This window comes from Homo sapiens, chromosome 5 (assembly GCF_000001405.40).
Source record: "Homo sapiens chromosome 5, GRCh38.p14 Primary Assembly".
NCBI lineage: Eukaryota > Metazoa > Chordata > Mammalia > Primates > Hominidae > Homo > Homo sapiens.
The window spans coordinates 107,765,971-108,732,013 of record NC_000005.10 but is presented as its reverse complement, the minus strand read 5'-3'; the positions used below and the strand labels follow the sequence as shown (position 1 = coordinate 108,732,013).

The window sequence follows — 966,043 nt, the reverse complement described above, 5'->3', positions numbered from 1 at the left end:
ACGAGGTCAGGAGTTCAAGAACTGCCTGGGCAAGATGGTGAAACCTCGTCTCTACTAAAAATACAAAAATTACCTGGGCATGGTGGCGGGCGCCTGTAATCCCAGCTACTTGGGAGGCTAAGGCAGAGAACTGCTTGAACCCAGGAGGCAGGGGTTGCAGTGAGCCAAGATCGTACCACTGCTCTCCAGGCTGGGTGACAGAGCAAGACTCTGTATCAAAAACAAAAAACAAAAAAACTTTAGTACCCTTTGATTATTAAATTTTTTCTAAAAGATTGTTTATAAGTTATATTTTCATAATTAAGATATACTAAATGTACTAGAAGTACTCACTATTTGTAGCAGTTTATCATGGAGTTTACAGTTGGATTTAAGGGAATCCATGTGCCTCAAAACTGTATGGGAAATTGGACAACTATATGATACAGATGCATGTAACAAGGCACAGTTTATTGGGGGAAGTGGTTAAGACTCAAAGTTCTGGCTCTAGAGCAACCCTGCTTGGATTAAGTCGTAGCTCAGTCACTTGCTACCTGGATAATCCTACTCAGGTCACATAACCTGTATACTTCAGCTTTCCTCATCTGTAAAATAAGGATAATAATAAAAACAACTCTGAAGGTTTGTCTTGAAAATAAGTACGCTAATATGTATAAAGGGTTTAGAATGGTAAGAGTTTAATAAACATTAGCTATTGTTATTTCAACAGCACTCTTTTGATTCCTAGTAGACTCCAAATGCCAAAAAGGTTAAAAATAACAGATTTGAAGAAATCTTTTTGTAAATTCTTTTTAAAATAAACTGACTAGTCACATCCACATGTATCTGTTTTCTGACTCTGGATGTTCATGTACTAGGCTTCAAAACCATGATGAAGCAATAATGACTGTGAAGATTATCTGTGTGAGAAAGACCTACCCAAAACTCTTATAAGCAAGCTTTGATTATAAAGAAGCCAAGGCATTCTTTATAAATCCTTTTCCTTGCAGAGTAAGTCTGAGCTTTTGCTGCCTATTTAATAATGATAATCAATGCCCACATTTAGAAACATCTCTTTAGTCCTTAGTCCATCATCAATGGTATGAAATACACAGAAATTACTTTCCTGATTCATAGATTGCATTTAGTCACTAATAATCTTTTGCTTCATCTCTTCTTCCTCAACTCTGGGGGAATGACTCAAAAGGTCCAAAGGGGTCTATGGGCCAGTGTTTCACTTCCTTCTAAACAAATGCCAGCTGGGCTTCTGCTTCTTCACAGGCTTTTGTCAAAGAATGTATCATATGCACTACTGGTTCCTAATAAAAACGAATATATAGTGAGCACTTATTTTATGCTCAGATATATAACAACTGCTTTTACACACACCATCTCATTTAAGTCTTATAAAAAACCTGTGGGGTTGGCACTGGTATTATCCTTATTTACAGATGTAAAAAATGAGGCAGATAGAGGTCAAATCCATGATTCACAGTCTCACAGCTTTTTAGTGTAGGTATCGTAATTTGAATCCAGGTAATCGAATGCAATGGCCACATTCCTTAACCATTATCTATGCTGCCTTGCCAGCTAGGTCTGTTAATTCAGAAGGAGAAGAGTGATTGTGAACATAAGGATGACCAACATCCATGCAAAATGACAAAACAGTAGAGAAGATCAGATCTTTTAAAGTAAAAAATAACTTGCGTGATAGACAAACCCAAGTTTGAAAACTTGCTCCACAACTTTCCAGCTACATGACCTTGAGGAAATTACTTAACTAAGTCTTAGTAATCTAGTTTTAAAACAAGGGCAATGACAGCACCAAGTTCACAAGGTGGTTGTGAGGATTAAATGGCATAATGCATGTAAAATGTCTATCAAGGTGGCTGGCATTTAATAAACACTGTATAAGTGTTGCTTACTGTTATTACTATTTTCAGTATTTTATTCTTCTTGGGCTTCTCAGCTTCAGACACCCTTTTTCTTTCTGTCTTTGTGGTCCAAGTACAGAGCTGTGTTGAACTAGGGTTGAATCTTACAAGCTCCAGGCAACCAGATCTTCACTTTCTTCCTGCAATTCTATTTGCCACCCACTATATCACTACTGATTTAGTGCCAGATTATAGATTTTCATCCACACATTTTAATTTAGAACCTTCCCTTTTATCTGGTTTTCAAGCATATTGTGTTAAAATTCCCAAATGATACCTTCAGAGTTTGCTACAAAGTCCTTATGATAGCTTTTAGAAAACTTAGTTGTTCTTAGGGGAACAATCATTGCTTTCCATTTCGTTACTGAATAGAAAATCTAGAAGAACAATATCAACTTTCAAATGAAATTATATGCCTGGAAGGGGAGTATAGATACAAAAAAAGGAGAGCACCTCATTATCACTCTTTCAAGCTGCTGGAGTGAAACTTGAGTCATTGCAAATTCCAACATCAAAAACTCTCTTGGATATACTAAAGAACATCATTATGCACATAGCGATAAAATGAGGACGTTATTAGAGGGAGCCACTACGAATAAAAGATTGCGAAATCAGATTTCTAAAATGAATAATACAATAAGCTCGTTAATAAGTATTGCGAAATAGCTCTAAAATTTCCAGCTGAAAGTGAATTCCTTGGGGTTTTTCACCAGCCAGGGGCATCAACTTTTTTTTTTTTCTTCTTAAATTACCCATACCTCTTTGCTGGCCCATGCGAGAATTTTCTATCTATAACTGTCTAAACACAAAGCAACATTTGATTTCGGTATTCATATTTATCAGAGTACTCTTCAAAATAAGTGAAATTAGGCTTCTTTTTAAGCTGGGGAACCTGCAAACGGCTTTTGAATGAAGAATAAGCATATGAAGAAGTCATGCTTCACCATTTTGCTGTAATCTTCTAAACTGCCTTCATGACGTAGAAACTTCTAATTGCAGAACATTTAAGAATTATTGCATGTCACCTCAATAAACCTAATCATTGAAGTTTCTTTTTTAGCTGATAGTAGTACATTTGGAAATACACATACCCGTCAGTTCATTTTCTCTGGCCATTTCCGTTTACCTCATACAGGCGTTTCAAGTGCGATCTGTCGCAGTCACATTCAGAGATTTTGGCCCTAAGAACTGCTCATGTTTAATGTTTGTAGTTCCAACGGTTTAACTTTTTTTCTCTCTCTCTTTTTTTTTTGGTGTGTAATTATAAATGTCTGAATTAATTAGTTGAGTAGGCTACAGGGTAGATAATAGAGCTAGTGTTAGATCCTTTTTAAAGGTTTTTAGGTCTCTATGAAGGGGGGGCGGGGAAAGGCAGGCGGGGAGTCCCCACACCCCACACTCTGCCCAAAGGTTAGGAAATTGCGGTCAGGGGTTCCTTGCCTTGGCTTCCACCACCTGAAGGCGTCTACAGCAATAATTAGAATCGAAACCAAGGAAACAAGAAATAGCTGAAAATAAAACACGAACTAAGAAATGGTAGTTTATTTTCTTTTTGCCATGCAGCAAAGGAGGGTCGAATGTAAAGCTGATACAGTTGCTGGCTGAGCTTTTCCCGCGGCAGCCAGTGCGTGCTTCCTCCACTTCTTCGAGACTTCTCCGTGCTCCTGCCCCACCTCCCAGGCTGAAGATTCATGCAGGCCCTGCGCTTAGCCCAGACTCTGGCCAGGCCCGGCCCAGCCCGAAGGTGGGCGGCTCCCGGCGCAGGGCGGCCCAGCCCCAACCACTGAGAGGAGGACCCTCCGGCGTCCTAGAGTGGCCGCAGGCCGCGGCGTCGGGTTGGAAAACCAGGAGAGCATGGAGCTTTTTCGCTGGTCCGGCGCGGTCTCTTGCGTTCCTGTGGCGGGCACCTGACTCCCCATGCCCGAGTACTGTCCTCAGGCGGAACGGCGTCTGCAGCGAGGAGCGGGGTTCCAGCAGGCTCGGCTGACGCGGTCCCTGGCATTTCCCGTGCTGGCCCTGGGTCGCCCTCGATGCTGCTTCCCGCTGGGAGCCTCCTTCTGACGGCGGAAAGGAGCTTCACCTGGGGCGGCCGGCGGGGAACGGAGAAGAATCCACCGGGGAAGTGGACGGGGCTGGCTCCCGGGCCTGGCGCTGCGGCTCTCGGGCCGTCAGACCTCCCGCGGGTTGCGTCACTTTCCTCGGTTTTCTAGACAGCAGTTGTGGGGTTGAATCCTTGCCGTGGTTTTGTAAGAATTAAATGAGATAATGAACGCGAACACCAATCATTGCTCTTTGTTGGGTGCTTCCTGTGGGCCTGGCAATATTAACAACACGAGCTCATTCATGCATTCATTTGCTACTCAGTGACTTTCCTGTCAATACTGCAAGGTGCTGGAGATGAGCCCCCACTCTTTGGTCAGTAAAACTGCCAAGATCACCGACCTTGTGAAGACATTTGAGGATGAGAGGTTGGTTGGAGCCTGGACGTGGAGACAGACTCTAAATAGTTAACTACAAGACACATGTAATTACAACTTTGAGAGCTTATAGCGGGAGGCCCTTTTGGGAAGGGGGTGGAGATGGAGAAGAGGAAGAAAGAAAGGGCTTCCCTGAGGAAGTAATATTGCAGCTGTGACCTGACAGATGAGGCCGAACCAGCTAGACTCGTGTTTCAGGCCTCGGGAATAGCATAAGGACTCCAGCTGGCTCCTTCCGGGTTGAGTCCTTATGCTGAAATTGGTATTTGGCACACACCAGTAGTAGAACGCCACTCAATGCCTTATTCTCTTCCCCTTCTCTCAGCTCTGTCCCCTCCACATAGTAGGACAATGAAACTGGTAACTATTTTTGGTCCGAATAGTCCTTCCATTATTATCTGTTATAGTCCACCATGCAGGTTCTTCCTAACTCCTTTTGATCAAAATAGATATTTTTGAAAATGTGAAGAAAGCAGTATCGTATCTTGTATGGTTTCTCATTGCCTTCTAAGTCAGATATAAACAACGAACTTGCTTGAAATGTTCTCTATCAGACCAAGGACCCATATTTAATTCCAACTTACACTCTGCTACACCCTTTCGCTAAATTCTTTAGTTGATGTTAACTGCATTTGGAACCCTGTATTCAGCGTTGAATTGCACATTCTGAAGCAATTGTGTTCTTACTCAGCACGCTCATTTCTGTATCCCAAGTATCTCCCTGCCTCCAGAACATGTTTACTCTTTAACCACTTCCTGATAATACAGTAGGCTACCATTACTCTAAATAGTTGCAGTTATTGAATATAGGCACATTTTTAAATTATAAGAATCCTATCCCAATCCAAGGTACAATTTGCTGATCGCATACTGATTCATTTTCCTCCCACTCTGGGTCCTTTCATCTGCTGTTCTCCCAGTCCAGATGCCAGCCAGGCATTTGAGAACCATCTGATGGTAACAGGATGGAGGCTGACTCAACTTCACTCCACCACCTGCCTTCCTGCCTTCAGGGAGATTTTGTACATAGCTTATCCTTTAAGTTCTTCTGCTTGTTACTGCTCACAGCACTGTGATTCTACTTTAGGCACCTTCTGTACATTCATATTCATTACTTTTTTTCTCCTCTTTCCTGTTTATGGTTAGAAAGGTGCTTCACCAATCTATTTTAGAACCAAAGAAGAGATCAAATTATAATAACATGAGCATAGTATTATGCTATAGGATACTAGTAAGAAACTCAGTTCCTCCTCTTTGTTCCCATAATATTTTGTGAATATGTCTATGATAGTATTTAATACATTGCATTATGACTTGTTGTTTGTGTCATTCTCCACTTATTAATTAGACTTCTTTGAGGATAGAGATTGAGTTTTTAAATTTGTTTCTTCATTTGTTCTTTTACTTAGCTCAATGCCTGGCAAAAAAACAAATCATTGTTAAATCAGTTTTTAGGTGAAATAGGGATAAGTGGGAGGCTAACTTATCCAGTCTTTGAAAATGCCTAGCGATCCCCTTCAGAATCCTCACACATCATCATCAATCTTCTTACCCTGTAAATAAATATACTTTTCTCACACATTAAAGATATTTGTAAAATAAATTTATTCAGTTTTTTTTTCTATTGCAGTGATATGTGTGTGTATATATGTATATAGTTGTATTTAAACTAAACAGGAGAAAAGGAGCAAGCCTGTGAAGTATTATTTCCGCATTTACCAGCAAGACAATTATCTCAGAAGATTAAAATGTGAGAGATACAACTAGTGTTCAAACCCTGCTCTTTCTGATGCCACAGTCAATGTTCTTTCTTTGGTAGAAACCAAACTGTATTTTTCTTATTGTTCAAGTAATGTAATTAACTATGGAAAAATAAGAAATTACAGATTAACAAAATAAAGCAAAAGTAAGTAAAATTCATCCATGATTTCATCATTCTGAGCTAATAATTGTTAACATTTTTGTGAATACATATACATACACACACATTACATATGCACAGTTGTTTGGGGTTTTTTACAAAAAGGGAATCACACTAATTTTAATCTTTTATAATCTACTTTTTTGCTTAACAATATGTGATAACTCCTTGATTCATTTATTCATTTATTCTAAGGTTTTTCATCCTGGGCACTGTTTACATATCGGGCCAGGTACTTCCTTGTTATGGAGGGTGATAAAAATTCTTTGCTTGACCAAACTTTATTCAGGCTCCTGAACCTTCTCCTAGGCCTGTCTGTATACTTTCTTGTAAAATCAGATTTAGCAACAAACTGTTGAGTCAGTTTAGCAACTGCCCCCCATCACCCGCATCCTTGATATATGATCACCATCAATATGTTCCTCATCCTCCAACATCCCTTAGACGAAATCTAATAACCCTAGCCTGTCATAAGCAAGAATCCTGTTAGGTTGTGTTAGCCAGAACCCTCCTTACCCTTGATGCTTCCTCTTAGCAGTTGTCCATTCACTTCTCCTACCCTGCTCCTTCTCTATAAATTCCCACTTGCCCCATGCTATATACAGAGTTGAGCACAATCTCTCTCCCCAACTGCAAAATCTTATTGCAATAGTCCCTATACCTATGGCAATGATCTTGAATAAAGTCCTCCTTGCCATGCTTTAGCAAGTGTCATTGATTTCTTTTACAGGGCCTGTCCTATGCAATGTACAATGCTTAACAGCATCCCTGGCCTTTATCCACTATATGCCATTAGTACTACCCCTTCTTCATTGTGGCAAACATACATGTCTCCAGACGTTGCCAAATGTCTCCTGGAGGACAAAATTGTCCCTGGTTGAGGACACTGATTTATTCTATATTACATTAATCAATTTTCTTTTCTTGACACTTGCCCACCCAATGACTATTAGAAACTCAATAGTAAATGCTTTGCTTTTTGCATTTTGTTCTAGAAATAGTTAATATCAAATTAGCAGAAGTTTTACAAAATTAGATGTTTTAAACTCCTTATTAAACTCTGAAATAATGCTACCAGACTCTGGAATGTTCTTTCGTCTTAGAATGTGCCCTCTTTATGACCTATGGATTTGTTGTTTAAAATTTAAAAGTTAGCTTTGAGTGAATGAAGCATAAATTATCTTAAAGCAAAGGTATAGTAACATTATGAAAAAGAGTATTAAGACTGATAGCCTTTGGGAGAAGTGAATTTGCTAAATGAGTGACTTTGATCAAATTTTTATGCACAGATATATGTACTTCGTAGATTTTTATCATTGCAATGTCTTTTGTATCTTTGATTTTCAAAAGATTTCTAAAATCAGGACATTCTGACACAAAAAATTCTTGAACATCTTTCAAAGTTTAAAAAGTCAGAAGTTTTTAGAAGCTGTTATATTTTACTTTTTAAAAAATGTTTTTATTGTTAAATGAAAACATATTATAATAATTGCATAAAAACATAAGTATGCTGTTTAATGAATTACTATAATAGGAACACTGTATAATCACCAATCAAGGTCAAGAAGTAGAATATTGGTAGGGCTCAGAAGCACCCCTACCTCCATGCCCATCCCCATCCACAGCTTCCTCTCTTCTTAAGTGTAGTCCCTTCCTGACATTTATGGGTAATACGTAGTCACATTTTTGTTCTGTTTATTCTCTATTTTTTATTTTTATTTTTATTTTAGAGACAGGGTCTCAATCTGCCACCCAGCCTGGAGTGCACTGGCACCATCATAGCTCACTGCTGATTCAAACTCCTAGGCTCAAGCAACTCTCCATCTCAGCCTCCCAAGTAGCTGGGATTACAGGTATGAGCCACCATGCCTGGTCCTTTTTTATCTTTTACCACAAAAATGTGCATCTGTTTACACTAGAGTTTAGTTTTCCTTGTTTTTGAAGTTTATATAAATGAAATTATACACTGCGTGGTCTTTTCTCTGTAGCTTAAAATTATGTTTATGAGATTCATCTGTATCATTGCATACATTACATTTTATTTGTTTGCACTGTTGTATTGTTTTACATTCTGTGAATGTATCACTACCGTTGATGAACATTTGCTTGTTTCTGGTTTTGGTCAATGACAATGCCTGTTGATACACATGTGCATACATTTTTGTTGCGTATGTATCTAGAATTAAATTGGTGCATTAAAGAGAACACATTCTACAAATTTATAGCAAAATACCAAACTGTTTCCCAAAGTGGCTCTCCACTTATATCTCCACCAGCAGTCTATGAGAGTTCTTGAATTTTCATATTCTTGGCAACACTTGGTATTTTTAGTCTTTTTTATATATAGCCATTCTGGTGGGTTTGTAGTGGCTTTAATTTGTATTTTCCTGATTCATAATGAGGTAGAGCACCTTTTCATGTGTTTATGAAAAGATATCCTCTTTTTTGACATCTGGTCAAAATGTATCCTACATATCTGGTCAAGTTTCTCGACCATTTTTCTATTGAACTTACCTTCGATCTTTTTCTTAATATTTTGTAGTAAATATTTTCTCACTATGAGTTAGTTGTGTTTCATTTCACTTCATGACTTGTTTCTTTTTAGTTTTCAACTTTTCTAAGTACTCCGTATTAGGAGTATCTCTTATGCATAACATTTAATTAGATTTTGTGGCATAATTCTTCTGAGAGTCGTTTTGTTTTCATAAGCAAATTTATTGATATAATAGACATCCCGTTTGTGTTTCTTAGTTTTTATCTTTTATTATATGACTGATACCTTTTTATGTTTGTATTTTATATTTATATGTGTTCCTTCTAAAAATGTAAAGAATTGCATTCAACATTGTTTTTAGGCTAGATGTTCCATAACTTTTTCTTTCTTCTTTCTTTCTTTTTATTTTCTTTTTTGTTGTTGTTGTTGTTGAGACAGGGTCTCCCTCTGTCACCCAGGCTGAAGTGCAGAGAAGTGATCATGGCTCACTGCAGCCTCAACCTTCTGGGCTCAAGCAATCCTCCCACCTCAGCCTCCCGAGTAGCTGTGACTACAGGTGTGTGCCACCACACCCAGCTAATTTTTTTTCTTTCATTTTTCATAGATACAAGGTTTCACCATGTTGGCCAGGCTTGTCTCAAACTCTTGACCTCAAGTGATCCATTTGCCTCAGCTTCCCAAATGGCTGGGATTACAGGTGTGAGCCACCGTGCCTGGCCCATAACTTTCTATAAAATATTTTATTCTCTATTTCTTTTAAATATGCATACTATGCATATATATATATCTCCCCACTATGAACAATAGGTCCTTTATATTTCTACTCTCTGCCCTCTAAAACCTGAGTTTAATTAAACTGTATTTTTTATATTCTTCTAATGTTTACTTCTGTATCTTGAAATGTGGTTCTATATTTATCACTTGCTCTGTCAGCTTTAAAACCTAACTTTGTAACCTCAGCTATCACATAGAGAAAATCAACATGTTACATACCTCCCACCTTTTTACCCTTTTCTCCTCTCCTCTTTTGTGAATTATAAATTTTTCTATATTTACTATAGCCCTCATGGCTGTTTTATTCTTAGTTTTAAGTTAAATGGAATCACTGCTTTCCACTGGTACCATTGGAAATAATATTAGTGTCCCAGTGTTGTTAGGAGGATCAAATGAAAAAGAATCAGCATTCGTTAAATTTTCCTGAGAATTTAGTGTATTGCAGGTCCTGTGCCAGGTATCTGGGAATACAGAGTGCAACAACATTGTCTCTGCTTTTAGGGAGCTCCCATGTTCATGGAAGTGACAAAGAATTTCAGTCCAGTGTGATAAGAGGTGTGATAGAGATAAGTACCATGTGCTCCACACCAGAGAGAAGGTGTTCCTAACTCAAGCTTGGGGATGGGGCAATGATCGGATTCCTGGAGGAGGTGCTACTGAGTTGTGTCTTGAAGCATGAATAAGATATGGCAGACTAATAAAGGTATGAAAGGAATTCTTGATCTAGACAACAGCAATGGCAGAGACATGAGAAAGAATCATGTTTAGAAATTTGTAGTAATCCTGAACATCTGGAGTTAAGCTAGCGTGTGAATGGGGAAAAGAGAAGTGAGGGAACTGAAGAAATAGGCAAGAGGGCATTCATGAGGGCTGTATGGGACCACTGTGGGGTCTTAAGTATCAAAGTGAATGAATGGATTTGTATTTCTGACGAACATTGGCAGCAGCAAAGGTGTGGACTCAGTGAAGCCAGACTGGAGGAATAAGATGAGTTGGAAAGTCACCACTCTCATAACGAGGTGATTCTTTGTAAGACCGACACCAAGACTTTAAATCCTTCATGAGGAGAGACTGAAAATGGACTAGAATGAGATTGGTTCAGGCCAACTTCCACTGAGCTATTGATGTCCCATAAAAGAGGGTATTTAAAATGAAGTTACCCAGACTTTAGGAAATGAACTGATAATGGCCCATGTATTCTGATGTGATTATTTTTGGGAACCGGATCATATCCCTATTTGGATGGGGGGTGAGGGGAGGAATGGGGGATAGAGGTTTTTGTCTACAAGGAATGTCAGTCATACTGAGAATGAAAACTGTCAGGTTTCAACCGGGTAAGGGGAAAATTTCCTCCTGTTTCTGGTGCCAGAGTCAGTTTGGAATAAAGTCAAAAGTATGGAGAGTCCTGGGGCATTTCCAGAGGGGAAGCCACCCCTGGACAGGCAGATACTGGCTAAGAATAAGATCTCTGGGACCTCTGCATGGGTCTGGGCCTGTGTAGGTTGCAAGTAACTACCTCACTCTGCTTCCTTTCTTTTATTCCTAAACCTGCAGTGAAGTTGTGTCAAAAGTTACAGTCTGGACTCAGTTATACTGTGGGGAATTCAGGAAGGGCCTATCCCATGCTTCAGAAAGAAATGCAAAGGAGAGAGCAGTAAACTTCCTCCTTGAGACCAGGGTGTTGGTAACAGAAGTCATCTGCAGAAAGCCACACTCACCTGAGCCATCATTGTGATCTTACAGAAAGATATGGCAGCCTTAGAGCCTTAGATGGCACATGGTCCCTGGAGACCTGCTGAAGAGACCATATGATGGAATCCTGAGAGTTCTCAGAAGCACCTGGTGAGTCATCTGATGAGGGCTGATTTCTGGAAATTAGTCAGGATTAAAGCCATTACACTTTGTGCAGTAAGAAAAAGTGTTTCCTTATTTTATAACCACAGGATAGTGTGATCTTGCACAATGGGGTCACACAATCATCCATGAAAGCAAGGATGAGGGCCAAATAATGCAGAGGGAGTGATGGAGGAATACTGAAGACAGAAAATCATCAGGGTATGGTAATATTGAAATCTGGGCTAAACATTTGAAAATCACAATCATAGAGATGAAAGTGGAGGCTATAGGTATAGATAATATTGCCAGGAAGACAGTAGTGAGAAAGTACTCCATAAACAGTAAAACATTTTCTAAATGTTAGCAATTAATTTCACATGCTAACAAAGTAGTCACATTATTTTAGAAGCACATCTCATACATTTTTATTTAGCACGAATATATATGTATAGATATACGTGTGTGTATGTACATGCTGTTTCTATCTTATCTTTTTAAATCCTAACCTTTTAAAGACAAAAACCTTTAGTAAGTCCATTAAAGCTGTTGATAAATTTATTTAGTGTTAGAAGAAGGTCTCTCAACCTTGGTAGTATTATTTTGGTGTGGGATTGGATAATCCTTTCATGTGGGGGATTGTCCTATGTATTGCAGGCTGTTTAGAGGTATCCCTGGCTTCTCTACCCATTAAATGCTGGTGCCTCTACTCCAACTCTTACCTGGTCCAGTTAGTGTGACAAATTAAAATGTCTCCAGACATTGCCAAATGTCCCCTGGAGGGCAACATCAACCCTGCTTGAGAACCATTAGTGGACTATACATTGCCATTAAACAGTGCTAAATATGAGATTAAAAAAAATTTTTTTTTTGAGACGGAGTTTCGCTCTTTCTCCCAGGCTGGAGTGCCGTGATGCAATCTTGGCTCACTGCAACTTCCTCTTTCTGGGTTCAAGCGATTCTCCTGCCTCAGCCTCCCAAGTAGCTGGGACTACAGGCTCATACCACCATGCCCGGCTAATTTTTGTATTTTTAGTAGAGATGGGATTTCACCATGTTGGCCAGGCTGGTCTCGAATTCCTGACCTCATGATCTCCCTGCCTCGGCCTCCCAAAGTGCTGGGATTACAGGCATGAGGCACCACGCCTAGCCGAGATTAAAATATTTTAAAACAATGAATTTTATAATGGGAACATCTATTCAACATTGCTGTAATCATTTCTAATTTCATCTGTTCTGTATACAATGCTCAGGCATTAATAAGTTTCAAGCTGAAAGTCCTAAGGAGCGTATTAAAGGTAGTATCAGCAGAACAATTAATTTGCCTCAAAGTGATTTGAAAATTTGTCAGTATTCAGAGGAACCCCAAGTTGAAGTGTGATAATGCTTACTTGGTAAGCCTTTCCTTTTTCAGCAGGTTAAGAGTTTAAACAAGTGACAAGAAGATTATTTTTATTTCTTAACAAAATAAATGTTTAAAACATCTGTAAGAACTTTTGAATTACCATTTAGAGTTTAGTAACAGATATATTAAGCAGAAATCATTCTGTGCCATCCGTTTATAGTTGGACCACGAAAGCAACTCACTTGTAGCTTGATTGAATAATTCTGAATTAGGTTTGAAAATAAGACATTTTGTCAAACATATCACATAACTCAGAATTTATTTATAATTTATTCTGTACTTCTCACAATTACCTTGATTTAGAGAGAAGTTATCATAACAAACAAACAGGTGTTAGAAAAAAAATGGCCTCCTGCTGTGAGAGTCTGCTTGTATTTATGATTTTCTTTTCTTCTAGTTTAACCTCACTTCCAGTTTCCTGCCATTATCCAGAAAAGGAAGACCACTAATTAAGAGGTAAATGGCAGTTTTATATTTTCATGGTTAAATAACACAGACTTTTAGTGCTTAAAGGAACTAGTGTTATACCCTTCATTATGAACACAAGAAAATGAGTTCTAGAATAAGTGTCCATAGCTTCAGTGCCACATATTAATAGGGAGTCAGAAAGCCTCCTCAGATAACATGTGAAAGAAGTGTGCCCAAACACTACAGAAGACTGGAGAACAGGACTGTCTTGTAACATGACAGAAAGCATGTCAATTTGGGAGGCAGAAGGACTGCAATTCAAATGGCTCTATACCTATTAGCTGGCTCTACCCCTAAATGGCTGGATTATCGGAGGCAAATTGGTTAACTTATCAGGTTCTCAGTTTCTACATTTGAAAAATGAGGATAGTGACAACTAATTTTCAGTTGTTGGAGAATTAGAAATAATATATGAATAATGTATATTGTAGATCCAAACACTAATCACAGCTGAGTTGTGTAGTAAATGCTGATTAATTTTAAATAGTATTCCTAAGTATAAAAATAACATACATGTAATATATAATATAGATAAAAGCTATATTTATATATAGATAAAAGTTTATTTATATTTTGATATATATAAGCTTTTTTATATATTTTAATTTTAATGTAATTGATCAGTATTCTCCTTTAAGTAATATACACATTTGTTTTGTGTGTGTGTAAATTAAATATATTTGTTTTCCTGTTTCAATCTTCTCTTTGGTTTTTGAATTTAAGAAATGGGTTTGAATGTATTTATTTAAGTGGGCTGATGGTATATCACATGTAAACTTATTTTAATAAAGAGAGAACATATGGTTTTCATTCTTTTATAAAATTGTGAAATATATATACATAAGAATGTATGAAATGTATATACACTATATAAATAGAAATAACAAAGTGAACATTAAGTATCTACTGTTTCTGATACAAAATAAAACACTGCCAATAATTGGAAGCTCCTTTTGTGCCTTTTCGTGAACACCGCTCCTTCCCTTCCGAAGGAAACAGCTACACTCATTTTAATGATAATCATTTTCTTGCTTCATTTTAATATTCACTCAACCTGTGTATGCATCCCTAAATGACCGATTGTATCTGTTTTTGAACTGTGTATAATAGAATCATAATGTATATATTCTGTTTTTATTGACTTTTATCACAATATTTTGTGAGATTCACACATGTTGCTAGATGTCCACTTTGCTTTCTGTATGGGGTCCCATTGTATGAGTATGCCACTACCTTTTCTACTACAATGCATATCTTAGTTATCTCCAGCTTTTCCATATGACAAACCAGGCTGCCATGAATGTTCCAATGTATGATTCTTAGTGTACATGCACAAGAATCCTTCTAGAGCACATACCCAGGAGGATGAATGAGGGTAAAAGTATGAGTGGTTCAGTCTATTAAGTATTGCTAACCTCTTTGCCAATGAAATTGTACTAATTAATACTTCTACCAATATGGATAGGAGTTTCCAATGTTAACTATATTTGATATTGTCAGGTTTGAGGTTTTAATTTGCATCTTTTTGATTACTTGTCAAATTGAGCATCTTGTTTGCATTAGCTTTTAATTTCCTCTTTTGTAAAGTCCCTGTTCTAGTCATCTGCCCATTTTTCTAGTAGGCTGTATATCTTGTTCTATTGTTTAATAGTTCTTTAAATATTCTCTATATTGGTCCCTTGTCAATATCTGACACATTTCTTTGTCTAATTTGTAGCTCATCTTTTCATTCTCTTTATCATGTTTAAGTATTTTAGTTTGTTTGTTTTTGTTTTTGTTTGAGACAGTATCTCACTCGCCCAGGCTAGAGTGCAGCGGCATAATCGTAGCTCACTGCAGCCTGGAACTCCTGGGCTCAAGTGATTCTCCCACCTCAGCCTCCTGAGTACCTGAGACCACAGGCATGCGCCACAATGCCCAACTAATTTTTTAAATTTTTTGTAGGTACAGGGTTTCACTATCTTGCCCAGGTTGGTCTCAAACTCCTGGCCTTAAACAATCCTCCTACCTCGGCCTCTCAAAGTGCTGGGATTATAGGCATAAGCCACTGTGCCTGGCCAGAAGTTCCAAATTAAATGTAACCAGATAATCCTTCTTTTCCTTTATGATTAATGCCTTTGTGCCTCATTTGAGGAATCTTTCCTATCAAAGACTATAATACTTTTTGCACATTGTTTGAAAAATTTTTTCTTAGGTCAAAATCATAGGATGTTCTCTTACATTTACTTCAAAGTATTCATATTTTCCCCCTCACATTTAGGTCTTTAATTCACCTAAAATCAATTTTAGGTGAATTAAATTATACTGTGAGGTAGGGAGTCAAAAAATTTTCCCCCACATGGATAATATATTTTTTCTGCATCATTTATTAAAGTCCATCTTCTACCTATTGATCTATGATGTGACTTCTATTATGTATTAGGTTTCCATATATGTGTGAATTTATGGGCACTTGTTCTGATTCTTTAGTAATGTCTCAATTATCATAGATTTATAATGAGACTTGAGAATTCTCACCTAAGGATCTTGTACTTTGTTCTTCAAAACTGTCTTGGCATTGTTCATTTGTTTTGTCTGGTTTTTTATTGTATAATTTAGAATCAGCTTATAAAGTCCTATGAAATACTCTTGGTATTTAAAAAAACTGCATTGAATTTACAGATTAATTTGTGGGAAATTGACATTATAAGAATATTGAAACTACTTACTCATAAACACGGTATTGCTCTCTGTTTAGAAAATGTATATTTTTTCATAAAGATCTTACACATTGTTATAAATGAACATTGCATCCCCCTAACCCTCCAAATTCATATGTCAAAACCTAACTTCCATTGTAATGGTATTTGGAAGTGGGGCCTTGGGGAGGTGATTAGGTTATAGGGGTGGAACTTTCATGACTGGGATTAGGGCCCTTATAAGGACAGACATGCTGTCTCTTGGCCATGTGAGGATAAAAGGAGACAGCTGTCTACAAACCAGAAAGAGGCCCCTACCAAAACATCAAATCCGTCAGCACCTTGATCTTAGCTTCCCAGCCCTTCAAATGGTGAGAAATAAGTATCTGTTGTTGAAGCCACACAGTCCAGGGTATCTTGTTAGAGCAGCCCTAGTGGATGAAGACACACATGTTCTGTAGAGTCATTTCTATATGCCCATGTCAGACACCTTGTGTTTGCCTCTGCATGTCTACTCGCCACTCTTCTCTGCTTTCTCGTCTCTGCTTTGTTCTTTATTCTGGGAGGAGGCTTACTTGTAAGGACTATATCCATGGGCTCCTATCCTCTCTGGCTGTGATTGTATTCATCCAAAATGGAGCTTCAGCAGTAAATCAGAGAATGAATAGGAGGAGACTGAGGTCGGTGTATCACTGATGACTGCCTCTCTCACAAGGTTACCTTGGGTTGGCTATGTTCCTACACTGAGGGTTACTTCTCTGAAAGCAGTATAACTCTCTTTTTTGCTGGGTTCTTCTCTTCATCCCTATGGGCGGAATGATAACAGCTTCTTAAAAGATAAAGAATAGAAGTCCAAGGATTGGACATTAAGGGTTATTTAAGGTTTTGTCCCGGAAGAATTAAAAAAAACCATTTTTCTTAAGTATGAGATGGTGCCATATTTCACATGATATAGAAATGTAGGAGAAATAAACACATGTGAAAAGCCTCTTAAAATAATAAGAATAATCGCTGAACACAAACTATATGCCTTGCTTTGTGCTAGGTGCTTTACATATTTTATCTCAGTCGATCTTTATGATAATCTTATTAGGTAGGTTTTATTGTCCCTTTTCACAAGTGAGGTTTTAAAAATGATTTCTAAGGTCACCAAAGCTAGTTAGTAAATAATAGAAGCAGGAGTTTAACTTAGGTCTGCCTAATTCCAAATCCATTCTATTAATTTTCTTGCTGTTCTGTGTACATTATACCATTAAATTAATACTCAAAGAATTATGTTCTTTTAGGACGTAGTTTCAGTTAAGTGATCAGGGTGTAGTTTCAGAGGAGTGATCTGGCTGGATGATCCTAAGAGATTAAATAATGAAGTGGCAAGGAAATAAAGATGGTAGTGGCACACCAGTTATTTGATAAATCTAATAATAAAAGGTTGGGGCTCAATGGTATGATTTGCTATTCATCTCATTTTTTCCACAAATTCTATACCACACAAAGTCTAACTTTTCTCACCCTGATAAATGCTTACTGATCCTCCCTGAGGAGTATTCTACATTGTTCTAACAGTGATGCCCCAGTTTTACAGGGGTTTCTTATCCTCATAGGGAAAAAGAAGCTAGACAATAAGCTTCTTGGGGACAGAGCATCTCATTCATCTCTGTGTTCCAATCACAGAGCCTAGTTTGCTTCGAACTAAACATTATGATTTGGGCTGTACTATTTGAGTCTTGCTGCAGGGCTTGTTTATACTCATTAACATTAATACAGTGACTGTCTTCCAGGTCACCTTGTCCCAGCAACACAGAAAAAGATATTTATGCCTGCCGTCCTTCTGGCTTTCCTTCCTAATAGCTCTCTTACCTAATATTTAAGTACAGACAGGGGCCATTTAACAAATGGCCATTTAACAAAAACCATTGAAGAAGTTTGGGGGAATAATCAGCTTTAACCCTGGATCACAACTCTCAAAAGAGAGCAATCACTGCTATCACAGGAAACAGAGAAATTCTCTGAGGATAGTAGTCAAAATGTAGAATGAAAACTAGTGCCCAGATTCATGGTGACCAGGTAATGAAATAGGTAACATTTTTTCCTCTCCATCTCAGATGAACAAAGACCAAGAAGAATTTAGGTCAGCCTATCTCTTACTCATGGCAGGCCTCATAAGAAAGGTATGGAACGTCCTAAAGAACAGAACACAGTTCAGCTAACTAAACTTTGCTTATTTCTTTTCATATATTTTTCTTGTTTTTATAGTATTTCACTTTTTTAATTTTTAATTTTTGTGGGTATATGGTAGGTGTAAACATTTATGGGTATAGCATTCTTCCTTCAGCTCACATACTTTATGTTTTTAACATGTTTCTTAAAAATATCTTTACTGTAGAAAGTCACAATAATAACAGTTTAACAACAATTATTAAATCATGGTACACAAGAAGTGTTATTCAAATAATTGGGAAAAGTAAATATGGAAAATAAGAACTGTGAAGACTATAGTAAAAGTCTACTTGCAAAAGATCACATCTATCCAACTAACAAGAGGGGAAAGGAATCAGCAGAATATAAGTTGTACTTATGAAAGATTAATAATGGTAATAATAATGACAATTACAGGTCAACACTCCTACTTTGAGAATTGAAGTAAATGGGAAGCCATGAAAGACTGCTAAGTATAGAACAAAAATCTCCTATTTCTGGTTTAAACTTTGGAAAGTGAATTTAAAAAATAAAAAAAGAGTGATTTACCATAGCATGGCTGAGAGAAAGTGATGCTTTGAACAAGAACTCTGGCTGCTCGTTTTAGTCTCCATAATTGAATGGCATGATAAAGCATAGTACATGAAGAAAATATGTGATCTAAGTGATGTTACAGAGGTTTTTACAAGATTTAGAAGCCCAAAACTATAAGGTAAAAGATAGTTCAGGGTGAAGTTAGATGTCTTATGTGCTTAATAATAAAGAGAATATGAGCTATTTTTAAGTTTGGGAGAAAGTTTTCCAAGGCTAAGAATGTCTCATATTTCATTTGGCATGTCAGCTAGATGGATTTCCAAATAAGTAAAATATTAGATACTTTGTAATCTGTTTCCTTACTGCAAGCACTTTTTTCTCTTGAAGGTAGCCTGTTAAATTTGGGTGAAAAGATATTTATTCCTAAATAAAAGAGAAGAAAAGTTTAAAATTAATTCCATCTTACGGAAAAAAAACTATTAGTTGGTAAAAATTTGCTTGCAAAATATTGTAAAACTTAGTGTAAATAGTGATAAGGTCTAGTTTAATATAAATTCTAAAACAGTTTTCTTTGCTATTCATCTGGTTCATCTAAATGTTACTCTATTGACAACGTAGTTTTGAATTATAATAGTAGCACAATAAGAAAATTATCACAACAAAATGGAAATGAAAAGTGAATTCACACTTTATAATATTTTACATTGACTTGACCTGACATGATTCTCAATTTTAATACAGAAAAGTTAAAATTAGATCTCTAGTCCAGGACTGGACAGAAAATAGAAGATCATTAGCCAATCTAAAATGAAAATATATCCGATATATAATGTCTCAATGAAAACAAATGACTATTATTCCAAGCTCGGTAAAATAAAAACACTCCTATTTATATATTTATGCTCCCTTTCTCAGGCATTGCAGCCTTTAGCATCTCATAAATCCTAGCTAATTACATGTCAAAAGGAAAGGTTAATTATAAATTTAATATGCTTCCCTTTTCTATCTAATGAATCAACATCACACAATGGAGAATGCTAGGGGACTAGAAGAGAAAGGCAAATACTTTAAAATAGCTGCTTTAGGTTCCATTTGTGAAGAACTTCCTAAACAATGATGCTGCCCCTTAATGGAAAAGGCTGCCTCGCTAGGCAGGCTATTTATTCAACAACCATTTATTGAGCGTCAACTATGTTCCAGGCATACTATGTTAGGATCTGGGTTGTATAAGGAACAAATATGCCTAAGACAATATTTTTGCTCCCAAGTAACTCACAACCCTGGAGTAATGAATGCCTGTTTTTGGAGCTCTTGTTCCTGCCGAAGCCTGTATGATACATGACCCCTTAGCTGCTGTCAAAGTAGTCCCTTACTGGAATGGCTGGTTGGGCTACAGACCTTGGGAGTTCCTTCTTGCCAAAGAGTTTTTGGTTTACTTCCAAAAAGAACTGTTAGACTTTTCTAAATACCATAGGATTTTGTAAATTTAAAGCAACATGTAATAACTTAAATATATCAAATATGTTTAATATAACAGGATTATAATTTCTTTTTACAATTTGAAAGAGAATAACATGTCTTTGTTGATGTTCCCTAACTCAACAGAAGATCACTATGTTGTCAAAATTATCAGCATCATAATTTTGGCTGGTGATGCTAATATATTATGCTTCATTAAGCTGTGCTGCTCTAGGAACATCAATTTATCTTTCGTCTTTTTATTTACTTTATTTAAAAGACTATAGTATCAGTATTGACTTAATTCTCTAATGTGCTGTGAATAATGTGTCATTCTTTCAATGTATTTAAGTATACATCTACCTTCACTGTAGACTCCATGACTGTGTCTCACTCCAGGGAATTTTCTTTTTATAATGTGGAGAAGAAGAATATACATTCCCACAGGGAAATCTTTCACTAAAGATTTAACTGTTTGGCATTGTTGATGCAAAACAAACGTTAGCATGAAAGCTTCACATGACACCACTAGTGGAGCTTAATGGCATCTAATTAATGAACCAGGTGCCGAGGCAGCCTCTCCACTGCCTAATTCTTTGTGGATAACATGTTGTATAAAATAATTTGGCTGTGCAATCTTTTTTATATACCCTATCTCATCTTCATAACAACTGTCTAAAATAAACTTTATAATCTTTCTTTGACAGAATAAGACATTTAATCTCCAAGGTAGGTTAAATTGTCCAGTGCTACAGAAAATAAAGACAGTCAGAGCCAGCATTTGAATACAGATCACTCTAAATTCATATTTCCCCTTTCCACCTAGCACTGCCTCTCCAGCAAATCTGTTTTCTAGCTCAAAACGGTAGTTCGACATTCAGATTAACCACCTGAATATTTAGAATGGCAGTCCTTAATAAACAATGAAAATCCAACTCAGTTGAATCACCAGTCTCTTCATAAAGCGACACAAGATAATATTAATAAAATATTCACCAAGATGTCAGAAATCTCTCAGTTCTGCTTTGCTGGGCTTTGAACACAGACCTAATGCAAACTTGTAGCCAGGTAAACATGCTAGAATATTGTGTAGACATGATAGAATATTATGGAGCTATTAAAAATGTCTGTGAATAAGAGTTTTTAATAACATAAGAAAATGCTTATGAGACTTGTAGTGGGTTGAATGGTGGATCCCAAAAGGATATGTTCTTGGCTCCTCATCCCTAGAACCTGTGAATGTGACCTTATTTGGACAAAGGATCTTTTCAGATGTAATTAAGATCTTAAGGATCTTGAGATCCTGTATTACCTGGGTGGACCCCAAATCCAATGGCAAATGTCCTTATGACACTTATGACAGAAGAGAAGACACAGACACAGAGGAGAAATCAGTGTGAAGACCAGGCAGAGATCAGAATGACATGGCTTCAGACTGAGGATGCTGTCGATCATCAGAAGCTGGAAGAGGCAAACAATGGATTCTCCCTAGATCTTCTAGCGGGAGTGCTGTGGCCCTGTCCACACGTTCATCTCAGACTTATGGCCTCCAGAACTTTGAAAGAATAAATTTCTTTTGTTTGAAGGCACAGAGTTTGTACTAATTTTTTTCAGCAACCACAGCGAACCAATACAACATGCTAAGTGAATCAAGTAGGACATGAAAAAGTATTTCCACTATAATTTCAACTATATGAAAAGATATATGGGAAATTTTAAAAGAAACCCATCAATATGTTGGCAGTGACTGCCTGTAGGTGATAAAATTGTAATAGCCTTGTTATTTGCTTGTTTATAATTTCTGTATTTTTCAAATTTTCTAGAATGACTGTTATGTAAGGAAAAGTCTTAGGACAACAAGGAGACAACATAGCTTAAAGGTTAAGACTTGTGGGCGCTGGAACCAGAGGAACTACTTTTAAAAAGACCTGCTTCTTAATAACTATGCATCTTGATGATCTCTTTGTTTCTCAGTTTTCTCATGTGAGGAATAATAAAATCGACTTAAAGATTATTTGAGGATTTAGTGAATAATACTATATTTTATCTATTCTGAAGAGAATATTTTTTCACACTTTAACTGATATTGCGCCATGACTTACAATTGATTGTCTTACAATCACAGAATTGCTGTTGCTTACACATGTAAACTTGGCTGTCACTTTTCTTGCAGTTGTTTCATCAGTTGAATTATATACATTGTGGTGCCATACAATTTGAATTTAATTACCATTTAAAGTGCCTTAAAAATTACATTGATTCACCATGGAAACAAACATTACTGTGTATGGACAATGGCATCGAAGTAGAGCAGGAGGGTTTAAATTTGATATTTAGTAAAGCAAGTATTTGTTCCTGAAGGAAAGACTGCAATTCCACTTATTCATGCAAAACAACCCAAAGAGGAAACTGTGTTATATTTTGTGACTGAGGTATGAGCGTATCGTATACCAGCCAATGGCAAAGAAACTGTGTAATCTTAAGACTATATAAAAAAGAATTTCAAAGTGATGAGAGGCTGGTATGATCAATTCATGCCTTGTGTAGAACCATCATTAAAATGTCAAGCACCAATATGTCAGAAGTTTCCTATTTACTCTAGAAGTTGCTTAACTTTCAACGACATGTGGTTCAATTGGAGAAAAAAAAATTATGTCTTGTTTGTGTTATAGTTTAGTGAGCAGTTTTTCAAAAAAAGTTATTTCTTAATGGTACATAGGGAAATGGTGCATCTTACAATCAATAACATCTCAATTTCAATGAAATATGATTCAAGGAAATGCTTTATCACCATGCCCAAAACTTGGTAAGTACTTCCTAAATTTTAGTTATATAAGTAAGCAGGAAGAAAAGCCAATTATAAAGTTGTATGTGTAACTATCTCACTGTAAAAAAAAATCACCCAAGATTCAGAGGGAATATATAAAAACACAAGTGATATCTTTTAGATTGGTTGGTTGGTGGATGTTTTTTCTTTCTTTTTCAAATTGTTAGACTTATCATTTTCTCGTAATTAAAAAAATTTAATCAAAAAACGTATTTTGTAAACATGGTAAAAAAATCCCAACAGTTTAAATTGTACATAGAGAAAATGTAAATCTCTCTCCCATCCCAGACCCCATTTTTGTTTTCCTAGAAGCAATTACTGATTTCATTTTCTTATATAACCTTCTTGAATTTTTCTATGTATAAACAAGCATATGTGTGTATGTATGTATGTTCATAAACACACTTTATTCTTATACAAATGAAAGTATACTTTACATGCAATTCTCTAGTTTTATTTGGACTGTAATGTCATAAATAGTATGTTGTTCCATAGCCCATATAAATCTTAATTCTTCTTGATATCCACATAGTATTAGTATCCATCAGGATTTAGTACAGGAAACAGAAATCACTCTAGGTATTTCAGATAGAAAGGGATTTAAAACAGGAAATTGGGTACTCACAAAATTGTGGATGGGTTCATGAAGCAGAAGACAGGGGTCTCCTACTGGATATTGATTTTAAGGGCACACTGCTGCGATCCACAGGTCAGCAAATTGCTGCTGCTTCCACTGCTTGAGCCCCACAATTGCCTCAGTTCCCCTGAAGCTGGTGACTAGACACTGACTGCTACATCTAGGGAGATGCCTCTAGGTTATGACAAAGCTGATAACTAGACACTGGAGTGCTGAGTCTAGCTGCAAACACTAATGAGCTTGCAGCTCATACAAAGGAGGCCTCCATTTACTTCCAACTTCCAAATATCACACATATGTTTCCCATTGGTGGCAGCAAATTCTCACCCAGAACTCTAGCTGCAAGAGAATTTGAGAAAACTGTTTCTTCCTGTGGGCAGGAACATAGAAAGGTGTAGAAATATATGCTCAGTGCTAATTCACCATCAAAAGCATAGTGCCCCACAGTACCAATGCACTATAAATGACTTAACTGGCCCCCAACTGTGGGAGTGGGGTGTGTGTGATACATAGACCTATTATAGAACTTTCCTATTACAAACAATATGCCAATAAGTATCAGTCTAAATATGGCTTTGAGCATGTGTCATAATACAATACATTCTAAGAAGTAAAATTGGTGATGTTATACTTTGTAGACATCTTTACATATTAAGTAATAAACTTATTATGAAGTAAAACTGGTGGCATTATAAGTTAGATGTAGACATCTTTACATAATAAATAATAAACAAAAACTCACCCCACACTAGCTGAAACACAAAATGGCATTAGTAGCTCAATGATGTCCACAAGGATATATTTAAAAATTTTTAAATGTTTAATCATGTAATGTTTTAAATCATACAGAAGGGTGCCCCACATCCCCATTTGCTCTCCTATCTCTGTGACATACAGAAATGTTTTAGAAATACCTTTATTCCTCTATCTTAAAACCTAAACGAAAGCCAGGTTTATAGTTTTATGCCTCCTACCAAAATCTCCGCCCCACTGTGGCTTCACTGTGTTTAATAGGCCTGCAGTGAGGACAGAACAAGAAGGGGTGTGGCCCACAGTTCAGAGCAAATGTAACTGGGCCACCAGCGGACGGCATCTATGAGCTCAGTAGTGCACCATTCTTACCACCTGTACCACCCAAAGCAGGCGTAACAATAATTAGCGTTCTTGGAGTGCTTGCCAGAGGCCAAGCTTCGTTCCTTCATTTAATCCGCAGGATGACTCTCTGAGGAACAGGCACCATTATGATCCCCATGTACAAATAAGGAAAGTAATCCTTAGAGAGGTGTTGAACGTGCTCAAGGTCACAGGGCTTGTTTTTTCAGGAGCCTGGATTTGAATCTCAATCATCTATCTCCAGAGGCTGTCCTTGCCATTCTCCTAGAGTGTGGATTTGTTCTTTCTTTCAGGACTAAGCAATAATTCATGAAACATGAATCTGTCTGAGGTGAGGGAACTCAGATATTTGGTGTAGTCAAAAAAGATGGAATCCCAACCTTAGGAAAACCCACAACATGTTCTATAGCCACAGACTCTACCTCACGTCAATGTGTTCTCATTATGATAACAAGCAGGAAAGTGACTGCAGATTAGAATAAATCTACTACTGGAAAAGCAACGCATAGTGCACGTATATATTCATTTAGTCAGCTAGCCAGCCAGCCAGCCAGCCATTCATTCATTAACTGGCTGCTACTCACAGAATACTGTAGGTCTGTGGGGACTAAGAAAATAATAGAAGTTACAGTCTCCCTTACACCCTAAAGGAATTTACAATCATATTAGAAAGAATAAATACATATGAAAAATTTAAGCAATTACCATACGAGACAGAACAGTATCTTTGTAACGTCCTTGTGAAATTTAAAAACTTACACTTTAATTTTTAAATATAATTTTTATGTAATTTTTTCCTATCATACTCACAATCCACAGTTGTAACTACAACTGTGGTTGTGAATATATTAAGGTTTTAAAACAATTAGAGTAACTTTCGCAATCTATCATGACATACTCAGTTCAACCTTCAGCTCCATGAAAATTATATGTACCTTTAATCCTAGTTCTAATTTCTACTAAAAACAATGATTTTTTTCAAAAAGTTCCTGTTAAAATGATTTTTAAAAAAATAGGCCGGGCGCCATGGCTCATGCCTGTAATCCCAGCACTTTGGGAGGCCAAGGCAGGTGGATCATGAGGTCAGGAGTTCAACACTAGCCTGGCCAAGATGGTGAAACCCCGTCTCTACTGAAAATATAAAAATTAGCCAGGCATAGTGGTGGGTGCCTGTAATCCCAGCTCCAGGAGGTGGAGGTTGCAGTGAGCCAAGGTCATGCCACTGAGCTCCAGCCTGGGCGACAGAGTGAGACTCCATCTCAAAAAAAAAAAGAAAAAGAGAAAAACAATGAAGGCCCTGCATCCCTTGATTGAAACTGAAGGCAAATATTCCCTCTCCCAGCAGCCAGTGCACTCAGGTGGGTTGAAGGTAGAGTGAACATGACCCAGTTTTGGTGAATTGGATGTCCCTATGTGAGGTGAGGTTCAGAGGATGGCTCAGGCTGGGTGGCCAGTGCCCAGGATTGCGGAGTCTCACAAGGTGGCAGTGAGTGTCTAGTGGTTGCATCCCAAGCAGACCATTACTGTGATGTGATTGTGACTGTAGCTTGACCCTACTGGTCCCTATCCATTTTTTCAGCCTCGTTTCAGCAGGCCTACCAGCTCAGCTCCAATAATAAATTCGTTTTGTTTTTAGCCTAAGTTAGCCAGAATCAGTAGCTGTTTGATACCACGAATCAAGAGGAATAGGAGTTTCAGGAACCTTGGGGCAGGCATTCGAGGGTGTTGAGTGCAGTGGTATCCCTAGTGGCAATGGTGGCTGCAGCTGAAAGAACTGTGTAGGGTCTCCACGATGGACAATAGTAACAAGAGCAGAGGCGCTACGCTGCCTTGGGCAGGTCCTTGAGTGCCACCCGCTTTATGGGGAAGTGCTACGCTGACGTATAAAGAACACTGAATTGCTTAATGATAGGGATTTAAAAAGAACACTGAAGGCCAGAGGTAGTGGCTCACGCCTGTAATCCCAGCACTTTGGGAGGCCAAGGCAGGCAGATCACCTGAGGTCAGGAGTTCGAGACCACCCTGGCCAACGCAAATCCCCATCTCTATTAAAAATACACAAAATTAGCTGAGTGTGGTGGTGCACACCTGTAATCCCAGCTACTCGGGAGGCTGAGGCAAGAAAATCGCTTGAACCCAGGTGGTAGAGGCTGCAATGAGCAGAGATCGTGCTGCTGCACTTTAGCCTGGGCAACAGAACAAGAATCTGTCTCAAAAAAAATCAAACAAAAAAAAAAGGACACTGAAGCCTCAATTTTAATTCAAGCATTGCCGCACTGCCTTTTAGGCCTCCGTGTCCTTTTAGGCCTGAGAGTCTCATTCATACCCTGCAGTGATGAGGATGGAGCACTGATAAGAGCCCTCCCTGTGTTATGGTTCTGTAAGTCTCCTCTATCATTCCAGACAACTAAGGTTGTGATTTTCTTTTCTTATTTTTTTTTGGAAACAGGGTCTCACTCTGTCATCTAGACTGGAGTGCAGTGGCAGGAACATAGCTCACTGCAGCCTCAACCTCCTGGAATCAAGCGATCCTGTTGTCTTAGCCTCCCATGTAGCTGGGACCACAGATGCATGTCACCATACCCAGCTAAGTTTTTTATTTTTTTGGTACAGATGGGGTATCACAATCCTGGGCTCAAGTGATCCTCCCATCTTAGCCTCCCAAATGCTGGGATTACAGGTATGAGGCACTGTGCCTAGCGCAAGGTTGTGATTTTTAATTTATTTAATTTATTTTTTGTGCAATAAATATCTATAGGCTGCATGTTCCTAGTAATAAACAATGAAGTTTTAAATTGCTGACATAATTTGCTTTCCTAATGCTGAGATGTTTACTTTCATCAAAAGATCTGAAGAAAAAATAATTTCTATGCTACTGTGTAATATTATCTTAAATATTTGTTTTATTAAATTAAAATTAATTTTTAACAAAATAATATTAAATACTAGCAAATATGTTCTTCAATGCCATCTAAAGATTATTTCTATTATACTAAGAAAATAATACAAGTTACAGTCTTCCTTACACCTTAAAATAATTTAAAATCACTTTAGAAAGAATAGATAAATACATATCAAAAATTTAAATTACAATTAGAGTACAAGACAGAACAGTATCTAAAAATTCCTAAAACAGTAATTTTGAATGTGTATGAAAAATGTATGAAGAATGTATTAGTCAGGGCTCAACAGAGAAATAGAATATATGTGCGCGTATGTGTGTTTATGTGTGATATATATATGTGTGTGTGTGTGTGTGTGTGTGTGTGTGTGTGATATATATATATATATATATATATATAGACAGAGAGGGAGAGATAGAGAGAGATTGATTTTAAAGAATTGGCTGAAATGATTATGGAGTTTTGAAGGCTGGCAAGCCCAAAATCTGGAGGGTAGGCTGGCAGACTGGACACCCAGAGAAGAGTTGCAATTGGAGTCAGAAGACATTCTGCTGGTAAAATTCCCTCTGCTTCAGGGGAAGTCAGTCTTTTTTCTCTAAAGGGTTTTTCAACTGATTGGATGAGGCTGACCCACATTATGGAGGATAATCTGCTTTACTGGAAGTCTGCCAATTTACATATTAATTTCATCCAAAAGTACTTTCATAGAAGCATCTAGAATAATATTTGACCAAATATATGGGTACCGTAGCCTAGCCAAGTTGACACATAAAATTAATCACCACAAAGATCTCACATATGGTGAAGTGTGAAAAAGCGTAGTGTGGAGAGTAAATGCCATCTATCATCGAGAGAAAGGAAGAGGGAGGGTGTCATGGAAACGGTGTGGCTTATGCTGTGCCTAGGGATAGGTGACGATGACAAGAGCATCTGTCTTTCTCACCATTCAGATAGTGAATGACAGGGATGTAGGTAAGTATGCTGCTAGCAAGGAAGATTCTTCCAGCTCTTTCTTCCCACATCATTCTCAGTGAGTGGCCACTTACCTTCCCTATGAGCCCATCTGAAACCTAATTAATTACTTTAGATGAACTTAGACCTATTACAAATCTTTTAGAACAAAACAAGACGTTATTAAGCCAAGATAAACACAGCTAACATTTATTGAGTACTTCTTATATGTATAGCCACTGAACTAAGTGTATTATCTAATTTAATGAACACAAGACACAACAATGTAAAATAGGTGCTACCGTTACCCCCACTTTATTGATGCAGAAGACTGAAGCTCAGAGAGGTTAAGTCATTTGCCCTAAATTACACAGCTAAGTCCAGGAGAAGCCAGGATTTAAATCTAGGCCTGCTTGATGTAAGAACTCATGATTTTCACCACCAAACTGGATATTAAAAAAAAGAGGAAAAAAGTGCTAACAAGGTAAGAAATTGCCAATGGTTTAAATTTATCTTTGTTTGGATTCTCCCCAAAGCAAACTTGAGATAACGTTTTGAATGTACGTAAACTCATCTGAGATGTTATTCTGGGAAACACAGTGAGGGTGTGAGGAGGTAGACAGAGAAGGGAGGGCAGCTGACAAAAAGAGTATTAACCAATACATCACTATGTAAGCTCAGTGCCCTGGAACTCTCCAAGAGACTGCAGAACATGGCTCAGAACTGACCTACCAAGGGCAAGGAAGCCGGCATTTATTTATTTATTTATTTATTTATTTAGAGATGGAGTCTTGCTCTGTCACCCTGCTGGAGTGCAGTGGTGCCGTCTTGGCTCACTGCAAGCTCCACCTCCCGGGTTCACTCCATTCTCCTGCCTCAGCCTCCCGAGTAGCTGGGACTACAGGTGCCCTCCACCACGCCCGGCTAATTTTTTTTTGTATTTTTAGTAGAGACGGAGTTTAACCGTGTTAGCCAGGATGGTCTCGATCTCCTGACCTCGTGATCTGCCGACCTTGGCCTCCCAAAGTGCTGGGATTATAGGCGTGAGCCACCGCGCCCGGCCGGAAGTTGGCATTTTAATCCACCGTTGTTCCTAAAGATGTTCATTCCACACTTTTACACTGTTGGTGGGAATATAAATTAGTTCAACCATTGTGGAAGATAGTGTGGCGATTCTTCAAGGATCTAGAACCAGAAATACCATTTGACCCAGCAATCCCATTATTGGGTATATACCCAAAGGCATGTAAGTCATTCTACCACAAAGACACACGCACACTTATGTTTATTGCAGTACTGTTTACAATAGCAAAGACATGAAACCAACCCAAATGCCCATCAATGATAGACTGGACAAAGAAAATTCCATATACACTATGGAATACTATGCACATAAAAGGAATGAGATTACGTTCCTTGCAGGGACATGGATGAAGCTGGAAGCCATCATTCTCAGCAAACTAACACAGGAACAGAAAACCAAACACCGCATGTTATCACTCATAAGGTGGGAGCTGAACAATGAGAACATATGGACACCGCGGGGAACAACACACAACAGGGCCTATTAGGGGATGGGGGACAAGGGGAGGAAACCTAGATGATGGGTCAATAGGTGCAGCAAACTACCATGGTGCACGTATACCTGTGTAACAAAATTGCACGTTCTGCACATGTATCCCAGAACTTAAAGTAAAATAAAAATTAAAACAATAATTTAAAAAAATGTTTGTTCCCTGGCACTTCTGACCTGTAGCGCACATGGGCTGAGCAGGAGGTACAAGCATTTCAGGAAGCACTTGGTGTTTACAAGAACAGGTCCCTGAAATTACAAATGACCCATGAGTTGGGCCCATGGATATAGGTGGGACTATGATTGATAACAAGATACAAATTAATTAAAACAATTAATAACCAGAAACTTTTCCTTGTTGTGTTAGAACAGTTTATTTCGTAAATAAATAGATTTCTGCTTCAGTGAAATTGTATCATAAAATAGTTTTCATCCTTTAAATTCTCAATTTAAGGAATGCTTGTAATATTACAAAAAAAAAGAAAAAACTTAAAATGATATCCATTTCTAAGAATATGCCAGAATTGATAAAAATTCACATATTAAAAAAAATTTGCAATGTTAGCCAGGCCAACCCAGCATTTCTCTGGAGAATCACCAACCATTGTCACATAAATAATTGCTGCTGTTCCTCGTGCTGGAGACACACAGCTATGTGTGTGCATGTAATTGGGCCACTGCTACAAATCTGAAAGCCTGCAGCTGTTCTGGAGGATAGGATACTTCCCTGTCTCTTTGAAGTGCCACCCCAATGACGTTTCAAAATGAATTGTGTGTGCACCCTTATGACCTAATCTTTTTTTTTTTAATGCATCAGGCCTTCCCAAACATACTCCACAATCCGTTCAGCTGTACTTTTGTGATAAAGTGATAAACAAGCAAAGACTCCATTTTATTTATATAGGTAACAAACTGGATTTCAGAACTGAAATAAACTAAAGTAGTAAACAGCCAAACCACAATTTCCCCAAAGGACAAGGTTTAGAGCTATTTTAAAATTGTTTATTTGTGTTCTTATCATGTGACTATATGTTCTAATTGATTCTAAGTCATGGGTTCTAATAGATGTTTTCCACACACTGCTTGTAGTGAAGGAGGAGGAGGCCCAAGCCCCTTCCTTTTAATTTCTTTTTTTCTTTCTTTTTTTTTTTTTTGGAGACAGGGTCCTGCTGTCTTGCCCAGGCTACAGTGCAGTGGCGTGACCTCAGCTCACTGCAACCGCTGCCTCCCAGGTTTGGGTGATTCTCCTGTCTCAGCCTCCTGAGTAGCTGGGATTACAGGCACCTGCCACCACACCCAGCTAATTTTTTTTTTTTTTTTTTTGAGACTAAGTCTCGCTCTGTTGCCCAGGCTGTAGTGTAGTGGCGCAATCTCGGCTCACTGCCACCTCTGCCTCCTGGGTTCAAGCAATTCTCCTACCTTAGCCTCCCCAGTAGTGGGATTACAGGCATGTGACACCATGCCTGGCTAATTTTTTGTATTTTTTTTTAGTAGAGATGGGGTTTCACTGTGCTGGCCAGGCTGGTCTTAAACTCCTGACCTCGTGATCCGCCCGCCTCGGCCTCCCAAAGTGCTGGGATTACAGAATGAGCCACCGTGCCTGGGTTAATTTTTGTATTTTTAGTAGAGACAGCGTTTCTACTAAACTAAGTCCTGACCTCAGGTGATTCATTCCCCCATCGGCCTCCCAAAGTGCTGGGATCACAGGCATGAGCCACCGCACTCGGCCTCCTTCTTTTTAATTTCTGAGTGCTGTGTTATGACTTCATAGTTAATGAGTTCAACAGAGATTTTAGATTGACTTTTTTTTTTAATTCTTTATGGGAAAATGAGCAACTTGTCACAGAATTTTTAGAACCATCTTCCAGAAACATGGAGAGTTTGTAAAGAGGATCTTGAAGAAAATGGAAAAGTAGCGAGAATGCCAGTTCACTATAACTGAGTTAACCTGAGGGTGTACTCCTGGAAATACTCTATTAAAATTATATCCTAAGCTAAAAAACCCTTTAGCTTTTTAGCCTTGAGTTTATTTCCTATAAATACCACAGCCCCTAAGTTTATTTAGTAGAGATTATAGTTATTGCCTCATAAAAAGAAAACACCCACAATTTATCTCCTTAAGGAGAAAGATTGATATTTAATCCAGAGGTGAGTTTTAAAGGACTAAAAAGACCAGTTTGGAAAGCTGAAAACTACACTCACAGATGGGAACTATATATTCATGCTATAGAATTTTTTTAACCTTCTTATAAACGTGAACAAAAGATCTTAATGTGCTCTAGGATGTAATTTTTATTTAACAGATAGTTGTCACCATGGATATTTTCTTTAATCTAGAAAAGTGCCTCAAAGGATAATTAGACTGAATAATAAATTAAGAATGAATAATAAAATACTACATCCATTTCCATCATAATCAAAGTCAAAGCCACAGTTCTAATTTAGCATTCAGTATTTGAACCCATCTAGGTGGATGATCCTTTGGGAATTTGCAGAATTTTTTTTTACTGAAAGTTCATTAAGCAAAAACTTAATCTAAAACTGCCAGACTTTGCACCCCAAGATTATCAGGTTATTCTTGAGAAATTCTCTGCCTGTCCTCTTTGTCTGCATTGATTTCTTGGGTCTCAGTGACAACTTTTTTTTTTTCCATGTGAGCTTGAGAAGAAGCAATTTATGTTAATAGTGTGTTTATGTTAGGACACTGGGAATGTAGAATATATTCCACCTGCCCTTTGCAACTGATATCACCTGTCTCACCATCAGAATTATTACACAGAATTTTTTTTTGCCTTTAGCATATGCTTACAGAGAGAACTAAATATTTGAGATTAAAAAAAAAACACTCCACTAGAAAGAATAAAATATAACCATTCCTCAAATTTGATGTAAAAGTTTTAAATCCTACTTAGGGGGTGGTAAAAATAGCCAACTTCAAAGTCTATCTTATTTATTTCCAAAGCTAAAAAAATAAAACCAAAAACTAACTGTTCTGGAATGAGTAGGAATGCAGGACTTAATTTCTTATCAGGCTGTACCTATATTAATGGAAAAATAAGTCCAGCATATTGCGTTTTCATTGTGCTACATTTCACAAACACAAGCACAAATGAGTTTCCTATGTCAGTTATGACTGCTTATTTATAGATAACAAAGTTATTGCATTTCTGCCCTCTATTATCTTTCTTCAGTTTCCATTTTTAGTGTATTTTTGTTGTTATGCTTTAACCCAGACATTCTCTCTGAATTAACCTTCTTCTACCTTTGGCAACATCCTTCTCTCTTCCAAGGATTTCAATACATTGTAAAGTTCTGCACATCCCAGTAGCTGCTGGAGAAGCCTTCTGTGTGTGCTGCCCTATAATCCAATTATAATCACACAGTGCTATTTTCTGGAGGTGTTTATAGTTGGAGATACTTAGTTTACAAGTTAAATAAGACAAAAAAATTGTAAGTGCTTCTGAATGTTCAGCTGTCCTTTTGAGGGTCAAGACACATCAGCTCTGTGAAACTCAGCTTCCTCATCTGTGGAGCGAAGGGGTTAGAATACATAATCTCTAAGTTTCTTTCTGCTGAGATTCTAGATCTTAGGCTCTGCATCAGAATGCCTAGGTTTGAATCTTGATTATTTCTTTACCACTTTGAAAAACTTGCTTAACCTTCCAGTTAATAAGGATAATAAATAATACCTACCTACCTAATAGGGTTGCTATAAATATTAAATAAATTAATACATGTCAAGCACATTGGATAGTGCTAGGCATATAAATATGCTTTAATAAATGTTAGCTCCTATTATTACATTGTAAAATTATAATATCTTCATTGTGTAAGTAGATATTTATTTAACCTTTCATTTATTTACTTAACAGATATTTACTAACCATCTATTTGGTATAGCTCTGTATTGGGGATACCAAAAAAAAAGCCAAATAAGATATTATTCCTGATCTCAAGCTTCTTAGGTCTCATGGAGAAGAAAAACAAATAAATGATTATAATTCAATGGAGTAAGTGCTTTAATAGTAGAAAGAATCTTGGGCGTGAGTAGGATGGAGTGAGGGAAGGCTTATGGTGAATGAGATCATGTCTAAGTTGAATCTTAAATTTGAGCTGGAGTTAACCAGAGTTAGCAAGGGGCAGGGCAGTAGCAAGGGTAGGGACTGGGGGATGGAAGGAGTGAGGAGGTCCAAGTAGAGGGAATATCATGGGCCAAGACTCAGATGCATGAAAGAGCATGAAAGAACTGTAGATGTTCTGTTTGTCTGGAGAGGAGGATGCAAGCAGCAAGTGACAGGCAAGCTAGTGAGGTAGAGAGAGTGCCAGCATTTAAGAGAGAGGCAGGGGAAGGGGGATCTGGGAAGGAGACAGAGAAAGAGCGGCCAGGTGGGGAGAAGGAAATTAAGGTTGAGTCATAGAAGACAAGGGAAGAGGGCTCAGGTGGACACTCAATTGCATGGGATGCAGCAGGGAGCATAAGTGTTACTTTTTTTCTGCTTCTTCTCTTTTCCTTTGGATTAATTGAGCTTAATGTTTCCATTTTTCTCCAGTATTGACTTACTACCTATACTTCTCTGTTTCATTGATATTTTTAGTGGTTGTTCTAAGGCAGGGATGGCAAATTTTTCTGTAAAGGGCCAGATAGTAAATATTTTAGCTCTGTGGGTCCTGCAAATATGAAAACAAATGAGCTTGGCTGTGTTCCAGTAAAACTTTATTTACAAAACAATGGGCAGGCCAAATTTGGCTGGCAGGCTGTAGTTTGCCAACTCCTTCTCTAGGGTTTACAATACACATCTTGAAGTTTTCACGGTATACCTTTAAAAAATATTTTACCACTTTATATTTTAAGAACTATGCTACAGTATACTTCCATTTTCTTCCTCTCCTACTTTGTGCTGTTGTTGTCATATTGCCATAATTTTACTTCTACACGTTATAAACTCTACAATAAATACCCTGCTATTTTTACTTAAGCAATGATCTCTTTTAAAAGATTTTTTTAACGAGAAAAATATAACTATTTTTTATTTATGTACTGATTCACCATTTCTGGTGCTGCTCATTTATCTGTCTAGATCCAAGTTTCCATCCGATGTAATTTTCTTCTGCCTCAGTTGGGATTCGGAATGGCTGCAATTGCTAGGGGCAGGTCAGGTATCCGTCTTTTTCCACATGCCCCTCTCGTGTGGCTAGCTTGGGCTTCCTCATGACATGGCAGTCTCAGGGTAGTCTTTATTTATTTATTTATTTATTTATTTATTTATTTATTTATTTAACCTGATGGCTGGCTTTCCCCAGAGCAAGCGTTCTAAGAGTAAGTGCTTTTAGAGACCCAGAAAGAAACTAGTTTTTTTTAATTACCTAGCTTTGGAAGTTACACAGTTTCATTTCCATTAAATTCTATTAGTTTAAGTGAGTTACAGGGTTAGCCCAGATGAGGGCTACTCAAGGGTTTGAATACCATGAGTATGGTTCATGGGGGAGGGAGGACATTTTAAAAGACAAACATGCTCCCCAATGACAATAAAGATTTTTAGGAGGAAGAAATTATTATGTATAGGATCGTTGAGGAAGACATTTCACTGACAGGATGATAAGATGAGACAGTAGGGCTTTGAAGGACATGTGCATTCCCTCTAAGGCAAAAGAAAAAAAAATGCCAACAGTGAAATGAGTACATCCTCTTAGGAGGATCTGGATTTGAACCCTGCCTCTTCCATTTATTAACCCTGTGTCTGGGTTCAAAACCTCACTGATTAGTTGGTGGAGGTGGGGGGATGTCAGAAATACCAGTATATTCAAAAAGCCTGGATTCTATCAGGAGCTCATTTAAAAAATGGAGCTATTATTACTTATAAAATGATGACATTCTAAGCTGTGTAAAAATGGAAGCTATAGGACATATTGAGGGCATAGTGAGTGAACTACAACCTGAAGACAGTGGTGGTAAAAATGGATTTTTTTCTTTATGCATAATGTATATCACTCTCACTCCCTTCTTGTTTTCTAGGGCTGTTTTTTCCCCCTCCTCTTGAGACAGGATTTTGCTCTGTTATCTAGGCTGCTGGAGTGCAGTGGCACGATCAGGGCTCACTGCAGCATTGACCTCCCAGGCTCAAGCCATCCTCCCACCTCAGCCTCCCAAGTAGCTGGGAGTATAGGCACGTGCCACCATACCTGGCAAAACTTACGTAATTTTTGAGACAAGTTTTCACCATGTTGCCCAGCTGTCTGGCAGCTTTTAAGATTTTCTCTTTATCACTTATTTTCATCAATTTGACTATGATGTCCTTTGGTGTTTGTATTAATTTGCTATTGCTGTGGTAACAAATTACTATGAACTTAGTTTATCTTATGGTTCTAGATATGAAATGCCCAAAAATATGCCCTGAAGAGTTAAACTCAAGGTGTTGGCAGGGCTACCTTCCTTCTGGAGGCTCTACGGGAGGCTCTGTACCTTGTCTTTTTCAGCTTCTAGAGGCTGCCTGTATTCTTTGATTCATGGCTTACTCCTTGCTTACTCCAACCTCCACTTCCATTGCCACATCTTCTCCGATTCTCTCTTGCCACCTTATTATAAGAACTCTTGTGATTACATTGGGCCTGCCCATATAATTCAGGTTAATCTCCCCATAACAAAATCTTTACATTAATCTCATTTGCAAAGTGTTATAAGGTAACATTCACAGGTTCCAAGAATTAGGACATGGACATCTAGGGGGACCATTAATCTGCCTACTATAGCGTTTTTGTTTTGTTTCATTTTTCTTCACTTGAAGTTTGCTGAGCTTCTTATATCTGTGGATTTATTGTTTTCATTAAGCTTGAGGAAATATTTCATTAATTTTTTTTCCATTTTGCCCTGCCCTTCCTTCTGTGACTTCAGTATATGTTTATTAGACTGCCTGATAATGGTTCCAAAAGTCATTGCTTCTGCATTCATTTTTTCTTCAGTCTTTTTTCTCTCTGAGGATAGTTTCTATTCCAATGTCTTTAAGTCCAATGATCTAATTTGCTGTTAATTTCATCCAATATAGTTTTCATTTTAGGTATTACATAATCACCTCTAGATGTCTTATCTATATCTTCTATCTTTAATTTCTCTTCTCATTACTTTCAATGTTTTCTTCTACCTTCTTGAACATAAGAAATATATTTATAATAGATGTTTTATTATTTTTGCTTGTTGATTCTAACATATTTGTGATTGATTTTTTCTTAGCTGACAATCATATTGTCCTGCTTTTTGCATGCCTGCTAGTTTTGATTGGATAACAGATATTTTGAATTTCAGGTTGTTGAGTGTTGTGTTTTGCTGTTTTTCATTAACTCTTGTTGAGCTTTGTTTTGGGATGTAGTTAAGTAACTTTGAATTAGCTTTGATAATTTTGAAGCTTGCTTTTAAGATTTGTCTGGTTTGGATCAAAATAGCCTTTAGTTTAGAGCTAATTTGTGATTGCCACTAAAATCATATCTTTGGAAGGTCTGCCCAATGCCCCATGTATGAGGAGGTCTTCCCATTTGGACCGTTATGAACATAAATTACTCCTAGATATGCATGAATTCTGGTAATTCCTATGCCTATTCCTTCCTGTTGGTTCACTCATTGGCCTTGGGTAGCTTCCTTACAAACATGCTTACTCAGATCAATACTCCACTAAAGATCTGAGGAAAGTCCTGTGCAGACCTCTCTTTGCAGCTCTTTCTCTTCTTTACTTTGCCCCACAAATTCTAACCACATTGGCCTTCATGCACTTTAAAATCAGTGAGAATGCCAGGCCCTACCTATGTTGTGGTCTCCTCAGGCAATAAATGGGGATAATTATAGGATTCATCGCTTGTGGATTACAGTTCTGTACTACCTGTTATCTAATGTAGCATACATTAGATATACTAACAATTTTTTTACATATTTGTCTGGTTTTCTAACTGTTTAAGGTGAGACGGTAAATCCAGTCCTTATTACTCCATCATGGCCAAAAGCTTTTAGTATTTTTTAAAGTATAAAAACAAATATACATTAGATATGTATATTTATATAACAGAATGATTTATTAGCATTTTTACAGCTATTTCTTCAGAAGCCTTTCTTAAAACAGGAACAGTCAATACCAGCTTCTACTGTCCTTAATTCCACAAAATCTGGGCCCCTAGATCAAAGACCAATCACAATATGAAGCAGGCAGTATATTAACTATCCCCCTCTCTGATATGGTTTGGCTGTGTCCCCACCCAAATCTCACCAACTGTAATAATCACCACGTGTCAAGGATGGGGCCAGTTTCCCCCATACTATTCTCGTGGTAGTGAATAAGTCTCACAAGATCTGATGGTTTTATAAATGGGAGTTCCCTGCACAAGCTCTTTTGCCTGCTGGCATGCAAGATGTGACTTTGCTCCTCGTTCTCCTTCTGCCATGATTGTGAGGCCTCCTCATCCGTGTGGAACTGTGAGTCAGTTAAAACTCTTTCCTTTATAAATTACCCAGTCTGAGGTATGTCTTTATTAGCAGCGTGAGAACAGACTAATACACACTCCATCTTCCATCTAATGAGATTTAGAATTTATTTGGGTAGATGGCTTACAATAACACCCTTAATTGCCTCTGCTGCCCACCTTTTAATCACTCTAATTCTCAAATATGATGGTTAATTTTATGTGTCAATTTGACTGGGCCACAGGATGCCCACACACCTGGTTAAACATTTTCTGGGTGTGTCTGTGAGTATATTTTTGGAAGACATTAGCATTTGAATTGGGAGACTAGGCAAAACAGATGGCTCTCCCCAGTGTGGATAGGTGCCATCCAATCAAACCATTGAAGGCTTGAATAGAAGAAAAAGGTGAAAGAAGGCTGAAATCTCTGCATGTCTGAGCTAACACGCTGGTCTTCTCCTGCCCTCGGTGCTTCTGATTCTCAGGCCTTTAGACTCAGACTGGAATATAAATCATTCATTCTCCAGCTCTCAGACCTTTGAACACCACCATCAGCTTTCCTAGGACTCTAGCTTGCAGATGGTAGATTACAAGACTTCTCAGCCTCCATAATCATGTGAGTCAATTCCTTATATAAATCTTATTATTTCTCTATATCTATCTATCTATCTATCTATCTATCTATCTATCTATCTATCTATCTATCTATCTATCTCCTACTCATTCTGTTTGGTCTGAGAATCCTGACTAACATATCAGGGGTGGGTTTCCATGGTCCTATCTCTTCACTGTGACCCTACCTGCCATGAATACAGCTGATTGTACTAGAGCTGGGCCAATCATTAAATAAAATTTTTGACTAGATAGAGGTTGCAAGAGTTTGTGTGGTTGAACTATATCATATGAACTCAGGAGCTAGAAGCTGCCACGATCAGTGTGGACTGAAGTGAGCTATCCAACAGATGCAGAGAGAGAAAAATGTAGCATATGTCCAGTGAGAAGCAGAGATGGTAAAATATGGCCTGCGGTCCTGATGATTTTCTTATTCCCAATTCCAGTTGCTTCTTGAATTCCTGACCTTGGCTCTTATGATAACCCTATCCTTCTCTTTGGCTAAAACTAGTTTGCAGAGATTTGTTACCAGCCTGGATTTTGAGTTGCCCAGAGCAAACTGCTGGATTTCCACATTCCACATTGTGTCTCCTTTGCTGCCAGTCAAATTTGGGGAAAGCTCATTGTTCTCTGACTTACAGCTCTTTCCACCACTGTGTGCTCCAGTTTCCAAGATTTGCTTTTTTTCTCTGGTCTCGGTAACTTGTCTCTCCCCCTTGCCAGATTTTCCCGGGCATCTAAAGTCTTGCCCCAGTCCTCAGTGACTGCAGCCTCTCTGCCTGATCTGCAGATTGATTTTTACGATAAAGCCCACCTGACTCAAGGGCCATTCATCCAGGGTTCCTGGCTCCTGCGCTGCTGCCTGAGAGAGACCTGTTGATCACATAGACGAGGCCACCACGCTTTACATACAAGGCCAGGTGACACAAAGGTGACACAGATTTTTCTTCTGACATGATAACTTCTGGGACAAAGCAGGCTGCTGCACTTTCTAATATTCTTTCCAATCCAGTCAAAGTTGTGGGAGGAGGTTGGGCAGTAAGAGAGTGAAGCACTATTCATCATGTCTCCCCTTTTCTCTCAAGAGAGCACCACACTAACGCCAATCTATATAAAAATGTGTAATTGAACACATTAATAATGAAAACTGAATTATGCTATTTTCCTGGATTGCAAACACAATGAAAACTGGCAATTTTAGAATAAAAATGGACAAGTATTGTCTCCTATATCTTGAGCGTGTATTATTATTAGAATTCATTTTTTATTTTACATGCCCACGTTTCTCTCCAACTGATAATAAATTTGCTAAGCCCTGACATAAAACAATTTTTAGCAAGAGGGTGCATGAGGAAAGTCATAGTGGGTTTATTAAGGCAGTACAGAGAAACCTAAATATTACTGAATAGGTCATAAACGAATCTTTAAAAGGAGTGGTTACATAACCTAAGAATACTGATTATTGAAATAAAGTTATGAGATTCCATGTGAATTTAAACTATGATTATTAAATTATTAAACTCTTTCATGAATTTACTCAAACTCAACGATACGAACATGTTTTAAAGAAAAGAAGGTTTTTGTGCCTCTAATGATTTTCAAGGTTTTTTTTTTTCCATTTTATGACCTGACCTAAAAATCCATCGTCAATTTCTGTCCTGTAATAATAAGCCTTTCTATCCAAACCAGAGATATTAAAATAAAGAGTATATTATATCCAACTTTAAAAAATGACTACCTAGCCTCAAATTCTACTTAACAAAACTAAGAAAAATCAGCCAAGGATATGAATAGAAAATGTATAGATGACTAAATATAAATGACTAATAAATACTATATATAAAAATATGGTCAACCCTCAACAAAAATTCAAACTTATATCACAACATGGTACTATTATTTCTTTATCATATCAATAAAAAGTTTTAAGAAGATAATACTTGATGCTGGTAAAGATACATTGAAATGGTCCCTCATATACTGCTCATGGGAATGTAAATTGATGCAGACTTTCTCAGAATAAATTGGCAATAAATATAAAGAACATTGGCCAGGCACAGTGGCTCATGCCTGTAATCCCAGCACTTTGGGAGGCCATCGTGAGAGGGTCGCTTGAGCCCAGGAAGTCAAGACCAGCCTGGGCAATATAGTGAGACTCCATATCTCAAGAAAAATGTATTAAAAAAAGAACATTAAACATGTTCATAGTCTTTGACCCTGAACCTTTTCTTCAGAGATTCTATCTTAGGAAATAATCAGAGATATAAACAAAGATTTATGCATGAAGATTGTTGTAAAAGTAGAAAAAAATTTGTGTCAGAATAATTTTACCTGCAAGTGTCTGAAATCCTGATACAAGATGACTTAAATAAAAAGCAAATTTATGTCACATAACAAGAAGTACAGAGGAGGAGGTGAACTTCAAGGCTACAGTTCAGTGATTCATCAGTTTTGTGAAATAACTAAGTTTCATTCATCTCTTCTGTGATTTTTCAGAAGTAAGATGGCTGACCACTCAGAATTCACAATGTCTAGAGGAAGAAAAGAGACAATATTTTCTAATGACTCTGTCTTAGATGTGAGAAAACTTTCCCAAATCTTTCTAACCAAACTTCCCTTCATATGTTATTGGCTAGAAGTAGTCATATGCCATTTCTGAACCAATCGTTGGATTGGTCTATTATTCTTAGACCAGTCAGGTCCACTCCTAGAACTCGTAGTGAAATCATCTCTTTAAGATGTTTGGCTATTTGGAGGAAGACTGTATTACTGGAAAAAAAATATTTTTGGAAAACAGAAAGGGCAACCCAAAGTGTGCATTATATATCTAAATGAATTAAAATAGCAGTATGTTAAATTATAGTACATTCATGTTTTACGGGGGATGATTATCTGATCATTATAAATGTTGGGTTTGGAGAATGTTTAAAATGAAAAAAATTATAAATGCTGTCTTAGTCAGCTCATGTTGCCATAACAGAATACCATAGAATGGGTGGCTTAAACAAAAACTTATTTATCACAGTTTGGTAGGCTAGAAAATCTAAGATCAAGGTGCTGTGTAATTCAGTTCTTGGTGAAGGCTCTATTCCTGTTCTCACTGTGTCCTCATATGGCAGAGAGAGACAGAGAAAACGCAAACTCTCTGGTATCTTTTTTTATGAGGGCACTAATCTCATCATGAAGGCCTCACTTTTTTGACCTCATTTAATCCTAATGACCTTCCAAAGACCCAGACTCCAAATGCCATTATATTGAGGGTTAGGGATTCAAAATATGATTTTGGGGTGGGAGGAAATAACACGAACATTCAGTCAATAACAAATGTTATATCAAAAAAAGAGAATATTCTTGATGTCTTAGGCATGAGAAAAAGAATAGAAAATGTATATACATTATACCTATGTGATATATATATATATATATATATATATATATATATATATATATATTAGCATGTATGGAGACAAATCATGAAGAAATGATAAAAAGTTAGCCGTGCATATCTCTGTGTAATAAGATTATTGTTGATTTTTTTTTTCTTTTTTTTTTGAGACAGAGTCTCACTCTGTGGCCCAAGCTGGATTGCAGTGGCACGGTCCCGACTCACTGCAACCTCCTATCTCAGCCTCCCAAGTAGCTGGGATCACAGGCGCCCATCACCACGCCCAGCTAATTTTTGTATTTTTTAGTAGAGATGGGGTTTTGCCATGTTGGGTAGGCTGGTCTTGAACTCCTGACCTCAGGTGATCCGCCGGCCTCGGCCTCCCAAAGTGCTGGGACTATAGGTGTGAGCCACCGCGCCCGGCCTTTTGTTGATTTTTATTGTCTTTTTTTCTATATATTTTTATTTTTTCTACATGGGTATACATAAAAAAGAACAAAAGTTATTTATAAAAATTGGACTCATATTTGAGGCTAATGACACCTCTAATTTTAGTAATGTCAATTCTCCACCTTTGGTTACTATGTGGTCTATACTTCTTGGATCTACAGAAGACCAAGTTTGCTGGTTTATTTGGTCAGAAGTCTTTAAAGCTACTTCCCTTTGACTGTTTATACAGTACCCAATTAAATAGCTGTTGTTTTACTACCCAAAGATCCAGCCTACCTTTGATGTCAGCACCTGCAATACTTGTGATAAACTTTTTGAGGAGTGCATGGTAGTGGCAGCAGCTGTCTTCTGTTGGGGCTTGATGGCATCTGTCTCTAAGACAAGTGATTGAGGACTAGTGTGAAATGCTTTTTTACAAGCCCATGGCTCAGTGGCCCTTTGACTAGCTATAGCCATGTGAATATATTTGAATAAGTGGGACCCTTCTATTCTCAGGTTGAGACAGACTCATTCAGTCTTATCACCTTTGGTCTAAACGGATACTGGAAGAGTTGGATAAGAAAATATTCAAGGACTGGAAAAGAGGGATTTTAGGGTGTTCCTTCTAACAGTCAGGTACAGTGACCAACTGTCCGAGTTTGTTCGTTAGGGACTAACAGGTTTCCCAGGATGAGAGATTTTCAATGCTAAAACCAGAAAGTCCTGGGAAAGTTGGGATGGGTTTGTCTCCCTAGTCACAGCTTCAGAAACTGCTAGAGCCAAAAGAGCCACACATTGGTGTCACTGAAAAATGATTTGGGGAGCTGAAAAATATTCATGTTGTGTTTTGTTTTCTTCCATTTTCTTATTAACATCTCTCTTGGAACATTCCAAGCTGTTTCTGTTGCACTACTAAGGAATGGAATTTTTTGCCTCTTTTCAGCCAGCAGTTAAGGGAAGCAGAAAGACTCCACGGGCCAGGCTGGGTGTCAGCATCAGGAAACCATTAGAAGGCAAAGAGGGAAGTAAAACCCAGTGGGAGAGGCCCTTCTTGTCCAGAGGGATCTCCTACAGAAACCTTACCTACTGGAAAATTTTCTTTTTTAAAAATTAAAGATTTGATCCTTTTACAAGGTATGCAACCTAAAATTTCATTCATCTTTAGCCTCACTTTCAGTTTTCAAGCTCTGTTGTCATGACAACATCATGAACTGAGTGGTTCAACCTCCTTAATGTTTGTTGGTGTTTGCTATGTTATTTAAAACCGCAAGGTTTTCTTAAAAAAAAAAAAACTTGATATTTTATCTCTCAATTGCCTCAGAAATTCTATGGACTTATGATGCTTTTTTTTGACATGAACACCAGAGCCATATTCAACACATAAGTAATCTCAAGAATTTTATCATAGGCCTTATCCTCATATATAGAGGTTATGTGCAAAACTATACCATGTTTTCACAAGGCTGTACAGATCAATGCATTCTGTGCAGTATGTTATACACTGCCCTATCTTTTTTCACTGGTGTGATTGTCAGAAAGGTCAATAAAAAAATCTTAAAATGTGAAAATGCTTATACAGCTAACAACAGCATGCAATCAGAAACTGAAGAATATGAGAGTTAGGCTCAGGGAAGTGGCTGAAGCCTGTAATCCCAGCAATTTGGGAGGCTGAGGCGGGAGGATCACTTGAGCCCAGGAGTTCAACACTAGTCTGGGCAATGTAGGGAGACCTCCTCTCCACAAAAACTAAACAAAATTATCTGGGTGTCCTGGCACATGCCTGTGGCCCCAGCTACTTGTGGAACTGAGGTGGAAGGAGTGCTTGGGCCAGGGAAGTCAAGGCTGAAGTAAGCTATGCACTCAAACCTGGGCAACAGACCCTGTCTCACACACACACACACACACACACACACACACACACACACGAACATGAGAGATAAAAGCATACTTAAGACATGAATGATTAGTGTAGTTTCCAATATTGGGTGTTACTGAGGAAAAAAATATATTTAATACTTGAATTACAATTCAGACAGGTTTCTTGAATACTATACTAGCTATACTGAATGAATGGCTAAACTCAGACTCCAGTGCCTTTAGGCTAATGAGATGCATTTTTTTTTTCTTTCTGGAATTAGCATGTGAATGCACATGCTTTAGCATCTGAATGCCTTTGTGTTTGTTGAATGAATCAGTTTATTCTTTAGAATGTTTGGAAGAAAATATGCTTGAGAAATTAACCAATATTATTTTTTTCTTTTTATTTCTTCTACTTCTCCCTTCCTTCAGGCTATGTGTTGGTCTGATCATATGAAAAATGTGGCAGAAAGAGAACTATCCTACGTATCTAGGTAGGCTTTCTCATCGGCCACCTAGAAATAAGATTCTGATGCCCCAAATATGGCACAGAAGTTGCAGAGCTGTGCTAAGCAGCACAATGGACCACTCTGCTATAAAACAAGATGGGTGGACAATTGATATCCAGAGGGGCCCACCTTGATCCTGGGTGCTGAAACTTTGGCCCAACTGGTGAGAGGTAGGAGTTGGAATGGGTCCTAGACTTAGGAAGCAAAACTCCCCCCAAAAACTACATTTGATTGCTGGCAAGATGGCTGAATAGGAACAGCTCTGGTCTGCAGCTCCCAGAGAGATCGCGCAGAAGGTGGGTGATTTCTGCATTTCCAACTGAGGTACCTGGTTCATCTCATTAGGACGGGTTGGACAGTGGGTGCAACCCACGGAGGGCGAGCCCAAGCAAGCAGGGTGGGGCGTTGCCTCACCTGGGAAGCACAAGGGGTCGGGGGATTTCCAGTTCCTAGCCAAGAGAAGCCGTGAGAGACTGTACTGGGAGGAACAGTGCACTCTGGCCCAGATACTGCGCTTTTCCCATGGTCTTCACAACCGGCAAACCAGGAGATTCCCTCCCGTGCCTGGCCCGGTGGGTCCCACCTCCACGGCACCCAGCAAGCTAAGATCCACTGGCTTGAAATTCTCCCTGCTAGCACCGCAGTCTGAGGTTGGCCTGGGATGCTGGAGCTTGGTGGGGGGAGGGGCGTCCACCATTGCTGAGGCTTGAATAGGTGGTTTTACCCTCACAGTGTAAACAAAGCCACGGGGAAGTTTGAACTGGGCGGAGTCCACCACAGCTCAGCAAGTCCGCTGCAGCCAGACTGACTCTCTAGACAGGGCATCTCTGAAAAAACGACAGCAGCCCCAGTCAGGGACTTACAGATAAAACCCTCATCTCCCTGGGACAGAGCACCTGGGGGAAGGGGCGGCTGTGGGCACAGCTTCAGCGGACTTAAGCTCTACTGCCTGACAGCTCTTAAGAGAGCAGCGGATCTCCCAGCACAGCGTTCAAGCTCTGGTAAGGGACAGGCTGCCTCCTCAAATGGAGCCCTGACCCCTGTGTATCCTGACTGGGAGACACCTCCCAGTAGGGGCCGACAGACACCTCATACAGGAGAGCTCTTGCTGGCATCTGGCAGGTGCCCCTCTGGGATGAAGCTTCCAGAGGACGGAACAGGCAGCAATCTTTGCTGTTCTGCAGCTCCGCTGGTGATACCCAGGAAAACAGGGTCTGGAGTGGACCTCCAGCAAACTCCAGCAGACCTGCAGAAGAGGAGCCTGTTAGAAGGAAAACTAACTAACAGAAAGAAATAGTAGCAACATCGACAAAAAGGACGTCCACTCAGAAATCCCATCTGAATGTCACCAACATCAAAGACCAAAGCTAGAAAAATCCACAAAGATAGGGAGAAACCAGCGCTAAAAGGCTGAAAACTCCAAAAATCAGAAGGCCTCTTCTCCTCCAAAGGATCACAACTCCTCGCCAGCAAGGGAACAAAACTGGTGGAGAATGAGTTTGACGAATTGACAGTAGTAGCTTCAGAAGGTGGGTAATAACAAACTCCTCTGAGCTGAAGAAGCATGTTCTAACCCAATGCAAAGAAGCTAAGAACGTTGAAAAAAAGTTAGAGGAATTGCTAACTAGAATAACAAGTTTAGAGAAGAACATAAATGATCTGATGGAGCTGAAAAACACAGCCAAGAACTTCGGGAAGCATACACAAGTATCAACAGCCAAATCGATCAAGCGGAAGAAAGCATATCAGAGATTGAAGATCAACTCAATGAAATAACACAAGAAGGCAAGAGTAGAGAAAAAAGAGTGAAAAGAAATGAACAAAGCCTCCAAGAGATATGGGACTATATATGAAAAGATCAAATCTACTTTTGATTGGTGTACCTGAAAGTGACGGGGAGAATGGAACCAAGGTGGAAAACACACTTCAGGATATTATCCAGGAGAACTTCCCCAACCTAACAAGGCAGGCCAACATACAAATTCAGGAAATACAGAGAACAACACAAAGATATTCCTCGAGAAGAGCAACCCCAAGACACATAATCGTCAGATTCACCAAGGTTGAAATGAAGGAAAAAATGTTAAGTGCATCCAGAGAGAAAGGCTGGGTTCATAACCCTTAAAGATAGAAACATTTCCCCTCTGTAGGTGGCTCCTAAAACCCTGGACATTTTACATACTGGAGTCAGATTCAAAAATAAACTATTTCCTTATATACCTGCCTCCTTTTTGAAATAACGTTCCTTATTTTTCTTATCACCAGATATGGTTGCTGTTTTTTTCCCTCAATTTGATCATTTGTTTTCCCTCTGGGACATAAAAGTTGTGATGAGGACTGGAAGTGGGATCTATAAACTGACTAGCACAGAGCCTAGCACTTGACATCCATTCAGTCAGTGCAAAGACAGCTGCATTCTTTCATCAAAAGACCAATACATTTCTATAATACATATGCAAAGAAAGTTTTAACTTTTAAGCCTTTTTTTCACAGCTTGAGAAGACAATATAAATTTTCTTTTTAAAATATAAATAAGAGAAGAACTATAGCTTAAACAGGAAAGACTTTTAAAATCCCACGTAACAAGAATGGTGGTGTAAATAATTATCATGGACACAGTTCTGTGGGTCAAGAGTCTGGGCACAGCAATTGCTCAACTGGGTCTTCTACTCAGGGTTTAGCAGAGCTGAAATCAAGGCATCAGCAGGACAGGGCTCATCTGGAGGCTCTTGAGGAGATTCTGCTTTCCAGCGCATTCAGTTTGTTGGCAGAATTCAGTTTCTTTTTTTTCTTTTTTTTTTTTTTGAGACATTGTCTTGCTCTGTCGCCCAGGCTGGAGTGCGGTGGCACGATCTCGGCTCACTGCAAGCTCCGCCTCCCACGTTCACGCCATTCTCCCGCCTCAGACTCCTGAGTAACTGGGACTACAGGTGCCCGCTGCCATGCCCGGCTAATTTTTTGTATTTTTAATAGAGATGGGGTTTCACCGTGTTAGCTAGGATGATCTCAATCTCCTGACCTCATGATCTGCCTGCCTCGGCCTCCCAAAGTGTTGGGATTACAGGCGTGAGCCACTGCACCCTGCCAGAATTCAGTTTCTTGAGGTTATAGGACTGAGGTTGCCATTTCCTTGACATGGTTACCTTAATCTTCAAGTTAACAGCAGCACTTTTAATCCTTTTCATCTTGGAATATCTGACTTTATCTTCTACTACTAGCTGGAAAAATATCTCTGCTTTTAAGAGCTCACGTGATTCCATTGGGCCTACTTGGATAAGCCAATATAACCTTCCATTTTAGGTCAGCTGATTAGTAACCTTAATTACACCTGTCAAGTCCATTCTGCCATGTAAAGTAACATATTCACAGGAGTGACTCCAGAGGGAGAAGGTCATGAGGCCCAACATTCTGCCTACCACAGATGGGTTTGGAATATATTTCATAGGTGGAAGTGGAAAGATTGGCTTCAAAAAGTATTTAACATCATATCTAATGAGACATTTATCCCTTATCTAGAAACTTCTTCTTTTTTCTTTTCTTTTCTTTTTTTTTTTTGAGACAGGATCTCAGTCTGTTGCCCAGGCTGGAGTAAAGTGGTATGATCATGATCACGGCTCACTGTAGCCTCAACCTGCTGGGCTCAAGCGATTCTCCCATCTCAGCCTCCCAAGTTGCTGGGACCACAGGTACCCATCACCATGCCTGGCTATTTAAAAATTTTTTTGTGTGGAAATAGGGCCTCCTTCTTTTGCCCAGGCTGGCGCTGAACTCCTAGGCTCAAGCAATCCTCCCACTTCAGCCTCTCAGAGTATTGGGGTTACAGGCATGAGCCACCACACCTGGCCTAGAAGCTTCTTTGAGGCCCCAATCATTTCCTTGAGTTCTCCCCTTCATCAGTCCCCAAATATCCTACTTGAGATCTTTGGGTGTGCAGAAAGAAGAGAAAGACAACTATCACTCAAGAAAAAATTTGAATTTGGGAATAAGAATTGTAGTTTGTGAGGCAAAAAACATGATGAAATGAAGCAGGAATTTGTGAGTGTGGAGGTCACTTTTCCTGTGGCTCTCCTTCTGCCTGGGTGTGCTGGCATGAAGGAAGCAGAAGAAATGAGTAAAGAGAAAAATAATCTGGGACTTGGGGTCATACATGATATGTGAGGAGGAGAAACCAGAAGCATTTCATATTAAAAAAGGTAAAACAGCAAAGAAGATCCAGAAAGCCCTAAGCAGGAAGGGAACAAATAAAGGCAGAGACAATGTTAAGGCCACACAATATCATTGACTAACTAACTGCTTTAGGAAAAAAAAATTATTAATATGTGTACATTTTAAAAAGAAACCATTTTCATAGAAGACATAATCTCACTACTTAGAATCAACCCTGTAATTTCCTAATGATAGTCAAGTATTTACCAAGTTCCTTGTCAAGTACGTTATATGCATATATACATACAAACATTGGAGGGAGGGGCTGTTATTATTTTTTATTTTATTTTATTTGTTTTTGAGACGGAGTTTTGCTCTTGTAGCCCAGGCTGGAATGCAGTGGCGTGATCTCGGCTCACTGCAACCTCCATCTCCCGGGTTCGAGTGATTCTCTTGCCTCAGCCTCCCAAGTAGTTTGGATTACAGGCACCTGCCACCACGCGTGGCTAATTTTTTTTTTTTTTTTTTTTTTTTTTTTGTATTTTTAGTAGAGACGGGGTTTCACCATGTTGGGCAGGCTGGTTTCAAACATCTGACCTCAGGTGATCTGCCCGCCTTGGCCTTCCAAAGTGCTGGGATTGCAAGCATGAGCCACCACGCCCGGCTGAGGATGTTATTTTTAGAAGGAAAAGGCCACATTGAAAACTGAGTGGACAGCTTGATAAATCTAAGATAGGAAAATTTTGCTGAACCAAAGGACCTTTTGGAGTGTTCTATTTTTTCTCACAAGCCCAGGACCTCTGCAAAAAACATCCAAAACTACTATAGAAAATGCACATTTTATTCTACTGTTTCTTCCAGCAGATGTGGATTTTTAGCGAGGAGCAATTTCACGTTCTTGGTCCAAATTTTAAAACTGCTAGGTCACTGTGTAAGAAACAGTTGACTAGGTTTTGCTTTCCATTGCCTTGGACCAGCTAAAACAATTGTGCCCTCTAGCCTATGAAGTCTGTACTGCAAAGGCCATTTCAACAGTGTTTGCTTCAGGTTTATCCTCAATTTTGGTTCTTGAAATCAAAAGTCATAAAAAAATATGGTAGAGATTCACAAAGACCTCTCCAGTTTTCTCTTTCAGTTGTAAATAACAGAATAACTAAAATGAAAACAGCTTAAACAGTGAAGACTTTTAAAACCCCACATAACAAGAATTGTGTAATAATGTAATGGTGTAAGTAAAGCAATTAATCTCACTTGGGTGCATAAACTGACTATTGTGAGGTTCATTTACTTCCTTAGCTCTACCAGAAAAACAAAGTAACTATACTACACTTTTGTCTTCATATTTTAAAAACCTTACCTATTATAGGAAAATATTCCCTAAAATATTGCTAAGTAGGAAGGTATTGATCATTTCCTAATAAAGGCACACGACTAAGCTTATACTGATAAAGTCCGGAAGTTGCCTGCTTGACCTTTATTAATCACCTGGCATTTAGGATACTGATTTTTTTAAAGCTACATTTTAGTCAGTTAAAGCCACCTCAGCATCTTTAAAGAATGCTTTGATTTGATCTATTTCTACTTTTTCTTTGAGGAAATCAAGCTGGGAGTTCTGAGAGCACATTCTGTTTGCTTATTTGTTCCTTTTATCCCTTTCTGTCCTCTCTGCATGCTAGGGCACACCTCACCTTGAAAAGAACTCATCAGCCGCCCTCAAGATGGGAATTGCAATGCCTTCATCTTGAGCCACTTTTAACAGAGTTTCATTTTTTTTCTGCTTTGATTTTGAATAGTGCCTATGTTTGAACACACTAAACACATTTTGGCCAAGTTTCCTTCATAGAGTTGGAATTCAGATTGGTTGTCAGGTTATTTAAAATAACTTTCTGTCTGGATTGGATCACTGTTAATTGCTCTGATCAACTGCAGTACATGGTTAAGGTAAAAAAAAAATATTGAGAAGAGACCCCCAGTCAATCTGATCTTACTTCATAGACACAGACAAATGATGAATTTATGTTAGTTAGGGAGGCCAAGGAAGGAAGAGGAGACATCATTAAAGAGTAAATGTTTCCAGCATTAGTTTCTGGGTCATTAAGCCCTAATGATTGATCTTATTTGGTTATTTTAAAGGCTACTGGAAACTAAAATGGAAACAGTTCAGAATACTTCCTTTGTATACAGAAGATTTTGTTCATGGCAACAGCTATGTGTGCCTAAACATTTTGTGTCACACAAACTCCTGCATTTGACATTTCTATCAGAGAGAACAAATAAAAATCATCCTAGAGCTTTCAAACACTCAAGCCATGTTGGGGCTTTGAAAGATCTTGTCATTTCAGAAGTGAAGAAATGGGGATGCTCTCAAGAGCAAGGGCAGCTTAATGGATTCCCCCAAAGCCCCAAAAGCACCTTCTCATGACTTAATTACTCTAAAAATTTCTATTTTTTACATTGCCTAAAATTTTCATCAATAAGAAATCATTTGATTTATTAATACCAAAACCTCATATGAAGATAGTAAACACCTTTGGGATGGTTAAGGTAATCTCACCATTCACAAATGTATGTATATTATCAGGTGAGATTGATTTAATAAATCTTTGGGACAATAAAGGGTATTTTTCTTAATTAAAAATTACAATGGAAAATTCAGTATCAGTCATGTTTAGGAGTTCTTCCTCTTCTCTAGTGTTATGTAAGGGTCCCAAGCAGCTTGTGCTATCCAAAAACCTTGGGGAGGAGAGCCTGGTATGAGCTCATCATAGTTGCACTGAGATCCTCATTATTTGTACTTATTACATGGCACTCTGCTGATTGTGGCACCTGCCCCTCTGCACCGAAGTCAGCCACTGGGTCCTCTGAGGAGGCTCTAAAGACTGAGGCATTCTGTGCTCAGCAAACAGGCATTCTTGCACCAGTCCCATCAGACATCCTTCTGAGTTTCTGTGTAGGGGAGGGCACAAGTGTCAACTACAAGAACCTACCACCCCTTTACTTCTTCTAGGCTCTGGAAAGCGTCCATACTTAGAACTGGGTTCTCTCCTCTCTTTCAATCAACAGAGCCCTCCCTATCCACACAATCCTGCGGTTAGAGAGAGGGAGGGAGAGAGAGAGAGAGACAGAGAGACAGAGACACAGAAAGATAGAGACACAGAGAGAGGGACAGAAACTTTCGAAAACAAAGACTTAACCTTCTGAGCAAAGACAGCTTCAGACCTCCAGGATACCTGCCCTTTTGAGAAAAGAAAGATGAAAGCCCCTATTACGGAGAGCTGTTCTGTTCAAGTTATCTATTGCTATGCCATGAAAGGTAGCTGGGCCTGGGGTCATCTTGAAGGCCCTTCCACCATTTATAGCTGGTAGTTGTACTGGGGAGACTCCAGCAGCTAGGGCTGGAACAGTTGAGTTCCTTGGGTATCTCTCCCTCTATGTTGCCCCCCAACATGGTCTCAAGGAAACCTCAGGGCAGCTGGACTTCTTACTGAGTGGCCAAAGGCTCCCAGAGTGAGTAGAGTGAGTATCCCAGGGGCACCAGCCAAGGCTGCCTGGTCTTTTCTAGCCTAGCCAATAAGGGACTCAGTGTCACTTCCAGTGTACTCTATTCATTGAGGCAGTCACGAAGATCCACTCAGTTTCAAGAGGAGGGGCCATGGACTTTACCTCTTGGTGGGAGAAGTGTGAAAGAATTTGTGGACGTGTTTTAAAACCACCACAAGAGCATATAAGAAAGAAGGAGGAGGAGGAGGAGGAGGAAGTGAAGGAGGAAGAGGAGGATGAGGAAGTGAAGGAGGAAGAGGGAGAGGAGGAGGAGGAGGAGAAGAAATTACTTGTTTTTCAGTTAGATTCTTTTTCTCCTCTATGTCCACCCATGACCACCAGGCTGCTGAGAACTATCTCCCTTGCTTGGAAATCCTCTGTAAAGCTCTCCTGCTCTCACTTTTGGTCCCACTGTCCCAAATCCTGATCATCACTCTCTGCCATGCCCCTTTAGACTAAAGGCAGGTTGGGTTCTGTTTCTGATCACTCTCTGCAGTTCTGTGTACCGGCACCTATGGGCAAGTGATACTATTTCAGTCCTGGCCAGACCATGGGGGAAACCAGGTCCCAGCCGGGGGCAAGAAACAGCTCCAGTTTTCTGGGAGGAAGACTGGGAGGTGTTAGAGGCACTGAGGTTTGAAAAAGAGAGCTGTGCATATGCAAATGGCATTCTTTAATTCAGCAGTTCACTGGGCTTTCTGCTCTGTGGCCAAGAGTTGGAGAAATGTCTCTGTGCTTCACGTCTTTCCTCTTGGAATCCCATGGTTTCCCTCACAGGACACAGAGTACAGACTGATTCTGTTGGTGCTGACGGTAGTTCCATATGGATTCCCTGTGAGCCTCCATTCTCACTTATAAAATGGACAGCCTTGCAGTATTAGGCATCTAAAACTCTTACTGTGATATGGGTCTCGCCCACATCAATTCTGTAGCAGTGCTTTTTCTTTAGCAAGATGTATCCTAAGCTCTGACCTACCCACTTACCAAAGAAATGGAATCATAAACCCACCGTATATTGGATTTTACTTATAATAAGTGAGGATCTTACCACATTAACACTGATTCAGAATCAACTTGCAGAACAGATTCTTTCTGACACTTCTAGTGAACTGGTTTTTTTTTTGTTTTAACAATTCACAAAATTTTGGCAGATTTTATTCATTTTGGATTTTAAAAATATTATTTTAACAAAATTCCTCCTCAAATAAGTGCTTATTCTTTACACACAATTCAGTGAACTACTTCTTTCAGCCTCAATAGGAAAAAAATCATGAAAGCAGTTCCATTTCTTCTTCTGCATATAATGAATCTTTTCACATTTCTTGTAGTTAATGTCTTAAAAAATAAAAATGAATGACAGCCTGAAACATGCTTCTCATATTCATCTGTGATGTTGTGTGGTTAATAGTCCAGCCTCACATTTGCATGGGACCAGCTGTCAAAGATGGCACTGCAGGGAATCCACTATAATTTTAAAACATGTTGCAAAGTCACATATGTCCATAAATCTACATTCACTAGAATGCTTATGGGGACATATTATCATCAGATTTGAAAATAATCCTTTATTGCTTTCATTTTGAACTTCACCCTTTACTTGACTCAAATTATCTTTATCAGGTAATGAATGAGGGGCTTCATCATGAGTGAAGAAGTTTCCAGGAGCAATCTCATTTGCAAAACTTCTTAAAATTCTTGTCAGAGTCCATTTTGGACATAGGGCAATTTTCTCTGTTCCTTGTAAGAAAAATCTCTTTGACCTAGCTAATATCTCTGATATGTTACAGTTAACATGTGAGGAGAACAACAGTCAGAACCATAAATCCATTTAATAAGTGCAGATTAAGAAATTTGAAATCCACATATTGCCAACCATAAAAATATAGTGTCCTCATCACACACATTGTAAAGATGGGCATACCCTACAAAGCTGTCTCTATCTGCTTAATAAAAACCATCTTTTACTTATATATAAAACATAGCCCTGAAGTTTGTTAAAAGGGAAGAAATGGAATTCAAGTCAAATACTTTCTTATTAGTTCCTAAAAAGTCAATGCAGTTACTATTAATTTATTTAATGATTTAAGATTAGGACAATATAAGTCATAGCCTTTAATCTTGCATATTCCTAAGAATAAGTATAAAATCTTAAATAAGTATTCATTCTCAAAAGAAAGTATAAAATAATATTTAGATGTGATTTAAGCCATCCTGCAGCACACCCACCCCCATTCCAAACCTTGGAAGAGTTTCCCAATATACAAAAAATGAGGTGACTAAAATTTTCAGACCTCTCTCCAAAATCATCCCACCAAATTAAATAGGTATGTATGTGGGGCAACATAATATTTCATATTTCTCCACAAATATATCCAATACTAAAATGAAAGCTAAATCCCAGCAAGGCATATAATTATCTATATCAGACACAGCGAAGTATAACATCCCATTAAAATAAAGAGATCTTTTTATTCTGAAGTTAGTTATGGCTCCTTATGTTAAACTTTCATCATATATCTGTGGAAGTAAATATATGAATACATATATAATCATAAATAATTTCTTCACATGCAAAGATCATTTATCTTAAAAAGTGAAAATAAGTTTCTTTTGTAGTTGAAAAAAAAGCTAAGTTAAGGGAACTTGAGCATGTTCCTTAAACCTCTCTGAGCCTCCATCACCTCATCTGCAAAGTGGGCAGAAAAATACTTTCATGTGGGAGAATTAGACAGGATGCAGGAGTAAGTGGTCAGTTTATTATTTCTTTAACTGGGATAGATGGGTCTTTTTCTCCAGTCCTGACCTTGATTAATCTCTGTGTAGAATAAGTTAACAGCACCCTCTTCTCATTCGCTATCTTTCCATCCCAGATCCCCCTCAGAGCCTGCCATTCCCCTACCCTGCACCTCAGTACTTGTCCAGTTCTGCCAAGGGGCCCCTAAGGGATGTTAGAGAAAACTCCATGTCTGGAATTGCAGATGTGTGGTTCCAGCATCAGAGGAGCCCCACCTCAGCCTTACAGATGGCTCAGCATGCTACTGAGTTCACTCACCATCAGGGGCAATTTCACTCACACCCCTCTAGATTTCTTCTATCCTCACTCTCCATCTCTTTCTCAGCAGATCTTGCCTCTTGTGACACTAGGAAAATGGAGACCTGGCCGGGCGCGGTAGCTCACGACTGTAATCCCAGCACTTTGGGAGGCCAAGGCGGGTGGATCACGAGGTCAGGAGTTCGAGACCAGCCTGGCCACCCCCTCTCTACTAAAAATACAAAAATTAGCTGGGCGTGGTGGTAGGCGCCTGTAATCCCAGCTACTCGTGAGGCTGAGGCAGAGAATTGCTTGAACCCAGGAGACGGAGGTTGCAGTGAGCCGAGATCGCATCACTGCACTCCAGCCTGGGTGACAGAGCGAGACTCTGTCTCAAAAAAAAAAAGAAAAAAAAAAAAGAAAAGAAAAATGGAAACCTAAAGGCAGGTGTTCAACTTCTCACCTCCTCCCTGGCTCCCATCCTAGCTCTGTTCTTCATTTCTTTGATTTTATCTGTTCTCTAATCAGTGTTTGATCTTTTCTTCTTCATTGATTTCTCCTCAGCTTATAAATGTAGCCAAGCTCAGCCAATCCAAAAAGAGTTCCCATCAACCCTGCTTTCTTCTCTAGCCATCTTCAACTCTCAATCTTTTTCCTCTTTCACTGTCAGCATTCTTGAGTGTCCTGGACAATCTTCATTTCCATCCCGTATGGGTTTCATTCCAACTATGTTATTGGTGCTGCTATGATTAACAATGAGTGCATTGATGAATTCAATTTCTAGGAATGGAACTAGGCACTGAGGATACAGTGGTGAACAAAGCAGACATAATTTCTGTCTTCATGGAACATAAAATATAGTGGGGTGTCAGTTCTGATCCTTTGAGAAACAGTTCCCAAAGCAGAATTAGATGTGTAAGAGATTTATAGAGGGAAATGCCTGTGAAGAATAAAGGAACTGGAGTAGGCAAGGAGAGCCCTTAGATCACAGTGCAGGTGGGGTACCTGTGAAGAGAGAGAAGGAAGGAAGGGTTGGATGGGAAGGGCCACAGGCCACAGTTCAGCTTTAAGAAAATCTCACATGTGCTGATAGAGCATCCTGGAGCAAAAGTTGCCTGTTACTGTTGCTATAGAATGAATGTTTGTCTGCCCTAAGTGCCTATGTTGAAATCCTATAGGCTTCATGCTCTTATAAAAGAGACTCTGGAGAATTCCCTTGCCTCTCTGCCATGTGGGGACACACTGAAACGAGAGCCATCTATGTGCCAAAAAGTGGGCTTGCCAGACACCAAATTTGCTGGAGGCTTGATCTTGGACTCCCAGCCGTCAGAACTGTGAGAAATAACTTTCTGTTGTTGAGAAGCCACCCAGCCTATGGTATTTTGTTATAGAAGCCCAAACAGACTGAGGGAGAAAACTGGCACTGAGAAGTGAGTGTGTTGTAATAAATACCTAAAAATGTGGAAGTGGCTTTGGAATTGGATACTGGGTAGAGGCTGGAAGAGTTTTGAGATGTGTGCTAGACAAAGCCTACATTTCAATGAGCAGATATTTAAAGGCAATTCTGATGATGGCTCAGAAAGAGAGGAAAGCTGCAGGGAAGGCCTCAATCTTCTCAGAGAAGATTGATCTAAGTGGTCATGAACAGAATGTTGTTAGAAATATGGACAGTAAAGCCCATTCTGATGAAGTCTCAGGTGGAAAAAAGGAACATGCTATTGAACAACGGAGGAAAGGCAATCCTTGTTATAAAGTGGCAAATAACATGGAGACATGTTCATGTCTTGTGTTTTGTGTTTTGTAGAAGGCACAGCTGGTCCTAAGAGGCTGCACATATAGGCATCCATGCGATCTGGGAGAGGGATCCTGGAGCACCTGTGATGAAGTTCTAAACCACCTGCCTGTGCAGTTTACTTCTGCCCTCTGGTCTTGCTTCTGGCTGCAGATTTTAAGCAGCACTGGCCAATTTTGCCCCATGGGATGCCATGCTCTATTAATTTTCTCCACAACTCCCTGGAGTCAAGCATCCTTGACTGCCCCTTGGTCCTTGTTGGTCAATACAATAATTGTGGGCTTCTGGCTTTTAGTGGCTAAGCACCACTTCTTGGCTCTATTTGTTCACTTCTTCATTTTGAGTCTAGCTCTATGAACGCCTCTCTTACCATCGTCCCTGGCCTGCAGAGGAGGCCACCACTGAATATTCGAGCATTGCTGCTGCCCCTCTCACCAGTACATTCCTGATTGTCATAGTGAATGGCATATTCTCTGGGCCTCTCCATGGAATATCATCCTGTGGTAAGTCTTCTGGTTTCGTATACTATACCCACTCCAGTATCCCACTTTCTACAGCTTTATTACTCCCTCCTCCATCATGCACAGGGCAACTCAGTCATTTCCATTTTGCCTAGCATAGGGTATTATTTTTTCCAGGCTTCTAAGAGCCACCCTAGCTAAAAGTTTGTCCTATTCTTTTGAGTCCTTGCCAGGGTGGTGAATCTCATGTCCTGAGGAAGTGACACAAATTACTGAATTTCTACTTATCCAGTTTTATGTTCTATAATAACTCCCTTTATCAAGCACTCTTGAAATGCACTCCCAAGGGTATTTTCCCAGCTCTTGTATACACATGTTGGTTAATTTTTGCAACTCCTTCAGCAGATATCTCTTTCCTTCATTTTCAGGTTCAGCATGTCCTCAGCTGGATTATGTTATCCTGACAGCCAGGATGTAGGCAGAATTAACCCCTGAAGAGGGTACCTATTACTTTATGGGGGAAAGACCTTTGCAGTATCTTTCCTCTGAGGCTGCTAGCTCTTCCTCTGGAGAGGTAGGCCCCCCTCTCTAATCTCAGAGGTTTCAGGGGCCTCTGCAGAGGTAAAACTTACAGAAGCATTTCCTAGATGTCCTCATTTCGTTTCAGAAACCAGGTTTTCCCAACCTCAGCCCTTACCTTAACAAATAGACCTGCTTTGGCTGAGCATTTAAGTATCTCTGGAGTTAGGCAACCTCATCTCTCAGACCTTAATTTTGCTCCTCAGCTCTGATTGTTCTACCACTGCAGGAGATAAGGGCCCTTTTGTAAACCATTTAAACTCACACTTAGCCTTTAACTGTTTGTTAACTCTCACTTCTCATTCTCCCCCTGTGGGGCTTCAATACAGCTTAGTAATAACCGGTCATTAACCAAAGTAGGCTTTCCTTGACCCATATTTTTCAACTGCTTTAATCATCTCACTGACAAGGGCATTTTCCTTCACTGGATGTTTCCTGTGTCATCACCTTCCCAGTGTCATCCCAAACCACCTTTCCAACCTCATCTCCTGCCACCCGCCTTCTCTCATAAGCACTTTAGTCTCACAGTTCTGTCAGCATTTTTTGGGCTGCATCCAGTCTATACGGCTGTGGGGTTGTCTTGGCCTACAGTTTTTCATTGTTCTTCACCTCCTATCATCCATCATTGTTCAATGGTCAGCCCAGGCATTGTCTACTGGAAGAGTCACAGAGAGAACATGCATTTGCTTTCCCAGCTCTACCACTTACTGCTGCAAGAATCCAGCAGCTTTCTCAGGATGTAAACCCCTTTGTGAATGCTCAAACTGCAGGCACGGTGAGTTTCCAGGTAAGCCCCAGAGTGCAGATCCAGGCTATGGTAAGGGTGTATTCAGGTGCCCAGATTGGGTACAAATGGGAGATGGATTGGGGTTGGGGCTTTTAAACATGCATCCAAGGATTTTAAAGGCCAAACTACCTCTGTAGGCCTTGGGAAGCCTCAATCAGTCAGAAGAGGTGTGATAGTGACTGCTTGAGTGGTGAGATGTGAAGCAGATGAACCAGTGGCACAAAGCCGGTCTGTTGTCAAGGTAAGGGCTGAGGTTGGGAAAACCTTGTTTCTAAAATGAAATGAGGACATCTGGGAAATGCTTCTGTGAGTTTTACGTCTGCAGAGGTAAAGTCTTAACAGTGGTTAAGAACCAGAATGGATCTAGATTCAAATCCTGACTCTGCTACTCAGCTGAATGACTGTGCTCAGTTCACTTAAGCTCTCTGAACTTCAGTGTCTTCATGGGAAACCTGGAAACTAAGCCTGGATGACACATGTAGTAAGGGCTGACTGATAGAGTGCATAGAAATTACCTGGCACTCTGTTCACAACATCCTGGAAAAAATGAAGAAATAACACTGACCAGTCTACATTCCCGTGCCAGGTGAGGGGCTCTCTTTAGGATAGAGAACCTGCCATAGGTGGCAAAAGGGATCTTCTGAGTGGATTCTAGGCCTGATGAGCCCAGCTGGCCTTCTTTGTCTCTAAAGCTCCTTGTTCTTTCTTTTTTCCTGACCCTTGATCTCCCTCTGTGCACTGGGTGCTCTGTTTCTGCCCAGGATGCTGAGCACAGTTCTCCCAGCTTGTGCCCAATGCAGAATCTCATTTATTCCCTTACTTCATCAACAGTTACCTGCTCTGCCTCCCTTTGATTAGGGCCTTGCTGGGCATCCAACTAATTAATCTGGTGAAGCAATTCAGGGCAGGGCATTAATGGCTGATAATGCTGCATTCCTTCTAGGGACTCTGCTGTGCTTTAGTAAAAGTCTCCTTAACTTGATGCAAAGAAGTGACTAATGGGTTAATTTCAGGACACTTTTAAGGTCAACACTAGGACAACAACCTACATACCATCCAGCTGGATGACCAAATAGGAGGGTGAGCAGAAGAAGTGTGGCTGAGAACAGAGCTCTATTGTCCCTTAAATCTGGTTCATGCTGCAGAGGCAACAGAGCTACTTCAAGGAGCATACCAAGCTGAACTGTGCAGGGGAGAGGGCCCAGACAAGTGCATTTTTGAGCCACTGCTTCGATCCGGGACTCAGCGTGTCTCACCTGGCCTAGCATAGAAGGCTCTTCTCTGGTCTCCCTGCCTCCTTGATGGGTCTCTCTCTCTCTAGTCTCTTTTCCATACCATTGCTGGGAGACCTTTAAAAGATCCATTCTGGAAATGTCATCCCCTTGCTCAAAATCTTTTGTTGGGTTCCCATTACCTTCGTGGTACAGCCTGAACTCCTCAGCCTGACATGCAAACTCCTCCTGCCAGGCTCCCTTCTCCAGGCTTATCTCCTGCCACCCACGGCACACACCCACACTCCAGACTGATCAAATGACTTACTGTTCCCGAAAGTCCTGAAGACCTAGCATTTGCAGTTCCCAGCATGTACAGTATCTTCCTCCTCACCCTGTGCCCTGACACCCCTGGCACCCCGCCTGTCATCTCCTCATTCTCCCTGTCTTTGATTGTCCCATGGACTCCTGTCTATTTTCCAAGATTCATCTCTTATCACATGCTGGTGATAGTGCCACTCTCCTTTCACTCTCACTGCACTCTGGCAAAGTGAGCCATTTTCTCTTTTGCCTACCAAGCATACCTCTGTTATAAAATGTATGCTTTAAAAAATATGTTTTACCCCACATTAGGTAAAAGTTCTTTGAGCATTTGGAAACTGCCCTGTTTGTTCGAATCCTCAGCTTCAGAGATTCAAGAAAATCAATGTGTTCTGAACAAAATGAATATGGCCATGAATAACCAGAATTTAATTTTCATTTTGTATCCATCACACATAATTTATTTAATCTCTCATACCTCCATTTCCTTTTTTGGCAAAAGAAAATCAAATACCTACCTCTGAGGATGGAAGTGAGATTTTATGTATGTGAAGTGTCCTGTCTCAGGCTGCACACAGAATTGGCTGTCACATTGGGCTGCTGCTGCCACTTTTACTCACCTCGGTGTATATCTGGGTTGAGTTGCAGTACCTTTGAAGATACACCTCAAGATTCAAGGGAGAAATCAAGAAACTCAGGGAAAACCAGAATTTGCCAGTGTCTTCTGTGTGCCTAGCCTTATGCCTTGGCATTTTACACACTGTTCCCAAGGCCCTTTCTGGGTGTCCGATTTGCTATCTTGCCTTACTGCATAGAGTTGGAGGGTAATAGTGGTTGCTCAATAAATATTTTAATTTAAATGAATGGGGTAGAATCTTTCCTATGTTGATTAGTAGTTTACAGAGGACCCTTTTCTTCCACTGTACCTTCTTAGTAATTAAGTTACAGATTAGATTTTCCTTGAACAACTACTATTATGCTGACAGATTTATATGCTGTTACTGTTGATTGATTGAAGACTAGTCCTTCAGACTGGAATAAATGAGTTTGGCCCCCAGTTTTTGTCAGCTTTGTGAGTAAAGAGTTCAAAGAAATAAATCTCTACTGCTGTTGACATTTTCTCTATTAACAAGTAGAGGGAGTGAAAGAGACAGAGAGGGAGATTACTATATGTGTACAGATACATACGGAGATAAATATCCCTCCCATTTGATAGCTATTCAAAGCACCCTTCTAGCCTGGTGTCCTGGAATAGCCTATTTGTTAAATGCTAGAAGAATCAAGTAACTCTACAAGATTCAAATTGCTACTGAATGTCAGTCTTAGAAATATATTGTCTGCTCAAATAAACTGACAAGCAAATCTTTTAGAAGCCAGGAGAAGACCTTCTGGATGTAAAAGGAAAAATCTAACAGAGAGCTCTTGGTTATGAAACACTTTTAAAACAAAGGGAGGTGACAATAAAATATCATTTCCTTGGCTTTGTACATATTCAGTCTGTCAGTACCTGGGCAAGATTATTACAGTCCTTTACTACCAGATCTGGATTGTAATATATGCTGTTACTTACTCCTTACAGAATGTTGTCTCTTAAGAAGTGTTTCCATAAAAGGGTACTAATATAATGGCATTTTCCTGATGTCTAACTTGCATACATTTATTTGTGATTAAGCAATTATTTATAGCATGCCTAGTATGGGCCAGGTGTGCTTTAGATACTGGGGATGTCACAGAGAACAAGACAATGTTTACTCTCATGGAGTTTACATTCTGAAGGCTGGTGCTGGGGAGATGGAGAAAATATGGTTGTTAAATTGATGAATAAGAAAAATATTAGAGAGTAACAAATGTTACGCACAGGGAACATAAAAGCATCTACAGCGAGAATGGGCTTGGTGTGTTGAAGGATCAGAAGTCAGGTCAATGTAGTTGGAGTGAAGTGACAAATGTAGCAGTAGGAGATAAGGCGGAGCATTAGATGTGGAAAGTCTAGATACTGAGTTTGGATTTTATTGACAGTGCAATGGGAAGTTGTTGGAGGGATTTCTAACCTCAGTAGTGACAAAATCTGAAGAACATTTAGAAATGTGATTATAGAACAGATTCCAGTGAGTCAAGAGTGGAAACAAGATTTGCACTTAGAAGGTATAGTTCTGGGTCAGGAAAGACATGATGGTGGCATAGACTAGGGAGATGCTAGTGAAGATGAAACCAGTGGGAAGATGCTACATATAAGTCACATATGGCTTCTGTTAACTGATTGCTCATGATGCTTTTCTAAACAAAATTTTAAGCATGGGAACAAACTCCTCTGTGAAACAATTCCAAACCTGCCAAAAAGATGGCAAAAAATAGAATATGTTCGCTTTTTGGACATTTAAATGCCAAATCTAAGCCAAGCACCACGACTTACACATTATCTAGTTTAATCATCATTACAACCTATGAAGGAGATGTTATAATTATTCCTATTACACTAAGGATAATTGATAAGGAAACTGACACTTAGAGGACTGATGTCACACAGCTAACAAAGGGTATAATGAGGGCTTGTAATCCAGGCCAATTTCTACCAAAACCAGTGAATTTAACTACCAAACTAAACCACTCTCCAAGAATGAAATATACAAGTGATTCGCTGTAAACATCTTCTCTTCCATCATAGTTTTACTAAGGACTCTAAGTTCTATTGTTGACTTGTATTGGAGCAGGAAGTCTATGGCTGTGACTTTGGATGGAATATAACAAAGAGGACCAAAGAGTTGCCAGATGGATTGTACATTTCTCTTAAGCTCTAGCCTGGGTGCAAGCATCTGGCCAAGAATTTACAGGACAGTTTTCATGAGTCAAAAGCAGGTTAACAACCCAAATTTGTGTTCTAATTTGTGTTTCAAATTTGTGTTCTAATTTGAAAATCTTGTTGACTCTCCTTCAATGCCTCATAACCTTACAGTTCTTTTTCCATAGCCTCTTTTCATATCCTAGTCTGGGCCCTTATCATCTGGTGCCTAATGAAAGTAATATCAGTAGTGCCTTATAATTTACTGCCAAAAGCAATCCACAAATTCAACACATTCCCCATCAAAATACCACAACCATTCTTCACAGAATTAGAAAAAAATTCTAAAATTCATATGGAACCAAAAAGGAGTCCACATAGCCAAGGCAAGACTAAGTATAAAGAAGAAATCTAGGGGCATCACACTATCTGGTTTCAAACTATACTATAAGGCCATAGTCACCAAAACAGCATGGTACTGGTATAAAAATAGGCACATAGACCAATGGAACAGAATAGAGACCCAGAAACAAACCCAAATACTTACAGCCAGCTGATATTTGACAAAGCAAACAAAAACATAAAGTAGGGAAAGGACACCCTTTTCAACAAATGGTGCTGGGATAATTAGCTAGGCACATGTAGGAGAATGAAACTGGATCCTTATCTCTCACCTTATACAAAAATCAACTCAAGATGGATTAAGGACTTAAATCTAGAACCTGAAACTATACAAATTGTAGAAGATAACATTAGAAAAACCCTTCTAGACATTGGCTTAGGTAAGGATTTCATGACCAAGAACCCAAAAGCAAATGCAATAAAAACAAATCTAAATAGCTGGGACTTAATTACACTAAAGAGCTTTTGCACAGCAAAGAAGTAGTCAGCAGAGTAAACAGACAACCCAGAGAGTGGGAGAAAATCTTCACAGTCTATACATCTGACGAAGGACTAATATCCAGAATCTACAAAGAACTCAAACAAATCAATAAGAAAAAAACAAACAGGCCAGACGTGGTGGCTCACACCTATAATCTCAGCACTTTGGGAGGCCGAGGTGGGTGGATAACCTGAGGTCGGGAGTTCGAAACCAGCCTGCCCAACATGGTGGAACCCCATCTCTACTAAAATACAAAAATTAGCTGGGCATGGTGGTGGGTCCCTGTAATCCCAGCTACTCGGGAGGCTGAGGCAGGAGAATCGCTTGAACCCGGGAGGAGGAGGTTGCATTGAGCTGAGATCACGCCACTGCACTCCAGCCTGGGTGACAGAGTGAGACTCCCTCTGAAAAACAAACATACAAACAAACAAATCCACCAAAAAGTGGGCTAAGGACATGAATAGACAATTCTGGAAAGAAGATATACTAATGGCCAACAAACATGAAAAAATACTCAGCATCACTAATGATCAGGGAAATGCAAATCAAAACCACAGTGTGATACCACCTCACTCCTGCAAGAATGGCCATAATCAAAAAATCAAAAAAAACAGTAGATGTTGGCGTGGATGTGGTGATCAGAGAACACTTCTTCACTACTGGTGGGAATGTAAATTAGTACAGCCACTATGGAAAACAGTGTAGAGATTCCTTAAAGAACTAAAAGTAGAACTACCATTTGATCCAGCAATCCCACTACTGGGTATCCACCCAGAGGAAAAGAAGTCATTATACAAAAAATATACTTGCACATGCATGTTTATAGCAGCACAATTTGCAATTGCCAAAATCGTGGAACCAACCCAAATGCCCATCAACTAACAAGTGGATAAAAAAAGTGGTATATATATACGATGGAATACTACTCAGCCATAAAAAAGAATGAATTAACAGCATTTGCAGCAACCTGGATGAGATCGGAGACTACTATTCTAAGTGAAGTAACTCAGGAATGGAAAACCAGACATCCTATGTTCTCACTGACATGTGGAGCTAAGCTACGGAACGCAAAGGCATAAGAATGATACCATGGACTTTGGGGACTTTGGGGGGAAGGTGGGAGGGGGTTGAGGAAGAAAAGACTTCAAATAGGGTGCAGTGTATACTGCTTGGGTGATGAGTGCACCAAAATCTCACAAATCACCACTAAAGAACTTACTCATGTCACATACCACCTGTACCCCAATAACCTATGGAAAAATTTTAAAAAAAAGATTGTCCTGCAAAAACAAACAACCCCCCCCAAAAAACCAAAACCCTTTCACATATATTACATCAACTCTCACAACATTATGAAATAGATATCACTGCATTTTGTTGGTTTGTTGATAGATATATCTTTCTTTTTCTTAGTTTAACATATTTAAAATTGGAATGGGGTTATACCCAATGGCAACTTACAACTGCTATTGACATGAAGGCAGTTGTGGTGTATTTGTTATTGCCTCTATGAGCTCAGTCTGACATATTTTTCCTGGTAGTGTGAATGGAACTCAGTGTTCTCAACGTCTAGATTTCAATAGACTGTTCTGGTTATTGCCGAAAAATGAGTTCTAAGTACGAGTTCTGGTTATTGCCTAAAAACTTTTCATGAACATCTTTGAATATTTTCCAACAACAAAATTTCCAAAATGAACGGAGCTTGAAAAAATATATTGCAAAGACAGTAGTGGAGCATTCTTAAAAAACTGCATTGCCAATGCATCTATGGCACAGGCATAATGCTGTACACATTGAACATGGATGTGGACTACTGTGAATCAAAGAGTGATCCAGAAGAATTGCAGTATGGATGTCAAGAAGTTTTAGGAATACTTAACCCAGAGATTCTCAAACTTTCTTGGTTGATGGCACTTCTAGTTTCTTAGTACCTTTTTCCCAGCACCCTTAGGCCAAGAGAAATATCTAACATTTCCATTTATTAGATAGGTCCAACAACTTAGTAGCCATTTGAAAAAATATTTTCATTTTATCCTTAAATAACTAGAATTACCTATTTATGGGATGGGTGTGCTTCTTGAGCACTGCACAACATCCCAAATCTTGGGATCAAATTGGACATTGCCATCTTCATTTCCTATTCCATTTTGTTTTTGCAGTACTCACTTTTTAAAAAAACACAGCAATTGCCATCAACCCAAGCTTCACAAAATATAATGTCATCAAAAGGAATGTAGCCTGATCTAATGTTGGAATTGTCACTAACGTTGAGCTAGAAGTTTATACCATATCTGAACAGATGTCAAGAATCATTGTGTTAAAAATATTATATCCCACAGCACCCCAGTAAGTGCCCAGTAGCTCCTTGAAGTGCTGTGGTACATGGTTTGGGAACCATGGCCTTGGGCAATCTATTTTGCTCATAGTTTACTTTTATGAAAGTATAAGATAAATCTATGATAAAAAGCAATCTCTAAATAAGTATAAAAGAGCAATTCAATAAGGATGAAATAAAAATTCCAAAGTGATAAGGAATCATTTTGCCATTGTTTTATTACAATTTTTCTTTCTTTGGGGTATATCTAAGTGCTTCTAATAACTGATGGCACCTTAGATTCTATTTTATAGATCATGCTAATCAAGCATTGGATTCTAAATTGATCTTCCTGCCTCTAGGCACTTATGCTATATTTTATTACCAGATCAGCTGTCCTAACTCATAATTTTCACTATGTCACTTCCTCTTATCAAATTATTCAATAATTTGCTGTGGCCTCTAAGATAAAATTCAGATTTCTCAATGTGACAAGTAATGGTCTCTGCAATCTAAGATACCTACCTTGTATCCTTACTCTGTCTCTACCTTTCAGAGACAAGGGACTCTCAGCCTACATTTTCTGCTAATGGGTAAATCACTTCTCCACTCTAGGCCTCAGTTTCCCCATTTATAAGATGAGAAGTTGGACTTGATCACTGGTTCCTAGCTTTTTTGAAAAAAAATAATTGGAGACTGACATAATGTTACTAGGTTTTAGTCTATGATTAAATCTAATATTTACCTAGGTACAGTTGGCCCTCCATATTCATAGGCTTCACATCTTTTTAGTCAACCAGTCACAGATAAAAAATATTTGAAAAAGTGGATGGTCGAGTATGTACTGAACATGCACAGGCTTTTTTCTTGGCATTATTTCCTAAACAATACGGTATAGCAACTATTTACATAGCATTTACATTGTATTAGGTATTATAAGTAATCTAGAGATGATTTAATGTATCCCAGAAGATGCGCAGAGATGATAGGCAACTACTACACCTTTTTACATATGGGACTTGAGCATTCATGGAGTTTGGTATCTGCAGGGGTCCTGGAGCCAATCCCCCACAGATACTGAGGGATGACTGTAGTCTGTTTTAATCATCTTGTGTTGCAAATACAGTGAATTATATCTCAACATAAATAATCAAAAACTGAATAAAGCTACCTGTAAAAAACTTCAGTCTATTGTCTTGCTGTTTTCATTTAACTATAGACTTCTTTATAGACTGTTAAGCACTGGTTCTTAGAACAGCATTTGGGACCAAAGGGCTAGACCTTTATTACTCAAATTGTAGCCTTAGATCAGGGACATCGCATCACCTGTAAGCTTGTCAGAAATGCTTCATCTCAGGTCCTGTCCTGGACCAGCTGAATCACAGTATGCATTTTAACATGATCCCCAAGTTATTTGAATCCATATTAGAGTCTGAGTAGCCTTGAGCTAGAGGCCATTCGGCACATGCATTCTCTATTATTTGTGATTCTCTTGTACAAACAACATAGCTACCTAACCATGACTTGCACTGTGACTTTTATCCAACTAGTCTTGTATTATTCCTCTGAGTTTTCTATTGCTGGCCTACCTCTGTGACTTCCTCCTATCTATTCTTCAATAGTTGGCTCAGCTTTTGTCTTTGCTTCTCTATGTTCCAGCTCTGTGTGACTTTAGAAAACTTGATTTTTCAGTAAGTCAACTTCTTTGACCACAAAATGGGGATCATAATATCCATTTCATAACACTTTTGAAAAGATGAAATGAGCTAATAAATGTAAACTTTGTACCATGGTGCTTGGTGTAATAGCTCCTCCAAAAGGGGTAGCTGCTACTGTTATTGTCCTTATTCCTACTTCAATGGTAATAATACAGCAGTGTACCAAATAGACAAAATCTCCTGCCCTGTGAAGATTACTTTCCAGTGCGTACTGCTAAATAAATGCTTGTCAGGTACTGTAGTCATGCCTTAATTTGCCACACAGTCACTTGTAGGCTTAATGGGTCTTAGAGATTGTTGGAAAGCTAGTTGTGAGATTTTGTATGCCTTGCTTATGATATTTACCATATTATGCTTTGTATTATGGCTATTTAGGAGAGTATTTTCTCACTCATCAAACTCTAAGTGTATTGTTTCTATGTGCAGTCCCATGGCACTTGACAAACAGTAAGTATGCTTAGTGAATGAAAGCACTGAGGAAGCCTTTATCCTTTCATCATGAGACAGCTGTGGCAAAGGCTGTCTGAACAGCCATTGTGGATAAAGGTGTTCTCAGCTCCAATTAGTTGCTGTTCTCTCTGAATTACTCTGCTTTCCCCAGCTGTTTAATGTGGACACCAGTATAGCCTCACTATCTTTTTTTTTTCTTTTAGAGACAGAGTCTCACTCTGTTGCCCAGGCTGGAGTGCAGTGGTACTATTATGGCTCATTGCAACAGCAAACTCCTGGGCTCAAGCAGTCCTTCCCTCTCAGCCTCCCGAGTAGCTGGGACGACATGCATGTGCCACCATGCCCGGCTCATTCATTTTTTGTAAAGACGAGGGTCTCCCTATATTGGCCGGCTGGTCTCAAACTACTAGCCTCAAGCAGTCCTCCAACGTCAGCCTCCCAAAGTCCTAGGATTACAGGTGTGAGCCACCTTGCCAGGCCCTCACTATCTTTAAGTTGTCTTGTCACAGATGCTAATAGCTTTAGGGAAAACTTCCAGCTAGAAAAAACAATGCTAACCACAGGCTGGTACAGAGTGCACAGACTTTTGATCTATTATAGTACACGATGCATCCATTCTCTCTGATTTTCCAATGTGGCCCTTCCTGTAGTGTTAGATGACTATCATAAAAAAGATCTTGGAAACTTTAGTGTAAATATAAATATTAACTCTAAACAAATTTCAAGGAAATACAGAACTGTCATAGGTTTCCTTTTGGCCTTGTCTGCCCCATGATGTAATTGACACTCATTCCTTTTCCATTAATCACTCGATTTGTTTTGGCAAATCTAAGGTAAATACAACTTGTCTTCTCCCTATCAACTCTTTGGTAAGGTCAAGGCTGTGTGCTTGTGTGAATCCATTTCCTGAAACTAGCTCAATATGAGCAGAGGAGGCTTGGAAACCAAGGTTGTCTGGTCCACAAAAACAGCTTAAAAATCACCCTCCAACTGGGGTCACTCTCCTTAATGGAGTCTCACTGCCAATTTGCTGATTAGTTTCTCTTTCTATAACAAGCTCCGATAAAGCTGCATCTCTCATTGGAAACACTCATGTTCCCTGCATCCTCAAATCTACTATCTAAATCCAAGATGCTTGGGGACATCATTAATTCAGACATTTGACTGAACAGAGCCCTTTATCCCTTTTTTCCCCCAAGTAGCAAGTTATGCTAAATGCAGGGTAGGAAAACTCAATAACTCATAGAGAAGTCATTCATTTTACTTTCAAATTTCAATCACTAGGGTGAAGGGTCAGAAAAGGCCATGACAGAAATTCTTGCAGAAGAAAATCCCCCTGTTGCCCTGCAGCCAGTCATCTTCCTGCTGCATACATAAATCATTGCATTCTGTAGAATGTCAGTGGCAGCTGTAATCAGACTGCCAAAGAGAAGGGCTTTCTTCAGGGCTTCTGACTGAGACAGTTGTATTTATTTGGGCTTGGACTGACAGCTGAACGGCCCTTTCAAAATAGCAAGATTCATGAAAGATTTGTTCCTATGCATGCACTTGGCACTGGCCTGGTCCCACTGTGGCAATGTGGAATCCACATTGTTGTGCATGGTCTCTGCCTGCAGCATGCTCAGACCCCCTGCTTCCCTCTAAGGTGACCTGAGGTGGCTGTCCATGTCCTCCTGCTTCACTCCTTTTGGTAGAATACCACAACATTTAAAAGACTGGGAGGATCCAAACTCTTGACTCTAATCTGTAGCAAATGAACAAAGTAGGAAGTCCAGAAAAATGGATTTTTCTCAACCAGATATTCTTGGACTTCTTAAAGCCTTTCCATTCTTTTCTGCTCTCTGCAGAGTCAGGAATGAGACTTATAGGCAGGCTGGAGGCTGGCCTCAGACCTGTAGGGAAGGATATACATTTGGCTTTGACCATCCCGTCCCGCATTTTGCTTCTCTCCCAGAGGGCACCCCTTCCTTCTTATCACCTGTTTTCTCAGCTCACTCACACGTGCTCATATTCCCCTCCCACAGTGCTCCAAGACTTGACTTCTCCCTGTTATGACCAGGCTGTTTCCCACCTTGGTTGGAACGAATGCTAAAATAGTGTTCTGCTTTATTCAGGAAGGCTGGGGGGAGGAGAGTGCAGCTCATGGGTTTGAGAGTTCCTGCTAACTTCTGCTTTCTGCACACCCAGAGCCCAGTGAAGGTCGTCACCCCATTGGGATCAATTCTGTCTACAGGAATCTCAAACTGAGCTTTTCCATGTGATTCTTGCAGGATGAGACAATGTCTGCCCACATTTCCGCAAAGAAAGAAGTTAAAGCACAAGGTGGGACCTCATTTGGCCAAAGATTCTCTAATACTATGTGCGTTGGACCCCCTGGGGTTCCCACAGGCGAGTCAGAAGGAAGGAACCTCACTCTCATGGTGCCTCTACTTATGGGGGAATGAGGTTTCTTTTACCTGCTTTTCAACCATGTTTCACATTTCCATTAAGCATCCGACCTTTGGCACCAGCAGGCATCTCTTTCTTGCCTATGTTGTAGGATCTGAGTGCTGCAAGGCAAGGACTTCCCTCTGGCTCAAAGTAACCACCCTCATATACCTGAGAGAGCCTTTTTTTCAGGTCAGTGATTCTCAAATTTAAGCATACACCAGATTCACTTGGAGGGCTTGTTCAAACACAGACTACTGGTACTAACCTCTGGAGGTACTGATTTACTAGGTCTAAGGTACAGCCCAAGAATATGCATTTCTCATAAGTTCCCCAGTGGTGCTGATGCTGCTTTTGCTGGGACTACACTTTGAGAACCACGATTTTATCTAAACTGAGTTGTGTTAGTGTAGCAGAAGTTAGTGATTAACCATCAGCGAGGTCCCAGGAAAGGGCAGCCTCGAACAGGTGAAAAAGTCAGATGTTGGCCTTGGGTGTGACACTGTCTTTCTCTGACCTCACCATCAGCATAGACATTTCTTCTGCTCCTGATAAAAGGCAGCAAAACACATGGAGCCAACTTATTTGTTCCTGGCTCCCTCCCTCTTCCCATTCTTCCTTTCTTTTCCTTTTTTCTCTCCTTTTCTTTCTTCCTTTTGAAGGTCGCTTTATTGAGATACCTTGTATAAGAGGTATCTCAAAATTAGATTTACAAGCAAACCAGAATCCCACTTAGCAACAGATTTCAACTAGGGTTGGAAATGGAGGAGAGTCCTATGGTATGGAGGAGAGTCCTGTGAGGAGTGAAGTGAGAAATTCAAGAAGGACAGAAAGATTAAATCCTTCTCCAGCTTCAAACTCCTCTCTTGCAAATTAGGCAAGTTAAACACAATTAGGCAAGTTAAACACAAAATATTGCTTTTGCACCATACGTATTTTACTTAATCTTTACAACCGTATGAAGTGGTATGGTCACTTAGCCTTTTTTTAGAAGAGGAAATCAAGGTTTCGAAAAGCTAATAACATGACCACAATCACACAGTGACTCTGCTCCAGAGGAAAGGTCTTAGCCCAGGTCTGGGATGACTTCCTTCACAAGAGCCACCATAATGAATGTGACAATAATGGTGTTGTGGGTGGGGGGTCATGGGGGATGATAATTCACAGAGGAACTATTTTGACAAGTAACTAGAGAATGGAGAATGGAAAGACTTATGCAGACTGGCTAACAAACTCAGAGGATTAGAATATGCATGAGGAATAAAAAGTAAGAAAACGGAAGGAAGAAAAGAAAACTTTCAATTGTTAGGGGAGAGGTCAAGAACGAATCAGTCAGTTATACAAAGAAGTGGTCCAGTACTCTTTCCTTATTTCTGTTATCATCCATAGTGGCCACCTGGGCAAAGCCCACATCCTCGATTTCTCTTTAGTACCTGTAGGGACCCCACATACAATCGCTGGGTGTGAACAGAGAAACCATCCAGACAAGCCACTCTCTGCTCCAGTGGCTCTTGCCCTCATCCTGGCTTTCTGCCTCCTGGAATTACCTTGGTGTTTACTGCTATTATCCTTTTGGATCTGGCTCTGCTTCTGGATTTTATTCCAACTTCATTTCCCAGCTGACTGATGAAAATCTCTACCGAGAGCACCACCTATCCTCAAACTCAGCACTTCCAAGCTAAACCGCTTCACCCCCAGACAACTCCTCCTGACTCTCCCATTTCTCCTGTTAACCGGACTTGAAAACAACAATCATATTTGGTGCCTCATTTTCTCTTCCACAGAATTCAGCCAATAACCAAGTTGATACAAACTTCTAAAATGTCTCCTTAATCCATTGCCCTTCAAATATCAAGGCCACAATTCTAGTTCAGACCCTTATTTTCTTTTCCTTTTTTCTTTTTCTTTTCTTTTCTTTTTTTTTTTTTTTGAGACAGAGTCTCACTCTGTCACCCAGGCTGGAATGCAGTGGTGTGATCATGGCTCACTGCAGCCTCAGCTTCCTGGGCTCCAGTGATCCTCCCACCTCAGTCTCCTGAGTAGCTGGGACTACAGGCTTAGGCTACCAGGCCTAGCTAATTTTTGTACTTTTGGTAGAGATGGAGTTTTGCCATGTTGCCCATGCTGGTCTTGAACTCTTGAGCTTAAGCGATCCACCTGCCTCAGCCTCCCAAAGTGCTAGAATTTCAGGCATGAGCCACCGCACCAGGCTGAGACTCTTATTTTCTTTTTAAAACATTATTACTGAATCATCTTTTCTGTCGCAGGCACTTTCAGTCCCTCTCAACTCTTATCTGTTCTCTACCTTGGGACCAGATCATTCTGGAACTACTCTAATCATGCTGCTTCTTTGCCTAAAATTTTTCAGTGGCTCAAGTGCATTTTCTTCAGATTGGTTTCAGAGCCTGGTGGGGACACCTGGTGTTTTTTCTACCCAACAGGCAGTTATTTATTTGGTAGGGCTTTAAGTTTCTTTACAGGTACCCATTCCTTCATCCCAGTTTGTCTGGCAATGATCCTTCTTCTTGGCTCTAGGAGTGAACACATGACGAATCCTCCTAGACCCAATAATTGGGTCAGGGACAGGCATAAATTAGTTAAGTCAGATAAATGAATCTCTATTCTGAGGCTTTTGTCTGAGCAGTTGAGAAAGAGCAGCTCATTTTCTGTTGAGGCTGCTAGAAGTCACTATGGTAAAAGACAAAAGTAGCTAGGATTACCAACTATAACACAAAGCCAACAGAAAAAAAAGAGGTAAAGTTTATTGAGCAAAGTGAGACTCCCTGGATCCAGCTATGAGTGAAGCCAGAGCACCTCCTTGACTTTGTGCTTTTTGTTTTTGTTTAGAGACAGGATCCTCGCTATATTGCCCAGGCTAGTCTTGAACTCCTGAGCTCAAAGGATCCTCCCGTCTCAGCCTCCTGAGTAGCTGCGATTACAGTCGCATGCCACCAACCCAGCGTTCTTGACTTTCCAGTTAAATAGGCCAATACCTGCCTTTCTGAGCTTAGTTCGATTTTAGTTATGTTGCAGTCACCTTTAGCCTAAAGAATCCTATAGCTTTCTTCTCTTTTTAAACAGCTCTTTCAATCCCTCTGTCATTTGCTAAACCATTCACTCTTGTCTCCAAGCATAATTATTTTATATATCCGTGCTTTTGCTTGTGTTGTTCTTTCTATCTGGGACACATCTGGGAGATGAAGGCATCTCCATTGGCCCAATCTTCTAAGATCTATTTTGGATGTTACTCTCACATACGATGTCTTTTCTGCCCTTCAGCCACATAAAGTCTTATCCCTATTTGAATCCCCCCATACCCTGCTGAGTCTTCTTCATCATTAAATATTTAACATCTTTCACCAGTGGTCCATATTAGATGCTCAGTAAACTAGTGTGAATTGAATCAGAGAAAAGGAAAATGAAGCTAATGCTTGTTGGATTCAGTCGACTTAAGGTTCTGAGGAAAATAACAGGAAATAGCTGATTATCCTTTCTATATCATACCTAGCTTTCATTTCTTCCAGTAGACAGGTAGACATTTTTACTGCTACTTCTTTAATCACATATGATGCTGTAAACTATAATTTTGCAGAATAAAAGCACTTTCATTTGAACCCATGGAACATAGCAGTAAGTCTGGTTATAGGAAGATATTTTATTTACTTTAACATTGGTTGCTTCTCTTTGTACATAAACTTTATTGTTTTTGTTGCTCTTATTGCTGTTTTGGTGTTGTTTTTTCCAAAGTCAATTTTGTAGATTTGTTTTACTAGCAATTTCAGTATTTCCGAGGCTGCTATATATTGCTTTCTTCTTTGGAATATTGCAAAATTCTTTGAGTCTTGTTCAAGTTTTAATGTGACATTATTTGAAAGGAATGTTTAGTTGTATTCAGTGTTTACGTAACACCTGCCGGTTTATTCTCTGAGTAATTTACAGCTCCTCTAGGGAATAGGAAAGTAACCACAAGGTAATCTGGCAGAAGAGGGGTTCTTTCTATAAATGCCAACCTGAGTGGTTAAACATGAAAAATTCGATCAAACAACTTGAGCTCTTGTCTATGTGATGCCAAAGACACACTTTTTACCCCCGAGTTAAAATAGTTACTTTGATATCACATAAACACAACTCATGGAATCAACATTGAATTTAAAAGGCATTGTAGGACTGAGATCCAGACCCTTTCCCCCTTGCTGCCACAGGCTGCATATACTTGAAGGGCTGCTTTATAGTGCAGCAGAAAAAAAATCTAGGAGTTTATGTTTGTCTTAGTAAGTGGCTTAGAAAAGGAACTAGAGATAGTTTATGCTTTTTCCCATATTCAGCTCAAATACCATTGAGAATTTTTTTTTCCAGATCTGAAGGGTGGGGGAACTTGTAGGTTTGGATTTTATATGTACATGTATGTGAGTTTCTGAATCAAGGTATTTCTGTTTCCACATGCTTTTTTAGCTGGCTTTATAAGTAATACTTACACTGTTTCTACCTGATTTTTCAAGTAATACATATTCACTTACAAAAAAAAAAAAAGACTACAAGCCGGCTACGTTGGCTCATGCCTGTAATCCCAGCACTTTGGGAGGCCAAGGCAGGAGGATTGCTTGAAGCCAGGAGTTTGAGACCAGCCCGGGTAACAAAGGAAGACCCTACCCCCAACCTGTCTCTACAAAAAAAAAAATTAATTAGTTAAAAATATGCATGTTGTAGCATCTATCAGTACTTCATTTCTTTTAAAAAAGACTACAATAAAATATTATTTTATAGCCACTTTATTAATTAAATTAAGAGATTTGGCATTCCAAGTACTGGAGAGGATATAAATCAACAGCATCTTTTATATGTCAAGAGTTTAATTGGTTTAACTACACTGAAAAATAATTTGGTATTATGTTGAAGAGTTGAGAATTCATAAACCTATGGCACAACAATTGTACTCCTTAGACTATGCCCAAAGGAACACGTACCAGGAATTATATACAAGAATGTTTACAGCAACCCTGTAACAGCAATAAGTAAACCAACCAACCAACAAAAACTGGAAACAATCGAAATGCCCAGCGACTAGGAAATGTATAAATTAACCATTGAATAATTAAGCATCAGTGAAAATGAGTGAGTTATAACTACATGCAACAGGCTGTATTAATCCAAGTAACATACTGCTGAATAAGAAAAGCAAGTCTCAGAAGACTGCATACAACATGATGTCCTTTAGTAAAGTTCAAAAGCAATGTGTACTAAACAACATTTCATTTCAGCATACACACATATAATAAAAAAGAAAAGTAAGAGAATGATAAACCCCAATTTAGGAAAATGATTATTTATGGCAGGAAAGCAAAAGCATGCAATAGGGAAGAGTATATGGGAGGGTTGAATCATTGTTATTGTTCTAATTATTGGATTATGTGGTAATTTGTGGGTGTTTGTTATGTTACCAAGAAATAAAATGAGACCATGCTATGAATGGGCCAAGGATGGTAGCATGCCATTAACCAAGAATGAAGATGAATCCAATTCTGTGTACCTGAAGTCCAGAGTTTAAAAATAAAGGACAGTAATTGTATACAAGCATAATAAGAAAAATCCATATTACCTGAAAGTACTTTTCTCAGTTTTAGGTAAACAGGAACCAGCTTCCTTATCTCTTCTTGGACTGCCATTCTTAGTAGGACTTCCACTCTCAGGAAGGCTAAAGCCAAAGGCGCATGCTGACCGAGGCTATGCTCTTTTAAAAGGATCCTCAAAGTCCCATTTAGCTTCTATGAGGCTTTTTAAAATCTCTGCCTTTATTAATCCTGCTGGTTCCCACCAACTTCTCTCTATTCCCTTCTCTCTTTCACATTGCTTCTGTTTATTATCTCTCATTGCTTCTGATTATTCATGACCTCAGTATCTTACCTTCTCTGTTATTTGGCTTTGTTCCCAAAACAAATGATTCATTCCAATGCCTTACATTGAGAACTCCTTGGGAGAGATCTATTTGGGAAAAGCTCATATATCAACAACCTAAAATGTCTCTAACCAGTAGATCGATTGCCTGCCCTGATTCATTCACTTGGGACCACAGGTAACAGCAAGGCAACTTTTGGGAAAATCTCATTTGAGAAGGGCTGTGGGCATGCTGGACATTCCCAAACGTGGCCCATCCAGGACAAGCCAGCTCATAATGTACAGCAACATAGGCAGGAAGAGCATAAAGTGATTAGGAAGAGGGAGGATTTCTATCTCCTTATGGTTTCAGGGAACATTAGCAACTCATTTTAGACTAATGTGTAAAGGATTCTTGGAGGAGGTTTTTTTGTGTTTTGTTTTTTAAAGGAAAAGGAAGGAATTTCACATTGACTTGGGAAAGCCTTAAACAAAGAATTGAGGAGAAAGGAATGAGCCTGCAATGAACGGAAGTGGGTTGAAATATTAGGATGTCTGACATGGTAAGAGAAGAGAGAAAGAGAGTCTGGTGTAACTGGTAGAGAGAGATTGGTGACAATATTAATCAATCCATTCATTCAACAAACATTTATTTTTGAATAGATACATGTACATGAATTAAAATATGTTAACCACTGATAATAGTGCCAGGTTTTGTTCCAGGTCTTGCTATATACCAGTAAATAAAACCACAAAAATATCTGCCCTGTGGAATTTATATTCTATTATTATTTAAGTTGGGTGCTTAAATAACTTGACTCACTTTATCTTCATGGGAGTACTCTGAAGTAGAGTCATCTATATGAGCTTGCGTGATCTACTCTCTGCCAGGCTCCACTCCAAAAGTTTTACACACTTTACTTCAGATACTCCTTACAACAACTCTATGAGTCAAGGTAATGTTATCACCCTCATTTTAGAGGTGGGAAAACTGAAGCATGTGGATAGGTTAAGTCACACAAGCAATAGGTGATAGAGCTGGGATTTAACTAGTGGATCTAGCTTCAGAGTCTGTGATTCTTGTTACTTTGTGATGCTACTTTTCTGCTGTGCTGTAATATTATTCAAGACACAGAGGTAGGTATCAAAACTCAGGTCTGACTCCACACAGTAGGTATTCTGGCTACAGTCATACACCATAAAATTGAGACTTTGAACTTGATCTATAGAACCATCAGAAGTTGTTAAGGAGTTTCGTGAAGGAGGTACAATGGCCCAAACAGGGAGAAGTAGAAAAAGAGAAAGAATGAAGGTGGTAGATTCAAGTAGGAAGTTGCAGACATCTAGGTGAGGGTGAAGAGTGTACAGATCAATGACTAACATGGGAATAAAGAGGTCAGAATGAATTGAGTCAATATTAGTTGCCAGTCTGCAGGAAAGTATCATCAACATTTGGGAAATGGCCTGATTTCAGATATTCTAAAAGAAGTAGAATGGGTCAGGCGCGGTGGCTCACACCTGTAATCGCAGCACTTTGGGAGGCTGAGGTTGGTGGATCACGAGGTCAGGAGTTTGAGAGCAGCCTGACCGACATGACCCCGTTTCTACTAAAAATACAAAAATTAGCTGGGCGTGGTGGCACACGCTTGTAATCCCAGCTACTTCAGGAGGCTGAGGCAGGAGAATTGCTTGAACCCGGGAGGCAGAGGTTGCGGTGAGACTCGATCCTGCCACTGCACTCCAGCCTGGGTGACAGAGGAAGACTCTGTGTAAAAAAAAAAAAAAAAATAGAATGAGATAAGCACAAGCTTTAATAATATTATATAAATACTGTATTATGAACTTTATGGACATGGCAAACAACACTTAAAAGAGGAAATTATATGAAATAAAAAGTGAATTTATCCTTTCTCTTTCTCCCCCAATACTAGTTTTTTAAAAATACAACTGATGATTATGATCATAACTCTAAATAATCAATTTCTGCATACATCAATTTAACAGTATCTGTTGATGCCTAATAATATGAAATGAGGAAATTAGTACTCCCACACTATTTCTGCACTTCTGCTATCTTCCCAAATTCTTAGTTTTATCATGGCTTTTACACTGTTGTTGACATTTACATTCTACTTTACAACTATAGTTGTCTTTCATGCTTTACATAAAGGACAATTTTTTTCTCAAAAATTAGAAGCCAAAACACAAAATGATAAATATTATGATAATGTTAATATTATTCCCTGTATAATCGACTAATGTGACTGGAACCACAGGAAAGAAATGTAGGTTATGTTATAGACTTGTGCCATTCAAAAAATAAATGTTCAGATACAAGGCATAAGTGGATTTTCTTTTCTTACTCTGTACCAATTATTCAAAATAATAGTATATCTAAGTTTGCTTCACACTCATCCTGTGATTTTCTGGTACAGTTTTCTGTTTTTCCTGACATTTTTAGTTGCCTTCCATCATTCTGGTTCAATGAAGAAATATGACTTTTTCTATCACACCACTAAGATTTCTGGCTTCTTTGTTATTCCTCTTGAAATAGGAGGCTGCTCACATCCAGTTCTGATTTTGTATGATTGCTTTCTAGGATTGCTGCTCAGCTATCTTTCTGATATTACTTTCCTCTTGCATTCTTAGCTTAGTCTGTTCTATTGGATTCCATGTTGCCCTCTTCAGTGAATTCTTACATTTGTTTTTCTGTGGTATATCCTCAAATATTTTTGGAAAAGTAAATGGAAGTAAATTTTTTGAGTCTTTCAGTGCCTAGAAAAGTTTTTATTTTGCTTATACCTTCTTCTTTTAATAAATATTCTAGATGAGTCTAGGTTAAAAATAATTATCCTTCAGAATCTAAATGTATTGTTTCATTGTCTTTTGGTAACCAGTATTGCTGTTGAGGAGTCTGATGCCAATCAAATTTGAATTCCTTTGTAAATGACCATTTTTTCCTCTCTAAACTTTTAGAATATTTTTGAAAAATCATGAGGATGTGACTAAATATGTTTTTCTTTATTAGTCATACTTATAGGTTGTTATGAGAGTGAATGAGATAATCCATGGAAGGCACTTAGTGGATGGTGTCAACAATATTATTCCTGCTAGTAGTAGTCATCCTGCTCAGTGGTGAATAAGCCTTTCAATCTGAAGACTTGTGTCTTTCATTAAGGAAAATGTTATTCAGCTATTTCCTCAATAATTTCCCCATGGCATGTTTTCCTCATTATGCATGCCTTATTAGACAGATTTTAGAGTGTTCAGCTGTATTCTCTGTATCCCTGAACTTTTCAAAAATTTTTATATTTTTCATCCTTTTATATCTTTGTCCTACTTCTGAAAGATTTCTTTTACTTTATCTTTGCTATTTTATTATGTATTTTAGGTTTGGCAATCATGTTTTGGATTTTTTCTTTTATTATTCCTTTTTATAGCAGCTATTCCTGTTTATAGAAGCTATATCTCACTGGACTGATGCTAATTAGAATTCTCAAAAAATTCCTTCTTCCTCTACCCACCCACCCCTGCTTTTCCCTTCAATTGTTTATGTCCTCAGCTATTTATTCCTCTGGGTAACTTTTTATTCTATTTGTTTCTCTCACGCCATGGATGAGCCTTGGTTTTCTACTCAGCTTTGTGAATTAAGGAAGAGGTTGTTTAATAATGATCGCTGATACAGGTTTCTCTGCTGCTGTATGGGTCTTTCGCTCACTCCAGGATTGCACTGTAATTTCTAGGTGTGTGGCTCGCATCGCTCCCCAGATGTGGGGACAGGGCACAGGAAGGATTACCCCCAGCCACACTCCTTTTGGTGCCAGAATTTTCAGGGCTTTACTCTGGAGCCATTTTTTCTTTAGAGACCAGCCCTACGGTTTGTCCCAAGGACAAAAATAATGGCAACCACTTCCAGTTTCAGCAGGGAGCAGAATTAAGGGACAGACCAGCAGAGCTGTTCTGAAGATACTTCTCCAGGTTCCATCCTGATTGCTACTCCTGTTCTTGCTTGTCTCTCCTTCTGACTTTTAGTTGGGAGCCTCTGCACACTGGGAAGAGAAGCTCCCACCTGTGCTTCATCCCTCTTGTGCACACTCTTGGCTATCGTTCTTTCAGTTTTAACTTCTCTATCAGTATAATCTACAATTCCATCTTCTAAAAGTCTATAAAAAATCTCTGGTCTGATGATAGCTGCTCTTTCCTGCTTTCAGTATTATTATGGACTTATCCCCCTTCAGATATTTTTACTGTCATTTCTGTGGGACATGGGGGAAGGTAAATAAATACAGGTTTTCAATCAATTTCCTGAACCAGAAATATAGCTTCTACATTTTGATGGGCTTATGTTCACTTTCACTTGCATCCTTGAAAGCTATATATTTTCACAAAATAAACCTCCTCTTCTGGTATCATAGCAGCATCACAGTGAGCCACAAATTTTAGAAGAGGCGAATTTTGGCAAAGGCAAAGTTCAGCCACTTAAACAGGAAACTGGGCCAGTGAGATAATTTGTGGCCTCACTCTCTGGGGAAGGACACATCCCCTAGAAATTTAGCTAAATGACTGACCATCAGTGGATGTTTTCTGATATGCTTTGTGCCTAGGAAAGAAATGAAGAAGACTAATTCCTAGCCCTCTAGGAATTAATCTTTTTAGGATCAGTTAAAGTTGGCAAGAAAAATCTAGACGCTCAGCTCAGACAGGCCTGCAAATAGCATTTGTTGACTACCTTATTGTTGTCTCTTTTTTTGACTCAGCAGAGAGTATTTATGGCATCATAACACAACCATGGAACAAGAAACAGAGTGCCTGTTATACAATGTACTTAGTATGCAGTAAAATATTTGATTTTCTGGTGAGGATTGTAAGCCCCAGTGCTTGGTTCTCAACACTGGCAGCACATTAAGAACCATCTGGTGGACTTTGAAGTCCTCACACCCAGCTCAGTAACATCAGACTCTCTGGGGATGGGACAAAGCCATCAGTATCTCTTGAAGCTCTCTGCAGTTGAGAACCATATCCCTAGAGAAATTCACAGCAAGAAAAGGGAAATAATGTCTGGTATGCAAAGAAGGGAATAGGATGTTTTTGGCATGAAAGAAGGAGGAAGACTTTAGAGTGAGAACATGAGCAAAAGTCCGGCTCTGGAACAGAGGCTGAGAGGATTCAGTAAGAACACAAGCTGGACAACAGTAGGATGCTCTTGTCTGAGAAAAGTACAAGCACATTTGGAAAGACAAATTTGAAAGAGGTATTTAAAAGTCAGCCTGCACACTATTAGAATGGCAAAAATCCAAAACACTGGTAACACCAAATGCTGTTAAGGATGTGGAGCAACAACGTGTCTCATTCACTGCTGGGGGGAATGCAAAATGGAACAGCTACCTCAGAAGACAGTTCAGCAGTTCCCTATAAATCTAAACTCTAACCATACAATTCAGCAATCTCGCTCCTTGGGATTTGCCCAAATGAGTTGAAAGCTTATGTCAATGCAAAAACTTACATATGGAGGTGTATTAGTCCATTCTTACATTGCTATAAAGAAATACCTGAGACTGGCTCATTTATAAATTGGCTCATGGTTCTGCAGGTTATACAGAAAGCATGGCAACATTTGCTTTTGAGGAGGCCTCCAGGAGCTTTTACTCCAATGTGGAAGACAAAGCAGGAGCAGGAACCTTACATGGCAGGAGCAGGCTTATGTGGCAGCAGCAGGACTGGGAGAGAGAGCTCACTCACTATTATAAGAACAGCACAAAGAAAGATGATGTTAAACCATTCATGAGAAACAGCCTCCATGATCCAACCACTTCCCAGCAGGTCTCACCTCCAACACTGGGGATTACAATTTGACATGAAATTTGAAGGGTGGGGGACACAGATCCAAACCATATCATTCTGCCCATGGCCTCTCCCAAATCTCATGTCCTTTTCACATTGCAAAATCCAATCATGCCTTTCCAACAGTCTCCCAAAGTCTTAACTCATTCCAGCATCAGCTCAAAAGTCCACAATCCAAAGTCTCATCTGAGACAAGGAGAGTCCTTTCTGCCTATGAGCCTGTAAGATCAAAAAATCAAGTTAATTACTTCCAAGATACAATGGGGGTTTAGGCATTGTATTTACACAATGGGAGTAATTCCCATTCCAAAAGGGAGAAATCAGCCAAAAGAAAAACACTACAGGCCCCATGCAAGTCTGAAACTCAGCAAGGCAATCATTAAATCTTAAAGCTCCAAAATAATCTCTTTTGACTTCATGTTTCATATGCAGTGCACACTGGGGCTCCAAAGGCCTAGGGCAGCTCTGCCCCCATGGCTTTGCAGGGTTCAGCCCCTAGGGTTTCTCTTAAGAGCTGGTGTTGAGTGCTTGTGGCTTTTCCAGGTGCACAGAGCAAGCTTTCAGTGGATCTTCCATTCTGGGGTCTGAAGGACAGTGGCCTTCTTCTCACAGCTCCACTAGGCAGTGCCCCAGTGGGGACTTGATGTGGGGGCTCCCAATTTTCCCTCTGCACTACCCTAGTAGAGGTTCTCCATGAGGGCTCTGCCTTTGCAGTAGGCTTCTGCTTGGATGTCCAGGCTTTTCCACACATCCTCTGAAATCTAGGCAGATGGCCCCAAGCCTCAACTCTTGCACTCTGTGCATCTGCAGGCTCAACATCATGTGTAAACCACTAAGGCTTATAGCTTGCACCCTCTGGAGCAGTGGCCTGAGCTGTACCTGAGCCCCTTTTAGCTGAAGCTGGAATGACTCGGATGCAGGGAACAGTGTCCTGAGGCTGCTCAGGGAAGCAGGACCCTGGGCTTGGCCCACAAAACCATTCTTCCCTCCTAGGCCTCTGGGCCTGTGATAGGAGGGGCTGCCACAAAGTCTCTGAAATGCCTTCACGGTCTTTCCCCCATTGTCTTGGCTATCAGAACTTGCCTTCCTTTTAGTTATGCAAAATTCTGCAGCCTGCATGAATTCCTCCCCAGAAAATAGGCTTCTCTTTTCTACCACATGGCCAGGCTGCAAATTTTCCAAACTTTTATGCTCTGCTTCCCTTTTAAATGTAAGTTCCAGTTTCAGATCATTTCTTTACTCATAGATATGAGCTATGCTGTTAGAAGCAGCCATGCTGACTCTTGAATGCTTTGCTGCTTAGAAATTTCTTCTGTCAAATATTCTAAATCATCACTCTCAAGTATAAAGTTCCACAGGTTCCTAGAACAGGGTACAATCCAACCAAGTTTGCTAAAGCATAGCAAAAGTGACCTTTATTCCAGTTCTAAATAAGTTCATTTCCATCTGAAAGCCTCCTCAGCCTGGACTTAATTGTCCATATCACTGTCAGTACTTTTGTCATAATCATTCAACAAGTTTCCAGGACATTCCAAACTTTCCCTCATCTTCCTGTCTTCCTTTGACCCCTCCAAACTCTTCCAACCTCTGCCCACTTAGTACCAATTTCCTGTATTAGTCCATTCTCACATTGCTATAAAGAAATACGTCAGACTGGGTACTTTATAAAGAAAATAAGTTTAATTGGCCCATAGTTACACAGGCTGTCCAAGGAGGCACAGCAGCAACTGCTTCTGGGGAGGCCTCCGGGAGCTTTTACTCATGGTGCGAGGCAAAGTGGGAGCAGGCATCTTACATGGCAAGAGCAGGACCGAGAGAGAGATGGGAGGTGCTTCACACTGTTAAACAACTAGACCTCATGAGAACCCACTCACTATCACAAGAACAGCACCAAGGGGGGATGGTATTAAATGACTCATGATAAACTGCCCCCATGATCCAATCACCTCCCACCAGACCCCACCTCCAATACTGGGGATTACAATTCAGCATGAGATTTGGGTGGGGGACATATCAGGATGTTCATTGCAGCTTTGTTCATTTCTTCTAAAATTTGGAAGCAACCAAGATTCCCTTCATTAGTGAATAAACTGTGGTATATCTACACATGGATTAAGATTCAGTGATAAAAAGAGAAATGAACTATCAAGCTAGAAAAAAAAAAACCATGGAGGAACCAAATGCATGTTACTAAGTCAAAAAAGCCAATTTGAAAAGGCTACATACTGTATGATTCCAACTATATAACAGTGTGGAAAGGGCAAAACTATGGAGACAGTAAAAAGATCAATGGTTGTGGGAGGGAGAAGAATAGATAAAGCACAGAAGATTTTTAGGCAATGAAATTATTCTGTATGATAATCATGAACACATGTCATTATACATTGTCAAAACCCACAGAATGCACATCAAGAACAAACTCTATACAAACTACGGATTTAGGATGATAAGGATGTGTAAATGTATGTTCATTGATTGCAATAAATGTGCCTCTCTAGTATAGGATGATGACAGTGAGGGAGGCTGTATGTGTGGGAGAGGAAGGCATATACAGGAACTCTCTACACTTTCTGTTCAATTTTGCTGTGATCCTAAAACTATCCTAAAAAGTAAAGTCTATTTTAAAAATTTTTAAAAAGCAAGTCAGGATAAGGAGTTGAAAGTTTAGACTGGAGCTCGTAGATTGCTCTTATCATTTCTTGAACAGGGAATAACATGGTTAAGAGGAATGTTTGAAGAATGACACCTTCCACAATGTATAGAGTGGATCACAACATCAGGAGGCTGTGGCAACAACACAGATGCAAGGTGATGAGAGAGGGAATGAAGGTTTAGTGATGACCTGAGATTTGGCAATTATGAAGGAAGACTTGATGATTGACAACTCCTCATTGCAAGACCTTTAGTTTTCGTTTAATTATTCCAATAAATGAAAGTAGTAGTGAAGTCATCTAAAAGGAAAGGCAGAAGTATGAATTAGGAGTTGAAATGTGCATTCAGTTCTGAAAACTCTGTTCTTCAGAACAAGGCTGGAAGGCTGCGCATGGGAGGCACCTGAGTACATAAAAAAGCTGCTCTGTGAATTATTTTAAAAATCTAATTTGCAAAGGCCACTGGCATTGCTTGGGTGCATTTGTGTAAATCAGGCACTCGCTTAAGTCATCTTCAACAGCTAAAGTTATAATTTCCATGCAAAGGCTCAGAATATTAAAACGTTAATTGAAAAAGAGTACTTTGAAAATCCTGTTCACAGAGTTCATTCAGCTGGGCAAGATAGGGTCAGGCCAGTTTTTCATCTGCAGAATAGGCTAAGCCTTTTTGCATGATTTTCCTGGAAAACAAATCCTTCATATGGCAAATGAATGACTCCTTGGTCTGTTTGCTTTATTAAAGGCTATCGTGGTCCTCTTTATTTATTATCCTCTCAGTTTCTGCTAAACTCACAAACTTGAATATAAAATGTCCTGCATTATTTAATCTGCTAGCTATTGTTTATCCCCTCTCTTAAGAAGCCAGGGCTGGCAGACTCAGCTTCTATTACAATGGCTGTAAAGTGTCTGTGGCATCTGTGACAAGGATCATCCTGGCAGGGCAGGGGTCTGCTGCTCTGTGCTCTTCTGCTGCAGGCTGGCAACTTGGGGTAGTGGGCACAGATGCTCCCCAAGCTCTCCCTTCTACCTCCCAACTGCTCCTGCCAAGCCTTAGATCACCTTTACAGAACAGAGGGTAACTCAATGACAGCATCTCACACAAGCTAATCTTTCCTCTGAGGCAGCTGACAAAAGCTGCTGAGAACAGGAGAGTGATTCTGGGTTCCCTCTCTGAAGGTCTTTGCTGATTTCAAGGTCAGGTAGGTAATGCACATGGTATCTTAATTACAGCAGATGCCACATTGTCTGGAATGAAATAGAAAACAGGGATGAAGATAATTCACATGCCTCATCTGGTCCTGATACTTTCCCTACATTATCACATTTTATCCCTCTCACATCTTATGAGAAAAGAAACATTATTTTCCCTCTCCTTATAGGTGAAAAAAATGAAAGCATAGGGATATAAAAGAACCTGCAGGCAGGCATTCTGATAAGCAGTGATTAGTAAGTGCAGAACTTGGGGGGCTAAGCCAGGCCTGCCTAACTTCAGAGCCCAGGGCTTTTCCCTCCACTGATTCTTGCCTTGGAGTTTTCCAGGCCCACTTGGGACCCCAGAATTCTGTGCCTCCCCTACCTGTACTTACATTACTACATTACTTCCAAGTCCTTGCCTGAATGGCAGAACCCAAGGGCTCACCCATAAAGTTACTTCTCTGTCTCTCCCACAGACTGCAGGTCAGTTGGGAGATTTTCATTCTTATCACGCACATCAATTTTTGTCAGTGGTAGGATTAATTTAGCCCATTAAGTACTTTCCCATTAGGCCTGTGGCTCAACTGAGGTGTCAAAATTTGATGTCTTATATTTTATGAATTACACTGATATTCTACTTCTTTGATTCCTTTTCATAGTCTGTGTTATGACCATCTGGACACCTCCTTCTTTTGGAGTTTTGGGATAGCAACAAAGCAAGTACAGAATACTGAACAGATCAATATAGTTAAGCGCATTACCATAATCCACAGACATTAAAACGTCAATACCTCATTCCCCTGACAAAGCTTATATCAACAGAAGGCCCCATGGCACAAGAGATAGATTCATTAGGCTTTCACCTCTGGGAATGGGTTTCAACAAGCTTAGGTCACTTACAAAGATGAGTTTCATGGTCTTAACTTTGCCAAACTTCGTTTATTAGTATTTGGGCTCCAATTATAATCCAATCAAGCCAATAACTTTTCCTTACGAAAGGGACATTCTCCACATGCATCCCATCAAATGCATAATGTCAACATGAGAATTTATTTGAGCTGTGTGTGACCAGTCTCCTGTTCTACTAAAAATACTTGCAAACATTTAGACTGAGAAGCTTTGCATATAACCACATCAGTATGTTAATCCAAGACATGACGAATCATCATTATTTTATTTTTTTTAGAAACAGGGTCTTGTTCTGTTGCTCAGACTGGAGTCCAGTGGCACAATCTTAGCTCACTGCAGCCTCAAACTCCCGGGCTCAAGCAATCCTCTTGGTTCAGCCTACCAAATAGCTGGGACTACAGGCACAAGACACCATACCTGGCTAATTTTTAATAATTTTTTTAGAGATGGAGTCTCACTACGTTGCCTTGATCTTGAATTCCTGGCCTCGAGCCATCCTCCTGCCTCAGCCTCCCAAAGCACTGAGATTACAGCCACCACACCTGGCCTCTTGAAGAATTTTAAAACTCAGTGAGTATTTCTTGGGCACCTACTGTGTGCCTGGCACTGTTCAGGACACTGGAGACATAGTGGTGTGCACAAAAGACTAGGAGTTTATATTGTAGCTGAGGAGACAGATAAGGAAACATGTACATGAAGTCATCTCACGTAACTAACTATAGATGCTGGGAAGAAAACAGACATGATAATGTGATGTGGGGACACACGAGGTAGGGTGGTGAGAGAAGTTTCTGAGGAGTTGGATCCACTGTGTAAAGAAAGTGGCCATGCAGGAAGTTAAGGGAAAGGTGCCCTAGATATAAAGAATAGCAAGTGTGATTGCCTTGAGGTGAGAATGAGTTTGTTTATATAAGGAATAGAAATCAGGCCATGGGGGCCTTAAAGTCAGAGAGGTTGGCAGGAACCAGATCATGCAGAGCCTTCCTGGCTGTGGTAAGAGACTTGGGGAGTCACTGGAGGGTTTAAATGAGAGAAGTGACATTACTATTATTGTTATTTTATTTTATTTTAAATTTTACTACTTACCATTATCATTAATTATGACTCATTTTTTAAAAGTAAAAATTGTTCATGCTATGGCAGGGATTCTCAACAGGGGGTGATTTTTGCCTCCTGGGGACATTTGTCCATGCCTGGAGACAGCTTCAGTTGTCACACTGGGGAGTGCTACTGACATCTAGTGGGCAAAGGCCAAAGATGCTGCTAAACAGCCTACCATGTCTGGACTACCCCCTACAACAAAGAAATAGGCAGCCTAAACTGTCCGTCGTGACGTGCTTGAGAAACCCTGAGCTATGGCAGGGAGAATGGAGAACTGGAGAAGGGGAAAGAGTGGAAGCAGGAGGCTGGAGCAGAAACTCAGAAGAAATGTTGGTTATTTGGACTGGAACGGTAGCAGCAGGGCTGGAGAGAGTGACTCAGGATACATTTTGGAGATAAAGCTGATAGGACCTGTCAGTCAGTTAGCTGTGGAAAGTAAAGGAAAAGGAGTCAAGGGTTACTCTCATATTTTCAGTCGGAGCAACTGGGTAGACAGTAAGGTCATTTACCAAGATGGGGCACAATATGCGAGGAATAGGTTGAGAGGGGAAGATCAAGAATATTGTTTTGGACACATTAAATATGAACTCTGTTAAACTTCCCTGTGGAGATATCAAATAAGGGCTGAATATATGGTTCTGAAACTAAGGGTAAGGGCCAGTTATCAGCAGGTAGATTAGGGGACAAAGTGAGGAAGAAGATCCAGTGGTGGGGACCAGGAGAGGGAGGTTAGGAAACCAGGAAACTACAGTGCCCTGGAAGCCATGGGGGAAAGGATTTGAAGAATGGTGCTGTTATCTGTGTTGAATGTTTCTGAGGAGCCAGTGAGGTAAGAGCAAAAAATAACCCCAGAATTTGGGTGTCCTGGCTGGCTTTCGTCAAGGCAGTCATGACACAGACTATCACAGCTTTGTTGGAGTGGACAGGATTGAGTTCTGATTGAAGTGGGCTTCAGAGAGCAAGGGGGTGTAGGAAATGTAATCAAAGAATATTACTTCTTTCAGTAAATATTGATGAAAAGAGAATCAGAGAAATAAGGCAGTAACAGAATTCCAATTATAGAACAACACAAAAAGTGTTATTTTAAAAAACAGGGTTCTTTTTTTGTAAGTCCCAATTTGTGACATTTACTTATGAAATTAACCAATAGAATTTAAATGAATATTTTCGTGGTGTTGCAGGTGTTGGTAAATAACACATGCATTTCATTCAAATTAGAACTCTGTTTTATAAATGAAATTCCAATAAAATTTTCTAGAACCACTGAAAAACCACTAAAACTTTAGAATGGTAATTTTTGGAAGAATGCATTTGGAAAACCACTATACAAAATTAGCTTTAACAGCAAAATTTCATACATCAATCAGTCAGTAGGGTAATAAACTTATACTCACAATAGGCCTTTCTCTTGGCCCTGAAATTATAGCAAGATTTCAATCCTGTTTTTTTTTTTTAATCCTGTTTTGTTTGTTTGTTTGTTTGTTTGTTTGTTTGTTTTGGAGATGGAGTTTCACTCTTGTTGCCCAGGCTGGAGTGCAATCTTGGCTCACTGCAACCTCTGCCTCCCAGATTCAAGCAATTCTCTTGCCTCAGCCTCCTGAGTAGCTGGGATTACAGGCATGTGCCATCACACCCGGCTAATTTTTGTGTTTTTAGTAGAGACGGGGTTTCTCCATGTTGGTCAGTCTGGTCTGGAACCCTTGACCTCAGGTGATCCGCCCACCTTGGCCTCCCAAAGTGCTGGGATTACAGGCATGAGCCACTGCGCCCAGCCAAGATTTTAATCCTGTTGCTGTCACTTCTTAGCTGTTTGACCTTGAGCAAGTTACTTAACCTCTTGACATGAAAGATTCTCCATTTATAAACCAGTCAAGGTGAGTGTGAAGACTAAATGAAATAATATATGCAAACATGTGTCCGGCATGGGGTCCACATTCTCCTTCTTTCTGGCACCTCCACTTTAGCACTCTCTGACCAAAGTTAGCCTTGCAATGACTCTGTGGAACATGACATACAGCAAAGTTGATCATCATGGGAGGCTCTGGCTCTGGTTTTGTCCTCAGCTCACCTGTGATATCTTTGTACCTCATCTAGCACACATCCAGACCCAGAATGGGCTTTGCAAACAACGGATGCCTATTACCTTGAAGCATCTAAATGATGTAAAACCAAGGAAAGATTTGTTTTTGTGGTTTTTGGATTTTGGTGTATGAGATATTATAGAAAACTAAATATGTAAGCTGTGACAACTTCAATGAGAGAATGCCAGCAAATTTTTAGATTAGGGTTTAGACACAGCCAGGACCATAAAATAGTTACTTTTCCCCAATCTTTCAATCACAAATAGAAGGTTTTTCAAAGGAAGGAAGGTAAAAAAGACCAATAATAATAATAATAATAATAATAATAATAACTCTTGGATTATTTACACTAGTAGAAGTGAAAAAAGTACTTTCAAATTAAAAAAATTTCACTGACCTAATATTGAGATTGTTGAAGAGAAAAGAACTTATTTGTTGATTTGTATTCTCTTTTCAGTAATGGGGACTGCTAAAAGAAATCCATACAGGAGACAAGGAAATTATATTAATGAAATCTTTGTATAATTTAAGCTAAGCAATCATCTCCAGTACACCAAACCACAGGCTTCCTGTACTCATCAGTCCAGACGAATGACATATTCACAAATGTATCATTAGAGTTAGCAAGAGGTTTCTTGTTTTGTTCTTTATTTTTAGACATTGCTAGGGAATATTTATTTCTGTGCAATTCCTAAATTCTGTTAAGTCTTCAACTGATTTAAATGAACAAAAGACATCACTAAGTCATAGCCTAGAATTGGAAGGAAGCTTAAAAAAGCCAGAGGCCCAACTACTCCTCAGCAATGTTCATAACCACTGGTCATCCAGGCCTCCAATTCAACTCTCTAGAGATTTAGAAGTGACTGTTGAACTAGGCAGCCCATGCTGATTCCAGTCTACTCAGATGTCTATAAATTCCATCCTTTAAAGCCACACAGAAACAGGCTAACGCCTTTTTCCAGGCAGGCATTTCCTGTAACGCAACTCAACTCCTCCTAGTAGAGAGTGATGGCTATAGGAGGGAGGGGATGATTAGGAAGCGGTTGCTGTGGGTAGGTCACCAGGCACTGCAGGGCTCTTGCTTCTTGTGAGAGGAGTATTGGTGAGTGAGAGTGGACAATGCTCTCTGTTGACACTGACCATGTTTCAAGATGTAGTTTGAGCCTTACAGACAGACTGAAGGATGTATGCAATTTCAGTCCCAATTATAGCTGTCAACAAGTGAGTTTCACATATTTTCCCCTTGCAGTCCCAATTTCTCCACTACCACTCTGCATTTCTTAGGCTCCAGAAGTCATCCATGTGAATATTCTGGGATGTACTAATGGCAGGGAGATAATACCCCTGGATTAGGGTAGAGGACTGTCTTTGAGATTTTTACCTATGTCCAGCACCCTTCCTGGGCAGCTTCCGTGATGAATGAATTCTGTTTTCAAACATGGAGTGCACTTGGGCTTTCAAAAATATGAACGTCTTTTACTGTCACATGGAGTCAGTGGCAATGAGAATTAATCAGGATCTGATGGTCATTTCTGCCATGCAAACCTCCTTTATGTAAATAGAGAGAGCTTCCAAATTTCTTCAGGCTCAAAACAGGGTGCAAAAACTCCACAGTCCTCCCATATTACCAGCATCCTTAGTGTAAGGTTTCTGATACAGAAAATCTTCAAAGATTCCATTTTCAGGGGACGTTTCTTCATTTTGATCATGCTTTACTTTCCCTCAGTGTCATTTTTATCTGTCTTGGATTCATTTTACTTTCTTAAAAACACTTTCTTTTTTTGAAGATGAGGTCTCACTCTGTTGCCCAGGCTGGAGTCCAGTGGCACAATCATAGCTCACTGTAGCCTCAAACTCCTGAGTTCAAACAATCCTCCCCTCTCAGTCTCCCAAGTAGCTGGGACCACAGGTATGTGCCACCATGTCCAGTTCATTCCTTTTATTTTTTTGTAGAGACAGGGGTCTCACTATGTTGCCCAGACTGGTCTCAAAGTTCTGGCCTCAAACAATCCTCCCACCTTAACCTCCCAAAGTGCTGACATTACAAGTGTGAGCTGCTGCTCTTGGCCAATTTTTTTTTTTTTTAAATTTTAGGTTATGTGGGTTACTTTACAGCCCTGAGACAAAGTCAATTAGTAACAATTAAGCAGTATCTAGATTTAATGATTTTCAGAATTTTTATACTTACAACCCTTTAAAAGTTAAAAATATGTCATGCTTCCCAGAACATTATAGTAGTAGAATATTTAGTAGCCATTGATTGAGAAATTATCTAATGACTAAAGCAGAAGCTTTTGAACACATCCCAGTAGCAACTGAACAAGTCCACAAGTTTGAAAAATTGAATAGAAGTGAGTCACATTAATCCTTTTTAGGTAGTGCTTAGTATGCATACTCTTCAACTCAGTGTCTGCTCAGAAGTTTGCACCCACCCTTTCCCCATGTTCCCTCCTTCCCCCCTACAGACTTCCCCGAAGAATCGACATATTTCTTTAGCAGCTTCTTAATTCATAATACTTATTGGTTTTGCCCAGAATGCAAGCTAAAGCTTCTAGCTTGACCTAATTAGATTTTACCTTAAAACCACAGAAAGTTGGAGCTGGAAGGAATAATAGAGGTCATCTAGTTTTACCTCCTTAATTCCCAAATAAGAAAACTAAGACCCCAAGGCTTACAAGCAGCTGCCCTGGGGCACAGAGAATAGGACAGAACCAGGTTCTTCTGGTAGCATTCTGGTCCCAGTCTCTGCCTGGATCTGGTGCACAGAGCTACTAGGCCTGCATCTGGAGCACTGGTCACTCCAAACGGCTAGAAGTTTCTCCAGTATCAGGCTGTGTCCTGCTGCTAGCATATTATTTGTGTAACTCCTCTTGCCCAGAATCGATTTCTCCCCACAATTACTTGGTAGCAATTTAGTTCATCTTCCAGACTCAGCTAGAGTAAAACCTTCCCATGAAGCATCTTTAGACCCTCAAATAAGACACCCCACCTCTTTTGTGCTTCTACTGTAGAAATAATAAGAATAATGGCTAACATTTACTGAGCACTTACTACATGCCAGTAACATTACATGTTACATCTCACTTAATCCTCATAACATATTATGCCATAGGAAGTATTATTTGCCTTTAGCTTAAAAATAAGGAAATGGAAGCTTAGGGATATTGAGTAATTTGTATAAGTGTCAGAAGTGAGATGCTCCCTCTCACAGTGTGAGTCAAGTATCACACACTTAACCACTCTGTTATGTTGCTGTGTGTTGCACAACAGTTGTAGCACAGCATTCATAACATCTGAGCGTACTTATGTTTTGATGTATGTCTTTCACTCCCATTAGACTATAAGCACCTCAGAGAAAGGAATAATATTTTATCTGTCTTTTTCCTCCCCATACCTAGCAGTTTCTGTCACAGAGTATGTTCTCAATGTATATTTGCTAAATGAATGAATGCATGAATGAAATAATCACTGCATAGGTGGTTTTTAAAGTGCAGTTCCAAAAGAATTCATGCATAATGATCGTTTATAAGTGAGAGGGCAGAACTATTGATTTATCTGCGTGAATGATGACTTCCCAAAATAGATACAAACTGTGGCAAAAATGTCAGATAATAGAAGGCTTTATATATTAGCAGAAGCAAATATTGCTATAGGCCAGTATGGAAACTTCAGATTTCTTCCTCTCTCAATCCCTTTCTCTCTCCCCAGGCCCCTCCTTGTTAAGGAAGAACACAGAGGAAGCAGAGAACATGGAAGTAGCATTAGAGTGGAATCAGGAGAGCTGGACCCAAACCCTGCAGTCACTTAGCTTCCGGTGAGACTCTGGCATGTGAGATGACCTGAAAAAACCACTCTTTCCATTTCTTCTAAGCAGGGATATGCTTCTAAATGCTCTCTAAGGCCTTTCAGATGCAAACATTCTGGAATTCTAAAATTCACCAGGTGGTCTGTGGGCTGATCCAAAATGAAAGTCATTTAAAAAAAAGTCTGTTATTTTGGGCTTCCCCAAAGCATATATTTTCTATATTGCAGATTTGAAGCCGCATTTTAAAAGACAGAAAATAAAGATTTTAAAAATTAAAACTAAACCTGCACTTCTTTTGCAGGGGCAAGGCCCCCAAAGATTTTGCATTTGTGGTGGTGGAAAGAATTAGAACAGGCTAGGCACAGTGGCTCACGGCTGTAATCCAAGCACTTTGGGAGGCTGAAACAAGAGGGTCACTTGAGTCCAGGAGTTGCCTGGGCAGCAAAGCAAGATCCTGTCTCTACAAACAAATAAAAAATTACCTGGGCATGGTGGCATGTGCCTATAGTCCCAGCTGAGGTGGGAGGATCATTTGTTTGGGCCAGGGAGGTTGAGGCTGCAGTGAGCCATGATTATACCACTGCACTCAGCCTGGGTGACAGAGTGAGACCCTGTGTCAAAAAAAAAAAAAAAAAATTAGAAGAGTTCTTACATATAGGAGGGTTTTAGCCAGAAAAAGCAGGAAAGGGGCTGAGCTAATCCCCTAGCCCATCTTGGTCTACCTGTCTGTCACATGGAAGGGTGGGAGCTCATCAAAGTTCTTTTCTAGAGCAAACATTCCACGCTTTCATGTGCTCCTGAAATCAACGCAGGATCTCTCTTCACACAACCAGTGAGGGGGAGCCCCCATTTGGAAGCCCCTGCCACTGTGTTACTACTTCTTCCACTGCCTTTCTACTGATGTTGTGGCTTTGGTCATGTCCATCATCACTTTATGACCATTATAAGGTCAAATTCAATTGCTTCTGTTTTTGTTTGTTTGTTTGTTTACTTTGATCCCTATCTATATTTTTTGGGGGGATGCTTGTGAATTATCTTAGGAAAGGCAAATGCTCATGTATGTCATATTCTAGCCATAAATCAAGGGGTCTGCACCTATCTCTTACAATCAGAAAAATACAATATGTATGCATTTAACATGGGACTTTAGCCAGGCATGGTGATGTGCATCTGTAGTACCCGCTATTTGTGAGGCTGAGGCAGGAGGATCACTCGAGCCCAGGAGTTCAAGACCAGCCTGGGCAACATAGCAAGACCTCATCTCTAAATAAATAAATAAAAAGGAAAAAATAAATAAACTGGGATTTCCCTTGGAATGAGTATTCTTAATTTTATAAATAAATGATTTGGTTTGACACTTGAAATTATCTTCATTTTTAATTTTCATGATTTTTCTCATGAAATATATTTTGCTTTAAAAAATAATATAGTGTTTGAAATTAGCCATAAATGTCCATGATTTAATTAATATAAGGTGCTATGACATTTTTAGTGATAAACTATGAAAATCACAGCACACAAGTTTCCCATAGATATTTTTGGAGAAATTATGTCAGCTGTTCTTATAAAGCTTCCTTTTATCCTTTACCACTTTCCTTTTTAAACTTGCTATATATATTTACAGAACAGCAAAATTTCCCCACAAGATGTTTTAATTTGCATTTCTCTCAATGACTAATCTGACATACCAGATAGGAGATTCTTATTTTTTCCATCACAGTAAATGCTAACCAAGTATTTTGTTTTTGTGAATTGAGAAATCTAGCAATAATAGACAAGAAATAAAGAGTCCAGTGTTTGCATATCCTCTTTCTCAAGATGGCCATATTTTTGAGATTATCCTTTTTGCAAAATGGTAGTCCACGTTTCCATTTCAGTAACTTTGCTGTAATGGAAAGTCATACAAGTGTTGCCAGAATCAATAGTTTAGATTCTTGTATCTGTCTCAGACAGCAGGGTTGCTGTATACAATGTATTTCCATTTGATATTACCAGAGTTTCTTATTTGTAGTTATCTTTTAGGATAGTGTGATCTGAGTTTACTCCCAAAGTGATACATGATTTTATTTTCTTGTTTTTTTTTTTAAAAAAGAAAAAAACACATTTTCTCATTTGTAAAACATTGAGTAATTATTCATTTTTTTTGTCTTTGTACCAAGAAGAAGGAAGCATTTACCCATTTCTGTCTTATCTGTCACATTAGTTGGCAAGCTAATCCTCCATGAGCTTCCATTGGATGTTTTTCTCCCAGCTATTTATAGTCAACTAATGGTCACTTTTCAGGAATTTTTGTCTGTGTTCCACATGTTTGATTGTAACAAGGCAGTTAACTGGCAAGAAGTTTCAATGAGGAGGCCCCTCAAAAACTGGCTTCAGGATTTTCCATAACTGTTGCTGCTTAGAAACAGGACTTGGGAAGTATTCATTCTGCACTTGTCACCAATGACAAACTGAGGATCTACAATAAATTGAGGCATCCCCATATGAATGGTAGTCCAGGTTCCTAAATGTAGACCACATGTGTAATTGCACTGTTTCTGCTGGTATTTACACACTTTAAGTAAATCTTGCATCTGGCCAATGGGATACATCATCTAGGAAATCCCTCATGACTGTGAGAATGGAAACCACTAAGTTCAAAGGGTAGCCAGGAGCTGAGGCTGAAGGAAGGCAAAAACTAAAAAAGAGAAAAATATTTCAATTTGTGAAATAAATGAGACAAGCAAATTGCCTGACTTATTGGTACCTTTACTTTTGAAACAGTCATGAAGATTTCTTGGGAAGGTAGGCAGAAGGACCAGAGACTGAGAATGGGAGCAAGGCAGAGGTTAAACAGACATCTCCAGACTGAGATATGAGTAAAAACCATTTCCAAAGCTGGAGAGCGCAGGACTAAGTTGTCCATTCAGTAGCGTTTATTGAGTACCTACTGAATGTGTCACTGATTATATTACTATGCATTTCCAGCTCACTACTAAACAGATTGCTACTTTGCTGGCATTGCTGCCTTGAGTGGACAGGCATTGCTGTGTCTGTCTAGAACAGTACCCCTTCTTCTCTGGGGAATCATTCTTCACTCATTCCAACCATGTGGCTGTGTTGAGGGAGGCCACTCATCCTCCCTCTATGAGGAGTGGGTACCTAGCTCAGATAAGTCAAGCTTTATACCCATTCCTGCTTGCCACAGTGACTGTACGAGGGTGTATGACCTAGGTCAAGCCAATCAGAGTCCTTTCTCAGAATTTTTCTAACTGCAGCTGGTAGGGCAGATCCCTCTTTCATCCCTTGTCGTGAAATTGTCAGGATGTAAGCCTAAATCTGGCTATCATTAGAGTCTTATAAAGACAGCTGGCCTGGACGACCAAAGCTGACATTCAGAAAGAAGAGAAGTTATTTGAAGAAAGACACGGAGAAACATTGACCTGTTGGCTTTTGAGGTCTGTATCCAATCACCTGTAAGGTCAGATCCCAGGTATTCCATGGCATTATGTGGGCTGATTCACTTCTTCTCCAGAGAGTTAGAACTGTGTCTCTGCAACTTGCAACTGAGAATCTTGAGTATCCATTGAAATTTGTTCTTTTGTTAAGATGGTTGTCATGATAATACTAGAAGAGGTTTTAAATGGGAGGCCGAGGCGGGTGGATCACGAGGTCAGGAGATCGAGACCATCCTGGCTAACACGGTGAAACTCCGTCTCTACTAAAAATACAAAAAATTAGCCGGGCGTGGTAGCAGGCGCCTGTAGTTCCAGCTCCTCGGGAGGCTGAGGCAGAAGAATGGCGTGAACCCGGGAGGCGGAGCTTGCAGTGAGCCAAGATCGCGCCACTGCACTCCAGCCTGGGTAACAGAGCGAGACTCCGTCCCCCGCCCCCACTGCCCAAAAAAAAAGGGTTGAAGAGGAAAGGCATATACTGGGAAGATGGAGGCAGAGGTAGTGTGGAGAACTGCATTCCCAAGTCTCGGCCCCAGGAGAAATCACCAAGCCCTCAGTCAAGAGCAGAGAAGGCAAGGGCCAAGCCACAAGCCAGCGATTATAATCTGACAAAAAGAAGAGATTGCTGGTTTACCATTCAGTTGCTGGATCTGTTCTGAACTAGCGTAGATAATAGCTTATCATGGTTAGGCTATTAATGCATTACCAAAGCACAAATGCTCAGGTCTATTTTCTGAATCCTGATTTGATATTTTGTAGTTTAAGAAGTCGCTCTACTCAAATAGTGCCAGCATTTAGCTCATCTGTCTTCTTTTCAGATTAAGCAGAAACCAGACACCAAAAAGAAAAATAGTAAAACCTTGAATATCCTGGAAGAGGCAGGAACAATAGAATGGAATAGATGTTAAGCAACAATGACACATTTTAGGCCTTGTATTGATTTAAAGAAAGTAACTAAAAGTAAGTAAATATTCATTGGAAGATTAGTAACTGCAAATAACTGAAAACCCAACTCAAACTGGTTTGAGCATGACAGATAAATTATGCTTTACATCGTTTATGTGGGGGTGTTCAGGTGACATTGACTTGGGTCATATCCCTTTCTCTGTAATTCTCTAGGCTTTTCCAGGTTTTCAGTGAGGGCTTCTCTTAGAAAACACATGCTTCACTTTTCTTTGTTTTTGTACAAGCTCTGTTAAGACTAAGCTTGCCTTTTTATTTTATGATCCTTCTGAAGACCACAGGCATTCTAACCCATTGAGTTTTGTCAGGTTTTCTAGTGCTACAGCCTCAGAGGGCATGTGGTCACAATCCCTGTGTTTAACCAGCTGATGTGCTATCACATGACAATGATCGCCAATTTCCCAGACTAGAATAAAGGTCCACTACCTTCTACCTAATTTTCATTCAGCAACCCTGGCAATTTACAGTCTGTTACTTTCAACTCCACATTCTTGGGAACAAATTCTGGGTCCATTAAGATGTATTTGGTTGGAAGTAACAGAACATGCAGAGTAACAGAACATTCAGCTTAAGCACTGAAAGTGCTTTATTGGCTCATGTAATACACAGTTTGGCTCACACTGGTAATACCAGCACTTTGGGAGGCTGAGGCATGAGGATCCCTTGAGGCCAGGAGTGTGAGAACAGCCTGGCAACATAGTGAGACCCCATCTCTCCAAAAATAAACAGTTTGGTGGTCATGTGGCTTTAAGCCTGGTTTCATCAGGGCTCTGGCTCCACTTCTCTGGAGTGCTTGGCTGTGCCCCTTCCCTGTGTTGGTTTGGGTTTCAGGCTGGCCTCCCTCATGGTAGTGGCATGGCTGCCAATGGCTAACAAGGCTACATGTTTCTTGTTTACAAATAATTTCTTTCTAAATTTCACAGTTTTTGTGTCATATTAGTGGAGAGGCAAGGGAGTTCTGGTCCACAACTAAGTTGTAGGTAATAGTTCCCCTTCCCTACATAGTAACCTAACAAAATGTAAACCCTTCGCAAAATTAGGAGACAGGAAACCTCAGCCCACTAATTAATTTTTACAAGCATTTTTTTTTAGGGCACCTGACACTAAGCAGGTTTTTCTCTTATTAGACCCTAAGACCCATTTTTAATTCTTCTTGCCCTCAAATAGAACAATTTTCTTGTTTCCAGATTGATGTCTGACAGCAAGGAGGATGTACGGTGGTTGGTAATAATAGGAAGACCTTGGGAAAGGGGCTGTGAAAGGGGCTGTGTCGTAAAGAACATGCTATTATCCTACTTCTTCCCTTATGGCCTATTATGGGCTAAATTATGCCACTCACTCTCACATTCATATCTTGAAGTCCTAATCCTCAGTACCTCAGAATGGAACTGTATTTGGATATAGGAACTTTAAAGACGTAATTAACTTAAAATGGATTTTTTAGGGTGGGCCTTAGTCCAATATGACTGGCATACTTATAAGAAGAGATTAGGACACAGGTAACATCGACAAAGGAAAGAAGACGGCTATCTATAACACACAACTTTCTTCCTTCTCTCTTCTCTTCTCATCCTTCCCTTAGAATTATCAGTAGAAAGAGGAACAGGTCATTCTTCAGAGGAGAAACAGCTACTGGGACAATGTTACCACCCACCTTACGCACACACCCTGGAATTTAGAGACCTGGTTGTATGAGGATGTCTGCTCCTTCACTTCTATGCCAGCTCTGCAGAGGGTCCCTCGACACCACTTCACACCCAGGATAGTCATATTATAGACTCATAGATCTTGTTACTCTATTTTTGCTAAGGCATAAACACATCATAGTTTTCAAGTTGAATTCAAGCCAGTTCCTTAAGAATGAATTTAGGTATTGGAATAGTTTATGTATAAACCTGCGTTTATTTAGTATGTCCAACCACATGTTCAATTGGAAAGGAAATAACAGGTTATGAGGAAGATATAGTCAGAGGAGTACCTATAAATATGCTAAGGCAGAGGCCTAGCCCTCTTCTCTGTGTCTGTGAAATGTGCAGAAATGTCCAGGAGAAGGCCTGGGGGAAGTCCAGGGAACATGCTCCCTCCTTCCTTAAATAAATTATGGGAAATTCCCAAAGAAAAATAGCAGAAGGAGGAAAATTTGGAAAAGGCAACATAAATAACTCAGAAGTCACAGCAAACAATATTAGATTTGATGGTTCAAGCTTATAATTCTCTCCCCAAAGTGCCATCCTTTGAGAGCTTACATGGAACTATGTTTAAAACACCGCCTTTTCTGTCACTCTGCCCTTTGTGATTTAAATGCCACAACTAAGCAGAGTACAACCTGACACCACCTCAGTCTTGACAACAGATCAAGGACCACAGCATCTGCTGCTGGGTTGGGTACAGCTGTGAGTTCAGCTGGTGGACAACCAGTCTAAATTGCTCATGGCTGCTGTCTCAGAAGAGCTCTCACTTCTCACCCAGGCAGCTATCCTGTTTCCCAAGCTGCTCAAATGCCCAGCAATTTGATCATGTGATAAATATAAATAAAGTTTTTGGTTTTCCTCATCCTTCTTTATTATGAACACTGGGTGAAGCCAACTTAAAGGAATAAGTGTTCACGGAAAAAAATAGTTATTGTGTTATCATTGTACAAAAAACAGGTGGGTGCAAATTCCTCACTTAATTGCTTTGTTTGGTTTGGTTCATTTCCTTCCACCCAGACCTTCTCCCTCTCTCCATAATCTCTTTTGTATTCTGCTCATAGATCTAGGCCCTCGTCCCCAAAGAAAGAAAGCTAAATTGTTTTTAGATAAAAGTGTCATCTGCCTCCCTCAAAATGGGAAATTCAATCATACAAATGATCGTACAAATGACTGCGGAGGCTGGTTCTCCATTTCCAATGTGGTGTCACTTAGAACGAGATGTTCCTCAGCATCTGTTGTGCACTATTATGGAGGCTGAAAGCCCATGCCACCAATCATAGCAAAGGACACCCAAAGCTGCTGGACTCCGTCCTCAAACAAATTACTTCAGGCTGTAAAATCTTAATTGTCAACAGCAACCAAAAGAGCAGATTGCATTTGGGAAGTCCAACGTACCATGCTTGGAGTACAAGCCAGAGACAGAAAATGGGAGCAGGGACTTGCTGTGTGGTCAGGGGACCAATGAGTGCCCCTTCTAACTGTGGACTCCTCTGTGAGGTGAAGGTATACGGGATCTGAGAGCCACAAGAGGAGAAGGGTCACAAAGCTTGGTTTCATGTCAGCTGGCCTCAGCCAAACCTCTACCCTCTCATTCCAACAAAATATTTTCCTGCGACTGCTGCCCTTCTCTGTTGGATATTGTTCTTTAGGTACATTTAGAACATGTTTTAAAGGTCTATCCCTTTTAGTAGATGCAGTTTAAGGACAAGTTTAATTTATGAAATACATATATCATACAGTCTTATGATTGAAGGAAAAAGGACTAATGATTTGAGATACCTGGCAGAGAATAATTCAGTGGAAATGTACAACAAAGTCATTCTAATGTGCTCAGATAACTATTATCCCCACAAGATGGCAGACAATAAATTAAAGTGCATCAGCTTTTTCATTTGGCATCCACAAAGATGGTAAAGGGAAAGGGAATAAATATTTACTGCATATCTGTCTGGGGCCAGGTCTCATTGTAAAAGATCTTCATATACATTATCTCATCAAGTCCTAGAAAACCTTGTTAGGAATTATTATTTCCATTTTTACAGGTGACGATATTGAGGCTGACACTACTTAAATTGCCCAAATTTCTACAAAGAGAGTGAGTGAAGTAGAATCTGACCTAGCTGACTCTGTGTTCTTTTCATTACATATTTCAATTTTGGTTATACGACTTTAAGAAAGTAGATATCAGTAAATCTTTCCTACCTTGGGTCCACTTGATTTTTAGAGTATGTGCTATATGGAAATATTATGTCTTTGGAAGCAAATTACTCATAACTCAAGTAATATAAGTTTCTCCTCAGTATTTCCACTTCCACAGTCTTCTCTTCCCTTTTCCTATTCGCATGAGCAAGAAATTTGTAATAATAGAGTAAAATAGTAATGCTAGGAAATATGTGATCATAGTCCTCAAAAAAATACTAAAGTTCTAGTCCAGGGGAACCCATGTAATTCCTCCCTTCATTGAAAATCATGAAGATCCCATGGGTCATGACAGCAAATGAAAGTCATGAAGAGAAATACCAAAAAAGAAAAACCCCAACACACACACACACACTGATGGTTTGGCTGGCTTGGCCACTGCTCCAATTGCTGGTATGGGTCTGAGGGTTTGATTGAGAGAGCCCAGGGCTTACATAGCTAAGGGACAAATAAGCCAGCTTATGCTCTGCAGGAAAAATGTGGAAAAATCAAGGCCAAAGGGTTAGAGGTAGGATAGAAGTTGAAGGTGCAGAGACAAGTGGTGAGAGTCTGATAGAAGCAGAGATCAAGGCAAGGTCAGGGCAGGAACAACACTGAAGGCAGTGACCACAAACAGCCTTGAAGCATTGGTAAATCTTTCCCATGTTCGGATTGCTCAGTCTTTCAAGTATAGTGTATGTAATGTGGGTTGTATGTGGTGGAGTGGACAAGTACCTAGGATGGAGAGCCACAAAAATTATCCATGCATTCTATATGGAATTCTTCTTCTTGTTTTTATCTTATTTTAGGGTGACTCTCCCCAGTGCCAATAACCAACACCTCCATTCTTCTTTGCAGAGAAAGCACTTTATCCTTTTCCTTTCTGTGAGGTTACTCCTACTGGACCTCTTCCTGATGCATACATGCTATTGCACTTCTATGTTACACATTTTCTTACCTTCCATTTTCTGCCATGTTTTCTATTATCTGTATTATTCCAAGTGCGATTTACATTTTTTTACTGAGTACTGTAGTCATTCATCTGTCTCCTTTTCATAAAAATCCCTAAAAAAAAGTTTTAATAAATAAAATATATTTTAATAAATAAAATAAAAAATAAACAAAGTATTATTGCCTGTAAAGACAGAAAAACTTAGAACATCAGCATTCAGATAGTCCTGTAGCCATGGTGCCCAATGGAAACCTGTCCTCTTATACAAACATTCCCTTTTAATATTATACAAAAAATCTGGTGTATTAGAAGTCCCCCTGGAAAAACAAAGTAAGCACTACTATAAACTTGCTTTGCAATACCTAGGCAAGGGACATTGTGACTCAACTTTGAATTATAAAACACTGAAGGACAAAAATTGTTGGACCTGCTGTTGCACTTAAAATAAAATAAATGCAATTCTCAAGCTAAAAATCAGAAAGCTGTAAGCCAAAAGTGGGCCTGGCTTGAGGTGGGAACCCCCTCAGACTATTTCTCCTCATTCTTCACCCCTTGTAGGAAAGAGCCACACTTGGGGCTATGTGTTCTTGGCCAAAGTACTTGCACTCTGCCTAGAGCAAAACACATTCTCTTCAAATAAGTGTGCCCTAAAGGGAATATCATGGAGGCAGAGGAACACTCTATCAAAACTTCTACTCCCTCTTTGCAAACTTCTTCAGAGAATCAGAGAGGTGTCAAGACTCAGGGGTCTTCAACCAGGTTGGTTTCAGCAAACCTCTCAATCAACTCTAAATTGCATTTGGGGTAGAAAACCAGGGGGTGGTATTTTTTTCTCCCTACACCTCTGGGGCTTGCTTTGATTGAATATCTTGACTCACGAAGGCAGGTCAGACTCCAAGCTTCTTTAGGGTTAAAATGTGCCTGTGAACAGGTTGCCAGCATTCTGAGCCTGATTTTTCTTCTTCTTTTGAATTCAGAACACCTCCTGAGGTTTCTTCACTACATCCTCACACAGTCCCCTTAGCGGACTCATGGTTGGTCTGGTTAAAAGCTAGTCTGAACACTATCTTCGCTACCTGCTGTGGGCTGACAGACTCTAACTTTGTTGTGTTTCCAGATCTTTGTCTCTTACTGTTTGGAAATGGGAATATACAGCTGCAATGTGGCAATCAAAGTGGGGGAGGTGATCATTTACATTCTAACACACAGAGACTTCCTAGTCAAGGTTACTTATAAATCAAATGGATGTCATTTCATAAACACCCCCAAACAACTGTATTTCATTATGAAAATGTGAAGCAGTGCTGTTAATTGATATCTAAGGACTAAAATCAATTTAACTTACAGACACTCAGCTGCTACAACAGTTGTGAACATGTCTGAATGTTAATAAACACTGATTAGTATTAATACCATACAAGATTTTAAATGTGGCTGGCATGAAATTCTCAATCTAATGGACAGGGAAGCCTGTTGACAAAGATTTATTCTCTATATTCTCTTGTAGACAGAAATTTTCTTAGGCTTGACAGCATCACCATCAGTTTCACAAGCGTACTATGGCACTTGGTTTTTTAGAGACTATAACAATCTCATGAAAAGAAAGAGGGTTGAACACTCATTTGTCACTCAGACACAACACTGAAATGACACAGAGCAAACTGAGGAGCAGCAAGTGAAATGTGAAAATGAAGAGGAAAGAGAAAGTGAAGATGCACAGGCCATAATAATACAGAACAGCGGTACAGATGAGGGACTGTTCCCCAGAGAAGTTGACAGTAGCCATGACCTCCAAAACAAGTGATAATGCAGAGACACAGCTTACTTTTGTTACCTTTCAACACAATGTAAAGGAGCAAAATGAAAGGAAGAAAAATATATTGATTGGAATTGCAGAGATCGTCTGATTTTAGCAAGTTTCATGTGAACTCTGATTCTCTTTTCTCGCTCACCATTATTTGCCTTGACTATTCTGTATAGAAAATGTCTCCACTCAGAGTGGAGAGGTAAGGTCAGGATTAATATGATTCAGTGGGTTTTACTTGAATAATATCTCTGTTCTAGGATAGTTATATTTTAACTGAACACAGTTAAACACAAAAATATTTCAAAACCACTTCAACTTCCACCAGTCTCCACTGTAGGAAAAAGTATACAAAGAGGCTCAACAAATGTTTCACCTAAAAAAACAGGTGAAAAGAGAACACTACCTTTAAAAATGCAATCAAATTTAAATGACAGTCCATGCAAAATTTTTGTTTTGGAAATTGGCAATCAAATTCTAAAACTTAGATGGAAAGGCAAAGAGCCAAGCATAGCTAAGGCAATCTTAAAGAAAAACAAAGCTGCTGGACTTGTATTATCAGATACCAAGAGCTGTAATAATTAAGACAGTATGGTAGTGGCATAAGAATTGACAAATAGAGCAATGGAAGAGAAAAGAAAGTCCAGAAATAGGCCTAAACATATATGGTTACCTGATTTATGACAAAGATGACATTGCAGTGCAGTGGGGAAAGAATAATCTTCTTAATAATTGGTGTTGGATCAAGTAGATACCCAGATGGGAAAAATAAATTTGTGCCCCACCTCTCACCATACAAAAAAATAAATTCTAAATGGGTTGCAGATCCAAATGTGAAAGGTAAAACAAAGTTTCTAGAAGAAAATGTAGGAGAATTTCTTCATGACTGTGACATGGGCAAAATTTCTTAACCATATAAAGAAAAAGATTGATAAATTGAACTTCAAGCACTGTGTATTAAAGGACACCATTAAATGGGTAAAACTACCACCCATCATATAGGGAAGATATTTGTAATACAGATAACCAACCAAGGACTTAAAGCCAGATTATGTAAAGAATAATGCAAATTGGGAAAAACTCTAATATTTTATGGTGTTTTCTCTGCTCTCACACCACAAAAATCATCAACATAGAAGACTTCTGGGACCAAATGTGTGTGTGAGAAGGCTCTCCCCACCACCAAGTGGGCAATCAGTTCCCCAGTGGACAGCACTGGGTGTCCCCCCATTCAGTTCCGACACTATCTACCTGGAGATAACATCAGATCTCACAGGTTGAAGGCTCGGTCCCCAAGAATATCCACTTTCAGATACCAGTCTCAAGTCCTGGCCTCTGGAACTTCTGACCAACAAGCTTCAAGTTAAGCTTCCCACGACCCTCTCTTTGGGTTTGATTAATTTGCTGGAGTGGCTCACAGAACTCAAGGAAACACTTACATTTACTGGTTTATTATAAAGGATATTACAAAGGCTACAGATGAAGAGATACATAAGGAGAGGAGGGGAAGGTGTGTGGAGCTTCCATGCCCTCCCTGGGAGCACCACCCTCTAGGAACCTCCATGTATTCAGCTATCTGGAAGCTCACCAAACCCTGTCCTTTTGGGTTTTTATGGAGGCTTCATTACATAGGCATGATTGACAACTTCATAGACATGTGACTGGACAAGAGTATGATCTCATACTAGAAGACTGAGTGGGGAAACTCAGCAAGACCTGTCTGTTCAGATTCTTCTTGTCCATTCTGTGCAGCATTCCTTCCTCCAGAGTATGGGGTGGGACCCTCTCTGGAATAAGGGTCTTTTGACCCACAATTAGATTAGAGTCCTGTTTTGAGCAGGTAAAAGGAGGCCAGGATAAAATTAGAGAGAGAGATTCTGTTTCCTGGGGCCTGCTCCTGAAGCCTAAAACACCCCAAAATTATAACAAAAGATTGTAACAAAGGCTATGGGATTTATGAGACTATAACAAAGGCTAAAGGAGTGATGAGCCAGGAACTGTGGACAAAATACATATAATATATATATATTATATTATATATTATACATATTTTATATAATACATTATATAATTAATATATAATCAACTGTATATTACATATTTAAATAATATATAATTTATAGATAATATATAAATTAATGTATATATAGATTTTTTCTTATTCATTTGTGTGATAGGAATGTATAGATGTATATATGAAAAAGACAAATAACCTAATACAAAAATAAGGTTTTACTTGGACAGAGAATATCCAAGTGGTCAACGAACATATGAGAATGAACTCAAGTTCATCATAAGCAAATGCCACACTGAAGAAAATAAAATATACTTATCAAAAGTAAAAGTTGGGTATTATCACCTTCTGGTACACCTAATAATTGGATGTTCTTTCTTCTAGGTCTTTCTGTTAGTACATATGGCCAACTGGCCTACTCTAGTGGGCAGTATGTACACAGGTAAGGAAAGTTGCACTTTTCTCCTTCTTGGCTTATGTGTATAACCATTTTTCCCAAGACAGGAATAATACAGGGCGATCATAGGAAAATAGAAAATTCCGGGCAGCAGTTTCACATGACTAGCAAAAGCAAACTGCTGAAATAACTGCAGAATCTAGGGGCCGAGAAGATCCTGAAAAACCAAGGTGTAGGCCAAGCTGGCTAAGACTGACTGGACCCACCATGGCACTAGATTTGACCGAGGATTCACCTAGGACTGCATTATGTGCTCATTAGCATACTAAACCCACACCCATCAGTACCATGACAGTTCTGGGAACACTCATTTTTGTCGTAAAAATGAGTGGCACGCCAGGTGCGGTGGCTCACACTTGTAACCCCAGCACTTTGGGAGGCCGAGGCGGGCAGATCACCTGAGGTCGGGAGTTTGAGACCAGCCTGACCAACATGGAGAAACCCCGTCTCTACTAAAAATACAAAATTAGCCAGGCGTGGTGGCATATGCCTGTAATCCCAGCTACTAGGGAGGCTGAGGCAGGAGAATCGCTTGAACCTGGGAGGCAGAGGTTGCGGTGAGCCGAGATTGCGCCATTGCACTCCAGCCTGGGCAACAAGAGCGAAACTCCGTCTTAAAAAAAAAAAAAAGAGTGGCATCACAGTTCCCAGAAATCTCCATCTTTTTCCAGGAATATTCATGAATATTCTACCCTTTGGTTAAAGAAACTCATAAAGATAGCAGCCCCAAACTGCCCTGTGTGTGTGGGAGTATGCCCACACTCCGCTTTGTTGTGTACTTTTCATTTTGCAATAATCTCCATACTTTCTCTGTTTTCTGACTCATCCTTGAATTCATTCTCAAGGTGATGTCAAGAGCCTGGACACTGGTTGGGGTCGAGGTCCCACTGCCATTTCGGGACCTCCCCGAGCACACTGGTATCACTCCTATCCAATCTATTGATGCAAAGCAACAGGATCTATCAAGCACATATATCTTTGCTTTATAAGTGGGCTTCTGGGGTCCTAGTAATATACTTTCTATCTGGACATTGATTATACAGGTGTGTTCAGTTTGTAAAAATCATCCAACTGTGTACCCATAATTTGTTTACTTCTCTGTATAAATGTTATACACATATTATAGCTGTTATACTTCAATAAAAAGTTTTAAAAATCAAATAACACCTGAACCTAAAATCTTAACGGATCCTTATTCTCTGCTACAACCTACAGGAATATTGAAAGATCTGTTAATACAATGAACACACATACACTATATACTATATTCACCAATTAGTAAAATTTTGCCACATTTGCTTTCTCTCTTTCTCTCCATCCATATACACACCATTTTATCTGAACCAGTTAGGAGTAAGCTGTGGACATCATTATACTTTACTTCTAAATTCTTCAGTGTATCTCCTAAAAACAAGAATATGACCACACAAACACTTGTAAAAGGAAAAAACAAACTACTTTTTCCTCTGTACTTTCACACTCAACACAGCACAGAATACTTCTTTTTGTTTTAGAAGACAGTTTTAAAACTGTATACATTTATTGTGTACAGCATGATGTTTTGAAATATGTATACATTGTGGAATGGTTAAATCAAGCTAATTAACATATGTATTACCTCACATACTTATCATTTTTTTTGTGTGGCAAGAATGCCAAAAATCCACTCTTTTGGTGATCTTCAAGAATTTGTTATTAACTATAGTCACTGTGTTGTACAACAGATCTCTTGATCTTACTCCTTCTAACTGTAAGTTTTTATCCTTTGACCAATATCTCCCAAACCACCCTGCTCCGCCAACTCCTGGTAACCACCATTCTACTCTCTGCTTCTATTGTGTTCAATTTTTTTAGATTCCACACCTAAGTGAGATAATGTGATATTTATCTTTCTGTGCCTGGCTTCATTTAATGTCTTCCAGGTTCATCCATTTTGTTGCAAATGACAGGAATCTCCTCTCTTTTTAAAGTCTGAATAGTATCTCATTGTGTATATATGCCACATTTTCTTTACCCATTCGTCCAGTTGTTACAGTAGTGTAGCTAGTCAGACAAGAGTGGGGCAGGAGAGCAATCCCCCAACCAGGAATGTCAGGTGACCATCAGGTGATGGTTAGGCAGTTGTTAACTCTTGTTAACTGTCTCTCAAAAATAGTAATTGTTCACAGCCAGGACCACGGAAAGGTAGTCTCCCAAAAGATATGAAAAACCTGAATCTGGTGATCAGCACCTTCCCCAGAAGATCTCAGGAGTTGGTGAAGTGGGCTTACACATGTGCAGTAAGAGAAAAAATGGAGAAGCTTTACTGGTATATGACCTTACAGGAACACTCAACTGGTAAGGGAAGAACGTCTCAAGTGAGCATGCATACAACTTCAGTAAACACACTGCATGCAGCCCTTCCCAGGCGCCAGCAGGCCACTGTACATGTAGACAGCCCACCCCAAGGGAAGAATCAGGGGAGAAGTAACGCGACCCTGGAAGCATGCCAATCTATAAAACCCCAAGTCAAAGGTCAACCTGTGCACTTGATCTCTCAAGTTGCCTGCTTGGCCCTCTTCCAAGTGTACTTTACTTCCTTTCATTCCCACTCTAAAGCATTTGAATAAACTTTCACTCCTGCTCTAAAACTTGCCTCAGTCTTTCACTCTGCCTTATGCCCCTCCGTCAAATTCTTTCTTCTAAGGAGGCAAGACTGGAGGTTGCTGCAGACCTGCACAGATTCGCTACCACTAACACGGGGATGGACACCTAAGTTAATTCCATACCATAGCTATTGTGAATGATACTGCAATGAACATGGGAGTGCAGATGTGTCTTGACATACTGTGAAAAGATTTTTTTTTTTTTTTCTGGAGACGGAGTCTCGCTCTGATGCCCAGGCTGGGGTGCAGTGGCATGATCTCAGCTCGCTGCAACCTCCGCCTCCCGGTTCAAGCGATTCTCCTCCTTCAGCCTCCCGAGTAGCTGGGACTACAGGTGCATGCCGCCACACCCGGCCAATTTTTTGTATTTCAGTAGAGACAGGGTTTCACCATTGTTGCCCAGGCTGGTCTCGAACTCCTGAGCTCAGCCAATCCACCCGTCTCAGCCTCCCAAAGTGCTAGGATTACAGGCATGAGCCACCGTGCCTGTGAGAAGATATTTTAATTGTCCAGTTGCAAGGCATGATAAATCTAAGCACTGGCAGCCAGCCTGCGGGCGTAACAAACCGCAGGGCTCATGCACCTAGAAAGTCACGATAAGCGAACAGAATGTAAAGGAGGGGTCAGCCCATAAAAGGGAATAAAGTTTCATTATTGAAAAATCAAAACTTAAGCAGGGAAGGGGACCTGAGTATGATCTTATAAGGGGATAATGAAACTTGGGCGATGTCCGGGAAGATTGTAACCCCATAGTGCTCAACCAATGAGGAACTGGGAAGAGGGACTTGTGTGCTAGGAAATAAATTGCCTGCTGTAACTGCCCCAGGTGTGCCTGCCTACCAGACACCCGATCTTGCAAGACCGCCATTAAAAGTCTCGCTTCCGCTATTCTTTGTGTCTCTGAGTACATTGTTTGGGTTTGGACAGGTGAGTGTGTTTCTCACAATACTGATTTCGTTTTTTCATTTTCTTTGGATATATACCCGACGGTGGGATTGCTGGATCATATGGTAGTTCTATTTTGAAATTTTTAAAGTCTTTTTGAAATTTTTGAAGTTTCCATAATGGGTATACTAATTTATATTCCCACCAAAAGTGTACAAGTGTTCCTTCTCTCCACATCCTTACCAATACTTGTTAGCTTTCATCTTTTTTATAATGGCCATTCTAACAGGTGTGAGGTGATATCTCATTATGTTTTTGATTTGCATTTCTCTGATGATTAGTGATTTTGAGGATTTTTTCATTTACTTGTTGGCCATTTGTATGTCTTATTTCAAAATGTCTATTTAGGTCCTTAGCCCATTTTTAAGTTGGGTTATTTGTTTTCTATTTAGTTGCTTGAGTTCTTGTATATTTTTGGATGTTAACCCATTATCAGATGTATGGTTTGCAAAATATTTTCTCCCATTCCATAGGTAGTCTCTTCACTCTCTTGATTGTTTCCTTTGTGGTGCAGAAGCTTTTTAGTTTGATGCCATTCAATTTGTTTATTTTTGCTTTGTTGCCTGTGCTTTTGTGGTCATAGCCAAAAAATCTTCACCCAGACCAATGTCATGAAGCTTTCCCCCTATGGTTTCTTCCAGTAGTTTTACAGTTTCAGGTCTTATATTTAAGTCTTCAACGCATTTTCAGTTGATTTTTATGTATGATGTGAGATGAGGGCCTAATTTCATTCTTCTGCATGTGAATATTCAGTTTTTGCAACACCATTTATTGAATAGACTTTTCTTTCCCCATTGTACAGAGCACTTCTGTGACCATATGTGTAGGGATTATTCCCCACATGCCAAGCAATTCTCCAACTCTCTAAATGCCAGCTGGATGTCCTATAATTCACTTCGATTCTGACATTACCTGGAGAGCATTGGATACCACAGGTGAAGGGCTCACTGCCACAAGACTGCTCCTACTGTAGATGCCAATCACAAGTTCCAGGTTGTAGCCTGTGCTTCTGACTGAGCAGCTATAAATCGAGGTTCCTATCTCCACCTTCTTGGGTTTGATAATTCACTAGGATCACTTATAGAACCCAGGGAAACATTTTATGTACATTTATTGTTTTATTATAAAGGATATTATAAAGGATACAGATGAATAGCCACATGAAGAAATGCATAGGGCAAAGTATGGAGGAAGAGGTGTGGAGCTTCCATGCTCTCCTCAGGCATGCCACGTAGCACCTCCAAGTGTTCAAGAGGTTTTATACAGCTTAATCTCCAGCCTCCTCACCTCCTCGCCTCCTTGCCCCCTCCCACCCTTTACTGGAGGTTGGGTGGTGGGACTGAAAGTTCCAACTCTAATCTTCTAATCCTTAGGTATTCATGGCAACCAGCCCCTTCACGGGCTATCCTAGAGCCCCACCCTGAGTCACCTCATTAGCAAAAACTTAGGCAAAGGGTGTTATGAATAACAAAGACACTCCTATTACTCGGGAAATTCCAAGAATTTTAAGAGCTTTGTGATAAGAATCAGTGACAGAGACTAAATATATTTTATGTTATACCACAGCACTACGTAACCAGAAGACCACTATTATACTGAAAATATTGAACAGTTCTTATGTAAATTCCATATTCAAATTTCTCCAATTGTCCCAATAATATCCTTTATAGATTTTTGTTTTCCTAGAGATCCGGGTCTCAAACAATTTGTTGTCAAGTCTCTTCAGTAGCAGTTGCTCTCCTTCTCCTGGCTACCTGGTGAGGGAGACATTCTGCATTCTCTACCTTGCCCCAGTCTTCCTCCAAAGTGCCCACTGGGGTCTGTGCAGAGTAGCCTGGAAGTGCTTGTAAATGTCCCTTGTACCTAAGGCCTCCAGTGGCTCTGTATTTTCAGACTTGCCCATACTCAACTTTTAGCAATTCATTAATAATTTTACCTTAAATTGTACTCACTTGTATAATGACCTCATCTTCCTCTGTGCTCTGCCAAAGGCAACCCACTGCTCATGCGCTGTCTCTTCCTGGAAGCATCCATTTTTAACTTATACTAGTTGCATACACTGGAAAACGTAGCTCTTAGATGGGTTCAAGAAAATGATGCCTTTTTACAATATGTAACATTCACTTGATCTTTGGGTTGGAATGACACCTTCCAACTTTCCACATCTTAAGAAGCTGGAACTCAACTTGATTTTAAACATTTAATGTATTCTTTTTCACATTAGAATTTTGAATGTGAAACAATTTGAGCATCAAAATGATACCTTCAAGCTGCCTCTTGTGACATTTTGACATGTTGCCATTCATTCTTGAGCACTTCCCTTCTAGCATAAGATCTTCCATGCTCACACTGTACTTTTTCTGCTTCAGATCTGGAACTGGTCTTGTCTTTACAGATCTTTGGTTCCTTTTAGTGGGAAGTAGCAAGGGGAGACCTGAATGCTAAATGTGTTCATTTCCACGGAGTTGTCATTATTTCTAGGAACTTTTAGTGATAAAGCTAACAAATATATAATTTTTAAAAAAATATTAGTTTGTACAGATATTGCCTATTCCATTTCCACACCACATTCCTCCTCTCCTTCTTTATTTCCTTATTGTATTTTCCTTCCCACAGTAAGAACTCTGGTTCAAACATTGATGAATTTAAATTTAATCATCTGCTCTGTTTTATAACACAATAATTTTATTTCAGAATCAGTATATTTATACTAGTATCAAGAACAAACCAACTAAGTAAAATCCAAAATTTCCTTGCAGTTCTGAGGGTGTATACTATATACATATAGTGTACTGTGTTCAGAAGTTGCTTGAATTGATTCATTTTTGGTGCTTATGTTAAAATTTGATATTCAAAATTTTAGCTTCATTTGTTTTTGTTTATATTCAATTTTAGGCCTTTTCATCCTTGTAGATATAAGTATATTTCTTAAAATATATAAAACATTACTTCAAACGTAAAATGTATATTACAAGATATACTCAGGAGGTCTCACTCCCTTCCCTATTCCTTCCATTCTGTTCTCATCCATCACTTGCAGGTAATCAGTTCCATTAGTTTCTGATTTATACACATATTATACATACACACATTTACTTAAAGACCAGTAAAATAAGCAAGTGGTTTTGCCAGCAGTTATCTTGGGTTTATGAGTGCAAATTTATTTACAAGAGAGGAAAATTCCTTTTTTTCTCATAAAGATGACAACTGACTTGAGAAATTAAAAGCTTCTTGGCCAGGTGCGGTGGCTCACACCTGTAATCCCAACACTTTGGGAGGCCGAGGTGAGCGGATCACCTGAGGTCAGGAGTTCAAGACCAGCCTGACCAACATGGTGAAACCCTGTCTCCACTAAAAAAAAAAAATACAAAAATTAGCCTGGCGTGGTGGCAGGCACCTATGATCCCAGGTACTCGGGAGGCTGAGGTGGGAGAATCGCTTGAACCCGGGAGGCAGAGGTTGCAGTGGGTCGAGATCGTGCCATCGAACTCCAGCCTGGGGGACAAGAGCGAAACTTTGTCTCAAAAAGTAAAAAATAAAAAAAATAAAATAAAAGTTTCTCAAAAATCTTTATGCAGAGAACTATGTTCTCTTGCATCATCTGTCAACTACAATTTTTTGTTGTATTAGAGCATAACAGAAAATATAATTGTTAAAGACTGTGATAAACATCAATACATTTCTTCCACTCTTTTTCCTATATTTTCTTTCCTTCCTCCTTTCTTTTCTTCCTTTATTACATGGATACTCTGTATCCTTCTATGTATGAGGTACAGAGATGAATAATACAGGTGAAACTCCTTCCCTTAAGAAAGTTATATTCTATTTGGGGAGACAGTGAATGAATAGAGCAGTATAAAAAGATGAGTTACCATTTCCCCATATTACTGTAGGCTGGTGACAGCAGCTGAAGTGAAGGATACCTATGAATACTCCGAGTTGTGTTAACATCTCAGTATTCACCTATTTGCCTTCTTCTTTTCCAGGTTGAACAAATAGAAGTTTGGAAGAGGTCATTAATGGTATGAAATTCCTTTCCTTCCCTTTGTTTAACCGGCCAAATTTGCTTTGACATATGTTAGAGATGGGAGCTTTGGGATTAAAGACTGTAAAACAGAAACTCCTTTACAAACTAACTTTGAATTTAGGAGTTTGGAGAGAGACAAACAAAACTATATGTTTGTGTAAGAGTATTGCCTCAGCCCCATCTCAGCAGAGTATCACTGCCAACAGATGGTGTCAGCAGTTATGGAGTTAAATTAGTCATAGGCATAGTGCTGTTTTTTTGCCCCATGACAATTTGTAACATTTGTCCTTCATTTCCAGATCTGTTACCAGATCATATAAAATCCCGTAAATTCAAAAGCATTGAATGTGCTTAAAAAATGATAGAAATCAAAGTGATGTTAGCTCCATATTGATGTTTATACATTGTTCATATAAATGTTACATTGTCCTTATAAATAAATGGACGTAGGATCAGACTTTAAAATCTAACCTGTGTATAACTATAAGAGTTTCTGAACTTAATTATATAAGAATTAATTCTGTGTCTTTATGATATACACCTTCCAGCAGCATTGGGTCCTAAAGTCATTTAGTCAGGAATCCCCTGTAGTCAAAATGGTCTTTGAAAATTCCTAAATGGGTTTGTGTATGTAACTGTATAAAAATTCGAAATTTTGAAGACTATTGAGTTAGTCTTTTAAAAATGAATGAAAATAACCTCTCAATGCATTCAACTCTGCATTCAAGTCATTCATCCTTTAAGATAATCATCAAATCTCTGGTTAGCATGGGGGATAGATGAGAATTCTAAGCTGTCTTTGCTTATCTTCAGGATGACTTTATATTTTAATAGCAGAAAGCACATTTATTTTTAACATTGTGGAATTAATGAGGTATGTAATATGTGAAAGCATCCAGCCCAGGGCCCAGCACATAGCTGGTCCTCAATAAATAAATAGGGGCTGATTTTGAGTCTAAGATTTGTTTGATCAGGACCACATGCATACTGATTTTAAAAAGTAATAGAGAAGGACTCAGCCACCTGCTGCTTGCCATTTCAAATACGCATTTCTTGTGACTCTGCTGAACTGCTGTCACACTCATGGCTTTGGGAATTGGTGTTAAGCTCCCTTAAGTGGAGTCACAATCACCCAAGGGATAGGTTCTCAAATCAATATGAAAAATAAATGCATTTGGACAGCATGACTAAAGTATAGATGTCCTCTTATCTGTAGTTCAATGAACAATTCATTTTCTCCATCATTCACAAATATTTGTGTTTCCTTTTCTTCCTTTCTCATCTCTGACTATCAGAGCCCATGAAGTCTTGCAGGATGCCCCTTGCTCATTTTTTAGCATTTTTTTCACAATAGGAATATGCAGACTCCAGGAGAACTCCTTGGCAATTATTTAACTTCCCAGTAATGACATAGAAACTATTAATAACATCCTTTCTTAATTTTACTCACTTGAGTATTAATTAATTTGCAAAGTAGTGTGGATTTTTTTCTGTATCTATATCTAGAGCTTAACTAAATTTGAAATATAGCCTGTTGAGAGAAGTGCTCTTCTTTAAATATTTTTATTATCAATTTTTATAACTAAATTGCCAACATATTCTCTGTATTAAAACACACACACACAATAGAGAAGAATTTAAAGTGAGATATCATAATCCTTATCATGCTGTATTAGTCCTTTTTCATGCTGTTGATAAAGACATACCCAAGACTGGATAATTTACAAAAGAAAAATATTTTATTGGACTTACAGTTCCACGTGGCTGGGGAAGCCTCACAATCATGGTGGAAGGCAAGGAGGAGCAGGTCCTATCTTACATGGATGACAGCAGGCAAAGAGAGAATGAAGAAGACGTAAAAGCAGAGACCCCTAGTAAAACCATCAGATCTGTTGAGACTTATTCACTACCACAAGAACAGTATGGGGGAAACTGTCCCCATGATTGAATTATCTCCCACTGGGTCCCTCCCACAACACATGGAAATTATGGAAGTGCAATTCAAGATGAGATTTGGGTGGGGACACAGAGCCAAACCATATAATTCTGCTCTGGCCCCTGCCAAATCTCATGTCCTCATATTTCAAAACCAATCATGCCTTCCCAACAGTCCCCCAAAGTCTTAACTCATTTCAGCATTAACTCAAAAGTCCACAGTCCAAAGTCTCATCCGAGATAAGGTGAGTCCCTTCCACCTATGAGCCTGTAAAATCAAAAGCAAGCTAGTTATTTCCTAGATAAAATGAGAGTACAGACATTGGGTAAATACAACCATTCCAAATGGGAGAAATTGGCCAAAACAAATGGGCTACAGGGCCCATGGAAGTCCAAAATCCAGCAGGGGAGTCAAATCTTAAAGCTACAGAATGATCTCCTTTGACTCCATGTCTCATATTCAGGTCACGCTGATGTAAGAGGTGGGCTTCCATGGCCTTGGGCAGCTCTGCCCCTGTGGCTTTGCAGGGTATAGCACCCCTCGTGGCTGTTTTCACAGGCTGGTGTTGAGTGTCTGTGGCTTTTCCAGGTGCACAGTGCAAGCTGTCAGTGGATCTACCATTCTGGGGTCTGGAGGACCATGGCCCTCTTCTCATAGCTCCACTAGACAGTGCCCCAGTAGGGACTCTGTGTGGGGGTTCCGATCCCACATTTCCCTTCCATACTGCCCTAGCAGAAGTTCCCCAAGAGAGCCCCGCCACTGCAGCAAACTTCTGCCTGGACATCCAGGCATTTCCATACATCCTCTGAAATTTAGGCAGAGATTCCCAAACCCCAATTCTTGACTTCTGTACACTGGCTAGCTAAACACCATGTGGGAGCTTCCAAGGCTTGAGGCTTGCACTCTCTGAAGCCATGGCCTGAGTTCTACATTGGCCCCTTTCAGCCATGGCTGGAGTGGCTGGGACACAGGGCACCAAGTCCCTAGGCTGCACACAGCACAGGGACCCTGGGTCCAGCACACAAAACCACTTTTTCCTCCTAGGCCTCTGGGCCTGTGATGGGAGGGGCTGCCAAGAAGACCACTGACATGCTCTGGAGAAATTTTCCCCATTGTCTTGGGAATTAACATTCGACTCCTTGTTACTTATGCAAATTTCTGCAGCCACTTTGAACTTCTCCTTAAAAAATAGGATTTTCTTTTCTGTGTCACATTGTAAGGCTGCAAATTTTCCAAACTTTTATGCTGTGCTTCCCTTATAAAACTGAATGCCTTTATCAGCACCTAAGTCACCTCTCGAATGCTTTGTTGCTTAGAAATTTCTTCCACCAGATACCCTAAATTGTATCTCTCAAGTTCGAAGTTCCACATATCTCTAGGGCAGGGGCAAAATGCTGCCAGTCTCTTTGCTAAAACATAATAAGAGTCACCCTTGCTCCAGTTCCCAACAAGTTCCCCATTTCCATCTGAAACCATTTCAGCCTGGACCTTATTGTCCATTTCACTATCAGCATTTTGGGCAATGCCATTCAACAAGTCTCTAGGAAGTTCCAAACTTTCCCACATTTTCCTGTCTTCTTCTGAGCCCTCCAAACTGTTCCAGCCTCTGCCTGTTACCCAGTTCCAAAGTCGCTTCCACAATTTTGGGTATCTTTTCAGCAATGCCCCACTCTACTGGTACCAGTTTACTGCATTAGTCCATTTTCATGCTGCTGATAAAGAAATACCTGAGGATATGAACAGATACTTCTCAAAAGAAGACATTTATGCAGCCAATAGACACATGAAAAAAATGCTCATCATCACTGGCCATCAGAGAAATGCAAATCAAAACCACAATGAGATACCATCTCACACCAGTTAGAATGGCAATCATTAAAAAGTCAGGAAACAACAGGTGCTGGAGAGGATGTGGAGAAATAGGAACACTTTTACACTGTTGGTGGGACTGTAAACTAGTTCAACCATTGTGGAAGACAGTGTGGCAATTCCTCAAGGATCTAGAACTGGAAATACCATTTGACCCAGCTCTCCCATTACTGGGCATATACCCAAAAGATTATAAATCATGCTGCTATAAAGACACATGCACATGTATGTTTATTGCGGCACTATTCACAATAGCAAAGACTCGGAACCAACCCAAATGTCCATCAATGATAGACTGGATTAAGAAAATGTGGCATATATACACCATGGAATACTATGCAGACATAAAAAAGGATGAGTTCATGTCCTTTTTAGGGACATGGATGAAGCTGGAAACCATCATTCTGAGCAAACTATTGCAAGGACAGAAAACCAAACACCACATGTTCTCATTCATAGGTGGGAATTGAACAATGAGAACACTTGGACACAGAGTGGGGAACATCACACACTGGGGCCTGTTGTGGGGTGGGGGGAGAGAGGAGAGTTAGCATTAGGAGATATACCTAATGTAAATGACGAGTTAATGGGTGCAGCACACCAACATGGCACATGTATACATATGTAACAAACCTGCACATTGTGCACATGTACCCTAGAACTTAAAGTATAATTTAAAAAAAGAAAATTCTTTGTAAAACTATTAGATCATACTTGCAAATTTTATTATAAGTACCATATACCCTTATCTCTTTTTCATTTGTTTTTGTCAATGAATTCTGAAAGGAGTAAACTGACATCTTCCATTAAAATTCTGGTTGATTTTTCCTTGTAAAATCTTATTAGTGATTGCTCAACATATTACAAATCTATTTTGTTAAATGCATACATTTTCTTGACTGGTATGACTTCTTGGTGGATGGTAACTTCTTGCTAAAATGAAATTTAACTCTTCATTTATTTTAGTGGATTTCATTTTTCAAATCTATTGATACATTTTTTTTATAGCACTTGTCTGAAGTATCTGTTTTTTCCCTTTATTTTCAGTCATCTTGTGCCATTTTGTTTTCTTGTAAATAGCATGTAATTGGATTTTTTTATAACCCATTCACCATTTTTGTATTACATACTCCAAGTTATTCCTTTCATCTTATGTTTCTATTGACTATGCTATTTTTTTCTTTTTTAAAAAATATTTCTACCATTTGCTGGCTTTACTGAATTTTTATTTTTTCCCTAATATTTCTGTTAATAATTTGGAAGTCACTCATATTGATTGTAGTCTTCTAGAAATTGTTTCTGTATATTTAAAGGCACATTTAAATAACTTCTTTTTCCCCCTCCTCCTTCACCTCTTCCTTCCTTCTCCCTTAACTCTTGTCCTCTACCGCACCTTCTCCTTTTCAAGATATTTTCCATGTGTCTTCAGTTTTATGTCCTCTCTATTTCCCTTTCTCCCTCATTCCTCTCTCCTTTTTCTTTGTGTTCTAGGATATTTTCTAAACTTGATCATTTGTATGTCTGTTTTGTTTTCATCTTGATTCATTTTATTATTAAGCCTTTCTACTTTTTGTTTTTCAAATTACAACAACCACGTTGTCAATGAAAAGAGTCAAATTCTGTAAAATATTTGAAGAGATTTATTCTGAGCCAAATATGAGTGACCATGGCCCATGACACAGCCCTCAGGAGGTCCTGAGAACATGTGGCTGTTAGATATGAGTTCTAAATTTATTTTCAAAGAATTAATATGTTGGTATGTTCAATTCTTTGCCTTCTACTTTTAAACTTAACTTCCTCGTAAAGCAACCTTTTTCGATCACCTACTCCACCTTGACTCATTCTGATCACCTGCTCCATCCTAACTCATTCTGACCACCTGCTCCACCCTAACTCATTCTGATCACCTGCTACCTGCTCTGCCCTGACTCCCGCCAAAGCACTCACCCTGTCGTTCTCTTTAAATTAGCCGCCAATTGGAATTAGTTTAGCCTATGCAGTCTAACCCTAGCCAATAGGGGAACAACACAGCAGCAGGGGCCACGTGACTCAGGGATAAGAACCCCTTCCCCTCCTTTGTCTAAATGTGCACTCACCATTGCTCCATCTGTAAGGGCACACCCTTCTATATAGAAGTAACTTGCCTTGCTGAGAATCAAAAAGAAAATTTTATATTCAAGTGCTATTTCTTTTGTGGCACCGAAACTTTATATATAACATGGCCAAGGTGGTTGGGGCACAGCTTGGTTTTACACATTTTAGGGAGGCATGAGACATCAATTAAATACATTTAAGAAATACAGTGGGTTGATCTAGGGAGGGGAACTCAAATTCCGTGGGAGGTGTGGGTGGCTGAAGGGAAATTTAAACATTTTCTGGTTGACAATTGGTTGAGTTTATCTAAACACCTGAGATCCATAGAAAGAAAATGTTCAGGTTAAGACAAAAGATTGTGGGCCAGGCATGGTTGCTCACACCTGTAATCCTAGCATTTTGGGAGGCTGAGGCGGGTGGATCACCTGAGATCAGGAGTTGGAGACCAGCCTGGCCAACATGGTTAAACTCCCGTCTCCAATAAAATTACAAAAATTAGCTGGGTGTGGTGGCAGATACTTGTAATCCCAGCTACTCAGGAGGCTGAGGCAGGAGAATCACTTGAACCCGGGGGTGGAGGTTATAGGTGAGCTGAGATTGCACCACTTCACTCCAGCCTGGGTGAAAGAGTGAGACTTCATCTCAAAAAAAAAAAAGATAAAAGATTGTGGAGACCAAGGTTCTTTTGAAGTCTTACAGTGGCTGCCCTTAGAGATGAGATGACAAAAGTTTTCTCTTCAGCGCATTAAAAGGTGCTAGACTTTTAGTAAATCTCTTTAGAATTGGGAGATCCTGGAAGAAAAAGATCTAGCTATGTTAATAGAGATTATTTACAGATGCAAATTTTCCCCCACAAAGGACAGTTTTGCAGGGCCATTTCAAAACTGGGAAATGAATGGGAAAGAAACATGATTTGGGGTAAAATATTTTGATTTTCTTCCTTGTCTCGTAATGTTATGCCAGAGTCAGGTTGGAAAGTAAGTCACGATATATAGAGTTAAATAAGACCCATCTGATGAGAATTTAGGGTTTGTAGGACCTGACTACCCAAACCCCTTAGATAGGAATTTGGGAAAGATAAAAATAATCAGAGGTTAGTTCTCAATGTTTTAAATTTAAAATAAACTTTTTCTGGCTTTTTCTTAAAACCAGTCTTATTTTATGAATACAAAATCTTCTTTAGCCTTTCCAAGAATACCAATAATTTTTTTTTTTTTTTTTACAGTTCTTTTCTGCCCTTTGGATTCTCTTTCCTTTCTCAGGAATCATTTATTTTCTTTGTTCTTTTTTTTTTGTTCATGCATTTGGTATTTGTATTAGTCTGTTTGGGCTGCTGTAACAGCATACCATAAACTGGTGGCTTAAACAACAAGAATTTATTGCTCACAGATCCGGAGACTAAGAAGCCCAAGATCAAGGTGCCGGCCAATTTGGTTCCCCAGTGAGGGCTCTTCTGGCTTGCAGAAGTCTTAAGCTCTGCTTTCTCTTTCTTTTCTTATAAGGACACTAATCTCATCATAGGGGCCATAATGACCTCATGTAAATGCAATTATTTCCCAAAGACCCCACCTTCAAATGTTGTCACATTTTGGGTTAGGACTTGTATGAATTTGGCGTAAGGGGACACAATTCAATCCATAGCGGTACCCTAGGTTATCAGTGCATTTTTATGACTGAAAACACTAGGTCAAATAATAGGTATTGCATTAATTTTTTATTGCTGCATAACAAGTTACCACAAATTTATCAGCTGAAAACAACGCAAACATATCTCACAATTTCAGTGGGTCAGCAGTTGGTATAAGTCAGTTGGAACCTCTAGTCTCGTTCCATCTGGAGGTGGGAGCATGTTGACTTGCTGGTTTTGCAAGTTATCAAAAATAAGGAACTGTGACACTAGGAATGAAAGTCCTTAGGAGATTTTATTCCAGGAAAAGCAGCTTTTCAAATAGGATATTCAATCAACATAAATTCTGTTCTGCCTCCTCTTAACTTCATACACCCAGCTAGGAACTTTAGATAGGTAGTTCAAATTCTTTATCACACAGATCTTGGGTTTTAACCTGTGATCAAGCATTGCAGCAGCCTGTTGCTGAGGTGGATTGAGTTAGGAGGTCTCACTGGCCCTGCTGTTCTGCATCAATCTCTTTAATTAATTTTCCTGACAGCAGCGCCCCAGGGTCCCATCCTGAACTTGCCATTTGCTCAGTCTGAGCTTGAAGTTTGCTACATCCATCATTACCTCTGAAGGTGTAGTTGTTGCTGGTGGTGGTGGTTGTGGGGTTAGTGGTGTGTGTGTGTGTGTGTGTTTGCGTGTGTCTATCTTTTTTTTTTTTTGAGATGGATTCTTGCTGTTGCCAGGCTGGAGTGCAGTGGCACAGTCTCAGCTCACTACAACCTCTGCCACCCGGGTTCAAGCAATTCTCCTGCCTCAGCCTCCTGAGTAGCTGGGACTACAGGCACGGACCACAACGCCCAGCTAATTTTTGTATTTTTAGTAGAGACAAAGTTTCACCGTGTTGGCCAGGATGGTCTCAATTTCTTGACCTCGTGATCCGCCCGCCTCAGCCTCCCAAAGTGCTGGGATTACAGGCGTGAGCCACAGCACCCAGCCATGGCTATCTTTTTCTCCATTTTGTCCCATGTGCTTTCTATTTCCTAGGAATTTTTCACAATTTTTGATCTGTTGATAGCACTTTCAAAATCTAATTTATTTTCTTGTGATTCTAAAGATTTATTCATTGCAAAATATGGTTTCACTTTTTTAAAGGGATTTGAGTGGGAAAGGAGGTAGATGCATGGCTCAGTCCAGCATTTTGCTCTAATCCCTCATTTTTGGTCTTCTAATTTTAAAATATCAAGATTTTTTTTTTACAATTAGGGTTAACTGTCTGCTGGTAGATAATTTAGTCAACTCTCAAGTTGTTTTCCTGCTCATTTATTCTTTTTATCTTTATTCTTCCTTCCTTAGTTGTCCAAATAAAGAGGACAAGGAGAAGGCAAATACAAAAATCAAATATCACTTTTCCTTTTGTGTTCATTACTGTGAAAAAAGGCTGACTTTGGGTGACATTGCTGGCTGAAATAAAGCCCCTGCATTATTAGTGGGTTTCTTCTATGCCTGAATCCTTATTGGATGTGCAGGGGAGAGATAAGAATTAAGTTGGCATAAAACAGATTAACAGGAGAAAAACTATTTTTAATTACATATGTATGCACAGGAGTCCCACTAAATATCAAACATCAAAGAAGGGCCATATCATTGAAGATTTTATAGTATTCTGAGCCACAGAAAGGAAACAGGTCTTGGGCTTCTGAGAGGTGTTGGAGACAAGTTATGGGAGGGTGAGGGCAGGAAATGTGTGGTGAATAAAGGTTGCCTCATTATGGGGATAAGAAGTCTCTTAGGTAATAAAAGTCTCAAGCAGCCCTTTTTCTGGTACAGATATTTTAACAATGTAGATTTATTTTATAGACATAAATTTCTTTTACAAAAGTCCAGCTTTTGAGAGCTACTCCTGCATCTGCAGTTTCTTAAAACAACCTGTTTGAAATATGCCACAAAAGTATATTTTGGAGTGGCATATTCTGGTCTTCTATAGTCATATTTTGGGGAGGTGTGTCCTGAGCCCTAACACATAGATAACTGAGGCACTTTCATTACTTACAAATGACTAGAACATTTTAATGAAACAAGCTTATTCAATAAGCCCTCAAAAGCAAAAATAAAGTGGAATCAACTTAGTAGCCTCTCTTAGGGAACTAATGTAAAAGTACTGAGAGAGCCCAACCTTACAGAGAATAATGAAGTTTCCTAATTGGATAACAAAGTACAAAACATCTTGTCAAGAGATAACATGGCATAGTTTAGCCTATGATTTAAGGGAGAGATTTTAAAGAATCAGATTTTGAAAATCATACAAATATTTAAATCAAACAACATATGCAATTAGTATATGTGCAATTACACAAATACATATACAATTGATTGTCCAGCTCAGAGAACAAGGTGGTCAAATTTGAACTACATTCAACTAAATCTATAGTAGACTTGTATGCTAAATGTATATAAGAGATCAGAGTATGAACTCAGATCCTGAGAGAGTAGTAGTAACTGACATATAGGACAGGGGAGAGCCATTTCACATGTTCTTTCAGCATAAATATAGTAGAGGGAAAAAAAATGTTTCAGAGAAAGCCATGGGTTGCAAAATGGGCCAGGTGGAAAGAATATTAATTCTAATACACAAGGCAAGCATTCGAGGGTGAAGGACTAGAGATTGTAATCCATCCTTTTCTATGCCAGATTGAGTGCCATCCATGCCATGCCAGGAAAATGTTCTTTTTTAGGGCCATGAACCGAGTGAAAAATTGAGTACCATCTATAAATTCTATTCACTCCTTTTTCCAGATCATTAAAGGCATTAAAGTAGACCAGACCCAACATGGACTCTTGCAACGCCCTACTACACATTGCCCTAGAGTTAATTATGCTATCATTAATCATTTGCCCATTGTTTATAATCACCCAAGCATTTTTAATATAACTAGATGATATTGACCCAAATCATACTTATTGTTTAAAATATTAATTACATATCTGTTTTATTCCTTATTCACGTCTCTGCTCATGTCTTTATTTTTAGTAGTTCATGCTAGTTCTCCATTTGAAGTAACTTGTTGATGTATTTCTTTAACATCATCTAGTCCTTTTATGCTTGGATGTGTGTCATATACATTATCCTTTTGGATGTACTAAATGTTTTATTACTTTTTCAGACTAAGTTTTGGAGGTTTTTTTCTCATTACTTCCTACAGACTTTCTTATTTCTTCTAAAGACTTTCAAAAAACAATCTTTTATCTTCCTTTTAAAATAAGTTATACATCTCTGCATTTATTACTGGACTCTATTCTTTTCCAGCTCTCTCTCTCTTTATCTTTAGCTAATAAAATGTAGCGCACATAGCTACACATAGTTTAGAATCAAATAATTTTACAAGGTATGTAAGGAAAAATAACAGTCTCCCATCCCCACTCCAGCATTTCCCTCTTTGAGAGACAACAAATTTCAACACATTGCTGAATATTTTGATATTTACCTCTATGACTTGAATTAATGTGCTTGAATTTCTACCATTTGATTTTTATTTTTGGCATTATCTATTGCCTTCACACTATAGAAGATGGGGATTTTCTCATCTATACCATACTAAGCCTCACCTGTTCCTACCACATATGTAGTTCCTTTCCTTTACCTCATTCTCTGCATAACTTTTATTAGATTAATATGAGGGTTTATTTTATTATGACTACATAAGTACTATCTGTAACTGAAATAAATTATAAACTCTGATAAGTTACTTTTACTTGATCGTTACTTTTACTGCACAACTTGTTTTTTTCTCGAATTAATGATTATCTTCTTTTTGATTTTTGTTTTACTTACCATTCATTTATCCCCTAACTTATGTTTTGATGAACGCTCCCCTCAAGACTGCCAGACTCATTAGATATTATCTTCATTTCATCTTCCTGCAGAAGGCCCTTCCAGAGCCTCTGACATATTCCAGTCTGAAATGGCGGCACTCTAGGTCTGATACTCAGCTTTCATCCTGGGATCCCCCTTCACCACTGTCCTGGGATTCATTTATCTCCTCTTCTGTTGGCTCTCCTGGTCCCTCAGTCTTGTGTTTTCCACTTTCTTGACTTATTCTCTAGGCTTTCTAAAACTGCAGGCATGGGAGATGATTTTTTGGGGTAACCTGTATGTCTGAAGATGCTATACGGCCACACTTGTCCAACCTGCAGCCCACAGGCTGCCTGTGGCCCAGGATGGCTTTAAATGTGGCCCTACACAAATTCGTAAACTTTCTTAAAACATTATGAGATTTTTTTTTTGCGGTTTTTTTTTTGTTTTGCTTTTTTATTTTTTGCTTATCAACTATCATTAGTGTTAGTGTATTTTATGTGTGGCCCAAGACAATTCTTCTTCTTCCAATATGGTCCAGGGAAGCCAAAAGATTGGACACTCCTGCAAGTTTACACTATCCTTATACAATCATTGACTGGGAATAGAGATCTAGATTGGAACTATTTTCTTTCAGATTGTTTAAGGCAATACTCTGGTGCTTTCTGTAATAGCTTCCAACATTGTTGTTGAGAAGTCTGAAGCATTAAGATTCCCGCTCTTTTAGTACTTAATGAGTTTTCTCTTTCTTTCCGGAAGCTTCTATTCCCTTTTCATTGTTCTCTGTGTTCTGAAATTTTACAGTGATGAACCTTGATATAGATCTCTTTTTATCTATATGTGCTGTAGATTTGGTGGGCCCTTTAAATCTGGAAGCTAGTTAACGCAGTTCTAATACATTTTTACCCGATTACTTGTTGATTGCCTCCCTTCTATTTTCTTTCTTTCCTCTTTTGGAACTCCAGTTATTTGAATATTAACCTGAATTAATCTTCTAGTTTTATTTTCATTTTATTCTCTTTCACTTTCCATATTTTTACTTTTTGCTCTGCTTTCTATTTCCTTAATTTTATCTTTCAACCCTTCTATTAAGCTATTCATTTTTATCATATTTTCAGTTTCAAATATTTTATCTAATAAGTTTAGTTTCAGATTCTAATACATCTAATAGAATGTTCTTTTTTTTAAATGGCATCCTGTCTGGTTTCATTTTTACATCATCTTTTGCTACCTAAGCATATTTTCTCCAACATTTTATTACGAAAAATTTTAAACATACACAAATGGTAAAAGAGTAGTAGTATGATGAATAACCATATATATACTACCCAAATTCAATCATTGTTAACATTTTACTATATTTGTTTTATCTGTATGTATACATGTATATGTATACATTTTTTGCCAAACCACTTGAAAATAAATTGTAGACATTGTGTCACTTAACCCCTAAATTCTTCAGTGGGTATAGGATGATCAGCTCATCCTGATCTGATTTTTTTTTTTTTTTTTTTTTGAGATGGAGTCTCGCTCTGTCGCCCAGGCTGCAGTGCAGTGGTGCGATCTCAGCTCATTGCAAGCTCCGCCTCCCAGGTTCACGCCATTCTCCTGCCTCAGCCTTCCCAGCAGCTGGGACTGCAGGCGCCTGCCACCACGCCCGGCTAATTTTTTGCATTTTTTAGTAGAGACTGGGTTTCACCGTGTTAGCCAAGATGGTCTCGATCTCCCGACCTCATGATCCCACCCGCCTCAGCCTCCCAAAATGCTGGGATTACAGGCGTGAGCCACTGTGCCCGGCCCCTGGTCTGATTTTTAAATGGAAAGTCTTGTGTCTTGAGAACTCGTCCACCCCCTCCCCATGTCCCAGCAAACCAGGACAGTTGATCATCCTAAGTGGGTGGCTCATAGTGATGACATTCTCCTACAGACCCACAGGACCATTATCGCACCTAAGGAAATTAATGCTAATTTCATAATATCATCTTGATGCCACTCTACATTCAAATTTATCTAATTGTCTATTATAGCATATATATATGTACGTGTGTGTGTGTGTGTGTGTGTACTGTCTCTCCCTCTCTCTCTGACATTGAGAAACCAGACCAGCTACTTATAGAATAATGTTTCAAATTATATTTTGAATTTTTCCAATTATTTCTTCTGGATATTATTTATCTTTCTCCTCTAACAATGTTGTATACTGCATGCTAGTACTAAGGTCAGGAAGTTGAATAGATTGAAGTTAAATATATTTGGCAAAAGTGTTCCGTAGATTATACCATGTACCTCAGAGCGCATCACAGCAGGAGGTACAAAGTGTCAAGTTTCCCCACTATTAGTGATGTTAAGTTTGAACTCTCAAGTAAGGTGAAGATCAGCAGATCTCTCTACTGAAAATGAATGTCATTTCCTTTGCAGTTAGCAGGTAATCCACATGATGGTTATTTGGGGGCTCTGAAAATATTCTGTTCCCCACAACATGATTTTAGCATCAATTAATCATTTTTATTTGGAACATTATTTCGAATGGGGTTACAAAATGCTGATTTGTCTAATTCACTCATTACTTGCAAATTTTTTAGCTGATGGTCTTCTGTAACAAAGAACTTAACCCTGAACTAGAAATAAAATAGAGGTTCTCATAAAGAGGCTCAGTAAATGTTTACATTTTTCTCTTTCATTGCCAATTTTCAGTCAGGAATGGTGCTATTGCCTCCATTGGTGGCAAATAGGGTCTCTCTCTCTCTCTCTCTCTCTCTTTTTCTCTTTCTCTCTGTCCCCCCCATATCTGGAATTATAGATATTTTTGTTAATATAAAAGCTTTAAAAATTAGTTTACTAAGATTTTCTTAAATTTCTGCCACATATAAAAAGATTGATTTTTCCTGATGATGTTAAAATGAACAATTTGTTTGATAATTTTCCTATTGCAGTAGTGTTTAATAAAGTGATTCCTGGCAGCTTATTTTCTAAAAACTCAAAACACCAGATATAATTCTGGGTATGTAAATATCTATCTCTCTACATGCAGTTCCTTTTCCCAAAATGGAACTAGAGTGGAGACATCTATCAATGTCCACCATTCCCAAATACCTTCGCATCTGTTTTTACTGTGTAGCCTGTCTCTGTCCGCTGATTTAAAGGGTAAAGCTGATTGGATCTGGCTAGTGGGCATCTGTTTCAAATGCTGGTGAGCCCACCATAGCCTGTGTGTCCTGCCTCAAAAAGAATAATTGGGCCAATTACATTTCTTTCCCAGGAATTTGGCATTGGAAAACTGAGAAACTAAAGCAGTTAGCAGTAACACTGAAGTAGAGGTAGGACCAGAGAGGCTTTGATAAGCCACGTTAAAGCAACAGCCCCATGAAAGGCAAAAGTCCTGGGGAGGAGAAGCTGTAAGCATAACAGAGAAGGCAAGTCAGGTGGGTCGATGAGCCAGGATAGTGTTTCTCCTGTTGTTCATCTCTGGGAATGGCACCATCAGGTATCCAGTAGCCCCAGCCTGATACAAGACATTGTTCTTGCTTACCTAGAGTAACAGGCTTACCTGCATCCCCTTCAACCATTTTCTTCAAGCTATTCTCCACCAAAAATATAAATCTTATCCTGTTATCACTACTCCCACCTCAACACTTACCCCTATAAATTCCATGAAGGACTTCCCATTTTTCATAAGAGGGAGACAGAACTTTCCACATGGCTTGTTCTGAAGTACTGTATAGTCTCCCCAGCATACCCACTTTGGTCTTCTTGGTGCCTTGTTCTCTCTCTGAGCCATTGGGACTTTCCACATACTGCCCCTTGTTCTTGGAGCACTACCGCCTCTTTCTTAGACAACTCTTATTCCCACTTTGGCAGTAGCATCACCTCTTCAGGACGCTCATTCCTCTCTTATAGCCTCTAATAGATCTATGAACCCCCTCTTTATAGTGTACAGTTTAAATTGTTTATTTTATATTTGTGCCTGTTTAACATCTCTCTTCCCCATTATTCTAGAACCCCTGTGACCACTGTATCTGGTTATTGCTTACTATTTTATCTCAGTATCTAGCACAGGTATCAACACATGGAAGTGACTCAGGAAACAGCTATTAGACGAATAAATGAGAAGCAAAGAAGCCAGGGAAGAGGGAGAACATGAACTTGTTTCTCTTTCATTCTCTCCACTTCACACTTAATTCATTAGTCAGTTGTGCAGAATCTACCTGTAAAAATGTGGATTCACACCTGAATCTGAATACTTCTCATTACCACCACTTCTGCTAACCTAGTCCAAGCCACCATTAACTCTCATTTGTATTATTATATTAACCTTCTTCTTGGTCTCCCTTCTACTGTAGGTCCCTATAGAGCAGTCAGAGTGGTCTCTTACAACACCAGTCCCACATGACACCCTCCAATGCCTCCCATAACAAAGAGAGTCAAGTCTAAACTTTTTTTACACTCATGAGCTCTACATGATCCTTGGCTACTTCCTCCAGTTCACCTCCTCCATTTCTGTCTTCACACTACCCAGTCATGCTGGCCTGTTTGTTATTCCTTCAACATATGAAAACCATTCTGGCCCCAAGAATTCAAACATTTATATTTTCTTTGCCTGGAATACATACCCCTACATTGCCTCCTCCAATCTTTCAGGTGTCTGCTCAAAAGTCACCTTCCCCAATAGGCCTTTTCTGACCACTCTAATAGTCCACCTGCCATCCTTGTCAATCTATGTCACCTTTTTGTTCTTTTTCTTCATAGACAATTTTACTTTCTCGGATTAAATCACACATTATTTTCTCATCTTCCCCAATGGAATATAATTCCCAGGAAGGTAGACACTGTATCAACGACCAGACACTGTATTGCTATTGTATTAGGCAAAAACCAGGGTCCAGAACAAAGGCACATAGAGGTTGCTTAATAAATATTATGGAATGAATAAATTAAAAAGAGAACTAGCACCAAGACAGTGCCCAGTACATAGCAGTTGCTCAACAAATAATGTTATTACATTTCTAAAGATACTTAACCTTTGATATCATGAAAAAATTGAGACTAAATTCTCAAATTAAGACAAATATAAATGGCATTTTAAAACAAGTATATTTAATGGGAGAAAGAATAATCTTTTCAATAAATTATGCCAGGACAACTGGATATGTACAGGCAAAAGAATGAAGTTAGATCCCCACCATATACCATATACGAAATTAACTGAAAATGGATCAAGCACCTAAATATAGACCTGAAATCATACAATTCTTAGAAGAAAATATGATTATAAATCTTTGTAACTTTGGATTAGGCAATGATGTGTTAGACATGACACCCAAAGCACAAGCCATTGAAGCAAAAAAGTACATAAATTCGGCCAGGTGCGGTGGCTCATGCCTGTAATCCCAACACTTTGGGAGGCCGAGGTGGGCGGATCACCTGAGGTCAGGAGTTCGAGACAAGAGACCAGCTTGGCCAACATGGTGAAACTCTGTCTCTACTAAAAATACAAAAATCAGCTGGGTGTGGTGGCACACGCCTGTGATCCCAGAGGCTGAGGCAGGAGAATTGCTCGAACCCAGGAGGCAGAAGTTGCAGTGAGCCGAGATTGTGCCAGTGTGCTCCAGCCTAGGTGATAGAGTGAGACTCCTTCTCAAAAAAAAAAAAAAAAAAAAAAAAAAAGTAGATAAATTGGATTTCAGAAAAATTTAAAACTTCTTAGATTCAAAGAATACCATCCATAAAATGAAAAGACAATCCACAGAATGGGAGAAAATATTTGTAAATCACATATCTGAAAAGTAATGTTAAAGAAGTATTTATTGATACCTATGTAACCAAGTGTTTTTATCTGGAATGAGTACTGAATTTTTTTAAAAGATCTTTACAGGGCTTTTGAAGATAAGCATATGGATTTTCTCCTTAGATATACTAATATGGTGAATTAGGCAAATAGTTTTCCTAATACTAAATTATACTTCCATTTTTAAACCAAAAATAAAATTCTAAGCCTCCCAGTCATCTGGATGGATCACTCCTCTTGGCCAAGCACATTGCAAAGTTAACTTGAAAAACTAGTTCAGGCCATGATGGGTAGGGGGTGTTAGACATGCCTCATTATACCCTCCTCTCTTTTGGAATTACTGATAGAACAGGCTCTTTAAGTTTGATAAGAAACATTTACAATCTATTCTATCTGAAACCTGCTACCTGGAGGCTTCATTGAAACCTTGGTCTTTACGACCCCTTATCATAACCCAGACACTCCTTTCCATTTCTTCCAGGTCTTCAGATAATAACCCTTTCAACCAATTGCCAATCAGAAAATCTCTGAATCTGCCTATGACCTAGAAGCTACCCTGCTTCCAGTTGTCCTGCCTTTATGGACCAAAATGCATAGAACCAAGTTGTAACCTAACTACCTTGGGCTCTTGTTCTCAGGATCTCCTGAAGGCTGTGTCATGGGCCATTGGTCACTCATATTTGGTTTGAAATAAATCTCTTCAAATATTTTAGACTGTTTTGGTTGACACATTCTTGAAGACTAGACTTTTGTAAATTTTCTCTATTTTAATGGCTACATGGTTGATTTCCCTTTGTTCTTCCCAACCTTGTGCATCTGTGTTTTCTTTTTTTCTTCCTAAGGTCAGTAATGTGGGTACTTTGTTGATATTTTTCAATTTATGAGGTTATTTATTGAAATTTTTGTTGTACTGTTTTCTTTTACCATTTCCAAATTTTTGCTTTTATCTTTTTTTAGTTTACTTTTTTCTAAATTAATTTCATTTTTATTTTATTTTATTAATGTAAATGAGGAAATGGCAACTTTTTTTGTAAAGGATCAAATAGTCTATAGCTTTGATTTGGTGGGCCATATTCTTCCTACTGCAACTACTCAATTCTGCCTTTGCAGTAGGAAAGCAGCCATAGACAGTATTTAAATGAATGGCATGGCTGAGTTCAAATATAACTTTTCAAAACAAATGGCAGGTTGAGTTTGGCCCACTGGCTGTGGCTTGATGATCCCTGGTATGAGTTGTTAAAGCTATGAATTTTATTTTGAGAACAGTTTTAATTGTATCCCATAGATTATGATATGTAGTGATTTCTTTGGTTTTAGAGATTTTTGCAACATCAGTGTATTTTCCCTTTAACTCAAGCATTATATATTACAGTTTATAACTTGGTCAGGTAAAATGTACTTTTACAAAATTTTATTTCTAATTTTATTGCATTACAGTTAGCAAATGTTGTATTAGTTCTACCTCATGGAACTCATTGAGATTTTCTTTGTAAACGAATATATAGTAAAATATCATTCATGTTCCATAAATGTTTGAAAAGACAATGTATTTTTTATAACCAAGGAATAAAAATTGTTATATTTTCATTATATTTATTTTATGTTGTGCATGTATTTGTTTCCTTGACCTGTCTTGAACTGAGTGAGATAAAGGTCTTTTATTAGATATTTCTATTTCTCATTACATTCTTATATTTTCTGCCTTATGCAGCTGCTGTGTAATTTATGTATAGGTAATTATAACTGTTACAGTTTCATTGTGAATTATGGCATTATAAAAAGTCCTTCTTTGTCTTATCATTTATTGCTTTTTTACTTGCATTATTCTTTGTCAGATATCAAAATCACAAACATTGCTTAAATTTTATTTTTATGCTTACTTTTGCCTTATATGTTTTCCCCCTTTCCTTTATTTTTAGTCTTGCCGAATCACTTTGTTTTAGGTATATCACTTTGGTGAGTTAGGCTCACTTATATTTATAAGTAAAATTGATATATTTGATCTGAGGGGTATGTATAGTGTGTCTTGTGTTGACTATGTCTTTCAATATGCAATCTTAGCTCTTTTAAAACTGTTGGAAAATGTTTAAATACTTACAAAGGTTTGTGTTTTTGTTTCATGGTAGCCTTTATATTAATAATTCGGTTACTGCTTTTTGTCCCCTGCTTTTTCTTATTTAGCTTCTTGTTATCACAAAAACTTTACACAATATGTTTTGATGGCCATCAGTTACCTCTGCAGTAGTTAACAAGTTTTTTCTTCTTTCTCTCTCCTGCTTTCCTTAAGTATATGACAATTAATATATATTCATTTTAGTTCTCATATTATTACCTTGTCAGGAGAAATAGTTACATGCTTTCAAATTCTTTTAGAAGAGTTTAGAGTTCTGTATTTTTCTAGTGAACTACTTTTGCATAATAACTGATGTCAAACCTAATGGTTTAAAAAAGCCTACCATTTTATTATATCTCAAGATTTTGTGGATCAAAAATTCAGACAGAGCTTGGATGGGTGATTCTTCTGCTTTATTGGCACTAACTAATGTCATTACACAGTATTCATTACACAGTATTCAGTTGGCAACTGAGCTGGTCTTAAGGATCCAAGATGGCAATCACTTAGATGGCTCATACCATGGCAGGAATGGCTGCAAGGCTGGGTTTAACCCCTTCCTCTCCATATAATCTCAGGGCGTCTTTATGAGTTCTTCCTAACAGGGTAGTGAGCTTTTTACATTGTGGCTTTAGGGCTCAAAGACCTAGTTTTTCCAGAGATGAGAAGTAGAAGCTTCCAGTTTACATCCTGGGCCTAAAAATGGACACAGCAGGCCTTCTACAATATTCTGTTGCTCAAAGTAGTCATGGAGCCCAGCTGCAAGAAGAGGTGACTTAAAACTCACCTGTCAATGAGAGAAGGGTCAAGAGAATTTGTAGCCATTTTGAGTCCACCACAAATATTCTCTGAACTATTGCATTTTAAAAATTGTTTTTCTATATTCTTAAAACTTGACTGATAATTTGGCTGGATATAAAATCTTTGACTCACATTTTCCTTAAGTTTTTTGAATATGTTTCTCCACTATTGTCTTGCTTTGTTTATTGCTGTTGAGTCATTGATGTCAATTTTATTTTATTTTTTAAGTGACTGGAGAACTCAATGGACATTTAATTTTTAAGGTCTAAGAGTTTTACTAACACCTTCAAGTTTACTAATCTGGGAAAATTTTCCTGGTAAACAGTGGGTTCTTTTATATGTAAATTAAGAACTTTTTTTCTTTCAGAAAACTTTTCTTTAATTATAGTTTGAATATAGTTCTAGTATGTTGTATTGCATTATCTTCTAGGAATTTATATGTACTTTGGATCTTATTTTCCTGTTGTTTTGGTAGTTTTCACCTTTGTCTTCATTTCTACATTTCTTTTGGTTCTTTTACTTTCTAGACCATATAATTCTTACTGTACCAGGTCCTATGTATTTTCCATGGGTATCTTGTAATTTAGTTTTTATTTTAAATATGATTCTGTCTTTTGAAACAAAAATTATTTCCATGAGTTTATTCAGATTGCATTTTAAATCTTTTTATTGCTTGCCCATTACTATGCTGAATTTTTAATTTCTGATCTGTGGTGGTCCTTCACATTTGCAGTTGCTTTGGGGATTATACTTAGTTCATGGAGAATATTTTGTTTCAGTTTTCCTCTCTTTCATAGTTTTGTTCTTTATTTTCCTTTGCTTTGTTTTTCATTGTTTTAATCTGCTAAAAAGTTTTTATTTTCATTATGTTTTTTTTTTCACATTATAACTTGCATGGATGCTGTTTTTAATGACTATTTCTACTGTGTTTTTCAAATCCAGAAATAATAAGCAATTCTGTTCTAAGGAGGAGGGGATTTGACTAGTTTACTTTATTTCTTGGTGCGAGATTACCTTCTTGGCCAGGCAGGGTGGCTCTCACCTGTAATCCCAGCACTTTGGGAGGCCGAGGCGGACAGATCACGAGGTCAGGAGATCGAGACCATCCTGGCTAACACAGCGAAACCCCATCTCTACTAAAAATACAAAAAAATTTAGCTGGGTGTGGTGGCGGGTGCCTGTAGTCCCAGCTACTCAGGAGGCTGAGGCAGGAGAATGGTGTGAACCTGGGAGGCGGAGCTTGCAGTGAGCCGAGATTGGGCCACTGCATTCCAGCCTGGGCGACAAAGCGAGACTCCGTCTCAAAAAAAAAAGATTACCTTCTTTTGTTGATATAATGCAGTTCCCTTAATAAATTATGCTTTAGAAAAATGTTTTCAGCTCTAATTTTTATGTTATATTATTTTAACAGGTCCTTATATTCAGCCACTCCCTTTGCCTTTATTGCCAATTTACAAAGGACATCACCTCCCTCTCAACCAGAAGTGGGGCTTTCTCAAAACTGACACCTCTGGTTTGTTTGTATTTTTAAGAGATGGGGGTCTCTTTTTTTTTTTTTTACAACTGGTAATCAATTTATTGAAATAGTTGACTTAAGCATCTGCAATGGTGACTTCCACCTCAACTCCTGGCTCAATACTGATGGAAGTAATCTGCTTAACAATCTCAGAAGGACTGTGCAAGTCAATAAGTCGCTTGTGAATTCTCATTTGGAAACGATCCCATGTCTTAGAACCTTCACCACAAGGAGTTTTTTTTGTAGTGATTCTCAAAGTCTTGGTAGGCATTCGAACTCGTCCTTTCACTTTGAGATTCTTCTCCTTTGCGCTTCTAATCAAGTCAGCACACACCTTTTCTAGGGATTTTACACTGCGGCTCTTAGGGTGATTCGAATTCGGTGAATTGCCACCTCCGGCTCCACGGGTGTTTTTCCAGTATCCTTAAAAGCCATGGTTACTGCGTGGCTTCCTGACCGACTTGTTCCTCGGCGAGAGCGAACGGCGGTGAGTCAGGAGCAGGAGTGTGCGGACCAGAGATCCACAGCACCTACGACCACGTCCTTCCTTTTTCAAAAAGCGGGGGTCTCTGAAAGGTTCAGCCCAGGCTGAACTTGAACTCCTGGGTAAGCAATCCTTCTGCCTCCATCTCCTATGAGCTGAGACTACAGGTGCAAGCGACTGCACCCAGCTATTCTGATTTAACACATTTCCCAGCCCCTTACTTTTGATTAATTAGTAGCCAGGTCTCAGATTTGTCTTAGTATTTTCCCACGCAAATGGGATTCTCACCTTTTTGAGATGAACCCACTATACTCTCTTCTCTTCTGCATGATCTCTGCCTGACCATTAAATCTCTTGTGTGTCCTGGAGCTAATTCTGCTTGTCTTGGATATTTGTTTTTTGACTTGTATGTTTTCTCAGTCTCCTAGTTATGATGCAGGTGTGGGCTATGGGTAATTTTACTGCTACTTGTTCATCTGAATATTTTTATTATAAAGGATGTGCAGTGGTTTTCCAAAATAGGTAAGCACCATTTTCACTTAATCATATACTTGTGTGTACACACACAGGCACACGCATGAACACTCTTTTTTGAAGTTTCTTCTCCCTGTGGAGTCTCTATTTCCTACAGATTGCTTTCTTCCGTTTCCTTGTTTTGATGCCTTTGTTATGTTGGAGGCTTTTTCCCTAATGACTGGTTATCCATAGAAGCTGGAGATTTCAGCATTCTGTATGTAAAGGTCACTCATTTGCCCTGTTTTCAGTGTTCCCTATTCTACATACCTTTTATTCTCTCCAAGTTAAGTCTTTTCGCGGTGGCTGGGCAGGATCGATAACTTGGCTGTGTGGAATGAGGGAGAGGATATGGCAATCTAACTGTTTCTTAAACAGACTCTCACCCTAGTCCTCATTTTAAGAACTCCTGCGGCCGAGCGCAATGGCTCATGCCTGTGAATCCCAGCACTTCGGGAGGCTGAGGTGGGTGGATCACCTGAGGTCAGGAGTTCAAGGCCAGCCTGGCCAACGTGGCGAAACCCCGTCTTTACTAAAAATACAAAAAAAAATTAGCCAGGCATTGTGGCAGGCACCTGTAATCCCAGCTACTTGGGAGGCTGAGACAAGAGAATTGCTTGAACCTGGGTGGCAAAGGTTGGCAGTGAGCTGAGATAGTGCCACGGCACTCCAGCCCGAGCAACAGAGCGAGCCTCTGTCTCAATTAACAACAACAAAAAAAAACAAAATACAAAAAACAAAAAGAATTCCTGCTAACCCTCTCTTCTACAAATACCTACTACTACCTATTTCTGAGGCTTTTTGGGATTCTATGGTATAAATCTTTCAACTCTCCTTGCTGCTGGCTTGTTATGTCATTTTCTCACATCTACCCTGATATTTAAGATTTATTCATCTGCTTTCTGGCTTCCAAGACATTGTTGCTGTTTTGCTCCTAAACTTCTCTCTATGTTCTTGTAGGTTGATGTCTTTTTCAATCCTAGGACTATTTTTTCATGAGGTTGCAAGAGTCAAAATAAATATATTTCTGTACCATGCCATCCTTATTGTCTGGAATTTTTATCTCAGGATATTTTTAAAAATGGCTTTTACTCTTGCTTACATTAGTTGGTATTACTTCATATGGTTTAATTTGAATCTGCTCTTATAAAATCCCAACTCCCCACTCCCCATCTTTCTGCAAAGCTTTTGATGAAAAAACATATTTCTATACTGCTGCACCCCCCACCTTCTTTTTACCGAATTTCCAATACCAGGATCCTCAGGGCTCCTAGTTGTACTTCTGATCATTACATTGGAGCCTCTTTGTCATATATTATTTTTCAGAAGAATGACAAATGGCTTTATTCTGATTATGATATCATTTGTTAGAGCACGTATTTTTTCAAATTTGACACATATTTTTACGACATACAATCAAATCTCATTTCATTTCTAAACTCCATAGAAATTCCTGTTCTCTGACTTACGGGCCTTGGGTCCCTTCTTTTTAATATACTTTATCTGATCAGGAGATGCCCTATGTTTACTCTATCACAGTCATGACTGTGAGCAATGCAACTTTCTCAGTACTATTTTAAAATCCACAAATAACGTATTGTATCAATATTCCTGGTTCAAACAAAGTTAATGGAAACAACAATATGAGAAAGGTCCTTACACTCTCTTGACACCCAAACAAATACAACTTCTGAGTTTCTTACCAACATCTATGCATATGCATGGATACGTTTTTATAGTTATCACAGTGTAGATACAATTTTATGTTTGTTTTTCATTTAATGTCTCATAATAATTTTCCTTGTTGTTGAATAGTCTTCAAAATTTTAAATCTTAATGACTGCACAGTGTCCCCCAAAGATCACTGAAAAAAGCACAGGAGGCTGATAAGAGAGAAACCCATACCATTTCTCCCAAGCAAATCTAAATAATACAGTGAAAAATCTGGATGGAATTGCTTATGGGAAATGTACACTATCATACTTTCTTATGGTCTGATGATAACTGGCCCATATTAAGCTCCCCATTTTGACCCGTCTCACCTCTAACCACATCCTGACTGTGAACACGCTTAACTTCTTTCATAGCTTTTTGCCTTCATGAAGTATAACTGTAGAAATCCTGGTATTCAGACACTTCAGCTTTGTCTAAGAAGCAGGTATGCAAACTGGAGCAACCCTCCTCAACCCCAGGTTAGGTTGGAGAATTGCCTCAGAAGATTGAAGGTATAGGAATGGGGAATCCATAGGCCACTAGACCTGGCCACGCTGACCCTATGGCATGGCTTTTCCCTTACCTACAACACCACAAGTCCTTTTGTGGTCTCTCCTAGTCAGCTCTCCCCATATCTGTGTCCTCTGTATTGGTCCCTTTCCCCTCACATCCCACATTCAGTGCCAATATGTTTATTCTACATCAAATCATGTCTCCCATGATTGTCTCACCATTCTCCCTGCCATTACCCTGCCTCATGCCTTCAGAATCGTATCACTGATATGTTACAAATGCTCCTTACAGGATTTCATTCCTTCCCACGGCTCCCAAACACACACTCGCAAAACTTACATATATACAATGCTCCCCCCACCCCTGCCACACACATACTCTACTAGCAATATGGCTATGAGTTATTTTTCTTAAGGTGCATCCAAACATGTCCCTCCTCTTTATATATTAAAATAGGTTTACTGTGTAGTTATCACATGCCATTTATTATGCTTTACTTTGGAAATACAGAGTGTATTAGTCAGGGTTCTCTAGAGGGAGAGAATATGATAGATATATATACAAAAAGGGGAGTTTATTAAGTATTAACTCACACAATCACAAGGTCCCTCAATAGGCCATCTGCAAGCTAAGAAGCAAGAAAAGCCATTCCGAGTCCCAAACTGAAGAACTTGGGAGTCTGATGTTTGAGGGAAGGAAGGGTCCAGCACAGGAGAAAGATATAGGCTGGGAGGCTAGGCCAGCTTCATCTTTTCATGTTTTTCTGACTGCTTTATATTCTAGCCACTTTGGCAGCTGATTAGATGGCGCCCACCCAGATTAAGGGTGGGTCTGCCTTTACCAGCCCACTGACTCAAATGTTAATCTCCTTTGGCAACACCCTCACAGACACATCCAGGATCAATACTTTGCATCCTTCAATCCAATCAAGTTGACACTCAGTACTAACTATCACACAGAGATACAAGACAGTCTTGCCCTCAATGAGCATCCCAACTATCACGAGACACAAGTCACTGCAGTGCAATGTGGCAGATCTTAGGTTTGTGGCCCTTTGGAGGGCTACCCAACCCAAAACAGAGGCAGAGAGAAGCTAGAGAAGAATTTTTAAAGAAGAAAACACTTGAGATTTGGGAAGGATATATATGAATATTTAAATGTTCAAGTTTTACAATTTTAGCAAGAGTAATATAGGTTTATAGCTTCAGAAAAGCTTAAACACTACTAAAGACCTTATAATGTAAAGCAACTGTCTCCCTCAGTGGAATTCTCAGTACCCAGGGACAATCACTTTAAATTATTTCTGTTTGTAATTCTCTTAGAGGTTACTGCCATATGTCTAAATAAAACATTTATTATAACTTTTCTTGATTTGTTAGATAGCATCTTTTAACTTTCTGCTCTTATAGATGAAAATTTACCTCATTTTAACTACTTCTGCAGTGTAAAGAAAACTCCTCTCTCTCCTTACCTGGGGGTAATTAAAAATATGTTTGCAAATTATTTAAACTCTTCATTTCAGAAGATAAAATTATAGTCCCCTCTCCTTGAATGTGGGAAGGATTCACTGCTAACAAGTTGTGGTAGAAGTGATGTTATGTGACTTCTGCCTGGTCTCTCTTAGGATGGTTGGTCTTAGAACCTAGCCACCATCTTTTGAGGAAGCCCAAGCAATCTAGAGAGTCCACATGTGAATGTTGTGGCCTATATCCCCAGTTAGGTAGGTCCTCAGCCAATAGCCAGGATCAACTCCACCCTAGACATATGAATGAAGATTCTAGCCCCGCTCCCCTCCACGCCCCTCTACCCCATCTTCAAGCCTTCTTTCTGAAGCTTGATATTGTGGAACAGAGATAAGCCATCTCACTCACAGAAACCATGGGAGATAATAAAATATTATTGTTAAAGGCAAGCCTCTTTAGTGAGTCAAACAGAAAAACACTTGACTCCCCTCTGGGAAGTATACTCAGACTTTCAGAAACACTGTGTTGACCTCCTTTTCAGAAATGAAGATGAGAACAAAAGATGCATTAATTAGCTTATTTCTTATGTCACCATCTGTTCACCTGATCATAACTCCCTGCATTGTAACTTTGGGAAAAGTTAACCAAATGTAGCTTGTACAAATAAATGGAGTTTACTGCTTCAAGTACATGAAAGGTCCAGCATGAATCCTGCTTCCACAACCTTCCAAGTTTAAGTCTAACAACAACAAAATATCCTCTCAGCGGATTCAGCAAAACATCTGAGTACATTTCATTGGCCCTGATTGGGTGTGTGTCCATCTGTGGACAAATACTACGTATCAGGGGAATGGAATGCTCTGATTACCTAGATGTAAGTCACAGGAACCTCCTTGAAGCACATGAATTGAAAATGCAGAAGAAGGTGATTCTGGGAAGGCATCAGAATTTAGTTAAAAAAAGAAAGATATATAGGTGGATAAAAATAACAGTTGTAAAGAACCTGAGTAGTCTAACTCTCCTCTGCCATACCATTCCTTAATATTTCTAGTCTTACCACATAACCTGCCTGGGGCTGATGCCACCAGTCATCAAAGACCTGCTGGGAGCATAACCTGGTTTTGTGTCCAGCTCCCTTTCCCAAATCTTGGCCTTTATTTTGTGCTCTACCATTAACCTAGTGGCTCTTCCCATGAGGCTCCTCTTTTTTGGCTCTAAGCTAAATCCTAACTTTGGATATAATTACAATAAAAATCTCTACAGACTGTAAATTTCCCTATGTCTCAGCCAATATACTTGCTTGATTTGCTCTTTTACAAGTTGAGGCTGGGTTCCAATATAAACAGAATTGAGTTAGCCTTTGAAGGCCACACTGATTGGATTTAACTTGAAGGTTCTTATAAAATTCATCCAACCAGATGTTTCAGTCTCTGAAATTCTTAACCATATAGGAGGATGAGAGGAAGCCAGAGTGCAATGCAATGACACTTTTTATTTGAACAACAAGATAATTAAAAAGCAATCTGAGAATTGGGAATTTATCTTTACCACACATAACCTTTTCTCTTAAGAATCTGCTGTACATGGCTAAATTTTTATTTGCAACATTATAGAACTCAATTCAGCACAGTGCTTATTTGAAAGAAGTGTTTTAATATATTATTAATTTTCAATCATTAATAATGAAGGAATTTCCATATTATGACTCCGTGAGTCAAAACACACAAGTCTTTTTCTTTCCTTCGAAGGCTTTTTTAATGTTAATTCTGCAATCATAGTTAACAAAAAATATTCTATTCTTCCTTTTTGAAGTTGTTTACTAAGTAGAACATAGATATTTTATCATACATACAGAGAATAACTAGCCAAGGAGTCTATTATGTACAATCATAAATACAGTAGTATAATATTTTTAAAATATTTACCTGCCTCTGAACTGCAAATATGCTTTGCTCAGTACAGTGGTGCAAATACGATTACAAATCCAATAGAAGAAAAAGGCTTAAGTTTACATGCATTATCCTTTAGGAATTGCATAAAATGTAACTGCAGAAATGCACTTAGAATGATTTACTTTTCTTTGTAGTTGCATTTTAAAAGAATATATTTTTCTAATAGATTTTCTGCACAAATTTTACCAATATTTTATTTATTTTAAAAATATATTATTAATATTATTTTTAACTGGCAAATAATAATTATATACATTTAAGGGGTACAACATGATGTTTTGATACATGTATCCAATGTGACATGATCTAATCAAGCAAATTAACATGTCCATCACCTCACTTACCTATTATTTTTTATGGTGTGAGACACTGAATTTACTCTTAGTTATTTTGAAATATAGAATACGTTATTATTGACTATAGTCACCCTGATGTGTAATAGGTATCAAAACCTATTCCTCTTGTCTATCTGAAACTTTGTACCCTTTGATCAACAACCCCCCTTCCCTCTCTCCCCACCCTCTCAGTCTCTAGTCACCATCACTCTACTCTCTACTTCTATGAGTTTTACTTTATTAGATTCTACATGTAAGTGAGATCATGTGCTATTTGTCCTTCCATGCCTGGCTTATTTTGCTCAGCATAATTTCCTCCAGGTTCATCCATGTTGTTACAAATGTCCAAATTTCCCCTCTTTTAAGGCTGAATAGTATTCTATTATGTATACATACCACATTTTCTTTATTCATTCTCTCTCGATGGACACTTTAGGTTAATCCCTATCATGGTTATTTTGAATAATGCTACAATAAACATGGGAGTGCAGTTATCCCTTTGACACACTGATTTCAGTTCCTTTGAATATATACCCAGAAGTGGGTTTACTGGATCATATGGTAGTTCTACATTTAGGTTTAGGTTTTGAGGAACCTTTGTACTGTACCAACTTACATTCCAATCTACAGTGTACAGGGTTTCCTTTTCTCTGCATCCTTTCCAACACTTGTTATATTTCATGTTTTTGACAAAAGCCGTTCAAACAGGTATGAGGTAATATCTCACTGTAGTTTTAAGTTGCATTTCCCTAGTGATTAGTGATGCTAAGCATTTTCCATGTACCTGTTGGACATTTGTATGCCTTCTTTAGAGAAAGTCTATTCAGGTCTTTTGCCCATTTTCAAATCAGGTTGTTTTCCTGCTATTAAGTTGAGTTCCTTGTATTTTGAATATTAACTCCTTATCAGATGTACCATTTGCAAATATTTTCTCCCTTTCTCTGGGTTGTCTCTTTACTCCATTGTTTCCTTTGCTGTGCAGAAGCTTTTAAGCCCATGTGATCTCATTTGTCTATTTTTGCTTCTGTTGCCTGTGCTTTTGGTGTCATATCCAAAAAATCATTGCCCAGATCAGTGTCGTGGAGCTTTTCCCTTATGTTTTCTTCTAGCAGTTTTACAGTTTCAGGTCTTACATTTAATCCAGTTTGAGTTGAGTTTTTTTTTTAATACGGTATAAGATGAGGATCTAATTTCATTCTTCTGCTTATGGATATTCAGTTTTTCCAACACCATTTATTGAAGAGACTGTTCTTTCCCAATTGTACACACAGAACATTCTGTGACCAGCTATGTAGAGAATTTTCCCCAATACACCAAGGAATTCTCCAACTATTATGGATAATCATAAATCGTATACTATTTTAAAAATATGTATCAACCTCTGAACTGTAAATATGCCTTATTAAGTACAGTGGTACAAATATGATTAAGGATTCCATAGAGGAAAAAGGCTTAAATTTACATGCATTATTCTTTAGGAACTGCATAAAATGCAATGGCAGGAATATTTTTAGAAAGATTTACCTGTCTTTGTGGTTATGTTTTAAAAATACATATTTTTCCAATAGGTTTTCTGTATAAAATTACCAACATTTTAATTATAAAAGTATTTTTTGCTATCAGAAGACTGTTCCTTCATCTGCTATGTGCAGGAACCAAAATAACTTTGAGTTATATAAACTGAGGTTTTGGAGCTTTACATTTAAATTATATAATTCTATTTTAGCAAGGTTAACAAAAAGGAATGTATGCTTATACCCTGATCGGTTATCTGATGTTACCTATGCCTCATGAAAGTAGAAAAAGGGTTCAGCCATAGAGAGGGTGACCTTTTACATTTACCAGTTTGCAAAACCAAAGAAGGATTCTAAGTTGAATATAATTTTACATAGTTGCCAAACACACATTCAAGATCTTTTATTATTGTTGTTGTTGATGATGCATTCAGGGTTATTCCTTTCAGGTTGATGTCTACTGGTTGTCCACTTTTTGTTCTCTGTATGTTGACCCTTCACAACATAGGACACATAGTATTGGTCCTCCATATTATGGGACTAATAAGATCTATAGCTGGGCCAATGACTGCTATATTGTGCAGGAAATCAAGCAAATCTTCAAATATAGTGGGGAGTGATGTTCAGGTCTCAGTAGGTCATTTGTTTTTATACTCTCTAAAATGATATTTTATTTGCTGGATCAATGATCCCATAAATCAATGTTAAATTAATTAGCCCGAGACCAGAAATGTGTCCTACTTTGACTATCAAACATTTCTGGATGCAAGTGTCAGAAAGGAATTCTATAATACAGATGAATGACCTCTCCCTGTTCTGCTGATGAATCTGCTTCTATTCGTATTTCATTTTGGTTAGCAATGAAAGGAATTCAAAGGATACTGTTAAGTATTCTACATATTTATTCTTTCTTCTTTTTAATAAAAGGGTGCCCTGTGTTTTAGCTTGGAACATCACTGCCTAGTTTGAGACTGCATTTCTCAGTCCTTCTTATAACTAAGCGAAGCCAAATGGGATTCAGCATAATAGATTGAGATAGGAGCATACATGTGGGAAATTCTGGTCATTTCCATAAAGAGAAACCACTTCCTCTGGGCTCCTTTTCCCATTCCCAACATTAGGGAAATGGCAACTGGAGGAGCTGCCTTGGACCTACAGATGTAAGCTATGTATTAAGGATGGTTGGGCTGGCCCAGCAGCCTGGATTTTGGATAAGCGTGTGAAGTAGTGACTCCATCATTCACTCTATTTGGGGGTATCTTTGTTATGTCAGCTTAGCCTGCATCCTAACTAATGGAAAATCTCTGAAAATCTTTTTTATTTATTTATTTTTTATTTTTTGAGACAGAGTTTCATTCTTGTTGCCCAGGCTGGAGTGCAATGGCATGATCTTGGCTCACTGCAACTTCTGCCTCCTGGGTTCAAGAGATTCTCTTGCCTCAGCCTCCCGAGTAGCTGGAATTACAGGTGTCAGCCACTCCACCTGGCTAATTTTTTGTATTTTTAGTAGAGATGAGTTTTTGCCATGTTGGCCAGGCTGGTCTTGAACTCGTAACCTCAGGTGATCCACCTGCCTCAGCCTCCCAAAGTGCTGGGATTACAGGCGTGAGCCACCGCGCCTGGCCAGGAAAATCTCTGAAAATCTTAACCACTCTTAGAACCAGCATAATCACTGCCATTTTTATTGTCCTAATGAAAACACCTTTATCTATTGTCACCTGATTTATTCACTAATTAAATAAACTGCCCATGTCAATATTAGCATATCAACAGTGACAACATACAACATTATAGGTGCAATACAACACGTGTTGCAGGTTACAATGACAACAGCAAATACATGTAGGTCTGGAACAGTGCTTTTATGCCAAAGGCAAGTTTGAGTAAGGTATGTGTACAGACGTCACATCTCTTCACCAGACTCTGGAGTATCAGAGAGGTGACATACTACAGATCCTTTGCAACAGGCAGGAGTGCAATCAGGAAACTGGGGAATGGAAAGATGTGACTAAAGTTTGGAATCTCAAGTTGTATCTCTCTTGGAAATGTATTTGCTACTAAGTAACTGGTACTAAAATCTATTATATTTTGAAACTAAAACTGACAGTTTCAGTGAAACTTTAGGGCAAATATACCACTCTTCGAGGGCAAAAAGGCAGAGTATACATGCATCATCTAATTTGTGCCTGTGGGTAAAATTCATCACCTCTTCAGGCTGCCATGACCTATCTTCTGCCCCTCCTCCCTTTTATTCTCTAGAGCAAAGGCTGGCCAAGCAGAGACTGAGGGCAGCTGCAGGCTACCAGGAATTGCTGGCAGTGAAGCTGTCTTTAGGTTTTTCTGTGTTATTAGAATTCTATTTCCAAGGATTTTAATGCAGCAATAGAATATATTAAAATATTTCTATTACTCACTAGTCCTACTTAGCTACACACAAAAAGTTTATTCTATATTCAGGGTCTCTAAGTCTTAGAAGCTTCATAGACAAGAGTATTTCTTTCTATAATCTGAAAAGGAGGTGAACGTGAGAATTTCTCCTTGGAAAAGAAAATAGCCTCAAACATCTGAGACCTTCCTGCCACAAATTTACCCTCTCCTGAGAAGCTCAAATCTCCTCTCCAAATTTATGAATATGTAAAGGTTCTTGCCTTTCATGCCTGAGTACATGGGGCATGTACTGCTGAAAATCCCTGAAAAATAGACTTAATTAGCACAGGAATGTGCCCGAAAACAGTCTTATAGGGACAAATCAAATGATTCTTTAACTTTATAAAGCCTAGCAAACTGAATGTCTCTTGCCCACAGATCTTGAGCAATACAAGTTATTCATTTTTAGTGCTCACATTGACAATTCACATTGGTGAAAATTATCATATTCCAGCAAGGTCAGTTAAATTAGCACTACTCTGACCTCTTTGCTGTGTGTCCCAGCAATCATTCAGTGTGCTAAGTCTCTAAGGGCAAGTCCTTGGGACAGGTCCCTGTGAAGTGAATGTCATCATCATTTACACCATAAAATCAACTGTTACTGTGTGCTATGTTTTGAGTTGAATAGATAGAATAATGACAATTTGGTCCTCTTATGAAACTTAGAAGCTAGTTGAGAAGCAAGACACAAGTATGACAAGCTTAACACTTTTCCTTACCTGCTAAGTAGAATAAGAGGCATACAAAAGTAAATTCTTAATAAGGTACCCAGCCCTGGGCTAAGGACTTTCCATGTACAGTCCCATGTAATCCTTTCTACAGCTTCTAAGGTATTATCCCCATTCTAGAAAACTCAGGTTTAGAGAAGCACTTTGATTAAATTCACACAACTGGTAGATGAGGGGTTTGGGATTGGAATCCAGACCTGTTTTCTCTAATGATTTTAGTGTAGTGGACTGATTAGACTTCTTGGGAGAGAAGTAACCTGATATGAGCTGAATCTTAAAGGACTGAGCATGTGGCTAAAAGAAGGACAAGAGCCTTCCAAGTTGGGTATGAGGTGCTTCAGTCTGGATGTTTGAGTCCTCCTAAAACTCATATGTTGAAACCTAACGTACAGTGATAGTATAAGGAAGTGGGGTCTTTAGGAGGTGATTAAGGCATGACAATGGAGCCGTCATGAAAGGGATTAGCGCCCTTATAAAAGAGGTCCTAGAGAGACTCCTTGCCCCTTCCACCACATGAGGACACTGCTAGAAGCATCATCTATGAACAAGGAAATGGACCCTCACCAGATACCAAATCTGCTGGCACCCTGATCTTAGACTTCCCAGCCTCTAGAACTGTGAGAAACAAATTTCTGCTGTTTATAAGCCCCCTAGGTTGTGGTATTCTGTTATAGCAGCCCAAATGGACTAAGAAGGAAAGAAATGACTGGAAGGTAGAAGCCTGAGGCTGGCCTGTCTGTCCTAAAGCTCTCAATCCTGGGGTATTATTACCTTCTTCCCTTTGCTATGGCATTCAGAGAGCTACAGTTAGTTGTTTCTAGTATACTCACTTTCTGCATTTACATTTTCTCTTTGTTTCACTGGTGGTCTAATAGTGTGAGTTAGCTTTGGGGTCAGAAAAACCTGCATTCCATAATTCAAAAGAAAAAAAAGTCCTCAGTTTCTTTCTATAGAACAGCATCTGAGTATTAGCATTTCCAATTGTGCCTAGGAGCCAAGAAATAGATAAACACATCAGAAAGTTGACTTTTCATTATGTCCTTGAGCAGCTCATTGCAATGAAAACTTTAGTCCAATTAGGGTTTATGCTGCAAACCTAAAGTTCCAATAAAGCTACTAAATTTGTAAAGAAGATTCTGTTTTAAACCTGCTGGAAATTTCAAGCTGGTATCTCCTAGGGTTTCTAAGATTCAATTGTCTCCAAATTGGCCCTTTGTGTTATGCCCTAGGGCAGCACAGCAGAGTTGCAATTGTGTCTAATTAACCTCCTGCTAAACACAAAATGTCAGAAAGGCAAATCACCAAACTAGAGAGAGATGCTGGGTTGTTGTTATTTTCAATAAGGATAGAACTAGCTATCCTGTTTTAGATTTTTGAGGCAATTACTCTGAAATTTGGCATAATATTAGCATCATTTGCATTTCAAAGATGAGATTTGAATAGGTCTTAACTTTGATGAGGTCATATTTTAAAATCAGTGCTGAGAAAGGCACAGAGGTTATTATAGCTGAATATTAATTTGGGAGGAGGTAAGATTTTTAAACTAAGTTTTGGATCCATGCAAAATTCTGTTGTCTGCATAACTCAAGGTGACTATCATAGCTGGGTTTTTTCTTTGTTCAATAATGTGGTAGCCTGGCAGGGAGAGCAAAAAACTGCCTTATAATTCAGTCAAGATAAGCTAAAGTATGCTTTAGTAACAACTCCAAAATCATAGTTGCTTTAAATACTAAAGCTTCATTTTGCAACCACACCACATGTCCATTGGGTCAGCTGGAACCTAGCTTAAAGGAGGCTCCATATCTGTGTTGCCACAATTGCCAATTTGTTTTCTATTGCTCTGTATCATATTATCACCAACTTAGCAATTTAAGAAAAAAACCACCTGCTTATTTTCTCACAGGTTTTATGGGTCAGGAATCCAGGCATGGCTTGAATTGGGTCCTTGGCTTCAAGATCTCTCACAAGGCTGCTATCAAGGTGTTAGTCAGGGTTGGGAGTCTCACCTGAAGGTTTTTCTGGGGAAGGATTTGCTTCCAAGCTTATGTGGTTGTTGATAGATTTCAGTTCCTTGCAGGAAGAGAATGTGCTAGCAAGATAGAGTTTATAGTTTTATGTAATACAATAATGGAAGTGGCCTCCCATCACCTTTGCCATATTCTAGTGATTTGTTGCAGGTCATCAAATCAGCCCACACTCAAGGGTAGGGGATTGCACATGGATGTGAATTCCAGGTGGCAAGGATTATTGGGGGCCATCTGAAAGTCTGTCTACCACTCACCAAGGCACACACACACACAAAAATGGACATAAGAGTTCATGCCCTGACTCTTAAAGACACAACATTTTCACTCCCATTTCATTGGTCACATCAAGTCACAAGGCCATATGGCAATATCTGTCTTGTGTGTGGAGTGTGGGAAGGATGGAGGGTGGGAAGGATGGAAACCTACCATATACCTGGACAGAGGAGAAACAGAACATTTGTGGATAGCCCCAGTGACAATCAAATTTTGTCTATGAAATAAAATCACTTTGGTCTCTATAGAAAGATTTACCAGTTACAAACATATCAGCGCATAGAAGAAGAGTTAAAAATTAAATAGTATAATTTACTATTATACTCTTACACTATTGTCTTAGCTTGGTTTCTCTAGAAGCAAACTCTGAGTTGGGAAATTGAGTACAAGTAGTTTATTTGGGAAGTGATCACAGGGGAGTGAAAGTGTGAGGGGGGAAGGGAAGGAAGCTAAAAGGAGTGTATCATCACAGTGGTTGTGACAGGAGGCAACTGGTGCTCTAACCCTCTGGGAACACTCCTAAGATTTATCCCACCTATGGGATTAGAGAAGTAGGATATTTTTCTTTTGACTCCCATCTATCATTGGCTGAGGCTATTCCCAGGGGCCTTAATTCTGAGCACTTCTGCCCTGCCCTTTCGACTGGCCGAGAGAGGGCACTCAGGCTAAGAGTTTCATCTGCTTGCAGTAGGACCCTGTCTACATGTACTGGCACAGCAAGTGATGAGGGTTTTTATGGCCTGTGCCCAATAGTATCTGCTACAACCGTTAGACTTGTCTTACGTTGTGCTGAAAATGAAAGGAACTGGATTTCAGAAGGAGGTTTTTATACCACTGAGTAATTTGATATTTGTGTCACTGAAATTCTGTGCTCCTCTCATACCTTGAGCTTGCTTCTAAGTGTGTCTGGAAAAAAAGGGTAGTAAAAAGTTATCCCTAAGCTTCTTAGTTGTAGATAACAATACTAGTTATTCATTACCATTATTTAGTAATAGTGATGAGTAATAACAATAAACCTGAAAGTCCGTGCATGCTTTTATAATATCACCAGGGGACTATAGAAGAAAGGGGAGAAAGAGGGGGACAGTTTGTTATTATGACCAGTAACTTTCCTGACTTATCTACATATGGCTGTTGATGAGGTATCAAGGTAATAGGGTCAAAGGCATCAGAGGCTGGGGAACTCTGAGGGAGGTGGAGACATAGGAACAGGAAGATAACTTCATGACTTAAGGTAACTTCTGGCCATGTGTATTGGTTTACTGGGCTGCCATAATAAAGTACCATGAATTAGGTGGCTTATAAAACAGAAGGTATTGTCTCACAGTTGTGGAGCTAAAAGTCCAAGATTAAGTTATCAGTAGAGTTGGTTCCTTCTGAAGGTTGTAAGAATCTGTTCCATGCCTCTCTCCTAGCTTCTGATAGTTTGCTGACAATCATTGGCATTCCTTGGCTTGTAGAAACATCACACCAATCTCTGCCTTCATCTTCACATAGAGTTCTCCCTGTGTGCATGTCTTTAGAGGTTCCCTTGACTGATCCCGACCTCAACTTTTATACTGATGGAAGTTCCTTTGTAGAAAAAGGACTTTGAAAAGCAGGGTATGCAGTGGTCAGTGATAATGGAATACTTGAAAGTAATCCCCTCACTCCAGGAACTAGTGCTCAGCTGGCAGAACTAATAGCCCTCACTGAAGCACTAGAATTAGGAAAAGGAAAAAGGGTAAATATATATACAGACTCTAAGTATGCTCACCTAGTCCTCCATGCCCATGCAGCAATATGGAAAGAAAGGGAATTCCTAACTTCCGAGGGAACACCTATCAAACATCAAGAAGCCATTAGGAAATTATTATTGGCTGTACAGAAATCTAAAGAGGTGGCAGTCTTACACTGCCGGGGTCATCAGAAAGGAAAGGAAAGAGAAATAGAAGGGAATTGCCAAGTGGATATTGAAGCCAAAAGAGCCGCAAGACAGGACCCTCCATTAGAAATGCTTATAGAAGGACCCCTAGTATGGGGTAATCCCCTCCAGGAAACCAAGCCCCAGTACTCAGCAGGAGAAATAGAATGGGGAACCTCACGAGAACATAGTTTTCTCCCCTCAGGATGGCAAGCCACTGAAGAAAGGAAAATATTTTGCCTGCAGCTAACCAATGGAAATTACTTAAAACCCTTCACCAAACCTTTCATTTAGGAATTGATAGCACCCATCAGATGGCCAAATCATTATTTACTGGACCAGGCCTTTTCAAAACTATCAAGCAGATAGTCAGGGCCTGTAAAATGTGCCAAAGACTCACGCCTGTAATCCCAGCACTTTGGGAGGCCGAGGCGGGTGGATCACGAGGTCAGGAGATTGAGACCATCCTGGCTAACACAGTGAAACCCCGTCTCTACTAAAAAACACAAAAAATTAGCCGGGCGTGGTGGCGGGCGCCTGTAGTCCCAGCTACGCGGGAGGCTGAGGCAGGAGAATGGCGTGAACCCGGGAGGTGGAGCTTGCAGTGAGCCGAGATCGTGCCACTGCACTCCAGCCTGGGTGACAGAGCGAGACTCCGTCTCAAAAAAAAAAAAAAAAAAAAAAAATGTGCCAAAGAAATAATCCCCTGCCTTATCTCCAAGCTCCTTCAGGAGAACAAAGAACAGGCCATTACCCAGGAGAAGACTGGCAACTAGATTTTACCCACATGCCCAAATCTCAGGGATTTCAGTATCTACAAGTCTGGGTAGATACTTTCACTGGTTAGGCAGAGGTCTCCCCCTGTAGGACAGAAAAGGCCCAAGAGGCAATAAAGGCACTAGTTCATGAAATAATTCCCAGATTCGGATTTCCCCGAGGCTTACAAAGTGACAATGGCGCTGCTTTCAAGGCTACAGTAACCCAGGGAGTATCACAGGCATTAGGTATACAATATCATTTACACTGTGCGTGGAGGCCACAGTCCTCAGGGAAGGTCGAGAAAAAGAACAAAACACACAAAAGACATCCAAAAAAGCTAGCCCAGGAAACCCACCTCGCATGGCCTGCTCTGTTGCCTATAGCCTTACTAAGGATCCGAAACTCTCCTCAAAAAGCAGGACTTAGCCCATACGAAATGCTATATAGATGACCCTTCCTAACCAATGACCATGTGCTTGACCGAGAGATGGCCAACTTAGTTGCAGACATCACCTCCTTAACCAAATATCAACAAGTTCTTAAAACATTACAAGGAGCCTGTCCCCGAGAAGAGGGAAAGGAACTATTCCACCCTGGTGACATGGTATTAGTCAAGTCCCTTCCCTCTAACTCCCCATCCCTAGATACATCCTGGGAAGGACCCTACGCAGTCATTTTATCTACCCCAACCACGGTTAAGGTGGCTAGAGTAGAGTCTTGGATACATCACACTCAAGTCAAACCCTAGATACTGCCAAAGGAACCCAAAAATCCAGGAGACAACGCTAACTATTCCTGTGAACCTCTAGAGGATCTGCACCTGCTCTTCAAACGACAACCAAGAGGAAAGTAACTAAAATGGTAAATCCCCCTGGCCCTCCCTTATCATATTTTTCTCTTTACTGTTCTCTTACCCCCTTTCACTCTCACTGCACCCCCTCCATGCCACTGTACCACCAATAGCTCCCCTTACCAAGAGTTTCTATAGAGAATGAGGCATCCCGGAAATATTGATGCCCCATCATATAGGAGTTTATCTAACGGAATCCCCCCTTCACTGCCCACACCCATATGCCCTGCAACTGTTATAACTCTGCCACTCTTTGCATGCATGCAAATACTCATTATTAGACAGGAAAAATATTAATCCTAGTTGTCCTGGAGGACTTGGAGCTACTGTCTGTTGGACTTACTTCACCCATACCGGTATGTCTGATGGAGGTGGAGTTCAAGATCAGGCAAGAGAAAAACATGTAAAGGAAGTAATCTCCCAACTGACCCAGGTACATAGCACCCCTAGCCCCTACAAAGGACTAGATCTCTCAAAACTACATGAAACCCTCCGTACCCACACTCACTTAGTAAGCCTATTTAATACCACCCTCACTGGGCTCCATGAGGTCTCAGCCCAAAACCCTACTAACTGTTGGATGTGCCTCCCCCTGCACTTCAGGCCATATGTTTCAATCCCTGTACCTGAACAATGGAACAACTTCAGCACAGAAATAAACACCACTTCCATTTTAGTAGGACCTCTTGTTTCCAATCTGAAAATAACCCATACCTCAAACCTCACCTGTGTAAAATTTAGCAACAATATAGACACAACCAACTCCCAATGCAACAGGTGGGTAACTCCTCCCACATGAATAGTCTGCCTACCCTCAGGAATATTTTTTGTCTGTAGTACCTCAGCCTATCATTGTTTAAATGGCTCTTCAGAATCTATATGCTTCCTCTCATTCTTAGTGCCCCTTATGACCATTTATACTGAACAAGATTTATAAAATTATGTTGTACCTAAGCCCCACAACAAAAGAGTACCCATTCTTCCTTTTGTTATCGGAGCAGGAGTGTTAGGTGGACTAGGTACTGGCATTGGCAGTATCACAACCTCTACTCAGTTCTACTACAAACTATCTCAAGAACTAAATGGTGACAAGGAACAGGTCGCCGACTCCCTGGTCACCTTGCAAGATCAACTTAACTCCCTAGCAACAGTAGTCTTTCAAAATTGAAGAGCTTTAGATTTGCTAACCTCCGAAAGAGGAGGAATCTGTTTATTTTTAAAGGAAGAATGCTGTTATTATGTTAATCAATCCAGAATCGTCACTGAGAAAGTTAAAGAAATTCGAAATCAAATACAACGTAGAGCAAAAGAGCTTCAAAACGTGGGACACTGAGGCCTCCTCAGCCAATGGATGCCCTGGATTTTCCCCTTCTTAGGACCTCTAGCAGCTATAATATTGCTACTCATTTTTAGACCCTGTATCTTTAACCTCCTTGTTAAGTTTGTCTCTTCCAGAATCGAAGCTGTAAAACTACAAATCATTCTTCAAATGGAGCCCCAGATGCAGCCCATAACTAAGATCTACCGCGGACCCCTGGACTGGCCTGCTAGCCCATGCTCTGATGTTAATGACATTGAAGGCACCCCTCCAGAGGAAATTTCAACTGCACAACCCCTACTACACCCCAATTCAGCAGGAAGCAGTTAGAGTGGTCGTCGGCCAACCTCCCCAACAGCACTTAGGTTTTCCTGTTGAGAGGGGGTACTGAGAGACAGGACTAGCTGGATTTCCTAGGCCGACTAAGAATCCCTAAGCCTAGCTGGGAAGGTGACCGCATCCACCTTTAAACATGGGGCTTGCAACTGAGCACACACCTGACCAATCAGAGAGCACAGTAAAATGCTAATTAGGCAAAAATAGGAGGTAAAGAAATAGCCAATCATCTATTGCCTGAGAGCACAGCAGGAGGGACAAGGATCAGGATATAAATCCAGGCATTCGAGCTGGCAACGGCAATCCCCTTTGGGTCCCCTCCTTGTATGGAGCTCTGTTTTCACTCTATTTCACTCTATTAAATCTTGCAACTGCACTCTTCTGGTCTGTGTTTGTTAAGACTTGAGCTGAGCTTTTGCTTGCCATCCACCACTGCTGTTTCGCTGTTGTCACAGACCTGCCACTGACTTCCATCCCTCCAGATCCAGCAGGGTGTCCACTGTGCTCCTGATCCAGGGAGGCACCCATTGCCACTCCCGATCAGGCTAAAGGCTTGTCATTGTTCCTGCACGACTGAGTGCCTGGGTTCATCCTAATCGAGCTGAACACTAGTCACTGGGTTCCACGGTTCTCTTCCGTGACCCACAACTTCTAATAGAGCCACAACACTCACCACATGGCCCAAGATTCCATTCCTTGGAATCCGTGAGGCCAAGAACCCCAGGTGAAAGAACACGAGGCTTGCCACCATCTTGGAAGTGGCCCACTGCCATTTTAGAAGTTGCCCACCACCATCTTAGGAGCTCTAGGAGCAAGGACCCCCAGTAACATTTTTACTCTCTTCTCCAACCTCTCTCACTATCCCTCAACCTCTTTCTCCTTTCAATCTTGGTGCCACACTTCAATCTCTCCCTTCTCTTAATTTCAGTTCCTTTCCTTTTCTGGTAGAGACAAAGGAGATGTGTTTTATCCACAGACCCAAAACTCTGGCACTGGTCACAGACTCAGGAAGACAGTCTTCCCTTGGTGTTTAATCATGCAGGGATGCCTGCCTGATTATTCACTCATGTTTCAGAGGTGTCTGACCATGCAGGGACGCCTGTCTTGGTCCTTCACCCTTAGTGGCAAGTACCGCTTTTCTGGGGGCAAGAACCCCCTGACCCCTTCTCTCCATGTCTGTACCCCTTCTCTGCTTTTCTGGAAGGCAAGAACCCCCCAACCCCTTCTCTCCGTGTCTCTACCCCTTGTCCACTTTTCTGGAGAGCAAAAACCCCCTGACCCCTTCTCTCTGTGTGTCTACCCCTTGCCCGCTTTTCTGGAGGGCAAGAACCCCCTGACCCCTTCTCTCCGTGTCTCTACCCCTCGTCTGCTTTTCTGGAGGGCAAGAACCCCCCACCCCACCCCTTCTCTCCGTGTCTCTACCCCTTCTCTGCTTTTCTGGAGGGCAAGAACCCCCTGACCCCTGCTCTCTGCGTCCCTACCCCTTCTCCACTTTTCTGGAGGGCAAGAACCCCCCACCCCACCCCTTCTCTCCATGTCTCTACCCCTTCTCCACTTTTCTGGAGGGCAAGAAACCCCCAACCCCTTCTCTGCATGTCTCTACTCTCTCTTTTTCCTGGGCTTGCCTCCTTCACTATGGGCAACCTTCCACCCTTCCTTCCTCCCTCTTCTCCCTTAGTGTGTGTTCTCAAAAACTTAAAACCTCTTCAACTCACACCTGACCTAAAACCTAAATGCCTTATTTTCTTCTGCAACACTGCTTGGCCCCAATACAAACTTGACAATGGCTCTAAATGGCCAGAAAATGGCACTTTCGATTTCTCCATCCTACAAGACCTAAATAATTTTTGTCGAAAAATGGGCAAATGGTCTGAGGTGCCTTACATCCAGGCATTTTTCACACTTCATTCCCTCCCTAGTCTCTGTTCCTAATGTGATTCCTCCCAAATCCTCCTCCTTTCCCTCCTGCCTGTCCCCTCAGTCCCAACCCCAAGCGTCACTGAGTCTTTCCAGTCTTCTTTTTTTACAGACCCATCTGACCTCTCCCCTTCTCCCCAGGCTGCTCATTGCCAGGCTGAGCTAAGTCCCAATTCCTCTTCAGCCTCCGCTCCTCCACCCTATAATCCTTCTATCACCTCCCCTCCTCACATCCGGTCGGGCTTACAGTTTAGTTCCATGACTAGCTCTTCCCCACCTGCCCAACAATTTCCTCTTAGAGAAGTGGCTGGAGCTGAATGCAGAGTCAGGGTACATGTACCTTTTTCTCTATCAGACCTCTCTCAGATCAGTCAGCGTTTAGGCTCTTTCTCATCAGACCCCACTAAATATACACAGGAATTCTAATATCTAACTCTGTCCTGCAACTTAACCTGGAGTGACTTAAATGTCATCCTGACTTCTAGCCTCTCCCCAGATGAATGGGAAAGAGTTTTTTCTCTAGCCCAATCTTATGCTGATAACCGCTGGCTTCACAAGCCAGACCTCCAGGAACACATTAGAGCTGTTCCCCGAGAGGATCCCCAATGAAACTATCAGGCAGATTCCCCAGGTATAGCCAGGCGAGATTAAATGATTTCCTGCCTAGTTGAAGGGCTTAAAAAGGCAGCTTACAAGGCTGTTAATTATGACAAGCTTAAAGAAACTACCCAAGGTGAAGACGAAAACCCAGCCCAGTTCATGGCCAGCTTAGCAGCAACCCTTAGACGCTTTACCACCCTAGACACAGAGGGGCCAGAAGGCCGCCTTATTCTTAATATGCATTTTACCACCCAATCCACTCAAACTTCAAAATTTAAATTCTGGCCCTCAAACCCCACAACAGGACTTAATTAACCTTGCCTTCAAGGTGTACAATAATAGAGTAGAGGCAGCCAAGTAGCAACATATTTCTGAGTTGCAATTCCTTGCCTCCACTGTGAGAGAAACCCCAGCTACATCTCCCAGCACACAAGAACTCCAAACGCCTGAACCGCAGCTGCCAGAGGTTCCTTCAGAACCTCCTCCCCCAAGAGCTTGCTACAAGTGCCGGAAATCTGGCCGCTGGGCCAAGAAATGCCCACAGCCCAGGATTCCTCCTGAGCCGTGTCCCATCTGTGCGAGACCCCACTGAAAATCGGACTGTTCAACTCACCTGGCAGCCAGTTCCAGCACCCCTGGAACTCTGGCCCAAGGCTCTCTGACTCCTTCCCAGATTTTCTTGGCTTAGCAGCTGAAGACTGACACTGCCCGATTGCCTCGGAAGCCTACAGGACCATCACAGGTGCTCTGGGTAACTCTCACAGTGAAGGGTAAGTCCATCCCCTTCTTAATCAATAAGGAGGCTACCCACTCCACATTACCTTCTTTTCAAGGGCCTGTTTCCCTTGCCTCCATAACTGTTGTGGGTATTGATGGCCAGGCTTCTAAACCTCTTAAAACTCCCCAACTCTGGTGCCAACTTACACAATACTCTTTTAAGCATTCCTTTTTAGTTATCCCCACCTGCCCAGCTCCCTTATCAGGCCAAGACATTTTAATTAAATTATCTGCTTCCCTGTCTATTCTTGGACCACATCTCATTGCTGCCCTTCTTCCCAACCCAAAGCCTCCTTTGCATCTTCCTCTCGTATCCCCCAACCTTAACCCACAAGTATAGGACATCTCTACTCCCTCCCTGGCAACCGATCACATGCCCATTACCATCTTATTAAAATCTAATCACCCTTACCCCACGCAACGCCAATATCCCATCCCACAGCACGCTTTAAAAGGATTAAAGCCTGTTATCACTCGCCTGCTACAGCATGGCCTTTTAAAGCCTATAAATTCTCCTTACAATTCCCCCATTTTACCTGTTCTAGAACCAGACAAGCCTTGCAGGTTAGTTCAGGATCTGCGCCTTATCAACCAAATTGTTTTGCCTATCCACCCCATGGTGCCAAACACATATACTCTCTTATCCTCAATACTTCCCTCCACAACCCATTATTCTGTTCTGGATCTCAAACATGCTTTCTTTACTATCCCTTTGCACCTTTCATCCCAGCCTCTCTTCACTTTCACTTAGACTGACCCTGACACCCAACAGGCTTAGCAAATTACCTAGGCTGTGCTGCCACAGGGCTTCACAGATAGCCATTAGTTCAGTCAAGCCCAAATTTCATCCTCATCTGTTACCTATCTCGGCATAATTCTCATAAAAACACACGTGCTTTCCCTGCTGATCGTGTCCAACTAATCTCCCAAACCTCAATCCCTCCTACAAAACAACAACTCCTTTCCTTCCTAGGCATGGTTAGTGTGGTCAGAATTCTTACACAAGAGCTGGGACCAGGCCCTGTAGCCCAAACAACTTAACCTTACTGTTTTAGCCTAGCCCTCATGTCTGCATGCAGCGGCTGCCACTGCCTTAATACTTTTAGAGGCCCTCAAAATCACAAACTATGCTGAACTCACTCTCTACAGTTCTTATAACTTCCAAAATCTATTTTCTGCCTCATACCTGACGCATATACTTTCTGCTTCCCAGCTCCTTCAGCTATACTCACTCTTTGTTGAGTCTCCCACAATTACCATTGTTCCTGGCCTGGACTTCAATCCGGCCTCCCACATTATTCCTGATACCACACCTGACCCTCATGACTGTATCTGTCTGATCCACCTGACATTCACCCCATTTCCCCATATTTCCTTCTTCCCTGTTCCTCACCCTGATCACATTTGGTTTATTGATGATAGTTCCACCAGGCCTAATTGCCACACACCAGCAAAGGCAGGCTATGCTATAGTACAAGCCACCAGCCCACCTCTTAGAACCTCTCATTTCCTTTCCATCTGTCCTCAAGGAAATAACTTCTCTGTGTTCCATCTGCTATTCTACTACTCCTCAGGGATTATTCAGGCCCCCTCCCTTCCCTACACATCAAGCTCGGGGATTTGCCCCACCCAGGACTGGCAACTCTTAACTCTCTCTTAGAGTGGATAGATGATCTTTGCTGGCCAGAGGACCCTCCAATACTTTCACCCTGAAGTTCTGTTCTTTACTTTTATACTCACTCTTATTCTCATACCCATTCTTATGCCACCCTCTACCTCTCCCCAGCTATCTCCACCACACTATCAACCTTACTCATTCTCTCCTAGCTGTTTCTAATCCCTCCTTAGCGAACAACCACTGGCTTTGCATTTCCCTTTCTTCCAGCGCCTACACAGCTGTCCCCGCCTTACATGCAGACTAGGCAACATCTCCTGTCTCCCTACACCTCTGAACTTCCTTTAACAGCCCTCACCTTTACCCTCCTGAAGAACTCATTTACTTTCTAGACAGGTCCAGCAAGACCTCCCCAGACATTTCACATCAGCAAGCTGCCACCCTCCTCCACACTTACTTAAAAAACCTTTCTCCTTATATCAACTCTACTCCCCCCATATTTAGACCTCTCACAACACAAACTACTATTCCTGTGGCTGCTTCTTTATATATCTCTCCACAAAGACCCACTGGAATTCCTTTAGGTAACCTTTCACCTTCTTGATATTCCTTTACTCTTCAGCTCCAAAGCCCAACTACACACATCACTGAAACAACTGGAGCCTTCCAGCTCCATATTACAGACAAGCCCTCTATCAATACTGGCAAACTTAAAAACATTAGCAGTAATTATTGCTTAGGAAGACACTTACCCTGTATTTCACTCCATCCTTGGCTACCTTCCCCTTGCTTGTCAGACTCTCCTCCCAGGCCCTCTTCTTGTTTACTTATACCCAACCCTGAAAATAACAGTGAAAGGTTACTGATAGGTACTCGACGTTTTCTCATATACCATGAAAATCGAACCTCCCCCTCTACACAGTTACCTCATTAGTCCCCATTACAACCTCTGACGGCTGCCGCCCTAGCTGGATCCCTAGGAGTCTAAGAACAAGACACCCCTTTCAGTACTCCTTCTCATCTTTTTACTTTGCATCTCCAGTTTTGTCTCGCACACAGTCTTTTCTTCCTCTGTGGATCCTCTACCTACATGTGTCTACCTGCTAATTGGACAGGCACATGCACACTATTTTTCCTTACTCCCAAAATTCAATTTGCAAATAGGACTGAAGAACTCCCTGTTCCCCTCATGACACCGACACGACAAAAAAGAGTTATTCCACTAATTCCCTTGCTTGTCAGTTTAAGACTTGCTGCCTCCACTATTGCTCTTGGTACTGGAATAGCAGGCATTTCAACCTCTGTTACGACCTTCTGTAGCCTTTCTAATGACTTCTCTGCTAGCATCACAGACATATCACAAACTTTATCAGTCCTCCAGGCCCAAGTTGACTCTTTAGCTGCAGTTGGCCTCCAAAACCGCCGAGGCCTTGACTTACTCACTGCTGAAAAAGGAGGACTCTGTATATTCTCAAATGAAGAGTGTTGTTTTTACCTAAATCAATCTGGCCTGGTGTATGACAACATAAAAAAACTCAAGGATAGAGCGCAAAAACTTGCCAACCAAGCAAGTAATTATGCTGAACCCCCTTAGGCACTCTCTAATTAGATGCCCTGGGTCCTCCCAATTCTTAGTCCTTTAATACCTGTTTTTCTCCTTCTCTTATTCCATTTAGTCTTTCAATTCATACAAAATCATATCCAGGCCATCACCAATAATTCTACATGAAAATGTCTCTTCTAACAACCCCACAATATCACCCCTTACCACAAAATCTTCCTTCAGCTTAATCTCTCCCACTCTAGGTTCCCACTCCACCCCTAATCCCACTCGAAGCAGCCCTGAGAAACATCGCCCATTATCTTTCCATACCACCCCCAAAATTTTCACCACCCCAACACTTTACCACTATTTCATTTTATTTTTCTTATTAATATCAGAAGACAGGAATGTCAGGCCTCTGAGCCCAAGCTAAGCCATCATATCCCCTGTGACCTGCACATACACATCCAGATGGCCGGTTCCTGCCTTAACTGATGAATTCTACCACGAAAGAAGTGAAAATGGCCTGTTCCTGCCTTAACTGATGACACTGTCTTGTGAAATTCCTTCTTTTGGCTCATCCTGGCTCAAAAGCTCCCCTACTGAGCACCTTGTGACCCCCACCCCTGCCAGCCAGAGAACAACCATCCCCCCTTTGACTGTAATTTTCCTTTACCTACCCAAATCTTATAAAACGGCCCCACGCCTATCTCCCTTCGCTGACTCTCTTTTCGGACTCAGCCCGCCTGCGCCCAGCTGAAATAAACAGCCTTGTTGCTCACACAAAGACTGTTTGGTGATCTCTTCACACGGACACGAGTGAAAGTCATGATCCCAGATGTTGCAAGTTTGGCTTGAGGACTTGAGGGTAGCCTGCTGAGCAGCGGTTCTCAAGAGACTGGTACTTTCCTCCAGGATATGGTTGCTAGATTTAGCAAGTAAAAATACAAGACATCTAGCTAAAAAGGAATGTCAGAGGCAATATTTTTTTTTTTAAGTAAAGCTAGATCCCAAATATTGTGTGGGATCTATTTATAGTGAAAAAATTATTTGTGTCTCTGAAATTCAAATTTAAGCATCCTGGACTTAATCTGGCAACCCTATTCTAGGGAGCTTTTTCATAATTTGTGGGGAGTTTTTGTCATCACAGTGATGGAGGGATGAGGGATGCTAGATATTGTGCATGTGTTGAACAATCTTACACGACAGAGAATTGTCCCGGAGCCACATGACTTTGCATATCCCCATGGACATTCTTGAAAACAAAGTATTTTGGGTTGGTTTTAATGTACAATGAATTTAACATACAATGGAATCTTAAGAATCAGAATGCAACAACTGTGTAAATTAAGGGATGATTTGACTTTTTGTTTTAGTCATTTCAGCTATTCCTTGTTCCAGAAAATCGTTTCACCTACGGCAACAATGCTTGAGGTATTTCAGTTGCCAGTACACAACAGCTGAATCATTTCTAGCTATCACCATCATAATGATTCTATGTGTATGTGCAGGCACCCAGTTGTTCATTACTCTTGTAGTATTATTGAGCCCAACTTCTTACTTACTGAAATATTTGATTATAAATTACTTTTAGTTTATTTCCTTTTTACATTAAAATTAGGGCACTATATATTTAGCTCATATTATTTGTATAGATGTCACCTGTGAATTTCATTTCAGGAAAGTAAGGGGGTCTTGGGTCTGCTACAGTTGATATCCAATGGTAGGGGGTCCTGATACCTCAGATTTGTCTACTATTTCACATGGGTGAAGTCCAGTAGTGGGGGAAACACTTTGATTGAAAATGGTTCTAAAATATTGGAGGAAAAATCAAAATGGCATGACTATGCAAACATATTGCAACCTCTTCATCTCTTCCTTTCTCACCTCTCTAAATCTCTCAGAGAAGCATAGAAATCAAATCTTCATTCTGCTTTGTTTTAAAAATGCTGTTTTTCCCCCTAAGCTTTTGGACACTAATTACATCATTGAATATCAAACTTATTTCTTTGCTTTAATCAAAGTTGTGTTTTATAAGTCCTGACATTTCTAAATGGAAAAGAAGTTTAAGCCCTGAGGCTGTTTAGGGTTTACTAATACTGATACTTCTATCAGAATAAGTAATGATAATGTTGATTAGGGCTTTACAAAAATTTATTTCTGAGGGAATACATTGTCTCACTAAGTAGAGGACAGACCCAGATCTTGAAGATATCCAAACATAAAGATTACAGTTCACATTTAGGCTATTAAGCAAATTGTCTGACAATTAAATTTCTATATGGTTCCTTGAACCACCATTATCATAATAAATGTCATTTGGGTAAAATTGGTATTGGAGATGCTATGAGGCTGTCTTGGAGAGAAGAAGGGGAAAAAATGGATGCTAGTGACAAGAGAGGTGACTAGGAAGGACAGCAATAAGCTTGGATGGTCTGGTTACCAACTACTATGTAATAAACTCTCCCCAAAATTAGTGGCTTAAAACAATAGCTAATTTAATTATATCTCATAATATTAAGGATCAGGAATTCAGACACCTTAGCAATTCTGCTCCATGTGGTGCCCACTAGTCACTCTGCAGGGATATTCACCTGGTGGATAGTCTGGTCTGGAAGGTCCAAGACAGCCTCATGTGCATGTCCAATATCTTAACAAGGAGAGTTAGAGACAAGGTTTGTCTGGGCTCCTTGTCATCTCCATGTGATCTTCTCTGCAGGGTAATTGGTCTGGTTACCTAGTGTCTCAGGGTTGCAAGAGTGATCATTCCTTGAGATGTGAAGCGGAAGCAGCTGGTCTTTTGGCCTAGAAGCTAGTGCAGCATCATTTGTGCTATATTCTACTGGCCAAAACAGTCACAGATTCAGAGGAAGAAAAATGGACCTCACCTTTCAAGAGGAAAAGGATCAAAGAATTTGTGGCCATCCTTAATTAATCCTCCAGATTTGAAGGAAAAAAAGATAAGCCGGTTGATGGACACACACGAGACTACCCCAGGATGCAAAGAACCATGTTCATGCAGGAAAGAGATTGTGAAAAGAGACAGAGGGAAATGGCCCAGTGCAAGATGAAATGAAGTGTGGTGGATGGACAGAAGTACTGCTACCATGGTCCTGAAGAAGTCTGAAAATGGGTTAAATTCACAACATCATGTAGTATGACAGTATCATGCTTGTTAAAACGAAAAGGTACAGCAGGCTAATATTTTCAAATATTATACCGTGCATATTTTATTTCTGGAAGATTACTTCTCCAAAGCCCTCTTGAAAGTGAGGAAAGAACATAGCAGACAAAAGATTAAATGGTTCCATCTGGACTTCCAAGTTCACTTATAAAGTCCATTTCGCCAAAGAGTGTGAAAGTGTCAAGTTGTTTAAAATGAGCCTAAACATCAAGGAATCAAAGAATAGAGGTTATAAAATGGCCCCCAAAATAGGAAGGATACAGCTATAATTGCTTTGTCGAGAACTGGGAGATACAACTCCGCTTGAAAAGCTATGTACTTTTTATATGTGAACAATGCAGAGCCATGAGGCATGTGGGTCAGGGAGGAGTTCATTACCAATATAAGCAGATCAACAGCCAGAATAACATTGCAGCACCAGTTCCCCACACCTAGCCCTACAGGAGATAAGAGCCATGAAATCTTTTTATGTGGGTGCCAGGGGACAGGAAACAATGGATTTTCTCCATTTACATACAGTAAAAAACCAACTGCCTCCCACTTCTCTCCCAAAATAAGAGAGGAAGGAAAAAAAAAAAAACCTTTTGCTGCTTTCTGGTGGGGATGCAAAGGATCCTGGTTTCTCAACTTAACCATTTGGATTACAAATGAAATGTCTCCAGGAGTGTGTTCCCACCTGGAGAGGTCCTGATCCACTCTTTTAATATGTAAATTCCTAGGAGCTAACCTAGACAACTATCTCAGGACAACTGACTTTAGGGGAGATAAGAGAAGTTTTATTATCCTTTTATATCAGAGCTATTAGCTCCATCATTGAGGGAAACATTGGCTGCAGATCTAATCTTCATGGTGGGTGAAAATGTTTCCATGGGAAGTGAGAGCCAAATTTTTTTTCCTCTTTCTGTCAGTTACATTTCCAAGTTTCAGGAGGCTAGTGCATTTTACAAGAGCACTGATGAATTGAGGAAAGTTTCATATCCCCACAATGATACAACAGTAGTTTCCCAAAATGTATGATGACAATAAAAAAAAACTTGCTACTCTGGGAGGTAGAGATGGGATTTAAGAGGCCACATATACTTAGAGGCCAGAAGACTAGGATAAATATGGTGCCCAAACTGATCATTTTTTAATGCTTTTAGCTGCATGTACAAGTGGCCAGATCATAGTGGTATAAGTAAATAGGCATTTGTTTTTTTCTCCCCTAAAGAAGTCTGAAGGTCTGTATTCAGAGAAGTAATCATCAGTGCAGATTCTTCCTAGCTTCCTTCTGCCCTCTTAGTATGTAGCTTGCTGGTTGCAAAGTGGCTGCTCTACCTCCTTCCATCACGTTTGTATTACAATCACTAAAAAGGGAAAAGAGCAAAGGCAAAAGGTACATGCCAGCTTTTTCTTTTTTTAAAGTCCTTCTGAAAAGACTATCAAGTAATATCCATTTATATCTTATTACCCATCTCCAGCAAAAGGAAGTTCAAAAAGGTAAATATTGGTACTAATCACATTGGTACCATGAAGAAAAATGGGTTTCTTTCAGCAAAGAGAAGAGAAAGAGCTATTAGAAAGGCAACCAGTGATGTCCATCACCTGGGCCTCAACTGAGAAAGCAGTACGAGGCTATAAAAATCCCATATAGTTTAGGAGTAGGCTGACCACCCCACTTCCTATCTGGAACTGTAGGAGGAGGCTTCCTCTCAGTGTACTGGCATTGTCACCATGTGATGAAGTTGGGTAGAAAGGTGGAGGGGTATGTTTAGGCAGAGAGGGGCCTGAGCACACTATGAGGTGTTGTCCAGAAGTTCACTTCCCCAGTAGGGTACTCAGAAGGAAGGTAAGGGCAGTGGACTAAAAGATGCCCCAGTCAGGGGTGAAGAGGATGCAGAAGACATGGACCTTGTCACTAGAGGCTCTGGCAGTGACCACAAACATCAGCATTATATTTCTGTTCAAGCCGCCAAACCAGGTGTGACCAGATATATCAGCAGCATGGAGCAACAGAGGCCAATATCTAAACAGCCCAGTGAGGAAGACAACAGCAGAGGCCAGGGAAGACCTGCAGCAGGTCTGTAGACCAGACACACTACCCCAACACTATAATGGGATGTAAGCTCCCCTGCCCACAACTGTAATACTGATGCAGGGGTGGGTGGTAGGAAAAGCTATAATTTTTGAATTGTGTAATGATGAATCCTGACCTGAACCTAATAAATGAGAGGCTAAATTTCAAACTGAATGTGATTAAATTACCTTTAATTTGCAAAATCAAGGTATTTTTCCCAACATCTGCAGAAATGATGAGTGGGGATGGGGTGGGAACTTGAATTAGTTGAATTTAATTGTGAGATGTAAAAAGTTAACATTTTTGCACACCTGAGCAGTATATAAACTTAAAATTGATGGTCACGGATAAAATTAGGATTACGGTGTAGAAGTTATTAAAAGTTAGAAATAAGTGTGTGACTATTTGTGATATCTAAGTAAAGTTATGAGCTGATTTAGCTAATTGATTTGTCAATGAAAAGAGCCAAACTCTGTAAAATATTTGAAGAGATTTATTCTGAGACAAATATGAATGACCATGGCAAGAGGCACAGTCACAAGACGTCCTGAGAACATGTGTCCAATGTGTTTGGGATACAGTTTGATTTTATACATTTTAGGGGGCATAAGACATCAATAAATACATTGGTTTGGTCCGGAAAGGTGGAACAACTTGAGGGGCAGTGGGGTCGGAGGCATACATTGGTTTAGTCCAGAAAGGTGGAACAACTTGAGGGGCAGTGGGGTCAGAGGCTGTGGGATGGTGATAGGTCATAGGTAAATCTAAAGATTTTCTGATTGGCAATTGGTTGAAAGAGTTACATAATTACTTAAAGACCTGGAATTAATAGAAAGAAGTGTCTGGGGTAAGATAAGGGATTGTAGAGACCAAGGTTCTTATGAAGTCTTACAGGTGGCTGCCCCTAGAGATAATAGATGGTGAATGTTTCCTATTCAGAACTTTAAAAGGTGCTAGAGTCTCAGTTAATCTCTTCAGGATTGGTGATGGTGGTGGGGTGGGGGCTGCAAGGGGAAAGATCTAGTTTTGTTAATAGAGACGCTTTACAGATGCAAATTCTCTCCTACAAAAGGCTTTGCAGGGCCATTTTAAAATATGTCAAAGAAATATATTGTGGAGTAAAATACTTTGATTTCCTTCAGGGTCCTGCTATCTGTCATGTGATACTATACTAGAGTCAAGTTGGAATTTGGTAACTTACTGCTAGGGAGAATCTGTTCTGTCAGTCTTAGGATCTCTATTTTAATGTTAATGCTGGTCAATTGTGTTCCTGAACTCCAATGGAAAGAAAGTATAATGTGGCATGTCTGATCCCCGCCTGCCCTCTCCTGTAATGACCTGAACTAGTTTTCAGGTTTCTTTGGAATCCCTGTGGCCAAGAGGGGGTCCATTCAGTCAGTCTAGGGGCTTAGAGTTTTATTTTTGGTTTACACCTTTATTCAGGGCACAAACATTGATTGAGCCTCCTATGAACAGAAGCAGTCCTTCATGCTGATGGCCTGATCTTAACTGGTAAAGTGGAGTTGCAGAAAGTCTCTGGGGCTCTCTGAGCATAAGGAGGAGAACCCCACAAAGAGGAGTGAAGCAAGACAGCTTCTGCATGTTCAGGTTCTGAGTCCAAGGAGACTCTTGTGGGTTGTTCAGCAGGCTGAGGAATTTTGGGGTAAGTTTGGGAGGAGATTGTGAAAGTTATTTCTGCCTCTTAAGACCTAGTTCCACCCAAAGAGAAAAGAAGAGATAGAATGTCCCTCTGTACTTAGTTGTCACTGGAGAATTTGTAAGGAATTCTCAGGAGAAAGTGATAGGAGAGGGTAAGGAGAAGATAATACTAGTAATAATTATAAGTTAACTATTATCGGTTATGAATTTCTACCCTGTGGAAAACATTAAAATAATTATTTATCTTCAATTTTCACAATAATTTTTGCAAGGTAGATATTTTGATTCCCACTGTAGCATATGAGGAAACAGACTCAGGGAGATTAAAGAACTTTCCCAGGGTCATGAATCTAGTAATGGTCAGGGGTTCAAACCCAGTCCAGGGAGTTTGATGCCAGAGCAGAGCTTGTTTTACTGTGCTGTGTGACCCCAGTACATGTGCCTATTTCACAGGCCTACTGTGAACACTTCTTGGACACTTGCACAAATTCTCTCATTCTGAGAGTAAGGAGAGATTATTAGAGAAAAGGAGTAGAGTTTTACCCCTTGTTCCTAGACTCCCTACTTCCCATTCTGCCAAAAAAGCAGTGGCTGTGGGCCCTTACACTAAGGTCTGGTTCCTAACCTCTAAAATCTGGCTCCATGAGTAGGAGGAACAGGATTGTGAACAGACAGTTTTGTGGTAACAGCAAAAGACTCTCCTGATTCCTACGAGATGTAGTCAGTCTTCTGGGTATAAACACAGTGATCTTCCTGGATTCATAACCAACTGCATTTGCATTTGGGATTTTTCCATTACATTATTTGAACTACTCCCTCTCAATTTCATAACAAGTGATGTCACCCCTGAGGCCACCAGGGAGCACAGGGATTTTATGTCTTAAATCTGTGTGCAGATTACAATAGTGTAGCTAAGTCACATTACAGTAATTGCAAATATGCAACTCATTATTTTCTTTAGATCACTGGAGTACAGCACTAAAAATTCTAAATTTCAATTTTTGGTTTATTTCTCAATATAGAACTCATTACATCCAGAGTTTTATGAGTCTCTTTAGGAAGATAAGGACAGATTTCACCCTATCACCATGAAGAAAATAATCCCTGAAGGTACTCTGTGGCCTGCATCTCCCATACCTAACTTCCTTCTTTTGCCCAAATTCATAAAGGTTTGATGGTATGATCTTGGATGAAAAGAGGAGGATAAAAATGCAAGACAGGAAAGTTTATGTCACCAGCTGGCTTAATGAAAGATGCTTGGGAATTGATCCTCTAAATATTTTTGAGTTTTTAATATGTAACAAAAAATAATGTGGTATTTATTGGCATGTTTCATGAGTTAAATTTAAAACTTTATTGTCGACTGGCTTCCAGGGACAACCCTTAGAAAGTCAGGCTTAACTCTCTCCCTCTCCGTCTCCCTCTCCCTCTCCCCCTCCCCCTCCCCCTCCTTCTCCCCTCTTTCCACGGTCTCCCTCTGATGCCGAGCTGAAGCTGGACTGTACTGCTGCCATCTCGGCTCACTGCAACCTCCCTGCCTGATTCTCCTGCCTCAGCCTGCGGAGTGCCTGCGATTGCAGGCACGCGCCGCCACGACTGACTGGTTTTCGTATTTTTTGGGTGGAGACGGGATTTCGCTGTGTTGGCCGGGCTGGTCTCCAGCTCCTAACCGCGAGTGATCCGCCAGCCTCGGCCTCCCGAGGTGCCGGGATTGCAGACGGAGTCTCCTTCACTCAGTGCTCAATGGTGCCCAGGCTGGAGTGCAGTGGCATGATCTCGGCTCGCTACAACATCCACCTCCCAGCAGCCTGCCTTGGCCTCCCAAAGTGCCGAGATTGCAGCCTCTGCCCGGCTGCCACCCTGTCTGGGAAGTGAGGAGCGTCTCTGCCTGGCCACCCATCGTCTGGGATGTGAGGAGCCCCTCTGCCTGGCTGCCCAGTCAGGAAAGTGAGGAGCATCTCTGCCCAGCCGCCATCCCATCTAGGAAGTGAGGAGCGCCTCTTCCCGGCCGCCATCCCATCTAGGAAGTGAGGAGCGTCTCTGCCCGGCCGCCCATCGTCTGAGATGTGGGGAGCGCCTCTGCCCTGTCGCCCCGTCCGGGATGTGAGGAGCGTCTCTGCCCAGCCGCCCTGTCTGAGAAGTGAGGAGACCCTCTGCCTGGCAACCGCCCTGTCTGAGAAGTGAGGAGCCCCTCCGCCCGGCAGCCACCCCGTCTGGGAAGTGAGGAGCGTCTCCGCCCGGCAGCCACCCCGTCCGGGAGGGAGATGGGGGGGTCAGCCCCCCGCCTGGCCAGCCGCCCCGTCCAGGAGGGAGGTGGGGGGATCAGCCCCCCCCCCCGGCCAGCCGCCCCCTCCGGGAGGTGAGGGGCGCCTCTGCCCAGCCGCCCCTACTGGGAAGTGAGGATCCCCTCTGCCCGGCCAGCCGCCCCGTCCGGGAGGGAGGTGGGGGGGTCAGACCCCGCCCGGCCAGCCACCCCGTCTGAGAGGTGAGGGGCGCCTCTGCCCGGCCGCCCCTACTGGGAAGTGAAGAGCCCCTCTGCCCGGCCAGCCGCCCCGTCCAGGAGGGAGGTGGGGGGGTCAGCCCCCTGCCCGGCCAGCCACCCCATCCGGGAGGTGAGGGTCGCCTCTGCCCGGCCGCCCCTACTGGGAAGTGAGGAGCCCCTCTGCCCGGCCACCACCCCGTCTGGGAGGTGTACCCAACAGCTCATTGAGAACGGGCCATGATGACAATGGCAGTTTTGTGGAATAGAAAGGGGGGAAAGGTGGGGAAAAGATTGAGAAATCGGATGGTTGCCGTGTCTGTGTAGAAAGAGGTAGACATGGGAGACTTTTCATTTTGTTCTGTACTAAGAAAAATTCTTCTGCCTTGGGATCCTGTTGATCTGTGACCTTACCCCCAACCCTGTGCTCTCTGAAACATGTGCTGTGTCCACTCAGGGTTAAATGGATTAAGGGCGGTGCAAGATGTGCTTTGTTAAACAGACGCTTGAAGGCAGCATGCTCATTAAGAGTCATCACCACTCCCTAATCTCAAGTACCCAGGGACACAAACGCTGCGGAAGGCCGCAGGGTCCTCTGCCTAGGAAAACCAGAGACCTTTGTTCACTTGTTTATCTGCTGACCTTCCCTCCACTATTGTCCTATGACCCTGCCAAATCCCCCTCTGTGAGAAACACCCAAGAATGATCAATAAAAAAAATAAATAAATAAATAAATAAATAAATAAATAAACAAAAAAAAAACTTTATTGTCAGAGGCTCTTAACTGAAGTAATTTAAAACCTGGCCCACACTTGATGTGGATTTATAATGGGAAAGTGTTGTCTTTTGTGTTGCCCACTAGACCCTCAAAAGTGACCCTGCATGAAGAAGGGAATAAGCCCAAAATGGTAGGATCAATGCTGAGTATCAAATCGCAGCAGGACAAGTCACAGCGTTTTAGGAGGCTGAGCATGGGCTTAATCTGAATTGACTCTGACAGGTGAAGTTTGTCAGCAATGGCTGGGTGCAGTGGCTTATGCCTGGAATCCTGGTATTTTGGGAGACCAAGATAGAGGATCACTTGAGACCAGGAGTTCAAGACCAGACTGGGCAACATAGTGAGGCTCTGTCTCTGCAAAAAAAAAAATTAAAACATCAGCCAGGTGCAGAGGCACGTGCCTATAGTTCCAGCTACTCAGGAGGCCGATGTGGGTAGATCACTTGAGTCCAGGAGTTTTAGAATGCTGTGAGCCATGATTGCAACATCTACTTCAGCCTGGTGACAAAGCAAGAACCTGTCTCAGGAAAATTTTAAAAAAAGTTTGCCAGCAAGAGTTTCTGGAGCAGAGTGAGGCAAACTATACTTTGCTAGACAAGACTCTAGCCAAATGTGGGGGTAGAGTAGGATGGGTTCAGGGGACAGATTCCAGTCCCCTGAGAAGGAAATGTAAGACTACATAGAGATTGGGGTAGAGTTCTAGTACCAGAAAGACAAACTACATTAAGAAACCGAAGCAAAAGCCAAGTCATAAGCAATGTATACCATTGGCTGAAGGGGAAAGTCTGAAGCCAGATAAGCCTGAGAATGGCTGGAGGCCTACCAAAGGTACCACAGACCCTTGCCACAGATGGGAAAGGGGTATTTAATAAGGATATGAGGTTGGTTCATGGAGGTATGAGCAACAAGGCTGCCGCATTCTACAACTCTAAGGGCATTTGAAGGTCAGCCCTTGCCACTACCCAGTAGGCACCCGTACAGGGACTCACAGGGAATATCGTGTGGAGTTGTCCCATGCATTGACCCTGAGTGGGAGATATTTAGTTTGCACATTTAAAGTCTTTGGAACCTTTAGTCTGGTGCAGATGGAACAGAGATCACTGACAGCAAATTTCTATGTATTTGTGCATATTTGAAACTTAGATTTAGAAATAATTCTAAAATGTCTTGCTGCAAGTTGAGCATAGCATATTGCTGAATGTGAAGGGTGAGGGAAGCATTTCACCTGAAAGCAAATTTTACTTGTCAGAGGCAAGAATCATGGATTTTTTGATACCTAAGTGCTTTGATTCTCATCTTCAGATTTATTTGTACACGTTTCTCACATGAGCCTGGAAAATGTTACACAGGGAGATCAACAACCATCTAAACCGTGAGGCCAAGCAGGGCCTGAAAATGTGAACCCACAGCATTTCCTTGCCAGAGATTGCAATGTCTGGCTAACGGAACACATTTATTTCCCTCCACTGCTGCATCTTCAAGGTATACCTGTCAGTCACTCCTCACAACAATAAACTACTGTTTTATTCTGGTGTCTGCCCTCCCCTTCCCTCAGATGAGAATGATAAACTATAATCTGAAGAGTTGCAAAGGTGCACAGAAAATAATTCTCACTCATTTTCTTCTAGCAGCTTGTTTGGCCCAGCTATGATTGATTGAGTTTGGTCATGATGACACAAAGCTGGAGCTGTGATCACTCAATGTCCCTTCATCAGAGAAAATAAATCAAAGGGAACAGCGCCATGTGGCAGGGAAGTGAGATATCCCAGAACAATTACTGTGGCAGGCTGGGAGAGCAAGAGTCTCCCACAGAGGCTGAGTCTCTCAATTTTATTTTCATGATCAGGTTAGCTACTTTTCAAAGACGTACTATGACACTCACAAGGGGAGAGCCCGTGTTACCTGGCTTAGTTAAATATACTGACAGTGAAAGGGTTAGGAACAGACCTTCCCCTCTTCTTTCCCTGAGTGAATTGAAAAGCACTTTGAAAATATATTTAGTGTCTTTGAACATTTCTGGGCTCACTGCTGGGTAGTGTTTCTAGAAGCCAAGTAGGGATATAGAAGACTTACTCTCAAAAGCAAGATGAATTGAGTAAAACTCATGATCTAAATATTCTGTCCTAGGTTGGGTGATGAGGCAGGGTGGGATGACAGTGTATCCTAGTTACCAGAAACCTTGGACTCTCCTTTGAGGCCTTCCTCTCCCTCTGTACCCCCTCCAATCCATCACCACACCCTAACAATATTACCTTCTAAATGTTTCTAGTCCATACACTTGTTTACATCTCAGTCACTAGCACTTGATCTTCATCTCTCACCAGGATCCCCTACCACCACCACCATGCTGTCCTTGCTCCCATTCCTGTGCTCTCATAGTCCTTTCCCCACTTGGCAGCCAGAGAGGTGTTTTCATAACACCAATTAAGTTATACCACTGTCTTAATAAAATACCTTCATTGGCTCACTTTTGCTCTTCAAATGATAACCTAATTCTTGACTATGGCCTTCAAGGTCCTATATTATACGACTTTTCTCTCCCTCTGTTTTCACTTCCTGCAACTCATCATTCATGATCCTCCAAAACACACTGACTTCCATCTTGTTCCTTCTACTTTGCACTTGCTGCACTCTCTTCCTAGAAGGTGCTTCCTTCCAACCTTGGCTTCTTTGTACCATTCAGGTAATCAGATTTATGTCCACTCCACAGAGCATCCTTCCCAGCCACCATTAGATTTTCACTCTCTGCCAAATCAGACACATTTTATAGATTAAACATTCATCCATCATCCATTAATTGTTCATCTTCAACAGACTGACGGATCTAAGAGAATAAGTATCTCACCCTTGTGTCTAGTAATAACTGGCACCTAGTAGGTAGGCACTCAGTAGTGAAGGAATAACATTCTGGCTCTAATTTCCAGCCCCAAGTTGCTGAGTTGCTATTAGGCTACCCTTCTCCCAGTGTTACATTATCTGGATTTCCTCCAGTTCAAGGCACTACAAGAGATAGTTTGATATTATACTCACCTTCTGACCTATTCTGCTTTGACTGAGTTCTGCTTATGAGAGTGGACTTAGCCCATGTCTGACCAGGAATACCAATGATATCTAAGTTCACTAGCAAACAGTGGGAAGGGATGATATGATAGATTAAGAACACCACAAACTCACTAGCTCTCTTCTCCAGTATATTTCTGAGAATATTTATCCACTTGAATCTGGGTCTGCGAATGCTTTGGCTGATGGAATACACTGAGAATAACACTGTTCCAGACCTGAGTCTAGGACTTACGACACTAGTTGCTTTCATGCGCGTCCGTGTGAAGAGACCACTAAACAGGCTTTGTGTGAGCAACATGGCTGTTTATTTCACCTGGGTGCAGGCGGGCTGAGTCCGAAAAGAGAGTCAGCGAAGGGAGATAAGGGTGGGGCCACTTTATAGGATTTGGGTAGGTAAAGGAAAATTACAGTCAAAGGGGGTTTTTTCTCTGGCGGGCAGGAGTGGGGGTTGCAAGGTGCTCAGTGGGGGTGCTTTTTGAGCCAGGATGAGCCAGGAAAAGGACTTTCACAAGGTAATGTCATCAGTTAAGGCAAGGACCGGCCATTTACACTTCTTTTGTGGTGGAATGTCATCAGTTAAGGTGGGGCAGGGCATATTCACTTCTTTTGTGATTCTTCAGTCACTTCAGGCCATCTGGGTGTATACGTGCAAGTCACAGGGGATGCGATGGCTTGGCTTGGGCTCAGAGGCCTGACATTCCTGCCTTCTTATATTAATAAGAAAAATAAAATAGTGTTGAAGTGTTGGGGTGGCAAAAATTTTTGGGGGGTGGTATGGAGAGAGAATGGGCGATGTTTCTCAGGGCTGCTTCAAGCGGGATTAGGGGCGGCGTGGGAACCTAGAGTGGGAGAGATTAAGCTGAAGGGAGGTCTTGTGGTAAGGGGTGATATTGTGGGGATGTTAGAAGAAACATTTGTCGTATAGAATGATTGGTGATGGCCTGGATATGGTTTTGGATGAATTGAGAAACTAAATGGAATAACAGAAGGAGAAAAACAAGTATAAAAGGTCTAAGAATTGGGACGACTCAGGATATCTGATTAGAGAGTGCCTAAGGAGATTCAGCAGTCCTGCCCGCAAAGATTATTTATTTACTTCAAGAGTTAAGACTGGCAGTTTGGGGATAGCACCAGGAGATATCAGCTTTGATGGCTTGGAAAAACAGTGTGAACCGGCAGTGTAAACAAGAGCAGGGCAAGTATGAATAGTTGAGAACGAATAGGAGTATGACTAGACAGAAGATAGTAGGTATGACAAGTTTTTTGGGGCACAGTCTAACTTGGTCTAGTGTCTGGAATGAGAAGTGTCTATACAGGAGCTTAAATGGGCTGTACCCTGTAGCATTCTGAGGACCGGCCTGAATTCTGAGAAGGGAAAGTGGTAAAAGTATTGTCCAGTCCTTTTTAAGTTGGTGGCTGAGCTTGGTGAGGTGTGTTTTTAAAAGACCTTTAGTCCATTCTACTTTTCTTGAAGATGGAGGACCGTAAGGGATATAAAGGTTTCACTGAATACTAAGAGCCTGAAAAACTGCTTGGCTGATTTGACTAATAAAGGCTCATCTGTTATCAGACTGTATTGAGTTGGCAAGGCTTAACTTAGGAATTATGTCTGACAGAACGGAAGAAATGACTGCGGTGGCCTTCTCAGACCCTGTAGGAAAGGCCTCTACCTAACCAGTGAAAGTATCTACCTATCCAGTGAAAGTATCTACCTAGTCTAAGAGGTATTTTAGTTATCTGACTCAGGGCATATTGAGTAAAGCTAATTTGCCAGTCCTGGGTGGGGCAAATCCTCAAGCTTGATGTGTAGGGAAGGGAGGAGGCCTGAATAATCCCTGAGGAGTAGTAGAATAGCAGATGGAACACTGAGAAGTTATTTCCTTGAGGATAGATTTCCACGATGGAAAGGAAATGAGAGGTTCTAAGAGGCAGGCTAGTGGCTTGTACTATAGTATAACCTGCCTTTGCTGGTGTGTGGCGATTAGGCCTGGTGGAACCGCCATCAATAAATCAAGAGTGATCAGGGTGAGGAACAGGAAAGAAGGAAATTTGGGGAAATGGGGTGAATGTCAGGTGGATCAGAGAGATACAGTCATGGGGGTCAGGTGTGGTATCAGGAATAATGTGGGAGGCCGGATTGAAGTCCGGGCCAGGAACAATGGTAATTGTGGGAGACTCAACAAAGAGTGAGTATAGCTGAAGGAGCCAGGAAGCAGAAAGTATATGCGTCAGGTATGAGGAAGAAAATAGATTTTGGAAGTTATGAGAACTGTAGAGAGTGAGTTCAGCATAGTTTGTGATTTTGAGGGCCTCTAAAAGTATTAAAGCTGCGGCAGCCGCTGCACGCAGACATGAGGGCTAGGCTAAAACAGTAAGGTCAAGTTGTTTGGACAGAAAGGCTACAGGGTGTGGTCCTGGCTCTTATGTAAGAATTCTGACCACGCTAACCATGCCTAAGAAGGAAAGGAGTTGTTGTTTTGTAGAAGGTGCTGGGGTTTGAGAGATCAGTCAGACACGATTGGCAGGGAGAGCACATGTGTTTTTATGGGAATTATGCCAAGATAGGTAACAGATGAGGAAGAAATTTGGGCTTGATTGAAGTAATGGGGGCTGTCTGTGAAGCTTTGCAGCAGTACAGCCTTGGTAATTTGCTGCGCCTAAATGGGTGTCAGGGTCAGTCTAAGTGAAAGCAAAGAGAGGCTGGGACGAGGGGTGCAGGGGAATAGTGAAAAAAGCATCTTTAAGGTCAAGCACGGAATAGTGGGTTGTGGAGGAAGGTATTGAGGACAAAAGAGTGTACGGGTTGGGCACCACGGGGTGTATAGGCAAAACAATTTGGTTGATAAGGTGCAGATCCTGAACTAACTTGTAAGGCTTGTCTGGTTTTAGGACAGGTAAAGTGGGGGAATTGTAAGGAGAGTTTATAGGGTTTAAAAGGCCATGCTGTAGCAGGCGAGTGATAACAGGCTTTAATCTTTTTAAAGCGTGCTGTGGGATGGGATATTGGCGTTGAATGGGGTAAGGGTGATTAGGTTTTAATGAGATGGTAAGGGGTGCATGATAGGTCGCCAAGGAGGGAGTAGAGGTATCTTATACTTGTGGGTTAAGGTGGGGGGATACAAGAGGAGAACGCAAAGGAGGCTTTGGATTGGGAAGAAGGGTGGCAATGAGATATAGCTGTAGTCCGGGAATAGTCAGGGAAGCAGATAATTTAGTTAAAAGTGTCTCAGCCTAATAAGGGAACTGGGCGGGTGGGGATAACTAAAAAGGAGTGCTTAAAAGAGTATTGTCTAAGTTGGCACCAGAGTTGGGGAGTTTTAAGAGGTTTAGAAGCCTGGCCATCAATACCCACAACAGTTATGGAGGCAAGGGAAACAGGCCCTTGAAAAGAAGGTAATGTGGAGTGGGTAGCCTCCTTATTGATTAAGAAGGGGACGGGCTTACCTTCCACTGTGAGAGTTACCGGACAGTTGCTTCTATTTTTAGCCTCTGGAAACACACTCTCTTAGAGCCCTGAGCCACATGGAAGAAGTTCAGCTATCTTGCAAAGAAGCCATGTGGAGAAGCCCTGAAACCACAGGAGAGGAAGAAGGCCCTGGCTGAGCCTAGGCATCAGCCAACCCAACTAAGCTGCTAGACACATTAAAGAATGCTTCTTGGACCACCACAAATCCGAACAGCCACCAGCTGAAGATAACTTGAACATTGTATTCATTGATTGAGTGGCCCCAGTCAATGCCATGAAGCAGAAGAATTGGCAAGCTAAGCCCTGGCCAAAATTCTAACCTATAGACTTTGAACTTAATGAATTGACTATTGTTTTAAGACATTACATTTTGGGTGGTTTGTTAAATGACAATACATGACAGGACAAGCATGTAGACTGACTTTTGTACTTCAAAGAAGGTATGACTATCTACTCCCTTCCTACTTTGAAAGAATGGTTGCAATTGCCCAGCAATAAGATATACAACAAAACCATAATCAATACTTGGGAATGAAGGGTGGGTGATGAAGGTGGCTTCACAGGTGGGGAGCAGATTCCTGTTTTTTAGGATGGTTGATCTAAACCACAATAATATCAAGAATATCTCATCAGGACAGCACATATACGAGAAATACCATTATAATATTCAGTTTAATTCCAATCCAATTTTCCTCCAGACCTAGCTGATAAGCCTATCCAGACAGCGTGTGAGGTGGTAATCATAGGTGTACTTTATCAGGTGCTAATAACAGAATCTGACCATGATTTCTAAGTTTATTTGAGGGCGTGCAACATTCTCAGAGATTAGTCCTAAAAGGCCTTTTGGCACCCTCTACCAACCCATCCACCAAATCCACTAACAGCAAAAAAGAGAAAATCTCGGCAATTTCTTTCCTGCAGAGTCGTCTTTCTTGATATTATCTAAACCTAAAATGCACTAGAATATATTTCTGTTTGTTTTCATCACTGCTGTGTTCTCAGTGCCTAGAACAGGGCCTGGGACATAGTAGACTCAATAAATATTGCTGATAAAATAAATTGTTGCATTAGAAAAAAATAAGATGCAATTCTGGGCAGAGGTGGTCACTCTCTAGAGGTATCAGACTACCAGCATCTCTTCAAGGCCTCAGGCATGTCCAAGTATGGTTCAGAGGAGTATCAGAAAATATTTTATTTAAAAAGTATTAAGTATATTTTATAACATTTAAGAAAAAAGAATGAAGAATAACATAACTAATATCCATGTACTACCACCTGGCTTAAGAGCTAATATATTGCCAACAATGTTCAATTCACCTAGTGTGGCCCTCCCTGGGTGCCTTTTCCATCCTGCCCCTGAAATATAATGACTAGACTTAATTTGGTGTTTATCAATCTCATATATTTCTTTATAGTTTTATTATATGTATATGTATCTTTAAGCACCAATAGTGTTGTGTTGCATGCTCTAAATTGTATGTGTTATCTTACTGTGTAAGTTCTTCTGTAATCTGCTCTAGTTATATTTAAGTGCACATCTTTCAGAAATTCTATACACATACATGTGCACACGCATATGCAGACATACTGTATATGGTGTTTTGTAACTTCATTTTTTCTTTACAGTTTTTCATCCTAAGACATCTTGCAAATACAAAAAGTAATACAAAAAACCCAAGTTGGACAAAACTTAAGAAATTAAACACTGCACCCTATGTATTCCCTTCCTCCACTGCATTCAGGTCCTCCCCACATAGACATATATATTTTCCATCCCCCCAAAATATCTAATATTAGTTTATATTTTTTAAACTTCATATTGCATTCTGTTCTGAAACGAAGAGGTGAAATTGTGACTTTTGAGGTTCTGGGCTTCCCGTAGGGGCAACAGTTCCATCTCCCCACCTGGTGAGTGCCACTGCACCATTACCTGGTCTCAGGTCTGCTCCCACCACCTTCCACTCACTCCCCACCATCCCACAGCCCCATTACACCACTATCCTAGTCTCTTCATTCTTCAGATTCCTTCAGAGCACACTATGGGTATCACCACCACACAGATTTTTCTCCTCTCTTCATTTTTGACACTTATGGATTTCCCTATTTTATTGTGAAATCATCTATGCCTTTTTTTTTTTTTTTTTTTTTTTTTTTTTGAGACAGGGTCTCACTTTGTTTCCCAGGCTGAAGTGTGAGGTGCAATCATGACTCACTGCAGCCTTCAACTCCCAGGCTCAAGCTATCCTTCCACCTCAGCTCTGGAGTAGCTGGGACTACAGGCACACATCACCACAGCTAGCTAACTTTTTTGTTTTTTGTAGAGACAGGGTCTCCATATGTTTCCCAGGCTGGCCTCCTACCTCAGACTCCCAAAGTGCTAGTGTATAGAGCGCCCTTGACATAAGTAACTCCATCTTAGAAAAATACTCCATCTTACATTTCAAAAGGCACTTTGCCAACAGGGAGCAGATGTTTTGCGTGATCAATAAAGACTGCATCCAGCCAGGTAACAACGTAACCAAGCACACTCTTCCACTATCAGTCCTCACCAGAGGATTCTGTGGCCATAAAAAGAGCAGGACTTCTGCATCTCCTAACACCCATCATTGCTGTCACTTGTGATAAGCACCTGGCATATGCCGCCGAAGGCTCTGCCCACAACAAAGACTCCTCTCTGCAAGAACAACAGATCACCTGGGCCAGACCAGGATATTCTTTTTGTCTCATCACTCATGCTCGACTGGTTCACTAATCCTTTTTCCTATCCCCTTTCTCTTAATGTTAAATGTTTGTTGTGGAACATTTAGTCTATAATATTTATACATTGAATAAGTATACTGTTATGTATGGTTTGCAAAATTGACTGACTTGTGGAGTGACTTGAGCCCGTGTGCCTGTGGCTCTGACTACCGAGTGAACAGGAAGTACTAAGGAGAACTGCCTCCTTGGGCACTCCATGGAGCTCTTGGCTTTTGTAATTGAAATAGCATTAATAAAAGTCTGACATTGTGGAAAGACACAAATGTGCACGGACTTGGTTATCTCTGACTTGCATCCTTCACAATAGCTGGGATTACAGGCATGAGCCACCGCACCTGGCCTCATCTATGCATTTTAAAAGATGTTTATTCTACCATATGCAGTTTTTCTAGGGGTAGCAGGGGAGTTTTTCAGGATAAGAAACCTGCCAAATTTCTGGAAGTGAAAGTCTTGAAAGTTTCCTAAGTATTCTAAATATGTATTGTAGTCAGCACAAATAGTAATTTCCCATAAGAATCTCACAATTTAAATAGCTGACAGATATTTATAAAACATCTGCTAGATTTTATTAGGGGTATGTCAATTTAATCTAAACAACTCACTTTGTTTCAGTGTTAATGTGTTTATATAATAATTTTTGTTTTCATAGATACATTTTACAGTTATTAAATAGAGAAAAACAATACATGTCTAATAGTTTAAGAAAAAAAGTAACAGAGTTTTCCTTTATTAGAACAAAAATGAAAGGAATTCTTTCATAGGCATTAGAATAAAAATGAAGGGAATTCTTTCATAGCAGTGTAGTAAAGAAAAGGGGAGGAAGGTTGTGCGGGGACAATCTTCAAACTGGTTAAGACAAGTTTAGTTAGAAAGAACATTCTGAGTTGGACTGACTAACCCAGATGTGAGGGGGCACCCATTGTTTGGTAAAAAAAGGTTTTGGTATGACCATACAAGCAAGTATACCCATTAGTTATGACCAGTGGAAAAATGGAACTCTGAAAATTTGGGAAGTTCTGTTCTAGAACTACACACTGAAGATCAAGTAGATATTATTTCATCTGAGGTTCATATTTTGTGGTCATGACTGCTCAGATATTTTTATTTTGCATTTATTCTCTTTTTATATTTGAAATTTCACCCTGACTTAGTAGGTATCCTAGCTAGCTTCTGACTGCTCCTCCCCCATGTTCTAGCCTCTTCCTGCTTCAGCTCCTGGAGGCTCATGCATTTCCACGGTAGTCTCTTGCCCCTGACTTACAGTTGAGTTCAGTCAATGACAGGCACTAGGATGGGTAGAAGGAGAATGAGTTGCACATGAGATGAATGCGTATGAGTACTTATTTCCACAGCATGCTCCCTGACAGGTCATCATGGGTTATCTGTGTTTCCCTACCCAAGGTCATGGCTCCTGCCAGGCAATATTTCCATACAGTTACCATCTCCTGGTTATGGTAACTCTTGCCCCTTCAGGTTTTGAATGGTCCCCGTACCTCCTTGCTACTAGCTCCACATGCCATTGACACTGCCCACCTCTTTATTAAACTCCCTTCAAATTATCTAACTTGATTGTTCCATCCAATTCTTGCTGACTGATACAGTGGATAATTTTGGTGTGAAATGAGGCTGAGGATATTGGAAGGGAACAACCCTGCTGATATGGTCAGATACGTTTTTAAAAGATTACTCTGGCTATAATAAAAAACAATTGTAAGAAAGCCAGAATGGATGTGGGTAGACCTATTAGGAAATTTTATCAGTTGCCCTGGAGAGACTAATACTATTTGTCGTGGATTTAGATGAGGAGATGATGATGATTACTCCCAGGTTTCCAGCTTGCGTAACTGGATAGCATAGCAGCCGTAACATGGAGAACACTGGAACGAACCAGGTTTTCCAAGTATAGGCAAGCAAGCACAGGGAGCAGCTCATTTATTTTGATTCTGAATGTTTAGTGGAAGGGGCCTTCAGGACACCCAAGATGAGGGCAAGTGGCCAGCTGGACGTATGGGTCTGGGGAGCTTGGAAGATGTAAATTTGTGAGACATGTAGAGAGATCGGATGGCCTGAGAACAGAGTAAAGAGTGAAAAGAGGAGAGGGCTAGGAATGAAACTTGAGGAATCCCATCATATAATGACTAGTGAGAGGCAAAGTGTACAAATGAAACTGAGAAGGACTAGCCAGAGAGCAAAGAGGAATTCAGCTATCAAAATAGGTCTGAGTCCAACACAAATATCTGATAGTCTGGTGTGAGTTTTTCCAACATTCAGATTCATCCCACCTGATGATGACAGCCAGTGGTTGCAAAGTCTCACCAGGTTTCTCTCAAACCTTGGAAAGCCACAGAGACAGGTGCGTAGGTCACAGTTTAGGAATACTGGCTCAGAGCCAGATAACCTGGGTTTGCATCGTAATTTCATCTTCTATCAGCTATATGACCTTGGGCAAGTTGCTTAACCTGTATCATTCCTAAAATGGAGATAAATTTATTACTTCCATCTTAGGCACTATGAAAAGTAGACAAAAATAATGTGTACAAAGTCTATAGCACAGTGCATGACACATAGTAAATTTTGGATGTTATTCTCATTTTTCATGAAAAGATTAGGGAATCCAAGGAAAGCAAAACAAAACAAAAGGTAAAAGAAAGAGAGATAAAACATAATGATAGAAAGCCCAGATCACATCTCAGTAGGTTAGAGAGACTGGGGAATGAGGAAAAGCAGGATGAGAACGGCAAGTAGCCCCAGTCTACTGGAATCAACAGGTCCCCTTCCAGCTTCCATACCCTCTAGTGCTTCTGCAAAAAAGCAGAGAAGTACCCGAAAAGGCATGTGGAAGAGGAGTGGGTAAGTGAAGGACTCAGGCCTTGTACCAATTGAATAATTAGGTTTCAAATGATCGAAAGCATATAATAAGTGTTTTTTTTTCATCATATGCAAATAAGCTCAAAAATGCATTTCTGCAACATCTGTGGAAAATATTGTGTATGTGGCTGACAATTGAAGTTTCTGATTCCAAACATTTTAGGAACCTACAGAGCTATTTCAGTTTCTGAAGTGACGGCTCTGTGAAGGTGACCAACTTGTCATGGTTTGCCTAGGATTTTCCTGGTTTTAGTATGGTTAAGTCCCGACAAACCCCTCAATCTGGGGAAACTTGAGATAGTTGGTTACTCTACTGGTATCTCCCTCTGATACTGAAGAAAAAAAAAACCAAAAAACACTTCCCCCAACTAGTCTGACACCAGGAATTATAACTAACTTGCTGTTTACGAACAGAGAAGAGTGGATCCCTAAAGGGTATGATTTAAGAGGGTACCAAAAAATTTTGTCTCCAAGCCAAATTGTTCCTCATTTTTAGCACACTTTCTGCTCCCATTCCATTGATTGACCCTGACTGAAATTCTGAACTGGCTGACCCTTGGGCTGGGGCCACCTGACACTTCCTTGCAATGTCAATGCGGCCTTGGAGAAGCAAGAAAGCTCTTAGCAGGCATTAACATTTTACCTCAATATAATTTATCAAATTTGTCAGTTCCCTGGCAGACACTGGTGGAAATGGATTAAAATGATGTAAGTTTTAGGGGAGTATGTAGCAGGTCAAGAAAGAGTCAGATCATGGAGGAAATTCCACATGCATTGATTTAGATAGTGTACCATTGTAGAAACCTCTAGACTTCTAGACAAAAATTTCCAAATCTTTTTTCCTTGGAACACCTGTCCCAAGTTTCTCTCTGTAAAAGGGCTCCTTGGCAAATCATCTTTGGAAAACCTGACATGCCATCTCTCCTTTTTTAAGAGATTCAATATGCAGAGTAGCACAGTAAGAGCTCTGAGAAGCTCAGCATTAGATAATGCTTTTAAATTTTCTTTAACTCATCATTTTTCCATTTTATTTTATCATTAAGCTTTTTGCAATAGTATCTCTCAGAACTAGTATGCTGCAGAACAGTTTTTAGGAAAAATGCTATAATTTTTGAAGAGAAAAAAAATTCCCTCTGCACACTAGAGGTAAACCGATACTAAAGAAATAAAATAACCAGACAGAAGGGTTAAAAAAAAACTCATCTGCTTCACAATAGGGCCAAGCATGTATTCATTCATTCACTTCACAAATCTTTACGATAACTAAATGTGACCACTGACTATGGGGCAGGCAGAGTTTCACATGCTGTAGATACGGGAAAGAGCCAGACAAAGACTGCCTTCATAGAGGTTTCATCCTATAGGGAGACTATACAATTGAACCTAGGCTTTTAATCCTCTTTGAACATGTATGTAAAATAAACCTTCAGACCATAAGGTGAGTTAAAAGTCCCTACTGGGGTCTGGACAATTACCTTGATAACTCCTGACCTTGTGGACCTAGATCTGAATCCCTAGTTCTGTCAGCCCCCGCTTCAACTCCTCTCAATGTCCTTGAACCTCAGCTTTCCTCCATGGAATTATCACTCTAGATGTCAGTATGCTGAGGCATCTTCAGCAGAGTAACCAGTTCCAGCCCATGACTGACAAATGCTAATCCTGACGTCCCAGATGGATGGATGAGCCCTAGATCTTCAGGGGGCAGGGTGGTGTTAAAGTGGTAGTGCTGAGGGAGGTATTCAGCAGCAATGATATATATTGAATATTTGAAATGTCACATAAATTCACATAAATTGATAAAACATTCCATTTTATTAAACAGCAGGAGGGAGAATTACTCTAAAACTCAAACATATACTTGTTTCAAAAAGCAAGGGTTCAAGCCATGTCTATCCTAGTTCTTTTCAGATATTTCACATTTACTCCTTTCAAGGTAGCACATCTAAAGTATTTTAATTATTTAGTTATATAAATCTAAACAAAGGCAAGAGGAGATAGAAAATTAATGTTCTAATATGCACTGGGATTTGTAAGATGAAATCATTATATAAGACTCCTGGCTAGTGGCCAAAATAATATGTCAGTTGCAAAAATCAGAGTAAAACCATCTTCAATAGCTATTCGAAAGCTAAACCAAGTTAACAGATAAAGCACTTGACATTTAGTGACATTTTTAAAACGAAATAAATTTTACTCTTTAATTTCCTATAAGCAAAATTTCAATTAAAAGTAAGTACAATGTTAATAACTTCCAAAAATGACAACAGGCTCCTTCATTTTAAATTACTAAAATATTTTTCATTTTTCATTTTATAACTTTAGGCAGTAGTGTCCTCATGGAAGTTTAAAAACTGGCTCTTTGGGTGGGGAGGAGGAGTTCTGATTTGTAGCATTTGCCAGTTTCCATGATGTTAAATACACCCATTCACTGTGGTTGGTTTCAACCTACCAGTGTGATAGCATTTTGGAGCTGAAAGCTGCATATAATTAGCTTTCCTGAGTCAATGCAAGCCAATGAGAGTGGCCTACTGCACATCCGGACTAGATTTTCATATTCTGTGTACAGCTTTACTCAAATCCTTTTCTTAAAATTAAGGGAACTGCCACCAGGTGATGAGAAATGCATGGTTCCTATGTTTCCAGAAATACAAAGAAATTCATGTCATGAATCTTGAATTTTCAAAGTCTACATTAAAGAAAACCCACATCCCAAACTACAGCTCTTTATTAGAGTTGCTAAATTATGTAGAGACACTTAACATTTTTTTCTTAACAGGCAGTATAGCATGGTAGGTAAGAGAGTCGGAGTCCTGATATTGAGTTCAGACTCTGCCCCTCTCTACCTCTGTGATTTGGGGCTAGTTATTTTATTTTTATCTCTTTGTACTATTGTTTCATTACCTGTGAATAATAGAGCTAATTATCACATTAGCTAATAGAGTTATTGTGAGGATCAAATGAGATAGTCTATATAAAGGGATTTGCAACTGTGCATAGCACAGTGAGAATTTAATTGTATTAATAGTATTAATGTCATTGGCTAATTCTAATGAAATACATTCATCAAGTTGTTGATTGAGGGTTGGCTCAGCTGCAAAATATGCTGGGACTTTGGCACTCTAGGGTCAGTGAAAAGGAGTGAATCTGGAGACATGCAGAGACTTGCCTGCTGAACAACCAGGGATGGTCTCCCAAGTCCACCACTTAGTGACTTTACCCCTCTATGTCTGAGTTCTCTTACATGTAAAACAGGCATAATAATAGCACATGGCCGGGCGCGGTGACTCATTCCCATAATCCCAGCACTTTGGGAGGCTGAGGCGGGTGGATCACGAGGTCAGGAGTTCAAGACCAGCATGGCCGATATGGTGAAACCCCGTCTCTACTAAAAATACAAAAATTAGCCGGATGTGGTGGCGCGTGCTTGTAATCCCAGCTACTCAGAAGGCTGAGGCAGAGAATTGCTTGAACCTGGGAGGTGGAGGTTGCAGTGAGCTGAGATCTTGCCACTGCACTCCAGCCTGGGCGACAGAGCGAGACTCCGTCTAAAAAAAAAAAAAAAAAAGCACCTAATTCATAGCATTGTAATGAAGGTTAGTATATATATATATATATATATATATATATAGCACTTAGAATAGCATATTGGCGTACAGTAAGCACTCGATAAACATTAGTTATTATTTTTTAAGGCATAGACTGTTGAACAGGAAGTGTACTAAAGTTGTGACTTGGCCAAAAGTACAAATGTCATCAAGTGATAGCAGTAGGCTCTAAATATTGTTACTGCTTCCTTGGTATGGATTCAGGAAATGGGGCAGAACAGTATATAAGGACAATTGCTTGAATAACTCATAGGAAAAAAGAAAAACAGAAATAAAGAAATGAGTCAGTGACTGAAAAAGATAATTTGATACCTTTTTCAATAATTTATACTAAATTGTTGTGATACCATAGCTTAATATTTCTCTAGCTTATTCTTCACATTGTATTAATAATTGTCTTCCAACTTGTCTTAAATCATCTCTGGGGATATGCTGCTCCTAGAAACTGCACGGTGCATTACAACCATATGGAGTCATTATGAAACATACTAATGCTTAGAAACTGGCTTAGTTATTCTAGGGTAGGACCTGGACATCTGCATTGTTTTCAAGTGGCCCAGATTATTTAAGTGTGCAGCTGGGCTGAGGACTTCTATCTTAGAAGAAGATGGTTTCAGAATTCAAATCAGTGGCCATTAAAAACCTTCTCACAGCTGCTAGCTTTGAGTATTGCAGCATGATGAATAATTCCTGTGACTATCCCTTTTTCTAACACTCTACTGAAATCAGATTTTAATTTCTCTTTCTTTCATTAAGCAATGGGGGAAAAAAGGAGTAAGAAAGAAGAAAAAATTTTTCAACCAACATTTTTGTCTTTATTCAACCAGTATTTATTGAACATCTGCTATAGGTCAAACATGGTGTTGACTTCTAATGAATAATGTGGATTTCATAGCCTGTTAAAGGAATTTGTGGCCTGAAGTTCAAAGAGTACCTCCTACCTGGTTAAAATTAATTCGCAGTTTCTTTCGGTGAAACTTTTTTCTTCGATATTTTTTATTGTGGTAAAATGCACCTATCATAAGATTTACCATCTTAATTATTTTAAGCGTATAGTGCAGTGGTATTAAGTACATTCATATTGTTGTGCAACCATTAACACTATCTATCTCCAGAGCTCTTTTTTTTTTTCTTTTTTTCCGAGACTGAGTCTCGCTCTGTGGCTCAGGCTGGAGTGCAGTGGCCCGAACTCCGCTCACTGCAAGCTCCGCCTCCCGGGTTCACGCCATTCTCCTGCCTCAGCCTTCCGAGTAGCTGGGACTATAGGTATGCGCCACCATGCCCTACTAATTTTTGTATTTTTTAGTAGAGACAAGGTTTCGGCATGTTGGCTAGGCTGGTCTCGAATGCCTGACCGCAGGTGATCCGCCCACCTCGGCCTCCCACAGTGCTGGGATTACAGGCGTGAGCCACCACACCCAGCCTACAGAGCTCTTTTCATCTGGCAAAACTGAAACCCTATACCCATTAAATAACAATGCAATCACTCACCTCCACTGCCAGCCCCAGGCAGTCACCATTCTACCTTCTGTGTCTATCAGTTTGACTCCCCTAGGTACCTCATATAAGTAAAATCATATAGTATTTGTCTTTTTGTGACTGGCCTATTCCCCTTAGCATAATGTCCTCAAGGTTCAACCATGTTGTAGCATATATCAGAATTCCTTTCCTTTTTAAGGCTGAATAATACTTCCTTGTATGTATATATCACATTTTGCTTATCCATTCATCTGTTGATGGTCACTTGAGTTGCTTTCCTGTTTTAGCAGTTGTGAATAATATTTCTATGAACGTGAATGTACAAATATCCCTTTCAGACCTTTCCTTCTGTTTTTGAAATTTTGTTTAGAGTTGGGTCTTGATCTGTTTCACAGGCTGGAGTGATCATGGCTCACTGCAGCTCCAACTCTTGGGCCCAAGGGATCCTCCCGCCTCAGCCTCTGAGTACCTGGGGCTACAGATGCATGGCCACCACACCCAGGTAAGTTTATTTATTTTTTAGAGATGGGGTCTTGCTATGTTGCCCAGGCTGGTCTTGAACTCCTGACCCCAGGTAATCCTTCCACCTCAGCCTCCCAAGTTTGCTGGGATTACAGGCATGAGCCACTATACCTGGCTGAAACCCTACTTTCAATTCTTTTGGATATATACTCAGAAGTAGAATTACTGGATCATACTGTCATTCTATTTTTAATTTTTTGAGGAAACACCATACTGGTTTCCACATTGACTGTGCCATTTTACATTCCCATGGGCTGTGCACAGTGTTCTAATTTCTCCACATCCTCACCAAACCTTGTTATTTTCTGTTTTATTGGTAGTAGTCATCCAAATGGGTGTGAGATGGTATCACATTGTGGTTTTGATTTCTATTTCCCTAGCGATTAGTGACATTGAGCATCTTTTCATGTGCTTGTTGATCAGTTATATATATTCTTTTGAGAAATGTCTATTCAAGTCCCTTGTCCATTTTGAATCTGGTTGTTTGTTTTTTTGCTGTTGAGCTTTAGGAGTTTTTTCTATATATTCTGAATATTGATCCCTTATTAGATATATGATTTGCAATATATTCTCCTATTCAGTAGGTTGCCTTTTCACTCTGTTAATGACATCCATCAATGCACAAAAGTTTTTAATTTTAATGAAGCCTAATGTCTATTTTTTTCTTTTGTTGATTGCATCCTTGGTGTCATATCCAAGAAATCATTGACAAATCCAATGTGGTGAGGAGTTTGCCCTATAGTTTCTTTTGAGTTTTGTAGTTTTAGATTTTATGTTTAACTTCTTGATCCATTTTGAGTTAATTTTTGCATATGGAATTAGATAAGGATCTAGCTTCATTCTTTTGCATGTGGATATCCAGTTATTCTAGCACCATTTGTTGAAAAGACTTTCCTTTCCCTCATTGAATGGTCTTGGCACCCTTGCTGAAAATCATTTGACTATGTGTATGAGGGTTTATTTCTGAGCTCTCTATTCTATTCCAGTGGTCTATACGTCTGTCTTTATGCCAGTTATTTGGGTGAAATTTTGATAGGTGGAAGATTACTATTAGTATCAGTAGAGGATCAAAAGAAATATCAGAGCTATAGAAATTTGGGCCAATAAAATATTTTTAGACTGGCAACATGTAAGCCATATATTTATATAACCCAGCCTCTAGCCGCCTCCAGTTTGTACCGGCATCTTTAGAAGGAGCAGCAGCAACAGAAATAGCCCAATACAGTCTCTGATGTCCTCTTTTCAACATTTCTCTTTCTGCATGCCTCTGTGGTTCCTCCTTGCTTGATCTTCCCTTCTAACAATTCCAACAAGCAGGCTGATAAGAAGGGAAGATTTCTTTTTTCAGGTTTTGAGCTTACATTGGGAGGGATGAAGTAGCCAGTTTGATTATTAGTCATTTATACTTTAGTGTAAAATACAGAATGCTGATGATCTGGGGTACTTAGAGACCACTGAGACAGAAATAGCAGGGAGAAACATCTACTTTGACATCTACTTTGCTTCAGAGTCAGGACTATAAAAACCTAGATATCTGTTCAGCATTTCTTCCACCCTATTCCTTCTTCATGGTGGAGCCAAGAGCAGGTGTTTTCGTAGAAGTTTGGCCAAGGGTTCTCAGTGCTTTGGGCTGGATTGTGAGTGCAAACAATGTGGCAAAGGATGCAAAACAGGATGATACTGATGAAAAGCATTGCCTGCCTTTGTATTTTGCAAACACGTAGCCCTTGATCAAATTCGACTAAGAGAGATGAATTGGGTATTTGGAAATACTGAACTAGTTTCAAAAGAGTTGGTGTTTGTCCCATTCTTACTGAAGTTTGCAAGATGCTCTCAGCTATTCAGAGCACTCACACGGAGTACATATTTGAATATCAACACAGGATAATGCTATTCTTGTCCTGGGGATGATCAGAGGGTTTCAGGCTCCCGCTATTTCACATTCTGCTTGCTACAAAAAGAGAGAGGTGAAAATCTCTCACAGCAGGAGAAGCTCTTTCCTTGTCAGAAATTCTCACATACGTTGTTTCTAGTTATTCTCTTAATCACTGTACCCTTGGTTTTCCGATTTCATCATATTTTTGGAAAGTCTTATTATACAAAGGGCATGGCAGTTTAACAATAATGCTGGGCAAGAAGGAAGTCTTTGGTGTGTTTGCTATGTAAAGCAGCAAAAAAAAATCCCAGCTAAATTTACAGAATTAATACATTTTCTTCATGATTCTCCAGGGTTTCCACCTAAGGCAAAAATCAGTACTGAACAAATTTAGGCCAGAAGATATTGTACTTGGATAGCTTACTTGAATTGCCTGACTTGGGAGCTTTTTTGTTCCTCATTTGTGATTTTCATGGGCTACCAATATGCTATAAAGTTAGGTATTTCTCAACTGAGTTGGGTGTGGGATTTCTTATTAAAAATGAAGTTATAACAGGAAGAAAAAATGTAATTGTACCAATCTGAGATTATGGCTGGAGTACATTTATTCAAAGAAGAGTTCTTCTTTTAACAGCTATTAGTTATGGTCTAGGGTCAAAATTTCTGTATGCATGCCTTTTAAATCAAGATATTTGAAAGAGGCCTTTTTGATGCTGTGTTGAGTCTTGAAATTGTTTGAGTGCTGCTGCCAAAGACTCTCAGTGCTGAACTTGAAAAGATGTTTCAATGGACAATCATTTAGAACAGTTAGAGGAAATAAGCATTTGAATGAATCATTGACCCAAACAAGAAAATCTTCCATATTATTTAAAATGCATCAGAAACCCTCAAGTAATCATCAGCAAATGTGAGTTCAATAGAACATCCCTAGATCTTTGCTCCAAGAGCAAAATGGTGAATTATCCTTCTAGGGTCCATCAAAAATGAACATTCTTCAAGGCTCCTTTCATAGCACTTACTTTAGGGTGTGTTTTACCTTATCAGAGAATATGAGTAGGCGAGTGTTAAAATATGCAATCTAGCCAGAAACGTCATTATTCCCTACAATTTTCTGCTCCTGTACAAAATACAACTTTTTAATATTACTATCCAAACAATCCTACTAAATAAATAATGAGAATTAATCAAAATTAAAATGTTAATTGTCTATAGTCTCTAATCTGTCCAAAATGATTCACCTATTTGAAAGATTTATTGTTGAACTTCTTGCAATTAAAAATATGTCTATGAATGCTGAAAATATGATTATATTTCTTATCTGGGTGATGGATACATGGGAGTCTTCACTTTGTATGTATATTACACCTCAATAAAATATAAAAATAGGTAATATAAGACATGTTCCATAATAATAAACTTGGAAAAAATATTTGCAGCTCATATCATAGACTAAGGGTTAATTGTCCTAATCTATATATAACTATATATAATTATATAGGCTATATATAAACCTCCTAAAATCAAAATGAAAAAGATCTATAACCCAAGAAAAAAATGTGCAAAGGATATGAACTTATAGTTCACAGAAAAAAGAAGTACAAGAGGGTCTTAAATATATACGATAATGTGCAATCCCATTTCAAGAGAAATATAAATAAAACTTTATTGAAACAGAACTTTTTGTCTATCAGATTGTTCAAGGTCAGAAAGATTGTTAACACTATGTGGCAAAATCAAGGAGATCTTCAAGATTTTCTATATTACAGAGAGATGTGAATTGGCACCACTTTTATGGAGGATAATTTGATGATATCTATCACATTTACAAATGGATTTTCTTTGACCCAGCAATTCTACTTGTAAAAATTTAATCTTTAGACATGTTCAAGCATTTGTAAGTTGACACATACACAAGGATATGTGTGGCAGCATTGCTTGCATGAGCAAAAGATGAAAAGCAACCTAAATGTCTACCAGTAGTGGACTGGTAAAATAATACTAAAGTCAAACAACAAGATACCCTTAGCCCCAGAAAAGAATGGGGATATTCTTTATGAGCTGATGAAACAGGAAATTTTCCCTGACCACTTCACGGGACTCATGAAAGAGGTGGCTGGTTTACTCAGCCTGCAGTTCTCAACCCCTCACAGGTGGGGAAGCATGCAGGCTAGTGGTGCAGGGGCCGGGACAAGTGCTTCTGGGCGCTGGCAAGAACAGAACTCTTTGCGGCCCTGCGGCAGCACCTAGGGGGATACCCGCGACCCCTGGACCCCCAGAGTGCGTGTGTTACAATGTGCGCTTTAGCTTTGCTGTTTGTGGACAGCTTAAGTGTTTAACATCTCAGTGTAACAGCCGTCTGTATCCTGAGCTCTTGCTTGGTGTCAGGAAGAATCAAGTCACACAAACGAATTGAAGATGGTAAACGCAGGAGATTTTATTGCTGATGAAAGTGGCTCTCAGTGGGATGGAGAGCTGGAAAGAGGATGGAGCCGGAAGGTGGTCTTCCCCTGGAGTTTGGCCGTCCCTGGCCCAACTCTTCTCTGAGGTCCCACCGTCAAGCTGTCCCTCTCAAGTCAAGCTGTTTCTCTCTGATATCCAGCTGCTTCTCTTCTCTCCTCTGCTGCACCACTGCCAAGTGGAGGCTGGGTTTTTATAGGTATAGGATGTGGGATGGGGCAGTCCAGGGTGGTTTTGGAAAAGGCAACATTTGAGCAGGAAAAGGAGGATGTAAAGTTCTCATTTTGGGCTGCGGGTCCAGGCTTGAGGGTGGGTCTCTCACCGGGGACCGCCCTCCTCTACCCAGTATTTCCCTGCCTCCTGTCCGTATCACTGACATGGAACGATCTCCAAGATATATTGCTGGGTGAAAAATAAAAACAGGGTACAGGACAGTGTATATAGTACATTATTATTCACAGAAGAGGGGGATATTATATATTAATATCTGCTTGTATATGCACAAAATACGCCTAGAGAAATAGATCAGAAATTAGGTTGGAGGACAGAGAGATATTAGCACTGCTTTGTTCGGTACACCAATTAGAGAACGTGTTACACAGAGAAGATTAATACTTATTGAATATCAGCACTCAAACAGAAAAACCCAAACACACAAAAACAGGTTTTACACAAACCTCAACATAAGTCAACAGATACATGATTTTCAACAAATGAACTGAGAAACTCATATCATTGATTGCTCTACAGATGGTAACTGGGTGGCTTGGGAACTGAGGTTCAAAGAAGACTTTTCATTACATATCTTTCTGTACCTTTTGAATATTGAACTAAGTGAATATATTATTTCCAAAATAAAAGGATAAAAATTTAAAAATATGCCCATGAATTTCTGTCCTTCCAAGTAAACCTGAGATATCTTGCAAATAGAAATAGGTCAGAAGCATGGTGGGTACACAAGGGATCTTCTCCAGCCTTAAGGGGTCGGCAGGTCAGAGAAGTCAATGCATGTAGTATATTTTAGTTAAAAAAAATCCAGGGATTCTGTTCTGTTTTGTGTTGTGCTGATTTTTAGTGATTGTTCATGTTCCTAGTGAGTTATCATTGTTACTAACAAGGCAAATTATGGCCGGCTGCAGTGGCTCATGCCTGTAATCCTAGCACTTTGGGAGGCTGAGGAGAGTGGATCACCTGAGGTCAGGAGTTCGAGACCAGCCTAGCCAACATGGCAAAACCCCGTCTCCACTAAAATACAAAAAATTAGCCAGGTATGGTGGCATGTGCCTATGGTCCCAGCTACTCAGGAACTCAGAAGGCAGAGGCTTCAGTGAGCCGAAATCCCACCACTGCACTCCAGGGTGGGGGACAGAGTGAGACTCTGTCTCAAAAAATAAAATAAAAGGCAAATTACTAAAAAGCAAAAATTTTGGTAGGGAATTATACAGTCTCTTTCAATACTAGTTCCATTACTCTAAGAAATCCTAGCAATCATTAAAGATTGTGGTTATTCAAATTCTAATTCAATCCTATATTTTTTGAAATATTGCTGTCTTTCTGAAGAATGGCCTTTATAGAATGCCCCAAAGAGAATTTATAGGACACAAGAAAAGACAGTCTTGGCATTAAGACAACCAGCTTGCTGGATTGGTGTCATGTCTTATTTGGTCTTCAGCAGGTGTCTAACACTCTGTAAAAAATCAAAACTGTTTTTGGCAGTTAATTAGCCAATGGGGGTGCCGTACAGCCAATCTGGTTAAATCGTTAAAGTAGCTGAGAAAAATTAGACCACATGTAGCAATGGCCTTAATTTCTCATGATGGCAAGATATATGCTTAGTGAAATTGTTTAATTGTTTCATACTATTGATATGAACAGGAGACAGGGAAATACTAGGTAGAAGAGGGCAGTCCCCAGCAAGGGCCCCACCCTCAAGCCTGGACCTGCAGCCCAAAGTAAGAACTTTACATCCCCCTTTTCCCACTCAAATGTTGCCTTTTCCAAAACCACCTGGCCTGCCCTGCCCCTATACTGTACCCATAAAAACCCCAGGCTCCACTGGCAGCAGCGTGGCAGAGAAGGAGAGAAGAGAAGAAACAGCCAGAAGTTGGAGAGAAGCAGCTTGACTTCAGAGGGATGGCTTGATGGCAGGATCTCAGAGAAGAGGTCCCTCTGAAGTCAAGCTGCTTTTCCAGGGGAAGACCACCTTCCTGCTCATCCCCTTTCTAGCTCTCCATCCCACCGAGGGCCACTTTCATCGGCAATAAAATCCCCCACATTTACCATCTTCAATTCATTTGTGTGACCTGATTCTTCCTGGATGCTGAACAAGAGTTCAGGATACAGAAGGCTGTCACACTGAGCTGCTAAACCCTTAAGCCATCTGTGGACAGCAAAGCTAAAAGAATGCACTGTAACACATGTCCTCTGGGGCTCTGAGGGTCATGGGTACTCCCCTAGATGCTGCCATGGGGCTGCATGAAGTTCTGCTCCTGCGTGTTCCCAGAAGCACTTATCCTGGTCCCTGCACCTGCTCACCTGTGTGCTGCCCCTCCTGCAAGGGATTGAGAGCTGCAGGCTGAGTCAATGAGCCACATTTTTAATAAGTCCCACGAAGGAATCAGGGAAAATTTTGTTTCACTATTAGGATGGAGAGATCATTTTCAGTGATCACATTTGGTTTTTGACATGGAAAACCTGCACTGTCAGCTTCCCTACTTTTGAGATTTTGGGACTCAGACTGGCTTCTTTGCTCCTCAGCTGGCAGATGGCCTATTGTGGGACTTCACCTTGTGATTGTGTGAGTCAACACTCCTTAATAAACTCGCTTTCATATATACTTCTATCCTGTTACTCCTGTCCCTCTAGAGAACCCTGACTAATACAGACGTTGGTACTGGGTAGTGGGGCACTCCTGTAAGGATACCCAAAAATGTGGAGGCAACTTTGGAACTGGGTATCAGGCAGAGGTTGGAACAGTTGGAGGGTTCAGAAGAAGACAGGAAAATGTGGGAAAGTTTGGAACTTCCTAGAGAATTGTTGAATGGCTTTGACCAAAATGCTGATAGTGATATGGACAATGAAGTCCAGGCTGAAGTAGTCTCAGATAGAGATGAGGAACTTGTTGAAAACTGGAGCAAAGGTGACTCTTGTTGTGCTTTAGCAAAGGCACTGGTGCCTTCTTGCCCCTGCCCTAGAGGACACATAGAAATATGTGGAACTTTGAACTTGAAAGAGATGATTTGGGGTATCTGGTGAAAGAAATTTCTAAGTGACAAAGCATTCAAGAGGAAGCAGAGCATAAGAGTTTGGAAAATTTGCAGCCTGACAATGCAGTAGAAAAGAAAACCCCATTTTCTGGGGAGAAATTTAAGCTGACTACAGAAATTTGCATAAGTGATGAAGAGCCAAATGCTAATTGCCAAGACAATGGGGAAAATGTCTCTAGGGCACATGAGAGACCTTCAGGGCAGCCCTTCCCATCACAGACCTGGAGGCCTAGGAGGGAAAAATTGTTTTGTGGGCCGGGTCCAGGGCCCTCATGCTCTATGCAACCTCAGGACATGGTGCCCTTCATCCCAGCTGTGGCTAAAAGGGGCCAACACAGAGCTCAGGCCTTTGCTTCAGAGAATGCAAGCCCCAAGACTTGGTGGCTTATATGTGGTGTTGGGCCTGTGGGTGCACAGAAGTCAAGAACTGAGGTTTGGGAACTTCTGTCTAGATTTCAGAGGATGTATGGAAATGTCTGGATGTCTAAGCAGAAGTTTGCTGCAGAATCATGAGGTTCCCCTCATGAAGAAGCTCTGCTAGGGTAGTATGGAAGGGAAATGTGGGATCGGAACCCCCACAGAGTCCCCAGTGGGGAACTGCCTAGTGGAGCTTTGAGAAGAGGACCACTGTCCTCCAGACCCCAGAATGGTAGATCCACTGACAGCTTGCACTGTGCACAGACATTCAACACCAGCCCATGAAAGCAGCCAGGAGGGGGCTGTACCCTGCAAAGCCACAGGGGTGGAGCTTCCCAAGGCTGTGGGAGCCCACCTCTTCCATCAGCATGTCCTGAATGTGAGACATGAAGTCAAAGGAGATCCTTTTGGAGTTTTAAGATTTTGAAATGGCCTCATTACCTGAGGTACCACCTGTAGTTCTTTGTCTCATGAACAAGGAAATCAAGGAACATGAACTCCAAGGGAGAGGTCAGAGTAGACATTTAGTAAGTGAAAGAAAGAGAGAAAGCTCTCTGCTGCAGAAAGGGATCCCGATAAAGGGTTGCCGTTTTACAGTTGAATACAAAGGCTTTTATAAACAAGCTAGTGGGGAAAATGTTTCATTTGCATAAGGTGCAAAAAACCGGTTAGGACTAGGTATGTCATTTGCGTAAGGTGTGAATTTCTGACCGCCCCCACCCTGCCCTCCTAGTGCGCATGTGGGCTCTTGGCCAGAGTTACTCCATGTTGTTCAACCTCCCTTACTGCACAAATGTTAGGGGGCAGAATTCTTCATTGCAGACATGCCTAGCCCAGTGTAGCTCCTCTTATCTTTGCAGCTGCAGACATGTTCCAAGTAAACCTCTCCCAGTGTAAGCTTCTTTATCTGGGTACATCCAAAAAAGGAAAGGAATGTGCTCACTGAGGCCCCACTGTATATATGTGAAATGTGCTGATTACACAGAAGGCATGCTTTTATGCTGGACCTTGCTTCCTTATCTGTGTGTGAAGTTTAATCTTTCAGGCTGCTTCTTTCATCAGAAAGGAAATTCAACTGAGGACTTTGCTATCTGCCTAACTGGTTCCTTCCTTTCTTCCTTCTCAATTTGACCGCCCTGCTGGATTTCGAACTTGCATGGGGCTGGTAGCCCCTTTGTTTTGGCCGATTTCTCTCATTTGGGATGGATGTATTTATCCAATGCCTGTACCCCTATTGTATCTAGGAAGTAACTAACTTGCTTTTGATTTTACATGCTCACAGGCGGAAGGGACTTGCTTTGTCTCAGATGAGACTTTGGATTGTGGACTGTGGAGTTAAGGCTGAAATGAGTTAAGACTTTGGGGGACTGTTGGGAAGAACTGATTGGTTTTGAAATGTGAGGACATGAGATTTGGGAGGGGCCAAGAGCAGAATTACATGGTTTGGCTGTGTTCGCACCAAATCTCATCTCGAATTGTAGCTTTCATAATCCCCACATGTCATGGGAGGGACCCGGTGGGTGGTAACTGATTCATGGGGGTGGGTTTTTCCTGTGCTGTTCTCATGACAGTGAATAAGTCTCATGAGATCTGATGGTTTTATAAAGGGTAGTTCCCCTACACACACCCACTTGCCTGCTACCATGTAAGATGTGCCTTTGCTCCTCCTTTGCCTTCTGCCACGATTGTGAGACCTCCCCAGCCATGGGGAACTATGAGTCCTTTAAACCTCCTTTTCTTTAAAAATTACCCAGTCGGGTATTTCTTCAGAGCAGTATGAAAATGGGCTAATACAGTAAATATTACCTGGAAGCACACAATGTGCATCTGTCCCTCATGGATGATGCTAATTTTAATCACCTGGTCAAAGTGTTGTCCAGTTTCTCCACTCTATGGTTACTGGGGTTTTCCCTCAGTTGCAATCAATAAGAAGGCAGTAGAGAGGTATTATAATGCTATGCAAATATCTTGCTCCTCACTAAATTTCCTCCTAAGTTTGGCATGCATTGTTGATTCTTGTATAAACCAGTCTTTACCACCATGGTTGCAAATGATGATCTCCCAAATCCAGTATTCCCTTGACATTTATCAGGAAGTCCTTGTCATTCTGTGTTAAGCAAGAGAAGTCACTTATATTCTATTATCTATCTATCCACCTATTTACCAATCATCTATCTATCATTAGTAAACATTCATGAGTTCATATTTTTCAATGATTTATAACTCATTATTTTACTTAGTGATTTTGGTATTCAAATTTTCCCATATTTGGCCAGTGGGAACCTATTCAGCTGGCCTCTGTGCCTTTGTGACATGCCCCTATCATGTTTTTGAATAGTTCTTTACTTTCTGGAATAACAAGATGTTCCTGTATTACCTTGTACCTACCCTGCCCCTGCCCATGCCCAAACACTGGAAGCCATTTCTCTGAAAAGTCTTTGTTGTTTTCTGTGGGGACTGATATTAGAGACTAAAATCTGGATGCTCAGTATACTGATTGCTACTGGTATGTCTTTGCTTCTTAGCCCTTTCAGCAGTTAGGAAATATATGCATGTATACCCCTACATACATACAGATATGTACAAATAAATACAAACACATAAATATATACATGTACCTGTATACTGGCATTATGACAGCCAGCCTCCAAGATGATCCCCAGTGATCCTTGACTCTGCATATTCATAGTCTTAGGTACATACAACATTGGATGAGGTCTGGTCTGTGTGACCAACAGAACATGGCAGAAGTGATGGTGTGTCACTTCTGAGATTCAGTTGTAAAATACATTGGCTTCCATCTTGGTTTCTCTTTCTCTCTCTCTCATTATTTTCTCTGGGAGAAGCCAGCTGCCTTGTTATGATAGCTATGGAGAGGCTCACATAAGGAAGAAATGAAGCTTTCTACCAATGACCATATCAGTGAGCTTGGAAGTGGATCCTTCAGCATCTATCAGCCTTTTAAGATGACTTCAGTCTTAGTCAATAGCCTGGTTGTAACCTCATGAGAGACAGTGAGTCAGAACTATCCAGCTAAGCTATTCCTGGATTCCTGACCCACAGAAATTGTGAGATAATAAGTATTTTAAGCTGCTAAATTTTAGGGTAATTGTTATGCATCAGTAAGAAACTACTACCGCTACTACTACTACTACTACAACTACACACACACACACATTTTGGAAATCGTCAGTACATACCACAAGAAACAATCCTATGGGAAGGGATTGATATCTAATCCATTTTATGGAACTGACCTACTGTGACCACCCCCACAACTGTACAAGTAAAATGTCAAGGTTAGGAGACCTGCCCAAGCATTACCAAAGTACTTAATGCCAAGGTTCTAATTAGAACCAAAGTCTTTTGGTTCCTAGCACTCCCCTTATCCTAAGGATTCATTGAATTTGTTCCACTGGTATGTATTCAATAACTAACTTAAAATTCAGAATGCTTTAAATAGGTTAATCATTTCTCAAGGCATTTATGTTTAAAACTTAAAAAATAAATTGAATCCTTTCCCCTTCTTTTTATCTTGAAATCAAATGCTACAGGGCAGATTTTTATTCATAGTTCCTCTATTAAGACAAGGTATAATTTATCACATTTTAGTAACATTTTGATGTATTGCTTTCGAAGAAAACCATTTGCTAAGAGATTAGTAACATGATATCTGGATAAACAGTTGCCTGAAGTTGAAAAGCAAAGGTTCTTCTCAATTAACTTATATCACATTAGGCATTTATGTCAAGTGGGTACTTCATGGAATTTGACATCAGGACAAACATTATTAATAATAAATCTATCTTTCAAGTACATTATAAAGTATAATTAGTTACTATCTGAAGACTGCTTTGTATGTAGAAACTGCTTTAAAAATTCCAAGTACTATTTCTCATTAATAACCTTGAATGCATTTGACATTAATCAAATGTGAGTTAATTTGACATGAATCAAAATTGGTCATGACCTAGGAGTGGTATAAAAGATGTAATTATAAAACTTGATGGTTCTAGCCAAGTAGGAAGGAATGAAAAATGGAAATAGATATAAACATTTGACAAAAAATTAAACACTAATTCAAAATAATAAAAAAGCAGCTCAGGGCTCAAGAAAAATAATAAAATTGTGGGGCGGGAACAAAATAAGACAACCATTTGACTATTGCTTTGGATTAAAGTGATATTCTTCTCTTGCAGAATTGATCATTTGACTTCATATGAAAACCTGAAAGGAATCAAGGCAGGAAAATAATTACCCTGATAAATCCTTGCAGTATTTCAAGTATTGCAAAATTCAAATAAAATTTTATTTTATTTCAAATAAAAATTCAAGAAATTTTTATTTCAAAAATTTCCAAAGGGTTATAGATGGGCATCTTTTATTTCACTGGGGTTAAGATGAGCTCCTTTTTAAAAGGTTGCCCGGTAGCTTAAAGTTAAAACTATTGCTTGTAAACTCTTACAGTTCAACAATAAAAAGTCTAATAAACCAATTAAAAATGAGCAAAGGAACTGAACAGACATTATTCCAAACAAGACACAGTTAAGACCTCATTTAATGTGTTTGTTAGGTTCTTGGAAACTGTGACTTTAGGAAAAATGGCATAAAACAAAACCATGGGCTAATTGATATGAGCAAGAGTTTAAGTTTTTATGGTATATTTCTGGTCACAAAAACATCACCAAAATTCTAAATAAAGTCCAAGACACTTCTTATATTATACATGGAAATAAATGTGAGCTCTACACACATTTAGAAAAGATTAATAAAAACAAGATCATTATTTACCCACTCATTCCAGTTCAGGATCACAGGGGGCCAGAGCCTCTCCCAGTAGCTCAGGGAACAAGGCAGGAACCTGCCCTGGCCAGGATGCCATTCCATTGCAGGACACACTCATACACACACCCCCACTCACTCAGACTGAAACGATGCAGACACCCCAATTCACTCAATGGGCACAGCTATGGGATGTGGGAGGAAACCAGAGTAGCCAGAGAAAACCCATGTAGACATGGGGAGAATGTACAAACTCCAGGCAGACAGTGGCCCTGGCTGGGAATTGATTTTGTTTTTCTTATCAACATTATAATGAAATGACATTGAATGAAAGAATGTTATTTGAGGATCTGTTATATACAAATGGCCAATAAACACATGGAGAGACATTCATTAGTCGTTAAGGAAATGCAAGTTAAAACCACAATGAAATACCACTTTATACTCACTAGGATGGTTAGACCTGAAAAGTCAGGTAATAATAAGTGTTGGCAAAGATATGGAGAAATCAAAATCCTCACACACTGTTAATGGGAATGCAAAATGATATAGCCATTTTGGAAAATAGCCTAGCATTTTTTCCAAAAGTTAGAGATAAAATACTACTCCACACCTACTAGGATGGTTATAAATTTTTTAAATGAAATTAACAAGTATTGGTGAGTTTAGAGAGAAATTGGAACCCTCATATATTGTTGATGGGAATGTAGAAAGGTTCAGCCACTGTGGAAAACAGTTTAGTCATTCCTCAAAAAGTTATAGAATTACCATATGACCCAGAAATTTCACTCCTAGGTGTCTACTCAAAACATTGAAAGCAGGGACTTAAGCAGATACTTGTACAGCAATGTTTAATTGCAGCATTATTCACAGTAGCCAAAATGTGGAAACAACCCAAGTGTCCATCAACAGATTAACTGATAAACAAAATGTATTACATAGACACACAATGGAATATTATTCAGCTATGAAAAGGAATGACATTTTGCTACATGCTACAACATAATGAACCTTGAACACATTATCTAAGTGAAATGAGCCAGACATAAAAGGACAAATATTATACGATTCTACTAATATGAGGTACCCAGGACAGGCATATTCATAGAGATAGAAGGTAGAATAGAGGTTACCAGGGGTTGAGGGAAGCAGGAATGAGTATCGGGGAAAATTCAGCCAGATATTGGGCAAAATTGACCCCCGATATTTCAGGTAGGTTCTTTTCTATTTTCTCTAAGCATCGGCCGAGTTGAGAAATAAAGGGACAGAGTACAAAAGAGAGAAATTTTAAAGCTGGGCATCCGGGGGAGACATCACATGTCGGTCGGTTCCGTGATGTCCCATGAGCCATAAAACCAGCAAGATTTTATTAGGGATTTTCAAAAGGGGAGGGAGTGTATGAATAGGGTCTGGGTCACAGAAATCACATGCTTCACAAGGTAATAGAATATCACAAGGCAAATGGAGGCAGGGCAAGATCACAAGACCACAGGACTGGAGCGAAATTAAAATTGCTAATGAAGTTTCGGGCACCATTGTTATTGATAACGTCTTATAAGGAGACAGGGTTTCAGAGCAACTGATCTGACCAAAATTTATTAGGCGGGAATTTCCTCTTCCTAATAAGCCTGGGAGTGCTATGGGAGACTGGGGTTTATTTCATCCCTACAGTTTCGACCACAGAAGACGACCACACTCAAGGGGGCCACTTTAGAGACCCACCCTCGGGGTGCATTCTCTTTCTCAGGGATGTTCCTTGCTGAGAAAAAGAATTCAGCGATATTTCTCCCATTTGCTTTTGAAAGAAGAGAAATATGGCTCTGTTCCACCTGGCTCACAGGTGGTCAGAGTTTAAGGTTATCTCTCTTATTCCGTGAATAATTCCTGTTATCCTGTTCTTCTTTCAAGGTGCCCAGATTTCATATTGTTCAAACACACGTGCTCTACAATTTGTGCAGGTAACGCAATTATCACAGGGTCCTGAGGCAAACATACATCCTCCTCAGCTGACAGGATTAAGAGATTAAAGTAAAGACAGGCCTAGGAAATCACAAGGGTATTGATTGGGGAAGTGATAAGTGTCCATGAAATCTTCACAATTTGTGTTTAGAGATTACAGTAAAGACAGGCATAAGAAATTATAAAAGTATTAATTTGGGGAACTAATAAATGTCCATGAAATCTTCACAATCCATGTTCTTCTGCCATGGCTTCAGCCGGTCCCTCCGTTCGGGGTCCCTGACTTCCCGCAACAGAGGAGTTATTGTTTAATGAGTATAGAGATTCAGTTTGGGGTGATGAAATGGTTGCATAATATTGTGAGTGTAATTAATGGCACTGAATTGTACACTTAAGAATAGTTAAAATTCCATTTTTTTCACATAACCACATTTTGGTCAAATTTTTTAATGCCAAATTTTATGTTATATACATTTTACCATAATTTTTAAAAATTAATAATATAATACGCCAAAGCCATTAAATTGTACATTTAAAATTGGTGAATATTATATGTGGAGTATATCTCAGTAAAACTATTACTAAAAAACACACACACAAACAACTATGGCTGCTGAAACCAAAAATGTCTCTTAAATGTTACTTACACACATGCACACAAATAAATAGATTTGTATATTTCATCTCTAATCTCAAGCAAGCTTTCCTAAACCCCTCTAGTCCCATTAGAGTTAATCCTATCCATGCATTTCCTTCATAGCATTACCACAGTTGGAATTACCATGGTTGAAACTAGATGTCTAGCTCCATGAGAACAAGGGCTGTTAATTCATTACTTTTAATTCACTACTGCTTCCAAGTGGGTAGCATAGTGTCTGGAATAAAATTGTTGTTGAATGGATGGATGGATGGATGGATGGATGGATGGATGGATGGATGACTTATTGGGCTTAAAGTCTGCATGAATAGCTGTGAGTCTTGTTGGTTGATAATTTAACACTTGCAGAATTTATGGGTTAAACAGGACAAAGAGAGTTCAAATAAGGAAGTGAATATCACCTGATTCTTAAAATTGCCTTAAGAACTTACCCCAAGAGACATACTTATAAGCATACTGAATACAGTGTGAAACATTATTAAAGAAAGAGTCACCCAAATCTGATTTGAAAAGTAAGGCAAGAGGTTTCTGATGGTGCTATTTTGTAGTTGGATAAAAGATTCACTTATACATTATAAGAAAAATGAGTTTGGGAGATAAAATATTAAGAGGAACTTTAAACTCTAGAAACAAACAAAGATAAGCTATTGATATGAGAGGGAAACTACAGAAAGAGGTCAAGAGATCTGATTTATTTAAAGAAACAACATTTCAAGTAGAAAAACTCTAAAAAAAAAATCTAACTTGAGAGGAAAACAGACTTTAGATTGAAGAGGTCTGAAGAATAGTAAGGCAAGAGCAGAGGGCAAACTCAAACTGAAAATTGGAAAAATATTCCTGGAGCTAATTACAGTCATAAAGTGGAACCATTTCCCTAAAGAGGTAATTATAGTAAACTCAGTAGCGACGTTCAAATGGAAATTAAATGTTTATGGAAGACGTGGTGTTCATTTTTCTGATAGAGGAAGTTCTTCTGGCTGACTCATGAGTTCATTACCCTCTTCATTTTCTTCTATTTTTTTGCCTCTTATGAAGTTTTCCATTGTATCTGAGACTGGGTCTGACAAGTGTTTTACAATTGTGCGCTTGGTCAGTATTTTACATTTTATAGGAGACATTAGTTTAAATACCATATGTAAAACTTCACCAAAAAAACTAGGTCAGTGAAGGTATGCAATATCATTTCTCGGCTTCAATTCAGTGCAAGAAACTACCTCAGGCCAAAGCTTCCCAATCTAAAGGACATTGAAGACTAGTGAAATACTCAAAATCTCTTATTCAGATAGTTCTACATTCTATATTCCGTAGAAAAGTACTACATTTTTATACTTCAAGATACAAATTGTGATTTCTGGTTCAAATAGCAAATTTAGAACTAATGCTTATCTCTTCTCTCTCCCTAGACCTCAGTGAAATGATAGTAAAGAATTAAACCCATATCATATCAGTGGAGGAGAGATTCTGAGACATTTCTAGAAAATGAAAAAGAAAGAAAGTCTGTTGACAGATTGAATAAAGCAAAGACAAGACAACTCTGAGCTGTGCATGTGAAATCAGAATGCTGATATTCTGCAGAAGCTTGGGGAAGCAGGTACTATGAGAAAGTCAGATGGAAAGGGGAACCAAAAAGAGTGAGGGGGTGATGGACCTTGTGCCTCTGAATAGCTCCTCTCCCAGGTTCTTCTCTCTAGGATACCAAGAATTTCATTCCCAGGCAAAAAATCAGGGGGCTCTTCTCTTAGGAATTTAGTCAACTGTCAGAGGAGAATTAGAGTTATTAGAGTACATGTGTGCAGCCACTACCATTCTGACATTTGGAGGCCACTCCTGCGTTATGGCCAGCTCCCTGTCTGCCCCCACTCCCCATGGATGTAGAGCTCCTGGTCAGCCATCCTGATGATGCTAAAGAACCAATGAGAAAAACAGCAAAGGCACTCCAGGCCAGCTCTTTGGAAATCAACACTGTCAGACAAAATCACAGACAGATTAGGAAACCATCACCATTGAGGGGAAAAAAAGGTATTATACAGATGAAACAAAAATCCTATGAAAACGGAAGAATCAGAAGTGGTCCTTGAGAAAAACAGAACGGATCCAAGACAACAAATAGCAAAAGTAAGGGGAATAGATGTTCTGACATTATTAAAAAAAAAAAAAAAAAAGAACAAAAGTAGGCCAGGCGCAGTGGCTCACACCTGTAATCCCAGCACTTTGGGAGGCTGAGGCGGGCAGATCATGAGGTCATGAGTTTGAGACCACCCTGGCCAACATGGTGAAACCCCGTCTCTACTAAAAATAAAAAAATTAGCTGGGCATGGTGGTGGGCGCCTGTAATCCCAGGTACTTGAGAGGCTGAGGTAGGAGATTGTTTGAACCTGAGAGGCAGAGGTTGCAGTGAGCCGAGATCACGTCATTGCACTCCAGCCTGGGCGACAGGGCGAGACTCTGTCTCAAAAAAACAAAAACAAACAATAACAACAACAACAAAACGAAAGTAAATTATTCTTCTATCAAGAAGAATAAATTAGAACTTCAGGGGGAAAAAACTTTGTAATAAAGCAAATTGAACTATGGCAAGATTTGGATGGAAAATATGAAGATAATTCAGGTAGACATATTCATTATAGGAATATTAGTCTTTGAGTGACCCAGGACATGGGTTCTAATTGTTCCATTATTGAAGAGGTTTTGTCTTATAGTCTTCAGGTCAATAGGCTCTATAGTTTGATCATTACTAGACTGTTCTGACTGGCTTGGAACCAAGCACTTTGCCTAGGTACTACAGTGTTCAGGAACTCCCAACTGCATGTATATGCAAAGTGGTGGAGACTGATGTGTGCCTTATACCTATACACCCCCACAATAATGAGTGTGTCACATCACTCTTCAGGTGGCCTCCACCACTCCCAGACTTTACTAGTTTCAGAGAATGTTGTCTTGAGCAGTCCAGAGAAGTAGGGAAACGAATTGCTGTGCCCCATAAAGGATTCTGCGCAATGGAATTTGACCTTTGGCTTTTCCATTCCCAGTTTTCTGTGCCATATAGCCCTATCTTCAAGTATAATTACAAGAGAGGTAGGGCCACATGCCTTTAAGTCTTTATAAATGGTGACCTCTCCTGGCTACTAACGGTATGGCACATATACATAAAGCCTCTCTTCTGGAAAAGGAGTATCTTAACCCCATACAAAATGTCTTAAGGATCTAGAGGACAAGTGGACAAATCAACAGAAGTATTTATTGATTTTACTCTAGTGTTGGTACATCACGCAAAGCTATTAAAAATACTTTTAAGAATTCTGAAAGATTCCTGCTGCATGATTTCTTGGAATAAACTATTATTATGACATAAACTATTATTATGAAAACCATTCATCTGTGCTTCATAAATGACAGGGAAAAAAGTCCACACTACTTATATCAAGCAAGATCTGACAATTAGGACTTTGTTAGACCAAAAGAATGAAAATGTAGTTTATAGGCTCTGGAGCTGGCAGTTCAGGCTTCGAACTTGATTCTGCCATTTACTGTCTGAGTGACCTTGGACATGTTACTATACCTGTCTGAGTTTCAATTCCGTAAAATGAGATCACATACACTACTGTGGGAAACCAAAATAGGCCACCCCAAAATACACTTCTTTGGCATATTTCGAGATGGCTGTTCAGAGGGACTGCAGACACAGGAATAGATCTGAAAGCTGTCCTTTTGTGAGGGAGATTTGCATCTGTAGAGGAAATCTGCACTCATGAAGTAAACAGCAGATGCAAACATCCTTTCTCTGAGGCTCCCTTATCTGCCTTATCTGGTTTTAGAAAAGAAAACGCACAGGAAAAAGACTGTAAAGGTCTGGCACTTTAAAAGTTCAGATACAGAAACTTTTACTCCAGCCAGCCTGAGGGCTGCTCCCCAAGGAAATGCATCCGTATAACAGATAACCTTGGTATTTCCTCCCCTCATCTCCCCATAACCCCTGTAACCTGCGGCCACTTCACCCAGGAGCTCCAAGGCTCTATTTCTCTCTGTACAGTGTAAAAACTTCAGTCATGTGACCCTTCGTTGAGTCTCATATTTTGTGTGGCTCCCATGCACATGTGCACATTAATAAATTTGTATGCCCTGTCTCCTGTTAATCTGTCTATTGTCAGTTGTTTTATAGACAGAAATTATCAAACCTTCAGAAGCAGAGGGAGAAAATTTCCTTTTGCCTCTACACTATTTACTGCATAGATTGTGTGGGTTAAATGAAATAACATCGTTACGTAAAAAAACTTAACATAGTCCCAGGCACTTTTTTTTTTTTTTTTTTTTTTTGGAGATAGGGTCTTGCTCTGTCACTCAGGCTAGAGTACAGTGGGGTGATCATGGCTCACTGCAGCCTTAAACTCCTGGGCTCAAATGATTCTCCCATCTCAGCCTCCCAATTAGCTGGGGCCACCAGCATGAGCAGCCATGCCCGCTAATTTTTTTATTTTGTAGAGATGGGGTCTCCCTGTGTTGCCCCGGCTGGTCTCAAACTCCTGGGCTCAAGCAATCCTCCCGCCTCGGCCTTTCAAAGTGCTGGGATTACAGATGTGAGCCATCACACCTGACCTGACCATTCACTTCTATCAGAAAATAAAATTGGATACCGTATCCCCAAAATATTTATATTTCTTTAAAATTATATCCATGTAGCCCAATTTGTTACACACAATCCAAAAAATTAAAACAGAACTGTTTAAAGGATACAATACAGAATAAATATAAATAAAAGTTTTATTACTTTCTTTCTACATCCCAATGAGTTATCTTATGCAAATCCTTGCATACATGTACCCTACTATGGAGACTACTACAATAAAGGCACAAAATGAGAGGCATTTCCCAAAAGATCTAGGTTTGAATCCAAGCCCATAATTCTCCTCTGTAATCTCCTACTCTCCCTCTCTAAACTTACCTTTCACTGCTACAAAAGGTAAATCCCATAGCATAAGGAGCTTTCTTTCTGCAATCCTGGTAAGCCACACTCACTGCAATTGAAGGCTCAGCTCCTTGGCTCAGGAGCCCTCCAGGAGGCCCCTTAGTGACCTCCCCAACACATGGGGTCCCATGTTAGTCTTGTCCTGCCTATAGCCAGGCCCACGTGAGTATATGCTATCTTGGACTCTGTGATGGTTAACATTGAGTGTCGACTTGATTGGATGGAAGGATGCAAAGTATTGTTCCTAGGTGTGTCTGTGAGGGTGTTGCCAAAAGAGATTAACATTTGAGTCAGTGGACTGGCAAAGGCAGACCTACTCTCAGTCTGGGTGGGCACCATCTAATCAGCTGCCAGTGTGTCTAGAATAAAGCAGGCAGAAGAAGTTGGAAAGAGCAGAGTTGCCGAGTCTTCTGGCCTTCATCTTTCTCCCATGCTGGATGCTTCCTGCCCTCAAACATTGGACTCCAAGTTCTTCAGCTTTTGGACTCTTGGATTTACACCAGGGTTTTCCAGGGGCTGTCGGACCTTCAGCCACAAACTGAAGGCTACACAGTCAGCTTCCCTACTTTTGAGGTTTTTGGACTCAAACTGGCTTCCTTGCTCCTCAGCTTGCAGAAGACCTACTGTGGGACTTCAACTTGTGATTGTGTGAGTCAATACTCCTTAATAAAGTCCCCTTCATAAACACATATGTCCTATTGAAGCGGCGTCATTCATCTGGGGTAATACCCGAGGTTTGCTGCCTCATGCCAAGGAAATCAAGGACACGGACACATGTGGAATGAGGTTAACAGCAGAGGTTTAATAGGCAAAGGAAAGAGAAAAGAGAATAGCTCTCTTTCCTGCAGAGAGAGGGGCTCCTGAGTGGGTCTTCTGGTTCTGTGGTGAAATGCGTGGGGTTTAATAGACTAGCTTGATGAGGCAGTGTCTGATTTACACAGCGCTCAAAGATTGGTTGGACCAGGTGTGACATTTACACAGTACGTGAAGAAGCTGGCTACTCCATGCTAATCTTTTATTATGCAAATGTATTTTTACCTGGCTGGTACCATGTTGTCTGCTCCTTACTGTACACATGGTTGATAAGGAAAAGGGAAGATGGAGCCACCATGTTGAACATGCCTGTAGCCCCAGGTAGACTTTTCCTGTTGTCACAGCTGCTGACATTCACCCACGCAAGCTTCCAGCTTCCTCATCTATGTTTGCAGCTCAATTTTACAGGCTGCTTTTTGTTAGAAAATAAATGATTTGGGGGCTGCTTTTTAATAGAAGGGAAACCTTACCAAGGACTTCCTTTACCCTCACTATCTGCCTAATTTCTTTTTAACTCCTATATCACTATTAGTTCTGTCCCTCTAGTTCTGTCCATGACTAATACAGACTCTTTGGCTTGTATGTCTACATATCTTGTCTCTCCAGCAAGGCTATTGTTACCAAATGCAGGTTCAACCACTCGCAGCTTACAAAACCAACTAGCAAGGTTGAGGTATGGTAGGAGAGTGACTTTATTATAAACCAAAGCTAGCAGTGGGGAAAATGATCCAGGCTCTTGCCTTAATGGAACCGCTTCAAGTTTCCAGGTGAAATGCAAGGGTTTATGAAGGGAAAGTTTTGGCATAGAGGGTATGTAGGGGTGAGGCAGTGCAGGTCTACGTGATTTGTTCCAATGACTTTTCTTGAGTTATTGCCCCATATGGTGAATGGGTTGGCATCATCTCAGGCTCGGTTGGGTTGTAAGTTAACTGTAGCCTTGAAGCAATCCCTTGGTGGGGGAGATTTCCACAGGTGCCTGTGTCAGAGGTGTTTGAACCAGAGCACCTCCGTCTTAAATAGGGGCTGCGTAAAATAAGGCTGAGACATATGGGGCTGCATTCCCAGAAGGTTAGGCATTCTAAGTCACAGGATGAGTTAGGAAGTCAACAGAAGATATGGGTCATAAAGATCTTGCTGATAAAACAGGTTGCAGTAAAGAAGCCAGCTAAACCCCACCAAAACCAAAAAGAGTGACTTCTGATCGTCCTCACAGCTACACTCCCAGCAGTGCCAATGACAGTTTACAAATGCCATGGCAATGTCAGAAAGTTACCCTATATGGTCTGAAAGGGGAGGCATGAATAATCCACCTCTTGTTTCACATATAATCAAGAAATAACCATAAAAATGGGCAATCAGCAGCCCTCAAGGCTGCTCTGCCTATGGAGTAGCCATTCTTTTATTCCTTTACTTTCCTAGTAAACTTACTTTCATTTTATGGACTCGCCTGGAATTCTTTCTTGCGTGAGATCGAAGAACCCTCTCTTGGGGTCTGGATCAGGACCTCTTTCCAGTAACACCTGTAGTGTTTTAAGATAATTAGATACACTAACAATGTGAGGGGGCACCCAGTGGTTAAGTAAACAAAAAGAAAAAAAAGAGTAAAACTTTAAAAGCAGGGTACTCAGTTGCACTATCAGGCCTGAAGACGAGACCATGTTAGGTTTCTGGTGATCTCTGGCACCCAGATAGTCTGGATACCGAGGAATACGAGATCTTCAGAAAATATCTGTTGAAAACATTCATATGCAATTTATTTGTTTTTAAAAAGTATCCTGATGACTTCCTTGTCTAAAAACTTGTTCCACCACACAAACTAACCATAAAAGTAGAAGTTTCTTGCTACATGTTATCTACTTCTTAAAATCAAAACAATCTAAGAGGTAAAGAAAAACTTTATTTTTCAGATGTAGGAACCAGAATTTTGGGATATTACGTGAATTTACATGTTTTAAAAATTCCAAAAGAAATGTTCAGAGTTCAAGATAATTCTTGATCAGAATAAAAATGGTTGGAGGGCATAGAGAGAGAATTTGGATATTTTCAATTGAGACTCATTAGGACAGGATAGCCTCCTTCTGTCTTCTTTGTCTCTGCACCTAATTTGTCTATAACTCTAGGTATTATTTTATGTTCTGCAAAAACACTAGGCTTTTAAAATCTGTCAAAAAAGAAAAAGAAAAGTCAACTGCCCTTGTTATATAAGGTACCCTGAGAATTGAACATAAGCAGTGCTAGGCTGTTAGATGACCTAAGTATAAGATGATGACTATCAGATAGAAAAAAATCAATTGCCTCTTTTTCCACACCCCAGAAAGTGCTCTTTAGGGGATAGATAAGTGCAGGCTGTAAATAGTTTATTACTTGGTAGTTCTTTCTAATGGCAGGCAGCACCAAGGCTGACAAGGTAACAAGTAGTCACTCATCCAAAGGTCACTTGCTCTGGCCCAGCAGCCTTTTCACTTGGAAATACAATCTGAGTCTAATGTTGATTCTAAAAGAGAGGTCATTATACCCACAGCTCCAGGCATCAACTTTCATAAGATTTTTAAATTGTGCTTCTTTTAAAAAATAAGCTCAGACTTGTGGTATTTGTGCTTTATTGCTGGCGGAAAGAACTGATTACCATGGTTAGCGCAACTGCTTTTGTTGAGAAGTAGAAGCCAGGTAGTGGAAAATAAATCTTGTGGCTGTGTGTAGGAAGCCTAAAATAAAATTCATTGCTTTAGTTCGCTTTTAGAAAGAAAAGAGATGGGGATGGGGCTCTGGTTCCTTTGGATTTCTATTGTCCATGCAAGTGGATAGGGAGACATGGTGGGGTCTGAAGGGTGCTGCTGGGGAGAGGGTCACTGGGGATCACTAAGCAAAAGGGAAGGACCCCCAGATGGCTGCAGGCACTCTAGACCAGCTGGAAGCCCTTGTATAGTAGAAAAAGACTAGTTCTGAGCTACCCTGCACTTGGGCAGAAAGGCTAGAACCCCAAAGAATAAGATTTATACTTATAGTTTTCAAAAAAACTCTATCCTCGAGAGTAAACCCAAGCAATTCTACTGGGATGGAGGAAATAAGAACTTACGTTAAAGATGTGATTTTCCTCCTAATCAAGGAAGACACTCTTCTATTTCTGGCTTTAGTAGTAATGTTAGCAACGCTGCACACAGCCAGTTAAATTTCAGTTATTTGGCATTGATTTAGTTTTGACTCTTTGGGACCCAATTAGTTAAAAACTGAATGATGCTGATTATTACATATGGTAAGTTTTTCCTGGTTATGTCCCCTGTTTAATTTCATACATTATTTGTTTACACATTTTGTAATGTCTGCTTGACTATATCTCCCATAACAGTCTTCAGAATCACTCTTAAAATGGAGCTAGACTGGCTGCATATTTCATAATTCAGCCCATATTACTTGCAGAGGGAAAATGACTCAGTCCAATATATTTCCATGGCTTATGATTTGCTTCCATGGCTTATGTTTTGAAACCTAACTATTGGCAAATTATTCTGAATGTTCAGTAATTCCTTTGGGAAGTTTTCTTGATTATGTAAATACACTTCAGAAATAGGTTATTCAAGCCAGCTGGGATTTGTGTGCTGTCTTTGTAATAACTCCATAATATATTACCCATAATTCTTTCCACTGGACAGCCCCCTACTTATGTCACACTGGAGTAATGCAGCTTTATCTTGGGGCCATCACCACTAAAATCTCTACTTCTCAGAGGTACAGTATTACAAGTCGTTTTGAATCACACCATGCTGAAATCAGAACTGCAGTTTCTGCATCTCCCTGAAGAAAATGTGTTCCTTAGTTTTAAGCTGACTAAAATGAACAAAGGGTCAGTTTGCTTCAAGGAAAAAAATGGAAATTTCGTGTGCCCTTTCTGTTATATCTGCCTTTTGTCACTTGATTTTCAGGAAGCTTCAGAGGGCAAAGGAAAAGTTTTCCTCTAACCCCTATGTAGACTATATATGACCAAAAGAAAAGTATTAAATTGAGTGACATGCAGGGCACAGTGGCTCACGCCTGTAATCCCAGCACTTTGCGGGGCCGAGGCGGGCGGATCACGAGGTCAGGAGATTGAGACCATCCTGGCTAACATGGTCAAACCCCGTCTCCGCTAAAAATACAAAAGATTAGCCGGGCATGGTGGTGGGCGCCTGTAGTCCCAGCTACTCGGGAGGCTGAGGCAGGAGAATGGCGTGAACCCGGGAGGTGGAGCTTGCAGTCAGCCGAGATCAGGCCACTGCACTCCAGCCTGGGCGACAGTCAGACTCTCATCTCAAAAATAAATACATAAATAAATTGAGTGACAGAGCTAGCAAATCATGAGAATTCCAAAGCAAGATAAAGAAATAGAAAATATGAATGAGATATTAAGGGACATTGGGGATAGAAAAATCAGGTCCTATATATATCTAATTAAAGTTCCAGAGAAGGAGGAGATGCAATATTTAAATAAAAAATGGCTTAGATTCTCCAAGAGAATCACCTTGTCTATAAAGAAACATGAGGTATTAAATGAAGGGAGCATGCCAGTTACTGAGGAGAGTAGGTGAAATCAATGCACATCTGACAGCATTGTACTGAAACTGAGAATATTAAGATCACAGAGAAAATCCTAACAGTTACCAGAGAGAAAAGTCAGATTATAGGCTTAGATAACTCATCTCTGATGTGTATCCATATGATAAAGAAAAAAACCCAAAGATGTTACTGGAAATGCTGAGTCCTCTACCAGTAGTTGAGGTTCACAGCATTGTCTGCATATATGAGGGAAATTTATTTCTATATAATTTTGTACTCTACTATTTCACTGAATTATCTCAGTGTTTACATAGTTTTCCAGTTGATTCTCTTGTGTTTTCCACATAGAGAATCACATCACCTACAAATGACAGTACTTTTACTTCCCTTTTTCCAGTGTTTATTCATTTGTCTTCTTTATCTTTTCTAATTGTATTAACCAGGACTTCTAGAAGAATGTTAAATAGCAGTAGGCATCCTTGTCTTGCTCATTAGCTTATGTGACCATTTCCAGGGTTTCCAGGGTACAATTTTAAAGTAACATGATGTCCCTTTAAGGTGAAGATGTGTTCTTCTTCAACATGATAAAATGTATCTACTAATTCCTATCTTGTGTATGGATTGTTTATGAAGAATGGATATTGCATATTATTAAATACATTTTCAGCATCTTTGAACATGATCATATACTTTTACATTTTGTTTTATTAATGTGATAAATTATTTTAATAGTTTTTTTCTGATGTTAAACTATCCCTGTACTTCTAGATAAAATGCCACTTGGTCATAATTTATTATCCTTTTAAAGTGCTGCTGAATTTTGTTTGTTGATGTTTTATTTAGATTATATCATCATAAGAAAGATTAATCTGCCATTTTCTTTCTTTCTTTATTTTTGCTGTCATATTTAGGTTCCGATATCAATGTTTTCTCATTTTATGAAAATTATTTGGAAGCTTTACTTCTTTTCCTATGTTCTAGGGCAATTTAGGTAACAATGGAACTATCCTTTAGGAGCTAAGTAGGATTTTATTGTGAGAGCATATGGACTTGATAATGGTTTGGGGGTTGTTTTTTGACAACATTCCATATTTCTCCTCTGATAATTCCTGATTATATTTTCAAATCTTTTCTGAGGTCACTTTTGGTAATTAAACTTTTTCCCATGAAGTCAATCATTTATCAAGAGAGTTTGCACACACACACACACACACACGGCTTAAAGCAATCTCAAACTTACAAAAAGTTGCAAATCAATACAAAGAAATTTGGTTTTCCTGAATCCTTTGAGAGTAACTTGTTGACCTGTTGCACCATCATCCCCAAATATTAGTGTGATTTTCCTACAAACAAGGAAAGTATCCCTTATAATCACAATACAAGGATCAAATTCAGGAACCTAACATTGATATATTACTACTATCTAATCCTCAAACCCATTTAAGTTTTACCAGTTGTACTGAGAATGTCCTTTATAGCAAATAGATCTAATTCAGAATCATGTGTTCCATTTAGTTATCACATCCCTTCAATCTCCTCCAGCGTGGAAGGAGATGTTCTATCAGTGACATTCATAATCTTGGCACTTTAAAACATTATAGGGCAGTTATTTTGTAAAATTCTCCTCAGTTTAGATTTGTCTAATATTTCCTTATGATTAGATCCTGATTGTCTTGGCAGGAATATCACAGAAGTTATAAAAAAAGGTTTTGATTTTATGTAGTTAAATTTATCACTTTTCTTTTAATTGTCTCTGGATTTTGAGTTATAGTTAGGAAGTCTTTCCCACCCTAATATTAAAGAGGTATTCACTCCCGTTTTCTGTTGACATTTAAGTTACTATAATTTTACATTTAGTTCTCTGAGGAATCTGGAGTTTATTCTTTGGTGTATTGTGGAATCTAATTTCCTTTCCCCAAATGGCTACTCAGGTACATCTTTGACTCAGTGATTTGAGATGCCATTCTTATCATACAGTGAATTTCTGTATGAACTTGGATATCTATCTGGGTTTTCTATTCTGTTTCACTTGCCTTTCTGTCTATTCATGCAACAGTACCACACTGCTTTAATTATAGAAGCTTTCTAATACGTTTTAATGCTTCATAAAAGTAGTCCTCCTTCATGCTTATCTTTTTTAGTGCTGTTTCTTTCTTCTTGGCAATTCTTTCATGCTTGTTTTTATATGAAAACTTTAGTATCAACTTATCTGACTCCATAGCAAAGCTTGTTAGTATTTTTATTGGGATTACATTAAATTAATAAATTCATTTAGGGTACATGTCATGAGTTTTCCTATTGAAGAATAGTGGGTGTACTTTTCATTTCTTCAAGTCTATGTTTGTGTACTTGAGGAGTGTTTTAATGCTTATGTCATATGGGTTTTAGATATTTCTAAATGTTTGCCTCATATGGATTTTAGATATTTCTTGTTAACTTTATTCCTAAATATTTGTTACTGTTATAAATGTGGTTTCTTCTCTCTGCCATTATGTAGAGGACTTTATTTTGAAATGGGACCCAAACTTGCCTCACCTCCACAGCTTCCCCACTTTCTTCTTCTATGTAACATGTTATCTACCCCAAAAACCATCCCACTACATGAACATCCATTCATCCATTCTTTCAGCAAGTTGAGAGGCAGCACGTGCTAGGCACAGGGCCACCATGTATGGTCTATGTAGGTGGTACACTGCCTGACTTCAAAGCACACCATGCACAGTGTGGGCTATGGCCCTTTAGAGGCCTGGTCAGGAAGCCCAAAGCATCATCTTTGATATCCATACAGAAAGGACATAAAAAGTTCTGTAGAGAGTGATTTGTTATAGAATTACATCTGGAAATATCTGACAAACTTTAGATACTTTGTTCTCTGAGGAGCTTCTATATTACTTACCATAAGCAGTTATCACCATGTAGTATGATTATTTGATTATGTGTCCATCTTACCCCATCTGAGTCCCTCTTTGAAAGGAACGAAGTCTCAATTAATTATTTATGGATTAACTGTTTGTGGCATATAATAATAGGTACTCAATAAATGTTTATTGAATGAATGAATGAATGAATGAATGAATTGTATTAATCACTAAAAGTCTATACTCTGAATAAAACATGGGTTGCCTCTTCTCGTGGCATTTTCCATCTCCAGAAAATTCAAAATGGAGAATTTTTTTTCCTCAGAGTAAGAAGAGAATGTAGTGTTTTAGGCTTACTATATTAAAAGGTACCATTAAAGTGAGATTTTCCCCTAAAGTAGTACAGAGTATGACCACTCTTCATGGACTGTTAGATCCTCCCAGAACCTCTCTTTAGCAGATGTTTCAAGATACCAAAACCACTGGATTCCTTATGAGCCCTCGGCATGTTTTCAGATGTCACAGGATGTGGACTTGTCACTATCAAAATTCCTCTAGCTAGGAAAGAAGGATTTCTCTCTAGATATAAAAACCAAAGTTGTTTTTTATTTTTATTTTTTAAAGAGTAACCTTTAGCTGAAACCCACTGTACTGAGCATAACTGCATTATCTCACTCTAGCTTTGCCCCTTCTAACACCTTAAATTGAACTCACAGTGAATTTTTAAGGCTTCAGAAGAATAGAGTATTTTCAGACATTTTTCTGGCTTTCTTTTCCAGGTAGAGTTGTTCACTTTTATTCTAAGAGTCATTCAATTTGGTAAATCTCTTAACAAATACCAAAAAATGTTTCATACCTTTTAGAAGCACAAAGCACTTTTCTTCCAAGAATCCTCAGGTAGTAGGCAAACAGCAGCAATATTCTTAGAAATGATTGTGAGGAAGTAAATGCTACTGTTACATCTCTTCTCTCTCAGAGAAAATGAGACATCAGAAGGTAAAGCAAAAAATGGCATAGGTAAAGGAAAGCTCCATGGAATGATCTAATGAAATCTAATCTCTCAAGTAAGTGCCATCAACCTTGCAGAAGCAATATCCTAAAGGTCATTCATCTTCCGAAGGGCTTACATTTTCAGAGTGTGGGGTTGGGAAATGTGAGGGAGAGGGGATTGTGTGATGACTAAGACCAACTCATTCTTGAAGAGTGAAGCAGGTGGCGAACTTTCAGCTCTCTTAGTTGGTAGAGAAAGCCATTGCTTCTCATGAAGCACAAGGAAAGGATATTACCATGGCAACTCTTGAGAGGGAAAGAGGGGACAGTATTCTACCTTTGTGCTTTGAGAAAATGCACTTGAACTGATGAGATGGGCAACTCCTACACAAAAACAGCAGAAGACTTGCACTGGTGGCTAAAGCCAGGCTGAAGACAACTAAAAAGTGACCCCTCTGTCACTCTTGGCTCTAAAAAGTATAGATTCTTCATTTTTGTCCTATTTTGAAAAAGAAGTTTAAGAAATGTCACTTGCCAAAGTTTGTGGGGATGAACCTTCATCTTCATAATTTGGAAGAGAATTATTACATTTCAGCTCTCTAGAATCAATTTTATCTCTATTCATATGATAAGAACAATTAAATCATGACAATTATCTCCAAATATTAGGGACTAGCTTTTCTATTATTTCAGAAAAAAAGTCAACAAGTTAACAGGTGATCCTAACACAAACAACACGTGTTTAGGTATACAATTATTTCCACAGTACTGTTTGAACCAAATATACATTTTTAGTTCAAAATGCATAGTGTTAAGATGAAAAAAGATTATTTTCAGTCTAAGATATTTTAAAACTGTCTGTGTTTCAAAATGTAAAAACTAAAACTTTTCTTCAGATCTAGGCCATTATACTAATTCTTGAAAAACACACTTCATGAGACTCATTTAATTCCAAGAGAGAGCTGCACAGTCTGAGATCACTAGAGGTTTAAATACATGTAGAGTTGTTGTTTTTTAATTGCCTGCAAATTTAAATTAAGCCTTGATCCTGAGATTAAAGATTATTATAACCTTAATATTAAAATCAGTATTTTTAATGTTGTTTTCATTAATACTTTTTTCTTAGCTGAAAATAATTCATCTAGTTGTCTTTTAAATTATTGCAGTCATTCTTTTGACTTTGAACTTATGGTATCAGTGGGTGGTGGATCACAGAAAAAATTACCATTTTCTCTGCTGAGATCAATTTTTAAAAACTGCATAACAATAATATGAATGAGTCTACTTTAATATAAATAAAAGTAACACAATCTTAAAATAAGCTTCATAAGGGATCCATAACTACCCCCTTATAATTTGAAAATAAGCAGAATATGCGAGACAACCAAAGAAATTCTAGATTCAAAACCCTTGTTATAACTATTGATTAGCAAAAATTGAACAGGGTATCTATAGCTAAATTCATGTGATTATGGTAAACAACCCTGATATTAGATTGTTTAGATTGTTTCTGTTCACCACTACATAGTCAATATTCTTTGTTGTGAAAAAACAGCTAAACCACCTTTGCCAACTTTAGAAATTCAACTTGTAACTTAAGTTCAATTCATGTCACAGCCAGCATCTCTATGATCAACAGCAAAAAACACGCATGTTCTCTGGTAATAAATATTAGCAAAGGGTGTGCATATTTCTGTTCTTCAGACAACTGTGTCAGTTTAATCTAATTTTAGTTCAAAGATTTATTCATCTCTAGTTCTGCATCAGAGACAAAAATTACTTTATTTGATTAACCGTGAGGACTGGGAAGAAGTCTTCCATATATCTTAATATTCAATTCTAATGCATTCATTAGAAAGAAACAATTCCATAACCTCAAGTAAATTGTCTCAAATTGGAATGGTCAAAACAAAAATGTTAATACCCAAATAGAATTTAGTGTGTTACATAAGCATGTGCAATCATCTAAAATTAAAACTAATCACTTTGTACCAGAAGCGGTAATAAAAGCCAAAGTTCTACCTCATTGTTCTCCAGTGAAGCATGAATAATTCATGATTCAGGTAAGCTTTCCGTCTCCCTTGCGTCTTCCACAAGATTTTACCAATGTCATTATTCAAATTGTATCTCTTTAGAGCACTTTCACCATGCTAGAACTGAAATGATGCTAGACATCCAGCCCTCTGATATTATTTGTAGATCTGTCACTCTTGTAAAGCAGAGTATGACCAGGTCTTATGTTTCCCAGTCATCCTGAATCTGGCCTGGTTCTTTTCCATACTCTTTAATACTCTCCCTGAATTCAAATCTTCTCTTTCTTTCTTTTTCTTTCTTTCTTTCCTTTCTTTCTCTCTGTCTCTCTTTCTTTCTTTCTTTTTTTTTTTTTTTTTGGACAGGGTCTTACTTTGTTGCCAAGGCTGGAGTGCAGTGGCATGATCACTGCTCACTGCAGCCTCAATCTCCTGGGCTCAAGCAATCCTCCCACCTCAGCCTCCTGAGTAGCTGGGACTACAGGAGTGCACCACTATGCCTGGCTAATATATGTGTGTGTGTGTGTGTGTGTGTGTGTGTGTGCGTGCATGTGGTGTTTTTGTTTGTTTATTTGTTTTGTAGAGACAGATTTTTGCCATGTTGCCCAGGCTGGTCTCAAACTCGTGAGCTCTAGCGATCTGCCCTCCTTGGCCTCCCCGTCATGACTACTTCTCTTTTATAGTCAAATGTTCCTCTGCCTCCCTCTTACAGGGAGGCTGGACACAGCCTCAAATCTTTTCTCATTCAAAAGTATGTGGTCCCCTCTCTTCTTTCTAGAAAGCTGCTATATGGGAAAATAAAAATTATCCTCTTTTTTATAGCTGAAATCTCTTCTTTTAATAGCATTTTAATAGTGTTTTTTAACTTCATAATAAACACCCATATCTGTAGTGTCACTGGTTTCATCCATCACATATATTTATTCAGCAAACATCTATTGAATTCCCACTGTGGGTGATGTGCTAATGATAGAAGACTCTAACTCTGCCTTCAAGGAGGTGACAGATGAAGTGAACCAAACATTAACATACAGGTGTTGAGAGCTACTATTCCACACAGACAGGAGATGTGGAGAAAGTTTCCCAGACAGGGAGAACTTTCACTTGTTCTTGAAGGATGAGTAGGCGTATCCAGGTGATTGCAGAGGAAGGAGAATGAGAAAAAGAACTCTAGGAGGAGGAGATGAACATCTATGAAGGTGGAGACTTGCAAAAAGGCACAAAAATTTTAGCACAAGGCTCACACACTCCAATGTCTCCAGGCACCAGGCAGACAGTGTGGATGAGAAAATGCAGCTGAATGCGGGGCAGTAGGAACTGATGGGTACTAAGCCAAATGCAGGCCACTTTGAAGGCATGGGCCTATCATAGCCATGTAGATGGGTTGCAGGTCCAGAGAGGTCAGATCTTCCTGGCTTCTCAAAATAAGCCAGAAATGCGAATTTTCATATAGTATCTTAAAATTTTTCATTCTTAGCAAGTTTTTTTTTTGTTTTTTGTTTTTTTTTTTAAATTACCACTCTGTAGACAAAGTAAAACATGTCTTCTGTGGCAGGCTGAATAATGGTCCTGGAAGATATCCAGGTCTTAATTTCTGGAACCTGTGAATATGTTATCTTAAGTGACAAAAGGGATTTTGCAAATATGATTAAGGAGAAGAATCTTGAGATGGGGTGATTATCTTGGATTATCTGAAAGGGTCCCAAATGTAACAACACTTCAAGTGTCCTTGGAAGAGGGAGGCAGAGGAAGATTTGACTATAAAAGAGAAGTAGACGTGACATGGAGGCAAGAGATGGGAATTATGCGAAGAAGGGTTCACAAGCCAAAGAATGCAGCCAGGCTTTGTAAACTAGAAAAAAAACCAAAAAACAAAAAACTTTCCCCTGATCCTTTAGAAGAAACCAGCCCTTCTAATAACACCTTGAGCTTAGCCCGGTGAAACTGATTTTGAACTTGTGTGGCCTTCAGAACTATAGAAGGATAAATTTGTGTTTTTTTAAGACACCAAATTTGTCATAATTTGTTATAGCAGCCATAAAAAAGTAATATATTTTCTGATATGATTCAGCTCCTGAGTTTTTAGTTTGTAATCTTTGCTTTAAGGCCACAGTTAGAGTTGTGTTTGTGTTTGTGTGCCTATGTGGAGAATGGCTGAAATTAGACTAGAGAGGTGAGCCTAGACTAGACTCCTGGTGTTATTCCTGTTTCCCTATTTTGTAAAAAAACATTTGTTTACATGTCATTCTCCTCTGCTAGACTATGAGTTTCTTTGGGACAGGAACTGTCTTATTCTCTTTGCATCTTAATTGCCTAGCAGAGTGCTCAGCACATGTTCTTTGCTTAATAAATGAATGAAATGCAAGCTTTAAAGGGAATCTGGAGCCAAACCACCAAGTGCTTGTTATTGCCATATCAAGGAATTTGAATTTTATCCTGAAAGAGATGAGGAACAAATGAAATGTTTTAAGTATAATGGGAAAATGAGCAGTTTTGCTTTCTAGAAACTGACAGTGACTTACAGAATAGTTTAGAAAAGCACAAATGAAACCAGTAGATTGGTTAGAAAGCTGTTGTAATATAGGAATCCTATAAACTAAGACCAGGTTAGTGGCAGTGAGGACACAAAGAAGACTGATCAGATAATGGAGTTTAAAATGACAAGACTTAGAGACTCCAAAATTGGGAGAGCAGGCAAAGGAAAAGTCTTGGATGATTCTCAGATTTGGGGTGGTCAAAGTAGGATGGAAAAAAAGGAAGTTTGGGAAAAAAGATGAGTTCATTTTTTGACAGGTTGAATTTGTAGTTCTTGCGGGATGCCAAAATGGAGGTGTTCCATTGATTACGTTTTCTTTGGCTTAACAGAGAAGTTTGGGGTAGAGATAGAGATTTTGTCAACCATCATTGTAGTCAAAGCCATGGATTTTGATAATATACACAGAAAGTACATAGATTGAGAAAAGAAAAGAAGAGGAAATAGAGGAGAGGAGGAGAGAGGAGGGGAAAGGGAAGGGAGGGTTAGGAAAGGAAGGGGATGGGGGAGAGGAAAGGTGAGCCTCAAGGACTAGTGGAATTTATGAAGAGAATAAAGACGAGGAGCTCCTAAAGTAAACACAGAACAAATACAGAGAAAGAAAGAAAAGTCAAGGGAAGGGCATATCACAGAAACCAGAGACACAAAAAAAAATACTAAAAGCAGGGACACAGTTATCAGTGTCAAACACTGGAGAATAGTTGAGATAACAAAGATTGAAATTTGTCCAAGAAATTTGGCAATTACAAAGATATAAGTACTCTTAGCAAGACAAGTTTCAGTAATGAGGCACGGTATGTAAGGGTCAAGCAGAAATCACATTACAATTGACTGAGCAGTGAATTCAAGGTGGAAATTTGAAAACAATGAGCAGAGGTGGAGAAATTCGCTCTGGACATAGATTGTAAAATGGAACTGGAAGTTATCTTGGGGGAAATTGAAGAGGTTCCTGCCTGATTAATTCTATTTATCTGTTAAGTGGAAGTTGAAATTCTTTCTTGAGAGTAATGGTGGGTTAGAAGACATGAGGAGAGTAGTGAAGGCTTGGAATACACCAAAGTGAGATGGAGAAAGTGAGCTGACTAGGAGAATGAGGATAAATTACAGGCAGTGTGAAAGACCAGCGTATATTGCAGGCCATGAATCTGTGGAGGTTCCATATCAACCCAGTTGTATGATTTTTCTCCATGGCTGATACATGGCTGGTACAGTCAAAACAAGAGGCCAAAAGAGTTGAGGGTATTTATGTGTCATGGATCTGTGCCAGAAAGAAGGAAGTGAAGCCAGGACAAGACTGATGGCCTAAGAGATGATGATGAGATTAAGGGTCAGGGTGCTAGGAAATAGGCAGATGAGAACCAAAATGATAGGATGCTCTAGTCATATAACAACTTGTAAAGGTCTAATATTTCAGAATTGGAACCAATCTGGTTGAAGGAGCAGCTTTGAAGTAGGTGACTAAATGGGAGTAGGCAAAAATCCTTAGAGCTGAGGAGAGTAGAAATCCTAAGGCAAGTGTGATGCTAGAAGAGTATGTGTAGATATTGAGGTAACCCAGAAGGACTTCAGGTGGAGAAGAAGGCAACAATTTAATGAACTTTTGTGCAGATCCACTTGTATCAGGTACTGCATTAAGGTATGAGACAGACTCGATATGAACTAAAAGAGCACACGGCGTTGATCAGAGAAAACTGGTAAATACACATATCCCACTTAGTATATGGTAGATAGTAATTGACATGAAATACCCAACTATAGTTGGCATACAAAGGAGAAAGTATAGTCAACAACTTGACAATTTCAGAGATTTCACCGAGGAGGTAACGGGTGCCAGAGTTACTGGGGAAATTAGTTAGGAAATAGATAGATAGATTTAAGACAGCCAGTCCCTATGACATGCAAATGATGGATGCAGGCACCAAAAGTGTACAGGAGGAAAATGACATCCTCCTCCAACATCTCTGGCTATACTAAATCCAGGCTGTCTCCACCTAACCCATTAAGCACAACATCACCAGTCTTACTGGCCTTAAATGTCACTTTCAACACATCAGTTTCCTTATCAAATCCTTCCATTTTTTTTCCAGTTCCTACACCATTATGCCTAAACTCCTACATCACAGAGAGATAAATGTTGTGTAGGCTGTTTTACTTGTGCCACATTCCCTGTCCAACAATACTTCCCACCACTTATCTATCATGTACTCCTACAATATGTCATCTGCTTCCCTTCTCCTTGACTCATAAGCACTTATGCTCATTCCCACATTTTCTCCATGTAGTCTCCTCACTTGTAATATTTCTCTCAAACTTCTCTTCCAAATGAAGTCATCCTTCACGGTCTGGCTGAAGTTCCATGGCTCCCGTGGAATCTTTCCTTGAGTATCTCTGAATCACTTTATTGCATATCACTATCTTTAGAACTGTGGTATCTCCTGGTATTCTCTAATGGTTCATGTGTGTTAGACTTGTTTTCTCAAATGATATCTCCTCAGAGACAGACAGATACATTGTTTTATACCCCTAGACTCTGACAATGGTTTGTATTAAGCTGAACACACAGTAGATATTTGAGAGACAAATTAATATGATAGAAAGTATGTGAGTCAGGAGATCATTTTTCAAGTTCAAACTTTGCCTTTCAGGCTGAATTCTCTTTATTTGGGAATTGAAGAGCCTGGATGCATATCACTCAGACCACTTTTACCTCCTGAAACCTGATTCTACTAGATTCTAATTATTTTAGTTATTTGCCCAGAAGCCATGATAGTGAAAATAATGCACATCCTATTGATTTGATTCTAAAATTCTATCACATCCCATGCACTGTATTTAATAGATGAAAAACTAGATATTCAATGTCTTTTTAATTGTAAGAGTTAAGCTCAGTGAAAGGTCTTATGTAGATATGCAATAAATATTTATTAAATTCATTCATTCATTCATTAAGCAAATATTTAATGAGCCCCTATTATGAGTCAGCAAGTTTAGACTGTAGGACACCATAACAAACATGACAAACAAGCTATTTGCTCTTTTGGAGTTTATATTCTAGTGAAAGCAGACAGATATAATATATCTGTATAATATAATGTCAGGTGTCAGTAAGTGGTATGAAGAAAAATAAAGCATGGAAAAAGTATAGAGAATCATCAGGGTGGTTTTAGCTAGGACAGTCATCCTTATTTCAATTTCATACAGTGAAGACATGGATATTCTTGTGGTCCTGGGCATAGACAAGTGCAGATAAAAACATATAAATAGGTATAGATATGCAGGTAAATATAGATCTAAACAGTCTAGATATAGCATTAATTATATTCCATGTACTGAGCTAAGGTGCTTCATAGTCACTAATTTGTCTTATCTTTTCAACAATATTTTGAGATGGGTATTACTTCACATTACCAATGAAAAACCTGAGGTTTAGAGGCTTAAAATAACTTGCCCAAAGTTACTTAGCTATAAAGCGTCAGTAGTTGAAACCACACTGCATTTGCCTGTTATCTGCATAAGCAAACATATTAAGTTGATTTTCTTGCCCAAAAATATTCAAAATTAGTATAGGAAGGTAAATTGTTATGTATTCTGATTATGAGAAAGGAAATCTATCTTCATTTTAAATATGTCTTAAAAGAAAGCCATATCTAACATCATACTGAGTGGGCAAAAGCTGGAAGAATTCCCTCTAACAATTGGAACAAGACAAGGATGTTCAGTCACCATTCCTATTCAACATAGTATTGGAAGTCCTAGCCACAGCAATCAGGCAACAGAAAGCAATAGAAGGAAGGAAATGAGGAAGTCAAATTATCTCTCTTCAATGATGATATGATTCTACACCTAGCAAACCCTAAAGGCTCCTAAACCAGATAAATGACTTCAGCAAAGTCTCAAGATACAAAATTAAAGTACAAAAATCAATAGGATTCCTATACACCAATAGCATACAAGCTGAGAACCAAATCAAGAGTGCAATCTCATTTGCAATAGCCACATAAAAAATAAAATATTTAGAAATATATCTAACCAGGGAGGTGAAAGATCTCCACACAGAGAACTACAAAACACTGCCGAAAGAAATCATAGACAACACAAAGAAATGGAAAAACATCCCAAGCTCATGGGTTGGAAGAGTCAATATTGTTAAAGTGTCTGTACTGCCCAAAGCAATCTACAGATTCAACTGTATTCCTATCAAATTATCAATGTCATTTTTCACAGAATTAGAAAAAACTATTCTAAAGTTCATATGGAACAAAAAAGAGCCCAAATAGCCAAAGCAATCCTAAGCAAAAAGAACAAATCTGGAGGCATCACATTACCCAACTTCAAACTAGACTATAAGGCTGCAATAACCAAAACAGCATGGTATTGGTACAAAAATAGGTACATAGACCAATGGGACAGAATAGATAATCCAGAAATATAGCTGTACACCTACAAAAACTCATCTTCAAAAAAGTCAACAAAAATAAACTATAGGGAAAAGACTTTCTATTCCATAAATGATACTGCAAACCATATGCAGAAGAATGAAACTGGACTCCTATTTCTGACCATATGCAAAAATCAACTCAAGATGGATTAAAGACTTAAATGTAAAACCTCAAACTATAAAAATCCTAAAATAAAGCCTAGGCAACACCATTATGGACATCGGTCTTGGGGAATAATTTATGACTAAGTCCTTGCATTAGGCCATTCTTGCACTGCTATAAAGAAATAACTGAGATTGGGTAATTTATAAGAAAAGATATTTAATTGGCTGACAGTTTTGCCGGCTTTACAGGAAGCACAGTGCTGGCATCTGCTTGGCTTCTAGGGAGGCCACAGGAAGCTTACAATCACGGTGGAAGGCAAAGTGGGAGCAGGCACATCACATGGTGAAAGCAGGAGAGAGAGAGAGTAGGGAGAAGGTGCCACACACTCTTAAATGACCAGGTCTTGCAAGAACTCATGATCACAAAGACAGCAGCAAGCTATGAGGGATCCACCCCCATAATCCAAAACCTCCCACCAGATCTCACCTCCAGGATTGGGGATTATGATTCAACATGAGATTTGAGCAGGGACAAATATCCAAACTATATCATCCAGCCTCTGGCCCCTCCCAAATCTCATGTCCTTCTCACACTGCAAAATACAATCATGCCTTCCCAACAGTCCCCCGAACTCTTAGCTCTTCCCAGCATTAACTGAAAAGTCCAAAGTCTCATCTGAGACAAGGCAAATCCTTTCCACCTGCAAGCCGTAAAATAAAAAACTAGTTAGTTATTTCCAAAGACACAATGAGGGTATGGGCATTGGGTAAACATTCCTCTTCGAAAAGGGAGAAACCAGCCAAAAAACTGGAGCTATAGGGCCCATGCAAGCTCAAAACCCAGCAGGGCAGTCATTAAATCTTAAAGTTCCAAAATAATTCCCTTTGACTCCTTGTCCCACATCTAGGGGACACTGGTGCAAAGGGTGGGCTCCTAAGGCCTTGGGCAGCTCTGCCCCTGTGGCTTTGTAGAGTGCAGCCACCAAATCTGCTCTCACAGGCTTGAGTTGAGTGCCTGCAGCTTTTCCAGGCACAGGGTGCAGGATGCTTGTGGATCTACCATTCTGGAATCTGGAGAATTGTGGCACCCTTCTCACAGCTCTGGGAGCTCTGTGTGGGGGCTCCAACTCCATACTTCCCCTTGGCACTGCCCTAGTAGAGGTTCTCTGTGAGGGCTCTGCCCCTGCATCATGTTTCTGCCAGGGCACCCAGGTTTTCTCATAAATCCTCTGAAATCTAGGCAGAGGCTGCCAAGCCTCATTCATTCTTGCATTCTGTGCACCTGCAGGTTTAACAGCACATGGAAGTCACCAAGCCTTATAGGTTATGTTGTCCAGAGCAGCAGCCTGAGCTCTACCTGGGCCCCTTTGAGCTGAGGCTTGAGCTGTAGTGGTCAGGATTCAGAGAGGAGTGTCTCAAGGCTGTGTAGGGCAGTGGGGTCCTGGGCCTGGCCCATGAAACCATTCAGTCCTCCTAGGTCTCAGGGCCTGTGAGGTTAGGGGCATACTGAGAGATTTCTGAAATGCCATTGAGGCCTTTTTCCCATGTTTTGGCTATTAGCACTTGGCTCTTTTTTACTTATGCAAATCTCTCTAGAAAGTTGTTGCTCAACAGCCTGCTTAAATTCCTGTCCCAAAAAAGTTTTTTCTTTCCTTGCCACATGGCTATGGTGCAAATTTTCCAAGCTTTTACATTCATCTTCCCCTTTAAATATGAGTTCCAACTTATTTCTTTGCTCCTACATCTGAGTATAGGTTGTTAGAAGCAGCCAGGCCATATCTTGAATGCTTTGCTCCTTAGAAATTTCTTCTGTCAGATACCCTAGGTAATCATGCTCAAGTTCAAACTTCCACAGATCTCTAGGGCATGAACCCAATACAGCCACTTTCTTTGCTAAGGCATAACAAGGGTGACCTTTCAATTCCCAATAAGTTCCACTTCCCAATAAGTTCCTCATTTCCATCTGAGACCTTGGCAGCCTGCATTTCACTGTGTATTACTGTCAGCATTTTGGTCATAATCATTTAACCAGTCTCTAAGAAGTTCTAAACTTTCCCTCATCTTCCTATCTTCTTCTGAGCCCTCCAAACTCTTCCAATCTCTGCATGTTACCCAGTTCTAGAGTTGGTTCCACATTTTCAGGTGTCTTTACAGCAATGCCCCACACCTCGTACCAATTTTCTGTATTAGGCCATTCTTGCACTTCTCTAAAGAAATACCTGAGACTGAATTATTTATAAGAAGAGAGATTTAATCGGCTCACGGTTCTACAGGCTATTCAAGAAAGCATAGTGGCATCTGCATCTAGGGAGGCCTCAGGAGTCATCCAATCATGGCAGAAGGCAAATAGGGTGCAGGCACATCACAAGGCAAGAATGGAGCAATAGAGACAGTTGGGGGGTGTTCATATACTAAACAACCAGATCTCTCAAGAATTCACTCATTATCACGTGGATAGCACCAAGGGGATGGTGTTAAATCATTCATAAGAAATCCACCCCCATGAGTCAATCCCTCCCACCGAGCCCCATCTTCAGTACTGGATATTACAATTCAACATGAGATTTGGGCAGGGATAAACATACAAACTCTATCAGTTCTCAAAAGCAAATGCAACAAAAAACAAAAACTGACAAGTGGGATATAATTAACTAAAGAGCTTCCACACAGGAAAAGAAAGTGTCAACAGAGTAAACAGGCACCTAAAAAATGAGAGACAATATTCACAAACTATGCATCTAACAAAGGATTAATATCCAGAATCTATTAGGAACTTTAACAAATCAACAAACATAAAACAAATAACCCTATTAAAAGGTGGGCAAAGGACATCAACGGTTCTCAGAAGAAGACATATAAATGGCCAACAAGCATATGAAAAAATGTTCAACATTACTAATCATCAGAGAAAGGCAAATCAAAACCACAATGGGATACCAACAGCAGAATGACTACTAATAAAGTCAAAAATAATAGATGTTGGCAAGGCTGCAGAGAAAAGGGAACATGTACACAGTTCAGCCCCTGTAGAAAGCAGTTTTGTGATTTCTCAAAGAACTAAAACAGAACTACCATTTGACCCAGGAATCCCATTAGCGAGCATATTCCCAATGGAAAATAAAATGTTCTACCAAAAAGATACCTGCACTTGTATGCTTATCACAGCACTATTCACAATAGCAAAAACAGGAAACCTATGTGCCCATCACTGGTAGAATGGATAAAGAAAAATGTATATATACACCATGGAATACTACACATTCACAAAACAGAACAAAATTATGTCCTTTGCAACAACATGGATGCAGCTGGAGGCCATTATCCTAAGCAAATGAACAGAAACGGTAAACCAAATATCACATGTTCTCTCTTGTAAGTGGGATCTAAACCCTGGGTACACATGGATATAAAGATGGGAACAATAGACACTGAGGTCTCCAAAAGGAGAGATGGAGGGAATGGGGCAAGGGCTGAAAAACTTCCTATTGAATACTACTATGTTTACTATATGGGTGATAGGATCAATAGAAGCCCAAACCTCAGCATCATGCAACATATCCTTGTAACAAACCAGCTCATGTATCCCCTGTATCTAGAATTAGAAATTAAAAGAAAAAGTCTTAAGGGATCAGAGACCCTTTGTGTATTCAAGAATTATGATGGAATATAATACAGCCATAAAAACCAATAAAACTGAATATGAAAAGCTCTATCTCCAAGATACATTATTATATGAAAAAGCAAAGTAAAAAATCGTTATATGTCATGCTGTTACTTGTGTTTAAAAGCGGATGGATTTTTTTACATTCTGGCATATGCATAGGATATCTCTAGAAGACTACGAAAAATGCTGGTAAGAGTGGTTGTTCTAGAGATGAATAAAAGAGAGGCTTACTTTTCGCTACGCATACTTTTCATAATTCTTGAAACCTTTCCTATGTGTATGTATTGTTTATTAAAAATAAATCTAAAATTAAAAATGTAAAATTGGAATAATTAATGTCAGTGAGACACCCAAATTGTTGATAGAATAATCTTGTGCAAGTAGATACTTTTCTTAACAAGTCATACAAATTTTCAATAAGAGAGCTTTCATTAATGTGTGACGACACTGAAAATTGATGTTACAATAAACTTGGCCTTCTTCAATAATTGTGGAACAATAATTCCATCACAAACAAAAGATTAACGGACAAGTGGATGATAACTGAAGAGTCGGAAGTGAGCACACAATCTGAGCACTATGGTTAATGTATAGGCAGTAATTCTCCAGCAGACATCGAAAAAATGACAGGATCTCAAAAGTTGCTTTAAGTATTAATATAATAGAATAAAAAGTTGATTTTTTTAAAAGAATCTGAACTTTCCTACTATATAGCATTTTCCCTTGAAAGTTTCAAATCTCTGCTGAGAATCTATAAGGTAACGTATTATTCACAAAAAGTGGTGGGAAATAAATGAGAAAATACCAGAAATCTCTTTATATAAAGTTATAAGAATGCCAAATGCAAGTATGATCTTTCATTTAATGTATTTTAAATAAGAAACACAGTTTATACTAATCATTTGCCCTTATGAGTCATAAAATGTAAGTTTTTACATGTAATAGGTATGTCATCTAAAAAAATTTTAATTGACTCAAATTCATACCTCTCATTAATAGAAGGTAGAAAGCAGAGTACAACCTCTGTGTAATCCCCTGGAAATCAGACCTGTTATTAGCCATCTTTGGGTATCACCATTTGCTGTTCAATAAAACAGCAGCTGAGAAAGCATTTATCTGGCAATAAAAAGCTTTTTATATATTAAATGTGTCAGCTTTGTGTAGTTAGTCATATCTGCAATTAACTTTTCTTTACAATAAGCTTTGTGGAAAGATGTGGGAGTAAAGGTAACAAAATCAGAACAGGTTGATGTTCTGTGTCATTTTGTAGGCTAGTTTGGCCCCAGGAAGAGAAAGGTGCTGGGTTAACATGAAATTGAACATAGCATCATCTTTAATTTCTGAGACATTTACAAATAAATAACTGGTTTGATATTCACCAGTTCTGCATCCATGGAAATGTGAGCCCTTCACTTTGAAACTTCACTCACAGTGATGAGGCTACATTCAGTTTTCTCACTTCCTGATGAAGCAGATGGATCATTGATATGTCTAACTGCACTCAATAGTATACCCATTTATAGCAGAAATTTTCTTAACATAAAACTAATCTACTTGGCCTAAAATGAGGGCTCTGTCATACTTACCATTATTAGCATCCTGTTGTAACCAAACAACCCATATACCATTTAATCTCTTCTCTCTCTTTTTTTAATTAATTAATTAATTTTTTATTATACTTAAATTCTAGGGTACATGTGCACAACGTGCAGGTTTGTTACATGTGTATACATGTGCCATGTTGCTGTGCTGCACCCATTAACTCATCATTTACTTAGGTATATCTCCTAATGCTATCTCTCCCCCTCCCCCCACCCCATGACAGGCCCCAGTGTGTGATGTTCCCCTTCCTGTGTCCAAGTGTTCTCATTATTCAGTTCCCACCTATGAGTGAGAACACTCAGTGTTTGGTTTTCTGTCCTTGCGATAGTTTGCTAAAAATGATGGTTTCCAGCTACATCCATGTCCCTACAAAGGACATGAACTCATCATCTATTATGGTTGCATAGTATTCCATGGTGTATATGTGCCATATTTTCTTAATCCAGTCTATCATTGTTGGACATTTGGGTTGGTTCCAAGTCTTTGCTATTGTGAATAATGCCGCAATAAACATACGTGTGCATGTGTCTTTATAGCAGCATGATTTATAATCCTTTGGGTATATGCCCAGTAATGAGATGACTGGGTCAAATGATATTTCTAGTTCTAGATCCTTGAGGAATCACCACACTGTCTTCCACAATGGTTGAACTAGTTTACAGTCCCACCAACAGTGTAAAAGTGTTCCTATTTCTCCACATCCTCTCCAGCACCTGTTGTTTCCTGACTTTTTAATGATCGCCATTCTAACTGGTGTGAGATGGTATCTCACTCTGGTTTTGATTTGCATTTCTCTGATGGCCAGTGATGATGAGCATTTTTCCATGTGTCTTTTGGCTGCATAAATGTCTTCTTTTGAGAAGTGTCTGTTCATATCCTTCGCCCACCTGTTGATGGGGTTGTTTGTTTTTTTCTTGTAAATTTGTTTAAGTTCTTTGTAGATTCTGGATAGTAGCCCTTTTTCAGATGAGTAGATTGCAAAAATTTTCTCCCGTTCTGCAGGCTGCCTGTTCACTCTGATGGTAGTTTCTTTTGCTGTGCAGAAGCTCTTTAGTTTAATTAGATCCCATTTGTCAATTTTGGCTTTTGTTACCATTGCTTTTGGTGTTTTAGATGTGAAGTCCTTGCCCATGCCTATGTCCTGAATGGTATTGCCTGGTTTTCTTCTAGGGTTTTTATGGTTTTAGTTTAACATTTAAGTCTTTAATCCATCTTGAATTAATTTTTGTATAAGGTATAAGGAAGGGATCCAGTTTCAGCTTTCTACATATGGCTAGCCAGTTTTCCCAGCACCATTTATTAAATAGGGAATCCTTTCCCCACTGCTTGTTTTTCTCAGGTTTGGCAAAGATCAGATGGTTGTAGATGTGTGGTATTACTTCTGAGGGCTCTGTTCTGTTCCATTTGTCTATATCTCTGTTTTGGTACCAGTACCATGCTGTTTTCATTACTATAGCCTTGTAGTATAGTTTGAAGTCAGGTAGTGTGATGCCTCCAGCTTTGTTCTTTTGGCTTAGGATTGTCTTGGCGATGTGGGCTCTTTTTTGGTTTCATATGAACTTTAAAGTAGCTTTTTCCAATTCTGTGAAGAAAGTCATTGGTAGCTTGATGGGGATGGCATTGAATCTATAAATTACCTTGGGCAGTATGGCAATTTTCACAATGTTGATTCTTCCTATCCATGAGTATGGAATGTTCTTCCATTTGTTTGTGTCCTCTTTTATTTCATTGAGCAGTGGTTTGTAGTTCTCCTTGAAGAGGTCCTTCACATCCCTTGCAAGTTGGATTCCTAGGTATTTTATTCTCTTTGAAGCAACTGTGAATGGGAGTTCACTCATGATTTGGCTCTCTGTTTGTCTGTTATTGGTGTATAAGAATGCTTGTGATTTTTGCACATTGATTTTGTATCCTGAGACTTTGCTGAAGCTGCCTATCAGCTTAAGGAGATTTTGGGCTGAAATGGTGGGGTTTTCTAAATAAACAATCATGTCATCTGCAAACAGGGACAATTTGACTTCCTCTTTTCCTAACTGAATACCCTTTATTTCTTTCTCCCGCCTGATTGCCCTGGCCAGAACTTCCAACACTATGTTGAATAGGAGGGGTGAGAGAGGGCATCCCTGTCTTGTGCCCGTTTTCAAAGGGAATGCTTCCAGTTTTTACCCATTCAGTATGATATTGGCTGTGGGTTTTTCATAAATAGCTCTTATTATTTTGAGATATGTCCCATCAGTACCTAATTTATTGAGAGTTTTTAGCATGAAGGGCTGTTGAATTTTGTCAAAGGCCTTTTCTGCATCTATTGAGATAATCATGTGGTTTTTGTCTTTGGTTCTGTTTACATGCTGGATTACGTTTATTGATTTTCGTATGTTGAATCAGACTTGCATCCCAGGGATGAAGCCTACTCATTCATGGTGGATAAGCCTTTTGATGTGCTGCTGGATTCGGTTTGCCAGGATTTTATTGAGGATTTTTGCATCAATGTTCATCAGGGATATTGGTCTAAAATTCTCTTTTTTGTGTGTGTCTCTGTCAGGCTTTGGTATCAGGATGATGCTGGCTTCATAAAATGAGTTAGGGAGGATTCCCTCTTTTTCTATTGATTGGAATAGTTTCAGATGGAATGGTACCAGCTCCTCCTTGTACGTCTGCTAGAATTCGGCTGTGAATCCATCTGATCCTGGACTTTTTTTGATTGGTAGGCTATTAATTATTGCCTCAATTTCAGAGCCTGTTATTTGTCTTTTCAGAGATTCAACTTCTTCCTGGTTTAGTCTTGGGAGGGTGTATGTGTCCACGAATATCTCCATTTCTTCTAGACTTTCTAGTTTATTTGCATAGAGGTGTTTATAGTATTCTCTGATGGTAGTTTGTATTTCTGTGGGATTGGTGGTGATATCCCCTTTATCATTTTTAATGCGTCTATTTGATTCTTCTCTCTTTTCTTCTTTATTAATCTTGCTAGCGGTCTATCAATTTTGTTGATCTTTTCAAAAAACCAGCTCCTGGATTCATTGATTTTTTTGTGTCTCTATCTCCTTTAGTTCGGCTCTGATCTTAGTTGTTTCTTGCCTTCTGCTACCTTTTGAATGTGTTTGCTCTTGTTTCTCTAGTTCTTTTAATTGTGATGTTAGGGTGTCAGTTTTAGATCTTTCCTGCTTTCTCTTGTGGGCATTTAGTACTATAAATTTCCCTCTACACACTGCTTTAAATGTGTCTCAGAGATTCTGGTATGTTGTGTCTTTGTTCCCATTGATTTCAAAGAACATCTTTATTTCTGCCTTCATTTTGTTATGTACCCAGTAGTCATTCAGAGGCAGGTTGTTCAGTTTCCATGTAGTTGAGCAGTTTTGAGTGAGTTTCTTAATCCTGAGTTCTAGTTTGATTGCACTGTGGTCTGAGAGACAGTTTGTTATAATTTCTGTTCTTTTACATTTGCTGAGGAGTGCTTTACTTCCAACTATGTGGTCAATTTTGGAATAAGTGTGATGTGGTGCTGAAAAGAATGTATATTCTGTTGATTTGGGGTGGAGAGTTCTGTAGATGTCTATCAGGTCCTCTTGGTGCAGAGCTGAGTTCAATTCCTGGATATCCTTGTTAACTTTCTGTCTTGTTGATCTGTCTAATGTTGACAGTGGGGTGTTAAAGTCTCCCATTATTATTGTGTGGGAGTCTAAGTCTCTTTGTAGGTCCCTAGGGACTTGTTTTGTGCATCTGGGTGCTCCTGTATTGGGTGCATATATGTTTAGGATAGTTAGCTCTTCTTGTTGAATTGATCCCTTTACCATTATGTAATGGCCTTCTTTGTCTCTTTTGATCTTTGTTGGTTTAAAGTCTCTTTTATCAGAGACTAGGATTGCAACTCCTGCCTTTTTTTGTTTTCCATTTGCTTGGTAGATCTTCCTCCATCCCTTTATTTTGAGCCTATCTTTGTCTCTGCATATGAGATGGGCCTCCTGAATACAGCACACTGATAGGTCTTGACTCTTTATCCAATTTGCCAGTCTGTGTCTTTTAATTGGACATTTAGCCCATTTCCATTTAAGGTTAATATTGTTATGTGTGAATTTGAACCTGTCATTATGATGTTAGCTGGTTATTTTGCTCATTAGTTGATGCAGTTTCTTCCTAGCATTGATGGTCTTTACAATTTGTCATGTTTTTGCAGTGGCTGGTACTGGTTGTTCCTTTCCATGCTTAGTGCTTCCTTCATGAGCTCTTTTAGGGCAGACCTGGTGGTGGTGATATCTCTCAGCATTTGCTTGTCTGTAAAGGATTTTATTTCTCCTTCACTTATGAAGCTTAGTTTGGTTGGCCATGAAATTGTGGGTTGAAAATTCTTTTCTTTAAGAATGTTGAATATTGGCCCCCACTCTCCTCTGGCTTGTAGAGTTTCTGCTGAGAGATCTGCTGTTAGTCTGATGGGCTTCCCTTTGTGGGTAACCCAACCTTTCTCTCTGGCTGCCTTTAACATTTTTTCCTTCACTTCAACTTTGGTGAATCTGACAATTATGTGTCTTGGAGTTGCTCTTCTCGAGGAGTATCTTTGTGGCATTCTCTGTATTTCCTGAATTTGAATGTTGGCCTGCCTTGCTAGGTTGGGGAAGTTCTCCTGGATAATATCCTGCGGAGTGTTTTCCAACTTGGTCCCATTCTTCCCGTCACTTTCAGGTACACCAATGAGACGTAGATTTGGTCTTTTCACATAGTCCCATATTTCTTGGAGGCTTTGTTCATTTCTTTTTACTCTTTTTTCTCTAAACTTCTCACTTCATTTCATTCATTTGGTCTTCAATCACTTATACCCTTTCTTCCAGTTGATCAAATCGGCTACTGAAGCTTGTGTATTCGTCATGTAGTTCTTGTGCCATGGTTTTCAGCTCCTTCAGGTCATTTAAGGACTTCTCTCCATTGGTTATTCTAGTTAGGCATTCGTCTAACCTTTTTTCAAGGTTTTTAGCTTCTTTGCGATGGGTTTGAACTTCCTCCTTTAGCTCAGAGAAGCTTGATAGTATGAAGCCTTCTTCTCTCAACTTGTCAAAGTCATTCTCCATACAGCTATGTTCCATTGCTGGCGAGGAGCTGCGTTCCTTTGGAGGGGGAGAGGCGCTCTGATTTTTAGAATTTTCAGCTTTTCTGCTCTGTTTTTTCCCCATCTTTGTGGTTTTATCTACCTTTGGTCTTTGATGATGGTGATGTACAGATCGGGTTTCACTCTATCGCCCAGGCTGGAGTGCAGTGGCGTGATCTCGGCTTACCGCAACCTCCGCCTCCCAGGTTCAAGCGATTCTCCTGCCTCAGCCTCCTGAGTAGCTGGGATTACAGGCAAGTGCCACCATGCCTGGTTAATTTTTGTATTTTCAGTAGAGATGGGGTTTCACCATGTTGGTCAGGCTGGTCTCGAACTCCTGACCATGTTATCTCCCTGCCTCAGCCTCACAAAATGCTGGGATTACAGGTGTAAGCCACTGCGCCTGGCCTACCTTTGAATATTTTACTGCATTCTATGAACTAGTAAGTCGGGACGCTCATGGTTTACTCAATTAATGATATACATTTTACTTTCAGGAAGGATTTTTTGTCAGTCTGCTACTTTTTTATTGATACATAATCATTGTACATATTTATGGGGAACATGTGATTTTTGATACATGAATAATGTGTAATGATCAAATGAGGGTAATTGACGTATCCATCACCTTAAACATTTATCATTTATTTGTGCTGAAAATATTCTAAATCTTCTATTTTGAAATATAAATTATTGATAACTAAAATCACCCTACTATGCTTTTGAACACTAGAAACTTTCCTTCTAACAGTATTTTTGTATCCATTAACCAAACCCCTCTCAGCCTCTAATAACCACCATTCTACTATCTACCTCCATGAGATCAACTTTCATTTTAGATTCCAGAAAAGTTTTGTTCTTTATGCTAAAAAAAAAAAAAAAAAAAGTGTGAACATGTGATATTTGTCTTTCTGTGCCTGGCTAATTACAAATAACATGATGCATCCAGGCTCATCCATGTTGTTGCAAATGATAGAATTTCATTTTTTTGTATGGCTCAATGGTAATCTACTTTATACGTATACCACATGTTCTTTATCCATTCACCCACTGATAGACACTTAGGTAAATTCCATATTTTGGCTAACATGAACACTGCTATGATAATCATGGGAATGCAGATATCTCTTCAAAATACTAATTTCCTTTCTTTTGGATATATACCCAGTAGCAGGTTTGCTGGATCATATGGTTGTTCTAGTTTTAGTTTTTTGAGGAACCACCATACGATTTTCCATAGTGGCTGTACTAATTTACATTCCTACCAACATTGCACAGGCATTCCCCTTTCTCCACATCCTTGCCAACATCTATTTCTTGTCTTTATGATAATAGCCACTTTAACTAGAGTGAGATATCTCACTATGGTTTTCATGTCCCTGATGATTAATGATGTGTTGAGCATTTCTTTTTCATATACCAGTTGCACATTTGTCTGTCCCGTTTTGTGAAATGTCTATTTAGATCAATTGCCCATTTTTAAATTGGACTATTTGATTTTTCCTGCTTTTGAGTTGTTTGCCTTCCCTATATATTCTGCTTATTAATCCCTTGTTGGAAGAGTAGTTTTCAAGCATTTTCTTCCATTTGTAGATTGTCTCTTCACTGTTTTGATTGTTTCCTTTGCTGTGCAGAAGCATCTTAGCTTAATGTGATCCTGTTTTTCTACTTTTGCTTTTGTAGCCTTTGCTTTTGAGGTCTTACCCCAAAAAATCATTGCCCAGAGCAATGTGCTAAGTGTTTCCCCTATGTTTTCTTCTAATAATAGTTTCATAGTTCTGAGTCTTACATTTAGGACTTCAATCCATTTTGATTTGATTTTTGTATATGGTGAGAGATAGGGATCTAGTTTTATTCTTCTGCATATGGATATCCAGTTTTCCCAGCACCATTTATTGAAGAAACTGTCCTTTCCCAAGTGTATGTTCTTGGTGTCTTTGTTTAAAATGAATTGGCTGTAAACACATGGAGTTATTTCTGGGCTCTCTATTTTATTCCATTGGTCTGTGTGTCTGTTTTTATGCCAGTACCATGCTGTTTTGATTACTATATCTTTGTAGTATATTTTGAAGTCAGGTAGTCTGATGCTTCTAGCTTTGTTCATTTTGCTCAAGATTGCTTTAACTATTCAGCTATTTTGTGGTTCCAAACACATTTTGAAATTGTTTTCTCTATTTTTGTGAAAAATGTCATTAGTATTTGGATAGGAATTGCATTGAAACTGTAGATAGATTACTTTGGGTAGTATGGATGTTTTAACAATATTAATTATTCCAATCCATGAAGCTGAGATATCTTTTCATTTTTGTTGTGTCTTCTTTGATTTCTTTCATCAGTGTTTTATAGTTTTCAATGTAGAAATCTTTCACTTCTTTGGTTAAGTTTATTCTTAGTTATTTTATTTTTTGTAGCTATTATAAATGGGATTGCTTTCTTGATTTCCTTTTCGGATTGTTCACTGTTGGCAGATAGAAATACTACTGATTTTTGTATGTTGATTTTCTATTCTGCATCTTTACTGATTCAAGTATCAGTTTCTAAGCGTTTATTGGTAGAGATTTTAGGTTCTTCTAAATATAAGATCGTGTCATCTGCAAATAAGGATAATCTGACTTTTTCCTTTCCAATTTGGATTCCCTTTCTTTCTCTGGCTAAGACTTCCAAAATGATGTTCAATAAAAGTGGTAAAAGTATGCATCTTTGTCTTGTTCTATGTCTTAGGGGAAAGGCTTTCAAATTTTCCCTCAGTATGATGTTAGCTGTGGGTTTGTCATATATGACCTTTATTATCTTGAGCCATGTTTCTTCTATAGTCAGTTTGTTGAGAGTTTTTATCATGAAGGGATATTGAATTCTTCAAATGCTTTTTTTGTTTCTATTGAGATGATCATATGATTTTTGTCTTTTATTTTGTTGATGCTGTGGTTCCCTATGCTTTGGGGGCAGCCTCCTTGATGTGCTCAACCACCTGTTTCTCAGGGTGTAGGATGTAGCAGGGGCTCAGATGCCAAGGACACAGCTGTACTACTGGGTCCAGACAGCGTCATGATGCTGCAACCCTCTGGGTGGATATGGGGGGATCTTGGTGGGGTCCCAAGGATGGGGAGGTACAGGGACTATTGGGCCCCAGGGCAGGATGAAGTCTAGTGTTGGCTATTCTTTCATAATGGCACCATCTTGCAGCAGCTTAGGGACCAGAGGTGGTACTCTTCACACGTACTCTGTCTGGAGCAATGTGCAGTCACATGGACTCCAGGCAGCTCTCTATACTAGGCTCAGGGCTTGGAAGAACTGAGGGGTTTCACAAAAATTTTATTCATCTCTAATAAATTGTTAACCATGTTGTGAGATTTTTTTTTATAAGACTTGAAATTTAGGTCAAGAAAACCCAAGGGATTTACGTGACTCATTAACAAATGGTTAGAATAAAAATAAACTTCTTCTGAAAGATAACAAAAAAATACACCATTTTTTTTCCATCACAGTGGTTTCAAAACAGGAAAGAAACTATTGGAAATTATTCCCTTTGACAAAACGTAAAGATTGAGAGGGGGAGAAACAGAATTATGGAAAGATGTTCTTTTAAAGTTGAAATTATAAAGGATTCACAATTAGAGAGCTATATTAGTCATATATCTAGACCACATGTCTGAGACAAGAAATTCTGTGAAAAAAGTGCTTGAGCTAATCTAAAATCTATAGGTGGACCTGTTACTTTAACTATCATGTATGAAACTGAATCCTTTGAGCTCAAGTTGCCTTTGAAGCCCTGCACAGATGTACATTAGTAGTAAAGGAATTGCTTTTTCCTACCCACTCCTATGTAATGTGACAATTTCCAGACATCTTTATACAAAGAAGGCTTGTTTGAGGAGAAACAAAGATATGTACAAAGGACAAACATTTTTTCTCAAATCACTAGCCATCCTGTCTGCTGTTCTTTCATCCTTGACTGAATAGATGTCATCTATTTTCTACCAGACATAAGACGAGTTGATTAAGATAATATAAAGGGTGTTAATAACGTCCTTCTCTTTTCTGTGCTGCATAAAGAAGGTACATTTACCCAGAGCAGATACTAGCATACTTAGAGATGCTAAGCATATATACCCCCAAGTAGAGAACAATAAGTAATAGTATTTGATCAGCCCCCTCTCCCTCAATGCATGAGAAAGTAGTTACAGGTAATTAGAATGGTAAGTGATCCATGTGGTCCAGGCTTTGAGTCATGGAAACACTAGAATGTGAGATGGCTTAGAAAGCATGAGAACATTAAGAGAGGTAGGAAAAAGTGCTTCACCTCAAAGCAACAGTTTAAAAGATTGCATATGGGCAAGAGTAAGCAAGGTATATTCAGAGAACAATGATGAGGCCAATGATTGTATTGGATTGGTTGGGGGGGATGAGTATTAATTTGGAAGAGCAACCAATACAAAACATAGAATCTAGATTTATTTCTTGTTGACATTAAACACCCCCATTGGAAGATCATGAACAAAGGAAAATAAATTATGCATAGGTATAAAGCTTAGCTACATAGAAATTCCCTGAAAATTTAAATTTGTTACAAAAGCACTTCACTTAACCAAAGGTCATATCCTCATCTAGACATGGCTGAGAAAACCAGAAGTAAGCAAAAAGCAGCCTTGAGTATTCAGTGGGGAAAAAAAATCACAAAACCACACACTAAGGTCACCCAACTAACCATTAGAAAACTCTCAGACTTTCACTTAAAGCTTATTTACTCTAGTTTTAGGGAAAATCTAATTTCCCTCTTCACTGCAGATTAGAAGCAAGAAATTAAAATGGGTAGCTTCTAGACACAGGCATCTGACAGTTGTAATATGTGATAGCTGACAGAATGACAATAAAAAAGGAGGCAGAAAAAGTATTCAATGCAGCCTTAAATTGGGAGATGTGGGTAACTATTTACTTGAAACTGAGATCAATTATCTCAGTAAAAAAATCTTCATTACATTATTATAATGCACCATTTTCACTCTCTAATAACTTTGTTCCTGTAACAGAAATTCATATTGTACTATACTATCTAAAGGAGATAGCTTAAAAATATGCCAAAAAGGGCAACCTTTCTCTGATTTTCTCACCAATTTCAAATGTTACATCCTTTTTCTTATAATAGTTCCCCATTATAACATGTGGTTTTACTTACACTAGACATGTTTAATATTTGCTTCAAGAGAGCTGAATGAAGGCTATTGTACAGCTACAATGTCTTCCTTGTAATGTTATAATCACATATTTGCAGGGAAATAAAAAATTCTAAATAAAAATGTTTAAAGGCATATGTAGTTTAAGAAAACATCTCTTTGTTTCTTCCCTCCCTCCCTCCCGCCCTCCCTCCTTCCTTCCTTTCTTTCTTTCTTTCTTTCTTTCTTTCTTTCTTTCTTTCTTTCTTTCTTTCTTTCCTTCTTTCTTTCTTTTTTTCTTTCTTTCTTTCATTCATTCACCAGGCACATTTCTTGCCAACACAATTCTCTTCTCATTGATTTCGCAGCATACAAACTGGTCTAAGTGAACATATAAAAATAGAAATTGCTTCAAGGCTGAATATAATCCTGATATAGCAGTCATACTTTGTTGTTTTTCTATATTAACTACTAACCCACAAAAAACTGACAACCTTCTAAGGTCTAGTATAGAATCTTGCATTTGTACCTTAGGCTGCCAGATCCATGTCCAAATGTGGCTGGAGAAACAGATGGGGATGGTGTCATGGTGTGAGAATCCTGGGTTCCTCTCTGGGGCAATGTCGTGATGTCTAAAATTAATGAGAAATAATATAATCAATGCATTTTGAGTACTTATTATGCCCAGACATTGTTCTAAGCTCGTTCCCCAAATCAACCTGTTTAATTTTTTTTAAAGCCCTATTAGGCAGGACTATTATTATTCCTACTTTAAATATGAGGCAACCATGGCTGAAATGTTAAGTAACTTGGCCACAATCACAAAGCTAGAAAGCAGAGCCTAAATTCAAAAGTATGTCCATCACATGAGAGCAATTTCATACCTCACCTGGGATTTCCCCATCTATTTATTAATTATGGTACCTGTCAACCAACTAGTAAGATTTGCTTTAAGACTAGAGCCGACATCATGATGTAGCATGAGCATTTCCCCTAATCAGCACTCTCCACTACTCCAGTTTTATGAAAAGGTTAAAGGACAGAAATGTAGAACTCCAAAATACAGCACCAGCAATCTGCATTTCACTTTCTGATCTTCAGGGATATGCCAGCAATTGATTTCATGGCCCACTCTTCATTATTAACAGAGGTATTCAATATGACTATTTACTATACTATATTTCAATGTGACTATTTACCTATACATGGGAAGGCATGTATAGGTACATAACTGCCCTTGAGATTTAGTTTGTGGTCATGCCTACTGAATTATTCAAGATTCTTTTGGTTGCAAAGGATATAACCCTATCCAATTAACTTAAACTAATCTAAAAAGTGAGGGGTTTATTGCTGGCCTCAAGTGAAGCTAGATCTAGGTGCTCAAACAATGTAGTTTGTATGTTCTTCACTTCCCAGCTTGGCTTTCCGCCATGTTGCCTTCATTCTTAGGCTAACCTCAAGTGGTGTCAAAATGTCTACCAGCAAGTCTAGGCTTAGCTACCACAAAAAACAAAAGACAGTTTTCTTTCCCAGTGGTTCCAGCAGAAAGTCTTAAAGTTATGTTCATGGCTGTAACTGCCCTGCTTAGGTCACAGGCCTACTCTTTAACTAGTCTTTATACTCAAGGCATACATTATACTCAACTGTCATGTACCAGTCACTGGCTCCAGAGCGTGGTTTAGCCCCAGTAGTATCATGGGCCTCAACTGAATCAGCGGAGGAGGGTCAATCCCCAAAGGAGTTGATTTTACCTCGATGTAAGGAAACAGATGCTAAGCAGGGGTAAACCACAGATGACCATTATATCCATTTTGGCATGCCAGAAGAAGAAGTTGCCACCTTGTCATGTGACTTTGAGGAGATTTGGGGAATCTCCATCACCATGACTTCCCTATGGTGAACTAATCTGTGGTGCGTCAAGGCAAGAGTAAGCCAAAGAATACTAACAAGGTCTCACTGAATCATATCAGTGCAGATTGTATAGACACAATAATAGCAGCAGAAAACTTAGAGGCTATGGCAATAAGAGATGATGTGGCTATTTGGGCAAAGACAACCTTTAACACAGAGGGTAGAGATATTGCTGCCAAACAACTTTGTCACACAACAATCCACAGACCGAATTCACATGGATAATGCTTATTGTGAAAGTAACTGCAAGTCACGCATGCATCAGCCTTTGTAGCCTTGCAAATACTCAGAAAGCAATACTGTCATCAGTAGTATCTTTAAATGCAAAGAATGCTGCATGAAGATAAGACATGAAAGAGCTCCAGCAGTCTCCTGCACACGTTGTTCTTATTTGATTCAATTTCTCATGCTGCATAGGTTTTCATTCATTGAAATTTGCAGTCACTCAGTTCAGACAGTTCTCTACTTATAAACACATTGTGTTAAGATACTTCATTTGTAAGTCAGTGCTTTTAAAATTGGAGCTCATTTTTACATTGAAAATTTATTATAAATTATAACTGGATTCTCAGACTAACCTATGAGTATTAATCAAGTAATTTGAATGTGCTTAGTACAATGCCTATCACATTGTAAACTCTTAATAGATTAAAGCTATTATTAGTTATATGATAAGCATGAACAAAATCATCAAAATAATTTTTTAAAATAAAAAATACAAATTAAGGTAATAGCACTTAGAAAAATGACAGATAGGAACACTCAGTAAGGTAATATGAAAAATTAAGTCCTCAATTCCACTTTGAAGAAGGTATTTAATATATTTCAGCTTAAAGATTGTTTATTGTTACTAAAGAAGAATTTACAAAATTATTCTACTATCTTTTAGAATATAATATTACTTAAATTATTATGTTTTAATTTTGGGATTCTATGTAGTTACAAAACTGAAATATTGCGAGTATAACTAGATCCATACAGATGGGAATAGTATTTAATAAATTGCTTTTTATTTACAAGAAATTTTCAGAACTTCTTTTTCCACATACTTATATCTGGATGCAATTCCACTTATAAATTGAGGACACAGTATACTGCTGTTACCATAAAAAGAACTGTAATGGGGACACAGCCATAATTGAATTTACATGTTAATTATTTACACTCTTCTCTGTGCAGCCTGAATATTCTATGCTTCAGAATTGTTTTGCAGGCAAAATATTATCCATGATTAGCAAGGCAAACAACTCTTTTGATACAGGTGACAAGTTCTTTTTGGTAACTTACTTCTCAGTAAAATATACTTTATTTAAGAATTAGTTCCACAAATCTATATAGAATAATCTGATGCTGATTTCAATGTGTTTTCAATTACATAAATGCTAAAGATATGTAATCTCTAACATTTATCTCGCCACTTTTGTTTCAGTGACAACTTTGGGGAGACTTTTAAAAATTAAGTGTCTGTTTAAGAAATAAAAGTATAGGATCATGGGTATCTGAGAAATTTAATGAGCTAGCATCAATAAGACCACTTAATCAGGGCTGGGCTGCTATTTTCCAAGTATCTGCCATACAGCATGTCAAAAGAGATGGTATAGACACATTAGGACTGAACTTTGCTTCATTCTTTCATTCATTCAACAACTTATTGAGTACCTACTCAATAAGTATCAGGCATTTTATTGAGTATTATTGAGTATCAGGCATTTTTTTTTTTTAGTTCTGGGGAGGTAAGAATAAACAATATGAATTCCAGTCCTCCATGGAATTTATGTACTTCTTGACAAAGACACACAATCAATTATTAGATACTTCTATTCTTCTGAGGGAGAAAAAAGCAGGGTGAGGATAAGGTTGGGAGAGGGGGCAGTGATCAGGGAAGGCCTCTCCAAAGAAGTGACACCTGAGAAGAGACTTTAATGAGGACACAAACTATGCAAAAATCAGAGAGACAATAGAGACGTGCAAAGGTCCCAGGTGGGACATGCTCATTGTGTTAAAAAAACATCAAGACCATGGTGGCTAGAACCAAGTAAGCAGAGAAGAGGGAGTATGGTAGAAGATGAGGTCAGGGAAGTGGAGAGGGCCAGATCCTATAGGGCCTTGCAGATCGTTTTATGGAGGTTGGGTTTACTTTAGTGGTGATGAGAAGGCATAGGCTGGGAATAGGAGAGTGACATGATATGCACTTTGGAGAAGAGGCTCTACAGAGGCAAGAAGTAGGACATTTCAGCAATTTAGGCAAGGGCCAATGTTATTACAATTTATTTATTTATTTATTTTTTTGAGATGGAGTCTTGCTCTGCTGCCCAGGCTGGAGTGCAGTGGTGTGATCTCAGCTCACTGCAACCTCTGCCTCGTGGGTTCAAGTGATTCTCCTGCCTCAGCCTCCCAGGTAGCTGGGACTACAGGTGCGTGCCACCACACCTGGCTACTTTTTGTATTTTCAGTAGAGAAGAGGTTTCACCATGTTGGTCAGGATGGTCTCAAACTCCTGACCTTGTGATCCGCCCACCTTAGCCCCCAAAGTGCTGGGATTATAGGCGTGAGCCACTGCGCCCGGCCATGTTATTGCAATTTTGTAACATTGACTCTTTACTACCTAATTTTCAGGATGAAAAACAAAAATTGTTTTTGTGCAAATGGTATGTCAGGAAGACAAAAATCAGCTGTTTAATTTTTGTGGGGTGGTACAAAGGCAGCTGGAATAAAATGCCTGTTTTTATATTGACTGTAGGGAAAGTGCTTACCTCAACTGCCAATTTACGGAGGATCTCTGTGGATGGTAAATCAGAGAAGAGTGTGAAAGGTAAGAATATCTTGAAACACATCTACCACCTTGTCTCCCGTCCCCTCCGCCTGTTGACAGCCTGACTCAGGTGCCGTTATGAATTAAAAAGCAGGAGATGAACTGCAAGCACTGAACATCTTCCAAAGTAAAATGCTGCCATCTGGAGGCTTCTAGAGTACAAAAATGAGGAAAAAAAAAATCTACCCCCACAAACACTCTGTTTCTGTTTGATGTTTCTATACGCAAAGGATTTTGTTTGGAAAAAAATTTAAAAGGTCATTAATTCGAAAGAAACAAGAATGAAATTGCCCAGTCTCACTCCCTTGCTTTGCCTGGCCCAATCTATTAAGTGGAACCTGTTTATGTTGGTTTTGAAACCTATTTAGTAGGCTGTAAATTTACTGTAGGTTGAAAGTTTGTATTCATTTCTTTTCCCTCTATAGCAAATAAGACTAGGCCTGGTCCCTCTGCAAATGGTCTATCTTCTCCATTTCTTCCATGATTACTGATCTATTCAGGTTTTCTATTTATTCCATTTTGATAATTTATATTTTTCTAGGAAAGCATCCATTTCTTCCAGATTTTTTAATATATTGTCATAGAGTTGCAAATAATATACTTCTATAAAATTTTTATTCTCTTATCTACCCACAGTTCCATATAATTTTTATCTTTAATATTATATCCTTTTACTTTCCTCTTTTATTGTAGGATTATGAGCAGGAGAATGACATATTTGGACTATGTCCCAGAGAGACAACACTGATGATAATGAATATAATCGGCTGAAAGAGAACACCAGAACACTGTTTAGAAGGCAACTATAACATCTCAAATTAGTGACGACTGACATCTGAACCATGGAGAAGATTTTCTAAAATAAAACTAGTAGGAATTTGTGACTACTGATGTGTTTATAAGACAAATATAAAAGGTTAGCATGATGCTACAGTTTCTTACCTAGGACGATTGGATAATCATAACCAAAGGGGAGAGAAAAATAATTTTTTGAGGGGACATTTGACTTTGAGGTGTTAGAAGGATAATCATATGTAAATGTCCCATCAGTCTGGAGTTAGAAATACAAGTCAAAGCTAGAAGTGGCAGATAAAGTTGTGAGATCGGTTGGAAAAAAAATGTAGAGCAAAAAAAAAATTTGTATTAAGATGTCAATAACTGAAATGTTTTTGTAAAGTCTTAGATTTTGGGGCAGCTGAACAAAATCTGGGTGCATATTACAGAAGCCAAAGGAGAAGAAAATTTTAAGAAGGAGAAGGTTTAGGAAAATCATAGCACAAAACAAGTAATACATTAAAATGATGATGATTTATGCAACAGAAAGAATAATTTTTATATGAAACAAAGTAACATAAATTGGAAAAATATTTCCAATACATCTGACAGTCATAGAACTAATTTCCTCAATATATGAGCATTTAAAAGTCAATAAAACCCTAAAGGAAAATTTGATAAACTTCATTTTATCAAAAATTAAAACTTTTGCTCTGTGAAAGCCCTGTTAAGAAGATGAAAGAACAGTGTTCAGACTAGAGAAAACAGTTGCAAACCACATACCCAACAAGGAATTTTATCTAGAATATAAAGAACTCTCAAATCACAAAAGCAAAATAAACAAATGATCCAATTAGAAAATGGGCAAAAGATATGAAGAGACATTTTACCAAGAATGAAATAGGAATAACAAATAAGCACATGAAAACAAGTTCAACAACATTAGCTATTAGGAAAATGCAAATTAAAACCACAATGATAGATCATTACACATCTATCAGAATGGCTAAAATAAAAAAAGGTGATAATACCAAATACTGGGTAAGATGAGGAGAAACTTTATCACTCATACACTACTGGTAGAATGTAAAATGGTACAACCACTCTGGAAAATAACTTAGCAGTTTCTCTTAAAAGTAAACATGCATTTGCCATATGACCCAGCTGTCACACTCTTTGGCATTCATCTGACATGAAAATTTATGTTCACACAAAAACCTGTTCATGAATGTTCACAGCAGTTTTATTTGCAGCTGCCGAGATTGAAAACAACCCAATATCCTTCAATGGGTGAATAGTTAAACTCTGATACATTCATACAATGGAATACCACTCAGCAATAAAAAGAATAAACTTGTATAATAAACAACCTGGATAGATCTCCAGGCTATTTTGCTTAGTGAAAATGCCAACCTCAAATGGTTAAATACTGTAAGGTTAAATTTATATACCATTCTCCAAATGATACAACTATAGAGATAGAGAAAAGATCAGTGGATGCTAGCTGACAGGGATGGGATGGATACTAATATAAAGTAGCATGAGTCTCCAATGTCCATTATCCCACTCTTTATGCCTTTGCATACCCATAGCTTAGCTCCCACTTATAAGAAATACTGTATTTAGTTTTCTATCCCCGAGTTACTTCACTTAGAATAATGGCCTCTAGCTCCATCCAAACTGTTGCAAAGGACATTATTTCATTCTTTTTTATGGTTAAGTAGTATTCCATGGTTTATATATACCACATTTTCTTTATCCACTCATCAGTTGATGGGCACTTAGGCTGGTTCCATATTATTACAACTATGAATTGTGCTGTGACAAACAGACACAGGCATGTGTCTTTTTAATATAGCAACTTCTTTCTCTGTGGGTAGATACCCAACAGTGGGATTGATGGATTAAATGGTAGATCTACTTTTAGTTCTTTGAAAAATCTCCACACTGTTTACCATAGAGATTGTACTAATTTACATTTCCATCAGCAGTGTATAAGTATTCCCTTTTCACCACATCCATACCAATATCTGTTGTTTTTTGATTTTTTAATAATGGTCATTCTGGCTGGGGTAAGGAGGCATCTCATTGTGGCTTTAATTTGCATTTCCTTGGTGATATGTGATGTTGAGTATTTTCCTTCACATGTTTATTGGCCATTTGGATGTCTTCTTTTGAGAAATGTCTATTCATGTCATTTACTCACATTTTGATGAATTATTTGTGTTTTTCCTTGCTGATTTGTTTGAGTTCCTTATAGATTCTGGATGTTAGTCCTTTGTTGAAAGCATACTTTGCAAATATTTTGTCCCATTCTGTGGGGTGTGTGTTTACTCTGATGATTATTTCTTTTGTTGTGCAGAAGGTTTTTTCATTTAATTAGGTCCCATTTATTGATTTTTATTTTTATTGCATTTGCTTTTGGGATATTAGTTATAATTTCTTTGCCTAGGCCAATATCCAGAAGAGTTTTTCCTAGGTTTTCTTCTAGAATTTTTATGGTTTCAGGTCTTAAGATTTAAATCTTAATCCATTTTGAATTAATTTTTGGTATGGTGAGAGACAGCAATCCAGTTTCATTCTTCTACATGTCGCTATCCAGTTTTCCCAGCACCATTTACTGAATAGGGTGTCCTTTCCCCAACTTATGTTTCTGTATGCTTTGTCAAAGATCAATTGGTTTTAAGTATTTGGCTTTCTTTCTAGGTTCTCTATTCTGTTCTGATCTATGTAACTATTTTTATTTTTATTTATTTACTTATTTATATTTATTTTTTTGAGACGGAGTCTCGCTCTGTCACCAGGCTGGAGTGCTGTGGCGTGATCTTGGCTCACTGCAACCTCTGACTCCCTGGTTCAAGGGATTCTCCTGCCTCAGCTTCCTGAGTAGCTGGTATTACAGAGCTGGGATTATTGGCACATGCCACCATGCCCAGCTAATTTTTGTATTTTAGTAGAGATGGAGTTTCACTATGTTAGTCAGGATGGTCTCGATCTCCTGACCTCATGATCCGCCCACCTCGGCCTCCCAAAGTGCTGGGATTACAGGTGTGAGCCACTGCACCCGGCCCTATGTAACTACTTTTATACCAGTATCATGCTGTTTTGGTTACTATAGCCTTATAGTATGAAGTCAGGTAATGTGATGCCTCCAGATTTGTCCTTTTTGCTTAAGATGACTTTGGATATTCAGGCTCTTTTGTGTTTCTATATGAATTTTAGGATTTTTTTCTAATTGTTTGAAAAATGATGTTGGTATTTTGATACGAATTGCATTGAATCTGTAGATTGCTTTGGGCAGTATGATCATTTTCATGAAATTGATTCTTTCAATCCATGAGCACACGATGTATTTCCATTTGTTTGTATCATCTATGATTTCTTTCAGTAGCGTTTTGTACTTCTCCTTGTAGAGATCTTTCATCTCCTTGTTTAATTATGTTCCTAGGTATTTTGTTTTTTTATTGCTGTTGTAAAAGGGATTGAGTTCTTTATTTGATTCTCAGCTTGGTTGTTGGTGGTGTATAGCAGTACTGCTAATTTGTGTGCATTGATTTTGTAACTTAAGACTTTAATGAATTCATTTATCAAATATAGCAGCCTTTTGGAGGAGACTTTAGGGTTTTCTAGGTATACGATCATAACATTGGCAAACAGAGATGGTTTGACTTCTCGTTTTCCAATTTGGATGCCCTTTATTTCTTTCTCTTGCCTAACTGCTCTGGCTAGGACTTCCAGATTATGTTGAATACAAGTGGTGAAAGTGGGCATCATTGTGTTGTTCCAGTTCTTAGAGGGGATGCTTTTAGCTTTTCCCTATTCAGTATGATGTTGGCTGTGAGTTTGTCATAGATGGCTTTCATTATTTTGAGGTATATTCCTTCTATACCTAGTTTGTTGAGGGTTTTTATCATAAAGTAATGCTGAATTTCACTGAATGTTTTTCTCCATCTGTTGAGATGATCATGTGGGTTTTGTTTTTAATTCTGTTTATGCGATGAATTACATTTATTGACTTGCATATGTTGAACCATCCCTGCATCCCTGGGGCGAAACCCACTTGATCATGGTGAATTACTATTATTATTATTGTTGTTAGTTGTTGAGAAAGGGTCTTGCTCTGTCACCTAGGCTGGAGTACAGTGGCACAATCATGGATCACTGCAGCCTTGACCTCTTGGGCTCAAGCAATCTTCCCACCTCAGCCTCCTGAGTAACTGGGACTGTAGGTGAGCACCACCACATGCATCTAATTTTTATATTTTTTTTTGTAGAGATGGGGTTTCACCATGTTGCTCAGGCTAGTTTTGAACTCCTGAGCTCAAGCAATCCTCCTGCCTTGGCCTTCCAAAGTGCTGGGGTTACAGGTGTGAGCCACTGCACCTGACTTGAATTATCTTTTTGATGTGCTGTTTGATTTGGCTTGCTAGTATTTTGTTGAGGATTTTTGCATCTATGTTCATCAGGAACATCGGTCTGTAGTTTTCCTTTTCTTTGTTATGTACTTTCCTGGCTTTGGTATCTGGGTGATACTGGTTTGATAGAATGTGTTAGGGAGGATTCCCTCTTTCTCAACCTTTTGGAATAGTTTCAGTAGGATTAGTACCAATTCTTCTTTGGTAGAATTCACTGTGAATCCATTTGCACTGGGCTTGTTTTGTTGCTGGAAATTGTTTTATTACCGATTCAATCTCACTGTTTGCTATTGGTCTGTTCAGGATTTCTATTTCTTCCTGATTCAAGCTAGGAGGGTTGTATGTTTCCAGGAATTTATCCATTTCCTCTAGATTTTTTAGTTTGTGTGCATAGAAGTATTTATAGCAGCCTCAAATCTTCTGTATTTCTTTTGATCTTTTGTACTTCTGTGGTGTCATTGTAATGTCTCCATTTTCATTTCTAACGGCTTGTTTAAATCTTCTCTCTTCTTGATTAATCTAGCTAATGGTCTATTGATTTTTTTTATCTTTTCAAAGAACCAACTTTTTGTTTCATTGATCTTTTATATTGTTTTTATGTTTAATTGCATTTAGTTTTTCTCTGTTCTTTGTTATTTGTTTCTACTAGCTTTGGGTTTGGTTTGTTCTTATTTCTCTAGTTCCTTGAGGTGTGTGTTAGGTGGTCAATTTGTGACTTTGCAGACTTTTTGATCTAGGCATTTAGCACTATAAATTTTCCTCTTACATTGCTTTTGCTGTTTCCCAGAGGTTTTGATAACTTATGGCACTATTATTCATTTCAAAGAATTTTTAAATTTTCATCTTGATCTCATTGTTAACCCCAAAATCATTCCGGAGCAGATTAATTTCCATGTATTTGTATTGTTTTGACTATTCCTTTTGGAGTTGGTTTCTAGTTTTATTCCACTGTGTTCTGAGAATATACTTGATATAATTTGGATTTTTAAAAATTTATTGACTTTATTTTGAGACCTATGATATGTCTATCTTGCAGACTGTTTCATGTACTAATGAGAACGTATATTTTGCAGTTCTTGGGTAGAATGTTCTGTAAATATCATTAGGTCCATTTGTTCTAGAGTGCAGTTTAAGTGCAATGTTTCTTTATTGACTTTCTGCCTTGATGATCTCTGTTTAGTGCTGTCAGTGGAGTGTTGAAGTCCCCCACTATTATTGTGTTGCTGTCTATCTCTTTTCTTAGGTCTAGTAGTAATTGTTTTATGAATCTGGGAATGCCAGAGTTAAATGCATACATATTTAGGACTGTAATATCTTCTTGTTGGATTTATACTTTTATCATTACATAGTGACTTTGTCTTTTTTTACTGTTGTTGCTTTAAACTCTGTTTTATCTGGTATAAGAATAGTATATGCCTTCTCACTTTTGGTTTCCATTTGCATAGACTATCTTTTTTTTTAACTCCTTTACCTTGAGTCGATAAGAATCCTTATATGTTAGATGAGTCTCTTGAAGATGGCAGATATTTGGTTTGTGACTTTTTAATCTGTTCTGCCAATTTGTATCTTTTGAGTGGAGCATTTAGACCATATATATTCAATGTTTAATATTGAGATGTGAGGTACTGTTCCAGTCATCATGTTGTTACCTAGACACTCTGTTTTTTCATTATTATTGTTTTACAGGCCCTGTGAGTCTTTATGCTTTCAAGAGGTTCTATTATGGTGCATATCCAGCTTTTGTTTCAAGATTTAGAACTCCTTTCAGCATTTTTTTGTAGGGATAATCTGGTAGTGACAAATTCCCTCAGAATTTTTCTTGTCTGAAAAAGACTTTATTTCTTCTTCATTTATGAAACATAGTTTTTCTGGATACAAAATTCTTGGCTGACAGTTACTCCATTTAAGGAGGCTAAAGATAGGACCCCAGTGCCTTCTGGCTTGTAAGGTTTCTGCTGAGAAGTCTGCTGTTAGTCTGATAGGTTTTCCCTTATAGGTTACTTGAAACTTTTGTCTAACTGCTCTTAGGATTCTTTTCTGCATGTTAAGTTTACATAGCCTGATGACTCTATATGCCTTGGTGAAGTCCTTTTTCCAGTGAATCTTTCAGGCGTTCTTTGAGCTTCTTATATTTGGGTGTCTAAATCTCTAGCAAGGCCAGGGAAGCTTTCCTCAATTATTCCCTCAAATAAGTTGCCCAAACATTTTGTTTTGTCTTCATCCTCAGGAACACCAGTGATTCTTAGGTTTGGCCATTTTATATAATTACATATTTCTTGGAGATTTAGTTAACTTCTTTTGAGTTTTTTTTTCTTTATTTTTTTCTGATTGGGTGAGTTCAAAAGGCTCATCTTCAAGCTTTGAAATTCTTTCTTCTAGTTGTTCGAATCTATTGTTAAAACTTTCCCACTGCATTTTGTAATTCCCTAAAATGGGTCTTTCATTTCCAGATGTTCTAATTGGTTTTCCTTTAAAATATCTAACTCTTTAGAAAATTTTTCATTCACATCCTGAATTATTTTAAAAAGTTTTTATGTTAGTTTTCACCTTTCTCTTGTATCTCCTCCAGTAATTTAATAAGTAACCTTTTGAATTATTTATCGGGTATTTCAAAGAATTTCATCTTGGTTGGGATCCATTGCTAGAAAGCTACAGTGATCTTTGTAGTGGAGGGGGGCCAGTTATAGAACCCTGTTTTGTCATATTACCAGAATTATTTTTTTCTGATTCCTCCTCATTTGGATAGAGTATTTCTTCTAATTATTTTAGAATTTCTTTTTTATTCAACTGTGTTTATTTTTAAATTTCTTTTTCTTTTTTCCCCTTAAGGATGTGACTTTAATGATTATAGTTTATTGTAACCTAATTCAGCTCTGGGTGCTTTCAAGGGTGAAGACTCTGCATGAGTTTCCTGTTTATAGAGAGTCTTTATGATGGCTTTATCAAATGTTGGTTGTAGTAACAATATGCTCAGTGTGTGAGCAGATTCGCTGTCTCCTGTGGGGTAGAATGGCAGAGATCTCTTGAAGTTTATCTCATTCCTCAGTGTGTGCAGTTATTTATTTATTATTTTTCCCCCAGTAGTTTATTTACTGGGTTAAACAGTTCAGGATTCAGGCCAGTAGAAATGGGGTCCATGGGTATGAATCAGCTGTGGCTAAAGCAAGTGGGTAAATGCAATACCCAATGGTGGGCTGAGGTCCCAGTCTTGACAGAGATGGCTGAGGGAGCTCTCAGTGAAACACACTGAGGTGTTTTCACAAGGGAGGTAGCCACCTCAGCTCTCCTGCAGGCCAGCAGGAAAGCAGTCTGCCTCCCAGTCACACTCCTGACCCAGTGTTCCAGCTATTTAGATCAGACAGGCACCTCTCTACATCTGTAGGAATGCTGATGTTCCATGTAGAGAGGGATCGTGACTCTATCACTTGTGGAAGCCTGAACTGAAGAGCAGTCCTCCTGTGCGGATGCAGTCACCCTTAAGTGCTCCAGAAAGTCTGTCTACAAGTGCACCCACACCATGCTCCCACGGGAGAAGCCCCAGCTGTGTCCGCAGTGGTGGGCAAGGGTAAGAAGTTTCTTCTCCAAGACCCTTCATTAGCACCAGGGCTGCCTAACTGTTGGGGTAGAGCTGCAGACTTTCCCCACTGAGCCCAGTACCGCACCTGTGCCTCCGCTGAAAGAAACTTCCCACAAGCAGAAAGTTCTGGGACTCAATTCCAGTCATCTGGATTCTTTTGTCCCATGGAGTGCTCCCTTGGTGTGGTATACTCCCGCTTCTGGAATAGGAGTCCCTGAGGCCCAATTCTGCTGTTCCTTTGGGTCTAGCCACCCAGTGGGACCACAATAATCCACACTGGTGCCGGGAAATGTCTGCAAAGGATCCAGACGTGTGAACTCTCCTCAAGTCTCCTAGCAGCAGGTACCAGCACCAGCTCTGATAGGGACAGCAGGGGAGTGATATAGACTCTGTGAGATTCCTTGGTTATAAATAACCTTACAGTGTTGGCTCTCAAATTCCAGCTATAGTAGTAATGAACTGGTCATGTGACAGACTTAGGACCTTCTGGTTATCTAGCCAGGGTGATTCAGGCAATGGTGATAGCTGAGGTCACATACAAGGTTTCTCCTTCCTGGGCACTGTGGTCTTCTGCAGTTTTCCACGTGGCTCATGGTGTAGGCTGTAGTCTGTCACTTCATTCAAAGGATCTGTGGTTTCTTTCAGTTTTCTTGTTAAGTTTGTGTGTTGCTTCTTGGAATAAAGTTCACACTGTGAATCTCTATATACTATTTTGTCTTTCTAAGTGGGACAGGCATGCTAACAATGCCTCCAATCCACCATCTTGAGGGGAAAAAAAGGGAAGTCTTTACCACCAAATTGAGTAGACTATTCTCCTTCCCTCTCCAACTTATGTTACTAGGAGGTAATCAGAATGCCCCTAGAGAGATTCCTAGATCCTATACAGGTGAAAGCTGACTCTTCTCTCTACTGATGGAAGGAAGAATAAAGGAAATGCCTGGTATAAGGAAACACCCCTTTCCTCTGCTTCAGTTGTTCTCCTCTATCCAGAGTGGCCTGGAGTGGCAGCCTAAAGAAGCTCCAGTCCACTGGGCTGAGCTCAGCAGAAATGGAGAGAGAAACTACTAGTAGCCATGGCCCCCGTGTACCCCCTCATCCATCCCAGCCTCCCAGGAATTGAAAAAGGGTGGGTGTGAGGTTCTTCTGCTGTGCATGAAGGGAAAGAGACAGATCTGGAGAAGGGGCCACAAGTCTCAGATGATAGTAAAGACCATCACAGAGACAGGATTCTGGCAGATCTAGGGGAGGCAGGGTCCCCAGGGATATCCCAAGGCCCTGTGGTACCTGATTTCAAAGCAGGAAGGCCCATAATGCTCTGTACTTCTCCTTCCCTTGCAGCAGGTACAGCCCAGCATTCAGAACGAATAATACTGCCTCAGCCGAGTATATTTGAACCCTATAGGGATGGGAGGATGAGTGCAACTCTGGAAGAGAAAGAAGGATCCCCAGGAACTCTGGGATCCTGATGGGAGAAAAAAGAACTTCATGGGAAAGGGATTTTCCCCTGAGCTCTTTACATACCTTGCTCCTTTCTCTCAGGCCACAGCTCATAGGTCACCTCCTCACTGGGGCCCTCTATACTCCCTGATGAGAACACCCTCCTCCAATTCTTCCAGAATCCTGGCTATTGCCTTCTTTGGGTTCTGATCCCAAATTATCTTGTATATTTATTTCCTTTACTTATTTATTGTCTCTCTCTCTCTGAGGTGATACATATGTTCCATGAGAACAAGGACCTTATCTGCCTTGTTCCCTGCTGTCTTAGCTTGGTTTACCCCAAAACAGATGCAGATTTGATTTTTTGAGAGGTAATCCTAGAAGTGAGACAAGAAGGAAGGAAAGCAAAGACAGTGTTGATGAGCAGATTACCACTGGGGGCGAACTAGGCCTCAATCCTTCTGGAGATCCTCTCAGAAATTATGGGAGATGCTTCAGAATTGTCCTATTGAGGGATAAGGAAGCTGGGGTATATCCAACATCTCCCATCCTCATTGGTTGAAGATCAACCTTATTCATTTCTGGTTGAGGATCCTTTCAGAGGTGTTAATGCACACACAGGCCTAGAGAACACCCTCAGCAGAGACACCTGAGAATCCATTGGCATGAAAAGGGACCATGTGCGGGAAATCTCTAGAGAAGGCTGAATGGATACGGACCAGGCAAGAACAAGTTATTCCTGTCATAACCTCAGCACCAAGATCAAGCTCTGGAATATGGTACATGCTCCATAAACACGAGCCAAACAAAAAGGAAGATTGAGAAATGAATGAGTAAAAGAAAGGCTGAATGGGAGTCTAGTAATTCTATTACCTGAGAGGACTGGTTTTTCTTTCTTGGTGTTGGCCTTAATTTTGACGGAAGTTTTTGACTTTTACATCCTCCCTGTATGTATACTGGGAAGGGTCCATCCTAGTTTTCCTGGCAAATACTCCTCTTCCTCTTCACCTCTGCAACTGCTGCTTCATATTCCTCCTTCATCAGCGAAAGGTGTTTCCTTGTGCTCACCCGCCTCTGAAAAAAATCACTTTCAGATTGACTTCATTCCTACTCATTTTTCAGTGAGAAAAACATTGCCAGATTTCTTGGAAATAAATATCGCATTACTTACTGATCCAGTTTTTTTCTGGTATGTAAGCTATTGCCTGTAAATTAGCTGGCCTACTTTTTAGAAGTTGCATTAATTCTTTCGGGATGATGAGTGCCCTTTAGTGCACAAACAGCAATAGAAGTTAAATTTACAGCATGGCTGACTGGAACCATTACTCTAGATTAATGCATTCTAGGGACCACTTTCTTCTTTCCTCCTTTTTATATAGTTTTCATCTGAGTTATGGATAGGACATCTTGTCCTAAGCAAATAAGTATTATATATTTGGGACATTTAAATTCTTGATTAATAATACTAAAAATCTTTTAACCTTAAATGAATATTGCCGGTGTGCACATTCTTTTTGTTTGTCACCCAGAGCTCTTGGTTCACATAAGCTTGGCTTAATTTTATTACATTGCAAATACTCGGTGAGAATGAACTTTAGCCATGAAAAAAAATAATAACCCAAATATTGAAGGTGAGGCCTGGTGGGAGGTGATTAGATAATGGGGGTGTATTCTACCGGTTTAGCACCATCCCCTTGAAAGATCTGATGGTTTGGAAGTATGTAGCACCTCCTCCTTTGCCCTCTCTTCTTCCTGCTCTGGCCATGTGATGACATGCCTTGCTTCCCCTTTGCCTTCCACCCTCATAGTAAGTTTCCTGAGGCCTCATCAGCCATGCAGAACTTTGAGCCAATTAAATCTATTTTCTTCATAAATTACCCAGTCTCAGGTAGTTCTTTATAGCAATGTAGGAATAGACTAATACAACTATTAAATAAACTTGTTTCTATTTAAGGGTCCTGGGATGGCTAATTTTATGTGTCAAATGGCTAGGCCATGGTACCCCAGTTTTTGGTCAAACAGCAGTATAGATGTTGCTGGGAAGGTATTTTTTAGATGTGATTAACATTTAAAACTATAGATTTTGAGTAAAGCAGATTAGTGTTCAAAACGTGGTTTGGTCTTATTCAATCAGTCAAAGGCCTTAAGAGAAAGCTAAGGTTTCCCAAAAAAGAAGGAATTCTGCCACCACATAGTCTTCAGATTTGAGACTGCAACATCAACTCTTCCCTGAGTCTCAAGCCAACTTGACTGCCCCTAAGATTTCAGACTTATCAACCTCCAAACTGGTGTGAGCCATATCCTTAAAATAAATCTGTGTGTGTGTGCCTGTGTGTGTGTGTAGGCATATTTTGCTTTATTGCATTTTGCAGATATTGTGTTCTTTCACAAATTGAAGGTTTGTGGCACCCCTGCACTGAGCAAGTCTATCAGTGCTATTTTTCCAATTGGATTGACTCAGATTTTGAAAGAAGTTCAGCTGTGGCTAAGATGCTATCAAACAGCATTGCAGACTACAGAGAAATCTCTCATAAAAGGAAAAGTGGGCCAGACGCGGTGTGGGCTAGACAAGGCGGTGGCTCACGCCTGTAATCCCAGCACTTTGGGAGGCTGGAGCGGGCAGATCACAAGGTCAGGAGATCGAGATCATCCTGGATAACACAGTGAAACCCCATCTCTACTAAAAATACAAAAAATTAGCTGGGCATGGTGGTGCACGCCTGTAGTCCCAGCTACTCGGGAGGCTGAGGCAGGAGAATTGCTTGAACCTGGGAGGTGGAGGTTGCAGTGAGCCGAGATGGTGCCACTGCACTCCAGCCTGGGCGACAGAGTGAGACTCTGTCTCAAAAAAAAAGGAAAAGTGAATTGACACAGCAGACTTCACTGTGGTCTTATTTTAAGAAATTACCAGCTGGGCACGGTGGCTAATGCCTGTAATCCCAGTACTTTGGGAGGCTGTGGCGGGCCGATCACGAGCTCAGGAGTTCGAGACCAGCCTGGCCAACATAGTGAAACCCTGTCTCTACTAAAAATACAAAAAATTAGTCAGGCATGGTGGCATGCCTGTAATCCCAGCTACTTGGGAGGCTGAGGCAGGAGAACCGCTTGAACCTGGGAGGCGGAGGTTGCAGTGAGCCGAGATTGCACCATTGCACTCCAGCCTGGGTGACAGTGTGAGACTCTGACTCAAAAAACAAAAAAAAAAAAAAAAAAAAAAAAGAAAGAAAGAAAAGAAATTACCATAGCTACACCAACCTTTAGCAACTACTGCCTTGATTAGTCAACAGCCATCAACACTGAGGCAAGACCCTCTACCAGCAAAAAGATTACAACTCACCAAAGGCTCAGATGATTGTTAGCATTTTTAGCAACAAAGTATTTTTAATTAAAGTATATAGATTATGTTTTTAAACATAATGCTACTGCACATTTAATAGACCAGTACAGTATAAATATAACTTTTATATGCACTGGGGAACCAAAAAAATTTTTGTGACTCGCTTTATTGCAGTGATTTGGAATAGAACCCGTGACATCTCTGAAGTATGCCTGTGAGTGTATACACACACACACAAAGTTGAGCATCACTAATCCAAAATCTGAAAAGCTCCAAAGTCCAAAACTCTTTGATTGCCAACATGATGCCACATATAGAAAATTCCAAATATAACCTCAGGATGGGTCACAGTCAAAACACAGGCCCACACCACCGTTTATACAGCATCTCCAAGGAAAAAAGATCCTTTCAGCCCCATTCTTCATTAAATGGAACCAGATGTCTGACTCCTTACATACGCAAAAAATGTATATCTCATAGTCCATCAGTAAACTGAATGAAGTGGATATTGAAGAAGTTTTTGACATTGATAATGATGCTCCAGGCCGGGCATGGTGGCTCATGTCTGTAATCTCAGCACCTTGGGAGGCTGAGGTGGGTGGATCACGTGAGGTCAGGAGTTCAAGACCAGCCTGACCAACATGGTGAAACCCTATCTCTACTAAATACAAAAAATTAGCCAGGAGTGGTGGGGCATACCTGTAATTCCAGCCACCTGGGAGGCCGAGGCAGGAGAATCATTTGAATCTGGGAGGCGGAGGCTGCAGTAGGCTGAGATCACGCCACTGCACTCCAGCCTGGACGACAAGAGCGAAACTCCGTCTAAAAAAAAAAAAGTAAGAAAATGAAGCTCCAGTTGTTTGTTCTTCGACTGATGGTGAAATAGAAATGGTTCTGAATCAAGGTGATCGTGATAACACTGATAATGACGATGACATTTGTTAATGCTGCAGAAAAAGTGTCAATAGACAGCATGGTGAAAATATGTGATGGGCTTACTGAAGGACTAGAGCAGTCTGCATTCATAACAGAGCAAGAAATAATGTCAGTTTGTAAAACCAAAGAGACAGCCAGACATAGTGGCTCACTCCTGTGATCCTAGCACTTCGGAAGGCTGAGGTGGAAAAATCACTTGAGTTCAGGAGTTTGAGACCAGCCTAGGCAACATAGTGAGACCTCATTTCTACAAAAAATTAAAAAATTATCCAGGCATGGTAGCATGCACCTGTCGTTCCAGCTACTTGGGAGGCTGATGTGGGAGGATCAATTGAGCTTGGGAGGTTGAGGCTGCAGTAAGCCATGATCACACCACTGCACTGCAGCCTGGTGACAGAGCAAGACCCTGTCCAAAAAAAAAAAAAAAAAAAATCAAAACCGAAAATAAAATAAAAGCCTTCTAAGCCAACAAAAGAACAAAAGTTGTTAATGAGGCAGATGACTGGAGGAAACATTTTAAAAAGCCATCCAGCAGAATGCCTCCTCCTTCCTAAGGGACCCACTTTCTCATCCCTCAACTGCTTCTGATTGTTTCTTCTCATCTTAAAAAATCATTTTAACTAAAAACACAGCATTCGAGCTGGGTGCGATAGTTCTAGCCTATGGTCCCAGCTACTCAAGAGGCTGAGGCAGGAAGATAGCTTGAACCCAGGAGTTCAAACCCAACCTGAGCAACATAGAGTGATCCCATTTCTAAAAAAACAAACAACAAACAAAAACCCCACAGCATTGTAGGTGGAGACTGACTGAAAGCCTGCTGTTGTTTGTTGTTTGCGTTAACAGCTGATACAGGTATTCTGGTAGTGCTACTGTGCTGCTTAGTTACCCTGATCTTATTATTTTTTCTCTGTATTAATGTTATGTCATTTATTTTGCTGTTAAGTGCTTAGGTGTGAATAACTGTAAGAAAATGATTGCTTATCCATAGCATATTAATTCAGAGTCAAGAATGGTGGTGAGGCCAAACAACCACAGATTATTTACAGGGATGGCTGAGATAATGACATCTTTGCTTTCTGATGGTTCAATGTACACAAATTGTTTCATACACAAATATATTAAAATATTGTATAAAATTACCTTCAGCTATGTGTATAAGGTATATATGAAACATAAAAGAATTTTGTGTTTAGACTTGGGTACCCTTCCCAAAATATCTTATTATGTATATGTAAATATTCCAAAATCTGAAAAAGTCTGAAATCTAGAACACCTCCAGTCCCAAGCCTTTTGGATAAGGAATCCTCACCCCATATATACCCTATTCGTTTTATTTCTTTGGAGAACCCTTGTTCCTAAATTTCAAAGAAAGTAAATCTTTAGAGGAAAGTCTAATGTGAATTTTTATGTTTAGGAGGATTTCTTCCTTGATCATCCTCCATCGTTTCAGATACCATATTGGGTATTAAGAACACAAAGGAGAAAAATCATGGGCATTGCTCTGACATTTCAACATGATGAGACAACAGCAAAGGTACATGCAAGGGAGGAAAGGAGGCTGGGAAGGCTTGACAGAAAAGCCACATTTGAGCTGGATCTTGAGAGATTACTAGGAGTTGGCTAACTGGCAAAGGAAGCAGGGATCTTCTAGACAGGTAGATCATTTGGGTCAAAAATATAGCAGCGATCTCTGATATTCATACATTTATTTAACAAATATTTAATGAATGTATGTTTTGTGTCAGAGATGGGTTTTGTCCCTAATTTTGACCCATGTTTTTATATCCCCTTCCTCAGACTGGGGAGGATGGATCATATTTATCCTTCTAGATGGCTGCCTCTCATAGTTCTGTTCCCTTCAGAACAGAACATATCCGCAGGGATAAAATGGTGAGCAAAAACAAATAGAAAGGAGATGTTTAGAATTAGTTTTGTCAGCTAATGACAGAAGAACTAAAATAACAGTGGCTTATTAGACAGAATTTTATTGTTCTCTCATCTAAATGTCCATATCAATGATCTAGAATGAAGAGATAGCAATGTGCTTTATTTTTATCTTATTGTTCCATCAACCTCATTAGGCAGCTATTGCTTAGTGATCCAAGATGGCAGCTTCAGCTCTAGTTCTCTTGTCTATAGTATTGTAGCCAAAAGAGGGGGAAAAGGAAAAGAAGATGAGCATTCATCTTCTCTTTAAAGACACTTCTTGGAAGTTCCATACATCACTTTATCAATATCCCATTTTAAATAACTTAGTTCTATAACTAAAACTAGTTTTCATTCCCACCAAACATATGCCCAGCTAAAAATTGAAGAAGGAGAGACAAATATTAAGAGTCAATGGACTGCATTGCAGAAAGAAGAGAATCAGGTTGAATAACTCTGAAGACCACTCAAACTGAAAAACAGAGTTGATAAGTAGAAGCTAATTGTTGTTTTATACCTTCTAAAGTCTTTACTACATAATTACATTGTCTTAATGATAGCCATTTAGAGTTAGTTGTTTAGAAGCAAAGTATACTTGATTTAAAAAAAAAAAGGTAGCCAATTTTTGTCTACATGAGTTAATTGACCCATGGTTATGGCAATTGGTTTTTAAAAGATGAATTTATGCCCAATGTTTATATCTTCATTTTTTAATGTTTTGAATCCTTCATATGATACATGTGAAGGGAAAACACAGGCACTGAAAACACAAAATAAAAGCCAATAATAAGGTTTTGCTATTAGTTTTTCACTAATAGCAAAAGTCAAAAATGTTTTTAATTATTGTATTCAAACATATCTATGTGGTGGCCCTGGAGAAGCAGCACTCAGACCTCCTTTCAAAGTACTTGCTGTGAGGAACATTATTGACTGTCATATCTCCACAAGCTTCACACGGAGGCCACACACTCTCCCCCTGCTCCCAGCCCATGACTAAGAAAATAGTGGAGATACTAGAAAAGTAACCTGTGAGATTTCCAAGCCTAGTCCTCAAAAGATCTCATAGCTTCTGTTCTCAGTCTTCATGTGCCAACACCACAGGAAGAAGCCCAGGCAGCCTCCTCAAGAATAAGAGACTAAACAGAATAACTCAGTCAATAGCTGACACCAACCACCAGACCTAGAAGAACATCTTGAACCATCTAACTATAGTGAAATTACCAGGTGACTTGTAACCACCTGAGCAATCCCAGGCAAGGCTGCAGAAGAACTATGTGGCTCAATTCCACCCATATTGCTGACTCACAGAATCATGAGCAAATTAAATTGTTGCTGTAGTAAGCTAGTAAATTTTTGAGCATCATCTTAAGCAGCAATAGATAACTAATATGTACAATAAGTAGAAGGTATAGGGTGATTAAAGATTTAAAAAATATACATGACAAATACTAACAAGGTGAAAGTTCAGCTGTATATTAATATCAAATAAAATCGATTTTAATACAAAAGTTACTATTAAAAGGTCAATATAATTCTAAATTATGTAAACATTATAAAAATTTCTCAAAATATATAAAGCAGAAAAAAGGAAATGATGCAACTATAAGAAGGAGATAAATTCAAAATCAACACAACTGTTTTAGTGATTAAAATAAGTCAAGTAGACAAAAAAATAAGCATAAAGATGTAAGACCCTATACCCTGCGGTGCGCAGAATTCTAAGATGGTCCCCAATATAGCCCTCTGATATACACAACCCATATAATCTCCTCCACTTGAATATGTGCAGGACCTATGAATATGATGTGATAGTCACTTCCTTAATTACATTATATTATATCCAACTCCATCTTGCCAGACTAGAGAGATTCTCCTGCTGGCTTTTGGTAAAGTAACCTGTCATCAGGGAGAGGATCCTTTGGCTAGGACCAGAGTGGGCTCTAATTGCTGAGAGCAACCCTTGGCCAACAACCAGCAAGGAAATGAAGACATCAGTTCTACAACCACAGGAACTGAATACAGTCGACAGCGTGAATGAGCTTGGAAGAAGATCTTGAGCTGCAGATGAGAACATTGCTGGTGGATACTTTCATTTCAGTCTTGTTTCCCATGAGCCCATGCCCAGACTTCTGACTTACAGAAGCTGTGAGTTAATCAATGGGTGTTGTTTTAAGCCTCCAAGTTTGTATTAATTTGTTATACAGGAATAGAAAACTAATGCAATAGTGCCTCCTTCTGAGGGGAATACATTCAACAACCCCCCGTTAATGCCTGAAACTACAGATAGTACTGAACCCTATATAGACTATGTTTTCCCTATAAAAACATAGCATGCTAAAGTTTATAAATTAGGCACAGTAAGAGATTAGCAACAATAACTAATAATAAAATTATTATAATATATTGCAATAAGTTATGCAAATATGGTCTGTCTCTCCTAGAATATCTTATTGTACTGTAGTCTGTTACAATGACTACGTGATGAGATGAAGTGTGGTGAATGACATAGGCATTGTGATGGAGCATTAGGCTACTACTGACTTTCTGTATTCCTGACTCTGTGTAACCATCCCTTACTTGCAGTAAATGGCTTGGTGTCACTCATTTCAGAGGATCATTTGCTGAAGTCTCCATATAGGTTCAATGCTTTCTGGTGCAAACCACATTGCTGTTGATTGGAACACATTTTCTGTTCATGTCTTCTATTCACAAATTTAATGGCTCTTCCTTCTTAGCTAAGCACTTATTATGGACTGGGGCTGTAACTTTTTTTTTTTTTTTTTTTTTTTTGAGAGGGTTCTCGCCCTGTTGCCCAGGCTGGAGTGCAGTGGCATGATTTCGGCTTACTGCAACTTCTGCCTCCCAGGTTCAAGTGATTCTCCTGCCTCAGCCTCCTGAGTAGCTGGGGTTACAGGCATCTGCCACCATGCCCGGCTAATTTTTTGTATTTTTAGTAGAGATGGGGTTTCACCATGTTAGCCAGGCTGGTCTTGAACTCCTGACCTCAGGTGATCCACCCTGGGGCTGTAACTTTTACAGTTTAAGTTGCAACAGCAAAACTAACAGGAATTTATTTTTCCTTCTTCATGATTTCACAGATAGAAAATTCATTCTTACTGTATCTTTTAGCAATCTCAGCAATTTTTTTCTTTCTTTATTAAGTTGAGAACTGTCACCTTTTTATTTCAAGGAAGCACTTTATGGCTTCTCTGTAGCACATCTGAATTACCAGCATCACTGCTCTTGCAATTTGGGGGCATTAATAATTAAAATAAGAGTTACTTGAACACAAGCACTGTAATACTGTGACTGTTGATCTGATATCTGAAAGGGTTACTAACTAATTGGTGGGTAGTACATACAGCATGGCTACACTGGATGAAGGAATGACTCACATCCCTAGTGGGACAGCAGGAGATTTCATCACTGCTCAGAATAGCATGCAATTTAAAACTTATGAATTATTTCTGGAAGTTTCCATTTAATATTTTCTGACTGTGGTTGACTGTGGGTACCTAAAACAATGGAAAATGAAACCACAGACTACTGTACACATTCAACAATTAGAGAAGCATATTCTCAACCATGCATGGAATATTTAAAAAATGATCACAAACAAAGTCTTAGGGCAAGTTTCAGCAAATTTCAAATTATTGATGTCATACAGATTATGTTCTCTGATACAGTATGATTAATACTACAATCTATACATCAGTTTCAGGGCATCCAGAAGTTTTCAGTGCTCCAGGGTAGACTAAAAGTGCTAAGAATGCTGTACATGAGCAAAATCCTGACCTCAACAGAAAGAGGCCACCATGAGTGAAAATACTGGAGACAAATAACTGATGAACTCTGCGATGACGCCTGTGCCTGGAGAGTTCACAACATGGCAGGCACTAGCTGTACTTCCAAGTTGCTGGTCCAGGGTCCACAGCAGGAACAGCAATGACTGCAAGGACACTTTTCTCCCCAACATCCCTAGAAATGAGAAAGCCCCTTCCCTGCCACATCTAAAAGTTTCTGGAGAAAAGCAGGTAGGAGGGAAGAGACAAATACTGGTAGTGACCCAAAAGGGAATGAGTATCCCTAAAAGACTACTTAAATGGAAATAAATTGAGATACTATTGATAAGCAAAGTTTAAATATCGCTTAGTTTCCCTATTATGCAACTTAGGTGGCTTGTGAGACATTTTTTTCCACAGCTGAGAGGAGTGTGAGTGACAATATTTTAACACACCACACAATTACACAATTTTCTTTTAAATGAGTTTTAAAGATGTGTGTGTGTGTGTGTGTGTGTGTGTGTGTGTGTGTGTGTGTGTTTGAGACAGTCTTGCTCTGTCACCCAGGCTGGAATGCAGTGGGTTGATCACACCTCGCTGCAACCTTGACTTCCCGGGCTCAAGTGATCCTCCCACATCAGCCTCCTGAGTAGCTGGGACTACAGGTACATACCACTACACACAGTTAATTTTTTTTTTTTTTTTTTTTTTTTTAGTAGAGATGGGGTCTTGCTGTTTCCTAGGCTGGTTCTTGAGCTCAAGCAATCCTCCTGCCTCAGCCTACCAAAGTGCTGGGATTACAGGCATGAAGCACCATGCCCAGCCTACAAGAACAGTTTTTAAAATCAGTTCATAATATAGCATCTCATGGTAGGTATTTGCTTGTTAGACTTATCTCTATACCAGGACCTCAAACTCAACTGCTTAACAAAGACCAGGCAGGTAACATACATAAATGAAGCAGATTAAGTTTGACAGAATAGGATATGGTGGAGTCTTTGACAAACTGAGGAACACAAGCCCAAAATAAAACATCCCAAATTCTGTGGACTGGTTCTAGTCAATGAGCCACCATTTTTCATCTTCCATAATATGGAATACATACATATAGTTGCTATCTCTATAACAGCTTGATCAAATTGTATCATAATTAAATATTTTTTATATCTGTTTCTCCCATAGTGACAGCCTCCAAATGCTGGAACCTTGTCCTATTCATGTTTACATCCCCAGGATATATATCCTGGCATATAATAAGCCTGCAATAAATGTTTGTGGTGGGAATGGTGAATGAAATAATAAACGCACAAGGGCCCATAGCAGCAAAAAAAAAAAAGCAAATGCATTAACTGAATGATAGTAAGAGTAATCAAATCAGGGACATGAACATGAAACAACTCACAAAAGTCTGCCTCTCTGTGATGTGACATGCAAACAGCTGACAGCTCTCTGCTTAATGACAGTCCGTGACCTGAGATTCTAGAAGCTTAGTGTTTGAAAAAGGCCCTCATTTCTTTCATTTTTAATTAGGTGACCAGTGATTAGATTATTATTGCTAGAGACAGGCTGATTAAGAAGTCACTGACAGTCATTTGTCCTCCTCAGAGAGCTGTCACATGGGTACATTTACATAATGACAGCTTCCCAGCTGGGAGCTCTACTCTGCTTGTGTCACTTCTGGCGATAAATGCTGGTCCCTCACTGTTTAGGACTTCAGTAAATTTCTCCAAGCAGGCAGTCTTTTAGAGGAAACTTTGAATGAAAAATCTTAGAAATGGAAATACACCCTAAGGGAATTTACTAAGGCTTCTACATTTCTTTTTTTCCCTAGGAAGTTTCCTAAGGTAGTGGTTGTAGGGGAGGGTTCATCATTTCCATTTAAATGCTTGGAGGAATTGTTTAAAAGTATATCACCTTAAAGGCGATGGAGTTATAGGTGAGTGTGTGTATATATGTGTGTGTGGGGGGGTGGGGGGGTGGCGTATGGGGAAGGGGTTGAAAAGTGGGGGATGGGTGGAAAGTTCTCACCTAAATATTGTATCTGAAAAGCAGAGAAAGGCCTTTTCACTTAATAAACATTTAAAACTGACCTTCCCAAGCCCCTAGACTGCCTTATTTTAATTTTTTCTTATTTTTAATTTTCAGAAATGTTTCAAGGATCATTGTGTTTCTCCATTTTTACATAAACAGTTGATTACATTCACAAAATAAAACATTCAATGATATAAGACAAAATGGAAGGGGAAAGGAAAAGGGAGAGAAAGCAGGAGGTAGAAAGGAAGAGGGAGAGAAGGAAAGAGGGGAGAGAGAATTCCTCTTCTGGTTATTTCATATTAGTGAAGCTGGGGTTATTTTCTAAATGGAATTTCATTAATCAAGTCCCCATGTTGAATCATAAAAAAGACAAATGGAAAAACAGAACTTCAAATACAGCCTTCAAAACAGCTCAAAAATATGAAATACTAGCTCATTTGGATTAAGTGTTCTAAATTAAAGAAAAATCCAATTATGCAAAATAAGAAAAACTGGTTGACAATGTTGCCAGCTAGGAGTACTTTTGGACTAATAATGGTATTCTACCTATGTGTCTGAAATTCTCAGAAATAGGAGAAACATTTTTCATGTATTGTATTTACATTATTAATTTGGTAAACCTATTTTTCCATGGGTGTGCTCAGTACAGTATCCAAATTATAGTACATCTAGATTAAAAAGGGCTTATTCCAAGAACACAAGGAGTTCAGCATCAGAAAATCTACAAATGTAATTTATCATAGAAACAGACTCAAAAAAAAGCATATTATTTTGCTGGTAATTGGGTAATTTGGGGAGGACTTGGTAGAGATAGTTCATCTCTGCTACACACAGCTTCAGTTGGGGTGGTTCAACTGCAGCTGGGCAGATCAACTTACTTGCTCACTTACCTGGCAAGGAAGTTGGTACTAGTTGTCATCTAGAAGCCAAGATGAAATTTTTAGGGAGCCTCAGCTCCTCTCCAAAGGGCTACTTGGGCTTCTTTCCAGCATGGCCACTGATTTCCAAGAGCAAGTGGTCCAAGAGACTTGGGTGGAAGCTGCAAGGCTTCTTATGGTTTAGTCTTGGAAGTCCCAGAACATCACATCCATTGCATTCTCTAGAGTAAAGCAAGTCTCTAAAGCCAAACTAGATTTAAGGGGAGGGGACTACCTAATCTGATTTATGAGTGCCAGCCTTTATAGGAGTTATATGAGAACACTAGCTGCTTACACCTGGAGATCTGGGGGGGTCTGTGGGATGGTATAGCACCTCCTCTGTCAGGGGGCAGAAGTCATTGATCCCATGGGAAGCTAAATCTGGATGTAGCTTCTCCAATCAATGGAGGAGGTAAGCTGAGTCTCAGTTAGCTTGTTGACAAGACAACCCATAGTGAGCACCACAATGAGTACGTTAGCCAATCCTCTCATAGCATTCAAGGTTTATTTGTCTACTTTCATCCATTATGCTGGACACTTCCTGGGCCTCTTCAATATTTCCCACCATCAGGTGTCTCTGTTCTCTCTCTCTCTTGGAATTCCTATTATTTGGACCTTGAATTCCCTAGACTAGTCTTCTAATTTTCTTGTTTTTTTCATTCTTATTTTCCATCTCACGTCTTTGTTCTGCTTATTGAGGGATTTCCCCCATTTTATCTTCCAATATTCTATTGAGTATCTTCCCCTGCTATGTGTTTTTAACTTCGAAAACTTTGTTTTATTTCTTTAAAAATGGTTTAGCATCCAGAGGTATAAAGAGGAGCTGGTACCATTCCTTCTGAAACTATTCCAAACAATAGAAAACGAGGGACTCGTCCTAACTCATTTTATGAAGCCAGCATCATCCTGATACCAAAACTTGGCAGAGACGCAACAATAAAAGAATATTTCAGGCCAATATCCCTGATGAACATCGATGCGAAAATCCTCAATAAAATACTGGCAAACCAAATCCAACAGCACATCAAAAAGCTTATCCACCATGATCAAGTTGGCTTAATCCCTGGGATGCAAGGCTTGTTCAACACATGCAAATCGATAAACGTAATCCATCACATAAACAGAACCAATGACAAAACTACATGATTATCTCAATAGATGCAGAAAAGGCCTTCGACAAAATTGAACAGCCCTTCATGCTAAAAACTCTAAATAAACTAGGTATTGATGAAATGTAACTCAAAATGATAAGAGCTATTTATGATAAACCCACTGCCAAGATCATACTGAATGGGCAAAAGCTGGAAGCATTCCCTTTGAAAACCGGCACGAGACAAAGATGTCCTCTCTCAGTACTCCTATTCAACATAGTATTGGAAGTTCTGGCCAGGGCAATCAGGCAAGAGAAAGAAATAAATGGTATTCAAATAGGAAGAGTGGAAGTCAAATTGTCTCTGTTTGCAGATGACATGATTGTATATTTAGAAAACCTCATCATCTCAGCCCAAAATCTCCTTAAGCTGATAAGCAACTTCAGCAAAGTCTCAAGATACAAAATCAATTTGCGAAAATCACAAGCATTCCTGTACACTAATAATACACAAACAGAGAGCCAAATCATGAGTGAACTCCCATTCACAATTGCTACAAAGAGAATAAAATACCTATAAATACAACAGACAAGGGATGTGAAGAACCTCTTCAAGGACAACTAAAACCATTGCTAAAGGAAATAAGAGAGGACACAAACAAATAAAAAAATGTTCCATGCTCATGGATAGGAAGAATCAATATCATAAAAAATGGCCATAGTGCCCAAAGTAATTTATAGATTCAGTGCTATCCCTACCAAGCTACCATTGACTTTCTTCACAGATTTAGAAAAAACTACTTTAAATTTCATATGGTATTGAAAAAAAGCCCCTATAGCCAAGACAATCTTAAGCAAAAAGAACAAGGCTAGAGACATCATGCTACCTGACTTCAAACTATACTACAAGGCTACAGTAGCCAAAACAGCAAGGTACTGCTACCAAAACAGATATATAGACCAATGGAACAGAACAGAGACTTCAGAAATAATGCCACACATCTAAAACCATTTGATCTTTGACAAACCTGACAAAAACAAGCAATGGGGAAAAGATTCCCTACTTAATAAATGGTGTTGGGAAAACTGGCTAGTCATATGCAGAAAACTGAAACTGGATCCCTTCCTTATACCTTATACAAAAATTAACTCAAGATGGATTAAAGACTTAAATGTAAGACCTAAAACCATAAAAATCCTATAAGAAATCCTAGGCAATACCTTTCAAGATACAGGCATGGGCAAAGAATTCAGGACTAAAACACCAAAAACAATGGCAACAAATCCAAAATCGACAAATGGGATCTAATTAAACTAAAGAGCTTCTGCTCAGCAAAATAGACTATCATCAGAATGAACAGGCAACCTACAGAATGGGAGAAAATTTTTGCAATCTATCCATCTGACAAAGGGCTAATATCCAGAATCTACAAAGAATTTAAACAAATTTACAAGAAAAAAACAAACAACACCTTCAAAAAGTGGGCAAAAAATATGAACAGACACTTCTCAAAAGAAGACATTTATGCAGTCAACAAACATATGAGAAAAACTTCATCATCACTGGTCATCAGAGAAATGCAAATCAAAACCACAACGAGATACCATCTCATGCCAGTTAGAATGGTGATCATTAAAAAGTCAGGAAACAACAGATGCTGGAGAGGATATGGAGAAATAGAAACACTTTTACACTGTTGGTGGGAGGGTAAATTAGTTCAACCATTGTGGAAGACAGTATGGTGATTCCTCAAGGATCTAGAACCAGAAATACCATTTGACCCAGCAATCCCATTACTGGGTATATACTTAAAGGATTGTAAATCTTTCTACTATAAAGACACATGCAGATATATGTTTATTGCAGCAGTATTCACAATAGCAAAGACTTGGAACCAATCCAAATGTCCATCAATGATAGACTGGATAAAGAAAATATGACATATATACAGAATGGAATACTATGCAGTCATAAAAAAGGATGAGTTCATGTCTTTTGCAGGGACATGGATGAAGCTGGAAACCATCATTCTTAGCAAACTAACACAGGCAGAAAACCAAACACCACACGTTCTCACTCATAAGTGGGAGTTAAACAATGAGAACACATGGACACAGTGAGGGCAACATCATGCGCTGGAGCCTGTCAGGAGGTGAGGGGCTAGGGGAGGGATAGCATTAGGAGAAATACCTAATGTAGATGATGGGTGGATGGGTGCAGCAAACCACCATGGCATGTGTATACCTATGTAACAAACCTGCACATTCTGCACATGTATTCCAGAACTTAAAGTATAATTTTAAAAAATGGCTTAGCATCCTTGTCTTCTTTTACAGTTGCAACATTTTATCACTCAGAGGATATTTTACAGATCATTTTTTGTTTTACATTTTCTTTTACCTGGTGTATTATTCCATTTTTGGGCAGCTGATAAAGACATAATCAAGACTACAATTTACAAAAGAAAGAGGTTTATTGAACTTACAGTTCCATGTGGCTGGGGAGGCCTCACAATCATGGCAGAAGGTGAAGAGCACATCTCACATGGTGGCAGACAAGAGAAGAGAGCTTGTTCAGGAAAACTCCCCTTTATAAGACCCTCATATCTCATGAGACTTATTCAGTATCATGAGACTAGCATGGGAAAGACCTGCCCCCATGATTCAGTTACCTCCCACAAGATCCCTCCCATAACACGTGGGAATTGTGTGAGTTACAATTCGAGATGAGATTTGGGTGGGGACATGGCCAAACCATATCATTCCACCCTTGGCCCCTCCCAAATGTCATGTCCTCACATTTCAAAACCAATCGTGCCTCCCCAACAAGTCCCCGTAAGTCTTAACTCATTTCAGCATTAACTCAAAAGTCCACAGTCCAAATGGTCATCTGAGACAAGACAAGTCCCTTCTGCCTATGGGCCTGTAAAATCAAAAGCAAGTTAATTACTTCCTAGATGCAATGGGGTTACAGGCATTGGGTAAATACAGCCATTCCAAATGGGAGAAGTTGGCCAAAATAAAGGGGCTACAGGGCCCATGCAAGTCCAAAATCCAGTGAGGCAGTCAAATCTTAAAGCTCCAAATGATCTTCTTTGACTCCAGGTCTCATATCTAGGTCATGCTGATGCAAGAGGTGGGCTCCCACTGCCTTGGGCAGCTCTGCCCCTGTGGCTTTGCAGGGTATAGGCCCCCTCCTGGCTGCTTTCACGGGCTGGTGTTGAGTGTCTGCAGCTTTTCCAGGTGCACGGTGCAAGCTGTCAGTGGATCTACCATTCTGGGGTCTGGAGGATAGTGGCTCTCTTCTCACAGCTCCACTAGGCAGTGCCCCAGTAGGGACTCTGTGTGGGGGCTCTGATCCCACATTTCCCTTCTGCACTGCCCTAGCAGAGGTTCTCCATCCGGGCCCCATCCCTGCAGCAAACTTCTGCCTGGACATCCAGGAGTTTCCATACACCCTTTGAAATCTAGGCAGAGGTTCCCAAACCTCAATTCTTGACTTCTGTGCACTTAAAGGCTCAATATCATGTGGAAGCTGCCAAGGCTGGGGGCTTCCTCCCTCTGAAGCAACAGCCCAAGCTGTACCTTGGCCCCTTTTAGTCATGGCTGGAGCAGCTGGAACACAGCACCAAGTCCCTAGACTGCACACACCACCAGGGCCCTGGGCCTGGCTCACAAAACCATTTTTTCCTCCTAAATCTCTGGGCCTGTGATGGGAGGGGTTGCTGAAAAGACCTCTGACATCTCCTGGAGACATTTTCCCCATTGTCTTGGTGATTAACATTTGACTCCTCGTTACTTATGCAAGTTTCTGCAGCTGGCTTGAATTTCTGCTCAGAAAATGGATTTTTCTTTTCTACTGCATCATCAGGCTACACATTTTCTGAATTTTTATGCTCCGTTTCCCTTTTAAAACTGAATGCCTTTAACAGCACCCAAGTCACCTCTTGAATGCTTTGCTGCTTAGACATTTCTTCTGCCAGATACCCTAAATAATCTCTCTCAAGTTCAAAGTTCCACAAATCTCTAGGGCAGGGGCAAAATGCCACCAGTCTGTTTGCTAAAACATAACAAGAGTCATCTTTGCTCCAGTTCCCAACAAATTCCTTATCTCCATCTGAGACCACCTTATCCTGGATTTCATTGTCCATATCATTATCAGCATTTTGGTCAAAGCCACTCCACAAGTCCCTAGGAAGTTCCAAACTTTCCCACATTTTCCTGTCTTCTTCTGAGCCCTCCAACCTATTCCACCCTCTGTCTGTTACCCAGTTCCAAAGTTGCTTCTACATTTTCAGGTGTCTTTTCAGCAGTGCCACACTCTACTGGTACTAATTTACTGTATTAGTCTATTTTCACACTGCTCATAAAGACATACCAGAATGTGGACAATTTACAAAAGAGGTTTAATGAACTTACAGTTCTACATCACTGGGGAGGCCTCACAATCATGGCAGAAGGCAACAAGGAGCAAGACACATCTTACATGGATGGCAGCAGGCAAAGAGAGAGAGCTTGTACAGGGAAACTTCCCTTTATAAAACCATCAGATCTCATGAGACTTATTCACTATCACAAGAATAGCATAGGAAAGATCCAGCCTATGATTCAATTACCTCCCACTAGGTCCCTCCCACAACACGTGGGAATTGTGGGAGTTACAATTCAAGATGAGATATAGGTGGGGACACAGCCAAACCTTATCACCTGGATAGTTTCTGTTCCCTCCAAGTTGCTGTTTTCTGCTAGCTTCTGTCCTCGTTTTCTGCTGGCTTCTGTCCTCATTTTCTATGGTAGCTTTCCTCCTATACCTGGCAATACTTGACTCATGTCCTTGACTGATTAAGAATTGGGGACTAAAAAGCTAACTAGAAGCTTTGGGCATGTGAATGAGGTCTGTCAAAACTTCTTTATAAGTTTATCTGGATAAGCCATTTTGGGAGAAAGATCTGGTGTTGATATCTTTAGGTATTCCCTTCTGGCCTGGTCATATTTCCAAGAGTCCTCTGATACTCTGACTGGAGGGTGAACATCTGACTGTCATTGTTCTAGAAGCCAGATAAGGGATGAAGCTATGGAGTCTGCACTCAGCATTCAGTTAACTATATGGTCACTCATTCCCCCTGTTTTTGGCAAAGAACCTATGTATTCTCAACTGTTAATTCCCTTCCCCACCAGTCCCTATGCTTTCTGATCTATAATCAAGTTTATATAACAAACCTAAAATTGCTAAAGTACCATATATCTATGGTAGTTTAACTTCTACAGTTTTTTTAAAGTTCATTGGTGGCATAGCGCTGGGTCCTGGAAACACATTTCATGGATTTGGAAACCTGACTTTGAGTTTTCAAGGTCTCCTTGGCTCAAGCAATCCACCCACCTTGGCCTCCCAAAGTGCTGGGATTACAGGCATAAGCTACTGTACCCAGCCTCAAGTACAAATCCTTAAGATAACTTTTGCACAATATTTATGAAAATTGATCATCATATATATCATTCAAAAGAAAGACCTTCAAAAAAGTTAACACCTGCACTTTCTTTAGTAGGAAAATTCAAACTCATTTATAACAATTTCTAATTCGTCCTTACTGACCTTAAACTTCATCAGTTTTACCAAAACTCAGAGAAAATGATACTTTAAATTTTCATTATAATTTTAATAACATCAATTAAAACCACAAAATAACCATTGCATATGTCAATTTAATAAAGCTAGTATGTTATTAACAGCAAGCTAAGCCGCGTGGGATAATTTCTTCATTCTTTTGGTGACAGGTGAGTGTTTCAAAGAATTACCTCTTTCTTTTGGTAATTAAAGCCAATCAATATTTTTGCATTTCTACTATGAAAATGAACTTCTTTTTATGTCTTATTGCTTAATTGAAGGATATAAGTCTTCCCTGCTGATAAAAATGTTTTGCCACTGAAAAACCAGAATTGCAGTATCTCTTTTTCATTTTCTGGTTGAAATTTGTCTTTATATAGCATGAAGCAAGAGTGACATCTGGTGATCAATAAGTTTATCACATACTACTATGCCCTTGGAACCATTTCATTTGTGTTTTAAGGCTTCTATAGAAATAAAAACTTTTAAGTGTGTACTTTTATATTTCATGAACTTCAAAAGTTGCTTTTAGGTAAAACATGTAGAAGATTACAAAAGTAGTAAGAGATGGGCTATATAATGAAAATCAATCAAGGGATATTTTCGATTTCACAAGAACCAAAAATGGCAACTGGATTTATCTTGTTTGATTGGTAGGAAAGATGAAAGCTGCTTTTTATGCTAAAAAAGTATATTGATTCTTCTGAAAATATGGGGATTTTGCAGAAGATTCCTCCCACAATTGTTTTAATCCAACAATAAACAAAGCAAAGTAAAATGACAATATTATCAGCTCTGAACTAAGAGACTGTGTCTAATCTTGTCTAAAAACTCCACAGGTCATCAATAAAGGATAATTCAATTTTGATCAAGGTAAATGTAAATACCAGGGTCAAAAGAGCTTCCTTTCTGGAAAGATCAACGTGTATAGCAAGACACTGAAAAAAAAAAACAAACTTCTTTCAGTCTGAGCATCATAAGAAAACTTGTCACTATAAAAAGAATTTTTAAATTGTCTAGGCATGGTGGTGCACACCTGTGGTCCCACATACTCAGGAGGCTGAGGTGAAAGGATTGCTTGCTTGAGCCCAGAAAGTCAAGGCTGCAGCGAACCATGATTGCGCCATTGCACTCCAGCCTAAACGACAGAGTGAGACCCTGTCTCAAAAAAAAAACAAAAAAAAAACCAGAAAAAAAAACCACAAAAAAAACCCAGCAATTACTTTGATGCTCTCCAGTTTGGAAGTACCACATCTGATGACAGGAGCACACTACGAAAAAAGACATGGAATATATTCTTTGGATCCTTAGCCAACATTCTAAGGCAGGAGCTAGAAGAGATACCAAGCCACAGAGGTTTTCTCCTTGACCCACCACAAAGTGGGAGAGAGATGAGGATAATTCCGGGGGACCACTATCTTGTTCTTCAGTGAGAGTGTCAAGAAAAGGCAGATTAGTTCAGGGATGTAGGAACACATACACATATACACACACAAATGACAAAAAATCTGGTGAATATTCACCAATGTGGTTCACTCATCTTGAAGAGAAGAACAAAACACACTGAAGATAGTATGCCCTCCCATTTGGTTAGGAAATACTACATCACTGGCTCAACTCAGCTAGCCTCTGGTTCAGGGATTTCAGCAGAATTATGAAAGAAAAAGACAACAAAGATAAATTTCCCTTCATACAGTTGCCCATAGGCATAGATTTCTTTTCATTCATCTCATATAGCTTCATAATTGGATAGAGAATACAAACCAACAATGTGTAGTCTTCTAGTTCGAGCTCTCAGTGAAGACTCAGTGCACAGGGAAATAGGAAAAGTCGTAAGAATTCATATATAGTATTTTTGGGCAAATAATAATCCTGCATAAACTATCCTGATTCAAAGTTGAGAATAAAAAAACAAATTTTAATAGAATCTATGCAAAAGTTTAGCAAAAGGAAAAAAGAAAGTGAACACCAGCATCCCAAGAGCATACACTGGAAGAAGTTTACTCCAGAAAATAGAAAAAAAATATACAAAACATGGCTTAATAATGTCAGAGGATAAAATGAAAATAGAATAGATAGAATTAAGTATTTTAGGAGGAAGATACCTCAACTTAATCTGGAGCAAAATTTACCCTACAGAAAAAGTGAACTTATGACATTCAGACATGTTTAGGATTTCCACACAATGCAGAGGAAAAGGACAAAAGGATAAACATAGTGTAGGAGAAAAAAAGATAATAGAAAGATAACAGAAAGCCAAAATATAAATATTTGTTATAAATAGAAGGACAAGCCTGATGGAACAAAAACAATGAAACTTTCATAAAATGGAAGCATACATACCCGAGTCTACAGATCTAAGGGGATCACTGCATTACAGATAAAAATTAATGTAACCAGAATAAGCTACTCCACAAAAATCATCTATATATATGTTTAGTATCCTATTTCTTTCATTTAATTATTGAGTTCCCTAATTGCTTTATTAAAAGGAAGTTCAGTATCTCCCTCTTGATGCTCCATTCTCTCACAGATCTACCGATGAATTCTCATGGTCATTACAATGCCCTAAAATTCAGAAGAAGGATACTCCAGCTTCCACATGTATGCAGGAATAGAATTGCATTATGATCAGCCCATCCTTGTAATTAGTGCAAACCAACAGGTTATTGAAAAGCAGCCCATTAGGCAAATACACAGTAATAACGTGGCAGGCAAGAATCATAAATGGGTGTTAAAATTAGTGGGCAAAATGTAATGAGAAATAAGACAGTCTCAAAGACTCTCCTTCCAAGATATTTATTAATTGAAAATAGAAAAATAGAAAGTGTACATGGAAAAACCCTGCAGACACCATGTTAATCAGGTGATGAAAGGTAATGTCGTCCCTGGTAATATGATACACTAACATCATGTACCTCCTGATATGATTCACTGAAAACAGCACAAATTCATTTCTGTGGTTTTTGGCCAAAAATGCATAACTCCAAAGTAATCATACATAATGAAATACTGGACTAATCCACGCTGAGGGACATTGTTAAAAAAAACAAAAACACTGACCTATAAGAACTCTTCAAAAGTGTCAAAGTCATGAAAGACAAAGGAAGACTGAGGAAATGTCACAGATGAAGGAAACTTGACAACTAATTGCAATATGTATCCTAGACTAGAAAAAGAACACTGGTGAGAAAATGACAAAATTATAATAGGATTGCAGTTTAGTTGATATTGTTCCAATGTTAATTCCCTGGTTTTGATAATTTTATTATTATTATGTATATAACATCACTGAGACCCAGTTGCCCACAGTAGTTACAGACTCTATAATGTATTCTTTTTTGACTTTCTAGCTTGCCTGTCTCACTTTTACCATTTATTCACTTGTACCTATATATTATGCAGGATGTTGTTAACATTAGTGGAAGCTGTGTAAACAGTATATGGAAATTTTCTGAACTATTTTTGCAACTTTTCTGTAAGTCTAAAATTATCTCAGAATAAAAGGGCTGCAGCTCATGCTTGTCATCCCTGCACTTTGGGAGACTGAAACAGCAGGATCACCTGAGGCCAGGAATTCAAGACCAGCCTGGGCAACATAGCAAGACCTCATATCTACAAAAAAAAATTTTTTTAATTAGCAAGGCTACTTGGGAGGCTGATGTAGGAGGATCACTTGAGCCCAGGTTTTGGAGACTGCAGTGAGCTATGATTGTACCACTGCACTCCAGTGCCTGGACAACACAGCAAGACCCGGTTTCTAAAAAAATTATAATAAATTAAAATTTAAAATTAATTTAAAATAAAAGGGTTTTTAAAATTAATGCAATTCATTAGTCTTGAAACAGATCCCTGACCAGGGCACATTGTCTTTTGAATGGGAATGATCCATTCCCTCAATGCTAACCAGCTAAGTTTCTTTTACCCTTGGGCTCCTTGGAGAGAAGCTTTTTGTGCTAGCCCCTTTCATTTCTCATACACAGACACATCCCAGGGTTTCTGTTAAGCCAGGAGTGCTGGGATGGGATTGGTTTCTGGTTTAGGCCTTTCTCACAACATCAAAACCATGTCTGCCTTTTCCCCGCAGAGAATAATCCAAAAGGCAAGCAGCATTTTTTCTTTTTAATTATTATTATTATTTTTTTGAGACAGAGTCTCACTATGTTGTCCAGGCTGTCCTTGAACTCCTGGGCTCAAGCAATCTTCCTGTCTCAGCCACCAGAATAGCTGGAACAAAATTTTAATAGGATTGCAGTTTAGTTGATATTGTTCCAACGTGCACCACCACATGGCCAGCTATTTGTGATTCTTAAAATATAAAGGATCTGATGATTTCCCTTTCTCTGAGTTATTCTCCCATTACTTCAGTCATCCTAGATGTACTAGACATGGCTGCTTTCCTAGCCCATATCCCCTCAATCCAGTGAGTTCACTTGCACTTACTGTAGACAGCTTCTAGCATGCTGAGGTTTTGTATTAACTTTGTATCCTGCAACCCTGCTATAATTGCTTATTAGTTCCTGGAGCTTTTTGTCAATTCTTTCAGGTTTTCTACATTGACAATCATATCATCTGCTAGGCCTTTTATTTTAATTCATATTACACATTCTATATACTCTTCTTTATGTCCTTATTTTATTTTACCAATAATTTATAAAAAGAAAATACAGGGGTGAAATTACAAAATTTGTTTCTCCAGTCAATTTCTTCACAAAATAGAGTACATAGTCAAACCTTTATTTTATTTTATTTTATTTTATTTTATTTTATTTTATTTTATTTTATTTTTTGAGACAGAGTCTCGCTCTGTCACCACGCTGGAGTGCAGTGGCACAATCTTGGGTCACTGAAACCTCCGCCTCCCAGGTTCAACGGATTCTCCTGCCTCACTCTCCCGAGTAACTGGGACCAAAGGTGCATGCCACCATGCCCAGCTAATTTTTGTATTTTTAGTAGAGAAGGGGTTTCACCATGTTGGCCAGGATGGTCTCAATCTCTTGACATCATGATCCACCTGCCTCGACCTCCCTCCTCAGCCTCCCAAAGTGCTGGGATTACAGGTGTGAGCCACTGTGCCCGGCCAAACCTTTTGTTTTATAATTGACGAAACCCTGCTTTGTTTCTCCTGAGAATAATCATCTTTAACTGATAATTGATTAGAAATTTTGTTTCTCTAGTGGCCTGTTCTCAAGGAGCTTCCATCTGGGGCAGGAATTTAGTTGCAGGTATAAACAGAAAAGTGAACATGATATCCCTTCAGGAAGGCTTGCTGATCACGCCTGGTCACCATACTCTAGGGTTTTCCCTCACCTTGCCAGGTGTAACCTGACTCTTGCTAACTAACTCTCTAGCTGCTATGATGTGTCCAACAAAGCCAGTTGGAGCTATATGCAGACCAGGTCATGTTCAAAATGTCTGGGACAACTTGGCACAATACTAGGGGCCATAAAGGAAAACTTCACAGAGTTTCCCCAAAGCCCCTCTGTGGGGATGACCTCAGCTGCTGCCAACATTGAATCTGCCAGGAGAGCCAACAAAGTCTACTGCTGTACATGATTATGTCAGTTTAACCCTACATTGGAGTCTGGCTGGTGTTCTCTGCTGTCTAGCAACCACAAGTGAAAATGTAGGCCCCCAAACTCCCTGAAAGACCTCAGGACAATGGTTTGGTTCCTGGTTAGAGATGGTCAAAAGAGAAATATGAGAGGGATTTGGAAAGTTGTGAACTTAGAATCAACAGTCAAGAAGAGGGAATAGCTATTCCTAGATGTTGACACCAGCTCCGTAGGATCCCACTCTAGCAGCTGGATGTGCCTGGCTTCCCCCAAGGTCTGACTTGTCCATATGTGTCAGTGCTTTAGAGCAAATGGTCTTTTCATAATCCTCCAACTCCTTTATTTTCCCCAGAACTTTACTGCCTAGCACTTCTCCCAATTGCGTACTGTCCAATTCCTAAAATAAATCCTTATTCTATATGTTCATAGTTGTTCTGTTTTCCTGAATGAGCTTCATGGAAACACCTTCTCTGCAATAATCCATGACAGCAAAATGGGTGCTATGTACCCACTTGTTTCCCTGCATAACTCAGCTCCAAATAAATATTGCAGGAGTCTATATCTGATTAGCGGAATTTAATTCATGTTGGCATTCATGCAAATGAGGAAATCAGAAGTGTGTGGGTTTTGTTTTGCTTTTAAGTATTAAAATATGGAGATGGTATCTGTATCAGTCCTGTTTGGAATAGATGACACCCTTAAACTGGGTAATTTGAGGCTAGTTTAAGGTGTGGGTAGGGTTTGGGAAAGTAACAAGGGATCATTTCCTATACCAGGGATAGTAACCATAGAGATTGGTTATAATCTCTAGGCCTGAGGGGTAAATCCAGGAGATAGATAACATAGACAGTAGATGGGGCCTTCCACAGAGGGACACAGCTAATCCACTGTGACCAGTCAGAGGTAAATATATTGACCATTTTCTCTTCCTGCCTTTTGGACCACCTCTGGTGTCTTCTATGGCTATGCACTCTCCTACTTCAGGGCCTTTGCCCATGCTATGGTCCTCACCCCTCAGTGTAGTTAATTCCTGACTACACTTCTGATATCACATCAACTATTACTTGGATCCGTAATACTTTTTATGGTAGTTGGATGCAGTGGCTCACACCTGTAATCCTAGCGCTTTGGGAGGCTGAGGTGGGTGGATTGCTTGAGCCCAGGACTTTGAGAACAGCCTGCGCAACATGGCAAAACCCCATCTCGGCAAAAAAATACAAAAATTAGCTGGGCATGGTGGTGCATGCCTGTAGTCCCAACTACTCGGGAAGCTGAGGTAGGAGGATCACCTGAGCCCAGGGAGTTCAAGGCTGCAGTGAGCTGTGATTGTAACACAGCACTCCAGCCTGGGTGACAGAGTGAGACCCTGTCTCAAAAAAAGTAATAATTTGTAAATAATATTAAAAATAATGTTTCTTTCTGCCACAAAAAGACTTTGCAGCATAACCTTCGAAATAAATGTTGAAGACACTTCAGACACTGTGAAATTATTTACAATAGTAATTTTTAATTTTAAAATTCTACTTCATCATACAACAATGTTTATAAGATACAAGTGAATAAAAAATACATAAAAATAAAATAAAATGCAAGCTGAAATATTTTACTATTCAACAGTAAATTTTTTTGTTAAAATGAGTTTCTTTTTCTTTCTTTATTATACTTTAAGTTCTGGGGTACATGTGCAGAACATGCAGTTTTGTTATATAGGTATACATGTGCCATGGTGGTTTGCTGCACCCATCAACCCATCATCTACATTAGGTATTTCTCCTAATGTTATACCTCCCTTGATCCCCCACCTCCCGACAGGCCCTGGTGTGTGATGTTCACCTCCCTGTGTCCATGTGTTCTCATTGATCAACTCCTACTTATGAGTGAGAACATGCGGTGTTTGGTTTTCTTGTGATAGTTTGCTGAGAATGATGGTTTCCAGCTTCATCCATGTCCCTGCAAAAGACAGGAACTCATCCTTTTTTATGGCTGCATAGTATTCCATGGTGTATATGTGCCATATTTTCTTTATCCAGTCTATTGTCGATGGACATTTGGATTGGTTCCAAGTCTTTACTATTGTGAATAGTGCTGCAATAAACATACATGTGAATGTGTCTTTATAGTAGAATGATTTATAATCCTTTGGGTATATACCCAGTAATGGGATTGCTGGTTCAAACGGTATTTCTAGTTCTAGATCTGTGAGGAATCGCCATATTGTCTTCCACAATGGATGGACTAATTTACCCTCCCACCAACAGTGTAAAAGTGTTTCTATTTCACCACATCCTCTCCAGCATCTGTTGTTTCCTGACTTTTTAATGATAGCCATTCTAACTGGTGTGAGAAGGTATCTCATTGTGGTTTTGATTTGCATTTCTCTAATGACCAGTGATGATGAGCATTTTCTCCTATGTCTGTTGGCTGCATAAATGTCTTCTTTTGAGAAGTGTCTGTTCATATCCTTTGCCCATTTTTTGACGGGTTTTTTTTTTCTTGTAAATTTGTTTAAGTTCTTTGTAGATTCTGGATATTAGCCTTTTGTCAGATGGATAGATTGCAACAATTTTCTCCCATTCTGTAGGTTGCTTGTTCACTCTGATGATAGTTTCTTTTGCTGAGCAGAAGCTCTTTAGTTTAATTAGATCCCATTTGTCAATTTTGGCTTTTGTTGCCATTGCTTTTGGTGTTTTAGACCTGAAATCTTTGTCCATAACTATGTCCTGAATGGTATTGCACAAATTTTCTTCTAGGATTTTTACGGTCGTACATCTTACATTTAAATCTTTGATCCATCTTGAGTTGATTTTTGTATAAGGTGTGAGGAAGGGGTCCAGTCTCAGCTTTCTGTATATGGCTGGCCAGTTTTCCCAACACCATTTATTAAGTAGGGAATCTTTTCCCCATTGCTTGCTTTTGTCAGGTTTGTCAAAGATCAGATGGTTGTAGATGTGTGGTGTTATTTCTGAGGTCTCTGTTCTGTTCCATTGGTCTATATATCTGTTTTGGTACCAGTACCATGCTCTTTTGGTTACTGTAGGCTTGTAGTATTGTTTGAAGTCAGGTAGCATGATGCCTCCATCTTTGTTCTTCTTGCCCAGGATTGTCTTGGCTATGCACGCTCTTTTTTGGTTCCATATGAAGTTTAAAGTAGTTTTTTTTTCCAATTTTGTGAAGAAAGTCAGTGGTAGCTTGATGGTGATAGCACTGAATCTATAAATTACTTTGGTAGTATGGCTATTTTCACAATATTGATTCTTCATATCCATAAGCATGGAATGTTTTTCCATTTCTTTGTGTTCTCTTTTATTTCCTTGAGCAATGGCTTTTAGTTCTCCTTGAAGAGGTCCTTCACATCCCTTGTAAGTTGTATTCATAGGTATTTTATTCTCTTAGTAGCAATTGTGAATGGGAGTTCACTCATGATTTGTCTCTCTTTGTCTGTTATTGGTGTATAGGAATGCTTGTGATTTTTGCACATTGATTTTGTATCCTGAAACATTGCTAAAGTTGCTTATCAGCATAAGGAGATTGTGGACTGACACCATGGGGCTTTCTAAATATACAGTCATGTCATCTGCAGATAGACACAATTTGACTTTCTCTCTTACTATTTGAATACCCTTTATTTCTTTCTCTTGCCTGATTGCCCTGGCCAGAACTTCCTATACTAAGTTGAATAGCAGTAGTGATGAGAGGTGACAGCGTGCTGGCAGCCCTCACAGCCCTTGCTCACTCTCGGTGCCTCCTCGGCCTTGGCACCCATTCTGGCCATGCTTGAGGAGCCCTTCAGCCCACCGCTGCACTGTGGGAGCCCTTCTCTGGGCTGGCTGAGGGTGGAGCTGGCTCCCTCGGCTTGTGGGGAGGTGTGGAGGGAGAGGCGTGGGCGGGAACCGGGGCTGCGCATGGCCCTTGCAGGCCAGCATGAGTTCTGGGTGGGCGTGGGCTTGGCGGGCCCTGCACTCAGAGTGGCCAGCCGGCCCGCAAGCCCCGGGCAGTGAAGGGCTTAGCACCTGGGCCAGCAGCTGCTGTGCTCAATTTCTCGCCGGGCCTTAGCTGCCTCCCTGCAGGGCAGGGCTCGGGACCTGCAGCCCGCCATGCCTGAGCCTCCCCTTGCCCCACTGTGGGCTCCTGCATGGCCCGAGCCTCCCCAGTGACGCTGCCCCCCGCTCCACAGCGCCCAGTCCCATCAACCACCCAAGGGCTGAGAAGTGCGGGTGCACAGTGCGGGACTGGCAGGCAGCTCCACCTGTGGCCCCGGTATGGGATCCACTGGGTGAAGCCACCTGGGCTCCTGAGTCTGGCGGGGACTTGGAGAACCTTTATGTCTAGCTAAGGGATTGTAAATACACCAATTGGCACTCTGTATCTAGCTCAAGGTTTGTAAACACACCAATCAGCACCCTGTGTCTAGCTCAGGGTTTGTGAATGCACCAGTTGACACTCTGTATCTAGCTACTCTGGTGGTGACTTGGAGAACCTTTGTGTCAACACTCTGTAACTAGCTAATCTAGTGGGGATGTATAGAACTTCTGTGTCTAGCTCAGGGATTGTAAATGCACCAATCAGTACCCTGTCAAAACGGACCAATCAGCTCTCTGTGAAACAGACCAATCGGCTCTCTGTAAAATAGACCAATCAGCAGGATGTGGGTTGGGCCAGATAAGAGAATAAAAGCAGGCTGCCCGAGCCAGCAGTGGCAACCCGCTTGGGTCCCCTTCCACAGTGTGGAAGCTTTGTTCTTTTGGTCTTTGCAATAAATCTTGCTACTGCTCACTCTTTGGGTCCACACTGCCTTTATGAGCTGTAACACTCACGTGAAGGTCTGCAGTTTCACTCCTGAAGCCAGCGAGACCACGAACCCACCAGAAGGAAGAAACTCTGAACACATCCGAACATCAGAAGGAACAAACTCCAGGCACACCACCCTTAAGAATTGTATGTAACACTCACCGTGAGGGTCCACGGCTTCATTCTTGAAGTCAGTGAGACCAAGAACCCACCAATTCCAGACACAGTGAGAGAGAGCAACCTTGTCTCGTGCTGGTTTTCAAAGAGAATGCTTACAGTTTTTGCTCATTCAGAATGATATTGGCTATGGGTTTGTCATAAATAGCTCTTACTATTTTCAAATACATTCCATCAATACCTAGTTCATTGAGAATTTTTAGCATGAAGGGCTGTTGAATTTTGTCAAAGGCCTTTTCTGCATCTATTGAGATAATCATGTGGTTTTTGTCATTGGTTCTGTTTATGTGATGGATTACATTTATTGATTTGCGTATGTTGAACCAGCCTTGCATCCCAGGGATGAAGCCTACTTCATTGTGGTGGTTAAGCTTTTTGATGTGCTGCTGGATTCAGTTTCCTGATATTTTATGGAGGATTTTCTCATCAATGTTCCTCAGGGATATTGGCCTGATTTGTTGTTGTTGTTGTATCTGTACCAGGTGTTGGTATCAGGATAATGCTGGCCTCATAAAATGAGTTAGGGAGCATTCTCTCTTTATCTATTGTTTGGAATAATTTCAGAAGGAATGGTACCAGCTCCTCTTTGTACCTCTGGTAGAATTCAACTGTGAATCCGTCTGGTCCTTGAATTTTTTTCGTTGGTAGGCTATTAATTACTGCCTCAATTTCAGAACTTGTTATTGGTTTATTTAGGGATTCGACTTCTTCCTGGTTTAGATTTGGGAGGGTGTATGTGTCCAGGAATTTATCCATTTCTTCTAGATTTTCTAGTTTATTTGTGCAGAGGTGTTTATAGTATGCTCTGATGGTAGTTTCTATTTCTATGGGATCAGTGGTATTATTCACTATATTATTTTTTATTGCATCTATTTGATTCTTCTCTCTCTTCTTTATTAGCCTGGCAAGTGGTTGATCTATTTTGTTGATCTTTAAAAAAAAAAACCAGCTCCTGGATTCATTGATATTTTGAAGGGTTTTTCATGTCTCTATTTCCTTCACTTCTGCTCTGATCTTAGTTATTTCTTGTCTTCTGCTAGCTTTTGAATTTGTTTGCTGTTGCTTCTCTAGTTCTTTCAATTTTAATGTTAGGGTGCCAATTTTAGATCCTTCCTGCTTTCTCTTGTGGGCATTTACTGCTATAATTTTCCCTCTACATGCTGTTTTAAACGTGTCAGAGATTCTGGTATGTTGTGTCTTTGTTCTCATTGGTTTCAAAGAACATCTTTATTTCTGCCTTCGCCCAGTAGTCATTCAGGCACAGGTTGTTCAGTTTCCATGTAGTTGTGTGGTTTTGAGTGAATTTCTTAATCCTGAGTTCTAATTTGATTGCACTGTGGTCTGAGAGACTGTTTGTTGTGATTTCCGTTCTTTTGCATTTGCTGAGTGTTTTACTTCCAATTATGTGGTCAATTTTAGAATAAGTGTGATGAGGTGCTGAGAAAAAATATATATTCGGTTGATCTGGCATGGGGAGTTCTGTAGATGTCCATTACATCCACTTGGTCCAGAGCTGAGTTCAAGTCCTGAATATCCTTGTTAATTTTCTGTCTTGTTGATCTGTCTAATATTGATAGTGTGATGTTAAAGTCTCCCACTATTATTATATGCGAGTCTCAGTCTCTTTGTGGGTTTCTAAGAACTTGCTTTGTGAATCTGGGTTCTCCTGTATTGGGTGCATATATACTTAGGATTGTTAGCTCTTTTTGTTGCATTGATCCCTTTACCATTATGCAATGTCCTTCTTTGTCTCTTTTGATCTTTTTGTTTTAAAGTCTGTTTTATCAGAGATTAGGATTGCAACTCCTGCTTTTTTTTTGCTTTCCATTTGCTTGGTAAATATTCCTCCATCCCTTTATTTTGAGCCTATGTGTGTCTGTGCACATGAGATGGGTCTCCTGAATACAGCATACTGATGGGTCTTGACTCTTTATCCAATTTGCCAGTCTCTCTCTTTTAATTGGGGCATCTAGCCCATTTACATTTAAGGTTAATATTGTTATGTGTGAATTTGATCCTGTCATTATGATGCTAGCTGGTTGTTTTGCCCATTATTTGATGCAGTTTCTTCATAGTGTCAATGTTCTTTACAATTTGGTATATTTTTGCAGTGGCTGGTACTGGTTGTTCCTTTCCAAGTTTAGTGCTTCTTTCAGGAGCTCTCATAAGGCAGGCCTGGTTGTGATAAAATCTCTCAGCATTTGCTTGTTTGTAAAGGATTTTATTTCTAGTTCACTTATGAATCTTAGTTTGGCTGGATATGAAATTCTGGGTTGAAAATTCTTTTCTTAAAGAATGCTGAATATTGGCGCCCACTCTCTTCTGGCTTGCAGGGTTTCTTCTGAGAAATCTGCTGTTAGTCTGATGGGCTTCCCTTTGTGGGTAACCCAACCTTTCTCTCTGGCTGCCCTTAACATTTTTTCCTTCATTTCAACCTTGGTGAATCTGATGATTATGTGTCTTGGGATTGCTCTTCTTGAGGAGTATCTTTATGGTGTTCTCTGTATTTCCTGAATTTGAATGTTGGCCTGTCTGGCTAGTTTGGGGAAGTTCTCCTGGATAATATCCTGAAGCTTGTTTTCCAACTTGGTTCCATTCTCCTCTTCACTTTCAGGTACACCAATCAAACGTAGATTTGGTCTTTTCATATAGTCCCATATTTCTTGGAGGCTTTGTTCATTCCTTTTTATTCTTTTTTCTCTAATCTTCTCTCTTTCTTTCATTAAGTTGATCTTCAATCACTGATATCCTTTCTTCATCTTGATCAATTTGGCTATTTATACTTGTGTATGCTTCACAAAGTTCCTGTGCTGTGTTTTTTAGCTCCATCAGGTCATGTATGTTCTTCTCTACACTGGTTATTCTAGTTAGCAATTCATCTAACCTTTTTTTCAAGGTTCTCAGCTTCCTTGCATTGGGTTAGAACATGCTCCTATAGCTCGGATGAGTTTGTTATTACCCCCCTTCTGAAGCCTACTTCTGTCAACTTGTCAAACTCATTCTCCATCCAGTTTTGTTCCCTTGTTGGCGAGGAGTTGTGATCCTTTGGAGGAGAAGAGGTGTTCTGGTTTTTGGTGTTTTCAGCCTTTTTGCACTGGTTTCTCCCCATCTTTGTGGATTCATCTACCTTTTGTCTTTGACGCTGGTGACCTTCGGATGGGGTCTTTGAGTGTATGTGCTATTCCTTTCTGTTTGTTAGTTTTCCTTCTAACAGCCAGGACCCTCTGCTGCCGGTCTGCTGGAGTTTGCTGGAGGTCCACTCCCGACCCTGTTTGCCTGGGTATCACCAGCGGAGGCTGCAGAAGGGCAAAGATTACTGCCTGTTCTTTCCTCTGGAAGCTTTGTCCCAGACGAGCACCTGCCAGATGCCAACCAGAGCTCTCCTGTACAAAGTGTCTGTCAGCCTCTAGTGGGAGGTGTCTCCCAGTCAGGATACACGGGGGTCAGGGACCCAGATGAGGAGGCAGTCTGACCCTTAGCAGAACTTGAACACTGTGCTGGGAGGTCTGCTGCTCTCTTCCGAGCCATCAGGCAGGGATGTTTAAGTCTGCTATAAATCCCAGACTGGGGCTGCTACCTTTTTTTCAGAGATGCCCTGCCCAGAGAGGAGGAATCTAGCAGTCTGGCTACAGCAGCCTGGCTGAGCTGCAGTGGGTGCAACCCAGTTCAAACTTCTGAGCAGCTCTGTTTACACTGTGAGCATAAAACCACCTACTCAAGCCTCAGCAATGGCTGATGCCCCTCCCCCCCACCAAGCTTGAGCATCTCAGGTTGACCTCAGACTGCTGCTGTGCTGGCAGCAAGAATTTCAAGCCAGTGGATTTTAGTTTCCTGGGCTCTGTGGAGGTGGGACCCACCAAGCCAGACCTCTTGGCTCCCTGGCTTCAGCACCCCTTTCCAGGGGAGTGAATGGTTTTGTCTCGCTGGCATTCCAGGCACCACTGGGGTATGGAAAAAAATATAACTCCTGCAGGTAGTTTGGTGTCTGCCCAAATGGCCGCCCAGTTTTTTTCTTGAAACCCAGGGCCCTAGTGGGGTAGGCACCGCAGGGAATCTCCTGGTTTGCAGATTGCAAAGATCTTGGGACAAGCACAGTATCTGTGCCAGAGTTCCTCAGGCTCAGTCACTCACGGCTTCCCTTGGGTAGGAGAGCAAATTCCCAAACCCCTTGTGCTAGCCGGGTGAGGTGACTACCCACTCAGCTTCAGCTCGCTCTCCATGGGCTGCACCCACTGTCCAACCAGTCCCAGTGAGATGAACTGGGTACCTTAGTTGGAAATGCAGAAATCATTCGCTTTCTGAATCGATCTCGCTGGAAGCTGCAGACTGGAGCTGTTCCTATTCAGCCATCTTGCCAGCAATCTCTCTTTTTTATTGACACATGGTCTTGCTTTGTCATCCAGGCTGGAGTGCAGTGGCACAATTACAGCTCACTGCAGCCTCAAGCTCTGGGGCTCAAGCAATTATCCCAACTCCGCCTCCTGAGTAGCTGGGACTGTAGGCATGCGCTACCATGTTGGACTTTTTTGTTGTTTTTTTTGTAAATAGAGGATGTCACTATGTTGCACAGGCTGGTCTCTAACTCCTGGCCTCAAACAATATTCCCACCTCAGCCTCCCAAGTTCTAGGATAATAGATGTGAGCCACTGTGCCCAGTTTAAAAGTTTCTTAATGCATGTCCTCAATTCTGTACTCAGTGAATTTCTACCCTGGCTACACACATGAGGGTAAATGTCAGCAGGGGATATTTTAAAATATACTACTAGATTCCTACCCCAGATCAATTACATCAAAATCTCTGGCCTGGAGTGAGTGTGTGTGTGTGCGTGTGTGTGCATTTTAAATTCCTTCATATGAGATCATAGTTGAAAATCAATTACCTACACTGATGAGTTAGCTAAATAAGAGAAATTGATTCTTCTTTTCCTCTAGTTACTTAGTCACAAAGCCCTAAAATTGATTTTTTAATACTAAATTAATGCATTTACAAAATCTTTACATTGAAAAAAACTCTTTTCTTGAGGCATTTAGATTTCAATACCACAGTACATTTAGAAAACCTGTAATTTTGATAGAGTAATTTATTTAATACTTCTTTTTCTTTCTCCAACATTTCTTTTTTACCCTCTGAAGTATTTTATCTTAATTATTGAAGGTACTTGGAAATGGTTTAGAAAATCTTGCATGAAGACCTTTCTTTCTCTCTACTTATTTACTGTAACTTCTCTGAACTTTTTTCTCGTGTTGTACCAGCTCTGAGGCCTGTTGCCCTTTCAGTAGCTTAGTTTAAAAGGTCAATGATGGGGCTCAGAACATCCTACCCCAAAATATGATGCCTTGGTATGATGTATATTTTAAACTGAAAGAATTTGAGAAAACTAAAGGATCACGAAAGTCTCTCTGACCTTTTCCCACCGCTCTCCCCTAAAGCACGTCATAAAACCTAGGAAGGATTTTCTGACCTTTTCCTGAAGCAGGTCATAAGACCCTCATGTGAGTGATGTCCTCCTATACCTGGAAGAAAGGAGCATCCAGGAGCCAATCATTATCTGGAATGACACAATCCTTAATGCCATAATCCCAAATGCTGAAATCCTAAGTGATTATAATCCTGAAAATATAAGTGTGGAAAAAATCATTTAAAAATTTCTTTAAGAGATATTTATTTACATTTTTAAAGGGAATTTATTTGAAAAATATATAAAAATGTAACAGAACCCTTCATAGGCCACTTGACACATTAAAATAGCCAATAATAATATACATATTTTTGTAAGCATAAACATTGAGGTACATTAACCACAGTTGCACAGGTATAACAGTTATGGGTAGATGAACCATATTCATAAAGAAATAGGTCAAAAAGGGAACTGTACAAACACATATTACTATGGTTGCTAGTTGTGTGCAAACTGCTTTGTAACTCCAGTTATTTGAAATACCATGACCAACAACCTAAGTCTTTTGACAAGATTGATCAAAAACTGTGATGGGGCCAGGTGCAGTTGCTCACACCTGTAGTCCTAACACTGGGAGTCTGAGGCAGCAGGATCCCTTGAGGCCAGGAGTTCAAGATCAGCATAGGCAACATAGTGAGACCCTGTATCTATGAAAAATTTAAAAATTAGCTGGGCATGGTAGCGCATTCCTGTAGTCCTAACCACTGGGGAGGCTGAAGTGCAAGGATCCCTTGAGCCCAGCAGTTCAAGGCTTTAGTGAGCTGTGATCTAGCCACTGCACTCCTGCTCTTCAGCCTGGGCAACAGAGTGAGACCACATTGCTAAAAAACAACAATGAACAAACAAAAAAACTACAATGGGTGACCAACACATATGCAGTTGCCCCAAAAGCCAACATCTCCAGAAATTTTATCTTTCACAAATGCATGTGTACAAAACAACATCTCTTCATTTATTAAGGAAGTTTCAACATTTTTATGTATATACAAGGTGCTTTCACACAAAGTGTTGTGATAATACACTTTCATGCAGTCAAATTTGTGAAAAAAAAAATGCATAAAACGAATGAGAACTCTCCAAAAGTCTCTACATACTTGATACCTCCAGTATTGGAAATGATGTTAAGATGATATACATAGCATAGCAAATTTCTTTGCTAGGTTTCCAGGTATTCCTTAATTCAGTCAAGTTGACGCCTAAAATTAAGTCCACAAGTCCACCTCTTCTCAACTTGGCACCCATATTCATCTCCTAAAACCGTACTTAATTTCAAAGACAATAAAAAGGTAATAGCTCTGCCTAACATGATGCAACTATCCTGTGATTGTGATTTTGGGGATTTTGGATGTCAGAGATTTTAAACTTCTGGGATTTTAACATTCAGAATTATGGTGTTCAGGATTGTGTCTTCCAAGATTATGATCCAAACCTGGAGCCCCCTTATCTCCAGAGACACAAAGATGCCAAGAAGAATTTAAACAAAGAGGCCTTGCTAAGTTTTCCGCAGTTTATTACCATTAGATTACACCCGTTTTGTCTCATCATATTTAACTTCATGAAATCTACTATAAAGAAACATTCAGGCCTGGCATGGTGGCTCATGCCTGTAATCCAAATGCTTTGCAGGGCTCAACGTGGGAGAATCACTTGAGGCAAGGAGTTGGAGGCCAGCCCAGGCAACATACCAAGACCTCATCTCTTCAAAAAAAATTTTAAATCAGCTGGGAGTGGTGGTACATGCCTGTAGCCCCAGCTACTTGGGAGGCTGAGACAGGAGAATCTCTGGAGCCAAGGATTTTGAGGCTGCAGTGAACTGTGATCACACCATTGCACTCCAGCCTGGGAGAAAGAGAGAGATTAAAAAAAAAAAAAAAGAGAGAGAAAGAGATTTAACTGTCTTTTTGGGTCTTCATTTCTTCATAAAGGCTCTCTTGTCACGTAAAACTTACTAAGTGAATTTGTATGCTTTCCTTCTACTAATGTCTCTTCATCAGTTTGTTTTTTTTAATTGTATTTTAAGTTTAATATGTTTAATATATTTATTAATATATTATATATAACATATAATGTTTTAAGTTTAATATATTTTATTATATTTTAAGCAGAATGTGCAGGTTTGTTACATAGGTATACACGTGACACAGTGGTTTGCTGCACCCATCAACCTGTGACCTACATTAGGTTCAGTTTGATTTTTAGACCTAGCCAGGGCACCTAAAATTGCTAAGCAAAACCTTTCCTCTTCTACGTCAGATTGATGTAATCCATATCCTCAAACATCTTAGGAAATTTTTACATAAATTTACTCTTTATTTCCACTAAAATTATTCTCTTTGTGTTGTCTTTCATTATTTTATTTATTTACCTGTAGTTTTTCTGGCTTTGTTTTTAAGATGTTTCATGGAGCTTCTCTAATCTCCCCAGGAGTATTTTTATTTCCTCCTACTCTTAAAGACCCAAGACACTATGCTTTGAAGTAAGTTCTACCATTTTATTCATTTTAGCTTTGCAGATCTTAAAGAGTCTTTGTGAAGAGTTTAGGGGTTCTGGAAAATTATTTAGGAGAATTTTAAGAAGAAATTATTCTTTCATTTGCCAGTTTTATAGTCTTAATTACCTTAGTTGGTTTTTTTTAAAATGAGAGGCTTCAAAGTAATTTGATTTTTCTTTTACTTCCTATTTTCTTTCTTGGCAGACTGACTGTAAAAATAGAAGCTGAAAATTTCAGATGAGGCTCTGAGGAATTCTTTAAGCTGCCCTTGAATCTACTTCTTTCTCTTCTATCTAATAGAGGTTTTCTTCCCACTCTGGGGTAGAAAGAGTTTTTAATGAAGTTTTCTCCCTCTCCTAGTAGCCTAGTTTTAAAATGAAGGGTGGGTTTCTTAAACATGAAAATTTTCCTGAGCACACTTCTTCTTCTTCACCTTTAATAGATGCTGGCTTCTTGTAAAAAATCTGCTTTAGCATCTTAAAGGCACTGGGGAATTAATTATTGAGGAAGTTCTGCATGGAGCTATAGTCTTCTTTTCCACTTCAAGTACCCTGTTCTTTCTGCAAGCCTGAGATGGTGTTCTCTGATGAGGAACAACATCATGTAATGAGAAGTGTTGACTGAACCTAGCTCTGCCTTGTGGTTGTGAAATTGAAGTGAGATGAAAGAACATGGGTTTTAGAGTCAGAATACAGAGTTTGAGTTTTCTATCACAATCACTTGTTAACTGCATATTTATAATAGATTCACTTAGTCTCTTTCCGCCTCATTTCCTTCATCTGTTGCTGAGGGAATCATATCTATTCCCACAGAGTTGTTGGGAGAATTAAATTTTATGATGATAGGGTTCAGGCTGAATATTTTTGGCTGAAGGAATTTGAGAAAACATCAGAAACAGGAAGGTCACTCTCACCTTCCCCTTGCCCTTCTCCCCTGAATCAGGTCATAAAACCTCCTTTGGGAGGTCTGACCTCCCAAAGACCCTCATGTGAGAGGTGTATTCCCTTGACCTGGAGGAAAGGATCATCCTTGTCTCTGAAGACAAAGAGATATAAAAAGTAATCTGAAAAAAAAAAAAAAAGGCCTTGCTAAGTTTCCCCCAGTGTACGACATAAGATTCACTCTCTTTACCCAGCATATTTCTCCATGACTCACCATTCTTCATTGAAACTACAATTTTAAAAACTCCGGTTTAACTGTTCCTTTTGGTCATTTCCTTACAAAGGCTCCCATGTCACATTTAATTTGTATTAAATAAAGTTGTATGCTTTTTTCTTGTTGCTTTGTCAGTTTTCCTTTCAGACCCAGCCAGGGACACATGCAGCTCCCTCAAGCTTTACTTTTGCATTCAAAAATGTTGGTTAATTTGGACAATTTGTGTTAAGCTACTTCCTCTTCATCTCCTTTCTTGCCCAATCTTAAAGGAATGAGGAAAGAAGTAGATTTAGTAAATAGCACTAGGGCTGTTCTTTGGAAAAATTGTAAAGTAGGTACTTGTGTTTAGGTTCTTCAGTGACTTTCTGTGCTGTCCCCCAAATTTCCCCATGCTTCCTGCCTCTCCCGGTTTCTTGCTCCCTCTCCAGGAACCAAGTGCCACACTTAGCTTTCTTTTTCAATTTTTAGATTCAGGAGGTACGTGTGCAGGTTTGTTACCTGGGTATATTGCATGATGCTGAGGTTCGGGGTATGACTGATTCCTTCACCCAGGTACTGAGCATAGTACCCAACAGTTAGTTTTTCAACCCTTGTGTCTCCTCCCTCCCTCTTGTAGTCCCCTGTGTCTGTTGTTCCATCTTTATATCCATGAGTACCTGATGTTTAGCACCTACTTTCAAGTTAGAATATGTGATATTTGGTTTTCTGTTTCTGTATTAACTTGCTTAGGATAATGGCCTCCAGCTGCATCCATGTTGCTGCAAAGGATATGATTTCATTCTTTTTATGACTGCATGCATTCCATGGTGAGTAGTACCACATTTTCTTTATCCAGTTCACCATTGATGGGCACCTAGGTTGATTCCATGTCTTTGCTATTGTGAATTGTGCTGCAATGAACATGTGAGTGTGTGTCTTTTTGGTAGAAATATTTGTTTTCTGTTGGATATATACTTAATAATGGGATTGCTGCGTCAAAACGTAGTTGTAAGTTCTTTGGGAAATCTCCAAACTACTTTTCCATAGTGGCTGAATTTAAATTCCTACCAACAGTGTGTAAGCATTCCCTTTTCTCTGCAGCCTTGCCAATATCTTTTGTTTTTAGACTTTTTAATCATAGCCATTCTGACTCTGACGTAGCTTTCTAGGACAATGATTCACAATGTTTTCAAACACTTTTGTTTACTTATTCATTAAAATAAATATGAAAATCTATGAACATTCTTGCTCATTTTTGACAACTAAAATTTTATCATGTATTTTTAAAAGTGTATTTATTGTTAATAGAAGATACAAAATCTTACATATTTTTTACATAAAATGGGATGATTGAGTAAAATTGAAATCAATCTTTCAAGATAGGATTTGATGAAATGATTCTAAACTACATTTTTGAATAAGTATATCCCATCTGAGGAAGTGATGTTAACTTTTTATCTGTGGGTTTTATTTCAAATACTTGATAGTGTCATGACACATTCTATTTGCATTTAAAGGAATAGGTATCATCATCTACACTACCTATCCTATTCTGAACTCAGAGCATTTCAACATAGGTCAAAACACCTTATTTCTCAGACCAAACTTTACCTTTAACAGACATATGCATAAGACATATGTGCGTTAATTAATCATTGCAAAAGGTTTTCTTGAACAAAATAAACTTTATATTTCTATTTTTGGTTCCTCAGAGATATTTAGGCTCCAGAGTCAACTGTTGTAGTGAGATTTGGGATGAGAGATGGGACATCAGTGTGCCCTTCTTATGGACTACTGGGAAGTCAGGCATTATAGGCAGATCAATTTTAGGAGAAGGTGCTTAGGAGGTTGATATCCCTTAAAACTATTCATTTAAGTGTACATATTGTCATTTTTTAAAACCTTACATTTATTTTAAGCTTTACTTATATATATGAAATAAAAGGATTCATTCTGTTTAAAGAAACTTCAAGTATCATCAAGCTGGTGAGTCAAAGAACTTTGGAAGGTACTAGAAGTTGTCCATTGCTGTGGAAATTACTCAGTGATGGCTGTCATCTACTGCACACAAGTAAGCTTTACCCTAGTTTTAGATTCTTTAGAAAATTCCACATTTAATAGCTTTATTTCTAGACAGACTTTCTATTTTATTTCTGAGCTATAAAAATTTAGATGTGTTTTTCAGATTTCTTATAAAAGTGATTTTTCTCTTTTCTGTTTTACATACACTCATATTTTTGACCTTAAAAATTATATACTTTTTTTTTGAGACAGAATCTTGCTCTGTCACCAAGACTGGAGTGCAGTGGCGTGATCATGGCTCAATGCAGCCTCAACCTCCTAGGCTCAAGCATCCTACTGCCTCAGTCTCCCAAGTAGCTGGGACTACAGGTGTGTACCACTGTGCCCAGCTAATTATTTTATTTTATTTTTTTGTAGAGACAAGGCCTTGATATGTTGGCCAGGCTGGTCACGAACTCCTGGCTCAAGTGATCTTCCTGCCTTGGCCTCCCAAAATGCTAGGATTACAGGCTTGAGCCACAATACCCAGCCAAAAATTATATTCACTTAAGAAGATGTCAGTACATTTTCTTGCATATTTTTGTTTTAAATATATAAGTGAATATGTTACTTAAGAGATTTCAAATGGCAGTAATTTTTTTCTTCTGCCACAAGTTATTATTTCTTCTTCCAGTAGCCTAAAAATAAAAACCCAGTATAATATTGTAACAAATTATGATTTAGACAGAGGATGGCAAACTACAACCTGTGGGTCCAATTCAGTCCAACCCAAGGCTTCTTCTTTTTTTTTATAAAGGGTCTCACTATGTTGCCAAGGCTGGTCTCAAACTCCTAGCTTCAAGCAATCCTCCCACCTCAGTCTCCTGAGTAGTTGTAGCTAAGATTACAGGCGAGAGCCATCACACCTGATCCAAGGCCTCTTTTTGTATGACCCATGAACTCAGAAAGGGTTTTACATTTTAAAATGGTTGGGAAAAAGGGTGGGGCCATGGTGGCTGACTAGAAACTGTCTTGTTCGGAGGCTCCCATCAGAAAAAAACATAATAAGTGTGTGAATCCTTCACTGGCAACCAAGATATCCAGGTTCTCTCATCAAAATTGGCTAGAAGGCTGATGTGACCCATGGAGAGAAGGAAGAGCAGTGTGGTACGGCAGCCCACCTGAGAGCCATATGGGGAAGGGGAACCCCCTCCTCCAGCAAACTGCTTTTTCCACAGAACTGTGCAACCCACGGAATCAGAAGACCCAATGCAACCAGGGCCTAGTGTCTCAACCCTGGAACTTGCAGATTCTTACAGCCTCTCAGCTGGAATCTGCTTAAGCCTACCGAACTCCTTGGAGGAGGGATGACCAGCACCGGCTGTCTGCTGTCTAAGCTGTTTGAGCTCTTTGGGGAAGGGGCAGCAGCCAGCACTGGGACTTGCAATTGCCTACCATGCTAAGCTCCCTGGATGGGGGAAGGGCGGCACCCATTTCTATAGCTCCAGGCTGTGCTTTTCCCCTGCTGAAACCAGGGAGGCTGGACAGCTTGGTCCCAAGACTTGTCCCCACAGTCCAACAGACCAGCTATGACAGTCTGCAGCCAGAGTGTCTCTTCAGGCCTAATCCTGACCCATCCTTCCTCAGTGGGTGGGGTTTCCCTGCAAGATCTCCAATAACTCCAGCCAGAGGCTCAGAGAGCTGGAGCCTCTAGGGGAGGGGGTGGCAACACTCTCAACACTCTCTGCAGACCAGCAGACTTAGCCTCTCCTACTGGTAGTTCTGAGGAATCCAGGTAGCCCAGTTGAGTGCACTTCCCCCCAGTGAAACACACCCTCTCAACCAAGGGAAAAAGTATTTTGTTAAATGGGTCCTGCTCCCCGTGCCACCCAACTGAATGAGACACTCCAACAGGGATTGTCAGACACTTTATACAGGAGCCATCCTACTGGCATCTGGTTGGTGCCCCTCCAGGTTAGAGGTACTAGAAGAAGGAGCAGGCACCCATCTTTGCTGCTCTCCAGCTTCCTTGAATGACCTCTCCAGGCACAGGAGTGAATCAGATGAATAGGGCCTGAAGTGAACTACCACCAAATTGCAGCAGCCCTACAAAAGAGGGACCAGACTATTGAAAGAAAAACAAACAAGCAGAAAGTGACAACAACAGCATCATCAACAACAACAACAACAAAAAGGCCCCCACAAAAACCCCATCCAAGGGTCAACAGCCTCAAAGACTGAAACTAGACAAACTCGTGAAGATGAGAAAAAAATCAATGAAAAAATGCTGAAAAACCCAAAAGTCCAGCATGCCTCTTCTCCTCCAAATGATCGAAATGTCTCTCTATCAAGGGCACAGAGCTGGACAGAGGATCTGATGAACGAATTGACAGAAATAGGTTTCAGAAGATGGGTAATAAAAAACTACAATGAGCTAAAGGAGCATGTTCTAACCCAAGGCAAAGAAGCTAAGAAACTTGATAAAAGGTTAGAGGAATTCCTAACGAGAATAACCAGTTTAGAGAGGAACATGAATGACCTGATGGAGCTGAAAAACACAGCATGAAAACTTCGCGAAGCATACACAAGTAGCAACAGCTGAGTTGACCAAGCGGAAGAAAGGATATCAGAATTTGAAGACCACTTTACTGAAATAAGACATACAGACAAGAATAAAGAAAAAAGAATGAAAAGGGATGAACAAAGCCTCCAAAAAATATGGGACTTCATAAAAAGACCAAACCTATGATTAATTGGAGTACCAGAAGAAGATGGAGAGAATGGAAATGAGCTGGAAAACACACTTCAGGATATTATCCGGGAGAAGTTCTCCAACTTAGCAAGACAAGCCAACATGCAAATTCAGGAAATACAGAGAACACTATTAAGATATTCCATGAGAAGATCAACCCCAAGACACACAATCATCAGCTTCTCCAAGGTTGAAATGAAGGAAAAACCGTTAAAGACAGCCAGAGAGAAAGGCTAGGTCACCAACAAACGAAAGCACATTAGACTAACAGCAGATCTCTCCTCAGAAACTCTACAAGCCAGAAGAGATTCTGGGCCAATATTCAACATTCTTAAAGAAAAGAATTTCAACCCAGAATTTCATATCCAGCCAAACTAAGCTTCATAAGCAAACTAGAAAGAAAACCCTTTACAGACAAGCAAATGCTGAGGGATTTCGTTACCACCAGGCCTGCTTTGCGAGAGATCCTGAAAGAAGCACTAAATATAGAAAGCAAAAACTGGTAACAGCCACTGCAAAAACACACCAAAATATAAAGACCAATGACACTATGAACAAACTGTGTCAACTAGTGTGCAAAATAACCAAATAGCCCCATGATGACAGGATCAAATTCACACATAACAATACTAACCTTAAATGTAAATGGACTAAATGCTCCAATTAAAAGACACAGACTGGCAAATTGAATAAGGAGTCAAGACCCATCAGTGTGCTGTATTCAGGAGACCCATCTTATGTGCAAAACACACACAGGCTCAAAATAAAGGGATGGAGGAAAATTTACCAAGCAAATGGAACACACAAAAAAGCAGGGGTTGCAAACCTAGTCTCTGATAAAAGAGACTTTAAATCAACAAAGATCAAGAAAGACAAAGAAGGGCATTACGTAATGGTAAAGGGAACAATTCAACAAGAAGTGCTAACTATTCTAAGCATATATACACCCTATACAGGAGCAGCCAGACTCATAAACAAGTTCTCAGAGATCTACAAAGAGATTTAGACTCCCACACAATACTAGTGGGAGACTTTAACGCCCCACTGTCAATATTAGACAGATCAACAAAACAGAAAATTAACAAGGATATTCAAGACTTTAACTCAGCTCCAGATCAAGTGGACCTAGTAGATGTATACAGAACTCTCTACCCCAAATCAACAGAATATACATTCTTCTCAGTGCCACATGGCACTTATTCTAAAATTGGCCACATAATTGGAAGTAAAACACTCCTCAGCAAATGCAAAAGAACTGAAATCATAACAAACAGTCCTTCAGACCACAGTACAATCAAATTAGAACTCAGGATTAAGAAACTCACGGAAAAACCACACAATTTCATGGAAATTGTACAACCTGCTCCTGAATGACTCCTGGGTAGATAATGAAATCAAGGCAGAAATCAAGAAGTTCTTTGAAACAAATGAGAACAAAGAGATGACATGTCAGAATTTCTGGGACACAGCTAAAGCAGTGTTAAGGGGGCAGTTTATAGCACTAAATGCCCACATCAGAAAGCTAGACAGATCTCAAATTGACACACTAACATCACAATTAAAAGTGTTAGAGAGTCAAGAGCAAACTAATCCAAAAGCTAGCAGAATACAAGAAATAACTAAGATCAGAGCAGAATTGAAGGAGATAGAGACACAAAAAAATCCTCCAAAAAATTAACAAATCCAGGATCTGGTTTTTTGAAAAAATTAACAAAATAGATAGACCACTAGCTAGACTAATAAAGAAAAACAGAGAGAAGAATCAAATAGACACAATAAAAAATGATAAAGGGGATATCACCACTGGCCCCACAGAAATACAAACTACCATCACAGAATACAATAAACACCTCTACACAAATAAACTAGAAAATCTAGAAGAAATGGATAAATTCCTGGACACATACACCCTATCAAGACCAAACCAGGAAGAAGTTGAATCCCTGAATAAACCAATAATAAGCTCTGAAATTTAGGCAGTAATTAATAGCCTACCAACCAAAAAAAGCCCAGGACCAGACAGATTCACAGTCGAATTCTACCAGAAATACAAAGAGAGGCTGGTATCATTCCTTCTGAAACTATTCCAAACAATTCAGAAGGAGGGCCTCCTCCTTAACTCATTTTATGAAGCCAGCATCATCCTGATACCAAAACCTGGTAGAGATATAACAACAACAAAAAAATTTCCGGCCAATATCCCTAATGAACATCGATGCAAAAATCCTCAATAAAATACTGGCAAACCAAATCCAGCAGCACATCAAAAAGCTTATCCACAATGATCAAGTGGTCTTCATCCCTGGGATGCGAGGCTGCTTCAACATATGCAAATCAATAAATGTACCATTACATAAATAGAACCAATGACAAAAACCACATGATTATCTCAATAGATGCAGAAAGGGCCTTTAATAAAATTCAACATCCCTTCATGTTAAAAACTCTCAATAAACTAGGTATCAATGGAACATATCTCAAAATAATAAAAGCTATTTATGACAAACCCACAGCCAATATCATATTGAATGGGCAAAAGCTGGAAGCATTCCCTTTGAAAACTGGTACCAGACAAGGATGCCCTCTCTCACCACTCCTTTTCAACAGAGTATTGGAAGTTCTGGCCAGCCCAATCAGGCAAGAGAAAGAAATAAACGGTATTCAAATTGGAAGAGAGAAAGTAAGTTGTCTCTGCAGATGACATGATTTTATATTTAGAAAGCCCCTTCATCTCAACTGAAAAATTTCTTGAACTGATAATCAACTTCAGCAAAGTCTCAGAATATAAAATCGATGTGCAAAAATCACAAGCATTCCTTTACACCAACAATAGGCAAGCAGAGAGCCAAATAATGAATGAACTCCCATTTATGACTGATACAAAGAGAATAAAATACCTAGGAATACAGCTAACAAGGGATGTGAAGGACCTCTTCAAGGAGAACTACAAACCACTGCTCAAGGAAATAAAAGAGAACACAAACAAATGGAAAAACATTCCATCCTGATGGATAGGAAGAATCAATATCATGAAAATGGCCATACTGCCCAAAGTAATTTATAGATTCAATGCTATTCCCATCAAACTACCATTGACATTCGTCACTATTTTAAATTTCATATGGAATCAAAGAAGACCCCGTATAGCCAAGATAATCCTAAGCAAAAAGAACAAACTGGAGGCATCATGTTACCTGACTTCAAACTATATTACAAGGCTACAGTAACCAAAACAGCATGGTACTGGTACCAAAACACACACATAGAACAATGAAGCAGAACAGAGACTTCAGAAATAACACCACACATCTACAACCATCTAATCCTCAACAAACCTGACAAAAACAAGCAATGGGGCAAATGATCTCCTGTTCAGTAAATGGTGTTGGGAAAACTGGCTAGCCATATGCAGAAAACTGAAATGGGACCCCTTTCTTATCCATTATACAAAAATTAACTCAAGATGGATTAAATACTTAAATGTAAAACCCAAAACCATAAAAACCTCAGAAGAAAACCTAGGCAATACCATTCAGGACATAGGCATGGGCAAAAACTTCATGAGAAAAAAGACAAAAGCAATTGCAACAAAAGCCAACATTGACAAATGGGATCTAACCAAACTAAAGAGCTTCTGCACAGCAAAAGAAACTATCATCAGAGTGAACAGACAACCTACAGAATGGGAGAAAATTTTTGCAATCTACCCATCTGACAAATGTGTAATATCCAGAATTTACAAGGAACTTAAACAGATTTACAAGAAAAAAACAACCCCATCAAAAAGTGGGCGAAGGATATGAACAGACACATCTCAAAAGAAGACATTTACGTGGCCAACAAACATGAAGAAAAGCTCCATATCACTGATCATCAGAGAAATGCAAATCAAAACCACAATAAGATACCATCTCACACCAGTCAGAATGGCGATTATTAAAAAGTCAAGAAACAATAGATGCTTGCGAGGCTGTGGAGAAACAGCAATGCTTTTACACTGCTATTGGGAGTGTAAATTAGTTCAAACATTGTGGAAGACAGTATGGCAATTCCTCAAAGATCTAGAACCAGAAATACCATTTGACCCAGCAATCTCATTACTGGGTATATACCCAGTAATATATAAATATACAAAGGAATATAAATCATTGTACTGTAAAGACACATGCACACATATGTTTATTGCAGCACTATTTACAATAGTAAAGACTTGGAACCAACCCAAATGCCCACTAATGATAGACTGGATAAAGAAAATGTGGCACATATACATCACGGAATACCATGCAGCCATAAAAAGGAATGACTTCATGTCCTTTGCAGGGACATGGATGAAGCTGGAAACCATCATCCTCAGCAAACTAACACAGGAACAGAAAACCAAACACTGCATGTTCTCATTCATAAGTGGTAGATGAACATTGAGAACACATGGACATAGGGAGGGGAAGAACACACACCAGGGTCTGTTGGAGGGTCGGGGGTGAGGGGAGGGAACTTAGAGGACAGATCAATAGGTGCAGCAAACCACCATGGCACACATATACCTATGTGACAAACTTGCAAGTTCTGCACATGTATCCCATTTTTTTTTTTTTTTTTTTTTGAGACGGAGTCTCGCTCTGTCGCCCAGGCTGGAGTGCAGTGGCGGGATCTCGGCTCACTGCAAGCTCCGCCTCCCGGGTTCACGCCATTCTCCTGCCTCAGCCTCCCAAGTAGCTGGGACTACAGGCGCCCGCCACTACGCCCGGCTAATTTTTTGTATTTTTAGTAGAGACAGGGTTTCACTGTTTTAGCCGGGATGGTCTCGATCTCCTGACCTCGTGATCCGCCTGCCTCGGCCTCCCAAAGTGCTGGGATTACAGGCGTGAGCCACCGCGCCCGGCCATCCCATTTTTTAAATAAAAGAAATAAAAAAAATGGTTGGGAAAAAAATAGTAATATTTCATGACATGAAAATTATATAAAATTTCCATTTCAGGGTCTATAAATAAAGTTTTATTGGAACATAGCTATGCTCCTTTGTTCACACATGTCTATGGCTATTTTTATACTACAGTGGCAGAGCTGAATAATTGTGACATAAATTGTATGAACCAAAATGTCTAACATATTTACATCTGGCTCTTTACAGAAAATGTTTGTTGAACTTTTATGTCAGCTAATTATTGTAAGATTAAGAGCATGCCTCAGGGTGGGCACAGTGGCTCATGGGTGTAATTCCAGCACTCTGGGAGGCCAACATAGGAGGATTTCTTGAGCTAGGAGTTTGAGACCAGCCTGGGCAACATGGTGAAACCCTGTCTCTACAAAAAAGTATGAAAATTAGCTGGGCATGGTGGCATGTGCCTGTGGTCCCAGCTACTTGAGAGGCTGAGGTGGGAGAACTGCTTGAGCCCAGGAGGTGGAGGTTGCAGTGAGCCAAGATTGTGCCACTGCACTCCAGCCTGGGTGACAGAGCAAGACTCCGCCTAAAAAAAAAAAGGAAAAGAAAAAAAAAGAGCATGCCTCAAGGCAGAAATAAAACGACGCATGCATGTGTCAGAGGCATTTGAACCAGAGTGACTCCATCTTGAATCGGGGCTGGGTAAAATGAGGTTGAGAAGTACTCAGCTGCATTCCCGAGGAGGTAAAGCACTCTTAGTCACAGGATATTTATGGTTAAGGGAACAGATTAATAATGTTTACCAAACAGACCCAGGACTTAACAGACCCAGGAAATGTCTTTATGTTCTGATATCTTAAGAACAAAAGCACTCTTAGTTTAAGAATAGGTTTTGCTTTAAAGATAATAATATAAATTCTTGTGGAAGACACAGTTACACAGAGACACCGCTGATAAGAACAGGATTTAGTAAAAAAGCTGGACAAAACGTGTCAAAACCAAGATGGTGATGAAAGTGACAGCTGCTCGTTATATGTTAATTATAATGCATTAGCATGCTGAAAGACGCCCCCACCGGCACCATGACAATTTACAAATGCCATGGCTAAGTCCAGAAGTTACCCTATATGGTCTAAAAGGAAGAGGAACCCCCAGTTCCCTGGGAATTCCCTTCCCCTTTTCCAGAAAACTCCTGAATAATCCACCCCTTGTTTAGCATATGATCAAGAAATAATGATAATAACAGCCAACCAGCAGCCTTCGAGGCTGCTCTGCCTATGCAGTAGCCATTATTTCTTTACTTCTCTAATAAATTTGCTTTCACTTTGCTCTGCGGCCTCACCCTGAATTCTTTCTTGTGTGAAATCTGAGAATCCTCTTTTCGGGCCTGGAAAGGGCCCCCTTTCTGGTAACACAAGGACTGAGTTGATTTTTAGCATTGGTCTTTTTAAAAGCAGGGCCCAGTTTGAAATGGTATTCCTTCTAGTGGTTTCCCACATCATTCAGAATGAATTCTGAAGACATTACTAGAGCTGAAGAAAGTCACTCTTGATGTTGCCTGTAGCTACCTCTCAGATTTCTACTATACTTTGCCCTTAGTCACTCTGCTCTAGCCACACTCCCTCCTTACTATTCTGGGAGTTGTACCTCAGGGCCTTTGCACTTACTGCCCTCTCCCCGGACCCCATCACCTTTCAGCATAATCTGCTCACTCATTGCATTCCTCAATCTGTCCAAATGTTACCTCATCAAGAGGCTTCTGTTACTTACCTTATCTAAGATAGCCCCAGTTCCCAAAACACATACTCTTGTTTTCTAAAATGTTAGCTCCCTCACCCAACCCTCCCACCCCTCACTGCTCACTGGCTGCCCCAAGAAACAGGCACTTTGACAGTTTTATTCAATACATCTTAGAAGTGTTTGGTTCAGAGTAGATGCTCAAAAATATGTGTTGAATGAATGAATTAATGAATAAATACATGATCCTATATGTGAGTTACTGCATCAAATAGTGATTCATATCTAAAATGCTGCAAGTTACATTGACAAAATAAATGCATGCACGTATGTACTACTCTGCTTTGTTGATGAAAAGATTTAAGGCAGAAAAAAAGGAGAGTAACCCACGTCAATCCAATTGTGGCTGAAATTGAACTACTATTGGCTAGACTGGTGGCATAACAGGTGATAGCTCTGTACAAGATGAAGCCAGTTTAGAAGGATCACGTGAGCATGATACAAAGCGGCCTGTGAGCTGTCTGGAGCAGAAGCAACAGTGATTGTGCACCTGCTGGTTGTGTGTTAGTGGTCCTCCCTTACAGGAGCTCATTAACCATGGAAGAGCTGCTGGGCTGGCCTTTTCACAGATATGGAAATTAGCTCTCAGACAGAAAATTTGCTTTAACTTTTTCTCATTTATGCAACTACAACTACCGGATTTGTAAATAATAAAATCGCCAAGTGGGAAAACAAAACATTGGTGGTGTTTTGCAAAAATAAAATTATGCTTGATTTATTGGAATTCTTCAAAGGAGAAAATGTGGATGAAGAGGACTAAGGGCTGAATTTTTTTTTGTTTTTTTCAAAATTCGTTATGGAAATAAGACAGGGAAGGAGGTGGGATTTTGTCCAAAACTGAAAGTTGGCCTGGAGATAGGAAATAAATAGAGTAGATAAATGAGAAGTTTGAAGGGTTGATTTAATAATTAATGGTAGAATCAGTCTTTTTAGCATCTTTATAAATGATGTGAAGAAAGCCTTATCAGAGAATCATTGGCTTTAATGACTTTTCCTTTGTATAGCTGGAAGGATTTAAGATAAGAAACTGCAGTCACTGAGTTGTTAATAAATTTTTCTCTACCTGAGGCATTTTGAATAGCTGACTCTGGACCAATCAAATGCATGTTAGCACCCAAAAGAGAAAAAGGAACTTTGTGTGTGTGTGTGTGTGTGTGTGTGTGTGTGTGTGTGTGTGTGTGAGAGAGAGAGAGAGAGAGAGAGAGAGAGACAGGCAGACAGGCAGACAGAATGGGATGGGGGTAGTGGGAGAAGTAACTGAAGGTGGAATTGAAATGGGAACTTTTGAAAAACAGGGCCAGAGTGTGTTTTAGCTTAGAAACACTACTGATATTTTTCTAAGTGATTACTGAATCCCCTCCCTAGGAAATTCTGACTCCAGTATCAAAGCAAGAAAACTCTTTTCCTACACTTTTGTAAAACCATATGTTAATACACTTGGAATATTGTGTATTTTTTATTGTTATTTGTGAATAATGGGAATGTTGAAGGGCAACTACCTAAACTCACTGGAAGGACATGGGTAAGAGGTGGCTGCTTATATGGCTTGAAAGAGCATGAAAACACTAGGTTGAGAAGAATAGAAGAATGTAGGACATAGGGTGAGGACAGCATAGTGGCTTTTGTCTAGTAATTTTTGCCAGTCAAGATCTGCTAAGGCTTACGTATCTGTTACTGGTTCCCTGGGTGTAATTCAAGACTTTACATAACCTGGATTTATTATAAATTGCCTTCTCAAAATCATCTCTCATTTCAGTCTCAGACCACCACCACACAGTATCAGAAGTGTATCTAATTAACAGAGGTTAATTGTTGTCATTATCATTATCATACTTAAAACACACAGTCAGCTGCTCCATTCTGTGAAGGCGTCCCAAAAGATCTCCCCCTCCCTCCACAGGATTCACTGATCCATTTTCTCTGGTTTTCCAAAGCACTTGTCTTTTTTTTTTTTTTTTTTTTTTTTTTAATTTTTAGGTTCAGGGGTACGTGTGAAGGTTTGTTAAATTGGTAAATTCATGTCACAGGGGTTTGTTGTATAGATTATTTCATTGCCCAGGAAGTTATGCCCAGTACCCAATAAGCTTAATTATATCACACTTGTCAATTTTTGCTTTTGTTGCAATTGCTTTTGGTGTCTTTGTCATGAAATCTTTGCGCGTTCCTACGTCCAGCATGGTATTGCCTAGATTGTCTTCCAGGATTTTTAGTTTTGGGTTTTACATTTAAGTCTTTAATTCACCTTGAATTGATTTTTGTATATGGTATAAGTGACACAGGATTCTTTTTTGGTGCTGCTTCCCAGTCGGAAATTTCCGTGGCTTGGCAGCACTCCTGTCTGGGCTTTGCTCAGCTCTGGGCTTGCCACTAGACTTGCGCTGCCGACTCGGCCCTGGCAGGCTGTACTTGGCTCGTGCTACCAGCCTGGATCTCATGCCCACTGAGAGTGAGCCAGGCATGCTGGCTGCTGCAGCAGGATGGGTGGCCCCAGGCACTGGCTCTGTGTGAGGCTATGGCTGGACCAGGCGTACCACAAGTAGCTTCTTCCCTGAGTGCTGGTGTCTGGACAAGCAGAACACGGTGGTTACCAAAAAACTTGGAGACACCAGCAACCATGGAACCCCAAAGGGGGTGTTAGTGTGTTACAGCTCTGGCTCAGGGAGTCCCGAGGTCTGGGCCCCAGAAGGGTCGCAGCTCATCCGTGCTACAGTTCCTTTTGTACCCACTGTTCCATGGTCCTGGGTTCTTGTCCCACATCCAAGGAGAATGAGGTTACACAGACAACCAGAGAGTGAGAAAGGTGGAGAAGTTTTATTGAGTGACAGAATAGCTCTCAGCAGAGATGGACCAGAAGTGGGTAGTCCCCAACCTGAAGGTGGATTGTCCCCACCCAAAGGCAGGTAGTATCCCCATGTGGCTGAGTGTGAGGTTTTTATAGGCTCAGAACTGGGGAGGTGTGGGCTGTAGGTAGCCTTGAAAAAGGCAACATTTGATTGATTTAAAAGCATTATTCAGAAATAACCAATTGGGAAAGAGCAGGCATGAAGTTCTCATTCTGGTCATGGACTCCATCTGGAACCAGCCACCTGCAAGAATCTGGAAATTTATAAGCAAAGAGCAGAGTGAGGGAGTCATTGAATGAAAATTACTAAGAGAATATATCAAGTTAGGGAGATTCTTGCTAAACTGATCAAATAGGATTCTTGCTAAAGACAGGCCAAAGACTTATACCTCAAACGTGAAGGATGGGTATCTTGGTCAGATCTCAAGCATGATCAAATATCAAGAGTGGGTGGGTGAGGATTCTTGCTAAACTGACTTAGCAGGATTCTTGCTAAAACTATGGGCTAGGCAGTCCAAAGACATAGTGGCGCCAAGATTAGGGCTTAGCTGAAAAGAGGACTCAGAGGAATTTGAGTAAAGTTTGCTCAAGGAGAGAGTCTTTGTCAAGATAAATATATCAATGAAAAGAGTCAAACTCCGTAAAATATTTGAAGAGATTTATTCTAAGTCACAATGGCCTGTGACCCAACCGCAGGAAATCTTCAGAACATGTGCCCAAGGTATTCAGGCTACAGCTGAACAATTTAGGGAGACATAAGACATCAATTTAGGGAGACGTAAGACATCAATCAATACATATAAGATGTACATTGGTTTGGTCCAGAAAGGTGGACAACTCAAAGCAGGAGCTTCTAGGTCATAGGTGGATTCAAGAATTTTCTAATTTACAGTTGGTTGAAAGGATCAAGTTACTGTCTAAAGACCTAGAATCAATAGAAGGGAATGTCCGAGTTAAAAGGTTGTGGAGACCAAGGTTCTCATCATGCAAACACAATCAACAGAAGGGAATGCTTCTTATAGAATTAGAGACTCTGTTCTACCAGTCTTAAGGTCTCTGTTTTAATGTTAATGCTGGTCAGCTGTGCCTGAATTCCAATAGGAGGAGGGTAAAATGAGTCATGTTCAACCTCTACTTTCCATCATGGCCTGGACTAGTTTTTTAGGTTAACTTTGGAATGCCCTTGGCCGAGAGGAGGGACCATTAGTCTGTTGAGGAGCTTAGAATTTTATTTTTGGTTTACAAATGCAAACTTTTATTGAATGCTTTCTCTCAATAATTGTAATAATGAGAACCTTTTCCAAGACACCATCTGTCATTACATCACTTCTTTCTTTTCTTGTACTTCATCAATCAATGAAAATCAATTGCAGTCATCCCGAAGCATCTGTGTGTGGGGGACTGGTTTCAGGACCTCCCACAGACAATGAAATCTAGGGGTGCTTAAGTCCCTGATATAAAATGGCATAGTATTTGCATGTAACCTATACATATCCTCCCACATACTTTAAATCATCTGTAGGTTACTTATAATATCCAATACAATGTAAATGAAATGAAATGGAAAGAGCTGTTATACTGTATTATCTAGGGAATAATGAAAAAAACCCTGACAGTACAGACGCAACCATCATTCCTTTTCTGAATATTTTTAATCCTCATTTGGTTGAACCCCTTAGTGTGGGACACACAGATATAGAGGGCCAACTGTATATCATTTTCTTCACAGAGTTTTTCTCAAAACCATGATTAGTGAGAGGATAACTTAAAGACAGACATGTGTAGCAAGTTTCAATAAACTCAAAAGTGCTAAATTGAGGAACATGTGAAAATAAAAATAAAGACCATAACATTGAAATTTTAAGTATTTTAACTCTTTTAAATAAAAATAGAAATATTTCTAAATTAAAATGATTTAAATCACTACATTAAAGTGACCTACTTTGTTTTAAGTAAATAAAAAGCTTCATAACAATTCTCCCACTTTCTACAAAGAGGGAAACATTACTCATAACATTTTGTTACCACAAGATGACTTATGTAAACAAAATGATTTTAAATGACCAGAACTCATTTACCCAATGACTACTGTCCCCATCAAAGAACAGATAATTACATATTTCTGTATGTGCAACTTTTAAAAAATAAACACCTATATGCTTGTCAACCTATGTAACATGCTTCTCTCAATAATTGTAATAATGATGGTTGCACCTGTGCTGTACATATACAGAGTTTTTTCATTATTCCCTAAACAATACAGTATAACAGCTATTTCCATTGCATTTACATTGTATTCGGTATTATAAGTAATCTAAAGATGATGTTCTCTAAAAGAAAAAATATTTGTTTGGGAATGGAGCATTGCAATGGGAATATTCATGCCATAGTAAACTATGTGCACATTCAGGGAGGTGAAGGAAGATAAAGATTTTTAAAGAAAAAAATGAGGAGGATTACATAATTGTTTGGAAAAAATTATCCTTGGCTACAATATCCTTGCCATTAGTAACAAGGGTGATGCCAGCCCAAGATCACTTATGGGACAGACAGTTGCTGGGCAGATATCCTTGTAGAAGTATTTTTTGTATAAGGATACGATGGCTTTCGTGCAAGGTTATGCTTTTTGCAGTCTTTTGTGATAGTTTTTGTTACCAGGCATACAAGCATGAGAACGCTTTCTTCATGGCCTTCCCTGGCTTGATTTGTCAGGGATTTCTTAATATTAGTGACTCTGTTTTGATTCTGATAACTTTTACACATCCCAACTGCTACTGACCCCACCTTTACTTCCCTGACTATTGAAACTCATGTGACTTTTGCTACAAGCTTTTCTATGAAGTCCAAAATTTGGAAGATCAAGAACAGCCACAGCTGGGCTGCCTAATATTTACCCAACATAAAAAACTTGTTCCCTGTAAGTTGTCTAAATGATTTTTGTTTACTTTGCTACCAACTAAAAAATACTTTCAATTAGAGATTTTATTTAGGATAATAAATATCATTACTATTATTGTTACTGTCAGCATATCCATACACTTGAGCAGATAAAATACATGGGGCTGATAGATTCTTCTTATGCATTACTTTACTCCTAGTGCTTTTTCTGAAAGTTAATGGAGAACAACTGCATTGGAGCCAATCGGCAAATGGGACGTGTGCTGAGGGAGGAGGATAGAGAAGTAAAGGGCAGGCTTTTGTGAGGTTGTTAGGACAGCTTGAGGGTAGTGGGAAAGAGGCACACTGAGAGGTGAAAGAAAATAGTGTCAGGAAAAACAGTGGAACAATTTTGTGGCTGAGTCCAAGCTTGTATGATTCACCACATGACAGTCAATAAGTTAAGAGAAGAGATGTTGGGGCAAGGAGAGCAACTTTATTCAGAGAGCAAGCAAACCAAGATGGTGGTGAACTAATGTCCTAACGAACCATCTTAAGTTAATACAGATTTGACTCCTTTTATGTTGGGGAAAGGGGAAAAGGGAGGGGGATGGGATCAGGAGGTCATCAATGACCACAAACATCGGCGTCAGCGAGAGTCCAAGGAGGTTGTGAAACTTCTTTGTCTTTGGTCAAGTCACAGTGCTCCTATAAATCTTAATAGGATAATTAATATTATCCTATTATTACTAATATTATCCTAAAAGTTACATAATATTGTAACTTGTGTGTACACCTTCGTTATCTCCTCAGGAGTTAGTTTAGGAAAGGGACTATTATCATCCTTACTTTAAGTTAACCTATAAACAATTCCTCCCATAGTTAGCTTGGCTCATGTGTAGACATAAGCAGAAGGAGTTAATCTAAAGGATATCACCAAGTGGGGGCAATTAAAAGCAAAATGGAGTCAGTCAGACTAGGCCTCCTTTTCACTGTTACACTTTGAAGATGATTGGGTGTTCTATGGAATGCTTGGTTTTTGTCTAGCCCAAGCTTCTTGTTTAGCTACATCTTTCATTGCCTCAGAGTTATCTTACCACTCTTAGTTGTTGTAAACAGATGGTAATACAAATAATTCTTGTCTATCGAAATGCAAATACATTTTTTGCTAGTGGGGATGCATTTATTTCCCTGTGGATACCCACCAGCTTTGCATCTATTAACAAATTCATTTCAGCCTATCTGACAGCCTATATCTTTGTTTGCTCCTTGGATTCTCCTTTGGCCTTGTTTTTAAAACCTTTCTGGTTCCCTTATTAATCAATGAGTTCTAAAAAATCTTTGACATGTTTTCATTTTACATTTGTTAAAAGCTCTGATTTTCTTTTTTAAAAATTTAAACTTGGCTGGGCGTGGTGGCTCACGCCTGTAATCCCAGCACTTTGGGAGGCCAAGATGGGTGGATCACGAGGTCAGGAGATCGAGACCATCCTGCCCAGCATGGTGAAACCCCGCCTCTACTAAAAATACAAAAATTAGCCGGGCGTGGTGGTGCGCCTGTAATCCTAGCTACTCAGGAGGCTGAGGCAGGAGAATCGCTTGAACCCGGGAGGCGGAGGTTTCAGTGAGCCGGAGATTGCGCCACTGCACTCCAGCCTGGATGACAGAGCAAGACTCTGTCTCTACAAAAAAAAAAAAATTTAAACTTTAACAGTTTAAGAGATCATCTTCCAAGATGTTCATAATGTTTAATAGAGCCAGGGGAGGCATATTGCTGGAGATGTACACTTTAAAGGAACCCCAGCACATGTTTTGTAGCTCCTGCAGATGAATATCAAGCAGTAACAGAACTTTAACACTCTTGAATTTCTGTTTCTCGACTTTTCCCCCCTCCACTGATTAAGTGTCTGTGTATTCTGAGCTCAAATCAATTAAGAATTTTGTGCTCATTTGCACAGAATATATATAGACCAGTGAGTTTTTGTGTTTTCTTTGTTTAATCTTAATCTTATAACTTCAGTTCTACAACTGAAGTTATATTCTTTGTGTCTGTGTATATGTGTTCGTAATTCAGAAAGCCTTTACTTCTTGTTTTGTAATTGTAAATTTTTTTTTATCTTTGGAGAATATTAATACACTAGTTAATAAGTTTCTTAAAATGTGTCAGGCCCCTGAAGCATAGAAATAAAGGAAAATCTTGAGATTCTTTAAGGGAAATTCCAGGCACCTACCTAGCCTTGAGCAGCAAATAAGCAACTTGATAAGCAAGAAGGTAATAGCAGCCTAAAAAAATAGCCAAGGATAAAATAATGGGATAGTTGGTTACCCTACAGAAACTAAAGATAACATCTTGGGGTGGGAACAGGGATTAACTGTAAATGATCATGAGGGATCTTTATTAGGAGGGTGAAAGTGTTATAAACTGGTTCACGGTGATGACTGTACCACTCGTAAGGTTACTAAAAATCATTGAATTGTACACTTAGAAGGGGTGAATTCGGCTAGACGCAGTGGCTCACACCTGTAATCCCAGCACTTTGAGAGGCCAAGGTGGGCAGAGCCCAGGAGTTCGAGACCAGCCTGGGCAACATGGCAAAACCCCATGTCTACAAAAAACACAAAATATTAGCTGGGCATGGTAGCACATGCCTGTAGTCCCAGCTACTGGAGGGTTGAGGTGGGAGGATCACCTGAGTCCAGGAGATCAAGGCTGCAGTGAGCCGAGATTGCACCACTGCACTCCAGCCTGGGTGACAGAGTGAAACTCTGTCTCAAAAAAAAAAAAAAAAAAAAAAGATGAATTCTATGAAATGTAAAAATATATCTCAATGAAGTCCCTTTAAATAGTTTTTTTTTTAAAAAAAAGATTACATCTTAACATATGTCCCCCACCAAATGGATCTGCCAGCTCGTAGACCTCAGGTAAGGGGAAAATAGGGACTAAACTTTGATCATTCTTTGTTCTGAATTTCTTTTTGAGTGACCTGGAGAAAGTCACACCCACAAGCTAGAGCCAACATTCTTTTTTGCTGACCCCAAATTTTTAAACAAAGCTTCTTTTCCTTAACCAATTGCAAATCAGAGAATCTCTGAATCTACCTATAACCTGTAAGCCCTGCTTCAAGATATCCTGCCCTTTCAGGTCAAAACCAATGTTTAACCTCAGTGTATTGATTTACAATTTTGCCTATAATTTCTGCTTTCTTGAAATTTACTCCTGCCTTTAAAAACCCTTACCTGCAAGCCACTGGAGAGGTCAGAATTTAAGCATTAGCTGTCGTATCATCCTTGCTTGGCACTGTGCAAATAAATGCCTCTCTCTCGCTGCTATCCTGATGTCAGCGTTTGATCTTGTTGTGCCTGGCAAGCAGAGCTCAGTTCAGTTCTGTAACAGTTCTTTCTGATTGATTTATAAAGAAGTAAGTGCCGATATAAATTGAATATCCCTAAATTCCCAGATAGTAAAGAAATCAAATGTTTAATACTTAAAAAGCATTGTACTTAAAAAAAAAATCCATCCTGTAGAAACAGCTAAATAAGGAACATTTAAGAATTCAAATTTATATAATTAAGTGAATCTTTGGTAAATGAGACTAGTTTAATAATTTTGGTTTTCCTCACTCATAAGTGGGAGTTGATCAATGAGAACACATGGACACAGGGAGGGGTACATCACACATCGGGGCCTGTCAGGGGGTGGGGAGGGGCTAGAGGAGTGATAGCATTAGGAGAAATACCTAATGTAGATGACGGGTTGATGGGTGCAGCAAACCACCATGGCACGTGTATACCTATGTAACAAACCTGCACGTTCTGCATGTGCAGAACTTTTTAAAGTACTTTAAATTAAAGTATAATTTAAAAAAATAAAAATAATTTTGGTTTTCACAAAAGAGCTATGTCTTCTCTCTGATTTATCAGTGTTAAGTATAATATATGTGTATGTAAGGGAGGAAAACTTTTCCTCTGCCTTCTTTGATTCAGTGATTTAGGGCTTGTGAATTAGAATGACAAAGACAGATTAACAGAAGAAAAGATATATTTTTATTCACATACATACATATGTGGAAGTTCACAGAAAAATGTGACACAAAGGGGCCATTAGATTTTGGGCCTTATATATCACCTTAATAGAGATGGGGTGGGGGATAAAGGACACTTACGGGAAAATAAATGACTTTTTGGAAAGACAAAGAAGCCCTTAGGAGAGTATATGAGAGACTTGATAGTTTTGTGACAATGTCTTTATATGAGTAGCATAGAAACTTCTCATCACCAGTGATGAGAGTCTATCTTCCCTGGTTGCTCCTGGGGAGGAGATTTATGTCAACTGAGCTTTTTTTTTTTTTTTTTTTTGCAATTCTTCTGGGAGGCTCTGTTTTTAGGTAGATAGATTTCAGGGACTCAAATGACTGCTCAAAATAATTTTTATGCTATAGTAGCATGTTCTGGACCCATTCATGTGCATTTTATTTGGAATTTTTTCCCTCAAGCTACAGGCTTACTGATAAAATAAGCTGACATTACTCCTATATAATGTTTAGGATTTCAAAAAATATAAATTTTCTTTAGCTAAATTTAGTCACTATTCTAAACAACTTATTATTTTAGTATGTCAGCTTTAAGATAATTTCCAAGATCTTTAGGTAACTTAAAACCTTGGACTGTTACTAAGTTGAGTTAATTAATAGATAATCACTGAGTCCTAGGACAATTTCTAAGTAAATAAGAACACTGAACCATTACTTAAACAGTTTAAAATTTATCTACTTTTGCTTCTGATTTTATATGCTACAGAAAGGCTATATTTTTCAGTCATGTGAATGAGTATGTTTATTTTTACCACCTTAAGAAGATGTAAAAGAGATGTGCAGCTGCTGTAGAATGTTGTGTTTTGTGTGTTCACATGCTAGTTTACTCAAATGCTTGTGCATGCCAGAAAGTTTGACAATCCACCCTCTTGGGATAAAAAGTTTTCCTCTACTCACTAAGGTTAGAACGGTTGGGGCCTGCAAATTAACTAACAATAGACAGACTGGCAGGAAAAAAGACAAGATTTATTTATGCCTACATATGGAAGTCATTCAATAATGAGCAACTTGCTGAACAGCCAGAGGTAAAGGTTTATATACAAAGTTAACCAAAAAGGGTAGATTTAGGACTTTAAAGGGAAAGTATCGAAGGTTCTATTGGGCTTTTTGATGCTAATGAGCAGCTGAATTCACATGTCTGGTGGTAAGTCTTTCTTTCAAACAAGAAACTTCCTCCAAGAAGGGGTGAATGGCTGCTGTATTTGGGGAGTATCTGCTTTAGTTTAGATAATGTTTCTCTCTGTGGCTGCAGATTGTTCATGTTTTTAGTTTAAAGTAATTTTAATCCCTTCACTCCCATACCATCATTTTTTTCTCTGTGAGTTAAAAGTCAGTAACTTTGTTAAAAATTAGAATTATTAGAGATGGTTGAGACCATAACAGGAGCAATAGTAACACAGAATTAAAATTGGGATTGTGCTTTTGTTTTTCAAAGAAAAAGAGTAGGTTTTTTCCCCCCTGAAGATAAAAAGGTTGTTTTCTTAAATCTTCAACTCCTTTACTCCAAAGAGTGTAAGAACTTTAGGGACTCCAAAGAGATTTGGTTTGTATGAGAAATGTAAAAAATATTTATTTTTTGAGTCATTGGACAGCAGCAATATCAATCATCTGCATCCATTGTACATTAAAACAAATAACAGTTTTTGTGAAAGATAACTATATATATGTTAAATATAAAAACTATGTTAGACATAAAAAAGATATATCTAGCTATCTATCTTTTTTTTTTTTTTTTTTTAGAGACAGGGTCTCACTGTCTTGCCCAGGCTGAAGTACAGTGGCTCAATCATGGCTCACTGCAGCCTTGAACTCCAGGGCTCAAGTGATCCTCCCACCTCAGCTTCCCAAGTAGTTGGGACTACAGGTGAGCACCACTATGCCCAACTAATTTTTAAAATTGTTTTAGAGATGGGGGTCTCAGTATGTTGCAGGCCTTGAACTCCTGGCCTCAAGTAGTCCTCCTGCCTCAGCCTCCCAAAGTGCTGGGATTACAGGCATGAGCCACAACACCCGGCTAAAATAACAAAATTTTCTAAAGCCACAATATATGAGAATGGCATTGTTTTACATTTTTGTAAATCTCTTAAATGTATGGCTTACTAGAAAATATCTGGATTCACATGTCTACATCTGCATTTAATCTGTTATAATATGATATATCATGTAGTCCCTGCACTGTACATGTGTGAGAATGAAAAAGGCAAATGCTATTTTAATATTATTATGAAAGTAGTTTTTACTTTGTGCATCCCCAAAAGGGTTTCAGGAACCTTAGAGCTCCCAAGACTGTACTCTATCTTTAAGAAAAGGGTGAGTTGATGCTAGAATATAAAAGTATAATGAAGGAGAAAACTTGAGAGTGATTTTTTTTCTCTTGATTTAAAATAACTGAGTATGAAAAGAGATTCTAAAATATGTTAAATTTTAGCAAAGATTACTCAGTTTTAATAACTTACTTCCTTGGTTTACAGAGTAATAACTGTCACCTATAATATGAAAGATTACTTTTTACCTTTCCTGTTATCTGCCTACCTAGCAGAGATTCTGTGGCTAATCAGAATTTTTTTGTGTTTGTGTTTGCTTTATTTTGATTTTACTATGTTCTTTACTATTTAAAGGAAAAAAAATCTCACTTTTGAAAGAGCTAAGGCTCTTTACAATCATCTCACCAAAAATTGTTTACTGTCTCTTTGATTAAACAGGTAACTAAGTATTGTTTCTCAGTAACCCATGATCCTACCTTAATTAAGTGTCTGTATATCCTCTGACAACTCTTTCGAAATAGATTTCCCAAAATTAAAACCCTAAATTTAGAAAAAAATTATTTTTTATATACCCTGCCAAAATTTATTTTTTATGTACCCCAAAATATATTTCAGATTTCTCAAGGGCTCCTGGAAAAATCACAAAGATTTGGTTTCTCACCATATAAAAAAAGAAAAGCCAGAAATAATTAGGTTTTTTTTGAAATATTACTATTGTAAGAATTAGATGGGAAGACTCGTCAGATTAGAAGAGATGTTCAATCTTCCCTAGAATATTAGTGTAGGCAAATGTTATTAATATAACTTTTCACAATGTGTATGCTTTATGGGAAGTTCCTGGAGTTTTGCCAGTGTTCTTGCTATCTATAATAGGTTTTTACTCTCAGGGGAAATATTATCAAAACTCATGAAATAGTTTTTTTTGTTTTGTTTTTAGTGACAGTGTCTCACTCTGTCACCCAAGCTGCAGTGTAGTGGCGTGATCACGGCTCACTGGATCCTCAAACTCCTGGGACCCTGAGTAGTTAGGACTACTGGCCTACGCCACCACACCTGGCTACTTTTAACATTTTCCATACAGACAAGGTCTTGCTGTGTTGCCCAGGCTGGTCTTGAACTCCTGGGCTCAAGTGATCCTCTCTCCTCAGCCTCTCAAAGTAGATTACAGGTGTGATGAGCCACGGCACCTTGCTGGAAATTCATGAAATAGTTATGTACTACACCACAATAGAGAATTTTACTTTCTTGTATTATTTTGCAGTAATAAATAAACCACACCCGTTGTCTTTGTTGTAATCTACACAGTTTTTACTTCACTCTCAGGCTTGTCTGAACACTCTAAATTACAGCCCAGAGTTTGTGTCTTTAACAAATAAATACAGTTTTATATACTTTTGGAAAGGGACCACACCAGGTACTTTTAACTGTTGATACTTCAACACACAGACTATTGCCTAGGCTTCTGAACTGATATCACTTAGATAACTTTCAGACCCTACCTTGAACCGAGTCAGAATTTCCAGAACTCTTTTTAGTCTATAAACTGGTGACTTCATGAAAGCAGACTGCTAACCAAGATCCGATAAAACAAAATTAACTACAGAGGACTGAGTGGAATAATGAGGGAAATTTTATGGTGGTTATTTGTCTGGAATATTGTTGTGTTATTGTTCTATTTTCTGGGTATATCAAAAAGCCATTTTCTTCTTAAATAATCTGTAACCCATAATTCAGTTGACTGCCTTTGTATGCTGAAATAAAACATTTTTACATGGTATCCAATTTTTACTGACTCACTCCCCAGAATTTAGAGACTTTTACTAAGTCCCAGTGCTTTTCATGACAATATAGTTATTTATATACATTTGATAGGAATTTATCTGCTTTTATACCAGGATATAATTGGATAGATTGTATAACCAAAGCCTTGCCTGAAGTGTATGATTTCAGAATGATGCTCTTTTAATCAGACATGACAGGTCACTTTTATGAAAAACAAAGGTTGGCTTTACATATGGGACCAATACTTATGAAGCCCACCTAGTAAAATTGGTTTACATGTCCCAGGTTTACAGATGGTTAAAGGAAGATCACATACTGGCAAGCCCGGAAATTTAGCCAATTGTGAGGACCTCAAAAAGAGGGGCAATTACTCATTTTCTATAGATATTATAGAAGAAAACTGGTGGAGATAAGTTTTGGGTCTTGATTTCTAAACCTCAAGATAGCAAATAATAGAAGCTTTTAAGATTCCAATCCAGATTCCTTATGACACCTCCCAAACAGAAGTTTATTTTGTGGCCTTAGCACTTAGTGCTTATGTTTGAATAGCAGACCCAAGGTAGCTTATACAGTTTGTTAACTCTTCTTCATAAATTTTCCTATAAAAGGCCAATTAGTAAATATTTTAAGCTTTGTGACAGGACCAGGACAAGGATGAGATGAATGAGATGTATTAGTGCCATGCCAAGCCATACGGGAGTCTTAGGTTATAAGGGAGGAAAAAATACCTTTCCTTCTACCCATGGCTGAAGTCCCCACAACAAAAGACAGATTAGCAAGAGAAAAACATGCAAACTTGTTTAATACAAGTTTTACTTGACACGGGAGGCTTCACAAGCAAATAAAGAATGAAGAAACAGTTAAATATAAGGGTTTTTGCATAATAAGTTTGATGCAGAGTAAACAGTCATGGAGACAAATAAGGCAAACAGTATGATCTAATGGTAATAAACAGGGGGAAACTTAGCAAGGTATGTTTGTTGTGATTCTTATTGGCATCTCTGTGCCTTTGGAGATAAGGATGCTCCTTTCCTCCACTCGAGGGAGGATACTCTCACATAAAGGTCTTCTGACCTGCTTCAGGGGAAGGTTGGCAATCATTCCTCATATTACTAAAATAAACTTTATGTGATCATACGGTATAATTTTAGTATGGTACATTCATTTTTGTGAAAGACTTTGAAACTACAAAAAAGAAAAAAAATATTACTAGGTGTCCTATAAAATGCTGTATTGTCTAACCTACTCTTTCTCATTTTTTTTTTATTATTATACCTTAAGTTCTGGGGTACACGTGCAGAACGTGCAGTTTTGTCACATAGGTATACACCTGCCATGGTGGTTAGCTGAACCCATCAACCCGTCATCTACATTAGGTATTTCTCCTAGTGCTATCCCTCCCCTAGCCCCCCAGCCCACAACAGGCCCTGGTGTGTGATGTTCCCCTCCCTGTGTCCATGTGTTCTCATTGATCAACTCCCCTTAAGAGCGACAACATGCGGTGTTTCATTTTCTGATTTTCTGTTAGTTTGCTGAGAATGATGGTTTCCAGCTTCATCCATGTCTCTGCAAAGGACATGAACTCATCCTTTTTTATGGCTGCATAGTATTCCATGGTGTATACATGCCACATTTTCTTTATCCAGTCTATCACTGATGGACATTTGGGTTGGTTCCAAGTCTCTGCTATTGTGAACAGGGCTGCAATAAACATATGTGTGCATGAGTCTTTATAGTAGAATGGTTTATAATCCTTTGGGTATATAACCAGTAATGGGATTACCAGGTCAAATGGCATTTCTGGTTCTAGATCTTTGAGGAATTGCCACAGTGTCTTCCACAATGGTTGAACTAATTTACACTCCTATCAACAGTGTAAAAGCATTACTATTTCTCCACATCCTCTCCAGCACCTGTTGTTTCCTGACTTTTTAATGATAGCCATTCTAACTGGTGTGAGATGGTATCTCATTGTGGTTTTGATTTGCATTTCTCTAGTGACCAGTGATGATGAGCTTTTTTTCACATGTCTGTTGGCTGCGTAAATGTCTTCTTTTGAGAAGTGTCTGTTCATATCCTTTGCCCACTTTTTGATGGGGTTGTTTTTTTCTTGTACATTTGTTTAAGTTCTTTGTAGATTCTGGATATTAGCCCTTTGTCAGATGCATAGATTGTAACAATTTTCTCCCATTCTGTAGGTTGCCTGTTCACTCTGATGATAGTTTCTTTTGCTGTGCAGAAGCTCTTTAGTTTAATTAGATCCCATTTGTCAATTTTGGCTTTTGTTGCCATTGCTTTTGGTGTTTTAGTCATGAAGTCCTTGCCCATGCCTATGTCCTGAATGATACTGCCTAGGTTTTCTTCTAGGGTTTTTATGGTTTTAGTTCTTATGTTTAAGTATTTAATCCATCTTGAGTTAATTTTTGTATAAGGTATAGGGAAGGGATCCAGTTTCAGCTTTCTGCATATGGCTAGTCAGTTTTCCCAAAACCATTTATTAAATAGGGATCCTTTCCCCATTTCTCGTTTTTGTCAGGTTTGTCAAAGATCAGGTTGTAGATGTGTAGTGTTATTTCTGAGGCCTCTGTTCTGTTCCATTGGTCTATATCTCTGTTTTGGTACCAGTACCATGCTGTTTTGGTTACTGTAGCCTTGTAGTATAGTTTGAAGTCAGGTAGCATGATGCCTCAAGCTTTGTTCTTTTTGCTTAGAATTGTCTTGGCTATGCAGGGTTTTTTTGGTTATGTATGAAGTTTAAAGTAGTTTTCTCCAATTCTGTGAAGAAAGTCAATGGTAGCTTGATAGGGATAGCTTTGAATCTATAAATTACTTTGGACAGTATGGCCATTTTCACGATATTGATTCTTCCTACCCATGAGCATGGAATGTTTTTCCATTTGTTTGTGTCCTCTCTTATTTGCTTGAGCAGTGGTTTGTAGTTCTCTTTGAAAAGGTCCCTCACATCCCTTGTAAGTTGTATTTGTAGGTATTTTATTCTCTTAGTAGCAATTGTGAATGGGAGTTCGCTCGCACTTTGACTGTTTGTCTGTTGTTGGTGTATAGGAATGCTTGTGATTTTTGCACATTGATTTTGTATCCTGAGACTGCTGAAGTTGCTTATCAGCTTAAGGAGATTTTGGGCTGAGATGATGGGGTTTTCTAAATATACAATCACGTCATCTGCAAACAGACAATTTGACTTCCTCTTTTCCTATTTGAATACCCTTTATTTCTTTCTCTTGCCTGATTGCCCTGGCCAGAACTTCCAACACTATGTTGAATAGGAGCGGTGAGAGAGGGCATCCCTGTCTTGTGCCGGTTTTCAAAGGGAATGTTTTCAGTTTTTCCCCGTTCGGTATGATATTGGCTGTGGGTTTGTCATAAATAGCTCCTACTATTTTGAGATACGTTCCCTCAATACCTAGTTAATTGAGAATTATTAGCATGAAGGACTGTTGGATTTTGCTGAAGACCTTTTCTGTATCTATTGAGATAATCGTGTGGTTTTTGTCATTGGTTCTGTTTATGTGATGGATTATGTTTATTGATTTGCATATGTTGAACCAGCCTTGCATCCCAGGGATGAGGCAGACTTGATTGTGGTGGATAAGCTTTTTTATGTGCTACTGGATTCAGTTTCCTGGTATTTTACTGAGGATTTTTGCATCAATGTTCATCTAAAATTCTCTTTTTTTGTGGTGTCTCTGCCAGGCTTTAGTATCAGGTTAATGTTGGCCTCATAAAATGAGTTATGGAGGATTCCCTCTTTATCTATTGATTGGAATAGTTTCAGAAGGAATGGTACCAGCTCCTCTTTATACCTCTGGTAGAATTCGGCTGTGAATCTGTCTGGTCCTGGACTCTTTTTTGTTGGTAGGCTATTAATTACTGCCTCAATTTCAGAGCCTGTTATTGGTCTATTCAGAGATTCCACTTCTTCCTAGTTTAGTCGTGGGAGGGTATATGTGTCCAGGAATTTATCCATTTTTTGAAAAGATCAACAAAATTGATAGACTGCTAGCGAGACTAATAAAGAAGAAAAGAGAGAAGAATCGAATAGATGCAGTAAAAAATGATAAAGGGGATATCACCACCGATCCCACAGAAATACAAACTACCATCAGAGAGTACTATAAACACCTCCACAGAAATAAACTAGAAAATCTAGAAGAAATGGATAAATTCTCAGCAAACTATCACAAGGACAGAAAACCAAACACCGCAGGTTCTCACTCATAGGTGGGAACTGAACAATGAGATCACTTGGACACAGGGCGGGGAACATCACACACCAGGGCCTGTCAGGGGCTGGGGGGCTGGGGGAGGGATAGCATTAGGAGAAATACCTAATGTAAATGATGTGTTGAAGGATGCAGCAAACCAACATGGCACATGTATACCTATGTATAAAACCTGCATGTTGTGCACATGTACCCTAGAACTTAAAGTATAATAATAATAATAATAATAATAATAATAATAATAATAATAATAATAAACACCAGCTCCTGGACTCATGGATTTTTTTGAAGGGTTTTTCGTGTCTCTATCTCCTTCTGTTCTGCTCTGATCTTAGTTATTTCTTGTCTTCTGCTAGCTTTTGAATTTGTTTGCTGTCGCTTCTCTAGTTCTTTTAATTTTAATGTTAGGGCGTCAATTTTAGATCTTTCCTGCTTTCTCTCGTGGGCATTTAATGCTACAATTTTCCCTCTAAACACTGCTTTAAATGTGTCCCAGAGATTCCAGTACCTTGTGTCTTTGTTCTCATTAGTTTCAAAGAACATATCTATGTCTGCCTTCATTTTGTTATTTACCCAGTAGTCATTCAGGAGCAGGTTGTTCAGTTTCCACGTAGTTGTGCAGTTTTGAGTGAGTTTCTTAATCCTGAGTTCTAATTTGATTGCACTGTGGTCTGAGAGACTGTTTGTTATGATTTCCATTCTTTTGCATTTGCTGAGGAGTGTTTTATTTGCAATTATGTGGTCAATTTCAGAAGAAGTGCAACATGGTGCTGAGAAAAATGCATATTCTGTTGATTTGGGGTGGAGAGTTCTGTAGATGCCTACTAGGTCCGCGTGGTCCAGAGCTGAGTTCAAGTCCTGAACATCCTAGTTAATTTTCTGTCTCGTTGTTCTGTCTAATATTGACAGTGGGGTGTTAAACTCTCCCACTATTATTGTGTGGGAGTCTAAGTCTCTTTGTAGGTCTCTAAGAACTTGCTTCACGAATCTGGGTGCTCCTGTATTGAGTGCATATATATTTAGAATAGTTAGCTCTTTTTGTTGCATTGATCCCTTTACCATTATGTAATGTCCTTCTTTGTTGCTGGGAGCAGGCCCCCAAAATCTGGCCATAAACTGGCCCTAAAACTGGCCAGAAACAAAATCTCTACAGCACTGTAACATGTTCATAATGGCCCTGACGCCCACGCTGGAAGGTTGTGGGTTTACGGGAATGAGGGCAAGGAACACCTGTCCCACCCAGGGCAGAAAACCGCTTAAAGGCATTCTTAAGCCACAAACAATAGCATGAGCGATCTGTGCCTTAAGGACATGCTCCTGCTGCAGTTAACTAGCCCAACCTATTCCTTTAATTCAGCCCATCCCTTCGTTTCCATAAGGGATACTTTTAGTTAATTTAATATCTATAGAAACAATGCTAATGACTGGTTTGCTGTTAATAAATATGTGGGTAAATCTCTGTTTGGGGTTCTCAGCTCTGAAGGCTGTGAGACCCCTGATTTCCCACTTCACATCTCCATATTTCTGTGTGTGTGTCTTTAATTCCTCTAGCGCCACTGGGTTAGGGTCTCCCCAGTCGAGCTGTTCTTGGCACTTTGTCTCTTTTGATCTTTGTTGTTTTAAAGTCTGTTTTATCGGAGACTAGGATTGCAACCCTGCTCAGGTTTGCTTGGTAAATATTCCTCCATCCCTTTATTTTGAGCCTATGTGTGTCTCTGCTCATGAGATGGGTCTCCTCAATACAGCACACCAATGACTCTTTATCCAATCTGCCAGTCTGTGTGTTTTGACTGGGGCATCTAGCCCATTTACATTTAAGGTTAATATTGTTATGTGTGAATTTGATCCTGTCATTATGATGCTAGCTGGTTGTTTTCCCCATTATTTGATGCAGTTTCTTCATAGTGTCAATGTTCTTTACAATTTGGTATGTTTTTGCAGTGGTTGGTACTGGTTGTTCCTTTCCATGTTTAATGCTTCCTTCAGGAGCTCTTGTAAGGCAGGCCTGGTGGTGACAAAATCTCTCAGCATTTGCTTGTCTGTAAAGGATTTTATTTCTAGTTCACTTATGAAGCTTTGTTTGGCTGGATATGAAATTCTGGGTTGAAATTCTTTTCTTTAAGAATGTTGAATGTTGGCTCCCAGTCTCTTCTGGCTTGTAGGCTTTCTGCTGAGAGATCTGCTGTTAATTTGATGGGCTACCCTTAACATTTTTTCCTTCATTTCAACCTTGGTGAATCTGGTGATTATGTGTCTTGGGGTTGCTCTTCTCGAGGAGTATCTTTGTGGTGTTATCTGTATTTCCTGAATTTGAATGTTGGCCTGTCTGGCTAGTTTGGGGAAGTTCTCCTGGATAGTATCTTGAAGAGTGTTTTCCAACTTGGTTCCATTCTCCCCATCACTTTCAGGTACACCAATCAAATGTAGAGTTAGTCTTTTCACATAGTCCCATATTTACTGAAGGCTTTGTTCATTTCTTTTCATTCTTTTTTCTCTAATCTTGTCTTCTTGATTTATTTCATTATGTTGACCTTCAATCTCTCATATCCTTTCTTCCGCTTGATAGATCTGGCTACTGATACTTGAGTATGCTTCACCAAGTTCCTGTGCTGTGTTTTTCAGCTCCATCAAGTCATTCATGTTCTTCTCTAAACTGGTTATTCTAGTTAGTAATTCGTCTAACCTTTTTTCAATGTTTGTAGCTTTTTTGCATTGGGTTAGAACATGCTCCTTTAGCTGGGAGGAGTTTGTTATTACCCACCTTCTGAATCCTACTTCTGTCAATTCATCAAACTCATTCTCCATCCAGTTCTGTTCCCTTGCTGGCAGAGTTGCGATCCTTTGGAGAAGAGGCTTTCTGGTTTTTGCAATTTTCAGCCTTTTTGCCTGGTTTCTCTCCATCTTCGTGTTTATCTACCTTTGGTCTTTGATGTTGGTGACATTCGGATGGGGTCTCTGCGTGGATGTCCTTTTGTTGATGTTGACGCTATTCCTTTCTGTTAGTTTTCCTTCTAACAGTCAGGGCCCTCTGCTGCAGGTCTGCTGGAGTTTGCTGGCGGTCCACTCCAGACCATGTTTGCCCGGGTATCAACCACGGAAGCTGCAGAACAGCAAAAATTGCTGCCAGTTCCTTCCTCTGGAAACTTCGTCCCAGAGAGGCACCCGCCAGATGCCAGCCAGAGCTCTCCTGTATGAGGTGTCTGTCAGCCCCTAGTGGGAGGTGTCTCCCAGTCAGGATACACGGGGGTCAGGGACCCAGTTGAGGAGGCAGTCTGACCCTTATCAGAGCTTGAACGCTGTGTTGGGAGGTCTGCTGCTCTCTTCAGAGCTGCCAGGCAAGGACGTTTAAGTCTGCTGAAGCTGTGCCCACAGCCGCTGCTTTCCCCAGGTGCTCTGTCGCAGGGAGATGGCTGTTTTATCTAAAAGTCCCTGACTGGGGCTGCTGCCTTTTTTTCAGAGATGCCTTGCCCAGATAGGAGGAATCTAGAGAGGCAGTCTGGCCATGTAGGCCTTCCTGAGCTGTGGTGGGCTCCACCCAGTTCGAAATTCCCTTTGGTTTTGTTTACACTGTGAGGGTAAAACTGCCTACTCAAGCCTCAGCAATGGCGATGCCCCTCCCCCCACCAACCTCCAGCATCCCACGTCAACTTCAGACTGTGTTGGTAGTGAGAATTTCAAGACAGTGGATCTTAGCTTGCTGGGTTCCATGGGGTTGGGACACGCTGAGCCAGACCACTTGGCTCCCTGGCTTCAGTCCCTTTTCAGGGGGATTGAAGAGTTCTGTGTCACTGGCATTCCAGGTGCCACTGGGGTATGAAAAAAAAGAAAAAAAAACTCCTGCAGCTAGCTGGATGTCTGCCCAAACAGCCACCCAGTTTTGTGCTTGAAACCCAGGGCCCTGGTGGCGTAGGCACCAGAGGGAATCTCATCGTCTGTGGGTTGTGAAGACTATGAAAAAAGGGCAGTATCTGGGCCAGAGTGCACCATTCCTCATGGCAGAATCCCTCACGACTTCTCTTGGTAGGGGAGGGAAATCCCCAAACCCTTGCACTTCCCGGGTGAGATGGCACCCCACTCTGCCTCACTTTGCCCTCCGTGGGCTGCACCCACTGTCCAACCAGTCCCAATGAGTTGAACCGGGTAACTCAGTTGGAAATGCAGAAACCACCCACCTTCTCCGTGGATCTTGCTGGGAGCTGAAGATTGGAGCTGTTTCTATTCAGCCATCTTGCCAGCAAATCCCCACCCTTTCTCACTATTTGGGACTTTTATTGCTTCTTGGGTATTTTACCACTCTATTAGTTGTAGTAAACTGTTAGTAATTCAAATGACTTTTGATGGTCATGATGCAATTGATTATTTCCCTGTGGAATTCGGAGTTTGATGAATTTTGAATCTATTGAATTCATTTCAGCACTCCAGATTACATCTATTTGTGTCTTCTTTGGAATCTCCTTGATTTGGCTCTTTACCCTTTTCTAGTTCCTTCAATAACTGAGTTAAAACATTCTTTAACATATCTTTATTTTATTTTTTTGTTCAAGATTCATAATTTTACCTTTAAAAACATTTATCCTTTAATAATGAGTTAAGACATACATAATTTATTATAAAAGTCCAGTTATACACTCAGGAAAGTGAGGATAGCTCTGGGATCATTCATGTGATCCAACTATGTGGCAGGGTGTTGGGGATACAATTATGAATATAGAAGACTAGTTCCTTCCTCCCAGAATTTACAACCCAGTGAATTTCCTGGTCCTTTCTATTGATTCATCCATCCACTCACTCTTCTACGCTACAAATGTTTATTGAAGCATACTATTAGTACTACAGCTCAGTCACATTTGGGTTGAATAAACTTTTTCAGTCTAGCCTTCAAGCCTTAAAGACATATTTAACAATGCTGCTGGACCAGGTGTGGTGGCTCACACCTGTAATCCCAGAACTTAGGGAGGCCAAGGCAGGAGAAGCACGAAGTCAAGAGATCGAGACCATCCCGGCCAACATGGTGAAACCCTGTCTCTACTGAATTACAAAAAAACTTAGCCTGGCGTGGTGGTGTGCACCTGTAGTCCCAGCTACTCAGGAGGCTTAGGCAGGGGGAATCACTTGAACCTAGGCGGTGGAGATTGCAGTGAGCTGAGATTGCGCCACTGCACTCCAGCCTGGCGACAGGGTGAGAATCCATCTCAAACAAACAAACAAACAAACAAAAAAATGTTGCTGTAGGAAACTGTGTAATGCATTCCACTCAACATTTTTTGATTAAATAAAAATCTCAGTAACATTTCTCCAGCTTTTTTAAATAGAAGAGGAAAAGGTCCTGCTCTCATAATTCCTTATGACTACAAGACAACTGGCCAGGCGTGGTGGCTCACATCTGTAATCCCAGCACTTTGGGAGGCTGAGGCGGGCAGATCACGAAGTCAGGAGATCGAGACCATCCTGGCTAACACGGTGAAACCCCGTCTCTACTAAAAAATACAAAAAATTAGCTGGGAGTGGTGGCGAGCACCTGTAGTCCCAGCTAATCGAGAGGCTGAGGCAGGAGAATGGCATGAACCTGGGAGGTAGAGCTTGCAGTGAGCCGAGATCGGGCCACTGCACTCCAGCCTGGGTGACAGAGCAAGACTCTGTCTCCAAAATAAATAAATAAATAAATAAATAAATAAATAAATAAATAGTAACAACTTACAAATAAGTTTTTATTCTACTATTTTACTGGGAACTAGATCATGTATGGAATGTATGTACTTATTCAATGATGCTGTTGTTACTGAAAATGTTTCTCAAAATTCTTTGGAATTGCCTTCAAATATACAAGTACACTATTCTGAATACCTCAGTGTAATATTCATCCGTTTAAGGAGGATCCGATTTTAGAAAGGGCCAAAAGTCTTTTGGAAGTAATTTTGGTCTCAGTTTGCAGATAAGACTCTAAAGATAAAAAATAATGTTTTAGATGATCTTTTTTCTGCTTTCCTTGAGTCTTTCACCACAAGAAATATAGGAATCATCCAAAACACTTTTAGCATTTTAAAGTAATATAAAGTATTAATTATAGAGTGCTAAAAGAAATTTCCACTTGGGTCCTTCCAGTCCTGCCCCCCTGCCTCATTTGCCAGTGGGTGCCACTATTAATGATATGAAGTATATTAACGCCAATATACTTCATAACATTACGAAGTATATGAAGATACACAGGAGTTTATAAAGATAGAACTATATGTACTAATCACACATAGATTTTTAAAACCTAGAATCGTGCAATACATATTTGTCTATAATTTTCCTTTTACTCATAGCCATTTACTATGGGCTTCTTTTTGGTCAGAATAAGAAGATTATTATTCATTAGTTTTAAGAGTTATTCAATATTTTTTGTAGTGGCAGATCATAGTTTATTCAACCATTTTCCTACTAATGGTCATTTGTTTTAGTACATTGCCACCGCAAAAAAAAAGAAAGATGTTTCAATGGATATCTTTACATTTATATCTGAATATTCTTGTACTATCATTTCTTTAAGATAAATTCTGGGAAAAACCATATAGGCCTATTTTATTTTAATAGATTTTTCCAATTTGCTTTTTCAAAAGACTGTAGAAGTTATTATTCCTCCCAAATACTCTTGAAGAATATCAGAGAATAGCAGTTTCCACACGCTCACCAACACTGGATTGTATTAATCTTTTAAGTTTTGACAATGTGATGAGGGAAATGGCATCTCACTGTTACAGAAATTTGCATTTTCCTGACCAATAATGAAGTTGAACACATTTTAATGTATTTATTTTTATGTTTTTCTTCAAATATTCCTTTTCATATTTTTGCCCATTTTCCCATTTTATGTTGCTTTTAAATTTTTTATTAATTTCTAGAAGCCCTTTAAATATCAAATATCTAAATATCTCTATTAACTCTTTATTCCATGTAAAACATCCATTTTCTCCCAGTCTTTTGAGTTTGTTCATATGTGTCACTAGCTATGCACAAATGTGGCTGGGCGAAGTGGCCCATGCCTGTAATTCCAGCACTTTGGGAGGCCAAGGTGGGAGGATCCTTCGAGTCCAGGAGTTCAAGACCAGAAATTAGTTGGGTATGGTGGTGTGCACCTGGGGTCCCAGCTACTCAGGAGGCTGAGTCAGGAGGCTTGCTTGAGTGCAGGAGGTGGAGGCTACAGTTAGCCATGATAGTGCCACTGCATTCCAGCCTGGGCAACAGGGTGAGACATTGTCTCAAAAAAACAAAAATGTTTAATTTTTTAAATACAATCAAATCCATTACTCCCCTCTTTAAAATTATAGCTTCCCGGCATTGCTTAGGAAGCAATTTTTTATTTTCTATGAAAAATAATAAAATACTAATTAGCATGTGAAATAGAACAAAAACTTCAGCCTCTAAGTCAAAATGAGAAATCTTATTTTTAAGCCAAAAAAGTAATAACCAATTCAACTCACACAGATTCAAAAATCTAAAAAAATCTATAAACAAAATAACTAGTAAAATATTCAAATAATACAATATGATCACATAAAGTTTATTATAATAATGTGAGGATGGCTTACTAATTAGAAATCTGTTGATGTAATTTATCACATCAGTAGGGCAAAGATTAAAAAATGTATAATTATTAATATAAATGCCCCCAAAATAATGAAATTGTATCCAATTTCCACTGCTGGTTGTTTAAAAAGTACAAAAATAGGAATGCAAGAAAAATAATATTTATCTCAAATAGCCAAAATCACACTTAATTTGGGAAGCACTAGAATCATTAGTTTTTATATTTCAGGTACATGGCACCTTTGCTTCTTTCCTCACTATTATTTGATCTCACTCATTATGCAAATGAGTAAGATTAAGAAAAAGAAATGAAAGTTTCTTTTTTATGAAACTTTATTTATGAAAGTTTATGTAGAAAAATGAGTCAGACTAGAAGATTGGATGATTTCCCACCTAAGAAAATTTTAATTCAAAAGATATAAGAGCTAATAAGCAAATTCATTCACGTGGCTTTTTTTTTTTTTTTTTTTTTTTTTTTTTTTGAGATTGGCATCTTGCTATGTTGCCCAGGCTGTTTTCAAACTCCTGGCCTCAAGCGGTCCTCCTGCCTCAACCTTCCAAAGTGCTGGGATTACAGGTGTGAGCCAACATGCCCAGCTAAAGTGGTTTGTAACAAAATACTTATACAACAAGCACTACATTCCTACATAGCAGTAATTACACTAACTAAACAATATACTAGGAAAAGCACCAATTTCCAGTAGTACAAATGCTATGAAGTAATGAGAAATATTTTTAAATGTCCAGGAAAATGCAATACTTTACTAAGGAACATAAAGCTTTGAGTAAATGTAGAAGTATATCACGTTTCTTAAAGAAATATTACTATTTAAAAATATGTCAGCTGTGCATGGTGGCTCATGCCTGTAATCCCAGTACTTTGGGAGGCCAAAGTGGAAGGGTTGTTTAAGTCTAGGAGTTTCAAATCAGCCTGGGCAACACAGTGAGACCATGTCTCTACAAAAAATTAGGTGAGTGTGGTGGTGTGTGTCTGTGGTCGCAGCTACTTCAGGAGGCTGAGGTGGGAGGACCACTTGAGCCTGGGAGGTCTAGGCTGCAGTGAGCCATAATCCTGTGACTGCACTCCAGCCTGGGCAAAAGAGGGAGGCCCTGTTTCCAAAAAGAAATAAAAATAAAACTATGTTAATTTTCTACAAATTAATTTATAAATCTAATTTAATACTAATCAAAGGTCAAATGAGACACTGACAAAATGATTCTGATATTCATCTGAGAGTCTAAATTGATTAGATGAACCCTGAATATTTTGGAAACATATAAATAATGACTTGATCTATCAGATATAAAAACATTATAAAATTCTAATAACTAAAACAGGATAGTATTGGCATAGGAACTAAATGATGAATGGAACAAAATAACATTTTCCAAAAATATACGTCCAAATTTGGTATATAATAAAGGTGATAGTTCAGATCAGTGTTATAACTTAAAAGACATTGTCTGCTTAATGCAATGTGTGCCCACAGATTATTCACCTCATTTCAATAATGATCAGTGTAATGGTTAATATTGAGTGTCAACTTGATTGGATTGAAGGATGCAAAGTATTGATCGTGGGTGTATCCGTGAGGGTGTTGCCAAAGGAGATTAACATTTGAGTCAGTGGACTGGAAGAGGCAGACCTACCCTAAATCTGGGTGGGCATCACCTAATCAGCTACCAACACGGCTAGAATAAAGCAGGCAGAAGAAAGTGGAAGAGCAGACTTGCTGAATTTTCCAGCTTCCATCTTTCTCCTCCCGTGCTGAATGCTTCCTGCACTTGAACATCAGACTCCAAGTTCTTCAGCTTTTGGACTCTTGGACTTACACCAGTGATTTTCCAGGGGCTCTTGGGCCTTTGGCCACAGACTTAAGGCTGCACTGTCGGCTTCCCTGCTTCTGAGGTTTTGAGACTTGGACCGGCTTTCTTGCTCCTCAGCTCATAGATGGCCTATTGTGGGACTTCACCTTGTGATCGTCTCCTAATAAACTCCCCTTCATATATACATATATCCTATTAATTCTGTCTCTTTAGAGAACCCTAATACAATCAGCATACCTTATGTTCCCTCTTGCTTTTATTTTGCAGAATCATTTGAAAGAAAGTTGTAAATACTGTTTCACCTTAAATATTTCAGTATGTGTCTCCTAACAAAAAAAAAAAAAGGCATTCTATGTAATCATCATATACTTTTAATGCCTAAGAAAATTAACATTAATTATATAATATCTAAATGCAGGCCATATTGAAATATTCCCAATTGTATAAACACAATTTTATTAGTGGTTTTATTGGATTATTTCAGACCAGAATATATTCCACGCTCATATATTTCATTTGGTTATTTTTGTTTCTGTCGTCTCTTTAGATCTAGTTGAGATACCCTACTTTTCTTTCATGACTCTGAATTTTTGATATCTTCTAAATTTTTGTTCTATAATCCTTTAAAGTCAGGTTTATTGAAGTATCATTTATGTAGTGTAAAATTCATCTTTTTTAGTGTATACTTTTATGAGTTTTTACAAATACATTCGGTGATGTAACCATCACAATCGAGATAAAGAACATTTCTAGCTCCCCAAAAAGTTCCATTGTGCCTCTTTGTCATAAACACTTTCCTCTTCTGCAAGATTCTCGCAACCACTGCTTTATTTTTTATCCCTACAGTTTTGCCTTTTTAGGAAAGTCATATAAAGGGAATCATACAGTATGTAGCCTTTTGAATCTGAGTTTTTACTTTCCATATTTGTTTGAGATTTATCCATTGTGTGGATGTACCAAAATTTGTTTATCCATTTATAAGTGGAAAAATTTTTGGTATTCAGGTTTTGACAATTGTGGATAAAACCTCCATAAATACTTGTATACAGGCTTTTGTGTAAACATGTTTTCATTTCTCATTGGTAAACAGCTAGAATTGAGATTGGGGAATCATATTGTAACTGTATGTTAACTTGTATAAGAAACCAGCAACATGTTTTCCCAAGTGGCTGTACCATTCTACATTTCCATCATCAGTATATGAGCCTGGCTGGGTATGGTGGCTCATGCCTATAACCCAGTACCTTGTGGAGATGAGGCAGAAGGATCACTTGAGGCCAGGAGTTCAAAGCCAGCCTATGAGATTTTTAGTTGTTCCACATTCTTGCCAACACTTGCTATGTCAGTCTTTCATTTCGCCATTCTAAATAGTTGTGTGATGGTGTCTCATTATGGCTTTAATTTGTACTACTCTCATGAACAATTATGTTGAACTCTATGTTTCTAGGTCAGGAAGGGATAGTTTTTAAGCTGACTGCTATTAGAACGACTCTACCCCAGTGAAATATTAAAGTCATTTCTCCATTGTCTTTGTTTCCCCCTTTCAAGCCTTCTCTCTTTTGGCTGAGAAAATATAACCAAGCCCCAATGCATGTCTCAGTCTACTCAGAAGGCTGACAGAATTTTCCTAACACTGATTTTTTTTAACTTGTGTGGATTATGGTTTCACTACCAAAGGAAGAGAAAGAGTTAGTTAGGAATCATCTGGAATTCCTTGAAAATTATTATTGATGGTAGCAGAAATGATGAGCTCTATTTCTGCCACTCTCACTTTCTCTTTCATACATATACACATACGAATACCTCACACAGTCTAAAAAATGGTGGCTTTTCAGAAAATATATTCCATGCTCACGTATTATTCCAGAAACTGTTCTTTTCCCCATAAACCCTCCCTTCAAAATTTCTTTTCAGAGTAAATATTTTCCAACTTGATCTTAGCAAATATTCCCTTTAATGTGCCTGAAAAGGATTAATTTTCTTCACAGACTACACCCCAAAACTATATCCATAAGAAAAAACTATGATGCATATTTCAGTATTGTTGAGGTGTAGATAAAAATATAAAGGCACAGTCAGAAATGGGACATTTCAGGGGTGAGAGAAAGCTGGTAGGTAATGAAAGTAGATGAAACAGTATGAAACAGGCAATGCAATTTAAAGTAGGTTTTGGGGTTAACTTCCCTTAGAATTAACTTCCTTTAGAAATAACACATTTTCTCGCAGTTCTTTATGGATTCTTGTCATTTTCCAATGAGTATATGCTTTACAAAATTTTTTCAGTGAAGATTCTGACACACTTTAGTCCTCTTAAGACCTCCAAAGTAAATTTTCCGCTTTTTTTAATTTATAAGAAAGATGGGGAGGATATTACTTACCATTTCATGGCTGACATGGAAAACAGCTATATTAATTTTTTAAATAGAGGTCCTATGGATCCACAGCACATGAAAACAGCACCTACCACTAATCTGCAGTTATGTTACCTACTGATAATTCAGCAGTGAACATCTTTGATTTGTAGTGCAATAAAGATTCAAATTATTCAAACTGGACTCAATGCATTAAAGTTTAGAGATGTCAATTTTTACAAATGTTGAAGACAACAGGCAGGAAATATATTGATTTGCCAGGGAAAATCATTGGCAAAACAATGGGAATTTGGAAGAGTTCCTGCCTTAGTATCCTCCCCAAGACATACACACACACACACACACACACACACACACACTCTCTCTCTCTCTCTCTCTCTCTCTCGCTCTCTTCCAAAGTAAGACTTAAATGAAGATATAAAGCAGTTTTGAAAGAAAAGAAGTTAGCAAGGACAGCATACTACCCATGATAATGGTTCTCAAGCTTATAAAATGAATTGCCCTGGAGGGAGCAAAAGATCCTTACACCCAAATTTTACTCATTCCCATTTTTCAACTGAGAATGGGAGAGGTGACTCAATGACAAGTGTTGCTGAACAAACAAATTTCAGGATACTATGTTTCAGGCCCAGCATGGTGGCTCATATCTGTAATCCCAACACTTTGCGAGGCTGAGGCGGGAGGATCACTTGACTCTGTGAGTTCAAGACCAGCCTGGGCAACACAGTGAGGCCTTGTCTCTACAAATAATAATTAGTGAGGCATGGTGGTGCTTGCCTGTATTCCCAGCTACTCAGGAGGCTCAGGTAGAAGGATTGCTTGAGCCTAGGAAGTTGAGGTTGCAGTGAGCCATGATTATGCCACTGCCCACTTTAGCATGGGTGACAGAGTGAGACCCTGTCTAAAAATAGAAAAATAAGATGTTTTATCTGTTTTAACAATTGAGTATAGATAGTATTTTAAAATACCTGTCCCCTTAGCTTACTTAACATGTAGTTAGTACGAAATAATGGACCCTAAATAATGGGCCCTAAGTATGGTTGATCCATTTGCATCACAACATACTGTAGGTATGACTGAACACACAATAACTTAAACATGATAAACAAACAATAACATATAACTAAAAAGCAGGTAGAACAGAATCAAAACCTAAGCTCACTCAATATAGCACTGGTGATATGTTGATAAAGTGTCCTGCCAGAAGTTTAAGGGAGTTTATGTAATTTATGAGGCTACAGAGAAGAAAATTATCCACTCCCTGAGTGGTGACAAAAACCAATGCTTCATTACTTTCCTCAGGAACAAAAAAAAAAAAAAAATCTAGGAATTTCTAAACCCAGCAGTATCAGATATATTAGATAGGTGAGAGCCACCTGCAGTGGCTCTGATGAGAGTGATCTCTGCCTCACTACTCCTGCCACAACTTCCTCTGTTGCCCACCTGCCTCAGGAGGGATTACATATAACTTAAATGGTTATTTCCATCCCTCCAGTTTCTGGATTCTCGTTATAATAATTTTACCTCCAGATATAGGGAACGAAATAGGAAAGGGCAACCTGCTACTCATCAGACTCAGGGTAGAGCACGCAAGTTTGGGATGTAGACATTTCGTTATTACAGTAATACAACAAATTCTGAACACATGGAGTTTTGAAGGTGACTTGTCATTTCTGAGTCACTAAAAGTAGATTTAATTATCTGGCTATTGCATCCAAGTATGTAACCATTTAAAAATTATATAATAAGGGCCGGGCATGGTGGCTCATGCCTGTAATCCCAGCACTTTGGGAGGCTGAGGTGGGCGGATCACCCAAGGTCGGGAGTTCGAGACCAGCCTGACCAACATGGAGAAACCCCGTCTCTGCTAAAGATACAAAATTAGCCAGGTGTGGTGGCGTAAGCCTGTAATCCCAGCTACTCGGGAGGCTGAGGCAGAGGAATAGCTTGAACCCGGGACAGAGAGGTTGCAGTGAGCAGAGATGGTGCCACTGCACTCCAAGCTGGGCAACAAGAGCAAAATTCCTTCTCAAAAAAAAAAAATTACATAATAAGAAATACAAATGTTATTACATTTGGGAGAAGGCTGGGCGTGGTGGCTTACACCTGTAATCCCAGCATTTTTGAGAGGCGGGTGGATCATTTGAGGTCAGGGGTTTGAGACCAGCCTGGCCAATATGGTGAAACCCTGTTTCTACTAAAAATACAAAAATTAGCTGGGTGTGGCGGCACATGCCTGTAATCCCAACTACTTGGGAGGCTGAGGCAGGAGAATTGCTTGAACCTGGGAGGCGGAGGTTTCAGTGAGCTGAGATAGCACCACTGCACTCCAGGCTGGGTGATGGAGTGAGACTCCATCTCAAAAAAAAGAAAAAAAAAAGGAAAAAAAAATAAATTTAGGAGAAAAAACATTTAATGTTAGGGAGACACATGTAATTTAATTCTTTTTTCTATAAGCACTATTTCTGTCAGTTGAAAATGAGAAAATACTAATTATAGAATATAGACACACACAGAATTGAAGGAATATAAATAGTGGAACATCTTTGTGTTACACTAATTCCATCTAAGGAAAAGATAAATATGTGAGTCTTAAGCAAAAGAAATAAGCCCATATCTTTGTCTCAATTATCTAATTTATGCAAAAGTGGGAGAACAACAAATAGTCTGTGCAGGTATTAACTTCTGATTAGTTGTTTCTTTTCATGAGGTTGAATTAATCTTTGAAGTTATGGATAATTGATCATTTGGTTTCTGCTATTAAAACTACATCAAGTTTTGGTATCCATATGACTGTATTTGAATACACACTTTATTCCATGCAAAAACATTTGCATTTGATGCAAAAACGAATTACCAGAAATGAAGTGACTTAAAATAACATATTTATTATCTCGTAGTTCTGTAAGTCAGAAGTCCTGGCATGGGCTCAGCTGGGTTCTCTGCTCAGGTTCTCACCAGGCTGAAATCAAGGTGTCAGCCAAGCTGTGCTCCCTTCTGTAGTTCTGGGTATTCTTCCAAACTCATGTGGTTGTTGGCAGAATTAAGAATCCTGTAGGAAGGAAGGCCTGCTTTCTTGCTGACCATCAGCTAGGGGCTACTCTCAGTTCTTAGAGGCCACTTGCCATTTTCTGCCATATAGGTCTCACTATAACATGAAACTTTACTTCTTCACGGCTAAAAGAAAAGCATCTGCTGTTGCTTTCAATCTCCCTGACTTCTCCTTGACCTTTTTTTTTTTTTTTTTTTTTTTTTTGGAGTCTCGCTCTGTCACCAGGCTGGAGTGCAGTGGCACGATCTTGGCTCACTGCAACCTCCACCTCCCAGGTTCAAGCAATTCTCCTGCCTCAGCCTCCTGAGTAGCTGGGACTACAGGCTACTTTTTTTTTTTTTTTTTTTTTTTTTGTATTTCAGTAGAAACGGGGTTTCACCATGTTGCCCAGGCTGGTCTCGAACTCCTGAGCTCAGGCAATCCACCTGCCTCGGCCTCCCAAAGTGCTACGATTACAGGTGTGAGCCACCACGCCCAGCCGTTCCTTGACCCTCTTTTTAAGAGTTCACTTGATTATGTCAGGCCCACCTAGGATAATCTGCCTTTACTTATTTATTTGGTTCTTTTTGAGACAGGGTGTCTCTCACGCTGTCGCCCAGGTTCTGGAGCGCAGTGGTGCAAGATCATGGCTCACTGTGGCCTTGACCTCCCGGGCTCAAGCTACCCTTCCGCCTCAGCCTCTAGATTAGCTGGGAGTATAGGTGTGAGCTAACATGTCCGGCTAATTTTTAAATTTTTCGTAAAGATAAGGTCTCCCTATGTTGCCCAAGCTGGTCTCGAACTCCTGGACTTAAGTGTTCCTCCTGTCTCAGACTCCGAAAATCTGCCTTTAAAATTCAGTTGATTAACAAATTTAGGTGCTGGCAATTTGAGAGGAAACAAAGTAGGAATTAATTCTGATGGGAATGATAGTCAAATAACACAGAAATACCACAACTGCGGACCGTGGTAACTGCTGTGAAGGAAATGAACAGGGGAGTGTAACAGAGTGACTGGGGAAGAGCTCTCATGACAGGAGGTGATATTAGGGCTGATATCATCTGGAAACTCAGAATGAATCAGTCAAGAGAAGAGCTTAGGGAAGAACAGGCCAGGCAGCAGCTGAACTTTCATATCATGTCTGAAACAAATTACTCAGGAATATAGATTGTCCTGAAGGGAATTCTCTGGAAACTTGTTTTTCACTATCATCTTTGGCCTTGAGTATTTCAGCAAAAACACAATATAATATGGAATTAAATCTACTGAACACCTGGGTGTTCCATGATTTTAAGATGCATCAGACAATGTCTTTCTAGGCCATCTGTCACATTTACCACAATTACTGGGATCAATGGCATGTGAACTTTGTTCTCCTTGTGCGTCACTGGTGCTATAGGATGTTTTAGCTATTTACCACAACCACCATTACCCAACTTCAAGCAGCATGAAAACCTTTTACAAAAGGCTGTCTTTTTATAAGCAAATGTGAATTTCAAATTTAGTATAACCTATGTTAGCAAAGAAGAAAAAACTTTTCTTTTTACCTTTTTGCCACATTTTAAATTTATATACTGGTTTTCAGTGTGAATCTCAGTATGCCATAACTCAAATCTACCTCAGGTTGGAATATTATTCAAATATGTAACTATTTTACGTTATAGAATCCATTATTTCACCATAAGTTATTCATTGAAATAAATCATAAGAACAAGCAATTTGGGGGTTTTCTCCCTATATTCATCATTCCCTTCCCTCTATCCAATTCAGAATTAAATCCTGACAACTCCACATCAGAAATGTTTCTCAATAACAACCTTACTTCATTATTCCCAGAATGCCTACATTCTTTTTTTTGTTTTGCTTTTTGTTTTTTGAGATGGAGTTTTGCACTTGTTGCCCAGGCTGGAGTGCAATGGCACAATCTCAGCTCACTGCAACCCCTGCCTTCCAGGTTCAAGTGATTCTCCTGCCTCAGCCTCCTGAGTAGCTGGGATTACAGACATGCGCCACTGTGCCCAACTAATTTTTGTATTTTTAGTAGTGTGAGATTTCACCATGTTGGTCAGGCTGGTCTTGAACTCCTGACCTCAGGTGATCTGCCCGCTTTGACTTCCCAAAGTGCTGGGATCAAAGGCGTGAGCCATCACACCCGGCCCTAAATTCATACTTTTAAGGCTTCTCTATGGACCCTTTGAACAACTTTAACTGGTCTTCCTTCTAAGAGGTTGCTTCTCCTCTAGTCCGTATTCCACACAGTAGCCTGATTATCTTCCCAAAAACTGAACAAAATCCCTGTCCTCATGGAGCCTGTGTTCTAATTGAACAAACCAACAATTTTTAAAAATGTGATAATGAGCTATAAAGAAAATAAAAACGGTAAGAGGAAAGGGCAAAGGAGGGATTAACTTTAGATAGGTTGGTGACATTTGATAATAACAAATGCTAATGCCCTCTAGCTAAAGAGCAGCAGGAAAACAACTAGATTCAAACCAAGGTGGGTTTAATGTCTTGTTGCAGGGAGGCAGAGAGCAATGAGGAGCGAAGTTGGGCAGGAGCACTCTCAGTAAGAAGGTATTGGTATTGTGAAAAACATTACAGGAATGAGTGTGTTGTTAGGTGATTTTGGGGAAGTGTCAAGGTTTTGCTCTGGATTGGATGCTGGCAGGAAACAGGTGATCCTATAACTTAATATTTTAATATTTGCTATCTAGAAGGCAGGAAGAATGGATCAAGGCTAAGCCTGTAATTGGCCAAGAAACAGTGGTCACTTATATTAACCAGAATGTTTGGTCATTTTTGTGGTTTAGAGACTGTTCTTGTATTTGCTGTGTTCAGACATGATTGTGGAGGGGTCTTATTTTTGTCTTGCCTATTGTAGTCATAAAATGACTATAACTGATGTTGATGTTTTGTGGGACTGTTTATATTTGACAAAACAATGAGAACTGAGAATGCCAGGACAGCTGCCAGTACCACAAATGCCTAGCTAATAGTGCCAGTCCAGCTCCTGGCTGTCCGGAGTTGGTTTCCACTGCAACTCCACCCTCTCTGCCCCCCAACTAGCAAAGCCATCAGCTGCTACAACTGTCTCTATAATTCTAATTTATGACTCTTATTCATAATTCTGTATCTTTAACATTTACAACATTAGTATTATTATTTAGGGTACTGAGTTCCAAAACTCATTACAGCTCTCCTGATAATAGTAGTAGCTTATTTAATCACTGATGAACTATACAAGACTCTCTCTGCTATTTGCTGTGGTAAAGAAATAAAAAGAAGGGTTAGAGATAATCCTAAGCCTCAAAGAATCTGAAATTTTTTCTGGGGAGAACTAGTGGTGTGATGATGGTGGGTGATGAGAACAGACATGCAAAATATCTAAATTATAAAAAAACAAGTATCTTTTGTCAGCACAGAGTCCAATAGGTAGACCAAAGACAATTTGCTTGTGGTTGAATGGTTTAGGAACTGGGAGTAAGGAAACAAATATTGTAAATTTTAGCAACGACTTCAGAACTCTCAGAGTCAGTTGCTTCATCTCTAAAAACAAGAAGTTGAAGTTGGATGGTATGTGTAGTTCTGATACATTTGCATGGTGCCAGGCTGTCTGTACAGGAATCACATAGGGAGCCTGTTACCAGGTAGCGATTCGAGGGCCCCGTATCCAGAAAGCATAAAACATCCTAACTTTTTGAGATTCATCCATGCTTTTTCTCTTGTGTTGCTGAGTAGTATTTAATTAGATGAATATATCAGTTTATTAATCCGTTCTCCCACTGATGGACATCTGGGCAGTTTATAGTTTTTGGTGACCATGAATAAAGTTGTTACGGACATTTTTGTACATGTCTTTTTATCGATATATGCTTTTATTTCTCTGGATAAATACCTAGATGTGGGATTGCTGGCTCATAGGGAAGATGTGTATTTAACTTATATGAAATGTATAGGTCGCAATTTTTTTTAAGAGACTGTGTTTCGCTACGCTGCTCAAGATGGACTACGGTGGCTATTCACATGCATAATCATAACAAGCTGGGCTTAAGCGATCCTCACGCCTCACCAGCCCTGTTGTAGTTTGAATGATAGGTACCACCACATCTGGCTCTGACAGGTTCATATTTTTGACATAAAGTTACAAAACACTTTATAATACTCTTGCCTTTTGTGAAAGTGCAGCCTAGTAGAGATGTCAAAGGATCTGTAATAAGTCCTCAAGCACTGCTCTGGGGCCCTGGAAGATTCTCCTACAGGCAAATGGATGAAAGTTATGTGGATTATATGTGTACGTAAATGTCGTTCAGGCAATGCATTTGATAGTGAATAGCGTGTATGTCTGTGAAATCTTTTGACAAATATTTGCTTCTAGAATTCCACATAACTGTCATTAGGCTCTGAAAGGATCCCTGAATGTGACAGACTTAAGATTGGTCATTTCTGACAAAAAGGCCAGAATTAACAATTGTTTGACAGCATGTTTGAGAGCAGGCTGGGTGGGGCTGGCCACTATAGTGGGAATAGCAATGTAGGTTCCAACAGTGGTCTTCTCCAAGCCACTGGGCCTTGAATATTGCAATACTTCTTCCTCAGTCAGCTCTCTCAAGTTATCCTTAGCAGATTTTTTTTTAAACACCTGCCACTTCTCTTCCACCCTTCAGCAGGTAACCAAGCTCTATCTGAAGCAAAACAGAAACCAACAGAAAGGAACTCTTTCACCTTCCTGCTAGAAACATCCACCTCTCTGTATCCGTCCTTTATCTACCTTTCCTCATTCTCTGTAATCACAATGAAGAAAGTATCCTTCCTAAAGCACTCTCCATTCCACCTTCTCCTCTTATTTCTCTCACTAGAGTGGCTCATTCCCATGGTATTTGCCTCCTCTAATTTTTCGCTTGTGAAAGCTAACCTCTCCGCACCAGGTACCGCTCTAGCAGCTGCCCTAGCTCTTTAGCCTCGATATAGTCAAACCTTCTAAAGGACTGCCTGCATAGCTGTTTCCTCTTTCTCATCTGGATCACCAACGTTTGTCATATAGCAGGCACTGCACCGTCATGTTTAAAATATACAACAGACGGCTAGACAGGATTCCGAGGGTGTAGACAATAAAGTGATCTACAGTTTGTAGCCTGGGTGTTGAATGGCTCACTGGGTGGGGAAGCTGTTATCTTTCTGCTGTGCACAGGTAATTTGATATATGCTTTCATTCTGAAATAAAGTTGTGGAAAGGCAGTAGTACGCAACAATTAAGAAAACACAAGTGGGTAAACAGTGGTGCCGCACAACCAATCAACCCCTCACATGACTTCGGTGCGCATCACCCAGGGGCCGCATCTGCCACTCTGCCCGAAGCGCGGTCAGCGCCCACACTGGCCCTTCCGGCGGAACCCGCCTCGCGGCTTCGAAGTGGCCTCGGTTTCCGAGTCAGGGGTGGTGACAGGGGTGGAAGGTGAGGGGAAGAGCCCAGCGGCTCCCGGCCAATGGCAGCTCTTGAACTTACACCTCGAGACGTCAGCGCGGCTGTGTAAACGGATGTCACACAGCTGGCTCGGAAGTGTCTCCTCCCGCCTCAGAAACGCGGCGCACGCCCAGCAGCTTCGGAAAAACCTTAGGCGGTGGGAGGGAGGGGCGTGCGCCGCACCCCGCAAGCCCAGAGCTCCGTGCCCTAGCCGGCCGGCTTCTTCCCGTAGTGCCGGTGTGACGGCCGTCCCGGGTGAGCAGCCGGGTGCCGGCGTCCCCGCCACGAGCGCGCCACCGCAACTGGCTCCGCCCCCTGCCGGAACGGGCCGCGCGCTCCTGCGGCTCCGAGCAGAGTCGCGGGTGCGCGCGCCGGCGGCGGATCCGCAGTTAAAATGGTCCGAGCGGGACCCGGCCTTTCCCCGGCCGCTCCGCTGACTGACTGAGCCGGCTGGCCGGGCCCGGACTGGTCGCCTAGCCGGCAGGCTCGCTCGCTCCCTCCCTCGCGTCCCCAAAGCTCGCGCCCATCGTTCTCCCGGCTTCCCTGGGCAAAGCATGTAGCCCCCGTCGGGCACTCCGGCGGCCCGCAGCTGACGCCCACCCCCCACCGTCGCGTGTGTGCCCGTGTGTGCGTGTGTGTGCGCAGGAAGGGCGACCCCTCCGGGGGCCGAGCCAGCGAGCGGCCTGCCCCGCTGCCGGGAGCCCGCCTCTCTGGGTCTCCCTCCCTCCCGTCCCGGTCCCCCTCCTCGGGGCCTTCTATATGGGCCACCTTCTCTCGAAGGAGCCGCGTAACCGCCCGAGCCAGAAGAGGCCTCGCTGTTGCAGTTGGTGCCGCCGCCGGCGCCCTCTCCTCAGGCTGCCCCGCCGGACCCCAGCCAAGGTGCCCCCTCAGCCGGCGGCGCCCCGGAGCCGGGACTGCTTCTTCCGCGGGCCCTGCATGCTCTGCTTCATCGTGCACAGTCCCGGCGCGCCCGCCCCCGCCGGCCCAGAGGAGGAGCCGCCGCTCTCGCCGCCGCCGCGGGACGGGGCCTACGCTGCCGCCTCCTCCTCTCAGCACCTGGCGCGGCGCTACGCGGCCCTGGCCGCCGAGGACTGCGCCGCTGCTGCCCGCCGCTTCCTGCTATCCTCGGCCGCCGCCGCCGCCGCCGCTGCCGCCTCGGCTTCGTCGCCCGCCTCCTGCTGCAAAGAGTTGGGGCTGGCTGCGGCCGCCGCCTGGGAGCAGCAGGGCCGAAGTCTCTTCCTGGCCAGCTTGGGGCCGGTGCGCTTCCTGGGGCCGCCCGCCGCCGTGCAGCTCTTCCGGGGGCCGACACCGTCACCGGCCGAGCTCCCTACGCCCCCCGAAATGGTGTGCAAGCGGAAGGGGGCCGGGGTCCCCGCCTGCACCCCCTGCAAGCAGCCCCGCTGCGGCGGCGGGGGCTGCGGCGGCGGCGGCGGCGGCGGTGGCGGGGGAGGGCCTGCGGGGGGAGGCGCTTCGCCGCCCCGGCCCCCCGACGCCGGCTGCTGCCAGGCCCCGGAGCAGCCCCCGCAGCCGCTCTGCCCTCCGCCCTCTTCTCCCACCTCCGAAGGTGCCCCCACCGAAGCTGGCGGGGACGCTGTCCGAGCCGGGGGCACCGCCCCCTTGTCCGCCCAGCAGCAGCATGAATGTGGCGACGCGGACTGTCGGGAGTCCCCCGAAAACCCCTGCGACTGTCACAGGGAGCCGCCCCCCGAAACCCCAGACATCAACCAGCTGCCGCCGTCCATCCTGCTCAAGGTGGGTCTGGGCGAGAGGCGCAGGGATGCTCGCTTTCCCCCACCCCCGGCCCCCGCCTCCGAGGCTTTCTCTCTCCTCCCCCTAAGCGCGGAGGAGGGGGGTTCCCTGGCAGCCTAGGGACGTCCCAAGGGGAGACTGGGAAGCCAGTGGGGCCTCTGCCTATGGCCTATTTTTTGAAGTAGGAGCACTTGGAGTCTACTGAATGTCTTTTAATAGCTTGACTCTATAACCCACCATTCAGGGTTCAGCTATTATTAGAATCCCAACCCAGTGGTTTAGAAACTTCGCAGGTATTCTGTGGAAAAAAAAATTTTTTAATCGAGGAATTTATACTTAGTGGGTAAAGGCTTTGCATGTTGGTGTTTGAAAGTCTTTAAACATTACTTTCATGTTTGATGGCTGGTAGTTAATGTCAAACGGTTAACTTACTGAGCATTTACCATAATCAGGCACTGCGCCAGACTTTATATATATAATATCCCATTTATCTAGTTAACGCTTCGAGATAAATACTGTTAATATCTTTATTTTATACAGGAAGAAACTGATTTCTCCGTGCTGTGGGCCACGGTTTATAGTAGTGAGTCAGGCAGAAGTGGTCTTTGCTCCTGTGGAGCTGACAGTCTAGTGGGGCTTGAAGTGGTTGAATGACTTGTGCAAGGTCACATACAGAAAGTAAAGGGTAGATCTAGGTCTTGAATGAGGGAATTTAAGACCACCTGACTTAAAAACCTCTTTGTTTATGCTATGTTGTAATGCCCTTCTACATTTTAACCCTTGCATAAAAGCATACAGATTACCAGAGGTAAGCACAGATGTATTTTTTGTTGGGAGATGGGTGTCCTGCATGAAGTTTGTGTCATTTTCAACTACCAAGAATATTTTGCAGTTTTGTCAATGCTAGTGACAAACTTTAGTTACATAATAGAGTTTTTATTAAGTTATTATTAACTTTTTCCCTCCTTTTCTCTCTTCTCCCACCCTACCCTATTTGGAGCTTAATAAATATAAACCATTTTCATTGTGGATGATACTAGAGACTAGCCATAAATAACCTTGATAAGAATTTGGCTACTTTTACCGTTACTGAAGTAACTGTCATTAATTACAATTGTTATTGTCACCAATATAGTTTCTTTGACTAGACTTTTTGCATATTTACAGTACTGTGTGTTTGGGTCTGTTTTACAGTGATATTATTGTTCTTGTGAGTGATACAGCAAGAGGGTGGGAAAACTTACATTTCCTTGTGTCAAAATGTAATGATCTAATTCTTATGGAGGTCTACTTGTTGGAAGAGTAATTGCCTACTCTTTGTGTGCAGAGGTGCATTTTAGGACAAAGGGAACTTTCTTGAGTCCTTTAAATCACTGGGTGATATGGATAAATAAAATATCAACAAATATTTGGTATAGAAACTTGATTGCTGTCTTCTTATTTGGCAAATAAGACTGTTTCAAAATGAACCAAAACAAAGCCAGGTACCTTCTACTTACAAATTATTTCATGAGGTAAAAAACATTTTAATGCCGAGAAAAAAAAGGGACATGATCTCATAATAAAGAGAAACTCTAATAGAATAAAATAAACTTATCCTATACCGCGTTGTTCTCTTTCATATTTTTTCCTGAGGATTGTTGAAAACTTTGTCTAAAGGACATATGGGAATTACCATGGGCTTGCCCTATTGTGTGTATTTGGACATGTTATGTAGATTTCCATTCCTTGTATTAGAAAATTCTAATAAAGATTCTCTGTCTGAGTCTGATGGTCCTAGTGGTATTCAGCACGAAGTGAGCTGTACTGTCTGGGATGAATTGAATTAGCGATTGTTCAGTGTCTGCCAACCCCAGTTTTTGGGTGCAGCGACTCTGGATTCGTAATCTTGTTCATTGCTCTGTCTCCTCCTTTAAGTGCAGTGTCTGGCATATAGTAGCGCTCAGTAAATACTTACGAACGAATGTATCATCAGGTGTTTAGAGTCTGTGCTGAGACTCAGGGTGAATACGCCACACCACGAAGAGATATTTCTAAGGAATGTCCATATTCTGACTGGAGTTGCTGTTGGAGCCACGGTAGAGCCATGTGGTGGTGAAAGGATTCTGGCTCTGCTGGTAAGGACTGGAGTTGTTTGACTTGGAGAAGGGAAGACTTATGGAGCTATGACAATTTTTCTTTTCTAATATTAGAAGGGTTGCGTAGAGAGGCACAAGTCTATCATCACTATTGGAAAACATTCTTAGAAATTATGCCCTGTTCTCCTGGTAGGGAGTCAATAGCTATTATAATTGTATTGCTTTTGCTTCATCTTTTATGCTAGGAAGTTACTATAGCTGTAAAAACAAAACAAAACAAAACAAAAAAACAAAAAACAAAAACGAGGCAGGTAGAATTTGGGAGAGAAATGTGAGGATGTTTAAGAATTTAAAGGATGTTTTTTGGGAAAGCTACCATACTTGCCCATTTTTTTTTTTTTATGGCAGAGGAGAGAAACTAAACTATATGTTGCATCATAGGCTAATTTTTGGCTCAATATCAACAAGGATGTTTCTCTTTTATATAGGTTAATATTACCTGCTTTAAAGCAGTCAAAAATGCATTTTAATATAATAGTTTCTTTAACAAGTTGTTTGCCTTTGGCAAAATATCCTATTTTATGCTTATTACCCACATCTTAAATTTCTTCACTTGGATAAACAAATCTGGATTTAGTCAATGACTTGTGGTTTATAACAGCCATATCACTTTTATATAAAAGATAATAGCTAAAGTCAGGCAGGTTTCAAACAAGATGCTACTTGGTTGCAGTGACCATGCCCTACATGTTGATTGTTAACTGACAAATTAGCCCTTTAAGACCACATAGTCCTTTAACCTTAAAAAATGATCTAGGCCATCTAAGTTTTTATTTTCTCATTTATAAAATGAGGAGGACAAGCATAAAAATATCCGCAAGAAATGTACTTTCACCTGTGGCTGCATGAAGAGTTTGGTGAATCCTTTCCACACACAAGTATAAAAATGGCAGAATTGCCCAAAACTATTTGAACTCTGGAAATCAACCAAAAGCAAAGAAAATCATTGAGAAACATTTATTCTTAGGAAAACTGTTAGATCTTCAGGTAAGAATAGTGCAAGTCTACAGCATTCTCGCGTGGGCTTCTACTGTGACCTCCTGTCCCAGCACTTTTGGCAAGAATTGTAGTTTGGAAAACCAGCAGCTTCGCTGTCAGACAGCTGATTCAATTTGGGGCAATGAGTAAAAACCTTTGTCGATAAAATGTACTGAACTTGGTAGGGGAAAACAAGGAAAAACCATGTATTTGCTAGTTTAAGGTTGTAGTGCCAGTTGGGGTGAGTGGAAGAGTAGCTATAAATTAAAAGGCAGACCCTGGAAATGAGAGAACCATAAAGGGATAACCTCTTCACATATCCTGGCATAACGTGAAACTATGCACATGTGTAGGGGAGACCTGAGGTTGTCTAACTGAGAGCAAGGGCCAAGGCAGATGAGAATTCTTTAAGCTTTGAATGTGCCCTTCTTAACCCAGATACAGATTAAAGAGCAGGCTCAAGCTGTTTGAGCATATCTTTGGCATGTACATAGCTGAAAACTAAGATATTCAGACACAGAATGACTTCTCTAGAAAGCCAGGCTAAAACATATATATGTGAATTAAAATCTGAACAGATGTAGTCACACTGCCCAGGACACAGATTCCACAGTTTAGGGCCAGACATGTTAAAAGGCTCAGAAATATAAAATTCTACACTGGTGGCCAGGTGCGGTGGCTCACGCCTGTAATCCCAGCTTGAACCCGTGGGTGGAGGTTGCAGTGAGCCGAGATCACACCGCTGCACTCCAGCCTGGCAACAGAGTGAGACTCTGTCTCAAAAAAAAAAAAAAAAAAAGAATATACACTGGCTATGTTATCCAAAATGTCCAGTTTTTAACAACAAATTTTAAGACACGTAAAGAGACAGAAAAATGTGACCCATGCTGAGGGAAAAAGAAAGCAGTTAATAGAAACTGACTGTGAGTGAGCCTAGATATTAGACTTAGCAAAGACTTCAAACTGCTATTATAAACATGGTAAAAGAAAGGAAACATTATTTAAATAATTACAGGAGAATATGATGACATTGACCCAACAAATTGGAAATCTCAATAAAGAAATGAGAGCTGTAAAAAAAGTTTTATTCTTTTTGATGCTATTATAAATGGAAGTGCTTTCTTAATTTCATCTTCAGATGATTCATTGCTAGTATATAAAAATATTTGCTTATTAGCTCTAAAATTAATTTTTGTGTTTATTCTCTGGGATTTTCTCTATATAAGACCATGACATCTGTGAATAGAGGATGTTTTAATTCCAGCTCCCCAATCTGGATGCCTTTTGTTTATATTCCATGTCTAATTGCCCTAGCCAGAATCTCCAGTACAATGTTGCATAGAAGTCATGATGCAGAAATCCTTGTTTTGTTTCTGATTTTGGGGAAAAACTTTTAGACTTTTACCATTAAGTATAATGATAACTAGGGGTTATTGGTAGATGCTCTTTCTCAGGTTGAGGAAGTGTTCTTTTATTCCTATATTTCTGAATGTTTTAATCAAGAAAGGGTATTAGATTTTGTCCAGTGCTTTTTCCTGAATCAGTTGAGATGATCATGTGTTTTGTTTTTGCTTTTTACCTTTATTCTATTAATATGGTGTGTTACATGGGTTTTTTTCATATGTTGAACCATCCTTGCATTCCTGGGATAAATCCTACTTGGTCATGGTGTATAACCCTTCTACTATACTGTGGATTTAGTTTCCTTATATTTTATTGAAGATTTTCACATCGGTATTCATAAGGGACATTGGTCTGTAGTTTTTTGAGATTTCTTTGCCTGGCTTTGGTATCAGGATATGCTGGCCTTATAGCATGAGTTGGGAAGTAGTATCCCATCCTCTCATTTTTGGAAGAATTTAAGATAGATTGGTGTTCATTCTTATTGAAGCATATTACTGGTGAGGCCATCTGGTCCTTGTCTTTTCTTTGTTGTAAGTTTTTTGTTTTTTATTACATATTCCATCTTTTTACGTGCTGTACATCTACTCAGATTTTCTATTTCCTTTGAGTCAGTTTTTATAGTTTATATTCTAGGAATTTGTCATCTATTTCATCAATTTGGTAGCATACAATTATAGTATTCTCTTATAATTGTGTACTTTTTGTAAGGTTGATATTAATGTTCCCATTTTTATACATGATTTTAAAATTTGAGTCTTCTCTCTTTATTCTTAGTCTAGCCAATTTTGTGTGTGTGTGTGTGTGTGTGTGTGTGCAGGGTCTCTGTCACCCAGGCTTGAGTGCAGTGGTGTGATCATAGCTTATAGCTATGTAAATGGAAGTGCAGCCTTAAACTCCTGGGCTCAAGTGACTTTCCCTCTTGTCAGCCTCCTGAGTAGCTGGGTGCACAGGCATGCTGGCGCATGCCTGGTTAATTTCTTAAATAATTTTTGTAGAGACAGGGTCTTGCTATGTTTTCCAGGCTGGTCTCAAACTCCTGGCTTCAAGCAGTCCTCCCACTTTGGCTTCCCAAAGTGCTGGGATTATAGGTGTCAACCATTGTGCTCGGCCTCATCATTTTAAAGAATAAACTTTTGGTTTTGTTGATCATCTATTATTTTTCTAGTCTATATTTCATTTGTATTAGCTGTATTTTTTCCCCCTTGTTTCTGCTTAGTTTGTATTGAGTTTTCTTTTTATAGTTTCTTGAGGTAGAAGTTTAGGTTGCCAATTCAAGATCTTTCTTCTTTTTAAATGTAGTTACTTGTTTCTGTATCCCATAGATTTTGCTATATGTGTTTGTTTTCATTAATTTCAAATTATTTTCTAGTTTTCTTTATGAGTTCTTCTTACTTGTTGATTGTTAAATTTTCATGTATTTGTGAAATTTCCAGATTTCCTCCTGTTAGTGATTTCCCCTCCTCTTTCCTCACCTCCCTTCTCCTCTTCTCTTTTCTTTCATTTTTTGAAACAGAGTCTCACTGTATCACCCAGGCTGGAGTGCAGTGGTGTGATCATGGCTCACTGCAACTTCTGCCTTCTGGGCTCAAGCAATCCTCCCACCTCAGCCTCTCTAGTACCTTGGATTAAAGGTGCACATGCCACCACGCCCGGCTAATTTTTGTATTTTTTGGTAGAGATGGGAGTTTTGCCATGTTGCCCAGGCTGGTCTTAAACCCCTGGGCTCAAGTGATCTGCCTCCCTCGGCCTCCCAAAATGCTGGAATTATAGGCCTGAGCTGCTGTTCCTGGCCTCTGTTACTGATGTCTAATTTCCTTTCATTGTCATTGGAAAAGATACTTTGTATGAGCTTAATATTTTCAAATTTGTTGAGACTTGACTTGTAGTGTAGTATTTTAGACTTTGGTCTTTGAGAATGTTTTTATGCACTTCAGAAGAATGTGTATTCTATTTTGTGTAGTGTTCTAGAGATATCTGATAGGCCATGTTTAAGTCTTGTTCAAGTGTTCAGTTTACTTGTTCATCTCTTGTCTGGTTGTTCTATCCATTATTGAAAGTTGTACGTTGTAGTCTCCAAGCATTAATGCGGAACTCTTTTTGGTTTTTTTCCTTTCAATTCTGTCAGTTTTTGCTATATGTATTGTTCCATGCTTTTACTCTCAATCTGTGTATATTTTTGGATCTAAATTGAGTCTCTTGTAAACAGTATATAATTGGATTGTGTTTTTACATTTTATCCTGTTATTCATTGTGTCTTTCTTTTTGAGACAGGGTCTCAGTCTGTTGTCCAGGCTGGAATGCAGTGGCACGATCACAACTCACTGCAGCCTCGACCTCCTGGGCTCAAGCTATTCTCCAACCTCAGCCTCCCATGTAGCTGAGACCATAGGTGCATACCACTATGGCTGGCTAATTTTGTCATTTTTTTTGTGGAGACAGGGTCTTGCCATGTTGCCCAGGCTGGTCTTGAACTCCTGGGCTCAAGTGATCCACTCAACACAGCCTCCCAAAAGTGCTGGGATTGCAGGTGTGAACCACTGTGCCTGGCCCTGGCCTTATGTGTCTTAACTGGAAAGTTTAGCCCATTTACATTTAGTGTAATTAGTGATAAGGAAATACATTTACTATTTTATTATTTGTTTTCTCTATGTCTTATATATTTTTTGTTTGTCAATTCCTCTGATGCTGTTCTTTGTGTCAGATATTTTCTAGTGTACCATTTTGATCCCCTTCTCATATATACATATAATTCTCACATTATATAAATAAATATAACATATCTAAATATATTAATATATTTAGATATATATTTATATTAATATATATTTAGATATATTATATTTAGATATATATTAATAAAAATTTAATATATTTAGATATATATTATATTTATATTAATATATTTAGATATATATTATATTTATATTAATATATTTAGATATATATTATATTTATATTAATATAATATATTTAGATATGTTATATTTATGTAATGTGAGAATATGTATATATGAGAATTATATATATAAATAAAATATAGTAAATAATTATGTGTGTATTTCTTAGTATTTACCCTGGGGGTTATAATTAACACTATATATTATAACAATTTAGTTTGAATTAATACCAGTTTAGTTTCAGTGGTATATAAAAACTTTGCTCCTGTATTTGTTGTTATTGTCACAAGTTACAGCTTTATGAATTTTGTGCCAATCAATATAGATTCATAATTACTGTTTTATGTAGTCTTTTAAATCATATAGCAAAGAGGAGGCATTGCAAACCAAAGACACAGTAATATGCACTTTTATATTTACCTATGTAAATACCAACAATTACTGGTATCCTTTAGTTCATATGTGATTTTAAGCCACTGTCTGATCCCCTTACATTTCAGCCTGATGGACTCTTTATAGTATTTCTTTTAGGGGAAGTTTACCAGTGACAAACTTCCTCAGTTTTTGTTTATCTGGAAATATCTTAATTTTGCCTTTATTTTTAAAGGGTTGTTTTACCAGATAGAGGATTCTTGGTTGACAGTTTCCTTTCAGCATTTTGAATATGTTATCCCACTGCCTTCTGGTCTCCATGGTTTCCAGTGAAAAATCAGTTGTTGATTGTATTGAGTGTCCTTTTCACGAGTTGCATTTTTCTTGCTGCTTTCAGGGTTCTCTCGGTTTTTGTCTTTCAACAATTTGATTATGATGCATCTTGATATGAATCCTTTTGCATTTATCCTGCTTGGAATTCATTGAGTTTATGAGCTAGATTCATGCCTTTCATCAGATTTGGAAAGTTTTAGCCATTATTTCTTCAAATATTTAGGCCTCTTTCACTCTCTTTTCCTTCTGTGCCTCCAATTATATGTATATTAGTATGTTTGGTGGGGTTCCACATGTATGTTCATTTTCCTTCAGTCCACAGACTCAGTAATTTTAATTTACCTATCTTTAGGTTTGCTGATTCTTTCTTCTTGTAGAGGTTCAAGGGATTTTGATGTTTCTCAAGAAAGAGATATGATTATAAGAAGTGGTAACACACAACAAGCTTCATTTGGTGGCACTTGGACAGGATTATATGAGAGGAAACTTCTTTTACAGCATGAAGCTGTGCAGAGGCTTACAGCGAGGTAGACTGCCATACAGAAGGGGAGGAGGGCAAGGCAACCCCTGGGGAACAGGAGAATTGGAGAGCAGGCTTACCTGTCTAGGTGATGTCACTCAGCAGCATGATGGGATGTGTAAAAATTTGAGTTTGGTACTAGTGGGCTCTTGAGCTAATGAGTCTCGTCCTGCAGTGAAGAAATAACCTAGGAACCAATACACAGAGGTCATCTTTGGCTTATTTATATAACACTTCCACTTGCTCTAATCTGTTTAATCTCTGTAGTGAATTTTAAAATGTCATTACTGTATAATTTAGTTCTATAATTCTTATTTGATTTATTTTCATAATTTCTACTTTTTATTAATATTCTCTATTTGGTGAGACATTTCTATTTGGTTCTCATAATTTCCTTTAGTTCTTTGTCCACGGTTTTCTTTAGCTCTGTGAGCATGTCTTAAATTGTTGATTTATTGTCTTTGTCTAGTAAGTCCAATGTCTGGGTTTTCTCATGGGCAGTTTCTTTTCATTTCCTTTTTTCTTGTGAATGGGCCAGCAAACTGTAGCCCTTCACAGGCCAAATCCACTGCCAGTTTTTGTAAATCGTGTTTTATTGGCACATAGTTGTATACATTCATTTATGTTTTGTGTGCCAATAAAACTTTATTTGGTTATCTGGCTAGAAAGATGGAGTTTCTCTCAGAGATACAGCCACCTGTGCTGCTGTGTAGTTTTGCATGACTGGGGCTGCTTTTATGATAAAATTAAGAAACAGTAGTGGGAATTCTTTGTTTACTTGTTGGACCACAGAGTTCTCTTCCCCAATTCTTCTGACCAGAATGGTGGGTTTACTTTTGGGGTCTATATTGCAGCTCTGCTACTGACGTAGCATTTGGGACATAGCCAGTAGGGAGAAAAGAGAAAAGGGGAAGAAAGGAAAACCAAAAATCAAGTCTTCTCACATTCTCTGTCTTGCAGAGGCCCATTTTCCTGGTCCTTTGTCCAGAAAGATAGCTTTTTCTCTGAATTTTTGTTGATTTTTACCTCCTGTGCATTTCTGTACAGGGACCACCCTGAATTCCATACTAGGGGATTAAAGAAAAAAAAACCCAGGAAACTCATCTTTGTTATTGGCCATTCTTCAAATTTTGGCACCCTTCCACAATTCATTTGTTACTAACTTTTTAGAGTTTTGAGGCAATTGCTTTTAATATATTGTCCAGATATTTTAGTTGTAATGCCTGCAAGTAAAAGGCTGTAGTGGGCTTAATACATGTTTGCTGGCATGGGAGACAAATTCGCTAGTGACTTTCATGATTTTTTTTTTTTTTTTCCGAGAAGGAGTCTTGCTCTGTTGCACGGGCTGGAGTGCAGTGGTGCAATCTTGGCTTACTGCAACCTTCGCCTTCCAGGTTCAAATGATTCTCCTGCCTCAGCCTCCTGAGTAACTGGGACTACAGGCATGCGCCACCATGTCTGTCTAATTTTTGTATTTTTAGTAGAGATGGGATTTCACCATATTGGCCAGGCTGGTCTTGTACTCGTGACCTCATGATCCACCTGCCTCGGCCTCCCAAAGTGTTGGGATTACAGGCATGAGCCACCATGCCCTGCCACTTTTATGATATTCTATACTTCTCACTAGACTTGTTGGAGGAAAAACTGGTTGTGAAGGTAACAGGCAGTTGTTTTCCCGAGGCCCAAGATTTAAACATAGTAGAGATTCTAGCTTATATGTTTACAACTTTTGTCCATATAGAGGTAAGTCATTTTAGGTAATAATTATAATTGAAATCATGTATTACAACAAATCCTTGACTAATAGCCTTTAGTTCAACATCATTGTGTTATAATGTTAATGAGAAAAAAAACAAAACAAAACAATTCGTAGCTGGGCCCACTGTCTATGTAGAGTTTGCATGTTCTCCCCATGCCTGCACATATTTTCTCTGGGTATTCTGGTTTCCTCCCACATCCCAAAGCTGTGTACATTAGGTTTTGTATAAGGTGTGCATGTGTCTAGATGGTCCCGGTATGAGTGAGTGTACATGTGCCCTGTGGTGCATTGGTGTCCTGTCCATTGCTGGTTCCTACCTTGTGCCCTGACCTCTGGTCACCTGCAACCCTGAACTGGAATAACTGGGTAAATAATTATCTTACTTGTTTTTATTAATCTTTCTTAAATGTATAGGTCACATTTGTTTCAGTGTTTAATCTTATTTAATAATTCCTTTAAATTAATATCTTTTATATTCAGTTTTATTTGATTGTCTGAAAAGTATCTTCTTAGAATTGGTTCAATTCTGGATCTCAGTGTGGCCCACACATGGTATTTGTTGATAAAGCTTTTAATTTTCCAAGATTTGTATTGGCCTTCATCCTGACCCTAACCATCTTTTTATGATGTAACTTTTAAAAATTATTTTTTAGAATAGATTTTATTTTGGAATAATTTTATTTTTATATTATATATTTAAAATATATGGTGTTTTGACATGGAATACATTCAGATTTATAGAAAAATTGCAATGATAGTACAGAGATTTCCCCTATATTCGTTATCCAGTGTTGACGAAAGCAGTCAAACTCTGTAAAATATTTGAAGAGATTTACTCTGAGCCACATATGAGTGATAAGTGGCCTGTGACACAGCCCTCAGGAGATCCTGAGAACATGTGCCCAAGGTGGTTGGGCACAGCCTAGTTTTGTACATTTTAGGGAGACATGAGACATAAGATATACATTGGTTCGGTCCAGAAAGGAGGGACAGACTCGAAGTCAGGGCTACTGGGTTATAGCTAGGTAAAAGATAAAAGGTTGCATTCTTTTGGGTCTTTTATCAGCCTTTCACTGAATACTCAATTTACACCTGAGGGAGTGTAGAGGAATAATCACTTCTGCCTTAGTCTGACTCAGTGAACCTGCATTTTTACATAAACAATATGGCAGAGGAAGCAATCAGATATGCATTTGTCTTAGGTGAGCAGAGGGATGATGGAGTTCTGTCTGTCATTTGTCCCATATCTGTGAAGAGAAGCTATCAATTTACATGGTCAGGGTGAAATTCAGCAGAACTGCTTTAGGGTCAAGATCTTGAGGTCCACAGAGAATTTCCTTTTGGTCAAATTGTGAGGGAAGTATGTAGCTTTTTTTTTTTTTTTTAAATCCTTGTAGCTATCTTATTTAGGAATAAAATGGGAGGCAGGCTTGCCTGATACAGTTCCCGCCTTGACTTTTGTCTTTGGCTTAGTGATTTTGGGGTCCTGAGACTTATTTTTCTTTCATACTTGTTTACTTCCCCTGATTTTATTTTCTTCTGACACTGTGGTACATTTGCCAAAACTATGAAATCAGCATTGTACATTACTATTAGTTAAACTCCAGTCTTTATGTGGTTTCACCAGTTTTTCCATTAATGTCTTTTTCTGTCCCAGGATCTAACTGGATAACATTAGTTGTCATTCTTTCTTAGTCTCCTCTGAATTGTGATAATTGCTTTCTTTTTTTGTTGTTTTTCATGACCTTGAATTTTTTGAGGAGTTTTGATCCAGTATTTTGTAGAATGTCCCACATTTAGTATATATATTTTATTATTAGATTGGTGTTATGAATATTTTGGAAAAGATACCATAAAGGTAAAGTACCTTTCTTATGATTTACTTTTGTTTTTCTTTTTTTCTTAAATCACATATGAAAAGTTCACGTGGCTCCAAGGTCAAACTGTAAAACTTCAGAATAATCTCAAGTTTATCACTCTTTCTTCCCTAGTCTTTTTTCCCTTCCCAGAAAGGTAAACAGTTTTTTTTTTATTAGTTTTTGGTTAATGCTTTCAATTCTTTTTTTTTTAAATATAAGCAAACACAAAGATATGCATGAACACGTGTCAGTACATGCCTGTTCTCTTCCCCTCCTCTTCTTACAGAAAATATAACATCAGTCCGTTTTTAGCTCCTGTATCATAGTTTCTCTTTAAGGTGATCTCTTACGGTGACTTACAATAATGGCCTCTTTTATTCAAGAAGGTTTTCTTTTTACAAAGTTAACTTTTTCTAACTAATAAAAACCTTTTCCTGTGCCTTGAAAATGTTTAGCACATATTATATGGTACCGTTTTTTATTCACAGATATTTTCCAATTTGTCACTGGATGAGCGTTGCCTTTCCGCATCATTGGTTTGCAAGTACTGGCGTGACCTTTGTTTAGACTTCCAGTTTTGGAAGCAGCTGGATCTTAGTAGTCGTCAGCAGGTATGGAATCCAATTCTAAGTAACACTCATATGACCTACTCAAAAAATATCTTTATTCCTCTTCAGAAATCTTTACTGTCTTCTTGTTTTTTAAGATAGTTCAAATCACTGTAATCTACAATTTTGTGCTTCTGTAGTTTTTTGTGTATGTGATTTCAAGGTAAAGCTAGATTCTCATAGTAAACAAGATAGTTTTTCATGTAGATTGGTAATTTAGGGTTGCTTTTTAGGTCTTTTTGTCTTTTTTCATTACCTTTTCAAAAAGTTATTAAACTTCTTTCTGTGGGGGATCATACTACAAATAGTTTAATAGTAGAAAATGATGGCAAACATTTCTGTAGCAATGCCTCTGTTGTTGTGTACTGTTCTAAGGGCTTTATGCATACTAGTTCATTTGATCCACCCAACAACTCTGTGAGTATATACTATTATTTTTTCTCCTTTACAGATGAAGAAATGGAAGTAAAATAGGCTAAGATAACCTTTTTTTTTTCTTTAACTTTTCTTTTGGTGGACTTTCTACTCTTCCTGTTGCTTAGCTGCCTAATGTGTTTATATAGGGGCATAAATTAGGAAAAAAGAGTTTGTAGTGTTTGTTGCAAACAGTTTTTTTGACTTGTTAGATTCCATTTTTAAAACTTGATGGTATTTGGCATTAGAAATATGTAAAAATGTCAATAAGAATAGCATTTTATCGAAGTACTAAACCTGTTCTAAATTCTGCCATGGTGTATTACTACTAGTGTGCTGATAAATGTTTAGCAACTGTCTTTAAAAAAAAGCCCTGATTTGTAATATTTGCCAATTTCTATTACATAAATACTCCCACCATGACCAGTGTCAAGCTACACGTTATGCCATTGAATGCAGATTTGAAAAGAGGGGCACACTATAAACTCTTGTGAGGTGCTACAAGCCAACTCCAGCACACTGGTAGTGTATGTGTTTGTGTGTATATAACACACACTTTAACCAAGTTAAGCAAGCTCACGAGGATTTGTGTATAAGTTGTTCCCTTTCTGTTTTTCTCCTTCATTGGTAAGAGGTTAAAACTATTAAGATAATTTGTTATTTACTTGCTTGGGTTCATGACCTTTATATCCAAGGAGAATGGTGAGGGAGTTAGTTGTGGGCAGTAGAATGGAGAGCAGATATGTGTAAAGCAATCTATCAGCTTGTTACATCATTACTCTTGAATGTTTGAGTTATTTATTATGAACTCAGGCTAATAATAGCTTCCTCCCCCACCCAAACCCCCTCCCCACCCAGCCCGCTACTGGTAGTAAGGTGTGGAGATGAAAAAGTAAAAAATAAAAGGAGAGGTATGTCAGAGTTATAACTTTTCCGAGAACTGTGTTTATGCTGTTTCCAACAAGCATAAACGAAGATAGTTTTATCTTTGGCTGTTACTCCAAGTGCTGCTTAACAGTGTAGTTCTTTCCTTCTATTCTAAATTTCATTTGCATTTTCTGTCTCCATTATTTTTACTGAAAGGACTTGAATAACATTAACTTTGTTTTGTATTTTGGAAATGTGGTGATTGGGCACAGAATATGTAGAGGCTGGTTTTAAAACAAAAATTCAGATGGCCATCTGAGTTTTTCACCAGATGAATTGAGTCGTCTGAGAAAAACTTTTTGATGTGGACGTTCCTATATAGTCTTTGGTGTTCTGATATGCAAAATGGTGTATTTTCCAACCTATGAATTATATGCGAGGTATTGTTTCTCATAGAAACAGTAAAAGATTAAAAACTTACACGCTGTGGTATCATCTGATATCAAGTGTAAAAGTGAATTTTCATATAACATTATTACTGATGTATACTATTTCATGGGTTACAAATGGAAAGTGAAACATTGAAAATCTCAGTATAGTTTTATTTGTGGTGAGTTTTTGCTGAATTTGAATTTTCCCACTAAGGATAGATTTTTAGGCTTTTAATGAGACGAACACATATCCTTTGTTGGTGTTTTCTGATACCACTTCTGACATCAAATATGTGGAGTTTTTCCACACTAACAATTTTCTAACACTAACTGGATGTACAACAATTCAGTTCAACTAACTCCCAGAGGTATCACTGAGTTTAAGGGCTCAGTCCCACAAGACTACCCACACTTCAGATATCAGTTGCAAGTCCCAGAAGCCACCTGAACTTCTCACTGACCAATTATAAACTTGTGAGTTCCCTTAATTTCTTTCTCAGTTTTGATAATTAGCCACAACTATTCACTGAACTCTGGAAAATACTTACTATATTTATGGGTTTATTATAAAAGATATAGCTCAGGGCCAGCCCACTGGAAGAGATGCAGAAGGCAAGGTATGGGATATACCACCTTCTCAGCACTTTGATGTTGTTTACCATCTGAATCTCTGTCATTTGAGTTTTTATAACCCAATCTCCAGCTTCCTTCCTCTCCTGTAAGTAGTGTTGAAAGTTATCACCCTCTAATCAAGGGTTTAGTTTTTCTGGTAACCAGCCCCCATTCTGAAGCCATCTAGGCGCCCCACTCTAAGTCACTTCATTAGTATGAACTCAGATATGGTCTAAAGGGCTTGTTATGAATAACTAAAGAAATTCTATTGCTTAGGAAATTCCAAGAGTTTTGGGAAATATGTGGCAAGAATTCAGGACAAAGACCAATTACAATATTATTATTATACCAAATTCTTGTTATGCTTCAATGTTAAGACGGTTTCTCTTTTGATTATATCGTTCATGCTATAATCTAATTAGTATATTGTTTATTGTGGAACATTTAATTAAAAAATGGAAAATACGTTTTTATTTTTAGCAAAAGTTTAAATTTATTGCTTTTTCTCTTACAGGTCACTGATGAATTGTTGGAAAAAATTGCATCAAGAAGTCAGAATATAATTGAAATCAACATTTCTGATTGTCGCAGTATGTCTGATAATGGCGTATGTGTTTTAGCATTTAAATGTCCTGGACTTCTTAGGTATACAGCCTACAGGTGTAAACAGCTTTCTGACACCTCTATTATTGCGGTTGCCTCTCACTGTCCTTTACTTCAGAAAGTGCATGTAGGCAACCAGGACAAACTCACTGATGAAGGACTCAAGCAGGTAAATTTTAGCATTTATAAAGTGATTTTACTTGAATTAATTAAAAATGTTTTCTAGCAACAACATTTTAAATGGTTACGTTAAAAATAGTTCCCAGAGACTCAAGTGAATCATCTTTTTTACCTATTAATGAATATTTGTTTAGATTAGTTAACTAGAGTGCCATGGTTATAATCAGTAAATTAACTGCTTTGTTTTATAGTGAGAGCCTGAACTTCTGTGACCAGCCATTTTATAAATTTATGCTTTTGTTACTTAAATTTTTTACCACATTTTGCTTTGGGCAACTGCGTAGTTTTGGTCAGCATGAGGTTTTAAAAATTAACATTTTAATTCCCCTTTTATTATACTAGATGACATACATGCTTAAATATCTGAATGTTTAAGGGATAAATGGACGTCCAAATTGAAGATTATAAAAGTTAGAACAAAGGCCTAATTACCTCTATTTGGTACAATAACTGGGTTAAAAATAGTATTATGCATACCTTCTGTTTATTATACTTCCTTTGGAAATGGCATTTAAGGTTTCTTGGCTCGGAGTGGATTATTTATTCAACAGATGAATATCCTTAAATTTAAACCTTATGTATGAATTAACTGAAAGCTTGGTATGAAAAGAAATTTGGGAAGACTCTATCCTAAATAGTGAGTACTGGGTGTGTCAGTACAACTTATATATTAAGAATGTTACCAACTTATAAGGGAGCCTATTTTGTTTGCAAAGGCATATTGTGCAAAAAGTCTTATTTGTTTTAATATTTTTCTTGATTCATTTCTGCTATGTACAGGATTATTTACTAGCAAAGCATTTCATGAAGTTCTTAAACATATTAAATTAATCTTTTATGAAGAAATATATATTTTGTGTATATAGCATGATTTTATTTACTTTGATGGAAATTTCTCAGCAATTTATTTTTCACAATGAAACATTTTAAAAAGGTGTATGTATTAAGAACTGGATTAAATCTATTTCATATTTAATTCTGATATAACACAAATAGGTAGTAGTTTAGCAGACTTCTTAGGGTATACCTAGTAATTTTTGTGAAAAAGAATAAGATCGTAGTCATGGTTGAAGTAGAGAAGGAGCAACATTTAATATGCTAATCAAGTATTATGAATTTATCTTATATTTACAACTTTGAGAGTAATTATGTAAATCTTCTCTAGAATGTGAGGTATTTTGGAGCCTGTTACTTAGATGTTTCCTTCGGATATTTATGGTTTCTGAATTATGAATTAGTTACACGTGAGGTAATATTCTGATAAAAGTAGCAAAACAAATTTTTTTCCCCTTAGGTAGTTTTCTTCTTAAGTAATTACATAGGATCTCATTGCAGTGTAGAGAATATTTTTCTGTACTTAAGACCGCTATAGCTGGGTATGTCTGATTTCATAATAGACTCTTTCCTCTGATGGAATAGTGTTATGGGTATAGTAGAAAGAGAATGGCTTTCATATATACATAAAATAGAAATTAAGTTTTATGAAACAATACACATCCTTATGTGCAATGCACATGGATATTATCTATTCTGTTCTATACTATTATGTTAAATGTTGGCCTTGACCCACTCACTAAATTAATTTTATGACCTAGTGATATTTCATAAATCCGAATATGGATTTATATTATGGTTTTAGTAAACTGACAGTGCTATGTTAAAATGTATAATAGAGTTACGAAAGCCTAAGAGGGAACTAGCCATAATTGATGATTTGCCTGGGACTGTTATTTTTTCTTGAACTCATTAATTTAGCAATTGACTGAATTGTTGATTCTACAGATTAAGTTGTTGCAGGGTTCTGTTTTTTCCCTCTTCTGTCAGTAAAAATTGAGAAATGTTTTAGAATGATATATGTAAATTTTATTGATAATTTCTTTAGAATATATTTTCTTTATAACTGCTATAATTTTGATTGACTTTAGCGGATACCAAATATGTGTGCCTTTTGAATTCTGTCAGTTTGTTTACAAAAACAGTTGCTTATAGCATTTCAATTTGGAGCTCTAATAGATGTAGACTCTAATGTTTTAACTATTGGATTCTGCTTAACAATATTTCTTAAGCATGGTGAAGCACCTAAAAAAATCAGGCTGGTTTTGGTTGAATACTATCCTCTTTGTGAAATACCACCCTGAAATATTTATATTTTTATTTTCATAATAGTCACTCAAAATAATTTTACCAGTGGAATGTGTTCCTATTGTATATATCTTTTAAAACTACAATCATGTATCTAGAGGAAAAATCTATTTAAGAATAAAGGGCTGTTTCAATTTTCCTAATATTTTGTTATCATCTAGCACTTGCCAGTAAACAAACGATAATAGTAGTCAAAGTATTAAAATATATCTAAGAAATTGTATGCATTGTTACTATATTATGTGACTCAATTATATGCAGTTTTAGCAGTTTAACACTCCAGCTCATGGAGCTCAGTAGAAATTTCTGTAAATAAGTCACTGTAGGCTTTTTTCAGATAAAATGGTACAAAAATAATAAATGTTACATTAGTAAATTTTGATCTGGCTATGCTATCAATTTTTAGGTCTTTAAAAATAACTACTTAGAGTACTATCAGCAAAATGTTGGAGCAGGCAGCTCCAAAAGCCTGCCTCTCCAAAAAAACATTGAAAAACAAGCCTAAACTATCAGATCCAACTTTGTCAGAACTCTGGAAACGTCAAAGGTTTATAGCAACCAAAGGAATGCTAGACAAGAAAAATGCAACTGAAAGGTGGAAAGAATGCTTTGTGGGTTTTTTACTTGCCTGTGCCTCACCCATTCCCCAGCTTGGCAACAGTCTTGAAGATAGCAGTCCGAGTTCCCAGTGTGGGACCCAGATCCCTGGTTCCAGAGGGAACAGAGCAGACCTTATTTGCAAATTATTCATTTGTCTGATCAACCTACCTGAGAGCTATTTGAAGGGCTGATGCAGGTGCTTATATATCTGTTTTACCTAATTTAGAACCCAGTCAGGGAGGAAAATTAGTGGGCATTGATTGAACACAGTATAAGGCAAATGAAAGAAACTTGCTTTTGAGCAAGCTTCTTTGGGCAATAGATTATGGTGAGACATACAATTGACCTAGGAGAAAGAGCCTGGGAGAGAGTTTGTTTTTATTTTTGTTTTTGTTTTGAAATTAGGACAATCAGCCTCAGTGTATAGAAGGGAATTTTGAAAGCCGCATGCATGCCCAGGGCAGGACACTTGTTCAGGAACGACCTAAGAAGACTGTAAACTTTATCACTGTGTGCTTGCTAGGTCCAGTACAAGCAGGAAGTAAAGGCCAAGGCAGAGTTGTGAATGGTATGGCTAAGTCTTAAAGAAATATCCCAGCACAGAGCCAGTCTGCAAAGACTTGAATAAGTGCTTTTGTTTTTTGTTTTAGTTTTGTTTTTAAGCTTTGGCATCCAAGGAAATCTCTTTCAAAACACTGGCTGAACACAAGCTAAGCCTTGATTAATCAAAAATAGTGAAGCGTAGGGAAGTGGGGAGAATCTAATTTCCCAAGTTACCACATTATAATCTAATATTTTAATATTTAGTTTTCAACAATAAATTACAAGGCATGCAAAGAAAAAAGTATTACCCATTAAAACAAAAAAGAATAAATAGAACCCATTCTTGAGGAAGCCTGGACATTGGATTTACTAAAGATTTTACTAAAGATTTTAAATCCATTATCTGAAATATGCTCAAAGACATAAAGGAAACCATGGCCAAAGAAATGAAGGAAATTAGGAAAATAATGTATGAACAAATTGAGAATGTCAATGAAGAGCTAGAAATTATGGAAAGAACCAAATAGAAATTCTGGAGCTAAGAAGTACAATAACTGAAATAAAACATTTACCAGAGGGATTCAAGAGCCGAAGTGAGCAGGTGGAAGAAAGAAGATAGGACAATTGAATTTATTGAGTCTAAGAAAGAGAAAGAAAAAAGAGTGAAGAAAAGTAAGTAGAGCCTAAGAGATGGGTGGGACATCCATCAAGCAGAAAAACATTCACATTTTGCTAATTCCAGAAGGAAAGGAGAAATAAAAGGGGCAGGAAGAATATTTGCAGAAATAATGGCCCAAACTTCCGAAATTTGGTGGAAGATACGCATCTATACGTCCAAGAAACTCAATAAATTCAGGGAGGATAATGTCAAAGAGATATACACTGAGACACATTATAGTATAATTGTCAGAAGTCAAAGACAGAATCTTCAAAGCAGCAAAAGATAAGTGACTCATCACATACAAGCACTCCTCAATAAGATTTACAACTGTTTTATCATCAGAAACTATGGAAGCCAGAAAGCTGTGGGCTAACAATATTTAAAGTGTCGAAAGAAAAAAAAGTCAAGCAAGAATTCTGTATTTGTCAAAACTGTTAAAGAATAGGGGCACTCAAGGGGACATTAAGATATTTCCAGATAAGCAAAAGCTAAAGGAGTTTGTTACTAATAGATCTGCCCTACAAGAAATGCTAACGGGAGTCCTCCAGGCTGAAATAAGATGCTAGATGGTAATTGAAAGCCATATGAAGAATAAAGAAAACTGATGAAAGTAACTACATAGAGGTTGAAAGGATGGAAAAAGATATTCCACACCAGAAGAGAGCTATAATAGCTGTTTTATTATCCAAAAAAACCAGGTTTTAAGTCCAAAAGGGATCCAAGAGACAGAATTATTATATATTGATAAATATAAAATATTAATCTTTCAGGAAGATGTAGCAATTATAACCACATATGTACCTAACAACAGAATCCTTAAAATATATATAGCAAAAATTGAAAGACTTGGAGAGAGGAATAGACAGTTGTACATTAATCATTTGAGACTTAAGTAATTCACTTTCAATAATGAATAGCACAACTAGGAAGAAGATTAACAAAGAAGCAGAGGATGAACAGTACCATGAACCCACTGCACCTAGCAGATATGTACAGTACACTCAACAACAAAAGAATACACATTCTTCTCAAGTGCACATGGAACAGTCTCACAGATAGACCATATGTTTGATCACAAAACAAGTTTTATACATTTAAAAAAGATTGAAATCATACAGTGTGTCTTCCCTAACCATAATGGAATGAATCTGGAAATCAATAATAGAAGGAAAATTGGAAAATACACAGATATGTAGAAATTAAATAACAGAGTCTTGTACAACCAATGGCTTATAGAAGAAATTACAAGGGAAATTAGAAAATATCTTGAGATGAGTGAGAATGAAAACACAGCGTTCCAAAACTCAAGGGATGTAGCAAAAGCAGTGCTCAGAGGGCAGTTTATAGCTGTACAATCTTACATTAAAAAAGAAGATCTGAAAGCAGTAATCAAAGCGTACACCTTGAGAAAGAAGAGCAGGCTAAACCCAAAGTTCGTGGAGGGAAGGAAATAATAACCAGACCAGAGATAAACATGATAGAGGACAGAAAAGCTATGGAAAAAAATTATTGAAAACCAAACTAGGTTCTTCGAAAAGATTTTAAAAAACTCTGACAAACCTTTAACTAGATTGACTAAGAAAAAAGACTCAAATTATTAAATCATAAATGAAAGAGTAGACATTACTACTGACTTTATAGAAATTAAAAAGGATTGTATGAGAAAACCATGAATAACTGCATACCAACAAATTGGATAGGCTAGAAGAAATGGAAAAATTTCTAGAAATACAGAAACCAGAAAAACTGACCCAAGAAGTAGAAATTCTGAGTTCCAGCTACTCATGAGCCTGAGGCAGGAGGATTGCTTGAGCCCAGGAGGCTGAAGCTATATTCACTGCACTCCAGCTAGGGCAATATAGCAAGACCCCATCTCTTAACAAAAAAAGAAAAAGGTAGAAAATTGGAATATATTTATAATAAATAAGGAGATTGAATCAGTTAAAAAAATTTCCAATGAAGAAAGACTAAGGACCATAGCTTTGATGGTGAATGTTTTCAAATATTTAAAGAAGAATTAACACCAGTCCTTCTCAAACTCTTTCAAAAAAATTGAAGAGGAGGCAACACTTCTTAACTTATTCTGTGGGGCTAGCATTAGCCAGCCCAAGACCCTACAAAAATGAAACTACAAAACAAACAACAGCTACAGACAAGTATCTTTAACGAGTATGTAAAAATCTTCAAAATGCTAGCAAACTGAATTCAGCACCAGATTAAAAGGATTCTACACCGTAACCTACTATGATTTATCCAAGGAGTACAAGGGTGGCTCAACATACAAATATCAATCAATGTAATATACCACATTAAGAGAATGAAAGGAAAAAAAAACCAGTCATCTTAATTGGTGTGCAAAAGCATTTGGTGAAATAAGCAGCCTTTCTTGAAAAAGCAAAGCAAAACAAAAACCTATCAAACTAGGAATAGAGTGATGCTTCCTCATCATAATAAAGACCATATGTGACAAACCCACAGCTGACATATTCAGTGATAAAAGGTGGAAAACTTTTTCCTTAAGATCAAGAATAAGACAAGAATGCCTGCTTTTGGCAATCCTGTTTTACATTGTGCTGAAAGTTCTAAGGAGCAATTTGGCAAGAAAAAGAAATAAAATGCTTCCAAATTGGAAAGGAAGAAGTAAAACTATTTGTATTCGAAGATGACATTATTTTATGAATAGAAAACCCCAGAGAAACCACAAAAAACCCATTTGAACTAATAAGTGATTTCAGCAGAGTGGCAGGATGCAAAATCAAAATACAGAAAAATCAGTTGTATTTCTACACACCCCAAAAGAAATAGAATCCAAACGATTTCATTTACAACAGCATCCAAAAGTATAAATTTGCCTTTAAACACTGCTTTTGCTGGATCTCATAAATTTTGATGTTTTATTTTTATTTTCATTTAGTTCAAAATATGTTCAAATTTCTTCTGAAGTTTCTTCTTTTACCCATGTGTTATTAAGAAACGTGTCATTCATGTATACCTATGTAACAAACCTGCACGTTGTACACGTGTACCCTAGAACTTAAAGTATAATTTAAAAAAAAAACGTGTTATTTAAATCTCTAAGTTTTTTGGGAGTATTTTCGTCATTTTCCTGTAATCGATTTTTATTTTATTTCTATTGCAGTATGAGAGCAGACATTGTATAATTTTTATTCTTTTAAATTTGTGAATGTGTGTTTTATGGCCTGGAATGTGGTTTGTTTTGGTGAATATTCCATGTGCGTTAGAGAAGAATGTGTATTCTACTACTGGATGAAGTGGTCTCTAGATGTCCATTATATCCAGTCAATTAATGGTTTTATTGAGTTGAACTATGCCTTTACTAATTTTCTGCCTGCTGGATCTTTCCATTTCAGATAGAAGGATATTAAGGTCTCTAATAGTGAAGTTATTCATTTTTCCTTGTAGTTCTAACAGTTTTTGCTTCACATATTCTGACACTCTTTTGTGAGATGAATACATATTAAGGATTATTATGTCTTCCTGGAGTATTGTCCCCTTTTGTTATTATGTATGTCCCTCTTTATCCCTGATAACTTTTCTTCTTCTGAAGTCTGCTCTGTCTGAAGTTATTATAGCTGTTCCCAGTTTTTAGTTAATAATTGTAATTCTTCTTAAACATTTCTGAAGGATTGCTTTTAAGTACTTTTTCTCTCAATTTACAACTCTCTTAATTTACAGTTTTATTCACTGTTCAGATCACTTTTGAATTCATTGAAATTTTGAAATTTTGTTTGCTGCCTGATTTTTGTGAATGCTCTTTTGACTTTTAAAAGCCTTTAAAAGAGGAGTTTTGGGTTCATTTCAGAATTGAGAAATTTTGCATATTTCCTACATACTCCTATTCCTCACATGCATAGCCCCTCCCATTATCAGTATCCCTCACCAGAGTGACACATTTATTATAATCAATAAATCTTCATTGATATATCTTTATTTCCAAAGCCCATAATTTATGTTAGGGTTCACTCTTGGTATTGTACATTCTATGAGTTTAGACAAATATATAATGACATGTATCTACCATTATAGATACAGTATAGAGTATTTTCACTGCTCTAAAAATCCTCTGTATTCTGCCTATTTATTCGCTCCTCCCCTCTAACTCCTGGCAACCCCTGATGTTTTTATTGTCTTTGTAAACTCTTCTGGAATGTTTATGATTCCAGTTGGAATCATATAGTATGTAACCCCTTTAGATTGGATTCCTTCACTTAGTAGTATGCAGTTAAGTTTCTTCCATGTCTTTTCATAGCTCATTTATTTTTAGCAATGAATAATATCCTATTGCCTGTTATGTACCACAGTTTATCCATTCAAATACTGAAGGACATTTTGGGCATGTCCAAGTTCTGGTAATTATAAATAAAACTACTATAAACTTCTGTGTGTAGGTTTTTGCATGGGCATAATTTTTTCAGCTTTTTTGGGTACAAACCAAGGTACATGATTGCTGGATCATGTGCTAAGAGTCTTCAGCTATAATAATGAATTCATCTATTTCTCCTTCTAGTTCTGTCATTTTTTACTTCACATATTCTGATGCTCTCTTGTTAGGTACATATGTCTTAAAGATTTCTAGGTTTTTTTGGAGTGTTGACTCCTTTATCATTAAGTCATGTCCCCCTTTATCACTGATAACATTCTTTGCTTTGAAGCCTGCTCTGTCTGAAATTAATGTAGCTACTTCTGCTTTCTTTTGATTAGTATTAATATGGCATATCTTTCTTCATCCATTTACTTTTAATTTATATATTTCTGTCTATTTAAAGTAGATTTCTTGTAGACAACATAGAGTTGGGTCTTGTTTTTTGATCCATTTTGACAATCTGTCTTTTAGTTGGTGTTTTTAGACCACTGATGTTTAAAGAGATTATTTCTGTAGTTGGATTAATATCTACCATATCCGTTAATGTTTACTATTTGCTGCCCTAGTTCTTTGCTAATATTTTTGTCTTCCATACTTTTTCTGCCTTTTGTGGTTGTAATTGAGCATTTTAATGATTCAGTTTTCTCTCTTTCTTAGCAGTCAATCATAGTTGGTTTTTTTTCTTTTACTTTTTAAAGTGGTTATCCTGGAATTCACAATATACATTTATAACCAACTCCACTTTCAAATAACTTTGTACTGCATCACAGGTAGTGAAAATATCTTATAATAACAAAATATTTTAAAGTTTTCTGGCTGGGTGCGGTGGCTTATGTCTGAAATTCCAGCACTTTGGGAGGCTGAGGCAGGTGGCTTACCTGAGGTCAGGAGTTCGAGACCAGCCTGGCCAACATGGCAAAACCCCGTCTCTACTAAAAATACAAAAATTAGCCAGGTGTGGTGGCGCACGGCTGTAATTCCAGCTATTCAGGAGGCACAAGAATTGCTTGAACCTGGGAGGCGGAGGTTGCAGTGAGCCAAGATCATGCCACTGCGCTCCAGACTAGGGGCAGTGTGAGATTGTCTCAAAAATAAATAAATAAATAAATAAATAAATAAATAAATAAATAAATAAAGTTTTTCATCCCTTATATTATTGATACTATTTACTTCACATATATAAGCATATATATGTGTGTGTATATGATGAAATACATCATTATTATTTTGAAGAAATTGTTATCTGCTAGCTTAATTAAGAATAAGGAAAATAAATGTTTTTATTTTACCTTCATTATTCTTTCTCTGATGCATTCTTTCTTTGTATTGATCCAAGTTTTTGACCTGTGTCATTTTCCTTGTTTCTGAAAAACTTCTTTTATCGTTTCTTGCAAGGCAGGTCTAGTGGCAACAAATTCCCTCATTTTTTGTTAGACAAAGTCTTTATTTCTCCTTCACTTTTGAAAGATAATTTCACAGGCTATAGAATACTAGGTTGTTGGTTTTTTTTCACTCGAAACTTTAAATATTTCACTCTACTTTCTTCTTGATTGCGTGGTTTCTAAGGAAAAGTTAGATATAATTTTTATTTTTGCCCCTCTGTAGGTAAGGTGTTTTTATCCTGTGGCTTCTTTCTAGATTTCTTACTTTTTTTTTTCTTTTTTTTTTTAACCTTTGATTTTTTGCAGTTTGAAAATGATATGCCTAGGTGTAGTTTTTTCTTTGTTTGTTTGTTTGCAGTTTTCCTTCATGGTATTCTCTGAACTTCTTGGGTCTGTAGTTTGGTATCTGATCTTAATTTGGGTAAATTATTAGTCAGGAGTGCTTCAAATGTTTCTCTGTTCCTGTCTCTCTCTCTTTTCTTGGTATTCACTTTTCACTTATGTTATACCTTTTGTAGTTGTTCTGTGGTTCTTAGATATTCTGTTCATTTTTTTTCAGTCTTTTTTCTCCTGATTTTCAGTTTTGGAACTTTCTATTATATTCTCAAACTCAGACTTTTTCCTTAACCATGTCCCATCTACTAATGTATCTTTTTATAGTGCCTATTGGTGCTTGCGTGTTGCCTACTTTTCCCATTAAAGCTCTTAACATATTAATTGTAGTTTTAAAAAATTTCCGGCCTGGTAATTCCAACATTCCTGCTGTATCTGACTGTGGTTCTGATGCTTTTTTCAGTCTCCTGAAATTGTCTTTTCCTTGTTGGTATGCCTTTTAATTTTTCATTGAAAGGTGGACACGATGCACAGGTTGAATGTCCCTAATTCAAAGTTCCAAAATCCAGTATGTTCCAAGATTGGAAACTTTTTGAGTGCTGACAGGATACTCAAAGGAATTATGCATTAGAACATTTTGGATTTTGGATTTTCAGATTAAGCATGCTCAACTGATAAATGTAATGCAAATATTCAAAAATCTGAAAAAAATCCAACAATTAAAACGCTTCTGGTCCCAAACATTTTGGATAAGGGATACGCAACCTATACTGGGAAATGCAACTTTCATAAATGGGCCTTTAGTAATGTAGTGGTTAGGTGTGGGGAGAGGAGGAATGATCTATAGTTTTAGGATTAGGTTTTAATATTTTGGCAAGTCTGTGCCACTGGGCTACCTTTACCAGTGCTTCTTTTTTTCCCCTTACCCTTAGGTGGGCTGGGATGGCTAGAGAGGGCTGGAGTTTGGTATATCCCTTTCCTTACATGGAAGGCTAGAACTGGCTGGAGTTCAATATTTCCCTTCCCCTAGGAAGGTTAGGCTCTGACAAAACTCCCACAGGTTAGGCTCTGGTAAAACAGTTCCTCCTGAGGACAGGCCTTGTTAAAAATAATAGAATGCTCTGGCATATTTCAAAATGGTTACTTTTCTCCTCTCATTGCTGTATGCATGAGGTGATTTCTCTCCAGTATTCTCCGTGAAGACCTGGTAGAGCTCCTGTAGATAAAACTCACAAAAGCATGAGTGTTGTCTTATAACCTGGTCCCCCTGGAATTTTTAATTATCAGACTTATCCACGCTGTGCCTCCAGTATTTTGTCAAATGCAGAGTTCAGGTTTTCCTACTCTAGCCCTGGTTCCCGCTGAGGTTTCTGGTAGTAGTTTCTCTTCTGGTGAGTTGTGCTTCTCTGCATCTGTCTGTCTCTGCAGTTTTGTGGCAGTGGTTTGGTCTGTGTCTTCATTTCTCTGATGGATCTAAAAAGAATTGTTAATTTTTCAGTGTGATCAGCTTTTTATTTTTTAGAACAGATTGGCAACTTCTAAACTCCTTACATGCCAGACTGAAAACCAGAAATCTTTTCTTTTAAAGCAAGCATTACAGTTACTGAATGATCATCCTTGTCTTGTTTGTGTTCAGTTTTATGCTTTATTATGTGGAAAGCCCAAGGTGTTTCCCAAATCCCTCTAACTTGGATCATCTAGAATAGGCCTTATTCTAGGGCATAGTTCTTGCTCCCAAGGTACCATCTTTTTGGTGTCTCAGCTGGATGCCAGGGCACTTCACAGGATTTCTCCCTTTTGACAGAGTAGAGCTCCAGTGTCTCTAGCACTGTCTTCCTGGACAGATAATTTTTTATTTAGAAGAATTATATTCGTCCAGGCGCAGTGGCTCACGCCTGTAATCCCAGCACTTTGGGAGGCTGAGGCGGGCGGATCATGAGGTCAGGAGTTCGAGACCAGCCTGGCCAACATAGTGAAACTCCGTGTCTACTAAAAATACAAAAATTAGCTGGGAGTCATGGCGGGTGCCTGTAGTCCCAGCTACTCGGGAGGCTGAGGCAGGAGAATCGCTTGAAACCAGAAGGTGGAGTTTGCAGTGAGCCGAGATCACACCACTGCACTCCAGCCTGGGCGAAAGAGCGAAACTCCGTCTCAAAAAACAAAACAACAACAAAAAAGAATTGTATTCTATTTCTATGGTTTTTAGATAGAGTACTAATTGTGCTAGATTTAAGGCATCCTAATGGTGATGATTTTGTAAGATTTGGTTGATGCCCTCTGAATGTTTTTCTGTGGGTCATAGATGAATACAACATTGAGAAATTTAAAGACTGTCAGCCAAATTGTAAATATATCAGTTATAATGATTGACTTTACAGTGCTTGGATAGTCTGGAACTTAGGACATTTGTGGATGGCGTAATGGTGAGTAGTGCAGATAGGCACTGATTTGGGTCTGGTCTTGCCGGTTATATCCAGTGATGTCTAAAACAGAATATCAGTTTCTGCAGTGAGATTAAATGATGGTTTTACTCAGTAGTAGTAAATCATAATAGCTTCTCCTGTGAGGCACTGTTCCCCACATCTGACTTTACCTCACATGCTGGTAATTTCTGCATATGCCATCCACATGGTTCTCATCTTTGTGTGGTTATCCACGTGGCCTGTATGAAAAGTCATTTCTTTATAGATAAAGCCACCAAAGCTACTTTTCAATGTCAAAACACCATGTAGTCAGTTTAAATTATTTTCCCAGCCTGCGGCGCTGTGATTTACGTGTCTTAACCTGAGGTTCTACCAACTTGTCCATGCACATTGATGTCTAAGACTTCACCAAAAACCACACTTATTCCTTCTGTTGATATGTAGATTCTCTTCTTTTATTTCTCCGTTTTTCTAGCTTGTGTACTAACTGTTGAGGTCTCATGGGGCCTCCTATTCACTGCTCAGGATGTTATCAAATTGATAAGTATGACGAAGAAATAGTGATGAAGGAGCAAGATGTCAGCTTTAGCACTCAGAAAATCTAAGGTGGAGAAGGTTGCTTACAAACAATGCTAAATGGGATTGTTAACCTGACTCTGGAGTTTGGCTAACTGACTAGTCATTGACTAGGCTGACCAGCAGAGTGGCCCCAAATAGAGAAATAAAGATTGCTTGCTCCCTGTATGCAGTTTATTCACAAGGGGAAGAAGTATACATATGAGCTGAAAATATCCAGTTTATTAAATACAGAATAATCAGTGGAGAGACCGGGAATCAGACTAGTTGGGCTTCCTACAGAATGAGAAAACATTTTCCCCTGGCATGTTTGTTTGTATTTTTTAAAAAACTTACCCACTTTTGACTGTTTATTGCTGATTCCTTGTATCAAAGATAAGGATTTAGCTCACTTATACTTCCTTCCCTGTGTCTTATCCTCTCATCCTTCCAACATAATTCTATTATAATTTTTGTTAAATAAGTATTCAGTATTTACATTCTATAATTATGTACCTATCTTTTTTCTCTAAAGCATTTTGTTTTCATTGGAATTAATAAATGTCTTTTTATTTCTTTACCTAGTTTTTATACTCTTAACACTAATGAAGACCAAAGCTTTCCTCCAGTTGCATTAGTATGTCTATATGTGAATACTTAATTACATTTACTGCCCTACAGCAGATTTGCCTGGGATAGTCTAGTCTGGACTTCTCATATACAAGTGTGATGGCATTAGTGGTCACCTTAGTATCTTACGACCGTTATCCTTAAGATTTTCTTTCTCTTGCTGTTGGGTTAGATCTTCTGTTACCCAGATGTCATGTTTTCTTTCCCTTGGTGTATTCTCGTGTTTTATAGAGCACAGATTCCAGTACCTTCCTGATAAAGTGTATATGGGAGGTAAATCTTTTGATAACTTGTATGTCTGAAAACATCTCTAATTCTGCTTTCACACTTAATTCATAATCTGAATCCCGAGTACAGAATTCTGGGTTAGAAATAATTTATCTTCAGAATTTGATGGCATTGGACTGTTGCTTTCTTTTAGTTTTGTTAAGAAGTTTGATGCATTTTCATCCTAATCCTTTCTATGAAGTTTATCTAAGTCTGTAGAATCTCTTTAAACTCCTGTTTCTGAAACTTTTTGATGATTTGCATTGCCATGTGTCTATTTTTGTCATTTATGCTGGACAAGTGGATAAGCCTTTTCAGTCTGGAAGTTGATATCCTTTCATTCTGGAAAATGGGATAGAAATGTTTCTTTGAATTCCTCCGTTTTCACTGTATAAACGTTCACAAATCCCCATATTTTCAGCATTGTGCTTTGGTTCTCAGCTATCTGTGGTATACCCCAGTCCAAAAACCCTACGTTTTGCTCTCCCCAGAGAAATACATTTTTTTGCCATTGTAGGAAAAAGGGCAAGGTCAGGCTGTGCAGTAATGGGGAGGTGATCTGAGGATTTAACTAATTTTTAAACAGACTTTCAAGAATTCTAGTATTTTTAGCCCCAACCTCAGCCTCACTGCCAGACATATATGTGAGCCTGTTGAGAGTTCTTCAATAGACTTCTTTGCTTTTCCCACTGTTGGCTTTGGATTTAGTTTCCTCAACATTTGTTATAGAAATATATATGCCTCTTTTAATGAATTCAATAAAAATCTGATAGCTAATGAGCATGATGACTACTAATGAAAAATATTTCAAGGTATCTGCAACAGTGATATATGAAATAATCTTTGATTTCTATTGCTTACAAAGTCTTAGGTATTGCTAAGCTACTGTGCTGTTTTTCATATGGTAAGGAAAGGCTAAAGTTCATTTGGAGGATAACATAAAAAATGAACATGCACTTTTAAAAAATCTGCTTTCCTGGAACCCCTGAATTCTCTCCATGGGCCAGTTAGAACCACTGAATTAACTGGAATTTAGTAGTATATGAGGCCAAAATCATGGTTTCTTGTATTTGCGCATTTAAAATGAGAGCTGCTTTATAGTGCATAATCCTGATCAGCCTTTTCATTTATTTAACAAATATTTATTAAGTATCAACTAAGTGTAAGATATCGGGCACCAGAGTTACCTTATTTAACAAAATAGACAAACTGCTGTCTTCATGGAGTTTACATTTCTGTAGGAATATGTTATTGGTTGTAGTGCAGCCTAGATTATAATAATATAGTTTATATCTATCACCACCCCTGGAAAAGTAACTGAACTCACATATATTTCTGATGTCATTACTTGAGACAGAACTTGGAAGTTTTTTTTTCTTACAAAAGCAATGTTTATTAAAAAAATTAGAGAAGATTCATAGGCAGAAGGGAATAAAAACTCACTCATGCGCTAATCAGAATTAACCACTGTGAACACCTTGGTATGTATTTCAGTCCCTTTTCTGTGCACAAATACACATGTATGTATTTAAATATGCATAATTTCTTTATAAAATTGGATTATACTATAAAAACTTACATACATTTTTGTCAAATGTTTCTTCCAATTGTAGTGGTTGTATAATATTCAGTTTTATGAATACACCATAATTTATTCCTTTAAGCATTATATTTTTTTCCTCACTATTAAGACTCAAGAGAGGCTGGGTGCAGTGGCTCACACCTGTAATCCCAGGACTTTGGGAGGCTGAGGTGGGAGGATTGCTCGAGGCCAGGAGTTTGAGACTAGTCTGGGTAACATAGCGAGACCCTAGCTCTACAACAAAATTTAAAAAGTAGCCAGGTGTGGTGGCACACACCTGTACTCCCAGCTACTCAGGAGGCTGAGGTAAGAGGATCTCTTTAGCCCAGGAGGTTGAGGCTGCAGTGAGCCATGATTGAGCCACTGCACTCTAGCCTGGGCGACACAGTGAGACCCTGTCTTTAAAAATATATATACTGGAGTAATAGATATGTAATTTTGAACTGTTAAGGAATATACATACCTTGGAGGGCTTGTAATGTGAGTTGGTTGAAACGGGGGTAAATTAGAAGGTTAAAAATGTTTATACAGTACTGTTTTAAGTTATGGATTGCTTACATTCTATCTTATTTTACAAGTAACATAAATATTTAACTCTGACGTGGTTATTTTCAAAAAATTATATGAAAATCTCACTTGAAATATGTTGCCTTTGTTATTTTTTGAGCATTCAGCTAAATCTGTTTGTTTACAGCTGGGCTCAAAATGCAGAGAACTCAAAGATATTCATTTCGGCCAGTGTTACAAGATCTCAGATGAAGGCATGATCGTCATAGCTAAGGGCTGTCTGAAATTACAAAGGATATACATGCAGGAAAACAAATTAGTAAGTACTTGTTATCATCCTTGTATTGTTCATTTTGTTCCTAACCTTCGAATTCTTTCAAGTTTATTTATAATTTTTTCTGCTTATTTTCTTGTGATGGTTCAAATACTACTTAATCAAAAGCAAAAATCCTTTTAAAGTGATGATTTTATAAATTGATCTTTTAACTGAATAGATGGTGTTTGTGTGTGGTACTTGCATGTTAAAAATCCCTCATTAGCATGTGCCAATGCATCTTTTCTAAATGTGGACAGTGAACTAATACTGGTAAATTGGAAAAATCAAATTTGTTTGCCAAACATAAGTCTGTGGTTGTGTAGTTCTTTCTGATATCTCTAGGGATTATAATAATTCTAGACAGTTAGAATTTTTTTTATTGTCCAGAAAAATGTACTCTTGTAAAATAGAGTCTTTTACTTAGTATCATAAAAAATGGGATTCAATAAGTTAGAGCATATAATAGGGCAATTACATAGATTTTATATTTTAAGCACATACATGGGTAATGCAGACACATTTAATATATTGTGCTTAAAAATCTTACAATTTTTTTTGAGAGATAATTCACATAAAATACATTTCACCCTTTTAAAGTGTACAACTCATCGGTTTTTAGTATATTTACCATGTTGTGCAGTCATTACCAATGTCTAATTTTTGAATATTTTCATTACCCCTAAAAAAATCCTGTGCCCATTAGCTATCCCTCCCCATTTTACCCTTCTTCTAGTCCCTGGCAACTGCTAATCTACTTTCTATCTCTATGGGTTTTCCTAGTCTAGATATTTTGTATAAATGGAATCACGTGATACGTGGTCTTGTTTCTGGTGTCTCAGCATGATGTTTTCAAGGCTCATTCGTGTTTATCATGTATCAGAGCTTTATTATGTTTTATGGCTGAATAATATTCCAAAGCATTTATGTTTTTATATGATAGGTACATCATATCAGTTAAAAGAAAAAGTTGTCACTAGGATGCACCAGTAGGAGTTCTTAAAATTGAAAAATAGCGTACATACAGTCATGGGCCATATAACAATGTTTGGGTTAACAGTGGATAGCATATACAGTAGTGGTCCTGTAAGATTATTATACTGTATTTTTGCCTTTTCTATGTTTAGATACAGAAATACCATTGTATTACAGTTGCCTGCAGTATTCATTACAGTGACATGCTGTTCAGCTTTGCAGCTTAGGGGCAATAAAAGCTATACCATATGGCCCAGGGCTTTCTGTATGCTCTAGGTTTGTGTAAGTACATTCTGTGATGTTCACACAATGACAAAATTACCTAATGACACATTTCTCATAACATTTTCCTGTCATTAAGCAATGCATGTCTGTATTTGAAAATGTTGTCAGGGTAGTCCTGAATGTGTAGTATACTACAAAGAAGACTTGCTTTTTTAGTTGTATTTCAAAAATGAAGAGATCTTTTTATTGCCCCTTGGAGTTCATAACATTTAATAATTTTTATGTAATAGTCATTCTTGAGACAGTAGGATTTTGTAAAGAGAAGTTAGGTCTGTGTTAGACTGAATTTTTGAATATTGGTATCCACTCACTTGCATAGTGACCCTGGGAAAGTTACTTGAGTTCTTTACACCTCATTTGTAAATGAAGTTATTGATATCTGTCTATTTGCTAGTTATAGTTTTGACGATTAAATGACACTGTATCTTTAAGTTGTCTAGTACGAAGTCTGACTTACAGGAGATATGTAAAACATAGTAGTTTTTATGGCATCACAACTGTATTTGTTACCTAACTTTTGGTTTTCACTTTACATCCAAGGTAAATTAAAGGATGGTGATCTCAATTTAGAAGTTTTCTGTTTCTCAAGCAGTAGGATATTTGTTGACTTTTATTTTTCTTGTTGAGTAAACATAAAGAAATAGTTTTATTGGCAATCAAACAATTTTTAGCCAATGGTTTCCCAAAGAAAGCAACTGTTTATGTTTTTAAGGTTTTTGTTATGTTCACATTAGTTTTTTTCTAGTATTTTGGTACATTAAAAATATGTTATATACGTAAATGCTAAGGGCATCAGTTTTGTATTTTTTTTTATTTAACATTTTCATTTCATTGGAAATTTGAGGTAATTTTGCTAAGTCTTAAAGGCTAATTCACTACAGTTCTTCCCATTTAAGTTTATTACAAAAGGAAATTTAGAATAATTTGAACTCTTTATTGGATAATTGAGATATTGATAACTAACCTCCTATAGGAAGTTTGTATTTTTAAAATTTATGAAATAAAGAGAAATATTTAAATACTTGCGAAGCCATAGCTTTAAGTAATTAGGATGTTTTTACTTTGACACCTATTCTTAGTAATGTAACAACAAATATTTTAAGTTAGCAACTAATACAGGTACGTACAGAGAACACTGTCAGAAAGAATGCCAAAAGAATTTCAACTATGCTTTGACAAATACTGATAATCAGTCAAATTATTTTGCTAATTCTCTTAATAAACTGAATATTCTCAAAAAGAGTATTATAGCTTAATTGCAGAGTCTAAAAATAATCATAGCATAGTTTTCATATAAACTTTGCTGACTTAAAATATCAAGCTATTTTGGTAGTATTTGAGTATACATACATCTTTTCATATTATATCTTGGCCTTTAGATGGCAGCATTGTCTTTGTATATTTCTGTGACATAGCTTTTATGTCCTTGATGTAACTATAAGGATGTAATGCCTCTATAAGTTTCTGCTGATGGTTTCTGCTGATGTTGTGGTTTATTTTACATTTTTGTTCTTTATGTGACCTTAATGGGAAAATTTCTTCTTAAGTTATTTAAAATAATTGTATCTAGAATGCCACAGGATGAACTTACCATTTTACACAAAGTAGTAAGATAGTAGAACATTTTTATTTGTGGCACTAGTTTAAGTAAGATAAACTTTAGAAAAGGGGAAGGATTCCTGTGTTTATGAGGGAGAAGTTTTATTCATGTGGAAAGTGAGGACAATGATTTGCCATAAATGAGTTATGGTGAAGCAGAGAACTGAGGACTTAGATGTACAATTTTTTTTTCTTTTTTTTTTCTTTTTGAGATGGAGTTTTGCTCTGTAACCCAGGCTGGAGTGCAATGGCACAATCTCAGCTCACTGCAACTTCCTCTTCCCAGGTTCAAGCAATTCTCCTGCCTCAGCCTCCTGAGTAGCTAGGATTACAGGTGCAAGCCACCATGCCCAGCTAATTTTTTTTTGTATTTTTAGTAGAGATGGCGTTTCACCATGTTGGTCAGGCTGGTCTCGAACTCCTGACCTCATGATCCGCCCACCTCGGCCTCCCAAAGTGCTGGGATTACAGGTGTGAGCCACCGTGCCCGGCCTTAGATGTAGAATTTTCCCAAAAGAGAATTCTTTGAGTTCTGTTTCAGTTATTTTTGAGTGAGACAGGTGTCATGTACCTACATAGGTATAGTTTGCATTTGCTGTAAAACTCTTGTGTCGACTATACACATAGATTTGAGGAGTATAGCTGTAGTGAGGGTCTAGCATATTGTATGTGTCTGTTTCTTCTAGTGATAGGTTTTATATCACTTTTGTATAGTGCATGCCACAAAGCTATTTTTAAGTCATATTTAGTTTGAGCATATAGTCATTATCTAGAAACCTCAGTTAAGTATATTTCCTGTGCTTCTTTAATTTCCCTGTACCAGATTCTGCTTCTCTACTTTTTGGACAGAGAACCTCTTTGGGTGGCTTTTTATTCCATTGTAAAACGATGAGGTCGGATAGATTACCTGCCATTTGTTATATAGGCCAGTGTTTTAAACTACTGGAATTTTATGAGTTATTCTAAAAATAGCTTCTGTGCTATGCCCTATGTCAGAGTATTTTTGATGTAGATCTGTATGCGTTATGTGTGTGTTTGGCCTATTTTTTACATTTTCTACTCTGAATAATTAGGCTGTAAACTATTATAGATTACTCAATTCTCAAGAAAATAGTAATACTATGAATAGATTTCAGAAAGTTATAGGGAAATGATTATAGGGAAATGGAAAGTTGATTTCCTGAAAGTTAATTGTGACTGTTTACTTTTCAGTCTCTTAGTTGATATTTTACTAGTTTTATAATTCTGTGACTTCTCTTAGAGTCCTTTGACTGCTGCTGTAACAATCTTGTTTTAAATTTCATCCTTTGGAGGCTTACATGAATGATGTAGGATCAAATTCACCTCTCCAGGCTTTCCCCCCCGACCCCCTAGGCTGAAAGCATTTTAAGGGGAGATGGAGGCAAACGCCATTTTTGAGTTGCACTGAACTCAGTTAAAACCTTGATCCTGCTGTTTCTTACTCATGTGACTTGCTTTAGTTATCTTAATTTTTGCACTTTGTTTTCCTTCCTTGCAGAAAGGATACAATACTACTTCATACATGTTCTATTGAGGATCAGACTAAATGAGATTAAGAGGTAAAGCGCCAAATGAGTTTCATTGCCACAAAACACAAGAAAGCTTCAATAAAGGTTTTTTTCCTCTCCTATCAGGAGAGGATAGTGAAGCCTATTATTTGCTTTCTGCAGTTTACTAATTTGAATTGGGCTGTATCAATGTCTAATATCACCTAGTCTGTTTTTACCTGTTAGCCACTGACAGTTTAATTTTTTTTTCTCTTTGCTGTGATTTGAGGCTGTTGTAGCAGTTAGGTGAAAAAATTGGTAGCCATGTTGATAATCAACTAGAGTAGTATATAAGATAAACATTTGTGTCACAGTTTAAATAGCAGTAGTTAATTCAGCATTATGTGAAAGCTTCCATTTCCTGACTCTTACTGTTCACCATAGAGTTAATAAATTAATGGGTTTATATATGAGTTAATATATTAAGGAGATTGGTTGTCCGCACCCTTAGTTCCCCTCCTATAATCTTGATGTCTTATTTCTCAAATACTCCTTGTGAAGTGAGTTTAATTGTAATACCAGACATAAATAATTTACATTTTTGAGGGATTTTGTACAAAGGGTTAAGTACTCACTTGAGCCTCCCAAATCATCCAGAGTATATACTCGCCTTCAGTGTTCTTTCCCCTCTTAATGGATGGGGCATTTACTTAAACCCAGAATGGTAGTTTCCAGTGAACAGTAATATTTGAATGTGGCATTCTAAAGAGGTGATCTAAAGATATTGAACATCATCTTATTGTTGTCTTTGTCCACTTGGGTTGCTGTACCAAAATACTATAAACTGGATAACTTACAAACAACAGACATGTGTTTGTCACAGATCTGGAGGCTGACAAGTCCAAGATTAAGGCACTGGCAGGTTTGGTGTTTGGTGAGGGCTTGCTTTCTAGTTTATAGACACCTTCTCCCTGTATCCTCACATGGTAGAAAGGCAAACAAGCTCCCTGTGTTCTATTTTATAAAGGTACTAATCCCATATATTAGGGCTCTGCCCTCATGATTTAATCACTCCCCAAAGATCCCACTTCCTAATACTATCATCTTGGAGGTTAGGATTTCAACATATGGGTTTTGGGGGTACACAAACCTTTAGACCATAGCAACTACATCTCAGGATTTTGCTATCATTTGCTGGTAATAGAAAATGTTTGATACAAGTTATCTTTTATTGAGTATTTTTAATATACCAGGTACTATGCTGTTTTATATAATTAATCCTCATAACTACCACATGAGGTAGCTATTTTTATCCAATTTTACCAGTGAGGTAATTGAGGCATAAAGAAGTTAACAACAGGTGGGTGTCAAAGTCAAAATTCTAACCCAGATCTGTTAAGATTCCCAAACTTCTCTTCTCTAGCCCTTTGGATTGCATGGATACATTACCTGTAATGCTAATCCACACACGTTTGAACCAAGTAGCAACTTCCAAAAGACATTATCTCCCTTGAAAACACTTATGGACCAGTGCTGTGAGACATCAAAGGAAGAAGTTAATTATTAGCATGAGTAGAAAATCATTTTTTAGGATGATAATTGATTTCAGGAGAAGCTGCAAGTACCAGCAGAAGTGTATTTAAAAATTTTTCTAGGAAAATTCCTGAAATTATCAAAGAGGAAAGCTAGTATTTAGTGTTAATCTTAATCCTATTTGAATATGAATATAATTAATAATAGAATTGCAGTATTTTATACAAAATTTCTCTGTATTACAGACATAGTGTTTTACATTTTTGTGATATTTTGATTCAGAAGCTAGTACCATTTGATTTTTGTCCAGAAGATTTAATGGCAATTTTAATGAATTCATGAACTGATAACTCTGTACTCTGTTCCTTAACACTTGTTTCAGATGTTCATTCAGTTCCATTAACATTTGAACAGTTACTATGTGCCAGGCACTGTGAGAGGTGTCGAAGAATTAAACAAGAGTTATACTGCCAAAGAGAGAAGATCCTGGTCTCATGATAGTGCTATAGAAACACCAATTGCAAAAATAGTTATTCTTATGTGAGGGATAAGAAAGGAATCTGAAAATCCTATAAATAGTAAGTGACATTTGAACTAAGTTTTGAATTACATGTAGTGATGTGATGAATATGCAAGCAGACATATTTTAGGGTAAGGTAATTGCACTAATGGAAAAGAGCGTTAACAAAGATAAAACATCAGAAAAATATGGGGAATGCTTAATAAGTGGTGAGTGTTACAGTGCCACTAGGTTGATAGGCTAGGTAGTAGGGAAGTATTCATATTTGGTCTGGAAAAGAAAGAAAGGACCAGGTTGTTAAATTTTTTTCAGTGTCATGCTGTGAAATTTGAAAGTCTCTAGGTAATAAGAACTATAGCATGAGATTTTAGCAAGTGTGAAATGTGATCAGATTTTAATTCTTGTTTTATTTATCTATTTTGAGAAATTAAGAAAAATATAGAATACAAAAAGGAGTAATAACAGCTGTATGCCTGTCACCCATAAATTGACAGTTGTTAACATTTTATTAAATTTGCTGCTGCTGCTTGAATTAATAAAGCAAATAAACTTCAAGTCTCTGTTGTCTTACATTCGTACTGTTGTCCCATTGTTCCCTTCCAGAGCAACTGCTATGATGATCTAAAATGCTTTAAAAAATATTTTAATATGTATGTGGATACCCATGATGTGGTATTATTTAGTTTGTGGTCACATGTAATTTATATCTAGTGACATATGGTTAAATATCTGGTCTCACAAAGTATATATGAGTCTACAATTTGCATGTTTACTTTTATTTTTGAGATCTAGCCATAATGGGTATAATTCATTCTTTTTCATTGTTAGTATTCTATTATATGTATAAATCTCTGGGTTATTCATTTCCTATTGAAGGACACTTACATTGCTTCTACTGTTTTACTATCAGAGGCAGTATTGCAATAAAATTATTGTATAAATCTCTTGTGCTCATCTTCAAGAGTTCTCTACGGCATATATGAGAAGTATATACAATATGGTACTAAGATATGTACATTTTCAAATTTTTCTATATCATGTCAAATCACTCTCTACTGGTAATTGAAATCATGTTTTAGAGATGTATCTTGCTGATGGAGTGTCAACTCTTTTGAGGGCCAGGAATATGTGCTCATCTTTTTATTCATCCCTCCTAGTGTTGGAATATAATAGACATTCAATAAATGTTGGGTTAGGGACAGATGGGTTACTACTGCATTGTGCATGCTTTAAAAAATGTATCACTTCAAATATTTTGGTGACATATTTTATTAAATAAAAGCTTAAAATAGCTTAAAGAGTCAAATGTTTTTTCACTTTTAAAGTAAGTAAATTGTTTTGACCTAGTTAGCACATTAATGATGCCATTCTTTATGTATCAAATTTATCCAGCCAAAGTCACTAATGTACTCAAGGGGTATTTTTTGGCATAATTGTCATTAACAACATGCAGTTCTGATCAACTAGAATGTAATTCTTGTCAGAATTATGTTGACTTGTACATTCTTACTGTTAATAAAATCGGTTTTATTTTGTTTAAGTGGTATTTGAAAGATCCAATTTAATTTAAAACGAGTTTTTTTTTTTTTTTTTTAAAGTAGAGACAGGGTCTCACTATATTGCCCAGGCTGGTCTCGAACTCCCGGGCTCAAGCGATTCTCCTGCCTTGGCCTCCCGAATTGCTGGGATTGTAGGCATCAGCCACCATGCCTGGCCTAAAACACGTTTTTTTGACAGTATAATTTCAATCTGAAGAATAAATACATTTTTACTCATTCTAAATTCTTTGCTAGATCGTATCCTCTTATTCTCTTTTTAGTCTATTGGTATCTTTCTCTTAAGGTTTTTTTTTTTTTTAATCACATAGCTTGGCAGGAACATAAGTGGATTATATTCTATCATTTGAAGGCATTGAAAGCAATAAAGAATGAATGTGTATTTTTTCTTTCCCTGTGTGCCAGTGTCGTATGGAAGACAGGCAGTGTCTTGGATGATATCCAGACAATTTTTCTTTGGAATGCATTATTTTTTACCCAGCAGATTTACCTGCTTAATTATATTAGTTTAGCAATATTAAAATTAGTTCACTAACTCTGGGGATTCATCAGCTGATGATAGGAGATGGCCAAATGCAAACGGGATCTCAGGAGGAAGCTAGCTTAGTATTAAAAACTCCGATAAGGATATCCCAGTGTGGATAATGCAGAATTTGTTATGGTTAAAAATAGGAAATTCCAAATAGTATTTAAGTATTCTTTAAAAATATATTTTTTTCTGGATCAAATTTTAGAATGCTTCTTTTGGATTTAAAATTTATGGTTAGTAGATTATTTTTAGTGTAATTCCTTGGCTAGTGCTTTTTTCCCCACATACATAGTCTGTAGTTTAAGTCCTTTTTTTTTTTTAATAAAAATCTAATTTTTATTTGCTTTCTTTTTTGACTACCTGTTAAAATCAGATATTTGAAGCAAAACAAATTATCTCTAAGATACAAGTGTGGAAGTGCAGTCTTGGGCTTTGTGCTCAAGTGTTGGCAACGGGAGATAGTGGGTTGAGATAAAGACTTGAGTCATTAGGCTTAGCAAATAGAAATTTTATAAGGTTAGATGGCAGTGGCATGCTAGTAGTACATTAAGCCTGTCATCTATGAGGATATTTTCCTGAACTACCTTTCTAGCCAGTCAACAAGTGAAATGTATTATTTGGATCTAGGAAGAAGTTTTGGCTTATGTTTTTATCCACAGTAATGAGGTTCTAGGGTTTTAGGATATCCAAGACTTATTCCCAGTTATTTCAGTGACTAAACTTAAAGGAAGGAGAATTGGAGAATTAGCTTTTTTTCTTTCTTTCTTTTTTAAATAAAGATTTGCCTTTCTAAATATAGTTTACAAACTGTAGTTGAATCTGGCTTCTGGGTAATAGGATGCACTTTTTCCATCATTTTATTGTAGTCATTATCACAAAGATACATTATTGTAAATGTCCTATGGCACTTGGGCCTTTGTCAGGTAACCCTGTCTTCAGGCAAAGATATACAGGTGATGTTCCTATCTAAACCTGTGTGCTGAGTACTGTTCCTATTAGTGCTGCAGATTTTGCTTACTCATATTAGGTAGGTTGTCTTCTTTTGCTGTCTTTCTTTAAATTATTTACAAAGGTTTGAACATAAAGTTACCTGACAGGCAGTAGAAGGATGTATTCATCATGTGAGTTTTGGGGTGGATTCTTTTTGTTGTTGTTGTTGTTGACTATATCATCCAGATTTTAATAGCCAAGAAATTTAAAAGCCAGATAAGTCCATACTGTTTCGATACTTTTTTTTCCCAACCCTTCTTCTCTTGCATCTTAGTTGTAGCCACATCTAGGTTGCAGACTATATCAGTATAGTATTTTTCTTTAGTGGCTGCCATATTTCATTATTTTTGGTTTCTAAAGTATGATGGTAGAAGTACTCAAGTTACTTCAGGAGAGTTTGGGGATAAAAAATTTGTAGTGTCTGTTACCAGATCTTTATTGGCTATTTTTGATTGGAGCATAAAATCTAGATGGTTATCATTCACTTTAATAAAACATATAAATAAATATATTGAGACTCTGTAATACAAAGAAAAGTGGTTGTAAATCCGAGTCCTTCTTACTGAACTATAGTTGGGTGATTTTCTTTTATTTTCATTTTTACTGTATATCTTTGAGAATATAAAGAAGAAGGCATATATTTATATTCATTACTGTTTAAATGTCCAAGTGAACGCCGAGAGGTTATAAAATTATTTGCATCATGTTCTAGCTTTTCATTGTAACTCCTCTGAGAACATGATAAAACTTCTATATCTTTTTAGTAGGTTAATATTTATTCTAAGTATTTGAAGATAATTTTGTAGCTTGCTATTTCATACATTTTAAATTGTTGCAGGACACTAATATATACACATATACTCATTCTATTAATATACTGATAAATCTCTGTTTATCATATATAATTGTAGGCAGTTTCATCAGATCTAGTATACATTCTATAGTTTTTCATTGTTTTAAGCTTTTTTGTGCGAAGAATTTAATGGAAAAAAGTGTGAAAGGTTAAAGATACATTGTATATATTCCTCTGAATTCACTCATAAACTAAGATGTTTCTAAAGGTTGACTTTTGTTGGTCATATCTACAGTCCAGGAGTGCTCTTTCCAAAATACTATTTTTATCATTTAAGAAATATGTAGTGGCTCATTTCAAAGATTTCTTCAGTTACTAGTCTCTGTCTTATTACTTTTTTTTTTTTTTACTTTTTGTACTTGTCCTTTTATCACTCTTCTTCTTTCTTCCAGAATGTGTTCATTACTACCTTCAAGCTCAGCTGAATATTATTTTTCGCAAATACTCTTTGAGAATTACCTCACATTTTTTACTTTCCTGTATTCTGTCAGCTTCCTGTATTTAGTTAGTTCTTACTAATCCATTGATAATTTGTTGTAGGTTTGAGAGTTTTAGTTCGGTAATGTCTCCCAGTGTAACTCCTTGGAATAAGAATGAGATCGTTTGCATACACGTTAAAGAAACCTGTATATTCTTCAGTGTTTTGATTAAATGGATAGTTGTTAGAACTTCTTAAAAATAAAATTTTTTTCAGTGTATGAATTGTAAATTTTCTGAAAGGAACTGCCAGTGAAGATGAACCATTGATATACTTAAGTCCTTTTGCTTTAGTTCTGGGAAAATTCTTTTTTTTTTTTTTTTGAGATGGAGTCTCACTCTGTCACCCAGGCTGGAGTGCAGTGGCACGATCTTGGCTCATGGCAACCTTTGCCTCCCAGGTTCAAGCAATTGTCCTGCCTCAGCCTCCCAAGTAGCTGGGACTACAGGCGTGCACCACCACGCCCAGCTAATTTTTGTATTTTTAGTAGAGACAGGGTTTCACCATGTTGGCCAGGATGGTCTCGATCTCTTGACCTTGTGATCCACCTGCCTCGGCCTCCCAGAGTTCTGGGAGGCGTGAGCCACCTTGCCTGGCCAAAAATTCTCTTTGAGATAAGGAAGAAAGAGTTTCTTTTAAAATCACATTTTAAATGAGACAAGTCAGTAACTTTAAACATAACCATTTATACTTTAATATGTACATAAAAGTATAGCTTTTAGGACGTAAAATTCAATTTTTATTTACTGAATTGGTGAAATATACTTTATTCTATAGCAATATCAAGTGATTTTTCATTAACATTCATACAAGAAGAATGGCAATGATAGTTTGAAGAAGTAAAGTCCCAAATAAGTGTGTTCTTTTTAAGAATTAGGTAGATTTTAGAAAATGATTTCTTAAAAGTGGATTTTGAAACTTAATGTCTTTAAACATTTTTATTTACTGAGTTATTTTTATTATTTTATTACAAATTACTTATATATTTTATTACAGATTACCTGTTATATATTTTCATTCACATGGTTGTACATCTCATTGAAGATATTTGGTTTGTTTCAGTATTTCATCCTTCTGTTTCAGGCAATCTCTCAGGACTGCTAAGAAGTGTAGTCTCTTTTCTTTTGTCATACTTTAACTACTTGATTCTTGAAAAGATGAAAGTTAACTAGTTGCTTCTGTGGTTGAGTTTGTTCAGAAGAGCTTGACTTTATTGTTGCAATTAGAGGTAGATATTAAATATAATATTTGATAAATATTTGCTTCTTGGTACCAATAAAATGCATCAGGCAGATCTGGCATTAAATTTAGTTCAGAACACCGGCATTGCATGCTTTGAGAGTAATACACCACGCAGAGGTTACACTGGCAAGTGTTTTTTAAAAAATACTCTATATAAAATTTTTAGTTTTTAGTTTCTAGTTTCATAAATTCTTCCCGTATATTTTTTTCTTTAATATGTTCTAACAATTTTGTAGAATCAAAAATGGGAAAAGAATGTCCAAGAATAAGGATAGATATTTTGTTACAGTAATGCAGTTTGTTTTTTCATTTTCTTGGAGGATTAAGTGACATTTGGACAATTTGAGAGGGGAAAAAATTGGACAAGTGTTGGTTCTGCCAAACTATTGTTTATCCTTGGATTAAATTGTGTTTTTTTTTCCCCTCTAGAAGTAATATCTTTTTCTAGTATACCCATATGGCTTTCTGCTATAAAGTTAGTCCAAGTATATAAGAATAATCTTTTTTCATACATTAAAATATATTTAAAACAATCACATTTTTCTAATATACTTTATGTTATCATGTTTTTAGATTACAGTCAAAAACAGGGTTTTTTTAAGAATATAATTATGCTAATTGCTGATCAGTATAATAATAGGAGGAATTTCACATCTGATCTTCAATAGTGGTAAATCATTTTCAGTCTAGTGTGTGCATTTGCCTAGTGTCACAGGTTAATTCTTTAGACATGGGTACCTTCCCCCTTTCTGTTAAGGCATACCTTTCTCAGCTGTTGTAGAAATGAACTTCCAGTTATTGGAGTCAACTTGTAATCACCTTAGTGCTTACCCTCCATCTCTGAGCTTCTATATTAGTACATGTCTAAGGTTATTTGTTTGTATGCATTATAATGCTATATTTACATTAAATTTGCTTGTAACTTATAATCATGCAGTTTCCTCTTCTGGTCCTACTTTTCAAAATTTAAAAAAAAAACGTATTTTTTTTTTTTAAAGATACTGTCTTAACCTTAAAAGTCATACTATCCTCTAAGCCTGCTTTTTGGCAAATCTCCTTATTGCATGCCTGATAATGAGCCATATATTGTTGTGTGTTGGGGGGGGGTGGGGGAGTGGGAGAGTGAAAATATTTATATTCAAGAACTCAAAATGTTTTAATGATAGTTGAAAAATTATGAGTAAAATGATACCAAAATATTTGATCTGATTTTTCTAATTTCTAACATCTAAAAACTAGTACTATCAATGCCTTAAGAAAAAGGTTGTATATATTCACCACATTATTTAAACAAGACTAGTGGAATTTATTTTTGATTTTACCTTATTCTCACACCAATAGTGTAGAATTTGTAATTTAACAATTGAAATGATTACTTCTTGTAAATATGTACGTTGTTTTAGGGGACTTTTCCATTTTCAGACAGTGAATGGCAGTACCCACTAAGTCGTGGTCCGCGTAAGACTTCGGTGGTTTCATTTACTATTAACGTGCTCTTTGACAGCGGGCCTTTACTAATCTCACACCATGGGTTTGAAATTTTTTCCTTAAAGCTTTATAGTTGAATTACAATGTATTGTGTCCTTTGTTTTCTCCTGGAAAAGGATTTTAAACAAACTTTCTATTGCACTTGTTGAATATGTATTTTATAGTAACCACCATGAAGTTTGCAGCATTTAAGAAGATGAAGAAGCGAAAATAAAAGATACACATTCAAGAAGGCTTGGTTTCACAGTTGGTCATAATCCTTTCTGCTGTCATTGGTACCCTAACCCTCTACCTACCAGAACAAAAGAAACTGAATTGAAAATTGTGGGAGCTGGGGAACATTCTGTTGGCAGCACATCGCATGGCCCATAGGCGTTGTCAGGTCTCAGTTTGATGCCCTTTATTCTTTCTGACAGATGTGAGGTAGGGTCTATGAGGGGGAAGTCATTACTAGACAGAGGGCAGTGTCAGATCAAAAGTAACCAGTGATCAAACAAGGTAAAGGGCTGTGGAAAATAGGCTCTCTTTCTGGCCTCAACACCTGCCTGATCACTGAAGGGAATAGTCCTTATGTGTCAGGGCAAGTTGATTTTCTTTGATGTACAGTGAATTAGAAGTCAGAGTGGAAGCTTAACTGGAGCACAGAGATTTTCATTTCCTAGTTCTTGGGCAATTTAGGTGTTTATTTATTTTTTAACCTTAATTACCTAGAAATTCTGTTGAATAAAATATTAAAATGTACTCATTCTGACTTTGTTATCACTATATATTTGGAAATGCTACTAATAAGCAATTTCCAATAGCACTGTAGGTCAGGCTTTACAAGTCATCAAACTCTACATTTCTCAAGCTTCTAATTGTAACTTCAATTAGATCATTTGTAAAATATAATGGTGGATATAAAGTGCATAGTACTGAGCTTGGCACGTAGCAGGTCTCCTCATGGTAAAATTTGGGAAGTTACCTCACTAAGTAATTTTGAATAAATTTGAATTAACTCTTTGCACATAAATACTTATTACTATGTTTTCTTTTAAGATAACCCTTTCTAATCAAGTCAATTGAAAGAAAATTTAAAGAGACAATCTCATTGGGGTTTTTGTATGTATGGTTCTTTTTCCCTGCCCTTTCATCTTTAGAGTATGTGACTGAAGTCCAGAAGGATGATATTTTTGTCTTTTGTTAGCTTCCTGTGTTGATAAATTGAGAATTGACAGTTTCTAAAAATTTCAGTTATATTGTTTTTCTTTACATTAAGAGCAAAGATTTGACCACTACTAGATTTCAGTGTCTCAACCTTTGATATTTTAAATACTGCCACATTTTATTCAGGTTCATAAATAGTTAACAGTCATTTTGTCCTCAAAACTCTGGATGTAAGAGTTTTTTTGAAATTACTTGTTTTGTAGTCAGAGGAATAAAGAATCTTAGCACTTTAGCATTTTAAAAGTGATTTTTTAACGTAGTAATTTGTCTGTCCATCTTTGCATGAAGTCTCATGTTTGGTTTTGATACTCTCAGGTAACCTTACATCTTCTTCCTTTATATATTTGGAAATGTAAATATAAAACAATATATATTATGTTGCATTGTCTTCACATTAATATTTGTCTTATAGACTACTGTTAGCTATAAATATATTTTATGCTTGGGAAATTTCAGAATAATATGTTGAATATGTATATATATATATATATATACTGGTATTTCTGGTTTGACTTAAGCAAAATTTGCTTATAAATTATTGTATGTTTTGCTTCGGCTTTCATTTTAAGGTAGTTTGACTTAGAACTTCTTATATAAGATTTTATATCTATTTTTGAAGCTTTTTGAAAATTACAAGATCTTAATACAGATTCATTTCATAATCTTTAACTATAGACTCTTTTTTTTTTTTTTTTTTTTTTGCTTTTGCTTTTGCTTTTCATTGTTAACATGTTTGCCCTGGCCACTTGGCTCACGCCTGTAATCCCAGCACTTTGGGAGGCCGAGGCGGTGGATCACTTGAGGTCAGGAGTTCGAAACTAGCCTGGTCAAACATGGCGAAACTCCATCTCTACTAAAAATACAAGAATTAGCTGGACATGATGGTGCACAACCATAATCCCAGCTACTTGGGAGGCTGAGGCAGGAAGATTGCTTGAACCCAGGAAGTGGAGGTTGCAGTGAGCTGAGATCAAGCCGCTGCACTCCAGCCTGGTTGACAGAGCGAGACTCTGTCTCAGAAAAACCCAACAACAACAAAAAACAAAAAGTTTGTCCTGAACTACCTCTGACGGACAGTAACTTGAAACCAATATGATAGTATTACTCTGATTTAGGGAGAAGAATGATTTTTGTTTTGGTTTTCTCAGGTAATTCCTATAATCCTTCTTTTAATCTGAATATTTGTTTAAAAAGATTGGAGTTGTTGATGTTTTAATATTAATGTTAGGAGGAAGCATTTATAAAAAGTGAATTTCTGTAAGTAAATATAAATTATTTTTTTCAAAACGGACCTTGGCAACATAGAATTTTACTAGTTACAATCGTTGGTTCATGATATACTGTGGTAATTGGTCCAGGCATAATCTTATTTCATTATAAAAGTTAATTTATCAAAAAGCTTTTGAACATTTACTCAGGAACGCTCCATCCATACTATTAATTAGAATATTATCAATAACTTTCATCTACCTATGCATTCCTCCCTTCTCTCATCTTGACTCCCCTTCAAAGGTAACTGCTATCCTGAATTTTATGTTTATCATTCTTTCCATTTTGTTACATTTGTATATATGTCTGATCAGTACATTATTTAGTTTTTACTAGTTTTTAATCAAATAAGTTTCTAAGGAGGTCATTTTGATGAACTGGTTGATACTATTCGATTCTAACTTTTAAGATATTCTCTACTATATTTTCACATCAAATTATTTCAGATCTTTAGATTGAATATGTGGTATCTATATGTTGGTCCCTTGAATTTGCATTTTTCATTTATAAGTTATATTCATAAATATGGATAACGAGGTCTTTTTTTTCAGTTTTGATTTGTTGCAATTTTAGCAATTCCTGTGACTTGATATACGGGTTAGAAGAGTTACTCTGTTAGGTGACGGGTGTAGTTGGTCAGGAATGTCTAGCCATTTCCCAGTTTGGAATGGAAATAAGTGAATTTTTTGCTTACCAAATGACTTTTATGTTTTACTTATCAATGTGTAGTGTCATTAATAAGTTCAGCCATTGTAATTTTTCATAAGGATAAAATGATTGCACTAAATTTCTTTGATTGCTAGAAGTGCTATTGATTTAATAACAGCTTTAAAGGAGAAAAATGGAAAAACCACATTAAATATTCATGTTGATTTTAAGACTTGGATTTCAAAACTACCAATTTGTAAGAAACATTAGTCTTTCTTTTTCTGTAACAGCTTAGTTAATTGGTCAATAGCTTAGTATTTATCTCGTACACAGTTTTGGTGAAATCAAACCAAACAGAATATTTGCTTTCACTACAGATGGAGTTTTCTCCAGTTTCCATTTTTAACATGAAGTCTGTGTAAAATAAAAAATGTGTGCTCATATCTGCCTTCATACTAATGCAGTCCTTTGGAAATGTGGTTGGTTGTAACTAAGAATAGTCGGTACTTAGAATGGTTAATGATTTCTTGATATTGAGTGAACTAATTGATAAAATTTTGTTGGAGATCAAATTAGCACTTTTTAACATTGACAACAATAGATTTTTTCCTTTTGAACAAGTTATGATCAATTGTATTTATAAGGTTGTAGGATATAGAATACATTTTTTTTTGAGATGGAGTCTTGCTCTGTCGCCCAGGCTGTAGTGCAGTGGCGCAGTCTCGGCTCATTGCAGCCTCCGCCTCCTGGGTTCAAGCGACAGTCCTGCCTCAGCCTCCTGAGTAGCTGGGACTACAGGTGCCCGCCACCATGCCCAGCTAATTTTTTTTGTATTTTTAGTAGAGACGAGGTTTCATCAGGATATAGAATACATGTTTGTACCAGTCTCAATCTTTAGGAGATTGTCATCTAAGTGGAAAGCTCATGTGGGCATATGTATGTGTGTGCACGTGCAATGATGTGTGTGCATGTGTGATGATGTGTGTGCACGTGTGATGATGTGTGTGTACCTGTGATGATGATGTGTATGTGTGTATGTATAAAACAATATAAGGTGATAGTGTGAGTTTATTAGAAGGGGAGTTTTTTTTGTTCCCTTGGTACTTTATATTGCGACTATACTTCTTTGCTTTACGAAGTGTTCTAGGAAATCTATATTTGTTGATTTGTGTGTGTTCTTTAAAATATATCTTGGTGAGATTGCTTATGAATTATTAATAAAACAGTTGGCCTAGAAGGTTTTGGGTTGTAGTTTGAGAAGTTTCACATAATTAATTGCATTGAAGTTTATTCAGTGTTGTTTTAAACATATGAAGGACCTAAACAGTAATCCCTTGCATACTTTTTAAAACAATATCAAATAATTTTTTAAAGATAAAATGGTATAGCTGATTGGCTTTTCTCGATGTAGATCAGTCATTTGAATAATTTAATGGAAAAAAGTTATCACGTGGTTCATAGCAGTCATTTCTTTATGGTATTTGGGAGAAGAAACAGATTTGATAGTGGTGTGACATTATTTTATACCCTAGAAAACTATATTGAAAGCTAGGGCATACATGATTCTGTTGTTACAGGTAGTATGATTCTGGATCCATAAAGTAGTCTTTGGCTACTTCATGGTTATTAGCTATATGGTTCAGTTATTTTTTTGTAACCCCATAGCCTATTGTTCTCTCATGCATTAAGTATTTATTGAATACTAACCACATATGAAGCAGTATGATTCCAGACCCTTTTCCATAGGCCATGCTGGTCTACTGATTTTATAGTAACTTTTAACTAATAGGAGTAATTTCCTATTATGTTGTATTTACCTATCTAAGTGCTTGCTGGGGAAGACAGTAACACCTGGTATCAAAGCCACTGTTCCCGAGCCTGGACTGTTAACCTCTCATATATTGTATACTGTGTTTTAAGAGTAAGAATTTGAAAGGGATGTCACTTATGTAATACTTATTTTACTAATGATAACTTCTAAGTTATTTCATCTTCAAGTGAAATATTTTGAAGATTAAAGTTAAAGAAGCTATTTTATAGTATATAATGTGGTGTACTCATTACAATGACTTGTTCTGATAATTTTTTATAAAGGTATTTTGCTGTTAAAGACTTATTTCATTGAGCTATGGTAGTACTTGGGTAATGCATAGGTACCAGTACTTGAAGAATTAAATAAAGTGAATTGAGTTTTGGCATTATTCTATTGAGTTGATGTTTATTTATTGTTAAGGACATTGTCCACTGTATCCTATGAGTCCTCCCTTACGAGAACCTGCAGTTAAGTATTCCCCCTGGTCTTAATACTAGGGAAAGCTAGACTTTAAGCAGTTGTTTTCTTTTATTAAGATAATGCTGTGAATTTTATTAAAGAAGTATAGTTGTCCTTTTCCTCTTTGCTTTGACATCTAAGAAACCAAGAAACAAATGGTAGTCCATCTAAGGCAAAGTATTCAGGACTTCCATCTTTATTATAGAATAACTTTTTGGAAAATGCTTCTTTTTCCTTTTTCCTTAATTTTTATTTCTACTTGTGTTTCTCCTGTAGGGTTTATTTCCAGAAAGAGCTGCCTCAATTTCTTTTTGGAAAGAGACAAGATATACCTAAATATAAACAGAAGTTCTTACATAAGTATATTTTAACTTTAAAATACCTTCTTGTTTGCATAGGCAATTGTGGTATAATGAAAAGCACCTTGGAGCTTGAATTGGGAAGATCAAAGGATAGATAATTACCTCTGTCTCTTAGTTGAGTGACCCTTAGCAAGTGACTCTGAGGTGGTTTTCTCATTTATGGCATAAGAATAACATTATTACTTTAGGATTAAGTCAGGTATATGTAAAAGTGTTAGTCACATGTTAAATGATTAGTTAGAGTATCTCTTCAGTCAGTTACCTGTCAAAACTCTTGATAAATATTGAAAGCTATTCATAATTTAAAAGTATATACTTGGGTTGATTTTACAATATATTGAGATATATAAGAAAGAGGCCCAAATAATCCTTGTTCTCATAAAAAAAAGTGCATATTATAAAATTCTAATAATATAGAAAAGTAGAAAATAAAAACTGAAAGCCTCCTGCTAATTCCTCTGGTGATTATTTTCAGAAAACTTTTAATACACATACCAACATGCGTGTATCTGTCCCTATTTTCAAAAATTATATTGCATTTTCTCTTCTACAAGACTTCATTATTGATGGGTACTATGGCTCTTTTCATTTTTTCCCATCACAAACAATAGCCATAAATTTTGATGGTTTTCTATCAGAAGAATATATTTTCATATTCTCCTGCCCTTTTTATGTTATCTTGTTGATAATTTTGATGAAACCAAGAGGCACGTCTTTCTACATACTTCTCTTCATCTCCATTCCTAGTGTTTTTGTTTATTTTTTTTAAATAATGCCCATGTCTCCTGCTGTCATTCTCTGAGACCACCAAATAGTTTAATACCTGGAGTCAGAGATAAGAATAAACAGGCTTAAGATACTTTAAATAATGTTCAATACTATATACTTGGTCATATCATTAGTGAGCATATTTTTCTTTTGGGAAGTAACTAATGCTTTCCTTAAGGCCAGGCCAGACAAAGGGACACACAGTGACAAACTTCTTGGTGTTTATCCTCATCAAGTGGTTTGTGGGAAGATAGTTTTTGTGTCAGACAGATATAGATTCCAACACCAATATTAACCATTTTACAAATTGCAGGTTCCTTCTTAAGCATTTAAGCTCCTTGGATCTTGATTTTTTAAATGTATAGATTGGAGACGATATAATCTATTTTGTTGAGAAGATTAAATGAACTCTGTGTATGTGAACTGTCCAACAAAGCATCTTGGGAAATAGTTGTTCACAAATGTTAGCCTCCCTCTTGTTAACTTCCCAACTGCCGTTTTTCTTCTCTCTTCTTCATGACCAAAGGAAACCTGGAATTATTGCCAGAGCTTTGTTGGTAGTGAATGCTGTTCTTACTGAGAGCTTAGCAAGGGGAAAAAGTAACCAATGGTTGCTTTATGTATTTGAGGTTCAGTTAGCCTTTCATCTTGGGAATTTCTGGAAGAGTCATATTTAATCTTAGTGTTTGCTTGTTGTTTTCAAAACTCTGCCTACACTTGTTACATCTTTTATATTTTTTACTCCTAGTAACATATCCACAGTGGGTGTTCCAGTCCATTCATTTTTTTTGCCTTGGTGTCTATCATTTTCTTTGCCATGAATCTTCATTCTTTGCAGTTAAATCATCTTACTATTAAATGGCAAATATTGAAATCATTAAATATGAACTACATCATATAATCTGTAATTTTCTTATTGCAGAAAACTCAAGTCAGTTTGCTTAAACAATAAGAAGGTTACTGGCTTATAACTGAAATGTGCTGGGGTGTAGTTCAGGCTTTAGGGTTGAGTTAATTCATTGTCTCCACAGTACATTTAGGGAGCTAGTTCTTTTTGACTTTTGGCTTAGCTTTCTCTTATGTCAACCTTAGTCTAAGTCTGGATTTACTTCTGGATCAAAGATTGTTGACAACAATTCCTAGGTGAGTATTGTATGTATATCATAGTTTATTGCTTTTTTATTGCTGAATAGCATTCCATTGTAAGGACATAAAACAATGTGCTCATCCATTTACCTGTTAATGGACATTTCAGTTGTTTCCAGTTTTTAAGTATTTCATATAAAGCTGCTGTGAACATACATGAACCAGTCTTTGAATGGACAAAAGCTTTCATTTCTCTTGAATAAATTTTAAGGAATGAGTTGGCTGAGTTGTTTGGGAAGTGTATGTTTAACTTGAACTTTGTGAGAAATTATGAGTTTTGCAGGTGGTTGTGCCATTTTTTACTCCTGCTAGCAATGTTTGAGAACTCCATTTGGACTACTATGTCGCTACCAACAGGTGGTGTTATTTTTAGATTTTTAAATTTTAGCCATTCTGAGTGGGTGTGTAGTGGTACCTTATTGTGGTTTTGACTCTCAGTGAGTGTATGGTGGTACCTTATTTGGTTAGCCCTGTGTCTAATGATATTGAGTACCTTTTAACATATGTATTAGGCTTTCCTATCTCTTCTTTTGTAAAGTGTCTTTTCAAATCTTTTGCTTTTTTTTGGAGACAGAGTCTTGCTCTGTCGCTCTGTCACCCAGGCTGGAGTGCAGTGTCAGGTTCTTGGCTCACTACAACCTCCACCTCCCGAGTTTAAGCGATTCTCCTGCCTCAGCCTCCTGAGTAGCTGGGATTACAGGCGTGCACCACCATGCCCAGCTCATTTTTTTTTTAATTTTTATTTTTAGTAGAGACAGGGTTTCACCATATTGGCCAGGCTGGTCTTGAACTTCTTGCCTCAGGTTATCTGCCTGCCTTGGCCTCACAAAGTGCTGTGATTACAGATGTGAGCCACTGCGCCCAGCCAAATCTTCTGCCTATTTTTTTTTAATTGGTTGTCTTCTTACATGTTATAAGAGTTCTATATTTTTGATATAAGTTCTTGTGTCAGATGTATGCATTGTGATTACTTTTTCTACGTGTGTATCTTTTCGTTTTAATAGAGTCTTTTGAAGAGAGCAAGGTTTTTACTTTGATGAAGCTCAATTTATTAATGGTAAGGGCTTTTGGGTCTTGTCTAAAATCTTCTGATAGTATCAGTTGTTTTTCTCTGTTATTGTTTGTTTATCATGTTCCACCCTTAAAGTGTAAACTCAGTGGAAATGGGGAGATTATCTTCCTTGTTCCTTTCTATGTCCTCTGTCTAGAAGAGTGTTGGGCACATGGTAGTTGCTCAAAAGTAATTTTTGAATGAGTAGAGTCTTTTGGTTTTGTAGGCTAGAAAATGTTAGCTATTGCTTATGTCTTGTTCACTTCTATCCCCTGTATTTCACCTGTCATTATTACTGTCTTGTTTCCTTAGGTTGATTCCTTGCTTTTCTGTTTCTACTTCTGACTCTAATCCTAACGCTTTTATGTTTTTCTGAACTGCAATAGCATCTCCTTAGGCTTGTCAGATGCCACGACTTCTAGGTGTACCTATGATCCAATTCCAGACAAATAGGGTATTTACTGTTTTTCAATAACATTGCTTTCCTGCTTAAGAACTGATTTAAGCTCTATTATAGATGGTGAGGTGGGACCTGCTATGTTAATATTTCTTTTTCCCTTTCTTCTTATTTTTCACAGTTTCTACCTTTGTTTATACTTTTTCCTGAAAAAGTATCCCTTTTTCTCTTGCTAAAATAAATCCCACTTATTTTTCAAGTTTTCCATTTATTCTTAAGATCAAATTTTTGCCCAACTTACCTAGCTGAATATTTCACAGATACTATATTTTTGTGCCCTTAGAATTGTTTCCTCCTTGAGATAAGAATTCATGCATTCTACTTACTTGGTAAAGTTTTGAATACAAAGATAATACTTCTTGGTTGATCACTCTTTTCTTCCTTGACTGAATTTGATGGCGGTACGTGGCAAGTTTGTGCCTTTCTATCAGTTTTTTTATCTCTTAAATAAAAAAATAATTGTGGTAAAATATATATAACATAAAATTTACCATCTTACCCATTTTTAAGTATTCAGTTTAGTGACGGTGAGTACATTCACAGTGTTGTGTAACCAGTCTCCAAAACTCTCGTTATCTTGCAAAACTGAACTTTATACCCATTAAACAACAATACACTGCTTTTCCTCCAGCTCCTGAAAACCACCATTCTACTTTGTGTCTTTGTGACTTTGACTCCTCTAGGTACCTATTTTCTGCCTTTCTGACTTTGATTCCTCTAGGTACCTCTTCTAGGTACCTTAATTTCTTTTTCAGATTATTCATTATAATCACACAGCATTGCCTTTTCATGACTGGCTTACTTCATTTAGCTTAATGCCCTCAAGATTCATCTATGTTGTAGCATGTGTTAGAATTTTCCTCCTTCTATAGGCTGAGTAATATTACATTGTGTATGTGTGTACATGTGCATGCACACACACACACACATATATATACATATACACACCACCTTTTGTTTATCCATTCATCTATTGATAGACAGTTGGGTTGCTTCCACTTCTTGGCTATTATAAGTAACGCTATGAACATAGGTATACAAAAATGTCTTTGAGACCCTTCTTTCAGTTCTTTGGGGTATATATCCAGAAGTAAAATTACTGGATCTTAATATAATTCTATTTTTAATATTTTTAGGAGCTGCCATACTGTTTTACATAGTGGTCGCACCATTTTACATTTCACCCAACAGTGCCCAAGGATTCTAATTTCTCCACATCCTTGCTGACACTTGTTATTTTCTGTTTGTTTATTTATTTATTTTTATAGTAGACATCTTAATGGATGTGAGGTTATATTTCTTTGTTTTGATTTGCATCTCCCTAATGATTCATGTCGCTAAGCATGTTTTCATGTGCTTTTCTTGGCCATTTACGTATCTTTGGATAAATGTCTCTTCTAATACATTACTCATTTTAAAATTGGGTTATTTCATTGTTGAGTTGTAGGAGTTCTTTGTGTATGTTTCAGATATTAACTCCTTATCAAATAATGATTTGCAAATATTTTATCCCATTCCATAGGTTTCCTTGTCTTTCTGTTGTGTCCTATACTGCACAGAAATTATTAAAATTTTTATGTATTTTAACATACATTTTTACTTTTGTTGCCTGTGCTTTTGGTGTCAAAACTTAGAAATATTGCCAAATTCAACGTTGTAAAGCTTTTATCCTACCTTTCCTTCTAAGAGTTTTATAGTTTTAATTCATATGTTTTAGGTCTTCCGTTCATTTTTAGGTAATTTTTAACATATGGATCAAGGTAAAGGTCCAACTTCATTCATTTGCATGTAGATATCCAGTTTCCCAGCACCATTTGTTGAAAAGGCTGCCCTTTCCCCACTGAATAGTGCCGGCACCCTTGTAGGAAATAATTTGACTTTTTATGCAAGAATTTGTTTCTAGATTGTTTCATTTGGTCTATGTCTGTCTTTTTGCCAGCACTACGCTTTTTGTATTACTGTAGCTTTGTGATAAGTTTTGGAATCAGGAAGTGTGGGACTCCCAGTGGATTCTTCTTTTTCAAGATTGTTTTGGCTATTTGTGGTCCTTAGATTCCATATGAGTTTTAGGATGAGTTTTTCTTTTTCTGCAAAAAATGCCCTTCAGATTTTGATAGGGATTGTATTGAACCTGTATATTGCAATGAGTAGTATAGACATTTTAACAATATTAAGTATTCCAATTCATTAAAACGGGATTTCTTTCCATCTATTTGTGTCTTTAATTTCTTTCAGTGATATTTTGTAATTTTCAGTGTATAAGTCTTTTGCCTCCTTTAAGTTTATTCCTAAGAATTTTACCCCTTTTGATGCTACTGTAAATTGAATAGTTCTCTTAATTTCTTTTTCAGATTGTTCCTTATAAGTGTTTAGAAATGCACCTGATTTTTTATGTTTTTTTTTTATTCTACAACTTTGCTGAAGTCATTTATTATAATAGTTCTTTTGTATGTGGAACCTTTAGGGTCTTCTATTTACAATATCATGTCATCTGTGAACAGAGATAATTTTGTCTCTTCCTTTCTAATTTAGATGTCTTTCCTTTCTTTTTTTCCCCTCTAATTTCTCTGGTTATAACTTTCAGTACTATGTTAAGTAGAAGTGGCATAAATGGGCATCATGTCTTGTTTCTGTTATTAGAGGTAAAGCTTTTAGTCTTTCACCATTGAATATGTTATTAGCTGTGGGACCTTTCTGTCAGTTTTTGTTGAGCACTGTTGGTCACATCCAATGTACACATTATACATTTTCTAGCTATAAACCGAACATGTTATATTGACATTTAATAAGATTTTGGAGCTCGATCTTTTTTTCCAGGAGTCTTGCATACAGTAAGTTCTCAAATAACATTTTCAGTGACTGTACAGACCTTGATGTACAGTATAGACAGGCCTTGATATTACCTCAGCACCCTGTTTGGAAACATCTATTAAATTATTGATGGAAATTTAATAGATGATTTGAGAGATCTAGAGTAATAGTTTACCTCTAATATCTGGCAAAGTCAATATTTATTATTATTTGTAGAAAGCGTTGTGGTTCAAAAATGTAATTATTTTCAAAAATACAAACCAGGAAGTCTTGCTCCCATCAATCACCATCTTCTCCACTGCTCTCTATGTATAATTAGTGTTTATGAAAATATGAAAAAAATTCTTATATTATTCTTTTCTTATACAAAGAGTAGCTAGTATTTACACAAAGAACAGGATGATATTTACATAAAAGTTAGATTAGTATGTACATCACACTTTTTTCCCCCGCACTTAACAGGTCTTTCATAATTGGTTCATAAGATTGTTCCCTTTTTTTCTCCTCTGAAAGTGTTGTCTAGAATTGGGAGGTAGCTTAATTCTTTCAATCAGTAGCCAGTTGATTGCTAGACACTTAGGATATGCCACTGTTTTGCAATTAAATAAATTATGTCATTTATAAATATACTGTACAAATTTAGGTGTATTTGTAGGAGACAGTCTCAGGATGGGATTGCTGAGTCAGAGTGTACAGGCCCCTGTGATTTTCGTAGATATTGCCAGATTGCCTTCCTTAGAGATTATGCCATTTTGCATTCCTATATGCAGTGGATTGAGAGTGCTTGTTTCCCACACTCTTGCCAGTGGTGTGTTGTTAAGCTATTCAATTTTTTGCCATTTTGACAGTCAAGAAGTGGTATCTGAGTTGGTTTTAATTTGCGTTTCTCTTATTATGAATCTGTTTGGGAATGGTATGTTTAAAAACCGTTTGGGTTTCTTTTTCTGTAACTGTGTCCTTGGCTCATTTTTCTACTGAGTTGCTAATCTTTTTCTTCTACCTTCCTAGGCACTTTTTATAAATTAAAGATATTAGTTCTTCATATGTGATTGGAGTTATAATTTTTTTTCTTGTTTGTCATTTAGTTTTAGGCTTTGCCTACATAGCATTTTTGACATGCAGAAGTTTTTTCTTGTTTTTTTTTTTAAATTTATTTACATTTACCACTTTTTTGTTTTTTGGCTTCTGAGTTTTGAGTTATAGTTAGAAAGTCAAAACAGCACTTTTTGAATGGAATGGAATATCCACAGGTAATAGAGCAGTAGCAATGTAAATTTCACAATATGGCATGTGTCCAGGGACATTGGAGCATGTTCAGGACAATAGTGTGCAGATTCTTTAAGAGAATAGCATTCTATGCCAGTCTACTGTTCTATAAATCAGTGGCCATTTTTTTTCATGTGAAACAGTATGGAAAGATCTTCTGGCCATTTTTTCATACCTGCACAAATAAAAGACATGTACTTGATTTGGTCAGTACTTGGAAAGAAGTCGTTTTCTCTACTCTTCTGACCTCAAAGAAGCAGCAGAATAAATATTTTAGAGTTGTGAATTTACCTCTACCCATAGACACTTTGATACTCAGTTTCTTCCAATTCAATATTGTAATATTATTATATACTCAGTAATTAAGGATGTTAAATGTGAACATTTGCTTGGATTTGAACATACTACAGCAATAAGTGCATGTGTGACATATAATAGGTAATAGTAGTAATAATTTCTTACGAGCATCAGCAGTTATATTGGATGTGAAAATTATCAGAAAAAAATAATTTCTTATAAGCATCTATGGTTAGGCAACATGAAGATTGCTGTTACTAAATATATTGTGGAATACATACTCTTAGAGCACCTCTCCTAGGTGTACTAGTTGGTAATTATTTATTTAACTTCGGATATTTGGCATAAAGTTTGGTTCGCAGATAGGCATTAAACGTGCTTTTTCTTTAAACAAATTTGCGTGATTTTTCCAATTAAAATCAGCATTATCTATAAATTGTTACAAAGCGAATTTGTTTTAAGAAAACCCTGTTCGAAGATAACCTACTTAAATATGATAATATGCTGAAAATGAAGTTTTTAGAGGCTTACAGAATTACTTTGGTTATTTTCTTAATTGTAAAAATGAGGGTTTTTGTTCTTAACAAATCTAGCAATTACGTATTTAGTAACTGATATCTAATTGGAGCAAACATTGTGGGAAGTAGAAAACAGAGTTGAGCCTTCCCTCAGATTTAAATGTTTAAATAAAATGTAAAATTCTCAAAACATTTAAAGTCCTAACTTGTAAAAATTTCATTTAAAACATTTTCATGTTAAATAGACTTGTAAAAGGGATTGAATTATTATAGTCCAATTTTTTTAGTTCTCTTTTCTAGACAGAAGAGACCAAAAAAAAATTTTTTTTTGGATGCTTTCCAAGAGCTGTATGTATTTGCTTGAGAAGTTACAATCACTTGATTCAAGTCTGAGTTTTATTGGACAGGCTTGTCTGGTGGGTTAAAATCCCCTCATGCTCTCCCAGATGATTACTGGCTTGTTTTTCTTCCCTTAAAAATAGTAAGAATTTATTTTTTTATAGCTATACCAGACCTAGTGACATAGGCCACTTTGGGTCTGTATGCTGCTGGCTTAAAGAAAGAATGAAATATGAAAAGACAAAAACAAAGAAGGGCGTAAAAGAAAAGGTAAGGAAAGGAACAAAGCTAAAGGTAAAAGAAAAGGAAAACATGATAATTTTAGAGTGGTGAAATAATTTCTAGCTAGCAAGGAGAGAGAAGTTTGTAATGCTAAATGTTCTAAAGGAGGACCTCATCATCTTAGAAAATGTTTTTTGAGGTAAGAGAATAGATTTGTTTAAAATTTCAAAATTGAGTAATTTTTCATGATGTGTAAGTAATATTCGAGGCAAGTAGTCATTTCGGGACCCTAGTAAACAGTTTCACCTCATATTTTGATAAGTTTATTTTTCACTGCACACTTCTCAAATACACATATTTGAGAAAAAAGATTGCTGCTGACTTTTTGGTGGTATCTAGCCTGAATTATAGAGGTAATTATCCTAGTTTTTATAGTAATATTAATAGAAGTTATATAGTTAAAAATAAATTGTTAAATTGAAAAAGTGAAAGTTATCAAAAATGTCATTTTATTTTTTTCTGAGAGATAATTTTCTCCAGTTAAAATAATAACTTTTAGATTTTTGTTCATTTAAAATAAACGATTCCTAGGGTTACATATAATTATTTTCAAAATTAGTTTGTGTTTATTCAAAAATAAAATTTTTAAATTATCTTGAAAGTAGTATTTTAACTGATAGGAAAATATTAAAATCTTCATATTATTTCAAATGTTTTATAAAGTAAATTCTGTTGAAAAATATTGTTTTTTTGTTAATGCATTTGCATTACAGTGCATAGTTAAAATTCATTAGGTATAACCTCTCCCTAATGATAGTTACTTGTCCCAACCAAATTACAAATGCTTTAATTCAAGAAATAAGATATTTAACTTTTGCTGTAGTTGTAATGCCACACAGATAATTTTCACATCCAGAAAAATTTCAGATGGTACATAATTAATGCTGTTTTAATGGGAATGACTTGGTATTTTGCTTTTCTCTCATGTTAATTTTCCCATTCTGCACTGGAATGATCAGTTTCAAGAACTAGATTTCTTCTATAATTTTAACACTATTACACAGAAGATAAATAAGTTTAAGTGGAATGGCTTATTTAAAATAATTTTGTTGTCATTGCCTGTTTGGGTAGAATAAAACAATTGGAAGGCAGTGCCGTGTGTCCTCACCTTGTGTCTTTCAGGGGAGTAGACAAAGCAGAATGCTCCATGTGTGAACTCAGTCATAGTCAGTCATGGTTGGGTTTGGCCTTGATTTGGGATGTGTTATGACTTATTTTTTTAAATCAATATTTCATTTTCACTATGATTTTTAAAACTGTAAAGTTAACAGAGCTTTTAAAATATTGATTGCAGTTATCCCTTTATAAATATAATAGAGGCTAGGCAGTTGTTTTCATAACCATCACTTGTTTGACTTATAATTTTTAATACCATAGATGGAAATATTAAACATTTCACTATCTGAGAGCATCATATTGTGTCATTACATGCTGTTAATTCTAGGTACTCAAATTCTGGCTCTTAATCCTGTAAAATTAGGCTAGTTTTCTGTTTCCTATTTATGATTGCACGGAGTGCCAGAAATGCTTAATGAAATACAGTTTTGATGAGAGAGAATCAAAATATATCCCATATTTGAAATTATATACAAATAGTGAAAGATATTAAATGCTATTAGCCTTTAAAACTAGTTTTCACTTCCCTCTCAAAATTTCAAGGATTTTATGTATATTGGTTGTTGAGGAACTTTTTTTTCCTGTATACATGTTTTTTAACAGTATTGGATTATTTGGGATTTATTTGGAAATCAAAATAGAAATAATTATAAATATAGTAACATATAGCACAGTGTAAAGTATGTAATAGGAGGTCAGTAAATACTTATCTGTGTATCTTACTGATTGTTTTGCTGAAGACATAGCAAAGGTAAAAAACAAATGCATAAGGCACTAAGTTACTGGGTGTATTATTGTTCTGTTACTGAGTACAGTATGCTGGGTATAGCTCATTACTAATTTGTTGATAAACTGGCTGTCGATGATTAAGAATACAAGGCATCTTTGTTGTGCACATGGGTTTTTTTCTCCTTTTATATTAGGAAACATAATGTTGATTTCTTTGGAAGGAAAAATGTTTATAGTTTTTTTTAGCTATCAGCGTATTATTTTACATTAAATACAGGCATTGGAATATTTTTGTGATCTGTTTCATAAAAGTCATTTTGGGCCAGAACTGTATATAATTTTGTAATTATTTAATTATCTGTAAAGCTTTTATGTTAGCAAATATGAATTCTAATAAAAATAGTAGCTTCATTTGATTATTTATTTGCAGATACATAGTGAATGATTGATTCATTATGTATGATTTTAAATCCTTTTGCATTTACATTAATACTTTTACACTAAAGAATACTGTTCCATTTGACTGCAGAAATTCTATGTAGGTCTTGGGATAGATATTTAATCATATTGTTTTAAGATAATATTTGTAATATGGCTATACTTAGGTTATGCTTATTGGTATAACTTTTTCATGAATTTGGCATATTAAGATGTTTGAAATTTTTTTTTATTGTACTTACGTAGTTAACCTTTAGTGTATTATATCCTAATTTTTATACCATAACAGAGTATTTTTAGCAGATTATTAATTTATACAAAAATAGTGATAATTAATAATACTATTTTTAAAAATCTCCAAAAATTTTTCAGTCGATGTATAGTAGTTGTACATATTTTTCAGGTACATGTGGTTTTTTTGATACCTGCATGCAATGTGTAATGATCAAATCAGGGTAGTTGGGATATGCATCCCCTCAAACTTTTGTCTTTTCTTTGTGTTGGGACTATTACAGATCTTTTCTAGTTAAAAAAAAAAACAAAAAACAAAAAACAAAACTCAGTAATTTATTGTAACTTTTAATAAAGTGTTCTTTATGTTAGAAATTAAAAAGTTATGAGGAAGATTTTATGTATATGACATTAACAAATGAATATATATGGGTTTGATTTTGGGGGAACCGATTTGTTAACTTTACATGTTTTATAAAACCTTGTAGTGGAAAACATAATACAGAAGAAAGCTAAGATTTAGCTTTGCATCTCTTCTCCTTAATTAGTACCTGTTGGGATTTGATAGTGGTATAACTCAGAACTAGAAATTGAGACCTTTATGTACAGTTTTTACATGAATAGACTTTGAAATTATTATAAATAACTTTAAATGTGATAAATATACAGATTGATAAATACACAGTTAATTGTATAAAAAGGTATAGTAGATAATATTTTATTGGTTCGATGTTAAAACTTATATTTCATGTAATTAACTGGATGTATAATAACTTACAAAGTTTCCAGTTGTTTAATACTTTGATGTGATTTAGTGATTACTGATCTCTAAAAAAAAATCAACAGTATAATTTCCCATATATATTATTTATTTTAAGGTTTATTTTAGTATGCTGTTATCTGGTTCATGACTTGCTTATTGTTTTTAGAACATTATTATACTGTTTAAAAATGACTATTTCATAAGGCTAAAACTATATTGAATCTAGTTAGTATAATAATGAATAGACATCGTTAAAAAAAGGAAATAAGTTTTGTCTTCTGAATTTAAAAATGCTCTTCAGTGTTTTGATATTTTAATGTTAAAAATTTTAGAGTTCATGTTTGAAGATAGCTATTATTTATATGATATACTTTTGAGTGCCTGCCGTGTTAAGGTTCTGTACAATGTTGGCTAGCACTTGTGTTTTAAAAGAGGATTTTATTAATCATAAATTAAGTGTCTTTTAGGTTTAATATTTAATCTAGAACAGAAGTAATTTATAGTTGTAGGAGTAATTTCATAAGAACTTAGAATTTAAAATTGATATTGCCGTATAAAAATGGTTTATAGTTCACATTGAATTCTTCCATTGTTGATCTTTTAAAGATATATTTGTCTAGCAAAGTATTTTAATAACAGTTTGTCACTGTTTTTTTTTCTCCTTTGAAGTTTTAGAGGGTCATGCAAGCAAGCATGGATTCTACTAAAAGTCTTAATCTTTCTTAAGGGTAGAGTTTTATTAGATTTCATAATATACAGTTTTTCATGTATCATAATACATACTGTTCAGGATACTTCTGTGTGGGCCTCATTCAAAGAGATTTTATTACTGAAGACCTTTGTTTAATAGATGTCAGGAGATAGCCTCATCATCAAGGTATGTGCATTTGCAGGGCAGCATTTTAGTCAGACTCCAATTATGTTTTGTGCCCATTTTGGAATGTCTAAAAATGATAGCTGTTTACATAGAGGGTTTATTTTATGCATCAAAGATGATTTTTCTTAACATTATCAGTTCTGAAGTATTTTATAGACTTATGACATGTTAATTGGTCTTTAAATATTTTATGTATTTTAAATGATTGAAAAAATTAGATTTATATCCTAATTGAATTATTAAATGATTTTGATTAGCAAGCCTAATTTCAGTTGTTTTGTTTGGGAATTCTTTGTGTTTTTATGAGAGACTATGGTGCTGAAGTTAAATAAGCATATGGTTGATGCTTTGTTGCTTAAAGGATTTTTTTTCTCTCTTTTTTTTTAACAAGGTTCATTTTTTTGGAAGAGAATAAATTCTCTTGGTTGTATTATAATTAGAAATAACAGTGACAGAAATATATTATCAGATTGGGTTAAAATTATAAAGCTTGGGGTAATTTTTAATGTGTTACTTTATTGACACAAATATTTTGAAATATAATGTAATTATTTACTCTTTAATAAATAATGTATTGATTGCACTTTCACTAAATTTATCCGTAAATTACACATTTTCATCTTGTCGCTTAAAAGCACAAAATATTAAATTATAAATGGAAGAATCTTGATGATGTTACTATTTGTATGTTAAATAACTCAGAAAAAGTAAAACAGAATATGTTACTAAAGCTGATTTTCTTTCCATCTTCTTCTCTGGATTTCATAGATCTAATAGATTTTAAAAAGATAAATGAGAATTCCTTTTTTGATTTTTTAAATTACCTTTTTACTTCAGTAATAAAGTGACCAAATTTATATGTTTTTTCCTGAGTTTTGATTGTCTTTATTTTCTAATGAGGTTGTACTTTTTTAAACTCTGGTAATTTATTCTAAAAATGATTAATCTATCATTCTTGATTGATTTTTAGAAGACAGTTCTCATAGTGAAAATAATGGTGTTTGTTGTTTAGAATTTACATAAAATTGTAAATAAAAATGGAAAAAAATTTTAAATTTGAAAATAAGACAATAAATGATCTTTAATAATACAACAGACATAAAACTTACCTACTAAATTAGTATTATGATACCTGTCTTAACCTAGTCTGCAGTGTTTTGTAGGACTAAAATAAGACTATAGATTTTGAAGTAATTTATAAATTATAAAATGTTATATAAACATAGGATAGTAGTAGTATAAATCTTAGGACTTTAATAACTTTCTTGCCTGATTTTAAAATAATGAAATGAAATAAATTCATCATCACTCTTAGAAGTAGTAATTTCAGACACTTTGATTTTTTTTTCTGGTTGTTCTTATTTTTTTGGCCTAATTTCTAGGTAGTACAGACTAACTTTTGAACGCAGTATTAATCTGAATTAAATTTATAACATGGAAGAAGAAATATTCAGGCTAAATACAAAATTTAGAGTTAAAGTGAATAAAGGCATTTGGAACACAGCATATGGCAACCATATGAATGAAATGTTAAGTTATAAATTATTTCTCTTATTGTACTTGTTTTCTAAACTGACTTATGGGATAGTCTTAGGAATTTTATGTTTTCACAGAATTACTTTTTTCTTATATATCTAGTCTTTGTAAATATAATTTAAAGACTTTTTGATTATGCCATTTCAATATTGGCCAACAATGTGAAGACCATGATTGTTTTTAAGAGCGTATTTCAGTTGCTAGATGCCTTTTTTTCTTTTATCACAGTTCAAGAGAAAATATATTCAGAAGAATGTGAAAATATGTTAGCATTTAAGGCTCCATGATTGCTTATTAAATATTGGTAGTATTAAAATGTTTTAAATATGATCTTTCTTGCAGATTTGAGTTTAAATTTTGTTTAATTTTGAAGTAATAGAAAATAGAAATGTTGCAAAAATAGCACAAAGAACTCCTATTTACCTTTTACCCAGATTTAATAATGTTTAACATTTTGCCACCAAATATAATATCTCCCATCATCTTCAATTTTTATCATGAAAGTCTACATTTTTCTGTATGGTAACTAAAGATTCATATTAGTAAGAATTTTATTTTTAGATTTGTTTTATCAGGTTCTTTCTTTTTGCCATGTAAACCTTATATAGTAAAATAAATAGAATACTGTATTAATTGTTCAAAAATGTTTTTTAGATATGCTTTGGGACTAGAACTGATGTGCATTAAATGACTACAACGTACAGATATTTTCCTTCTTTCATATATGTGGTACTCCTTGTCACTCAGGCTGTTGAATGAAACAGTAATCCATATCTTAATAATGGGTTGAAGAATAATAGACAATAGAATATCATAATATATAAATGTAAATAATTGAAAGAAAAATCTTTAAACCTGGTACCAGCCTGTGATAATTCTTCTTTTGCCACTATCCAACTCTTACTGAAATGTTAATGAGAATAGTTTAATATAGCTACTAAGGGCATATTTTACAGTTGTTGGCTTGCTGTAAATGAATGACAGAACTAGGTCTGTCTGTTTTAATTCTTCCCTCACCAACACAGTGGTGGACTTCTTACATGGCAGAAGGTAGAGATGAAATTAAATGGCCTTAAGTGTCTGCTTTTTGAAGACAGCTTGGGCTGTTGTTTTAAAATTGAAGTCTGCTCCTAGAGGATGTTTATCCAATCCAGGTGTCCAAGGTTGGATGTAACTATAAGTGGTAGATAGGCTTCTTCCAGAGAAGTTGTGATCACTGGTACTTCTCTGAATAGAATGGATTGTCTGTACTTCAATATGGTTGGAAAGGTCATTCATCAGGTAGAAACCTGTATTAGATGAATCTCTACTTTATCATCTCTTCTTATAAGTATGTTATTTCTTCGATGGCTAAGCAGTAAAGATGACCCAAGAGCAGAAGTTAGAAGGAGAAATAAAAGCTGCTTGAACATTGGACAGTCAGATTTTTAGTAACTAACATTTGATTATTTGTGAAATTATTTCCCTTTATTTAAAAACATGATGGTAATTATCAGTTGGAATTTGTAATTGATTAAATTCATTTTATTTCATATGAATAACTTCAGTCTAACCTAAAAATAGGAAGTCAGAGTCTCTGTTATTAGCTTATCATATTTTAACTGCTGAAATGATTATGCTGATAACTTAGAAATTATCGGTATTGGAGTAATTTAATTAGAGGGCCTGGAAGAAATATATACATTTGTGAATATGTTACATAGAATAACTAAATTGGCCCTATGGACAATAATAGAGTGAGACTCATTTCTTTGTATGTCCTTAAAGTAATGAAAAATTTACATAGTTGTGTTTTTAAGGGTGGAAATTTTATTTTTACTATAGTATTACCTTGTCTTGGAAGTAACATTTAAAATTAGAATAGCAGGGTTTTTTTTTTCCTTTGGTTTTAAGGTGCTTTTCAAGTGTAACTTAGGTTTATAAAAGTTTTTTTACTCATACTTTGGCATCTGGGCAGTGTCATAACATGTGTGGCTGCTTAAATAGAAGATATGTGTGAAATTACTCTCCCTACTATTGGGGCTGCCTTCCAGCAATGGCTTGGACTGCTACAGTCAAGCAATCTGCTACTCAGGATATGTAAGTTTAGAAAAAAGAGATTCATTTTTTTTTAACAGAGAAAGGAAATTGCTTTCTACATGGAAATTAGAAGTATAGGGTAGTTCATGAAATACAAATGAGCAACATTCTACGAGTTAATTTTTTAAAAATTGTGTTTTTTATGGGAGTTGAGAGAGACTAGGGATGCTTATTCTTTCTAGGAATGTTTTATGTAATGGGCTCCTAATCTGTTCTGCAATAGCCTTTTACATAAGCTGTGATGCTGGTGGTATGTATTATGAGACCTAGCCACCTTTTATAAGAATGTTTTTATAGAAAAAAATATCTTTTTGAGTCCTGGAAATGTGTCTCAAAGACACATTTCTGTCTTCTGACGGTAGCTTCAATGACCTGGACAGAGTATCAAGCTGTATGCTAGCTGAAGCTACAGGAGATGGGGTCAGGGTCTGGAGAATAGGTTTTCTATAATAGTTTGAAAGCTAAAGGGACTAACTAGAACTCTTCTTACATAAGTACCTAGAACGCTTGCAGCATTTCCTGGCACTGGGCCATTATCTCTCTTCTTCTCTTTCATTGGTTCATTATAAGCCGTTTGTTATTATGCATTCTCTTTCTGACTAAGAGCTCTTTCTTCTTCAACTAACAAGACACAAAACAATGTTAATGTTTTTTTCTCTTTTCCTGTCATCAGAGCAAATCTATCTTTTTTTTAGATTCTCCATGAGCTTATGCAGAATGGCAAATGGGGATGTGGAGATGAAATAAAAAGACTCTTAGGGAAGACTCAGTCCAAGGAGAGATACCAGTGGTGGATCTTTGGGATTTCAGAGACCCAAAATAATGTATTGTACATTTGGAAGAATACTCAGACTTCCTTGGAGCATATTAAGAGTAAAGAACATGAAGAGAATTAGTGATAAAAAGTATGTAAGAAGGCCGGGTGTGGCAGCTCACATCTGTAATCCCAGCACTTTGGGAGGCCGAGGTGGGTGGATCACCTGAGGTCAGGAGTTCAAAACCAGCCTGGCCAACATGGTGGAACCCTGTCTCTACTAAAAATACAAAAATTAGCTGGGCATGGTGGCAGGCGCCTGTAATCTCAGCTACTTGGGAGGCTGAGGCAGGAGAATTGCTGGGACCCAGGAGGCAGAGGTTGCAGTGAGCTGAGATCGCGCCATTGCAGTCTAGCCGGGGTAACAACGGCGAGACTCCATCTCAGAAAAAAAATAAAAATAAAAATAAAAAAAGGTAGGTGAGAGAAGGCTAGGTAGGTTGACTTTTCTGCAGTGGGGAACTGAAGGTAGAATGCAGTGATTTCAGTGACACTTACTTTTCCCTCATTCCCTTTTCTCCTTCAGCCCCAAATTTTATTTGTGTTGAATTGGTCATGAATTGTTGTCTATTAGAAGCAAGAATGGCAGTGGCTGTAGTTTTCTGAAGAAGTTTGCTGGCATTTTGGCAGAGGGAATGCTGAGAGGAGATTAAATCTCAACTGGCAACAGCAGGTAGTGAAGTAAAATTGTCTGTGGACTTTCGGTGTTGGGCTGGAGGCAATTCATATGTAGGACATGTGTAAAGAAGGAACCCTGACAAGTCACATATTGCCTTTGATTTAAAATAAAAGAAACTTACATTCCATATTACGATGCTTAAGTAGTGGTGTAATGATTGTCTAATATGGCAATAAGAGAAGGGCCCTGCAGTTTTTAAACAGATTTCCTAACATACATAATCTTAATTTTGAGTAGCTAGCTCTAAGTTATTTCTTGAAACAGTTTAAAAAATATCTCAAAGTTCTGATTGAAAATAATTGTTATATAAGTAATCTACTAGAATATTTCAAATTATATATGTTGTATCCACAGCTGGGTTATTTATTTAGCTACACAGTTTAAATGAGCAGTTTCTGATATAATCAAACTTTTTGAGATACAGATAACTTGACGGGATCATTAAGTAGAAATAGTGTGGCCAAATTTGGGACAGAAGATTAAAAACATTTTTTTCGAGTAAAGCAGCTCTTAGAGTAAAAACATGTAGTAATTGAGGTCAAGATATTTGGGTAGAAAAGGAACTGTCCATTGATTATGTAATATTTTAAAGGTCAGGATATGTGGATAGTATGATAGTGCTTTTCTCTTAGCATTGCAGTCCTTTTGCATATATTGAAGACGGAAGTCCACTTGGAGGTCTTACATGTTTTGTGAGAGCTCCAAATTGTAGAACTGTGATCTTGTATAGGAAATATTATGCCAGAAAATCCTGGTGATGCTTAGGAAGACCTGAATTACCCTCAAATAGAATTATTTAAAGAAAGCTCTTAATGTACAGACATTCACCTGCCTTTAAAAAACCTTAAATATTTAACTTATAGAATAATATTTTGCATTTTGATAAATATTCAATTTCAGAGGAACTTTTGTGATTTTTAGCCATCTAACATAATTTAAACAGAATTGTTTTTATTTGAACTATTGAATATAGAATATTTCTTGTTGCAAATGTAAGTAGATGAGGGGTAGAGAATCCTTTTATTTCTTTGTTTTACTTTTTCGAATTACAAAATCAGTACCTTCTCACTAAAGAAACCTTGGAAAACACAGTAAAGTACAAATGGCAGAAATCACAGATTACCCATACTCCACCACCCAAATACAAAAATCAGTCACTGTTTGTACCTGAGTGAATATTTTCAGTTTTTTTCTGTGTAAATGTAAGTTGTATTTTATTAAAAAAAGTTATTCTTTATATGTGGCTTCACTTATTAGTACACTTTGAACTTTATTCTAAGATAAATAATCAAATAGAACATTAGTTATTTATGGCTGGGAAATAATGTATATATTAATTTATTTGATATTTAAAATTTTCTCTTGCTTTCTATATTATGCTGTAATGAGTATTGTAGTTACATCTTGGTAGGCATCTTGATTGTTTCCTTTGTTTTTAAAAAGATGAAAATAGCCTTTTTTTTAAAATAAAGGTAATGCTTGTTGATTGGAATTTAAACAGTACAGTAATGTGTTTTTAAAAGTGTACTTTTACAGAGTTCTTTCAAACACATAATCTGTTAATAATTTGGTCAATTTCATTTCAGACTTGTTAATACATGTATGTACAGATATAAATGTATGTATTTTAATATTAAAAATGGCTATGCTCTGTTATTTTGGCTTATGCTTATTTACACTATCTCTTACTCATTATTCTGTGTGAAGGAATACAGATTATACCATCATTTTAAAAAACGACTTTGGTCTTCCATTGTATTGATGTATCATAGTCTATATGACCAATTAATTATGTTTCATATTTAGGTTGTTTCTGATGTTTCAGTATTATAAGTATCCCTGTAATAATTCTCTATTGCCTTGCCAGGTATTTGTTTTTTCTTTTACTCTTGGAATTATTTCCTGAGAACATATTCTGAAAGTGAAATTTTGGGATCTGGAGGGTATTTGCTTTTAAAATTTGCTACCTATTGGCAGATTACCTTTCAGGAAGAATAGTTGTGTCAATTTATATTCTTACGTACAGTGTTTATGAGTGCCCTTTTCCTTGTGTCTATTCTAAACCATATGTTAGCCATTTAAAAATTATTTAAAATCAGTAAATTTACAATTATGCTTTAAAAAAATTAATGCTACCTAATTTATTTCAAGTGAAAATAGTTGTCTTATCAACTACAGGTAAAGGATGGAGGAAGTGAAGGCCAAAGTTAATTCTGTTCTGAGCAGCAACCTGATGTGTCACAGTGCTCATTCAGATTCTCTTAGTAATTAAGCTATTTTGTGGAATAATCGCTAATTCAAAATCTATGACGGAGGTTTTCTTCCCAAATTAGAATTAATATTTCTATCACATTTTCCATTAAGCAAAACCTGTTTTGACCGCAGAATATACTTGTAGGAGTCAGAGTTCTTACTAGTGGTAAGACGATAGTACTGGTTTGAATTTCCATTCCACCCTTACTAGCCTTGTGATTGTGGGCAAGTTATTTAATATCTATGAACCTCAGTTTTACTAATCTATAAAATGGGAATATTTTCCTTATAGGATTATTATAATGAGATAACATATAAATATGCTTTTTATAATGCCTATACATTCTAGACACTCAAAAAATGAAAACCACCATTACTTGTTATTGTTATTTCTACTACTATTATTTTTACTACTACCATTGTTATTTTTACTATTAATACAATAATATTCTTTCTCATTCCTTAATTTTAGTTGATACAAAATTTTTTAAAAAGTCATGATAGTGAAAAACAGCAGTAGTAGGCATTTCTTTGGATAGCTAGGGTAAAAATGGGGACAAGGTCGTGTTTCTATTTATAGGAACAAACAGAACCAAGAACCTGAATCTGTGAGGCAGTATTCATTGGTCATCCAATATGTAAGAAAATGTTCATGTATCATATTTTATTATGTTTTCCGTTACACACTACTTAAATGAAGTTGTTAAATTGTGTATTACATATACACATAGATAAAAGCTAAAGCAAACTGGAATTGCTTATAAAGTTTCTGATGATTTGCCTTTTCCTTATTCTTTGATGTTTTATAACAATGTATCTCAAAAAAAGCAATTTTTTCTTTAGCTGTCTTATTTTAAAGCTATGTTAATGGGTCAAGATGAAGGGTAATTTGTTGTACAGGCTCTCTCATACAAAAGAACATCCTGTCATTCATAGCAGCAAAGTACCTTTGTGCAAAGATCAACTATCAGTAATAGCAATATATATGTTAAACAAAATCAGAGATTGATATGGTATACAACAAAAAAAAATATGGCTGGGTGCAGTGTCTCACACCTATAATCCCAGCACTTTGAGAGGCCAAGGTGGGAGGATTGCTTGAGGCCAGGAGTTCAAGACTACCCAGGGCAATATAGTGAGACCCTGTGTCTACAAAAAAATTAAAAAATTAGGTGGCTATGGCGACACATGCCAGTAGTCCCAACTACTCGGGAAGCTGAGGCAGGAGAATTCCTTGAGTCTTAAGAGTTTGAAGCTGCAGGAAGCTATGATTGCAACCACTGCACTCCAGCCTGGGTGACGGAGTGAGACCCTGTCTCAAAAAATAAATAAATAAAACAAGATTTTACATATACTCAAAAGAGTTAACATCCTAGACTGGATAACTAAAGGTCACTAACTTAAATTTAAAGCTTTTTCTCTTTTTTAAAACAGTTTTTCAAAAATGTCTTCTTAAGGAGAATATATATCAATATAATACAACCTTTTCTTGGTGACTCACATTCATCACCATAAATACCAGTAACAGGTCCTGCGTTACACACATTGATACACTGAGGGAGAAGTGAGAGGTATAGGGGTACTTGACCTGATGATTTCAGACTATTACTTTTTGGGTTTCATGATGGATACCTAAAGATAATGTATATCATAAAAAAGAGAGGAAGTGTAAGAACCAATAAATGGGAGGGATTAAGAGAGGCATAATCAATAAAGTAAATTAGTACATTTAATAGTATGGAGTAATTGCTAGTGTCAATCAATATTTAGAGATAACCCTGGACTTTTTTTAATGTGCTCACAAGTGATAATTAATTAGTGAAGAGAGAGAATATGAAGGTTCAGTTTCTTTTTATATAAGACCTGCAAATTGTACCCAAGTTAAAATATGACTCTGTGTTCTGTGGACACAATGATGGAAAAATGCTATCCCCTGTCTTTTATACTGAAGATGATAGAATACTTGACAAACCACAGAGTGAAGAAATACACCTTTACTTCAAAGAAGCTAGAAAACAATTTATCAAAGATAAATTATAATAATAGTTAACATTTGAACCTGATCCTTTTAAAAACACTTTAAATATTTTGTCTAGTTTAATTCTCACACTATCTCTGTAAGGTAGTTACTCCATTTTCCAGATGAAGAAGCTTGAAGCTCAGGGAGATGACAGCTAGTATATTTCAGGTACAAGGTTAGAAACCGGGTAGTATGGCATCAAAATTCATATTCTTAACTACTACTATCTGTGTAGCAAATTATTGAATATAATGTTGTTTTAGACTACAGTGTGCTAAAAAGTTGCTCTTGGAGACCTATATCCTTTAGTAATTTGTATTAAATGCATAATCACCAGCGTTTCTCATTCACAGCATCATTGATTAAGTCTTTAGGCCTACTTGAGGCAGTTGGAAGTGTATTTTCCCCCATATATCTAAAAAGTAGAATTATAATATCAGTAAGTACACATATGTTTTTTCAAGAAAATGTATAAAATTTACTGCCAAAGTAAAAAAGATCTCCTAAAAATATGCAATTCATGTATTCTTCCATTTATGTAAACAGGTGTGGATAAGATTAAAAATCCAAATGTAACAGCCCTTGGATATTGGGGATCTACTCAGATTACTACAACAGTATCCTAGATCAGTATTAATCTGACTCTACTAATGGGTTTTGATATAAATTTATGAGATCCAAACTGGCATTTTTTTAAAAAGGAAAAGAAGCTATCAGGATGTATCATACAATAAGGGTAAACATTGTTTTATGAAACTGTTATTTTCAGGGGTGGAGTGATAAAACGGATGGATGTTTCTTTCTGTTCAGATTGTTCAAAACAGTTTCAAAGGACTACCTAACAGTGTTCTGACTTTACTGCCTTTTTGCTGAGATTGTTGAGCAGTTAGTTTTCTTAGTCTTCTCTTTATTTTCAGTTCAAACTGAGCATGCCCAAAACTCAATTGGACTGAACTTGTAGTCTTAGCTATCCTCCTCTGTCACTATATTCTTCTTCTGTGTTCCCATTCTTGGTTAAAGCCCTTCAGTGAGTTTTCCTCTCATACAGGTTGGAGATGCCACACTCTTTAGTATAGTTGACAGTGTCTCTCTTGGCCTCACTTCTGCTTAGCAATCCTCACTTCTTTTTTTTTCCCCCTTCAACTTTTCAGTTCCAGAGTACATGTGCAGGATGTGCAGGTTTGTTACTTAGGTAAACCTATGTCATGGTGGTGTGCTGCACAGATAATCTCATCACCTAGTTATTAAGTCCAGCATCCATTAGCTATTCTTCCCTGATGCTTTCCCTACCACCCACCTCCAGTGGGCCCCAGTGTGTGTTGATCCCCCCAATGTGTCTGTGAGAACCATGTGTCTGTGTGTTCTCATCATTCAGCTATATGTGAGAACATGTGGTAGCAAACCTGACTTCTACTATGTCCTTACTAACCAACTCTATGTTAACCAAATCCATATGTGGTTTTCTGAACACGCCATATACACTTACTTTTTCCTGCACATAAGTTCTCTTTCCTCTCTTTTCTATTAGGGTCAGACTTGTTGATTTATGACAGCTTTATGAGGTAGGTCTTATATCCTCATTTTTCATATGGAGAAATAGAAGCTCAAAAAGTTTACCTTTCCCTAGATTCTTCTTTTAAGAATTAGAAATTGAGAAATGGAGTCAGTTTCTAATACAAAAGTTTTATTGTAGACATACAGTAGAGTATTGGTCCCTTATGGAAAAGTTTTATGCTTATTTTATTATAGAGAAGGACAAGGAAGAGGTCTTCCTTTCCGTAGGTAGGGAAATAGTTTTTAGTTTTTAATCAAGTATGTACAAGGCTGAAATATGAGGTAACAGAAAAGGAATATTGATTATGAGGGTAGAAATACCAAATGAGGGAGAGAGAGAAAGAGGTTTCTTGGTGCCTAGGCATTTTCTTTCTTGTATTGATAATTGTAAGAGATTCTCTTTTTCTGAATTTCATTTCAGTTTATTTTTGTTTTTGGCAACCCAAAGGGCTTGCAGATAGGTGTATTTATTTTTAAATACAAAATTAAAGCAAATAGGTGTATTTATTTTTAAATACAAAATTAAAGCAGATAGGTGTATCTATTTGTTTTTTTACTAATCTTAGTTTCATTTAAGTAGGGGAAATCTTCACTGAAAGTGATTATATCATTCAAGTTTATTCAGGAATTTTGGAATTCAGGAAACTTTTCATGATAATTATAAATGATAATTATGTTATTTGGTTAATTCATAAATGTTGAATAAACCTTCTGGGTTGAATTACTGAATATTAAAATGAAGTAATATTGGCATATGATTTCTGAAGCATACCAGTGATTCAAATTAAGATTAAAATACTTTTTCTAGAATGCTGTTACTTGAAGAAAAGCAGATTTAAAGAATTATACGGTAGTAGATAAAAATTTTCATAGAAATTTTGGCTGCTGCGAATTTATTTAAAACAACTATCAAAGTGTTTAATGCCCATCATAGATTATTTGTTTTGAATTTAAAAGTGTAATAAAATTAAAATGGGTGGAGACACATGTCTTTGGGCTGTGAAAGGTAAATTAGTAGGAAGGAACATGGTATAAGATAACCCCACTCCCAGTAAAAAGCTGTATTTGATTTCCACTAGTTCACTGATTCTCAAGCTCTGGTCTGTGGACCCATTATACTCTTAAAAGTTATTTGAGATGCCAGAGAGATTTTGTTACGTTGTTATATCTATTGAATTTTTTTTCACTTGAAATTCAAAATGAGAAAGTTTGAATATACAAGCATACATTCTATTAGTCATCAGAATGATGATGTTATCACAGGTCATGTAGTCTCTGAAAAATTCCACTGTTACTAAGAGAATGAGAGTGGAAAAGGCAAATAATGTGTTAGTATTAAATTATTATTAAAATATTTTTGACCTTTGCAGATACTTGGACAGACCACAGGTAAGAATACCTGGACCAAACTCCGAAAATTTTGCTGTAGTTAAAATACTTCCACTTTAAAACTTTGTTTTAAATGGGAGAAGCCTCTAGTTGAAGTGAAAAATAAAGTCTTCAGAATACATATGTTGTATGTGGTAGTTCAGCAAAGTCATCCCTTTTAAATTCAGAATTATTTCCACAGTGAAAGAGAATAGTTTGACTTGTCTTTATTTGCCTGTAGTCTTAAATTGGAAGACCAACATATGAAAAAGGGGAATAAGTAGTGTTGCTTGTGTGTGGGTATGTGTGTGTGTGTGTGTGTGTGTGTGTGTGTGTGTTTATGCCTGTGTGTTTTGGAGGAAGTTATCTGGTCAAGGGGAATTGAACTGAGACTAGAAATTTGTTCTGGTAGCTCATTAAGTTAACATTTGTGGTGGTAATATATGCATTTTACAGCCTGTTTTTCGTCATACATTGTGGTTTACTATACAGCTGTTACTTGTGCCCTATACTCACTAATTAAGAGTTAGTAGAGGCACTATATTTTGAAACATTTTTATATATATACAAGTCTTATGATTTTTTTGAACTTTGGGAAGAGTATATTAAAAGTTAAGCATTTTGTAATGTTTGTTGTGAACACAAACTAGATTTAGACCAAGGGCTTAAATGTAATGGTGAAACTATATAATTTCATGTCCAGTTTTCTTAAAATGTGAGTGTTTGCAGGTTTATGTGTTAGGTACTCTACTTAGGAAGTGAACGTAAATTGCCTTTCTGTATTGAATTACATATTCATTATTTGTGACTTTTTGGCTTTAATTATAAGGCTTTTCTTTTTTATAAACAAAAAATGATTTTGAACTATGAATTATTACTGATTTGTATTTCAACATAGGTTTTTCTTTAGAAAATGAGGCGTATCTATATGTAAATTTCATAGATTACATTATTGAAAAACTATTAGTGTATACATAAAGGATAACTGTCAGTGGCTGAACATTTTATATTGAAATATTTAAGAAAATAGAAAACATTTCATTCCTTAAAACGTTATTTAAATATAGTAAAATTAACAGTTCAATTAGGTTAAGGGTTTGAAGAGGAAAATTATCTTAATTACAGTTGTTTGGTTAGAAGAAATTTTTCAGTCTTTGTTTGTAGAATTATGTCTTGTAAGTATCTCTTAATTTTCTAAGATTTCTCTCAACCCTAGGCAATGATAGGCTAATTCTTAAAAGTGATTATTTCCTTAAGCTAAAGACTCATTTAGAGAGGCTTCTAGGTAAAGATATAACTCTGTAGAATTAGGAAGCAATATGTATTTCTTTTATTTTGGGATTTTGTTTGAAGCACTCATTCCATAAACTGGAGGTGAACCCTCCCACCCTTTTTTTTGGAAAGAAATTGTTCTTCAGTTACAATATGTTGGTGTATTCATGGAAGTATTTTTGACTAGTGATGACTTTATATTTACTTGGGATAGTCATTACACTATCTTTGTCTTGATTTTAGTGTAAACTTTGTTTATCCTTGGATATATCAATTTAGTTGCATTGGATGACATATGTATTTTCAGAAAAAGTAGCCTTGACCAATTACTTTATTGATTGGTCCACATTTGTGGCATGTTTTTCAGAAAGACATATGATGGGTTGGCGCACAGAAATGTCATATTCCAATCACGACATGAGAAATGGTTGGATTGCCTGTCCTACTAGGAGGTATTCTTAAAATTAGTTATCCTGTTATAGCTTATCAATACATATATCTCCCATTAAGAATGAGACATATCTGGATTTCATTGTTATCAGAGTTAAAAATCATAATAGGCATTTATTGGTATGATAGGCATCTATAAAATTTATAGAAATTATCATTCTTGGGATTAATGTGCTGAACTTTTTTGGATTCTAAATTTTTGATGGTTGTCCTAAATGGAAAAATCCTGTCTCTTGGTGGATAGTTATTAATACACATCATTTATACCAATGACTGATATACATTTTCCAGGAATGTTAAAATTTTATCACTCACATTCCATCCAAGAATAAGTGTTATTTGTCCAGTGTTTGTCTTTTTTCTTGAGATTAGACCTATGGTACTGCAATTTAAAACAAACAACTGCCCTAGAAGTTAACCACAGTTCATTTTTGTTGCATTCAACTATATGGCAGTTAGCATAATATTTACTTTTTTTCCCCATTAGAAATGTAGCTGCAAGTGCTGTGTGAGAAAGATGTAAGAATCTTGCAGTATAGATAAGCTGTTGTAAATATATGTAAAAATAAATTTAGTAAAATTACTGACCTAACATCGTTTTGGAATTCAAATGATGCCAACAGTTCTCTATGAAAAAATGATCTGCATTGTTTTTAAAACTTCTTTTTATTATGCATTTTTAAAGCTCTTGAATTCATCTTAGGTTTTTATCACTTAATTCATCTATATACATATGTGTCCCCTCTATCTTAAGACTTGGTAATAGAAAACTGAGCACCAAAGTCCACTGAATTAATAAGTGGCAGGAATAATAAATTCAGAGATCTCTGAGTGTTTTTGTACATTTTCATATGCTCAGAGGCATAAAAAATGCAGTAAGAAGCTATAATTAAAATGCTATAGTAATCACATCATGAATCAATTTGATTTTACAAAATGAAACTTCAGTAGGTCTGTTACTTTTTATTGTGTACATGTATATGTATACTATATTTTATTCTCTGTGATCTAATTATAGACTGCATTTTAAACTACTATTTTAGACTTTAAATATATATATACAGACATATTCTTTAATATTCATTTTATTTTACTATGATCTTTCATTCTAAATCATTTTGAGTCATCAGTTTTTTGGAACTAACAGAACTTTACTCTTACATATATAACACAATTGCATATAGACCTTCATTATATAGATGCAAGGTAATAAAAATATATATCTTTATTTTTTCCTTTTTCTTTGTTACCTTTTTATTTGTGGGTGAATGAGAAAAGCTAAGTGAGTTATTTCATACTAATGAATAATTTTTAGGTCTAGAAGCTGCCCTCCAGGTTTTCTTAAATTGCTACAATAGTGAAATAAAACTATTTCTTCTGTATATAAAACATGGTTAAACTTTCCAGTAGAAAATCTTCATGTGGAGATAAGTAATATAAAAAAGAAGATCTTTTATAGTCATTAGTTTTAAACAGTTATCCAAACAATACCATAGATAATTTGATTCAACCATTTAATTACAACTATTATATTTATTTCTGGAAGCATTTGTTCAACAATTCCAAAAATTGAATATGAGGAAAAAATAATAAATGTTATTTGTTTCTAAATTGGGCCACTTTGAACTAAATATAGAAGTAGAAAAAGTTTGAGTGTCTCTCTGTAGAAAGAATCTTCCATTTTAGATCTTTGACATAGTTGAATATTGAAGGATAGATACATATTTTTTTCCTCGATGCTATATTTTTTAATCAAGTAAATGGAGTTCTTTAGTATCAATGAGTAAAACTTTTGAAAATTATTTTACTTTTTAAGTTTCTAAAAGTTTTCGAGTCAGAGATATAAATACTAATTCATTTGTATAAGCAGTGATTATTCTAAAATGTTAACAAAAATCTTAAGTGAACTGCTGATATATGATTATCTATTTCTGGTTTTTAAAATTTTATAAACTGAAAATTGTAACAAGAATTGTCCGTAAGAATGGACATACTCCTTTTAAACTTTAAGAAATTAATTTTCTGAAGCATTTAAATGTAGGATCTAGATTTGGACATTGAGCTTTATTTACCCATCATTTTAGATGTTCTGGGAAGAAATATCTAATGATTTTTCCATGGCATCTACCCTTTTTTTCAGATTCTCGACTGACATTTTGTCGTGTTATTGTGTCCACGCTATTTAGTTCCTTCTGGAGCCTTCCGAATTTCACATGCACTGCTTCAATCAGCTCCTGCAGAGTGGATAACTTACCTAGGGACCCAGGCATTACTGGACAAGCAGCCAATCATGAACAGGGGCAGGCTGGCCTTTTTTTTTTTTAATTTTAATTTTTATTATTTTTTGCATTTTGAAGTATAGGTATTCATTATAGCAATTTATTGGAAAGTAAAACGCCAGGGAGCTTTTCTGGAAAAATATATCTTTATCTAAAATTGAAGGATTATATAGAAATTAGCCCTCCTGTTTTCTTTTCTTTCCTTATTCAATAACTTTTAGATTGTGATTTAAGTACTTTTCTATATCTATAAACTAGTGTGTCTTTGTTTTTTAGTACATATTTGTGTAATGTAAACTTGCTTGTGTTGATATGAAAACGTAGTTTGAAAACTGTACTATGTATGTACAAAATATACTTTAATGGTATCTTGAGGTAGGGAGATGGGTGGGTGAGAACCTCAGGTTTAATTTGGAAATAGAAGAGAGGGATCTGCCCTAACGCTTTAAACTAGGTGCAGATTGGGAATTTATCCTGTATGTATGTCATAAAGGTATAAAGGTCCAACTCTGCCATTTGTTTAAAAGAAAAACAAACTTGATAGAATCTTGACAGATTTTTAACAATTTTAAATAATTTAAAAAGCTGTTATAAATCAGACTGTTTTTTAAAATAGCAGTAAACATTTGGGGCTTTTTTGTTCAGATATGTACTCATGTTAAAATGAGGTATCCATATTGGCAGCTAGGTAATAGAGGAAAAAGTGTTATACTCTCCTAATACATTAAATGCTGGCACTATATATGAAACTGAAAGTAAATAATATTATTTAAATCAGTGTGCTATACTTTTAATGTGGATATGGAAAAAAGGCTCATTTTAAAAACTGCAAGAATAAATATATTTTAAATGCTGACATGTTAGGTTTTTATTTTTTGTTTTATTTTGAAAATATGTATACACTAAATTAGGTTTTTGATTAATGGTTAAGAATAGTGAATAAACAAACATGGATTTAAAAATTAAATTGAATTAGGAATTATAAGACTTTGATACTTTTATTTAATATTCTGTATGAGGAAGATAGTATATTACTATATCAAAGGATGAACTGTGTTTTGTGTTGATCAAGAACTTTGCTATTAAAAAAAAGATTTATATTTTTTTACAGTTACAACATTGTTTCCCATCTCTCAGACTGAATTTTTGTTGATTTCTCCTTAGCATCATTAGGCAAGTTAGTGGAATTTAATTTTTATAAAGAAAAACTTAGGGCTTTAGATGCTTTCAGTAAAATTTAAAGCCTACTGAAGTTTTGTTTAGATTTTAGTTTAAATCTATGATTGTCTTGATTTATTGATCTTCTTTGACTGGTGGAGTAGAAAGAAATAACTTTCTCTATGCACAGATTTTATACAAAAACGATTTTTCTCAGTGCTTTCTGTTTTATTTAGATGTTTGGAAGCCAAATTCTGTGTGTCTTGTTCACATAGTAGTAAGAAGTAGCAAGAAGACTATAACTTAAATAGACAAAAAGTTATTGTTGGGGCATTGTATATCATATGGAGCTGTACTTTCTAGAATTTCTAGGGTACTTTATGTTTCTTGCTCCCTAAAAAGAAAAACAAATTAGTTATATAATAGTAAATTAAAATTGTATAATATAAGCCCTACATGGGTATTTGTGGCAATTCAGGAGTAATTGCTTTATCATCATTCTGTTCAGAAGTAATTGCATTGCTTTTGGTGACTGTAGCTTACATTTAGAATTCAGTCAGTTGGGTCATATGCCATTTTTATAAATGGAGAATATAATGCCATAAACTGTAAATTTTTGAAGATATATGGATTCTGATTTTGCTGAATATTTTAGGTTTTTTGTTTGTTGTAAAAACTGTATTTCTACCAAAGGAATAGAATGTTAAATGCTTATTCAGTAAGAATTCTAAAGCATGAGTTAAGTTGGAATAAATGACTTAAAATTATTTCTTAATTTGTTATGAATAAACTTTTTTTGAAGTTTATTTCTGAGTTGCTTAATGTTTTTTGTAGTACTGAATGCTAATTTTGAAAGCAATGTTTCAGAAACATTTAAAAAACAATTTTAGCAGTCTTGTATAGATGATCAGTCAGTATGATTCTTAAAATTCTCGTTGAAGGTATCCAAAATTATTTCCCTCTGCACAGAATAAACAGTTAATGTGATGTTTATGCATTGGATTTTTGATGTTTGAGTCTTTAAATTGCCACATAGTCTGAAAATAATTTTATTTTACTGGTAATGCTTTTGGGATATTTATTCCTATATATATGGAGATTGAGCACCATCTCTTGGTCAACCTGAAGTATATTAATTTGCAAATTCAGCAACAATTGTTAATTAAATTCCTTAATTACTGAGGTTCTATATATTACATAATTTTGTCACAATAAGGTCTTATGTCTAAAGACTGTACTTCTCATAAAATTCACCAGAATGCCTTTACTGTTGTAGATTATAAAATGACTCACTTTTATTACCTTTACTGTTTAAGTTTCTAACTTTGCTATATACTACTGAATTATAAGTTTTCCTTTAAAAGAGGTGAATGGTCTTAATCCTGTGTTAAGAATAAACCCTGTTTATTTATGGAGTTATTAAATATGATTATTTGCTTTAAGTGGAGATTATCCAATTGAAGAAGGTTAGGTGATTTATATATTGTTACCTATGCATGCTAGGTTTATTATTTCAGAAAATGATGCTAAATTTAATATTTAAGATAATAAAATACTTTTTATTTTCCTTTAATATCAATTTGAATGAAAAAAGTATATTATCTAATTGAGCAACAATGGAATTAGGTATATTAAAAACAAAAATTACCATTTTTGTTATTAATATGTAATTTTTAGAATTTTGATTTTTGTCATATTGAATGTGTTATTTTGTTTGAAATGGATACTGTCGAAGTATGTATTAGTAAATGAAGTTTTCATTTTAAAAGATATTTTAATGATAGATTTAATACAGATATTAATAAAGCTACTTATTTTCTCAGAGCAAAGCAAAAAAATAAATATGAAATGACATTTCATGGTTTCGAAGATATTAAAAATGTGTGTTCTTTAAGACTAGATATAGAAGGCAACTGGTACTTCTCTCCATTCCTGACATCAAAGTGAGGCTACAGCTGCATCAAAGTCTTAACCCTCATACATTAATAATGTACAGTAAATAAATCAGTGCTTTTGGGTTTTAGGGAGGTTGATTTTTTTATTTTAGGTTGTACTTTCTAAACATAAATCATTCAGTACTTAGTATTAGATGTATTATTAGCAAGAAAATAGTTATAAATAAGGCCGAAAGAAACAAGTTTAAGAAACTAAATTGGCATTTTATATTTCATAACAAAGTCACTGATTTTTTATATGAAAATGAAGACTTGTAGTGTCAGCTGTATTACATTGTTTCAAATCATGAATCATATCCTGATTCCCCTTGACTCCTCTTGCTTTTTCCTTATCCACTTAATGTCATCACTTCTTCCTAGTGTTCTAATCCAGAAACTTGAGATTCAGCCTTGATTCTTCCCTATCTCTTGTCTTTCTCCTAAAAATTTAGTGTCTAAGCTTTGGAAATAACTTTATTCTTTCTTTTCTCCTCACAACTCTCTTATTTCAGTCTTCCTCATCTATTCCAGAGAGCTTATTGTGTAATGTTGACTAATTGAATTACTAATGTTATTGTCTCCAATCTCTTCCCTGTTCCACCCTATTCTTACTAGCACTGAAAGGTTTTTTTTTTTTTTTTTGGTTTTGTTTAATTTTCCTACTAGAACACTTGGCTGGTCATTTTAAAGATTCTTTAATGGCTATCTACTGTGTGCTACACAGTCGAATCTAAATTCCTTAGAATGTCACTCGCTAGAACTTTATAGTCTTGTTCCAGTTGACCTTAAGCCTTACTTTTTTCCTTTCTCTTTCCCTTTCCTACCTTTTGAGACCTGAGGCACAGGCCAAATTTGTGAAGTGTTACTTTAAGAATTAATCATGCTGGTTTGAGCTCTATTAGCAATTGGATTGTATTACTGGAAGATCTCTTATTACTAGAAGGTTTGTTGATTGTGTGTGTGTGTTGATAGTTGTGAACTCTTTGAAAACAGTAACTGATTTGTTTGTTTGATCTGTCAATTTCAAGTCTTAAGGATAGTGCTTGGCAGGCAGGAGTCTGTATAATAATATAGTAAAAAGTATGGACTCTGGAGCAGACCGTCTGGGTTCAATTCTTAGCTCCTCTACTTTGTCTCCTTGAACAATTTACTTAATTCCCTAGCCCTTCAGTAAAATGGGGATTATAACAGTATTTATGTTATAAGAATACTATGAGGATTAAGTGTGTTAATATACATGTAATGTGCTTAGAATATATGAGAATTAAATGCTCAATGTTATTTTTTATATTTAAAAAATATTAAAAATTTACTATATTTCAAAATTTGGAAAAGTATATGAATTTGGGAGAAAGTTCTTAAATATTTTTTCTTGTAGTAAAATATCACAAATTAATGTTAATTGAAAATATTTTCTTGACTGAAAAATATTTTAAAATTTTACTAGGAATCGAATTGTGTAAAGTTTCAGTAAATAATATATCCTTCAGAGTTAAAAAAGTGTACTCTTATATAAATATTTTTTGTTGTTGCTGCATTGTGTTAAAGTAATGTCACTCTAAATAACTACTAACCAAAATGTGTCTTTTTTAGGAATATAAATACTGTTAAGAACAAAAGTAAATTGACACCTTATCTGTAAAAGTAGACTCTTAAATTTAAAAATGAAGACCTAACATAGGTGTTTTTGTTTTAAATATAGGCTGAATGTAGTAACATTAGTAGATGGCTTTAAAGAACAACTGTGGATATGAAGTAAGTCATTCTGTAACAAGGTTTATTGCAGAAATAGACTTGCTTATGACTAATAATGGCTTAGATTTGTATTTTTTTGTTTTTTTAACTTGTTTTTATATTTGTTGTCTTGATGAGTTTTCTTATCACTTCTAGCCAAGTTCAGAGTAAAGACTTACCTTTATGCAGTTTGCTTTCAGTGGTTTATGGAGGAAGAATATGGATGGATACAAATGTCAAGAGAAGAGAGAGAGAGTTAAATTTGATTTCTTCAGTTTGAGATTTTTATTCTTTGCTTGGCATTGTAAGATGAAGTTTAAAAGCCTCTGTTGGGATATAAACTTCTGAACCTAGACAGTTCTCCTCAAAAATTCATAAAAATATTTATAATGATTGAGAATCACTGAATAATGTTAATATTAGCTTAGATGATAAAGCACAAAGTATTTTTTGGGAGCCTACAGCTATTAGGAATTACAAAAAGTATACACTTCAGACAATAAAATAAGAAGAATTCATCCTTTTTTGGGTTAGAGCCTGTATTTTGAACACTACTGTCAGTAAGTGTATATATATATATTTTTTTTTTTCAGTATATATATATATATGTTCTGAATATATATATATTCAGTAAGAATATATATATACCATATATATAGTGTATCTTTTCAAAATACTGTTGATATGTAGTTTTCTTTCTTTGAATGCTTATGTTAGAAATAAGTATAGATTTGACAATCAGTTTTTTTAATATCATGTCTGCTTTGAATTTTTTTATCTTAATGATTGAAATACATTACTTCTCCTTTTTTTTTTTTTTTTTTTTTTTGTGAGACAAGAGTCTCGCTCTGTCTCCCAGGCTGGAGTGCAGTGGTATGATCTCGCCTCACTGCAGCCTCCGCCTCCTGGGTTCAATGGATTCTTGTGCTTCAGCCTCCCAAGTAGCTGGAATTACAGGCATGTGCCACCATGCCTGGCTGATTTTTGTGTTTTTAGTAGAGATGGGGTTTCACCACGTTGGCCAGGTTGGTCTTGAATTTGTGACCTCAAGTGATCAACCCACCTCGGCCTCCCAAAGTAATGGGATTACAGGCATGAACCACCACGCCTGGCCAAAATACATTACTTCTGAGTGAGATCCTCGTTATTAATAATGTTCTTAAATAATTTCTGCAGTGGTAAAATTAATGACTTAACAGCAAATACCTGTTTGCTTTTTATGGTGTTTCATCTTTTGATTATAAAATATACCGTGATTTAGCAAGCAAGTCTGGTTTATTTGGAGAAGTTACTTAAGCATATAATCTTCATTTTAGACTTACAATTTTGAAGCTGTATTTTTGTTTTGGAAATTGTATATGATCCCCTAAAAGTTTTGTGCTCAGAGTCAGGTAGAGACTTAGGGAAATTATAGAGGAAACAGAAGTATTCCAATATTATTTTCTAGGAATAAAATTACACATGTCCCCATATTTGAAAATGTCTTTCACTTAATGGAATTCACAGTTTTCACACTTTGTTTTAGATGTGAAAGCTTTCAGTAGTTTCTTGTGAATAGGCCACTAAAATTAGTGTAAAATATTTCAATTTTCTAAAATAACTTATTAGTATTACAATATTTCACTTTATAATGAGAAATCCTTATTGTAAGATGTAATGATTCCTACCAAGAAATATTTAAAGTATGAGCAATAACCATATTTTCAGACTAATAAGAAACTAATATAGGAATACTGTTTCTATTCAACAAGTTTTTTTTTGTTTTTTTTTTTTTGTTTTTTTTTTGAGACAGAGTCTTGCTCTGTTGCCCAGGCTGGAGTGCAGTGGCGTGATCTCAGCTCACTATAAGCTCCGCCTCCCGGGTTCACGCCATTCTGCCTCAGCCTCCCCAGTAGCTTGGACTACAGGCACCCGCCAGCATGCCCTGCTAATTTTTTGTATTTTTTAGTAGAGATGGGGTTTCACCATGTTAGCTAGGATCTCCTGACCTCGTGATCCACCCGCCTCGTCCTCCCAATGTGCTGGGATTACAGGCGTAAGCCACCACGCCCGGCCTCAACAAGATATTTTTACAGTGTCTAATAAATACTGACACCATGCTAAGTCTTGGTATTTCCCAATTAAATATTATTTAGGAGGAGAAAGACATTAATGGAGAATTAAAATGTGATGTTCTAAGTGCTATGTAATAAGGCATGATTGAAAAGACACTTCGAGCATTGCTTAAGTCTTCTTGGGAGTTCAGAGGTTTTTTGTGAGGTCATGATCCCTCAGCTAGTTTATAAAGATTTGAAGAATATTTCCAGGTGGAAAATAGAAAATAAAGAAGGGATTTTAGGTTGAGGGAGCAGTATATGCAAAGTTCTGGTGGACATTTAGAGAGAAAGATCAGGAAGAACGGACTGTGGACCATGAGGCTGACTAGAGATACAGACTATAAAAGCTTTTGGGGGGCCAGGCATGGTGGCTCATGCCTGTAATCCTAGCACTTTGGGACACTGAGGCAGGTGAATCACCTGAGGTCAGGAGTTCGAGACCAGACTGACTAACATGGAGAAACCCTATCTCTACTAAAAATACAAAATTAGCTGGGCGTGGTGGTGTGTGCCTGTAATCCCAGCTACTTGGGAGGCTGAGGCAGGAGAATTGATTGAACCTGGGAGGTGGAGCTTGCGGTGAGCCAAGATCGCGCCATTGCACTCCAGCCTGGGCAACAAAAGCGAAACTGTCTCCAAAAAAAAAAAAAGCTTTTTCGTTGCTATGTTAACAATTTTGGCTTTTATCCTTTAAGCATTGGGGAGGCATTAAATAATTTTGAATAGAAGAGTAACATCCATTTACATTTTTGAATTATTATTCTGATCATTCTGTAGAGGATGGAGATAGACAAATTAAAGGAATTACTGCAATAGTACAGGAAAGAAATGATGACCACCTGAACTGAGGGCAGTGATAGTGAGAGGAGAGAGGGTATTAAGGAAGTAGAGTCAGCCAGCAAGTCTTGATGATTAATTGTGCATTGGGTTCAGAATGTTTTTTGCAGTACTCAAGACTGACTGCTGGGTTTCTGGCTTAAACTGCTAGTCCTTGACATAGGTATTAATGGAAAGAGGACATAGTTTTGGGAATGGGAGGACTTCAGTAGTAAACATGTCTCATTTGAGATGTCGGAGAACACTTGGTTAGGAATGTCTAGTACGCAGTTGGATGTCTTGAGATCTGGAACTCAGATCATGGTAATTTGGAAGTTAGCATACTGGTCCCAAACTCACTTCATTATTTTCATTTTTTAAGTTTGTTAATATTCCTCTAAGAAAGGGTAAAGAGAATAAGGAGAATTTAGAACTTAGGTTAAAGAACTTTTGGAAAAATAAATGCCTGTGTAGAGCCTATTTCACACTTAAGGCAACTGTTTGAGATTCATTTCTCCTGCCAGTAATTTCAATTCTCTGCTACCAGCTGTCTTGTAGGATCAGTGAAGTTGTTTTAAGGAAAAGCAGAGCACGTGATGACCTGGCTGTTCTGAATACTTACAAACTTAGAGGATGCCTAACTTTTTAGCATGCCTCCAACTCAGCTAGGTGAACTATTTGTAGTTTTTTTGTTGCATGTATCAGTGTTTCTCTCTGTTGGTGTGAGCAGTTGAGAGTTGACAGAATATAATCAATAAGGTGGGTGACAATAATTGTTTTGATATCATTGCCACTCATATCATTTATTTCACAGTTGCAGAAATGGAACTAGTCCAATATTTAATAGCTCAACATTTTATATGTATTGTATAATATACATGAGTGTAGGTTTTGGATGCTATGTTCTTTCCAGGACAATTTAAATCTGTTCTTTAATTATTTTAGATGGCGTTGCATATGTGGTATGAACTTCTTTGTTTCCACTTCTGCAGTTTTAATATTCTGTATATCATGGAAATATTTTTGTTAATTTTTAAATTGTGATGTATATCAACATGCAGAAAACAAGATTAAACATTAGCATTAATTGAATCACCGTATATACTTTAAATTGCTTAATATGCCATCAATTTACAGGATGTAATTCAAACATTATTTGCAATAACAACCCCCAAAATACCAAGGAATAGATCCAACAAAAGATACATAAGACCTTTATGGAAAAAAATTATACAACTTTGTTGAAAGATATAGGATCTAAATAAATGGAGATCAGTGTTATGCTTTTGGATGGGAAAACAGGAATTTCTGTTCTATAGTTTCTATTCTGTAATTTCTGTGATTGAATAGAAAGTCCCCCAAAATTAATCCATTAAGTTCAATACAGTCCCAATCAAAATCCCAAGTAGCATGTTCTTTTTACAATATTTGCCAATCTGATTTGAAATTGACATGGGAAGGAATAGCAAGAAGAGCCAAATAATTTTGAAGAACACTAAAGCTGATTAATCTTACCAAATACCAAGATTTACCATACAGGAATGGTAAATTAAAATAGTGTGATCACGAGACATGGGGTAAAAAAACAACTAATGGAACAGTCTGCCTTTTCAGTCTTGCTTCCTAACTCCTCTTTGTGTACAATGACATGCCAGCCAACCTGAACTATATGTGCTAACATTCACGCCCAGTATTGTGTGCCTTTGCTATTGCCATTCTACAGAATTCTCTTCATCCCTATGGACTCTACTTCACTGAATCTAAGATGTGTTATTAATTTATGTACCACTAAGAAAAAATGTTGCCAGTTAAACTGACACACCATCATTGCCAGATACACCCAGCTTCAGAGATGTTAAAACATGAAAATGTGTCTTAAGATTTGTGGAAGATGGTATTTAAAATGCCAGTGTCTCCACTAAAAATATCCCTTGGTTTCTCTTATCTGAAAGTAGATTCTCTCCCTATGAATCTGCATAGCATTTATTTGTGCGTTTTTGTGAATGTTTTACAGAGTAAAATACACTTGCACAAAGACTTTCCCCTGAATTTTTCATTTTAGAAGGTATCTCCTGCAATAATTTTAATAGGACCAAGAGTTACCAAATATTGAGCACATACTGTAAGTCACATGATAGTTGCTTTAAGGATGTTATCGTGGCTGTTAGGCAACCTTCCAAAGCAATTTCTGTTCTTCAGATTTTTACATAGGAAACTGGAACTTAGATATTAAGAAATTTTCCCCAAAACACAGTTACAGGATTGGAACCCCAGACTGCCTAACTTCAAAGCCATGTCATGTCATGGCAGCATTTGCCTGTTTCCTCTCTGCTTCCCTCTCCTGATTACAGTAAGCTCTTTGAGCATAGACACCATGCATTTTGCATCTTTATAGTCCCCATACCTTCTCATACCATCCCTTGAAACCTAATGAACGGCCAATAATCTGTAGAATGAATAAAAGTAGAGGAGGAGATCAGGGCACTTCTTCAAACTGATACTTCTTTACATATTGGTCTTGGTCCATTGTTTATTTGTGTGTGAGATCAGCACAAAGGAGGTGTAATTGAGGCTGAGCTATTCCTTTAACACCAAATATTAGAACAAAGAATGGATGTAACTTCCTAATTCAAGGAACGTCTTAACATTTTAGAAAAACATTTTTGAATTAAATTTACATATTCATCATAGAAAAGTTGAAAAGTGGAGAAAAAGAAAATTAATAATAACACATTATCAAGCATGTACTATGAACCAGGTACTTCGTGTGTGTTATATCATTTAATTTACAAAACAACATAATCATACAGGTATTGTTATCTGTATTTTGCACGAGAAAGCTGTCGCTAAGAGCTTTCATTTACCCATGATGTCATTACTAGTAAGTAGAGGTGTTCCAGTTTGCTTAACTTCAGAGTCCACACTTCCCTCTTTTTGTTGGTTTTCTGTATTTGAACTTGGTATAAATGGCATCAATAGTGAACATTCTGCAGTTTTCATTTTCTTCCCAACATTTTTTGAGATGTCATCAGCATTGCTTCATGTAGTTTTACTTCATTCAAGTAATTAAAAGTGTTTTTAAAAGTAGTAAGTGTACATAGTTTAAAAAGTCAAAGTTATGTTTAAAGTGAAGAGTAGATACCTCTCTCTCCATTTTTAGTCTTCTCCACAGAGACAGCTGTTTTCAACTTTTTTGTTATTGTATTTTCTCTTTCATTTACCTTTGTATTACCCCCACACAAATTTCTCACTGCCATTTCCTGACTTTTAAATTTTAATTACATAATGCCTTTCTACTATGAAAGAAAATAATTTAGTATTTTTCCTCCCTTCCATCATTTTCTGTTTTTTTCTCTTCCCATCCTTCCAATATATTTATATAACACTATCATTACTGTGTGAACATTTGCAATAGAGCTACATAATGTACTATGTTCGGTTTTCCCTCCTTTTTGTAACTTGTGGTTGTTTACAAGCATACCTCATTTTATTGTGCTTTGCTTTATTATGCTTCTGAGATATTGTATGTTTTACAAATTGAAGATTTGTGGCAACCTTACATCGGGCCAGTCTGTTGGTCCCATTTTTTTCAATAGCATGTGCTAATTTCATGTCTCTGTGTCATATTTTGGTAACTCTCACAACTTTTTTTTTTTTCTAAATGTTACCTTCAGCTTTTTTTGTTGTTGAACTTTTATTTTAGGCTCGGGGTACATGTGCGGTTTGTTATATAGGTAAATTGCATGTTGTGGGGGTTTGCTGTACAGAATATTTTGCCACCCAAGTAATGAGCATAGCGCCTGATACAAGGTAGTTTTTCAATCTTCACCCTTCTCCTCCCTTCCACCCTCAAGTAGGCCCTGGTGTCTGTTCTCTTCTTAATGTTCATATGTACTCAGTGGTTATCTCCCACTTATAAGTGAGAACATGTAGTATTTGGTTTTCTGTTCCTTTGTTTGTTCACTTGGTATAATGGCCTCTACCTCCATCCATGTTGCTGCAAAGGATAGTATCTATTCTTTTTATGACTAGGTAGTATTCCATGGTGTATATGTATCACATTTTCTTTATCTAGTTTACCATCAGTGGGTATTTAGGTTGATTCCATGTCTTTGCTATTGTGAATAGTGCTGTGATGAACTTACATGTCTGTTTGTCTGTAGGGTAGAATGACTTACATTTCTTAGGGTATATACCCAACAATGGGATTGCTGGGTTGAATGATAGTTCTGCTTTGAGTCTTTTGAGAAATCACCACACTGCTTTTCCCAATGGCTGAACTAATTTACATTCCCATCAGTGGTGTAGAAGCATTCCCCTTTGTCTGCAGCCTCACCAACACCTGTTGTTTATTTTTTTTTAAATAATAGTCATTCTGACTGGGCTGAGATGATATCTCATTGTCGTTTTTCTTTGCATTCTCTAATGATTAGTGATGTTGAGCATTTTTCATATACTTGTTGACCATGTATATTTCTTCTTTTGAGAAGTGTCTGTTCATATCCTTTGCCCACTTTTTAATGGGATTGTTTGCTTTTTGCTTGTCGATTTGTTTAAGTTCCTTATAGATTCTGGATATTAGACCTTTGTCAGATGCATAGTTTGCAAATATTTTCTCTCATTTTGTAGACTGTCTGTTTACTCTGTCAGTAGTTTCTTTTGCTGTGTTTAGAAGCTCTTTAATGAGGTCCTATTTGTCAATTTTTGTTTTTGTTGCAATTGCTTTTATCTTTGTCATGAAATCTTTGCCAGGTCCTATGTCCAAAATAGTATTTCTTAGGTTATCTTTCAATATTTTTATAGTTTTAGGTTTTATATTTAAGTCTTTAATTTATCTCGAATTGATTTTTATAGATGGTGTAAGGAAGGGATCCAGTTTCAATCTTCTGCATGTGGCTAACCAGCACCATTTATTGAATAGGGAGTCTTTTTTCCCATTGCTTGTTTTTGTTGACTTTGTTGAAGATTAGATTGTTGTAGGTGTGTGTCATTATTTCTGGGCTCTCTATGCTGTTCCATTTGTCTGTGTGTCTTTTTTCTACCAGTATAATGCTGTTTTGGTTACCATAGCCTTGTAGTATAAAGTCAGGGAACATGGTGCCTCCAGACGTGTTCTTTTTGCTTAGGATTGCTGTGGCTATTCAGGCTCTTTTTTGGTTCCACACCAATTTTAAAATAGTTTTTTTCTAATTCTGTGAATAATGTCGTTGGTAGTTTGATAGGAATAGCATTGAATCTCTAAATTGCTTTTGGCAGTATGGCCATTTTAACAATATTGGTTCTTCCTAACTATGAGCATGGAATGTTTTTCTGTGTCATCTCTGATTTCTTTGAGCAGTGTTTTGTAATTCTTACTGTAGAGATCCTTCACCTCTCTGGTTAGCTGTATTCCTTGGTATTTTATTCTTTTTTGTGGCTACTGTGAATTGGATTGCATTCTTGATTTGGCTCTCAGCTTGGATGTTGTTTGTATATAGGAATGATACTGATTTTTGTACATTGATTTTGTGTCCTGAAACTTTGCTCAAGTTGTTTGTCAGTTCAAGGAGCTTTTGGGCAGATGCTACAGGGTTTTCTAGATATAGAATTATATAGTCTGCAACAGGGATAGTTTTGACTTCATCTTTTTCTATTTGGTTGTCTTTCATTCCTTTTTCTTGCCTAATTGCTTGTCTATGACTTCCAGTACTATGTTGAATATGAGTAGTGAGAGAGGACATCCTGTTCTTGTTCTGGTTTTCCAGGAGAATGCTTCCAGCTTTTGCCCATTCAGTATGATGTTGGCTGTGGGTTTGTCATAGATGGGTCTTATTATTTTGAAGTATGTTTCTTCAATGTCTAGTTTGTTGAGGGTTTTTAACATGAAGGGATGTTGAATTATATTGAAAGCCTTTTCTGCATGTATTGAGATAATCATGTGTTTTTTGTTTTCAGTTGCATTTATAAGAGGAATCACATTTATTGACATGCATGTCGAGCCACTTTTGCATCCCAAGGATAAATAACCTGCTTAATTGTGGTGAATTAGCTTTTTGATAAGCTGCTGGATATGGTTTACTGGTGTTTTCTTGGGGATTTTTGTGTCTATGTTCATCAACGATATTGGCCTGAAGTTTGTTTTTTTTTTATTTTGTTGAGTCACAATTTTTTAAACCTTTCCATTATTATTATATATGTTATGGTTATTGTAAAGTCCACTGTTTGTAGGCCCACTTATAGCATGGTTTACTGAATATTGTAAGCCCACTGTTTACAAAGCCCACTGTTTTCAAGCCCACATGATACCACATCTGTTTAAAGCATGGTTTGCTGAATATTGTAAGCCCGCTTTTGAGACCTATTGCTCAGAAAGAAAAGATTTCTTTCAAAATAATACCACTCATTGACAATGTATGTGGTTACCCATGAACTCTGATGGCATTTACAAGGACATTAATGCCATTTTTATGCCTGTTAACACATCTATTCTGTAGCCTGTGGATTAAGGAGTAATTTAGACTTTCAACTCTTATTGTTTAAGAATAAATGTATATTTTGTAAGGCTATAGCTGCCATAGATAGTGATTCCTCTTTGGCAAAGTAAATTGAAAACCTGGAAAGGATTCACCATTCTAGATGCCATTAAGAACATTCATCATTCATGGGAGGAGGCCAAAATATAAACATTAAACAGAAGCTTGGAGGAAGTTTATTCCAACTCTCTTGAATGACTTTGAGGGGTTCAGTACTTCAGTGGAGGAAGTAACTGTAGATCTGGTAGAAATAGCAAGAGAACTAGAATTAGAAGTGAAGCCTGAAGATGTGACTGAATTGCTGCAGTTGCATGATCAAACTTCTTATGGATATGCAAAGAAAGTGGTTTCTTGAGATGGAATCTACCGGTGAAGATGCTGTGAATATTGTTGAAATGACAACAAAGGATTTAGAATATTATGTAAATTGAGTTCATAAAGCAGTGGCAGGATTTGAGAGGATTTACTTCAATTTTTACTCTGTAGTAGAAAGAAGTTTTGCTGTGGGTAAAATATGATCAAACAGCATCACATGCTACAGAGAAATCTTTCATGAAGAGTTCATTGATACATCAAACACTGTTGTCTTATTTTAAGAAATTAACCACAGCCACCCCAAGCTTCAGCAGCCACTACCCTGATCAATCAGTAGCCATCAACATTGAGGCAAAACTTTATGCCAGCAAAAAGATTACAGCTTACTGAAGGCTCAGATGATCATTTGCATTTTTTAGGACTAAAACATTTGTGTAAATTTATGGGGTACATGTGCAATTTTGTTACACGCATAGGTTGGACAGTAGTAAAGTCAGGGCTTTAAGGGTATCCATCACCCTAATAACCTACATTGTACCTATTAACTAATTTCTCATCATCTTCCCCCCTCCCACTCACTCACTTTTCCAAGTCTTCCTTATCTATTGTTCCACACTCTACATCCATGAGAGCTCATTTTTTAGCATACACTTAGGAATACGAATATGTGACATTTGTCTTTCTGTGCCTGGCTTGTTTTACTTAGGATAATGACGTCCAGTTCCATCCATGTTGCTGCAAAAGACATTTTATTCTTTTTTGTGACTGAGTAGTATTTTGTTATGTGTATATACCACATTTCCTTTATCTGTTGATGGACACTTAGGTTGATTGAATATTTTTTGCTATTGTGAATAATGCAGTAAACATATGAATGCAGATATCTTTTTGATGCAGTAAACTTATGAATGCAGATATCTTTTTTGATTTCTTTTCCTTTGCGTAGATGCCCAGTAGCAGAATTGCTGGATCAAATGGTAAATCTATCTTTAATTCTATGAGAAATCTCCATACTGTTTCCCTAGAGGTTGTACTAATTTACATGCCCACTACAGTGTTTAATGTTCCCTTTTCTCTACATCCTTGCCAACATCTATTATTTTTTGTCTTTTTGATAATAACTATTTTGCCTGGAGTAAGATGACATCTCATCGCAGTTTTGCTTTGCATTTCTCTGATGATTAGCGATGTGGAGTATTGTTTCATATACCTGTTGGCCATTTTTATTTCTTCTTTTGAAAAATATATATTCATTTCTTTTGCTATCTTTTAAATGGGGTTATTTGTAGTCTTTGGTTGTTGGTGAGCTGTTTGAGTTCTTTGTATATTCTGTATATTAGTCCCCTGTTGGATGAATAGTTTGCAAATATTTTCTCCCATTCTGCAGGTTGTTTCTTCAATGTGTTTATTACCCCTTTTGCCATGCAGAACCCTTTTAGTTTAATTAAGTCACATTCATCTCTTTTTGTTTTTGTTGCCTCTGCTTTTGAGGTCTTAATCTAAACTCTTTGCCTAGATCAATGTCCAGAAGAGTTTTCCCTAGGTTTTCTTCTAGTATTTTTATAACTTTGGTTCCTATATTTAAGTCTTTAATCCATCTTGAGTGTATTTTTGTATATGGTGAGAGATTGGGGTCCAGTTTTATCCTTCATATGGCAGTCCAGTTTTTCCAGCACTATTTGTCTTTTTGCCAGTGTTTGTTCTTGTCAACTGTGTCAAAGATCAGTTGAATATAAATATGTGGCTTTATTTCTGGGTTCTGTATTCTGTTCCATTGATCTATGTGTCTGTTTTTATACCAGTACCATGCTGTTTTGGTTACTGTAATTTGTTATCAGCTTACGTGATGTGAGCTTTGTTCTTTTATAACAAAATTATAATATAATTTGATATCAGCTAATGTGATGACTCTAGCTTTGTGCTTTTTGTTCAAGATTGCTTTGGCTATTTGAGTTCTTTTTTGGTTCCATACAATTTTTAGGATTTTTTTTGTACTTGTGTAAAAAATGACATTGGTAATTTGATAGGGATTGCATTGAAACTATAGATTGTTTTAGGCAGTGTGGGCCATTTAATGATATTAATTCATTTGATCTGTGAGCATGGGCTGTTTTCTCATTTTTGTCATCTATAATACAGTTTCTTTCATTAGAGTTTTGTAATTTTCCTTGCAGAGATTTTTCACTTCCTAAGTTAAATGTTCCTAGGTTTTTTTTTTTTGTTGCTATTATAAAAGGGATTGCCAACTTGATTTCTTTTTCAGTTAGATCATTGTTGATATATAGAAGCACTACTGGTTTTTGTATGTTGATTTTGTATCCTGCAACTTCAGTTAATTTAGTTATGTAAGAGTTTTTTTTAATAGAGTCTTTAAATTTTTTTAGATATAAGATTATATCTTAGCAAACAGGGATAATTTGACTTCTTTTCCAGTTTGGATCCTTTTACTTATTTCTTTTGCCAGATTGCTCTAGCTAAGACTTTCAGTACTGTGTTAAATAGGAATAGTAAAGTGGGTATCCTTGCTTTGTTCCAGTTATTAGAGGAAATGCTTTAAATACTCATCATTTAGTATTATGTTAGCTGTGGTTTTGTCGTATATAGCCTTTATTACTTTGAGGTGTGTTTCTTCTCTGTCTGTTTTGTTAGGGTTTTTATCATGAAGGGATGCTTAATTTTATCAAATGCTTTTTCTGCATCTAATGAGATGATCATATGGTTTTTGTCCTTGATCCTGTTTATATGATACATCACATTTATTGATTTGCAAATGTTGAACCATCCTTGCATACCTGATACATTCAACCCACTTGATCATGGTATATTTTTTGGATGTTCAGTTGGATTTGGTTTGCTAGTATGTTGAGGATTTTTGTGTCTGTGTTAAACAAAGATATTAGTCAGTAGTTTTCTTGTTATGTTGTGTCTTTCATTTTTGGTATCAGGATGATACTGGATTCATATAGTGAGTTTGGGAGAATTCCATCCTCCTCAATTTTTTGAAACAGTTTTAGGAGGATTGTAGTTAGTTCTTTGTACCTTTGGGATAATTTGGCTGTGAATCCATCTGGTCCTGAGTCTTTCTTTTTTGGGGAGTTTTTTATTATTAATATTACTGACTCAGTCTTTTTATTACTGACTCATTATTAGTTTGTTCAGGTTTTCTATTTTTTCCTGATGCAACCTTGGGAGGCTATATGTTTCCAAGCATTTATCCATTTCCTCTGGGTTTTCTAGTTTGTGAGCATATAAGTGTATGATGATCTTTTGTATTTCTATGGTTATAAGTTGTAATTTCTCCTTTTTCATTTCTGATGTTGTGTCTTCTTTCTTCTTTGAATAGTCTGTGTAGCTATTTATCAATTTTGTTTGTCTTTTTGAAAAACCAACTTTTTGTTTTGTTGATCCTTTGTATTTTTTAAAGTCTCTGTTACATTTAGTTCTGCTCTGATCGTTGTTATTTTGTTTCTTCTGCTAATTTGGGGTTTATTTTATTCTTGCTTTTATGGTTTCTGGAGATGTATTGTTATACTGGCAATTTGTAATCTTTCTTCTTTTTTGATCTAGGCATTTAATGCAATAAACCTCCCTCTCAGTACTACTTTTCCTGTATCCCACAGGTTTTGTTATATTGTATTTCTGTTTTCATTTATTTCAAAAAATTTTAATTTCCATCTTAATTTCTTCATTGACCCAGTGTTCATTCAGGAGTATGTTGTGTAATTTCCATGTATTTGTAAAATTTCCAGAGTCCCTCTTGGTATTGATTTGACCTTTGGTATTGATTTTCTAGTTTTATTCTACTGTGGCCTGAGAAGATACTTGATATTATTTTGATTTTTAAAAATGTGCCAAGACTTGTTTTGTGGCTTAACATATGGTCTATCTAGGAGAATGTTCAGTGTGTTGATGAAAAGAATGTATATTCTGCAGTTGGGCAGAATGTTATGTAAATTCTGTTAGGTCCATTTGGTCTAAAGTCCAGTTTAAGTCCAGCCTTTATCATTTTTTTGTACTGATTATCTGTTTTAATACTGTGAGTAGGGTGTTGAATTCCTCCACTATTATTGTATTGCTATCTGTCTCTCTCTTTAGGTCTAGTAATATTTGTTTTATGACTCTGGGTGCTCCACTGTTGGGAGCATATATATATTTAGAATTGTTATATCCTTGCACTGAATTGATTCCTTTATTATTATATCCCCCCTCTCTCTTTCTCTTTTTACTGTTTTTAACTTAATGTCTGTTTTATCTAATATGAGTATAGCTACTACTGCTTGCTTTTGATTTACGTTTGTGTGGAATATCTCTTTTTACCCCTTTATTTTTAGTTTTTATGTGTCTTTATAGGTAAGGTCAGTTTCTTGTGATCAGCATATAGTTGGATCATGTTTTTTTTTTAATTCATTCTGCCAATGTATAGCTTTTAATTGGAGCATTTAATCTATTTACATTCAAGGTAAACACTAATATGTGAGGTTTTAGTCCTGTCATGTTGTAATTGTTTTCTAAATTCTTTGTTTTTTTTTCTGTATTTGTTATTGTAGTTTGGTAGTATTCTGTTTTGGTGACATTTCTTTCCCTTTCTCCTTTGTGTGATTACTTTGCCAATGAGTTTTATACTGTCATGTGTTTTTATGATGGTTAATGTTGTCCTTTTGCTTCCAAGTTTAGGACTCCCTTGAGCATTTCTTGTAAAACCAGTCTAATAGCAATGACTCCCCTCAATATTTGCTTGTTTGGGAAAGACTTTATTTTGTCTTCCTTTATGAAGATTAATCTTGCTGGCAATGTTTTTCTTTAGCACATTCAATATATCATCTCATTTTCTTCTGGTCTGTAAGGTTTCTGCTGAGAAGTCAGCTGTTAATCTGATGTAATTTCCTTTATAGGTGAATAGGTGCTTTTTTTCTTTCTGTTTTCAGAATTTGCTGTTTTTACTTTGACTTTAGATAGCCTGATATAATGTTCTATGGCAAAGTCATTTTTGCATAGTATTTGCCTGGGGATCTCTGAGCCTCCTGTATCTGGTTGTCTAAATCTCATGCTAAACTTGGGAAGTTTTCAATTATTACTTCATTAAATAGGTTTTCTAAACTTTTTGATCTCTCTTTTTCCTTAGGTATTCCAATAATTCATAAGTTCAGTTGCTTCACATTGTCCCAAATGTCTTGAAGGCTTAGATTATTCTTTTTTAATTTTTTTCTTTGTTTTTATTTGACTGGATTATTTCAAAAGAGTTGTCTTCAAGTTCTAAAATTCTTTCTTCTGTTTGGACTAGTCTTTTTTTAAAATTTTTTGAATATATTTTGTATTTCCTTCATTGAATTCCTTAGTCCAGAATTTGCTTTTTTCCCCCAAAGATATTTATCTCGTTGGTAAATTTTTCATTAATATTCTTAATTATTTTTCTGTGTTCTTTGTATTTGTTTTCAGATTCCTCTTGCATCTTGTTGAGGTTCTTTAAAATAAATACTTAACATTCTTTATCTGGGTTTTGAGAATTTCTTTTTGGTTAAGATCTATTGGTAGAGAATTATTGTGCTTCTTTAGGGGTGTCATATTACTTTTTTTTTTTTTCCTGAAGATGTGACTATGATGTTGGTTGAGTAGGGCCCTTTGGTTTTGTTTCTGGGTGCATGCAGCACTGAAGTCTGTGTGTGATTGTGAATATTATTATTTTAGCTAAATAGCATTACTGGTATCCGTGGTTTCCTCAGTTTGTTAGGGTGCTGTTGTTTTTTGGAGGCTGTGATGAAGTTGTGCTGGGGTCTGGGATGCTGGGTGGCCTGGTCTTCAAGTTTTAGTGGTGATGGTGGTGGACTAAGCATGCCTTTTGTTCCCAGGGCTTTGAACACTGGCAACTGTGTTAGTGATTCCAGGCATGCTGATTCTTGGGCCTCTAGGTGTCTTTCTTGAATGTTGGTTGTAATAGCAGTTTACTGGCCAGGTGAAGCAGCTCACGAGTCTCTGAGTTGGCTGACATGGCATTGTTGATGGCAGTAACAGTGTTGAGATGCTTTTCTGGGTTCCAAATGCTGTGTGCTTGTGTTGGCAGTGGTTGAAATGTGCAGGCTGGCTTCCAGGCCAGCAGGTGGTGCTTACAGGTAAGAGCCAGAAGCAGCAGGGTGTTTATGTCCAACCTTAGTCTCTCAAGAGGAGTGCTTCAATGTACCAGGTGGTGGATTGGGTTTGTAACCTTTAGGACCCTGGATCTCTTACCCTGTCTTGTCAAAGGAGGTTGGGCAAAGCCAGGCACATCTGGACTGGTCAAGCTTGCACTCAGGACCCCCAGTGGCAAGTGCATGCACCAGCTGTGATGGGGAGGCCATGCAGTTCTCAGGCCCCTGGCAGAATGCTTGGGTGAGTGGTGGCTACTGCAGCATTGAGGTCCAGCCACAGGGAGGGTGGGGTCAAACCTAGTGGCCAAGGCCTTGAGTCCCACTTATACCCCAGTTCTGGTGGGGCTCATTCCATTTTCCCTGCTGTTGCAGCTGACCTGGCTGTTCTATCAGACCTGGCAGTTTGTGCCTGGCCTGCAACTCAGTCCTGGGCCATTGGAGCCCCTGCCAAGCTCAAGATCAAGCCTCTGTGGCAACTCTCCTCCTGCCTAAGTCCCAGAGACAGTGCCTGCTTCTAGCACTGGGGGCTGCAGCCCATGTTACACTTTTCTTCTCAGTCCTGTTTGCAGGAGTCCACCCCTGACTTGTGCCTCTGTTCTGCATGCAGCAGCCCGAGTTTCTCTAACACCTAGGACTGGTGCAGCGGGTTCCTAGGACTGCACACAGCCTTTTAAGAGCTAAGATTGAGAATAGCATCTTACTGTTTCTTAGGTTTCAGAAAGGGTGTGGAACCCAGGATGTGTTCTTTCCCTGAAGTAGTTCCTTTTCACAGTCTTCTAGCCACTCTGTAAGTTAGATTTGGGGGTTGGAGGGTCAGGGCGTTCTCTGGTGGCCCGGATTGTATAATTCCCTTGTGGGAAAGTGGACCTCAATAGGACCCTCACTTACCCTCTCCCATACTGGGGATAACTCCCAATTCCTGGCTGGTCCCAGCCAAGCAGGCTGCCTTTTCTCCTTTTCCTTCCTAGTTTGCAGTGTTTCCTTTTGCTTTTCTGTTGAACTCGTGTTCCCTCTTAGGCATGTATTCACAGTGTGATTGTCTACACATGATTTGGGTCTTCTAAGCAAATGAGGCATGCTTGAAATGCTTCTAGTCAACTATCTTGAAAGAAAAGTATTTTTAGTTAAGGTATATACATTTTTTAAGACATGATAGTATTTCACACTTAATAGAATACAGTGTAGTATAAACACACCTTTTATATGCACTGGAAACCAAAAATTCATGTGACTTGCTTTTATTCACTTTATTGTGGTGGTCTGGAACTGAACCTGCAATATCTCTGAGGTATTCCTTTGTTTTTTAGGGGAAGTTAATGACTTAAACCCCCATTTGCTTAATTTTCTTTGTACCAATTACTGCTTCTTGCTTCAGACTGAGAGAACTCTAAGCTCTTTTCAGAATGACCAAATAAATTAGTGTTTGGCTTTTTGTTTGTTTGTTTTTACAGACATTCCTCCTGAAACCTTCAACCCTCCTGCTTCAATTTATGTTTCTTTTGTCTCTTTTGTGTATTAGATTTCTGGTTTTCTTGGTTCTATATTTTCCTTTTACTTGTTTTACTCTTCAATTTTAATTTTTTCAGTAGTTTCTTGAAAAGGAATGCATGGAGGTTACATTTTTTCCCCCAGAAAGTTTAATAAGTTGATAAGAAGTTAATTCTTTCATAAATCCAATACACTCTCATTTTAAAAAATAATAACAATAAAATCAGATTATTTTCTCTTGGTTCACGAGTTTGGGAGGAGAAATATGGTGAACTGCTAGCTTGTTGAAAAATTTCCCCTCCAGTTCAGTGCTATCAAATATATCAGGTTAGTTGAGTTTAACAAATGATAAAAATGCAGATTTAGAGAAGACATAGTTAACATAACTCTATATAAAAGAGGCAATGTCAGTTGTAAAGCAGTGTCATGATTCTGTTTTCATTGATAGAATGGCATTTATTTTAAGTAATTTTTGGTTTAAATGGAAACATCTAAATTGTAGTGTTTAAAGGCAATTATAATCTACTTCTCACATAAAGATGTCTGAAGTACAATCTAAATATAGATTAAATGAAAAAAAAAAGTCCTCTAATTGCCTAGAGAAAAAATTAGCCAGGGTATGCATTGGCTTATGTTTTATGGTTTTTAAATGGAAATTTTCTGTTTCTGACATTGTAGAGAAGGCTTTTTACATAAATAACCACCCATACATCATTTCAAAATGTCTAAGGGCTTGAATAATAATTTTTTTTCTTGAGTGGTCTTCAAATGACATCTCAGTCATTAACTACTTTAGGATAAAAGCATTTTGCTAATATTGAGCTTCACTCAAAATTCTTAACTTGTTTGGATTGGCATATGCTGTTTATAGTGTTGTATTTGACTTGTTTGTTAGACGTCTTTTTTTCTCCTTAGTAAGAAATTTTACTGCTAGGTAGCTTGTCAGAGATCATTATAAATAGAAGGATAAAAATCCTGGTGGTAGATTGCAGTGTTTTATACTGAGCAGCATTATTGATCCATAAAGACTTACAATATATTATTCTAAGGTTGTCATTGCTAAAAGGACTGAATAAGGATTAAGAAACTATGTTGACAGAAGTCATCACTTTATTGACAGGCAATTTAGTTTGCAGTAACTGAAGCAAGGAAAAATGCAATCAATCATCACAGCAAGGATTTTCACAAATGTTTACCAGTCTATAATGAATGTTGTGTAGATCATCAAGGTCATTTGATAGTTTCTCTGAAAGTAATGTTTTCATATTCTAACAAAGCAATTAAAGGATTTAAAATAAACTGCTATGTCAATTTCTTAAAGTTCTGTAGTACAGTGAAGGAGTGAAATATGAAGGATTAAAAAGTTAAGAAACATTAAAATAAATCCAGCTAATTAATTAAGCATTTTGTTTCGTACTTGGAGTTAGACATGTTATTTTTCCTCCAGTTATAATTTAATATTGGATTACATTTACTTTCTTTCTTTTTATTGTTTTCAACTTTTAATGCAGTGTTAAAAATTTTATGCATAATGTCTCTTCAAATTGTTTTCTCCTGGTTATGTTGAAGGGTAAATCTATATGCAATGTACAAATTCTCTCCTGCCAACATTCCTCATCCACATTGATTCTGTGATAGTAAATGGGTTGGAATTAGGAGATTAGAGCCAGCAAAGAAAGTTAGGTTATGTGTTGTTCATTAAGCACAGCTGAGGCTGCTTCTGGAATCCATGCTTGAGCAAGCTCTAGAGTTAGAGTTCAAATTCAGGCTCTGTCCATTGCTTAGTGGAAGATTTAGTCAAGAGACTTAAGTCTCTCTTTGTCTGCATTTCCCTATCTGCAAAATTTGAATAATATGTTGCTCATGTGATGTTGGGAAGATATATTTCTATATCCCAACTATTCAAGAACTATTTATATAGTTCTTGACACAGGTAGCACTTCATTGATATTAGTTCCTGTTCACCATCACTTCTGTCTGATAGCAAAGATAGTAAAACATTTGACCTATTTAGTGGCAATAGAAGTAGGCAGAAGGGAGTCATGGTTACTATTTTACATTCTATGGAAACATATTCAGGGTAAGTCATAGCATGCTTAGCATAGACCAGGCCACTTAGAAGGTGACAATTGTGGCATTTTTTTAAATTGCTTTAGTAATTTCATACACTGGTTTGACTTTAAATATTTTGTTAAAAACCCCTCCAAAACAATAAACAAAACAAAAAATCTTAACTAGCTCTTTGACCAACTTTTCTGTTGGAGTCTTGTGTCGTAGGCAGTGCCTTAGTCAACCAGACTCTCATTGCAGTCTTAGGGTGAAAGAAGTGTCCTTATCCTCTACTTTATAAGTTGCACATTTGCATTTTATTCAGCATTCATTATAAGTAATCTTATAGGTCATTAAGTGAGATTAAATATGTGTGTATAAATTGAATTCTGAGTTAGTTATTTGTGGATGAGCATTCATTCTGGTAAGGAACTCTGTTTTGGAGGATTACAAAGACTTGGGGTTTAATTCTGTCTTGGTCACTTCCTTTTTGTGGACCTGAGTAGTTAACCTCTCTGCTCTCCAGTTTCCTTATATGTATAATTAGGATAATAATAGTAATAATTGTACTTACACTTGGGGTTCTGTTTTTAAATATTGTAATAAATGTAAAAGTTGTAACATACAAAATCCTTAATGTTATTTGTTGCGGGAAGTCAGGGACCCCAAATGGAGGGACCAGCTGAAGCCATGGCAGAAGAACGTGGATTGTGAAGATTTCATGGACATTTATTAGTTCCCCAAATTAATACTTTTATACTTATGCCTGTCTTTACTACAATCTCTAAACATAAATTGTAAAGATTTCATGGACACTTATCACTTCCCCAGTCAATACCCTTGTGATTTCCTATGCCTGTCTTTAATCTCTTAATCCTTTCAGCTGAGGAGGATGTATATCACCTCAGGACCCTGTAATAATTGCATTAACTGCACAAATTGTACAGCATGTGTGTTTGAGTAATATGAAATTTGGGCACCTTGAAAAAAGAACAGGATAACAGCAACGTTCAGGAAACAAGAGAGATAACCTTAAACTCTCACCGCTGGTGAGCTGGGTGGAACAGAGCCATATTTCTCTTCTTTCAAAAGCAAATGGGAGAAATATCACTGAATTCTTTTTCTCAGCATGGAACATCCCTGAGAAAGAGAATGCGCACCTGGGGGTAGGTCTCTAAACTGGCCCCCCCGGGCGTGGTCGTCTCTTATGGTCGAGACTGCAGAGGTGAGATAGACTCCAGTCTCCCGTAGCACGCCCAGGCTTATTAGGAAGAGGAAATTCACACCTAATAAATTTTGGTCAGACCAGTTGATCTCAAAAACCCTGTCTCCTGATAAGATGTTATCAATGACAATGATGCCCGAAACTTCATTAGCAATTTTAATTTCTTTTTTTATAAGTCTTTAATTATTTTTCATTCTTTCTTATAGATATTAGACATTTTTGTTTTCTCACATTTCCTGAATCACTTTTTTATCATTTAAGAAATTCCTGTAAAAGTAACATTTTCATCAAGGTTCTTGTATTCATTAGCCTAGATTTTTACATAATAGTTTTTACTACTTTTTAATGATCACTGTATCTGTTGAAATATAGCTTTTCATTCTAATGCTATATATCCATGGGTTTGCTACATTGTTCTTAATGAAAACAGCAAGCTATGTGTCTATTTAATTCATTATACTCTTTATTATTCCACAGAATCATCTCTTCAACTTATTTTTCAAATGTCCTTTCTGCATATATCAAATCAACTAATTTTGGTATTTTTTCTTTCTCTGATGCTCTTAGGCTTGTGTTATTTCATAGAAGTGAAAATCTTAGATTAGTGACATTTATTTTTGTTAATGAATAATAAAAGCATTTAGGGCTGTACATTTGCCTCTGAGCATAGCTTTGGAAATATTGTACAAATTTTGATAAAAAGAATTTTTATGGTAGCTGCATAGTAACTGAATAGTTTCTCCCTCATTTATCCAAGAGTTATTCATAATAAATATTGCATTTTTTTTCTGCATTTGTTTTGTTCTTTAAACTTTTATGTATACTTTCCAGTAATAGGCCTCAGTGGCATTGAGGCCAGAGAGACTTTTTTGTTCATTTTCCTTTTATTATTATTATTATTTTTATTATTATTATACTTTAAGTTTTAGGGTACATGTGCACAATGTGCAGGTTAGTTACATATGTATACATGTGCCATGCTGGTGTGCTGCACCCATTAACTCGTCGTTTAGCATTAGGTATATCTCCTAATGCTATCCCGCCTCGGTCCTATGGTCCTGTGATCTCGCCCTGCCTCCACTTGCCTTGTGATATTCTTTTACCTTGTAAAGTACTTGATGTCTGTGACCCACACCTATTTGCGCACTCCCTCCCCTTTTGAAACTCCCTAATAAAAACTTGCCGGTTTTTGTGGCTTGTGGGCATCACGGAACCTACCGACATGTGATGTCTCCCCCGGATGCCCAGCTTTAAAATTTATCTCTTTTGTACTCTGTCCCTTTATTTCTCAAGCTGGCCGACACTTAGGGAAAATAGAAAAGAACCTACGTGAATATCGGGGCAGGTTCGCTGATAGTTATTAACTATGGTTATGTTTTTCATACCATACTCTGCATAGAGTATTTTTATATACATACACACATAAATAATTCATTTTGCTGTAGCTGTATTCATGATGTGACCTTTACAATTAGGACACTAGTCATATATATAATAGGTTTCTGATGACAATAATATTGATTTTATCCTAAGTTAAATGAGAAACCGTTTTATTGGGAAAATGCGGGATCATTTATTATAGAAATTGTAGCTAATGGCCGGGTGTGGTAGCTTATGCCTGTAATCCCAGCACTTTGGGAGACCGAGGTGGATTGATCACTTGAGGCCAGGAGTTTGAGATAAGCTTGGCCAACATGGTGAAACCTGTCTCTACTAAAAACATAAAATTTTAGCCAGGCATGGTAGCACATGCCTGTAGTCCCAGCTACTTGGGAGGCTGAGGCACAAGAATCACTTGAACCTGGAAGGTGGTGGCTACAGTGAGCCGAGATTGTGCCACTGCAATCCAGCCTGGGCAACAGAGTGAGACCCTGTCTCAAAAAAAAAAAAAAATTATAGCTAACGTTTGTTGGTTGCTTTTCTTTATTTTTTAATTTTTATTTATTTATTTATTTTTTTTGGAGATGGAGTCTTGCTGTCGCCCAGGTTGGAGTGCGGTGGCGCGATCTCGGGTCACTGCAAGCTCCGCCTCCTGGGTTCATGCCATTCTCCTGCCTCAGCCTCCTGAGTAGCTGGGACTACAAGTGCCCACCACAACACGCGGCTAATTTGTTTGTATTTTTAGTAGAGATGGGGTTTCACCGTGTTAGCCAGGATGGTCTCGATCTCATGACCTCGTGATCCTCCCATCTCGGCCTCCCAAAGTGCTGGGATTACAGGCGTGAGCCACTGCACCCGGCCGTTGGTTGCTTTTTATGTGCCACACATTGTACCAGTGTATTAGCTCATTTAGTCTTCATTACCACCCTATAAGGCCCATTTTAGGGCCTGTTGCCCTGGTAATAGCCTCATTTTATAGATGAAGAAACTGAAGCACAGAGAGGTTAATTTGCTGAAGGTCACATAAGGGAGCCAGAAATTCCTGTTTTGGAGATCTTTCAAGAATTCTTAACGCTTCCTCCCTAGTTCTATCACTAAATACTTGGAAGGATTTTTCCAACTAGATGAAAGCAATGAATGAACATTAAGATGTTACAAATAGATACATAGAGAAATCTTGCATTTATATCTTTCTGAGCATGTTGCTTCAGGTGTTGTTTTATAGTTTATTATCTGTTGGCAGGTATTTCCCAACTCATAAACATGTATTAATCCACCAGTATGTTCTCAAGAAGTTGACTGTATTGGTAGTTTTCTTCATGGTAGCTGCCCATCCTTGATAATGTGTGTTTGTAGGACCTTCCTACTGTTTTCTCCAGAGTTTGAGTCTGTATTGTAATGAATAAAGAGATTGCTTATGGTTTTGCCGGGTGTCAGGAATTCACCAGCTATCTTAACCTGGTTTGTTCTGTGTGTGTATATTCTGGTGCCTCCTCTAGCTTGTAGCATTCTTATCACAATCAAACAGATGTTGGGCTGAGAGTTGGGGGAGGATAAGAAGCTGCCACACATAAATATGATTTGGACATTTGTTGGATTAATAGAGAAGATAGGCCTTCTTTAATAGACTGGAAGAGGAAGGGAGCTCCAGTTTTCATGGTTTATTTCACTGGAGGAATTGAGACCATCATGTATTATGATTTCTACTGTGATTTGATTAGGTATAGGTACCTAATTTTCATTAATCATATTCTCTTCTGTTGCTATTTCTTTTTTTTTTTTGCATTGTCTTTATTTACTAAATCATTTGTCTTCATCATTTCCACTGCTCTATTGGATGTAATTATTGGGAAAGGAGGTGAATTGCATGCTTACACAGGGAGGTAGGGAATGTGGAGAAGGAGAGGGGGAAAGGGGGAGAGATGAATGTTTACCATGAATAAATGGACTTTTGGAGGAGAATTTCAGCAGTCTGTTAGTCTTTATGTGTATGTGGTTTTCCCCCCTCCTCATAATAGTAAAAAGGGTTCAGGAGAAATAATTTAAAACTGTCAACTCTTCAATTATTTCAACATAATAATTTAAAACTGTTAACATAACTGTCCCCCTTCTCATAATAGTAAAAAGGAGAAATAATTTAAAACTGTCAGCTGTTCAATTATTTCAACATAATAATTTAAAACTGTTAACATAACTGTTAACGTACTTGAAACAAACATCATACTGAGAAAGAAAATCTTAAATGTCACTTATCCTCAAAGTTTATGGCTAATGGATGCTCTGTTTCTTTGGTTTTACTAGACAAATTTCCTTGAGAACATGTTTTTTTTTTTTATTAACCTAAGAGTCACCTCCTTTTCATTACAATTGTTGCTAAATATGTGATTTATGTATTTATAAATAAATATATGATGTATAAATTATATTTAATTATAAATATAATTAAAATATGATTCATATAGTTATAAATAAATATGTGATTTAACTGCATCATAAATATATGATTTAGGTGCATTTCATTTAGATACATGTATGGAGGAAACAGCCTTTCTCAACCTATGAGTGGAATGGATTGTAGGGGAGATCGCCTTCACTTTTTTGTAGGGTATCCACAGACACTGAGAGTTTCTCAGTATTTAAGACTCCTTTTCCATTAAGAGTTTCTACGGTTTTCTTATAATCTAATTTTTTATATGGCAACATACCTGGCATGTGTACTTTTTACCTCTCCTGGGTGCTTTTAGATGCTGGAGATTGTTTACTTCTTTAGTATCTTTAATCTACATATTTGAAATCTTAGTTTCAAAATTGTTGAGAAGACCTTTTAGCTTTGATACTTGGTTTGGCTGCTTTTTGTTTTGTTTTGTTTTCTGGTTCTGCTGGGACCTACCTAATCTCCATTGAGGGGATATAGCCACATTCCTGTACCTTGATATTTGTAGCAACAGTAGTAGAGGGAAATGTATTTTAGGGCAGTACCTAGGTTTTATTCAGTGTTTCAAGTAGTAAAGTAACTTGATTAAAAAAGAGAAAACAAACCCTCGTCTAAAAGATTTCAGCAAATTTTCTTTATTATTGAATAGCTTTTTTGTGGTGGCACTGTCTTAGGTACTATGGATTCCAAGACAAATAATACATGGTTCTCTTCTTTGGAAGACCTTACAATCTGTCTAGGTGATATATTGTTGGAAGGAAGGTGGTGGAAGAGGGGCATAGAGGGTGAGGGAGGAGATCCAGTACCCATATTTTAATCTTCTTGCCTTCAGATTTCTCCAGGTCTAGAGAATGAAGATTGTTCTTTTGTGCACCAGTTTTATGATCATGTGGAAAAAATAAATAAAAATTGAGGAATTTACAGATTTTTTCATCTGTATCCAATATAACCAAATTTGATGGCATTAGTTATTGTGTATATTCTTCCCACTAAGTTCTTGAGGTTATACCTTTCTTGGGTTACCCTTAGAGATAATGGTGTCAGTACTGTTGCTGTGATCATGGATGTCATCTAAAACTAAAGATTGAACGCTTGCATAACAGTGTAAGGAAATAATTAAAGAACTTAAGAGCATGCCACCTCAAAATACGCCACTTTGAGTGGCATATTGATTATTTTGAGGTGAAGTCACTTGAAAAACAGTAGGTTCAAGAAGATCACTCTTACCTTCCTCCTACTCCTTAAAAGCACAAGATGGAATTCCTATGTGAAAGAGGTCCTCCCGATATGAAGGAAAGTAACATTCTTAGCAAGGATGGGAAATTGAAGCTGAGGGGAATTTGTACAAACAACCTTATGAAACCAACCTTTATCTTCCTGGTCACTTCTCTGCCTAAAATAACCACCCTAACTGAAGTCCCTTTGCTTTGTTATATTTTCATAATTTACTACTCTTTGTCTACCTCATTATATGAATATTCAACTCTAATTGAGTCTTTGGGTCTTCATTTCTTTATGAAGGCTCTTGTGGCACATAAAACTTGTATTAAATAGATGTGTAAGCTTTTCTCCTGTGGATCTCACTTCAATTTAATTCTCAGGACCAGCTTAAAAACTCTAAGATGGTAGTGGTACAATTCTACCTCCCCTGAAGAATACATTCCAAGGTAATTCATATAGTCCATTTTAAAGTCCCTTAATTAAAAACCTATAAAAAGAGGATATGTAGTAACTGATATCAACCTCTTTTGAGTAGTATGTAAATATCTTTAAAGAAAATGCGTTTCTTTCCTTGCCATTTTTTTTTCAGTTTGAATTCTACCTTTTTAGTTTGATACTTAAAAATACATTCAACATAGTTCTGATTGAACAGTTTATCAGGGAAGGAGTGAGGAATCAGGTGTTCTGCAATGACTGAAGTATTGTGCCAAGTGACTGATGCATCTCAGAAGAAAAACATGAGAATTTATATAACCTAAAGTTCTGGTCCTTTTCTGATAACGTTGAACCAGAGCCGTTTCATAGTTACAGATTTGCCTTTAAATCTTATACTTTGAGATAAAATGCTTCGAAAGTAAAAAGAGGAGTGTTAGGTGAAGTTAAGTATAAAAGCCACAGCACATATGCATGCATTTGTGCCTGCAGACACACACACACCCACATCCCTACCTACCTCTTGTTGCCTCTTAGGAATAAAATGAAAATAGAAGTGTCACTTACTTATGATTTATTCATGAGTTGAATATCCACTTTATGGATCATGTAGCTCTTTAATTTCCCTTTATTCTTCCCCTCTCCCCAGTTTCTCCCCATCAGCTGCCTAATGTTTTCTAATTTTTTCTTTCTTATTACTATACTAGAGGATGGGACATGTCCAGGACACACACTTTAAATTATCCAACTTTGTACTTTGTTAGCAATCAACAAAAAACTAAAATTACTTGGAAATTACCTTTTGCATTTTACATCATCCCTGTTTATCATTATAAATAAACAGAGCTTATTAATAATAAAATTTAGAAAATACATTTAAAACAAAATAGGCGTGAACATTGGTTTTTCATAATGTCTTAGAGACAGATCTCAGCTCAAATGTCACTTCCCCAAGGAGGCCTTCTTTAATCTGTCCCTACCAAATACAGCAGTTCTAGTCATTTTTAACCCTCGTATCTGACTTTATCTGACTTCATAGCACTTATTTTATTTATTCATCTGCTTGTTCAGCCACCTGTATATTGTCTTTCTTCTGGTTTAGATTGTAAGTGCTGTGGTGAGTACTTTGGTATTCTTTACTTCAGCATAGTGCCTGCCCCAGAATAGGCACAAAATATTTGTTTAATAAACCATAGATGAGGGAAGTAATTTGCTTTGTTTTTATAGAAATGGGAAATTAATACTTAATGATGATAACTTTACCAATGTTACACTACTTATGACTAGTAGGAGTAAGATTAAGTAGCACCCTGCATCTTATACTGAATATTTTGAACATTGATGATTTACATAATTAAGAATTTCAGACCACCTAAATTTGTTAATGTCTTATATAAACTAGAAGTTGAGTATTTTGTGGTTATGTGAAATTTCTTATTGTAGTTCTTGGATTTCTAGTTCAGTAGTAAAAATTTGGTGAGTTTTCTAAATTTAGATTATATAACAATTTCAAATATACAAAGATTTGATAATAGCATTAGTTTTTCTTAATTTGATTTTTCGTTATTATTTAGGGAAACTGGTTCTTTATTGCCAACTAGATTTTTTAATGATGTCCTAAATAATTTTTAGTGATATCCATTATTGGAAAATCCTGAATATATTATGCTAATCCCTTCAAAATTTGACAATATCTGAATGTTAAATACCTTTAATAGTAAAAAGCATGTTTTTTGAATAATTTTTTTGTAAAATTAAATGCAACTTATGCTATAGAATAAATATAAAATTATGCCATAGAATAAATCTAAAATCTAAATCTAACTAATTAAAAATTATTTTTCATTCTAATAGTTCCCCTTATCCATGAGGGATCCCAGTAGATGTCTGAAACCACAGATAGTGCTAAACCCAACTGCCCTCAATCAGAACACATTTCTGTTGTCTTCCATCTACAAATACAATGCCTTTTCCATCTTATCTAAGCACTTTATTATGCACTGTAGCCACAAATTTTGCTGTTTTGAGGTGTGATGGCAAAACTAGCATAAATTTCTTTTTCCTTCTTCACAATTACACAGATAGAAGATTCGTTCTTACCATTGATTTTAGCAACCTCAGTATACCATTTTTTTCTTAAGTCCAAAACTGCTACCTTTTTACTTAAAGGAAGCACGTTATGGCTTATTTGTGGCATATGTGAATTACCAGCATCAGTACTCTTGCACATTGGGGATGTTATTAACTGAAGAAAGAGTTACTTCAACATAAGCACTGCAATACCCTGACAGTTGATTTGATAACTGAGCCAGCCACTGAGTGACTAAGGGTGTGTAGTGTCGACATTTGTGGATATGCTGGACAAAGGAATGATTTATGACCTGGGTGGAATAGAGCAGGATGGCACAAGATTTAATCATGATACTTGGTATTCAGAGTGATATGAAAGTGAAAAATTTATGTATTTTTTATTTCTGGAAATTTCTGTTTAATATTTTTCAACTGTGGTTGATCACAAGTAACTGAAACTGTGGAATGTGAAACTATGGATAAGGGAGACTACTGTATTCAAACTTTAAAGTTAGAATTATAGTTTCTGCTAATAATTACTCCTTACTTACAGTTGCATTATGAGATTTCCAGCAAATTCTGGCTATTTTTAAAACTTGAAAAAAAAATCGTATATTTTTAGTATGTGCCCCAGCTCCACCACACTTACTCGTATATTATAGACATTTTAAAGTTCAGAAATATGGAAGATTTGGAATTAGTTCCCCTCAGTAAGAAAAAACTGAAGGGCAACTAAGTATTTCTGTATATGAAGAACCATATTGCATTTCTGTAAAAGTTAAACTTAATTGTAGTGTCGAACCTTACTATTCAAAGTGTGATCTGAGGATGGGCAGTATACCGGCATTACTTAAAAGTTTGTTAGAAATGCAGGAACTCAGGTTCTACCCCAGACCCACCAACTGAAATAGGATCTGCATTTTAACAAGCTATAGTTTGCTTGCACATTAATATTTGAGATGCTCTGGTTTAGAATAAATTTCTCAAACAAAAAAGAAAACAGATCCTGATGTGAAGATGATTAAATATTGTTTTCCAGAGATTTTTAAGATATTTAATAATAGTGCAAATTCCATAAGTCTTGGTGAAAGTAAGGATGTTACTGTGTATGTGAGCCCTAAGAACAATGGTTGGTTTCATTATCTCTTAATGAATGATATAGAGATTAACAAAATACAGTTGAACATTGGAAATCACAGATAGGATGTTTTTAGTGTATGTTGATTTTATTATATCATTATGGAGTGATACTGGGTTTAATATAGTCTAGATCTAATATTATGGGAATTGTTGAGAACAGTAAGTAGTATTTGCAATGGTGGCTTTTGGTTTCTTGTCATTTGAAAATGTATATGATTAATTGGGTCAGTTGTCTAGATTTAAGAATTGTATTAATATCTTTAAATGTCAAATTGAATTTTTTTTTCCTGAAGATTAGTGCAGAAGATCAGTGCAGATAGTTCTATCCGATTAGGTAGAATGACTGATAAAGTATTTCAGAAAATGAAGTAACAGCTGCCTCAGGTTAGTCATATAATCAAAGCAACTAAAAGGACAATGAAATAATCAGTGTCTATGAAAACAAGAGAAAACTTTTAAATGTAGATAAATCATTGATTAAAGCAAAACTTATAAATTATTCTGTTGCTTCTTTTAAAGATTTTTGTATTCTTGACAATATTAATTCATATAATCTTTTAATATAGAGGATGGATCACAGATAAAAGAAATAGGGCTTTTGACCTATGACAATGCCAATAAAAATTTAAAAACTATCAACTGTCACTATAATGATATAATTTAAAAAACATGATTTTTTTCATGTTTACTGATACTAGATAGCATTAGGAAATATAAACTAAGGAAGTCGAAAGTAATTGACCGGTTTATTCTTTCACTGAAATTAGAAGAGTTATAATTGGCACTTTCATACTAAGATTTATTCAACTGAAGTTATTGTCATGGGCCAATAAAGCTGGCAAGGCTTAAGAGAGCTGATCTCATCTTTGCACTCTGATCTTTTTCAACAACTGGAGATGTATTTAGAAAGGTTTCTAGATGAAAATTCTGAATACTTCCTAATTCATTTATTTCAAGGTCAGAAAATTTTAATTTATTTTTAATTGAAATCTATTTTCATTTTAAGCCTACTTATACCTGTACATTTAAAAAATTGAAATAGTATAAAAGAGCTAGTATAGAGACAGGAACCATCCTGTTATCCTACTTTATATAATGATTTATAAAGTTGACTATTTTTACCTACTCTCTCTTTTTTGGCCAGTTTAAATAATTTAGTTCCTTTGTTGGTTCTCTTTATCTTTTGACCACTTGGGACAGAGCACCTAACTCTTTCAGTGTTTTGGGTGCTCTTAACTTATAGATGCTACACTGGTACAACAGTACCTGTTGTCTTTCTGAATCAGTTAGGACCAAATGATTTCATTCAAAAGAGACGTTTAAAGTAGAGATTTTTTTTTTTTTTTTTTTTTTTTTTTGAGAAAGAGTCTCACTCTGTCGCCCAGGCTGGAGTGCTGTGGCGTGATCTAAGCTCACTGCCACCTCCACCTCCTGGGTTCCAGCAGTTCTCCTCCCCCAGCTTCCTGAGTAGCTAGGACTACAGTTGTGTGTCATGATGCCCAGATAATTTTTGTATTTTTAGTAGAGATGGGGTTTCACCAGCATTGGCCAGGTTGGTCTCGAACTCCTGACCTCGTGATCTACCCGCCTCGGCCTCCCAAAGTGCTGGGATTACAGGCGTGAGCCACTGCACCCGGCATAAAGTAGAGATTCTTTAAAAGAAGCAAATACTTCACATTAAGAATGAAATTTGCTGATCATATTGGGTAGTTTGTTCTAATAAGGATAATTTTCTCTTTCTCCCATATCATGGGTTTTTGGAGTGAAGTTTCCTGGACACTTTGAAATGCAGCAATTCTATGGGAACTTTTTCAGGATAATGTGAAAATACATAGATGTGTTTTTTATGTATTAAATAATATTGACTAATTATAATTTTGAAATAATGAACATTAATGCTTTTTTAAGATGTCTGCAACAAATATAATGTGATGTGGAAACACCTTTGATTTTTATTGCTGACAACTGTGGTTTCTTGACTGTATTTATAATAGAAATGCTGAATAGAGATTAGTGAAAGTAAAAATGTAATAAAGTTTAGGGAAAGTAAATAGAAGTATTTCATTGAATGTAAACATGTAATTATTTTTCCATCCAAATTTATGGACCCATTAGGGTTTATAGACTCCAGGATAAGAACTCTTTTATTTGGCAACTTCACTGAATTCCCTTGTACTGCAGTTTTAAACATTTTATTGTTTTTTTCCTAGGTGGATATTTATATCATCTAAAAATAATGATAGTTTTTTTCTTTCTATCCAGTCGTTACAAATTTTATTTTATTTTCAATTTAATTTTGTCCAAGACCTCTACAACTGTGTTTGAGTCGTGTTGATAGTAGTCTCTTTTGTTCCTGATTTTAAAGGAGATGCAGACCCTCCATTAAGTGTAGTGTTCATGCAGGTATTCTTTGCTAAGATTACTTGGGGCCTGAAATCAGATGGGGAGTTGGTGTAGCAAGATTCTCAATTAATTGGTTATATATGGTTCACGAGTTTTGGGTAGTGAGTAATGAGAACTGAGATGGTGAGGAAAATTAAAAACTGAAAATTTATTTGAATTAATTTTGTCACTGAGTTCCACTAGCAGGTTTTCAGCTAAGTTCAGATTGAACAGTATCCTTGTATAACCTTTACCAACTTAAGGAAGTTCCCTTCACTGTATAATTTAACACTTTTAAAAATTATAAATAGGTAGTAATGGTTATCACATGCTTTCCCTCTATTAATTGAGCTAGTCATAGATACTGCTGAACTAAGTTTACATTCCAGAACACTTCATGACAATTGTATTTTAATAAAGTATTGGATTTATTTAGCTCTTTTTTTTGATGGTGGTTTTTGTTGTTGTTGCTTGTTTTTTCCCATCTAATTCCTAAGTGAAGTGGGCCCATATTTTCTTCTCGTATATTGTCTCATTTTGGAATCAAGATTCCAGTAGCCTCCTATAATGAGCTGTATAGTTTTACACTCTTCCTATTTGCTATAACAGCTTGCATTAGGAAGTCATTAATGTTTCTTAAATCCCACTTGTAAAAAATCACGTAGACCATTGGCTTTTTGAGAGGGATGCTTTGAGTACCTTCCAAATTATTTCATAATTTTTGGCATATTCAAGGTCTCTATTTCTTTTGACAATTTTGATGTATATATTTTCTGGGACTTTCTTCCATTTTATGTAGATTTCCAAATTATTAGCCTATACTTACAACACTTTAAAAATATATATTTATCTTTGGGAGGCCAAGGTGGGTGGATCATGAGGTCAGGAGATCGAGACCATCCTGGCTAACATGGTGAAACCCCGCCTCTACTAAAAATACAAAAAAATTAGCTGGGCGTGGTGGTGGGCACCTGTAGTCCTAGCTATTTGGGAGGCCGAGGCAGGAGAATGGCGTGAACCCGGGAGGCGGAGCTTGCAGTGAGCCAAGACCGTGCCACTGCACTCCAGCCTGGGCGACAGAGCGAGACTCTGTCTCAAAAAAAATAAATAAATAAATAAATAAATAAATAAATAAAATATGTATCACTTTGTATTCTCCCTTTTCATTCTGTATTTTGCTGCTTTGTCCCATCCCCCCCATCTCCCCATCTCATCCCTAAGTTTGGTGAATCTTGAGAAAGGTTTATAAATATTTATTAATATGTTTGGTCTTCAGGAAAGTAACGTTTTAAAAATCTTCCCTATTACATTTTTGTTTGGAATTTTGTTGATTTATTCACTTTATTATTTCTGTGCTGCTTGTTCTTCTTAATATTGTTTAGCATTTTAGTTCTCAGTTGTGGGTGCTCTTTGTTTTTTTCTTTTTTTTAAGCTTGTGTTTAGTTTATGTTAGTTTTTAAGACAATAACAGGTAAAATGTTGGGTAACCCTTCTATCCTGTATATTTGCATCATCTTCCTGATTTTGTTTTTTATTTGAATACTTTCTCTAGAATGTGTTTAGTTTGGGTCTTTATGGGCAAACCTTCTGTGGCCTTGTATGCCTAAAGCATTTCTATTGTGTACTCATCTTTGTGTGACAGTGTGGCTTGATGTAAAATTCTAGAGTCAAAATTGTTTTCTTCAATACTTAAAAAATATATTATATTCTTTTACTCATTTTCCAAAGTTTATCTTCTTTCTTTCTGGAAGATTTAGAAATTTTATCTTTTTGTTCTAAAATTTAACCATACCCATAATATGCCATGGTATGGGTTTATTTGTCCTATTAATTTTTCCATTCTGAGATCTTTGATCTTTCTTTTTTAGTTCTGTAACATTTATTTTAATTATCCTTTCAAGCTTTTTTTGGTCTGTCAACCTCCCTCTTCTCACCATTTTTTTCTGAGCCTCCTGTTATCTGGATGTTCACATAACTGCTTCTGTTCCTTGCCTTTTCTTTCATGTTGTTTTATATTATTATTTTCTATTGTCTTTTAGGAAGGACCACAGTTTGATTTTCTAAATCAACAATTTATCCTATAACTGTATTTATCCTACTGTTTATCTCTATTGTATTTTAATATTTTTTTTTACTAATACTTAACATTATTTTTAATGATTTCTTATTCATACTTCACATTGCTATCTTTCCTTAGTGCCTTAGCTATATCATGTTTATTTTGAATTATTGGCATGTATTTCAATAATTCTGCTTCAGCACATACAACCTCTACACAAGACAATCAGGGGATCGCAGATTTTTCAGTTATGTAAAATGCGAGACTGTGTGATACCGATATTGGTGAAATGACTATAGCAAACTTGTGCAAAAGTCCTGGGAGTTGGGCACAGAGCGGAATCTTTCTTGGTCCTGGCTGTAGTTTGGTGCCATCTAGTGGCCATTGCCTCCTCTGCTCCTCTGGCTTAAAGTTCCACAGGCACAATACAGTTTCCTTTTGTGAGCTCCAAGACAGTGGCAGCAATTCCAAGAATCTCTTGATTAGTTGTCTCTCATTTTGTGGGCCTGATTGGAATGATCGGTCTGGGAGAAATGTAGGGGTATAGGAACCCGTTCTCTTCTTCCCTCCTTGTAATACGATGTTGCCTGGCATGGTTTTGCCGTTTCCTCCCTTTCCTATGCCTACTGAAAGGGGAAGCCCATTATGTTACATGTTTAGATAGTTGTATTTCTTTAATAGGTAGATGTTTTTATTAGTTGATTTTTAGATCAATTCTTATTTCCTGGATATAGCTACCCTGTGTGGTAATGTGAATTGGGAAGGGCGGATGACCAGCCTCTGGTCATTGTTATTTGGCAGAGAACTATAGGAACCACCCAATCTCCCAATCACTCTGATCACCCCTTGCCTCTTCACTACCTATGGTTTTCACCTTCACTTCACAAGAGTCCTTAAGCTGCCCCATATTACTAATTGTTAATGCTGACATTAACAACTAGTCCTCTCCTGTCCAATGCCCATGCCGTGGTGAAGATGTATGCTTTACCTATCTTTATAAGAGAGGCAAGAGTAGCATGGAAAAGTTTTCCAACAACCGGTTTCCTCCCAAATTAGGCTGCAGCATCCTGACTTCAACGTACATAGGTTTTTTTTTTGTTTTTTTTTTTTAAGTTTCTTATAACTATTTCTCTCACTAAGCTAGTTTCTCCAGTATTGATTTTTGTAGAGGAAGCCAGTAGTGGACAGAGTTTACCATCCTGATAGGAACAATAAAATATATTACCTTATAGATAACTGCACATTTCAACTTAGCCTAGGTTTTAAAAACCGTTAGTGCCAAGTAGGTAAATTTAAAAATAATAATCTATTGCTTGCTTTCACGTATTTAAATTTTTATTTTGACAGCTATTGAAAAAAATTCCTTTTAGATACCCTCTCTATCCTTATGTGATTCTTTTGCCTTGGGACTTCCTTTTGCTTTTCGTTTTGCTTTATGTGTCTTACATCTCATATTGTCACATCTTTGACACTGAGAAAATGTCTTGGACTTCTTTAGAAGTTCTCGAATTTTTTTCAAGCAACATTTTTACAAAGCCCTTTCACAAAGCCCCATTAGTCATATTCATTTCTAACTGAGGCTGTGTGGGTGAAACTAAAAGGCTAAGAGAGGTTAAGTGTGTTAGACCTGATAGTACAGCCAGCAGCTGGCAGGTCAGGAATGTAAACAACTTTACTTCCAGGGCTCTCTGTCTGCCTCACTACAGCTACATTGAGGATACATTATGTTTTTAAAACATTGGAATCCTCTGAATGCTTTGAAATCAATTCTCAATTTCAGTTTTCATAATAAAATGAGCTTCATAGTTTTAGCTTTTTAGAACTTTTAAGTCAAAGATTTCCACAAAACCATCATATCCCATATCGATAGACATTTTTTATGGATTGTGGTATATATATTTTTAACCAACATAGTTTCTTTGTACCTGATTTCCTCTTATATCAGATCTCTTCAATTCCTGATTCTCATAGCTTGAAAAACAGTATTGTTTGTGCTGTCTTTTCTTCAATTCTAATTGTGCTTTGAAAATAGCTGATAGTCGCCGAAGACTTATTGTTCAAGGGAGAAAAAACCTGCCACTTTTAACGCACAGACACTTGTTATTTAAATGGAAATTGTATAATTGCTTTCACTATGATCTATAGACTGCCTTGGAAATATGAGGGCCCTGGATAAAGCATATTACAGCTTTTATTATGTCTAGCTTTATCTATTATGTTTATTATGTTTAGTTTTTCTATTGGTTTCTCAGATCTAATTTGGAATTTCTTTTAAATTCTCTGTGTGTTATCACTTCAGCAATATATCCTGGGTATACTCTTCTGTTGACTAGCTTTCCACCAGCTAGATTGTAAGATCCTAGAGTGTTTTAGCAAAAAAAAAAAAAAAAAAAATGTTAAAGGCCATTTATCCTGACTTCCTTAATTAAACTGAGGAAATGGAAAGGTTAAATGACTTGGCCAGTGGGCATCTACCTAATAAGAGACTGAGCCTCCTTAGAGCCCAGGTTTTTTGACCCAACTCTGGTCTTCATATGCAACTTAATCTCCTTAATGAATAACAAACAGAAATTTTGTATTTTTTTCTTTGAACCTATTCTACTTCTAGGAATCTCACATTATTTTTCTTTTCAACAACTGAGTGCTTCTTTCGTACCTGTTTTTTTACCCCAACATATGAAAGGGTAGAAAGAAGAAGAAAACTAACTTTGTTCCTTTTAAGTTCATGTTTCATATTCGTCTGCTAAGGCTGCCATAATGAAATACCATAGACTGGGTGGCCTAAACAACAGAAATTTATTTTCTCAGAACTCTGGAGGATAAAAAGTCCAAGATCAAGGTCTGGCAGGGTTTGATTTCTGGTGAGGGCACTCTTCTGGCTTTCAGATGACTGCTTTCTTGCTATGTCATCACATAGCAGAGAGAGCTTCTAAAGCCACGGCCCTGTTGAATCATGGCCCCACCATTATGACCTTACTTAATCTTAATTACATTCCAAAGACCCTATCTCCAGATACAGTCTGGAGTTAGGGAGTTAGGGCTTTAATGTAAGAATTTTGGAGCGGCACAATTCAGTTTATAGTATGCTCTATGTATCATAACCTTGTGATGTAATTTGCATCCCCACAGTTGCTGGCACGCCTGCCTCAGCATCCTTAATGTGATCAGTCTTTGAGATCAAGGTATGACTGGTCTGGGGAGATGCAGGTTGATGCAAACATAATTTTTCTGCTACCTTTAACAAAGCATACACAACGTCATAGGATTACTCTTAGTTCCTCGGTCCAGGTACCAACAGGTCTTTCTTTCAAAAAAATTATAATACAATATGTATGTGAACAATTTAAGATCATTTTGCCCATTTAAATCCTTATGGAAGACATTATCAGGTCGTGACTGAGTCCACCTGGGCACATATTTTGGCATGAGAATTCCTGGTTTCTTGGTTCTGCCACTTTAGTATCTGTGAACCTGGAAAGGATTTAGTCACTGCCTCTGTTTCTCATCTGTAAAGTGGACAAGATTACATCACAGCTGCTGACAATGAGGATTACATGAGATAGCACCTGATAAATAGAAATTATTCAGTTAATAATAATGATAATTATTATCTTCCTTTGCTACTCTTCCTGAACTTTGGAGCTCAAATGACTCTCGCTCATTTGTTCTCAGTATTTACCCTAAAGATCCTCCCTTTGTCATTTACGGCCTTGGTAAGATTTAATCAATTCTGTGTTTCATCATGGTGGATGTATGCTTATGGAATATTTTATCCAAGTCCTTTGTTATCATTAAATTATTCAATGAGTAATCAGAAATCAACTTATGATATTCCCAGTAATCCCTGTTTTATAGATAAGGAAACTGAGGGTCAAAGAAATTAATAACTGTTCAGCTAGGGTGAAGCCAGAATTCTCTATTGGATCTGTCTGTCTTTGTTTGTTGTGCTGTTTTCATTACGTCACATTAAAATAATTTAATACTTTTAAGTGATAGCTAATCAGTGTTAAGTTCTGTAACATCCGAAATATCTGTAACCAATATAAAGCCCAGGTAGTTTGTGATCCAAGCCTAATGGACTCCTATTCAGCCAGAGGCTGGTAACTGAAACACAGTTAAAAACAATTTAAATATTTATGTTGCTCCTGAAAATGCTAAAGTGACACCACTGTCATAATGCACAACACAACTTTAAAAATATCCTTTAGTGAAGAATTTTGTGTTGAATTCTTGTTACACGCTTAAAAAACTAAGTAAGGAAAACACAGAACAGAAACAAAAAAAAATACACTTATTTACCTCAGGTAAACAAAAACTTGTGCAGGGAAGGAGAAGGAATAATAGGAATAGTATAATAGGAATAATAGGAATGATAAATATAAAAATATATTTTTATATAGTCATAACTAAGTAAAGACTAAATGTGAATCTAACTAAAATTATACAACTACATAGGAAAGATTGTGTATATGTTGGGTCTGGGTGGAGAAAATACAGCTTCATCCTTATTTTCATATTTGAAAAGTCAAATGCCTAAAACTTGAAATCAAGAAGTAGCAATACAAACATTTGGAGATATGGTATTTGGAGATATGGAAGTAAATTCCAAAATGATCATGAAAGAACTGAAAATGTTTACCTCTGGGAAGGGGGAAATAGGGTAGAGGTGGTGTGGAAAGACAAGTCTGCTATTTTTTAAACAAACGTTTTGGAGTTACTTGATAATTCAAGCCAGGTGCCTATATAATTTTAATAAAATGAAATAAATAAAAAAATAAACTTTTGCCCAATGATAAATATTTTGACTTGACTTTAGCTGATGTTTTGTTTGAATGTCAAGATAAGCATTGATTTTCTTTAGAAGGCATAGTACTTAATTTGCCTAATATTAATTGAATGTCTGCAATGTGCTAGGCATAGCAGGGGATGTAAATGTAAATTAGACAATAATCCTTCCAAGGAAGTTGTGATCTTGTCAGGAGATGAGATATATGCAAATAACCGAAATGGAAGATTCTATGTAATACCTGCCAGGAGAGCAGGCTTTTCTTAGTCTTCTTGACTCTGAGCTTTGCCTCAAGCCTTGGGTTAATAGTACAGCTCATATTTCCACTGATCTTGGTCTTGCTTATGATTTGCAGAATTGGCTTTATTCTAGACCTTTATCTGTTTCTACTCTTGGTGATCTTTGCCCTTGCCTTACGCCTTGCTTTGTTCAGCATTTTCTTTGGTGGATTTCACCTAAGTCGAATCCCAGGTAGAGAAATTCAATTGGCAGGAACAAAACCTTTTCATCGACATTATATTTTTAGTTCTAATTTTCCTCTAATTTCCTCCCCTAATTTCCTCAACAAATGTTTTTTTGAGTACCTGTGATGGGGCAGAGGTGAAACTACTGAAAGGCTATATATAATATTTATGTGAAATAGGAACCAGATCACCTGTTAGAAATGACATCTGCCTTTGTTGCTTGCAGGCAGTGAAACTAGATCATGTCATGGATCTGGTCAGTTTTTCCTTGGACGCAAGCCCAGAGGACTCCTGAGATTAAGCCTAATTATGAACCCAAAAGAATTCTGTTAAATTTCCATAAACCAGGAAAGCCTATTGATGATGAATTAAAAATCAGTTATTAGATTACTTTATTAAAAAAGTGAAAAGAAAGCCTGCTATCTGTTCTTCCTCTTTTATGAATTTAGCTTTGAATTGGTCAAAATGTAGGGATCATTGAACAAACATAAAAAATCATGTCAGTTTTTAGATTTATGATTTTGTAAAATACTACAAAGATAAGATAGGAACAACCAAATGAAAAAGTGAAAATCCATGTTACGGTGTATGTATATATTAAAATATGCTGCATGCTGAGCTTTCAGTACACAGTAACATACTTCTATTTTTAGAATAATTATATTCTGCTATGATTATGGTCTATCTTAATGTTTTTCAGGATTTGCAAAAAATGTATTTTATTATGTTGAAAAATAAACGACAAATTATGTGTGTATGTATGTATGTGTATGTAGGTCTGTGTTTGTGTACTTTTCCTCCAGATTGATTAATTTCTTTGATGGAGATAATACTTACTTAATGCTCTTTTCCATCAAGTTGTATGAGCCCTTTGTACACTCACTAAAGCCATACTAAATTATTTCCAGCATCGTAGATACGTATGTAAAGCAATAACTTTATTGTGCAGATTGCATAGTGTCATATTACAGTAAATTGTGATTGAGTGGTGTGTATGTAGATAGGCAGTTTAAGACATTGGGATTAACTTAAACATTGACACTCAATGATTTTTCTGAAGGTCTTAATGCAGTGCTTCTAAGAGCCCTATTAAAGAAAGCAGAGGGTAGGGCTGTCCTTTGTTTTACCATGATTATTTAGCTCACCTTTGTGGGGGAAAATATATATTTGTGTGAAATTATGACTTAAATTATTAAATATTCTACAAATTAGCATATTGTAGCATCCTTGCAATACAATTAAATAGAAATCTATTACTCTTTAATATTACAGAGTTAAATGAGCATCTTGGGAAATTAGAGGCATTTATGATTTTCATTTTCTCCCACTGTTCATTTCATCTCTTGGGAATAAATGATGCCTACAGAATATCCTGATGATGATTTCTGATCCTTAGCAGATCAGCAAACTTAGTCCCAGCAATGACTTAAACAGTGGAGAAAAGGAAAGCATTCGGGACAGTTTTCTGTATAGTTGGGAATTGACAGGGAAGAGACCATAGGCAGAGAATTTTAGAAATTTGCAGTTGCTTTCTTGTCTCCTCTAAAATACCAGAGAATATATGATTTATACAGTTCAAGCTTAAATAGGGAAATTGCCTTGAATATGTTGTGATTTTGGGGAAAATCTTGTTCATTCTTTCTTTTCTAGAAGCACAGTTTACATTTGTCAAAAGGCATAATTATCTCATTTACCAGTAAGTTTCTTTAGTATATAATGCAACTTGAAAATTCTTTAAATTTGAAGTTTAAGATTTTGTAAAACTTATTCATGTCTTAATTGTTTCTATGATTCAAAATACGAGCTTACATAAGAATACCTATACTGTGTGAAAAGGTGATTGCACATCTATTAAGGTATAACTTGTATGTGGATACCTCTTTACAGTTTCTTTTCTTTTCTTTTTTTGAGACAGGGTCTTGCTCTGTGGCCTCCCACTCCACTCACTGCAACCTCAGCCTCCCAGGCTCAAGTGATCCTCTCAGCCCAGTCTCTCAAATAGCTGGGTTTGCAGGCACCCACCACCATGCCTGGCTAATTTTTATATTTTTAGTAGAGATGGGGTTTCACCTTGTTGCCCAGGCTGGTCTTGAACTCCTGGGCTTAAGCCATCCATCCACCTTGGCCTCCCAAAGTGCTATGATTATAGGTATAGGCTACTGCACCCAGCCCACTTTAAACATTTTTAATTATTTGCTATATTTGCGTACTTACTTCTTAAATTATTGTTAGTTCTAATTATCCCTGATGGTTAATGCGGAATGTTAGAACCAAGGAGAATGGGCTGAGTAGGGGAGTCAGCTGGTGGCAGGATGTAAGCTAATTTATTCATTTTCCTCTTGTAAAGAGAACAAAGAAGAGAGAGGAATATAATTTTATGAGATATATTGGTAAGACATATGACATTGAAAGAACCATTAAATGATGAATAGTATTCCTGTAATCTGAAGAACTTTGAGTGGAGAGGTGGTATTTCATGCTTTAACAAACATGAGAAAAGATTTAAAAATAATACATTTAGCAGGTATGAATCATTTGGAGACAGTATTCAAAGAACCATTCTACATGCATAAATACCAGAATTACCATTGCAGAAAACCTGCTCAGGACAGAAATAAAAATTTTTAAAAAAATCACCTTTTTTCCCTAGAATAAAGTACCTTTTCTGTGATTCATGGAACCTGTCTTACAAGGAAATTTTCATATAGTACAGGTTGGGAAAGCTTTTCTTCTCTTCATTAACTTTAACAGTTACTTTGATCATGCGGTTACAATTTTGAATGTTTGTTTTGAGAATGCTTTATTGATATGGTAATCTGCTTTAACTTGCTGAGGGTGCTTTATTATTGCAGTTCTTTGGAATCTCTCAGATCATTGATACAGAATCGTAAATCCTTTAGAGGATCCACAGATTCTACTTGGGGGCCTCAGAACATCTTCACATCAGCCTTTTCTAAGAGTATAGGTGTAACTGATTCATGTGGATGATGGTCCAGATATGCTGTGCATAATGAGAATTTGAGAATTTTTCAATTAGAGCATAAGGAATGGCAGCAGTACCTTTTACCCAGCTTTGGGGTGAAATAATGTTTGCCTCTCTGCTGTCAGAGAAATTTGGTATGTATACAGCTCTTGTGGGCTATAGTTATTTCTGTGACATTTTGCCCTCAAACTGAAGCCAAGGATGGTCTTATATGTGTTCATGTATCTTTCTATGTGTAGTAGAACATATTTAAATGGTATTAGGTTCCTAGGCATATGTGCATTGCCAACTTACAGATAACCAATGACTACTGGAATTCACACCAACTATCTTACTATGTTTTTACCTGATTTTAGTCATTTTGTTTGTTCCAGAAATTTTAGAAGCAATTTGAAAATAATACTCTTAGAGAATTCTGGTTTTTCAGAATTAGTTTCTTTTTTTTTTAAACAACATAGCATTTTGTCTTAACAAAGAGGCTGCTGATTTAATTTTGTACGAATGATGTTTTTTAACCTTGTAAAGCACTTTTCTTCAATCATGCATTGGTATGTTTTCCATTGCAGCTTAATTGCTCTGAATACACTTAAGCCAGTTTTACACCTGATAACAAGAAACCCCCCAGTTATAAAATTACAAGACTAGAAGGAATCTTAGTGATAAACTAGTTTATAGTTACAGATGAAGACACTTTACAAGATATTGGCAAATTGTTCTCCAAAGTGCTTATGAAAATTTATATTCTCACCAATATTGGAAAAGTTCTCTTTTCTTTATATTGTCTCCAACACCCGTGCAAAAGCTTCGTTAAGACTCAGCAATTCCACTTCTAAGTACACACATATCTGCATATACAGATCTTATCATGGTTATTGTCCATGTGTTCAAAGAGACATGTCAAGAATGTTCATTATATCATTGTTTGTAATAAAAATACATAAGAGAATTGATAAATCACTGTATATTAAATAATGGGAAGTGGTTAAAATTAATGGAATAGATCTACATGTATCAATGAATATGTCTATATCTCAGCCACATAATATTGAATGAAAAGATAAAAGCAAATTGTAGAACTATACAATATGTTATTTATATAAAGAATAAAAACTTATAAAACAATTTATATAGGATTGATGGAATATTATTGAGCTTTACGAAGAGTTTATATAATGTGGAGAAATGTGTGTTATGTATAACAGGGTAGCAAATTGTCTATGATTATAGCTAAAGGAAAGCTACTGCATGTTGTGTTTGCAGTCTACATTCTTCTGTTTGTAACCTGCTTGTCCTGTTGCCAACTTCTCTTGGCTCAGTTTCAGGAAATCTTATGAATTTTGAAAACCAGACATTAGATTGTGTCAGAATAATGAAGTCTGGCTGTAGGAAGATTTCTATTAAACTGTTACTTGATTCATCTGATAAGAGGACAAGCATTTAAGTGTCTGTAATCTTTTAAGGCCCAAAATGAAAGGGAACAGACTTAATTTTCCTACTCTGTCTACATAAGAAAATAATAATAACTGAAAATACCATCTTGGAATAAACATATGAGAAGGTTTACACCCTTATTAATAATGAAAGAACTCCAAGCAAAAACCTCATTGAGGTATTTTTTACCCTGCAGGTTGGCAAAAATAAGTTTGATAATTTCTGGTGATGGCAGGAGCATGAAGCAAGGGACACTCTTTTCAATGGCTGGTATCAATCAGTGCAGTTTTTCTCAAAGACAGTATAAATAAATCTCTCATAATTAAAATGGCCCATATTTTTTAATCTGAGAGTTGGACTGCAAGAAATTATTGCAGATAATTGGTGCTAGTTTTTCAAAATATATCTACAAGGATATTTGTTGAAGTATTTTTTGCAATAACAAAACAAATAACAAAAATAGGCAATAACTTAGATATCTATCAATATGGAATTGATTATATAATTTTGTATTTTCATGTGATAGAATACTGTGTAGCTATTAAATAAATGAGATCTATGCATGCTGATGTGGAAGGTTCCCCAAGATATTTTAAGTAAAAAAAGCTGCAAAGAATGTATCAAGTATGAAACTGTTATGTAAAATCAAAAGGAAAAATAAACAAGTACATATACCATACATGAGCATTTGCATTAAACAATTTATAAGCAAGTACAAGAAACATAACAGTGTTTGCCTTTGGAGAATGTAAGAGAAAGATGGCTTTAACTTTTCATTTTGTATCTTTCAGTACTTTTTATATATTCTAACCCAATACATGTTTTACTGTGTTTATTTTTTAAATGCCACTAGAGTTTGTCAGAATTTCTATCTCTTCATCCTCTACTCTTATTCCTATATTAATTATAAAACACTACCAGCTGCAGTAAGAAAACAAGTAAAAACCAGCAAGTGATTATATAAAACACAACACAATTATGTTTTCAGTGAGCATAGATGGTCACTAAAAAACATCCTTCAAAATGGGCCATTATTAATAATTATTTATTGCCTTGTTAGTTTAAAAAATGATGTAAAGGTCAGAACATTAATGGCTAAAGCCAATTGGTCATTAACTGTGGTAATCATTGACCTTAAAAAGGAGAATTGGTCTTCTGAATGATTTTCTGAAGTTGTTAATAACTGTATTTGAAGATTAGCAGCTATATTGTGATGACAAGCATGCCAAGAGACGTTGGCCCCATTCACATGAAAAATTACGTTTTTAGTGTGTAATTTGCTGTAGCATTCATCAAAATTATGCATTCTTTCTAAAAGGAAAAAATTGATTGGTAGCAGTTGCAGTGCCAAGGTTAGCATTAATGGTACTGAAACATCTAAATTTCCTGGCTTTTAAACATCTTAAAAACCTTTGAAGAGATTTATATGGGCTCTTGGATATGAAACAGTTCTTAAAAAATAATAAGGTCACTTTTTTCTTGCATGCCAAAAATGTGTTGCCTGGATGTAGGAGAGCTGTCAGCTCCTTCTTACTATTTTTACAATCTCTTCATTCGTTGCTGTTTACTTTTGGATAAAGGGAAGAGGAGTTCTTTCTCTGTCCTAATGTGGTAGCCCTCAGCAGGACTTTCCTAGTGTGCATATTTTGTTAGTACAAGAATATATCTAATTGTGGTCAGGTAACCTCTACTAGCATGTTCCAGAAAATATACGTCGCTTATATTTTGTAGTTCTCAGCTCTGTACTGCTTCTTAGAGCATCTTGTTTGGGGCAGTGGAATATGAACTGAGGCCAAACCCAGAAGATAACATTCCCGAAGGCCGGGGTGCAAAACTCCTTTTTCTTTTTCTTACAGTGTAGGCTGTACTCTTATACAAGTGTATGGCCTTTCAAAGGTTGCAGAGCAACAAGCTTCACTATTTGAATAAGTTAAATGTAGAATTGTCTTAATTTATCATCAATGTGCGTGATGCTGTTTGTAATACTGATTAGATATGTTTCTATAAATTAATATGTTGGTACAGAATGAGGCAGTATATTTGTTTGACCAGATAGTAAATAAAACGAGCCTTCACTTTTAATATTTTGTTCCTCTCATGTTTAAAAATAATGTGCGGAGCTCTTATATCAGTCAGATATATTCCTGGCTTGTCTCATACACTCCCTAGCAGGAGCAAAGACTGAAATCTCCCTTTCTTAAAGCTGTAACAGGGCAAGGCATGTCTAGTCATGGTGGTTGCAGGGTCAGAGGGTTAGACAGGTCTCTAGGCCAAGGAATGATTAGTGTACCCATTTTCTGGTGAAAAGGGAAAAAAATGGGAAAAGGAGCATTAACTCTGGGTTGAATCTGGCTTTGAACTTTTCTCATCCTGGACTGACTTGACTGTCTTGATGTCAAACATAATTTAGAAAACTGAAGAGAAGAGGGAAAGTCTATTGTATTAATCCATATTTTTACTTCTCCTGTTGCTCTTTCTTCCTGATGTTTCAAGATTCCTTCTTTAATCATTTGGATTTCATTTCACGAGCTTTCTCTTATACTTTTAGGGTAGGTCTGCTTGGAAAAAATTCTGTAAGTTTTTCTTATCTAATTCCTATTCATTCCTGAAGGATATTTTTTTTCTGGATATAGAACTCTGGCTGACAGTTCTTTTCTTTTAGCACTTGAAAAATATTGCCCTACTTCCATCTGGCTTACATGGTTTCTGATGAGAAATCTGATGTCATTCAAATTGTGTCTTAAATTTGAGTTGTAGAGAGATCTTACTGCTTTCAGGATTATTTTCGCCTTTCGTTTTTAGGAATTTGGTTATGTTATTTCCTGACATGTATTTCTTTGGGTTTTTCATGTTTAACATTCGCTCATCTTGAATTTGTAGGTTTATGTCTTTTACCAAATTTGGGGACATTTCTTCCATTTTTTCTTTAAATACCGTTTTAGTCCTATATTCTTTCTCCTGTCTTTCTGGAATTCTGATAACATGAACATTAAATTTTCTGTCATAGTCACGTAGGTGTCTAAGGTTATGTTCTTTTATTTCAGTTCATTTTCTCTGTTTTTCAGATTGGGTACTTTTTATTCTATCTTCAGGTTCACTGACTCCTCTGTCTTGCCTTCATTCTGCTGTTGAGATCATCCAATGACTTTTTCGTTTTGGTTATGTATTGTATTTTTTAGTTCAAAAACTTCCATGTGGTTCTTCTTTATATCATCTACTTATTTACTGAGAGTGTTTGTTTGTTTGCTTCAAGTATGTCTATAATTGTTAAAGCATTTTTATGATGGTTGATTTACAGTTTTTGTCAAATAATTCTAAAATCTGTGTTATCTCTTGATTGTCTTTTCTTATTTAAGTTGAGATTTTCCTAGGAACCAGAGGAGCAACAGAGCAATGAATTCTCTGGATTTTCTTTTTGCTTCCTATATTGCAGACTAGGTGCTACATTAGCAGATAACCTGGAAACACCAATGCATGCAGATAAAAAAGCCCCAAGGAAATACTGCTCTTTCTAGCCAAAGAGTCAGAGTCTTCATGTGTTTGTTTTATAAATAATGTCCAGAGTTTTTAGCTGTTCTTAGCAGGAGGAATAGAATACACCATCTTGCCCTGGAACTGGAAGCGTTGACTTGAATGTTAATCCCTGGTATTTGGCTGTTATGGATCATGTCACTCACAAGTATCATGTAGATGAATGATGTAAACCACTAAAAGCCCTGGGTACTCTGAAATAAGTTTAAAAGGCAGCAGAATTTAAATGCTATGAGTAAAAATTAAAATATCCTCAAAACTTTAAAAAATAAACTTTAAATATCACAAGTTTAGATTTCTTAATTTTAAAGACTTATTTATATTTAAAATATTAAAACCTGAGGTTAAAAGGAATCTGAAAAAAGTTATGTCTTAACAATGATACCTTACATTTTTAGGAGAATGACCTTATTTATGAGAAAGCCTTAGCCTAATAATCTAATTTCCATTTTACAGATAATAAAACTGAGATACAGAAGGTTAAATAATGTGACCAACTGTTAATAGTGCTGTCTAGGGCAAAGCCAGAATTTGATACCTGCACTTTTTTATTCTCTCATATACTTTGTACATTCACATCTCTGGGCCCTTGTCCCTATTTTTTTTTTCTTTACAATGGTCCCTACCTCATTTCCATCTCTGGAATTATCTTTGGAAAGGCTCTCCTTTTGTATCCTCTATCTTCGTTTTATGTAGAACCAAATGGGAATCCAAATACATAAAACCAATTGCTTTCTCTTCTTCGAAGCCAGGGCAATTTTTACATAATCGTTTTAGCATTTATCTCATGTTATTGTGGATACTTGTGCACATTATCCCACCATCACTACCATTGCAAACACAGATATACTAGACAGGGCCTTTATTTTTTTGAAAGTGTGCATTACTATGTAGTTGGTGGTGAACATTTGTGAATTGAATTACATTTAATATTTACTCCCAGTCAGGCCCTCATTTCACTCATGTATACTCTGAATATAGTGAATTCCACAATATTAGGTAAGTACAAATTACCTAATATTTCAAGAGACTGAGTCTCCTCAACAAAACTAATCCAAATACATCATTGAGCAAATATATGCTTTTCTTGATGATTTTGTTTCTTAAATGAAATTCTGAAAATTTAGGTATTTCCTCCAGATTAACATATAATCTTTTCTATCTTTTGCCAAATTAACTGATTTAAAGCAATTTTACCAAGTTTATATTATGTGAATTCTTTACTTGCATTATCCTTGTTAATCCTTACAACTCAATGGGAGATGCCCTATGGCAATTCTGTTTACGAGATTATTAGAGTTAGCAGAGGTTAAGTATGTGACTGTTGGGTTGTGAAATGATTGATTCAAATCCAGTCCTTTTGACTCTGGATGCAAGTCTTAACCATCTGAAGTTGTAGAAACTGTTGTCTGCCCTTTTTTTATTTTTTTGAGACAGGGTCAGCTAGGGTGGAGTGCAGTGGCATGATCATGGCTTACTGCAACCTCAACCTCCTGGGCTCAAGTGATCCTTCCACCTCAGACTCCCAAGCACCTGGAACTACAGGTGTGCACAACCGTGCCCAGCTTGCTTGCTTGCCTGCTTATTTACTTATTTACTTTTGAGACAGGGTTTCACTATTTTGCCCAGGCTGGTCTTGAACTCCAAGGCTCAAGTGATCCTCCCACCTTGGCCTCCCAAAGTGTTGGGATAACAGGTGTGAGTCACCATGCCCAGCCTCTAGTGCTTGACAGTTTCTAATGTGTATCTTTTGAAATTATGAGGAGGGGGGAGAGATTTGTGCTGGGAGAGTAAAGAAGGACTCTAGGTATATGGCACCTCTTCCTTGTCCAACCTCTTGTACTTGATTTTAATTCCTGTAGTTAGAGGAAAAGGGCCAGAAACTGAAGAAACTGTGTGGGAGAGACAGACATTGTGAGGCACTGAGGTCCAAATCAAAGCACTGGATTGATTTAACTCATTCATGTATTCAATAAATATTTATTGAGTACTTACTGTCAGTCAGGCCCTGTGCTACTTACATATGTTAACTTGGACTTGGGTAGAAGAGTTATCATGAAAATACCCCAAAACTTCCTTTGACCCCTCCAGTTGGAGAGATGAGTATATGTCTTGATGTTGTACAATGTGAGCTCTGCCCTTTCTGACCTTCTAATTTAAAAAAGTTAAACAGATTTGTATAAAAGACTTCTTTTTTTCCTCTCTGCCAAAAGTGACAAAGAAAATGTCTTCTGTGCTTTCCTGTTACTAGCATGGTTTTCTTTGTAGAGTTTAAGTGTTTATGCCAAGGGGACTGAGTTACGATGGATGGTGGATTCTCCATCTTACTTCCCATTATTGGAGAACCTTATTTAAAGGAGGTGGGATTTTATAAGCTGTTTGAAGTGTAAGAAAGAACATTTAGTGAGCTGTGAATTTATTTGTCTGACATGATGAAAAATGTATAACCTAATTTTAGATTTTGTTTTTTGATGATCGGTTTTCTTGTTTAAGGAATGTTAACATGAATATGTAAGAAATGTTCTATATTCATACATCAGGGTGTTTGTTTTTTTTTAACAAGTAATTATTGTCTTCCATTTATGATTAAAATACAGATTATTAGGGCTTTATACCTTGGTTAGATTTTATTCATCTTGGGAAGCATTTTCTCCTGTTAAAATATTAAAGTCTAGTCTGAAATATTTTCACAAACACAGGTGACTTTTTGAAGGTCGTGCTCTTGCTTCTGTGCATTTTCTTTTTGCATATTATACATCAGACTTCCAGGGATGGGTATGTTCTTTGTTGTTATGGAATATTATACATTTAAATCAAGTCTATTCATATCTATATGAGTTAAATACCTTAGTGGAAACCTTCCTGATATATTTCCTTTACAAATAAGAAACTTCACTATTTTGCTTATTACTCAAGATTTTATATCTTTAAGACCATTACAAAGCCTAATTTTGAGTATATACACATTGTTCTGCTTTCCAGAGACTTTAACAACAGTAGAATATGCTGCCATATTCAAGTATCAAACAGTTATTTGGATACTTTCAAAAATTACCTATAATTTTAAATATATTGCAAAATACAGGTAAACCTGTTATATACAGTTAAACTTGTTACTGATATTTTACTAACTGGAAGTTTTGTTTAACTTGCACTTTTTCCCCCTGATGTATAACTTCAGCCTCATGAATAAATATAGAATAGGACAGTTTATGTATTGTTGTCATTTCTGTTTCTAATGGTTTGGAGAGTAGGTGCAACATGTCATAATGGAGATTTTCATTAAGTGATTTCTATTTTATCAAGTACAATGATATAAATAAGTTAGTGCCCAGTAGTGTTCAAAATGTCAGCTCCATGTAGATAGAGAAAGGAAGTGTTTGTACATTGAATAGTGGGTAGCCCTTGTTAAGCGCATTGTATAGTATACGCATGGCATGCAGGTCTTCTGAAGGAATTGTCACAAGAACCCCCTTAGGTTGGTATCTCATTTTCACACTTTTCAGATAATAACTTCCTTAAGGTCACGTAGCTAGTAAGAAGTGGAGCTGGATTGCAACCTAGACACACATTCCAGTAATTTCATAGGGTTATATAAACTTAAATTTCCTTTTGAGATAAATAAAAGTTTAATATTACTGATTTTAAATTAATATAAGAATTATACTTAAAATGCTTCCATATTATGACCAGCCAGTTAAGAAAGGATATGAGAATGGGCAAAAGGATTCAGAAGAAATATGAGGAAAAGAGAACTAGTAAATGGAGGTAGAGTGACAGATGGAAATGGAGAAAAGGTGTGAGGACAACAAATGGCATGGAGAAGAAAAGGTATTCAGGAAGAGGCTGAAGAATAAAAACACAGAAAGCAAAGTTACATAGGTAGGAAAAGAACCATAGACAGTTCGAAAGTCTAAATACATTGCCTTTATCATAGCTGGCTTTTCCCTGGTTTTGTGAATTTTAGCATGCCTTTTGAAATACTAACTAGCTCTGCCACTGCTCAGAGCTCTTCCACTGTTCTTTATATGTTACCCTTCTGAGACTTAAGTTCATCTCATCCTTTATGATTAGAGGATTCAGAATTCAAATTGTATATACTATTTCTGGTTTTTCTATTTTTGTATATAACACATGATATAGCCACACAATCAACTTTTGGTAAGTGATCTGTATGGTAGATTTAATTTAGCCTTCAGTAATACTCTTGTACATTTCTTTTTTAGTCTTTAACCGTATCTGTTAATTTAAATATCTTATTTAGAAATGAAATACAGTTTGACAAAACGGAAGAAGGTTTCTTTACTTTCAGAGAGTTAAAACACTTAACCAAATGATTAATTGTTTTTTGATGAAATACCTACTAGGCTCACGTATAATCTTGGGAAGATTACTTTAACTTCTCTCTTTCTTCATTTGTAAAACAGAAATTGCACCTGCCTGTTGATCTCAGTGAGCTACTGTACAAATGTGTATGTGTGTGACAAAAAGTGCTTTCTAAACATTACTGCTATACACACCTATGGCTGTTACATTAGTAGATTACTTTTTGAATTACCTTTTTCATTAATTAAAGATGGAACAGTCAGAGAATAAGCTGTTTCATTTGGATTATCTCAATATTAAATTGCAATAAATAAAAGCAATATTAGTCAAAGAAATTTGGTCAGCAAATTGAAGGAAAGTGGTTAGGTCGTATTTAACTTATCATAGGTCTTTTTAATAGGGACAGATCTCTGTGTCATTAGTTGTAGACCAATGTCTTTCTCTTTCACAATACTTTAACACATAACTTATCAATCTCTTTTTATCAGCCAATCTGACTTTTCCAAATCCAGCCTAGCACTAAGCAAGATAGAATGAACAAAAATCAGGGAAGTTCAAATAAACAATCGAATTATCAGATTCTCGTTGGATGCTAATAGAGTTTTAAATAGTTAGAAAATGATTAGCTATGAATTCCAAAGCCCTTGTTGACAAAGGGTCAGTTTTTATAAAGCTGTGGTAAAATTTTAATGAGATTTAAAAATCATTCAGTGTATTATTAGCTACATAAAACTATTCTTAGTTCCTTTTTCATAAGTTTCACATGAACATTTTTGCTGAATTTTTTTAGATATAATAATGGTATTATGGTTATGATTTTTAAAGAGACTTATCTTTTATAGATATATTAAAATACTTAAATGTGTTTTGGAAGTAGATGAAGCTGACCATGAAACAAAGTGAGCCATGAATTCGTAACTGTTGAAGCTAAAAGACTGTTAAATGGAGGTTTATTTCACTATTTTTGTCAACTTTCATTTTTTGTTTTTGAAATTTCTTATAATTAAAAGCTAAAATATTTCACTGCTTTGTGCTTCTAGTTTGCTTGATGAAATAATTACATAGGACTAATTTAAAGTCAGAGTTATAGGCCAGACACAGTGGCTTACACCTATAATCCGAGCACTTTTGGAGGCTGAGGTGGGAGGGTTGCTTGAGATTAGGACTTTGACACCAACCTGGGCAACATATCAAAAACTCATCCCTACAATGACAACAACAACAACAACAACAACAACAACAACAACAACAACAACAACAAACTAGCCAGGCATGGTGGCACCTGCCTTTAGTCCTAGCTGCTTGGGAGGCTGAGGCAGGAGGATTGCTGGAGTCTAGGAGTTCCAGGTTACAATGAGCTATTTCTCTCTTATTGTACTATCTATATCTTGAAAAGTTGTTGTAGTTATTATTTTTGATCAGTTCATCTTTTAGTCTTTCTACTTAAGATACTAGTAGTTTACACACCACAATTACAGTATTATAATATTCTGTGTTTTTGTATGTACTTACCATTACAAGTGAGTTTTGTACCTTCAGATGATGTATTCTTGCTCATTAACATCCTTCTTTTTCAGATTTATAAACTCCCTTTAGCATTTCTTGTGGGACAGATCTAGTGTTGATGAAATCCCTCAGCTTTTGTCGGTCTGGGAAAGTCTTTATTCCTCCTTCATGTTCAAAGGATATTTTTGGTTAGATATACTATTCTAGGATAAAAGTTTTTTCCTTCAGTACTTTAAATATGTCATGCCACTCTCTCCTGGCCCATAAAGTTTCCACTGAAAAGTCTGTTACGGACGTATTGGAGCTCCATTGTGTGTTATTTGTTTTTTGTTTTTTGTTTTTTCTTCTCTTGTGGCTTTTCGGAGCCTTTCTTTATCTTTGACCATTGTGAATTTGATTATTAAATGCCTTGTTCATTAAGGTAGTCTTTCTTCTTTGGGTTAAATCTGCTTGGTGTTCTATAATCTTTTTGTGCTTGAATATTGTTATCTTTCTCTAGGTTTGAGAAATTCTGTTATCCCTTTGAATAAACTTTCTACTGCTCTCTCTCTCTACTTCCTTTTAAAGGCAATAGCTCTTAGATTTGCCCTTTTGAGGCTATTTTCTAGATCTTGTAGGCATTCTTTATTCTTTTTTTTTCTTTGTTCCTTTGTTTCCCCTATGTATTTTCAAATAGCCTGTCTTCAAGCTCACTGATTCTCTGCTTGATCAATTCTGTTAAGAGACTCAGATGCATTCTTCAGTATGCCAATTGCATTTTTCAGCTCCAGAATTTCTGCTCAATTTAAAAAAATATATTTTAGTCTCTTTGTTAAACTTGTCTGATAAAATTCTGAATTCCTTCTCTGCGTTATCTTGAATTTCATTGAGTTTCCTCAGAACAGCTATTTTGAATTCTCTTTGAAAGGTCACGTATCTCTGTCTCACAAGGATTGATCACTGGTGCCTTATTTAGTTTGTTTGGTAATGTCATATTTTCCAGGATGGGCTTTTGGATGCTTGTGAATGTTCATTGGTGTCTGGGCATTAAAGAGGTATTTGTTATAGTCTTTGCAGTTTGGGCTTGTTCATACCCATCCTTCTTGGGAAGGCTTTCCAGCAATGCCGTGGCTCTTGCATAGAGGTGTACCGGCTTGGTGGTCTTGGATAAGATCTGGAAGAATTCTGTGAATTATCAGGCAGAGACTCTTAACTTTCTCCCAAACAAATGGAATCAATCTCTCTCTCTCTCTCTGTCTCTCTCCCTGCACTGAGCTACGTGGAGCTGGGGGAGGGGTGACACAAGCACCCTGTGACCACCACCATTGGGACTGTGCTGGGTGAGACCTGAACCAGAATAGCACTGGGTCTTGCCCAGGGGCTGCAGTATAATCACTGTCTGGCTACTGCCTGTGTTCAGTCAAGGCCCTAGTACTCTACAATCAGTAGATGGTCAAGCCATCCAGGCTTGTATCCTTCCCTTCAGGGTGGCAAGTTCCCCATGGTCCTGGGCACATCCAGAGATGACATCTGGTGTCTAGGGACTGGAATCAGAAACCTTAGGAACCTACTTGGTGTTCTATTCTACTGTGGTTGAGCTGGTACCCAAGCCACAAGATAGTTTTTCCCACTCTTCCTACCCCTTTCCATAAGAAGAGGAGTCTCTTCTCATGGCCACCACTACCACAGGCCCACAGGGAGTACTGCCTGGCTACCAATGATATTCATTCAAGGACCAAAGGCTCTTTAGTCAGCTTATGATGAGTGCTGCCAGGCCTAGGACTCACCTTCAGGGCAGTTGGCTTCTCTCTGGCTCAGGGTAGTTATAGAAATGCCATCCAAGAGCTAATGCCTGGAATCAGGGATGCCAATAGACCACTTGTTGCTCTACCCAACTGTGGCCTAACTGGTACCTAAGCTGCAAGATAAAGTCCTCTTTAATGTCTTCTTTTCTCAAGTAGAAGGAGTTTTTTTCCCTATAGCCACAACAGCTAGGAATGCTCTGAGACACACGTGAAGCCAGCACTTAAGTCTCACTTAAGGCCCATGGCAAGTAGTGCCTGGGTACTGCTTCTGATTATTCAGGCCCCAAGGGCTCTTTTTAGTCAGCAGATGATGAATCCTTCCAGGCCAAGGTCCTTCCCTTCAAGATGGCAGGTTCTTTTCTCGCTGAGGGTGTATCTAGACATGTCATCCAGGATCTAGGTCCTGGAATACGGGCCTCAGGACTCTGCCTGCTGCTCTACCTCACTGGGGCTGAGCTGGTACTCAAATTGCAAGACAAAGTCCTCTTTACTCTTCCCTCTCTTCAAGCGGAAGGAAGGAGTCTCTCCTGGAGCTGCAAGCTGTGCTGCCTAGGGGTGAGGAAGGGGTGGTACAAGCACTCCCTTGGTCCCCCAGCTCCCGCCAGGTGGTGTCTGCCTGAGTCATGTGCCCTTCAGTTTCGCTGGCTGTGAGCCCAGCACAAGACTTGCTTAGGAATTGCAGTCTTTGTGGCATAGACTGCCTTTCAAGTTTATTTAGAACCCCAGAGCACTTCAGCCCACAGTAGGAGGCTTGCCAAAACTCAGGTTTTGACTGCTGGGATGAGAATTCCCCTCTGGCTAGGGCAGGTATAAATGCTTCCTCCATAGGCGCCAGCGTAGTTCTGCCTGGTGTTGCTTTCCGCTATGACAGGGAAGCACTGAGTTCCAATGCAAGGTCACAGAGTCATGGCACTGTCTCTTCCCAAAGCACACAGATTCACTCCCTGTGCCTTGTGGCTGCTGCCAGGGGATGCAGAGGGGTGGTGTTGGCAATTCAAGTATGTCTTTTCAGCTGTCTTTAGTGCCTCTTTCGATGATATGAAGTTAAAACCAGATACTGTGATCACTCACCTGAGTTTTGGTTCTTAAAAAGGTGCTTTTTTATGTGGATAGTTGTTCAGTTTGGTGTTCCCGCAGGGAGGATAATTGCAGGCAGGTTCTACTCAGCCATCTTGCTCTGCCTCCTACAGTGAGGTATGATCGCGCTACTGTACTGCAGCCTGGGTGACAGTGTGTGACACTGTCTCTAAAAAAAAAATGTCAAAGTTATATTAGTACATATAAGTTCTTAAATTTTGTTTTCTCATGATTTCTAAAAGCAACATTTATTTATTTAAAAAGTAATATTTGTTATAGCTCTCTACTGAAATGATATCAGTCATATAATTACAACTTAAAATATTTGAGAAAAATATTTTGTACTAATTTACTGTAATTTTTAGTCATGTGTTTGGCTGCTTTCCACGTTAACCACACATGGAATTATGGCATATATAAAAAGTAACAGTTCAGCTGGGTGCAGTAGCTCACACCTGTAATCTGAAAACTTTGGGAGGCTGAGGCAGCTGGATTGCTTAAGTTCAAAACCAGCCTGGGCAACGTGGTGAAACCCTGTCTCTACAAAAAATGCAAAAAAAAGAATATTAGCCTGGCAAGGTGGTGCATGCCTGTGGTCCAAGCTACCGGAAAGGGTGAGGTGGGAGGATTACCGGAGCCTGGGAAGTGAAGGCTGCAGTGAGCTGTGATTGCACCACTGCACTTCAGCCTGGGTGACAGAATGAGACCCTGTTCCCCCAAAATAAGTAAATAAAAATTAAAAAGTCACAATTCATTGACTAATGCAAATGACCATTTTAATACAGTGATCACACTTGAAATAGATGTTTAACATGTGCCCTTCTTACTAAATTGTAAGCTCCAAGAGGGTAGCCTGTCTTTCTTAATCATTGTATATAGCAAGGTACTTAGCGCATAACACGAACTCAGTAAATATTGTTGTCTTGACTGTGGTTTAAAAGAAAAGTACTTTAAATAATCTGCTTTTAGATTTCTTTTAAAAATTTACTAGATATGAAGTTTTCATTAAATGAAGAGCACAGTGATGAGTCTTACTGAAATGATTTATAAAGTGAATCCATACGAAGTATTCTGTCACCATTTTTAGCTGTTATGTGACAAGTGCCAATGTGTTCTCTGTTTTTGTATTACTGTTTCAAATAAGAAGGCTTCCTGGTGCATTAATAGTAGGTATACATACTGTACCCTGTAAAAGATGTAAATACATAAAAGCAAAGGAAGGTAAAGATAAAAGATAATTTTCACATGGATTTTGAAGAGTTGAGTAAACAAATGGAAAAATTTTCTTGCGTTCCATTTTTAAGGCTTCTAATAAGTATAATTTATATTTTTTGTGAATTTAAATAAATTTCTTTCATTTGGTATTTCTGTCATCACAGTACTTTATGTACTCTGTAGAGCATCAGATATGGATGTTTACTGACTTTGGCATGTGGCTAGGCCTAACTAAGGTGCCCTGGGGTGTGATATGTTATCATCTTCTGGGTACATGGGGCTTGTTGCATCCATAGCCTCCTGGCCAGCCTCCTTGAGGCCGAAATATTCCTTTAGTTGGTCTTGTGTATACCTGCTGGACTTTGAAGTACAACTTTCTCTTTATTACCCTGCACTTAAAGCCCTTAATGAATGACTCCATCAGTCATGGACCTGCAATCTGTTGGAACTCAAGGGGATATTAAAGTCCATTAAGCTCATATGTCTCTATATTGCTAATAAAATAGACTCCTTCAGTATAAAGTCACAACCATTCTGCTGGCTTTCGGTCTCCCATAATCTTGTTCTCTCTTCAAACTTGCTTTTGGTTCTAGTCAGAAGTCCTTGGGAAACTGAACTGAACCGAACTGGGATGCAAGCTGCAGATTAAAATATTCCCAGAGATCTCACTGGTAGTTGTGGGAGCTAGGACTCTTCACATCCCAACCTATTACCTCTGCTCTTGGAGGCAGAGACTGTACCTCATCTTCATACAGCATCAGCACTTAACATGAAGTGTTGTGCATGTAGTAGGTGCTTGTATATTTGTTGAATTAAAGGGATTTAGGAGTCTGAGTATACCTAAGTGAAATAAACCCTTCATTAGACACACTATAAATGTGTCTTTATTATTTCAAAGATAATGTTGACTCAGTGGACTAGGGTAGCTGTTCAGGATTGGAGTATATTCTCTTATGGTTCCCTAAACCAGTAACCTGTCCCAATGCCCACCGTTGCTGTCTTTTTTTACCACCTACTACATGGCAGAGAGGATAGTCAGACAACCAAACTATTCCACAGACTCCTAACCCGAATCTATATGACTGTTTTAGACTGGTAAATCTCATTGGAACAGATGGAAATAATTTCCCTTTCCTGTATAAGCTTAGTCAGGGCAGAGCCTAGTCTAAGGAGATTACTTTATGCTGGCTTTCTTTTGCATTCAGAAGATGAGGGTACCCTATGGGCCCACTGACTACTTGGCCTGCAAGAGATGAAAAAATTAATCAACGATTGGTATTTCTCCCGGAAAATGACCCAGAAATTAGCCTTGCTATGCTGTGGGTCTCTGTTTTGCTCTTTTTCATTGAGGGTGGAAAGAAGGTCTTGAATTGGTCTTGAGGTCTCAAGTGAGATTAGTTGTTCACCCCTGGTAATTCTTCCACATTGTCATTGATATTTGTTTGTTTGCTTTTTGTTTTTGTTTGTTTGTTTTTGTTTTGTGTTTTTTTGGTTGTTGTTGTTGGTTTTTTTTTTTTAGACAGAGTCTTGCTCTGTCACCCAGGCTGGAGGGCAATAGCGTGATCTCTGCTCACTGCAACCTCCACTTCCCAGGCTCAAGTGATTCTCCTGCCTCAGCCTCCTGAGTAGCTGGGATTACAGGCGCCTGCCACCACGCCCGGCTAATTTTTTGTACTTTTAGTAGAGACAGGGTTTCATCATGTTGGCCAGGTTGGTTTTGAACTCCTGACCTCAAATGATCCTCCTGCCTTGGCCTTCCAAAGTGCTGGGATTACAGGCATGAGCCACCCTGCCTGGCCTGTTTGCTTGTTTTTTTTAAGAGACAGGGTCTCACTCTGTCACCCAGGCTGGAGTGCAGCAGTATGGTCCAAGCTCACTGCAGCCTCGACCTCTGGGCTCAAGTGATTCTACTGCCTCAGCATCCCAAGTAGCTGGGACTACAGGCATGTGCCACTAATCCCACATTGGTTTTTCAGTTCACTTCAGACATATTGAAGAATCAAAGTATTGCTATTGATTTTTTTGGAAATTCTCTCCTTAGCTTTGTGAAGCCATTTATCTAATTCTTAGCCACTACTTGTGTGTGCCACATGGAACCAATAAAATCAATAGTTCTGTTTTTCTTTGCATCAAAAAATGTATTTCTTCAGTATTGAACCAGCAAGCCATTGGCATGCATCAAAAAGATACTTCATTCATTCATTTTAATTTCTGGAGCTTCTGTTGTACGTGGGACACTGTATCAAACTCTAGGGCTAGAGTAGTGAACAGGATAAATGGAAAGATCATCACAAAGTGATCAAGGAGAGGGGATAGTGGGATGAAATGAATTAGATGAGATGGGATCAGATCATGCGGGGCCTTATAGGTTATAAAAGGAGTTTGGATTTTATTTTAAGAGTACCACTGGAGGATTTTGAATAGCAGACTGACATGATCTGATGATTTGTGCTTCTTGAAAGATCACTCTGACTTGATGAGTGGAAAATAGATTGGTGGCATCAAGAATGGCAGAAGGAGGTCCATTGTGTAGGTTATTCCAAATATCCCGGAAAAGAATGACATATCTTTGGCCATGGTGGGGGCAGTAGAAATGGGCAAAGAGATAACCACAATGTATATTCTAGGCCATCTTTACAGTGCTAGTATAACGATGGGTCCAGTTAGCCATTGTTACGAGATTTAGTCATGAGACTTTCTGGATCGATTCCATAAGAATCATTAAGAGAAGGATTAGAAGTATATGTTTTCAGGCTCTGAATTAGTAGTCTGGGGTGAAGTCTAGGAAAATTTTTTAGTTTCTAATTAAGATCAAGAAATACTGTTATATTGTTTGGTACATGCATGTAGAATTACACAGATTAACTCTATAATCCGGCAGTATTAAAATGTCCAAAGATTCATTCCACCTTTTTAGAATTAGTACACCAAATTCCTTTTCATCCCAGATATGCTAGCAATTATTCCCAAAATATCTTTCAGCACAGATTACAAAATTATTTCATTGAATCAATCTTATTCTGATAAAGATAGATCTGTCTTCCTATAGTCCAAGAAAACTTCAAGTCTTAAAATAAGACTACATTGCATCTCTTTATTTAGAATCTTGAAATTTATAGAAGAGCTTTCCCTGTCCTTACTTTTTTTTCTTTGTTAATTTTAATCCTTTCTAGATAAAACTGCTTCCTTGGATTCCAGTTACTACTTTTATGGTTTTATAATTTACTACCACTAATGCAGCTTCTTCAACACCTCTGAATTAGATTCCCCTAACTCTCTACTATGCTTCCATGTTTTGGAGCAGTTCTCAGGACATACAAGACTATCATACCATCAGTACCACACCGATTCTATCTGCAGGAGATGAAAACAGTAATCAAGTGGTAACACTTCTCTCAGAAAATTCCCTAGAAAGTAGACCCATTGTGCCTTGATATCTGCCACTCTACTTCTCTGGAGGTTAAAGGAAGGCCTTGGATTTGCTCTTGCATTTGAGTGAGATTAGTTCCATGAAAAGAATCATATCCTAATTGGTATAACATACAAAGCATAGGTTTTAAAGCCTAAAAGGCCAGTGTTTAAAACCCAGTTTTGCCACCTGCTAGTGGTTTGATTTGGAGGAGGAAGTCAATCCATTAAGTGGGGATAATTATGCCTCTCAATATTATTATGAGGCTCTCAGATGATGGATAGAGAGGACTTAGCTGGGCACACGTTAAGGCCTTAGTAAATGTAGCTATTTTTATTGTCTATTCTCTCTTCAACCCGGTGGCAACTAGTACCCCAAACCTCGGCTGAGTGTGAGCCGTCTAGAGACTGAATCTCCAAGTTTATAAGTAGAGTAATCCACAGTCCCAAATCATGTTTAGAAACAGTAACTCTCCAAGCAAAATTGGTGACCCTGTACTGCCTGTCTTCTCTTTATCCTTCTTCTAGCCAAGAGTTTCTTAGTTATATATGGCCATTTCTGCCACAGTCGCTATTACTGTTGTCCCCCAACTCTGCATTTTTCTAAGCCTATTATTTCCACCTCCTGCAGGGGCTTTTCTTTTGTCCCTACATTTGATCTCACAGGAATCCACCCTCAAAAGATTTCTGATTGAGTGCAGCCCTCAAGAGCTTATGAGAACCAACATTCTCCTCCTCTTCCCTTTTGCACCCTGGGTATCTGGTTTTCATTTGCCTTAGGTTTAGCAGCTTAAGATTTCTAAACTGAAGCTTTACTAGGATCTTGATGTGTGTTGACATTATGCAGGCTTTTAATGGTCCTTTTGACTCTAGTACAACAGACATTCCTTATCACCAGTGCTTTTCCTGGTGTAACACTAAACGTGCCTACATCCATTTCATGCAGTTATAAAAGTGTAGCTTGGCTTTGAGAATGCCAACTTAAGGAGAAGATCGTTCTTTACCTCTGCCATGTGAATCATGTTGAATCTGAGGGTTATCTTTCTCTTTGTCTCTATCACAGCATTGACTGACTGAAAGATCAAAATGTGCTTTGCAAGCTGATCTCATTCTTCCCTGATTTTCTGATGCTTCTTTCCAAATCCTGAGTCACATTTTCTCTGCGTACTAATTCTTACCTATTGCCTGGTTTTCCCATAGCCTGTGAGTATGTATGATTCTTCAAGGTGTTCCAGGCAGGAGCTTTAAAATTCCTCTATAGTGTATCGTCTTTTCAACAAATGGTGCTGGCAAAATTGGTATACATATGCAAAAGATGAACCTTTACCTTTATTTCACACCATAAACAAAGATGAACTCTGAGAACATCATAGACCTAAATGTCAGAGCTAAGAACACCATTAAGAAAATTAAAGATAAGGCACAGAGTGCAAAAAAAACAATTGTGAAACAAATATCTGATAAGGGTGTTTATTCAGAATATATAAAGAACTCCTGCAACTTAGTAAGACAAATGACCCAATTTTAAAAATTGGTGAAAAATTAAACATACATTTGTGTGACTCACCAGTTCTACTCCTAGATATTTACTCAAGAGAAATGAAAATATATGTCCATACAATACTTATGTTTGAATGATCACAGCAGCATTATTTGTCAAAGCCCCAAATTGGAAACAGTTCAAGTATTTATCAACTGGTGAATAGATACACAAGATGTAGTATATCCATACAGTGGAATTCTACTCATTAATAAAATGAATAAACTGTTGTGTTAGTCAGGGATCCCTAGAGGGACAGAACTAATAGTATATATTATATATATATATATATATATATGTGAGAGCTTATTCAGTATTAACTTACACAAACACAAGGTCCCACAATAGGCTGTCTGCAAGCTGAGGAGCAAGGAGAGCCAGTCCGAGTCTCAAAACTGAAGAACTTGGAGTCCAATGTTTGAGGGTAGGTAGCATCCAGCACGGGAGAAAGATGTATGCTGGGACGCTAGGCCTGTCTTGCCTCTTCACATTTTTCTGCCTGCTTTATATTCACTGGCCGCTGATTAGATGGTGCCCACCAGAGTAAGGGTGGGTCTGCCTTCCCCAGCCCACTGACTCAAATGTTAATCTCCTTTGGCAACACCCTCACAGACACACCCAGGACCAATACTTTGTATCCATCAATTCAATCAAGTTGACAGTATTAATCATCACAAGTCCACCCCTTGCCAACTTGAACCCATACACATCTCCTGAGATCATACATAATATTCAAATAAAGACAATAATAAGGTCATAATTACACCTAACTTAATGCAACTATCCTTTGTACAACTGGAAACACACCAATCCCCAACCCAAATACCATTACATAAAGTTAACAATACTTAAATGCTTATGTAAAGTCAATAAATCTTATGTCACATGATGAAGGAAAAGGAAATAAAATTAAGCTATTTTCTTAGCACAAGTGTATACATTCACAAACATGTTTTTAACAAAAGAAGGAGGAAATACTCATAACAGTTACAGTCCTTGTTTCTGTCGCTGGTCACGTGGTCACAGCTGGTACTGATGACTACCTTCTGCTACCCATTCTGTATTCCTTTGCCTTCAGCAAGCACCTCAGCAGGTCATAGTTTTTTTCCTGGTACAGTGACCCAAACCTTCATCCCTGTGGAGTCTGGACCGTTTGTAGTCCTACCTGGATTGGGCTGTTGTAGTTTCCCATCGACCTTAATCACAGGGCATGGTAATACTAAAAGAAGCCCTAATGGATCTCCTGTACTCCATGCATTCCTGTATCCTGTATGGATCTCCTGTGTTCCTATCTCTTTTATGGAGTAGTAGACTGAGTTCATCTTGATAGTCCTGTCAGTCACCCCAGCCAACACTGTAACCCCCTTCTTAGCCTGTTGACTTAAAGGTAGGAGGAGCTCAAGATGAACAGGTGGCAATTTTAACTTCCTGTTTAATGGAATCATTGTTGTGTCTCTTGGTGGCAGTGTTTCCTCTGGAACTAAGACCTCTAGGCCAGCAGAATGTACTGTTGCGGGAACAGGAAGCACACATTTTGCTAGTGGATCACTACGGGTAATGGTGAGTGGTGCCACTTCCACAACTCCTGATACATGGACTAACATGGATAAACCTCAAAACCTTACATTAGTGAAAGAAGCTAGAGACAAAAGACTACTTATGACACAATTCTATTTATGTGAAGTTTCTAGAAAAGGTAAAAGTATAGAGATAGGGAGCAGATCAGTAGTTGCCTGTGGGTGAGAGCTGTGATTAACTGTATATGAGCATAGAATATAGAGGGAATTTTTTGGGTGGTGTGATGAAAGTGTTCAAAACTGGATTGTGGTGATGATTATATAACTGTATAAACTTATTAAAACTTGACGAATTATACTCAAAATGGATGGATTTTATGGCATATAAGTTGTACCTCAATAAAGCTGTTTAAAAATTATGCGTAGTGCTTGGATTATGGCATAGCCATTTAGTTTTTGCTTCATCTCACCCCAAGAAGATGACATAGTTCTTTATCACTTGAGCAGTATTTCTCAAACTTTAAGGTGTATAAGAATCACCCTAGGATTTTTCTAAAATGCTGATTAAGATTTAATAGGTCTGTGCCAGGGCCTACTATTTTGCTTTTTTTTAAAAAAAATTTCCATAACTTATTGGAGTACAGGTGATATTTGGTTACATTTGTAAGTTCGTTAATAGTGATTTGTGAGATTTTGGTGCACCCATCACCCGGGCAGTATACACTGCACCCTATTTGTAGTCTTTTATCCCTCGCGCCCCCCAACCCTTCCCCCAAAGTCCCCAAAGTCCATTCTATCATTCTTATGCCTTTAGATTTTGCTTTTTTTTTTTTTTAAATTTATTTCCATAGGTTTCTGGGGAACAGGTGGTATTTAGTTATATGAGTGAGTTCTTCAGTGACGATTTGTGAGATCGTGGTGCACCCATCACCCGAGCAGTATACACTGAACCCAATATGTAGTCTTTTATCCCTTACCCCCCTCCTACCCTTTCCTCTGAGTCTCCAAAGTCCATTGTATCGTTCTTATGCCTTTGCATCCTCATAGCTTAGCTCCCACTTATGAGTGAGAACATATGATGTTTGTTTTTCCATTCCTGAGTTACTTCACTTAGAATTATAGTCTCCAGTCCCATCCAGGTTGCTGTGAATGCCATTAATTCATTGCCTTTTATGGCTGAGAAATATTCTGTTGTGTATATATACCACAATGTCTTTATCCCCTCATTGACTGATAGGCATTTGGGCTGGTTTCATATTTTTGCAGTTGTGAATTGTGTTTCCATAAACATGCGTGTGCAAGTATCTTTTTCATATAATGACTTCTTTTCCTCTGGGTAGATACCCAGTAGTAGGATTGCTGGATCAAATGGTAATTCTGCTTTTATTTCTTTAAGGAATCTCCACACTGTTTTCCATAGTGGTTTTACTAGTTTTACATTCCTACCAGCAGTGTAGAAGTGTTCCCTTTTAACCACATCTACGCCAACATCTATTACTTTTTGATTTTTTTATTATGGTCATTTTTGCAGGACTAAGGTGGTATCACGTTGTGGTTTTGATTTACATTTCCCTGATCATTAGTGATGTTGAGCATTTTTTTCATGTATTCGTTGGCCATTTGAATATCTTCTTTTGAGAATTGTCTATTCATGACCTTAGCCCACTTTTTGATGGGATTGTTTGTTTTATTCTTGTTGATTTGTTTGAGTTGCTTCTAGATTCTGGGTATTAGCCCTTTGTCAGATGCATAGATTTTGAAGATTTTCTCCCACTGTTTGGGTTGTCTGTTTATTCTGCTGACTCTTCCTTTTGTTGTGCAGAAGCTCTTTAGTTTAATTAAGCCCCACCTATTTATCTTTGTTTTTGTTGCATTTGCTTTTGGGTTCTTGGTCATGAGGTCTTTGCCTAAGCCAGTGTCTACAAGGGTTTTTCCGATGTTATCTTCTAGAATTTTTATAGTTTCAGGTCTTAGATTTAAGTCCTTGATCCATCTTGATTCGATTTTTGTATAAGGTGAGAGATGAGGATCCAGTTTCATTCTCCTACAAGTGGCTTGCCAATTATCCCAGCACCATTTGTTGAACAGGGTGTCCTTTTCTCACTTTATGTTTTTGTTGGCTTTGTCTAAGATCAGTTGGCTGTAAGTATTTGAGTTTATTTCTGGGTTCTCTATTCTGTTCCATTGGCCTATATGCGTATTTTTATACCAGTACCATGCTGTTTTGGTGACTGTGGCCTTACAGTATAGTTTGAACTTGTAATGTGATGCCCCCAGATTTGTTTTTTGTTTTTGTTTTTTGCTTAGTCTTGCTTTGGCTATGCGTGCTCTTTTTTTGGTTGCATATGAATTTTAGGATTGTTTTTTCTAGTTTTGTGAAGAATGATGGTGGTATTTTAATGGGAATTAAATGGAAGCACATCCCATGCTCATAGATGAGTAGAATTAATTTTGTGAAAATGACCATACTGCTAAAAGCAATCTACAGATTTTGCATTTTTAACAAGCTCCAAAGTGACGTCAGTGCTGCTGGAATGAGAACTACACTTTGAATGGAAGGCATTAGAATTTGTTCATTAGAATCTCCTGCGGAGCTTTTAAAATAAAATTGCTGCAGAGCTGTACCCAACAAATTAAATTAGAAATCTTCTTTGGTGATTCTTGTGTGCAACTCGGTTAAGAGCCTTAACAAAATGGCATTCTTTCTACCATAGGGAGTCAGTAACAAACTTTCACCTATGTCTCCCTTACAGCCATCCCATAGTTTAGATTATAACTGAAAACCCCCAAATTATGATCAGGATCTCTTGTGATAACCAGGAGAAGAAACTATAATGCTTTAAATACACTCTTTTTGAATATTCTCTTATGCATTTCAACCCTTTAGTCCTGGCTAAGAATCGGAATACAGAAGAAAGGGGAACCTGGAGTGATTATCATAATAGCTAAAATCTATTGAACAATTACAATGTGCCATGCATTGTTCAAAATATTTTACATGCATTATCTTATTTTACCCTCACATTTTACCCTGTGGGGTAGGTACTGTAATTTTCTCCATATTATAGAATGAACAAAGTGTATAGAGAGGAGAAATGACTTGTTGAAAATCACACAGCTAGTAAGTGGTCCAGTTGGGATTTGAAGCTAGACAGTGAGACTCCAGGGTCCCAGAGAAGCTAGAAGTGAGACTCCAGGGTCCCAGTAGCTGCATCCTGTAGTCTATAGTCTGTTTCTTCCAGACCTTCTGCCACAAATCCCTAACTGATCTTCTATCCTTGGGGAGTGGAGCTGGATGCCACCCAAATCTTCAAGGCCCTTTTATTAGTCTCCTAAAACATACCCAAGCCTGCTAAGAGTGTTTCTGTATCCCCATGACACAATCTTGTCTTGCTTTCCAGGGCTCTGTTGATGTTAGAGGCTCCTCTGAGCTATCTTATTCTGATTGCTTGAGCTGAAAGAGAAAGACCCAAGAAGCACATTTTCAAACCCCACTTTTTCTCTCTGAATGCTCTGGCCTCTTGGACCTGAGTTTTCTTGTGTCCTTAATCCTCATCTGAGTTCTTCTCCTCTCCTCGAAGATGGATATAGGAAAAACTTAATGTTAGACTGAAATTGAGCAGGGTGTTTAACCAACTGACCATGTACTTAACCTCTGTTACCCCTTTTTGTTTTTAATAGTGATTGAGTTTCATTGAAGCTTCCAGCAATTTTAGTGCCTTAAAAATTCTTTGTTAACATAATGCCTTTAGAATGCTAAGTGTCAGGAAAGCCTATTTTAAATTTATCAATGGCATCCTTAGTCTTAATATGCTTAAGCATACTTTACTTTTGAGGGGAGAATTAATCTTTTATCACATGTACCATAGATGCTGTTGGTTTCATTATTTTAGGAAAATGTTCTTATGATTGTTTTAGCATTAATGCTACTCACATACTTCTTTCTTCCAATATCTGTTCAGCATAGGTAAGGAAGATACAAAAAGAGTCACCCATGCTAAAGCTAATGCCAAAGAGATGTAAGTTGCTATTGTTTGAAAAACTAACAAAGATGTTAAATTTGTCGATCTCATCTTGACTGTGAAGAAAGTGAATCTGAAATTAAGCATATGATAGAGAATATTTGGACTTTCTTTTATAAGCTACATCTTTGGGAAACATGAAGAAAATTTAAGCACAATTACAAGAAGATAATTTTGTAAATGGAAATTTTTTTGGAGGTGCGGGAGACGAAAAAGGAATTTTATTCTGCCATTCATTTAAAGCAGGGCTGCTTAGAAATACAAAACACTGTCAGTGTAACTTCTTTGAAGCACTGGGGGCCTCAAGTTTTCACATGCTTAAGAGTCACTTGGGGGCTTGTTGAAAATACAGTTCCTTGGGCCCCACTCCTTTCAGCTCTGAGTTTTTAATATAATAAAACTTGGGATTGTAATACTCAAGGTATTAGTCATGGTTCTCCACAGAAACAGAACCATTAGGATATTGTCTGTACGTCTGTCTGTATATCTTTCTAGAGATTGTTGTAAGGAATTGGCTTACATGATTATGGAGACTGAGAAGTTCCAAGATCTCCATTTGTCAATCTAGAGTACCAGGAGAGCCATTGGTATAGTCTCAGTCCAAGTCTGAAGGCTTGAGAAGTACAAAAACTAATGGTGTAAATTCTAGTCCAAGTTTAAAGACCTGAGAACTGGGAGAGCCAATGGTGAAAGTTCCAGTGCAAGTCTGAATCAAAGGCAGGAGAAGACTGATCTCCTGCTTGGAAGATAGTCAGGCAGAGAGAGCACCAATTCTCCGTTACACTGACTTTTTATTCTATTCAGACCTTTGACAGACTAGATGAAGTTTCTCTCCATTGAAGAAGGCAATCTGCTTCACTCAGTCTACTGATTGAGCTGTTAATATCATTCAGAAACTCTCTCACAGGAATACCCAGAATAATGTTTAACCAAATATTTGGGCACCCCATGGCATAGTCAAGTTGATATAGAAAATTAACCATGGTACAGATCAAAGTTGAGTCACTGGTGTAAAAATGTGCCTCCTCCCAGTTCTTTAAAAAAAGACTTCTTAAGACACATGAACTGTATCAGAAAATAAAGCCACTAGTACAATGACATTTAAAAAATCATATATTAAAATGATACAAATATATCCTTTGTCTAAAAATAAAATAAAGTAGAAGTAAAAGGTATGATGGAGGACATGGAAAGAAGGAAAAAAATTCATTTATTTATTTCAATATTTTCTACTAAGTGCCAGGGATTATTCTAGGTGCCGATGGGGAACTAAGTGGTTTTCCGGGTCATAGGACTTTTCAGTGCTAAGACTGAAACTGTCCGAGGCAAATCAGAATGGTTGGTTATTCTAGGGGAGAGGGAGGGAAGAGTTATTTTGAGAGGGGAAGAGTGACAAACTAATATGTGAGTAAGTGTGTAATGTGATCAGTAGTGATAAGTGTTATGAAGAAAATCAAAGTGTGGTGAGACACAGAGAGGGACTAGGAGAGTTATTAAGGAGCCATGCAATTAGTTTTGATCACCTAAGGAATGAAGTAAGACGGAAAAGAGAAATGAGCTGAGGACTGAGATGAGGTAGACTCAACCAAGTGACCAAGAGCCAAAAGTAAGGAAGGAGGAAAGCCATGATAGTTGATACAAGAAGCAAATGAATTGTTTCCAGAAGAATCATCAGTTGTGTCAGATACTGCTGAAATGCTGGGATAATTGAGATTGACCATTTAATTGATAGGATAGTGACAATGAATGAGAGGGACAAAACCTTGATTACTATGAGATCAAGAGAGAGTGGAAAATGTGTGTATTAGCTTGCTAGGGCTGTTAGAACCAAGTACCACAAACTGAGTGGCTTAAACAATAGAAATTTATGGTGTCACAGTTCTAGAGCCTGGAAGTCCAAGATCAAAGTGTTGGCAGGGCCATGTTTCTTCTAAAGTGCTAGGAAAGGATCTGTTCCAGGCCTCTTGCCTAACTTCTGGCACTCTTTTTGGCAATCTGGTGTGCCTTGGCTTGTGCAGCATAACTCCAGTCTTCACATGGCATTCTCCCTGTGTGTGCATCTCTGCTCCGCCAGTTATATTGAATTGGGAGCCCACTTCACTCCAGTACAACTTCATCCTAAATTAACTATTTACTTCACTATTGGAAATAGCTGCCCCATTTCCAAATAAGATCACATTCTGAGGTAGTGAGGGTTAAGATTTCAAAATATGAATCTTAAGGAGACATAATTCAACCCATAAAAATGTAGTATATCCATACAATGGAATATTTTTCAGCCTTGAAAAGTAAGGAAATTCCAACACATATTACAACATGGATGAACCTTGATAACATTATGCTAAGTGAAAGAAGCCAGTCATAAATGGTCACAAACTGGTAGTTCTTTTTATATAAAGTGTTCAGAATAGGAAAATGTAGATTGCCAGGCTTGGAGGTAGTGGGAAATAGGGGAATGACCGTTAATGGGCATGGGGTCTTTGGGGGGTGGTGAACATGTTCTGGAATTAGATATCGGTAATGGTGCATAAACTTGCGAATATACTGAACTGTACTCTTTGAAAGGGTGAATTTTATGGTATGTGAATTAAATGTCAATAAAAAAATATATATTGGTTGGGTGTGATTGCTTACCCCTGTAATCCCAGCACTTTGGGAGGCCAAGGAGGCTGGATCACTTAAGGTCAGGAGTTTGAGACCAACCTGGCCAACATGGTGAAACCCCGTCTCCACTAAAAATACAAAACAAAACACAACAACAACAACAAAAAAAACCAAAAAAACTAGTTGGGTGTGGTGATGCATGCTTGTAGTCCCAGCTACTTGGGAGGCTGAGGCAGGAGAATCAGTTGAACCTGGGAGGCGGAGGTTGCAGTGAGTCGAGATTGTGCCACTGCACTCCATCCTGGGCAACACAGTGAGTCTCTGTCAAAACAAAACAAAACAAAAAACCCCAAAACAAACCAACCATATATGTGTGTGTTTGTGTGTGTGTGTGTGTGTGTGTGTGTGTATACATATACATATATATACACACACAGAGGGAGGGGAGAAGGTAAAGAATTGGAGGTAGCCAGTGTCAACATGTCTGAAGAAGTATAAAAACATGGGGTGATAAGAAGTGGATGTAGGGTCAAGAGATGACTTTTAAAAATACAGGAATATTATAGCATGTTTGTATGCTGATTCAAATGATCTAACAGGGCAGGAAATAGTAATGATGCAAGGTGGGGCTGAGAGGATTTTCAGGAGCCAAATCCTTGAGTTCACTGGACTATTACCTTGAATAATTTCATCCATGTCTTTTCCCTAGGTGACAGATCAGTCAGTGAAAGCATTTGCTGAACACTGTCCTGAGCTTCAATATGTAGGCTTCATGGGTTGTTCAGTCACTTCTAAAGGAGTCATTCACCTAACCAAGGTAGGTACTATGGCTGCTTTTCCTTGGTATTTTTGAGTATCATACAGGTGATGAGCCCTAAATTGTTTAATTTACTTGAATAAGGGACAGTCAGACCATTATAGAAGCCTACTAATGTTTGATAAAAGTTAAAATGAGTTGAAGAAAGCAATACCAAACTTATCCTTTCTGAAATGGAATACTCATTTAAACAAGAAGCTTTTTGCTTTTTCATTGCTAATGGCTATGAAATATATATCAAAGAAATATATATGAAAAGAATCATTTAAATGTTAATATATTGTGCTTAGAAGATATTTGGTTGAATTTTAAGTGCTCATATATCACTAGATCTTATGAGTATTTGGCTTTAAAAAGTGAATATGGTCAGTGCATATTATCAAGCTGAATATGTAAGGTGAAAAGAGAGGTGAATATATGACAAAAATTTACATTGTGGCTCAGAGAGTTCAATAATATAACAATTATATGAAATTTCATATTTTTAGAAATGATCAAACTGCCAGTTCTTTAGTAATCTCTCACTGATGTGTCATCTCTACTGCGATGTGTCATCTCTACTGCTTTCCAGAGCTTTAAAATAATTAAAAGCCAATTCTTACATTTGTGTAATGGAAAAGCTGGCTACTATAAAATTTACCTATGTGTTATCTGAAATTTGTTACTGTATAAATTTCAGTTCTATCCTATAGTACTTAGGAAAATGAATGTGATTCTTGCCTTTTCCGACTTATTATAGCTGAGCAACCTTTTCCTTCAACCTTCCTTCATTTCACAACTATTAGAAAGTTGCTGTATTGGCAACACAATGATGAAAAAAACCAGGTAAGATCCCAGGTCTCTTTCAGTTTGATGTCTTCAGATCTCTTTGAGCTTACAGTTTAATGGGAAATAATGTCTTTCTTTACTCCCTAGGAGAAGAGCAAATGTTTATGAGTTACCTAGGACTATGGTAGGATCATACAGTGAATAGGACCCTGGGCGCCATTATAACCTCAGATTGGATTATTGGGTCTATCACTTAGCTAAGTGGGAAAATTATTTTTTAGGGTATTAAATAAGGTAATATATATAAGGTACTTGATTCAGAATAGAGACCACAGTAAATGCTAAGTAAATTTTAGCTATTAATATTAAAACAGATGCGGGCCAGGCACAATGGATCACTCCTGTAATCCCAGCACTTTGGGAGGCCGAGGCAGGTGAATCACTTGAGGCCAGGAGTCTGAAATCAGCCTGGCCAACGTGGTGAAACTCCATCTCTACTAAAAGACAAAAATTAGCTGGGCATGGTGGTGTGGTGGCTGTAATCCCAGCTACTTGGGAGGCTGAGATGGGAGAATTGCTTAAACCCGAGAGGCGGAGGTTGCAGTGAGCCGAGATTGCGCCACTGCACTCCAGCCCGGGCGACAGATGAGACTCTGTCTCAAAAAAAAAAAAAAAAAAAAGATGCCATAGTATCTAAATTGCTAGAAAATTAGTACGAAGTTTGATTTTAAGAAATCAAATCACTATTCTAGTATAGTGTATCTGAAAGAGAGCCTGTGGTTGTAGTATGTCTTAAAGGACTGATTAGCTTTAATTTTATTGTGAGGATCAGAGCCTAAAGCTAGAGGAGAGGATAGGCCTGTTATTCTCAATTATTGCTGTATCAGAACATCTTAGTGTAACCAAGACCATATGTAACCATAATTTTTAATTCATTTCCTATAACCTTGGCCTGAACATCTTGGTAGATGAATGTTTTTCTAGTCACACCTAATGCTGTTTATGTTGTAGAGTAAAAATGCCTTTGGTTGAACAGATTGTGCACAACAAGTGTTGTGATGGCCATATGTGGGCTTTTTATGATTACTTGAAATTGTACTCATTAAAGACAAAACAAGACTTATTAGATCAGTAAGTGCTTCCCTCAGCATTTTGAGATGGCCAAAAATTATGGTACACTGGTACTTAAAAGATCACAATTATTCTCTGTGATAAAACACAGCTACAGCAAATGTCTGCATTGGAAAGCTCAATTTGCTGAAATGGTTCTTCTGAAGATTTTAGGCAAGGATTGCTGGTTTGGTCTATCAACAATCAGAATCTATTGGACTTGTATTACAGTTAGTCCTCAAAGTTCTGAGGAACATCTTTGTTCTTCAACAGAGCCTTTTCTTTGATGAGAAAACTGGTGTGTACAACTAAGCAATGAATGTTGCTTAGTTTTCTGGATTCAAGTAAAGGCAAAAGAGGACATTTTATACATGCATCGGTTCTGCAAAGCTATTTTAGCTATTTTAATTGGTTTATCTCTTGAAAACCAAGGGTAGACTCAGTTTTTAATAAAATTAATGCTTTTTATTTTATGATATTTGCATTCTGGCAATGTTTTCATACTGGTTACTAAGACATTCACAAAAATGTTTGTAATCATATAAACACCCCTTAAAAAGTTGTGTTTTCCTTATCATCATAGTACATAATAAATAATCAAGAGGATGTGAGATATAGAGTGTTAAGAGTTATCAGCCTAAATATGTTTTTACATGCTTTAGAAAATCTCTTTAATACATGATGTCACTAAATCCCTGGCTTTCTAAGTTTGCTAAGAGAGAGGCAAAGAGCATAAAATTTCTGTACCTTAGTTTCCTGTCTTTGAAATTATGTGCCTGTATTAGATGATCTGTCTTCAGATCTGCAATTTCTTGCACCCTGAAGAATCTATGAATTTAGGAATTATTGGCCTAGAAGGGACTGTTAGGGGCTCTCATGGAAACTAAGAAATATCAAGTCTAATTTAGTAGGTTAGAAGGGAAAATTGGGGATTTGTGACATCTTGATTTTTAAATCAAGGGCAAGAAAACAGAGGATTGGGAATAGATGGAAGGACATTGATATCCTCTTGTGGTCCCTTTGATTTAATTTTATTTTGATTTTCTCAGGCTTGACTGGATTCCCGTTTACTTTGTAATATTTACTGATGACATGCCATTATTACTTAGATTCTGCTAATCTCAAGCAATATTGGGATAAGAAGCCTTTCTAAGCTGCTATGACTGTGTTAATGAGAGTCCAGAATAACCAGACTGAATGCACACAGGTTGATAAGATAAAGTCATATTTATGGGACTGTTTGGAAACTTAGAGGTCTATATTTAGGAAGCAAAGATAAGAATTTTTGAGGTCTACATTTACAGTTAAGAGTATTAGTGACTTGTATGTGGGAGAATTGGGTCTACTCTAACACAAGTGTGTTCTTTTCATTGTAGTGTACCTGTTATATAAATATAAAATCTGTATATCTTGCTCTCTCTCCCACTTTTAAAAACAAGTTCAGCAAATGCAAATATATAGTTACCTTCAGTGTTTAGACTGTGGGACCTGCATGTCATTTGCCACTAAAGAGACTAGAAGGAACATGTCGAAGGACCCAAAAGCCAACGTGAAATGGCTCCTACTGACTTAGGCTGGGATATTTTGAGCATTGAAAAGGAAGATTCTGCAATGAATTAAAAGAAATAAAATATATAAAAATGGGTTTATAATGATATAAGCAAAACGAAACTGGACTTCTTCCAGCTTAGGTGGCGTAACAGGGGCCAAATTTACTCTTTCCTGAAACAACTTTAAAAAAACAGACAAAATATAGGAAACAATGGTTTTTAAGACACTGGGTATCAGGCAACCAAGGACAATGATCCCTATGATACGGGAAACAGGCAGGAGGAGCTCTGGGATTGTCTCAGTTTAGTGCATTGAAAGAGTTTCCAGACTGCAGCACAGGTTGGGGGGTAACTCAGGTAACACACAGCAGACTGTCTGAGTTGACAAAACAGAACAGAAAGGCCAGGGAGACCAAAACAGCCAGATTTCAGAGGACTGAATACTGGAGTGGAGAGAACTGCATAGAAGAATCCCAGGGATTTGTGGATGACCCTCCTTATGCATTCAATCCTAAATAACCCATGAGTAAAGACAAAATCAAAAGAGAAATTAGAAAGTATTTTGAAATGAATGAAAATGAAAACACAATGTATCAGATTTAGTGTGATGCTACTAAAGTACTACTTAGATAAAAATAATGAAACAAATACCAATATGAGAAAAAAGAAAGATTTCAAATCATGACTTCAACTTCCATTTTATGAAATTTGAGAAAGGAGCAAACTAAATCCAAAGTAAGCAAAAAAAAAAAAAAAAAAAAAAAGGAAATAGTAAAGATCAAAGAGGAAATCAATGAAATGGAAAGCAAAAAGAAGAGAGGAAATTAATGAAACCAAAAGCTAGTGATTTGATAAGATAGATAAAATTGATAAATCTCTAGTCACACTGATCAAAAAAAACTTGCCAATGTTATAGCTCAGAGGGTTGACAAAACTACAGATACTACAGGCATTAAAAGGATAACAAGGTTATTATTATGAACATCTTTTTTTTTAATTTTAATTTTTGAGATAGAGTTTCAATCTTGTTGCCCAGGCTGGAGTGTAATGGGATCTTGGCTCACTGCAACCTCCACCTCTCGGGTTCAAGCAATTCTCCTGCCTCAGCCTCCCAAATATCTGGGACTACAGGCGCCCACCACCACGCCCGGCTAATTTTTTGTATTTTTAATAGAGACGGGGTTTCACCATGTTAGCCAGGCTGGTTTTGAACTCCTGACCTCAGGTGATCCACCCATGTCAGCCTCTCAAAGTGCTGAGATTACAGGCGTGAGCAACCACATCCAGCCAGTGAACATCTTTAGGCCTATCAATTCAACAATTTAGATGAAATGGAAAATTTATTTGAAAAACACTGACTACCAAAGCTCACTTAAGAAGAAATAATAACTTGAATACCCCTGTATTTCTTAAAGAAATTGCTTCTGTAGTTAAAAATTTTCCAATACTCCCATCCCAGATGACTTCACTGTTGAATTTTGCCAAATATTTAAGAAAGAAATAATACCAATTCAACACAAGTCTTCTAGAAAAGAGACTATTATTACCCACATTTTAAAAACTTGATAAAGACACTCTAAGTGAAGAAAATTGAACATCACTATCTTTCATGAATATAGGTTCAAAAATTGTAAACAAAAGTTTGGAAAATCATGTCTAACAGTATTTTAAAAGGATAATTATGTCATGACCTAATTAGAGTTTATCCCAGAAAAGCAAAGTTGATTAGGCACTCAAAATAAATCAAAGCTAGGAAATCAATACACAAAAATCCATTGTATCTGTATAGCAGAGGAAACAACAGAGTGAAAAGACAACCTATGGAATGGAAGAAAGTATTTCCAAACCATATATCTGATAAGGAGCTACTATCCAAAATATATAAGGAACTCGACTCAATAGTAAGAAAACAAATAACCTGATTGAAAACTGGGCAAAGTACCCAAATAGACATTTTTCAAAAAGAGACATACATGTGGCCAGCAAGTATATGAAAAAAAATGCTCAGTGTCACTAATCATCAGAGAAATGCAAATTAAAACCACAATGAGATATCACCTTACACTTGTTAGAATGGCTGTTATTAAAAAGGGGAAAGATAACAAGTTTTGGTGAGGATGTAGGAAAAGGGGAGCTCTTGAAAATTCTTGGTAGAAATGTAAATTAGTATAGCCATTGTAGAACACAGTATGGAAGTGACTCAAAAAAATTAAAAATAAAACTGCCATATGAGCCAGCAATAGTACTGCTGGGTATGTATCCAAAGGATATAAAATCAGTATGTTGAAGAGATGTCTGCACTCTTACTTTCATTGCAGCACTATTCACAGTAGCCAAAGTTGATATGGAATGTCCATTAAAGGATAAATGGATAAAGAAAATGTTGGCCAGGCGCGGTGGCTCACACCTGTAATCTCAGCACTTTGGGAGGCCGAGGTGGGCGGATCACGAGGTCAGGAGTTTGAGACCATCCTGGCTAACATGGTGAAACCCCATCTCTACTAAAAAAATATAAAAAAATTAGATGGGCGTGGTAGCAGGCGCCTATAGTCCCAGCTACTCTGGAGGCTGAGGCAGGAGAATGGCGTGAACCCGGGAGGTGGAGCTTGCAGTGGCCACTGCACTCCAGCCTAGGCGACAGAGTGAGACTCTGTCTCAAAAAAAAAAAAAAAAAAAGAAAAAAAATTAGAAAATATGGTATATACACACAATGGAATACTATTCAGCCTTAAAAAGAAGGAAATTTCTGTCATTTGCAACAACATGGATGAACCTGGAGGGAGATTATGTTAAGTAAAATAAGCCAGGCACAGAAAGACAAATACTGCATGATCTTCTTACATGTGGAATCTAACAAAGTCAGACTCATAGAATCAGATTAGAATGGTGGTTACCAGATGCTGAAGGGAGGGAAAGGATTGAGGAGGTGCTGGTTGAAGAATACAAAATTTCAGTTAGGCAGCAAGAGTAAGTTCAAGAGATCTATAGTACATCATAGACTATAGACTATAGACTGTAGTACATATAGTACATAGTACATATAGTACATATTTACTATAGTAAGTAACTATATTGTATACTTGAAAATTGCTGAGAGAATAAATTTTAAGTGGTCGACCACAAATAATATAATATTGAAACAATGTTGAAATGGAAAGCAAAAAGAAGAGAGGAAATTAATGAAACCAAAAGCTAGCGATTTGATAAGATAGATGAAATTGATAAATCTCTAGTCACACTGATCAAAAAAAAAGTTGCCGGTGTTACAGCTCAGAGGGTTGAGAAAACTACAGATACTATAGGTATTAAAAGGATGACAAGGGTATATATTGTTTCAATATAATATCGAAACAAACTTTTGTTGTCTGAGATAATGCTGGGAGTTCTTGTCCTACCTCCAAGACTATTAAGGAGCATGGTCAAAGGTGAGGTTAGAGCGAAAGTTTAATAAGCAAAAGAAGAAAGCTCTCTGCCAGCAGAGAGGGGGTCTGGAATGGGAGTATCCACTGTGGGGCTGGGGTCCAGGGTTTTTATGGACTGGGAAGGGGAAGGAATGTGCTTAGTCTGTGGGCTGTCTTGGCGAATGTGTGACTCAGCTTGGCCTGGGAACAATCGGGCTGAGGTGATGATTCATAGAGGCCAGACTTACAGTCCAAATAAAGGAAAGTAGAGTGCCCACTGGAACCCACCGGAGCCCACTGTGCCCATGCCCACAAAAGGAGAAGAAACTTTTTCTGGGATCCCACTGACTATACAAAGGACAAAGGCATTTCTGTGCCTGGCCTTGTTCCCTTATCTGAGTTAGCTGGAGGTTTGTGCAAGTTTTTATCCAAATGGGCTGGAGGTTTTTCTATCTGTGCAGCCGTGGGCATGTCTCTAGGTATAACACCCCGTGCTAGTTCCCTTATTGGTACCTGCCGCTTGAATTTTTTCTCAGGCTGCTTTTTATGTTATGTGGGGATGAGGCACTGACCCACAGGCGGGGGCCTCTCTGGGACCCTTCCCTTGTTATCTACCTAAGGCAAGCTAACTAACTCCTTTCAGTATATGAGGTAAGGCATATATTAATTATCTTGATCTGGCCACTCCACAATGTATACTTATATCAAAACATCATGCTGTACACCATAAATATATACAAATTTTGTCAGTTAAAAAAATTAAAAAGACATTGAAAAGAAGCATTAAAAAGTTATAATTTTATATGCTGGCAATGAATAATCTGCAAATGAAATAAAGGAAAACCTTTCATTTACATTATTATCAAAAATAATAAAACATTTATAAATACATTTAACCAAGGATCACTGAAACCCACAAAACATTACCGAAAGGAATTAAAGAAGACCTACATAATGAAAAGGCATCCACTATTCATCTTAAAATACTTAATATTGTTAAGATGGCAGTATTACTCAAAGCACTTTATAGAGTCAATGGAATCTCTGTAAAAATCTCAGCAGCTTTTTTTAATGGAAAATCTGATATTGAAATTATTATTGAATTGCAGGACAACTGAAGAGCCGTAACTATCTCAAAAAAAGAAAAACAGTGTTGGAGGACTCATATGTCCCAATTTTAAAACTTACTACAGAGCTATAAGAACCAAAACAGTATAGTACTGATGTAAGGATAGACACGTAAGTCAATGGAAAAGGATCGAGCGTCCAGAAATAAACTCACACATCTATGTCCTATTAATATTTGAAAGGGTGCTAAAACCATTCAATGAGAAGAGTCTCTTAAGCACATGGTGCAAGGATATCTGGATATCCGTATCCAAAAGAGTGAAACTAGACCTCTACCTCAGACCATATATAAAAATTAACTATAACATGGTTCAAAGACCTAAATGTAGGAGTTAAAACTATGAAACATGTAGAAGAAAACATGGGAGAAATCTTCATGACCTTGAATTCAGTAATGGATTCTTAGATATGACACCAAAAGCATGAGCAACAGAAGAAAAAAAAGGTAAATTGTACTTTATCACAATTAAAAATTCAAAGGATACTCTCAAGAAATTGAAGAGGCAATCGACAGAATAAGAAAAAATATTTGCAAATCACATATCTGGTAAGTGTCTTGAATATATAAATAACTCATATCTTAGCAACAAAAAGACAGCCTAATTTTTTTAAATGTGCAAAAGACTTGAATAGATATTTCTCCAGAGAAGATATACTTGGCTGCCAAGCACATGAAAAGCTGCTCAACATTATTAGTTATGCAAATGACTGGGAAATGCAAATCGGAAACCCCAGTGAGGTACAGCTTCACACCTACTAGGATGGTTGTAATAAAAAAAGTGGACAACAGCAAGTGTTGACAAAGAAGTGGAGAAATTAGAACCCTTGTACATTAATGGTGGGGATATAAAATTATGCAGTTGCTATGGAAAACAGATTGGCAGTTCCTCACAAGTTTAAATACAGAATTACCATATGATCCAGAAATTTCAATCCTAAGTATAGAATCAAAATAATTAAAAACAGGATTCAAAGAGAAACTTGTACATGAATGCCCATAGCAGCAACATACACAACAGCTAAAATGTGGAAACAATGTAAATGCCTATCATCTCATGTATGTATAAGCAGAATGTGGTATATTCATACAGAGGAATATTATTCAGCCATGAAAAAGAATGATGTTCTGAAATATGCTATAATATGGCTGTAACATGGCCTTGGAAGCATTATGATAAAGAGGATAGCTACAAAGGCTATTTTTCTATATGATTTGTTTATATGAAATGTCCAGAATATGCCCATTTATACTGGGTTTCTTTTCAGTCTAATGAGAATGTTCTGAAATTAGATATTGGTGATGGTTGCACACGTCACTCAATGTACTAAAAACCATTGAACTGTACAATTTATGAGGATGACTTTTGTAGGAAATAAATTTTATATCAATAAAAAAGTTCTAGAAGAACAGATAGGAGAAAACTTTTGTGATCTTGGGTTAGACAAAGATTTCTAAAATAGGATACCAAAAGCCTGATCAAAATTAATAAATCGGGCCAGGTGCGGTGGCTCGTGCCTGTAATCCCAGCAGTTTGGGAGGTCGAGGTGGGCAGATCACGAGGTCAGGAGTTTGAGACCAGCATGGCCAATATGGTGAAATGCTGTCTCTACTAAAAATATTTAAAAAAATTAGCTGGGTGCAGTGGCATGTGCCTCTTGTCCCAGTTACTCGGGAGGCTGAGGCAGGAGAATCTCTTGAACCCGGGAGGTGGAGGTTGCAGTGAGCCAAGATTGAGCCACTGCATTCTGGCCTGGGCGACAGAGTGAGACTCTGTCTCAAAAAAAAAAAAAAAAAGTCAATTAATAAATTTACTAATTAATAAATTACACTTTATGAAAATTAAAATATTCTACTCTTTGACATATACAGTAATTCCCCCTTATCCTCGTGGGATATATTCCACAACCCCCAGTGGATGCCTTAAACCATGGATAGTACCAAGCCTTTTGTATGCTATGATTTTTCTTAGCCATTCATACCTATGATAAAGTTTAATTCATCAACTAGGCACAATATGAGATTAATAACAATAACTAATAATAAAATAGAACAATTATAACAATATGTTGTTATAAAAGTGATGTGAGTGTGGTCTCCCCACCCCTTCAAAGTATCTTCTGGAACTGTACCTTGGGTAACTGGTACCACTCGTGGAAAGTGAAACTGCAGATAAGGGAGAGGGACTCCTGTATTGTTAAGGAGACAAGCCCCAGATTGGGAAAAATAATTGAAAACTGTATATCTGATAAACTATGTCTAGAATATATTAAGAACTGTCAAAACTAAGTAAGAAAATAAGCACATGAAAAGATGTTCAGTAGCATTAGGGATTAGGGACATGCAAATTAAAACTATATTAAAATACCACCACACACGTATTAGATTGGCTAATGTTAAAAACACTTGCCATAGATTGCTGGCAAGATGGCTGAATAGGAACAGCTCTGGTCTGCAGCTCCCAGCGAAAATGATAGAGAAGGCAGGTGATTTCTGCATTTCCAACTGAGGTACCCGGTTCATCTCACTGGGACTGGTTGGACAGTGGCTGCAGCCCATGGAGGGCAAGCTGAAGCAGGGTGGGGCATTGCCTCACCCAGGAAGCGCAAGGGATTGGGGAATTTTCTCCCCTACCCAGCGGAAGCCATGAGAGTCTGAGCCTGAGGAACTCCAGCACAGATACTGCGCTTGTCCCATGGTCTTTGCAATCTGCAAACCAGGAGATTCCCTGCGGTGCCTATGCCACCAGGGCTCTGGGTTTCAAGCACAAAACTGGGCGGCCATTTGGGCAGACACCGAACTAACTGCAGGAGTTCTTTTTTTCCATGCCTCATTGGGGCCTGGAACACCAGCAAGACAGAACCATTCACTCCCCTGGAAAGGGGTGCTGAAGCCAGGGAGCCAAGTGGTCTGGCTTGGTGGGTCCCACTCCCATGGAGCCCAGCAAACTAAGATCCCCTGACTTGAAATTCTCACTGTCAGCACAGCAGCAGCCTGCTGTGGCTCAAGCTCGGTAGGGGGAGGGTCACCTGCCATTGCTGAGGCTTGAGTAGGCGGTTTTAAGCTCACAGTGTAAACAAAGCCACTGAGAAGTTCCAACTGGGTGGAGCCCAGTGCAGCTCAGCATGGCCTCTCTAGATTCCTCTTCTCTGGGCAGGGCATCTCTGAAAAAAAAGACAACAGTTCCTGTCAGGGACATATAGATAAAACCCCTATCTTCCTGGGACAGAGCACCTGGAGAAAGGAGCAATTGTGGGTGAAGATTCAGCAGACTTAAATGTTCCTGCCTGACAGCTCTGAAAAGAGCAGCGTACCTCCCAGCACAGCATTCAACCTCTGCTAAGGATCAGACTGCCTCTTCAAGTGGGTCCCTGACTCCTGTGTATCCTGACTGGGAGACACCTCCCACTAGGGGCTGACAGACATCTCACACAGGAGAGCTCTGGCTGGCATCTGGCAGGTGCCCCTCTGGGACGAAGCTTCCTGAGGAAAGATCAGGCGGCAATCTTTGCTGTTCTGCAGCCTCTGCTGGTGATATCCAGGCAAACAGGGTCAGGGGTGGACCACCAGCAGACTCCAGCAGACAGCAGCAGAGGGGCCTGACTGTCAGAAGGAAAACTAAGAAACAGAAAGGAAGAGCATGTCGACTCAAAGACCCCATTCAGAGGTCACGAAAATCAATGAGCAAAGGTAGGTAAATCACAAAGATGGGGAGAAACCAGCACAAAAAGGCTGAAAATTCCAAAAACCAGAAAGCCTCTTCTCCTCCAAAGGATCACAACTCCTCGCCAGCAAGAGAACAAAACTGGATGGAGAATGAGTTTGACGAATTGACAGAAGTAGGCTTCAGAAGGCTGGTAATAACAAACTCTTCCGAGCTAAAGGAGCAGGTTCTAACTTAATGCAAGGAAGCTAAGAACCTTGAAAAAAGGTTAGACGAATCGCTAACTGGAATAGAATAACCAGTGTAGAGAAGAATGTAAATGACCTGCTGGAGCTGAAAAACACAGTATGAGAACTTCATGAAGCATACGCAAGTTTCAATAGCTGAACTGATCAAGTGGAAGAAAGGATATCATTGATTGAAGATCAACTTAATGAAAGAAAGAGAGAAGACAATATTAGAGAAAAGAATAAAAAGGAACGAACAAAGGAACAAGAAATATGGGACTGTGTGAAAAGACCAAATCTATGTTTGATTGATGTACCTGAAGGTGATGGGGAGAATGAAACCAAGTTGGAAAACACTCTTCAGGATATTATCCAGGAGAACTTCCCCAACCTAGCAAGACAGACCAACATGCAAATTCAGGAAATACAGAGAACACCACAAAGATACTCCTCGAGAAGGGCAACCCCAAGACACATAATCATCAGATTCACCAAGGTTGAAATGAAGGAAAAAATGTTAAGGGCAGCCAGAGAGAAAGGTTGGGTTACCCACAAAGGGAAGCCCATCAGACTTAACAGGGGATCTTTCTGTAGAAATCCTACAAGCCAGAAGAGAGTGGGGGCCAATATTCAACATTCTTAAAGAAAAGAATTTTCAACCCAGAATTTCATATCCAGCCAAACTAAGCTTCATAAGCAAAGGAGAAATAAAGTCCTTTACAGACAAGCAAATGCTGAGAGATTTTGTCACCACCAGGCCTGCGTTACAACAGCTCCTGAAAGAAGCACTAAACATGGAAAGGAGAAACCAGTACCAGCCACTGCAGAAACATACCAAATTGTAAAGAACATCGATACTATGAAGAAACTCCATCAACTAACGAGCAAAAGAACCAGCTAGCATCATAATGACAGGATCGAATTCACACATAACAGTATTAACCTTAAATTTAAACTGGCTAAATGCCCCAATTAAAAGACACAGACTGGCAAATTGGATAAAGAGTCAAGACCCATCAGTGTGCTGTATTCAGGAGACCCATCTCACGTGCAAAGACACACATAGGCTCAAAATAAAGGGAAGGGATGGAGGAATATTTACCAAGCAAATGGAAAACCAAAACAAAAACAAAAAAGCAGGAGTTGCAATAGTAATCTCTGATAAAACAGACTTTAAACCAACAAAGATCAAAAGAGACAAAGAAGGGCATTGCATAATGGTAAAGGGACCAATGGAACAAGAAGAGCTAACCATCCTAAATATATATGCACCCAATACAGGAGCACCTAGATTCATAAAGCAAGTCTTAGAGACCTACAAGGAGACTTAGACTCCCACACAATAATAGTGGGAGACTTTAACACCCCACTGTCAATATTAGACAGATCAATGAGACAGAAAATTTACAAGGATACTCAGAACTTGAACTCAGCTCTGGACCAAGAGGACCTAATGGACATCTACAGAACTCTCCACCCCAAATCAACAGAATATACATTCTTCTCAGCACCTCACTGCACTTATTCTAAAATTGACCACGTAATTGGAAGTAAAACACTCCTCAGCAAATGCAAAAGAGCAGAAATCATAACAAAGAGTCTCTCACACCACAGTGCAATCAAATTAGAACTCACGATTAAGAGACTCACTCAAAACCGCACAACTACATGGAAACTGAACAACCTGCTTCTGAATGACTACTGGGTAAATAATAAAATGAAGGGAGAAATAAAGATGTTCTTTGAAACCAATGAGAATGAAGACACAACATACCAGAATCTCTAGGACACATTTAAAGCAGTGTGTAGAGGGAAGTTTATAGCACTAAATACTCACAAGAGAAAGCAGGAAAGATCTAAAATTGACACCCTAACATCAAAATTAGTAGAACTAGAGAAGCATCAGCAAACAAATTCAAAGTCTAGTAGAAGACAAGAAATAACCAAGATCAGAGCAGAGCTGTAGGAGATAGAGACATGAAAAAACCTTCAAAAAATCAATGAATCCAGGAGCTGGTTTTTTGAAAAGATCAACAAAATAGATAGACCACAAGCCAGAATAATAAAGAAAAAAGAGAGAAGGATCAAATAGATGCAATAAAAAATGATATAGGGAATATCAACACTGATCCCACAGAAATACAAACTACCATCAGAGAATACTATAAACACCTCTATGCAAATAAACTAGAAAATCTGGAAGAAATGGATACATTCCTGGACACATACACCCTCCCAAGTCTAAATGAGGAAGAAATTGAATTCCTGAATAAACCAGTAACAAGTTCTGAAATTGAGGCAGTAATTAATAGTCTGCCAACCAAAAAAAAGTCTGGGACCAGACGGATTCACAGCAGCATTCTACCAGAAGTACAAAGAGGAGCTGGTACCATTTCCTCTGAAACTATTCCAAACAATAGAAAAAGAGGGAATCCTCCTTAACTCATTTTATGTGGCCAGCATCATCCTGTTACCAAAACCTGGTAGTGACACAATAAAAAAAGAAAATTTTAGGCCAGTATCCCTGATTAACATTGATTCGAAAATCCTCAATAAAATACTGGCAAACCGAATTCAACAGCACATCAAAAAGCTTATCCACTATGATCAAGTCGGCTTCACTCCTTGGATGCAAGCCTGGTTCAACATAAGAAAATCAATAAATGTAATTCATCACATAAACAGAACCAATGACAGAAAACACATGATTATCTCAATAGATGCAGAAAAGGCCTTCGACAAAATTCAACACCCCTTCATGTTAAAAACTTTCAAAAAACTAGGTATCGATGGAACATATCTCAAAATAATAAGAGTTATTTATGACAAACCCACAGTGAGTATCATACTGAATGGGCAAAAAGTGGAAGCATTCCCTTTGAAAACCGGCACCAGACAAGGATGCCCTCTCTCACCACTCCTCTTCAACATAGTATTGGAAGTTCTGGCCAGGACAATCAGGCAAGAGAAAGAAATAGAGTATTCAGATAGGAAGAGAGGAAGTCAAATTGTCTCTTTTTGAAGATGACATGATTATGTATTTAGAAAACCCCATCATCTCAGCCCAAAATCTCCTTAAGCTGATAAGCAAGTTCAGCAAAGTCTCAGGATACAAAATCAATGTGCAAAAATCACAAGCATTCCTATACACCAATAACAGACTAACAGAGAGCCAAATAATGAGTGAACTCACATTCGCAATTGCTACAAAGATAATAAAATACCTAGGAATACAACTTACAAGGGATATGAAGGACCTCTTCAAGGAGAACTACAAACCACTGCTCAAGAAAATAACAGAGGACACAAACAAATGGAAAAGCATTCCATGCTCATGGATAGGAAGAATCAATATCATGAAAATGGCCATACTGCCCAAAGTAATTGATAGATTCAAAGCTATCCCCATGAAGCTGCCACTGACTTTCTTCACATAATTGGAAAAAACTACTTTAAAATTTATATGGAACCAAAAAAGAGCCCTTATAGCCATGACAGTCCTGTGCAAGAAGAACAAAGCTGGAGGCATCATGCTACCTGACTGCAAACTATACTATAAGGGTACAGTAACCAAAACAGCATGGTACTGGTACCAAAACAGATACATAGACCAGTGGAACAGAACAGAGACCTAAGAAATAACACCACGTATCTACAACCATCTGATCTTTGACAAACCTGACAGAAACAAGCAATGAGGAAAAGACTCCCTATTTAAGAAATGGTGTTGTGAGAACTGCACAACATATGCAGAAAACTGAAACTGGACCCTTTGCTTACACCTTATACAAAAATCAACTCAAGATGGGTGAAAGACTTAAACGTAAGACCTAGGTCCATAAAAATCCTAGAGGAAAACCTGGGCAATACCATTCAGGGCATAGGCATGGGCAAAGACTTCATCTCTAAAACACCAAAAGCAATGGCAACAAAAGCCAAAATAGACAAATGGGATTTAATTAAACTAAAGAGCTTCTGCACAGTGAAAGAAATTATCATCAGAGTGAACAGACCCTACAGAATGGGAGAAGATTTTTGCAATCTATCCATCTGACAAAGGGTTAATATCCAGAATCTACAAAGAACTTAAACAAATTTACAAGAAAAGAACAACTCCATCAAAAAGTGGGCAAATAATATGAGCAGACACTTCTCAAAGGAGACATTTATGCAGTCAACAGACATATGAAAAAAATGCTCATCATCACTGGTCATTAGAGAAATGTAAATCAAAACCACAATGAGATACCTCCTCACACCAGATCATTAATGGCAATCATTAAAAAGTCAGGAAACAACAGATGCTAGAGAGGATGTGGAGAAATAGGGACACTTACAACACTCGGTAGGAGTGTTGTTCAACTATTGTGGAAGACTGTGGTGATTCCTTAAGGATCTAGAACTAGAAATACCATTTGACCCAGCAATCCCATTACTGGGTATATACCCAAAGGATTATAAATCATTCTACTATAAAGACACATGCACACGTATGTTTATTGCAGCACTATTCACAATAGCAAAGACTTGGAACCAACCCAAATGTCCATCAATAATATACTGGATAAAGAAAATGTGGCACATATACACCATGGAGAACTATGCAGCCATAAAAAGATGAGTTCATGTCCTTTGCAGGGTCATGGAGGAAACTGCAAACCATCATTCTCAGCAAACTATGACAAGAAAACCAATCACTGCATGTTCTCACTCGTAAGTGGGAGTTGAACAATGAGAACACATGGACATAGGGAGGGGAGCATCACACTCCGGGGCCTGTTGGGGGCTGGGGTGCTAGGGAAGGGATAACATTAGGAGAAATACCTAATGTAGGTGATGGGTTGATGGGTGCAGGAAACCACCATGGTATGTGTATACCTATGTAACAAAACTGCACGTTCTGCCATACGTACCCCAGAACTTAAAGTATAATAAAAAAAAAACACTTGCATATCAATTGTTGGTGAGAATTTAGAGAAACCAGAACCATCTATTAATTCAACAGCTTAGATGAATGGAAATTTCATGCAAATTAAGGAGAGAGTCCCTTTTCCCTTATCTGCAGTTTCACTTTCCATGGGTGGTATCAGTTACCCAAAGTACAAAACAAGAAGATATTTTGAGGGGGTCGGGGAGACCACATTCACATCACTTTTATTACAGCATATTGTTATAATTGTTCTATTTTATTATTAGTTATTGTTATTAATCTCATGCCTAACTGATGAATTAAACTGTATCATAGGTATGTGGTCCAGTTACACATACTTGTGGTCCAATTTTACACATTGTGAGAATGTAAAATGGTCCAAAGTGTTTACTTTGGTAAACACTTTAGTAATTTCTAAAACTGTTAAATGTGTACCTGCTATATGATACAGTCATTTCACGACTCGGTATTTACTCAAGATCAATGAAAGCACAGGTACATGCAAAGACATGGATCCATATAGCAGCTTTATTAGAAACAGTCCCAAACTTAAAACCACCCAAATGTCTGTCAGTTGGTGTATGTATAAACAATCTGGTATATTTATACAATGGAATACCACACAGGGTGTTAAAGGAATGAATTACTGATACATACTATCACATGGATTAATCTCAAAATAATTTTGCTGAGTATAACAAGCCAGATAAAAAAAAGAGTTCTGTTTCATCTGTGAAATTCTAAGAAATGCAAATGATTGTCAAGTTACAAAGAGCCCACCAGTAAGGGAGGGGAGGGAGGAGAGAGGAACAAAAAGGAAGGAGTACAATGGAGCATGTGACGACTTTGGGGGATGACATATATTATGTTGGTTGTGGTAAATATTTCATGGTGCATATGTCAAAACTTACCAAATTATACATTTTAAATATGTATGTGCAGTCTTTGGTATGTCAGTTTTTCTTCAGTAAAGATGTTTTTAAAGAAAAGCGCATTGGTCATCTTTGGAACTTAATAAGGCAGCAGTTTATTACTCTAAAAATGAGTAAACAAAATGAGAATCACATATTTATCCTTTTTTTCTTATAGGAATTACAAAAAAGTAAACACATAATTCATAAGGGAAAGTTCTTCTGAATAGGATTCTAGTGACAAATGAAAAGAGGAATGATAGAATTAGAAAATTATAATTTTGCAGTTATCTTGAAATAATGGACCGAGGCAATGATCATCATCAATGAAAGCAAAAGCGATTATATGTGGATTGATATTCCCATGTAGGAATATCATAATGGAGGGAAGAAGTTGATAGCATTTAACTCACTGATCAATCTTAGCATGAAGAAAAGTGAGACAGCAGACCTTAAGTACTCTTGAGGTGATGCAGTAGAGAGTACACAGCATCATTTATATAGTATTCTTGCTACTAAATATACAAAAATTAGCCAGGCAGGGTGGGGAGTGACTGTAATCCCATCTACTCGGAAGGCTGAGGCACAAGAATTGCTTGAAACCCGGGACCGGGAGGCAGAAGTTGCAGTGAGCTGAGATCATGCCACTCACTGCACTTTAGCCTGGGTGACAGAGCGAGACTCTGTCTAAAAAACAAAACAAAACAAAAAGCCTGAATCTAATCTGCCTCTGTATTTACCTATTTACAGGAAATAGTAGGATTAAAGCATCATGTTAAATAATACCACAAAAAGACAATCAGCTAAATCTAGATTTGTCTAACGCAAATGACCCAGTTTCTCTAAGGAAAAAACATTGTAGAAAAGAAAGAGAGACATTTTTATAGAAAACACTCAAGACAAAACAACTAAATGTGATGTGGAGATTTTGCTTGAATCCTGACAGTAACAAAACAACATTAAAATATATATCCTTGAGATTATTGAGAAAACTTGAATGTGAAGTGGTCATTGAATGATAACAAAGTATTATTGTTAGTTTTGTCAAGAATGATAGTGGTATGCTTGTTAAATTTTTATCAGTAAGAGACACATACTTTATTTACTGGTAAAATGACACAGTATTAGGGATTTGGTTTAAAATATTACAAAGGGACTAAAAACAAGAAAAAGATAAAAGTGCATAGGCCAATAAAGGAAACAAAAATCGTGAAAATATTGGGCCAGCAATGTAGTTTTGTGCCCGTAATCTCAGATGCTTGGCATGCTGAAGCGGGAGGATGGCTTGTATGATAATAAAGGATGTGACTTTTAGAGACAGGGTAACAAACCCTGTTTCTAAAAAAAAAATTAGAAATTAGCTGGGCATGGTGGCACATGCTATGGTCCTAGCTGCTTGGAAGGCTGAAATGAGGGGATCTTTTGAGCCCAAGAGTTAGAGTCTGCAGTAAGTTTCGATCACACCACTGTGCTCCAGCTTGGGCAACAGAATGTGACCCTGTTTCTGAAAGAAAAAAAAATGCAAAATATTGATAATCGAGCTAGGTTTTAAGACATGAAGGTTTATTATACCTTCTCAATACTTTTGTTTATATATGAAAATTTCCATAATGATTAAAAAACTTTTAAGGGGTAAAAAAATTAAAAATGTTGATGTTAGTCTAACATGATAAAATTGTACTATTCAATATTATACTTTTCAAGAATACGTAATGACATGGAAAATGCTTAGGATAATATGTATTAACATATATTATTTTATATGTTGAATAGGCTACCTGTAGAGTCTGAAATGCCAAAAATGGCAAGTTATTTTTACATGTAGTTCAAAGGCAAGCCTTAGAAATGCTGTAACTTCATCAATATAATGTCACAAATCTCTTGTGTGTTTATTTATATCAAATCAGTACAAATGATTTCAATCAGTAGTCAAGAAGACCTTTTTTTAGGGTGGGTGTGTTGGCTCATGCCTGTAATCCTAGTACTTTGGGATGCTGAGGTGAGAGGATTCCTTGAGGCCAGGAGTTCAAGACCAGCCTGGGCTATTAATATAGTAAGACCCATCTCTACAAAAAATTAGCTGGGTTTGGTGGTGTATGCCTGTATTCCCAGCTACTCTGGAGGCTTGAGGTGGGTGGATTGCTTGAGCCCAGGAATTTGAGGCTACTGTGAGCCATGATCATGCCACTGCAATCAGCGAGATCCTATCTCTGAAAGGAAAAAAGAAAAAAGAAAAGACCTTATATTAAATAACTATTAAGATGGTAGAGAATTTTTATTTATATTTATAATATTTATTTATCAACAGCTTACAAACATTAACCGAGTATTTGGGATGTGTTGCGTATGGGTTTGGTTGAGTTTTGTTTTATATTGTTTTTTAAAAACAGAGTTCCTTAGGAAGGTAACAGACAGCTAGATAAAACTTTTGATATTTTCTTGTATCATAATCACATTTAAAGAACTTCAAGAAAAGCACATATTTTAAAAGTGCTTATGGTTGGAAATGTTAAATGTTTTTAAAGGAAAACAAAATTGATTTTTTCAGTTGATTTAACATAAGTAACTGAAAGAATGTTCATTCATGCAGCTAACTCAATTTTCATCCTCCTTTTTTTGTTTATTCAGAGACTAGAAATGAAAAATTAACTTTCTTGCCTTTTAAATTTTCAAACAATCGATTGGTTTAGATTGCCTTACTCTACAGAAAGAACACACTGTTTTACTACTTAAATGGTAATATTGCTGCTTTGTCATAGGTTATCATTTCATTTGTTTCTGATTAATTATAGGTGCTTGAGTGATATTCTGAGATGTAAAAAATATGTTCTTAAATTCATTCAGCTCTGAAATATTCCCTAATGAATATGACCTAGTGAGTACTGTATTATGAAAGGGTTTTTTTGGATGACCATGCTTTTGCTACTTTTTAGCTTTTTAGCAGTTAAGAGTTGAGCCAAAAATCAAGTGTTGAGAATATAAGCTTTGATTATCTAGGCCTGATGTGATCCATTAATTGATATTTTTTTCTTAGAAGTTTGCCAAGGCCAGCAACGCATTTATTGCAGTCAACAAAGCTAATTGTATGATTACTGATTGTATGACCTAGGACAAATCACCTAATCTCTCTGCCTCAGTTTCCTCATCTGTAAAAGAAGGATAGTAATACCATCTACCTGCCTCTAGGGATGCATGAGGAAGAGTTCTTGGCACATAACTAAAGAAGTGGTTGAACAATGAAAAAAAAAAGCTAATTAAAAAATATTCATCATGATGTACGAAAGTTCCTCATAACTTGTTAGTCCTGACATACTTATGTTCTTTCATTAACATAAGATACAATAATTTTATGAAAATAAAACTTACTTAAAAACTTTATGACCTTTTTTCTACCTGAGTGTCAGTGCTGAATGTTAAGATTAATAACTATGTTTGTTTACTCTTTGTTGTATAATTTTTTTCTTTTCCTGCTGACCCATTAAAGGTTGCTTAATTATTTAAGTTAAACGCACTGTGTAACTAAAATAGTATTTTTTAAAAAGCATTTAAAAAACTCGTACTATAGCAATACACTGAATAAGGGGATCCAGTAGATCCCACCATCTGCTGTTTCATTTTCCCAGGTGTCAGTTACCTGCAGTCAACCACAGGCCGAAACTGTTAGATGATAAATTTCAGACATAAACACTTAGTAAGTGTTAAATTGCAGCTGTTCTAAGTAGTGTTGAAATCTTGCACTGTCCCACTCCCTCCTGCCAGGGCTATGAATCGTCTTTGTCCAGCATATCCATCCTATATATGCTACCTACCTGTTACTATATAGGAAAAAATATAGTATAGATAGAGTTCTGTATTATTCTCAGTTTCAGGCATCCCCTGGGAGTCTTGGATTGCATCTCCCTTGGCTAAGGGGAAACTGGGATATACTCTTCTACCTTATTATTACTGCCCAAATTAGTGACTTTGATGTTTTCATAAATTAGTATAGACAACATCTACATAAGCAATAGAAACTTACCACTTTTATTTTTTCATGCTGTTTAGTCAGTAATACCTGATCAGTGAGGGTACTCTTTTATAACTCTATTACTTACACTCTAGTTGTAATGTGTATTTGTTTGTGCTACATTTTCATTTCAGCAACTTCAATGGTAATAGGTATCAGTATCACACTAGTAAAATAAATGAATTCATCTTTCAAATGACTCAGTTTATAAAAGTCCTAACAAATAAAGTGAGTCGATAAGTTTCTTTGTGGCATCTGTCTTTTGATAAAATGGTTGCTTCAGGCTTTAACATAAACATATAAATATAAAATGAAGAGAATTGGCAATTGTTTTTGAAAGAGCCTTTCTTGGATCATGGCTTTATATTTTAAATATTATTTTGCTTTGCTTATATTATCCTCAGTCCACTCTGAATGTTTATCACACACTTGTTTGTAAATTGTGGTTTTTGTTGAAAATACTCTTGTAAAAAGGATATCAACTCTATTTTATCTGGTCTCTAACACATGAGGTCAGTCTTTATCCAAGAAAGAGATTATGAGCTGTTGCTTTCATTTTTTTTTTTTTTTTTTTACTTTCAAATTCATTCACAGTGTTTTGTGGCAGAAATTTTATTTAAGGATCAGTGTCACTCTACTTCCCCTAGTCTTGTGGTTTATACATAAAGAGTGATATTGAACATGGAAGGGGTCCCATTTCTAAATCAGCAGAACAGACTGCCCGAATTAGAGAAACCAGGTTTGGAGCTTAATGAGAATAAATTAATGATTTAATTTAATGAGAAAATATACTACTGAGAAAAAAATAAGCATATCTCATTTATTAACTTGAAGTAAGCATGTATTGAGAATTACAGAGTTAAATATAATCCAATTTATTTTAAAAACATTAATTTAAAACATTTATTAAAAACATTAATAGTTATAGGCAATTGCTTTGTACATGTATAAAATACTTAACTGTATTTTATTTTTAATTAATTAAACTATCTTATTTCAGAACCATTTTTACTGCACCTGGGCAGATCTTGTCTACCACAATCAGCCACAGGGAAGTACCTGTGTCTATACATATTGTTTATTCATTTACATGCATACTTCAACACAGTACATACATTCACACTGCGCCAGTTGTTAATCATAGCTAATCCAAAGAATCTATGTATTATCTTTTTCTTTGCAATTTTGTTTAATGTTGTGTGAAGTCTATACTGATGAACGAAAGTGTTCTCCATGATTCTAAAGGGGCTCCTGGATATTGAAAGCAAGATAAATTATGTTGTGTCTTTATTGTAGTTGCATTCTTTAAATATAGGGAATTCATTTTCATAGTAATTCCCTGTTATTAATCGTTAGAAGTTAGTTATTTATGAGACAGTAGAGTGTTGTAAAATTTTAGCTTGGAACCTCAACATTTTAGCAGAATTTGGGCTTACATGTTATTACTCATTATTTTCTCTAATAATTTTGGGATTAGAGTTTGGTTTTGAGATCCCGCTTCTCTAGACACACTTGCCCAGTAATAGAGTCCAATAGAGTACATTGACTAAAGGCAATTGAGCTCTTCACATGTTTGCTCTCTAGCCCAGACGTATTACAGGCATTTACACAAAAGCTGTTGATCACAGTGTATTTACAAAACCTTCAGGAGCATAGCTGCTTCCCCCACTGTAGACTTCTGTTCAATTGATTGTATCCCAGTGGGATGATTGGCCATCAATTTTTTTTTTTTTTTCAAGAAAAAGCTTCCCACTGGAACTTTCTCTGTTACATTCACCAGAGGAAATGCTTGGTTATTGTGTTTTATCAGAGGCCCTTTTGAACATGCAATTGACTATCAATCTTGAATCTTTAACAGTGAAACAATATTCCTGTGTCTAAGAAAGCAGCTTTCATCTGGCTCAAAGAAGAAAACAAACTTGGTCAGCACTGTGGGTTTCTCAGGCAAAGTACAGGAATACTCTGGCAATCATTCCTGTTTCTGGATTGTTATAAAGAACTCCCGTTAGAGTGACTTTGTTTCTTTTAATTGCTGGAAACCTGTGCCCCCCTTCCTCCTTCTTTTCTTTTGCTTCATGCTGCTTGCCCTCAGAACCAGGCCTCCTTCCCCTCAGAACCTTTCTTCTCTCTAAGCATGCTCTTCTCTATATATATTCTATGGGGGGCTTAACTTTGCAGGCTGCATTTAGTGGGAGACAGGAATGCCACAGGGAGGCAGAAGCTACAATAAATGTTTTTCTCTCTCTCCTTCTCTAACTCAGGTAGCATTTCTGGCAACACCTCTGTCTCCTCCGTGGTTCCAGCCCTGGACTGATCTGCAGCTCCAACTTGTGTTGGCTGACTGTGGCTTGTGGGTCCCAGTAACACTGACTCTTCCTTTTGTGTCTTCAGCTTTGGGATGCTGAAGGGATCAGCTTCAGTGTCTTCAGCTTTGGGATGCTGAAGGGATCAGCTTCAGTGTCTTCAGCTTTGGGATGCTGGTGGTTTCCTGCTGTTGCTAAGTTTCTGGCTTACGCTACCATATCCAGTTTGTCTTCTTAGCTGCTCCTTCACCAAAATAACCAATTCCCTTAATGAAATTTCCTTTGTGTAATTTCATATTTATAGTAGTTTCTATTTTCCTAATTATACCTTGACCAACACATCTTCCTTTCTGTGTCATTCTGCGTTTCTTTCATGAAATCACATTTAAGACAATAGAAATGATATTTATTTTCTTTAAGAGAATATTGGAACAATTGGCATCAAAGCACAAGCAGAGAATTGAACATAATATAAGATTTAAATTAGACCTGACTCTTTCTTAGACTACCACTAACTCTATACTGCCATCCTGAATCCAGAAAAGCTGTAGCTAGAAACGTAAGCTCAGGCAGTTACATGACAATTAAGACTAATAAAGCTACAAGTTCATGATGAATTCCAAGAATAGGTTGGAGTGCTAGCTGCTTAATTATAGAAAGATCATTTTCACACATGCTTCTAGCAACAACAGAGTTGAAATGTTTTCTCAGTGCTGTAATCTATAATGTCAATCTATAGAAGCAAATGTAAAGAAAAATATTTGACTAAAGAAGTTAACTGTTGTGAACTAGTTATTTGAGTTATTGGTTACTAGTTATTTGAAGCTGTATCTTGGATAGTTTTGATTGACAATTAAAAGACAATTCATGTTATCCTGTCTGTACTTGTTTATTTGTTTTAAAAAAATCTTCGTCATGTTTTTGTATTGGTGTGAGAAGTTATAAGTGACCCAAAGTATGCAATATTAAGGTAAATGATAAGTTGATATTTAAAGTCCTACCTTAGATGTATACTAGATATTGTTATTTTTAATTTTATTTCAATTGGCTGAAGCTTTTGAATTCATAGGTGGTTAAAATTGGTTGAGAGAGCAGTTTTACAGTTGGACATTTCTTTGTTTCAGAAAGTAGTGCTTTATTATATAAATCAAAGTTATAAATTTTTGCACCTCATTTCAAAAATACTTTTATCATCTTTAATAATTTCATATTCCATATTATTTAATATCAAGGAAAACTTTAGAGAGATCTTTCTGATTACCATTTCTTACTGATAACTGATATACTCCCTGTAGCATAGTCATTAACCTAGAATTTTAGCTCATTCACTTCCAGCTTATAACATTGAGTATAATTACAGAAGTCAGGAAGTAAAACTTACTAATTTCAAATTGAAATACTTGGTGGACCAAATGCTGTTGCCTCTTGGAACTGTTTATAGAACAATGTAAAACTAAGTAAAACAAATGTGATCTGATTCAGTGTTTGGGGAGTTCTTGACCTGGATTTCAAATATGAATCCTTACTTGCCCTTTAAAATGTTTGACTCTTCTAAGATTTTTCTCACCTGGAAAGTGTTCATTCCTTCACTATCCATGACAGGTGACTGGGAGCACTTTGGTAATAACCATGAAAAATGAAATCAAGTACAATGCTGAAGATTGTGGAAGAAATACTATTTTTTTCAAATCTGCATAGTTATTTATTTTAGGACCAGAGTCTGTGACTCCTGTTTCACTAGTATGGATGACCCAACTGATTTATTTTTAGATTATTAATATTAGACTTGTGGCTTTCTTTGCAGACTTTGGAGCATGGGTTGGGGGAGAATTATGTATACATTTTGGAATTTTTTATCATAAAAACGACTTAAAATTAGAAGGAGAGAAAGCTGCTGCTGAATGCCTAGGTTATTTAGTTTCTTCCTAGGTGACTTAGAGTGTTCTAGGTCTATGCAGTAAACCTCTTCTACAGAGAGAAGCCATAGGGACCTGTTGACGGGGGCCTCATGGTGTTTCTCCACATATTAGAGAATCCTTTTGTGACAGTGTGGAAGACCCAAAGATTGCAGGTGGCTCAGCTGATGGTTATCATCCTGTGCACTACAGCTTTTTGGCTCAAAAGACGAAAGTTTCTCATCCACTCTTTGAAACAGTATCTGATCACGGGATAGAAAAACTGATTTCTGAAATTAAGGTTTAGGCATTTTTTATTAACTTGGGGTTGAGACCAATAAATGAGAATGTAAGGCCATGAGATTTTCCATGTGAAGGTGAGTCCCAGTTGCATACTGTAAACCAGGAAAAAAAAGATATTTTATTTGAGAGTGTAGATACAACATTTCTGTAACATTTTTGGAATGCCAGAAAATAAAAATATATGACATAACATTCATTAAGTTAAAAATCATTACTATCATTCCTTTGTTTTTCAGCTTAACACATTTAGAAATAATGAGTGAAATGATTTGACTGTATTGCTTTAATAGACAGTACAAGATCAAGAGGCCAGTGTACAGGTCACTTGGCTTGGATATGGTAAGCTTTCGTCTTGGGCTAATGGCATTTTAGTTATTTCACTACTTTAAAAAATAAGATTATAAAACTTTCATTTGGAATATATTTCCAAAACTTTTCACCCTTTGAAGTGTGATCCATGAGTGCAAGTGACTGAAATTGGTTCGAAATTTTGTGAACTGTCTCTTTTTTTTGTAGATCTCTGAACTTGATATGAGGAAATGAAGTATACAACCAGTCCAATTAGTTGAAGCAGTCTTTTCTTGCTTGCATTCACATTTGACTTAATTTACCCTTAATTTACTTAAGCTTTGATTTGTTTTCTTCTTTAAGTGAAACAGTGTGAATATTTTATTTTTTAATTGAAGGGAAATTTTCATTCTTAGCTCCTGCTGGGTAAAAAAGTGACAAGGCTGCTTAGCGCTGCTAACTTTAAGTGCTGTTTGTAGTTTGTTATGAGCTCTAGAAATCTTATGTGGAGGAAAGAAAGAGATTTGGTGGAAAGAAAAGTCCTAGGAAAAAAACTCAATTAGAGACTGTGTGACTGCCAGAGTGAAAGAGGAGGAGCAGAGCATCCATTCTGAATTGGTATATTGAGAAGCAGAAATCCAATTAACAAATTCACATTTCTGCAGCAGCAGACAGTGATTAAAATTTTGGTGAACTACTCAAAATTCCTGCCACATACTTCAAACTGATAACTTACAGAGGCTCTTAAAAAAAAGTTTTGAATTTTAAGAACAAATATGTAAATAGAGAACTCATTATGCTTCTTGTTCTGAAATGACCTCTAATTGTATGCTATGAGAAAGTAGTTTTTTATTATTTAATGTTTACATATTACTTTATGTTCAAATAGAAGAACTTTAAAAGCATGTAGCCGCAGAGCTGCAGATCCTGCATTTGATGGAGTTAAGAGAATGGAGAACTGATTTCTGGAAACTTAAATAAATAAAGTCATATCTAAAGTTTTGATCCTGATTTCAAATTTACTCATTCAGTTCTAAGCATTTAATAAATGTTTTTAATGCACCTAGTACTGTGTTAAGCACTGGTGACACAAAAGTGAGTAAGACATGGTCCTGACCTGCAGTAGCTTCCTTTTGACTCTAGTGGAAGGAACATATGCTTAAATTAGACCAGATTATAAAGCAGCTTGGTTAACAACATGGTGAAAGAGTGAGCAACATCAGTGGGTGTACAGAGGGCAGAGTCTCCTGCTCTGAATGCTGGCATCCCAGGTAGCTTTACAGAGGACATACACTGGGGCTGAGAAGGCTGAATTATGCTGTTACAGACTAAGGAAATGAATTCTGCCTTGTAACTGCCTCACATGGCCTGGGGGACACTATTGCTATAAGCGTTTTTTTTTTGTTTGTTTTGTTTTGTTTTTTAAAGAATTGGGCTAGGCTGTTTGTGTTCTATTTTATTACTGTGAGATGTATGCCTGCACATTAATTCAATCAATTAATTCAGAATTTATTCACTATAAATTGTAAGACTACTCTTTCTACCTAGCTAACTTAATGAATTTAACACATTTATATATAATTAATACAATTATATATTAAATGTAGAGGCGTAAATGTCATTTATGTGCTGCTGGCTCCTAAATTTATTTGACATCTCTACTTGGTTATCTAGGCATCTCAAGCATAGCATATTCAAAACAAAACTATCTTTTCTGCCTGCCCCCAAATTGTCTTTGTTAGTTGCAACAATATTTTCTGATTGCTCAAACCAAAACTCTTGGAATGGTCCTTGACTCCTCTTTTTCTCTCGTGCCCCATAAGATATTTGTCAAAAAATTCTGTTGATTCTACTTTCAAATACTGTATAGCCAAAATCACTTCATACCACCTCCAACTGCTGTCACAGTGGTCCAAGTCACTGATAACTCTTGACTGGATTAATTCAATATAGCTTCTGTCTGCTTCCACCCTTGGATCTATGTTCTGAATTCAACACAGAAGCTTGGGTGATCATTTCAAAACTAAATTAGAACATAGTACACTCCTGTTCAAAATCCTCCAGAGGTTCCCCAAATTTCTCAGAGCAAAAGCTAAAATCCTTACAGGACCCACAAGACCCTATGTGATCTGTCCTTCTTAGATCTCCTCTTTGACCATGTCTCCTGCTAGTCTTCATTCCATTCACTCTGCTGCAGCACCTTACTCATCTTCCAAAGTGCTGGGACAGTTTCCATCTCAGGGCCTTTGCACTGTCCTAACTCTTGCCCCAGATATCAGCCTGGCTTTGTTTGCTCCTTCATTTCCTTTAAATCTTTGCGCAAATATCATCTTTTCAGTAAGATCATCCTTGACTGCCTGTTTAAAATTACACCCATCTTCCCTCCCTCTCTTTTCCATCCAGCTTGTCTTGCTTTATTTTTCTCTATAGTACTTAACACCTTTTAACATATTTGTTTATTTATTTTATTTATTGCCCCCTCCAACCCCCTAGCTAGGAATATAACCATTCTATGGACTGAGATTTTTGCTTTTTTGTTCTCTGCTGTATTTTTATCAGCTGGAGAAGTTCCTGGTACACAATAGCTGCTTAATCAATAGTTATTGACTACATGAATAATACTTTTTGCATTTTTTAAGTGATTAAAGAGACTAAGCTTTACAAATTATTTTTGTACTTTCAGTAACTGGATTTTTAAAAATCAATTATGCTGCACCAGAGCAGTGGTTACCAGTCCAGGTTGAGATCAACTGGGTATCTTTTTCAGAAATACTGAAGGCTCGCCCTGTTCCAAGACAATTAAATCAAAATCTCTAAGTATGGGGCCTGGCCGTCAATCTTCTTTTTTATGTTCGCTGGTTATCCTAACTTGGAGCCAAGGTTAGAGCCAGGTGCTCAGGAAACATTTAAATGAATGTGAATGAATGAATCAAGAGTCACCACAACTGCTACCTCAGAGACTCAGATTAGGCCAAGCATTAAGATTAGATTTCAGATGTTTGTGATGAGAGATTGATCCTGAGCAGCACAGTCTAGGAAAGGCTAGAAGGGGAGAAGGAAGCGATCAGGGAAGGGAGGGTGAAGAGATGGAGAAGTCAAAGAGGGCATTCCTAAGTAGTTGTAGCAGGAAGGAAAGATTGTTACCTGGTTCCTTGGCGGCTGTTGCCAATTAATGATTCCCCATTTAAAGAGCATAGATATGTTGGGAACTGCCTAGTTAATAATTTGCATTAAGGCAAGTATATTTCGAAGACTTTTTTTTTTCCTCTCTATATTAATCAAAAAGACTTTGTGGAGAAGATGAGATTTGAACCAGGTAGTGGAATAAGAGGAAGGGAGAGGAGAACAGATACTTCTAAGTTATCAGAATAACATAAGTGAAGTGAGAGCAGTTTTAAAATAATAAGCACAGTTCACCGAGCGTAGTGAGAACAACTTCTCAAAATCTGGGGAAAGAGATCCCAGTTGGCTTAACAGATTTCAGGGAATGGTAGGGATGGACAATGGAGGGCCTTGATAGGGAAGCTCTGGGATTCCTTTTTGCAGCAGAAATATTTTTGTTCCCTAAAGGCTTTGGAGAAGGTGGGAGATTTGATCAAAGTTGTTTCAAGAAGATTAATCTGGCTAGTGATGTGGCAAAAAGGAGTTAGAAGGGACAGCTTTGAGGAGAAGCGGGCCGTAAAATGTCCTAGAAAGCAAAACAGAATGAATAAAATGGAGAATAATGTCAGATCTAGTAGGAGAATGGCAAAACCACACCTTGGATTTGAAAATAATGCAAAGAGACAAAAGCCCAGTGTGATTAAGAAGGCAGTGGGTGAAAGAGAATACATAGAGAAGGTGCCTGAGAATTAAGATCATAGCTACTATTAATTCCAAGACCCTGTAAGTCCTATTTTCATAGTACTAGCAATTGCTGTTGTCTCTGTGAAGCTTTAAGGCTATTTAGAGCCTTTCAGTTCTACCCTCAGATGCTGGGAAGGATTTGCCTGATGTCCAAAATGAATGTGGCTTATTTAGATTTTTATTACATTTTAATACCCTAGCTGAGATTCCAGCCTAGTTAGTCATACCCCTTGTTCCCTCCCTTGTCCAACCAAGTCCTTCTCTAAGTGTAGATAACAGACCTTCTCAAGGATGGAAGTCTTTCTAGGCTTGGGAACAGAAATTCTCCCTGCCCCTTTTCTTTTCATTCCCAGCAGTCTTAGTTTCTTTACTTTTTTTCTACTTTTATACTTCAAGATCTATTGCTACCACCCCTTTCCCTTTCTCCTTGAGTCACTCTCCCTGTCTTTAATAGGAAGCTCTTCCCAGTTTTCTTATAACTGCCTTTCTCTGACCCTTCTCTCTTCCTCTGCCTTTAGGATCTCCCTTGGTCTCCATCTTGACAGCCTGACAGCTGTTTGGCGGATTAGTGTGTCGTGCTAATCTATGCCCAGCAACCCCTTCATCAGCAAGGCAGCCTGTCTTAACCCTTGACTTTGCTCCCTAAACATTACAATTACTTAGAAACCTGGTCCAATAAAGTCAATATGTGCAGTACTGGCAAGAACTAATTTAGGTACTAATTGACATTTGAACATATTTAACTATATAGAAGTTTTCATTATTTTTAAAAATTAACACTTCCAACTTGTGTCACTTAAATTATCCTCAGAGTCCTGAAGTGATAGAACATCCATGCTGCCTTTGCTAAGGTAATGTGAGTCCTCTTTCGTTAATTCATCCACTTCAGTCAGTCTTTACAATTGAGGGTTTTGTTTCATTTTTAACTTTTGTAGGGTCTTAAGAAAATTTGGAAGCCATTTGAGGTCTGGTCTGATCTTTTCTTTTCTTTCTTTCTTTTCTTGCTTTCATCTCGCTCTGTCACCCAGGCTGGAGTGCAGTGGTGCGATCTCGGCTCACTGCAACCTCTGCCTCCTGGGTTCAAGCGATTCACCTGCCTCTGCCTCCTGAGTAGCTGGGATTACAGGTACGCCTGACCATGCCTGGCTAATTTTTGTATTTTTAGTAGAGACAGGGTTTCACCACGTTGGTCAGGCTGGTCTCGAACTCCTGACCCATTTGAGGTCTTTCGATAATCCACCAAGCTTATGTTTCCTAGGTAACATTTTAGTGTCTCATTTTATATTTAAGTACATACATGGCCATACCAATCATTGACTAATTTTAGTCTTTAACATGAATTAATTAGATGTCACTTTTTTTCTAATAAAAGCAGTATTAAACTGAAAGATGATTACCTACATTCTACATTCTGACTTGGGTTTCTGTTAAAATACCTTACTAAATATTTAAAAATTGGAGTGAAACATTTAGATCTTGATTGTAAGGCTTTGCTTATTCAAATCCTCTGTGATTTTTAAAACTCACAACTACCAGTGAATTATAAGGAAAGTAAGTTTAATTAAAATGTCAGTTTCCTAAATGTAATTATCTGTTTGAGACTATGAAGGATTATTTTATGTAGCTTTTTATGAAACACTGGGGGCACCATTATGAAATTCCCATAGTGAAGGAAGGAATGTGATGAATTTGACAGAACTGTTTGTGCAGTTTTGAATAAAAATGCCACATCTCTTAGAAGTGCTAGTTTTGTGTCTTGTAATGATGCTGGTTACTGGGGATTCGTCTCTTGGAACTGCCTTTGGATACTGTCATATTTCAAGTTGAGTTGGCCAAAGTGGTTATAGGGAAGGCCATGTGAATGCAGTGACTGTCAGCTCATGAAAAAAGAAAAGTAAAATACTCTTTAAGGTTGCTGTAGAAGCCTGGAGCATAAGAGCTCAAGTAAACCTGTTTCTTCATGTATACATTTGTGCTCCACTGGAAGAGTGAGAAATGTTTTATTTATGGACAGTACATACAGGCAGTAAGAGTCACAAGTATCCCAGTGTCATCCGTCATCTAGTCTACCTTATTGTGAGGAGTAGGCCTGGATGCAAGCTTTCTAAAAGTTCAAGAGTCAAATAGAACTCAAATTTTAGATATTTTTGGATTTTCACAAGTCTATAAAATAGCTCAGATTTGCCAACATCTCTCTATCAAGTATCTGCAATTTGATAAGTTATCCCAGCCTTGTTGACACTCAGTTATCTTTCCTATGATGAAGGACTGAACTGGCACAAGCAGCTTTATATTTTCTTCTCTACACAATTTTTATTATATGCTCTCACCATCTTCTTGTTGATATGTGATATTTTTATTGTGGTAAAATGTACATAACATAGAATGTGCTATTTTAACCATGTAAAATGTACAGTTTAGTGGCATTAAGTACATTTAAACTGTTGTGATGGAGAGATAACATTACAATGAAGGAAGGCAAGAGATGGGTAAGAATTCACATAGAAACTCTGTGTCAGAAGCTGTGCTAGAACCCCAAATATGCATGTGTAGGAGATATTTATGTAGCTGGATAAAATTTTTGTGACTTCGAATCTTCCTAGAAACTATGGTAAAGGATAAATTGGGAAAATAAAGTCATGCTATATGTGTATTTTGCATGGTTCTATTCAGTAGTTCACATATGCATATAGCTACAAGTAGCAAAATTAATCCTTAATGTTTATAGGTTTAAGAGTCATATGTCAAAGTATTTACAGGCAGCCCTATGGGTCCATTTAATGTAGTTTATTTCTTATTTTCCTGTGATACCAACATGGGGCTGCTGTCAGCACATGAGCCCAGAAAGCTGCCCAGCATCTGCAGTTCTCAAGGGCTGTCTGGTTCTTTTTACATGTTACAGAACAGTATATTTCCAACAGTGATAAAAACTTTTTGGGTGTGGAGATCAAAAACGCCCTATAAAGAAAGCTAGCTGTAAAGACAATGTGGTTTAAAAAAATGGTGATTTTTAGGTAGAAAATAGAAGTGTGGGGGACAGTAATATGAGGATTATCAAATTTAAGAGTGACTCAGATCCTTGACACATACAAATTCATCTTTGCTCAATCAAAAACAAGAGAACTTGACCAGTGAAACCATTTTATCCACCTATCTAGCCCTAATGCAAAATCTTGTGAAAAATAAAACTTTAGGGAACATAAAAAGACAGTTAACCTGTGTTAAGATATATATGGAAGCATGTGACTATTGACAAGTATGAATTGAGTAAAAGCCAGAAGCTGTGCAAGTATTTTCATAAAGTGTTTCCATTAAACCCATCTTCCCATGAGTAAGGGTTGGTTTAAGAAATTTAGGAAGACCTCCCCACTTTCTAGATATCTCTGTCTGTCTCTGTCTCAGACTCTCTGTCTCTCTCTATTTCTCTTTCTTCTGACAAGAGTGGCCACATCAAAACTGACTGTTTTCTAGGAAGTATTTTCTTGGAAGCTGAAGACAAGCCTAGAGGAGAAGACTGAATGGACTAAGCCTCTCACTCTGTGCTTTTGTGAGCATAAGTATCTGAAGAGGGACAGAGAGCTTCAGCATTTAAAGTGGGCAAGGATATTCCCCTTGTCTTGAGTGAAGCCTGGCTTTTCTTCAGCAATACAACGTCACCGCAGCCCTCCTGCATTTGTTTTCTACTGATACACAACAAATTACTACAAGTTTAGCAGCTTAAAACAATGTACATTTATCATCTCACTAGTTCTGTGGGTCAGAAGACCAGACAGACATAGCTTAGCTGTGTCCTCTGCCTGGGGTTTCACAAGGCAATCAAGATCTCAACTGGGGCTGTATTTCTTTCTAAAGCTCAAGTCTTCTTACAAGCTCATGTAGTGGCTTGAAGAATTCAGTTCCTCGTGGTTGTAGAACTAACACCCTTATTTTCTTGCTGGCCCTCAGCCAGTGGCCAATCCCCAGAAGGCTCTCATAGTCTTTTTCACAGCACAGTTGCTTAGTTCTTCAGGACCAAGCAGGATAATTTCTCAGACCTCTAGATCCTTTGTAAGGGCTTAACTGATTATGTCAGGCCCACCTAGGATACTTTCCCTTTTGATTCATTCAGTGTCAACTAATCAGGAACCATAATTATAGCTGCTAAATCTCTTTGCTGTGTAAGGAGAATTTCCATCCTAATCGTGGGTCCTGTCCACACTCAAGGGGGCAGGGATTATGATAGAGCATAGGCCATTGGGATCATCTTAGAATTTTGCCTACCATACCTGTTTATTTTCTCACTGTGTTTCTCTCAGGGTCAGGAGGTGGGGGCAAAGATCCTCTTTGCTCTGCATAGCTGCTTTCAGACTATTATTTTCCGTCCTCTCATGAAAAATAACAACAAAAAAACACTGAGTCTGAGACTTGTGCTTTTTTTCTTACCATTGTCTCTTTCATTTTATTGCCATCCCATCCCATCCCATCCCATCCCATCCCATCCCATCCCATCCCATCCCATCCCATCCTATGAATTCTTCCAGCAACTACATGAGCTTGTAAGAGAACTTCAGCTCTAGAAAGAAATACAGCCCCAGTTGAGATCTTGATTGCCTTGCGAAACCCTAGGCAGAGGACACAGCTAAGCCATGTCTGGTCTCCTGACCCACAGAACTAGTGAGTTGATAAATGTACATAGCCATCTATCCTTCTGGTGTCTCCTGTTCATAAAAGATGTTGGCCTTCCATTTTGCTCCAAGCCCAGCCATGACTGTGGGTGATTTCAATTTCTGTGCCCACCACATGCAGATCACATATTGGAAAGGAAGAAAGCACAGCAAAGAGCGTTCATATCAGCCCTTTGTTCCCTTAGGTGAATTCTAGTGAGGTCAGAAAAGTTATAGAAACTTATTTGCTATTTATTTTGTATTTTATTTGTCTGTCTTTTTTATGTACCTTTAGATACTTAAAAAAAAAGCTACAATGAGAGGTAAGATATAGGAAACAGGCGCTATGTTTGCAGCAGAACTTTAGAGCCCAAACAGCTCACCTTTGAGCCCTGGGCTTAGTATTGATTATAATTATTTCAGTAAGGTGAACCTTGAGGAAGGGGAAACTGAGGGAGTTGACCAAGGTTCTGACTGGTCAGTTGCCTGAAGCTGCTGAGACAGCCAGAAAGGTCTGTTTTAACAAGAATGAGTCCGTTCCTGTGTGCTTTGGTTGCCAAGTACCAGTTATGTTCTGATGTTGCTAAAACCCTTAACCTGTGGTTATTGAATAGGAACTTTGTAAGAACCCATTTCTTTGCTTGACCTGCCTCTGTTCTGGAGCATCATTTTGCTGAGTCCCATACTAGACTGGACGTGACTTCCTTGAACATCTTACCTGATAAGCCAATTGCAGAGAGCTTTTCCTGAAGCTCTGCCTTTACTAATGCCTACAACCTAGCCCTTAGAAGAAGCTGGTACATACACTTTCTGTCTCAGTTAGAAAGAATTTACCTGCTGTTGTGGACCTTTTTGTGTTTTATCTGTCGCAGCTATCTCTATTTATCTCCATAGTTGGGCAGCATGCTTCAGAGAGCATTGAGTAGTGACTCTATGAACTCTCTCTGTATAGCTTCTCCCATTGGGAGCTGAGGTGGAAAGAGTGTGAGTACTGCCTGGCAATTTACCTCCTACCCTCCCAATGACCATTCTTTTGAGCTGTCCTGTCCACCAACACTGTAGCTGTTAGCCACATGCAGATATAAAAATTAAATACAAATTAATTAAAATTAAATAAAATTAAAAGTTCAGGTCCCCTGTCACACTGGTCACATTTTAGGTGCTCAGTAGGTACAAGTGATTAGTGATTACTATATCAGACAGCAGAAATATAGAACATTTTCATTGGAGATTCAAGTGTCTAGTCTTCTCTTGGAGTTTAAGCTGAACTGACTTAAATTCTCACATGCTTAGCAACTTAAAACAGTACCAGTTTATTATTTCACTATTCTGTAAGTTAGAAGCCTGTCTGACACAGGTCTCACCAGGCTAAATTCAAGGTGTCAGCTGGATTGTGTTTCTGAAGGGAGCATCTGTTTTCTTGCTCACTCCTACAGGTTTTTTGGCAGAATTAAATTCCTTAAGGTTGTAAGTCTGAGGTCCTTATCTCTTCCCGGCTGGCAGCTGAGGGCTGTTTCCAACTCTAAAGCTGCCCATGTTCCTTGACTCCTGGCCCCTTCCTCAATATTTGAAGCTAGTAAAGGTAGCTTGAATCCCTTTCATGATTGAAACATCTCCTGTTATCTTCCATTTCATCTCTCTGGCTTTCTCTGAGTAAGCCTGTGCTTATAAGGGTCTCCAGTGATTACACTGGGACTACTCAGATAACCTGGGATAATCTCCCCATCTTGAGATCCATACCTTTAATCACATCTGCAAAATCCCCTTTGCCTTATAAGGTAACATATTAGAGCATAGGTATCTTTGGTGGGAGGGGTATTTGTGTTATTTGGTCTATCATATGCCTCCAGATTAAGTTTTGCATATTATTAAGCAAAAATAGCTTAATATTTGAAAAGGTAGCTTATTTGAAGAGGATAATTAAGATCCTACCACCTTTATGTAAATATTATCATTAATTTGCTTTAGAGGCTAAACATCAGCGGAAGACAAGAAACTTAAAGAAATAGAAAATGAAAACATGGAGAAGGTGGAACCTGGAGAAATTTTTGCTTCTTAAGCCACATTTTATATCATTTTATGATGAAACACATACCCATAATAGTACAGTTTGGAGTACATTGATAATATATCACCAAGCTATCTCTGAATTAACCATTTAGTCATATTTCATCTTTAAAAAAATAAAAAAATCTATACAGAAATGGCATAATTATGAAGGTAATATCTGAAATTGAACAATGTTAGAATAATCTTCTCAAATTGTAGGTACTTAATGTAATATATTCAATACCTTGCCTACCTATTAGACAATAGATTGCTAACTTGATTTTTAGGATACTTAAGTAAAATCTACTTTCTTTTTTTTTTTTTTCTTTTTTTGATACGCAGTCTCACTCTGTTGCCAGGCTGGAGTGCAGTGATGCGATCTGGGCTCACTGCAACCTCTGCCTCCCGGGTTCAAGAATTCCCCTGCCTCAGCCTCCCAAGTAGCTGGGATTACAGGGATGCACCACTACGCCCAGCTAATTTTTTGTATTTTAGTAGAGATGGGGTTTCACCATGTTGGCCAAGATGGTCTTGATCTCCTTACCTCGTGATCCACCCGCCTCAGCTTCCCAAAGTGCTGGGATTACAGATGTGAGCCACCGCGCCTGGCCAAATCTACTTTCTTTTAATGTTTGTTGCCATTCAGATATTCACCATAGATTTCTATACTACACTCATGCTTAATTTAGTGTATAAAATATTACATATACAATATCTTTAATTAAAAGATTCTAGCCTATCTGTTTTAAATATTTTACAGTGATACTCTACCTTGTAATAAACTACATTTGTAAGTTTTGAGAGTGAATGTAGCATTTACCTTTTTCATCTTTCATTTTATTTATCTCATTAGCTAAGAAACCTTTCCAGCTTGGACCTACGTCATATCACTGAACTGGATAATGAAACCGTGATGGAAATTGTCAAGAGGTGCAAAAATCTTAGCTCTCTCAATCTCTGTCTGAACTGGATCATAAATGACAGGTAACCATTGTAACATGTTAAAAATACTTTTCTAGAGGAAAACATTTAGGAAATATTAATTATTATAACAAGGCATGTCTATAACTAAAATTGAATACAGCTGTGCCTTTTCAAATTGTTATGTTTAAGTTTTGAAAACCATCTAGATCTATACTTTTAATGCATCTGTTGCTTATAAGTGCAGCAAAGTTTTTAGGTGCTTTAATACAAATATTTGCCTCAACAATTGTAACAATAGTAGGCTGTTGAATTTTTTCTTTGTTATCCATCTAAGACATACCTGCTTTTTGCCATGCTTGTAAGTTTGTAATGATATATTATTTGTCACTTTAACATTTTTGCAACATTTGTGGTTGATTTTAATGATTTGGAGAAACCATCTGAAACATTAACATTTAAACCCTTTCTTAAAGGTGACATTTTTTTTTCAGAGATGGAGTCTCACAGTGTTTCCTAGGTACAATTCCTGGGCTCAAGCAATACTTCTGCCTCAGCCTCCCAAGCAGCTGGGACTACAGGCATACACCACTGCGCCTATATTAGCCCATTCTAGCATTACCATAAAGAACTACCTTAGACTGGGTAATTTATAAAGACAAGAGGTTTAATTCACAGTTCTGCAGGCTGTACAGGAAGTATGGCTGGAGAAGCCTCAGGAAACTGACAAGCATGGCAAAAAGCAGATACCTCTTACATGGCTAGAGAAGGAAGGAAAAGAGTGAAGTGGGAGGTACTACACATTTTTAGACATCCAGTTCTTGTGCGAACTCATTATCAGGAGAACAGCAAGGGGTAAATCTGCCCCCATGATCCAATCACCTCCAAACAGGCCCTTCCTCCAACATTGGGATTACAATTTGACATGAGATTTGGCTGGGAACACAAATCCAAACCATATCAGCACCTAAGGATGACATTTTTTTCTCAGTATATATATATGTAATTTGTTTCAGAAATGGAAGTCACGTGATGAATAGCTTAATATACAGTATAGAATCAGAAGTTTTTTCTTACGAATAATGATTAACCCATTTTTCTTTGAAATATTGCAGGAAGGAAGAAAAAAATACAGGAAAACCCTTAAAAGTAGACTATTATAATGAAAACAACAGAGTAGCGCTAGCACTACTGATTAGGTAGATTTGTAAATATGAGCATGAGAGGATTCTTGCCCAGTAAGTTTCCAAGAATTTTGTTTTAAAAGATAAGTTTCCAAAAATATTTTCCTTTCAAAATAGAAAGCACTATTTCAGCTAAAATTAGAACCTGTTTAGATTTAAATATTCTTTTAAAAATAGGAGAAATAATTTGTGTCAGATAATGCTTTAAATTTAAGATATTTTCCCTCTTTTTTTTTTTTTTTTTTTTTGAGACCGAGTCTTGCTTTGGCACCCGGGCTGGAGTGCAGTCAGTGGCATGATCTCTGCTCACTTCAGCCTCCACCTCCTGGGTTCAAGGGATTCTCTTGCCTTAGCCACCCTAGTAACTGGGATTACAAGTGTGCACCACTGGCTGGGCACGGTGGCTCACACTTGTAATCCCAGCACTTTGGGAGGCCAAGGCGGGCGGATCACGAGGTCAGGAGATCCAGACCATCCTGGCTAACATGGTGAAACCCCATCTCTACTAAAAATACAAAAAAATTAGCCAGGCCTTGTGGCAGGTGCCTGTAGTCCCAGCTACTTGGGAGGCTGAGGCAGGAGAATGGCGTGAACCCGGGAGGCAGAGTTTGCAGTGAGCCGAGATCACACCACTACACTCCAGCCTGGGTGATAGAGCAAGACCTCGTCTCAAAAAAACAAAAAAACGAAAAAACAAGTGTGTACCACCACATCCGACTAAGTTTTGTATTTTTAGTAGAGATGGCGTTTCTGTTGGCCAGGCTGGTGTCAAACTACTGGCCTTAAGTGATCCCCCGCCCCGCCGCCTCGATCTCCCAAAGTGCTGGGATTATAGGCATGAGCCATAAGCCACCGTGCCTGGCCTCCCCTTTTTAAATTTCCTTTTATACCTTAAAATAAAACCATGTAGACTCCATTTTCCCCAATTTTGGTAAATTCTAGTGACATTTTCTTAAATTACCCTGAATTACTCTTTATGTGATAGCCTTGACTTCACTCTTTCTTAGTAAAATTTTTCTTGAAAAATGTACTCCTCTAGAATGGGTATGTGATCACCATTTATAAAAATTCTCTCTTGTTTTTGAATAATATTCACCATATGAAATATATCAATATCTAAAGAAAATGGAACTGGAGGTCATTATTCTAAGTGAAGTAACTCAGGAATCAAAAACCAAATACCATATGTCTCACTTACGAGTGGGCGTTGAACTACTGGTGCGCAATGGCATATAGAGTGGTATAATGGACATGGGAACTCCAAGTGAGGAGGCTCGGAGGGGGCGAGGGATAAAAACTGCCTATGGGGTACAATGTGCACTATTCAGGGGATGGGCGCACCAAAATCCTATACCTCACCACTGTAGAATTCATCCATGTAACCAAAACTACTTGTGCCCCTAAAGTTACTGAAATTGAAACATTTAAGAAAAAGAAAATTCAAATAAATTAACTTTCCTGAAAACAAAGTTTACAAAGTAAAATTCTTCTCTATAATCAACATCCTATATAGAAAATTTAAAGTAATCTTTAAAAAGCTATTCATAACAAATAATGAAGTACATAAATACTATCTTGTGGTTTTAAATATCTAACATTAGTTTAATATATTACAGTAAATTTCTTGGTAATGCATTGAATTAAAAGTAGAAAACTGGGCCAGGCGTGGTGGCTCACGCCTGTAAGCCTAGCACTTTGGGAGGCTGAGGCGGGCAGATCACAAGGTCAAGAGATTGAGACCATCCTGGCTAACATGGTGAAACCCCGTCTTTACTAAAAATACAAAAATTAGCTGGGCATGGTGGCACATGCCTGTAATCCCGGCTACTCTGGAGGCTGAGGAAGGAGAATCACTTGAACCTGGGAGGCAGAGGTTGCAGTGAGCCAAGATCACACCATTGTACTCCAGCCTGGGCGACAAGAGCGAAACTCTGTCTCAAAAAAAAAAAAAAAAAAAAAAATAGAAAACTGTTTCTGCAATAAGGTGATTATATTCCACAACAATTTTCTGTATACAGGACATGTGTAGAAGAGTCATTTAATGGGAGATACTATAATTGATAAATAAGATACGGTCTATACTTCGTTGTATGAGTTATCTAAGTAAATATTTTGCTTAGGTTTGTATCATTTAAATACAGATGGGAGAGTGGATTTCTAATCTTCTAGTTCTTTAAATGCTTATTTTGTTGTAGCTGGGTAATTTACAAATGAAAATGTCGAGAGCTCTCACTTTGCCTTTCCTTCCCTTTGTTAGGCTTCATGTACTCAAACCTTGTGCTATTTCAGTCATTTTTTTCCTACTTAACTAATGGTTATTTGGTGTTTGATCCTAAATATATGTATTGTAGAGATTTATTTGCAAGAAATGAAAGTGTATTTTTATGTTTTTAATGGAAAAGTTTGGATTAATTAAGAAAACATGCATTTTAATGAGGTTGAGCAATAGAGTTTTAAAGATCAAGCTCTTTTAGGTTTTAATTACACTACTTGCACTTATCCTGTATACTGTAATAGAAGTTTCAAACATTAAAACCCACTTTGCAGTATCATCTAAATTACTCATCTCATTGTTCTTGCCATGCCATATTACTAAGCTAAGTAATATTTGTAGTTATATTGGTATAAATCTAGAACTTCCCATCAGACTTAATTATAATTTCAGCACTTAGCTGAGATGGGTTAGTAACCTTCCATATAGAGGGCACTGGAATGCACTAATGCGTTTAGCCTATCAATTAATTCTGTTTTACATTCGTTCATTATTATTATCCTCCAGTAAATCAGAAAGCATTTATTAGCCCCCTACTAAATACTTGCTACCGTGTCTCAGACTGTGGGGCACTGAGTTCCTGCTGTTCTCAAAGGTCACTCTCTTTAGGTGACATAAGACTTAATGATAATAGTGAGCCTTGTAAGGATCGAGGGGACGAAAGTAACCTTTATTACTCAGGTAATTGATAGGCACTTTACACGTGTTCTCATTTAATCTCTTCAACGTCTTTTGTTCAGGGGAAGGTCATACTATTTCTATTAAATTTAGACCATTTCTTTGACTTTCTTTGGCTTTTCAGTGGATGTATTTTTCCATCATCATTGCAGTAAAAACTCTAAACAAGAAAAAGTGAATGGCTAATCAGTCAATTTTCCGCGTCATAGCTGGGATTCACATACGATTGACATTTATATATAAAATTCTTAATTTTTTAACTAAGCTCATTATTTTCTCTCATATTGAAAGTATAATGGAACTTTTAGATATTAATTTATATACAATACCTATTACAAAGATTTATCCTGAATGTTGCTAGTTTTAATAAAGGATTTCTCACATTAAGATAAATTTCAGTACTTGTCACAGTCCTTTATATATAACATTTATCGTAGGTTTTAATAATTCTTATCTGTGAACTTTTTAAGTTCAAAATTGTAAAATATGTAGTAATTGAAAGACTTTACTGTTATACTTTATGGTGTCTGTTAGCATTTTCTGGTCCTTGAATTGATCTCTGTGACTAAGACATGCTGCTCTTTATCTTTGTTTTTCCAAAAGCACTTTTTGTGTTTAGAGAGTTAAACAGCATGATATTTTCTTGTATTCAGAAGGATGATCTAGTAGTCATTTGACATTTACCATTGCTTTTGAATACAAATAACATCCAAGTGTTTTATGAAAAGAGGACACTGACTATTTCTATCAGTGATTTAAATTAAACATCTGGTTATTACGTCTCATCCACTCCCTGATTCTAAGTTTATTGAAATTTTTTTGTATTTATATCAGTCTTTATTATTTCACATCCAATTTGGTCTACAACATTTTTATATGTTTGACGCGGAGTCCAGAAGCAGCATGTTTTGGGTGTAACAGCTGATGTGTAAAAAACTGGTCTGAGCATTGTTATAGCAATATACTTATAATGGTTCTTTTATTCTTTTTTTGTTAATAAGAATTAAATAAAATCTAATTGATTTTAATAGATCTTTACAAAAGCTGTTTTCAGTTTTTAAACTATCAAAGGTAATCTCTCCATTTCAATTTTTAATATTGGTCCTGAAAATGAACTTAGTTTATTTAATCCTATGATGTATCAAATCATATATTTGATAATGGGGATTATCAAATATATGAGCCTTTCTTTGACAGTTGACCATGCATGCTCATGAATTAGGAGAACAATATAGAAAAATAATACAAGATAAATAAGATTATCTAACATCCGGTAGCTAAAGTCACAAAGCATAACAAAGGCCAGGGTTGTTGTCAATATCAATTATATTGCCATGATTTGCTGTGTGAATCTTGTATTTATGTAAGGGAAGCTATTGCATCAGTGCACACTCTAAAATTTGGAGAATTTTAAATCTTAGACTGTTATCCAGTTTCTTTCAAGTAAAAAATAAGATCTACAAAATATTGCTATTTTATTTTTTATGTACTAGAGGTTAAAATAGTACCTATAGATATTTCTCTTTTCTTTTTTTTTTTAAAGACGGAGTCATGCTCTGTTGCCCAGGCTGGAGTGCAGTGGCACAATCTCAGACCACTGCAACCTCTGCTTCCCGGGCTCAAGTGATTCTCCTGCCTCAGCCTCCCAAGTAGCTGGGTTTACAGCCCCACCATGTGGGGCTAATTTTTGTGTTTTTAGTAGAGACGGGGTTTCACCATGTTGGCCAGGCTGGTCTAGAACTCCTGACCTCAAGTTATCTGCCTACCTTGGCACCCCAAAGTGCTGGGGTTACAGGTGTGAACCACTGCCCCCAACCAGATATTTCTCTTTAAAAGTAACTTTTAAATAAGACCATTTGAAGTTGCAAACTTCTGGGCCACAGCTGAGTCTAGTCCACAAAGCTGTTTTGTTTGGCATATACAGTATTTAAAAATTTTGAATTAGTTGCCAGCACTTTAAAAATTGGTATAGTTCACATAAATATTCTGAATTCAGGCTTTTGGAAAAGTTGTGGACCCAAGAATACTAGGCCCGCATTTTCTTACGTCAACATTCTTTCCAGGATGATGAATGGACTGTTCTCTTTGGCCCCCTTTCCATTTATCCACTCTTCCCACCAAACTGAATTATCCTTCCTTAAAATTGAGATGCAGAGAATTTTAGATATTTCATATTTAAATCATATGGTTCTTTTTAAATTGAGTCTGGTAAAATATATTAAAAAATAATAGTTCATTAGTCTACCTAAATTAGTTATTTACTATTTCAGGCACTGGCATGTTAGTCAACAGGTGGAAGTTATAGACGGAGACAGAATGCAGCTTAAAATAAGTTAAAACCTTGATTTTCATTGTCTGCCTTCCAAAATAGAGAATGCACTCTTTGTTAGTGTTCAAACAGAGTGCTGTAAAGGAGTTTCCTGAATTATAAGGAGGGTTGGACTAGTTTATTAAAGTCCCTCAAACTCCACACCTATAATTTGAAGTTGCTTATTTTAAAATGAATTCATTGGCAATGTTTAGTGTTTGGTTCATGATTCCTTTGTTTTCAATATTAAGAAAAAATCTTAATACTATTCTCTCTGTCTCTTTTTTTATTTTTGTATAGAAAAAGCCCTCTTTTGTTTTTTTAGGTATATTGAGGTGAAAGTTGTAGAGTGACAGATTACTCCACCACCCCTTTCAGTGAGACTGACAGCACCTTGGCTCATGTAAAACTCAACGTGGCTTTATATAAAGATTTTTCTAACTCCCCTGATCTTCTCTGGATGTTTATTCTGTTTCTTCTTTCAAATTTCCGTTGATTCAATAAAAAACGGTGATATTTAGAAATAAAGTTCAGAGAGGATTTGAGCAGGTGTTGGTGATATAAAATATTTGCTGAGTGCCCATTGTGTTTTATTTCCAAGAATTGTTTTGTGAACATATGCTATATATTGTATTTATAAGTGTTCAAGGTCTGGATAGATAATCTACCATCTTCCTGTGAATGTCATGTCACAGTGGACTTAGAATTTTATTTCATTTCAATCCCCTAATATTACTTAATTCTCCTAGAGACTGAGGTTTAAAGATTGCCCAAGGGGAACAAACCTATCCATTAAATCCAGCAGGCAGAGTTGAATTTGAGTTTGAGAATATTTTGTTTTCTTTTAAAGTTAAGTGGTGTGGAGGAGAGAAATACTTTTCACCTTGGAGTATTGAGTGTGAAGTTTGAGCAATTTTCTATCATAAAAGCCTGAAAACTTGGAAATAAAGAGGTGGCAAAAATAATGCTGACTGTTGAAGCTGCTTGGGGGTGGTATTTATAGCAGCACCGCCTTGCCTCTATAGAATGCAGAGCAATCTGTCTGCATACTTATTGGTGCCTAATAATGTGCCTGGTTAGGTGAAGCTTTAGTAAAACTGAATTTTAGCTTATTTCTGCAATCCACTGAATAGTTTTGTGTATTGTCTATGACATTATTTGTATTTTTGCAAAAAGAATAATGAAATATATTTTACTGAGTTCTGAGAGGATTATAGAAACAGAATGGAGTCTTTCTAAACTAGTGACGTTAGTTTGAGGTAAGCATATTTTTGACACTATTTTTTTGTATTCACATATTCACAATTATGTGTAAGACCATCCCTAGAAAGATAGTTTGATATTGGAGTAACTATTATTCCGGGCTTCCAAACTATCTTTAAAAAATCATGAGGCCAGGCATGGTGGCTCACCTCTTATCTCAGCACTTTGGGAGGCCAAGGAGGGTGGACTACTTGAGCTCAGGAGTTCAAGACCAGCCTGGGCAACATGGTGAAACCCCGTCTTTATAAAAAAATTTTTAAAAAATAGCCGGGCATGATGGCACGTGCCTGTTGACCCAGCTACTGAGGAGGCTGAGCTGGGAGGATAGCTCGAGACTGGGAAGATTGCTTGAGACTGGGAGGCAGAGATTGCAGTGAGCTGTGATCGTGCCACTGCTCTCCAGTCTGGGTGACAGAGGAAGACCCTGTCTCAAAAAAAATAAGATACGAAACCATGCCTTTTCTGTTCTTCTATCCATTAGACCTTCTTTCTAAAACCATGATTGGCCATGTAGTGCTAGTGAGGTAATAGTGTGTGTGTGTATATATATATATATATATATACATTTTTTTTTCTGGAGCAAGGATAATAGCAATAGCTAATAATAGTTACCACTTAATTATACTGTGTTCCAGACACTGTTCTGTTTATACACATTGTTTTATTTAATCTCTACAACAACCCTGAGGAAGGAATTATCCCTATTTTCAAACAAAGGAATTAAGGCCCAGACACGTTGAATAGTTCACAACTAGAGGAACCAAGACTGGAACCCATTTTTGTGGTCTTCAGAGTTCAAGCTCCTACCATGAAGGGCTCACTGTCTTCCATGTCCTTATTCTGCTTCAGACCTAGAGTGACCATATATCCTGATTTGACCAGGATAGTTCCAACCCATGCCTGTTGTTTTGGCATTCTGTCGGGTTTAGTATTTGTGCTGCTGCTGTTCCTAAGTTCCAGAATATTTAATTTAAATGATAAATTAAATGGTCATCCGACCTCAGACATCAGACATGGTTGATCATTCTGAACATGGTTAGAATGGTACCTTTGCTTTTCCATATGGGATATCTAAAAGGTGACATGTTTGAATATTTTACTGCATATATCAAGTTGTGGATATTTTAAAAAACAGCTTATTTTTGGTAAAAAGTAATTTTTCCAATTAACCCCATTTGTAAATACTCTTCATTTCTTATGATGTTTCTTGAGGAAAAGTAGAAAATTTTGCCCATTTTTGTGTTTTGTACTACACATGACTCATAGTTGGTCTGAAAAAGAATTTCACTAATGAATTTTGAATAGGTATTTATTTAACTTATAATGATGCACAATTATTTTTACAAATGTGTCACTATCTGTAAATGCTTCCTTGTAGGTTGTAGCGAATACTTAACCATTGCAGATTAAAGGAGACTACTGGTTCTAATACTTTGAATAAGTTGTCTTTCAATTAAAAAGAAGAAAGTTATCTTCATCAAATGGTTCAGTACCTTTGGCAAGAAATAATTGGCAAAATTAATCTCTACTTTTTTAAGTATGTGGGTTTTTTCAAATAATTGATGATATTTTGCTACAACAGGCAAAGTTTTTCTGGTAAAATTATTTGTGCATTTATCCTCAGATGAAGTTCTTAGTGCATTCAAATTTAAATAAACTTTTTCAGTTGTTTGGTAGGTAGTAGTATTAAATATTAGTTCTGATATTGATTCTTTTAGTACTTATAGTTATTTAATATCATTTTTAAGGAAATACTACTTACTATGTAACACCAGAGTATTTAACCTAGTAAAATCACTTTAAAGGAAAAATCTATATGATATGTATATATTTCAGCCTGCTTTGACTTTTAACTTCAAGAGATGAGATGGGACTGAATTTGATGTGGGTGATTTTGGCTTATTGATTCTCCATGTTGACATTATTTTGTCTAATAGAATAATGTGAATATTTATTATGGTCCTAACATGTAATGGTAATTTTTAATTTCTGTGTTGTCTTTGGTTCCTAGTGAGCAATAGTGCATAAGTGAACATTTCTACAAATACAAATAGTAGTAATTAAGAGCTCCCATAGAATCATATTACGGATATTTCTGGATGTGCTACTCTAAATGCTGCAACTGCTTTTGTGTTTTTCAGGCCATAAAAAGATGAGTAAACAGAGGTACGCATTTAGCTTGCAGTATTTAAACATATTTCCTTGTTATGAAATCATAATTTGTTTTTAAATTATAGGAAAGAATGAGATACATTTTATATGATGATGAATATGGCGTTATAAGCCCATGGATTTAGGGACATCCTAGTCTCAGATCTGTTTTAAAATTGCCAACAATGAAGAAAATCTTCATTTATTGATGAAAATGATGATACCTTATTGACTGCTTGGACAAATTTATACCATCTCCCACTTCTCCCAGGAGTTGTCTTATTCTTAATTCACCAAACCAAAAGTGGCAATTAAAATAACTCATTGTTGTCAAAATTTAAAAATGTGTGATAAATGAAGCCCAGTAAATAGTGAAAATATGAGAAAGGTGATTAAATCTGACAATTTTCTTGTAAAAGACTTGAGATGATAAATATCTCCTGTGATTAGTTATTAATTTAGTGCAAGGGATTTTGCTTCAGCCTAAAATATTTTATGAACAGTGGCATATAGAAATATTTTAGAAGATAGGTACACACATGCTTAACCATAGGAGAAATTGCTGGAACTTGATTGGTAATAATTAAAAATGGCAGACATGACATGCAAGTGTCTGGGCTATTTTCTGTATGACAGTCCTTTCAGAGATTAGGAAAGGGAAGTGTTTCCTGAAGACATGAAGAATGACAGAATACTTTCAGCTTGAACCTTTACGCTTCATGAAAATGGAAAGGTTTTATGTATATCATTCTTCAACTGATAAAACATTTAATTTAAGACAGTATACAATTACTCCTCACTTACTGAAGTATGAAAAATATCAAAGTTGTTACTTAACAATTATAGTTGCACTGCTACTAATAATTTCCCTTAAAATGAATATGAATTCCATTTAAAGAAAAGATGAAATAATAATGTTGATTGTAATGAAGTGCTGTATCATGTTACTGTCTAGCTGAATCTATAGCGCATGGCTCTGCTGGTGGCATATATTATTGTGCGGATGTGTGACGTTTTGTTTATGAGTCTTTCTCCTTGTGAGGAGGACCTGGATCTTCATCTTGCGCCCTGTGCCCTCACTTCACAGCCCCCCTCCACCCCTGCTTCCAATCAGCACCTCACACACGGCCCTGCTCAGAGGATTAATTTAATACATTCGTGTTGGGAGAATTATAGATCATGCTTTTGTATGATGAATAAATTTTCTTTTAAATTTGGCTGAAACTCTGGCTGAAATCCAGGCAATTGGTTCAGATTCTCCCTTTCTAACAGATTTATTTATTTCTGAATAAAGTTGGTGCTTCATAAAGTGAAAATTTAATGTCATTGTTCGGATTCAGATAGAGCTTGCGTTATGTATTACATGCCATTTGTCTGAAAGCCATAGCCTCATTTTTGAACAAGGAATAGAATTCCAATGTTCAATCAGTGCATTTTGCCCTTTTAATAGGGACTTTGGAATACTTTGAGTGAAGAAGTGAGGAACCAGAAACTTTGCCTGCCTTCCATTTATACCTGTGTTAATTGAAAAGAGGCTGAGGAGACAGTTGCAGCTTTTTTTTTTTTTTTTTTTTTGCTTCTTTGTGTAAAAAGTATAGCTATATGAGAAAAAAAATTGTATGAGTTTTTCTTTAGCTCTTCTTGTAGTACTTTTAAGTGCTTCTTTTCAAATGTATATTTAGTGTTTGGTTAATTGCTACTATGAACCTAAACACACTGATTAAGGCCAGGTTCACATTAGAACAATTATCTGGTTAATTGCTCTGGTGCAAAAAGAGGCTAAAAATCATCAGAACATCAAGTTGTGAAAGCACTGGCAGGAGTTTCAAAACCACCAAGCATACCTACTGCAAATCACATCAGCAAAGCAATTAATTTAGGCTAATTGCTTTTCTGTTTGTTCAAGATGCACTTTGGAACTGTCTTTTGAAATGGTGGCAATTAAGATTAGTGAGCAATATAATTAAAAAATGTTAGAATAGTCACTATTTTTTAAAAGTGTTAACTATTCCATATAAACCTGTACAATATATCTCTCATCCATATAGTACTTTGAAATAATTAAACAAAATAAGGTTATTTAATATATTTATAAGATTTCCATAAGAAATAAATTGAGGAGTAGATTACCTATGCCTGAACTATAGCATAGGGTTATCTTTAATCCTAATTTTCAGTTAGAATTATCTAATTTCAGCAATTCATGCTATGATAGCTTGCTGAATGTGGTGAGAAATAGCTAGCCTCCAAAGGTGATATTGGCTACTGGCATTTTCTCCAGTTGAATGTATGTTTGGCTTCTCATATGGCTTCTCATAACATAATCAGGATTTTAAAATAAATTAACAACCAGATTTGACACAATTCACATTATTGAGGTTTTCCTTGTTATTAACTATTATAATTTTGGCAGCACCAATTTGTCAAAAATTGTAAGCTACTTAAGTTTCCAGCTGTTTCTCTATGAAGCAGTGTTGTAGCACATCCTCAGCTGAAAAGAATGACAATTTTAGGGATCAATTTCTTGTTAGGAAATGTAGAAATACCATTATTGGAGGAATACCCTTTCATTCCCCAAACTGTTTCTCTGTTCACCATATTGTCAAACAAGCAAGTAGCTCTTTCCTTTACCTCTGTCTTTCCATAGAAGCAATTCTTACGCGGTATGTTTAGTGACATATCCTGCCCCATTAAATTGTTCAAAGAAAATAGGTTGTATTGTATTAAAGACTGTGGCTCTGCAAATGAATCTTTTAGAGAAACACGTGTTAAAGGAAGTCCTGGTAGCAATTATCATTTCTTTACTGTAATAAATTTGATCTCTTCATAATTCAGTATGAATAGATCTTTGGACATAGCTAATTAACTACATCACAAAATTAAAATTTTCTCTAGGGATTATTTTCTTTTTTTTATTTTATTATTATTATACTTTAAGTTCTAGGGTACATGTGCACAATGTGCAGGTTAGTTACATATGTATACATGTGCCATGCTGGTGTGCTGCACCCATTAACTCGTCATTTAGCATTAGGTATATCTCCTAAAGCTATCCCTCCCCCATCCCGGGATTATTTTCATAGGAAAAAAGTATATGTGCTTTTTATAAGGATATATTTTTCTTCTTTTATAAACTTCATGTTTTCTAGTAGTGCTACATACTCAATCTAGATTTCTTGGTGATGCTATTTGTTGTGGAATGTTCAATTAGAAAACTGCTGTTGGCCGGGCACAGTGGCTCACACCTGTAATCCCAGCACTTTGGGAGGCCGAGGCAGGTAGATCACTTGAGGTCAGGAGTTCGAGAGCAGCCTGACCAACATGGTGAAACCCCGTCTTTACTAAAAAAATACAAAATTAGCCAGGTGTGGTGGCTCACACCTGTAATCCCAGCTTCTTGGGAGGCTGAGCAGGAGAATCGCTTGAACCCAGGAGGTGGAGGTTGCAGTGAGCCGAGATTGCACCATTGCACTCCAGCCTGGGCAACAAGAGCTAAACTCCATCTCAAAAAACAATAAACAAATAAAATAAAGCTGCTCTTGTAGGTAAAAATATCAAATTAGATGGAAATTTATTGATTAGAAAAAATAGAAAAGTGTTGAAGGCTCTTAAAACACAGAAAAATCACCCAACCAAGCAACTTAAATGATGGTATCAGACGTTGAGTCTGGATCTTGGTCTTCTGTTGAAATCTGTGACTGAAGCAGCAGAGTAATATTACTTCATGTTGGGGAAAATGCAAGCTAGTACCTACTTTTGTCCTTCAGAACTTCTGTGATTATTTGTAGTTGAAAATATAGGTACTATAAAAATTTCTCTATTTTGTAGAAGATAGAAGATGTCAAAGTATAGACACAATTTCTGGCTGTATTTTTATATACGCACTCTTTTGTGCAATATGACGTTGCCTGTCCTCCCATCAAAAGGTGGAGTCTTTTGCTTTATCCTTCTATCCTCTTATATCTGTGCTGGCTTTGTGACTTGGCTGTGACTGATAGAATATGGTGGAAATTTCGTTGTGGGCCTTCTGAGCTTTGGCTTCAAGAAGCCTTGCAACTTCTGTTCTTGCGTTTTTGGAATACTGCCACCAACATGTGAATAAGCTCAGACTGGTCTCTCTGAGAATAAGAAATCACATGAAGATGGAAGTCTAAACAACAGCCAGAACCAACTGTCAAACATGTGAGTAAGGCCATCTTAGACCATCTATATTAGTCTGTTTTCACGCTGCTGTTGGGGACATACCCGAGACTGGGTAATTTACAAAAGAAAGAGGCTTAATTGGACTCTCAGTTCCATGTGGCTGGGGCCCTCAAAATCATGGCGGAAGGCAAGGAGGAGCAAGTCACGTCTTACACGGATGGCAGCAGGCAAAAAGAGAGAGAGAGCTTCTGCGGGGAACTCCTCTTTTTAAAACCATCAGATCTTGTGAGACTTACTCACCATTGCAAGAACAGCATGGGAAAGACCTGCCCCCATGATTCAATTACCTCCCACCAAGTCCTCCCACAACACTTGGGAATTCAAGATGAGATTTGGGTGAGGACACAGCCAAACCATATCACTATCCAATCTTAGTCAAGCCTTCAGATTCCTGCAGTCCTTTGTAGTAAAACTAGCAGAATTGCTTGGCAAAGCCCAGTTCAAATAGCCAGTCCACAGAGTTGTGAGCAAGTAAGAGTTGTTTTTTTAAAGCTACTAAATTTTGGTGTGGTTTGTTTTACAGCAATAAATGACTAAGATACTGACTTTGTAGCTGCCCTATGTGGGGAATTTTATATTAAGTCAGGCTGAGAGTTTTTCATTCATTAAGTTATTTAATTATCACATTAACTCCATGACATAGGTATCATTATGCCCTGTTTTATAGATAAAGTAAAATGGAGCACAGATAGGTAGAATGTCTTGCTGAAGATCACAGATAGCAAGTGCAGAGCCAGGATTGAATGTAGATCTGTCTGACCTCAAAGCCCCCACAATATCCTAGCTGTTAAACTGCCTCCAACACCTTATTCTGAATTTAAAAATATAGTTGGTTGCAACAAGCAGTTAAACTTACCTTGGAGTCCCTGAAATACAAGTGCTAGCTAATAACATTACAATAAAGTAAGTATTAAATAAAATAAATATTACAATAAAATAACATCCATTTGCAGTTTCCAGTACTGCTATTTAATCTTGAGTATTCATTTAGAGAATGCATGGAGAAAAAGGCACCTCTTCAGGTCTCATAAGGGACTGAGTCTGAAAGGGAGAATGTGAAAACAAATTTTAAAATATATAAATATAAGCCCTTGACTTTATATACATTAAAGATAGTTTTGGTATTTCGTGGTATTAAATATCTGTGTTCTTTTCTTCTCTGTTGTTGAATTATGGAGAAATTGAGAGGGGAAAGAAGACCCTTCCTTAGAATAGTTGTTACTGTGACATAATCACCACTATATTTATGCCTTCAACATCTACGTCTTTTGATAAAAAGTCTTACAGTGCTGGGCACGGTGGCTCATACCTGTAATCCCAACACTTTGGGAGGCCGAGGCGGGCAGATCACTTGGGGTCGGGAGTTTGAAACCAGCCTGGCCAACATGGTGAAACCCTGTCTCTACTGAAAATACAAAAATTAGCCGGGCCTGGTGGCAGACACTTATAGTCCCAGCTACTTGGGAAGCTGAGGCAGGAGAATTGCTTGAACCTGGGAAGCGGAAGTTGCAGTGATCTGAGATGGCACCATTGCACTCCAGCCTGGACGACAGAGTGAGACTCTTGTCTCAAAAAAAGGAAAAAAATAGTCTTATAATAACATAACTTCTATGGTATATATGTAATAATGGTACTAATATCTACCAAAAACTCCACATATAGAAATGGGAATCTTTATTTTTGAAATTCTTCTAACTAATACCTTAGTGACAGTACATCCATAAACTAGTTAATATTAGTTGGTGATTCTGACATGTATATAATATCTTATCATACCCATTTACCATAGTGACACACTAATCAGACCTGCCTCAGATTTTCTTGCTTGTTAAATATTAATGTCTGGGAGCATTTCCTCCATGATTTATTATGGTATTTTGAGAGCTATTTTCATTTGGGAAATATGATTTCCATTTGTTTTCCTTTTAACTTGAATTTAAACTGAATTCCTATTTTTGGTGTTGATATAATTTTTTTTCATTAATAAATTACCAATGATTTTAATATTGTATTGTGCACACATGCACATAAATATTTTGCTATGTGTGAATATATATTTGGAGAATCTTATGTTTGGGGAAAGAAGGGAGAGAGTAAGTTACATTTTTTTCTTTTAGTTTTAATTTATACTCAGATGGATTATAAATTTTTTAGAATGTTACATTGTTAACAGCATGAGAGTTAAAACTATAGCCAGGAATTGTGACTTTTCCACAATCTTGGGCTTCTAAACAGAAGCTCACTAAATGCATGTTGATGGATTGATTGGATAGCAATCAAACCTAGTGAATATAAGCCTATGTTCAAGGTAAGATAAAAGAAAATTGACCTACTCAAGTTGAACAAGATAGAATAAGTCAAAATAAGTCTGTAAAAATCTTCAAGTTCATTTATTGGGGGTAGACACGGCCCTTAAAAATACTCTGTAAATGTAATGGAAGAGTTAAAGCAGCACTCACTGAATTCTCTAACATAGAATGGTGGCTTATCTGTGAGGTATGTGGATTCAGTTTTAGCCTAACTGACAACGTGTTAACCTTACTAGATTTAAAAAAACTAAATACAGGGGGATAAAAATGCTGGAGAAACATAACATTCTTATGGCGACAATTTATTTGGAAAAGAGATGACAAAATATGTCAAGACAATGCCCTGGCTTTCTTCATTAAAGTTAGTAAATGAATTTGAAGGAAACCAAAACAACAGTTGTTTTCTATAACATTTCTTTCTACAGATGTATAGACATTTATGGAATGACTATCTTTGAGGAAATAGATATTACTTACATAGAGTTAATATTTTGGATGTTATGATCTTGTTGGAATTAGAAGCTTTCAGTAATTTACATCCTTAAATAGATTTCTATCTTCTTTTTATTTCCAAGATTTTTCTCACAAGTTTATTCCCAGTACAGAGACATCATTATGTTATAGAGGAGCTTTTTTGTGTGATAGCTCTTGGCAGCCATCCATCTGTAAGTAGGACATAATAGTGAAGCTTGTTAGAGGGGGAGAAGTGTAAAGTATTACCAAGCAGGCCCTGACAGGCATTTAGACATCCACGCAGACATTGCTGCTGCTTGATGGCCGTCTTCCATTGTGACAAATGTAGCTGTTTAAAAAGGGACAAGGTCACAATAACTTTACAATGCTACACTCCTGTTGTTTATGGGATGCACATATATTTTACTCCTGATTCTTTCCCCAGTGACAGTATTTTCCTTATGTTTAATTTGAATGGTTTTATTTTTCTTTACTAACTTGCCACTCTTAGTTGTACACTATATTTCAATCCTCTAAATGGGTTCTCTATGTACATGTTGCAGTTGGTAAAGCATTTAGAATTTGTGATGATCCACACTGGTTTTCTTGGGGGTATGCATGGGAGAGAACATGGAATAGTAATGCAAAGTGGTAGGAAATCCTAAATCGCAACTCTCTGTGTTTTATTAATGCTTATATTAGCATTGATTTCACTTCAGCTAGGTGTTGGGAGAATGATGTCCTGCAAGCATTTAGATAGAGCAAACTGCCTGGGATTCCACCTAGGTAGATTAATCTTCAAAACAGTTAATCCTTAGGCCATTAATGGAAAGTCTACATATGGGTTATTTCAAACGTTCTATTAAAGCAGTCATTTGGAATGGGCCAATCATATATGTATGAAAATTTCAGAGTATACAAAAAATATATTCCGTTCATCAGTAATGAGCTGCAGTCATTCTTTGGATAATCACATTTGTAAGCTAGACCCATTTGAAAGAAAGATCTCTAGTCTTAGTGTAAAAGTAATTTTCTCCATGAGATCACCCTTCCCCTTCCCCTCTCTTTTTTAAATTTCAAGAGAGTAGGTGTATTCAACTGGGTTGTTTGACTTTAAGTATTTATATAAGTGAAACTTACTTTCAAAGACTGCAAAGTGGGAAAATCAACAACTTTTGACTTTCTATTTTAAGGGCAATTGGAGTAAATTTTGTTCAATTTTTATTTAATTTGCTGTGACTACTTTTGACATTCACAAATTATGTCATTCATTTTGACACACAAATAGGAAAGTGAATAACTTTGGGATTCAGATGTGACAAGCTCCTCACAGGTGCCTCCCATCTCCTCATTCCTCCTTTCCCCAGGAGCAACGATATGATCTCTAAAAGAGATGTAGTTTTTCCACCAGCTTTTGTAAAATGAGTCTTTCCGTTTCTGACCCTTTAAAGAACATTTGTTTCTTGGATAATTTTTTCCCCCTTTAAGTTGTGTCTTCTTCCCTTTCTTAAAGCTGTGATCTGTCTACTTTTTTTCTGATGACATTTTCTCAGGTTATTTATTTCCCCTTTAATATGGATCTTCTTCACTTTCTTAAATCTGTAGAATATTTTCTTTTATTGTTGTCAGTGTCACTGATGACATTTTCATCTGATTCTTGACATATTCATTTTATAAAACATGGCTTTGTAAGGAGTTTTTTGGTCACTGACATTTTGGCAAACACTTGCCAGTGGCCACCAGAGAAGGTCAGTTAGACTCAGAGCAATTACATAAATTACCCTGAAAGACTTCTTCAAATACCTGTGAATAGAGCTTGCAGTGGGAGCTAGGAGACTGAAGTCCTTTATGTTTTTGTTTTTGTTCCAAAATTTTATCACTGGGTCATTCACTAACCTTGCTAAACTTATTAAGTTCTCTTTTATGCTTGTGGTAATGGGAACCCACCTTAGTGAAATGTTTGGAGGCTTAATCATGTTTCAAAAGCACCTTGAGCATGAATCATTAGTTCATTATTAGAATGGTGGCTTGGGTGGTGCCATCAATCATCGATGCTTTATCACCATCTTAGCCTCATGGTTTTCTGCAAATTGACAGTGAAGGTCTTAAATCAAACTTTGTAAAGACGCTAGCAGATTCTTGAAGGTTACTTATTGCTTATGGTATGGTAGCACTGAAGTGTGCACAATTATCTGAAGAAAATAGGACAATTATAGTGTACTCATTATACTATCTGTTTTCAGATTAAATGGACAAAGTGCATTCAAATTCATAATAGAGATTTAAAAAAAACACAATGATCTCTACTTATATTTTATGCTGCCATAAAATAAGATCTCTTAGTATATAGCTATTTTATATTTTTGTGAAATGCTTTTCACTTGGATTTTTCATCCAAACATATTTTAATAGTTACATTTAAAAATATATATTTTAACATTATCTGCACCTACACATCTAATGGATTAATAGGAGATTCAGTGAAATTCAAATTATTCCAGGAAGCATACCTTTTAATTTCTAATTTCTAGCTCAGTTGAGAAAATGATCTAGTGACTGAAAATTAACTATTTACTTTGAGTGTTTATATTTAATTTTGAACTTGATGTATTCCAAGAATCAAAGGATCTGATTGGAAGTAGTGTCAAAGGTCAGCTAATTTAGCCTTCTGCCAGCAAGCTCTTGACTCTTTATCTATTGCGTATAGCTTGTTGTTTTTTGCTTTTCATCTTTTTACCATGTTTTTTTCATATATCATCTGGGTCCACTTTGTTAACATATCAAATCACACTCTATCTGATGTTCAAAATGCTTCTTACAACTAACAGATCAGCACTGTCTTAGAGTATTTTTTAAATCAGGTTATTTATTATCAGTTTTTTAAAAAGACTATAACACATCATCTTAACTTTGGAGCTTAGAAACGTCTATGAGATATGTTAAAATACAGAGGTGTCTCCCTGGAGCATGTGTTTTGCAGGAGTAGAACAAGGAGGGCACTGTGGACTGCCTAAGGGCAAACTGCTAGAGGTAAGACACCGGCAGGTGCTTATTTTTCTTTGCTTGGGTCTTGCTCTGTTTTTCCAGGCCCATGCATGCAGGTAAAATGCTAATGCTGTTTATTCCATTTTTATTGGCAGCTCTCCAAATTTGATTATTGATATATCTGAATTACAGTGGAATGCAACATCAAAGTCTCACTTGACTCTTTCCTGAGATATTTGTCAGTAGAATTATATATATACCTCAATGTCAGATAGATCATATGTACTTTTTAATCTGTATGAAAGTGAAATGTTATAAGGGAACTGTGAACTGCTTGAAAATGAGTTTTTGGTGGGATAGTGAGGTGTCTCACGTGGGTTTCTTCCTTAGGTTACTATATTATTTCACTCCCTGAAGAATAATCATATTTTCAATAACAAGCACTTAAGTGTGTTTGTGGATTTTCTTTGTTGTTCCCATTTTCTGTGCTTTGGTATTTCATATCTTGTACAAACTGACTAAAGTGTACATTAATAAGCAGCAGATTAATAAACACTGCCACTTGTGACTGGTAGTGGATGGAGGAGTTTTCATGTTCCTACATGCTCTTTTTGAAAATTTTAACCACAGACACTCAGAATTGTAAAGAACTCCCGAGCAGGACAACCCATCTAACACCTATATTTTGCTATTTTGAAACTAAGGCTCAAGGATAATCTGTGACCTGTCCAGATTCATGCAGCTAGTTAGTGATGAAGGTGAAGCCTATATGCTGCTTTCCATTAATTGTGAGGCTTTTATATCCCACTATTCTCAGCTACTCCCTTGCCTTTCTTTATTAGTAATTTATTTGTCACCAACGTTTGTTTTCTTTCATGGTCTAGAATTGACTGTAGTCTCTAGATTGTAGGCCCTTGTATTTCTTTTATGGTCCTTTGAATGGAAAATAGCATACACACAGTAGATTTTTAGTAAATATTTTTTAAAAGAAAAGACTACTTAAAATCCCACTATTCAGAGATTTCCACTGTTTACATTTACATCTTTTCAGTTATGTGCATATCCATGTGTAACTTACCCACTTCCTTCTGTAATTACACTGTCTGTAATATTTTGCAATTGGTGCCTGTCACTCAACTTCTTTTTGTTTTAATAACTATAGAACTATACCACCATTTCTAACAGGTTAGTGGTAAGATTTTAGCACAGTGTATTTAACAAATCTCTTATTAATAGACATTCTGACTATTTCCAATTTTTACTCCTATAAATAACTGTATGATAAATATTCTTATTTCTATATCTTTGTATACTTTTTGTTGTCTCCTTAGGAATAATTTCATGAAATCGAATTTCGATGTCTGTGTCTCTTTCTCCATACCTATGCCAATTGTGGATGCTATCATCAGCTATTTTGGAGCATTTAAAAATGGCTTTAAGGTTTAATAACTGACAAAACTTGGAATAAGTTATTTAGGCACAAGTGTATTTTTCACTAAGGGGCAGAATACTGTAGTAGATACGAGCATCAGCTCTGGAGCCAAACCATCTGGATTTGAATCCTGGCTCTGCCACCTTCTACCTGCTTGTCATTGCGCAAGTTACTTAACTTCCCTGTTTCTCATCTGTAAAATGGAGACAGCAGTAGTACTTACTTCATAAACTTATTGTGTGATTTAAATGTCATTGTACATGTGAAGTACTTAGAATAGTTCCTGGCACATAGTTAACTACTTAATACATATCAGTTATAATAATGATAATTATTATTATTATCAGTCAGTGAGTATTTGATTTCTACCTACAATGATGTTGGAATGTGGAATTTGAAAGGAAATTTGAGACATTACCACCACAGTGTTCAAAAAAATACCTGCCATATACTGGAGGAAATAAGACGTTAAGTAAATGAAAGTTGCATAATTAGGTTAAATAAAGCAGAACTACAGCCTAAGAAGAGGCTTGGACTAAGACATCGTTAATTACCAAATGAGTGATATATTCATGAAATAGGGTCCTCTTGTAATACTTGGAAGGGCAATAATGAAGTTTGTTCTACTTGTTTTTTATTCTAACAGGAACAAACCTTCTGATTTAGAGTGATCATGTTTTTCACTTGGTGCACCACAGTCCTGGTTCGTGTATGGCTTAATGTCATGGTTGGATAATAAATTAATTATGTGCTTATCCTATTTCCTGTTGATATTTTCTTTCTTTCAGTGTCCTTGTGATGTCAATTCTTGCTTTGGCTTAAGAACTATTTTGATTACTAAGGCATCTTTGCTCATTTGTTCTGTTTCGGAGTAATTTTATAGTTTGATTTAGAGGACAATCTTATTTTCAGGTGCTCAGGGAAAAGCTCATACTTGCCTATCTTGTACTGCTTATAAATATCAGGAGATAAAATCTGGAAAAATAGTTTATTGCCAGGTTTTAGATGACCTAGCATGTTGCGTTAAGATAACCAATAAAGACTTTATTTTTCTGAAATTAAAGAGAGCAGTATTTCAGGCAATTAGGTGGAAAGTTTCAAAACTATAAGTAAAACAAATCCAGTGTTTCTTAGACCTCTAACATATAATTTTGCACAGAAGTTTGCATGTAATGCTAAACATATTTTGACGAATATGTAGTTCTCCATATCTTCAGTACAGATTTTAAAAAATGTTTTAAGGCCAGAAGCAGTGGCTTATGCCTGTAATCCCAGCACTTTGGGAGGCCTAGATGGGCGGATCATGAGGTCGGGAGATCGAGACCATCCTGCCTACCACGGTGAAACCCCGTCTCTACTAAAAACACAAAAAAATTAGCCAGACGTAGTGGCGGACGCCTGTAGTCCCCGCTACTCGGGAGGCTGAGGCAGGAGAATGGTGTGAACCCGGGAGGCGGAGCTTGCAGTGAGCCGAGATCGCGCCACTGCACTCCAGCCTGGGCGACAGACCAAGACTCTGTCTCAAAAAAAAAAAAAAAAAAAGAAAAAAAAAAGTTTTCATGTCCTGCATTGTTGACATCTTAGCCCATTTTCGTGTATTTGTCAGTTGAACCTTCTTATTTCCTTGCCTTTGGTGTCACAATAATACATTTAAAGGATTGAGAGTTTAGTCTTTGAATTATGAATAAATGGTAAGGAGAATATAAAGGAATAGAGGTTGACTCTCTGATGGGCCCTGGCAAAAATGAAACTTTTTAACCTCTTTCGTTGTAACTGTCTTCTAATTAGATATTATCAAATGTTAGAGGAAAATGCTTGTCACATTTGAATTTATTATGTAGGAAATTTATGCTCTGAATCATAATGGTACTAGATGACTTTTTTCTGATGTAGTTAAGAATATTGTAATATAAGAGTTTGATCCAGTACAATTTGTATTTTTTAAAATCATTTTTAATATGTTAGGCACTGTGCTTTGTACTGGTGATACATAGTTGAATCAGAAATGGGCTCTACTCTGAGGGGTTAATAAGACCTAGGGATGGCTACTTAGGATTTCAGAAACCTCTCTGCACATCAATACAGAATAATACCAATAACCACTAACACTTCTATAGCACTGATTCTGACAGTTACTATTCCAAATGTTATATATATATTAAATTTCCGATAACCCTGTGAGGTGATACTGTTATTGTGCCCAGTTTTCAAATGAGAGAACCAAGGCACTAGAGATTAAATAACTTGCCCAGTGTTGTATAGGTAGAAAACAATTTTCTATCCCAAGTGAGCTATTTTGAGAAACATTATTCACATATCACTGTTTTGTGCCTTATAAACATTATGAGAAGTAGTTGCTAGTGCAGTTCAAGAATGAATATGTGGAAATTACTGAATATAATTTCATTAATTCATTTACCAGATTTTTGTATGTTTGTTTGTTTGTTTTTTAGAGACAGAGTCTTGCTCTGTCACCCAGGTTGGAGTGCAGTGACATACGTCACTGTAACCTTGAACTTGTGGGCTCAAGCAATCCTCCTGCTTCAGTCTCCCGAGTAGCTGGGACTACAGGGGCACACCACCACCACCACGCTTAGCTAATTTTTACATTTTTTATGGAGATGGAGTCTTACTCAGGCTGGTCTCAAATACCTGGCCTCAAGCAATCCTCCTGCCTCTGCTCCCAAAGTGCTAGGATTACAGGCATGAGCCACTGCACCCAGCCCCAGGTGTTTATTGAGCTCCTACCTTGATCCAGCATTTGGAATAAAGCAGTGAGTAGAACATTTGGATTTCCTACCTTCACATAGTTTAAAATTTAACATGAATTTGCCACAGAATTAATAATTTAGCAATATTTGCCTCATAGAGTTTATAATTTAGCAATAATTGTATAATGCTTTTGCCACTTTACGTTTTCATAATTTCTATTTATCCCTTTTAACGCTGCTGAGCATGCTCTGAAACCTTATTTGCTGTTCCTATAATTAATGGTCTCCAATTTGCATACGTGGACAGTTTTTAATTACTGTATATTGTACTTTTCTTTAACCTAGATTTTCACACATTGTACAATAAATTCCTTAACCTGCCTTTTATATGTCTAAGATCATTGCTCTTGCTGATGAAAGATGGTCCCTGGTTCTCACTTAGGTTTTCTAACTTACTTTTAGGAACTACTAACAGGGATATAGTATTTAACTAAAAATTCCTATTGCAACCAAATTTCTTTACATATGTGGAGAAAATGAATATGCTTTTATTATCCTAATGAGAAAGTAATCCTGGACCCCGAGTTGATTCATTATTGCCCAGTGGTGTGAATGCCTGCTGGTTATTACAGCTGATGAGGAAGGTCTAACCTCTGTGTAGATCTTGGGATGCAAATGGGTAGCAATTTGTGAAAAGAATCAACTTACTGGTTGAGTTTGTGTGGGTTTTTTTGTTTGTTTGTTTGAGACAGAGTCTTCCGCTGTCGCCCAGGCTGGAGTGCAGTGGCACGATCTCAGCTCGCTGCAACCTCCGCCTCCCGGGTTCAAGCAATTCTCCTGCCTCAGCCTCCCGAGTAGCTGGGACTACAGGCACACACTGCTACGCTTGGCTAATTTTTTTTTGTATTTTAGTAGAGACGGGGTTTCACTGTGTTGCCGAGGCTGGTGTCGAACTCCTGAGCTCAGGCAGTCCGCCCACCTGGGCCTCCCAAAGTGCTGGGATTACAGGTGTGAGCCACTGCGCTGGGCTGGGGTATGTATGTATGTATGTATGTATGTATGTATGTATCTATTTGTTGATTAATTATTCCCAACATGCCACAGTTTTTTCTCCCGGGACTCTCTTAACAGGCTACCATTTATGCATAATCTTGGATGTTGAAAAATAAATTCTCTTCCCCTACCTCTCCTCCAGGAACCTAGTGTTTCCCAATGTGGAGGCTTAAAGGCTTGGGAACTAGTTGACCTTCTCAGAGGCCCAAAAGCAGGGTGAAGAAAAGCGTTCTTGTTCTCAGCAAGGGAAATGGCTCCCTTCACAGCCTCAGCCATAAATCCTCTGGGTTGACGGCAGCTAACTTTCCAATAAGGCCCTTGTCAAGACTCTTACCTCCCCACAGAATTATGTGGGCCCAAAAAAGGTGCATGTGCATGGACCACAGTTTGGTGTTTTAAATCATTATTATTTTTAGATCTTTGAGAGTAAACTTCTCTCTTCTCTAGTCCTTTCTCTAACTGTCTTAAATAATAGCTGAATTCACTTTTTGACTTTAAACCCTGTTTTTAGGTCTAGTTTTAGTCTTCAGGGTGGCTGCCTCTAGTATATGAAAAGGGCTTCCCTATGGAATTTTTGTCTGTAGTTCAGATATTCAACTAAACATAGGACATAATTTATGAAAAACTATTCTTCTTATTGGTTGCTCATTTTGCCCCAGTAGAATGCCAACCCAGTTCACTCTATATTCTCAAAGCTACTAACTGAGAACTTTCTTCTTCTTCTCTTTGTTTCACAAGAAAGTAGTGGTTTGTCTAATTACTATACTGTAGTTACAATTATAGAGAAAAGGTCAGTCTAGTCATTGCCAATTAAAGTAGGAAAAAGCTACATTTATAACCACTAAGAGCCATTATATCAATTTAATGCTGTTCATCAGTGTGTAACCCGTTTTCTAAGACATATAAATCTAATCGTGGTATTATAGTACACTTACCCTATTAAAAGCCTTTGGTGCTGCAGAGAAGAGATTATTGCAAGCAACCTATATTAACTGTATGTCTTTTCATTGTGGCTCATCATAAATTTTAAGATCTGGGTTTTGTAAAACCTGGCCAACGTGAGTACAAATAGGTCCTCCAAATCACTGGTTAGCCCTTTTATTTTTAGGTATTTGACAAAGCAAAATAATCTGTTGAGATTAAGGTTTTTCTAATTTTTTTTGACAGGGATATCTATGTAATCATGCATTGTATACTATTGCAATCATATTTCTTTTTACATATAGAGAAAGTGTATAAATTTTTACTCTCCTAATGAGAAAATAATCCTGGGACCTAAGTTGATTTATCATTACTATTTCTGCTTTTATATCTTCATGTAGTATTTAGGGGATTTTGGCTCGTAAAAGACATCGTGGATTTAGTACAAGTTAAGAAAATATGATAGAAATGAGATATTTTCATTAATTTCACCCATTATTTAAAGTCTATCCGAACACTTTTGAGTGTATCTTTACACGATGTTTTAGTCTATTCAGGTTGCTATAACAGAATGCCATAAACTGTCTTATAAATGACAAAAATTTATGTCTTACATTTCTGGAGGCTTGGAAGTTAAGAACAGAGTGCCAGCATTGTTGGGGTCTGGTGAGGGCCCACTTCCTCGTTCATGGATGGCACCTTCTCACTGAGTCCTCACATAGTAGAGGAAGGAACTACCTCTTTGGGGTCTCTTTGATACGGTAGTGAATTCCATTCAGAAGGACGCTGCCTCTGACCAATCACTTCCCAAAGGCCCCATCTCCCAATACCATCACCTTGGTGGTTAGTGTTTCAAAATATGAGTTTTCAGGGGACACAGACATTCACACCGTAGTATATGCTATGCAGGTTGTATCACACTATCAACGGATTATTACAGATCTGAAAGGTTGTCTTCCTAAATTGTCCTTTGCTGTAGGATTTTTATGGATCAAATTTCATCGTGTTTTGAAGTAAGAAAAAGCGAAAGGAAAGTCGTTTGGCTTAGATTTTTGAGGGATATGAGAAAATACCTACATCTTGATATTGAGTTGTAGATTTCTCTGTTTAGAGTAACTGTCTGTAGTAATAAGGTCAAGGACATTCTGATCTTTATTCTCTGATACCCATCTAAATCTAAAAGATTGCATTACTAATTGAAATACCACCACTCACTTGTCAGAAACATTTATATTATGCTGGTTCCCTTTTCCTTGTTCCAGTGAGATTCCAGGTGTATCTTCCACTTTTTGAAGCTCTCCATAGCTATATTTATCTCTTCTGGTATCTTCTACACCACAGAGAAAATGTAAAACCAAAAAGACTCATCAAGCTTTCTTTTATTGTTTTAGCTTCCAGATGCTATTGTCTTAAATTCCCTAATCTGAATATTTCATGGTTGATTACCTTAAACTTCCTACTGAGCCTAGTTTGCTGTAATTAAAACCGGAGTTAAGACATTCCACTTATCTGCATAATCAGTGACTATTATCCTGATTCTCTAGAAATCAAATTTTGGATGAATTGATTTTAGGATCTTTAATCCTTGGTCTGTATGTCACCAGAATAGTGCCTGGCCCTGTTCCTTCTGCTCCAGTCTCTCTATTTTTTTAATGTTTAAATAATGTCAGCCTCTACCTCCCCTCACCCTGGGCACATGGATGCACATGTGCAAATGTGGATGCACACACACACACACACACACACAGACACACACACACACGCCCCACTGTCACTGCTTTACAGTTATAGTTTTATTTGTGGAAATTTGATATCTTTAAAGTATTTTAAGACACACTACTTCCTAGTTGCTTAAGCCCCTTTTTTGAGGTTTTAATTTTCTTATTAAAATTTCTGTATACTTAATGTTAAATTTACTTTTATGTATCCAATAAGTTTTTGGCTATTGTGAATTATATTGGTTCAGTGTTTTCTAATTCGTTGTTGGTAAATGAGAATATACTTTTTGTACACTTTAATATACTTATGGATACTAATTTTATAATTGATCATCTTTCTGAACTTAATAATTTTAATAGTTTTATAGATGAGTTTTAATAGTTTTATAGATGAGTCTCTTGAATTTGAAAGTAGACAGTTACATCATCTGAAAATAAGGATAAATTTGCCCAGTCTTCTCTAGGATTTTTACCTTTTATTTCCTTTATATACCTGATTGTATGTTCTAGATATTCAAGAGGCAAGTTTTGTAAGTAAAGTTTGATTATTTACATCTACTTCTTGCTTTTTCTGTGAACTTTCCCTCTTTTCTTTTTCTTCTCTATTTTTTAAGCAGACACATTAAATGAAATAAAATGGCAATGAGTATTAATGGAAAGTTACCATTGTCTGGGAAGTTAGGGTTGAAAGGTGGTATATAGATAGAATTGATGCATTCATTCTGCTTAACATTGAACTTTTAAAAAGCTAAACTGGGTTACATTTTTGTTTTTAATTTCTATCAAGTAAAAATTAGTGGTTCTCAGTTTTTTTTAATATTTTCTTTTTCTCAAGTATTTATATTTCTTAAAATATGGCTCAGCTCAAACAGTACCATTATATGAATTTATTTTGCATATAATATGCTAAATAATAATTTACCTACAGATTTTAGTTTTAGTTTTTTTTTTTTAAAGAAAAATCAAAGTTCATTTCACTGGTTATTGAGCCTTCACAGACTGTTTCTAAAACTGTTCGTAGAATACAGCAAACATGATCTTTTGAAATAAAAAAGTTTTATTTGTGAGTTTTCCTATATTTTCCCTTTAAAAAAACGAACCTTCCTGTAAGAGATACCTTGACATGTTTTCATGACTAGATCTATATGAAATAATGTAATTTAGTAGTGATTTAGAATTTTAGGACATTTGTTCACGGAATGTGTATTAATACTACTGTGTTGTCAAAGGAAATGAATTATTTGCAATGGAAAAGTCTTTTGGACAGAAACCTTTCCCCTTTCATTTATTTATTTAATTTTTTTCTCTAATTATATCACATTTGTATGTTTTCCCTAGCCTAGTTTTTTTTTTTTTCCAGTTTGTTCAGTGCCATAGATAGGAGTGCATGAACTGGAAAATCGAATACTAGATGATGCATATTATCAGATGGTAGGTATTTGCATATCTAAGAGCTAGATCTAACTCTTGTGTTTTGTTTCATTGTATAAAATAGATTTATTGAAATTCTTATTTTTAAATATGGAAAATATAGATTATTTAAAGAATGATTAGAAATAAAGTTATATAACTTAATTTTGAAAGACTGTTAGTTTAGTCCTTCATATAACTAATTGTCTTGGCCCTCACTAATTTAATTGTTTTAATTTTTCTGGTGTCTGTTTGCCATGCAAATGTGCTAACATATTTGCATTAGAAACAAATTATTATTCTTGGAACTTCAGATTAGAGCACGAGTTTAATTGCTCCTTTTAATTTTTTCTTTTGTTTTTATTTGATATATAAAACTAAAAATATATTTCAAGGAAAAGCAATTTTAGATAGAGTCACAAAGTGATTCCTGAAACTTGCTTTTATGAAATAAGATGAAAACTTATTTATACCAAATATTTTTATAACAACACATTTATAATTTCTTTAAGTAAGGAAAAAGCAAAAACAATTAGGGATTGATTCCTAATAGGATGCTAAAATTTCCACAAACTTTGATACTTTCTTTACTCCAGGAAATTTTAACTCTCAACGTTGTAAAAATGATGACTTAAAAAAAATACTTCGGTTTAATATGTCTAAGATATATAAATAGGATTATGTAGTTACAACCCATATTACTGTACATGTTTCCAGAAATTATTTAGTGATATCAAATATATTGATTTTTTTCCTATGTTGAGTATATACAATTTACATTTCATAGAGGATTTTGTCTTCTCAATTAATTTTATGAACTCAAGTATATATATATATGTATACTGAACACCTAATATATTCTGACACTGTGCTAGGTGCTGGACACAAAAAAGTAAATAAATAACGTGATCTCTTATCATATGTATGAACCAATAACTAAAGTATGATCTGATGCCTATTGTAATAGAAATCATGAGAAGGAAAATTAAAAATAAGAATAATTCCCTATTAGGGTTATAGCAAATATTCTTCCCAAGTTTTAATAGTTTATGGTGGATAAGACTGTCCTCAGCTAATCTGAACTGTTTCTAGGTTGCTTCTTTGAAATTAAAATTAAAGCTACATTTTAGTGTCTTTTTTTCCAGCAAAAGGTAGCCTTTTTATTTATAGTACTCTAATTTTCCAGGCAGCATATAAGAATTATGTAATTTTGATATGCTATAAATTAAATTTTAAAAGCAAAATGCAGAGAAGGATAATAATTAAAATTGAAAATAACCTGAGGGCATAAAGTGTTTATTGCAAGATGGATTCCTTAAGGAATTCTTATTTTTATTTTTTGTTCTAAATCATAATTTATTCTAGGACTAATTTATATCTGAACTCTGATGGCATTTTAGGCGTTTACAGAAAATCAGTTTATGGACTAGGAGCTAGAGAAATTAGGAAGGCACACTTGTAAGTTCATCAGAAATCAAAATAAATTCTTACTAAGCATTCCAGGGATCTGCTAGTCAAAATGTTGCTCATTGTTCAAAGTTCAGAGAGTTTTACCCCTCCTAGCTACTTGGGGGTTAATTGTAGAGCCCACAACTAAAATTTTTCTTTTTTTTTGAGACGGAGTCTTGCTCTGTCACCCAGGCTGGAGTGCAGTGGTGCGATCTCGTCTCACTACAACCTCCACCTCCTGGGTTCCAGTGATTCTCCTGCCTCAGCCTCCTGAGTAGCTGGGATTACAGGCACGTGCCACCACGCCCGGCTAATTTTTGTATTTTTAGTAGAGATGGAGTTTCACCATGTTGCTCAGGCTGGTCTTAAACTCCAGACCTCGTGATCTGCCCACCTCAACCTCCCAAAGTACTGGGATTACAGACGTGAGGCACCGCGCCCAGCCTAAAATTTGTATTAATCTCTCATCGGAAACCACAAACAGCTGTAAGAACCTGCTGTATGTATTATAATATCTCAGTTTTTTCTGTCCAAGAAACTTCACCAGAGGTTTAAAATGTGTATATATATTGTATTTGAGTTTATATGTGTTTAATTTGTTCCCTACTTGGTTACAAAAGATTTGATCAGCTTATCATGAATATTAGTTTTATTAGATTAATTTTACTGGTAGTTAGAGGAAAGTGGCAAATTAGGTTATTTTTTCTTATTAAGTCTGAAGGGTGGCCTGATTTCTTGTTAATCTCTAATCTGTTCATTCAATTTATGGAAATCCCGTTTCTTGACTTCATTTTTTGCTTCCTGCTTTCAGAGCAGTCTGTAAGGATTAGGTCCTTCCTAATTTCTTTGGTGTTCATTGGTCTGTTCAGGGGTAATGGTTGGCTGGGTCTCCTTCATGGTTCCTCTTTTCACCCTTTTCATTCATCTTTTTAAAAATATTTTTTGTCCTCTTTTTTCATATATATACACATATATATGTATATACATATATATGTGTATATATATACACATATATATGTATATACATATATGTGTGTGTGTGTGTGTGTGTGTGTGTGTGTGTATATATATATTTTTTTTTTTTTTTTTGAAACTGAGTTTCATTCTTGTTGCCCAGGCTGGAGTGCAATGGCGCGATCTTGGCTCACCGCAACCTCCGCCTCCCAGGTTCCAGCAATTCTCCTGCCTCAGACTCCCGAGTAGCTGGGATTACAGGCATACACCACCACGCCCAGCTAATTTTGTGTTTTTAGTAGAGACGGGGTTTCTCCATGTTGAGGCTGGTCTCGAACTCCTGACCTCAGGTGATCCGCCTGCCTCGGCCTCTCAAAGTGCTGGGATTACAGGCGTGAGCCACCATGCCTGGCATATCTTTTTTTTTTTTTTTTTTTTCAGCTGTGATCCTTTCCACACTGTTTTCTTTTTTTCCTCCTCTGAATTTACGTGTCTCTGTTTTCTGTAATATCCCTTTCTCTCCTCTCTCTCTCTCTCATTCTCCCATTTTGAAGATAATCTTGTTCTTCACTATCCAAATTCAATGTTTGCTGTTTGATGGAAGGTGGAACACAGTTGAGTAAAGTAACCCACCATTTACCTGATGTCCCAGTTAGCAGATTTGAGGAGTGGGCTCATTTGGGCTATTTGTTGGCAGATTTGAGGCAGATTTGTTGGCAGAGTGAGCTCATTTGGGCTATGTGACAGTTCCTATATAGCCACAAGAAAGAAACACTTCCTGCAAGAAGGAAAATTGTACAGGTTAATTGGGCCCTGGACACCTAGTTGGTTCATAGATACAGGTATAAACGGTGTTTGAGCATTTTGGATGTTTTAAAAACAGTTTTTAAACACAGTTTTGCACAATAATTAATCATCTGTAACCAGTCCTGACAACAGTGTAGAGAGTGTTCTCATGGATTGAACCCTGTGTCAGAGGATGGTTCTGACTTTAAATGAAGCTCCATGTTCAAGAAGGCAAGCTGGCCCAACCTTGATATTTTTTTTAATGAAATTTCCTAACTCTTAGTCACAGATGTTATTGTCCATGGACCAAGTGCTGATCATGGAACTGTGGGGTTACCACCTAGTAGATCAGCAACGTGAAGGCTGGTCTCTACAATAAAACTTTATCTTAAATTCTTATTTTCTCATTACTTATACCTTGTAATTCTTTTTCACAAATATTTAATATCAGGTTTATTGAGCCTACCAACCCTGCAAAGTATGCAGAACAAATTGTATCATTATATTAAGTGGAAAAACTAAATTCAAAGAAGTAGCTTATCCAGTGTTATCCTGCTAGTTGGTTAATTCACTTCAGTGCCATGTATCATAATGCTTCCTAGTTGAATAGTAGTTTCCAAATAATAAAATAGAAATTTTTAGTTTAGATCCATATTTCAAGATTCAATTTATATGCTACCGTATCAGGATTGCCAGATAAAATATAGGCTGCTGTATTAGTGTGTTCTCACACTGCTAATAAAGACATACCCAAGACTGGGTAATTTATGAAGAAAGAGGCTTAACTGACTCACAGTTCCACATGGCTGGGGAGGCCTCACAATCATGGTGAAAGGCAAAGGAGGAGCAAAGTCACACCTTACATGGCAGCAGGAAAGAGAGAGAGAGCATGTGCAGGGTAACTCCCCCTTATAAAACCATCACATCTCATGAGACTTACTCACTGTCATGAGAACAGCATGGGAAAGACTTGCCCTCATGATTCAGTTACCTCCCACCAGGTTCCTCCCACGACACATGGGAATTATGGGAGCTACAATTCTAGATTTGGGTGGTGACACAGCCAAACCATATAAGATGCCCAGTTAAATCTGAATTTTACATAAACAAGAAATACTTTTTAGTATATCTCATGCAATGTTTGCATTTTTATTTACTAAATATGGTAATCCTGTATCACTTCCAGGGGTCCTTTTCTAATTTTCATGCCTCTCAACAGAAGGATACATGATGCTCCCTGAATTCCAGGATATTTTTTTCTCTCTATGGTACTTTGTATTTCACTTTACTTTTTGTAAAACTGACTCTTCATTTTTATGAGACTGAAAGATCCTGTAGTAGAGGCATTTAGTTTTAAGTATCTTCATGCTGTATCAGCTGACAGACTGAATCCTTAAATCCAGTATCCTGCTGAATCATACTAGAGCCCGAGGCAAAAATATAGAAGAAAGTATGCCTGTATATGCACTTATCAGTATATCCCCTCATATTTTGTACCAAATGAAAAAAGTTAATAAAAGCTCTACAATAAAAAAAATTGACTATATAGAAAGATCCACAATGCCCGACCTGTTGGACACCATTGTGTCCTTCCAAGTGGGGGACTCCACCAGTTAAGTAGAAATGACCATTCTCATTGCATAATAGTGGAGGATTATCAAACAACAGCAGCGTTAATTTAAAATGTTGATATTTTGTCCATCATATTGCATTAATGTTTATCTTAAAAAATATTGTACTAAATTATTATCTTGACTTTTCAGTGTTTTGGTACCCCCTTAAATTTTGTGCTTCTGGTTAAATCTTTTGAGAGAGTGCATGGAGTTGTTTCATTTTAGTATCTACTTAATGTTTTTATGTCTAAGTCACCTATGTATTCAGGTTCACCAGCGATTCAAAATCTTGAGGACCCATTGAGTTCTTTCTTTTATAAATGAAGAAACTGACCACAATGGGAAGGTTGAGACCACAATTTCTTACTTGCTGTGATTTCTGCTGACCATTTAGGCTTTCCTGTGGAAGAAGGAATCATTTAACTCAAGCATTCTTGTTGCCTTTGATATCAAAGTTCTTAAGAATAAAGAATGTCATTGGAGCATATTGTGTTCATTATTAGAACCATTAATGCGTGTCGATCATCCCTAGATCACTTCCTTTGAATGTCTGCCAGGTTTTTCGCAGAGGTAAAAATGTAAATGGAAACATAGGTGTCCTTATGTAAATTGCCTTTCCATTTTGCGTAATAGAAAGATTAGTTTTGATTTTTATGGGTAACATTTGAGCCTAGGTCAGTACTTTCTCAAAAAGTTCCACTATTGTAAGTATCTGCTTTAGTAAAGTTTCTTTTGGGTGTCTACAGATGGCTGTGCTCTGCCTTGAATTGCCCTCTTGACTTCCGATTTGGGAATTAAGATTTTGATAGAAACCTTATCTCACCTTTCTGTGTAGTTTGCTTCATTAGAGCTGATAAAGTAAGATCCACAGCAAATACAGAACACTGGAGATGTGACAGACAACCTTGTAAAACTCTTTTTTGGGACAAGTTAGGAGTTTGATTGACAGATTGTCCTGTAATTTTGTGAAGCAAAGAGAATTTTCTTATTAACCAATGAGTCTGATAGGCTCAAATGTGATGGGTTTAGTTTAGTTCTGCTTGTATTTGGATGACTTTTTTCTTTCTTTCTTTTTATGGAATGTAAGGCAAGCAGATATATCAGAGTTTGTCCTATATAGGAGCCGTGAAGCAAGTATTTTGGAAAATACTGTATTTGAAGCTCTAATTCAGATAAAGTTCTAAAGATTTAGGGAAAAAAAGAGACTCTTTATACTGAGTACTTCAGCAGACTGTTATGCTAAAACTATAGGCCTCACGAAAGAACCTATGGTTCCATTACTTAAGTAAGCATTCTGAGAAGGACAGACTGGTTAATGTAACAACCAAAAGGAATAAGAGACCCACACAAAACTAAGGTTGTCAGATTCATCTTGATAAAATGACCGTGTGGAAAGCTGTGGAAAAGATAATTTTGTAGTCTCAAAATATTAGCTCACTAATTATTAATTATGTAGGGCAAAGGTACCTTTACAATAGAGAAATCCAGCAGATAGCAGCTTAATCAGTTGATCAGATATCACCACCAATAATGCGGAAAATCGTTATTATGTGCCTTCATATGTGATCCTGTGATCCTGTGGGAAGTACAGCACCTCTTACAGTATTCTTGCCAAAAAATGTTTAATCTGAATTTAATCACAAGGAAGCAATCAGACAAATCAAGATTATGGATGTCCCACAAGACAACTGATACAGATTCTTCAAAATTGTCATTGTGATGAAACACAAGAGCAAAAATTAAAGGAGAATGACAATTAAATGCATTGCATGATCCCTTGTTGCATCTTGGATTGAAAGAAATCTGTTAAGAACATGATTGGGGGCCAGGCATGGTGGCTCATGCCTATAATCCCAGCACTTTGGGAGGTGGAAGCCAGAGGATTACTTGAGCTCAGGAGTTTGAGATCAGCCTGGGCACCGTAGGGAGACCCTATCTCTGCAAAAAGTAAAAAAGTTAGCCAAGTGTGGTGGCATGTGCCTGTGGTCCTAGCTACTGGGGTGGCTGAGGTGGGAGGATCACTTGGACCTGAGAGATTGAAGCTGCAGTATGATTGGGACAAGTAGAGATAGACTGTATCTGAGAAAAAAAAAGATTGTATCAAAGTTAAATTTCTTGGGTATGATAATGATAATGTGATTTAATAGGAGACTGTCCTAGTACTTAGGAGATGCATGCTGAATACTTAGGGGTAACATGTTATGATGTTTGAAATTTACTTTCAAATGGTTTTGCAAAGAAAAATGTATGATGAGAGAGAGCAATGAAGCAAATGTGGTGAAATGTTAGCAATTGATAAATCTGAGTGAAACATTCATGGGTGTACATTCTACTCTTTCTTTTTTTAGTATGTTTGAAAATTTTCTAACAAACATTAGGTTTTTAACCACATATAAGGTGGAAAGTTAAGGGGCCTAGAAACAGAAGTCTCTCAAGAATTCTCTGCTGTCAGCTTTTGCTCTCTTATGCATTGGATTTAGGAGCAGAAAAATAATCAAGGTAAAAAGGAATATTTTAAAAACATAAGCCATATGGGATGTAAGAAAACACAGAGAGAGAACATGGACTATCTTAAAGTTAGGGCTATTTTTTTCCGTTCACAGTAAATTAATGGATAATTAACTTAATAATGAGAAGAACTGAATATGACTTACTAAGAGTACCAAGATTGGTATGTAATGTAAGGTGGTTAAGATAGCAGAAGAGGCTTCATAATGCCCAACTGAAGCCACTGTACAGACTGTCCAAAGAGACTCATGTGTCAAGGGTAGTTAAAATAAAAGAAGCCAAGACTAGAGCCTAGCTCTCTCATGCTTAACACATGTGTAACACACTTCAAAGTGAGACTGAGGAAGCTTAAATGTGAGATCTACTTAGGGGATAATGAGAAATGAGAGTAATGAGAAACTGAGCAGTCAGAAACTATCTTTGAAGGAAAGAATTTGTAGCTAAGATATTCTTCAAATGACAGATAATTTCTCTAAATGTATGTAATGATAAATTGTAGTTTTGAAAATTAAATAAAAAATTAAAAGATTTTTCTCCTTACATAATTAAGGCTTTTTAAAAATTGAATGTTTACTTTGAAGGATACAAGAAAGATAAATCTGATATAGAGCCCACCCTCAAGGAATTTATATTGTTGAATTATAACATATATGTCTATAAATCATTGTCATCCTACAAGAGACACTGTGTACATTTCACAAAACAGTGGTGGAAAGAGAACAGGCTTTGGAGTCATATAATTAGAACCTGTCATTTGCCATGTGCTTTGTAACCTTGACAAAATAACTTGTCTTGCATTTATTGTTAGCAAAGCAAGGGGCCTCTGTTTTGCTTGAGTCATGAGGACTCATAATGTTTTACATAACACAGGACTGACATGTAGTTAACATTTAAGAGATTATAAACATGATAGTATTAGTGATATTGTTGTGACATACTTTTATATAGTTCAGCATTCTTTGTTTTTTCCAGAACCTGTAGCATGAACTGCCACTTAGTGGCAGCCATCAGAATTACATATGCTACTGTAGAGGATGAAATCACTTGGCCTGATGTGTCCTGTGAGACCACCCTGAGATATTAATCTGTAATCTTTGGATGTGGATATTCAATTTTTCAGAGTCTTCCTCACTATACTCTTAGGTTGGCACATTTTAGCATAGATTTTGTCACCTGTGTAATTCTATATAATTACGTTTTGCCTATTTTTGTTTCTTTATATAGATGTAATCATACTGTGTGTATTCCTCTATGACTTGCTTCTTTTGTTTGATAAAAGATAAACTGAGGCACATTAAAAACTTAGAGGGTTTATTTGGACAGACAGTGATTCATGAACCAGGCAGCTCCAGACCATAGATGGTTTGGGGCTCCGCTAAAGGGACACGAGGGGAAGATTTTTACAAGGCAAATGCAGAAGCAAGGCAAAAGAAATATTTGATTGGTTAAAGTGGAGCACTAGCCTTATTTGGATCATCTCAGTGGAAAGTGTCAGTGGAATATCAGGATTCCCTGGCACTTATTTTTTTCTTTGTTTAGCAGTTATGTACTCTTATTATCTGATATTTTAATGATTACACTCACTATTTTAATATACACATTTAACAAAATATATAGGTAATCAATATGTACTCTTTTGTCAGACTTACTTCTTTTCTCCCTTCCCTATCAGAAATAATTGTTTTATACAATCGATGTTTACAGCTACCCGTATATATACAAGTGTTTTTGCTTGCATCTCTGTCCTTCCATCTGAGATAATTTTCCTTCCTTCTCCATTGTGTTCTTTAGAATTTTCTTTAATGAGAGGCTTTTTTCAGTTTTTTTCCTTTGCCTATATTATTGTTTTTTATTGTTTGGGAAGATAGTTTGGCTGAATATTAAATTCTACATTATGAGTTTTTTTTTTCAGCTCATTGAGGATACGATTTTACTGTTTCCTGGTACTCTTTCTTGCTATTAAGAGGTTGTTATAAATCTAATTAACATTCTTTCATAGGTGATCAGCCTTTATTTTCTGGCAGGTTTTAATATCTCTTCTCTATCTTTGGTATCATGCAGATTTGTAATGAGACATTGAGATGTTTAATTTTTATTTATTATGCTTTTAATTGAGCTCCTTAAATTTGAGGATTGGTGTTCATCATTTGTCAACATTCTTAGCCAGTATCTCTGTAAATTTTTACTTTCTCATATGCTGATGTGTTCTTCTGGAATTCCAATTACATATGTGTTATTTCCCTCTACATATATTCTACTTAATATCTTGTAACCTATCCGTCATTTTATTTTTTTATTTCAGACAGGATCTCATTGTGTTGCCCAGGCTGGTCTAGAACTCCTGACCTCAAGCAATCCTCTCACCATCTCTGCCTCCCAAAGTGCTGGGACTACAGGCATGAGCCACCGTGCCTGGCCCATGTTTTACACTTTTGATGAAAGGTCATCCAAATTGTATTATGCCAATTTCATCTAAACACAGTAGTTTCCATTGACTGTAAGAGTGGGGAGAGAGGAGATAGCAAAGGAGAGACAGAGAAAGACGTTGTTGCCTCAACTTTTATTTTTTCTGCTTCGAGTTTATGCTGGATGTTGGGAAAACTCTGAGTTCTTGCTGCTTGCTATGTTCTGAATGTTGTTGTCCTGCCAAAAGTCACAAGTTGAAGTTGAATAACCACTGTAATAGTATTAAGAGGTAGAGACTTTTGGGAAGTGATTAAAGTGATGAGGGCAGAGTGCCCTTTTAAAAGAAGTTGAAGTGAATGCCCCTGTCCCCTTCCACCATGTGAGGATGCAACAGCAAGGCACCTTCTATGAAGCAGAGAGAGAACCTTCATCAGATGTTGAATCTGCTAGTTCCTTGATCTTGGACTTCTCAGCCTCCAGAACTGTGAGAAATAAGTTTCTATTTCTTTTGAATTACCCAGTCTAAGGTATTTTGCTATAACAGCAGGAACAGACTAAGACACTGCTCTTCTGGCTGTGCTAGATAAGGTTTCACGATCCCTTTTTGCTGAAACCTGTCTGGGGGGTCCCTAGCCTGTGATTTGAGTGTCCCCACCCCCAGGATACAGCTTCTCTGAATGTTTCTCTCCTCCTCTGTGTGGAGATAGTTTAGATAGTTTTTGACATGTGAGAAATGACTGACTCTCCAGGAGTCTTCTAGATCTTTGGGTGATGGCATAAGTTATATAGCTTTAGTCCTTAATGCTTAAAAGCCTGTTTGTTATAACTCAAAAGACTGGGTAGGGTTTATAAAACTCAAAGAAAGATTTGATTCTTATTTTCTCAGGATCACTTCTCTGAGGTTGTGAGGTAGACTTTCGTGGCCATTTTGACTGGGGGAAGAGGATATGGCATTCCAAGAACTGAGCTGGGAGTGTGAAACCCCTGTTAGTATATCCTGCTATAGTGATAGTGAAAGAGAAAGTACCACTAGAATTACCATGGAGCCCATGAATCAAATTAATCCTCGTTCGAATATGGGGATTTGTGCTTCATTTTTTTTTTTTGTACCAAAGTGGTGAAAATTAATATACATTCTAAGATCCTGGTTCAGTTTTGGTGATGAGTCTTTTTTTTTTTTTGAGACGAAGTCTTGCTATGTCGCCCAGGCTGGAGTGCAGTGGTGCCATCTCGGCTCACTGCAAGCTCTGCCTCTCGGATTCACGCCATTCTCCTGCATCAGCCTCCCGAGTAGCTGGGACTGCAGGTGCCCGCTATCACGCCCAGCTAATTTTTTTGTATTTTTAGTAGAGATTTTTAGTAGAGACAGGATTTCACTGTGTTAGCCAGGATGGTTTCGATCTCCTGACCTCGTGATCCGCCCGCCTCGGCCTCCCAAAGTGCTGGGATTAAAGGCGTGAGCCACTGCACCCGGCCTGATGAGTCTTAATATCTTATGATCACTGCCGTCTTGTGCATTTCTCTCTCAGTGTCGGTACTGATTATCTCTACATTGTAATGAATTATTATTATTATTATTATTATTATTATTGTTTAGGCAACCGAAAATTTAGTGCTATATTTTGTAAGAAAAATGGTTCCTTTGCTGCCCTTTAAAAATGTCCTTTGGGAACTGACCTAGCCACTTAAAGTTCTGATTTCAAATAACTCTTCAAAACTGACCTCACTGTTGTTTAGAATAATTCTCACTATCTGATAAGTCATTTTCTTTATTTGTAGAACTGGGACTAAAAATGTAACCTGTTTCATATCCCTGACTTCCCCATAGTAAACATTGTAAGACACTTCTTAACATTTCTGCGTTAGTAAATGAAAGTAAGTGGGAGAAGGAAGGAAATTGGCTAGTTAGTATTGCTTAATGAGGGAAATTATTAAGTAAGCTGGTTTAGTGGGGAGATAAAATGGAAGATGTCTTTACCTATCTGGTGTTGGATTTTATGAACTTTAGAGTTCTGTCTGATTCTAGCAGTTCTGAGAGAGAAGAAATCTGTGATGCTCTTGTGTTCAGGGAATACAGTTCTGCTTGTTACCATGTGATCTCTACTCATTTACTTTTATTAAGTTCATTGTTTTATTTCTGATGTATTTTTCCTACAAGTACTTCCTTACTTGTAATGACAGAAGTAGAAAATTATCTGACCAGTAAACTTCATGTATGCTTTTTTAATCTAAATTATATTCCTCAATCCATCATTGGCAAGTGTTATAAACTAGAGTATATCAAAGTATATGGAAAATTTGATCCTAATTTACTATTATCTTAAAAATTTTTGTGAAACTGATAGTGAAGCAACTGCTTTCTCTACTTAATGCCATTTTTTCTTGGTTCTAGCAGGTTTTGATTGAAAATGCATAATCCTAAAACAATGTGTTTAAAATGTTATTATGCTTCTCTATCACATTTGCATTTTTAAATATAGAAAAGTTAGCAAAATTATCAGTCTGTAAGTCTAACTAAATTACTTGAATATTAAACGTGTTTATTTTCAATTTATATGGAGATTCAGAGTCATGAGCTCTATTTTACTGGTTCCTCCAGGTAAAATAGGCCAACTAAAAGATTTTGTCAGTTTCATTCCTATTATGATTTAATTTAGTTGGAGAATTTCAGTAGATTATATGTGTTAAAGAAGTTTCTGATAAGAAAAAGTATGCAAAATCTATTAGACATACTGTATGAGGAATGTTTATGAAATAGTTTAAAATATCGACAGTAGAGAATTACTAGGTACAGTTTTTTGCCTACAGCAGTTGACTATCAAATGATTACAAATGTTGGAACACGTGGTATATCTTTGAAAGAAAAATCTGCAGAAGTCGGTTTCTACCCTTGGCAAGTAGCCAAATCCATGTATTATGGCATTTTAATATAATTTTGTTTTTATATCAGATTTTTAAATATTTTTAGCTGTGGGAAATTGCTTTCTCCAGTTGACACATGATTAAATGAGGGCTTTTTCATGTTAGAAATAATTCCAGTGTATTTATTTTGGTCCATGAGAATACCTAAATTCGGCCCAAATAATTTACCGTTTATCATATCATTTTGGGTTCATATAGAATTGGTTTTTTCAGCAACTTTTAAGAATCACTTTCCCTAATAGCATGAGTATTAACTCCTTGAGAGCATTAGAATGTGACCTGGAAGGAAACAGTCTTCTCCTTGGTTTGAGAAATGGTTCAAATAGAAAACCTCTTTTTAAGTTAAGATTCTTTTTAAGTTGGTCTAAGTGTGTTAGAAATACCAAAGAATTATGGAACCAAAGTTTCCAGGGATATCACCCTTCCTTTGTTCTGCCATCATCATATAAATGTGAGTTGCTATTGTATTTTTTAAAAGCTGCAGATAAGGAGATGCTATGATAGCTCTCTATAATTTTTCAGTTATAAGTTTTTTCCATTAGGTTAAGTTTTTTGAGTTTTGTTTTGTTTTTTAAATCAAAATCTCTACCAGCTTACTGGGACATAGACTAAGAAATTAAAGAATGTGAGTTGTGTTTTCCTTGCCAAAATGGAGTCTTTTCTCAAATTTACATGGAGCCAAATTGCAGACACATCCACAGACAGGATGAGTATCAGTCTAAGAATGCAGTCTTGGGTCCTTTTTTTTTTTTTTTTTTTTTTTTCCCATGAAAACAAGCAAGTTCACAAGTATGAAGAATATAGAAGCACCTTTACCTCAGCTAAGGGGCTCAAGGAAGGTTTATTGGATGTGACTTTCTTGGAGCTATCTGGGCTTCAAAATATACTTAAATATTCATATGCATAAAAGAAGGTGGGGGAATTTTAGCTGCAGATGTTGGTAAAGCAGAAGAGAGAAGAGAGCAAGGTAGAATCAGAAGACTGAGTGTTCCATTGTGACCAAACATCTGTTGTAGAAAATCTGGTCATGAAGAGATACCTTGGGTTACACTTCATGTTCTTTATAAAATACTACAGCAGATGAATAAATACATTAATAGCATGTTATTTGTATATGTGTGTGTGTGTGTGTGTGTGTGTGTGAGAATGCTGTTCTTCTGGTAAAACTTGTTAATTGTCTATGTTCATTTATTGAAGAATGTGTTTAGTATCTGAATAATTTTGCATGGTGGGATCTGTAATGTTATATTTTCTCCTTTAAGCATTGAAATTCATCATGTAAGGCAGTGGTCCCCAACCTTTTTGGCACCAGGGACTGGTTTTGTGGAAGACAGTTCTTCCGTGGACTCGGGGTCGGGGAGCGGTTGGTTTCAGAATGGAACCGTTTCACCTTAGATCATCAGGTGTTAAGTTCTTATAAGGGGCATGCAACCTAGATCCCTCACTTGAGCAGTTCATAACAGGGTTCATGCTCCTGTGAGAATCTTTTATTATTATTATTATTATTATTATACTTTATGTTCTGGGGTACATGTGCAGAACGTGCAGGTTTGTTACATAGGTATAAACATGCCATGGTGGTTTGCTGCACCCATCAACCCGTCATCTACATTAGGTATTCATCCTAATGCTATCCGTCCACTGTAAGAATCTTATGCCCCTGCTGCTGCTGCTGATCTGACGGGAGGCTTAGCTCAGGTCATAATACTTGGTTGCCCACTGCTTACCTCCTGCTGAGTAGCCTGGTTCCTAATATGTTGGGGACTCCTTGTGTAAGGACTTTTTTACAGTTTAAAAGAAATCTGTCTAACTTCTCATCAACATTTCTTCCCCTACGGTTTTCCTTATTCCCAATTGGTTTTCAAATGCAATGATAAGTATTACTAATTAATATTATTTATGTAGGCTCTAGGCGAAAAAATCAGTTAGCAAATTGATATTTGTTTATAAACAACATTTTTGGGCAGAGGTGCTCTTGTGAATGCCAGAGCACTGCTGCTTTGAGTTGATTTAAGAAAATAAATAGTAAGGAGCATCTAGAAATTCAAGTCCAACTGATTTACCATTTACTCTATTATTTTGGGTCTGTACAGATTTAGCTCATTAAACACCTTTTAAGAATCTCTTTTTGCTAAAAGTAGATGGAGAAAAAAGTACCAAAACAGTCTTTGAAAAAAATTACTATTTGCAAAAAAGATTACAGAAGAAGCAAAACACTGAATTCAAAATAATTATAATTTGAGTGGAGCCTCTTATAGTTTCTGAAGTACCAGTGCAAAATGATAGGAATAGAGAGAGAATATTTTAAGTGTAGACAAATTAATGCCAATCAAAGTGAGTTAGAATGTGTTTGTGTTTTTTGTTTATATATGCTTATCTTCTTATTCTGCTAGTATGTGAAAACATATGCTTTTAAGTGCCAGGGATTTAAAGATAAATGTAACAACCTCCATTCTGAAGGAGCTGACATTCTAGTAGGAGAAACACATTTTTAAACCAATAATTAAAACACAGAGAGTGAGTCAAACGTATTGAGCTCTGCTGGAAGTATATCAGAGAGCAAGTCAATCAACTCAACTTGGGGTGGGAGTAGTGAGGTCAGAAATGATTCACAGAGGTGTGAGGTTTACACTGAAGCTTGAAGGATAAGGGGGACTTTCCCATGTGGACACTGGAGGAGAGCAGTGCAGGCCTGGGGCACAGAACAACGTATAGTCTGATTGCTAGAATCTGACAGGAGGATGAGTGTTAGAAAGTGACTGAAGCAAACAGGTTCAGGTGGGTCTTACAGAGATTAGGATGCCATCTTGAGGTGTTTGAAAATTTCTCCAGAGGCTCCGCATTGCCTTCAGATTAATTAGGCAAGTAACCTGCCCAGATCTGTTTTTAGAAATAGAACTCCTGTAGATGTGTAGAAGAGTGATGGGAAAGAGAAAGGACTGATGTCCTTCTTTTCATTGAAAAAGATATTGTTTAGGTCCTACAATGGCTTAGGTATGGTTTGAGACTCTGGGGTTACAAAGCAAAGAAAACCTGGCCTCTGCCCTGCTCAGAGAACAGCAGGGATAGCATGTTAGCAAATAAGTATATAGTGTGGAAAGGTCTGTAGTCAATAGCAGTCATTTTGACAATAGGAAAAGGAATGTGTGAAACTTCTGGGTCTGTGTGTGTGTTGGGGTTGGTGGGTCAAGGGAGGGGATCCAAAGATGGTTTCACTAAGAAGGGAAAAACACCGGACCTGAGACTTGAATGCAAGTAGAATTTTGCCAGGCAGATGATCTGTTCTTCCAGGTAGATAATCCATCCTGGGCAGACAAAACCAGGCTGTAGAAGGAACACCATGTGTGGAGCAATAGAAATATCTCATTGTTACTGGAGTATAATGCATGCAAGAAGCAGGCAAGGTAGACAGGGGCCACCGTGAAGGAAACTCTGAATAGGGGAATGATATCATCACATTTCCATGTTAGGACAAATAGGAGAAGTTTAATATCAAGATGTAAGAAAGTTAATGGAGGGAGACAATTCAGGTGTTCCAGCCAAGGGATGACAATACCTAGTTTGAAGGCAGGGATAGGGAGAAAGTATTAAGGGAAAATAATTCAAAATTAGAAGGAGATAGAATTAATGATTTGATGTGGGGAGTAAAAAAAAAAAAGAATGGCTGAAGTTTCTTGTTTGTGTAATTGGGTGGTACCATTCAATGAATAAGCAATCATCTCGAATTTTGGGGGATATCCTTGAGTTTATATCTACCTTGCTATTGAATGTACGGAGTAGAACCTGGGAGAGAAATCTGAGCCAGGCATTCAGGATATGTCAATCTATAGGTGACTGTTACAGCCTTGGGTGTGGATATATTCTCAGGATTGCTATGGCATGAGGGCCCACATGTAACCCCAATAAATGTCATTTGTAAGCGGTAGGCAGAGGAAGCAGAAACCCTAGAGAAAATGAAGAGGATGAATCATTTGAAAAATAGGCAAAGTTGTCACCTGAGGCCAAAGGAAGAGAAAATTTCAAGCAAGAGCTTGCCAGGTCCTTCAGAGAGTTGTGAAGGTTAAGGACTATGGGAAGCAGTTTGCATTTAGCATTAGGAGGATCTTGCAAAAGAAGACTCTTTTCTTAGCAAAAGACATGGTGGGTTGCCAGGCGCAGTGGCTCACACCTGTAATCCCACATTTTGAGAGGCCGAGGCAGGTGGGTCACTTGACCCCAGGAGTTGGAGGCCAGCCTGGGCAACATAGTGAGACCCCATCTGTACAGAAAACAGAAAAATTAGCTTGATGTGGTGACATGTGCCTATAGTCCCAACTACTTGGCAGGATGAGGCAGGAGGATTGCTTGAGCCCAGGAGGCAGAGGTTGCAGTGAGCTGAGATGACTCTACTGCACTGCAGCCTGGGTGACAGAGTACCCTGTCTCAAACAAACAAACAAAAAATGATAGGGTGGGGGACTAAACCCAGATTATAATACACTGAGGAGTTTCACTTTGTTTAGTCTTTCAAAGTGGGAGAAACTTAAACGTGTTTAGGGGCTGAGCCAAAGGAGATAAGAGAGAGATGTAAGTGAGAGGAAGGAGAAATTCATGGAAGAAGTTCAGGAAGAATTCAGAAGGCATGCAAATTGCACACTGAATCACTAGTAAGTAAGTAGTTAAGAATAAGGTAATATCAGAAGGAATTAACCTGAAGGAGGCGGGGAGTAGATGCCTTCTAGCTCTAAGAAAGAAGATGGATGGTGATTAAACATTTCCAAGAGTTTGTGGAGTGTTAGAAGCTGAGAGAATGCAGGCTTGAGATCCTCTCATTATTCTTTGAAGCCAATCAAATTGTGAGATAAAAACCTGAGCCAGAGAAGCAATTGGGTAGGGCCCTTGGGACAGGAGCTAAAATTTGGAAGAGCTGCTATTAGAAGTGGCAGAGGGAGCTGACGAGCAGAATGTAGAATTGCTGAGTGGTTTTGAGAGCTTGGAAACTATAAATTTGTAGTGGCATCGGTCCACATGATTGTTGTATTTCCTCCAGCAGAAGTCAGCAGTCCACTTATGAGAACTCAAAAAATGCTGATTGAAACTGAAACTGGAGGTGCTGTGAATCCAAGATGGTATAAGACACCTATCAAATTTCATAAATTCAGATTTGTATATGACAATAGACTGAATTATTTTGTGATTTCTAAAATTAGCGAATGCTGTATCTCAGGTGCTAAATGGACACAACTTGTTTTCTATGTAATGTTTCCTATCCAGGAATATCCTCCGTTACTTAAACACTGTAATCACTACCTCCATGCCTTGCCCTTTCCCCAGTGGTCCCCCTTTCCCCTATGGTGAGCGTGCAAACACACACATACTAAATATGGCATGATCTTAATTCTTCCAGTGCCTACTTTGTGCATAAATATTCTTATTTCAGTTAGATCATTTCATCTGAGTATTAAAGATTTCTCAGTTGGCCACATATGAATACAAGATTACTCCTGATAAATGATTATCTTGCAGGGAGATGAATGCTCATTCTCAATGAGTTACTAAATCTGAGGCAATTCTTACCCAAGTTTAGTTCTTATGTGGCTCTCTCCGTAAAATTTGTCACAAGCTTTTATTTTCCCTCTTAGATAGGCAACTTGATCTCCTCTTTATGCCTCTTTTTCATATTTTGTCCATATTGCACTTACCACAGAATTTCATGGTTCTTTTTATACAATTTTGGATTCCATGAGAGTGGGGACTGAGTCTTACTCATCTTTGTATTTCCAATGTCTCCCTGTTGCCTAGTGCCAATTGCACACTAAATCAGTAGTAAGTAAATGTTAACTTCATGAATGATGCATTACTTCTTCAAAATAAAGGCTATGTGTAAGTGAGGGGAAAAATTAAACTTTCTTTATGACTACCTGTAATTTATCTTTGTCCCCTCTTCCCACCGGCAATATCTTCTGGTTTACCTTTTTAACCTTTGACCAATTGAAGAGGAGATGTTTATCTCTTGAATAATATCAGGCCCAATTGTACTAGGCATTGGAATAGGAAAGAAAAAAACGTATGATATCTACACACAATCCAAAAGCCCACACAAAATCTTTTACCAACGTTATTGATAAGCAAAAAGAGAGAGAGTTTTAAATTCTCCATGCTTAAATTCTATGGATAATGCAAATTTAGAGTGAAGCCAATGAAAAATTGGCCAGATGTGTGAGAGAAGGAGAAAATGGGGAGAAGTAAAGAGTTTCTATAAATATTAGTAATCTTGACATTTGTAGTCTGAAATGTATTTTCTTGGTTGACCTTGTTTTACTTTTGTTTGTAAGATATCTCCAATTAGCTAGGGTATGTTTTAAAAATAACTTTAGACAAATTACTGAATAACACATTATCCTACCAACAATCTTGTCCTTTTGATTTAGAATCTTTAAGTTATCTTTGCATTTATAAAGTCCTGGTCCTGAGAACTTTCTTAGGAAGTTACAAAAATAGACAAAAAATTCTAGAAAACTAAAACAAGGTAACTTAAAATCCAAGTAGTATACAGCTACAAATAGTTTTAATAGCTCTTGAGTATTTATCTTGGAAGTGTTGTGCCCAGATTATCGATAGTCTAGGCATAGATAATGTATTTCTTAGCAACTCATCCAGTTCGTACTGGACCTAAAATTACATGTAATGCTTCTCTTTATCCCAACATTTGAGGTTTCATTTTGTTCAAGAAACATTGTATGAAATAAATGTGTAGGTGGTCCTGTTAGATCATTTATTTTGAGGAAGAAGGGTGCTACTAAGATACCTGTCCAGGAGTATCTTATCAAATTGATTTCATGACTTTCTCTTGAAATATATAATTCACAAGTACAGTACATTTTCTGAAGCAGGTAATTGCTGGACACTGATAAGCTCCAGAATAATGAAATAATCTCATCAGTGTGCAGTTATCATCTATGGCAGCTTTTCCAAAAGTGGCATGCCACTTTATTCTCATGCATGATTACTAATAGGTGATCATGCCAACATTCAAAAACACAGTGTTTTTGGCTGATGTATCTGATTCTGTGAAGGTGGGTGTTGGGGAGATAAGGAGCAACATGCCATGACGTAGAGGCAGAGATCAGGGAGGAGGCTCTTCCAAATAACGTATGAGAGAAAGCAGTGGCTGATCCTCTTACCTCCTCCTACAAAAAATACAGCCTTGGCTTGCCAGCACCTGCTATGTATTATGTGCAAATAACCAATTTCCATAGAGTCAGAATGAAATAATGTATACTTACAAGAGATTACACTGAATGTAATTATCCTTCTTAAAAATGCCAAAGACATTTCAAGATTTTTCCATGTTTTGTGATTAACATTATGATTATCATCTTAAAAGAGACATATTTAGTTCATAGAGAATTAAGTTATGGCAACTTTGATAATACTATAAGTTAATATAGCATTTCTGATAAGTCTAATTTTTAAATGTTATTACCCTTTGAAAGATTGGATGATGTTATCTAATCATCAAAATGAGTTTCTTGGAATTTGAAATTAATGTTACCTTTTCTTTAAATATACAATTTTAAGTTATAGTTTTGAAGTAATTAATAAGTTAAAATCTGGTTTCAAAATAACATCAATAATATTCTGGATTCATCAAATCTTCCTTTTTTCTATCTTAAGAAAATGTGGAATGATCAAAGCAATTTTTCATACTAACAGAAATACGAGGTTTCCTGTCGAGTTTAGACCACATTCCTTATAATAGCCACTCACAGAAATTTCTGGGATTACCAAGCTCTCTAAGTTTTTGCAGTTGGGCTTTATCCACAGTGCAAATTTAATATAATTATGAACTTTTTTCTGAAGAATCAGTTTTATGTATTAGTATGTATCTTTTTTGGTGTAAGGAGGGTCCCACTAAGTACCACACTGTGTGTTTGTATGGATTGGCTGCAGAAGCTATTCAGCTATTTCTTTGACTGTAGTCCTTTGCTTCATATTGCTTGACTGAGCAAGAAAAACTAGTTCTTACATCCACAACCCACTTTGGAGCAAGAAAAATCATTGTTTAAACTTGGTGTTGTAGCGTACCCAGAAATGTATTACAGAAACTTGCTATCATTGTGACTTGTTGGTTTTGGATCTTTTATTTGAATACCTAATTTTTTCACATTTACCAAGCTAAAGTATGTTTGCCATTTTCCTTTTTTGTGAGAATAAAGGAAAGTTTTTCAGGATAAATGAGTGATTCAAGGAACATTAACCAGTAGTAATTTGAATTACTTAAAGAGTTAGGCTCATAAATACAAAAAGAAGGTTTAAGGTCTTCCCATCTCCAAATCTAAAAGATTTGACCTATCTGCATATTTTTCTTTTACATATAAACAGCATACTTATATACATATTCATATTTTCAGATGACAAAAAATGTTTTCTTCAAAAGTCATCTTATGTTGTTTCTCCCCCAAAATAATTCAACTTTTTTCCTCCTATTTTGAAACAGCAACCATTGTTGCTCATTCATTGATGATTGAAATACCCCTTATACTTGCCATGGCCCATAAAAAACTATGTTGGAGGCCTTGACGTCTGGATAGTGTGAGGAAGAGATGAATATTTTAGAACTTACTTCTTTGCCTCCATTCTGATGCTTCCCAAAATAATTCACCTAAAGAATTTCATTTTATGGGAGATCAGATATGTCCAACTTATTATAAAGTTTAGAGTGATTGATTGGAGAGGAAATAACCATCTTATCCTTCTGCTTCTGAACTCCATAAGCCCTAAATCGAAAATTAAGAAGAAAAGGAATGCCAAATGCACATGTCACCTTTTAGAACAAAGACCTTTTTTCCCCTGCCTTTTCTCTGGATTTTCCAAAATTCCATGTGTAGCCTAAGTTCTTTGTTGTTTACTCAGTAAGAAATTTTTAGGAGTGTAAGGAATTATGAAGCAAGATAGACACAAAAATCTAGATTTGTTCACTTCACTACAGATAAGTGTACTTTAAGATGTTAGTGGAGTACTGAATCTATTATAAACGTGGTTTCATTCCCAAGGATATTAGTTAAGGTGGTTTCTCATCAGGATCCAGATGCTTGCATAATTCTTACCCTTTTACATGTAAGGGTGAAATTACCAGGAACAGAAACAGCACTTGGGAGTAAATATTCCCCTTGTTCCCACCTTCACTCCTAGTTCGTATTGAAAGTTTTCCCCTTTAAATATGAAGGAGCTGTTATAAGGAGTGTTTTGTGGGTCTTAGCCCCTCTCAGAACTACCACCAGCTTTTTTTCTCCAAATCTATGCTAAGTAAACAGATGACTTATAAAAGCTATGGGCCAGCTGTGTCAGCACAGCAGTAAGATGATATCCATTGGTACTCTTCCTTCCACCTGATTGATGTCCCCAGATCCCTTCTTCAAAGAAATTCTGACGCTACCACTACATATATTGCTACCCTTTTTGAGGCTGTGAGTTTCTGATCAGATTTCTTTGGAACATAAGGGATAACAGCAATACTTTTTATTTAAACATATAATGACAAAAATATATTTAGAAGATGTCATCATTAAAATACAAATTTATTAAACACTACAAATTCCATAGCAGCTGTTTTTGTCAATAAGGAAGAGAAAGAAAAGCAAATGCAGGAAAGACTTAATTTGTAAGTGGGGGACAAAGCATCTTCATCTGAGGATTTCTGCAGAAGAAGCTGCCAACCTGTGGGGAATTCAGGAGCCTGGAGGATGTTGGAATTAGGATTGGAAACCAGCGGATACATCAATATAGTACACATACTACACATACATATGGTTTTCAAATGTTCTACTTCATGGAAAATTTCTTCCAATATTTACTCTTGTCACACTGTTAGTCCTCTGTGGTATCTCTCCTGATACAACTGTTTTTCTTTCCTTTGGTACACTGAGCTGGGCCCATTTTGGAAAGAGAACTCTGTTATTATCCCAGAAAGAGTTGCTGCAGTTCAGATACGAGGTTTTGGGGGAAAAATTTGTTGGATTTTTATGTGTCTTTTTCTGAAATTATATCTATCTGTTATTTAAAAACTTATGGTTAGAAATACAACTATGTCCCCGGTTTAAGAAAACCTCATGTATTAAATTATAGAAGTAAAAACCAGACAAAGTGAATAGGGAATTATTTGCATTATGAAATAATTTCTTAAAACAAAACAGAGGACTCACTCTGGCTCTCCTGATGGATTCTCTCTATTTACAACTCCATATATGTTCATATGTTTGCTTCAATTTTGAGATGAAATACAAGAGTTTGGGGGTTTTTTGTTCACATAATTTCCCTTTAGTGGAATATTGTGGTCTTTTAGCAAATACTAGAGTTGTTTGCCATTGGCATTATCTTGAGAATCACTATTTATTGTTTTTTGCCATTTTTGGAAAAAATGAAGCTAGATTTTTGGGCTTTCCTAAGTAATGGTAATATATCTTCAAAACAGCTAATAAGGACAGCCAATGTTTAACCTTACCTTACTGCCAGTACTTAAATTTGTAGTATTAGAACATTACAAATTATTTAAAAATATATATTCTTCCAAGTGTACTGAGGCATTAATAGAGCAGCTGGTATTTACTGAATACCTACTGTGTATTGGACTTCTGCTGAATGTTTTACGTGTGCCAACTCATTTGACTCATTTTTACAGACAAGGAAATGGGAGCATAAAAATTAAAATACATTTGAAATTTTACAGTCAGTAAGAATAGATACGGAATTCTAGCTGAGATATTTGACTCCAAAGCCTACATTTTTTTGTCTTTTCTTCTTTTTTTATGTTTTTCTCTTCCTTTTCTTTGCTTTCCTATAGACCAACGTTTTTTCCTTCCTTTCTTCTCAGCCCTCCATTTCTTTCTTTCTCTCTTCCAGCAGATCTCTGCATGCTGTCTTGATTCCTGTCATCATGGTAGGCACTGAGAATTCAGTGCTGTTCTCAGGGAATTTAAAATTCAGTCTCCAAAATGCACTGTTTATTTGTGCTCTGATTGAATGACTGAATGGAGTAAATAAAATAAATACTTAAGATTTCTCTCATAATTTCAAATAGTTTATTATTGCTGCTTATAAGTAAGGCTAACATGGCACATAGAATTCAAATGCATAAACTATGAATATTTAAATACAGTGTACTAATATCTCATTCATGGCCACTTCTCCCATGCATAGTACTAGTTGGAGACCCCTGAAAGAAAAAAAAGAGCCAAACTTGATATAAAAAATTTTAGATACACAAATAGAAAAAGATAAAGAGGAGGTGGTTTATGGGAGAAGTTTAAAATTTACTTCAAAAATTTCACTTTTTTTGATGCTTTTCCTACATCTTTTACGAATAATGCTTTTAAAATTGTCATCATAGTGCTTGTATAGTTTTACTATTTGCCTTCGTGTTCCTCTAGAATCTTCAGTGATCATATTAATGACGATTATTGTTTCCCAATATGCGTTGGAGTGGGTATTTATCACACTTTACTTAACCATTTCCATTTCTCTCTTTGAAGGCCCTTAAAATTCTTATTTTTCCCATTGCTAATATGACATTCCTTTCTTTTGGTTCCATGTTTCTATGCCAGGTTAGAGGTAAACTGATGCAGAACATCCAAATGGAGATGTTCTTATGCATATTTAGAAATATGGAGTGTGGGTGAGAGCTGGCAATGTAAACTTCAATGGTCATAGTGATGTTTTCACAGCCTGACCTGGGAAATCAGATACTTCTTTGTATGGTAAGACCATCATTATTACATAGTTAAATAAAATGTCTGTCAAGAGGAAGTAATAATGAAGGCAAAGGTGTTTTGTAAATCATTGTTTACTGAAAGCCCACTGAAATGCAGACATTTTTGTACTTGCTAATCAAATCCATTAGAAAATAAAATTTCTCTAAAATAAGTTTTAAGGAGAAAATACTATTTACATACTTTTTCAATGTTTGTTATACATACAACATATTATATAGAGCAAAATATTATTTATTCCCTTAAAAAGAACACATTTTCCTAAATAGTGTTCATTTTGGTTAATGTCTATTAAGAAGAGAGCATTAGTGTATTAAGTAATTAGGGGTTTCTGTTCTTTTATATATAACACTAATAACAAACACAGATTTTGGTCTATTGTGGTCATTACTATCTGTAAGAGATAATTTTGATTTAACAGAGCTGTGTGAATTCTTCACACTTTTGCATTTCTTAAAAAGGACTTTCAGGCTGGGCACGGTGGCTCATGCCTGTAATCCCAACACTTTGGGAGGCTGATGCGGGCGGATTACCTGAGGTCGGGAGTTTGAGACCAGCCTGACCAACATGGAGAAACCCCGTCTCTACTAAAAATACAAAATTAGCTGGGCGTGGTGGCACATGCCTGTAATCCCAGATACTAGGGAGGCTGAGGCAGGAGAATCGCTTGAACCTGGGAGGCGGAGGTTGCGATGAACCGAGATCATGCCATTGCACTCCAGCCTGGGCAACAAGAGTGAAACTCCGCCTAAAAAAAAAAAAAAAGGACTTTCTTCAGTCAAGGTTAATATAATTCATTTTGGAAGGACTCATGGTTATCCTCCTAGTAGAATACTAAATTGAATATGATTGTACATGCAAATTTATGTGTCAATTACTCTTAAATAATTAAAATGATTTTATACAAATAAAACCCTGAAATTTAGCCTTTACATTTATTGAGATAATTTTTAGAAATTATAAGAGAAAGCTATAAGTTATAATGAAACCATAATTACTGTAGCCATATAATAATTAGCATTCATAATTATAACAAATACTATAATAATTATTTTTTTCTTACTGATCAATCAGTGTTTGAAATTTCCTCTGTAGCAAAAATTTGTGTTTTGATGAAAAAGTGGTCTCTTGCTGCTCTGAGAATATAAGGGAATACACAGTGGTGATTAGTTGGTAAGAAGTAAATCCCACCCTGTTTTTTAAGCCCCAATGGAATGTTTTATTAGAATTTTCCTTCTAAGGTGTAGGTTCTCATTATTAAAACTAATAATGCCCATGTAAGTTATCTTTTCATAGAAGCATCCACCTCACTGCAATTTTAAATCGTTTATAGTCATCCTATTAATGAGGACTCTGGAGGTCTCTTCATTTGTGATTTTGGTAACTGAATTCTTGGGCTGGTTGCAAATTTTTCACAAATCACTCTTATAGCAAAATATTATTACCAAACAGTCACAGATTTATTTATAAGAGAATTCAGAACTTCCACTGGTGAATAGTCAAGGAAACACGTTTATTAAGATTCATTAGATGCTCAAGGAGCCTTTTAATGTAACCAGGAAGTAATAATTTACTGGGGTTAGAAATAACTTGAACAAAGAAGTTTGTGTCAGAATAGATATAAAACAAGCATAGATTTAAACCTGCAAATTGTTCCTATTCCTGTTTGAAATATGTTATTTATTTCAGTAGCAGAGTTGAGAATTGCTTAGAGATGTATATGAAAACTATGTTTCTTGAGTTTTGCTATTTTTCTAAAATTTGAAGGTTTAGAAAGACTTGAAAAATTCAGAGCAATGAAAAAAATTACTTATTCTATCTTCCTTTTTCAGAAACAAAATCTAAATGAGAAATATATTAAAATGAGGACCAGAACTTCAAAGTCAGTCTTTTAGATTAGGACACAATAATATAGTGTTATTAATTGAACTTACAAGAGCTATCCTAATCTCAGCACACCTGGCTAATGTGGTTGTGCCATCTTTGAGCCCATAAATCTTATGCAGTTAGAACACAATTGACAGTCTATAAAAGTTAAAAAAATAAAGTAGGATATTAAAGCAGACATTCTTTAACATCTATCAACCTAGAAGTTAATAAATGTTCCTTTAAGGCAGCATTGGAAAAGAATTGGTTTGAGATATTTTCAGCATACAGAAAAGCTGTCTTTACAAATGAGCTTGTTCTGGGTTTTTACATTTTTACTACCCGAGTTAAAATCTTGAAAAGATACTTTTCGTTTTCTTTATTCATTTAAACTGAATTGTATATAATAACAGCCCCTGACATCTTATTCAAAGGCGTAGTAATCATTCTATTTAGAGGCATGTCCTAAAATTATATTACTATATCCAGATACTTTTGAATATCATTATTATTTTCCACTCCCACTCAGAGCTTCTTGATTACTAAGATTTGAGATTTTCTGTTAATTTTAAGTTTTATGCTTCTTGGGTTAGAATTTAGAGTTTGCATGTGCATATGAAAGGGATATTTTTTTTTTCCTGTCATTTCTTTCCTAATCCAAGTCTCAGTTTTGACTTCGCCAAACCTGTTTAATGTTTTCTTTCTCTCCCACGATAAAAATTATATTTTAAAAGTAAATTATATTTACTATGTTCATGGTTATATAAACGTGTATGACAAAGTCTTAAAGGAAACATTAAAAATAAAAGCAGTTTATGTATGATTATTCTTCCTTTGAAACAATTTTTTCTTTTAAAATGCTCTTTTAATAAAAGTCATAAAAAATGTAATTGTTTATAGAGACTTATCGGAACTTGTATTGATTATCACATTGGTCACTTTTTATTAGATTATTAAGTAAATGTGGTTAAAAAATGGGTTATTTAGATTAAAAAAAGAACTGCAGCAGCCTCTTGAAAAACCTTATTTAAAAATGGTAATTTAACCATTATTTTAGATGTAAAAGATCTTAGTTTACCTGCCAATAATTTTTTTTATTTATTTTGAAAATCTTTGTTCTATTCAGGTTTTAGAATTGATTTTAGCAATCTATTGTGGTAATGAATTACTGCTATAAGGAATGCAATTTGATATATTCTCAGGAGTTATGTAACTACCATGACATATTTTTACTCAGTAATTTTCATCTCAGTAGAGACATATTTAAATAAGTAATGTTATTCAAAATGATTCTTGAAGTCTTTTGACTCGTTTTCACTGTATAGAAAATATTAAGGTTAAATCTGCAAAGTGATTGAAGCTAAATGGGAGCCTATTTGATTCTAAAGGAAAATGATATTCAATTAGACAATTTCATACCTGTGAGACTTTTCAACAGATAGTGGTAGGTTGTCTATTTTAAGAGTGTAAATCAGACTACAGATGAATTCCTTAGAAATATGTGTATGCAACCCTGCTTGAAGATGCATTCCCTTAATTTACAATACTGTCATCCTGTGAGTGACAACTAGTGAATACATTGCATTGATTTCATAATACTTGACAGCCTATACAACTATAGAACAAATTGGTAAAATCCCAGTTCTTGCAAAGACAGTGCTGAAAGAACCTTTCTTTTGGTTTTCTCATTTTTAATTCACGTGCTCCATCAGGATGCAATAACAGTAGATTGATTGCTTACCATCAAAAGAAAATACTTAAATTCAGATTTTCCACTAATGATAGTCAAGACTGTTGAATGAGTTTTTAAGTCAACCTATTTGATACAATTCTCTGAGTATGTAATTCTCAGTCATGATTGGTATAAAATCTACCTAAAAATCATGTCAACCAAAAAATCCCATTTAAATAGTTAGGGAAGTGAATTCCTACATACCATGAACATAAATGTAGTAATTGAGCTTGGTTGGGCTCGTTATTTTGTTGCACATATTTAAATATCTAGTTGTTCCTGTTGAAGTTATATATACTTTTGAAAAGTTTGTTTTCCTTACAGTATATTTCCTATAGAAATATACATGGGTAGCTCTACTCCCTGGTGTTTCCCAGTTGCTTTCTTTAGCTAGTGTTGAGTGATCTATATCTCATTAAAATTTTAAACTGCTTGAAATAAAATTGTGCTGTAGATCTTCACATAATTTTTAACTGTGTTTTGTAGACTCTTGTTGAATTTGGTATTTTAATCAGCTATCATGACAAATCATCAGAAATGTGTTTAGGAGAAGCTCTCTTGGTTGCTGTTTTTATCATAGAGTTTCTATGTGCCCCAGGACAAGTTATAATAAGGTGACAAATTATTGTTGGTATATTAACCCTTTCACTTTTCATCTGTTTTATAACCTTCTTTTGTAATGTAATAGCATTTTTGGTACTGAAACTGAGGTAGGCTAGTTGACTAAAAAATCCCTAGTAGCACAACTGACTGGTCATATTAGAGAAAATGATACCTCAAATGAGGAACATTGGCCTCCATCACAGATGGAAATCCAGTGAAAACAAAAAATAATTACTGAAAGATGGTTACATTTTCTGATAAATTCAGGATTAAAGACAAATTCTTTTTTTTTTTTTTAAAGATGGAGTCTTGCTCTGTTGCCCAGGCTGGAATGCAGTGGCATGATCTCGGCTCACTGCAAGCTCTGCCTCGCATGTTCAAGCTATTCTTGTGCTTCATCCTCCCCAGTAGCTAGGATTATAGGCATGCACCACCACGCCCAGCTAATTTCTATATTTTTAGTAGAGACATGGTTTCACCTTGTTGGCCAGCCTGGTCTCAAACTCCTGAACTCAAGTTATCCACCCGCCACAGCCTCCCAAAGTGCTAGGATTATAGACATGAGGCACTGCACCCAGTGAGAGATTCTTAATAGTTAACTGATATGTAGAGAAAACAAAAAAAGTATTGTTTTATGAAAATGTACAACTCTGATTTGAAAATCCTACCAGGGGGTTATTATTCAAAGATTTTGTCACTGTTTGGATGGATTTATACATAGCATATTAAAAAATTAATTCTTAATTCATGCTTGTTTTTTATTAGATTAATTTCATTGAAAGCTATCAGCATTTGGGAAGTTTTCTTTTAATGTTTAAAATTATGCTTTCAAGTTTACATCACATTACCTATAGATTTTTTGAAGCAGAATTTTAAAAAATCTATTAAAGATTTTTTTAATTGGAAACAATACCATGCTTCAGAATTTCCCCCTTCCTAGCTCCTTCCATGTCCTAAGCACTCTCTTTTCTCATCATCTTTTTAATATAAGCATCTCCTTTTCCCCAAGAGAACAACCATTATGTGTCGATAATCTTTGAAACCCAAAGTCCTGTCACTTATGCCAATTTGACTGTGCATTTTATTTATATGAGTAAGAGAAGAGCACTAATGGTAATTTCATAAAGGGAATAAAAAATGCATAAGCCCCTTGTGCCAGCACAGCTTTTCTACACTGTTTTCTTTCTTACTATGTTTTGAACAGGACAATGACAGTGGTTTGATGTTAATCATCATTGTAGTTCTTGAGTATCAGAATTTATCACTGTGGGCCTCATCATAGCCTTAATTTCTACTATAGTGAGGATGATAGGCAATTTGAAAGCACTTCTACAAAGACATAAGTGTTGGTGTCTTCCAAATTTATAATTACTTTCTTAGACAAAACTGGCTTTAGAAAATTTCATGTGCATATCTTTCTCCTTATTCTTGTTTGCACAAGCAAACTAAAAAACAAAACATACACATAAACAACAAGAATGTTAATAAAATCATGTTTAATCTGAAGTAAATATAGTCTGATTTGAATTGGATGAAATTGTATTAGGAACCCAAGGGTTTCTGGTGACTTTAAATGGAAATTTTTTGATGTTTATAGTAGTATTCAGTGAGTACTGAGATTTTTTCTTTTATTTTTGCTTTTACTTTTAGTTGACACGATATTTTCTTTTGACTCTCAATGGCATTTTTTTCTTCTTTTTCTTTTTTGCTAAATGTATCTTTAGGTGAATTAAAGAATAGACTAAACCTTTTTATCAAAAATATTGTGCTGTGAAAGCTTTTTAAAGTCAGTGAGCTTTGTCATCTGACCCTTCTTTTAGAAAATAGGCCTTTAGCTGACTCATGTTATGTATGTGTGTATATATATATATATATATATGTATATATATATAGAGAGAGAGAGAGAGAGAGACAGAGAGACAGAGAGATAATCTTATATAGCATGAGTTGCTCCAAGAATTAATGATATATACACACATATATAAAATAACCTATGCCTGATGGTAAAAATATAAACTGTCAATTTCTTCTTTTAGGGTCTTAGCTGTCTAGAATGTTAATAAAATCATGTTTAATCTGAAGTAAATATAGTCTGATTTGAATTGGATGAAATTTTTAGGCTTATTACTTTCACAGGTGATTTTTAAAAAAATGCATAGTGGTTTAACAAAAGAAACTGAATCTTAAATGAAAATAGAGGGAAGTGAGTGAACCTGATCTAGTTTCACCTACAAGACCTCCAAAATAGTTTCTAAGAAAATGTGCCTTTGGACCGATGTCTCATATGCCAGGTTCTAGCCTAGTGCCCAATTTTTTTTTTGCCTGATTTTTAAACTGATCAAATTAGAGGCTAAATTATGCTCTGTATTTTAGTTAAGCCATGTGCTATTAGCAGGGCACCTTAGGACTATCTCTAGTCTACAGCTGGCCAGAAACTACTTGCCTCTGCACCTCTTATAACTGCACATGATTGCTCTAGAGGAAATTCTCAAAAGCCCCATTCCATCAGAGCAATCTAAAATTAAGGAGTTGAGAAATAGGATTTTTCCACTTGTGGGCTTTTAGAATTTTTGTTGACTCTTTGGGCCCTTTGGACCGTAAAGAATATACAGGTGTTATGTTTCACTTGGTTACTTTATCAGGAAAATAGAAGGGCATATACGACTAAAAATAGATTTTCTGGTTCTTTTTGGGGTTTAGATATATTTTGAATGATAATTGAATATAAACACAAATGAATATAAACACAATAACTGGATATAAACACATCCAGCTTAAAAAGGATCATCTCCTCCAACACAAAACTATAACATAGTTCTGGTAACACTAATGAAGAGTATATGTAAATATCAACCCAAATTACTATTAACATATCCCACCCAAGCTACCACGTTCCATCAAAACTATCTGCCATTTTTCAAAGATCTAAAACATTTCATTATCTACTCCTTCCTTGCCACCCTCCATAGAATACTCCTATCGTTACTAATACATAAAATATAAATTCTAAATATCTCATTTAGGAAGTTCTTATTTCAGGATAACTTAAATTCTAGCTGATACAAGTGTTAACCATTTTGTTCAGTTTTGATCGTGACCTACTTTTATTGATTCTTCTGGAACTCTTAAAAACTTTCAATCCTTCCAAGTTTATTTTTATGTAGCTTTATCTCATCTTTCTGTATAGTACAAGCAGAGAAAGCCCTAATGTTTACTATCCCTTACTTATTTATTTAATTTTTACAGGTACATAGTAGGTGTATATATTTATGGGGTACATGAAATATTTTGATATAGGCGTATAATGTTTAATAATCACATCAAGATAAATGGGGTAAGATTGCTCATTTATGTTGCATTACATTTTATTTTTATAGTATGTTGCTTAAATTTGTATGTCTTTGGTTTCAAGCATTCTTTTTTTTTAATAAAATACAGAATTTTGTAGTTTCTGGTACCTAGATAACAAGGAGAAGTAGTGTTAGCCAGGTTTTCAAACTGTAGCCCTTTTCCTTGAACAACTAGTTAGATAATTTCAGGGATGGTTTAGTTGAACATGGATTTTTATATTTAGGATATTGCCCTAGTCGTTTTCCTTTCTTGAAAAGGGGATATTTGATTGCGGTTAAATTGTGAAGTTGTAAAGCTATGTTAGCTAAATTTTTTACTATGTCAGCAAGCAGAATATTGTTTGCACTTCTTTGCTTTTTAAATGCTGCTCAGGGAGCTGCGTAAGTTATAATTGATGCACAGAAGAGATTTCAAATTTTATATGCCTATAAATTGGCATTGCTACATAGACTAGAAAGATGAGATTGGAGAAGTTATTTTCCCGTGAGAATGATACAAATTACTGTCAAACTGTTTATGCTTGCTGTAAAAATATTTTCAATGTACAGGTATTTGCTTACTATCTGGGTAGCACTCTTATTAAAGTGGAATAACATTTTGAGCCAAAATGAAATGTTTTCAGTACTATTGCATATTGTAGTAGTCTGGTTTAGTCATTCCTGGGCTTAAATGCCTGTAATTATGTTTGTTCTTTAAAATTCTTGAATTTGCTTAAGTTTGGAGTTTTAGAATTTTAAGTAATTATAAACCCTATAGTGTTTATAACAGCCTGGCCTCCTTATTTTACATATGAAGAAACTGAGGCCCAGAAGTGTTAAAAAATATGCCAAGGTCAAAGACCTAGAAATTTGCATGAATGGAATTAAAATAAGTTTTCCTGCATCACTCTGGTTCTTTTTTTTTAACATATTTCATATCTTATGAAATTGCCATGCTTAATATATATTCATTTCAGGAATATAAATGCCTTTTCTTCTTCCAGTTTACATTTAACCTCCAGATGACCTGAAATTTGCAATGTTTAAGATGAATTTGTAGGACTCATTTGGTGAAGTTGGCCAAAACTTTAAAAGCATAGACTAAATTAGGCATTAGTAAATATGCTTCTCTTATTTTGTTAAGACAGTTTACTAATGTCAACAACAGGAGTGTGAAGTGATCCTTTACCCTAAATAAACTGCCAGTCACTGACTCAAACTTATTGTATCTTTAATATATTCTCAAAAAGAATGCTGGTTGGTAGGTGATCTTTAGTTGGGATCAAGAGAAGAACTCTCAGCCGTAGGTTCCGTGGGAATTAAAATTCTTCATTTTGTTAGTGGTGTCTTATGTTTTCCATATGAAAGTACTGATTTTGACGGATCATTTAGGAATGTTAAGTTTTTGTTTTACTTTCCCATTACTCAATAGGAGAATCTAGGAGATCTCATATTTTGCAGTGATTTTTTTTGTGTGTGCTCCATTGGTTTATAGACAAGAACACAGAAATAGGGAGTATCAGCTAATGAAAGGTGACAATGAGATGACAGTTTGAGGTATGCTGAAATGAGATGAAACTAAAGTTTGCTTTCATTCAGATTGCTGTTTTTTTTCTTTCATCCTAGAACGTAAGCTCTAAGGAAAAGACTCAGTGATATCTTTACTAAAGATTTAGTAACATGAAAACACTAGAAAATAATTTGTTTATATTAAAGCTTTCAAATGGAAATATCAACATAGTAGCTGAATATATTTCAGTGCCCACAGTGACATTTATTTTAAGATTTGTTTTTAGGAATTGGCTTGCACACATGGTTGCTGATCTTTGGGTAGTTTCTCTCAATTATTTTAAGAGTTGCTCGATCTTGCTTTCAAGAGCTTTGCCTGTGTTGGGGGCAAAGAAAAGGTGGGAAGAGGAAAATTGACAGTCTAATGCACTTCTTTCAGGATAAAACTGTATTGAAAATAGAGATATTTGAGCAATTCTTGGGGAAACTTAACTTTCCTGTAAATGGTTTTGCCAAAACTGTGTAGTGGCAATTAAAAAAAGCAAAAGACAAAAAACTTACCCAAGCACATGCACAACCACCATCACACAACAAGAAAAAGAAAAACTTTTCCTAAAAGATCTAGTATGGAGAAGTAGGAGATTTTATATGCAGCCAAAGAATAAAAAGTAAAAATCACACTAGAACCTGAGAAATAATGCCTGTATCACTCAGCCCTAGCCTTTGGCCACAGATTAAGGTCATGTGTTGGCGGTATTAGAAGCAGATGCTCTTATAAACTAAATGTTAGGCTAATGAGTGCGATAGCACTGCCAGTAATCAGAGGTGACTGCGAGGAACATGTTGTTTTCTTGCACATGCTTTTCCAAAATGCTCTAGGAATGAGACCATACTATAGGAAGAGGCAGAGGCAGTGCTGTCTGGGCAGTTCCTCGTGGGCATTTTCTGTAAAGCTTTTTGCAGATAAATAATTCAGTAGACAATATTAAGAGTCATTTGCATTTGCCTCCCTGACTTTGAGTATATGTTACTCAATGTCTTGCTTTTGTGTGAATACACAATTGGCATTCGTTTTACATTTCTGTAATGTTGGTTTTCTAATTATACTCATTTCTCTCTAGAGATTATTTCTGTTTCTTTCCTGCTGTATGCATTCACCTCCCATTCATGGTAAAATAAGTTACCATAAAACATAAGTCCATATTTTAAGGGAAATTCATAAATGGATTTATTAAAAGATTGTAAATTATCTTTACATTTTGTAACAATATACTTAATTTGTGATATTTTCACAAAAAATTAAAATGTATTTCTTTATGAAGTATAGTACTGTGGTTAAGAACATGAAATCAAGAGCCAGACCCTGAATTTGAATCCTGGCTTTGTTATGTATTAGCTGTGTGACCTAACAGCATGTTATTTAATATCTGTATGCCTGAGCGTTTTCATGTTTAAAATGGAGACTATCCCATCTACTTTGTAGGATTTTTGTGAGAATCAAATATATGTGCATTGTACTTAGTACTTCATAAATTATATAAAAACTATGTATTTTAATATTATGATATATATAGTACCTAGTATAGTACCTGGTACATAATAAGCCCTTTTCAAAATGTGGTTTATAACTTAGAGAATATTATTTCATTGCCTTTCAAAGATGTTTTTAATATTTATTAATTTGATTCCATCTGTTTTCTAGTGCCTAGAATTAGAGTATTAGTCTTTCAAATAAAAGCAAAATTTTGGGGTTGGAGTAGATGTTAAAAATACAGAGTAACAAAGTATCTCTTGTCATCCTCTTTAAAAATAAGATAAAGAAAACTTTTAAATTGTAAATATATTTTTGGGCCGAGCGCGGTGGCTCACGCCTGTAATCCCAGCGCTTTGGAAGGCCAAGGCAGGCGGATCACGAGGTCAGGAGATCAAGACCATCCTGGCTAACACAGTGAAACCCCCTCTCTACTAAAAATACAAAAAAATTAGCCAGGCGTGGTGGCGGGTGCCTGTAGTCCCAGCTACTCAGGAGGCTGAGGCAGGAGAATGGCGTGATCCCTGGAGACGGAGCTTGCAGTGAGCCGAGACCGTGCCACTGCACTCCAGCCTGGGTGAGAGCGAGACTCTGTCTCAAAAAAAAAAAAATTGTAAATATATTTTTGTATCAATTAGATTTATGTAGCATTTTCCTTCCATATAATAAACATTTATATTAAAATATGCATGGACTCATTCTGTATAACTTAGAAAGATTTTCCTCCTTGCTTTACATTTTTGTCAAGACTTTGTGTGTAGAGCATATAAATGTGTGCTTCCTATTTGTTGTCATTTATGTATTCCATTGCCAAAAAACATTAACAAGATTTTCTTTCTTTTTTTTTTGAGATGGAGTCTTGCTCTGTTGCCAATCTGGAGGGCAGTGGCATGATCTCTGCTCACTGCAACCTCTGTCAGCTGGGTTCAAGTGATTCTCCTGCCTCAGCCTCCCGAGTAGCTGGGACTATGGGCATGCGCCACCATGCCTAGCTAATTTTTGTATTTTCAATAGAGACAGGATTTCACCATGTTGGCCAGGATGGTCTTGACCTCTTGACCTTATGATCTGCCCACCTCAGCCTCCCAAAGTGTTGGGATTGCAGGCGTGAGCCACCGCACTCGGCCAAAAAGATTTTCTTAACGGTATAGCCTGTTTACTTAGAAATTATTTAACGGTGAAGGACTGAATCTCAAATTCCTGTATTCTTCTGAGCTTTTAAACTTTGTTCTGTTTTTGGTTCTTTTTTTATAAAAAAAATACATATTGTGATTAAGGATAAGCATTCATTCATTCAATCAGTATTTGAGTGCTTCCAGGCACTATTCTAGGCACTAAGGATACATCAGTGAAACAAGTATTTATTTAGAGACAGAGTCTTGCTCTGCCTCCTAGCTGTCTGCAACCTCGAACTCCTGGGCTCAAAGAATCCTCCTGCCTCAGCCTTCTGAGTAGCTACGACTACAGGCACATGCCACCAGGCCTGGCTGATTTTTATGTTTTTTTGTAGAGATAAGAGTCTTGCTGTGTTGACCAGGCTGGTCTCAAACTCCTGGCCTCAAGTGATCCTCCTGCCTCCACCTCCCAAAGCGCTGAGATTATTCATGTGAGCCACTGCACCCAGCCCCAGTGAAACTTTTAGATCAAACTATAAACTCATAATTGTATCAATTAAATTTTTCTCAATGATATAGGAACTTCATGGTCTTAATTGTTGATAGCATCCAAGTACACATTCAGTAAACAGAGCTTTTTTTTATCTGTGTCATGCAGTTAAAATGGTTTTTTATTGTTTTCTATGAAATATCTTAGTTATATAATGGTCAAACTGAAACATCATCTCTTACAAAGGTGAGATTAAACACAATAGAATTATTTACAGAACTTCCATCTTATAAGCCACTTTTTCATTAAATTTGGATAATAAGTGGTGCTTTGCTACCTGATTTAAACTAGTTTTATTTAGGCTATGAATCAACCTCTTTGTTCCAAAACACTGGAATAGGGGAATGTTTTGCATTTCCCCTTCCCCACGAGAGTTTGTTTTCCTCTAAGTCACATTAAGATGCTGTTCTCAAGCCAGTTTCGTTTCACCTAGTGCCTAGTTTTTGGAGTGGGAATGAAGGTAGGCAAAAGTTAATTGTAGACCAACACAAAGAGCACAAGTGCAGCATGTGTTTGCAGTAATAATGAATGCACACTATGAAGCAAGTCTAATGCCAGGGCCTGATCAAGCAGTGCTTTGGAGCCAATGGGTGACCCATCAGATACCACTGGTTGTGGGCCACCTTCTTTATTTCCTGAAGTTCTGTAACATGGAAATTCAGTCACAGGTTAATCTTTACTAAATTTTGTTCTACAGAATTATTTAAAATCATAGGGAAATGATCAGGAATTGCTATTGTTATAATATAGTGGGATTAAATAGGTTCAAAATGAGTAGATTGTGTATTCTCCTTACATAGAACCTTGTGCAAAATGTCTAAGTAAAGTAACAAGTTACTATACAGCTAATTCCTCCTCATTAGAGTATCAGATGTTCTTATTTAATTTTCTGACAAAAATATGAATGCTGCAATTTCATTGGTGCTTAAGGCCTATATTCCAGAACTTTCTTCATTGAGTTTTAGAGAAAGAGAAATATATTCCTTCTGAAGTTGAGGGTCCTGATTTTCTGTTAACAATGGGCCCTATTATGCTGCTTCCAACTGAGCAAGGCTAGGAAGAACTTCACAGCTGGCTGGGCACCTGACATGCCCAAGGCAGGTACTCTGACCTGCTCATATAGCCCTGGTTCCTCCTGGGGAGAATAGCAGTTTCCATTCCCTGAAGTGCCTAATTTATTCCAGGCTATGAATAGAATGAGCTTGTTGATTTGGGACTAGTGGCATTCCCCTTGCACAACCTCAGGACATGATTATCCATGCCAGGGTCAGGCAGGAGCTTCCCATCTGACCCTGTGCAGTCCTCACCCTGAGCACTTAACAAGAGTAATAAGAGGCTATTGGAATGTCACATTCTCTTGAATTTATTTATATTTTTAATAAGATACTGGCATCCTCTTTTGCCTCCATGTTGTTCCAGTCTTAGTGGGTATGGCAGCTATGTAAAGCAAATAATTGCAGCAATTTGAAATGAGTGCCTTTTGCATATATGAATAAAATGTGGTGAACTAAGCCAGAAAAAAAAGGAAATATGTAAAGGATAGGAGAGGCTTCCCAGAGGAGGTGGCGTCTCATTTGAATCTTCATGGATGAGTTAGGAGTTTTTTGGGAGAAGAGAATATAGTAAGGGTGTTCTAAGGAAAATCACATGTGTAAAATAGATCTGAAGGATCACTGTGTGTACTTGGAAGTGCGAGAAGTTGGATGTGTCCAGAACATAGCATAAGCCTGGAGGTGATAGTGAGAGAGGGGTCTAGAGAGGTAAGTAGGAGTTGGAGCATGAAGGACTATGGATATTATGCCAAGAATTTAGAATATTATATATAGATGATGGGGAAACATTGACTTACACTAAAAAACAAAATTAAAAACACCTGCATACAATGGACTACAGAGGAAGATCATAAGAAGGACAGTCTACCAGAGAAGATTGCAAAGGTCCAGGGAAACAAATTATGACATCCTAAATGTCAGTAGTGAAAACCAAAATGGAAAGGAAAGGATGAACTTAAGTGCGATCAAGGATGTGTTGCAAAAGATCTTACCCATGTGGAGGCTGAGGGAGATGAGGGACTCTAGAATTTTCTCAAGTTTTTAGCTTGAGCACCTGGGTAGATGGGATACTGTAACAGAACTGTGGAAAGTTGCAGCACAAACAACTTTTGGATGGAAAAGAATGGACTCAGTTTTGAACATGTTGAATTTGAAGTTATTGTAGGTCCACCAGGCAGGGATGTCCCTTACTCAGTTGGGTTTGAATCTGAAGATGGAAGTCAGGACTGGAGATAAGGATTTTGGAGTCATCCAGGATATAGGTTATAGTGAAAATCTTACACATGCATGGAGTTTTAAGAAGAGAACAGGCTCAAGTGTTATACTTAGGAAAGCACAAACAGTGGCTTTGGACCCTGGGAATACATGAAAAAATCCTGAGGTAGAACTATACCATATCATTAAGTTAGCCCACCTGCCAGGTATTATGTGGTAATGCCAAATAATGGAAACTTCAACCTCCCTCCATCTCCTGCTTTTTCATTCCTTACGGTTTCTAGTATGCTGACAAAGAAGAATACTTGAAGGAGTTTTTTCTCAGCTATCTAATGTAGGGCTTCCCAAACTGTGCTTTCTAGAGCATCTCTGGCAGTTCTGCAAGATGTTAATAAGCATCCGTGAACTCCTGTGTCAAAAACTGAAATATGAAACATTTCTTAATTGCAGGCCTTCTCAAAACCTTTATAATATAGGCCAGGGATTTCCGAGAGGGGGTGTAGTTAGTAGCTCCTTCTTGTGCTTTTTTTGCCCCCCAAACCACAGACCCCTTTTCCTCATGGACTACCTATTAATACCTCAACGTTTTTTGAAAAATACTCATCTTTTGATTAGAGAAATTAATGTCATCTTCATAGTCATTTGGGATTTTAATCTTTGAGGGTCTTTTGTACGTGAAAGGCATACTCATAGTTACTGTGTTGTAATTAACATTTTTAAAAATTTTAAATTATAAAGCCAAGTTTTCATAAGCCTTTAAGCTCAATTTATAAATCTTATTTTATTCATAATCTAGTAATTTGGGGTTATATTTAAAACACTCTTTTTCATTTGTTCCTTAATTAGCAATCAGTTAGCTTATACGTTTGAGAGACTAAATTCTATTAAACATTTCACATCATTTTCAAACTTGATTAATTGCATTCCTTTAGACTTTTCAAATTGTAACCCCCAATATGCTTAATTTTCCCAAGCACTCTCAATCTCTGGGAAGGCAGCCTTACAAATCTAATGCAAGTCTTCCTGAGCACTTAAACACCACTTTCACATGAAAGCCAAATGTATGCATTAGTCAATCAGTTTTTAAACACTGTATATAAACTTAGTCAATCAAACTGTCCTTAAGTATTTAAAATTAAAATGTCAAGATTACTACTAGTGAATCGCTCTAAATATTTTAAATAAAAACTACAAGCCTTAAGTCGATTTCCCAATGTGTCAGATTCTCTTAAACATTTCATACACTTGAAATAACAAATGAAATATCCACAGCCCTAACAAAATTATGAAAATTATTTTCACCAATTTTTTTTTAATGTATTCTCTCCCCTTTTCTGATTGTAGAGTCACCTACCTATAGGGCAGAGAATTACCCTCTCAGTCCTGCCAAAGCTGAGGATACAAGGCTGCTGGCCAGATTGGGAATTAAATACCTGGGTGTTAATCCCAGGATGGATCTATCTGAGCTGTTTTTTTGAGTGATAAGAAATTATGTGCACATAATTTCTTTTGAAAACGGTATTATTCATCTATCATCCCATTCTTTATCTTATTAACTTGTTTTATTATTATTTTTTTATTATTATTATTATTTTTGAGACGGAGTCTTGTTCTGTCGCCAGGCCGGAGTGCAGTGGTGTGATCTTGGCTCACTGCAACCTCTGCCTCCCGGGTTCAAGCGATTCTCCTGCCTCAGTCTTCTGAGTAGCTGGGACTACAGGCACATGCCACCACGCCCAGCTAATTTTTTTTTTTTTTTGTATTTTTAGTAGAGACAGGGTTTCACCATGTTGGCCAGGACAGTCTCGATCTCTTGACCTCATGATCCACCCTCCTTGGCCTCCCAAAGTGCTGGGATTACAGGTGTGAGCCACTGCACATGACCCTATTTTATTATTTTTAATTGCCCGATTTGAATTAATGATATTCACTACCCTCCCATGGATTGCATATTAACCTCGTAACTACCTAACTTGATTCTCCATCTGCTTTATATTTTGTTGTTCTTTCTCCTAGACCACTATTCTTTAGTAATTTTACGTATATAAGGCAGAGAAACCCTTACTATGCTCCTTATTATATGCTTTCTTAACTTTAGTGTTTTTCTTGTTTCTGTTTTCTTTTTTGTTTACTACATTCTTTCTATGGGGATTTTGTTCACTGTCACCTTTATTTCAAAATTTTTGTTAGATCTTTTCATCTTTTCTCAGGCCATGACTTATTCAGTAAAATTTCCAAGCCAATGGTTATTTAGCTTAAAAACAAACAAAAACAGTCATGGAAGGTGGTCAGCCTGTTATGTTATTTACTTTCAGTGTGATTTTGGACAAGCTCATTTTAATCTCTTTGAGCCTTGACTGCCTCAGCTTTTAAAGTAGATGAATATCTTACCTGTCTGCAGGCAGGGGGCCAGATGAGAAGATATCTTGGGGCCTTCTCTTTGATCTCTGATAGCTCTAATTCTTACTGCTTTTCATCTTGCTCAGTTGCTCTTTACTGACATGGTGTGTATATGTGGGTCATTTTGTAGAACTACTCAGAGAAATAACTTTTTCAACCTTTAATTAGTTGTAAATATTTAAAAACTGGGAGATTTTACTCTTCTTTTTTTTTTTCTTAAAGATGGAAAGATGTGAAAATACTGTGTCTGCATTTCTCCTTTCCCCCAGCAGCTTGAACTGAGTGTTGACGACCACTTCTATCTAGTGTCCTGTCCTTTTCAATTTGCCTCAGTGCCTACCTCACCAATTTTGTAATGAATTGAGCCAATGAGATTTACATAGAAACAGTTAGTGTAAAAAATAAGGTCCGTTCTAGAATTTAAGGACTAAGTTTATATATATGATAGCGTGAGCTTTTTTAAAAAAAATTTTAAATACTATAATTTTTTTTTGTATCAGCTTCAACCTACCTACATACTCAATTCTCATATTTTAAAAACTGACTTAGGCTTAAAAAAACAGTGAATAAAGCCCATGCTTCTCCTGTTTCTCTTTTTTTCCTCCTAGTTTGAACATTCTGATTTTCCTCTGGGTACTAGGAAGAGGTGAATACTTTTGTTTGCCTTACTTGAGTACTTACTGTTCTAGCAGTTTATTGCACTTGGACAATAGACACCTTCCTATATTTCCTAATAATCATTCCTCAGGTTTTCTTTAAATACGTCTTGAATTTGCCCAATTGTCATTGATGCAGTCATTTAAAAAATTGCTTGGGGATTATGATCTTATATACACTTAAAAGAGTGCACACCATTTTGAAATCACTACATTTTTTGGACTACATTTCTGTATAGGATTAGAGACACTCTGTTAATATTCCAGATAAGAAATCTGCAACATGTTTGTCATTTACCTTGTTTCTCTGGACTTAGGACATGAAATTCTATCCAGCAGCTTGAGAGCAATATTAAAAAATGATGTAGTATCACAAGCCAATGATAAATATGTTCACCCTAAGAATTTAAATGTGGTGAATAGATGCAGTAGTGTGATTGGCATTCAGTGGCCTATCTCTAATTCTCTTTACAGGCATTGAAAAGCCAACCAAGCTTGAAGCATTTTCAATGTGCCAAGCATTTGTGTGCTCCACTCAGTATCAGGGTAAATTTTGCCCATTTGAATGTCTTTCTGATATACATAGTTTGAAAAACAAATGTCCACAAATAAGAATATAAAAGTCACTTAGTATCCTACACCATCACAAACAAAGAATGTGGGGCTACTGAACACACAACAACTTTATTTCTCATTATTGGCTATAAAATTATTTTCTTGCCTAATTTGTTTGAATCAGACATTTATTGATGTATACCTAATTGTCTTTCATTAACAATAACACTCAATATAAATGATGATTTATGCTTGATGTCATACTGAATTTATAATAATTTGGAAACAAGAGACAACTTATAGGGAATTGAATGGAATAAACTCACTAAGATACAAATCAGAAGTACTTTAAGAGTAAGCAAATGGTTACTATGCACAATAAATAAACAATTGTAAAGTTCTGGGAACTGGATTATGTAAAATATGTACATGTTATGTTCGTACAATGGAGTATAAACTCTTCGGGAGGGGTACTTTCTTGTTTATTTATTACAGAATGATAATGAAGATTAGCTTCATGACCTTCATATACAGCACTGCTGTGTAATGCAAATAGTTGACTGCCACAAGTCTTTTTGTATAACTGAAAGAGACATACAAAGGATTATTCTGTTTAAATGACTCAAAATTAATAATTATACATTTGTTCTATGTGTAAAAGTTCTAAAAATAGAAGAAACTGAAATGGATATTTCTTAATTAATTATGCCTTAATTCTGATGCACATTTTCTTTTGAAAAGCCAATTTTCTGAAGAATAGTTACACACAGCTTCATTCCTGGCATGACTATTTCAAGTGTAGTGTTTAGGGATTATGTCAGATTAGACGGATATATGGTATAGAATGATTCTGGGGATAGACTTTCCAGATTAACAAGAAAAGAGAATTTTAAAATACCTAAATTTAGGTATTTTACCAATTTAGGTATACCTAAAATTGGACATTTTTAATGTGAGGAGTGTTTAGTTCAATGGGGACATTTCTCAGAGAGATTTACTACTTTTTAATGGTGCCTCTGAGAGTCCTTCAGTAGCTGTCCTCCATCGGAGAACATCTCAGAATTACTTTTTTTCTGTCCACTTGCCCATAATTTTCATTTACTTTACTGGATTTGCTCACATTTATTACCCCCATTCATATTTCCTTCCATTCTCGATACACTGGAAGAAAAATTTATTTATATATATATATGTGTATAGCATATATACACATGTGCATATGTTGGAAAAATTGTTTTTTTAAATATATACACATAATGCAAGCTTAGCATAGCATCTATCTCTCTTGCATATTAGATTTAAAGGCTCAGTAGTTAAAGTGTGTTTTAAAGTTGCAGATTACATCCCGTCTTTTAACTTAGAAAATAAAGAGACTGAGATCTAGTCAGGTTAGCCACATGCCCATGTGGTCTTCAGACAGAGGCAGAGCTCAGATGGGAATGCATGTCTCTGATGCCCTGCCCATACCTTCCCTGCAATACTGCCAAGTCTGGATAAAAGTGGTCTGGGTGTAAGTAAGAAGTATGAGAAAGACTGGGTGAGTTATTAGCAAACTCTAGATTGCAGTCAACTTGATCACTGTATGCTAGGCAATTTTAGGAGTATGACTTTCTGTCTGTAAATGGAGGTAGAATAGATGAAGAATATTAGAAAGATTAATTAAGAATATGAATGGTGAATTAAGAAAAAGTTTGGGACCAGTGAGATGTGACATAATGTCTACTCCCACTTTACCCCTATTTTACAGTTAAAATATCAGAAGATACCAGAGGAAGTAAAGTTTTATGAAAATACAATATTTGTTAAATTTATAATATTTTGACCTTGAAGCATATTAGCATACCATTTCATCTGTAGAAGTTTGATTTGGATCTTTTTACAACTTTCATTTCACTCTTGATCATGTTCATGCATTCCTTCTCCTTCTTGAGCAGTAATATATTTTAATACCTGATTAAATGCCTTGTTCACTAATTCTATCATCTATGTCATTTATATGTCTATTTATATTGATTGTTTTTTCTCCTCATGGGATATGTTTTCCTGTTTCTTTTCATGCCTAGTAATTTTGACCAGATGACCAACGTTGTGAATATGACGATGTTTGGTATTGATTTTTAAAAAATTCTTTAAATATTTCTGGGCCTTGTTCTGGGAAGAATTAAAGTTACTTGGGCACAGTTTGATGGGTAAATCCTGAACAGTGTTTAGTCAAGGGCTAATTCAGCCACACTAGTGAGGCATTGCCCTTCTGAGTCCTTGACTCAATGCCCTGTGAATTAGCAGGTCATTTCTATCCAAGCTCATGGAAGTATCAAGTACTCCCAGGCCTAAGCTCCAGATATTTCCCACTTATTCCTTAATGATGGTTCTTTCTCTGGCCTCAGTAGTTTTCTTTTTTATGTGACCAGACCAGTATTCAACCAAAGACTCAATTGGACTGTGCCTATCTCCAGAGCTTGCTCACTTGCCCTTTCTGTGCATCTGCCTCCTTTCTGGCACTCTTCCCAGCATATTCTGGTCACCTTGGTGTCCTAGAGCCCTAAACTCTGTCTCCTAAGCCAAGCAAGACTGTTGGGCCTGTTTGGGATCTCCTTTCCCTTGCCGCATCCAGAAACTCTCTCCAGGCATTGAACGTTTTACTTATGTATATGGCTGTCCTCATTTGTCTCCTTTCTCTCAGATATTATTATGCAGCATTACCCCTTGTTCAATGTGTGTCAACAGATTTATGACAGAGTGCTAACATGATCTATATACTGGGTTCTCTGAACACTGCTTGAACTTCTGTAAGCTCAAGGGCAGTGACTAAGTAATCAATCCATTTGTAAACATTTATTGAGAGTTAATTATGTAATAGGATTTTATTAATTATTGGAAATACAGAGATGAATCAAGTGTGGTCCCGTAGCCTAGTTGAAAAAGCTAGCATGTACAGACAGTTTTTTACACTGACTGAGATTAAAAGATTATTATAATTGGGGATTATCCTGAGAGATCAGAAGGTCTTAGAAACTTTGTGTTTGCAGGATGTAGCATGTAACTAGATCTTGTATACAGCATTCAATAAATACTTAAGAATGAATGATAGTGTAGCTAATTTATAAGCATATTCTGCTAAGAAATGCTTACAGCCTTTTCTCTTAGTTCCCAAGATAGCTTAAATAAATAAGAATATGATGATGTGTTTTAGAGAAAAATAATCTGACTTCAGTTTGAACTATCATGAATATTATTTATTGACAATTCCAAAAAACTTTAAATGTAACATTGATATCTAAGTTATATAGTCTTGTTTTGTTTCCAATTATCATATCAAACAATTGAAAAATACCAATCCAATCAAACCTTTATTTGTAACTGCTGCTCCCTCTTTCTTCTTTTTCTTTTCTTTTCTTTCTTTTTTTTTTCTTCTTTTTACTTATTTCTGTTCATGTTTTGAAAAGCAGGGTCTGCAGATAGTTATTTATATGTATGAATTCACTGGTTCATTCTAGTGCGAAATAGGTCATTCTGAAACAGTGAGAAATGTGATTGCTGAATTTCAAGCAGTTTTTGCTGCTCAGCTGGAACTGTAGAAAAAGGAAAGGGGTCAGGCCAGCACTTGTTGAAGATTTCTTGTTGCCATTGTCCTAGTAAAAGAGACTTGATGCTGGTGAATGTGGACTATTCAATGTATTAGGGAGGAGGAAAGGGAGGCTTAGTACCTAGTTTAATAATTATTATGATATTTTAGTTTAACCACTCTTTAGAAGGTTAATACAAAAAATCAAATGCCATCCTAATAAAGATGTGCAGGGCTTTTTCTCCTTAAAAAGAAACTAGGTACAGCAAATAATGGCACTGTGAAAACTTTGAGGCACAAATTCGCCCCTTTTTTTTTTGCATGCTAATATACTGAAAAAGAAAGAAAGCTGCAGTAGGATTGGCAGGTTATGATTCTCATAAAAAATAACAAATTTTTAAACAAGAAAATAAAGAATACTTTGAAAAAATTGTACATTACTCAGCATCGAAAAATGGAAATCATTTAATCTTGTGCCTTCTTCTCCTCTGTGGAAACTAGGGTTCTAAATAGGAAACTACTTTCAAATGGTAAACTGTTTACAAATTTGATAAAAAGAGCCCATTAATTAAAATCTGATTCCCACATTCAAGTGACAATTTTCTTTATGAATACATGCATTAATTCATAGGTTTTTTGTTTTGTATGACATAGCTGTGATGTACCGCAATTATTTCCATTAATATCTAGTTAAGAAATTTCAGAAATTCTATTTTTAGAAATATGTACTTTAGTCTATTTCAGTTGTTAATATAAATAAATAGACTATATTACTGATGAATTTCTTTCAAATTAAACTTGAAGAGAGGATCTTATAAGAGATTAATTCAAAATTATGCTCAGGTTCTGCTTGGGTGTTCTTGAACCCAGTAAACCACTGGATTTTAAAACAAGTGAGTGAGAATGAGTACTGACAGAACAGTGAGAGTTTTGCTTGGCTGGCCAAGGAGGAGGTGTGAGCTACGGGCACACCCTTCCCATTTAGAAGCTGTGTGGTACCAATAGGCTATGATCTTAATCACTTATTTACCTGTAACCTAGAAGAGAATGAAGGTATGTGACTCAGTCATATGGCAGACTTTTAAATGGAAATATTCATTATAAGGAAAAGGAATTCTTTCTCTGATTTTAATAGAATGGAAGTGTTCTCTCCCTCAACCCCATGACCCCACCTTCTGTGGACTGAATGAATTTGATGTTTGAAAAGTGATTCAGATAAAATGTAGTATTGTGATCAAAGATGTCTCAGAACATCTTAATCATGTATTGCTCTTGTATTGATATACATTGTTTACATTGAGCTAATGCAATAATGTAATTAAATATTCCCATAGTACAGTATGGGAATCTGGGAGTGGGGCACTAACTGGTATTCCATTCTGTGGGGGAAAGAAATTTCTCTTCTTATCCCTTACTAGGTTCATGGCTCAGACCCCTATAACAAGACAGATAATCAAGAAAAAAAACATACAAATGTATTTAAATATAAGTTTTATGTGACATAGGGGCTTTCATAAGGAAATTAAAACCTAAAGAAACAGGTAAACCTGTATATTTTTTATGCTAGGTTTGATGAAAAAGTCAGTCAATACAGAGAAGTGTGATTGGACAAAAGGGTTATGATCTAATGGTAATAAACTGGGAAGAACTTACCAAGTCTTGTCTGTTGAGATTCTTCTCTGTGTCCCTGTATCATCAGACATGAGGATGTTCCTTTCTTGTGGATATAGAGTGGGCACCTCTCACATGAAAGTCTTATGACCTGCTTCAGGGGAAGGTCAGAAAAAGGATGTGGGGAAGGTGAGAGTGACCTTCCTCCTTCTGCTATTTTCTCAAATGCCAAGGTACCATATTTTGGGGAAGTGTGTCCTGACCCTCATCAGTTCTCTCCATTACTCTTTGTCCTTCCTTTTGTAAATCTCAGGTATTTCCCTTACTGTTCTCCTTTTTACTTTCCCAATAGGTCTTTGAAAGTGTGAGTCTTGGCTGGGCGCAGTGGCTCACGCCTGTAATCCCAGCACTTTGGGAGGCCGAGGTGGGCGGATCACCTGAGGTCAGGAGTTCGAGACCAGCCTGACCAACATGGAGAACCCCATCTGTACTAAAAAATATGAAATTAGCTGGGCGTGATGGTGCATGCCTGTAATCCCAGCTACTCAGGAGGCTGAGGCAGGAGAATCGCTTGAACCCGGGAGGCGGAGGTTGCAGTGAGCCGAGATCACACCATTGCACTCCAACCTGGGCAACAAGAGCGAAACTCTGTCTCAAAAAAAAAAAAAACAAAAACAAAGTGTGAGTCTTTTGGCCCACTGGGGAAACATATAATGGGGGTGCTTTTCCTAACTTGCCTTGTTTTAAGTAAGGACACAGATCCAGGATTTGTAAGGAGTGTTCTACTTAGTGCTGAAAAAATTGGAGAGGATAACAAAGTATTTTTTTACAGTAGAAAACTAAAGGAAAAATTAAGAAATCTTTAGTAATTGTTACCCATGTCTTTATTTAAATATATAGATCTATCCTAACATGATTATTCTTAGACATAACAACTTCATTCATTCATGAATCTATCAAACCTTTAAACGTGCTAGATATGCACCCCTAAGTGCCCCAAATTGACTCCTATATCTAAAGAGCTCATGATACTTTATAGTTTTCTAAACACTTTCATTAAGGTTCATCTGATTGTTTATCTACTTTTTTAACAAATACTGTTGATTTCCCTATTGTTAGCACTGGAGTTACAGCAGTGAATAAAATAAAACTACACTGTCTTTGTGGGGTTATATTCCAGCAGGAAATGGATAATGGACAAGTAGAAATATTCTTTACATCACATAGTTGGTAAGAAAAGTATAAGAGATTAAATGGATGTAGAAGGTGGGGTATATGTTTGCAGTTTGAAATACAGCTCATGGAGGAGCTATCACTGAAGGAGAAACTTAAGTAAAATCAAGGAGTAAGCCACATGGATAAATGAGTAAACAGTACGTACAAAGTCCTTGAAGCAGAAACACACTAGTGTGTTTGAGAAACAAAACGGAGGGCAGTATAGCCAGACCAAATCAGAGAAGGAAGGAAAGGTAGCAAATAAGGTTGGGGTGCGAGCCAACAGGCAGATTATATTGGGCCTTAATAGGTCATGCAAAGGGGTCTGGATTTTATTCTAGGTGCAATGGAAAGCCATTGGAAGATTTTGAACAGAATGAGAATGAGGTCTCTCTTTTCTTTTTCTTTTTTCTTTTCTTTTTTTTTTTTGAGACAGAGTCTTGCTGTGTTGCCCAGGCCGGAGTGCAGTGGTGCCATCTCAGCTCACTGCAAGCTCTGCCTCCCGGGTTCATGCCATTCTCCTGCCTCAGCCTCCTGAGTAGCTGGGACTACAGGTGCCCGCCACCATGCCTGGCTAATTTTTTGTATTTTTAGTAGAGATGGGGTTTCACCGTGTTAGCCAGGATGATCTCAATCTCCTGACCTCGTGATCTGCCCGCCTTGGCCTCCCAAAGTGCTGGGATTACAGGCTTGAGCCACCGTGCCTGGCCGAGATTTCTCTTAAAGGAATCTAACAAAGTGAAATTGTCAAGCCTCAAAGGAAAGTGAATTATAAATTAATGACTGATCATGTAGACACTTTGCTTAACAGTTAAAAAGCATTTGTGTCGTTATTTCATCTAATTAACAGAAAACACCAAAATAATATACTTTTCGTAGTTGTATTTAAAATTCAGAGGTTTTCACTTTGGGAAGCCAAGGTGGGTGGATCACCTGAGGTCGGGAGTTCGAGACCAGCCTGACCAACATGGAGAAACTCTGTCTCTACTAAAAATACAAAACTTAGCCAGGCGTGGTGGCACATGCCTGTAATCCCAGCTACTCGGGAGGCTGAGGCAGGAGAATCGCTTGAACCCAGGAGTTGGAGGTTGCAGTGAGCTGAGATCTCACCACTGCACTCCAGCCTGGGTGACAGAGTGAGACTCTGTCTCAAAAAAATAAATAAAATTAAGCTCAGAGATTTTTAAGGAGGAAATTTTACATAATTGATTTTTATAATATTTTCCATTTTTCTTGTTTTCTGAGCATTTCCTTTAATTTTTTTCACCTCTTTAAAAAATAACTTTATTGAGATGTAATTTACATACCACAAAATTCACCCATTTAAGGTGTACTATTCCATGGTTTTAGTGTATTCACAGTGGTTTAGTATATTCATATTTAGTATATTCACAGTTTAGTGTATTCACTATTGCTACTATCTAATTTCAGTAAATTTTCATCAGTCCCAAAAGAAATTCTGTAACCCATAGCATCACTCCTGATTTATTCCTTTTCCTCAGCCCTTGGCAACTACCAATCTACTTTTTGTCTCTATGGATTTGCCTATTCTGGACATTTCATATAAGTGGAATACTGTAATATAATATGTACCCTTTTATGTTTGGCTTTTTTCATGTAATACAATGTTTTCAGTGTTCTTCCATGTTGTAGCACGTATTCACTTTCACACTTTCTTTTTATTTCCAAATAATATTCCATTGTACTGATACACCACATCTGTTCATTAGTTGATAGACATTCTGGTTGTTGCTACTTTTTTGCTATTGTGAATATTTGTATATACATTTTGGTGTGGACATATGTTTCCATTTCTCTTGGATATATACCTAGGAGTAGAATGGCTGGGACGTATGGCAACTTTACATTTAATATTCTGAGGAACTCCCAGACTTCCTTCCAGAGTGGTTGCACCATTTTATAATCCTGCTAGCAGAGTTTAAGAGTCTAATTTCTACACATTCTTGCCAACACTTGTTATTATCTGTCTTTTCAATTTTATTTTCATTAATGTTCACATTTAGAGGAACTAGAAACCTGTCCTGCTTGCTTGTTCTACATGCTCAGTTTTTCCCTGCTATAGACTGTGGTGGAGATGGTACCTCTGGTATGGTAGAAAGAGCCCTAAACTTAGAAGAATTGGTGTGAGTCCCAGTTTAGCACTTACTGCTTGAATGACCTTGAATAAATCATTCTCTTCACTTCTGTGAGCTTCAGTTTCCCCCTATTTAAAATAGGATTAACCCTTGCTTTCCGGCGATGATCCAGTAAAGCAATATGTAAAATATATTAGAAGATCAGATTCTTCCTCCTGTTCCTTTTCAGTCTCCCTCCGTTTTACTCTCTCTTTGATGCATATTTCTTAAGTAAATAAATAAGGAGAGATATTAAATAATTTTGCCTTAATGGCCTTTCCCTAATAAGATATAAACCCTAAACACGTTTTAAATTTCCTTTCTGTCTTTGTAATGGGTAGTTAATGTTAAAGTTAGTTGTATCAGCAGAAAAGTTGAAAGCAAAAGCAAAGTTTGTCTTCTGGTCTGTTCCATTTGGGAGGAATTTTATAATTTGTCTAGGATAATAAATGAAGTAGATAATCGACATACATGAATAATTAAGAGATGACTATATGGCTCTTTTTCTTTTCTAGTATTTAAATTGTTTTTCCACAGTTTTCTTATTTATTCTTATAACTTGAGTATGTATCCAAAGAAAGCTGTGTTTTCTCCTTTACCTTCTTTTCAGATAAAGGCAACTTTGAGAACATATGCAAGATCTAATATCTTCAAAACAGCATGTGGCCAAAGCCTTCACTGGTTTACAGCAGCCAGACTTTTCTGCCGCAGTTTTGCCTGAATCACCTTTTGAAGCCAAATTGACACAATTACAATCTTTCACAAGTGCCATCAACTTTCTTTCCATTGTGTTTTTCCCTCTTTGTGCCACTGGCCTGGCCCATTATTCTTGTCCAGCCCCCAAGGTCCACTTCAGTTGCGCCTTCTCCAAGAAGCCTTCTCTTCTCTTTCTTCATTCATTAGAATCCTTTTTATTTACTGCTATTTTTTGATACAAAAAGCAATTCATACATTAAAAAAATCACGGCCAGGTGTGGTGGCTCACGCCTGTAATCCCAGCACTTCGGGAGGCCGAGGCGGGCGGATCACAAGGTCAGGAGATCCAGACCATCCTAGCTAACACGGTGAAACCCTGTCCCTACTAAAAATACAAAAAATTAGCTGGGCATCGTGGCGGGCACCTGTAGTCCCAGCTACTCAGGAGGCTGAGGCAGGAGAATGGCGTGAACCCGGGAGGTGGGGGTTGCAGTGAGCCGAGATGGCACCACTGCACTCCAAGCCTGGGCAACAGAGCGAGACTCCATCTCAAAAAAACAAAACAAAACAAAACAAAAAACATAATTGTGTACTCCCCAAAGTACTCTATGTGTAACCTTCCAGTCTTTTAAAATACATATCCAAATACATTTTTGACAAAATGAGAATATCCCATATATGTTGTTGTGCACTTGCTTTGTCACAAAACTGTGGATCATCTATTGCACTCACTGAATGACTCACTTTTTATTTGTTTTTATTTAATGTTTTTATGTGGATTAGTCTTACTCGTCCAATTAAAATAAGACACATCTTGGAGGACAGAGACTATATCTTAACTCTCAAACTTTTGTTCTTCTCCATCAGGAATGCTCAGAGCTCTGCTCTGTAGGAGGTACTCAATAAGTGTTGTTGGTTAAATTGGACATTTTGAGCCTATACTTAGTGTGATGTTCTATAAATTCAAGAGAAGTCTTAGAGGATTGACTTCTTTATTTTCACTATAGGTAATCTTTCTAATGAAAATAACATTTAGAAGTACAATTGCATGTAAAATTGATATTTGTTTGCAGGGCTGGGCACGGTGGCTCATGCCTGTAATCCCAGCACTTTGGGAGGCCAAGGCAGGCAGATCACCTGAGGTCAGGAGTTCGAGACCAGCCTGGCCAACATGGTGAAACCCTGTTTCTACTAAAAGTACAAAAAATTATCCAGGCGTGGGTGCGCATGACTGTAATCCCTGCTACTCGGGAGGCTGAGGCAGGAGAATTGCTTGAACCCAGGAGGTGGAGGTTGCAGTGAGCCAAGATCGCGCCACTGCACTCTAGCTTGGGCAACAAGAGTGAAGCTGCATCTCAAAAAACAACAACAACAACAACAAAATTGGTTGCAGAAAGAATAAAATTGATGTCAGAAATTTGAGAAGACCCAGCATAAGGCATACTGTCTGGCACAATTCACTTTGTAAAATGAGGGAAAAGGATAGCGGGTAGAGGGGAATAAAAAGGGTAAATCAACAAAAAGTTTAACAGTGACTTGGTTGGGGACTGAGAGAAACGGTAAATGAAGGGAGACTTTTTGAGAAGTCAAATACATGTAGTCAATACAAAAACTACGGAAGAGACCTTTTATCCTTTTAACTATAATAAAAGCCCTACTGGCTTCCCAAAATACCTATTCCATCAAGGAAAAAGATAAGCTTTGTGTGTAAATGAAAGAGAATATCTCTTCTTTGTCCTGAAACAGTTGAAAAATAAAAAGTTTTACTACAGGAGTATGAGATTGCCTGAAAAATACATGACATAAAAGCTAAAAATTAATCTTTTTTTTTGTTTGACATATATTTGTTTACTTTTGATTCTCACAAAGACTGTTTCATTTTTTCCTAAATTAGATTAATAGTATTTTATACTAAAGGTTCACATTGACGATAGCAGCGATAGGATCCACTGACCAAAAGATTATTTTTAACAGTAGCAAATAAATGTATTGTTTTTGAAAGAGGCAATGGTCTGACTTTGTGAATTTTCTAATGAATGCTATTTGAATGTTAAAGTTCTTTATGCCACTGGAAAGCAGAATGGCTGCAGCTTAAAACCGTAAGCTGCAGGAAGTTTCCTGAACTTTTAGAAGTTGCATTACTGAATACAGGTTACCTTTTGCATAATTGTATAAAGCTGATGAAATGGGTCTCTTTTGCTCTGATTGCTTTCCAAATTCTACCCAAGTGAATTCACAGCTGATGGTTTTAAGCAGAGCAAAGACAGATTAACTGGCTCACATAAAATAAAACCTTTAGAGACAGAAAAATGGAATAGTCCTAAAGCTTCACAAGATGTTATACATATTTTCAAAGTACCCAGTAATTCTTATGGCAAATATCATCCCCCACTCTGATTAGCTTCACTGTGGTGTTTATAACATATTTTACCTTGTGCTGTTAGTTGATGTTATATCTTTTAGTTTGTCAACTATGCTTTACAGTGTTTAGAATAATAAATGTTATTGGCAGAAAAAAATGCCATGAGAAAATTGCTTTGTCTTAAGATTTCTCTATCTTATAAGATATATTATTTATATATTTATTCTGCCAGGAATTCTTTAGATGGTTAAACATTAATGACACACATGGAGGCATTATTTCTGAGTGTGTGTTTGCAGAAGTATCTTTTCATAAAGGTTTTTGTCTTGCATTGATTTTGTACTGTATATCTACACACACCATTGTGCAATGGTGAACTTAAATGAAAGCAAAACAAAAGAGAAGCCAAAAGTAACACAGTTGCTGTGGTCTGGAGCCCTTCTGACCAACAGAGTAGCCTAAGCTAAAATGGAGATACCCCACCCCACCGCTACACACACTTTAAATGCAATAATGTAGGCATTATTTTCATTGTGTAAATAAGGAATCGGTATCTCACAAAGGTTTAAGCAATTTGCCGAGATCTCAGTTAGTGGTGAAATCAGAATTAAAATTCAGGTCTGTCTGATTGGAACCATGAATTTGGCTACCTTCCAAACTCATGGTTTGGCTACCTCAGTTCTAAAAATATGATAGACATAAAGTCATTTTTAGTAAAAGAAAATTAAAATTTGTAATAAGTTATATTCTTAATTTGATACTGAAAACAGATACGGAACTGAAGATTTTAGCATTTAAAAATAGTGCTAAGTCACTTCTGAGTTTTTGTTTTGGGACCAGGCTCTCCTGTGCCCTCTGTATCTCTCCAGATTCAGACTCCATGAATCTCTCTCTTTGGAGACAGAAACACTAATTGCCATCTCTCTCTCAGAGCTGTATTTAATCCTTCTTTCTTGGGGCAGAGTACAAGCTGCCGAAACGAATTCAGCTCATCTCACTTGGGCCCCAGCCACTTAAATTCCCTGCCGCACCAATTGCCCTAGTCCTGGAGTGCAGCCACCCTGGGAACCTGTGAACCCATTCACACAGGTCTCTGTCAAATGTGCCACTTTCTCAAGGAGTTTTTTGCTTCTGTGATGTCTACTTTGAACTTTTTGCAAAGTATATCCTTAGCATTTCTCCCAAACTTAAGTGGCATGCCCTGTACAGTCAATTCTGTATTTTTAGTAGCTTTGAAACATTTTTGTTAGTTAAAATAAAAGCCACAGATTAGTGTAGGTGGTAATTAAAAGTTGGTACTTTTTGTCCAATACTTTTCCCTGCCCATGCACTATTGAGAAGCGTGGGAGAAGATTGCTTGGGAAATTACTATCACAAAGTATATTTTAAAATGGCTAATTATAAACATTTTCTCCTCTTTTTGTATCTCTTAGTGTTGAAATAAGGCACAGAGGTAACTCAATTTAGTTCAAAAGCCATTTTCTAAATGAGAGGAATTAGCTGAGAACTGTTACATTAATAGACATTGCCAGTGACTGTATTCTGCATACAAAACACTTGTTCATGTTTTCCTTGACCTCCTTTGATTGGGCCCAGCACTAAGTTTATACTGAATGGGCTCAGTCTGGTCTTTGGCAAGCATCAGGGAGTAATGAATAGTGGAACATCGAAAGGCTTAAATGTCCTGGCACAGGCCCTGTGTCAGTATGATGAGCTAACCATGGCATTGTTCAATGAGAAGGCCCTGTGTTCCTTTGGAAATAAAATCTTGGCTTGTGGACAGAGGTCTATGTACACACATTGAATTTCTCTGTCTTCCTGCTATGCTATTCCATTCATAATTAAACTTTGAAAGCAAAGCTCTGAAGAGGTTCTTCAATGCCTCTCCTCTGAGTATGCCCAGAAACAAGTGGCTGATGTAAAAATGGCATAGCTCTACTCTTTTATTTGGGAGCTCTCTGAAATTTAAGTCCAAAGACTTGAAGAGCAAACTCTTTAAGCTGGACAGCAGTGTAGACATTCACTGTTTCTCCCCTCAAAAGGTCTTCCCTCTGAAAGCTGTGGTAATCACAAATTTTTTTTTGCTGCAGAATTTCTGATGTTCTGATCTTTTTTGTTTACAGCTCCATCTGTATTTGTAGTGAAATGTCTAAATTTGTCTCAGTACATCTCAATTCCAGGAATGAATTGATCTTCTTATGGGCAGTTCCCCCTTGAAAGCAAAGAAAAGGAGGAAAACTAAGCTCTAGAGATCATTAAAGCTATGACATTATAACTTGCCTTTTCTAATTTTTACTCTTAAAAACAGAACAAAAATTTTATAGTCAGAGTCTGCCAGAAAGTACCTGAAGAAGCCAGGAATATTTGGGTAATAGAAACATATGCTGTTGATATTGTAAATTATCAAGAAGAGTCTCCTAGGAGTTCTTCTAAAGCATATTTTAATTCTGTGTTATAAAACCAGCCTCCTGGTAGGGTATAAAGAGTTAAATAAAATGATCAAGAACCTACATTATGCAAGTATTTAAAATCTGAAGATCTTTTAGAAATACATGTTGAAATACTTACATAATAACAACATAATTTTTGGGATTTGCTTAGAAACAGTTTGATGTAAGGATAAATAGGTCAGCATGTAAAGGAAATAAGATTAGCCATGAATTCATTGTTGACCTGGGTGATGCATACATGCACATTCTTATACTATTCCCTCTACTTTTTAGATGTTGGAAATTTTTTATAATTAAAAGTTAAAAACTTTTTTCTGATGGTTCAGACTGATGGTTTCATAGGATGAAATGTTTTCTTGTTAAAGAAACAGAGTCCAAAGATCTAAGGTACTTTAGAATCTTTAAAAATTTGTATGCTATGCAAATAATACAATTGTAAATAATCTATTTTTACTCCAGTGATTGCATTTAGAATGCTAGCTGTGAATGTGGATATAAAAATCATACTATAAATAGTATGATACCTGAAATGCTTAGGTCATTGAGATAATTGGGATAGTTTAATTTCTAATATAGGTTATTCACAGGCAAACAATGCTAAAAACATTACTATATTGGAATACATAGCAGTAAACCCACACCAGACAACCTAATTTCTGTGAAAAGATCAAGAAAATGGTTGGATTCTTATGGTTATGATTTATCATACCATTATGGTGTTGGAAACATTTTGATTAATAAAGTGTCAGTTAAGAGAATGAAAGATGAAGCAGGAGTTAAGAATATGCCATCCTCAAACATGCCATTCTGGCATATTAACTATTTTGAGGTAAAGGCACTTGATAAACAGCAGGGGCAAGAAGATCACTCTGACCTTCCTTCTGTTTTGTAAAAGCAGTGGATGAAATTTCCATGTGAAATATGTCCTCCCTCCCTATACCAGAAGGAAAGTATCATTCATATCTAGGATGGTAAGTTGAGGCCAAGGAAAATCTGTACAAACATGAACCTTCATCTTCCTAGTCCCTTCTCTACCCAAAACACTCTAGCCCAAGCCTCTTTGCCTTGTCACATTTTCACAGTTTACTGCTTTTTGTCTGATTTTTTCTAATCTTTTGTCTATAAATCAATATCTAAGTGTTCAACTCTAACTGCATCTTTGGGTCTTCGTTTTCCTATGAAGTCTCCTGTGCCATGTAAAACTTATATTAAATTAATTTGTTTGCTTTTCTCTTTTTGATCTGTCTTTGGTTAGTTTAATTCTCAGGCCTAGCCTAAGAAAACTAAGAGGATAGAGGCAAAATACTGCCCCCCTACAATGTTCTATGTACCCAGTATCACATTATCAGCTATTTTATACTTTTTCTTTGGCTTAGTTCAACCATTAATCAACTATATTAAAGTTCAGGTTTTTAAAAAAAATGTAGTTATATTATTGCTTAGTTGGGGGATGGGCATATCTTGGTGGATTCCCACTGGAAAAGCTTTACTCTAATGAGGCCATTAATGTTAGTATTCTAGGCAATGGGAATATAAAGTAGTTGCTGGTAACTATTGAGTAAGCAGGATGAGTCTTTAATGACTCTGCTCTTATCTATTGCTACTTTTAGTATTTTCTTGAATATAGCAATTCAGAGCCTAAGTAACTGATCTTATATTCTCTGAAGAATGCTACATCCTAGCTAAGAAGTTATTAGTGATGATAAACATGATATCAACATGTAAACATGATATATTCATGTTTACAGTCATTTACTTCTGCCATATGAAAACGTTTAAAGTATATATTTTTTTTCAGCTTGGAAAGTTTGATGGCATTCCATTTGAGAATTTTTTTTTTTTTTTTTTTTTATGAGACAGAGTGTCGCTCTGTTGCCCAGGCTGGAGTGCAGCAGCACGATCTTGGCTCATTGCAAGCGCCGCCTCCCGGGTTCACGCCATTTTCCTGCCTCAGCCTCCCGAGTAGCTGGGACTACAGATGCTCACCACCACGCCCGGCTAATTTTTTGTATTTTTAGTAGAGACGGGGTTTGACCGTGTTAGCCAGGATGGTCTCGATCTCCTGACCTCGTGATCCACCCGCCTCGGCCTCCCAAAGTGCTGGGATTATAGGCATGAGCCACTGCACCCGGCATGAAAAGTATTTTTTTTAATACTGCTTTTTGTGGCAAGTTGACCCAAAAAGTTGAAAGGAGGTGAAATCAAAGCCTTTATTTTTATTTATTTATTTTCAGACGGGGTCTCACTCTGTGGCTCAGGCTGGAGTACAGTGGCATGATCATGGCTCACTGCAGCCTTCACCATCTGAGTTCAAGCTACCCTTCTTTAAGAAATCAAAACATTTATTAGGAAAAAAACTATGATTCATAGACTGTTGCAGATAGACAGGAAAATCATCTTTGCAGTATATGATAGCCCAGATTAGATTTCTGTTTTTTTTTAGAAGATGATCATCAGATATTTATTGAAGTTTTACTGAAGTCACTATGTTTCCATCCATCTGACCATATGCTTGTCCATTTGCTCATTCATTATTCATTTAAGAAGTGTGTACTATGAGCTTCTTCTAGGAGATCTAGTAGTGAATAATAGACAAGCTTTCTGCTGTCATGGAGCTTACATTATAGGGGTTGTGGACAGATAAATATAAAACCTGTTAGACAATATAAAATGTTATTTGGATAGATAAATAAGAAACCTGTTAGACAGTATAAAATGTTATTCAGAGAATTATGGTAGCATGATGTTATGGAAAGAGAGACACTAGGTAGTCAGGAAAGACACCTCTGAAGATATAATTTTTTTTTTTTTTCTGGAGTCTCGCTCTGTCTTCCAGTCTGGAGTACGGTGGCATGATCTTTTCTCACTGCAGCTTCCGCCTCCCGGGTTCAAATGATTCTCCTGCCCCAGGCTCCTGAGTAGCTGGGATTACAGGCGTGCACCACCACGCCCGGCTAATTTTTGTGTTTTTAGTAGAGACGGGGTTTCACCATGTTGGTCAGGCTGGTCTCGAACTCCTTACCTCGTGATCTGCCCACCCCCACCTCCCAAAGTGCTGGGATTACAGGCGTGAGCCACCACTCCCAGCCTGAAGGTATAATCTTTAAGTTGAGATCAGAATATCAACAAAGAGTCAGTCATGCAAAAATGAATTGCTTAGTTCTTTTGTTAAAAACTAGAATGTTAGAGCTATGTCCAACTTTCATAGTGGCAGGCTTTTGTCCAAGTAATATATATGTATTAGTCCATTTTCACAATGCCAGAAAGATACTACCTGAGACTGGTTAATTTATAAACAAAGGAGGTTTAATTGACTCACAGTTCCACACAGCTGGGGAGGCCTCAGGAAACTTACAATCGTGGGGAGGGTGAAGCAGGCACATTCTTCACAAGGCGGCTAGAAAGGTAGAGAGAGAGTGTGAACACACAGGTGAAACTGCCGTTTATAAAACCAGCAGATCTTCTGAGAACTCACTATCATGAAAACAGCATGGGAGAAACTGCCCCCATGATCCATTCACCTCCCACCAGGCCCCTCCCTTGACACCTTGGGATTACAATTTGAGATGAGATTTGGATGGGGACACAGAGCCAAACCATATTAATATATGTATAACCTTAGTTCTACTAGGCCCATCAGTAAACTAGCTAAATGCCCCATGCATGTGCCTTTACATGTGTACCACTCTTTCACTCTTCAACACACCATAGGGGACTTTTAACTTCCAGTGCAAAGCCCAAAGCAGGATGCTTATGTTTGACATACTTCTCTTGCCTTTCATCCATTCTTATGAGGCCTGCCCTCCTTAACCCAGAGCTTCATACTGTCCTCCCATTGCTCAGACAGCTCCTTGTTTCTTGATCCTTTTCCTTCCATACTCACTGGCCATCCAGGCACATTTGTTGCATGTATCCCACACCCCACAAATAAGAAAAGCTGATCTTATTGTTTTTGTCTGCTTAATGCCAAATTCTTGTTCTTCTGGAGTTTACTTCTGGATAATTTGACTCATCCCAAGTTGAGCCAATGAGTGCAAGAAAGCTTGACTATATTCTCCTTCTCTGTGTCCCATTACACTTTCCCTTGCTTGTCAATCATGTTCTCTTACTCCAGGGTAACTAAGCACATTTTCCAGTGGTCTTTTGGGGCATCTTCCATACGTTTGGTATTGATTTTGAACTGCCACCAAAGACATTCTGGAGAAAATGGGCCTTGTAACACTAAGATCGTCCTATGTGGTTAACTGCCTAAATTGAGAGCTGTTATGCTCATGTCTGAAAAACACTATATTTTCTATTTGCACAGGATCAATGTTATTGATAATGAATTAATGGCTTCTTACTGAGCTGAAAAATCATTTTGCTAATGCTCCGTGTGTGGACTCTTCATGCCTAAATAAATTGCCACTTCAGTACATATGCAAAGGATAACTAACATTTATGAACAAAATCAGAGTATTTTGTGTTGCAGTAATCATTCACTTTTTTTGGACTCCTTAGCTTTATGGAATTGCAAACAAGCGTATAACAGTTTTAAAACATTGAATCTATATCTAGGAAGATAACTAGATTGATATGGTAATCATGCTGTTTAAACAGATTTAGAGCAGTTTTAGCTCCTTAGAATTTTAAACTTACAGAACAATTTTATCTATGTTTTTAGAAGTTGTGTTTTGGCATAGAGAGTATGTCCATGTCTTGCAATGATCTTACCTGTCTAGGAAATTGATTTATCAGTTTTTCTTACTTCTGAGAAGACAGTTCTCTTCATAAAATTTCCTAGTTCTTTTCAAACAATCGAATTTGTGTCATTTTGTTCTGTTGAAAACTCTGTGAATGATGCCATTTATCATCATATTAGTTCTTATTATGAATAAATTGTAAGTAAATTTGCCATTTATTGTCTCTAATAATAAAAGTGCTAAATTGTACATAATGGGTTCCTAACACATTATATGTTCCTAATACACCAAATATTGTTAAGATTTGTTGAAGAATCAAAAATTATCTAAATTGTCAATAAATTATCAAAACAGATGCTCTAAAATATTTTGTTAATTTATTTAATTAGCTACTCAACTGATCTACCCTATACAGTATATGAGGTTAGGACTAGAAGAGACTTCTTCAATAATTTCTTTGTTAATAGCTTACTAAAATACTTTATTTAAATTTTATTTAGATTGAGTTTCTCCACACAGTGGACATAAATATCATCCCCTCTCTTTCTTCCTGTATGGTAAAGGTTAAATAAATACCACATATTAAGTGAGAAAGCATCTGAGGTTCCCACCGATATCTGTTCTCAGTTCTTTATTTTCATATTGTAGGTAAAATTTTTTTTTTTTAACCATTTGATGGTATTTATAAAAGTTGATTTGGGACCTTTAAAAGTAGAATTCTGATGGACACATGGAAAATGCTTACCATTAATAGGAAGAAAAATTCATGAGCCTCCCCAAATGTAAATATATTACGTTATGATTTTTAAATGAATGTTGTAAATGGCTTATTTGCTTTTTAAGAGGACTCACTTATATACAAAGTAGAAGAGCTAAATATATCACTTATCATATTTGGCCAGAGAAGCAAGTTTTTTCCTCAGTGTGATGATTGCTTCCCTACCAATTTTGAAGTGCTCTGATAAAATGCATAAGAAATAGGCTTGCCAAGATAAACAGTTTATTTTTTCATAGAAGGTCACTCATTTATTTTTTTTTTTTGCATCCTTGTTCCTGTCAATTTTGATATAACCTCTCAAAATTTAGGCTTCTAAAGTCATTTTTATTTTTGCTTCAGCCTCCATGAGATTCCTAATCATAGTAAATAATGTAATAATTAGTCCCAGAAATGGTTTAGACAATAACATTTTTAGAGCAGACTATGGGGGCCCTTTGCAGATTTTGAAAGGAATCTATTTTCAATTACAAAAAGACCTTTCTTTCATAAAATAGTAGGAACACATTTGCAACTTTATGTTATTTGTCCACAGACCTGTTTTTGTACATGAATGGGGAAGTTGTAAATGTTGTTCATGTGAATGAGCAGAGTGAAGTTTAAAAATAGTTTCAGTATTCTTTAAATATATTGGAGAGAGATGGAATGGATGTGAATATGGAAAAGTTTTCTGGATTTCTTCTCCAAATAATGCAAAATGGTTACATGGTGTTCAACACTTGTCCTGCTGGCATTTGTATGAAGGAAACCTGTTCACCTAATAGTCACCCCTCCTTTGTATACCAGAGTTTGAACAAGTTTCTGGATATAAGGTATACAAAGATACATAATTTTGTCCCTTTTTATCAGAATGATGATTTCATAATTTGTGCAGAAGAGCTTTTCCCTCATGTTCTACCTTTGCTTTTTGATTAACTAAATGGTCAAGGGAGCTTAATTTGTACAAAACAATGACTGAAAAGAGCACACACTACTATGAGCTATAGATTGCGTTTTGTGCCTGTGTTCCAGTAAAGTAACCATTTAAAGTTTAAGAGCTCGAGACTTTTTAACTGTGCAGCACTCAGAGAGCACACTATGTGGAGGTGCAGATTTTGATTTTTAATCCATAGACTTTATGCTATTATTTTAGAACATCAAGTGATCAAGAAACTACAAAAGTGAATACAGACGTCTAAAATTAAGGCTTATAATAGTACATGCAGATGTGTTCAAGCTCCAACATCCTGAATCTGTGGTTTTCTAAGTATTTAATGACTTTGATTTTTAAAAATCACACTGTTTCTTTGTACATTATCATACATTTACATTACATCTTGAAATAAATTTAAGCATTAGAATAAAACATAGACACCCCGCTGAGTTAAAGATTTTAAATCTTATTCTATTGTACTTACCCTTAGACCTACCCACTTAATTCTGAGGTCTGCGTATAATCTTTGCCGATATAAATGCAATAAAATGACTAAATCAGAAGATGTTAAAAACTGTCAGTGTAGAATTGTGAACTTGAATAGGTAGAAAAGGAAATTCTTCTAAGGCAGTAAACACTGTATGATAAAATACTTTTTCATTGGTGACCCTTAGGGAATATCTAGTAGTGTAAATTACCTTTTCAGCTTTTCAAGAGCAGTTTCTTATTAGAAATTCAAAGGAAATCTTCTTTAGTAGTAATCGTTTTAATGCTCCACATCAGTGAAGTCAACTATGGTTCCTCATAAAGTTTTGTTTTTCATTGGTAATTTACTGACAAAATGCAGTGAGGGGTGGTGCAGGACTGAGTTTTCTTATAGAACTCAAGGGGGCAGTAGTTCCAGGGGAACATAACCGTCTGCAACAAACTACTCTTTTTTTTTTTTTAAGTAGATTAAAATTTTTAGTGGGAACATTATAATAACAGTAGGTTATGGCACATAAAATACAGAAAATGGCATTTTTTAATAGTAAACTAATTACCAGCTTTTATGTTAATTAATTATAAACATTGAATTTTAATATATTCTCTGGAAGGGTGCTTGGAAGTATGCATGATGCATGTATGGGGGGAGGGATAGAGTGGTGAAAAAAGAGGTCTGCACAGGTATAAAGTTAAAATATTAATTGTTAAATTTTGTTATTGGTCTAAGTGAATGGTTTAGAAGTGTTTTATTCTCCCTCTCTATTGCCAATTTTCTGTGTAATTATTTCACACATTGATTATATGTTTATATAATATAGGAATCGAAGAGAGTATACCATAGTCACTCTCTCCATTCATTGTCCTTTCTTTCCTCAAAACAAAACAAAAATAACCAAATTCTGAAAATATGTCATACATCTTAACAGTATGCACAAATTCAGTAGTTACTGCTTATTTTCATTCTGTTCCCTTTGGGAAACATTCATCCCTCAGGTGTGTAATTGAAAAAGGCTGCTTGTGTTCTCATTTTGGGGAAAGCATTTAATGAGACCTATAAATGATTCTTGGCAATAGAAAACAACTCCAAATTTTGTTAATTCCATATTTACATAAAGATACACCCACTTGCCAGGCACAGTGGCTCAACGTCTGTAATCCCAGCAGTTGGGAGACTGAGGTGGGCAGATTGCTTGAGCCCAGGAGTTTAAGATCAGCCTGGACAACATGGCAAAACCCCATATCTACTAAAACTACAAAAATTAGCCAGGTGTGGTGGCAAGTACCTGTGATGTATGTGAGTAGGAACCATAGTTCCTACTCGGGAGGCTGAGAATCATCTGAGCCCAGGAAGTCCAGGCTGTGAGCCATGATCACACCACTGCACTCCAACCTGTGCAACAGGAGTGAGACCCTGCCTAAAAAAAACTAATAAAGAGACTCATTCAGCTCCAGCCTCACTCTCTAATTTCTGAAGGCCAAGTGTTATCTACTCTCATTGTATCCACCTTTCTCTGGATCGCTAAGGGTCGTTTGAAAAAGTCCAGATCTCCACTGGTCCAGCATACTAGGAGGAGGCTTTGAAGAGCTTCTCTGATCTTTAATTACAACAATGACACTAGTTAATTTTTGGTGGTGCAGTCCATTAAGTTTTAGTATGTAAAGTAATATTTTCCTCAGCCTGGCAGATTACAGGACAGCGCCAAAGCTAATGCCAGAAAATAAACAGAGGAAAGATATTGTGTTTACCAGGCAAAGGTGTATAACACCTAAATTAACAAAGAAAACATGCTGTTATATATTATTTTACTGTTACTAAAACTAAATATTTCATTTTGCTATCCACATGTTATTCTAATCTACAACATAATGTAAAGATTACAGCATATTAAAAATTTAGAAGAATTCTTACGTGTACCTCAGTTTCAGTGAAATGCATTTAAGCAAAATGCAAATTTAAGGAATTCACAAATTAAGTTAAAAATTCACTTCTGTAAGCAGCAGTTCATTTCCTAGGGTCCTGCTGTGCTAAGCTTTGTTTTAGTGGAGTGTAGAGGGTATGTGCTGTGTGTGTAAGAAGTAGGGGGAAAGTATAAGGCCTGATTCCCATTCTCAAGAAACATATGTAACAACCTACTTAGAGAAAAAGCAAGGTTCATATAAAACAAACAGCAGAGAAGCAAATAATAAAAAAGAAACATGCAATAAAGAAATAATAATAAGAAACATGCAATAAAGTACCCAAATGGGTGGTGTATTAAAGGAAAAAGTAAAAGCAGAGCTCCCTTTCCAAATCAAAGTGCGTGCACAACACCAACATAGAAAACAGAGAAATGCGATCTTTTGTTACTGTAATTTTGTCATGCAAGTTCAAATGTTTATAACATTTACTCAAGAAATTATTCAGGAAATGAGGCCGTTTTTAAGTAGCAAAGGGACTGGTCTGTGGGAAGGACTCAATAAATGTTAAATACTGTTGTTGGTATTACTTATATATTATGTGCTTTGGATAGCCATGGCAACATGTCATTAGCCTCAGCTTTCACTTTGTTTCTGTATTTTGTTCAGGCTGCATATTGTAGAGAAGAATTTTGATTCACACAGATAAGTGGTTGTATGTTGTAAGGTTTTGTTTCGTTTTAACAGCTTGCTCTGCTAACGTCACATTGTGATAGTCTTCAGTTAAATAAGAGGGCAAGAAGAGTTTCTTTTAAGCAGCACCCCCACGCACACCCAACAGAGGAAACAACAACAACAAAAACTTAGTGGCACAAGTTAAATAATTGGTTATTTTAGTATACAAAAAGAGATGATAGTGACTATGTATTCATGTTTAACCTATAAAATACAACCAGGCATTTGAAAACCCCTTAAAATATCCTCAAGTAAAACTAACTTTCCAAGGTATGTGCTCTGAGAAACCCCGGTAAGTCTTGTGAGATAGAGGGTCAACAAACCACCTAGTCCATTGGCCAAATCTGGCCAACGCCTGTTTTTGTATGGCCCACATGCTAAAACTGACTTTTATATTTTCAAAGGTTGAAATAAATTTTTAAAAAAGAAAGATAACTTATCATGATATGAAAATTATATGGAATTCTAGTTAATTACCTATAAATTAAATTTTATTGGAACACACCCATGTTCATTCACTTACATATTGTTTACAAATGCTTTTCTGCTACAGTGGCTGAGCACAGTAGTTGTGATAGAGACCATATAGCCTGCAAAGCCTAAATTATTTACTATCAAGCTTTTTACAGAAAAAATTTGCCAACCTCTTCCATAAGAAATATTATGGTGGAAAAAAAGGGGGGACCATTAAATGCTGAAGCCAGGGAAGGCATTGTGAAAGGGTGGTCTTGATTCAGGCTATTTGGGTAGGCTAAGGAAGGTCCACACAATGAAGGGAAATACAAGGGAGAAAATGTGGAAGACTGAGGGTGAATGGCTCCCATGTGGTATGCCATAATCAAATTCATACATGGGAAGCATTTTTAAGATGTCTATAATTTGTCAAAACAGGAGATTTTATCTACTCAGATTATTTAGTGATGATACATGTTACTAATTATTTCTTTATGTTATGATTAAGCTTATTAAAACATTCAATTTTGGCTGGGCATGGTGGCTCACACCTGTAATCGCAGCACTTTGGGAGGCCAAGGCGGGTAGATTGCTTGAGCTTGGGAGTTCAAGACCAGCCTTGATCAACATGGCTAAACCCCATCTCTACAAAAAACGCAAAAATTAGCTGGGTATAGTGGCACACACCTGCAGTCCCAGCTCCTTGGGAGGCTGAGATGGGAAGATTGCTTGAGCCCAGGAGGTCGAGTCTACAGTGAGCCGTGTTTGTGCCACTGTACTCCAGCCTGGGTGACAAAGTGAGACCCTGTCTCAATACAAAACAACAACAACAACAAAAGCATTTTACTTATATTTATTTAACTCTTTGGTCATTCTTTTAACAAATATCTCTTGAGTGCCTATTGTGTATGAGGCAGTTTGTCAGGAACCTCAGTTATAATGGTGAACAAAACAAAAACTAAACAAGGGGAAAAAAGCTGTGGGTCTCAGCCCTTTTAGGAACTTACCGTCTATGGGGAAGAAGGAGGTTTCTCAAATAATCACAAACAAATACAGAATTTTCCTAGGAAAGCCTATAATTGACATCAAGGATGTGAGCAGGTCCAGAATCAGAGGACCATGAGGATCTTCCCTGAGGAGGTAGAGATTAAGAAGAGATTTAAGGAAGAAGCAGGGGTTATTCTGGGGATGGTATGGGAGAGTGGTGAGCATTTGGGTTAGAAGGAAATATAGGTGCTAAAGGTCCATGGTAGGAGTTAAGAGTGAAAATCAGCTCCTGTGGCCAGGTATAGGAAAAAGGAAGAGATTAGTGTGGATGGAAATTGAGGCAAAAGCCAGAAGATGTCTGGCCTTGTAGCCATATTAAGATTTTTGGTCTTTACCCCAAAAGCAGCAACACTGCAATGTTTTAAACAAGGGGCACAAATTCTAACTGGCTCGCAAGACCAGTTAGAAGGCCATTGCAGTCCAAGTGAGAGATGAGAGCATTTCGTTTTATGATAGCACCAATAGGGATAGGGAAAAGTACATAAATTCAGAATACCTTTTGGAGGCTGTGCCAACAGAACTTGATGGATTTGAATATGGGGAGACAGTGAAGGAAAGAGGGATTTTACGTAAAACTATTTGGTTTTGGTTTTTCTTTACAGGATGAATAGCAGCACCATTCTCTGAGATAGGCAATTTGGGAGGAGGCCTGTCAAAAGTTCACTCTTTGGCAGGTGGAATTTGAGGTGCCTTTGAGGCATCCATTTGAAATGTTATGTGAGTTATCTGTGTATAAGTGAACTATGCTTATCTGTGTATTAGTAATCTGTTGATAAGTGCTGCTTTAGAGCCATGAGTATGGCTGAGAACACCAGAGATTGCTAATAGAGTGAGAAGGGATAGAGGCCTTGGACCAAGATATACAGGTATCTTTTTTTTTTTTTTTTTTTTTTTTTTTTTTTTTTTTTTTGAGATAGAGTCTCGCTCTGTCGGCCAGGCTGGAGTGCAGTGGCACAATCTCGGCTCACTGCAACCTCCACCTCCCAAGTTTAAGCGATTCTCCTGCATCAGTCTCCTGAGTAGCTGAGACTACAGGTGCGTGCCACCATGCCCAGATAATTTTTTGCATTTTTAGTAGAGATGGGGTTTTACTGTGTTAGCCAGGATGGTCTCGATCTCCTGACCTCATGTTCCCCCCGACTTGGCCTCCCAGAGTGCTGGAAAGTATACAGAGGAGAAGCAGAAAAATGGGAATAAAACTAGAAAAGTTTAGTGTGGTAGAAGTCAAAGGAAGAGAAGTGTCAAGGGAACAATAATGCTTTAGAAAAGTCAACAAAAAGAGATTGATGAATGTCCATGGATTTTGTGAATTGAATGTCTTTGGTGACCACAGCAAGAAATGTTTTGATGAGGCAGTGAGACTAGAATCCCTAAATTATTATCAAAGTTCTTTATACCTTTAAATATATTAGTTGTAAAGAAAACCTACAATCCCAGGTGTGATCTTTTCATTGTTCAATTGATCTCCAGGTTTATAATGGCAGTTAATTAAAAATGGAATCACTTAAAAGAAATTTGCTTCACAGCAAATTTTGATTGAAAATATCTATTTCCCATCATCTATATATTTAAATCTTACCCAGATTATACATGAAATCCCCTTTAATAAAAACGGGCAATAATAAGAAAAAGGTTCTTGTTCCAACATTTACAATTTTTGTTTTTTAAAAAAAGCGAAACTGGTGACTCATGAGAAATACATTGCTCAAAGCCTTTTCAATTTTAAGTAGGTTTCCAGCAAACTTAATTGTATTACTTCAATTTATTAAATAATGCCTTTCTGCCTCACCAACATTTGTTCTATATGTGGCTAGAGTGTTATCAAAGGAGGGTTGAAAAGGGGAGAGATGGGGCATTTTGTTTGTTTACATGTGGTTTCTCATATGTATTTAATTGCTTTTTTTTTCTGCTTATGTTTTTATAATGTGAAAGTGTGTTATAATATGAAAAAGGACAGAGATGTTTTGTTACTGTTGGATTCTTTGGAAGCAGACACTGAGATCGAGATTGGGGTATAAGATGTTTACTAGGCGTCAACCTCCATAGAAGAAAGTATGAAAGAAGGAGGATTGAACAGAGGTAAAATTCAAACTTTGATGCGGTCACAAAGATGTGTTGGCCAACCCAACAGGAGCCCTCAAGCATATATTCCCTGTTGGAGTGTCCTGCTTTGGGTTGACATGGATGGATGTTTATGCTCCGCCTCACTCAGTGGCTGTTGCAGGCTGCTGTTCGGAATAGGCTGGCTGCTGCCCCACCCTGTAGTTGGCTGCAAGTCCTTACTTTGAAGAGGGATCTGAGCAGTGCATCTGTCTCTACCACAGTATATTGTAATCTTCCAAGTAATTGAGTTGAATACCTTGTATACATTTAAATTGGTTTGGATCTTTTATGTTACAAGTAACAAAAGCAACAACTCGCACTTACCAAGTCAAGGCCTTGATAGGCTCATATAAACAGAGGCTCAGAGGTTGGGTAGGTTTCAGAATTTCCTCAATCCATCAGCTCCAGCTCCATTCACCAGAGTGTTCTGGACCTTGTCCTATTCAGTGCATGGACAGTGTATGGAAAGCGTATGTCCTATTCAGTTTGCTCTTGCTGCAGGCCGGCCTCTCTGTTGGTAGCAAGGTGACTGAGGCCCCACATCTGCATACCAGCCAGTCCAGGAAAGGAAAGACCATCTGGTGGTATGCCACGGTAGTGGTGAAAGGGTGTGATTCCTTTCCTCACACATTGTAAGAGTCACAGCTGGCGGGGTGCGGTAGCTTACACCTGTAATCCCAGCACTTTGGGAGGCCGAGGCGGGTGGATCACTTGAGGTCAGGGGCTCGAGACCAGCCTGGCAAACATGGTGAAACCCCTACTCTACTAAAAATACAAAAATTAGCTGGGTGTGGTGGCATATGCGCCTGTAATCACAGCTTCTTGGAAGGCTGAGGCAGGAGAATCACTTGAACCCAGGAGGCGGAGGTCGCAGTGATCGGAGATCATGCCACTGCACTCCAGCCTGGGCAACAGAGTGAAACTCTATCTCAAAAAACAAAAACAAAGACAGTCACAGCCAACATTCCTATTAAAAAAGTCAGGTTAACACGAGAAAAAACAAATTTATTTAATTAATGCTTTATGTGACATGGAGCCTTCAGAAATCAAGACCCACAAACCCAGGGAAAACTGTCTATTTTTATGCTTAGGTTTGATGAAGAATAGACAGCTATGTAGAAATGTGATTGGACAAAAGGCTATGATCTAATGGTAATAGATGAGAGGGTAGGTGGACCCACCAAGGCCTGTCTGTTTAGATTTTTCCCGGCCTCTTTGTGTACCATTTTTTCCTCCCGATTATGGGGCAGGACTTCTCTGGAATGAGGATCTTCAAGGGAGAAGGGAGACTGTGACCTTTCTAGGTTTTTACTGTCTGGGATTGAGGAATTATGGGGCAGGACTTCTCTGGAATGAGGATCTTCAAGGGAGAAGGGAGACTGTGACCTCTCTAGGTTTTTACGGTCTGGGATTGAGGAATTCCAGTTTCTATGATCTTCCATGGTGGAAAGAAATTCTGATTTCTATGAATGATTTTGGTAGGGGCAGAAAAAAGGGGCAGGGGATATGAGAAGGGAAGAAAGTCAGAAAGACCTTGCTTCTAAGGCTCTTCCAATGTTCTTTACTATTGTTATTATTATTACTGAGACAGCATCTAACTGTGTCACCCAGGCTGGAGTGCAGTGCCATAATCTCGGATCACTGCAGCCATTGCCTCCCAGTCTCAAGTGATCCTCCCAAGTAGCTGGGACTACAGGCGCATGCCACTACATCCAGCTAATTTTTTTGTATTTTTTGTTGAGACCGGGTTTTGCCATGTTGCCCAGGCTGGTCTCAAACTCCTGGACTCAAGCCATCCACTTGTCTCTGCCTCCCAGTGTGCTTGGATTACAGGCATGAGCCACCACACCTAGCCCCAGTGTTCTGTTGTTCAAAGTATTCAGTATGCCAAGGTACCATACACTGAGGTGTCATGTTCTGAGCCCCAACGGCACACAGTGTTCAGGCACAGTCCGGAGATAAGCTCAGCCTGGACCACATGGGGTTCAAATAGTGGCAGAGGTAAAGAAGAATAATTAGCTTAGCCTACGCTCAGCCATCTATTCTTGGAGCCACCAGTGGAGTCAACTTTTCCTGGAATCCCTTGGTTTCCCAGTAGAAGTCAGGGGCTGTTGCATAGGGAGGGGAGGCCACCAACAAACAATGTGAAATGGATTTTTGGAAAATGCCTCTGGCTGTGTTGTTGTCAGATAATAATCAGTTTACCTTACCTGTATGGGCAGAACTCTAGACCAAGCTGCAAACCAAAAACTTAGTTACTAAAAACCAGTTATCTTTGTTCTTTGAACTGTTACTTGTGGTTAAAATTAAACTTATAAACACTAAAGCTGTCGTACAGTTGGACATCCAGTGAAAGGAAGGAGGAACTATGCAAGACTATGTAATCAAAATTTGAAATTGATATGTTTGACTTTCATCTTGTCTTTTTTGCTCTGGTTCACCTCTGGGTGAAGATAATGAGGAAAAAAAGTGAAAGAATCAGGGAGCTTAGATAATTCAAAAATGTAAACCCAAGTTAAATCATTGAAAGCTTTCTTTTGGGTTGAGTTACAACTCCAAAGAGAAAAGAAAAACAAATAAAACTGGCATATAGGAATTGTAAGTGTTAAAATATTTATCTACTTTAAGAAGTTTCTAGTCCCATCTGGGACACCTATTGTATTGATGGGAAGTAGACCCTATAAAAATTTCATTTTCTTGGAGATTTTATTAGGTTTTTTACAAAACATCAGCATTTGATTTCTCTGCCTTTACTAAGTGGTTGAGATTGCAGGCTGACACTTATTAATTATACCAGATTTCTAGTTTTAATTAGAGAATCTCTTCTGAGACTAAACCTTTTTACCATTAGACTGTTTGAAACCTATGAGATAAAAAAGGAGAGTTCTTTCAGAAAATTATTTACATGAATTTAATTAATGATTATAATCTCCATGGTCATTTTTGCAAAAGAGCATTTAATCCCTTAACCAGTTTTCATGATTTGCATTTTGCAAAAACATGTTGGCCCTGCAGGCTTATTATCTCTGAGTTGTGTGTTTTTTCCAGATGAAACTTATTTTGGGTGAGTTTTATTTTGCTACTGCTCCTAGCCCCGTTTCATACCTTAACACCTGTTTCTCATGCAGAGCAAACCGATTGGTAGATAAGTAAAGTTTGCTTCCTTTTGCCAAGACAGAACATAGCCCTTGGCAAGGTTACCTTTGAAAACAGTTTTTCATGCAGAGACCGTACACAAGCAGCATTGCTGTTGCCAAGATCCTCTGACTAATGAAGGGTCGGAGAGATGGTGTATTCTTTTTCATTGCTTGCGGCACGTATATGTAGCATTTCTTCTGAGAAAAGGCACTCTAGCGTTTCAAACACAAGCTAGAAGTTTAACCTTCCAAGAGGAAGGTCAGTGTTAGTTTTTACTGATAACACAGAAGAAAGCCACTTTATAAGAATATGAAAGATAAATTCTTTGCTAAGTAAAAACGATTAAACACACTGAGCTTTCCAGCTTTCTTATGAAAATCAGTCGGAAACTATTTTACATTTTCAAAGTTTCTTTTGTTTTCCCTCCTAGCTTAGGTGTCAGTCAGATCCTTCATATTGATGATGCTGAGCACCAGTCTCCAAGCTGTGGAGACATAGTAAGGATTCCAGGCCCAGGTCCCTGTATACAGCTGTCTGCTCTGTTTTGTTGCTGTTATGCCATATGTTTTTTTGGTCATGTTTAATCATACTTTATGAGAACATTTACATTTCCAGTATGCTTTAAGCCATCTATAGTTTAATGGTTTCATAAACTCTGAGACTGCCAGGCATGGTGGCTCATGCCTGTAATCTCAGCACTTTGGGAGGCCAAGGCAGGTGGATTGTTTAAGGCCAGAAGTTCAAGGCTAACCTGAGCAACATGGTAAAACCCTGTCTCTACCAAAAAAAAAAAAAAAATTAGCCACAAAAAATATGGTGGGATGCACCTGTGTCCCAGCTAATCAGGAGGCTGAGATGCGAGAATGGCTTGAGCCTGGGTGGCGGAGGTTGCACTGAACTGAGATCACACTACTGCACTCCAGCCTGGGTGACAAAGCAAGACCTTGTCTTAAAACAAACAAACTCTGGGATGGATGCTTTGTTTCACAAGTTGGAAAACCCTAGAGAGCAGTGTTTTGTGAGTTTACATGGAGCTAAGGAAGGAATGGAAAATATTTTATTCCTCTGTGCATGATAAAAGAAGCTGCTGTCTTAATATATCTGTCTATCTCTCTCTCTGTGTGTGTGTGTGTGTGTGTGTGTGTGTGTGTTCTGAGGTGAGGGTGAGGGAGAAGCCATGGAGATGGATTGTTTCTTGCTTTATTTTCCTTGTATTAGGTAGATATTTTTCACATTAAATATTTTTACTATTTTACACCTTCTTAAATATTGATTATTTGGGGGTTATAATTTTTCAGTTTTCTTATATCTTCCCCTCTTCAGTCATGGACAACAGCAAAATAATGCATTAATTCTATAACATTTCAGCAATACTGCTACACAACATTGCTTTCTTAAACAAATGTAAATAGCTGATTGAAAAGTACATTTCTTTAAATTACAAATTTTATTATCCAACTCCTACTGAAAGGCTCCACTTACCTCCAGTTATTGGAAGAATTCAACTATTTTCACTTTAGTTCTACAATCTTTTTATATCTCTTTTGGCCAAACATATGATCACAGCAAAGTTCAGTCTGTTCAAAGATGAGGAAATAAATTCTACAAAAGGGACTGGAAACAAAACAATAATGTTATAATTTTTTGATTATTACTATTATTATTATTTTGATGCTTTAAAAATGGGATTTGTAGATGATCACTCTGGACTGTCATTGGGGTTCATGTTCTACCACACTTTGCAGTTATAAAGGATTATTTCCAGGACTGGAAAAAAGAAAAGTTGAAAAAACAGAAGAGCCTGCTACTTTGTAAAATGTTGTCTACTGGGAAATAGAGGCAGCATGTCAGGTGGCTGCTTACACCTGTATGTCACTGGAAATTTTTAGAATAACAATGACAATAACAAACATATATTGAGCACTTGATATGTGTCAGCTGTTATTCTAAGCACTTATTGATAATATTGACTCATTTAATTTTTATAACAATGCTATGAGGTGTATCACCATGCTAGAGAGAAGAAATCAGAGACCCACAGTCATATTGCTAGGAAGTGATCTAGCTGAGATTTAAACCCAGGAGATCTGAGCCTGTCCTTGGTTCAACTGCTGCTCTTTCCACATTACAGCATTAGCATTTTTTTTTTTTTACCAGAGGGGATTTAATAAATCCTCTGTAATAATCCTTCTTATTTTTCATGTATCCTCGTATGTAAATATATAACTGGCTCAGAGACACTGAGTAACTTTCCAAAGGTCATAGTGTCAGGATAGAGGTAGGATTATAGTTGAGTCTGTGCACTTCTTGGTTCCATGTTTTCTCAACTACTAGGCTTCTGCCCTCGTAACAATATTGGAGGCCTTATCTATGCTCTATGAAGAGTTGAGAGTTAGGCTTAACTCTTTCCTTCTTGATGAACTTGCAGCCCAGAGTAATGGGCTTAGGTGATGTTCAGCTGAGTCAGCAGTCTAGAAATTTACTCGGAGAGAGTAGAAGCGGGAGGGAAGCTGGATGAGAGCAGGTGGAGTGGGGCTGGAGGAATGACTTGGACATTTATGTGTGAAGCAAAGCTTGAATAATATTTGAACATGTGGTTGTAAGGAGATCCTGTTACTGGCTCTTATTTTTTATTTATTTATTTTTTGAGACAGAGTCTCACTCTGTCGCCCAGGCTGGAATGCAGTGGCACGATCTCGGCTCACTGCAAGCTCCGCCTCCCGGGTTCACGCCATTCTCCTGCCTCAGCCTCCCGAGTAGCTGGGACTACAGACGCCTGCCACCACGGCCGGCTACTTTTTTTTGTATTTTTAGTAGAGACGGGGTTTCACCGTGTTAGCCAGGATGGTCTCGATTTCCTGACCTCGTGATCCGCTCTCCTTGGCCTCCCAAAGTGCTGGGATTACAGGCTTGAGCCACCGTGCCCGGCCTACTGGCTCTTATCTTAGAAGAAGCAGTCTTAATGGTAAGGAACCCTAACTTCTCAAAATATAAATGCTGTGTTCACATTGTAAAATGAAAAATAAAATTCCAGGCTCCCCAACCAACTGAATCGATCCTTCCTTTCCGCCAAGGAGATTCCAAAGTAAATCTGAAAATCTAATTCAGGCTGTTATGGGAAGGAGGAGTCGGATGTGCCTCATTATACTCTCCTCCTTTTGGAATTCAGGCACAACTGACCAGCATTAACACTAAAAAAGAGATCTTAAGACTGAAAAAACTGACTCTTTGTTGCAATAAGATACCAAATTCCAAACTGACTCTAGTGTAGAGTCAGTTTGACATGACAGATAGCAGGGCTTGGTCAGAATTTTACCCCAAAATATATTTCTTTGACGTATTTTGAAATGCCCTTACAAGGCTGTCTTTTATGAAGAAAATCTGCATTCTGTAGAGAATCCCTTTCCCTTTCCAGGTTTCCTTCTGATCCAGGAGAGATTAACTAAGAGTCTGGCACCTTTTTAGGTCTGGTAAGAGACATTTAGCATCTATTTTCTCTGAAACCTGCTACTTGGAGGCTTCATCTACATAATAAGAACCTTGGTCCCCAGGACCCCTTATCTTAACTCAGATACTCTTTTCTACTGATTCCATGTCGTTAGATAATAATTTAACTCCTTCAACCAATTGCCAATCAGAAAATATTTGAATCCACCAAGACCTGGAAACCCCCACTTCCAGTTATCTTGCCTTTTCAGACTGAACCAATGTATGTGTACCTTACATATATTGATTGATGTCTGCCTGTAACTTCTGTATACACTCAAGCTGTAACCCAGCCACCTTGGGCACATGTTTTCACGACCTCTTGAGACTGTGCCTTAGACCTTGGTCACTCATACTTGGCTCAAAATATATTCCTTCAAATATTTTACAGAGTTTGACTCTTTTTCATCAATAACATGAATTTTGGTATATGACTCTACTGATTACAGATCTCGCCTCTACTAACAAAGTGCATGACTTCTGAACAAGATGGGAAATGTAAATGCTGTTGAAACATAAGAATTGTTTCCGTGATGGCAATTTGGTTGAAAACATTAATTTCAGAGGAAAATTCTATTCTTACTGCAGATATAAATAATTAATAGAACAGGTTATTATCCTTTGTATTTCTATGTGAAAATTAAGTTTTTAGGTGTAGATAGGCTTTTATTTTAAAAAGCACCAAAAATTTTGCTGTAAGGTAAATTTATCTGGTTGTAGTTCTTTGCTAAGATATTTGCTTTAACTCATATTCATGGGTTTCCATCAGCCATATTCACAGTGTCACAGGGATACACTGAATAAATCTAGTGCCTCCAGACAGTAGGTGGTGGTGTTCAATCCTATACAAAAGCACTGTGTAATACAGAAACACTGTGCTTAATATCTGCCTGCCTCCCTGCCTTAATTCTTAATTGGATCTGTGCTCTAGGGGGCATTAGGTTGAAGTGAACAAAAATGTAGAAACAACATTCCATTTTTGAAGCCAAGTCAGTTAATCACACAGTGCATTTCAAAAGAGTAACTTCTAAGAAATTATTGTGTAAATTAGGCCCATTGCAATTGCTGGGTAGTTAACATGAGACAAGCCTGTTTTATGCAACCTAAAATACTTCACAATTGCTACTTCTAAACCCCCTGTGAAATAATCCTTAAAACCTCATTGCTGGCACCCACAAAATAACCATACAATTTTTTTATAACTACATTGGTTATGTTTTCCCAGTGAGCCTATAATTACACATTTAACTTTTTAAGCAGAGGTTAATAATGGGATTTTTTTAGTTTGAAGGTATTTTATTTTTCTCCAATACTTCTTCTGGTCCTTGTATAATACAGAGGATTAAAACATATGTAAAGTATGTTTTGTCTTTAACAGTATTGAAACTCTACCCAGTGTCTTTCATCATATCATACAACCTCAAATACATTATTATTTCTAATTTTATTTTAATCAGTAGTCAGGAATTGTATCTTCAGACGTCCTATTTCAGAAATATGTCAAAAATTCTAAAAAAACCCTTGAGAGAGTTTCAGGATCACTTTGCTCCATTATTACACAACTATTTTTCAGCAACATAGTCTAGATACTCAGTAAAAGTTTCCCACTGGTCTCATTAAGAATCACCTAGCTTTCTAATAAGCATTTATAGGGGCCTTCTTTTTCCTCTGAAGGTTGGCTAAAAAAATCAACTCACAAAAGGCAGATTAATAAAAAAAAAAAAAAAGAAAGAGAGGTTAGGCCTGGTGACTCATGCCCATAATCCCACCCCTTTGGGAGGCTGAGGCAGGAGGATCACTTGAGCCCAGGAGTTTGAGACCAGCCTGGACCACATAGTGAGACCCTGTCTCTACAGGGAAAAAAAAAAATTAGATCGTTCAAGGCTGGAAGATTAAGGCTGTAGTGAGCTGATTGTGCCACTGCACTGCAGCATGAGCAACAGAGTGTGATCCATCTCTAGTAATAAGTAAATGAACAAATAAGAGAAAAGGCATACAGTTTATTAATCTGGACACAGGGAACATCACACAGTGATTACCTAACCCCGTAGTGGAGTACAGAAGCTTATATACTATTAATATCTTGAGGTTACAGAAAGAATGGAGGCTCAGAGCATAGCCAAAAACAAGTAATGGTGATAAATCAGGTCATAGTGGCAAGGCAGGTTATGGGAGGGAGAAAAGAGGAAGCCTTAGCTAGCAAAGGTAGTCTTTTTATATAGATGAAACCTCACAGATAGCAGCTCTCGGAGAAAATAGAGAGTAAATGCTTCTTTCAGATCTTTAAGGTGTCAAACTCTGGGTTAATCTTTCCGAGATCCCAGCTAGAGAAGGCCCGCTGGCATCAATGTAGATTCTCTACAGATGCAAATTTCCCTCACAAAAGACAGCTTTGCAGGGCCACTTCTGTTTGCTGGCTTTCTGACAGTCATCTCAAAATATGTCAAAGAAATATATTTTGGAGTAAAATATTTTGATTTCTTTCAGTTCCCACTTTGAAACTTTAAAAAGTTTCACATATGACAACCAAGCTGATACCTTTGGAGAGATTTGGGTTAGAGGTTGTTAGAGATGGACAAAGGAATGGGAAAACAACTTGAGATAAGCAAAAAACAGCAAATTTAAGTATATCATCTCATATCTTCTTGAATCAGTCTCTTACTCCTGAGCATAGATTAGTTCAGTTGAACAGCTGTGTCCCAGCCCATGTGGTGGCATTGCAGATGGGCGAGGCCTGTATATATGATGTAGGCAAACAGATTTTTAACAAGAGGCATTTCTGTAGAAACATAAGAAAAACAAAGGTTAATGTCTGGAGTAGTCTATAGACTAGTTTTTCTAGCGCCTCTGAGGTATTTTTCTGGATTGTAGTTTTAATCAGGTGTTTAAGTGAACTTTCTGAGTAGCCTATACAGCAAAACAGACATGAAGGCTGCTTATATGTAAGTTGGTGTGCGTTCTCCTGAAGTTCATTTAAGTTGTTTAGCTTCCATTTTCAGGGCTTTAAGAAAAGCACAGTTTTAATTTCTTAGTGATTCTTAGTGATTCTAAGTTAGAAGAAATGGAAGAAAAATTTGAAAATGTTAATTTGGAGACTTGTACCCAGGAAACAATTCAGGATTCAGTCCAAATTGTAGACAAATAATAAAAACTCAAAAACAACGGACAATCCAAAAATGGGTATACTATCATTTTCATTTTTTTCATTTTTTTTTTTTTTTGAGATAGGATCTTGCCTTGTTAACCAGGCTGGAGTGCAGTGGTATGAACATGGCTCACTGCATCCTCAACCTCCTGGGCTCAAGGGATCCTCCTGCCTCAGCCTCATATGTAGCTGGGACCATAGGCACATGCTACCACATCTGGTTAATTTTTTGATTTTTTGTAGAGATGGGGTTTCATTTGTTACCTAGGCTGGTCTAAAACTCCTGGGCTCAAGTGATCCTCTTGCCTTGGCCTCCCAGTGTTCTGGGATTACAGGCATGAGCCATCATTCCTAGCCTATAATTTTCTTTTGAAACACAATTTTTTCCTCCAGCCCCCCATTTCTACCAGAGAAAATCATAGTAGGATTAACTTATTTGCAAAATAAATTTTAGTCTTATCATACTTGGCCTATTTGCATCAAGAATATTGATTGATCGTGTGGGCTCTTTTAAATCAGCTTTACTAAAAGATTTTCATAAGGAAAATGCGTAAGGAATCTCAGATTAGACTTTTGATATCAGTGAGGCTAGGAAGTCAAGCCAAGTATTTACCATCAGACTTTGCTTGCAATACCTGTATGAATTGGGTGAATTCCTCTTTTTTTGAGGTCCCAAAATAACTTGAGGTTCCTGGACCTGTCAGAAAGTGATATTCTGTACTTACCTTAGGTCTGGAACCTTGTAAAAGAACCATATAGACAAGGCACCAGACCAGTCTTTCCAAGGGGTTTCTTATTGGCTCCATAAAGTCAACCTCAGTTCCTTGAAGTAGTTCGTTTATATTTGAATATGTGCCATTCCAGTCAAAGCCTGAGTAAAATAAGAAGTCTGGCTAGCAAAAATGCCTTCATTATGTAGATGAAGCCTCCCTCAGAGGGAATAGGTGGTAAATGTTTCTTTTCAGACTTTGAAAGGTGTCAGACTCTCAGTCTCTCTGGGATCTGGGGAAAGGTGTAGAAAGGGGAGGGGACATTGCCGTATTAAGGTAGATTCTCTATGGCTGCAAATTTTTCCTACTTAAGGTAGCTTTGCAAGGCCACTTCTGCCTTATGCCCAAGCAGCAGCCATTTTAAAATATGTCAAAGAAATATATTTCAGGGTGATATATTTTAATTTTCTTTAAAAAAATCACATTTTATGCTTTTTAATAACCTTTCTTAACAAAAACAAATTTCCTGTACTTTATGTATAGAATTGTTTTTCTTATGTATAGGAGTTTTAATTTATATACTTATTATAATGTTAACTCTTAATAACACTTATTTTCAGTGAAAAAGATATAAGTAAGCCATTTTAATTATATAACAGATACAAACTGTAGGATAAAGGACAGAGCTATGAAGGCAATGCCTGGACAATCTGATTCCTCCTAGCATGGCCAAGATCCACACCCCAGCCAGGGAAGATAGGGCCTGGGTGTTGTCCCCAGGCCTTACTATGGTCACTTGTCTAAACCTCAGAGTTGAAAAGCTCACATCCAAAGATATAAGCTCAAAGACAAATTAAGCAGGTATGAGAAATATCACAGACACAACAATACTGTGACCTTAAAACATCTAGCAGAGATAGTATAAACCTGTCTCACTAAACAACCCAGGCCAAAATGTTGAAATTCTAAAGACATTTCTATTTTATTTTACCAACACTTTTAAAACTACCTTTATTTACCAAAGATTACTACAATTATTGGATTTGAAAAACATTTGGGATCATTTCTTTAATTTATGAATACTCATTTGTTTTGTAAGTCGATTTGGCATCATAAAGACAATATGTAAACATAGATGTATACACATATATGCATAGAAATACAGACAAACACAAATAATGACATGATAACCTTGACTTTAAAAGTTTAGCTGTGAGAAAGGTAAAACTCACTAGTTTGAAAGGACAGTTGGGGTCAGATGCGGTGGCTTAAGCCTGTAATCCCAGCACTTTGGGAGGCCGAGGCGGGCAGATCACCTGAGATCAGGAGTTCGAGACCAGCCTGGCCAACATGGTGAAACCCCATCTCTACTAAAAATACCAAAAATTTGCTGGGCGTAGTGGCGGGCGCCTGTAATTCCAGCTACTCAGGAGGCTGAGACAGGAGAATTGCCTGAACCCGGGAGGCAGAGGTTGAGTGAGCCAAGATCAAGCCATTGCACTCCAGCCTGGGCAACAAGAGCGAAACTCCATCTCAAAACAAAACAAACAACACGGGATTCAAACTGTGCTTTTGTGTAACTGGAAAAAGTAAAGTTTATCTGTTTCACATGATTGAAGCCCTTATGGAATTTTAGAGAAAACAGTGGCAAATTTACATCTCAAAGCACAGAGAGTGATGGAAAGTTTAAGCTTAAAGATGATTTTGTGTTAGTTAGAGGAAGATAAAGAATGATGCTAAGGTAGCACAAAATCACAGGAATTTACCATAGGGTTTTGTAAGAAGACCAGTTTCATTTAGATAGGTAGCTTTTAATTTGATCTCTTTCCCAACTGGACAACTGAGCTCAGGGTGGAGTCCATAAAGAAACAGAGCCAACAAAGTATTTGCAGTTTTTAGGGCCTAATAATGTAAACATGTGAAAAACATGCACAGCTGGAAGGCAGACCGTCTAGATCTTTAAAAAATAAAGAATTTCACTTTTACACGGAATCCTGGGTTCCCCACAAAAGGGAACCACCATGGGACTGGACAGAGCAATCCTTTCACAATGAAATTTGCTACAAAGACATTTCTCTAAGTGTTTAAATCATGCCTTTCTTATCCAAATGCACAAAGAAAGGAGTAGCCTCCTGTAGTAATAACCATTTACTGTAAACAACTGCTGTCAGCTACCTCCAAAACTGCAGCTCTCACCAGTGACTTGTCAGCCATCACAGATACAAAGGTCAAGTGTTCTCTCATAGTACAAAGTAATCTCTGGTACCCACAAAAGCCAAAGCGATCGGGTAATGTAATACAAAAGAGAGCAGAGTTTTAGACCTGAGATGAATCTGTCCATGACTTTAGACTCCTCAGGAAGACAGAAAAGGCAGAAGAGAGGTGAGTGGTGCCTTTTTTGTGTGTTCCTTAAGGGGTTTGAGTCATTAGACGTCCTCTGTAGATCCTTTCATGTGTACTTTAAAAGGCAAAGAGGAAGAAAGAGTAGAGATAAATAGAATTAATGGGAAAACAATTCATAAAACAAGGAAGCAAACAGAGGGACCAAACACGTAATTTTAAAAATGTTATTTGGGCACCTAAAAAAATAAAAAAATCCCCAAAACAGGATCCAAAAAGAGAAGAAGCAGAAAGTCCATTAAATACATATATTGAAAACTAGCTTTTAATTAAGCTGACTTCTGACTGTAGAGCTCCTTAAAAAAAAAAAAAAAAAAATCTTTTCAAATCTCTTATCAGATTTTAGCTAGGACAAACTGCCGATAACCCTGGCTTTTAAGTTCCTTTTTATGAAAGATATTCTCTGAAGTTAAATGGGTACCCCAAAATATCAAAGGTCACACAAATATCAAACCAAAATGGACCGCTCATATTAATGTGTACACTGGGAGCATCACAGTCCCCCAGTGGGGTACAGTTTTATACATTCTTGAGGTTACAGAAAGAATGGGGGCTCAGAACATAGCCCAAAACAGGTAATGGTGGTAAATCAGGTTATAGAGTCAAGAGGCTATGGGGGAGAGTGGAGCCTTGGCCAGTGTGTTAGTCTGTTTGCATTGCTATATAGGAATACCTGAGACTGGGTAATATATAAAGAAAAGAGGTTTATTTGGCTAACAGTTCTGCAGGCAGTAGAAGCATGGCACCACCATCTGCTTGGCTTCCGGTGAGGCCACAGGAAGCTTGCAATCATGGCAGAAGGTGGAAAGGGAGCCAGTTTATCACATGGTGAGAGAGGGAGCAAGAGAGAGAGGGAGGAAGTGCCAGGCTCTTTTAAACAATAGATCTTGTGTGAACTCTTGCTTATTTATTTATAAATATGACACTGAGTGCTTTCCATGACAATAACCTTAACATGTTGGATTTTCAGGGAAACTTGTTTATAGTGTACTGTAAAGCCTCGTTATGTTTGTCTTATTATCTTCATCTGATGAGCCTTCCAGATAGAGCAGGTTAATTACTTGCTGTATATTTTTATTTCTATATTACTTGCTCTAGTTTTTTAGTTTTGGTTATTTTTCGTTTCTTCATGTGTAATATTTTTTATGGTTTTTTACTTCAATTTGGGTCCTTGTAGATAATACCTTATAATTGTCAGTAATTAAATTCATGAGTAACATTTTCTTTCTTTTTACTTGTGTCTCAAGTAACAAATAAAATGAAACATGACTCAAGTCATGTTTCTTTTCAGAAACTAAGCAGGGTGTTAATAAATATTTAAAATATGTATTCTCTTCACCCCTTGTCCCCACTTTAGCGCTAAATTTCAAAACCAATGTGGTTCAGATTTTTATCCATCAAGAGTTGTTTTTCCGATTTTTATCCATTAAGAGATGTTTCCCAGTAGATTTGGTGTTACTCAGTTTAGAAGTATAGCCAGAGTTTTTCATTTTTTATTTTGTCCTCTTTACTGTGCCTTTTATCCAACTATTGCTGTAGAATATTGTTAAAATATAGCCTTTCTGACTTCTGTAACTAGACATAGGACTAAAGAGTTTTCATCCTGAGGTAAAAATATGTGTAAATTTTAAAAGGCTATCAAAAAATAAGCATATATATTTCACTCGTTTTGTGGTCATGATCTCATATACTTTTATCTTTTTCATCTCAGATTTAGTCCTTTTATTTGTGTAACTATAGGACATCTTTCTGCTAAAAACAACATATTTCATATCAGAGAAGGTAAATGTATGTTAGCCTTCTTTTAGGCATCTGAAATGGTTCTAATGAAAAAGCGTTAATGAGGAATGAGATAATAAATGTTGTGATTGGTTGAAGTCAAGATATGGTTGAGGATTTTCTTTCTGTACTTTCTTTTTTTGAGACAGAGTCTCACTCTGTCTCCCAGGCTGGAGTGCAGTGGCGCAATCTCGGCTCACTGTAAGCTCCGCCTCCCGGGTTCACGCCCTTCTCCTGCCTCAACCTCCCAAGTAGCTGGGACTACAGGCACCCGCCACCACGCCCGGCTAATTTTTTTAAAAATATTTTTAGTAGAGACGGGGTTTCACCATGTTAGCCAGGATGGTCCCAATCTCCTGGCTTTGTGATCCACCCGCCTCAGCCTCCCAAAGTGCTGGGATTACAGGCGTGAGCCTGCTTCTTTCTGTACTTTCTAAGGAACGTTTCTGTCGATTGTGCCCTGTAACTGTTAACTGACTTGCTATTGCTCACACTTTAATTTCTGGTAATAACTATTTCATTTTTACAATATTTTGTAAAGGCTTGAGATGTTAATAAGGAGCTTTTTGGGTATTCTTTCTTACTTCTTTACACTCTGTTACCTGAACTATCTAAAACTTTAGCTAGGTATAGTTAAGTATGAGGAAGATAGACACGTGGAATCTCAGTTGAATTCCATGTAGATAAGTGTTGCTGGCATAAACATAAGAGCAAAGATCAGTGCTCAGAATGCATTTGGAAATCATTCAGGCAAAGTGAAGTACCCATCACTTTGAGTAAATGAGGTTACCCAATTCAAGAGTGCTGAGGAAACATCACTAGCTTTATGTTAGGAAACTAAGAAACAATCCAGAAGATAGAGGAAGAACCAATCTGATGCTGCAGAGAAGACAGTTTCATGAAGGAATTATTTGGCATATTAGATTCCACAGAAGTTGTGCACATGAGATCCTGTGCTAGGCCTTTGATTTAAGAAATTTTGTGATTTAGGTAATTTTGTTGGAGTTGTACTCTAAACTAGATTATAACATACCAATAACATACCAATGAGTAAGTGAAATATGTAGAAGCAGGGATAGCAAGTGTAAATGATTTGGCCTTTACTCATGAATGAAAGGGGAAAATGCAGTATTCACTTCACGATAAAGTAGAATAAGGGAAGTTTGTTTTAGGATTTGAAAAACTTGAACATGAGGAAACAGAGAAAGAGACTAAGAGAGGGGAAAAGAAAGAGAAAGAGAGAAGGAGAATAAAGAAGACGAGGAGGAACAGGAGGAGAAGGAGGTGGGAAAGGGGACAGCAGGGGAGGGAATTGACATGGAATTAAGTTGGTTGTCAACTTAGATCTGGATTGAGATTGGCCCAAAGAGGAATCCATGCACTTCAGTGAAGTCATCCTCACAACTGGAGATCACAATCATGACATGAATTTTTCTTTCTAATTTCAAGTCTACACATGAGATGTGACCCAAATAGAGCTCTTGATTTTTCAACTGTTCTTGAGGCCTGAAGCAGATAGTTACTGTTTACAGATTATGCTCCAATGCCTTAAACCTGGAAGGTCAAGTGTAGTAGGGTCATGAAAATCTTAGTACTCACATTTCTACTGCTGAAACACAATACTAAAGTGCACATTTTGGCAACCAAGCCAAGAGTTACACTTTGAGAATTGCAGTGTGACAACTGAGTTCATCGCTGCAATGCAACCTGTACCTGATAGTGCCATTTGTATCTCAGTGAACATATACTGTTGTCACAAATTGTTCTTTTATTTTATCTCAAGGTGCTTTGGATTGCAGTTAGTTGAGATAGCATTTTCTCCATCAAGAAACTGTGTTTATTTGGTTTTAAAAATGAAAGTGTTATGGCAATGTCTTATCTGCTTCATCTGCAAAATTCCTGAATTTAAAAGATTTGTAGAACTTAAATAAACTCTTTTACACCAAAGAGTTTCTTTAACATCCTGCTGCAAATTAAAATTGCAGTTCCCAGTGGTAGTTACATGGTAGTGGGTATTCTGGGTTTAGGCCTCTCTACTTTAGAGGGCCTTTATGCTCTGCTGCACTCTCGAACTATTCAGCCTTAAATTATCTTAATCTCACTAGTCAAGATAATAAGGACTAGGGTTAGTAAAAACTGTCCAAAGCAAACTGTGTATTTTTAATTGACATTAACTTGGATATCTTTATATCTATGTTTTCAGAAATGCTGAGATCCTTGCAATTGAGGTTTGGTTTACCCTAATCAGTTTACACTAATGAGTACTGTTTTGATTTATGCAATGGAAACAACAGTAAGAAAAGCAGATGCATCTTGTGAGATGGGTTTGAAGCATTCGTAGTGATAAGGTATACCCTTATTAAGTAAACCCTGTTGGGGACTTAAAACAGTATAATTTTTCGGTTTTCATTTTATAGCAATTTAGTTCTTCATGGTATTATCAAAAGGTCTTTGCATTTGCCAGTATGAAATATAAGATTTTTAGTAATAGTGAAAAACTGTTGAAAATATATTTAAGAGTTAATGCCTCTGAACCTAACAGTGGTTTTTAAAGACTACCACACTTTGTGTAGATTAATGCAATCCTGAAGGAAACCATCATTAACCTGATCAGAGCCTTAAGATTACATGTTAGTGGATCTTTTGTAGAATTAGGCTTTGCAGGACATTATTGGTTCTAATGGAATGATAGAGTGAACATATTAATTTTTGATGAGTTTTCTAACATTCACAGGCTCATTTACAAATCTGCTACATGAAGAAATACTTCTACTTAATATGATGTTTTAATGCATATTATTTTAATTTGAAATATATGCCATGTGTCCAGAGAAACAACTTAGGACAGCAATAGAGGAAGAATCAACCAACTAACTTAGATAGGTAATTCTCTTTGTAAGACTGTTTCTACAGATTAGTTTTGTTATTTGACCACTGGAGTGCTGTCTAGCTTCAAAATAATTACAGCTAGTAGTCTGGAATATAAAGTGAAAAAAAATCCGTTATCAGCACTATAGAACTTTGTTTCAGGCATCTGCATGAGGAAGGTTTTGAAATTAGAAAGATATATGTAAGGAGTTGTCAGCTCTTATTTCTTCCTCCAGCTGTGTGGGGCATGACACCCTTTGAAACCAAGAAAAGTTAAGACGTTTTCTTCACCAACTGTAACCAGGCTATGGGGAAGGAAAATTTTCCTTTCTTCCCTGGATCAGCAGGAAGTTTACCTCTGTGGTTTCCTGACTTGCAGGTTATAGAATCATGCTTTTTAATGAGTATAATTTCCTTTGTGACTTCTTCCTGTGAGTTCTTACTTTTTATTTATGCCTACTGTTGGCCTGATGCATATACACAAAAACACATTAACAGAGATAACACAAAATTATTCTTCAAAAATGATTGTTCCTTATTGTTTCATTGCACATAGATAGCACTCATATTCCATATGTTGTTTGACTTAAAAATAGTATATCCTTAATGTTCCTATTTTTAAAATAAAATATGTATTCTAGAGTAGCCTCGCCATAAGCCGAATTGTTGAATCAAATGCTAGTCTCCTAAATCTTTGATATCCACCTTTTCAATACAGTGCCACTTATTTAGAGGGGAAAACAAATGATATTATGGTTTCAGTTGACAAGATTCAGTTGTAAATTTTAGGGCATGTTCTCTGGGTAGTTTTTCTTATTTCTCCTAGCTCTGCCCCCAAAATAACATGTCTCATGGATCAAAATATTTCTTCCTGTAGACTGTGAGGGGTGTGTGTATGTTTGTGTGTGTATGTGTGTGAAAGTGTTACACTCACAACTTCAAGCACTTGTTTTAACAGAATTATCTTATGATCTTGTTTCCAGCCAAATAAGATGTTCTCTAAATGTTTTCTTACATCAATTCCAAGGCCAGGAGTATTCTAATCACCCCATTAGCTAGCACTGCTGTACAAGTTTGATGTTTTTTCCTTCATTTTTGTTTTAAACTGTGTCAGTGTTTCCATTGTAAATGCTATTTTACAGGCATCCATTGCACACTATAGGTTGTAAACATTCATTTTGGGCTAACACTTGTCAGAAAAAGTCTGTTAGAAATTAGGAGTATTGGCCGGGCGCAGTGGCTCACGCCTGTAATCCCAGCACTTTTGGAGGCTGAGGCGGGTGGATCACGAGGTCAGGAGATCGAGACCATCCTGGCTAACACCGTGAAACCCCGTCTCTACTAAAAAAATACAAAAAATTAGCTGGGCATGGTGGCACGCGCCTGTAGCCCCAGCTACTCAGGGGGCTGAGGTGGGAGAATCGCTTGAACCCGGGAGGTGGAGGTTGCAGTGAGCCGAGATTGCGCCACTGCACTCCAGCCTGGGCAACAGAGCGAGACTCCATTCCCCCCGCCCCCCCCCCAAAAAAAGAAAAAAAATAAGAAAAGAAATTAGGAGTATTTAGATTTTATGGGTATAAAGAGTACTTTTTGGGGGACTAGTTTTAACAAAGTTCTTTGACTCAAAGTTTTTGATGATGGTTTTCTGAGAAGTGACTTTTGATATTCCGTAGAATAAGTATGTCAAAATATTTAACTGAAAATCAGTGTTATTTGTGTATTTTAATTACTGTACACTTTTATGAAACATCTTAGATCCATAAGCAAAAATTAACAACTTTGTGATAATTTCATATACGCAATAAAAGGCAAAGTTTTTTTAAGTAAAGAATCTAAAAAGTGATAGTCTATTAAAGCAGCTGGATTTTTTCAAATACTTTAGGCTATCTGAAAGTATGAGTGAATATGAAATGTCAATACATTAAGTTTAAAAGAGTGAAGTAGTGAAGCAGCTGTTAACTGTCAATAAATGTCCAAGCATGATGACCAGAAAAGAAATCTGCAATTTGAGGATATGTGCTGATACATAATGGAGATCTCACCACACGATTTGTTAGATGATAAAATGTATTTCAGAATGATGTGCTTAGCCTGTAACTTAGAATTGGCTATATTTTTATTTTTCAACAGGGAGTGACAAATATTTATGAATGTAAACTAAACCTTTGTTACTTGTCCAAATGTTGAATCAGTTTCAATTCTCCTATTAAGCTATGCACAGTACAATAGGGAAATATGTAGGAGCAGATCCAAGTTTATTGGGCCTTTCACTTTTATACTTGCCCTCCACCCCTTAAGAAATCATATAAAAAACTACAAATACAAAGTTGGGTTCTAAACGTGCAGTAGTCTTAATTATAGTTAAAATATGAAAAATGTACAAACACAAACGACCATGTGAATCCAGTGCTAGGACATCTCTCAAGCCTTAGAAATAGCCCGCACAATCTAGAGGCCCTCAAGCTCATAGATTATAGAAACTGACTTTCTAGTAAATATATTTATTCTGTTAAGTTTTTGTTTTCTAGTTATTTATAGTAGTAATTTGTCTCCTTTTAACTTTAGGAGTGTTTTTTGCCTGTTTGTTTATTTACTCAGTGTTTGTTGAACTCCTCCAATTTGTGAGGTTCTATGCTTACTAATCGGAACAAAATGATATAGTGCCCAGAAGGAAGATAGAAGTATACATATAACAACAACAACAAAAATACGAAGTAGATATTAAGTCTGTTTTACATGTCTCAGATAATACCATATACTGTTAGGGTCATTAACAAAGCCCATATTGTTACGATAACAAGTTTTCTTCTATGTTGTGTAAATTATTAATGACATTCATCACATTTCCTTTAGAATATTCATTCAACAAGCAAACTACATTCTAGAGTATGTCTTTCAGTACATTTATTTAAAACTACTGTAGATTCAGGTTTATATAGTACTGTGACCTTGCTTTATTATAAATATAAGAAGAAAATTAATAGTTCATTTTCAAAAAATTTTATTTGTAGAATGTATTTTTGCTTTAAATTTTTATTTAGCTTTTACATCTAAATGCTTAGTGCTCATTTTCAATATTCAAAGACTTTAATTTCAGATAGAATTTTCTCATATTTTTATAGACATCAGAAATTCATACTGTAAAGGCACATCTATTGTATTTCGAAGAATTGAGAATAAAAGTGAGTAATTAATATATCCCATTTCAGGTAAACATTATAATTATAAAAACAACTGATTTTAAAAACTTGTGAAAATATGTAAGTTTATAGAAAAGATAAAATAATAAAATGGAGGAAAATTATAATTATTTTCCTTCTAAAATGATACATTATGAAAAGAACGTTTTAATGTTTTGGCTCTGCCCTCAAATTTAGGTACAAATTATACACTTGAAACCTATTTTACATGTCCTGCATTAGTTAGAAAAATTCACAAATAGTTAATAAAAGAGATAGTGTTATAGTTCTCAAGAATTATCTAAGTTGTTTGAAGTCATTTATATTAAAATTATAATAATTTTTATAAATTCTTTCATTTTAAGTCTTTCAATAAAGGCAATAAGGTTATATACATGTATTAGTTCATAACAAGTACATATCCCAAACTTTTTATGTCAAAAAAGATACAATGCTAATGTGGGCGTTTAGTTTATATGTTATAGAAATGAATATTAATAGTTGTTGTATTCTGGATATTTTAAATGTCCTTTCTTTAAGCCAACATAGTGCCATGGTTAATAACAGTACAAATTAGCTGAGTTTGAATAATCTCTTAGATTTCATGACCTTCTTTATAATCAATGTCATGATGTCTCTTTTGTCCCCAGTAAAGGTATTTTGGGTTAGGATTCTGACATTTGAAAGCCTAGGTCTACCCACTTACTCTTCCCTCCTTCTTCTTCTTAGCTTTTGGAGAATTTCTTATCAGGAGGGGAGTCCATGAAAATCCCTTCCATAAACCTAACCTTCGATAGTCCCCTATTCCCTTATGAAGCCATTTCCTTCCCCAGGTACTCATGTACCATTAGTTTTGGGGGTTTTGTTTTGTTTTGTTGACAACCATCGCTTTCCTATGTGAGACTCTGTTGGAAATTTTAGGATTTCCGGTTCAGATAGTCCTGGTTGTTTTATTTTACTCTTTTTACAGTTTCTTTTTGTCTCATCAACTCTTGCTTCAGAGTTAGGCGGAGAGAAATTTTGCCTGGAAACTCCAAGGTTACTTGGGAAAGGAGACTCTTTTAAAACCCAAGTCCAAAACGTTTTCTTTCATGTTGGACCTAATTCATTTCTTGTTTTCTCATCTATCAAGCAGTATACTCCATGTGACTGATGGTCTTATTTTCTAGGGATCTGTAATCAATCATACACCTTGAATTATTAGCCTTGAGAATAAGAAGGCAACTAGAAGCAGAATTTATTAATTTTGAATTGTCTTCCCTTCTGTAAAAATTCATGGTAAATCATTCCATAGTCACAACGTACAAGGGATTAATTGCCACGTTGTGATTGTGAATCCAAGTTTTTACCACTGATAAAATGTGAGAACAATTTGGTAATATCTTTCCAAATAAAAAGTGTACACTTTTTGACACAGAAATTCCATTGTAGCTGTTTAAACTCCTACATGTGTAAAATAATATTTAAGGATGCTTCCTGTATGTGCTTTGTATGTCCTACGTACATGTTAAAACTTAAAACTTCTATATATGGAAAGTTAAGAAGCAAAACATGAAAACAGCATGTATGCTATGCTCTTATTAAAGGGGAGACAAATTGTATATATACATACATATGTACATATCATACCCATATACATACACACACATACATACACACACATGGCATATATTTGCAAATTCACTCGTTGCCTCTGAAAAGTCATTTAAGAAATTGCTAATAGGGTAGCCTCCAAGGAAAGAAACTGAGCTTCTAGGGATAGAAGAGGGAGAAAGGTAGACTTCATTTTCATTCTCTTAACTGTTGTAGCTTTTATATGTAATGCCTATCTTAATAAAAAAATAAAATATCTAATATTAAAATTAAATTTAAAAAGCTAAAATTAAAAAGCAGTGGCCCAGATGAGATCCTCTGCTGGAAGGAAGCTGCAGGAAGGCCGTCCCAGATGAGATCCTCTGCTGGAAGGAAGCTGCAGGAAGGCTGTCCTAACTGTTTAGCCTAGGAACTGTGAGATAAAATCACCAAGCCCTTTAGTTCTAACTCTGCCCATCAGGCAAATTCTGTACTATAAATTTCTGAGTGGGTGAGAATAACTAATCTGACAAGACTAGCAATTCAGCTTGCATTACAATAATGTTTTATTCTAAAATTATAAAGTCACATTATAAAGGAGTTTGGTTTTCATGAGTTTATCCCAGAGAGGCTTCTCAATTTCTCTATAAGAGCAAAATCATTTCTGGAGTGCAGAGGTAAGACTAGGCCCTGACTGTAGTGACCTGGATAAGTGCTGCCATTGAGAGGCTCTGCAAAGCTGCTGGCCAGCACCCTCCCTTGGCATCTCCATCCCTGCTTGTAGCAGGGATGAATATACATGTTCACCACTCATCATGGTCTCCCCTACTTTAGATTTTAGTTTCTTTTCTTCAGTTTTTATTTCACAGACTGAAATGAGCTCAAATCCCAAGAGAAGTGGGAAAATGACTGCTCATTATCTACATTACAAATTGTGAAATTATTTCTCAGAAAGTGAAACTTGATGGACTCAGAAAATTATCTTTATGCAGAATAACTCAGAATAGAATAAAAAGTACAGTAAGTGATTGACTGACATAAATATAGGTGTGCCTGCAATATATATTAATAAACAGGGCCATAATGTTAAGGGGTCAGAAGCTATTTCATTTTTAAAATATCGAGTGAAAGTTATATTCATAATTATGAATATTTAAACAGTATTATTGCTTCTCAATATATAACACATGCAAACATACCACATCATTTTTATTACCAAAAAGGAAAAAATAATTAAAACTATAAAAAGCTGTTCTTTAGTGTCATGTTAATGTGTCTTTGTTATTGCCATTTATCTCCAAGAGATAATATGAAAAAGAAATTGAGAAATAATGCATCAGCAGATGATAAATTTTATTCAAAGCAAATTTTTTTTAAATCACTGTTGTTTTTTTCATCCAAGAAAACAAAAAACAAGAAAGATACATCTATTATAAATATCTGTTTTGTATTGATATCATTTTAAAAATAAAAGCTTGCATTTCCCCATGGATTTTCAGTTTAGCTTACCTTTTTATATGATTTCTGTCTTACTTGATTTTTTAAACATAAGGAAGATTTTTACTCATTTTAATGAATGTATATATGAAGGACTGTCTTCCTTTCCAATATACACTTCTATGTTACTTCCCTTGTGAATCTGAGGAATTCAGAATAGTAGTTCATAGATTGGGTTTCTTGTTTCTCTACATGGTAAAGGTATTACAGCAGGCTGAGGGTGGGAGAGCTGCAGCAGAGAGAGATTGACAGTTCTGGTTTTTGAAAGCCACGCTAAGGTTAGGTTACTGGATCGTTATGATCTTATACTGTACTTGGAAATACCCAAGACTTTCCTGTAACTAATATGAGACCAAATCCTTGGATAGTTGACAAGGTTAGTTATTGGCTTCTCTGTAAGTTTAGATACCAAGACACTATGGTGTCTCCTTTTCTTGGAGCACTCCAAATAAGACTGCCACTGTCATTTCTCACCATTGGGAACAGTCTGTAGGACAAATGCTGAATCTCTGAGTTCAACAGTGCCTCCTCTTTGTACATTTAGGAATGTCAGCTTTCCATTGTGAGAGGTTACAGAAGTTTTAACAAGACAAAAAAAATGAACTTAAAAAAGAAAAACACATGCTTGGGTATAAACTACTTCTTGACATAAGTGAAAAGAGCATGATATAATATTGTATTTCTACTATAATAGTGTATGAGATAAAAGTGAGAAAAAAATACAAAAAGAAAACAGTAAAAGTAAATATATAAGAAGTGACCAGCAACTGCACTAATACTCATAGTATTATTTGTTCTCTCTTTTCACTTTGCCGAACTTCAAATTTTCTTTTATGAACCCATATTATTTACATAATAATGAGGTGAAAGGAAAGCTCTCTGCTTTGGAAATCTGATAATTTTATCTTGTTTATGTTTTTGCAGTTACTTCTTTGTGCAGTTACTTCTTCTGATACTCTGTACATTTATGGATTATATGTCGAAAAGACAGAAAAATAAGCCATAGAAATGAAATAAATACAAGAAAAATTTTTAATGAATGGTTTATTCTCCAAAAAAGTCATGAAAATTGCTTTAGCGTTTAAATTCCTAGGTTTAAAAACTGTTAAGTTTTATTAGAGTAGGAAGTTTATATATTTAATATGTTTCCTATAGTGTAGAATTCAGTTCACTCCCAGCTACAATTGTTGGTGATTATTATTTATGACTTCCTTTAGAGATTCTCTCCTCATTGCTTTCTTTTCCATACTTAATAGAATAGTCAACTATAATAGTTGTTGGAAAAGTTTTGTGTTCTTTTTAATTGATATCTATACTATTAAAGATATGAATTTTGCATGGATGGATTTCTAGCCTCATGTTAGATAGTCCTCGTATCCATGACCACAGAAGCATGATGTCTATATGCTAATATGCTTACTTAATCTTTAATACATTATATTTTAATAATATAGGAATGCCAAGCTACGGAAGAGCAAATGAAAAGGTCATTTTTTATTCATGTACTACTGAATGTACCTTCTGCTTGTAGCTCATTATAAAAGCAGTTGAGCCCAACTTTTTAAAAGTGGAAAGCATACGAAATTAAACCACAAGTTTCGCAACTGATGTTCCTTTTGTAAAAGGAGTCCTCTCCATCTTTTCAATTTTATTTATTCTGACTGCTTGTTACTCATTTGTGCTTCTCTCTTCTCTGTTATACTCAGAATTTGTAATCCCATTTTAAGCAGAAGGCTGCCACTTTTCATCAGAGGAGCGGCAATAAATACGCATCACACTTATGTATGCGGGCTTTCATCTGGGGAGCTCAAAGTGTTTTATGCATAAGTAGTATTTCCCTTGGCTTTTTTTTTTTTAAGTACAAAAAATGAAGCCTAGAGAGCTTAAATCACTAAAAGAAACCCAAACCTGTAACAACAAAAGTCATGGTTTTAATTAAATATATATACCTGTGAAAATACTGAGGATTCTTGGACCTAGATATCAGTTTATATACTTCTCTTGACGAGTAACAAAATTGTGGAGAGTAGAAATAGGTACTAGTGCATTCTTGTCATAATCCAGTTACGAGTAATGGTGGCATAACAAAAATGAGCTCTAACAAAGCCTAATTTTACAGACCTGACTATTCGTTTAATACTTTTAAATATCAAAATTATAAAAATATTGAGTGGGAAAAAGTGTTGTCAGGGTCAACTTTTGAACGATTTGTGACTGTGGTTGAGAGGGCCAGAGAAAGGGCAGCCTGTGGATGGGGTCTGGCCAGGGCAGCAGGAAAGGCTGGTTCTGGAAATGAGCCTTGTGCTCATTTTCTCTCTTCTCTTCCTCTTCTCTTTTGCCAAAGGCATAAATCATCTCATTGGTACTAAGAGAAATGTGGATAATTATTTGTAAGAGCTTGAGTAAGAGATTAATAGGAAATAAGGAATTTTTTTTTTCTTTTTTTTGTATGGGGTTTGGCTCTTGTTACCCAGGCTAGGGTGCAATGGCATGATCTCAGCTCACTGCAACCTCAGCCTCCCAGGTTCAAGTGATTCTCCTGCCTTAGCCTCCCGAGTAGCTGGGATTACAGGCATGCACCACTATGCCTGGCTAATTTTTGTATTTTTAGTAGAAACGGGGTTTCTCCATGTTGATCAGGCTGGCCTTGAACTCCTGACCTCAGGTGATCTGCCCACTTTGCCCTCCCAAAGTGCTGGGATTACAGGCATGAGCCACCATGCCTGGTCAGGAAAATTTTTTTGAATTAAAAAACCCAGATCATCTTGCTGGCAAGATGTCTGGTTGTTGGCCTGTGGTTCTCCCCCTGCATTACACTGCATCTGTGGGGAAGGGCCCCAGGGATGTAGAAAATCAAAGGAATGGGGACTAAGAACGTCTTTTTTCCACTTTCCCTTTTGGTGGTGGTGTGCGGATTGATGTAATACATGCATATGGAGGTGGCAGTGAAAGGACTCTGGGAAGTTTGGTTTACACTGAGAAGGGAGGCCATAGGATTGTGTGTGGGAGGGGGGGATGGAATGAGAAAAGTTAAAACCAGGGAAGACAGGGTCTGAGAGAGAGTTCTATGGGAACTGAGAGATTTAAATATACTGGTTAGAAGTTGTTGATTTTCTAGGATGAATGGGACTTTAGGAAGATCACTTTCTGAAAAAGGTTTTTTCAGAAGTGTAACTAGACAATAAGAGACTAGTGGCTACATAGAGTACTACTTGATAAGAGATTACTGAACTCACTGGCATGTGACACTTTTTGCCTGGTGTAAAAAATATATCAAAAAGTGCTATATGTCCCATGTACTAATTTGAGATGGCTGGTTGAGAACAAATGACATAAAATAATAAACAGATTGGCTGAACAGCAGAGGGATGGTGACACAATCTCACTGCCTCTTTACCATGTGTAATCCAACCGGAGTAATTTCTTAAATAATATAATTACTTAATCAACTCTAAAATAAACTTTCTTCTCCATTTAGCTGAAAAATAGTGTGAAGCAGAAGTAGTAATACCAATCAATATATTTTTAGTGGTGATATATCTATATCTATATATATATGTACACATATGTGGAATAGAGATATTTAGATAACATGTAGATTTGTACTTAGTATAATATTACTACAAATATAGAAACTTCAAATGTCCTGCTGAATATATATATTCATATGTTTTATATATATTCAGTAAATGAATATGTAAATATATATATTCAGGATATATAGGTTTTTATATATATTCAGTATATAAAAACATATTCAGTGTATATTTATATATATTTATATGCTGAAAGTGTATATATAATTTATATACATTTCCACTAGAAAAACCGCTTTAAAATCACTCTCTATGTAGGTATGATGAAAAACACTTAATTTTTCCCCCAAGTTATCCATATAAAATTTAGAAATACTCCCGAGTGTTGTAAATGCCTGTTAATACAGTAGTTGTAAAATTGTACGTGTATTAGCAAGGAAACATAAACCTGCCTGGAATAAACTGTAAACCATGGAATATCAGACACCTGCCTGATATTCTCACTACAAACATTTCGTGGTCAAAATTGTCTTCTGACGATGATGGTCATTTGGAGAACAAAAACAGCAAAGCAAGAGGAGAGAACAAGAGTATCCTGAGGCGGTCTCCTGCAGTGCTCATAGCTGTTCCTCCTTAGCCTTCCACCTGGTGGCCCTGGACTAGACCTCCAGAGAATTCCAGGTTGTGCAAGATGGGTTGCCTCTGAAATGCCATCCTGCTGAGGCACCATTGTCAAGTCTGGTAATGAGAGGGCAGCAGGACAGCCACTTTCTAAGATCTTATGATCTTGGAGCCAGTTCTCAATCCCTGTAGACTCTAGCTTCTTCATATGTTAATGGAAAGAGATGATAACTCCTAAGGCCTCTGTCAGGTCTAATATTCAGAGATTTAGTCTTATCCTCCTTGGAACTGTTTCTTGTCTATACCTTTAGAATAATGTACCACAGGTCTGAACCTTGAGAAAAAGCAGTAAAGGTTTCACTCTGTGGTAATTGTTGCACAGGAATAGCACAGTGCAGTCCATACTCAGATTATTTTCAGAGTCAAGTCTGAAACATCAGAAGTTGTTCTATGGAATATTAATAGGTCTTATACTTGGGAAACAGTAAATACCAAGTGAAACGAGCCTTTGTTCCGCAATACTGCTCAGAGCTTTTTCTATGGTCATATATGCATTGTGACCCAAGGATCTGAGGGTTCCAGAATGATTTGAATGAAGTCTACCTGTTTTGTGCAGAAAGTCTCTACATTCTGGGAAATGATGATTTGGGCTCTTCTCAACCCACAGACATATTCAGCTAAACAATCATCAAATATACTGAGTGTTCCTCTTGCTAAAATCTGCCCTTCTACTAGCTTGCTTTAGCTTTGAGGGGCAACTTCTGTAGAAGTACCTCAAGGCATTGGGCTATGAATTCAGTGTTAGGAAGAAGTGTAGGAATATCAGAATAAATAATTACAGTACAGACCTGGCCCAAATTCACCTGCATTTCAGTTTCATTCTCCTTTTCTTTCTGAAACTCCGTCTTTACTAAAATACAAAAAATTAGCCGGGTGTGGCAGCATGTGCCTGTAATCCCAACTACTCGGGAGGCTGAGGCAGGAGAATGGCTTGAACCCAGCATGCTGAGGTTGCAGTGAGCTGAGATTGGGCTACTGTACTCCAGCCTGGGTGACAGAGCAAGACTCTGTCAAAAAAAAAGAAAAAGAAAGAAAGAAAGAAAAGGAGAGAGAGAAGAAAGAAAAGGAGAGAAGAAAGAAAGAGAAAGAAAGAAGAAAGAAAGAGAAAGAAAGAAGGAAAGAAAGAATCCATGTAGACTGTAGAAAATAGTAAGAGTGCATATCTTGGCTTTGAAATTATTTCTAAATGTAAGATGTTCCTCTTCGAGAAAGGAACTTTGCAATCACATTTACCTCAGTTTAAATCTGCCACTTAGATATAATAAATCAGACCACTATCAAACCGAACCTCTGTTTCTGCAGTTGTAAAACAGAGATGGTCAAATGGTAAAACAAACTGATATTGTGAAGAATTAGCTAAGTAAATACTTAACAGATTACCATTACTACCGAGTGTTCACTAATGTTAGGTAACTTTATTCTTTCATTGTCTAGCAGGTGGTCCTAGAATTAGGAATCTAGTAACTTAGTCTCATTCCTTTACTAATTCATTGCTACTTTGCACAACATAGAATATTGTTGGCCTTGGGACTTAAGTTCTCTCTAACTCAATTCCTTCATTCGTCAAATGAAGATAAAACCACCTCACGTGGTGTTTTTTATGGATAAACTGAAATAACAGATGTGTAATTAATTTTGAAAGTTTCAAAAAATGTGCCAGTTAATCACACTTATTCTTAGTAGTGGTAAAATTATTATTGACTATTAGTCTGACAGAGGGACTTTTTGTTTCTAGTAAAATAGCTATTGTAATGGGATTGCTGAAAGAGCACACTATTTGAACAAAATCCCTTAGGACGGATTTAAGAAAAAGTACAGAGCCTCTTGTTTTCCATCTTACATGGGAAGGTTTATATACTTTTAAACATTTGTATACAAGTTCTTTCATCTTCAGCTGCACAACTGTAAGAGATTTAGAGTTTTTGAAGATTGTGCATTTAATTTGTAGCTGAATTGTGTACAGATCAAATCCATGCATCAGAAAGGCTCCAAAAAGAAAATTTATAGAGCTTGGGGAGATGGAGTTAACAATTTATAAGTCTTTGGGACCCTTAAATGGGAAAGATGTGAAAAATGTGTTTTTGAGAGGCTTAAAAACTACATTTTTAGAACTCTGGGAAACTGTCTTTAAATTCCTACATGAAAATCATACTATTTCTTCTGTCATGCTTAAGATATGTCATTAAATCTATTAATTTCACAACACAAATATATTATTGGTATTACAGTTTTGCTCTGGCTATTTTAATGTGTTTTCAAATTAATTTCTGATGTGAACTTTTAGTAGTTTGGCCCAAAAATTTAAGGCATTTTTTTGTAAACTAGATTATTCTGAGACATGTATTATATTTATCTTACATTATATCAAACACTTTTTACTTAAATTTTTCATTTAAATAGTTAACCTCTTTGAATAGAATAATGTTTTTGAAGTCATTTGCAAAATGCTTTTGGATGCAAAATGCTTTTGGATGCTTTTGGATGCTTTTTGTTAAATCTCTATTCTTTTGAACATTTAGGAGAAAGGTCCAGATTACTGGGCTATGTCTCTAACGACCTGGCTGCTTATTCTGTCTATTGCAACTGTCTATTCATAGTTCACTTTCCAAGTGAGAATAGTTAGGTTGGCATTTTATAATGTCCTGTAGGAGTTAAGTGTGTATGCAGAAATGGTCTTAAAATTGTATTTTTGAGAAAAGCTGTCCAAACATGTAAATTATTGTCCCATCTAAGATGTGCTTAAATTGGTGACATTTCAAAAGTTCATGGACTAGGTGTCTATTTTTATTCCATTAATGACGGCAGAGAGTGCTCCTTAGCTAGTTTTCTAGGAGGTCATCATAGAGTATATGAACTTCTATATTGTTTCATTTGTAGTCACAGCACTGTCTCAACACTGTGGCTGCCTACATCTCACTGAGAGGTCATCATTTCTTATCTGCATCAATATATTAGGGTTGACTACTTTATGTATTTGTAAAACTCATCACCAGTTGGCTGGGGTGATAGACCCAGCATATGCACTAATCTTGTCTCAGATCATATTAGGGTTTTCTATTTTGCACATAACCAATCACAGAAAGGGAGTGAACAAAACTAGAAAACTAATTACAGACAAATTATTCCCCACTACCTGTTGTAAGAAACACAAGCTTTTGTAGTTCAAAGACTTACTTTCACTGCAGGTGTGTGCTGTTCTGCAACTCTTTGTAACACTTGAGAGGCAAGTCTCTGACCAGAGGCTTTGGCTTCTCTCTGATAGGCAGTTGCCAGGGAAATTATTAGTATTTACATCCACAAGGCAACTAAAGGACCATCACAGACACCCACCTACGAATCAAGCTACCATGGCCTTTACCCCAAAGGAATGTGTGTAGGGTATAAAAGAATTAATAGGAATATTTTGACTAGATAGATAACTTTATGTTGGATAATCAGTCATGTTGAAAAATGCTATGATATATATAAATAGTTTTAGAAAGCTACCTCTGATTATTTTCCATGTATTACATCAAAGCCAGTGGCAGGAAGGTATGTGATTCCATGTAGGTCTTAGTCTCTCTATAACCTTGATCATCATGAACTTTTTATTATTTTATTATTATAAGTCTTTACTTTCAAACTAAGCTAAAAATGACATGAGGACTAGACTTTTTTTTCTTTTTTCTTTTACAGAAGAGAACTAGGAAGTGCACTTGAAAATCTTATAACAAGGGAGGAACTTTTTAAAGATTTATTTCTCCAGGTGAAGAATAACAAAAGATAATTTTTAAGGCTGAATGTCCAGTTCTAAATTTTAAAAATTCATTTTTTTCATTATAGTTCATATACCTTTTATTTTACAAGCATGTGGAACCATTTTTATTTTGAAGGGTTTTTTCTCTCTTTTTTTTTTTTTTTTTTTTTTTGAGACAGAGTCTCGCTGTGTCGCCCAGGCTATAGAGCAGTGGCACAATCTTGGCTCACTGCAAGCTCCACCTCCCGGGTTCACGCCATTCTCCTGCCTCAGCCTCTCGAGTAGCTGGGACTACAGGCGCCCACCACCATACCCAGCTAATTTTTTGTATTTGTTAGTAGAGACGGAGTTTCACTGTGTTAGCCAGGATGGTCTCAATCTCCTGACCTTGTGATCCGCCCGCCTCGGCCTCTCAAAGTGCTGGGATTACAGGCATGAGCCACCGTGCCCGGCCTGAAGCGTTTTTCTTTTTTTTTTTTTTTTTTTTTTTTTTTTTTTTTCTAAAAATTCTATGTCATTTAAAAATCTGTCACCAGCAGTCTAAATTTTAAAAGTCATCTTGGAGAATACTCATCTGGTAATAATACTGTAGCATATTATCAATAATAATGTTATTTTATTATTTAAAAAACAAGAGGAACAATATTGAATTTAAAAATTCATATCGTTCTGTTATTTTATTGAAGATGAAAAATTTTTAAAAACCCTTGGAATTCAAATGACATTATTACATGCTTGGCATTCAAGAGTTTTCAGTGTCTTTAAAACTCTATGACAAACTTGTACTTTGAGGAAGATAGAATAGGCATACTTTTTCCTATTACCTCCACTAAGTACTGCTAAAATCCCAGACATCACCTATCAAACAAACATAAGAAGACTCTAAATGGGGAAGAGAAGAGGCAGACTAACTAGGGAACTTGGGACCTGACGAACAACATGGTGGTAAGCTCCCTGGATTTTCTTTTTGTTTCATATATCCCAAACTTGGAGGTGAATAAGCTGGCAATCTAGAGACAGCAATGGGCACAGACAGAAATGCTCCAACAAAAGCCTGCTTTCTGTAGCCAAAGGATGAGGAAAGGACAGCCTTATAAGAGAAAAATCTTTTAGATAATAACCACTCTATTCCAGGCAAGCACCACAGAAAAATTGTGACCCTACTCTTAACCCATTCAGCAAAGGCTGACTAGGAGCACAGCTGCAAAGGGAAACCTCAGTTAACCCCACTGTGGTTTTAGCAGAGAAGGCCAAACAGGGAGTTGGAGCTTCCACTTCTGCCAGCTAGCAACTATCTGCCATACATACCCCACATGCAGAGCTGTCAGTGGAAACTCTGTGAGGAGTCAGGCTCTATAAGGAGCCTGACTTCCACCACTGCCCAGCAGTAATGAGGTGACCCTCCTTTTCTTCCTGGAGTCTTATTGGAGGAGGTCTAATGCTAAAAAAACCCATAACTGTCAACTCAGAATTTTATACCCAGTGAAAACACCCTTCAGGGATGCAGAAGAAATAAAGACTTTTTTTTTTTTTTAATTTTTATTTTACTTTACGTTCCGGGATACATGTGCAGAATGTGCAGGTTTGTTACACAGGTACACATGTGCCATGATGGTTTGCTGCACCTATTGTCCCATCCTCTAAGTTCCCTCCCCTCTCCCCACACCCCGCAACAGACCCTGGTGTGTGCTGTTCTTCTCCGTGTGTCCATGTGTTCTCATTGTTCCACACCCACTTATGAATGAGAACATGTGGTATTTGGTTTTCTGTTCCTGCATTAGTTTGCTGAGGGTGATGGCTTCCAGCTTCATCCATGTCCCTGCCAAGGACATGATCTCATTCCTTTTTACGGCTGCATAGTATTTCATGGTGTATATGTACCACATTTTCTTTATCAAGTCTATCATTGATGGGCATTTGGGTTGGTTCTATGACTTTGGTATTGTAAATAGTGCTGTAGTAAACATACATGTGCATGTACCTTTATAGTAGAATGATGTATATTCCTTTGGGTATATACCCATTAATGGGATTGCTGGGTCAAATGGTATTTCTGGTTCTAGATCCTTGAGGAATTGCCATACTGTCTTCCACAATGGTTGAACTAATTTACATTCTTCCCAACAGTGTAAAAGTGTTGCTATTTATCCACAGCTTCACCACCATCTATTATTTCTTGACTTTAATAATTGCCATTCTGACTGGCATGAGATGGTATCTCATTGTGGTTTTGATTTACATGTCTCCAATGATCAGTGATGTTGAGCTTTTTTTTTTCTGAGATGGAGTCTCACTCTGTTGTCTAGGTTGGAGTGCAGTGGCGCAATCTATTGAGCTTTTTTTCATATGTTTGTTGGCTGTGTAAATGTCTTCTTTTGAGAAGTGTCTGTTCATATCCTTTGCCCACTTTTTGATAGGGTTGTTTTTTTTCTTGTAAATTTGTTTAAGTTTCTTGTGGATTCTGGATATTAGACCTTTGTCAGTTGGGTAGATTGCAAAAATTTTCTCTCATTCTTTAGGTTGCCTGTTCACTCTGATGGTAGTTTCTTTTGCTGTGCAGATACTCTTTAGTTTAATTAGATCCCATTTGTCATTTTGGCTTTTGTTGCAGTTGCTTTTGGCATTTTGTCCTGAAGTCTTTGCCACTGCCTATGTCCTGAATGGTATCACCTAGGTTTTCTTCTAGAGTTTTTATGGTTTTGGGTTTTACATTTAAGTGTTTAATCCATCTTGAGTTAATTTTTATGTAACGTGTAAGGAAGGGGTCCAGTTTCAGTTTTCTGCATATAGCTAGCCAGTTTTCCCAGCACCATTTATTGAATAGGAGATTTTTTTCCCCATTGCTTGCTTTTGTCAGGTTTGTTGAAGATCAGATGTTTGCAGATGTGTGGTGTTATTTCTGAGGTCTCTGTTCTGTTCCATTGGTCTATTTGTCTGTTTTGGTACCAGTACCATGCTGTTTTGGTTGCTGTGGCCTTGTAGTTTAGTTTGAATTCAGGTAGCATGATGCCTCTAGTTTTGTTCTTTTTGCTTAGGATTGTCTTGGCTATACAGGGTCTTCTTTAATTCCATATGAAATTTAAAGTAGTTTTTCTAATTCTGTGAAGAATGTCAATGGTAGTTTGATGGGAGTAACATTGAATCTATAAATTACTTTGGGCAGTATGGCCACTTCATGATATTGATTCTTCCTATTCATGATGATGGAATGTTTTTCTATTTGTTTGTATTGTCTCTTATTTCCTTGAGCAGTGGTTTGTAGTTCTCCTTGAAGAGGTCCTTCACATCCCTTGTTAGCTGTATTGCTAGGTATTTGATTCTCTTTGTTGCAGTTGTGATTGGGAGTTCATTCGTGATTTGACTGTCTATTGTTGGTGTAAAGGAATACTTCTGATTTTTACACATTGATTTTGTATCCTGAGACTTTGCTGAAGCTGCTTGTGGCTTAAGGAGTTTTGGGGCTGAGATGATGGGGTTTTCTCAGTATAGAGTCATGTAATCTGCAGACCAAAACAATTTATCTTCCGCTTTTCCTATTTGAATACCCTTTATTTCTTTTTCTTGCCTGATTGCCCTGGCCAGAACTTCCAATACTATGTTGAATAGGAGTGGTGAGAGAGGGCATTCTTGTCTTTTTTCTTTTTTCTTTTTTTTTTTTTTTTTTTTTTGAGACGAAGTCTCACTCTGTTGCTTAGGCTGGAGTGCAGTGGCACGATCTCGGCTCAGTGCAAGCTCCGCCTCCCAGGTTCACGCCATTCTCCTGCCTCAGCCTGCTGAGTAGCTGGGACTACAGGAGCCCGCCACCAGACCCGGCTAGTTTTTTTGTATTTTTTTAGAAGAGACAGGGTTTCACCATGTTAGCCATGATGGTCTAGATCTCCTGACCTCATGATCCGCCCGCCTCAGCCTCTCAAAGTGCTGGGATTACAGGTGTGAGCCACAGCACCCGGCCAATTTTTTGTATTTTTAGTGGAGATGAGGTTTCAATGTGTTAGCCAGGATGGTCTCAATCTCCTGACTTTGTGATTTGCCCACCTCAGCCTCCCAAAGTCCTGGGATTACAGGCATGAGCCACTGCACCCAGCCTCATCCTTGTCTTATACTGATTTTCAAAGGGAATGCTTCCAGCTTTTGCCCATTCAATATGATATTGCCTGTGTGTTTGTTGTAAGTAGCTCTTATTATTTTGACATATGTTTCATCAATATCTAGTTTATTGAGAGTTTTTAATGTGAAGGGATGTTGAATTTTATCAAAGGCCGTTTTTGAGCATATTGAGATAATCATGTGTTTTTTGTCTTTGGTTCTGTTTAGGTGATGATGGATTACATTTATTTATTTGCATATGTTGAACCAGCCTTGCATCCCAGGGATGAAGCCACCTTGACCGTGGTGGATAAGTTTTGTGATGTGCTGCTGGATTTGCTTTGCCATTATTTTATTGAGGATTTTTGTATCAATGTTCATCAGGGATATGGGTGTGAAGTTTTCTTTTTTGTTGTTGTGTCTCTTCCCAGTTTTGCTATCAGGATGGTGCTGACTTCATAAAATGAGTTAGGGAGGAGTCCCTCCTTTTCAATTGTTTGGAATAGTTTCAGAAGGGATAGTACCAGCTCCTCTTTGTACCTCTGGTAGAATTGGGCTATGAATGCATCTGGTCCTGGGCTTTCTTTGGTTGGTAGGCTATTAATCACTGCCTCAATTTCAAACTTGTTATTGGTCTATTCAGGGATTCAGCTTCTTCTTGGTTTAGTCTTTGGAAGGTGTATCTGTCCAAGAATTTATGCATTTCTTCTAGATTTTCTAGTTTATTTGCACAGAGGTGTTTCTAGTATTCTCTGATAGTATTTTGTATTTCTGTGGTATCAGTGGTGATATCAACTGATATCATTTTTTCTATTTGATTTCATCAAATATATTTGATTTTTCTGTTTGATTTGATTTTTCTCTCTTTTCTTCTTTATTAGTCTAGCTAGCAGTCTATCTACTTTGTTAATTTTTTCAAAAAACCTGCTCCTGGATTCATTCATTTTTTGGGGGGGAGTTTCGTGTCTCTTAGTTTCTTCAGTTCTGCTCTGATCTTAGTTATTTCTTGTCTTCTGCTAGGTTTGGGATTGGTTTGCCCTTGCCTCTGTAGCTCTTTTAATTGTGATGTTAGGGTGTCTATTTGAGATCTTTCTAGCTTTCTGATGTGGGCGTTTAGTGCTATAAATTTCCCTCTTAACACTGCTTTAGCTGTGGCCCCAGAGATTCTCTTTTTTCTCATTGGTTTCAAAGAACTTATTGATTTCTGCCTTAATTTCATTATTTACTCAGGAGCCATTCAGGAGCAGGTTGTTCAATTTCCATGTAATTGTTTGGTTTTGAGTGAGTTTCTTAATCCTGAGTTCTAATTTGATTGCACTGTGGTCTGAGAGGATGTTTGTTATGATTTCAGTTCTTTTGCATTTGCTGAGGAGTGCTTTACTTCCAATTTGTGGTCGATTTTAGAATAAGTGCCATGTGGCACTAACAAGAAGGTATATTCTGTTGATGTCTGTTAGGTACACTTGATCCAGAGCTAAGTTCAAGTCCCGAATATCCTTGTTAATTTTCTGTCTCGTTAATCTATCTAATATTGACAGAGGGTTGTTAAAGCCTCCCATTATTATTGTGTGGGAGTCTAAGTCTCTTTCTAGGCCTCTAAGGACTTGTTTTATGAATCTGGGTGCTCCTGTATTGGGTACATGTATATTTAGGATAGTTAGCTCTTCTTGTTGAATTGATCCCTTTACCTTTATGTAATGCCCTTCTTTGTCTTATTTGATCTTTGTTGGTTTGAAGTCTGTTTTGTCAGAGACTTGGATTCCAATCCCTGCCTTTTATTTTTGCTTTCCATTTGCTTGGTAAATGTTCCTATATCCGTTTATTTTGTATAGTGTGTCTTTGCATGTGAGATGGGTCTCCTGAATACAGCCCACTGATGGGTCTTGACTCCTTATCCAGTTTGCCAGTCTGTGTCTTTTAATTGGAGCATTTAGCCCATTTACATTTAAGTTTAGTATTGTTATGTGTGAATTTGATCCTGTCATCATGATGCTAGCTGGTTATTTTGCACACTAGTTGATGCAGTTTCTTCATAGTGTCATTGGTCTTTATATTTTGGTGTGATTTTGCAGTAGCTGGTACCAGTTTTTCCTTTCCATATTTAGAGCTTCCTTTAGGAGCTCTTGCACGGCAGGCCTGGTGGTGACAAAATCCCTCAGCATTTGCTTGTCTGGAAAGGATATTATTTATCCTTCACTTATGAAGGTTAGTTTGGCTGGAAATGAAATTCTGGGTTGAAAATTCTTTTCTCTAAGAATGTTGAATAGGCCAGGTGCAGTGGCTAACGCCTGTGATCCCAGCACTTTGGGAGGCCAAGATGGGTTCAAGACTAGCCTGGCCAACATGGTGAAACCCCATCTGTACTAAAGATTAAAAAAAAAAAAATTAGCTGGGTGTGGTGGTGGGTGCCTGTAATCCCATCTACTTGGGAGGCTAAGGCAGGGGAATTGCTTGAACCTGGGAGGCAGAGGTTGCAGTGAGTCGAGATCTCGCCGCTGCACTCCAGCCTGGGCAAGAGTGAGACTCTGTCTAAAAAAAAAAAGAATGTTGAATATTGGCCCCCAGTCTCTTCTGGCTTGTAGGGTTTCTCCTGAGAGGTCTGCTGTTAGTCTGATGGGCTTCCCTTTGTAGGTGACCTGGGCTTTCTCACTGGCTGCCCTTAACATTTTTTCCTTTATTTCAACCTTGGAGAATCTGATGATTATATGTCTTGGGGTTGATCTTCTCTTGGAGTATCTTAGTAGTGTTTCCTGAATTTGCATGTTGGCCTGTCTTGCTAGGTTGGGGATCTTCTCCTGGATAATGTACTGAAGTATGTTTTCCAGCTTGTTTCCATTCTCCTCATCTCCTTTAGGTACTCCAGTCAATCCCAGGTTCCGCCTTTTTACGTAGTCCCATATTTCTCAGAGGCTCTGTTCGGTCCTTTTCATTCTTTTTTCTCTAATCTTGTCTGCATGCCTTACTTCAGCAAGGTGGCCTTCAGACTCTGATATTCTTTCTTCCACTTGGTTGATTCAGCTATTGATACTTGTGTATGCTTCATGAAGTTCTCATGCTGTGTTTTTCAGCTCCATCAGGTCATTTATGTTTCTATTTAAACTGGGTATTCTAGTTAGCAGCTCCTCTAACCTTCTATCAAGGTTCTTAGCTCCTTTGCACTGGGTTAGGACATGCTCCTTTAGCTCAGCAGAGTTTTTTATTACCCATCTTCTGAAGCCTACTTTTGTCAGTTTGTCCGTCTCATCTTCTGCCCAGTTCTGTAACCTTGCTGGAGAGGCATTGCAGTCATTTGGAGGAGAAGAGGTACTCTGGCCTCTTGGGTTTTCAGCATTTTTTCGATGATTCTCATCTTCATGAGTTTGTCTAGTTTCAGTCTTTGAGACTGCTGACCCTTGGATGGGGTTTGTGTGGGGACTTCTGTTGTTGTTGTTGATGCTGTTGTTGTTGCTTTCTGTTTGTTTGTTTTTCTTTCAATGGTCAGGTCCCTCTCCTGTAGGGCTGCTTCAGTTTGTTGGGGGTTCACTTCAAGCCCTCTTCATCTGCTTTGCTCCCATGCCTGGAGATGTCACTCAAGGAGACTGGAGAACAGCACAGATGGCTGCCTGCTCCTTCCTCTGGGATCTCTGACCTTGAGGGACACCAACATGATGCGAGTAGGATCGCTCTTTTCTAGGGTGTCTGACAACCCCTGTTGGAGGGTCTCACCCAGTTGGGTGGCATGGGGAACAGGATCTGTTTAATGAGGCACTTTGACTGTTCCTTGGTGGAGGGGTGTGCTTCGCTGGGGGGAACCCCATTTGTCTGGGCTGCTTGGATTCCTCAGAACTATTAGGAGGAAAGGTTAAGTCTGCTGGTCTGCAGAGACAGTGGCCACCCCTCCTCCTAGGGGCTCAGGCCCAGGGAGATCTAGGTTCTGTCCCTGAGCCTCTGGCTGGAGTTGTTGGAGTTCCTGCAGGGAGGCCATACCCAGTGAGGAAGGATGGGTCAGAATGAGGCCTGAAGAGGTGCTCTGGCCGCAGTATGCCACAGCCGGTGTGTTGAGCTATGGGGGACAGCTCTTGCAACCAAGTTATCCAGCCTCCCTGGCTCCAGCAAGGGAAAAGCACTGCCTGGAGCTACAGAGATGGATGCCATCCTTCCCCCACCCAGGGAGCTTAGCGTGTTAAGCAGTTATGAGTGCTAGTGCTGGCTGCTGGCCCTCCCCCAGGGAGCTCACAGGACTTAAACAGCAAGCAGCTGCAGCTTTGGTGCTGGTCACCCCTCCCCCTGGGGACCTGGCAGGCTTAAGCGGATTCTAGCTGAGAGGCTGTTGAGAATCTGCGTCACTCTGGGGTTGGGACCCTAGGTCCCCGTGGTGTAGGTTCACGACTGGGATCTTCTGATCTGTGGGTTGCACAGTTCCATGCGGAAAGCACAGTTTCCCTAGCTGGGTAGCACACTTACTCGCCACCTCTTTTGGATGAGGGGTGGCTCCCCTGCCCCGTGTGGCTCTCAGGTGTACCACCGCACCATACTACTCTTCCTTCCCCTCCATAGATCACGCCAGCTGGCTAGTCAGTTCTGTTGAAAGAACCTTGATACCTTGGTTGCCAGCGTAGGATTCATATGCTAATTATGGTTCTTTTTCATGGTAGCCTCCCATTGCCCCTGCTTGTAGTTGGCCATCTTGGCCCCACCCAATCCAAGACGTTTTTCAGATCAAGGACAAGTAAGAGTATTTGTCACCAGGAGACCTACCCTAAAAGAATGGCAAAAGGAAATTTTCTAAACAGAAAGGAAATAATAAAGGAAGGGACTTTGCAATATCAAAAAGAACATGGTAAGCAAACATGTGGGTAAATACAATAGTATTTTATTTTCCTCTTGAGTTTTCTAAATTGTATTTGATGGTTGAAGCAAAAATTATAATGCTGCCTGATGTAGTTCCAAATATATGCAGAGGAAATATTTGATTACAAATATGGGGAGTAAAGGGATGCAAAGAGGAGTAAGGTTTATATACTTCACTCAACCTGATCAAATGACACCACCAGTAAACTGTGACAAATTATAGATATATAAGATAATACCTAGAGCAACCATTTAGAAAGTTATATAAAGAGATACTCTTAAAAACAAGATACAATTCTAAAAAATGTTCATGTAACCCCAGAAAGGCAGGAAAGAGAAAACAGACAAATGCAAAACAGAGAAAACAAATAGAAAACAAAAATAATGAAACTGCAAACATAAGCCTAACATATCAATAATTATATTAAGTATAAAGCTCTAACTATTCCAATTAAAAGATACAGATTTACAGAGTTGATTTTAAAACATGACCCAAGTATATGCTGTGTTTAATAAACTCACTTGAACTATAACAATATAGGCAGGTTGGAAGTTAAAGGATAGGAAAAGATATATCATGCAAACATAGAAAAGCAGGAATGGCTACATTAACATCAGATAAAGTATATTTTAGAAAATTTCAAGAGACAGATAAGGACATTATGTAATGATAAAAGGATCAATCCACCCATTAGACATAGCCATCCTAAATGTTTATGCAGCAAACAACAGAGCAGGAAAATATGTGAAGCAAAAACTGGTAAAATTGAAAGGAGAAAGATAAATCTACAGTTGTAGTTGGAGACATCAGCACTCCTCTCTCAACAATTGGTAGAACAATTAGAAAATATCAGCAAGGAAACAAATGATCTCAATAACACTATCAACCAACAGATTTAATTGATTTTTATAGAACACTCCAACCAAGAACAGTATTTCACATTCTTTTCAAGTAACCATGTCGCACATGCCAAAACACACTATATCCCGAGCCATAAAACAAACTTCAAATTTAAAAGAATTAAAATCATATGGATTGTATTGTCTGACCACAGTGGACTCAAACTGGAAATCAAAACCAGAAAGATATCAGAAAATTCTCCAAACACTTGGAAACAGAAAAGACTTCTAAATAATTCATAGGTGAAAGAGGAAGTCACAAGAGAAATAATTTGAAAAAATATATTGGACTAAATTGACATGAAAATACAAAATACAATTTTCTAAATTTGGTATTAGAAAACTGCTAAAATAGTGCTAAGAGGAAATTTATATTGTTAAGTGCAGATATTAGAAAAGAGGGAAATTTTTAAATCAAAAAGCTAAGCTTCTATATCAAGACGCTAGAAAAAGAAGAGCAGTGTAAAGCCAACACTAGCAGAAGGAAAGAAATTATTATTGTTATTATTATTATTATTATTTTGAGACAGAGTCTTGCTCTATCGCCCAGGCTGGAGTGCAGTGGTGCGATCTGAGCTCACTGAAACCTCTGCCTCCTGGGTTCAAGTGATTCTCCTGACCCAGCCTCCCAAGTAGCCGGGATTACAGGTGCGCACCACCATGCCCAGCTAATTTTTTGTATTTTTTTGTAGCGACAGGGCTTCACCATGCTGGCCAGGCTGGTTTCGAACTCCTGACCTCATGATCCGCCTGCCTCAGCCTCCCAAAGTGCTGGGATTATAGGCGTCAGTCACCACGCCTGGCCGGAAAGAAATTATAAAGATAATATCAGAAATCAATGAAATTGAAAACAGTAAACAACAAAGTCAATGAAGCCAAGAGCTGGTTCTTTGAAAAGATCAATAAAATTGACAGACCTCTAGCAATACTGACAAAGAACGAGATAAGATACAAATTGCCAATGTCAGGAATGAAACGAGATATTACTACCGACCTTGCACACATGGAAAGATAATAAAGAAATACAATAAACAATTCTACACACATAAATTTGACAATTTAGATGAAGGAGACCACTTCCTTGAAAAACACAAGCTACCACAACTTATCCAATACAAAACAGCTAAGTTTAGCAGCACTATACTTATTAAGGAAATTGCATCGATAATTTAAAAAAAAAATCCCCCAAAATAAATCTCCAGGTCCACATAGTTTCACTGGAGTATTCTACCAAACATTTTAAGATGAATCAATGCCAATTCTAGACAATATTTTCCAGAAACTAGAACAGAAGGAAACATTTCCCAATTCATTTTATAAAGTTAATATTACCCTGCTGAGCAAAATCAGAAAAAAATACACTTCAAAGAAGTAAAGCTGTAGAACAGTGTTCCCAATGAATCCTTTACAAATGTGAGCAAATAGAATTCAGGACCATATAAAAAGAATCATGCACTATGGCCAACTGGAATTTATTCCCGGGATTCAAGGCTGGTTTGGTATTCAAAAATCAAAAGATCACATGATCATATCAGTTGTCAAAAAAGCATTTGACAAAATTTAATATCCATTAATAATAAAAATTACTTGCAGAAAGACAGAAACAGACAGGAACTTTCTCAACTTGATGAAGAGTATCTACAAAAAAATACTGCCACTGACATTATAGTTAATGATGATAGATTGAATGTTTTTTTTCATTATGACCAGGAACAAGGTAAGGATATCTGCTCTCACCACTCTTAATATAGTACTGGAAGTTCTAGCCAGTGCAGTTGGCCAGATAAAGTAATAAAGGCATACAGATTGGAAGGGAATAAATGAAACTGCCCCTATTTACAGATGACCGAATTGTTTATGTGAAATATCCTAAGGAATGTATAAAAACATTTCTAGAACTAGTAAGCAAGACTTTAGGATAAAAGATAAACATACAAAACTCGATTGTATTTCTGTATACTAGCAATGAGCATGTGGACACCAAAATTAAGAACACAATACAATTTACATTCACTTTAAAAAATAAAGAAGTAAACCAATGAAAACTTGTATAGGGATTGTATGCCAGAAATTATACAAGCCTTGAAAATCAAAGAGCTAAATAAATGGAAAGATGTACTTTGCTGATGGATTGGAAGCCACATAGGAGACATGTAATTTCTCCCCAAATTGATACATGGGTTTAATGCAATTTCTATCAAAATCTCAGAAAGTTTTTTGTAGATATAGATAAGACTATTCTAAGACTTACATGGAAAGTCAAAAGAACTAAACAATTTTAAAAAACAGTGAAGTTGGGGGAATACATTTACTCAATTTCAGGAGTTTTTATGTAGCTACAGCAATGAAGACTGTCTGGCATTTGTGGAGCACTAGACATACAGATTAATGGAACAGAACAGGAAACTCAGAAAGGACTCACGTAAATATGCTTATGTGAGTTTGCCAAAGATGCAAATGCAATTCAATGAAGAAAAGATGGCCTTTTCAATAAATGGTGCTGGAAAAATTGGACATCATAGGCAAAAAAATGTGAACTTCAACCTGTCACATAGCTTATATAAAAATGAACTCAGAAAGGATCACAGATTTAAATGTAAAACATAAAACTATAAAACTTGTAGAAAGAAACCTAGGGGGGGAAAAACCTTCAGGGTCTAGGGCTAGGCATGTAATTTCTAGACTTGACACCAAAAACATGATCCATAAAAGGAAAATTGACAAACTGGATTTCATCAAAATTAAAAACTTTTGCTATGTGAAAGACCCTTTTAATAGGATGGAAAAGGCAAACTACAAAATGGGAGAAAATATTTTTGCAAACCATGTATCTGACAAATGACTAACGTATCGCATATAGAAAGTACTTTGAAATTTTATAATTAAAAACAAGCCAGTTAGAAAATGCGTAAATGACATAGACATTTCACTGATGATATACAGATGAACAAAAATTAAGTACTTGAAAAGATGTTCACTGTCTTTAGCCATTAGGGAAATGTAAATTAAAACCACAATTGAGATTTTTACTACAATCAGAATGGTAAAAAAAGATTGTCACAAAACCAAATGCTGTTGAGGATGTTAAGAAACTGGATCACTCATATATTGTTAAAGTGTTAAAGAGTGTAGTCACTGGAAAATAGGCACTTTCTTTAAAAACTAAACATGCAACTACCGTATGACCCAACAATTGCACTCCTGGTCATTTGTCTTCGGGAAATGAAGACAAAAGTCTATACACAAATATTTATAGAAGCTTTATTCAAAATAGCCAAAACCTGGAAATAACTGTCCTTTAATAAGTGAATGGGTGAACAGAATGTGGTATGTGCATATCATGGAATACTACTGAATAAAAAGGTACAGACTATTTGTAGACGCAGCAACCTTGATGAATCTCCAGAGAATTACACTGAGTTAAAAAGTCTGTCTCCCCAAATTATATACTCTATGATTCTATTTCTGTGGCATTCTTGAAATGATAAAATTGTAGGAATGGAGAACAGATTAGAGGTTACCAGGGGTTAAATAAGATGTAGGGGTGGGAGGAAAATGGGTGGGATATAGAAGGACACCATGAAGAATCCTTCTAGTGATGGAAATGTTCTCTGTGCAACTGTATCAATGTCAATATCCTGCTTGTGATATTCTACTATAATTTTGCAAGATGGTGGAAACTGGGAAAGGGCACATGGGCTCTCTCTACGTCTTTCAACTACATGTGAATCTACAGTTCTTACAAAATAAAAAGTTTGATAAAAAACTGAAGGCCAGGAGCGGTGGCTCACGCCTGTAATCCCAGCACTTTGGGAGGCCACGGAGGCAGATCACCTGAGGTCAGGAGTTCGAGACCAGCCTGACCAACATGGAGAAACCCCCTCTCTACTAAAAATATAAAATTAGCCGAGCACGGTGGCACATGCCTGTAATCCCAGCTACTTGGGAGGTTGAGGCAGGAGAGTCGCTTGAACCCAGGAGGCAGAGGTTGCAGTGAGCTGAGATTGCACCATTGCTAGATGGGAAACGAGCGAAACTCCATCTCAGAAAAACCCCTGAATTATAGAATGGATAGATGAATATGAGTATGATAGAAGAAGTATAGTAAAACGTTAGCGGTAGACACTAGGTGGTAGGTATAATGGTGTTTACTATAAAATTCTTTCAACTTTTTTGTATTTCTCGAAATTTTCACAATAAAAGGAAGAAAATGGAATTTGAGAATTTGGGGTTATTTAAAGAAAAGGGGCTGAGTACAGTAGCTCACACCTGTAATCTCAGCACTTTGTGAGGCCCAGGTGGGAAGATCACTTGAGCTAAGGAGTTCGAGATCACCCTGGCCAACATAGTGAGACCTCGTCTCCACTAAAAATTAAAAAAATTAGCCAGATGTGGTGGCATGTGCCTGTAGTCTTAGCTGCTTGGGAGGCTAAGGTGGGAGGATCACTTGAGCCCAGGATTTCAAGGCTGCAGTGAGCTATGATTGCGCCACTGCTCTCCGGCCTGGGTGATAGAGTGAGACCTTGTCTCAAAAACAAAACAAAACAAAACAAAAAAACAAAAAGGCAATTTGCTTAGTGTCAAAGGTAAGCAATTCAAGGTTCTTAGCATGATTTTGGCTTGACAAATGCCTTGCGACATGAGAAATCCTTTCTACTTAACACCCAATTGTGAAGGTTGATTAAACATGAGCCTCCTTTGTTAGAAGGGGGAACATTCTCATGTTGTGAGATGGAATATAAAATACTAAAGAAAAAAGCCCTTAACCATTTTACAAATATGTATTTTCTGATTTAGAAGTATTTAATAATAGTAGCTACCAATTAAAATAATTGAACTCAAGAATATAAAGCACTGTACATATATTACATCATTTAATATTCCCAACAATCCCATGAAGTCATTATCTCCATGTTGTTATTAAGATGATAGGATCACAGAGATTATATAACCTGGTCTGTATTCATACATTACAAGACAGAAACCAGACTCAAACCAAGGTCTCTGATTCCAAATCCTGTGCCATAATGCTTCCCATTTATGATACATTATTATGATTTTTATAGCTGTTTTATTGCCTGATCTAAACCAAATCATTCTTACAATGCCAAAGCTGCACTCCACTTTTATCTTCCTACATATTTAATGTCTCTTAGTCAACTTCCACGGTAAAAACCTCATGTCCACAAAGCCTCAGAAGTTACCTCTTTATTCCTGCATATCATTTGGCAATTAACTTACTGTTTTGAAAAGGATAAAGATATTAAATTCAAGCCAGTTTAAGAATATGTAAGAAATATAAAATAATTATGTAGAAAGGATTATATTATTCATGCTGCTTTTGACTTTCTTTTAAAATCCAGCAATATTTCTTGAAATCTTTGCATGTCAGGGAAAATATATATCGTCTTATTAAATGCTTGCATCTGGATACCATAATTTATTTAACCTAGTCTATTTGTGTGTGCAGAAATAGAATTTGTGGGTTACAGAACATAGTTATTAAAAACATTCTTAGTTTTTTAAAAATCATATATCACTAGAATCTAGTATAACTTTAGGTCATATATGGTGGTCTAGAAGTATATACATTAAGGAATAAATAATGCTAGACCACACTCTAGAATGGTTTTGCTAATTTATGCTGCCACCATGTACGTGTCTTTTTCCCCAGATCCTTCCCAAAGCAAGGCATGAAAGTTGGCAACTAAGTCCACAAGTCTCTTTTTCACAAGTAAGCTGTTTGTAGAGTGAAGGTAGAAACTCCAAATGATTAGAGGCTCGTGTTAGTGACTATGTTTAGGGTGACTCCCAAACAGCAAAAATGCCCACAGCATTTTTGAAAAGGCGCTTTCTGATTTCTAAATTCTTATTGTCAAGCCAAAATCTAATTATTATACCCAAATATTTAGTTTTTATAATTTGGGAAGTTTGGTTTAGAGAAACTATAATATAAACTTTTCTATTTTGTTTCCCAAGATCTAAAGTAATGTGCTTCAACATTTTTACTATTTTTAAATAAATACCAAACGATATCATTTTAAAATGTATGATGGAGAATTCTGGCATGGAACTTTAGGCATTAATTATGTATTAATTTTATTCTGATTTGCTGCTTTGTTACATTTTCTAACATCTTTGAGATGGGGACTATATTAAATTAAACCTATAACAAAATATGTCTTATTAAGATTAATTTTTTCTACTTTAATGGTCAGGATTTGGGTAGCCTTCTGTGAATTTGCTGTTGTCCCCCAAGAGTATGAATAAAACTCAGAATTGTGCTTGAGCTGATATCCAGTTATATACTATGAAAACTGATAATTTTAACAAGTGATATTTAAATTCTGGTACTTATAATATTGACTATGAATATTTTACATAACTTTGCTTTGGGAAGTAATTTTATTTTAGGCATTTATTTTTTACAGCAAAGTTCAGGGGCATCTTATTTTTTTACAACTAGCCTATATAAACACTTATCAATTCTTTTGTTAAGTAGGCAGAATATAAATAAATAACTTGTCACAGTTATAGTATTTACTAAGTCTAGTTGATATATTTTGTCTTTGATCAAATGCAAAACATAGCTTTTGGAACAGCCTCTAGCTTCTAGGTTATATTTATTGAAACTACAGTTATATCACATAGTCTTTATTATTAAAACTGTAAAACATCATATCATTTCCTCAATTTATACTGCTTTAATTTTATATTATTAATTAAATACTTGATTTACATAGTTGAAACACTATTTTCAGCAGTATTTTAAAATAGAAATAATCTTTGCACTCAACAAGGGATCTAAAAACTTCATTAAAGAACAAAAACTTGTAACGCAGTAGAAGGCCCTCTTTTCTGCCCTGGTAGGAATTAGTATTTGTTCATTTAAAGAGGTAAAGCAAGAGGAAGATTGTAAAATAAAATATTTTAAACATTTGTATCTTTAAAAATTATTTAAATGTCCATTTATTCACTAGTCTTCTACTTAGACCTGAGACCTTTTATCTGCATCTAAGTGTACTGTTGGGAGTTTCATGTTTTCTTTCTAATATAAACCACACCCCGAGTATATCATCAAGGATTTCCAGTTTTCAGTACATCATGGTGAGGTTATCACTAAGATACTTGTGAAGCAATTTAAGTGTAGAAACCTTTTAAGTTTTACCAACTTTTACATTCTCTAAATTTTTACAATTATCTCACTCACATCTAATTCAAAAGCATATTTTTTTGTGAATTGCCTTTATCAAATATATGCATTCAATGTAGTTTTATAGAAATAATTATCTCTCTTTTGTGTTCATATTTATTCATTATAATATAACATTCAATTAAATTGCTCAAGTAAAGTAACAAATATGATAGGCATATAAACAAATTTAAGGGCAAACAGAAATGTTAAATCCACAAGATAATGAATTTGTGAAATTTCACATTTATTGTGGAAAGTTTCAAACACATAAATATAGAATCATATAATGAAACTTTGTGTACCCATCACCGAAACACAATTGCCAACATTTTGCCATTGATATTTCATCTTCTGATCCCCTAAACTTTGAGGGTTTTTTTGGCGTATTTTAACATAAATCTCAAAAAAATTATCATGTATAAATGCTTCAGTTATCTCTATCAGATGGGTTTTTTAAAAAAATGTACACATACAGTCCTGTTATTACAACTAACAAATGTAATAATAATTTCTTAATATTATATAATATGGAACCTATGTTAAATTTTTCCTGTCTCAAAAAATGCCCTTTTCAGCTTACTTATTCAAATTAGGATCCAAGTTAGGTCAAGTGTTTCATTTGGTTGATATAGCTCTTAGGTCTTTTTAAATAACTAACATCCCGTTCCCTATTTTTGCATGTCATTTATTTGTTGAAGAACATGAATCATTTGTCGTGCAAAATTTCTTTCATTCTGTATTTAGCTAATCATCTTCTTATGGTGCCATTCCATATGTTTTGCTGCTTGCCTCCTTCCGTTACATTTCTTGTAAATTGATAGGTAAATTAGAGGCTTGTTTAAATTCAGTTTTTTTATTTTGGGGCAAGATACTACATAGATGGTGTGGGGTATGTCTTGTTATATGAAATCACGAGGCACATAATGTCTAGAGATAAGGGAAAATTTAATTCAAGTAATAATAACTAACACATGTACCAATGTATCCAAGGCACTATTCTAAACTCTTTACATACAGCATTTATTTTAATTCTTACAAAAACCCTTTGAGGTAGATCTTATTGCCCCCACTGTAAAAATAAGGAATGTGAGACACTAACTTGCTGAGGTCTGCAAGCCTGGATTTGGTCCTGGGAACTCAGACTGCTGAGTCTGTGGCCAGAGCACCCTGTCATTCTGCCTGTTAAAGCCACTGCCACTTCTGAATTAAACTAAAAAGAGTTAGGTATGTTCCAGGTACCTCAAGTAAACATGTTGTCTTAATTCTGTAAGTAAATAAATGTTAAGAGTATTAATAAAATGTACCTTTAAACTATATTGTTTACCTCATCTACCTTCTTTGAAAATAATCGCTAGCAAATCCCATATTGTCTTACTATGGTATTTACTCTCACATTGACAAACTGTGATATTTTCCTTGTCTTACAGTGGAAATTTTCATGGAAAGTAAATTTACCTCCCTTAGGTAAATGTTTCTTTTCCAATATCAAGAAGTGTAAAATGAGTTTCTTGAAATTAATGGCACTTTATAATTTTCAATACCCATAATATTGTCAAAAATTATTATAGCTTCTGTTGTTTTTTTGCTTACTGTAAAATAAATATCATGGTGTCTTCTCAATCCTTTTGTCTTACCTAGCATAGGAGATATGTTTACTGAGAGAAATTCAGCAGAAGCTACTTTATGTTTCATTACATATTCTTACCTTATTATTTATATTTTAAACCCTAGGGATCTACATATGCAGCCTTTTCTCCTTTTAATTCCCTTTGTTTTGTTACCACAAGCTTTTTATCCCTTTTATTAGACAAGTTTTGCCTAGGTATTTCTCTTCCTAACTATAAGCAAACCAGTCCTCATGCCTAAAAATAATGCCCTACTTTGTTGAAATATTCTTAACAAAAGTAGTATTCTGAATAATAAAAATTATTCAAATGCTAAGTATATAACAATATGACTTGCCTTATTACTGTGCATCAATTCTTCTCTCATTCGTTCAACAAACCTGTTTTGCGTATCTAATCTAAGATAAGCGTGAGTCCTGCTGCCAGTGGCTATGTGATGAATGGTAGCCGGAAAAGTCAGGCCAGAGCAGGAGGAAGTCGGGTCAGCATGATGACATACTTCATACAATGGTCACAACAAAATGAAGGGAAACTAGGGGTTAGGAGCAATGGTCACTATGAGAAGACATAAGCGCTTGGGTCTGAATTATGGGTTTCAAATTCATGTGGAGGCAATGTATATGGTATTCGTAGGGGTTGCAAACTTAAATTTCTGTGAGGGCCAGATACGGAATGTAAATGAAGAAAGTGCATCAAATGTAACATTAGGGAATGCTCAGGACTGGAGAGTGCACATCTGATCTAAAGGTATCCATATTCAGAAGTTTATTTGACACCCTGACTCAGCCACGCAAAATATGCCTGAGATGCTTCCTTGTGACTCTCATGGAATCTAAGTGTATGAAAGGTTTATTGTTTTGAGAAACCATCTTTGTAATAAATATGTCCAGTGGACCCACAGACAAAGTTATGAAGAATATATGAACCAGAAGTCAATATCCAGAGTTTCTAGCTACATTGAAAATAATAGATGGGGCCAACATTTGAACAGCAACAAAAAAAACTGGCACAGTCATCTCAATCCATAAAACAGGAAAATAGACTGGTGCCAGTACGGTCAGCAGTCACTTTCTACAAACTCATTCTTTCTCCTGGATTATTGTTAGGTATACCAGGCACAGCCTTAGTGTATCAGCATGACGAGAGCAGCATAAACAATCTGAAAAAAATTAGACTTTGGTTTTCCTTTTATTAATTGTACAATTTAGTATTTTCATTGTTATTTTTCACAAAACTAGAGGGAAAAGGAACCATATTTTTTTCCCAGGTCTTCATGGCCTCTCCACACCTTTAATCTGGCTTGGATCAGGCAATAATATCTCAGATTTCAAGGGTAGAGTGCTTTAGGTGTTTGGCTGAACTCTAGACTTAAGGTGGCTGGGCATGGGCATTGGAAACAAGGCTCAATAATAAATATGGTGGTACTGCATTTGTGTGAATACAAAGCTGGCTGGCCATGTAAAAATTCTTCCTCTCCCAGCCGGATGTGGTGGCTCACGCCTGTAATCCTAGCACTTTGGGAGGCCGAGGCGGGTGGATCACCTGAGGTTGGGAGTTTGAGACCAGCCTGACCAACATGGAGAAACTCCGTCTCTACTAAAAATACAAAAATTAGCCGGGCATGGTGACACATGCCTGTAATCCCAGCTACTCAGGAGGCTGAGGCAGGAGAATTGCTTGAACCTGGGAGGCAGAGGTTGCAGTGAGCCAGGATCACGCCATTGCACTCCAGCCTGGGCAACAAAAGCGACACTCCATCTCAGAAAAGAAAAAAACAAACAAACGAACAAAAAATTCTTCCTCTCCCACATAATTCTGAATGTCTTTTTATAATTAATGTTTGGCATTTGTTATGCTAGCTATTATGAGAGATTTTTAAACTCACAGATTTGGACTCTGTATTAATTTTTGCAATAAGTATGCATTTATTCTCCTTTGCAATTATTTGTAGACATTGATTCTAATCATTGTTCTTAGAAGAAAGGTATAAACATAACTATTTATAAAGGTACATAACTATAAAGGTACATAACTACACACTGAGAGATCAATTTCTTTAAATTTGAAAACAATTGAGTAATTTGGAGTCACTTTCCATGGCTTTCTGTATTAGATCATTAGTAGAAAAAAATTATGTAATGTTTATTGGGGGAAGGGTTCCTGTGAATAGTCTTTCATTGCTTCAAAATGCCAAACATTATAAAGAACAATGAGAGAAGATAAATTACCCTTCATGTCAATAAATGAAAACCTTGAGGTTGATAGTAAGTTTACTTTAAAAAGAATTAGGTTGAATATTCTGAAAATTATATGGCATAATTGAATAGTGTAACAGTGTAAAATGACTTTTAAAAGCTTTGATACAGTTTTTAACTTTGCAGTTATTTCTCAGTGGTTTCCATTTTTAAAACATTAATCTTATGAAAAATAATAGTTTGTCTCTCTAATAATACAAAGCAGCTTTATGTTCATTTGAAAACTTCTAAGGTTTTAGCATGTTTCAGTGAAGATTTTTATTTCATATACAGTATTCATAGCTATGAAAATAAATAACTGCATGTTTCTTAAAATTGAGCAATTTACTCAAGTATTAATTAGAAATAGTAAAAAAAAAGAAATTCCTTTTTTATTTTCAGTGATTTGAAGAAAACTGCTGGGAGGTACATGGTATCTAGCTTTACTATTTGCTGGCTAATGCCAGAGTCCTAATCCAGTTTCTGGCAACACAATTTTAAGAATTCTTTCGGTGATAGGATAAGCAGTGTACCTTTTAAGTTACAACATTATGTAAGGTCTTCCATCAAGTATTCAGTTAGAGTAGAAACCTTAAATGAAAAGCCTGATGCTAACAAGGATGACAGTTTGGGGCTGATTTTAAAATTGGTTCCCAACTTCCAGTTCAACTCATTAGAGATAAAGTGGAGAACTACATGTAATATAATATTGAGGGCTATATGCAATGACTAAAGGTGTGTGTCCTGAAGTTGTCTGGTCGTTGCTGGATATGTAGGTTGCTTGGAATAAAGGTGATGAAATAAATAGAATTAACCATGAAGATATCCCAAAGAACTAGCATGTGAAATGTTATCTGGGCCCAGAAAGCTATTGCATGGGGTTTACAACAAGTATTGCCTGTAAAATGCATTAATTATATGACACATATATATTTTTATGTCTTGTACACTTTTTCAAAATTCAGGAAGTATATGAATTACTTTAAAAATATTACCCAATTTCTAGTTACTTTTTGTCATTGTGTATTTCCTTAATGAAAAATAATAAGAGTAGAATTGTTATTATGGAATCTTTAAATTTTTTAATGTTGAACTCGTCTTTACGAACTCATCAGAATGTCTAAAATTTGAAAGCCTGATAACATCTATGTTGTTGAGGATGTGGAGCAACTAAAATTCTGTGTGTTGGTAGGAATATAAAATGGTATAACAGCTTTGGAAGAAGATTTGGCAGTTTCTTATAAAACTAATTGCGCACCTACTACGTGTGTACTACTAATACTCTGTGACTCTGCAATTTCACTTTTAGGTTTTTACTCACAAAAGAAAATGGATAAAACTAAGCTACTGTAAAATAAAACAAAGTAACAAAAACATCTACAACGGTAGTTGCATTTGTGAGTGGGAATGGGCATTGGGCATGAAGGAACTCGGTGGTGTTAGGAATACTCTAGATCTTGTTAGGGGTTCGAGGTAGACATATATATGCATTTGTCAAAACCGATTGCTTTTAAGATTTGTGCCCACATCACAAATTTCACAGTGAGTAAAATTTACTTAATAAATAACCATTAACAAACATTCATCTGTAGTTTATGATGTGTATGCTAAAGTGTTTAGGAGTAAAATGTATCAATGTCTGCACTTTGAAATGCATAAAAAATAAGATAAACTGATGGATGGATACAGGGATGAATAAAGAGATAGATGGATACATCTGAGATAAAGCAAATATAGCAAAATGTTAATTATAGAATCTAAGTGATGGATAATGGGTTTTTTACTACACAATTCTGTCAACTTTTTCACTTGAAATTTTCCATTATATCAGAGGAAAATGAGTCTTTATTCTAAAAAAGTTTCAAGTTTTAAATACATACCTTTTGGAATTTATTCTAATTCAGGCTGAAGATATGGTAGCGTTCTCTAAGTATAGGTTTTCTTTTTTTGTCTTTGTCACAACAACTTAAAATTTTGTTCCATCCAATCACATCATCTTAATTGCCATTAACATGTTACCTTTATAAATCAAATTCCTTGGTGTTACACATGTAATCCAGTGATTAATATCATTCTTAGACACTGTATTAGTTTCCTGTGACTACTGTAAAAAATTACCTCAACCTTGTAGTTTAAAAACAATGAAAACATTTTCTCTCACAATAGTGAAGGACAGAAGTCCAAAACTAGTTTCCCTGGCCAATATCAGGGTGTCATCCCCTGTCTGGAGGCTCTACGGAAGAATCCAATCCTTGTCTTTCCAGCTTCTGATAGCTACAGGAATTCCTTGGCTTGTGGCCACATCACCCCAATCTCTGTTTCTGTAGTAATATTGCCTTCTCTTCTCTGTCAGTGTCAAATCTTCATTTGCCTCTCTCTTGTGAGTATGCTAGTGATTGCATTTACAGCCCACCCAGATAATCCAAGATAAAATCTCTCCATCTCAAAATCATACCTGCAGACACTCTTTCCATGGAAGGTAACATTTATTGGCTCTGTGAATTAGGACCTGATGTCCTTGGGGGTCACCGTTCGGCCTACTACAGGTATTTTTTAAGTGTGCCAGGTTCCATGCTAGGGCCTCAATAATGATAAATAACATTTAATTGCTTACTGTATGCTAGGTGCTGCTCTACGTACTTTACATTTGTATTTTTGCTAAATAAAAAAAAATGGACTTGATTTAACATAAACTTACTGTTTCTTGCATATGTCAAATATTAAAGCCCCAGAGTGCTAGTTTTCTGAGAAATGTACCTTAGGAAATACTATTTTGTTCTAAATAACCCTGCCTTATTTATGTGGAGGATATTTAAAGTTGAGAAGATTGTGAATTCCCTTTGGGAAGAGATTTATCTGTCTTTGTATCCAAATAATTAATGACAAAGTAGATGTTAGCAAATGTTTGTTAAATGACTAAAAGTGTCTTTGCAAACGTTATGAAATGTAACCTTCACAAAATCCTTGGAGGTAGATATTGTAGTTTCCATTTTATAGAAGAGACTTAGAGAAGTTGAATTTAGTTCCCAACTTCAGTACCAGGTTCTAAACACACACACACAGAATTTTGGCAGTCAGCATTGCAGATGCATTTCCATTATCTATAACCAATTGATTTTCTACCTGAAGTGTTAAAATTCAGTAAAATACAGGTGTAGTGAAGTATCATCTCTGTTTTATTACTGTATTATGTTGCTAACCATGTACAATGATACTTTCTGATTTTTAAAACTTTTTTTTGAGAGACCAGTTTCTCATGGATTAAGTTTACAATGCTATTAAGAAGTGGGAGGACATTTTCTAAATGGATGCAGAATACTTTGAACTTTCTTAAAACGTCAGCCTTCCACCAGAAATGCCTCAAGCATATCTAGCCTTTTTGTAGCTTCTTTTGAACATCTGATTTTTTTAACTCCTATGATATTATGCATAAATTACCATGCTTCCCTCTTTCTTTGGTTCTTTGAAAGCTTGAAATTTTATCCCACTTGTGGAAGCTTTCCAGGTCTGAATTATATGAATGCCTTCAGGATGGGTATATCCCAGATTTTATTATTTTTCTACCTATTTTTTACCCTCATTGCCTTTCTCAAATATTTCTTTTATAGTTTTATATGAATTTCTAATCGAATACAGCTAAATATAAGTAAACAGCTAAAATAAATTTGGGCTCCTTAGTAATTGTGCAATATATGGAGTATTATTTCTTTTCTTTTTCCCCATTACAGTGTTCTCTCCACAAACTTAAATTACTAACTCAACTAATGCTTCCCTGAGTATATATCCACATTCGCTAACTTGCTTATACTGTTACCTTTTATAATTTGTCACCTTTTTCAGAGTGCGATATGTCATTGAATTGCTCTTACTTTTCCCAGAGCCCCAAATGTTGCCAAATGGCCTAATAGTATTGTGAATCTAATGACCCTGTCTGTGCTTACCTTTCAATAAAAGATCTCCAAAAAATGAATTTATGCTCTAACTTTATTTTTTTCTATAAAATTCTGTCATTACCAGGATGGAATTCATGATGCCCTCACGACCTATAGAAGCACAAAACTGACCAACTGATTCCAGGCACATTTACCTGCCATCTCTTTCAAACACCTGCCATTGCTCCCCTTCCTTATTCCACTAATGACTTTTGAAAATAATAAACTATTTCTCCTGAACTCTCAATCTTTCTTTCACAGAATGCCAGAATGTTATGCCTTTATTTAGTTGGGTACTTGAAAGGAGTGCTGTTTGTGTAGAGCAGAAGTTTTTAATACAGTTACTCTCTTTTGCTAAATGGTTTGTTGATTATGCAGACAGAACAGTAACTGTATTAATTAATAGTAGATCATTTCAAAATACGCCAAAGAGATGCACTGTTCATTTTGGTTTATCCTTTAAAATAACGCAAATCTGAGTACTGGATTGGGAATGTTGGTTGTTTCTGCTGGCTGTCAGACATGATGTTGCCTGCAGAGGTACCCACTGTCTGAAACAAATAGTGAAATGTGCCTTCTCCTTTCTCCGTGTTTACTTACTGTCTTGCTTTTGCAACTTTCTGCAAGGAGAAAATGGGTAATACTTCCTCCCTGTGGTCTCTATCAGTCTTCCACACTGGTTTCATTAGCTTTCCACCACTCTCCCTATGAACAGAGATGTGTTTCTCTTCAGAGGGAATAGACTGGTGACTAATCCATGCAGAGCAACCTGGACTTTTGTGATTATGGTATTTCAGAGGTTAGGCTGCTAAATTATTTTATTTAGTGCACACACAACAACTATGTATTTGTTGATTTAGTGACAATATTGATAAGGAAAAAATATATTTGTTAAGAGTTCTCTTCATAAGTGTATGTACATACATGTACACGTATACTACATAGTCCTTTGATTATAAGTTATTTATAACCAAGTTTTTGCATTATTAAACAGTTTAGAAAGAAACCTCTAGAAGTATATTTATTTTACAGACAAATGGACTTTTTAACGTTAGGAACCACTGAAATGGCCTGATAGCCTGAGAAGCTACGTAAGATTCAATAGCCTCTTCTGGAATCTCGAATTCTAATCCTATAGCATTTACTTGAACATTAAAAAGGAAATGTGGAAGACTTTCTCTATCCTTCGGTTAAAAAAAAAATAACCAAAATCAGCTATCTTCCTTTCTTTTGGATTAAAAAAATAAACTACATAATTTTTATAGAGAATTATTGGTTGATGCCTTTTATTGTCACATTCTTTTTTAAATATAGTCCACATATTTCTATAAATAAAAAGAATTATTTTTTAAGTAAAAAGTTATCTCTCTGCATAAACACAGTGCACCAAAACAACTTAACATGACCTGCTACCTCTTTCTTACAAATGTTACAGCAAAGATGATTTGCCTCTGATGTGAACATTAATGTGCAATTATATGGGAAAAATAAGAGTAAAGCAATGGCAGTCCCAAGAGCTTTGGAAGCAGGTTTTATATATTCAGTGATGATCCTTGAGACTCAAAGGATTCAGAGTACAATCTGGCTAAGTATCAATAGTGTCAAATTTATGTAGGTCCCTGCCTTCCTCAAGCTTGTGTGATTCTTCTCCTTTCTTATTTCTGAATGAATATGTGGGTTACTTTGTTCCCACTGCCTACACTTTTTCTGCTCCCTAATCTACAACTCCTTCCTCATTCCTTCCCTTTTAAAAAATAACAAGAAGTCATGACTATCCTATTCTGCCATCCTGCTTGCAGGATTAATTAGTTTTGTATAATCTCTATGTAAAATCTCCTGTAAAATTTTTTTATTAGTTTTTGATCAAACCAGAAGTTGCCAGGCTTAAAAATTAATGACAAAGTGCAGGCTTCCTGGTTATGAATGTTTAAAGCATACGGGAAACATTTGGAATGAAGATGTTGACCTGCTTTCCTCTGTATTTGATTATAGCTATCTAATTATAAGCTTTCAAAGGCATCAAATTAGGTACCGTCTTCATTGCATTTAAAATAACTAAACTTTTTTTTCGTATTACTAAAACCATTTTTGAACAAAATTTTGAGTGATACATTGGGATGCTTAGAATCATTCTTAGCTCAAGTGAGAAACCATTCCTTTAACTTTTATAAATTATCTTTACCTCCTGTGTTTTGTAGTCTTCTGAGAATTTGGCTTATCCAAAAAGAGATTTTATGCCTTCCCAAATGAGAAGGAAACCTTTTGTCAGCATCTTGTCTGAGTTGCCTCCTTGGCTACACAGGTCATGGGAGGTCTGTGTTGAACATCAGTCTTTGGCTGTAGCACAAAACTAGTATTGAAGCACAGGCCAACTCCCAGAGCACAGGGGTTAAAGAGGCAATTAGTCACTGCAAAGCAGAGTTGTGGCTGTCTTCTGGTGAGGAAGTGCTTAACTCTTTCATGAATGATGCCTGAAATCTCATCTTCTGAGTGCTTTTATATTCCACTAAAATAATTTAGTCTTAGCCATTTTAAATTAAAAGTAAGCTTAAAATACATGCTCTGTTGAACTGAGACTTTCATATCAATACTTATAGCAGTTAAGATAAAGGGAACAGGCTGGGCAGAGAGATTATCATCAATTATATGTTTAATATTTCACCTAAATTTCACGGTATCCTTTTTAGCTATTTGGAGCCCTGACAAATCTCTTTACAATGTTTCTAGTTTTCACTATTAATGTTTTTGTGGTGGGCATCAGTTTCGAGTTGCAGAATTTTGCCTGACTCTTTTTCAGGACAAGAATGGTCTCTAAAGAATTACAATTCATTAACCTAGATTGTAGTTTTAAATGTTTTAGTATTTCTGCTTTTCTAGGGTCCTGAGCTTTTGTTTCCACATGGTAAATCCTTGTTACATGTAGGGTGACAAAGTCTTCTCTTCTGCTGTCTGTATTAAAATATGCCAGAACACCATAAAGATAGCACCAGTCTTAACTATATCAAAATTTTACAGTATCTGGATTCCATTAGAGTTACGGATTATGAATTGATGGAAACTCACAAACCTTAAAAGATGGAGGAGGTTTCTTAGCATTTCCTTATTCAAAGTAACTAACTACATGTGTTTCTACCGAAGAATGAATAAACTGGTGAATTAGGAAAGCTTGCCTTTAATTTTTTTTCTAGCGTTTCCTTTAGTCCTGAAATATTTTATTTACAGGACTAAAGGAAATGCTGACCTTCAGTTGATTTTTGATAGTTATAGAGATAGTAATATGACTTTGCTGCTCCTAGGTAGGAACATTAATATCAACTACAGTCACAAAAAATAAACAATATTTGATCCATCAAGGTTATAAGTATTATGTTCATCATTTTATAATAATGTGGCTTTTGATTATATCTTTTAGTATTTCTAAAACATAGTTTACACTCAATGAAACATTCTTGAATTAAGTGAATTAATTAATAAATAAAGCTTAGCATCTTTTTTCTGCTTCTTGCATATTCTGAGGAATGCTTAGAAAATGTTAACTTGTTATGTAAGGTTTAGTTAGTTATGGTAATGGATGGATCAATGGCTAAAATTAAAAAGCAAGACTTTTGGTTAAGTAGATCTGAAATATTAAAGCCAGAGCCAAGTTTATTGCAAGTTTGTTACTTCAATTTCTGTACCTGCCCCTCAGAAAAACATTTAATCGTCTTGTTTCTTAGTAGCTTAAAGAAAATGTGCATTTTAAAATATTGCAGGCTTTATTCTGTCTAAAATACATTTTTAAAGTATTCTAAGAAACACTCAAATTAAGTTTAAACATTTTACTATATAAATGAAGAAAAATGTATTTTCATAACAGCAGGTTTGTGATGGCCATTCCTAAATATATGAAAAATATTATTTTGTTGGTATATTACTTTTTCATTGCTAAATCCTGTTCTCCAATGAGAAAACCTATTTAATGTTAGACACTCAAGGAGAGAGTGGTCCAGAAAGAATCAGCAAATGACATCTGCTCTGCCTCCTTTTCCTTAAAGGACACCCTCTGTTGGCAAAGATGCAAACCCGTAGTACTTAAGTTTTAATAACATTTCAGTTTGTAGGCCACCTCTTGTGATGTGTCTCATTAAAACATAAATAACAAAACACTGCTTTTCTAATTTTGTAGCCTTCCATTACTTCTCAGTGTGACAAAATGGGCATCGGTTTGCTATTGTTTAAGTAGCAAGAGCTTAAATTAATCTCAGCCACACTAATCAGATATTGGCTTTCTAGAGAATAACATTTGGTAGTGAGAACTTAATGAGTGTCCGGAGATAATTGTTGTTAACTGGTGGAGTTGGTGATATTTTGCATGTCACTCCTAGTCTTTGCCCCTGTGGTATATTAAGAACGTGCTTTGAGCAAATGCTCTCGCATGTTAATTGCAAGTCAACCTTTAAAAAAGAATTTTTCTTGCGGTAAACATCTCTTCTATGAGCACATCTTTAGAAGTTTACATGAAAAATTGACTTAGGTGTATATTTGGTATTGTGTTGTCAATAGGATTGAATAGAAGAGCATTTACAAAAAAAGTATACTGTAAAATACAAAGTGGATTTAACATATCACCTTGATACCATCTGTCATGTTCCAGAAATAATCTTATATTTGTCATTTATGTATAGCTGTTTAACTTGAAGATTAAAAAAAAACTATTTCATGCCATTTCTGCAAGGTTAAGATGTCCTATTACTTAGAAAAAGTAACTATAAATATAAGACTCATAAATGAAATTGTATTCAAATGTATTAAGGGGAAGCATACTATTAATAGATACTTGATTACTTCTTGGCCTTTTGACTGAGATCAAGTGTATTAATAGATTCTCGAATTGACTCATCTTGTAAAAGTTTACTTGTAAATTTACCTCTTTTGTGCATAGAAATCTTTTATATTGTGCATTTTCTGAAAGCAGAGTAAACCTATAAATTATACCCATTCGTTTACTGCACTGGGATTGGATTATTCTTCAGTAAAACCTGATTTGGAGCTTTAGAAAAATCAATCAGATATCATTATTCTTTCTGTAAGATACCAAATTGTGTTTTGGTGACCTCTGCTATCATTTAAATGACCCACGTATGAATTAGTGGGGATGAGCTTCTGCAGCATGGAATTGGACTGTTTGCTCTCGTTACTCTCTTTAGATCTCGTAAACAATTTTTACTCCTTTCGTGTGGGGCCTGTGTGTGTGTGTGTGTGTGTGTGTGTGCGCGCGCGCGTGTGTGTGTGTGTTTGTGTGTGTGTGTGTGTGTGTGTATGTGTTGTAGCTACTTAAGCCCCTACCCACTTACCATCTATGTAACATAGGTTGGATTCTTGGCTTGTTTAGTTTCAAGAAATGATGAAAATGAGGTTCTATTTCTAAAACCCCAAATAGATCACTTTTATGATTTGTTTCAGGAGTTTTGAGGTTTGATCCACACGTTTATTCAACCTAAACATACCTAGCTCCCAGATGCACTTATTTGCCAATTACTTTACGACACTCTTCATAGTTCTTTGTTTTAGATCTGTGGGGTTGTTTTTGTCTTGTTGCATTTGTGTTTCACTTAAAGATATATCTATTATTCAAATATAAAAGTGACTTAGGAAAGAACATCCTAAAGTTTATTTAGAAATTCACCAAGCCACATACTAATGCATCTCTGCTGGGGACATTTCTTTTCACACCTCTGAGGTGATGGAGCCTGTCCTTTAAAGTGAGATTTGCAAACCAGTGTCTGGCAGCTCCAATTAGCTTCTTTAGGGTTTGAAGCACATCACAAACAGTAACAAGGTCTCCTAGGACACTCCTATTGCAAGCGATGTAGTCATATTTCCTCATTAGTTCTTTTCAATTGTCACTAATGCCATGTTCTAGCTTTTGAGTAGGAGACAAAAAAACATAAAAATTTGGTATGTATGTAGAATGGGCCATTGTTTTCCATAATTCAAGGCTCTTTTGAATTCCTTTGATAGTTTTGAAGCTTACACAGCTTAATTCATTAACCTTTACCCTTCACATAAATCATATGATTACGAATCTATTGCTAAGGAGACAGATTTTCCCTCCACTGAAAGTAAGTAATGCCTTCTCATCTTTGAAAAAAAATCCTATCTAGCTTACCAAAGTAACCTTTCTGTTGCTTTTCATATTTCATCAAATGTTTCAGGTGCATTTTAGAACATTATCAAAACCAAGTGAGCATAAAATTACATTATTATCAAAAATAACTCTGGATGCTTAGGATACTTTGGAGCAGGTTTTCTGGCCCTTTCTCTGTATTCCAAAAGAGTTTATATATATGTACTCAACAGCTGTTACTCAAGAATTTACAATGGTAGCAATGTCTTTTTTTTAATTCTCTTCAGACCCCTGCCAAAACATAAAAGCAGGAAAATAAACTGAGGGTAGGCAATTCAGAATAAATTAAAGTATATTTAAATGAACCGAAGACATTTGATTTGGATAACTTTTTCATATGGAGTTATCTTGTAGAGAATGATGATATAGGGCTCCAAAAAATGTACGTGATTGTTCTGTGATTCCCTGGAGGTAAGACTAGAATGTCTTTTGATTCTTTTATTCTCTCTTGTTAAGACAGATCTCTCCTTAGGGTTTAGTAATCTTAATTGTGCTTGACATTCATGAGCTACTTTAAAAGTATTTGATATTCCTCAGCATTTATCCACTATGCCATTTTCCCATGTTATGAATTTTTCTTAATTATCTTATACACGGATACTTTCTGTAAGGAGACAGTTCTTTTTCCAAATTTTATAACTCCTTATGTTGTCATACATGAAGTGGGAAATCTTTGAACCTACTGATCCATAGAGAATGGCCATGTGATATTCTGAGCTTTGCCTATAGGAGTGATGGGGACAAGGGGTTGGGGAAAAATAGGAATAACTTGAATTCTAGATTCTGAGTTTAGAGACTCATGGCTTGCTCCTACAGACCAAACTAATTCATGACTATGATTAATGAATGTTCTTCTATGTAGTATCTGTAAGAAAGGTGATGAAGAAGTAAACATTTTAAATGTGGTCTTTGGTTCTGTCACTCTCCTTCTCACTTCAAGATTATCACTTTGCACACATTTCTCTCTTTTATTGGTATCAGTTTATAAATGCCTCTTAACTTGCTGTACCTGTAGTCCATACTAAGATTTATGACTTTGTTTTTTGCATACATACTATACAGTGAGCTGGGAATTGCTCTGATTTTAATACACCAAAGGTTATGACTAGAGCCAAGATTCTTTGTGAAACAGTGGAATTATTTAAAGTAAGTATGTTCACAGACTTGTGTTATGTACTACTTGTAAGCATGTTATAGAATGGACTCTAAAAGTTTCAGGAGAAAAGGATAGTCACCACCCACAATCTCTCATCATGAACTGCTATCACCACATGCTGCCAGGGAAACGCGACATAGGTGGATTACGAGACTTTAGACACTAGCCGGGAACATGAGGTGGTGTTCCATTTCCACCAATTTGTAGTAATGGGATAATACAAACCACTTCCATTTTCAATTCTTGAAACAACAGCTACTTTATCTACCTATTTCAACCACTCAATTTTGTGTCTCAGTATATATGACGTTTATGTCCAAAATCACAGAATTTGGGGTTTCTCTTTTCAAATGTAAAATCCATAACAGATATAAAATTAATATTTTGCTACAAGTTTTCCAAGGAGTATGGTTTTGTCTCCATGAATTTTTACTTCAGGAATAATTTTATGTTGTACATGACTTTTAGCACACTGGCTGTGATCAAGGTAATTAAAAGTATTTGGAAAACCTTGTTTACCTGAACTTTCAAGAACAGCAGAAATGCTAGGTGATTCTTTATAAAAAGCAAATTGCTTTTCTCTTATATTTCTCCCTTTTTTATCTGAAAGACACTGCTCACTCTTAATCATGTGTTGTCTCTTGGCCACTGTATTGCCTCCTGAGTATGCTAAATGATTTTATAATACGTATTCATAATTGTCTACACCTCTTGAACTTTTCTCTGTGAATAGCGGGGAAACCTGATGCTCATGACCCTTTATCAGTTTTTAGGACAGTCTTTATCCAGTGATTGATCATCTTATTTTATATAAATGTTGGTTCTTGTTGCTTATGTACTAACATTTGACTTGGCTTGTACAGTGAAGTCAATTTGTGTCATTTGCTATTTGTAGTCATCTGTATGTCTTTAATGTTCATATGTGCTTATAGCATATTTAATGTAAAATCAAGTACAAGGAAGATAAATAGGATATTGCACTTGTTTAGAGCATAATCAAATATGAATCAGGCATTTTGAACTATTCAAATAGAGCATGAGAACAAACTGCAATTAATGATTTTTGGTGGCCACACAAAATATTGGATGTGTTAGTTTTTTTGGTAGGCAATGGAAGAGGACAGTGAGATATGTATATTTGATTTGACAGAAAGCCGTCAGATTATTTTTTAATGATTTAGGATATTATAGTCTAGGGCCTTTATTTGTACTCTTAGCGTGTAAAAATAGTTTTTACCATATAAAATGTTGTTATTGTTGGTAATGTTTCGTTTCTGTTTTTATTCTTTTTTAAATGAATTTATTTAAATATTATGTTATAACCAAATGACGTGGAATTAGGCTTTAAAATTTCCCTCACAACCTGTATCAATCATAATTGCATTGTGTTGCTGTTTTAAGTTTCCTGTTTTAGACATGGAAAAGTTTATCCATTTTTTTATAGATCTTTTTTGAATAGGGGAAGAAAAATAATGTTTATTCGGTTATTCTGAGGAAATTTGAAATGTTTATCATTCCATTAAAACAAAATTCCATAAAAAATTTTTAAAAAACATATATGTCTTCTCTATAACTAATTTAACCTTCAATAATGAATTATGTGAAGTAAAATTGTATAAAATTTCCTGACATTTTATGAAGATTCCTACAAATAAGCCAGACAGCAAATAAAATATAGGAAAGACAGAGATGGATACTGAGTAATTTTTTGATAGATTATGCACACAGGTATCAAATTACTTGATCCTTACTTCCTAGAAAAGGTTAATGACTCTTTTTGCTTTTACCCTTTTACTTAACTGTTATTTATAAAGATTAAAAGAGGGACTGCATTGAAGGGTGCATTTGCCTGTGTGTCTGTATGACTACACAAATTTTTCTGATATTATAGGAAACTGAGCCACAAAATGGATAATATTGTTAATCATTACTTTTAAAGTTCATTCGAATCTGTATACAACTTCCGCTAGGCCTATTAGAGCAGAGTGCACCATTAAAAAAAAATGAAACTTAAATGAAACCAGAAAAGACAGTCTTACATATCTGTATCTATATTGTTAAAATGGCCTAAACCTTTACAACAAATTACTTACAATATTAAGAATAAGATACTTTAAAGTAAAAGATTTTAAAGTTATGTGTGTATATTTTCTTTCATCTTTAATCTGTAAAATTATAGCTTTTTAGAATATATTTGATATTATGTTGAATAAAATTTTGCAAAAAATACTATTTCAGTGCTACCTAATTCCATCATTAATAATTGAACCATGAGCATATAACCATCTACCTATAATAACGATCTATCTATATTCTACAGTTCTATTATAATAAATTATTATTATATAAATAATATATATTCATTAAATAGCATATGTTTACTAGTCTTTTATTACCAAATGTAACATTACTCTTATGGGAATATTTCTTTTTAAGCTGTTTGGTTTTAAAAGATGCACTAGTCATAAATGTATTTAAATAAAGTCATTTAGGTATGACAGCACTTGACTTTAAAGCAGGGAATATAATACCTTTCCTGAAACACCATTAAAGAAGCTGTGGCATTCACCAAATACTGACCTCTTCCTATTATATTCAAACCCCTGCTAATTTAACTTGAAACGCATTAGTATAACCACTTTTTGTATGTTTCAGGTGTGTGGAGGTCATTGCAAAGGAAGGACAAAACCTGAAAGAGCTATATTTGGTGTCCTGTAAAATCACAGATTATGGTAGGTAATGAACCATTTTCCTAATCCTTTCTAAGAATAAAAAGTTACAAAATCATTGAAAGTTCTTAAAAAGAAATCAAGAACTATATCATAGAGACTGTCTATCGTCACTTATGCTCATTGTGACCATACCAAAAAATAAAAATAAAAAAATTATGAGCTAAGAACCAGAGTAAAATGAATATGCATATTACTTCATTGCCACATGCAATCACACACACATGCACACATGTATGTTTGCACACACACACTCACACAAAATTAAAAAGTATAGCTAAAAGAGGTATACAATGAAAATAAGTTTAACAATAAAATGTTGAGCATAATAAATATAACTAAGAAAATTATTACATTGAGTTTATTTGCTTAATGTAATATCATATCAAAGGCATATCTGCTGACATTCTAAATGCCAAACTTCTTAACACTTTAAATTCTGGAAAGCATTGGGAATGTCCATTTGTGGATATAGGAAGTAAAGGGTATACATTTATATGCAACATTTTAAATTATCTTACATTTCAATATTCTTTTAAAGTGGTGAAAAGCAAGTTGTTTTCTACAATTATGAAAAATATGAAGTCATATTGTCGCAGTAATAAAGAAAAATAACCTAGCCCTTCCTTTTTTGTTTAATTTTGTAAATTTTTTCTTAACCATTTGTGTATTTAATCTAATTACAGAGTTTTAAGCAGAAAATATATTAGGCTTTATAAGAGAATGAAATGGTTTTCGTTTATTTTCTCTGACTTTTTGATTTTTTCATTTAAATTTGAGAATATTCTTTCTACCTTGAGGGAAGTTAATAATCCATTAAGTTTTTATTGTTAGCTCTGACATATAATAATAAATGACTCCAGTCCTAGGATGTCACACTGACCATCTACCATGGATGGGAGAGTTGTCTTTTATTAGCTACTAAATTCATCTTTTTGAAAAATTTTACTAAACTCTACTGAAGCTATAATTTTAAAAATAATCTAATTTTTTTTTTACATTTAGAAACACACCTAATTTCAGTTTATCTTGGAGAATATGTCTTATAATGTTTCTGGGTTGTGAGTTTTTTCCTAATTTTGCCTTGTAAAAGTAGTGTTTTGATATATTTTTCTTTACTTACGTTGTTTGTTTTCTGGTTTGGCAATTAGATTGCTACTTAGACATGGTTATCTCTCTAAAACTTCTTATGTCTTGCATTGTCTAGACCCTAAAGAGTTCTCCCTGACCAACACACGGCATATTGAGAGAGAGAGAGAGAGTGTGTGTGTGTGTATGTGTGTATTATATATGTATATTGTATATATACCCATGTAGATTTGTTAATTAACTAATACTTTGATTTGTTCATTTGAAACTTGTCATTACCTGCTCTTCCAGTCTTTTTGTATATTTCCCCCTTTTTCACTGCCAATTGTCAGGTAGCTAATAGCCAGGAGTTATGGATAGTAAATCCCTTATAATGAACTCTTCTGAGATTCTGCAGTGTAAAATGTTGTTAAAGTCACACTTTATCCTGAAGGCATAGAGATACTTCATGTCATAACAAAGGCAGTGCCCAGCACCTACTATTAAGTTATCAAGTACAAAAAGAAATGTTCCAGAAGATAATTGAGAAGGTAAAAAGCTCTGGAGTTGAGACAGATCTGGGATCAAGTTCTGTCTTTGTTCTTTGACCTTAGGGAAGTTCCTTCACATATAGGACACTCCATTTCCTCAGTTGTAAAATGGGGAATTAATGTCTGACTTCATGCTTCTGTATGTATCTGGTACCTAACCTCGTGAGTAGCACAGTGTACACTGCTAGTAAGTGTTGTTTTTCTACAGGAGTGGGATAAAAACAAGATTCACTTAGAATTTTTCTGCCACCTTTCCTTTCCTAAGTCTTAGAAGAGGTTTATGTTAAAACCTTACCAATATGGTTTACATTTATTTGTGTCTCTGAATTATTTTAGTTCAGTGTTTCTCAACCCTGTCTGCACATTAGACTGTCTGAAGAGTTTCTAAAACATATTGACGTATAAGCCTCACCTAAAACTAGTCAAATTAGAATTTCTATGAAATGGGGCCCAACCAGTCATTTTGTAAAACTTGCCTAAATGAAGATAATGTCAGGCAAAGTTGACAACTGATCTTGTCCATTTGAGCGGAATCGGAAGTGAAAATTTTGTGGACTTTCCTCTCCGTGGTGATAAGAAATTGATCATGATTTTTCTTGCACCTCAGTCCCTCCAGCTCTCAAGCTCTCTGCCCCATCTTACCTTCCTTCTTCATTAGGATTTCAGGTATTCAAAAGGTTCATGGTGAAAGTTTTTGCATCTGTTGATTCTGTTCTCCAAAATGTTGGCGCACAATTGAGGAAGAGAGGGAAATGTTGATAGGTTATGAGATCGTACTACAATAGCTATTTGATTATAAAATTAAACATATTACTGAAAGCTCATCTCATCTTTTCACCCACTACAATGCCAATGCTATATGAGTAATTTTTGTCAAAGAGGCAGCAAAAAGATTATTCATTGTAACCAGAGAAACAGCATGTTATTAAAGGTAACTGCACTGCTGGAGAGACTGTGTCCCCCCTACCCTATTATTACAAATTCTAAGAACAAAAAGCAGATGCCCTTTTCCTTCTTTGACTGGACGAGTAGAAACATATTCTATAGGACTTTTTGATTATTGAAGCTACTTAGAAATTGTAAAATTTGATGTACATCTGATACAGCGGGAAATTCATCCTTTAAGAGACTACCCCATGATTCTGCTTCCTATTGCTTTACTCGTATTCAAGCTGGTGAGTCTGTTTTTGGCCTCCTCTTTCTATGGTGGTGGGTATGTACATTCTTTTAGTACAGTATACTGAGATTTTTTATTTTTTTTTACAGGCTTCATTGATTCAGGAACAGCTCCTCACCTGGCATATCATTTGTAATTTTTGTCAAGATTCTCACAGGTGTTAAATGTAGTATTATAGTACTTGGTAACACCTGGCCAGGCTGTTACAGAGTTATGTTTATTTTAATTGATATATGATATAGTTGTCATAAAGAAAACGATCATGCTAATAGGCTTCTTACTCCCCAAACTGAACATAGATATTTATGGTAAAGGGTAGCAACTATAAACAAATCAATAATTCAGACACAGCTAAATAGAAAATACAGTCTTGGGAAATTGCTCCCTAAAGAGAAATATAATATTGTCATTCCTTTATCACTGAACAAATGTATGTCATTGGCAGTGTTGTGGAAAAAAAATCAAACTTAGGTGTCAGAGAGTTCGGTTAAAATTCCAGCTTTGCCACTTATTTTCTTTGTGACCTAAAGCAAGTTACTTAACTTCCTAGTTTTGCCATCTGTTAATCCACGTGATGATACATGCCACATACGTTAGTGAAAATCAATATAAAACACTTGTGGAGTGCCTGGTGGCATAGTCGACACTCACTAATTGGCAGTTCTTGTCATACAGAATCTTCTTTCTCTTTCCCTCTGAAGAAGAATTAGCCTTCTCCTCTTCCAAATGTGACTTTTCTGTTTGTGGAAATCATTATTTAGAAATTTGACCTACATTAGTCTATACCTGCCTACTTGATCTCCAGAGCTAAGCTAGCTAAACAAGATTATTAGTAGGCAATAGAAAAAGATACAGCAAAAAGTCTAAAACCTTTCATTTGCCTTCTTGTCGTAGATTTCTCACCTATCTCTCCTTTGTGCTACTTTCATTTTATGTGGATAATTTTCTCATTGCTCCCCTTGTGCTTTTCTTTGTTCCTGGAACAATTTGTCAGCAAATACTTCCCAACCTACTTTTTTGCTCAATTTTCTTTTGAAAATTTACTTCCTTCAAGGCCAGGCATAGTGGCTCATCCCTGTAATCCCAGCACTTTGGGAGGCCGAGGTAGGTGGATCACCTGAGGTCAGGAGTTTGAGACCGGCCTGACCAACATGGTAAAACCCCGTCTCTACTAAAAATACAAAATTAGCTGAGCGTGGTGACGCATGCCTGTAATCCCAGCTACTCGAGAGGCTGAGGCAGGAAAATTGCTTGAACCTGAGAGGCAGAGGTAGCAGTGAGCTGAGATCATGCCATTGCCCTCCAGCCTGGGCGACAAAAGCGAAACTCTGTCTCAAAAAAAAAAGAAAGAAAGAAAGAAAGAAAAAAAGATAATTTACTTCCTTCAGGAAAGTGTGTCCTTGGGATTAAGAAGAAGACAAGAAGGTGAAATCAACCTGTGTCACTCAGGCCTGTGGAGGAAGTGGTATTTCTCTTGGGCCGCACAGCACTTCATATGGTGTACTGAACGGGATGGATGAATAAAGCGCTTATCTCCATTAGTGTCTCCACAGTGAATATTACCATTGTGAACCTTGTGTCAGGGGGCAGTTGTAAAATGACCCAGGTTTCTTTCTGAGTTGTCACATTCTTTTTTCACTTTAGCACTCCTGTGGGCCCTAGAAATACACTCTAGAGATATTTTTTTGTTTCCATTTTAAAGTAGTAAAATAATCTTTAATTAAAGAGGACTGGAAACACTCAAATACTGACACTGTTGTTTGGGGGCATACAGGTTGCTGACAACCCACAGGCTCACTCAGTACCACTCCACATCCTTCTGTGTGGTTTCCACAGACCCGTGGACTGCTCTCCTGAGGCTGTCTTTGGCTGCCCTGTATTCTTGATCGCAGTACTGATCTGGGACTTTTTAACATAACCATGTGGCTTGACAAAACTTTTGAATTGCTCTGGGCAAAAGGTCTTCCAAGTCAAGGAGGTCACTTTGTCCATGATTATGATTGGAGATGTCATTTTAGTTGGGCTGCCATATGTCAGACATGATAAAAAAATTTCATTCTGTCAAACATAATATTCTGTCAAAAAATATTGAGTCAGCACCCACCGTGTGCTGGGCCATGTACTACATACAGATGTTTAGTTTCTGCATTCCTAAAGGGATAATGCTGGTAGGATCCAGAGGACAGGCTAGCCTGCTTATTAAAAAAAATGCATCTTGTTTTCCAGACAAGAATAGCAGGGAGTGGCCTGGTGACATTATTCATCGTTTTGGTGTAACCCACACCTCACCCCAGCCTTGTTGACCTTCTGATACTATTGGAAGATTAAAAGGTTATACCTTCCCTACCTCTCCTTGGGATACCAACCCTTTTAAGCTGTTAGTTAACCCAAATTAGGATCTGGGATACATCATCAAAGTAAATACACTCATGAAACAAAAGAAACCCCAACAAGCATTCTGGGTTACCCCGGTATCCCTTTTGTTGCCAGACTAGCACTGATAAATTATTCAAGAAAAAAATTTCTATGCCCAAAATAATTTTGCTCTTTATTATGTTATTTTATGTTTTATGTTATTAGGCATGCATTACATGTAATGATCTCCCATTTTAAATGAAATTCCTGTTTTTTTCATTTTATATTTTGTTTCATTTTTAAATAGTATTTTAAACTGCTCCAAGATTGCTAGGTAAGATTCCACTCCTTTTGTCAGCAGGAATAACTCTAATAGTTGTAAGGTGATAGAGAAGAATGTTAGAAAAGACATTTGTAAATCAAAAAGAATGTCCTAATGTTTACTGTTGATTATTCACACTTTTTTTTCCATTCTATTATTTAAATATAGGTAACTTTTATTGTTTCTAACAAAATAGTACTAAATTGCTAAATCTATGCTTGCAAATTTCCCTTGTTTTTATGTTCATCTTAAAAGTTATTTCTCTCCATTTCTAAATTTTCTTTTATTCCTGGAGTTCCCCTTTACCAGATTTATATTCCTACTGTTACATTTAGCAGGTGTTATGTTCTTTTTCTTAGTAATGTGATATGGTTTGGCTGTGTCTCCACCCAAATCTCATCTTGAATTGTAGCTCCCATAATTTCCATGTGTTGTGGGAGAGACCCAATGGGAGATAGTTGAATCATAATGGCAGTTTCCCCTATACTGTTGTGGCGGTAGTGAATAAGTCTCACGAGATCTGATGGTTTTATAAGAGGTTTCCCCTGTTCATTTGGCTCTCATTCTCTCTTGCCTGCTGACATGTAAGATGTGACTTTTGCCTTCCACCATGATTGTGAGGCTTCCCCAGTCACATGGAACTGTGAGTCCATTAAAGCTCTTTTTCTTTATAAATTACCTAGTATGGGGTATGTCTTTATCAGCAGCATGAAAGCGGACTAGTATATAATGGAAATGATTTTTCACCCAAAATTTGGTATTTAATTATTAATCTTTTCTCCTTTCTCCTTTGCTCTACAGCAAAGAAATTGTTGACATTCTTTCCTATTGCCTAGGTCATCCCAAGACTGCAGCTAAGTAACCTTGAAATAAAAGACTGAGCAGTGACAACTCTTATCACTGTGTCTTGCTAGAATAGACTACAAATGTCAAATCTATTGAGAGGGACTTCTTAAAACGTTCATCCAAGAAAATACCACCACAACCAATTCAAAGATTAACTCTAGCTTCACATTTAGTCGTTTTTTTAAATTAAGAAACATTCTAGCCTTCATTTAAAAGACAAATGAACCTGTTTTTGCGTGCTTACCCCTTAACTTTCTTACCCTTTGAAGTACATGTATGTTGTTCCAAATTAGTTTTTAAGCTAAATAATAAATTTACATATTTAACCATTAACTGAAATATTAACTTTTTATCTTTTCTTTCCTCAATTCCTGTTAGCATTTCTGAAATATATTGTCCAATTTTTAACTAGCTATTTTTAACATTAGTCTTTGAAACAGTCTTCTATAGGTATAGGAAATTAGTCCCAAATCATATAAAGCATCATTTTTCACAGAGTTCCTATCTTTAACCCTCACTGCATAGTACTCTTGGATATACAGACTAAGCATTGTTTTCCAAGTACTATCTAAAGGTATATATATAGAATTATTATTGACGATTATCAGTATTATATCACTGATGGATAGTTCTAAATGGAGCTGGAATGAATACCAAGATAATTGCAATAATGCTAGACTTCCAGTATGCCAAACAAGAAATGACTTCCTAATGTTTAAAACTTCTTGAAAATAGATATCTTGAGTGGTAGTGAGTTCTCTATTACGAGAACTATTCAAGCAGAGATAATATCTGAGGGAGGATGTGGAAAGATGAAAGCATTGGGTAGGAAATCAGCCTATATGATCTCTAAATTCCATTCTAATCCTGGGGTTCATTCTAGACTGGTTTTTTATTTTTGTTTCATTCAGCAAATGTTTACTCTGTGTGTGCATGCTACTGGCAGGGTGCTGTGGAAAATACAGAGATGGATGGGAAGTACTCTTGTGTTGAGAAAGAAGACGGAAACCATGTAAAATTTTCTGCCTATGACATGTTGGGGCTCAAGAGAGGACAGAATCATCATAGACTGCAATATTTGGGGAAGGATTTGTGGAAGAGGAGACATGGGAGAACAGAGAGGAGAAGGAAGGGCATTTGAGGTAGAACAACCCTTGGAAAGGCTCAGAGCAAGAACAGGTGTCTGAATGGATGCTTTTGTATGCGTTGGTTATTCTGAAGAAAGAATAGAAATCATCCAAAGTGATTACATGCAAACACGGACAAATTTTTGAAGAAACCTTATGAAAATATTCTAGTTGAAAATTCAGGGTAAGTTCCAATTTTTGTTGTGACTTTTCCTGTCTTATTCAGCATTCCCATGGTAACAACTTCCATTAACATATATTATGTAAAAGGAAATATTACTTTGGGTTATCACTACTAATCAAGTATCCAGTTAAATTAGAAATAAGTGAAATAACAAACTTTCGTAACAATAATAATAAAGATAAAATAGATAAAATGTATTGGATGTTTTCTGTGGGCATTATTCATTTAATTTTATTAATATTCCACTTTAGATAGGTACTTTTTTTTTTTTTTTTTTTTTTTTGAGACGGAGTTTCGCTCTTGTTACCCAGACTGGAATGCAATGGTGCGATCTTGGCTGACGCAACCTCCGCCTCCCAGGTTCAAGCGATTCTCCTGCTTCAGCCTCCCTAGTAGCTGGGATTACAGGCATGTGCCACCACGCCCGGCTAATTTTGTATTTTTAGTAGAGACAGGGTTTCTCCATGTTGGTCAGGCTGGTCTTGAACTCTCAACATCAGGTGATCCGCCTGCCTTGGCCTCCCAAAGTGCTGGGATTACAGGCATGAGCCACCACACCCAGCCAGCTAGGTACTATTATTATTCAAGTTGTAGACATGGAAACTGAGACCTGGATAGCTTCAGGTTTACATAATTTGTGCGTAACACTATAGTATGCATTCAGTATTAAGTCAGTGTCTTGCATAATCACTCAGAGGTCAGAGAAGTGTTGTATTTATTATTAGCAACACTTTTTTTTCCAGTAGGATTTTTCCAGATGTCAGAGCCTTAAAAATATAACTAAATCCAGACAGCCATATTTGTTAATCTGCATATGAAAAAACAATGTCATAAAGCGCTACCCCATGAGATCTAATTATATTCTTCTAGAACTTAATAGGTTTAATTTACTTATTCACTATAACTTTGCCATGCTGATACCAAATGTAAGTTGCATGCCATGATTAAGTGTTCTGTAGCTGAAAGGGGGAGATTGTTATTGATATTCAGTATGTATTAATATATTCAACAAATATTTTCTTAAAATGATTTCAAAAGTGTATATATTTCTTCATGAGTTAAATTTTTTCTGAATCCTCTTTTAAAATTATTATAACTAACTTATGAAAGAAGTAGTATTACCTATTTTCAATAGATGAGGAAGCTGAGGCCTGACAGGTTTTAGTTAATTTGCAAAACAAAAACTAAAATTTCCCCATTGCAGATGACTTCTCAAATTTCTCTGCTTTTCATATAAGAATTATTTCTTTATTTAAGTAGTAATTTTAAAGCAATTTAAGACAACATTCAATGAGATACTTTCATAGTAGCTTTAAAGTGCAGATATTTCTAGAGATACATAATTTTACTATTCCTAGAAATGTAAGCAATTGCTTTCTTGAATTCCTTTCTTAACCCTACACTCAGAAGTTCTCAGGCCTCAGTGTCATCATTCACCCTCAGTTGCCTGTTAACTTTTTGTTTGTTTGTTTTTGAGATAGAGTCTCACTCTGTTGCCCAGGCTAGAGTGCAGTGGCGAGATCTTAACTCACTGCGACCTCCACCTCCCAGGTTCCAGTGATTCTCCTGCCTCAGCCTCCCCAGTAGCTGGGATTACAGGCACGTACCACCATGACCGGCTAATTTTATTTTATTTTATTTTATTTTTGTATTTTTAGTAGAGACAGGGTTTCACAATGTTGGCCAGGCTGGTCTCGAACTTCTGACCTCAAGTGACCTGTACGCCTTGGCCTCCCGAAGTGCTGGAATTACAGGCATGAGCCACTGCACCCAGCCCCATTAACTTTCTTCTCCTGAGAGAGCCTCTCCAAGAATGTTCTCTGAGAAGTAAAAAATCAAATCCCTCTTCAGTGTGGCTTTGTGTTCTACCTACTTTGTTCTCTTTAGCTTTAGTGTTCCTTATTTTCCGAGATACAATGAAAAGTAGGAGCAAAAAGGGAGAAAAAGCCCAAGAGCTGCATCCCTTTCTTCTAAAGTATCAAACCATATGTCTTCTATTCCCAAGTGCTGTCTTATGGTTTTACCTGCTCTTCAAGATAATTTTGTCCTCACCAGCTGATGTTGGACTAGATCTACTTCGCTACTTACTAATTAGCCTACTAATGTTAGACACATAACACATGATTTATTTTGAAGAAAAACAAAACAAACATGTCCCAACTTTCCTATTTAGAAAGTGAGAGTAACACTCAAAACACAATATAAATTTAACATTAAAATAATTCATTATATTGTATGTTTATCACAGATTAGAGTCACATTCTTGTATCCACTAACATAGGCATAGTTAAGCCTCTCCAGAAGGTCTTTCCCTTTTCATCTCCTAGCTGGACTTTAGATAAATATCAGCTTTCCAGTTTACCTGAGTTCAATTTATTTAGGAAAGGCAGGAATGGTATGTAATTGTTTTCCTTTATTTTCCAGTTTTTAAAATATGCAGTGGTTTTGCATCATCCCATAAAGGTGATCAGTGAAGAACTATTGTTTAATTATCATTTTAAACTCAGTGATCCATTGCAATTTTTTTTTATTGATGCTCAAATTGCCCTATTTTTGATAGTGGAAGCTTCTTCATTTGATTCCTGTTTTCTTTTGACATGGACTCGTTATGTCAAGATACACCAGGCTCTTCTTATGCACGTTATGGTAGAGACATGGGATAATCCATTTTTCTAAAGAACCGTGCTTCCTTTGATTGAATTTTTCTAAGTCTGTGCTACATCCCGAATCTTACATCACTGTGTTTTTCTGTCTTTTATTCCTCCAGCTTAAAACCTATTATATTCGTCATCACAGGTCCAGCCTTCTCATTACAACTCAGCAAAGTCAGCCCCTCCACACAGGTTTTAAAGCATCCTCATTCAAGGACTAAAAGCTTGTAGTTTCTTGTACCCAATACTCACTTAATCCCCAGACACATTTTCTACTTTTGGAGAAGTTAGAGGTGGGACTTGGGAAGAAGTAATTTTACATTTTAGCTAGTCCATCAACTTGCTGGGTATTACCTTCTGATTTTGTTTGTCTCAAATATTCTGCATTTGTTTTAAGTATTGAAAATGGACCTCTTGGACCCAGCCATTTGGAAATAAATAGAAAAGTGTTCAAAACTGTATGGTATTACATTCATGGGCTTTCAAACTTCTTTGTCCTGCAGTGAGAAATCCATTTTGCATTTGAAGTGCTTGTTGGACTCTCAGTAGATTAATTTTGTCACTTAACACAATGACCAGAAGTTTGAAAAATACTGGTCTAGTTCAACTTCTCTCTCAATATATAAGTAAGAACTGGATCTGTCAGTGAATGACCTGCTAGAGGGTAGAAAACCGGTAGATTTCCTCGGTACAAAATGGACACTATTCTCGAGGTAGAAGGTGCCAGCCTTCCCAAGCTCATCAGATCCCACACGTTGATCTTATTAGCTATAAAATCAGGGGTTAATATTCTTTCCATCTCATATTTTTTGGAGGCAAAGAACCAGACAGATTGATGATTTCACTGTAGGATAGATATTAAATGGAACTTTCTCCTTAGGCAAAAAGACCGTTTTGTTCATCTAATTTCCTAATTAAGTAAATCAAACTTACTTTTAACTTAAATATTAAGCTGTTAATTTTCACCCTTATCCTAAAACATTCCCTTGGGCTTGTAAAGACTCAGTCACCTAGAATTTATCTGTCAAATGTGTTTCTTTCCTTGGGTTTATCTGCATGACATTAAATAAATACTTTGAACTTTTCAACTTTTCAAACAATTGTGTTGAGTCGACATGGCTGATCCAGCCTCCGTGCCTCTGTGCTCTGTGTATGCCAAGTGACTGAAAGTGACTTGGCTTTCATTGAAAATGACTGAGTGAGGGCAGAGAAAAGATTTTAAAAAACTAAAAATTAGGAATAAACAAAGAAAATTCAGTTCATCTTCAGGAAGTTATGGTACTTTTCTATTCACCATATATATATATGAAAAACAAAAGCAAAACTATATGTGTATGTATATATGTATATATATATATATATATATATATATATATATATATATAAAACAGGGAACAACTCACGACCAAGCTGTATATATATATATATATATATATATATATATATATATATGCTTTTCAAATGAACTATGTTCATACTGATATAATATACATTTTGCCTGCCAAAATGCTTTCATATGGCAAATAATTCTTAGAAGCAGAGAAAAAAAATTGTGTGGAAAACTAGCTATGTACTGTTTGATGATTGATACTTGTGTATTTTTAATCATCTCTATTTCTTTCTTAGGTTAAATTTCCCTTTTTTTTCTTCCTACTTACTATCTCTTTCCTCACATATGGCTCTAGGAGCCTCTCCAAGAAAGCAGTTTGCTTTGAAGATATTTTATTTCCGCTCATAAAGGATTCTTCTGTTCTACTATTAGAAATAAAATCACAATAAAATCCTAATAGGATCCAATCCCTTCCTTGCCCTTTGTATGTTTGGAAATCTCTCCGAAGTCAGCCTTATGAAGTCAGATTTGGAGGTTTGAAGTCCAGAGATGTGTCTCTGGTGTTCTGAGGAGCAGGCACTTGTATAGGGAGCAACTCACAACCAAGCTGCGCGCATCCAGAATGATATTTTCTGAATATGCTAGAAGATGGTATATTTGAAACTTTAAATTATTTCTATCTTATAGTAACCAATTAACTTTTAATGAATAATACATATTATTACACACATTTATATTATAGTAGCATACCTATATATGTGCATCAATAATAAATAAGATTTAAGCTGCCAATGTTGAACAGCAATAAGGAACTTAAAATTTCTGCCCTACAAAATAAATGAAGAGTTTGAAATTTAATCAGTCCTATTTTATGTTGAGGCAAATGTACTTCAGCTTTTTTCTGAGAATCATCCCTTCTGCTCTGGTTTACATAAGAAATTGGTTGAAATCCTCTAAAGCATTCGTTTTCAACTTTGCCATTATAACACACCTTGCATTCAAGGTTTGCAAATGATTAACTTTCAAAAAAATTATAAATTGGAACAGATTAAGTGATATCTTCTTTTCACTCTCTTGGACCCTGACAAAATTTTAAGCGCTAGAAACAGGGATGAGGGTATCAAGCATGTTGATATTTGCACATGATTTCTGGTTTCTTTGTTGTCACAGCTTTTGATGCTTGTACTTACCAGTGTACGATTTATTAGTTATTTACATTCCTGTGAAGTGTATTATTGTTATAAAGTCTAGTCCCTTATTCCCCTAATGCATATTCCCCCCACATTTCTGTCACGTTCTTTTATTTCCACAATATTTTGGGGCTACAGAAAATTCAGGGAATGCGCATGAATATGTGCCGCACATGTAAACATTATCCATCACATTCATCATTCGGTGGAGGAACATGCTGATTCTAGAGCTGGAGGAGGTCCTTGAGGACAAATAGGACACCAAACAGCACAAACCTGATGACGCTCTCACATACTCTACATTATGTGGAAAGGTACAGCCTTTCTATCGTTATGCTGTCTTTTGCATGAAGTTCATGCTTCATCTTCGTTCCTAGACTTCATTTGAAATCTACGCTCTCAGATTTATGAAAAAATATACTTTTTAAATATTGTTCATAAGTGTGGTCTTGATATTTAGTAGCCTACATACCGTATACTCGGCATTTAACTTAGAAACCTACTATAATTTCCCAAGTTTTTCTGGTAATGGGAAGGTCCTTTAAGACATTTTTTACGTGCAGTGGGCTCTACAAATATTTACTTTTTTTTTTCACCTTTAAGAAACTGGTTGAAAATTGTAGAATTAGACTTTGAAGCTGTGTAGTGTATTTTTGGACTATTACATTTCTATCTAAATCTACAACCTGCTAGGAAAGATCGGATCCCTTCCAGCTTGTGATTGTAATATATGATTTGTGTGGACTCTAGTCTGTCTCACAAATGCGTTTAGTATTTTCTGAACTGAGCTTCTGTTGTGTGCCAGGCAGGTTTCTAACTGTGCGTGTTCAGTCCACTGATTGACTGACTGAGAGCCAAGTTATTCTCACTAACACATACTCAATTCCCAACTACTACAGAAAAGATGGACTCCAGGGCCTAAATTGGACCCTCACTAACAAAGCTTGCTTTCTGCCAGTAGTCATACTTAAACAGTGAATGAAAATTCAGTGACCTATATTCTTCCATTTAAAACCTTAAAATTTTAAATTAAAACTTTGTCAACAGTAATTTTAACCATACTGAGGCAAAAAGAGCGTTCCCTGCAATCTGGCAGCACTAAATATAATTCATAACTATCAAAAATCCGTTTTCTCTGCATAACTTTTAAGAACGCTCCTGATGTCTTCAAAATTCCATGCAATTTTCTTTAAAAGTTGGTTTGGAATGCCACTGTGCATCTTGAAGCCCACATACAGTGAGTTAAATTACAGCAATAGCATATTTCTCAACCACCATATAGTTGCAAATCCTTTATCCTGAAGTACATAGTAAAGGATTTTCTCCTTGAACAGTGAAGAAAGTTGAACTTTGGGGTTGTTTCAATTTAACACATGATGTGCTGCTGCACACTTAAAGCTGCGTTTTGACTTTCCTACTTTTTCTTCTTTATTCATACCTGCTTCCCATAAAAAGAGCTAAGTATGTAATACTGATTATAAAACTGGATCCACATTATCACTGTTTTCAAAGCATCATATCCCTGCACTGGCTAATGTAAGTACTTCCTTTTCAGTAGGTTAATCTAAATGCAGAATAGAAGGCTGTTTATTCTCACAATCATTTCTATCACTTCGTCATAACCACTACTGTTCTTCCCTGTGTAAATGGCATCACTATTCACCTTTTTACTTGGCCAAAACTTTGATCTCCCTGATGCTTCACTTTCTTTCTACCTTTCATCACATCCATTTGCAAGCCCGGTCAACTCTATCCTCAAAATATATTTAAGTAGAGCCAAATCCACTGATAACTGTGGTAACCACTTAACTGTATCCGCTATTTGTCTTCTTCCTATCTTATAATCTATTTATCACAGAGTGGCTTCAATGAACATTCTACAATTTTTTGAATGAATTAAAATGTTATTTAAATTAATTTTTTTATGACTTTAGCAATATGGTGTTTATCCTGGGTTACATATAGACCTAAAACCAAAAGAAACATTAAAATTTAAACATTCCGGTGCCTCGCCTCCCATTTAGTTTAGATTCAAATAAATATTTAGACATTTAGCCACCATAGGCCACCCTTGGCACAGTGTGCTCAGCAAGACAAGAGCCTTAGCTTGCCAGAGGGCAGTGTCAGGCGGTCAGCTTCTGTAGGAGACCTTGTGGTAGTCCCACGTCACGGTTCACCCAGCAGTCAGGAGGCTCTTCTTTCACCCACCAGATGAAGGCTCAAGTATAAGGAGGTAAGATCCACATAACATAGATACAGGCATTACCCTGGCTTAGAAGCTTCAAGCCCCCACCACCTAATATGTCTTGGAACAGTCAACAGGCATAGCTTCTAGAATTGCCACACGTTATAAGTCCAGTTATATCAATGATTGCATTCAGGTAATCGAAAGCAATGGTGTCCCTATCAGGTATTTATAGTTCTCTCAAACCAGACAGATGCTATTTATCAATCAGGGATCATTGTTACAATAAGCAATAATAGTTGCTTATAATAACATGGTTAAAATACCATTTTAGAATTGCCAGAGAACAGATCTGGGAAGTTAACCAAAGGTCAGATTTTCATGGGAAAGGTTTCTTAGCTCTTACCCACTGTAGGAATTTTTAAATCAGCTTCAGATTTGACTTTAAATGTAAAAACGATTCTATATGTATTAGAGGGCAGATATTTAACCACCATCCATACCACATTTTTTATTTCCTCTGCCCAGCATGCTTTTTAAGAGAACATTTATTATACTCCTAAAATTGAGACAGAGGAGGTAGGGCATATGAAAGGATGACAGTGCTGTTTCTGAAATCCTCCCCTCCAGCCTCTGGACCAGCCAGTCCTGGCCTCACCTGGGACTCTGATACTTTACGTATCGTCCAGACATAGCCACAGGAATAAGTACCATTAGATTCCTATTTTATTTTTGCATGAGGGAGAAAAACCTAGCTAATACGAGGCAGCAAAATCACCCAGAATCTTGCTTGTGCCTATTCAGTCTGGTCTCCAAATGACAGAGCAAAACAGAAAAAAAAAAAAAAAGTCATTGAAAATTTGACACTCTAGCAATTTGCTTTGCTACTATTGGGAACACTGGGAGACAGGCACCCAGTATCCCCTAACCAGCGTAGAGTGTTCTTGGCAAAAATTTGTCAGTTTTGCAAACATCTTTTAAAACAAGTATTTCTATTATCTAATTTCTTAGGGTTGGGGAAATGAGGAATCAGAATGGAAGCTTCCTAGCTAATATGAATTTTTGTGGGAAAATATTGCAAGAATGTATTATATAATACGCTACGAATTCTGTCTAGAAGTATTTCCCACTAGTTTGATTATTGGTTCCGAGATTATGAAGAAGTTTCAGTGGCATCCTATAGAATTTGGCTAAAAATTTTTCAAGCTTCAGAGCTATAGGAGCTGTGAGAAAATGCTGATTCCTCTGAAGCCTCCATTTTCATTCAGAAGAAAACTGAGGCCTGGTTTTTCCCAGCTCTAGAACCAGAACTAAGCTGTCCTCGATCCCAGGCTGGAGTACTTTCCCTCCCATTGCTTAACTATGGCACTTTTTCCTCCTCTTTGCCCAGGAACTTTTCTGTGAGACAACCAGACATACCTTTACTCAGTAGTATTGCAAAGGGGGTAGAAAATATGAGTATTTTCCAATTAAATCATGTTATATGATAGTGGAATATTATTTTATTTCTATCATGTAATGATTTTAGAAATATTTTTATTAATTTCTTGCATAAGCTTTTTCAAATAAGATACAATTTCTTACCTACTTATTTAGAATAAGTAGGATTACATTATTACTTTTTATTAAAAAATGGGGAAAATAGTGTTCGTTAACTGAAATGTATGAGGCTTTCACACACAAATGTCTGTTAAAATATCAAAACATAAGTTTACCCAGGTTCTTGAATAATATTTAATTGGGTATACAATTTAGGAATTAAATTTTTTGTGTGTATTTTGAAGATATTATCCCACTGTCTTCTGGCTTGCATTATGTTGAAAGAGCTGCCAATCATTATTCCTTTGTTAGTAATTGTCTTTTTTCTTTGCTTGCAATATCTTCTTTTTACTTTTAATGTTGCGCAGCTTTTCTGTTATATCTCTTCCTATGTGTTTCTTTTTATTTATCACGTTCAGAATTTATAGATCTTCCTCAACCCAAGGACTCAGTTCTTTAATTAGTTTGGGGAAAGTTTCAAACCTTATTTTCTCAAACATTGCCTTTTTCCCATTATCTCTATTCTGGACATTTAGCCATATATATTAGACCTTCTCATGCTATATTTTTAATCTATTAATCTCTCTTTTATTTTATCCATCCCTATGCTATAATGTATGTTATTTTCACATCTGCTTACGATTTGCTGATTTTTCCATCAGCCCTGTCCAATTTTCTCTGTAAGCTATCTGTTGGATTTTTAATTTCAGTGATCATCTTTGTACTTTCTGGAAATTATGATTCTTTTTCATAAATCTGCTTTGTCTTTTTTATAGTAACATGTTACTTGCTCATGTTTTCAGTTCTCTTTCTATTTCACAGTTTGGATATACTTTTACTACATTTATGTCTGATAATCTAAAATCTGAAGTCCTTTAGGGTTTTATTCTTTTCTTTCTTCTTTTTTCTGGCTCTCATTCATAGTGAATTGGGTTTTTTGTTTTGTTTTGTTTTTAATTGTGAACTTCTACTTGATCTTTATCTATGGGAACCCACTGTGACCTGTGTTAACGGATGTGCTTTCAAAGATCTGTGTTTGCTCCACCAGGAACTCTGGTACACTACCAGTTTGGACTACTTTCAGTTTCTTGGGCAGTTTGGACTACTTTCAGTTTCAGTTCTTGGGCAGGGGTTTCTAAGAGCAGAAAAAAGGGTAACTCACACTCCATATTCATGTGATTGGCCTGTGACTTTGATTCTCAGAGGAGATATTTTTTCCCCTTATCACACATGGCCATTAAATTCAAAAGGCCACAAATATTAGCAAGCTTCCTCAAGGTAGCTGTGGCATTCATACTTAATTTTTGGGTCCTTAACTTTTTACATTTACTTCATTTGTTTAAACAGCTTTATACATTATAAAATTCATGCATTTTAAGTGTACATTTCAATTATTTTAGTAAATATGCAGAGTTGTGAAATCATCACAATTCAGTTTTAAAACTTTCTTTCACTCCATTAAGATCCTCTTCTCTGTTTACAGTTAATCACCGTTCCTGTTCAATTTCAGGCAACTAATAATTCACTGTCTATATAGATTAGTCTTTTCTGAACATTTTGTATAAAGGGAATCAAACAAGATGTGGTCTTCTGCATATACCTTCTTTCTCTTAGTAAGTTTCTTGAGATTCATCTATGTTGTGGCATGTATTAGTATTTTGAGATTTGTCAGTGTTGTGGGATGTATTAGTATTTTATCCTTTTTATTGCTAAATAGTATTCCATTTTATGGCTATACCACTTTTTTTTATCCTTTCACCAGTTGATGGACATTTGGGTTATTTCTACTTTTTCACTATTATAAATAATGCTGCTATGACCTTTCTCATTCAGGTCTTTCATTTGAACACGTGTTCTCATTTATCTTAGGTAGATACCTGGGAAAAGTATTACTGAGAAGCATCATAAGTTTTTTCTTACTTTCTTACTAAGTCGGTTATGTATTTTAAAGAATGCTTGTTGTATTTTATCCAGCATTTCTATCTCTGTTGAAGTGGGAAAAAATTTTGGCAAGTCTGGAGCACAAGAGTTTTTGAAAGAGAAGGAGTTTTTTTTGTTTGTTTTAAATCTATAAGAGACGACTGGGCGCGGTGGCTTGTGCCTGTAATCCCAGCATTTTGGGAGGCCGAGGTGGGTGGAACACCTGAGGTCAGGAGTTCAAGACCAGCCTGACCAACAGGTGAAACCCCGTCTCTACTAAAAAAAAAAAAAAAAAAAAAATTAGCTGGGTGTGGTGGTGTGTGCCAGTAATCCCAGCTACTCAGGAGGCTGAGGGAGGAGAATCCCTTGAATCCGGGAGGCGGAGGTTGCAGTGAGCTGAGATCGCACCATTGCACTCCAACCTGGGTGACAAGTGAAACTCCATCTCAAAAAAATCTACAAGAGAAATTTGCAATTTGAAATTTATGTCATTTGAAAATACTCACTTGCAAGGTAATGATCATATTTTTGCATGTCTTTTTTTATTTTTAGTTATTAGAATCATCAAGATTCTTTAATAGCACAAGAGGAAAAATTTCAATAGGATGTTTAAAGTATTAGCCCAGGATTTTTTTTTTTTAATTTTGAGATGTCGGAAACTAACCTTAAGAAACTAATTTTCCGGCTGGGCACGGTGGCTCACACCTATAATCCCAACACTTTGGGAGGCCCAGATGGGCGGATCACGAGGTCAGGAGATCGAGACCATCTTGGCTAACATGGTGAGACCCCGTCTCTACTAGAAATATGGAAAATTAGCTGGGTGTGCTGGCAGGCGCCTGTAGTCCCAGCTACTTGGGAGGCTGAGGCAGGAGAATGGCTTGAACCCAGGAGGTGGAGCTTGTAGTGAGCCGAGATAGCACCGCTGCACTCCAGCCTGGGCGATGGAGTGCGACTCTGTCTCAAAAAACAAAAAAAAATACAAAAAAAAACTAATTTTCCTTCTGCATTTTCAGCCAAATAAATATATTTTTAATTTACTCAAATATTTAAATACAGAGTACTTAAATTCTACCTTTATTATTGTGATAATTAATTTCAGACATTTTAAATGATGAAGCAATTTAATTAGGGATTAATTCCATTTTGCAGACATGGTTTTGACTTGTGCTTTCACTAAAAACATAAAAACATTCACACATGTCATTCTTATTTCTCTGTTTGGGGTTTTCCTTTCCCTAAATTGGATCAAAACTATTGAGTAGTTGAAGGTGTTTTACATATATATGTATATGTATGTATATATATAAATTACACGGCTAGCAACGTGTACTACCACATGTGAAGATAATTTTTCTTCTTTTTACCTTTAGGTTATTTAGGGCTTTGAGGTCAACATTTTAGTATTATTAGTTGCTTTACAGTTTTATATTTGCAGATCATTTTAATAAGTGCACAGCTATTTTATAATTTCCTGTGTACATTGAAATTAAAGGGAGCACAGGTGTGTTTAAATGTTTATCATCTATGAGCACTTAGGATTCAAGGGCTTCTGCTGTATTCTACTTCACTAGCCAAATGCATTAAAATAATTTATTGTGCTATGTTCCTCTTTTTCTTTTCAACAAAATCATTTTTGCAAGATCTTTTTAAATGGATGTTGTTTTCATTCATGGAAAATTTCAAGAACGGAAGGTTGATTTAAATGCTTTTAACCAATCATTTAACATTAATGCACTGAACATTGTGGAGATGCTGAAAGCAGTTTGAGGTTCTGGTATATGATACTCTCTAGTGAGATTTTATTGTCTTGAGATTCTGGCATATCTATCTTAATAGAAAGTTGAAGATAGAGTTTTTATTCAGTGTATGGATTACATTAGTATAGGATGTTATGAAATTTATTTTTCCATCAAGTATATGTATTAAATTTTTGCAGTCATCAGATATCTATTGTCATTTGTAAAATATTGTTATTGCTTCTGTGTGTGCCATCTAAAGAACAGACTGGATTTTCCTTGGTAGAGTCTGTAACGAACAAACAGAAAAGGTGATTAACATGCAGCTCTAAATAGAATTCAGTTTTTTATAGTACTGCTGCAAGGAACCTGTCTTCATCTTCTCCCTGCATACTTTTCATTGCCAAGTGTACCCACATCTTTCTATTTTCACCTTGGCCTGGTGAAGCCTTAGCAGTATGCGTATAAGAAGCTTCTGGTTAGACCGGAAGTCAGCTCATCTTCAGGGTTGCCAGGGTGATGTTGTTATTGATATTATTATTCACATATGCATACAAACAACAATAAAAACAATACAGCTTTCATTTATACAGCTTACTAGACACAGCAAATCTAGAAGGGAGGAGGCATTATCCCATTTTACAGATAAGAAAACAGGAATCCAGGGAAGTTAAGCAAATTGCCCAAGATTATACATCTAGAAGTAAAACTCATTCACATAACCTCTATTCCCAGGATATCCTGACTTTTTGGTTCAGGAGGATTTCCTAGTTTCTACCCACCTTGTCTTTCTTGCCTTTCATTATCGCCTTTCTACTTGTTCTTAATTGGTGTGTCCATTTGTTTCTTTGCCTTGAATGTGGTATATGAATGCATCTCCACTTCAGACTGTTGAATAGATCACACTTAAGCACCAAAGAACATGTGTATTCACTTATCCATTCATTCAATCAACCAGTAAGTGTTTATTGAGTATTCATTATGTGTAAAGTCCCATATTTGGAGGAGCATAAAGATAAAGATAGACCTGCCTCCTTTTGCTTATATCCTCTTTGAAAGCAAGGTCTGAGTTGTGTCTGTGTTTGTGTGTGTATGTGTGTGTGTGTGCATGTGTTATTTAGAAATATGAGAATGAAGGGAAGAATTGCAAGAAGCAGCTAAATGAGTTGAAAGTGGTGGGGCTTTGGGAATGTGGAGGCATACAGCATGAGACTGCTAGTTGTAGTATTTGACTTTAAAAATTTGTATGTGTGTGTGTGGTGTGTGTGTGTGTGTGTGTGTGTGTGTGTGTTTCTGACAAAAGTAAAAAAAAAAAAGTAAATTTCAAAAAAGCATCCCACACTTTGTAGAACGGCAGTGATATAGGTCCAATTTTAGATATTTCAGAAACATAAGAGTCTTGCATGGCTAGTGCCTAAGATATGGAGGGTAAAAGGCATAATGCTCTCAGTCAACAGGTATTTGTCGAAGACCTAGTATATGCCTATCCCTGTGCTAGATACTGCAGACACAAAGATAAAATATCATTATTCTTATTTTCATCCTACTCACTCTGTCGCAAACTAACCTGGGGTGCAATAGACCTATATAACATAATATGACAGGTGGAATATATGATGATATTCATCTACCAGATACCTGGAAAGTATAGACAAGGTCCTCCCAAGTCACCTGGAGCTGGCACTGATGGCAAGGAGAGATCGCCAGCAGACCTGGAGGGAAATGGGCAGGAGCACTGCTCAAGCTTGGACTGATTGGGAAGGGCATGGTATTCGCCTTCAGTATTTAGACTGTATGGTGGAGAATTACCTGAGATGAGAGTGGAAAGGGGGTTTGGAGTAAGGTGTTGTCAAGCTTTAACTCTGAGTTTAGACTCTATGCTATAAATGTTAGGAGTTGTTGGAGATGTTTGAAGAGGCAAGTGTCAAGTCAGATTTATCTTGCAATGACAGAACTTTAGCAATGGAGGATGGATGGCACTGGGAAGAGCTTCATGAAGAAATCAACAATAAGGAAGATGTTAGAGTACTTGAGGATGAGAAATTTCAGGTTTCTCGGGTTTTTGCTTTTGACTTTCTGACCTCAAAAATTTTATATACATATATGTTGAAATCTGGTATTCTGGTGACACCTTATCAGTGTCATTGTATATATTTAGAATTTATACTTATATATTAGAAATTATATTCAGAATATATATATTTAGAATTAATTTAAATCTTATCTCTGTAGATTATAAACTTAATGGCCAAAATATTTCAGGTAGCACTGTAACATACTAAATACCTACTGTTTAATATCACATGAACATCTGTGACTCAAGAAACAGTTTGCAAAAGGAATTCTTAATGAAGTTTAACCCTTTACGTTTGAGTTGAAGAAAGTAATTGCTATGTATTGTCACTTGCCTAAAATGTCTTTCATTCTTATTGTTAGCAAACACTGTCCAATGGAAATTTAATGGAAGCCACAAATGTGAGCTGCATAGATAATTTAAAATGTTCTAGTAGCCACATTGAAAACAGTGAAAAGAAACTGGTGAAATTTATTTTAATAATATACTTTATGTAATACAGTATAATCAAAGTATTATTATTCCAGCATGTAATCAATTAAAAAATACTAATGAAATGTTTTACATTCTTTACTTATAGTAAGTCTTTGAAATCGGGTGTGTATTTTACATTTACAGCACATCTCAATTTGGACTATCTATGTTTCCCGTGCTCAGTAGCCATGTGTGTCTTTGGACAGTGTAGCTCTAGAATAACCTTCTGTAGTGTTAAAACTCCACTTCAGGATTCATTCTAAATTTATTGAAACGTGAGAAAATGGCTGTCAGTGTGGACTTTAGTTTCCTTCTTTGTGGCAAATATGCAATCAGTCACTGAACATGAATTTTATTTTGTTTATTGTCTTAGTGACTCAGGGTGTTGATTTATCCATCTAGTTAACAGACCTTAAGTTCACCTCCTACCTCATCCTTCTGAGGCTTTTCCTTTCTTTTTATAATCACATCCTTTTGTTCTCAGCCTCAGTCGCGTTTATAAATAAAGCAGACTGTTCATCTGACATCTTGGAAGACAGACAAGAACATCAGACAGAGAAAGAAAAAGGAAACCATCTCCTTTGTAACTGCTTGCCCTCTTGTAATGAAACCTGCAGTATTTGATATGATAATGAATTCTTGAAATTGTTTTCAAGATGCCATCTCCCTAATTCTCTTGGGTAATGAATAGCGAGAAGCACTGTTCCCTCATTAAGATGCCTGGAGGGGTCTTGGACACCCATGTGGAGAAGAGCCACTGTAGAGAACATACATCTGAATTGTGGACTTTGCTGTATGACAAACCCCTGCAAATGATGACATGTCACTAGAATATTAGAGTTCAGCATTTCAATTTTACATATAAGTTAGGATGGAGCAGAGAGACCAGCTCTAAGTATTTTGTTAGTCTTCACAGTTATCAACCTTCAATATCTGTATTATTAGTATTATACTGATAAAGAAATATACCTAGAGTATTTGCCTATGTTGCCTAAGGATACAATGTAAACAGTAGAAACAGGATTTAAAACCAGATGTCACTGACCCTAAACTTTCCGCTACGATGTACTGCCTACTTAGATAAAATCTCTCATCCCGGAATACTCCATGCTGTAAGTTTTCAGTGGGGCATGGTGCAAAGGGACCAGGAGACAGTTTCCAGTCTCAGCCCTGATATTAACTGGTTATAAGAACATGTGCATATTCCTCATCTTCCCTCTAATATTTTACATCTGCATCTGTCACAGGCAACATGCGAAGAGTAGTGATGTTAAAAATTCAACCCATTTTTCCAGGAGAGGTACCATGATGAAATCAAATTCTGTCTTCCAAAATTACTATCTGCTTAAAGGTATAAGCTTCAATGCTTTGGAGGCAAGCAGGCCTAAGTTCAAAACCCAACCTTGTGTCTTAATATCTGTGTGAAGACAGGCACATTTTTTAATCTCTCTGGATCTCAGTTTCTTCACTGTAAATTGGACTGTGGTAAAGAATTAATGATAAAATATAGTAGATATATTTTATTCTTTGAGAGTTTTACTTGTAAAACATTTCTTATATAAAAGTTAAATTATTACTGTTAGGTCAGGCGTTGTGGCTCATGCCTGTATTCCCAACACTTTGGGAGCCCAAGTGGGCGGATCACCTGAGATCAGGAGTTCTAGACTAGCCTGGCCAACGTGGCAAAACCTTGTCTCTACTAAAAATACAAAAATTAGCCAGACATGGTGGCGCACACCTGTGGTCCCAGCTACTCAGGAGGCTGAGACATGAGACTCACTTGAACCCAGGAGGCAGAGGCTGCAGTGAGTTGAGATCTTGCCACTGTACTCCAGCCTGGGTCACACAGGGAGACTCGGTCTCCAACAAACAAACAAACAAAAAATAGTGTCATAGGAATTCAGAGAAAGACAAAGATAATTTAAGAGCAGGAATGTTATCAGGGAACATTTAAGAAAAAATGAAATTTTAGGCTGGTAGAGAAAGGAAGGGAGGATTTGGACAGGAGAACTCAGCAAGGCAGAGTGATATTGTATGAAACAAAGGGAAAAAAATCAGGCATGGCGTGTATTAGGAAATTTGACATTTGTCATGTTTTTTGAGCATTTAGACATGGTCCAAGTTGTTGAGTTTTTGGTCATAACCAACCATAAAATTAAGTGGTTGCTTCTGCCTGAACATATAGCTGTAGCTTTAAGAAAAGAAAAAGAATAGATCTGTTGAGGTGTATTGTCTTTTATAGACTCAGCTACTGCACTGTGTTTCATCAACTACAGATTCTGATTTTTTGGGCTGCTTCATTGTCTCATTTTTCCATGACTGTATTTTTCCATTTTTCAAATTTACTGTCCTCAACTTTCACCTTCTTTTAGAATAACAGCTTTGTGCTTTTTATTAGGTTTCACAGAACTAATTTAAATGCTTATTGATTTAATACTACTTATTTAATTTATTTAATGTTATTTATTTTTATTTCATAACATCATTAAATGAGGCCAGATTACTTGAATTTCTAAGCATAAATCTCATGTAATTTTCCAAAATAAGTATTTTAAATATACTGAATAATTTATAAAAGCCTTCAGAAATTTGAGTTGATTTGGCTTTGGTTATATTGATACACATACACACACACACAAACTCTTATAAAACATTTTTTTTTCTTAAAAGTAAGGGAAAGTTTGTCCTCTCTCAAATAAGTCCTACTAGAATTAATGAAGACTGTATCCTGGCTTTTTGGTTCTTTTGGTTCACCTGATAGAGTTTAAATATCCTGTAGGAAAGAGTTCATTTAGCCATGCTTGCCTCTCTTAATGGGAGCTAAGTCATATGCAAGATTATTCCAAATTTTTCAAACAGCATGTGTTTTAAATAAATCAGGTTAAATAGGAAATAGTTGACTTGTAAAACATTGAATCATTTCTGTATTTTATATGTATTTATAAATGTGAAAATATTTTTCTAATATGTAAAAATTAAGAAATAGCAGAATGGTGTAGGAGATACAGTGTTAAAATGCTCTAATACCTTTTTAGTTCTTTTTCTGCTTTAAAAATCTTTTTATTGATGTAAATATAGAGAAAATTGCACACCTATCATAAGTACGCAGTTCAGTGAATCTTCACAAACTGAATACACTCTGTAACCAGAATTCAGATCAAGAAACATTTCTATTATTGCCACGATGCCCCCATGACCCTTTCCAGTCATTACCCTACCCCGAGGGTAACCAGTATCATTACTTTTAACCACGTTGATTAATATTAACTTATCTTATACTTAGAAAACATTTTTTAAACATATGTGACATTATAGAAATATCTGTATAGGTGTTTTTGTTTTTGTTTTTGTTTTTTGAGATGGAGCCTCACTCTCTCTCTCCCAGGCTGGAGTGCAGTGGCGCAATCTCGGCTCACTGCAACCTCCGCCTCCCGGGTTGAAGGGATTTTCCTGCCTCAGCCTCCCAAGTAGCTGGGATTATAGGCACCTGCCACCGCGCCTGGCTAAGTTTTGTATTTTTGGTAGAGATGGGGTTTCACCATCTTGACCAGGCTGGTCTTGAACTCCTGACCTCATAATCCACCCACCTCAGCCTCCCAAAGTGCTGGGATTACAGGCATGAGCCACCGTGCCCAGCCTTGTATAGGTTTGATAGTATGTTTATTGCCCTTTATGTTTATTTTTTAAAATATGCAGTTTTAATGCTATCTTCAGCCTGAAGATAAACTAATTTTTAATTAATTACCTGTGGCCTCAAAGAAGAGGGAGACTGATACATGTGTGCATATATACACACACACACACAACACACTAAAAAGATTTTGCCCTACCACAAATTATTCTGATTTAAAGCAGTGTATTAGCAAGAAAACATGTTATCAATGGTAAGAAGAAAAAAAAACATTATTCATTTAATTTTGTTAATATTTGGAATTATTTGGCATTAAAACAGAGGATTTTATTTTTAAAATCAATATTTGCGATATCATGTCACTAGGCTTTAATGGAAATAAATTAGAAACTTCCTAGAATGGTAGAGGAAATAATCTGGCTTTATGAATCAATATGTATTATGCCTTTTCCAAGCCTTCTTAATTAATGAAACAATTTTCACCTTAAATTTTTATTTTAAAACATGTAGAATTAATAATAATTATAATTTTAGTATGATTTTAACATTATTTTGAAAATCTCTTATCAGCTAATTCTAACTTTTTAACTTCTATACCACAGCCCTGAGAGGGACACTATGAGGGGAATGTATATTCTTAAAAAAAGGATATTAGTCTGAAATGAGCTTGATCTGGTAACATAGGCTCTATTCAAAAATTGGTTAGCTGTGGCATTATCAGATATAAATTTTGGTTTGCTACATATTTTGTTTTGGTATTGCCATGACTTAATTACTGGGGCTAGCACCATGATACCAAGGAGTGTGATTTGACAGGAAAATTCCTGAAAAATGATAAAATGTGTACCTTCCTTTTAAACATAAAACATGTTTAAAGTAGACATCAGATGTAAAAATGGAAAACAGTAGGAAAATGTATATTAGATTAAATGTTTTGAGAAAAATATAAGAAATATTCCTATTTGTGCAGGTCTTGGCTTTTAGATATGTGAAAAAGCAACTGCCTAGACTATTTATTGCTTAGTCAGCTGAATGTAAAAATGGAAGCTTCACTGACATTCAACTTTCCTAATTTATTAGAAATGTCAGAAAATCATATGTATTTAGTAGCTTTGCTTAGAACATATTTGCACGTGGTGGTTTAATAAATCCCTGTATCTCTAATTTTTTACCTAATTATTTGTTTAATAGACTCACAAATTATATATCAGAAATACACGTGGATAAAGAATAATCACTCATCATCTTACCATAACAGTATGAGAGTCTTTCTTTTTACCCCTTGCAGGCTTATAAAAGCATTAAGACATGAGAGAAAAAAATTGAGGAATAAGAAAAGTACAAGTGATAGGACTTAGAAAAGAAAAACAGGCCGGGTGCGGTGGCTCACGCCTGTAATCCCAGCACTTTGGGAGGCCAAGGTGGGTGGATCACGAGGTCAGGAGATCGAGACCATCCTGGCTAACATGGTGAAACCCCGTCTCTACTAAAAATACAAAAAATTAGCCAGGCGTGGTGGCGGGCGCCTGTGGTCCCAGCTACTCGGGAGGCTAAGGCAGGAGAATGGCGTGAACCTGGGAGGTGGAGCTCGCAGTGAGCCGAGATCGCGCCACTGCACTCCAACCTGGGCGACAGAGCAAGACTCCATCTCAAAAAAAAAAGAGGAAGGAAAAACAAAAGTGTAATTATTGTTATGCTGGGTAATGGCTTAATTAAATGAACCACCAAAATGATAGGACATGCTATTTGGTATTTGCTGTAAAACAATCAGTCAGTGTATCCACAGAATAAGGGAAGTAGGTAGGGATATATAAAAAATGCTTTTGTTTATGGGTTAATTGTTGCAGCTAGGTGTTGGATACATGAAAGTTATTATACTATTTGTCTACTTTTATTTATGTTTAAAATTTTCCTTGATAAAAAAATTTTTAAAATGTGTACCCCAAAGCACACATAGAACTTACTTAAATAATTCTTCCTGTTTCAGTGACACAAGTGGCATCAGTTGCCTTTTTCATCATGTAGAAGGACAAAGGGGAAAATCTGCTTAGTAATGGCAGTGTTTTTCACATTAAATAAATAATGACAGAAATTGGGAGACTTATAGCCTTTTTTATATGACTTTTTCAAGGCCAACATTTTTCTGATTGTAGTTCCAGTTTCAAGGAGACAATGTATTTTTTTCTTCTGCTACACCAAATTAGAAAATTTACCTTTGTTCTGTGTTTAATACTATACTTTTCATGTTAAATCAGGGTATTTGATTAGTGATATGTTTTCTTTCCATAATAGAAAGTTAGTTCCATCCTAATTTGACTCAATCTATTGATCATTAAACTCTGTAAAGAGAGGCAGTTCTTACCTGATTCTTATTTATCATAAAGAAAATTACAACATTAAATGATCACCTACCTGCCCCAATTGTATAGATTTAGAAGTCATTTTACACACACACACACACACACACACACACACAATTAATATGATATGTGTGTGCATGTATAATTTTTATCTCAATATTTTAGATGTGAACAGGGAAAAGTCATAATCCGTTGGTCCCCTCACTTCATTTGAAAGAAATTCTGATACTCTGATTTAAGCAATTAGTTTTTATTTTATTAAATACTATGATTAAATCTCTCTACCTTAAGCAATGCAATGATATGCTTACATATTTTTAAGTGGGTTTTATGTAGGGTACTCCTGAAAATAAATTATGTTGACTCCTCATTTTCCAAGCTAATGAAAGGATATTATAAAAGAGCAGATTAAACCATGCAGGATTGTTCTTCTCCCAGCATAAGCAGTATTTAAATACCAAAGATAGAGATAAAATAGCAAGGGAAACTTAGATCTGAAAGGGCAGGTTATTTCTGGGGAATAGGAGGGATGAATATAGCTAATCTGCAAACTGTCGTGGCCACCTTCTCTCTCTGTTGTAGCCTGCCTGGGCAAGAACACAGTAACTTGCAAGGCCAATACAATCTTTCTTCCTGACACTCCAAAACCAATATAGGCTCTAAATATAGTAGAAGGGAAACAGTCTCAACTGAGAAAGGGAATGGAGTGAAAGCAGTAGAGAAATCCTATGCATGGGCATGGTATGAGCTCTTAACTATAGGGACTAAGAAACAGGGACTCACTCAGGCCATCTCTTCCCACCTCAACCCCACCCCCCAAAAGAGGATATATTTAAAGGCAAATAACCTAGGTGTGAAACCGAAGAGGTCTAGGGAACTAAAGCAGCTCTCTTGTGGGTTTCTTCTCATGAGGGTGCTGCTGCATTCAGTATCTCCTCAGTTTCCTCCAAACTTCTCAACATCTAAGCGAGCTAGTTCTCTGCCCCTGTAACCACTGAAAATTTCCATCCCTTCAGTCCCTTTGGTTGTCCATCTTTAAGACTGCCCATATCCTTTATCTTTCTGGAGGTACAGTAACAATAATCTAAGTAGGTCATTTTGACATTACCCCTACAGTTTTCTGTTTCCTTTTTGATGATGCCACACATCAGTGTTAGCTCAGAGCCTCTGCGTTTATGTCTGTAACTAGCCCTTTTCAAATAAAAACAAAAGATTTCAGCTAGTGGGCCTCAGACTTGGTCCTGGCATCATTCTGAGAGTCGATGTTTGTTATAAGGATAAAATTGGATGGTTATTAAGATGGTAATTCGCCTCCGGAAGTCTGAGACTGAGACAAATCCTACCAGTCTCGGAGAAGATGTCAGTCTCTGAGAAGATACATACACAAGACACCATGAGATAGGTTCCCTGGGGACAGGGACCTTGTCTTTCATGTTTCTGTTTGCATCTTCTGTTGCTTATCAGTTTGCCAAATAAGACTAACATTATTTCTTATATTAAATAATTATTCATAATAGTAACTAATATTTATTGAGCACTTGCTATATGCCAGCCCTGTTTTAAGGATTTCACATTTATCAACTTAATCAAGTATCACAGCTCTTCTGCTAGGGATTTATTATTAGTTGTTATTGTTATTATTTCCATTTTACAGATAAGAAAACTAAGGTATAGATAAATTACATAACCTGCCCAAAATAATGCGGTTTTTAAGTCATGGAGCCAGAATTCAAATTGACAGAGACCAACTCCAGAGTTTGCTCTAATCATTATTCACTTAATAATCAAATGATAAATGAATAAATGATGATAAACATCTTTTACCCCAAAGCTAATGCAGAACTCTAATTTTAAAAACACATGGTCCTTTTGCCTTAAGGACCAAATGAGTTTCTGCTCCCAAACATCAATCTTATAATTAGTAACCCTGTTGAAATAAAAAGCCATACCCATCCCTACTATCCCAGACCTTGTCTCCCTAGGGCGATAGCCCCAGTTCTGTATGCCCCAGCTGAAAGAAAAAGGAATGTTAGGGATCTTGAATTTACCTTACTAGTTTCCTGTCATAGGAGGATGCCAGAAGAAAGCAACAACCACAGTAGATAAAGAAAAGCTCTTACCTCTTTCTAAAGTTTCATCCCTAGAATATGTTGCTCAGTTACTATCCCAGAATCCAGTTTCAGATCTGCACTCCTCCTCCTTTGAGAGAAATGAAAAGGGGTTAGGGGAAGAGAAGAAAAGAACTTCACAGCTTTCTTCTAGAGCCCAGCAGTGGTGGTCCTTTTCATGTAGAAGTCCAGGAACAGTTCCAATCAGTAAACCTGGTGGAGAAATTAACCAATTTTATATTTGTCTTAATTCAGGAAGTCACAATATTTTTTTTATTTATGTAGAAATATTACAAGCTGCAAATACACCCTTATTTAGATGTTCTGATGAAAACACCTTCTTGGGGAATGTAAATTAGCACAGCAACTATGGAAAATAGTATGGAGGTTCCCAAAAAAAACTAAACGTAGAACTACCATATGATCCAGCAGTCCCACAGCTGGGTATATATCCAAGAGAAAGGAAATCAGTGTTTATCGAAGAGATAGCTGCACTTCTATTACTATTGCAGCACTATTCACAATAACCAAGATATGGAATTAACCTGTGTCCATCAACAGATGAATGGATGAAGGCATGGTGCATATTCACAATGGAATATTATTCAGCCATAAAAAAGAATGAAATCCTATTATTTGCAGAAACATGGTTGGAACTAGGAACTAGAGGACTTTATGTTAAGTGAAATAAACCAGGCACAGAAAGACAAATATCACATGATCTTACTCATATGTGGAAGCTAAAAAAATTTGATCTCATAGAGGTAGAGTAGAATGGTGGTCACCAGAGACTGGGAAGGGGGTAGGGAGAGATGAAGAGAGGTTGGTTAATAGGTACGAAGATACGTTAAAATAGAAGGAATACGTGGTATTGTTTGATAGCATAGTAGGACAACTATAGTTAACAGCAATTTATTGTGCATTTCAAAATAGCCAGAAGAGAAGATTTGGAATATTCCTAACACAAAGAAATGGTAAATGTTTAGGGTGACGAATATCTCAATTACCATGACTTAATCATTACACATTGTATGTATGTATCAAAATGTCGCCTGTACCCCATAAATATATACAATTATTATCTATCAATAAAAAGAGAAAAAAAGAAAATGAAGACATCCCCATGGGCAAATAGCCATGATATGAGTTAAAGTAGTCATTTGGGATTATGCCTTTCATTATCAGGTACAATTAAGAGTTGGCTTCTTTGTACAAGATTCTTTCTTGGCCAAATTTCAGTACTGTCTATTAGAAAATTTTGCCTTGGAGTTAAATTCCAGCGTGGGCAGTTACTTGCATTAAGCTAAACAAAACATCAGATCATCATGCTCTTATTCACTTTTAATTAATGGACCAACAAATTTAAAGATAGCACTATATCTATAATAAAAGAATTTCATCCTTTTAATTCACTTAAGCAAGAGTTTTACATTTAAAAACTATCATCCAAATTTGATCTATTATCAATAGAACCCATTATTTGGATCTTTGATGTTTCACTTATATGTGGTAAATAATATTTAATTTAAATGCTTTGCCTTCATTTTAATAGAATGATTTATTTGGTCCTTTGCAAAAATACTACTCCTAAAACTAAACGTAGAAAAGGACTACTTGTAGCAGCCTATATATTCAACTCATATCAAATTTTCAGTGCTCTAAAGGTGTTGATTTTGCTTATGAAAGTGTTAGCACTCTGTATGACATCTTCAAGAGAAAATGATTGAAAAAAAATTTTAATTGCAAAAGTGGAGGGAAAGTGTTGACCAGTAAGTTCCCAGATTAATCTGTTTCTGCAGTAGAAAAAAAGTGGTAATGAATTGAAAGGAGATATCTTGCTAGACTCTTAGATATAGAATTACTTGGTTTCAGACTAATCACAGAACTCAGGATATTGTAACTGTATTATACGCAGGATATATTTGAAGAGGACTTCTGAATATCTCGTCACTTGATTTTTATTATTTTAATTATATTTTTTAAAATGAGAAATATTTTAAAATTGAGAAAACCTGATGACATTCTTGTTTTTAATTGGTGATTTAAAATTATCATTGGTAGATTTTGTGTGTTCGTTTTCAAACATATCTGTATAAAAATAAATCCAACAGTACTCTTTTAACCAATATTTAGACAGTAATATCTAACTGATTTACAAAATAATCGTCTCAGCTATCAGCATCAATTCAGTTTCATCTAATGCATCCTGTAATGAATTCAACATGGCCAAAGAATTATATTTTATTATTAAAATGGTATAGATGTATTCATTGTTTGGCCTGACCAGAGCTTCTCACTCCATCCTAAGGGTATTCAAAAGCTCTTTTCCAATTTTGTCATACCCAACCAGGGTTTCATAGCATCTATTCAACATGTGCTAAATTACACTAGATTTCTTGGTTTTGAATATCTTTATTATAAACATCGATTAAAAATAGTAGACAAGATTTTCACGAAGAGGTTTTATCTTCTGGACACACAATATGCAAAGAGCATGAGCAGGGCTCATGCCAGGCCACTGAAACTGTCTTACTAGTTGTGTGTCTTGAGCTACTTGAGCCTTTTGCTTCAACTGAAAAAAAACTGAAATATTTAGGAAGGAGTGCACACATGAACTTATAAAAAGCACCCAGCTCAACAAGTTTCGTTCTGCAAGTGATAGTTATTATTATCTTAAAATAAAAATATTATTTTCAAGATCGGCTTTAGCACCAGGGAGGTAAAATTCATTCACCTTCCTGACCATTATGAATTTGAAATTTCTTTTTACAAAAAGGTGATTGTTGGTTAAAAAAAAAAAAACAAGCAATAGCAGATGTGAGAAGCTGAAAATCCATACTACTTATGTGGTTTTGGTTTTTGCATATCAATTAGAAAATATTTTAATGCTACTTTTAAAAAATAATCAAAGGACTGTACAGAAAAGATAACTCAATTTTATGTGCTATATTATACTTTAAATTCCCTCTCTTGTGTTTTCCTATCTCTTTTCAAAGGAGCTAGTTCATTTTCAGCCATTCTTTCATAAATGCCATTGCTCAAAAATGTATGAAGGTTTCAGTTATGTGACATTTTTGTCCTGAGTTTATTCGTGTTTTCAGTTTAACATGTCAATAAATTTGTATAAACTTTTGGAAACTACAGTAGCATTAAAATTAGAAAAAAAAAGTGATCAACCATATAAACATAGTTTTCCCAAAATTTATCTTCCAGGTTAAAATTACATTTTTTGTTAGATGTTTCCACCCTCAAATCTGATTCTTAGAATATATTTTAAATTTTCAGTGACTAATGGTTTTCAAAATTGTCATTATAAATAGGGTTGTACAGTTGTATGTCATTCTACTAACTAGAAAGTTATAGTGCACTATTGTAAAATCTGCTTTATCTTTTAAATGAGAATATCAAGTTCTTGTTAAAATAATTTGAATAAAATATAATTTAAAAGAATATTGTACTTTAACCTTACAATTTTAAGTGATGTGATTTAGGTCTTTTTAAACAGTTTACTTGATTTTAGTAGGTATCCCTGTTATATTCAAGAGATAAGGAAGATATGACACATTGGGATTTTAATTCTGTAGTGTAAAGTAAGATACTTGCAATCTTACATTGCAAACAAAATGATAAATATATATTAATATAAATTGCTGTTAGGTTTGTGTTATGTTGTTCTAACATTTGTTTAAATTGCTTTTTTCTTTATATTTAATCTTATAATTTTTTTAGCCTTAAAAAGATTAATTTGCTAGGGTTAGCATCATTTGTGATTGTAAGTTAAACATGCTAACAAAATAAGTCTATTAGAATAATTGTTTATTTCAGGTTTTCTTATAGTATCTTTGTTATGGTTGGCATAAGAAGGCAAGAAGTATATTTATCAGTATAAAAAGTTTATACCTGTATCAGATATTAAACTACCTACCTCAGCTACAGATATGGGTTATCTCATAAATTTATTATGGTTGGCTGTGTAGAGTAGATTCAATTACTGATAATCTAATAGATTATATCTCTAGTCAAAAGAGTAGACTTATTTTAACCACATATAATATTATTATAACTTTTCTAAGTTGTTAGGTTTTGTGTCTTTAAACTGTTTTTATAATGTAATTTTTCAAACATTGACAATAGTCTACAGAAGACTATAATGAAACCCTGTACACATAGCCCAGCTTTAACAGTGACCAATAGACAGCTAAACTTGTTTCGTCTGCACTCTCACCTTCCCTACTTTCTACCCACACACTGGATTATTTTGAAGCAAAACCAAAAGAGATTATGACTTATTTAAAATTAGCAATTTGTATTTATAAATAGTTGACCATTTGCCTCTTGCATGGTGTTATTGTTTTTTGACAAATAGAAAACATTAAGAGTTCCCTTTGGGAGTAGTTGCCATAGTTTAATATGAGATCATTCAGATGTATATAGATCATAACAAAGGTGAGAAAAGGTATGTGGATATAGATGACCTGATAAGATGATCAAAGTAATTTTATGTTTCTCAGCAGTGTAGAAAAAAATGAAGTAAACAAGAGACTAATTTAAGAAGGTCCACTTAGGGCAATCTGAAAACACACATCATAGGCATAGAGAGAATAGATATCAAACTCTGACAAGCTTTCAGCAGAAAAGACAGAATGTTCTCCAAGGTAATCCTGGAATAACTACACAGTCTGCATCACCTCCACTGAACTTTTAGCTTCCTCTTGAGACACTTGGCCACATGCCATATCAGCCCAATGCCAGCAGTACAAGGACTAATCATCCTTAGATGTGGCATGCTCTGAAGGTGCATATAATTCTTTCAAAAACTGAAATAGGATCACAAGACTGAGGCATCTATTTCCAATTAATTTGGTCACAGGAGTTTATCTGTCATCTTTGTTCTGTCACAGCAGTTTGTGGTAAACCTGCTTCACATGGATTATCAAATGTTAAGAACAGTGGATTGCAGAATTTTCCCTCCAGTCAGTTCCTATTTTGTCACTTTTGGTTTAAACTAGATGAAACTAGCCATGGGTTTAAAAATGAACTTGACATTTTCAAACTTCCATGAAAAGGAATTGGTCAAACTTCTGGCACAATGACATAGTAGGTTATTGTATACACCATACTAATTCATTCTGATTTTCTACAAAAGGTAGGTATAAAGTTTTCACTCTAGAAAAGTATACACAACTTCAGCAACAAAAATACTCTTGTCCTTTTTGCCCCAAAATGCACATATAAGGATTCTATGCACAATATCCTTATTGTGTGCCAAAATGAATGATAGCTTTCTGAATATTTTCTAGTATTCTCAGTATTTAATAGTATTTCTCAATATTTAAGTATATCTGATCTATCTTAAAAGCATAACAAATTATTTTTTCCTCTGTGGTCATATAATGCCAGTGCAAAACAAGTAGGAATTTAGATGGCATGATAGCCATTTTTAATTTTTATTTGACTTTGCTTCAATGGTTTCATTCTATTTTGGTTTCAAGAAACAAAGGCGTGCGTGGGTTTGAGCAAGTAAAGGGAGAGGACATTAGAAGGATGCTGTGTATGCTATAGCAAGTAGGTACCAGGAACTCACAGGCATCTGGGAACTGAAGTTGTGTGGCTGGCTTGCTATACCCTGGAACTAGATCCCAAGTAACCTTGAGGACCTCATCAGCATCAGCATGAGAGACTAGACCTTTTTTAATACTGTCATTCCAACAATATGTGCTCACTTGTTAATAGTAATATACTCTGTATGAATTTTGTAAAAATGAAGTACAATTTATGTTACAAATTAACATAATTTAATAGCTTGAAAGTTTAGGGAGAGGGAAATGGGACTGTGACTCTTTGAAGTTTTTTAAATACCTGAGCTTACCTTTATAACAGCTGTGGGAAGTTACTAATATTACCTCTATATAACTTGTCCAATTTGATGCCACCAGCTCATAAGGAAAAAAGCTGAGAATAAAAAACCTTACCAGTAGAAATCCCCAAGGCCGAGCTTGCTCACTAGATAGTCTGCCTGTGATAGAAATTAATAGAATATAAAGAATTTACAGATACAAGAAGACTTATAAAAATCACTTATGTTTGAGGAGCAGACTTGGCGACCCCATTTTCTTTTTTTTTCTTTTGTTTTCTGGGCGTCAATTATTTTTCTTCACTGCAAAACACGTAAAACCAATCCAGGATACCCTCCCCACCTTTGTTCTCACTGTGTCCTCCTGTTCTTCCTGTCTCCCTCCCTCTATTATTCCCTGCCATGCCTAGTCTCTTCCATTTCTATTTATGATGTGTTGTTAATGCAGGTGAAGTATGATGCATCTACCCAAAATAATTTGGGGAATACAGCAAAGATGCCAGTTTCCAGTCCTCTCCGGACTTTGCCCTTCTGTCCTGGCTTAGGTGTTCTGACTTTCTTACCACTAGAAGCACTTCTTTGGGATGGACCCGAGAGGATATGGTTTTATTCTCTGAATTTTCTGGTAAATTTCTCTCTGTTTTGTGGAGGGAAGTTCCACATCAACAATATCCCCCTCTCTCTTTGCTATCTCAGTATTTTTTTTTTTATGAAGTTCATTCCTTGTTATGCAAAAGACAAAGAATGCTGGGTGGGCCCAGTGGCTCATGCCTGTTATCTCAACACTTTGGGAGGCTGAGATGGGAGGATCACTTGAGCTCAGGAGTTTGGGACCAGCCTGGGCAACATAGCAAGACCTTGTCTCTACTAAGAAAAAAAAAAAATTAGCTGGGCATAGTGGCGCGTGCCTGTAGTCCCAGCTACTCAGGACGCCAAGGCAGGAAGATCACTTGAGCTTGGGAGATTGAGGCTGCAGTGAGCTATGATCCTGCGACGTAGTGAGACTCTTATCTCAAACAAAACAAAAACTGACAGCATGCAACTCAGACACTGGGCAGTCAGGTTTCATTTGGAGGAAACAGCAGGGCAACACCCCATCTGGGTAAGCAAATAGCATCAAAGAAAAGTCGTCAGGTCTAGGCCAGATGAAGAGAATAGGACTTGTATGAATTAATAAGAAAGGGGAGAAGCAGAGGCTGACTGAAGGGGCTACAAAACCAGGGAAAAAAAAAGGAATGACTTGATAATGGACTGCTAAGAAAATCTTAGCGAACTCCCCAGCTTTTATTTCTGAGAACAGCCTTCTAGGTGTGGTCCCCATGGCCAAACGTAGCAGTGGGGCATGGGAGGAGCACTGTAGTCAGAGCCAGGAAACATGGAAACCACTCCTTTTGTTTCCAATCTCAAGTCTTGATTATAATGGAAGTGCTGCCAGACCCTTAATTATGAAAGTACAACAGGGCATTAATATAATTCATCACCTGTTAGAGGGAGCACTTCTGGGCTATTTACTAGAAATCTATTAAATATGACATGAAGACAGATTGCACTCCATTTCTTAACATGACATTATAATCAGGATGTATGCTCAGTAAAATGGTTTATAGAACTCTTGGCTGTGTGTCCTATCAATTAACCTAAAATCTCCATAAATGAAGTGTAGCTAAGCAGCACCTTTAGCAAATGGTTGCATGTTTTTCCTCTGGTTCTCAGTAGCGGAAAGTTTTGTTCTGAAATATCATTGTTATTTTTATAGCAAGTTCATTGCTATGTGGTTTTTTTTGTTTTTTTTTTAAAGCATTGAGAAAAGCCTCATAAAGCAAAGAGTACTCACTTCATAGTTCTGTTACTGAATATTGAAGGATTTTTTAAATGAACCTGGTACATTTCCTTGACATCCTAATATAAAAGCCTTTTGTGTAGATAAGGTCAATATTGATGGCCCAGTACTGTAATCCTATAAAGTATGCCTGATGTACCTTAAAGTACAGTTATCCTTTTAAGCTTTCAGTTTACAAGTGAAAGAAAATTTATTTATGTACTAAAGACAAGACTCTCTTTTACTTTAAGTGGAGAGTACTGTATATTCAAATATCTTTTACCTTTGTGCTTAATATTCATCTTTGCCTCTTTTTTAACCTTAAGATATTATATGAAATTGCCCTCATTAAGCTATCATTATATTCATAGTTAGGTCCCTACTCTTTGAGACTCCGTATTATATTAGAAATGCTGCACAGTGAACTAGCAATCATGTATAATATTTTTCACAATCAGCCTTAGTTTAGACCTCTTTGTACATTTTTCTGTAATAAAGTTACATTCATGGTTTTATCCATAGGGAGGCATTGTGTTTTCAGTCGTAATGAAGGGAAGTGGTAGAAAAGGTAAATCAGCATGGTGGGGTAAAAAATTCAGGTAGATGTGGCTCTAGAATCAATGCTGTTTTTACTTACTGTGTTTGTTCATTGGTTTTTCTCCCCTCCGCATGCTGGCAAGAATATCAAGGAGAATGTTTTTTTTCTATAATGTTCCCTGCCCTGGTGCCATAATTTGTTAGATTTTAAAACAGAAACTGCGAAAGCCAACTGAGATTTCTTTAAAGAGAAAATGCTTTCTTCTGGGCAGAACGGAGAAGTGTTCCGTTAGACCAGTGGGACACTCAAAGCGGAATGGAGTGGGTGGGTGATGATGACCTCGTCAGTCCTTCCTACACCATTGCCTGTCCTGACTGAGTAGCTTCCCACCTCTGCTCTTTCCGTTCTGCTCCAATAAGGGGCTACTCCCCTAGCAAAATCTGTATGCTGTGGAAATGGAGAGGAGCACTGACCCACAGTTGTGGTCACTCCATGTAAACATCCTCCTAGGCATATCCGTGACCAGCACAGATGTGCAGAAACAGTAAAGAAGAAAATGTTAGGCTGATACCAGAATTCTGACTTACAAGGCCTTTAGCTTTGAACAGGATCCAGTCCATAGGATTCATTTTCACCCCTGGTTCTCCATGTACTTAGCGTTATCTCCAACTCCTTTCTAGCATGGACTCCTGCTCAAGCCATGCTGAACTCCTCCTCACTCTCTCTTTAGTGTCTACCCTCAGCCCAGTTTCTGTGACGTTGCCTGTGTCTCAGATGCCCTCCCATTTTCCCTCACAGTTGTGTCTCATCTTCTCTATGAATTATAAGCTCCCTAATGACTAAGAAGCACTTACTCACTTTTGTATACCTCCCAGAATTTAATACAGGATATCGTACTAAGGAGATGTAGTAAATAGCTGTTGTGTTAAAAAATATTATTTTGGCCGGGCGCGGTGCCTCATGCCTGTAATCCCAGCACTTTGGGAGGCCGAGGCGGGCGGATCACGAGGTCAGGAGATCGAGACCATGGTGAAACCCCGTCTTTACTAAAAATACAAAAAATTAGCCAGGCGTGGTGGTGGGTGCCTGTAGTCCCAGCTACTCAGGAGGCTGAGGCAGGAGAATGGCATGAACCCGGGAGGCGGAGCTGACAGTGAGCCGAGATCGCGCCACTGCACTCCAGCCTGGGCGACAGAGCAAGACTCCATCTCAAAAAAAAAATATATATATATATATATATTATTTTATTGGCCAGTCATGGTGGCTCAACGCCTGTAATCTCAGCACTTTGGGAAGCCGAGGTCGGTGGATTACTTGAGCCCAGGAGTTCAAGACCAACCTGGGCAACATGGTGAAACCTTGTCTCTACAAAAAATACAAAAATTAGCTGGGCATGGTGGCATGAGCTTGTAGTCCCAGCTGGGCTGTGGTGGGAAGATTGCTTGAGCCCAGGAGACCCTGTCTCAAAAAAAGAAAAAAAAAAATATTAAGTAAAATTTGTGGGTGGTTTTAGATCTGTAATACCTGTAGGATTAAGTTAATTGAAGGGTAGTCATGACAACTCTTTAAATAGAAAGATGATTATTTTATCCCCTTTCTGTCTTTTCTCTTATAGGCCAAGCTTCATCAAGTCCTTTTATCATTTTGTTCATAATAAGATTTTCACCATTCTAGGTGCCTTGCCACTTTACTTTAGCTGTAGTTTTTTCTCTGCCTAGCTTCTGCAAAATGAAACTGGAAGCTCTCTCCCTTTAAAAATTTCTGATAATGCAGTTTAAGGTCTTTTTAGCTCATTCGAAAGCCACATCCTACATAGGTTCACGCATGTGGTCAAGTGACACTTCTTGGTCTATTTCAAATAAATGACTATTTCTTTCACCAACAAAAAAGGATCAAATTTAAAGATTTGTCAGAGCATACCAGATGCATTTATATTTAGAAACCATTATTGTTAAGGATTATTTATTTATTTCTTAAATCTCTTTTCCTTTTCTTCATATACTTTAAGTAAACAGGATATATTTCTTGAAATCTAAAGGCATGAAAATAAACCTTTCAGTTTGTTTTGTTGTATCACATGCATCTAAAATTGATGTTCTCTGAAGGATCACTCAGGGTTCATGATGAATATTTGTTCAAATAAACAATAAAAGTCCTAGTTAGATGTTAGCCCCGTAATAGAAATGGTCCTTACCAATAATCAAGCCCCTATAATAGATTCATACTCTTTTTAGAGAAGACCACATTTGCTGCCTCATTTCCAGAGGGGGCTTGTGAGAGAACCAGCGCCGGAAGTCACAGCTGTCAGACTCTGGAGTCTCAGCAAGGGATGCTGGCTTGGAGAACCAGCTTTCCAAAGGGTCAAGGAAGCAGAAACTGATTTCTCACACACCATTACGCAATTTAACTAACATAACAAATGCCAAATAATTACTGGCACTAATGGGTAGGTGGATGTTTACTTTGTGTGGTTACCATGGATTCCCTTAACATTGATGGGTCCACTTTGATTGAAATGCTGGAACTTTAAGGAAATAGTAATGATATGATTAGCTTGACTCAATAATTTGAACAGGATTTATTTATCTGAAAGATGATTAAACTATATTATACCCAACTTGCTTTGATTTAATATATTATCCTATTCTGTGGGAATTGTTTCAGTATTACATAATTCCGTTTACTCCAAGGAGACATGTATATATTTTATGTATAAAGCTTATTGAGCTATTAAGTTTATTGACTTATACATAAAGTTTATAGAGCTCTTAATGTATGTCAGGAACTGGAGTAACCGTTTCACATGCATTGTCTCTTTTAATCTTCACAAGACATATTTATCCCCATTTTACAGTTAGAAAACTGAGATAGAAGTTAACTTGACAATGATTCCACATCTGGTAAAACCCAGAATTTAAACTCCATTTGTCACCAGAGCCTATGTTTCAGCCCTTATATGTGGTTCTGTAATCTCCTGACAAATTCTTCCTGCCCCCTGCACAAACAAAACCAGTTCACTGAGACCATGGTATTGCAGTAAAGAAGGAGTTTAATTAACGTGAGGCTAGCCACATGCAAGACAACAGAGTTATTACTTAAATCTCAAATATTCAGCCAGTCTCTCCGAAGGCTTGGAGATTGGGGTTTTTTCAAGGATAGTTTGGTGGGCAGTGGGGTAGGGAATGGGGAATGTTGATTGGTTGGGAATGAAATCATAGGGATGTGGAAAATGGTCCTCATGCACTGAGTCAGCCTCTGGGTCAGGGCCATAGACAGATTGAATCACAAGTTGTAGGTCCAGGTAGAATCAGTCAGTGGCCAGAAATGTAAAAGTCTGAAAAAACATCTCGAAAGGTCAATTTTAGGCTCTACAATAGTGATGTTATCTACAGGAGTAATGGGGAAGTTACAAATCTCATGAGCTCTGGAACAATGGCTGGATATCATTTAACTGCAAATATATCTTAGCAGAATTCAGGCCCCTCTCATAATCCTAACCTTGTGGCCTTTCATTAGTTTTACAAAGGCAGTTTCAGCCCCCAAACAAGGAGTGGGAGCAGTTTTAGGGAGGGATTGTTATCATCCCTGCTTCAAAGTTAAACTATAAACTAAATTTCCTCCCATTATTAGCTTAGCCTACATCCAGGAATGAGTGAAGGCAGCCAGCGTGTGTGGCTAGAAGCAAGATGGAGTCAGCCATGTTAGATTTCTCTCACTGTCATAATCTTTGCAAAGGCAGTTTCAGTCCCTATCCAGCAGTGTCAGCATTACCTGGACACTGAGAAATGCAAATTCCTGGGTCCCACTGCAGGCTGACTGAATAAGAAATGCTGGGAATGGGGCCCAGCAATCTGTTTTAACAAGCCCTACAGGTGATTCTGATCATGCTTCATAAAGTTAGAGATCATGGCCTTCCACTGTTCCCTTCTTAGGCATGGGTCTCCAGCTAGCTTTCCTAACCTACATCTGCCCAGAGAGCTGCAGCTGATTTCTGCCTTTCACTTCCCATCCTCCCAGCCCCTCCTTTAACCACGTTCATGCCTTTAATGAATCCAGCCATACAAGAAATGTTATTTATGTTTATTCAAAGAACAAACTATGTGCCGGGTTTCTTGAACAAGCACTTTATCTAGTCATTATCTGATGAAAGTTATGAACTTCCTGCCCAGAGAAGTGTACATTATGTATGTTCATGTAGATTGTGTTCATCGTGTTTGCCTGGAGCCAATCCATTGAAAGTCCATAGATTTCAGGTGAAGACTCTCAGGCAGTGACTGTAAAGAATGCCAAGATTATACCCAAGACCCATATATGCCCCTCACAGCAACAATAATAAACAGCCCATCTCTGTTCATTAGCATTTTTCTTGAAAACAGTCTTGCCTCTGACAATTATCTATGTGTGAACTTAAGCAAGACTAACCTTTTCCGAGCCCCAGTTTTTTCTCTGTAAAGTAGGAGTAATAATACCAACCTTGCAAGATTGTTGAAAGTTTAGCAATAATAAATGTAAAGTTCCTAGCATTATAGTAGGGCACTCATTAAATTACGTGTGTGTGTGTTCCTTATCATTTGGAAAATACAGAAAATTACAAAGAAAATAAATGAAAACCCATAAACAAAATAAATGATAACTCAGAGATAACCACAATTGCTTCTCATTTAAAAAAAATTGGAACATGTGCAGTTTACTAGACCCTAAACTAAACAGTTCTTTGTTAACCCTCTCAGGAAGAGTTATCTCCAATGAATAACTTAGTATAATACATGAATAAAACTTAGCTCCTGCTTGCCTATACCCAACTAGATATTTTTTGCCCCATAATAGTGGCAAGCGATAAGCATATTTTTAGTTTTAATTTGGTACTTAAATAGCAGATATTCCCAACCCTATTCTCCAGTCCCAAGCCAACCCAATCATATATGAGCTTGGAAAGAGAGAAGGGAGTGAAAGTGAATGGGATTTAAAATGTATCTCATTGTCTTAGTATATTCTAATACTTATAATTCTCCCTCAACTCCTGTGAGACTAGAATCAGCCATCTTTTATCTCTAGCTTATATGGCTTGAGACCTTAAACACTGTTTATTAATATATTGAAGTCTGTTATATATGTTATTGTCTTTTCTTTTTTTAATCCAATTGATTCTATAACATGAAATGTCCCAAAAAGCAGGAGGAAAAAATAATGTCATTAAAGCATTTTTAAAAAATGAAATGTGTTCCTTTTTTCTACTCATATCTCACATGGTTGATTCTTCATTGTTGTTTAGAACAGGCATTCCCAAATAGTCAAACTGCAAGCCTAAACTAGACAATCATGAGAAGTCATGGGCAGACAATTCCTGCCTTCAGGTTTCTGCTGCCAGTATCATCACCACTCAGTCTTTGTGTTTATGACTCCTTATCTCTGAGTGAGAAAGGGTAGGATCCTTTTTTCTTCTTTTTTGTCCATTATCTAAGTCTATATAAAATTAACAAATCTACCCAATAACTCTTTGTTGACTGAATATTATTATCTATTAGCTTCAAATAATCCTAACAATTCAAATAATTTCTTTCCTCCCTATTTCAGACATTCTTATACCTACTTCAGTAATTGTTAGTTTGAGGGAAATCCAGGGATGAGATGAAAAGTTGCAGATAGGGAATCCTAGATTCTTCTGTTTTTGTAATACTTAAAATGTTCTTTATACTTCTTATAACCAGTAGACATAAGACAGACTTTTAGGCCAGGTGTGATGGCTTACGCCTGTAATCCCAGCACTTTGGGAGGCAGAGGCAGGCAGATTATGAGGTCAGGAGATCTAGACCATCCTGGCCAACATGGTGAAACCCTGTCTCTACTAAAATATAAAAAATTAGCCGGGCATGGTGGCGCTTGCCTGTAGTCCCAGCTACTCAGGAGGCTGAGTCAGGAGAATCACTTGAACCCAAGAGGCGGAGGTTGCAGTGAGGCAAGATCGCACCACTGCACTCCAGCCTGGTGACAGAGTGAGACCCCGTTTCAAAAAAAAAAAAAAAAAAAACAACAACAACAAAAACCCTCTAATTATCATAATAAAAGCAAAAGCAAAGTGTCAAATTTACATGTAGATTGGTTTAGATTCCATGCATCCTTTTTTTCTTTTGCTTTCTGGAATTCTTTGTGTCTTATTGAAGAAAACAGTAAATTCATCCTACCCATTTCAATTAATAAGTCAAATTATGCTAATCCTAATGCCATTACAATGAAAACCACACTATTTTTATTATCTAAATCCCAGACAATGATACATTTATTTCAGGTACTTTTTAATATAATAGAGTGTGCCAAAACACATTTTAAAAAACACATTCATTTTAAGATTTCACCTACATCTTTAATCTTGAATACCGTATAGAATAAAAAACAAATATCAGATAGCTTTTAATGGAAATACATTATAAGCTGATGGTATGTGAGATGTGAAAATACATATTATGACATTTCTGTATGTAATCTGTTTACTTGCCCTTGGACTTAATCCTAGTAATTAAACATATATTAAGAACATTATATAATGAAAAATAAGATAACTGTAGAGAAGTCAATTTCCAGAAGTTTTTGGCAAGTTTTCTAAATTGGTAGATTTGTGTCACCCAGCCTGTCTTATCCTGGATGTGCTAATGAGCAGTCAAAGCCAATATATGAAAAAAAGGAAGGAAGAGGAGACATATCCGAGCATATTTATAGGCAATTCATAGCTCAATGACTAGACTCTGAGTATCTAAGAATTGATTTTATAAAATAACATATTTTAAGAATGAGAACTTTCTCAAGTTATTTTACTCCCAGAACAAAGACTATAATCTTACTATATTTTTAGGACTCTCGTCTAGGGCAGGCTTTTGATATAAATAAATGATGCATTAACATTATATGAAGACAGAAGTGTATGTGCCAGCAGAAAACTAAATGGGGAGAATTGTATGTTTATACAACTCCAAGGTCAGTTCACTAACTCCTTCCTGAACATCACAGCTCAGATTTTTTTCTTCTTTTGATACATGTTCCTTTTTCTGTTAGTAGATGTCTCTTTATCAAACATTCCATAAATCTGAGTCTAGTGAGATAATTTTTTATTAACTCTCCCTTTACCTATTTCTGTGCAGTTTTGTAAATATCTAATAAGCAGTTGCATAAAACAACCTAGTAATCTGAAAACACTGGACCTAAAACTAAAAAAAAAATAGAAAATAATCAACTAAGAGACTATATGGCAGTTGAATTTTCAGTCAATAAATATTGTTGATTAACCGAACACTGTTCCTTAAGAGCATTGCTGTTAATTGTCTCTAGGTGTGTTATTTAGATCCTTTGGAGACTGCAGCAATGGTGAAAGAAATATTGTCTGATGGAAATTGCTCTGGATCACATTTTTGAGTGGAAATTAAATTTACTTACCTACTTAAAAATTGCCAGTGAAAAAAGTCTTTATAAGTATTAAGACATAATTGCCTTACTCTTTTTTGTTTAACTGTATAATAGGGTATCTAGTTTGAAGTCTAGAAGGTAAAGGAATTTTTTTAGAAGAATGCATTTCACAATAAAGTTATTTTTTACTAGTGTTTTCCTCTCTATGCAGTTACTCAGTACGTACGTTGTTGACTATCACAGTCACCTAGATTGATGAGGTCTCTATCTTTAACTTCTTATATTGACTTAAACATTCTTTTACATTTTAATGTAATGTAATTTTACATTTTTAAAACTATTAGATTACTGATCTTTTAAAAGTTCCACAGTGACAAGAAACAGTGTAGTAAAGATCACCCTTTGCAAAACCTTGGTTATAATTTTACTTTCTGCCTTGCAAATAGCAAATCTACCCAAAATGGTATAATTTTTTTCTGTGATGAAGTATTAACTTACACAGGCTAAAGGAAAGCAACGGATGGAATTGTTATCAATTTAGTATCACATTAATTCAGCCCCATAAGTTGCTACTCTTTATCACTAAATAAGATTTTGTCTAACTAGAGCCTATCACAATTAGTTAAGTGTATTTTTTTTTTTTTTTTAGATTACCCCCAAAGTCTTTACCATAAGCCAATAGGGGCCTGTTGATTGGAGATATTCAGGATTCAGTCCTGGTGCCTGTGTTAGATTCCATTCTGCGTTTTTCATTATTTCCTGGGTGACGGAATTAAAGGCATACTGATTAAGTTTGGAGATTACACTAAGCTAACAGGAGTTACAAACACTTGGAATGCTAGATCTAGAATTCAAAATGATCTTAATAAATTATATAAATCACATTTCAAAACTGTGGAACAAATTCAAGGTTATATCCTGAGAGAGACAGAAAAACTATACTGTCAGCAGAGGGAGGAAGATTTTCTGAGCGCAGGTATGACAGTTAGCAGAGTGGTGCACACTCTAAAAATGGGGTGTCCAATCTTTTGGCTTCCCCAGACCACAATGGAAGAAGAAGAATTGTCTTGGGCCACACATAAAATACACTAACCCTGACTGATAACCGATGAGCAAAAAAAAAAAAAAAAAAAAAATTACAAAAAAAAATCATGTTTAATTAAGAGAGCTTATGAATTTGTATATAGGTCACATTCAAAGCCATCCTAGACTGCATGTGGTCCACAGGCCACAGGTTGGACAAGCTTGCTCTAAAACAAGGCTGAAAAGGCTAGCTTTGCTCTGCATAAGGCACGTTTAGCTCTTCTGTGGCCAGGACTACAGAAAATTAAAATGGAGTATACCCTGAACAGGCTCCATTTCCTGAAGCCCCAGTTCAGTGAGCTGGTGAGGGCAGACCCAGAGAATGTTGCATGCATTGAGGGCACCTTTGAACATTGTCCATAGAGAAAGTGTGGGTGCCAGGCCCTCTTCAAACACCACCCATTCAGGGAGCGCATGAGGACTAACAGGGATGGAGATGGGGTGAGAGGTTGTTGGCTATTAGCAAAGCATGCTGTAAAACTCATATGATACTGGGATTTAGGGAATTAGGAAATAATTATTTGTTATATTTGGCATTGTATAAGCTTTTATTAAACTATTTTGACAACTTCGAGTTTCCACATTTTAAAGTTAAGTGTGAAATTGGGAAAGGTCTGTAAAAAAAAGTGACAAATCTTTATGGGATGTAAAATAGATCATATGGGAAAAGATTAAAGGAGTTTGGTTGCTTAGCCAGGAAAATAGAAAGCTAAGCGGTGACTTAATAACTGTCTTATAGTATACTTATCATAAGAATGCTTATAAGAATAAGAATAACATATAAAAATAGAATGCTGACCAGTTCTCCATCCCTGTAGAAGAAAGAACAAAAGAAAATTAGTTTAAAGTAGTAAGGGGAAGCTTGATCTTACATTGGAAGAAACTTCTTGATTATAAAATATTATTAAGCCTGTCTAAGGCTACCAAGGAACATAATACAGACTTTGAAGATGTTTAAAATGAATGAACACTTACCTAGTTGGGAGGCTTAAGAGTTGACTGGATGGTAGAAACGAGCCAGACAACCTCTTGAGGAAATCTAACAGTTCTACCCTTGTTATAAAATATGAGTCATCTTCCTTTCTTATCTACCTATAAAGATACATTTACACCATTTATATTAAGACTTTATTTGATAAATTCAACATACAATTTTGTTTACTGTTTGCCTCTCTGTAAATAAGTACACTTTTTGTTTTCTCTTTTCTTTTCTTTTCTTTCATTTATTCAGCAAGTATCTTTTGAGTGCCTGCTCTGTGCAAAGCACTGTGCACAGGGCTATGAGTGATACAAAGAAGAACTGGACATTCCTTTATTCTTCCTTCACACACATTTGCTGGGCACCTCCACTCTGCGAACACTGTGCTACATGCTCAGAATTCAAATACATGTTCAGAGAGGGCTCTAAAGAGCTCACAATCTAGTGAATGAGTATAATAAGTACACAGAATTGCAGTGCAATGTGGTGAGGCCTTTGCCAAAGGTATGAGCAGGAGCTTAGAAACACATGGGATACAGTGGAGGCATCTAATACAGAATTGGGGTGAGGAGTTAAGGTTTGCTGGGGGAGATGGCATGTGAGCTGAATTGGAGTGGGGTGGGAAGTGAGCCCAGTATGCTCTAAAATGCCAATAATCATGTGAACTTTTTGTTCCTACCTAACAGGCTATATACTAGCAGTAGACATGAAAACGTTTGTTTCACTTTATCAACTAAAATGTTAGTGATTCTGTCCTCTGCCCTTTGTTTGCTCTTTAATAAAACAATGAAACCTAATTTACGGTCAGTTCTGTTATAAAGTGACAAAATCATCACACCACGCACCAAATTGTAGCTTATGAGAAAAGAGAATCAGGGGCGAACACTCAAGAACTTTATCAGGAACACATACAATTTTTAAAGGATGGGGACCTCATAAAAAATAGCATAGTTTTACACGTATTAAGTGGTTAAGAAATACATGCTAATACCACAGAACTACATATATACTACAATCAATGTGGCAGTGCGCCTTGAAAAAGACCTTAAGTTTACGTGTGGAAGTTGGCATCAGAAGGTTATGGTGACATGCTGGAAGTAGAACTATTTGAAATCCCATGTAAAAATGTACCAGCAGATGTGGAGGGGTGTGCTCATACGTAACACAGAATGAGATAGCTGGTAGAAGTTTAAGATGTGTGCTTGTGTGTGCTTTGTGAATTTCATCTCCCCAGCCCAGTTCTGCCTGGTGAAGTTTTCCATGTTGAACTGGTGTTTTCCAGAAAGAAACGGTAAGCAAATGTAATTTGCATTATGCTCAAATTGTTCCCTCATATATCAATCCTTTTGGAATAAATTTGTGACTTCAAAACATGTTTTATAGAAGAACTGACTGTACATTGTTGCAAATTAAGTTTATAATTTTTTACCTCACTTCTGAAATTTCTAGCATACTGTGTCTAGATTCTGTCGGGCATATCATAATTTTACATAAATCCAATTTTCTACTTAACTGACGCTCACATAAGCAACTTCCATTTCTTCCAGAGCAACATTTTTCTCTGGGCTTTTCTAACACGGGGAGCACCTGCAGGGAACTTGGCAAAACAGGTGAAGGCCGTGGGAGCACAGGTAGTTTTTCTTGCCGTCAGAGCCTCCATACCTACAGCAATCCTTGGGGAGGTGTGGTAACAAGGGCAGCAGGTCTTTTTCCACTCTGGCAAGATAAATGGCCAACGTTTCAAAGGAAAAATCACAGGAAAGTGGGACTTTGGCCATGATCAGCCTCTACTACCAGGCACGCAGAGAGAGCCATGCATGCAGGAGCAAAGTTTTGCCTTCTAGTAGAGTTGATAGGTCTAAAGAACAGGCCTTTTCTTTCTGCTCTTATTTTTGGCTTTGATCATAGATTCTGGCCTAAGGGATAGAAGAAAACCGCACTAGACGAAATTAAAGTTAAGGGCAGAAGCGGTAGCAGCTGTGGGGTTGGGTAGTGTCCCTCAGTGGGCACCTGTCCTTTTTCTGAAATATTTTTCCCACAGAAAATATATAAGGGGATGTTTTGCTGTATATGCAATGTGGTGGTCATTTTTTTTCATCTAATTCAAGTGTTTCTGCAAGTAGTGCAGCTCTCAGTTATATTACCTAAGGCAGGAGAGAAGAGAGTTTTGAACTTGCGTTTGGTAACAAAGAGAACCATCACAGGTCCTCTTGTTCATGCTGAGCCCTAGAGTCTCCAGCCCAGAAAGGGAGTGGAAAGTTCTATCTGCCCAACTCCCAAATTAAACAGCCATTACATAAAAAATGGGGAGCTGAAGGGTTAACACACACCAGATGATACAATCCTTACATAGCCTGAAGCAAACATTCAGCTGACAAAAATGTTATTGTATGTTCTCTTTTGAAAGCCTTAAGATATGCTTGGGTTAATTAGATTTCTAAATATGCAAATATGCCCTAGTGAGGTTTTTCTGAAATGCATCATTTTAAAATTATGTAGCATGGCATTAGTGTTCAAAATACTGAATTGTAAGATGATGCCTGAATAGCTTACTAACATATCATATAAATTCATAATTGATCAAACCCATGTATTCCCCACTGTCCACATTATACTGTTCAAATTGGGTTAGAAAGTTTTATGGAAATTAGGTTCTCTAGTATGCTTTAGGGGAAGATCAAGCAGTAGTTTAAATTGCAGCCGTAGTTCTTGAAAAATGCCAATTCCCTTGTCTAATATCAGTGTTTCCAGTGTGCTCAGTTTAGGCAACATGAGGCTTCTACAGTCCTGAGACTGTGGATCACCTGAAGGAAATTAGAAGAACACAAACTTTGACCTTAAGGGGAAAAAATATTTTAACAAGGGCATCTGAATTGACTTAACTTTGTTCACCTGCTTCTGCCAGTGAATAATTTTGGGATTTCAACTTCTAAATAGTTTTTTTTTGAAATATGAAGAAAGATATCTTTATTTGGGTGTTCTATATAAATGGGTTTCTGGTTAATTGAAATGTTTAGGCTGTATCCATTAAACAATAATGAGTCATTTTTTCTGGAAACTTTTCTAAAATGCATTGCATTTTTCAGAGATTTGTTAAAGAGTGTATACTAAAGTGTACTAATCATAAACGAACAATTTCTGTGTGAGTCAAATGTGCCATGTCCACAGTACCCCATGCGGTATGGAAAGCTATTTATCCATGCTTTCAATGACCTAGACCACGGTGTTGACAGCCTTTTCTGCAAAAGGTCAGATAGTAAATGTTTTAAGTTTTCCGGGCCACCTAGTCTCTGCTGCTGCCACTCCACTGTGTCATTGCACTGGGAAGGCAGCCATAAACAATATATAAGTGATGAACATGGCTGATTTCCAGTAAAACTTTGTCATCAAACAGGCAGTAGGTTGAATTTGGCCTGCAGGCTGTGGTTTGACAACCTCCAAGTTATGCTTGGGTAATTTTGGGGAGTTCTTTCTTTCTTGGGTTTTTTTGGGGGGTCATCATGGCCATTTTTGATGTTTTAGTGTTCTTGTATTCCTACTTTTAGCAGTATATCCTTTCTGTTTACTTACTTTGATGTGCTTTATACTACAAGGAAAAAAACTAGCTTATCAGAATTGTTTCTAAAATAAGAGCCACTAGACTCCAAGCAAGGTTCATAAGGCTTTCCTATAAAGAAAGTACAGAGTGCATTTGATATGGCATTCCTTCTCAGTGCTTATTCAGAGGCAATTTTTATTTATTTTTGGATTATTCACCTAATTGTTGGCATGTAAACTAAGTTTTATATTAAAATAATTTTGTTATGATTCATTAGGTTTTTGTAATGATTCATCACATTCACTTAAAAGTAAGAACAAAATTTTCAACTACATTTTCATGGGCATAGTTTAGTGTTTCTCATCCCATGTTTTCCATATTTATGAATGGTTTAGCAAGAGTAACAGATGTGTCTACTCTAAAAGAAGAGACTAAATTGCCTTTTACAAATGAGAAGAAATTGCCCTGCCCTCACCATGATCAGTGTACTAGAATATTTTATGCTTACATCTCGGTTTACTTTATATACATAAGTAAACTTCTTTTTTTGAATTTTCAGGAACTCTTTAATCTGCACACACAGCTTAGTTGTTGAGAGCACTGGATCTGTGTTCAAATCCTAGCTCTATCACTTATAGCTGTGTCATATTAGACAAGTTACATAACTTTTCTGAAAAAAAGAGCTCTTCATCTGAAAATAGGGACTCCAAGGATACCCACCTGAGAGCATTGTTTTCTGTTTCTTTGATGCTGTTGCCCTTGTTACTCTATTCCTCCTCCTTTCTGCCAGTGACACTCACATCAAGTCTAGTTTTAAAACTTAACACATAATCAAAACATCATATTTATACCTTTAAATATGTACAGTTTTGTCCGTTATACCTTAGTATAACTGGAATAGCTTTTTTAAGCTGAAAAAATAATGTGCTATTTTCAATACCACCCTGTTAAAGCCAGTTTATCATTGAAGCAGATAATAACTAACATTAGATAAAATTATTTGTCCCACCTTAAAGTAGGTGACCACATGATACATGGAATATAGGAAGTTAGTATTTGTAACATAAAAAGCTGCATCCAATTACAGAAATTTTTTTTACCCTTTTTGCTATTACATCATTAAATATTTAAGCTGTAATTTACATCTAATTTGGGATGCATACTAGGTAAAATATTGAAAATGTTGTTTTTTTCCTATTCTTTTTTTTTTATTATACTTTAAGTTCTAGGGTACATGTGCATAATGTGCAGGTTTGTTACATATGTATACATGCACCGTGTTGGTGTGCTGCACCCATTAACTTGTTGTTTACATTAGGTATATCTCCTAATGCTATCCCTCCCCCCTCCCCCCACCTCATGACAGGACCTGGTGTGTGATGTTCCCCTTCCTGTATCCAAGTGTTCTCATTGTTCAGTTCCCACCTATGAGTGAAAATGTTGTTTTAAACGGGTCCTAAAATATAGACTGCCAGCTCTCGGAGAAGGGTATATAAACTTAGCTGTCAACATTGGTCAAGTTCTTCCATGCCTGCACATCTAAGCAGTTCTAGAGATTTGATTCTGATCTTCGATTTCCTACTTACTGTCACCACAAGAATTAGGTAGATCTAGTTTCCTACTGAGCAACTGTCCAACAGTTAGTGTTATAATAATATTTACAGAAACATCATTCTCAATCTCCTTGGTATACACAATTTAAAACGATGTACAAAAAAAGAAAAAAAAATTGAAATCCTAACTCACAAGGACTCCAATAATGATATGAATAGTGTAGTTGATGGAAGGTACCTTGGGTAGATAATTAAGCAAATTGGGTTTTAATCTTGTCATGCCACTGATTCACATTGATAGCCAGATCAAGTTACTTAATCATTCCAGGCAAGAGTTGTCCCATCTTTAAAAGAGAAGATGGTACTTTGGTTTTATGATGACAGAATAAAGATACTTCTGCATTCTTCTCTTGAAAAATTACCCAAAACAAGGAAAAAAGAAACACACATTTCAATTATTATTAAAGTAGATCACCGTACTCCTAAAACACAACCTGCAAAACAGGAAAGCAGATGGAAGAATAAAAAAATGTTCATAATGATGGGGAATTTGGGAACTAGATGTGGTGATAGTTGTACAATAAGGTAAGTGTAATTGATGCCACTGAATTGTGCACTTAAAAACAGTTAACATGGCCAATTTTGTTATATACATTTTACCACACAAATTTTGTAAAGGAATGATAAGGATTTAGTGAGAGAAGTGAGGTCGAACAAAAATGCTTCCAGGTTGAAAGTACCAAAGAGCAGCTACCCAGTTTACCTCCCAGAAAGGTCTGAGAAATTGGGAGCCAGGTAGTGAAGGTGTGGGTAGTGGAAACAGGGATTGCTTGAAAAGTATGTGTAAGTTACAACTGGATCTCCTGATCTCTCCTTCCTCGAAACATTCTCTGTCACTGGACAAATGACCTCACCACTTCCATCCTGGCAGGAAATGATGCTCTTGGAAGATTGAATTAGAGAGCCTCAGGGCTTGGAGACTGCAGGGTCTCAAGAGGGTGAGATCAGTCTGAAAACAGGGGTGAGAGTCTGGTACTAAATGTAATATCCCAGCCCCTTCCCCTGAGTAACTCCAAAATACAGATAGTCAGGGCTTATCCCTTTGAGCCATTTCTGATTTAAAAATATGGAGATGAAGAGCCAACGCAATGGCTTGCAAGAGTTGAAAGTAGTGTCTGGAGAGGAGGAGGGGAAGGGATAGGGCAAATACCCCAAAGTTTTCAACAGGCTTTTTATTATTGTTTAATTTTTATGCCTGTAATACTCTGGTTTTAAAATGATTAAAATAAATTTACAAGGTGTAAAATCAGGGAAAATTTCTAAGAGCCCATTCTACCTTTTGTTTGTTTTAGTCAGATTCAATCATATCGTCTTTTATAGAAAAAAAACTGTCACTAGACTCTTGATTTTTTTTCCCTAAGGGGAAAAATATCACCAAAATAGCTATTTGTAAGAAGTGCTAATTGGTGTCATCATATTTTATGTGTAATTCATATTTGTATTGGGAACATATTTTTCCCTCCAGTAATTATGTATCTGTACACTAGACTATGTCTATTTCAAGATCACTAAATTGGTCCTAATTCAGAGTGTCTAACATTATAACCTCAACTGGCTATACCTCCATGTATAATTTTTCCTATGAAGGAAGCATTTGCTAAATAATGGAACAGGGTATGTTTAAAAACATATTTGAGGGAGAAACATTCTATCTAACATCCAGCTGCTTTGCATTTGCATGGAAACTGTGTGCTAGTTTCAAAGGATCTTATCTATACCTTGGAGAAGGTCTGGGATTTTCTATTTTACAGCATCTTATTTCCATATAGAGATATCTCACCAGCCTACTCACTCATTGACCTCTATTTTAATTCATTTTTATAAATCGAAACAATGAATTGATTTAACAGGCATTGTTATAATAGGTATTTTTCAGGAGAATTCTGCAATTGATTTCTGCAGTTCTTTATATTTGATCCCATGAAAAGACCATTTTCATCTTTTGTTTTTATTTTCCAAACATACAAGCGTTGTTAAACCTCTTTAGAAACTGCTTTTGAATAGTCATTCTTTGTGTAGAAAAACTACAGTATATTCCTTAAGTGAAATTCAATCAACTACTTTTATGGTAACTGGGCTTAAAAGACATCAATGAAAATACCCACACAAGCTCTTAAGATCAAGGCATTTGTTTCAGCTGACTTTAGTATGTACTTACCCATTGTGCATCAAATGTTGAGCAAAATAGCCAGATTTCTAATAAGCAAGTACAATATAGACAAAAGAGAACACTGATTTAGGGTCCTGGTGTCAAATGCGGTAAAACACTCTGTTTATAGCAGGTCAGGCTTGGGTTTACAATTAGCACTAATTACTGAGAAAAAAATCAAAACCTCAGCTTTAAGGAAGGACACTTTTCACTGCAAGATCAAAGCCAGTCTCTGCAGAATAGGGAAGCCTCTACCACTTAATTGCACTGAAGTGCTAATTGGATTGTAAGGTACTTTCATGAGTTTCCCCAATTAGCCAGCCATCCCTGACAAAATCCAAAAAGAAGAGATTATGAGTTCTTAGAGCTTTTGTCTATATAGTTGTGATTTGTATACCTGGGTGAATGTAGCCTTGCCTTCTTTTTATGTAAATTGAGGTCTTTGGGGTCTCAGTTATTAGCTTGCTATAAATAGCCTTGAAGGTAAAGCTATCCATTGTATATAAAGTCTTAACTGTGTACTAATGATAATGGGACAAAATTTAATGGGGACTATCAGTTCTATTAAGATTCTTAAAGTATGAGAATTGGGTACAGCTTCTTGGCTCAGGATTTTTATCTTGTGTAGTTATGATCCAGTTTGGATATTTGTGTTACATTTTATATTTGTATTACATTTTATTACTCTTCATTCTGGGTAATTTTTTTAAAGGAACAGATAATCAGTAATTTCGTAATGTTTATTCTCTAAATAATAAGTTTTATCCCTGAGAATAATTGATGGCTCTAATTGTACTTTGCCTATACACTGCATCCCCTGTGATTTTTATTGTTGTTGTTTGATCATATAAGGCAGCAGCAATTCTGCCAGCTCACCACATGAAAGCACATATGACAAAGTGATCTCTTTGGGCAAAATTATCCATTTGGATGAAGAAAATGGGAACCTTTGGTTGATGCCAGGTCTTCACTACACAAAGTGAAGTAAAAAGTTGCCAGCTGTGCAGTGAATTCACCTGTCTGTACTAGAGTGGAACCATAATAAATCTTATAAAGCTCCCACTGACATAAAAACTATGCTACTTTATTCATATTTCTCAAACTTTGTTTGGACATTTGCCTAAGTGATAAATGTGTTAGGTCTCCATTGTACTGGTAAAGCAAGATGAACTTCAGAAATATTTAAAGGATTTTTAGATGTTCTGAATTATCTGATGATTAACCTCATTAATTAGAAAAGAATCTATTTCCTACAATTTTTAGTTTCTGTTTTATAAAGCCTAGAGTGAGTTTTCAAATAATAAAATTGTTTATTTGTTTCTCTGAAGTTTGAGTCTGACACAGAGAAGCAACATGATTTTCCATGCTCCCAGAGCTAAATGTGCTTTCTGCTCAGTTATTGTATTTTATAGTAAATGGAGGTATTATGATAATAATAACATCTACTGTGTATGAAATTTATACTATTAAGTATTTTACATACTTTATCACTAACTCTTACAATAACCCTAAAAGAAAAAGTAGTGCTATCCTCGTTTTAAAGGAAATAAAACAAGTTTAGAAAAGTTCACTAGCACAGCCATTAAGAAACACAACTCCTAACTAGAGAATCCACCATTAAAACCCATTTTTTTTCTGACTTCAAAGCTTTTGCTTTTGTCTCATTAAAATTAGTGGCAAATTAGATCCCTTCCCTCATGTTTAGTCTTAACACCTTCCTGTACATTTATTTTATAGGACTTATTATAATTATGTATAATATACACATACACACACACAGAGTTTTGTTTAATTTCTCATTTCCCATTTTGGGACCAGGGGACTATGTCTGTCTTATTCATCAGTGCTAACAACAGTACCTGGCTCACAATAGGCCCTCAATGTATGGGTGGATGGGCATGCCAGTATCAGAGCCATGGGCTTCTAATGCCTCGACTAATCCCTTAAATACTCTGTCTGGTAAAGTTCTTCAGTTTATAAAATATGAGTACTTTAGTAAAAGATCAGGACACCAGAATCTTAGAAATAATAAAAAGAAAATATCTTTGATCTTTGATAGTATGAGATTAGCACCTCCAAATATTTTAAGTGTTTTTTTCCTTCACTGGGAACATATAATTTTCAGTTTCAAATGAAAATGTTTCCTAATGGAGGATGGGTTTTGTACCATGAAATTACTCATATAACTTTTAAAAATTAGATTTGGGTGGTATGCATTGTATAAAATAACTGTCTTCTCTATCAAACCTTATACTTTTGCCAAATTTGGGCACATCTACAAAGACTTCTATATAGATCATGAAATAACTGAAGTCATTAAAAGAAATGTATCAAGCAATATAAATTTATTGATATCTACTTCTCCATTCTAATTTATGAAAAAAAATTAGCTTATAGATAGACATGTCTCCTTCAAAATGAAATCAGATTTGTTCATTAAAAAAAAAAAACTTTTAACGCTTGCCCTGTTATTTAATTCCAGAAAGACTAGCTCATAGATAACTTTTAAAATGCATTTAATAATGTAATAAGCAATATCAATTTAAAAATTTCCCTTGGCATGCAGGATAGTAGCAATAATATCCATGTATGTTTTTTGAGTTTTGTATGTAAATGGTATTTTCTATCCCAGTAATATGTATTTGTCATCTTTAAAATGAAAAAATACCAATATCCAAGTTATACAATACATGTGTTGTGTAGCTGGTCTGACACAGAATGGATGGGTCAATGATTGGTAGCAATTTATATACTAGAATGTTATGGTCACAGTGAAAGCATAGATTGCTAAATGTCATTAATGCTGTTTTACTCTACATAAAAATTTTTATACTACAAATTATAACTATCATTTTATAGGTTTAAATAATTTTTAACTGGTGAGGTATACGTAACATAAAGTTTACCAGTTTAACCATTTTTAAGCGTACGGTTCAGTGGCATTGAGTATATTCACAGTGTTGTACAACCATCACCACTATCTCCAGACCTTTTTCATCATCTGAAAGAGAAATTGTATAGATATTTTATTTTTAATCTTAAAATGGTTCTTCCTTTCAAAGAACTATACAATAGAAGTATATTTAACAGATCTATAGTGAACATAATTTTGTGCTCACATTTGTTATTCCAAAGGCATTTCACTGTCTGATGAGTCACATTTACAATTAGTTTCTTATTGTAAATGTAAATAAAAGTATCATTTTAAAAATGTTAACCTTTTCTTCTTCAAACCCCAAGAGCCTGTCTCCTAGCCTGTGTTCCCTCTCACCTATCTGCACAGACATAGACCCTATCCCATGATCATTTGAAATAAAAAAGTTTAGCTGAGAAGCCCATGCAACCATGAGATAGGCTGTCTCACATTGAAATGCAAGCATTCTTGAATCAGGTATCTTTTAACAAATAAAATATTTATCAGGACATACATTTTATGATTTTATGTTCCATTTTATCCAAATCTTACCAGGTTTTGACTCATTTTGTCTTAATCATGAGTTTGAATAATTTGTAACTACTTCTTCTGTCCTTGCCCCTTGCCCCACTCTTACTGCCTACTCCCACTCTACACCCCCATCACATTGGTTAATCAGAAGTTGCCTGGCCAGATGTGGTGCCTCACACCTGTATTCCTAGCACTTTGGCAGCTCAGGCAGGTAGATCGCTTGAGCCTAGGAGTTAGAGTCCAGCCTGGGCAACATGGCGAAACCCTGTCCCTACCAAAAAAATTACAAAAATTAGCCAGGCCTGGTGTTATGTGCCTGTAGTCCCAACTACTTGGGAGGCTGAGGTGGGAGAATATCTTGAGCCTGGGAGGTCAAGGCTGCAGTGAGCCAAGATTGCACCAGTGCACTCCAGCCTGGGCAACAGAGCAAGACCCTGTCTCAAAAACAAAACAAAACCCCCCAAAAAAAGAAAAGAAAAAGAAAAAAAGAAAGAAAGAAAAGAAAAGAAAAAAGCAGCTGACAGCACCTAAAGTTCCCATGTCTGTGCTTCTTGCATGTGTTGCTTATTCTACCTGACGTGTCTCTCACCAACCTGGACCCCCACTTCTTTCCAGCCAGCCTGCTTCTCCGTATCACTTTTTACTCAGCTTAGACTTCACTTTATCAAGGAAAACTTCTCTGGCACCCATCCTACCCACCTCTCCTCAGTTCCCCAGTAACTTCCTGTGCATACCCTCTGGTAACCTGAGTCACACTCTACTGAAAATGTATACTTACTTCCCCTTCTTTGTCTATAGATTTGGAACTCCCTACAGTTTGGATTGTGACTTACCTGTATCTCGATTTCCCAGCACAGTACCTGGCATGAAGGAAAAGGCAGTCAGTAAATAGGTATTCAATAAATGTTACAGTATTAGCATTTTTTTCAGTTGTAGTAGTAGTAGTTGTAGTTAGACCCAAGAACAATGGATTGCTGGATTTGTATTTTTTATTTATTCAGAAACCTTTTTGAATTACTTTGGGACAACATGGATTAACCTATGGGACATTATGTTGAGTGAAATCAGCCAGGTACGGAAAGACAAATACTGCATGATCTCATTTATATGTAGAATCTATATTGAACTCCTATAGAAATCTAAAGTTGAAATCTAAAGTAGAAATCTAAAGTTGAACTCCTGGAAGCAGAGGGTAGGCTGGTGGTTACCAGAGGCTGGGAGTAGGAGGGAGCAGAGAGTTGGTCAAAGATACAAGTTCCAGTTAGAGAGAAGGAATATGTTTTTGAGGTGTGTTGCACAGCATGGTGAATATGGTTAGTAATAATGTATATTTTAGAATTGCTAAGAGAGTAAATTTCCAATGTTCTCACCACAAAAATGATATATGAAGTTATTATTCCATAGTGTATACATATCTTAAAATATCACATTGTACACCTTAAAAAAAAGAGAAAGAGTAGATGAATGAGTAACTATTGAGGGACTTACTGAGGACAAACTGTGTCCTAGAACCGTGGATAAATGAGTAAGCTTTAGTCCAGATGAAAAGCAAGGTAACTAAAGGAGCAAAAATAAAAAGGAACTGAGAACCAATAGTAATCACAGAGTTCTCCGGATTTCTGTCCCTATGATTCCTGTTCTTGATTAATCTGAATATCAGTTTCCACAACAGAGTAAGGCCCTGGGACTTCTGTGTCACGTGGGAAGGAAAGTACGTAGATTAATTTTAGTCACTGAGAACAGATCTACTGAAACATCCCCTGAAGGTAGTATGGATTTTATTACAAAGTGCTGAATAAACCTCCCAGAGCTTTTCTTGCCTTTGTGAGACTATGTTAGTTCAACAGATGAGAAAACAAAGTTTCAAAGAAGCAGAGAGCTCAGAGGTTGTTTCTGACCACAACTTCAGCAAACTTCTTTAAGCCCTATTCTGTGTCAATCAAGGCCAGGTTGGAAAAGACCTGAAAACTGTAATGTTTTTAGTAACAAATGTCACACTTAGTCCCCATATTATAAGAACCATTATGACAAAACTTTATGCATTGGGGATGTAATAAAAGCCACTCCTATTAAAATATAAACAAGATGTGGTGGTTAGCATGCTTTTCACAGTGTGACCATTGAAATGTACCAAGCAAATAAACCGGTGAGTTTGATGAGTGAGCATAAGGGGGCGTGAGGTTGATTAGAACCAGGCGAAGGCAGGTGGGGCACAACACAACATATGTACAGAAATAAAACATGTTTCAATAATAAAGTGTTGCCTGTGTGTGTGTGTGTGTGTGTGTGTGTGTGTGTGTGTTTATAGCAGCCCTGTATGTTAAATAATGACCATGACTCAAAACACTTTAGTTTTCTGTATTACCAAAAGTAAATTGAAAATATATAAGGTACTTCTAAATTATTCTTGACTACCCCTCTGTACACAAAGTGCTCCTTGTACCCTGCTAGACCCAGGGCTCTGTGACTGATAATTTCACCCATCAGCATTCCTAAATTAAGGTTAATGGCCAGCCCTGAATGCAGAGGGCCCCCACCTATGAGGAGAACAATTCCATGGCCCAAGCACTCATCAGAAATATCATGGCGTGTGGTGCGTGTAAGAGAAGGCCCTCTGATGTAAGCACCAAGGCTGTTACCATGGAGACCACATGATTCAAGTCACTTCCTGATGCTAACGCACCTGATCTTCAATTCTTCACTAGTTTCCACAGAACCTTGACCATACTTGACATTTTAAACTCTAATATGCCAGAATTTATTTTAAGAAAATGAGTGATCTATATACAATTTAGAACATGATGTAATTTTTCCATTATTTTCTTCTCAGCATTATGACAGGATTATTTTCCATTTAATTTCGAATGTAATTCTTTTAACTTAGATATTTCTGAGAAAGCACAGGTCTGCCTAATACATGAAAAATGGGTCACAGGTATTAGCTGGCAGCCACATTATCTGGGAAAAGGCAGGGACTGGAAGAAGAAACTGTTGTTTTAGGGGCATGCCAGGAGCACCTATATACATGTTCACTTGACAGCTCTTGCACCATTGCTTGACGAAGTGAGGCCGCAGGACAGAGGAGCACATAAGAGCTATCTATAGATTAAACAGCTAAGTCATCTATGTTTCAGTGCTTTTTAAGGACAAGTTACCCTCTGGCTGGCAAACTATAGAAGGAAAGATAATTTAAGCTTTTCTTTCTTTTCAGAAGGAAGTAGGAAAAACTATATGAGATGTTGATTCTCAAATTTTCTAGCTGGCTGCAGTGCAGATTACTCTGAGGTCCATATAGTACATGTTTAGTTCTGAGATTAAAGATTTTATATTAGTCCATAAACTAAACTAAAAAATTAGAACTAAAATGGGGGAACATTGATGGCCATAAAGGGAAAAGAGATATTTAAACCTATGAAAAAATAAAGAAGCAGTTTTATATCTTCACGTGCTCTAAACAGCCACCAAAAAATAAATAAATAAATAAAGACAGAACCTGGGCTATCTTTTCTCCTTTTCTTTTTACTCATGTTTCTTTTTTTTTTTTCAAGCTACTCCATTTCTGTGTACCAAAGTTGACTCATAATCATAAGGGAAATAATCGCGCTGTTCACCTGTATTACATGGCCATTGAACTATTTCAACTTAGACCTTTTCTCTGCCGTGTCAACAATTAACGATGTATTACTTGGACACTGGGCCTCACTCCCTGCACAGAATGCTTCGGCCAGAGACTGCTGTTTAAGGATACTTTGCCTGTGTTGATGTCTGCTCCCCACAGAATTGACCAGGTCATCTTAAAACTGCTCTGTGAACATGGAAAATGGAGATTCATTTTTCAGCATTTTTGTTTTCTTCCTCAATCCAACTGAATCACTAGGAAGTTTCTACCACAATTATATTTTAAATATGTACAAATTATGGCCTAGGCAGTCAAAGTACAGTTGAAAGTGCTTACTTTTTCTATGTGTGTATGTCAGTATGTGTTTGTGCAGTGTTTGGGCGTGCAAACCAATTTAGGTTAAATCTGAGGTGATGTGAGCGCAGAACTGTATAGGTGTTTTAGTTGGAAAAATAGTATGTGCTGCAAATTTAGAACGCATATGTCATCAATGAGTTAAAATTTGTATGGAGATCTGAAAGATGATGTCAACTCTCTGTTCACTAACATCATTTTTGAGTGTAGTCCTTTTTAAATAATATATTTCTAACTGTGTATTCTAAATAAGAATTAAAGCTTCTCTTCTTGTGAGTGATTTTTTTTTTATAATTAGACCTGGAGCCAGTTTTCTCTAACCAATGGGAAAAAATCTTGTTTCCTTTTTCTCCATTCCAGTGTTAGAACTGTTTATTAGCATGTTACTTCCTCATCACACTAATTGGCTGAGTATAGTGAACAGTCGGTGGAACCAGATGTCGTTTACACCCACTCTTCCTGGGTCTCTGTCCCTATTATCCTCACCTGGATTACTTACAAAGCTGGGGCCCTTTGTCCTGTCAGCTATATACTTCTGGTATAAGGAATCTTAATCAGTGACACCGAAAGGTTGAGAAACCACAAAAGAAAGAAAGGAATAATCAGGAAGTGACTATATTAAGTAAAGCAGTGAAGCCATGTAAATCTCAAATTAAAGGAGTCAACCTCACAGTACTGAAGGTGGCAAATTACATCCTAATTTTAAATGTGAAATCGATGCTAATTCACTTGCTGCCATCTCAACACTATCAGTGCCTAGAGTTGAGCACTGAGAAAACTCAAAAATTTGTCTTTATTTTGAAGCAAGTTCTTTTTGGTGCTTCTCTTAGTTTTTTCCTAAGCTGTCCAGTAAGTATTCTCTCTTCTGCCCACCCACTGAAAATTAATTTTATGAAATAGTAGTACAAATTTTCAATATTTCTTGAAATCAGCTTGTCTTGGGGAGTTAGGAGCACACCACCCCAGAGTAGTCAGTTTCTTTTATTGGCTGCTGTTCTGAGGTACATTCTGTGGACCAGCTGCAGAACAAGTTAATTGTCACTGTGGGGATTGAACTAATTATACTATTTTTGAAAGCCTCCTGTGTGTCAGACTCTTAACGTAAATTTTCTTTAATCCCTAAAACATCTCTATGAGATATTAAAATACTTTCAGATGAGAAACCTAAATCTCAGAGTTTAAGTAACTTGCCCAAAGTTAGATTATAAAGGGAAAAACTGGAGTTGGTGCCTCTGGTGTATCTGAACTCTGATCACTACGCCTTACACTTTTAGAAAGCAAGCTCCATGTTACCAGCACCATCTTGTATACAAGTGAAGTGGCAAGCCAAGTTTTTCTATAGCAGTGGTTCTGAAACCTCGTGCAAAATAAACACCTTGGAACATAGTAAAATTGCAGGTTCCTTAACATACCCGCAGAGATCTCAGGAATCTGAGGTTTTAACAAGTGCAAGGTAATTCTGAAGCAGATTTCCATTTTGAGAATCACTTTCTAAAGATATTAATAAAATTATTTCTATTATCTATACATTCATCCATTGTGTGTGTGTGTATATCTAGAAGTTTCCATAATAATTTTCACTTGAAGGAAAAAGAAATTGACTTTTACTACACAATGATTATGTTTTTGATGGTTTTATGACAACCCCTTTGCCATTGATAAGATTCCTTCTGTGTCCACTTTCTTCCTCCCAAGAAAGCTGAAGGGTTAGTTTTGCTTTCTTCAGATGAATTAGAGGTAATTGGTTTTGAGGTAATTGATTTTTTAGCAAGTAACGCTAAAGATGTTTTTATTTTCATGGGATCAGAATTTATTTGAGATTGATATCTATTAGTATTTTGAGGAACCTTTCTCTTGACACTTTTAGCCATAGACATGATATTAATTAGTAGACACAACTTATTTTAAGAGATGTTTGAGAGGTGGGCTATTCTGAAACCAGATATAAAAGCAGGCTACCTTGAGAATCTCTGTCTCTGAGCATTTGGAGGAAAAATAGGTGTAGCAACACTTTTTTGTTATGAGACAAATTTTTAGTTTACAAAATTAGTTTTTCCATAAGCCAGTGCATTTTTCATGGAGAAGGGCTGTTGGTGACACTTACTAAAGTGCTGTAACATTTTGCTAATTTGAAAAAGGTCTGCTTCAGATCGATTGCGACCTTATCAATAGGATGATCTCATTCATCTCCTTTGGAGGCTCTTGTCACAGCGCACTGCAATAGCTCTGAGCTGCCTCTACTGTGATTGCAAAATCAACATTAAAGAGGGTTTCAGATCACTTTGTGGTAAAGTGAAGCATCTTTCTGATGTTTCTTAGTTATTGGTTTTTAAAAAGTAATCTTTCTTAGTTTTTTTGTTTTTAAAAAATCTCAAACTTATGCTACTCACGTTAGACACTCTAATTTTTTTTTGTTAAGACTAAGAGCTATTTAGGTGAGAGAAAGAACTATTTTGTGATGTGTGTTGAATTTATGGTCCTTTGGCCTAGTACTTACTCCTAGTTAATGTTAATTTATTTATAAAAATTATTCTATTATTTCTTGTAATTTTTTAAAAAATCAAGAAATAAAAGATGTCATCCTTTCTAGTTTACTAGCTTTTAGCATTTTATTTTTCTAAGAAATTGTTTTATAATTAAAACTGATCATTTTCTTTCCTTGAAGTTGGGTAAAACTTAAGACAGTCAATTTTCAAAGTGCTTTACATATTCCATTCTTAACATCTACGGGGTGTCAGTAAATTAACAAGATTGAATTTCCTGGGTGGCTTTGGAAGTAAATCTCTGGCTTTATGAGCATGTTTAATATCAAAATAGAAATTTTGCAACCTATAGTTCTTAAGCCTCATTTTATAGATAGGAATTTCCTATAACCTTCTTCCATTTATCTTCTGCTTTTTATATTTATTAATTTTGTTCTAACTTTTCTAATATTAATTTATCTCAATTGTCCTTCATTTATAGTCATCTGTGATCAAAACCACTTTCTTTCCATCTGCTGTCTTTTCATTCATCTCTCCTTTTAAAATCTGTTTCCTCTCCTGTAGACTCATGAATATGCCATGGTATGTCAACTTCTTGGACTAATTAGGAGGGTTTTTAAAAAGAATTCTCTACTTTGGAGATTGTCATTCCTCCTGTGTACCAGTCTGAACAATTAAAATCAGCTGTCTTTGCCTACTAATGATTTCTTAAAGGAGAGTGTTTCCTTTTGAGGTCCCTTGCACTCTGTAACAGTGCTCCTTCCATGGCCTACAGGCCCACTGACTGTGGTTCACTGCATGATTCAGCCTGCTTTCTGAACTGCTCTTTCCTAATGAGATATCACTGGTCTTTTAAAGTCATTGCTATTTTAAATTATTTTTGTGTGATTTGAATAGGTAAATGTCAGGAAAAGTATTTATTTAAATGGCCCCATTTTGGTAATGTACATAATACTTGATGGTTATTTTATATCCATTTTATTTTGTGCATAACTTTTCTCATACTTTCTTTCTTCTCACTTGGAATTAGTATATTAAATAAAATGTTCTTTTAAGAGGAATATTTATTCAGAACTCAGTTTCTATGGTTTTAATATTCAAAACTATCAAAAATATTTGCAAGCATTTTATTCATGTTTTAGAGATATGTCAGCCAATAACAAGTTATAAAGAAATGTGATTCAACACAGTGAGAATTTATTGAGTACCTACTAATCATAAACTTATCTAGGTCTTATGAGAAATACAAAACAATTTAGAGTTTAGTCATTAGTGACACAGTAAGATATATGATTAAGTATCAAAATAATTGGTGGATTCAATCAATGATGTATGATTTTAGAGGAAAGAGAAATTAACATGAATTAATTACTTTGCAGGGTTTCATTGAAGAGCTGGCATTTGCACTTGTTCTTGAAAGATGGATATAATTTCAATGTACTCGCTATACCAAAGACTTATTGATTATATTTAGAAGGTAAAAAGGAAGGAGTCAAAGATGATCTTACGATTTCATGCAGGGATTACCTAGAGAGTGAGACATCATTAGTGAAGAAAGATGTCATGGGAACTGGCTTGCAAGAGAAGGTGAAGACTTTGCTTTTGGACATTTGAAGTGTGAAGTCTAGTAAGAAGGCAGATATACAAGAGAACAAATGAGATACCAAAGCTAGAAAGGGAAGCAGTATTGTATGATAGAGAGCAGCACATAACTGGAGTTTTGGAGACCTGTGTTCTAGTTCCTTTCCTTACACCAACTAGATGGGTAAATTTAGTCAAGCAACTTCATGGATTCCATCTGCCTTTTTTTTTTTTTTTTTTTTTTGAGAGAGAGTCTCACTCTGTCGTCCAGGCTGGAGTGCAGTGGTGAGATCTCGGCTCACTGCAAGCTCCACTTCCTGGGTTCACGCCATTCTCCTGCCTCAGCCTCCCGAGTAGCTGGGACTAAGGCGCCCGCCAGCACGCCCGGCTAATTTTTTTTGTATTTTTAGTAGAGACGGGGTTTCACCGTGTTAGCCAGGATGGTCTCGATCTCCTGACCTCGTGATCCGCCCACCTTGGCGTCCCAAAGTGCTGGGATTACAGGCGTGAGCCACAGCGCCCGGCCTACATCTGCCTTTTTTTTTTAAAGTATGAAACAAGAGTCTTGAAATTCCTTGTACCTTTAACATGCTGGAAATAAACATTTCAGAGTTCTCCACTCAAAAGCAATAGCTGAATCTACAAAAGTACATCTGACCTGTGAGAGGGGAGGAATATTTGGTGGGAGTAATGGAGGAGGACTGAGCCTTGAGGAATACTGTAGTTTTGAATGTAAATTATATAGATATAGATTTCCCCCTAGTTATTTGGATTGAATATTTATATATTATGCATCAGGAAAGTCAAATTAACTTATTACCTATTCTAAGAAAAGCTGGACTTCCTTAGTCCAAACTATATTCATGTACACTGTATAGTTTAATCTGAATGTGTGAATATTTCAACATGCCATTTATGCCGTTTGAATAGTTCAGCTAGCCTTGCTTCAATCTCTGATTACTTACTCCAGGTCTACATTTTGGAACCATGCCAATATTTGAAATGTAACCACTGAAAACGTCATTGGGTTATCTGAGCTTTTTGATGGTATATTAAAATAAGACAATCACATTTGTGCGTTCAAAATGTAACATACATCAGAGAACCTGTAATTCAAACAGTTCCACGAAGACCTAACAATACTTTCTTTAAGATTTGACCCTTTAATAAGAAACAATTATATTAAAATACTCATCATTTCTAACCAACTCTGTGACTGAAGTCTGCAAATAACAAGTAAACTTTATCCCTAAAGATGATACTGAAATAGTTTCAGTTATAGTGGAGGCAGATGTAGAAAATTGCCAGCACCTAATACATCCACTTTAATTTCAAGACTATTAGTGATACAAAAAAATTCAGTTTCTATTCTGTCAAGGGAAATAAACCATAGAAGGATCATTACAGAAGAATACAAAGAGTAAATGTAAAAATATTTGAAAGAGAGGAGCCATCAGTTATTTATTTTATGTTTCTGCACATAAATTGGCATATATGTGCCTACTTGCACAATTGACTAAAGGAGTTTTTTTTTTAATGCTTGTGTTTTCCTATTGTCGATGTTCTGCAAGTGTTAAAATAGTCAAAATTTTCAGAAATTAATTGAGCTTATATATGGCAAGAAATATTCAGATTATCATTTATTCTTATGAGAATTTACTGTTTTGGGACAGCTTTCTTTTAGACAGTTGTGAGAAAAAGCTTTGAAAAGCCAATTAGAGTTTTGCTTTTTTAAAACTGGTTTTGTACAAGTAAAGGTTGTTTGCACCCATCTCACAGGTGCTGTGCAGAGAATTTTTGTTGCTACTGTTGATCTATGAAAATGTATTTGATGCAATAAACTGCCATTTTTAGCACAATTATGTACTAAATGCTTTAATACACTATTTAATCCTCACAACAACTTGTTTTCATTCTTGGAGAGAGAACTTGAGACAGAGAGCTGACATCATTGCCTGGGATTACCTAGGCTAGTAGATGGCAAAGCCAGAGTTAGATCCATTTGCTTAGCTCTCTCATATACTGCCCTTGATTTCTTGGCCATCTGCTCAGGGCACCATGCTCAGTGCCAGGTACGTCAAGATAAAAAAGACTTTCTCCCTCACCTCATGGCATTCAGTCTAGCAGGGTAGGTGCATTGCAGCACCAGGCCCACTAGGCCCTGCCAGAGTATGTGCTTCCCCCAGTTATCAAGTGCCATCAGCTAAGCACCTGTTCTGCCAGAATGCACTGGCAGTTTTTTATCTGAATGCCAATGTGACGGTTGCTGAAAGTAAGCTCTACACATAAATAAAACGTTTTAATTGTTGTGACACTAAATTACTAAATTACAAGTACTTTTCAAGTCTTCTGATATTCTCTCAGCAGAAAATAGGGAAGAAATATTGCATAAGACCAAAATTAAGCAGACATATTACCCATATGCATTGAAAATGTGTTTATGCCATGTGCATCAGAACTCTCAGGCACATCGAACCCTGAGACTGAGCCAGTAATGAGACTTACTTTTTTCCAGCACCCTGTGACCTCCTGCCTAGCCAGTCCATTATGACAATGGCAGCAGCAACTGTGCTCAGCTCACCACATGATGACAGCCTTTCTAGTGTGTGCCTGCCATTTATTAGGACATTAGTGGCAGGCCATCGTCCAGATGCCCAGCCATGACTGTCACACAAAGAAAACATTAGCTTTCTTGGATGTTGCTATTATAATTTGAAAATTAGTTTTGCCTTCATGGCTGCATCACATTTGGAATCTCTCTGTGATGTTGTTATTAGTTCGTGCTCATGGTGTTCATGATAACTGTCACACATTAATCACGTCCATCATGTGATTCTTAATTTGCTCTATTATGACAAACGGATTTAGACACAAACTTTCAATTACCTATTTTGAGGTTAATAGCAGATTTGAGGTTGTAAATTGGTTCCCAAATATTCAATTTAGGGAAATTATATCTCACCCAGCTCTAAAACATGTTCTAAGTGAGCAAATTGTATTTTTTACTATCACTGCAAAATTGTGCCAGATGAGACCATATGAGACATCTGAGTGGAGTACTGTACCCAAAAGTTTCTAACGGAATGGCATATTTGTACATTCTGTGGGACGTTCTGCTTTTTGCCATTACCTCATTTATCTACCCCATATTTATATGTATCTCAAATTATTCCAAAACATTTTATTTTACAAACTCTGTCTTTATGGGGAATATTATATAATGATTATTCTATATTCAGAATATTCACAGTGTTAATAACTTCCAATTAAACTTTTTTAGTCTAATGGCAAGAAGATATTTGTAAAGATTACTATATATTTTTATTTTCTCTGAGATCCCTTTGTTAAATAGGGATCAAATATTGTATATTTAAAATAATTGTATATCTAAAGTGATCCCGGAAATTTGCTTTCTAAATGAGCAGAGAGGTCTCCTATAGGGTCCTCTCTGGTTGCAGGGACTTCTGTCTTTTTCTTGGAGGGTTTGCCTAGGCTAATGTTCCCCTTCTTCAACAACCCTCTCCCTTTCATGTGAATTGCTGTACATTTCCAGGAAATCGTACACTTTCATCTGTTCAGAAAAACTTTCTTTTCTGACAAATCTTAGTAACAGGAAATTAAAGGCATATGGGACAGCAGTCAACAAAGTGACTGCAGAAAGTTATGTGAGATGGAAACATGGAAATTACGAGGTGGGGGGCATTCACAAATCATCTGGTTTAGAAGTCATGTAGAACGTAAACTAATAGTCGAACTCAGGAACCAAGCAGCTTGGATTTCGCTCCTGTTTCAGCTACTTCCTGTTGGACAGTGGGCAAGTCACTTAACCTATCAATTTCCTCATCAGTAAAATGGGAGTATCTATTTCTTGGAGTTGTTGTGAGGATTAAATGAATAATTTTGTAAAGCTCCTAGCATATCATTAAGTGCTTAGTAAATGTTAGCTGCTCTTATCTAGTCTGTGCTTCTATCCAAAAGGAAATTCTTTTCACATGGTTCTAAAAGGGTGATCATTCAGCCTGTACGTAAAACTTTCCCTGTGAAGAGCCATTTGCTCCTCTCCCAAGTATTTTCCCCTCATTTTTGGATAGTTCTAATAATGAGAATGGAAGTCTTCCTTCTTGTGATTTCTGTGCTTTGGGTCCAGCCCTGCTCATTAAAACATGTAGAATGTGTTGTCTGTAAAAAGATTTTTCAAATATTTGAAATATCTTGTCTATCTACTCTTCCAGATCTTTTCTTCTCAAGGGTAATTACCCAGGTCCCTTAACTTTCATATATAACATTCTTTGCAGGCCCCTTACCTCCCTACTTGCCTTAAATTGGTCATTAATGTCCCTGTTAAGATATGGTACCTAGAATAAAACCAAATATTATCTGACCAATGTAACATGTTACTTCTCTTGTTGTATATATAAGTAACATCATGGTCTAAGATTTCTTTCTTTCTTTTTTTTTTTTTTATGAAGTGCATTGACAGATGTGGTGTGGAAGCCACTGTGCTCTTAGCTACTTGCCATTCACCTAAAATCCTTAAGATCTTTTCACACTAACTGTGAAAATGCCCTAAGCCATTTTTGGTACTATTGATCTTTGACCCCAAGTGCAAGACTTCATATAGTTACTAGGAGTCTCCTTGTTGATATAGTGATGAGAAAAAGACAAAGGTTGAGAGAAGTTTTAGAAAGGCTTCATTAGTTTTTTTGAAGTGCCTAGCTTAGTGTTACACACAGAGCGAATGCTCTGTCTGTATTGACTATTAAATTTTCAAATAGTTAACACTCATTGAGCGCTTGCTATGTACCAAGAGCTATCTTAAGCACTTTATAGGCAAGATCTGCTTCTTAGTGGCATTTTATAGCATGAAATTTATACTGTAAAGAGAGGTCCTATAACTTTCTCAATCTCACATAACTAGTTAATGATGGAAAGGAAGGCAGGAATTAAATCATGTATGCCTTGAAGGCCAAGGAAGAAATTTGGGTTTAATTCAAAAGCCATTGACATGACATTGAAGGGTTCCCTGGGGAGTGGCACAGCCAGGTTTATGGATTTGAAAAGACAGCTCTGTTTACTCTCTGGAGAGGAGATTGGAGAATAGCCAGAGTGCAAGGAGGCCACCACAAGGCTATTAAAAAGTATAAGCAAGAGATGGTTAGGCCCTGGAGAAGAACAGCAGAGAAGTACATGGTTCGAGGTCTGTTACAGAGTTTGAATGTTCAGGATTTGGTGATGGAATGAATGTGTGGGCAAGGAAAGGAAGGAGTCCAGGGTGACTCCCAGGTGTGCAGTTTCAGTCACACGATGCTGAATTATTATAGTCACAATTATTATTAAAAATACAAATTAGATAAGAAGAATTAATTACATGGTTATGATAGGTAAATACTCAGAAAAAAGTGAGTGACTAAATGTATAGATTATATATGTTAAAGTTAAAACAAGAGACTACTTTCAAAAGGTTTATTTCTCTATTACCTCTTATTCTTAGGGAAAATTATATATGATAATATCCTTATGAGAAAGTGGAGCCTATTTTTTTTTTAACCATAGTGCCTTGAGAGATGTTTCTCTCTAAAAGAAAATGCCTTTTTCCCATGAGGAAAGTTGGCGGGCAGCAAGTCCCATTTGTTCCTTTAGGTTTCTGAGGCTTTATAGTCTTCTCTGATATATTTCTATGAGATGAAATCATGGGTACATGTGTCTAAACCCATCTTCTGTTCAGAGTATCTTTTAAATGTTTAGGTAGAAAAGGAATAGAGTGGAAGGAGGTAAAAGAGAGTTTTTTTAAAAAATAAGAGATTCATAGAACTTTAGCTCTGTAAAGGAACCTTACAGATAATGTCTACTAAGCCACTCGTTTTAGAGTTGACCAGAGAAGTTATTCTTTATTCAGCCTGGAGCCCTAGATCCTCAGTCTAGGGTTCTTTCCACTGTCATGATTTTCCTGGAAGCTATCTGCTAGAACCCTGCTCTTTAGAAAGGGCCAGTAGATAAAGAAACAAAATTACAAGTTAAGGAAGAAGTAGCTTCCATCTAATTGGTAGAAATTATCAGAACAGAAGAATATATTTTAGTGAGAACTTCTCATCTTAGGAATTAGTAGGTTTGGCAGGTGAGAAAAGGGGGAAAAGAGCTTACAGTGGATACTCCAATGACAGTTAGCAACACATGGTCAAGGTCAGTCAAGATAATGAGCCAGTAAGCACCCACAAACCTAGGGGTCAAGGTGAGCCAAAGTTGCCAAGTGGCCTGGTGGGCATATTTTAGATACTCAGAAGAAACTCAGGCACCTCCCAGCCCAGGCAAGGCCTGTGCCATGTTACCTGCCAGAGCTTAAAGCCCATAGGAAGGAAGAGGCATGAGACATTTCAACTCAGAAGCTAAAACTAAAGTCTTAATACACAAGAAGCTGAGACCTTGAAATCGTCTCCATTGCCCATAGCAATGCCGCGGTAAAGGCCATTGTACTTTACCTGTCAGGATCTGTCAGCCATCATTTTCTGATCAGCCCGTGAAAAAAGTCATGTTGGTGTGATTAGAAGCTGGAACTGGAGTTTACTGAGAGACGTAGGTGAGAAAAATAATACATCTTTCACAATAGAGGAGCTAGATCAGTGCATCTTACAAGGGCTTTCTTTTTTAATTATTTAATTAACTTTTGAATAGGTAATACCTTTACATGGTTTGAATTGCAAAAAAACAAAAAGGTATATGAAAAAAAAATCACCCTCCAGATGTCACTGTGCGCTACCCAGTACCCATTCCTGCTAATTGCTAAGCATGGTTCTTATGTATTATCCATTCATGGGTATTTTTCTCCATATGCAAGCCACACAAATATAATATTCTCATTTCTTTTTATTTTTTACAAAGTGGTACTATAATATATACACTATTCTGCATATTACTGTTTTCATTTGATAATTATGATTATTTTCTTAATACAGAGTCATCTCCAGCCCAAAAATTATGCAGGGGCTTCTGTCCCTGACAAAGATTTCAAGATACAAGATTGTGATTCAAGATTAAATGAGATTAGCTGGAAGCTGTGGCCCATGCCTGTAATCCCAACACTTTGGGAAGCCAAGGCCGGAGGATCACTTGAGGCCAGGAGTTGGAGGCCAGCCTGGTCAACAGTTTGAGACCTCATCTCTACAAAATAATAATAATAATAATAATAATAATAATTGGCAGGTGTGGTGGCACACACCTGTAGTCCTAGTTACTCTGATGGCTGAAACAGATCACTTAAGCCAAGGAGTTTGAAGCTGCAGTGAGCCATGATCATGTCACTGCACTTCAGCCTGGGCAGCAGAGCAAGACTCTGTCACTAATATATATATATATATATATATATATATATATATATATATATATATATATATATAAAATGAGATTGATAAAAGTAATAATACTAGAACAACTTTGGGCATCGTGCTTAGAATGCCTTAATTTAATTACACTCATATGTCTGGGGTTGTAGCAGATGGGGTCTTAACCCTATTACTAGCCAATCTAATAATACTGAGTGATTAAAGTAATTATTCCATTTCCTTATTTTCAAATAGGAAAGTGGTAGACTGGTCAGACTTTAAGGTAAATTCTAATTCTAAAACTGCTAATACTGTGTGCTTTAAAATCTCTATTTCAATGCACTGGAATATGTCTGGCTGTTAGATTATGTTATAGGGGTACATGCTCTATACAACTTCCTCCAAAAATGGTTGTCTTAAAAGTGAGTTTTCAAATTGTGAAAATTCCAGATATTCAGCAAAACATGGAGAATAGTATACAAACATCAGTATACCTTAGCTTAAAAAATAAATGTTTACAAAGAAAATTGAAGTCCCGAATTACATTTCTGTCTCTGCTCTCCAAAAGTTACCAGCCTTCTGATTTTAGTAGTATCATTCCCTGGCACATCTTGATACCTTTGCTTCATTCATATGCATCTGTAAACAATGTATATCATTCCTTTGCAGATTTTGAAATTTTATGTAAATTGTATGTGTACATTCTTCTGCATCTTGCTTTTTTTGTTTGTTTGTTTCTTGGCATTATGCTTTTGAGATTTAGCCACATTGTTATATGTGGTCCTAATTATTTCACGTTTGCTCTTATATGTTATACCATTATATATAACAACCCCAACTTAATTTTCCATTCTCACATTGATGGGCATTTAGGTTATTTTCCACTTTTATATTACAGTGCTGCAATGAATATCCTTGTGTATCTTCTTGTGTCTAAGAATAAATATAGGAGTACATCTTCGACTTTACTAGATATTGCCAATTTGCTCTCCAAAGTAAGTTGTGCTAATTTATACTCTCACCATCAGGTATAACATTTCTCATTGCTCAATATCCTTGCCAATGATTGATGTTGCCAGACTTTTTAATGTTTGCCAATCCGATTGCTGTGAAACTGAATCTCCTTAAGGTTTAAATTTATATTTACTTGATTTCTGATGAGGTAGAGCCTTTTTAGGTATGTGTATTGAATCTTCAAGTTTCCTCATATTTTAGATTGTCCATTCATATCTTTTTTTTATTTAGAAGATTCAATTTTTTTCTATTGATTTGTAGTTATTCTTAGACAGTCTGGATGCTAATCTTTTGTCAGTTATATTTTTTACTGGTATGAATTCTCCAAATTCATGGCTTGACTTTTATTTTATTATGTTATCTCAATGAACAAATTTTTCATTTTAATGTAGTTGAAGTTATCTTTTGCTTTGTTCAGTTTCTTCTATTTTGCATTTTTAAGGCCTTCTTTATTCCAACTTTATAAAGATAATTTTCTCCTGAAAGTTTGAATTTGCTTTTTATATTTAGATCTTTTATCTACTTGAATCCAATAGTCTTTTAAAAAATTGGATATACGTTTATTGAGTAGTCCATTCTTTTTTCAGTGTGATTTAATTGAATGAACAAAAAAGACATTCCAGAACATGTGGCAGTCTCATCAAAGTTAATAGGTTAACAAAATTATCTATTTGAAGATGGTTGTCATTGCTGAAAATATTTCTAAAATTATCTTTTCAAAATTACATCCAATGTCTGCTGTTCCTTACTTAACAACTACCAACATTGGTAAACTTTTTCCTTTAAGGGCAGATTTGATTTTTTGAAAGATTCAAACTCCTTTAGAACATGCTTGCTGATGAAGCTGGAGAGTAACGTTTTGGTTTAATTTAAAATGAAATGTTAACTTTGAAATGTTAAGATGGCCTTTCTTGAATGAACATAAAGTGATTCTGAGAGCAGACACATAGAAGAATTTCTCAAACTATTTTGAAATAAAATTGACCTTGATATAAATAAGGGCATAAAACCTACCATTACATTCATTTGGAAGTTTATTCTTGGTATATTTAAGTCAGGTCCTCATGACTTAGCAAGACAACCAGATGTGTAAATAGAAGAATGAATGAATGAAATAGTGATAAATGCAAAATAGACAAATGTACAAAGTATATGGAAATAAGGTATGTAGGGAGGATCTCACTGTTGAGAGGAGTCAAGGAAGGCTTACATGGTGATGACATTTGAACTGAATCTGGGAGGATGAAAATGAATTATTCACATCAAGGGCATGGTATACAAAATGCACAGCATATGCAACAGCACAGAAGGACAAAGTTGACATCAATGTACAAGGCACCTTCAAGATCAGGGGTTTATTTAGTGTGGCCAGAAGTGCTGCATTTGGCAGTCACAGATTGGTACCTCACCACCTAATGTAACTACCAAAGTCTTTTAAGCATGGAAGCAACGTGATCAGATTTGTATTTTTGATCAGAATCATCCTGGCAGTAGTGGGTTGGACAAACTTTCTCTGAAGGACCAGGTAGTAAATATTTCAGGTTTTATGGACTGTACAGTCTCTTTCACCACTGAAACACAAAAGCAGTCATTGATAATACATAAAGGAGTGGGCAGATGCTTTATATACCAAAAGCAGCAGGCCAGATTTGACCCTGCACCATCATTATTTGACCAGTGGAGTAGAGGATAGCTTGGAGTGAAGATGCGTTGAAGAAGGGAAGATTAACTACAATGATTGCAGTAGATTGGGTGAAAAAAAAAAAAAAGATGAGGTTCTAAACAAAGACTATGAAAGTTGGGGTAGAGAGAAAGGGATGAATGAGAAAAATGTTGCAAAAGAAATTTGGCAACACTGCTCTGGAATGTGTGGGGCTAGTGGTAAGGGAAAGGGAAGACCGAAGTTAACCAAAAGGTGGATGGTCATGGCTTCAACTAAGGTGGTAAACCTAGGAATAGATGAATGGTGTTTTCTGTTTGTGGGGGAAGATGGTGTGAGGGAAGGAGGCTTAGTGAGGGAGCTAAGAAAACAGGATGTATTTCAGTTTTGGCATACTGAATGGAAAGGGCTCACAGGGAGATTTGGTTTATTGCACTTATGTCTCTAAAGCTTAGGAGAGTCTGGGACTCAAAGTGTAGAGTTGATTGAAGTCTGCAGGATACAGGAAGTGTTGTGTAGTGGGAGTCAAGCAATGACAGAGCCTGGGCTCACCTACATTTACGTGATACCAAGGCAAAGAAGAGCCAGCAAGAGCAAGCAAATACCCAGAGAGGCAGGGCAAGGAGCATTCCACAAAGGAGGGATGAACAACTATGCCAGCTGCTACCAAAAGGTCAATTCAGTGAAACGAGGACCTGAAAAGTGTCCATTGTATTTGGAAAAGGAAATACATTGGTGACTTTTGTCAGAGCAGTCAGCATGATGAAGCAGTTGCCAAAATACTTAGAGAAGCAAGTGGAAGGTGAGGAAATGGGGAAAGGAGAATTCCACTTAGGTAAAGTATGGTTGAAGAAATCAGATAGGTTTTTTTTTTTTTTTCTTTTCAAGAAGGGAGATAATTGTGCCTGTTTGTACACAGAGAATGGGAGATCGTTAAAATAAGAGATACTAGGGAGAGGCATTGTCAATGGGACAAAATCCCAGAGTAGTAGTCATGAGTGCACTGGAAGCACAGGTGAAGAGGTTGGCTGCATATAAGGGGAAGATGGGTAAAGGGATTGAGTTAAGTGGAAAAAGCTCCAGCCAAATGTCCTGGTTCTCTCCCTTGGAAGTCATTCAAAGCTAATGTAATGGGCAAATCTTCATGGTTTGAGTGAGCCATTTGTGATTAGATAGTGAGGAAGAGATAGGTGTGTCATCAGTAGTTATTTGTTGGTAAGAATTTGCAGATCAAGTTGGGTGATTACTGAGAAGGCCCATTTAATTGCAGCAGAGGTTATACAAAGAGATGAGGAACACACACGTTTGAAAAAATGGCTGTGGAACCTGCCATTGGGAAGCCTTGAAATGTCATGGTCTCTCCCCTCCACCTCTGCTCTGAACTTTCTAAGAGGACAAAGTTTTGTTTTTCCTTTAGAGCCTTGCACGAGCTGAGGAACCATGGTGGTGGGGAAGGACCAGTGCGGGCATGTTAGGCACTCTGAAGATGGTCATGGGGCTTCAGTAGATGTGCTGGTATTGCCTACATCCAGCTGTGTACGCCCTCAGCCCTGTGCTGAGAGGTAGAAGCTCTACATGGGAACATCTGTGCCCCTGGCCTCCCATGGTCAGGGACCAACATGGTACCTTTGAGTTGGTGGCAGACATTATCACATGCAGCTCAGCCCTTAGCCATTTGAGAGTGAACAGTCAGAATCTCCACAGGCCAAGTGCCAGTAGTTCAGTAATAGAACTTTCAGCCACGACGGTCACGGAAGGAAGCCTACGAATTCTGTCACCTTCTTTTCTAACAGCTGAAATAATTTAGCTATATTCTGCCACATGAGCTCTATTGGAGGAAGGGGGATGCATAAGATGCTGAATTAGGTTCGAATTGAATTATTTAGTCCTCTTGATGCTGAAAGGTCCTTCTTATCTTTTGAAATGTGAGTGCTAACTTGAAGACAGTGAAGAGTTTCTCTTTCTATATCTCTAACGTGGGATCAGGATTATATCCGTCCTTAGTCACCAAGTCTTGTGTTAATGGAACTAAAACTCTCTGGGGAAGCATCCTAAACCTATTTAACGTTCCCAAGCACTAAAGTTTGCATTAGAACTTTTACATGAGCTAAGGTGTCTATAAAAATACATGCTTGCAGCCAGGTCCCTAGTGGCTTCACATCCGAGGAAACTGTGGAGCATCCGTCATTCTACCCGAGGGTTGGAATAACTCACTGTTGCAGATACTTCCATTATGTAACTCAGCCGAGGGTATTCTGCACTTGTCACAGCAGAGGTCAGCCATGATTCTGTAGAGTAGTGCAATGATTCAAGTGACTTTTAACTATTGTTGCCCAAGATGCAATGATAGAGAATCATGGAGTTTTTAAGATGAGTGGTTGATTTCCTTTTTACTCCATTAAATGCCATGGCTTTTCAATGTTGCATCATCATCTAGTTCTGTATCTTAACCCTTCAGCACCCTGGTACACACCTTGCTAACAAACCTGTAACTCTGAAATGTAATCGCAGAAAAAAGTGTGTGGGGTTTTTTTTTTTTCACTTGATTTAACCATAATTTTGTTTGAGACATTGTTTAGAATCATATCTTAGGTGAAATATCCTGAATTACTAGTTAAGTTTTGCTGTTTGTATGGCAGATGTTTAATAAAGCACTTTCTTCCCCCATAAATTAGATATTAGAAGCCAAAAAGCTATGGTTCTCAGCCTAGGCTACCTATTTGAATTACATGGGAACCTCTTTAAAATACTGATGCCAGGCCCTCCCACAGATTAATTGCATTTGATTCTCTGGGGATGGGGTCAGGCCCCCAGTATTTCTTTCAAAGTTCTCCAGGTGATTCTAGTGTGTAGCCAGGTTTGAGAACGCCTGCCTTTTAAAATGCAGATCCAATTATGTGTATTAGTTTAAAACCTTTCCTCAACAGCCTAAGCCTTAGCCTCCTTACTAAGGAGCAAGGCATTTAAGGTCCTTCCTAGAACGGACCCATTACCCTCCCAGATAAGCTCATGCTACTCTCCTGTACACGCCCACCCTCCAACTACTTCATTTTCTCTAATAGGCAGTCCTACCTTCCATCTCCATGTGTTAGCAAATACTTTGGAGAAGAGACCATATCCTTCCCCACTAAAGTATTTCCATTTTTAAACATGCCCCTGAAGATCACCACCTTATTTAACAAGCCTTCCCTGATTCTTCCAGGCAACATTCACTCCTCTCTGTACCTTGCATGCTGACCACCTTGCATATACGCCATCTCACTGTTGTTGTTTGTCCATGTGTCCCCCTCCTCCAAAAAACTGAGTTTATGTGGTAGTTGGATTCAGGCCTTACTTTTCTTTGTATTTTTCACAGTGCCTAAGACATAGGAACTACATGAATGGATGAATGAATGAATGAATGAATGAATGAATAAAATTTATTCTAAAAATGCATTATATGTAGCCGTAGGTAGGTTCCGGAGTCAGACTTCCTGGGTTCAAATGACAACTCTGCCACTTACTGGTTTTGTGACCTTGAACAAGTTATTTCATGTTTCTAGTGTCAATTTCATTATCTATTAAGTAGAAATAATACTCTTGGCCTACTTCAGAGGCTTGTGAGACTGAAATGAGATGCTAGTCAGAGTGGCTAGTATACTGTTTAACACATTAAGCACTAAATGCTCACTGTTATTATTCTTATTACCCCTTAATTGATTTTCATCTGGATGGAACTGTAAGAATTATTTGTGACAGGAATAGAGCATGAAACAGGTGAAATATAGTCAATGAAGTGTGCATTAGCCTGGTCTGGGTCAGCTGAGCCCTCCTGGTCTTCTCTTCCAGGGCCTTCATTGACTAATCTTGAGACAGGAGTGCACAAGAAAGAGCTAGTAGACTTCGGAAGACAGAGAGAGGATTCTGTCTTTTGAAAGGATATGCTATAGCAAGAGAGTGAAATAATTCCGATTGTATAATATATGCACAGAATTATTCTATACAATGATTGAAATTAGGAAATACTGGAGACAGGGTGATCCTCCGTACTCTGACATGAAATAATGAGAATCTACTGAGGGTAGAGACTGCCTCTGAATTCCCCACTATACAGCAGCCTGACATTAAAAGTTGGATACACACTAATACTTCATGGCTAGAGTCACCCACCCAGAGGCATTTGTTGAAAGCAGATCTGCATACTCCTCCCTGACCCGTGGCCCGAATCTGTGGAGGTTCTAGTAGTTAAAAGGAAAAGAAAGAAGATTGAGAAAGAGGACAGAGAGGAAATAAAGAGGTCACTTATTTACTCTTTCTCATGTTGCGTGCCCCAGAAGCACGAGGATTGTCAAGTCTCAGATGTGCAAAATCATGACTGTGATAACGGAGAATTATATGAATTCAACCTGAAAATAATGGAGCTGTAAACATTATTACGACATTTTTACCTACATATTACTTGTAGGTAAAATGAAAAATGATACACTATGTCCAATAGCATAATACCTGGCACATCATATGTATTCAGTAACTATAAACTGTTGTTGATATTATAAGGATGATAATGATCATTCATGACTCATTCAGCAAATCATCCCCTTCCAGAACATAGTCAGGAATGTTGGTTTGGACGATGCGCTAAAATTCACGCTAAATTCTATTTCGTCTGAATGGCAATAATATTCTATCTTGATATTCAACCTTAAGAGTTTTTGTATTTTAGAAAAGAAGTTTGTAAAGGTCCTAGAAATACAATATTATGAATAACTGGGTTTATATTCAATGCATTTTAAAATAATTGTTTTCCTATTTAATTATTATAAATATTTCAAAACCTATGGAAGAGATAAGACCAAAGGATAAAGAAGGGCCACTATTATTCAGGTATAAAAGTGAAGCATCTGGCTGTTTTCTAGAAGATATGTTTATGGAAATATAACATATGGGCAACATATGGAGAATGTCGGGTTGGAAGCTCTCTGGAGAGTATACTAATATATCACCACTAAGCAGATGTAAATTGCAGTGCCTTAGTCACCTACTGACTTTCTCTCTTAGCAATTAAAGGAGTTTTTCAATAGCTGAAAGTGAAGTTATTTTTAAAGATAAAAATCATTTAGGCACCTATTTACATACAATGTATTTATTTTTATCTTTAGTGTTTAAAGTTCATGCTACTTCTTCTGACTACAGTTTGTGAAGACCGATGTCACTAAAAGACAGATAAATGACTAACAACCCCTTTCACCCTAGGTTCATAGAAACTAGTGACTTTGATGCCTAGAACCATGTTTTCCCACATAGTTTTTTCTCAGTATGAGCTACCCCGTTTTTTGATTACTGATAAGCAAGTTGATCTCAGCTTTTCTGTTTTCCCAGGATTTTTTTTTTTTTCTTAAACAGCTTGGCTGTATCATTTTGAACAGTACTTCACTGGGTTCTTTAAAGCATTTCTAACACTCATCCGGCTTACATTAATCCCATTTCAGGTCACCATAAAGCAGTTGTTTTCATGTCTAATCAGCAGGCTTGCATGATCCACAAGAAGCCTGTCGTCAAGTGCACGTCTTCAAGCTGGTAAATTTGCTGCATTCTGGGATTCTGATGTTTGTGCTCCTCTCTCAGTGTTTACTGTTATTTAAAGTATTACTCACATGTGATGCTGATGAAATTGTGCAGATAATCAGATGTGGTCAGTTCAGGTCTCTAGCCATGTAGGAGAAGGTTGGAGATTCATCACTTTGATCTTGACCTTGTTGCTACAGTGAGTGCACACCCTGTCTGCCGACTCAAAGGTCATACTGGCCTTCTTGATATGATTTTCTACTCTGTCAGTCAGTATGCCATTAGGCAGAGTGCTGCCAGTGACCCCTGTAATCTCAATATTGCCAGTGAGAGGTGTGTAGGATTCTGCCGATGGGGGCAAGTACGTGATCTCATGCTGTAATTCAATTCAACATGTATTCACTGCACACCTACCATTCGCCCAGAAATACACAAGATGCCACAAGAGAGAAATAAAGGTACAGTTTCTACCTTCAAGGAGCTTACAGTATTATTGTATTATGATGAAAGTTCATCTCATGATTAGAATGGAGAGACAATAATTGCTATCGGAGGTCAGAGTAAGCTTATCAACATTTTGGCCACTGGATTTACTCTGCAGTAAGATCCGTAATCATGGCCTGTTTTTCTGTGTGTACGTTTTGAAAGCTCCCATGACAACCTACAACAGCAGCCCTTGAATGACTGCCTCACAGGCTTTTAATGATATTCAGAGCTGTTAAGTGGAGTTTCCCAGAGGACAAAAATCAGTCTAACACTGGCTTCTGAGTCCTTTATTCCACCCTCAGAGAATGCTCACACAATAGATTGAATAAGATCGGGCTGATTTGCATCCCTGCTTCACCCATTGGTGACTGAGCATCTCACCCTGTTTATGCTCAGATGATTATTGGATGTTTCACATACGTTGTATAATATATTTTTGTCACTAATTCACATCCTTTTGTGTTTACAAATGAGAATATGGATTTTTTTTGTTTAGTAATATGACTTATTTATTACCCAGGTTTTATCTTGACTTTCTTTTTTAATTTAAAAAACATTTTTCAAGGCTGACATTAGCCATTGTGTTTTTTCCCATCCAATTTTTTTTAATCCATGGTTACTTTCAGTGATGAATTGTTTAATCTAATTTTTGTTCTTTTTTGAGTTTCTTTATACTACTAGTGAAACTCCTGCTAGACTGCTTAATATACTTAAAAAAAGTGTGAAAGACAAGTTTATGGTGGGTAAAGCTGTTCATCTTGTTTCTGTTGTAATTTATAATCCAGAGAGTTTACCATTGTAAATATTTTAAAAAGTCGTCTTGCCACCCAGCCTCATATTTACACATGGGATTTACTGGTCCAATGTTAGGTCAGAAGTCAATATGAAACAGGAATGGAGGCTCTGATGTCTTGTCCCTTGGAAATGTTTTCAGAAAATTCCACAAGCAGATCACTGTACTGTGAAAATAATGGGCTGCTTAGCACATCTCCAGTCTTCACCTACATAGGGGCCTTTGTGTAACACATCAGTCATTCTAATGTAGCATCATCAATAGTTTCAAATTCAAGAATAGTTGTTAAATCTGCCAAGGTAGAAGGTGGTGCAAGGGGAGGAAGAATAATTAGCTAGAAGGTAAAAGAAAAGCAGCAAATGTATGAGGATTCTCAGCCCCTGGGAATTTTTTTTAAAAAAATAAATAGTAAATTAAGTAACTTGCAAGCATTTTTGACCCCATTTAACAGTAAATTGAGTAATCTTGCCACCCAAAACAAATAAATGTAAACAGAGAATTGATACCTTGCCTTTTTCAGCTATTAAGAATTTGAAAAGATTTGAGTGTAAAACAGTTATATAAACTTTGAAGATACATGATGCCTTAATGAGAGATTATAAAATTATTGAATTTGAAAAATTAAGTTAATTTTCAAACTCATCTCATATTGCAATTGAATGCAAACTAAAAGAAACTATCAATACAACTTTAGAAAAATGGATACCATACTCCTAGTAATAACACAAGGAAGTAAGATTTCTTCAAAGCAGATTGCATACTGCAAAGTGGCTGATTTGAACTACAGTATTATTAATATATGGGTGTTGATGATTTGACTGAGTGTTGTAAGTTTAAAAGAGAATTCCCAATTAAGTTTTTCTGTGTACTTGACCCTACAGCCCCACTCAGATTCTCCAGGATTTCTTGAGCTTGCAAACAGTTCTAATTGATTAGCAGGTGGCATGCAGTTTGCTGTCTTCCCCCACCCTTTCAGGTTGCTATGGTGATACAATCTTTGCTTCCCCTCCATTGCTTCCATGTTCCAACTGATCTATGGAATGAGATCTTGTGAACCTATTGGACAAGCTGGTGCTGGCATTTCTATTCAGACTTGTTACCTAACACTTCTGTTTGGCTTAGTAATTGGAAAATGGCCCTTTATACCAACTTACGTGCTTACATCTTGCAAAATGGTCCAAGAAAAAATAATGATGTAATTCTGTTTATTACTACCTCTCTATTGTTGCTCCTAAAGTACAAGAATGTAAAATGTTTTGAAGGCAAACCTTGAAAGCACATTCGTCTTCTTTCTTAAAGATTCTTAACTATCACTGTGAAAAGCGTTCCATTACCACTGACAATACTTTTTTTAAAAGACGTTAAACACAATATTTTGAGATAAGGCGCGCACACATACACATACACACACACACACACACATATATATATATAAAGAGAGATGCCTCTTTTGTTTAAAGTTATTTTGAAAATCAAGAGCATTGTTTCATTTGTTTTCTTTGGTGTGTTTTTACAGAAAAGCTTAGGCATAGCAGTAACACTTAGGTACTTTTGCTGTATTCTCCTTCCAGTGTAAAAAGGACAGCAGTCACTTTCAAATCAATTCTTAGGAGTCCTTGATTCTTGAAGGCTGCTATTCACACATAACAACCAGAATCTAATATAGGCAAACTTTGCATCTTCAGTAAGGAAATAGACATTTAATACATAAAATATGACTTCTTATTTAAACAATATCTTATGTGTGTAAAGTGCAAAAAAAAAACAAAAGATACCATCTTGTTGATCTACAGACCATTCTTTTCTGTAGACTAATGGCAACGATAACCTTAGAACAACTCATTTCACAGACCACCTGACTTGAGGTCTACATTTTCAGAACACTGATTTTATTTCCAGTCAAAAGAATACTGTGTTTTAGGCCAGCGATTGTCACCTACATGTTTAATATGACATTATATTCTTTCCAAAGTACATTAAAGTATGTGATAAAGTTTGTGTCATTAGGGCAGTAGTTCAAAATGCATTACCATACTTTACAGGAAATATAATACATAGTGAGAGATTCCAGCTCTTGTGACCTCCTGAAATGGCCTGTCTGAAATACAGTCATAGCAATCGCTGGGATTCTCCCTCTCCACCAGCCCCCAATAAGGACTTAAGGAACTACTTTTCAGATATGGTAACCAGAGCTAGTCTGCAAAATAAAGTGCCTAGTGAGAGAACGAGAAGAAAATGAAATTAAGAAAACTTTACAATAGGAAAGAAAGTAAAAAAGTAACCTTTAAAGTTGGGAGTGTACTTCTAGTTTTAAAAAGAAAAAACACCTTTGGTGACATTATAGTACTTCAAAGAAAGGTTCAAGGTTTGAATGAACTTTTCAATAATTTTACTTTTTGGGAAATAGTTTTAAAATATCAGAATATCATGTCTGCTTATTCTGTCATATTGACTATTTTGAAGCCAAGAAAAAGATCAGTCGTATTTATGTAAAATGGTCATTTATGCTATTGGATGACAATCAAAAATGATTTTTAACTAGAATTGTTCTCGAAGTTCACAGTGCAATATACGCAATTAAATATGCCATTTTTGAGATAGAATTTTGGTCAAACTTTACTTTTAGATTATTATTATGCACAATGAAAATAATTTCTTTCCCAAAGCCTAGATTTGTCATGGAAAGTAAAAAAGGTAAATAAAATTAGAGTCAATTATGAGAGAAGTATTTCAGATACTATAAAAAAATAGAGTTTTTCAGATCTCACAGTGTAGCACCTGTGATGTCAAAAGACAGGTAGGGCTTAAAGGCTCCTGAGTCCATGTTATATGGCAGTACAGTAATAATGCCTTATACTCAAAAGGAGCCACAATGGTCATCTCGCTGTAGGAATTCAGACGGCTTCTTTTATATAATTCATGTTTGAAGCTGATCATGGGGGATATGAGTTCACATCCTTTCCTTCCCTTCCCCAATCCCTATCTATGTTTTTGTTTCAAAATTGTCAAATGAAAAGAAATGTAATGGTCAAAGTCAAAACAGTTAGGGAGATATATCCTAGAATAAATCACAGATTTTTTAAAAATTCCTAACACTACCTCACACTTTGCAAAAGGAGGAATGGCAAGCCAAGATGAAAACTCATAAGCAGAATCAAAGACAAATTGGTAAAAAGAAAGGAAATAGAATTGTATGCATTTCTGTGACTACATTTAAGTCTATTCAGGGAACAGGGTATTGTTTAAGTCTGTATACTTACCATAAATTCCTTGCATGTTTGAAATAATTAGGAAGACAAGAAAGGATTTAGATTTTCCATTTCTTTGCGTTCCAGCTACCTTCATGTAAAGAATACTTGAGAAGCCTATTAACTCATATTGTCTTAAGTCCAATGTAAGTGACTATTTATTGTTTGTAAGTCGTAAGTAAAAATTTGCCTACTGGACCAAAACAAAGATAAGTAAATAGAAAATATTTGTGATGCACATACCCAGACCGAATGTGTGGAGTAATCAGTGAGGAGGTGAATTTTGAACAGACCTGTGAAACTGGATAGAATGGCAAATGCAGATGTCTCCCAAGTTCCATCTCATTCTTTACCTGTAGATCCTAATTCTGTGCTGCAGTAATGGTAACTCAATGATATCAATCAACCATTTACAAGGCACTTTAGCATAGATTATAGCATATCCTCAGAATAAACCTGTAAATTCAGTACCGTTCCATACCTCAAATAAGAAACCTGGAACTTTTTTAAAGTGACATGGCCAAGCTTCCACTGCTGGACCTCAAAATTCCTTTCCTTACTGCTGCCTTCACCCATCTTCCTATACAATTCCATTTTGTCTTTCCAAACCACATATATCTCCTTTTTCCTCTTTCATAATAACCATGACCTTATATCCAATTCCTAAATTTCCTAGTTTATATCCACAATCAACACTGAACGAGACATCTTATGTATTTCTTAGCTGGCTCGTTGGTTTTGGCAGTGATGGATTTCTTAAGCTTAGAAGTAATTTGGATTCTAAAATCTGTTTTAGAGATAGTCTATGGATTTTTTTCTCCTTTGCTATTCCTTCCAGTATCTCTTTAAACATATTTTAACAGGTAATAACTCTTATTTAGAAATAAATCATGTTCATTTTGAATTTTTTAAGAATGTCTTTGATTCTTGAAATTTTTTCACCGTATGCTAAAGGAGAAGAAAGACTGTTTAGTTCAGTGATTTTACATACAATTGTGCTTTTAAAACAAATGACATTTGTTTTATTATATCTGTTTGGGCTAGAAAGTTCAGTGGACAATGGTCAGCACTTTATTTCAAACTATTTAATCAAATTGCCCAAATAGATTGAGTAGTAAAGAGCACTTTCCTCTTCTTTACAGTAATTCTACCTGCTGCTAGCCACATGGAGGTCATTAAAATATCCAACCTCATTCTATTCCTAGAAAATTTTAAACACCAACGTATTCTTTAAATGTAGTCTTTTCCTAAAAATCTAGTATTAATTAAGAGTACTACTAAGAAGATAAATTATACCAATGAGAACATTCTATTATATGTCTCATAAAATTATAAAATAAACTTTCTATTCACGTGAACATTTCATTCAGTGAAATTTATTGATGCCTGTGCAATGCCAGGTAATGTGCAAAGTACTAAATGAGACATTAAAATGAGCTAGACAAAAATCCTTCTTCTAAGAAGGAGAGTCTAGACCAGTGTCTTTCCAAGGGTATGCCTCTTTCTACCAACATCCAAATCGTCTGCAGAACTTGTTAAAAATGCAGATTCATGAGCCCCACTCCAGATCTACTGAATTATAATCTGCAAGTGGGATTCAGGAATCTGTACTTTTAATAAGCCATCTTATTATATAAACCAGTGATTAATAAGCTAGTGATTCTGAGGCTTATTAATTGGAAAGGCACCTGTATGTCAAGAAGACAGACATGAAAAGATGTAGAAATATAATACCGAGTGGTAGTTATGTTAATAGAAATGGCATTGATAAATACTTGAATTTATGTTTCTAATGAATATAAAATGTGAATATGTGACCTAACATATGGAATGAGCACCTGGATAAATACTTACCTATATTTCTATGCCTTAGGTGTCTTTAACTTTTAACAGAAATTAAACATATTCTAGAGACTCTGTTTTGAACTAGATATGTCAGAATGAGGTCATGTTTGCAAAAGTTAGGAATAAATCTGCTATGCAATAAAGTAGAAAGATACCTGTATAAATCACTCAATTAAAAAAAAAATTCTCAGCCTCATGCCTGTAATCCCAGCACTTTGGGAGGAGGCTGAGGTGGGCAAATAGCTTGAGTCCAGGAGTTCAAGACCAGCCTGGGCAACATGGGAAAACTCCGTCTCTATAAAAATACAAAAAAATTAGCCAGGCGTGGTGACACACACCTGTAGTTCCAGCTACTTGGGAGGCTGAGGTGGGAGGATCACCTGAGCTTGGGAAGTCAAGGCTGCAGTGAGCCGAGATTGCACCACTGCACTCCAGCCTGGGCAATGACAGTGAGACCCTGTCTCAAAAAAAAAAAAAAAAAAATTCTCTTTAACATGAACAGCAATAAAAATGCTGAAGAGGTTTTGACTTCTTATGTGTTTCCTAGCAAAAGCAACATCAAGTCAATCTAGTTGAGGCCAACAGTACATACAAACTGGTCAGTTCAGATGTGCAACTGGCAGCATCTCAGAAATGTCCATCACTTGGGTTTTATTGTTCTGCTCAATTCAACCGACTGCTCAGCACAACCAAAAGTGATAGTTCACACTGGTCACAAAGGCTGTATACATAGCCCCAGGGAAAAAAATGTCTTTATTTACTTTTTATCCAGTACTTCAAAATGGTAAATAGAACTAACTTCCAAAAGATGCTGAACAATCAATAGAAAATGTCAAAGTAGGAAATATTGACAAACTAGTATAAATAAAACTTTTCAAAAAATTGATGTAGTTTTCCAATATTTATTTAAAAAGTACTAATTCCAATAAATCAGTCACCTTCATAAATATGCATGCATAATAGTTTGTCCTGTAGGTCATAATTACATATAAATAGGTAACACAACAAAATGAAATATAAAAGAACTTAAGGAACCTGCTAGATCCTCTATTCATTTCACTTCTTTTCTTTTGTGTTCTTCCATTTAATAAATGCTTACTAAGTGATGTTGCCAGGCACTGGCATGGGCACTGGGGCTGCCACGTAAAATGAGCACACATAATCATTTCTTCCACTTGGGGTTTATGTACTAGTTGGAGAGGCAGTTCATGAAAACTTGAACCAATCAAGTAATAAAATAGTGCTTCAGGGAATTTACAAGACTTTGTGACAGAAAAGAACAGGCTAGGGGCCTAACATTACATAGGATTGTCAGAGAAGGCTTTTCTTGAGGGAAATAGTCAAAGTACAGGCCTGAAGATGAGAAGGAGTTGGCCACAAGAACAGCTGGGTAAAGAAACTGAGAGAACAGTGGCCACAAAGGCCTGGCAGAGGGGAGAGAGTTTGGTGAGTCGAAGGAAATGATGGAAGATGAACACAGCCCCAGAAACAGGGGGAATGGACAAGAAGTTGGATTGGTGGACTGGGACATAACTCATATAGGCCGTGGTAATGTGCTTGGCTTCTATTCTAAATGCAACAGGAAGCCGTTGAAGGGTGTTGTACAGAGAAGTAAGATCAGAATTACTGTTTGAAAAATTTACTTTGGCGGCTGTGTACAGAATGGTTGGGGATAGGAAAAAGACCAGGTAGGGGACTGTTGCTATGGCCTGAGGAAGGGTGACAGTGGCCATGGAGATGGACAAAAGTGAATGGATTCATGGTTCATTAGATTTTCTTCTGGAATTTACTTGAAGTTGCTAGGAGCATCATTTTCACAAAGACTATATCCAGACTTTATGGGTGTAGAAGTGTAGGGAAATAGAGTATAAAAATTTTGCAATTGCTAGCTCCCATCTCTTCTCCCGTCCTAGACTCTGTCCTTTTTGGAGTGGTCATCACAGAACCATTTGCCTTTGTATATACAGATGGGGGAAGAGATGGAACAGGTGATGCTCCTACAGGCTTTCTGTCTTTGATTCCTCCCACAGAGATCTAACACATTATGGGGTCCTCTGGATACATCAGCAGATATTTCTTGGAATCATTGTTTCATAGGTATCTGACTCCAACTCCAATTTTTGCCTTTTACACCAAATTAATATTGTCAATAAATCAGCATTTTAGATTTAGAGTAAACCTGAAGCTTTTAGAAACTCTCAATACCAGAATAAATTACATATATTATGTGTGTGCTTAAGTATTTTTATTTTACTATTGCACACACATATATCCTATCCTGGCTAAACACTGTTTTTATAATAATTTACTATGTGTTCCCACTAAGTAGTAGTAAAGGTAATTTTAGAGCATTTAGGTTAATTTATCAGATTTAATAATGCCAAACAAATATGGCTCTTTTAAGTAATGAGACCAGAGTAGGAAAGAAGCATCAGGACAAATCTGAAACCACAGAATAATTAGATTTAGGCTTTCAAAAGCACTTGGCTCCATATCCTCCATCCCACCCACAAGGAAATAAAAGGACAAGGCATTTAAAAATGAATTATTCTCTGAAGACTTTCCCTACTGTGTCTGTTTAGTCTTCACAGTTTTCAATATTGACAGTGAGTTTCTTTTCACCACCAATATGGCAAGTTCCTTTGAGATAAAGAGAGATTTCACCTTTCATTGCCTTGTGTTATTTCCCCTCTACTGAACTATGTAAAGAAAGGTAAATGGTAAAATGGCAGTGCAAGAAATGGAGAGCTTTGGACTATTCACTCCTGCACAAGAAGATTGTTTTCTTTTTTATGGTGTCAGTTGATATTTGGAAAAAAAAAATCTGCTTTAGCAAAGAATTCTTTTTCCAGAGAGGTGATGAGGAAATATGTATAACTTCTGTTTTAAGGGCATGTTTTCTACAAATGGCTGCTTACACTTAGAGACACTGATAATTGTGTAATTGTAGGTGAGCCCACAGCTAGGTAGCAAGTGAAAGACTAGGACTCAAAAGATTAGGGATACATGCCTTTTGCTCTGCTTATAGTAATAATATAGTAGATAATCCTGTTAAAACCACTACCTCTTTCTCATCAAGCTCTCTCCTTCCCCCCAAAAATGAATTTTTGAAGCTATTGATCAGTGAATTAAATGTGCCAATTACTTATCTTTCTCAAATCTGAGCATATAAGATTACTTAGAAGTAATATTACCAGGTTGAGTTTCTGTATGTACAATTAAATGTAATATTATTTCAAAATACAATACAGCCTCTTTCAAAAAGAGTAACTAGGGAGTATTTGGGGTGGGGGTCATCTTTGCTGACTTAAAAAAAAAAACAAAGTATGTAGCTTTTTGTCTCTTGGAAAGAATCCTAGAGCCAAACTCTCTTAAGTAAATAAAGGTTTAAAAGAATAAATGTTTCTCAACTAATGGTGTGATGGATTGCCACTGTATATGTATTTCCCTGCAAAGCTAGTCAAAGTCTTTTTTCTCACTGCCTCTTTAATCTTAGTGAAAAACCTTTCCTTAGAGCTTGAGCAGGCCCCATAGGAGTCCTATTTTTTCTTTGTGTGTTTCTACATGCTGCTTCTCTTTACCAGATTTTAAGATATACTGGTTTCCTGCACCCATGTTCAAAGAGAAATTGTATTTTCTCATATTAATTATTATTTAGAATTTTCTTTGTTATGGCAGGGATTATCCAAGAACCTCCTTTCCTAGGGTAGCCTTAATATTTTAAACAGGTTTTCAGATGGTGAGAAATGCAGTCATTTTTAAATATCATTTGCCATTCTTAAAATATTTGGATATTTGGTATCTAAATGCCAGAGGAGGTCAGTTATAAGAGGAGGTGAATTTAAAAGAGTAATTGCCAACATGATCTGAAAAAAGCCATGTGCAACCTCGTTCACTCTTGCTTCTTAACTTCTTGGAACACATGTAGAATACCAGTCAGCATATGGCAAGAAAAAGAGTTGGTTGAGTGTCAACTTATCATTATAAATCATCAAAAAATTAAGATTTTTTTTCCCCTTTGTAAAGAATACTGCTTGGAAATTAAAGAACCTTTTCTACGGAAGAAAATTACTATGCTAGTGACAAATACAATCTTGTGATAGATAATAGGCTCTTTTATATCAAGTTTATTTGCTAGAGAATCATTATGTGTTCATAGTAGCCTTATGAGAGCTTATTAATTGGAAATTTTATTTTCTATATGTTTTGGTTTTTACATTTGGCTCATACTCCTTTAAGTAAAAGAAAGTGATTGTTCCTAGCTATTGAGCACATAGGCTGCTCAAGAATCAAAGTCATTAAAGCCTTCTACCAAAGAGTCTTAAGCATTTGCTTGGCCGTCTACAACATCCACTTCTTTAGGAAAGTAACTCTAGAGTCAGAGTAGCCATTGCATTTTTCCCTCATACAGTTAATTGCCTACACCATTGCATGCAACATGGCCCTGAGCCATTATTTAAATATTGCTATTATATAATGTAGTTACAGTTCTTATTATTAGAGGCCATTTATTATTTATAACATATCACTCTGTCATGGCTAGTTCACCAAAATAGATTAACCTTTAACATTTTAAATATTTAAGAGAAATTGATTTAGCATTTATTTTCTATTTAGTGTTTTTATTAAAAGTCATAGGACTTTAGGGGATTCATTTTAATAACCACTGAGACCTGTTCTGTATATAGCTTTAAGTTTAACTTTTTTTCTAAAAACTTGCTCATTCACTTATGCAATTTTCAATTATTATTTTTAGATACATCCCTTATTGCTTTATTTTCATTTAAATGTTTAACCGGTAATTTTATTGTGCTTTGTCTTTAAACAAAATTCAAGTAAATAGTCCAGTAAAAACAAATGTTTCCAACTGAATGGGCTAGCAAAATCATAACTTACTGGAGAAATCAGTTGTAGATAGCTCCAAAATGTGCATTAGTAACTGAAAAGAATGTATGTTTGAAGTACTAAGTGTTCCTAATTTATTTTGAAGCAGAAAATAAATATTGTCACTACCACCTTCCCAACTCTCTTCTTCCATATTATCTTTTTTAATGAAAAAAAGGAAGCATTTACTTCTTTCCCTATCATAGGCTAGCTAATTATTCTGCCTTCCTAACTTTTGACCTGAGAACCAGCTACTAGATGAGTAGGAGGTTTGCCAGAGATCATGACACACATTAATCACCAAATTAAACATCAGAATATTCTCACCATACACAAGGGCAGAAACGTGAATTTACCTACTCAGGAGATGCAAGGAAAAAGAATAGGAAAGGATGCAAGTAGCCAGAAGGATTATAACTAGTATAATCAGAAAATGAAGATGCAAGTAATACAGGTTTGGTGGGGAGGTCAAATATGTTAGCAGCCCTACCTGTTACTTAATCTCTCTGTAATCTCTGTCAATGCACTCCTCCCTCCCCTTCCTCATCTCTATCATTGAGAATAGTATAGGGTTAAGACCTTCAGCTCTGGAGTCAGCTCTCCCAGTTACAGCTGCAGAACCATCAGCAAGTTACTTACCTTTTTAAGTCACTATTACATCATCTGTAAAATTGGATTTATGCAACATATTTAGTGAGTGCCTGATATGTTTAGGTACTTTTCTAGGAGCTAGGGCTTAGCAATGAACTAAATAAAGTCTGTGCCTTCAGTACTATCTACCTTATAAGGCTGTTGATGGAGTCAATAGGATATAAAGTTTGGCACAGTGCATTGTGTAGAGAAAGTGCTCAGTCGATGTTAGATGCTTTGTTTATCAATGCCACAATTTATGTGCAAAAACATTGCATTAGGTGTTACAAGAAATGCAAAAAAGTCTGTGAAAGCATGAAACCCTTCTTTTAGTATTAGTAGTCTGTTTGCATATTAAGATATTGATTACTTTAGTTTGTAATTCCCTAAAGTAGACTCTGAGGCAAGGATTTGAATGTATGTAGTTTATTTAAGAGGTTATCTCAGGACATACTGGTAGGGGAATGGGGATGAAGGAAGAGTCAGAAAAATAATAGCCATTAGAGAGTACATTAATGAACACATTACTACTGTGGACAACTGGCGCTCATTCCCGCTTGGGGGTTTCTGCAAGAAGCAAAGCACACCTCAGGATTGTCTACCCAAAGGAAAAAGAAACTGGGATATTTATTAGCCATTGCCTTTCTGTCATTGGCCAGGGGCTGCTCTTGGGCAGATAATTCTGTGGCATTTCTAGCCAGCACCATATTCAATCCAGGCATGCTGTGGGGCCAAAACGTGCTGTCAACAAAGTCACAGACAGGTACGTGCAACAGGAAGCCATTGGCCTTTTCACAAACAGTGATCGTTGAAGGAATATGGGAGGGCAATGATAGCATCTGCTACATAGATCTTCACCCAAAAACTACAACATAAAGCAGGATGTGGCAAGATCAAAATACATAGAATCGTAAGAGAAGTATAACTGTGCAAACATTGGGTTTATAATTCTCTTTTTAGAATAGAGATGAAAACAGTATGGAAACACAACACATGTGTTATAGAAAATAAATATACTTGGGAGTTTTTCTTTCAAGAACCATTACAGGTAATTGTTTGGCACTGAGGAACATTTCAGAATGGCCACCACTATTTGATCAGCTCTTTCATCAAATTAGAACTTAATTACATCACATCTATATGAAAAATCAATCTGTTTTTTTAGTTGCTGAAGCACTTGGAGACTCCAAAGTAAATCAAATCTTTACATCAATTTTCCAGGAAAAGAAAATGATAAAAATCTTTGTCCTTGAGGTTCCACTTGACAGGGTCAAAAGCAATTCTTTCATTGCATTATACCATAACACAAATGAGAAAATGCAAAGATTTCAGAATTGCTCTATTTCACATATTAGCTTCTTAGTTTGCCTCTGCAGCTGAGCAAGTGTTATTAGGCACAAGAAATTTTATTGAATTCTTAAACTGGTCTCGAGAATTTCGTGATGGATGGTTTACTCAATTTAAAACAGATCATCTGGTGAAATTGCTTTCAGGTTAAAAGGAAGGTTCCTAAGATTCTTCTTAGGGCAGATCCTCACAATTGCCTGGTTAAGTCCAGAATTGCTGAACTGTAGAGTATAAAGATGCTGGGTACATTGATAGTGAATATGACAAAAAGAGAATTCTAGATGGAGACTAGGGCAGCCTCAAAGCCAAACCTTGTCTTCTTTAAAGTTTTATAGAGGATTAGTACTGGCCTGACCACTTATTTACCATTTTTTTAACCCATCTTATTCTGAATAATCTAAACCTTCATTAATGATGATTAATTTGACATGAAGTTCTATGCAAATGCCTAGATACCATCTGGAGTATTCTACCCAGTTACATGTAATAAATATTTTCTAATAAGACTCCTTGTACCCAGTTAGAAATGTATATGGCTCTCTGCCATGAAGCTTAATTTTTAATGGAACCTAAACCACATTAATGCAGACAAATAAAGTGATCTTTTATGTACTTCCTTCATATTTTTGGTATTTCTTGGTGAAGGCTGCAAGCTAAGGTCTGAAAGGAACGCTCTCAGAAGACAAGTCTTGCAAAGTCGGGCGTAGTGGCTCACCCCTGTAGTCCCAGGTATTTAGAAGGCTGAGCCCAGGAGTTCAAGTCTAGCCTGGGCAACAAAGTAAGACCCCATATCTTAAAAAAAAAAAAAAAAAAAAAAAACACTAAGCTCATATGCCACTTCTTTAGGCAGAACTTCTCTGGTTACTGGATCTAAAATAGTAGCCCCCTCTCCTAGCCCCACATTGCCATCACTTCATCCAGTTTAGTTGTCTTCAGCACACTCATCACTCCCTGAAGTTCTTGTTCCTTCATCTGTTTGTATGTTTGTCTGACACCCTCCATTAGCATATTACCACTTTGGAGGAAAAGAATTGTCTGGCTTGTTCGTAATATGCCAGTGTCAAGGACAGTGCCTCCCACAGTGTGGGCACTCAATAAATTTGTGTTGAATGAATCAATGAAAGAGTGGGTGTTAAGAATCCTGTGCCCTTGAAAATGAATGTAGCATATCAAGTACCCTAGTGTTTTAGGGAACAATATTGACCCTTTCTAGCTTAAAAGTGCATTTCATTTTACTACAGCAATAATATAAGCTTTAAAAAGGAGCAGCTTTTCAGGAGTAGAATGCTGAGCCATTGACCATGGGTTTTCTGAAAAGGAGCACTAAGTGCAGGGCTTGAGAAGATGGACAGGAGAAGATGCTCTTGGCCATTGTGCCAGGCAGCTGTGGAACTGTATTTGGGAAGTATTTAGGAGTTAAGACTACATGAATTGGCCAAGACCTAGGAGGCTCAAAGAAACCCTATTTTCTTAGGGCCTATATCGCAGCCATTCCCTAGTTACCAGGGCCTATTTACCAAGACTGGGAAAGGATGAAAACGCCATAACAGGCCACCAGAGGAAAGGACAGGCAGAGTGTATTGGAGGCAAGCACACCAGGGGTCTTCAGAGCAACCCAGTTTGTGCTTTCCTGAAATGACAGGTCATTTATTCCTTTAACAAATATTTATTGAGCACCTTCCATGGCCCAGTACTATTTCAATATTTCAATTCCTGCCTTGTTTTTTCCTTCTCCTCCTCCCCACAACATACTGGCATGCCCATTGCTACAGAGTCATTCTACTTTTGACTCTATTATTTATTAGCCTTTCATGAAAAATTTGATTTTCAAAAAGGGCTTTGCCACTATAACAAGTCTGACAAGCTTTCTCTGCACACCTTATTAACACTGGTAGGAAGTGCTTTAGGCACTAGACAGAAACACCTGTTCCAAAACACAGAATGAAAGAAAAAATTGTAATGCTTTATGACCCACTACAGTATTCATTCCTGCCCCGCAAGAAGTTGAGAGGTCTCTGAGCTTATTCTTTATACCACATCATTTATATGTAGGCCTGTTTCTTTGAAGGTGGCAGATGACCCTGTGCCTTTTGGGTAATTGAGATTGAAAGTTAGGTTTCTGCCTGTTATATTAACCTCACTCTGGTTTCTTATTTGACTGAATATGAAGTAGCCGGGCTTTAGGATTCCTTCTGTTTTATTTCCCAAGATGTGAGTGTGACAGGAAATTTTATTTTAAAACAATTTATGATCTACAGACTTACTGACAGAAGATGTTGGTTTAAAAAACAAAGACAGCGTCAATCTTAAGAAATTGGGTGCAGCTACACTGATAGTCAATTGCTGAAGATATCTCATTCTTATTCATGGAGCTTCCATGGAGGGTTTTTTAACCTATTATGTTTTCAAGGTCTATACAGTCTTCTGCCCAGTGGGCCATTACCCACTGGGATTGAGCCAGTTAAGATCCTTGCATAGACTCAACATCATCTTTACCAAAATGAAAACAATCTCATGTTGTCTTTTGAATCTGTTTGAAGGGAGCAGTATTTTTAGGAAAAAATAAAAAAGATAATTGAAAAGCTCTGTATTCATCCTTCTGTGCCCTAGGACATTGATTTTTCAGACATTGTAATGTATTACATGAAGAAATAGTCCCATAGACTTTCATACATATTAGTGACTCTAGTGCCCACAGCATTAGAGCACACATTGCAAACCATCCGCTTTCAGAGATTCTGCATGCCTCGTGGTATTTCTGTCTGAGCTTAATCCATTTTGGAAATGAAATGTTCCATACGCTAAGGGAAAAAGCAGGTCTTATTGGCCTCTCTCTGTCTTTCCCAACATCGCTTAGTACTTGTGTAGGGAAGCCAGCAGCAGGCATCATTGTTCAGAATCTGTCAGGTGATACCCAGGTCTCTGCCATTAGCTTTGGTATCCACGTTTCAGTCTGCTGGCTCCCAGCAATACTGCCCCACCCATGTGCGCAGAGAAAATGTGAGCTTTATATTCAGCAAGTGCTGAATAGTCATTGAAATGGAATCAGGATTCAGTAAACCTGGGTCAAACCAGGTTTGGGTTATGTGACTGTACCTTCCCTGGCTTTCTAGACAGAGGGAGGAGCAGCCAGCAGTGCTCAGAGCAAGAGCTTCCCAAGGGGAAGCCCAAGTGTTGGACTGTTCACCTTGGGCAGCTCTTGCTGCCCCTTCCTGGTTTCCAGCAGCCATCATGACAGCTGGCTTGGATTTAACTCTTCAAGTTGTATGTGGAGTTGGTTTAACAGTAAGTAAGAAAATGTTGCCTTGTTGTCTCCATTTTCTACATTCCTTTTTACGACCAGCCCCTTCCTCTATGCCATGCCACCATCTATGCCCTGTGCTTTGCCATACTGTTTCCTGCTTCTCAATGTCATTGCCTTCAGCTATGGAAAATCTACTAAAGCGGCTCATTGATACTCAGTTTTGCATTACTGATTTCTTAATACTTTACATGCAAATATATGGAATGTATGGGATATATGCACACAGCCACTGCCCTTGCATCATATTTGGCACACTAAATGAAGGTGGCAGCTGTTTAACTTTACAGAATTTCTGAAGAAGCCTCAGGGACTACATTATAGTCATTGAGCTGCTAGTGTGTAAATAATTAACTTTTCCACTGGTTGGAAATAAAAATTCAATGACCAGCTCCCCCATTCCCATTTAAATCTGAAACCTTCTATTCAAACTGTTGTGCCTTGTTAGATGAACAATACAATGTTATTTTTTACTCAATTTATTATAGTCAAACAATGTTAGTTTTTAAATCATTTACCCTTTGAATTTTCATGCAGCTATCTATGTTCTGTGGCTTTTATAATGTATATAATAGTATGTATTTTTTTTCAACAAGCCATAAACAAGGAAGTTCTATGAAAACAGAAATGCATTGTAAACCATGGTCCTGACATGAGCAACTTAGTTCCTAGTGAGATTGTGGAGCAATTTTCACGGCTTTTAAGGCAAAGCAGAAACTTGTAGTGGTGACAAATTATACCGTGGAGACCTCTTAAACACTTAGCCTTGGTGAACATTAAACCTGTCTGTTCAACAGGTTTATTGCAGGATTAGGTACTTCCTGGAGAAGGATTCACTCTGCCTTTGACATTGATGTAAATTTGGCTTCTGCTAGATTTATAAAAGGTGCTATACAGAAGTCATTCAATTTTCTCAAAAGTTCACTTATGAATTTGGGGTGTGGATTTATTCATATTACAGACATCTCTTCATTATCCCTTGAAGTTGACCACCTAAGAAATATTCTCAGATTCATATTGAGTTAGGTTGTTGCAATCCCTTCTGATAATTCATGTCTACCTAGAAATTGTATTAACTCTTTCTGGCCACCATAATTTTGCTGATTAAATGACAAAGGCAGTGTGCTACTAAGATTCGGAATTCCTATACTAAGATTCACATCCTGGCCAACATGGTGAAACTCCATCACTGCTAAAAATACAAAAATTAGTCAGGCATGGTGGCAGACGCCTTTAATCTCTGCTACTCAGGAGTCTGTGGTAGGAGAATTGCTGGAACCCGGGAAGCAGAGGTTGCAGTGAGCCAAGGTCGCGCCGTTGCACTCCAGCCCAGGTGACAACAGCGAGACTCTGTCTCAAAAAGAAAATAAAGATTCACATCCACAGTTTCAATATGAATGTGATTGGCCCTGTCACTTTGGTTCTCAGTTTGCAGATTTCTCAAAAACATACTAATATGGCATTTGAAATGTCTAATTGCTGAAGAGGAGTGACAACACTGAATAACTTTGCTGTTTTGCTTAAGTTTTAAGTATGCATTTTGCAACTGTGGCATAAAACTAGATCTTAGAAGGTTGCTTGGTTGCACTATATAGTCATCATTCAATTCATTTATTCTGTATTTAGTGAGTACTATACCCCAGGAATTGTCCTAGTTGCTGGAAATAAAGCGCTGAAGAAAAGCAAAAATTCTTGCCCTTTTGGGACTTGCATTCTAGTGTCAGTAAATGCTGTAAATACAATCAGTTGGTAAGTGATCTGGAGAAAAATGATGCAGGGCAGGGAGGATAATGGAGAATGGGTGCAAGTGGCATTTTAACAAGGGTAGTCAGGAAAGACCTCATTGAGAAGAGGACTCTGTAAGAAAGATCTGAAAGACGAGAGAGTATGAGCCATGAAGATTTGGGGATGGGAGGATAGAGCATATCTGGGGGATGGGACAGGAGGATGATTCATTTGTTGGTGGAACAGGGATGAGAGCAGTGTAGCTGGAGTGGAGTGAGCAAGAGCGAGAGCAGTAGAGTTGAGATCTGGAGGTAAAAGACACTGGAGCGTGTAAAAAGCCTTTATGGCCTTACCCTCAGTGAGGTGAGAACCCACTGTGAGCAGAGGAGGGACCTGAGCTGATACACTTTAAGAGGATCACTTTGGCTGTTCATGAGAGTAGATCTTCTGGAGACAAAGGAGAGGTACCTGTCAGGAAGCTGTTGCGATCCATCAGTAATCCAGGCTTGGACCCAAGTGGGAGCAAAGGAATTGGGGAGAAGCTGTTGGATCCTGGATCGATGGAAAGCGGAGCCAACAGGACATGCTAATGGATCAAATATGGGTGTAAGAGCAAATGAGAGTCAAGATGATGCCAGTGTTGTCATCCCAATTATTTATTATGTAGCCAAGATAAGGAATCCAATCTTTAGTTAGTCAGGACCCTGCAATTTTTTTTCTTTTTTTGACTCAGTGCGTAATCTGTTTATCTGTCTTTAAAAAGAACATGATACTGGTAATATTTTTTGTAAAGTAAACAAAGTTTTACTATGGTGTAACAAAATAGAGATACTGCTTGAGAATTTATTTGCCAGACACCCAGGTTCATCACACAGCCTCTCCCACAAAGTATAGTCCACTAGCAATGCAAGCCAAGAGAGGGTTAAGATTAAAATATAATGAAAGCAAGAGCTCATGCATGGCTTCCCTGGATCTACAAAATCCAGAAGAGGGCTGAGCAAAAGCTGGTGGTGTAGTTACTCAGCAAAGCAGCAAGGCTAAGCATTGGGAATCAACAACAGAATATGACACATTTCTTGTCTTTGAGGAGCTTAAAGTCTCATGAAAGCACTGTCTATCATAATTCAGTGGAACACTAGGATTTTATTTATGTCATTTACAGAGATTTATCAGTAAGGTAACTATTTCAAATACAGATACTGATATTGATATATATAAATATTTCAACATGTGTTTATGTATATAGAAAGCAGTAATATAGGTATGTGAATGCAAACTTATCCATATTCTTGTTCCATATTTTAGTATTCAGAAATTGTTTGGCTACCCTGATTAGTAAAATAATAGTAAACTAAGAGTTTATACAAGCTACTCAAGTTTTCTGTCTATGAAAAAGCTGTTTGGATAGTACCCAAATTATTCAGAAGATACTGATCAAGATTCTTTTTAAAAACTCTCTGTACATTTGAGTAATGTAATCTCAGCAACCCTAGATTTGCCAGTTCCCAGCCAGCCCTTAAAGTTACCCTTGACTGGGTTACGACTGTCCAAGGAAGTTGGAGAGCAGTTGTGTGCAGACTCTGAATCACTTCTGGTTTTGCCACCATAAGGGCCGCCCCAGCCCCACAGCCTCCAGGGAGCTCAGCCTCTCTTCACAGCAGGCCCCCATTGCTCTGGGTCTTCTGCCACATGGGAGCTGAGGGAGCTGCCTGCATTCCTGAGGGTGAGTAGATCTGCCTGGATGCTCACCAAAAGTCTTCCTCAGCAAGGAATGAGGGGACATGGCATGGCAAGCCAAAAATGTGGAAGGTAGAAGGAGACCTTCACTGAGGATTGTTATTAACGTTTCAATGATTCTGTCCTGATTCTGTAATAAACATTTAAACCATTATTTCTCAGTCTGCCCAGTGGAAGGTAAATTCAATAATCTACTTCTTTCTGAAATTTTCTTGTGAAATTGTATTGCTGCTTAACTCATGTAAGTTATTGAGTTTGTTTTTTCCTTTTTCTTCTCCTAGTTTTAAGCTTTCTTTAACTCATTTTGGAATAAGCCAAAAAGAAACAAAATCATAAATTCTAAATCAAGCACTTAAAACGGAACTGGTTCATTGATTAAATATGAAAGGGAGCATCTTTAGCAAAATGAAAGCCAAGCTTTTAAATCTTCACTGAACATTGGTTAATCTTAAACCGTCTTGGCACTAGTTTCTTCATACAATTTTGCATATCAGGTGTTTACAGACTAAATAGTAGATGAGCTCCAAGTACACTATGTCATTTAGTGTCAATGAGCTAACCCTGTTTATTCGGTTCTGTGCTTAGCAATTGAAATCATCTGCATGAAAGTGCTCAGTATGCTACAATTAAGAAGCAGACTTGTGGAAGGCACACTCTTGGTTCATTTTTTAAAAAGACCATCTGTTTCTTGGTATGCTACTTGTGCAGGTTTTTCTTTCATCTTTCACCTTCTTTAAAAAAAAAGTCCACAGCTTTGTAAAGCTTTTGATATTATTTCATTCTTAGGTTTTATAGAATGCTCATTCTCTGGATTTTCAGCTGTGGTTTTACCAGCATCCTCACAAGATCATTTTAAACCCTCAGTAATCTTAGAAATTAGAATAGAAAAATAAAGAAGGCTTCTCCCACCCCATTTGCTCTCTTCTAGCAAGTTAACAGTTGCTGTCAGCAGCCAGTAATAGTAGCTGTAATTGTAATAGTAGTGGCGGTGGTAGTAATCTATTAATATTTGCAAGTTAACAGGGTAAAAGATATTCAAGGTTTACAAAGTGAACTTTTACTAGTTTCTTTGAAAAGTCTTTATGAAGGGATAGAAATATACTGACAGGCTATGAAATAGGAAATCCTAAGTAGGATTCTTCACCAAAAGTTGCTATGTCTTAGCGATACACCTTTGATCATACTCAGAGACTAAATTTTTAGCATGTTACTAAGAAAACGGTTTCTACTTCTGAGTATTTTTAATTCCGAAAACAAAAATTTTTAACCACATATGTTTGAGGCATTTTCTCATTCAGTCTGTTCTGAAGGTGAACTATGTACATTATTTTGTGGAAGATGAACAAGATAAAGGGAAGAAGTAAAATATTCTTTAGTTAAATAGCATATTTTATGCCCAGGAGCCATGGGAAGTAGGACAGCTTATTTAAGAAGTTTATTTTCTTATATAAGAAAGAAGAAATATATTTGTATAGCCTGTGCTCTGGAATAAAAATAGCAAATTTTAGACTTGACTTCATTTAAAATGATTAAACATAATGTCTATTTATTGTTGAATATCTTTGAGGAAAGAACAGCCTTTTCTGAAATTGTATATTCCAAATACCTTTATTTAGTTTCATTTTTATCTCATGAGACTGTATTTACAAAGTTAAGCAGGAGGTGATGCAGCTTTCAGGAAAACTATAATGTCAGAAAAGACATTAGAGTACATGGGGTAGCCCTCCTCCCCTACCCCCATGCTCAAGTAGAATGTGTATAAGGTTGGGTTCTTACAGTGATTTTAGTCTCAACAAAGAGCATTCCCAACCTCTGTTGTAAATTTTGTTTTAGACTTTAAAAGCATGACCTTAACCATGTTTAGATGGCCTTACATTTCATAAAACCTTGTGAAAACAAAGGATTGATTATCGTAGTCCCAAACCACCTAGTCTTTATTGAATAAATATGGACATAACACTGGGGATCTGGACTTTATGTTTACTGCACCATGTACACTGCCTAGCAGTGGCTTAGGTAAGGTCTGTGCTACACAGAAGATCTTTAAGCAACCAGGTTATATTCTTATTAGACTGCCCCATCAGAAGAAGAAAAATCTATTGTCTGGAGCAAAGAAAGTATTAAATGAATCTTTATACAGTGAGAGAAAATATCTGCAAAAAGAAGAGAAGTCCAAGGTGCCTACTGGTAACATACAGATGCGGCAACATGCATCCTTTGTCTGCTGGCAGATGTGTAAAGTTCTTTGAACCAATAGATGTCAGCCTGATTGAACACAGACAGGGGGAACAGCAGGAACTAGCAATAACGATGAAATGTTTGGGAAGTCAAGTTTGGATTAAGGTATTTGGTTCTAGCAGTTGAACAAGGCAGCAGACGAGGCTAGAGCAAACCCAATCCTCCTGTTTAGCTGTTGATTTATTATAAGTACCAAAATTACTTTTACTTCTACATGCAAAAAGGTACATTCAGCTTCTAAAATTATATGTCCCAAGACTAGATTACGCAAGAACATTGTGGCTCACTGTAAATTTCTTAGAAGCTAAGGGGAAAACATCTCATTACTTTCATAAGTTCTTGCAGAAAAGAAGACTGTTGTGTATTTTTTCCAGACTATTGGTGGAAATTTTTCTTCACATATAAAGAATAAACCAGTCCCCTATCCCAGCCCTTACCCAGTCTGGGAAAACGTTCTTATGAAATAGCAGTTATCTAAAATAAAAACACCAAAGACATATTAACTACGGTTCTTTTTTTTATTGTTGGCATTGAATACAAATCAACATTAAATCTGAGGCCATTTTTAGTGTCAGATTCCCAGATCTAAAATAGGGTATACAAATTTAAAAAATTGGCAAAAATGTTTTACTTATGTTTTATGCAGCTTGTAATGGTTGAGACTCTTCATTTAGAATTCAAACATCCCTCTCCAGATTCCATATGGAATAAATTTTACGGGGTGCCAAAAATAATGAAGAGATGCTTGGGTCTAAGCAAATAATATATTTTAAAATTGCAATTATAGTAAGAAAGTAGATTTTCTTTATACAAAAGATAGTTTATTATCTTCTTCATCAAAGACTAAAGTGTAGTTCAGTGTTCTATCCATGTTTATTTTTAAAACCATTAACTAAATGGAGTATTTTCAGGAATCTTTTGGTTGCAATTAGTAAAAACAGCAACTCAACTGATTTAAACAAAGAAGGGAGGTTTATTAGCTCATGGAAATTAAGAGGTAGTTCTAGTTATATGTAAGGTTTGGAGCAACAGTTCACAGTTCTCAGGCTTCAGCTCTGTTTTTCTCCAATTCCTTCCACTTTGTCTTACTCAATATATTGGTGTTATTCTCAGGCAGACTTTCCTTATGGTAGCAGAAAGGGCTACAATAGTTCTAGACCTTACACCTCATAAGTACCATCCTGAAGAAAGAAAGAATCCTCTGAGCATTCCCAGCAAAAGTCCCGGGGTCACTTGGGTGGGGTTGACTTATGTCAAATGCCCACCCACCACTGTGGCCAAGTGGATGGAATACACAAGTGTGCTTTAGCCAATCAAGGCCTAACCCCAGAGTTGAGGATGGCTTCAACCACCTAAGTACAGTTAAGAATTCGGGATGGCCTGATTCTTAAAGGAAAATTGAATAATTTGGTGGGCAGCAGCAAATATTCCTTGCACCTGTGGATCTAAAAAAGAATACAGACTAGATGCTTAAGCTGAAATGAGTTGGGGAAAGTTTATCCTGCCCATCATCCCCTTTACCTTTCAGCAGAGAGAACTCATAATTTGGGTATTTCCAGGTAGGGATATTGCAACCTTATCTTTTGGAAGGAAATTCACTTTTCAAAGGAGTAGTGTAATCAGTACATAAAGGAGAGTTTTCCCCCATGACTCTAGTAACCCATCAATCCACTTAAATTGACTATACTCTCTGATTTGAACCACTGTTCTCGTTTCAATGAACTACTTGTAGGGTTTAGAGAAAAGTTAAATTTGATAGGAATCATTTCACCGTTTTACTGGAGGTTTTTAAACTAAATCTATAATGAAGTATTCCTATAGAACTAAATTTTCATACCATAAACTCATGGTTGCATTTTATACTTATATCATTGTGTGAAGTGCCTCCTGTTAAAAAAAAAAAAACTCATAAAATGAAACCTAAAGTCTTTCCCCTTTATTTTTCCTGCCTGTCTACATAATATCATCCAAATATGCCCATTTCAATCCCGTGTGGCACATGCTCTTGTACTGTTTTTCACAGCTCTAAAATTGCCCTGGTTTGGCCCTAATTTGGATTTGACTTTTCACCCACAGCTGATAGTTTTTGCAGAATAAGCAGTGACACTATTGCCCTGAGCAGATAGCATCTCTTTCATATTGTTGACGAAGCTAAGCCCCAAATGCTGTTCTTAGATGTTACAGAGGAGGAGTCTAAGCGTTAGAGTGTGCTCCTTTCTCCCTCCCACCCTCCACCCCTCATCTCCAGGATGCAGTGCAGTCAAGAGTTGGTGGACCTACTTCACTTAAAGTTCAAAAATTCTCAGGGGAGCTCTAAATCTTTTGAAACTAAGTAGCACTCTCTGAGGATCAAGGGAACATAAAAAGTGACACCATCATCATTGTCATGATCATCACTGTCATCCACATCACCACTGTCTCTTCATGGTTCTTCTCTTCCTACACTCCCATATCAGAAGCAAATGTTACTTCTCTTAACCCGACCATCTGCACATATACTTCTCTCATCCCATCTCCTCTGCCCTACTCCAAGACTTGACATGCCATTTCTACATTCTGCCTACTTGGAATGTAACTAAGGCAACAAAACAAACCTCTCTTCCTTCAGTCTGTCAGTTCCACAAAAATGCCACCTTCTCATTGCCCTTCATGGCTACTGTCTTGGTGGTAAATAATGTAGTCCATACCAGCTTCTTCAGCTCCTTCTACCCTCCCCATGAACTCATATATTCTCCTAAAGTCTCTCTAGCAACTCTCCATATGTATTGTGAGCCTATTGTGTAAAAAGCTAATCATTGTTAAGATAAAAAAATAAATAAAATATGATCTCTACTTTTAAAGCACTTATAATCTTATGTTAGCTATTTCCCACCCTAGTTAAGCCACTGATATCCTTCAAAGGGTCCCCAGTGCCCACCTGCACATCAGACCTTAGCTCCTCCCTAAGTCTTACACTATACTTTTTCAGAACGTTTGATTCCTTGGCCAAATATGGAAATAAGTGGCAGAGCTAAAATTTGAACCCAGGTTCTTGGGGCACCAAATTGTGCACTTTCCTTATTATTACATTTGTAATTGCACTGATAATATATGAATACATTGTCCCGTAAAAACCTGTATGATGCTACAGATAAAACTGAAGTTCCTTTTAGCTACCAGTCTCCCTCCTAATCCTCTCTTCTCTTCCTTAGTGGAAAACACTTTCGTAGTGGTCATACTTCCAAATAATTTTATACATATTTATATGTATGTACCCATCCAAAATTTATCGTATTTTGTTTTTATTATGTAAATAGTATCAGAGTGTAAATATCTGTCAATAACATGCTTTCTTCATTCAACAGTATTCCCTGAGATTCATCTATATTGATACATATAGATGTACTTTGTTCTTTTAGCCACTTTGTGTATACCTTGAAATGAATATACTATGTTTTATTTATATATTCCCATGTTGGTAAACATTAAGCTCTTCTTCATTTTTCACTATAATAAATACTTCAGTGAACTTCTTTGGGTGCAGCGAGCAATATACTTCGCTGGTTAAATCCCAGCTCTGGACTTACTAGCTATGGGACCTTAGAGGAGTTGCCTTAACAATCTGAGTTTCATTCTCTTCATCATGGAGTTGTGATAAGGATTAGATGAATAATGTATTTAAGGTGTGGAGTTACATGCTTGGCACAAGGTAAGCACTCCAGATAAAGAAAGTTGTTAGTATTGTAAATGTTTGGATCCTGAGCTGTATTCATTTTCAGTTTAATTGCTACTTCCAAATTGTCCTCCAGATTGGCTACATCGATTTATACTCCCCTCAGCAGTATGAGAAAGTGTCCATTTTCCTAATTCTTGCCTACACCTTGTATTATCAAACCTTTTTATTTGCTGTTCTGTCCAATGATAAAGGTCCTTTCAGTGACATTTTAATTTGCATTTCCCTTATTACTAGTGAAGTATAACATTTTAATATATTTATTGGCCGGTTTTATTTCTTCTGTAAATTATTTGTAACCATTGCCCATGTTTCTATTTTTGTAGACCTTTGTAAAATTTAAAAATATATATTCTTGACCCTATTTTGTTACATGCTACAAATATTTTCTCTTATTCTGCCACATAAATTTATCTTGGCTTAAAATGTATTTGGCTTTTAGAAGAATTTAATTTTATGAAGCTACATTTTTCAATCTATTCCTTTATGTGCTTTAGGTCTTAACAGTTGAGATTTGAATTCCAACTCTGTCACTTACTGACTGTGAGGTCTGGAACAACTTCATAATCTCTGGATGCCTTCATTTCCTCAGCCATAAAATGAGAATAATAATAGTATCTACCTTATAGATTGCTGCAAGGTGTGTGAGTTAATATATATAAAGTACCTGGCACAGAATAAACACCACATAAGTGTTTTCTATTATGAAGTAACACCTCTGCAACACAAAGTCAGATATTCTCCTCTAGTATCATAATTATTTCAGTTTTCTTTTAAGGTTTAAGTCTTTAGTCCACCTGGAATTTGCTTTTTATATGTGATATTGGCATCTGTGTATTTTAATACACGAAACATGAATTTTCTCTACATCATTTATCAATATCCTTTTTCCTATGATTAGATATAGCACTTCTCTTATAAAAATTTTCATATATCCACAAGTCTGTTCCTGGAATCTCTTCAGCTAGTTGTCTATTTTGACATCAACACTATACTGTTACTACTGCAACTTACATAATGACTGTGTATCTAGCAGATTCATCCCTCTCTTAACTACTTTTTAGAATTATCTTACTTATTCTCACATAATATTCTTTCATATTAATTTATGATCAATTTCTTAAACTTTTCTTAAAAATCATGTTGGTATTTTTAGGGGATTACATTGAATGTAGTTTTGCACAGAATGATTTTTCTGAAGACAAAGGACGTATTTATAGCATTAGATTTTCCCATTTTTAAATTTGGTATAGCTCTCCATTTCAGGTCTTCCTTAATGTCCTTTAATAAAGTTTTATACTTTTTTCAACAAAGCTATTTCATATTTTGTTAGGTTTATTCCTATATAACTTTTTTTGATGTTTTTTCTAATGTCAGTGGAATCTTTTCTCTAATTCTAACTGGTTCTTGCTACTGTGTTGGAATACAACTGGTTTTGTGGATCTTGTAACTAGCTAACATACTAAATTTTTAAAAAATATTTTTAATGGTATATCAGCTTGAGTTTCTTATACTTTTTTAGGTAAGCAATTATATCCTTTGGAAATCCTGATCATTTTGCCTCTTTCCAATTTTTATGCCTCATATTTCTTCTTTTTTATTGTGATTATCTAGGACCATGAATATACTGGGTATTGGGAATGTTTGAGGCATCTCTTAACTTGTTTATGGCTTTAATGGATACTTACACTACTGGACCATCAAATCTGATGCTTGCTGTCAGTTTCAGATGGATACTTTTTAGTGAGAATCTCTGCTACACCATGCTGTTTCTCATTTTGTCGTTTTGAAGACCAAAACAATTAGTCTTAAAATTGTATGTCAGCCTTCTAGAAGTCCTAGTAGATGTATTTATAATTTATCACTCATTAAGTTTTTAAGATTAAAAGATTTTTAATTTACTTCATTTGCGTCATACTTAGTTTTCAAAACAGTCAGGCCCAATTGTATTATTTCTTTTCTTCCTTTTCTTGAATTGCTTGAATAGTTTGTCCCCTAATCCCCCATGGCCAGGCCTTTACCCACCCCAGATAACCTCCCTCCCCAAACCCCCATCCCACACTGCAAGCAAATGACACTGGAGATTCTGAGTTGCATTTATTTGAGTGGCTTGTGGTGAAGTCACTTTAGTTCAGTGTATGTAGCTCCCCAAGAATAATTTAGTGACTTTACTTTTCTAAAGAAGCCAGGTTTGTAGAACACAACCAAAGTGTATCATATACATTCAGCAGCAATAACAGTAAGGTAAATATAAATATATTTGTTTGCCTTCCTCAGGACTGACTTTTATTCCTGAAATGTTTAAACCTCCTTGGAAGTAGAGGACTGCTCTGGTCTGATCCCAGTGCTTCAAGAGTGAGGCTTGATGCATTCTGACGGCCTGGCTCAATCTTTGTGCTCAGCCCTTCTGCTCACCTCTCTTGTCTCTGCACTAGAGCTTTATGTTTTATTTAGAGTCTCAGAATTCACTGGGTGAGGATGTGAAGAAGATGCTGCCATTATGTTTTCTTGAAAAATCCCTCAGGCAAAAAGGCCTCAATTAGTGAGAAAAGTAAGATTTTGCTACTTAAGCTTATGATGCAGGATAGGCTGAAGAAATATTTTAGTTTAGGGGCAAAATGTTTCAAAGGCCTCCAGAACTAATAGCTATTCTTTGTATTTCCATCATTCTCATTGTTGTTCAAGGATCTTAAAGACAATTTCATTCAACCACCTTCCTAAAGTTCCATGTGCTCATTAGGCAAGGCAGCTAATTATGGTTTGAAGCTCTGTTAATCTAAAGAATATGCAAGTTATGTGTAGCCACTGAGCAATAAACACTGTTCACATACAGTAGGTATCATTATTTGAAGCTAATTTGACAGTCTTGAAGCACTGTGCACAAATTGTGGCTCTTTCCATGGAAACTTGGCTCAATTGTTCTTTCTGAAGTACTCAGAATCCACTTAAATGAGTTAATAATGAGCCTTCAAAACGGTCTGACTGGAAATACTCCCTTCACTGTGTTTTTACTCAATCTACATTGATTCACAGTATAGAATTCATTTAATTTTGTTCATTTTTTACCCAGAATCTCAATATAGGTTGCTCTAAACATCTATTTATGTTCATTTAAGTGTACAAATGAGACTATCACAGGTTCAGTTAATCATAGTTAAGATGGGGCACAATCTATCACGACGGCCACTTGCTGTGCTGCAGCCAGCAAAGGTGTGCACTGACAACGGCAGATAGAACCATTTCAGAAGGAGTTCACTGTCCCAGATCCATAAGCCTGAGGCTTTGGGGGCCATTAATACAGTTCAACTTCTCAAACTGGCATTTAACATTTAACACTGTCCTCAGAAGATCTCAAACTACATTTCCCACCCTGATGCTAGCGGTTTCTTTCCAGAGATATAAAGGCTCCCTCATATGCTCATTGAACTCCATTCTACCACGAGCATTCCCACCCAAGGGCCTTTGCCCCGCAGTCCTCCTGTCACTTTTCAGCTGTCTTGTGCTTCAGTGGCCCTGCTCATAGCCCACTTCTCCTAAGTATTCTGACTACTCCAGCACATATGAGATTATCCCTACCTATAAATCCATAGCTCTTTATGGAGAATTAATTGCATATAGGTTTTTGGCCACATATCTCAGTTTTTATGTATGTCGTTTTCTCAGATGAGCTCAGACTTCCTTTAACTTTGAATATATGGATATTTTTAGCTTTAAATGATATATTTTAATGTCTCCCACTCAACCTATTCTTTTGTATTCCAGGCCTAAGGATTGTGCCTGAAACTTAACCTAGTAGATCTGTATTATCATTTGTTGAATTAAAAAGTGGATTCTCTGCATGTGAGAGACAGTATTTGAATATTGGAGAAATTAGCAAATAACCTAACTTGACTAAATAACCAAAATACATCAGAATTAGTTCTTAGCCTACTGCCAGGTAGAATCATGTTGGTTATTTGTTTGCTTTTTTGTTCTTGCGATAGTTTACTGAGAATGATGATTTCCAATTTCATCCATGTCCCTACGAAGGACATGAACTCATCATTTTTTATGGCTGCATAGTATTCCATGGTGTATATGTGCCACATTTTCTTAATCCAGTCTATCATTGTTGGACATTTCGGTTGGTTCCAAGTCTTTGCTGTTGTGAATAATGCCACAATAAACATACGTGTGCATGTGTCTTTAAAGCAGCATGATTTATAGTCCTTTGGGTATATATCCAGTAATGGGATGGCTGGGTCAAATGGTATTTCTAGTTCTAGATCCCTGAGGAATCACCACACTGACTTCCACAATGGTTGAACTAGTTTACAGTCCCACCAACAGTGTAAAAGTGTTCCTATTTCTCCACATCCTCTCCAGCACTTGTTGTTTCCTGACTTTTTAATGATTGCCATTCTAACTGGTGTGAGATGGTATCTTATTGTGGTTTTGATTTGCATTTCTCTGATGGCCAGTGATGGTGAGCATTTTGTCATGTGTTTTTTGGCTGCATAAATGTCTTCTTTTGAGAAGTGTCTGTTCATGTCCTTTGCCCACTTTTTGATGGGGTTGTTTGTTTTTTTCTTGTAAATTTGTTTGAGTTCATTGTAGATTCTGGATATTAGCCCTTTGTCAGATGAGTAGGTTGCAAAAATTTTCTCCCATTTTGTAGCTTGGTTGGCTCCATGTTTTTTGTTTGTTTGCTTTGCCTCGTTTTGTTTCATTTTGGAGAGATACTACTTTGCAGCTGCGCTGAGCCAGGCACTGTGTTGAGAGTTCACAGGTGCTTAGTTCTGAGCCCGTATGTATGTGTTTGTGGCTGCTGAATAATTTCATTCTAAAAGCACAAAGGATGCTTATAAAGTAATGTGACTGATCTTTAACCAACATAACTAGAGCTTCCCCATTTAGATCATTGTCACTGCCTTCAAATTAGTCGTCTTTTGAGACTACTCCTTATTCGTTACACTGTAGTCACACTTCAGAGGTCTTTACAAGGTCAATGTGTGAAGTGTAAATGGATGGTATGGTCAAGGAGAGGTAGAGGACAACAGGGTAGGAAGGTGCAAATTAGCTATTAATATTTTGCTCCATTCATCAATGAATTACTATATATGTCATGGGAGTTTTATCTATTTTACGAAGATATTAATTGTGATTTGAAAGTTTGACTGTATTTCTAACTCTGACTAGAAAATGTCTGCCCTTGCATTTCAGTATCACATTACTTGCCATGCGGAATGGAAACTCCTCTAGAGATATTGCCTAATTGAAAGAAAATTAAGTTTAATGTAACAGTAGTATTATAAGCTACCTAAATATTTCATAATGTTAATGAATGTGTAGTTTCTTTGTTTTGTTCAGACTGTTTAAATGAAACGGTATTCCACTCCTTAGTTGCTTTTAAATCTCTTTGGTTACTTTAGTTTACTATTCATAACAATTTGCAGTTATTAGCCCTCTTCCTAGACGTGTCCTCCCCACTCAAATGTTTTTACCTTATGTCCTTTTTTCAGTTTTATCTGATTACCCAGTGGTATGAGGTGAGATGTTGGGATCCTGTATGGTCAGACAGACCTGGACTCCAGTCCTGTCCCTACTTCTTATTAACTGGGTCCTTAAGTTGCTCAATCATCTGAAATGTAGCCTTCTCATTTAGATGATACAAATAGCACCTACATCACAAGAATGGGCTGAGGATTAGTTGGTAAATATACATGAAAGCACTTAGCATGATGTTACCACAAAGTAAATATTCAAAAACTGTTGTTCCTTTTGTTGTTTTTATGTTCAAAGTGCTTTTCATAACAGTGGGTGCTATATTGTTTTCCCTCTTATTTTACTTATATTTAAAATAGTTTTTATCAATTAAGCATTAGTATATGAAGCTTAAAGTAATAAATACTGGATATATTTTATTCACATTTAGCATATACATATAAACATAACATCTTGAATCACTATGATGTTTAAGGAACATGCCTTTTAAAAATATGTATTAGTAGAAATTATTCTGACTACTTGGCTGGCCTGTCATCTAGTTTCCAAGAAAAGGTCAAAATATACATTTGGATCCAGGGAATTTAACCAGATTTGCTAAACTTCTTGAAAAAAAAAAAAAGCTTCACTCTAGGCATGTAGTCTGCCTCTTTTCCTTTTCAGTTTCTTTGGGCATAATATTAGATTGGTTCCCAATGTGGTCATGCCCTTATATTCCTGCTGAGTTTGACTACAGTCCCATACTTCATTCTAAGAAATGTTGCCCAGAGGCATATATGCACAAAGGTAGACACACAAATTACCACAGGAGGCTGTAGCTGCCTGAGGCAGCTGAGGCCCAGAGAAAATGTGAAACATATAGAATTTATTAAAAGGGAATCTCCACCCCAAAAGTGTGATATGAAATTCCACTATGGAAATAATTCCAGATGGACAAAGTCTTGAAAATAATCTTTTAGTGTGGGTGAGTTATAGCTTCATCTGTATATCCAGAGAGAGAAGATATATACATACATGCACATAGCACATACATTGTGATCATATGTATGCTCAGAATGACCTGTTGTTGGCTGTATTTAACTATACATGTCTGTAATTGAGTGTATTTGATGTATTTTGAAGAGTCATTTTTCACAATATATACTCAGTATATGTTATTTCACAAATAGCAAACAAATGTCAACATGGATGTCTGAGGAGGTATCCCATACACCTTGTTTTAAGGTTATTCTTGCTTAACAACAACAACAAAAAAAGTAGATTATATGAGAAATCAAAGCAAAAGGAATTAATCAGAACAATGTTGGATAAAATCTTGAGTTTGGGATAAGCTCTTTTTAGAAATACATCAGATATTTTATAAACAGAAAATGTTTAAGAAGGCACAGAATAGTTTTATATTTATGAAAGAGGAATTGGTTTTGTGTTAATGATTAGTTACAAACTGTTTTTATGTATATATACAATTAGTTGCTACACACTAAATTGAAATTTTTCTCATCTATTCAAATTTTTCTCATCTCTTAGACTATAGAGCAATAATTTTAAAATTACTATTTGAAGCATTATTATTCTTTTATTATTAAGTTTTATGAAGATCCACAATCCATATATATATATATATAGCAAAAAAGTTCAGCTGCCCTGTTTGAGTTGGAAGCAGGAAGCTAGGAATCTCACTTATTTGGGATCTTCCTTTCCTCTTCCCTCCTCTTCCCTCTGCTTCCCACCTTCACCCTCCTCCTCCTGCTTCACCCCTGGAAATGAGGGACCCAGAGGTCCTGCCGCAAAATTGGGGGTTCTTCAGCATTGTGTCAGAATGTCACTCCTGGAGTTAAAAAATCTAATAGCAATTAAGCATATGTTATATTTTCTTAGAATGATAATATATAAGCATGGATATTATTTTACACATTTGGTCCTTTAGCAAATTTATTTAAGCAAAATATATTTTTGGGTTTTGTTATTACATTTTATTATTAGCATGAATAAATATTCCATTAAGGAGCCCAACCTGTCAGTGGATATTACTTACCTGCCAAAACCTGAGTTATCTAGTGTTTATGATGTCTGTGCTTTTGCTCTAGGCCCCAAAGCAGGCTATTTAAGGAGAGAAGGTGGTTTTTCATCTTTTAAATATGCTTGGTATAACTAGAAACTAGATATAGTTATATATCAGATGATGTAACAGAAAGTTTCCTTTCTAAGAAAGCTAGGTTGGAGTGGGGCAAGACTGGAGTCAAGAAACCAGTTAGACTTGGTCGTTGACTGGGGAGAGATGATGAGGATCCAAATAGAGCAGAGTCAGTGGGGTTGGAGATGCTGAAAGAGATGGTAGAGTTATTTAGGAGACAGGATCAATAGTGAGTTACTGATTTGAACTTGGAGGCCAGTGGCAGCGGGAGAAGGGGGTGTCTCTCCTGGCTCTGATCTGGACAAGTCTGTGGTGCCATCGTGAGATAGGAAATAGGAGGAAGAATAGGTTTAGAGACAAAAGAGTGAGTTTATAAATGGACATGTTGCTTTTGAGTACCTCTAGAGCATCCAGGTGAAGCCCCGGAGGCAGAAATGCAGTGGAGAGCTCTGGAAAGGGGATCTAGGCTTGGAGTCATTAATATTTTAGAAGTCTGTTTGTTTTGTAATGAATTATGCAGATATCAAAGTCAAAATGTAATTCTCATAAATATGTAACTATAGATATTTTAGAGAAAGCTGCCCTTGTAGTACTTGGATCGTATAATCAATACTTCTCTCTTGCCAACCAGTGACATGGTGCTCTAATGGCCTCAAGAAAAAAGCACTTGAGAAATGAAGAACAGCAGAGGAAAATTGATTCTGAAGTTGCACCAGTAAAGCTCAAATCATGGTGTAAAAACGAATGTCCCAATATTTTGCATTTTGTGTTAGGATGGTTTCTATTTTTCCTGGTAATTTTGGCATTATTATTTCTCCCTAAGCAAGTTATAAATCTCCCGTAGTTAAAGACCTATCTTTACCTTTTTCCTTTTATTCTGTCTTTGCCTATCAGCAGATGTCCCACCACAGTTCTTTGATATAAGAATACAGGCTTCTGGACCAGGCAGACCTCAATGTGAATCTTAGCTTTGCCGCTGACTAACTGCATGACTGTAAACAAATCATTCCACCTCTCTTTACTTAGTTACCTCTTCTGTAAAATAAGATCTATGCTAATATTACTTATTAACTTGAACCACTTGAAATTGCTGATGTTTGGACTATAAAAACAGCATTTCCGTGTGGCTTACCTTAATACATTGCAGTGTTATAGTGAGGATGAGATACTGTTTCAAGTACCTTGAAAATGCTCAATAAATACATTTTTCATTAGTTATTGTATGTCTGACTGCTACTAACTCTATAAATATACCTCATTAATTCTTTTTCAGTGATAGTTTATTTTAAAGGTGTATCAAGTAAAGCTAATATTTAAATTGAAAATCAAAAGCAAAAAATAATGTAGAATGACATGTCTCACTGTTGTAAGGTCTGTAAAATATCAAATATTTTCCAGAGTTATGTTGCCGAAGTCTTTTTGTTGTTTTTGTAAGCTTAGATTACAAGTCAGGTTACAGTTACAAAGACAAAATCTAAATGATTTATTAGTTTTCATTTTGATCATATAGAGGTTGATGAAATACACAGGAAAGTTCTTCAGTCTTATAAATGACTAACTGAGACAAAACACAAAATTTCTATTCTCTTCACTTTTTATTCAGTCAGTGTAGTGAATGATGATTTTTATTATACAAACTACAGTAAAATTTCAATTGTCTGGAGATCAATTATCAACCAACTTCAACTAGAACATGAACCAAAAGCCTGCAAGTTATTAAAAAAAAAAACACTTTGTGCAATTAAAATAGATACCACAAAGTGCATGCATAAAATCTCTTGTACTTTTGTTTTTAAATTTCCATAATAAGAACTTTTAAAAAATAAATAAAGGCAGATGGGAAGAAAGTACTAAAAGATATTTTTAGATGGTCTCCAAGAGTACATCATCTTCAGGTAGCTGCTTTACTTAACAGAAGGAGGAGAACAGCCTCTGAGATACCCATGCTTTGCTTAAGTCTGAGGGATAATCCGAATTTACCTGTTTGAAATCTTGCAGTGTTAACAATTTTGACCGCCGCAACTCCTACCCTAATAAAGGAATGCTGTGGTAGGATAATAACACATGGCAACTGCTCTTTCTTACCTGTGTCTCTGATACTCTGAGCTGCATTAGTAGATTGCCAGTAATAAATATTTCTTTAAAAACCTGCTGTGATGATGTATTGGATAAATTAATTTATTGATTTAATGTATCAATAAATTAAATCATTTCAGAGAAATCTCTTGTCCTTTCCTCCCATATAAACCTATTAATTCCAACTTTATATACTGTTGTGACAAGTGTGATGATCTGATTTCTCAAAGTATCCAGCTAACTTCGGAACTGCTGAAAAACAGCTATGAAAACAAGGGAAGAGAGAGAAATACACAGAAAAACTAAAAAACCACAGCATAGTACGGAAACAATTAGAACAGAGATTCCAAACTCCATGGGCCATATTCAGCTCACAAACTGGTTTCGTTTAGCTCTCACGATGTTCCTCTACACGGTGTTTTTCTTTTGTCTTGTTTTGGTTGCTAGCAGTTAAATATCAGGTAATTCACATTTTTAAAAGTCTATTTCAAGTCTCTCTTGAAGAATTCAAGATCTAGCAACACTGCAGCTACATTCCTAAAAGGTATTCGTTCTTGGGAATTTAAACTGACTGCACTGTATGTGGTTCCAGTTTACCACAGCCCCCACTTTCACGGAGGGCATTTCAGTATTCCCAGTGCCTACCTTTCCCCATTATCTCCCCAACTCGGAGGCCCAGTGTTGGTTGCCATTTATCTTTGTGTGTTTTTGAAAATACTCTGGCTGAAAAGAAACCGAACAATGTACTTATTACATCTGAGTCACCATCAAAAGCGAGCAATAGGAAGGCAGGCCTAGAGGAATGAGTGGCAGATACAGAAAGGGAGCAAGTGCATGTCTTTACGGAGGAGAAGTATATTTCTGTGTGTTATGTGCAAACAAAGTGTGTCCCTGTCAAAATAATGTATTAAAGCACCTTCACCTGTTGCCTTTACCTACATGGGCCCGTTAGGCATTGGGGTTTAGTAACGATCTCTTCAGTAGTTCTGAGCACAGCTTCTTACTACAGCAGAGTGAAATCATTATCATTAAGTAAAAGTTTGCCTAGATCTAATAAAGGCTATTTTAAAAGATAATCAAGAAAGTAAAAATTTCCAGAACTATTTCTACCCAAAGTAGTTATTAATAAAATGAGAAACCTTTGGTGTATAAGCTGAGCCATTTGAAATTGTCCGTATTTAACAATTTTTGACCCACAAAAGTGTCAATTTCACATGAAGTAACCCACTGTAAAGTAGTAAGATTGTGCTATGTGTTTATTTCACTTATATGGAACTCTTTCTTTTCCACAATACCAAATAAATGAAACAGTGCTTTATCCAGGTTAAGAAAATTTATAGTATACTGAAGAATCGTTACAAATATTATGTAACTCTTATAAAAGCGATCAAAACACTAGATCATGCTTCATTGCAGTCTTAAATGCAGCTTATGTTCATGGATGTGATGATATACTCAGTAAAATCATTAAAAATATTTTTCAGTTGATAAGCCCTCCATTATGAGCAGACAGTGGTTTTACAAATCCTCTAATCCCCTGAAATGTAATACTGTCTCTGGAGAGGCTTACTATATTTAGCATCTAATAAAATCTGTTCAAGAAATTAAGTACATTGCACTTTGTTAGTTCTCTGTGGATGCAACTTGCTCCTTTTATAGGGTTCGCTTTAAAAAGAGATTGTCACCTAAAATTCAGTAGATTTTACTATATTAGGAGCTTCAATAAATTCAAACTACTTAAGTAGAAGCTTTTGGGAATGGAATTTTATTTGAAATCTTTCATTACTTGTTGTCTGAAGAGTTCTGCCAAGTAATGCATTTAATGCACACAAATAATTTTTAAGCACATAGTAGTTATAAGCATATCTAAAAAAATGTAATCAGTAGAGAGAGAACTACATTGTCTGATATTCTTTAGTTAGAACAGTTTGTTGTTGTTGAAAGCATAAGATTTTAGAGAACTAAAATGTTAAATTCTGCCTTTTAACCTTCAAAGCTATTATCACCAAGGATAAATTGCATTTCTTAAACTAATAGTTTGTTTATAACTGTATATATAAATATTTATGATATTACTGATTTGGGAGAACTGTCAATCATAGTCTGTTTTCTTGAAGACATCTCTCTTGACCTGAAAAATAGTTGGCTGAATGTAATCACTATTACATATATTGTGGGTAGATGATAGAAAGAAGTAAATGGAAGCATAATACTATTTCATCAAGATTTGCTTCAATTAAACCAAGTGGAATTAACCTTACTAAAAGACCAACTGAATCAAGTCTTGTTAATAAACTTATTTTAGCAAAACCAATCCTTACTGAAAATACTCTTTTACAAAAAATATCAGGTGTTTACTTGTTTGTTTTCATATATCTTGAAATAAAAATATTTAGTGTATGTAAGGTGCTGGTTACATCAGAAAAAAATGTTTCAAATATGTTATAAAGGAAAGATTCAAATTATAGAAACTATTTCTTGAGACTATTTGGAAAAGTTTCAAGTGTCCAAAATTTACTTTTTTTAATATTTAGGGGGTACAAGTACAGATTTCTTAAAATGCATGTGCTGGGTGGTGAAGTATGGGCTTTTAGTGTACCCATCACCTGAATAGTGAATATTAGACCCAACAGGTATTTTTTCAACCCTCACTCCCCCTCCTCAGGATTTAATTTTAAATATTATATTACTCAATGGTAAATACAGTTCTCCAGTTGATAAAGTACATCTAGATGTATACAACTTACGTTTAGAAAATCATCCATTCATTCGTATGGAATAACCTAAATTTAAGTACAGTGACCTTTGAACAATGTGTAGGGGCACCAACTTCCCATGTAATCAAAAATCTTCTTTTAAGAGGACTGGAGTGCAGTGCAGCAATCATAACTCACTGCAGCCTTGAACTCCTGGGCTCAGGTGATCCTCCCACACCAGCCTTCCCAAGTAGCTGGGACTACAGATGCCTGCCATCACACCTTTTAAAGTTTTGTAGAGACAGGGAGGGTCTCACTATTTGCGCAGGCTGGTCTCCAACTCCTGGCCTCAGGCTGTCCCTCTCGCCTCGGCCTCCTGGAGTGCTGGGATTACAGGTGTGAGCCCAGCCCTTACAACTCTTTGATTCCCCCCAAGTTAACTACTGATGGCCTACTGTTGATCAGAATGCTTACCGATAACATGAACAGCCAGTTAACACATATTTTTATGTTATATGTATTGTACACTGTGTTCTTACAATGAAGTAAATAGAGAAAAGTCATTAGAGAAATGCAAATCAAAACCACAATGAGATACCATCTCATGCCAGTTAGAATGGCGATCATTAAAAAGTGAGGAAACAGCAGATGCTGGAGAGGATGTGGAGAAATAGGAACACTTTTACACTGTTGGTGGGAGTGAGTGTAAACTAGTTCAACCATTGTGGAAGTCAGTATGGCAATTCCTCAAAGATCTAGAACCAGAAATACCACTTGATCCAGCAGTCCCATTACTGGGTATATACCCAAAGGAATATAAATCATTCTATTATAAAGACACATGCACATGTGTGTTTATTGCAGCACTGTTCACGATAGCAAAGACTTGGAACCCAAATGCCCATCAATGATAGACTGGATAAAGAAAATGTGGCACATACACACCATGGAATACTATGCAGCCATAAAAAAGGACGAGTTCATGTCCTTTGCAGGGACATGGATGAAGTTGGAAACCATCTTCTCAGCAAACTATCACAGGAACAGAAAAGCAAACACCACATGTTCTCACTCGTAAGTGGGAGTTGAACAATGAGAACACATGGAAACAGGGAGGGGAACATCACACACCGGGGCCTGTTGCGAGGTGGAGGCTAGGGTAGGGGTAGCATTAGGAGAAATACCTAATGTAGATGACGGGTTGATGGGTGCAGCAAACCACCATGGCACATGTATACCTATGTAACAAACCTGTAAAATATAATAATAAAAAATGTTAATAACAAAATCATAAGGAAGAGAAAATATATTTATTATTCATTAAGTGGAAATGAATCATCATAAAGGTCATCATTCTAATCATCTTCACATTGAGTAGGCTTACAAGGAGGGGCTGGTCTTTCTGTCTCAGGGGTGGCAGAGGAGGAAGAGGTGGAGTACAGGTAAGAGGAGGCAGGAGAGGCAGCTACACTCAGTGTAACTTTACAGAAATACAGCATAATTGTTGTCTGTTTTCCTTTTTCACTAAAAGTGTTTATGGTACCAATTCTTCTTCCACCATTTGCTTTAGTTTCAGTGCCCACTTCATAGAAGGGTCCAAGTCATTAAAAAAGAAAAAAAAGTCCAAAACCGTCTTGAGTAATGGGAACCCTTCTGCCAGATTGTCTAATGTCTATTTGTTTCCTTCACAGCTTCTTCTACATCTTCATCCTCATCATCTGGCATTGGTTCAGAAGTACTACTTATCTTCATTTCTGTTAATTGCTCTGGTGTAGTGTCTATTAGTTCTTGAATTTCCCCAAGATCAGATCCTCATCTTGAAATCCTCTACCCCTCACTTTCTTTTTCTTTCTTTCTTTCTTTCTTTTTTATCATATCCACAATCTCATTCCTGATTTTCTTGATTGGCCCTGTCATAAATCCTGTGAAGTCATGCACATCTGGACAGTTTTCTCCAGCAGTGATTGTTTTCACAGCTTTTTTTTTTTAATAATAAGAATGGCATCTTCAATGGTGTCATGCTTCCAGACTGTTACATGTTGTATCTGGGTTCTCTTTCACAGCATTGATAATTCTTTTCAAAAAGTACCATGTGTAATGAACCTTAAAGGTCCTTGCAATTTCCTGATCTAGAGGTTGAATTAGAGACATTGCATTTGGAGGCAAGTAGACATTTTGATGCCTTTGGTGTTAAACTCATGGAGTTCTGGGTGGCCGGGGGCATTGTCCAATATCAAAAGAACTTTAAAAGGCAGTTTCTTCCTGGCAAGGTGCTTCTCGACTTCAGGGACAAAGCATCCAAGGATCCAGTCCAGAAAAAGGGTTGTCATTATCCAGGCTTTCTTGCTGTACAACCAAAAGACTGGCAGCTGGTATTCATCTTTTCCTTTCAAGGCTCATGGGTTAGCAGCTTTATAGATAAGGGCAATCTTGATCATGAATTCAACTACATTTGCACAAAACAGAGTTAGCCTATCTCTTCCTGCCTTAAATCTTAGTGCTTGCTTCTTTTCCTTACTAATAAAATTTTTTGTGGCATTTTTTTCCAGAATAGGGCACTTTCATCTACATTAAAAATCTGTTCAGACAGATATCCTTTCTCTGGTATGATTTTCTTAATGACATCTGGGAACTCTGCCGCCTCTTGGTTGACAGAAGCTGCTTCTCCTATTATCTTAGTATTTTTTTAGGCCAAACCACTTTCTAAAATTATCAAACCATCTTTTGCTGGCATTAAATTCACCATATTTAGATCCTTCATCTTCCTTTTGCTTTAATTTGTCATTTACTGTAATGACTTCACTTTTTTCTTAAATTATACTAAAGTCTATAGGTATGCCTTTCTTAAAGTAATCCTGTACCCACATAAAAGCTATATTTTCAATACGAGATAAAAATGTGTAGTATTTCACAAAAAAAATGCCAAATTTTCATGCCTGCTGGCCTAGCTGCAATGACAGCTTCACAAATTCTCTTTTCTTATTTTCAATGGTCTTTACGTTGGATTCATTTATTCTGGTATGGCAGGCAACTGCAGCTGCAGACCTCAGTCTATAGTATGTATCAAGCAATTCAACTTTTTCTTGTAATGTCATGGCTTTTCTCTGCTTCTTGGGAGCATTTTCAGCAACACTAGTGGCATGTTGTATATGTCCCATGATGTTATTCCTGGTTTACAGTATTGCATTAAACATGATAAAAAAATAGACAAGAACTGCAAGAGATCACTTTTTACTATGATGTGCAATTTACTGAGAGATGTACTGCTCAGGTGGAGATGAGTAGTGTCACACAGTATTTTAAGTGGATACTCACAATACTCACCTTCTAGTTGGCTCAGCAGTGAACAGTATTTGCACAGTCATAATAATATAAGTATCTTCTATTTTATTTATTCTCCTGCCACACTGAAAGTGAAGACAAGGACTTTCTTTTACTCATCTTTTTTTTTAATCTCCTTTGTTATTTTGCATGAAGTAATCATACAACAAATATTAGTCAAATTAACCTAAAGTTTAATAGTTCATTGCATAATTTCTCAACGTTATTGACTCTCTTTAACTTCATAATTCTTAAACGAAATAATGATGCGGGATACTTCTGGTTAACATACAAGTGAGTATCCCCATCCAGAAAGGCACATCCAGCAATTCTTTTTTACAGTCATGACTGTCCAGTAGTATACCAGTCCCTGAAGAGGTGAGAATATCTTTAAAGAGTCCCAGTTTCACACCCCAAAAATGTCAGGGAAGAGGGATCCAATGGACAGACCATGTTGATGAGCCATCTACATTGTCTGTCACCTTGCCTCCAAATGGAGGAGATTGCCAGAAGTGAAGGGGGCAAAAGAGGATGACAGAGAGAAAGTGCCAGAATTCAACACAAAAACGACGTAAATCATTGTTATTAATACCATGTAACCTCTTGAACATAGAAACCTGGGAGGAAATGTGTGCCTGCATAAAGGAAATAATAGGTTTTTGGTAACAACACTGGACACACAGACAGCTCTAGCTCATTAATCACTTCCCCATATTCCCAACAGATAACCAACCCCGGTCAATCAAAGAAGAAACAATCTGAAAGGAACAAACATAGAATCATTTACAATACCTATTAACTTGCATTTTATTTGAGAGCATCATTTGCAGAAAAGCGGGGATGGGGAGTGAAGTGAGACCAACAGAACAGGAGTGATGCTTGTGGATCTTGTGTCTAAAGGGTTTTGAATCTATAAAAATTAAAAGAGCTTGTGAAGTTCCAGTTAAATAAATTGCTACAGAACAATGAAAACATGTCCTGATAAAGGTATTGACCTAAGATACAAAGGAAGAATACAGCTTCAGACATTAAAAGCTAGATACATAAGAAGGGTAAGAAATCATGTTGGACTTAGGCTTCTTTGCAGCAAACTGATGCACCTATCTATAAAGCCTCGAAGGTAAAATTAAGATGATCCCAAAATTTACTATTTAGCCATGTTGTTCCTTCCCAGGCATGAGGGTACCAGTCTTCCTCAAGCATACAAGAACTTAGGGAATATATGATGAATCTTTCTTTAAAAAAAAATTCTTAAAGGTAGTATCTAGCCACCAGAGATTAATCACAATAAAGATCTCAAGAACTTAAAAAAATTGTGGATAAAAGTATGCTAAGTGTAGAACCAGAGGAAAACAACCATGAGAATTGTGGTTACAAAAGACAGAAACATTAAAACCTGATAATATAAAAATAATAATATTGCTAACAAAAATAAAAGGAGGAAGAGGGAAAAGGGAGAAGTGCCTGCCAGTTTTCTCATCTTTCCTAGAACTGATTCCTAAGAGATTCTGTCTGAATTTAAAGTGCAGAATTTTTTAAATGACTCCAAATTATTAAAGGTTTCATAAAATTTTGTCTTAATTGATGTAAATTCTTTTAAAAATTATTATATTTTATGGTAAAGAAATAGCTGAAATTCTGATTCTTATAGTTGCAATTCAGTCTCTTTATTTTGATTAAATTTATGTAAAAACAAATACATTTTTAAAAGCATGTGTAATTATATATATGAATGAGATTTATGTATAAATCTCACACATGTATAATTATATATAAGAGTGAGATTTATATATAATGTCCCCCAGGATGGATCAGCTCCAGCTGGTTTTCTTCTTAAGTCATTGCAGGCAGGATTCAGATTATTTGCAACTGAGAATGGTTAGTCAGGTTTGGAACACATGCCTACCCCCGGCCTGAAGAAGGCAGGGAATCTTGCATCATATGCCCCAAACTGCATCCTATGGAAAGGAAAATTGAGGGTTTGTTGTGAGAAAATGAGAATTGATGTCAGGCAGGTAAAAACCACCAATGTCCCCCATCTTTGCCTCACTTTAAAACTTGCAGTAGAGTAAGCTTCTCTCCCACTCAGTATGCCACTAGAGGAATTAGCTGATTTAGTTTCTTTATCAGATCTGTTCCTTCATTCCTTTCAAAGTAATTACAGGCTGCTTCTTCCCTGTCTCATGACACTGATTATTAGCTAAAGCTAATTCATCAGCTGGATATAGGTGAAACACCTTTAGCTATCTTTCAGGAAAAGCTTAGTAAATTATTTGTCATTCTTCAACCCAAGAAATGTTCTCCCTGTAAGTAAAAGTTTATTAGATACCGTGAGAGGTCTTTGGGTTCAGCCATTTTCTGTCCCAGCTATAATTAGAAAGCTAGGCAAATTATATCAACTCCTAGGGAAAAATCCACACACATACTCTTTTTAATAAATCTAATTTACTCTATTTGCTTGGTATTAACAACTGTTAATGTTATGTCCAAATTCCCTTCCTTCCTCGTTGGAAAGAACTATATCGCTACAGCCAGTACATACAAATGGTTAGTTAATTACTCGGCACAGAGGGTTATGTGATTCATCACTGCAATGTGGAAGTGAATGTTGCCAATTGTCAGCTTTTTCCAAACTGCATACTGTTATATGGTTTATGTCGCAATCAATGGTGGCAAAACTCCAGAAAGAAATACCACCTAGGTGTCAGAGACTCATTAAAGTGATCAGTCTGTAGTCCTTCATCAGTGATTTCCAAACCTAGCTATGTATCAAAATCACTTGGTGACATTTAAGAAAAAATAAAAAAATAAAAGAAGACAGCATTTATCCCCAAACCCACTGGAATCAGAATATTGTTGGTTTTGGGTCAGGGACAGATTCAAGATTTTGTAGTGCCTGAGGATTATATAATATGTAAGCTCTCATTAAGAAAAAGAATACAACAGTATCTTGTTTTTACAGACTTTTCAAAACATATTACCATGTGAACACACTTCTAGGCCCTTCTAATGTATAGGTCCATGTAAGTGATAAACCCTGAAGCTCAACCTTCATTAGCTTCATGCTGAATCTACCTGTGGGTTAGGGCCTAGGGATAAATGTGTGTGTATATTTGTGTATGTATATGTGTGTGCACATGTGAGCAGTGTGCTTTTGTGCATGGTTTAAGCTCCCAGATGAGCAGATCCAGAACCAGGCCTCTCCCTTCTGTAGCATCCATCCTGTTTATTCTATGCACCTCAACTGTTTTCTCTCAATGTCTTTCCTTTCCCTCCCTGCTTTGTTACTTCCTCTTGTGCTTTCTTTTTCTACCTCCCATTCCTTTGATTGTGTCCCCTACTTTTTCATTAGTTCCTAACCCTGACAATGATACCCACAAGTCCCATTGCTGGATTTTTGAATTGAAATAATTGCTGGACTTGAGAGATAGACAGGTATATTAGACAGCAAACTGGGAATGGAAGAGGCCATTGATAGGAAGATAATAGAGAATATCGAAAACAGAATATAGAAAATGTATTATTTGCTGTATTCTAATCTAGTTCTCTACTAAACTATCAAAACTGGAAATGTTTTGAATTTCATGTTTTTGTTTCCTTTGCCTTTCTTAAGGCAGAAATGCCCATAGCAAAAATCATTGCAAATATCTACACTAATCCACACTCCAGACAACAGCCTCTGAGTTACAACTGTACTGGTTGCAGTTAGGGAGAAACAATTGTGCTACATTTTCCATGTTTAGTTTTAGTTTGTAAATAGCTTTATGCTTTTTTTTCCACATAATTTTACATGATTTTAGGTGTTGGATTTTGGCACCAGTAAATAGCTTTGTTTGCCTTGGGGAGCACTGGATTAGAAAGAAAACTCACTGTAGGAAATGTCAAGTTCTTAGTTTTACTCTGGGAAAATTAAGTGATCTATTCAGTAGAAGCCTTTTAAAAATGTTTTTCTTTTTACTTTGTAAAAATAAAACTTGCATAATGTTGAAAAATTTTAAATACACAAACATGTAAGGAAAAATATGTATTACCTGTAATCTCCCCCAAGCAAAGACATCTCAGTGACACAATCATCACAGTGATTGACATACTTGTAGCTACCCAATAAATATTTTTAGAATAAAAGAATAAGTGTGAACTCTTTAAACAAGACCCCTTTCTGATTTTTCCCCTAAGTGCTTATAATTGTGATAACTAATATGTACACATAGACAGCCCCTAGCTTATATTGGTTTGAGTTATGATTTTTCAATTTTATGATGGTGTGAAAGCAATACACATTCAGTAGAGACGGTACTTAGAGTTCTCATACAGCCATTTTGTTTTTTCCTTTCAGTATAGTATTCAATAAATTATATGAGATATTCAATAACTTTATTATAAAATGGGCTTTGTGTTAGATGATTTTGCCCAACTGTAGGCTGATGTAAATGTCTGAGCACATTTAAGGTGGGCTAGGCTAAGTTACGATGTTCTGTAGGTTGGGTATATTAAATGCACTTTCAAGTTACGATATTTTCAACTTACGATGGGTTTATTGGGACATAACCCCATCGTAAGTTGAAGAGTATCTCTATTTAAACAAATGTATATTGAATAATAAGAAAGACTCAGCTAGTCAATGATGACGCAAAGATTAATAAGAGTGGTCTTTGCCCCTTCAGTGGAGTTTATATGCAGTAGAAGAAATCAGTGTATTCCTACTAATCCAAGGACACTTAGACACACAAGGACACAAAGAGCAACTATGTAAAATTCCATGTAAGAAATTCCTTCAAAATCTAAGAGCCAAGAAAATTTTTTTTTCTTTTTACATCCTTGAGTCCTCTTTTTCTCACTCCACATTCAATCTATGAGCATATGCTGTTGGTCCTATCTTTAAAATTGATTCAAAATTCAACCCCTTCTCTCCATCTCTATTATGCAGCCCTAGGCCAATCCATTATCACTTCTTGCTTGGATAATTGCAATGGCCTCCTTATTGGTCTTCCTGCTTCTGTTCTTACCTCCTTACAGTCTGTTCTCAACCCAGAAGCTGGAGCAATTCGTTGAAAGTTTAACTTAAATTATATCACTCCTGTGCCCCAAATATTTCAGTCGCTTCCCATTTTATTTAGAGTGAAAGCCAATATTGCTAAAAATGGCCTACAAGGTTATCTTTCCACCCTCTTTTCCATTAACTCCCTGTTTCTCATCTCAACGGCACTCCATCGTTTTGGAACAAACCAGCAGTCTTCCTACCTCATGGCTTGGCACTAGGTTTTCTCTGCATGGAAAGCCTTTCCCATGGATATCTTTATGGATTACTCCCCCACCGTTTCAGGTTTTTGTCAAATGTCACTTTCTTCGTGAGGCCTTCCCTAGCAGACTTCATTAAAACTGCAACACTCTCATCCTGGTCTCTGCTTTATTTTTCTCCAAAGAATTATTGCCATCTGAAAAATTATATAGTCTATTTATTTATTTGTATTCAGAATACAAGCTCCACAAGACCAGGAATTTGATCTTTTTATCCCCAACCACTGAAACATTTGCCTGACACATAGTGGGTACTCAATTTGTATTTGTCGAATGAAAGAAAAGATAATCTATTCACTCTGCCATTATCCCCCATGTTCTTCCCTTTTCCTCTGTTTTCCTTTGCTTCACTATCAAAATACTTTTACAATGTTTATTGGTCAGCCTGACAACATGTATGTTTTCACCAACCTTGGTGTGTTTAAGTGGTGTTCACTGAAATCACATCCTACTCTGATACATAGTAGGTTAGACAATTTTTTTTTTTTTTTCCTAAGACAAGGTCTCACTCTTTCTCCCAGGCTGGAGTGTAGTGGTGTGATCTTGGCTCAATGCAACCTCCACCTCCCAGGCCCAAGCAGTCCTCCCGCCTCAGCCTCCCCAATAGTTGGGACCACAGGTGCACATCACCACACCCAGCTTATTTTTTTTTATTTTTTGTAGAGATGAAGTTTTGCCATGTTGCCCAGGCTGGTCTTGAACTCCGGGCCTCAAGCAATCTGCCTGCCTTGACCCCCCAAAGTACAGGGATTATAGGCATGAACCACCATGCCCAGCTTCAGACAGTTTTTTTTTTTTTTAATCTGAGACCAGCTTAAAACTGACATTCGGTCTTTACAGTGGTCTGAAAAACTCAGTTTAGGGAGTTGGACAAGGCAGATGTATGACAGAGACACTAATGTACTTTCCCATCTCTGCAAACTAACATATTTAAACCCAGAATTCACTTCTCATAAAGTGAGGAAATCTAATGTAATGTCAGGATTTTGGAAAGGATACATAATTCTTTGATAAGTAATATATGTATTTATGCAGGCTGGAATAAAAAAGAATCATTGAACCAGGGACTTTAGGTTCTCAGCGAATGTTACAGTTGTAAGGTTCTTTTTCTTCCTCATCTTTAATTTTAAAATTTAATAGGGGGATTGTCAGGGGAACCTAACATTCTACTCAAAGGGTTGGTTCCCACCAAATACAGCACCACTGAAAACCAGAGCAGTGGATCAGGTTCCTGTTAAATATATGTTAGTTCTAAATATGCCCCTTGTTTTTGACATTTTTGGAAGTCACATGATAGGAATCATTTCTACATACTCAATCAAATTTTTGTCTGTTTTCAAAATAAAAATAAATAAGAAGGGGCAAGGGATAAATGCTTATCCTCGCTGCTGCTGCTGCTTAAGACATTTGTTTAAAAAATTCTTCACTTGAACTGACTTTTCCACCAACTTGTTCATCTCATAGGAAGGAAAGCAGATGCAACCTATAAATAAGGCTTGCATTACCATTTCAGGAGTTACAGGGCAGGAGAGCCTCTTCCCAGAAAGGTCAAGGGCCACAGCTAGCTTGCTCCCTTTGTGAGTCAGACAATACCTACGTGTTGCTCTTCTGAATTCAGTAAGCAGAGTTATATAAAACGAATGCCCCTGTGTACAGCTGCTTGAAAATGCTAGCACAATTCAAATTTTTAGTCTCTAATGTTATCTACCATTGATGGGCAATCATTTTTATTATTTGTGTTTTTCCACTTGATTTTCAGGGATTCAGAGTTTCTAAATAAAAAGTGCTCCACCATCTTTAAAATTTTCACAAACAATTGAGCATTTGCAACATTTTCTATAACCTTATTTATTCCTGAATTTACTTAAGTTTCACGTCTTCAGATTACATGGGAAATTATCTGGTGTTTAGAAAGCTATTATTTGCTGTAATCTAATAATAGAAAAATTATGTGCCTTCCCATCATTAATTTAATGTAATAGATATCTACTAAGTATTACAAGGGTAGAGGCACTCTGCTAGAAATTTTTTTAAAGTGTGGCACCATGATAAAGATACACAATACCATTAATCCTTAGGGAAATGGAAATTAAAACCCACGAGAAGGTACTACTACGTACCCACTAGAACAGCTGTAATCCAAGAGAGACACATTACCAAGTACCAAGAATGCAAGGGAAACTGGAACCTTACATACATACTGGTGGGAATGTGAAATGGTACAACCACTTTGGGAAAACACTTTAGCAGTTTTTTTAATAAAGTTAAACGTAACACTTACCATGTGACCCAGAAAGTCCACTCATAGGCAATTACCCACATGAAATGAAAACATATGTCCACACAAAGACATGTATGCGAAAGTTCACAGCAGCATTATCTGTAATAGCCCCAAGGCGGAAACCACCCAGATGTCCATCAGCAGAATGAAACATTATACAGCATTGAGAAATGATACCAGTATACATAACACTACCAGTATACATAACAACGTGGATGGATCTCACATGCATAATGGGCAGCTAAAAACCCAGAAGAATGTTTGGTGTTTGACTCTATATAAAGTTCAAAACAGGAATGGTAATGTGTGTGATTGGAAGTCAAGATAATGATTATCCTTGTTGGGAGAATAGAAGTGACTGAAGTGGGGATGAAAGACCGCAGGCGTGCTGGGCTTGCTCTGTTTCTCAGCCTGGAAACTGTCACACAGCTGTGTGAACTTTACTAAAATTCATCAAGGTGTACCCTTCAGACATGTGCAACTTTCTACAGTTAGTTATGCTTCCAGAAAGTTAATTAAAACTATGAAAAATGAGTGACACTTGATTTTCAGACATTCAGAGGTCCTAGATAAAACACACTCCATATTCACTGCTTCAAGGATTTTACAATCTAATGGGGAAGACAAACATGTTGATAAATAATTTTAACATGAAACAAACTCTGGTAAGTGCTACATTAGAAATATAAAATAAGTACAATGAAGAAAAGGAAAATGTTTACAAAATATTGCAAAAAAAGAACTATCTGGAAAAATGTTTTAGAGTGTGGTCAGTGTACAGTTTACTATAGATAATAGGAAGAATATAATAATGTATAAAAATGGATGGAAAGGACATTAATTAGAAGTAAAGAGATTTAAAAGTATTGGATTATATACAAAGTAACTACCGTTTGAGAGACCAAACTGTTTTAAAGTGTCAGAACACATTAGCTATTTATATCCTTAAAAGGGAGCTCTTTTGTTTTCACTTGACTGACTTTGCCCAAGCTGTAGGTTATTCTGTTCCAGTGGTTCTCAGCCCTAGCTGCACATCAGGATCACAGAAACTTTTATAGCTTCTCCGGAATCAGATTCTCCAGGGGTGGGACTCAGGCGTCTGTACTTTGAATAGGCACCTGTGATTCTCCTGAACAGCCTGAGTTAGGAACCATCCCTGTAGTCCCTGCGGGGTGGAGGGAGCCTTCGCAGGGACCATGAATGCAACAAATGATTCTGAAAGTGTCATTTCTTTGTTTTTGGAGCTTCTGTGGCTTCTACAAAGAAGAGCACGTTTCATATTTATCTCTTTGTAACCGTGCCAAGAAATTTCTTTGCAAATGGCTTTTATCGAAGTATTACATGAAAGATGTTAATCCTACTGTTAAATTTTAACCCTAATTCTTTCAAGCACTAGGGCTTTTCTTCTGATTTTATTACAGGTACATAGATCCATAGCAGAAGATAGAACTGGAAAGGACAAAACGGCACATGCAGGTCGCTTGTTAATGCGCTTGTATGACTAATCTTCCTTCTATTGAGGAGGAAATGTATTTTTAGTTCTCACATTTATATATCCGAGGTTCCATTGTGAAAATGTTGTCACTTAGAAAATTGTAGTCCTCTACTTAATTCATTCACTTTGTTATCTATTCTTAGCTTATCCATACTTTTTTTACTCCTTGTTTTGAAATCATTTTAGAATTACAGAAAAGTTACAAAAATAGTAGAGTTCACGTATGCTCTTCACCCAGCTACCTCTAACTTTAACAACCTCTACAACCACAATACGCTTATCAAAACCAGGAAATTAACACTGAAACAATTAAATTAAGTGAACTACAGGTCTTATTTAAATTTAACTAGTTTTCCCTGATTTGTCTGTTCTAGTATCTAACTCAGGACCCCACATGGTGTTTAGTTGTCATGTCACCCTAGTTTCCTCCAATTTGTAACAGTTCCTTGTTCCTTTTTTTTTTTTTGTATTTCATTACCTTGACCCTTTTGATGAGGACTAGTGAAATAATTTGTAGAATGTTTTTCACTTTGGATTTGTGTGATGTTTTCTTCTAAGTACATTGAAGTTATTCATCTTGGCAAGAATATTGTAGAAGTGATCAGGGAGTATATATAATGTTAATATGTTTATATTTATCTGATTATTTGTATCAGTATGGACTTGTGGATACTTACTTTATGAACTATAATCCATACTATCATTATTTATTTTGATGCTCAGATTGTTCCAGCTTTGGTCACTGGCAGCTTCTTCTGATTGGATCCTGTGTCCTTTTGAAATGCCCCCATTGTTTTAAAAGCTTTTCTTTTTCTGATACCACTAGATGTTCCAGACTCATCTTGTACTTTCCCTGCTCCAGTCCTGGAATCAGCCATTTCTCTACGAAATGGCTGATTTCTCTATGAAGCTCTGATTCCTTTCACTGGAGAATGATATTTAGAAACCAAGATCTGAGTGCTGCTAGGGTGCCGTTGCCCTCAGTTCCTCCCAGCAGAAAGAGCTAAGAAATAGATGTATGTATACTAAACCAGGAATACACATACACAATACTTATTACTCACTTCTGTAGCTATCTATGTATCTGTGTATGTGTGTGCCTCTCCTATTTTCTTATTTGTAACTTGTTTCACTAACAATGAAAACACTAGCTGTCATTATTTACAATCCTAGATTACACAGAGTAGTTACTGAATTCCTAACTCATACTCCTGTGACAAATTTACTTGCTATAGTACAGTATTTGTTTGCTTACAGTTCTTTTTGGTTTTCCTCTTATACAGTCAACATCATGTTTCCAAAGTGACTTAAATTCATTTTTAATTCCTATCCCCTTTGGCATAGTTATATTATTCATCTGGGTTATGCTGTTTATTTGGGTTCATTTGTTACTGTTTGTATTCCTCTTCAGATTCTTACACATTTTTTTTTTATTTTGGGAAGTGTGTAAAGCATTATTATGGTTCAGAGAGTCAAAGCTATATAAAAAGAGCTATTACAAGAAGTATCTTTTCTTCTCTCTCTTCTTCCTCACAACCCCACCCCCACATCTCGTGCCTGCTTCTTTATTTTTTACCAACCTTTATAGTTACACAGTATTTTGTGGTTTCTGGTTTATGCTTCTCCTGTTACTTGTGCACAGATGAGCAGATTAATATGTATTTTATTATATTCCCTTGTGCTTTTTACGAAGGGTGGTAGCACATCATATAAACTCTTTTGGCCTCTGCTTTTGTTTTACTTAATGATTTGAAAATCATTCCAAATTAATTCCTAGGGATTTTCCTTATTCATATTTTTAGAGTGGCATAGTATTATTCAGTTGTGTGGTTATAGCATAGTTATTCGAGCACTCTCCTATGTATGGATATTTAGGCTGTTACCATCATTTTGCAATTACAATCAGTGCTCCAATAAATAAACTTGTATATACGGAAGTAATTTTGTACTATTAGAGGTATATTGTCAGAGTAGATTCCTAGAAATGGAATTTCTTGGTCAAAATTAAGTGCATGTGTGCTTAAGTCTTTTAATCACTCTGTCATTTGTATGTCTATGGGAATGACTATTAGGGGGTTAGTGTATACCCTTCATCAACACACAAGTTACTGAACTACAGCTTTTAATTTGTGTACCTTTTTTAAAATTTAACTTTCTTCATTAGTTGCACTTAGCACATTAAAAAGTATATTAAAATTGCATTGGAGTTAGGAATTAGTCTTGCATAATTTATCCCTTTTCAAGGTTCAATAAATACCATTGTAATGTGTCAACAGCCTCTAATGAAGGTAGTAATGATACATTACATTTACAGCCCTATCAGCCCAGGTACAGACTAGAAGTTTATGATCACTGATAGAGAGTAGGCAGTTCAAGACTCTAGCAGTGACATAATGACTAAGTATTTATATAATGCTATCATTTGCCCAGAGTTTTTTATTTTTCGAAATTCTTTCAAGTCTTTTCATTTTATAGCAACTACACAACTGTAGGATGGATTGGGGAAATATCAAATAAATCATGACATTTATGTAGTGCAAAGTCCCTTACATCTGTCATCTCACTTGAGCCACAGACCAATCTCATGAAGTAGACAGGACAAATAATCAACCTCCCCATTGTCCAGGTAAGGACGCTGAGACTCAGAAAAGTTAAATGTGATCCCGATGTCAAACATCTACTAGGTAGTAAGGCTAGAACCGAACTTGAGACTAGACCACATTACAGGTTTTATAGCTAGCTTGTGAAACAACAATGAAAAACTGTCCAAGGACATGATATAGTCAAAGAGAGGCAAATTACGTGCTGTATATTTTGGAATCAAAAGGTTCCCTCAGGCCTCTTGGACATAGGGTACATACTTGGCTACCTGAGTGGTAAAGAGAAATCCGTTCTGACCATATGCAGGGCTCTACTCCCACCCTAGGTGCTGCTGTTGCAACAGAATAAGCACTGGCCTTGGAGCCAAATAACCTCAATTTGCACCCTGGTTCTGCCACTTTATTAGATTTTTGGGCCTTGGTGAGCTGTTGAACCTCTGTTTTCTTACCTCTGAAATGGTTATTGTTCTGCAGAGCTGTTGGAAGAATTAAGAGTAACTTCATCAGAGAGACCCTCCCTGAAGCCCCCAGCTAAATGTTGTTCTGTCCTACAGTGGTCAGTCCATTTCCTTCAGAGCACTTGTCACAATTTAGAGTTATGTTTACTTTCATGTTTATTTGTTTCACATCTGTCTCTTCTGCTAGACTATAAACTTCGTAACATCAAGGACTCTGCTTGGTTTTGTTACTCTGTGTCTCTTATACCTACCCCAGTGCCATTAATCACTGAATAAATCTCTCTGAAATGAGTCTTCCCACTTTCTTGTACTTGTTTTTACTTCAGCCACGTAGAATACCTGCGGCTCACTTGTCCTTTCTCATCTCTACTTTCACACATGCTGTTTCCTTTGCCCAGCATACCTATCCTTGCTCCTTTGTTTATCTGGAAAACCATTACTCATCCTTCAAGACCTAACTCAGCTGTTCTGTGAGGGCTTCTGATGTATCCACATTTCCCTGAAGCGTGAGGGGGCTCTTACACCCCCTTAGCGTGCCTCTGTTACAGTTGTTGCTGTATTCAATGGATATGTTTAAGAACCTTCTCTGTACGAGGCATGTGCTAGGTGCTGGGCATTGACAGCAGTGAATAGGAGCTGTCGTTCTAATGAGGGAGTGGGCCACAAAGAAGTAAACAAATAATAACATTCCCAATAGCAATAAATGCTAGGGTGATCAGTTCTGAGAAGTTGACCTTTGACCTGAGATCTGAAAGCTAAGGAGTTGGGAAAGGGAAGAGATGGGGGGTAAGCCTTGGATTGTGACTGTTTACTGGGCTGTTCCTTATTTCTACCCCACGTCGCACCCACCCCCCACCTCCACTCAACTGGCCTCTGAGCTCCATGAATCTTATATTCCCAGTAGCCAACACAGGCCCAATATGTCACACTGCAGTTCCACCACTGGTGGCATGGCCTATCAGAACTACCAGGTGCCTTGCCCCATGATTCTGCTGGGAGCTGGCTCCCAACTTAAAATCCACTCCCCCACTTACTATCTTGTGACACTAGGAAAGTTATTCAATCTCTCTGTGACTCCGTTTCCTGATTATTAAAGTGGAAATAACAATAAGACTTAATAGGGTTGCAGTTAGTAATAAATCTGACAATACACCTGAAATTCTTAGCCAAGGGCCTGGCACATAGAACGTAGTCAGTAGATGTTGGCAAAAATGCTCTAGAGCTCACGAGGTGCTTATTAAATAAACGAATGAGTTAAGAAATAAAAAAGTTTCATTCTAACTTCAGTAAATAGTAGTAAGTCAAAAGAAAAGCCTTCAAACATCAGTGATTTTACCACCCAGAATCAATAGCTATTGACTCTTTATCTGCTTATAAAGCAGGCTGTGATAGTCCAGGGCTTTTCTGGATAGCACTGGGCTTTCGTGTTCTAGCCTCAGACCTCAATGAAACAACTGCACAAAATCTACCAACCTCAGGCCATCCTGCAAGTGGTGCTTTGTCATCTTTGGAAATCATAGTTTGAGCACTTTGTATTAAAAGGGATTTATTTTATGTATCCCCTACTTCATTTTTCTTAGCAGATCTTCAGGATATCATAACCAATGAAAGTCATGATGATACCAGAGAGAACAATTTTCTTAGGTCAGAGACACCAAAATTAACCTGGGATGTTGCTCCTTCTATACAAAAATAGTATTCAGACCATTTCTGCAAACTTTTAGTAGTTGGCAAATCCCCCAAACCCCTTGGAAAACTTTAAATATCAAAACAGCATGCACAAAGATGAAAACATTAACAAACTGGTACATAGAGAACTTTTTTTAAAAAAATTGTCTCTCTATTGTATTTTCACTGGAAAACACTGGGATCATGATTGTTGTTTTTATAAACATTAAATATCTGGCTACTTGGGAGTGCTTTCCTACTGGAATGTACGGACATGAGTTTTCTAGTAAAAAAAAAAAATACTGAGGTAATTAGCAAAGAAAGATTTTGCCAAATATTCTCTTCTGTGAGCTGTAGGAGTAAACATTTGTTAACATGAGTACTTAACTCTAAATTATCCATCTAGTCAACACATTTTGGGAACTATCATTCACCTTTATTGTCACAGAAATCAACTTATGCTATCTTAGAATGAGGAAATTATCAGAAAACCATTTCTCTTTTCTTTTTGATATTTGTGGCACTGTTTTCAGGGTTTTGATTCACAAACCAGTGCACCATAAACTGGTGCTGGGGTATTGAAATTTGTTTTCTGGGCTCCTTAAATATAAAGGTGGGCACATTTATCAAAGTCGGTAGAAAAGAGCCACATTCACCACTTGGTCGCTGTGATGGGGTGATGGGTTATGGGACTTTGCAGTGATTAGTAGTGCACATCATAGATTATGGGATAAGTGTCTGCACTTTAGTGGTGGTACAATGCTAAACAGCCGAGAAGACTACAGATACTCTCATAGTTTACAGACGACAGGCTTCATTTTGTATGTTAATAGAAGGAAGACTTCTGATAGGATGAGGAAATTCACCATAACAAATGCATTCTGTTTACTGCACTCTAGCATGGCACCAATTAAAATCAGCAGTATGTATGATGTACTCTTAATTCCTAACAGTCCCAAGAAGCGCTAATGTGAAAAATATTTTATACTTTTACATTTTACAGGTCATGAACAGATGGAAAAAATTATGCCAATTGGTAAAGACATTCACTTGCAGTATAACACTCCTCAAAATGGTGTTTACGTGGGTTCTTCTTTAAAAAAAAATTAAAGTTATCTTGGGTAAAATTAAGTTAGTACTTGGGTTTTTTTAAATGTTGTATCTGTAATACATTTTAATTTATTCCTTCTGCAGAGCTGAATGTTTGAAAGTACAGGTAACCTTGTAATGAATAAAACTGATAAAAGGTTGTGTTCAATGAAAGGGAAATTATGGAATGATTATTCACTTTGCAAATGGGTTTGTCATAGGGAAGCTTTCCTAAAGCATTTCAAATTTAGTTTAGTTTATAAAACGTTCATTTACACACAAAATTTCAGGAACAAATTTAGTGAGGAAATGAGATGAATAGTCATAATAAGATAGAGCTCCCTTACACTGCTAACATTAATGCTTTCTCTGCGTCCCTTCTTGCAGCACTGATAGCCATTGGGCGATACAGCATGACAATAGAGACTGTGGATGTCGGATGGTGTAAAGAAATCACAGACCAAGGAGCCACCCTGATTGCACAGAGCAGCAAGTCTCTGAGATATTTGGGGCTGATGAGATGTGATAAAGTAAGAGTTGACTATCAAGTTGTTTGCTTTCTACATATCAGTATAGTTAATAGCTTGATGTCATATCCTCTCTCCTTCTCTATCTCCACCCCCGTGTATTATATATTATATATACATTTTATATGTATATATGCAATTATAGCTATGCATTGTTTGCCTGCTTTTGTAAACTAATCTGAGATTATCTTTGTATTTCCCCACTTAATAATGAATTTTGTGCTTAAGTAGAAAGAAAAAGTAATCATATACATAGTCAACTAGAGTTTGGCATCCTATTCATAAGTCCATGGACCAAAATGTAAAAGATTACATGACAAACTGCAATTTGCAGGGTCTAACCGTAAAATTGTATTCTGGGTTTCAAGTTTCCAGCAACAGTAAAGGTGGAAAGAACAGTGCCAAATTGGTTTTTCACAAGTGTGTAATTTTGGTACTGAACATCTATGTATTCTGGCCATTCGGGACCAACAAAGGGCCAGTAAGGGGGTATGTGGGAATTTGCATCTCCCCATACATCAGATGCCACTCCCAGCACATGATAAGAAGTGGTTCCAGAGGTCCTGGTGGAAGGCCTGTAGAACCAGCCAGGGATGTGAGCATGAGTTTAGGAAATGGTGTAGCATTTAACGTGGGACCCTTTGAAGACTGAGAAAACAGATAATAAAAATCTATACTGACACCTGTAATCCCAGCACATTGGGAGGCCAAGGCAGAAGGATCACTTGAGCCCAGGAATTTGAGACCAGCCTGGACAACATGGGAAAACCCTGTCTCTATCCCCCTCTCCCCCAACAAAAAAAAATTAGCCAGGCATAATGGCACACACCTGTAGTCCCAGCTACTCGGGAAGCTAAGGTGGGAGGATCACCTGAGCTCAAGAGGCCGAGGTTGCAGTGAGCCGTGATTGTGCCGCAACCACCTCAGCCTGGATGACGGAGCACGACTGTGTCCCAAACAAACAAAAAAAACCTATACTGGACACCAGGCACTCCACAGGTGTTTTCTTCTTTGTTTATTCCATGTTTTACCTATAACAAGTCTAAGAAATAGTTATTTGCATTGTGAAGGGGAGAAAATGGAGGCTCAGAAAGACCAGTCAGTGGCCCCAGGATACTCTGGCAAGACTTCATGCCGGGTCTTTGGAGTCTGTATCCAGTGCTGCTGGCACAACCCAGGGGGCAGTCTGTGGCCACGGGGACTGCTTCCCTTGGAAAAGGTCCAGTTCAGATACTTGCTCAGAAAGTGCCGCCATCTTGTACTAATTTACACATGTGTGCTACTTTTGTAAATGGTGATTAGGAACAAATCTAGCAAAATAATGTGAAACTAAATAGACACGCCATTCAAAGGGCATGCATCTTCTAAATGTAGCAAATGTGGGGGCAAATGAAGTATGGCCCAAAGCTCTTGTGTCCTTTGTGATTTTTTGTTAATTGGCTAATTCTTTTCTCCAAACACTTTAGAATCCCAACTTATACGAGACCTTTGCCAGCTAGTTATGTTTAGAGAAATGTTATTATATATTCTCAGCCCAGCCCAGAAGCGACTTACTTTGTAACTAAGCAACAGCACTGAGATCCGGGGCTTGCGAGTCTCCCACAAATCTTTCCACTAACCAACCTAATGCCGCTGCTAACCCTGCCACTTTAAAATGACTTCTTTTAAGACAAGTTAAAGGGTCCACCATAGGCATAGTCCTCTAGAAACAGGAATCAATGACAGCAGAACTCCTCAGCTTCCAGCAGAAGGAACTGCCACATGAATGCTAACTAAAGCTACCAAAATGTACACATTCATACATATGTGTCCGCAGCCATTCTCAGAAATTGTCATATTTCTAACCTGTAATCTTTAGATGGTTAAGATCAGCTCCATCTTCGGAGATACACTGTAGAAGTTGTATGTTACAGTTACTACAGGAGAATGTTATTCCAGACATATTTGCTGACCAGCATTTTGCTGATTTTTAGTTAAGAAATGGGTTATTTTCTACCCAAATGCAAATTAGTCCAAAATTAAATAGAGACAGTATTCAGATTAGCTGTATCCCTGAGGGTTTTAGCCCTTTTCCTGGGCTGCCTCTGAATCCTTTCTCTAACCAGAGAGCCACTCTGAGAACCCATTGGCTCCAGCACGACGCCGTCTGGTCAGAGCCTGCTGCAGTGCAGCCCAGGGAGATGCTGGACCCAGCCTTGCTGTCTGGCTTCCTCAGACTTAAAGCAGCTCAGAGCCAAACACGAGAGGCTCTGTGAGGATGGAAGACAGTTCCAAACCACACACAAAGCACAAGTAAAGCCTTGCACAGAAAAGCCTGCTTGTTGGTTTAGTTGGATGGAAATCTAAAGTAGCTATTCAGTTTTCAGATTTTGTATCATGCCATCCATCTCCAGATTTTAAGTTACCATCAAGATTCAAAGGAAGATATGAGTAACAAAGAAAAGAAATTAGTAGCAACGGTATGGTCTGCGGAGAGCCAGAGTTCAGGTTCAGATCTGGGCTTTGCACTTACTAGTTGTGTCACCGCGGGCAGTTACTAACCTCTCAGTGCCTGTTCCCTCGTTTGCAAAATGAGGATGATACTAGTACCTATCTTGTAGAATTGTGAGCATGTGAATGAGTTAACATACATAAAGCACTTAGAATAATGTCTATTATATATAAAATGCTCTGTTACTGATTAGTCTTATCATCCATATCATTATATTAACCTGTGTTGTGATACTGGAATTTTCCAATGAGAAAAAAAAATTATATTGCCTACTATCCCATTTTGAAAGACAATTAAAAAGAAAGGAAAAAAATAAATTCAGACTAGAGAATGCTTTGCCTTTGTGCTTTTTCCTCACCTAAATTTAAAATTAAGATTATTTTTTATACAAATATGTCAGTAATTACACTTTCTACACACTTTGCAATGGAAAAACTAATGCCTCCGTAGGACACTTAGTATTTGGTATGAATTTATTAACCATCTTACTCCAGCACAGGGATGCAGAAAGATTTGCAGTGGGAGAAAAGGGTGAGTTGAAGATAAGACTGTTCAAGTACTTAGGGTAACAGAAAGTAACAAAATAATAGTGAAAAATAAGAATAGAGACAGGAAACAGAAAAACTATGATTAGGGAACGGAGAAGAAGATACACCATCTCCTGGCAGTCTGTGATCATCTGTGCCAGCAAAGCATTAAAGAACAAAATTAATTTGGCCCTGTCACTTTTCTCCCTACCTTAACCAAATCTGCTAACCACCAAGAAAACCCATTAGAGTTCTCCTCTTGTTTCTGCACACCAGTGGAGCCAGTGGAGGAGGCAGGGAACCTCAGCATCTACTCAACAAACCCCTTGGTCAGGAATGGTGTCAGTAGGATCCCTGCACTAGAGAGAGATGTGGTTTGTGAAGTCTGTGTGTCCTTGCGCTGGCATTCCGTGATCCTGTGGTTCTGAGAAAGAACATTCTAGTTGCATGTTCTTTCACAGTCAGTTTTATTGAGGGCCACTTATATTTAATTTGGAGGCTATACTTTACCAAACTGATGCTTTTTTCCTCATTTCACCTTTTGAGGAATTGTAAGAATAACAAAATGCATTGTATTTGTTGTAGGAAAACAGTGTTTCCCCCCACGACCCCCACCCGCCGTCTCTCTTGGTTAGGTTAGCAGAGAACAAATGGGAAAAGTTAAACGTATTCGTTGCAGATGAAAGCAACATGTACTTGGATTGTCAAACAAGGGCTAAGCTAAACTGCAGTAAATATGTTTGGCTGCAACATTGGTGATTCCTGGGGAGGAGTCCTCCAGTCGTGCAACAATGCAGCATTCCCCAGGCAGTTGTAAAGTCAGGAAGTGCATTAAGAAGCCCCTGTTTGAGTAGCTTTTCTGATTCCTGGATGGATAAGCATGTTGGAGGGTTTTGGAGCTGACGCCACTTAATCTCCTAAACTTTAGTGCATTGTAAGAACCAAGAGAAGAAAACGCTGTGTGAGACGGCTTTGATGAATTGGGGTGAGCTTATATTCTTAAAGACTGTTCAAAGGCTTACTTGACCTTGGGAATTAGAGTTGACCCGAAATCACCTATCAACTTAACTCACATTTATCTGGTGATTTACTTAAAAATACTTGTGTAATCAACGGGACACTCTAATAAGAGCAGTATGTTCCCTCTGTTTTCCGCAATTATAAACAGCGGCTTTGGTCGTAGAAATTATTTTTGTGACTTCAGTGAATTCTAGATTCTCTATAGATCTGTTTCTTATAATTGTATTATATTTTCTTTTTCTTATAAGGCAGTTTGGATGGAGAACAAAACTAAAAAGGACCAAAAAAAATCATGATAAAGCTGTAGGGCAAATGGAAATGCAGTGTTCAAGGTTAATGAAAAATGTTTGGGGTGACAAGGTTGATGAGAAGGGAGGAGGCACTGTGGCCTGGCACTGGCGGAAAAAACAGCCCTCACTGGAGGCAGGCTGGCTGTTTGCGAGGCCTCGGTGATAAAAGTGTCGTGGTGGAAACCTCTGCAGTGTGTGTTAATACAGAAGTTTGGAGATGCAGGCCTGAATTATGAGCAGTGAATAACATCATAAACGTAGCAATTCTCAAATGCCAAACCCTTGTGAAAAGCAGTTGGATGGAGAAATGCTGGAGCTTTTAAAAGCTCCCTTTCACTTTCTATTTTTTTTTAACTTCATGCAGAACTAATTTTATACACTGTTCATTTGATTTGAAAATGCCAGCGTCTGGGGTATCATTAAAGAGCGTTATTGAGGGAGCCACTCTTGGCAAAGCATTTTGCTTAAAATGCTTGGTTCTTATGTCCCTGCATAGTTATAGATGGGAAAGAGAAAGTGTGCCTCGGTTTACCTAACCCCACGCCTCTGCCATGGCCCGGAGCAGATGGCTACCCTTCTCCTGGGAGGTTTTTTCTTCTTGGCCAGTAGAGGCGCCTGGAGGGCTGTGAGGGCCACGTTACTTAAGGAACAGACATAAATAGATTGTGAAAGGTCCACCCTAATGTCCTATGACCAAAGCCTCTTGGAATTTCTTTGATTTCTAGTTGACATAAATTAGAATTACACAGGCGTGAAGAGCCCGCCCAGAAAAGATGAGAGAGGCTGCTGGGGAGGAGAGCCGCCTCTGTGTGAGCCTATTGATTATCCAGCTGCCTTCAGGCCAGGGACCTCTGTGGAGGCCGACTGCTATTGATCCACACCATGAAAATAATCGAATTAATTCATTTCTCATCAAACTGACATTGCCAAGACCTTTCTCCTTACCTGCCCCAATTCCTGAAGTTCTTAGTTGAGGAGTGAAATAGTGATTTCTTTTAGTAAATGTTGCTGTATTCTACAGGACATAAGAAATCGTGGTTTTCACATGGAGTTCCACATTTTTAAATGGGAGAGAGATTTTTTAAAATCAAATCCATAAGAAGCCAATACAGAAAGCAAGTAATAGAAACCAATCAGCTCTTTCGAGCCAGGAGTCTGCTTTACCACCTGAAAATACCTAGGGCCAAGTTTTGGGTGCCCAATTTAATGTAAAAATATTCAGGAAAAATTGACCACTGCATATTTCAGGAAGTAATTATGGTAAGAGAAAGCCTCAACAACCTAAATATTTCTGTGGAGAAAATGGAGTTTTTATCAGCTTGTTTAGGAATCATGAGCAGGAAAGCCCTATGGGGAAAATAATATAGGACTCTGTAACTAATGTACAGAACTAACTGGAAAAATCAGTTTCAGAGAAAAATAATTTGAGGGCACTGTGTCCAGGACTGTTTTGGTAGCAATTCAGCCATGAAACAAAGCATATACCTGCAGGGACTCTCCTCTTCCCTGCCTTGTCTGCACAGCTGTTTCCAGGTTGCCCATAGCCAAAATGTAAGATTTAAAATTGATGCCATATCAAAGAAAATAAAGTAAAAAAAAAAAAAGAGAGAGAGAGAGAAAGAAAGAAAAGAAAACATTCTATCCAAATAAGGCAGGAGTGTCAGACTGTGCAGTCCTCTGTTGTGGGTGACATAACCCTTACTCAGACAGCCCACATGACATGTGCCCCAAAAGAAAGGGGCAATGAGAAATGGTGAGAGTGCAGCTGGGGCTCTAAAATCTGAACTTAAGTCCTTCACTTGAAGCATCAGCATCTTGTTCCTTTTGCTGATGAAACAGTTTCTCCAGGTGATTTTCACATAGGAGCACTTTAAAACACATTTTACAACCCTCTCCTGATTATTCCTGGTAATTGAAACAGGGAAAAACACATCAGCTGAAATTCAGAGGTTACCTTTCAACCTCATTTTAGTTAAGTGTTCCCATCTCCTCCTCTTCCAACCCTGTTCACCTGAACTTCTAAGAAGTGGTAACTAAAAGTCCTTTCCGGTATTTAAATATGAAACCAAGAAACACTGATGTGGAACTTTATAAAAGAGGTGAAATGGTTGAGCACTAGTGTCAAGTTGCTAGGTTTTCAAATTCTACCTCCATCATTTTACTGTCTCTGGGACCTTGGGCAGCTTAATCTCTAAAAGCCTCAAATTCACCAACTGAAAAATGGGGATGATAATGACATTTATCTCATAGGGTTGTTACAAAATTAAATGAAATATTGTGATAAAGCCCTTAGCCCGAAGTCAGGCACACTATAAGCACTCAATAAGTGTTAACTACTATTAGCATTATCATTATATTTATTCACATATACATACCTGCTCTGGAATCTTGTATCTGGTATATTAATCACCTGTCCAACAGGTTCATAATATTCTAGCCATGAATATAAATTCACAAGCTCAGATCTTCATAGAAAAACTAGCCTCCTGAGACTAAGGCAGCAATTCTTGAAAATGTTAGAATTTTTTTTTTTTAATCATTAGGACTCACTAAATTACAGCCAGACTTGCAGAGAAAGAAGAAACCTGGAACCGGTAGAAGTCAGTCCTTTCTTTTGAGCAGAGAGTGAAGACCTGCCAAGTCAAACAGCCAGTCAATGTCCAGGCTGAGATTTGTTTGGTTTGTTTTTTCAGGAAAATCAACATCTGTGTAGAACCTTTTAAGGGAACGTGCTGCAAGTAGCTGCTTATGTTTTGCTGGCCTCTGTTATGGGATTGATGGATAGTGAAATTGTTTGCTTTTAAAAGGGAGAAGGAGAGAGCCTACTGTTCCCCAAATACTGTAGGGTGAATAGATTGCTGTGTTGAAGTTTGCCTGAAGGCACCCTGGAGCGTCATTGCTTTGCAGTAAATAATCTCCTTGGAGCTTTGATTTGGTTTCAGTAATTATATGAGAGAATTAGATTGTAGGATCATATTATTTTTTGAATTTAAAAATAGAATAGGTAGCAGCAATTCCTCAACAGAGCTCAGATGAGATCCCAGAACTCTTAATCACCTGACTTCACCAAGTAGCAACAAGACCAGCCTGCAGTGACCAGGTGACTGAGGGACTACTGCAGGTGGAGAAGGAATGGCTCAGCCCACATGCCAGGCCTGGCCATCCAGCAGCAGCAGGTCTTCAGGGCCTACCATGCTGTGCCTAGAGAAAATCCTGTTCCTGTTTGCAAGGAATTTTTCAGAGAAAAACTAAGCCTCTCCTGCCTCCAATTTTTATCATATATTTTATTAATAGTTTATTTTTTCAAGAAATATCTATTGAGTGGCTTACTATATTCCAGTCACTGTGATAGGTGATAGGTCAGAAAAAACAGTGAACAAGATATACTCCCTACCCCATGGGGCCTGCAGCCTCTTGGGAGAGGACAAGCAAATGGGCAGCTACAGTACTGTAAAATTGCTGATTATTTATTTTTAAATGACAGCCAAGGTTATGCTTCTTCTGAACAAAGAGCCTCACTTTGATCCTACATCAGCTTTCAGCTGTGGTCCTCTAAGCCTCTCTTCTTGCCATTCTATTTAATTTCTGAAAAGGATTGTCCAGGAACAGTTTTCCTTACTTTCTTGCCACCTGTTATGATCTATTTCCATCCCCACCATGCCACTGATGCTGCTCTTTTCAAGGTCAGCAGTGGCCTCTGTGTCACCAAATGTTGTGGCCATTTTTCTCTTCTCACTTCCCCCATCTCTTGGCAGCAGCATCCATATGGTAACCACTCCGTCCTGCCAGAGAATGTTTGTCTCTTGTCTTCCATTTCACCAGACTGCCAGCTTTGCTGCTATCTCTGCATTCGCCATCGTCTCCCTGTGCCGCCATTCCCTCATCTGTAAAATGAAAATAATAGCATCTGTCTCACATTGAGAGAGTTGAGTGAATTAATCTGTGTAGTGTTCCTCCTATGAAGCAAGCAATAAACGTTAGCTCTTGTTGTGGTGGTGAATTTTTACCCTTCCTACCTTCGTCTCTTTCCTTCTCCTTACTAGAATATAAGATCTGTGGGTTTCTCCTTCTATGTTATATTACCAGGACCTACCACAGTGGCTGGTACATACTAGTTGCTAGACAAATATGTATTGCATGCTGGATGAATGGATAGATTGGATTGTGTTTCTCATCTGCATTCTCTTCAACCAGAGCAGCCCCATTCTTACTGCTTTATGTATTTGAAATCTACAGTTTTGGTTTGTGAAAGTATTATACAGCTAAAAGTAAATTTGAAAACCGTCAGATCCCACTGCCTCTTAATAATTTAATGGATTGTAAAAAGTACCTAGACAGAGGAAAATAAATAAGTAAGAAAGCTTCCCCCCTTGGATTTCATATGAATTCTATATAGCTGGGGGGTTGTGACGGCAGCTGCAAGCCCCTGGGGATCAGGACATTCAGATGAGCTCAGCATCTGCTGCATGGTTGAACTTGGCATCTTTCAGAGCCCAGCCCTGCAATGCCCTGATTTATGTACAGTTCATCTTCTGAAAACCAAGAATATCACCTATTTTCAGGTTTTTGAATCTACGGATTTACCGATCACATTAATGCAGAATAAATTTTTGCTGATCATAAATTTGTCTTAGGAAACGGGTCAAATTCCTAAATTCTGCATAATGGAAATGGCAATTTTAGAAAGATTTTTTTTCATCAAGTGTGCACTTGCTGATTACCACTACCTTATCCTTTATGTAAGAAAGTAATAACTGAAACCAAGAAAGCCATTATGCACAAAAGAAAACAGACTTTTAGTTCAGAGAGCTTTCCCCCTCAATTATGTTTTTCAGCTTAACTTCATGAGTTTAATTTAGAAATACCCAGATGTGTTCCATAAATACATTGCACTTACCACTTACTTAGTGACTATATTAATTATCTTATTAGGGCCTAGTTGTTGTTGTTTTTTTTTTTTTTCAAATTGCTGATCATTTGCCGAACCATTGGTAGCACTGCAGATGACTCCCCCAAGCAACTTTCTCCATCCTGGTGTCCCACATATGTATGTTCTGGTTCTCATCTGCACCACACGTGCATATGCATAGATTTGAGCATGGCCAAGTCCATGGCCAGTGGTTTGTGGCCTTAGAGCGGCCAACACATGGTTGTGTACCTGGAGCTTGCATGCACTTGGCTGGAAACATCTTTCTCAGTGGAGGATAGCTTGGTGATACAGGGAATGAAAATGTCACTAATTTTTCTCTCTGACAGTCTGGTTGTTGGACTTCCTGTCACACTAATCTTTAATTAGAGGCTTCAGGTTAGCAAGCCCCAATTCTCACTTAACACTGCAGGCGTTTCTGTGATCCCCATCCTCCCAAGTTCTTTGCTGCTTTCTCACTGTGCTAATTCAAGTGAATAGAAGCAGTGCTAGTGTTAACAGGCAACACACATTTCATGAAAAAGAGACAGCATGAAGCCAGGCCTGTTGTGATATTGACAGAGCATAGCACTTCCAATCATTACAGATTCTGAAATGGAATGACTGCGTTTGACAAAGTTGACTGAATTTATGAGCCTGCCTCTGTCAGGTTCATTGCATTCTCAGTATCTGTCTTACTGTATACTTTGAGATTTTTAGATGAGGTTTTTTTTTTTTTTTTTTTTTTGCCGCCCAAGAGTAATATTTCTTACCTCTGTATGAAAAACGCATCCTTAAAGACCCCAGGCTACCGGTATGAGGTTCATGCATGAAGCGTTGTATGGATGTTCTGTGGTCAGCTTATTCCCATATTTAGCAGGTCGCTTTTAGGCTCCAGTAACATAGTCAACTTTTCTTCTTAAAATTTCTTATCTTAAAATTGTATTAACCCAGCACTTTGGGGAGGCTGAGGCGGGTAGATCACGAGGTCAGGAGATTGAGACCATCCTGGTTAATACAGTGAAACCCCATCCCTACTAAAAATACAAAAAAGTAGCTGAGCATGGTGGCACGCGCCTGTAGTCCCAGCTACTTGGGAGGCTGAGGCAGGAGAATCACTTGGACCCAGGAGGCGGAGGTTGCAGTGAGCTGAGATGGAGCTGCTGCACTCCAGCCTGGGTGACAGCAAGACTCCATCTCAAAAAAAAAAAAAAGGTATTAAATACCTAATCGTGAGTACCCTCTCCTTCCATATCATGGGTTTTCCACTGAGGAAGCACTAGGTCCATGTGAGAACTGGGGATAGAATTTTTTTTCCTTCCCCTTAGCTGTTGGGAAGATCAGATGGAAGCCACCTTTGGCTTTGCCTAATTAGAGATCTAAGACTTGATGCTGAAGAAGAGGAAGCCAGTCCATTTTTACCACTTTCAAAGAATACACATTTTGTTTCAGACAGTGGTGAATATTTGAAAAAAGAAGGGCTAATAAGCTATAGTAGCAACAGTTCCTTTTCCCCAGAACCTCTAGCTCAGAGGTGTCATGTCATGGGAAGTGGGCAGGTGCTTAGTTCAGACCTTGCCTTCAGATCCCCAAGAACAGAAATCACCTGTGCCTTCTAGGAGCTTTTCAGTCGGTGGCTTTAAACCAGTAGTTCTCACCTGATCTATGTTTTGGACTCTCCTGGTAGCTTTACAAATATTGATGCCTGGCTCCCTCTCCACCAAGACTCCGATATAACTGCTCTAGGATATGGCCTGGGCATTGGGATTTTTAAAAGATCTTCAGGTAATTCTAATGAGCAGTTGGGTTGACAACCACTTTATTCTTGTTTGTATCTTGCTTGCCATTGTAGACACAGTTTAATTCATCCCATGTCAGTAAACATTTATCATAAGTTTGCTATGTATGAGTCACTGTAGGGTTTATGGCAGAAGGCCTTGGTTTGTCTGAGAAAGGAAGAGGGAAGGAAGGGAATGTGAAGCTGATCACACGAGAGAACAAAGGATCCAAGTGCTAAGGTAGGAAGTTTAGCCTCTCCACTGAAGAGAAAGAGGTGAGAGATTGAAAAGCGGCACTGGATTCCTAGTTCCCTGCTCTCACCACAGCAAACCTCAGCAGAATGTGGCATGTCACCCAAACAGGGACATGCGAAGTCCTGCTGCAAAGGGAGAGAGATAGAATTATAAAAATCTACACAGGCCAGCAGAGAGCAGGCACATGTTGTCAGCTGTGCAGGATCCTGGAAAAATCAATATATCATCTGCTCTTTTTTTCTTTTCTTAGTGTCCTATTTAAAATATTTTAAACTGCACTTAGATGACTCACCTCATTTACATGCAAATTTGGGGTGTTACTAAAATTCACATTACCCTGATTTCATCCTTTTTAATATGTGCCCATCTTAGAGTCTGTGGGTACCAGCTGAAAGCACATTAAGGTCCGTTTGAATATGCATTGTTCACGATGACTTTTGCTGGCACCTGGTGAATACCAGGTTCCATGGATATCTGCTACAGTTTCCCAGAGAGCCAAGAAACGCGGAGAGAAGCAGGCTCCAGAGGCGTATTGTCCCAGAGACAACACTCTGCCTCTGGGCCACCAGGAGTCAGCCTCTGGGGCTGTTAGCAGTCATTGACATTGCCCAGGGAGTCTGTGAAGAGTGACAGACCAGTGTGAAGTCCCAAGCCCTGAATTAGGAGGCAGGCGCTGAGTGTGCTATTTGTGATGCCTTCACAGATATACTGTGGGCACTTTACTTTTCCCACCTGCAAATAAAGGGGTCCATCTTCTTCACCCCTCTCTTTCTCAAAGCAGAGCTATTTCACACAAGAACTTACTGCAGGTATACACTTGAGTTTGTTGGATGGGGTGGGAGAAACATTGCATAGCTTACAAATGATGAGTTGTTTTATTCTAGCTCATGAGCTGGTTTCCTTTCTTCTCTGAAAAATATGTGCATATTTTGTGCATGTGGTACACAGGCTGACACCTCTTTGTCCTTCAGAAGTCCACTGAAATATCACTTCATTTGGAAAGCCCTTTCCAGCCCTCAAGGAACAGGTCAGGTGCCTACTGCAGGCTTCCTTCTGCAGCAACCTGCACTTCCCTAGAAAGCACTTCTTGGGCTTCGCTGTTGGTGGTGTCATTGTTCCTCCCCTGCTAGGTTATAAGCTACAAGAGGGCAGGGACCATATCTGGCTTGCAGGCCATCCTACCTCCGTAACAAGGGAAAGTGTTTTTATGGGTGAGAGACGGGAAAGGAAGCAGTGCCCCTTTCTGGCGTAGTCACGGATGGCCTATCCAAAGGCCCGTGGTCAGGCCTGCAGCTTCATCGCATTTCCATCATGCTTCAAAGTCTCATGCAACCCACAGCTCCACAACAGACTGTTCTGCAGGCCAAGTGAGATCCATTATAATTTACATTTAGAGCACCCATTTTGAAAACATTATCAAGGACTTTGAAATGTATTTATATGCAAACTGCAATCTCTTTTATGTTCAGTAAAAAAACGAATGTCAGTAAACATTTTACAGGGCAGGAGATCAGCCAGGCCCCAGTCTGACACTTTCCACACCACACCATCTTACCTAAGGGGCCAGGCAATGTGGTACAGTGCAAAGAGCACTGTGTGCTGGGGTCCTGAATTCAAATTCTAGCTACCATTTGCTAGCTGTGTGAAATAGGAATTCCATCTGAGTAGGGGTATTCATGCTTAGATGTCTGGGAAATAATAGATGTTCACTGAATATTATTCCTTTCCTGTCTTCCCCGTCCTTACCTGAACAGAGACATACTTTTATTTTGCCTTGGTTATTTGAGTAAAATATTAACAAATTGTTTTCAAGTATTTTGCCAAAATAAACCATGCTGAAGAGAAGCGTTTGATTGTCTCTTAACACACGAAAGCCTAATACTACGTGTTTAGCAGTGGGAGCATGGAGCAGTTTTGGTGGCAGAATTTCTCCTTATCTGAGATTGCCATTTATTGCATGCTCCTGAGGCACCAGATACTAAACACTACCATGACAGCAGAACCAACCAAAAAAAGATAGACCTTCACATTCCCACTTGCCACCACATAGGGGTGAAGGCATACCAACTCCCAAAGCCCAAGAAATCAGAAGATAGGAATGGCATTGCTTTGAGTCAGGAGACCTGTCCACAATTTATTCTTTGCCATCAGATAACTATGACATTAAAAGGGAGCTTAAATGTCACAAAATTTCCAAATGGTCTGCCCTCCTGGGCCTGCCATCCTGAGCAGGCTGCTGATGCTGTAAACACCAGAGTCAAATCCTCTGAACTGTGTGGGGTTTTGCCAAGTTTTGGAAACCGACTCACGTCCAGGATCATTAGCATGCCTTTTAGTCTACACACTTGGTTTAAGAATGATCTCCAGTATGGAGGGTTGCCATCAGGTTATCCAAAGTGTAGCTTAGTTATTTTCCAAGTACTCCCTGACAGCCACATGACCCAGCAAAACTTGTTAAACTACCATCATGAGCTGCTTTGGTCTCCTGTGCAAAATTATTAGAAACTCTAGGGAAGATGTATCCAGAAAGAGGTATCTGGTGATGTCAGATGGAAAAGACAATAGCCCAAAGAATCACCATGGGTATGAACTTCAGAGGATTAAAGGAGTTTGGGGCTGCCATATTATCAGGACTTTAGAGACTGCTACCACTCTAGCTGAGCAGTCTGGGAGCAAGGTGAGCTTATCTCTACAATTTCTGGTACAGTACTATTTGGTGCTTTTTTTAATGTACTCAATAAATATTCATTGAACAATCCCTATATGAATTTAGCCAGCACATATTTATTGAGTATATACTATGTGCTAGGGATTTGACAGTGAACAAAACCAGCAAGAATATCTGTCTCATAGAGCCTGTATTCTAATGGGCAAGAATATACCAGACAGTGCCTATAGGACTAACAACAAAGAGATGACTGAAATTCTCCTTGTTGTCAGGAACTTTAAGTGGTTTAGTTTTAAATGTGATTTTAATATACTCAGATGTCAAATATTTTCCCCCATCATAAATATGTCTTCTCTTAAAACCTGAGTCAAAAAGGAAGTAACCATCATTTAATGTAAATGGCTTCTTCTGCAAATTTTATCAGAAATTACTTTTATTGAACAGTAGGTATCATTGAGGAGATAAGTCAGGCCTGGGTTTACACTTATCTGGAACTTTCTGCGGAAATTAATAAAGGGACTGTAATGGCCTAGATAAATTTGTTACACCGACTCTCTGTAACTCTGAAGTTTCTCTCCTCACCCTTCCGTTAAGAGCGGCAGCCATATCATGAAACTGTGGTGTGATTTACCTTCATTAGCATAGCAATTTGCCTCACATTTTCACAAAGTGCTAATAGATGTTAACTCAAAATAGATTAAAATATCAGACAAATTGCTACCACCTTAAAAAGAGTTACAACAATTTTGAAAATGTAAATTATGGTTATGCAGCATTTGGAGAGAAGTATAAAATCCAGTCTTTCTTATATTAAAAAAAAATTTGTGGCACATGGTTTTTCCCCCTTTAATCACAGTAATTTCTTCCAATGACAGTGCGGCATATTTCTTTAAGAAGATACATTGCATTTTTTAAATCTCATGTGTCATATAGGAGTTGCCATTGATAGTTTTCAGCAAGAGGAAAAGAAATTGAATACAGAAAACCAGGGATCATGGGGAAATTAAAAAAAAAAAACTTCATCTTTAATGTTCCCTTTTTATATTACATATATTTTATGAGTTGGAACAGAGAGAGGTTCTTTTCATTCTAGCAAGTGGAGTTGTGCATGACAAAATATCTGCAGGAATGTGCATGTAGGCATAACGATGTAAAAGGATTTGGGCTCTGCTGGTGTCTTACGCTGAATCCTCTATGGCACCAAAGCACTTATGGAGTCCATACAAAGAAAAGGTGAGCATAATTTGTACTTCTGTGGAGTAAATGAACATAACTGTAGTATAATATTTGTCACACTATTGCCAGGAGAGATTATAAGTAAAATAACCCTCCCTAAGTAGGAGCCCATGAATTTCCCCTGAATAACTTCTACGCAACAGAGCTCTAAAATGAAATATTTGCATTTTCCCCACTGCTTTGTTTCCTAGAATTTACAGAGTACAGTTAGCAAAAGGATTGCTTAGAAGATACATTATATGCACAGAGGATTACTGGTGCCATTTTTCATACAGTTACACAAAGTCAAATTATTGTCTATTCTTACCCCAAACCTATGAAAGCCAGAGAACAAACACATCATCATCTGTATTCTCAACTACAGATGTATTTTACTTTGTGCCGCCAAAATAGGTAAATTGCATTTTGGGAAATCAAAGGATATATAAAATACACTTGGGGGAGCTGGCAAAATAAATTAACCCTACCATGAAATTATTTACTAAAGTGAACAATTATTTTCTAATTTGTATACTTCATAAATCCATATCTTCATGTATCCAGTTTGCTTAAGGTGAATTATGTGCCTTTTCCTGGAAAACAGTTATCACATAGAGATATTTTCTATTTTTAAATTAATTGGCCCTCCAAAACAAATTGCCTGTCAACCCTAGGTACAAAACTCTGTACAAACCTGTGTATAAATTGGAAAAGATGTACCATAGAAAAGAGTTCATATCGTTAACAGTGGTTTTGAATGTTTTCTCTGCTCCATTCTTTTCTCATTTATTTTTAGTTAGTACTTCCTTGAATGCCAAGTGGCTTGGACTACATTTACTTCTTTGCAATGTGATGCAGATTTTCCAAGGTTCCTCTCTGACGAAATGACTTCATCTCTTAGTGAAACCTGCATGCTTTTGTTTGTTTATGGCAGAAGGAAGGCAAGTCATCTAACTGCAGCATGGGGAACATCTGTTAAAAAAAAGGAAAAATTTCCTGGCAGTGATGTATTAGTCTGTTTGTATTACTATAAAGGAATAGCTGAAACTGGGTAATTCATAAAGAAAAGGGGTTTAATTGGCTCATGGTTCTGCAGGTGTACAGGAAGTGCAGTGTTGGCATCTGCTTCTGGTGAGGGCCTCAGGAAACTTCCAGTCATGGTGGAAGGCGAAGGGGAGCAAGCATGTCACATGGTGAGGCTGGGAGCAAGAGAGAGAGTTGGGGGAGGTGCCACACACACTTTTAAACAACCAGATCTCGAGAGAACTCCCCCACTATCTCGAAGACAGCACCAAGCCATGATGGGCAGACCCCCATGAACCAAACACCTCCCACCAGGCCTTACCTCCAACATTGGGGATCACATTTCAACATGAGATGGGAAGGGGACAAATATCCAAACCATGCCAAAGTAGTTACTTAAAACCTGGACTATGTTATTAAGGAGAGTTCTGGAATCTGCTCAAGAAACCATTAAGAAAAAATAGATTCTTCTTGTACATGGAGAACATTCTAAAAGTTATTCCTTGCTTGGTGATTAATTTATTTTAAACATTACAACTAATGTTAACAAGGTTTATTTTATGAGATAACTTAGAGGTGGAACAATATTGATTAATGCTATAGAGAATTGGTGGCCCTAAGAGATCATGAATTAACTCTTGCATTCAGTGACCATTTACTGAGTGTCTCCTTCAATAGTGAGAGCTACTGTATGGTGGGCTTTTTATATCAGTCACAGTGCGAGGCATATTATTATATTTAATCGCTATAACAGTCCTATGATATGTACTTTTATCCTGTCTTTACAGTTTAGAAAAACCAAGTCTTAAAGAAGTAACATGCCTTGGTTCTCTATTTTGAACAGCCCAAAGATAAAAGGCAATCTTTAATCTCCATAGGCTTTTATTCAGGTGGAAGAGATAGGCAAGTGGACAGATAATTGTAGTACAGTGTGAGAGTGCTCAAAGAGCGGACATACCTTGCAGGGTGCCTGCCATGGTGCACTGGGAAGGGGTGCCTAACTCAACCTTCTGGGTTGGGTTGCTTAGGGAGGGCTTCCCTGAAGAAGGAGATTCTTGAGCTGAATGTGAGTTCCTCAAGAAATCATTAGTCTTCTTGATTAGTATGTTAGTGTCTGGCTTTGCCTTATTCTTGGATTTCTATTTTTTATTTGTAGTTTGTATTTGTTTTAGCATTCACTCACTAATAACTATTCCTGGCTCATGATAGTTCTTATAGATCTTAGATTGGAGCAAGAGAAATAGACATTAAACTAAGCAATCATAAACTTAGTACAATAATAAGTACTATGGGGGAAAAGTAGGGAGTATTGAAAGAGTGAATGATCTGGAATACTTATGTAACTTAGTGAGGGGAGCAGAGATAAGGCAGTGATCCAAATTTGCTGGGAAAATGACATTGAAGCTAAGAACTCAAAGATGAGTAGGAAGTAGGCATGTGAAAGGGGTCATAATGGATAAGTGGGGCAAAAAGTATTCCAGGGATGTGTAAAGATCCCAAGACCAGAAGGAACTTGAACAACTTAATAAACTGAAACTAGGCCAAGTGGCTGGATAGTATCAAAAATATGCTAGAGGAATAGGCAAGGCCAGATGATACATGACTCCTAAATGTACTGTTATAAGCTGTCTGAACTCTAGACTTAGAGCACGCATTTAAATTATATTAAATTCATCAGTTCATATTTCAACTCCGATATGTGTATCAGTTTTCCTTTTTTTATTCAAAATTGTTTTAGCTTTTGAAAATAAAACGTTATAAATCATAGCTTTATCACAAAAGGAATTAGTTATGTGGCTTGGTTAAATTTGGAATAAAAGTTCACTTAAACGCAAGCAAGTCTTAAGTAGAGAAATGCTCTGGCAAAGATTTAGTATCATCAACACAATGTTGAAATATCAACTCTCAATAATGTAAAAAGAATTAACAGATAACATAGTTTTCTAGATCACTTAGAAAACATCATGCTATTTCAGAAAAGTGCAGATAGCTGAATTTCATGATCATCATACTTCTAAGCAGGCTTTCAAAGCAAACAGCAAGGGTTTGATGTTGTTTCAGGTTTTTCCTAGTGGTCCTGATCTTTTCCAATAATGGACATCAAGAAGTGTGCTCAAAAATGTGTATCACAAGTCCCTTTTTTCAGACTAGCTTACTCGGTATAAATGAAATATTGATGTATTTGAAAATGCTCAAGTGTTCAATAAAGATTTTAAATAAAGCTACCTAAAAGTTGTGGTTCTTAGGTTAATCATTTATTTATCTAAAGGATGAAGAAAACTGTCTACTTCTGTGATATGAACTGCAATCATCTTAAAAATAATTGACAAATTAATCCCTTCACAGCACAGCAATTGTAAAGGTGTTAGTTTTAATTAGGCCTGTCTGATTGCCTTGTCTAATCAAGAATCAAGGTGGTATCTTTGATGGTTAAGGTCTATTGGGGCCATCTCTGACCTGCCAGCCATGTATGTTTTAATTATTGATTCCTCACATTTCAGCCCTTTTCACAAAGGAACTTGAAGTTTGCCGTACCTTAACATTTAAAGGGAAGAAAAATAAACATCTTCCCCAACACTTCTGTCTGGAATCTAGTGTGTCCTCTCCGGCATTCCACAATTTTTGTCCTAAAAAGGCTGTCGGGTTGATGATGAAGTCAAATGCACATTAGCTATCTTACTGCTTCTTTACCTCCCAAGCACTAGATTTTCAATGGACATTGTTAAGATCTTGACAAATCACAGTCATTTATGCTTCTAGAAAACACTTTTGATTTCTTGATGTTACATTAAAAATCCCTAAGGGCAGGTGTGTTACTGGGAGATCAGAGAGGTCAGATGAAATGGGACACATATCTCCTCACAAAACCCTTCCTCACATCGCTAGGAGGAACAAGGCGAGGGCTCTTCGTGTCACAGTGAGCCAGCTGCAGCACATCAGTGAGCGTGGGCAGCGGCGTGGTGTTGGTGGTCTCTGTGCGTGATGGTGACTCTTCTTTGTTTGCAGGTCAACGAAGTGACGGTGGAACAGCTGGTGCAGCAGTACCCCCACATCACCTTCAGCACCGTCCTGCAGGACTGCAAGAGGACCTTGGAGAGAGCCTATCAGATGGGCTGGACCCCCAACATGTCTGCCGCCTCCTCCTAGCGCTCCTGCCTCGCCTAGTCCACTGGGATCATTCAGCAGAGCAGAGGAGAATTGTACATTTGGGGAGCTGATCTCTCGGAAGGGTTTTAACTGTCACCTGTCTGTGTGTGTTCAAGTATGTGTATTTGTGTCTTGTTTGCATACTGCATACCAAAAGTGCAGTTGTCATTTGTTCCCAAGTGAGCTGGCTTTTTTTCTTAGAAATTAAAGATTATGAAAGCCACAAACTTTTTAGTTTTTAACTTCAAAGGCTTCTTTCTCTTTAAAAAAAAATTATTTTTAATATAGAGTCAAAAAATTGGATGTATTATTTTGAGCTTCTAATTGCTGCCACTTGGAGATGTCCAAGTAAGAAGGCCTTCTTTTTACATGGGATGAATTGTGCACTTCTACTGATGATGACTACAGCAGAAGTGATGTTATACGTACAGGCACTTACACTCTCTCACATATTCACACGTGTGCACATCTACACCAGGGCTCTGATCTACTCTAGATCGTTTCCTGACAGAGAAGCCTTCTTCCAGGCCACTAAGGTAGCATGTTATCCACTGTGGCACTGCCTAACTCCGTGTATCCTCGGGTGGCCAACTTGCTATCTGGTGGGTGACTTGGGGACTAGAAAGAATAAAGCCTTTTCTAAATTTGTTATATAGAGGCAACAGTCTGAACTCTCCTGGCCAGCTCACGAAAGTTAATTATACATTATTCTACAAATGCATTCTGTTGAGCACTAAATATTTTAGTTGGTTTTATGTTAACATTGTGTTAGCTTTTATTTCCTGGATAGTAACTGGTCAGGATATATTTTAATGATATTTGAAACTAATCTTAGCATTGAAGCCACCAATGTAATTAATGGTGTGCAGTTATTTTAAAAACTACAGATCATTTCATTATTTTCTTAATTTTGGTAATTATTAAAGTCTATTTCTGAGATACGAGAGGGTAGTCACATTAATAGAAGATTCATGAGTGAGATATAAGTAGACAATCTTTCTACTGTTGTTGCTCTTTTTGCTTTGCTTTGGGTTCTTGAACAGGTTTTTTGGATATATGCATGTTGTCATTTTGGACTAGTTCTCATGCTACTGCAAAGATCTATTGCTAGCTAATATATGAGTTAAGAAAGAAAATTAGAAAATCTGTTCATTGAAATTCTGTTTACACTTGTCAGAAATAAGCATTTCTTTGTTTAATTAAGGATTGCCAGCTTCAGTTAAGACAAGACCTATCAGTAAATGAATATATGTTTTGATTTAACACATCTTTACAATTAATTCATAATAGGGACTCAGGCTCAAATAACTGTTCCTGTGTCTAGATTTATAATGAGGACATCAGGGAGCCTTTTTAAGCTAAAGAGTGATTATCTTTCACAGTAGAACTAGAAACAAAACCCTAACTTGTGAAGTTGCTATTTATTTTTCCCTGAGTGAATATAACTGTTATTTGGTCTTTAACAGATATACTGAGGTTTGAGTTTCACTTTCTTTAAGTCTCACATTGCTAACATGACATTAGCTGTAAGAAACAAGATAGCTTTACATTTGAATGCCATTTACTGATTTCTAATGATTCTCTTTTTTTGTAAACAACTGTTTCCTTTGATTATGTCAACATGTTTCTGATGTGGCATTTTTGTTTTAATCCCAATCGGTTAGGAAAATCTAGTCAGTAAGCGCCATGAGTATTCTTCCCATAACTAAATGGGTTTCTAATTTAATTTGAAGGGAATAAAATTTGTGTAAGAAAAAAGCTGTTTAACATTAATAAACTATATTTCTTCTTACACATTGAACTGTATCATTTTCATATCCACTTCCCCACCACTGAAATATCTTATTTCACAATATTTTAACTGATTTTTAATCCAAAACTAATTTATAAGACAGTATGTATAGTAATAGTAGCTTGAGTGAATATGCAAAAGTTTAATTTTTATATATGTCATACTATATTTTAAATAGTTAAAAAAGACAAAAGAAGGGAGAGCCATCTATGATATAGATGGTACCATTTCAGTTCAAAGTTGTAATAACCTTTGGAGTGTTACAGTTTGGTTGTCAAATGGTTTCAGAATGTATAATTGATTTTTTTAAATGTTGCATTGTTTGAATCTAAAGTACAGCACTATAACATGCTTTAGCTTGGGGGGGTGGGGGTGGGGTGGGGACTTGCACTTATTCTCTAAAATGTTGACTAATCCAGAAAGCCTGATGCAACATAATCTGGAAAACTGCTTTGGTACATTTGTAGAAATCCGTAGAAATACCATATCCAGCCTCAAAGCATTAATCTCAAAAAAAAAAAAAAAAAAAAAAAAAAACAGCCAGAAAAAAGCATCACCTTGAGTGGTCCTGTGATGGTTGTTGAATGTGTTCTCATTAGATGCTTTGAAATGAGGCTTAAAATAATTTTTCTGGGCAATATAGAGTTTCTTTTTTTTGCTTAGAATGTCATAAATACATGTGAACACGTTTAATGCAGGGCTTTTTATTCTCTCCAAAATGTCAACAGTATTTTCAGAATAAAGACTATGAAATATATTGCTGTAGTGGAAAATTCTGGTCCTTTGTCTTTAATGTCTTTTTGAGTGGATAAAGAAAATTCACCCGGTTTGTAGTTTCTATATTTCCGTGAATCTTTGACCTTGCAGTGGGTTGCAATAAAAGAGAAACAAAACACTGTGTCTTTTGTTTTATTTTAGAGACAATAAATGACCTCCCCAATGCTGGTTGGGTATGATGCATGCAGTGGTCTGTGTATTTCTGTGTTTCACTACAGACTTATGTAGGTTTGACTAACCCAGAATAATAAACGAGACTGAGTTTAGGAGGTTCTAATTGGGCTGGTGATTATAGAGATAAGATTAAAATCTCAAGGATTTACATAAGTGTGTATTAGTCCATTCTCATGCTGCTAAAAGGGTATACCTGAGACTGGGTAATTTATAAAGGAAAGAGGTTTAATCGACTCACAGAAAACTTAAAATCGTGGCAGAAGGGAAAGCAAACAAGTCCTTTTTCACAAGGTGGCAGGAGAGTGAAGAATGAGAACCAAGCAAAGGGAGAAGCCCCTTGTAAAACCATCAGATATCATGAGAACTTCCTCACTATCACAAGAATGGCATGGGGGAAACCACCCCCATGATTCCATTGCCTCCCACTGGGTCCCTCCCACGACACGTGGGGATTATGGGAACTGCAGTTGAAGATGAGATTTGGATGAGGACACAGCCAAACCGTATCAAATGAGTTGTTAAAATCCCATTTCCTAAATAGTCATCATTTATATAGCCATATATTCTATTTTTCCAAAGTAAATAAATTCATAAAACATTTATTGAGTGACAAATACGTATAGGCACTGGAAATTTAAAGATAAATGAACTCACTCCCACTCTCAAGTTACTCACAGCCTAACAAGGGGACATTGTGGGGCACTAGCAATAACAGTGGAGTACAATAGATATAATGATGGGCATAATTATGGGGAGCGCATCTAGGGCCGAGCAGCAGCTTTGGGAAGGGAGAGCTCCACAGAGGAGGAGGATTTTCATGAAGGCTAGAGAAGTAGCGGGAATTTACCAGCTTTGCTTGGGGGAAGGAATGGAAGGCAACCTGGAAAATAGAAAAGTATGTGCGAAGGCATGAGGGAATGAGATAGCATGGAAAGAGCAGGGCCCTTGAGGTAACTGAGTTTAATAGGAAGGTATGTTATATAGAGGCAGCAGGTGGGAAAGGTTCCAGGAAGAAAACAAGGGCAAATCATAAACATTTTATGGCCTACTAAAGAGACTGGACTTGTGGGAAAAATCAGATCTGCTAGAAAAGCATTGTCCTAAATTATTCAAACAAGTAGAAATTTAAAATGCAGGACTTCCACTTCTAATGATATAATGGAAAGGAGATCCTGAAAGATTTTCTGCTATGTAACATCTAAAAATGTTCATTAAAATATTTTTTAAAAACCTTCTTAAGTGACCAATATACCTGCGAGAAAGCAAAAGAAAGCTCCTGTGGCCCGGGACAAAACGCGAACAGCAGTCTAGAACAGGGATCAGCAAAGAGTGGACCCTGGGTCAAACGTGGCCAGACACATATCTTTGTAATAAGGTTTTCTTGGGGCACAATCATACCCATTTGTTGTTGCATTCTCTATGGCTGATTTCATGCTACAACAGTAGAGTTGAGTGGTTTCACAAAGGCCATGTGATCCACAAAGTCAGAAAGATTTACTCTGGCATTTCACAGAGAAAATTTGCCAATCAACCTAGTCCATAGAGTTGGTTCTCAAGTATAGCCCCCAGATCAATCACATCAACATTGCCTGGGAACTGAGACACACAAATTCTTGGGCCCCACATGAGACCTACTAAATCAGAAACTCAGAGAGTAAGGTCCCAAAATCTGTGTGCAAATCCTCCAGGTGACTCTGATGCATGAGCTAAACTTTTATCTCTCTAGAGACAACCCTGGAAACAATCAGAACGTGGGACTATATTGATCACGATAGCCTAGAGAACTTGTGGAACATTTAGGGCCAGTGAATAATTGAGAGTCATACCTACCTCACGGAAAGCCTGGATCCCTGAAATGCTCTACCCTTTTAAAAACAGTGAACTACAATAAATCAAAAAATCGAAGAGGCAGATAGTGAGGAAAGTAACCATTCTCAGCCTGGGCTGTTCATGGATTTTTTTTAAGGGCTCCCCTGCAAATTAACAGCTACTGGCTAAAAACATTCAAATGGGTTTAAGCCAAGTGTGGTGGCCCATGCCTGTAATCCGAGCACTTTGGGAAGCCGAGGCAGGAGGATTGCTTGAGCCCAGGAGTTGGAGAACAGCCTGGCCAATGTGGCAAGACTCCATCTCTATAAAAACTCAAAAAACTCAAAAAAAAAAAAATTAACCGGGCATAGTGGTACATGCCTGTAGTCCCAGCTACTTGAGAGGCTGAAGTGGAAGGATCACTTGAGCCTGGGAAGGCGAGGCTGCAGTAAGCCATGATTACACCACTGCACTCCAATGTGGGTGACAGAGCAAGACCATGTCTCAAACACACACACACACACACACACACACACACACAAAACAGTTGGAGTTAGTAACTGAATCTACACTGTTTACGTAGTTTATATGGCTGACCATTGTATTTTTAAGAGGATTCATGTCAGTAGTGCTCAGTGTCTGACAAAAGCAAACACAAATCATCCCTGGAGAAAGAAAGGTACCCTCAACCCAGTCCTCAAAAGAAACCGCAGAGATAGCATGCCAGCAAATATAAACCCACAATCTAAAATCACAGAGAAATGAAAAGGACATAACCCAGGATTAGCAGGGCAAGTCAGTAGAAACAACAAATAGATCCACATCCTCAAAGACTTCAATATTACATTTTCAGATACATACTACAAAATAAACGTGTTGTATTAAAAAGGTGTTTAACACGTATAAGAAAAAAGAAACTACCAAAATGAACAGATACTTAAAGAAAAAACTAAATAAATAGTATAAAATTTTTAAAAGGCCAGGCACAGTGGTTCACACATGCAATCTCAACACTTTTAGAGGCCGAGGTGGGAGGACCACTTGAGGCCAGGAGTTTAAGACCAGCCTGGGCAGCATAGTGAGACCTGACTCTAAAAATTTTTAAAGTAGCTGGGCGTGGCACCTCCTGTCCTAGCTACTCAGGAGGCTGAAGCAGGAGGATTGCTTGGATCCAGGAATTCATGGCTACGCTGAGCTATGATCACAGCATTGCACTCCAGCCTGGGCAGTAGAGCAAGACCTTGTATCAGAAAAAGAAAAAAGAATGTTTACTATTATTATAACTTCTATTTAACATGGTAATCAGAGAGCTAAGCCAGCACAGAAATATCAAAATAAAAGAGTAAGAGCCATAATGGAAAGGACAAACTGAATTATACACAGCTGACAAGAATATAGACATAACAGACATAGACAAGCAAAACCCCAAAAGAATCTAGAAAATAGAATTAAGAGGATTTAAAAGTTAGTTGATGTAATGTTCAAATATAATACCTATTTACATTTCTATATACCAATCATGAAGTAGAAAAACGTAATTTCAAAAAATACTTTTTAAAAAAGCAACAAATACGCAAAGTAGCATTCCTTTTATGAGTCAATTACAAAACTATATTAAAAGACAGAAAAAAATGTAGACAGCAAACATCTTCACGGAAAGGAAGTCTTAATATTCTACAGATGTCATGTTGAGAGACATATCTCCATAGGCATCTTGCATTTCTGCACATCTTTCAAGCAGAGATTGCTTACTTATGTGCTGCCTTTGCTCTGGATTATCTTTTCAAAGATGTCCTTATGGTGAACAGCCTTCGAAGGCAGGGATAGTGTCTCCCTCTAGAGCAGAGGGTAAACATACTTGCTGTTCCATATAAAATACTTATTTCCTATGTTCAGTGTTCCTCTCCTGTACCACAACCCAGTACAGACACAGGGGTCACCCACCCTCTTCACATTTCCTGTGGGAATTGCAGCTTCAGAACCTTCAGAATCAGCATTTCAGGAAAATGCTGATACTCTGGCTACTGCCATTGCTGTGGGTAATAAAGTCCTTTGTCTCTGATTCAAGAGTCTAGCGTCTTCTGCCAGCATCCCTGAAACTAACAGACTGATGTAAATTTACAAGTAGAGTAAAATCTCAAACCTTTCACAGTTCTTAACCTGATAATTCTCCCCTGATTAATCTACTAATATCATGCAATTCCAAACAAAATCCTAATAAGGTTTTTTAAAAATCAAACTCAACAAGCTTTTTCTTAAATTTGTATCGAAGAACAAACCCAAACTCATTTGTATTTAGATAAATGCAAATTAAAAGATACAAGGTTTATGCCCAAAAAACTAGCAAAAAGTGAGTCTTGCATGATTAAGTTTTGGCAAAGATGTAGAACAATGAGAACACTTACACATTGCTGTGGAAATTGGAAAAGATTTTAGCATTATCTTAAAAAGGTAAACATGCACATACAGCAATTCCCTTCATAGGTGTATACCCCAGAGAAACATTAACACATGTGAACCGAGAGACTTATACCAAAATACCTGCATAGCAGCATTATCACAGTAAAACCAGGAACTTTTACATATTTAATTCAATTAAACAAAGTAGTAAAAATGAATGAATTACAACAACGTATCTCAATATGTGTGAATCTTAGAGACAGTTGAATGAAAAGGGCTAGTCCTAGAAGAATGCAGAAAGCTGTACATCATTGTATAAATTCAAAACCAACAAAATTAAATAATCTGTTATTTAGGGATGCAAGTGAATTTAGAAAAAAGGAAAAAGAAAGAAGGAACAATTGCAAAATTTCAGAGTAGTTGTTATCTATGGGAGGACAGGCAGTGCACTGGGATTCTAAGACCACAAAAAGGCCTTCAACCAAATTCATAGGTTCTATTTCATAAATTGAAGGATGGCTTTACCAATATTTGTTTTATTAATATAAAACATATTTTAAGTTAAACATATGTAACATTACATTATACAAAGCATTTAAAATATGTAACAAATTATTTTGCATCCAATATTAAAATTTTAAATTAAAAATGTTTTATACCTTATTTAAATCGATTGACTGACCATCAAGAGTTGTTAAACCTAGACACAAGCTTGCCCACCTATTTGGTTATGGAGGTTATCTCCGCATGACGCAGAGCTTACAGAATTCCATATTTAAGCAGGTGGCAGAGATGGGAGAACCAGTAGTCTCACCCTTCTCCTGTGCTGGGAGCATAGCACTGTGTAAGTTCCTGGTTTTTAGCTGACCCTCATTGGAATTCTAAGTGGAACAGCTGTTCATGTTGTGCCGAGACAGCTGTGAGAATTCGTGTGGCATATCTGTCGTGTCATTACCATAGAAATCAAAGGACCACTATACAGGTTTTGTAAAGCAGTGGGGGGCCCTTTCATTATCACTTCATTTTTAATTATGCCAATAAATCTGGTATCAAAACCTCTTCGAAGAATACAGAGACTCATCCGATAATGTGATAATCTAGAGTTGAAATGGAAATTCAGTTAGGGTCAAGCTTATCCCTTTTATTATATTATAGTATGGGCACAATTTATTTGCCCATACTACCGTTGCTGGATATTATTGGGGCATAATGCTTATAAAAATTCATTCTAGTTTCATGAGCTATTTAGTAGATACAAATGCAGTTAGAGAGGCTTCCTCAATCCCTGAAATGCAACCATCTCCAGGAAATAAACTTCAGAAAACTAAAATCATCTAAGCGTTAGCCCTTCAAAGCATCCCCTTTTCCTGTGATTTTCCTTGACTAATAAAACTATGTGTGGATGCCAACAGCCCAACAGAAAACAGAAACATTTGAAAGGGCAGGCATTATTTGATTCAGCTCTTCTATTCACCAAATGATGGAAGAGACAGTCATGCATTTCTCGAATTTTTTCCCCACAGTTTGGCATTACTTGAAAGATTTGGAGATGAGAGGCGTCAATGTCAAGTGGCCTGAGGATATTTGGCAAAACCAGGCCGGTGGGCACTCACTGAGTTCATTTCTGTAGACTGAAATCTTCCAATGGTGTGGCTTGGGGTGTGTGTGTGCACGTGCTCACGTGTCCGTGCACCATCCCACCATGAATACCGCCTACCAAATGCAGTCTATTCAGCCCTCTGTGGTTAACATAATGGAAAATGAAAAATTAGTCATTAAATACAAGATTTTTAAAAAGAACCGTCTCACAAATAGATACTGCCTTGATGGGCCTAGTAGCTACTGACAATGGTGAGCTTTATAAATAATGCTGAAAGGAATGGAGAAAGCTTAGCAAGCTTGATTTTGTTGACAGACATGATTCTACTGGATTCTTAAGCAACATCTTGCAACTGAATCATTTACTAAGTGGAAAAAGAGAAATCTTGATAATTGGTTTTAAATAAAGCTTTTATTAAAGTGTTTTTTCAATTTCAAATCAAAATTGGATTACAATATAGAATTCATGGCTGTAGAGAGGCAAATACTGGGAAAGACACTTGTAGATAACCTAAATAATTATGCTTAATGTGAAAATTAAGCTACTGGCACTCTGATTATTAGATAATTTAGATGAATTAATTTGCTCTGAAGTAAACTATAAAATAGAGAACATACTTGTCTTAGAATAAATTTGTACTAATGGGTGTTTAGTCCACTTCCCCACTCTGTAGCTGCTGTTGAATGTTACTGTTCCCATTTCTTCCCAGTCCTATTTCATTCTTAAAATTAACCAAAGAGACTAAGAAAATTAGTGATTAGAATCTTCATGTCTCTTAGAGTGAACGAAGCACCTGGGCATGATCTTCAAACAAAGAACTGGGGAGAGAAAGAGATGGTGGTGGCAGGGAGAATTAAATGAATTATGTAGAATGCTCAGTGATGTTGTAAAACATTATATCATGAAACATGACACAGAGAAAATATGTAACACATATGGGCACAGTTGTAAAATGATTAAGAAGCAAACACCGTGCAAGCACCACTCAGGTCAGAAAGGGAACATCACCGGCACTCTGGAAGTTCTTTCCTCATACGCCCCTCCCAAACCCAGGCATCTTCCTCCCTCTACATGTAACCACTCTCCTGGCCTCTGTGGAAATAATTTTGTTTTTATTTTTGTCATATCAATATAGTATGCATCCTTTAAAATGTAGTTTTGTTTTCCCTGGTTTTGAACTTTATAGGAAAGAATCATGCTGTGTGTATTGTTTTGTGGCTTTTTTTTTTTTTTACTCAATAGTGTTTATAGACTCCATCTATTTTGTTGTGTGTAACTCTAGTCTATATAGTTTCATCCCTATGTAATTGTCTTAGTCCATTCAGGCTGCTATAAAAAATGCCATAAACTGGGTAGTTTAAAAACAACAGAAATTTATTTCTCATAGTTCTGGATGCTGGAAAGTTCAAGATCAAGTCTTCAGCAGATGGGTTGTCTGGGGAGAGAGGGCTCACCTCCTCATAGAGCATTCTCACTGTGTCCTCATGTGGTAGAAGAGGCAAGACAGCTCTCTGGGGCTTCTTCAATGAGGGCACTAATTCCACCTAATCACCTTCCAAAGGCCCCACCTCCTAATACCATCACTTTGGGGGTTAGGATCTCAACATATGAGTTTTGGGGGACACAAACATTCAGACCACAGCAATAATATCCCATTGTGTGGATATGCCACTCTATTTATTCATTATACTACTGAAAAGCATTTGGTTTGTTTCCTTGGTGGGACAATTATAAACCCAGCTGTGAAGAAGATTCTTGAACATATGTCCTAGTGCACCCAGGTACATATATCTCCAGGATACATACCTAAAAAATTGATTGCTAGTATTTCCACATTTTCAATTTTATTAGGCGATGCCATACCATCACCTAATAAAATTTCAAAGAGGTTGAACCAATCCACATTTTAACCTGCAGTATATGGAAGATCCCATTGATAGCCAATTTGCTTCTGATTGCCATGTAGTGGTGTCTTATGATTTTAATCTGTGTTCTCCTGAATATTTAAAAACTGGGTATTATTTTGTATGTTAGCCGGCCACTTAGGTTATAATGTTTATAAATTCCTTTAAACTAACAGTTTACATTATGTTGCAAAGAAAGAAATAATATAGACAGGAAAGAGTTAAAAGGATTGCCATAATTTCACTGTGGATTATAGCTGTTGGAGCAAAAACTATGCAAAAAGGGCAAGGAAAGCAAGGGACTCTTCAAGAGGTTTAAAAGTTTAAAAGATGAAGCTTTCTTGCCCTTTCACCTTCTCTGACTTTATTACATCTTGATGTATGGAAGGAGGTTATTACCTTGAGTTTAAATGAGAAGCTACAGGGATCTGAGCCATGCTTCAATGCAAGATTGTACGGTTATTGTGATAATGTAATTTAATTGAATATCATGTAACCCAATGAAATAAGAATGAAAAAAAGAGAGTTGTCATTCCTCTGCTATGAAAACAAAGTTGAATGCTTTGGAAATCTAGATGAAAGGCAAGTCACAAAAAAATCTGTCAAATTAATTGTAGGGCACATAAGACATAGGATGTGAAAAAATGTATAAAAACCTAGGAAGATTTTCCATTTATATTGCTTCAAGAATGCTTTAATTTCTTACTCCTTTTTAAAGAAATTGAGACTAGAAATCATAGATAATATGTTACAGAGATGGTTTATACAAGAATGACAATGTGGAACACAAATCAAAAAGCAAAGGCCTTGGCCATATATCAAAAGATTAGCAATGAATGCATATATATATATATATATATATATATATATATATATATATATGCTCTTGTATGAAAGATAAAATATTAAAATATGTGTGTACATACATACCTTTTTAATGATTTTTAGTTAGCTTTTAAAATTAAATAACCAACTAGCTGTTCTGAGCATGCTAAAAGGAATTTTACTGCATCTACTTAGGCCAAAACATATACCCACATAGTAGAAAAAATAATGTCTTAAAAAGTAACATCTTTTTTCAGTTGAGGTATAATTTACCTATAGTAAAATACACATATACTACAGTTCTCTGCATTTTGATGAATCTATAGATTTGTGTGATAAACACCCCAAACAAGCTATGCAACATATATAAAACAAAGAATACATCGTATGTGTGTATGTGTGTGTGTATACACCACCCCAGAAATTTCTCTAATTTCCTTGTGCCACCACAGGCAATCATTGTTGTGATTTCTATCACATGTTTCTTTTGCTTGTTATTGAACATCTTATAAATGAAATCAAACAGTATGCATTCTTTGTGTGAGACTTCCTTCTCTCATGTGATTTTTTTGTTCTATCAATTGATGCTGAGAAGTATGCCATTATATAAATGTATCACAATTCATTTATCATTCTCTTGTTTATAGACATTTTGGGTTGTTACAAATTTTTTTTAGTGGTTACAAAAGCAGCTATATGTATTTTTGCATAACTCTTTTTATAGGATATAAGTTTTCTTTTCTGTTGGGTAAATACCTAGGAGTGTAATTCCTGAGTCATAAATGTGCATATAAATATAGACCTTTATAAAAAACCAGCAAACTTGTTTTTAAAGTGGTTGTTCCATTTTCCACTACTAGCAGTACCACGAGTGAGAGAGTTCCAATTACTCTACATCTTCACCAGCATTTGGTGTTGTTGGTCTTTTAAATTTAGCCATTTTAAAAATACATGGTTATATCTCAGTGTAGATTTACTTGCCTTTCCCTGATGACTAACGATGCTAAAGCCCTCTTTCAGGCGCTTATCACTCATCCCTACATCTTCTGTGAAATGTATGTTTATGTCTTTGATCTATCTTAACGTAAGGTTTGCATTTTAGCACCATGTATTAGGTTGGTGCAAAAGTAATTGCGGTTTTTGCCATTACTTTCGATGAAACTAAGTTTATATGCATATCTATGACTCAGGAATTCCAGTCCTAGGTATCTACCCAAGAGAAAAGAAAACATATCCTACAAAAAGAGTTATGCAAAAATATGTATAGCTACTTTATTTATAATAGTAAAAAATTTGTAACAACCCAAATGTGGTTTAATATTTCTAAAATCAATCATGTTGGCAATTTTTTTGTAAATAAGTTGACCATATATGTGTGGATATATTTCTGGACTTTCCATCATGTTCTAGTCATTCGTTTGTCTATTCTATGCCAATATCACATTGTCCTGATTACTATAGCTTTCTAGAAAACCTTTAAATCAGTAGCATGAGTCTTCCAACATTATTCATCTTCAACTGTTTTTTACTAAACTAGGTCCTCTGAATTTCTATATAAATTTTAGGAACAATCTCTTTTTTAAAAATAAAAAGGCCCATTAAAATTCTGATTGAGATATGCTTCAATGCCTAGATTAATTTAGAGATAATTGACATCTTAACAATATTAAGCCTTCTAGTCCATGAACAAAATCTATTTCTTTATTTATTAAAATCTTCTTTAATTACTCTCAGCAATGTTTTATTCACAGTAGAGGCCTTGCACTGATTTCATTAAATGTATTCCTATGTATTTTATGCTCTTTGACGCTGCTATAAATGTAATTTACAATTTTTTTGAAGTTGTTTATTACTAATAAATAGAAGGGAAACTTGTTTTTGCATATTGTCTTTGTATCCAGTGACCTTGCTAAATTTACTTATTAGTTCTAAGTAGTTATTTGAAAATTTCTAGAATTCTTTAATCTAAAAACTTATGTCATATACGAAGACAGTGCTTATTTTTTCTAATATCAATAACTATTTTTTTACTTGCTTTATTGCACTGGCTATGACCTCCAGTACAATATTGAATAGAAATGGTGAGAGCTGACCTGCTTATTATTTTTTCTAATATCGATAACTATTTTTTTACTTGCTTTATTGCACTGGCTATGACCTCCAGTACAATATTGAATAGAAATGGTGAGAGCTGACCTGCTTATTCCTGATCTTAGGAGGAAAGCATTTAATCTTTCACAATTAAGTATGATCGTAGCTGTAGGGTCTTGTAGATTACCTTTATAAAACTAAAAAGATTCACTTTTATTTTTACTTTGTCCATGGTTTTTATTATAAATGGGTGTTGCATTTCATCAAATGTTTTCTTAGTCGTTTAATATCTATCCTTATATTTCCCACTTCTGGTATTCTTTGTTACTTCATGTTTATATGTCTCTTCTAATATTTTTTTAGTCCCGAAAATTTTCTTCTTAGTATTTCTTGAAAGTGGATTGACATGATCATAGAGATTCTCTCACTTATTTTCTTTTGTTATACTGTGGCCTCATAATATTTCTGTATTTTCTGAGAAAGTTTATGTAAAATTGGTAATTTATCTCTTAAATATTTGAAAGAATTCCCCAGTGAAATTACGTGGGCCTGGAGTTTATCTGGAGGCAAGTTTTCTATTGTTTGTTTTCTGTTGTGTCAGTTTTTCACTGCATCTGAGTTGTAGAATTTATTGGCATAAAGTTGTACATAATCCCTTATTATCTTTTTAATATTTGTAGAATCTATAGTAATGTCACTTATATAGCACTGTCTTCAGATATGACATAAGTTTTTAGATTAAAGAATTCCAGAAATTTTCAAATGATTACTTAGAACTAATAAGTGAATTTAGCAAGGTCACTGGATACAAACACAATATGCAAAAACAAGTTGCACTTCTATATATTAGTAATGAACAACTTCAAAATAAAAAATTTGTAAACTACCTTTATAGCAGCATCAAAGAGCATACAATGCAAAGGAATATATTTAATGAAAGCAGTGTAAGACCCTCTACTGTGAATAAAACATCCTTCTTTGGTTATCTGTGGTTTCTCTCTAACAACACAGAGAACTAAGTCTTCAAAAGTTTAAGATCATCAGCCAATAATTTAATTACCTGATGGAAAAAAGTCAACAGTATACAAAGGAAGATAACAGAAACCAGAATCTCTTCCAAATCCTTTGTACAATTAAAAAAAAAACTACTAGATATGTGAAGGAAAAATCTGACCCATTTTCAAGAAAAGAAAAGTCAATTGAAATAGACCTGATATGATCTAGATGTTGGAATTATTAGACAAGTACTTTAAAGAAACTATTATAAATATGTACAAGTACTTTGAGGGAAAAAATGGTCATAACGAGTGAACAGATGGGGAATCTCAGCAGAGAAATTGAAACTATATTTTTTTAAAAAAGGAAATTCTAGAACTGAAAAGTACAATATCTGAAATAGAAAATTCATTGAATATGGGCTTAAGAGCAAATGCAAGTTGGCAGAAAAAAGTGTCAGTGAATGTGAATATATAGCAGTAGAAATGATCCAATCTGAAGAATGAAGATTTTTCTTAAAAAGCTGGGGGATGAGGGAAAGAACAAAGTCTCAGTAGTCTGTGGTACCATATCAAGCAGTCTAATATATGTGCAATTGGAATCCCAGACAAAGAGGAAGAAAAGAATAGGGGAGAAAAATATTTGAGAAAACAGTAGCCAACCCCCTGTTACCTGGAGGAACCTAAACCCCCAGCTCTTGCTTGCCAGCATCTGCAGAGCTGAACTACATTTTAAATTTTTTCAGCCTTCCAATTGCTGCTTCCACCAGGCTCTCTATAACCTCCCCCATGCATGCACAGAACAGGAGGCAGCAAAAGATTCGTGGGAAGCTTATATGCAGATTCTGATTAGTCTCTAATTTCTAGGATTTTCCCTACCCAATTTCCAGTCTCATGGACAACCCCAAATCCATTCCCTGACCCTTCAAGTCTGTAAGATAGCAGCATTCTGCTCAGGTTCTAACCTTCCCAGTACCTTCTAGACTGGGGAGTACCCTCAAGGGAAATGCCATATAAAAGTGGATCTCACCCAATAAGTGTGGCTCCTTTCTTTAAAAGGTCGAATCCCCTTCAATAGCTGCTCACTTTTTGTTGTTCTCCAGTGACTTCAAGAAGGCCACCCCCCACCCCCACACCACCCCCTGTCAGCAAACTGTTGAATTGTTATCTATGGAGGGTTAGTCTAATACAAGCTGCCAGAACCATATCCCTGATGTATTGGTTTTAAAGATGCCAAACCCTGGTGTTTTTAGTACTGCATACACACTGTCTACACTAGCAGAGGTAGGTAGCTCCTTGCCTCCCAATACCCATATTCTTTTTCTTCTTCAGTGAAAAAACCCATATTTGATGTAGAGCCACAATGTACATTTCTTTTGGCAACAGGTAGATTTTTGTCTTGTTCCAGCCACTATTAATAGTAGTTGATGCTAATCCTAACTAATTTAAATGCAAGGAGACTCTCATATAAGTAATCTAGCAATAAATACAGGTATAGCCATCATGTTGGACTTTTCAGGGAAGAAAGTGGTGAAGTAGAGAGGCCATTAGCCTGAAAACTGGAGGACATGCATTCCAGTCCTGCTTCTTCCAACTAGGCTATGTATTTTGGGCAAGTCCCCCTCTCTGGGGCCACTGTCTCCTCATCTGTGAAAATGTTGCATTAAATTAAATCGTCTCTCATTTTTCTCTCCTCATTCCACTGAACCTCTCCATGATGCAGATAATATTTTCACTATCTTAAGGAGTTACAGAGCTTGTAATTTTCAAAATTCTGATCATGAATCTCTGTTACAAACAAAACCCCCTTTATCCCTCATTTTAAAGGAATATTTTGTGACCCCAGTCAGAGTCTATGTTCCCACTCATCTTCATTTGTTGACCTTATGTTTCGAATGGAAAGACATCAATTTTTTCAAGGTACCTCTCTGCTCACAAAGATTTCCCTAATTTTTTAAGAGGCTGGAAGCAGTCAATGGTACAAATAAAACACATTTTCGACAGTGCTGAGGCTCAGAACTGTGGTTGAGATGATAAAATGGTTTTATTTTCTAGATGACTATTTTTCAAACTAGAAATATGTTTTGCATCAGTGATGTGTTAAGGTCAAGTCAAGAAAAGAGACAATATGTCCCATGTCACGGAGACCAGGATAATGAGAGTGTTCTCTGGGAGATGGCTCAGAATCTGTTCATTTCACCGGCAAAAGGTTATACCAGACAGATTGTTTCTCATTTGATGTCTAAATTAAACTGCTGACATGGCCTGCCTCAAAGTAAGAAGCATACGTGTTTGCCAAACAGACCCTAAAGAAAATCCCTGTTTGAGAGATTTGGTTCCTTTTTCTGCAACCTTTGAGGCTTTTCTGTGTTTAAGGTATGCTTAGGAATTAAACCAGGTTTTCAGCTACAGAGCAGCTCCCTAAATGTTCATGAAGGAGGCTTGGTGAATCTGAGACTTGCTGTTTTGTCAAAGTGCTGTGGGATAGAAGCGAGATAAATGCTAGTTCCTATTTGGAGTTTAGAAACATCACACATGCAAGATGCACAAGATCATAGAGGAATTACTGAAGATAGAAAGGACCTATGGAAGATTCGCTTTAGCCATTGCCCTCCACTCTGGCCCTGCTTTCCCTCAATGGCCATTTTCACCTACCTCAGAGCTCAAAGAAGACCAAATTGGCCAATGTCATGGTGAATGGTCTGCAGACCAGCAACATCAGCCTCACATGCCCTATCCCAGGCATCAGAATCTGCACCAGAACAAAATCTGCAGACGATTCAGCAGGACTGATCCTCAGTCAAAAGAGGATCAGCTAGACACAGTTCTAGGTTTGGGGGATACAGTAGGGAATAGAACAGACAAGTCCTGCTTGTGTTGCATTTACATTTTAATGGGAAAAGGAGAAAAAGCAATAAACAAGCAGACAGGTAAGTATTTGAGTTTCTGATGGTCATAGTGTTAAGGCAGGGAAAGAAGGGAAGGAAGCCTGGATGTGGATTGAGGGTTACTACTTGTACATGGTAATCAGGGAAACCCTCACCAAGAGGGTAAAATGTGAACAGAGATATAAAGGAAATAAGAGAGCAACCCAATGAGTGAGTGGTCAGAAGACCTGAATTCCAGCCCCCAGATCTCCTTCTTCCTGTGTATTGCAACATTTTGCAAGCTACTTAAACTTCCTGACCCTGGGTCTCCTTAGTGGTCTACTACGAATAAAAATACCCATGATAGCTAATTCATGGCTGATTTGTGAGGACCAGATAGGTTGCCTGTATGCACGAGTGCTGTTAACCTTGTCTGCGAGGCTGTAGTCTCCTTGGCCCTTTGCCTCTAACTCACAGGGACAAAACTGGTGTGATGTGAAGTTGCAAATTGAAGTATAAAGAGTTGAGCTTTGTGTACTTAATCTAAGCCTTCCTTGAGCACCATATACAACTCGTGACCTCACTTCCCACTATGCAACCCACGTGCCCCCCTCCCCACACTTCCTCCACCATGGACCTTCCCTCACCAATGTCCTACCTGGACATCCTCCCTCACTCCTCCTCCTTCTCACACTCTCCTCCCTATGACCAGTCCTTTAATATCCCCTCTCCTTTGACAGCTCTTCACCACCTTTTGCTCAGATTCTGGTCCTTCCCCAGGGTGAAGGCTCTCTCCAATTTCTTCTATTGGAGAGTGTTCTTCTCAATGCAGTAGCTCTTACAGAATTTACATAAGAGATTCATATCCTCCTTGCTCTCATTTGGTTTGGGCTGTACAATGTGTTGGTGTTTCTGTCTCCTTTATAGACTCTTAGAGCTACAGGATAAGCCCTCTTCTAAGAACAGAGACATGGAATGCTCAGTCTCTGTCTTGATTGCTGGGTCAGCAGGTAAAGTGATGGCAGTGCTGCCACCTGAAGAGTGTCCACCGACACAACGTATGATGAGAGAGACCCTTGGCAGGGCTGTGCTGCCATTGATGTTGTGGAGTTTGTTCCTCACTAACAATGTTTTTTTCTGGTTAATTTGAGAGAATGTCTGTATTTGCTGTTTCTGTAATCTTATTTTGTGTTTCAGTTGAGTAAGTGTTGCTGAATATCTGTAGAATGTGTGATAATTTTTTGTAAAAAAAAACTCAATAAAAGAAACATTAGCATAGAAAAATATTTTATGTTGTGTAAAACACTTGGCTGAGGAAATGTTTTAATGCATTATATCAAAATGCTACAGACTCTCAGCAGTTAGATTACAGGAGACAGCTCTGTTTGGCACTGAAGGAGACCCCACTCAGCACTGCCAGGTTGGGAGAAGGGCACTGAGGGAGCGAGGATCAGAAATAGGATTGAGTATCAAAGGGTTCCCTTCAAGGAAACCAGCATTTGGTCAGCACCTTCAATGCAAATCATTGCTCTAGGTTCCTTGGAAGACACATTAATTAAAAAGACATCCAATCTATCTTCCAGTAGCCTACAAGCTAGAGATGATCTGGGTATAAACATTAATTCATTTGGCCTGTCTTTATGAGAGTTACTATGAGCAAGGGACTGTGCAGGATGTCAAGAAACAAAGATAAAACAGATGTGGACCATGCCCTTAGTTCAGTAGTGGTGAAAAGGCACTTTCACGAGTCATCCTAAGATAATGTTAAATATGAGTGGTAGATTTTGATATTAATGATTTTATATTATATTTTGAACACAGTATTTCATAGCACTTCACAGCCCTGTTTGACGGGCTTTTATTCATAGAATTTTGGTGATTTACAGAGTTTCAAAGGTCATGCTTCCCCTCTGTTGCTCATGCTGCCAACTCCACTGACAAGCCCTTCTCACCCCTTGAACCTCTCTCTTCAGCTGACCTCACAGGCACCTTCCATAGTAAATGCTCAATAAACATTTGTGCATGGAATGAACTGGACCTGCTGTGTGCTTGCTGAATTTTATGCTAGTATGCCCCTCCATTTAGCACACGTTGTGGTCCCCTGAACTTAATAACAACTTGAACTGCCTATAACCCACACTATGGAAAGAAGTTTAATAATAGCATCCCCTCCACCTAGGAGGACAAATTGCCCTATATTGAGACTTCAGTTAAAGTCTCAAGGCTTCTCTTGCAGAGGCCACAAACTGGCAGAATCCAGATCACAGACATAAATCATGTTTTATTTCTTTGAAAACATTTAGTTTCAAAAGGTTGAGACATTTACCACCAACTCTACTTCTATCACCTCCTTCTTTTATATTACCTGACTGGAAACTGAAGACATTTGTGCTGTCAACTCTGAGGGTCAGCAATCCCTGACTCAACGCATCTTCATGCAGATTCTGAATTTTCAGTGGCATGTGGACCATGGCTGCTCTAAGTCCACACCATTCCCATGACATGAAACTTAGAACGGCAATAATCTCTACTCCCAGCTCACTGGAATAAACCTAAACATCTTACCCTGCTTCTGAAGGGTCACTGATCCCCGATCTACAAAAGTGTAATAACCATCAAGAAAATGTTGGGAGAGATATAGAAGGGGGGGCCTAGAATATTGGAGTCTTAATGTGCCATAATTGAGGCTTTAAGAAAAAAATCCTGTGACTTAAAAGCACCAGGTTTTTTTCCATTTTGCATAAAAATAATCTAACATTGGAGTAAGAGAAATAGGAAGTATATCAATTTTTAATAAATACAAGCCGCAAAATAAATTTAATAAATTATAAATGATAAAATTATTGAAAAATTAAATATTAAACATTCTCACATAAAAATGTAGAACATTTATTAATTAGGGAACATTTTCAGAGTAATACTTGCACTTTAAATGCTCTTAACTTTTTAAGCATGCAACGTTGTAGACCTGTTGAAAGTGGTCTTGGTGTGTTTGAGTGGCTGGTCACACTAAAGGGATGACACAATGGGTCAGTTCCCTGCAGGATGGTCCGTGGGGGGGCAGGTACCAGATGGTCAGGGGATTAGGCGGGAAATGGAGCCTAGGATGGGATTCCCAGGGCTGGCATTTATAGACAAGTAATAGATTTCTCTTTTCCAGCTTTGATTTCAAATACAGGGAAGATCAATCATGATTTGACTGAACATTTCTGGCAGAAATCTGGAAGAAAGATTAATACAGATAGATCTGAGTCTATTCCAAGAAATTTAGGGGAACTGAGCCCTGGTGTTCTTATTGTGGAGTTTGGACTGAAAAAGATGGGAAGAAAAGACAATAGAAGAGATATCTGGAAAGGGGCAAGCTGTCATTTTTCTTCCTAGGTTGTTGTGGTGCTTTTATCTTTTACCCTCTAATTTACACACAATTATTCTTTGGGTCTTCCCTGCCATCTTCCCCCTTACCACATAGTGGGAACACAGAGGGCTCAGTTTGTCCTCCTAGGTGGAGGGAATGACCACATCGGATCCTGTGCAATGCCACTGCCCTGTTTCATGAGGTCTTCTGAGTTGTCTGAGGAGAGGGAAGGTGGGCGTTGTGGAAATGTGCTGTGCAGACCCCCCTTCCCAGAGGGACGTAGGGCCAGCTGCAGAGAGTGAGTGAAGCTAGCAGCCAGTATCAGCTCCAGCATCAGCTTCAGCTGCAGAAGCCATTTCGCTGGTCTTGCTCCTCCAGGGCAGCCTGCAAGAGACTCTGATAGGGAATATTCATTCCAGAATGCCCTGCCAGGTTAGCCAAAGCTTTGTGGGTCTGTGTTGCTGATCACCTTCTTCCTCTGACCAATCCTGTCTCTTCTCTCTTCCTTTTATGGGTATTAATCTCTAATAAGTATTGTGCTCCCCAAACTCTGTGTCAGTGACTGCTTCTAGACAGCCAGCCTTGCAACACTTGGCAGTGAGAGGGGGGCTGAGAAAGCTGGTGGAGATAAGACAGAGTTTGAAGTTGAATCACTCACCACCTGCCTGGCAATTAGGGCCTGTTTTTCTGGTGATAGGTGGAGTACTGACAGCCCCTGCACCAGGTGGTGGTCCTGTTGTTAACACTTTCATTAGTTGCGAATTGGGATGGTGTGTTAGTAGAAGGGAACGAACTAGTGAGAGAAATCTACAGGACGCTTGACACTTAAGAAGGTGCAGACATTAAGAGAGTGGGATTGGATGGCTATTGCTAAGTGTCATTGATCCTCTCCAAAAAGATAATGCACAGCTGAAGATGAACAACAGGCAACTGAAAGCCAGGAATGCAAGCCACAGGGACTCTTCAGTTACATGCAGTGAAGCTCTCATCACCTCCAGCTGGAGGATGTGGAAAGCCAAGGACCATGCCCAGGACTTTAAGTCAGAGTGGCTGACTCAACTAAGACAGGTCTGTTAACCCAAGGTCAGGGCTCTGGTTGGGAAAACTTGGGACCTTGACCCATGGAATAAGGACATCTGGGTGGATGACTCCAAAGAATTTATGGCAAACCCCAGTATCGCTTCTCAGCCTTTTGGCTAAGATCAAGTGTATAGCAAACCCTGGTGGGAGAATAACAATGCAGGCTTCTGACGCTCTGCAGCTAAACCATGTTATGCTCAAAGGAGAATCACACACCTTTTGAAATAGAACTCCTGGCATATTAACTAGGCCCCACTAAAGACAGAGCATCTGACCAATGTATCCCGGTTTGCCCAAGATCTTCCCAGCTTTTCCGGTTTTAGCATTGAAAGTCTGATGTCACAAGAAACCCCCCAGTTCTGTGCAAACTGAGACTGTTGATCACAGTAAGCACAAGACACTAAGTGACCATGCAGCCTGAACCACCCATCATGGTTTGGGTCCTGTAGACCCACCACATCATAAGGTCAGGCAGGCCCAGCAATAAGATGGGAGTGACACATCTGGGATCAAACACAGGTGGGACCAAATACTCAAGCAAGCTGCATGAACAGGTAGCCCAGACCCACGGCACCCACCACTGTTACACAGTCCCTGCCTTGGCTCCTGCTTATGAGTGTGTGGGGCATAGTGTGTAACTAGCTGAAAACAGAGGGAAAGCCTGAGTTTGCTTTACAGATGGGTGTCTCAGTGTGTAGGTGTAAGCCAAAAATAGATGGTGGCTTCAATATAGCCTCATCAGCAGTGGCCTTGAAAGACAGCGTCGAGGGACAATTCTCCCAAAGGGCAGTTTCAAGGGTCATACCTGGCATCAACTTGTGCAGAAAAAGAAATGAGCCATGATTGAAATAGACACAGAATTTTGGGCTCTAGTGATGTCCCTGCTCTCTGGTCAGGCATTTCAAGATCCTTGTATCCAGGGACCACAGGGCACGAACAGAGGTAGAGGTGACTGACCCCGATCATCAGCAGAGAATGGGCTGCTGTTTCACCGTGGGAGCAGGAGAAATATGTGAGAAACCCACTGGGTGCTTTTTTACTCCCTTGCCCAATTGTAACTGTCAGTGGACAGGGTCAGCAATCCTGGTCTGAGAAGGACATGGTGACCAGAGGCCCTGCCCCCCTGGAGAGGATGATCTGGGCCCAGCCACAAAGGTGCACAGAGGTGGGACCTGAGAGTGAGTGGAATCTAAACTGAATAGTGGAGGAGGAGTCAATGATGGTCACCTGTGGGTCCCAAAACACCTGCCCTGCCCACACAATCACATGGGTGCTATAATTATTCATGAATTTTCCTTTTCTTTTCTTTTTTTTTGAGACAAGGTCTCCCTCTGTCACCTGGGCCAAGTGCAGTGGTGACATAGTAGCTCCCTGCAACCTTGACTTCCCGGGGTTCCAGGGATCCTCCTGTCTCAGCCTCCCAAGTAGCTGGGACTACAGGGTCTTGCCACCATGTCTGGGTAATTTTTGAAAGAATTTATTTTATTTTATTTTTTTGGTAGAGACAGGGTTTTGTCATGTTGCCCAGGCTTGTCTCAGACTCCTAGGCTGAAGCAATCCTCCCTCCTTAACCTCCCAAAGTGCTGGGATTGCTGGTGGGAGCCAGTGTGCTGTACCGTGAATTTCCCTTTTCTAAGTTTCTCCCCAGGAAGAGAAGTCCATGGAAATCCTGGAAGAGTTGTTTCCTGAACATATATGGAGAAATGAATTCAGGTGGTCCAAAGGGTGGGCTGTAGTGGACAGATCCCTCTGGGTGGAAGGACAGAGATACACCTCCCAGATCCTCTTTCAGGGAAGGACTTGCCACCCAGCTGTGGGCAGCATAGTGGACAGATGACTCCCCTGTCACTTTTGTTACCATCCAGCCAAGATGCAGAGCACTGCTTGCTTGAGGTCACATGCTCCCAAGACAGCTCTCATTGATGACAGAATAAGGCAGAGTAGCGTGAAGCTGGCCATTTCAGCCAAACTCGGTGCACTCCAATGGGCAGTACCCTCTCCAAAGCACCCACTGGCTTGGCTGAGGTCGGTCACTCCTGCATCATAGTTCTACTTCTCCCTCTGCCTAATTCTGCACTGTATGTCTTCTACTCACGGCTATGATTCCCTAAAAAACATCTTGAACCCCAAATGCCATCTAAGCTTCTGCTTCTGGAGAATGCATTCCATTGCTATCTCTGAAAGAATCTTTGGCCCCAAAGCCAGGCATCAAGGGCAGGAGATAAAGATTGCCTCCCCATGCTTGTCATGGATGCTTAGGAAGTCACCTTGCAGGCCAGGGTCTGTCCTGAAGCAATCACTGGTTAGAAATGATTAAAGCAGTGCTATCACGTGGCAAAGTAGAGCTTTAAAGGAAAGCTTCTAAGGCATCTCAGGGCATCAGTCTAGACCTAAAAAAGAAAAGCTACTTCCAGGGCTGAAGGATCCTTGGCTATGAAGGTTTGGAGCATGCAGGACCGGCATGGCCTGCTGACTTGACATCACATGACAACCCCCATCCACCATAGATACGGTGGGTATAACAGTGTCCAGAGAGAAGGCAGGGAGAAGCTGCAGGGCGTCTGCAGGTCACAGTGGCACATCCGTGTTCAGGTGGCCTGTTGATTTGTCTGTCTTTCTTGACTGCCTAATGCCCACCTGTCTGTGTTGATGGCAGTGACTGTGGTGTTTCCTGTGGTCACTGCAGTGCCAAGCATAGAGCCTATCCACAGGAAACATATTTGTAGAAGGACTGAAAGTACTCAAGAAAGGAGGCCTCATACCCCAGAAGACCTCCGGCTTTCCAGCACTGCCTTAGAAGAGTCAGTGTGGACTCCTGGAGGTGATCAGTAGTAAGAACAGCACTGATGACCTCTGGGGAGATCTGGTGGAGCCGGAGTTCCAGGAAGTCTGCATATGGCTCTAACTAAAACTCTGGGAGTTTTTTGTTTTGTGTTGTTTCTCATGGCTGGCATGGCCTAAAAAGCATGTGTTATACTTTTTTGTCACATGAATATATGGATGGATGGATGGATGCATGGGTGAATGAATGGAGACAGAGTAGGAGAGAGGCACTTCTGGAGTGTATCAGTTAGAGGGCTTTTCACTGACAGTAACAGAAAATCTGACTAAAAGCAGCATAACAATGAGATGATTATTATCTCACAGAAGTTTGGTGACAGAGTCGTCGAGGTTTAATTCCCTGGTTCAATGACGTTACCAAGAGCCCTGTTTCCTCACGTTTTGGTGCGGTGGTGTCCTCCTCTGACTTGAGTTGATCCACAGTCTATCCTCTTGTGGTTGCAAGATGGCAGCATCAGCCCCCAAGTCATATTTAGGGTAGGAAAAGAGGCTGTTCCTTCTTGTATCTCATGTCTATTTTTAAGAGTAAGAAAAGCTGTATCAATCACACAAGGACAAATTTATGCCATACTGACTAATAACCTCCAAATCTTAGTGTCTTAGAACAATACAAGTGCATTGCTTGTTCTTGCTCCATGTCTTAAAGACTCGCATGCTCACCATAATGGACCCAGGCTAAATGAGGCTCTCATATTAAAAAGAACTTCAAATTTAGTGGTGGCAAGGGAAGAGAAGGCTGGATGGTTTAGCTCCTGCTGTTAAATCCTTTGGCCTGAAGTGATACATGTAACTGTGTCTTAGATTTTGTTGACTAGAATTCTATTATGGCTGTGCCTAATTTCAACGGGATGGGCAGGTACAATTTGCCAGGTACATAGAAGTAGACCAGAACCAGATTACCAGTGAACATGAGCAAAGACTTCAAAAACAGCCTTTTATAGAAATCTCAAGCCTCTCATATCTCTATGGCCAAAATTAAGTCACAGGATCATAACTAAATAAAAACCCTATCCAGGGAGAATGGAATCAATATCAGCCTGTGGGCCAAAGAAACATTTGTGGATTGATCTTGGTAGGCAGAAAACAGTATCCACTGCCTGCTTCAAGAAGACGTATTTAGCAATGTGAGTTCATTGAAAAGGTCCTTCATAAGAGGGTTTCCTTTAGATTTAGAAGATAATGGCTTTGATGGGTTAGGATCTTACTCACTGACAGTTCCTTAATCACCACGGGAGAGTCAGATCAAAATAGATCCTGCAGTGGGTACTATTAAGGATTTCACCTTCATTCCCTAACAGCTTTGTGGGATGGATAATGAAATGTAAGCAATAAGCAAAGCTCTGGTTTGTTAGGCTTTCCCCCCGATCAAAATAAATTCAAGCAAATGACCAATTAAAACATCTTTGAAAGAAGTCCATTCATTCTCTTATTGAGAGTTAATGCGGGAGAGTTGAACTCAGCAAATCCTGCCAGTTTCTTCCTTCTCCCCTCTCTTTCCACCCTCCAGCCTCTCATAAAACAACATAAGGGGCCTGTGCCCTATTCTGCCATAGTGTTGGTCATCAGATGTTTATGATTTTGTGGCAGTATACGGGCAGTTTAGGCAAACAATTGGCATAGGAGGGGAGGATTGCAGCAGTTGGTTGAAATTCCAGAAAAATGCCCTGGTTAAGTCAGGCTCAGCACACCTCCCACCCCATGAGGATTAAAACTGCTCTATTTCTGGGGGGCTACAAACCTGGAAGCTTTTTGCCTCTAGCCCCTTTGAAAGAAAAAACAGAGGGTGAAAGAGGGAACCCAGTCTGTATTACCAACTTGATCCCAGCCCCCAAACAGGCGTGTGTGTGTGTGTGTGTGTGTGTGCGCGCGCGTGAGCGTGTATGTCACATATGGCAATTTGAAACAGTTAAACATATGAAGAACTTTTTCATTCACAGATGGCAAAAAAAGGCATTTATTTTTTCATATAACACATTCTTGGGATTTGGAGCCAACAGCCTCCAGGGAGGATCACAAATCCCCTCCGTGCCCTGGATGACTTGGGTTTATGTTTGAAGGTCTGCTCCAGCTGAAAGATGAGTAAAACCGTGGATAAGTCAGACAGTTCCCTGTTGGCTACTGGGGCCTAGGGGCACTGGTTATTTCAACAAGGCTATATGAAAAAGTCCAATTCGTAACATTTGCTTCAGATGGACCCACCTGCCTGACGCAGCCGAAGGAACAAACTTTATCCATTGGGCTAAATCCTTCTCCTGGTCCTTGGCTGGCACCTGGTGCCATAGCTCTTCTGGGAGGGCTTCTGGGGCTGCTAGGGGAGAGTGGAAGTAGATTTCCTGTGCAACTGCCCTGTCCCCCTTCACCAGTGAAGCAAGCATTGCTGCTTTCCAAGGTTCTTGCCTGCTGCTATGAGAGCAAATTGGGATCCAGAGTGCCCAGCCAAGGCACCAATGCTCTGTACGACTTGCAAAGACAATTGTTCCACTGCAGCTTCTGACAGTGGAAGGGGAGAGTTAATTAAATCTCATCATAAAATTAAGTAGCATAACTATATATTTTAGAGCCAGTGTAATTATGCCTTATCTTGGAGTCTTGTAAATTCTTTGTGACTGCGATGTATTCTTATCAGAAATTTTTATAGAATTCTAGAACTAAGGGGGTTTTAGAGATCACATAGTTGGGTGACTTCATTTTATAATGATGAAAACAAACCCAGAGAGATTATATGACAGACCAAAGCCTACAGTAAGTCACCTGACTCAACATTGAGTACTCTTGCCATTTCATTTGATTTGTATTTTGCACAGAGCTGAAGTCTACACCAGGTGAAAATAGCAGAGGGTCAAAATAGCCTCTGAAAATCTCTTAGGAAGTCACTATGCTGGAGATGAACACATCTGTCATTGAGTCCAACACTGCCAAGTTTGCCTTCAGAGTCAATGCAATCGTTATTTCTTAAGTTGCACACCAAATGAAGTGGCGGGTTGGGGTTTCCGGGGCCTGCTGTGTGGAAAATGAGTCTTTAAAGACCCACAATCTGTAAAGTTGCTTCTACCAGGAGAGGCACCCAGAACTGAGATGAACTCATGGATCAGAAGAGTCTTTAGGTGAAGACTCGAGAGATAGTAAATTCAGTTTCTCTTCCTCCATTACAGCTGAAAGTGGAGATCTGGTAGGTGTGTTGTTATTCTGAAGGTCACTGTCAATACCTATCTCAGGAGTCTCCCATTTTGCACTCTGCCAGCACCTCTTTTCCTGCCCTGCCAATGGAACTGTTGTCCAACTTTTGGATTTTGTCAGTCTCCTAGGGAGAAATGGCATTTCGTATAGTTTTAATTTGCTTTTTTCTTGTAATGAGTGACACTGCTAATCTTGATGTATGTTTGACATTTGTGTTTCTTTTTCTACTGTTTGCTCATGTCTTTGGTTCATTTTTATATTTGGGTTGTTAGATGTTAGTCTTTTTTCTTTTCTAAGAGTACTTTCCACAGATAAATTAGTGCTTTGCCTGTATATGAGCTGCAGTTATTTTTCTCTTTTGACTTTCTTTCTACATTGAGAAGGAGTTTTTTTAATGTAATTGAATTTATTAATTTCTTTTTCTATGGATCCTGAAGTTTTAGTCATAGCTAGAAAGGCCTTCCTGAAACCAAGATTATGAAAGAATTCTCAAGCGTTTCCTTTGTACTTTTATGATTTTACTTTTCACATTTAAAACATGGATCTTGTTGTATAGTGAAAAGTATGGATTCAATTTTATCCTTTATCACATGATACTCAGTTGTCTCAATGCCCTGTATTAAAAAGTCCATCTCTATCGCATGCTGAATTCTATGTGTATTTTATTTTTCTTTTCTGTTTCAATGGTTTACTGATATGGCACACCACAGTCTTTAAATATTTAGGTTTTATTAGTATGTTCTAATATCTACTAGAGCTGAGCTCTAATACCCCTGCTCTTGCCAATTGTTCTTTAGGAATTTCCAGGTTATTTTGCTTGTTTATTTTTCCATATGAACTTGAAAATCAGCTCGTTTAGGTCCAGACTAGGACACTCATGCTTTTATTGGAATCATGTTAAATCTGTAATTCCGAGGGAATCGATGTTAATGATGAAAAGACTTACTGACTAAACATTTTGGGACCCTTCATTTGTAAAAGTTTCAAGGAGATTCTGTTGGTGTCTGCACACTGACCTCCACACTCAGCAGTGAGTTCTGCTGGACCAGTATTAGGATTGTGTTTTACTTGAAGGCTGAATCACCTAGAAAGCCAGAGCTGGAAAAGGTCAAATGTTTTTCAGTGTTTTCATGGGAGTTCTGCCTACATCATTGTTAATAATGTGGAATATATAAGAATTCTCAACCAGCAGGTTATTCTGAATGACACCTCCACATAGCTCAGCAAAGCCATTTCATTACCTTTGGATAAGTTTTGCCCTATGCAAAAATTGTAAAGCGACCAATTTTGGGAACCTCACCCTTCCCTTTTTTTAATTATTCCCCCAACACGGCATCCCCCTCCCTTCTCTAAAGCTGTCAATAATAACTCCACGCTGTCTCCTATTTTCCTTTCATCAAAATCTATCCCTGGGAAAGAATCTGGTATCAGTCATTTACACCTAAGAGATTCTTTCTGTCTGACAGTGGAAAGAAAGATTGCATTTATTTAAAAGAGTTTTGAGCACCTGGGAGCAATTGGAAGAGGCAGGCAAGGAACCTTCCAGGTGTCCCTGAAATATTACCAGGTGGATCTACACCTTCTATACTACTTACAGGCTGAAGAGGACCCTGCAGACCTCAGTAGATGCTCTTATCATCTTCCTTCCCACACTCTGAATCACAAAAGAAGACAAGTAATTTCATTGTGACCGAAAATTGAAAGGAGGCCATCCAGAAGGAAGACATTTCCCTTCCGTGCCGAGGCTTGGCATTACGCATCCAGGATCAGAGTCCTCTCTCTGTAAGCCAGAAGTGGTGTGATTAGAAGCACAAATATGAAGTGCATCACATGCAACTTCTCTCACAACACACGCAAAGCAATCAATCTTAACCTCTGGCAGCCACACCAGGGAGGCTGTCTTTCCCTCTTTATTTATTGACTTGCCCTTGACCAGCCCTTAACGTATTTGTTTTTGTCATCACAAGGTTTTTGCTTAAAATCCAGCCAGCCCTATTTCCTTCCTGGGATACAGATGGCTCATCTGTCAGCTTCTTTCAGCATTAGTGACCGACACCCATGCCATATTGTAAAATAAAGCCCACTCGACTGTGATTCAGTATCATGGAAATTTTTGGCTCAACAGTTCAAAGTTTTAAAGAGCAGAGGGTCTCTGCTTTGGAGTCAGGTTCTCCCTGGCTCCAGAGAGTCTGAGTCCCCCACTCTTCTGAGGCTACCTTCTAGGCGCCCCCCACCGACGCTGCTTGGGATCTGGCAAGAAAACCTTGATGTGCCTCAGGCATCATTCTCCATTGCTACTGCTTTGGAATGAAAACTTTGTCCCGTCTCTAAACACGGCATTTGAACACTTAAAAAACCCAGAGCTTCACCCTCAGGTATAAGGAGAGTCTTTGGAACAAATGTGAAAGGAATTTGTTACTGAAGTTCCTGAATGTGAGGCACTGAGAGTTGAGAACTGTACTTCATTTTTAAACACCGCAGCAGAGTGACTCTGCTTCAAGAGCTAACTGTGGTGCACAATATTAAAGGCCCCAATTCCCTCTGACATTTCTTCTTTTCTCTCAGCTTCAAAACTTAAACAGAACTGGAAGTGAGACTTGGGATGACAGGGAGGAGGATGCAATTCCGACTATAGGAGACCGTGTTGCCTTGTCCTTGTTCCGGCCATTCTCTCTCAGGCAGGCGGTTTGGTTTTTATCTCTGGACTTTTGATTAGGATTTCATAAGAATGCATATCACAAATCAGCTGTGCAATAACTACAATAGTTTATTTTTCTCTGACTCTGGCTAATTTATATTCAGCCCTGACTCTGCTGAGGTAGAGGAAGTGTACCCTCTGTTGATCCAGGGTTCCCCCTCACCTCTCTCTCTGGGATGGCATTTGCTGTGCAGGCACTTACAGAGGGGAGAGGAGGAGTGTGGAAGGGGGTATGGGAGGCGATACTTTTGATCGCAGAGTATCTGCCACTCAGGTTTCGGCTTAGTAGTCTACCAGCCCTTCTGCCTGTGTCCTCAGTTCTTTGCTCCTGTTCACCTGGACCCCGAGGCCAAACATCTCTCTCAGCTTACCAGGGCCATGCTTGATGAGTCATCATTTTGATCCTTTGATGCCACATGTCCTGCTGAACCATGAAAATCTCCAGAAGATGGTCATGAGTACTTCCCCATCTGCCCAGATTCACTGTAGAGCCATTTCATCCCTTTGGGAAAGGCACAGGGGCCCTGTGGTATCGGATTTTGGAAAGCACTTTGGGTTTTCCTGCTTCCACGGGGCTCAGCACAGAAGGCAGAGTTAGAGATACTTCTATTCGGAAGACACTTCTAACCATCTATGAGCTCATGGATTCTTCTTGTCTCTCTTTCATCTTCCCAAGCCCAGGAAATTTTTTTCTAGTCTGGTGAGTTAAAGGTAGAGAGGAATGAATTTCTTCATTTTCCCATTCAATCGCCAGCTCTCAAAATTTTTGTCACTTTATCTTCTAGGGAGATTCAAGAGCCAAGGGTTTTGGAAGACAAAATCCAGGAACGCAATTTTGCTTTCCACCCTACATAGCATTCTTCCCCTGTAGAATGACCCTAAAGTGGCCCAGCTGCTTGAATGAGTATAAAACACATTAATATTTCAAAGATATTATTCTACCACAAAGATAAAATAGCATAGTATGCAAAAATCTCTCCTTGAAAAGTCCCCACATTTGCAGCTCCTAATGCCTGCTTGCTAAGGGTAAAGTGAAGCAATATATCAGAATGAAGAACTCCAGCAAACTCTGTGAAATTTAGCGTTAGTTTTCCAAATATGGCTACTTTTAAGCACACTGATGTTTATTTCTTCTTTTTGAAATAGTTGTGTTATAATGTCTTAACTTAGGCAAAGGACTTCAAGCACTCTCTAAGACCATATTACCAATATGGTGGTGAATACCAGATCTCTTCCTAACTTGTTCTCTGCTGCCCTTGTTCTTCTTGGTATAATCTGAGGGCAAAATTTATATAAAAATGGAGTGTAACATTCAGTATGATTTTGTTATCTTTCTTTTCTCTAACACATCCTCTAAAGGTATTTTCTTTTTAATCTTTCCCATTTAGAATTCAATTTTCCTTAATGTGTAAATGAGTGCCTGAAAAACACTATTTTTCATATGGTTAATTTTTCAGCATGTTGCTACTCATTTAAACTTCCTTTTTAATTATAAGTTCCTTTTACAGATTTTGGAGTCAACAATCCCACTGTAAAAGGAATATTTCTTTTTATTGACTATACCAACTGGAAATAAAAATAGCTATATAAAAAGGAAGATTATTTTGAAATTATTAAAGGTAATGACAGCAAATATCAATGTAGAGCTCAATATTCAACATTGTGCAAATAAAGACATAAATCCACATATATGCACGAACACCTATATAAATGTAAAGACATATTTAAGAAGGGGATAATATAAAGATACAAAGTTGGTAGACTATGGAGCAGAAAAGAGAATGGTATCTAGGAGGGAATAAAATAGTAAATTAATATTTAGAAGGTTTCTGCTACATGCCTGGTACTTCTTAAACCTGTGATGCAGACATTATAACCTCTATTTTGCCTAGAAGGAAACTAAGACTCAGGAGGGTTAAGTAACTTGCCCAAAGTTACATGTCTACTTAGCAACAGACCTGGACTTGAATTTAGGTCAGCAGGACACCAAAACATCCTCTTTTTGCAATAATACTTAATTGTGGTCAGTTCATTATCCACAGGGTGCCAAGAAAGGTGTTTGGGTATACTTACCTTGTGTTCTTTATATTTACAAAAATCCATGCCATAAGATTAGTTAGAAGGAATACAATGGAAGAAGATGGCCAACCATCCATTCTTAAACAAACTATATCGATTTCACACATTGAAAAATGGTTGGCTACAACCAACCTTGTTGAAGATATTGATTTGATCAGGCAATCTTTCAAGATATGATCCAGGTCTTTGGCAAGAGCTATACCATTTTTGCAATCCATGGAATGGTGACAGGAGTTCACTTCACACCATCACAAATTTCCCACGAGAGCTAACAAAAGCTTACAGCTTGGTAACATGTGGCAAAGTGCAATATTCAACTCACAAAGTAAAAGTAATATGTCATCATTGCATGGTACAATAATAAACTATGTATATATTATAAGTGATGCGGAGTCGGGCAGAGGGGGCAAGGGTAAATCTTCATACAGAGGACATATTGTGAACTTAGAAATAGCTGGAGATAATGCATTTATGCAACCAGACACAAACACATTCACTTCTAACACTCAGTCTAACAACTTGGAGTATAAATGCCTTTGTTTGTTTCCCTTCAGCATGGGACTAAAATTCAGGTGTTTTAACTTTAAAATCGGTTCTTGCAAGTGCCATGTTTTTGGTGATGCTTTTGGTCCCTTTAGACTCCTTGGTCCCTTGGGAAAAAAATACAATTGACTTCAGTCTAATTTTCTTGAAGATCTAATCTTTTAAATAAAATTCTTGGTAAAATATGTAAATTTTGTATAACTAATGCCTTAATAAGTGCCTTGAGATGTTTTTACTCTTTCATTTAAACCAGCCAGCCAACCAAACAAAAAAACCCCTTAGATGACTTATGTCCAAACTAAGCAGGACCAATCTTTACAAGCTTATCTTTGTATTTTAGCAGCAGTTCCCTTCTCTCTTTTCTGATTAATTATTATGTTGGTTTCCAAACTGGCCACTTAAAGGGGAAACTTTTTTTTAAATGGTTATTACAAATAAATAGAACCAAGAACTAATAAACTTAGTAATAATATATGGTTAATGAGCTTCTCATCCACTGCCAGAAAAACTGCTTCAGGATAAATTTATTCTTCTCTGAGGTAGATTTACTCTCAAAGTCCCAAGGAAGAAACCAAATATCCCAGAAACATAGGAAAATTCAAGGTGACCTTTTTTTTTCTAATTTTAAATAAAATTCAATGCTTTGGCACGTCACTTGAATTACCCCAGAGATATTCTGAGACAGTCTCAGGTAGAAGGAATAACATGGGCTCCTGTGCCAGAAGCCCGAGTTCCTGTCCCTGAACCACTACTTCTTAACCAGCTGATCCCTAGGGAGTTGCTTGCAACCCCCCCCACACCCCCACAATCCCCACCAAGCCTGGTTTCCTAACTTATAAAAACCAAGATCAATAAGTCCATTTTCTCACGAGATGAAACAAGGTAATATTTGAAAGTGTTTTTTATACTCTGAAAGTTAGTACAGATTTTTTAAAACATGAAACTCATATCTGAAATGGTACATATTTACAACAATGCAATTACCTTTGAACTTTTCTTTACCATTGTAGGGAATTGCGACCACGTTAGGAGTTAAACAGGCTTTCATATGTCCAGGCTTGTAACTACCACCACCATGGGAAACTTTTCTTTTTTTCCTTTACTCATCTTCCTTCCTTCCCTTCCTTCCCTTCCCTTTCCTTCCTTCCTTCCTTCTTTCCTTCCTTCCTTCCTTTCTGCTTTCTTTTTCTTTCTTTCCTTCCTTCCTTTCTTTTCCTTTCTTTTCTTTCTTTTCTTTCTTTTCTTTCTTTCTTTTCTTTCTTTCTTTCTTTCTTTCTTTCTTTCTTTTCTTTCTTTCTTTCCTTCCTTTCTTTTCTTTCTTCTTTCTTTCTTTCCTTCCTTCCTTCCTTCTTTCCTTCCTTCCTTCCTTTCTGCTTTCTTTTTCTTTCTTTCCTTCCTTCCTTTCTTTTCCTTTCTTTTCTTTTCTTTCTTTTCTTTCTTTTCTTTTCTTTCTTTCTTTTCTTTCTTTCTTTCTTTCTTTCTTTCTTTCTTTCTTTTCTTTCTTTCTTTTCTTTCTTTCTTTCTTTCTTTCTTTCTTTCTTTCTTTCTTTCTTTCTTTTCTTTCTTTCTTTCCTTCCTTTCTTTTCTTTCTTCTTTCTTTCTTTCTTTCCTTCCTTCCTTCCTTTTCTTTCTTTCTTTCTTTCTTTCTTTCTTTCTTTCTTTCTTTCTTTCTTTCTTTCATCTTCTTTCTCTTTTTTAGACAGTGTCTTGCTCTGTCACTCAGGCTGGAATGCAGTGGCGTAATTATGGCTCACTGCAGCTTTGACCTCCTGGGCTCAAGCAATCCTCCTGTCTCAGCCTCACAAGTAGCTGGGACTACAAGTGCGTGCTACCATGCCTGATTAATTTTTATTATTTTTTGTAGAGATGGGGCCTTGCTCTGTTGCCCAGTCTGGTCTCAAACTCCTGGCTTCAAGCAATCCTCCTGTCTGCCTCTCGAAGTGTTGGAATTACAGGCATGAGCCACCATGCCTGGCACATTTTCTTTCACAGGGAAAAGAGTGAATTGATTTCCAATCAAATAATTAGCACCTGACCCACCTCTTTATTTCTTTTTAAAATAAAGCCAATTTGTTGGTTGAGGATGCACCTATTTAACAAATATTCTGCTTAGTGCTGCCTGGAATTCAGGGTCCTGCTGTGAAGGAATGTTAAGGGACTCACTATTCCACCAGCTTTTAAAGAGCAGGGACTATCTTTGCATCTTTAGCACCAGGCGCTGTGACAATTGTTTGAATTCAGCCGTTGAAATGAATGCAGTGTAATAAGGAGAAGCCATGAGCTGACAGGTGTTGAGTATTAACGCTGGCCTGGAGATAGTCTGCTCAAGGGCATATCACCCATCAGAAAACAAGGCCCATGGCTGAGGTGTGTTTGTGTGTAAAGGTGGAGTGTAATTCAGTTTCCTCTGTGAGGCTGTGCATACACTTTTATTTGTGTCATGTGTAGATGATGGTAAATGAAAAGAAAATTGTCAGAATTTAGATGGCCACTTCCATGTGCAAGTCCGTTGATGCGACATTTTGAGTAAAATCTGCTCTTTAAAAATAAATCAAGTCCTTCCTTTCTCTAGTTCTAAAAGTTAGTCCACTTTGCCTTTTCATTCTGACTTTCCAAATAAAAGGCTTATTTTACTTATTTTTTCATTTTAGTGTAGCTTAACTTTTTTTACATAAAAAAGGAACATGGTATAGATGAAGAAAAAAAATCAGTCTATTTGTAAATATATTGGTGTGTTTCACTTCACTCAGCTGTATCTCTGGTCTGAATTAGGCTGTAATGGGGCCAAACACCAGGTTGGTTTTGTGGGGAAAAGCCAAGTAGTCCATTTTAATTACTTGTTGCCATATCTTTAAACAATGCACCAAGTGTAGAAATGTTCAAAATATCTTTCCTTCTGTCTGATTTCACTTTAGTCAATCCAAATTTGGCATCACTGCTTTCTGAAATATTTTTGATTGTAGAGCAGTTGGTGATTTTAATAATTTAGTGTAGAGAAAGAATGAAGAGAAAGAAATTGGAATTTAAAACACAATGGCAAAAAAGTTAATTTAAAGTGATGTTTGGCTAGAAAAAAAAAGGTTCCCTTAGCGATGCTATTGTGTAATTGAATGGATTAAGGGAACTGACGGGAACTTCACTGGGTGTCTCAGAGGAGGCCTCTGGGGTCAGCCCTTGGCTCTTGTGCCCCACGTTAAACAAGTTTGTCAATTTTCCATCAGATTGATTTTTCTCACAGGTCTGAAGGCCTTGTCTTATTTCGCCTCATTTCCACAGGGGTTCTTAGCATTGCAAACATCCATTTACTTTGTTTCAAATTGTGAAGAGTGATTTTTATCTCTGAGAGATTACCAAAGAAGAAACCGCTGGAATTGGGAGACCTTGTTTAATATGTAGACTATGTTGGTCATCTACCATTTTCTTTCATTATTCTTCTCTTTTGAAATGAAATACCCTTTAAGGACAATCATGTTTACCTAGTTTACCTAGAGTTCTCTTCTGCATTTGATTTTTTAAAAAATATCTGCTTATAGCAGAGGTTTCTGAAGATCAGATGGGTTGTTCTTTCCAAGACAAGTTAAGTCTAACTATGAGCAGATTCTAAATAGGCTCCTGGGAAATACACATACTTGCTAATGTTTAGGAGTTGGTCCACCTGGCCCAAGGACATCTGCAAGGACTCAAACACTACGTAAAGAAGCCAACTCCTGGCTTGTAATCCTTAGTTTCTTCATGTTAAATATTGGATCCCTCAGGTAGTTTTTCTTTTAATTGTGTTCTGTTAGTTCCAAAAAAGAAAAATTGCTTTTACTCCAAAAAAAAAAAAAGTTCCTTAAAATGACTTTTAGTCTTATGACTTCCTTTTGAGTTTTTTGGAAAGCTTATAAGAAAAACACCACATTTACATAAGCAGAATCAATTATATCTTCCATTGCTGTCCTTACACATGCTTGGCTATTTCTTATTTAAATAGGAAACCATGAAAATATATACATCGTGCATTTCTGTTTTCTTAAACTTTCAAACATTGTCTTCACATTCGTGATCTCAGTTTCTCCTCCCTATGGTGCTGTGAATTAGGGAGAATGGATATTGCCATCCCCCATTTACAGATGGCATGAGTGTGTCCTGCCTTAAGGCACACACTAGTAGAGGCAGTGTTGGATCTAGAACCCAGGTCATTGGACTCTTCAGTCTCTGCCCCTTCCACTGCATCCTGCTGCTTGAAAGGGCTTGTCAAAGACTGTGAACCCCTTGAATAGATTCTCTGGCAATTTTTCCTTTCAAAAAAAAATGGAAATCAGTTTCTCATCCTCAAGATTACAATCACTTCATCACATTAATATTAATCTTTCATTTGGGGAAAATTTCTCATTTCCAGACTCTTGACAAAGAGTCCAGTGAATAAATGAACACTGCTCTCTTTCCTACCTGTTAATTTATTATCTGTTTTAATATTAATACCCAGGGCCAAGCTTGGAAGAAGGCAAAACAGGTGTCCGTGATGTCTGAAATTCTACCATTGTCACACCTTTTTCTTTACATGCCTTTGTCCCCAGTGAAAATGCAAATAATTCTCAGAGAATCATGAAACAGTGATTGAAATTTTACTATGTGCTTATCTCTGTGATTATAATTATAAATAATAATAGTTAATATATATTTAACTCTTATTGCCAGGCTGTGCTGAGCACTTTTCACATATTATCTCATTTAACTACAAAACGACCCTGTACGTGGGTCCTATTATTCTTCTCATTTGACAGATTAGAAAATTAAGTCTTCAGTTGTTGTGTTAGTCTGTTCTCACACTGCTACAAAGATGCTACCTGAGACTGGGTAATTTATAAAGAAACGAGTTTTAATTGACTCACAGCTCCATATGGCTGGGGAGGCCTCAGGAAACTTACAATCACAGCAGAAGGAGAAGGGGAAGCAAAGCATGTCTTACGTGGCAGCAGGAGAGAGAGAACAAGGAAGTGCCACACTTTAAAACCATCAGCTCTTGTGAGAACTCCCTCACTATCATTAGAACAGAAGGGGAAAAACCGCCCCCATCGTCCAATCACCTCCCACTAGAGCCCTCCCTTGACTTGTGGAGATTACAATTCCAGATGAGATTTGGGTGGAGACACAGAGCTAAACCATATCAGTGGTTAAATAACTTGTCTAAGGCTCGTAGCTAAGTAAAGAGATAGGGAAAGGATTTTGAACCTAGTCGGGTTGGCTCCTAACCCTTTGCTTTTAATAATCATGCTCTAGGAATTATATTTTTCTACCTGTGAGAAATCCATGGTCTAGTCAAGGAGAGAATGGTAGAGTGGGATCAGAAAACCATGGGAATACAGAGGAGGGAGTGTCCCACTTTATCTATAGCAGAGAAGGCTTTACAGAAAGGAAGTTGGAGCCTAAATCTAGAAGGATGGGTAGAGTTTTGCAGGATGTCACCAGCATAGGTGAGGTGGAAATGGCATTCCAGGGAGAGGAAACAGCCAGGACAAGAAAGAGGAACACAAAAATTGTGGTGTGCTGGGCAATTGCAAGTACTTTGGTGTGGCTGGAATAAAGACATTTAGAAGTCTGAGCACTCACCAGTTGTGGTGGCTCTCGCCTGTAATCCTAGCACTTTGGGAGACTGAGGCAGACAGATGGCTTAAGTCCAGGAGTTTGAGACCAGCCTGGGCAACATGGCAAAACCCTGTCTCCACAAAAAATTAAAAAAAAGAATTAGCCGGACATATTTGTGCATGCCTGTAATCCAGCTACCAGGGAGGCTGAGGTGGGAGGATTGCTTGAACCCAGAAGGTTGAGGCTACAGTAGGCCATGATGGTGGCACTGTGCTGTAGCTTAGGTGACAGACTGAGACCCTATTAAAGAAAAAAAAAAAGAAGTGGGAACACAGATAGAAAATAGGTTGAAAAGCTCTAGGTAAGTACCAGATGACCAAAGACCTAGAATGTTCTGTGCTCCATTTCAGAATTTATCTTTTGGAGTAATAAGGGATCATAAAATATTTTTCAGTGAGGTGAGAGCGATTGAATTTTTGGCAAGGAAAAGTAGCAAGCAAGTTAAAGGAAACAAGGATACCATTCATCAGATTGTTATAATACTCTAGAAAACATAGGACTGCTGTATTAGCTATCTATGCTGTGTAACAAATCACCCCTGAACTTAGTAACTTAAAACAACAAACATTTCTTATCTTCCTTTTTGTGTATTGGGAGTCCAGGCATGGCCTAGCTGGGTATATCTGACTCAGAGTCTCTCACAAGTCTGTAATCAAGGTATCAATCAGGGCTGCAGTCATCTGAAGGCTTGACTGGGGGAGGGTTCACTCCTAAGCTGACTCACATGGCTGTTGGGAGCCCTCAGAAGACCCACCTCCAAGCTCAATTGCATGGCTCCTGGTAGGCCTCAGGTTCTCATTGGATGTTGGGCAAGACACGAGTTCCTTGTCACATGGGCCTCTCCATAGAACTACTCACAACACGGCAGCTGGCTTCCCCTGGAGCAAGGGCTCTAATAGAAAAAAAGAGAGAGAATGAAGGAAAAAGAAAACTAGGGAGAGACAGAGAGGGTTAAAGAGCAAGAGAGGACAAGCAAGAAAAATGCTAGAGTCTTTGGGCATCTAGCCTCAGAATTCATATCCCATAAGTTTTTGTCATACTCCATTTGTTAGGAGAAAGTCTCTAGGTTCAGCCTTCTCAGGGGCATGAATACCAGAAGGCAGGGTCATTGGCAACCATTGTAGGGAACACCTAACACACTGGCCTTTTGCAATGTTGTTTGAGCTGCCTATGAGGCCTCAAGATGATGATGGCAATTGGGTCATTTAAAACAAAGATTTGAAGTGAAAAGGAAAGTTGGGCCAAACAACAATTCTGTGTAAAGCAATTTTTTTTTTTTCCAGAGAGCTCTATAGCAGCTGTGTTTGAGAATGGGGCATGCCCTAGATACATTCTCTTTTACTTAGTAAATATCCAAGCACCCTCTGTGCATGAGACACGATGTTAGGCCTTCAAGTAGTACTTTGGATGTTGCTCTTCTGTTTCTTAATGGAAGCTCTACCTCTTGTGGCCTTGTAGTAATTAAAGCCATTATGATCGTGTGAAAATGTAAAGTCACAAGCCCTCATATCCTTGTAGTAGTGCCTAACATGACCAGAGGAAGGGCTAGGCCCTTGGAGTGATGACCTTGGCAAATGAAGCAGCTCTAGATAATCATCCCACGTGAAAGGGCAGGCTAAGGAAAGGCAGTGCTCAGATACGGTTGAACTACACTGTGTGCAAGCTGATCTAAACAAGCCACCCAGAATGCAAAACTGACTGGCACAGGAGCCCAAGCCCACTGCTGCCTTCATTCAGGCAAATCTGGAAAAAAAATTGTTTTGCTAGAACCATAATTTGACTGTGGCAGAGTTCATGTTCTGCAAACTCAAATACATTATTGATAGGGGCATTTTCTGCTTATCTCTACTCAAGGTGGATTATATACTTAAAAAAAATGAAGTAATCATTTCAGACCATTTTTTAAGGTAATTTAAGCAGGTTAAATCTGATTATAACAGACACCATTACAATAACAGCCTATAGAGATCTGATACCCAAATGATGACTCACTTCTTACAAACAATATTCAATATTCAAAGTAATTAGGATAGCATGTTAAAGTTTGTTGAAATGGGATTTTACGTACCTCCAGGTAATTAAGATGAGTCAGTGGTTTTCTTGAAATCTCCAGATAATTGCTTCCCTTGCCCTCTTGGGGTATATGTGAATAACTGAATCCCTGTGCAACCCAAGGCAGAGTCCCAGGTGTCTAAAAGAAGCTGTAAGTACCTCACACTTTGGTACAGAATCCAGTTCATTATTCAAGAAGCAAAGAAAGTACAGCAGTTCTCAGATAATTAAATGCCCAGCCTGTCAACACTCAATGTGATACATGAACACGTGAGAAACTACAGTGAACTACAACTTTCGGGAAAGATATATGACTAAAGCTGTCCACAGCCAAGATTGGGGAAAAAATATCACCAGAGCCCAGGAAATAATATCACTGTTCTACTCAAATATGACTCAAGTTATTCCATGCTGCTAATTTAATTTCTATCCTGTTGAGTTATTCTTTGTTTCTCTACTCAAGACTGCTGAGTCGTGTGGCATGTAATGGAGCCGTGACTCCACTAGGGAAGGGAGAGTCCCCTCTCTATGGAGCACCTGTCACCACACTGGCTCTTTGACTTCACAGAACCTTCCAAATGTCTGGCCTTGCTTCTTTCTCCTCTTCCATTCTCTTCTTTCTTCATGTCCATCCTTCTCCAGCTTGATTTGCAACATGCCCATGGTTGAGGTTATTGTTAGGACCAATGCTTTGTGTCTCACAAAAACCCAGCAAGCAGTTAAAGCTGCCCTATGCACCTCTACATATTTACCACACTAGTATATTTGGAATATTTGAACTAGGAACCCACCCTGACTTGAAATATGAATATCATAATCATCCCTTATATTTGCAAAGCGTTTTGTACCTTTCCAAGCCTCCAAATCTTTATAATTTTATTTTTACAGACACACAAAGCAAGTACTTTTGAGTTTATATTTTCAATGAAGAAACAAATACAGAAAGTTGAGTCACTTATCTAAGTCCACACATGTTTGGTGACAGGATTGGGATGATATATTATCCTTTCCAAGGAAACTGGTGAAAATAAAATCTTAATACCTCTCCTCCCTGTTTTCATCAGTTGGTGCAGCAAGCATAAGCCCCATTGTGCATGGATTCTCCACAAACTTAGACCTTCACATCCTCCTTAACTGCTCTACCACCCCTGGTGAGGTTGTTTTCTTCCTTGCTCCTGATCCAGGTTCCTGATCTCAACCCAGCACCATCAATGCTTTTACCTGGCTGCTTGGACTTGCCATGTCCCAGCAAACCAGATCTATACTCTTTTCTCGGGGTGCTCTTGTTAGCTCTTTTTTTGAATTGACACCTGGGTCTTCCCCAAGGCTGCAGCCCTTGTGTGTCTGACCCTTACTCTATCCCATCCAATATGCTTCATGGGTAGCAGGAGATGTCAGGTCTTCTTTGCTTCTGCTTCTACTTGACCATAACAGCCCCACCTCCTTTCTCTCTGAGTCAGTTCCATCATGAACTAGATCATTTGGCTATATGACCCTGCCCCATTTCCAACTGATCCATCCACTGACCTATGGGTTCCTCTGCTCTACCTTCTTCCATTGTTTTTGTATCCAGTATAGACTCCTTGAAACATCTTTTCAAAAATACATTCATTGAAGTACCTTCAACTCTCTAATACCTCTATATTTTCCTTCATGATGTCTTCCCTGACCATCTGAACCCATAAACACTGTTTACTATTAAACTTTACACCAGTTACCATCACTACTATTATGACTACCACTAATACCACTTCCACGACCACTACTATTGTTACAATTACTACTACTTGTATTATCACCACCATCTATCACTATTGAGTGAATAATACTAGTGCCAGCCTAGTGCTAAGTGCTTCACATGAATTATCTTTTATAATCTTCAAAACAACCCTGCGAGGTAGGTCCTACTATTATCACCATATTACAAATGGGGTCTGGAATTTAGCAAGACTTACTGCCTGTCGCACTTAGTTTGTATCTATATGAATAAAATTCCTACTTTAAAGCCCCTTCTATAGGCCTGGTCTGCTTTCTCAATTAAATGACAAGCTTTTTGTGAGTGGGAACCCTGTCTTATTCACCTTTGCTTCTTCAGAGCATAGATAGAATAGTGGCCAACACTTCACAGCTCAGTTAGTTGTCATCAATGAAGGTGACTTCAATGACATTCAGACATTTCTTTGAGGATTAATTATACCAAACACTAGAGATACAATGATAGACAAAACAAACATTGTCCCTTCAAAATTTATGGTAAGTAACACGGTAAAGACAGACAATTAACACGCAATTGCAGTCAGCCATACTTATATTTTGGGGGCCAGGACAAGAGTACAAATAGCCCACATAGCATATGCCTAAATGTTTAAAGCTAATAAACTGTTAAAAAAATATGTTCTATTTTCCTTCCTTGACAATTATATTTCATTGAGACAAATTGAAAAGTATGAGTGAAAGTATGGCCTTTCTATGAGTTAAAGTTAGCAAAATGTCAAAAATGACTAATTGTTATTGCATATGTGTGGGTATTTTGTTGAAAAGCTGGAGATGTTTAAATGAGTAACAAAATAGACATACATAATTCATGAACTATTATAGATTCATTCCATAAAATTTATTTTTTCCTTCATTTCAATGAAATCACTACTTAAGATATTATATTCAACATTTTTCATACAATTTGTGCTCTATTGAGACTAATGTCTAAAGAGTTAAAATATTAAGATACAATTATATTCAAATACATATATACAAAATTTGAATTTATTTTCATCAAAATGTAAATTAATGCTTAAAAATAAATTAAAAGTGTCATATGTTTTCTAAACCAATTTTCTTTAACAGAAAGTAGAATGTGGTTGCCAGGAGCGTGGGGGAGGGAGAGGAGTTGTTGTTCGAGGGGTATAGAGTTTCAGTTTTGTGAGATGAAAAAGTTCTAGAGATCTGTTGTATAGCAAGGTGCATATAGTTACCACTATACCTTAAAAAGTACTATATGCTTAAAAATGATTAAGATGGTAAATTTTATGCTATGTGTTTTTTACCACAATATGAAAAATTTTCTTTTGAAATATTCAAAATGATCTCTTAAAATTAAAAGGCAAAATATAAATTATAATTAATAAATGTCAATTTTTAAAATAAAGAATATTCTAATAAAGTCCAGATATTTAGTTTTGTAAACATGTACATTTTTATTTTAAAAAGCCCTGCAGCTCTAGCATTGAATGTCTATCTAGCTGTCTGTAAAGAATCAGTATCATGCTTCACTCACGTTGCATACAGACCTATGTATAGATACACACTTCAGAGTGATTTCCATTAGCAGCTATGTGTAACTGTTGGGACTGTCATGTTAATATGTTGTGTACCTTTGGGACCCCCAATTGGAGAAAGAAGAGAAGCAAGCAAATGGACATTTGGCACCACAGGGAAACGGTGCTTTGTTATGCAAGAATCCACAGCATTCATGCTTTGTGAGAGGAAGAATATGACAAGTTAATTAATTTGTCCTTGTTCTTACCTAAGCACTTCTGCTGATGAAATCCTCCCTGTATTCTGAGGCGGAGTCCATCCCCTCCATCTCCCACCTTAGCAGATGACACCCCATATAGCTTCATGGCATTTGGATGTAGTCACCATTTGTTTTGAGGACCTAGGGCAAGAGATGTGAACAAGTGTTTCCCTGGGGTTTAAGGGCGTTGTTCAGGAGAATGGATGTTTAGAATTACAGATAGCCATGTGCTCCCATTGAACTTAGGATCTAGAGTGATCGAGGGGTCCACAGAATTGCCAGGTAAATAAAACAGAGCATCTCCTGGGCTTCCCCACCTCCATCTCTGGAGCTCCTTCCTTTCCTTTCACAGCACTGGGAATCCAAAACTTTCCATTGACAGCTCACTGTGGCACGCCTCTTATTAAGGCCACGTGCCTTCTTCCTTTCCCTTTACTTTCCCCTCATTCTTACCCCACAGCAGAATTTCTACTACTTTTGGTGCCAAGTTTGGAGTTCACCTACAACTTGCTCTCTCTATAGTAAATATCCCTTTCCTAAGAGTAGACCACTTAAGCAGGTTCCTTTCCAGATTATATTCTTGAGTTTGATCAGTGCCTTCTGGATCCAACACCTTTTCCCAGAAGATCAACTTCAGTAATCAGAATTCAGGTCACAATAGCCTGAACATATGGGACTGGTGGGTGGACCTTAGCATCGCCAAAACCTTTTTATTAAAATGTCACAATTGTGAACTCATTTTTCCCCAAATATTTTTCATTCAGTAACCACTTTTCCATTATTTTTGGTCTTATTCTAATCTCATTTTCAAGGGTCAGAGTGATGTTTGCTTTTAACGTACCACCAGAAATCTCCCTGTGTTTGGTGTTCATTCCTGCTTAACGGTTGATTCTTCAGAGATGTAAAGAAAATTAAGAAACTGGTTGGTTCTTTGATTAGCCCCTGAATTCTAATTCATTAATTTGATAAATTACACTTTAAAGTAGTCTAGAGCATGATACGTCACATGTTCTTTAAAGTCAGGCTTTGCAAGAAACCCTACCTCACATGCCAGTGACCTTACGTGACAGCAATAGCCATATTAGTGATTGTTGAAAATGCCATTTAAGGATGGCAAGAAAACTAAAATCCTTATGAAAGGCAGTGAAAGTTAATTTCCATAGACACTTTTCAAAATTAAATAGTTGAGACACCTTACATTTTTCTCATAATTCTAAAAATAATTAGATCACAATGTGGATTAATTTCTTGTCACATTTAATTTTTTAGACAAAAGCTGTTGTTCGATTATGAGCATCACAAAGAAAAAAAATCCCCAAATGATACCATTCAGACAGTGTTACTTCCCATTTTTGCCCTTGCATTTTGCTCTAAGAACTAAAGTTGAGGCATCCTAGAATTAGTATTGCAGACCAAGATGAGATATGTAGTCTGAGTCTTATTTTCTAAAAAAATAATAAGGCCATTAAACAATCAAATTGTTGATTAAGAAAGAAATCTTCACATTAACTCCTCACGACATTTCAGGTGATAGATTTGACTGTTCAAAAATCTTATTCTCAATGCCAAAAATATAAAAAATTATACATATAGTATCCTGGCAGCCATAATGGGCTATTACCCCAGGATACGCTGGTTGCCAGGATCTTTGACTCTACATTAAGAAAGATCTAGACTCTCACTCCAGCTTCACCATTCACTCCCTGAGTGACATTGAGTAAGCGCCTTCGCCCCTCTGAGGCTTGGTTGATTTGTCTGTAAAACCGTGAGGATGAAATGAATGCATGTAGAGTGCTTAGCACAGGTTGAAGTTCAGTTCATTTTAGAAAGCTACACCGAGGAAGCCATTCCGACTTTCAGAACATCACAAATTACTGTCCATGTGGTGTCAAAGTAAGACTTAAGGGTAACAGAATAGCTTTGAGATGGAGAAAGAATCAGACTTGCTGGGGACCATTTGAATTCCCAGGCCCCCAGGTTTTGGGACACTTCTGACTTAAGCTTGTGGAGACAGCCTTAGTTAATGTCATCACCTCAATGTCCTAGGAACTAGCCCAGCACCTGGCCTCTCGCCTGTCGTGGAGAAGCTCCTGAGAACAGGACCTAGGTCAAGGCAGCACCCAGGAAGCCTGCGGGTTTGCTGGAAGGCCCTGCTGTGGAGGGGATGCCTGAGGAAACGTTCAACAGCTTCAGCTCAGCAGTGAGCGGCTGGAAGACCAGTCCACGTGGGCGGGCAGCATCTGTTAAGGATGTCCAGACTCATTCACTCGCTAAAATACTCCCTGAACAGCTGAAGCAGAGGCGATCTAGCAGTGATGCCAGAAATCTGGGTCCCGTAAGCTTAAATGGGAGAAAGGATCTCCCCACATCCCTGCCCCCAGAGCCACCACTTTCTCTGCCTTCCTTATTCTGGGCCACTCTGGTTCCTCTTCTGCCACCAGACCTGCCACATGGCCTCTCCCAGACTCAACAGTCAGACTACCAGAGTTCAAGCCCCACTCCACCACTCATTAGCATTTGGCAAGTCACTTAATCCTTTGAGTCTCCGTTTACTCATCTGTAAAATGGGATTAATTAATATTACTTATTTCACAAGTGGTTGTTGAGGATTAAATGGTAGAATACAAAATTCTCAATAAACATTAGCTCTGATAATCCTTCAAGAAACAGTTACTTCCTGAGTGTCTAGTGCGTGCCCAGCAGGGTGCTGGAAACAGGGGATTCAACAGAGAGCAAAGCCAATCTGCGGATTGTGCTCTAGGAGAAGAGAACAGATGTCAATTAACAACCATACAGTGACAATGGTAGTATGCAGAAAAGGTTCACAGTTCCATCAGAATATGTAATAAAGGGCTGGGGAAGGTGTCCCTGAGAGTGTGATGATTTGGCTGACCTCAGAAGAAAGCATACTCAGCTTCTGTCCAGCCCTGTCTGCCAAATCCCTGCTGGGCCCCACTAAATCCTCAAAGACTGAGGCTGCCCCTCCCCAGCCTCAGGACTCAAGCCCTGATCTTTCCCAAAGGAAACCACTAACTATCTCTGGTGGTCTGTGTCCTCCATGCCCTCTGGCTTCAGCACTGCCGGTGAAATATCCAGATGGTGGTGTTAACCCTGGAGGGGGTCCAGGTCCAGCACTGCCAGGGCAGAACTTTGGAACACTTTGTGCAGGGTCCCTCAGTGGCAGCTACAACTATGCACTTCCTGTGAAATGTGCGGGCATGTTGGGAAATGCTTGAGGGGTCCATGGTTCAAGGATGACTCTTTGATAGGAGATTTAAACTATGATCTATTTGAACATTCGGATTAGGCCGCGTGTGGTGGGTCATGCCTAATTCCAACACTTTGGGAGGCTGAGGTGGGTGGATCACTTGAGACCAGGAGTTCGAGACCAGCCTGGTCAACATGGAGAAACCCCTTCTCTACTAAAAATACAAAAATTAGCCAGGCTTGACGGCAGGTGCCTATTGTCCCAACTACATGGGAGGCTGAGGCACAAGAATCGCTTGAACCTGGGAGGCAGAGGTTGCAGTGAGCCAACATAGTGCACTGCACTCCAGCCTGGTGATGGAGTGAGACTCTGTCTCAATAAATAAATAAAAATAAACTTTCAGAATAGCCTATGTGAGGAGAACCAAGAAGGGGTGAGTTCTTTAGGTGACAACTGAGATCTGAAATTTCAGCATTAGCTTGTGGTTACTGCACACTTTGTTCAATGGTTTCATTTTCTCATGTCTAAGTCCTCTTCCCCAAGCCGCATGCCCACTCCAGCATGCTTGAGCAGGTCCCCGCCTCCCACACTATACCTGCTATGCCAGGGGGACCTGTCCACTGTTTCTTAGACCTGTGGGAACGTGGGCATCTTCTTGCCTGAACTCCTGCTATTCCTACAGCCTAGATTGTCCTGTGTCCTCTCTGTAGACTTCCACGACTCTCTACCCCAAAAGCAAAATTGACCTTTCCACCTTCTATAACATCTACTGGCCTTCTACTTGTCTGGGCTGATCAAGGCTGGGGATAACTCTGCATTCCCTGTGCCTAGCACATAGTGGGCACTCAATAAGTTCCTGTGAAATTGACTTGACTCTCTCTGCCCATACCTGCAGCTATAATACCCTATCAGCTAGAGCTTCTTCTTTCATGAAAACCAACAATATTTAGAAACAAAGCACCATTTCTGTTTTGTTATCTTCTTATCATGTATTGGCTTCCAAATCTTTAATTGTTTCCTGTATTTTCTTTATCCTAAATCCTACCCTCATTTGAACTCTGAACACATTGTTGGAACTTTGTAAAAGTTAATAATAATACATTTCATCCTATATTTATTTGTCCAAAACTATTTTCGAATATGTACATATATAGTTAGAAGCATCACGGAGTCCCACAGATATTTATAATGTTTGACTCACTCCAGAAAGATTCCTGGGATTTTTGCTGGGTCAGCCATCTGGCCGCTGTACTGTGGGCTGCCTGGTGTCTCACTGTGGTGTCTCCCAACCTTCCATTCCCCTGTTTACTTGGGTGACAGTTTGCTTCAGTGGTCAGATCCAGCCCTCAGCCTGCTTGATCCCTTCTCCCATGGAAGTCAGTCCCTGGCTGGTTTCAGTGGGCATTGTTGAGGTGGCGGCCATATGTCAGAGGTAGGGAGTGGAGAGGAGAGAAGAAGAGAAAAGGGGAGCTCCCAGCTGCATGACTGTCAGGGGCTTCTAGTGGGGGATTCTGACAGAGTCAGGAGGTGAGAGGAGGACCAGCTGCTTAGCAGCTATTTATAAGACTGTCATATGGGGAAGTGTGTCTGGCCGGCAGAAGCGAAGGGGGGTGGCGGACTGAACTGGCTCCTTATTTAGCTTTATGACACACACGCAGCCCAACTGTGAGAACCCACTCTGTGTGGAGACACCTGGTCAAATCTGCCTCCGCCAGACGGTGGGAAAGAACATTGACATTTCTCAATGGAATTGAAAAATGGCAGTGCAATTGGGTTTTCAGTAAGAACAATAAACTTTTTTCCATCTTGCTTTCCTTCCTTGCTGAAACTCTTAGGCCTCCCATCAAATAGACTAGTGTTACCTGCAGCCACTGCCCCAGGGGTGCAGGCTTCCACCAGAGAGCCCTGCAGTGTTAACCAGGAAAGAGCAGAAGTGGAGTTAGACCCTTCTTTCAGCTGGGCAGGAGCAGTCAAAGGCTGGAGATTTCTACAAAACCAGCTAAGCCGTGGGAGACAGAGTGACTGCTGGTTTCCTGGAGTGGAGAGAGGTTAATAGTGTGGTGCATTTGGGGTCTGTATGGGGACCAATGTTATTTAATGTGTTTATTATTGATTTGGAAGAGCGAATGGATACTAAGTTAGTGAAGGCTGTGGAGGGCACTAAGTTATTTCACTTAGTAAACACCACAGAGAGTTGCGGAGAATTCAGGAAGGATTTTCCATGGAGTTAAAGAAATTAGAAATAAAAATGTCTCGTTAGATGATGTACTCTGTCCCACTGGGCCAGCAGAGAATTGTTGCCGACAAGAGAAAATATTTCCTAGAGTTTAATTCAACCTCAGTTTTTAAATGCCTTCAATGTGCTCACCTTCTTTCTGGGAATATGGAAGTTCTGTCTGTTTCCTAATGCCTGTCTCAAGTTTTTCTTTTTAAATTCCTCCTATTATGCCTCACAGTTATACCACAGGGATGGGCTCTCTTTGTGGCTTCTCAGTATTTCATTTTCTGTACAACACCATGAAGGCAGGCCATTAACATTTCTTCTAGCCAATTCTGCTCCAAAGTAGTTCTTTCATCTTTTCTTAAACTGTTTTGTCATTATTCGTTCTTCCTAGTTCCCAAATCCTGGTAGCTGCCATCAGCCCCCTTTCAGATTCAGAAAGTAGTCTGATTCCTAGACCTGGTAGATTGTCCTGATGGCCCCAAAGGGAAGAATATTATAGAAATACAGAAATAGTAGTTAGACATTTACCTATTCACATGTCTGTCCAATAACATGGCCTGTGGTTGAAGCTCAAAGTCGTAAAAATCATGTTTGTCAAGTGATCGTATTGAAAACCCATTTCCAACTTGCCATCAGGCTCATTACCAGCATTCTTGAGTTCCAAGTATTGACCCCTAGCTCTAACTATTTGTGTTTCAGCCCTACTATCCCCCAGCAAACTGTTTTGCTGCTTTCAATTTCCAGAACAGGGAGTTACAGGCTCCAGTGAAGCTGTATGGAGCATTTCTTGTTGTTTAAAATATTCTTGAACATGCCGAGAGATGGAGCAGCTTGATGAGAGATGGCTCTTTACATAAATGTAAAATGAAAAACTTAATTGGCGCTTCTCATCCCGATTGTTTAACAAAATCAGGAACATGGATGAACATGATTTAAGGATGAAGTGTAATTTGTATACAGCCAAGACAATGGAGGAGGACCCCAATATTTTACCCAATTTTCAATAACGTTTTTCTTCCCCATGGTAGTATCTTCTCACTTGCACTCCTTTTGCTGTTGTTTAAAAACCACCTATTTATTCCCTACTCCAATGAGTTTGGATGAGGAAGAGATAACATAGCTCCAGCAACTCACCCTTGAGTAGGACAGTCAAAAAAATACTGAACAAATGTAAATAAAAGAACTACCACATTCTTAGTAGTTGCAGTTCGATGACAAGTGGAACCTGCCAACTTGTTTAAAATGTGTAGTAGGAGAGCTAGCCTCACTTACGTCTCTTATCAAAAATCAGATATCCTCTCCCTGGCAATGTGCCCTCTCGGCTCAAGTGTGCAGGCTTGGGAGGTGACATACAAGTAGCTTTGGGGCAAAAATAGGGTTCTAGCCCAGCCAGCAAGCTGAGCTCAATCAATGCTGGTAAGCATGGAGTGACAGACGTTGCAGCCAGATTATTCTTACATCAAATATGAATAAAGAAAACCATTGTCATGAGCAAATTTATTTATGGGTTAATAATAGAAAACAAGTGACTTCTTATCTTTTTCAGTACTTCCCGATGTGAATTCTTATGTCTATTTCTGCAGGATGCTCTGGTGGTGCTGTGACATGCCACCTGCACCCTCCTCCTTCAGGACAGACGTTCTCATTCCCATCCTCATTCCTCAGCTTCTGGGAGTTGGGTGAAGGTGGTGACTGGCAGCTATCAGCTGACCCACTCTCCAGGAATTGGCCTAAGGTTGGTCACTACTACTTGCCCCAAGACACATCTTCTCCTGGGGGCAGCCAATGACTGGCCCATTTCACCCCAACAATGGTTTATCTGAGAGCACTCCCTAGCAAATTTCCTATACTCTCCTTTTCAGAATCTGTGACCTAAGATAGATATACAGGACAGGAATTATTGCCTCCTTTACAAAAATAGAGAAATGGAAGCTCAGAGCAGTCACATCTTCCCTTTAATAGCACTTACCGTATTTTATTGTTTATTTATAACTCCCTCCCACTACAATGAGAAACCGCCAGAATCACTGAAACACTTTCTCAAAATTCACATGCTCGAGTGGTGCCCTGAAGATGCTATGCAGCTCTACTAAGGCCTGGCTGGGGTCTCAGTGAGAGCATTTTGAAAAGCTTCCCAGGTGATCATGAGGAATGTCCTGGTTTGAGAACATATGGGAAGAAGGGCCCAGTGCTCCTTGCACATCATTTTATCCCCAGCACCTAGGACAATGCCTGGCATATGGTAGCACTCAATAAATGTTGAATTAGTGAATGAATTCCCTAAGATCACACGCTGGTTCATAACAAAGCCCTGGAACTCCTGGCTCATTGCTTTCACTGCTGGAGGTATTAAAAGAAACAAAACTTTCTTAGCAATATCTTAATCATCACTCCTTTGGCAATTGTTTATTTAACTTCTTAAAATTCCTCCCAGCAATGGCAACAAAAATAAAACCACACACAAAAAAAGCTGCATACAAATGGGCTCTCTTAATGATTTTACCACCAAAGTATATCGTACAATCTTCACTGCCATCCCCCACTTTGGAGTCATCTGTGCTAGAAAGATGATGGATACACATATTAGTCTCTGGTTGTAATGAACACATCCATTATAAAAGCAATAGTAACTGCAACAGGGATTATGTGCTTGGTGAAAACATCTCCAGTGCCTTGTAAACACCTCAGCCTTCTGGCAGCCCCCCTGTGGGCCTATTTACTGCCTCTACGTTGCAAGGTAGCTACTGTCTAATTATACACAACTGGCTTGGTTAATCCTGCATAATAATAATTAAAAACAATTCATATTTTTTTCTTTTACTCTCTTTATTAACTTTAAACTTTTAAAGCCTCAGAGGTCCCTGTAGAATCAAAAGCTTATTAAAATATCAAGACATGCGAGCCTTTTCAAGTGCATATTATTACATTTGTTTTTGTTAACATGACAAGGCCCAAAAGAAACTCAGCAGATTTTTGTAGATCAAAGCAAAGGCACTGTGAGAGAAACTGGACCACCTGTGCCGTGTCACCCATAGTCATGAAGAAAACAGCAGGCCCCGAGGAGCCTCCCTCAGCAGCAGCCCAGATGGGCGGGGCAATGTCGGGGGAGAGAGGACACAGCAGGGAGAGCTGCTCCACCTGACTGCATGGAGCCTGTGGCATTTGGGCGGTCCTTAGGGAGGCCCCCTGGACTCCAGGGCTTTTGGTTACCTTGGTTACCCGGCTCTGTAGCTCTGGTGTCAGACCTAGCCTGTAGACAGGAGGATTGGAGAAAAAGTGGGGAAGGGAGGAGGAGGCGGCACTGTTCCAAGCCCTGGGCTGCTGGAAGACTCAAAGTGAACCAGGTGAAGGAGGTGTCTGGTTGGCTTGTGGGAAAATAAAACAGTAAGTCTTACCTACTTACATAAACCCATGTGCACACTCTGGGAGCACACATGCAATGAACACTAAATCCTGTCCATGGGCCACAGGGAAAGCAGTGGGCCTGGCCTCCAGGCTGCACACTTGAGGCTGCCCTTCCTTGATTTCTTTCCCCTTCTGGAAACTGCTCTTTGCCTTATTTCACCTCAACGCTGGGAGAGTTGGGACAGTTGTGTATGTGGTGTGATTGGGCTGCTGGCTTCCCCAGGGTGGCCTCAGGCCCTGAAGGCTCTCAGATTAGACCAGGTAAGCCTCGTTACTAAGTTCCCAAGTGGACCCTTCATATTCCCTAACCAAGGAAGAAATCCACACATTCTATGGAGCAACAGAGCATTAGCATGAAATGGTTGGAGTGGTGGGGAAAGGAAAGATTCCCTTGCTTATCCATTCCAACTAATGAGCACTAAATATTTTAATTGGTCTCAAGAAGCAGAGGAGAGTGTGGATCTATACAGGCCACACAGAGGCAATTATTTATTCTAGCAAAAAAGTATCTATTGAGCCCCTTCTGGGGTCAGGCACTGGGCTTAGATGTTTTGCAAATTTGTAACCTCCTATTTAAGGTAGAGAATTGTATGCTACTCAAATTCAAGTACCTAGTACAATCACTACACTTAGTATGTATTTATTAAATGGGTTAACTCATTTATAATCCTCACAGCAACCTCACATGAAGAATTAATATTCCCATTTAGCTGATGCAGAAAGTGAAGCTAGGGAATTCACCTGAATCCCTGCTTCACACACATTCTTCTCTTGGCTATCAGGGCACCACACTTCCTTGGTTTCCATCCTACCTTCCCCTCGCTGGTTCTTCCTTTTCTCCCTGATCTCTTCATTTTAGCGTGCCCTCTTCTCTAAATTTACTCCCTTGGTGATCTCACTGAATCCTATGGCTTTAAATACTGACAACAGTCTCATTTATATTTCCAGCCCAGACGTCTCTCCCACACTCCAGACTTGTATATCCAACTGCCGCTCTGCATCTATCATCTCTGTTTGGAGGTCTATTGGATATTTCAATCTCACTGTGTCAAAAATTAAACTCCTCATATTCCCTCACGTGCTGCATTCCCCAGCTCAGCACTGACAACTCCACCCTTTTTGTTGCTCAGGCCAAAACCATGGCACTATCCCTGACTGCTCTCTTTCTCTTAAACCCTATCCATCCTCTATCTTCAAAATAGACCCGGTTTGGGACCTCTTGTACATCCTCCAGCATTGATATCCTGGCCTGAACCTCTCTTATCTCTTGCCCAAATGACTGCAGCAGCTGATGGGTCTCCCTGCCTCTATCCTTGGCCCCCTAATGCTGTAACTAGATCCTGCCACTCTGCTCAAAACCCTACAATGCACCCCATTTTACTCAGAGGGAAAAAACGGCAAAATCTTTAACAGTCTTACAGGGCCCAACATGACTTACTGCCCTCTCTTACGGGTGAGATTTTATCTTTAATTATCCCCTCACTCCCTGAGATCCAGCCACCCTGGCTCTTGCCCTTGTTCTAGCTGTTTCCTCTGCCTAAAATACTTTTCCTCCAAAAATTCACAAGGTTCACATACCTTAAATCTTTGTGCTAATCACACTTTCTCAATGAGCCTCTGGGACAGTGCTACTTAGTCAATTGAGATAAATACAAAAATAAAAATGTGTAAAACTTTTCCAGTAACTTGACATTCCCCTGACATCCACGCATGTGGCTCTGGAGCAAGGGGTAGGCCAATCCAGGTATTGTTGCACTTGAGGGTGAGTCATATGTGGTGTGAGTTTACACACTAGTCATCCAGAGTAGAACTGTAAACTAAGTCCACAACAGATTGGAATTTAAAAAACTAGTTCTCTGCCATCATGAGTCTGAGAAGAATTAACTTCTAGAGAGCACATGGCTGTTGAGGAGGTTGTTTAATGTTAAATTGGGACTTGGAGATTGGGGAAGAATTTTCTCCATTGTCTCCAGTCCACCTGACACTTTCATGCTCATACAAATTCATTCCTCCTTTCTTCTCTCAATCTATCGAGGACGTTTATTGTCTTTCTCCCCTAGAAAGTTGTGTGCGATCCACTCTGTTAACTTGGTGAGGGAAGGGGGGAGAGGTAGAACTATAGAGACAAAGAACACAGCTGCTGATCGTGACAGCTGCTGCTTCTGTTACTGAAACTGGGAATTAACTGAATTGGAGAGATTGGATAGAATTAGCAAGCTGTTGGATGGATCCTCTGGGAATAGGTTCCCAGAGAGCTGGTAGGGATGGAGGTTTGGGGAGGAGGGATGAGGTGGGAAGCTCCCTGAAGAGCCTGTGGGTGAGCATTCGCCCTGGTGCAGCTGGAGCTGCAATGAGCTCTCTCTTGAGCTGAGGGGGCTCAGTTTCCCCAGCTTTGCCCCTTATCAGAATCATTACCTACCCCCCACCCCCGAGAGCACACATTTTCCTCCTTTTCTTTCTATCACCTGTGGCAAAGTAGTTATCTTGATCAGGGAAGCATGAAGGGCTCTGACATTTTAATTATCATCTGTCTCCTTGAACAACAAGAATAAGAGGAAAAACAAATCCCCTAAGAATTACCTGCTGGAGGGTTTTGCCAGGTCTCATTTTACCCTAACTCTCTTTATCTAGTTAAGCAGGATCTGGACTGAGAGTTACAGAAAAGAGGACCTATGAAAATGCAACACCATGGCAGCCAGCAGAGTGGAGTTCAGATGGGCTCCAGGAGGCGGGGCCAGGCAGTATGAAGAGGACTGCACCGTCCTGGATCTGTTACTTAGCACTTCTATGAATCGTAAGCAAGTTACATAATTTCTCTTTGCCTCTGCTAATCTGAAAATGGGGCTAATACTAATGCTACTAGATTGATGTGTGGATTATATACCCAAAAGCTATATAAGGCCCTGAACACAGACTCAGATCTCTCATAGTGCTCAAATAGTAGGTAGTGGTGGCAGGTGCTTTTGGTGAATAATGTTAATGTGAATTTTACAAATTTCTGTGTCCCTTTTTTCACTTTTACTCTCTGTTTCACTGTGGAAGACAAAATAAGCCCCTCCCCCCAAGGTGTCCTCTTACTAATCCCTGAAACCTGTTCATATAATTTGGATATTTGTTCCCTTCAATTCTCATGTTGAAATGTGACCCCCAATGTTGGAGGTGGGCCTAGTGGGATGCATTTGTGTCGTGGGGAAGGATACCTCATGAATGGCGTGCTGCCCTCCCCGAGGTAATCAGTGAGTTCTTGCTCTATTAGTTCACACAATGGCTGATTGTTAAAAAGAGCCAGGCACCTCCCCCTTTCTCTTGCTCCCGCTCTTGCCATGTGATATGCCAACTCCTCCTTCCTATTCTGCGTAATTGTAAGCTTCCTAAGGTCCTGCCAGAAGCAGATGTTGACACTATGCTTCTTGTACAGCCCACAGAACTGTGAGCCAAATGAACCTCTTTTCTTTATAAATGACCTAGTCTCAGGCATTCCTTTCTAGCAATGCAAGTGGACGAAGACACCTGGAGATCTGTTATGTTACATAGTAAAGAGGAGTGAAGGTTGCAGATGTAATTAAGATTGCTCAAGGCAGAGGTTGCAGTGAGCTGAGATTGCGCCACTGCACTCCAGCCTTGGAGACAGAGCGAGACCCCATCTCAAAAAAAAAAAAAAAAAAAGATTGCTAATCAGCTGAATTTATCGTGGATTATCCAGGTAGGCCCAATGTAATCACAGGGTCATTAAAAGCAAAAGAAAAAGGCAGAAGAGAAGGTCAGAGTGATGCAATGTCAAGTCTCACCCTCTGTTGCTGGCTTTGAAGATGGAGGAAGGAGGCTACAAAGCAGAGGATGTGGGCAGCCTCTAGAAGCTAGAAAAGGAAAAGAAAGGTATTATTCCCTAGAGCCTCCATAAGGAATGTAATCCTGCCAATGTCTTGATTTTAGTCCCATGAAACCCTTTCAGACTCTGACCTCCAGAACTGTAGAATAAATTTGTGTTGTTTTAAGCCAGTAATTTTGTGGTCACTTGTTACAGCAATAGGAAACTAAAATTTATCTCACTCTATTTGGTATGTATAGATCTCCAAGAAGGCAAAGTTCTTATTTAATAGTCTTTTAATGTTGAGCGCATGCTCACTGTGTTCCTGGTATTTATAAAGTGTTGTTCTAAGGTTTTGGGGAGAGTGGAAGGAATGTAAAACTGTCTGTGAGGACTTACCATCTAATTGGAGAAAATAGACACGTACATATGAAATCCATGACACAAAGTAGTTTAAGAAGGGGGCATTCACTGTGGGGCTGTGAGTTGGAAGGGATGGCTAGGATTGGGTTTGGCACTCATATGAAATAATCATGTATGTTTCATCATGTATGTATGAAAGGATGCAGCCAGACTTTGTGCCTTTGTGATTGGTAAAGACAGACAGCAGTGCAGAAGTGAGGATGTGTCCTAACTCAATTGCTTCTCAGATGGCAACCCTAGGACACATCACTGTAACTTCTTCATTGGTAAAATGTAGAAAGGACTCAGAGGATTTTTATAAGGATTAAGTGAGACATGACCTATGAAAGTACTTTGTAGAGTATAAAGAATACATTAAAATAAGCTTTTCTTCCCTAATCTCTTTTGTAAAAGTTGATAGTCTATATCCAACTGGCATCCTCAATTCTTAAGCATAAAAGCTGATGCAAGCAACCTCTGGCTTAATCCAGAGACTGCCAGATAAAAACCAGGGGTGCTTTTGGGAAATTGCTAATTACAAACAGACAACTCTTCTTGTATAGACAGGCATCTCTATAAACACCAGAACAGAGCAACTTCTAGAAAACCAATTCTAGGAAATAGAAACCTTTGCTTAGGATCATAGGATAAGCAAGGTGGCAGGAAATGACAGGTCTTTCATAATTCTTTCATGATTCTGTCTAGATAGAAGGGATTGATTTCAGATGTTGGAGCATCAGGGTAGGGTTCACTCTGCATAAAACTCTCTGTGGGTACAAGGATAGGTGGAGAATTAGAGCCTTGGGGTGGTATTGACAAAGAAGTACAGATAAATTCCCAGAGAATGGATCCCAAAGCAGCATCTTGTCTGACACCCATTTCTACTTCTTCCCTGGTCTGAGACCATACAGCTCCATGGGCCAGCAGTCGCTCTCAGACCTTCCCAGTCCCAGCCCACCCCGTAAGCTGCAAATGGGTTGAGGCCTGCAGAAGTTCTTTGCAAACTGGAAAGCAGTGGCTCTCAAAGTTTGATTCTGGACTTGGCAGTGCCAGTAGCACCTGTTAGAAATGAAAATTATTGGCTCCCACCCCGTACCTACTGAGTCAGAAACTCGGGCTGTGGTCCCAGCACTCTGTTTCAATAAGCTCTCCAGGGGATTCTGGTGGCTGCTATAGTTTTAGGACCACTGCCACCCAGTTACAGCATTATTCCTTTCCTGAAGGGTTTTCCAGCATTTCTCCTTCCCTACCTTGGGATGTGTGACACTTTCCTCTGGGCTCCTAGTTAAGGGGACAAACAATCTCAGTATTACCACTAAGAGGCTGTGATCCCAGAAACTCCTTAGTCTGAGGCAAATTTAGATAGTTGATCACTCGAGACAGGATTTCATTCATTAAGAGAGAGCACATCAACCGATGCCCATGGGTCCAGCTGAGCCCATATTTGCAATCTGCAATTTTTAAAAAGGTAATTAAGGGATAAGCATTTAAAAATCAGTAGATTTTACCTAAAAATCAGAATTCCTGGCTCCTCTTACAAAATTGGGCATTCTGGTCACACAGGGCACACATTCCCATATGGAAACGCTAGGGTGGAACAAAAGAGCCCTTCCTCCTTTAGAGATGAGCAGTGCAAGATCTTTAGTCTATGGTCTCTCTCTCTCTCTAGCATCTTTCTTGCTGGCCCCTCTGTCCACTCTCAGTACCACAGCCCCAGTTTAGGCCTTTACTGAGCCTGTTCTGGCCTATTGAAACATCTTCCAATCAGCAGAAGGCTAAGAACATGAGTTTAGCATCAGGCAGAGCTGATTCAACACTGCTTCCATCCATCCATCCACCAATCCATTCATTCATTCATCTATTTGTTCATCTTTGTCTATACCCTACAACAAACCCTTATTAGGCAAAATGTGACAGATACAGATATAGAAAGCATAGCAATTTACGTAACCAACTGTGTCTGATCTTTCTCCTCTGTAACTTAAATGAGAATCCTAGCAACCTGTTCATAGAGCTGTGAAGATAAGATGAAATCATAGATTAAAAGCCATACCAAAGGCCTGACACACCAGGAAATGCTGGTTCCTTTTCACATTATGTCTCACCTCTCCAATTCCTCCTGCCACATGTGCCACCATAGCCAGCACTGATCAAGTCACTCTGCAGTTCAAAGACCTCCACAGGGCTCCTGCCATTTATTCAACCAAGTGTCCACTCCTCAGCCTTGTATTGATGGTCTTCCCCTGTGCTTTAGACACACCCTATAAACTCATTGATCCCTACATGCTCTTCCAGTGTTTGTCTCTTCCTCCTGGAACAAATCCCAGGCTCATCTTTCCTGTAAAAACCTTCACAAAATATTTCAGATGTCGATTTCTCCAATAAGTCCTTCTTAATCTTCTTAATTAAACTTGAAAATGGCTCTTTTCATTTTTCATCTATTATATTTTAATGTCTTTTGGAAATATATTATATGTATCCTAGCATCCTTGTAGGACCTGGCACAGGGTAAGAGATATATACGAACCTGTGGGTGGCAAGCACATTCAGAGATTATTGTATTGTGACATGACAAGCACAATGATAAAGAATCATATAGGGCCCTAGGGGTATGAGGACACCAGACTTGTCTTCAGAGGGGCAGGGAAGCCTTCTGGGAGATGAGGACACCTAAGGCTGGGTAGAGTTTTTCCAGCTGAAGGACATTGAGGTACATCCTAGTTTCTATCATCAGGTAGTTCGTTAGGCTATTTCATATATTCATGCCCAAATTAGTGGTTTGGGCTGTGCACTTTCTGAGGATGGAGACAATTCAAATGTCTACCATTGTCAGGAAGGTAACACAAGTGAGTGAGACAGGAAAGATGTGAGGGACGTACACTATAGACTGAAGACTGCTCCTCTCTAAAGGGGCAGGGCTCCTCTGTTGCAGCCTAGCATTTCTGGGCAAGAATGCATGCCCTGTGTGATCAGGTTGTCCAATTTTGTAAGAGGAGCCAGAACTTCTGATTTTTAGGTAAATATCTACTGATTTTTAAATGCTGATCCCTTATTCATCTTTTTAAATAATCCAGATCCCAAATATGGGCTCCGTTGATGAGCTGTCTCTTAACTTCCCATTGGTCTTTTCAGGCCAGTGCTTAATGGGATCCTTCACTACCAGCACTCAGGCTCCCATTGCTCCAGCACCCACTCCACTGAGGCTCTTTCTAGGAATTGATGTGGTTATTTACTGAGCCTCGAGAGGGCTTACTCTGATACCACAAGGATTTGGGAAAGTACAACAGATTTTAGAGCCAAGAGACTATGAGTGGTCTAATTCTCCTTACCACTGATGATAATGATATATTTTTTTCTTGATTGTGACTAATTATATGATTTTTTGTGCATACCTGATAAATGTGTAAGTAATAGGTAACTTAATTTTGATAACATACATTTTAAGAAGAAAGCTATGTTAGAATCATGTTGTAGCAAGAAACACTGTATGAAAAGGTAGTGCTATTACTGAACTTAAAGGTAGAGATATTACTAAGATAAAATTACTCAAATTTTCACCTTTAATCACATTTTGTTTTCAAAGTGACATTATGAGACAATTAAAACTTGCTCTGAAATGTACCCTGCTCTCACCAGATATCTGTGCACAAATATACATACACTCATAAACTTGCACTTGTGCATGAAGAGATCGTGGGTTCTGTTTGCCTGAGATTATTTTCTGCTCTGTGCTACTCTGATTGGCTTTCCTTGAGATCAAAGAAAGCACTCAATACCTCATGTATCTTAAGTGATTAAAATTATCTCATAACAGAAATAGTGCAATTTTCACATTGGTAGCTGTGAATATGAATTAATATCTTTGCAAAGGAGTACAAAAATTTTTATTTAAACAATGTTACATGAGGATGTTTATCCCTATACAATTTTAGATTATGTTTATTGAAATATCAGTCAAAAACTATGTGAGGCTTATGAAAATAAGAGTTGCTTTAAATTCTGGTCTGTTTATTTTTGTCAGAGAAGTTGCTTCTCTACAGAGAATGCTACTGAAAAAAGGGGTGAAAATAGGCCAAGAAGCACCATGAAAATTAACAAAAGCCCAGAATGTTCTTGTTAATAGACATTATCTTCTGTGTTTCCAGAATGTTCTCAAATTAATGTACCTAGTGTTCTATAAAATGCTGTCATTCACTATTTCACTTCATGAAGATTTCTACACAGCAAATATATTCTCATTATTTTAGTGAAATTGTTACTCATGTAACTGATTTGAACTAGTTAAATTCTGTATAGAATAAACATGCAGCTTACTTCGAAGAACAGGGGAAAAACATAGTTCTAAGCCACATTTACTTTCCTCTAGTTTTGAAAGATTTTCCAGCTTTTAAAAAATGAGAATTAGCATAAAGTATTTCCTGGGCATTTCTTAAGGCTGAAAACTAAAGAAAATTGAAATAATGGCCCCTGAGTTTGGCTTCCTTCCTCCATAACCGAAAGCTCTTCCATATGTTTGCTGTCTTACCCCTCCTCACCCTCCACTCAATAACTTTTTGATTTCTAAAGTGACTGATCTTGTCTTCCTGTTTCTCTGTTTTGGCTGTTATTGTCTGAGAACGGTAGGAGATCCAAAGAAATCGCTCTCTGATAGAAGCAAAATATCCCTCCTTGTTGAGATATTGTGCTTTGTGTCAATGAATTAGATCTCTCAGAAGTTGGAGCCTCAAAACATTTACATGGGTAAAGAGTGCATTTTATCATTTGCACCCTGAGGTTTTTAACGCTCCTCAGATTTCCAAAAAGTCAAGGAAAAGATCAGGTTTTTTTGGCTGTGGGCTGCCACAAATGTGGCTCCATGCAAGAGCGATGAGCTAGCACTAGAGCCATTCACGGCCAGACCTCTGCAGGGCTGCTATTATCATTGACAGTAATGCATTGACTGCTTCCTCTTTGCGCTTAGAACAGTGGACGTGTCACTGGGGCAACAGCTCAGACTAAGTCAAGGACAGTGAGTTGATCACGCCCAGGCACCTGGCTCAAATTAGAGCTTGTTGAGGGGCATCTGGGAACCATATTGACTGGACTCACCTCACACCAGAGATGATTTAATCCTGAGAGCCATTTGAGCTCGTTATTTCACCCAGAATCAGGATATGCATTAGATTTTAAAACTCATAGGCTAGCGTGGTGGGTCAAGCCTGTAATCCTAGCTCTTTGGGAGGCCAAGATGGGAGAATCACTTAAGGCCAGAAGTTCAAGACCAGCCTGGGCAACACAGAAAGACCCTGTCTCTAAAATAAATAAACAAATGAATAAAAGCTAAAATAAATAAATAAAATCTAAAATAAATAAATAAATCTCTATCAACTCACTGTGTAAGCTCCTTTGTGAGGGCAAAGACCATCTTTAAAATCTCCATTTCAAGTTTAATTCATACGTCCAAAAGCAAACTATTTAAATCCATTCTGTGGCGTTTTCTGTACCTATTGCTTACTAACTTTTCTAGTCGGTTGATTTTCTTTTCTCCATAGTGTTTATCTGTTGTCCCCCCCTTCCTTTATTTAAAACTGTCCTCAGGAGTGATCTGGAGTCAGTCATTTCTACCTTAGTGAGAATTGGAGTATGTATGTCATTTCTCCCAGATGAATCTATTTATCTATAACAATAAGCACTCCAGGAAAAATTTTAATGATAAGAAGTTCTAACATTCAAACAGGTTGGGAGTGACCTCAGATGTGTGGTAAACATTTCCCCATGCTGTCTTAGTTGGGAGCCTGACATCTTCTTCCCTTGGTGAAATAGATTTAAATGATCAGCCATTAGCATGATTACTCTCCTGCTACATCTGGATAACCTTTTAGAAGTTCTCTGGTATTTCCCACATTCCTCCCTAGGAATCCTCTCCCCTGCAATATACAAGTTAGGTAACTTATGTTCTTGAAAAGTACTGAGAAAAACTTAATGTTAAAGAGGTCTGAAAGTCAAGGAGCTAAGATTCACAAATCTTGTCTCCTGCCTTTATAAAATGTGGGTTGCCATGGTGATAGAAGGATGGGAAGTAGGAAGAGATGAGGATATGTTATAAAACTTTTGTGAACATTTTCTCCTATGAATCCGGCCTGACAATGATATTGCTTGCTTCTCATTGTGTGAGGAAAGATGGTCAGAAACTCACCTGGATACTTTGTCTCATGATCTCTGCCTTCTCTGCTATCCTGGGACATTCATAGGACCAGTGCTGCCAAAGGGCTTGTTTTCTACAGTTGGCATTTGAAGTCTTCTTTCTCATTTTGGAATGGAAGAGTTGGAATTTCAAATCTCATCACGTGTGGGATGATTTTGGTAAGGGCCAAGGAAAAGAGCATACAGTTGAGGTTGAACTGTACACTTGAGTGAGGTAGACCCTGTTGTTGCATCCTCAAGATTCATAGCAAGAGAGGAGAAGAGCACGGTGAGTCTTCCCTTGTCTTTTCCTAAGGAGTTCAGGAATTATGACTTTCAAAATATGTCTCATTTACTAAGCACTCTTAGTTGAGGTCCATGAGGCTCTTATGTAGAGAGATGACCCTTGGTCACCAACTCTTTGACTCTTTCTTTATAGATACTACAGGTTCACAAAAGAAATTCTAAACAAACGGACATTTCCTGACTTGAGAAATTTGGGCCCAGAGACCTCCTTAAGGTCCCTGGCTTCGGAGAGCTGGACTGGATCTCAAGTGGCTTTTGTCCCTTAGGCTCAAGGTCTATGGCTTAAGTCTGTTACACACAAGCTCATACTAGTGTTGGCCCCACAAGCTGTACCAGTCAGAAGGCAATAAAGGGCAGAAAATAATAAACACAAGAGCAAGAGAGAGTGAAATTCTCCCTAAAGTCTAGAGCATGTGGGGTCTGCCACCCACTCCCTATGTCCTGATACCTGGACCCCGTGTTGGACCCACTGGGCTCTCTACAGGGAGAATGAGAGAGAAGCAATTGTCTTCACACATTGGAAGAGGTCTGGCTACTCTCATCATACCAGTTTTGTGAGAGGGGACAAGAGGGACTGAGGGAGAGAGACAGGTGCCTACAGAGAAAATCCAAAGAGACTATTTGTGTAGACAGATGAGCTTTGAACTTTGTTGTCTGCTTATGTCCCAGTGGTACTTGGGACCTAAGGGACTATCAGTACCTGTGGTCTCAATCAACATCGCTACTTGTCTTCTTCCTCCTCGAAGCTCCTCCTGGACTTGGGCAGTTTATAAACCCTAATGCCTATGTGATCCAGGGCAGTAACCTCAATGTGTGAAGGGGGCCAAATAGGGACAATGGGGATAGCTACTGAAATACAGCTGATGACTGCCATGAGAAAATGCATTATCAGATATTCCTTTTTTTTTTTTCAAGTGAAGCTAGGAATTCAGAGTTTATGTGAATCACTTGTTCTTAGAATGCTGGCTCAGTTAAAACAAAACAAAACAAAACCCCACTTTATACCAGATATAGCCAGTAGATGGCCAGTTACCAGTTTTTGCCTTAAGGCTTAGACATTGAAACGTTTTCCAAGGTTTATTTTTTATTTTATTTATTTATTTTTTTGAGACAGAGTCTTACTCTGTCACTGAGGCTGGAGTGCAGTGGTGCAACCTCTGCTTCCCGGGTTCAAGCGATTCTCCTGCCTCAGCCTCCCATGTAGTTGGGATTACAGGCATGTGCCACCATGCCCAGCTAATTTTTGTATTTTTAGTAGAGACAGGGTTTCACCATGTTGGCCAGGCTGGTCTTAAACTCCTGACCTCAGGTGATCCACCTGCCTTGGCCTCCCAAAGTGCTGAGATTACAGATGTGAGCCACAGTGCCTGGCCTCCAAGGTTTATTTTCATGAGTGTTACATGAAAACATATGGTTGGGAAATTCAAGATAGAGAGAGAAACTAATACACAGCAAAGGGAATGCAGTAACTTATACTCTGGGAAACTCAAATATAAATAAAGAAGAGTCTCGAAAGAATATATCCAGACTTCAATTGCTTCTTCGACTTTCATTGCTTATGCCCTGATCTAAGCCACCATCATCTCTTGCTTGGATTACTGCAATGTACTCCTAACTCATCTTCCCGTGTCTATAATTGTCCCCTACAGTTTATTCTCAACATTGCAGCTGGAGGGATCCTTTTGAAACATGTCACATCGTGGCTCTCCTCTGCTCAAAATCCTGCAATGGCTCCCATTTCACTCAGAGCCAAAGGCCAGGGCCTTACAATGGCCTTTAAGGCCCTCCGTACTGTGGCCCTGTTCCCCTTTGACCTCATTTCCTACTCGTTTCTCCCCTGCTCACTCTGCTCATGCCCTCCCAGCTTTGGGCTTCTGCACTGGCTGCTCCCATGGCCTGGACTACTCTTCCCCCAGATATCAATGTGTGCTTGACTCGCTTGAATGAAATAGCCACTCTAGCGATATAGTTTGGATGTCCTCTCCAAATCTCATGTTGAGATGTAATCCCCACCATTGGAGGTGGAGCCTGGTGGGAGATGTTTGAATCATGGGGCAGATCCCTCATGAATGGCTTGGGTCATCTCCTTGGTGGTAAGCTCTCACTGTGAGTTCACGAGACCTGGTCATTTAAAAATGTATAGCACCTCCCTCCACCCCACTCTCTCTCTCTTACTCCTGCATTCACCGTGTGAAGTGCCTGCTTCTGCTCTGCCTTCTGACATGAGTGAAAGCTCCCTGAGGCCTCCCCAGAAGCCTAATAGATGCTGGCGCCATGTTTGCACAGCCTGCAGAACCATGAGCCAATTAAACCTCTTTTCTTTATAAATTACCCAGTCTCAGGTATTTCTTTATAGCAATGCAAGAATGGCCTAATACACCTAGCATTCTATTCAACGTTGTCATTGGTGTTTGCCCCTGGCACTATCCTATCCCCTTTACCTTGCTTTACTTTTTCCTGTCATCCATAGTACAACATATCCCCTTCAACAAAAAATGTAACGTACTCATTATAGTTATTGTTTATGGATTTCTCCTCCCATTGGAATGTATGCTCTGTGAGGATGAGAACATTTGTCTGTCTCGTTTACCGACCTATCTCAATGCTTATGCTAGTGCTCGCACAAAGCACAATGGGAGTGCTCACCATGTCTTTGCAGTGAATGAATGAATGAATGGCATTATGCATGGAAACCCATCTCTGCAGAAGCCCCATGCCCTAACAGTTCTTAATGCTGCGGAGGACAAGGCCTGCCGCTTGTGGCCTGTGGTGTGGCTGGATTGAGTCTGGAGATGGAGTGGCAACTTAATGTCTCAGGCACTGCACACAGTGTGTGCGATAGAAAACAATGGGCTCCTTCGGTTTTGCCTCTGAAGCTGCTACAGGAGCTCATGAGCCTGGAAGGGGTGGGTCTGACAGAGCACACAAAGAGCAGAGCCCCTGGCTCCCACTGCCTTTTCGAAATCTGGTCTAGAATGACATCTCTTTGGCAAAAGCTTAGTCCCCATAGCCCTGACTAATGTTCCATTAAGACCTTGAGGTAGCAAAACAGTTTCTCCTAGGAGCTCGAGTGAGCCCTGGCAGAAAGACAGGCAATCCATCTCTGTGTGCTGGCAATTGGCCTTGGCTCAACATCTGTTCCTTCATTTTTCCTGTTACCACACACACGCCAATTAATTTTCAATTCCATTAATGCAGATTTCCTACCACAGCACCCACTATCCTCACCCCTTCTCAGAGAGCTTTCTGCAGGCCCACTCTCAGCAGAGGAGACATTCCCAGGGGCGTGATCCTAAGTGAACTTTAATGAGGGAGTTGATGTATCAGTGCGATATTATTTCAACCTTGGCCCATTGCACACTTTTTTTCTCTTCAATGCTTTACAAATATATTTTTAAGTATTTTATTCCACAACATTACGTATTTTCAGCAGGAGGGTTGGGTAAGGTAACCTAGCCTACCATTACTGGAAAACGGAAACTGAAGTTCAAGTTTTTTTTTTTTTTTAACTTTTATTTTAAATTCATGAGTACATGTGCAGGTTTGTTACATAGGTGAACTTGTTTCATGGGGGTTTGTTGTACAGATTATTTTTATCACCCAGGTATTAAGCCTAGTACCCATTAGTTATTTTTTCTAATCCTCTCTCTCCTCCTATGCTCCATCCTCTGATAGTTCTGTGTCTGTTGTTCCCCTTTGTGTCCATGTGTTCTCAACATTTAGCTCCCACTTTTAAGTGAGAACATGTGGTATTTGGTTTTCTCTTCCTGCATTAGTTTGCTAAGGATGATGGCCTCCAGTTCCATCCATGTTTTGCAAAGGACATGATTTTATTCTTCTTTATGGCTGCATAGTATTCCGTGGTATATATGTACCACATTTTCTTTATCCAGTCTACCATTGGTGGGCATTTAGGTTTATTCCATTTCTTTGCTATTGTACATAGTGCCAAAATGAACACATGTATACATGTGTCTTTATGATAGAACAATTTATATTCCTACAGGTATATACCCGGTAATGGGATTGCTGAATCGAATGGTAGTTCTGTTTTTAGGTCTTTGAAGAATCACCAAGCTACTTTCCACAATGGCTGAACTAATTTACATTCCCACCAACAGTGTATAACTGTTCCTTTTTCTCCACAACTTCACCAGCACCTGTTATTGGTATGAGATGATATCACATTGTGGTTTTGATTTGCATTTCTTTAATGATTAGTGATGTTGAGCTTTTTTTCATATGCTTGTCAGCCACATGTGTATTTTCTTTGAAAAGTATCTGTTCATGCCCTTTACCCACTTTTTAATGGGGTTGTTCATTTTTTCTTTGTAAATTTGTTTAAGTTCCTTATAGATGCTGGATATTACACCTTTGTCAGACCCATAGTTTGCAAAAATTTTCTCCCATTCCTTAGGTTGTCTGTTTACTCTGTTGACAGTTCAACAAAACTATCTTTTTCTGCATTGCACACTATTTAAAGGAAAGCTGAACCTAGTACATCACTATATGGGCAAAACTTTGAGGTTGGGTGCATGAATTACTTACCGTAGCAAAAAGGCTCTAACCCTGACTAAAACTCCCCACCCATCATCTGCCCAACCCTGTCCCGCTTAGAGGAAGCTTAGTTATTATGACTACCTGGGGAAGGGCCTGAAAGCCAGCCAGAGGCTAAAAATCCAGGGGAAGGAGTTTGCAGAGAGCTATCCTGTGAGAACTATGGACATTCCTTAGTTACCTTGACAGATGAGGCCTGAGAGGACAGCTGTCAGCCTCTGGAGCTCCTGAGAGTTAGGAAAGGAACCAGATTGAATTACTTTAGTAGCCCACTGGGAGAAGAAGTCAAGAGCTTTGAGGTTGGACTGGGTTGGGCTTTTTAGTTGGGCTGGTCTACACTTGCCCCAGTTTGGGTCACATTTAATCCTTCCTTCAGGCCTTGGCTCACCTTATACTTTTACCTTCCAACCCAATCCCATCCATCTTAAAGGCCAACCATATAGCTCCCTCTTTTATGGGCCCTTCCTAATGACCCTCATCCAGTAAATCCAGCATCTGGAGAGTGCCTTGAATCCCCAGTTCCCTTACCACACAGTTCACATTCCATTGCTTTGCGTTATTTCAGACATATTGATTCTTTTATCCTACTGCTTTATCAAATCATATCCTCTGGACCACAATGCTGTTACAATAAGGTTATAACAGTGAGGGCCTCAGGGTAGATGGCATGAATTCTAGGTCAGCAGGATAGTATGACATTAAGGGACTGGGATGTGGTTTCAATGTGAAGAACAATCATATCCACACTGGAGGTGTGTACCCCAAGGGGTTTACAAGATGATCCCCTCAATTAAGAGAAGATAGTGTTAGAATTCCCATTTAGATTTACTTTTAAATTTTACCCTCTGAAGATTTCTATTGAGAATGTGATTTGTTATATATACATTATATTAGTACAGCAGTATACATGTGCACATTTTATAAATTTATATATACGTATATGTACATACAGTCATGCATTGCATAACGATGTTTTGTTCAACAACAGACAACATATATGACAGCATCCCCATAAGATTATAATGGAGCTGGGAAATTCCTATCACCTAGTGATGTCATAGCCATTATAACATCATAGTGCAATTACTTTATTTTTTATAAATTTAGCCTAAGTGTACAGTGTTTATACACTCTACAGTAGTGCACAGTAATGTCCTAGGTTTTTACATTTACTCACCACTCACTCCCTGATTCATCCAGAGCAACTTCTAGTCCCGCAAGCTCCATTCATGGTAAGTGCACTATATAGGTGTACTGTTTTTTATCTTTCATGTTGTATTTTTACTGTACCTTTTCTATGTTTAGATGCACAAATACCATTGTGTTATGATTACCTGCAGTATTCAGTACAGTAACATGCTGTACAGGTTTGTAGCCTAGGAGTAACAGGTTTTACCATGTAACCTCGCTGTATAGTAGGCTATATCATCTAGGTCTGTGTAAGTACACTCTATGATGTTCACATGACGATGAAATTGCTTAATGATGCATTTCTCAGAAATGTTTTAAATGACGCATGACTATATTGGAGAGGCTAAGTCAAAATTATTTCAGAGATGGAGTAGGCAATTTAAAAAGCTTTGAGATTATTGGAATAGACTTCCAAACAGAAAGTAAACATCTTGATCTGTCTACATATGCATGAATAAAATGAAAAGTGATCATCTGATTTTTAGAGGAAACAGTTTGATACATTTATCATAAAGAGTATAACCCCAAACCACTGACATTTTTTTGCTATGGATAAATTCTATGACTTTTGAGGAATCTTCCCTTTTAAAAGTGTTTGGTTCTGAGATTCCAAAATAAAAACGAGCAGTTTATTGGTATTTACTAATTGTGGGACCAGGGATAGTGAGAATTAGATGCTAGGTAAAGGTACTCAATGAGTTGAAGCTGGAGGGATTCTCTCAAGTCCTTGATTGCTAAGTGTAGCTTTGTGTCTATGAGGGTAGGGGTGAAGAAGAGAAAAGTAAGTGCCTAGATGAGATAGGCCCAATGTTTAGATTCAAGTGATGGTACCAATTTCATCAAATCTGATTGTACAGTAAAGGGTTAACCAGCATGCCTGGGTCATTCAAACCATTTATATTCCAAAGAAAGGATTGGTCCTTGACTGTCTCCCAGAAGATGACATCTAAGTTCTTGAAAGATCCTGCCTGATAAGAGTATCTTTGTATACCTGGGATCTAGGGCCTGGCTGTATTAGTTTGATCCTGGGAGGGATTAAAGACCAAATAACTACAGTCAGCCATGTGGGTACTCTATGTCTACATGAAAAACCCCCAATAAGAATCCCCAGTAAAACCCCTTACCACCAAGAGGTGAGGGGTCACCAAGGCTCAGGTGAGCTTCCCCAGTTGGCAATATTCTATACATATCGTCACATGTTGTTGCTGGGAAAATGAAGCATTGTTCATAAACTCCACTGCGACAGGATAACCAGAAGCTTGTGCCTGGTCTTCCCTGGACTTCGCTCTATGCTCCTTTTCCCTTCACTGATTTTAATGTGTGTCCATTCATGGTATTAAATCAAACCACAAGGAACACAGTTTTTCTGAGTACCGAGTCCTTTTAGTGAATCATTGAACCTGAGGGTAGTCTTAGGGAACTCCAGCACAGTGATGAGTATATCTGTGATGTAAATCAGACCCTATCAGATGATCCTATTGCATGGAACATGAAGCTCAGAGAGGTGAAGTGACTTGCCCAAGATTGCAGAGCTGGAAAACAACAGAGCCAAGCATCCAAACTAGGACTGCTGGATACTAAAACTTGTACTCAGATTTTCTGAAATCAACTATCAGCTCTTTCACTTACTAGCTGTGTGACCTTGTCCAAATTATTTAACATTTCTGTGTCTTTAGTTGCTTCCTCTGTAAAGCAGGGATGATAAAATGGTTGCTTTCTGTGTAAAGCAGAGATGATAAAAACAGCCTCAAAGGGCTATTGTAGTTATGAGGATTTAATGAGATAGTGCATGTAAAGATACGTAGAAGAATGTCTGGCATACGGTAAGCACGTAGCAATTATTAGTTTGTGTAATTACAGTGATGAAAGCAGTACTTAAGACCAGATTTATTCTAAACTTGAAGAAACAGAAGGCTAGCTATATTACTGTGTGTGTATGTGTATGCATGCACACATACACATACATATACATATCAGCGATTCTCAAATCTCATCCCTGCTTCCCGTTCACACAGCCATTTACTTCATGTGCTGTTGGCTCAGACGGACCATATTATACTGAAGACAAAGGCCTGGATTCTGTGTTCCTTCTCTCTTCCGTTGGATGTAGCTCCATTGTCAATGGCATCCATCTTTGCTTTAGGTTATCCTGATGCTGATGATAGAGTAGAGAGAAAGAAAGAACTTCAGTGCTTGATGATATTCTTCAGCTGCTCAAGTCTTGGAGTTTGCTTTTCTTTGGCACTTCTGGTTATAAGAGATAATATGTTTGATTACTGTTTAAGTCACTTTGAGTTAGGGTATGTTTTGTAACTTTTTGTAACAACCAAATGTATTTTAACTGATACACACTGATACTTGGTTGATTTTTCACTTTGCTACCCTGTCTTGGAAAGTCTAAAGGCAAGGAAACTCTTCTTCCCTTCTATCAGTTGAAGTCCTTCAGTTACAGGAAAGAGAAAACCAACTCAAACTGACTTGGTCAGAAAAGGGGTTATATTTATTCACATAATAAGAAATTCGGGACCTTCAGGTGAGCTTCAGGTGTGCTTTGATTGGGGCTCTAGTTCCATGTCTCTATGTTTTTAGAGCTCTATCTTTCTGTCTGTGCCAGCTTCATCCTTAGGCTGTCCTTGTAAGACAACTAAGAGGCATATTCTGTCTGTTCCCCTTCCAAAAATGATTTCCTACCTCCTGGTACCTCCATGCTAGGTGGAGGCCTACTTTTGTTTAGTGTGTGTCTTAGTCTGTTTGGGCTACTATAACAAAATACCATAGATGGGGTGGCTTGTAAACAACAGAAATGTATTTCTCACAGTTCTCGAGGCCGGGAAGTTCAAGATCAAGGCACTGGCAGATTAATGTCTAGTGGGGGGCCTGCTGCCTGCTCATAGACAGCAACCTCTTTCTTGCTGCATCCTCACATGGTGGAAGGGACAAGGGAGGTCTCTAGCAACTCTTTCATAAAAGTACTAATCCCATTCATAAGGACTCTACTCTTATGACATAATCAGCTCCCAAAGATCCCACCTCCTAATATCACCTTGGGTGTTAGGATTTCAACATATGAATTTAGAGGGGGTGGACACAAATGTTCAGTCCATAGCATTCTGCCCTTGGCCCCTAAAACGTCTGTCATTCTGAAATGCAAAACACATTCATTCCATCCGAATAGCCCCAAAAGTCTTAACTCATTCCAGTATCAACTCAAAGTCTAAAGTCCAAAGTCTCATCTAAATACCATCTAAATCAGATAAGAGTGAGACTTAAGATTTGATTCATTCTGAGGCCAATTGTTCTCCAGCTGTGAACCTGTGACATCAAACATGTAATATGCTTCCAAAATACGATGGTGAGACAGGTATAGGATTAACATTCCTATTACAAAAGGGAGAAATAAGGTCTTGAGCAAGGCTGAAACCCAAAAGGGCAAATCCTTTAGATCTTAAAGCTCAAGAATAATCCTCTTTGGCTCAATGCTGTGCCCTCCAGGCCCACAGTGGCAGAGGTCCCGCCTTTTGAACCCACTGGGATGATAGTTCTGCCCCCTAAAACTTTGCTGGGCAAGAATTGGGCCCTCGCAGCTCCAGGCAGCCCTGTCCCCAAAGCTATGCTGGGTGCTGACCATGCTGCGCTGAGGCCACTGGTTCTGCACCTGGGGCAGCCAAGGAGCATGGTGCTGGAGTGTAGGGAACAGAGCCTGTGATGTGAGACAGCATGGACAGCACTCATAGAGGTCCTGTGGGTTCAGGGGGCCTCTCCTTTGCAGGTGGCCCCTCTTAGACAATAGCTTCTGCCTTTTTTTTGAGATGGTTGACTAATCTTATCAGTAGTTTTTTTTTATTTTTTATTTTATTTTATTTTATTTTATACCACATCCTTAGAATACTCACCTAAACAGTCTTTCTTTTCAATATGGATAGGCTGAGAATTTTCCAAATTGATAAAGTCCACCTTTCTTTTGATGAAAAACTCCATCTTTAAGTCATCTTTCTCTTCTTTCATTTTATTACAAGCAGTCAAAGAAGCCAAGGGGCACCTTCAACCCTTTGCTTAGAAATTGCCTCAGTCAATTTTGCCACTCACAAGTTCTACTTTCCACAAAAGCCTAGAACATGAGCAAAATTCAGCCAAGTGCTTCACTTCTTTATAACAAGGATCACCTTTTCTTCAGTTTTCAGTAACGTGTTCCTCATTTCTGCCTGAGACCTCATCAGAATGGCCTTTACCATCCAGATTCCTACCGACATTCTGTTCAAGATTCCTTAGGTATTCTCTAGGAAGATTGAGGCTTCTTAGTGCTCTTTTCTTTCTGGGCCCTCACCATAATTACCCTTAAAGATCAGTTCATAACAATGGGGACTTTCCTAGTATGCACCTCAAAATTCTTTCAGCCTGTATCCATTACCCAGTTCCAAAACCACTTCCACATTTTTAGGTATTTATCACAGGAGCACCCCCTTGTCAGACCAGTTTTCTGTCTTAGTTTATTTGGGCTGCTTCAACAAAGTACCACAGGCAAGGTAGCTTATAAACAACAGAAATTTATTTCTCTCAGTTCTAGAGGCTGAAAAGTCTAAGATCAAGGCAGTAGCAAATTTGGTGTCTGGTGAGGGCTCACTTCCTGATTCATAGACGCTGTCTTCTTGTTGCATCCTCACATGGCGAAAGGGGCAAGGGGCCTCTCTGAGGCATTTTTTATAAAGGCATTAATTCAATTCATGAGGGCTCCACGCTTATGACATAACCACCTCCCAAAGACCCCACCTTCTAATACAATCATCTAGCAGGTTAGGGTTTCAACATAGGAATCTGGAGGAATGCAGACACAGATATTCAATTCATAGTAGTGTTTAACAGAGATGCCCCCATCTCAGAGAAGGTGGGCTCTCGGTCTGGTTTAAAGGTGAGTATGCAAATCAGTTCTGGACAAGCAAATAGCTTTAGGAGTGTCTATGAATGACACGTTTCCATTGTTAATGGGAGGAATATATGTGAGGAAAAATGGTGCCTTGTGCCTTTTGTCATCTCTGCCTATTGCCACTGAATACACATGTGTGAGGATGGAGCTGCTGCAACAAAAAGACCAAGCAAATCATGGAGACATTGCCTCAAAACCACTGAATCAATGTCAGTAAACTCTCATTCTCCACCCTCTTGTTCTTTCACAATAACAAATCACATTAAGGAGGGGTCTTTTTGTTTCTTTTGGCTAAAAGCATTCTTGACTAATACAGAATACTAGCAGTAGACAGGGTTACATGCTTCCTCATTCACACTCAAGGAGAGAGAAGCTACCATTAACAGTAACCACTGACTAAATGTCCTAAACTTCACTCTTCTTCAACCATCGCTGCAACAATCACTATGGCACTAGGGATGACCTAACTCTGATTGCCTAAGTCCAAAACAGGGCCTATCTCTTTCAAACTAGAAAGGGAATGTAGGATGGTGCCTTAGTCATTTTGGGCTGGTGTTACAAAGCACCATAGACTGGGCAGCACATAAACAACAGAAATTAATTTCTCACCATTCTGGAGGCTGGAAGTCAGAGATCAGTTGCCACTATGGTTGGGTCCTGATGAGGGCTCACTTTCGGTTGCAGACTGCCTTCTTCTTATTATATGCTTACATGGCAGAAAGAGGGCAAGAGAGCTCCCTGGGTCCTTTTATAAGGGCACTAATCTCAATGATGAGGGCTTCACCCTTATGACCCAATCACCTCCCAAAGGCTCCATTTCCTTATAATCACTTCAGGGTTTTGGATTTCAATATATACATTTTGGAGAGATGCAAACATGCAAACATTCAATCCATTGCAGGTGGTTTGGGAGGAAATAAACACAATGTCCACTATACACCTTAAATCACATGGGCAAATGTTAATAAGCACTGTGGTGGCCATGGAGGTGTACTGTGTGGATGTCTCTTTAAAAGAGCTTTCTGTTGTGTGCATATTCAGCTGACAGCCTCCAGCAGTGACATCCGTGGACCCACCGTGGTGTTCAAGGCAGGGTTATTAGATCCAGGCCATTCCTGCTTACTGCAGGATTCCTCTCCTTCCAGTCTTGTTCTTGGGCTTCCCATTGGCTTGGCTGAGACTTTCCCAGAAAGCACCGTGCTCTGAAGCTGCTCCTAACCAAACTTTGTCACTCACTCTATTCACAAGGGTTGAACCTGTCTATTGGTCTGATGCCCCTTGGCACCCCCCATACACAACTCCTCCTGCTCCTTCTCTGCCTTATCTTCATAGGCATTTCCTCCAATACGTCTCTAGCACAACTAATTTTTTCATTGTGTCTGCTCCTCAGAGGCCCAAACGGACACCAGCATCTCCTGCACAGTTCAGTGCTTCACATGTTTGAACACAATTACCCTGAAAGGGAATTCCTCTTTAAATTTTGCACCCTGGGAGCCTCACAAAGCATTTCAGGCTTTGTGGACTATTTGATCTCTGTTATAATCGAACTACTCAACTCTGTCATTGTGAAGCAGAAGCAGTATTAGAAAATACGTAAATAAGTGGACATGTTTGTATTTCAACAAAACGTTATTTATGAAGACAGACAGTGTGCCAATAGGGCCTGTGGCTACAGTTTGCCGACCACTTATGGAAAGGATTGATTCGAGATAAAGGGAAAGTAAAGAGGCAAATAAGTAGTTGAGATGAGAAATAATGATAGGCTGATTGTAACAGAAAATGAAAAAAGAGAAACTTTTAACTTTCTTCATATCATAAAAGTAATATATGTTATTTGTTAAGAAGTGACATTTGTAGGAAGAAATGCAAGGAAGAAAAAAATTGACCATAACTCCTCAACCTAGAAAAAATCATGGCCACTTTTTCTTCTGTGTATATTCCTTTCAGTTATTTTCTATGTACATGATGACAAATTCTCTATAGTTATGTATTATTTTTACTCAATATCATTAGATCATTAGCAGGTCCCTATACCATTCAAAATTATTGTAAAAACTATGTTTGATGGCTGTACAATATTCTACTGTATAGCTATTGTGCAATTTATTTAATTAGTCCCTCACTGATGTGTTTAAGATTGATTCCAATACCTAGATAGAAAGGGAACTTGAAGATTAACCTGTTAAGATCTGTTTTCAGAAAGTCACAAAACATATTAGCATATCAAAAGTCATGAGAATTCTGTGGTAAAGAATAAAGGCCTTGTTTTAACAGAACATTTTCCAAATACATTTTCTCATGAAATTCTACCTCTTCTTTTTATTTTGGCTAAAGACCTATTATATTCTGTCTGCAGCATTCTAATACTTCAAGGAACCCAGCTGGAAAAAGGCTGCTATTGGGTTTTCCCATTGCAATTTGAATCTTAGAAGCAAAGCAGTGTCAGGAGAATATAGCTTTGTTAGAAGTACAAGTAACTTGGTGGCTATAATGGGTAATCCTTCAGTAATACAATCAATGACTGTAAATATAATATTTATAATATTTATAAAAACCTAGTTGTTTTTATTATTTCTGAAGAATCTTTTTATTGTAATTAGGGAGCGGATCAAGAATATGTCAAATAAAGATTGTAGATGACCACTGAACTGAGGCAAGAAACTAATTTATTAATCCTGCTACAATTGCAGTCTCAAAGAAGATGAAAGAGTTAGAACTCGTTGGGTTAAGAGTTATAGATTTCTATAGTTAGAAAGGAATGATAAATGATGAGAATAGGTAGGATAATTTCAGAATGGAATATAACTGCTGAATATTATTTATGTTTTATTATATGTCAAGAGCATTGCAGTGTTAAAATTTCATCTTGAAATATAAATCTAAAGATATATTAATCTGCACCCGCGTTTCTGAAATAGTGGAATCCTCAGATGAAATTGGCACTCTGTGCATTTGTCAGTTCATTGATACTCTTGTCATTTTGTGGAAACAGAGAAAAGGAAATGAACATTTTCTATTTTCCAAAGAGTTCTGCTTCTTTTTTTTCCCATGAACTTACATTAGCAAAAATCAGTTGAATATTATTTTGTTGGGTACAGTGATGTCAGTAGCTGTCTGTGAAAGGAAATAACAATTTTGTAGCCAAGGACAAAAATTAAGTTTTCATGCCTAAATACATGAAGGCCATATAAAACACCTTAACTCCAGACTATATCCTATTTAAACAACTTCCAGACTGTCATACTAAGAGAATGAGGGAGGCTTTATACAGTCTGAATTAAATATCATCAGCCTTATAAGTGGGATCAAAAACTCATAAAATATTTCTAATTTCAAAACTAGTCATCCTTATCATTAAAAAAATGAAAGAATTGCTTAGTCTTAACTCGTATAGTGTACTTGCCTTAGATTGTTAGACAGGAAATAATGAACAGGAAAACTATATGCATGTTTTACAAATAACACATTCATATTTATAAACATGCATATATGCACTGGTTTGGTTGATACCTCAGCAAAAGGGTCTGTGCAAAAGATTTTTCCCAGTAATACTTTCCTATTCCTTCTCACAGCAGTAAATGCTTAGTCATGATCTCAACTCTGTCTGGAAGACTCAGTAATAGTTAAATCCACTGTAACACACATTCCTTCTGCCATTCTTACTAACTTACTGCTTAATCTCTTTCAAGACAAATTCTGAACCCACTCACGTTTCTATTAGTGGTAAGTTGGGCTAGGCTGCAACATAATTATATTTAAGACTTCAATTTACCTATCTTTTTCTAGATCATTTTTACCAAATGTCTCTTTTCTATACAAAATGCATTCAGTTCTCCTTCCTCCAAATGGACCAGACCAGTATTTGTAAGTCACCAGGTCCATGATAGGAAGTTCCGAGATTATTATAGACATGGAAACTACAAGTTTTCTAATTATTTTTAAGAAAAAAAGGAAACACCTAGATTGAAAATCTTATTATGGCCTTTTTTGTCCTGTTTCTTCCCTTGTTCCTCCTTACCCAAATGCCATCTGTCAATATTTGAGCGTGGGCCATTGGGTCTCTATTTCCACATTTCCTTTGTCAAATGCACATGTCATTATTCTCCTCGTCAGAAGAAGAAGTGAGGTGTTTCTTTCAATATTATACACTCATCTTATCTGGGGCTGATACTACAATCTCCTTGAGTAAAGTTTACTTTCAAGTGAGCTATAAAGGAGAAAAAAACTAATGCTTCTTAGTAATAGAACAGATTCCAAATATATGAAGTTGATGGGATATTGGGATTGGTTTTCTAAATTAAAATTATATTGCCGTAGATTCCTGTAAGAACAGGATATCATATGTCAGCATTTTCTCTCCTTTCCTCTATGTAAAAGCACAAAGTAAATAAAGAAAACTTCTGTAAACATTATTTTCAGTGAGAAGATAGGAGACAGATATAATCAACGAATTCTAAAGTACATACAAAGGCCATAAAGCTTCTAGGGAAAACATGTCAAAATATTTTTATGACACCAGAGCAAGAAAAGATTTTTTAGGCAGGACACAGAAAGCACTATCCACAAAAGAAAAAAATAATGAATTAGATGTCCTCAGAGTTGAAACTTCTGCTTATCAGAAGACGCTTAAAAAATAAATAGGCAAACCGCACAGGGAGAAAATGTTTGTCTTATATATATCTGGCAAAGTGCCTATATTCAGAATATGTAAAAAAATCAATTATTTAATTTTAAAAAGAAAAAAATCTCTTTTAAAATGGGCATTCCCAGAGTTAGCCAAATTGCAAGGTCTGAGGGCATAGTCTTCCACATAACCACCTTCACTTCTGATACCAACTTCAAGTTTAAGGAAGCCCAAAATCACCATCAGTCTTGATAATTGATTGGAAGTTCTCCCAGAACTCACTTAAAACTATTATTCTCATAATATGGTTAATTATAGAGAAAGAATACAAAAAAACAGCCAGCAAAAGAGACACTCAGGGCAGAATCTGGTCGAGTTCCCAACATGAAGCTTCCATTGCGCTCAGGACACATTACCTTCTCAATGTCAATGTGTGACAATAGACATGAAGTCTTGTCAACCTGGGGAGCACAGCAAGGCTAACGGGTCAAGTCTCCTAGAAAGGCAAAAATTAGGCTGGCTTCAAATCTCTCCAAAGAAGTTTTCAGCACCTCAACAATTTAACATGCTTAAGGAAAGAATAGTGTAAGCCAATCATTTTATATTCAGCCAAACTTTTATTTCCAGCAAGTGTAAAGATGACAGACAAAAGTTTTGAACGTGTAAAACTTGCAGAATAGAGGAAGCACTTCTAAACTGGCAGAGTAAGAACCTGACAAAATCTGTTGTATATAAAAGCAATTTAAAAACTGGCCCCAAATGGCCAAAATTAACCTTTTCAGAACTTTGGAAATTAACCAAAGACTTGCAACAATTAGAGAAGCATTTATTCAAAAAAAAGGGCTAAACTTTGATAAGAATAGTACATTTTGTGGTGTTTTAACTTGCTCCATTCCTGTTTTCCTCTCTCCAACTATGTGGTAGCTTTGAAATCTGGGAGCCTCACAGTCATGGTGGCTGTGAAAACCAAAATCCTGGCAGCCACTGAACAGGGCTGGGTTTGGATCTCCTCCAAAAGCCTTACACGGAGAGAATTACCACTGTTTGATCTGTCAGCTCCCTTAAAAAAAATTAGAAAGATTTTCTTTATTTGACCTGACTCAGAGTTCACTCCATGAGAAAAGCTCAATACCCAAACCATTTGTTGAAAACAGTCAGTGGCAATTGTTTATTATTGCAGCTGCATGAAGCAGTACTCCAAGCTGGGGCAAACAAGAGGCTAACCAAAATAATTAAATGGTAAGTGTGGGTCATTAGAGGTCTGTAGGAGATTTTGAAAAGTTTTGACATACTCCTGGGAATCTAGATAGCCATGTGCATTTGCAGGACTGTGTGTATGATCAGGAAAGACCTGAAGAGGCCCTAATCTCTCAACTCTAGCTGAGAGTTAGTTCTGTACAAGCAAGAAGTGAAGACTAAGGCAGAGTTGTGAACTTCCCTAGAATTGAAGGTGTGTCCCAACACATACACACACACACACACACACACACACACACACACACAGCCTCTCAGCAAAGTGTGGGAGGGAGATTTATTGGTCCTGGAATTTAAGCAAATGTCTGTTCAATCATTAGCTGACCACTAAACTAACCAAGTAGAGACTACATGGGCAGCACACAACAAAGAGTACAACTGTATGAATTACTTCAAGAAAGTCATTAAACAAACAAATAGCCACAACAACAAACCCTGGGAAAGGGATATACTAGAGTTCTACAGAGAAACAGAACAAATAATATATACCTACAGAGAGAGAGGGAGAGAGAGATTTATTATACCAAATTGGCTCAATAAATTATGGAGGCTGACAAGTCCCAAGTCCAAAGATTCACAGTCAGCAAGCTGGAGACACAGGAAAGCTGATAGTGTAGTTCCAATCTGAAGACCAGCAGGCTCATGACCCAGGAAGAGCTGTGTTTCAGTGTGAATCTGAAGGCAGGAAAAAAAACAATGTTCCAACTTAAAGGTAGTCAGGCAGGAGTTCCCTCTAACTTGCTTTTTATTTCCTATTCAGACACAGAATATTAATACTGTGTCTATTTTTATTTTTATAAAAGTAATTGAGCTTTTTATTTTTTTAAAGTAAATTTTACAGTTGACTTTATCTTTTAAAGTTTTCTTGGAATTTTGATATTCTGGTAATTGTCACTTATTATAATTTGCCTTTTCATTTTAATATATAACTTTTGACATTTTAGAATAAAAATAACTTTTGAAAAATATACAAAAACTAATATTAATTTTTTGTTGGATTTAAATTTTGACTTAAAATTATATTCAAATGTCATATACTTTTCTGTTACCCTTTACGTTTAACACTTTATTCTTGGAAATAGAACAAAAGTTATGTGAAACTCTTAATTATTACAATAGAATTTTGCACGTGACTATGAGGGCTTGGGGAGAGGGAGAAATGGAAAGTAAGTGCTTAACAGGTTGGGGTATGAAAATGTTTTGTAAGTAGATAGGGATAGTAATTGCACAACACTGTGAATATCCCAAATGATGCTGAATTGTTCATTTTAAAATGATCAATTTTATGTTATGTGAATTTCACCTAAATAAAAAGGCAAGGCAAGACAAAATTTTAAGGGGCAAAGGAAAGGAAGGCAAGACACAATTTTGAGGGATAAATATATAATAATTTATGAATTATATGTGTCTTTTTTTGTTATTTATCCAAACATCAGCAGCACATCAACAAAAATCAAAAAATAATTAAATTTTGTCATCTTTTGTATTTTGCTGACATTCAGTCATATAAAAACATATTATTTTATAATATACATATTATTCTTTATATGTATTCTTTATACATATTACTCCATTTTGTTGTTATGAACCTATATTTATCAAGGTAGATGAAGAAAGTATATTTTATTGGCAGCTAGCTTCAATGTATAACTTTTATATTTGTAGATATAATGTCTACCTTTTACATATTACGACATATGATATACTAACCTACATCTGTACTCCTGCTTCAAGCCCCGCCAGTGTTAAGGATAGGCCTGGTCTGCAGTGTGTGATGCAGCAAAAGACAGTGAAAAAGATAAAGCTCTGGATAGTTCTTGCAGCTGTTCATCCAGTAATGCATGGAGAATGTTAAATAACAGGAGATACTTACTAAGTGCTATTTCAGGGTAAATGATGAAATTCTCAATTAGGAATTAAGTGTTCAATCTGATTTCCATATGTTTAATCTGTATGATTCATTTAGTGATATTTAAAAAGACAGTTTACAGAGAAAAGGAGACTTTAGAAGTTTATTACATTAGCAATATCATTCCAAAGGACTTTGCCAATCTCTTAAAAATATACATTAACATATATTATGAAAAGCATTGATCTGAATATCAGTACTTAAAATAGATGATTTTTTATCCATCGAAGGTTTGTAAAGGTTTACCTACCCACTGACCTCTTAGATATATCCAATAAGATATAGTTGGAGAAAAATATGAGGAAAACACCAAATAGGAGTTTATTTACAAGGCAAGTATGTCCCTTAAATTAATATATATGGCACAACAAAGACCTACACACTATACAGCTGCCAGTGAAAAGCTAAATGATCACTGAGCAAATTTCATCTAGAGGGGTTGGTGTTATGTAGAACTCCATCTAGAAATGGCCTTGGCCAAAATAATATTTTTTCTTGTGTAGTCATTATACCCGGTCTTACCTTCATGAAATAATCTTAAGCCCATGACAAATATCCTCTGGTAGCCCCATCTGCAAAATAATTTTTATTCTCAGTCCTTCACAGAAAGTTAAAGGCTTCAGACATTATGAAGGTCAGGAAAGTGATCTGCATTTCTTTTGTAGCTAACCTTCAGCACTCATGACTGCAGCTGTTCTGAGAGCTGATGTCACACGACAATTCTAGGAGGGTTTGATTGACAATGCTGCATGATAGCCCAACCAAAAAATTAATCCGTGTTGAAAGCATTGAAGCACCCTAAAGACAGTCAGTTGGGTCTTTTTCACTTTTTCTTAGAGATAGTAAGGATTATAGTGATTCTTCTATCCTTGAGGAAAGGTAACAAGCAGACATCTGCACAGCATCTTAACGTGTGTATTTTCAGCAGGTCAGCCATCTAATCTGGGAGCTTTAGTCTTCTTCACAATCATACTGAAATGTCAGTTTGTCAGAAGATAGTATCACATCAATGCCAAATATCTGAGTGGTGGGGCCGCATTGGGCCATGGCAACACTATCTATGATGATGGAAGAGCTTGAAAGGTGATCACAGAGGCATTGTTGTTATGTCCAAAGGGTCCTCCCTTGTCAGCTCTTCAGAAACTCCTTCGTAACCATGGAGTTCAAAATAATCTTTCATGTGAAACACTTCAAAATGTCACATTACAATTGTTATTCTTCCAGCTAGCATTGAGTTTTCATGGTGCAAAAAGAGCAAAGAGAAGAAGTGCTTTTGAATGTAAACCCTGAGAAGGCAGGGAGCAATCCTTCTTCATAATCTGATAGCTATTTTCATCTCAAAGATGCATAGAAAGATCTGAGTTTAGGCAAGACATAACTTCGAAGTTCCCATAGCCTAAAAAATTGGAATGTCCTCAAAGATGAAATTTTACCCCAAATCATCATGCCTGCTATTTATTTTCCCCATTCCCTTCAACCTGCAACTGCATCCACAGTCTCCAACTTAATCAGTGACCTTTATAATCAAAGGATAAATTGGGTCTTCCATAAAACCAAAGTCACAACTCAGTGGTTCTACTTCCATTCCTCTTCCTGACTCTGATACCTCTGTGAATGGAAGACTTGCCTTAGCTCATCTCTTGCAAAATACAAAGGAAAATATCTTTGAGAAGAGGGAAAAAAAATATATATATATATATATATGTGTGTGTGTGTGTGTGTGTATGCATATATGTGTGTGGTATATATATATAAATAGAGAGAGAGAGAGAAATAGTTTCAAAAGGCCATGTAACAGAAAGGGGTTTGTTCCTTTCTCCCCTGAACTATCAGAGAAATGATAAGAGAACAGATCTTGAACACAATGCCTTTAGGTTGTCAGGCCAACCATGCACTCTGCCACTGGAGTTGTGAAAGTCTTGAAGGGAAAGATCACAGCTATTTTACTTACCAAGAGATAAAACTACCATGTGTAGAAGAGCTAGGCCTGAGAGCTGTCATTTCCCCTCTGACTTCTGCTTGCTGCAGTCTGCTGAAAGATGTTATGGCTGACCGACCCTCAAAAATAGACACTGTGATGGTGATATATTGTGGCCCTTGAAGAATTTAATTGTCAAATTGACATTTATCAAAAGGCTTAGTGCATTTAAAAGATAAATTGTGCAAGTTTGGTTCAGATCAAAGAGCCCCTGCCCTTCTCCATTCATAGCACAGGCCGGCTTCAGCAGGCAAGTCGTGTGTGAAAAATGATCCCCTTCCACTCCCAGCTCCTTTAAGCACTGCACTGGTGACAGATAATCAGAAATTTAAGTGTTAGCCTCCTCTTCAGAAAGTTCTTAAAATAATGGAGGACCCATTGAGACCATTTGTATTTGAAAGGAATGCTAAATAATTTAGTGTGCACGAGCAGGATGCACTGTGCTGGGCAGATAAATGATGAAACCCCAGCACAGCCTCTCTTCAGCAGTTGCCACACTAATTACAGATCAATTACTTCCCAGTTGTTTTCAACCTTATCAAAGAATGGTAAATTTACTGAGAGCAAAGTGTGATAAGATGACTTTTCATTATTACAGTAGATTTGTTGAAACAGCTCCGACACTGAGATTAATAAGAGCTCGCCCAGGGGTAATAGGATCCGTGCATATATAGGGAGAATTTAAGAGCTGAAAACAGGATGCTGGGCACTATCATAAAAACCCTTCCTCTCATTAATTGTTATCACTAGTGTGTTTATAATGCAGAAGTAAGGCGGAGAAATGACCCATTCACTGAAACTGGCCTAAAACAATGTAGCTCTTTACTTTCAAAAAGGCACGTGGAAAATCAAAGGAAAGTAAAGGCATTTTGGTTTGGAAGCAAGGGAATTTGTGTGTGGGGGCGTGGAGAAAGGGTATGTGCATTTGTATGTTCTAGCTGAGGTCCATTTTCATTAAGACAGTCACAAAGAGATGGTCTGTTCAGTGTCACTATAAAAAGAACTCTCATGGTTTTTGAAGAGCTAAGACCAAGTTTGAGGGTAGCTGCTAGGGCCACACATAGCAAGATCCCTCTTGTAGAGCAGAGGCCTGGGAGGAAAACTAAGGGTTCACAGTGGCTGGGAAATCTTTCAGGTAGGAATAAGTAATGTGCGATGTTCTTAATACAACATATATAACTATGGGACCCTATTTTAATTTTTTTAAATTGAGAAATAACTCATTGAAAAATACTTACATTGGGTGAATTTTAAGACCCGTATACCAGTCTACTAGCCTTCGTAGGCCATTTCCACATACATCTCTCCTAATAACCGCAAGTCTTAATGGGTACTTGGAATGCCTGTGGAATTGTTTATTCCAATTTGCAAGCTCTTGCTATTTTACAATTTCTGGACGCCGGGTGCAGTGGTTCACACCTGTAATCCCAGCACTTTGGGAGGCCAGGGTGGTAGGATCACTTGAGCCCAGATATTCAACACCAGCCTGGGCAACATGGCAAAACCCTGTTTCTACAAAAAATACAAAAAATTAGTTGGGTGTGGTGGCACACACCTGTGGTCCCAGCTAGTCAGGAGGCTGAGGTGGGAGGATCACCTGAACCCAGGGAGGTCGAGGCCGCAGTGAGCCATGATCTAGCCACTGCACTCCAGCCTGGGTGACAGATAGAGACCCTGTCTCAAAAATAAGATAAAATAAAATTTTGATCTGGTCAGAGGAATATGTGAGAAATGAAGAGAAAATTCTACCAAGACTTGGGTAACCAGAGTCATGTTTAAAATCCCAGTGAAAATGGGGGAAGAGAGAAGCTGGGAGGCAGGAGCCAGCTTTTGAGGAATATGCCATCTTTTCTAAGACATTTTAATAAAGTCTCTCATTTTTCCTGACTTTTAAAGGAAATAAGTAACCATACGGTAAAGATCAGATCTCTTCATGAATTGAAAACCAGCTAGGAAAGGAAAGGACTTGTGGGCTTGCGAGGCAGCGTTTAGTAGCAGCACATCAACCCCCACCCTTGTTGAGTGCTGCTTATGGGAGTAGGAACTGAATATGCTTTTCCATAAATTACGTTTAACTTCCTAGGAAATCTATTCCATTAAACTCTATGTGAGTATCCTTATTTTTTGAACATCCTCAAATAAGTAACCTGAAGCCCAAATACAGATAATAGTGTCTACCAGATTTCTTTCTGAACCAAATTTGAAGCCTGGTTATGGATGTTCAATGCCAGTAATTCTCTTCCTTCAAGGATAAGCAATGGCAAATTTGAAGACATTTTAGACGCAACCAAGCAAATTGGGAAAGAGGGCAGACAAAAGGCATGTAGTATTTAATTTAGACAAATGAAAGGAAAGATGCTAATGACTGGGGAAAGGCAATATGAAGTTTGCCTTCTTCAAACTTGTTACATATACACACAAACTTAATTCATACACATCCCTGTGGAAGGGTCTTCAAAATAGTTGTTAACCAATCAGTACCTTTTTCTAGCAACATGAGCCACAGACACCAAGAAAACAATGTGAAAAAGTAACTCAATGTGACATCAATAGTAATGGTTATTTTTGTGTGTTCACTTCATGCCTTTTTGCTACTATGAAGAAACATAAGCAAAAGCTGTTTGAGAATAATAAAATATCTTCTTTAAAAACTTCCTCCATTAAGTCCAGAAGAAGGTAGTAAAGCCATAAAAACAAATATTTGTATCCATTTCTTCTCAATGGGCATATGTTAGGCTATTTGTAAGGTGATAATAGAGAAAAGAACGCTCAGAAAAATCCTTTGAAAATCACACAATGAAGTCTCAGGCTTAAATTTCTTTCCTCTTCCCTCAGTTTAATTCACTTTTGATGGTTATTTGGACATAGCAGCATACCACTTTGCACATTCTTGTTGCAAATTTGTTTTCCTTCATTTAAAAAATCAGTCTGGGAAAGCTACAGTGTGTGTATATCGTGAGCTGCTATTACCTAAAGGGGAGAAGAGAGGAAGGGAACTCGTGTTGTATATGAATTACACATGTTGAGAATATTTAGCATGGACTATCTTGAAGCAGATGTGTTTGATGTATTCAAACATGTGCATATTCAAAAGTCATGAGAGGTGTTAGGAAAGTTGATCAGTTGTCACCATACTTCCTGCCCAGAATGTCAGAACAAAGAATTGCTTGATGAAATTGAAGGACAAAGATTTATGAGGGGAGGGGGTACAAAATGAAAGGAAATTCCACTTTGCATTACATTCATTCAACCTTCTGAATCTGCTTCCATGGAAATCCCTGATTTAATAATGTATCAGATTTTAATAAAGTTAATTTTCTGACTGATTGTACCACTTTTACAAGGTTTAGCTGAGATTATGATAAAAATAATAAAATCTCATCTTTGGGTTGTAAACCATCCCTGGAATGATTAACTTGATTCTGTGCAGAGTGTGGGCAAAGCTATTCAAGGGAAGAGTTGGATTTATTTTTCTTCCTTAGAAGCTGAGTTTTTGGATCATTATGGAGCTAAATGAACCTTTTTGCTTTAGAAAAGCTTGTTCATGACAACCTGAAATGCACTTTGTTGAAGAGGCTGCTTCATTTTGGTGTTAGCTGTCATTTTCTAAAACATATTTAAGTTTCATTTTAAGAATTTATACTTTTTTCATTATAAAAGTAAAACATGCTCATTTAAGAAAATGCAGAAAATTAAGGAAAAAAGGAAAAAGCTGGTAGCATCCAGACAGAGCTACCATTAACTTTTCAGTGAATTTTCCCCTAATCTTATATTTCCTATACAAAAGATTTTTTACTTGCTGGCTGGCTGGCTTGCATAATATATAATCATGCTTATTTGGAAATTTGTGTCTTGCTTTTCTGACATTTTAGCATAAGTATTTTCTCTGTTATTGCACAATCTTTATAATCATTGCAATGGTTCTATAACATTTCACTGAGATCATAAACTGTGCTTTACTTAAGCATTTCACCATTATTGGATATTTAACTTGTTTTCCATTTTTTGCTATTGTTTAGAATTTTTTCCTTGGAATAAATTCCTGTAAGTGGTGTTACCAAGTCGAAGAATATTAATATTTAAAAAGATCCCATTAATTTGAAATGCAAATATCTAGGAAAAATAGATCTACAGCTTTGAGTCCATATTTTACTATTCAAATAATAGGGCACCCCTTTATGTAGGAGGATAGCAAAGACATGAGTTGTAAGCCTTTTGGGTAAACTGATGTCTGCTCCATCATAAAGACAGGACCTGCAGTCCTCGCTGGGGTCCAGCGCCCTTTAGTCCCACCCATACCATGCCAAGTGGCCATCATTTTTGTGGTACACCAGCTTCTAAGCTGGTTTGTTGACTCTTTCTAGCAACCTTTTGTCATTTTTACATAGCACAGTCTCAAATTCCCCTTGTGAAAAACATCTACAATTGCCCCCCTGGAGCTTCTTGATGGTATTTGCCTTTCACTACTTATGTAAAATTAAATCTGCTTTCTTTCTGCCTCTTAAGAAACTAAGTAAACTCACCCAGGGACACTCAAAGGCAGATCTGCTAACACAAATAAAGGGAGTTGGACTGGATTACAGAAAGAATATCTTAGAGTGGGGAAAAATGTTTTAGATCGCATTAAGTGTATTTTTAAGAACGGACAATGGTACCATATTCAGATCTCTTACCTGTAACTTCTACCCTAAGTGCTCTCCTGTTATAGACACAAGCATTGCACTGAAAAGCTCCTGGGTAGGGGCTGCAGCAATGGGTCCTGTTCATCCCTGCAGTCCTGGGAGACCCACGACGTTATCACAGCAACAGGACGAGGAGGTCAAAGCACCACTTTCTGTCTACGGCAAGAGCAGGATTGTCCCCGTTCTACCCCTGCTCCAAGCACCTGCTCATCTTTGCTCTGGATATGCTGAAACTTGTGATGTGATGTAATGTCAGCATCTGTGCCAGCCAGCTCTGTCACACAGGCTTCCTACGGGGAAGGAGATAAGTAGAGGGAGGTATGTTGCAGAGCTCAGTGAGGCCAGGGCTTGCAGGAAAAGTTAAGGAAATGGTTGCCCTTGATAAGGGGGCCTTTTGGTAGGAAAATAAGGTCATGCTCTAAGGCAGCCTCTAGACAAGTTTTTTCAGTTCAGCGTTGTTAAATTTTTAAATAAATAGCGGATCTCTAAAAATTGGCAAAATTCATAGAAAAATTTAGGTCTTTTCTTTCTTTTTAACAAATCAGAAGGATAATACTGGACTGCATTTCCATAATGTACCAGTCTGAGTAGCAACTTCCCCCTTGCCCTATTACACATTCTTTCCTGTTCACCATGGTTCCTACCATCCCCTATTCATTTCTCACACCTTCCCACTTCAGTCACTTGCTTCTCCTAGCCAGGTAGGCACCTGAATTTGCAACCTTCAAGATGCAAGAGCATACCTGGGGAAAATTGTGGAGTGCAATATCCTCTATTAAGCATGACAATACCTTGCCTTTCTCATGGATGCTACAGTCTTTGTTAGAGGCCAGTGTCACTGGCTATTCTAACTCCTTTGACTTTAGTGACACTGTGAAGAGCTGTTTGCATTTACCTGTACAGATCCTTGGTTGTTCACCTGCACAATCACATAAACAATACTGTTCACATTAACAGTGAACTTTCACATTTTCTTAAACGAACAGCATGGGAACTTTTCCTTTTTCATTCACAAAAATTCTGTGGGATGTTTCGCTCACTGCAATAGTATGATATGACTTCAATGAAAACTGTTGTCTATAAGAAACTGTTGGCCATGGTTATTCAATCCCAGGAAATAAAACTGAGGTCTGCAATAAGAGAAGAGAGAATTCCTTTCCATCACATCACATTTCACAGTGTATTGATTTTTTTTTCAACACATCAACATGTAATTTTCATTTACAAGAAGCTAATGTTTATTTTTAAATAACATAAGATGACATGGGAGAATAAACTTAACTTTAAATAAAAAGTCAGGGTACAATATTATGTATACAGCAGGATCTCAGTTTTGCAAAAAGTGGTATTTTATGTGCATATTAAAAGTCTGAAAAGGAATCATTCACAATGTTTGTGATGATCTCTAAGTGGGGAGATACAAGCAAATTTTTTTCTTTATATATTTATGGGTTATTAAATTCAGAAACAGTTATATTTTAAAATTATGTTAAAATGTCTAATTTCAGAATGAGAATAGATTGGCTTGTTTGAGCCTTCCTTTCCTTGACTGCTCTATAATGTCCAGCCCCCTTAAAGTACATTATGTTTATTATCTTTGGGTCAGTGCTATTTTATGGGAGAATGCTGTTCTGGAACTTCTTACTCATAATTATACAGATTAAAATAGCATATCAAAATCTTTTTACAAAAAGATATCAGTTGTTGTTATGAGACTATGTTGTACATTAATAATATATGTTCAGATCAAATAATTAAATGTCCATTTATTTCTCTCTTTATAATAAAAGGAATCATACTTATTTTTATATCTCCGAGTCTGATCTGAGGCCAGCCAATTTCTCAGACAACACAACTGAGGAGATGCCAGGAAACGGGGACCAGAGCAGGTAGACAGTATGTCTGATATTTACTAGCCTGGGATACTTTTCAGCTAAATGGTAATTCTACCTCATTCTTTTCTTTCTGGATTCTATGGTAGAGGAATGCATAAAAATGACACACACAAAATGTTGAACATAAGTCATTCACTGGTATGGAAGGTGAACACTGTCCCTTCTATTGCTTTTGCCATGTGATCAAGTATTTCTGACAAGAAAGTGAGAATCTGGGATGCAGATTATGATGAGAACATTGTCCAAGTGTGGATATTCTCATATGGAACATTTTTCATGTTTTGTTTTATGAGGAAACAATAGGCATTGCATTAATTACACAGTTTTTCACTTGGAACTCTTATAAATAGATGTTAAATAGTATTTATTAACAGGACAACCAGACATCAGATTTTTTAAAAAGTGAACATCAAACTAACCATATTCATAGAAATAACTGAGTTTTATATTAATAGGCAGAGATCTCAAAAGGGAGAGTGTTCCAGAACTTTTCACTGATTTATTTATGTTACTAAGAGAAAGAACTGCATTGGATCAAAGTTAAGCTAATTACCAGAATGTATTTAGACATCCCTAAACAGAGGCTGGGATCTTTATAAACATCGCTTGAATTCTTGTCTGGAGATGAAACAGGGATATACCATTTAGAATACCATGTAAATTACTCTTACCAAATAACTAAGCAAGTTTGAAATGGCTTTATAGAAAAGTTTTTCCCTCAGGCGTCTCTCGTATCTTGGTGCCCATAGAGCCTGATCGGCCTTTCGGTTTTCTCCCGGACTTCATTTTTTCTCAACCCCTACTTCAAACGCAGATGATAAAGGCCATTCTCCCAGGCATATTTTCTAGCTGCAACTATTAGCATTTTTGTCTCATTCTTTTTTGCAATTAAAAAAAAATAGTACTCTTTTTTCAAAATTCTTGCATTCCTTTCAGCTGCAGAGAGGGCCACCTGCAAGTCACTCTGCTCACCCTCCATTTCCACACAGGGAAAAAAGGGAGGCATTGTGTTCTCTGCCCCATGCCTTCTCATCCTTATATCTATTGAAGGACACCCCAGAAACATAATTGACACATTTCAAGCAAGTGGATAGAAAGTGAGAATTAGAAATTTCCAACCTTTTATTCTAATAAAGGAGCATTCTGTTGTTCAAAAGTGTCTGGGTCTGACAAATATGTCTCCCTTTGTGGCAGGGAGGCCCAGGGTGACGTGAAGACAGACAGAGATGGGCCGGAGCTGGCTTGTTCCTTCGTTAATTCAATGACCATGAAAAGTAAACTTTCCTGACATAGTTTTGTGGTTCGCTGCTTTTATTTCCCCTGTCCTCTCTGAGCACCGAACAACTTTTAACTCTACCTCAATAATTAGTCAAGCTCAGACAGCTGAAATTTAAGTCCCTCTGAGAGGTGGTAAAGACATTTTAAAGAGCTATGACTAAAACCATTAGCCTATACCACATTTTTTAGAAGCCCCTGAAATCCCTTTTTTCTTTCAAAATTTACTTTGACTCTGAAGAAACCAGAGTAATAAATTCTTAATTCTTGATACCTTAATTTTCTCAGCATAACCTGTAAATAATCCAGCCTACAAAAAAGATGAACCACTTGATCCATTTACTTTGCCTGTTAAAAATGTAATTCTTAAAAACATTAGATGTTCAATATTTTCCCTAAGATGACTCTATTCCTCTCAAGCAAAATGCCAGTCATTGTATTTAAAATCCTGAAAAACAGATTGGTGATCAAGACCAAAACAATGGCTAGCATCTGACGTTGCACTTGCCCCACAGGTGAAGGCTGGCTTCTCATGCAATCTGTCAACTATGCTTTAAGTGAACTGTTATAACACTGGTGAATTTCAAAATCAATAACAAAGACAACTTTGGGGAGAACCTATGAAGTAATAAACCCCTGTAGATTTCACCCCTACTCTATTTTCCTTTTTCAAAAGCTCATCTCCTGGGTCTTTTTCCCTAAGACAGCACCAAGCACCCAGGACCCAGCACCCCCAGGCTCCCTGGCAATTCTTCATCTGGTTTTATAACCCCTGCTCCAGACCTACTGCTTCTGCCTCTCTATTGCTGCTGAACTCTCGGCTTCCCCCACCTCTCTTGAAACATGCCCAAGAGTCCTGAGAATCTCCAGGTGAGGTTCTTGGTACAGATTATTAATCTAAGATGCTAATCCTAGTGCAAATTCAAGAAGAATGTCTGAGAGAATCTATTGGTTTTTAAAACTCTCTTAGAGATAAAAATCCTGGGGCCCTTAAGAATAATGCTAAATCTACTCTGCCTGTTTTCTATAAATGGAATAACAAAGCCTGGATGACAGCATACCTGTTTATAGCAATTTACTGAATATTTTAAGCCCACTGGTAAGACCTACTGCTTGGAAAAAAGATTCCTTTCAAAATATTACAGCTCATCGAAAATGTACCTAGTTGCCCAAGAGCTTTGATGAAGTTATATAAAGAGGTTGTTATTTTCATGCCTGCTAACACAACATTCATTCTGTACCCATGGATCAAGGAGTAGTTTCAACTTTCGAGTCTTATTGTTTAAAAAATACATTTGGTAAGGCTATAGCTGCCATAGATGGTGATTTCTTTGATCCGGGCAAAGTAAATTGAAAACCTCTGGAAAGGATTAACTGTTCTAGATGCCATTAAGCATATTTGTGATTCAAGGGGAAAAGTCTAAATATTAACATTAATATTTAGAAGTTGATTCCAACCCTCATGAATAACTTCGAGGGGTTCAATACTTTGGTGGAGGAAGTAACTGCAGATATGGTGGAAATAGCAAGAGAACTACAATTAGAAGTGGAGCCTGAAGATGGGACTGAATTGCTGCAATTTCATTATAAAATGTCAACACATGAGGAGTTGCTTCTTACAGATGAGTAAAGAAAGTGGTTTCTTGAGATGGAATCTACTCCTGGTGAAGATGCTGTAAACATTGTTGAAAGGACAGCTAAGGACTTAGAATATTACACAAACAGTTGATAAAGCAGTGGTAGTGTTTGACAGAACTGACTCCAATTTTGAAAGAAGTTTTACTGTGGGTAAAATGCTATCAATTGGCATCACATGCTGCAGAGAAATCTTTCATGAACAGAAGAGTCAATGTGGTAAACTTCATCGCTGTCTTATTTTAAGAAATTGCCACAGCCACCCCCAACCTTCAGGAACCACCTCCCTGATCTATCAGCAGCCATCAATATTGAGGCAAGATCCTCCAGTAACAAAAAGATTACATATTGCCAAAGGCTCAGATAATTGCTAGCAATTTTAGCGGTATTTTTAAAATTAAGGTATGTACATTTTTAAAAGACATAATGCTATTGCACACTTAATAGACTACAGTACAGTGTAAATGTAACTTTCACATGCACTGAGAAACCAAAAAATTTGTGTGACTCACTTTATTGCGATATTCATTTTATTTTGGTGGTCTGGAACTGAACTCACGATATCTCTGAGGTATACCTGTATGTGCGTAGAAAATCGAATTGAAGTTAGTAAACCTAGTATTTACCCTGACCTAAAATTATTCACTTGGAGGTCCTATTGATGCTTCTTTCCTGTCATGCTTTAGAAACACAATTCTCTAAACTTATTTATGCTTTTCCTTTTTCAGCTACAAGAACCGTTCTCAACTGCACTCACTCCGCATATGTGTCATGATCAGTTGTGAGATGTCACAAGAAATTTGTTACCAGTAATAGTTTCTCTGAAGCCTGCAAAGTATTTGCTTTCCTTTTTCTAAGAGAGAGTTTTGTTGGCTATAGCAACCATCTCACTGTCTGGTTACAGCTAGAATAACCCTGACAGAACCCTTGGGAGTGGTTGCATATGTGAAAGCCATCTACCATGGATGATAAGACAGAAAAAATGTTGACAAACTCTGTGCTACAGCAAGGGATCTAGTAATTGAATGTTAGGGAAATTATTGGATCATATACGCTAATGGACTCCTATTCAATTAAGCCAAATACCTAGAGGAGCAAGGTAGATGATCACAAGAAGGAATAGGGCACGATGTTGATTCTGTGACCCGAAGAACACACCAGGTAAAAAGAGGCAGCAGATACCCTCCTCTGATTGATTGCTATCATGAGAGAAAGCAAGCCTAGTATTGCCAGCACTTCCAATTTTTCCAAAGAAAGTAGAAATGCAGATTTTTCACGTGGAATCTCTTCATTTGTAAACATGAGTATGTATGCAAAACAAAAAACCCAATTCACAATTTGTTAAACTGTCTTTGGGACAATGATACGCGACCAGCCAGATCAGTCTGTAGGCCACAGTTTGCAATCTCTGAATTAGATAAAACATTAACTAGCAAGACTCAGCTGGATGAGGTTTAGCATTCAAAGATGAGTGGGACCCAGTCCCTGGCTGCAAGGGACTGATAAGGGAGAAAAGGAAAGCACCAAAGTTAGGTAACATTAGGCAAAAAAAAAAAAAAAAAAAGTAAACTGCCTTTGGAGAAGCAAAAAATACTATTTAGCTAGGAAGAAGAACAAACAGACTCGAGAGCTCGTATCTTAACATTTCTCGGCAACTTAGCTAGGCTTTAGGAAAGTCTGGCACCTGAGCTGTGTCTCAACAGATAAGCATTCTTCAACAGATCCACCTCCACCTGGGATTCAAGAGCAGATGGAAGACTTCTTAATCAGAGTCACCGTTACATCAGGAGACTTGTGGATGCAGCCCCACACGCACAAGGGTTGCAAGTGGATGACATATTCACACAGAATAGGGAAAAAGACCTCTTTCTCTAGGCACTTGCAAACCCCACGACAGGATGCATCGCTTGGCCAGAAGATTGGCATGGATTTCATCCCCCAGTTATGCCCTCAGCTGGGCCCCCTTTTGCAAGATACAAAATGCTGGGCATACTTAGCAAGCTTCCCAGCTCCTTCCCAACGAAGGTATGCATCTCCAGATGTGCTTTTTTTGAGCCTAGTAAAATGTAAACTGTGTTGAAAATTATTTTTCTGCCGTCTTCCTACCTGTCG

At 37.5% G+C, this 966,043-nt stretch overlaps 1 protein-coding gene, 4 long non-coding RNA genes and 2 pseudogenes across 17 annotated transcripts, besides 38 other annotated features; 3 read left to right on the top strand and 4 right to left on the bottom strand.

Moving 5' to 3' along the window:
• On the top strand, positions 3,753-4,189 carry LINC01023 (long intergenic non-protein coding RNA 1023). Its single transcript, NR_046368.1, has one exon. It is a non-coding gene; the product is annotated as a long intergenic non-protein coding RNA 1023 (long non-coding RNA).
• Positions 3,790-4,089: an enhancer, noted in NCBI's record as "active region_22877". NCBI's record gives its function as "activates an Ori minimal core promoter by ATAC-STARR-seq in GM12878 lymphoblastoid cells {active_cell/tissue: GM12878}" and the evidence as "EXISTENCE:reporter gene assay evidence [ECO:0000049][PMID:35858748]".
• Positions 3,790-4,510: a biological region, named in NCBI's record as "NANOG-H3K27ac-H3K4me1 hESC enhancer GRCh37_chr5:108063205-108063786".
• Positions 3,929-4,510: an enhancer, noted in NCBI's record as "NANOG-H3K27ac-H3K4me1 hESC enhancer chr5:108063205-108063786 (GRCh37/hg19 assembly coordinates)". NCBI's record gives its function as "activates a minimal SCP1, AML or CMV promoter by ChIP-STARR-seq in primed H9 embryonic stem cells {active_cell/tissue: H9 hESC(primed)}" and the evidence as "EXISTENCE:reporter gene assay evidence [ECO:0000049][PMID:30033119]".
• Positions 7,750-13,935, top strand: LOC107986440 (uncharacterized). The gene is made up of 4 exons (XR_001742836.2): positions 7,750-8,164; positions 10,081-10,282; positions 11,323-11,421; positions 13,215-13,935. It is a non-coding gene; the product is annotated as an uncharacterized LOC107986440 (long non-coding RNA).
• Positions 30,779-30,979: a silencer, noted in NCBI's record as "peak5405 fragment used in MPRA reporter construct". NCBI's record gives its function as "represses an SCP1 promoter by STARR-seq MPRAs in K562 erythroleukemia cells {active_cell/tissue: K562}" and the evidence as "EXISTENCE:reporter gene assay evidence [ECO:0000049][PMID:32103011]".
• Positions 45,504-46,136: an enhancer, noted in NCBI's record as "H3K27ac-H3K4me1 hESC enhancer chr5:108021579-108022211 (GRCh37/hg19 assembly coordinates)". NCBI's record gives its function as "activates a minimal SCP1, AML or CMV promoter by ChIP-STARR-seq in primed H9 embryonic stem cells {active_cell/tissue: H9 hESC(primed)}" and the evidence as "EXISTENCE:reporter gene assay evidence [ECO:0000049][PMID:30033119]".
• Positions 46,137-46,770: an enhancer, noted in NCBI's record as "H3K27ac-H3K4me1 hESC enhancer chr5:108020945-108021578 (GRCh37/hg19 assembly coordinates)". NCBI's record gives its function as "activates a minimal SCP1, AML or CMV promoter by ChIP-STARR-seq in naive and primed H9 embryonic stem cells {active_cell/tissue: H9 hESC(naive and primed)}" and the evidence as "EXISTENCE:reporter gene assay evidence [ECO:0000049][PMID:30033119]".
• Positions 50,119-50,619: an enhancer, noted in NCBI's record as "H3K27ac hESC enhancer chr5:108017096-108017596 (GRCh37/hg19 assembly coordinates)". NCBI's record gives its function as "activates a minimal SCP1, AML or CMV promoter by ChIP-STARR-seq in naive H9 embryonic stem cells {active_cell/tissue: H9 hESC(naive)}" and the evidence as "EXISTENCE:reporter gene assay evidence [ECO:0000049][PMID:30033119]".
• Positions 58,843-59,842: an enhancer, noted in NCBI's record as "OCT4-NANOG hESC enhancer chr5:108007873-108008872 (GRCh37/hg19 assembly coordinates)". NCBI's record gives its function as "activates a minimal SCP1, AML or CMV promoter by ChIP-STARR-seq in naive H9 embryonic stem cells {active_cell/tissue: H9 hESC(naive)}" and the evidence as "EXISTENCE:reporter gene assay evidence [ECO:0000049][PMID:30033119]".
• Positions 89,392-89,686: an enhancer, noted in NCBI's record as "tiled region #1653; HepG2 Activating non-DNase unmatched - State 4:PromP". NCBI's record gives its function as "activates a minimal TATA promoter and a strong SV40 promoter by Sharpr-MPRA in HepG2 cells {active_cell/tissue: HepG2}" and the evidence as "EXISTENCE:reporter gene assay evidence [ECO:0000049][PMID:27701403]".
• Positions 113,479-114,124: an enhancer, noted in NCBI's record as "NANOG-H3K27ac hESC enhancer chr5:107953591-107954236 (GRCh37/hg19 assembly coordinates)". NCBI's record gives its function as "activates a minimal SCP1, AML or CMV promoter by ChIP-STARR-seq in naive H9 embryonic stem cells {active_cell/tissue: H9 hESC(naive)}" and the evidence as "EXISTENCE:reporter gene assay evidence [ECO:0000049][PMID:30033119]".
• Positions 138,011-138,530, bottom strand: RPS20P3 (ribosomal protein S20 pseudogene 3; annotated as a pseudogene).
• Positions 166,998-167,689: an enhancer, noted in NCBI's record as "NANOG hESC enhancer chr5:107900026-107900717 (GRCh37/hg19 assembly coordinates)". NCBI's record gives its function as "activates a minimal SCP1, AML or CMV promoter by ChIP-STARR-seq in naive and primed H9 embryonic stem cells {active_cell/tissue: H9 hESC(naive and primed)}" and the evidence as "EXISTENCE:reporter gene assay evidence [ECO:0000049][PMID:30033119]".
• Positions 171,934-172,561: an enhancer, noted in NCBI's record as "H3K27ac hESC enhancer chr5:107895154-107895781 (GRCh37/hg19 assembly coordinates)". NCBI's record gives its function as "activates a minimal SCP1, AML or CMV promoter by ChIP-STARR-seq in primed H9 embryonic stem cells {active_cell/tissue: H9 hESC(primed)}" and the evidence as "EXISTENCE:reporter gene assay evidence [ECO:0000049][PMID:30033119]".
• Positions 176,248-177,008: an enhancer, noted in NCBI's record as "NANOG-H3K27ac hESC enhancer chr5:107890707-107891467 (GRCh37/hg19 assembly coordinates)". NCBI's record gives its function as "activates a minimal SCP1, AML or CMV promoter by ChIP-STARR-seq in primed H9 embryonic stem cells {active_cell/tissue: H9 hESC(primed)}" and the evidence as "EXISTENCE:reporter gene assay evidence [ECO:0000049][PMID:30033119]".
• Positions 177,009-177,770: an enhancer, noted in NCBI's record as "OCT4-NANOG-H3K27ac hESC enhancer chr5:107889945-107890706 (GRCh37/hg19 assembly coordinates)". NCBI's record gives its function as "activates a minimal SCP1, AML or CMV promoter by ChIP-STARR-seq in naive and primed H9 embryonic stem cells {active_cell/tissue: H9 hESC(naive and primed)}" and the evidence as "EXISTENCE:reporter gene assay evidence [ECO:0000049][PMID:30033119]".
• Positions 245,930-264,612, bottom strand: LOC105379114 (uncharacterized). The gene is made up of 4 exons (XR_948654.2): positions 264,577-264,612; positions 261,414-261,614; positions 246,144-246,246; positions 245,930-245,995 (listed from the first exon to the last, which is right to left on the bottom strand). It is a non-coding gene; the product is annotated as an uncharacterized LOC105379114 (long non-coding RNA).
• Positions 294,072-294,572: an enhancer, noted in NCBI's record as "H3K4me1 hESC enhancer chr5:107773143-107773643 (GRCh37/hg19 assembly coordinates)". NCBI's record gives its function as "activates a minimal SCP1, AML or CMV promoter by ChIP-STARR-seq in primed H9 embryonic stem cells {active_cell/tissue: H9 hESC(primed)}" and the evidence as "EXISTENCE:reporter gene assay evidence [ECO:0000049][PMID:30033119]".
• Positions 294,573-295,073: an enhancer, noted in NCBI's record as "H3K4me1 hESC enhancer chr5:107772642-107773142 (GRCh37/hg19 assembly coordinates)". NCBI's record gives its function as "activates a minimal SCP1, AML or CMV promoter by ChIP-STARR-seq in primed H9 embryonic stem cells {active_cell/tissue: H9 hESC(primed)}" and the evidence as "EXISTENCE:reporter gene assay evidence [ECO:0000049][PMID:30033119]".
• Positions 313,735-314,236: an enhancer, noted in NCBI's record as "H3K27ac hESC enhancer chr5:107753479-107753980 (GRCh37/hg19 assembly coordinates)". NCBI's record gives its function as "activates a minimal SCP1, AML or CMV promoter by ChIP-STARR-seq in naive H9 embryonic stem cells {active_cell/tissue: H9 hESC(naive)}" and the evidence as "EXISTENCE:reporter gene assay evidence [ECO:0000049][PMID:30033119]".
• Positions 332,197-332,829: an enhancer, noted in NCBI's record as "H3K27ac-H3K4me1 hESC enhancer chr5:107734886-107735518 (GRCh37/hg19 assembly coordinates)". NCBI's record gives its function as "activates a minimal SCP1, AML or CMV promoter by ChIP-STARR-seq in naive H9 embryonic stem cells {active_cell/tissue: H9 hESC(naive)}" and the evidence as "EXISTENCE:reporter gene assay evidence [ECO:0000049][PMID:30033119]".
• Positions 349,546-349,665: an enhancer, noted in NCBI's record as "active region_22876". NCBI's record gives its function as "activates an Ori minimal core promoter by ATAC-STARR-seq in GM12878 lymphoblastoid cells {active_cell/tissue: GM12878}" and the evidence as "EXISTENCE:reporter gene assay evidence [ECO:0000049][PMID:35858748]".
• Positions 349,766-350,015: a silencer, noted in NCBI's record as "silent region_16220". NCBI's record gives its function as "represses an Ori minimal core promoter by ATAC-STARR-seq in GM12878 lymphoblastoid cells {active_cell/tissue: GM12878}" and the evidence as "EXISTENCE:reporter gene assay evidence [ECO:0000049][PMID:35858748]".
• Positions 349,916-872,979, top strand: FBXL17 (F-box and leucine rich repeat protein 17). Of its 13 annotated transcripts, NM_001163315.3 has the most exons (9): positions 349,916-351,315; positions 364,061-364,183; positions 367,019-367,276; positions 383,484-383,615; positions 507,786-507,893; positions 545,767-545,897; positions 711,013-711,089; positions 850,835-850,977; positions 870,154-872,979. In NM_001163315.3, exons 1-9 carry the CDS (start codon positions 350,323-350,325, stop codon positions 870,292-870,294), a joined length of 2,106 nt encoding a protein of 701 aa, NP_001156787.2. In that variant the 5' UTR covers positions 349,916-350,322; the 3' UTR covers positions 870,295-872,979. The 13 variants fall into 13 exon arrangements, 11 of the variants coding, with proteins under 11 accessions (NP_001156787.2, XP_005272105.1, XP_011541876.1 ...); XM_005272048.5 differs by lacking the exon at positions 870,154-872,979 and having other exon boundaries at positions 850,835-869,372; XM_011543574.4 differs by lacking the exons at positions 850,835-850,977; positions 870,154-872,979 and adding an exon at positions 785,318-785,455.
• Positions 350,216-350,965: a silencer, noted in NCBI's record as "silent region_16219". NCBI's record gives its function as "represses an Ori minimal core promoter by ATAC-STARR-seq in GM12878 lymphoblastoid cells {active_cell/tissue: GM12878}" and the evidence as "EXISTENCE:reporter gene assay evidence [ECO:0000049][PMID:35858748]".
• Positions 350,986-351,065: a silencer, noted in NCBI's record as "silent region_16218". NCBI's record gives its function as "represses an Ori minimal core promoter by ATAC-STARR-seq in GM12878 lymphoblastoid cells {active_cell/tissue: GM12878}" and the evidence as "EXISTENCE:reporter gene assay evidence [ECO:0000049][PMID:35858748]".
• Positions 428,639-428,839: a silencer, noted in NCBI's record as "peak5404 fragment used in MPRA reporter construct". NCBI's record gives its function as "represses an SCP1 promoter by STARR-seq MPRAs in K562 erythroleukemia cells {active_cell/tissue: K562}" and the evidence as "EXISTENCE:reporter gene assay evidence [ECO:0000049][PMID:32103011]".
• Positions 460,512-460,806: an enhancer, noted in NCBI's record as "tiled region #5089; K562 Activating DNase matched - State 8:EnhW". NCBI's record gives its function as "activates a minimal TATA promoter and a strong SV40 promoter by Sharpr-MPRA in K562 cells {active_cell/tissue: K562}" and the evidence as "EXISTENCE:reporter gene assay evidence [ECO:0000049][PMID:27701403]".
• Positions 518,085-518,918: an enhancer, noted in NCBI's record as "NANOG-H3K27ac-H3K4me1 hESC enhancer chr5:107548797-107549630 (GRCh37/hg19 assembly coordinates)". NCBI's record gives its function as "activates a minimal SCP1, AML or CMV promoter by ChIP-STARR-seq in naive H9 embryonic stem cells {active_cell/tissue: H9 hESC(naive)}" and the evidence as "EXISTENCE:reporter gene assay evidence [ECO:0000049][PMID:30033119]".
• Positions 518,919-519,752: an enhancer, noted in NCBI's record as "NANOG-H3K27ac-H3K4me1 hESC enhancer chr5:107547963-107548796 (GRCh37/hg19 assembly coordinates)". NCBI's record gives its function as "activates a minimal SCP1, AML or CMV promoter by ChIP-STARR-seq in naive H9 embryonic stem cells {active_cell/tissue: H9 hESC(naive)}" and the evidence as "EXISTENCE:reporter gene assay evidence [ECO:0000049][PMID:30033119]".
• Positions 582,852-583,146: a silencer, noted in NCBI's record as "tiled region #7585; HepG2 Repressive non-DNase unmatched - State 13:Ctcf". NCBI's record gives its function as "represses a minimal TATA promoter and a strong SV40 promoter by Sharpr-MPRA in HepG2 cells {active_cell/tissue: HepG2}" and the evidence as "EXISTENCE:reporter gene assay evidence [ECO:0000049][PMID:27701403]".
• Positions 615,856-616,625: an enhancer, noted in NCBI's record as "OCT4-NANOG hESC enhancer chr5:107451090-107451859 (GRCh37/hg19 assembly coordinates)". NCBI's record gives its function as "activates a minimal SCP1, AML or CMV promoter by ChIP-STARR-seq in primed H9 embryonic stem cells {active_cell/tissue: H9 hESC(primed)}" and the evidence as "EXISTENCE:reporter gene assay evidence [ECO:0000049][PMID:30033119]".
• Positions 652,975-653,857: an enhancer, noted in NCBI's record as "OCT4-NANOG hESC enhancer chr5:107413858-107414740 (GRCh37/hg19 assembly coordinates)". NCBI's record gives its function as "activates a minimal SCP1, AML or CMV promoter by ChIP-STARR-seq in primed H9 embryonic stem cells {active_cell/tissue: H9 hESC(primed)}" and the evidence as "EXISTENCE:reporter gene assay evidence [ECO:0000049][PMID:30033119]".
• Positions 728,673-728,802: an enhancer, noted in NCBI's record as "active region_22875". NCBI's record gives its function as "activates an Ori minimal core promoter by ATAC-STARR-seq in GM12878 lymphoblastoid cells {active_cell/tissue: GM12878}" and the evidence as "EXISTENCE:reporter gene assay evidence [ECO:0000049][PMID:35858748]".
• Positions 764,739-767,852: an enhancer, noted in NCBI's record as "VISTA enhancer hs1345". NCBI's record gives its function as "enhancer in: forebrain[12/12] | eye[11/12]" and the evidence as "EXISTENCE:transgenic organism evidence [ECO:0001131][PMID:17130149]".
• Positions 918,331-918,530: an enhancer, noted in NCBI's record as "active region_22874". NCBI's record gives its function as "activates an Ori minimal core promoter by ATAC-STARR-seq in GM12878 lymphoblastoid cells {active_cell/tissue: GM12878}" and the evidence as "EXISTENCE:reporter gene assay evidence [ECO:0000049][PMID:35858748]".
• Positions 919,248-919,347: an enhancer, noted in NCBI's record as "active region_22873". NCBI's record gives its function as "activates an Ori minimal core promoter by ATAC-STARR-seq in GM12878 lymphoblastoid cells {active_cell/tissue: GM12878}" and the evidence as "EXISTENCE:reporter gene assay evidence [ECO:0000049][PMID:35858748]".
• Positions 919,448-919,557: an enhancer, noted in NCBI's record as "active region_22872". NCBI's record gives its function as "activates an Ori minimal core promoter by ATAC-STARR-seq in GM12878 lymphoblastoid cells {active_cell/tissue: GM12878}" and the evidence as "EXISTENCE:reporter gene assay evidence [ECO:0000049][PMID:35858748]".
• On the bottom strand, positions 921,090-921,385 carry RN7SKP122 (RN7SK pseudogene 122; annotated as a pseudogene).
• Positions 921,916-922,437: an enhancer, noted in NCBI's record as "OCT4-NANOG hESC enhancer chr5:107145278-107145799 (GRCh37/hg19 assembly coordinates)". NCBI's record gives its function as "activates a minimal SCP1, AML or CMV promoter by ChIP-STARR-seq in naive H9 embryonic stem cells {active_cell/tissue: H9 hESC(naive)}" and the evidence as "EXISTENCE:reporter gene assay evidence [ECO:0000049][PMID:30033119]".
• Positions 922,438-922,960: an enhancer, noted in NCBI's record as "OCT4-NANOG-H3K4me1 hESC enhancer chr5:107144755-107145277 (GRCh37/hg19 assembly coordinates)". NCBI's record gives its function as "activates a minimal SCP1, AML or CMV promoter by ChIP-STARR-seq in naive H9 embryonic stem cells {active_cell/tissue: H9 hESC(naive)}" and the evidence as "EXISTENCE:reporter gene assay evidence [ECO:0000049][PMID:30033119]".
• Positions 922,961-923,482: an enhancer, noted in NCBI's record as "NANOG-H3K27ac-H3K4me1 hESC enhancer chr5:107144233-107144754 (GRCh37/hg19 assembly coordinates)". NCBI's record gives its function as "activates a minimal SCP1, AML or CMV promoter by ChIP-STARR-seq in naive H9 embryonic stem cells {active_cell/tissue: H9 hESC(naive)}" and the evidence as "EXISTENCE:reporter gene assay evidence [ECO:0000049][PMID:30033119]".
• Positions 932,488-932,547: a silencer, noted in NCBI's record as "silent region_16217". NCBI's record gives its function as "represses an Ori minimal core promoter by ATAC-STARR-seq in GM12878 lymphoblastoid cells {active_cell/tissue: GM12878}" and the evidence as "EXISTENCE:reporter gene assay evidence [ECO:0000049][PMID:35858748]".
• Positions 951,056-953,146, bottom strand: LOC124901039 (uncharacterized). Its single transcript, XR_007058896.1, has 2 exons — positions 952,989-953,146; positions 951,056-951,232 (listed from the first exon to the last, which is right to left on the bottom strand). It is a non-coding gene; the product is annotated as an uncharacterized LOC124901039 (long non-coding RNA).
• Between the last annotated feature and the right edge of the window lie 12,897 nt (positions 953,147-966,043).

Excerpts from the sequence above, each read along its gene's own strand:
- FBXL17 (XM_005272048.5), top strand. The coding sequence starts at position 350,323 with ATGGGCCACCTTCTCTCGAAGGAGCCGCGTAACCGCCCGAGCCAGAAG. Across the intron at positions 364,184-367,018 it reads ATCTTAGTAGTCGTCAGCAG|GTCACTGATGAATTGTTGGA; the intron begins GTATGGAATCCA and ends TTTCTCTTACAG. Across the intron at positions 383,616-507,785 it reads ACATGCAGGAAAACAAATTA|GTGACAGATCAGTCAGTGAA; the intron begins GTAAGTACTTGT and ends TCTTTTCCCTAG.